At 42.5% G+C, this 1,153,433-nt stretch overlaps 2 protein-coding genes and 1 non-coding gene across 3 annotated transcripts; all 3 read left to right on the forward strand.

Moving 5' to 3' along the window:
• The first annotated feature begins 72,315 nt into the window (after positions 1–72,315).
• On the forward strand, positions 72,316–954,164 carry LOC126101299 (cyclic nucleotide-gated cation channel alpha-3-like). The gene is made up of 17 exons (XM_049911978.1): positions 72,316–72,341; positions 94,831–94,980; positions 117,104–117,271; positions 220,671–220,818; positions 437,839–437,878; positions 437,921–438,145; positions 468,595–468,758; positions 541,517–541,669; positions 567,332–567,462; positions 673,880–673,960; positions 693,311–693,369; positions 772,583–772,733; positions 833,680–833,785; positions 853,638–853,792; positions 935,051–935,134; positions 947,300–947,425; positions 953,972–954,164. The coding sequence occupies exons 1-17, from the start codon at positions 72,316–72,318 to the stop codon at positions 954,162–954,164; spliced, it is 2,160 nt and encodes a 719-aa protein (XP_049767935.1).
• Positions 954,165–987,078: 32,914 nt separating this feature from the next.
• Positions 987,079–1,118,089, forward strand: LOC126101300 (nascent polypeptide-associated complex subunit alpha, muscle-specific form-like). Its single transcript, XM_049911979.1, has 8 exons — positions 987,079–987,164; positions 995,117–995,279; positions 1,016,431–1,016,660; positions 1,033,423–1,033,570; positions 1,041,552–1,041,828; positions 1,057,124–1,057,359; positions 1,095,767–1,095,975; positions 1,117,846–1,118,089. Exons 1-8 carry the CDS (start codon positions 987,079–987,081, stop codon positions 1,118,087–1,118,089), a joined length of 1,593 nt encoding a protein of 530 aa, XP_049767936.1.
• On the forward strand, positions 1,009,287–1,009,361 carry Trnat-ugu (transfer RNA threonine (anticodon UGU)). Its single transcript has one exon. It is a non-coding gene; the product is annotated as a tRNA-Thr (tRNA).
• Positions 1,118,090–1,153,433: the final 35,344 nt, after the last annotated feature.

A 1,153,433-nucleotide genomic window follows, 5' to 3' on the forward strand; every position in this document is an offset into this window, starting at 1 on the left:
GATTGAAGCAAATCCAAGCAACATCGTCTATAGGAGGCTTTTAACATAAGTTTCCTTTAGGCCGTTTGCGGTACCCTGTATGTTCTAGGCAATTTTCAGTGATGTTCCCACGAACTTCACTCCTAATACTTGGTTTTTTGCCTAAAGCTCACTTTGTTCATAAGCATGTTAGCATGTTAGGCTGTCTGCCCACGGATACGTGTTTGGACGTAAGCTTAAGGCCACGTAAAATAACTACTACTGGACATCTTGTGTTCTGAACCAAATTTCGCGCGAATCCTATAGCATCCTCGACCAGTATAAAACTGTTTGGGATGGCCAACGGCCGTGGAGGGGTAGGGGTGGGGGTTGTTTCAGGGAGAAGACCAGACAGCGAAGTCATCGATCTTATCGGACTAGGGAAGGACAGGGAAGGATGTCGGCCGTGCCCTTTCAAAGGAGCCATCCCGACATTTGCCTAGAGCGATTTAGGGAAATCACGGAAAACCTAAATGAGGATGGCCGGACGCGGGATTCAACCGTCGTCCTCCCGACCACCGGCCGTTGATTCTGTTATCCTATATATATGTTCAATACAAGTGAAGTTTTTTGAGCAGTGAAACTTTTTTCACTGAAGACTGGTCACTGTTACCGTAAGCTGTTCTTTCAATGGACGCATCTTTTTCTGTAACGAAGTTAGCGTTTATCATTGGGCCTGAAACCTGCAGGTGCTAAGTGTAGTTATGGTTGAATTTCTTGACCTATGATTGTCTGTTAACGAGGAACGTGGCATGCTGATTCATTCTCGCTGCAGTTGCTTACTACTTTAATTTAATTTGATAGGAAAATGGAGGAAATTATATTTTGGGTCCGCCGAAGTGCGACGATCTTTTTTTAAAAATTATCACTTTGCACCATTGCATTTTAACGATTGTCTTTAGTACCAGTTACGACTCACGGACCTATGGGTTATGTAAGGGCACAACACGCTTTCACTGCTCCGTACATGCGTAACAGGTTCTCAGATATTTGCGTGACTCGAATGCTTTTTAACTGACGTAACCCAACACGTTTTTCTGGACGGCGAATGTTAAAAGACGACGTTGCCGTCATTAGAGCCCCAGGGAAAGGTGATAAGAACGCTCTTGTCCTACAAATACATAACCTGTATGTGTGCAGCGATCTGAAACTGTTAATCATTTACGCTGAAGCGTACGGGAAAGGAGCTCCGTTGACTGTAGGAAGATACACGTAACGGAGTTTCTATTTTGCAACTTGCTCCAAATGTGGAAAAAATGTCAGTTAATGCAAAAGAGTAGGAAAAACAATCCGCTCATATTAGATACAGGATTAGTAGTGTTAGATACAGGATCAGTAGTGTGCTGATTGCTACAGCCACGAAGAATAAATATGTAGTAGTAGTAGAGTTGGAAAGTTGCAGAGCGCGTTAAGGACACTTGTATGACCCGTCCTTGTACTGCTGTAGTGTTTGGGAAGCTTACGAGGTCGAATTAAAGTAAGATATCAAAGCAATTCAGAGGTGTACTGTTAGATCTGTTACCGGGAGTTCAGATCAGTATGATAGTATTACGGAAATGCTTCGTAAACTCAACTGCGAATCCCACGACATACTTTTCGCGACCTGCTATTCAGAAAGTGTCCGACCCGATAGCTGAGTGGTCAGCGTGACGAAAATGGCTCTGAGCACTATGGGACTTAACTTCTGAGGTCATCAGTCCCTTAGAACTTAGAACTACTTAAACCTAACTACACTAAGGACGTCACACACATCCATGCCCGAGGCAGGATTCGAACCTGCGACCGTAGGGGTCGCGCGGTTCCAGACTGTAGCCCCTAGAACCGCTCGGCCACCCTGGCCGGCTCAGCGTGACGGATTGACGTCCTACGGGCCCGGGTTCGATTCCCGGCTGGGTCGGGGATTTTCCCCTCTCAGATACTAGATGTTGTGCTGTCTGCACCATTATTTCATCCCCATCCGGAGGGCAGGTCGCCCAATGTGGCGTCGAATGTAATAAGACCTGCAACCCAGGCGGCCAGACTTGCTCCGCGAGGGGCCTCCCCGCCAATGACGCCAAACGCTCATTTCCATTGAGGAAGTGTAGAGAATCGACCTTCCGACAGACTACAGAACGATTCTGTTGTGTCACAAAGATACGGCAAATTGATGGTCATACGTAAGAATATTGACAGTAGTGTTTCCTTCGTCGCCGGCTGGTGTGGCCGAGCGGTTCTAGGCGCTTCAGTCCAGAACCGCGCGACCGCTACGGTCGCCGGTTCTAATCCTGTCTCGGGCGTGCATGTGTGTGACGTCCTTAGGTTAGTTAGGTTTAAGTAGTTCTAAGTTCTAGGGGACTGATGATCTCAGATATTCAGATATTGAGTCCCATAGTGCTCAGAGCCATTTGAACCTGTTTTTCCTTCGTCACATTTGGGAATGGAACAGGCGAGGGGATGACCAGCACTAGCACAAGTTTTATTTTCGACAAAAATGATCCTTATCACTTGTAAGTTTGGTCGCACCCCTTTTTGTGCAGTATATATGCCCCCCTCAGACGCCTGACCATCAGTTGGCAAGATTCAGCTGAGAAGAAACGTTTCTGAAGGTGTCTAGCGGAGTTTGGACGAAACGAAGGCGGGAGGAAATGAAGGAACAGAAGAGTTTCGTGAATCGCGACCTTTTATCCGGCTATCCGGTCAGGAAAGTCTTCGTTCCATCAAGTGAACGTTTCAGTAGGTCTTGTCGTATGGGATGAACCTATGGGAAATGACATGTGCCCGAGAAGTAAGACAGAAGGTGAGAGTAATTGTATTTGACTACGTCACTCAAGTGACGGTGAAATGTATCTGCTGCTGTATTTCGTGGATCATGAAGCATGATTCCATCTGACAGGACATGTAAACTCCCAGAACCTGAGATACTGCTCAACAAGTACTCCCTATATGATTAATGGGGAACCTCTTTTCCCTAAAAAAACTGAGTTTGTTGTGCTGTGTCGGCAAGTGGATTGTAGATACCATATTTTTTTGAGACAACAGTAAACATCGTGGTGTACATGCAAATCTTTGAGGAATTTCAACAGGATTGGGCGACTTGTCTCTTTACGCTAGTCAATTTCACAATTTCCTGAAACATTCACAAGAAAGGAATGTCAGAAAAGGATTGTGGACGCAGCGTTCACTGGACATACCCACTTGTGACTTTTATCTGTGGGCCAGCCCAACGAGAAACGTGCACGCAAATAAACCAGTAACGTTGGAAGACCTGAAAGGGGATATTCGTAATGAAATTTTGAGAACTGAAACGACACAGCTGTGCAAAGTGTATAATTAAATATACTGACATGTTACAGCCCGCGCGAAAGCGCATTAAAGCACGATGAGTCATTTTCAGCACCTGATGTGATGTGCTGTAAAAGACAGGATCAATTCAGTAAATATAGATCTTTGCATTAGCTTATTTATTATTTCTTTATTATCTAATTATTACATGTTTACCTATTTTTTGTATTTGCTCTAGCAGTCTGTACTCGGTGTCGATTTTTCGTGCGTCAACCTGTGTTGTCAACAGAAACGGTTAATATTATTTCTGTTGGGTTTGCAACAAAGCTACAGCGTTTTCTCTGCTACTGTTTCAACGGTGGTGGACAAATAGTACCGTGTACGAAGTGTCAAAATGGTGTCTGCTGTCGTGCAAGGTGATAACTGTGGAAACGCCGCCGCACATTTCAGCAGCGACGCGCCACCCGTATTGTGTCGCCCACAGGCGCCGCCACCGCCTGTCATGGGACAATAGCCGGCTGGCTTTGACCGCTCCACTCATATTTAGCAAGATTAATCGCCATCCTGCTGCACCACGGCCCGTGTATTCGAGAGCATGTTGTTACCTGATATGCTGCGAGAGCACCGATTAAATTCGCCCGTCGACCATGATGACACCTAGTGACGGCAGGGGGCGAAATACCCCTCACCGCGATAAATCTGACTCTATATCAGCATTCTCTGAGGTCCTACACTAGCTGCTGCAGCCATCATTTAGTCTCCACAAATAATGTCGAGAATTCTCTTGTCTACTAATAGTAATTTTAATACAATTCTTGGCATGATGAAGCCACTCGATTTCTCCCACGCATAATGACAGCAGCAGTGCCAAGAGAACATACTTTGAAATTTGTCTCTATTATTTTCATTATTCGAATATGGCCAACACAGTACCGCATAGAACAGGCTATTTCTGACATTGCATTATTTTTCCTTTTATTTAGCTTCTCGCTACCTCTACAGAATTCCTCTTTGTTCGTCCCTTCTTTCTTCCGTCTGTGTCCCTACACTCCTCTCTCGTGTTTTCTTCTGAAGATCCTTGGCTTTTTGTTCCTTTTCCGTGAATTCATTTCTGTTTTATAAGTCTTAGTTATGTCCAACTATTGCTGACCAGGAATCTAGGATTTTTGACAAAGACGGTTTTTGTCAGTATTCCGTTATCCATTCGTCTTAAATGATCTTAAAATGTAATCTTTCGTTTTCTCATTCTATTTGTTATATTATGCGTTTTTATTTTATTTTTTTTTTTTCATCCGCGTCCTTGTTGCCTCTCAGCCTCCAAGTCGCATGTACATGCTTTGGTGTCAAGATTTTTGGAATTGTTTTCTTTCTTTCCGCTGCAAATTATTTAACTGTTTTGCTGTATATGCCACGAGGCACTCTCGGGCATAAAACATCTGATTTCGATCACAGCATTGTAAGGCCTCCATTTAGTATTAAAAGATGAGGATTTTTTATTGCACGTGTTCTTTGTTATGTGGACTGCCATTTACATTTCTGTGGCTCTAAGTATGTTAGCTGCTGTGTCCAAAGCATTTGGCTAGATTGCATTCCAAATGGTTAAACTTTGAAAGTTATTTTTTCCATATTTTGCTTCCATATGTTTTGCACGCCTTTAACGTTGATCATGTCTACCGTTTTTGAAATGAAATTTGTACTCAAATTTTTCTCCTACGTTTTGGAGAATGTTAATCTGTCTCGTTACATCTTTTAGTTTTTCTGCTAAGACGACTAAACCATTACCAAAAGGTAAACAGCCAGTTACACGGTTGTCTCTCTTATTTCAAACTTTTACTTTATTTACTTTGTCTGCTTCTGCTTGTTTTCTCCATTGTCGTGCTACTTTCCCCAAAACGTAGTTATATTGTAATGAAGGTATTACACCCACCTAGGTCACATTTCGAAGGATTTTGATGTTTCAATTAAAAATTATACTTTTTAAATGGTAACAGTACATTTGTGTATATGAACGGAAATATTTTTTAAATATTGTAAGAGTGAGATCATATGGTAGGTAAGCTCTCTTAACTTTTACGTTGTTGTTGTGGTCTTCCGTCCTGAGACTGGTTTGATGCAGCTCTCCTTGCTACTCTATCCTGTGCAAGCTTCTTCATCTCCCAGTACCTACTGCAACCTACATCCTTCTGAATTTGCTTAGTGTATTCATCTCTTGGTCTCCCTCTAGGATTTTTACTCTCCACGCTGCCCTCCAATGCTAAATTTGTGATCCCTTGATGCCTCAGAACATGTCCTACCAACTGGTCCCTTCTTTTTCTCAAGTTGTGCCACAAACTTCTCTTCTCCCCGATTCTATTCATACCTCCTCATTAGTTATGTGAACTACCCATCTAATCTTCAGTATTCTCCTGTAGCACCGCATTTCGGAAGCTTCTATTCTCTTCTTGTCCAGACTATTTATCGTCCATGTTTCACTTCCATACATGACTACAATCCATACAAATACTTTCAGAAACGACTTCCTGACACTTAAATCTATATTCGATGTTAACAAATTTCTCTTATTCAGAAACGCTTTCCTTGCCATTGCCAGTCTACATTTTATATTCTCTCTAATTCGACCATCATCAGTTATTTTGGTCCCCAAATAGCAAAACTCCTTTACTACTTTAAGTGTCTCATTTCCTAATCTAAATCCCTCAGCATCACCCGACTTAATGCGACTACATTCCATTATCCTCGTTTTGCTTTTGTTGATGTTCATCATATATTCTCCTTTCAAGACACTGTCCATTCCGTTCAACTGCTCTTCCAAGTCCTTTGCTGTCTCTGACAGAATTACAATGTCATCGGCGAACCTCAACGGTTTTATTTCTTTTCCATAGATTTTAATCCCTACTCCGAATTTTTCTTTTGTTTCCTTTACTGCTTGCTCAATATACAAATTGAATAACATCGGGGAGAGGCTACACCCCTGTCTTACTCCCTTCCCAACCACTGCTTCCCTTTCATGCCCCTCGACTCTTATAACTGCCATCTGGTTTCTGTACAAATTGAAAATAGCCTTTCGCTCCCTGTATTTTACCCCTGCCACCTTTAGAATTTGGAAAAGAGAATTCCAGTCAACATTGTCAAAAGCTTTCTCTAGGTCTACAAATGCTAGAAACGTAGGTTTGCCTTTCCTTAACCTTTGTTCTAAGATAAGTCGTAAGGTCAGTATTGCCTCACGTGTTCCTACATTTCTACGGAATCCAAACTGATCTTCCCCGAGGTCGGCTTCTACCAGTTTTTCCATTCGTCTGTAAAGAATTCGCGTTAGTATTTTGCAGCTGTGACCTGTTAAACTGATAGTTCGGTAGTTTTAACATATGTGAACACCTGCTTTCTTTGTGATTGGAATTATTATATTCTTCTTGAAGTCTGAGGGTATTTCGCCTGTCTCATACATCTTGCTCACCGGGTAGTAGAGTTTTGTCAGGACTGGCTCGCCCAAGGCCGTCAGTAGTTCTAATGGAATGTTGACTACTCCCGGGGCTGTGTTTCGACTCAGGTCTTTCAGTGCCCTGTCAAACTCTTCACGCAGTATCGCATCTGCCATTTCATCTTCATCTACATGCTCTTCCATTTACAGAATATTGTCCTCAAGTACACCGCCCTTGTGTAGACCCTCCATATACTGCTTCCACCTGTCTCCTTTCCCTTCTTTGCTTAGAACTCGGTTTCCATCTGTATATTTTGATAATATTTTGCATCTACAGCCGAATAATGTAAATGTTAAAAAAAAGCAAGTCACAGCTGTATTTCACGTGCGTTTATCATGAAACAACGTGTTTGGTTGTACATAAATATCTTCAGGCGTTCTGCAGAAATTAAGTTAAGTACTACTAAAACGCTCACTCGATTTCCGATGTGTAATTCACATCGAAAATTCTCACAAAGTGGAAGGAATATGCCGGTGTCATGGCACTATATTCCCTGCACGCTCTGCTGGCTCTTCCTGCGTCGCATCCCTGTTCGCCTACTTCCAGAAAGTGCGATAGCCATTATGCATAGCTTAGCCATTATTGAGTCACGAAGCCGGAAGGTATCTACCACTTTGTGAGAATTAGTTACGACGACTGTTGGTGAAGATTTGATATGGGCTACAAATAGTTAATTCTGCCTGACAAAGTTAACCTCCCAAAATGAAAGGTCTGATGTCAACGTAATGTAGTCCACGTACAGAGCATCGGCGAATATGTAAAAGATTGGAAGTACAAGCAGAACGGCCACAAAAGCGCACTGGGGTCGTTGATGTTGTTACTAGACATGGTAGAGGACATAAGGGACGTAAACAGCGTCAGACGTTGAGAGATGACTTTGAAGCACAAGTAGAAGCACGTGCTTGCGCGAGACAGCGATTTCAGCACCTGACAGCGTTTGAAACGGTTCTCATTGTTGGTCTCTATTTGCTCAGTTCGTCGTACGCTGCACTACGCTTGTTTGTGCAGCATTAGGATGTGACAATGGCCCGATGTTGCTCTACATGGGAAAGTAAGGATTGCCATACTCGCCGTCAGCGTTCCAGTCGACCACAGGGAAGATCTCTGTACCCTGAAAAACGTACATCATAATTCATATATATATGCTCCTGCCATCCCAGAACAAGTAACGGACTCCCTGAAGCTTTCTGTGCCATGGTTGCGTTCGTAGTGATACCGGGACCGGAAAATATCGACTGCTGATCAGTGCAAACGTATTGTCTTCAGTGAGGAATCAAGGTTTTCCTCTAACCCGGATGGCCATCGACGGTGCCCCATCTGGTCATGACGAAGTGATTGAGGTAACTCCGACAGCACAATGGTATGTCAAGGTCATCCTTTGTCCTCATGTGTCGCTTGCCTGGCGACGGTATCGTTGTGCCATTTTTTTAGTACGTCAGTGCTCGTTCACACAGGGCATTTGCCTCTATAAACCACCTGCGTAATTCTGAGCTACTACTGTGACCAAAAATATTCCCGCATCTGATTTCAATTGAACATGTAATGCATGCCCTTGCCAGTATCCTGCAGCTATATCAAGGCCAGTTACTATAGTTGAGGGGCATATGGCACCAGAAAATATATTGGCCTTATGACACTCTTCACAACCGAACCAGTGCTTGCATCCAGTCCAGAAGGGGTGTAACGCCATACTGATATGTGGTCTCATAGCGCCAAGCTCTTTGTAAAGCTGATACGACTTCGTAATCTCTGAAATATCGTCACACACCAATCCAATCCGTGATATTTCATTTCGATTCCTATTCTCCTTGGGTGTACTTCACTTCTTACATCAGGCTCTTATTTTTTTTTTATTTCTTAATTTAGCTAACTATGGATCGCCAAGAACTCCTCCTCGGAAATTATTTCTTTGGGCCTCCTGCTCGGTGATTTCTCTTAAAATTGTTTTGTACCGTTAACTCTGCTTCTGAACTCTCTTCCACTGTGGACCATCTATGGCGTAATTCCAACTTCCTCTGGGTCCCTCTTCACCTCATATACACATTTCGATGTGGCCTGAAACCCAACTATGTAGATGAAGGCTAGGTGTCCGCAGAACTTTAGCCTCCGCATCCTCATTGTATCTATGATCTTTTCAGCGAACTCATTGATTTCGTGGTGTTTCCTCATCTTCCAAACCCCATCAGTAGTCATCTGTGATCCAAGTATTTACCTCAGAACCTACCTTTCTTCGCTGTGCTACCTATGAGTGGAGGGAGTCTTTTGCGCTCATAGGTAGCACACCTCGCCTAATACACGTCCACCGCTGCGCACGTGGGCACAGCACCAAGTTACGACACCAGAAAATTGGCTTATAAGATCGCGAATCTGGTCGTGTGATAAAAGAACTTTACAACTGAAACGGCATTTTCAACTTCTGGTATTGTACAATAGGATGCACATGACCAGCCAAAACGGTCACGCTATCTCTGAAAGTAATACGGCCTTGCAGTGTATCAATGGAGCCCATGAAATACCACGATATGACTGCTCAGATCAACACCGAACTCCTGCCATCTTTCTCTCTTGGCAGCAAGAAATCTGCCTCGTAAGTCTGGGGCGGCCCGTGCCCGACCTAAAATCAGCCAGGAGTTTGAAACACGATTTATCCGATCAAATGAGTTTCTTCCATTGCTCCATGACACAAGTTCTATGGCTTCGTCACCACGTTTTTCTGTCACAGGCATTTCGATCCCTGACTTTAGAGTTCCAGCTGATCCTAAAATTCCTAGATTACGGAGCTCCCTTCGTGTTATTTAGGTTGTGACAGGTTTCCGGACTGTAACATTTAGGTCTCCAGTGACATTTGCAGATGCCGTCTCCTCATTTTTCGTCACAATACTCTTAAATGACCGTCTGATACGGTACCTCAATGCACACTTTTGTTATTGTTGTGACATAACGGACGATGTTTTCCCCTGTAAGACGTATATCGGATGACCGGATGGCTTTGTTACAGAGGCCCCCGCCACACAATATTTCGCCTTTTTTTTTTTTTTTTTGTCAGTCTTCTGACTGGTTTGATGCGGCCCGCCACGAATTCCTCTCCTGTGCTAACCTCTTCTTCTCAGAGTAGCACTTGCAACCTACGTCCCGTCCTCAACCATTTACTGATTTAATTGATGTATTTCGATCTCTGTCTCCCTCTACAGTTTTTGCTCTCTACAGCTCCGTCTAGTACCGTGGAAGTCATTCCCTGATGACTTGACAAATGTCCTATCATCCTATCACTTCTTCTTGTCAGTGTTTTCCACAGATTCCTTTCCAGTTCTGGAAAGAACCTCCTCATTCCTTACCTTAACAGTCCTCCTAATTTTTACCATTCGCCTGTTGCGCCACATCTCATATGCTTCAATTATCTTCTATTCCGGTCTTCCAACAGTCCATGTTCACTGTTGTGCTCCAAACGTACATTATCAGAAATTTCTATCTTAACTTAAGACTTATTTTTGATACTAGCAGACTTCTCTTAGCGAGGAAGGCCCTTTCCGCTAGTGCTAGTCTGCTTCCGTTGGCCTATTTCCTCCGTCCGAACTGGGTCATTTTTCTGCCTCCGTAGCAGAATTCCTTAACTTCATCACCACCAACCGTCATGTTAAGTTTCTCGCTGTTTCATTACTGCTACATTCCATTGCATTATATTGAATGGATCTGTGGTCCTAGAAACGACTGAGAGGCTTCGTCCCACCGTAGCCCTCACTGGTTCACAACCCCACAAAGAGCTACCAGCAGTCCACTTAACCCACCACCGCCCCACTCTAAACCCAGGGTTGTTGTGTGGTTCTGCCCCCAGTGGGCCCCTCCCCCCTCCGGGGACGTCTCACACTAATGTCTTTGTGGTAATTATGGTGTACGCGTACGTGGAGAAAGTGTCTGCGCAGCAATCGCCGACATAGTGTAACTGAGGCGGAATCTGGGGAACCAGCCCGCTTTCACCGAGGCAGATGGAAAACTGCCTTGGAAACCATCCACAGACTGGCCGGCACACCGGACCTCGACACTAATCTCCGGAGCGGATTCGTGCAGGGGACCGGCACGCCTTCTCGCCCTGAAGGCAGTGCGTTAGACCGCACGGCTAACTGGGTGGGATGCTACTTTCAATTGGTTTCATATATCTTCGATTTACTCTCTGTCCATATTCTGTACTCAGTAGACCATTTTCATTCAGCAGATCCTGTAATTCTTCTTCAGTTTCACTCAGCAAAGCAATATCATCGGCGAATCTTAAAACTGATATTCTTTTACCTTGAATTTTAATTCCATTCTTGAAGATTTATTTTATTGCTGTCATTGTTTCTTCAACGTATAGATTGAACACTAGGGGCGGAGGACGATATTCCTTTCATTCACCCTTTCCTTGGTCTTCCACTCTATTATTCTCTATTGGGCCTTGTACATCTTGTAGATTACCCGTCTCTCCATGTGGCTAGCACCTATTTTTCTCACCATTTCGAACATCTTGCACCATTTGACATTGTCGAATGCTTCTTCCAGGTCGACAATTCCTAGGAACATATATTTAGTCTAGCTTCCATTATCAATCGGAGCATCAGAAGTCCCTCTCAGGTGCCTTCACCTTTCTGAAACCAAGCTAATTGTCATCCAACACATCTGTATATTATTCTCATCAGCAACTCTGATGCTTAAGTTGTTGAGATGATTGTGCGGTAATTCTCAAACTCGTCAGCTCTTGGAGCCTTGGGGCTCATGTGGATGATGTTTCTGCGAAAGTCAGATGGTATATCGCCAGACGCATACGTTCTACTCTCGGACGTGTATAGTTGTTCAGTTGGCATTTACCCCCACAATTTTAGAAATTCTGGTGGAATGTTATCCATCCATTGTGCCTTATTCCGTCTTAAGTCTTTCAAAGCTCTTTTAAATTCTGGTTGTAATACTGGAACCTCTATCTCTTCCCTCTCGACTCCTGTTTCTACTTCTATCACATGAGACAAATCTTCCCCCTCATAGAAGCTTTTAGTGTAGTCTTTCCACCTATCTTCTCTCTCCACTGTCAAATTCCAATTCTACCCTTAACGCTACCCTGCTTTTAATTTCACCAAACGTCGTTTTGACATTCTGGTATGCTGAGTCAATCCTTCCGACAATTATGTCTTTTTCGGTATCTTCATATTTTTCATATAGCCATTTCGCTTCATCTACCCTGCATGTCCTATTTATTTCATTCGTAAGTGACTTGTTTTTCCGTATTTCTCAATTTCCCTGGATATTCTTGTATTTCATTTTTTCATTGTTACTCTTGGTTTCTTAGCAGTCCCCTTCGTTGTACCTGTGTTTCTCTTCCAACTTCCGTGGTTGCCCTTTTTAGAGATGTCCAATATTGGAAAATCTGGGACTATTCTGTACATGCTTACTACAAAATATTTTTGTTTATACAGAGAAGGGCTATGGGAATAGGATGACTTTTATAATATTTATTCCATGTGTATGCAGGAAATATTACAATAAATGTGACTCTAGTCTAATTAAGAATTTTAAGATATAGGTCAGAACTGAGTAAAACGCTTAATAATACAGTTTATTAAGAAAACGATCGATTTTTAGTCGCCTAACAGCTTATCCAATTATTGCAAATAAAAGAAGCAGCTTATGTACTTTATTTTAATTGTTTGAGAAGATGTAACTTTTTTTGTTTCTTTATTTTTTTCTGTCTCCCAGAAAGTATTATAACAGTTGGCTGTAACGTTGCGTATATAATTAGATGATTGGGTGTGCAACATTTAAAATGGGGTGTATTAAACGTGGCGGAAACTGTACGGATCTATCTTTGGCATCAAAATGATGCAAAAAATTCGTGTGAACGTGGTATCAAAAGTGACCAGGATGAAACCACACCCCTCCATAAAACGCTTGTTATCTCCCATGTTGCGTCCTTTTCAAAGTTTCCAAAGAAAGGCCATAAACTCACTAAAAGCCCCATGCTTTCACAAATATGTTTTGTAACAGAGTCTGGACGTCTGGGCGCCTGTGTCCTGTCCAACGGAAAATTGCAGAACGCTCACAGTTGTTTTTTCAGCTTCCTGCCTAACAAGGGCGCATCTTCTGCTTTATTGCCAGTCTACAATGCACTGGCCATTGCAGCGACGATTTCTCGGCACTAGTCAGTCTACTTGGATGCAGCTGCCTCCCAACTGTCGCCAAGCAGCGTGCCTGCACTATGAGACTACAGAACTCGGCCATGCCGGCCAGAGTGGCCGAGCGGTTCTAGGTGCTACGGTCTTGAACCTCGCGACCGCCTCGGTCGCAGGTTCGAATCCTGCCTCGGGCATGAATGTGTCTGATGTCCTTAAGTTAGTCATGTTTAAGTAGTTCTAAGTTCTAGGGGACTGATGACCTCAGAAGTTAAGTAAGTCCCATAGTGCTCAGAGCCATTTGAACCATTTTTTGAACTCGGCCGTCCGGAAATGCTTCCACCCAGGTTTGGCAGAAAAAATGCGCTTCCCTCGGCCCACCATCGCTGTGCTCTTTCACTGCAGTTGTTTAAATCGGCGCCCTATTCCTTTGAACGCAGCTAAAGCTTACTGTTATTCCTTCTTTAGAGCATGCAAGCAAGAGCATTAACTACTGCCTACCATTTCATCAAGATGTGTGAAATCAAATCGCAATAAATATCATATTCCTTAAGAACATGAAGCTGCATAACACTGAATCAGAAGTGAGAGTGCCCAGCAATCTCTGACTGTAATTCGCTAGGCTGGCTGCTGTTGGTCTCCAGTCAGTGGTTCAGGATGACACAGAACGTTGCAGGAAATCCATTACTAGTTTCACATGGGAGAAGCACATGTGAAGGAATTACCAGGTGCTTACGGCGATCCTCCCTAGTGGTGGTCAGATGGGTGGTCGACGAACATTGGCAACGTGAAGATATGCCCACTCCAGAATTCTGATGCAGTTTATCGTTGGGCTGCTGTCACAGCCAAATACCCAGTAAATCTGGATACTGCACCTTCAAACATCTGGCCAAATGGAGACACGCAATCGGGCCCTTTTAAAACCTCCCACGTTCTGATAACGCTGTCTCACACGATACGTGGAATCTATGTGTATTCCCAAGTGATCTAAAGGTGTTGACGCCCCTTACGTACCCTACCTGCCCTCGTAACAACACTAAACAGAACAACGTTAAAGCACTCCTTTCTACATTTCACAAAAACTGCAAATAATCACTTATAACTTCGAAGTTACATTGACATTGGACCATGTCTTGTGGGTGCTTCACTTTCTTCCTCAGGCAAAGGATTCAAGAATTTTTGTCTTTGTTTTTCATAGCCTATGACTCGCCGCCACACAGCACTATACGCCACACAAAACAGTTGACTAATCTCAATCTTGATTCTGTTGGACTCTTTTTACGTCATCAGTCTTCTGACTGGTTTAATGTGGCCCGCCACGAATTCCTCTCCTGTGCCAGGCTTTCCACCTCAGAGTAGCACTTGCAACCTACGTCATCATTTACTTTCTGAACTAATCTCTGTCTTGCTTTATAATTTTTACTCTCTATAGCTCCCTCTTGTACAATGAAAGTTAGTCCCCGGCGTCTTAACAGGTGTCCTGTCATCCTATCCCTTATTATTATCAGTGTTTTCAATACATGCCTCTCCTCGCCGATACAGCAAAAAACCTATTCTTTCGTTACCGTTATCAGTCCCCTTATTTTCAATATCCGTCTGTAGCACCACGTCTCAAATGCTCCGATTCTCTTGTGTTCTGGTTTTCCCACAGTCCATATTTCACTACCACAAAGTGCTGTGCTCGAGACTTACATTCTCAGAAACTTGTTCCTCAAATTAAGCGTTATGTTTGATACTAGTAGACTTCCCTTCGTCAGCACTACCGTTTTTGATTCCTAGGGTCCCTTTCACGTCCTTGCTCCGTCCGTCATAAGCAATTTTGCTGCCTAAGTAGTGGAATTCTTTCACTTCATTTACTTCCTGATAACCAGTTCTGATGTTAACTTTCTCGGACTTCTTATTTCTACTACTTCTCATTACTTTCGTGTTCCTTCTATGTACTCTTCACCCATATTGTTTATTCCATTCAACTGATCCTGAAATTCTTTCTCACTTTCGCATGACATTAGCGAAACCTATAATTTAATTCCTGTCACTCTGAATTTGACTCCCACTCTTCAACCTTTCTTTTATTTCCCTCATCACTCCTCGATGCATAGACTGAACAGTAGGGGTGAAAGACAATATCCCTGACTTACACCTTTTTAAACCGAGTAATTCGTTGCTGGTCTTCCACACCTATTGTTCCTTGTGGCTCTTGCACATGTTCTGTGTCACCTATCTTTTCCTACAGTTTAGCCCTATTTCCCAGAATTTCGAACCACTTGCCCCATTTTACGTTGTGGATTGTTTTTTTCCAGGTCAACAAATCCTATGTACGTGTCTTGAAATTTCTTCACTTTTGTTTCCATTATCAGTTGCAATGTGAGAATTGTCTGTATGGAGCCTTAAGACTTTCCTGAAGCCAAAGTGATTGTCAATAATGATCCTCAATGTCCTTTTCGAATCTTCTTGATATTATTCTTAATTTTTACAAGCATCTTCCTTTCACCCTGAAATTTACTCTCACTCTTCAATCTTTCATTTCCCTCATTACTTCTCGATGCATAGATTGAATAGTAGGGACGAAAGACTACTTACCTGCGTTACGCGTTTTCAAACGGAGTACTTCGTTGTTGATCTGATTGTGCAATAATTCTTGCGCTTGTAGGTTCACGCAACCTTCGGAATTATGTGAATGATGTTTTTCCGAGAGTCAGACAGTATATCGCTAGTCATATATCCTAGTTACCAACTTGAATAATTATTTTGTTACCAGTTCCCCCAACGATATTAGAAATTCCGATGGAATGTTATGTACCTGTTCTATTTGATTTAATATTATATCTCACAAAGCTATTTTAAATTCTGATTCTAATACTCGATTCTCTTCCTCTGCCTCATTTACCATTGTTTCTTCTTCCAAAACGTCGTCAGACAAGTTCTGTCCTTCACAGAATCCTTCAGTGGACTGTGTTGCTGTTAACAAACATTTCATCTAATAGAAAGCAATGTTGTAAGGAACCTGAAAACCACAAATTTCCTTTGAGGTTGCAGACATATTTCCTGGAATGGATCTGGTGATGAAGCAGAACTGCTTTCATATCCTCACACTTCCGTCATAATTCCTGCCGACGTCACACTCATGTGGCCCGAGGCCCACGAGAAAGACAGGCCGCGGCGCGTACATCACGAAGGTAGTCCTGAACTCGCGCGATCGCTCAGCTCAGCAGACAAATTGCGTTTCTAAACCTGTTAACTCGCAGCTGGGCATGTAACTACTAACGATAATTATATAATCCACTGGAATCTGCTATTATGAAGCTTTGCTGATTAACAGTACAACAGCAAAATTTAATTTAAGATCAACACTCGATATAAATGGTATAACGGCTTGTTTATAGCAATTAGTCTCTTCTGCTTAACATTTCTCATTACATGCTGGAAGTGGTGCCTTATGCAACTGATAATCATTTTAGCATGATTTTATTTTATTGTACACCAGTACAATCGTAACAAATTATAAGTAGGCCCATGGACTTCCTATCATTATAGGACTAATAACAGTAAGGTTCCATAATAGCGGATTCCAGTAGAACATTCAGTTTTCGTTTGTACGGACACGCCTAGTTACCAGTTAACAGGTGTAGAAACGTAGTTTGTCTGCTGATTTGAGCGAGCGAGCGAGCGCGGGACTACCTTCGTGACGTACGCGCCGCGGCCTGTCTTTCTCGTAGGCCTCGCATGTGGCCTTGTCTGATCGATAGCTGAGCAGTCGCCACGTCGGCGGACCATCACGCCCACTGATTCCCCAGGAGCCTCTTCTGTCAGCGGGTGCCAGACGGTCGGGGTAGCCAGGTCCCAGGCTGTGGTAAGGTGCAAATCGCAGTCCTTGTTCATTATGTTTTCAGGTATTTTTACCTCTACACTTTCTTTTATAACGCTACCGCAAAATCCCTCCGTCCTCATACACATTTCGTCGAGCAGAACCCGATTTACATTTTTCTAAAGCGCGTTCCGACAAAACTGATTTTTTCAGGATAGCGTATGCGTGAGCACCATTCATGTTCCATTCGACGATGCTGCACTTGATGGCTGTCTTAATAGCAGTCACACTGACATGCCATCTGGTACACTCCAGGCGTTGTAAGCCCTACATCGTCCTGCACAGGCTTCAGGAGTTGTCGTATTATTGCTAAGCCCCATGAACACCGATGAAATGGTGTGTCTCTCTTCAGGAACCGTCTAGTCTTTCCCGACACTAAGCCACAGAAAGGCAAAAACCCAAGATTCGTGCTCTATTCCACGTTGGTATATTCACTGTGCAACACACCAGAAATAGCGTATGATACCTGACCATGATTGCATCTATTTTCCCGGAAGACTTTTCGTAGGTTGCTTAGTTCTAGTGGCTTTTTTTAGCGTCTGAGATGACCGAGGATGTTGAGCAGCCACGTTTTGTTGCTGATGATAGTGTCTAAGAGCTTATGAGGCCTGTTGAGGACGCTCTAGAACTCAGATCGCTTGGAGTGTACATAATACCGCATCACGGTGTCTGCTAACACTACATCCTGAAACATCTTTATTTACATGTATGTGCGTGTCTGTACTCAAATTGCAGAATGACTGAGAATATTAAACTTCTACGTTATTTTATTCTGAAACAGTTGAGTAAATCTGAACGTTCTGAGCCTACTTTCTCTTTACTTTTTCTTATTGTGTCAACACTGACCCACAATATTCTAGAGCAACGCAATCTGACAGCTCAAAAAAATTACAACCTGACTTCAAATAATGAATTCAAAAGAATGACCCAGACTAAAAAGAAATCCTAACAATAACATATACATTTTATTAACCGCTTACTTCACAAAAATCTTCATTACGCGAACTCTGAAATACAGCGAGCGTCAATACTGCCAGCTAAATAAAAGGTACTAACTACTAAGGCCACTAACTCCTAATAGGCATGTGGTTAGGAAAGGAAAGATTTTATTGCAAATCAAATAATGTATTTTTTACCTTAATAATGTGACATTCAGTTCAAATACGAATATAAATCGTCATTGACATTCAGTGCAAAAATATATAATCATGAATATTATTCAGTCTTCAAGTCGAACATGTACAGATCGTTAGCCTACGCTAACACTTCATGCCTCTACCCCCCATCAATTCTAACTTCTATCATCGACCATCCATTACTGCTAGCTGTTCACCTCCAACTGGCCAACAGTACTTCCATCACTGCTGGCGACTAACTTCCAAATGCCCAACACTACTGGCGATTAACTTCCAACAACGAGTCCAACCAGCCACACAGTCTCTTACAAAGGAAGCGCAGTCAGAGATCCAATGCAAAGCGCTACACAGTGCTGCCAACACAGAAGCAGCCCACTTACAATCTGCCAGATAGAACGCACTATGAGGCAATGCTGACGGAACATTAGAGGTGCTTACGCCTACGCTATTCTGAAAAATCAGCCGTGACAGAACGTGCTTCAGAAAATCGACACCGGGTCCTGTTCGACGAAACAACTGTCATTATCACGAAGGGAACCGTTACAAAATACTACAAAACTCCGCCGGAACAGGTCATGAAGGCCTAACGGTACTGACCGGCCGTCATGTTATCCTCGGCCCACAGGAGTCACTGGATGCGTGTATGGGTGGGCATGTGGTTACCACACCGCTCTCCCGGTCGTATGGCTGCTGACAAGAACGGAGCTGCTACTTCTCAATCAAGTAGCTCCTCGGTTTTCCTCACAAGGTTTGAGTGCACCCCTCTTGCCAACAGCGCTCGGCAGACGGGATGGTCACCCATCCAAGTGCTAGCCCAGACCGACAGCGACTAACTTCGGTGATCTAACGGGAACCGATGTTACCACGGCGGCAAGGTGGTTGGCCGTTATAAAATAAGCTATATAAATAAAAATATCTGAAAACACCGTCATTAAGTTTGGTGGTTTACTACGCGGCCTGGACATCCCAAAACAAGCGGACGCGACGGCGGACGTTACCGTATTTGGCGAGCAAGAGAGCACCAGTGACGTCGCAGCCAGCAGCGCGGACGTACACCACTTGCCAAGGAGTATAGTTCGGTTCAGTGGCGTAGCGTGAGGGGGGACATAGAAACTTAGTCTCCCCTGTAATTGATGCAATAGTAATTCATAACAAAAATATAAACAACTTTCTACTAAGAGCTCTAAATGTGCGAAGACATCAGTTTTGTAGCCCGCGCCGCACGCTGAGTATTAGTGTATTTGCCTGCTTGAAACTCAACTGTTCTACAGTGGCTGCCTCCGTTCCGTTACCTGGCTGTGTGCGCTTGCACTTTAGTGGCTCTGAGCACTATGGGACTTAACTTCTGAGGTCATCAGTCCCCTAGAACTTAGAACTACTTAAACCTAACTAACCTAAGGACATCACACACATCCATGCCCGAGGCAGGATTCGAACCTGCGACCGTAGCGGTCGCACGGTTCCAGACTGTAGCGCCTAGAACCGCTCGACCACTGTGGCCGGCGCCTTAGTGGCATTCTAGGCTCAGCTCCACTTCCGCTCTTCCACGAAGGCCGGAGCGCTGCACTTGCTAGCAGGTATCGAAAAAAAAATGGCTCTGAGCACTATGGGACTTAACATCTTAGGTCATCAGTCCCCTAGAACTTAGAACTACTTAAGCCTAACTAACCTAAGGACATCACACACATCCATGCCCGAGGCAGGATTCGAACCTGCGACCGTAGCGGTCGCGCGGTTCCAGACTGTAGCACGTAGAACCGCACGGCCACCGCGGCCGGCTAGCAGGTATCGAGACTAGTCTCTGCCGCTTCTATGCTGGCTTTTAACAAGAAAGTGAACATTCACGCGGTATGTGTTCATAGTCATTCTTGTGTGATTTTATTGCATATTTTCGCTGTGTCACCAACATGAGAGAGGCAGCAAACTGAGCACCTTACAGAATTTTTATTAAAGACGCCTTTTTCTACATTAACGTACCAGAAAAAAGTGCGAATTGAATGACAAACGACCTACTCCTACACTCAGTGCAGTTTTAAGTGAAGCCAAACAAAAACTCACCTTTCAGACAGCCTGGTACGAAAAGTATACTTGGCTGACTGCGAATGCAGTTAATAACAGATTATATTGTTATATATGTCTTCTGTTTGGTGGTGAAAAGGAATGGTGCAATGAGGGCATTTGTACAATAAAGAACTTTGACAGGAAAGCACAAAAGCATCAGATATCAAAACGTCACCTGTAGAACAAAGAATAATTTCAGTTATTGGACAAAAGTAGAATTAAGCACGCCTCTTCTGAAGCCGCTCGGCTGACAGCAATAAAATACAACGAACAAGTTGCATCCAGTAGGAGAGTATTGGCTTGTCTTATTTTGGCAATTGTATTTCTTTGTAAACGAGAACCAGTCTTTCGCGGCCATCGATAAGACGAATCCTCCAGCAACAAAGGTAACCATCTGGAATTGTTGCATTTACTAGCTCAAGGAGAACAGTTAATCCGAGACCATCTATCATCATCTTCAACCTTTAAAGGAACTTCTCCAGATATAATGTAACAGAAATGATAACTCTGGCAGTTAATGAGATAATAAAATCTGAAATTCAGAACTGCAATTTCATTTCGATTCAGGCTGTTGGAACATTAGACGTGTTATGCAAGAGTCAAATGAGTATAATAATCAGGTACTGTATTGGAGGCCAAATTGAGTAAAATTCGTTGGTTTTTACGATCTTTCTGGAGATAAGACTGCTGAAGGTTTGTCAAACATTATTCATGCAGTATTCAAAGAATAGAATGTGGAAGGAAAAGTGATTGGTCAAATATATGATGGCGCTTCAGTAATGGCAGGCAGAGAAAGAGGACTACAACAATTGGTGAAGCAGTTCTGTCCCTATGCGCTGTTTATTCATTGTTACGCACACTAGCTGAATTTGGTACTGTTACATGCCTCCAAAATCATACAAGTACGCATGTTTGTAAGTGATCTTACTGCATTCCATTAGTTTTTCAGCAAATCATCAAAATGAACTATATTGCTAACTGAGAACGGATTTAAACTGCCACATGCTTCGTTCCAGGGCAGTATCAACAATATATAGTCATTTCTCAGAGCTATTTAGTGCTTTAATTATATAACTAATGACAAAGACTGTCAGTGGGACCCAGAATCTTTGAGCTGTGCTGAGAAAATGAAACTACGGATGGATGATCCTACGTTTGTCTACTTGCTTTGCTTCTACCGAGGGTGCTTTGTTTATGTTGATCATCTCTGTTCTTCAGTCAAAATCTGTCAGTATGACTGCTTGCCACGACGAAATAAGGTTTTGAGAAACTTACGACAGTTAAGAACGGAAACATTCATTAATGAATGCATTAAATGCAGCTTGCGTTTGAATGGCAACTTATCATTCTGTGATAGTCAAAAGACATCTCTCAGGGCACTAACTTACGAGATACTGGATTTGCAAATTGTTCAGATGGAAAGAAGGTTTCAAGACTTTCCCCAAATTCAGTTTGTTGAACTTTTTAACGAAAAGTGTTTTCCGAACTATCAAAAAGAATTCCCAAAATTGAAACTGCTTCAGTTATTAGAACAGTACTCTTTCTTGAAAATGAACTGTGTAACATATACGCTGATGAGGAAAAACCCTTACCTCCAAGAATTCTCTCAAAGTACATTGTCAACAATGATTTGGATTCTGTTTATGAAGAAACAACGAAGTTCCATCGTTTGGTTTTGACCCTACCCGTAACTACAGCCATCAGTGAACGAAGCAAGAGTACCCGTAAACGAGTGAAGATCTATTTAAGGAATTCAATGTCCAACACCCAGCTGTCTTGTTTGAGCACGTCAGCAATAGAAAAGACACTTGGCGAGCTATCCAGTGATCAGATCTTTATAGACCGAGTTATATACTTATTCGTGGAAAGAAAAGATAGGCGCATTGCACTTGTGTACAAGAAAATATAAGTGCTTCTTCTCTTGTTGCTGGAGTTGTACAAATTCGTCATCGTTTCTTGAACAAGTTAGTTACTGATGAGAAAAAACCCTTATCTCGAAGAATCCTCTTAAAGTACATTGTCAACAATGATTTAGACTCTGTGTATGAAGAAACAATGAAGTTCCATCGTTTGGTTTTGACTCTACCCGCAATTACAGCAAGCAGAGAACGAAGCATGAGTACCCTTAAACGAGTGAAGAATTATTTAAGGAATTCAATGTCTAACAGCCAACTGTCTTTTTTGAGCACGTTGGCAATAGAAAAGACACTACTTGGAGAGTTATCCAGTAATCAGATCTTTATAGACCTAGTTATATACTTATTCGTGGAAAGAAAAAGACAGGCGCATTGCGCTTGTGTACAAGAAAATAATTCGTCATCGTTTCTTGAACAAGTTAGTTATTATCATTATTATTATTATTATTATTACTATTATTATTATTATTAGTGGCGGTGGTAGTGGTAGTGGTTGTAGTAGTAGTAATAGTAGTAGTAGTAGTAGTTGTTGTTGTTGTTTTATTTGATGCATTTTGTTTCGTTTGTTTAAGATATTGTTTATTGTACTATTTTGTCTCCCTATAACTGTAGAGTCTCTACAACCTTTACAACCGCGCTACACCACTGGTTCGCTCGAAAGCTCAAGGGATTCTAACTACGTAACGCGGCTAGAACGTGGAAGCTCGAAGAAGGTTTTATTAAAATATAAACATTGTGTAAGCAATTGTGGCTGGGTTCGGTCTCTCTCAGTATTTAACAGAATAACGACAACGGACCTCAGCGCGATTCAATTGTCACAAAACATCGTTATGAACATCGTTCGCACACAGCACCTGTAAAAGAAGGCCAGCCACTGTCTCACGAATTGCGACTGGTGGTATGGTATAATACGCAAAATTTCAAAGCACATCTGTCGTTGGTCTTCGTTCTTCCTATCCGCTGGAAACAGCAGACACAGTAGCTTGCGAAAGGTCTCGGCCAGAGGCGGCGGCTACAAAATTCAAAAGTAGGACGCTCTGCTGAATAATTCGATGAATCCGGGGCAAAGAAAGGGAAATACGGCGGCCGGGACGTTACGGCTGCGGCCTGCCGTTTGAGCCTCTCGGCCCGTAATGACGTCGTCGTCGGCGGCGCGGCGGCAGTGGTGGGATCTGCTGAGCCCGGAACCCGCGGGCTTTGTGCTCGGCTTGATGCGTGTCCGGACAAAGGCCGCCGCTGTGCGTCCCACGGCACGCTGCCTTCCCGGAGCCTACTGGTGCAAATCTGTAGAAATGGCGTCACGTAGCACCTTGGCGCACCCGCAACAAAAGACGAGCTGTAGTCGCATGGTCACAATTGCATTTAAATCGTAGGACAGAGTCGTGCAGTACTGGGCGGCTTACAGTATCAACGACCTCTGTGATTTGCCTTTCTGCCCGAAAATGGAAGGGTGTGTATCCATGTAGGTCGGGTATTTTCTTCCCTCGTCAGCGCTTTACTGCTCTGAGTGCTTGATGAGGTTGCTATATCTCTTAGCGTAAGGAAGACAAACTATAAGAAAAAAACAACACACAACGAAGGAATTATCCGAATGAGACCGAAATCGGTAGATGTGATGTACCTGTACAGAAAAATAAATGTTTATAATTTCAGAATAATTGGATGATTTATTCGGAAGAAAGAGCTTCCCAAACTGAGGAAGTCAGTAACACGATGGTCCACCTCTGGCCCATATGCAAGGAGTTATTCCGCTTGGCATTGACTGATAGCGTTTTTCAATGTCCTCCTGTGGGACATCATGACAAATTGTGTCCAATTGGTGCATTAGATCGTGAAAACACAGAAATGGTTGGTGGCGGGGGGGGGGGGGGGGGGGTTGTCCATAATCCTCCAACAATGAATTGGGAAAAGATCCAGCGATCTTACTAGCGGAGGTAGGGTTTGGCAATCACGAAACTTAAACTGCATAACTGCGGTTTGCAATTCACTAACCTTCCACTTAGATTATAAGGGAGACTTTACCAACTATAGATCCTTGATTGTCCGCAGCTCGTGGTCGTGCGGTAGCGTTCTCGCTTCCCGCGCCCGGGTTCCCGGGTTCGATTCCCGGCGGGGTCAGGGATTTTCTCTGCCTCGTGATGACTGGGTATTGTGTGATGTCCTTAGGTTAGTTATGTTTAAGTAGTTCTATGTTCTAGGGGACTGATGACCATAGATGTTAAGTCCCATAGTGCTCAGAGCCATTTGAACCAATTTGATCCTTGATTCCGTCAAACCAGTGCGTGATCTGCAGCTGGATTCCATACACGTGGGCTTGGAATCATTGACTGTACTCTAGGAACGCGAGATTATTGTCAAGATAAGAAGAAAAAAGAAATATGACCAGATGCTACCGAGTGTTTTTCGTGCAGTATCAAAATGGTTCAAATGGCTCTGAGCACTATGCGACTTAACTTCTGAGGTCATCAGTCGCCTAGAACTTAGAACTAATTAAACCTAGCTAACCTAAGGACATCACACACATCCATGCCCGAGGCAGGATTCGAAGCTGCGACCGTAGCAGTCGCTCGGCCCCAGATTGTAGCGCCCAGAGCTGCACGGCCACTCCGTCCGGAGTGCAGTACCAGCCATGCTGTTATCCTTGGGTACTGGCCAGAAGTAATTTCAATTTTTAAATTATATTATTACTTCTTCCCAAATTGCTTCGGCGGGAAATGTGGAAAACGTAAGAGGAAATCGGAATGTAGACTGCTAGAAACTGACTGTGAGCAGGGTTACGTCTAACAACATGACCGCGAGGGAGGCAGCTGAAGTGTTTACAGTATGTTACAAAAGAAATGACCTTCATCGAAGGCAAGAGATTAAAGTTAGAAAAAGTAAAGGCTGAAAGAGAGTTGAAGAAAGCTGAACATGCAATGGGAGGCCGTAGAATCAAATTATAAAGCCGCGAAGAAAATTCGAATTTACTGTAAGTAATGCGTCATTGCGAAAGACTGAAAACTGCATTATGAGCTTGGAGTCATTTGAAGAACGGTGGGTGCAGTGTACCTAATGTAGACGGCCACTGGGGCCGAGCGGTTCTAGACGCTTCAGTCCGGAACCGCGCTGCTGTTACGGTCGCAGGTTCGAATCCTGCCTCGGGCATGGATTTGTGTACTGTCCTTAGGTTAGTTAGGTTTAAGTAGTTTTACGTCCAGGGGACTCATGACCTCAGGTATTAAGACCCATAGTGCTTAGAACCATTTGAGCCATTTTTGTACCAAATGTTGAGGATGTGCACATGTTGGTTGTGTGGATCAAGAGTGTAGTTTGTGTTTCATTTGCGATTTCTGTCAAGCAGTGAGCTGGGCATTGATCGACTGAGCTGAAACAGTAATAGTAGGTTCCCATGTTTATATGTTCTATTATTTTTAAATAAGTGTCAACGCAATGTGTAATTAACAACCGATATTATACCAGAAAATAGAATGGGCTATACTACAACATCGTTTCTACAAGCCTTGTAAATCTATCTCCTTTACTTTTGATATAATTAATTAGCACAAATAAAAAATAAATATCATTACTCTGTGATATTCATAGAACTTGCCTTGAAGTCAGAGAACGGTATGTTGATATTCCGATCAATCACCAAAGAAATCGGAGAATAGTATATTAATACTCCAATTAACCACCACAGTTACACAATGAAGACAGAAAACTTTCCGCGTACGCGCTGAGGAAATCCTGGACAGATGCACCCAGAAAAGACGTATATGGGATGGAGTACAGTACCACAATAACGGAGACCGCGTTAAAAGAACTGGCGGTCAGGAAATCCATGCAACATTATACCTCCTAACACCATAACAGCGGGAGCACCAAAAAGATGACGCACGACAATGCTGGACTTACCCCAGTATTGAGCGAGGAGAGACCCCGTAGTGTACGCAGGATCATTGCAAACTCGACCTTTTTGGTGGTCCGAGTGTTGTGATGTGGGGAAACATGATGTTTCATGTCCGTACTGACCTCGAAATCTTTCAAGACGACAGAGGCCTGCAGAGTATCGACGACTGATCCACTGATTGGCATGCGTCAGTTATTCCCGAAAATAAGCCTCCACTTTCATGATTTACTCTCAAGTGAGCAACGATTTCTTTATAGGTGAAAAGATCTTCTCGTAAAATGCTGTCAGTTCCCATTAACTGTGCCCTTGGTTCATGAACTGCCTCCAGCACAGGGACATGCCTATTGAGCAATGGCAAAGTGCTGTGACTGCCTGCTCTTCCATTTATGCAGCAAATATTCAGTTACATGGTGTTGTTTCTTCAACACGGATATACAAAAAAGAGACTTAGTTGAATATTTGAGCGGTTCATTCCATCGGCAAACAACAGATTTCTGAAGCAAGTAGTAATCCACCTACCACCTTCAGAAGGTTAAAAGAAGCCAGCCATTTTGAGCTGGTATCTGTAAGGCCACTATTAGCCAAGGGAGTGGCACCACTCGTGACGAATTGCGGCACTAGTGTCCCTCGGCTAATAAGGGCCTACGAGCATACTCTCTTTGTACTCTCTGACTCAGCATGCGCTTGTCAGTGAGCCTTAATTTGCAGTATACTTTGTTATTAGGCGACTTTTCTGGTGGCTGCAGTATTGACGTTCTGCGGCCACAATGCGTATTAGTGCTGAGCATGCGGAATCTATAATGGATAGAGGCTGAGTTCAGTTGAGTAAACGTCGGCAAAGAGACGGGGGAAAGAGACACATGAAAGTTGAGGTGAGAAGTATTTAAACTTTTATAGTGAATATGTTGCTGGATATAAAAGGTGCGCGAAATAAATGTGGTCCGGATAATATTTCCAATAAGACTGACACAGGCTTTACACTTGTTAATGAACATTACAGATGCTAGATATGTTCGAATTATTTATTCGTAGCAGCTCTGCCTGAGAGATAGCAGCAATAGCGTTTCCAATGTTCTGCCTTAGCTCTTCAAGTGTGTGTGGGTTATTTCAGTACATGTGTCCCAGTTTGCTCCACACGAAAAAATCATAGGGAGAGAGAGCAGCCTGTCGTGGTGGCTAGGAGATTGCACTGCCTCTGATGACGGTGCTCTCCACACAATCCTGCTCTTGCGCGCATGACAGTGTTGTGACGGCGGAGTGTGATGTTTCTCCAACTTGCTAAAAATATCCACACAGCCTTTTATCAAATGTCAGTTTATCCACTTAGGACCTAAGCAGTTTCTGGTTACATCGGTTAGCATTAACAGTTTGGAGAAAGAATAGTGTTACATGCGGCCACCAAATATCATACTTCAAAAATGAGTCTGGACATTATGCAACGGCTCTGCAAAGTACTGATTTGGATTTCCTGGCGCAAAAATGCCCAAGTTTGTTGATTCACATACGCTGACGTTGTGAACCAGGCCTCCTTTGAAGAAGTCAAAGACTGAAGACCCAAGAATTTTAATATCACATCGCTCAGAAACCACCGACAGAACTTAGCACGCGAAAGATAGTGTGGACGCTTTAACTTACGCACAACAGTATATTTGTGAGGATACAGACGCAGGTCATTTCTAATAAGGTTTCGATGCGACGATCGATAAATTTCTTGGCATCTCTTTAAAAGGCCAGGAATTCTTACAACAGCCCCATTTACTCAGTAATGAAATTTGTTCTCAACAACATGGACAGTTTAAAAATAACAGTGACGTTCATGATTATAATACCAGAAGAAAGAAAGACTTACACTCTCCTCTACTAGTCTATCTTTGGCCAAGAAAGAGGCAAAATATACTTCTGTAAAAAATTTGGATCAATTCACAGGCCGCGCGGGATTAGCTGAGCAGTCTCAGGCGCTGCAGTCATGGACTGTGCGGCTGGTTCCGGCGGAGGTTTGAGTCCTCCCTCGGGCATGGGTGTGTGTGTTTGTCCTTAGGATAATTTACGTTAAGTGGTATGTAAGCTTAGGGACTGATGACCTTAGCAGTTAAGTCCCATAAGATTTCACACACATTTGATTTTTTTTTTTTTTTGATGAAATAACAGATGAAATACAATGTCTGACAGATATCAGTAACAGTTATGAAAATAAATTGAAATCATATCTCCTTGAAAACTTCTTTTATACCATAGATGAATTTTTAATAGGAATAAATAAATCAATAGGTATAATACATGTATTTTGCGCCGTTGAAGGGCATGGGATTGGAAACAAAAATTTTATACTTTTTTTTAAAAAAAACCTTCATTCATGTGTGCATTGATTATGCACTTGACACCTTCCATATCATAAAGGTTAACGTGAGATTGATCAATGGAAGGCGTAACTAACTAACTAACTTTCCACTTGCACAGATAAGGTGCTTCGAGATTTCGATGGACTTTGTTTCAGGCTTTCCTTCAAAAGAGCACTGTTTTCTGGTGTTCCAATTATTTTCTGATAGTTACCGTTGTTACCACATACAGAGCCATTTTCGCGCCACATGCTTACGCAGTCAGTTCCTCACAGTTCTCGCGACTGGCGCTTGGCACAGCAGTCTGCAACAACATCTACAAACAAACTTCACAATGCGTAGAGTACCTTGTGCTACTTCTAGTCGTTCTCTTTCCTGTTCCACTCGTAAATGGATGGCGGGAAAAGTGACTGTCTGTAAACCTCTGTACAAGCCCTACCTGCCCTTGTGTTTGCAGTCGCCACGCGAAATGAACGTGGGGGACGGCAGAATCGTTCTGCAGTCATCGCAGTCTCTGGTTCTCTAAATTTTTTCAATAGTGTTTCGCAAAAAGAACGCAGTCTTCAGACCAGGGATTCCCATTTGATGTCAAGATGGATCTCCGAAACCACTCAACAATGGACACGCGGTACTTTATCGTGAGAGCACTGTTTTACCTTGTATTCAACTGCTCACTAAATACTTCTGCTCCTCTCACGCACTCAAACGTAATGACACAGCAGACTGCTCGGAACAAAATATGCGGGATATGTGCATGTACAGACAGGTGACAGAAACCTATTGTGACTCGAATTCTTCTGTGATGGGCATTTCACACATTCATTAACAAGTGTCTCTTCCGCGTCAGTCTTATAAAAATTTTCGTGCGAGTGTCATTTGGCTTACTCCTTATAAGGTGTAAATAGGAGAAGTGAATTTCAGGAGCTCACAGTTTGCGCGGAAGTAAATCTATGGGCCAGGATGTCAAATTATTCGATTCGTGTGAATACCTTGTGTTCGCGCGGACGGTGGCACGCAGAAAATTTATGGGCGACCGTAATTTATAATTAGATTTGTACTCAACCGACAGGAACAAACTGTAGCTTCTATGCAGAGAAATGATTTTGATTGCGAATTATGTGGATAGGCGTGCACCATAATAACGTCTAATTTGAAGTAACACTTAAGTTTAACTCTTAAGTCTAATAATGGACAAACGTGAAATTACGTGATTACTGAAAATCCTATATTTGGCGGTAATGTAATAAAAAGTGCTGGGGCCAAATAATTGATCTATCGTAACTAACTTGCGTCACAGACTAGAGTAATTACCACTATTATCACCTTCTTGGCTAGATTTCTGAAATTAGCTACCGTTAACAATTTGCTAGGAGAATGATTCGTTTGGCACTTTTTTAGTTATTTGACCACGAACACAGATAATGTTTTCCCCTTGGAAAACATTATCCATTAAGATTGTCGTACTTCAAAAAATAAATAAGACAGCAGGTTCGAACGAGTGTAACGTTTAAATGGTAATCATGCACAAAATGCCGCATAAAACATCACGAACCAAACGAAAAGTCTCCGTATTTAAATATCTCACTTTATTTCAATAGTATCATTTGCTATATTTCTCACGGAAAGAATTATTAAACAACGTAGTCTGTACGCAGAAAATATCTTTTAGATTTTATAAAGTAAAGCAGCTCTCATGAGACTTACATGAATACTTCACAGGGCCAATCGGTAACGATGACAGAGACGGTAGTGTGATTACTATAACAAGACCGAGTAAAGTAGGAGAAGTGTAATAGATACCAGCACCAAAGAAAACTTTTCACACTGGTACACGCCTTTATATGGTACTCTGAGATCATTATCCTTGTGATTTATTTTAGCTCTGTAATAGTTGCAAGGTTCATGCATCGCTGCATTACATACATGCTTGTCAGAATGAAATTACATGTTATTTCATTTAGGCGTACTAGACGTTGTCATTTAATTAATATTTCTCTTAGTACGTGCAAAATTTTTAAGGCTGGCTGTAAAGCTAAATCATTTTTCAAAGGTTAATAAACTAAGTCTTTGATCGTGAGATGATATATAGATTCATTGAAATGTTAAATGACTTTATGATCTTCAAAGTACTTAGTTATATTTGTTTGTCTGTTTACGAAGCTTTCTGTGGATTTAGCACATCTGAAGACGGCAATGTTTCACCAGAACCGGTAATTTGAATATTTTTTATACATCTGAGGGCTCGTTGGCGTAATAAATTATCATACAAGTAAGAGGAGATTGCACTTTAACCAGAGGTCCTGTCATCACTGGCAGTTAATTACGTGCACGCCACGCTCAGTAGGCACACGGTTTCATCCTTTGCCGGGCGTGATATGTTTGCGAATATTTTCTCTTCGAAATATCCGATTACCAACATATGGAATGAACTGTAGTATTTGCAGAACAGGAAGAGGATTTTACGGTTCTCTGCGCCAGGTCCTATCCTACGTCAGTGGTGACGAATGACGTCAACAGTGTGATGTTCTAAGCTATTTATTTTGAGTAGTTTAATAGCAAAATACACAGTGTTTGTTAAATTTGCTAGTTTTCCATACGCAGTATGAAAATAAAGTAAGCGTAAATTTATTGTTAATCTTTATAATGAATGTCTATTATTCAGACGTTGGATAGCATGAGGTTGACGGTCGTGTGAATAGATAGTGGTGCTGAATGCTACATATGGTACTGGGTAGAACGAGAATGCAAGGAAAAGTCTTGGAATAGCGCCTAGAGTTCAGGTTGAGTCATAGTGTGCGCCATGGAATGAAGCGTAATGCCCAAACATTCCAGAATGCAATTCAAAAAAATGGCTCTGAGCACTATGGTAATCAACTTTTGAGGTCATCAGTCCCCTAGAACTTAGAACTACTCAAACCTAACTAACCTAAGGACATCACACAAATCCATGCCCGAGGCAGGATTCGAACCTGCGACCGTAGCGTTCGCGCGGTTCCAGACGGCAGCGCCTAGAACCGCTCGGCCACTCTGGCCGGCGCAATTCAAATGGCGGCCTTCACACAGGCCGTAAACGGAAGACGACGTTGGAAGACGTCAACGTCAGGGATTCCCGGGAAGTTTTCGCATAGACTTCGATGGGGAGTTTCCTCTGGCATCGTAAGTTAAGCCGTTCTCGCCTATTCAAGATATAGCAGTGAATTTCGTGCTTTTGTGTCTTCTTGTTTGGTTGGTTTTCATGACACTCTGCGAATGTTCCACGAAGACTTCTGTATTTTTCCTATTGATATTTATTTAGAAAAAGAAGCCGAATATCTGAAAACGAAAACTTATTTAGGTTTGAAAATACCTTGGCAAATAAAAAATACAAAATGCAAGTACAATATAAATTAAAAAAACGTCTTTATGCAGTGTAAAATTCAGCCCTGTTGAGGGGAAAATTACCGATATTTTTGACGTTGCTTGGTACTTAAATAGGAAAACAAAACACAATAAATAAGGGAAAACTTCCGTGAAATACCTTTTAAAAATTATTTACTATTTTCCTATGCAAACATTTTCTTCACAAAATAAATGTACATGTGTTGAAACATTTCCAACACTCTTTCCCTATTCTGTCATTATCCTCAGTTTTTAAAATTTACTTTGTGAAGAACATAGGTTCTGAATTTTGTTGTATCCACTGACAACTTTTGTAAATCGTAGTTTCATAGTTGTGGCACTATGTGCCTACGTTTTGTGTCTCAGTTGGCACCTCATGGCCTCATTTTCACCTTTAGATACTGGGCTAAACAAAGGGCCGTTGTTATGTAAATTGAAGGTGGAGTGGAGGAAAAAGGAAAGAAATGAAAAGGAACTAATGATATCAACTGAATCCTAATCAGCAACGGCGGGTAAGAAAATATGTGGCGAACCGGGACTCGAACTCGCGATCTCCTGCTTATTAGGTAGTTGTATTGACTAGACTTACAATACCGGAAAAAAATTAGTACATCAGGAAAGACGACGTTAGTTTTGATCCAATGACGGTATATGGTACTTTGTGGTAGTAGATGTCCCTATAATGGTTTGAGCGTCGTCCAGCCACAGATAACATAGTGGCACAACTATCAGAGCATCATCTGTGTCCGCCCATTGATAGGGAACTCTCACAGCCAGAAGGCTCGGCGCAGTGCATACCTGAAATCAAGAAGGCAACCATTCCACGAAAATGCAATCGTACTTCCTACAGCTAACTGAGCGACATTGAAAAGGGTCAAATTGTGGTTTTCCGAGTGGCGGGATGATCCTTTCGGAAAAATTCCATACGAGTTGGACGTGGTGCGTTGATTGCACAACGATGCTGATGTCAGTGGCCACATGAACTTTTTCACGCAGGCATACGATGTTCCAGTCGCCCTCGTAACACAGATTTCCGCCAGAATCGTTGTGCAGCTACCACACCATAGAGAAGGGGGCTTATGAGCCCAGGCGTGTCAACACAAATTGGTTCGAACTGGTTATTAGCAGTGCGACTATGGCCACGCACATCTCTGCAACATTCACGCCACAGAATCAAGGTGCACGGCTCGACTAGTGCCATCAGAGGATCACTTGCAAGATGGGATGGTGCGCTTTGGTGTTCAGAGATGAAAGCAGATTCTGTCTACATGCAAGTGATGATCGTTTGCGCGTACGAAATAGACCTGTTATTAAGTTCTTCGAAGACACAATGCCACTCTTCCTCGCCACCACCAGCCATAATGGCCTGGTGTGCGATAAACTACAGGATTATAACCAGCGCTCAATACTTGTAGAATATTGTTAGACATGTTCTTTTGGCATTCTTGCCACAAGAAGGTGATGTGTTGTTCCAGCAGGATAATTTTCGTCCACACAATTCCCATGAAACTCAAGGTGCTTGTAACGGAACTGAAATGATGGTGGGCTGACAGTAATTTGGAGCCCGCGCGTCTGAAACGGGCGCGCTTGTGTGAGACTGCCAGGGAGTGCACCCTGATTCCATCTATTGGCGAAACTGGGAATTAGCGCTGCCTGTCAGACAATGCACTAAGCTCTCGGAGTCAAATGTATTCTTTTTCTTGGTAATTATAAGTTATTACTGTATAATTTAATATTGTAAAGCGCTAGTAGTAAATTATTATGACTGGTATGAACTCCAGGGTAGTAAATATAAATATTCTTAAATACTAAATGATTTCGGTAAAAAGGTGGTAGGGGAACGCCCCCACTCTTGGTGATATGAGCGTAGCTAGGGGTAGCTGGAGACACAGGGACTGAACAATGGAATGGCCTGGGGAGTGTTGACGTGATCGGACGTGCGTAACTGTGCTCACACAAAAGTGATTGTGCAACAGCGAAGAGGCGAATATCGTCGCCGTTTTTGGAGTAAAACGCGACGAATGGTTGTTGAAGCCGCCTTTATGCCACTGGGGCTGATTGTAGGAGTTCCTGTGCCCAGATTTTATGGCGGACGTGCAGTAGCTTATACAAGTGCTACAGCTCATAGTTCCAGCCGCCATTAAGGGCATGAGGCGTGAAGAGCTGCGTTAGCCACATGCATCTCACCACCAGCACCGACACGTCTACCCAAGGCAAGACTGCTTGCAATTGTTAAGTCGAACTTTGTATATATGTAAAAGGAGAATACTAGTTTTCTTTTATGCAAGTGCAGAGGAGAGAATATAGTAATGAGTAAAATTACGACGCATGTTGTTCATTGTAAAGCGTAGTAACCTCAAACATAGTATAGTTAAATCAGACTGAGGCCACCATCGCCTCTTTCATTTACAATTCTTTTGGTTGTAGAATACTTTAGCGTATAAGAATGTTGAAAAGAGCAATGGTCACACCAGAATGAGTCGCCTATTTATAGTTACTTAAATTTTTCTGAGCAACCTTTCAAGTAAAGTCACTTAACTAATTCTGTATCAATGGTCCAAAGAGTAATATCCAAAATCATTAAATAAGTTGAAGGATAGAATTTTGTTAACCGAAGTTGCATAACCTGTCTTGGTAGTAATTACCAAGCCAACTCACAGAAATTGAGAGAGTATTTGCTTTGTAGAATCATCTAGAATGATCAGAAATAGTAATATTCAGAATTAAGTTTAAATTCAACTCAAGCCAATTCACTTTGAAACGAGCCCAAAAATTAATTTATTCTTTTGCTCCTTCAGAGCTGGCGACCGTAGTTATAAGTATTTTCAGGAGGATTCGACGGTGAGTCTGCTGCTCTCGTCATGCTGATACGATTATCCACTGCTGCTAGCAGTGGTGATTGGATACATAAGCTCACTACCAAGTTAAGTGGGTCAGGTAGGCAGTGTTACCGTGTGAACTGTAGGGCACTGTAGGCCGTGGATCGAACCCATTCAATCATCACACCTCTTAGGGAAATAGTCCGGTTAGGAGTGTACTAATCATTAGGTAAATACTGGCGAGTAACGGTCAAAAATGTATACGCAAGTGAATTTAGCAAGGTCCACGTAGCACCTAGTTAATGTGGTGCAATGGCGAGGGTAGGAGTGGAGTAAAAGTGAGCTGAGCTTGTGGCAGCTGTGCTGGATTCAAATATTAACTACGTGAATTCACTACTGCCTCTTACCATTGGGACTGAGCTATTTACAGTCAAAATACGTAGCAGTAAGCGCAAAGGCGTGACAGCTACAAGTCCGTATTGGTTTTATACATACGGAATTGGGAAGTGGGTCATTCCGTCAGTGGAGGGGGTTAAAACAACCGAGTCAGTGGAGAACATACCCCATTTACTGATGGAAAGATTCAGCGGTTCGGTCGCATGCTCTGCAAGAGATGCGCAGCAATCCCCCATCCCGTACGTCACGAGGATACGAACTCCGACATTGTCTCCAATCGAGTGTGTGTGGGATATGATGGGACAAGAAGTGACTCATGGGACTCGCCAGCAAATAACTTTCACAGAACTACGTGAACAAGTCGAGCACCCGTTGCACAATGTATCTCAGGATAGCATTCAGCATCTGTACGATAAATGCCAGAGTCAGCGCCTGCAGTGCCACCCATGGAGGCTACATCACGTACTAATATGAATGTTTCAGCATCGGCCGATACCAAGGAACAGCTTGTGCTATCGAACTGTAACGCTTGTTAACAGCGTAGACCCACACACAGAAAAAACTAATGTGAAATTACTCCATCTGACTATGTGGAAATTCATTACCGCCACTATTGCAGTACGATAGTTATTCAGCCGCAAATTCAGCTCTGTTTTCTGCGGTTCAAAAGAACTTGTTCTCTCATTTGAATGTACGGAAGTAAGTTCTTTGCGTGTGATTTGGAAGATCATCTCATAAAACACATCTCCTTCTCGTGAGATACCATAATGTATTCCATTATGACTGTTCTCAATATCATACACACAAACATACACATATACGCACACACACACACGTTCCATACACCAATACAGACAGCCGTACATCACCCTGTCGTTACATTTCAGTCATTCCACGGAATTAAAAAAAAAGAAATTATGAGCACAAAATGTAGACTGCCAACTATTCCTCGACAGATGGTTATAGTCACATTGATAGTGAAAAAATGAACGTAGGTTTAGCGACTGATTGGAGAATCAGGTGATAGAAAGAATTGTCTTATGGAGAAACTTTCGAGAATTAAATCTGTGCTACTTTCTGTTGATTGTAGAATTCTTGAGTGTTCGGTATTTAGTCTCACCACAAAGCCGATATCTTTCAATAAATAAATATGGCATATAGAAGAGACATTCAGATTTATACGCGCTTTGTGCGGAATTAATTTATAGATGCTGCAGCTTGTGGTATGCATATTATTGGTGGGTGCTTATGAAATCAAATTTCGAGATTGCTGTGCAGTCCGTGTTGTATGACGTATCACCGCGGTGCTGCGGATGCGTCGCAGTTCAACGTGCTGTCAATTTAAAGTAGCTATGATTCATAGCAGTAGTGTCCTTAGACAATCATAACTAAGGAACTCCTTGTTTTCGAGTTTGTTCTACATGAGAAGTGGCACCATGTCTTTCGATATAAATTCATTTTTTACCATAGCGTCTGTTAGGAGATTTGAGTTTACAAGAGCGGAGTTTTACAACACGCGTTGTTTCGTTTTCTTCGGAGCAGTTGTTGTCATCAATACCTCATAAAATCATCTGTTTTCATCAAAGTTCTAAATTAAATTCCGTTCCACGTGCAACTGATCTGCAAAATTAAGGGACCAGTTTCGTATTGCTACTTACAAAGTTTCCCCTGCCAAAAAACCCTTAGTAATACAGCAGCAACGTATGTTTGCTGTAACATCCAACCGATACCACCAGATGAAATGCCATTTGTGTTTTGCTCATCTACCGCCACGATGTAAACTTAAGCCTAAAGAAACCTTGTCATGTTCTCGTCCACCACCATGTAAGATTAGTATCATTTTACGTCCTGTGAAGGATGATCTTAGTTTGCATGAGACAGGTCTGTACAGTATCTGTCGCCTTTGTGTCTACAAAACTTTCAAGTCCTCCAACACTAGGTACTCCTGTACCTCCACGTACTATGGCGACAGTAAGCCAACCATTACCATGTGAAAAAGTATCATTCAAGTCTATACTAAAATTAAGTCTACATCCACAGAAAACAGATGGTCCGTCCAGTAGTGCAGTGGCAGCAGTATTCTTGACAGCGTTCTTCTTCTTGTCAGCAGCAGATGTGGAGAATTCAATGTTCTCAATGTTTTGCATGATCCCGGTTCTACAAATCCTGAAGGTAGACGTTGACTGTGGACATTGTATCACAGACATAGTCCCTTTGACTGTTCAGAGATGTCACTTAACCCGACCACATATGTAAACATCCATGCATGAGCAGCGGATATTTGACGGAGGGGTCCGACAGCTGACCAGTTCCAGTCCTTCCAGCAGGAAGGAGGTACACGGCCCGTGTTGTCTGTAATTCAAACATGCCCAGACGGTCAATACTGCGGTTCGATATTTACGGGACATAGTCGAGAGGTTAATTAGTGCACAAAATCCTTCACGGGCAACTCATTCGCAATTATGTGACACTATAGAGAAAGCGTGGCTCAATATTGCTGCAGGGGACTTCAAACGACTTGAGTCCACGCCACGTCGAGTCTCTGAACTACGCCGGGCACAAAAAAATTTCAGTAACGATGTTAAGAGCTATCCAATGACTTTTGTGACATCGGTGTGTATCATACAGTTAACGTTATTAGACTGTCAATCACGCGCTAGTAAGTGAAGATGTCAAGGAAACCACTCGATCTATGTCTGAACCCTGCTATAAATCTGCTCAGTTGGAATTTGCAACATCTTGTTGCTTCCCTTATTAAACTTGCAGTTTCTATTGGTTTCAGCTATAACGGCAGTAAACACGTTTTGTAGATAGAAATAAGTTGATAGCAGAACCTTGTCAAAAAAGAATATTAGAAATCAGGTAAGATAAACAAATTTTAAAGGTGTCAGAGTCCTCCATATTCATAATAACATCACTACATCATCTTTTTCTTACGCCTTTCTCCTGCATCGCAAAAGGGTTAGCATGATTAGTAGCGGATGTGGCGTGGTTAATTTAAGTGGTGGTCAGATGCCCTTCCTGCTGCCACCCCGTCATCTCCCGCAACGGAATATGCGTATCGCAACTGTCTGCGTGTATCGTTATTCAAGTGTAAGTGAGAGAAAGTTTTCTGAACGTTTGCGAGTTGTATCATTTACAGGGGAACCTCTCCATCGCACCCCCCTCAGATTTAGTTATAAATTGACACAGTGGATAGGCCTTGAAAAACTGAACACAGCTCAATCGAGAAAACAAGAAAGAAGTTGTGGGGAACTATGAAAAAATAAGCAAAATATACAAACTGAGTAGTCCATGCGCAAGATACGCTACATCATGGATAATATGAGCTGAGCAGCGCCGTGGTCCCGTGGTTAGAGTGAGCAGCTGCGGAACGAGGGGTCCTTGGTTCAAGTCTTCCGAGTGAAAATAAAATTTTATTTTCGCAAAGTTACGATCTGTCCGTTCATTCATTGACGTCTCTGTTCACTGTAATAAGTTTAGTGTCTGTGTTTTGCGACCGCACCGCAAAACCGTGCGATTAGTAGACGAAAGGACGTGCCTCTCCAATAGGACCCGAAAACACTTGATCACAAGATCATCGTTCAACCGATTCCTCCACAGGAAAACACGTCTGATATATTTTATACGACACTGGTGACGGCATGTGCGTCACATGACAGGAATATGTTGTCGACCCACCTAACTTGCACACTTGGCGAATGGACAAAAAGATTCTTCTACCTTGCCCGATTTAGGTTTTCTTGTGGATGTGATAATCACTCCCAAAAAAGTGATGAAAACATAAGAGTTTGTCACATAAAACTGCAACAAATGAATGCAACAGTTTCACAGTCGCACAGTTCTCCCTGTGCTCTGTCAAAACTTGTTTTTTACGTTTTCAAATGTTTCCGTGTGAGAACCGTCAAATCCTGAATATGTCCAAGCAAATCTGAACATGTCCTGGAATTTTGGAGAGCGAAGTTGATTATGTGTGAGTGCCTGAACTTTGATAATTGTCTGAAAATAAAAAATTAAACTTTTCACTCGAGAGAAGGCTTGAACCAAGGACCTCTCGTTCCGAAGTTGCTCACGCTAACCACGGGACCACGGCGCTCGTGAGCTCACACTCTCCTTGATGTTGCCTACCTTGCACATGGACTACCCAGTTTGTATATTTTGCTTATTTTTTTCATAGTTCCACACAACTTCTTTCTGTTTTCTCTATTGATCTGTGTTCAGTTTTTCAAGGCCTATCCCTGTGCCAACTTATAACTAAATCTGAGGGGAGTGCGATGGGGAGGTTCCGTTGTTACGTGACACTTGAGTACCAGCCCGGTATTCACCTAGTGGGATGTGGGAAACCTCCTAGAAATTGCATCTATGCTGGACGGCTCACCGATTCTCGTCGTTACTCCATCGGGCGGATTCGATAACGGGACAAGCACTTCCGCCCCCTTGAAGCCCCACTTTAGCACGCACAGCTAACCGTGTGGGTCTTCGTTGTCTTTATAGCAAATGTACGATTCTTAGTGGTAGTATTTAGATGCCAACTGACTGAGTATGAAGTTTTCATGCAATATGACTGGAAATGTTTTTCAAATTGCTCCCCTCATTGTTTGTTGAACAGTATATTTTTATGCAGGTCACTCGGAATTCCTCTTCTGTGTGTAATTCTTCGTGTCGCAATGCCACTTGCACCCTACATCCTCAGTTATTCATTGGATGTATTCCAATCTCTGTCTGCTCCCTCAGTTTCTGTCCTTCACAGGTCCTTGCAGACTCGTGCCATGGAGGTTTTTTCCTGATGTATTATTTTGTCCCTTCTTCTTGCAGTTTTTCCATGTGTTTCTGCGTAGAACCTCCTCTTTTCTCATCTTATCAGGCCATATAACTTTCAACATCCTTTGCAGTATATTTTTTCTAACTCCAATGTGGCAACTGATCATATCAACATTTAAATATCAAATAGATATTACAACATACGATAAAGTGAGACAGAAGCTCGTTTTATTTTCTACGCATTCTTTTGTCTCCGTTTTTCCGAATACAGGGAAGATGCTAAAGAAATTAGTTCCAACTCCTCACTGAAAGCAATAAGATGCTTTTTGTTAATGGGTTTGCGATGATCAGATATCCTCAGTTACAAGAATGGATGCAAAAGCGACAGCATACTTAACATTACTGCAGGAGAACAAAATTTATTTAAACGCAAGTGCATATTCGGGATTTTTTTTTTTTTTTTTGTAGCAAGGAAAATTAAAATAATAAGGTAATTTGAAGTTACCCTGTGTCTTACGTTTTACTAGAAAAGAGTTCTATATTTCCAGAATCATGTCCTAAGTGGACCAACGAAATATTTTATTGCTGTAGTACTCCTAGTCCCAAGCCGGAGACTACACTGCACAAAACAATATAATTTATGTGGGGCAAATGATGTAGAGAAAACATCAAAAGAATGCAAAATAATAAAAAGACAATAAATTGTACGAATACCCTACCACATAGCACCACATCTCAAACGCTCCGATTCTCTGCTTTACCGCTTTTTCTACTGTCCAAGATTTCCTACCATACAATACTGTACTCGAAACGTACATTCTCGGAACCATCTTCCTCAGATAACAGGGCTGTTATTTGACATTAGCTGACTTCTCTCGGCCAGTAATGTCCTCTTTGCCTGTGTTAATCTACCGTGTCTTCCTTGCTTCGTCATGTGTCGTTATGCCTCATTTCTGCTACTTCTCATTACTTTCGCCATCTTTTAATTTACTCTCAATTCGTGAAGTGTGTTTACCTGACTATATATTCCATTCAACAAGTTGGTTCAATGGTTCAAATGGCTCTGAGCACTATGGGACTCAACTGCTGAGGTCATTAGTCCCCTAGAACTTAGAACTAGTTAAACCTAACTAACCTAAGGACATCACACACATCCATGCCCGAGGCAGGATTCGAACCTGCGACCGTAGCAGCCTCGCGGTTCCGGACGGAGCGCCAGAACCGCTAGACCACCGCAGCCGGCTTCAACAAGTCTAACAATATTTCTTTACTTTCGTTGACGATAGCAATGTCATCAGTGAAGGTCACCATTGATACCCTGAACTTTAAGCCCACTCTAGAACCTTTCCTTTATTTCCGTCATTGCTTCTTAGATGTACACACTGAAAATTGAGGGTGGAAGTCGGCACCCCTGTCTTATACCCTTCCTCATTCGAATACATCGTTGTTGTTCTTCCAGTCTCTTTGTACTCTATTCGTTCATGTACATACGGTGTATTGCCGTTTTTCTTTAAAGCTTCTCCCTGTTTTTCTTACAATTTCGATCACCTTGCACCATTTTACATTGCCGCACGCTTTTTTCAAGGCGATAAATTCAATGAATTTAATGTTTCTGAAGTCTTGTTTATATTCATCTCTATCTATGTTCATACTGAGTAATACACTGTACGCTGCGTGGCTCTGGGTACCTTGTACCATTGCTGATCATATCCTTTCCTGTTACACTCGAAAAAATGGCGAGGGGAAACGACTGTCTGTATGGCTTCATACGAGCTCTAATCTCTGTGATTTTATCTTCGTAGTACTTATACGAAATATAAATGGGCAGCAGTCAACCTCAAATGCCGTTTCTCTAAATGTTCACTTTAGCGCTCCTCGCAAAGAACATCGCCTTCCATACCGCGATACCCATTTAATATCCGGAAGCATCTCCGTAACACTTGCCTATTGTTTGAACTTACCGGTAAAATATCTAGCAGCCCAATTCTGTATTGCTTCGACATCTTCCTTTAATTCCAAACACTCTAGCAATTCTCAAGAATAGATGGCGCTAGCGTCCTATGTGCGGTCTCGTTTACAAGTGAATCAAATATTTCCAACAAACTAAAGTCGACTATTCGCTTTTCCTACCACAATCCTCACAATCTCGTTCGAATTGATATCATTGTTCAACATTAAGCCAGGATATTTAAACAACTTGGCTGTGTCAAACAGCATACTACTGGTGCTGTATTCGAACATTGCGGGTTTATTTTTCTTACATTGGCTTACATTTTTCTGAATTTGGAGCTAGTTGCCATTAATCACAACAGCTAGAAGTTAAATCTAAGCCTTTTTGTATCCTCCTACAGTCACACAAAAACGACTGCTTCCCGCGCAGCAAAACTTCATTAGCAAAACAACTGTAGAATGCTGTCCATTCTGTCCGCCAGAACATTTATGCATACAGACAACACTTCCCAGCGGCACTCCTGACGATATCCTTGCCTCTGATGAGCACTCATCGTCGAGGACTACGTACTGTTCCACTTACCTTTCCTAAAAATTCAAATGGCTTTGAACACTATGGGACTTAACATCTGAGATCATCAGTCCCCTAGAATTAGAACTGCTTAAACCTAACTAACCTAAGAACATCACACACATCGATGCCCGAGGCAGGATTCCCCTAGAATTAGAACTGCTTAAACCTAACTAACCTAAGAACATCACACACATCGATGCCCGAGGCAGGATTCGAACATGCGACCATAGCAGGAGCGCGGTTCCGGACTGAAGCGGCTAGAACCGCTCGGCCACAACGGCCGGCTACCTTTCCTAAAACCAAACTCTTAGTCACCTAAGAATACCTTAATTGTCTTTTCCAATCTTCTGCACATCATTCTTGCCAGCAACTTTGATTCATGACATGTGGAGCTGACTGCGCTGTAGTAATCGCATTTACCTCCCCTTGCTGTATTTAGGATCGTAGGATCGTGAGGACCATGTTTTTTCCGAAAGTGTAACGGTATGTCTTCAGGCTCATATAGGTTGCAAAGCAGCTTGAATATTCTATCAATGATTTTTGAAGTTGCGAAAGAATGATATCTACCCCATAGCGCTTGCCATTTCTTCTATCACGTCACCAAACCAATCATCCCCGTTGTAGATGCATTGATAGTGTTCTTTCGATCTCTCCACACTCTACTCCGTAACAGATATGTTCGAACAACATCAATTCAATATTATCTACGGTACTGCATTGCCCTTCCTTTCCAAATCCATTTCTCCTATTGGCAAACCATAACTAATAGATTCATGTAGTCAAATAGTAATGCACTCATTCCTTAAGTAGCAGAACGCGATACTGTCAATGGAGGATACAGCTGACAGAAACTAGCGACGAATCACTAAGCTGCAATTCTTCTTTCTCCAAAAACATCAAGCAATACATCGGTTCATATAAATCTGTCATACCGAACACATCATTTCTAAACGCTCAGGTCAGGGGTGGATAGACCGTGCCCCATAGACCGCCTTCCTTATCTTGACTTAACTTTTTTTTCATATCCTCCCCGAAATGAGAACTTAGTTCTTTTGAGTCTGTACCACTGTAGTCATGCTGGTTTGGAGCAGGAAGATCCCAAGTCGGAATAATAACTTGTCTCACGTCGCTTGACGTTTGAACTTCCGCGCTTCGCAACACTGTAGTTGTGGCAATAAGAGCTGCTCGTGACTCTGCATTTTTTTAATTATATTTGTTAAATAAAATAAATGTTTATGAGAAACTAATGTGAACTAATTTTATTTTTTCCGTGAGGGGCTCAGGTCACAATACTGGTAAATTTGTACATCCCTACTTTATGTATATCGTAAATGTGGCGCCAATGACTCAGCTGGCCGGCCGGTGTGGCCGAGCGGTGAAAGGCGCTACAGTCTGGAACCGCACGACCGCTAAGGTCGCAGGTTCGAATCCTGCCTCGGGCATGGATGTGTGTGATGTCCTTAGGTTAGTTAGGTTTAAGTAGTTCTAAGTTCTAGGGGACTTATGACCACAGCAGTTGAGTCCCATAGTGCTCAGAGCCATTTTTTTGATTCAGCTGAACATTATCTCGAGATGAGAACAATTTCACCATTGTTATACCGAAACCCATATCACACAGCATCTGTTTTTGACTGCTGCCAACCAACTACAAGTGATTTAAATTTTATGCCAAGTGCACGTGCAACGCATCAACGAAAATGACTCATAATACATTGTCCGACGACAAAGATTATTTTCAATGTTGGTAACAGATGAACAGGCGATACCTAGTTCGCTGACAAATTAAATAATACCATTAAAAGCGCCAAAAAATAGGAAATAATATGACGACTGAGGTCATACGAATCTCACATCACGAGGAATATTTCGACTACGGTACTGCGTGCTTTCTCCATCACCGCCCGAGTGCAGGCAAGAATAGTATTACGGATTAAAATTTCTTTTGCACACGTGCATTTACGCTGGGAAGCACCTAAAAGGAAAGTGTATGCGGCATCTGCCCCAGGGTGTGTATAATCCCGTGGCCAACAAAGCGACACGTGGACGAAAGATCGCCGTTCTCTGAAAGTTATGCTTACGAGATGCGAGGTGCGACTCGGACAAAATAACGAGCAGCGTCGCTACCAAAGGGCGCGCCACACCTGCCGTGTGTCTCACGCCACACCTCTCTGGATCAGGCCACGAGAGTTCCAGACTGTGAGTCTCGCAAAGGTACGGCACACAGGTGCGGCACGGAATAAATTCAAATGTAGCATCTCGCACTGAGGCCCTTTGTAGCTGTCTCTCCAGAGCTCTGACACCTCCGTTGCTAATGTAAGTGAAAGGCGGGGAGCGGCAACCCGCAGTGCAGTAGCGCCACTCGGCGCAACGGGTTGAGTGATCCAGCACGACTCCACTGATTACAAGAATTGGTGATACCAGCAAGACCTGATACGATTCCGGGCCACCTTTCGTTACCCAAAAGAATCTTAAACCTTCAGAGAATCGATGCAAGTAAATTGCAAATGGTGGTCAATTGGAGCTTATGAGAGACGGTAATTAAATTTTCGTCATGAACTCGAAAAAAAAAGTAGGAGTTCAAGCTGCGCTCATGATACCTGCTAACGTTTTAGTCCTTCGCTACATGCTCACCCTTCTTTGTCGTTGGACAAAAAGTTCTCGATTTATTTACCACATCAAATTGGCATAAAATGCCGAGCTTTCACTGATTGCCTTCATCATCTTCCTCAGGGGCTGTGTAACCTCCCCCTCACTTATCGACCTTAATTACAGTGAAAAATTAAACCGCGTGTACCTAATGGAAATTTGGAAAAAGCAATCGTCACCGAGGTTAATTTGTCGGTAAAGAGGGAGGAAAGGGTTACATCTAAATGAAAGGAAAAATGCTAATGAAACTGGTGGAAATTAATTTTGAAATAGGGGTAAAGTTAATAAAGAAAGTAAATGTGCGGCCGTTACGTTAACAATCAACTAGCAGTAATTAGATATTTGAGATTTGGGGGAAATTACGGTCGCCAGTCCTAAGGACAATTACTATAGTAACTGAAAAAGAAAGATTATTACACATATAATTAGCACTAGAAGCGTGGCAACTGAAGGTTGACAAGTGTAGTGTGAAAACTGGAAGTTTATCAGAAGTAATAAATTTCGCTACACTCTGACTTAATTTAGCAAAAGAATTAATAAAACTGGAAAATCGAAAGTTCATTTAGTGACTGAAGTTAATAGTGAGCTTTCTTTCTGAAGCACATCGAAATTCAGTAAAATACGGTTAGTCTTGGACTACCTCAACAATCATTTCAAAAGCTACTTGAATCTACGCAATTTAGAAGTAAGAGATTTAACTTTGAACTTGAATTAAATGATTCTGAACAATTAACAATAGTAAAATTTAGTACGTACCAAGCTGAGCTGCAGTCACAGGTAAGCTAAAATACAGTAACAAAACTCGCACTCTTAATTTGTGCTTGTGTAATCAAAATATTGTAGCCAGCTATGAATACCTTAACTGAACTTTGAAATTAAAGCATTAAAATCGAATGATGCTGGCGTTTGAATTTCAACGACACTCGGGTTCATTCCGGGAAAGGAAGGGACCCTGCTTGGTAATGCAATTGGGACAATGAGCAACAAACGTTCATGCTAAGTTGCTGTAATTTTGTGATGCAACTTTTAAAAGTTTGAAAAGCTGAGGTCTGCCATACAGTTCTAAAACTTTACGTACTTCCAGTCTTCCTTGTTGGTTGATTGAAGGTTTGAAGCCGTCGATCGAGGATGTGGCGACAGTTACTCATTGTCGGCCGTCGCTGTTGCAAAAGCTGGATGTTGGCGCGCCTTCTTCTCGACACGGTCACCAGACGAAACGGGCTCTTGATGTGCGCCAGATAATGCTTCCCGTCCGCGACACCATGTCAGAAACTATCATCGCAAGTCGAGCGCAATTACATGCTGCCAAACCCCGAAAGCGCGGCAACTCGCGGGAGCGTCACACAACACACCTGCTCCACCGCACTACTCCAGCCAGACACTCTCTGCCCGCGTTCCACGCGGCCGAGTTAACACTACCAAAGATCCTACACACTTTTATTCTTCACACGACCTATCGATGTAATCGTTCGATAGCAGTTTTCCCTAGGCAAGACCCATTTAAAAATACAAATAATATTTACGAAACAAACCAATTATACATCGACATAAATGCATAAATATATATATACAAATAGTAAAACAATTACAATATACGAAGACACAGAAATGTTATATATTCAGGAAACAAAAATAAGGAAAACAAATTTATAGTACAATAGATGGAAATAGGAGGATATGCATTTCCGGCGTTACAGCTGACTGTCGTGAATCTAATTTTATTACCCAGAGGACGACATCTGATTGACTGAATTACGCCATGATGGCGTCACGATAACGACGCGTACCGTAGTACGCACCCTCTGTCTCCATAAATAACATTTTCACTCTCCATCCAGCGTCGCTTGCAGCGCAGTGTCTCGGACCGTTAAGTAATCCACAAGAAGTCTTCCTCTGTGCTCTTTATTTATCAAATGCACACGCCCATGCATTGTTGAGTGCATAGCGGGCATCACTATTAGGATGGTTTTCCCGTAGTCTTCTAAGACTAACCACTCGCAAAACCAATTGTTATGCTAAGTCCTTCCAGTCACAAGACTACTGAGGTCTATTAGTATGTTTTTGTTCTGTATACCTGTACCTAAGCGGTTAAATTTTGTTGCATCCGATAGTCTGATGTCTGATTTGATGCAGCTTTCCACACCGTAATACGTCATCTCTGCTAACTACTTCAACCTGCACTTGGGCTCTTTAATTAACAAGTCTTTGATATCCATCTGCATTTTTTACCTACTGCACTCAAAGAACTTTCATTTTTAGTATTCCTGTATCTCTCACCATGCGTCCTATCAACTTATTCCTTCGTGTTAGTTAGTTGTGGCATAGATTTCGTTACTCAATATTCTTCGTGATTAGTTATATGACCTAGATGATCATCAGCATTCATCTATAGAGCTGTATTTCAAAACCATGTTTTCTGCTTGTATGTAGCGTTTGAAGTAAATATTTAGCTCCAACCTAAGCTTACTTTCTCTCTTTCTCTTTTCTATTTATACATTTCATTGCTTTATAGGCACCTGCCTTGTCTGTCTCAACACTGATTATATGTCTGTAGACTGTTGTGATTCAGACCAAAATTTAATTACAAGTAGAAATGTATGATGGCAAGATTGTGGTGATTATATAGAAGCTTTAAAAACAATGAAAATCAGAAAGGCTGTTCGTAAATACGACATTAACAGCGAGTTATTAAATTACAAAGACTATTACATTTCCTGAATTTATGCTGGGAGAAAAAGAAACCGAAAATATGGTCAACAGCTGTTGTGTACTCCATTTTTCTGTAGTCAGTTTCTTAAAAAGGTCATCGAATTATAGGGTAATAAATGTTGTAACAGCTTGATATAAAGCATATGGAAAAATTTCCACTCCAAGGTTAAAATCGAAACAGTTTTAAACGAATACCAGACTGAACGAACAATGGATAATATATTTCCAGAATATGTATTTATTTTGAAGGCATCTCCACATATGCTAAAAGTGTATGTATGTATGTGTGTATGTCCCACATCTCCCCCACTGGACTCATTTCAACAATGCTTGGTATACATATTCCGTATTGTCAGGCAACTATAGCTGTAAGAGTAAGAACCGACGACCTATCATATTTCAAGAGATATGATGTCTTAAATAATGGAAAGCATGACAATCTGCCGCATCATGCATGTCGTTTAAATTTATTACTTCTGTTCTGTTAACACTATTCGCTATCAATTTCGCAAACAGTATCCACATTTTGTGCCAAATGCACCTAGAGACTATATCGTGGTACCATACATAAATCCGCAGATATGACGACATAATGAGATGCGAAAAACTATCGCATTATGAATCTCATTTAAATTTATTATTTCCTTCTACTAACTATATTCGCAACATAATTCGCATGCAGTATGGCGCTAAATGTATCTGCACAAGCATATTACGGTATTACACACAATTCAATAGATATGACACCATAGACATTGCGATACGTGAGCAAATGCCGCATATGCATGACGTTTTAATACATTTATTCTTTGCAATTAAAGTCTCGTACAGTCAAGTCAACTAAAGGAAGTCCGTGATTCCTGGCTACGCTTTTGACAACATTAACGTGCAAAGCGGAAGCTGCTGTAGGCGAAAATTTTAACTGTTTATAGAGCTATGAAAAGGCTTTGCCATGGAGATGTTAACAAAATCGCGAAGCATCTGCACCTAGCATACAGAAACTGTCTGGGATCATGTTTCTTTTACTTTTTTCTCAATTTAGATACTATACTTCAACATTTGTACATAATGCATATTTCCTTGCAAGATTGTTTAATAATTTCAAAGATGTTTCTACGAGTACACGGAAATGAAACGTTTTTGATACTTTGCTATACTACGGTTCGTTGTTTTGTTCTCGTTTCTAATAGAAAATTTACAAAATGAAGACCTTAGCAATGCCTATTTTGTCAGCTAGTTAATAAGTTAAAGGAGAAGATTTAATAATGAGACGCTCATAGGTTTTATTGACTATGTCAAGGCGTTTGACGGATTAACCGAGACATAACTCTGGTCAACAATACAAGAAAATGGAATCCCACGACTATAGATATGGACCATAAGAAGCCCATACAATGAAACTAAAGTTTGCAGTGAAGACAGAAAAAAGTATTAAGAATGACATCTAAGCAAACCAAGCACCAAAGATTCCAATCGTTCTCGAGTTATATTCAGTTTATATGTAAATGACACGATTGGAATAGAATGAGGAAACAAAAACAACAAAGGAATGAAAATAGACGAGGATCATTATAAAAAACGTTAATATTTGTTGATGACTAGATTTTAATAGCCACTTCAGAAGGAGGATTTCAGACAAATGTTTTAAAATTAAACCAAACTGGCTGAAATTTTAATTTCAAAATCAATATACAGGGTGAAAAGTATTTAAACCGACAAACTCTGGGAGGATGTAGGGGACATCAAACAAATATTTTTCCCTAATGTTATTTTTTCCTATGACAATTTTTTACCGGGGGAGGCCTTATTACGCTCTTCAGTTGTTAGAGGTCATATTACGATCTTTAGTTGTTAGATGGCGTATTACGCTCTTCACTTGTAGGTAACTGCCGTCCACCAGTGTAGTAGTGCATTGTCTCTGTTTACTAATGGAGCGATACACCTGGAGTGAGTACACTGATACGGTTGGTGCGTACTACGTAGCGCACCACAACGGACGAGCTGCACAGCGGGTTTATCAACAACAATAGCCTAATCCCGTAGCCCGCATCATACGACCTTTGCTGCTGTGTACCAACGACTGCGTGATACCGGGTCATTTTGCAGATTACCTGGACGGGGACGCCGTCATACGGTAAGAACCCTGAAATTTGAGGAAGCTGTCTTGCAGCATGTGGAGCGGGATCCTTCAGTCAGCACTCGTGAAATTACATGTAACATGGGGACGAATCAGACAAATGTAAGAACAGTCCTTCGAGAGCAATTGTTAGGTCCATTTCACTTAGAGAGTGTCCACAACCTGGAACCAGTTGCTTATCCACCCAGAGCACAGTTTTCGCAGTGTTACCTGGAACAGTGTGAAATGCATCCTACATTTCCATCCTCTGTGTTGTTTACCGATAAAGCAACGTTCGGGCCTGATGGAGTCTTCAACATGCACAATTCGCATGTTTGGAGTGAAGATAACCCACATGCCACAGTTACTAACGCTCATCAAGTGCGGTCCTTTTTTAATGTGTGGTCGGTGTTGGGAGCTGTTGAACTGGGCCGTATCTGCTACCTAGGCTATTAAATGGCAGGCACTATTACAGTTTTCTCATCAGAGCATTGCCACAATTGCTGGAAGATGTCCTGCTCCCTACAAGACAAAGCATTTGGTTCCAAGATGACGGGGCAGTGGCACATTTCAATCGTCGTGTGCGTCGATTCCTCGACCGACGGTTCCCAGAAACGTGGATTGACTGAGGTGGTCCTGTATCATGGCCTGCTCGATCCCCAGATTTGTGCCCTCTGGAAGTTTTTGTGTGGCGAGAGATGCGCAACCTTTCTTACGCAACTCCTGTTGCATCAGAAGAGGATCTGGTTGCCCGGATAGTAGCAGCAGCAGGAGCAATTCAGGTTACTCCTGGGGCTTTTGCCCGTGTCGGACAGAACATTACCCGACGGTGTAACCTTTGTTTACGTGTCAATGGAGGCATTTTTGAAAATCTACCGTAATTGAAATTTTCTTGTGTTAATGTATTGTCTCTTGGTCATAAAAAATTAGAAAAGTGTTTGTTGGTTTAATTAATTTGCCGCCAGAGAAATCTTCCTCTACCGGCTTAAATACTCCTCATAGGAAAAAATGGCATTAGGGAAAAATATTTTTTTGGCGTCCCTTACAACCTCCCAGAGTTTCTCAGTTTAAATACTTTTCACCCTGTAGAAAAGATAATTGAAATTGGGCTGTGTTAATGTATTGTCTCTGGGTCATAAAAAATTAGAAAAGTGTTTGTTGGTTTAATTCATTTGCCGCCAGAGAAATCTTCCTCTACCGGCTTAAATACTCCTCATAGGAAGAAATGGCATTAGGGAAAAATATTTGTTTTGGTGTCCCTTACAACCTCCCAGAGTTTGTTGGTATAAATATTTTTCACCTGTAGAAAAGACAAGAGTAATAACATTCCGAAGGGAACAACTGGAGTGTTCGAAATAGTGACAGGAAGCAAAATCATCGAGCAACTGGTCATTGTAACTAATTCGTGGTGATGATTAGGACAACTGAAAAACGCCACTTAATTTCTATAAAACACTAGCTACTGCAGTGCTGCTTTACGGCTCTGAAGCTAGTAGAGCAAACAAGGAAGACGTTAACCTAATAGTTGTTGTTGTTGTTGTGGTCTTCAGTCCTGATACTGGTTTGATGCAACTCTCCATGCTACCCTATCCTGTGCATCTCCCAGTACCTACTGCAACCTACATCCTTCTGAGTCTGCTTAGTGTATTCATCTCTTGGTCTCCCTCTACGATTTTTATCCTCCACGCTGCCCTCCAATGCTAAATTTGTGATCCCTTGATGCCTGAGAACATGTCCTACCAACCGGTCTCTTCTTCTCGTCAAGTTGTGCCACAGGCTCCTCTTCTCCTCTCCTCTTCTCCCCTAATTCTCCCTTAATAGTGACGTCAGAAATTAAATTCCTCAGATCAGTTAAACGATGAGGCCGGCCGGTGTGGCCGAGCGGTTCCAGGCGCTTCAGTCTGAGCCGCGCAACAACTACCGTCACAGGTTCGAATCCTGCCTCGGGCATGGATGTGTGTGATGTACTTATGTTAGTTAGGTTTCAGTAGTTCTAGGGGACTGGTGACCTCAGATGTTAAGTCCCATAGTGCTCGAAGCCATTTGAACCATTTTGAAAGTTAAGAGAAGAATATCGACACATATTGCAGACTGAAGGAAACGAGATAGATATCCTAAAAACTTTTGGATGTGTATACGAAACCCCTATCGGACGTAGTTCAGCACACGACACGTTGGAGCTACGATACTGAAGCCGCAACAGCTTCCTCGAACGTAATCTATGAATGCAGGTGATGAAAAGAGAAATATACATTTTTCGCCCACAATAATGTGATCACCTGTCAAATGCCTGAATAACCATCTTTTGTAGCGCGGACTGCTTCACGATGTGCACGAATATTCTGGAACCACTGACCGGGATGTGTAGCCGTGACAATTCCAGTGCCGTGCCCAGCTACACTAGATTTCTCGGTTTAGAAGCCACTGCGCAAATAACCCGAGCGAGGTGATCATTTAGATTCCCGAGTAAGTTTTGAACTGGAGAGTTTGATGATCAAGGGAGAACGGTGAACTTTTCCTGGTGCTCTACGAAGCTGGAACTTACACAAGTTTAATTTTCCTGCTGAGAGGTGCCATCGTGCTGAAGAAAGACAAACCACATTTACTGGTTAACATAATCCTCAAGGATGAACGCCTAGTGTCGAACCTTCACGCCACCCACAATGACGAAATCAACCAAGGAATGTCAAGAAAACATTCCCAAGACTGTAATGCTGCCTCCTCCGGCCTGGGCCCTACTAATGGCTGTTGCAGGGTCCTTGACTTGAGATGTTCCACGCTAATAGAGCATAAAATGTGATTCATCCGAAAAGGCCCTGTTACCACTCAGTGGACGTTCAGTGCAAATTCCAGCAATCGTTGCCGATGAACAGTGGTCAGCATGAGCGCATCAACCAGACGCCCGCTATGGAGGTCCAGACGCAGCAACGTTCTCTGAACGTTAAAATTCGAGGTGAAACCTTCAGCTGTCGTTTACTTTGCATAATTCGCTACTAATTTCGATCAATTGTAGCGAAATGTGCAAAGTAAAGGACAGCTGAAGGTTTCAACAAGAATTTCAACCGTTATTTGGCGGCTGAATATCCCCCTCGGCAAAATTCATAAAGTTCGGTGGACGATTGTTCAGGAAACGTTGTTGTTGCTCATCTGAGCCGTCAGTTGCTCAACAGTCGCATGTCTATTCGTCTGTATACATTTTCTCGTCCATCCCTGCTTCTACGCCTCGTGGTGCACCACACGTGCTTCGGCGCCGGTTCTGGATAGCGCTATGGTATATTTTAATCACGATTGCACGCGTGGCCAGTTATCCGCTTCGGAAATGGTTCCACCCTTGGCGCGAAAGCCAGTGATCATGCCCCTTTGGACGATGGATTAATCACTTCGTTTCCGCATTACAACTACTGCTCTGTCTACCTCGTCCCCCAGACACGCCTTATATACCCTCCACTGCTAGTGCTGCCCTCTTCATTCCGTGAGATGTTTTAGACGTTGCCATCGTACATAGATGGTGGTCACATTAATGTGGCCGTGCGGGATTGGCCGAGCGGTCTCAGGCGCTGCAGTCATGAACGGTGCGGCTGATCCCGGTGGAGGTTCGAGTCCTCCCTCGGGCATGAATGTGTGTGTTTGTCCTTAGGCTAATTTAGGTTAGGGACTGATGACCTTAGCAGTTCAGTCCCATAAGATTTCACCCGCATTTGAACATTAACGTGACTCGGCTGCATATAATACATAATTAATTTTTTCCTTTGCAGAAAAGTTTCTCATGCTGTTGTCTTTACTTCATATCCAGTTTATTTCTATTGCTGCCATTTAATGCCCGAAAGCGAAAACTCATCTACTACTTATGAAGTCTCGATTACTGATCTGATTCTCTTAGTACCAACTAATTCAATTCCGCTACATTCTTTATCCTTGCTTTTCTTTTATTTAGGTTATCTTATATCTGTTTTTCAACTGTGCATCAAGTTTGATTTTTCAACTGCTTTGTTGTTTCTGACAGAAATTCACTGTAATCGGCCGTTTTCGTGTCTCGCGTCTGAAATTTGACTCATATCCCAAATACCTAGGTTGGTGGTGGGGATGAGGATAGGTTTGGGATGACAGACTAGACCGCTGTCTCACTCTCTTGACAACTGTTGCCTCCCTGTGATGAGTATTGACTCTTGTATCTGCAATCTGTACAAGTTGCCAATAACTCCTAGCTCTCTTTCTTTTTTTATCGATGACTAGTTCAGAATTCCAAATCAAAAATATTCCTCTACGAATTGCTAAAAGCTATGCACAACAATTGTGGCGTTCATCTCTCCCGATAGAGTGAAACAAGTGCAACAAAGGCGCCAAGGAAAGGAAGGCAGCCGTCATGTCAGTATACTGCAGGGCGGTGGATGCCGCCCGTGTAAGCCGGCTGGCTGCTGCAATTAGCAGCGCCACTGGTGGCTACCTCCTCAGACACGTGCCACGACTTGCCCCGTGTCAACAATCTTCCTCCGTGGTCTAGTGGCCAGCGTTGCAAGGCACCGGTGTATAAGGTCAGGGTACAAGGTCCAGTCTGTAGGCAAAATCTCTAATTGTTTTGACGTAGAGACACACCTTGTCCAGTCAGACACACTCCTGTTTTGAATACACAATTTAATGAAAGGTATCCGGACATCTGTTAGTGGAGTAGCGTGAGACGTGTACACACTTCTCCTGTATGACAGCTTTAAGTCTGCTAGTACCACTTTCCGTGAGATGTCTAAATCCACACTCATGTTCAGAAAAAAACGAAACACTTTGAACAATTTGAGATAGGCCGTTCATATTTATGGGGCATGCAGATTAGTATGTTGTGCAGAAATGATTAGCATATCAGTCACCTCGGTTGAGCATGTGTCCTGTTCCCTTGTAGGCACAGGGTCCGCCGTGGGCCCTCATAACCTGTTCCATGTGTGATGCCGTCGACGCTTATGAGGCGTGAATGGCGTCCTGTGTTATAGCCACCCATGCTGCATTCACCTGGTTCGTAAGTTCATCTCTGCTGCTTACCTAGCATCGGGTCACAGCACTGCATCCCTCGTTTCCCCATATCCCACAATTTTTTTGACAAGTCTGGTGGTCTGGCGGGCCAGTGCAGAAGGCTGACAGCTCGTGACATCAAGAAAGCACGTTTTCGAGCAGCGACATGTGGTCTTGCACTATTTTGCTGAATAATAACGTCTAGGGTGTTTTGCGCTAAGGGTATGGCTACACGTCGCAGGATGTCGCTCACGTTGGCCACACTGGTCACAGTGTCTAGATACTAAGCAACTGTGATTTGCGGTTGTACGCAATAGCACCCCATGCCATAAGGCCTTGAGTTGACGCTGTATGTCTTCTGCGAATGCACTCACTGTAATGCCGCTCTCCCTGTCTGTAACGAACCAAAATGCAGCCATCATTTTCAAACAGTACATGAATTCGTCCAGAAACGCTGTCCGATGTCATTCGTGTCCCCAGTGATGTCGTTTCACACAGAATTGCCATCTACCATGTTTATGTACATTCGTGAAATATAGGCAGAGAAGTGGACGATGCGCACAAACCTATGCCGTAATAGTAATAAACGGCGACGGACTGTCACCCCTGATAGTGTACGATATTCCACTGTTGCCCCAGAGCCGAGAAAACGCAGATCTGTCCTGCAATTCCTTTTGGATGAGGTGTTGATCTTCTCGGAGGATGGTCTGGATGGTGCGAACTGATCCATCTCGTCGTGTTCTACGGCCTTTCGTGAACCATTGTGCAGATACCCGCAGCACTGCGGAAACACTTCGTCCCATACGAGCAGCAATTTCTCGGATGGATGTATCAGCCTCTTTCATGCCAAAAATACGACCTTACTCAGTAATTTTACAGTAATATTCGTGCATACGTCTGCTCAAGTTGCACTGATCCATTACCTTCGGTTTATAGCGAAAACGAGAGCCACAGACACATTTTACCAGTAGGTGGTGTTGCACAGCGATATCGATGTTGACCTTGAACCCGTGGAACGATATGTTTCAAATGTTCATCATTTCTGCAGAATATACTAATGTGCAGGTCCTGTCAATATGAACGTCCTATCTCTAGTCGCTGAAGGTGTTCTGTTATTTCTGATCATGAGTGTATGTTGAGTAACGGCCAGAGAAGGAACGATTTACGACGAAGTCGACGTCCGAATTGATCCCAAAGATGTTCCATTGGGTTCAAATCGGAACTCCAGGCTAGCTAGTCCATTTCAGGATTGTTAGTGTCCAAATTCGATTGCCCCACAGATACTGCTTTACGACAGGGTGCGATGTCATGCTGATAGAAGCGATAACCTTGTCCGAACAGTTCCTCCGAATTTAGCGTTTTCTTAAGAGCAAAAAGGACACCACACCCTAACCACGATAACACTCCCACACCGTAAACCCATTTCCTGCCACTTCTCTGTTGGCAATGCACGTAAAGGCAGGCAACGTTTCAACGTTTCCAGTTATTCGCCAAACCCAAACCCTTCCAGCGGATTGAGACATTTTTAGGACATCCTGCATATTTTAGCAGTATTTTCAGCCTACGTCGAGGAATATTTTCTAACTACATATTATTCAAAATAAATTCGTCACAATAGGACCTTCAGAAGTCTCACGATACAGCTTCTTTAGAAGACGTAGTATGGTTACAGTCTCCGCGTTGGAGTGTGCTTCTCCTGAAAAGAAGAGGTAGCATCGATTGAAACATCTTTTCCTGACAAGCCGATTAAAATCTGAATAAATATTTCTTATAATAAAGATTTTCTAATTCGTCATGGTCCACAGGATTTAATACCGGCGTTCTGGTACACATACTTCTTCGCCTCAGCCCTCAGCCTTTTATTTTTCTGTATTTTCTAACTCTGAAAAAGAGCAACCCGTTCGAATTTGGAAACCTTGTAGAGTCTGGAACTTTTCAGACAAGTACCAGGTCGACTGGCAGTGGGGAAGAGGGAGTCCTAGTTGATGATGGGATTTCCAGTTTTAACATTTGTCTTGCAGACCTCCTGAAAAATCTTTATCACAACCGGGGTATTAGCACTGTTAACTTACGGTTTATCATATAAGAAGAAAATTCCATCTTTAACAGAAGGTATTATTTGGGGCTAGCAAACATGTTTCACTTGTTCATGCTAGGCAAATTCAGTGATCTATAATATACTGTACCCGCTGCACATACAAAGAACATCTAATAGAAGTAAATCATTGCCATACTATCATAAAAAGCAGAGATGGAATTCCTGTGCCATATCAGGAGAAAGGCGATACTCACTGCACAAGAAGAATATTTCACACAGAAGGCCATAAATGAAAATGCACTCAATCACCAAGCGAACAAAACCAACGTTATAAACATTCTAAATCGTTTTCTTCATGTATACACATTAATTTCTCAATATAGTCCGCCTGGCGACGAACACGTTTGTCCCAGCGAGAAACCAGATTGTTAACACTGTCAGTGTAGAATGTTTGACGGAGCTGCAACATCGCCTCTGCTTGCACCTTCTCGTCACTATCATAGTGAAGTCCTCCTAGGTGTTCTCTAAGTTTTGAATACAGATGAAAATCCGATGGTACCAAGACGGGACTGTATCGAGGATGGCTGACGAAGGTGAACCGAAGGCATCTGATTGCTGCAGATGTCCCAGCGGTCGTGTGCTGTCTGATATTATCATGATGAAAGAGAGGGTACTCCATATGTGGACAAACTCGAAAGTCGATCACAGCACACCCTTTCTCCAGGTATGTATCCAGAGCCCTTCACAGGGTTGCAGCTTGAGACAGGGAAGCGAGAAAGTCGAGCGAGTAAAATGAATGACATTTAATACCTCAAACAAAACTGGAAAAGGAATAAATTCGTAGGCATTGCACTTCAGCAAGTTATCAAGTATTCATTACCACTTTACCTTAAAAAATTTAAAAAATATAATAAGAAATAATATTAAATATAAAATTTTACATGCACGCACGCACACACATACACACGAAACACAGTGTACCACCACCCAGCTTCCCTCCATTTCAACCCCAACATCGCGTCTGTTCTCAACGTCTCCATCTGCCATGCTTTCTTCGTCATCCCTAATGCAGTGAGCAGAACCATATCCGGTGTAGGTGTGTGTACTAAATGTTTAAGTGTGACCTACCAAGTGAAAATATCTATCTTAGTGAGTCCGGAAGAACACATGGGTCAAGAAAAGCACATAAAAATTAACTTAAGGTGCATTGTGCCTCACCTGTGATTGCTGGTCCTTGCTAGCGGCTATTCTACTCTCTTGGCATCTTGGTATAATTTTGGGTTAATGACGTTTGAAATGATGAACGTAACACTGAATTAGTATTATTGTGATGATTAGCTTCTCCAAGAAGATTATACAGTTTCTTCAGCACAGATTGGCACACAGACATTCATAAGAATTATTTGACATAATTTCGTACGCTTCCGCTGCCAGTATCAGTCGACATAAAAGTTTTCTGGGTATAGTACCGCGTCATAATGTAAAAACTACTGCTGCTGGAGAAAAACCAACGTTTCGGCCACGATTGCAGCGGCCTTCTTCTGGGTCTAATGGTGACCATTAGACACAGAAGAAAGCCGCTGCAATCGTGGCCGAAACCAACCAACGTTTCGGCCACGATTGCAGCGGCTTTCTTCTGTGTCTAATGGTCACCATTAGACCCAGAAGAAGGCCGCTGCAATCGTGGCCGAAACGTTGGTTTTTCTCCAGCAGCAGTAGTTTTTACATTATGACGCGGTACTATACCCAGAAGACTTTTATGTCGAATTACTTGACAGTTGGATAATATCTCCAGCACATTTTCTATATGCAGCCCTGATCAAAATACAACATAAAAAGCCATTTAAACTTTACACAGAGTGTAAAAATTGTTCAGTATTTTCATTATTGACAAAATGCATACGTTAACAGAACGACAGAAAAAGAATGAATGATTTCTAACGAGACACGTTTTCATCTGTGAGCAATGCGTAGCTTTAAGAAGTCCGCGAAGACATTAATACGTAAGTCAAGTGACTAAACGTTGTTACTGAATACCGACTGACTTTGAAACGGAAATGTTTGCATGTTGAAACCAAACGGTGGCCGCCTTGATCACTGTCCAGTACGTCTACTTCCAGAAGAACATAAGAAAATTTATTGAATTTGGCTATTAACTTCCACTGTATATCAAGGAATATATCAAAATAAGTAGACATGGAAGAGCCAAGATGTAACATGGTTTAACAATGGAATGGATAACAAGATAATTGACATAATTGTGCGTACCATACTGTGGACGCTGTGTATAATATCGCGAAGATTCTTAGTACCTATCAAAAGTGGTTAAAATAAGTAATTTTCGAGGAAGAAAAATTAGGAAACTGTAGGCAACAAATCTGTATACATGAATTTTGGATTCAAGCGCTATTTCAAAATGGAATGTTATAGAAAAAGAAATTTATGATTACGAATAACCTCCGAAATACGATGTTTTAGAAAACGTTTACAGAAAAAAAAGATAGGGCTTTTACATGGGGTATATTTCTATATCGAGAATTACTTACTAGCTTACTGATAATTCTATCTGCAAGTGTATATACTGATCCTTGAAATATGAATATTTACTCATAAAAAATATTTTGAGTTAGATCAACTAAGTTATCAACATCAGTAATCTGGAAATGTGTTATCAAAAATCAGACTTCGCAGATCAAGACATGAAATCGAAAGTAGGCAAATGTGGAATAGTTGTAAATGTGATACCATTGTACTACATCGAATAAAGAAACAATTGTTTAAATAAAAATGTTTTTAATATTACATATTTTTGAGACGGATTTAAAAGTATTAAAACTTCTGCCAGCCCCATAAAGTATTCTTAACCCCATAAAGTAAGTCCTGGAAATTTTCTCATTTACTACCTATGATAACACTTGCTAAATTTAAAAGGCAAACGTGGAATGCATGCAATAGATAATTAATTGATACATTAGTAGTTCATCCATCACTAGAAAATTAATTCTGTGTAAATTGTGTGAACTGTTGTGTCATTTTTCTCGGCAACAGTTACTGTCTATGCTCCTTACTATTATCTGTTGCACATGACTCACGCTTTTCTTTTTAAGTTTTACAACTATTGTCATAGCTATGAAAAATTCACAAACACAACATGGTTAGGAATGTGTGTGGGGTAAGGCGAAATAATTTTAATGCCTTTGGTCCATTTCAAAAACGTATAATGCTAGAGAGCCGTTTATTAAAATAATTCCTTTCTCATTTTTACTCTTGTGTGTTAAATTTTTCAGCCGATTTCAAATATTTTAATGATATTACAAAGTCATGTGCTAAATTTCAGGTTTATTGCAGTTTTTCTTCATTTTAATGAACTAATATGTTTCTTCCTCCAACGTATGTCACCCGAAATAGCCGTGAAGGTAAAAATAAGAGACCGTCCAGCTCACACGGAGGATTACCAGCAGTCATTCTTACAGAGAAATATTCACGATTGGAACAGGAAAGGGGAAATAGCTGTGGTATACACAGCACCCTCTAACACGCACCAGACGGCAAAGCCAGTTAACATTGCATTGTCATTCAGTTTTGAACTATGTTGAAAGTAACAAGTCTCTAGCTCGTCGGGAAGTTAGTTTAAAATTATTTTCAAAATTTGTACCGAACAAGCAAGCTGACAAGAAAGCGACCTAATAAAACATATTAAAAAGAAACTATAGGGGCATGGGTATTATGATCTAGGTCAGCACCTAGTCATCACAATTGCCATAATGCTGTGTTAGCTCCTGACGTGTCAAAAACAATAGCAGTTTCGTAGACAGGGCAGCCCGCAGAACACAGTGACATGCGAGCACAAATGGCTCTGTCATGAAAAAGATAAGTTTGGATGCACCATACAGACAGAATAGTTCCCGCGTAATTGCTTTGTCATCGTTGTCTATGACACATCCATTAACACCTGTCACGTCCTCTGTTTGTGTGTATCAGATTAACTGGTGTCATTCAGTCCCCTGTTAGCAACTGACGCCCTTCTCTAGTTCCACTGTCAGATACCTACGAACACGCAGTGTGCTCTCCAATATTGTCTATTGTCTCATAAGTATTCATTCGAGGTTGCCATATACTTAGGCTTATATTTGTGTGTTCATACTCATCTTCTGACGTCGCAGCAACGTCACTGAGAAGAGATGTTACACATAAATAATTGGCTGCTACAAGTGGCTACATGATAATTAGTTTACTTTTGTATTATATTTCACGCTTTTAGTCTTCTAGCAAAACACATCACTTGTAAACCATTGTAGTGACAAGATGTACTGAAATTTATTTCTAAAAGATAAGAAAATAATTAAAGCCAAATTTGTGAAAGTTAAATTGACCACAGCACGAATATGAAAAGAATAACATGAAACTGTAGACACTTTAGATTAATGTTGAAAATGAGCTTCCTGCAGTGACGAATAAAAACTATTACCTGAAATTTAACATTCTGTTAAAACTTCCTGGCAGATTAAAACTGTGTGCCCGACCGAGACTGGAACTCGGGACCTTTGCCTTTCGCGGGCAAGTGCTCTACCATCTGAGCTACCGAAGCACGACTCACGCCCGGTACTCACAGCTTTACTTCTGCCAGTATCTCGTCTCCTACCTTCCAAACTTTACAGAAGCTCTCTTGCGAACCTTGCAGAACTAGCACTCCTCAAAGAAAGGATATTGCGGAGACATGGCTTAGCCACAGTCTGGGGGAGGTTTCCAGAATGAGGTTTTCACTCCGCTGCAGAGTGAAAATCTCATTCTGGAATTCTGGTAAAAGTCAGGCGCGGAAGTCGTCTTTGGAGAGCGGAGAACCTTGATGATGCAGAAGTGTGAAAATATTATATTGCAAGGAAGAAATTATTTACATAGCAACAGCAACGAGAATTGGGCTTCATAAGAAGGAAATTAGACTGCAGTTTCGACTTATGAAAGACGTAGTACATTCTGAGGCGTGCTGACGGCACGCGGTTAAAACGTTACCACACCTTCCTTTTCTAACAGCTTAATAAGCTGAAACATATAAACAGAAACTTCAAATAACATTAGTAGAAGGCATCTACCAGTCTGTTAGTAAATGAGGCTTAACCCATTTAGTTGTCTCTACGAAACATAAGATGATCGAAAATCGGACATGATGTGTTTAGTTTGGTCCTATCACTGACATTATGAGCTCAGAGAAGCGTTATACTATCTTTCGTAATTCTGCTAAATTGTCGCACTTGGTGTGCAAGAAGCAATATGCAGACGTCGAACGTTATGTTGTTAATTCAGTGTTGTGAGATTCTTGGATGAGTTGCGTATAAGAATGATAATTGGTTTCTAGTTCACCACCTACTGATGCAATTTGGGGAGAAAGCCAAAAATAATCCACGATGCAAGATCCTTCATATTTTGAAACCGGTTTTAATTCTTTGGTGTCAGCCGGATGTATGTTGCATGTAACAATGAATAGTCGCTCAGTTAGTTGATTAACTTTAAACTTGCAAAGATGTTTTTTCTACTGACACGTGTAATTTTCACACTTTCGTAGCTCAAAAAGTAAAAAAATTAACCTTGTGACATGACTTTGCTGTCCGTCTACCCGTCTCCCCAATTCTTAAGACCCCTTTCTCTCAGGAGTGGATAGAGATATCATCTTGAATTTTGTGTTAAACACTAAGTCTACGGTGCTCTGTAGCAACAAATATTTTAGCTTCTAAATCAATGCAGCCAAAAGATATGGCCATCTTTTCAAACCCCTTTTTTCAGGAACGTGTAGAGGTATCAAACTGAAATTTGTCACGTGTAAGTTCTGCGGTCCCCTGGAGGTGTGATAAATTTTATATTGTGAGTTAATGCCATCAAAAGGTATGCCCATATATGTCACATATTTTGATACTAGCATATTCCCTTCCCGTCGACCTACAATCTTGAAACTGAACAAGTAGCAAAGTTACACAGGTAAAGTGAAGAAAAATCCCAAAATTAATTTGTAATTATATCACAGACAAATTTTTTTCATTGTTTTGTCCGTCTGTCTGTCTGTCTGTCCGGCTGTGAAGACCCGTTCTTCTCGCTACCTGTAGAGGCGTCATACTGAATTTTCTGTCAAGAACCAAGATCTACGGTCCCTTGGTGGCGTACTTAATTTAAACTTCTAAGTCAATGCAATCGAAAGATACAGCCATACGTGTCACATCTGTTATCCTCGCAAACTCACTCATAAAAACTGTAGACGAACTATTTATGTAGAGGTTGAGGCTGGTTGTATAGCGGTGAAGGGCGTGTCTGTGAAACGTGAGGTCGCAGGATCGAACCTCTGTCTGACCACAGATGTTGCGTTCTTCGTTTTAACCTAGCCCTCAACCCTCCACGATGTGGGGAGTCACTAGAAACAATACGTGGTTCGGATTCCATGTAAAATTGCAGGTCCCATTTCTCCGGCTGTATAACGGGGGGGGGGGGGGGGGGGTAGTATAGGAACATAATAAGCGACGAACTTGCATGCAGTAGAAAGACTTGCACGGAACCAATGCGCGACTTGAAATTTCTGTTATAACCTACACACAAATTCACTTTGTTCGAAACACTCAGAGCGCGAGTCGAATCCGTATTTTGTCTTTATCTATGTGTCTTGCAATTTTCTGATATTCAGGTTGTTCATAATGAATTCTGAACGTAATTTCCACGTTTCGTCCAAAGGGATGACCATTGGGTAACAACCGTCATTCACTGTCTGAAGAGAGTACATGTTCCAGGTTACCTACAAACACTTTTCTGCTGTAGCAAGGCTAACAGGTGCGTCGTAATTACGAACAGCTTAAACTGGAAAGAATACATAGAAAATGTTGCGGACAAGGCAGACAAAAGACTGTGTTTTATTGGCAGAACACTTATAAGATGCAACTGATATTGTAAAGAGACTGCCTACACTACGCTTGTCCATCTTGTGGAGTTCTGCTGTGAGGTCTGAGAACCTTACCAGACAGGATTAACGGAGTACATCGAGAAAGTTCAAAGAAGAGCAGCCCGTTTTGTATTATCAAGAAATATGGGAGAGAGTGTCAAGGACGTGATGCAGGGTTTGGGGTGGAAACCATTAAAACAAGGGCATTTTTCATTGCGACGGAATCTTCTCACGAAGTTTCAATCACCAACATTCTCCTCCGAGTGCGACCATGATTTGTTCACGACAACGTACACAGGGAGAAACTATCATCATAATAAAAGATGGGAAATTAGAGCTCTCACGGAACGATATAAGTGTTCGCTTTTTCTGTGGGCTGTTCGAGATTGGAATAACGACGAATTATTATGAAGTTGGTTCGGTGAACCGTCTGCCATTCACGCGTGAGTTTGTAGTGTGTCCGTGTAGACGTAGATGTAGATAAGCAATGACCATTTCGTAATAAAAATGATTCATTCTCAGAATAGAGTGGATGTTCCGAGTTTCCTGCAGACAACTTTCTGCTATGGTACGGATAACAGTTGCTCCATATGGTGTAAGTGAAATGGCGTGGCAAGTGGAAATTTACTCCAAAGTTCAAGTGTGTGGGACAGTTCGATTCTCGTGAGCCGAACGTCTAAATTTGTCACAGATTTACCGTGAAATACTAGTGGTGTATGGATCAAATGAAACGTGACGTCCAGCTGTAGTAAAATGGTACCAATAATTTGACCATGGCATACTTATCGAGAAGGATGACCATTGGCTTGAACACAGCGGGCAATGCTTAGGTAATCAAGGGCGAATTATGTTGCAAAGAGAATTTCCAACAATGTGGACGTAGAGTTTGTGGCTTTCGAATGGTTCCATGGCCGAGGAATGGATTAAAACGATTCACGAAATCAACAATTGGTGGAATGTTGCGGCCGCTGTTTAGAGAGACAAGCGCATGTTAAAAGTAGTGTCATGTATATGTGTCACTTAGATGTGTAGTGCAGTATTGAACAAAAGCTACTTGGTCTCTATTAATATTGTGTAATCTACTTTTTGAACTCCCTTACTGACCAGCTGTGTAGTTCTCAGTATTACATTATAGCTGCACAGATAAGTTATCAGTTTATTGAAACTTAAAAAAAAATAGTCAGCTGGCAGTATTAAAGTTTGTTAGACAACATAATATCTGTAAAGGCTTTTGTGTGTTATTCTCATTTCGGTGTATACGCATGCTGTTTCACCCAGAAACTGTGTAACAACAGAACATGTTGTTATGCAAGTATATCCTGTAGAATGTGTTATGTCTTAGGAATGGGGCTCCTACATAGGTAATTAGCCCACACAATGTGATCAAATGTATCCAGACAGCCCCAAAACATACGTTCTTCATATTAAGTGCATTGTGCTGACACCTACTGCTAGGTAATCCATATCGGCGACTTCAGTAGTCATTGGACATAGTGAGACAGCAGGATGGGGCACTCCGCGGAACTCACGGACTCCGAAAGTGGTCTGGTGATTGGGTGTCACTTGTGTCATACGTCTGTACGCGGGATTTCCACGCTCCTAAACATCCTCAGGTCCATTGTTTCCGATGTAATAGTGAAATGGAAACGTGAAGAGACACGTACATCACAAAAACGTAGAGGCCGACCTCGTGTGTTGACTAACAGAGAGTGCCAAAAGTTTAAGAGGTTCTTAATGTGTAATAGGCAGACATTTGACAATCACACAGGAATTCCTAACTGCGTCAGGATCCACTGCAATTACTATGATAGTTAGGCGGGAGGTGAGAAAACTTGGATCTCATGGTCGAGCGGCTACTCATAAGCCACACATTACGCCGGTAAATGGCAAACGACGCCTCGCTTGGTGTAAGAAGCGTATACATTGGACGACTAAACAGGGGAAAATTTTTATGTGTAGTGACGAATGTCGATACACAGTGTGGCGATCCGATGGCAGGGTGTGGGTATGGCGAATGTACTGTGAACATCATCTGCCAGAGCGTGTAGTTCCAAAAGTATTAGGGTGTGGTCGTGGAGAGGGCTTGCACCCCTTGCTGTTTTCGTGCCACTATCACAGCACAGTCCTACATTGATGTTTTAAGCAGGTTCGAATCTTGCCTCAGGCATGGATGTGTCTGATGACCTTAGGTTAGTTAGGTTTAAGTAGTTCTAAAGGACTGATGACCTCAGATGTCAAGTCCCACAGTTCTTAGAGCCATTTGGACTATGTTGCAAGCACCCTCTTGCTTACCACTGTTGAAGAGAAATTCGGGGATGGCGATTGCATCTTTCATCAAGCACTTGTTCATAATGCACGGCCTGTGGTGGAGTGGTTACACGACAATAACATCCCTGTAATGGACTGGCCACCACAGAGTCCTGACCTGAATCCTACAGAACAGCTTTGGGACGTTTTGAAACGCCGACTTCGTGCCAGGCCTCACCGACCGACATCGATACTTCTCCTCAGTGCAGAACTCTGTGAAGAATGGGCTGCCATTCCGCAAGAAACCATCCAGCACCTGTAGTAGGTATGCCTGCGAGAGTGGAAGCCGTCATGAAGGCTAAGGGCGGGCCAACACCATATTGAATTCCAACTTTACCAATGGAGGGTGCCACCAACTCGTACGTCATTTTCAGCCAGGTTTCGAGATATCTTTGATCACATAGTGTATTTGTTCGGCAACCTCAACAAGAGGTAGAGCTTTCTGTATAGATCAGTAGTCCGGTGATCTAAGAGGAGGATGGCGGCAGCGCGGTACTTTTACCAAGTTTTCTTGCCACTTTTATTTACGTTCTCCGTGTTGTCATTCTGACGCTTCACGAGGATACCTTAATGGTTTCTTTGGCAAGGCCAACTGAGCAACTACACGGTCTCTGTCTTCTGGGCTGGTGTTAATTCTTACCGAAAGAGAAACAAGAGGTAGCCACGTCAGCACGAGGATGTAACTGCAGTATTCTCATGTTGTAAATTACGTCTAGGTACCACAGCTCCTGAGGGATTTTAAGCCGTGACATTTCGCCATTAAAATCACATTATGTCCCAGTATTATTATCCCACGTTGCTTAACGAAGTATAAACTCGTTAAATTCTCGACTCGTTAATGAGGCAACTTCGCGGCGGGGCCGAGTTCAACCGCTGTCGTGCTGTTCTAGGGCGCTTAAGGCCAGGCGACCCGCCGCTATCTGAAATAATCAGCCGCGCGATCCGGCAACTCAACGGGAACAAAAAATTCCTCACATCCTTGTGGTATAGCATAACATTACTGCTGTCTGTTTTACTACGTAACTGCATGAGCGCTGGAGTCTGTAATATTTCACAGACCGTATTAACTTAACAATATGCTGGAATGGTGAAAATACATGTGCTTCTACAGACGGTGCCGCTCTGAAGAGGTCGCTGCAGACATGGTCGAAACGTCGGTCTTAATTCTTGTTTTTAGTTTCCACATAACACTGTCTAACGCCAAAACATATTATACAAATTCTTCTTTCTTTCTTTCGGTAGTGTTGCGCAGGGTCGGCATGGTTAGGACGGATTTGGCATGGTTAATGTTAAGGGGTGGTCGGATGCCTTTCCTGCCGCCACCCCATACCCCCTGGGACGGATTTAGTGGACCCCAGCTGTTTGCGTCTAGCGTAAACTATGAAAGAGCGTGATCTTTTTCAGATATCGGTGAATCGTGTAACTGAGGCGGGACGTGGAGACCAGCCCTGTATTCACCTAGTGGGATGTGGAAAACCGCCTAAAAACCACATACAGGCTGACCGGCACAACGGCCCTCATCGTTAATCCACCGAGCTTATTCGATCCAGGGTCAATGTGCCAACCCGAGTCCAGGAAGCAGCGCATTAGCGCTCTCGGCTAACCCGGCAGGTAAAAAACATATTATACAAATGTATGTAATCTAATCAAAAGTATAGGGTCACGTTATGGAATGCGGATCTAACCACTGGGTGTCTGAAGGCATGAACCCACCAATAGGGAAGGAAGCGGTGAGAATTGTGTCGTTAATAGAGAAGCAGCAACAGAAGAATGGGTTGGTGTTGTGACTGTAAAGTGAAAAGCAAAAGAATAAGCAAAGCTATCAAGACCAGGTATACCTCACGTACGGATGGACAGAGACCGTTGAGTTTGGTGAAGCATAATTGAAAGAAGTCACATGAATCCAGCGGAAGAAATGACCCTTGAGTTTTAAAGTGCTACCAGCAGCCCACTATACGCAATAACTTTGCGTATGGATTAGGTACAGCGACTGCTACGGTCGCAGTTTCGAATCCTGCCTCGGGCATGGATGTGTGTGATGTTTAAGTCCCATAGTGCTCAGAGCCATTTGAACCATTTTTTTAATTGGGTACAACGATCGAGCAGCTCCACTATAGATCACATATTTCTGTAAAAGCTAAGTGATACCTGAGTTGGTGTAAACAGCTATGGCACTGGACAGTGTCTGACTAGAAACGAGTATCAAATAACTTCCGGGAATTCAGCCAGGTAACACTTTCAGCGACCGCCGATATTTCGGCGGGAGAACACCCCGCCATTTTCAAGGCAAACTGCAATGGACAGGCGGCGTACATGCAAATTTAAGACCTCGGTTCTCGGACTGAAGCAGGAAAGATAACACACACTCTGAACACTAGTGCAACCAAGGTCAGAGCTACCGATAGTGAGACTTTGAATTCGCAGGTGAGGTAGCATTGCCTCTGTCCCTCTGTTTTTTGACAAGGGAGAAAGCCGGATTCCAAACAGAGTTTAAACAGAAACCTCCATCCCTGTTAACGAGGTTGTTTGCTAATTTAATCTCAACTGCCTCCCTAATAACACTGTCTCAATAGCTCGACATGCATGCCAATATCTCGGTGTTATTATATAACATGGGGTGACCAGTATCCAAGCAATGTTCGGCAATAGCAGATCTACTTGGCTGCTGTAATCGTCTGTGCCGTTTATGCTCAGTAAATCGGTCCTCCACGGTCCTGATAGTTTGACCAATATATGCCATGCCGCAGCTACAAGGAATACGATATACACCCGCCTTACGCAGCCTAAGATCATCCTTAACGGAACTCAAAAGTGCTCTAGTTTTAGATGAAGGTCGGAAAACACATTTCACATCGTATTTCCGTAAAATACGACCGATCTTGTTGGACGTGTTTCCTACGTAAGGCGAAAAGGCAGTAGAATTACGTGTTGACTCAGAATTATCATCAGTCACCCGATGTACAGTTGGTCGATAGCGCAACGCACGTTCAATATGTCTATCACTATAACCATTTTGACGAAATGTAACTTAAAGATGGGACAACTCAGCTAGCAAAGTCTCAGCGTCAGAAACGACATGTGCCCTGTGTACCAAGGTACGAAGTATCCCTTCACGGGCCGCGGTGGTCTAGCGGTTCTGGCGCTGCAGTCCGGAACCGCGGGACTGCTACGGTCTCAGGTTCGAATCCTGCTTCGGGCATGGATGTGTGTGATGTCCTTAGGTTAGTTAGGTTTAAGTAGTTCTAAGTTCTAGGGGACTTATGACCTAAGATGTTGAGTCCCATAGTGCTAAGAGCCATTTATCCCTTCACGCTGAGCCGGATGGTGACAGCTGGACCTCTTAGTGCGCTCAAGTAAACACTAAATACGAAAGGATATTTATACGTTTTACATCAAGTACTGCTTACACCAGAGAGGATTATTGTTTGTGTCAGTATGACAATGCATCCGTGCATTAAGTAGCATCTGTGAGGCAACGGTTCGTGGGCAGTAACAGTCCTGAAATGGACCGACGTGCCTTGATTTCCGAGCTTAGCCCAGCGGAACACTTTTAGGATGAGTTACAACGAGGTCTTAGTTCGAGAGCCCGTTGTCCAACATCACCTCTTCTCTGGCATCGATTGGTGAAGAAGAATGGGCTGTCGTTCTTCCACAGACAATCAGACATCTCATTCAGAGTGACCCCAGCAGTCTTCAAGCTACTATAAATGAGAAAGGCGGGCACACCCAATACTAATGTACACAAATAGGTACACGGTTACTTTTGATCACATTGTCTAGATAATAACCTATCTTGACAAAGACTTGCAAAGAAACACTGTGAATACATCATTACCGTGGGCTGTTTTAAGAGTAAGCAGTCCAGAGCCTCTGTGCGATACATACTTAGCACCCTTAAGCACAACGGATCCAGAAACGCCTTCACTCACGCGACGGTGCTGGCACTTACGCGTCCTTCGTGTGGACTGCTGGTCACGTCGGCAGAGTGACACCGCTGCTGTTGCTGCTGCCAAAGCTGCAGTTATCCTGCCCAGCCTGTTGAGCATCTTTGTTCGCTCAGACGATCCTATAGGCAGGATCATTCTATCGCTCTGTCACGAACAGTAGTTGTCTCTCCGCAGGAAAAAGCTCAGGGAGACTGAACCACTTCCTATAGCTTGGGGAGAATCCTTGTCGTCCATTGCTCTTACTATAACGAACCCCAGTCGGTGTGTCACTTTCTAATCCAGTGTCAGTTTTGTGACCGCTTACGGTTTAATGTCCGTTTGTTATCTGAACTATCTGAAATTTTAGCACATACAGCGCAGGCAGTAGAACTCGCCGGAGTAACATGGCCAAGGACATTTGACTTTCGACTGTGGACGTATGTTGACCTATAAACTCTTACCGAACGGTCTCTTAAAAATAGGTCGCTGTTATTGTTCATTTTACTTTTCTGTATGGACTTGCCTTTTAACGAATGTTCCAACATCACTGTCGTTAGTCGTCATAAATTTAGCTACGTCCAATGTTTTACGATCTCTTGTGTTGGATAACTTCATGAACCACGGAGTGCATTCCTCAGATAACAACTAGTTTTAAGTCATGATCTGGGCGGTTATGACCTCAGCCGTTTATCACCCTAAAGCTCTACTGGACGGTCTTATTCCATTCAGAACCAACTACAAGTTTCGGCCAAGGGTGTGGTTGGTGGCTGAGTGATATTTTCATGTCTGCACATATGGCTACAACATATATACGTTATTTCTGGTGAAAAATAAATACCATGACAAGATGGCGGACCACTTGTAGACAATAGGTCACATGAGTCAGATGACAAAGACATTGATATTGGTTTTGGTTATGGTTATGAATACGAGTTACCTCTTCGTCAGTAAATTCGTACGTTTTATATGTAAAACTATGCAATCACGGTAAAAAAAGGTACAAATTATTTCTAGTTGAGTACACTTACATGAAGGTAAGGTCATTCGCGAAAGGAAACTAACTTTATGAGAGTGTTCTGTTTTACCATGTAGAGAGTGAAGTGCAATTTTTGAAGTGGAATTCACATAAGTGTCCATGCCGATATATTCCTTTGTTATTATTACAGCAGATAAACATGCAGAACATCTTTAACGTTAGGAACATATGGTAACTACAGACTATTAATGTTTTGAGTGTAAAGCAGTTGTCAAGACACAAGCAAAAACGATGGCATATTTCAAACAAAAAACGTGTATAGGTGCACTTAAAAGACTGTTGAAGTTTTGAAGGCTTTTTTCCGGCGTAATCTAAGAAAAAGAACTGCATCGATAGGTTGACCTTTCAAGGCTAACGATGCCAAAAACAAAAAGAGAGCAACAAAAAATGAGTGCACTGTACTGACGATTGATCTGCAAAAGACAATTTCACTCTAAAAAGTTCTCACTGGTACTGCACTTGCTTCGATTTGGGGGATTCACAATTTGAATTAACCTAAAGGAGTTTGGCAAGAGGGAGTACCAGGTCAAGGAGCTGATGAAATAAGACTGTTTCTTTTGAAGTACTTAAAGGCTAATCCTCCGAAACAGACTTCAGTGCTTTATTCAGACTCCTGTGATATCCAAACTAGAAATATCAAACTTACAATCATTCTAACCACAACAGTTCAAGATACTCTCTAGCACATCAAAGAGATCACTTAAAGGTTTTTGAACCAAGACAACAGATATCTGCTCAGTTACACTGATTAACCAACCATGTAAAATTAAGAAAGATATTCAAAACATGCTGAGTTGGAAATCAGAAGTTTGATGCAATGGAAATGGAGAATGACGATTTCTTTAGATCTGACAGTTTAACATCTGTATAAAAAGAAAGACTGAAAGGAATTTAAGGGACAAACTGTAGCTTGGATGAGCACGAAATGGATCACTATCAGCGAAGATAAGTCTACTTCAGTCACGACCCTAAGCTGAGTGACAAGTAACTCTGAGAGGAACCACATACAGGTATAAATTTAAAGAATAAAGACTAAAGACCTAGAGTCATTGCTATGCCTTATTGCCCCTACTCATCAATATTTTTAAAAGAATTTTCTAATTTCTGCTCAGAGCACTGAAGAATTCAATGACGAAACAATGTGAGGAGATCTGTGAGAAACCTGCAAATTGTATTTAACATGTGGAAAACTTTGTCTCTTAATAGTTTACCGTTGAATGAAACATGACTCTTTTGCGGGTAACATCTGTGATGAGGCAATGGTTTTGTTCGATTATTATTGCCCTTATTATCAGCGGCCATAATTTATAAGGCCTATAATAGGAGTAATCTGTTCAAAAAGCAAAGAGATAACAGTAAATAAATTTTGAGATGCGGCTGTAGGTCGTTTACACTCTTCATTATCCAAATTTACTTATTTTTTCAGAAGCGGAATTTTTTGAGCTGAATATCTCTACACATGCAGTTCGTTGTTATATTACTATGGCATATAAAAGTTCGTATTATAGCCAGGACACAGACACCATATATGCAAAGTACATACGCATGATTATACTGACGTGTACTTCGAAAACTGCGAAAAATATGCCTGCCTTAAAGGATGTTAGCCCAGGACAGAGCCATCTGTTGTTGCCTTGGTTACAATCCCTTACCATGGGGGACATGAGACAGTCCATCAGGTGAGCCGATATTGGCTTCCCTCAAAAATCAAACCGCATTTCACAAGGATACCGAAGTTCCTCCTGTTAACTCCCCAAACTCATTCGTCAGCGCATTCGTATTACAATGTTTTCTCTTGATCATTTTGCTTAGTGCTTTAACTGTGGGACACAAACGATGTTTATCGTGATAGCCCAGCTTAATATGGGTAAGAAATGAACAGGTATAAATATTAGTATACACTGTGGCGATCTCAATATGGATAGGCCTTGCGAGCTAACATCCCACGGATATTCGGGCCCACGTGCGGTTCCTCTTCTTCGAAATGTCTTGGCTCAAACTCGTCTAGGGGTTAAACATCACGCGTGGCATTACACTCACAAAATTAGACGCTTATGGCCCTTTCGTTAAACTGTCTGGCTGATGGCAAGTTTTCGAAACTGTATGAAACATACAACGTTAATATAAAGTATAACAACAGTAGTAATAATATCGGAAGTTAAATTAATGACCCATAAATGATACAGCCTGCACAACTGCGATGTGTTTAGAATAATGTGTATTCAAAAAGCAACTAATAGCGAAAGTGGTCGTATGTGGAATTTCTATTACACTCGAGTGCATATCCACTTGACACAGTTCGATCATTCACAATCTCATCGCGAATTACAAGTCGAATATTCCACCTCGTCAACTAGGCGAAAAGTTAGAGTTCACACCAGGAGCGCGGCTGCTCACTGCTCAGAGACTGAGTCCCGCGATACCACACAACGCGAAATTTTCTAAATTGTTTCACTTCCTAGCTACCTACAGACCGACTGTACGCTTTCGCGTCTGAATCCTAACTGTCCCTCTGCCCGCCCCAGTCCGCGTTTCCCTCGCGACGAACATCCTCTCTCAACTGACTAGAGCAGTTCCCTTTCCTGAAGCCGTCCATCTGATTGGCTACAGCTTATTCTACATTATTTTACATTTTAACATATTTAAGTAATCAAAGCTTGACCACATTCACATTCTAAACAAAGTAACAAGAATACCCATTACATAATAAACGTTAAGTTCTTTTACATAAAACCAATACAATTTCCTTCTGGGCTTTGAATTCCATGACCAGTAGCCTTGCACCAATGTGACGTCTGATAAATAAATAAAGAACAAAATGACTGTTATGCACTAAACCTTACAACAAATATTATATTACCTAATGATTCAATAAGGTGTCATGCTGTCATCGTTCGATGTGTTTTGTGTGGGGGAAATGATGATCTGATGCTTAACTGAAAATACTGGTAATTTAAATTTACTATGTCTTTTATGCAAATAAAGTTACAGAGTTGACATTTAAACATTTGTCATTTTAATGATACGCTTCAATATGAAAGATCGGCCAAAGCGTTCAGATTTTAGCATTCAGGTTATTGTTACAAAACTTGTTCATTTCACTTTAACAATAAATCCTAAACTCTCATAGAGATGATCAATATCCAAGTTTTTTTGGGATCACCATGAAAATTTATGAAGGACGGCAGATGAAAATTACTGTGGCTTCATTCCCTGAATTACTACAGAATTATATAGTTTTCATAAATGTTTCCCTGTATGACCAATCTTAGGTCCACCATATTTAACACTGCTCCGTCTCCCTGGCCATAAACAGTTTCTAGGGGGTTTTCCTATGACGTAGGTTCTCGTTTGACTCACTCGCACCACCACAGCGCTTAGGCCTCATTCAGCACAATAGATTTCTGTGAATTTCCCCTTCTAGTGGGGAATCTGCGCTCTTTGTGGCACATAGTCCTGTACAACAGGAAGGCTGACTCTTTCGGCCATATACTTAAATGAGAGCGAAATGCTTGTTACCCCACAGCCTCTGCCCTCAGTATTAAATACAAGAATTATGCTAGTGCGCAACAGAAAGGAGAAGCCGACACAAACAATACAAACACAACACCTATTTGCAACTGCTATGACAATATCACAGTAGCAGAATTGGATCTGTCAAGATTTTTTCACTGTGTATTTTTAAGTTGTGTGAGTTAGAGATCTTGCTTTTCATAATTTGCTGTGCAAATTGTTTCATAAACGCCCAAACAGAATGTCGGAAAACTGAAAAAAATTTTAAAAATATCAAGTCTTTGGATATTTAATGTGCTACAACGTTTTTATTTTACTGAGGTTACTTTTTATACATTCTCACATCGTCCGTAGCACTGAACATCGCGCTATAGTGAGAGAGTGGTGCGAGAGGTATTCAAACTCTCGGGGCGATTTTAATTTCCAGTGGTTCCCTTCATAAATTCATAGAAATAGATTGACACTTCAACAGATACACGGCTAAGTACCTCCCTGAAACTTATCCAACAGACTTAGTGCTCAGACTCCATGAACTTCATGTAATGAAGATGTTAAACTGTAACTATTCCGCGCCCGGGTTCCCGGGTTCGATTCCCGGCGGGGTCAGGGATTTTCTCTGCCTCGTGATGACTGGGTGTTGTACGATGTCCATAGGTTAGTTAGGTTTAAGTAGTTCTAAGTTCTAGGGGACTGATGACCATAGATGTTAAGTCCCATAGCGCTCAGAGCCATTTGTAACTATTCCGCCGCCCTTTCTCTGTTAACCCCGTCATGTCTAGATATTCAAATCCGAAATATCTGACATATTCGAATTGTAGTCATACTTCACCACTTTTTAGTTAACTTTTCTCTAAATTGTTAAAATATCAACGCTCAATGTCTATCACACCGTTCTCCGTCATATATCTTTCGTAAAAAGCGTATTGTGGCAGCTGTGTTTCCTCAAATTCTATCTTGTGTAAGTATCTATTCAGTAATGTACAAGTTCACCTAATAACTGTCTTTGCGCAGTTATCTGATACCCCTTTAACACCTGTTCCTCTAGTACTGTGGACAATGAAATCGATATGGACTCGCTGGGGTGTTAGTAATATATTGTATCGTAATATTATCGACTTGTGTAGGTCGTACTCGAACCGCCCGTAGAGACTAAAACGGGGCAGAGCTTAAATCTCTGTACCTCCCCTCTGCTTGCGGCAACATGCATATCCCAATTCTCTGGTGTAGGGTTACGTGGCTTTTCCGGAAATTCTGGTTGCCCCTGTTAAGTGTGTAGCATAGGAATTCCTGTTGAAATAAGAGACGCATGAACAAAAAATTTTTATAGGTTACTGAAAATCTTCTTAAGATTTCAGATTTGCCGACGAGTGTGTCATGTAACGAACACCTGCAGTGTTTAACGTGAAAAATGTCGTTGTGAAAGTCCGTGATCAAATGTTAGGTTAAATTCTTAGCTGTCAATGGCAGTGATGTTGGCATAAAGCCGTGCCAACACAACTGATTGTACTTTCATTCCGTTTAGTAGTTTACATTAAAGTCTTGAAGAAGGCAACATGCTTGTCTTATTCGTTTACTTACGTTTAGAATACCGTTATAAGAAACAATTACCGTGGCTGACAAACAAAGCGAAAAGACTCAGGAGAGGATACAATGGCTTATTTTGACAAAATTCCAAACCGAATCAGTGTGTGTTCAAACCAGAGAAGGTGCAACCTCATATTGATAAGTGAGCTCAGGCTGGCTAGTACTTTGCACATATGTCTAGATTTGTAAACTCTAGAATAACATCTCATACCCTCTCATAGTTTCATTTCGTTTTCTCTTCGCCCTCTGGGTGTTTCTTATTCTTTCAGGCAGTGTAAATAAAAGAATATAGTACAATCACATAACTAATGAGGAGGTATTGAATAGAATTGGGGAGAAGAGGAGTTTGTGGCACAACTTGACTAGAAGAAGGGACCAGTTGGTAGGACATGATCTGAGGCATCAAGGGATCACATATTTAGCATTGGAGGGCTGCGTGGAGGGAGACCAAGAGATGAATACACTAAGCAGATTCAGAAGGACGTAGGTTGCAGTAAGTGCTGGGAGATGAAGAAGCTTGCACAGGATAGAGTAGCATGGAGAGCTGCATCAAACCAGTCTCAGGACTGAAGACCACAACAACAACAACAACAACAACAACAACAATACAATAACGCAAGGAAACACGTGCAATTGCATGAGTAAACTCCATTTTTACAGCTGTTTCTGTGATGGAATAAGCAATTTAAAGTGGAAGTACTGAATACTGAGTACAGTATGTCTGTGCAACAAAGTTTGTTATACGTTTTTACAGAAAGTTCAGTACCTAAATACCTAAATACAGTGATCAGTACTTGACCACTTACACTGTATGCCCGGTCATGCACGTGCCGGCTGACAGCTAGCAAACAAGGCAACGCTTCGTGCTTGGTTCATATGTCTGTACGGAGGACCCTGTTCATTCTACGCACATTAGTCCGACGACATTTATTTTTTGCCAAAAATTTTGCTCACGAAAATTCCTTATATCGTTACACACATAGTATACGGCATAACATACTGTGATTCAGTCTCAGTAGTGAATGAGACCTTACGACAGCATTTCAACAACAAACCTTGCAGGCGAAAAAATTTTGAATTGTTTGTTATCGTGTGACCACAATTATTGTACTGGGACATGGTTTGTTTTGACCAGTTTCTTTTAACATTGTGCGTATCGTGAAAGGTATCAGTTACTACAGCCAAATGTTGCATTCTGCAACGTGCGATCGTATATCTGCAGAGTGTTACTCACGTTAATACTTTTAAATAACAAGTGACTCGTAAAACAGAAATGAAAGAAACTGTTTCCAAACCACTTCATATAATTGACACCAGAAAAACAAATAAACTTAGTAATGTTTGCCCGTGAGTACATAAGCGACAAGCAGCAGATAAAGTTCAAATTTAAGCTTATTCTGTACCAGACCTTGTAACTGCTGCCCTCTGAAGGAAAGAGAAGTCGGTAATGACACGTGGAACCCAAGTCTATTCTACATCTACATCTACATACATACTCCGCAAGCCACCTGACGGTGTGTGGCGGAGGGTACCCTGAGTAACACTATCGGTTCTCCCTTCTATTCCAGTCTCGTATTGTTCGTGGAAAGAAGGATTGTCGGTATGCTTCTGTGTGAGCTCTAATCTCTTTGATTTTACACTCATGGTCTCTTCGCGAGGTATACGTAGGAGGGAGCAATATACTGCTTGACTCTTCGGTGAAGGTATGTTCTCGAAACTTCAACACTGGACTCGCATTCGGGAGGACGACGGTTCAATCCCGTCTCCGGTCATCCTGATTTAGGTTTTCCGTGATTTCCCTAAATCGCTTCGGGCAAATGCCGGGATGGTTCCTTTGAAAGGGCACGGCCGATTTCCTTCCCCATTCTTCCCTCACCCGAGCTTGCGCTCCGTCTCTAATGACCTCGTTGTCGACGGGACGTTAAACACTAATATCCTCCTCCTCGAAACTTCAACAAAAGCCCGTACCGAACTACTGAGCGTCTCTCCTGCAGAGTCTTCCACTGGGGTTTATCTATCATCTCCGTAACGCTTTCGCGATTACTAAATGATCCTGTAACGAAGCGCGCTGCTCTCCGTTGGATCATCTCTATCTCTTCTATCAACCCTACCTGGTACGGATCCCACACTGCTGAGCAGTATTCAAGCAGTGGGCGAACAAGCGTACTGTAACCTACTTCCTTTGTTTTCGGATTGCATTTCCTTAGGATTCTTCCAATGAATCTCAGTCTGGCATCTGCTTTACGAAGACCAAATTTATATGATCATTCCATTTTAAATCATACCTAATGCGTACTCCCAGATAATTTATGGAATTAACTGCTTCCAGTTGGTGACCTGCTATTTTGTAGCTAAATGATAAGGGATCTATCTTTCTATGTATTCGCAGCACATTACACTTGTCTACATTAAGATCAATTGCCATTCCCTGCACCATGCGTCAATTCGCTGCAGATTCTCCTGCATTTCAGTACAATTTTCCATTGTTACCACCTCTCGATACACCACAGCATCATCTGCAAAAAGCCTCAGTGAACTTCCGATGTCATCCGCAAGGTCATTTATGTATATTGTGAATAGCGACGGTCCTATGACACTCCCCCTGCGGCACACCTGAAATCACTCTTTCTTCGTAAGACTTCTCTCCATTGAGAATGACATGCTGTGTTCTGTTATCTAGGAACTCTTCAATCCAATCACACAATTGGTCTGATATGGACATATGCTCTTACTTTGTTCATTAAACGACTATTCGCGCTGTTCATAGTTAGTTCGCAATATGAATCAGCGAAAATTCAACAGTGAAATACGATTAAGTCATGAAGCGGTTCCGAAGTATAAATGCAGATTTTCACTCCTTACACACAACCCAATTACATACAACCATCTCACCAAACTGCAACTTAGTGGCAAGTCGCATTCAATACCAAATAACGTTTTGCCTTGGCCACAGAACAAACCAGAGTAAAGTATTCGAAAGCAACCCACAGCGCCCTCCTTGAACAGGTAAATCTCTCATCGGCTTGTGAATACGCAAGTGCAGAGCATGCTTCCGTTGAACCTCCCAGAGTAAACTTCCAAAGACACAAATTTTGTAGCCGATACTCGGTAAACTATCTCTCCGGTAATCCTGTGATAACCAGTTTGCGAAATAATTGAAATATAGAAATAGTAAAATCAAATATTGAAAGTCGAGTCATAATAGCATTTATTTCATCAACTTTGTAACTTCGTGATATGATGCATTTCACATTTGAGAATCAACCGTAATAATTTCCTGACAGTATATACCAGGCAGCACTCTAATCGTTGGTGCTGTTTGCTTGCTAATTCGAGCAATGGAATAAACCCGATATGATCCTTACCTCACTCTTCACACTCAATAAAAATAGGATAACGAGCACACTGTCACTCGGTCAGTTTCATTGTGTAGGCAGTGTAGGCATTGTTAACACGGAGGCACTCATATCCGTAAACAGTTGCCTTTTCTTTCTGTTCGAACGGAGGTAATAAAAGCGACAGGTTGCTGTAGTCTCTTGTCTAATGTTTGTTAAGTTGTTAAAAATGGTTCAAATCATCAAAGTGCGTTTAAATTAGTGAAATTATTTTTTGTTTGATGTTAGTGCCGCTATTAATGGAAGTAAGTTGGTACTCTAAAATAGAACGAGACCGTGTTGCTAAATAGGAACCCTGAAATTCAGATGTTTCAGAAGTCTATGTTTTTCTACTGCACACATAAAACATGCTTTCTCTTGAGCGAGCGTTAATGAGGGTAGTCATAGCGCGTGTGTAGCTACGTGCAGCACAACGTCCTCTTCTGCCATGTGCGAAGTGTGTGCTGTCGTTAGCTTTCTCCTGCGGAAGAGCTATGGGAGCGGAAATTTGCGCCTCGATGTTTCCCAACCGCATGAGTGACAATAAAGTGCGACAGCTGAAACGGACATGCCGCTAGGGCCGCTCCAGTGACCGTGAGGTAGCAGTTACGTCAGGAAGACAAGAACGACAGACAGTTCCACATCGAGATGACTGTATAGTCGAAGAAAACACCAATTCACGAACCAACGTCCTTCCGGTGCTTTCTGACTTTTCAATGTTGTACTTGCTACATAGCGAAAGATATATTTTGCAACATTGTGTGTACGGATTTCAAAGACCCCCATTTGCTAAACCTAAACAAACGTTGTAATTTCATTGTCTTTATGCCCTTAATAAATATAGTGTTTCATATATTACTGATTGCAAAATTTAATCTTTCTAAAGTATTATTATTAAAGAGAAACTAAATTATATGAGATATAAAAACACTGTACTATATTTATATAATATGACGTAATAAACAGTTAAATGTATAATATAACATTTTAATTAACATTTTCACATTTGATAAATATTTTAACACATAGTAATTTATTTTGTGTAAAATATGTTTCTGTAACTTTTGATAAATAGGTAACTTAAAATACAATAATTAGTATTTATTAAACTACTATATATAGATAGTAAAGTATTAAGGAAATTAGTGAAAAATTTCTTGAATTACATTCCTTTAAAAGAAACAATACATAGAATAAAATAAAAATTTATGAAAATATCTGTTTAATTGGGAGCAATAATGTAGACTGCTTGATGAAAGATCTGTATATTATTCAAGTAGAACATGCTATAGAAATACATTGGAGTTGTGTTTCCAAGGGAACAAATTTAAGAAGACAAAAAAAGGGGAAGCATGTAATGTGCTATTAAGACAGCAGTAGAATCGCAGGACGTAACAAGAGCAATATTATGTAGGATAATGCTAGTAGATGAACTCAGCCACAACTGGAAACACGGTATCAGTGTAGTAACTTGCAGTTTTTAACGCTAGAACGGCGGAAGGGGTCAAAAAGATCCCTCCTTTTATCATGGACATTATGCCAAGGGACAAATTTAAGGAGCTTCTCAGATTTCTCCGTTTTGGTAAAAATCGATCCGGGTTGAATACCTGGCAGCCAACAAATTCGCTCTGAAATTTGGGGAAGTTCATTGTCGTATCCAATACATTTACATCGTTAATGGCATTATATGACTTTTTCTACATTTTTCTCCTCTTTCTGAAGATGTTTTGATATTTACATAATATTTTAATTTGCTTCGCCATTTCTTTCAATATACTCTGAATGGCGGAAAGCGTCAATTTGACCCCACTGTAATTTCTCTTCTGAATATAGTTAAATTATCCTACTATATAGCGACAACAGTGAACAGTAACGCAGAGTAGTTGATCCTCTTTGTAGCAACTTGGCTCGTGTACATTCCAGTCCGTCACAGCTTAGGTTGTGTCACTCAAGGCAGTCTTTGTCCGTGAAACACGTTTCCGAACGTATATCGTCAGCGTAGACTTTCTGATTAAGAAATGTTACATCTCTCAAAGAATTCCGAAGTTGAACCGTCAATTGAGTTCACTGATGAAAATGATGATAGTGTACCTGACACACGTGAAGATGAAGACATTGCGAACGAGGGCGATTAGTGGAAGAGGATTCAGATGCTGATATACCTAAATCATCACCTCTTTCATCATAGCAGGTACAATTACAAGCGTCTACCAAGCTGATTGTAAGGGACGGAACCGTGTGGGAGATTGGAAACTATTCATTTTCTGGAAGGCGGTCAGCTGTGAATGTTCTGAAGAAGAGAGGAGGTCCCACTGCTTACGCTTGCCAACGAGAGCTCTGTCATCAGTGCTCCCATCTTATTTTTGATGAAGCGGGGCTATGTCTCATGAAGAAATACACAGAATGAAATGCTCGAAAAGTACCAAGAACCAATGACTGGACTGTGCCGCTTGAGAAACTGGAGAAATTGATAGGCATCATGTATGTTCAGGGTGTATTGTGCACAAAAGGTATGTCTGTGGATGATCTCTGGTCGGGCCCCTCCTTTTATCAAGGACACTATGCCAAGGCACAGGTTTCAGGAGCTTCTCAGATTTCTCCGTTTTGATAAAAATCAGCTCGGGCTGAACGCCTGGCTGCTAACAAATTCGCTCTTGCATCTGAAATTTGGGGACAGTTCATTTAAAACAGTATTAGCACTTGCCACGCTGGAGAAAATAAAACCATTGAAGAGCAGCTGTTATCAAGCAAAGCAAGATGCTGGTTTACTCAATTCATCTCCAATAAACCAGACAAATATGGTCTTAAATTCTGTATGTCTGTTGATGTAACGACAAAGTTATCCTTTCCTATACCTCGGCTAAGAGGACATGCATAAAGAGAAACAACCACTTTGAGAGCATGCCGTTCTGCTTCTCATGGAGCCATTTGTAATTCAAGGGAGAAATGTGACCACAACTTCTTTACATCTCTTCAACATGCTAAAAAACTAGAAGAAAAGAAAACTGCATTAGTTGGTCCAATGAACAGGATCCGCCGTGAAATCCCCAACAGAGTAAGGTAGCCGAATGCTGAAATACACTCCACAATAGTGTCAACACAGACCGCACCTTGACTGTACACCAAGGAAAGAAGAAGTACGCTGCATGCTGTAGTAGCAATAAGAGGGGATGGAATGAAAAACCCTGAAACCGTAATGTTCTTCAATGCAACAAAGTACGGGGTGGACTTGGTTGATCAAATGACCCATAAATATACTACGAATGTTTCATGTAGGAGAAGGCCAATGCATATCTTCTACAACATCTGAACATGGCGACAGTAAATGCATGGGTCATCTATAACACAGTAACGAACAAGAGAATGGAAAGGAAGTAGTTCATACTTCAACTGGCAAATGAACTAAAGGGAACGAAAGAGCGAGAACATCAGGCAAAGTAAGAGGATATGGGGCTGAATCATCTAGAAAGAGGAATAAGGACCAAATCAGCCTCTGCAAAGGCAACAGCACCAACAAAAACTGTGTTAAGTGCCATATAGCCGTGTGCGGAAAATGTGTGCGGAAATCAGGAATCACCTGTGCTGAGTGCGTCTAGCAGCTTCAAATGACGAGTGAAAAGTAATATCGAGCTGTTTGTAAAACACATGTGAGAGTAAAATGGGCCATGAGCCATACTCATTCCGAACTATGCGTTTCCTTGAACTTGGCTGTCTGTCAGTGTTTGGTTCCCGTCGTTGTTGCAGTTATGCCGTGGCTCTTCCTCCTTCTAAGTGTGGCAGCAACTATGTGTATCGATATTTGCACCGTGTTGGTCTTGTGCGTATAGTTTCCGGCTAGGGTATGTGCTGGAGTCTGTCGGTTGGTGCGGACCAGGGTGGATATCTTCGTGCTGCGCAGCCGCTGGGTCCGCTGGCGGTCCCTGCGCAGTGTCTGAGCATGTGTGAATCTGTCCAGTCGCTTCGATCTTCGTCGCGCACCGACCCAGGACGTCAAAGTTGAGGGGTGTCTTAAGTATCCAGGCCACGTCCGTTCATCTTGTGCGTTCGGTTCGATGGTTCTCTGTTGGGGAGCTTTTCCTGTGAGCAACACCGAGAGGCTGTAGTGGTGAAATCGAGCCGCCGTGCGGTGGAATTAAGTGCATTGGTTCCCTACAATTCAAGTGCACCTTCGGAATTTTCTGCCTTGTGGCCGTTAGTGTCCCGGTTACCTGTCCTGGCCGCAAACGTAATTTCAGGCAGTGTCCTTTCCTCACCTGTTGTCGCTGTTCAACAGGGTGTGTAGTTTTGACAGCTTGATACATATTTCATTGTTGATAGTTACGTCCGTAACAGTTTGGTCTTTGAGTTTTTATGTACCGATTGGTGGCTAGCTAGTCGTTTGGTCGGTCAGTCCGTGACTGTCTCTTGGTTGGGTTACCGACAGATCAAGTTTAGTTGGGCGCACCACCTGTCTCACCTAATTGAATGTTAATGTTTCAGGGGCAGGCGCCTCCCCCCCCCTTCCGAGGCGTCCGAGTGCTGTTGTCTATACTGTCCTTTTCATGGGTTTTAATGGTCGGTTAGTAATCTCTTATAGCCAATGCTTTAAAAGAAAAAATTGTGTCTGATGTAAATCAGGGGCCTTCAGACTGTATAAGTAAGTTAGAATTCTGGCAAGTGGATATTTTCCTGAAAGTTACTGTTGTTGTGCTATTTTTTCATTTAGTGCGCTGTCAGCCATTTAAAATTTAAAGGTTTAAGGTATTTTGAAATTTTGTAAAATCAATTGTGAGCCATCAGCCACTTAAAACCTTATTCTTAAATTTAGTTATTGTCGTTGCATTGCTTTTTCATTGAGTGTGCTTTCGGCCACTTAAGACTTAAGGTATTTTTTGAATTTTTGGAAAATCAAATGTGGGACTTCAGCTGCTTAAAAACTTATTCTCAAAATTTACCCTTAAGCGAGAACATTGCGGCCTTCTGCCTTAAAAGATTATGGTAATATATATTAAAATTTTGAAATTTAATTGTGGCCTTCAGCATTCATTTTGCCTTGAGGCTTTCTGCCAAACTGTGATAAATTATTTTATTTGCAATTTTAACTGCGTGTAATCAGTGACTTGAAATTTATCTTGTTGTTTTTTTAAGATTTCTTGTTTTGAGGCCTTCAACTGTAAAGGGATTGGATTCGAAACTCGTAAAGGTTCGGCTATGTGCCTTTTAGTTTAAATGTGTTATAAATTACAATAAATCACAATTTTGAAGTAAAACTGACCGCCTCCTTATTTTGCCCTTTCCACAATCCTAATCACCTGTTCTGCCCAGTGCGTTTTGTGGGTGTTTCAGACCAAATATACAAAATGTTTCTAGAAGGTTGTATGAATAGTTAATAAATTAAATTCTGTAGTTAAGAAACTTGTTCGCAGTAACAACAATAAATTTGTAAGACACAGTGCTGTTCAAATAATTAGTAATTATTATTTATAATTGTAATTAATTGTTGTGATTACTAGAAATAAAGTATGGATTAACATACACTAAATAAGTATTGCTTTAAGTCAAATATGAAAATATTTTATGTGGGGTCAAAATGACCCCTTTCCGCTGTTTTAGGAATGTCAGAAACTCCGCCGTTCTAGTGTTAAACAAGGAAACGAAAACAATCTGCTATAGTACACCAAAGAATTTAATGCATGGCTGGAATGGAAGAGTTTCTTAAGCTTGCATTTGATCTAGGTGGAAGATTTCATTTACTGCACTGGGGAAATAAGAGAGCTGGATAAGATTTTCACTCAGCATTTTTAGAATTACAACTAGAGGCAACCTACAGAACGATGCGATCTTTCATTCTGAGGCACTGTTTCGAGCTCAGTAGACTTCACAGTGGAATTTTTCGCCAGAAACTACAAATTCAAAGAGATCCTACTTCCGCTAGATAATAATTATCCCATTTTGCCAATATAGAGTGCATTGTACTTAGTAAGAGTTTTACAGAGAATTGGGTTCACTACATCGTACCTTATGGCAGAGCACATGAAATTCGTTTCGATGCGGACGATTTACTTTATTGTTACTGTCATCAACATTGTAAATTTAACGACTACGTTGTCGCGAATATTGAACAAGAATTTAATCATTATCTGTTGCAACTGCCTTGTATCAGTTTTTTATTGTAATCGTAATTTTTTTGGCCATATTATTGGGAAAATAAAGTACGAAATATACAAGAGGTAACGATTATGTGCTACAAGACGTTATTTTCGGAATTAATCCATTTCTACAAACGTCAGTATTGTCTCGCTGGGAAGGGCGATGATGATGTTTTCTCATTTTATGAAAAAAAGTCGAAATCACAATATTTTCAGTATCGTCATGCCTATCAGTTTCTGCCGAAGTAAGTCACCTTCAGATTCCATAATGTAGGGGAAAAATTGCCCTATAACCATCGACGAAGAAGTAAATAGAGACTAAATTGGATTCGAGGAAGGTAGCTGCATAAATTGGCCAAATTGTTTCTGAACTTTCAAATCTGTCTCTACAGCAACATTTTACAAAAAATCCTTCATCTTCTATTTCACCACATTAGGGATCTGTAAATGAGGTTGCAGGTTCCAGGAATAGTTCTACACAGTAACTGCAGAGATACAGTTGCACTGAACTGGAGGTCTTCCTAAGTTCTGGCAGTGGCTATAAATCTTAAAATAGCCTATAATCTCTTTTCACGGCCTGTAGCGTTTCTCACTGCGGTATTATTGTTTTCGTCAAATATGGTTTCAGTAGGTTCAGCAGCTCAAAAAGCATTTGACGTCGATTCTTAAATAATTGCGGATATCGTCGGCTCCCTGTTCCTTCAGTAGCAAATCTTCGAAGAACTTTTTCCATTAATGAAGCCATTTATCTTCTCACGGCTTTCTCTCACTCTTTTATCAGTTTGTAAATTTTAAAAAGCCAAGGAAAATCTTAGTTTCTTGCTTTTTTTATACGAGGGTCATTCATTAAATAATGTCTCGATTTTTCCAGTCGGTTATGCATATAGGAAAACATTTTTTTAGGTATTGGAAATTCTTTGTTCTGCACGTTTATGACTTGTTAAATTCCGATAAAAGCGCTATTGAACCATCAAAGCACCAACTATGCATGACACTCTTTACCAGTGACGGCTCGAGCAAAATTTTACCATTGTTCTCACGTGTGAGGATGAAGCCTTTTCACTTAAAAGAAGTAGTAATGGAAATTGAATTGAATATATTAATTACATAGTACATATATAAATTGAACTGTTGAAATATACTTGAATTTTATATTTAATTGGTTAACACTGGGAGGAATAAAATAAAATGAAACGAAAACAAATTAATAGCAGCAATAGAGTCCAAGTGCGGCGGTGTGGGCTGTGCACTCATTAGCCTTTAAACAATCTGTCCACGTACGTGGAGAGGCTTCAGTTTGTCTGCCTTTACACTCTGCGATGGTATATAGTGGATTAGCCAACAAAAGAAGTGTTGACGAAAATTGGGCTAAATAACTACCACGCAGAGGCCACATAACTTCAGTCGACGGGTAGTAGCTGAAACTTAATCAAACTATTGAACTTTCGGGATTCTTGCATGAGTCGTTTGAAAAAAATGTCAAAAATTTACTTTTACTTCTTTTATTGTCTTCAAGATTGGGAAAATGTCTATCAAGTCCATATTTAATACCCCTACATCGATTATGTGATGTTACTAACTGTCTCTGTAACACGTTCACACCCAAAAAGCAGCCAGAAAATGTTTAGTCCTATCCGATATTTTAAACGTCCTAAACACTTGTTGACCCACTACTTGCGAATTAAGACATTCAGACGTTCAGTTGGCTTCCTATAAATAAGTGCCGGTGATAATATCTCGTAATCTATACGAAGCACGCCACGCGGAGTTTACATACGACATGAAATGTTCTAATGTCTCATAAAATAAGCCACTAACAACGCTCAAACTTTCACAAAACACTCATAACTGGTGTCGCTTTTCGCCAACCACACGAGAATGGATCAAGCACGGAAATTTCTTAATTTTGGTAAGATTTGAACAGCACGATTTAACATAGGTGTTTACCAGAATACGGCTCCCGAGCGACTATATCGATTCATAGAGCTGAGGCATAAAGCAATACTGCGACGCGCGGGAATGCGGGATTCCTATTGGCTGGTACGTTAAACTGACAATCAGATCATCTCGAGAGATTCTATACTCGCAGAATTTCTAATGTCAGCCAGATTACCACATTTAGACTAGAAGTTTCTTAATTCCAGAACTAATTAAAATTTAATGAAAACAATATACCATTCCTTTCCCGAAAATAAATTATTAATAACTTTAATACTGAAAGTCCCTTCTAGCTGCCTTTTACGAAATCAAGCTCACTCAGACACACGTCACAAATTAACCTGTTGCACAACAAGTTTCTCACGCATAAATTAACATAATTTTAATACGATATCCCATTCTCATTTAACGTATGTCCTCGATTCACTCTTTAAATCTCCCCAAAACACCCAAAGAACCAAAACACGATAAAATAATAAATCTCCGAACTACTTTTAAGTCAGAAATCTGTGGTAATGAAACTAAAGACCATTCCAGAAAATACGAGTATCTGAACCTGTCCTCTTGACTCTAGTTTCAACTGATACTACAGTTGAATACGTTACAGTCCCTAACTCCGTTTCATAGTCACATCGCGATTGTTACGTTTTTAGGTAAAAATTTACATCTCCGAAAGTACTGAAGTAATTAGTTCGAAATTTTTACTGTACGGTTATTTTATCCATAGAATTTGGTACACAAAGCACGAAAAAGGTCGATTTCTATTTAATAGTACTGCTTTAGATTCATTGAGAGTGTGTCTAACGCATTGCACGCACCATTAGTTAATTAAACGGCTCGCTTGGCCCAGTAGCCAGCTTCAGCTGTGCCACCATGAGGTCCAACATCTGCACTCCTCCGGCCCCTTGGCAAGCAACACTTGCAAGCAAGATGACAACTCGAAATTATTTGCTACGTTACACGAGGTAACGAACTGAGAGTCCGCGAACTTCATAACTAGGCTACCTTGTCCTTAAATAAACAGTTGCTCAAAAATACTACGCACACAGTGCGTAAATCTTTAGACAACGTGTTACCTTTATCTACAACCGATTCAGACGAAATATTCTAGGAACTAGAAAGACCTACCTGCTTCTACTCACACAGTTTGAAACAAATCGGTGAGCCTTGTCTCACGTCCTCCTGTTATTAGATATACATTTGGAGTAGTTCTATCTAACGCCTTAAATCTCATACTCTCCTCCGAAGATCTATTGGAAAATGCACTCTTTAGCAGATCATCTACAGAAAACACTTCCATATCAAACACCCTCATACGACTGCTTTTTATACCATCATCTACAGATTTTTGACTTACAAACGTAGTAACCTTAACTAAATTGAGTATGGACAAGTGCACATCCTGGCTGTGTGTCAGCTTAAATTGTTCAATTCCCACCGCTATCAATAGTTTTTATTCCGTTTTTATTTCTCTTAATATTAAACTATCAGTTATAAAATTTAATTGTTTTTAACAGTCTGCACAAGTGTAAACTCAACGCGAGCTTACAAATAGCCAGGCTGTGCATTTATCCACTCGGCCGCAGTACCATTACAACTGCTCATGTAAAATCCCTCATACACTACGCTTGCACCAAGTTACAAGCAGATTTGAAAGAAGAGTTCTGACTTGGTGCTGTGAGCAACGTATCACTCACTCGTAGTATTGGAACGGATGATGTCACATCAGATCAGGTGTAGACAAAAACAGACAGCTAGGTCTTTTCTCTGAGCTGAACGTAGAATGGATGACATCATTTCAACACTCGACACTGGTTTCTAATTATCACAAAGAGAACTCTATAATACATGTTTTCATCCATTTTATCAGCGTACCAGCAAGCATTAGAAGAATTTTGGTCGAATTAGAGTGCAATTACCAGTTCGCATTCAACGAGAAATACCATTATACTGTTACCATGTTTACAGTGTGTTATAGCACATTACCACTTGTTACCCGCTGCCACTGCTCGTCGCAAGCAGCACTCTGTAATTGAATTCTTGGTTTGAAAATTCCTGGGGGATTAAAACTGTGTACCGAACCGAGACTCGAACTCGGGACCTTCGCCTTTCGCGGGAAAGTGGTAGAGCACTTGCAAAGGTCCCTAGATCGAGTCGAGGCCTGGCACACATTTTCAATCTGCCAGGAAGTTTCACATCAGCGCACACTCCACTGCAGAGTGAAAATCTCATTCTGAATTCTTTATTGTTGATAAAGAAACCCTGGTGATAACAATAAATATATGGGTGTAGCATATATTAATGATGCAGAGAAAGTACTGTTGAAAATGCATTAAGAGCGTCAAAGCACCAGGAAAAGCTGAGATGCCACGATTGGGGTGTCCAACACAGCCACTGCTCCCGACATTATGACGTGCACAGGAGCCATTATTCATACAAATCAGCGCATAACAACAGTTCCCTTTAAAACTATCGGTGAGCAAAAATGGTTCAAATGGCTCTGAGCACTATGGGACTCAACATCTTAGGTCATAAGTCCCCTAGAACTTAGAACTACTTAAACCTAACTAACCTAAGGACATCACACACACCCATGCCCGAGGCAGGATTCGAACCTGCGACCGTAGCAGTCCCGCGGTTCCGGACTGCAGCGCCAGAACCGCTAGACCACCGCGGCCGGCCTATCGGTGAGCATTGGAGGTGCATGTGCAGAGACTGAAACTCTTGGATATTCAATGGTGTGCCGAGGTTGGTTTCCACGAGTAGTCAGAAACGACCATAAGGTTCAAAGGAAAACCATTTCATATGAACTGCTGTAGAAGTCTTAGGCCAATGGAGAGGTCTTTTTGCCTCAGATTCAATGTAAACGAGGCTACGAATACAGCAGAAGACCTATAACCAACAGAGGATACATGCTCTTACAAAATGCTGGCGTCTGGCTATATAACATAAGGGAGGCTATGGAAAGAATTACTTGTAAAAAAGAGACTGACTAATTTTCTCACCAAATTCTAGCTCTTAACAACAAGTCTGTTCTGCTGCCATATTTTTTTTTTTTTTTAGTGATCCTTGCACTAAGCTGCACCTGGAGCAACACAGCCTCAACAGACGTAAAATAAACAACTAACATTAAGGTATAGGAACAGGGCGGCGCTGTGGTCTCTGCATACCGTTGGTCGGACAATGTGGAGGCTACTAAGCTGGTCGGTGTGTTGATAAATTGGTGAAGCGTGTGTAGGATCCTTAACCTGAATAATCGACGATTACCCCACCATGTTTAGGCATAATTGTCATTGATACTGACATTGAGTATCGATTAACTAGTTCTAAGTTTTGTCGTCATGTCGATAGTAGGCAAAACGAAGTTACAAATAAAAAATATACACTTATCAGCCAGAACATTGTGTCCACCAACCTACTATCGATATAAACCCACCCAGGTGATAGTAATGTCACATGGTGAGGAGTGACTGCTTATCCGACACACGCATGGTGCATGTAGTACCACTCACCTTTGCGTCAGCGTGTGCAATGGGAAAAGCACGCGATCTATATTATTTTGACCGAAGGCAGGTTGCAATGGCCCGGAGGCTCGAAACGAGCATTTCGGAGACTGCACAACATGTCGGGTGTTCCAGGAGTTCTGTGGTGAGTGTCTTCAAAAACCAAGTTGAAACGACGTCCATATGTCGTGGGGTTCGTCGGCCATCCGTCATTACAGATATCGGACGTCGTAGGCTGTCAGACTGGTAAAACAGGATAGGCGTCTAAATGTGGCGGAACCAACATCAGACTTTAATGCTAGGCAGAGTACAGGTGTGTCTGAACACACAGTGCACCGAACACTCCTAATAGACCTCCGCAGCCGACGACCTATGCAGGTGCCAATGTTAACATCACGACTTCGGCAACAGGGACAGAGCATTGCCTTGTCTGATGAATACCGATACCATCTTTATCATGCCGATAGGAGGGCGCGAATCTTCCGTCTTCCAGGGGGCAGCTCCTTGACACCTGTACTATGGGACGAAGACAAGCTGACGGTGGTTCCATTATGCTCTGATGAACATTCACATGTGCATCCATGGGTCCAGTGGACTCGTGAAAGGCACCACGACCGCCAAGGAGTACCGTACACTGGTTCCAGGCCACTTAAACCCCTTCATGACGATCATTTTCCCCTATTGCAGGACCATTTTTCAACAAGATAATGCGCCATGTCACAAGGTCAGAAGTGTGGTGGACTGGTTCGGAGACAACAGTGGCGAGTTCCAATTGATGTGCTGACCCTCCAGCTCGCCTAATCTGATCCTGACCGAACCCATCTGGGATGTGGTTGGACGTGGATTCAGAGCTCATCGCCGCCACCCCGGAATTTACGGGAATGAGGTGTCTTGTGTGTGCAGATGTGGTGACAGTTCCCTCCAGGCCACGTAGATTCCACGTCACGACGCGTCGCAGCTGTTATCCGTGCCAAAGGTGGTCATACCGTTTGTCACGTACGTGGTCGTAATGTTCCGACTTATCAGGTGTATTAAGCGATATAGACGTTCAAATGGCTCTGAGCACTATGGGACTTAACTACTGAGGTCATCAGTCCCCTAGAACTTAGAACTATTTAAACCTAACAAACCTACGGACATCATACACGTCCATGCCCGAGGCAAGATTCGAACCAGCGACCGTAGCGGTCGCGCGGCTCCAGACTGTAGCGCCTAGAAGCGCTCGGCCATCCCGGCCGGCGATATAGACGCATGTATTAACAAAATCTTTTTCTGCTTGCACTTTGACTTTATTTCTGAACACTGCCAGCTTTTTTTTTTTTTTTTTCGTCCGCCGCTCGCGGTCTCGCGGTAGCGGTCTCGCTTCCCGAGCACGGGGTCCCGGGTTCGATTCCCGGCGGGGTCAGGGATTTTCACCTGCCTCGAGATGACTGGGTGTTTGTGTTGTCCTCATCATTTCATCATCATCCAGGAAAGTGGCGAAATTGGACTGAGCAAAGATTGGGTAATTGTACGGGCGTTGATAACCACGCAGTTGAGCGCCCCACAAACCAAACATCATCATCATCACTGCCAGCTTTAGTAATTAGTAATAAAAGAAAGGTTAAAATGCCTAATTCCTCGAACTTGCATCTGCAGCATGAATACAGGAGAGCATATATATTACTCTAACTGGTCGCTTTAGTTCAATCAATTCTTCGGATCAAAGTCCGAGTTACCCATAAAATTATAAGACAGTAATAAATGGAAATATCGGAAATAAAGAAAGATGTTGCTTTGTTTGTTCCGAAAACTATCAGCTGTACGATTAGCAAATGTTGTTGAACTTACTTGTTTAGGAAGATCAGTAATACATTTCATATGGTTTTCATCAACACTTACAGCCAAGAATCTCGACACTGCCTGACACCTGCTGATGTGCTGTCGGTGTAATTCTGTTTGTTGGGCAGGACATGTCTTTTTTTGATAACTAAGATGAAGCGAATGAGATTCTCTCGAGCACGTAATAGCTACCAGTTGTAGGAACAAATTAACAATAGCATCCTGAACATCGACATGGGTTCTGAAGCGGCGACTGGTCAGTTGCTTCTTTGACAATCCGAAGAAATGAGTAACACTTGGTGCGATATACATGCTATAAGTGGGTTGTCTTAACACAGACCACCGAAAACGTCGCAGCGTATCAGGCGTGATCAAGGCCATATACATCGGGTCTTTACGAGAAACAGCACAACTTCTTTCAAAAACTATAGCACTAGTTTCCTCTGAATCAGGTTCCCCATTCGTTCCAGTATGGCGTAATAGCTCGCAGCACTCACGGTCGCGCCGTGGGTGAGAATATCTACCTGTAGCTTATCCTTTGAGTCTGAAAAGACGGTCACCATAACGTCCTTCGTGGATACCGTTGTTTCAAAACTTGCGATGTGTGGGAGCAGGGGGTGCGAGGGCTGCAGAGGGATGCACGCTGGAGCAAGTGGAAGACGTTGAAGCTCTCTTCGCCTCATGTGCCATGTGATGCACCCACGTTTCTTCGCCTCTGACGGTATTTTGCGTCCTTATCCTAGTAGCGCATTACTTGCTGGAGAGACAGTCTCAACCACTTGAATTGATTCACGTCTGAGAGTTGTCAAGCTGCATAGCGAGTAATTAATTGTACTGAGCACAATATCCACTTCAGTGGAGACGTTGATTTCGCGTGCAATTTTCTCGCATGGAAGATCTACCATCGACGACTGAAAGCGTTGATCGTCTCTTGTGGCTCGACGTGTAATTTAGCGTGCAAGAGACGTTTATACACTCGTGAGGGTTCTTTTTACCTTACTTACTGAAACACGGTCGTATAAACAAAAAGCTTCGTCATCTTTTGTAGTCCTGTCTTCCTCAGTTGCGTGTAATATTACGTTATATTGGTAATTTTTACATATCGACCGTCTGACAGCAACTGAATAAAACACGCGTTTCTCCTTTATTTTCTGCAAAGCTTCATCAGTGGCCTGGAATACGTACATATGTTTCCTATTTAATTTACATATTGGTCACACGAACAGATAACAGATACTTCAATAATTACACTCTAAACTTTGGCAATAACATTCGATCTTTGGCAAAAATATCTGACAGTCGGCAACAGAAACCAAAACATTGCATCGAAACAAGTGTTCAGTTCATGGTGCTGTGAAATTTGGAAAAAAAACCGCAAATTGTCATTTATGAAAAGAAGAACAACACCAGAAATGCCACAGGAGCGTAATATGTAGGAAATCGTCCGCACAACCTGTAACTGCAGTTCACAACATTACTACTTAATAGGAAATACCAACCACCAGAACTGTTTATAACCTATAGGTACAGTGACCAAAATGTAAATTAAATAGCAAACATACGCACGTATTCCAGGCCGTGCAGAAAATAAAGGAGAAACGCGTGTGGCACTAAAATTGTGTTTTATTCAGTTACTGTCAGACGGTCCATAAGAAAAAATTACCAATACTACTTAATAGGAAATACCAACCACCAGAACTGTTTATAACCTGTAGGTACAGTGACCAAAATGTAAATTAAATAGCAAACATACGCACGTATTCCAGGCCGTGCAGAAAATAAAGGAGAAACGCGTGTGGCACTAAAATGGTGTTTCATTCAGTTACTGTCAGACGGTCCATAAGAAAAAATTACCAATATACCGTAATAAAAAGCTTTGACTTCCATTATTGACTAGATTATCGGCCAGAAACAATGATAAAGTGCAAGACGAATTTTGTGCACTTTCTTTAACCGACATTCTGTGCACATCGAGAAGTCCCTCTTCTTATGCAATATGAGAGGGCCAAAAATTGAACCCTGTGGGACTCCTTTCAAGATTTCTTCTCACTGACTAAAGTTCGCCTTCTTTCGTACGTTGTTGGAGTACATGATATTAGCGTTGAAGGTATATTACGTACTGCAGTGATTAGGAAACTATACATTACAGGTGCGTTTCTCTCTCGGACAGGTGGAGGAGGTGGAGGGTGCCGCGTCGACGAGCCCGCAGCAGCAGCAGCAGCACCAGCCGGCGTCGCAGCACGAGGGGGCGGCCATGGTGGACAGCAGCGGCACGGGTGCGGGGGCGGCGGCGGCAGCTGCCGGCAGCGACGGCGGGGGCGGCGGCTCCTCCGCCTCCGGCAGCTCGCCCGCCACGGCGCCGTCGCTGGCCACGTCCCGCGAGGAGGACGGCGAGGCCGACGGCGACGACTCCAAGCGCGACAGCGCCGCCTCCTCGGACCGCAGCCCCGGACAGAGGTGAGGCGTCGCTCCGCACCAGGGCCCCACACTCCACTCCACACCCTTCTACCCTTCTACCCGAGCCCAGGGACTTAGCTTATGTGTCTCACACTCACACTACACCCAAAGCGAACAGACAGATAACCGTAGTGCTGCCCATACTCTATCTCATCACTGAATCACACAAGAACAGATCAGAGCCTTCGACTCATGCATTACAAAGAGCTTAACACACACATACACACACACGTGCATTGTCCCCGTAGGTATCACGAACTGAAACTAGTTATAGCCCTCATAAACGCGCTGAAACAATCATTCATAGTGCACTTCATAAGTGAATCTAAGGGCAGGAAGCCCAGGTAAGTCTTATGAGCGGCGTTCAACAAGTAATGCATCACATTTTTTTCTCAGCCGACTTCGGTTTAAAAAACACGGAATTTGTTGTGGAACAATGCGAATATTCCCACTACAGCCCCCATAGTTTCATGAAATTCCGATTGCTCACGACGCTATACTGTATGTAGCCTTCATAATGGCGTCAGTAATGGAGATGCGTTCCAAGCAGAGAGCTGTCATTGACTTCTTTTTGGCGGAAATTCAGAATGAATCGAAGAATGTCTACGGAGACACGGCTGTGAACGAGAGCAGGGTGAGTAGATGTGCTAGGCGTCTAACATCATCGCAACAATATCGCGCAGACCTGTCTGATCTCTTGAGTGCAGGCCAGCCGCACATATGATTACTGTAATGTTGGAACGTGCGGACACACTCACTGTCAGACACCTCGCTGTTGAACTGGACGTCTCTGTTGGTAATGGTGACACATTCGTCGACCAGTTGTGGTAGTCAGAGGTATGTACCAGCTGGGTTCCTCGCAACGAAGGATCATCTCTGCGGAATTGCTTGCACGTTACGAGGCTGGTAGTGACAATTTTTGTCGAACATCGTCACAGCCGATGAAACATGGGTTCGTCACTTCGAACCACAAACAAAATAACAACTCACGGAGTAGCTCCACATCACCTCTTATTTGAAGAAAATGTTTAAAGACGCACTCTAAGCCAGTAAAGATATAGCGATGGTTCTGCGGGAATCTCCAGGGGTTATTCTGTTTGTCGTTCTCCCTCGTAGTGCAACTATCGAGTTGGAAATATATCGCGTACCTTCAGAAAATTAAATAAATGACTTAAGCGTGTTCGTTATCACAAAAACACAAACAAACTTCTATTTCTCCACGACAACATGCAGCCTCACTTAAGTCTGCGCACCCGAGAAGAGCTCACAAAACTGCACAGGACTGTTCTTCCTTATCCACCCTACAGCCTGGATCTGGTATCCTCCGACTTCTTTATGTTTGGCCTAATGAAGGACACACTCTGCGGGAAGCAGGACGTAGATAATGGTAAGGTTATTGGTTTAGTAAGAGGTTGGCTCCACCGTCGATCAGTATAATGGTAGCATGCGGGCATACAGGCCTTCTCATTAAGGTGCTGGGTCGTCGATATTGTGTTGAAAATTTGGGTTTTGTAGCCAAAAGAGTGGGTAATATTATGGGGCATTGGAATCTTGAATAAGACAAACCTCCTTTCAGAAAAATATGTGTAGTATAACTTATTGAACGCCCCTTGTGCAATGAGAAGTGCTCTCTGCCATGGACTTCACAGTGGCTTGTAGAGTACAATTGTAGATGTAGGGGTTATATTGCGGGTTTTCCCATTAATCTTGACAATCGATAACGTTTAACCAGATGCAAAGTTAAAAAAAAAGGTGTCAAGAAAATGTTGTTTATCTACCAGGAGGGCATTAAACAGCATGGCGTCTTTTTTAAATAGCACACTATATTTTTTATTTGGTGCTCCACTTCCTCTCCTCAAGGCCGTTCAAAAGTGTGTCACAATGTGTAGCATTCAAGCAAACATTAATTTCTAAAAAACCAAACACAAAATTCGCTTTGAAGGTCTGTACTAGCAAACGTGCAGTACCCGTGGCAACTCGTCCACTTGCTCGAGTTGACAGTAATAAATACAAACACAACGAAAGTGCACATTCGTCATTCAGTTAACGATCTTCCCTTAAAGTTTTGTGTGAGTAGAGCGTACAGCAATGAAGATAAGGTAGGAATGGTGCTCCATATTGGATACGTAAGTCTACATTTTCCTCGTGTTTCCGTTTGTTTATGGTCAACCCTAACAAGTATATTTAGCGAGGTACAGAGTGACAACTACTGAACTGTAAATAAAATCGTCATACCTTCTGACCGGTTTGCGTTAGGACGTTCAAACTGCACAGTTGGTCACGAAAATAGTCTGCGCGTTATAGTTTGGTTTAGTGACGAAGTCCAATTTCATTTGGATGGGTTCGTCAATTGCCACGGTTGAGGCACTGAGAATCCGCATTTCACGATCGAGAAATCTCTTCACCGTCAACGGGTGACTGTGTGGTGTGCAATGTCCAGTCACGGATTAATCGGTGCGATCTTATTTGATGGCACGTGACTACCGAACGGCACAGGAAGGTTTTGGAAGATTATTTCATCCCCATTAGCCAAAGTGAACCTGATTTGGACAAGATGTGGTTCATGCAAGGCAGAGCTCGACCCCATAGAAGCATGAGAGTGTTTGATGTCCTGGAGGATCACTTTCGGGACCTCATTCTGGCTCTAGGGTACTCAAAGACCACTGGCATGGTCCTCGATTGGTCGCCATATCCTCCAGATGTGAACACAGGCGACCCCTTTTTGTGGGGCTATATTAAAGACAAGGTGTGCAGCAATAACCCCAAAACCTCTGATGAGCTGAAAACAGCCATTCAGGAGATCATCGACAGCATCGATATTCCGACACTTCAGCGGGCCACGCAGAATTTCCCTGTTTGTCTGCGCCACGTCATCGCCAATGATTGCAGATGTATCTAACATCGTAACCTAAATCCGAATTTCTGTAGTGAGGTTTATATGCTGAACTTTTTTATGTAGTTCAATAATTTTCATCTTGCATCTCCAGTGTGTGCTAGTAGAGGTGACCCTAAGTAAATTTTGAGTTAGGTTTTTAATAATGTCATGCTTACGTAAATGGTACAGTGTGATACGTTCATGAATAGGTTATGAGAAGAGGGTGTGGAATGTGAATAAAAAATATATTGTGTTGTTTAAAAAAGACTGACTTCTGTTCACATCTTCGTAAGGAATAATGTTAGAAGAAAGACAATCATGTTGGTTAATGACTCTCTGGTATCTAAATACATTATAATATTTTGTACTGCTTCTTAACAAAAAACTGTTGGGCGTGATCGAGATAAGGACACCCTACAGTACTCACTGTACATCTACATCTATACTCTGCATATTCGGACAAGCCAATAGTGTCACGCCATAGCGTGTGATTCAGGATGCGCGTGGAACATACAGCGTCGATTTTCGTGTTAGGATAGGTGTGGTAATCATACTTAGTCTCCCCGTTGTTTATTATAAGGACGGGGAGAGGGAATAAAGCGAATACGACAATTATTGCGTTTAAAAGGGACAACGATATATTTGTGAGCATACAAATTTTTACCGAGCGAGGTGGCGCAGTGGTTAGACACTGGACTCGCATTCGGGAGGACGACGAATCAATCCCGCGTCCGGCCATCCTGATTTAGGTTTTCCGTGATTTCCCTAAATCACTCCAGGCAAATGCCGGGATGGTTCCTCTGAAAGGGCACGGCCGTCTTCCTTCCCCATCCTTCCTTAATACGATGAGACCGATGACCTCGCTGTCTGGTCTCCTTCCCCAAAACAACCCAACCCCAACGCCATACAAATTTTTCTAGGGACTGGCGAAACGGAAACAGTGGCCATGGAAGGAAACAGCTCGAGTGTGTGACTTGAGACAGACAGAGCGCAATGGCCCCACCGCGAAGTACTCTCAGTCCTTCTCAAGGAAGAATAACATACTCACTTACTCACTTGTATACCACTCTAGTTGGGCCTCTGTAAAGTAAACCAAATGATAGAGTTTACGTCACGGTGTTTAAAAACAGAGGTCCTGATGGAGATTCCGTTTCGGGTTTCCAAATAAAGTTCTAACTATGCATATCTTACCGGCAGCTTTTCCAGAAATCTAAGAATTTATAATTTCGATTCTTTTGGATGTACAGGCTGAAGCAGCTAAGACAGGTCGCGCCAAAGATATCAAGATCGGTTAAATATAAAGATCAGTAGTTTTCTTTAAGTTATGACAGACCATGAGACAAATTCTTTGACATAATAGAGTAATTTTGACGTCTAAAGTTGCGTGTTTACCAAACAGGCTTTTTTATGATGTAACACCCCACCCGTCACTTATCTCGTTTTGGCGTGGGTTCACCCCAGCTAATTGAGTAACAGATCAACAGAGAGTGCAAAACTGCCGCAATAGAGGATAACGCAAAGAAAGAAATAAGGCCCTGTGACTCCTGATTGAACTGCGGTGGCAGTGTTGATATTAATTGATTCAGAATTGATCACTTTTAATTAAAAAGGGGTGCACATTGATGTTATATGCAGCTATTGAACACCAGATGCAAATGTTGAACATAAAATTAATTAAGAAAGTGACTTGGGATTTCAACTACTTGATTGAAAACAGATGCAGTCGATTATCACAAATTTATTTTAACTCACGACCTTCAATCATCACATTACATGACCCTCCTACCAGGCAGTGGTAATAAATTGCGTTTGCAAGGAGTAAAGCTCGATAACTCAAAAGTAATTCCTATCGACTGACACAGGCGTAATGCAAAGTGCGAGAAGAATTCTACAGTACACGGCCCATGAAAGCCTCGTGGAAACTTTACCGACGTGATCCAACAAATTAATCAGTGGCCAGAGCGGGCGCAATATCACCGAATACAGCGTGGCGGAGCAGCGTTGTTGTGTGGACGTCGGCCGACCTCGTGGTGCTGCAAGGGTGCGCTCGTCTATTCACTCCTATCTACCTTGCTCAGTATGTAGCTGAACTAAAACTTTCTATCTCCAAGCTCAATCGTTCCATTTGCTAAGTCCTAAACTGCAGAGACGCTCACTCTTTCTCAGGCAAGCTGAGTAAAGAACGGCACGTCCGCACTCTAGGCAAGCTAGGAACGGAAGACCTCTACTGAGACTTCTGCTCTTTGCCTCGGTTTCCCCTCCAGCAAAACACTTACGCCAATTGCAGCGCAAGTCGCGTTAATTATGCATTGCTTCCCAGCTCTGACCAATGCCTGTTCTGGGAAGTGAACAAATTCCCACAAAATTTCCCTTCCTCTCAACCCTTTAGCTCCCCCCAGGCCACCCATCAATGTAAGCGTCTGCACAAACACCAAGTTTTCCAGAATTCTGACTCCCAGGAAAGTACTTCAAATTCCTTGCTCCTACATTCCCATTGGAGGCCGGTGTATTTCATGCTGTCGCTCTTCACCTGATTTACTTCAGGCTCTGCTGTCCGTGAATTCAGCGTGAGGTTGCTATAGTCACGAACACGCATACTTTGACCTCTGTTGACCACTCCACCGTAGCTTGCGTGGCTTTGTTGCATGTTTCACAGAAAACGGGACGACGGACATTTATCAACAGGCGTACAAGTTCTCCGTCTGTTTCCTGGTATACCAGCATGGAATCGGCGTCAACAACCCACTCACTGTCACTCATCTTAAAGCGGCTGGAGGCAGCGCACCATTACCGCTTTCTCAGAGCTTGAGCCACCCTAAGCTGCCTATTGTTGCTTCCCTTAGCCGCTCCCCGGCCGGCCACAGTCAAATACTTCCCTGGGGTAAACTGGTGTTCAGTAAAGCGATTCGTTTCCACAAAGTTTTCATGTCGTGTGAATTACTTTAAAACCATCACCCAACATTAATTATTCCACTACGTCCATACTATACCCTTTACAAGATGCATTGTGCCTTGTCAGTCCTTTTGTTCAGCCCTACTGTTCGCTCAACGTGAGTTAGGTGATCTTTAATGACTTCATGTAAGGGGCATAGTTCTTGTCATCTTACAATGAAAATAAATAATATTTTCTTGGTCATTGAAATTTGCGTTCGAAGAGGAGTTCAGCGACGTAAGTAATGTGGAACATGTTCGAACGGTAAAAATATATCAAATGTTATGTGTGGAGAGTATGCAGGCCATTTTCTGCTTCTCAAAGGAATAATCCAACGGTTATCAAACGTTCTGTGAAGATGGGTGTAATTATCAGTGCAGAGTAAGTGGGATATACATGTGGTTGGTACCGTATGGAGGGTCTTATGTTTAGTGAGATGTCTAGATGTCTTCCATCAACTACAGCATCATATCGCTGTATGTACAAGGTTATTCGTAAGTGCCCCCGAACTTTCAGAAGAAGACTGTGCAAAAACTGCAAGACGTACAGAAAAGTGAGACGTATCTGTAGATGACGCACCTCTCCACCGAGCGTGCAGTAAGTGCGCTAGCTGAAATTGGTCTCAGAACATGTTGACAAATCATATACGAAGATTATGAGACCTCAGTTTCATCCGGCGTGTACAGTGTTCAAATAACTTATGGGAATGCAGCCAGGTGACATCGTCGACGACCACCTGTAATTCGAATAGAGTTTATCCTGTGAATTTCAAGACAAAATTGCAACAATGAAGAGGTGTGCAAGGGAATTCAAAACCTCTGTTTGCAGAGAAATTCCGGAAAGATAAAACACACACACACACACACACACACACACACACACAGTGAACACTAGCGCCATCAAAGGTGATCGTCGTCAGATGCTATCGCTTGTAAAAATCAACAGCCAGCGGGTGAAATAGCATTGACTCCGTCCCTCCGTTTTTTGACAAGGCAGAGAACAGGATTCCAAGCAGAATTTAAGAAGAAACTTCCATGTGTGTTTACGATGTTACTCACTTATTTAATCTCAACTTTTTCGTTAATAGCGCTACACAAATAGCTGAAAGTGTATAACAGAATATCCGTGTTGTTATGTTCCATAGAAAGACTGGTGATACGATAGCGTCCAGCCGATTGGCTCGACTGCTGTAAGCGTCTGTGATGCTTATGCTCAGTACTCCAGCCCTGCACGATCTTGACAGTCCGACCAACACATGATATGCCACAACTAACGTAACCTAGAAAGGAATCGAAATTTTCGTTGTCTGCCGTCATGGCAGTGAGAATTTTAACATTTTAGAACATCTGAATTCCAATCACCCAAATATTTGTTTCACGACAGAAGTGGCGAAGTATAGCTGCCATCCTTCCTTGATGTGTTGATCAAGAGGAAGGTTGTTGGTACGTTGGGATATGCTGTTTATAGGAAGCCTACTTATACTGATTTGTATGCACAGGATGATAGTTGTCAACATTAAGCTCCGCGTGAACGAGTGCTTCGTACCTTGGTCCACAGGTTCAGACCCTGAGCGTCTGACAGCTGACCTAACCTAGCCTGAGGTTGCACAGGATGCACAGAGTAAAAGACTGATCAGACTTGAGTTGCAATAAGAACCAACGACGCAGCGATTGAATGATCATAATACCTGCCTTACGCGGTTAGAATCTCCAGCAAGATTGTTCGTATTTAACCGAAATTTGATTTGTAATGTGTTCTCCAACCATCTAAGATCAGGGTCGTTTTAGATTCGATTAAAGATAATCTCGATTTGCATGAGGCGGGTGTCTATCGTATTCCTTGTAGTTCTGTCATCTTATGTGATGTTCAGACTACTAGGACCGTGGAAAACCGATGTACGGAGTATAAGGGCACACACACTTACGGCAGATCGGCTACTGCTTAGTACCGGTCATCGTACCGAGTATAACATGGAGATTGTGGCATGCACTTCAGTTATTTGGATAATGTTTTTAAGGAAGCTGTTGAGCATCAGACGAGTGATGGTCTGCGTTTCCGTTTTTTTCGTAGGCCGACACCTTTGGTTGTCATCTGCGGCTCAGCAGTATGTCCACTATACTCTACGCCAAGGTTTGCTCCCTTCATAGCAAGCCATTACGGGCTTACATTTCACCGAGATAATATCCGCCCGCAAGCGGGGAAAATTTCTACAACTTGTCTTCGTGCCTTCCAAATCCTACCTCGGCCAGAAAGATCACCGGATCTTTCCCAGATGGAGAAATCTTGAACCATTATAGGCAGAGCCCTCCAACCAACTAGGGGTTTTGACGATCTAATACTCCAATTACACAGAATTCATCACAATACTCCTCAACAATACATCAAACAACTATATCAGTCATTGCCAAGCCAAATGACTGCTAACATAAGGACCACAGGCGGACCAACGCATCATGGAATTGCTCAGTTCGTCAAGCTTTTTCTCTTGAATAAATCATCCAATTCTTCTGAATTTGTAATTATATGTTCGATTGTACACGTACATCAGAACTGTCGATATCCGACCTATTCGGATAATTCCTTCGTGGTACGTCTTGTGTGTGTGTGTGTGTGTGTGTGTGTGTGTGTGTGTGTGTGTTAGATTGTACTTCTTACCTTCTGGTATGAGTGCGCCAATTCCCTTTCCAAATAGTGGTTCAGGTTTCGTAAGGTGAACTGATGGCTTGGTTGTCTGCAGCGTGAGTCTCACGTGTACTTTTAAACATGCGAAGGTTGCTTAGAGATTTTACTGTTTTGCGGTAACGAAAGTGAGGTCTTCCAATGCTCCTAACAGACTACTGTGCTCGGTTTGTCCTTCAGACTACCTCTGTTTGTGCTGCAATGAGCTTAACTACATCCTAGTGCATACAACATTGATTGTGCGTCGTGTTTATAGAGATAACGTTTACATTACCTCATGATACTACACGGTTAAAGCTGTCATATCTCTTCACTCCAAGGCCTGAACAACAACAGTCGTAAACCACTGACACGTGTATTAAAAATAGATAAAACAGTTAAAACAAACTTGCTTCGGTGCAACACTGTGCTCCAGTATGTATAACTATTTGATTATTGGAGCTGTTACGTGTTTTGAAGGCGTAACTAAGATTCTAAGGCATCGCAACATGGATTGTTTCACTTGTTCTAGAACATCAGACTGACACATAGGTTCAACGGCTGAGGCACTCACAGCAAAGAAGTTTAGGCGCTTCATATACTCAACAACACTTGATACACAGAGTCCCAGATACTTTAAGAAGCATTTGTTACAATAGACACCAAATGGCTGCCGAAAAATAGGTGTAAATGTTCCGTTTTGAGGCAGAAAAGATTGTCACGGAAACCAGTATCTTCACAAAATCTCTTTTATGCTTGAATTATGCCCTCCCAACTTTCTTCAGGTTATTTAATTTCTAAATATGTACAAGGTCGCCCGGCAATATGTGATCATGTAAGTAAGAGTGGAATTATCGTATGTTCAACGTGTAGTAAAGAGTGAGGAATCAACATTCTGGGTCTGAATCTTTAAACAAGGGTGTAGATATTTAAGATAAGAAGGCAAGGGAGGAGAAAGTTGTGTGACTGTGTTTGTGCGTGTGTTTGATTTTTTTCCGGTGCCAAATAAACGCCATTAAAATAAGCCGTAACCCCAGAAGAAGTCTATTGGTATCCTCTAGGAATTACTCTATCCAAATGCGTCAGTGTTCACAGTATTTCAGAAAGAAAAGACAGTTTCGCTAACTCATAACAGTATGTCCGCCATGGTAACTGGGGTAACAAGTCGCTTGAATTATTCACTAGCTAGACACTAAAGACCAACTGTATATTCTGTATATTCCACCAGAACTGCAAACGGCTATGCTAACCTCCGAAAGTTTTCGGCTGACTTTGGATTCTCCGTGTGTACCATTGTCTTTGTCATTCAAGGAATAGATTCATATGTTCGTTTGATTCTGAGTCATTTGTGATATACCCTTGTTCTTTTTTTTCACTTCCTAAGAAATTTCGTTTCATTACTCGGCATTCTGTTTATCCCCGTCTTTTTACAAAAATTTCTCAGAGGTAAAAGTTTTTACAGTGGACTTCTATAAAATTCGTTAGTGATCTTTTTTCCTACCATGTCACTGCAGAGGTTTCTAATTCTTCACGTTCTTTTAAACTGAACTAGTTTCTCTACAACATCCTCCCCGCTGTTTTGCGTATGTCACATTAACTACTCCTTCATTGATATCTTCTGCCATTCTAAAAAAATGGGAAACGTTTGCTACCATCAATAACTGTTTTGTCAGTGGTGCTATAATGACGTTTAAAATCAATGACTCTAACAGAATGCATAAGAATATCAGAGGCAACTAATATCATTAAGTCTGATATTGTATTTTCGGTGAACTGTGTCATTTCGCAACTGTGTAGAAATACACAGTGTATTAGAATGGCAACAGCTACGACTCGTATTAGCTCCTATAACTTCATTTATTTAAACCATGCTTGCTCCTCCCCTGTGGATAGCTCCGCGCCACAGCGCACCGCTCCCGAGATTCGAGGAGTAGTGTGGCCTGTACACTGAATTCCCCCTGTAGATTAACGAAGAGGGTAGGTGCTCCAGCTAGCCTGGAAGTGGATTTGGATGGTTTCCCAAATCCATCAGTTAAACGAATCACACACATTTCGAAATCGTTTTTACACTTTTCATTGAGATAAGTCTAGATACATACACATGGGGTATACAGATAACATTCTGGTGGTGGTGATGGGGTTGGGGGATAAGGGTACGGGGAGGAGAGGATATCCGACCACCAACTACCACTAACGTTGTGTGGCTGGTGCTGTTGTGGTGTACCATCTGAAGCACTAAATTTTTTAATCATCTTTAAGCAATGGAACAATATGATCTGTTTCAGACTTAAAATTATCCTTTTAAGATAGCAGTTTCAGTCCTATTTGCTAAAATGTTGGCAGGCAATTTTCTACAACGAATTTCCAATCAGCGACGGGGCACTAGGCACTAAATGGGCCTCTTTCAAATCGTCGCAGAAATCTAAAATTAAATAAGTAAAACCTATCGGAAGAGCTGTCAAGGCTGCTAAAAATGTGAAACTTAAGAAAGTTCGTTAGGTAAATACCATTTCCCGAACCATTGTGTCCTACATAGTTGTAGTTTTTCAGCAGCGTTCAGCCAAAAATTAAAAATACGTACATCATAATGGCTGTGAGTTTAGGTGGGCTTAAATTTTTAAAAATGTCACGTGGCAGTATATATACTCTCTTTCTTCCCTCCCATCTTTTCTACTTTACTGATCTCAGTATTCGTCTAGGTAAGGTTCACATAGACACCTGTGCAGCACAAAAAAAATCATTTCATTTCGTCATGTGAATAGGACTTTGTTCCCTGGGCTTCCCTGCGTAATAAGCATTTTTTTCTTTTTATTTTGTTTTTTCCTGATAGTCCTTCCCATGTCCTACTTACAAAACTGAATAAATGTCATATTATTTAATCATCCAACACATGTGTGTAAGTAACATATCATTCTTACAAAGATAAGAAATATTTCATTCTTATAAGTATAATGTCTATTATACTGTAAACTAGCCTGTTCTTGCTGATTAAATTACTTTTTTCTTGTTATTACCTCTTGACGGAATAACGCAGAACATTGATTAATTTTTCTTTTATTGGCATGGCTTTGAATTACAATTAAATGTCATTTATTGATTTATTTTAAATTTTCTTGTATGCAAATATTTTTATTAGTATTCTGAATGGAATTTGTTAGACATTTTCACTTTAAACTTCTATGTGCTGTTTCTTTCACTCTTTTTCCTTCTTTCCTCTGTCTTTATTTACTTCTTTTAGATCAATTTCTGTTATATACTCATGCTTTCCAGCTTACTTCCAAATTTACACTTTTATTTGTTTCTGCAATACGTCTAGTAGCAAACAGCTTAAAAATTGTTTACGACAACGAAACATGATTGTTACCATAGAGAAGTTACTATGAGAGAAGGTATTTTCCATACATTGTTAACATTGCTGTGGCGAGTAAAGTGACATCCGTATGTATTTCATCATAATGGGAAGAAGGTCACAATGTGTCACGTCTCAAATATTTGAAATGTATTTTTGTATTAAGAGCCATACTTTCTATAGATGGCTGACAGGGGTACAACTATACATCTTCTGGCAGATACGTGACGTTGTACGACCATTTCCATGCTCAGCAAATACCTTAGAACGATGTAAGTCATGTGCAGCGATCTTCTGTTGCTGTTCTTCTTCTTTTCTGTCTCTGTTCGTTTCTTTATCTTCTTTCCCTGTCCTTAGCGTCAGACACGCAGTAATTAATTGTTTCCCGTAGATGTGATTCTGTAACTTAACACGAATTTTGCCTCCAGTACGGCTTGGAAGTGGCTTTATTGCACAGTATTACGTCAAAGTAGTCCCCTTAAATCGCTTTTTCCTTTGTTACGCAGCTTATTTATTAGTCTGTATTTAGGTACTGTATCCATGTTTTATCCTGACGTTATGAAGATATCAAAAGTGCAAAAAAATAATGAACACCGTATATCACATCTAAGACACCTTGTTACGCTGTCATGATCAGGTCAGTGGTAAGGACATGTACCTACAGCAGTAGCAAGTGAATTCATCACTAGTAAAATGTTTTTCTTAAACATGTTAAGTGTGTGAAGCAAAAGGTGGATAACTGATTTCATATTATATTTTGAGGAATATTTCTTTAGTCACGTCATTCGTTTTAGTAAAACTGAGAACTTGGAAATGTCCATGTCTGATCAGTAGTTGTATCCAGGAGTTATCATAAAATGTGCCCCATAAGTTTTTACACATTTACAGAGATTTCCAGATTTTACGATCCTACAAAGTACCTTAGCACCATTAGCTAACAAAACAAAATTTATAATATGAGCTAACTTTCATTCTGTAAAATTAACACCACTAACTGAATCATTTCTAACATCATACTGAATGCGAAAAAAATAAAACGAATTCATTCTAAATTTGACGACGTAAAGGCTTAAATTTCACGTCTTGTGAAAGATTTTTTTTTCTTTTATGTTCGATGAACGAAAGACTATTGTCAGTCACACATTAACCTTAATATTATTGTTTGCTGATATATCCTTTGCTCGTATTGTGTGGTGATGAGGGGGAGAGTTATAATGCACTAGCTTGTACGTGTCTGTGCCACGGCCACAGTAAAGAAGCGTCTCAAATGATTGTGGGCAACACATGAGAGTATCAAGTCCACAAGTTACTTAGCAGAAATCAATTATGGAAAGTTAGAGACAGTATACGCTTTGTACACTGATGTAAGCCTAGCGGACAGAGAAAAATATACATTGGAAGCATAGGACGTCTATCTCTGAGTCACTTCTTCCACGCTGAAATTCTTTGACGGACAATGGACAGCCAGATATTCTGTCCCTATAATTAAACCTCAAATTCAGTTTTATACTCGATGTTGTAACTATCTCTTACTGTGTTATTGTATCATTTGTTGCATTAGAGAGGTACATTTCGTCCTGCGGGCTCGCTTACCATTTTGCGTGAGATAATTAGGGTAGGTAGTAGTCCAATTTTGAGTATTTTGACGATGCAAATTGCTACTCAGCAGTATGGCAGACTGATGAGAGACTGAATTAACAATGGCTGTCACGATGGAAAAATACTGTTTCTATCTTCTCACAGCAGTCATATGCTGTCCTCGTATATGTCACTGATGTCGTCACGCCTTTCAGGGGCTATTTGACTCCATGTAGGGCATATAAAATGAGCAAAATGCGGAAGGCGTCACATTTGTTCACGTCTTCATCCCTCAAAATCGTTTACATTCTGGGTGTATCACGAAGTTTTGTGACAATGGCATACGATGATAACATTCATTCACTTGAAATTGATGCCGTCATGGCCGAACGTGGCGATCATTAATGTGTGGAGACTTGCAAAACTGCGTAGATGGTCCCCAGTGTATAATCAGTAGCTACCTCTCACTGCAAGCGTATCGCACAGTGTGCTATTGGCAGTCAATATGAAACTGTTCCCATGCACCACCTTACAAAGCATACGTCTGTTCAAAATGGTAATGCCTGGTCCCATTGAAATCAAATGGGCACTTCTGCAACCATCCTACCACCATTTGGGGAGGCTATTGAACCAATTTATTCAAATCCAGGGATGGCGACGAGTCATATTTTGGGCGGTTGCAGAATGGTTTCACAGAGCGAAGAAGAATGTATACGCTTTACAACCTACCTCAACCAAAGAGAGTCAGTTGTCGGCAATTAAGGACCCACGGATGGATATTAACACTTGTAGCGACGTTCGGCTCCAGTGTAACTGACTACATTTGAGACATTGTTCTTTCCACTGAGCGAAAGAGTTAAAAGGTTACTTTTTTGAAATCACTTACTTAACCCCCTTTGCGACGCAGAAGTTTGAAGTTTAGTTCAAAGGAGCCTACAGCCGTCCTCTGTAATGGTGCGAGAGCATGGGGGCCTGCGAAATCACTCTTCGGTTCGTCGACGCTTCGGACGCAAAGCGTCGACACATGGGAAAAGGAGGCCTGAGCTCAGAAGATCATGTGAGGTGTAAAGTGGGTTAATGACGTCACCACTCTTCACTTCTTACCAACGCCATCGTGGACATCTGACACGATGAGAAGGCCGTCTCACACTCCCTCATTCTTACCCACAGATTCTCCATTCTCTTGACAGTTCTGTGATGGACGTTAGAACCGCTACCGCCACCATTCACATGATTTTATTAAGGGTCGACGGGGAAACATGTCGGTCACGCCGTCTCTCAGAATCGACAGGAACATGCCTCAGGACGTGGCATGTAGGGCGTCAATCATTCTCACACATTTCGCGATCGAAAACGACAGTTTGAAGTGCGATGTGCAACAGAACGACATTCTTAACAGCTTCTGACACTGCTGGTAGCCCCCACCATCCTCGATCGCTGAACCCTTCTCTATAGACGTCGTGGGGTTGCCACCAAATTACACATTACGTGACCGATTTGAAGCATAATGAGACCGTAGTTTTTACTCTGGTACACTGGAACAAATATGAGCCCTGGTGTGTAAGATTCAGTATGGATCATTGGATACCATTCGTCGAAATCTTATCCTGGTCAGAAGTAGTATAATATGTTCATGCTTTTAAGGACTACTGTGCCGTGTTCACGCGTGTGGGGGCGACATTGAGACCCAAGACCTATAGTACCACCCAGTTCGTCAATGTCCTCATGGCCACCAGAGCATTTTTGTTGAGCACTTTAAAAATATATCTGTGCAGAGGCAACGCTTGACCGATTCTTAGTTTGCATTTTAGTTTCGCTATGTTGTAGCTCTAGCGCCTGCTTGTGGGCGTGCGGAATATGTAGGTTGTCGATGAGATTATCAGTCCCCAGGTGCCCAGGAATATGTGAAGTGTTGTTCCTGCTCATTAAAGGTTTGCAGTTGGTGCCGAAACATGGGGTACTTAGTATTCACGCACATGTCAGTGTCGGCCTCGGCTGTGGTCACATGAGGCCTGAAAAAGCACATAAACCGTTTTATGCTTAGTATGAGGTTCAAATTTCGTCGAACGGTTTTCAACGGACCTTACTGGTTCTCGTGTACCAAAGTAAAAATTCTGTTCACGCTATGCTCATGGGGGTCAGATCATGTTCGATAGGGTAGCAGCCAAATTATGTCCTCAGAGAAAGATTCAGTCGTTTTGGAGGGGGCTCTGGCAGCAGTGTCGGTTTTTCGTTGTGTTGCACATCGCACTGCGAACTGTCGTTTTCGTCCACGAAATGGGTGAGGACGACGAAAAGATTTGTGTGATTCACGCCCTTTATGCAGTCTCTGACAGCTTTCCGTGTCGATTCAGAGCTCCCACGGAACGTACAGTTATGGATAAAGGGACGTAAGGCGAAAGATTAGGGCCCTAGTACCATCATGTGTCAGTTCCTGTTACTACCTTATTGGCATAAATACCTCTGAAACAGTTAACACTTTAGCAATCACTATTTCAGTTAATTACAAAAAAGACTGGGTAAGATATCAGATCTCAATAATCGGGCAACAAAAACAGCTAGGCCATGAATAATAATTTCAGCTAACCAAAATTATAAAGTAGGTCTTAATTTAATTAAAAGGGAACAGGCAGGCCTTCAATAATAAAAGCTTCAGTTAAGTAAAACTGCTGAATAGAAAAAAAGGCAGGTCTTCTTTAATAACAGCTTCAGTTACGTAAAATTATTAAATAGAAAACAGGCAGGCCTTCAATGATAACAACTTCAGTTAAGTAAAATTAACAAATACAAGCAGGGCTCCTTTAATTACAGCTACAGTTAAGTAAGACTACCAAACAGAAAACAGGTAGGCCTTCATGAATAACTGCTTCAGTTAAATAACCAAGAGTTTGAATTGCCTCCTCACAAGGGGTCCACTAGAAGACTTATACGCAAGGAGCACAAGACTATACCAGACACGAAGGCCAAGAAACGGTGTAACAAGAGGAGCTACTTTCCAAGGCCCTTTTTGTCGCGAACCGACCGGCAAAAGAAATACTAACACAGCAAGGTTAATTACGTGAAAGCAACACCTGCGTCACTGCAAGATACCGCATCAACTACGGCGAAATTCCCGAAAGGAAATTAGGCTACCAAAACTAATTACATTGCCTTGCAAATTTTGAAACCCAGAGCGATGACGTCTGCAATGCCCAAAGGTAACTCAAAACCTGCACCCGCTCGTATTACAAGAGAAAGGTACTTATCTAGGTACTGCGTGATGACGGGGGACGGAGGGAGGGTGATGGTGGGGGGGGAGGGTTATATCTGGCCACAGCATAGAAGAAATATGCTATCACTCCGGCCCAGGAAACACGTCCGGTTCACACAGATTTAGATACCCTGTTAACAAACAACCAAGGCCAGTATCGACTCAGAGAAAACAAATAAAAACCACTGTTCAACGAACCAACTGGTGGTGAAGTAGATCATGTAAGAAATCGCAATGAGCGCAACAGATATATAGGTATCAATTAAAAAATTACAGGTAAGACCTTAAAATCCAAACTTTTACTAAAGTTCACGAATCAAAGTTGCAGCTTACCGGTTCCAAAGAGGGCCCAGAATTCAGGAAAGCGAAACTGCCTTCAACTCTGTCGCCGGTGTGCAACTTGCCAGAGCTGGCTGGACATGCTACGCACGAAGACGGCACTCGAAGTCAGCCACGGATTCAAATCGGCCCACAAATATGCCCAGCAGCCATTCGCTGGGCTTCGTGAGCAAGACGCTCGCCTTACTCGCCGGGCGGACCTCTCACACCGGCCTCTTCGCTCTGTTACCACTCCCCAGTTCTCCATGGCAACACATGCCCCATCCCTATCGACTACCTCGAGAAAAGATCTTTTTGGCCTTAACGCAGAGGGACATCACACGGCTGATCGAGCTAGTGGCACTAGGAATTCGAAACGCGCCGTCAGCAACCCCGCCATGGGTCAGACGGTGGATCTGGAACTTTCTCCTCATCCTCCGATAAGAAAACCAATTGACTTCAATGCTAGCGGTCGACGTTCCGACCCTCAACGCAGAGACATAAGTTGTGGTTCAGAATTGGTGTGCGTGTCACACCTTCCCCTGTAACACATCTGCGGTGGCGTCGGGCAGAATCCTGGTGAAATTTGGCGCAATGTGACATCAACCCATTTTACAGCTCGCACGTACTACTGAACTCTGGCGTTATTTCGCTTGTATCGACACTTTGCTGTTTAAGCGTTGCCGAGCCCGGGGCTGACATCACAGAGGAAGTTTGTAGGCACTTTGGACCAAAATATCCAACTGCTGCGTCACAACAGGATAAAGTCACATGGTTTTACAAAAGTACCTCTTTAGATATTTTGCGCAGTGTATAAGGAATCGGTGTATGGGGATCGAAAGGGAAGCGTTGCTGGAACAATTAAATTACAGTTTGTGAAATTCACACCACTCCATCTTTCGGATATTGCTACAGCAGCCTCTTGAGATATTCAGGAAATAATATGCAGTCTGGACTGCAAAACGGTTTTCTATTTATTTAGTTTGTGAAGAGCATCACTCTCACAGGAAGATCATCAGACATCTGCAGAAAAGACAGGTTTTCTCAGTACAAATTTATGAGCCAGGGCTCATACAAAGCTACATTGGCAGTTAAATAAAGCAACTGGGAAACCACGATCTGAGTTGTGAAAAGAGCGCAGCCAAAGACTCACCGGGTAAAAACACTCTAGGAACACTGGCAAGTGTACAAAAAGTTCTGCAAATCACCAAAAATGGAACGTCAGCAAATGTACAGGACACATCAACTGGGTGTCATAAGGACGCTTTGTACACTTGCTCTGTGCTGTAAACATGTCCTGCGTTGTGTTAAGAGCGAATACGTGCAAAACAGATAAGATTTGACTCTCGTACGATTTTATTCCTTACATTACTCACACAGAGCCTAGGTCTCTTAGCTCTCAATACTTGTTACTTTATATCCAAACTTACTTACCTGGTTTCTTATGTTTTCTCCGGCTACCGCCCTTCGCCTTGAAACATATTCTTATTTATATCCGTAGGTGGATGTGTCCTTTATGTTGTGTTGAACGACGTGCCATTTTTAGTGATTACTGAACATTCTGTACTTTTGCCAGTAGTCCTCTAGTGTTTTTACCCGGCGAGTTTGTCTTTGGTTACGTTATTTTCACAACCCAGGTCCTAGTTTCCCAGTTGCTTTATTTAACTGACAATGTATCTTTGAAGCTGAATCCTGACTCATAAATTTGTACTGAAGCGACTTGTTTTTCCTCCAGATGTCTGAGAGTTAAACAAGTCACAAATTAGATAAATAAAAATCATTTTAGAATCGAGAGTATCTATTCTTTCTCAATACAGTTTGTGATGGGATACGGTCTCGCTTGAACCTGTATGGGCTTTCGGCGCGTGGCGAATGATTACAAGATGTTACCAGTTCAACGCTTCCTTCTTTTTCTGCGAGTAAAACGGTTTAACACACTTATCCGTCAGCCAACGCTACTTGGTTGGCATTCCTCGCCTTTCAGGTGCCCGTGTTAGGCGTTCCGGGCGCTCAGGCAGTCATTGAATCCATAACCTGACATAAAAATGGAGCTTCAGACGAGAGACAGAATTGCATTTCTGAATCAGAAGCGGGACAAGAAGGAAACTGAAATAAGCATACGATGGAATGGAGTGAAATCATGCATGGAGTGGAATTGCAAATTTAAGCACCAAAAACATCAGCTTTGAAAAGAATGAGGTTGCCCACCAGAATGACTCACTGGCAGCGGAAGTAAGAACTGCAAAAGCAGCATCGTTACCACAGTCGGAAGACTTGTATCAGAAACGGAAACAGAGGAAACAACGTCCAGTAGTAATGTTTTTTTTCCATTAGTCTTCTGACTGGTTTCATGCGGCCAGCCCCAAATTCCTCTTCATCTCAGAGTACCACTTGCAACCTACTTCCTCAATTATTTGCTGGATGTAGTCGCATCTCTGTCTTCCTCTACAATTGTTGCCCTCTACAGCTCCTTCTGGTAGCATGGAAGTAATTCCCTGATGTCTTAACAGATGTCCTATCATTCTGCTCCTTCTCCTTATCAATGTTTTCCAGATATTCCTTTCCTCTCCAATTCTCTGCAGAACCTCCTGATTCCTTAACGTATCACTTCATCTAATTTTCAGCATTCGTATGTAGCACCACATCTCAAATGCTTCGCATCTCTTCTGTTCCAGTTTTCCTACAGTCCATATTTACATCCATACAATGCTATATTGCAGACGTACATTCTCAGAAATTTCTTCCTTTGTTTGATACTACCACCCCAGAATGCACATACCTTGTTTGGAGACATGAAGAGGAATATTTTAACCATGAACTACATTGCGATTCCAACTCGCTGATGAGCCACAACATTATGATCACTTCAAATCAAGAGAATGAATGACGCCTGACGTGGTAAGGAGAGTATGTAAGTGGAACAGAGGCGGATTTGGGGATCATTCTAACAGAAATACACGCCATAAATGAGGAAATAGTAGGGGCAGATTGTTATGACCTGGCGCTAGAGAAGGGGAATTTTGGAAACAGCGGACATGGTCGGTTGTGTGCATGCTGCTTCTGACGAAAGAGTACAATACTGTTACAGGCACAAGTGTTTGGGAGCACATTATTTACCTACATTGTTGAACTAGGGGCACTAAGGAAGACGTCACCTTCATCTACCTACACAGATTCAACGACTTTGTACAGTGCGATGCAGTAAGCACGCGGTCTTCGTGATTGGGCTACTGATTATCTTAAACGTGTCACTTGATCGGATGAAACACGTTCCTTGTTACGGCAGATTGATGGTCGTATCCATGCGACCCGCTGCTCGATATGTGCACCGCGCCACGGATACAGGTTGGTGGGTGCAATATTATGCTATTAGGAATATTCAAGTGGGTTACCTTTCGACCTGATGTGGTGGAAGACACCATGACAGCTGCAGATTACGTTTACTTAACTGTGGACCGCGTTTGAGGTATTCCATTACGGAACGGGCATCTTCCAGCACGGTAAGTGTCCTTGTCACAAGACCAGAATCGTGATACTGTAGTTTGAGGAGCAGTAGTGTGAACTCAGATTCATGTATAGACCACCAAATTTACCTGACTTAAACCGGGGGAATTCACAACGGGAACACTGTCGCGAGCCAGCTTCTCTCCCGCAAACCAACGGCCAATAATTTACGGGAATTACGTGACCTGTGAATAGACATCTCGTGGCACGCTCCCGTGGAATCCTAGGAACGACTTTTCGGATCCAAGCGATGTGGACTCACTGCTGTACTGCGTTTCATTGGTGGATAAATTCGCTGTTCAGCCGGTGTTCGTAATGTTTGGAGCCTCCAGTGTAATTACTTCCTGAAGTTTGGGTACTGGAGGTGGTAAATACACACAATGAGACATCTAAAAAAAGATGAAACCTATACTATGCAGTCTTAAATTTTAAATGGCTGAAGCAACAGTAAAGAGATTAGCGACCAATTTAACATCAAAATTGTTGATCACGAAGTAGACGAAGTAAATCTGTTGTCCTGGAAGCAAAGTAATCCATGACTTACGAACCAAGGAGGATATATAAAGCAGACTAGTAGAGGCGAAGGTGTCATTTCTGGGCAAGGGAATTCTACTGGTATGAAATATAGCCTTAATTGGAGGAAGAAATTTCTCGGAATGTGCATCTGGAGCACAGCATTGTATGGACAATGGGAAAGCTGTGAGAGAAGAGAATGAAAGTTTTTGAGATGTGATGCTACAGAGGAATGTTGAAAATTAGATGGTTTGTTATTGTAAGGAATTAAAAAGACCTTCGCAGAGTCGGCGAAGAAGTGAACATATTAAAAACAATGACTAGAAGGAACAACAAGATGATGGGATAAGTGTTAAACATTAGGGAGCCCCCTAATACTAGAGGGAGCTGTATAGGGCAAAAACTGTGTGGCAAGACAGAGACTGGAATACACCCAACAGATATTTCAGAATATTTGGTTCAGGGGAGGAATTCGTGGCGGACCACATCAATAGAGTTACAAGACTGATGACTCAAAGAAAAACTTCTGTGGTGTTCTTGACAGAAATGAATAGTTTTGAATGCTGATTCAGTGTGGTAGTCTCTTAATCTTACTAAGGTTTTAGCAGAATCATGCTACGTCAGTGTAATGGTCTCACTATGGTGTTCCGTACTAACGTTCATAAGTCTGTTCCTGTATTGAATGTGGGTGAATCTATAAACTGTGGCTACCTAAAAAGATGCGTCGGTCAGTGAGAGTCGCAAGCAGCGCGATTACGTCAGTTCCACGTCATCTGGTGCTGTGTGTGCGTGGCACCGTTATCCTGAGAGCCACGGAAGAGTGAGTTTGCCCAGCGTGCACGACGCACCGACTTTGGTTGAAGAGGATCACGTCGATACCACTGTACCACACTTTCTGTAAAGCGTTCGAGCCTTTTCTGGTCTCGACCATAATCCTTTTGCTGACACGTAGTTGGAGGTTTACCAGTTCAATTGCTTTGTCGACGACGAGACGTAGACAGTCGCTGGCGTAGAAGAGAGAGCTAACTGCAGCGCCTGTAGACCGCCCCCGCCCCCGCAGCAGCTGCAGCAGCGGCCCCGGTAGCGCTAGTGGCGAGCCAGAGCAGGGTGGAGAGCGGCGCGTGCAGAGCGGCCGGGATGTTGCAGCTTCCTAAGGTTCAATAGTCTGCAGCCGCTGCCGCTGGCGCGGCCCGACAGGCCGCACAGCCTGTCCACGAGCAGCCTGCCCGAGAAGAACGGCGCCGCCGTCACGCCCACCGCCTCCTCGGCGCCCACCCGCCAGACCACCGGCAGCTACGACGGCGAAGGCACTCCGTAAGTCCAGGCTGGCCAGCCCCGCCCCCCCCCCTCCCTGCCCCGCGGTAGTCGCCGAGCTGCCGTCGCGACTCGCTGGGACTGGCGACCAGGCCGGTGGTAGTGCTAGTGGTAGCTCTAGTCCTCTGATGGTCACGCGATAGGACGCTGTGACTGCCTCACTCACACAGCTGGGCACGTTTCTCCTGCTCGATCTTCACTGCGACGTTCTTGGCTTGACAGTGTTAGCATCAGACTGTATCCTATTCGTTACATATTTGACAACATTTTACGCAGAGTTATTCGTAAGCACCTCCAGCGTATCAGAAGACGACTACTTTAAAACTACTAGATATACAGAAAAAATGACACGTATCAGTGGACAGAACATCCTTCCTCAATCCCGCGTCCGGCCATCCGTGATTTCCCTAAATCGCTCCAGGCAAGTGCAGGGATGGTTTCTTTCAAAGGGCGCGGCCGACTTCCTTCCCCGTCCTTCCCTAATCCGATGAGACCGATGCCCTCACTGTCTGGTCTCCTTCCCCAAACAACCCAAGAACATCCTTCCAAGTTTCGATTCCTAATACATGTTGTCAAATAGTTGATTTAGGGGCATCCAATTATTTGCGCACAGCGAACAGATAGCCTAAAAGAGGTGCTGTACAGTCCGTGTAGGTAACTAGTTTAAGACCCGGAATGACCCGGTTACGGATTGATTCTAGTCTTAGTCCCTCTCCTCCTTGCTTCCCCATCTTTCCATCACCTCCTCCACCTTTCTCTTTATATCTCATCCTTTACACGCATCCTGCTCATCTCCTTCTCCTTCCTTTCTCCGTCCATATCCTTCTCTTCCCAATGGCTGTCCTTTCCCACCTTCCCCTCCGTCTGTTGATCTCTTTCTCACTGCATCCTCTCCATATCTCTTCTTCAATCTCTGTCAATCTCCTCCTCTTTCCTTTCTCGTCCATCTTCTCCTCTTTCCTTTCTCTGTCCACATCCTCCTCTGCCCACTCCATTTCTCCCACTGCCTGTCAATATCACCCCCCTCCCCCCTTAATGTGCCCATCTCTCCCTTCCTTCTTGCTGTCTCTCCGCCTCCCCCTTCCCACCCATGTTATCACTCTCACCCCAACCACCTCGATAGCTGAATGGTAAGGCGCCGGCACGGTAGCTCAGCGTGTTCGGTCAGAGGATTAGCTGCCCTCTGTAATAAAAGAAAAACTGAGTTAATGGATCAACGACGAACTGAAACGGGTGTCTTGTGACTTCCGCCCCGAGCAGATGCAACGAATGAAAACGAGCAAAATGAGATTACAAAAAAAAAAAAAAAAAAAAAAAAAAAATTGCGTGACGGACTGTCGTCCTAAGGGGCCCTGGTTAGATTCCCGGCTGGGTCGGGGATTTTTTTCCGTTTAGGGACTGGGTGTTGTGTTGTCTTTATCATCATTTCATCCCCATCCGGCGCGCAGGTCGCCCAATGTGGCGTCGAATATAATAAGAGCTGCAACAAGGCGGCCCGATCTGGCCAGTAAGGGACCTCCCGGTCGATGACGCCAAACGCTCATTTCCACTCTCACCCCAATAGGAGGCTGATGATTCTTATAACCACAGCATTTCTTTGCTGTTTGTAACTAGTATCTGTACCAAATTTTATTGTAACCGTTTCAGGTATTTAGGGTGAGCTTCTTACCTGTGGCTTTGCTCGTATACACAACTTTCAAATGTATTTCCCATACATGCAATATATCTTACATGTATTTACGCGCATACTTCATCCGTATTTCTAGGGAATTTATCACTGCATTTTCATTTTCACGCAACTTGTCGTTTATGGCACCGTATCTCCTGAACTACGTGCTGTATAGTAAGTCTGCAGGTACATCCAGTGGTATATATGGCTACTTCCTCCGAAATTTCTTGTGAATAGTTGGAAGTAAGGAAGTAATAAATTAAAACGTCATTCACAATGCGGCAATTTTCCACGCGTCTCGGTGTTTATGATTTTATGTCCCCTGAAACATGTGTCGTTCAAAAATATAATTTTTTTTTGTTACATTTAGCGGTATAGCTGAATACCGTCTGCTAAATGCATCGCTATTACAGTTGATAGTAAAGAAGTAATAAATTAAAACATTATGCTTCAATCTTCAGTTATGCTGTATGAATGGGGAAAATTTAGTAAGCAATAAACTTGTTTCCTTTCATTACTTTATTGAAGTCACCAACAGGAAAAAATTTTTAAAGGCTCAAATAATGTGTAACGTTTGGTGTAAGTCTGTAACTGCTCTCATTCACAAATACCCGATGACAGAGGTATGAGAATCCGCACATCGTCAGCTACTCTGCTTTTTCGCCTCCAACCCCTTTCATAGGTCACCCCCACACCGATGATTTCCAGACAGTAAGTGATATGTGGACGAAATTTGGTTGAAATCGGCTCATTGGTTTAGTAGGAGATGTGGAACATATTATTACATTCATACATTCACACCTGCTCTATATCTATTTTTGTAACACGTATGGATTCGGCAGTTCAGTGAACGGCAAGCATGAAATTGATGCTGTCCCTAATCTCTGTAGTCTTGAAGTTATTGCACGTTCGTCTTCTGAACCCTGAAGGCTCTTATGAATAACTCCCTGTGTACTTCGACATACAACGTGTTCGTAAATTACACTGAGCTGCAATTTGAATGACTTTTGTCAGGTTAAGTCTAAAAAATAGATATTCTACTATCGTACAGTCTTGAACATGGCTGACGTTCTAGAACCGTATTTAATTTTTAATGCAGGATGAAAATGCCAATAGTTTGCACAAAAGTTATTGCACTTACCTGGTTTCCATGTCACTTAAGCGTATATTCATCAGAATAACTTACAGTTACTTGCACAAATTTCTTAATTAACGTAGGAGAATCACACCCGCATCTAAAGCCTTAAATGGCAGTAAAAGTATAAATACAGAAAAGGTTTCGTAGATCCACATTGCGTGGAAAAGTAGTAAAAATATATGAGCTAAAATGCTAAAGTCAGATACGTAAAAGTTGTCTTATAAAGCCAACAGTAAAACCACGAGTATAGCAAACCACTAGGACTGGTGTCAGACTGAAAGGCTTGTCCACTGATTTCGCCGCAACGTGGAAACGTCGCACTGCGCACAACCTGTGTGTCACGAACAGCTTAGAGCGACACGAATTAAGAAAACTTACGTTATAAATGAAAAAAGTTACATAAAGAGATAAGCTTAGTAAGATTAGTATAAAGATAGGTAATGTATGAAAGATGAAACAACAGTTGTACGTGCCATCTGCCTATTGCAGATAGAATTAACACGCTTCAAATCAGTAGAATTAACGTAGTGGGAATGACAGCTATGGACTAAAATAAAAACATTTAAAAGAGGAGGAAAACGAAGTTTGAGAAGTGTGTGTAAAGACCTTCTGCTAAGGAAGGACAGTGTGCCAAATATTTGCGAACAGCATTCTAAAGGCATTAAGGAAATTTCCATTTCTTAATTGTAGTTGTTCGTAGAGAATGAGCTCATCATTGAGAGATATACGCTTAAAACTTCAGTTACTCAAGAATGTCAAGAGTATAATCATTCTTTTCTTTTTGGTAGACAGAAACTTGATCGATGCTCTGTGGTTTGTAGCCTGTAACAGGAAAATGACGCGTAAAGGGCGACTTATGCATATTAGCGCCCTTTATTCCTAATCAGTACTGATGGTTCTTCCGGTCTGTCTTATGTAACAATCTAGACAAGCGTTACAGGCCATTTTGTAAGCAGCTGAATTACACAAAGCACTAAAGAAAGATTTCGAATTTATTTCAACATTTCCATTCTACAATTAATTTATAAAACAGATTCTGAAATTTACTTTATTTTTGTTCTGTAACTTCAGGATGTTTCACAAAATAACACCTCATGTTTTAAGGCTTAAGTAACTAGAGCGCGAACGTTAAAATAAATATTAATCAAGATCTACATTTTCATACTCATGGATTTCCTCTTTAGGCATATACTAAAAATGCTACAAGCACTTGACTTTAAAACATTTATGTCTCAAACTTTCCCATTGTTTTCCTTTCTTCCTAGAAATTTCATATGTACTTTTAGTTTTCAGCATCGATCGATTGTCGGCTACCATGCTTTCATTCCATGTTTCCTGGTACCTTCTCTCCATCCTCTTAATGTTCAGGTGAAATCGTGTTCCTTGTTCTTCACCTTAATGCCCAGCTCTTCAGGGAAGTGGGAAATATGTGAGTGTATCTCACAACTGAACTTCTTGAATTTTTCCAAAATGATTTTGACAATGTTGTAATTTTTATTGTTTCATTTCCCATTTTAAGTAACACACCTGACAGGAAACCATGCGCCTTTTCCTCTAGTATTCAATGCATGCTCAAATTGATGGTCTTTCATTAATTGTGGAATCTGAGTACCAACAAAAATTCCAGCTTTCAAATTTTCTTGGCTGATAAAGTGATCTTTCATGGAAATATCCCTAGAGCAGCATCCAGTATGTGGGAAGCCTTTACAAAGAGCTTCATCGAGTACAATTAGACATGAGGTAGTGGAAGCAATATTTTCTGCTTGCGGTTCATGAGGAATATTTTTAATCCCATGTGATTTAACCAAAACCGTACATTGCAAAGCTATAGCTTTGCTCAGATTTGCCACTCACATGAAAAGCAGGGCATTTTCGTGTGACTAAATTGCTGTCCTAAGAAAATTAAAATATCAAAAAATTAATTAAGCTTTATTCTGTTAGGAGGAAACTGCTTATCACAGAATAAAACTAGGAAAAGTTTTAAAGTCACCAGGAAAAGTTAGTGATGAACGCGTAGTTATTTTGAATCATCTGATGTCATGAAGACATGTGTTATTTTTAAACTTTTCCCTTCAATAACTTTAAAACTGCACAACATAATAATAAATGGCTCAGCGTGGCCAAGGTGGCCAGGTGTAGACGCTCTACAAGAAATATGGTCTGGTACAAATTGTTTTGACACATCAGTAGTAGCAACACATATTAAAGACACAGACGACACGTTAAAAATCGAAGACAACCAGGATGTCTCACATAAAACTGATAAAGTGTAAAGATGGATATCATGGAAGAAATGGACATATTCATACATAATACAAAAATTTATATAAAATTCTAAATGAGAGAAGTAATTCTGAAAACTGTAAACCGTTTCTAGCGATAAGCCACCTCTAGTCCAATACATTTAAGATATACTGGTATAAAACAAGCGACTGTCCATCTGTTAACTTAGTGGATATCATTCTGATTCAATAGGTAGTTGATGCCCACGCACACGCTTCAGTACTACCATATTTTTCTCACATTTTTCTGTGTGTAAAGTTAACTTACCCAGAAAAGGTCTGGGGAAACACAGCCACGCCATTCTGAGACTGCTCAGTGATAAATGCAATGGTACACAACACGACCACCAAAGATTTGGACCGCCGACATCAAAACGCCGCAACAACGAACATGTATTTCTTTTCTTTTTCTTCTCTTAGTTATCAGCATTGTGGCTGGTATGATGCTACCCATCACAAATTCTTCTCTTGTAGCAATCTTTTCTTATCAGAGTAGCACTTGCAACCTATGTTCTTAATTATTCGATGGACATATTCCAACCCCTGTCTTCCTCTACATTTTTCACTCTCTACGGCTCCCTCTGGTAACATGGAAGATATTACTTGGTGACGTAGCAGCTGTCCTATAATCACATCCCTTCTTCTTATCAGTGTTTCTCATATATTCCTTTTCTCGCCAATTCTGGGGAAAAGCTCCTCATTCCTTCCCTTACTAGTCAACCTAATTTTCAACACTCTTCTGTATGGCCACAACTCAAATCCTTCTATTGTGTTTCGCTTTTCCGATAGTCCATGTTTCACTACCGTGCAATGCTGTGCTCTAAACGTACATTCTCAGAAATCTCCACCTCGAATTAAGATATTTTTTTTTATTCCAATAGACTTCTCTTGGACAGGAATGCTCTTTTTCCCAGTGCTAGTCTGGTTTTGATGTCCTACTTACCCCTTTAGTCATGTGTTATTTTGCTGTGTAGGTATCAGAATTCCTTAACTTCATGTACTTCACGACCATCAATCTTGATGTTAAGTCTCTCGCTGTTCTCTCTTCTGCCACTTCTCACTACTTTCGCCTTCTCGACTTACTCTCAAGGCTGATGAGACTATTCATTCCGTTCAACAGGTCCCGTAATTCTTCTGCAGTTTCGCTGAGCATAGCAATGTTATCAGCGAATCATATCGGCGATATAGTTTCACCTTGCGTTTTAATTTCACTCTTGAGACCTTCTTTTGTTTCCATCATAGCTGGTTCGATAACAGCAGGGGTAACAAACTAGATCTTCGCGTTACACACTTTTTAATCCGTGCACTCCGTTCTTGGGTCTTCCACTCTTATTGTTTTCTCTCGGCTCCTGTACATATTGTACATTATCCGTCGTTCCATAAATCTTACCCCTATGTTTCTCAGGATTTCGAACGTCTTACACTATTTTACATTGTCGAACGTTTTTTACACGTCGACAAATCCTATGATGAAACTTCCTGGCAGATTAAAACTGTGTGCCCGACCGAGACTCGAACTCGGGACCTTTGCCTTTCGCGGGCAAGTGCTCTACCATCTGAGCTACCGAAGTACGACTCACGCCCGGTACTCACAGCTTTACTTCTGCCAGTATCTCGTCTCCTACCTTCCAGACTTTACAGAAGCTCTCCTGGGAGCGATACTGGCAGAAGTAAAGCTGTGAGTACCGGGCGTGAGTCGTACTTCGGTAGCTCAGATGGTAGAGCACTTGCCCGCGAAAGGCAAAGGTCTCGAGTTCGAGTCTCTGTCGGGCACACAGTTTTAATCTGCCAGGAAGTTTCATATGAGCGCACACTCCGCTGCAGAGTGAAAATCTGATTCTGGGAACATCCCCCAGGCTGTGGCTAAGCCATGTCTCCGCAGTATCCTTTCTTTCAGGAGTGCTTGTTCTGCAAGTTTCGCAGGAGAGCTTCTGTAAAGATTGAAAGGTAGGAGACGAGATACTGGCAGAAGTAAAGCTGTGAGTAGCGGGCGTGAGTCGTGCTTCGGTAGCTCAGATGGTAGAGCACTTGCCCGCGAAAAGTAAGGGTCCCGAGTTCGAGTCTCGGTCGGGCACACAGTTTTAATCTGCCAGGAAGTTTCATATGAGCGCACACTCCGCTGCAGAGTGAAAATCTCATTCTGGAAATCCTATGATCTTGTCTTCTTTTTCTTTGGTCTTCGTTCCTTTATCAACAGCAGCTCATGAATCCAAGTTGCTGACAAGAATAATATACAGAAGAATGGAAAAGAATACTGAGGATGTGTTAGATGACGACCAGTTTAGGTTTAATTAAGGTAAGAGCACCAAGGAGGCAGTTCGGACTATGCGATGGATAATGGAAGCTAGAGTAAAGGAAAATCAAACAAGTCATAGGATTTTTCGATCTGTAAAAAGCGTTCGATAGTGGTGTAAGATGTCTGAAATCCTGAGAAAAATAGGAGTAAGACATATGGAAAGATAGATAATATGCAGCATGTACAAGAGCCAAGAGGGAATAATAAAAGTGGAAGACCAAGTGCTCAAATTAAAAAGTGTGCATGAAACGGGTATAGTCCTTCGACTCTACTGTTCAATCTATACATCGAAGAAACAATGATGGAAATAAAAGAGAGCTTGAAGATTGGAATCAAAATTCAAGGTGTAAGCATATCAGTGTTAAGATTCGCTGATGACACTGCTATCGTCAGTGGAAGTCAAGAAGAATTACAGTATCCGCTGAACTGGATGAACAGTGTAATGAGTAGAGCATATGGTTTGAGAGTAAATCGAAAAAAAGACGAAACTGACGAGAAGTAGCAGAAGTGAGAACAGCGAGAACGTTAACATCAGGATTGGTGATTACGAAGTACATGTTAAGGAATGCCGCCACCTATGCAACAAACAACACATGACGGATGGAGCAAGGAAAATAAAAGGCATACTATCACTGGCAACAGGACATTCCTGACCAAGAGAAGCCTACTAGAATCTAACGTAGTCCTTAATTTGAGAAGGAAATTTCTGAGAATGTACATTCGGATCTCAGCATTGTATGCCGGTGTGGAAAATCCGTGACACAAGAGAACAGATGCATCTTAGTTGTGGTGCTACAGAAGAATGTCGAAAATTAGGTGGACTTATAGGGTTAATAATGAGGATGTTCTCGGCAGAATCGACAACCAAAGGAATGTTTGGAAATCACTAACAAGAAAATGGGACAGGATGATAGTACATCCATGGAGACATAAGGGATTAACTTCTATTGTACTCAAAAGAGCTGCAGAGGGTAAAAACTGTAGACGATAGCAGCTATTCGGATACATCCAAGAATAAGGGATCCAAGAAATAATAGAGAACGTATAAGATGAAATGTTGGACCAGAGAGAAATTTGTGGCGGGCCGCATCAAGCCTTTCAGAAGACTGAGGTCGTGGCAATAAATGTGCAGTATTTAGGAAATAGTGGTGACCTATCATGCTGGAGTATGATATGAGATGACAGATGTTCCAGTTGTGACACAAAGAGCTCTTGCCACATGTCCAGGAAAACGTCCCAGTTCACAATAGTCTCACTGGAAAAATGTAATTGTGCATGTGTCCATACAACACACTGATATAGGAACTCGTCTTATTTCACAAATAACATCAGGACTTTTGCTCCACATTTGCGGACGTTGTGACGGTATCTTTTTTGTGTTAGATGAAAAGCCGAGTCATCGGAGAAACAAATATTTTCCGAAACGTCTTTGTTTGCGTCAATCTTTGCTAGCATACCGACTGAAAACCGTCGAGAATGAGGTTTGTCTGTCAGCTTTGTTAGCCGAAACCGCTGTACCTTGCAGGCATAAACCATAACCTCTGATGCAAGACTTTGTGCAATGCTGACCTCAGTATTTACAACTGTCTGGCCAATGTGCGCATTCAGCTTCTCAGAGTCCTTGCCAACACCTGCCGTACCTTATGCATCTTATCATCTGAAATACATGGAACACCTACCGTTTTTTTGTAGGAGAAAGGCCTTTAGAACGAGACAAGGGATGTACGAAACAGCCATAGACGTATTTCTGGAACTGGACGTTGCAACAGTGCTCGATCAGCATCCTGAGACGCGGCGTCCTACCATCGGCTACAAATAGATTGCTGTAGCAGAATCCAGCACTTCTTCAGCCAAATACGTGATGGGAGCCTATTGCCTGGCATGACACACCCAGCGAGTGTAAATGCTTCAAGAAAGCTGGTACAACCATTCACTCGGTGCCGTGCACTCGACCGGCAGAGTCTGCGCCAGTCATCGAGCAGCTCCGCCTGCTAGGGATAGCTGTTCCTGTACGAGCTAATCCTGATATATTCGGGCTTCGAATTTAATTCATCGAGGCGAGACCATGGCGTGCGCTCAGCTTGGAGCATCTACACGTTCTTGCCAGACGCGTAAGGTGGTAAACGATGCTCCCAGTTTGGACACAGCTGTGGACGTTCTGTATGCGTAGCGTCGAATAATTTGCTTTCTTTTTTTTTATTGAGTCATCAGAGTTCTGATTGGTTTGACGTGGTCCGCCACGAATTCCTCTCCTGTGCCAACCTCATCATCTCGGATTAGCACTTGCAAACCAACGTCCTCAATTATTTACTGGATGTATTGCAGTCTCTGTCTTCTTCTAAAGTTTTTGCCCTCTAAAGCTCCCTCTATTACCATGGGAGTCAATCCCTGGTACCCTAACAGATGTCCTATCATCCACCCCATTTTCCTTGTCAGTGTTCTACAGATTCTTTTCCTCTCCGATTCTGCGCAGAACCTCCTCGTTCCTTACAGTCCACCTCAGTTTCAACATTCGTCTGTAGCATTACATCTCAAATGCTTCGATTCTCTTGTGCTTTGGTTTTTCCACAGTAAATGTTTCACATCCAAAGAATTCTGTGCTCCAAAAGTATATTCTCAGAAATTTCTTTCTCAAATCAAGGCCTGTGTTTGATATTAGTAGTTTTCTCTTAGTTACGCTATTTGTTCCAGTGCTCGTCTGCTTTTGATGTCCACCTTGCTCCGTCTGTCATTAGGTATTCAGCTGCCTAGGTAGCAGAATTCCATAATTTCATTTGCTTCGTGTACATCGATCCTGATGTTAAGTCTGTCGCTATTCTCATTTCTGCTACTTCTCAATACTTTCATCATTCTTCGATTTACTCTCAGTCCTGATTCTGTTCTCATTAGGCTGGTCATTCCACTCAGTACATCCTATAAGCCTGCTTCACTTTCACTCAGGGTAGTAATGTCATCAGCGAGTCGTTCTTGGTCGTCCACTCTTATTACTTCCTCTTTAATCTTGTACATGTTGTATATTACCCTTCTCTCCGTATAACATCCCTCTACTTTCCATTTCACTTTGTCGAACGCTTTTTCCTGGTTGACAAATCTTATGGACTTGTCTTTATTTTTGTTTACTCCTGCTTTCATTATCATCCGCAACGTTAGAATTGCCTTACTGTCACCTTTACCTTTACAAAAGTCAATCTGATCGTCAACTAGCACGTCCTCTTTTTTTCCATTCTTCTGTATATTATTCTCGTCAGCAACTTGGATGCATCTGCTGTTAAGCTGATTGTACGATAATTCTCGCACTTGTCAGCTCTTGCAGTCTTTGATATTGTGTGGATGATACTTTTCCGATAGTCAGACTCGCATTCTACACACCAAAGTGAATAGTCGTTTTGTTGCCAATTCCCCAAATGTTTTTAGAAATTCTAATAGAATGTTATCCATCCCTTCTGCCTTATTTGGTCTTACGTCATCCAAAGCTCTCTTAAATAATTATAAAAGTGGATCTCCATCTCTTCTAAATCGACTCCCGTTTCTTCTGTCACATCAGACAAGTTCCCCCCCCCCCCCTCCCTCCCACCCTCATAGAGACTTTCAGTGTACTCTTTGCACGTATCCGCTCTCCCTTCCGCATTTAACAGTGGAATTTCCGTTGCACTCGTAATGTTATCATCCTTGCTTTTAATTTTACCGGAGATTGTTTTCTCTTTCCTATGTGCTGATTCAGTTCTTCCGACCTTCATTTCTTTTTCTATTTCTTCACATTTTTATGCAACATTTCGTTTTAGCTTCCCTGCACTTCCTATTCATTTCATTCCTCAGCGACGGTATTCCCGTGTTCTTGAATTTCCCTGAACATTTTTGTGCTTTCTTCTTTCCATCATCGACTGATTTATTTCCTCTGTTACCCGTGGTTTCTTCGTATTTACCTTCTTTGTACCCCTGTCTTTCTTTACAACTTCTGTGACTGCCCTTTCGGATTTTTGCATTCCTCTTCAACTATACTGCATACCAAGCTGTTCCTTATTGTTGTATCTACTGCTTCAGAGATATTCAAGCGTATCTCGTAATTTCTTAGTTTTTCCGTGTCCCACTTCTTTGTGTATTGATTCTTCCTGACAATCTCCTGAAGTTCAGCGTACTCTTCATCATTACTACAATGTGATCTGTGATCTGAATCTATATCTGCTACAGGGTACCGTCGCGTAATAAAAAATATTTTTGTTGAGCAAGCATTCTTGACTTCGTACTCGCCACGGTGCTGCTAAATCCATCTCATAGCTTCCCGTACGAACTACTGTGGAGTCCGAAAAAGCCCTCCTGCAACACAGGCGTCAGTTAGCCGTAGCAGATACTAAATTTTTCGACAAATTAATTATGTCAAACCAAAGTAGTTGGTCGGGACGATGGTTCCCTCCCATACTATGTCCGAAAATTTCGTTTTATTTGGGTAGGATGCACACTGAGCTTTCTGTCGTGGCGTCTAGAATATTTATCATACATTTTGCACATGTAAAACTAAAAGAAAAGTCCGTCAGGCACAGAAGACCAATTTTTTGCGGTTTAGTTTAAATTTATTAAAGTCTGAAACTGCAAAGATGAGTCATGGGTACCCACCACATAGAATTAGATTCAGGTCACGTAAACTGGATTTTCCTGCATTACCACTATTTTTATTAGTTGGAAGAAGAATCTTTAGTAAAGCACCCAAGAATCATGGTCTTCCAACAGCTTTTACTGTGCATCAGATGGCGTGAAAAGCTACCACAGGATACCTAGTTCTCTGGGAGACGATCAGTTCTTGGGCATTGTCCTGTTGATAATTTAGGCATTAGATCGAAGCGCTTGGCGTTTTCAGTAGTTAACACGAGCAGCTAGCTCCTTTGTTTTTTTTAAAAAAAAACTTTTAGTTAATTATTGGATTTCTAAACGTGCGCATAGAGTCATCTAAACATTGGAAATATTATATTACAGTTTTTTTTCCACACACAACTGAGGGCATACATTACTTTAAGCTGAACCCTGGTATGAAGTTATATATTCTTATCAAAGGACAGATTCCGTCATGAAACAAATTTTCACGTACACTGTAGACTATGTACAGTGCAGCGAGGAGCCGCGAGTTGATAGCGCCAGAGTGTCGACTATATAACCGTGTCATCGCTGGACGTAGAGAGAATTTTGAGTGAAACTAAGTTATATCGAATACTGAGATTTTTGAAGTGGGGTAAATGTGAAAGGGAGATAAGTAGTGAAAATTCGATGAAATAAGTATTTTCATTAGGGTAATGAATTCACGCGTAGCTAATGCAATAACAAGTTATGAGGAACTTTTCGTCGAGTTCAAGAGCCTCAGGTTTTTTATCAGTCGCGCTAGCGTGTCGAGAAATGTTAATTACCTGTCACTGTGTTTAGTTTTAAATTCATATATTTTCGGGAGAAATATTCCAGAATGACATTCAGCAAAGTAAAACTACTTTTGTTAAAATGACGAGAGTGGGATGGGATTGGAATTTTGTTAGGTTGAACGTGTTGCCTTTGAAACAGTGACTTTAATTACAAGAGCTTAGTGTCAGTTATTAAGTATAGCCAAGAACATCATTTAATCTATTAAGTTGAAATAAGTACTGATTTACACGGTTGTAGAAGGTTGAATCAGGGACATTGGATTTGTGATAGGCATACAACCTCAAATTTAACTCTTACATTTTGTGCCGACGTGGAACTTCAACACAAAATAAATCATTTCGGATGAACATTAACTAAACTTACTACTACTGAATAAAGATTCTAAAGAGAGCGAAAATGACTTTAGCCCCTCCAGTCCTTACCAACCAGTGATTGTCTGCTCCTTTCGTGACAAAAAACTGAAGGTTTTACTTTATGTGGTTATATATATCCTCTAAACATGGGGGGGATGGCTCACTGTTAAGTATTGGACGCCTGACGAAGACATTACAGGTAATTCTCTAAATGTTCAGTAATCTTTCACAATTCATTTGCCTAAACATGGGGAACATACTCCTACATGCTTCCTGTGGGCCTTTGACTCAAGGAGTGCACCACAATACCAAAAAAAAGGAATAAAGATATCTTACACTTCAACTTCGGTTATACTACGTTGATATTACGATGGCGGCATTTCCAGCTTTGACAAGTAACTATATGTCGCTACTTCCTTTTTTATTCTCTGTCCCAAGGGGGCTCCTTTTAGATTCGACCCATGACACAGATTCAGTTCTTTCGGGCAACAACCAGGCGAACTGGTAGTGGTGAGACAAAGACATACCTTTTTGGAAATAAATTAGAAGTGATTTCCCGTTACGGTATTTGCCTTACATCCAAGGGAAATCTCAATAAAACCTTGGTTAAAAGCGGGGCATTGGAACAGTTTTCAGTTTATTTCTGGGACAGTGTTGTACATTGTCCCAAAATAAACAAGTTTCTTGTGTTGACGTGTGTTAGTGTGTGTGTGTGTGTGTGTGTGTGTGTGTGTGTGTGTGTGCGTGTGTGTGTGTGTGTGTGAGAGAGAGAGAGAGAGAGAGAGAGAGAGAGAGAGAGAGAGACAGACAGAGTGACAGAGAGAGAAGAGAGAGTAGAAAATTATTTTACCTTCTTGAACTGTGTCTTACACAGCGACAACTTTTATCATGATTGATGAGTTCTGTTACAACGGACCAGTATTTTATAACAGACGATTTATTGTCATCAGGTAATACGTCCCATTAATGGTGGTCACCTTCATGGAAGATCCATTTACGTCCGCACACGTTTTTAACCTCGCCTTCCACTACTTGAAACGTTTCTACAGGATCTCGGAAAGATGTATCTTCCGGCGAAGCCGTAGAAGGTACCAGTAGTAAATAGGTACTCCATCGCTGTAAGTGCTGACGAAATTCGTCACAGAATAAAGCATTGTAAAATGTAGAAAATGGTTTTTCACAAATGTGTCACTACGATTAATTCCTTACCGTCGTGCTGTCAGTCGCGTAGTAGGGAAGAAATAACGCCCTACCCTGACAATGTCAAATTTAGTGACTTGGCTTCCCTGTATTTCAAGAACCACTCTAGCCATTGACATGAAACTTTTACAGGACATTAAACTGTATGTTCTGAGTCTGCTGAACTACAATAATTGCATATCAGCCACTGCTTTCGGAAATACAATTTTTTAATCACACGGTTAAAATTTTGTGTACGTTTCCTGTACATTATCCTAAATAATTTTAATTATACATAACTTTATGTTCGTCTTTTAGTTCAATAGACTCAGGATATGTTTGTTATTACCCCCTGAAAATTTGAATACTCTACCAGAAGTGGTGTCTGAGATTTAGGGAAAAATACAAGAGAAAATGTAAATTTTCATGAACGGCTACCAAAGTTTCAGAAGACTGTACCTCACTTAATATATGCTTAAGTTTTTATTTTTGTCACTCAGAAGCACCCTGCACCATACGGTATATCATCCATTTGATCTTCTTCCAAGTTTTTTCTTTTCTTCTTTCTGGACTCTTAGTGGCCAACTGTGCTGCATATTATGCTTTGCCAATGCGAAACTTGTCCATCCGTTCAAGTACTCTGATGCAGTTTGCTCCAGGGTTAATTCCCATATCATGTAGCACTTTGACCCTAACAAGGTTTCCATCATTAAAAGCAATAACAGCATCACTGATCCCCCACTTTAGTGCCTTCATTCCTAAAAAAACATTTTTTGGTAAGCGAGTCCATATAAGATTGTTGAACGACTCATTGGGATTTTGATTCTGACCATGCAGACACTTCTTCAGTAATTCAGGATTTTCCAGGTCTCTGTAAATTTGTTTTATGATATCCATGACTGCTGCTGGGTTGAAATGTTTATGGCTGTATGAACTGTTTGAGTACTGGGAGTTGTGGTAATTGCACCATGAATCAGGTCCAGGAGGGCAAAGGTTGTGTATTGGTTTTTCACCAGTTGACAGTGTGTGGAAGAAGGTGTCCCATACTGCCTGCTTCATTTTCAATAAATTCTCAGTATTATTTCTAATGCTTTACTTTTTTCCGAGAAAAAATGTTAGCACTTCGACATACAATGCGTGTTTATACTATGAAACGATAAGATACTGTTTTTGACAGTGCCACCAACACAAACACGTAATTTAACCTTTATAACACCGCACTCCACAGCCTTCTGTATAAAAAATTACCTATTTTATTAGACTTTGAAGTAATGCACGTAAAAATGTTAACAATTTCAACCTGTGTACATTATACTTAAAAAAACTTCTCATGTGAGTTTATGCGTGATTATATATATATATAAAAATAATCATTTTATTCGGAAAAATGCATATTTTTTAATGAGATAAAAATTTCAAAACGCGCAAAAAAAATTTATGTTGTAACTCCCTTTAAGTAGGCATTAGTTTCGCACATCGCGCGTCGAGTCGTAACATTGTGATGACAATTAGTTGAAACTCATGAAAATATGTACATTTTTGTCAAAAGACGAACATTAAGACAGACTCTTGTTATGAAAATTCCCCTCTGACAGTCATAATAATGATTTTCGTTTTAAACGCCTTAGGTTGCTGCACGAATGTGTGATCTACCAGTAGGGAACAAGAAGTACAGAAGCGACAGCTGTTCGAAGCACTAACTAAGCTGCCGGTTTCGCCTCGTCAGACTTGGTATACAAATGTTTTTCCTTCCAAATTCTTTCTGTGCCCTAACACAAGGAACAAAACGAAATTCATTCTTAGAAATGGATATTGTCGATTTATTTCTACATTCTGGCCGAACCTGTAATTTTCGTCAGTTGCCAACGACCATCTTGCTGAAGGAGCGTAAGAATGTTTCTTCTTTTTCTTTCGTTGAGGAAACACAGGTACCTAGTTCAAGATCAGGGACAGTCATCAAATTAGGGGACTGACATGGCTTTTGTTTGAAATATGCGAAATGGTTATTACCCGAGAATTTTTTAACTTAAAGCATGCAGGGTGGGGTATCATAAGGTATGTGGAAAAGTGCGGTGGTTGGGTACCATGCGAAAATATTTTGCTAATGAACGTATGTTCTAAAACGCTTATTTTCCATGCTAACGCCTCTGAAAAGTGGAAGAGAACGTCGGTAGTTTGAACCTCTCCAACAAATAAAGGAGATAACGTGCATGACCTCAGGAAAATCCAGCTTAATTGATTCACAGGAGGTGCTCAATGCGACCACCAGCGTCGGTACATCTTGTGTATCGCTTGATGATGTGTTGCCGAACCCATGGCCCCCTCGCTTACCGTAACTGGCGCCAACAGCTTTTTATTTCTGAGCTACATGAAAAACTTTGTGTATGAGACACTCGTGGAATCACGACAAGATCTTGTGGCGTGAATTCAAGTAGCAGTTGCAGTCATTTGTGAGATGTCGATAATCTTTCCAGAGTTCAGTAAGACATCAGGCGATAATAAAAATGTATAGATGTTGATGGCTGTCATATTGAGCACCTTCTGTAAGTAAATTAACCTGGTATTTACTGACAGTAATGTACATTGACTCCTTTGCTCCTTGCCTAGTTTGTGTGACACAAATTTCCTATTTCCTCCTCGTCATTTCACTTACACTAGCACGCAAAGGAAGCGTTCTCGAATATGAGTTTATGACCATAACGTGCTTTCGTGGCACCAATCTACCAACCACCACCACTTGTAACATTTCTTTAGATACTAGCTGTAGGTGTTCTTTCACTTCGTTTGCGAGAAGGATCTTTGTGCAATAAGTGAGGAAATCATAAAATGGCTCTAAGCACTATGGGATTTAACATCTGAGGTCATCAGTCCCCTACTCTTAGAACTACTTAAACCTAACTAACCTAAGCACATCACACACATTTGTGCCTGAGGCAGGATTCGAACCTGCGTCCGCAGCAGCCGCATGGTTCCGGACTGAAGCGCCTAGAACCGCTCGGCCACGATAGCCAGCGTGAGGAATTCGTTTTACAGACATTTTCGACATCTAATGTACAATTAGGGTATGAAGACAACTGCGGGATCTAGTCGTGCTGTGCTCTAGGTTGGAATACTGCATGTCGGGATAAAATTGTAACTAATACTTATGTGACAGGTCACACATGTAGCCTTCACACATTGAGGACACTCTATTACACACTTTGACATACACACACTAGGTCTTCATACTTTTATCTGAAGCAAACTATGCTTGAAACAATTATTTTAAATAGAACCAATGCCCGGTTACAACCAAGGTTTTCAGTAGATTCAGTGGGTTGTAAGGAAAGTTCCTGAACTGGAAATACCATCCCAAAATGTCCCTATTGCAGACTTCATTCCTTTCGTTTCAGTTCGCTGTGATTTGACTGAAGAACACAGTGTTCCATGACGGTCCGGAACTTAAACAGGCCACCCTGTCCTCTAAGAATATGCACCTAAGTTCTAATACGAGAGTATTACCTGTAGTGATGCATTTGTGTTCTGCTTGTTCTGTCTATCGCGCTCCATGAAGATGAACATCAGTGTTTCGTCCTTTGTGGATGTACCGGCATTTGCAGTTGAAATGTATAGCACGAATAAAAGTTTGCCATTAACTTATACATTCTTATGTAGCTCTTCTGAGGTTTCCGAGGCGTTGAACCAGCACCGGTGCCTGTCAGAAACTTACGAAGCTTAATCGTAATTCAGAGTGTCTATAAGGTCCCTTTATCTCTTCAACAAAATAACTAGGAAACTATGAAGGGTAGATCATCGTAGTATTTCCTTGATGTTACGGAATACTGAAGAGTGGAAGTGGGAATCGTTTTAAGTACTAATCTCCCATTTGACAGGAGAAGCATGAAACATGTATCTCTTTTGCATATAACTTACGTGTACCTGAAATATTGAGTAGGTATACGTTTATCAGGGCTCGAAGTTTGTTTCCCCTTTTTTTTATGCCAGAATTTCAATATGTGACCTATTCAGCGCTCTTTAAACATCAAAGTGATGTTCGAGTTCTTCCCACATAGGGTCAACATTGCAGCATCAACACTTCTGATTGCCTTTATTGACACATGTGCGAAGGTAACAATGTCATACACTGATGTTGTGTACATACAATCGTTGACGTAACCCCACAGGAAAAAGTCTAAGAGCGCATGACATCGGGAGAGCTGGGAAATGTGCGATGGGACCATCACGAACTATACGGCTCCCAGGAAATGTGTCACTCAGCACGTCTCTCTCGTCCAAAACACCATAAGGCGCCGTAATATCATTCTCGATGGTGATGGACTGCGGCAGCACTTCGATCTGTGGTAAAAGAAGCTGTCCGAGCGTGTCCCGTTAAATATTTCACTTTAAGATTTTCTCTGCGAAGAAAAATGGTCCAGTGATCCTATTATACATTAGGCCACACCAAACACTAAGTTTCGGATTAACACACTCGTTTTCAGTTGTGTGGGTTTTCGGAGCCCCAAATCACAATGAGGCTATTAACATGTCTAGAAACGTGGAATGTTGCTTTGTGTGAAAAAAGGCACTTCTAAAAATAGTCGTTATCAGCATCTATGGAGGGTAGCACAGAACACGAAAATGCCCAAGATCGTTTCGTAGCATTGCCTGGACCATTTGCATTTTGTACGCAAAATGGCCTAAACGCTTACCTAATACGTTACTGTTGATCTTCCTGACAAATGACTTCAAGCTGCTGCGTTGAACTGCAGTTTGCATACTATCAATGTCTGCTTGATATACAGAGGAACGTCCTCTTCGAGGAAATTCTTTGATACTACCAATTCCTTCAAAGTTTTTGAACCGCAACATTATGGTTGTTCTGCGGTGGAGGCTCTCTCACACAGCATCGACAATTCCGTAGTACAGTTGTCGTAAAATTGGTTTCTGCCTATCAGGCGACACATTGCTCCGTCTACTGGTCTGTCGGCATTTTGTTGCATTTAAAGTAACATTTGTAATAAAGAACAAAGGAAAGAGCTTCAAGGGCTGATAAACGTTTCACAACAAACCATAATTCTCTATCTATAACAGTTTCCCCCGTTAAGATCTTTAGAAATGATGTGGAACTTCATGGACACCCTATACTTTGACCGTTTAGCCAGTTTCTAATCAACTTCAGAGCATTGGACATGATGTGGAAATGATGTGACCCGAAACGGAATACTGAAGAGTGGAAGTGGGAATCGTTTTAAGTACCAATCCCCCATTTGACAGGAGAAACATGAAACATGTATCTCTTTTGCATATAACTTACGTGTACCTGAAATATTGAGTAGGTATACTGATACGACAGAATTGTGCTGTCCATCTCTTAACTGCAAAGGTAATAAGGCGCATTAAAAAATTAATAATCTATTAAGACGGTTATATTTACCGCATCATCAAGTTGGTGGTTTTAAATAGAAAAAAGACAATTTTCATTGAAAGAGACAATAACACGTTTCATTTAGCCAACAAAAAAGTAATTCTCATTTTTTTAATATTTTTAAAAAGAGAATAACAAAATTAAATTCATGACAAAAACACATCTGTTTCTTACACAACTCCTTTCTTCTCAAGAGGTATTACAAAGTTTATTGTAAAAGTCCCTGCGCTTTTGAGGAAAAAATGTATCATCATGAACAGCTATTTCTATTTTGCAACTGACAAACACAGCTGGTCTTTCAGATCTGTAATTGTCATACTTCTTTTGAGTACATCGACATTTTTCTTTTCTTCTGATTCAGAGTAACAACTGCTAATGGATATATGAAATAGATGAGTGTGAGACACTTTGATCACACTGAATTTCGAGATCTTACAAGCCTGTATTGATTACAATGTTCCAGGGGCAGACTTAGAATTAAAGCAGTCAGTAATACCCATTGGAACAATATAAGTTGGTTGACAGCATTAGCTGAGTCTACAATCGTTCCTAAATCAACAAAGTCTCCGGAATGTGACATTTGGAATTCCTGAATGAGGCATTGCTTGGCACGAAGATCTAGCACCTTCTAGTAACGAACGTTTGAATCACTTTCTCCATTATATGACTTGGAATAAGTCTAACGACATGTAACAGAGTACCCGCCGAGAACATAATAGCATTGAAAACTGATTTTAAAAAATGGCATTTAGAACGTTTCCAGTTCCCGCTCGTTGTGGTTCATGCCTTTGATTAGTAAACTCTCTCATCAATATGGGTATTAATCTGCCGTTGTTTTCTGTGTATTTAGTGCTTCGTGGTTAGTGGGTTCTGTGTCAAGGTATTCGAGAAGTTTCTTTTGGCAGTTTGGAAAATGCCGGAACTGAGAAACCCCACGAAAATATTCTCATTAGGAGGCACCTCTACCTCATTTCCTGTTCAGTAGTGTATCGCATGCAACCCACCTTACCCTCTGAGGCACACAATGAAAAATAAACAAATAGTGAAGTTTAGCGAATTTTATAACACCATGAAGTAAGTGTAGGTCGCTCATTACTACAAGAATATAACGCCACTGATGATAGAATTATTTCAGAGTCCTTTCACAAATACTTCTGCACAGGTAACATTTTAGAGTCTCTACTTTTGAAGGTCGAAATGGGTTGTTATCCCCAAAACTGCAGCTTCGCCTCATCCTCATTATTTGGTAACATAATCTCTCCTTATCTTTTTTATCGTTACGACTTTCGTCATATTACTTCGTCAGCTCCCTTATTATGAAACGAAACATGTACATATATACGTGACCATCAGTGTATCAGTGGGCACCTAAGGATTTTAAAACATCGTTTTGATGTTTCTGTGGGTTACTTATTCAGGAGTGTTATTGCCTTCTGCTACCGATTGTTTGAGGGTACAACAGTCTTGATATCAGATGTCAAACACAACAGCTGATTACCCAACGGCTTCCATTGATCGCTAATCGGGATGCCAGCGTATAGCAGTTGACGTTAGTAGGACGAACTTGAGAATTTATTACTACGTTTGTCTAGACAGTACAGTTAATAGTTGTTTTCGTATTTTGTTGTCCTTTGCACGTTTCATTCAAGCGCTCTGCCACTAGCGAGAAATTGCAGTGCGAAAAGTACACGACGCGGGGACGGTCAATTACTTCCAAATTACAATTTGGAATCAAGTACCGATTTACTAACTTCGATAGCATTGTAATTTGGGGAACTGGACGAAAGTGAAATAAGTGAAATTGAATAAGATTTTGTTCTTTACATTCCTCACTTGGAAATAGTAATTCGTGTCCATTGTGTATAGTGTGGATACCCTTTCACCAACAAAAGATAACGCTGTTGTTACAACCTTTTCAAATACGACTACATTGTTCGCTCCCACCGTGAATATATGAATGAAAGAACGCCATTTACTAATAAAAATCCACATTCCTTCTTCAGCTGTACAGAAGTAAAATAACCGTACTATATCAGCGACATATTTTTAATGCAGCTTAATCCAACAGACACACATTTGTGCGAAATTGAGAAAAACTGTTTAAACTGTATAATAACATTGCATGGGCATCATTATTGGTATTGCTATGTTATATGATGCAAAGTGATTGCCAGACAAGACACTTAACCTGTACTGTTATATTTTGCTATCGTAATTAATTATGAAATGGTGTAAACTGATGTCTTTTTAAAAAGTACATATAAAATACCTTTTTATTCACTTTAACATTATCTTGATTGCATACAATACAATACTTACAGTTCTACATTTCACAACGCTAATGCACCATTCTCTAACAATAATGAGTATCTGACAGACCTTCAATCGTTCTTTACAGGCACTTCAAAATTTCTTCATAGAAAAGTAGGGGTAGGTGTGGCAGATAACACTGGCGCTTTTCCAAGTCATTGGAACGATTTCTTGTGCAATCAGAAGCAAAAGGTGGAAAAATGCTGCTAAGAGAGCGTCACCATTCCTAATCTTCCAACACTTAGAGTTTCTTCAGAAATTCTTGTCTTCCTCTAGAACGCCTGCCACCATAACTTGAAGGATTGTATTCCAATAGCAGCTAGCCCCCTAATAAGAAATTTCTCTGGTTTCGAACTTGTAAGAGTTACCTCCGTGACGTCATGCATGTTAAACAATCTGTCCTTTTAACATAGTACCCTTTCTTACAATGCCAAAATACCTATCAGAGGATAAAAAAATAGTGTCCTCTCACAGGAAACTAACGTTGATTTTTTTTAATCTCCCATAATCAGTCAGTCTGCTGAGAACGTGAATTTTTTTCTGAACTGAGCAGTTGTCTGAGAATAGACGAAGTTCGGTACATTCTTATAGTACATCTTTCGTATACTCCTTTATAAATAAACACACTTCAGTTGAACTATTTTTGCTTTTACCCTTACGGCAGACATTTACCGTACTTGTATCAGGCTTTTACTATGTACGAAAAACACATTGACAGGTGGAGTGCCACTAGAAAGTATTAAATGATATGCAGCATCGTCAGTGCTATTATTTATGCTTTATTTTCAAATGGAGATTAGTCACCACAAATGCCTCTTTACTTTTAAAACGTCTGGTCAATGACTTATGTGTATACAAAAATAAAATTGTTTTTAGAATTCTATAAAATGCACACCAACTGACGGACTAATCCACTGTAATGTCAGTCTGTAAATTGCGCACTTTTCAATACATATTATTCAATTGCTTAATACCGAAGTTACACTCATTACAAATACTTCTGCGTTGTTCACTCATACGTAGCTGTCGAGACCTGAATGTTATTCACCTTCATAGGAAGTAGAGCATTTATACGTATAACTTCTGAATTCCTTCGTCAGCTGAATAGAAGTAAAGCAGTCGTGCCATTCAGTGCCACCAAAATACTGATATGTTGCCGTTACACTTGCGACACAAAGACTACAGTACGTAGAGCGAAATGATGTGCCTAAAATGGCATGAGGAATGAAACAAGAAGTTGCGGATTTTAAGCTAATTTCATGAAATAAGATCGCGAATTTCGGAAGATACAGTAAGCAATTAACTATCAGTTTCCTCTAACAGTAACACTAATTTTCTTCTAAAATAATTCTGAAAAGAGGATGAGACATAGTACAAGCTGAGATAGAAGTAAGGGAAACGTCCGTGTTTTTTTTTTTTTTCTGGGAAACTATCATGGCATCTGCCTTGATCGGTTTAGGTAAACTACCGAAATCGTAAATAAGGATGACCGAGCGGTGGTTTGAATCTTGGTTCTGCGAGAGAACTAATGCTCTGTCCTTTTTCGTGTGAAAGACATGAGACATTAAAATACATGAATTTGTAGATCGGTAAAATTTTGTGAGAGTAAGGTATAAAACTGCCTGCGAACCACACTCAGGCTATCCTTCTCGAGAGCGGAACCAGCAACTGTGGTACTCGTGGCATAAACATTTATTTGTATGATATCTAAATTTTAAAATTAATCCCTTGTGTACCTAACGGTGTCTTTTCTGTCCCATCTTTCACCAGTAATAGTTAAGCATTTCTGTGACAGTGTTAAGCTGATCAAACAAATCCATAATTACTCTAGCAGGTAATTAATAAACTGCTCCGGTCATCCAATTTTGTAAAAGCCAAGAGTGTTAAAGAGTAATGAAGAGCCGGTCGGTCGAAAATTGTGAAAATAACAGCTCTTCTGTAAGAATTAAACTTTCTCAGCATTCGCACAATAAAATTTTCTGTCCTCGTTTGAAAAAAAATATGTTGACATGGTCATTCTACTGCAAATCGCTCTAAATTTATTTAACGGTTACGATTACTTAGTAACGTTTTTGTCAATATCTATCTTGCTCCCTATTTAGGTGCGTTAAATTATATTCGTCTTTTGAGCGACAACAGTCATTCCCTGAAACATGTTGTGGACATTTTAAAGCCACAGCAGTAGGTTTCTAATGATGCAAAAACTCTGAACTCTCTCTACTGCTCCCTATTGCGTAGCATTTGTTCATTGACAGAAAGGATTCATGTTCTAGTGGTGTCGGAACGTAATTTTATGGAAAGTTTGTTATTGGTTCGTAAGGCTAGTTCAATAGTTATGGCTTTAAAAAGTGCGAAATTTTTTTGGAGATCCTACCAAGGTAGACTGCTGGTATGTGTCTTATTTTCTGTGTCGGTGATACATCTCGAGTTAGGCATATCTCGATATGTTTTGCGTACTGCTTTGGTGTTTTACATTTGTAGTATAATTTTGTGATTATGTTGGGGTCAAAAACATTTGTATAGGCTATATAACGAAGTATGCTAAGTTCATTTTGAATTGCTGGCTTTTCTAATGATAGGTTACTTAATCTATCAATCACTGAATGGAAAAAATGTTAGTTCAGTGCCATTAAATGACAGGAACTGGCATTTATAATATTGACAGCATTGGTATTTTTCTATAGTTATCAAATGTGTGGCCAATTCCGGTCATCCAGTGGCTCATAAACTAGCATTTTTTTCATTCAGTGACTAATAGAGTAAATAACCTACCATTATAAAAGCCAACAATTCAAAAAGAACTTAGTATACTTCGTTATAAAGCCTATAGCAGAACAGAATAGATATCGAGAGATGTCTGACTCGAGAAATATCGTCAGATAATAATATACCAGCACTCTACCTTCTACCCACATCTACATCTACATCCATACTCCGCAAGCCACCTGACGGTGTGTGTCGGAGGGTACCTTGAGTACCTCTATAGGTTCTCCCTTCTATTCCAGTCTCGTATTATTCGTGGAAAGAAGGATTGTGGGTATGCTTCTGTGTGGGCTCTAATCTCTGATTTTATCCTCATGGTCTCCTCGCGAGATATAGGAGGGAGCTATATACTGCTTGACTCTTCGGTTAAGGTATGTTGTCGAAACTTCAACAAAAGCCCGTACCGAGCTGCTGTGCGTCTCTCCTGCAGAGTCTTCCACTGGAGTTTATCTATCATCTCCGTAACGCTTTAGCGATTACTAAATGATCCTGTAAGGAAGCGCGCTGCTCTCCGTTGGATCTTCTCTATCAAGAGATAGATCCCGCACTGCTGAGCAGTAGTCAAGCAGTGGGCGAACGAGCATACTGTAACCTACTTCCTTTGTTTTCGGATTGCATTTCCTTAGGATTCTTCCAATGAATCTCAGTCTGGCATCTGCTTTACCAACGATCAACTTTATATGATCATTCCATTTTAAATCACTCCTAATGCGTACTCCCAGATAATTTATGGTATTAACTGCTTCCAGTTGGTGACCTGCTATTTTGTAGCTAAATGATAGGGATCTTTCTTTCTATGTATTCGCAGCACATTACACTTGTCTAAATTGAGATTCAATTGCCATTCTCGGCACCATGCGTCAATTCGCTGTAGATCCTCCTGCATTTCAGTACAATTTTCCATTGTTACAACCCCTCGATATACCACAGCATCTTCCGCAAAAAGCCTCAGTGAACTTCTGATGTCATCCACAAGGTCATTTATGTATATTGTGAATAGCAACGGTCCTATGACACTCCCCTGCGGCACACCTGAAATCACTCTTACTTCGGAAGACCTTGGTAGAATCTCATTTATGTATATTGTGAATAGCAACGGTCCTGCGACACTCCCCTGCGGCACACCTGAAATCACTCTTACTTCGGATGACCTTGGTAGAATCTCCAACAAAATCAAAGCACTTTTTAAAGCCACAAATAGCAACTAGCCTTTATTCCCGTTCAATGATCAATGCAACGGGCATATTCTTTGCATTTATTCCATATAGATCCATTCCAAATAATTGTCGCGCTAACACGATGACGTGTAAAGCACCCAGAGTGAATTATGTACTTACTCCCGATCCCGAAACTGCTGCGGTATTTATCACGCCCCGGTCGATGGTGCCTCTCTCGAAACGAACGGCTTTACTCTGTTATCAGTCATATTTATTGCATCCTTACTGTCCACCGTGCGAAGTATTTCAGGGTCGCTTTAAAGAAACTGAGGATGCCCACTTCGTGAAGCAATAGAAGTTAATTCATTCTCGTGATGAATGGATCCTCTATTCTATTGTAAGCATCTCGCCACTTCGTTCATTGGACTCATAAGTACTCCATCAGGAAAGTTGCTCAATGAGGTCGAAAATACTCAAAAAACTGGGAAAGCTATGTTGTGCGAGTTGCGAAGCCGACACGCAGTAGAAATAAAACTGTGTGCAGGACTGAACCCATCCTTTTGATCACCAAGGACTTGGTGAACAAAGGCAGATAAATATGATGCCATCCATTCTTTATCAGATGTGCTTTCAAGCACAATTGCTAATCGCGGGATGATAGGCCTGTAGTGACAGATGATTGTTAGTACACAGAATTAATTACAAATGGCTATGTCTATTTCATAACTTATATCTTGAGTCGTACCATATCACTCAAGTTTCTCCAACATAGTGGGACGTATAAAGCATGATGTATGAATGAATTAATTAATTATGTGTTACATCTTGTGCGATTTTTACCGCCAGAGTTCCATGATTTCAGAAGCGATAAGGATCTCCTTCTCTCGAAGACTTCCCTGTCTTGATTTGTGTGTTTGGCAAGGATGCGATTAGTGTTTTGCGTCTTTGATTTTACTCCATGACAACCGCTTTTAGTCCAGGTTATCAGATCATTGATTCCGTTAACGCCTTTTTCGTAGCTATTACCCTGACTGAAATAACTTACATTATTCCCGGAATTCTATATTTTGTTTCGTGATTTACTCCACGACAACCGCTTTCAATCCAGTTTATCAGATTAGTGATTCCGTTAACACCTTTTTTCGTAGCTATTATCCTCACTGGAATAACTTATATTATTCCCGGAATTCTATATTTTGTTTCATGATTACTCTCGTTGGTTTGAAATTGTTGTTGTTTATCACAAATATTTAGCGAATACCGATTGACGCTCTTTGCATTTCAGTTTTAAGTAAAGAAAGACAGACACCTACATGTGCACACCCGCGCTCGCACACACACACACACACACACACACACACACACACACACACATTTGCTAGCGCGCAGTATTATACAAGCATAGATAAAGACTGCCATGTAAACGACATCAAGGATGCCATGACTAATTTCCGAGGACGGCAGTCTGTTGCATACTGTGTTAGGTATGTGGTCTTCTTTCATTTAGCGGGATAGTAAACTTTTAAATAAATATCTTGGAAACAGTTTCGACGAATTTCGTTAATATCTGTTTATTCACGGGTCTTGCACTGATAACCAATTCAAGCCAAAGTAAGGTCTCGCAGTCGATAGTTTTATTATACTAATTGTACAAAAGGTCACGATGGGATTGTTTTGCTATTTTAGAAGTACAGTTGCTGAATAAACTCCTGAGAAAACCAGTTTGATACATATTGTGAGGAAAAAGACGGACAACAGTCTACATAATTTGTAGACTTGCACAATGGCAATGTAGTGTAACTCAATACTTTCTATAAACTACATGTATATTCATTACTATGTAATTTTGATTAACGTAAAACGCTTATTGAAATATAACATGAAATTTGCCTTGACATATTAAGTCCTTCCTTAATTCGTGCAGTGTTGTCTTGACACTAGTCAATACAAGTGATTTCCATACTGAGTAGGCATTTGTATGCAAATAGATGGCCATATTGTGTCGTACATGTACCCCTAGTCGTGATAAATGACACAGGATACATGCGATCATGTCAAACGTAAAGTGAGAGAAGTTTATAGAAATGAAAAACGCCTTTAGAATGCCAGTATTATATGGAATCGCCTGTAACAGCCACAAGCTGCTTCATAACCGAGAGTAGGGGTAGCTGATATAAAACACGCTTGCACGGGCGCCCATACCGGGGGCAAAGGGGCGTCATACCCTCGCTATACCGTCCCCCCCCCCCCCCCCCCCGCACTCTTAGCTGTAAGGGAAATGAAAAAGCCTGTGTAGTTAGGTGTTTCTCTTTCAAAAAGAAAAAAATGATTTAAATATCGGCATTTCACAGGTATCCCAGAGGGTCGGAAATGCAAATTGTTTTTATGGCTTCTTACAAGTCGCTATTCGTCCTCCACAATATTAAAAATACTCCACAACCCCAGAACTAGCCCATGAAGATGACTGAAAATTGGAACGGCTAGCAGATTACGTTACCCTTTCAACGATACCCCATGGTGACAGACAATGAGTACATGAATCCTCGAGCAACAGAAAATGTAACAGACTGAAAACCGCCACAGGAGGCAGCTGGAAGGATTGCCTGCGAGGAGTGGGGAAACATTAGCAAACTCCACTCTCTTAGCCCTCCCCCCCCCCCTTACCAGTAGAGGTCATTGTCGACCTTGCTGTGTTTTATTCTTCTCTGTTTCGGTGTCCCAGCTGATAATACTTTCTGTGTTCAGCATCAGTGACAAAGGAGCAAGTTCCAGCGGAGCTTGCATCAGCAAGAAACGAACAAGAGGAGACTTCCATTGGTGCTGATTTGACTGAATATAAGGAAGCTTTTAAGGTGGCGAAATACGGATCTGAGTTGTTCCATATAGAGTAGCAGTAAAAACACTGACACGACATTTACAGAAATATAGATAATTTAAACAATTTTTTGTAAATAATCAGTACACTGAAGAGGTGAGACGATTTAACCTTTTTAAGTCATTCATAATTACAATGATGACATGATTACAATACCGAAAATGCTTTTAGAATGGTGGATACTAGTCTATAGAACAACACACTGCACAACCGACTCAAAGACGCATAATTGCAACACCCGTTCTTCTTAGCTTTGGATAATACCTGTTACGATCATACACAAAATTATTAGAGTACACAATTCCTATAAGTTTTTTAAAAGAGTCATCCACCAAAGAAAGTTTGTAGATGAAATGCAGAAGAACAGTAGAGAGTCATAAGAGTATGCCGTAGGTACTTAAATTTTATTAATTAATAATCGCACACATAAATAACGAACTATATATCAACAAGTTTCGACTACGAAAACGTACATCTAAGAGTTCTTTGAAAACGCGGACCTAAGCCTGTAACGTTATCATTAGAACCACGCTGCTGGTTTAGAATTGTTTTGTATGTTCGCTTAAATAATTTTATTGCTTAGGTCGAAGTATGCAGTTTTTCTATTTTTTTTCCCTTCTTCAAGAGCATTTCGCTATACTTCGGTTAGAATAAGATATTTGGGACCAGAAGATATACGTTGGAAACGAAGCGTGAAACGTAACTGTAAGTCAAGACAATGTTATCCTCACATATGATGATGGCTGATGGCTGAAACATGGAACTGGAACACAGATGCGTGTGACCTACATGGAAATTGCGAGTAAATAATGAATCAGCGTCCTAGATTCAAATTGGTATTTGTTTGCCTTCGTTCACAAATCTAATGAACCAAGTTTTCATTGTTTTTGATACAGTATGTCCAAAAACGTTGGGGTCAACATTATACAGACAGTAGATGACCCTGATTAGACGTAAAGATGTAAATATGCGTATCTTATTTTGTTTCTGACTTTAAACTTCTTTCTTTTGAGAAACATCTATTTTTTATTTTCATTAACATTTATAACAAGCTAAATTATGACGGGAGGTGAAACTATAACTACTGTGAGTTATTTCTAACAGAAAATCAAGAGTCTGTAAAAGTTTGTAAAATAGCACTAAAAGTAGCCGTGCAAGTATGAGTCCCCCAAAATAGCTCACAAAAATATTTTCAAATTTTTTAATGAAACGAGATGAAATAATACAGAACAGTAGTTTAGTCTACAGAGAGCAGCTTTTGTACTTAAGCATTTCAAATGGACAATGAATCGAAATTTATTTACAGAAATCGCAAGCTCAAATTGGTGCTTAAGCCCCTGCTTAGACGTTTGGCAAAGGACACATTCAACCCACAATTCTCCGCATGGATCTTTTCAGAACTATCATTACAAAACACGCAGGTTACATCACTGAAGTCTGGTATATCCCTATCGCTGATATCCGAGCAGTTATCGGTGTTTCAAAGCATGAATTTTCTTTTTATGAAAGCGTTGGTCTTCTCACACCTGCTCACTAACAGTCCCTTCTCGACAGCACTTCCATGAAGCTGTTTGGTCAACTGCTCATTTTCGTATGGCGTTGCAGTAATGAGGCTGTGTAACATTTGCTGCTATGGGATTTCGAGTGATGGTTCCCTTTTAATGTTGGGGACAGAACGTACGTCGAACAGAGAAACTGCATTTTAAGCCCCCAAGAAACAATGCGGTATTTAAATGTGTGGCCTATTTACACCGACCTAATCTAAGGAAGATATACCCTGTTATCTAAAGACATGGGTGACTAAAGAAATGTTTCTAGAAGTAACGTAGGATCTGCTTTCCGGATAATAGTCTGAAAGTACTTTAAACTACTCATATGGACATGAAAAGAAAATTATTTCACATATTTGACAAAGGTTTACTGCCAAGAACAAAAGCCGGGTCTTACAGGAATCGACGCAGCATCCACGCTGTTTGAAAGAAAGGTTCAAACTGCTCTCTGCTATCTGCAACAAGCTACACTGTTTTCATTCCTGGCCAATCAGCAGCAGCGCCCGCCCCCTCCCCCCACAATACACGCTTGGTCTGAGAAGGCCATATTTACAATAGTACCCGTTCTTACACTTTCTCCTCTATTTTTTCTTTGCGAAATTGCGTGTGTGGGAAACTGTGGGACGGGCTTCCAGTACGGTGGCGAGTGTGCAGAGGAGAATGCTTACTTAGTAGGATCATTTTTTATTACTTGATGGCATTCATACAACACAGTGGCAGTAGCAGGGCGGGTACCAGTCGTGGGTAATAGGCATTGAGTGCCGTACCTCAGCTGTGTGCTGTGCTGAGACAGTAGTGACTGGCAGTGGGGATGTGGTCTTGCTGGTGCAAGTCACCGCGTCAGGCTGGTGTACCAAGGCCTAGCCAGGTGGCGGTCGAATATTGCGGTGGCCTGTAACGCTGTACCAGTACAGGCCTCGCATCGAAACCACAATCCTTGGAGACTCGATGAAGTGTCAGACGATGGCACCAATTGAGCAGATTCGCTGTGACGAAACCAGTTCAGATCCAAGAACAATCAGGGCTATCTGATGCCTCATAGATCAGTGGCTTCACCCAGTTAAAGAAACATAGCCGTACATTCTACCGATCTTTGGAGAGTGGACACACTGGAGGAATGCACGATGCTGAATGCATAACGCTGCCATCCGCGCTGGGAGGATTTGTATTGTACTCCCGACAGCACATTGTGTTATGATAGGCTACTATCACTCTACTGGCTGGGGAAATGCCAAAGGAACTTAGCATCGTAACTCAGATAACAAAGGCACTGCAATATCGTACGTGAAACAGGTGACCGAGGCTTTTTACTAAGTATTGTTCTAACAGCAGAATTTGAGGACAAGGCGTTCTATCATTTTGAAGAAGATTGTTCAAGGAACTCTCGGAAGTTTCGCTGTTACGTGCCTAATTAGCAGATTAAATAGTCGAGTAGTATATGTAACCATACCAAAAAGTCACGTGCAAGCGGTGGGGCCAAATGATATTGACTGCAGAGTTCAGATATTTCAATGTAATATACAGCACAGAGACCTGTTGAGAGCTTAGTGCAGTTTGTATTCGTAAAGCCTGTTTCAACTGTGGAGGTTTAATGTTATCCATTACGGTCCTGAGGTGATGGTTGTTATGCTTTACAGCAGGGCGGCCAAGGCCTTGTTGGACATTTCCCCCAACGCCACCTTTCGCTGTCTGGGAACGAGGAGAGGGAAGGAGGGAAAATTGTGAACGTGCAGTATTTATAAGACAAGGCAGTCGGACTACATACTACTTGGTAATGTATTTCACATTCCTCAACAACGTAGGTCACAAAGAAAAAAAGGTTCAGTATTATTTAATTAGTTTTGACGCGCTGAAGACATAATACAATTTTTAACTGGTACAAACTGTCGATATAAGGACAGATGCAGACAATTTCACAAAGTATCGCACTCAGGTTGTCACGTAATAGCGACTTATTTAGGTTTGTTATCGAAAAAAGTCTTTCAGAAAAATATGTCGGTAGAAATATTATTGCACTTTGGCATCTCATTATGGACAGTTTTGGACTCTGCCTGAGGAAAGCCATGTTGAAGTTCCGTACAGTTTCAACATAAATAGATTTGTCTTTAAAACAGGAATTCCCTTTCAGGTCAATCAGTTACATTTGCACGTGAGCAGGGGCGCTTGCACCTGAAAGGGCAAACGGTCTCGAAAACAACTCGGACACAAATGTAAGATTGACATTGTCCCCAAAATCTTTATAAAGCTCTCCTCGTAATTCGTTCAAGGCCACAATTAATTTTTCAAACCTCACGTTTTCTTTAACGCCAGTAATCTTATGGAAGTGGGCTGTCTTTGTTAGATGTGTCCCTTCCACAATGCGACTTCTTTTTTAAATGCATCCTCATTAAATCAGAAAGAAGTTACCTGCAATGCCCTACTGTGGGGCGGGTGCAGTGAAGTCCACTAAAAATGAGAAGTCTGCACTCCATTCTGGATGTTCTAATTTTCGTTTCTGCACTCCTTTTTCCTTTACAAATTCAATTCAACAATAGCAAGTCTTACATCACAAAATCTTTCCAGGCATACCTATACACTTAACCAACGTACTTAGGAGTAATATATGAAGTAATATATGAAGACAGGATGTAATGGCCCCAACCAGATCATTTTAAATAAACAACAAACTAAATAAATGAAATAAGTATATAGAGTAAGCGACCCACGTCTGTGACAAACTTAGACTGTCAAGCTAATACTGTCGAATCTCTCTCTCCTTCGAATCTTCCCTGTATCTTCAGTTCAGATAAGCTGATAAACGTCCCGTATCGGTTGACACAGGATTTAACGAGGATTCTGTAAACGATTTCATTCGACAGTCAAACACGTTTAACTACACATTTGTATAAGTGTCACACATCTATGTGGCTTCCCAGCAGGTACATTTACGTGTTAGTTCCACTATACATCACTTCCGGTGTTTTCTCCTACGGATGACACAGCTTTAACTGTTGCCAGTGAGTAATCAGTGAACGCGTACACAAACTTCATCGGTTCCTATGAGTGCTCAGAAAGTGTCGTACTAAAGAACAATGCAAGAGGGTCACGTATTCTCACACACTCACGTCAAGTCAAAAGACGCCACTAGGATATGCATAAATGCCTCATGTTGAACTACCACATTAAGTTTGCAGACAGTGAATGCACCTATAGTGATAGGTGATTGTGGAAACACTACAAGTCCTACCAGCTTGTAACTGAAATTTTCGAACAATCAGTACAAATACCGGCACCACTATACTGCAGCGGGCGGTTAGAGCAACGAAAGAGAAACGATGCAACCCACTGAACAGTGGAGTATGAGCTCTTGTAGCGGCGTGATACTGTGCTGTGGTGTTGGTATTTACATATGTGTGTACTGACGCTGCAGACACGTACCCTTAATCGAAAAATATATTATTTTTTATATTTACAAACAGTCTCCTTCAGTTGTTTCTTCAGTTAAGTTAAGTAAAGACAAATTCCGATTTTTTTTAAAGTAAGTATTTATTTTTTAATGAACCAGACTTATTTCACCCAACCATACTAACCATTACGAGTAGTTCATAATATAAAGGAAATTATCTAATTATGCATATTTTGTTAGAAGATCAGTGTTGGTGCCCACTGACAGCACATATAAATTATCAAACCATTTACAAATATGTGATTGTGATTGATCACGTTTTCATTTTGCTGTTCTTTTCAGGTACACATCGGTTTTTCTGTGGACACTATAAGCGTACATTACAGGTGTCTAATTGATAGTGTGTATTGTACTTCCTAGCAGCACATTTCAGTTTTCTAATTTCTTACAAATACACTCCTGGAAATGGAAAAAAAGAACACATTGACACCGGTGTGTCAGACCCACCATACTTGCTCCGGACACTGCGAGAGGGCTGTACAAGCAATGATCACACGCACGGCACAGAGGACACACCAGGAACCGCGGCGTTGGCCGTCGAATGGCGCTAGCTGCGCAGCATTTATGCACCGCCGCCGTCAGTGTCAGCCAGTTTGCCGTGGCATACGGAGCTCCATCGCAGTCTTTAACACTGGTAGCATGCCGCGACAGCGTGGACGTGAACCGTATGTGCAGTTGACGGACTTTGAGCGAGGGCGTACAGTGGGCATGCGGGAGGCCGGGTGGACGTACCGCCGAATTGCTCAACACGTGGGGCGTGAGGTCTCCACAGTACATCGATGTTGTCGCCAGTGGTCGGCGGAAGGTGCACGTGCCCGTCGACCTGGGATCGGACCGCAGCGACGCACGGATGCACGCCAAGACCGTAAGATCCTACGCAGTGCCGTAGGGGACCGCACCGCCACTTCCCAGCAAATTAGGGACACTGTTGCTCCTGGGGTATCGGCGAGGACCATTCGCAACCGTCTCCATGAAGCTGGGCTACGGTCCCGCACACCGTTAGGCCGTCTTCCGCTCACGCCCCAACATCGTGCAGCCCGCCTCCAGTGTTGTCGCGACAGGCGTGAATGGAGGGACGAATGGAGACGTGTCGTCTTCAGCGATGAGAGTCGCTTCTGCCTTGGTGCCAATGATGGTCGTATGCGTGTTTGGCGCCGTGCAGGTGAGCGCCACAATCAGGACTGCATACGACCGAGGCACACAGGGCCAACACCCGGCATCATGGTGTGGGGAGCGATCTCCTACACTGGCCGTACACCACTGGTGATCGTCGAGGGGACACTGAATAGTGCACGGTACATCCAAACCGTCATCGAACCCATCGTTCTACCATTCCTAGACCGGCAAGGGAACTTGCTGTTCCAACAGGACAATGCACGTCCGCATGTATCCCGTGCCACCCAACGTGCTCTAGAAGGTGTAAGTCAACTACCCTGGCCAGCAGGATCTCCGGGTCTGTCCCCCATTGAGCATGTTTGGGACTGGATGAAGCGTCGTCTCACGCGGTCTGCACGTCCAGCACGAACGCTGGTCCAACTGAGGCGCCAGGTGGAAATGGCATGGCAAGCCGTTCCACAGGACTACATCCAGCATCTCTACGATCGTCTCCATGGGAGAATAGCAGCCTGCATTGCTGCGAAAGGTGGATATACACTGTACTAGTGCCGACATTGTGCATGCTCTGTTGCCTGTGTCTATGTGCCTGTGGTTCTGTCAGTGTGATCATGTGATGTATCTGACCCCAGGAATGTGTCAATAAAGTTTCCCCTTCCTGGGACAATGAATTCACGGTGTTCTTATTTCAATTTCCAGGAGTGTACATTGTTGTGATTTATCGTTTACTTTCATTTTGTTGTTACTTTCATGTACTCATCAGTTCTTCTGTAGGCATAAGATGCAAAGAGTACATGTGCCCACTTGAAAGAGTCCACTGTAATTCCTGGCAGTACATTTGGATTTTGGAAATATTTAGAAACATATGGCTGTGATGTGTTACCTATTTTCAGTTTTTTGCTCTTTTCATGTAGTCTTTGGTTCTTCTATAGGTATTAGATGCACGCTGTAAAGGTCAGTAATGAATGTAGCCTAGTACTACTGGGAAATCTATATTGTGTGCGACTGTTGCCTACAAAAGAACAGATGGACGCATGGAAAGATATGTAAAATGTATATATGACGGTAGTATCTGTTCCCGAAAGAGCAGTTACCGTTGATGACCATGCAGCTTTGTTTCATTTCTAAGAAAGTTGCATGGTCATCAGCGGTAACTGTTCTTTCGGGAACAGATACTACCGTCATATGTTGTTGTTGTTGTTGTTGTGGTCTTCAGTCCTGAGACTGGTTTGATGCAGCTCTCCATGCTACTCTATCCTGTGCAAGCTTCTTCATCTCCCAGTACCTACTGCAACCTACATCCTTCTGAATCTGCTTAGTGTATTGATCTCTTGGTCTCCCTCTACGATTTTTACCCTCCACGCTGCCCTCCAATGCTAAATTTGTGATCCCTCGATGCCTCAGAACATGTCCTACCAACCGATCCCTTCTTCTAGTCAAGTTGTGCCACAAACTTCTCTTCTCCCCAATCCTATTCAATACCTCCTCATTAGTTACGTGATCTACCCACCTTATCTTCAGAATTCTTCTGTAGCACCACATTTCGAAAGCTTCTATTCTCTTCCTGTCCAAACTAGTTATCGTCCATGTCTCATTTCCATACATGGCTACACTCCATACAAATACTTTCAGAAACGACTTCCTGACACCTAAATCTATATTCGATGTTAACAAATTTCTCTTCTTGAGAAACGCTTTCCTTGCCATTGCCAGTCTACATTTTATATCCTCTCTACTTCGACCATCATCGGTTATTTTACTCCCTAAATAGCAAAACTCCTTTACTACTTTAAGTGTCTCATTTCCTAATCTAATTCCCTCAGCATCACCCGACTTAATTTGACTACATTCCATTATCCTCGTTTTGCTTTTGTTGATGTTCATCTTATATCCTCCTTTCAAGACACTGTCCATTCCGTTCAACTGCTCTTCCAAGTCCTTTGCTGTCTCTGACAGAATTACAATGTCATCGGCGAACCTCAAAGTTTTTACTTCTTCTCCATGAATTTTAATACCTACTCCGAATTTTTCTTTTGTTTCCTTTACTGCTTGCTCAATATACAGATTGAATAACATCGGGGAGAGGCTACAACCCTGTCTCACTCCTTTCCCAACCACTGCTTCCCTTTCATGCCCCTCAACTCTTATAACTGCCATCTGGTTTCTGTACAAATTGTAAATAGCCTTTCGCTCCCTGTATTTTACCCCTGCCACCTTCAGAATTTGAAAGAGAGTATTCCAGTCAACATTGTCAAAAGCTTTCTCTAAGTCTACAAATGCTAGAAATGTAGGTTTGCCTTTTCTTAATCTTTCTTCCAAGATAAGTCGTAAGGTCAGTATTGCCTCACGTGTTCCAACATTTCTACGGAATCCAAACTGATCTTCCCCGAGGTCGGCTTCTACCAGTTTTTCCATTCGTCTGTAAAGAATTCGCGTTAGTATTTTGCAGCTGTGACTTATTAAACTGATAGTTCGGTAACTTTCACATCTGTCAACACCTGCTTTCTTTGGGATTGGAATTATTATATTCTTCTTAAAGTCTGAGGGTATTTCGCCCGTCTCATACATCGTGCTCACCAGATGGTAGAGTTTTGTCATGACTGGCTCTCCCGAGGCCATCAGTAGTTCTAATGGAATGTTGTCTACTCCCGGGGCCTTGTTTTGACTCAGGTCTTTCAGTGCTCTGTCAAACTCTTCACGCAGTATCTTATCTCCCATTTCATCTTCATCTACATCCTCTTCCATTTCCATAATATTGTCATCAAGTACATCGCCCTTGTATAAACCCTCTATATACTCCTTCCACCTTTCTGCTTTCCCTTCTTTGCTTAAAACTGGGTTGCCATCTGAGCTCTTGATATTCATACAAGTGGTTCTCTTCTCTCCAAAGGTCTCTTTAATTTTCCTGTAGGCAGTATCTACCTTACCCCTAGTGAGACAAGCCTCTACATCCTTACATTTGTCCTCTAGCCATCCCTGCTTAGCCATTTTGCACTTCCTGTCGATTTCATTTTTGAGACGTTTGTATTCCTTTTTGCCTGCTTCATTTACTGCATTTTTATATTTTCTCCTTTCATCAATTAAATTCAATATTTCTTCTGTTACCCAAGGATTTCTATTAGCCCGCGTCTTTTTACCTACTTGATCCTCTGCTGCCTTCACCACTTCATCCCTCAGAGCTACCCATTCTTCTTCTACTGTATTTCTTTCCCCCATTCCAGTCAATTGTTCCCTAATACTCTCCCTGAAACTCTCTACAACCTCTGGTTCTTTCAGTTTATCCAGGTCCCATCTCCTTAAATTCCCACCTTTTTGCAGTTTCTTCAGTTTCAATCTGCAGTTCATAACCAATAGATTGTGGTCAGAATCTACATCTGCCCCAGGAAATGTCTTACAATTTAAAACCTGGTTCCTAAATCTCTGTCTTACCATTATATAATCTATCTGAAACCTGTCAGTATCTCCAGGCTTCTTCCATGTATACAGCCTCCTTTCATGATTCTTGAACCAAGTATTAGCTATGATTAAGTTATGCTCTGTGCAAAATTCTACAAGGCGGCTTCCTCTTTCATTCCTTCCCCCCAATCCATATTCACCTACTATGTTTCCTTCTCTCCCTTTTCCTACTGACGAATTCCAGTCACCCATGACTATTAAATTTTCGTCTCCCTTCACTACCTGAATAATTTCTTTTATCTCGTCATACATTTCATCTATTTCTTCATCATCTGCAGAGGTAGTTGGCATATAAACTTGTACTACTGTAGTAGGCATGGGCTTTGTGTCTAGCTTGGCCACAATAATGCGTTCACTATGCTGTTTGTAGTAGCTAACCCGCACTCCTATTTTTTTATTCATTATTAAACCTACTCCTGCATTACCCCTATTTGATTTTGTATTTATAACCCTGTAATCACCTGACCAAAAGTCTTGTTCCTCCTGCCACCGAACTTCACTAATTCCCACTATATCTAACTTTAATCTATCCATCTCCCTTTTTAAATTTTCTAACCTACCTGCCCGATTAAGCGATCTGGCATTCCACGCTCCGATCCGTAGAACGCCAGTTTTCTTTCTCCTGATAACGACGTCCTCTTGAGTAGTCCCCGCCCGGAGATCCGAATGGGGGACTATTTTACCTCCGGAATATTTTACCCAAGAGGACGCCATCATCATTTAATCATACAGTAGAGCTGCATGTCCTCGGGAAAAATTACGGCTGTAGTTTCCCCTTGCTTTCAGCCGTTCGCAGTACCAGCACAGCAAGGCCGTTTTGGTTAATGTTACAAGGCCAGATCAGTCAATCATCCAGACTGTTGCCCCTGCAACTACTGAAAAGGCTGCTGCCCCTCTTCAGGAACCACATGTTTGTCTGGCCTCTCAACAGATACCCCTCCGTTGTGGTTGCACCTACGGTACGGCCATCTGTATCGCTGAGGCACGCAAGCCTCCCCACCAACGGCAAGGTCCATGGTTCATGGGGGGGTATATATAGTTAAAATATGGCTTCCCGGCCATTGACCTTCTTGTGCGAACGCACGCGCTATGCCCGAACTCGTACGGGAACTGGCAGATTAATCTGCCACGAGTAATGAGTAAGATGGGCAAATATCTATTAGGCGCACTACGAATGTAGTAGTGTGGACATGTTGGGAATGTGGGTCTCACGGCGAGCGGGGAAGGCATAAGTCCCTGCAGGCGCACTATCCTCTGTGCCCTCGGTGGCTCAGATGGATAGAGCGTCTGCCATGTAAGCAGGAGATTCCGGCTTCGACTCCCGGTCGGGGGACACTTTTTCAACATGTCCGCAATGAAGTGTATCAACGCCTCTTTGCAGCTAGGGTATCCATTAATTATCATTTCAAATGTAAAATGAAAAGCAGTGATACATCACAAATGTATATTTGTTAATTGTTTGTTCATAAATGCTGCCAAGAAACACTTCGGGTCACCTAACAAAATATGAATAATAATTTTTTTCACAATACAGGGAAGTGATGCTGCCTAGTGTGAATAAGCGAATCATGTTTGGTTACATACAAAATAAACATGCAGTTACAACATACGGAATTTTTCCTATCCACGCGATAATCATAAGCTAAATATTACTTACAAAATTTTAATTTACCTGGATTAAAATTCTATGAATACAGCAATCCTTATTTATGTTGCATAAGGGGCGATCAAAAAATTTCAGTTCGAAGGCCTTAAAGTCCAGAATCTGTATGACAATGAAGCAAAATCGCCATAAGCATTGTGGCAGTCATCGCACCAACGCACATGGCTGAAGGTACCCTTTTGGTAGAACATCGTGTCCTGCTGCGTGATGAAGTCGGTAATGACCTAATGCACATCCTCGTCAGGCAGGAATCGTTGACCGTTTAAACCGTTTTTTAAGGGACCGAAGGAGGGGTTATTCCATGGCGGGAGATCAGAACTTACACAGAGTGAGTGCTCGACTGTCTCCCACTTGAGTTGGCGTACCTTCTGCGTCACGACATTAGAAATCTTGCGACATGCGTTACCAGGAAACAGCAGCACCATTTGGTGCACCATTCCACAACGGTGTTTTCGATAGACATGCTGCCACATGCACATTCTACATTCTCCAATAGATGTCTTCTGGAGTACATCCTTCGGCAGCCTAGAAAAGAGTAGCAGTACGTTGATCCTGTCTGGTCGCCTTACTTCACGTTTCGTCATGTGGGAACGACACGAATGCAATACTAATCTGTTGCCTACATGTCTGTGCCTATAAGGGTGGTCCATTGATAATGACCGGGCCAAATATCTCATGAAGTAAGCATCAAACGAAAAAACTAGAAAGAACGCATTTCGTCTAGCTTGAAGCGGGAAACCAGATGGCGCTATCGTTGGCCCGCTAGGTGGCGCTGCCATAGGTCAAACGGACATCAACTGCGTTTTTTAAAATTAGGAACACTAATTTTTATTACATATTCGTGTAGTACGTAAAGAAATATGATTGTTTTAGTTGGACCACTTTGGTCGCTCTGTGATAGATGACGCTGTAATGGTCACAAACATATAACTACGTGGTATCACGTAACATTTCGCCAGTGCGGACGGTATTTGCTTCGTGGTACATTACCCGTGTTAAAATGGACCGTTTACCAAATGCGGAAAAGTACGATATCGTGTTGATGTATGGCTGTTGTGATCAAAATGCCCAAAGGGCGTGTGCTATGTATGCTGCTCGGTATCCGGGACGACATCATCAAAGTGTTCGGACCGTTCGCCGGATAGTTACGTTATTTGAGGAAACAGGAAGTGTTCAGCCACCTGTGAAACGTCAACCGCGACCTGCAACAAATGATGATGCCCAAGTAGGTAGTTTAGCTTCTGTCGCGGCTGATCCGCACATCAGTAGCAGACAAATTGCGCGAGAATGGGGAATCTCAAAAACGTTGGTGTTGAGAATGCTACATCAACATCGACTCCACCCGTACCATATTTCTATGTACCAGGAATCGCATGGCGACGACTCTGAACGTCGTGTACAGTTCTGCCACTGGGCACAAGATAAATTACGGGACGATGACAGATTTTTTGCACGCGTTCTATTTAGCGACGAAGCGTCATGCACCAACACAGGTAAAGTAAACCGGCATAATAGGCCCTATTGGGCAACGGAAAATCCACGATGGCTGCGACAAGCGAAACATCAGCGACCTTGGCGGGTTAATGTATTGTGCGGCATTACGGGAGGAAGGATAATTGGCTCCCATTTAATCGATGGCAATCTAAATGGTGCAATGTATGCTGATTTCCTACGTAATGTTCTACCAACGTTATTACAAAATGTTTCACTACATGACAGAAAGGCGATGTACTTCCAACGTGATGGATGTCCGGCACATAGCTCGCGTGCGGTTGAAGCGGTATTGAATAGCATATTTCATGATAGGTGGATTGGTCGTCGAAGCACCTGCTGCACGTTCACCGGATCTGACGTCCCCGGATTTCCTTCTGTGGAGAAAGTTAAAGCTATTTGCTATCGTGATCCACCGACAACGCCTGACAACATGCGTCAGCGCACTGTCAATGCATGTGCGATCATTACGGAAGGCGATCTACTCGCTGTTGAGAGGAATATTGTTACACGTATTGCCAAAGGCATTGAAGTTGACGGACATCATTTTGAGCATTTATTGCATTAATGTGGTATTTACAGGTAATCACGCTGTAACAGCATGCGTTCTCAGAAATGATAAGTTCATAAAGGTATATGTATCACATGGAACAACCGAAATAAAATGTTCAAACGTACCTACGTTCTGTATTTTAATTTAAAAAGTCTACCTGTTACCGACTGTTCGTCTAAAATTGTGAGTCATATGTTTGTGACTATTACAGCGCCATCAGTCACAAAGCGAAAAAAGTGGTGCAACTAAAACATTCGTATTTCTTTACGTACTACACGTATACGTAATGAAAGTGGGGGTTATTATTTTAAAAAAAGCGTTTGATATCAGTTTGACCTATGGTAGCGCCATCTAGCGGGCCAACCATAGCACCATCTGGTTTCCCCCTTCAAACTGGACAAGTTTCGTTCTTCGTAGTTTTTTCGCTTGACGCTTATTTCGTGTGATATTTGGCCTGGTCACGATCAATGGACCACCCTGTATACACGCACCTGAGTCACACTAAGTCGCATTTTCATTTCCGTAACGTCTTCAAACGGAAATCTTTTGATCGCCATTATAATTAAAAGCTCCTTTTTCGGAAATTTCAACAGTTGCAACTTAACATTTAAAAACTCCTAGTGTCACTTCCAAATCCGAATCTGAAATGACAGTCTAACGATTCCATGCAAAAGTGCGACTCCCACGCGCTTTTCATACGAAGGTCTACGTTGCTCTCCAGGGTGCGAGAATCTGCGTTGAATATTGTTTGTCAAGCCGAAGGGCGTTCTCCGCTGCCAGTCGGGAGGAGCGCCCCTGCGGACGGTAGGTAGCTGGCCTTCGTCCCGAGCGGTTGCCATGGCGACGGAGGGGGCGCTGACGCGGCGCGCCGCCGCTGTTGTTGTTTTTGCAGCTTCGACGCGGACCGCGCCTCCGGCTCGGGCCACGGGCGGCCGCCGCCGCTCCCCAGCCGAGATAGGTCTAGGAGCGTCGGCGAGCAGAAGTGGCGGAACGTGCGCGCCGTCATGGCGCTCTACACGCGGCTGCGCAAGATCAAGAGGTACCCGGGTCTCGGCCTGCACTCTCTCTCTCCTCTCCTCTCTCTCTATCTCTCTCTGTTCTCTCCCTCTCTCTCTGCCTGGAGTGTGTTGTCTCCTGTCTCAGTTTGTTGCTCAACTGCCTGTCTCACACTGCCTGCCATTCGGTGTGTTCTCTCACCCCAGTATAGTCATTTCCACGAACAATCAAGTGGCGTTTCGCCGTTCCCGTGAAACAGCGAGTACAAGAACGTATCCCAAAAGCCAAAAAATTTGCAGTACTTATATTCTGTTTACATGAGTCCAACTCCACCCAATACTTTAGAATGGTCAACATTTACTGCCTGCATTGCTAATAAATTTATTTTTTCACCGTGATTGTGATTTCGGCATATGGTTTCATTTTCAAATGATAGCTAATTATGAAGCGTGTCCGAGAACTTAGAAGACATTGTTAGTACGCCACAATTGTCGAATTATTGCACCCGTATAACAAGACAGGAGTCCTCATTATTTAAGGTTTTTCCAATAAGAGCGGACAAAAATGTTACAGGACATAGATAAAGCGCCGCTAAACAACTTAGGCAGGGAACCTGGAGCAGAAGAGGATATGGAAGTAAATTTGTCTACCGCTTTGTCTAGCATCATTGTTTTCCACAATATGTAGAACTAATATGCGTACAAGTGTACTTTGTATTGTAAAGTTTTGAACATGGCTGCTTTGTTCAGTGACCGTTTATAAAATAAAATTGAAACAAATGGGCCCTCGGTCATAATTTTTTGGTTTTATTAACCAGGTTTCAACACTTCTAAGAGTGCCTACATCAGAATTTAGACATTTAAATTGATCTATAATAAAATCACAAATTTATGGGAAGAAAAACTTTTGTTACGTATAAAAGTGTAAGTACTGACTAACAATACAAGTCAGAGACAGTACCTATGTCACGTATAAAATAAATCACAAGCCAGCTAACACACTACGAAAAAATTCAGCCTCTCTTCATAGTGTTACGCATAACCATAGAAAATTGGTTACTTCCATTAATAATAAAGTTAAAGAAGCAGATGCTCTAATAACTAAGTCTGACAAAGGTTGCTCTTTAGTTATTGCTCACAATTCTGAATGTATTTCCTAAACCTTAGATTTTTAGTGACAATAATATTTCAGAACTTCATGAGGATCCGACTCCTGAATTACAAAAAGAAGTCAGGTCGGGTATCAATAAGGCAACATTTCTAATCAAACCTTTTCAGAAGAAAATGCTTATTAACATGAACCCTCAGCCCCCGAAACTTTGGTCTCAATTTAAAATTCATAAACCTAACCATCCGTTACGGGTAATATCTAATAGTATGAATAGCGCGTATTGTGATTTGGCCAAATTTCTCCATGAAACTCTGAAAAAATTATTCGTTTTCGAGAACAATTATTCCAGTCCCAGTCCCAGTAGTCACGCCATAGTCCATAAAATAAAAGATTTAGAATACAGTTCAGACACTAAGTTGTTTTCATTAGACATCAATAGTCTTTATAGTCACGTCCCTGTACAGGAAACGCTTACAATCGGACAAAAATATTTACGTCATTTCAAGAACGATTTGTCAGACGAGCAAATCATTGACTTCATGAATCTCATCACAGTCGTAGCCAGGTACAACTATTTTGAATTTAATGAACAATTGTACCAGCAATCCGACGGTCCTGCTGTGGGAAATCACTTAGCTGGTATTCTTGCCGATATTTTCATCAACTCTCTACAAGAAATTGTTTTAACTGTTTTTCAACTACATCACTAGGCATTCTCTCCTATCTCAGATACGTTGATGATATTTTAGCCATCTACAAAGGACCTGCTCATGGCACTGACCTTATTTATAATCTTTTCAAGAGGGAACATCATGAGAAAATATCTTTTACCATCGAACTTGAAAACGAGGCCCGCCAGTTAAACTTTCTTGACTAGAAGCTTACAACAGAAGAAAATAAAATCTCATTCAATACTTTTCGTAAAGAAACATATACTGATCAGATCATACCTCCGTCTTCCATGCATCCACAGTTTCATAAAAATTCCTTCCTTCACTCTGCTATTCACCGAGCTACTTCAATTCCGATTTCGAAAGAAAAGTTCAACGACGAAATGAGTTTACTCAAAACGATAGCAGTTCATAACGAGTATAAATCTGGCATAGTAGCCAGCATGCTCAGAAACAAAACTGTTAAAAGAATTACTACCCTCGGCACCTCTATCATTGAATCCAACCCAAATAAATATTTTTCTATTCCTTTTTTGGAGCAAATCTTCTATCAGATCCAACGTCGTCTGCGTAATAAGTACGACTGCAACATTGCCTTTTCTACCAATAACAACTTGAAAAAAAAACTTCATAATTTAAAATCGATTCGTTCCCCTTTAGAAAGTTCTGGCGTCTATAAGATTTTCTCCGATACCTGCTCTTCTTACTGCATAGGACAAACAGGACGTGCCTTTACAATCAGATATAAACAACACCTCTTGGGAAAAAATGGCACTAGTCTCCAAAATTCGTCTTTTTCCGACCATCTTCTGATTACAGGTCACGCACCTAAAGCTATTTCCGATATCAACATCTTGGACACCGAGACGAAAGGGCGGAGATTAGATATTCTTGAAGGATTTGATAGTTTTAAACATATTTCTTGAAATGATAGCCTCATTCTCAATGGGCAGCTGTAGTTAAGTAACAAAAATATCTTCAACGGTATAAAGGCGTTACTTGACATGTAATTTCGGGTCTCCTCATGGAGTTCACCAAAATGTTTTTTTTTTCCATCTAAGTCATCTCATGATTTTTCGTTTATTAAAAGGTATATTGGCTGTATTTCATGTTATATCGTTTCCTACAGCCCTTTCTATATTTTTTATAATGACTTTTTTATAATGATCTTAGAGATCTGATGTAGACAAAATGTTACTTTATCTGTCACCGTTAAACAAAATATTGCCTTTTACATTATGTACTGAATAATATTCATTATAAGTTTCGCCTGTATACATTTGAATGTTAAGTAGCCGAATTGTACCTGCGGCTACTAGATGACGTTCTCGCTGGAATGTCATGTTCATTGCCGCACTTGTTAATGCGGGCGCCTCAGTCTGTTGCAGCCTGTGGCTATACAGGTATGAGCAGCCCTTAGAGGCTCACCTTCACACATTCCTTTTAAATATTTTGTGACTAAAGCCCTTCCGGCCTGTTATGTATTTTATGCGTGACATGTAAGTACTGTCTCTATCTTGTATTGTCAGTCAGTACGTACACTTTCTTACATAAATAAATTTTTTCTTCCCATAAATTTGTAATTATGTTGTAGACCACTTTAAATGTATACATCCTGATGAAGGCATTCTTAGAAGTGTTGAAACCTGGTCAATAAGGCTAAAAAAATTGTGTTCGAGGGCTCATTTGTTTCAAAATATTGTATTGTTTATGTGCACACTCTTCATTTCCTCCAAGGAAACATGGAAAACGCGCCTGATTACAAATAAATCATGATGCAGGTTTTATTTACATTACATGTCCGTATAATAGCTCTGTTGTACCATATTTACATTTTCCCATGACAGAAAGTGCTATGAATCCATTCATTACTCAGATCCATTCATTACTCAGAGCTATTCAGAAACTTCTCCTATGAAAGAACGTGCTATGAATCAACGACACACCCTTTCATTACTCAATGCTATCCAGAGATGTACAGTACAATACAATGAAGCATTAACAGTACAGTTTCGGAGAACTAACTGACTTTCACCTTGTGTATGGGGCAATGCTCTCGCTGCTGAAAGGCTCTATAGGGAACAGTTCCCTAACAGGCATCATCCGTCACGAGGAGTATTTATTTCTCACGATCGACGAATACGGGAGACTTGTTCTTAGGAAAGAAGAAACGAGTAACATGAGGACCATTCTCACACCCGATTTTGAAGATGAGGTGCTGGAATATGTTACAGCGGACCCCACTACAAGTGCTCGTCTTATTGCACGTGAAATGAGCGCTGAACATAATAGCGAATGGCGACTACTCCACGAATAACAATTACAGTCATATCACCCACAACGAGTCCATGCAATGCTTGTAACTCATTTTGCATCAAGGGTCGCATTGTGTCTGTGGTTGCTCCTACAATGTATTGGCCAACCAGATTTCCTCCAAATCGTGGTGTTCACTAACGAGGCCTCGTTTGATCATGATGTCATCTCTATGGCAGGAACAGTCATGAAGGGATCAGGAAAACCTTATCGCTGTAATAGTGTCACACCACCATGTACGTTTTGCTGTGAATATCATGGCTGTGATTGTAGGCGACAATCTCATTGGCCCATATGTAATACCTGACCTACTGAATGGCCACCTGTACTTGAGGTTGGTTCAGAGAGTTCTACCTGAGTAACTAGAGAACGTATTCTTGGCTCTTCGTGATGGAATGGTGACACAGTATGACGGTACACCGCCTCACTTCAGTGTGGATCTCCGCACCTACCTCAATGCTGTATTTCCTGGTCGCTGGATTGGAAGGGGATGTCCTATTCCCTGGCCTGCGAAGTCAGCTGACGTGAATCCCCTTGGTTATCTCCTATGAGGATAGCTAAAGTCACTTGTATATGAGACCCCAGTGGATACGGAGATGGAGTTAGTTGTCAGAAATGTAGTTGCCTGCGATGTGATTCGAAACACACCAGGGACATTTGTCAGGGTGCGCCAGAATCTTGATCGCCGACGTCGTGGTTACATTGAGGTTAATGGCCGTCAATTTCAGCACGTTCTGTAAGATGCCGTACAAGTCGTACGTTTATTGTTTCAGAGATGGTATTTACAGGTAACTGTAACTGACGTAAGTAAAAAAGTACACAATAATGTGATTTTATTCCATTACCTTCTTCAGCTGGTTTCTCCGACCCCAGATTCCCTGTCTTAAATTATTCAGTGGAGCATCCTCTATGTCATGTTAAACTTTTGCACGCTCTTTCGGAAATACTGTATAAAACAACGTAGCATGTCAAGAAATATCGTCTTATTATGTACACCGATTGATAAAAAAGTGGAGCACTCAAAAGACGGGGAGCAAACAAAATGAAAGTTCTCGGGTTGAGAGGGCCTGTAATTCTAAAACTCCCTGCACCTTTAGCCCACATGTGCGGACTGATTCGGTTGGGAAGGGTGTCATAAAGCCGTCCCATACTACTCTAGCAGGGCGCACGGCAGAGCTGTTTCGCCTCTCCTATTTTGTTCAATGGATACATTCGGACGACAATAGATGAAGCTATTGAGAAACTAGGAGCTATAGCAAGAATGAAAATACACGGTAAGAAAACAGACATGCTGAGATTTACTGATGATATCGCCCAGCTAAGTCAAGATACAGAACGATTAGAAGCGATGCTGGATCAGCTGGAATCAATCCTCAGCTGTTCCTTTAATATGAAAATTAATAAAGGCAAAACAAAAACCTCAGCAGTGAATAGACAAAACACCAACGCGCAGTGGTCACTTAACAGTGGACGACTGGAAACTGTCGAATCCTTTGCCTACCTAGGGAGTAAAGTTACATCAGACGGAAGATCAAGGAAGGATATTGCAAGCGAATCCACCAAGAAAAAGTTGCTTTTAATGAGATAAGAAAATTTTTCACATCCAACAACATAGAGAAATACAGCTGTAAAATCCTGAGAGAGATGGTTGTTTGAAATGTGCTGCTGTACAGAAGTGAAACATGAACACTTGGAGAAGCAAGGTAATATAAAATAACAGCTTTCGAGATTTGGATCTACCGCAGAATGCTCAAGATTTTCTGAGTAGACAAGATGTCAAACGAAGAGGTGCTCCACAGAGTGGAGGAAGGGACGCCTTGTCCCCTGAAACTCATCAAACAGAGAAGGAGTCGTTCTTCTGCTGAGACATGATAGTGTCCCCAGAACTGTAGAGACGAAGAAGGTAACAGGCAGACTCAGATTAAAATACTTCATCTATATCATGGATAATACCAGATGCACCACCAAGACCTCTTTCGAAAGGAGGGCTGAACACAGAAATGGGTGGGAACAGCTGCTAACCAACCTGATGGAGAAGACCGAAGAAGAAGGTCCTCTCCTCAGGCTAGCCAGCCCATAGTATTTCTGTACCTTGGTATCCTGTCAATGGAACGGAGCTGACGTTTGATTTTGTCTCACACGTGTTTTGCAGGGACAGTCAAAGGATCTTGTTGGCCACAGAGTGCCTCAACATCACTCAGACAGTTCACAGACACGCCACAGCTGTCAATCACTGCCAGCCGTGAAGAGAAGTCATACCTGACGGCTTTCCACACAATGACGTTCTGCCTTCCCAAAGCCTTTGAAGAACGGGATCTTGTCCCAGGCCGACAGTATACTGGTCTGTAATAGTCGTCCACAATAATTCAGAACCGCAATACATCGCTGAACACAATGACGCTCCATTCATCAGAAGTCTTTTCTTCCCAGTCACTGCATCATTCCAGACACAGCCGTTTCTGTTGTGGTGTTAATGATATCCTACGCATGAGACGGCATTCCTTAGTTCGTCTGTTGCTAGTCTTTGAACAATGGTGAGGGTTGGAACAGAGTTTTATCGGGAGACCATTATCTGTTCTCGCAGATATGAAGGGGTTACGATGTGTTTCACGCTTAGTAAGGTGACCCTCTTTGGTCAGACGTGGTTCACCAGAACATTGACGGCACGAGTGCTTACCCTCACTTTCACATCCCTTCCAACATCGGGCCACTATCACACAAGAATGCGCCAAAAATCTGAATATTGCATGATACTACTATAAGGCCAAATGGAAACACACAATGAGGTACCTCTCAAACTCCGTTAGATGCTGATAACGTTGCCTCAAACAAGTACGGGGCATGTCCGTGTCCTTCATGGTGCTCACTCAATATCTGACGTTGTTCACGCCCCTTATATTCCCTAAAAGGTTTGGTAACCATGCTAAACACGAACAACTGTAATGCACTCTGATGACTGTTCTGCATCCCACAGCAAATTATAACTTTAATCTTTTACATACCCGCCACTAATATGTACGACTGCGATGTTAAATTGATGTCTGATATCTTGGTGCTTCACTTTTCTTTTATCAGACGAAGATTCTTGATCTTCACACACATGGACTACTTATAGACGGATGACACAAGTACATGTTTTCTTAAAAGGAACGATGTGCTAAACCATTTTATTTCGAGCTATCACTGGAAAATCGCATAATAAGCCGAAATAATGATAGTGGCGACTAAATGAAACTAGTAACAATTCACTCGCAGAATGCTGTCCTTTGTCATGTTACAGTTCGTAATTCCTTACTTCTGTTCCAGCACTCACAGCAGGGCTATCGTGTGATCTGCAAAACAATTGTGAGGTATTTGCTAACTTACTGTGGTCAGCTAGAGCATCATCACCATATCCGTACTGTATTGGTCCGCAGTAATGAGCTCACTATAAGGCAGCTAGGATAGGCCATCTCAAATACAGGATGGTACAGGAGGAATAAGTATTACTTTACGAGGTGGCAGTATAGATTAATTCGAATGAAACATTTCATGTAATGTGGCTCAGATTATTATTAGTTACAGAGGAATAGTTGGTTAAAAAAGTAAGTTTTTATTTCACATGGGGGTATTCCATATACTATGGGTTCATATATCAATTGTCATTTTTAAGGATACAGGGTACATTTCCGGCTCAATGTTACGTAAAAATCAACACCTATCTCTTTCACGAACTGTTTATAATGTATATATTTTACAGATTTTTTGTTGATAACAGATAATGCAGCACACTCTCTAAACAAGTAGAAGTATTTTGAATATTTCTGAACCTGTTTAGGATTATTAAAAAAATTTACAAATAAAATGATGTAATTTTTCTTTTTTTCTAAAATGCTTCCTCAAACTGAAGTTATACTTCCAAAGGACTTTTTACCAGATATGCATGACATGATGGCTAGGGTACTAGATCTATTTAATTCCACCTATTACGTTTATTACAAGGATACAAAAATATCTCATCTTACATTTTAATTTTTATAAATTTCTTCCTAATAAAAACGTTATTTTTTTCTATAATTTAGTTACATGCTTACATCTACTACATAAGTATTGACTATTGAAAGTTTCAGAAAAAATTAGAGCAATGCTTTATAAACTTTAGGAATTATTTGTACCCGAATTCTGATAAATACAGCTTGTGGGAAATTGCGAATGAAGATATGAGTCCAATTAATCTGTGCCTCAGGACATTCCTGAAGCTTAGTCTTCATCCTGCAGCATTTCTTCATCTTGACGCTTCCTCTTGGCATTCCTTTTAGTGCTTCCTGCTTCTTCGGTAACTTGAAGAGTGAATCTTTCAGCTTCATGCACCCGTTGTCTGTCACACACAAGCAATTGATCTTCCATATTAGAGACACATTTTATGCCTAAATTTCTCAGGACTTCCAACCTTCCTATCAATCCATCATTGAATCATATCACTGCGTCTAGTACACCAACTTTTAATGTATTTAGTCTTACAAAAACATTCTCGGGTAATCTTTCCCATATGCAATGGTTAAAACTTTCATTTGTATTCTGAGTGTCCCATGAAGACATTTACTAAGCAAAACAGGGTCACTCGCATATCTAAAAATTGATTTTATCTCATTCATAACAGCCTCAGGAAGAGAATGCTTATGGTGGTATAATTGACCACTTTCTTTTGCATTTTGGTAACCACACCAACAATCTGCTCGTTTAGGGCAAAGTCTGTGAACAGGGTGGTCATGTGTAGAAAACTTACGAAAGCAGGTGGCTCATGCAGCTTTTCTCATTGCTATAACATCATTCAGAGGTGCAGTTTGTCTAATGGACAGTCCATAATAACTCTGAAGAAGGTCTATTTCAGTTTCTGTCAATCTGCCTCGGCCAGACAGAGATTTTCCATCTGTTAGTAAGTTTCCTTTCATTTCTATTCTTAGCTTCCTCAATCTAGCACCCATCCTCTTTTGCACATGTCCAAAACGCTCCAGTTTTATTACCAAGGTGTCATCATAAACATTGAACTCATTAATTTTGTTGAAAGCCTAGTTATTTCGTGTATCTAACGTTATAAATGGACACTGACCTCTGAAATATTTTTAGAGCTCCATAACAGTTCATATCTCCACTGTAGCCATCATAATTCTTAGAACACTGATGTTCAATATGTCCTTCAGTGTTACCATGGCTGGTGTGGTAGTACTTAGATAAGCACTCAACATCAACAACTTTTCCATTCTCCAGAGAAACAGCATTTACTACACAATTCAATGAACGATGTCCTCGACGTTGCCATGTCCCAACAAGTGCAACAGCAATGTCCATGGTTCCACCAATATTTACAGTTCCTTCTACTACACGTTTCATAGATGCTTCAGACACAACTGTCTAGGTACCTAAAAGTATTTTTATGTACTTTCTGAACCTACTGGGAGGAGGAGGAAGGTCCCCCAAACCAAAAAACGTTTAAGCAGCCTTGTTTCCTTTTCGTACTGCGCGCATTGCATACACTAACTTCAAAATCACATCATATGAATTATGCACAAAGTTCGAAGTCATTTTCGATGTAGATTTATTTCAGGATCTACACAGAACAACTAATTTTGACGCTAAACCCTTCCTGCTACTTTGCTGTTCAGTTATTTCCAGACAGCCTACACCATCACATTGTTTACATTTCGCCACTTCCCTTATCAAAGAAGATAAGATGCCCACATCAACAACAACCAATCCACTACAAACAGCGTCATTGTTAACACAAAAATTTGAATCAGCAGGAAGCGCGCCATGTAGGAGTTTCTTCCCTGAAGAACTGATACATACGTTACTTTCAATAGTGTGGCTTGCTTTGTTTGTGAACTGGTTACCACGGAATTTACTTTTATGGAATTTCTTGATGTGTGGCATAGTTATTATTTATTGCACACTAAAGGATATGTACTTCCACAAATATATCTATCACTTGCGCAACAAACATTCAGTAACACGTGAACAAACTGCTTCAGCGAAACAAAAGTAAATACTAGCAAAGATAATCATTTACAGACACTAGAAACCTGCATTGTTACCGGCACATACAATGTATCATACGTATAATCGCTGGAAACAGAAGGTTCACAGTTCTTTCCGAAATATTACTTGCTTCTGTAACAGAAATTAAGGGGGCGTGGCAGAATACATCAATGTAACTTTAAAATTTGTTATACATAGGTCATTTTTCATTTTAAGCCCTCTAATGCTTCAGACACAACTGTCTAGGTACCTAAAAGTATTTTTATGTACTTTCTGAACCTACTGGGATATATATATATATATATATATATATATATGTATATATATATATATATATATATATATATATATATATATATATATATATATATATGTGTGTGTGTGTGTGTGTGTGTGTGTGTGTGTAATCAGAAAAGACTATAGAATTTAATAAAGACATAAAAAATTGTATTTTTCACCATTTATAAGTACCCTGTAGCCTTAAGTTCATGTTTTGAAGTTGTGCTTACTTAATAGAAATTTTCAACTGCGCTTGGGTCTTACGCTCTACCACACCGTTTTTCAGGGCCAGTTTACTAGACGGTCCTTAAAACGAGCCTCCAGCATAATAAAAGAGGTTTCTTCCACTACCTGCAAGGGTATCTTCTTCCATCACGATGTGGTCGGTGTAGATTCTAGTCATCAGGTGACTTACTGTTCCCGAAAAAATGAATGGGCATAAATGGCCCCATTTATTGGGTTCATGAACCTCACCGCTTTAGATTACTGCCTGAGAGGAGGCCTGAAAGGAGAAGTTTGTAAATAAAATGCAAACAGAAGAGACGGACTGATAGATCGTATGATGGATGCTGCTGCTCTCATAGAATAACTCTACAATGACCCCTAACGAGCGCAACGTGGTGTTGTGAAGAGAATTCGAAAGTGCATTCAACAATTTGCCTTTGTTTAACACATTCTGTGTGTACTTATTTGGGTGACATACAGCTATTAGCTGTATCTTCGCAACCAGTAAAAATGGCCACATGTTATTTGGAATGTTTTATTAATGTTAGTCCAAACTACCACCACCTAAAATATTTACTACCTCTTGTGAATATTTACGACCTTTCGTGTCTGTCCAAGGCGAATAATTACTTCGAATAGTGATCTTCGATAAGTCATAGCTGACAACGTTTAAAATATTCTGGAATACGCCAATATTTTATGAGGCCTGCAGGTTGTTTTCGTAAGAACGTGCAAAAATGAAACAAGGCATAGAAAATGCTCCACTGAACAACTTGTGGTAGGGAATCCTGGGTCGAAGAAACCAGCTTAAAGAGGTATGGAAGTAAACTTGTCTATCATTTTGTCTAGCATTACTGTTTTCCACATTATTTACAACTAGCATCCGTACAAGCTTACACGTAGTGTGCTGTTTATTTACGTATACATCCTTTATTTCCTGCAAGGAAGCAAGGAGGACGAGCCTGAGTACTGGGAAGTCATGATGCAGGTTTTGTTTACTTTACTTGTTCATAAATTTGCTGTGTTTCATCGTATTTACATTATCCCATTGCAGAAGGTGCTATAAAGCAACGACATACTCATTCGTTACTCAGTGCCATTGAAAGATGTGCTATACAAAACGATGGAGCAGTACCAGTACACCTTGTGTATGGGGAAGTGCTTTGCAATGTTCTCTCTATGGAAAGGCTGTAGAGGGAACGATTCCGTAACAGGCATCATCCGCCACGACGATTATTTATTTCTCTCGATCGACGAATGCATGAGACTGGTTCACTGGAAACAAGAAACGAGAGACCTGGCAACCTGAGGACCACTCGCACACCCGATTTTAAAAACAAGGTGCTGGAACACGTTGCAAAGGACCCCACTACAAGTACTCGTCGTATTGGACGTGGAATTGGCGCTGCTCATACAAATGCGTGGCGAGTACTCCACGAACAACAATTACACCCTTATCACCCATGATGAGTCCATGCACTGTTTGTGACCGGCTTTGCACTAAGGGTTTCATTGTGTCAGTGGTTGCTCCAACGGTGGATTTATCGGCCAGATTTCCTCCAAATCACGCTGCTTACTCACGAGGCCTCATTTAGTGTAATGGTTTATCGAACAGCGGGAAGATCCATGTATGGGATGAGGAAAACTTTCACGCTGTAGTAGAGTCACAAAATCAAGTACGTTTTGCTGTGAATATCTGGGCCGACATTGTAGGTGACAACCTCATTGGGCAGTATCTACTACCTGGTCGTCTCAATTTCCACCTGTGCTTGAGGTTCGTGAAAAGAGTTCTACCTGAGCTGTTGGAGAACGCGCCCTTGGGTGTCCGCGAGAGGATGTGGATACACAACAAGACGGTGCACAGGCTCACTTCAGTGTGGGTGTCCGCAACCATCTCAACACTGTATTTCCTCGTCCCTGGAGTGGAAGGGGAGGTCCTATTCTATGGCCTGCGAGGTCACCTGGCCTGAATCCTATTGATTGTTTCCTAAGGGGATACCTAAAATAAATTGTGTATGAGATGCCTTATACACAGAGATGGCATTAGTTGCCAGAAATGTAGCTGTCTGTGATGTTATTGTAAATACACCAGGGATATTTGTCAGGTTGCGTCAGAATCTTGTTCGCCGATGTCATGCTTGTTTTGAGGTCGATGGCCGTCAGTTTCAGCGCATTTTGTAAGGAAAAGTGCAAATGGTACGTTCATTGTGTCAGTTTTGGTATTTGCAGTTCAGTGTACCTAATGTAAATAAAAAGTACATAGTAATGTGATTTTATTCCTATTAACTCCTTAAGCTGGTTTCTCCGATCCCAGCTTCCATAGCTCAAATAGTTCAATGAAGCATCCCCTATGCCCTGTAAAATTTTTGCATGCTCTTATGGAACATTCTGCACAGCTACCGAATTATTATGCTACTACTACTGTATCTTTGGTGGAACTATAATCCTTAACCTGTGGTACTGGAAAGGGCCTTCGAAGAGGACTTCAGTGACACTATTAGTTGACCAAAATATTATTGCAGCTGGAATTTACAGCGCTTCGGTCGCGTTATGGCGAGTCAACGCTTAATGGGAATTCTGAAGGAAAGGAAGTTTAGTACAGATACAGTTACGCAAAGGATACTTCGCTCAGAGTTATGAAGTGAACAGTCCACCACACAATGGATAGGCGCCAAGTTTCTCGTGTGCTTATTTTTATTTATTTATCGTATGGAAATACGCATGCAATTTACAGCGATATTTACACTATATAAAAGAAATATTTATACATAACAAAAGGAATGTACTAGAGCTATGGCCAATAAGTACATCAGAAACTGATGTGCTCTACCCGTTTCACTGGAATCCGTCCTATTCGTTTCCATGTCACTGTCGTCGTCTTGTGCTGCAGATTCATTTTCACTCCCTAACCAAACATTGATTATTATATTCTCTACTGGTTCTTCCACTAACCTATCTCTGCGCCAGTTTTCATTTTCAGTTCCTTTTACAAATTCACAAGCATTCAACCATCATCTTGGACAATCTTAGTCAAAGACTCATTTGTTATTTCTTTTAGAGTAGTCAAATTAACGGAAGACATGTTTTTGCCTTAATTCTGTCTTTCGTTATATGTCGGATTAGCTCTATGGGTTTCAAATTATAGTGAAAATATAGGAATCTCAGAGTAATATATTTCTTAGGCTTTAAAACGGCATCTGCTTTAGTAACAGGCCTTAGCTTATTATAACGCGCAAGTTGTAAAAGCTCATTTCTTGTTGAACTCGGTTCAAAACCTATTTTGTTCTGAATGAGCCACTCAGTTGTGTCTTTTTTGCGAGCTGCAGTAGTGGGGGCTTTATTTGTCTGAATAGTGCAATACGGTGCGTTATCAAGGACAGCATATTACCAGATGGGATGTTAGGAATCAGTTTTTCTTCTAACCAGCTGAGATAATTCTACCCATTCGTATCACCGTGATAATCTAGCGATTTTTATTTCGTATCGAAAAAATTAGGCTACCTCTATGAAACCCATTGCTCCTGCAACGTAGACAACAATACTTCTATCGCCTGTACTCCCATTAGTCATCACACGCGGAACTTCTTCACACTGACAGCACTTTTTCATTGTAGCTGTAATTGGTATGCACCCACTTTTCGTCTTTGGATACCACTGTTTTATTTAGCCTCTTTTGATTATTTCTGATTGCTGTGAAGTATTGTGCATGCTTTGCAACGATATCGGATCGTTCTGTTAGGACGGTTCTCTTATTTTTACATTCCTGAAACAAAATCGCATCTCTTTCAAGGTTTTCAGAAATTTTTCCCTTCCGTCTGAGAATTTATCTTTGTTTTTAGAATAAAAGTAGCTTCTCAACCTTGTATCTCCTTATTGTGCCCATTAAAACCAAATATTTTCTTCGGGTAAGTGATTTATGAAAGTCATCTACAGAAAGTACTTTTCTGGAACCTTTTTTTTTTTTTTGAGAGTATTGTCTTTTCCGCCGGTTGTTTGCAGTTTCTTAAAGTCTTTCAGAATTTTTTTTACTGTTCTTTCTGACATCCCTATTATTTTGCCGCCCTCGACATTGCTTTCTGTAGACATACTTGTTTGTGGTTTTCTTCCTTCCTGGAAAAATTGTACAGCTTTGAATACAAGCTCGTTTTCACCTGAATGTGTCCGCTTCCACAATATTCTCCTCCGTTTTCCACTTACAGGGGTATTCTTGATTATGGATAATACCGCACCGCAGTGCTGTTGTCGAGGGCGGGTTGGATCCCTTTAAAATACAAACACAACTGATCCGAAAGTATTGACCGTGCTATGCGTTGTCACCGGTCATCTCTGTACTTGTTTACAGTAACGTCAGCAAGTGTTTCGGATAACAGTCATGGGAGGCACAGGCCATTTATATAGTGGTTGGGTAAAACATGGCTGGCACGTAATCAAATAATAACAACACAACAGTGTCGCAAACCGCTATATGGCTGACATCCCGCAAATGTCCACCACTCTGTGTAAACAAACACGTAACTGAAGCAAGGTTCGAGAGTTTGCCTGTGCACTTGAAGTCCATCGGTGTGTGCTCTTATGCTGTACCGAACAAGCACCATGCTTGTGAAGCTATTCAGTCTCTCAGGACATATACGACGTTTGAAAAAAATTCTTATCGTATTTATTTAAGGCGAACATTGCCAAACTGTTATAAAGCGGTGCGATTTTAGGCTGAAATCTGTTCTAATCATGCAAAGCCCTCTCCTTCCACCTATACTATTAAAAGTTAAGTGTCCGTCGCAGACAGTTCAAAATGTAGAGGCCCAGGTATACAATGAACAAAGCGTTTCTTTTAATCGAGGGAACGCAGCTTTCTTCTTGGAAACTAGTCTTGAAACACTCATGAACCAAATAAACTCTTATGGTCTGAACACTGCAGTATTTCAGGCAGAAGGCCTAGTAATGGAGTACATAAATTTCTGAATTAAAAGTTCTTGTTGCACTTAATGCAGTAACAAGGTCTGGAAAGGACCAGTTAGCGTCAGAGTTCACAATGAGAAAAAGTCCATCACCACCAAATTAATGACAAACATAGAAATATGACAAGTCCGTGAGGCAGGTGACGGGACAGAGCTACCATAAATATAATCCAGAAGATCTCTAGAACTGAAAGAAACGCTGTTGAAAAATGTTACTTACTCGTAATTACTCAGAGCGCTAGACCAAAAAGTGCTCTAGTCTTGACAGGACAGTCCCATGTTTGAAGTCTCAGTACAACAAAAACACAGTCAAGTCCGGTGTATCGCAATTGGTGGAATGCATTAGCATTAGGCACCTGGTCCAGGAAGCTCACTCACGACCCACCCTAAGTCCAGCCCTTGGCTCCAGGACACAGTCTTGCTTCCTCTCACGTATCCGTAGGAAAGAAGTCCGTTGGACCAACGATCTCAGCTGACGCTTCATTCGCTATCTGGGGCTACGTGTAGCGTGTCAGACCTCAAACCTCATCTATAAGGAAGCAGACTGCCCGAATAACTTGAGTATAATGTGAGTTGCCGGCAGAGTAGACATATGCCCACGATGCAGTAATAAGAGATCAGGATGCCGAAAGTCAGAAAAACAAAAGAAGCCAACGGAAGAGAACAGTAACAACTGAGAAAGGGCAAGCTCAAATGTGTCGGCTGAATCAGCCAAAGAAGAGTTTCTCGATTACAACGTTCCAATATACAGGGTGTTACAAAAAGGTACAGCCAAACTTTCAGGAAACATTCCTCACACACAAAGAAAGAAAATATGTTATGTGGACATGTGTCCGGAAACGCTTACTTTCCATGTTAGAGCTCATTTTATTACTTCTCTTCAAATCACATTAATCATGGAATGGAAACACACAGCAACAGAACGTACCAGCGTGACATCAAACACTTTGTTACAGGAAATGTTCAAAATGTCGTCCGTCAGCGAGGATACATGCATCCACCATCCGTCGCATGGAATCCCTGATGCGCTGATGCAGCCCTGGAGAATGGCGTACTGTATCACAGCCGTCCACAATACGAGCACAAAGAGTCTCTACATTTGATACCGGGGTTGCGTAGACAAGAGCTTTTAAATACCCCCATAAATGAAAGTCAAGAGGGTTGAGGTCAGGAGAGCGTGGAGGCCATGGAATTGGTCCGCCTCTACCAATCCATCGGTCACCGAATCTGTTGTTGAGAAGCGTACGAACACTTCGACTGAAATGTGCAGGAGCTCCATCGTGCATGAACCACATGTTGTGTCGTACTTGTAAAGGCACATGTTCTAGCAGCACAGGTAGAGTATCCCGTATGAAATCATGGTAACGTGATTCATTGAGCGTAGGTGGAAGAACATGTGGCCCAATCAAGACATCACCAACATTGCCTGCCCAAACGTTCACAGAAAATCTGTGTTGACGACGTGATTGTACAATCGCGTGCGGAGTCTCGTTAGCCCACACATGTTGATTGTGAAAATTTACAATTTGATCACGTTGGAATGAAGACTCATCCGTAAAGAGAACATTTGCACTGAAATGAGGATTGACACATTGTTGGATGAACCATTCGCAGAAGTGTACCCGTGGAGGCCAAACAGCTGCTGATAGCGCCTGCACACGCTGTACATGGTACGGAAACAACTGGGTCTCCCGTAGCACTCTCCATACAGTGACGTGGTCAACGTTACCTTGTACAGCAGCAACTTCTCTGACGCTGACATTAGGATTATCGTCAACTGCACGAAGAATTGCCGCGTCCATTGCAGGTGTCCTCGTCGTTCTAGGTCTTCCCCAGTCGCGAGTCATAGGCTGTAAGGTTCCGTGCTCCCTAAGACGCCGATCAATTGATTCGAACGTCTTCCTGTCGGGACACATTCGTTCTGGAAATCTGTCTCGACACGAACGTACCGCGCCACGGCTATTGCCGCGTGCTAATCCATACATCAAATGGGCATCTGCCAACTCCGCATTTGTAAACATTGCACTGACTGTAAAACCACGTTCGTGACGAACACTAACCTGTTGATGCTACGTACTGATGTGCTTGATGCTAGTACTGTAGAGCAATGAGTCGCATGTCAACACAAGCACCGAAGTCAACATTACCTTCCTTCAATTGGGCCAACTGGAGGTGAATCGAAGAAGTACATTACATACTGACGAAACTAAAATGAGCTCTAAGATGGAAATTAAGCGTTTCCGGACACATGTCCACATAATATCTTTTCTTTATTTGTGTGTGAGGAATGTTTCCTGAAAGTTCGGTCGTACCTTTTTGTAACACCCTGTATTTCATCCTTTCCAAATTTCGTTGTGCCAACAGTTTTATGACTATGACTTCAAAAATCAGTTACAGTTTCCTGAATGGCGTCTACAAAACCGCAAAGTGATCCTCGGTATGACAACAACTATTGGATATTTTCAGGAGTTGTTGCAGTTGGTCACAGTTTTGTAGATAGAACTCTAAATAGCCACTGATACCCATGGTTTCTAACAGATAGGCTGCCGCAGTTACTGAAAGAGATTTCACTGTAAATAAGGGAATCCACGTAGTATCAGCATGATAGGTATCATTTCCATTTCACATAGACCACTATAGGCTTTGTGGACAGAAAATTTTGAGATTGTTAGATACACTCCTGGAAATGGAAAAAAGAACACATTGACACCGGCGTGTCAGACCCACCATACTTGCTCCGGACACTGCGAGAGGGCTGTACAAGCAATGATCACACGCACGGCACAGCGGACACACCAGGAACCGCGGTGTTGGCCGTCGAATGGCGCTAGCTGCGCAGCATTTGTGCACCGCCGCCGTCAGTGTCAGCCAGTTTGCCGTGGCATACGGAGCTCCATCGCAGTCTTTAACACTGATAGCATGCCGCGACAGCGTGGACGTGAACCGTATGTGCAGTTGACGGACTTTGAGCGAGGGCGTATAGTGGGCATGCGGGAGGCCGGGTGGACGTACCGCCGAATTGCTCAACACGTGGGGCGTGAGGTCTCCACAGTACATCGATGTTGTCGCCAGTGGTCGGCGGAAGGTGCACGTGCCCGTCGACCTGGGACCGGACCGCAGCGACGCACGGATGCACGCCAAGACCGTAGGATCCTACGCAGCGCCGTAGGGGACCGCACCGTCACTTCCCAGCAAATTAGGGACACTGTTGCTCCTGGGGTATCGGCGAGGACCATTCGCAATCGTCTCCATGAAGCTGGGCTACGGTCCCGCACACCGTTAGGCCGTCTTCCGCTCACGCCCCAACATCGTGCAGCCCGCCTCCAGTGGTGTCGCGACAGGCGTGAATGGAGGGACGAATGGAGACGTGTCGTCTTCAGCGATGAGAGTCGCTTCTGCCTTGGTGCCAATGATGGTCGTATGCGTGTTTGGCGCCGTGCAGGTGAGCGCCACGATCAGGACTGCATACGACCGAGGCACACAGGGCCAACACCCGGCATCATGGTGTGGGGAGCGATCTCCTACACTGGCCGTACACCACTGGTGATCGTCGAGGGGACACTGAATAGTGCACGGTACATCCAAACCGTCATCGAACCCATCGTTCTACCATTCCTAGACTGGCAAGGGAACTTGCTGTTCCAACAGGACAATGCACGTCCGCATGTATCCCGTGCCACCCAACGTGCTCTATAAGGTGTAAGTCAACTACGCTGGTCAGCAAGATCTCCGGATCTGTCCCCCATTGAGCATGTTTGGGACTGGATGAAGCGTCGTCTCACGCGGTCTGCACGTCCAGCACGAACGCTGGTCCAACTGAGGCGCCAGGTGGAAATGGCATGGCAAGCCGTTCCACAGGACTACATCCAGCATCTCTACGATCATCTCCATGGGAGAATAGCAGCCTGCATTGCTGCGAAAGGTGGATATACACTGTACTAGTGCCGACATTGTGCATGCTCTGTTGCCTGTGTCTATGTGCCTGTGGTTCTGTCAGTGTGTTCATGTGATGTATCTGACCCCAGGAATGTGTCAATAAAGTTTCCCCTTCCTGGGACAATGAATTCACGGTGTTCTTATTTCAATTTCCAGGAGTGTAGATCGTTTTGAAATCATGAACTGGACTTTTATCTGTGTGGATAGTTAATACAAGAGTTCTACAAGGAGACACCAACGACCTGCGCAAATATAAAATGACGAATAAGACGGGCCTTTACTGCTATAAGTCCAATTTCAGTCTGCAGAACTGTCTGTCCTGAATCGTTTACTAGTATGTCATTATCTTGAGGACTTGATTTGACTGTCATAACAATAAACGAACGACTCATATCGTTTTCGCGTGCAAATCATGGTGTTAATTCAACAATAATGTCTGTAGACGCTTATAAAATGACAAAACGTCATCAACAGAAACTATTCCTACTACCTCTAGTAGTAAATAGGTTACTTAGACTAAGAGTACTACTAGTTGGCGGACCACTACTTCTACTGCTACAACTACTATTGCTACTATGCTGTGTCTATTTAACTATCTACTACGTCAATTTTGACTATCAATTTTATACTACTTCTACTGCTACTTTTCTACTTAGATATGGAAAATGGAAATGAAGTCACATGCTTCTTGACAGAGCATAGTGGAATTTTGTGGGAGACCGGCACCGCCGTACTAGCGGAGGTCCTACTGGAGGTGGTTTACCATTGCCTGCCTCCGACCGCAGTGGGGATGAGTGATGATAATGAAGACAACACAACACTCAGTCATCTCCGGACATGTGAAAATCCCTGACCCCACCGGGAATCGAACCCGAGACCCCCTGCTCGGGAATCGAGAATGCTGCCCCGAGAACGCGAGCTGCGAACACTACTCAGACACACAGAGTGACAATTATTGAACTACAGTATATGAAATTAAAAGTAAATTAGTTCCAAACTTCGGCATGCATATACTTTATTCAACATGTAAACGTTACTACAGATATTGAGATTTAGGTTATGAGACGTTTGATATGCCTGCGAACATTGTCGATGATATGACGCAAATGTATAGCGAAATTCTGTATGACCCGCTGAACCGTCGGAACGTCGATGTTGTCGATGACCTCCTGAATGGCTGTTCCATACTGAGTAGTGGTTTTGGGGCTATTGCTGTGCACCTTGTCTTTAATATAGCTCCACATAAAGGAGTCTCATTCTTTCAGATCCGGAGAATACGGCGGCCAATCGAGGCCCATGTCAGGGGCCTCTGGGTACCCCAGAGACAGAATGCGGTCCCCAAAGTGCTTCTCCATGACATTAAACACTCTTCTGCTTCGATCGGGTCGAGCTCCGCCTTGCCTGAACCACATCCTGTCGAAATCAGGGTCACTTTGAATAATGGGCAAGAAATCAGCTTTCAAAACCTTGATGTAATCACCGTTCCATCAAGGAATATCGCACCGATTATACCGTGACGGACACTGCACACCACTCAGTCACTCGTTGAGTGTTAAGAGACTTCTCGATCACGAAATGAGGAATCTCAGTCCCCCAAATGTGCCAGTTTTCCTTATTGACAAACCCATCCAAATGAAAATGTGCTTCGTCCCTAAACCGAACCATACAGCACATACTAATTCCCATCATGCTCCTCGGCGAACTGTGCAGTTTGAAGGTCATAACGCAAATCATTCAGAAGTTATGACAATTGTATTTCGTATAGTTCAATAACTGTACCTTGTACTAGGTAGGTCACTATTATACTATTTCTGTGTAAACATAAAAAAACAACAACTACTACTACTACTACTAGAACAATTACTACAGCTAACACCATCACTGCTACCATTACTGCTGTTAGCGACTGTTGTTTATTATACGACCACTTACTTGGTTCCAATGTTACTACCGCTACATTTCATCTATTACTGTTTTTTTCTTCTGGTATTGGTTTGGTTAGGACCCTGGCACCAGAGTTGAGAGTAGCAGTGGCTGGATTTATTACTGTTTTCTTCACAATGTTCTGTAAAAGGCAATAACCACTTCTATATTATAGACCTTTGAGATTGAGAGCATCAGAATGCATCTTTTCTCAGTTTCTGCATCAAGTAATTTTGTCTGCCAAATCTTGTTTCATTGTCGTTGCTGTGTCTTCCCATAGGGTTTCATTCCAGCAGTATACGATACGGTGTGCCAATTTGTGGAATTACACTTCTGGAAGTCTGCAATTACTCAACTGTATTTGTGTTTGATTTGTGCATGTTTCATCAAGAGTTTCTTATAAATTTCCGTAACTTAATAGAGTACAACCTGTTATCTAATGTAAGTCCACGACACACTAGCCGTTTATCGTTTGTTAGAGAACTCCTGTAGATTGGATGCTTAAAGTTTCACAGTAGTCTAGCGGCCTAATCTCGCTTTATCATGGTTACTATAGCATCAAGTTTGGGCTGCCGTTACCATGGTCTGCTATAACGAATACACGAACTGTAGCTGTCCTGCATCTCAACAGCAGACAAGTCCGATGATCACAAGTTTCCAGCTGGCCATTCCATGATCCCTGGAAGCTGTATATACGTATATCAGGATTGTAATATGTTTGTGAAATTCGAGGGGACTAATCTTATCAGTTCACTTGTTAATGTTTTCTTTCAAGGCATGCGTAATTCATTAATACGGCTGAGATGTTTTTACAAAGGAAAGAACAAAAACAATCACTGACAATAAAATTAACAATTATGTTATTCAAGTGGTTTATTTTCGGTACACTGCTCGTGTATAACGTACTTACACCTTACATTGTTATTTAGATGAGCTACTGCAGGCTGTTTTACGAAGCAGTTATGTAAGAATAAAATAGCAGCTCTGAAATTGAAAATATGAACATGCTTAAGGCACAGGAAGGTCCATAAACAAATAATTGACTTCAAACTATGAGAAATATTTGTATGCTGTCTCCATTTATATCTCAGACACAATTGGAAGAAATTCAAGACTAACACGAGCCGGAAGTTACTATTTAGCATTGTGTTCTTTCCTGTTGCAGAATGTCTCACTAAGTACGCAAAGAAACACTGTCTTTAATCCATTTTGGTAGTGCAGCTTATTTGACTCTCTGTATAGCTGCATCACCGTCCTGCAGAAGTACTGTAGCGCCTATTAGAGTCAATATTGTCTTGTTGAGCTTATGCGCCCTGCTCATTGGTTACAAGCACCACGGTGATAGGGGAAGCGGAATTCTTACGTACGTGGTTGTGATGCAGTACAGATCCACAATACGTCAGGTTCGTTTCATGAACTTTCCGCAGTGTTCGCCCCACACTTATAGACTCACAGTGCAATCATTTTCTTGCAAGTTATTCATTAATATAATATGAAAGAATTTCTTATATTTTTAGATGAACTAACATGTCTACTTAGTGAAAAAGGTACTTTACTAATGCGACTGCTTATATGATACAAGCGAAACGCCACTTAATTGTCGTTGAAATCTGAATGATTTCTGAGGCATGTTTGAATGAAGAAAGCCCTTTTAACTGTACAGATTCGTGAGTACCACTTCCGCCTGTCTAGCATATGTGTATATACACGTAAACACTCTATTCAATCTCATTTCGTATATATCTACCTTCCTTTCTCTCGTGTTATGTGTTTGTTTCTCTCCATCAGGACTGTTATGGACTGTTTGATGTTACGGGTATATAGCTGCTTTGGTCGTCCTTCGTTGAATTGGTCCCTGTTAGATACTGTTTTCTCGCTGTCTGTTTTTCATCTCTTTTTGGAACGTTTTATTCCTCTTGTGGTGTCTTATAATCTTTCTGGTTTATTCTAGGTACATATATGGGTGTTCTTAATTGTGTTTCTGGTGATTATGTGTTTGATAATTGCTTGTTCAGAACTCATGCCTGTTTTATTTTATTAAGTGTTATTTGTGTTACAGCCTGTTATTCTTGTAGTATAAAAGAAGTATAGCTAATCTATTTGTAATATAGCTATGATAAACTTTATCATACTTGTCATATAATTTTGCTACTTTTAAGAACCCTGGCTTTTTAAAAGGATCAATTGGAGTTTGTGATTTACGATGTTGGTTCAGTGTCACTATTTACGAACAAAATATATTGAGGTGCTAAATGATACATCAAAAGAAGGTCATGTGTATTTACGTAATAATTATATTTCCATAAGGAGGAATTTTTCTAATAACTGTATCTTACTTACCACTTCTCTAATTTATATTTCAAAATATTTATAATTGAGAGAACAATTGTTGTATTGCTACACCATTATTATATATGGGATATATTTTCAGTTTTAAAACTCATGTGTTGTCTTATCTCAGTGTAAGTATTTCTGATTATGCCTACTTGGTGCAGTGACTCAGTCAACATAATTAATAAAACTTAATCACTATAGTAATTTCAACGCAACGCGACTGATATGAAAGGCTGTTGCAAAAAAAATCTTAATTATCAATAAAAATACAGAAAAGTTAAGAGGATGGTTTTAAATCTTCAGGTACAGTCTCCCTCCACTTCAGTACAACGCATAGAACGTTCACACAACAACGCGAAACTACCAAAATGTCCTGCTTTGGGGTATTGATCAACTCTCGCGTCACGTAGACTTGAATATCGGTTCTGTCGTAAGAACATTAACCCTTCACGTGAATTTTTGCGCTTTGTCTCTTCGTGGTAGGTTTGTATTGATAACATCAAGTCTTTTGACCCTTTTTTGTTTTTATAGAAATGAGTTGTCCGTGTTTTGCCTTTCATACAAGTCTGTGGCGTGCACTGTACGTCGTTATTTGTGTTCGGAAGTTAAAGTATGGGGGGACAAACTTCACACACACTTTTCTCTCCCACAAAACATTCTTGAGAATGTCTCCCCACCTGTAGTGACTATGGATGCACCAGAGTTAAAAATCTGTCTCAGTTCGTATTGGGGGAACAGTGTAGACTATCACCTTTTACGCCCACAAGCCATCTTTTATAATGTATGGTCTTGGTAGTGGCCATTGAAACCATCCATGTCAGATAATTATTAATGAGATACAACTCACCAGAAGTACCGATAACTATGAAGAATCTACCAGTACTCCTGCTGTAATATAGCTGATCTTTGCTGGAGATATGTACTGTTACCGGTTGTTCTCTGGAAAAATCGATAATCATCCCAAGGAATTTTACCAACAATGTAACACACTGCACTAAATCCATCAGTTGACGTCGAGGTCCACAGTAACTCGTTTATGTGAACACTAAGAAAGGGAAGAAGCATTTCGTCTACTGGAAGATCAAATGAAATAAACGCCTCCTTGGTCCTCCTCCCCCTCCTCCCCCTCCCCCAACGAAAAGAAAAAAACCCGGAATTTGAAAAAAATTAAATGTCATGTGCCTAGGGCCTCCCGTCGGGTAGACGGGTCCCCTGGTGCTATTCTTTCTAGTTGACGCCACTTCGGCGACTTGCATGTCGATGGGGATGAGATGATGATCAAGACAGCACTACACCCAGTCCATGGAAAGAGAAAAATCTCCGGCCCAGCCGGGAATCAAATCTGGCACCCTTAGCATGGCATTAAATCGGTCTGACCATTTTTTTTTGTCAAGTTGGTTTATTTTGTCACCACAGATTACAAAATAATATCACGTATTAGGAAACTTTCAGTAGTACAAAACGTACATATAAATTGTGTCGTGGCCAAAATATAACTAATTACAGTATTAATATCAATCGCTCATATATTACTCAGTTTCTCCTTATGAATAATCACAATCTTCTCATGGCATGTAAAGGCTTCGGGCTTCCCCTTGCGATGATCGTCGCCAAGGTGAAGATTCAATGCGGTGAAGGAGAGTTTCGATCGAAGAACAGTCGTTATCTTGTGTATCAGTTGTTCTTCCGAGCCACTCAGCTATCGAGACAGACATTCGGAAACAGATTCTTCTACTGTATGACTGGACGTGCTTCGTGTAGTCTAAAAGATTTATTATTGTATACCTACAAACGTAATGGAGAATCATGTCAGTCTCTTCTACTACTCTGAAGTACTTAAACAGCAGTTATGCTTTAACCATTGAAGATGGCAACATTATTATCCAAACTATGTGTATGAAATAAATCCTACCGAGTAAATCTAAAAAGTTGTATGGAAATGAATCCAAACCACTCTCCCAACTTTTGTGGCCTCAATGTTTGCCTTATTGCTCCTCTTCTTTTACCTACAACCTTCCCTTCCATTATCAGTCTTAAAATATTATATGTTCCTCCTCTCACGGTATCATCTAAATATGCTAGTTGTATGGTTTTGATTGTATCCCCAAATCACTATCGTTGAAAGCCTCCATTTTTTGTTGCTTGTTAATTGTCCATTTTTCCGTTACACACAAGCGTACTGGGATTACGTAATATTTAACCATTCGGAGTCTTAGTTTCAAGTATAATCTACAGTTTGTAAAAGACGATCCTATGTTAAAATTGGCAGCCGTGCATTCTTCAGTTCTGCTATTGATTTCCTGCATTTGACCGAGTTCGCCGTTGATCCAGGTGCAGAGATATTTACATTTTGCTAACATTTCAGTGGCTAAGGATAATCATGTATCTTGATTTGCTAAAATTCATTTTGAGGTGAAAATCATTACTGACTCGATTAATTTCTTCAAAATGTTTTCTGGCAATACTAGTGTGTCGTGAACATACCGTCTCTTATTAATCAATTCTCTATTAACTTTCATATCTATTTCTGGTATAGCTTGTCTGAAGATTGCCTCCATGTAACAGTTAACTTGGCGTGGTGACAGAAAACTACATTTTCTTGTTCTTCGCATTATCTTAGTATCTTCTGATGTTTATCTGTCGCAGCTGATAATTGTGTTCTGTTGGCACTATAAGTTCTTAATTATTCTAATATCCTCCAGGTCGATTTCAGTTTCTTCCAATACGCTCACCAATTTATCATGTCTCATTTTGTCAAAAGCGTTTTCGTAATTAGTGAACTCCGGCGATAGGATGTAAAGCAACTAGTATCTGCAACTGACCATTTTCTATGAGCCTTAGGAGTTCCGCTGCTACGACGTCCAGACCAGGGGATATCCTAGTTTTTGCAAATTTCAGTGCGTATTTCATATCACCTATTGTAATTTGTGGACTGTACTGCTACTTCCTCTTTCAGCACGTCTCTATGGTCTTCAAAACCTCCCTTTGCGTATTCTTTTCATCTTCTAAGTTTCTTGGAGGTATCCAGAATTAGGTTTCGTTTCATATCTTTGTTTAAATGGTGGTATTTCAACTTGCCATTCCTGTAACTTCTTTAATCTTTTTGTGGACGGCAAAAGTATATTCTTTATCCAGCCCTTCTACTCCCTCAGATTTATTTTTCATATAGTTTTCCTTGGCTGGAATTACCTTAAATCTGATCAGTAGATCTACTTCTTTTATTGTCGTTCGGTAGCTATCTTATACCTCCTTCTTTCGTTCGCCATAAAGAGGATCTCATGTTCCAGCCATTTCTGCAGTCGAGTTCGTTTCGGATTATTGATGTTTCTTTGCAAGTTTGTAGTATAGCCATTTACCTCATAAAGCAATAATCAGTTCGTGTACTTAAGATGTGTGGTTGGTTAAGTTGTGTTGAGGTCGTGGTTAAGGTATCACATAGTTTGCATATGGCATTTCATGCACTTGTCTGTACGCATTCTGGTGTTATAGCTACACAGGTTTTTCTCCAGTTCTTGCCCAAATGCACTAGCGCCTTGCCAGTGATTATCATGCAGTCGGTAGAGCGTAAATCGTATGTAACAGAGATTTGTATGCATGTAATATATACTTCTTTCCAATCTCAGTCCAAATGCAACAAATTCAGTCATAAATGGAAGAATAGCTGTTTGGTCGTTACAGTCGATTAACTCTTTCGCTTTGTAGCCATTTTAAAATAAATGTATATAATGACCAGTCAAATGGGTATACTTGTATCACAATCAACCATTCAAGTCAGTACCAAAAGATCTACGCGGGGGATGGGGAAGGGATGACACAGATATTAGTGTCATGAAAGGGGAGATAGATTTGCGGAATACTAGTTACAACTACCACAAATTTTACTGCTGTCAGTCTTGTAGCGTTTACGTATTTGAAAACAGTTTTCATATTAACATTCTTGGTAGTTTTTTTCATTGGCTGATAACACCACAGAAAAACAGAGAAAATCGACACTTCTGAAAACTTTGAGAACATAAAGCCATCTGTCATATTCTGTTGTAAGGGAAATAACGACAGAATAGCACTGGATACATTTTCTACTAGAATATTCAATATTAGTTATGGGTATCCTCTGATACTGAATTCTTACGTCTGTGTCGTGGTTCATGATGTGAATGCTGTTGTTGAAGGTCATAATTTGTTATTAAATGGCTTGGGGGGTCTCCCATCCCCTACTCAGTTACTCCCTTCTTCATCATGTCACATAACGGTGAAAAAAACGTAATGTGTTGCTCAAACATTACAAAATAAATACTCGACGCGATGTAGTGTTGTGTTGGAGTTGTAAGGCACAAGTATGGAATGACTAAAAGGAGAGCCTAAAAATTGATACTGGCACGCATCTGGAATCCTGAGAGAAGGGTTAGCGGAGGAAAGAGGAGGGGGTGAGTAGGAGAAGTAATCTTAGAAATTTTCGTCAGACGAACAAATATACAGGACGTTGGTCTTAAAGTATTTGCGTCAAATATCTGATAGTGATAGGTCCGTCATGGGAAATAAATTTAGATAGAGACAAAACGTTCATTGATATTACTAGGAAACTCTAGGAGTCTTTTAATGTTATTTGGTAAGAAACACATAGGTAAAAGGTGCGTAACAGCAAAGGAACCATGGGTAACAGGAGAAATACTTCAGTTGATCGTACAAAAGACGCTGAGGCAAATTCGGAAAAATTTAAATACAAGCCGCTTAGGAGTCAAATAAATAGGAAGTACTAAGGCGAAATAGCTACATGAAAAATGAGAAGAAATGGAAAAAGAAATGATCATAAGAAGGACTGACTCAGCATACAGGAAAGTTATAACATCCTTTGTTGAAATTAAGAGGGAAGGTGGTTACACTAAGAGTGCAATGGGAATTCCACTGCTAAACGCAGAGGAGAGAGCGGAAAGGTGTACAGAGTATTTTGAAGCTCTCTATTAGAGGATGATGACGTGACAGAAGGGGAAGAAGAAGCGGGAGCTGACAGGGATGAGATAGGGGATCCAGTATGACACGTAGAATTTAAAAGGTCTTTGGATGTTTTACGACAAGTGGCAACAAACTATTAACGTTGGTGTGTACATTGTATGAGACTGTCGTAATACTATCAGACTTTCGGAACAAAACCACACACACACTTCTAAAGACCTCAAGAGTCGACAAGTGCGAGAATTACCGGACAATCAGCTTAACAGCTCAAACATCTAAGTTGCTGACAAAAATAATATACAGGATAATGGAAAAGAAAATTGAGGATGTGCTAGATTACGATCAGTTTGGCTTTAGGAAAGATAAAGTCACCACGGGGGCGTTTGTGATGATGCGGTTGATGAAGGAAGCAAGATTGAACAAAAACGCTAACACATTCATAGGATTTGTTGACTTGAAAAAAGCGTTCGACAATGTAAAATGATGCAAGGTGTTTGAAGTTCAGAGAAAATAGGGGTAAGCTATAGAAAATACCGGTAACATACAGTATATACAAGAACCAACAGGGAACTATAAGACTAGAAAACCAAGAACGAAGTGCTCGGATGAAAAAGAGTGTAAGACAGGAATGTAGTCTTACGCCTCTACTGTTCAATCTATACATCGAAGAAGCAATGTCGGAAATAAAAGGAAGAATAAAGAGTGGAATTAAAATTTAAGGAGAAAGGAGATCAATGGTAAAGATTCGATGCCGACATTGCTACACTCAGTGAAAGTGAAGTAAGTTATAGGATGTTTTAAATGGGGTGAACAGTGTAATGAGTGCAGAATATGGATTGAGAGAAAATCGAAGAAAGACGAAAGTAATGGGAATTAGCAGAAATGAGAACAGCGAAGAACTTAACATCAGAATTAGAGATTAGAAGTAGACGAAGTTAAGGAATTCTGCTACATAGACAAGCAAAATAACCCGTAATGAAAGGAGCAATAACGACATAAAAAGCAGACTAAGTCTCGTAAAAGTGCATTCCTCTTCAAGAGAAGTATACAAGTATCAAACATAGGTCTTCATTTGAGGGAGAAATTTCTGAGAATGTACGTTTGGAACACAACAGTATATGGTAGTGAAGCATTTGAAATATGGTGCTACAGACGAATGATGAAAATTATGCGGACTGACAAGGTAATAAATGACGAGGTTCTCCTCTGAATCGGGAGGCAATGAATATATGGAAAACAGAGACCAGAAGAAGGGACAGAACGGTAAGACATTCGTGAACACATAAGGGATTAACATGCTTAGTACTAGAGGGAGCTGTAAAGGGCAGAAACTGTAAAGGAAGAAAGAGATTGGAATACATCCAGGAAATAAATGAGAACGTAGGTTGCTAATTCTTATCTGGGATGAAAAGGTAGGCAGATCAGAGGAATTCGTGACTGGCCGCATAAAACCTGGCAACAAAATAAGTGCCTGAAAAGGAAAAAAAATGTGTAGCAGTATCCCTGTGGATTGTGTGTTGTCTATGAATTTAGTCATATCCCCTGCATGAAAGTGGGTAGAACGAATACATGATTCGATTCTAAAATACCTTTTTCTAATATTAATTTCTATGAATTTGTACATGTACTGGGGTAGATAGCATGCAGATGCAGCAAGCCTGTTTAGTAGACCCTGCTAGTTGAGTGAAATCCTGTCATCTTAGGACCGATAAATTGAATAAAAAGACACTAACAGTTACTGTGAAGCGTAATAGAACATTTTGTCTGCAAAAAAAGTTATTCCTCTCTTGTGATTCGTCACCGTTAGACGTTTGATTCAAAGACTATGAAACACCCTGAATATCTGCCAATTAATTTTCTCTTACTTCGCACACCACTATGGAAGAATTTGTAATTTAACAAAAAACGATAGAGCACCGTCTGATGATCACCAGCTATGTGTTGTTATCCCTCCTCCGGTCATTGGTCAATGGTGACGACATCTGACAGTAGGAATCGAAATGGCTACTTTTGCGTCGCTTCAACCGTTTACATATCTCTTACAGACAGTGGCCACTGAGGGTGGACAGAAATATGTAGTACTCTAAATGTCATTATTTTGCCTTTAAAAGTAACTGAAAAAATACAGCAGATTAAGAAACTAAATGATATCAAGGAAGAGGCTATTCCAGCTTATCGGATTTTTCATGAGCCTGCTGGAGTTTAATCAGCTCTCTTCTCAGCCGTCTCAACTCCCCACGTTGTCCTCCCGACGGCTACATTACTTTTCAGCTTAATTAGTGAAGATCTGGCCGCGACTGAGTATGATGCGATTTTAAGTGGCGTTTCGTTCAGGTCACCGGCATCAGTTGATTTCTCAACAGAATGTAAGTTTTTTTTCACACTTATTGTTACGGAATGACAGTAATGAATAGATTTGCACAGAAATCGGAATTTTAGAACCGACAATTGCATGTGGGTTTTCCTCAGAAAACGGGTATTAACCAAGCATTATAAATCTTAGTTACATCCAGCAATAAATGATTAACATAACGCGTGGAATGATTTCCGCCATTCTCAATACCAGCCAAGTCTCTTGATTAATTCATTACTAAATATTAGTATTAAACAGAAGTGCGCAGAAACTTTCAATATTTGACTATTAATCCACTAGTACTTACTTACATCCCTCCCGTTCCTCAGAGTGTCCCACAATTAATAAGTTACACTAACTGGGAACTGTTGCACAACATGTCATACGCTCATGAAAAGAATGAATGGAAACCTCGTACCCTTCACATAATTATTTGCCTGTGAATGGCGTAGGATCAGTTGCGATGATCTCGGAGTCTTGGAGACAACGGAAATGTGTCCTTAACGATAGAAAAATGTGTCCCCAGAAAAAAATTTCCTCTTGAACACTTTCTTTTACAGCAGTTTCTATCACTAATTCACCTATATCCCTGAATGGAATGATGTTGAAAACGCTGGATTAATTTCTGGAGTTTCGATGCCTGCCTTTCAGTTACCATTCAGATTTTCCTTGGTTTCGCTAAATAATTTTAGACTAATATGACAGTATTACATTTAAAAAGTCTTGGGTGACAAAATTTCCCACCATTTTTCACTTGAACATTTCTAATTATCTGGATGTTGATTAGGGATTATCGAAGTGAAATAGAATCAAGGCTCGTGAACTACTAATGGAGAATAAGAGATGTTCCCTGTAAGAGGAATACGGAAATATATGGTATACTGAATTACATGTGAGCAACGCTTTTGCAGTTTGATAGTTACTACATTTAAATTGAAGGTAGTACCTCGTTTTATGTAATGAAATAATATAATAATGATTTGTATAGGATGCAGTGGAGTGAGAGCACGAGACTGTTTTGCAGGTAGTAACGTGAGCTGAAGAAGTACTTTTTGGTACGAATGTTACAATGTAAGTTTTCATCTGACTACTAAAGTTGTTTCAGTTAAATCCAAAGGATCGTAGAAAAAGAAAAAAAAGTTACAAGAAAAATGTATGAAGTGTCAGTAGCGTCAGTAGTCTATATTTTCAGCCGTGGTAGTATGGACCAAAAGAAGACAAAGATGTCCAGTAAATATGGGCTCAAAAATGTATATTTTAAGAGATAAAACACTTGTTCATCTTCATTACTCTGAAACACAACTTTTCTACTGCAAGCTCTTTGCTGTTACGAAAGACCTACCGAATGATGTACACAAATGAGAACATAGTGTTCTGTTACTGTGAAATGGCAGAGCTTCTAATGTCATCTGCTTGCTGTCTCATATGACCTGCATTTGTGAGCCGTCCCTGAAGATGGTATCGGATGTTCACCGTATGGAATAATTGGTTTCTATTATGCCGATTATTGCGAAGAAAATACTAAAATGTAAAAGCATTACACAGACTTATTAAAACACAAAGTGTTTCCATTATAACTAATGTACAGTACATGCTGCACTTACCAAGAAATGTGAATACGGTTTGCAGTAACGATACTAACAGATGCTGTAGCCACGAACAAAAGAGACGACTGTGTCCTCTTTTGTTTACTGCGTTCTGTTGTTCGTAATAGCAAAGGTATTGTGTTTCACAGTAGCGAAGAGGATAAAGTATACGGTACGTTTTAGATTCCACGTTTACTCTACGCTTTTGTCTTATTGTGGCCTGTACTACCACTTCTCAAAACGTGCAATACTCTTTTCAGCACCCTGCATGTTGTTTTGGTACACTTCTGTGCTACTTGCTGTAAACTTCAAAATTCGTAGGTGCCCATATAGATAAGAATTTAAATTGTAAAAAGCACATTTGGGAACTCCTAAACCAAGTTAGTTTAGTCACATTTGCACTTCGAATCACTGCAAGTCTTGGGAAGAGACAAATCCGTAATATGGCGTATATTTATTGCCTCATGAAGTTTGTTATAAATAATCTACTACAGTTCATAAGGAACAATGACGTATATAATTACAACACCAGAAGGAAAAATAACCTTCAATGTCCGATGTTAAGGCTGCTTTTGGCACAAAAAGGTTTGCTACTTATCCAGTGATACAAAATGTTTGACAGGCAGCAAATTAAAATTTGAAAAACAGATTGAGAAAGTTTCTCCTTGACAAGCCCTTCTGTTCTGTAGAAGAATTTCTATTACCTTAATGAGTAAAACAAATGTAACCAAACGTACAGATTAATTTGTAATGTGAATGTAAAATGACTCATGCCACATTATTACGACCTATTGTGCAAAATGACCCATGGAATTTGTAGGTAACTAACTAACCACGCCCAGTAAGATCTTCGGAATTTGATGAAGATCGTTTAAACGCGTTAATCCACGATTATCTACGTCAGTGTACTCGAGAACTACCAAATGTGATGGACTGTGACCATTCCGCGATTGTGTGCTATTTTCATGCAATGAGGACGCTTCAAAAATCGTGTGTATGGAGTAGCCATATGCGCTACTCTTCTTGCTCATAATCAGTTGGCCTGTGAACAGCACCTACCATTCCTATCGTGTAACATTATTTGTAAAGAGAAATGATATATTTATGCTAACATAAGAAAAAGAAAGGTACGGTTGAGCCTACACAAAGCAGCAACTCCCCGTATACAGACCTGCGCCCATCCACACAAGATAATGTTATGCAACTGGTGGAACGACGATGGTGTGTTGTATTACCTATTGGTTTCCCAAGGTGTAACCGTCACTGCTGACATTTATTGTCAACAACTGAGACGTCTTGCAACCGCAGTTCAAGGGAAACTGCCAGGAAGACAGCGTGAAGTGTTGCTGCTCCATAATAACGCCCACCCATGTACGCTAGACAGACAAAAGACGCTACACGAGAGTTTGTTTGGGACATCATTCCGCACCCATTTTATTCAGCTGATCGCGTGCCCTCAAATTTTCACTTCTTGCCTGTCGAATAACCTTCAAGGAACTATTGTTGTGACAGCAACCAGCAACAAATTCATTTTAAGTTTCTTTATTCAAAAGATACCGTTACCATTACGATTCATCATCATACGGCTTTCACGCTTAGTGAATCGTAATGAATAGAAACCAGAACGGTACCTTTTGAAAAAAAGGAACTTACAATGAATTTGTGGCTGGTTGCTGTCTCAAAAACATCAACATTTGTCTTCAAATAACAGCCATGGTCTCGAACCATGCCATCATATGACAAAACCCCTTCAAGGACCTTCTTTTCCGGATGCAAAGGCGCTCTGAACATGGCTCGACGAATTCTTAGGCTTAGAACAATGTAATTTCTGCAGTCGAGGACTCAAAAAGTTACTCTGTTGTTGGCAGACTATTTCAAATAGTGAATGATAATATATTATTGGTAACTGAAGTCTCTGTTATATGTATCTGCTGCGTTTATTAAACTTACTGAAAAACGCTACGAACAGCTGCACCATCCGGAGAGAGGGATTAAAAATAGAATTGAATTCTTTTTTAAATAACCTTAGCTTGTAAATGCATTGCAGTGGTCCCACGTCCATAAGACGACATAAAATTAACGACAAGCGCTCGGGAGCATGTGCCGCTAAGAAAATTTGTCCCAGCTATTAGCTGTTATAACAAAGAGCGTATTTAGTAATTAAATCAGCTCAAGATAACCGTCTCAGCTGAACTGTCTGAGCTGGAGAAACTTTAAATTCCTGTCTGTTGCTGGTATTCCGCTTCCGTAGCTAAGTGATCAGCTAGACTGGTTGCTATGGAGGACACAGGTTCTGTTCTCTGTACTTCCAGGAATTTTTCCTTGTTTGGAGGACTGGAATGGTGTGCACACAGCCTCTTGGTGCCAAATGAGGAGCTACTTGAGTGAGAAGTAACGGCTCCATACTCAAGAAAGCCGACAACCGCCGGCAGAGCGGTGGGTAACCCCTTGTCCCTTCACACCGCATCTAGCGACACCACATGCAGAGGATGACACGGCGGACTGGTAGTCCAGGAGGGTCCAGACCACAGAGATTTGCTTTTTTGGCATGACAGGTCAGTGATTATTTCTCTGTACCGTTAGAGCACCCATGTCCAAGAAAGCCGGCACAGTAGCTCAGCATGTTCGGTCAGAGGACTGGGGGTCTCTATAATAAAAAAATAATAAAAAAACTCAGTGAAGGGATCAACAAAGAACTTGGACGGATGTCATGTGACTGATTAATAAACAGTACTTGCGACCAATGACTTCCCGCAGAAGAAGTCACCCTCATTCTGCCAATGGCCTTGTCATGAGGACGGAACAATGAGCAGAGGTTCAGAACACTCTCTTGTTCTAGGGGTGTAGAACTGTCCATAGAGGCTAAGGAAACAGCAGTGATCAACGCCATGAGGATGCAGAAGGCAATGGAAACCACTGCATTGAAGACACGTAACGTGTATCCACAGACATGTTGCCTGTAATTGCCGCGCGGAGTGGCCGCTCCGTTTGAGGCGCCATGTCACGGACTGCGCTGTCAATCCCGCCGGAGGTTCGATTCCTCCTTCGGGCATGGGTGTGTGTGTGTTGCTCTTATAAAAAAAAATGGCTCTGGGCACTATGGGACTTAACATCTGAGGTCATCAGTCCCCTAGAACTTTACTTAAACCTAACTAACATTAGGACATCACACACATCCATGGCCGAGGCAGGATTCGAACCTGCGACCGTAGCGGTCGCGCGGCTCCAGACTGTAGCGCCTAGAATCGCTCGGCCACTGCGGCCGACTGCTCTTATCCTTAGTTAGTTTAAGTTAGTTTAAGTAGTGTGTAAGAACAGGGACCGATGGCGTCAGCAGTTTGATCCCCTAGGAATTCACACACACATTTGGCCTGTAATTGAAAACGTGTCATAACGACCTCTCCATTGGCAAAAGATTCCAGAATAATCATCCATCCGGATCTCCGTGAGGGGGCTGCCAATGGGGTTGTTACAATGAGAAAAAGACTGAATAATCAACGGAAGGATAACGTTGCACGAATCGGGACGTGGAATGTCATAAGTTTGAACGTTGTAGAAAAACTAGAAAATCTGAAAAGGAACTGCAAAGGCTCAGTCTAGATATAGTAGGAGTCAGTGAAGTAAAAGGGAAAGAAGACAAGGATTTCTAGTCAGATGAGTATAGGGTAATATCAACAGCAGCAAGAAATGGTATAACGGGAGTAGGATTCGTTACGAACATGAAGGTGGGGTAGAGAGCGTGTTACTGTGGACAGTTCAGTGATATGGTTGTTCTTATCAGAATCGATAGCAAACCAACAACGACAACAGTAGTTAAGATACAAATGCCGACGTCTCAAGCTCAAGATTAAGAGAGAGAGGAAGTATATGAGGATACGGAGAGGGAAAGAGTATGTTAAGGGAGATTAGAATATAATGGTAGTGGTGGACTGGAAGTAGTTGAAGATAAGGTTACAGGAGAAAATGGGATTGGAACAATGAATGTGAGAGGAGAAAGACTAATTGAGTTCTATAATAAATTTCTGCTAGTAATAAAGAGTAATCTCTTCAAGAATCACAAGCCGAGGAGGTGTACTTAGAAAAGGCTGAGTGATACGGAAATTTTTCAGTTAAATTACATTATGATCAGACATAGGTTCCGAAATAAGATACCGAATTGTAAGGCTCACCCAGGATCAGATATAGTCTCACATCACAATGTAGTAGTAATGAAGAGTAGGCTGAAGTTGAAGACATTAATCCGGAAGAATCAATACGCAAAGAAGTGGGATACGGAAGTACTAAGGAATGTCGAGATACGCTTCAAGTTCCCTAAGGGCGTAGATACAGCAATAATAAATTGCTCAGTAGGCAGTACAGTTGAAGAGGAATGGACATATCTAAAAGGGGCCATCACAGAATTTGGAAAAAAAACGTAGGTACAAAGAAGGTAACTGCGAGGAAAACCGTGCGTAACAGAAGAAATACTTCAGTTGGTCGATGAAAGCAGGAAGTAAAAAAATGTTGCGGGAAACTCAGGACTACAGAAATACGAGTTGCTGAGAAATGAAGCAAATAGGAAGTGTAGGGACGCTAAGACGAAATGGCTCCATGAATATTGAGAAGAAATCGAAAAAGAAATGATTGTCGGAAGGACAGCCTCAGCATACGGTAACATTAAAAGCAACGGTGGTAGCATTAAGAGTGCAACGGGAATTCAACTGCTAAATGAGGTAGAGAGAGCGGATATGTGGAAAGAACACATTCAAAGCCTCTATGAGGGAGTAGATTTGACTGATGTGGCAGACGAAGGAATAGGAGGCAGTTTAAAAGAGATAGGGGATTCAGTCATAGATTCAGAATTTAAAACGTGAAACATAAATCTCTCTCCCTCTCCGTATGGTCTAACCCTACTCAAGTGTCCATTTTCACCAAGTGGTAATCCCCTAACGGCCTGTCTCCAGGAAGCTCTGTTCCAGGGATGATTGCTTCCTGCAAACCCATTACGGTCATGATCTCAGTCTGGTCTATCGTCCGCAATGTTGCTCGTGCTCTATGTCTTCGACCGCCAGTTTTTCCCTCTACGATTTATCTTCCCATTGGCACTTGCCTTCTGCCAACGTGACCAAAATATTTCAACTGATCTTGTTTGAAAAAAGTCAACGGTCTCGTTCTGATGCGGAGCTGCCTCAGGACCTGTTCTTTAATTCTAGTTGCTTTCCATCGTAATCGAAGTAATCCTCTACAGCATCCATTTCCAGGACATCAATTATGTGACGATCCGCCCGCGTTACCGTCCAAGATTCTGCCGCATAGATCACGGTAGCCATGATTAGAGTTCGGACGATGGTGAAATTTGTCTTGACAGTTACGGAGGTATCCTTCCAGACCCGAGCAAGTTTTGCTGCAGAATTTTTCGCAATCGGAATGCGCCTAAGGATCTTAGGTCCGAATATCTATTCCCTGCCTCCTTCGGCCGATTTTATCATGAAGGTTTCCCGTTGATGTTCGTCTGTTGCAATCACTGCTAGAAAGTCATATGTGTTCATGAGGTTATTAGTTATTCTTCGCCTACAACTGTTCTGCCTTACGAATCATCAAGAAACTTCCTCGTAATATCCTCATTGTATGCACTGAATAATAGCAGAGAGAAAATTCAATCTCCTCTCAAGCCGTAGTAAAGATGTATGAAAAGGTGTTACTGATTAATACTGTGTTCGAAAAGTCAAGAAGTGAAAAATATAAATCTATGAAATCATTTTTCAGAGGCACTACTGATCTCAAAAGGTTTTGACTATTTAAATTATTTAACGAAGCAACATGATTTGAGGTCATGTCTAATAATTAGTTCAGACCAGACCTTGAACATCAATCCACACGAAAACCATCAAATACAGACCTTAAACAGAGCTCAGAAATTCCCACTTAGGGTTGCCGTCTATGAGACAAAAATGAACACAGTGAGCTACACTGCACATAACATTGCCTATCACTAACATGATATAGATGTACTTTCAAAAAACAAACAGAAAAGCAAACAAAATGATGCGGCCACCACCCACAACATAGAAAACCTTACGTACCGTATTTAACTGAACTAAATTTTGGAATTATTTTGGACAAAATAGACAAGCTATTTAAAACACATATATCAGTTAAGTTTTGCCACCACCAACAACTTAAGGAAGAAACCGTTGCATGACATCTGACAACAAGATGAGGAACAGAGCAAATCGGGACTATATAAGGTAACTAGTAGTCATTACAACAAATGCTACATTGGTCGAACGGGAAGAACTTTTAGATCCCGTTTTAAACAGTATATTGAGTATTTCAGAACTGATGGAAGTAACAAATAAGCTACATCGAAACATACAGAAGAAACAAAACACAGTGCTGCAATAGACAATGATCTTAAAGTGCTGTGCACTTTAGAAGAGAGCTGGAAAATGAACATCTTGGAGGAAATGGAAACATATCCATGAGCAAAATTGGAAAAACGGAATCCTAAATGAGATTCCAGACTTCGTGAACTCCAATCCCTTCGCCATCTTCAATTCATTACTATTACAATAGTAAATAGGTAAAAATTAAAACATTTGGTTCTGTGTTGCAGCAGTTCTTAGCCGTAGCAGTTTCTCTTATTGTCACGTATTTCATCGATCAGCGTAAGAGATTTGACAGCAAGATGTGCGGAAGAGATTACAAGAGCTGACAACAACAGTATCGACATATCAATAGTCAAATCTGCATAAGCTTTGTACGTTATGATTTGTTTCAAGTTTATGAACAGTGATTAACAACTTCCAAGTGGCCATATCAGTGGAGGTACCTGAACACACCACAAGAAGAACGCCATTTCATATGAACGAAGTGAATAATTACTTCTTACAACAAAATAAAAAAGTAACCTTGTGAGAACGGCAAACCAACAAACGAGGTAATATTCCCTCACAGTAGGTTATCATTCTCTTTCTACACACTATCACCACAGCACATGTCAGGACTGTACAAAACAACTTTAACATCTGTATGTACTTTTGTTATATGTTTTACTATTGCCTTTATAGCTTGAAGATGAGGTTTATTCCTCTAAACACGTTGCTTCATTAAATAATTGAATTATTCAACTGGTTCTGGGACTTTTAGCGATCTCTGGGAACCTTTCCACATGTGATTTTCCCGACACAGTAACAGATCAAATTCTTGTCGGGTCCTCAGCCGAATCAAAACTGTCATCTGCACACAATATTTCCGCAGTCCACCTCGCCGCCACCATCAGATGAGAAAAGCAAAGCTGCTCTCGCCGATAACTAATTCAAACCGTGAACAATGGAATCGTTATATGTAGCGCGAATACAAAAGAGCATGCGCTAAGGTAATGCGCAAGCAACGTTTAAGCGCTTGCGGATTACCTTAGCGCATACCCTTTTGTATTTCCGCTGCATATAAAGGTTCCGTCGTTCCCGGTTTGAATCAGTTATAGGCGACAGCAGCTTAGCTTTTGTCATCGGATGATAGCGGCCAGGTGGACCGCGGAAACATTGTGTGCAGATGACAGTTTTATCCGGCTGAAGACTTGAAGATCCGACAAGAATTTGAAACTTTTCATATTTTTGAAACGGCCATGGTCGAGTGTTCGATTATCATTCAGTACGACTTTAAATTGTAAGATACAGCTCCATCTTTCCCAACTAAATTTATTTTACACTGCGGGGAGCAGCGGGATATTAAAATAAAAGGGGACAATTAACGTAGAATACAAGGAGAAGACACAATCTTAGGCCATTATTACTGTCTACTCGTGATATATTTTACTAGCTAAACTAGTCTCAAAACTGAATGCTGCTTACTCATACGTGATCAAGACTAAGTGTGTACAATATCCCTATAAATACTGACGAACGTTTCCAATAGTAAGTTTCATCCCGCAGTGATATGTGCAGCGTTTTGAAACTTCCTGGTACGTTAAAACTGTCTTCCACAACAGAACACGAACCCAGAAACTTGATTTTAATGTGAAACCGACTGAGCTATCTAGGCTCAGATTGTGACGCACCCCCACAGCCTGATATTTGCCAGTACCTCTCTCCTTCCTTCTAAACTTCTAGGAAAATCTCCTGCACACCAAGCAAAATTATTAACACTTGAAGAAAGTATACTGCGGGGGAACGACTTGGTCAAAGGTTAGTCGTTATCCAAAATGTTTGCCTCACTCAACAGTGGAGTATTTGCTGTTTTGAAACAAGGTGGGAGATTAAAACGGTATATTAGATCGAAACTAGATCTCTGGACCTTTTCTTGTCACGATCAATCGTCTTACCGAATTAGCCGTCCAGGGACCACTATGACCCCCTAACGCTCTCAATGTCTTCATTTCAGCAGTACCTGACTGATCTGTCGTGAGGCACACCACAAAATGAGCACACTATTCACAACTAAAAATACTTTGCCAAATAGGAGCCTTGTGTGCTCCTGTATGCAAGGCAAAGCACCACCTGCAGACCGTTTGTTAGACCGCGTGCAGAGTTCTCTGTTTAACTAGCAGCAGTGTCTAGCAGGCTGCTTTGACACTGCGTCCGCATCGGCGCCCATGGCGCAACTACGTTGTTTGTTCGTGAAACAGGGCGTGTTATTCATTCGAGTCTACCGAGCGTGGCTTTAGAGGCGCGCGCGGATTTCGCCTCAGGCGTTAATTGCAACCATGCAGCAATTTGTAACCAGCGGTGCGTCTGCGCGGCATGTAGTGCGACACGTCTGCAACGAGGTCAGAGACAGCGGTCTACTTCGCTGCTGGTCACACCGGGTTTGACATACAACTTACAAGGGTACCCAAGCCTATGTGCAGACCGGAAACGTGTGCAACCGGATGTGCAAGATATCCAAATAAGGAAAGAATACGTACAAAATGTCTTTAGCAAGGTGACACAGTGGAAAGCAAGAAGACTCTTAAATTATGGCGTACTAGCCGTTTGTAGTTGGTAGCACTGGACAGAGAAAGCCATGAACTACAGAGTTTAGTATCCGTGAATCTCCGGGCACATCATATTTGTTACTCAGAAATTTTTACGAGATCAAATATATTTTGGAAGCTGTCACACCGTGGAAGCACACAATACGATTTTCGGTGAGGCTGGTCTCCTCGGAGAAGGAAGCTGACTGTACTATCGAGATGGCAGTATGTTCCGGTGTTCATTTCGTTTCAGTAGCTGCTGTCTAGCCTTCCCACAAGTTATTGCCGACCACTCCAAATTAACTTATGATTTATTCGTAGCAACCTACAGGGACGAAAACTGCAGCGACGCATGCAAGTACGCGTCGTATACATATACAAAATTTGTATTAATATCTACACATAATTCCCATATTCCAAGCTAACACGCAGTCCAATGGCTGATGATGTCTACATCTACATCTACATATATATACTCCGCTAGCCACAAAGCGGTGTGTGGCGGAGGGCACAATTCGCGCCAAAGTCCTATTTCTCCCATCCCTCTGTTCCACTCGCGGATCGCGCAAGGGAAAAACGACTGAACGCCTCAGTACGCGTTCTAATATCCCTTATCTTTGAATGGTGATCACTGCGCGACTTGAAAGTTGGTGGTAATAATATATGCTCTACAACCTCGGCGAAGATCGGATTTCGGAATTTAGTGGGCAGCCCCTTCCCTTTAGCGCATCGTCTATCTGGAAGTGTGTCCCACTTCAAATTTTAATGAGATTTGTAACGCTCTCGCGATGGCTAAATGTACCAGTCACGAACCTTGACGCTCTTTTTTTAATATTCTCAATCTCTTGAATCAGACCCAACTCCAACTGGTAAGGGTCCCATACAGACGAACAATAAGACTGGACAAACTAACGTATTGTAAGCAACTTCTTTTGTTGAAGGACTGCATCGCTTCAGGATTCTACCAATAAACCGCAATCAGGAGTTCCCCTTGTCCGTTACTTGTGTAATCTGATCATTTCATTTGAGATCATTTCGAATACTCACACCCAGATACTTGACGGATGTTACCGATTCCAATGACTTGGCATTTATTTTGTACTCGTACATTAATGTGGAATTTTTGGCCTTGTTATACGCAGTAGGTTACACTTACTAATATTGAGAGATAACTGCCAGTCATTACACCAAGAATTTATGCTAATGTAAACGACAAATGCTTTTTAGCAACCCCTTGACACCCCTCCGATTTCCTCATGCTTGCCTGCTGAATGCGCTTAGGATTACTTCGCAAGTCGTCTATGCAAAGGTACATTTTTAAAATTCTCAATAAAGATTGGTGCCATCGAATTCGTCACTTTACTCACGTATATGTTAATGTAGCTAGCGTTCCCCTCCCACCCCCCCCCCCCCAAGACCCCCGGATATTACACCACAAAAGGGCGCGACACTGGAGGGCTTAAGACGTATAGATATCCTTTGCTGCTTCGAATTACTTTCAAATTTCGTCGAGTTTATTTTGATTGCTTCCTAATCGTTCCACCTGAATACGAGAGCAAAAACTGCGACCACGTTGAATGGGGATGCAACTCCATATTATCCTTAGAGAAGGGTTGGAACGTCGGGAGGTGACAGCAGCGTAAAAGGTTGTGCAGAAGCCATACTGTTGCTCAACACACTGCGAACTATCGTTTTCGGGCGAGAAATACCTGGTAATCAACGTCCCAAGGGCAGGAGTGGTTTCATTGACACCTTTTATATCCCCCTCTAAGGCCTTCCAGTTTCCATACTGTATGGCACTGTGCCTGAAATGTTTCCCTCGCCACCAGTAAGAAAACTGTGTGATTTCAACTCTGGGAGTCGCGGTTCTGACCTCCATGTGGGTGACAGTGGTTGTCACGATCTTCCAATCGTGTGACACTTCCACCGCTGTGGCGGGAGAATTTTGGTGAGACTTGGTGCCAGTGTGACGTCGTTAACCATTTCACACCTCACATGAACTTCTGATCTCTAGCGTTATTTTCGCATGTATCGATATCTTGCTGCTTGCAGCGTCACCGTGTCCGGGAGTGACGTCGCAAGGCGCCACGCTTTTGCACCATTAGAGACGAATGTTGTTAACACCTTTGAGCCAAATTTCAGACTTCTGCGTCGCAGTGGTATACAATTACTGAGATTCAATAAAGTAACAGTATTGCACAGTTTATAATGTTTGTCATTATAACTGCGACAACATGAAGAATAGCATACGAAGTGTATGAGAAGAGTAATGACACAGATTTTTTATCTACCTGAGTTTTTACTTTTTTTTTAAGAATATTATCGTCCCCATCAAGGAAGTTCCGAAGTTCCCTTCGGCAGCTATACACAAGCGGAGTCATTGTCCCCTTTTTTGGCAGCAGCGCTGACAGACTTCAACGGTCACATTCTTTCCCATGTTCTCAGCAGTCTTAGGATGACTGTCCTTCTAAGACATTTTTCAATATGAGCAAAACAAAAACGTCGCAAGGACGCAGACCAGGTGAACAGAGGCGCTGTGAAACAAAAATAATGTCCTCGAGTCACAAATTCCGTAACGGAAATAACCTTGTGACTCGGGGCGTTCTCATACTGTAGCATCCACTTGTCTGTAATGCCCGGTCTTACTCAATTCACCCTTTCTTCTTTGCCTTTCAAGGACATATTTTTATAAAACATTTGGTAGAGAGTTTGGTCTGGAGGAAACTCCCTACCGTTAAATAAGCAAATCAACATTGTTTTGATCTCTCCTAGAGCGAGATTCATCTTGGAGGCGTTCTGGGCCTTCCAAAAATGATTTGAGCCAGCGCAAAACTGGTGCTCTGAATCAGGAATGTTCCCCAAACGTCTGTTGCAACTTTTCAGAGATCACACTCACAGATCCCTCAAGTTTAGCACAAAACGTGATAGCATAACGTTGCTTAAAATTCTGCTGGTCCAGTTTCGTAACACACGTCAAAAACACGACTTCACTGATGGCGGTTTCAAAAATCACGAGATGGCTGTACGGAGCTAAAACTCGAACTGAGAACCTGGAAGGGATGAGCATATCAGTGTAGATGAGTAGAGCAACACAGCATTGCCAGATCACTCACAATGTTGTCAGCCTCATTACTTTCCAGGAGAGCAATTGCCCCGAGTTAAGAGTCTCGGTCCGCCACACAGTTTTAATCTGCCAGGAAGTTTCTCATTACTTTCATCACACTTCATGCACAACAAATGTTACATATAAGTATAGCAGGGGAAATACGTTTATGACTAAATGTGTAAGTGATTTGGATGTACACAAACTGCAAGATTAAGAACACAGAACTTCCACCTCAGGTAGCAACAATGGCTCTAGTGAGAGTGGGTATCAACTGGACTTGGGTGACAATACGGCATGTCTTTCCATGCCTCTGCAATTCTATGCCAGTGTGAAGCAATCGTCTTGGGTGGTTGGTAGTGGCATGCCAATCTCTTGGAAACTCTCCGCCAAATGTTTTCAATCCAAGGAAGATCTGTAGGACGTGCTGGCCAAGGTAACAGTTGAAGACCCATCGTAATCAGGCAACTTAGGACAGCACTGTCAACATGCGGTCTTGACTTACCTTCTTTAAAGGTGATATCACAGATACCTGCGAGATAGAGCCCCATAGCATCCCTAACCGTTCAGGCTAGGAACTAGCCTTGTGAGGCGATGACGAATACTTCCTGGTCACGATTGTTCTCTGCAGAACGTCCACGCCTACCTACTTCCACAGGGATGCTGTACACGGAGAGGACTTGGTGCCACACCCATGTCAAGTGTTCTTGGGTCTACATCACTATTGTCGCAAATCTCTGCTGCTGCGTTACGGGCAACTCCAGAAATGGTCGCTGTGCCGATGGTTTGTGGTGCCCCAGACGTCTTCGTACTGACTGTGTGGATGCTCTTCTTGCTGCCCCTTTCCAGACTCAAGGTTCGTGACGTAGTGGACGGAGGAAGCAGTATGTATCGGGCGCTATTTACGTATAGCTTTTGATATCGTATATGACATTGAACACGGCCGTACGAAACCCATTGATCTCATATTCTTATGAAATTCATAGGATCGCAACCAAAGTGACGTGTAAAATAGAGAAACAATAAGCCGCAGTCTCAATAGAGCACGGTCCTGCTGCAGTCGAATTCAGATACGTACTAGTCTATTTTCTATTTCTTCCACAATGTAGGTGACAGTCAGGTTGCTATTCCACTGCTGCCCAGGGTGTCTCCAGATACGTCTTTCTGGCTATCGGGGCTAAATTGGAAGCGGGACTCCTCTGAAGACAACTCTACTCCATTCAATGAGATTCCAGGCCTGGAAACGCGGCCTGGAAACGCCGCAGCGGTTCATCGACGATATTCTCCCGTTTTCTTGCCCTTCGTGGCAAACTACCCTGGGCCTACAGTTCAGTAAGATAATGCCCACTCGTACATGACGAGATTTTCTCATGCTTGTCTTCATGCTTAACAAAGTCAAAGTCTATTTTGGCCAGTGAGGTCGTCTGACCTCTGCCCAGATGACAACGTTTGCAGCAACATGGACAGTGCCCCCAACCAGCTCGAGATTTTGATGATCTGCCATAAAAATTGGATAGAATTTGATACAATATCTCTCAGGAGGAGCCAACAATACTGTCAATCAAAGCGAAACCGAATAACTGCTTGCATAAGAGCCAGAGGTAATCCAATGCGTTACTGATTTGCTCAGCTCTTTCTCCAGAACTAATCATAAAGTTTTTCTGAAATTGTAATCATTTGTTTGACTTTATATGTACTTCATATCTATCGATTTCTGTCTCAATCGGATAATTCCTTCGTGGTGCGTCGCTTTATTATTTTCAACTTAGAGTGTATATGTATACAGAATGCACATACAGCTACTCCTAACGGGTTGGTGAAACTGCGCTGAAATGTTAATAATTTACATCTCCAAGCACATAGTGATGAAGTGCGTATCCTGCGATTTTGGCGTTTGTTGCAATTTAATGGCCAGTTATTACTATAATCAAATTAACTTATGAGATAGGGGTATGAGAATGCTCATATCTTAACAACCACGTGGCATACGGCTTTCCGACTTAAATCCAAATAAAAGTCTAATAACGCACTTGGTGCACTTTCTGCATCTAACATCGTGACAATCTCCATTAATCATATCATTCCTAGGTAAAAATTGCTCCACACAACTGTTCTTAGAGGCGGATATGCGTAATTTAATTGGGAGAGGAGGGCGTAAAATCCGTTCATATCATCCGGATCCAGAAGAATGCAGAGATGGTTCCGTAAACTAGACGATATCCTTATCCTATCCGAGTCAGAGGTTTTCGATGTACACGGCACTTGAATCTATCAATTCTTCAGTCTATACTACTTCTACTATGATTTTAACTTTCCCTGTTCGGGAGGTAATTCCACTTATCTGCTATTGCTAAAGATGTTCCATATAATTCTTCGATAACTTTCTGTTTCTAGTACCTTATTTTATGGCCATAAATAAAACATTAAAGGAGCATATGTGTGTTACTTTGTAGTTATTATTGAATGTTATCTATCCCTTCTGCCCTATTTAATCTTGACTCTTTCAAAGCACTTATAAATTTTGATTCTAATACCGGATACCTTATCTCTTCTATATCAACTCCTGCATATCATCAAGCTAACCACGTACATCACAGCTATACGTGTATAATGTACCAGCAGGATAATAAAAGCTTGTTCCCAAGAAATAAGTCGGATTCTTAGCCACTTATGTAATAACTCTCTGAAGCAGGGTATTTTCCCAGATAGACTGAAGTATGCCATTGTTATACCACTGCATAAAAAAGGGGATACGTCTGATGTCAACAACTACCGCCCAATCTCTCTTCTGACTGCCTTATCCAAAATTCTTGAAAAAATATTATATTGTACAGTAGCGTCACACCATTATAAAAATAAAGATTTAACAAAATGTCAGTTTGGTATCCAGAAGGGTTTTTCAACGGAAAATGCTATATACACTTTCACTAATGAAGTATTAAATGCTCTGAGTAACCGGAAATCACCCGTTGGGATTTTTGCTGATCTATCAAAGGCTTTTGACTGTGTAAATCATGGATTACTTCTAGATAAGCTCAAGTACTGTGGAATGAAAGGAACAGTACTCAAATGGTTTAAGTCGTACCTAACTAGAAGAGTGCAGAAAGTTGAAATAAACCGTTCACATAATATGCAAAGAACCGGTGATTTCTCAAACTGGGGAACAATCAAGAATAGGGTGCCGCAAGGTTCGATCTTGGGTCCTCTGCTGTTCTTAATTTATATTAATGACTTTCCATTCTATATTCACGAAGATGCAAAGCTGTTACTTTTTGCCGATGATACAAGTATAGCTATCACACCCGACAGACAAGAATTAACTGGTGAAATTGTAAACGATGTTTTTCAGAAAATCATTAAGTGGTTCTCTGCAAATGGGCTCTCATTAAACTTTGACAAAACACAGTATATACAGTTCCACACAGTAAATGAAATTACCCTATTAGTAAACATAGACTTAGATCAGAAATCGGTAGCTAAGGTAGAAAATTCAAAATTTCTAGGTGTATGCATTGATAAGGGGTTGAACTGGAAAAAACACACTGAGGATCTGTTGAAACGTTTGAGTTCAGCTACTTATGCTATTGGGGTTATAGCAAATTTAGGCGATATACATCTGAGTAAATTAGCTTACCACTCCTATTTTCATTCTCTGCTTCCGTACGGCATCATACTCTGGGGTAACTCATCATTAGTAAAAGAGTGTTCATTGCACAAAAGCGCGTAATCAGAATAATTGCTGGAGCTCATCCAAGATCATCCTGCAGACAATTATTTAAAGAGCTAGAAATCTCCACTGTAGCCTCACAATATATATATTCACTTATGAAATTTGTTATTAACAATCCGAACGAATCCAAAAGTAATAGCAGTGTACATGGCTACAACACTAGGAGAAAGGATGATCTTCACTACTCAAGGTTAAATCTAACATTGGCTCAGAAGGGGGTTACTTATGCTGCCTCAAAATTCTTTGGTCACTTACCTAATAGCATCAAAAGTCTGACAGATAGCCATATAGCATTTAAAAGAAAATTAAAAGAATTTCTTAATAGCAACTCCTTCTACACATTAGATGAATTTTTTGGATGTAGTAAGTGGGTAATTTCCCAATCTCCACAAAAAATTTAGTTTCATGTAATATTTTGTCTAATTTAATATCTTGTATAGACACCTTTTATTAATTATCAACCTGACACGTTCCACATCATTACGAAGTGTCGTATTCATGATCTATGGAACAAGTACTGATCTAATCTAATCTAACCACGTATAAGATACAGAAAAGTTGTGGAGAACGATTTACAACGATAGGGTTTACGGGATTCAAAGAACAAAGAGGGTATTACTGTTAATATATTCTTCTGTTACCTCTGCCTCGACTATAATGATCCGTTTCCTTTACTGCAACTAACCCTTGTTTGGCGATGAGAAGTTCTGAAAATGACAAGTCGTTCATTGAACCCAAGGCCTTGTAGCTATTGTTTCAGTGATACGAAACTGCATCGATAGCAAGTAATGTGATTACTATTCTCCACATCACACTGCAGTCAGTTATCCGGATACAAACTGGGAATCGGTTATGAAAAGTGTCCCAGAGATAAATCATATTTCGTAAATAAACAGGTAGAATAACAGAAGGATGTACTCCTGATGGTCTTGTTACGGTTTAGGTTTCGACAGCAGGTGAGTACACTGAGCGATTTCAGATTTAAAAAGTACCTTACGAAAACTCAACTATGACCTGTCATAAAGCAACAACACACTACACGACAGAATGACTTACTTCTTTAAGTGGATCCGATATGAAGAGAAAACATAATCCAACAATTCCGGATGTGGTAATTTTAATTGGCGTAAATGATTAGTTGTACGGGCAGAAGCCATAAATCATTTAATCTCTTGAAAGAAACAAGGACAGTAAAATACTGTAATAATAATGGAGATTATTCGATACACTCTCTACCTGCTGTAACAAGATACAGTGGTTTTAATTTCCGGCTTTCTCGTTCAGATCCGGCAGCCGAAAACATGGAACACACAACGTGGAATGTGAGACTGAAAATTTCTGTTATTTTTAGGCGTAGCTGCTCTGTCGGGTACTCGCTGACACCCCTGGTCTAGGGGTAGCGTCTTTATTTTAGTAATCAAAACGTTCTTCGAACCAGGTCACGAATTAAAGTTTGAATAAAAATCATCACCACTGGTGGCCGAAGTCTTTCGGCACAAGAAGTAGCCCTCATTCTGTCAGCAGCCTTCTCAAAGAGGGCAGAGGAGTAGACAGAAGTTCAGGGCATTCACTTGCCCTTGGGGTGGGAATAAGCGCCTAAAGGTGAAGGAATCAGCAATGAATAATTGATGAGGATGCAGAAAGCAATGAAAATCACTGCATTAAAGACACATAACGTGTATCAGCAGGACATGTAGCATGCCACGGGAAAAGTATCATGATGATCTCTCCATTGGCAAAAATTCTGGAATAGCTTCCATTCGAATCTCTGCGGGGGGGGGGGGGCGGCGTGGGGGGGGGGGGCGGCGTGGGGGGGGGGGGGCTGACTGCCAGGGATGAGGTGACGAGGTAACCAGGATGAAAGTCTGAATAACTAACGAAACGACTGCGGTCCGCGAGTCGGGGCGTGGACTATCGGAAGTTTGAACGTGTTAGGGAAGGTAAAGAGTCTGAAAATGGAAATGCAAAGACTCAGTCTATATGTAGTACGGGTCATCAAAATGAAATGTAAAGAAAACAAGAGTTTCTTGTCACATGAGTATAGGCTAATATCAACGGGAGGAGAAAGTGCCATAATGGGAGTACGATTCGTTATGAATAGGAAGGTAGGGCAGGGAGTGTGTTACTGTGAACAGTTAAGTGATAGGTTTGTTCTCATCTGAACTGACAGCGAACCAATACCAACAACGGCAGTTCAGCTGTACGTGTGGAACTAGTTAACATCGCAGCCCCGGGAAATTTATGAGACTGACATTCACCGCCTTGTGTCACAGTGGGACAAGTGTCTCAACAGCCAGGATCAATACTTCTAACATACAGGTAACAGTTTCTGAAATTATGCCTCCGGCTGGTTTCTTTTTGAACGCCCCTTATACGAGTCGATGAGGAATGAAGTAAGTAGAAATTGCGAGGAAGCTAAGACGAAATGGCAGCGATGTGAAGAAATTGCAAAAGAAATGATTCTCGGAAAGAATGATTCAGCAGATAGAAAAATCAAAGCATCATTCAATGTAATCAAAACCAAGGGCGGTAACAGTAGGAGTGCAATGGGAAATCCACTTTCAATTTCTGAGGAGGTAGCGGACAGGTAGAAATATTACATTGAAGGCCTTTATAAGGGGAAAGATTTTTCTTTTGTGAAAGAAGAAGAAACAGGAGTCGATATAGGAGACTTAAGAGATCCGGTATCAGAATCAAAATTTAAAAGACTCAAAATCAAATAAAACAGATGGGTTGATAACATCCCATCAGAGTTTCCAAAATCATTGAGAGAAGTGGTTACTTACCGACTATTCACGTTGTAGATTCTATTAGTGTCTCGATAACCGGGTGGCGGAGCTGGCAAGGGTGAGTATCATCTTAACAGCTAATGCAGCCAAGGTCCTGACAAGAATGACATACAGACGAATGGAGAGAATATCGAAGATGTGTTAGATGACGATCAGTTTGGCTTTAGAAAAGATAATGGCACGGGAGAGGCGATTCTGACGTTTCGGGTGATAACACAAGTAAGACTAAAGAAAAATTAAGACACGTTCATAGGATTTGTGGCTCTGGGAAAAGCGTAATTGGTGCAAGATCTTCGAAATTCTGGGAAAAAAGGGGTAAGCTATAGGTGGAGACGGGTAATATACAATACGCACAAGAACCGCGAGGAAATAGTAAGAATGCAGGACCAAGAACGAAGTTCTCGTATTAAAAAAGGGTGTAACACAGAGATGTAGCCCTTCACCCCTAATGTTCAGTCTGTATATCGAAGAAGTAATGATAGAAATAAAAGAAAGGTTGAAGAGAAGAGTGATATTAAAAACCAAAGTGAAATGATATCAATGATAAGATTCGCTGATACTATCCCCAGTGAAAGTGATGAAGAATTACAGGATTTGCGAATGGAATGAACAGTGTAATGGGTACAAAATATGGATTGAGAGTTAATCGAAGAAAAGGCGAAAGTAATGAAAAGTAGCAGAAATGAGAACAGCGAGAAACTTAACTTCGGGATTGATGGTCACGAAGTAGTCGCCATTAAGGAATTATACTACCTAGGCAGCAAAATAATCTAGATGGACGGAGCCAGGAGGAGCTCAAAAGCATACTAGCACTAGCGGAAAGGGCATTCCTGGCCAAGAGAAGTGTACTAGTGTCAAACATCAGGCTTAATTTGAGGAATAAATTTCTGAGAAAGTGCGTTTGGTGATCAGCATTGTTTGGTTCTGAAACATGAAGTGTGAGAAAATCAGAACAGAACAGAATCGAAGCATCTCAGATGTGGTGTTGCGGATGAATATTGAAAATTAGGTGGACTGTTAAGATAAGGAATGAGGAAGTTTCGAGCAGAATCGGAGAGGAAAAACGTATGTGGTAAACACTGATAAGGAGAAGGGACAGGATGATAAGACATCTGTTAAGACATGAGGGAATGACTTCCATGGTACTAGAGGGAGCTGTAGAGGGCAAAAACTGTAGAGGAAGGCAGAGACTGGAATACGTCAAGCAAATAATTGAAGACGTAGTTTGCAAGTGCTCCGCTGAGATGAAGAGGTTGGCACAGGAGACGAAATCATGGCGGGCAGCATCAAACCAGTCAGAAGACTCATGACTCGAGGAAAAAAAAATCGCTCTTCGGTTTACTGTCTTCAATCATGTGTCATGTGTCGTGCGTGTGTGTGTGTGTGTGTGTGTGTGTGTGTGTGTGTGTGTGTATTTGAAAACTTGCGCAACCACCATCGAACAATGAAGTACTTCTTAGTCTTTCAAACACGTCAGTCGTACAAACTCTTTTTCTGACCCTGCTCTTTTATACCACTCATATGGTTTGATTCAACACTATGGAGGTGAGAATTCATCAATCAAAGCATGGTTAGGAGACACGGGCTCTATACAGAAAATCGTTTGATTTTATCTCCCAGTATTCTCCGAGATAAAAAGGACTTCGCAAAGTATTACTGGTACACAATAAACAGTTATGTTACGTTTACCAAAGATTCCATTTTCACGCCCTCGTGCCCGCGCATGAGGAATAACAGCCCTGTCAAACATCTGGGTTTGCTATAAAACGTATGGCAGCGAAGCGCAGAGCCTGTCAGTTGATTTGTTCTACATTAGAAAAACGCCGTAAGAAGTTGCAGTTCGGAGCTGTAGGAATAATTTATGAGGAATCTTCCACAATGTCACCTGCCATGCTGTACTACTTTTTGCTCCTTCTGCTTGACTCTTGGAAGCAGTACCCTTATAACAGGCCCCTGAACTCGTTGATACCGTGATCCAGATACACCTCCTGTCGAGACATTGTTCCTACCAATTCCAGGTAGAAATGGCATAACAACGTGGTACCCAAGCAACCGTGAATCATTGCGCGGCTTCAGTCACAAGCCACTACCAACAGCTGATAACGCTTAAATGTCTCAAAAACACCTTACACCATTTTCACAAAATCCTATATCCAATTAATTTCTAACACCATGGCGTTTTAAAAAGAGTGATAAAATCAAATATTTATTTCCAATTTCGTCTATCTTGTCGATTAGAGAAGTTACGTCTTTTGCCGCTCATTGTTTATGCTATTCTAACAAAACCTGTTTCGCCCTTTCATACGAGTTTTATCAGTGGTTTGCAATTGTATATACTTTCCAGGTATTCATTTACTTATCTGCTGACTCTATCTACATACAGCATAGTTTTCTAATTGACGACACGCTACATTTAACATTTCACATTGCCCACTGGTTATATGCACAGAAATGTGCAGATGTAACCCACCATCAGTTGGAAACCTGTGAGTATCTAGTGCTTTCAAAAGAACCAATGTGTATAAGAAAATAATACAAAATTGAAAAGCACCGATGATTTCTAGTGCGAATAGATGAAGCATGTTTCATTAGGAAGAAGGAAAAAAGAAAAAAAACGTTTGTTACATAAGATTACCTACGTGGAATACATAAGTGAAGTTGCAACTATATTGTCACCGTGTAAAGTCTCTCATAAACATAAAATCGTATCTCCCTTCCCATAAAGTCCTACAGGAATACACCAGAAACATATGTACAGCGCCTCAGGTGCAAATCTTTTGACTGGACGATTACCAGTTGGTGATTTGAGGTGGTTCGATGTTTTGTGAAAGAATCTAGTATCATATCACATCTCCTACTGTCGTAAGCTCTAGCCCTATTAACATGACTGACGTATTTCTAGAACGGGCCTACGAAATCTGCAAAATATGCTAAGTTGATGTTTAGTCATCGACCAGAAGCTTTGGTCAATTGACCATCTTCAGTCGACGGATACCATATCAGGTTAAAAGAAGATTCCTTGGCGCTAAGTGCATAATTATTGTCAGATGCAACATGTTATATAAGTTACGTATTTCTTGCCATGGGGCCATCCTTTTATCTGATGTAATGGTATCCGTTGCTTGACCGAAACTCGTTGTCAGTAACCCAAAATTATAACAGATTTTGACGGTTTCGTGAAACAGTTCCTTAAGTACAGGATTTGTCATATATTTCTGCAGGAGGTAGTATTGGTCGAAACTATAAGAATAACTCCTGTAATGATATGTCCGGAAACCAATGACTGTTGACATATGGGTCAGTTTCTGTATGTCCATCTTTTCAGAGATGATTGCGGGACTCGGCTGTTCGATACAGGATGTCAAATCACACACCTTTCAGCCGTCTAGGCTGTTTGCAAACTAGACGGCTGAAAGATGTTTGATTTGACATTCATGGGTCAATTTGTCATCTCCTCTTCACGTATGTTACGCATAAGTAGACACTACAGGCAGTGGTTACCAAATATATTAATACGTCCTTCAGCCGTTCTTCGCAGTAATTTCAAATACGCCGGGCTCTATTCGGTTGCGTCAGGTACACTGTTCCCTGTCAAGTCTGCACATTGTCGACGGGTTGGGCATACACCAATGCCTTTGAATGTCTCTATAGCCAGCAGTCCAACGGCTTCAGGGAGAGTGTACAGGGAGCCAATGCTACCGAACCTCTTCGACCAAACCATTTCCCATGAAGCGGTGCGGTGAGGTAGTGTGCACTATACACAGAAAATGGCTGGTATCCCATAGCGCATAAACTGCAGTCACTGTCTTTCTGCAGGAGTAACTTCTTCCAGTAGCCGAAGGATGATCCTGAAAATACGGTCTACTTCTACGTAACAGACAGAGAGGAATAAGAAGACAGATTGATCCAAATTTCAACTTGTTCCGGTTTCCCCACACATAAATACTTAAACCAGTACCACCCGCTGTAGGTATACGTCTCTGAGCACTGACGTTGTGTGGCACTGTAGCAGCAAATATGATGTGACGTAATGAGAAGAGTTGACTACTAGTGTAGTTGCAGTGGACGGGCATCTCAGTATGTTGCCTTCCCCGTCAAAAAATATTTACTTTACACATTTTAGTCCTTTCACTCGCATTTCCACATCAGAGTAGTTTGTTGAGCGATTCTCGGAACTACTGCACGAAACAATACTTTAATGTAGCCTCATCGAATGATTTATTGCCTACAATTCATACAACATCAATATTTCATGCCTCGCGACAGCAGAAAATTTGTTAAGATAAAACTTTACTGAAAATGTGAGCAAAGAATAAAGGTGCCTGTGGAACATTTCATTAATCTACTGTTACATTTCTGTTGTTTACTATAAACTTGTCCTTTATTTCAGATTCTCAGTCGCTGTCGTCTGGGTACAGTAAATGAATTTCCCATTAGTGACAAATAATTCGAATGTACACTCACGGGAGGATGTGACTTTCACAGAAATGTATAAGGCCTATTCGGCTGCCCTGTAATAAGACTTGGTTCAGCCTTAGCCGCTGATGACACTCTTATGTCTTAAATCTCTTTACAGATTATCTCCTGGGATCCCCACAGGAGATCCATTATAGTGGTTCTGATATCGTTAGAATTTTCCGTCGGGAAAAGAGTTTTTTACCTGACTTACTAAGTTAGATGCATTCTCGTTGCGTTAGTGTTATCTCAGATAGAATAGTTTGATGCCTGCATGACTTTTTTATGGCGATAAGCCAGTTAGAGGTAAGTCTGTATATATTTTGCTCAGTTTGTCTATATTACTTTTGTAATTGGATAAATAAATGGTTTTGGAGAGAGTTATGTGCATAATGTGGGATAAAATTTACTAGATGCTTGTATTAACACTTATTTCCAAACTAGATATAAAAGACAATAGTTTACACTTAGTGAAGCGGGTTTTACAACACTAGGCCGTTTCACTATAGAACTAGTATCTGAAGTGATCGTTGGTGTGGTAAATAATAGTTTATGAACACACACAACACTATTGTACAGAGTTCGCCACAGTGTCTTAGACACCAGGACCAAGATTTAGATATTGCATGTTATTACATTTAGTATGAGGTAGAAGAACAATATCTGTTACACGATGGAGTGTTGCAGACTGCACGCTGAGTGGATAAAAAGGTTGTAGATATTATTCTCCTGTGACATCCACATACCACAATAACAATTGTGTTCCTTTGTAAAGGTTCACTACGGAAAGTGGCTTATTTAAGGTAACGAAGTGAAAGACACCCGTCTACTGGTAGTTCCATGTGGAATGTGTAATAATTTCTGGGAATATTCGTAAAGGCCACCACACATTCAGTAAGAAGAGAAGCATATACCCAACGTGTTACCTGTTTTGCACGATTATGGCACATGTTTATAAGTCACAAATGCTGCTATAGTACGACGTGATAGTCAAAAGATTTTGAGAACTCGCGTAACAAACTTTACGATCCTACTGAATATGATAGCGTCAGCCATTAAAGAGTAGCTTTAGCGAAACCGGCTGCGGTGCCACATTAAAAGTTTTCCCGTACTTCGAGTCTTGTCGCATTCTATTCCGATCTTCCTCGAAAGACTTGTAACGCTAGAAGCACTAAAGTTTCTTCGAAAAAGAACACTAATAGTTGTGGTAATTGTGGTATTACAATCATAGTCTAATAGAGATGTGATAAGAAAAGATGATGAAATGATAAATGCGTACCGGTACTGAAAATTTATCACAGTAAAATCGTAACACTTACACTTCTTCATTGGTAGCCTGATCACATTTCGGGTGGTATATACAACATAAAAATATAGAACACACAATACAGACTTGGACCAGGCATGTTTTCTGAATGCCAATTAGAGAAAAGCTGATTTTATTTTTATTAGTAATACCAGAAAACACACCTCATTATCATCTTAAAAGAATGATCGTTCAGAAATAGGTACTGACGCCAACCATACACGTTTAAACATACATACGATTACGGGAGGTGTCAAATGGTTACAGCACCAGAAAGTGAAGCGTAATGTAATCTCATGAAATTATCTTTGTCCCTGTAACAACGTAGACGCATTCTGCACAGGCTTTAAAAACTTTTCATGTGACGATAAATGTTTACAGCAGAAGGCAGATATAGCCTAAAGTGACTCAATTACGATACATGGATGTATCGATACATAAATGTCTGCTTTATCACGATTCCTTATAAAACCTCTCCATAAATCAAACACTGCAATTTATATTGTTATTATTATTGACAAAATTTTCTCGATGTTCTAGCTGCGTCCAATGAATTCTCGTCCTATTGCTCCTCGGTCATTGTCACGTGGTGCCTGCCGTGTGGTTGCTACTGCCGTCATTATATAGGCATGCTGCAGACTTTGACGTCACTGGTGCTCAATCGGTCGCGCTTACTTCAGCCTTCCGATGGGCAAGTCCCAAGCTGTGCTTAGGTAGTATATTATTTTTACAGTGAACATGTAGTGTTTTATTTAAACTATATAAATGTTAGAAATGTTAACGGAACGTAACTGCGTCTTTACCGAGTGTCGTAAGAAGTTTTTATAAAAGAACCAATTGAGATAAAGATTTTTGACAACATCCATATAAAGTCTGCGGTACAGTGTTAAGAACAGCTTGGAATCCAGCTACCGAAAGAATGAAGCGGACATGGCAATGGACTGGTTGCTAGTAAGGTCACAGGAGCTAACGTGACTACACAGGGTGTTTCAATGTCTTTGCATAAAACCTGTAGGGGTGATAGGTCACGTCAAGGGGAACAACTTTTTTTCAACACAAAATGTTCGCTAACGTCTCCCGATAACGCTAGACGTCTTTTTAATATTAGTTGTACCCCTGAGAGACTGGAGAGGGTAGGCAATCTGCAGGAAACATTTGGAATGTATGTTGCGTATAATCCAGGCATCTGCTTTCCGAGAAGGGCGGTAGCCCCAGTGTGGCGGCGCGGTTCCTTCCGTCCCTTTACGACGAACCTGTACCTACCTGTAACATTGTCTCAGCAGACCATCAGTAGGGAAGCCGAGCGAAGCCTACTGTACTTCGACGTGAACCAGGACACAATTAAAGTCACTAATCTACGTTTCGGGAGAAAGTTTTCACACGAAATGGAAGGTTGGAAATTTTGTCCCCAATTAACTTAGATGATCAAGTATCACTGCCAAGCCCGTGCTAGTCTTAACACAGTCACTCGCAATCCCTTTCACTCACATTAGCAAGTTTATGGTGCTGCATTTCCCGAAAACGTAATAGCTACAAAAATACGGATTGTTTTTGACTGAGAATGCTCGATAAATATTAGGTCTGTCGGTAGCTAATGCAGTCACAGTTTTTACCCACCGACTTGCTCAATACGCCACGCGGAATTTATGTCTTTTCTCGTCACAAAATTCACCTAAAAATTCTAAAATTTCTACACAACCATCGGAATAATTATGCCGTCACTTTACAACACTTTTGATGTATGAAACACCGCTAGATCCAGCAACTTATCATCTCCATTGGAAGTACTACTACACACGTCCGAACTGTTAATGGATAGGCTCCAACTCCTCTCTAGAATACTCTCAGTCTTCTCTACCAGCAGAAAAAGGCTCGCGAAGAATATTGCTTTACCATTGGTCAGTTTACTCAACATCCAACGGCAAAACAACATTCTCCCGCGTCAGTCCGCGCTTTTCATCAATAACCAATCGCAAAATACTAAACCTAACGACTGCACTTTTTACCGACGTAATTATCTGATATGCTGAAGTTTTGTTTATGCATAAAGTTATTTACTATTGTTATTTGTACGTGAATTAACTTTCCCTTTACCATAAACTTACTTTACAAATACATTCTACAAAAATTCCCTTTGTCCACATACATACTTCTTCGAAATGTTCCCGCACTAAATCCCACTACATAACTCGTTAAACAATTATCTTCATATTAACCGTAAACTACACTCACGCATCATTCATACTGCTAAAACACATTTATAATATTTTACATATACAACAAGACATAATAACACATTATGAAAACAGTAGAACAGTTTATGAAAAACATACTATCACTTTAGTGCACTCTAGTGGGCACAATCAAAACAAAACCACAGTTCCCTATCCAATACTGTCCTCTATCGGCTGATACATAAACTACGTGCGCGTCCAGTCTCGCGTTACCATCTGTCACTATCCAGCTCTGAGACACATCTCCCACTTAACCGCCTCCAAGGCAGGATCGGTATACGGCGCTACGCCTCACCAGGAAACTTAAGTTTGTGATTCCATTTCTCAAATATCTTTCTCAGTTTAGAGGCACTCATTCTTTAAGTGTTCTTATTGAAAATCAGTCTGCCAATATTCTGTGATAGTCAGTTTGCAGATGCAACACCTGGTTAGTGGACTCTAACAGTTCGGTGTCTCGCAAGATTACATCGCAGGGAAGCATCAGCTAACATTTGGTCTCTAACAAAAATTGTTTCCCATGACGTGATCGAGCACCACTGGAACCTTGACGCAAAGAGACTGAGACGCCCCTGCATGAGAATGGCAACATTAACCACATAACAGTCGCCTCATGATTCTGGCTAATGAGCGTTCAGTCGAAATTTCGAGGGTTTTTAACGACTTGACGCAAGTGGAGGCTGAAGAAGACTTTATCTGTTTCTATCGCTGTAAAACCATGCATTCGTTTTTATTATTAGTAGCTGAACAAGTACTGTTTTGTGAAAGATTATAAAAAAAGACAAGACTCGAACGCATCATGTGCAAACTTGTGATATGGCACATCAGCCGACTGCGCTAACGCTTTTCTCGATGGCTGGTGCTCTTTGAGCATTGTTCAGTATGCTCGTAAGTCTCTGAACCTTCTCTAAAGGCTAGAAAAGCTTATCATATTAGAATAGTAGAGGCTACATCTGATTAGGTACTACAACCGCGGTAAGGACGAGCAAAATCGGTGTATGCTTCCCTTGGGGATAAAAGTGGAGACGCTAATACGGCCGGCGGCGAGGAAGTTCCGGTGGATCTGAGCGCGTTGCGTGCAGAATGTGACGAGACTCGCTGTTGCAGGACCAAGAGCAACCAGCGCTGGCTCAAGCTGCGTACCACGGTGCAGTTGTCGAGCGCCATCTCCACCTCCGCGCAGAAGAAGCCGCCGCTCAAGCGCGAGGACTCCTTCCTGAAGCGTTTCTCCACCCGCCAGATCCCAGAGACGCAGGTGAGTACGCCTCGCCAGCTGCCAGCGCCGCACAAGCCTAGGCTCGCTAGCCCGACAACAGCTTTCGGTCTCTTGATGTAAAGGCTTTGTCCTGAGTGAGCTGTTCTTTTGTTCTCCAAACAAGACCTTAATTGATTACATTAATTATTGCTGGCTTTTCCGCCAGCTGCGAGTGGGACTCGCACTCTTAGCGTTGTGTACAAACATACACTACTGGCCATTAAAATTGCTACACCAAGAAGAAATGCAGATGATAAACGGGTATTCATTGGACAAATATATTATACTAGACCTGACACGTGATTACATTTTCACCCACTTTGGGTGCATAGATCCTGAGAAATCAGTACCCAGAACAACCACCTCTGGCCGTAATAACGGCCTTGATACGCCTGGGCATTGAGTCAAACAGAGCTTGGATGGCGTGTACAGGTACAGCTGCCGATGCAGCTTCAACACCATACCACAATTCATCAAGAGAAGTGACTGGCGTATTGTGACGAGCCTGTTGCTCGGCCACCATTGATGAGACGTTTTCAATAGGTGAGACATCTGGAGAATGTGCTTGGCCAGGGCAGCAGTCGAACATTTTCTGTATCCATAAAGGCCCGTACAGGACCTGCAACATGCGGTCGTGCATTATCCTGCTGAAATGTAGGGTTTCGCAGGGATCGAATGAAGGGTAGAGCCAAGGGTCGTAACACATCTGAAATGTAACGTCCAATGTTCAAAGTGCGTCAATGCCAACAAGAGGTGACCGAGACGTGTAACCAGTGGCACCCCTTACCATGACGCCAAGTGATACGCCAGTATGACGATGACGAATACGCGCGTCCAATGTGCGTTCACCACGATGTCGCCAACCACGGATGCGATCATCATGATGCTGTAAACAGAACCTGAATTCATCCGAAAAAATGACATTTTGCCATTCGTGCTCCCACGTTCGTCGTTGAGTACACCATCGCAGGCGCTCCTGTCTGTGATGCAGCGTCAAGGGTAACCGCAGCCATGGTCTCAGAGCTGATCGTCCATGCTGCTGCAAACGTTGACGAACTGTTTGTGCAGATGGTTGTTGTCTTGCAAACATCCCCATCTGTTGACTCAGGGATCGAGACGTGGCTGCACGATCCGTTACAGCCATGCGGATAAGATGCTTGTCATCTCGACTGCTAGTGATACGAGACCGTTGGGATCCAGCACGGCGTTCTGTATTACCCTCCTGAACCAACCGATTCCATATCCTGCTAACAGTCATTGGATCACGACCAACACGAGAAGCAATGTCGCGATACGATAAACCGCAATCGGGATAGGCTACAATCCGACCTTTATCAAAGTCGGAAACGTGATGGTACGTATTTGTCTCCTTACACGAGGCATCACAACAACTTTTCACCAGCAACGCCGGTCAACTGCTGTTTGTGTATGAGAAATCGGTTGGAAACTTTCCTCATGTCAGCACGTTGTAGGTGTCGCCACCGGCGCCAACCTTGTGTGAATGCTCTGAAAAGCTAATCATTTGCATATCACAGCCTCTTCTTCCTGTCGGTAAAATTTCACGTCTGTAGCACGCCATCTTCGTGGTTTTAATGGCCAGTAGTGTAATTGTGTATACTGCCGGTTCATCCCTTCTGGGAATCGAGAAGGTTATAATCTACCCCGCCTCCTTCCTACTTGCAATTATTGTCCACAATAAGCAAGTTCTTTTGTGAAAAACTTGAGAGGAGCGAAGATTACAATAATCTTTCTGGTTTGCTCAGCTTGTCATGTTGAGTTGACCCAATTCTTCTTGTTTAGGGGCCTCGTCTTTGAAGTTGGAAATGTCATATTTTAGGTCTTCACGGCTGGACTGATCTCATTAAGTTTGAAGATCGTTGTTGCAAAATTTTTATTTTTACGTAAATCTGTTCTCTCACATTTTAAGATGTTATACAGTCTTGTGATTTTTCAGACTAACAAAGCCGAAATCACATTGTTCGCACAAAATACACAATTACGTCCGATCATGTCAGAGGGTTTCTTAACATATGAATTTCTAGTACTTTCTGTTACATTATTACTTTCGATTATTATTTCATAAATGAATACAGAAATAAACGTAGTAACCTGCACAGTATTGCGTAATTAATAATAGAAATTTTAAGTGTGCCAATAGTTCGTAAGTTCAAATATTTCTAAAGAAATAATTTCAACTGTACATTGAGAACTAGCACTTATCAGTTGAAACATTAACAGGTACAAAGAACGGTTGAAATTAGACAGATTGTGGCCCTACTGCTAAGTATAGGAAACGGCGTCAATATTTTCCCACTAAAAGGTTCGGAACCTGTCGACGCGACTCCGTATTGCTATACAGCGGTTTTACAGTTTAACGAACTAATCGTTGCGTGGTTACGTATAGACAATTCGATTTGACGAGCCCCTCAGCCTCGGATGATGTCTGCAGTAGTAGGAGCAATACGTTGCTCACAGAAGTATGCCCATAAAACTAAAAGCACCAAGAACGTTATTTAGTTATCTTGCACATAGCTAGTTTTACCTCCTTCGTCGTTATCAAGCCACATTACAATATAAATTGTGGTGGGTGGTGGTTAGTGTTTAACGTCCCGTCGACAACGAGGTCATTAGAGACGGAGCGCAAGCTCGGGTTAGGGAAGGATGGGGAAGGAAATCGGCCGTGCCCTTTCAATGGAACCATCCCAGCATTTGCCTGAAACGATTTAGGGAAATCACGGAAAACCTAAATCAGGATGGCTGGAGACGGGATTGAATCGTCGTCCTCCCGAATGCGAGTCCAGTGTGCTAACCACTGCACCACCTCGCTCGGTATAAATTGTAATGCTTACAGCATACTGTAATCGACACAGCTTTTTGGAGCAAAACGTTACTCACAGAGATATGCCCATAAAACTAAAAGCACCAAGAACCTTATTTCATCATTTGGCTCATAGCTAGGTTTACCTACTTCGGCGTTATCAAGCCACATTAAAATTGAAATTGTAATGCATAGAGCATACTGTAATCGACATACCTTTGTGAAGGAAAATCAATATGTAGTTACGTACTGCTCACAGGAACTCTTGGGTGTTGTTTTGAAGACCTACATGAATTATAGTGTATTTCACATCTGTGATTCTGATTTTTGAAACAAATAATTTCTCTTCAGTCCCTTTATTGTTCTTGGATACTAGCACAAATGCTTGAAATACCCAAGATCAAACAAACGGTCCTCCATTTCGTAAAGTTATGGTGATTATTATACTTTAAATGTGAACATTTAACTGCTTGCTTCGGGTCTGGGTGGTGGTGCTAAGAGGCATCTAAATACCGGTTTCGTTAGTCGGCTTTCTATACGCTCTGTGACCTAGAGTGTTATCAGATCTTCTGTATACCAACACATCTAGAAAAGGGACACCGACCTCACTCTCAACCTACGACGATGGCCCACCAATGGTAGCCATAAGAATTTTAGCCAATACTACCGCTTCTCTTGCACTAACGCGGGGAAACTCCCCTTTATAAGAGAACGCGGCACTCGTCTCTGACAGTGTTCTAGCTGTAGTGGACACCGGAAGATACTGAGGAAGATCCCGGCAGAGGGATTGAAACGTCGATTATTTTTGAGGAAATACGACGCGGCCTAATAAGCCAGAAGATTTTAACTTCATTGACAACGTCATGCAGATTTACATGTGGGATAAATTAAGGAGAGGTATTGCAGGATGTCCACATGCACCAACCATCACCTAACACTTGTCATACGCGCTGGCGGAGGAATGAAACGTCCTTGCAGACCTTGTGGCCAGTGTGGAAGCACGTCGCACAACAGGAATTGCCACCTTTGCTGAGATCACACACCCTATTAAGAACAATGTCTCGGCTTTCTCCAGGGGACCAGTATGATTTGTGGTAACTTCAAAACAACTATTTTCATTTACTGAAAGTGACATTTATATTTGTCCCATGGCGTATTTATTTCAGTTACCTTCTTTACTATACTGTAGTAATTATGTCTACGCAAGGGCCCACTTTCATTGAGCTATGTTACTTGGAAGTTACACATCATGCGAAAGATACTTTCGTCCCTAAGTTTTGCACAGCAGTGAACATTTTACCTAAGCTAATTTGTTTTTAATTCACACGTTTAGGTCCTACAACAAACGTTGATGATTGGCTAATTTTGACAGGCACAGTTTGGAGCCACCTAGTTTCTGATCTTTGATCTAACAATGTTAAGAGCCACACATATTAATATGATGATGGAATGGTATCTGAAAACTAGATAGTTATATAATAACTAGTGTAGAATATTACACAATCGTCCTGAGTTTTTCATTCGTATTGTTGCATGTGCCGTAATGGCTGTGGTGACAGTGTGTGTTCGCACTGTTACTATCAGGAAGGGGCTACAATGGGTTAAGTTGCTTGATTGCGTGCCCCGGGAGAAGCCCTTCGTGACCGAGGCTAACCAGATGAAAGGATTCCGCAGGGCGCCAGCGCTGAGTAGTATCCCGTGTGGCGGAGCCGAGTGGTATTTTAGGGCGCGCAGTTCAACGAGTCTTGCTCCGATGGCTGGTTCTGCGTGTGGAGAAAATCTGAACTGCATCCCGGAAATATACTGGCCACTGTGTGACTCGATGGCGGAGGCGGCGACGTTTTACGGTTCCATGTCGGTAAGCAGCCTGGCGTACATAATATTTATTGACTGTACTTACAATGACATTTGCTCTTGCCAAGGATGAGTTCGAAACAGGGAGATGCCAGTCTTCTTCAGTTTACTTCAGGCGGACATTTATTAAGGACTTCCGATAGAACAAGTTATGTCGAAACTAAATGATTGTGAGGGCAAGCAGATTCAATACGATCTTCTGGCTTGCAAGGTTCAACCAGCAGGCAGCAACGCAAAAAGAAACGAGTACCTCCCGGCGTATAAAATATTCAGACAATTTACGGGAATGGAGTCAGGTGGCGTCTTCGACAACCGCCGATGTGTCATTTTGAAGGTCTTCAAAGACGTCACAGGGCTGCATTCTCATACATTATTTCAACATTGCAGAAGCTTGCCCGTGTCTTGCATCGCATCACTACCGATGACGAAGCTCAGTGTGTAGAGAGAAGATGTCATCTCTGCACATTGGTCCCGCAGTGCAGCCTCAGGCTTACCATCGGCAGTCAATGTTGGGTTCTCTAGTCTTCATTTTGATTGTTCTAAGCCATGTCATGGATATCCTGTATAAGCATGCTTTGCAGGAAGCTTCTACAAGAGAGCTGCACTCTGTACATTAGTTGTGGGATTGGGTTATCCACATCTGATGTAATAGCAACGCACATTCGAGAGGATAGAGTGTACTAACTTAGAGAATCTCCAGTCAGCAACGTTAGCTGGAGTCAGCAGCTGTTTGAGTAAACAGCCAACGAAATTCACAGAGAAGTCAACTGAAGCGCGTATTATAACCATCCGCCACCGTATCTGAGTGATCTGCGCCTCTGACTGGTATATGGAGAACCTGTATTCAGTTCTCGGTACTTCTGGGGATTTCTCCTCGGTCAGTGGATAGGAACGGATTGCGCTCAGCCTCGATAGGCTAGAAGGTCTGGAAAGCTGACAATGACCGGGAAGACTGTGTGATTGCCCCATAGCCCTTTATACCGAATCCAAATGATGCTATTTGGCCGACGATGCCATCAGCAACGCGTGGTACTTTGAGCCTGATCGTCGAAAATGCTTTTTCTTCTCAGTTCCAACGGGGAGTAACGAAACTTGCTACAGTGTCACTTGTAAAAAAATTTTACCCATGTATAACTTGTCTAAACTGATACAAAACAAAATCATTTCACTGCTTGGATAAAGCAGATATGTACACCTTCGTATGAGATGATGCCCAGCAGTGCTCTTTGTTGTTTAAATTGTATATTCAGATTACGAGTAATGTGACTATCCCCTATGTTGCCCGCCCGGTTGGCCGTGCGGTCTAACGCACGCCTTTCCGGGCGGGAAGGAGCGCCGGTCCCCGGCACGCATCCGCCCGGCGGATTTGTGTCGAGTTCCGGTGAGCCGGCCAGTCTGTGGATGGTTTTTAGGCGGTTTTCCATCTGCCTCGGCAAATGCGGGCTGGTTCCCCTTATTCCGCCTCAGCTACACTATGTCATCGATTGCTGCGCAAACAAGTTCTCCACGTACGCGTCCACCACCATTACTCTACCACGCAAACATAGGGGTTCCCCTCGTCTGGTGTGAGCCGTTCCCCGGGAGGGGGTCCATCGGGGGCCGAACCGCACAATAACCCTGGGTTCCGTGTGGGGCGGCGGAGGAGTGAAGTGGACTGCGGTAGTCGTCGTGGGGTTGCGGACCACTGCGGCTGCGGCGGGGACGGACCCTCTCCGTCGTTTCTAGGTCCCTGGTTAACATAACATAACATAACATCCCCTATGTTCGACGTCAACGTGCAAGAACCACTCACAGCCGATAAGTGGGAGCACTAGCCGTGGAGGAATAATGAAGTCTATCACGGCGGATATGGACCATAGTGCAGTCGTTGTCGTAATTTGGAACAGCGAGATATATCTGACGTTCAAAACGACATGATCGTAGTCTTTCGGACCAAAGGTGGAAGAATTTGGGAAGCGTTTCCGGTACGGCTAACTTTGTAAACCGCGTGCCGCAGTGTTTGAAATATACTATGCATGGCAAACCCGCTCTTTCACAAACCGGCCCTGGGGCAACTACTGTGCACCACAGGTCATAGATGACAGGGGTGAACAACGGCTGCGGAGATGTGTACGGGCGAACAGACGTGCAACTATTGAGCAGCTGACCGACCAGACGAACCAAGGGACTACCAACAGTGTATCCTCAACGACCATTCAGCTAACGCTGCTGTGTATGGGCATCAGCAGCAGGCGCTTTGTTCATGCACCCGTGCTTACTGCTGTGCATTGGCGACGAAGGCTAATACTTACACGTTGGCACCACAGCTGGAGATCCACTAAGTGGCGTCAGGTGGCCTTTTCAGATGAATCACGTTTTATGCTCTATCGGGCGGATGTGGCCGTTGGCAGTTTAATTTTCTTCAGCACGATTGTATCTACCACCAGAACAATGCAACAGCTCGAAGCGTACGTGTGTGGTTCCAAGAGTACCGGGCTAAGTATACTTCTCACCTCTGCCAATCAAACTGAGGGACCACCTAAATCGGCCATTTCGTGCAGTGCAGCTAGCCATGACAATGGAGTTGGGTAGGTGGCACTGCAGACGCAAGCGCTTCCAGTGTGGTCGAACGCGGTTGAAGGACGAAGAACGAAGCGGAAGGTTATGTCTCCGTGGAGGATAAGGAATCTCAAGAGAAGTGAGTGCTCTGGTGCTATCACGAAGTGGGCGATAGTGAAAAGAGTGGAAGTTAGTTTCGAACTACTTTTCAACGTTTTGCACGGCATTTTGAATATGACGCTGAGTCCCGCCTCAGCCAATTCCCATTCACAAATCCCAACCAACCGAGAAATTAGTGGAAATTTTGCAGCTTCTTTAGGCCAATCTTCATGGTCTAGCCATCTCATCACCATGGACGTCTGCAGGGTGTAACACTGTGGCCTTGAAACAAAGGAATGACGCAAGCCGTGGAAACATGTGGATTCACAACCATTCAAAAAGGTGACAACCCAAAATCATCAAGCAAGGTGACTGTCAATGTTTTCTGAGACTGCCATGATGAGGAAATATACAGCAAGGCCGAACTAACAGTAAACGCTTCTGAAACAAAACAAAAAATCTCTCCATAAGAAGTGAGCAACATGACATTAGCATATATGAAAATACTGTCGAGGACTGTCGAAAGGTTAAATATTTGTGAGGTATAAGGTTCAATCAAGATTCCAGTAAACAAGAAATAAGGCACAGAATACCACATGTAGACCTTTGGTGAGATAAAATTGAGAAAAAAACAAATAACGGCTATCTACATGAATAATAGAATGTATTTGTTTATAAGGAGCAAAATCCTAAGAAACGACAATATAAGATAAAAAGAAGGATAGGACCCGTGCAAATGGAGAGAAAATTCCAAACACAGGAAGCGACTGAAAGCATTCGCGTACATCACTGTAGACGTGGAAGAACGGCGTTCAAAATGGTATGGCGATGTGATGACATTATGGGATAAATATGAAGACCCTGTGCAGAATATAAAACTCAAGTGTATCTGATAGGTAATGAAGAAATTTGAAAGAAGATTCGTACAAGGATATGATGCGGCGAGGAACAGCCTCATTAACTGTAAACTACTCGCAAAAAAATTGTGAAGTGATAACAAATAGCCACCCGCTATGGCCGAGCGGTTCTAGGTGGTTCAGTCCGGAACCACGCGGCTGCTACGGTCGCAGGTTTGAATCCTGCCTCGGGCATGGATGTGTATGATGTCCTTAGGTTAGTTAGGTTTACGTAGTTCTTCGTCTAGGGGACTGATGACCTCAGATGTTAAATCCCAAAGTGCTTAGAGCCATATTTGATAAAAAATAACGCTTGTAACAGGCATAACCATTACAGGAGCATACTCCCAAAATCTTCTGACGAGGGTACAGGAGAGTATCGTGATGAATTGTTGCGTGAAGCTAAACGAGGGTACAGTAGGCTCAAAAGATGAAGTGTCTCAAGAAGCTATCAGATTATACACGAGGCTGTCAAGATAGTGTTGAGGGAAGGTATCCAGAGGTACAGGGGACTGTCAAGGTGGTCGTGAGAAGCTATCCGAGGGTGCGGCAAGCTGTGAAAATGAAATGTTATGGGAAGCTGTCAGAGGATATAGGAAGCTGTCAACATGAATAGTCACAGAAGGCTGTCAAGACGTGATGTCATGGCAAGGCGTCCGTGTGTACAAGGAGGTTCTCAAGACGGTGTTGGTGGGGAGGGCGGGGGGGGGGGGCTGCCTAAAGATACATAAGGCTAAGTTGTCTGAGGGACTACATTTGTTGCACAACACCGTAACCGAATCTACACAGGACACAGTGACATAGGCTGTTTCTTTCGCATAGCGAATTTTGCCTCACTCTGCGGTATTCTCTTGACATGGCTACAGTCATGACACCCAGCGACTTGTTTCACTTCACTTTGAAGAAGAAACCATTGTATGTCAGGAATTTTCAAATGACGACAAGGTTGTATTCCAGGTGGAATGTTTCCTTAACAGCCAAAATTAAAACTTCTACAACCATGGTTTTCGATGAGTCATCCATCACCGCGAAAATGTGTTATATGTAGAGGAGCACTAACACATAAAGTTTGATGGTTGAAGCTGGGTTGTTTGAAGGTAGTAATTTAAATTTTATGGCTACCCATCATGTGTGTCATGTATGGGAATAAAATTAGCTGTTGTAGACAGCACAAGTACGGAATAGTTCCCTCAGCTGCTGCATATGACTCGAGCCGTTGAAAAGCACGCATTAGGAACGTCGTGGACTGGCCGTGCAGCTCATCTGCCAGGGAAATTGCCTCGAATAGCAGAGGAGGGGTTAGCAGAGGCTGCGGGGCTGATGAGAGACGATTCGCAGATTCAATCAGGAGCGCCGGCAGCCGCGCCACTCGGCAGGTCGATACGGCGGAGTCGGTCGGCTGCTTGTTGACACAGCGGCGGCTGCAGCTGCCTCGAGCGCCCACAATAACACGTGCGCCCCACGTGACCGTCTGCCGAGCAGCCAGCCCGCGTTAATTTGTCGGTCACTCATTCGGGGATGATCGGCTCCCAGCGTCAAGCGTTGCGATTCCGGCTCTTAGTGGAATCACGTCCCTACTAACTTCGTCTTGCTGTTATCACGTCCTTAATGACCTATTCAGCAATTCTCGTGTTCACTGTTGATGAGGAGTGTTGCCGGTTATTATGTATAGCTCCTACTTCTACATATACAGGGTGGTCCATTGATCGTGACCAGGCCAAATATCTCACGAAATGAGCGTCAAACAGAAAAACTACAAAGAACGAAACTCGTCTAGCTTGAAGAGGAAAAACCAGATGGCGCTATGGTTGGTCCGCTAGATGGCGCTGCCATAGGTCAAAAGAATATCAACTGCGTTTTTTAAAATAGGAACTCCCATCTTTTATTACATATTCTTATAGTACGTAAAGAAATATGAATGTTTTAGTTGGACCACTTTTTTCACTTTGCGATGGATGGCGCTGTAATAGTCACAAACATATGGCTCACAATTTTAGTTGGTAACAGGTAGGTTTTTTAAATTAAAATACAGGACGTAGGTACGTTTGAACATTTTATTTCGGTTGTTCCAATGTGATACATGTACCTTTGTGAACTTATCATTTCTGAGAACGCATGCTCTTACAGCGTTATTACCTGTAAATATCACATTAATGCAATAAATGCTCAAAATGATGTCCGTCAACCTCAATGCATTTGGCAATACGCGTAACGGCATTCCTCTCAACAGCGAGTAGTTCGCCTTCCGTAATGTTCGCACATGCATTGACAATGCGCTGACGCATGTTGTCAGGAGTTGTCGGTGGATCACGATAGCAATTATCCTTCAACTTACCGCACAGAAAGAAATCCGGGGAATTCAGAACTGGATAACGTGCGGGCCATGGTACGGTGCTTCGACGACCAATCCACCTGTCATGAAATATGCTATTCAATATCGCTTCAACCGCACGCGAGCTATGTGCCGGACATCCATCATGTTGGAAGTACATCGCCATCCTGTCATGCAGTGAAACATTTTGTAATAACGTTGGTAGAATATTACGTAGGAAATCAGCATACATTGCACCATTTAGATTGCCATCCATAAAATGGGGGCCAATTATCATTCCTCCCGTAATGACACACCATACATTAACCCGCCAAGGTCGCTGATGTTTCGCTTGTCGCAGCCATCGTGAATTTTCGTGTTGGTGCATGACGCTTCGTCGCTAAATAGAACGCGTGCAAAAAATCTGTCATCGTCCCGTAATTTCTCTTGTGCCCAGTGGCAGAACTGTACACGACGTTCAGAGTCGTCGCCATGCAATTCCTGGTGCATAGAAATATGGTACGGGTGCAATCGATGTTGATGTAGCATTCTCAACACCAACGTTTTTGAGATTCCCCATTCTCGCGCAATTTGTCTGCTACTGATGTGCGGATCAGCCGCGACAGCAGCTAAACTACCTACTTGGGCATCATCATTTGTTGCAGGTCATGGTTGACGTTTCACATGTGGCAGAACACTTTCTGTTTCCTTAAATAACGTAACTATCCGGCGAACTGTCCGGACACTTGGATGATGTCGTCCAGGATACCGAGCAGCATACATAGCACACGCCCGTTGGGCATTTTGATCACAATTGCCATACATCAACACGATATCGACCTTTTCCGCAATTGGTAAACGGTCCATTTTAACACGGGTAATGTAACACGAAGCAAATACCATCCGCACTGGCGGAATGTTACGTGATACCACGTACTTATATGTTTGTGTCTGTTACAGCGCCCTCTTTCACTAAGCGAAAACAGTGGTCGAACTAAAACATTCAAATTTATTTACGTACTACACGAATATTTAATAAAATTGGGGGTCCCTATTTAAAAAAAAACGCAGTTGATATCCGATTGATCTATGGCAGCGCCATCTAGCAGGCCAACCATAGCGCCATTTTGTTTCCCCCTTCAAGCTAGACGAGTTTCGTTCTTTGTAGTTTCTTCGTTTCATTCTTATTTCGTGAGATATTTGGCCCCATCACTATCAATGGACCACCCTGTATATCTACATGACTATTCTGCACTTCACAATTAAGTCTTTGGAAAATAGTTCATAGAATCACATTCAGACTATGTCTCGACCGTTCCATCCTCGAATAGTACAAGGCAAAAATGAATGTCTAAATCTTTCGGTGCGAGCTCTGGTTTCCCAATTTTTACAACGGGAGTCATTATATAAGTGGTAGCAAAATATTTTCATGTTGAGGGGATAAAGCTGGTCAACGATATTTCATGAAAATATTTCGCCGCAACGGAACACGCGTTTGTTTTCATGAGTGCAACCACAACTCACTTATCATGTCAATCACTGTGTTCTTCATAATCGTAATCCCTAGGTATTTAGTTGAATCGACAACGTTTACGTTTGGTTTTTCACAGTGTAATAAAAATTTTACCAAATTATTCAGGCACTCACGTTCATAACTTCACACTTTACATTGTTTGAGGTCAGCTTCCACTTTTCACACCATGGACGTATCTTCTAAGCAGCTCATTTTGATATTCTCGAGGCTATGCTAGACTGTGAAAGACAGCGTAACCAGCAAACAACCGAACAGTCTAAGAGGGCTGCTCACATTGTCTCCTAAATAGTTTATATTAGTTGAAAACAGCTGAGGGCCTATAGCATTTCCTTGAGAAACCCCAAATAAATCTTACGTTTCATCACACACATCCCTTCAGATACTGAGATTGTGACATTTTTGAGAGAAAATCATGAATACAGTCGCACAACTAAAACGATACTCAACGATTACGTTGAGGACAAGGAAGCGGAATAGAAAATTTATGATATCCTCCATGAGATGAGTGAAGTTTTTCAGTTTTCACTCATGTTTGACGCGTAATTCATTCATCGATCTTTAGTGTAAAACTCTGTTGAATCATCTAGTTAGACAATTTCTATTGCGAAAGCATTTCCAGGTTTTTGTGTCTACTTGTATTCGATTAAATAAATAGTTTCATTTTAGCTTCTTCGATCCTTCAATTGCCACTTGTTACAATTTCCATCTTTAATACACTTTCACAAAATAACTTGCCACCAACGACTGAGACCAACCATGTGCATGTCGCTAAACATACTACTTATTAAAAAAAACTGTATATGGGGAGTTCTTAAAGACTACATTGATACATTACAAGTAATATGGGCTATATACGGTCTTTTCCCACTGTTATAAAAGTCTTATTTAGAGTATACGCATTTCGCTTTATTGGAAAGCGTATTGGTATAACAATCTGCTCTGTCTTTTGTTTCCTTGTTTTCACGAATCTATTATTCAAGTTCGTAAACAGGTCTCATGAGTTACATTACTATTACTAAGCAGTATTAAATTACAGCTCTCATTCACATCAATGATACATGTAATGTATTATAGCTTAATAGTACTAACATAAAATCTGAGAAATGTTTACTGTATTGAGAAACTGATTTGTAAGGAAATGGTATCGTTACAATGACCAGTGAAGATGTTTTGAAGTAAAGAAAAACGCGCATGTTCTAAATATGACTTTTATTACAGTCGCAAAAGGAAGTATATAACCTTTATTATTTGTACGTCAGCGACTGCCCATAAAAAGGAGGCCTATAAGCAAAAACGACGACGTGTGTACTTATGATTCGTTGAATGACTCATGTCAGAATTATTTTCTAGGAAGATTTTTACTAAACATCAACTAGGACGAAATGGTTCACGGCTACAAAATATGAAAGGCGTCGACGTTGCCATCATGAGGTACCTGATGGAGACGTTGTCTGTTCCTGAGGGTATTTTCGTTCCGTCGTCAACTACAAGAAAAGCCGTGTTTTTTCACCAGACGCGTTTCGTTTCGTTGTGGTAAAACACCATACGTGGACAATAATTAAAGATATTTACAGTTGCTGCTTTCCAAAATATTGTGCCCGTTCGGCACCGACAGCCTACTGTTCATATGTGAAATAGTTCTTCATGAATCACACCAAGAAACGCTGAATAATCACCAACATAAACTAGCTTATTAGTGTAACGTATTTCAGTTACGATTTGGACTTCTACATACTAGTAACAAGTGTGCTATCAGTTTAGAATATCGCTGACTTTAGTGGTACCAATACAAAGAATTTTATGAAAAGAAATGGAGTTTTAATTATATGAAATTATTTTTTCGGAAATCTGACTCCATGTGTAAACTGGTTAGTTGATGAAAGAAGGAACAGCAATCGGTCGCAACTTGTGTTCCCTTTAACAGATATAGATTTGGGTCACTGAGAGACCACCTTCAGTGCTAGATTTAATACAAGAACCTATCAGAATACAATCGCAAAAATGTCAACACCATATACATTAACACAAAAGTACAATCGTATTAATTTTACATATAAGTGGATAGTACATACCATAAGTTGTTATTTTATATAGTTCCTCTTGGACTATACACTTCTAGAGCTCAATCTGTATTGAGGACACTGTTTACAGTTATCTCGCAACTGGTTTCAGCGTAGACCTACATTATACATGACTACTGTATGACACCCTCTATACATACATCATGTTTAATTGCTTAACTACATCATTACAAACATACCGCTTTTAAGGAAATAAATCGTATAAGGTAACCTGTGGTCTAGGAGTGCCGACATGGTAGCTCATCGTGTTCGGTCAGAGGGTTATCTGCCCTCTGTAATAAAAAAAACTGAGTTAATGGATCAAAGATGAAGTTGGACGAGCGTCAAGGTATGTCCGCCCCGAACGAATACAACGAACAATAGTGAAGAAAATGCGATAAAAAATGAGTAGAGTCTTTGATTCATAATAAAAACGTCTTCGATCCCGGGTTCGAATCCCACGGCTACTTAAATTTTGATTAATAGTCAGCATGGACGGCAGTAGACTTCCTGCATAAGAAGTCACCGTCATTCTGCCAACGGAGTTGTCAAAGAAGGCGGAAGAGCGTACAGAGGTTCAGAGCACTCTCTTGTCCTAGGGATGGGAAACTGCCAATATAGGTTTAAGAATCACCAATGATCAACGGCATGAGGATGTAGAAGGCAATGGAAACCAGTGCATTAAAGACACGTAATGAGCAACCACAAGGTATGTGGCCTGTAATTGAAGAAGTGTCATAATGATCTCTCCATTGGCAAAAGATTTCGTAGCAGTCCCCCATTCGGATCTGAAGGAGGGACGATACCGTGAGAAAAAGACTGAATAATCAATGAATGGATAACGTTCTACGAAATGGAGCGTGGAATGTCAGAAGATTGAACGTGTTAGGAAACTAGAAAATCTGAAAAGGGAAATGCAAAGGCTCAATCTAGATATAGTAGGGGTCAATGAAGTGAAGTGCAAAGAAGACAAGGATTTCTGGTCAGATGAGTACAGGGTAATATCAACATCAGCAGACAATAGTAAAATGGGAGTCGGATTCGTTATGAATGGGAAGGTAGGGCAGGGAGTGTGTTACTGTGAACAATTCAGTGACAGTGTTGTTCTTATCAGAATCGTCAGCAAACCAATACCGACAACGATATTTCAGGTACACATGCAAACGTCGCAAGCTGAAGCTGAAGAGATAGAGAAAGTGTATGAGGGCATTGAAAGGGTAATACAGTACGTAAAGGAGGGTGAAAATCTAATATTCATGGAGTACTTGAATGCACCTGCAAGGGAAGTAATTGAAGAAAATGGTACAGGAGGGTATGGGATTGGGACAAGGAAATAGAGGAGAAAGACTAATCGAGTTCTGTAACAGGTTTCAGCTAGTAATAGAGAATACTCTGTTCAAGAATCACAAGAGGAGAAGGTATAGTTGGAAAAAGGCCGGGTGATATGGGAAGATTTCAGTTACACTACATCATGGGCAGACATAGATTCCGAAATCAGATACTGGATTGTAAGGCATACCCAGGAGCAGATATAGACTCAGATCACAGTATACTAGTGATGAAGAGTAGGCTGTAGGTTAAGACATTAGTCAGGATGCCTCAATACGCAAAGAAGTTGGATACAGTTACAATTCTCTTAGGCTATAGACACAGCAACAAGGAATAGCTCAGTATGCAGTACAGTTGAAGAGCAATTGACATCTCTAAAAAGGGCCATCACAGAAACTGCGAAGGAAAATATAGGTACAAAGAAAGTAACTACTTCAATTGATCGATGAAAAGAGGAAGTACCAAAATGTTCCAGGAAACTCTGGAATACAGAATTACAAGTCGCTGAGGAATGAAATAAATAGGAAGTGCAGGGAAGCTAAGCCGATGTGGCTGTAGGAAAAATGTGACGACAACGCAAAAGAAATGATTGTCAGAAGGACAGACTCAGCATATTGGAAAGTCAAAACCATCTTCGGTGACATTAAAAGCAAGGGTGGCAACATGAAGAGTGCAAAGGGAATTCCGCTGTTAAATGCAGTATAGAGAGTGGATAGGTGGAATGTATATATTGAAAGACTCTAAGAGGGGGAAGATTTCTCTGATGTCATAGAGAAGAAACATGACTAGATTCAGAAGCGATAGGGGATCCAGTATTACAATCAGAATTTAAAAGAGCTTTGGACGACTTAAGATTAAATAAGGCAGAAGGGATAGATAACATTCCATCAGAATTTCTAAAATCGTTGGAGCAAATGTCACAAAACGACTATTCACGTTGGTGTGTAGTTCGGAAAAACATCATCCACACAATTCCGAAGTCGGCAAGAGCTGGCAGGTACGAGAATTATCGCACAATCAGTTTAACGGCTTTTGCATCCAAGATCCTTACGAGAATAATATACAAAAGAATGGATATGAAAATTGAGGATGCGCTAAAAGACGACCTGTTTGGCCTTAAGAAAGGTAAAGGCACGAGACAGGCAATTCTGACTTTACGATTAATGATGGAAGCGACACTAAAGAAAATTCAAGACATGTTCATAGGATATATTGACCTGTAAAAAGCGCTCAACAATGTAAAATGGTGCAAGATGTTCGAAATTTTGAGAAAAATAGGGGTAAGACATAGGGAGAGATGGGTCATATACAATATGTACAGCATCCAAGAGGGAATAATAAGCGTTGACAACGAAGAACGAAGTGCTCGTATTATAAAGGGTGTAAGACAATGATGTACCCTTTCGTCCTTACTGTTCAATCTGTACATCGAGGAAGCAATGATGGAAATGAAGGAAAGGTTCAGGAGTGGAATTAAAATTCAAGGTGAAACAATATCAGAGATACGATTCACTGATGACATCGCTATTCTGAGTGAAAGTGAAGAAGAACTAAACGATCGGCTGAGAGGAATGAACAGTGTATCGAGTACAGAGTGTGAACTGTGAGTAAACTGAAGAAATAAGGAGGTAATGAGAGGTAATAGAAACGAGAACAGCGAGAAACCTAACATCGGGACTAATAGTCACGAAGTATATCGAGTTAAGGAATTCTGCTACCTAGGCAGTAAAATAACGGAGCAAGGAGGGCATCAAAAGCAGACTAGCAATGGCAAAGAGAGCATTCCTGGCCGAGAGAAGTCTGCTAGTATCAAATATCGGACATAATTTAAGGAAGAAATTTCTGAGAATATACGTCTGGAGTACAGCATTGTGTGGTAGTGAAACATGGACTGTGGGAAAACCGGAACGGAAGATAATCAAAGCATTTGAGATGTAGTGCTACAGAGGAGCGTTGAAAATTAGGTGGACAGATAAGGTAAGGAATGAGGAGGTTCTGCACAGAAAAGGAGAGGAAACGAACGTGTGAAGACAATGAAGAGGAGAAGGGACAGACGAAATGACACCTGTTAAGGCATGAGGGAATGACTTTCATGGTACTGTAGAGGGCAAAAAAAGTAGAGGAAGACTGAGATTGGAATACATCCAACAAATAACTGAGGACGTGGGTTGCAAGTGCTACTCTGAGATGAAGAGATCAGCACGGGAGAGGAATTCGTAAGGGGGCCGGATCAAACCAGTCAGAAGACTGATGTAGACTGAAGAGAAGAAAATACACTCCTGGAAATGGAAAAAAGAACACATTGACACCGGTGTGTCAGACCCACCATACTTGCTCCGGACACTGCGAGAGGACTGTACAAGCAATGATCACACGCACGGCACAGCGGACACACCAGGAACCGCGGTGTTGGCCGTCGAATGGCGCTAGCTGCGCAGCATTTGTGCACCGCCGCCGTCAGTGTCAGCCAGTTTGCCGTGGCATACGGAGCTCCATCGCAGTCTTTAACACTGGTAGCATGCCGCGACAGCGTGGACGTGAACCGTATGTGCAGTTGACGGACTTTGAGCGAGGGCGTATAGTGGGCATGTGGGAGGCCGGGTGGACGGACCGCCGAATTGCTCAACACGTGGGGCGTGAGGTCTCCACAGTACATCGATGTTTTCGCCAGTGGTCGGCGGAAGGTGCACGTGCCCGTCGACCTGGGACCGGACCGCAGCGACGCACGGATGCACGCCAAGACCGTAGGATCCTACGCAGTGCCGTAGGGGACCGCACCGCCACTTCCCAGTAAATTAGGGACACTGTTGCTCCTGGGGTATCGGCGAGGACCATTCGCAACAGTCTCCATGAAGCTGGGCTACGGTCCCGCACACCGTTAGGCCGTCTTCCGCTCACGCCCGCCTCCAGTGGTGTCGCGACAGGCGTGAATGGAGGGACGAATGGAGACGTGTCGTCTTCAGCGATGAGAGTCGCTTCTGCCTTGGTGCCAATGATGGTCGTATGCGTGTATGGCGCCGTGCAGGTGAGCGCCACAATCAGGACTGCATACGACCGAGGCACACAGGGCCAACATCCGGCATCATGGTGTGGGGAGCGATCTCCTACACTGGCCGTACACCACTGGTGATCGTCGAGGGGACACTGAATAGTGCACGGTACATCCAAACCGTCATCGAACCCATCGTTCTACCATTCCTAGACCGGCAAGGGAACTTGCTGTTCCAACAGGACAATGCACGTCCGCATGTATCCCGTGCCACCCAACGTGCTCTAGAAGGTGTAAGTCAACTACCCTGGCCAGCAAGATCTCCGGATCTGTCCCCCATTGAGCATGTTTGAGACTGGATGAAGCGTCGTCTCACGCGGTCTGCACGTCCAGCACGAACGCTGGTCCAACTGAGGCGCCAGGTGGAAATGGCATGGCAAGCCGTTCCACAGGACTACATCCAGCATCTCTACGATCGTCTCCATGGGAGAATAGCAGCCTGCATTGCTGCGAAAGGTGGATATACACTGTACTAGTGCCGACATTGTGCATGCTCTGTTGCCTGTGTCTATGTGCCTGTGGTTCTGTCAGTGTGATCATGTGATGTATCTGACCCCAGGAATGTGTCAATAAAGTTTCCCCTTCCTGGGACAATGAATTCACGGTGTCCTTATTTCAATTTCCAGGATTGTAAAAAAATAAATAAAGTAAATACATTTTTATCGATATACAATAGAAGGAAACACATCGGTGAGTGATGTAAAAGCAGAAAAAATTGTTTGCAATCAAAACGGTAGTAATCTGAACTACATCGTGTAGGTGGTTGTTAATATGTACGTAATGGCCATTCATATTATATCAAAGAAGCACATTGTGTATAAATGTATCTGCAAACGTTGAACTTCCATTAGTTTCTATAAATGTTAGCAACGACAGTAAAAAGAGAATTATTTTGTAACCTCAATTTTAATTGCACTATTATGCGTACATGCTTATCTGAACCAGTACTTAGGTTAAAAATGGTTCAAATGGCTCTGAACACTATGGGACTTAACATCTATGGTCATCAGTCCCCTAGAACTTAGAACCACTTAAACCTAACTAACCTAAGGACATCACACAACACCCAGTCATCACGAGGCAGAGAAAATCCCTGACCCCGCCGGGAATCGAACCCGGGAACCCGGGACCTACTTAGGTATTGTGATTTCCGTGATTATGCATCGCTAAGAGTACTAAAACAAAAATAAAACACAAACAGATCTTGATTTAAAGTACGTTATATACAGTTTAATAAACAATGGGACACAATTCGTCAGAAACCTACCAGGGAGTGCAGGAGTATTAGTTACAGCGCAATTAAGGAGCTTAATATGGGGCAAAGTGTCTTCACATCCGAATATATAGAAGGGTGCATTGACGTGAAAGTAAACTATCAGATAAAGCGCTTTAACGAGTTTAAATTCAATTATAGAAGCCCGCGAAGAATGCGTACTCGTGTTGGAGTACGCATGCTGTCCTTTGTTAAATTTTATTGAAACCAGTGGATGTGTAATATTTAATGATTCATTTACACACGATGTACGTCTTCCATAAACTGTTAATAGCAGTTATGTACATATCAATAGTGATTTACACGAAGTAGTTTGCTTGTAAAGGACCTTTATTGCTATTGCATCACTCACCGACGTAGTCGCTTCTATTGTATATCAATAAAAAATGTATTTTTTTAAAACGACCGTTCTTCTCATAATATAAACAACCAATTACTAGTACCATATACATTGGAAAAAGTGAACGGATGGTATTGTTTGCCGGGAGGCCGCCGTATTGCAGTTGCTTTTTAGTTGATGTCACTTCGGCGACTTGCGGGTCAATAATGATGAAAGACACACAACACCCAGTCCCCTGTCGGGGATCGAGCCCGCGTCCCCTGCGTGATAAGCGGAAACGCTACCGCTATGCTATTTTTATTATTTTTTTTTTTACAGGCGTTGGCCCATATCACCCATACTACCCCCAAAAACCTATCTAGCCTAAAAACAAAAACAAAGCCAGTGCCACCGCCACTTTCATCCTAAAGCTGACTAGGACGGAAGTTCGCCACCACTTCAGGTTCAGCCCACGAACAAAAATTAAATATGCCTCTGAACATTTTATTAAAAAATAAAAGGAGAAAGGCAAGGGTATAATACTTTATTATATTTTATTTGTTACTCATTTTGTTCTTAATTTGTTCTTGTGTCTTTATTCGGATTCGAACGCAGGTCTCCTGCTCACTTCTTTTATTTTTGTTTTTTTTATTTTTATTTTTTTTTTATTTATATAGATATCAATGTGCGAACAGTCATAGTTAATCAAGCCCGGGAAACTAAAACAGAATGAGGACACCATCGAAGATAGTAAACAAAATGTTCAAATGTGTGTGAAATCTTAAGGGACTTAACTGCTAAGGTCATCAGTCCCTAACTTACACACTACTTAACCTAAATTATCCTAAGGACAGACACTCACACCCATGCCCGCGGGAGGACTCGAACCTCCGCCGGGACCAGCCGCACAGTCCATGACTGCAGTGCTAGGCCGCTCGGCTAATCCCGCGCGTCAAATGTGTGACCCAAGCGGGATGCTACGGAGGCGAGCCGTATACAGTGCATTATTATAATATGACATTTGTATATATAACACCATATTCGTGAATGACGTACACTCAAGCCGACTATAAGATTACTGTGAACAGCGGCCTCAGTGAATATTGAACTTTTGACATATATATATAATCCAAGAGGAACTATACAAAATAACGGCTTAAAGGTGTTACCGTAGCTTTATCTGCTGGTTTGTACTGCCCACTTAAATGTGAAATTTAAGAAGATTGTATTATGTTGTTAACATATGTGGTATCCTAATTAGTTCCTAAATTACTTCTAGCACAGAATATGGTCACTCAGTGAGCGAAATGTAGATCTGATACAATAAAGCTGCGAGTTAATGCCGTACTATCTTTCACTAACTGACATTAAATTACTGAATGTAGCATTTTCTCTAAATGTTTCAATAACTAATATCTCTTGTTGCAATTGTAATACAATTAACAGTTTTAGCACAGGAAGTTCACATTACGTTAGTTTACCCGAAACATTATGACCCCGGCCCAAATCGAGATTCCCTGCCACCTGGTGGCACTGCGGGCAAGTGACGCAGTAAGAAAGTATGTAAGCAGAGCAGAGACGAATGGCAAATAATTCTAGCGACGATACGGGCTGCAAATGGGGAAAACGATCGACAGAAACGATTTCTGCAATGTGCTGACTACTATGGTCTGGCGTCTGGAAAGGGGCGTCCCGGAAAGCTGATCGGCTGTTCGTGCGGTACGGCCATCAGCAGCTGTGGAAAGAGCTTGAAGGACGGTGCAACCACTGGAGAGCCACTGGGTGTGGGACGCCCGCACCGGAACACAGAGCATAGAGGTCGGACGCTTGCCAGTTATGTAGTGCGGAATAGTGGGCAATCTGTGTCACAACTCACGATGGAGTACAGTGCTAGAGCAGACACAAGTGTTGAAAATGGGACTTCGCAGCGGACGACTCCCACGAGTTCCCATATTGAGCCATCATCGTCAATTACAACTTGAGAACGCACGGCTTTGTATACACGTCAAAACCTACAAAATATTTGTCACGAGTAAATAATATCCAAATTTGATCAGGTCTGGTCAAGAGTAGTTTGTATTTGAACACATGTGTATGCAATAGCAGTCACCTGCTAGTGACAGCCAACAAAGCTCTAGCCCTGTGCATCTTGTTCGTCACTACAGTAAGTGTGACTGGTGGGTCGTTTTCCATAATAAAATGGCTGATCTCGTTTGAAAGTGAAATGAGTGTGACAGTGGTGTTCTCTTTCTATAGTAATGTGGTAGACTGGGCTCTAAACTGAAATAAGTGTGATATAATATCCATTTCATTCTAGTCTCAATTCATTTGGTAGCCAGTCGCTAATTGCGACATCTGTGTGGGGGACTGGTCGGAGTTCGTTCATCCAAACAGCCCGCGCTATCGGAGTCCTGCAGCCACACATTTCAGAAAAGACGAATGAAGATCACAGGAAGCCTTAAATGTTAAATACGCCATACTGTGTATAAGTGGTTTATGTCTGTGCACAATATCAGCCGTATTATATATCCACCACATACACTGGTATTCTCCAGTGCGACAACTTGTCTATAAGACGAAAAATATGTTTTTTCAACAATGAATTGTCACTGACAGTTCAGACATGTTTTCACTTTCAATATGCACTTGACAGTGGTTATACGGCCGAAATCATGATTGTCTAAAATAAATGAACGGTTAACCGTCAAATGGTGGAAATTTCTTTGAAAAAGTTTCTCTGAGTGTTTCGCTTTCTTGTGAGAACCAAGCTGTCTTTCCATCTTGGATTTTCTCATGCACTGCGTCTCTCTGATGATGTTCGTGGGTGGAAAAATAATTTACAAGGTGTTGCATCTTCATAAAATGTGAAATGAATGAAGACGTGCTTATGATAGTTTTCCCATTGTTTTTAAAAAGAAAAAAAGGAGAAGAATTTATGTTAAAAATCATACCAGAAATAAAACCAAATCTGCTAATTATTAAATGGTATTTTAATAGCTCGAATGTTATTTACATGTCAGGTTGCAATGACTTGCGTATCTTTTGAAATATGCTGGAGCAACTGTATCGAACATCAGGGTCAAGCGTTAACAGTTAGACGACGTACATTGTATTCAGTTGGATAATGTTGTCCATATTTAAGGAAATTTAAACTGGTAAAATACAGGCTCATGTTTATATCTCGAAGTTAAGTTACATTTTTTTTTTTTTTCTAAATCATCTGCAGCCTTACTCCAATCGACAAGTCGCACATCGTCCAATTTCAATACTCGTATGTGTTACTGCGTATATCTGCTTTCTTCAAAATAAATTTAGTTCTGCATTAATAACTATGCATACCTCGCAAGACAACTTACTTTTCTTGTAGCACAGTAATTTCATCCTGTGCGAAACATTCAACGAAACATCAGCGATATGGGCTTTCGGAGCCGACGGCCCACTCGTGTACCCTTGATTACTGCACGACACAAAGCCGTACGCTTCGCCTGGACGCTTCAACACCGGCACTGGACTGTTGATGACTGGAAACATGTTGCCTGGTCGGACGAGACTCGTTTCAAATTGTATTGAGCGGATGGATGTGTACGGGTATGGAGACAACTTCATGAATCCATAGACCCTGCATGTCAGCAGGGGACAGTTCAAGCTGGTGGAGGCTCTGTAATTGTATGGGACGTGTGCAGCTGGAGTGATGTGGGACCTCTGATAGGTCTAGATACGACTCTGACAGATGACACTTTCGTAAGCATCCTGTCTGATCACCTGCATAAATTCATGTCCATTGTGCATTCCGACGGACTTACGTAATTCCAGCAGGACAATGCAACACCCCACTCTTCCGGAATTGCTACAGAGTGGCTCCAGGAACACTCTTCTGAATTTAAACACTTCCGCTACCCTCGAACTCTCCAGATATGAACATTGTTGAGCATATCTGGGATGCCCTGCAACGTGATGTTCAGAAGAGATCTCGAGCCCGACGCACTCTTACGGATTTATGGACAGCCCTGCTGGATTCATGGTGTCAGGTCCCTACTGCGTTACTTCAGACATTAGTCGAGTCCACGCCACATCGTGTTGCGACACTTCTGCGTGCTCTCGCGGGACCTACACGATATTAGGCAGGTGTACCAGTTTCTTTGGCGCTTCAGTGTAGACTGAACAGTAGCGGCGAAATACTGCATGCCTGTCTGACATCTTTTTTAACACGAGCACTTCTTTCTTGGTCTTCCACTCCTATTGTTCCCATTTGGTTATTGTTTATACTACGTATCACCCGTCTTTCACTACAGCTAAACAAAATTTTTCTGAGAAATCCGAAAATTTTACACCATTTTGCACTGTCAAATGCTTTCTTTCGGTCTAGAAATCCTATGAACGTGTCTCGATTTTTCTTCAGTTTTGCTTCCATTATCAACCGCCGAGTCAGAACGGCCTCTCTAGTGCCTTTACCTTCTTTATAACCAGACTCATAGTTCTCTAACCGATCCACAATTTTCTTTCCTAAACTTTCGTATATTACTTTTGTAAGAATCTCGGATACGTGAGTTGTTAAGATGATTACGTGGTAATTCTAAGAAATATCGTCTCTAGTAATCTTCGCAATTGCGTGGATGAAGCTTTTTTCCCCGAAAATCTAATGTTATATCGCCATTCTCATAGTTCCACTTATCAAAGTGAATATAGACGTTTTGTAGCTACTTCCCCCCCCCCCCCCTATGGCTTTAGAAATTTTTCTTCCTATTTCTTTCACCCCTGAGAGACTTTTGCCTTATATGATCTTAGGTCGTCCTAAGCACTTACATTCCGATTCTAGAACTAACTGTATCCCCTATCTCTGCCCTATCGACTCATGTTTCTTTTTCTGTCCCTGCTTCCTGGAGGCCTTCAATGTACTATTTCTATCTATCCGCTTTCTCCTCCACATTTAACAGTGGAATTCCCATTGCCCTTCCTTTTAATACCACCAAAGGTTGTTCTAACATTTCTATATGTTGTCCTTCCGATATTCACTTCTCTTTCGATTTCTTCACATTTTTCATGCATCCATTTCGCCTCTGCCTCACTGCACTTCCTATTTATTCACTCCTAAGTGAGTAGTTTTTTCTGAATTTCCCGTATAAGCTTTCTGCTCCCTGCTGTCCTCGACAACTGAAGCACTTCTTCTGTTACCCGTGTTTTCTTCGCAGTTATCTCCCTTGTAATTACGTTTTTCTTCTCTCTCTCAGTGACTACCATTTTTAGAGATGTCCATTCCTCTTCAGCTGAACTGCCTGCTGAGCTATTAATTATTGCAGTATCTATAATCTCAGACAGCACCAAGCCTATCTCTTCATTCTTTTTTTCCGTTTTCCACGTCTTTGCACCCTGATCATTCCTGACGAGTCTCTTAAACTTCAGCCTGCTGTTCTTCATTACTAAATAGTGATTTGTGTGTATATCTGCACCTGGGTATCCCTTACAATCCACTATTTGATTTTTGTATCTCTGCCTGACCATGATCTAATCTAACCAGCCTTCTCCAAGTACACCTCTTCCTCTTCGCTGTTACAAGCTGATATTTATTGCAGACCTCAAATAATGTTTTTGGTCTCTCATTACTGCTATGCCTTCCTCTGGAACCGCATTTCAGTCCTCTGTGACTATTAGATGCCGCGCGGGATTAGCCGAGCGGTCAAGGGCGCTACAGTCATGGACTGTGCGGCTGGTCCCGGCGGAGGTTCGAGTCCTCCCTCGGGCATGGATGTGTGTGTTTGTTCTTAGGACAATTTAGGGTAAGTAGTGTGTAAGCTTAGGGACTGATGACCTTAGCAGTTAAGTCCCATAATATTTCACATACATTTGAACATTTGACTATTAGATTTTCGTCTCCTTTTAGTTAATGAATTACTTTCAGCATCCTCATATAGTCTCTCTTTCTCTTCATCCTCGGATTACGGCGGTGGTATGTATCTCTGAATTATTATTGTCGGTGTTGGTTTGTTGACGATTCTGATGAGAACAGCGCTGTTACTGAACGGTTCACAGGAACTCATTTTTTCCCATACCTCCCTACCCATAAAGAATACTACTCTCGTTATAGCGTTTTCTGCTGCTGTTGATAATTTCTATACTCATCTGACCAGAAACCCTTGTCTTCTTTCCATTTAACTTCACTATACCTACACTGAGTTTTAATATTGTTCTTTTCAGATTTTCTAGCTTCCCTAACACGTTTCTTCTGAGACCCGACATTTTCTCATTCTCAATCTATCTCTTGGAAACCATTTCCGGAGGTCTGAGTGAAGGACTAGTCCGAAAACATTTTCTAATGCAGACATTTTCATGACACTTCTTTCAACTACATGCCACATGTCCTGTGGATACACATTATGCGTTTTAAATTCAGTGGTTTCCATTGCTGATTCTTCCGGCCTTTGGTGTCAGTTTCCCACCCCAAGGGCAAGGGTGTGTCCTGAAGTTATGCCTTCTCCTCCGCCTCTTTGACAAGGCCGTTAGCAGAACGTGAGTAACTCCTTATGCTGAAAGTCTTCGCCTGCTATTCCCGATGATTTTTATTCCGTAATAAAGCAGTGGCGGGGTTAGAACCCGAGAACTAGGACGTTTTCATTACTAATGAAAGCCGCTACCCGTAAATCACTGGTGCTTAAATTCGTTGAAATGGACATAATAGAGGGTGTTTCAAAAATGACCGGTATATTTGAAACGGCAATAAAAACTAAACGAGCAGCGATAGAAATACACCGTTTGTTGCAATATGCTTGGGACAACAGTACATTTTCAGGCGGACAAACTTTCGAAATTACAGTAGTTACAATTTTCAACAACAGATGGCGCTGCAAGTGATGTGAAAGATATAGAAGACAACGCAGTCTGTGGGTGCGCCATTCTGTACGTCGTCTTTCTGCTGTAAGCGTGTGCTGTTCACAACGTGCAAGTGTGCTGTAGACAACATGGTTTATTCCTTAGAACAGAGGATTTTTCTGGTGTTGGAATTCCACCGCCTAGAACACAGTGTTGTTGCAACAAGACGAAGTTTTCAACGGAGGTTTAATGTAACCAAAGGACCGAAAAGCGATACAATAAAGGATCTGTTTGAAAAATTTCAACGGACTGGGAAACGTGACGGATGAACGTGCTAGAAAGGTAGGGCGACCGCGTACGGCAACCACAGAGGGCAACGCGCAGCTAGTGCAGCAGGTGATCCAACAGCGGCCTCGGGTTTCCGTTCGCCGTGTTGCAGCTGCGGTCCAAATGACGCCAACGTCCACGTATCGTCTCATGCGCCAGAGTTTACACCTCTATCCATACAAAATTCAAACGCGGCAACCCCTCAGCGCCGCTACCATTGCTGCACGAGAGACATTCGCTAACGATATAGTGCACAGGATTGATGACGGCGATATGCATCTGGGCAGCATTTGGTTTACTGACGAAGCTTATTTTTACCTGGACGGCTTCGTCAATAAACAGAACTGGCGCATATGGGGAACCAAAAAGCCCCATGTTGCAGTCCCATCGTCCCTGCATCCTCAAAAAGTACTGGTCTGGGCCGCCATTTCTTCCAAAGGAATCATTGGCCCATTTTTCAGATCCGAAACGATTACTGCATCACGCTATCTGGACATTCTTCGTGAATTTGTGGCGGTACAAACTGCCTTAGACGACACTGCGAACCCCCCGTGGTTTATGCAAGATGGTGCCCGGCCACATCGCACGGCCGACGTCTTTAATTTCCTGAATGAATATTTCGATGATCGTGTGATTGCTTTGGGCTATCCGAAACATACAGGAGGCGGCGTGGATTGGCCTCCCTATTCGCCAGACATGAACCCCTGTGACTTCTTTCTGTGGGGACACTTGAAAGACCAGGTGTACCGCCAGAATCCAGAAACAATTGAACAGCTGAAGCAGTACATCTCATCTGCATGTGAAGCCATTCCGCCAGACACGTTGTCAAAGGTTTCGGGTAATTTCATTCAGAGACTACGCCATATTATTGCTACGCATGGTGGATATGTGGAAAATATCGTACTATAGAGTTTCCCAGACCGCAGCGCCATCTGTTGTTGAAAATTGTAACTACTGTAATTTCGAAAGTTTCAAAAATGGTTCAAATGGCTCTGAGCACTATAGGACTCAACATCTGAGGTCATAAGTCCCCTAGAACTTAGAACTACTTAAACCTAACCAACCTAAGGACATCACACACATCCATGCCCGAGGCAGGATTCGAACCTGTGACCGTAGCAGTCCCGCGGTTCCGGACTGTTCGAAAGTTTGTCTGCCTGAAAATGTACTGTTGTCCCAAGCATATTGCAACAAACGGTGTATTTCTATCGCTGCTCGTTTAGTTTTTATTGCCGTTTCAAATATACCGGTCATTTTTGAAACACCCTGTAAATGGCCAGTCTTTACGTACTAAAGGCAAACCTCAAAGGTCTAAGCAAAACAAAGCGGTCGGAATTTCACCCTGTTTAGTACAGTATGCTTTTTGGCAATGTGATTAGTTCTAACAGTTGACTGACTCGAAAGATGAACTCTATTAATCGTGAGAATGGAGTTTAAGTATTACTATAATATTTTATAGCTTACAACTAATGAAAGAAAACAGGTACTGAATACATGCTTATGATATAGTGTTCGTTTGGATTATTAGAATGACTTTGGAAGTATAGCGCTACACGTATAATACTAGGTTATGATACAGGGTGTAGAGTGGGGTGATGCAGTGGTAAGTCACAGGGCCAGCATTTCGGAAGATGGTAACTAAAAAGTCCTCATGGCCATCTAGATTAAGATTTTCATTGGTATTCCAAAACCGTTTAAGGCAAATGTCTGAATGGTTTTTTAAGTAGTACCCAGTCTACAATGATCTCCTGACGTCTGAACGTAGTAGGAAACCTAAATCACCTGGAAAGAGAAACGAAAAGAGTTAGTCTAATTGTGTGTGTGTGTGTGTGTGTGTGTGTGTGTGTGTGTTTGTGTGTTTGTGTGTGTAAGTGTGCTCTTTGGACATCGCTGCACTTCAGCAGTCGTCAGAGATTTGCAAATGAACCAAAGTAGTCAAGTAGCTGCAGCAAACGGTGATTACACTCAGCCTTTCACCATCGCTTCGACGGATGTAGACCAGTCTCCTTCAGAAGCACATATAATCTGAATACAAAGTAAACACAATAACTACAAACTCGTAAACATACACTCCTGGAAATGGAAAAAAGAACACATTGACACCGGTGTGTCAGACCGACCATACTTGCTCCGGACACTGCGAGAGGGCTGTACAAGCAATGATCACACGCACGGCACAGCGGACACACCAGGAACCGCGGAGTAGGCCGCCGAATGGCACTAGCTGCGCAGCATTTGTGCACCGCCGCCGTCAGTGTCAGCCAGTTTGCCGTGGCATACGGAGCTCCATCGCAGTCTTTAACACTGGTAGCATGCCGCGACAGCGTGGACGTGAACCGTATGTGCAGTTGACGGACTTTGAGCGAGGGCGTATAGTGGGCATGCGGGGGGCTGGGTGGACGTACCGCCGAATTGCTCAACACGTGGGGCGTGAGGTCTCCACAGTACATCGATGTTGTCGCCAGTGGTCGACGGAAGGTGCAAGTGCCCGTCGACCTGGGACCGGACCGCAGCGACGCACGGATGCACGCCAAGACCGTAGGATCCTACGCAGTGCCATAGGGGACCGCACCGCCACTTCCCAGCAAATTAGGGACACTGTTGCCCCTGGGGTATCGGCGAGGACCATTCGCAACCGTCTCCATGAAGCTGGGCTACGGTCCCGCACACCGTTAGGCCGTCTTCCGCTCACGCCCCAACATCGTGCAGCCCGCCTCCAGTGGTGTCGCGACAGGCGTGAATGGAGGGACGAATGGAGACGTGTCGTCTTCAGCGATGAGAGTCGCTTCTGCCTTGGTGCCAATGATGGTCGTATGCGTGTTTGGCACCGTGCAGGTGAGCGCCACAATCAGGACTGCATACGACCGAGGCACACAGGGCCAACACCCGGCATCATGGTGTGGGGAGCGATCTCCTACACTGGCCGTACACCACTGGTGATCGTCGAGGGGACACTGAATAGTGCACGGTACATCCAAACCGTCATCGAACCCATCGTTCTACCATTCCTAGACCGGCAAGGGAACTTGCTGTTCCAACAGGACAATGCACGTCCGCATGTATCCCGTGCCACCCAACGTGCTCTAGAAGGTGTAAGTCAACTACCCTGGCCAGCAAGATCTCCGGATCTGTCCCCCATTGAGCATGTTTGGGACTGGATGAAGCGTCGTCTCACGCGGTCTGCACGTCCAGCACGAACGCTGGTCCAACTGAGGCGCCACGTGGAAATGGCATGGCAAGCCGTTCCACAGGACTACATCCAGCATCTCTACGATCGTCTCCATGGGAGAATAGCAGCCTGCATTGCTGCGAAAGGCGGATATACACTGTACTAGTGCCGACATTGTGCATGCTCTGTTGCCTGTGTCTATGTGCCTGTGGTTCTGTCAGTGTGATCATGTGATGTATCTGACCCCAGGAATGTGTCAATAAAGTTTCCCCTTCCTGGGACAATGAATTCACGGTGTTCTTATTTCAATTTCCAGGAGTGTATATGTCAAAATTACGCGTCATACAGAGACTACATCCCCACAAAGCGTTTGGGATATCACTTGTATCGTAAAACGTAACCAAAAGAATGGAAACTAGTAGTTACAAAAATTTCACATTGAAAAAACACCAATTAATGAAGCTATCTGACATCTGTTGAATTAAAATTTGCTGTCAGCGCAAGTCGTAGTATGTATTACTAAATATATTGACCCCTATTATCAGAGGTTGTAAAGTAAGAATAATTAAATACCAGAAATGCAACCAATCAAGTAAAACGTCACATGATGTTATGAGCCTCACGCCGAATGATAGGAAAGGCACCTGCGCCAAGATCGAACGACGCTTGCGGCTTAAACAGCAAATGTGGAAATACATATGGGGGGAGGGGGGAGGAGGGGAACGCTGAGAAATAAAGAAAGTTAAGCGATGCTGTAGTAAAGTAAAGTGTACTAGCTTACGTTAAAAACCTTATAAAGTCACAAGTACATTATTGTACGAGAAGTAACAAAAGTTAATGCGTGAACACTCTGTGATGGTTATCGATGGGATATGTATTTCACTGGTCTGTTTTACCTTATATAGAGTTTTGATGGTCGTTGACTGAAACCGGTATATAGCTCAAATAAAATATGATAATTAAAATGCATTATCTAAAAATGATCTCGTAGCCGACGGGTTTTTAGGCCCTTGTCTTCCTTCCTTGAGATATAATGGGGAAAGACCGACGTAGATATAATTCACATGGCTAACATCGTTCCATTTGGTATACCAACGAACACTGGTCTAATTTTTGTCGGGTTTCTGATGCCAGTTTAGGTATTTTTCAAGTATTTCATCTTCGTTTTACAGTCTCAATAAACAAGCAGCTAAATCTTAAATACAAAATAAAGAGAATTTACCTGAATTACGTATAAGTGGCGTTAAATACCTGTCCCATTCATCATAGGCTGCGGTTTGGCATCAGAAAGGCGAAGCAGCCATAGAAACAAGTGTCAAGTGAACGGAAAGTAGAGATTCGGCAATGCAAGCGGGATAACGCTGGAACAAAAAGAAGAAAAGCAGCTTAGAGAGGATCGGGCATTGGAGATCTTATCGTTGGTTAGTACGATCCAACCGCGTTACCATTCCACCGATAGCAATCCGACTCACGACTAGCAGTTTGCTTTTACAGTGGAGATCACTCCTAACGTCTCGATTTGATGACCGTGCTATCGTGCCGTTGTTCAGTATGGCCGTGAAAGCGTTGGCGGCATCGGTAGCGAGAGGAACAGCTGAGAGAAACGGATTGGTAGTCTGTCTTTGGCTACCGAGAGTACTACGGCTAAACCTATCACAGATACACAAATAATTTCTGAACTACTTTACTAGAAATGCATACTATTCCTACAAATGTGTGTGGTGTTTGGCGTACAAGCGCAAATATTTTTATTGATGGTTGAGGTCAGTGTACTGAACAACTTTACATCAGCATTTACTTCTTTTGTAGGTAATTCACGCAGGGAGAAACGTAATGAAATGGAAATAAATAATTAAAAGCTTGAAAATAGAAATATGTCTAGTAGATACCGTAAGCGTCAGAATATGCATACCAACATTCGGGCGACATACGGCTGTTCCTCAGTTTGCGTCCAAGACGCCCAACATGACTGTCCCCGTGAGAGATCACGCGCACCTCCGATCGGCGACTGTGCACCAGTAGTCCTGCAGAAGCTGCGGATACTCAGGGATATAAAAAAGGCACTGTTCCGATGTCTTATTAGGATCTGTTGAAAATGATTACAGAATTCAAAAAGACTGATTCTTCTGAAATACAGTGTGGCAGAAGGAGCAAAGCTGTTGATGACCGACTGTTGCAGATGTGGCCACAGCATTGCAAGAGGGGTCGCTGTGAATTGCCCGAACGCTGGATATCCCTGCGAGCACGGTGCATGAAATGCGAAGACACAGTCTGTACAGACAAAGCTCATTTCCATCTCCAAGTAATACGCAGAATATGGGCAACGTCAATTCCGCACGCACATTAACATTATTCTGCAAAAGGGTCTGTGTAGTGCAGCTTGACGGAATCGTTTGTCATAGGGCCGTATCATTTCGAGAAAATTAATCCTTCGGGTCGTTACCTGTACCGTCACGGGTAAACGCTATGAGGGACTTTTGCGAACCAACTTGATTCCAGTCCTTCAACAGCGTGGGTGTGTGGGTAGAATAATTTTTATCAAAGATGGCACTCCTACGCACATTGCACAGCCTGTGAAGCGGCTGCTGCAGAGGCATTTCGGAAATGCTACAATTATCTCTACAGCCTGGCCGTCCTGACCACGTGTTCGTAATCCATGTGATTCCTGGCTGCGAGGTTGTGAAAAAGATAATGTGTTCAGTGGTGCAATTACGAACGTAGCTGAATTGAAGGCATGCATTGCGCAACGCATTCTGAGCGTTACCCCAGAGCCACTCCGCTCTGTTGTGGGACATGTTTCTCGATTTCAAATTGTGGCAGGAACAGCGTATTGAATATGGCTTGCACCAGTCTTACGACAATTATAAACCGATGTCTTTATGCTTTTTATGCCGTTTGTCGTCCCGGGACAATAAAAAATGATGGCATTTTCTTTTGATGATGATTTTGGCCTCAGGACAATTAAAAGCCGGGTTTTCCCATCCGATCTGGTGCGAAAAGTACCACGAATGTTTACTGTGACTTGTGAAGGCACGCAAAAAGAACAGAACTTACGGTGTAATGTGCAACTCAAGTCATAGTGATCGTATTGCGATTCATCTGTCATATATAGCCGGCCTCCTTTACATTAAGATTGCACCGTGTACTGGTAAAATTTTCGTAATATTGCTTTTCTTTCTATGATGTTTCCTCCTGTGTCAATAATGTACTGTTTAAATTTGACGTCACATCTGGGCGCTTCTTCTCTTTCTACAACGTCCTGAAACTGGAACTTTAATTGTGGACACTGTACGAAACACCCCGTAATTGATGGCAGAGCTGTGATATCAGTATTGTAGACCCCGCCCAAGCAATATGTCTCTGCTGATCCATTGCGCTCCCCGGACAGCGGCTGGTCAAATATTTATCAAAGAAGATCGGCAAACAGATGTATCTATTTGGAAAGTTATTTTATTTTGCTTTGACTACCAGTTTCTGCATTCGATTAAGTCATATTTAGGCCCCATTTGCACTTCGTGTATACACTCAGATGTATCTATATTGGCATACATGAGCCATCGGTGCCTGGATATCGTGAATCCAGCAACAAAATCACAGATGAGCCTAAAATTATCCCAAGACGTATGTGTTCTATTGGCGAATGTTGCGTTGAAAGAACATCTGGCTTCAAGCCACGATGACGGCCCTAATCTCTCTCTGCTTACCCTGCGGCCTCATCACAAGCAGTTTACAACAGCCTGTGCTCTCCCAATTTTCCCATTAAACTTCTCAGTGGGTTCCGTCTGCCATTGGCCTGTGGTAAGCATCTCCGTAACGAACCGATGTGTGCAGCTCTTCTTTGTACCTTCTAAATGTCCTCTATAAATCTCAGTAGGTAGGGATCCCATAGTTATCAGTGATACTGCTGAATTAGTCCAACGAAATTTTTTAAGCCACATCTTATATGATTGAATTGTAGTCCTACAGGACACATTTCTAAGTCTTTTCTTACATACTGTCTCCACTTTAAATCACTTCAACAGCGACTTCTACGATTTGTCAGCGCTTCCAGGTCAATCACTACGTAATAGTTCTCCCCGCCCTATTTATACCCATTATATTACACATAATTAGTAATTAAGTCTTTAGATAAAATAAAATTAATTTTCAAGCTTGCCTGCCGGCCGCGGTGGCCGTGCGGTTCTCGCGCTGCAGTCCGGAACCGCGGGACTGCTACGGTCGCAGGTTCGAATCCTGCCTCGGGCATGGGTGTGTGTGATGTCCTTAGGTTAGTTAGGTTTAAGTAGTTCTAAGTTCTAGGGGACTGATGACCTAAGATGTTGAGTCCCATAGTGCTCAGAGCCATTTGAACCATTTCAAGCTTGCCGCCTCTGATATCAGATGAAAATCAGCTCACTAGAAGAAATTTACCTTTAAAACAGCGTAAACGCAGCTTTAAAAAGGTATTCCCTGTGCTTGTTGGAACATCAAACCACACATATGTTCCTATTTATGGGTCACTTTTTACTGCTTGCTTTTCAGAGAACGTTTAATGTAGACTAAAAGTTATCAAACGTCTCGAGATACAAAAGTATCTCATCATTCTCTGGTAACAACATGCAATGTGGATTCAGGCATTTAACATTTTGCTGCAATGTGTTCAGTTCTAGGACACATTGTAGCAACGAATTTGATAGGCCTCAGAGTACTTAATACGCACTTATATCAACGTGGCAAAGACTACTAACGGACTAATCAGAATCCCCTCCCCCCTTCCCCCCCACGATTTATTTTTAAATCAGATATCTACACTGATTTTAAAAATCAAAGCAACCAACTGCTATTTCTCCGTCCTGTGTCTAATTCACGATATAATTATACAAACTGTCAGCAGATGTTGTTACGATCGTGGTCTGCACGGAAGATAGCATTCTAATCAACAGACAACCACGCCAGCAATGACGTCAGCGCGCTAATCAAGCGGGATGGTGTTTGCCGGGTGGTCAAACATCCACAGTCGCAGTGTACTCGGTCACAGACGGTGCAGTATGGCACGGAGAAGACGCCTGCTGAGTTTCTGCTGTGGAGGGCCATAGGAAGAACGGAAGCAGCAGAGTCGCAAATGAATGCGGCCCGTCGGCTTAATGTGAATCGTTCTGTTGTTTCTCGGCTCATCCGACTTTATAGAGACCGAAACTGTATCGCGCCAGATCAGGACAGGGTCGACCACGCGTGACATCAGAAAAATTGGACCGTTGTTTTGCTGTAAGGGCACGACGCTACCGCCTTAGTAATACACAGCAACTGGCATCTGACCTCGCAACATTCCATGGACGTGTTGCATCGAAGAAAACGGTGTACAGAAGGCTTCAGCAAAGTGGTCTTTCTTATTGGAGACCTGTTGTCTACCTCTGGCGTGCCTTCACTGAAGGGAATGTCTAGAGTGGAGCTCTCAACATGCCACTCGTATGGTCTAACGGTAGGCCCATTCCCTTTTGAGTCCCGATTTGGCCTGGAGAGTGATTCTCAACGGATTCGCATCTGGAGGGCACATGGTACACGATTTTGAATTTTGAAACCCAGACATTCTGGAAAGAGACCGATATCGAGGAGGATCCCTAATGGTGTTGGAGTGGATTATGTTGGCCACTTGAACACCCATTCATGAAATTGTACGGGTGAATCATCAACATTTAACTGCTGTCAGGTACCATGAGGAGATCTTGGAATCTCATGCGCGGTTATTGAGAGGTCTGTGGGCCCTCACTTTGTATTGCTGGACAATAATGTTCGATATTTTAGAGCACAGGTGGTCGATGTTTGTTTGGAAACGGAAGATATTGCACGCTTGACGTGGCCTGCTTGCTCTCCCCATTGGAATCCCATAGCGCATGTCTGGTAAGGACTAGGAATACGGGTTGCATCACGTCACCAGTCTTCAAGAATTGCGAGCAGCTCCTCAGAAAGAATGGGCGCGCCATACTGAGCACACTAACCAGTTGTCATAATGTGTGCAAATCCGTCAAGTTGGAAAAAAAAACTAAGAACATTTTTGTCTACCATTATATATGTTGTTGTTTCTACTTTACTATCACTTGCTTATTCTGTTTTGTAGCAAAGTAAGCGCAACTTTGCCAAATTTCCGTTTATTGCTTTAATTTTTGACAGCAGTGTACATACACTCAGTTCTCATTTCTAGAAGGTACGACGCCAGGTATAATATCTCACAAATATCCTGATATATCTGATCCCAGTCCATGTGGTAGACACATTCAGTTCTTCTAAGTCCAATCGCGGCGCGATGACCTAGTTGACTAGTAGCGGCAGCCGAAAATGAGTTGCGCATTGTTGCCAGCTGGCTTTTGTCGTTAACCAGAATTCTAGGCGAAGGTTCCGGTAGAAGACCCGCCGATTGACTCTCCTGTCGACTGTTATTGTCCGACCATTACAGTCCACATAAATATCCAGCTGGTAGAAAACGCCGAGCAACGTTATGTGTCCGCCTGCGTGATAGGCGATGCAAAGCAGGGCGCTAAGTTTTCTTTCTCTCTAGTCAACAACAAGAGCGTCATTCGCACATCGTCTCGACGCTTAACGCCTACGGCCAGGCAACCCAGCTCGCGCTGTTGTACCGCATGGAGCATGTGTGCCCCCTAGAATATAGCACTTTCCCATCTTAAATGCGCTGGTGTGCAAACCGTAAGGACGAAAGTAACTTTCACACGATGTGTCACTGCAAAGTATCATAGCTTCTTGAACCTTCGGCCACGCATAAATAGAACTGCTACAGAGTTTCACAGAAGGTAACCGAAAGAAATATGAAATAACACGAACAGAAATAACACCTTTATTCAGAGACGACAATTATACCAAAGTCCCCGCGATTTGTGATTGTCTCCTCGACATTACAAAATGCGAGGTATAGTTTTTATTAATGTGTGTGATCAACACGGCTGGCAATGCATGTTCTGCGAACTGCTCCCATGTTGGCCACAAGGTGAGTAAGTTCTTGATGCGGTTTTTACGTGCCCGCATATGGCGAGGGGTTGGAACACGTGATGCACCCAGGAGCCCTGGGGTACTGATTCGTTCTAATGGTCTAGATGTTGTGATGTGGGGAGACATAATGTTCAATGGACATACTGACCTATAAATCATTGAACACAGTTCACACACACTGGTCAGGATTACTGTACCACTAATACCTTTCCCACGTGTTTTTTTTTTTTTTTTTTTTCAGGGGCATATTCGGCCCTGACTTAATTTTTGTGGATGACAATGTGCAATCGCATCAGACGGCGTAGGTGAAAGGTCTCTTGGAGCAGCAGGATATGCGGCGAATTTACCGGTCTGCCCGTTAAATATCGTCGATCACGTGAGGGCTTAAGGGATGATTTTAGGCAGACGAATGGCAGTTAGTGACCATCCAGCAGTTGTCAGAGGAATGGAACATCATATCAAAGGACTCTTTGCCAACCTTGTGACCAGCATACGTGCACGCTGCAGAGCATGCTTTGCTGGCCGTGTTTTTTCATACATCATTTTAGAAACCTCTTTCTGCCTTATTTAATATTTAGGATTATCATGAATCGCGGTGGCTACATTAAAATAATTGTTTCTGAATAAAAATGTCATTTCTGTTCGACTCATTGTGTATTTACTCGTATTTAAATTACATTCATATACTGTAACAGACCTATCTGTGGTCCAAGTTTCATCGAGCTACAATATGTTACCAAAAGTATCCGGACAACCCCAAAAACATACGTTTTGCATATTAGGTGCATTGTGCTGACTCCTACTGCCAGGTACTCCATATTAGCGGCATAAATAGTAATTAGATATCGTGAGAGAGCAGAATGGGGCGTTCCGTGGAACTCACGGATTTCGAACGTGGTGGGCTGACTGGGTGTCACTTGTGCCATACGTCTGTACGCGAGATTTCCACACTCCTAAATGTACCTGTGTTCACTGTTTCCGATGTGATAATGAAGTGGAAACGTGAAGGGACACGTACAGCACAAAAGCGTACAGTGCGACCTCGTCTATTAACTGACAGATACCGCCGACAGTTGAAGAGGGTCGCAATGTGTAATGGGCAGAAATCGATCCAGATCATCACACATGAATTCCAAACTGCATCATGGTACACTGCAAGTACTATGACAGCTGGGCGGGAGGTGAGAAAACTTGGATTTCATGGTCGAGCGGCTGCTCATAAGCCACACATCACCCCGGTAAATGCTAAACGACGCCTTGCTTTGTGTAAGGCGCGTAAACATTGACCGATTGAACAGTGGAAAAACGTTGTGTGAAGTGACGAATCATGGTACACAATGTGGCGATCCGATGTCAGGGTATGGCGAATGCCAGGTGAATATCATCTGAGAGCGTGTGTAGTGCCAACAGTAAAACTCGGAGGCGGTGGTGTTATGGTATGGCCGTGTTTTTCGTGGAGGGGGCTTGCACCCCATGTTGTTTTGCGTGGCACTATCACAGCACATGCCTACATTGATGTTTTAAGCAGTTTCTTGCTTCCCACTGTTGAAAAGCAATTCGGGGATGGCGATTGCGTCTTTCAACACGATCGATCACCTATTCATAAATCACAGCCTGTGGCGGAGTGGTCACACGACAATAACATCCCTGTAATGGACTGGCCTGCACCGAGGGCTGACCTGAATCCCGTAGAAGACCTATGGGATGTTTTGGAACACCGACTTCGTGTCAGGCCTCACCGATCGACGTCGATAGTGGGCCAGCATCATATTGAACTCAAGCATTACCGTTGGAGGGCGCCACGAACTTGTAAGTTATTTTCAGCCAGGTGTCCGGATGCTTTTGATCACATAGCGTACGTTGTTTGGCAGTGACACATTATTACGTTTGGCATATCATTCTAATTTTTGACTCGTTAGGGCTATTTTTAATCCCTTTCAACCAAGACGGAGAAGAATCAAGGGCACTTGAGACAAAGGCCAACGAAACAAGCGTCTTTCGAGACAAGACATACTTCATAAATGGTTTTGACCGTTCCACGAGTTGACTTGCATTCAAAGGAATCACAATCTACGCAGCTCTGGCTTTTTAGGAGGAATTTTCCAATGTATATAAAATGTGTTTCTCCTTAAATACACTAATGGCCTAATCGTTAATAATACACGCGTGATTTTCAGGAGAAAAGGCCATTCATATTATTAATTTATCTATATTTTCTTAATATACGGAGAATACCGTCGAAACATTTCAAGAGCAGCACAGCTGTATGAACTTTCTCTTACCTCGGCGACGCCGGATTCCCAGGACAGAGCCGTAATCATGACGTGTCGCTTGCCTCGACAGCTAGTTTGCATAGAGAGTGGTGTTAGTTTCCATGGACAGAGGCGTAAAATGTCCAGGCAGCGCACCACTGAAATGCCCGCAAAAACTCCACACGAATCCCCGCCTTCAATGTCTTTTTATTCCGTAATTTCTCGTCAGAGCCAAAAATGTGATAACGCTCACAGCGTTCTACTATGATGACGCAAAAAATCCATAATTAAATTAAAAAATAAGAATGTAGACACCGGTAAATCAGTGATTAATGGGATTTCGAAAACACATTGGTTTTTGTTTCACGAGCCACTCGAAGCTATTCATCTAGGTTAAAAGAGGTTCGCAACATCATTAAAGAGCCAATAGTTATTAGAGATAACGTGGTCAGGCATCGCGTCCTTTATTCTTCAGTTTTCGGCGGGATACATGGAAATCCTTGTCAATAGAGCTGAACTAGGTATTGTTAGCAGCTTAGTGTGAAAATAAAAAATATACTGTAAATGAAGTTCTGGGTCTCCCATTGTTATTGCTCCCTGGCCTTTCATTTACTTTATTTTATTCTTCTTTCCCTACAACTTATCCTTATTTCAATGAAAATTTCGAATATCTTCCAGCTTACATTATCGAACAGTTCTTCTAGGGTGATAGGTTCTATGAAGGAATGTTGAGCTTTCTTAAATCTTCCTTCTTTTATGATGTAAAAAAAAGCACTTCGTCTTCAGGCCACAAGTGACCCATCGGGACCAACCGACTGCTGTGTCATCCTCAGCTATACCTGTGATTACCTGTAAATACCACATTAATGCAATAAATGATCAAAATGATATCCGTCAACCTCATGTTCGCACATGCATTGACAATGCGCTGACGCATGTTGTCAGGCGTTGTCGGTGGATCACGATAGCAAATATCCTTCAACAAATGGTTCAAATGGCTCTCAGCACTATGCGACTTACCTTCTGAGGTCATCAGTCGCATAGAACTTAGAACTAATTAAACCTAACTAACCTAAGGACACCACACACATCCATGCCCGAGGCAGGATTCGAACTTGCGACCGTATCGGTCGCTCGGTTCCAGACCGTAGTGCCCAGAACCGCACTATCCTTCAACATTCCCCACAGAAAGAAATCCGGGGACGTCAGATCCCGTGAACGTGAGGGCCATTTTATGGTGCTTCGACGACCAATCCATCTGTCACGAAATATGCTATTCAATATAGCTTCAACCGCACGCGAACTATGTGCCGGACATCCATCATGTTGGAAGTACATCGCTATTCTGTCATGCAGTGAAACATCTTGTAGTAACATCGGTAGACCGTTACGTAGGAAATCAGCACACATTGCACCATTTAGATTGCCATCGATAAAATTGGGGCCAATTATCCTTCCTCCCATAATGCCGCACCATACATTAACCCGCCAAGGTCGCTGATGTTCCACTTGTCGCAGCCATCGTGGATTTTCCGTTGCCCAATAGTGCATATTATGCCAGTTCACGTTACGGTTGTTGGTGAATGACGCTTCGTCGCTAAATACAACGCGTGCAAAAAATCTGCCATCGCCCCGTAACTTCTCTTGTGCGCAGTGGCAGAACTGTACACGACGTTCAAAGTCGTCGCCATGCAATTCCTGGTGCATAGAAATATGATACGGGTGCAATCGATGTTGATGTAGCATTCTCAACACCGACGTTTTTTCGATTCCAGATTCTTGCGCAATTTGTCTGCTACTGACGTGCGGATTAGCCGCGACAGCAGCTAAAACACCTACTTGGGCATCATCATTTTTTTTCAGTTCGTGGATGACGTTTTACATGTGGCTGAACACCTCCTGTTTCCTTAAATAACGTAACTATCCGGCGAATGGTCCGGACACTTGCATGATGTCGTCCAGGATACTGAGCAGCATATATAACACACGCCCGTTGGGCATTTTGATGACAATAGCCATACATCAACACGATATCGACCTTGTTCGCAATTGGTAAACGATCCATTTTAATACGGGTAATGTATCACGAAGCAAATACCGTCGGCAATGGCGGAATGTTACGTGATACCACGTACTTATACGTTTGTTACTATTACAGCGCCATCCTTCACAAAGCGAAAAAAGTGGTCCCACTAAAACGTACATATTTATTTACGTACTACACCAATATGTAATAAACAAATGGGGGTTCCTATTTTAAAAAACGCAGTTGACATCCGTTTGACCTATGGCAGCGCCATCTGGCGCGCCAACCATAGCGCCGTCTGGTTTTCTCCTTCAAGCTAGACGAGTTTCGTTCTTTGTAGTTTTTTCGTTTGGTGCTTATTTCGTGAAATATTTGGCCCGGTCACTATCAATGGACCACCCTGTATAGTGTCCGTCAGGGAAGTATAACGCGATCCACACGATGTAAGTGTCCCAATCACCGCAGGCGACGTTCCTTAAGAGTGGTGGTGATACCCGGTAGCTTCGCAGTATTCATGACCTTCTCATTTGTCACATTCTCCCACAACGTTATATCTAGAACATTTCGTAAACACCGCAGATGAAAGGTGTTAAGTTTATGTTCATGTTTGACGTGTGATGCTCAGGTCTCAGCACCATACAGAAGGTCATTGAATTACACATTTAATATACTAGTTTCCTTGCTCTATTTTTGCCTCTTTTGTTTGTGACGTCGGCACATATACCTGAACAATCTCTGCTGGCGTTGCTAGGCTGTCGATTCTGAGGAGAATAATCACGTCTCCGAACTGTTCACAGCCTCTCACCGTCTGTCCTACCTCACTATTCATGACGAATCCTACTCCCTATACATTTTTTGCTGCTGTTGATGTTAACATTCAGTCATCTGATCCGAAATCAATCTTCTATTCATATCACTTGACTGAACCGCACTGTATCAATATTAAGCCTCTGCAATTTCACTTTGCTGATTTTATACCTTCCCTATCACGTTCAAATTTCTGACACTCCATGCTCCGACTTGTGGTATGTTTCCCTTTCCTTCATTATTCTCCTCCCCGAGGCCTGATTGGGGGACTAGTCAGGATTATTTTAACCATAGAGAGACCGGCAAGACAGTTATTCATTTACAGGCCACAAATTGTGTGTCCCTAATGCAGTGGTTTTCACTGGCTTTTGAATTCCCACGTCTTAGATGATGGTTGGTACTTCATTCTTTTAGGGACTATTTTCCATCCCAGTGGCAAATGGGTGCCACGCACGTCTTCTATCCGCCCTCTTTGGCATGTCCACTGGTAGAACGAGGGCAACTCGTTATACCGTAAGTCTCTGGGCACCATTGCTGATGATTTAAGCAGTGTCTTTGCTAGAACCCAAATCCGAGAACGTTTTTGATTACTAGTTAAATACGCTACTTTTGGATCAAACTGCACGGTTATTCGAAAGAGTGGGTGAAAAATGAAGTATGGTTTTGTCTGAGGAGTCATCCCGGTACTCAACGCAATTATTTTTGGAAATATTAAATTTGCTTGTGCGGTGGTAATCTGAGCCGCTCCTATCTTGAAAATCTGTGACCAGCGTGGCATGTTGCTCATTACGTTCTCAATTAGGCCTACTAATCAACGTAGTATTCATCAAACACTCGCGCGAAGATATGAAATGAAAGAAATAAATCACATCTTTCCGAGAAGCCGCCATTGATGAGTGGTCATAGAAAATACCTTGTCATACTCTATCGAAATTTCCGAAATCGGCAAAATATAGGAGACGTGCTGTATGCTTGCACCACACAATGAGACACAGCAAGAACTAATTTCGGTACAACAAACACGGATTTTCCAAAATTTTCTCTAGCACCCTAAGTTTACCAATTCTCTTACATGTTCTTCATATGACTATAAGGTCTTTATTCCAGTGGGAAACAGATTAGATTTCACGTGACACCCTTAACTAGACGAAGCAAAATAACATCCTTTTAAGAGCTTTGAGAGTTCCTGAAGCAACTAGAAACAACTAATGACGGAAAAGGTGGCCGCCGGTGGGGTAACTGACGAGGAGGAGAGGCGAAGGAAGCTGAGAGATATCTGGCTGGATGTGAAGAGAAAGAGATGGTTTGTACCTGAATTTAGTTCTGCAGGAACTACGAGGAGGAGAGGCGAAGGAAGCTGAGAGATGGCTGGATGTGAAGAGAAAGAGATGGTTTGTACCAGAATTTAGTTCTGCAGGAACTAATTCCAAGTTGATATCACCTCGAGGATCAGTAGCGATCTACTCGCAACGTAGAGATTTGTGATAATTATCGGGTACCCGTACGGCTGAGGCTGCTTCGCAGAAACACTGAAAGAGGTGCTATACTGCCTCTTCTGGTGTCGACGCCGTTCTCAGCATACTCTTCTTGACTTTCCAGGAACCGGTAGTAAATCATCAGGATATAACCTAGAGGTTTATTGAAATATAATATCAGTCTCCTTATTTAGTCTTTTAAACGTGGTGCCCAGTCCGCTGTTGGCTGTCGTTTGTCTATACGAACGTACAAGACGGGCGTTCGGCATCACGGTGTGGTCTACTATTAAAATTCTGAGCGTGTGAGTTACTTGAAGAACATAACAATATATTGCTTCCTCCTAAGATTATGTCGTGAAAAGACCGTCGAGAGAAAGTGATTCGAGCTACCAACAACCGCGGACCATTCGGGCAAGCGACAGGGGTACTTTGTCACCTCTGTCGCTTGCCCGAATTGTCCGCGGTTGTTGGTAGCTCGAATCACTTTTCTCTCGACGGTCTTTTCACGACATAATCTTAGGAGGAAGCAATATATTGTTATGTTCTTCTAGTAACTCACACACTCAGACAAAGTACACACCTCCACACACCATAGTATGTGTTGCGGAGTTCATATATAGTTGTACAGCTCCCTGAAGTACCTTGAGAGATTTTCCTTGATGTCTTAAGATATGTCCTATCAAGCTGTCCCTTCATTCTAGTATTTACGATACTTCCTCACCTTGCCGAATCTGGAGAGACTTTATCTTTCCAGAATGAAATTTTCACTCTGCAGCGGAGTGTGCGCTTATATGAAATTTCCTGGCCGGACCAAGACTCGAGGGCAAGTGCTCTACCGACTTCTTTTGCGAGCAGTCGCATTACCATTCTTTCTCAATTTTTTTTTAAATTTTTAGTTTGTTTTTGAGGAAGGTAGGAGAAACTGAAACCTTTATTACTCACAAAACCATAGTACGTCGTTATATATTGTAACTGCCCTTGAAGGAACCTCCGTGCCGTCCTACCATGCAGCATGAAATAACAAAAACGTGGAGCCGCCTTCGGCACCATTAAAGTATTTATAGACATTAAAACAAAATGGAAAGAAATATTCCATTGCTAACTGTCCAAGTGGGTCGCATGCTCGCGTAGTATTCCTTAGCTAAGCACTTTACTTGGTCGGTTTGCACAACGGCAGCCCCGCCGCTCATCTTTGCGCACCCGGCACTCCCCAAGTATATGGTGGGTCCGTAAAAACCGTTCCTGGGAAATTTGCATACCAGTCCATGTACTTTCGTAGCCGTAACAGTTTTGTGTGGCCATCTTGCAACTATTGCCAGTAATCCAGTACGTTCAGACGTGGGTCTCTATACATGTAATGGACCGTCATACCTGTGATCCACGCCACTGCGTTCGTCTTATGACGCGGAAAATACGTTTCCACTGGAAAAAATATTGTGTCGGAAGATATTGCTGTATATATAGTGAGCCGCATGAGCGCCATTATCTTCCTTTCTACAGTCCAGACAGGCAACGCCCCGCCGCAGACCAGCCGGTGGTGGACCCTATCCAGCACGCCACATTACTGACACATGGCCGAACCCGTCAAATGTATTGCGTGCATTTTTTGTCATTCGTTGGGTATTCCCGGTTGACCTGACTGTTGTAGGTAGGTGGGGGTGGTGTACAGTGCGCCACACCACGTGCCAATTAACGGCTGGATGTTTCCGTTCCACCCAGTTCCGGGCGATCATTCGAGGAAGCAGAGGGTACGTATCCTCCGATGACGACTGTCGGTACATCGCTGAACGCTCTCGAACGTAACAGTGTTCAACGATGAACGTGCGCACATACGTTAACGGGAGTGATATATGGCCGACACTGACCGGAGGAAGATGCGATTTTGGTACTAGTTCTTCGATGATCGTCCCCGTAAGAGAGTGATTCGCATTGTGCCACCGTTTTAGCATAGTACTAATAAATATGGCACGCGCCTACTCGTGCACGTTCAATAAACCAACGCCCCCTTCTCGCGCTGGGAGGGTAAGCGTGTTGTGATGTACCATAAAGAGCTGTTGCAGGCTTATATAGTACCGGAAAGCCGCCTGAGTCCTCATAGCCATCGTGCGCCACAAGGGGAGACGGTGTGTCAGGTGGCACACTGTGGCAGCGGGATAAGGCTTGACGAGCGACACTCGCTACAGCATATCCATCGACCATAGGGAGTTTAGTCCCACTGACGTTCGGACTGACCAACAGCCGTCGGTAGTTGCCCGCAGCCGTTCCCGCCGTCCCCTTATGAAAGGTGATACCGAAACACCGGACAGTTTGCACCGCAAGTATGGGTCTTTCCGTTTCTGGTTCTAGTCCACGCCCCACACGCATTAATTGTTATTTTCGGAAGTTGACCCCTCTGCGAGCTGCCATCCCATATATCTGTAGCACATCCAGTGTTAATCGAGTCTCCCCCTCATTCTGGAGGAACACAATGTAATCCACGTATGCTCTACATTTGAGGTGCCGTAAGACGATGCGAAAGCCTGCGAGGCACGGTTCTAAGGGGCAACACTGTCTTAAAAATTGATCTCCCTCCGATGATCTGGCGTGCAGCAGCCGCATCACTGCAGTGGTCAAGAATGGCGAGACACTCATCCTATTCATCACCGCCGCGAGGTACACATGATCCTCTCGATCAAAAGCATGATCGAAATCTGCAGCAACCAGTGTCTCCCCGAAGGAGGCACGCAGCAGCGAGGGCGACGACTTCACGGTAGTCTCCCAAGGCTGTGTGGATATAATCACAAGGTCGTCTGCCGCCACGTGGCTTTGGTATCGGGATCATGAACCCTTCCGTGAATGTTATGGGAACCTGTACTTCTTGCTGCAGAAGCTCATTAAACATGCATGGCCATATCGGTGTCATGATGGTCACAAAGGTACGGTAAAAATCCAACGGTAATCCGTATGGACCTGGGGCATGTTGGAGGCACCTCGTGTAGTCGCTTCCTCCAGCTCCTCACACTTAATTTCAGGTAACACATCCGCTTACCCGTTCACACGCGTCGCGTCTGGGATCTATTCTAGGACGTTCCCCAGCTCTCTCTGGCCTTCCCCGTCGCTCGCATAGAATCTGCTGAAATGATCGGTTGCAACCTCCCCACAAAAAAAATGTTAATGAAAATGAGCCATGAAAATGAGCCAAGTTTAACCTCCCAATACAATTATTAAATTAAATGAATTTTTATATATATTGTAACCTCTGAACAAAACTGATCTTAATGTAACCTCTGAACAAAATTGGCTCCGATTTATAGTCTCTGTGCAAAGAATGCATTCACACTTAATATTCCCACACAATTCTTTTCTCATTTAATGTCAAGTTCGGAATAGAAAAATTTCTAAACACCAAAAATAATAAAAAAGTTTAGTAACCTGATAAATTTTATGAGGACAGCAGCGCTGACCTTCGGCCCTGTATTCTGAATAAAAAAGCAAAAAATTCTTGCCTCAATAAAACTGCAATTGTATCCGCTCTTAATTACTCATTTTTCGACACAGTTTCGTGCAATGCTGGCGTATATTTTTTTTTATTCTTGGATGCAATGATAATCCATTGGAAATTCTTTAAATTGAAATGAATGCTTTTCTTTAAAAGAGTTGCTTTATATTATAAAATTATTATTGGGGGATTTCTTTGAACAAATTAAATTACAATTAACATACATTATTAAATATGCGCAAGGCTGCTTCTTTACCTTCTACAACAATACTCATCCTCCAGAGTCCTGACCAGAGTCGCGATCAGAGCGCACAGCCGACGCATGCCGACTCCCGCCGACTAGCACGGACTAGCACGGACTGACGACTACTACTGGACTGACCACTACTACTGTCGACTCGCGCGGTCAAGCGCAGACTAGCAACAGCTAACGATAAACTACTCTCTGGTCAGAGATTCTGTCATGCCTCGCCCATCGCTGGCAATGTATACATCTTACACGGTGAACGCCTGTGCTATGCCCCTTTGTGTTAAAAAAAAAAACAACAGCCACCGCCGAGATCTATCTATGAATTAACATCCTTCGTCTTCTTCTTCTTTCCTTTATCACATAATGCATCGAGGGAAAACTTCGTTCGGCAGGCAATCCTCATCCACCCTTAGCGTCGAAAGTTGTACCAGCTTCGTCTTGACTCGATAGACGGCCGTCTGGCGTGCTGGTGTAGGTTGTTGAGCGAACAGATCCCGGAGAGCCGTAAAGTAAAAGTCAGTGGTCGTGCGCTGCCATCGAGAAACCTCCTTCCCATAACCTATCAACGTCCTTCGTAAAGTTAGCTTCGCGTACTCGATCCACCACTGTAGGACAGAACCGTAAGAATTTCGTCGACGATGGGAGCCATGCCACGCGTCCTGCACCATGCGTCGGCATTCTGCATCACGTAGGTGGGAGACGTTCATCTTCCAATTAACACTCCGTCTCCATACCTGCTGTCTAGCAAGTTTAACCGTACAAATATATGCCTCATGGTCCGTAAACGCGGTCGTCCAGATTTCCGCGTCCACCGTCGACGTCCTTGAAACGTAGATCCGATCCAAACGGCTCGCGGGGAGGCTTGTAAAAAATGTATATCCTTGTTAGTTGCGATACTTCACGTTCCATGTATCGACTAATTCCATGTCGTTGACTAGCTCCCACAGTTCTTGGCTAGGAATATACACTCCTGGAAATGGAAAAAAGAACACATTGACACCGGTGTGTCAGACCCACCATACTTGCTCCGGACACTGCGAGAGGGCTGTACAAGCAATGATCACACGCACGGCACAGCGGACACACCAGGAACCGCGGTGTTGGCCGTCGAATGGCGCTAGCTGTGCAGCATTTGTGCACCGCCGCCGTCAGTGTCAGCCAGTTTGCCGTGGCATACGGAGCTCCATCGCAGTCGTTAACACTGGTAGCATGCCGCGACAGCATGGACGTGAACCGTATGTGCAGTTGACGGACTTTGAGCGAGGGCGTATAGTGGGCATGCGGGAGGCCGGGTGGACGTACCGCCGAATTGCTCAACACGTGGGGCGTGAGGTCTCCACAGTACATCGATGTTGTCGCCAGTGGTCGGCGGAAGGTGCACGTGCCCGTCGACCTGGGACCGGACCGCAGCGACGCACGGATGCACGCCAAGACCGTAGGATTCTACGCAGTGCCGTAGGGGACCGCACCGCCACTTCCCAGCAAATTAGGGACACTGTTGCTCCTGGGGTATCGGCGAGGGCCATTCGCAACCGTCTCCATGAAGCTGGGCTTCGGTCCCGCACACCGTTTGGCCGTCTTCCGCTCACGCCCCAACATCGTGCAGCCCGCCTCCAGTGGTGTCGCGACAGGCGTGAACGGAGGGACGAATGGAGACGTGTCGTCTTCAGCGATGAGAGTCGCTTCTGCCTTGGTGCCAATGATGGTCGCATGCGTGTTTGGCGCCGTGCAGGTGAGCGCCACAATCAGGACTGCATACGACCGAGGCACACAGGGCCAACACCCGGCATCATGGTGTGGGGAGCGATCTCCTACACTGGCCGTACACCACTGGTGATCGTCGAGGGGACACTGAATAGTGCACGGTACATCCAAACCGTCATTGAACCCATCGTTCTACCATTCCTAGACAGGCAAGGGAACTTGCTGTTCCAACAGGACAATGCACGTCCGCATGTATCCCGTGCCACCCAATGTGCTCTAGAAGGTGTAAGTCAACTACCCTGGCCAGCAAGATCTCCGGATCTGTCCCCCATTGAGCATGTTTGGGACTGGATGAAGCGTCGTCTCATGCGGTCTGCACGTCCAGCACGAACGCTGGTCCAACTGAGGCGCCAGGTGGAAATGGCATGGCAAGCCGTGCCACAGGACTACATCCAGCATCTCTACGATCGTCTCCATGGGAGAATAGCAGCCTGCATTGCTGCGAAAGGTGGATATACACTGTACTAGTGCCGACATTGTGCATGCTCTGTTGCCTGTGTCTATGTGCCTGTGGTTCTGTCAGTGTGATCATGTGATGTATCTGACCCCAGGAATGTGTCAATAAAGTTTCCCCTTCCTGGGACAATGAATTCACGGTGTTCTTATTTCAATTTCCAGGAGTGTAGTTAGGATGTTGGTACTTTCTGTCGAGCACAATTAAAATCTCCAAATATTAAAGCATCGTATCGTTCCCGGAACAACGGCGTAACCTCATGAACGTAAAAATCTGGTCTGTCCCTTCTCTTATCCGAGCCTGACGGTGCATATATATTGATAAAATGTATTGCACCTATGGTCACGGCCGTATCACGGGAAGTAGGCAAATACTCGACTTCGTCTGCTAGCATCCCTTCCTTCAATAATATCGCAGTGCCAATGCCGCTCTCGTCACACGGGGAACAGCAAATACTATAACCGTAAAAGTCCGAGGGGGGAAGCACCCGAACTTCCCGTAACAGCGCTATTTCTAAATCTGCAGCCTTTATGAAGTCACTGAGCATCCTGATTTTTACCGGCTTCCCAATGCTACTTATATTAACAGACCCTATTCGATAAGCTTGTTGCACGGCTGTCAACGTGGATAGGACACCTTACGGTATCTAATTCTTCCGTACACAAGCTGCTTTCTTTCCAACGTCCCCCGTCGTTATTCCGTGCACTCATCCGGTCTTACACCGAGAGAGTGTGTGGGAAACGTTCTTCCAGCATCATCTGTTCCCCACGGGGGTGGGTCTTGCGATCAGTCCCCTAGCGCCCCATCGTTGTCGTGCGTTATAGGCCCCTAGACTCCTCAGTAGCCTGTCGCAGTCGGTCGAACTCCTCCGCTGTTTCTGGAACATCGTCATCGGAAGGTCGTGGCGTCGTACCGCTGGCCACCCTTGCATCCACGCTAGGCAGTCGTTCTGTATCCATGGTCGTCTGCTCTTACCCGATAAGGCCTCAGCATTGCCTGCTGGATCTGGTTGGTCGTTCCCCACCTCGAGGCGCCACTTCTTCCGGCGTTTTGGTGATAGCTGTTTTCGTTGCCGAGCCTCGGAATCAGAGGTCAGCATGGCCTCTGGATGCTCGTGGTGGACGTCGGAATCGTGCGCTGTCGAATTATAAACGTCTGCAAGTGCCTTATCTGAAGGAGTCTCAAGCGGCACCGAAGAGAGGGCGCCCTGTGACTGCTGCAGGCTGTGCAGCGCAACGTCGTCCTTCTTTGGCTCGCCACGAGCTGCCTCTCTGAACGTTCCAGTACCTTTCTGTCGCGCGACCTACATCATCGCGTAATGTGGCGACATAGGTCATGGGGAGCGTAGTTGGATGCGGTGTGAGTTGTGGATCATCCATGGCAGCTGTAACAACCTTCGTTGAGTACACTCAGAACGATCGTGTCCCTCTTTCCCACTTCCAGAACACGTCCTTGCTTGTCCGCCGTAGACAATCGCCACCGAGCGGGGTGGCGCAGTGGTTAGACACTGGACTCGCATTCGGGAGGACGACGGTTCAATCCCGCGTCTGGCCATCCTGATTTAGGTTTTCCGTGATTTCCCTAAATCGCTCCAGGCAAATGCCGGGATGGTTCCTTTCAAAGGGCACGGCCGACTTCCTTCCCCGTCCTTCCCTAATCCGATGAGACCGATAACCTCACTGTCTGGTCTCCTTCCCCGAAACAACCAACCAACCAACCAACAATCGCCCTACAACCAGCGATGTACAAGTTGACGCAACATGTTTTCGGAGTTAGATCCGTATTTGTCTGACGCCATTGAGGACAGGATAGGTTTCTAAATTAGCCCATTTTTCAGTCACATGGGATAGGACTGTTCTGTATGGACACAGGACGTCTGTCACCAATTCTTCTTCTGGCACTTCGAATGGAAGCTCAAACACGCGGACGTTCGTAGTCCCATGCTGGCGTGTTCAAATGTTACCGCTCCAACACTCCCGTCTGAATGACAGAAACGAAGTCCTTTCGGCGCCGGAGTAGTAGTTCGTCACATGCCGCTTCTTTGATGAACTTGACGTAGATCACGCTGCTGACTATTGATAAGTGTATTCCAACTAGAACGTCAGGTTAGATTTTTACCTCGTCCCGTAAATAACGTTCTATCTCGTAAGCCTTCCGTCGAGCATATTCGTTAACAAAACTAAATTTCAGTGTTGGTTTGTGGAGCGACAAAGCGATGATTCGTTCTATGTACAACCGCGACACGCCGCTACACACTTCACGTAAACACCTCTCGCGAACACGTGCGGTAGGGACGTAAACACCGTCCGAACCGCTGCGCCACTGAAGGCTGACTATTGACTGAGCTACCAAAACATGACTCACGACTCGTCCTCCCAGTTATAATACCGCCGTACCTCGCCTCCTAACTTCCTAACTTCACAGAAATCTTCTGCGAAACTTGCAGAGATAGTACTCCTAGATGAAAGGATATAGTGGGGCATGGCTTTGCCACAGCCTGGGGGATGTTTCCAATCTGTAAAGCACTTGACCGCTAAAGGCAAAGGTCCCAAGTTCGAGGCTCGGTCCGGCACACAGTTTTAATCTGCCAGGAAGCTTCATAACTTTATCTTTTATTGCAAGAACAGCTAATTTTCACCATCCTCTAGAAGTATCATATCTAAAGATCTTCGATTCCGTTCCTTTGTGGTTTTGCCACTTGCACGCCGTATAGACTCAGGAACCTTGTCGGAGCTGTTATTGCCAGTAAATGAGCGCCTTTTTCTTGATGAAATGTTTTCGGCATCCGGCCACGTCATAAGCGCATCCACGTGGACTGTATATCAGGGAAGCAAGCGGAAATATCCTCTGTTAGACATAGTTTGTTATTTTCTAGAATGCTAGCCACTTATGGGAATCTCGTTTGGATTCTACTTCCTTCTCGAGAAGAAGGTAATAAATTTGGAAATTGACATGTTTTGTTAAATGTTTTTGAGAGGGGTAAGGTAACTGCCATTATGAAAATTCCCCATATTGGACCCACGCCTGCCAAAGACCTAATTCACTCCTTGACGCTAGTTATTCTGTATGAAATAAAGTACCTCAACGAAGAAGTGAAATAGAATAAGACGTAGTCGGATATCAACGCAGCTTCGTACATTCTACACCGTCGGCGTTTACGAGAATTATTAGAGCTGCAATTCTCTGTGACAGGTAGAACGTTCGCCCAAGTTCATTACTATTGCTGGTGTTTAGTGTTATTTTCAGTATATATAAAGGGCTTCAACAGCGTTAAGTGATCACCGTAAAGGACATGGAAATTTCACGTTCTCATGTGATACAGCGTTATCAGGACGTGACAGAGACTGAAAGGCGTCTCATTGGGCCGGATGGTCGAATCGTATAATATCCAGGTTTTTAATATCCAGAGACATTCAGAAGTAAGAGAGGTCCGATGTTGGTCTGCATGTGAACACATGTGAACGTGTGCTAGGGAATTAGCGTTCCATGTGTAGGCTGCCGTTAATACCACAACACACAAGGCTGCGTTTAGAGCGGTGTCGTGACCGAAAAGCGTCGATTGTTGATGACTGGTGTCGCATTGTTTTCTGCGATGGAAAGCTGTTCTCGGTTCTGCTTTACCCTGCATGAGCGTCGTCGGCGAGCGCGGTTCCAAGCTGACGAGAGATGCCATTTTTCCAATGTTTTGGAGATATTACAGCGGTGCTGCTCCTGGCGTCGAGACGTGCGGAACCGTCGGGTATGACTTCAGGCCAAGTTTGGCTGTAACTGAGGGAATCCTAGTGTAGCAGCCGTAGTCACGGACATCCTGCGTCTTGACATCCCCTATGCAACACTACCGTAGTGACATTTTTCAACAAGATAATTCTGGTCCACGCATTGCACGTTAAGGTACTCCGGTGGCCAGCAGGATCCCCACACATGCCATCAATAGCAAATTTCTGGGACCATCTAGAACGTCATTTCCATCATAATGGCAATATCTACGGTATCGAGAGCAAAATACAACAGTAGTGGGCCAGTCTGCCTCATGGGAGAGTATAACTGTCACGTGACTTCCTTACCAATCGGATCAATACAAGCATACACGCCAGATGGGTTGCAACGTCATACTGATAAGTGGTTTCATATCGCCAAATTCTTTTTCGAAATTGCAATCACTGAAATATCATCACTTACCTTCTCGACCCACGAATTTTCATTTCGTTTGCCCCTTATCTTCTGGGTGCTTCTCATTACAAATCACGAATCTTGCCGCTCTTCTCTGGACCTTCTCAATCTCTTTAATCAGACCCAACTGGTTAGGGTCCCATACAGACAAACAATAAGACTGGACCAACTAAAGTATTGTAAGCAATTACCTTTGTTGAAGGACTGCATCGCTTCAGTATTCTACCAATAAACAGCAATATAGAGTTCGCCTTACCCGTTACTTGTGTATTCTGATCGTTCCATTTGAGATAATTTCGAATAGTCACACCCAGATACTTGACGGATGTTACCGCTTCCAAAGACTGGGCATTTATTTTATACTCGTACATCAATGGGGATTTTCGCTTTGTTATACGCAGTAGGTTACACTACCAGTTATTACACCGCATATTTATTTTATGCAAGTCCTTATCGATTTGTTCACAACTTCCGTGTGATACTACTTTCCTGTAGACTACAGCATCATCGGCAAAAAGTCTAATGCCGCTGACAATACCATCAACCAGATCGTTTACGTAAATCGTAAAAAGCAGCGGACCTATTACACTGCCCTGGGGCACACCTGATGTTACTCTCGTTTCTGTTGAAGTCTTCCCAGTCAGGACGACATACTGCTCTCTGTCTGTTGGAAAGCTTTCTAGCCAACAGCATATGTCATAGAATAGATCGTAAACACGCACTTTTTGGAGAAAGCGACAGTGCGGAACTGAGCCGAACTCCTTTCGAAAGTCGACGAATATGGCACCAACCTGGGAGCCGGTATCTAGAGCCTGTTGTATATCATGCACAAAGGGGGTCAGCTGTGTCTCGCATGACCACAGTTTCCTAAAACCGTGCTGGTTTCTGCAGATGAGCTTCTCAGAGTCTAGAAAGGTCATTATGAACACAAAATATGTCCCACGGTTCTACAAGAAATCGATGTCAGTGAAATTGGCCGGTAATTACGTGCACCCTTTTTATAGACCTGAAAACTATGCTACAAGATAGAAACTGTCTAGTAAATACGACTTATACCGACGAGCCTAGGCCGGATCGTAAAAAAGCAAAACCAAAAACTCGTGTGTAATTTTCGTCGCCATCGTCAGTATATCGCACGTGGTGGGTACCGAGGTGCCCCGCTGCAAGCAAGAGAAACACAGCGGAAAATCTCAGACAGACGGTGCTGGAGCGTTTCTCCTGAAGGCTAAATTCCGCTCTGTAGTTGGAGGTACCGCCTCGCGAGCGGTCGTCTTGGTGCGGGTGACGGGCGGCCGTTTGGCTGGGACGTGGTGGCGGGGTTGCGGAATAGCCTGGCAGCCGGACCTACATAAAAGATGATCGCGGAATTTCATCTCGGGCGACGGCCGGCCCAGATGCGCTAAACCGTGGCACACTCCGAGCCGGCCAAGGCGGTGACGCGGGAGGGTGGGTGGCGGTGTGGCCTCAGCGGGCTGCACGGTCCAGGCTGCGCCCAGCGCAAGACAGCGCTGCTCACCTTAGGGTCTTAGGAATCAACTCGTTCATTCATTCAGTGAGTCATTCAGTCAGTCATCGTGTTCTGTAGTTCTCTTCAAGAAAGAAAACTTTTAGGGCTGTGGAACGGTCATGGGACACATTAGCACTCGATTTGTATACAATATTAAGAATAAGCCATCACTTATCTTCCTACTGATATTCATGCTTGTGCCACATGAATCGAATGAATTAGTGAGGGACGTACTCCTTTGCGACAAGTTTTACTACACTGCTGAACAATCCTTGGAGACGAAAGTAAATTTCGCATGGTGTGTCACTCGATGTAACTTGTACCACACATATAAAGTACTGCTACAGTGTAGTACATACGCAATGTGATGAACGGAAATGACAGTTTTGTTAAAAGACAATAACATTGAACTCACGGCGCTTTGTGATGGCACCCTGGATATTAAAAAGGGCGGAACACGGTTCTGAACAGAGTAGCGGACTACTAAAGGCTACAACGCGAATTCCTGAACGTGCTCCCATGTTGGCCAGAGAAGTGGCAAAGTGTTCTTGTGGTCGTGGGTTCCATTCCTCCATCAGAGTGGTCGACAACTGCTGCACAGTCATTGGCGCATGTGGACGTGCTGCAGTTCCTCTCCACATCGCAAGCCATACGTGTTCGATGCGATCACAGTCGGGGGAATGCACAGGCCAGTCCATGTCCTCTCGATCCAATAGCTTTTCCACTAGCGCTGTTCGATGCACATTGTCATCCATGAAGAAGCCTGACGAGTACATAGAGGAGTCGCGCACCGGGCGTTCCGTACAAACTTAATTATGCAAAGAGTCCTCCATGTGGGGCAGCCACAACTGTAAAAAACAATTTTGTAAAATTGATTTATTTGATCGTATGGCTGCCCCCCCTCCCCCCCCCCCCCCCCCCATAGAGCAGGCCGTTCGCCGGGTGCCTGTCTTTCAATCTGACGCCACTTCGGCGACCTGCAGTCGATCAGGATGATAGGATGATGATGAGGACAGCACAACACCCAGTCGCTGGGAGGAGAAAATTCCCCGACCCACCGGGAATCTAACCCCGGCCCAGAGGATTGACAATCCGTCATGCTGATCATTCAGCTACCGGGGGCGGACAGTTTTGTAAAATGAAGAAACTTCACAACAGTTCCTGAATCAACAATCGTTGATTGTGTACACAACCGTTTTCGGAGCAGTTAAAGCTCTATCATCTAGTGTAAACTGCAATAATGAAAAATCTGTGTTACAAGATAGTGGAAGGGGATCCTGAAGTTTTTTTAAAAAAAAGAAAAGATGAGATAAGCAATTACTCAGAGAGAAGTTTCTAAAATGAAAAAGAGAAAATGTCGCTACTTAGAGGAAAAGACATGCCTTGTCAAAAGAGCAAAAGGGGGACCTAGAAGAATCTGAAAAAACAGACATTACAAACAAACACTGAAATTCACCTTAATCATGAAATATGTAATATGAAATAGACACGAATCACATATTGTATGGCATTACTTACATACATTCCGTAAAAAGGGCCCCTCATGCCGCTCGGCAGGGAACACAAACGGGAAAATTAAGCACTAAGAGACAGTTGCCAGCCGTGGGAAATGAGGTGGCACGCGATTCATGTGCAGGCGCAGTATGACACAGACATATGGTTGGTGGCTTGCTTAAAACAGAAAAGCAGGAAGTGACAGCAGTAAGAAGACAGAACAATCACAGGATTAGGAGGAAAAAGAACCTGTGCTTCTGAAAATGAATAATATTTCGTTAGGTACACAACTTACCTTGCTCAAGTAATGTCGTAATTAAATGTGTTGATGCAAGCCAGTGTGTTGATTAATCGTAACAAGAGAATGCCGCAGATTTATAATTTGAAAGTCAAATATTTTAGACTACGGCTACAAAAAATGAAATTGTATTGCGAAATACTGGGTAATTAGGACTAAAGTGCATCCTTTCACAGAGAACCAGTGTGGGCTGCAACTGTCGCATGGAAGTGAAACTTGGTAGATACGCTAACACGTTAAGGTGGAACCGATTTACGTTGCAAAAAAAGTTCCATATTTGGCCGCCAGGTGGAGATCTGGCGCTGTGTATACAAGAAAGACGTATAGAAATGTTTCCATATGTAATGGATTAGGAACGGGCCGTGGGGAGAAAAGTCAAACATGTGAGAAAAGTATAATGTTGACTTTATTACTAACTGCCGCTTATTCAGTTTGTTCAATACGAACACCGAAGACGTCCATGAGATGCTTCATCCATTAAAGTTGCTCGTAGCAGTTCCAATGGAATATGGGTGATGTATTCCTATGTACTTTCTTCAGATGAATTTAGAGAACGAACGTTTCCCTGGTAAACGCATTTTTGTAGATATACCCAGAGCAAAAAGTCAGATGCATTCAAATCACGACTCTGCAGTCCATGCACCTGGAAAACCTCTGGAAGTAACATGTTCATGGAAGGTTGCCAGAAGTAGATCTTTCACTGGGCGAGCGACATGAGGAGTCTCCTCTTCCTGTATGAAAACAGAGATTTCCATAGAGCTGTGCTCTTCCAAAGCAGCAATCACATGCTGTATAAGGGTGCCTCAAAAACATGCAGACAATATGGTACAGCTGGAAGGCCCTCTGGATGTATTCTTGTCAAAGAAGAGCGGACCGAAAATAAAGGTAGTTGTGAATCCACACCACACAACCGCATACGGCGAGTGCAATGGCTCTTCGAGCACAACACGCGGTTTAACAGTGCCTCGAGTTCGGCAGTTCAGTGTATTCACTGCAGCCTTTAGTGTAAAAAGTGCATCGTCACTCCATTGGCCGGCCACATGCACATGTCATCAACTTTGATCTGTGCCAGAAACCGAAGAACAAATTCAGATTGTTGCTGCATATCCTGAAGTGTCAGTTTCTGCACCGTCTTGACCTTGTACGGGTACCTGTGTAGCTCCGACCGTCAAACTTTCCGTACTGTTGACCATGGAAAGCACGATTTTCGTGAGCTGCACTAGCACTAGCACTACTCGGGACACGTGCTGCATAGTCAATACCTACAACCGCTATGGGACGTCTTTCCCATCCAGATGCCATATCGAGTTCACCTGTGTTTTATAATTTTGTTATCTTCTGCTTTAAGCCATTTAATAACATCGCGCCTCTCCTCAGACCTTTCACTATTTCAATGCAACACTGTAATTTCTGCCTTTCACGTAATACAGTTCGCTATCAGTGCACGATCTCTCTTCTCGATAGCCATACAGTTCACGCCCGTTATGTTTGGTCAAAAGACAGTTTGGATGTCATACCGTCATACAACCAGTGCACAGTGCCAGATTTGCACCTGGTGCCCATAATTGGAAATAATATTTTGTTTCAGTTTAAATCTGTTCAGCATTAACGTATTAGCATATCTACCAAGTTTCGCTGTCATATGATAATTAGGACACAGACCAGACCTCCGTAAGTAGGCGCATTACTTGAAGCTTCCTCATTGAGGCTAATACAATAAAATCATACTGTGGGGCATTGTAAATAATAAAAGCGTCTTAGACCAGGGTCTTAATAGTGTATACTGAGAGACAGACAGAACTGGCAGTTGGGTGGTGACGGTCTGGAATGCGAAGGGGGAGAACCGTGTACAAATGCTCCTCGTGCTCTAATTTTTTCTTTTCTTTTTTTTTTACAAAAGATACTTGAATGGCGCCAACATTAGAAATTGACACTAAATAATGAAAAGTGTGAGGTCATCCACATAAGTGCTAAAAGGAATCCGTTAAACTTCGGTTACACGATAAATCAGTCTAATTTACAGGCCGTAAATTCAGCTACATGCCAAGGAGCTACAGTTACGAACAATTTAAATTATAAAGAACACATAGAACATGTTGTGGGGAAGGCAAACCAAAGACTGCGTTTTATTGGCAGAAAACTCAGAAAATGTAACAGATCTATTAAAGAGACTGTCAACATTATGATTGTGCGTCAGCTTTTTGAGGACTCCTACGCGGTCTAGGATCCTTTCCAGATAAGATTAACGGAGTAAATCGAGAAAGTTAAACGAAGAGCATCACGTTTCGTTTTATCGCTAAATATGGGAGACAGTGTCACGAACATGATACAGGATTTGGGATGGACACAATTAAAATATAGCCGTTTTTGGTTGTGGAATGTTCATACGATATTTCAGTCGCCAACTTCCTCCTCCGAATGCGAAAATATTTTGTTGACGCCGACCTACATAGGCAGAAACGATCACCGTAATAAAATAAGAGAAATCAGAGCTCACATGGGAAGATATAGTTGTTCGTTTGTTCCTCGAGCTGTTAGAGACAGTAATAATATAGAATTATAGTGAAGGTGGTTCAATGAACCCCCTGCCAGTCACTTAAGTGTGATTTACTGAGTATCCATGTAAATGTAGATGTAGAGAACTGCGAAATCTCCGTCCGATCAATGACGTGTGCGTTCGCTGTATTCAAATTTGTATGTGTGTCGTGGTGTAAAGTCCGTTTGCAACAGTGACGTGTAGGGAAATAACTTCAAGATATACATACTTCCGATGTTTTCTATTCAAGTACCACATGTTATCGCGCTACCGTTTTGTTTTGGAAATTATGATTGCTGAATTCTTTGTTGTAACATAGTTCATATTTGTTTATTTGTTGTTTTCATTTCTGTGAGAAGTCTATGCGGCATATCAAATCAGGCCGAGCTCGGCCCCGTTGGGAGTCCACACGGGGACTACACGTAACAGCAAAAACTAGCAGTAGCTGAAGAAGACGGATGGGTCGTCCGTGGAAATATTATGCAGAAAATGGAAACAAAAATGGGTGAACAGCCGGAAGCACGCTATTAATCAATCGCGCCAAGAAAATCAGAGAGATCACACCACTTTCAATATCACTTTTTGCAGAGAAAATCATATCGTCACCAAGTCAAACATACAACACGTACATGATACTAGCGGCACAGGAAACATTACATCAAAGACAGTACTTCAATGTTATTCCAGTGGTTTCTAAGTTAACATTTAAATAGAAAGTAAGTTGTCTGACAACATAATTTTAATTTAGTTTTTCCAAGTGTTATAATATTCAGTATCGTTACTAATAACAATGGTAACAATAACTGCAATCAGATACAGGAAGAGACACAAAATGATGCACGGAAGTTTTCAAACATCACTTCAATGCAAACATATACATCTACATACATACTCCACAATCCACCATAAGTGCATGGCGGAGGGTACCTCGTACCACAACTAGCATCTTCTCTTTCTGTTCCACTCCCAAACAGAACGAGGGAAAAATGACTGCCTATATTCCTCTGTACGAGCCCTAATCTCTCTTATTTTATCTTTGTGGTCTTTCCGCGAAATATAAGTTGGCGGCAATAAAATTGTACTGCAGACAGCCTAAAATGCTGGTTCTCTAAATTTCCTCAGTAGCGATTCACGAAAAGAACGCCTCCTTTCCTCCAGAGACTCCCACCCGATTTCCTGAAGCATTTCCGTAACACTCGCGTGATGATCAAACCTACCAGTAACAAATATAGCAGCCCGCCTCTGAATTGCTTCTAAGTCCTCCCTCAATCCGACCTGATAGGGATCCCAAACGCTCGAGCAGTACTCAAGAATAGTTCGTATTAGTGTTTTATAAGCGGTCTCCTTTACAGATGGACCACATCTTCCCAAATTTCTACCAATGAATCAAAGACGACTATCCGCCTACCCCACAACTGCCATTACATGCTTGTCCCACTTCATATGGCTCTGCAATGTTACACCCAAATATTTAATCGACGTGACTGTGTCAAGCGCTACACTACTAATGGAGTATTCAAACATTACTATTCATCCGCATTAATTTACATTTATCTATATTTAGAGTTAGCTGCCATCCTTACACCAATCACAAATCGTGTCCAAGTTATCCTGTATCCTCCTACAGGCACCAACGACGACACCTTCCCGTACACCACAGCATCATCAGCAGACAGCCGCACATTGCTATCCACCCTATCTAAAAGATCATTTATGTAGATAGAAAACAACAGCGGACCTACCACACTTCCCTGGGGCACTCCAGATGATACCCTCACCTCCGATGAACACTCACCATCGACGACAAACAGCTTTTACGTGCGTTATTATATTAATATATATCTAACTGTCATGCAAATAATACGGTACTTGTAGAAAAATTTTTGCACAAGAAGTTATTGGATCGTGTTATTTATTAAATCAGCGTATCGTATTTTGTCAATGAGAGTGTATTATTGAGTTGTTTCATTACAACTTAAAACCCAGTCACATGTCTTAAAGTTGGAATTGATGTTTCAGTTAAGCCATACGAGCGCAAGAAGTTTTTGTCGACTCATTTCTCTTCTTCGGTTATTTCTGTGCAGTGAGATACAAGTTATCGTTTTTATACCTTAAACACGATTTTGTCGAAGGGTCTTGTACAGAAGCGTTGAGCGGCTGGGCTGCGGTCATCTGCACAGCGGTTGCGCCCGCCGCTTTGTGGCCTGCCGATGCTGGTCCGCTTCCGCCCCCGGCCCGGAAGCCCCCGGAGGCGGCCGGGAAATTGACACCGCGCGCCCCGCTCCGCACCCTTATTGGATTTCGCTTCCGCTGCCGGTCACTCCTACAGGTGATGCGGCCCCTTGACTCTTGCCTTCCGTTCCCTGACGGTGTTTGGGGAAATAGGCAGAAACTCTGTGTCACGTTTCTCCCGTACAACCTCCAATGCCAGGACGCAATGCGCTCTGGATACTGTGAAGTGCCAAATGCTTGATACGTACCATAAAATAAAGATGCGATTAGAAATTGCGGCCTGAGGTATCAGTTCAAACTTAATTATGTGTACAGATATTCATTATTTCCGGATATGTCCGCCCCCGGTAGCAGAGTGGTCAGTGCGACAGAATGTCAATCCTAAGTGCCCGGGTTCGATTCCCGGCTGGGTAGGAGATTTTTCTTCTCTGAGGGACTGGGTGTTGTGTTGTTCTCATCATAATCATTTAATCCCCATCGACGCGCAAGTCGTCGAAGTGGCGTCAAATCGAAAGACTTGCACCCGTCGAACGGCCTACGCGACAGGAGGCCCTACTCACACGACATTTCCGGAAATAAAGAAACTTGACAGTTTGTGCCTGTTATTGATATCGATGTTGGCAAGATATCAGTCCCGGGAATTCGAAGGGTCTCGAGAATTTTTATTTTTCAGTTCTAAGTCGGGTAACAAGTGTCCAAGACTACTACTTCGCGAGATACAATTTTAAATTAATAATTATCGGATATATCCCTTTACTTGCTTCTAGCCAAATTTCGTGATTGTAGGTTACCGGGAAGAATCCCATAGGTTTTGATGAGTAAGTTTTCGAGTTTCAAAATATGTGACATATGTGGCCGTATCTTTAGACTGCGTTGACTTAGGAACTTAGTTGTTTTACACCATTAAAGGACCATAAACTTTAGTGTATGACATAAATTTGAAAGTAATACGTTTGCCCGTTCCTGAAACAAAGGGGTCTTGAGGGGTGTAGGACGTCAAATGGGCCGACTTGGAGCAGGAGAGGCACCACAGGACATTTTCATTTCCACTGTCTATACTTTTACAAGTAAATTCATAAAACTTTGGCAGCATGACCAGGAAGGATTCAGGATTCACACTCGTAGCAGCGGAAGTTCAAAAACATAACAAAATTATTTTTTTACTTCTAAAATTTCATCATTTTTTCACCTACTGTTGGCAGCATTTGTTGCTATAAGTACACTTTTCTTCATAAGTAACAGAGACTGTTCGATGGATTTTGCACAGCATACAAACCATACTTACATATGTCTGATACTCTAGAATCTACTTAATTTATGAAAAAATGAATGAGCTGTTTCGTTTTAAACATTATGTTTAGAAAAAATGAAATTATCTCAATTTTTACCACAGTTTTTAATAGATTTGGAAAATTCTAGAGTTTCATACACCTGTAAGTATGGTTTGTATGCTGTGCGAAATTCATCACTCTTACTTGTGAAGAAAAATGTACCTATAGCAACAAATGCAGCCAACAGTAAGTGAAAAATGATGAAATTTAATATCTAAAAAAATTATTTTGTTATGTTTTTGCCCTTCCACTGCTATGAGTGTGAATCCTGAATCCTTTCTGTTCATGCTGACAAAGTCTTATGAATTTGTTTGTAAAAGTATAGACAATAGAAAATAAAATGTCCTGTGGTGCCTCTCCTGCTCCACGTCGGCCCGTTTGACGTCCTACCCTCCTTAAGACGGACAGACAGACAATCGGATATCAAATGATAAAATAATTCTCTCTTCCCATAATATAATTAGAAATAACAACTGTCCGACTTTTCCCACACTTTTACTACGAAACCTTGCTGCTTGCGCAATTTCATGATTGTATGTCAACGTGAAGTACCTAATAGGTTTCGAAGAGTAAGTCTGCGACATCTAATTACGTATTTGTGACATAAACAGCCGTGTCTTTCTTGCATTCACTTAGAGACAACGTCCATCAGTTCATGAGAAAAGGGGAACATAAGAGGAGAATAGAGAGACGGACAAACACATGGGTCTGTAAGGGTTCCATTTTTTACCGACTGAGATATGGAACCCTAAACAAATGATGAAATAAATCTCATTTGCAACACAGTTGAACAAAAACAGCGGATCCAAAAAAGAAAAGGAAGGACATTTTACTGTTGGTGGTTGCAATACGTTGCAGCATCGTTAGATCAGAAAAAGTCAACGTGGACGGTGATCCCCAACCAGTAGAATTCGAGACAGCGACTTACTTATCACCGACCACACAAGTCACATGACTGCCATACGCAACTTTTCCTTAATCGGCTACTCCGTAGAGAAACATGCCAGTAACTTGCACCAGAGATTCAGTACACCTCATTATAATCGAAGCCGTTTTACTTGTCTAGTGCCCTAGCTGTGACCATCCATAGAACAAAGCCATTCGCAAACGCCTTCTCTGCTGCTGCCGTTGCCCCTTGAGTAAAGTACACTCCATTATGCCCAGAATTAAATGACCTGTCGCTTTCAAAATGCTGAAATACTTCCTCATAAAGGTTCTGAAAAATGTAACTCATATGGCCAGATTTTCCCTTTGTCAAACAGTAATGTAAATGCTCCCACCTTTTTCCCATTTACGCTTCTTGCTCTTCTCATTTCCCAACGAGTCACGCCACTTTTTGTTCGTAATACTGCGTTTTATCACGTCCCTATTTCTCTTCCTCCTCCACCCATCCACTCTTCTCCATTACAGCTGGCCTCCATAGTGTAGAACTACTTACCCGTAACTTGTCTCTGTTCTCGTTCTCATGAACGAACTGTTTATTTTGTTTTCTGTGTCTGTTCTAGTTATTAAATATTCTGCCACAATGCATATTAGATGAACTTGTAACATGGATATAGAAATGGCTTTAATGCTAAACAAGTAGTAAAGGGTACAGCAATCAGTCGCAATGATGTTTATTGTATATCTAGATTTCAGTTCAGTGTGAACTCAACATCCTACATGAATAGTGCAATTGGGACTACATGCATTTAAAGTTTTTTTAATGTGTTAAATTACATTTAATGTCCTAAAGATGGCCACGCAGTGACCGAAATCTAGATATGCAATAAACATCACTGCGACTAATTGCTGTACCCCTGTACTACTTGAAATGAATTACGTCGCTGGCCACAACTGTTTCCCTATGGAATGAAACCTGGTAATGTTGAACATTTAGAATGATTAATTAGATCTAATGGAGGTTCTGATGGCACTATTCTTGCTTAATCCTGCCATTCTTCTTATCAGGGGCCCTCTTTCGATACTGCATCAGAGATTCAGTATCTGTCACCACTTCGTAATCGAAATACAAGGTCTCATTTATCTAGTACCTTGCTGTGTCCACCCATAAGACTCATTTACATGGCGTAAACCTGCCTACCTGTAATCTGTCTCTATGGCTCTTCTCATCTGTTAAGCCTCCCAGGAAAGTCACAACAATAAATATGCGATATCCAAGATTCCTCGAAATTTTGGCGCAGTTATTCATTAGTGTCGCACTGGTGTCGAAATTTAATCAGTACCTTGTCTGTGAGCTGAGACATGAATCAAACATAAATCAAATATACAGCATGTCCAAATGACAGTTTCCATTCACATAGTCTTACGCAAATGTGGTCCGAACAGGCATCATGATGACATACCCGTCCGTACCATAACATGAGGCGAGATACGTTCCAACTGTTGCATGAGGGTTTTCCTTACATCACGGAACCACATTCCTCTTGTCCGATATGTGACTTGTCGTACATTCATCAGCAAAAAACACACGTAAAAAACGGGATTGGAAAATAGTGCCCACACAGCACACAGGCTACAGCTAACTGCTCCATGTCATCGTGAGGTAACAGATTCGCAAACATTGGTCTCTATCTTCATATCTGTTTTAGAGTCTTCATACGTTTTTCTGTAACTCAATTGCACATTCATAAATGGATTTCATTGGAGACTGTTCAGCTGATTGAACGACGACACACGCGTTACCTTTCGAATTTCCTTATGTCCACTACACGATATGTTCCATCGAGTACAGATTAGGCGAAATTGATGGCCAAGACCACTGTAGCACGATTATGGCCTTATGATGCGGATTGACACATCGGACCTGCCACAAATCGCCGTCTATCCTGCTTTCAAGAACGAGCAAGCGTCCGAACTCAGCATTCTGTGATGAAGCGTGTACGTTCAACTCATTGTCGCCTACTTGTGGTTACTCAAACCTACAAGCATTTACCACAGATGCTCACAATAATTGTACACGAACAACCGCCGTTTCGCCTCTTCCGAGATGCTCGACCTGAAGCGCAGAGTAATAATAATGCGGCCCTTTGTCAAATTCGCTTATGTGAGCGGATTTCTCACTTTGATGTCATATACACGTGAGGCTAAGTATGCCGACGAGGCAATAAGAAATTACTCATTTGGTATGTTTCCGCAACAGTGTTCCATCGTTGTAATTCCAAAGCAAATAATAGTCGCAAATAACGAAATAGGAAGGAAACTTCAGTTTTATCATCCAGTCGACGTTGATGTCATCGAAACACCGAGGAAGAAATGGTAAAGGGAATGGGCTTTATCCCTTTCAAGGAAACCACCCTCGCGTTTTCTGTGAGTGTTTTAGGGAAACCAAATCCCTCGCGGCTGTTGGAAAGGTATTGCGCTATGACTACTACTTTTATTTATTTATTGACTTACTAATTTTACCTGCCATGATTATGGCCCCTCTTACACCTAACCAGGGAGTAAGCATTACATTTTGTATAGTAAATGTGCAATATACTATTGTATAGTAAATGAACAATATCTTATTGTAGATACAGTTATTATAATAATTCTATTATCTACAAAAATTATTACTTGGAATTTAAGAAATGTCGGTTTTATTAACATTAAGTAATTACGTTCTTCCTAAAAGTGAGTAGTATCATCTGACAGAATTGAATGAGAACAGAAGGGGAGATGAAGTTGACTGGTCAGTGGAAGACCAAGAAAAATTGAGTCACACTAGTAGATGAGGTGGGAAAAAGAAAACAGAAGCAGAAACTGATGCTAACAGCATAGCTAGTATACAGTGTGACGCAGATACTAGTTTCCTGTTGGACGATGAAATCAGCTGATATATGGTGAGAGGGAAGCTACTACGATGACAAAAGTTCAAACCTTTTTAGATATTAACACTCTAAGATGGGATGAAAGTTGTTAAAAATTAAAATTTATTTATCAGGTGACCGGTTTCGATCGTCGTACCATCATCTTCAGACCACTAACCGTTTCAGAGAACAAGACCTGGGTGTAAACTAATTTAAGTAATGTAAGTAATTTAGCCGCGCGGGATTAGCCGAGGGGTCTAGGGCGCTGCAGTCCTGGACTGTGCGGCTGGTCCCGGCGGAATTTCGAGTCCTCCCTCGGGCATAGGTTTGTGTGTTTGTCCTTACGATAATTTAGGTTAAGTAGTGTATAAGCTTAGGGACTCATGACCTTTGCAGTTAAGTCCCATAACATTTCACAAACATATTTTTTTGTAAGTAATTTAAAGTACGGTTCTATAACTAGCCATGATGACGGCTGGAGAGAGTGTGGAGAGGAACAGCCCGCTATGTAACGCCGGCGAACACTGCCGGCTAACGCGTGGCCTATTGCAATTAAGCAGCAAAGGCTCCCACCACCGTCTCCCGGATAACGCAATTTACAGTAAATAATTACAGAATTTGACATAATTTCGTCATTAGATTGCAATACATTGTAGTTGTTATAGGTATAACAGAAAAAAACACACATATGAGACGGTATATGAATTACGCAACGAAAAGAAATTTTAAACACGATATAGAATCAAAAGGAAGATACGTCCAGTCTTCTTCTTCATGTGCCGTCTCCTCTAAGAAGGTTGGCTGTCATCATGGCAATTTCTGATCTTGATTTGGCTGATCTAAGGAGTTCTGACGTTGAGCAGTTCTACCAATTTTTTAAATTGTCAATCCAGGATGTCCGTCTTCTACCCCTCGTTCTCTTCCCACAAATTTTCCCTTCTAGTATTATTTGCAATATTTTGTAATTTACTCCTCTAATAACATGGCCTAAATATTGTAGCTTCCTTACTTTAATAGTTTTAATTAATTCTTTTTCCTTTCCCATTCTTCTTAGGACATCTTGATTAGTAATCCTCGACACCCAACTAATTCTAAGTATTCTTCTATATGCCCACATTTCAAAAGCTTCTAAACTGTTCATGTCCTTCTTTTTCAATGTCCACGCTTCCATTCCGTATAGTAATTTTGAGAATACATAGCATCTTAGCAACCTCATTTTTGTGTTTAAACAAATGTCTCTCGAACAGAATGCATTTTTCATCTTATTAAAGATACTTATGGCCTGTCCTATTCTCGATTTAATTTCTTCTGAGCTTTCAATCTCCTCATTTACAATTGTTCCGAGATATTTAAATTTACGTACTTGATCGACTCTTTCCCTATTGATTGTAAGATTTTCTTGTTGGTGTGTTTTAGATATCACCATGAACTTAGTCTTGCTTACGTTAAGAGTCAAGCCAAATTCTTCACTTTTTTCTGCGACTTTGTCAAGAAGTAATTGTAGATCTTTGAGGTTTCCAGCTAGTAGTGCAGTGTCATCAGCAAACCTAACATTGTTAATGTTTAGCCCATTCACTTTAATGCCAGCTATTTCATCTGATAGAGCTGCCTGGAATATGTCTTCTGAATACATATTAAACAATAAGGGTGAGAGAACGCAACCTTGTCTCACACCCCTCTTTATTTCTATATCATTCGATAACTCATTTTCTACCTTCACGGTTGCGGTTTGATTGTAGTAGAGGTTATATATAATGCGGATGTCTTTCTTATCAAGTGTTTTCTTTTCTAACAATTCTATGAGATGATCATGACGAACTTTGTCAAATGCTTTATTATAATCCAGGAAGCACACATATAGTGGCTGATTAACCTCCATACATCGTTGCGCTAATATGTTAAAAGCAAACAATGCTTCTCTTGTACCGAGGGAACTTCTAAAACCGAATTGTGTTTCACTTATACCTTCTTCTACTTTTTTGTATATTCGTTGGTGTATAACTTTTAGAAATATCTTTAAGGTGTGACTCATTAAGCTTATTGTACGGTGATCATTACAAGTTTTGGCATTAGCCTTTTTGGGTAATGTAACAAAGGTAGATGTCAACCAATCCCTAGGAATAATTCCCGAATTATAAATATCATTAAACAATTGTACAAATATATCTATATGGTCTATTCCTATGAGTTTCAGGATGTCATTTGGTATTTTATCCGGTCCAGGGGCTTTTCCTGTCTTTGATTTGTTGATAACATGTAATATTTCTTCTTTCGATATGCTTGGTCCTCGTTCTCCGATCATGTTATCATAAAATTTTTGATCTTTTCTTGTATCTTCAAATAGTTCTTTGACATATTCTGTCCACCTGTCCAGTTTACCTTTAACATCAGGAATTATTTTGTCATTTTTATCTAACAATAAACTTGTACTTTTCTTTTTATTAAGTCCAGCTAAATCTTTAACTTTTTTGTGTAAGTTGAAACTATACGTCCAGTAGCATACCGTATTTCAACGTGGCCTGCCGTCTGTAGGAGGTTGCAATAGCTACACGTAGTCCAAAGACAGCTAACATGACGTCACGTGGTTATTTAAGAGACGAAACGTGAATCGGTGCGAACTGGTACCGATGAGTGATGGTATGGAATCAGGGATAGCCTGACGCAAGCTAAAATAGAGAGGAAATGCGTCGCCATGATATACGATCGTACTCCGTTACTAATAACAAAGTTAAGCTTACGATGTGCATTAAACTACGTGACACTTCCTAAAATGAGAGTGAACTTGCGTAAGCTAAAATATAATCATTAACATGATAAGCAGAAGTGCAGATTATATACTCCTCTGTCAATTTAATAAAATACATGTAATGAAGCATACATGAGTATTTGACATACTATAATTATAAGAAGTGGCCATAACAGCTAAAAATGTGCGTCAAAATTAATGATGTATCGTAAAATAAAAGTGTAATGACGTAAACTAAAATGAATATGTAACGTTATGAGCAGAGGTGCAAGCTACATGTTCCTCAGTCAGTTTAATAAAATATGTATAATAAAACATACATGAATATTTTGCATTTTGCAGTTATAAGAAGTGGCAATGATAGAAATCACGAAGAGGTCATCAGTTATTTAGAAAACAAGAACTAAATTGATGTATTGTTTCTCATAGACTGACAGAGCACGTACAATAAAATTTATGTAAGCATTTGTGGGAATGTGTCACGACGGATCAGTATACAAAGAAGTCGGGTACGGAAGTACTGAGGAATGACGAGATACGCTTGAAGTTCTTTGAGGCTGTAGATACAGCAATAAGTGTTTTTGCAATGGGTTGTGATTATCTGTGCTGTGCTATCCCTACAGGTTGCAGCTTTTCCGAATGCCTCCACCTCGGCACCACTTAGACACGTGCCGCATTTATTCCCTACACTCGCCCCCAGTAAAGATGTGCCAGACGGGCAACACACAAGTATTCGACACTGCAGTACTGTTAACGTGTCAGGAGCACCGTGTGCACATTACACTAACGTTCAGCGATAGGCACACAACAACTTCCCCCACTTGCCATTTGTGAAGCTGAACACGAAATCCTTTCGACTTCCGGCACCTTCTCCGCCAAGTCGTCTTCTCGGATATCCGCAGCGAAAGCTCTCTGTTTGTTTTCCGAAGCGAGGTTACTCTTGCGGAGGTGAAACTTGGGACAGTTCTCCTAAGCTGCAAGAACAACAGAGTCTCCGCCGCGCCGTGGAAATCGTCTGCCCTCTTAGCTCTCTTTACACAGCCATTTTTCGTTTTACTAGCTGCACAAATTCCAGTAAGAACCGCACAAAATTATGAGAAGTTTGTCGTATGGTGTGAATAGAATTTTGTCAATCATTATACTTTAGGCCGGCCGGAGTGGCCGAGCGGTTAAAGGCGCTACAGTCTGGAACCGCCCGACCGCTACGGTCGCAGGTTCGAATCCTGCCTCGGGCATGGATGTGTGTGATGTCCTTAGGTTAGTTAGGATTAAGTAGTTCTAAGTTCTAGGGGACTTATGACCACAGCAGTTGAGTTCCATAGTGCTCAGAGCCATTTTTTTTTATTCTTTAAAATTTGGCCATTTCGGACCATTTTCGAGTATTCATTTATTAGCGATGTAAGTTTCGGTGTCGTAATCGTCATCTCTTCTTCTTAGAGGCGCTTCAGTTCTGATTGGGTATCCAATTACTTGTAATTCTAAGTGCTACAAGTGCAGTCAGAACATTGGCTCATTAGCCAAAGATTTAGAAGCTTAGAGAGAAGTTGGAGGACGCACAAAATGTATGTTAGAATTATTAAACCCATCAAGTTTCAGGCTAGATCGGAGAAGTGCCCTCGTAGTGTCCGAAACGTAGTAAGAACGCTAGCTAGATGTGGTAGCGAAATTCAATCTACAGAAGTTTTCATGTAGGTTTTTCTGAGCTCACAAACTTCATTTTATATGAAAGTTGTTGAGTAGAGCCGAAATAAGTTAAGGTTCTTTTACTTTAAAAGTAACAAACTTTAACTGGCGTGTATCCAACTCATTTTGTTTCGATTCATTGAAAATTCAAACAGCTGGTCTGTTAAGAACGCTGGAAGTTCCCCTTAAAATTAAGTCAATTTATGATAAACAAATTTTGTGAAATATCTGTTTACATAGAAATATAGTCCTTTAAGGACCGTGAATCGTATCGTACGTCTCACGAGTTTTTGAACATTACTTGCCTCATTTTACATGAACAGTTCATTCGGATTTTAATCAAGTGTAATGAGAATGGTGTTTCTCAAGAAAAGTGGTTGCGGGTATATTTAGAACACATGCTCAACTTTTCGTTTGTGGGATTTCTTGAACCAATGGATCGAGATGGACACTTTGACTATGGTTTTGGAATCAATTTCGGGAAAACTGGCGATCTGGTCTCTGTCCACATCGTTAGGGTTTCCTTACATCGTCTAAATTCTTTCTAAATATTAGCTTCACAGGAAGCATATAAAATTTCTCTCGTCGATATGCTTTATCTGATCTACTGCTCTTGTGACTACACTGTCGACGAGTCGTTATACTATTATATTTTCCCCTCCACACACTTTGCTGTTTGCGTAATATTCAAGCACATCACAAATGTATTGAGGAATCATCATTTTAATAAAGGAAATTACGAATACGCTGTCTAGATTAGTCCCGTCACAAACAAATCATGCATATATGTAGACTGCAGCAGGAATTTTGCTTTCAGACAGGACGGAGTACTTTAACTTAGAAGACCGTTTATTGCAGTCAGTACTATACATAGCATGAAATAGAGGCTAGGAATAAACGAAGTACCAACTGAGGCAGTCAGTAGTTAAGAAGATAGATTCGTGTCGTGGAAGTACAGGTTTCAAATAAGTTTTCAGTCATGCTGATTAATTTTTCCGTGGATTCCATAAATCGCATAAGTCGCATGTCCAGAGGTTTCCTTTGAAAAGAGCAACGTTGAGTTCCTTAGTCCTACTTGAAACATTCGGGTTTCTTCTATGCCTGTAATAACGTAATGATTGGTCGATGTACCCAAATCTTCCGTCCTCCTTTCATTAAAAACTTCGAAGGTGATAGAGCTGAACAGTAAAAGAAGGCAAAATAGAGATTTTCTTGATGTAACAGTTGCAAAAGAACGATACATTGAGCAAGTTTGAACAAACGCAAATGGTGTGTCGGCATCTTTCCTGCCTTTCTCTCGACAGTTTTCTTCTGGATCTGCTTTTTCCGTCATTGACTTTTTGTTTTGTTTCATGAAATCAAAGTATACTTCTTCTTTAGTAAAATCCTTTTCTTCTGTAATAAAACGTCTTCGTTAAAATTTAAAATTTAGATCTTCCTTCGTAAAATGGAATGTCTAAATTTCATCTCTCATAAGTGTGACGATTCTTTCTTCATTAATTTAATTTTGAATCGCTCTTTTAAAGAAATATCAACAGTGAGTAAATAGAAAGTTTAGAGAGAAAGATTATGGATTTGCTAATTAAACTCTTTTTTTTTTAAAAAAGTGATCTACCGTCTTTCATTTTTTCACAATTACAATACCTTTTATGATTAGATTTTAAAGGTTTTACCTTTTCCAGAAAATAGAAAAAAAATTATTTCGTCTTATGTGTTCCTTGATTTACATTTCAAATTTTTGTTTATATTTGAAGAGAGGAAATGTTAAACTACACAAGTGTAATTTTTCTAGAAAACGCGTTTCCAGTGTTGCTGTGTTCTTTATATCCTGTTGCATGTTCTTGGACTTGTTCCATGTGCCAAACCACGTAGAAAATATTTCAGATATTCGTAACTATACGGTCCATTGTCTTTGTACCAAGCAGTGCTTTTCTTTAGAATTCCAAGTGGCATGGGTCATGCTTTCTTCCATTTGGTTGATGCCAAATTTCTGTGGTAAGGAGGCTGGATGTAAGCTTTTGTTTGTATCAATAAATAATCTTTCTAATGGAAAAAATTTGGTTTCAAAAGTAGTAAACTAGAACCGGAGAACTGTGTCTGGAAAACGTTGTGAACAGCCGCTCCTCCTTGAACAGCACAGTGAGTTCTACAGTAAACTCCGTACCATCTGGTCCCAGGAATGTGATGTACAATAAACAGAAGTCAGTAGTCAAAGAATTTTCCGTGAATTTTACTTTGGTTTTCCTCCTGCAAAAAATTTAAAATGTGGTTTTTGATGGTTACAGTTCTACCAGTCAAAACTTGCTGCTCTATTTGTGTTCTTGTATTATCACAAATAAAACGTATTTCCTCAGTATTTATGGCACTTGAAACAAAATCTTTCGTGTTGGTACTTGAAAGCAATCAGAGCTCTAGTACGTCACAGAGAAATTTCTTAGTAAATTTTTTATTTTCTAACTGTTCTCGCCTTTTTTGCAGTGCTGAAGCGAGATGCACATATTTGTGGTATCCGAATATCTCCTCAATTTTTGTAATACGAAAAAGTTACGTACAAACAGCGACACTTAGTTTTTTTATTGTACTGACAAATGTGAGATTTATCACACAGAGCGTCTGACATATACACTCCTTATCTTACGAATATCAATTCTCGACCATGATAAGATGATTATTAAGTAATATTTAAACATTATTTTGTATCTCTCACGCTTCTACAGAGTACGATTCTTTTCCACAGTGTTCTCAATGCTTAAAAGGCAATATCATGACTAACTCGTCATCGCGCAGCCCAAACCATTAAGGATACATACTTGTAGTTTGGAAAGGGTGTGAGCCTTATACTGTAGGCATCGTTTAAGAAGAGATTGTCTGAAATTCCACTCCTAAGAGGATGAAACACGGGATGAAAGACTTTTTGGAAGTATGTCGCTATTAAGGAAGTTTTGAAGCTAGAACTAAAAAAAATGGTAGTTGGTTTTTCAGTCAAAAAATAAAAGTTACGTGTTTCAGCATTTCTGAAAATTCAACTAATAATGGGGCAATATGAGGGGCATGATGGGAATTAATATGCACATGCAAGGTTTCGTTTAGCGACGAAGCCCACTTTCATTAGGATGGGTTCGTCAATAAGAAAAATTTGTGCATTTGGGGGACGGAGAATCCACATTTCGCGATAGAGAAGACTCTTCACCCTCAACTGGTGACTGTGTGGTATGCAATGTCCAGTCGCGGAATAATCGGTGCGGTATTCCTTGATGGCACGGTGACTGCGGAACGGTACGTGAGGGTTTTGGAAGATGATTTCATCCCCATTATACAAAGTGATCCTGAGTTCAACGGGATGTGGTTCATGCAAGACGGAGCTTGACACCATCGAAGCAGAATAGTGTTTGATGTCCTGAAGGAGCACTTTGGGGACCACACTCTAGCGCTGAGGTGCCCAGAGGCCACTGGCATCGGCATCGATTGGCCACCATTTCCTCCGGATTTGAACATAGTGTGACTCCTTTCTGTGGGGCTATATAAAAGACAAGGTGCACAGAAATAACCCCAAAACTATTGCTGAGATGAAAAAAAGCCATTCAGGAGGTCATCTACAGCATCGATGTTCCGACACTTTAGCGGGTCATGCAGAATTTCGCTACTTGTCTGCGCACACATCATCACCAATGATGGGAGGCATATCGAACATGTTATAACCTAAATCTGAATACATGGAGTGACGTTTATTGCTTGAATGAAGTAGTTTGTTACTAATTTACTTTTTTTCGTATAGTTCAATAATTGTTACCCTGTACATTTAGATCCCACTAATATCACCAACTTACATCTTAACACGTTGGTTCTATTGTTTCCTTTCGCTCCACAGACATGAAAGTCATTTTGTTATAAACACGTCGTTTGTTCATATTAATTCAGAAGCGTGATTTTGCAGTAAGGCCTTATATTGTGCCTGGACATCTGGATTCAAACTACTCTTCCTTTTTTCGAGTAGCTCTTCAGTCTGGAAGGTAACCTTAATATCCTTTCTTTTCAAACATAACAACAGACTGGAATTGTCGTTATTGCTCCAATGTACTATATTCAGATGAAGATATACATTTAAATAAATTCTGAGTTTGGAAGCCTGTTTAAGGATCTACATCTACATACATACTTCGCAAACCACCATAGGGTGAGTGGCGGAGGGTACGTTGTAACACTACATGTCCTTTCTGTTCCTGTTCCACTCGCTAACACGGAAAGGGAAAAGCGGCTATCTATTTGCCTTCGTGCCAGCCCTAATTTCTTTTCCCCCAAGTTCCTGGTCCTTTGGCGAAATTTTTATCGTAACAGTAGAATAGTTCTACAGTCAGCTGCACATGCCGGTTCTCTAAATTTTCTCAATAGCGTTCCTCGAAAAGAACGTTGCCTTCCCTCCAGGGATTCCCACTTGAGTTTCCGAAGCACCTAGCATGTTGATAGAACCTAACAGTATCAAATCTACAGCCCGCCTCAGAATTGCCTCGATATCTTCCTTCAATCCGACCTAATGAGAATCGCAAATACTCAAGTACAGAAGAAGTAATTAAGAATGGGACGCACCAGTGTTCTGCGTGCGCTCTCCTTTACAAATGAATCACGCTTTCCTAAAACTACCCCAATAAACTGAAGTCGAAATTCGCCTGCCCCCACTAAAATCTTCACATGCTCGTTCCTTTTCATATCGCTTTGCAAAGTTACGCCTAGAGATTTAATCGACGTGTCTGCGTCAAGTAGCACACTGTTGATGCTGTGTTCAAAATTATCGCATTAGTTTTCCTTCTCAGCTGCGTTAACTTAGGTTTTTCCGTAATTAGAGCTAACTAACTGCCATTCATCACACGAATTACAAATTTTATCTAATTCATCTTGTATCCTGGTACAGTTATCCTGTAGACCACAACATCATCAGCAAAGAGACGCAGATTGCTGCTCATCCTGTCCATCATATACAGGGTGTTACAAAAAGGTACGGCCAAACTTTCAGGAAACATTCCTCACACACAAATAAAGAAAAGATGTTATGTGCACATGTGTCCAGAAACGCTTAATTTCCATGTTAGAGCCCATTTTAGTTTCTTCCACCTACGCTCAATGGAGCACGTTATCATGATTTCATACGGGATACTCTACTTGTGCTGCTAGAACATGTGCCTTTACAAGTACGACACAACATGTGGTTCATGCACGATGGAGCTCCTGCACATTTCAGTCGATGTTTTCGTACGCTTCTCAACAACAGATTCGGTGACCGATGGATTGGTAGAGGCGGACCAATTCTATGGCCTCCATGCTCTCATGACCTCAACCCTCTTGACTTTCATTTATGGGGGCATTTGAAAGCTCATGTCTACGCAACGCCGGTACCAAATGTAGAGACTCTTCGTGCTCGTATTGTGGACGGCTGTGATACAGTACGCCATTCTCCAGGGCTGCATCAGCGCATCAGGGATTCCATGAGACGGAGGGTGGATGCATGTATCCTCGCTAACGGACGACATTTTGAACATTTCCTGTAACAAAGTGTTTGAAGTCACGCTGGTACGTTCTCTGGCTGTGTTTTTCCATTCCATGATTAATGTGATTTGAAGAGAAGTAATAATATGAGCTCTAACATGGAAAGTAAGCGTTTCTGGGCACATGTCCAGGTAACATATTTTCTTTCTTTGTGTGTGAGGAATGTTTCCTGAAAGTTTGGCCGTACGTTTTTGTAACACCATATATATATATATATATATATATATATATATATATATATATATATATACACTCCTGGAAATTGAAATAAGAACACCGTGAATTCATTGTCCCAGGAAGGGGAAACTTTATTGACACATTCCTGGGGTCAGATACATCACATGATCACACTGACAGAACCACAGGCACATAGACACAGGCAACAGAGCATGCACAATGTCGGAACTAGTACAGTGTATATCCACCTTTCGCAGCAATGCAGGCTGCTATTCTCCCATGGAGACGATCGTAGAGATGCTGGATGTAGTCCTGTGGAACGGCTTGCCATGCCATTTCCACTTGGCGCCTCAGTTGGACCACCGTTCGTGCTGGACGTGCAGACCGCGTGAGACGACGCTTCATCCAGTCCCAAACATGCTCAATGGGGGACAGATCCGGAGATCTTGCTGGCCAGGGTAGTTGACTTACACCTTCTAGAGCACGTTGGGTGGCACGGGATACATGCGGACATGCATTGTCCTGTTGGAACAGCAAGTTCCCTTGCCGGTCTAGGAATGGTAGAACGACGGGTTCGATGACGGTTTGGATGTACCGTGCACTATTCAGTGTCCCTTCAACGATCACCAGTGGTGTACGGCCAGTGTAGGAGATCGCTCCCCACACCATGATGCCGGGTGTTGGCCCTGTGTGCCTCGGTCGTATGCAGTCCTGATTGTGGCGCTCACCTGCACGGCGCCAAACACGCATACGACCATCATTGACACCAAGGCAGAAGCGACTCTCATCGCTGAAGACGACACGTCTCCATTCGTCCCTCCATTCACGCGTGTCGCGACACCACTGGAGGCGGGCTGCACGATGTTGGGGCGTGAGCGGAAGACGGCCTAACGGTGTGCGGGACCGTAGCCCAACTTCATGGAGACGGTTGCGAATGGTCCTCGCCGATACCCCAGGAGCAACAGTGTCCCTAATTTGCTGGGAAGTGGCGGTGCGGTCCCCTACGGCACTCCGTAGGATCCTACGGTCTTGGCGTGCATCCGTGCGTCGCTGCGGTCCGGTCCCAGGTCGACGGGCACGTGCACCTTCCGCCGACCACTGGCGGCAACATCGATGTACTGTGGAGACCTCACGCCCCACGTGTTGAGCAATTCGGCGGTACGTTCACCCGGCCTCCCGCATGCCCACTATACGCCCTCGCTCAAAGTCCGTCAACTGCACATACGCTTCACGTCCACGCTGTCGCGGCATGCTACCAGTGTTAAAGACTGCGATGGAGCTCCGTATGCCACGGCAAACTGGCTGACACTGACGGCGGCGGTGCACAAATGCTGCGCAGCTAGCGCCATTCGACGGCCAACACCGCGGTTCCTGGTGTGTCCGCTGTGCCGTGCGTGTGATCATTGCTTGTACAGCCCTCTCGCAGTGTCCGGAGCAAGTATGGTGGGTCTGACACACCGGTGTCAATGTGTTCTTTTTTCCATTTCCAGGAGTGTATATATACAGGGTGTCCCAGCTATCTTGTCCACCCAAAATATCTCTGGAACAATAACAGCTATTGGAAAACGACTTTCACCGGTATCAATGTAGGGTTGGGGCCCGTGAATGTATCTGAGGGCTGCAAATTCAACTAAATACTTAGGGATTACAATTACAAATAACCTAAATTGGAACTACCACATAGATAATATTGTGGGTAGAGCAAACCAAAGACTGCGATTCATTGGCAGAACACTTAGAAGGTGAAACAGGTCTACCAAAGAGACTGCTTACACTACGCTTGTCCGCCCTGTTCTGGAGTACTGCTGTGCGGTGTGGAATCCGCATCAGGTTCAACTGACGGATGACATCGAAAAAGTACAAAGAAAGGCAACTTGTCGTGTGTTATCGCGAAATAGGGGCGATAGTTTCACAGATATCATACATGAATTGGAGTGGCAATGATTAAAACAAAGGCGTTTTTCGTTGCGACGGGATCTTCTCATGAAATTTCAATCACCAGTTTTCTCCTCCGATTGCGAAAACATTCTGTTGGCACCCACCTACATAAGGAGAAAAGATCATCATGATAAAATAAGAGAAATCAGGGCTCGCATGGAAAAATGTAAGTGCTCGTTTTTCCCGAGTGCCATTCGAGAGTGGAACTTTAGAGAGACAGTGTGAAGGCGGTTCATTGAAGCCTCTGCCAGGCACTTTATTGTGAATAGCAGAGTAATCAGGTAGATGTAGATATAGATGTCTATGATGAACCCTCGTCTTCGAAGACAACGTACTGGGTCGTATCACTGAAGATGTCTTCATGTCATTTACATATCTAGGGACCTATTGCTTATACTCTTATCTTCGTTAACAGCCTGCAGTGGGGCATCTTGTGAAACGCTTCTCGGAGATCTAAGAATCTGGAATCTGCGTGTTACCCTTCGTTCATAATTCTCAGGATATGATGTTAGCAAAGAGTGATGCTGATTTGTGGACAGGAGCTTTTCCGTCTCAATGAACTTATTATATTCTAGCTGCGAATATGTTCAAGTATTCTGCAGCAAAACGATGTGAAGATTATTGGTCTGTAATTTTGCAGGTCAGTTTTTGTACCTTCCTTATACACGTAAGTCAAGTGCGCTTTTGGCAGTCGTCTGTGACTTTTGCCCTGGGCAAGAGAATTTCAGGCTAAATGACGGGGCAAATATCGTACTCTTTGTAAAATCGAATTAGTATTTCATCTAGGCCTGGTGACATATATTTTCAACTCCTTCATTTGCTGCCTACACTACGGATATCTATTACTATGTCCTCCATACACAAGTCTGTATGGCGGAGAAACGACGGTATGTCTGCACGATCTTCCGTCAACGATTTCTTAAAAGCGAAATTTAAAACTTCATCCGTCCTTTTGCTATCTTCCATTGCCACACCAAGCTGGTCAACAAGTTACTGAAAAGAAGCTTTCGACTCGCTTAGCGATTTAACGAAGGACCAGAATTTTCTCGGGTTCTCGGCTATATCCTTTGCTTACGTATAACGCTGGTAATTGTGTGCTTCGAGCATGGATCTTTTGACGGACGCACGAATCTGTACTAAATTTTACCTGTCGTCATTTGTACGTTCTCCTTTGAAACCAGAGTGCAACACTCTTTACTTCCTCAGCAGCTACCGAGTTTTGTTATTTAACCTCTGTGGGTCCTTATAGAACTTAATCCATTTACTCATCACATACTTCTCCAGAGCGCAATTTACAATCCTTTCAAACTTACCAGATAATTCCACTACTTGAATCATAGTGGAACTGAGTGATCGTCATTCATTGTCTAAGTGGGACCAACTGATTCTCTTCTCTTTCTACCAATACCTCTCGTAGGCTTCTTGACTGATTTGTTAATTCTAGCAAGCATCGTTGCTATGATGACTTCATGATCACTAATCCCTGTCGCTATACTGACACTCGATAAGGTCTCGCCCTTTCGCAGTTTCAAAAACTAAAATATTTCCATGCAGTATCGGCAGCCGTACTAGCTGCTCAAGCAGTTTCTAGAAAACGAATTACAAGTTAATTCGCAAGCTGCCTGTCCGTGCCCCTGCAATGGATCCATAGCCGTCCCTGGCTAAACTCCGGAGGGTAAAGTAACCTCCTCAAACAAACGTTGCTTGATTTGGGCACTTCCATGCTACTCATTATGGATTTTCTTTGAATGACTCTAAAATGGTCACGGTACAATCGGGTGGCCAGTAAGAAATCCAACAATTTACTTGATTTCACTTTGCTATACTCATCCAGATAACTTGACAGCAACACTCAATATCGATCTGATTAGAGATAATATTTTTGTCAACTACAATGAACATCCCCCTCTTACAGCGTATAATCTGTCTTACCGACATACTTTCTAAGACACGCTAAGCACTTTGTATCATACCTTTCTATGCCGTATTTCAGCCAAAAGTGTCGCGCTCCTTTAAAGATACGCGTGTAACCTGCAGTTTTCACTCTAATTCTGCATATATACCACTCAATCCTCCTTAGGATGCGGGGCTGGGGGTACTTTGTGAACCACTGTTCTTTCTCACCTTTCTTGATCCAGTTGCGAATTCTTCGCGGGAACGAGGATTGCTGGTAAACCACCGTGTTTGCTCGAATCTCTCTAACGTAACGTTCATGGCCTCTTCCCGAAGTACACGATTATTCTAGGAACATACGCTCTCGGCATTTTAGCGGCAAACCAGACCTTGATACGTAAAGCCTCTCTTGCAGCGTCTGATACTGCAATTGCTGAACCTCACCGTCACGTATCCGCTCTTGCAAAGTACACCTGTAAAGAAACGCGCTGCTATTCTTCGAATTTTCTTTATGTCCTCTTTGAGTCCTATCTGGTACCCAACCGAGAATGACGAACAACATTAAAATGTCGGTATAACGAGGGCTTTGCAAACCGCTTCCTCTTTGGATGGACTACACATCCCGAGGCGTCCTCGAATGAATGTCAGTCTAGCACCAGCATTACCTGCCATAAGTTTTATGTGATCGTTCCAATGTAGATATCCAATTGTATATTATATTGATATGATTCTACTAGTGATTGTTCTGCAATCGTCTAATCATTCAGTAATGAATAATGGGCATTTCTGACTATTTTTGCGCTAGTAGAGCCACTATGGGGATGACAATCAGTTTTACTTGACATACGCGCTGTAACGGTCGTCAGCGTCGTAACAACCTTCGAGAATGGACGTGGTAAGTTGATATGAGGCAACAAAGACGCCATTCTCAACACCTCATTGAGTATGAACGAGGTCTCGCAATATGGCTATGGAAAGTTGGATGTTCCTTCTGCGATATTGCAGAAAGAAGTGGCTGCAATGCAGCCGCTGTATATGATTGATGGAAGCGGTGGTAGCCTGAAGACGGGGCTCCGGACAGCCACGTGATCCTTTTTTTTTTATATCACTCTTCTGACTGGTTTGATGTGACCGGCCACGAATTCCTCTCTAGTGCCAAACTCTTCATCTCAGAGTAGCACTTGCGACCTACATCCTTAAATATTTGCTGGATGTATTCCAGTCTGAGTGTTTCTCTAGTTTTTGCAATCTATAACTCTCTCTAGTACCATGGAAATCCCTTCCTGATGTCTTAATAGCTGTCCCTATCATCCTGTCCCTTCTCCTCGTCAGTGTTTTCCACATATTCCTTTCCTCTCAGATTCTGCGCAGAATCTCCTCATTCCTGACCCTATCAGTCCACCTGTTTTTCAGCATTCGTCTGTAGCACCACATCTCCAATTCTTCGATTCTCTTCCGTTCCGGTTTTCCCACAGTCCATGTTTCAAGACCATACAAAGTTGTGCTCCAAACGTACATTCTCAGAATTTATTTTCGTTTGAAGTAAGGCCTATTTTTTAATAATAACAGACTTCCCTTCGCCATAAATGACCTTCTTTGCCAGTGCTAGTCTGACTTTAATTTCCTCCTTGCTGTGTCAGTCGGTGGTTATTTTGCTGTCTACGTAGTAGAATTCTTTAACATCATCAACTTCGTGACCATCAATCCTGATGTTAAGTTTCTCGCTTTTCTCATTTCTACTACTTCTCGTTACCTTCGTCTTTCTTCGATTTACTCTCAGTACATATTCCGTACTCATTAGACTGTTCATTCCATTCAACATATTATGTAATTCTTCTTCACTTTCACAAAGGATAGCAATGTCATCAGCAAATAGTATCACTGATATCCCTTCAGCTTCAATTTTAATACCATTTCTTAACCTTTCTTTTATTTCCATCGTTGCTTCTTCGATGTACACATTGAATAGTACGAGTGAAAGACTATACTCCTTTCTTATACCCTTTATAATCCGATCACTTAGTTCTTGGTCGTTAACTCTCATTATTCCCCCTTGCCTCTTATACAAATTTTACATTACGCGTCTCTCGCCATAGCTTACCTCTATTTTTCTCAAAATTTCGAACATCTTGCACCATTTTACATTGTCGAACGCTTTTTTCAGGTCGACATATCCTATGAAAATGTCTTGCTTTTCCTGTACTCTTCTTTCCACTATCAGCTACAACGTCAGAACTGCCTCTCTGGTGCTTTTATCTTTCCAAAGCCAAACTGATCGTAATCAACACGTCCTAAATTTTCTTTCCCATTCTTCTATACATTATTCCTGTAAGCAGCTTAGATGCATGAACTGTAATGCCGATTATGCAATAACTCTGGCTCTTGTCTGCTCTTGCAATCTTTGGAATTGTGTGGATAATATTCTTCCAAAAGTCGGATGATATGCCGCCAGGCTCATACATTCTGCACACCAACGTGAATAGTCATTTTGTTGCCATATCTCCCAACGATATTAGAAATTCTGATCTTATCCATCCCTTCTGCCTTATTCGATCTTAAGTCTTAGAAAGATCTCAAATGCTGGATCCCTCATCTCTTCTAAATCGACTCCTGTATATTCTTCTATCACATAAAGTTTCCCCCTCAAAGAGGATTTCTATTTATTCTATCCGCTCTCTCCTCTGCATTTAAAAATGGAATTCACGTTACACTCTCATTGTTACCACCCTTGCTTTCAATGTCACCAAAGGTTGTTTGACTTTCCTATATGCTTAGTCAGTCCTTCCGACAATCATTTCTTTTTCAATTTCTTCACATTTTCCACACAGTCATTTCGTCTCAGCTTCCGTGCACTTTCTGTTTATTTTATTCCTCAGCGAGGTGTACTTCTGTACTCCTGAAACTCACTGAATAATTTTGTACCTTCTCCTTTCGTCGATTAACTGAATGATATCTTCGGTTACTCATGGTTTCTTCGCAGTTACCTTCTGTGTACCCATGTTTTTGTGTCTAACTTCTGTGATTGACAGTTTTTAGAGATTTCCAGTCCTCTTCAAGTGTATTGGCTACTAATCTATTTCTTATTGCTGTATTTACAGCCTTAGAGAACATCAAATGTATCCCGTCATTACTTAATTCATTTGTGTCTCACTTCTCTACTGACTAATTTATTAAAATTCATCGTACTCCTCATCACAACTACATTGTGATCTGTGTCTATATCTGGTTCTGGATAAGCCTTAGAATCCAGTATGCGATTTCGCCATTTATGTTTGACGATGATGTAATGTAACTGAACTCTTCCCTTATCACCTGGTCTTTTGCAAGTATATCTCCTCCACCTGTGATTTTTGAACAGGTTATTCACTATTACTGAGATTTATTAGAGGACTAGCTTTTCTCCTCTCTAATTCCTTGTCCCAAGCCCATATTCTCCTCTAACTGTTTCTTCTAATCCCTCCGCTACAACTGCATTCCCCACGACGATTAGATTTTCTTCTATCTTTATGTACTGTTTTACCCTTTCAGTATCCTTACAGGCTTTCTCATCTCTCCATCTTCAGCTGGCGACGTTGGCACGTATACATGAAGTATCGTTGCCGGTGTTGGTTTGCTGTCGCTTCTGATAAGAGTAACCCTATCACTAAACCGTTCACAGTAGCACACCCTCGGCCCTACCTTCCTATTCATAACGAATCTTACTCCCGATATACCATTTTCAGCTGCTTTTGATATTACCCTACAGACCAGAAATCCTTGTCTTCTTTCCATTTCACTTCACAGCACCTACTATATCGAGACTGAGCCTCCTCATTTCCCTTTTCAGATTTTCTAGCTTCCCTACGTCGGTCAAGCTTCTGACATTCCACGCCCAGACTCATAGAACGTTATCCTTTCGTTGGTTATTCAATGTTTTTCTCATGTTCATCTTGCTCTTGCCAGTCCCCTCCCGGAGATCCGAATGTGGTACTATTCTGGAATCTTTTACAATGGAGAGATCATTATGACGCTTTTTCAGTTATAGGCCACAAGTCTTGTGGATGCTCGATATGTGTCTTCAATTCAGTGATTTCCATAGCCATCTGGATCTTCATGCCGTGATTATAGCTGATTGTTCCGCCTCTAGGAGGAGTTCCTCGCTGCAAGGACGAGAGAGAGCCCTAAACCTCTGTCCACTCGTCTGCCCTCTTTGACAAGGCCGTTGGCAGAATGGGGTGACTTCTTATGCCGGAAGTCTTCGACATGCATTTCAGAGCTCATATTTACTATAAATTTTTTGCTTATCTCTGTACAAGAACTCTGTCTCTAAAGTTTAAGAAACCGGCCCCTAACGTTTGGCGGTGTTTGTGATACCACTGTAAACGCTAATGATTCCTTCAGAGCATTCGCTTTTGGTACCCATTGCTATCGCACTTTCGTTAGATGTGAACCACTTGTAAAACGAAATTGTCTTTCTATCCCATATGCTGGTTTCCATGTAGTATTTAATTGAAGTAGACCAAAGCTTTTCTCCTCTGTATCCTACAGTACGCTTCGAATGCGTATAATACCAGAGGAAATGTGCGTGTAATCTCAAATGTTTCAGTTTGTCACTCTTTTCGTTCGAAGTTAGAATCAGACAGATACTGATTGGTAATGAACATATTATGATATTTTTAATATGTTTCATTTATTCTAATGCATTATCTGTACGAGGTACTAACTGCTTTTGATGCTAAAATGTTTCCACGATCTCACGTATTCTAGACGACATCACACTATGGATTAAACAGTGTGGGCTGGACCTGGCACAGACCGAAGATAGATACTTCTAATAGGACTTTTATCGGTTCATGCATGATCTATTCCATTAACAATTCCAAACAGAGTCGCGATATGTGAATAATGAGTTAGAGGGTAGTCTGTCGTCCAGTTTATTGGCTGTTTTTGTGTGGACAGCACGTGTTCTGTTAGCTGTCGCGTGCGCAAACAGATCGCTGCCAATAATGCAGATCTCACGGGCAACCCAGTTATTTACTTGGCTTTCAGCAGCACTAGGCGATTCCAGAAAATCACGCTGTAGCTAACTGGATCGATAAACAGAGCCTCAGTAATCACATTATTCCAGAAAGAGTGTGAAGCTGTTATTCACCCTATGCTAAGGTGGAGAGAGTTATACACATTATTTATGTTTATTTTTGTTTGGTGTAAACTGGCAAACTAAATAACAAATTATTATCTGTCTGCCACCTGTAGCACAAGACAACTTAAGCATTTTCATATGATACATTTCGATAATTTGATGTTATGAGGACGCTACTCTTTAACTGTTTTGTCGTCATCTGTCTGTCGATTGGTTTCACTTGGCTCCCATACTCCTCTGTCTCTCGCCACAGTTCTAATAGCAATGTTACTCTTCATTGCTTAGCACAGAAAATTTCTTAGACCCCATGAAACGTAGCCGGCCTGTGGTGGTTATCTGGGGAGGGGAGGACTGCACCAGGGAAACTGAACATCATTAACCATGAAAACACAATTTATTGTTCTCACGTGTGGCATTAACCAAAAAAAATGTTCTGTAGTACAGCAGCAGATACAAAATGATCGCGCTAGCATCGCTGCGCTGATGACCGATAGCGCCTCTGAGGAAAGTACTCAAACTGTGGGCGCGATACAGTACGTGATGATCACTTAACGCCAACACCAGATGATTCCGAAGTATATACGGAGGTGTCTTAAGGAACAGATCTCAAATTTTAAAAAGAAACTGACAGACAAAGGTCGTACCAGTCAATTAGTAATCACCTCAAGCACAAGCTAAATTCCTTTAGAAATGAAGAGACCCAAACAGGTTAAGCACAAGGAAAGTTTCATTACGAGTACACAGAGGACACCAGTCATGGGACAGCGATATCCACATAAACAGACGTCAGTAGTATCGCGTACACAATGTATAAAAGGGCAGAGCATCTGTACTCAGGTAATTAATGTCAAAATGTTTCTGACGTGGCTGCTCGACGGGAATTAATAAATTTTGAACGGATAATGGTAGTTGGAGCTACAAGCAAGTAACGTTAAATTTCGGAATTTCAGGCACTTCATCCCACCACGGATAATGTAGTGGTCGACGGCTTTCACAAGATGGCCGAGATTAACTGTGTTTGCATAGAGTTATCGGTGCTAACATACAAGCAACAATGCATGAAATAACCGCAGAATTAAGTGTAGAGTGTACGACGGACGTATCCATTAGGACAGTGTGGCGAAATTTGCCGCTTAGGGGCTATGGCAGGTGAACCTTAGGCGACTGGAAAGCCATGGCTTTGTCAGATGAGCCCCGATTTCCGTTGGTAGGAGGTGATGGTACGGTTCGAGCGTAGCGCAAATTCCGCGAAACCCTGAACCAAAGTATTTAACAAAAATATTCGCCAAATAGCCGTGTAATTCAGAAGTTATTTCATTTTATTTTCCCAACCAGTTTCGGCAATTCATTATGCCCTCTTCAGGCCCCAGAAGCACCTATCAGAAATAATCGCTACTGGCATGCTGGGGCCATATGTTTCTGGATGTCGTGAAATGTGAAGTGCTTCTTTCAAGGACTTGACTACAGTTGCAGTCTTGCCTTCGAAGGAGGCACTTTTTACGAAAATGGTAGCGAAAATAAAATAACTTCTCAATTGCACGGCTGTTTGGCGAATTCCTTCGTTAAAAGTCGGACCACCCGCTGTCCCATGTGCACAATAGATCAACAGAGAATGGACCTATGTTGCTAAGAAGGCACTGAGCAAGCTGGTGGTAGCTCCATAATTGAGTAGGCTGTGTTTACATCGAATGGACTGAGTCCTCTGGTCCAAGTGAACCACCTGAGACCATCTGTCGCCATTCATGATCTCCATGTTCCAAAACAACAATATGTGATGAGGTTCGAAACAGATCAGAGAAGCAGTTAGATGTCAAATGACATCAGCTGATAGGACGTAACCATTCCGGCAATGACTACTTAGTTGCATACCTACCTAGCAAACATATTTTCAAACAGGCAAGTTTACGCACATGGGTTCCTGTTCAAAATGTATGTACTCACTCCCCTACACAAGCCAAAGAAGTTTGTAAGGAGAATTTCCGAAGAACCTGTTGAGTGTGTGCCGGCCGGTGTGGCCGTGCGGTTCTAGGCGCTTCAGTCTGGAACCGCGTGACCGCTACGGTCGCAGGTTCGAATCCTGCCTCGGGCATGGATGTATGTGATGTCCTTAGGTTGGTTAGGTTCAAGTAGTTCTAAGTTCTAGGGGACTGATGACCACAGATGTTAAGTCCCATAGTGCTCAGAGCCATTTGAACCTTTTTTTTTTTTTTTTGTTGAGTGTGTCAGCTGACAAAATAACAACTTCGCGATCGGCTGCTCGGAAAGGCGGCTGAATCTGTTCCGTCGGCCCCTAGCTGCCCGACGCTGCCACGTCCTCTCGTCGTGCCTAACCAGCCTACTCGCTCCTGCTAACGGCGAACCCCGGGCCTCAGAGCAGCAGAACGACGGCGACTTTATGGATGCAAAGAACATACCGCAAGCTATCGATTCTCATGGAACGGCGCAAACTAATACTTTCTTCCCGTACTGGTTATCTGCTCCCGCTACTAGCTTTCACTTGGTACTTCATATATATACACAGGGTGGTCCATTGATAGTGACCGAGCCAAATATGTCACGAAATAAGCATCAAACGAAAAAACTGCAAAGAACGAAACTCGTCAAGCTTGAAGGGGGAAACCTGATTGCGCTATGGTTGGCTTGCTAGATGGCGCTGCCATAGGTCAAACGGATGTCAACTGCGTTTTTTTTTTAAATAGGAACCCCCATTTTATATTACATATTCGTGTAGTACGTTAAGAAATATGAATGTTTTAGTTCGACCACTTTTTTCGCTTTGTGATAGATGGCGTTGTAATAGTCATAAACGTATAAGTACATGGTATCACGTAACATTCCACCAGTGCGGACGGTATTTGCTTCGTGATACATTACCCGTGCTAAAATGGACCGTTTACCAATTGCGGTAATGGTCTATATCGTGTTGATGTATGGCTATTGTGATCGAAATGCCCAATGGGCGTGTGCTGTGTATGCTGCTCGGTATCCTGGACGACATCATCCAAGTGTCCGGGCCGTTCGCCGGATAGTTACGTTATTTAAGGAAACAGGAAGTGTTCAGCCACATGTGAAACGTCAACCACGATATGCAACAAATGATGATGCCCAAGTAGGTGTTTTAGCTGCTGTCGCGGCTAATCCGTTAGACCAATGGCAGCGCCATCTGATTTCCCCCTTCAAGCTATACAAGTTTCGTTCTTTGTCCTTTTTTTCGTTTAACGCTTATTTCGTGAGATATTTGGCCCGGTCACGATCAATGGACCACCTTATATAATTCCAACGCAGGACCGTAGTTGCAACTAGACGCAGGAAACATTTTATTTCGGATGTCGTTAGGTTCAAATGGTTCAAATGGCTCTGAGCACTATGGGACTCAACTGCTGAGGTCATTAGTCCCCTAGAACTTAGAACTAGTTAAACCTAACTAACCTAAGGACATCACAAACATCCATGCCCGAGGCAGGATTCGAACCTGCGACCGTAGCGGTCTTGCGGTTCCAGACTGCAGCGCCTTTAACCGCACGGCCACTTCGGCCGGCTGACGTCGTTAGGGAGTTCAATAAACTGCAAGCACAGTGTCAAGAGTGTGCCGAGAATATCAAATTTCAGTCATTGTCTCTCACCACGGACAACGCAATGGCCGACGGCCCTTACTTAAAAACCGAGAGCAGCGGCTTTTGAGTAGGTTTGTCGCGCTAACAGGCAAGCAACACTGAGATATAACCGCAGAAATTACTGTGAGACATACGACGAACGCATCCGTTAGTACAAAACAGCGAATTTTGGCGTTAAAGGGCTATGGCAGACGACAAACTCACGTACCTATGCTAGCAGCACTACGTCGCCTACAACACCTTTCCTGGGATCGTGACTATATCGGTTGGACCTTAGACGACTGAAAAACCATGGCCTGGTCAGACGAGTTCCGATTTCAATTGGTAAGAGCCAACGGTAGGGTTCGATTGTGGTGCAGACCAGACGAAGCAATAGACCCAGGTTGTCAACAAGGCACTGTGCAAGCTAGTGGTGGCTCCATAATTGTGCGGTCTGCGTTTCCTTGGAACGGGCTGCATCCCCGGTTACGTTCGGCTACTAGGAGACCATCTGCAGCTCTTCATGGACTCCATGTTCCCAAATAACGATGGAATTTTTATGAGTGACAATGAATGCCTCATGTTACCGGACCACAACTGTTCGCGATTAGTTTGAAAAACCTTCTGGACAACACAAGTGAGTGATTTGACCACAAAGATCGCCTGACATGAATCCCATCGAACAGTTATGGGACATAATCGAGTGGCCAGTTCTTGCACAAATACTGCTCCGGTAACAGTTTCGCATTTATGAAAGGTTACAGAGGCAGCTTGGCTCAATATTTCTTATTTCTGTATGGTAGTCCCAACGTCTTCATGAGTCCATGCCACATCGACGTAATGCACTACGCACGGCAAAAGGATGTCCGACACGATATTAGGAGGTAGCCTATGACTTTTGGCACCTGAGTGTACTTGCTTACTTACTACGATGGCCACTCGAATCGAAGGACTGAGCAAGTTTTGGCAGTGGCTGAGACATATGGCTGGTATTCACGAAGACCGCTGTTCAGTACCCGTCGAGTATTTCAGGTTTAAGCCAATAATGGAATGATTCCTTTTAAAGCGATTTACAGTACTTCCCCAATCCGAACTTTTGCTCAATAAGTGACGAACTCGTCATTTTCGGGAAATAAATCTTAATTTTCATTTTTTCTGCCGAATCGAAAGTAGTCCCTTTCTTTATCAACAAGCCTCCCACCATTTCTTCCTGTATATATGTTCCACTTCATCTATTTCCAGCTTTGCAATGTCTTTTCTAGTGTTCTCAAACCAGCATTGAGATGATCTCCATCTTACTTTTCCCAATCCATGTTTCTTTTCGATACGTCTCTACCAACCGTCTTTCTTACATAGAAAAATACTTTCATTTCCGCGGATGTATATTCCATAGTTCCGCTGTTCAGTACGTCACTAATATTTCTTTTACGCTTATAAATTAAATAATACTTTTGCATGAGTCTCAGCATTGCAATTCAACATTTTTACAGTGTTTAATAACAGTTATCTAGATTAAATGAAAATACTGCGTACGAAATGTACAATCAGGTAGCGTCGCAACGTGAAATACAATCACCTGTTAGGGTAACAAAACCTCGGTCTCTTAACTGACACGAAAGCAAACTTTTGTAGCTTGTTATGTGATATGTGAATGAAACGAATACCATTCCTAGAAGACTATACTTAATGTGGAACATTAGGCATAGTCTGCTGCGAAGCAGTCTGAATGTTGAACAACGCTAAGAATTTTGAAATATCAGAGATTTATTGCAATCTTTTTGAGGTTCTCGAAATACTGGGAATCCTCCATTCCATATGTTCTAAAGCCATTTCAGTTTTTCTTTCTGAGGTATTTTCGTTAGAGTTCGTAGCCTCTAAGTCTCAAATATCTTTCTTTCGTCCCAGTACACTACATTTCCAACTAGTTATTCTGGATCTCATAACTTTCTCTTATAGTGGGGAAATAAAGAAAACGTATTTCTACAGTGACCATAAAAGCTAAAACGTCTTAGCAGAATTTTAGAATCCATAACAGGTGACTAGCACTGATTCTTTAATGTCTCCCTCATAATTCATGACGGAATAGTTCAGGGGTGATCGATCGGATATCAGTGCCCAACGGTCAAAACATTTCGGCAAATAAACACGTTAGCTTCATCGGTTGCGTTGTTCTATTTTTTTCGTGCTAGCAACATACAGATTGTACACTGCAGCAATAGTCTTGAAACAATAATAAATACAATGAAATATTTCTGGTTAGATATTACTGTCTATTTAAATGCAAATATTTTAGGTAAGCTCTACAATGACTGTTATTAACAAATGAGACAACAAATTTACTGTTACCAATCACTGGCCGGCCGCTGTGGCCGAGCGGTTCTAGGCGCTTCAGCCCGGAATCACGCGGCTGCTACGGTCGCAGGTTCGAATCCTGCCTAGGGCATAGACGAGTTTGATGTCCTTAGGTTAGTTATGTTTAAGTAGTTCTAACTTTTAGGGGACTTATGACCTCAGGTGTTAAGTCCCTTAGTGCTCAGAGCCATTTGAACCAACCAATCAAAGCTTCTCCACGACGCCTTTCAAAGGTTCAAACGTTCATCAGGTGTGTGTGTGTGTGTTACAATTTTCGGAGGAATTTATGGCACTGTCTAGTGGAGAGACAAAACGCTATTTCAGAACATAATTTTAGGTCTTTTGACAAAAGAACTGAACGTATATTTGCCGATAAAAATAAATAAATAAAATAGAGTACCTCCAGTGGTCACACGTTCTATTCACTGTCGCAACATATCACATGCACAGTGTCATATTTTGTAAAAAAATATGGCATGTGGAAACTATTTGGTGCAAGCACTATATAGCAGACGAGAAACATTATCACAAAGTACAAAAAATATACACCTTAACAACATTCTTACAGAACACGTTTTAAGGGAATTTGGAGATCTTTATTTTGAGGTATTAAATACATGCGTTGGAATACATATTTCAGGTGGTATACAAATCCGAATCTCTCTAGTATATGTAGCGTAAACTTCATTGTCTTTTATATAATCAGTTAACATGTTGCAAACTTTAAGTACAATAATTACGTGGGCTACAATGGTAAAATTATGCATATATAACCATTTTGGTTGGGATTTACAGATAGGAATGAAAGACTGGTGGCCGAGAGAGAGAAAGAGAAAGGGAGAGAGAAGGTGATATGAGACTTTGGATGAGAGCAAACTTTCCAAACCATTGGGATCTTAAATTATATCTGTTGCATGTAATAACTGACAAACTGCTGGAGTAATACATTCGTTAATACTTTAATATGCACACAGATGTCCAATTTCTGACATTAGTTGCTGTACATATAGTTTCAAGCTGACAGGGGTACAAGCTGTTGGTGCAATGGTATATTTGTAAATGAGGTCAATCCCTTGCCCGTTTGGGAAAGTCATGGTAACATAACTAAATATTTATGGAAAATATTAGGGTGCATTCGTGTGTGTGTTTGTGTGTGTGTGTGTGTGTGTGTGTGTGTGTGTGTGTGTGTATGCATTGCAAATTTCATAACGTAAGCAGTTGCTGAGAACACAGATGATACTATTGTAAATATCGTCAGTTTTGTCATTTAGGTGGACTCAGGTTGTTTTGTTTGGTGTTTGTATATTTGGAGTGTTTCAAGGATGCCAACATTTTTGCCTTTAAGTTGGATGTGTGGGATTTCATTTGTTGACATTACATATTCCACCACGTTCTGCATACTGTATGTTACTCAGAAGAGAATAAGTTGTCGGTTTCTATAACCCGTATTTATGGTTCCCGTCTTTCAGCTTAAGTTTAGCTATCCACTGTTTTCGTCTTTCTTCATTTTTCGGAAATCGATTTTATAGTCAATATCGGAATAGCCTGTAAATGCTCCACAGTGTCCACAAAAACTACGTGATCCGTGACACAATTACGTAAGCTTCCGCGGCCGGTGTCATGATGATCAAAATTCTTCTGTGTGTTGTATTTCGCCGGCCGCGGTGGTCTAGCGGTTCTGGCGCTGCAGTCCGAAACTGCGGGACTGCTGCGGTCGCAGGTTCGAATCCTGCCTCGGGCATGGGTGTGTGTGATGTCCTTAGGTTAGTTAGGTTTAAGTAGTTCTAAGTTCTAGGGGACTTATGACCTAAGATGTTGAGTCCCATAGTGCTCAGAGCCATTTGAACCATTTTTGTTGTATTTCATCATTGTATGAAATACTTTCGTTATCACCTTAAAACCAACGTTTCGACTGTATTAGGAGGAAGAGATTAGTGTTTAACGTCCCGTCGACAACGAGGTCATTAGAGACGGAGCACAAGCTCAGATTAGGGAAGGATGGAGAAGGAAATCGGCTGTGCCCTTTCAAAGGAACCACCCCGGCCTTTGCCTGAAGTGATCTAGGGAAATCATGGAAAACATAAATCAGGATGGCCGGACGCGGGATTGAACCGTCGTCCTCCCGACTGTGTTACAATCGACTTTCTTATAACAAGATTGGTTTTGGTGGAGGTGAGGTGGCTCTATTAGAGATTATCAATGTCAATACGTCACATTTTTAAACTTTATCGGCCCTAGAATATAATAAGCTAGTTATCACTAGGAGGAGGGTGGAAAGGAATCTATTGGTGGACTAGCAGGCTTGTCTGTGATTGTCGACGACCGATCGCGGCCCGTTGAACAGGGACAGCCGGTAGCCTGGACACTGGGAGCTTGTAGGCGTTCCCTCTGTTAATGTTGTCAGGCTGCTTGATAACTTCAATCGCCTCTCGAAATTTACGTTGGCACGTCCAAACTCTTTCGCCAACACACGGACTTCTTACAACAAGATAGGATGTCCGCAGTTAGGCTGGTCTTCCGCTATCGCCGATTCTCATGGTGCGCTAATCGCACTTAGCGTTCATGTTTTGTTACTTGTGTGCTAACTGGTTCCCTGTCTTCCCTAAATAGGCAGCTACGTAGTCACAGCTAAGTTCATATACTCCTACAGTAGTTAGTTATTTACTCTGTCGACTGCATCCTTGGCAGAACCTATCATGTTGTGGATTCTATGGGTACTGCGAAAAGTCGGTTCGAAACGTCGGTGGCGGACATCGCCTAGCCGTTTACTGACGCCTTTCACGTATGACAAGTGCACTAGCAGAAACTTCTCGTCCTTGCTTTCTACTCTTGTTTTATTTAGTTTGACCTTGGTCGTCTTTCTTACAAAGTTGTTGTCACAGCCGTTGGCACGAAACGTGTGGTGTAGCTCTCTCAATTCTTGTTAGTTTTTGCTAGCATCACTCATCTGGTAGGCACGAGAAGCCAGTGTGTGCAAAAATGAATACTTCTGAGCCGGATAATGGTGGCTCTTCGTGGGTAGGTACCGATTTGCGTGGGTTGACTACGGGCACAGTTTGTGTCGCAGTGATCCATCAGCTAATATCGAAAGCGATCTACACTTCATTAAACAGAGCAACAGTTTACACACACACACACACACACACACACACACACACACACACACACACACACACACACACACACACAAACAAACTAACGAACATACGAACATACACGAAACCAGCCCCAGCCAGCAACAGAGTCATAAATAAGGAACAGAAGTCGTTGGAACTCCCGATACAATTTTTATAACCTTCACGCAATGTGAGATGTATTTCTCGCAACACACGCGAAGAACACAAGATGGCATAACGTTTTGGATTACGAACAGGGTGCGAAAGGTACAGTTGCAGACGACATGATGCAAGCAGAGAAAAACGGCAACGAAAGTCGCAGAAAATGTGCCGGAAACAGTGACAACAATCGCAAAACCATGCTGTGACGTATTGTAAATAAGATATTATGAAATTATTGACAGAAAACTATATGGAACCAAGCAACACAGAATTGTAACGACGTTTTACAATGTTTTACGACTATGCTATTTCTCCATGATTTGGAATAAAGAACCGACTGCTGATGGCGATATTTTTCGGTGAAACTAGTTTGGGAATAAATAAATAAATAAAAGAAGTGTTTTGCATCAAGACGGACGCACTGTCCCATGCTGTTGTTTAATATGGTAGCGGTTTAAAGCACCGCTCGCCGGATTCAACTCAGACCACTTCGTGCTCACGATGGTGTTTACGCTGCTTTAAACCTCTAGCGTGTGCCGCCAGGGCAATGAATATCTGAGCAGGCTCAAGTCTGGCGAGCGGAGCTAGTCAAATAAATGAAATGCAATGCTACCTCTGGCGGTTTTGTTTGTGCATTAATTACCATGGTAGCTGTGTCCCTTGCAGGCAATACCTGCGTTTGCTAACGTTTCTACGTTTTTCACACCACAAGAGCGAATTATCCGTTACTGTACGTTCGCTAACTTGATAATCAATGTTGTCATGTTGAATTATCGGGTTTATGACTGCTATTCGCATCTTTGCTGCACCATATATCAACTGCGTGACTCGCTGTCTTCTTCGTGTGCTCTCTGTCAGTACCCGACAGGACCTGAAGAGGACGGTGAGTCACGCAGATGAAATATTCTGCAAGAAAGAGGCAAATAACCCTATTGTTCAACATGACAATGCCTCGCCGGGAGAGCCTGAAGAATTACGTGATAAGCAGCGTTGAAACAGAATAAAAACCCCTTAGTTAACAAAACAGACAGAATCGATTCATTGACAGTATCAGCTATCGTCTGACGTAGAACATGCACTTCCTCCTCTTACTGAACGTTTACTCCTTAGGTGCTCACTAGTATGTGACTGTTTTTTGGCGTTACTGCGACTAAGTGACTAATTTTAGTGTCACATGAAGGAATGCGCACTAAAAACCACCATAGGCAGTTTGCGCCATTTTCAGCAGTTTTTGTTGTTGCTAGACACGAGGTTGTGTTGTGTGTAGCACTTGTAAAAAGTTTCTACGCGTTTAAGTGTTGCATAAAATATTAAAACTACTTGAAATATATTGTTAACTAGCGAACCCAGTAATGCTAGAAACTTGCTAAATATGTATGTGAATTGCATACACATCCTACATTCCTTGTCCCCTTTCTCTGCCCACCTTCTCATTCCCCCTCCCTCTCCGAACATCTTCTCCTTCCCCCTTCACCCTCCCCCGTCATAATATTCTGTGCATAACCTCCCGCCCACACTCTCTGTCCAACTGCTCCTCCAACCTCTCTCTGTCAATCTCTTCTCCCCCCCCCCCCTCCCCCACTGCCCCCTCTCTGTCCGTTTCCGTCTGATGTTGAGTAGGGTATCGTGTGAAAATTTGAAGTAAGTCTGCCAAGATCTTGTCGATATTTTCGGTATCAACGTTTCCCCTTTATATATTACACATGTATTTACCATTTATAATTACGAACATAACAAAAAAGTGAATCGAATCGATAGAGCCGCTCTCAACTGATTTCAATTTCCGACTTTTAAGGTGGATTTTCCAAAAAATTTCGTTCATACAAACCTTATCGTGACATTTATGAAAACGACGAAAACAAAAATCAAACATATCTGTAGAACCGTTCTTAATTATGATACCTAATTACATGTAACAACTGATATTAATTTCCGACAATTCTGGTGGATTTTCCAAAACAATTTCTTTCATACAAACCTTGTCATAACAGTAACGAATACGACAGAAAGAAAATCCATCAAATCGGTCACGCCGTTCTCAGGTGGTGGTCTTTCACACCTGCTGCACTTGGTTGTTATTTATACAGATTATTCAGGTTCAGAATTTTGAGGCAAGTAAGACCGATTAAGCTTTCGTGGCCACTTGTCGACAAATTGTCTGATGGCTTCTGCCTCGGGTTCTTCGGTCGACGTTTGTTTGATGATTTTCCTGTCGTTTCGCCAGGACAAATGGCTGGCATTGTCAAAGCTTCACACTCCATTGTTGGTGGTCCACTGGAGTTGACCTCGCGTCACCAGATTATATGTACCTGGCATTCCAACGTCCAAAGGTTTCTCCGTGATCATTTTCTGTGCGGTACCTCCCTTGCTTCTTACAATCGTTGTTCGCTGCAGCACGGGATTCCATGATCCGTACACCTTGAGGCTTTCTTCTTTCTTGTTGAAGCTATTGACATGTTTGTGTACCGGGCGGCAATAATTAAAGTTTCCTTATTTAACACCTTATAACATGGAAATCAACTGCTGTATGAGTTCAAAAATGTTACAATTAATGCCAAGGACACGGGGAAGAGAAATAGTGCAGAATCAAAACAACTGAAACACTTTTAATGTGCTGCTACAAAAGGGGCTCAATATGGCGACCATGAGTGTTGAGAAGAGTTGAAAGCGCAGTATCGCATTCTGAATAGCAGACTAGGCTAGCAAAGGAGTATATGTATAATTCTCGTGAGAAGAAGAACATTATTCGAATATGTGCTTCGACGATCTGGAAAAGTTAATTGAATTTGCCACAACAGGATGCAACAGGTGGAAAAATTATGAAAGTAGGTGAGAATTGTAGTATGTAAAGAAAACAATGGAGGGGTACTTACATAGACGTAAGGGTAAAAAAGCTATCATAGATGAAATTCTGGGAACTAAATATTATCTAAATCTTCTACAGATACCAGACTGCAGTTGTAAGACGAAGAACATGAAAGGTAAACTATAATTGAGAAGGACCGGCCGGTGTGACGGAGTGGTTCTACGCGCTTCAGTCTGGAACGGCGTGACCGCTATGGTCGCAGGTACGAATCCTGCCTTGGGCATGGATGTATGTGTTGTCCTTAGGTTAGTTAGGTTTATGTAGTTCTAAGTTCTAGAGGACTGATGACCTCAGATGTTAAGTCCCGTAGTGCTCAGAACCATTTGAACCATTTTTTATAATTGAGAAGGGAGGGAGACAAGGTTGCAGGCTATCCTACAAGTCATTCAGTTCGCACACTGAACAACAGGAAAGGAACAAATGATAAATTTTGGAATGAAATTACAGTGGAGGGTGAACATAAATGAAAAAATTGAGGTTTTCCAAGATCTTTGTAATTTGTAATTAAGTCAGAGATCGCAAGACTTCCGTAAGCAAGCTGGAAAGCTGCAGCAAACAAATCTCTGGATTGATGACTACGGTTACAATAAGCTTGTGATATGACGAATACGAAGGTAGCATCAATCTTGCTGATTATACTCATTATGTTTTCGAATGCTAGGTCCACATCTGTATAATACGAAGGAAATTTTGATAAATTTTTATTTTGTTCGTCTCAGTTGGATGAATATACAATTTACTGGTGCAGTGGTTACCTGGTTGGGGCTGAATCACCCATTTACAAAACAAGCACCTGCAGTTACAAAGTACATATGATAGAGGAGATATTTACAGATAATATGCAAAAGGATCGAGCTGATTCATACAGAAACGTCAAACTGTGAGCAACAAATACGCTCATTGATATGACAACCGACATTTAACTGTTTCATCTGAACGGCGCAATTAAACTGATAAATATAAAATTAATTGGTCAAGAAGACATGCCCTCAAACATATATGGGCTTAAGCATGTGGCTGCCCATTAGTTTGCTATGGTATGGCTGTGTGGTAACATTGTTATAATATAGAAAATGTCATGTCTAAATTAGAATAGATGTTAACAATTTTAACTGTAAAAAATAACCTGTCATCTAAATTAAATATAAGAAGCTCAGAGGCGACGTCTAGTGCTCTCTCCCGTGGAGAAGATTGATGTTTAACGTTCCACCGACAACGAAGCCATTAGAGACGGAGCACAAGCTCGGATTAGGGAAGAATGGGGAAGGAAATCGGTCGTGCCCTGTCAAAGGAACCATCTCGGCATTTGCCTGAGGCGATTTACGGAGCTCACATGATGGTCGGACGCAGGTTTGAACCGTCGTCCTCGCGAATGAAAGTCCAGTGTGCTAGCCACTGCGCCGCTTCGCTTGGTGCCTACCAATGTACAACCTTGTATTGTAATTGCAAGCTAAAATATCGTAGACCTATCTCTTGAAACAGTAATACATTACCAATGATTGTTACATCCCGCACAGAAATCAATGCTATTTGTGTAAATAATGTAAATAAAAAAGCTGCTACTTCTTACGTCTTTCACCTTATGTTATTTCATTGGACGGTACGTGAATAACATAGAATAGAAATGGAAATAGCATTGACTTCCTGTATGAAACGTAACTATCTTTGGTGTTGTATCATTATTTGAAGAGGCAGGTCGATAATATTGTACCTTGCAATTACGGCACAGAGTTGTATAACAGAGGGCGTGCTAATCGGTGCCTCCTGGCTCTGTATGTTTAATTTAGATGCTAGGCTATTTCTTATAAAATTATTGTAAGGTAGAACCGGTATTTCGTGTGTTATAAAACTGTTATCAATTAATGACAGTCGGTGCGACAGCATCATTGCAAACAAATAGGAACCGTATGCGCATGAGCATAAGTATGACGGCGGCCCCTCGGACCGATAAGTATTGTACACACCAAAAAAAGTTTTGCATCACCTCAGTTACGAGGGTTCAGGAGCCAGTACAGAAAATTGGAATAGAGATCAACATAAACATCATTTCCGCCCTTTTTATCGCTCATGAAAACCACACATTGCATGTTGTACCACCATACAGCGAGACCGTCAGAGGTGTTACTCCAGATTGCTGTACACACCGTTACCTCTAATACCCAGGCCGGTAGCTGTGGCCGAGCGGTTCTAGGCGCTTCAGTCCGGAACCGTGCTGCTGCTACGGTCGCAGGTTCGAATCCTGCCTCCGGCATGGATGTGTCTGATGTCCTTAGCTTAGTTAGGTTTAAGTAGTTCTAAGTCAAGGGGACTGATGACCTCAGATGTTAAGTCGCATAGTGCTTGCAATTTTGATAGACATCTCAGGTGCCTTCGACAACCTCTGGTGGCCGGCCTTGTTCAAGAGGCTCAGACACCTGCAGGTACCGGAGTCTCTGTACAATAGTTTCATGGACTATTGCAGAGACAGAACGGTCGTTTGGCAAATGGTCAACCAGAAAGTGATTAAACGAATTACAAAAGGCTGTCCACAAGGGTCGATCTGCGGCGCCATCTTCTGGGACATAGTTATAGAAACGCTCCTGCAGTTACTAGAGGAGCACATCTTGACAGATGGAGTTGTCGCTTATGCTGATGATCTACTCGTCGTAGTTTTAGCAAACAATCGTGCCCAGCTAGAAGAAAGAGCCAATGGAACACTTCGGACAATAACCCAGTGGTGCACCGATAATAAATTAAAGATAGCAGGAAACAAAACATTTTATACATTGCTAAAGAGTATCCTGCGCAGGAACCCAACAGTCAAAATCGGGGACACAAACATAAAAGACTAGCAGTCACACGCTATCTAGGAGTATACATTGATGAACGATTGACCTTCCACGAACACATGCGAATATGCACACACAAAACAGAAAAGATACTACACAAACTGGCTAGGCTAAATTCGGAACAATTCTAACTACCCCTGTCAATCACATGAACAGACCATTGCTCTCTCTTCGAGTCAGTACTATGCTTTGCAGCCAGTACGTGGGCCCACAGATTAAATCTCTCAACCAACAGAACCATTGTACGTCGAGGCCAAAGAAGTGTTCTACTTCGACTAATAGGGCCATTCAACACAACATCAAATGACGCACTATGTGTCGTCATGGGAATCTTCCCCATAGATATCACCATCAGGCACCGCGCAGCAATGTACTGGCTTAGGATGGGGAGAAAAGACCAGGTTCGGCAGATCACTGGTGTACCGACTGAGACAACACGCCAACTCAGAGCATGGCGAGTGGGCACCTGGCAGAACGAGTGGGCCAACAGCGATAGGGGCCGCTTTGTATACAACTGCTTCCCCGACATTCGGGAAAAACTAAAACTAAAACATATCGATCCCAGCCGCGGTATGGTACATTTCATCACAGGACATGGCCCTTATCCCACGCACCTGTACCGCGTGAGTCTGCAGCAGACTAATAGATGCACATGTGGGGAAGAAGGTTCCCCTGAACATACTGTCTTCTTCTGCAGACAACGCACGAACACAAGACACACAGTACACATAAATCGCCTGAACACACAGAACGAACTACATGCCATAATACGCGGCCCGGAAAGGTGGACTGAACTCAACAAACTAACTGACGAAATTTCGAAGATCCAACAAATATAATACTTGCGCAACAAACCCTACCGAAGGCAAGTCGGCCCAGGAGGACACAGATATGATTAGCACCACGAGTGCTGAAGAAGAAACACATACAGACCAGGGCACCAACACAGATATTGAAGCGTCCAGCGCGGATGTTCCATAGTGTCAACCAAGTAAACTTCAAAGAACAGTCTGGAACAACCGACAACAGGTGCACAAGTCACACACAATCCTAAAAACAGATTGCACCTTATATGTAAATAGTTAACTGCACATCCATGTCTACTAAGAGCTTAAAGCTAGGTACGTCTTCAAGGGACCTACGCCCTCGGTCAAGAGGCAGCGCACAGTCTGGATGGAAGGATGTTAATTGTGGTCCCTCTCTTTTGAGCCCCACGCGACGGATACCTATGGTAGATCATGGAAAACCACCGTTCAGGCTGTGTTGCTGGCGGGGCCGGAAGGTGCTAACTGCCACACCACATATCATTGTAAGTCTCCCTGGCTCAGCGTGAATTGTTTGTACAGCCAACCTACACAGCCTATACCTCAACCTCCACTACACTAATAACTTCTGATCTGAAGCTTAAAGTTAGGCACCTCTTCAAGGGACCTACGCCCCCTGGTAAGAGGCGGCCCACGGCCTGGATGGAAGGATCTTAATTGTGATTCCTCTCTTTTGAGTCCAACCCGACGGATACCTATGGTAGATCGGGGAAACCCACTGTTCAGGTCGTGTTATCGGCGGGGCCGGGAGGTGCTTGCGCCTGATGTACTCTACTAGGAGCCTTGTAGGCTCAGCACAATCCGTTAGTGTCATTACCTTTATTACTTTTACCACAAGTACCCTTTCTTTAGCAACTTTGAGCCAAGAACAAAATCAGTTACCTCTCTATTGTATATCGTAAATAGTTTAGCAGGCTGGACATGGAGGTCTTAGTTTCTAGCTTTAACGTACCCTAATCTTTTCTAGTTAAGTTAGTTTTGAGGATGGTAGATGTTAAAGGCATGGTGAGCGACGACCAGCGTCTTGAGGGTCATTCCAAGACCCGGTCCTCCGCCCACAACCAGGTGACGGGCAATATTATACCTACCTCTTCTCTATTCAATTCTCCTCCTTCTTTCTTTCTAAATATTTAATTCCGCTCTGTTTATTATATCTCGCTTGATTTTGTATTAGTTATAAGTTTTTCTAATGCTGCACAAAAAGATATCAAATGGATGTAAACAAATAGAGCCCGCCTCCACGTGGCGGGACACGGGCAACGGTGTGAGTGGGGACGGGAGCCGGGTTGGTGTTACTTTATGTCACACTGGACCCCGGACCCAGTCACAGTGGCTAAGCGGCAATATACGACCCACCATAAGAAATTAGACGGTGGGTCATAAAATATAAGCAGCTAGTGAAAGAAAAAAGTGCTTAGAGCCATTTTATCCATTAGATCTAATACCCAGTTTCACGTCCTCTTGCATTGATGCATACCTATATTCGTAGTGGCATAGTATCTAGAAGTTCATCGAGGCACTGTTGGTCCAGTTTTCGCACTCCTCAACAGCAATTAGGCGTAGATCCCTCAGAGTGGTTGGTGGGTCTCGTCGTCCATAATCCGCGCTTTTCCATCTATCCCAGGCATGTTCGATAAGGTTCATGTCTGGAGAACATGCTGGCAACTCTAGTCGAGCGATGTCGTTATCCTGAAGGAAGTCATTCACAAAAAGTGCAGAATGGGTGCGCGAATGAAGACGAATGCCTCGCCAGTATGCTGCCAATATGGTTGCACTATCGGTCGGAGTATGGCATTCACGTATCGTACAGTCGTTGCGGCACCTTCCATGACCGCCGGCAGCGTACGTTGGCCCCACATAATGCCACCCCAAAACAGCAGGGAACCTCCACCTTGCTGCACTCACTGGACAGTGTGTCTAAGGCGTTCAGCCTAACCGGGTTGCCTCCAAACACGTCTACGATGACTGTCTGGTCCGAGGCATAAGCGACACTCGTCGATAAAGACAACGTGATGTCGATCCTGAGCGGTCGATCGGCATGTTATTGGGCCCATTTGTACCGCGCTGCATGGTGTCGTGGTTGCAAAGATGGATCTCGCCATGGACGTCGGGAGTGAAGTTGCGCATTATGCAGCCTATTTCACACAGTTTGAGTCGGAACACGGCACCTGGGGTTGCACGAAAAGCATTATTCTACATGGTGACGTTGCTATCAGGGTTCATCCGAACCATAATCCGTAGATAGCGGTCCATTGCAGTAGTAGCTCTTGGGTGGCCTGAGCAAGGCACGTCATCAACAGTACTTCTCTCTCTGTATCTCCTACATGTCCGAATAACATCGCTTTGGTTCACTCCGAGACGCCTGGGCACTTCCTTTCTTGAGAGCCCTTCCTGGCACAAAGTAGCAATGCGGACGAGATCGAACAGCGGTACTGACCGTCGAGGCATGGTTGAACTGCACACAACACGACCGTGTACTTTCTTCCTGGTGGATTGACTGAAACTGTTCGGCTGTCGGAACCGCTCCATCTAATAGGTGCTGCTCATGCACGGTTGTTTACATCTTTGGACGTGTTTAGTGACATCTCTGCACAGCCAAAGGGAGTATGTGTGTGATACAATGTCCACGGTGGAACTGTAGACATATAGGCTGTGATATCGATGAGCGTATTAGTTGCTCACACTTTGTCTCGTATGAAGCACTTCGTGTTTTTTGTGACCATGTTCTGTAGCCTTTACGGTTAGTACGAAAGTATGTGTATAATCATACAAGTACTTGTAATATGGACATGCATACTGTAAGTAGATATCTTCTATATCAGGGGCGGGCAAACGTTGCACGCGGCTCATGTGCACACAGCGCTGCACGTGTGCTGCTCGCGTGCAATCGTCGAATGGGACTGTGGTGACAGCTGGCAGGGTGCGGCAGTGTAGTACCAGGCTAAGCTGTGGACTTTGAAGCGAAGCGACCACTACGTAGTGAACGTTGTATTTCAAGAACCGGAAAGTGCAGAGTGAATCAAGGAAACGAAGTGGAGATTTGCTATCTTTTAAAAAGGAATTGCTATCTTTTAAAAAGGAATGGGAGAATCATTTTTTCTTTGTCCAAAAACGTGAAAATTCGAAATGACAGTATTCTCGCTGATCAGCGGAAGTTTAATATTGAACGCCTATATAATAAATTTCAATATGTTCCCGTACTTAGTGCAATAAAAGAGGAAATTCTCAAGCGATTTGGGGATATATCATACTTATCCCAAGGTTTTGAATAGTTCTCGAGACAATTTGCTGTTTCTGTTGATGATATTCATCCCAGTTTGCAAATAGAATTAACAGATCTGCGCTGTAGATTCTACAGCGTAATTCTCGTATGAGAGACAAGTTCCTTTTGGCAAGACGTGTAATAGATTTTTATCACAACTTTCCACAGCAAGAGTTTCCTCGTCTCCATCGTGAAGCCGCGAAGATAATATGTTTGGCTCGACATACGTTTGCGAGAGATTTTTTTCTGTTATGAAAATTAATAAGTTTCGATTAAGAGTAAACATCAGTAATGAAAATGTCGGTAACTGTTTGCGTTTGTCTGTATGTAGAAATTTTGTTCCAGACATTAAACGTATTGTAAGCTCCATCTATGATAATTAAATACAACGTATCGTAGGTAATAGGTACTCTTTCAAACCATGATTTCTTTCAAGCACTCGTACTAACCTGATTCCTTCATTCAATAAAGCAGGCCAGGAAACAAAACGCATTACAGAGGAAGAAGCGGAGAGACGGTATGGTGAGGAGGGGAGAGAAGCGGGTGGCCAGCTTGCCCCTGTGTGCACGCGGAACACCTGTTAACTGCACGCGTGCAAGTGCACCGCACACGTGCAGGATTCCTGCCCGCCCCTGTTCTATACGTACTTTGCAACTTTAGGTGCTTGATTTGTGAACAGGTGAGTCAGATCGAAACAGATAACCACTGCATCAATAAACTGTATACTCATGCAGTTGAGACGGACAAAAGAAAATTTAATCAGATTTTTAAATGAAAACACCTCCACTTGTCTGTGTTGATGTTTATTTGATTACGACCAACGATTCGGCCTTTTATGCCATTTTCAAATGATGACATAGAAGGCCGAATCCTGGGTCTACTTAAAAAACAACAATACAGACAAATGGCGGTGTGTTAATTTAGAAATTATTGTATAAATTTTGCTCAGCAACATCTAAAACTGTTTAATCAGATTTTCCTCAAGATGGCAACAAATCAATGTTAAAACTGGTAACTCAAAAATCTTTTGTAACCTTCACGTAACCCATCTCAGCTTTTCGGTGTTCTTTACAGTGGCGTTTCTGGGAGCAGATGATTTAGTTTCTGTTCTTTGTAAATACTTCCATGAATCATTCATTTAGACGCAGAATGATAATTTTACATACGCGGATGATACTGTGTATTATGACACACTCTTATTTCGCATTTCACGGCAGCATTGCAGAGAGGTTGTACACTTACTGAGTGTGTTATACTTTCTTCAACCAAACATAAACCCTTAAGAGTGTCAAATGATCGTTCTATTGAATATATTAGTACTGTACAGCTACATCTACTCCGCAAGCCAACTGTTCCTGTCACGGCACTATCCGCTCCCAGCAGACAAAACTGCGTGCTGCGTGCTGCGTGCTGCCAGCTCCAAGCTGCACCCAAACGTGTAGTAAGCGTAATCATTTCCACGTTAAATCCATACAGAATTTCTTCTTTGCTGTAACAAGGTATATTAGAGAAATCAACTTAGCGTACTCTTAAAATCACGAAGGCACAGCGGTGGGCCACAAGGTTCGTAATCGGTTGCAGTTATTTCGGATCCAAGCCTTGTTCAAGTGATTTGCATTTTTTATAGTTTCCATGAGTTGCTCGATAGCGTAGGCTCCGCTCTTAGTGTCTGAATCACCACACTGCGTCTTTAGCCAAGAAAGTAAATCTCAGTTCCTGATATACTCTTCCCAAATCGAAATACACAGCTAGCATAAAAATTTAAATTCATATAACGTCGCATTATACAGTGCAAGAAAAAATGCACTTTTCACCTAGTCTGCGAGTCAAGGTAAAATTACCCTTAGACTTCAACAGATGGTATTTTCAAATTTTATGACAGCAGGACTGGAACACACACTACTGGTTGGTTAACTCATTCGAGTTGTAGTACAAATTTCAGTTACTCTGGAAGACTGTTCGTTTTCATTGACTTTTGTAAATGGACAATTCGGACTGTCTTAAAAGGAAAGAACCTGTTTTGGAGTGAATTAAAGTAACTGTAGAACAAAATATTATTAGGGATACGAATTTGGTGAGTTTCGCGCAATTGCCAGCAGATTGGTTCAAATGGTTCAAATGGCTCTGAGCACTATGGGACTTAACTTCTAAGGTCATCAGTCCCCTAGAACTTAGAACTACTTAAACCTAACTAACCTAAGGACATCACACACATCCATGCCCGAGGCAGGATTCGAACCTGCGACCGTAGTGGTCGTGCGGGTCCAGACTGTAGCGCCTTTAACCGCTCGGCCACTCCGGCCGGCTCTGCCAGCAGATTACGGCGGCTTGCTTTTACTACTCAAGCCTCCCTCTCCGTTTCCAGCCTTGCATCAGTTTCTCAAGAAAGCGACAGGAAATTCTTTTTTCTCTATTGCAGATTGAACTGTGTGAGCCTTGTACCACACAGTATTCAGTGATAGCAAACAGCTCAGTCGTAATGTCTGTGGAAAGGAAATTTGACAGGCTATTTTTGTTATTTCGATGATGTACAGTGCATTTTATAAAGTTCACTTCAAGTAAAGTACTGATGATCTCTCCTTCTGTTGATTATTGTCGTGATGTCTGGCGTCTACATATCAATTCTTATAGGACAACTACTGTAGGACCTCCACATAAATGATAAGGTTCGCTATGTAGAGTTTTCTAATTTTATCATCGGCAGGAGAGCAGAGGACAATTGTTTCCTGTCACAAATGGCGTTTGGTGATAGGTAACTTTCCATTTAACGCCTGTGGACCTAACGTGAGTAGAACTCGGGCAGCGATAGTCAGATGAATGGCAAATGAGTCGTGCTCATGTTGTGCGTAAAAACTCGTACCTACCATTGCGATTTCTGTCTTCTGTTGGCAAACATGTGGACTGGTATTGCCGCGCGGGTTTACCCGAGCAGTCTAGGGCGCTGCAAAATGGTTCAAATGGTTCTGAGCACTATGGGACTTAACATCTGTGGTCATCAGTCCCCTAGAACTTAGAACTACTTAAACCTAACTAACGTAAGGACATCACACACATCCATGCCCGAGGCAGGATTCGAACCTGCGACCGTAGCAGTCACACGGTTCCGGACTGAGCGCCTAGAACTGCGAGACCACCGCGGCCGGCAGGGCGCTGCAGCCATGGACTGTGCGGCTGGTCCCGGCGGAGGTTCGAGTCTTCCCTCGGGCATGGGTGTGTGTGTTTGTCCTTAGCATAATTTAGGGTAAGTAGTGTGTAGGCTTAGGGACTGATGACGTTAGCAGTTAAGTCACATATGATTTCACACACATTTGAACATTTTCAGTCCGCAGCTCGTGGTCGTGCGGTAGCGTTCTCGCTTCCCACGGCCGGGGTCCCGGGTTCCATTCCCGGCGGGGTCAGGGATTTTCTCTGCCTCGTGATGACTGGGTGTTGTGTGCTGTCCTTAGGTTAGTTAGGTTTAAGTAGTTCTAAGTTCTAGGGGACTGATGACCATAGCTGTTAAGTCCCATAGTGCTCAGAGCCATTTGAACCATTTTTTGAACATCTTGGACTGGCATTGTGCTGCCATATAGTTTCGAATTATGAACTCTCTGTACTTCGCCGCAGAGGTTTCCAAGCTGCCATTCTGTGGTGAGTTTCATACTGCTTTTGTCTGCTCCTGTATCTTCGTTGCTCACTGCTAGCATTCTACGCAGTTTTGACACAGCGAATTTCAATTATGGTGATTTTAATGGAATGGGAGAAGAAATCGATGTTTCTGTTTGAGATTTCTGTATGCCGGGAAGCTCAGGTAAGCAATAAACAAAAGAAAATAATGAAGTGAAATATCTGAAATATTGTATCACTTGAAGAAACATTCGTAAGACAAATGTGGTAATAAAACGTATCAGAATTTGTTTCTAAGCGAGGAAGAGTCTCGAACCGTCAGTTTCAAAACTGTTACTGTCAAAGTGACTCTAGACAACAGATGACAAAGTCTGATATGTCATACAGCAGACATTCCACCTCCTGTGCTCCTTTTCAGGAAATGGCTCATGTGAAGCCACTACTTAACAGCACTTCCTTGTTGATTGATTATTTTTCATTGTTTGTGCCAGACGAAATAATAAAAACAACAACACTCAATAAAAATGGCTCTAAGCACTATGGCACTTAACAGCTGAGGTCATCAGTCCCCTAAACTTAGAACTACTTAAACCTAACTAACCTAAGGACATGACACACATTCTTGCCCGAGGCAGGATTCGAACCTGCGACCGTAGCAGCCGCATGGTTCCGGACTGACGTGCCTAGAACTGCTCGGCTACCGCAGCCGGACAACACTCATTCATATGTAGTTTCGAAAATAGTAAAAAATTAGTGGCTATTGGTCAAAAGCATCAGTTAGTCATAATCCCTTTCCTGCAACAGGAACGATTTCAACCAAATCTGGTACACGGTTTAGATAAGATCTGAAGAGAATAAACACCAAACTCTGAATTTATCCATACTGGATGAGAGGTCGTGGTTGTGAATGTCAATGTTAAAAAATATATCGGCTCAACAACTTGTTTATAGTGTAAAACACTAAGATTGCCGCGTTTCGGAAATCAAGCTTCCATCATCAGAACAATAAAAAGTAAAAGAACCTGTTAAAACTCGCTAAAATGGAACATGCACCAGGCACAATAAAATTGATAATAAAACTAAAACATCGTGGCTACTTCCCTTGTTGCAGCCGTGTCTTCGAAGGCGCATCTCCACATAGTCTTCAAAATGTAAATAACTCTAAAATGGTGTCGCCTATGGTGTTCAACATGTAACCACATGGCTCTCTCCTCTATCGTCGTAAACCACCCGTGCGTCTTCGCTCATACCACACACCACGTAGCCAAACACGACACTGAAATGCGAGTGAGCTCAAGCGCAAGTAAATAAGGAAGTCACAGAGATGTCTATACAAACAGATAACGTATACATGTTCCAAGGACATCATGAAATGATGGTATCCTGCCAGTTGCTAAAAATATAGTTATTAAAATAAACCAGTGAAATGTTTGAAAAAGTTATTTGTATCACCAGTTAGCTGTTCATTCAGTGTGTTCTGATTATTCACGCTATGTATCGTAATTTCCAGCTGTTCTAGTAGATCCAGCTTTTTGCCTTTGTCTTGTCTATGTAAAATAACGAGATCCTGATCTATTCCCAACATGGGGTGTCCCGTTTCCCAAATATGCGTGGCTACAGCTGACTTTTCGAAATTATTAAGCCGGAAAGCATCGCTATATTCTTTGTAACGTACTTTAAAGGACCAACCAGTTTGGCCTACATCGTGAAACAACTAGCCAGCGCAAGCGGATGTCACCAAAACTTTGTCAATAAATTAATACGACAGAAACAGCGCGCGAATGCAAGGAAGAATACCGAAAATAATATTAGGAGAGTCACAATACCATACTTCGGTGATATTTCGCAAAAAGTGGCTAACATTTTCAAACCTTTTAAAGTTGATACCGCTTTTCAGACCAATAATACGCTGCGGTTTAAACTAAGAAATAATTTACAGCAGGAAAGTCATAAATGTGAGAGAGCTGGGGTCTATAAAATGCGATGCTTTCCGGCTTAATAATTTCGAAACATTAATACCAAACACCTATTGGGGTGGGGATGATAACTTGGAGAGAGAAACAGGATGGACGACATGGACACATATAGGGGGAAGGAGGAGACGGAAAGAGAGAGAAAAGGCGGGGGGGGGGGGGGGTTGAAATTCGAGATTGACAGAGAGAGGGGAATGCGTAGGGAGGGGGGGGGCGAAAGGGACAGAGATAGGGTGAGAAGGAAGCGCACAGAGAGAGGGAAGAGGAGGAGGTGGGCAGCGAGAGGGGGAAGGGGATATAGACAGAGGTGAAGGAGGAGATAGAGAGAAGGGAGGACGTGGAGATCTGCAGAGAAAGGGGGTGGGGAGGATATATACATCACGTCTGGGTTGGAGGAGGTGTACAGAGAGAGAGGATGGAGGAGATGGTCAGAGAGGGGGAAGAAGGAGATAAACTAATAGAAGACTGGAATAAATACATAACAGGCCACTTTTTTAAAAATAAATAACTGTTCACCACAGGTAAAACCACGGGGCGAAGCTAGTACAGTCATAATTACGTCATCCATTCCCTTCTGTCCACGATCCATTCGTTTAGTATTAAAGGTTTCCTCATGAAAAGTCTACATTTCACTGCAGCGTTAAAAAACTGGTAACACACACTGTCAGAAACTTCATGTTTGAGACGCACTAGAAGCCATGTTACGAAAAATTTATTTTGAGTACCACACCCAGTTCTGCTTGTTTACACTCTTCTCTAGATTTCCTTCGCTGCCCTTCCAGTTGTGGTAGGCTGCACATTCGTCACTAAACAGTTCTATCAGTAATAACTTTATCGACTTTGAAAACTGATATTGCATACTTCAATTCGAAGCCCAAGTAGAGTTTCTTATACTTTGTTAGGACAACTCAATGGGTGGTAACATTTTGTGCCAGATACTCAATTTTATGAGAAAATATCTAAAGAATGACTATTCTATTCGCTGTAGTTTGTTGGTGTGACAGTATAAATGTTGGACTTCCACTAGGTAGGAATGGAAGCAAAAGCGAATGAAGTTGGAGCATAATTTATCGTGTGCATTTTCTGATACCAAATTGAACGTTAACAAACAGGATGTAATAAATAACACTGTAAATATTCAGTAGGTGATCATTAAGTTCAGTTGGGCGAGCTGATGGCAAAAGCCATGTTCGAAACTAGTAGTGTCAACTAGTAAGGCGAGTCTCACTAGCAGTCTCGTTGTTCCAGATGTATGTCGCCGGCCATTTGCCCCATTGGACCTCGTGTCTGCGAACATGCGGCATGGAGTGATTCTGAAGGCTGAGATGACCGGCTCCAGACACCATTTCCGATGAACCATTGAACACGGTGAATAAGGAAAACACAACTCGCTGTAATTCACATCTATAGGGACGAGACCACATACTCACCATATGCCGGTTGGATCGCGCGCTAGCGGTGAAACACAGCTCCTGCGCCACCGCTGCCCTTAAGCCGCATTGTCCTAGATGCAGGAATTTTGCGTCACGCGGGTAGGACAGGGCGTTTTGCGTCTGTTGGGGCACGAAACTTAAACACTTTGCGCATTTGTGTTTTCTAAGAAAATGAAACCACAAGCGTACACTTCGCAGTCCACACGTGTCATCTGGGAAGAGCGTCCAACCTACCCATAGTTACTTATTTTTAACGATTTCTGAAGAAAGATACACTCGTGACGATCTTACAACTGTACTAAATTTATGAAAATTATTCGCAATTGCAGAACTTTTCTGCCATTAGTTGCATTAGATATTAGGAAATTACCTATTTGTGACACATGGAAGTCCCAGTCTGGCACAAATTTTCATGGCACACCAGCAGGTAATTTTTTCATACCTAATATAACTATTGTCGGAAAGATTCCACAATTGCGTACATATTTCACAAAAAGGATTATTACATTAACCAACGCGCTAATACAGGGTGCATCAGCCGCCCCTACCACTGCGTTTTATGTATCCTGCAACAAATTCCAATACCATATGCAAGATTCTCGTATTCTCTCACTCGCTATGTGCAAGCCATTAATCCTACAAGAAAAAATGCATGGGGCACGTTTGTAGGAGATTTAATGCAGTCAAATTTTTCACTGGGGTATGGTTTTAGAGTTAACTAAGGAAAACCCATTTGCTACGTTTTTCTTGATTATTTCGAAAGCTGTGGCCTTTAGCAAAAACGCATCGCAGTACAAAATTTAACTACAGTAAAATATGTACAAAAAGGTCTTGTTCATTTTTATCCGCAGGACCAGTAGTATACGTGTAGCGAGCGAGAGAACATGAAAATCTTGCACAAGGTATTTGAAGTAGTGACAGGCTACATAAAACCCAGTGGTAGGGGCAGCTGAATCAGCATGTGTACTGTACAGTACAGACGGCTTGCATGGGTGAAAATAAAAGTAAACCCCTGGGTTTGCCGATAACTAAACCTATGATGGACGGTGAGGAAGAGAGTTATTTGCTCCAGACTGTGGGCTCAGAAAAAGTGTTAGCAGTTTTTTTTGATACTGTGGTAATTAACAATAGATTATCCTCGGCACTAAGACACCTTTGTAACTTTTAGTGAAATTTGTATTCATTTTGCACACCAACTCTACCTGACATGCAACAACTGCTTCACTACAAATCAGCGTACAACACATTAGACTCGTCCAGAACCAGTTCGCCAGCAACATCTGGTGATAAAGCGCTGGCGTACTAAGCATTGTGCTCTTACGGTGTATACCTTCACTGTTTTGTCGCTCGAGAGCAAGACCGACTACGGCGGTTGCATCACGCATCACGAGTCGCGGAATTCGTGCTCCTAGGAAAACCAGGTTTTATTTAGCGAGTGTTCTGGGCAAAGTGCGCAGCCAACACAGCTCTCCGCGGTTCCGCTGACGTGGCGGCTGGCCCGTGGGGCGTCGTGACCGGCGCAGCGTCCGCTATCTGACGCTACATTCCTGCGCGGATAGCTGCCCGTTTCCGAGGACCATAGAGCTAGAGGGTTTGGCCTGGCTCACAGATGCTAAAACTTATCTCCTCCATACCAAGACGTGGTGGGAAAAAAGAAAAGAGAGGACCGCTTGACTCTCCCCGGTGACGCCATCCCCAAACACACGCACACAACAAACAGCACACACACACACACACACACACACAAGCGCGCGCACACACACAGAGAACGATTTTTTGTGGACGAAATTCTCAGCAGCGTGCTACAACTTTTCGTCATTAGTCTTCTGACTGGCTTAATGCAAGAAGCCTTGTCTTGCACCTACGAGTCAGTCTCAGATCTAGTATGCAAATTATACGCTGAAGTCTTAACTCATGTTCTGTACCCTCACCCTACTAATTTATAGTTTCTTTCCACGTGCTTCTGTCCTCGCCTTTACTTCGAAAAACCTCCTATTTTCTTATGTTATCAGTAACAACTACAGAGGTTAATCAGCGTTGTGGGTAAAATCTTCTCGGGTATTGTTGAAAGGAAAGTCCGAGTATTAGTTGAGGACAAATTGGATGAAAATCAGTGTGGGTTTAGGCCTCTAAGGGTTGTCAGGACCAGACCTTTCGCTTACGGCAAATAATGGAGAAGTGTTACGAGTGGAACAGGGAATTGTATCTATGCTTTATAGATCTAGAAAAGGCATATGACGGGGTTCCTGGGAGGAAGTTATTATCTGGTCTACGAGATTTTGGAATAGGATGCCAACTTTTGCAAGCAATTAAAGGTCTTTACGTAGGTAGTCAGGCAGCAGTTAGAGTTGACGGTAAACTGAGTTCATGATTCAGAGTAGTTTCAGGGGTAAGACGAGGCTACAACCTCTCTCCACTGTTGCTCATATTGTTTATGGGTCATATGTTGAAAACAATAGATTGGCTGGTTCAGATTAAGATATGTGAACAAAAAATAACCAGTCTCGCATAGGCGGATGACTTAGTTGTGATGGCAGATTCGATTGAAGGTTTGCAAAGTAATATTTCAGAGCTATATCAGAAATGTAAGGACTTTGGTATGAAGATTAACATCTCCAAAACGAAAGTAATGTCAGTGGGAAAGAGATATAAAAGGATTGATTGTCAAATAGGAGGAACAAAGTTAGAACAGGTGAACGGTTTGAAGTACTTAGGATGCATATTCTCACAGGATGGCAACATAGTGAAAGAACTGGAAGCAAGATGTAGCAAAGCTAATGCAGTGAGCGCTCAGCTACGATCTACTCTCTTCTGCAAGAAGGAAGTCAGTACCAAGACTAAGTTATCTGTGCACCGTTCAATCTTCCGACCAACTTTGTTGTATGGGAGGAAAAGCTGAACGAATTTCTGATTTTCCACATGATGGCAAGCTGTTTAATGTACTGAGTAAAACTATATTTGTTTAAACTATTGAGCTTAATAAACTTATTTAAGTCAGTGACGTATATTAACTACAAAATTGCACTTGGATAAAATCTTCTCGATATCCAAGCAGCATCAGTTCCAACATTGACACTGGCGCAGCTTGGATGCCGATAAGGTTTTATTCAGTCATGCCGCCGCGAAAGACTCCGAGGACACAAAATTGCGCTTCAGTGCAACATTTGTAGTGAGTATCAACTAAAAGAATAGCTATGGCAAATACTGGGCTGAAATTTAAGCATCATGAAGTTGATGTTATTTCTACAAATAGTTCTTATTTTGGTCACGCAAGACTGATTACAGTTACATGTGGCACAATATTTTCTGAAATAACATCTTTCCAATACAAGCTAAAAATTAAAAGGAAACGATGTCATTCCCATTGTAGTAATAATTATATCAGGGCCACTTTCGTGGGTAATATAAATCTGAGACAATCGAAAAAATACTAAGTCAACCATGATAAGAGTACGTTATTATCTGCCATTATCATCATAGTGAGTCGACATATTGCCGACAGTAAGCGGCTTCCTACAATTAACAACAAGCATCAGGTTTTGCATGCCTCGGGCTCTAGCCCTATAGGGAGTGGACCTCTAGTATTAGCATCAATGACTCTGACAGTCATAACTTGTGCCGACAGCCAAAGTCACGAGCAACTCCTCAGCAGATGTTGCAGCACCTTACATGGGGCCCCCCACACTAGGAGTACCTACCCCCATAGTGTTCTGCAAAATTCACTCTCGGCATGCACTTACATTTGAGTGACGAGCTAATATCAAGGATTATAGACCAGCGTCATTTTTGTGTAGAGTTAACGTGGGAAAAGGAGGAACTGCAACATATATAAAAGTTAACACAAAGTAAAAAAAATATTATAATAAACAGTTTTTGTGCAGATAAGAACCTAGAAGCATGTGCTTGTGCGTTCTTACTGCAGCATAATTATCTAGTAATTTTTAGAGTCTACAGATCTCCTCTAGGAAACTTACAGCTAGTTATGAGAAACGTACATCGAGCTACATGTCAGCAAGAAGAAACAATTAATAGTTTGAGGAGATTTGAAAGAAGTTTTATTAAAACATATGAACAGGGAAAATGAAGTAGAATCATTATTTGGGTGTTTCAATCTATAATAATTTCAACGGTCAGTTTTCAAACCCCTATACAATAAAGCAGTATGTCCCTGACTGAAAGCATTTTATTGGAAGTGCTCCAGCTGAAATTATTAATGTGTACCCATCTGTTAATGGACTATCTGATCGTGATGAACAATTAAAGGAAACAAACAATATAGCACATTGAAGCCCTGAGGCAAACTCACACAAAGTAGAGCGGCGAACAGAATACAATACTTCAAGAGTTAGTTAAAAGAGGTGGTATGAGATGAGATATACATTAAAAGACATGCTGATTTCATGTTCATTATTCCAGTGTAGATTTGTGTCTATAACTGAAAGCTGCTGTCCTACAAAGTTATCCAGAGAATCTGTTAAAAAAATAAAATGCCATGGACAACTAACGGAATTAAAATTTCATATAAATTGAAGAGGGAAATTTATATAAATATATATATAAATATATAAATATATATATAAATATATATAAATATATATATAAATATATAAAATATATATAAATATATATAAATTTATATAAATATATATATAAAAAAAATAAATATATATAAGTCAAAATTCGACATAACTTGCAAACTACAAAATAATCTGTAATATCTAAGAAAAACTGTACAATATCAAAAAGTAAGTATGTCTCTTCAGTCGTTAGTAACGTAAACAATAAGGTAAAACGATATGGGATAATATTCAATGGCAGACATGTCAGCCATTCAGTGTACATCATACCATAACAATTATATTAACTGAGTGATGTGACTGATAATTCACAAGTTGAGACTACTCTTGACAATCGCTTTGCAAATATAGCAGCAAAACTAAAATGGTTTAGTTGTAAACAAGAGAGTATATTAAAGAAGTCATTCCACAAAAGTTTAAGCAAGTCGAAGTAGCACCAACATCCTTCACTGAAATCAAAAGAATTCTAAACATTCTAAGAAACAAAAGCTGACTTGGTACTGATGGAATTTCAAACAGAATTCGGAAAAGCTTTTCTAACTTAATAAATAATTTCCTTAGTGATATATGTGATGCATCACTGGCTCAGCGAATTTTTACATACAGATTAAAATATGCAATTGTTAAACGTAGCTATATATGAAACATGACAAGAAAGACTTAAATCATTATCGTTCAGTTCCTTACTGGCAGTTTATTCCAAAATACTGGCAAAAGTAATGCACTCAACAGTAGCCTCACACTGAAGTAGATACAATTTACTTAGTATTTCATAGTTTTGATTTCAAAAGGGTTTCTCGACTGAGAATGCTAGTTATACGAGTACGTTCACCCACTAAATACACGCCTCTTAAGTAGTAAAATACATCGATCGCCAAATGGTATTTTTTGTGATCTTTCCAAGAAGTTTGATACTACACGTAGATCATGTGTACTCTTAGAAAAACTCAAGTTTTTGGCTTTACACACAACTGGGGTGAATCATCATTAACAAACAGAATGAAAAAAGTTGTGCTGAATAATTCAAAGATGTTGAAAGGGAAGGGAGAAACCGCGAAGGGAGTCTCACAGGGTTCAATTATGGTTTCACTCCTCCTCCTCATAAAGGTTAGGTACAAGCAGAATTTTTACTTTTTGCAGACAGTGCTGGTGTTATAATAAATACAACAGATGAAGGGAGAACGCAACAGAAGGGATCGTTAATGACATTTTTCGAAAATTATTATGTCATTCTCTGGAAATGGACTCAACTTCATTTTAATGAAACATATTATATTTAGTTTTATACATCAAACAGCATCATACCAACACCTCATGTAGCACATGAAAGAGTCAGTAAATGAGGTAGAATCGACCAAATTGTAGGATGCACATGTTGATGAAAACTTGGACTGAAAGAAAACCTTACTGTTACTAGTATTGAAAGCAGATGAATATATCTCCTGATATACTGTATTTTGCTTATTTTCAGTAAATGAGTCAGTAAATGAGGTAGAAGGATCCAAATTGTCGGATGCACATGTTGATGAAAACTTGGACTGAAAGAAAACCTTACTGTTACTAGTATTGAAAGCAGATGAATATATCTCCTGATATACTGTATTTTGCTTATTTTCACTCAATTTCTGGCGTTACTCATCACTTAGAACAGAAGCACTGATTACACAAAAGCAAGCAGTAAGAAAACATGTCATGTTCGCCAGTGTTCGTCATGTAGGTACCTCATCGAGGAAACCGGAATTTTAACTGTACAGTAAAATTCGCCATAGATTATCCATCAGAATTTAAGGAGGGGATTGAAGTCCGTAACTGCAATACAAGAGGAGAAAATAACATTTATTACTCATTGTTTAGTCTTTTCTGTGGCCCAGAAAGGTGTTCAGTGATCATAAATAAAAACTCTTATCATTTACCAAATAACTTGAGATTTCTAACAGGTAGAAAAGCCAATTTTAAATCTAATCGAAAATCTTTAGTTCTGTCAACGTGTACTATTCCATCTACGAATTTCTGTTCAAAACTGGCAGGTTGTACAAAAAGTAAAAAACTAGTTTTTAAGCGTTGTTGCATGACTGCATGAGTACGTGATTAGGACTAAAAACAATGTGTTCATTAATGTAAACACTGATCATGTATACATATCCTGTAAACTGAGTCGTTTCATGTTATTTCGATAATGGAATCGTTCAAACAAGTTAGTTCCTTGAAACAAGTAACTAACTACTCTTTTTCTTTGCTTCCACAAAGGAATTGGTAGCAACTATTGGAGGTTTTTTATAACGCCCTCTGTTCCCGCACAAAATGAAAAACAGAGTCATCTAAGATGTTCCTCTGTAAAACCATTGCATCCTTGAATAATTTCGCGAATCGAGCCGTAAATCTTGTCAGATCCCCTGGCCATGTATGTCCATGGAACTGTTATTTTTATTGACTTTCACCCTGCGCACTTGGTCCTGTACTGCCAACACATGGTCTACAACAGCGCTGCAGGTCCGCAGTAGTATTTTTTCCCGGAGGAACACCTTTTCCTTTATTAAGGCAACATTTCGCAGAGACACGATACACTCGGGTCAGTGAACAGTTAGGAGTGAATCAGTTCCTTTTCTTGCATTCTCAGCTGACTTAAATCCATCCGATAAATTTATTATTGCATACATTGTTGTAACTGAAACATCCCTTCTGCAGGTTTGCAAGAATATGAAACTATATGCGTAAGTCATCTGTATTCAAGAAAGATAGAATTTCCCTAGTGGTGCCAGTGTAGAACTTGTTACATCAGTTGAAAACCCATTGGATTTCAAGTTGACGCGATGTTCGATCACCCAGTGAGCAATATTCGGAATTCCATTTCCTTGCTGGCAGCCAAATTGTTTCTGCCAGCTCCATCTCAGAAGTGGAGATGTGGCATTGAGTCAGCAGTTAAGACACTGAAATCGCATCGTATATGATGCACCACTGGCTCAGGGAATTTTTACATACAGATTAAAATATGCAAATATTAAATGGCCGTACATATTTTAGTTTTCCAAACTAAATTTAGGTGTCGGCAGGGATTGTCTCTTCCGATCTAGAGAAATTCAGCAAGCGATAATAGTATACAACATTATTCTCACTATCAGGTACAGAAATATCTCGGCTTACTGGCGGACGTCACTGCACAATTAAGGCTAATCATTCAGTTTGAGACAGGTGGTGGAGATACGCGAAGTACACAATGAAATGAAATGTGGACCATGTGTATTCTGGCAGTCTCTCCTCATCCCCCGCGTCACCCCTCCCTGGACTGTATAGAAGCCATCTGCTCAATCACACGCATGCGTCTGAGCACTTACAACACCCTGCCAACGAACTGTTCGTTAAGCAAGGCAACGCACCACTTGATTGTTCCCAAATAATGTCAGAACCTCGAAATTCATGTAGCAAAAATCTTCAGTGCATGCGCTGACTGTAAGGTCTCAAAAATTGTATACTCTATGAATTGTGAAAGAACCTAAGGATTGCCACAGGAATGACGGATGGACTTTTGTTTGCTCTAGATCCCCATTTTCCGCCCTAACAGTTACAAGCGACTAACTTCGGATGCTTAGTCCAATTATTTTCAAAGACCTGGTAGGACCAGAGAGTGCGAATCTCAAAATATCAGTTGTTAATAGCCGAAATATTCGCATTAATAGCATCAGAGCTCACGTCCCTCTTAGGAGGTAGTAGCCCCATCACACTATGAACTGAGAGATTGTTGAAACCCGAAGGGGGGACATGGAAATTTTGGGCAATACATGGAACCTATACCGGAAAGACACTTTAGAGTCCCCATGATGAAGAGTGTTTATAGCGACAAGCAGAAGCATTAGATTTAGTGACGTCCAAACGAGAGTAAATTGCGTAAGTTATCGGTTGTAAGGGTAAATAGTCTTGTGAAGTACTGCCAAAGACTGTCTAACAGCTGCTTAAAATACTTACTCCGACAGCATACACAAGAGAGTAATATTCTATGTATCTGCTTAGCTACAGAGGGTCCCAATCTTTTCGAGAGTGTCACAATTTAGAATGGGATTAGCGACCATGATGCTATTAGAGAACTGATGGTTACCAAAGGCAAAAAGATCATGTAAAGAAAGCTAGGAGAGTATTTGTGCTTCGCTGAACTGATAGATAGTCACTATTTAAAGGAAAAACTGAGGATGTTTATTTAACGTCCGGGAAACATACAGCAATTACCGTACATGCAGAAAGATACATGTACAGTAGATAAAACGTACCCAGAAAAGTAATAAACGACTGCAAATACCCAGCCTGGTTTACAAGATCTTCCGAATAACATTGCGAAAACAAAGACCACTACATTTTCTCTACAAGAGTCACTGCAGGGGAACAAAGAAAAGTTGATGACAACTTGTTCATCGTGAGAAGTGCCTTGTGCTGTCATACACAAAGTCAGTAAACGGATACAGTTTCTCGTAGACCTATCTGATGCTCATGCTGAATACAGCAGATAGAAAACAGAAACATTAATTTTTGCATTTAAATTGTATTCAGGCATGAATACACTATCATACAAATGATTGAACTCAGCTGGAAGAAGGAAGGAAGATTAGGGTTTAACGTCCCGTCGACAACGAGGTCACTAGAAACGGAGCCCAAGGTCGAATGTTTCAGGGATGGGGAAGAAAATCGGCCCCGCCCATTGAAAAGAGCCATCTCCATATGTCCTTGAAGGGTTTTAGAGAAAAAACGGAAAACGTAGATTAGGAGGGTTGAACCGTTGTCCTCCCGAAAGAAAGTACGCTGTGCTTACTACTGCGCCATCTCGCTTAGTTTTTAAGCTCCACACAAACTCGCAGATGATAGCTGTCGTCATTAACGTCCCCAATAATGCAAAACAAGCTCACTTAAAGCAAACAAGGCACCAGACCCTCAGGGAAGGCCAGTTAGACTTTACACTGAATGCAATACACAATTATAATCTTTCGTTAGTCACATTTACCGAGAATATCTTCCGCAGCGAATAGCTCCCTGTCACTGCAAAAGAGCGCATTTCCCTTACGTTTCCATAAAGAGTAAAACATAGGATGAGCAGAATCACAGACCTGTATCACTGACTTTCGTCTCTTGCAGCACCCTAGATCTACAGCATATCCTAAGCTCAAATATTATGACGTTGCTGGAGGGAAACAAGCAACCACGTGTTCTTTAAAAACACTCATATGAAATACTGCTCGCTTTGTTCACAAACGACAAGTTGCAAAGAACAGATGTAACAGGTAGCTTCTGTCTTCCTAGATATCCGGAAGGTGTTCGACATTGTACTGCGTCATCGAGTACTAACGAAGGCATGAGTCACTCAAGAACATTTGATTAATATAAATGAATACGTTACGCTGAACAGTAAATATTCCACAGAAGTTAAAGCAACATTCCACGGCCCTGAGGAAACACAGTAGAACCTTAAATGTCGTCAATATTCTTAATGAATTATTACATTAGATCAACAGCACTACAAGATTCTTCGCTGGAGATACTCTTATCTATAGGGAACTATTGTCGTAGGCCGATAGTAGGAATATGTGAAAAAGACTTGGACAAAACTTCTACTTGGTGTCATAAAAGGAAGCTTTCTTGAAATGTGGGTATACGTTACGTAATGCCTACAACAAAAAGGAAATAACCGTTTACAGGATAAGTGAGCAAGATCTTAAGCAAGTCACATCGTACAAATATTTCGGAATATTACTAAAAGCAGTATGTAATAGGTCGATCACGCAAAATCAGTATTACGGAAGGGGAATGCAAGATTCTGATTTTGTGTAATTGTTGTGGGAAAGTACAGTACAACGCATCTGTAAAGATGGTAGTGCTACCAAATCTAGATCATTCTTCAATTCGCATCTGTAAAGAAAATCTAATACAAGATGGTAGTGCTACCAAATCTAGAGCATTCTTCAATTGTTTTGAGCTCTCGAACAGGCATACCAACAGATTTCAAACGAATAGGGATAACCGCTGCTAGGATTGTAATAGATCGGTATAGCTATTATAGAGATACTCAGGGCACTTAATTGGAAAGCCTTGAAAGAAAGGCAAGCTATTTGTTCGAAAGTCCTTTTAGGTAAACATATAGAATCTATATTTGAGGAAAAGTGAGGTCATTATGCTGTCAAGAATCATTTACCTTGAGTATGGATCATGACGATAAAATAAGAGACATTTGGACCGTTTCCAGATAGATAGTGGTATATCCGTCGCTGTATGCGTGAATGGTACAGGACAGAAAATCGATATAATTGGTGCTGTGTATCCTCCGCCATGCGTGTGTCTTATGGAGTGCGTATATATAGGTGCATATGTAGACGTTGCCGCAGGCATATTTCTTCTCTATCATTCCATTGGCTCCACCTCCAGAGCTGAGGGATTGACGCTGTGTTATCTCAACGCGTTTGGACAGGCGACTTCCTGATCTCAGTAACAAAAAGCTGACCAAGGTTTTCATTGAGATCAACGTGAAAGACAGGCTGCAGCGGCTACGTTACAGCACGTGACATTACAGGTCTTACGAGCTGCAGCCACCGTCCCCATCACTTAAGAAATGCTCCGCGTTAAAAATGGACGCTCACTCTCGATAGCATATGACAGAGACGAGGAACTTAATGGGTGCCATTGTGTTGGCATACTGATTTTACGCCTGGGCCCTGACGTAGGCGATCGTTCGCGATGTGTATCGAGGAAGCCGACTTGTGCGACGTCAGAAGTTCGTTACGGGCAATTATTTCCCAAGGTCCCAGGTTTTCCTCTATAGTCTTTGAGAAGGCGTCATGTGAGTTCTACACAGAACCGATCTCACAGAAGATGAAAGACGACGAAGAGAGAGAGAGAGAGAGAGAGAGAGAGAGAGAGAGAGAGAGAGAGAGAGCAAAGAAAAGGGAAAGGAAAGAGGACTTAGGTTCAATTCCTGGTGCTGAGAAAAAGTGGGTGCACTCAACCTCGTGGTGTCAATTGAAAAGGTACTTCAGCAAGCAGTAGCGGCTGCAGGTCACAGGAACTGACAACGGACGTGAGAGCGGCTTGCTGACAGTCCCCCACTCCTCCGCCAAATCCATTCCATCGACGGGGAATAACACGGCCGTCGATCCATACCGATAGGTCCACCAGAGCCTATGATGAAATCTACTACGGTTTTAGTACTCCATTGCCCATTACAGTTTGAAAATTGGTTGGTGCTGAATTTCCTACCTCCACTCTTCCACTTCGCTGGCAAAGGTTTTTCGCAGACCCCTTTGTTGTATATTATCCGAAATAACTTTTCCTTCTTTGTTTAATTTTTACTATTCTCCTCATAGATTACAATCGAGATTTCTTTTCTTTTTTTATTTCAACTTTTCCTAGTGTGAATATTTTACTTCTGTGCGTGGTTCGCACAGATTTAATTTCGAAAACATGGTTTCCGACAAATGTATTTCTTGGTGCGAATTTTGTTATTTGTTCAAAACCCAGTTTCTATTCCACTTCATGATTCTTTCGAATTTAAGCTATTTGTTACAATTTCTCTACCCCTTAAAAAATTCAAACTATAATTTTATTTGTAACAAATTCAAGCCGTGAAAGTTCCCCAACACACTAAAGACAGTGACAGGTAAAAGTTAATATAATGTCGGAAGGGCTGCAGTTTTGTTCTCCATGTCCGGAAACAACATCTCAAAGCGTCTCCATTTGACGAGCGCCGCTGATGAACTTATGATTCGAAAATGCTCCCATTACGTGCACAACAGGAACAACCATGAGAAATTGCGAAACATCGTCTCGAACAGAGATTATTTTCGTTGCTGCACACAGTTTACCCAGAAGTGTCTGAGTGCTATCGATCGTTTAGGGCTCGACAGGCAGCCACGCGAAAGAATAAACTAAAGTACCAGAAACAGAAAATAATATGAATTACAACTAGTAATATTTTATCAATTACACCAGAATACTTACAAATATGTAACTATGAGAATTCTTTTAGAGTCAGAATCTCTCATTCGAATTACAGTGCAGAATATTCATCAGCTACTGGAGTGTGTGGTAGAAATTTTGAACTACATATTAGGATTACCACATTGGACGCCAGCCTGCGGAGCTTCATCTCACATACTTGTCCGAGGTGTATTACAGGCCACGGCCGTAACACAGTTTGGCTGATAACCTGTTCACCTGATGGGGATATTATAGCCGGTTACACCTTGTTATCACGCTGTATAGTAACGCATGACCATCCCATGATTTCGGTGTTTCTGTCCCTCCTTCGCTTCCTTTGTCAATCCTAGTGACGAACAAACCCGTAGCATTTCTTTACATAAATAATCATTCCTGATATGAATTCAGAGATATAAGATGTTAGTGAGATCACTGACCGTAATATTATCAAATTGCACTTTATTGGAAGTAATTGTGATTCATTATGTATTCTGCAGATACATTGATCCATGTGTGGTAGCTGTTCAGTTTGACATAGCCTGAATTAACAATACTCTCCTGATTTAACAATTTCATATCTATAAATTCTTAAGATATTCTGGTGTTAAGACCATCCTTGTACTTCAGAACATGACTGGCAAAGATTATTTTCTGTCAGAAATTATCTTATACCAAGGCGATACTGGTGTCCAGGTTGGGATCTTAGACTGTCACAAAAACAGGAATACAGGACTCTTCCAAAAACTTCGTGACAAATTATTACTCTTGAGCAGGAACATACATTATTGACAGACCTATGTATTCGTCCTGCTGGCTCACTAGGCCCACAAAGCGACACACTGATGAAAATCTCTGTTTTACATGATACCGATCTGGGACTCGCTCCAGTTCGCTGACGATGCTCCTCCCCCTCCATCCGAAGAATGTAAATAGCTGAGCAAATTTTTCACACTAGTGTGCTTTTTTCAGTATTATTAATTACTATTATTATTATTTTTAATTTTTAAAAGCGTCTGTACTCCCGAGGCATCGCAATTCTGGATTTTTTCCCCATCTTACTCCACTCAGGTCTTTATAAAGGGATTTTATTTTGCCACAAATGTTGTGTTTCACGTAGAAAATAAAATCGAACATTTGGACAATTACTACTGCGTCATGACTTCCGTGCCTCCACCCGATGTTTCAAACAGTCCGCTATCCACTGGGGTTAAGCTGAAATTCAGCCGGACAGTCGAGAAGCGATATAATGCCTGCATATATGTCAAATCAGCCACACGGCTGGAAGGCGTTTTCCTGGGTAACACTTGGTCACGTAGAATTTAGAAATAAGTTCTGTCGTCGATTGCGAATAATACACCGATTCTTGTAGATCCGTTGGAGGTTTGGTCATGGGCACGACAACTTCTTTCTGCCATGCGGTCGTCTCTCCAAGTCGTCCCATGTTACTTATAAGCCCTCCATTGGTAATGCTGGAATAATTCAATGTGGTGTCGGCCCACCCATAGCCTTATTGACAGCTTCCGCACTCGTAGGCATACGTTCCATCAGGTGCTGGAAGATTTCTTGGGGAATGGCAGCACATTCTTCACGGAGTGCTGTACCCAGGAGAGGTATCGATGTCGGTCGGTGAAGCCTGACTCAAAGCCGCATTCCAAAACATCCCAAAGATGTTCTACAGGATTCAGGTCAGGGACTGTGCAGGCCAATCCATTAAAGGGATGTTATTGTCATGTAACCAATCCGCCACTGGCCGTGCACTATGAACAAGTGCACGAACGTGTTGACAGATGCAATCGCCATCCCCGAATTGCTCTTCAACAGTGGGAAGCAAGAAGGTGCTTAAAACATCAATGTATTCCTGTGCTGTGATAGTGCCACGCAAAACAACAAGGGGTGCAAGCCCCCCTCCTTGAAAAACACGACCACACCATAACACCACTGCCTCCGAATTTTACTGTTGGCACTACACACGATGACAGATGACGTTCAACGTCATTCGCCATGGCCGTACCCTGCCAACGGATCGTTACATTGCGTACCGTGGTTCGTCACTCCACAAAACTTCTTTCCACCGTTCAGTCGTCCAATGTTTACGCTCCTTACACCAAGCGAGGCATCTTTTGGCATTTACTGGCGTGATGTGTGGTTTATGAGCAGCCATGAAATCCAAGTTTTCATACCTCCTGCGTAACTGTCACAGTACTTGCAGTGGATCCTGATGCAGTTTGGAATTCCTATGTGTTGGTCTGGATAGATGTCTGCCTATTACACATTATGACCCTCTTCAACTGTCGACAGTCTCTGTCAGTCAACAGACGAGATCAGCCTGTACGATTCTGTGCTGCACGTGTCCCTTCACGTTTCCACTTCACTATCGCATCGGAAACAGTGGATCCAGACATGTTTAGGGGTGTGGAAATCTCGCGAACAGACGTATGTCACAAGTGACACCTAGTCGCCTGATCACGTTCGAAGTCCGTGTGTTCAGCGGAGCGCCCCATTCGGTTCTCTCACGATGTCTAATGATTGCTGAGGTCACTGATCTACATCTACATCTACATCTATATTTAAAATGGGGAACCAAGAAGGAAGTTCTTGGATTAGAATGGGTGTAGGAAACAGATATTTTGCTAATTCTCTACTGTTTACTCTGTATATCGAAGAAGAAATCACTAAAATGAAGGTACAGGAGTTGGGTTAAAGTTCAGCGTGACAGGATATCAATGGTAGGAATCGGCAAATGCAGTACAATTCTCAGTGGAAGTCAAGAAGAATTCCAGGATCCGATGAGCAGAGAGAAGTCCAACGAGCACGTAGTGAACTGAAAAGTGACTTACTACTGAGTATCAGCAAAAATGAGATTGACGTATTTTTCTTGTGTCTTCGTCTCTCGTAAACGTAGGGTTGGCACGCCCATTAAGAGATTTGGCATTTTTGATTTAAGGAATGGTCGGATACCCTTCCTGTCGCTAACCAGTTACCCTTCATTACGAAATATGTGTACCCTAACTGACTGCGGGTAGCGTTATTAACGTATAAATGAGCGAATTTTTTCTAAATCTCTGCGAATCGTGTAATTGAGGTAGAGCTTGGCTATCAGCGTAGCTGAACGTGGAAACCATCTAAAAACACACCCATGCCGGCCGTCACACTGCTTCCAAACGTTAATCATCCGAGTGTATTCGATATAAGGTCGGCGCACATCCCCGTCCAGGAAGCGGCGCTTCAACGCTTACGGCTATCCGTGCGAGTAGAAATGAGATCAACAGTAAGCTTACTAAAACTAGAGGCCAGAAAGTAGATTAATTGGAGGAATTCAGGAGCTGTGGAAGCAAAATAACACATGACGGATGAAGCGAGGAGAATGTAAGAAGCAGACTAGCACATGTAAAGAGGACACCACTGGGTGAAAGAAGTCTGTTAGTATCAAACATCGGCCTTAGTCCGATGAAGAAATTTGAGAAAACGTACATCAGGAGTGCAGCATTGCAGTCATGTGAATCATGGACTAAAGGAAAACAGGAAAAGATGTGGTAATGCAGAAGAATGCTGAAAAGTGGGTGGACGGATAAAAAAAGAAATGAGGCTGTTCCGAAGAATCGACGAGGAGAGGAACATCTGAACATCACAAACAAGGAGAAAGAACCAGGTGATAGGGGAGCTTCTACGACATCTAATAATCATTAATCATTCCCATAATATTTTAGGTAGCTGTAGGTGGTAAAATGTGCAAGGGAATGCAGAGGTAGGAACATATCTAAGAAAAAATTCAGGACGTCTGACGCAAGTACTGCTTTGCGATAAAGAGGTTGGCACAGGAGAGGATTTCATGGCGGATCACATCAGACCAGAGGTGTGAAGACAATTCTATCTCCTCCCCTCCCCCCCCCCTTCCTAAGATAAGAAAACGAGATTCACGCCAGGAGTCACCGTGTCAGAGTTTCCACGGTGGACGCTTCCGGCATGTCAGTGGCTGGTCCTCAGCTAGAGGCGTCGCATCTTTCTTGCAGGCCAGTGGGGCAGCGTGGCGGGTGCAGCGGAGCATAACTAAAGGGGCGACGCGGGCAGCGGCGCCATCGACCTCCGACCGGTCCCGCGCATCACCCTGATTGCGGGGCATACGTCTTCTCTCGCGCCCTCACAGGCGTTTTCTCTTCGTTCGAGTCAGGCCGGGAAACTGAGCAACGGCGGGAAAGTGGAGCGTTACAAGCTAACGGCCCGTCGTTGTCGAGGCCATTACACGCAGCGTCTGCTGGACGAGGGTGGGGGAAGATAGGGGCAAGGGGCAGTTGACCCACACAGCTCACGTAGTACGTGCTACGAGACCCTAACTGCCTGTAGTCCGCTATTTCTGAACACACGTGACTAGAACGGTATTGGGGACTGCTAAATTCTTGGCATACACAGCAGCTCTACGAACTGTCTGTATACGTCGTCAAAGAGCCATTGATCTGAAGATGGTCGCTTACACGAGACGCTTACCAGGATTAATAAATCGGTTCGCAAGCGACAGTATGCGCTACCTAATATGTTCCAAAACGCCGCGAACGATAATGGGATAGTTCTGGGGTTCATACTTCGCGTCCGATTGGTGATAGAGATGTAGGCTTCAGTGTTTCGGATACACCTAGGGCTGGGGACCATTTTCTCACCCAACTATAAGTAACATATAGTACTGGGTCCCCCTCTGAATATTACGCACTTCCTATAGCCTTTGTAAATGGAGCAAAAGTTCTTCTTCGTTATACACTGAAGAGCCAAGCAAACTGATACACCTGCCTAATATCGTGTGGGGCTCCCGCGAGCACGCAGAAATGCCGCAACAAGACGTAGCATGGACTCGACTAATGTCTGAAGTAGTGCTGGAGGGATCTGACACCATGAATGCGGCAGGGCTGTCCATAAATTCGTAACAGCACGAGAGGTGGAGATCTCTTCTGAACAGCACGTTGCGAGGCATCCCAGATATGCTCAATAATGTTCAAGTCTCGGGAATTTGGTGACCAGCGGAAGTGTTCTTGGAGCCACTCCGTAAAAATTCTGAACGTTTGGGTTCAAACGGCTCTAAGCACTATGGGACTTAACATCTGAAGTCATCAGTCCCCTAGACGTAGAACTACTTAACCGTAACTAACCTAAGGACATCACACACATCCATGCCCAAGGCAGGATTCGAACTTGCAACCGTAGCAGCAGAACGTGTGGGTTCCTGCTGGAATTGCTCAAGTCCGTCGGAACGCACAATGCACATGAATGTATGCAGGTGACCAGACGTATGTGTCACCTGTCAGAGTCATATTTACACGTACCAGAGATCCCATATCTCTCCAACTGCACAAGTCCCATGCACTACCACTTTCAGCAGTCCCTTGCTGACATGCAAGGCACAAGGATTCATGAGGTTGTCTCCATACCCATACACGTCCATCCGCTAGATCCAATTTGAAACGAGACTTCTCCGACCAGGCAATATGTATCCAGTGATTAACATTCCAATGTCAGAGTTGACGCGCCCAGGCAAGACGTGTCGTGCAGCCATCGAGGGTACGCGAGTGGGCCTTCGGCTCCGAAAGCCAATATCGATGATGTTTCGTTAAATGGTTCGCGCGCTAACGCTTGTTGATGGCCCAGCATTGAAATCTGCAGCATATTGTTGTCACGATGAACGATTATCTTCAGACGTCGTTGGTCCCGTTCTTGCCGGATATATTTCTGGCCGCAAAGATGTCGGAGATTTGATGTTTTACCGGATTCCTGATATGCACGATACACTCGTGAAATGATCGTGCGGGAAAATCGCTAATTCATTGCTAGCTCGGAGATCCTTGCCCAATCGCTCGGGTGCCGACTATAACACCACGTTCAAACACATTATATCAATATCCTGCCATTGTCTCAGCATTAAATGATCTAACAACTACACGAGACTCTTGTTGTCTTATATAGGCTGCAGCACCGTATTCTACCTGTTTATATATCTCTGTACTTGAATATGCACGCCTATACCAGTTTCTTCGGCGCTTCAGTGTATGTGGTCTCAGATGTGCCTCAACTAACTTATAGAGGAAACATTTAGTTCACATGCGGTCCTTGAGAAAACCCGAAAAACATGAGTTTTTCATACCAAGGTAGCTATGCCCAGAAAATGGTTGAAAGTTTTACAATAGATTCCTAAGATCCCGATCCCTAACAATCTTGAAAAACTTATTGATATCTTTACCCGTTTCCGAGATTTAGAGTTCCAAAATCACCGAATTTTTAGGCAAAAATACTCACGTGATATCCAATATGAGACGTGAACGTAATTTATAAGGTAACGTACCAGGGATAAATATGCTGTGAAGTGTCTGCATTATCATCAGAAGGACTCTGGGAATACTATGTTGTAGCACTGAAGCACAAGAAAACCTGTTGAGTACGGTAAAATCCGGTCTCAGGTGTTAACATGTATTGCGTTATTCCATTTTCACGTAAGTGAACTACTAAAATTTTACTGTCTCACAAAGTTCTTCTCATAGAGTTGCATGCCCTGTTGTACGGGGGAAAAGAAGGAACCAGCGGAAAAATGCTCCCATCGGAGCAGAAAAACCGCTAATATGCTCATGTTCTAAAATACTCTGACCGAAAACTGGGGAACCAGGTGCCTCATTCCACCTTTCTCAGCATCTTTAAAAATGTTCCAAGAAATTTTTCATCAGAGCGACAAACTGCTGTTTATCCGTCCTGCGTGTAATTCGCAATATTATTATACATACTCATGTCCGTACGGCAGTGTTCTGCAATGAAGGTGGCACTTCGGTCAACGGGAAACCACACCAATGATGAGGCCGGCCGCGGTGGTCTAGCGGTTCTGGCGCTGCAGTCCGGAACCACGGGACTGCTACGGTCGCAGGTTCGAATCCTGCCTCGGGCATGGGTGTGTGTGACGTCCTTAGGTTAGTTAGGTTTAAGTAGTTCTAAGTTCTAGGGGACTTATGACCTAAGATGTTGAGTCCCATAGTGCTCAGAGCCATTTGAACCATTTGAACCACACCAATGATGACGTCAGGGCACCTATCAAACGGAGTAGTGTTTTTCGGTTAGTCCCACATCCACAATCGCTGTTTACACAGTTACAGACGATGCAGTACACCACAGAGAAAACGCCTGGCTAACTCACTGCGGTGGAGGGCCATACGAAGAACAGAAGTAGGTCCGTCGGAAACTCTTGTGACCCGATGGCTTAACGTAGGTCGTTCTGCTGTTTCTCGGATGAGACGACAGTTTATAGAAACCGAAACTGTCTCCTGCAGACCAGGGCAGGGCCGACCACCTGTGACATCAGAAAGAGATGGCCGTAATTTGTCTGTAAGGACATGACGGTATCTCCTAAATACTGAGCAGGAAACTGACATTGGACTTCGCAGCATCCACTGGACGTGTTGTTTCAAGGCAAACGGGGTGTAGAGAACGTTTATTGTCAGAGACCTCCTGCATGGGTGGCTCTGACACGCTTTCACAGAAGGGAACTTCTAAAGTAGAATAGTCAACATAACACCTAGGCGGTAGTACTTTGTGGAAACAGACCGATATCGAGGAGGAACACTAATGTAGTGGCCAAGGATAATGTTGACCACCCTAACACCTGTTCATGTAATTGTACAGGTGAACCTGAAAGCCTGAACTGCTGTCAGGTATCGTGACGAGGTCTTTGGAAATCATGTAAGGTTGTTGCGCCGGGCTTTGCGTCCAGACATCGTACTGAAAGACGACAGTGTTCGACCTCATACAGAACGAGTGGCTGATGTTTCCTTGGAAACGAAAGTTTTTTGGAAACGGAAGATATTGCAAGCGTGGCGTGGCGTGGCCTCCTCGTTCTCCCGATTTGAATCACATAGAGCATGTCTGGGATGTACTATGGAGACGGGCTGCATCACGGCAACTTCCACCAATCACTCTCGAAGATTTGCGAGCAGCTCAGCGGCAATAACGGGCGTTATCGCCCCAACATGACGTGAACACATTAACCAGTTAAGCTGTTTAAAGAAGGCTTATTGCTGTTCGTATCTTCCTAACGAACAGAGATACGAGACAGGCAAAAACGATGATTAATATCCACCTGATAGCTAAACAACATTTGCTTGTTACACTTCTTTTACTTTGCTTCCGGACGAGGGTTCAGAATAAATGGGGACACCCTTTATATGAGCTAGTGGATAACTTCGGTGGTTTCATATAGGTCTTTGCGGCTGGTACTGTTGTGTATACAGAAGTCGCAACGATAGAATTATGTAGAAAAATGGAGGAATACTGTAATGTATCGGTAATTTGTACAGGACCTGGCAGGTGTTTCTCAATATAGACGAAGGTTACACTTCGCACATAAATAGAGAGAAAGTGTTAGTGTATGATTACAAGATTACAAAGCGATCACTGGTAGAATCACATCCATGTAATACGGGAGAAATTTTTTGCATCGCTCCCTTATTTTAAATACGTGGAACAGAAAACATGGGACATGACTATAGATTCATTTGCAATGTGTCCATGCAAGTACCACAGAAAACAAAATTTGGTACTCAGACATGCGTATAGATTCATTTTCAATGTTTCCACATCACCAAATCAAAAAACAAGCATTTTTGAAACGACAAAACAGTCTGTTTCCCATGGAGGGTTTTTCACAGCATAGCCACCTGCAGTACTTGGTGGAACGTCCTCTTGCTCGGATGCGGCCTTGCATCCGTCGTAGCACACCATCGATGAGATCATCAAGCCATTCCTCGTCCAAATTTTCCCACATTTCATTGGTGATTATACGCAAGTGTCTCAGAGTAAACGGTCGTCGTCGACGTCCAAAAATGGCTTTTTCCAATAGATCGCACACATATTTGATTACATTCTTATGCTGTTAATAGGCAAACCATGCTGATGAAACGCGTTTTCAATATCAGCACGGTGAGCGCGCGACTTATCTTCGATCAAGATGAAATTGTCAGCAAAAGTGAGCAGAGAGATTGCCCTCGACAACCACGATACATGCATGGAGGCCCCGTGTAATGCCAGCCCAGGATATCTCTCCCACATCACCTTGTGGCACAGGTGGGACAGAGCGTAGGAGGAGTTCCGTATTACCGGATCATACTGTCTGCGACTATTAGGGAACTAAAAGATCGGAGTTTCGTCCCTAAACAACACCGGATGCGAAACTTACGGCGTGTGTAATGGAGTCCGTGGTATCGCAGTGTATGACATGGGGCTCAACATGGTCGTCGAGACTAGAGATTTGAATCGTGAAATCGTCCCATAAAAACCGGAAGCGATATATGACATTCTGCAACCTCTTCGAACGCCGAATTTGGTTCTGGAACGCTGACATCATGGTTCCTGCCGTGCGGAGTAGCCGCACCGTCTGAGGCATCATGCTGCGGTTCGCGCGGCTCCCCCAGTCGGAGGTTCGAGTCCTCTCCTTCTGGTGCTGTCTCCTTCACTCTCTTCCTAGCACTGTTCTACCACTGCCAACTACCTTCTACTCCCTTTCTTTCACACCGCCATTGTCTCCTTTACTTTTTCTATGCCACAGCCACTGTCTACCGTCTTCGAGTGAGTATATTTCACTTTACCATCTCTTTCCCACTGCCACAGTCTCGCTCTCTCACTCAGCATAAAGAAGCGCGAATATGTTCTCATGCAGAAATTTTTTGGAGAATTTTTAAAGGTGCTGACGAAGGTAGTATGAGGCAACTGGTATTCCATTTTTCGGTCAGACTGTACTACACAGCCGGCTGCGGTGGCCGAGCGGTGCTAGGCGCTTCAGTCCGGAACCGCGTGACTGCTACGGTCGCAGGTTCGAATCCTGCCTCGGGCATGGATGTGTGTGATGTCCTTTGGTTAGTTAGGTTTAAGTAGTTCTAAGTTCTAGGGGACAGATGACCTCAGAAGTTAAGTCCCATAGCGCTCAGAGACATTTTTTTTCTACTAAACAGGAGCATATCTGCCTCTTTTTTATTCCGAAAAGAGCATGTTTCTGCTGGTTCCCTCCTTTTCCGTGGTACGTCACTCATATGAAAATAGTTTTATGGTTCAAATGGCTCTGAGCACTATGAGACTTAACTGCTGAGGTCATCAATCCCCTAGAACTTAGAACTACTTAAACCTAACAAACCTAAGGACATCACACACAACCATGTCCGTGGCAGGATTCGAACCTGCGACCATTGCGGTCGCGCGGTTCCAGACTGTAGCGCCTAAACCGCTCGGCCGGCTGTTACGCTTTACACCAGATATTACGTATATATTCTACTTGTACAAGTAAGTTAATTTTCAACATCTTGAAAACAGATTAAAAAATTAAGAAAATTTTAATGTTTGTTGGAGATCGGCATCGTAGTCATATATCGTTAAAATTCCAGCGATTTGCTGTGTACAGCTGTCTTGGAATCCGTGGCTCGGTTCTGGATCCAAAAACGCAAGTTTTGCGGTGTTTATATATAAAAGATAAATATTTTTTAAAAGGTAAGATGGCCCTTGGAGATAGGTGCCTCAACAGAAGAATATACAATTCGAGGAACTTGCTGCAGTTATTTGTTAATTATTTATATTTCGCCTCACAGTGGATATTACGTGCTATTGTACTTGTACGTGTAGGGTAACTTCGAAACTCTGTACAGATATGAAGAAAATTAAGTTTATTCGAGATCGGCATCTTACGGATATATCGTAGGATTTTCAGTCATTTGCTTTTGATAGCCGCCTCGAAACCCGCAGCTCGATTTCGGTACCCAAAATCCAATTTTTTCGTGTTTGCTCAGGAACTGCCCATGGCCTAAATGGTGCCTCCATAAGTGCCTTAAGGCGCACCATGACCAAAAATATTCAACGGATTTGGTCTGTTTGCCTAAGATGTAGGAAGCGTATAATATTCAAACTTTGAACTGTAGTACAGCTACAGTAAGATGATCCTTTTGTTTGGTATACAAATAGTCCAAGAGCTATCCAAAACCCTTGCCTCTAATTTTCTTTCACCAATAGAACCCGGGATAGGAGCCCCCCGAAAAAAAATCCCGCTTTTTTTTCTTTTCGTGCAGCGTTTTGAGACACATTAGGTAGCGCATGCTATCGCAGCTGTTTCGACGGAAAGACAACTGCACTACGTATCTGGGAGATGCAAAACTTTTGTTGATACGTGTATCGAGGAGGATGCGTACGGAGCGATAAAAGAGAAAAGTTGTTTGACGGGGTGCAGATAAACGTGCACCCTGTACGTGAGGTGAGATGCCAAATTTCAGGGGAAATCCTCGCATCGTTCCGCCATTCCTCGACCTACTCCGTTGCTAGGCACGTGGGTTTTGCAGCTCGGGGCACACGGGCGGTGCGCCGGCGCCGGCTCGGCAGCAGACGCGCTGCCTCGCGTCGGCCCGCCTGCCGGTGTCGCGCGGCGCTGATGGACGAGTGGGGAGCGCCCGGCATCCATCAGGCGCGCCTTTTTACGGCCTCCATCCTCCGGCTGCCGCCCGCACCTCGTGCCGAACGGCCGCCGCGCGTAATTGATTACCCCTCTTCCTCGGCACTGCAGGCACGCCCTGCCGTAATACACGCACTATAGCTGCATATGCTCTGCACGAGCTACTTCCACATACGCGCCCCACCTCACGGTGTCGCCTTCAACCCACTGGGAAACGTCGAAGTCTTTCACGTTACAACATTTCGAGGTTCGCACTCTCCACCGTAAATCATTGAGAGTTTAGTTTACGTACGTTGGCGTCACCTTGGTGGGCATAACAGCCTCGATAAATTCAAAGAGTGAAATCATTCGCACAAACCCTTTGTACAAGTCCGTGGCTGGGACGTCGGCTGATCACTTTGAAGTAAACACCACTATAAATTCAGCCATAAATTTTAAACTCTTTATCACGCTATCGGTTTAGATGGCACACTACACCGTCATCAGGGCTCTCCACAAAATTAGGCTGGATACAATCTGCTCATTCTTCTCTTTCTTCTTCAAAGCATAAATTTTGATGGCAATGGTTGAACTCATAGAGAAAGTAGGAATTATAGGAGGAAAAGAAGTACGTGGTAAAGATATATTTCTAATGGTTCACTGTACACGCGACAGCAAAGAAAGTGGGTCACGCGAGAATTCTAAAGTGTAGGCTGCACCTGAATGTATGCAACCAACATAGCATATCTGTGTTGCACATCGTCGCAACCCTCCACAGTAGAGTCATTGAAAGATACACAATGGGTACCACTAGAGACTACTAGAGAACACCAGTCTTAATGAGAGTCCGTCCAGATGTAAAGTAACACCACGATAGTACAGAAGAGATCAGACAGTCCTTAACGTTTGTAAACTAAACTTAATTACAATAAGTGACATTTCAAACGTTATGGGGCAACTAGTTTTGTCACATAAAAGGTTCAGTAATCCTTAGGCACAATTAAATATTTGAGACAGTATATGGATTTATAAAGTTGTATGGCAACTGGAAAAAAGTTCTTTGCTATCTAAAGGTTTACCCAACACATGCTGAACGTCGTTCAACGTTCAACGGGGAGTGGTTCCGCATCAACTTTATGTAATACTAAGCAGTTAAAAGAAAACGTGATTAACGGCGGCAAGCACTCTACGGAAATCCCAACATTAACAGCGAATCACAAGTAATATCATTGTTCACATTACTCGACAACAGTTACTTGCACACAAAGTTGTACTTTAAATGACATGACCAACGTGTTCTTTCTGGATCCGTTTGCAAACCCAGAACGTAAAGCAAAGCTTTGTGCCTTATCGAGACTCCATCACTAGGCAGAAAGAGACGTCAAATATTGACGTTTGCACCAGTGTCAGTTATCAATTCTCAACTTGAACGTAAATGACGAATATGTTTGTACGAAACCAGGAACCCTAACATGACAATTACTTTCTTGGTAATTAACCTCGAAAGACGTTTTACAGTATATTGTTACATTGTCAAGGAACAAAGGATGCATATATTCAAAATTGAAATGCCATAATGTAATGCCGGTGACAAGGATGCGAACCCAGCACCTAATCGGATTGTTGAATAATTACGTAAAATCAGAATATAGCTATCACAGTTTGTCACCAGTAGTGAGGTTGGAACCTTAAATGACGACTGAAGTTGTATTGCCTGACCGGGATTCGAACCCGGCGCCTACCGTCGTCGTTGTCTATTAGGAACAGTGTTGGTCCACATTAGCGAGATGTGCGTACGTTTAACTAGAAATAAGACGACGAAAACGTCTATGCCGACTGAGAGTCGAACGCCGCACACATTGTTATGAAGACACGTTAATAATCAAATTCTTATTCAGTAGTAGCTAGGAGTAGCATGTTTAGTTGCAAACCTTAAGGCCTTTCTCGTCCCTAGTAACGTGGGTTAATTTACAATTGGATTGACTGCCGTAAAGAGCAATGTTATCTAGTAGTCGTGTATCATTGAGATGTAAATGAAGTGCCTCAGCAGAAAGCAATTGCCATCGTGCAGCACGTATTGTTTCAGAGAGACTGAGTGCATGTTATAAGTGCACAAAACGTGTATTATATACTACGTATATTGTATTATTTGGAGAAGCTGCCGCCAAACCTGTTTACTTTTACATTCCGCTTAGTTGCTGTGGTTGATACACGATTTCATAAGGCTACATCTAATGCAGAGCGCTTACAAGAAACAATACTTTCCTGCGTCATGCTAGCTAGGTGAAATATTTTGTGGTAACCATGTTTAAAATGAATGTATTTTTGAACGTATTGTTCGTCAAATATTTGAATGAATCGTCAACTGTAGGTGTGCCTGCATATGTTACAGCATAATAGCTGTACTGCGTTAGTTTATACTACAGACTTGAATAGGTTAGGTGTAACTTTTCATCCTTCAAGGGGTGATCGTGGCCTTGCGGCCCGGATCTGTACTAGCCGCAGCTCGCGAGTTACGGGCCAGCCAGGCTGGCCGACGGGAGACCGAAGTGAGCAAGCTGGCTGCGGCGTTGGTGGTCCAACAGCCCGGAATGAGCCAGCTCGGCTACGCCGCATGCCTCTGCGTATGCCGCTCCGTTTGACGTAAATATGTTTACCTCCTCTCCTGGCATCAGTGTAAAAGCGGCAAGCAGAAATACACATCAGGCTGTCTGCCGTAATGGCTCACTGGGAGAGGTCTATTCGAGATAGAGTCGTCGCTCTCACTGAAGAAGGAGGATGTTCCATCAGAGAAGCTGGCAGACGGTATGGCGTACCACATACCACTGCAACGAGATGGTTGAGGACCTGCCTTGAAAGAGGCACCACAACAGGGCTCCTGGCTCAGGCAGGAAGAGAGTGAGCTCACAGCAGGAAGGCAGGGACCTAGAGTCTAGGAGCAGAGAAAATCCCTTTCTGAACGCGAAGCAGTTGCGGCGGGAGACCAACTTCCCCGGCTCCAGTGACACGATTCGCCGAAGGCTGAGGGACGCTGAACTGCATGCACGACGATCCGCCGTGAAGCAAGAGCTCAGTGAAGGCAACATTTTATACTGGCTAGCATTTGGGGAGCTGGCCGAGCGGTTCTAGGCGCTACAGTCTGGAACCGCGCGGCCGCGGAACCGAATCCTGCCTCGGGCATGGATGTGTGTGATGTCCTTAGGTTAGTTAGGTTAAGTAGTTCTGAGTTATAGGGGACTGATGACCTTAGATGTTAAGTCCCATAGTGCTCAGAGCCATTTTGAACCATTTGGGGAGCTCCATCTGAGGGCGTCGTGGGACAACGTCATTTTTACTGATGAGAAGGTGTTTTCCGCCAGTAACGACGGTCCACAAATCATTTACAGGCCGCAAGGGACTCGCCATCGACGCGAATATATAACCACGACGAGAAAAAGTGGCCGGCTATCTGTTACCTGCTGCGGCTGGATTTCTGCGAGAGCGGAGGGAATTTTTCACAGGATAGAAGGAACTCTGGATAGAATGCAGTATGCCCACATATTGGTAAATGTGATGCTTCCGTCAGTGCGAATGCTGTACGCAGAAGGGGATGTCACACTGAATGAGGACCGTTGTCCCATACACAAGTTTACATTTGTTCGGCAGCGGCTCTCCACGATTGGCGTCAACGTCATGGACTGGCCGCCACGGGAGGCTGATATGAACCCCATGGAAAACATGTGGGCTGAGGTCGCCAGAACATTAGCAGAGAACTGGCCACGAAACCAACCTACTACTGCGGACGCTCTTTGGGACTGAGTCCTGGAAGCCTGGGAGGAAGTTGATTCTTCAGGCTGTTACGTCCGACGGCTTATACATTCTATGCCAAGTCGCACGATAGAAGTACAAAATAATGAAGTCTTCTGGATAAATATTAGAGTCCTTAAAATGTTTTGTTATGTCTTCTTTTTCGTCATTTTTCCTCATTGGGAGCGAGTGGAACATCACGTGGCAACAGAAAAGTTACAATATGGGTTAGTTTTCCTTTGAGTTCCCTTTTCAATTCAAGAGGGTTTCTTTTGAATATACAGTTTGTTAAATATATTTTGATTTTATTTATACCCCGTGTAGATACTTACAAACTAATCAGCTTAGATGGACTCTGTCACAGTAGTTTTTGTTATTTCAAATACATCTCTCTCTTCCCCTCCATCCATGAATACACACTCCGTCCTCCACAATATACGCAAACGATTTCATATTATGTTTACTCGTTGTTAATATCTCCTCTATTCTCTCTCGCACTCTCTCTCTCTGACACTATCGCCGCAAGTGTCCTTCTATTCCATTCCCCCAAAACTTTATAAACTAATCTAGCGGTTTCCATTTACGCTACATTTTCTCTTTTAATTGCTGCTGTCTTTACTCTCTATCATTCCTCTCATCACCTATGAAACCGTATTCTTTGATCTCCCCTTCCCTATAACCCATTATTCGTTATGAAAACAGTCCTTCCTTATCTCTCGGTCCTAAGGTAAAACGAACTGTGGCACACATCTAAGAAAGCAATACTTTACAAGCATTTCACTCTTATATTTTGCACTTCTGCACATCTATCCATTCCCAGATGCCACCCTCCTTCCTGTTACCCGTCCCTTGACATCTGCATCTACATCTAAATGAATACTCTGCAATTCACAATTATGTGCTTTGCAGGGGGTTCTGTGGTTTGGTGGATTAATCTTGTGTAGGTTCACATCTCACGTCAGGCGTAGATTTTTAACACATACAAGTAGGTCTCCTTCACCCCTAGTAACGCCAAGTGCAGAACGCCAGTAAGCTACGTAGTTCAATATCTGCAGTAAAGATAACATCCCTTCGCTGCCGACTGGGGCAGAGTGGCAATCGCTTGAGCCCGTAAGGCAGAGACTCTGTCACCAGCAAGCCGTCGTAAACCAGAAAACGTATTTCATTTAATGAACCAATGGCCATGTAAGTTCACAAGGCTCTTACTTTATTTGAAACTGAGACGTTGAAAACTGTGGTGCTGGACTGGGATTCTAATTCGATTTCACTATGTTCACCAATATTGCAAACTCTTCTAGGCCTCCTCCAAAGGCACCTATATGGTTTCGAATCCTGATCAGCACAAAATATTCATTATTTCGAAACTTCCTGGCAGATTAAAACTGTGTGCCCGACCGAGACTCGAACTCGGGACCTTTGCCTTTCGCAGGCAAGTGCTCTACCATCTGAGTTTGGTAGGTAGGAGACGAGATACTGGCAGAAGTAAAGCTGTGGGGACCGGCCGTGAGTCGTGCTTCGGTAGCTCAGATGGTAGAGCACTTGCCCGCGAAAGGCAAAGGTCCCGAGTTCGAGTCTCGGTCGGGCACACAGTTTTAATCTCTCAGGAAGTTTCATATCAGCGCACACTCCCCTGCAGAGTGAAAATCTCATTCTGGATTCATTATTTCATTTCAATCCCCAGCATGTGTGCTCTGAACTACTAGTGAAAAATAGTTGCATTTTCAACGTTTCTTTGTGCGTTGTCAGCTGTAACGTGTTCGTTTCAACTCACAGCCACATTATGTGTTTTTTATTCTAACATTACAAGATCAAACGTTTCCTTACATCTTTTCAAGTGCAACTATTCCTCTCCATCCTACTGGCGAAAACGTATTTGGGTTTGACGTTGTGATCACCAACGACGATATGTTGTGGATTCAACGATAGCCAGCAGAGTATTTTCCATCACATCATTGAAAGTACAAACATGTCACTCCTAGCTATTATTGGAAAAGAATTTGATAGTTAAAGTGTCTTCACGACCACGTGTGCGGGGTTTGAATTCCATTCAGCACAGAACTTATTGTCGCCTGATGTCTACCTAAACATGCGCACAAATCGCTACTGGTGAACCATAAATAGCTATTTGTCGCCTGTTCCTGGCTAGAAAACGACGGCTATGGATGCTGGGTTCGAATCTCAGTCAGGCAAAAATAATTCTATCGTCATTTAAGGTTCCAACATCTCGTTTATTGGTGAAAACATTTGATATTTAACTTCTGATTTTAGGTACTTCGTCAACAATCCGATTAGGTGCTGGGTTCGCATCCTTGTCACAAGCTTTACATGATGGAATTTCAATTTTAAACATGAGCATACCTTGTTCCTTGAGAATGACGCCATATTAAACATCGTTGGGGGGTAGTTCCCAGGATGGTAACTGTTATGACAGGATTCCCTATTCAGTACAAATATTTTCGTTATTTATTTTCAGGATCTGAATTGATAACTGTTACTGGTGCAAACGTCTATACTTCACGTCTCTTTATGCCTAATGATCGGGTCTCAATAAGGTACAAACAAAGCTTAGCTTAGTTAGCAATGACTATAGGTGCTGGGTTTGAATCCAGGTCCAGAACGACAACGTTGGTTATGTCATTTGAAATTCAAATTTGTGTACACGTAGCTGTTGATGTGCTATGAGAACAGTGATATTACTGGTGATTTGCTGTTAATGTTGAGATTTCTGTAGAGCGCTTGTTCCCGTTAATCGCGTTTTTTACTGGTTTGTCCAATATGCAGTTTCCAGAGCCACTCGCCCTTGAGCAACGTTCAGCACGGGGATGGAAAACCTTTTCGAGAGCGAAAAACTTTTTTCCAATTGCCGTACACCTTCGTAACTCCATATATTGTCTCAAGTATTTAATTTTGACTAAGGATTACTGTACGATATATGTAAAATAATCCGTTTTCTCAGAACTCTTGGAGTGGCACTTGTTGTAATTAAGGTTTGTTTATGAGTGTTATGGGGTTTCTCATCCCTAAGAACGTGTTTTCTAATATTTTTTGTATGACGATATTGTATGACTGACTGCCATGAAGACCTTTGGTCTCTAGTAGTCTCTTGCAGTTCCCATTGTGTGTAGTCAAACGACTCTACCCCATGGGGTTTTGGTGTTTAGAGGACCTGCAACACAGCTACGTTAAGTTGGTTCTATTCGGCGGTGACCCACTTTTTCTGCTGTCAAGTGTACATGATACTTCAGGTTTTTCAACAGATCAGTATAAGAAATGTTATTCGACTGTATTATAATTGTATTGATACACTCAAAATTGGATAGACATCTTTTGTTGTTTATACAAAAAATAAGAGCAGCCCTCAGTTGTTTGTGATGTGTTCACATACTCTCTGTCTGTGAGAGTCATAATGTTACCACTAAATACATAGATGAGATACTGATAAAGATCTCAGACATCTTCGCACTTTCTTATAAATTACTCATATGCTTTACTGGATAATTGATCATTTTCAAAGAGCCAAAAATTATTGTATTTAAATTCCGACTGTTTTTTCATCAATATCTCCGGTCCTTTATCTGCCGTTTATATACTTCCCATTCTTCAAGTATATATAATTTCCTACCCTAAGGTGCCACGTGTAGTGCTCTCATCACCACCCCCTTTATGTTTTGTGCTTCGAAAATCATCGCCAAAACCAGTCTTTTGTTTACGCTGCTATGTTTCTTGCTTCACTTCCAAAATTTCGACCTGTTTGGCCTACATAATAATGATCAAATGTTCCACATTATAATGTGTGCATAAGAGATACAGAAAATGTTTTTCACTTTTTAGAATTATATCTCTTAGTTTAAAATTTAATCGGCATAGGGAAATTGCCTCTCTGGGTTGTTAGAGACATATTTATCAATAACACAGAGACGACCGTGTTTCTGACAAACCCACCGTTGACATAGAAGATAGTTATTTACAAAACGCTACGTAGACTCTACATTTATTTTAATAAAGAAAAGGAAAGAATAACTGCATGCAATGCACATTAGTGCTACGCATCATTGTCACAGTATTGAATATAATTCAGAGAAAGAGTCCGAAAGCAAAACTAAATTCTTAGACTTAACAGTAACAATGCGGAAAATAAGTCGAAATTTTCTATTTATCGTAAGCGAACACAATCATACGCAACAATAAAGGATGTCTCCAACCAACAACCACAACATAAAAAGACGTATTTCTTTGCTAAGGTAGCTCGCCTATACAAGTTTCCATTAGATGAAACAGAAGTAGAAAGGGCGTTATGCAGTAGCCAATGGTTTTAAGAGTAATTTACTTATACATATTCTCAAACAAATACAAAAGCGGTAGAAACACGCGTAATGAAGCGAAAAAGGTTGTTTCATTGAAATATTCTGGCCATGTTACGGGAAAAATTGTGCACGCTTTGTTTAACGCTACAAAATAGTGTTTGGAACAGAAGGGCAAATAAGGCTCGAACTAAGATATAAAATTTTAAAAAATGAAAAAAAACGTATTATGCGTCTAATGCGTATAGTTTACAGTGTGGAACATGTGATCGGTGATCGTTTTTACATAGGACATTCTTGTCGGCATTTTATAACTGGGAACAAGGAGCATCACAGCGTAAGCAACAAAACTGCCTTCGACCATCATTTGTGAAACACAAAAGATACAGCGGGTGTGGCTAAAAGTACTACGAAAATCTAATGCAGGGAACTTAAAGAAACGACGTCGTATAAACTTGAAGAATGGCAAACATATAAACGAATGATAAAGGGGCCGGACGATCTGATAAATGAACAGTCCAGATTTAAATACCATAATTTTTTTGCTCTTTTTAAAAATGGTTCAAGACTCTGCATTTAAATTCAATAAATATCTTGATCTTTAAAAGTAATTCAAGATTCAGTATTCAGTAAAGCAGTTTTCTATGAAATATCAGCTGTTTATAAAATAGTATGATATTATTTGAGACCTTTATCAATACACCACCTCTGTATTTAGTTGTAACATTATGATCTCTGAGAGACAGAGGATATGGACACGTACCAAACAACTGAAGACGACTGTCAAATTCTTATACAGGGTGTTACAAAAAGGTACGGCCAAACTTTCAGGAAACATTCCTCACACACAAAGAAAGAAAATATGTTATGTGGACTTGTGTCCAGAAACGCTTACTTTCCATGTTAGAGCTCATTTTATTACTTCTCTTCAAATCACATTAATCATGGAATGGAAACACACAGCAACAGAACGTACCAGCGTGACTTCAAACACTTTGTTACAGGAAATGTTCAAAATGCGAGGATACATGCATCCACCCTCCGTCGCATGGAATCCCTGATGCGCTGATGCAGCCCTGGAGAAGGGCGTATTGTATCACAGCCGTCCACAATACGCGCACGAAGAGTCTCTACATTTGGTACCGGGGTTGTGTAGACAAGAGCTTTCAAATGCCCCCATAAATGAAAGTCAAGAGGGTTGAGGTCAGGAGAGCGTGGAGGCCATACCAATCCATCGGTCACCGAATCTGTTGTTGAGAAGCGTACGAATACTTCGTCTGAAATGTGCAGGAGCTCCATCGTGCATGAACCACATGTTGTGTCGTACTTCTAAAGGCGCATGTTCTAGCAGCACAGGTAGAGTATCCCGTATGAAATCATGATAACGTGCTCCATGAGCGTAGGTGGAAGAAACTAAAATGAGCTCTAACATGGAAATTAAACGTTTCCGGACACATGTCCACATAACATCTTTTCTTTATTTGTGTGTGAGGAATGTTTCCTTAAAGTTTGGCCGTACCCTTTTGTAACACCCTGTATACAAACAACTGAAAACGCCTATCGAATTTTGAATGTATCAAGATAAACATAATACCATGAAGCAACTGAAATAAATGGCTGTAGCTCTGTCATAAGTTGCATTGAGTAATATCTATTTCTTTATTTCTTGGTGGTGACTAGTTTCGGATACCTGCAAGCGATTTCTCTACTTGGGCTATCGCTTTTATTTGTCGTACAGCATGGATTGTTTGAAAACGGCCACAGGTGTCCGAAACTAGTAACCATCAACAAATAAAAAATAGATATTTCTCAATCCAACTTATGAGAGATCTATAACCATTTATTGCAATTATAAGGCGAGTTGCGGACCTATTTTTCACCTGCAGTCTGTAAACAGTGAAATGCCATTTGTTATATTGCTCTCACGCAAAACAAATTTATTATGAGCAGTGAAACATTAAGAATGACGGTATGTCATAACAAATTTGTCGCGCTGCTGTAATATGTGCACATAGAATGTTTTAAAAACGTTGTATTTCATGTTTGATTACGAAAATTGTACCTCCTAATAACGGTAATGGTTTAATAAAGAACGAAAATGTTCGAAAGTAGTCACTATTAAAAACAGTACTTCCAATTCTGGCTGAAACCTTAGCTAATGAATTTCAAAAACCTCACAGAAGAGCAGACAAAACTATGTTGCCCCACTTACTGGAGACTGTCGAATACTTTGACTACCTCGGAAGTAAAATTACATTGGACGGAAAAACAAAGAAGGATATAGTAAGCCGAGTACAGCAGGCAAAGGCCGTTTTTAAACTACGAGAAATACCTTTGCACATCCAATTGCATACACAAATATCTCAGGAATGACACTAGAAAGACATTTATGAAACATGGAGAACACTTGGAGAAGCAGAAAATTACAGAATATTAATCTTATAGATATGGCGCTACCACAGACTGATAAATACTCGTATTGTTTCGGTAGACAAGGTATCAAATAAAAAGCTGCTCCATAGAGTGGAGAAAGAAAACAATTGTCTTAGGAATCTTATCCAAGACAGAAGGGCCCATGTGTCATCCAGCTTATAAGACATTATGTTGCCATTAAAAATGTCATTAAGAGACGGTAGAAAGGTAGAGAGGAGGAATACGAGAGGCAGACAGACACTGGAGTACAAATACCACACCATGGATGAAAGCAGGTGCACCACCTACACAGCTCTAAAGAGGAAGACCGAATGCAGAAGAGCACTACGAGTCGCTGCTAACCTAGCCAACATGATGGTAGAAGATCTTAGTCGGAAAGTTATATTTCAAAACATATTTTGGTATCGCAGCTATTTTTCTATGTACGAGGGCGTGCCGAGAAGTAATGCATCAGAATTTTTATACTCTTAAATTGGTTTAAATAAAACCAACCTTATTAACATTCTACATCTTTATTACTTATATCTACACATTTAAAGACCTCTGCTGCTAGAGGACTCTGAATTGTAGCGTGTAATATGGCGGTGTGAATTGTAACTATGTCGCTGCGAGAGAAATAGCGTGCTGTAATACTGTTTCGAACGACTGTCCGCACATGGGGCACCCTCTCCTTCAGTATTACATTGCGAGACCACAGACAAGCGCTACGCCTCAAGTTTACTGACATCGATCTTCCTCGATACAGCCCCAACACAGTGTCATATGTTTCCGACACTTAAAGAACACCTTCGGGGACTTCACTTTGAAGGTGATGAGCGGTGCAAGCCGAGGTGATGTTGCGGCACGATCAACAAAACCAAACATTCTATAGTGACGGTATCAATAGACTGGTCTCCCGTTGGGTGAATTGTGTTCGTCGCCAGGATGACTGTTGAAAAATAAATACTTAAACATGCAGAAGAAAGACTTAGAAAGTTAGTAACGTTCGACTTGCTTAGAAAAGCTTTAAGAGTTTTCGCATACAAAACTCTGAGGTATTTCTCTTCAGCACGTCCTCTCAATTGCCGTTCAAATTAGCCCGTTTATCGCAGCACTGCGCACGCTACCCTGTGTCATCAGCACAGGCACTTTTCGCCAAGTTGTTGAACCAAAAACTAACGTCCCCTTTCAGTTCGTAGTCATTTTACTACTACTTTCCGCCCGAAAAAAAGCTTCAATGTCATATAAAAATGATAATCACTCTTTGCCAAGCTATTATGCGGAAGTTCAGAAACTTCCCACGTAATCTGCCGAGGTAATTCCTTCGTCGCTACGGCAGAATGCGAGCGAGGTTTATCGTGAAGAAGCGCCGTGCAGCTGGGAAACAATCCGCCCTACTTGTTTTGAAGGGCGTGGCATAGTCTATGCAGATCCGACCGTAGACTGCTGCGTTTATGGTCACCCCTTTATGCATAAATAAGATGAGCAGGACGCCCATTCCATCCCAAAACAGTACATCTTTTCGGCGCTCATAATTTGTCTGCCTTTCTTTACTTTAAATGCTAACATTCTAGGTTAGGCTTCACAATGACTGTTATTGACATTACATGGAACGACTACTTTACTGTTATCAGTCAATGTCATTTTTTTATTTTGTTGGTATCGTGAAACCCATGTCTCATCTTCAGTAACAGTTCAATAACTCTTCGCCATCCTTATCACGCAGAGCGAGAAAAGTATGTGCAGGTCCCACTTTTTTTTTTGTGTGTGTTCATCTAGTCAAAAGTAAAGAAACCCAGTTGGCATACACTTTTCTGTAGTTCAAATCACCACTAACAATTTGATAAAGTTTATAAAACAAAACATGGCCGAGGGCTGTAACGAAACGTTTTTCATTTAGGTTGTGCGATAAAGTAATTTCGACCATGAGTCATTTTAGGGTACCTGAGAAACAAACATGGAAGAGCATCACAATGTCTGCATACATCTCCACGCATCGTCATGTTTGAAAATCACATTCAACAACTCACAATAACATAATACACTACTGGCCATTAAAATTGCTACACCACGAAGATGACGTGCTACAGACGCGAAATTTAACCGACAGGAAGAAGATGCTGTGATATACAAATGATTAGCTTTTCAGAGCATTCACACAAGGTTGGCTCCGGTGACGGCAGCTACTACGTGCTGACATGAGGAAAGTTTCCAACCGATTTCTCATACACAAACAGCAGTTGACAGGCGTTGCCTGGTGAAACGTTGTTATGATGCCTCGTGTAAGGAGGAGAAATGCGTACCATCACGTTTTCGACTTTGATAAAGGTTGGATTGTAGCCTATCGCGATTGTGTTTTATCGTATCTCGACATTGCTGCTCGCACTGGTCGAGATCCAATGACTATTAGCAGATTATGGAATCGGTGGGTTCAGAAGGGTAATACGGAACGCCGTGCTGGATCCCAACGGCCTAGTATCACTAGCAGTCGAGATGACAGGCATGGCTGTAACGGATCGTGCAGCCACGTCTCGATCCCTGAGTCAACAGATTTGCAAGACAACAACCATCTACACGAACAGTTCGACGACATTTGCAGCAGCATGGACTATCTGCTCGGAGACCATGGCTGCGGTTACCCTTGACGCTGCATCACAGACAGGAGCACCTGCGATGGTGTACTCAACGACGAACCTGGGTACAAGAATGGCAAAACGTCATTTTTTCGGATGAATCCAGGTTCTGTTTACAGCATCATGATGGTCGCATCCGTGTTTGGCGACATCGCGGTGAACGCACATTGGAAGCGTGTATTCGTCATCACCATACTGGCGTATTACCCGCCGTGATGGTATGGGGTGCATTGGTTACACGTCTCGGTCACCTCTTGTTCGAATTGACGGCACTTTGAACAATCGACGTTACATTTCAGATGTGTTACGGCCCGTGGCTCTACCCTTCATTCGGTCCCTGCGAAACCTACATTTCAGCAGGATAATGCACGACCACATGTTGCAGGTGCTGTACGGGCCTTTCTGGATACAGAAAATGTTCGTTTGCTGCCCTGGCGAGCACATTCTCCAGATCTCTCACCAACTGAAAACGTCTGGTCAATGGTGGCCGAGCAACCTGCTCTTCACAATAAGCCAGTTACTACTCTTGATGAAGTGTGGTATCCTGTGGAAGCTGCATGGGCAGCTGTACCTGTACACGTCATCCAAGCTCTGTTTGACTCAGTTCCCAGGGTATCAAGGCCATTATTACGGCCAGAGATGGTTGTTCTGTTTGCTGATTTCTCAGGATCTATGCACCCAAATTGCGTGAAAATGTAATCACATGTCAGTTCTAGTATAATATATTTGTCCAATGAATACCCGTTTATCATCTGCATTTCTTCTTGGTGTAGCAATTTTAATGGCCAGTAGTGAATATTACCGTGCTTGATGTTACATATCATACATTGCAGTTACGAGATTCTTTTACTTTACACATATAAAACCTGACATAATATTCCGTAGTTACTCTGGGAATAAACTGACATAAAAAACGTAACAGTCTCAAGTCACATATTAGTAATTTTATTGTTAGTACTGATCTTGACAAGTAACAGCAGCTGTTGAGATATCAGAATACACATACATCCAAACATTGCACAACTATCGATATCAAATGTAAAAGGCAACCTTACATATTTTTGGCGTGCCAGACAGAGATGGTGTATTGTATATCAGGCAATCAGCGACTGAAGCCCTTTTAAGAGCGTACAAACGGATGTAATAAAACATTTTATGCAGTAAGTTAAAAGTAGTATAAGAAGTAAGATCAAATATCACAAAATATTTAAAACTGACCAACTGATTAATTATTTACATGCGAAATTTAACGAATACATTATATCGGAGGTCATCAATGTCCGAAAGCTGCAGATATACACCCAGAAAGCAATCTACTGACATTTTATATGGAGAAGTAATCCCTAAAAGTACAAATTTCATAATATGTTACAATTATGTTATCAATTACGAACTAGCAGAATCCTCTGAAATAGAATAATTGATGGACAGAAACATATGTCTGCATGTCCGCATTTATTTCTCCAAAATGGGTAAGTAGTGACAGTAGGCACCAAAAGTGGAAGACTGCTAATGTAATCAACACTCATTTCCTGCTATACCTCACCAGGCTCATGAGAATTTCGCCAAGATTCTCTCAAAAACATATGTACACATCTTACATTAAGCGAATACAAAGTAGCACGTCACACCATATTAAAGAATGTATAGAACCAATTAGTGAAGTTAAGAAGCTTCATGTAGATATTATTGCATAACGTAAATCGAGTAACAATATGCCCTAATGTATACTATTGAAGAAAAAAAAAGTAGATGTGAATGAAGCATTCGATATCATTTCTAAAAAGTACGAACCAAAGGATTAAAAAAGCTTTTTAAAATCTATCAACCGTTAGAAAATGCAGGGCAGAATAGCAAAGAAATTTAGGAATCAATACTGTGTACAAATGTAAGTCATGACTTATATTGAATTATCATAATATACAAAAAAATATAATATCTTAGCATCACTTCAATGTAAATTTATAGTTCGAAGAAGGATGACGTTGTAAAAAAAAAATTGATAAAGGACATTGCATTACCGGTTACCTTCGTAAAAGCGATCGACCGCCCTTCGGGCACCTCCCGCGCGCGTGCAGCCTAACTGGCCCGTATTCTCTTTAGCGTCAAAACTCGACCTGTCGCATAACGGACGGACACCACGTGTCTAGACTTTGTTGTAAAGAATAAATGTACTAAAACCTCATGCAAGATGCGGCATTTTTCCCACGCATCTCAGCATTTATGCCATCTTATATCTTGAACTAAGTGTAGTATTATATATTTGGTAGATACATTCAGCAGTGTGTCTGGATAATGTCTTCAAAATGTGTAGCGAAAAGAGTTAGTAACAAAGAAGTAATATATTTCAACTTCATGCACAGTGTGGCAGTTTTTCACTCATATCAAACAAATGCATCGGTTTTTCACGCATCTCATTGTTTATGACGTCATATCTTCTTAACTATGGTAGCCACGTGGTTCTTACCCCGAGAGGTATTCTTGCCAGACAGTAAGAGACATGTGTATCATGTAACACCAGTACGCGTTTCCGGTTGACACTCATATTCAGCTGAAATTCATATATTCGTCAGTATAACGTATCTTCATTACTTTGTGGCTCTATCTTCTGCCTTGTTTATGTATAGTACAGACACACTTATGTTCACAGAAGCGCTGGTGCAGCACAATATTCCCTGTGTGGGTGGTTAATGCATTTGTGCGTTTGTTTATGTCGAAATATGGACTCAGAATTTAGCGATGTATATAAAAAAAACTTGTATTACGGGATACATAACATTTCTTCATCTCTACAGCAGTGTGCATACGTCATCAGCGCTCCTCCTTGTATGAGGGAAAGGGGCCGCTTTCTGTACATTCATGCGGAATTTCTGGACTTGACGAAGAATGGTCCCAAATGCATTATTCATATGTTACGTCTCCAATAGGTAAGTGTTGCACTGAGTGCCACACGAACGGGTAGCCTGCGGACACGGCACTGAGTGAGTGAGTGTGTCGGCCCGACATGCTACACAGTGAGCGGGACACATTGTGCTTCACATCATTTGTTAGTACAAATATCTTGTTTTCTGTTCTATTATTGGAGTAGGTATAAGAGGAAGGCAGTTAGACCTATACTGTTGTACACTCGTCGGTCAAGTGCAAGAATGCGGGAACTAGAGGCCGCCAAGTCAACAGTTGCATACGTACAACGAGGGACAACACCCGAATAGCTACGGGTTTCTTGAATGTAAGAGCAGTCTTGAAGAAGTTTAATTATCAGACATTCAAAGAAGCCCTCCTTCTTGTTAGACTAACCCCCCTCCTCCCCCCCCCCCCTCCTCGAATACATAATCCACTCACATTAATGTGACCACCGCCTATGTTCGACGTCAACGAGCAATAACACTCACAGACTGCAGATGGAAACACTACCAGTGGAGGGAATATAAAGCGGGATGTAACGCGGAAATAGTGTAGTAGTTGTCCAAACTTGGAAGTCGAGTGAGGTCCAAATGGGCATGATCGCTGAATTTGGAGCCAACGGTGGGGAAGCATTTCCGAAATGGTAAGCTTCGTAAATCGTTCGGGTGCCGCCATGGTTAACGTAAGTAGAGCATGGTAAAACGGCGCTGTTCTAAACCGGTGCCGAGGCAAGTGTCGTTCAGCGAGCGGTATAGATGACGACGGCTGCAGATATATGTACGCGCGAATAAACGTGCAGCTGTTCAGCAACTGACTGCCTAGATGAACAAAGGGCTACCAACAGTGTCTCTCCAGTGAATGACGCTGCGTATGGGCCTCTGCAGCAGGTGCCTGGTTCATGCACCCATGCTGACAGCTGCTCGTAGGCGACGAAGGCTGGAAATTTCACGCCAGTACCGAAACTGGACGTTCACTTAGTGGCAATAAGTGTTCTTTTCAGATGAACCGCGTTTTCTGTTCCATCGGGCAGATGGCCATTGGCATGTACGGTGTGAAATGTCCGAAAGAAAACAACCGTCATCCGTTACGAGGTAAGGAATGTTTTCGTGTCATTCCCTGGATGATATGATCATTGTTGAGGACAGGATGTATCAACACAATGCATCTATCCTTGAGGAGGAAATCCACTCCTTCATGCAGTTTGGTTTTCCTCAGCACTATGGCATCTACCACCAGGATAACGCAACATGTGACACAGCTCGCAGTGTGCGTGTGTAGTTCGAAGAGCACGAGGATGAGTTTACCGTAGTCCACCGACCATCAACCTCCCAGGATTTAAACCCAATCAAGAATCTGTGGGAACATCTTAAAAGGGCTGTTTGCATCACGGATCCTCAACCGGCAAAGCTATCGCAGCTGGGCACAGCGCTAGAGCCAGCCTGGCCCCACATCTCTGTCGGTAGCTTTCAGAACACCACTGATTCTCCTTCTGCACGTCACACGGCGGTCTGCGTTGCAAAAGGTGGTTATTCAGGTTTTTGACAAGTGGTTAAATTAATTTGACTGGACAGTGTACACTTCAAGGGTTGTCTTTCAGGGCAGGTATTCTTTTTCTTCAGACTCTTACTCATCTATTTTGTAGAGATCGCGTAGATAAAATTATGCAAGTAACTGCTGGCACAGAAGTGAACAATTTGTAGAGACCTCGCGAATCGTTGTCGCTACGCGTGCAGCATGAGAAGCTCAGAGTGCGGAAGTGTGGTCCAGCGACACCACTCGAGAACGTCATTAAGACAGTGCAGGCTGCGAAAACATAAATTTTCTGGATTTACAATGCAGAATAGCTTCTCCGTGGCGTTGATTGGCAGCGGGTGGAGCGGCGCCCTTGTCTGGGAGTTGCTGGCTCGTCCGACTCACGTTGCTTGGCGTGAGCAGTGACTGTGCACTCGGTGGAGGTGTCGTCATACGGGATGGCAGCCCGGAGATCCATCCAGACGGGACGCTAACACCTTGGTGAACTATTCCACCAACGCAGTCTCGTGGTCATCATAGTTTGCACCCTGATCCGCACCAATCTGCCCCGCAAGGAATGACGGTAGTCATGTACAAGTATTTCATTGGTCAAGACAGCCGTAGCTGCTAACAGGTACATCCAGGAGGTAGCATGAATGCACTTCTCTCAGAAGGTGTGAGGTCAACAACTTGCGTGTCGATTCATCCTCAGTGCATCGTTCGTCGAAAGCGCTCAAGTCCTCAGATGAGTGGCGGCAAGGATTGCAGAAACGGCTATCCGTGGCGGTGGATTGCATCAGGCTGGCTGATTAATGTCTTGAAGTCATCAGATGAATGATTAGCGGTACGTCACGGAACAGCTTCCATGTGGATCCACGGTAACGAATAAGACTGTCATACCAACTGATCGTTGGCTTCAGAATAATTCCGAGTATTTATACTGGATAACTCGTGCCTATGACGTTACCGCGCTCTGCAAATGAGCAAATTTAGCCCATGCTTCAAGGCTTATCAGTTCTCTATACTGCACTACAGTGTTCCAGCTGTTGCTTTCAGGCCTTCCATGTGGCACTTTCTGAGACCTATTTATTGTGGTGGCACTCATGTGAGTGTGTTACGCTGTCCTACTTCGCCTTGCAGTGCTGTCAAAAGGTCGTTATTGTGTGGTTCTGCTGCTGAAGCATTGTGTATTCTCTGCTCAACGATAGTGTAGTCTTCCCCAGTGGTGTACCTCACTACTTTCAGCATTTTCTTCCCTTCCTGGGTTATAGTCCATTTCAGGCACTGCGTTTGGGCGTGCCTTAGTTCGGTTTCGTGCTTGCCGAGGAAAAGCTTTCAAAAATTTTACTTTCATCCGAAATTTCAATCTGAGGTGTAACAAAGCTATATCATTCTTCACGTTCTTCATTCACGGACGAAAGGAGCACTGACAAAATATTAGGAGTTGGTCGGGGAGATTTGTTTGACATTTTTGATATAAGGGACCTGTGGTCCCCTGTGGCTCGGTACAGGCTAATTGCGTTCTGATTGCTTTCTTCCCCTGTTTGCCTTTGTACCTGTGCTGCACTAAAGACATTTGTACAGAAAATGTCGACAGTATGCGCTGTGTATCATGTTTGGAAACAGCGTTGTTCATTCAGTCACGGTTCCTGTCGTTAACAACAGTAATTCCCAGTTTTACTCTTATACTTCAATCTAGCATTAAGTAATGCAAGGTTTGTGCTGGGTTTGTATTACTGATATTCTTAGTTGTGCGTTAACAGTGCTATACAGCTTTATGGACAGGTTTAATGTCGAAGAGTGGGTCGATATGCCCTCGATGTCTGGGTTTGCTGAATGCAATGGCAGGGCGGTAGGATGACGCTAAACTGAACTATTCTTGCAGCGACGGCAAGCACGACCCGGTACTTCAGCATTTGAAGGCTGATGCATTACTGCGTACTTTGTATTGTACGTTTTGGTGAATGTATACTGCATGTATTTTCATAGAAACAAGGGTAATTGAGGTAACAAACTAAATTAGCCTCAATTATATTGCTTATCATTCTTTAACAAGCCACCTGACCCTACAGGTACTTTAAATATCCCTCAGCAACCTCAGAGATTATGTGGGTGAAGTACTTGTATTTAAGCAGTGAATGGTACTTTAAAAGGTGCCTTTGCAAAGAGTATCGATTTGAATGCAGAGCTTGTTTTTAATACTAGACAAACGAAAATCTTCTACGTCCGTCAGAATAGCTCCTGTTCCCGTAAATGTTATCTCTCTATGCTGTGTAAGAGAAGACAGTCCACTATCCTCTTCTGCCATGTTTTCACTTAATGTAAAGTTCACCGTTTGATGATTTAGAATAGTAAATTGAAAGACATCTTTAAAAGAAAAAATAAATTACATCTATCAGTATCTATTTATTCTACGCATTTATTTTTCATAATCTAGCTCATTATCTGAGAAGGTAACGAGGCCATACAATTTATATCTCCAGCGACAGTAATATATGTATTTATTAATTATTTATTCCTGATACTTAATCTAAAAAAAGTGCTAATACTACAAAAAAATGCTGATAATACAGCTTTTTTTCTATTCAAAAGCTACAATTTAAACACCTATCAATTACCTAACTACGAATACTGCTGTTAACGTACATACACTGAGGTGACAAAAGCCATGGGACAGCGATAAGGACATATAATATGGCAGTTGTCTCACGTAGACAAGGTATAAAATGACAGTGCACTGGCGGAGCTATCTTTGCACATAGCTGAAAGGTTGTCTACGTGATTATGGTCCCACGACAGGAATAACAGATTTTGAACGCAGATAACGCAGATTGGTAGTCGGAGCTAAACGCATGGGACATTCTGTCTCGTAAATCGTTTGTGGCAAGAATGTGGCGAGAATACCAAACCAGAAAATACCTCTCACCACGGACAACCCAATGTTCGACAGCCTTCGCTTAACGACCGAGAGAAGCGGCGTTTGCGTAGTGTTGCCAGTGCTGACAGACAATCAACAATTCGTGAAATAACTGCAGAAATCAATGTGGGACTTAAGACGAATGTATCCATATAAACAGTGTGGTGAAATTTGGTGTCAATGGGACATGACAGCAGCAGATCACCGCGAGTGCCTTTACTAACATCCCGAGATCGCCTGCAGTACCTCTTCTTGGACCGTGACCTCATCAGCTGGATCCTAGACGCCTGTAGAACTGTGACATGGTGAGAGGAGTGCCGATTTCAGTTGGTAAGAGCTGATTGATGTAGGGTTCGAGTATGGAGCAGCCCCACGAAGTCACAGACCCAAGTAGACCGTGCAAGTTGTTGACGGCTCCGTTATAGTGTGAGCCTTGTTTACAAGAGATGTAGTGCATCCTCTAGTACACCTGAATCGATCATTGACTGGAAATGGTTATGTTCGGCTAATTAGAGACCATTTGCTGCCATTCATGGGCGTCATGTTCCCAAACAACAATGAAATTATTTACAGATTACAATGTGCCACGTCATCGGACCACAGTTGTTCAAAACTGGTTCAAAGAATACTTTGGACAAATCGAGCGAATGATTTGGTCACACAGATCGTCCTACATGAATCCCACCGAACATTTATGGGACATAATGGAGAGGTCAGTTCGTCCGCAAAAGCCTGCACCGGCAATGCTTTCCTAATTATGTACGACAATAGGGACAATATTTCTGCAGGACACTTTCAGCGACTAGTTGAGCTGATGCCACGTCGAGTTGCTGGGCTACGCATAGGGCACCACGCAAGCAGCGTTCCCACTGTAAAAAGCGAATCAAACAATCATTGCTACATCTTAAAAGCCACACTTATTTGATCACTTGCACCGACGAAATGTAAATCGTTGAGGAACTACTCAATTCAGTGGTTGCCGACCTCAGTTGTCTTCTCTTCACGTTGTCTAGCAAGGACGGCAGCATGCTTACGCGTGGTTAATTGTCCCGTGAAGTCTTCTTTGGCCTTCCTTGATACTGAGACTGCAGTATCGTCGAAGATGCAGCAATATATGAATATTAACACCTCAGATGACAAGCCTTTCCTAAAGCGAAGGAGCGAACGCTGAAGGTGGGAGGAACGTACAGACGAGATGGCTAAATGAGTGTTAGCTGCCGAAGACCAAATAAATAAATAAGTATAGATGAGCTGTGTAAGGGAAACGAGTTTGAAGATAGTCATGTACAAAGGGAAGGGACAATGGATGGAGATGATATGGGATATATGATACGGAGAGAAGGATTTGAGAGAGCTCTGAAAGGCTTGGGTCAAACAAGTCCTCTGAAGTAGAAAACATTCCCTCAGGAAAAATAGAGAGCGAGCCTTGGCAAAACTATTTCATCTTACGAACAAAATATATGAAACAGGCTAAATGTCGTCTAATTTCAAGAAGAATGTAACAATTCTTACTGCAAAAGAGCAGAGACTGGTATATGTGAATATTACCGAAATACCAGTTTGATAAGCGATGTCTATAAATGAATGGCACAAATTAATTACAGAAGAGAGGAAAGCAGGTAGAAGGCAACCTCGGGAACGTGCAGTTTGATTTCCGGAGAAATGCTGAAACATATAAGACCACTTTGATCCTAGAGCTATCTTGGTAGACAGACTGAAAGAAGGCAAACCTACGTTTAGCCCATTTGTAATTTTTGAGGAAGCTTTTCACAAACATATTTGTAATAGTCTTTATGACTCTAAACAACGCACAGGTAAAACACAGGGAGCAAAAATTTGTGTACACGCTGTTCAGAGTCCTCCCCATGAACAATGGACCTTGCCGTTGGTGGGGAGGCTTGCGTGACTCAGCGATACAGATAGCCGTACCGTAGGTGCAACCACAATGGAGTGGTGTCTGTTGAGAGGCCAGACAAACGTGTGGTTCCTGAAGAGGGGCAGCAGCCTTTTCAGTAGTTTCAGGAGCACAGTCTGGATGATGAAATGATCTGTCCTAGCAACAATAACCAAAACGGCCTTGGTGTGCGGGTACTGCGAACGGCTGAAAGCAAGGGGAAACTACAGCCGTACATTTTCCCGAGGACATGTAGCTTTACTGTATGGTTAAATGATGATGGCGTTCTCTTGGGTAAAATATTCCGGAGGTAAAATAGTCCCTCATTCGGATCTCCGGGCGGGGACTACTCAAGAGGACGTTGTTATCAGGAGAAAGAAAACTGGCATTCTACGGATCGGAGCGTGGAATGTCAGATCCCTTAATCGAGCAAGTAGGTTAGAAAATTTAAAAATGGAAATGGATAGGTTAAAGTTAGATATAGTGGGGATTAGTGAAGTTCGGTGGCAGGAGGAACAAGACTTTTGGTCAGGTGAATACATGGTTATAAATACAAAATCAAATAGAGGTAATGCAGGAGTAGGTGTAATAATGAATAAAAAAATAGGCGTGCGGGTAAGCTACTACAAACAGCATAGTGAACGCATTATTGTGGCCTAGATAGACACGAAGCCCACGCCTACTACAGTAGTACAACTTTATATGCCAACTATCTCTGCAGATGATGAAGAAATTGATGAAATGTATGATGAGATAAAAGAACTTATTCAGATAGTGAATGGAGACGAAAATTTAATAGTCATGGGTGACTGGAATTCGAGTGTAGGAAAAGGGAGAGAAGGAAACATAGTAGGTGAATATGGATTGGGGCTAAGAAATGAAAGAGGAAACCGTTTGGTAGAATTTTGCACAGAGCATAACTTAATCATAGCTAACACTTGGTTCAAGAATCATAAAAGAAGGTTGTATACATGGAAGAATCCCGGAGATACTAAAAATTATCAGATAGATTATATAATGGTAAGACAGAGATTTAGGAACCAGGTTTTAAATTGTAAAACATTTCCAGGTGCAGATGTGGACTCTGACCACAATCCATTGGTTATGAACTGCAGATTAAAATTGAAGAAACTGCAAAAAGGTGGGAATTTAAGTAGATGGGACCTGGATAAACTGAAAGAACCAGAGGTTGTACAGAGTTTCAGAGAGAGCATAAGGGAACAATTGATAATGATGGACCTATTAAATGCACTCAGGTGAAGGAAGTCATGGGATACGTCCTAATGTCATTCGGACCTTCTCCTGCCAAGCGTACTGCGGCAACTCGACGTGGCTTCGGCTCAAGCCGTTGGAAGTCCCCTGAGAAACACTGATACGCGATGCCTCTATAGCCGTCCGTAATTGTGAAGGTGCTGCCGGTAGAAGATTTTGTTCACGAACTAAACTAGCGATTGTGTCCCATAATTTTTTTTTATGGAATTCATGTCGGACCACCTGAGACGTCAAATCTGTCGCTCGAATTTTCCAGAATGTTCTTAAACTAGTCGTGAACAGCTGTGGCCGAGTGACGGCACATTGTCATCCATAAAAATTCCATCGTTGTTTGGAAACGTGACGTCCATGAATGGCCGCAAATGGTCTCCAGGTAGTCGAACATAGCCACTTCCAGACAATGATCCGTTCGGTTGGATCAGAAGACTCAATGCACTCAATGTAAACACAGCTGATAATATAATGGAAACACCACCAGCTTGTACAGTGCCTTGTTGTAAACATGGTTACATGCCTTCGTGGGCTCTCCGTCGCACTCAAACCATACCATCAGCTCTTACCAACTGAATTCGGTACTCTTCTGACCGGGCCGTGGTTTCCCAATCGTCTAGGGTCCAACTGACATGGTCGGGAGCCCCGCAGGGTCTCTCGCGCTGTTAACAAAAGCACTCGTATCGGTCTTCTGCTGTCGTAGCCCATTAGCTCCAGATATCACCACACTACCCTAACGGATACGTTCTTCTTACGTCCCACATTGATTTCTGCAGTTATTTCACGTAATGTTAGCACTAACCACTATATGCATACGCCGCTGAGCTCGGTCGTTGAGTGAAGGCCGTCGGCTACTGCGTTGTCGTAGGTGAGAGGTAATGCCCGAAATTTGATATTCTCGACACACTCTTGACACTTAACAACAACAAGGGAACAATTGGCAGGAATGGGGGAAAGAAATACAGTGGAAGAACAATGGGTAGCTTTGAGGAATGAAATAGTGAAGGCAGCAGTGGATCAAGTAGTTAAAAAGACGAGGGCTAGTAGAAATCCTTGGGTAACAGAAGAAGCATTGGATTTAATTGATGAAAGGAGAAAATATAAAAATGCAGTAAAAGAAGCTGGCAAAAAGGAATACAAACGTCTCAAAAATGAGATCGACAGGAAGTGCAAAATGGCTAAGCAGGGATGGCTAGAGGACAAATGTAAGGATGTAGAGGCTTATCTCATTAGGGGCAAGATAGATACTGGCTACAGGAAAATTAAAGAGACCTTTGGAGAAAAGAAAACCACTTGTATGAATATCAAGAGCTCAGATGGAAACCCAGTTCTAACCAAAGAAGGGAAAGCAGAAAGATGGAAGGAGTATATAGAGGGTCTATACAAGGGCGATGTACTTGACGACAATATTATAGAAATGGAAGAGAATGTAGATGAAGATGAAATGGGAGATACGATACTGCGTGAAGAGTTTGACAGAGCACTGAAAGACCTGAGCCGAAACAAGGCCCCGGGAGTAGACAACATTCCATTAGAACTACTGACGGCTTTGGGAGAGCCAGTCCTGACAAAACTCTACCATCTGGTGAGGACGATGTATGAGACAGGTGAAGTACCCTCAGACTTCAAGAAGAATATAATAATTCCAATCACAAAGAAAGCAGGTGTTGACAGATGTGAAAATTACCGAACTATCAGTTTAATAAGTCACATATGCAAAATACTAACGCGAATTCTTTACAGACGAATGGAAAAACTGGTAGAAGCCGACCTCGGGGAAGATCAGTTTGGATTCCATAGAAATATTGGAACACGTGAGGCAATACTGACCTTACGACTTATCTTAGAAGAAAGGTTAAGGAAAGGCAAACCTACGTTTCTAGCATATGTAGACCTAGAGAAAGCTTTTGACAATGTTGACTGGAATACTCTCTTCCAAATTCTAAAGGTGGCAGGGGTAAAATACAGGGAGCGAAAGGCTATTTACAATTTGTACAGAGACCAGATGGCAGTTATAAGAGTCGAGGGGCATGAAAGGGAAGCAGTGGTTGGGATGGGAGTGCGACAGGGGTGTAGCCTCTCCCCGATGTTATTCAATTTGTATATTGAGCAAGCAATAAAGGAAACAAAAGGAAAATTCGGAGTAGGTATTAAAATCCATGGAGAAGAAATAAAAACGTTGAGGTTCGCCGATGACATTGTAATTCTCTCAGAGACAGCAAAGGACTTGGAAGAGCAGTTGAACGGAATGGACAGTGTCTTGAAAGGAGAATATATGATGAACATCAACAAAAGCAAAACGAGGATAATGGAATGCAGTCGCATTAAGTCGGGTGATGTTGAGGGATTTAGATTAGGAAATGAGACACTTAAAGTAGTAAAGGATTTTTGCTATTTGGGGAGCAAAATAACTGATGATGGTCGAAGTAGAGAGGATATAAAATGTAGACTGGCAATGGCAAGGAAAGCGTTTCTGAAGAAGAGAAATTTGTTAACATCGAGTATAGATTTAAGTGTCAGGAAGTCGTTTCTGAAAGTATTTGTAAGGAGTGTAGCCATGTATGGAAGTGAAACATGGACGATAAATAGTTCGGACAGGAGGAGAATAGAAGCTTTCGAAATGTGGTGCTACAGAAGAATGCTGAAGATTAGATGGGTAGATCACATAACTAATGAGGAGGTATTGAATAGAATTGTGGCGAAGAGGAGTTTGTGGCACAACTTGACGAGAAGAAGGGACCGGTTGGTAGGAGATGTTCTAAGGCATCAAGGGATCACAAATTTAGCATTCGAGGGCAGCGTGGAGGGTGAAAATCGTAGAGGGAGACCAAGAGATGAATACACTAAGCAGATTCAGAAGGATATAGGTTGCAGTAGGAACTGGGAGATGAAGAAACTTGCACAGGATAGGGTAGCATGGAGAGCTGTATCAAACCAGTCTCAGGACTGAAGACAACAACAACAACAACAACAACGCTATTCCGACGGCAGGCTGCAATTAGAGGAGTGGAAGTGTTTTAGAAGCGTAGAGATAGTGATGTGAGCTCTGTTCACTGAGCAAGGAGTGAAAGAAACCAAGGAGATATCTAGAATGAAAAGAAATTAAAATTCTAGCTTTCTCTTATGACACTGTAATCCGTCACAAACGGCTAAGAACTTCCATCAGCAGTTGAACGGAGCAGATACTATTCTGAAAACAGATTATGAGATGAATATCAACAAAATTAGAGTGAAGGGAAAGGAATGCAGTCGATTAAATCAGATGATGATGTTAGATCAGAAAACGAGAGAGTAAAAGTATTCGATGAGTTTCGCTACTTGGGTAACAAAATAACTGACTTTGACTTAAGTAGAGATGGTATAAAATGCAGACTAGCAAGAATAGGAAAATCCTTGACAAGGAAGAGATTTTTGATAACATCGAATAAAAGTTTAACTGTTATGGTGACTTTTTTGAAGATATCGAGTGTGGCATCATATGGATGTAAAACGTGGACTATCAATAGCTCAAACAACAAGGTAACAGAAACGTGTTAAATTTTGGTTTACAAAAGGATGTTGATAATTATACGGATAATGATGGACCTATTAAATACATTCAGGTGATGGAAGTCATGGGATACGTCCTAATGTCATTCGGACCTTCTCCTGCCAAGCGTACTGCAGCTACTCGACGTGGCTTCGGCTCAAGCCGTTGGAAGTCCCCTGAGAAATACTGATACGCGATGCCTCTATAGCCGTCCGTAATTGTGAAGGTGCTGCCGGTAGAAGATTTTGTTCACGAACTAAACTAGCGATTGTGTCCCATAATTTTTTTATGGAATTCATGTCGGACCACCTGAGACGTCAAATCTGTCGCTCGAATTTTCCAGAATGTTCTTAAACTAGTCGTGAACAGCTGTGGCCGAGTGACGGCACATTGTCATCCATAAAAATTCCATCGTTGTTTGGAAACGTGACGTCCATGAATGGCCGCAAATGGTCTCCAGGTAGTCGAACATAGCCACTTCCAGACAATGATCCGTTCGGTTGGATCAGAAGACGCAATGCACTCAATGTAAACACAGCTGATAATATAATGGAAACACCACCAGCTTGTACAGTGCCTTGTTGTAAACATGCATACATGCCTTCGTGGGCTCTCCGTCGCACTCAAACCATACCATCAGCTCTTACCAACTGAATTCGGTACTCTTCTGACCGGGCCGTGGTTTCCCAATCGTCTAGGGTCCAACCGATATGGTCGGGAGCCCCGTAGGGTCTCTCGCGCTGTTAGCAACGGTACTCGTATCGGTCTTCTGCTGTCGTAGCCCATTAACTCCAGATATCACCACACTACCCTAACGGATACGTTCTTCTTACGTCCCACATTGATTTCTGCAGTTATTTCACGTAATGTTAGCACTAACCAATATATGCATACGCCGCTGAGCTCAGTCATTGAGTGAAGGCCGTCGGCTACTGCGTTGTCGTAGGTGAGAGGTAATGCCCGAAATTTGATATTCTCGACACACTCTTGACACCGTTGATTCCGGAATACTGAATTCCCGCCGGCACGGTAGCTCAAAGTGTTCGGTCAGAGGGTTATATGTCCTCTGCAGTAACAAAAAGGAAACTGAGTAAATGGATCAATGATGAACAAGCTTCATGGGACGTCTGCCGCGAACAAACAGAACGAACAATGACGAACAAAACGAGATAAAAACAATCCCTAGCTATTTCCGAAATGTAATGTCCCAAGCCTCTAGCTCCATCTTCCGTTCCGCGTTAATTCTCATCATTTCGCTGTATTCCTTTTCACACGAATCATTTGAGTACAAATAACTGTTTCACCAATACAGTGTCCTTTTATATCTTTTGTACGCGTCACTGAAGCCGTCTGCATTTGTGCATATCGCTATCCCATTAATTTCGTACTGTGTAATGAGTAGGTACTGAATCATACTGGGGGGGGAAAGAAATTTATTGCACAGCTTGCCTCAAATAACACACAGGTTGAGAGAAGACACCCTCAGGCATCAAGGAATTGTCAGTTTGGTAATGAAGGGAAGTGTGGGGAGTATAAATCACAAAAGAAGACCTAAGTAGAATACAATACACAGGTTTAAATTGACGTGAGTTGCAGCTGCTATGCAAAGGTGAAGTAATTTGCACAGAATTGACTAATATGGATAGCTTCAAAAGTCTTCACATTGAACGTCACACAAACAGCTGAGAACTTCAGAGATCTCTATCGCAGAAGTTCATTGCAGTTCCATTGCATTGCGCAGTCATCATAAATGATTATTTCTTTGAAATGTGAAGAGATTTCTACATTTCTACTCTCTGACTGGTTACTAATTATTGGCTCTGTTCTGTAATGTGGCCATATTCTCTAACATGAGGCTAGGTGGTTTACTATCCTCCTGCATGTTCCCTCGATACGCAATTGGCAATTTTTGATACTCTTACTCCGTTTCTACCGTTAAATTTGGGATCTGATTCGGAAAGAACAATTTTTGTGTGTTTTATGTACTGTGCGTGCTGCCAAGCAGAAACGCAAGGAAGGTAGGGAAGCTGTTCAGCGGCCATTTTCGTTGCTCGCTCGCTTTGAACGTCGTCTCTCGTTCCCCCGTCCTCAGCGCCCCTTTGTCAGCTCGGCCGTGTTTTCTTACGACGCTCTTTGGCGTAAGTTACTCCATTACGGAAGGGCAAACACGAAGTAATGAGGCCACAGCCGCGTAGCGCATACTTTTTTGTCATCATGGAGTATCATAACGTAAAAATTCACAGACGAGACTATCCTCGAAAACGACCGTCCGCTTCAAATTAAGAAGAAAAAAATTCTGGAACAACACGCTGTAGCCTCTCTGTAAAACTATTTAACCTTAATAACGGTATCAAGTGATGATACACTGGTGTAAGCTTTGTAAAAATGAGGTATAGCCTTATTGCAAATAGATGAACTTATTACGTCTTAATGTAGGGTACACCTGGTGGTAACATCGCGAAACTACTTCAGAGTGGAAGGTTTGGTGATAATTTAAAGTTTTTTCCCTGTCGGAGCGCTGCGCTGAATAGTGTAGTGCTGTAGAGATGTTTTGTTATTGTTATTATTTGAAAATGTTGTCTCCTGGATCTTACTGTGATCCCATAAAGTGATGCCACGCAATTATATCGCTATTAAATGAGCGAATTCTGCATTCCTTAGACATACGAAGTACTCTCTAAGATAAAAAAGAACGACGCACCAAGAGGGAATTAAAAAAAAAAATTCTTTATTTCAACATCCATAATATTTATACAGAAGGAACCCACAACCTTAATGATTAGTGGGTCATAACAATACTACAATATTATATATTCAGCAGCTATTTTCATTATTATTATTATAATGGTACTATGTTTATTATTGTGAGCTACAGGCAGGATACAATACAGGGTAATAGGCAGACTACAGCTATTAATCTATACTACTTGCTAATTGTTAGTTTTCTTACCTACTTGTTAATTCCTAACTGCCTGCAGCGTTACAGGAGTGTCAGCGTAGATATGAACCTACTACTTTAGGCCCTGCTCATCGAGCTAATCCCGATGAGCGTGCCCCTGACACTGGGCAGGCCAAGATTGTTTGTCGCTGCAGGTTCCTAACTTAATATCTATATCTAAAGCTACAACTACTCTACTATCCTACGTCAATTCCGGTGATTTGGTCTAGATTAGTGTACCCCGGTCCCCCTAGTCCTGCACGTGGCGGATTGCAACTGAAAAGTCGACCTGTCCACGCACAGGCGGTATAGGATCAGGGTAATTGGACACGTTCGATATTTGTCGTTAGTCGTGAAAGTCCCTCAAGTATGCTGTCAGTACTTTCCGTGATACCTCGTTTGCCAGTCTGTTTAGAGTTTCAAAAGTTCCTTCATGTCTTAATAGGTCATATGTATTGTTATGTGGAAGCTGTTGTCTTAGTGTCACTGCTACATCGAAAAGGGGGCACTCGTAAACCACATGGTCGGGAGTGCCCTACGAAGCGCCACTGTCACACTCGGGTGTAACCTTTTTCCCAAACCAACACAAGTATGTCGGGTAGGGCCCATGACCAGTGAGAAAGTGTATTAGACCCCGCGTTGGCTCGAAGTACTTCATCCCTAGCATTTCTTTTACATTTGGTAGGAACCCAAAGGTTCTTCTGCCAGTTTCTTCCGTTTCCCAAGCTGCCATAAGTCCTCGCCCCTTCTGCGTATTTCTCCCTTGTCCCTCACCAGTGCTCCCAGGATATTCTCTATTTTCGTGTTGATCCCCTTCTTAAGCCAATACCATGCTGCTTGCTCTCGTATTTTTATATCTAAAGGACAGAGCCCCATTATTATTAATAGTGCACTTCCTGGGGATGTTCTGTACGCCCCTATAGATCTTAATAGCATGTTTCTTTGTACTCTTCTCACTGCCATGGCAGGCACCACCCTCGTGAGCCTATGTGCCCAGACTCCCGATCCGTAACCCACTATTGACGTTAATATACTATTATGATACAGCTTGATTAGGTGTGGTGGAAGGTGAAATCGTTTGTGGCCTATGGAAGTAAGGTTGTTTAGTAATTGTAGTGCTTTTTGGGTTACGGACTCAATGTGCCTTCCAAAGTTCCACCTTTCATCGATGATGACGCCCAAGTAGCGAGTCTCTTGTCGTCTTGTAACTGGTGAGCCTCCGATTCTGACTGTAGGGTTCCTTACCAGCTGTCCCTTCAGTAATAAGTACATCGATTTTGTTGGTGAGATCGTCATCTTAGTATTTGTACACCACAGTTGTAATTTGGTCATTGCTCTGTCTATTTTTGGCTCAATGTCCTCACGGTTCCGGCCGCCGACCAGCAGAAGGAGGTCATTTGCGTAGGCTATCACCTCTAGCACTTCTTCACTCTGCTGTAAACTATCTAAAAGCGGTTCCATATGGATGTCCCAGAACAGGGGACCTAAGACGGAACCCTGGGGACATCCCTTAGTTATGGTTTTTCCTACTCTACCGCTAGGGGATGATAGCCAGACCTCCCGCCCTTCACAATAGCTCCTCAGGCAACCATATAGCGACCCTGGACACTCCTCCCGCAAGCAGGAGAAGAGCGAAGGCCACCACAGGTTGTCAAAGGCGCCACTGATGTCAACCATGATGTCAACAACGTACTTGTATGGGGTACAGCCGCAGACCTCAGCCGCCAGAGCGATCGTATCAGTTGCCGATCGCCCCGGCCTGAAGCCGAACTGCCTGCCACTCATCCCGCACAGCACTCGGTGTGCAGTCAGTCTGTCAGCTAGCAGTTTCTCAAGTAATCTCCCAAAGATGTCCAGTAGGCAGATCGGTCTATAGGACTTGACATCTGCTGGGTCCGTGTCGGGTCCCTTTTTGATGATCACAACGTTTGCCTCTTTCCATATTTTCGGGAATTTTCCCTGTCTTAGGCACTCATTGTATAGCTGGGTTAGTGGCGCCACCAGTTGAGGTGCCAGGAACTGCACCACCTCCGCCACAATGCCGTCTGGGCCGGGGGCTTTCCCTGTTTTTAGTGCTTTGATGTGGCCAGCCACCTCCTCTTCAGAGAAGGGGTAGACTGTCCTGTTGTTAGCTATTCTGTCCAGATCTTGATTTCGTAGCTGGGACTGGCCTTCCGTGTCGCTGGCCTCATCGTCATCAGGCAGCAGGGATCGGAGTAGGACCTCGGCAGTCTCCTGCCAGGACTCCGTCATCCCATCCCCGTGCCTGACCGTTGATAGCATCATTGGGGATCGGATCTTTTCCCTTACTAATTTGTAGGGTACTCCCCATGGATCCAAGGCCAACTGGTCCAGCACAAATCTTTCCCAACTGCGTATTCTGACTTCTTTCAGTTCTCTTTGAAATTTCTCTTTTGCCTCCCGGTATTGCAGTAATCATCTTTGCTTTTCCCACCAGACGACACTGCGCTGGTAGTGCCTCCTCAGCCTTCTGACAGACTGACGCATTTCCTCAAGTTCACCTGACCATGGTGACGGGGAGGCCGCCGTGGCCCTCCTCCTGGCTGGAACAGCTGCCTTTACCGCTCTGGTAACTGCGCCCACCAGTTCTTCGGCCCGCTTGTCTATGTCCAGGTCCTGTTGTGCGTCACCTTCTGGCAATGGAGGAATGTCGCACTCTCTCGCTAGTCTCTCCCAGTCAGCTCTCTTGAGGTTCAGTTGCAACTCCCACCCCGTCGCCCAGTGACACCCTCTATTTCCTAGGCTAAACATAATAAGATTATGGTCACTTGTTGTAGCGTTCTCTTTAACTTCCCAGTTCTGGATGATGTTGGCAATATTTGGTGTAACTAGCGTTACATCTATATTGGTGCCGAGGCCCCCTCCCGCCGCATAGGTTGCGAGGTCTATTTGCAACCACAGTTGTAAAGCCATAATCATATCCTCCACTTTTTCGCCATTTTCATCTCTTGTGCCACTGTACCATAGGGGGGATTTTGCATTTATGTCGGCTGTTATAACCAGTTTGCGTCTTCGCAACACCGTGGCTACTCTTGTTAGGTGATCCAGATGTTGTTCAATATTGTCTCCATATTGAAAATACATATTTATAAAGGTTATAATTCCCATGGGAGCCTTTACCTCCACGACGTTGCAGTGACTGGTGGAATATTGTGCGAGTGTTGTTACACGTAGAGACTGGTTTGTAATGACAATTGCCGCTTTGAGGGCCACTACTAGCTATTTGCAATGTAGCGGCTGCAAATGAAAGTTTCCCAGCTTCGCAACACCGTGGCTACTCTTGTTAGGTGATCCAGATGTTGTTCAATATTGTCTCCATACTGAAAATACATATTTATAAAGGTTATAATTCCCATGGGAGCCTTTACCTCCACGACGTTGCAGTGACTGGTGGAATATTGTGCGAGTGTTGTTACACGTAGAGACTGGTTTGTAATGACAATTGCCGCTTTGAGGGCCACTACTAGCTATTTGCAATGTAGCGGCTGCAAATGAAAGTTTCCCAGCTCGAGAGTACGGCTCCTGTAAGCAGAGTACGTCAAGCCTCTTCTCCTCCACCTCCCTTCGGAGCTCCTGCATCACAAATCTGCTGTTATGCGTGTTTAGTTGTCCAACAGTTAATTTAGTCATTATGGGAAGTAAGTATGCATTCTATCGTCAGGCCAAGTCTTGCTACAATCAAAGGCGATTCGACCGTGAGCTAGGACTGATTGAATGTAGATGTCCTCTAGGTCAAATTTTTCCCCACGTCTCTCAAACACTTTCTTGAGTAAGTCTCGCAGGGCTCCGAAGTCGGTGGGAAGGTTCACTGGCTTTAAGTGTATTCTATCTACAGCCTCCATTACCGAGAAGGTGACCTTTCTTCCATTCTCATGTCCTACCCGGACCAAGACGGAATTACCTGAATGAAATGGAAATCAGTATATAAGCCACTAAAGACGGAATTACCTGAATGAAATGGAAATCAGTATATAACCCACTAAAGAGACAGCCTACATTACACTGGTCCGTCCTCTGCTGTAATATTGCTGCGCGGTATGGGATCCTTACCAGGCGGCATTGACGGAGGACGTCGAGAAAGTGCAAATAAGGGCAGCTCGTTTCGTGTTATCGCGCAATAGGGGTGAAAGTGTCACTGATATTATACGCGATTTGGGGTGGCAGTCACTGAAACAAAGGTGGTTTTCTTTGCAGTGAGGTCTATTTCCGAAATTTCAATCACCCTCTCCCGAATGGGAAAATATTTTTTTGATACCAACCTACGCAGGGAGAAATGATCATCATAATAAAATAAGAGAAATAAGAGCTCGAACGGACAGATTTAGGTGTTCCTTTCCCCCACGGGCCAGAAGTAGTATGAAAATGGTTCGGTGAACCCTCTGCCAGGCACTTAGGTGTGAATTGCAGAGTAACCATGCAGATGTAGATGTAGATATATGACGTACATGTGCAAACAAACAAATGGGTACTTTCTCAGAAAACGTGCATGATTTATTCACCAGAAAGACATCCACAAACTGAGAAAGTCAATAGCATAATGGTACATCTCTAGCCCTTAAGCAAGCAGCTATTCGTCTTGGTATTGATCGATAGAGTTGTTGAATGACCACGTGAAGGATATCGTGCCAGATTCTGTCAAGTTGCTGGGTTGGATCGTCAAGTGCTCGACATGGTAGGAGGGCCCTTCCCATAATGCTCAAAACATTGTCGATTGGGACGAGATGTGGTGAGCTCGCCGGCAAATTTGGGGTTTGGCAAACACGAAGCCTAGCAGTAGAAACTCGCCGTGTGAGGGGAAAATGGGATTCCCTGCAGGGAAGGTGACTTCTTTTCTAGAAACGCTACTGAGAAATTTTAGAGAACCGGCATTTGAAGCCGTCTGCCAAACGACTCTAGCGCTGCAGACAGGCATTTCGCGTAAGGACCACGAAGATAAGATACGAGAAATCAGGGCTCATGCGGCGGCATATAGACAGTCATTTCCCCTCTCTCCATTTTCGAGTGGAACAGGAAAGGAAATGACGAGAAGTGGTACAGGGTCCCATCAGCCACGCACCGTGACCTGCTGAGTACCTGTGTAAATGTAGGTGTAGATGTAGATCCACTACACCTATACAACATAGTCATAGTCACACGTTCTTCTGCATCATCGCGGGAATATTCGCCTATGGCGATGACCTACCAGTGGTAGCCACAAGAATTTTAACCAATACTACCACCCGTCCAGCACAAAACGCGGGTATAAGGCAAAGCGACATTGGTCTCTGACAGTGTTCTGGCAGTAGTGGACACCAGTTTTTACGACGAATACAGAAATATGCAATGGCCACACAGTCCAGGTTTAAAATACTGGAGACTTGACAGCTTCAGAGCCACTTAAGTAGCCTATATGTCCAGGCTGTCCTATGTCTGTGCGTTATGCCAATGTGGATGATATCAATCTGTTAAAAAAATCTGAATTTGGAGTGCACTCCACATATGAACAAGGAATTTTATTAATGAACTATACCAGTGTGTATACTACTGATTATTTGATATATTTTACTATTGACAGCAGTGGTGCAGGATGATTTTTATTTTCATTGATTCCACAGTAAGAATGAGGCCACACAAGCTGTTATAAATAATTTTGTATTACATGAAGATGATCAAATGATTGAAACCGATATCTATTAAAGATTTATTTCAGTAGTTTCTCTCGACAGTTCAAAACAACTTTTAAATAAGCACATGCTGTTGGGCACCAAGTCGACAAAATAAATCTGTTATACTTGCATGTATAAAGCACACTATGAGTCCATGAACAAGATCTTCTCCCAAACATCTTCATTAAGTTCAACCACATTTGGCACAGAAACAGCAATCCTCATGAGTGCCAGTGGTGCGAGCTTTGTAACCTCCTAGTTCAAATAGGAGCGGAGATATGGGCAAAAAACTTGTTTTTTCCAGCCCCTGATGTATAGGCTGCCCTTCATGACAGATGTATTAATGGAAAAGTATTGGCCTGCTTTATTGAACTTTATTTCACAGGCTTCGCACGCCAATGAGCACGACTGGGGAGAGTTTGAGATTGATAAAAGAGCCAAATGGACAGAGCAAGGCGGAAGGAGGAAATGGACACAAAGACGGAAAGACAGGGAAATGCATGAGACAGTGGAAGGTGTAGAAGGGGGATGGAATGAGGGGGAAGTGAAGATGGAATGGAGTGACAGAGGGGGAGGAAAAAAATGACCTGATAGTGGTGATAAGTAAATATGGTCTAAGAGAGGTGGTGGAGAAAATGGACAAAGGCAGGGAAAGGAGGAGATAAAGAAGCATAAAGAGTGAGGTGGAGGAAACAAAGAAATAGACTGATAAGCCAAAACATGAAGACCATTGTTCGCTGCGTCGTTGGATTCCACCTGATGGCGTAGCAGGCACGTGACACGGTAACAGAAGTTTGTAAAGGAGGTGGATCACTCTAACGAAAATATTGGATGCTAATGGGGAACCTACTGAGATAAGCGACTCTGACAAAAAAAAAGAAAAAAAACAGGCCGAGAAGGTCCAGTGGTACTGACCGGCCGCCGAGTCATCCTCAGCGCTCAGATGTCACCGGATGCGAATACAGAGGTCTGCATGTGGTCAGGGCATAGTTCATTTTGACCAAGGGCAGATTACTATTACACAGAGCTTGTGAAAGAGTATTTGGAAAACGGCGAAACTGGTCGAATGTTCATGTGCTACTCTAGAGAGCATCTATGGAAGGAGGTAGAAAGACAGTGAATCTACCACTAGGCGCTAAATGGCTGGGCATTCACGACTCTTCACAGAACATAGGGTTCCGAGGCTTGTCTGCCCTGTAAAGTGGGACAGATGGTGATCTGTGGCATCCCTGCCGAAAGAGCACAGTGTTGGTGCACGCACTTGCGGCACACCCTTCATCGTACAGTGTTGAACATGGAGCTCAGCAGCAGGCCACTCCTACGTGTTCACATGTTGACCCAACGACATCGTCAGTTATGATTGCAGTGGACACAGGACAATCGGGATTTGACCGTCGATCAATGGAAATGTGTCGGCTCTTTGGGTGAATCACGTTTTTGCTACTGTAGGTCGATGGTCGTCTCCAAAAACGCCGTCATAGAGGTGAACGGCGGCTCGAAACGTAGCGCGCACGCGCCACGGATACTGACTAGTGGAAGCAGTATTATGTTATGGGAGAAATTCTCCTGCACTTCCGTGGGACATGTGGTAGTAGTGGAAGCCACGCTGACAGCTGGAACGACCTGCATCACTTCAAGCTTAATGTCTTCCCCTGCGGCGATGTCGTCTTTCAGCTGTATAATTGTCCGTGTCTCGAAGCAGAAGCGTGCTACAGTGGTCTGAGGAGCATTAGAGTTAACTTACGGTGATGTTTAGGCTACCAGATTCGGCTAATGTAAATGCTATTGAACCCATGGTTCGATGTCAGGCGTCATCGCCGCATTAACACATCAGCGGCCTGTTGTTTACTCGAATCAGATGACCTGTACGTAGACATCTAAAGCGGCATACCTCCACAAACCTACCAACAGTCTGTCGGCCCCCATTACGCAGAATCAGTCATGTATTTCGTTGCAAAGGCGGACGAACAAGCTATTAGGCAGGTGGCCGTAATATTTTGGGTCATCAGTGTAGAGGTGGGAAGATAAGGGCGACAAACAGAAAGGAGAAGAGGTGGTCATAGAGAGGGCGGACGAGGAGCTGTGATCAATATATGTGTCTAATAAAGAAAATGCTAGTTAAAAAATAAAACTTGAGGTGACTACTATCTATAAACAAGAAATCTGATTTCGACTTTCGATCAGACACAAAATTTTCAGATTTCAATGGATATTTATTATTTCACAAGTTCAGCATCCATCTACAACTTGCACTGATGTCATTTCGTGCCATTTCCTTTTCATTGTTTTATGACTATCAATCCGCGCAAGTAATTTCAGTGAATTTAATACGTTTCATACAGTGTGTTTTAGAATTTCCGCTGTACTCCTACATCGCTTCAGGAGGCTACAGGGTTTGTTTTCTTCGAAAAGTCTAAAGTCGATTTCCAGTCCCTCTCCTTTTCATTCGTAAGTTCTATAGCGTCTCTAATAATCTCGACATTGACGTCAGACGAGATGTTAAACCCCAGTATTTCTTGATTGTTTCGATTCTCAGATTCGACGGTCTTTTCTGTTATTACTATAATTATATGTACTTGTCACCAGAAGGACAACGCCCAGTGAAAATAGAATATACCCTTAACCAGCATAGCCTTTTTTCATTGTGACATTTGTGGTTGACAAGCTGAAACAGAAATTTAAATTGGCGGTTTACTTTTGGTATGATATGTAACCAATTGCTTTTAAAATTTGGCACAATTTATAATACTATTAACTAATTTTCGAGCCATTGCAGTAATACTATTTTCTAGACCATGTCCATGCTCGCAGTAATGGCGAGAATAACAGAAACTAAGGCACAGTTCAAAGAACAGTGTACGAAACGAATATATAGTTATACAGCATTTCATCTAGGTATCAATGTTAATTTGATTCCATAATGTGTTGGTGCACTTAGTTTTGCAGTAAACAAAACACGGAACATAAGTACACAGAGTATGGGGATTGTCGACGTTACTCTCTGCCATCTTCGACAAACGACATGTTAAATTATAGAATAAAATATTTACAAGCATAGATGATGGACATTGCAAGCTGCTGGTGTGTCCAAACATTAGCAAAATACATATACTGTCGATTTGGTGAAAAGCCTGCAGTGGTTCAAAAAGTAACACATGATGCAACAAATCTTCTCAAATTCGAAAAACGACTGGTTAGCGTAACATACCTTCACGAGCCACGAATGACCTGTTTTACTTGAATCATGCCGGAGATAGAGACTGCGTTCCACTTTTGTTACAAGTTCGGAATCATGGCAGAATATCACTTGATAGTAACGCCAGTGCAAATATGTGTAAAACAAGGATACTCCGAGCTGATATGCTGTAGGTGATGAGAAAAATTAGGATATCTTTATGTACTCGTAGAATAACATGATTATTGATAGAAACGTGTCATTTTTACCTGTATGCCAGTATTAGGACAATACATGACAAAACAGTATTGCAACATGTTAAGGTGTATGCCGACAGTTGCACCCGACCTGTAATAACCAAGCGCTCGACCACAGATTATTCATGGTGTGCGCATTGTAGGCCTATAACTGAAACTCCCAAGACAGAACAGCGCGGCGAGTGGCTGCAGTGCGGAATGTAGTCTCTACTAATTAGTTTTCGGAAGTTGTCTCAAGTATTCCACAAATCCCCTCTTTAATTATGTATAGCTTGTTGCCTGTTAATAAGCTAAGCCTCTTCCATCGTGCTTACATGACACTTCGCAGTTTGTGGCAGGTCATTTTACACCTTTTACACTGAAGCGCCGAAGAAACTGGTATGGGCATGCGTATTCAAATACAGAGATATTTAAACAGGCAGTATACGGCACTGCAGTCGGCTACGAATATATAAGACAAGTGTCTGGCGTAGTTGTTAGATCGGTTACTCTTGCTACATCGGCAGGCTGTCAAGATTTAAGTGAGTTTGAAAGTGGTGCTATAGTCGGCGCACGAGCGATGGGACACAGCATCTCCGCCGTAGCCATGAAGTGGGGATATCCCCGTGCGACCGTTTCATGAGTGTACTGTGAATATCAGGAATCCGGTAAAAGATCGAATCTCCGACATCGATGAGGCTGGAAAAAGATCCTGCAAGAACGGGACCAACGACGACTGAAGACAATCGTTCAATATGACAGAAGCGTAACCCTACCGCAAATTGCGGCAGATGTCAATGCTGATCCATCAACAAGTCACAGTGTGTGAACCATTTAACGAGACGTCATCGATATGAGCTTTCGGGCCAGAAATCCCACTCGTTACTATTGATGACTGCACGACACAAAGATTTACGCCTCGCTTGGGCCCGTCAACACCATCACTGGACTGTTGATGACTCGAAACATGTTTCTTGACCGGACGAGTCTCGTTTCAAAATGGACCCTGCATGCCAGTCGGGGACTGTTCAAGTTGGTGGATCTCTGTTATAGTGTGGGACGTGTGCAACTGGAGTGATATGGGACCTCTGATATGTCTAAGACGAGTCTGACAGGTGACACGTACGTAAACATTCTATCCGATCATCTGCATCCATTCATGTCCATTGGGCATTCTGACGAACTTGGGGAATTTCAGCAGGACAATGCGACAACCCACAAATCCATAATTGCTACAGAGTGACTCCGGGTGCACTCTTCTGAATTTATAATCTTCCGCCGATCACCAAATTCCCCGGATATGAACATTATTGAGCATATCTGTGATGCCTTGCAAAGTGCTGTTCAGGAGGGATCTCCACCCCCTCTTACTCTTACGGATTTATGGATAGCCCTGCAGGAGTCATGGTGTCAGTTCCCTGTGTGTGTGTGTGTGTGTGTGTGTGTGTGTGTGTGTGTGTGTGTGTTCTGTCGTTTATGTCCAACAGAACAGAACACATATGTCAGTCTTGGTTGATACAGCGGCCGTAAATATCAAATTTCGAACGAAAGCCGGGCATCGAAAAATATTTCGATGGTGAACCTCGTACATAATGCGAGCGACCGCCTTAACTGTCTCGGCCATCCGGACACGCTCCCCGTCCGACCCAAATTTTCAACTTGTCATACGCTAGTAACGTCCACTGTCCATTCACCCACCTGCTCGCAGCTAGTCCTGTATTCCCACGAAAAACTCGGATTCAGTTGTGCATTGGCACTGACGTTATCGAGACAGTAACGCCTGTAGATGTACTACGTATATATGTGTGGTGTCTGTTCTGTCGGACAGACACCAAACACTCGCTGGAAGGATACTTAGTAACTGGAAAAGTTACAGGTCATTCCCGTTTTCAAGAAGGACGGTAGGATAGATACACATAACTACATTCCTGGAAATGGAGAAAAGAACACATTGACACCGGTGTGTCAGACCCAACATACTTGCTCCAGACACTGCGAGAGGGCTGTACAAGCAATGATCACACGCACGGCACAGCGGACACACCAGGAACCGCGGTGTTGGCTGTCGAATGGCGCTAGCTGCGCAGCATTTGTGCACCGCCGCCGTCAGTGTCAGCCAGTTTGCCGTGGCATACGGAGCTCCATCGCAGTCTTTAACACTGGTAGCATGCCGCGACAGCGTGGACGTGAGCCGTATGTGCAGTTGACGGACTTTGAGCGAGGGCGTATAGTGGGCATGCGGGAGGCCGGGTGGACGTACTGCCGAATTGCTCAACACGTGGGGCGTGAGGTCTCCACAGTACATCGATGTTGTCGCCAGTGGTCGGCGGAAGGTGCACGTGCCCGTCGACCTGGGACCGGACCGCAGCGACGCACGGATGCACGCCAAGACCGTAGGATCCTACGCAGTGCCGTAGGGGACCGCACCGCCACTTCCCAGCAAATTAGGGACACTGTTGCTCCTGGGGTATCGGCGAGGACCATTCGCAACCGTCTCCATGAGGCTGTGCTACGGTCCCGCACACCGTTAGGCCGTCTTCCGCTCACGCCCCAACATCGTGCAGCCCGCCTCCAGTGGTGTCGCGACAGGCGTGAATGGTGGGACGGATGGAGACATGTCGTCTTCAGCGATGAGAGTCGCTTCTGCCTTGGTGCCAATGATGGTCGTATGCGTGTTTGGCGCCGTGCAGGTGAGCGCCACAATCAGGACTGCATACGACCGAGGCACACAGGGCCAACACCCAGCATCATGGTGTGGGGAGCGATCTCCTACACTGGCCGTACACCGCTGGTGATCGTCGAGGGGACACTGAATAGTGCACGGTACATCCAAACCGTCATCGAACCCATCGTTCTACCATTCCTAGACCGGCAAGGGAACTTGCTGTTCCAACAGGACAATGCACGTCCGCATGTATTCCGTGCCACCCAACGTGCTCTAGAAGGTGTAAGTCAACTACCCTGGCCAGCAAGATCTCCTGATCTGTCCCCCATTGAGCATGTTTGGGACTGGATGAAGCGTCGTCTCACGCGGTCTGCACGTCCAGCACGAACGCTGGTCCAACTGAGGCACCAGGTGGAAATGGCATGGCAAGCCGTTCCACAGGACTACATCCAGCATCTCTACGATCGTCTCCATGGGAGAATATCAGCCTGCATTGCTGCGAAAGGTGGATATACACTGTACTAGTGCCGACATTGTGCATGCTCTGTTGCCTGTGTCTATGTGCCTGTGGTTCTGTCAGTGTGATCATGTGATGTATCTGACCCCAGGAATGTGTCAATAAAGTTTCCCCTTCCTGGGACAATGAATTCACGGTGTTCTTATTTCAATTTCCAGGAGTGTATAGTTCAATATCGTAGTATTATGAAATATGTTTTCCGCTCAAGAATTATGACAATTTCGGAGAACTAAAATCTCCTCTAAAAAAAAATCAACGTGGGTTGCGAAACTTAGCTCGCCCTTTTCCTCCACGAGGTCCATAGGACTGTAGACAAAGGCGCTCGCGCTGATCCCATGTTGCTTGGTTTTAGGAAGGGATTTGACACCGCCCCACCTTGCCGGTTAGTGAAACAAATACGAGCTTATGAGGCAACGGACCAGATTTTAGACTGGATTCAAGACTTTTTTGTCGACAGAGATCAACACGTTGCCGTTACGGAACAAAATCAATAGATATAACGATAATTTCCGAAGTACACTGAGGAAGTGTGATACCACCGTTACTATTTACAATGTATATAACTGACCTAGTAGAAAGCGTCAGGAGCTCATTTAGATTGTTGGTAGAAGAATGACCACATGAAACACGTAGCAGGGAAAGCAGAGGCGAGAATGAGTTTCGTAGGAACAACCTTAAGGAAATGTATCTCATCCGCGAAGGAACTGGCTTCCAAGGCGCTTGTTTAACCGATTCTTGAATATTGTTCGTCAACTGCGATCCTTATTGGGTAGGAGTCATGGAAGAGATTGATAAGATCCAAAGAAGAGCAGTGCGTTTCGTCACTGGATCGTTTAGTCGGCGCGAGAGTATTAGGGAAATGCTCTACAAGGTCTAGTGGCAGACGTTGCAAGAGAGGCGTTGTGTATCACGGAGTGGTTTACTACTCAGATTTCGAGATAGCACTTACCGTGAAGAGTCAGACAAGATGTTATTTCCTGCCACATACATCTCATGAAATGACCACTAAGAGAACATTCGAGAAATTACAGCTAATATGGAGGCTTACTGATAATATATTAAAAAACTAGTTTTTTAATATATTAACTAACGATTGCTAACGCGCTGCGATGTTGAAGGTTCTTACTGATAATAACTTTTTTCTCATGGCATTTGCGAGTGAAACAGGGAAGGAGAGACCATTTAAAACAGAGGCACCAGAGGCACCCTTCGCCACAAAGCGTCATGTTTCTTGCAGAGTGTGATGTAGCCGTAGATGCGAGTGGAGATCCACAAAATACGCTCGGTGTTTTTGTGTGCTTTCAGCAACAGATGAGAAAGAATATTTCGAAACTAACTGTTAACTAATAGCTAACACTAAATACTGTCGATAAATATTTTAGAACGACAAAATCGCATTTACAGATACATAAATTTGTTAACTCCCTAACAAAAGGCACAGTAATATTATTTCATTGCAGATGGCAACCTACCAATACATAAATAATGTACAGACAGTCCTACATAATCCAATAATGTAGAAAAATTAAGGTAAAAATAACAACAAACAAATTCCTTTTTTACTGATTCCATTAGAATAATGATACTTAAAGGTGTTCACATCTTACTGAATTGAATAAGGGACGACCACTGAAGATTGCCTTAAGGTGGTGAAACATGTTTGCTACTATATAAATGGTTTTTTGCTTAACAGGCGGACCTGACATCCTGTAATTTTGTCTGCAATGACGGCTACCACAAGAACTGAAAAATATGCATGTTTTAAATGGGGGCTTAACGACAGTTAGAGCTTAAGAACTATCTGTCAGTTTCTCATTAGGAAGAGAAGTGCTGTTAAACACAGAATTTCAGTGAGAAAGGAAGAACGTTGCGTTCCGACCGTCATAGGTTGAACACCTTCTGAGCTGGAAGAAGGCTGTGTCGGCGCAGGCTCATACTCAGCGTTGAAGACTTAACCGCCAGGCGCTGCATACGAATAAGTTTCACAAGCAGGCCGCGCAAGTCTGTTGACAACTCGAAAACAATGCGGTCTGCTTGCAGTCAAATAGTAAGTAAGTCGTAAGCGATAAGTCAAATGGTTCAAATGGCTCTGAGCACTATGGGACTTAACGTCTGTAGTCATCAGTCCCCTAGAACTTAGAACTACTTAAACCTAACTAACCTAAGGACATCACACACAACCACGCCCAGGGCAGGAGTCGAACCTGTGACCCTAACGGTCACGCGGTTCTAGACTGAAGCGCCTAGAAACGCACGACGACACTGGCCGGCCACTAGTTATGTTTCTTAAACAGGATGTCCTCGGTAGTCCAGTGGTTTTAAGTATCCTCAAGCACTTTACCTTTCAAAATGTTTCATACAAAAGTCCAATTACGGGTCCAGTGAGTTTTGCTTTGCGTTGTCATATAGCTTTCAATAGTTCTTCCTTCTCTTTCTTGCAGAACGATCTGTACAGCTACATCCATACTGCGCAAGCCACATTTTCGTGTGCAGTGGAAGGTATGTATGATGTATGTATTGAACTGGGGACCTAGAAACGATGGAGAGGCTTCGTCCTGCCGTAGCCCTCAGTGGTTGACAACCCCCCAACAGGCCACAGCAGTCCACCCACTCCACCGTCGCCCCACACTGAACCCAGGGTTATAGAGCGGATCGGCCCCCAGTGGGGACCGGCACATCTTCCCGTTCGGGAAGCAGCGCGTTACACTGCGCGGCTAGCCAGGGGTGAAGCGGGGGGTGCTAGAGGGTACTTTGTGCACCACTATCTCTTCCCTTCTTTCGTGTTCGAGTTGCGAATAGTTCGCAGGATGAACGATTTCCGGCAAACCTTCGGTGGACTCTAACTCCCTGATTGTATGTGTTGGTTGGCTCTTCTATGAACGTACGCTCTCAGAACTTTTAAAAGTAGACCGTTGTATTGTGTTATATGGGACTGGGGACCTATAAACGACGGAGAGGCTTCGTCCCCGCCGTAGGCCTCAGTGGTACACAACCCCACAACAGGCTACAGCAGTCCACTCACCCCACCGCCGCCACACGACGAACCCAGGCGTGATTCGACGCACAGTGTACCCCCCCCCCTTCCCCGCGGAATAAGGGAAACCAGCCCACATTCGCCGAGGCAGATGGTAAACCGCCTTAAAAAGCATCCACAGACTGCCCGGCCCAAAGGGCCTCCACACTAATCCACCGGGTGGATTGGTGCCTGGGACCGGCAGTCCTTCCCGCTCGGAAAGCAGTGCGTTAGAGAGCACGGCTAACCGGGCGGGCTAAGACAAGACCATACCGTGATGTAGGATTTCTCTCTATCAGCGCCGGTCACTGGAGTTGGAGGAGAATCTCCATCACACTAAGTTCGCGCGTAACGAAACGTGTTGTTTCACTTTGTATCTGCTGTTATTCCTCTATCAGTCCTACCCGGTACGGATCTAATACTGACGAATAATATTCAAGTAATTTTAACCAGCGTTTTGTAAGTCACTTCCTTTCTTGACTGACCACATTTACTGAACATTTTTCCAACAAATCCCAGTTCGGCAACTGTCTTACCCATGATCATTTTATGAGTTCGTTCCACTTAAAGTTCCTCCGTATGCATACTCATATAAACGAGGGGCGTTCAATAACTAATGCAAAACATTTTTTCTTCTCCGCCAGTATCGGTTGAAAAAATTTGAAATTTGTCGTGGGACATCATGGAATATTCTCGCTTCAGTCCTAATAGTTTCATGAAGTTCCGTTAGGTGATGACGCTATACGTAGCCTTCAAAATGGAATCTGTAGCCGACCGGTGTGTCCGAGCGGTTCTAGGCGCTTCAGTCTGAAACCGCGCGGCCGCTACGGTCGCAGGTTCGAACCCTGCTTCGGGAGTGGATGTGTGTGATGTACATAGGTTAGTTAGGTTTAAGTAGTTCTACGTTCTAGGGGACTGATGACCTCAGATGTTAAGTCCCATAGTGCTCCGAGCCATTTGAACCAATTTTTTGGAATCTGTAACGAAGGTATGCTCCAAGCAGAGAACTCTCATTACGTTTCTTTAAGCGGAAAAGCAGAGCATTGCAGATATTCATAAGCGCTTGTAGAACTTCTACGAAGACATGGCAGTGAACAATGGGTCGTGGGCGAGGCAACGTTCTTCTTCGCTATCAGGTTGCGCAAACTTGTCTGATCTCTCGTTTGGCGGCAGGCCACAAACAGCTGCGACCCCTGCATTGTTGGCACCTGTGGACACTCATAATCGACGCGATCGACGGATCACCCTCAGACATCCCGCTGCACAACTGGTCGTTTCCCTTGGTAGTGCCAACATGCTTTTCCTCCAGTTGGGGTACTCAATGGTGTGTGTTCGCAACGAAGGATCGATGCGGAACTACCTGCATCTTATGAATCTGATGGTGACAATTTTTTGTCGAACATCGTCACAGGCTAAGAAACATGGGTTCATCACTTCGAACCGGAAACAAAAGGCAATATATTTCTCCGAAGAAATTCAAAGCCGCACCCTCAGTCGGCAACGTCATGGCGACGTTCTTCTTCTGAAGCGGTAGCCCTGTTTCATGTCCTCCTTCATGATGCAACGATCAACTCTGAATTGTACTGTGCTATCCTCAGGAAATTGGAGAAAGTATTTCAGCGTGTTCTTTGTCCACGATAACCCAAGAAATCTCACAAGTCTGCGAACCCGAGGTGAGTTTACGAAACATCAGTTGGACTGATCTTTCTCTCAGTCCTACAGAGCGGATCTCATATCTTACGACTTTCATCTGCTTAGCCCAATGAAGGAAACAATCTTCGGGAAGCAGTGCGTGGATGGCGTGGAGATTGCTAATACACCAAGACGTTGGCCCCAACGTCGACGAGTAGAGTGGTACCATGCAAGCTTACACGCCCTCTGAGTAAGGTAGCGGAAGTCCATCACATTGAACGGAGATTGTCATCGAAAAATATAGTTTAGCAGACAGAAGAGTGGGATATAATACGGTGTATTGGAACCCTGAACTAAACCAACCTGCATTCAGAAGAAAAGAAATGTGTAGCATTACATACTGAACACCCCTCGTATTTTTGGAAGTAACAGCTCCCAGTGATTATTCTGAAACGGTGAAGTCATACAATAAATGTCATTTCTGCCTATTGCCGGCCGGTGTGGCCGTGCGGTTCTAAGCGCTTCAGTTTGAAACCGCGTGACCGCTACGGTCGCAGGTTCGAATCCTGTCTCGGGCATGGATGTGTGTGATGTCCTTAGGTTAGTTAGGTTTAAGTAATTCTAAGTTCTAGGGGACTGATGAACACAGATGTTAAGTCCCATAGCGCTCAGAGCCATTTGAACCATTTTGAACCATTTCTGTCTATGTGTTTGCAATGTTTATGTTGAGGATTAATTGCCACTCCCTCAAACAAACGACCACCTTCTGCATGTCTGGCATTTCTCTACAATTGTCCAGCTTTGTATTTTCTCTGTATACAACAGCATCATCCGCAAAAGCCTCATGAAACTTCCAACATGAGCTACTAAATTATTTATATTTACTGTGGAAAGTAATCATCCTATAACATTGTTCTTCGGGCACATCCGATGTTAGTTCTATGTCTTAAGACTTTTCTCTGTTCAGAATGACTGTTTGCTAGGAACTCTTCATTCTAGTAGCACGGTTGATCTGATAGCCGGTGCGCTCGTATTTTGTGCATGAGGTGCCAATGCGGAACTTTATTGAACGCCTTCCGAATGTCAAGCAACACAGCACCCATCTACCCACTTGCATCTACTGCGCTTTGGAACTCGTGGACGATCGGAACTAGCTGGATTTCCCACTATCGCTATTTTCGGACCCATGTTGGTTAAAATAGAGGAGATTTTCAGTCTCCAGAAATTTATTATTACACGATCATAAAATATATTCCAAAATTTTACAAAAGACTGTCAGAGATATAGACCTATACTTTCGTGCGTCTCTTCTTCGAGCCTTCTTCAAAACGGGAATTAAGAGTTCTGTTTTCCCGTTATTAGGAACGCTTCGCTCCTCAAGAGACGTATGGTACACTATTGTAAGAAGAGGAGAAAGGTCGTTTGCACATTCTGTGTAGACACGGCTTGTTATCTTGTTAGGTCCTGTGGTCTTTCCTCAGTTGAGCAATCTCATTTGTTTATCCATCCCTTGGTCACTTATTTCGATATCTGTCATTTTGTCGTTTGTGCGACGGTTTAAAACAGGAACTGTTATGCAGTCTTCTCTGTGAAGCAGTTTTGAAAAAAAAATTTGGTATTTGTCCCTATTCTGTGTTCTCTTCCCATTTAGTACCAGTGTGATTACAGTGGATCTAGACAGATGGGTTCGATACATTTAGTGATTTAATATCAGGTCAAAACTCCTCATGATTTTCCGATAAGTCGATAGATAGAATTTTACTTTCGAATTCGTTGGAGGATTTACGCATAGCCTTTCCCTCTCTAATTTCGGCTTCATTTAGTTTTTGTTTGTCTGTGGCACTTTGGCTACGTTTGAATCTGCAGTGAAGCTCTCCTTGCTCTCACAGTAGATTTCTTACACGGTTGTCGAACCATGGTGGGTTTTTCCATTCCTGATACATTTGCTAGGCGCATACCTGTCTAAAGTGGATCGTAGAATCAACATTGTCAGTGCTGGAGGTGAAATCTTCGTAGTGACCTGTCAAGTAATCCGAAATCTGCCACTTGTCGCTCTTGCTAAACGGAAGGCTCTTCCTATCCCTCTTTTTATTCGTTCTTACAGCCGTAAGACAATGATGCTGCAACGGCCGTATGATCACTCTTCCCCTGCTTTACGCTGAGCCGGAAAGTTGGGGTCTGTTCGTCATCAGCAGGTCTAAAATCCGATCTTCTGGAGTCGGACCACTGATTAACTGCTCAAGTTAATTTTCGGATAAGGCACTTAAAACAGTTTAACGCGATTCTGTGTCTCTGCTACCCGTCACATGAGTCTCCCGGTGGACAACTGGTAAGTTGAAATCGCTACCTGAAACTACAATATAACGAGAAGACTAACGCGAAATATTCTCCCTCAGACGTTCCATCATTACTTCTGTTGATACAGAAGGCCTATGAAAGCATCCGATGACCACGTCTGATCCACCTTTAACATTCTCATTCGTTTTTTTTCTGGCAGTCCAGCTATGTCTTGTAATTCTCCCCCAGAACAGCGTTCCCATAACTTCGAGACGAGCTTCCTCCTGCTTTGATAATATCCAGATTCAATTCCGTATATCAGAACACTCCATACAAAGGTCTTTTGAACTCTTTTCTTATTGTGGAATAACATTTGCCATTTGCTTGTTCAATACATATTCTTCATATTGTGGAAGGCAATGTTGGCCAGTACTATTCTTCTCGTGATTTTTATGAGACATCCATTGTTTTCCTCCAGTGCTATCGAGATAGTGAAATTCAGTTTCTCACTACCTGTTTTTTTTTATTTATTCCTCTCACTTCTTTTCTTGACTATGATCATTTATCTTCCTAATATTTATTTTTAGTTTTCCTTTCTCTTAAGAACTCAAGCTTTTTATATGGTTCCTCTTCTGAGTCTGCCGCTATAGCAAAATCATCGGCAAATATGATGTAGTGAATACGAATACTATTCATTTTTATTTCAGTCATCATTCCTTTCACTCTTGTTTTTGCCTCGTCTACGAACATATTAAATAAGCAAACTGTTAAAGGACACCCCCGTCTTACTGCCCTTCTGATTTTTGATTCTTTCTTGCTACCTTTAATAAGCAGTTCAGTACTCTGGCTTTTATATATACTCAAAATTAATCGGTTGTCCTTCCAGTCAAGAGAGTACTAATTCTAAGACTGAGAAATGTAGGGAAAAGAAGCAAAGCACATACAATACTTGCATTGTACAATAATTTTGTAGTACGTGGAGATCAATATGATCACTGGAGTTCTGACCATAGTGTGTGGGATTGTTTGGTTTAAAACAATGCCAGCTGATACTTAATAATAATTATTAGTCTATCAAAACGCAGTTAATTTGCTTTTAAACCTTAAAAAATATCTTTGAATAAGTTGGAATGTTGCCTACACACCGACCTAAAAAAAAGAACTGTTGCAGAAGGAAAAAAGTAGTAACGGCGTGGACTAAATTCTCCAGTACCTTCCTATCGATCTGACTACTCCATATCTCGTACATTAACTCAAACAGAAGCTGCCTCTGACTTTTTGTTGGGATGAACAGTCAGTATATGGAGCTCCCACGTCGTGACTATATGGTAGGTCGTAATGGAGGCAACAGCACTTCCATGCATTTATTAGGTGCTCATTCTGCACTGAATTGCCTACCTTTATCGTATAAGCGATTTACGACGGTCGCAAGAAAAAATTTGTGAGACATTACGTGAAAAACTATTTCCTTTAGAATGGATGATCCAGTCTGAGCTGTGAGCCAAGCTCCGGGTTCGAGTCCCAGATACGCACGGAATGGCTTCAACATCTGGTTCATAAAATTAAACACTGTTCTTATTTAAAGTTAAATGAAAGACTCTCGTGAGTGCTTCAATCAAATCATTTCGGAGATCCAGATCGTTTTTAGTCTGTATCTGGAAAACATACTTTAATTTGAACTTTTCCGTGTCCTCCACGTCCCTGTGAGTTTCTGCCGCTTGAGGACGTCACGGAAATAAGAAGCAAAGTTTGCCAGAAAAAGAGAGATAGAGATGGCGGTTTTCCAGATCTCATTTCACTCCGGAATTATCTGGAACGGTTGGGGAAAGAGTGGACAGGGAGGGGCGGGAAGGGAGGACATGTAACACGGACTTCTGAGGAAAGGCTCGGAGGCAATTCATCAAAAACTCATTACGACAAGACATCGTAAGGCGCCTGATTGGTCCTGGTGACGGGCTGCGAATATCAACCTGAGCAGCGACAGCTCTGCATTACTATTCATCGACTGGCATCGTTTCCGTCAACAGGAAATCCAGCCACAACGCGAGGGGCTCTGAAAACGCACTCTACATCATTTACCCTATCAATGCACGACGAACTCGGTCTGGCGAAGTTCTATCAGACTGTTTAGTATCTCATCTGGGCTGATGGAACAATAAATTCTGTAGCTACATGCTCACACGAGATCCATTGCCTATCAGAATACACTTTCAAGAGCCGTATTTAGCATCTGTAAATTTCTGAGCCGAACCTGCGGTGAAAGATACTGCCAGTTGAGGTCTTGTGGTAACTGATATCGAAAAATGCATTTTCACAATTAAATTCGTATGTGACAACAGACATACTATTTACTTCAATAACATTTTGCCATACACATTTTCATTTAAAGAATAATGATACTAGCAAAACCAAAAACAATTAAAATCAGTAAGGAACAGTGTTAGGAGCATCTATAGAAAAAATGAACGTACAATTATGCTAATTTTGAAGCAAATATCTATATTTAAATTCTGGAACAACATATTGTAATTGTGAGGGCTATTCGGAAAGAAACTTTGATTAATATATTATAAAAGCGTCAATACAAAAAGAGATTTTTTATTGTCTGCAACTCATAGTTGCAGCTTTCAGCTATTTTTCTATTTATCTACCACCTACTATAGGGCATATGTGTTACACAGAAAAGATTTCTTCACTGCCTTCTTTGTAGAATTGTGCTGCCTGACAGCTAACCCGTACTATCACACTTTCTTCCCACTCGTTGCCATTTCAAGTGTGATAATGCCGGATCGTTCATCTCTCCTTTCTTGACGGCAAATGAGACGATGAGTCGCGTAAGACGTAACACCCATTTATTCCGGGGGCTATTGCACCTATCGGCATGCGCTTTTCGGCTAATCAGAGCGGGCTATGGGGCACATACGTTGGTACATGCACAATAATCACAACGTTTATATTGACCGAGATAATGAGGCAAGTACATGTTTTTTAAATGGGACGCTGTACTTTTTTTACCATAATTCGAACGCTCTGGAAAAGACGCGTATAGTGATGTAACGCATGTTACTATTGTGATTCAAACTTTGCTTAAAAGAGGGCGGATGAGGATTTACCTACGCAGCGTAGGCCGTGCATGCTGCATAGAGCACGGTAACTCGGCCTGCGGGTCGCGCGAGACGTGTTTACGGTCTGAAGCCGCTTCCGACCGCCTCTACCTTCAATCGTACAATACTTCCCAGCGTCTTTTAAGCGAAGTTTGAATCACAATAGCAACATGCGTTTCATCTCTATACGCGTCTGTTTTAGAGCGTTCGGTTGATGGTACAAAAAGTATAGCGTCCCATTTAAAAAACATGTACGTGGCTCATTATCTCGGTCAATATAAACGTTGTGATTATTGTTCTTGTACCAAAGTATGTGCCTCCTGAACGGTTTTCGATCAGATTTGGAATAGAGGTAGCTTATATCCCGATGTAACACAGAAGCTATATGTACATCAAAGGGTTGAGGGTGGGAGCGAAACAGTGTATCCCATGATGTGCAAGCCATACTTTATTCGTCTGGTATTTGAGAATGAGAGCACTTCCTGACTTGCAACACATTTTAAATATAGTATTAAACTTTTACGATACTTTTTCACTCTGAAAACTTCCATAAAATAATAAACGAAAAATAATTAACGCTGACAACGTTTTCTCTGTTCATGCAGTACAACTGCTGCATCGGGTATGTAGTTTCAATTTATTACTTCTTTCTCACTAATATTGTTCACAACTCATTTCATAGACAGCACCAACATATGCTAGTGGATCTACACTATGTGATCAAAAGTATCCGGACACCCGGTATAACATACGTATTTCATATTAGGTGCATTGTGCTGCCACCCACTGCCAGGTACTCCATATCAGCGACCTGAGTAGTCATTAGACATCGTGAGAGAGCCGAATAGGACGGTCCGCGGAACTCACGGACTTCTAACGTGGTCAGGTTATTGGGTGTCACATGTGACATACATCTGTACCCGAGATTTCCACACTCCTAAACATCCCTAGGTCCACTGTTTCCGATGTGATAGTGAAGTGGAAACGTGAAGGGACACGTACAGCACCAACGCGTACAGCCCTACCTCGTCTGTTGACTGACAGAGACCGCCGACATTTGAAGAGGGTGGTAATGTGTAATAGGCAGACATCTATCCAGACCATGACATAGGAATTCCAAACTGCATCACTGTAAGTACCATGAAAGTAAGGCGGGAGGTGAGAAAACTTGGATTTCATGGTTGAGCGGCTGCTCTTAAGCCACGCATCACTCCTCGCTTGGTGTAAGGAGCGTAAACATTGGACGATTCAAGAGCGTAAAAACGTTGTGTGGAGTGACGAATCACGGTACATAATGTGGCGACCCGATGGCACGGTGTGGGTATGGCGAATACGCGGTGGACGTCATCTGCCATCGTGTGTAGTGCCAGCAGCAAAATTCGAAGTCAGTGGTGTTACGGTATGGTCGCGTTTTCCATGGAGAGGGCTTAAACCCCTTGTTGTTTTGCGTGGCACTATCACAGCAAAGGCTTACATTGATGTTTTAAGAACATTCTTGTTCCCTACTGTTGAAGAGAAATTTTCGGGGATAGCGATTGCATCTTTCAACACGATCGAGCACCTGTTCACAATGCACGACCTGTGGCGGAGGGGTTACACGACACTAACATCCCTGTAATGGACTGGCCTGCACAGAGTCCTGACCTGAATCCTGTAGAACACCTTTGGGATGTTTCAGATAGCGCATACGCGTGGTTAGCGAGTTTCGGGAATCAACATTTTTTGCATTACTGTTCAACCATGGGTAAAACTGCGGGATGCAGCTAGTAGGCCATGGAAACGTGGTGATTCATTCACAGGGAGCTGATTTCCTGTTGGGGCACTTGATCAGGAACCAGAGAGCACTGTAGGAGATAACATTGGGCAAAGAAACTTTGAAAGTAACCATTCTAAGCCACTGCTAGTCTCTGTAGCATCGACAAAAAGCTGCTTGGGTTTTTGTTACAGAGCATGATAGTGGTCACCTGAAGTTAACACTGACTTTGAAAGTAGCTCTTTAAAAAGTCAATGAACATGTACAAATTACTTAATTAACTTGCAGATCTTTCTTATTAGTATATGTAACATCAATGATATTCGGAAATGGAAACCCGAATATATGATATACATTGACATAATCGGTGTGCTAAGTCGTCCTTTATGTTACCAATGCCCACACAAGGTAATGACACTCTAGGAAATAATACTTACAACTTTTCAACCAAATTATCAAGCAACGTAACTCAAAATTATGCCAGAAAAAAATTTGTGTTCAACTGTAAAGACCCGAAATTAAAAAATAGTTGCTGTTGATAAATGTATTAACTATTCTCTGAATTACGTATAGTACTAGCACTCAAATGGGGTTGATGATATATTCATAACTTAAAAGATAACTTGAAGAACAATTAACAGGTATTTAATAACCGAAACACAAATCGGGATGACAATCACAAGCCTGGTGGTCCGGCAGCAGTATAGTCAGAAACTGTCTTAGATACCTTAAGTTACGGAAAATATGAATACATATTCAAAACACAAGAAAAAGTTTCAATGGCGGCAGTAGGTGAATGAACAACTCTGAATATTAAAACTATCAACGAAAAGTGTATTGACGCCTGGGCACAACAAGGAACCAATTATCCACATGGCAGTCTTACGCCGATAATCTGAGCTGAAGATAAAGGTGAGTTTGAACTGAAGATGGTGCATTACATATTTATTTGATCTGCATTTGCTAGTTACTGTCGATGTTTGTATTTTTGTCAAAAAAAGATACCGTTTCATACAATTAAATGTAATCTGTAGAATCTGTCGACTAACAGTCTGTCCTAAATGCCGAAATGCAGATTACATTACTCAGTCGGTGCTGCTTTTGCAAACAACATAAATGTCTGCACTTCTGTACCTCGGTAAGGTACCATTTCACAGGAAAACACACCATTTCCCCGAACCATTCTCACTACTTTGAAGACTCGTCGCAATTTCCTCTGTGACCCACGTTTTATTCTTCTATTACTCACCCGATGATGCTAGAGTAATAAATAACTAAATTCGAAAATAGAAGAAGAAAGTGGTTAAGTCTTTGTAGCAGAAATTCACTGAAAGATATTTGAGGCGACGGTGCTAAAATGTTGCTCTTGCGTTTTAGAAGACTAGCGATCGATTTTCTCTTTGGGCTTTTAATCTGAATCTTTCAGAGGCCCTCTTAATCATTTCATCCGAAGGCGGACACCGCTCCTAACACACCTGGAGCTTACTTCATTCCCAGACCTTCTAAAACCGTCTAAAAGCGAGCACTTTTTAATGAACTCTATATTTATGTCTCTTAAATACAACACGCCACTGAACACATTATAGCTACCATCGACCAAACCGTTATTATTTTCTACATTTACATACACATGGATACTCAGCAAATTATACTGAAGTGCCTCACAGAGGGTTCATCGAACCACCTTCACAATAATTCTCTGTTACTCCTCTCTCGAACAGCTCACGGAAAAAAACAACAACTATATCTTTCCGTGCGAGCTACGATTTCCCTTATTTTATTATGATGATCATTTCTATGTACGTCGGCGTTAATAAAATATTTTCACATTGCGAGGAGGAAGTTCAATGACGCCCACCCCAAACCCTGTTTCATCTCACTAACACTCTCTCCCCTATTTCGTGATAATACGAAATGTGCTGCATTTCTTTTAACTTTCTCGGTGTACTCCGTTAATCCTATCTGGTAAGGCTCCCATAACGCGCTGCAGTACTCTAAAAGAGGACGGACAAGCGTAGTGTAGGCAGTCTCTTTAGTAGATCTCTTACATTTTCTAAGGGTTCTGCCAATGAAACACAGTCTTTCGTTTGCGTTTCCCACAACATTTTCTCTGTGTTCTTTCCAGTTTCAGTTGTTCGTATTTGTAATTCCTAGGTATTTAGTTGAATTTACAGCCCTTAGATTTGACTGATTTATCGTGTAACTGAAGTGAAACGGATTCATTTTAGCACCCGTATGGATGACCCAACACTTTTCGTTACTTAGGGTCAATTGCCAATTTTTTCACATGCGGATATCTTTTCTAAATCGTTTTTCTATTTGTTTTGATCTTCTATGGATTTACTAGACGATAAATGACAGCATCATCTGCTAACAACCTAAGACGGCTGCTCAGATTGTCTCCTAAGTTGTTTACATGGATCAGGAACAGAAGAGGGCCTACAACACTGCTTTTGGGAACGCCAGATATCTCATCTTTTTTATTCGATGACTTTCCGTCAGTTACTACAACTGTAACCTCTCTGACAGGAAATCACGAATCCAGTCACGTAACTGACACGATATTCATAAGCACTCAATTTCACTACAAGCCGCTTGTGTGGTACAATGTGAAAAGCCTTCTCGAAATCTAGAAATGCGGAATCAATTTCAAATCGCTTCTCAATTGCACTCAACACTTCCTGTGAATAAAGAGCTAGTTGTGTTTCACAAGAACGATGGTTTCTAAATCCGTGTTGACTGGGTCAATAGTCTCTCTTTTCGAAGTACCGTAATTCATAATGTTCGTGCACAATTTATGTTCCAGAAACCTGCTGCTAATCGTTGTTAATGATATGGACCTAGAATTTAGTCGATTACTTCTACTGCCTTTCGTGAATATTGGTGTGACCTCCTCAACTTTCCAGTCTTTGGGTACGAATCTTTAGCCGAGCAAACGGTTGTTCATGATTATATGGAGCTATTATGTCAGCATTCTCCGAAAGGAACCTAATTGGTGCTTGCTTTTATTAAGAGAGTTGTTTCACTACTCCGGCGATATCTACTTCTAAGTTACTCATGTTGGCAGGTATTCATGATTCGAATTCTGGAATATTTACTTCGTCTTCTTTGGTGAAGGAATTTAGGAATGCTCTGTTTAGTAATTCTGCTTTGGCAGCACTATTTGATATCTCTTCTTGTACACCGCGAATAATCACATACTGTCAAAAATAGGGTAAAGGAGAAAAAACAAGTTAAATTACTCTCTAAAAATATGCGTTATTTTTACAAATGAAACTCTTGGGAGGCAGGAGCGTATTTACTAGTGATATACGAGGTAGGTTTGACGATACAATGGGTCTGAACGCTGTTAGTCCATATATTGCGATCATACTATAGTCCCGAAGGCACTCGGGACCTACACGGTAGGCATCAGATTAGATCTCCTAGAAGGATGTCTGCTGAAATCCGCCATTCACTGACTGTGCAACATCTCTTCTGCTACAGAGACGGAGTACAGAGCCATTTGAATAAGAAGGCAAAGAGAGCGTTCATGAGCATTTAAACGTAATTAAAATCAACAGACAAGCAAAAAATGAACAAAGCGAAACTATTAGCGTAAGCAAAGTCGCGTGTGAAGGGTTCAACGAATTCGAAAATAAAATTATATCTGTCTGTCTCACATGAAAACTTACAAAATTTAGCCTTACGTTAAACTGGTAAACGGATAAACGTCAAATGTCCGCAAAGTCAGTGACCATAATGACAGAGAGTACCCCGAAATACGTAATTGGCCTTTCCAAAATACTATTACTGAGGCAGATCGTACTGCGGTTCCTCTTTTCAATAGTCCCACGAATGTCTAAATGACTCCCGATTTTAAGAAGATTCGTCGAACTGATTCCATTTCGATACCGTTCCGCACTGTCGTCTAATAAACGAAATACCAGCGTAACGAATATTACTTCAGCTTTCTGACTGAAGAGCTCCTAGCATATAGAACACAAAATTACATTCGTAACAGAGAAAAATCTTTAAACGGGGAAGTAACCGCGGCACACCGCAATGGAACGTTGCAGGACCATACCGTTGACATTATATACAAAATGACCCACTGGATAACGACGTACGTTTCATGAAGCTTTCCGCTTTTGATTCTGTTGCTCACGGAGGTCTCAACGCTAGAAAATTGTAAAAAAATGCTATTATAAATGTTGAGGATCGGAGCTAGGTACAGGGATTGACAATTGACCCTCACCACAAACAAATGCAACGTACTGCGCATAGACCGGCGGAAAGGCCCGTACTGTATGACCATAGGATTGCGGAACAATCCCTGGAAGCAGTAACATCAATTAAATGTCTAGGAGTATGAGCACGGAGAGTAGACAGATCTTTGGAAGAATCCTCAGGAAGTACTCGTGTAGTCAGTCCAAGCAAAATGTAAGTCGCAAAACACTCGTTCATGCGGTATTTGTTTATTTGTTGGCACCCTGGGACCCGAACACGACGGGATTTATGGAGGAAACAAAAAGTACCGGATATAAGGTTACCAGGAGTCTGCCTTTAGTCGGACGTGTCCGACATTTTACGGTCGTCTCTGGCCAAATTTAGACAAGTACCGTCTTTGTTATGCTTTTTAGCGATGAAGTAGACAGCACACATCTAAGGCCCATTCCAAACTAATGACATAAGCATGAGGTATAATGTCATATATTGACGACGAGTTGGCGTTTACATCGTTAAGCTTAAGGGGGGTAGGACATCAAACGGGCTGACTTGAAGCAGGAGAGGCACCACAGGACATTTTAATTTCCACTGTCTATACTTTTACAAGTAAATTCATAAAACTTTGTCAGCATGGCCAGGAAGGATTCAGAATTCACATTCGTAGCAGCGTAAGTTCGAAAACATAACAAAATAATTTTTTTTACATGTGAAATTTCATCATTTTTTCACTTACTATTGACTGCATTTGTTGCTATAGGTACACTTTTCTTCATAAGTAAGAGAGACTGTTCGATGAATTTTGCACAGCATACAAACCATACCTACAGGTGTCTGAAACCCTAGAATCTATTTAATTTATGAAAAAATGAATGAGCTGTTACGTTTTAAACTTTATGTTTAGAAAAAAATCAAATTTGGTAGTTAATTATCTCAATTTTTACGACAGTTTTTAATAGATTTGGAAAATTCTAGAGTTTCATACAGCTGTAAGTATGGTTTGTACGCTGTGCAAAATTCGTCAAAGAATCTGTTACTTGTGAAGAAAAATGTACCTATAGCAACAAATGCAGTCAATAGTAAGCGAAAAAATGATGAAATTTCACATGTAAAAAATTTATTTTTTTTATTTTTTTGAACTTCCACTGCTATGAGTGTGAATCCTGAATTCTTCCTGGTCATGCTGACAAAGTCTTATGAATTTATTTGTAAAAGTATAGACAGTAGAAAATAAAATGTCCTGTGGTGCCTCTCCTGCTCCAAGCCGACCCGTTTGATGTCCTACCCCCTTAAAGCTGTTGGAAGCCTGCCAACGCACTCCAAGATAGGAAATCAGTGACGCGGTGCAGAGAGCAGGCAAATGTGTTAGGGTTTAGGTTATCGGAGGTGAAAAGCAATGATTGAGGTCTGCGAATTACAGATGCTCTGAGCAGCTGTTCCACAGGAAAAGTTTCACTTCAGAGAATTTACAAGAACGCTGTTTTAAGGCGTCACAGACCAGCCGGAGTGTCCGTGCTGTTCTAGGTGCTACAGTCTGGAACCGAGCGACCGCTACGGTCGCAGGTTCGAATCCTGCCTCGGGCATGGATGTGTGTGATGTCCTTAGGTTAGTTAGGTTTAATTAGTTCTAAGTTCTAGGGGACTGATGACTTCAGAAGTTAAGTCCCATAGTGCTCAGAGCCATTTGAACCATTTTTTGAAGGCGTCACAGTAGAGGATGGTAACGACAAGGCATCTCTTAGCAGAGGCAGCAAGCTTGATGATTGCCCTTGAGAACCGCAACATCAGTCTGTTTACACAAATTGGAGTGCTGCAACAGCAGTCCACACCCTCAAGAGGCCTCAGTATGGGACCAAGTGACGTTAAACAACGTCGTTTCTTGCTGTAAAAGGAAGATCAGTGACATTTAACTTTCAGCTGAACGCTGTTGCTATCAATGTTTTTTGCAAATGTAAAGGCTAGAAACACCCCTATCTACCGAGTAGGAGAAGGGGATGAATATGAATGTGGTTGGCCAGAGGCGAGCTGGTCGTGCAGAGCCCCTCGTTTGATTGGCCGAAGCTTGTAAAGTGCCAGTGGATTGGTGAGCCGACAGTAGAAAGGCAGCAATAGTGCGTCGCCCCAGTTCTTTAAAAATCCAAACAGCGAGGTCATCAGTCCCATCGGGTTAGGGAGGGAAGTCAGCCGTGCCCTTTCAAAGAAACCATCCCGGCATTTGCCTGAAGCGATTTATGGAAATCACAGAAAACCTAAATCAGGATAGCCGGAGGCGGGTTTGAACCGTCGTCCTTCCAGAATACGAGTGCAGTGTGATAACGACTGCGCCACCTCTTTCGGTCGCGCCACCTCTCTGTCGCTAGTTATCAGCCTCGGATAAGCTCTGACAAGTCTGTTCTTCTCAATTGGAGTGCTGCTCTCAAAGTTCGTGCTTTACTGGCTAGTGATATCTGGCTATTTCTGTTAGCTCACACCCAACGGACTCAGGCACTGACTTCTGTTGTGCCGGCGGAGGTTCGAGTCCTCCCTCGGGCATGGGTGTAAGTGTTTGTCCTTAGGATAATTTAGGTTAAGTAGTGTGTAAGCTGAGGGACTGATGACCTTAGCAGTTAAGTCCCTTAAAATTTCACACACATTTGAACTTTTTTTTCTGTTGTGCAACCAATTTGCTTTACCTAATGTTTGGAATCAGCGTTCAGTGTAGTAGCTACTCTGATCGCAATAAATACTGTTAATCAGACCTCTAAATATCCTTTAGTATTCTGCTGCAATCATTCTGTCGAGTACCAAAATATGCATCTCATGTAGGTGCCATATAACAGTGTTTGGCACCGGCCCGTGCAATGAATCTGCCTTCACGGGAAGTTCGTCTTCCTGCCTTTTCTCATAACCGCTCGTAAGTCGTAGACTGGCTGTAACCCTCTCTCTTCCCTCTATACTTGTTTCGTACACAACAATACGTGAAAAAACAGTTCAGTAGATATACCATAAAGGCGTATACAAACAACAGTGGAAATCAGTGTTTTAGGAAAATTAGACTTACCAGTGGAAAGAGTTGCGCACAGTGCATATCCAGTAGTATGAGATCCAGTATACCGACGAGTACTGTCAAATGGCGTCGCATTTGATGTCGGTAGTACATTACACAACAAGGTATCAAGAATTCAGTTGGAACTCGGTATGAAGGCAGTCGGCTCTGTGACTTGCCAGTGTGTTCGTAATGTGACTTTGCTGTAGGAACAGACACCATTAGAGCCAGTGCGTGTTGTGTACATGAACGACAATTGTGAAAATGCCACGCGGAAAACAGTTCTCATATGACGAAAAAGCAGATATCGGTGCGTACAAGGAAATGATACTGTCTAATCGTGAAAACGTCAAGATGTTGAACTGCTCAGGTACAGCGATTGATAATTTTGTTAGGTTGAGCACATGATATGGACAGAACGGAATACATCGGCAAATTAGAAAATTATCTGAGGCACTGAAACGGTTGCTTCTGCGCAATGCACGGGCCACAAACCGTTTTCTTCTCAAGTTGTAGCTGATTTGCAGTTGCGAGTAACTGCCAGACGTGTACGACAAACACTTTGTAAACAGAAAACCTGCTCTAACACCCAAACATAGATTGGAGTTTGCTGAAGAATGTATGTCATGGACATAAGAATGGCATAAATTGATTTTTAGTGGTGAAAAGAAGTTAAATTTGGTGACTTGGAAGGATTTCAATATTATTGACCTGATCTGACAACAGTGCAGCAGGTAAAAATGAGTAGAAAAAAAGGGTTCAAATGGCTCTGAGTACTATGGGACTTAACATCTAAGGTCATAGGTCGCCTGGAACTTAAAACTACTTAAACCGAGGCAGGATTCGACCCTGCGACCCTAGCGGTCTCGCGGTTCCAGACTGAAGCGCCTAGAACCACTCGGCCAATCCGGCCGGCAATGAGCAGAAATTTCGGTGGTGGAAGCGCTATGATTTGGGCAGCCTTCTGTGATTAAGGTAAATCGCGCTTTACATAGCTGTTTCAACAAGATAAAGCATCTTTGCAGGTTTCTGCGGCACTCAAAAACTAGTTTGAAGATAAAGATATCAATGCCTTGCCCTGGCTTGTACTTACCCTAAATTTGATCCCCACGGAATACCTTTGGCGAATACTTTGAAGGCGTGTTTAGCGCAATGTTAGGCAATTTCAGGCTGTATGTGAGCTGAAAAGGGCGATACGAGGAGCTTGGGTTACAATTTCATTGACAAAACAATAAACCGTAACACAGTCGATACCGATGAAGATTTTAAAGGTAATTAGAAATAACGGAGTTGCAGAAAGCAATAACACAACAGAACAGTGAGCGTCTTTATACCAATTTCCATCCAGGAAAAGGCAAACGCCTTATTTTGATATCCCTCTCATGAAGGAAACTATGTAATTCGGTCGTGATTGTAAATGTCTTATATGTATCTAATATTTTCGTGATAAATTCAACACAAGTAGGCTGCACATACCGTAGTATTACTTTCGTAGAAACCGTGCCTTTATACTCATTTCCACTACTGTAAACCGACCAGTGCTACTCTAGAAAACACGTGAAGTTGGCTGACAGTAAATTCCTTGATCAGTGATAAAATTTCACGATATTCAGGAATAAAAGACGACATTGGCTTTTTTGGTTAGTGAAAGGTGGCCAGTTCGTTTCAAATCCCATCATAATGAAGAATTTTATTCAGAATTATTAAAATTAGCAGCTATTCCAGGCCATAATGCGAACGTCGAAAGCGTTTTCTTTTTCATAGACGCCCAGTAGACAAAGAAACACAATAAATTCCAAATGGATACAGTTACAAAGATGATGTGGTTATTGTTTAGTAATTTAAAATTATCCTCTCAAGGGTTCCAGAAAATGATTTCCAAGAAAGACAACATCCTTAATAAGGTGTTTACAAATGAGAAATTATTATTACTTAACTAGAGATTATTGTTGTTTATTTATAAATCTTTTTAAATGTCAAGAGTTGTTGAATTTTTTTTTATTTTGCGTTAGAGAATTCTCTCGAAGTCGACTGGAAGTTAAAATTTGAGTTTCGTTACTTTCTTGCTGCCTCAAATTCGTACTTCGATGTCCGGCTTAACTAGTAACACGAACACTCCACTCCCACCAGACACATCTGTCAACCTTGTTCCCTGCTTTTTTCCGTTTCTCTTTGGTGTCGGATTGCTTTATGGTTTGTCGCATTGTTAGAGATACTGGGTTGTCGGAAGCCTTTTCTGATGCCACCACTCCGCCTAGGACAGAATCTTGTGTATCACATCTGTATGCTTCTAGAGTAAATCTCACGTTGAAATTTGAGAACATTTTTCTAAATGTCTGCGTAGCGTGTAACTGAAGCAGCACATAGGGACGAGCTCAGCATTCTCCTAGTTGGATGTGGGAAACCACCGAAAATTCGCAGCCGCGGATCACGAAAGTGGTGCATTAGCGCGCACTCCTATCCGGCTGGATCCACAGACATCCGCAAATCACAAAGTTCTTTTAACCGAAGGGCAATTTAATTTGGTTGAGTAATTAAATATAAAGTAACTGGAGAGTACTTAATAACGTCTCTACGGACTAAACAGTAACTATCATGCTACATCTCTAGCCGTACTCCGGAAATTATCTTTACGTCTGCCGATTTCGTTCCGTTAGCGGCGACGTGTTGAGTACTATCTGCAAGGAAGTCTTGAATAATTCGCAAATCTGTTCCTATTCTCGATAAGTTTTTTTCAGTAAATGACAGTGCGGGACGGTGTGGTAAGCATTCCTGAAGTCAAGAAACACGGCATCAGACTGAGCGCCATTGTATGCAGCGTTATGGATCTCATGAAGGAACACAGCGAGCTGAGTTTCGCAAGATCTCTGTTTGGCGAATCCATGTACATTATTATAAATGACATTTTCGTTCTCCAAACCCGTCATAATGCTTAAGCACGAAACACGTTCTATAACTCTACAACAAAAATGGTTCAAATGACTCTGAGCACTATGAGACTTAACATCTGAAGTCATCAGTCCCCTATAACTTAGAATTACTTAAACCTAACCAACCTAAGGACATCACACACATCCATGCTCGAGGCAGGATTCGAACCTGCGACCGTAGCAGTCCCGCGGTTCCGGACTGCAGCGCTTAGGCCACGGGGGTCGGCAACTCTACAACAGATTGACGTCAAAAACACAGGCCTATAGTTACATGCATCTGTCCTACGACCCTCATCTTATCAACTCAAACGCTGGTTGGATGCGGGTCATTAAGATATTAGATACTGACATCTGTGGACACAGTTACTAGCAGAACATAAATGTGCGGAGACTGATATGCTTATGTGCAAGTAAGACGAAATCATATAACGAAGTATGCTTCTTATGGTATCGTACTTCAGTCGGAATTGTTTAGGGATACATATTGTTTTTTACGAACTCAGCAGGGTGGCGCATTGTAAGGCACAGACTTCGTACCCAGGATGCTGGCAGTTCAGTTCCCACGCCCGGCCACGCAAATTTAATCTTTCCTTGTTCCCCTATATAATGTAAGGCAAATATTGGAAAATAGAATACCTATAGCCGTATTACGATGTCGTTTATTATATGGTGCTTCAGTAATCCATCTTCAGGCCCACATTCAGACCTTAACAGACGCTGAGGAGGTTAACTGCAATCGTATATACATTCGATCCATCTGTGACCAACATCTATGAACTGGTTCCAAAATGCAATTTTCGCTCCTCTGCAGAGTGAAAATTTCATTCAAAAAAACATCGCCCAGTCTGTGACTAAGCCATATCTCGGCAATATCCTCTCGTGTTTCAAATGGCTCTAAGCACCATGGGACTTAACATCTGAGGTCATCAGTTCACTAGACTTAGAACTACTTTAACCTAACCAACCTAAGGGCATCACACACATCCATGCCCGAGGCAGGATTCGAACCTGCGAACGTAGCGGTCGCGCTGTTCCACATTGAAGCGCCTAGAACCGCTCGGACACAGCAACCGGCTATATCCTTTCTTCTAGGAATGTTAGCTCTGCAAGGTCGGCAGGAGAGCTTTTGTGAAGTTAGGAAGGTAGGAGGCAAGGTACTGGTGGAATTAAAGTTGTGAGGAAAGATCATGAGCCGTGGTTGGACAACTCAGATGGCGGTAGTCGACCTTTCACTGTGATGATGCGCACATGCCTCGTTTCTGGTTTGCATCCTTTCTGTTGTGCTGCTTGCGAGCGAGCGCGCGTTTGTTTACTTCCGCGTAGCGTCTTGTCTCAGAGTCCGACTACATCGAACATCATGGCGTTTCCTTACTTCAAGCCACAGTTAAATTAAGTTTTTCAATGGATCACAAACGAACCAAGGCGTCTGAAGCAGAACGCTTTATAGGGATGGAATGCGTCTCCCACCACAAGATGTTCTCGGATATCCGTTTTCGAACACTCGATTTTCTGCAACGGACATAATATATAACTGTATATTTGGCGTCACGTATCCCCCACGTATCACAAACAATTCCTTTTCCGCCATCCCTGCCCCACCGTATGCTAGCAGCATTGGGTTCATTTGTTTGCCACAGGTTGCTGCTCAAAATAAGGTACAGACCCTCACCCTTCCGCGGTGCACGGAGGTTTAGGTCTGGCTCATGTGCCTGCAGAACGGTAGCCCTTTTCATTGCCTCTCACAAGACGCTCACAATCATAGGTGCCTTACCAGTCTATTGCTGAAGGCCCTTGCACCACACTCTCTCTCAGCACGTATCCAGCATTCGGAAGTCCTGCCGCCCGTCTTTTACTTCCGCCACACCTTCCTTGAACTGAGCTACGTCCATACTGTGACATTGCCAGCGCACTTAACAAAAATGGTTCAAATGGCTCTGAGCACTATGGAACTTAACATCTGAGGTGATCAGTCCCCTAGAACTTAGAACTACTTAGACCTAACTAACCTAAGGACATCACACACATGTAAGCCCGAGGCAGGATTCGAACCTGCGACCGTAGCGGTCACGCGGTTGCAGACTGAAGCGCCTAGAACCACACCGGCTGTCCGCACTTATCCACGTAGGCTGTTTCCTTAAGCAGCACAGGTCAACGAATGCGGTTGAGGGGAAGCATCCCTACGTCGACTGGCGTGCCTTTTGGCGATCGGTGTGCGCTCCTTATCTTGACACTTACTTCCAATCTGCATACTACCTTACTGTCAATGGGAAGCAAGTATGCCGGTCACTCCTTCACAGGATTCACCCCGTAGACACCACGTTATGTATCACCTGTGACGTTTTGAACACAGATCAGCACCGCCTGGTATGTGGATCGGTAAGTGGTGTCTGGTTCTTGGTGCGACAGATGTTGTCCCCAACCATCTGCACGTCTCCTCATCAGATACCTGCTCAACTGCTCCCCTTTCCGGACGCGGGATACTTGCCGCAACTGATGACGAACTCTGTCGATTTGTGGATACGTAGCTCACTACTTGTTTGGTGATGGCGAGAAAAGTATCCCTGATTTTTGGCGGTTTCTTAATGAGCGCCATTGTGTACTTGACCGCAATCCAAAATACAAACAATTTTTCTCCAGTTTTCTTTACAGTGTCTTCCTGAACCCAACACAGATTGGGCAGTTACTGTCATGAACGATTTGATCCCCGTCTCTTCCACTCTTAAAACCAATATATTCTCTGGTCATTGGAATGTTCTTCTCGGAGAAAGTATAAGTTGATAGCCTCCATGAGTCTGACGTTTTGCTGCGCCCTCCTCCTCATGACGCCGCTTTCCTGCTAAACAAACTAAATGCAAACAAAAAATAGAAATAAATGGTAAATAAATAAATAAACAATGTTAATTGCACATTTACTCCACGTTCCCTAGGCTTTCTTTGGTTCCTGGACGGTCGGAACGGGACATGATGTCCTGGTCTCGGATTGCGACTCCTGACCGCTTTGCCCCATCCTTCCCATTGGGCACCTGGAACGTTCCTTAAAAAAAAAAAAAAAAAAAAAAAAAAAAAGATGGTAGAGTATTTTCCCGCGAATGTCAAAGGTCCTGTGTTCGAGTCTTGGTCCGGACACAGTTTTAATCTGCTAGGATGTTTCATCTATGAACTAGGTTTCGCTGACTGTCTGTAACAACGATGTTGTGTCTCCAACCATCAAGTTCTTGCAAGTCATCTGCGAAAACCAGTTCATAGATTTATGGATATCCATCTTAGTGCAGGGATAAGGGCTTCAGCTGATGATATATACGAGAAAAACTACCAACACAGCTGTATCTTGAGAATGCCTTTATTCCATCACACGACTAGTTTCGGCGGCACATTACCGCCATCCTTAGGCCTCACCATTGCCAGAAGAGAATTTGATTTCCTTCGCCCGTTTATTGTGGTATCCTTGTTACTAGGACACGTAGGCTAGATTCATCAGCAGTATACACTCGATATCGTGTTGTCTTCAATGCACTGGAGGTTAGCTAGTAACGAGGATCCCACAGTAAATGCGCCAAGGAAATCAAATACTCTTTTGGTAGTCGTGGCGCCCGAGGATGGCACTAATTTGCCGCCGAAATAGTCGTGTTACAAAGACATTCTCAAGATACAGCTGTGGTGGTACTTTTTCTCATGTAGTTCATAGATGTTGGCCACTGATGAATTATGTTTACGGTTGGAGTTAACTCCTTCAGCTTCAGTTAAGACCTGAAGATGGAGCACTGAAGCACCGAAACTGGTAGTTTCATAACAAATAACATCATAATGACGGCTGTAGGTGTTCAATTTTATTAGGTAAGTAAATGGCCGAAATCCCTCAAACCTCCTTTCAGAAGGATGTGCATACAAAAAAACAAAAAAAAATAGTCGGCGTGATTCCTTAGGAAAGGACAAGGTCAATTACCTTTCCCACCCTTTCCCTTTCTAGATCTTAAACAAAACAAAATCCAGCACAGAATTCGGTGAACTTCATATGTCACAAGTACAGCCTTGGAGGCGCGTTGGAATCATATCTACCCCTGCAAAGCTGTGTTAAATTTTCGAGCTCAGAGCAGAAATACATCAAAGTATGAGGAGAAGTGCAATTAAATAGCATCACAAAAAATCTACTGTTTTTGTTCCATCCAGCAGCGATAACGTTCGTCTTTGTTGCTTTTTGTATGTAGTTATTCTCCGAACTTGTTTTCATTGTCACGTTTTAATTACTGCTATCCCGCGCAATACTGTTACACTAGCTGCTATCGCGTGCTAAAGCGTTCAGTCGCCGACTGAAACATAATTGTCCTCATGTTTCCCCGTACGCAATGCGAGGGAATAAACAGAGCCGCCTAGGGAACACACAGCTTATCCTACCTGCGTGGGAGGGAGCTTGTGCGTGCTCGTGCTTAGTTTTAGTTGCCCCTACCCCGAGAACACGCATCGCGACGCAGCAACGTGCGCTTAATTAGCGAAGTTCCGGACTGAAGTGCCTAGAACCGCTCGGCCACAGCGGCTGGCCTCTGCCCTCAGTTGCAGCGTATTCGACATCCAAAAGGGATTACTACGCCGCCCCAATATGGCTGTTGGATGCGCCGTCGTTTTGGCTTTTCGTATCCCGTCTTTAGTGATGAAGCACCATGCTAAATGAGACTTAACTGTGACGCAAAAATTAATTACAGCAACAGAAATGAGAAGTGCTACACCATGAACCAACAGTCCAATATTTATAAAACTTCTTGGAGACGTTAATCACGTCACGGGTCTTAATATATTATCCACTCCATTCGGGAAAAAAAACGTAAATCAAATGGCTCAAATGGCTCTAAGCACTATGGGATTTAACATCTGAGGTCATCAGTCCCCTATACCTAGAACTACTTAAACCTAATTAACCTAAGGATATCACACACATCCATGCCCGAGGTAGGATTCGGACCTGCGACCGTAGCAGCAGCGCGGTTCCGGACTGAAGTGCCTAGAACCGCTCGGTCACAGCGGCCGGCTTCCAACGTAAATCGTCAACACCATTATGGTGTTCAGTGTCACAGGTCCGTGCAGCTATCTTGTATTCAGAGTGGAATGAAAGCAAATGGGTTCCTCACATCAGCTTCAGGAATTTTTGGCCTTGACTGAAACACATGTTGTTTCGTATCATACATACTATTGGCTATCGACTGTTACGAAAATACAGGGCTTTACTGGCCACCTCCTACCTACTCTTCCTCCGCGGTCGGGGTCAGCATGTATTTTCAAATGGTAAGCCCCATTTCATTGCACGTTCGTATTCTACGCCAAAAAGTATGTACGGCTTAATCCAACCGTTGTTTACGGGCCGTTGTAGATGGCGTTGTAATCGCCATATATCAGTTCGACATTTCGTTTACGATGTAACTGTAAACCTTTCTGTTCTAACGGTTGATACTGATATTCAAACGTTACCTGTGACTGTGCAGTGCCAGTAATACGGCTGACATTTACATTTCTCGCAAATAAGCTACTTGCATGGTAACGTAGTTTTCTGTTCCCTACAGACTTCACTGTGGTGGGTCGCAAACCGTCAGAACGCTTAATGCCGGTAACTGTCCTCGAACCCCGCCATCATGCTGAAGTCCCATACTCCTCGACAGAGCGTAGGGGACGATGCGGGAGTCCGGCACCGCTGTGCTAGGCAAGGTCCTAGTGGAGGTGGTTTGCCATTGCCTTCGTCCAACCGTAATGGGGATGAATGATGATGATGATGATGAAGACGACCAAACAACACCCAGTCATCTCGAAGCAGGTGAAAATCCCTGACACCGCCAAGAATCGAATCTGGGACACTGTACTTGGGAAACGAGAACGCTACTGCGAGACCAGATTGACTGATGTCAGTGCGTGTTTCCATCCAACCGCGATAACTTTTACGCAGGCCGCTGCACAGCTGCCGTTTGAAAGTAAACCTCAGCCATTGTAATAAAGTAAATTGTCCATGACTTGATAGTGACAGGCATACCCGCATGGATACTCAGGGAAAGCAACAATGGTGAGAGGCAAGGGGACGCATCGATATCATGCATCCTGACTGTAGAAGGAAACTGTTATACCCAAGTCGTTGGTAAGGATCACGCTAAACATAGTTTTTAACCAGACATTGAAACAGGTAACCGTATTGTACTGCACAATGAAATTAGCAAGATTTAAATTAAAACATTTACATCCTAAATGAAATGTAAAGTCAGACGTGTTGGGTCTTAATTACAAAAACAGGCACACTTGATATTTGTCGATTACAGCACCATCTACCACAACTGGGAAAAATTGTTTGAATAAACCATAATTTTTTGGCGTAGAATACGGATATGCAATAAAAATGGAGGGTTCCCATTTGAAAATTCAAAGTTCACCCCGCCCACGCAGGAGGTGGTGTAGGAGGTGGCAAGTTATAGCGCAGACAGATGCCCCTTTCAGTAATACTAAATCTCCATCTAGAATTTTTTTTCGTGCGATGCGTCAGTTCCCAGACGTTTAACTGTCTCAAGTTAAGACAAGTACCCTCTATGTGTCTTCGCATCGAATCCGAGACATGCTACACGCGTGAAAAGAAAAGGAGACCGGGCAGGTCAGTCAAAGACCCATACGTTTCTCTAGGTGTCTGTGGTGTGAGACGCACTGTGTCACCTGGCATCATCCTACTGGAATGTGTCATTTGCTGCACTTTTCATGAAGTGTGCGACATCCATGATTACCATTTCTTCCACATATTGACGAGCGCACACTCTTCTTTCATCAATCACAAAATCAGTTCTGTTGTCACGTCCGATAGCTACCCTCACCAGGTTCAAGAGATGTAAAGGTACGGGCTTGAAACTTGATGTTTACTGTGCCGTTTCACCAGATCGTCGATGGGCACATTGACGACGATGTCACTGCCACAAATAGCAGGGTGTTTCATTGCTGAAAAGAACACTGTGTCTTTCAATATCCAAGTTAATCATTGCTCTATATCGCGTTAGTCTTTTTGTGGTGTGGTGTGGTGTGGTGTCGGTAGTATCTGATGCATGGCAACTCGAGATTTCAACTGCGCCTCCAGTAGTTTCTTCCCAATGCTAGATAGTGAAACTCTTTATCGTCCGAATGTGTAAATATTTTGTTGACACCGACATACATAGGAAGAAACGATCACCACGATAAAATAAGGGAAATCAGAGCTAGTACAGAAAGATATAGGTGGTCATTCTTTCCGCGCGCTATACGAGATTAGAATAATAGAGACTTGTGAAGGTGGTTCGATGAACCCACTCCCAGGTACGATTTGCAGAGTATCCATGTAGACGTAGATGTAGATTCAGCTGCCCTGTCTAGAAAGTGCAAGTGAGATTTTCATTAAAAATTACATTGCTACAAGGTTAGTTGAATTGGGCAAACTGAATTTTTTTTACGTATCCTTTGGTTGTACCCATCTCCTCCAAACTGAAGATGCACTGTGCGTTTCCCAGGTTATATAATGTGACGTGTAGCTTTTTTTTTTAATATCCTCCGTCGCCTCTCAAAAAAAACGCAAGCAGTAAACATACAATGTAAAAATAGAAATGCAGTTTTGGTGTTAACGATCATTGTCCAATGACAGACTAGTTCGCGCAGCCTTCAGAAGCGTTGCACAGTAGTTAAGGATACAGGGCACTGTACAAATACATCACTTCATCAAGATGTCTACATTACTAGTAACTGTTGCCTCAGAAATGCCCCAGGTAACGACACTATTCCCGATATCATTATGTCTACTGCAATGTGATCTTCTTACAAGATGTTGATCACAAAACAGTATTAGCGATAAAATGGATTAGGTGTTCATGATTCTTTTGAATAAACTATGTCTTTTTACAGTGCTATTAATGATGGAAATATTTCTGTAGATTAGTACAGGTAATATGACTAGAAAGTGCTTTTGACACTTTCTGAGCAAAAGTGTATTTCAAAGTTAGTTTTCTTATAGATGTGACTCAATTAATTTAACAGTACAAAAATAGAAATGTAGTTTTGGTGTTAATGATCGCATAAATCAGTTACGTTTTGGAGTCTTAATTTACCAATTGTGTTCAATAGGTAATGAAACACACTCTTTTTTCCAGAAATCAGTTTGTTTTTATTCATGATTTGAATACGACATATCATTATCCACCCTTTTGGCTACAAAATCCTATTTATCAACATAATTTCCGTTCTTTGCGGCGGCCTTCACTCAGCTCCCTGAGAGGGCGTGTATGCCCGCATGTCACAACTCCACTGGTCGATATGGGAGCCAATGACTTGCTGCATCATAAAAACTCCCCATTATCGAAGCACTGCTTCCCGAAGAGTGCATCCTTCATAGGGTCAAGCAGATGGAAATCGGTTGGAGCGATATCAGGGCTGTAGGTTGGATGACAGAGGTCTAATGAAGTTTTGTGAGCTCCTCTTAGGTGAGAAGTCTTGGGCAATGCCTTACGTTATTATGGAGAAGAATCCTCGTAACGCGCAGGCGCACTGCCAACCCGTGGTTTAATGTTTGACAATTACCACAGTGCATTATTTAAACAAATACAGTCCTACTACGTAGCTACATAATCTTAGCATAACACACTCCAAAGCACTTGGCTAATATGTACCCTTTAACGCATAGATATGTAAAGCAGATGTCATCCATTTCAGTTTCTTAATAGTATGAAACATCCTGGCAGATTAAAACTGTGTGCCGGGCCGAGACTCGAACTCGGGACCCTTGCTTTTCGAGAGCAAGTTCTCTACCGACGAGCTACCCAAGCACGACTCAGGTCCTGTCCTCACAGCCTTACTTCTGCCAGTACCTCGTCTCCTACCTTCCAAACTTACAGAAGCTCTCCTGCGAACCTTGCAGAACTAGCACTCCTGAAAGAAAGGATATTGCGGAGACATGGCTTAGCCACAGCCTAGGGGATGTTTCCAGAACAGTATATTTGCAAAATTCACGCCCTGTTACGATTTGGCAGTTTCAGTATTTTTTCACATTCTGGCAGAACGATAATAGGTACTAAAGGATTTTTCGTAATTGTTAGTAACCAATTCTTGCTAGTTTCTCACTGTTTTTTGTGTAGAGCGGAACACTATAGTTAGAAATCGTTCTGTAGTCGATAACCTGAATTTGTGTATGGGTGACAGCAGTTAGCTGTTTCCTGTTTTCCAAACTTACTCCATGCACTATGTTCATGATGTTATGTTTCATTATTTTTAACTTCACATCTGATGCCAGTTCGACTTTGTTGATGACGGGAGTCTTCTCCGTTTCACTTTCACAATACTCACATCATCTTCGTAGGCCTTAAAAATTATGTTATGTCTGTGTATGAACAACCCTCACAGCTGATTCTCAAAGTGGCTATCGGCCGTTCAATGGCAGTGTTAAACAAAGCAGTCAACACTGGATAACCTGACTCACTAAAAAATTCAAATGGCTCTGAGCACTGTGGGACTTAACATCTATGGTCATCAGTCCCCTAGAACTCAGAACCACTTAAACCTAACTAACCTAAGCACATCACACAACACCCAGTCATCACGAGGCAGAGAAAATCCCTGACCCCGCCGGGAATCGAACCCGGGAACCCGGGCGCGGGAAGCGAGAACGCTACCGCACGACCACGAGCTGTGGACCTGACTCACTAAACTCGTGAATACAAATTGCCTAGTTAGTTACGATTTTCAATGCACAGTTTTATTTGATTTTTTTAAAATTATATCAATGACGTTGACAAATTGTTGAGGAAAACCTACTGTAAACATTGTGTTGAGAAGGTACTGGTGGCTCACATTATCGAAAACCTTCTCCAAATTAGACGTCATAACACCCCACAGAAGTACTAAAACGTATTCTGTCGCTATGATACGCCTACATTCACAGTTTCAATAATAGATCTTTCACTACCCACACTAGTTTGATATGGATCAGTTACCTCTTGCGTCATCATTTTTGTCTTCAAGCAAGTATGCTCATTATAGTTTTGTGAACAATGTTCAGTACAGCAATTGGTCTTTGGTTTTCTAATTGACAAACTGTGTCGGTGTTTAGAAATTAAAAATGAAATTCCTTCTAGAATGTGCGATATTATAGTTCACTACCGAAAGCCCATCAGGCCCCGGAGATTTAGTTTTAGGACTCTGAACGATTTCAGTTATAAGATCATCGACGTCAGTCTCCAATATAGGACTCCGAGATGTCACAGTTCTAAGTCTGCCTTCACGATATTGTAACAAATTTTCTTGAACTTCGTAATTAACGGCACTGCCGCACTTAAGGTCAGCAAAATGGAAAACATTTCCACTTTAATGTCATTATATGTTGTGAGAACAGTACTGTCACTTCTTTTAGTTTTGTGAATATTTCTCTGTGTCCTCTCTTCCAGTCGCGTATAATATGAAATATCGAAGTTCCTTTACGGAAAACGATATTCTGCTTTCTTGCACAGAGTTGAAAAGGTTCGGTTTCGCTTCAGAGCTACGAAACTTTCACTACCAGATGCATAAATTTGTAGAGGTCCCAGAGACACTGGAAGTAAAATTCGGCTGTTTGCCTGTACCAATAATTCTTGCTGCTTATACTCACTTAATTTTTTCCTTGATTTCGGTTTCACACATTTAAGCCAACAGGTCAAAGCGGAATTATAGAACGGGAACTTACTGTCACACTCCTGGCACATTTAGTTGAAACGTTCGCAGCATTCGACACCTTGCAAGTGTGAGACGTTTAGCATCCATTAACTTCCAGCTCCGTAGGTTCCCTGTTTCTCCATTTTAATTGTGTGGTGTCACCGCCAGACACCACGCTTGCTAGGTGGTAGCCTTTAAATCGGCAGCGGTTCGTTAGTATACGTCGGACCTGCGTGTCGCCACTATCAGTGATTGTAGACAAAGCGCCGCCACACGGCAGGTCTAGTCCAGATAGACTCCCTAGCACTCGCCCAGTTGTACAGCCGACTTTGCTAGCGATGGTTCACTGTCTACATACGCTCTCATTTGCCGAGACGACAGTCTAGCATAGCCTTCAGCTACGTCATTTGCTACGACCTAGCAAGGCGCCATATTCAGTTACTAACAGATAATATTGTGAATCATGTACCGTCAAGAGCGACGTTCATCATTAATGGATTAAAGTTAAGTATCAAACTAATTACGTCCGCTTACTGAATTCTCATTCCTTGTCTTGTTCCAGACCTCACGTCAGTATAGCTGTTCCCTTTTCACGCCAGCCTGCGTGAGCTAAAACGCGTGCATTTCGGCCTCCACTAGTAACACGGTGTTGGCTCTTCTGCCAACACAACATATTGTGCATATAAATGTAGCATGGTTAGTAAATCTGATGGACCAAACTTCCGTTTGCAAGATTTTGGTGTTAGAATTATTAGAAACAAGGCAGTTGCCGATTTTGTACTCCCAAGCGTCAATTAAAATGACGTCATTAACTAAGTATTCTCATTAAGAAGGTGGGTTAAATTAAGGACCTGGCCTCTGGGAATGAAGAAACAGTTAAAAATCACGCATTAAAGTAATATTAGCATGGTAGACTTCAAAGAGGTGGACAAACTCATATTTAAAAGAACTCTGCTCTGTTGTTACGTTTGCTACTATCAGATGGGGCACATGCATTGACGATCTGGGTGTTGCGTGCGGTTCAGGCGATCCCTCTATTATTTATGAGCTTTTATACGTGCTTCACTATTGTACCCTCCTTTAACATAATTGCTGTCTTCAGTTTTCTTCTGGTTCCCGCATTAATTACAGCATTGTACTCACTTATTTCGTAAAGTGCAATCTCTGCTTCTTCTTGAAGTAAATATCAATACCTGCCCCATAGCATGAGTATTGCAAGATGCCTAATTTCAGTAAACTGCAGACGCTGTTTATGTTCGTATATGCAGTTCTGTAAGCTTGAGATGGGTCCTCAATGTTCTGCGTTTAATGTGTTCAACTTCTGCATCACAGGCAGTCAGTATGAAGGCTGCCAATAAGTGTCAGATGTTTACCCGCTCATACCTACTTTTGGAGGAGACAGGTAACGCCTCCGCGAAAATTTAAAGGCTTTTATCTCATTTTCTTGTCCTACGTCGTCTCATTCGTCCATTTCTTTTGAAACTTAGATGTGAACATGCCATTGCTGGTTGTTTGGAGTTCTGCGACACCTTTGTGGGGAGTTACACTTGTGTCATATTATCTTGCGTAGGGGTGAGTACACTATCGTCGACTCAGCTTTGAGCGAGTGCAAGCTCCATGAGGCCCTGAAATTCCTCTGGACATACATTTAAATTATTGTCTATTTGCTCGAGCTCTTCTTGTATTAGTGGAACAATTCCGATCGGTCGTGAAATGGAAACCACTGGGAAAATCCGGTAAATCTTTGCACAGATGGGCTGGGCTGTGTCTCTAGTATGCCCGTCGACCGTGTCGCGTCGCACTTTTCAGTTCTGAGTGAACACTGTGCACGTAAAGATACGTAAGTAATAGCGTCTCCCGCCAAGTATTAGGGCCTGGTTAGAGATTTAGTCTGTGTCATGCAGCCCTCATAACACAACTGTCTAGCAGTTCCTTCTTCATGCCAATTCTCGGCCGCAAACTGCAGGGGCAATGGAGACGCTCCTGCAGCGTTTCCGATGAGAAGTATTTGATCACCCACAATACAGTCCGTAACTGACTCCCCCTGAGTCTCATCTCTGCTCCCAAGAACCGCTGGCTATGAAGACAATTTTTTTTTTTCATAGACAACGTGCTTCAGACCAGTGCAGAGAACAGGCGAAAAGCACAGGTGGCTGCTTTCTACGACGAGGATATTGGAAAGTTAATACAACACTACAACAAAACTCGAAGTTGGAGCGGCGACTATGTAGAGAAGTAGGTGGAAGGTGTACCTAACTGTTGCAAATAATACATTTCTGGTTTTCGCTGTGGTTTCCATTCCGCCACCGATCGGAACTTACTTTCTGGACAACCCTCGTAACTTCACCAGCCGGCAGATGGACCACCACGAAGTGCAATCACGTGATACGCTGAGGCACACCCTGCACTTAATGCAGGGCTGCCCTCCTTACATGACAACAGCTCGGTAGCCACAGATGTCCATACACGACGGAATATGTTAATATCATTTGACTTAAATTTGTTTGCTACCATTCAGTGTAGCAAACGTACATGGTTTCGCTCACTATTGTGGAATATTACCGATCACTATCGTGTAACAAGATACTAAGGCACTTATTTGTTCTTCTGCAATGTCAAATAGTAGTAGAAGGAGCATTTCTATTTGATACCAAATCCGGTATGGGTAACACTAACTTCACCAGTGTTTCCTTCAGAATATTTAAATTTACTTGTTCCTCCACTAAATTAGACAGTTCAATCACATAGGTCGGCACTTAACAGTCTGATATACCAACGCTGCTCACGATCGTCATTCGGTACCAACTATATCATCACAACGTATGTTCACAACTTTTTCAACAAAAGATTTGATTTAATAGCAGTTCGACTGAACAAAGCTACAATCGACGTAAACATCAAGTTGCCTGTATTATTAGGTAGACTTACATTTGTAACTTCTAAGATTCACACAAACATACTGCATAACGTTGCAGTCATCGCTCAGACTTACCATGAGCGAGCGCGACGACCGCGGTGCACAGATGATGTCCACAGACGACCGCCGCCAAAGGCATAGGGTAGGGCGGGGGTAGTTGAGCATAAGGTTAATTTTGCCAATCGAAAAATCTCTGAAAGTATTCCCCGAAAGCTAATGCATCAAACTGCGGAAAGAAGCGGTCATGGGATGGGAACCTATCTCACGACCGCCAGAAGCAACTTGTCGATCTAGTGAAGTACACGCGTGCATTCTTCATTTTGTGATTGAAAAGTAAAATAATCGTAAACCGGAATATTTCTTCTGTACTAGTCAAATTTTATCAGTTATCAAGTGTCAAATTTACATAAATGTAGTACATTTTTGATATGTACAAAAGTTCTGATTATAATTCTAACTGTTGCTTCATAACCACGCTTTTGTTTCAAATTTTTGTGTTGGGGTTATACAGTCTGGAACCGCGCGACCGCTGCGGTCGCAGGTTCGAATCCTGCCTCTGGCATGGATGTGTGTGATGTCATTAGGTTAGTTAGGTATAAGTAGTTCTAAGTTCTAGGGGACTGATGACCTCAGAATTTAAGTCCCATAGGGCGCGGAGCCTCAGCACGCTCTTCAGTCGTGCCTTGACTGCGCTTTCGTGGACTTTTGTAGCTTATGTTTATTTTGTTTGAGGGAAAAAGTGTGAATTCCACCGCCAGAGAATTCGGTGTCAAACGAATGCTTTGACAATAAATTTGAAGAAATTAATTGAAGGTGCTAATTCAAAAATAGTGCAAATGGTTCTAAGCACTATGGGACTTCACATCTGAGGTCATTAGTCCCCTAGACTTAGAAGCAGTTAAACCTAACTATCCAAAGGGCATCACACACATCCACGTCCGAGGCAAGATTCGAACCTGCGACCGTAGAAGAATCGCGGCTCTGGACTGAAGCGCCTAGAACCGCTCGACCACAGCGGCCGGCGGTAGTAATTAATCCTTGGGTTATACAACGCCGAGGCAGGTATTTTCTCCAACGCAAGAGGGCTCTTTAAGATAATACTTGTTACAAATGGCATCAGACTTCCATGGATATTCCCCAAATGACGTTCGTCGCCCTACCTAGGAGTGCCACCGACCGGCCGCTGTGGCCGAGCAGTTCTAGGTTCCGCAATCCAAAAGCGGTGCGATAACGCTGAATGCAGTTACAGTCACACAGTGTCCTTAGAGAAGAGCTGGAACGTCTCGGGTGTGAGCAGCGTCAAAGATTCTCAACAACATCGACCTGTCGCTTATCGCGCTACGAGACGTCATTTGCGACCCTGAAATGTTTGGGAATCAACTCCATAAGGAACGTGATGGTTTCATTGACGCCCTTTATGCCACAGCCTGATGCACTTTCGTGTAGGGTCGCGTGTCAGAAATGTTTTCCTCGGCCACCCACAAGAGGTCGCCGTGATTTTAACGCTGGGAGCCACGGTTCTGGGTTTCATCCGACATGCGTCACGAGAAGGGCTGAAATAAGGCTATGAGGGGCTGCGATAATCCTCCTACCGTGTGGCATGCTAACGTTGCCGCTGAGCCCACGGTGGCACGTGGCAGAATCGTGTTGAAATTGGCGACCAACGTGTCATCTTTAACGCAGCTTGGACGTCAACTGTGAACTCGTGAGCTCAATCCTTCTTTTCACATGCTTCTACACAATACTATTTGAACTGTCGTCGAGCGCTAGGTTTGACGTCGCAGTGCGCTCCGCTTTTGAATTTTTACAGGGAAGATTGTATTCACGTTTGAGCCAAATTTGCAACTTCTGCGTCGCACTCGGAGATAATTACGGGGGTTCGAAAAAGTGATCCTTTAATTCTGCTGACAGAATTTACTGCCTCACGTCTCACGACACGAAAAACTGTAGAAGATGACAGAAACTACTTACGGCACTCTCTTGCGTGTAAAAAGGGTCACAAGATCACAACACCGAACAGGAAGTATTATCTGTTCCTAGTTTCACTATCCTCAGGGTACAACACTCTCCCCTACAGTCGATGGTGAATATTATGTCTTTTAACGATGTGAAATTGCGTATGCTTGTAGGGTCCTTTTCCTAGATTTGACCAGTGCCACCTCCTGTAAGAATATGGACCACCCCATATAGTAGGTATGTTCAAAAGAACAGGTACGAAACAACACTGTAGGGTATAATTGAAATCTTTATTCAGAAGTAATCTTCAGAAGCCTAACCGCCACTAGCCCACTTTTTCACAAACCGAAAATCCCTTTTCCCATGTTTCCTCTGGTTGAGAGGTTTCTTTTATCAGACCAAAAACTTAGAAGTCGCGGGGCGACATGTCTTGGCTGTATGGCAGATGCTCAAGCTGCTCCCAATTGAAGGTGGTCATTATACTTCATGTGACCTTGGAGGCGTATTCACGCGTGTTATTGTGGAGCAGAATCATTTCCTTCATGAGAAGCCCAGGACGTTTGCTCTTCATGGAGTTATGTAGCCTATAGATTGTCTCACAGTACACTTCAGTTCTAATTGTTTTTCCGTAAGCGACGAATTCGATGAGACTCGAATCTCTGACGTTGAAAAAGAATTAGCGTCACCTCTTCTGCTGAGGGCACAGCTTCACATATTTAAGTGGGAGACGGTAACACTACTTTCGCGTTCCTGGATGTCTCACTACTTTATCCCAAAGCGGCACATGCAAATTCCGACCCGTTTGCTTATTACGACGCTTCGTACCTTTTCATTTGAACGCCCGCTGTAGTGCATTGCGTAGCGCAGTCGGCGCCGCCGGCTGGCCGGTGGTTCGCGCGCCTCCCCCGCTCCTCTGCCGCAGGAGACGGTGGACACGGGCGACGACGGCGACGGCGGCTCCAGCCCGACGGGCAACGCGACGCCGACGCGGCGGCGGCGGCGGCGGCGCGGCCAGCAGCGCCTGCCGCGCACCGTCGTCAACCCGGACGAGAACTTCTACTTCTACTGGCTGATGCTGCTCACCGTCTGCGTGCTCTACAACCTGTGGACGCTCATCGTGCGGCAGAGCTTCCCCGAGCTGCAGCAGCGCGCGCCCGCCTTCTGGCTCTCCTGCGACTCCATTAGCGACGCCGTCTTCCTGCTCGACGTCGCCGTCCAGTTCCGCACAGGTCAGACACGTCGCTTAAACCACCTTTGTTTTACACTGAAGTGACAAAAGCCTTCTAATATCGTGTCGAACTTGTCTTTTGTCCGGCGTAGTGCAGCAAATCGACTTGACGTAGACTCAGCATGACGCTGGAAGTCCCCTGCAGAATATTGAGCCTGCTGCCTCCGTAGCCTACAATCGACTGCAAAATTAATGAACTTGGTGATAAACTCACTGCCCTCTATGACAAACGTGCACCTGTGCGCACAATCCGTGTAAGAAAATCTCCTGCTCCATGGCTGACAGCTGAATTACGTCAAATGATGACTAATAGGGATGCTGCCCACAGGCGTTTCAAGGCAGATCCGAAACCCAAGCGTTTCGAAGAATATAGAAAGCTACGGAACAGAGTGAAACAATGCATTCGCAGTGCTAAAATCAGGCACGCTCGCACCCTTGTATGCAGCGATCTGACGCCCACGACTCTATGGAAGAATCTCCGTAGCTTGGGGGTCGGAAAGGCAAAATTGGAAACTACTTTTCATGTGTCAGCTAACGAATTAAATGAATTCTTCTCTGCACCTCTGGATACCAGCACGGCTGATAATTACCGTCCACAAGAATCCCCAAGCAGGATAACTAACAACGATACCTTCCATCTAAAACATGTAACAACAAATACGGCAAGAAAAGCAATAGGCAACGACAGTATCGGTATAACCATGATTAAGAATGTTGCCGATATCTTAGTACATGTCTTAACTGACATATTTAATTTTTCCCTCGTGAACGGAATATATCCCACTGCATGGAAAAGAAGCATACTTCGACCCATCCCTAAGATCGAAAACCCGCAACTGCCTAGTGATTACCGACCAATTAGCATACTGCCTGCTCTTTCCAAAGCACTTGAATATATTGTTCATGACCAAATCACTGAACACTTGCATGAATTCAGCCTATATGACAAATTTCAATCCGGTTTCCGTAAACATCACAGCACAAACACTGCTCTAATTAAAGTAACTGATGACGTGAATATGCCATCGACAATCGAAAGGCAACAATATTGACGCTACTGGACTTCAGCAAAGCTTTTGACACTGTTAACTTTGACATATTGCTCAGAAAAATGCAACAGCTTAATTTCTCTGATAGTGCAATGAGATGGTTTGAAAGCTACTTAAAAGACAGACAGCAATGTGTTGTCTGCGTAAATGAAAAATCTTCCTGGAAACATGTTTCCTCGGGAGTGCCACAAGGATCAGTCTTAGGACCACTTTTATTTTCTTTATATGTCAACGATATTTCGTCGGTTCTGTCCTCCTGTAAATATCATTTCTATGCCGACGACCTCCAGCTCTACCTAAGCGTCAGACCTGAAGATGTAAACACTGCAATCGCTCAGATGAATGATGATCTGTCTTCAGTAGTGACATGGGTGAAAAACCTGGGGCTTAAACTAAATGCAAAAAAGACGCAAGTAATCTTAATTGCCCATCAGAAATTAATAAGTTCAGATTTCCGCGAACGGCTACCTCCTATTCTGCTCGACGGTACTCCAATACCATATCAGAAAACAATGAAGAACTTGGGTGCAACTTTGGATGAGCATCTCAACTGGGCGGAGAATACAGTCGCAGTGTGCCGAAAGACGTCTGCTTGACTCTATGCTCTCAAAAAGTTTCGGAACATATTTCCACAGGACTTGAAACCCCAGCTCGTGCAAGCACTCGTTCTACCGAACCTTCACTATTGTGATGTGATTCAACAAGGCATGAGTAGTGAAAACAAAAGACGGTTAGAACTAACCATGAATGCCTGTGTGCGTTACACCTGCAACATTCGCCGATATGATCATGTTAGTGCTTCATACTCCGAGCTAGGGTGGCTGCGGCCGGACAAATTGCGTGACTACCACACTCTATGTCTACTTCACCGACTCCTCGTCGCGCAAGCACCCCAGTACCTTGCTTCAGAGATTAAAAACCTGTCATGCCATCATAATCGAAACACGAGGTCACTCTTATTTGGTATCCTAACTATGCCCACTCACAAAACAAAAACTTGTGCAAACTCCTTCTCAGTTGCCGCTGTCCGCCTCTGGAACAAACTGCCCCTTACCTTGCGCAAAATTCAATCTCCTGCTGCATTTAAGAAGAAGTTGAAGCAATTCCTATTATCATCCTCATAAAGTTCTCCACAAATTTAATGTACAAGGCCAATCCTCTCATCTGTCAAATAGCAAAGCTAGCGTCTCCTATCTTGCTCCTGAGATGCCTTCCTCTTCATCTATCTCTATTAGCTACGCAATCTTCTTTTCCTTTATATTTCCTTAATTATGTTTCATCATGTCTCTCTATTCTTCTCCTCCTTCACCATGAGTCTCCCTCATACTCCCTGCCGCCAGCACTCCTATCTAAAATCTCGTCTCTTCATTAATGTCTAATTATAACAGTTCTTATGATCTACGAATATAAACTCTATATGTATGTATTTTTCCAGGTGTACCTTTCTAATTGTTTATTGCACTTTTTGTACTAGATGTAGTTTAACATGCCTACTAAAACATATGAATGTAAAATTAGTAGAATGCCTGGTTAGATGTAAGAGAGGGCCTGATGGCCTTAATCTTGCCAGGTTAAATAAATAAATAAATTCGCAAGCGTAGCCAGTGCAGGATTTTTTGCGCGAATGATCTCTAGATTATGTCCCACGGCCGGCTCTGTCCGTATATTTCGCAAACATGGTGTAAAGACGATTTTCAAACCGACAAGGAAGATCAAAGAGTGTCTTAGATCGGCGACGGAGAAAAGGGACCCACTTACAATGTCGGAAATACACTCCTGGAAATTGAAATAAGAACACCGTGAATTCATTGTCCCAGGAAGGGGAAACTTTATTGACACATTCCTGGGGTCAGATACATCACATGATCACACTGACAGAACCACAGGCACATAGACACAGGCAACAGAGCATGCACAATGTCGGCACTAGTACAGTGTATATCCACCTTTCGCAGCAATGCAGGCTGCTATTCTCCCATGGAGACGATCGTAGAGATGCTGGATGTAGTCCTGTGGAACGGCTTGCCATGCCATTTCCACCTGGCGCCTCAGTTGGACCAGCGTTCGTGCTGGACGTGCAGACCGCGTGAGACGACGCTTCATCCAGTCCCAAACATGCTCAATGGGGGACAGATCCGGAGATCTTGCTGGCCAGGGTAGTTGACTTACACCTTCTAGAGCACGTTGGGTGGCACGGGATACATGCGGACGTGCATTGTCCTGTTGGAACAGCAAGTTCCCTTGCCGGTCTAGGAATGGTAGAACGATGGGTTCGATGACGGTTTGGATGTACCGTGCACTATTCAGTGTCCCCTCGACGATCACCAGTGGTGTACGGCCAGTGTAGGAGATCGCTCCCCACACCATGATGCCGGGTGTTGGCCCTGTGTGCCTCGGTCATATGCAGTCCTGATTGTGGCGCTCACCTGCACGGCGCCAAACACGCATACGACCATCATTGGCACCAAGGCAGAAGCGACTCTCATCGCTGAAGACGACACGTCTCCATTCGTCCCTCAATTCACGCCTGTCGCGACACCACTGGAGGCGGGCTGCACGATGTTGGGGCGTGAGCGGAAGACGGCCTAACGGTGTGCGGGACCGTAGCCTAGCTTCATGGAGACGGTTGCGAATGGTCCTCGCCGATACCCCAGGAGCAACAGTGTCCCTAATTTGCTGGGAAGTGGTGGTGCGGTCCCCTACGGCACTGCGTAGGATCCTACGGTCTTGGCGTGCATCCGTGCGTCGCTGCGGTGCGGTCCCAGGTCGACGGGCACGTGCACCTTCCGCCGACCACTGGCGACAACATCGATGTACTGTGGAGACCTCACGCCCCACGTGTTGAGCAATTCGGCGGTACGTCCACCCGGCCTCCCGCATGCCCACTATACGCCCTCGCTCAAAGTCCGTCAACTGCACATACGGTTCACGTCCACGCTGTCGCGGCATGCTACCAGTGTTAAAGACTGCGATGGAGCTCCGTATGCCACGGCAAACTGGCTGACACTGACGGCGGCGGTGTACAAATGCTGCGCAGCTAGCGCCATTCGACGGCCAACACCGTGGTTCCTGGTGTGTCCGCTGTGCCGTGCGTGTGATCATTGCTTGTACAGCCCTCTCGCAGTGTCCGGAGCAAGTATGGTGGATCTGACACACCGGTATCAATGTGTTCTTTTTTCCATTTCCAGGAGTGTATAACGTATACCATGCACATGCGGAAACGTTTATGTCGGAATGACTGGACTATCCATTAACACCAGGATCAAAGAGCATAAGTGACATTGCAGGTTGGGGCAGGTGGAGAAATCGGCCGTGGCAGAGCACGCACTGAGTGAGACCGACCACCTAATAAAATTCGCCGACGCGGAAGTTCTGGCTGTAGAGAAGCACTATCACACGCACTTGTTCAGAGAAGCTGTAGAAATACAAAAAGACGCGAACAGTTTCAATAAGAAAGAGGAAAGCCTTAAGGTAAACGGATCCTAGCTTCCCGTACTGCAGCGAACGACCGTCGCAGGAAGCAAGAGGAGAACCGCACCGGAAATGACCGCGGTGAAGCCCTCGGACGTTGGCGCGCCAGGTACACAGAGTCTGCGGCCGCGAGCTCGGCTCCAGTTCACCACCGGCAATGGAGGGTGAAGCTTTGACAATGCGAGCCACTCGTGCCGGCGAAACGTCAGTAAAATCATTAGATGAACGTCGGCCGAAGAACCCGAGACAGAAGCCAATGGGCAGTTTGTCCAGTCACTTTGTTCATTTCCCTTTTTTGTATGCAGCGGAATGTGAAAATCACGTGTAAGTTGGTACAACTACTTTCAGCTCAGCTTTTTGAGTCTCATGGAAGCCCATAAACAGCTGCACTCCGTTGAGGCCACGCTCCTTCACCTCAGCCATATGAGTCTAATGGGCGTCTCAAGATACACTCCTAACATATATTACTACCTGTTTCAAAACTTCGCTCTCTATTAAGTATCGTGAAAACCGTTGACTGTCATTATTGAATTCCGTGTGCAAGGTATTCTAAATGTATTCTAATAAGTTAGCTCCTGTAGCAAATGCTTGAACATTTTCAGTTGGTAGCTTCGTTTTCTTCATCATCTGCTTGCGGATTTCCAATTTTCATCATCCTGTCCTTGATATTTTCCGTAAAGGCATACGATATGTAGATTGCTTAGGTATCCTGACCTTCGATATAGGCATAACGTATTTCTTCCATTCTTTTATGTTTTGTGCAGTTTTCCCTGTTATACACTCCTGGAAATGGAAAAAAGAACACATTACACCGGTGTGTCAGGCCCACCATACTTGCTCCGGACACTGCGAGAGGGCTGTACAAGCAATGATCACACGCACGGCACAGCGGACACACCAGGAACCGCGGTGTTGGCCGTCGAATGGCGCTAGCTGCGCAGCATTTGTGCACCGCCGCCGTCAGTGTCAGCCAGTTTGCCGTGGCATACGGAGCTCCATCGCAGTCTTTAACACTGGTAGCATGCCGCGACAGCGTGGACGTGAACCGTACGTGCAGTTGACGGACTTTGAGCGAGGGCGTATAGTGGGCATGCGGGAGGCCGGGTGGACGTACCGCCGAATTGCTCAACACGTGGGGCGTGAGGTCTCCACAGTACATCGATGTTGTCGCCAGTGGTCGGCGGAAGGTGCACGTGCCCGTCGACCTGGGACCGGACCGCAGCGACGCACGGATGCACGCCAAGACCGTAGGATCCTACGCAGTGCCGTAGGGGACCGCACCGCCACTTCCCAGCAAATTAGGGACATTGTTGCTCCTGGGGTATCGGCGAGGACCATTCGCAACCGTCTCCATGAAGCTGGGCTACGGTCCCGCACACCGTTAGGCCGTCTTCCGCTCACGCCCCAACATCGTGCAGCCCGCCTCCAGTGGTGCGCGACAGGCGTGAATGGAGGGACGAATGGAGACGTGTCGTCTTCAGCGATGTGAGTCGCTTCTGCCTTGGTGCCAATGATGGTCGTATGCGTGTTTGGCGCCGTGCAGGTGAGCGCCACAATCAGGACTGCATACGACCGAGGCACACAGGGCCAACACCCGGCATCAAGGTGTGGGGAGCGATCTCCTACACTGGCCGTACACCACTGGTGATCGTCGAGGGGACACTGAATAGTGCACGGTACATCCAAACCGTCATCGAACCCATCGTTCTACCATTCCTAGACCGGCAAGGGAACTTGCTGTTCCAACAGGACAATGCACGTCCGCACGTATCCCGTGCCACCCAACGTGCTCTAGAAGGTGTAAGTCAACTATCCTGGCCAGCAAGATCTCCGGATCTGTCCCCCATTGAGCATGTTTGGGACCGGATGAAGCGTCGTCTCACGCGGTCTGCACGTCCAGCACGAACGCTGGTCCAACTGAGGCGCCAGGTGGAAATGGCATGGCAAGCCGTTCCACAGGACTACATCCAGCATCTCTACGATCGTCTCCATGGGAGAATAGCAGCCTGCATTGCTGCGAAAGGTGGATATACACTGTACTAGTGCCGACATTGTGCATGCTCTGTTGCCTGTGTCTATGTGCCTGTGGTTCTGTCAGTGTGATCATGTGATGTATCTGACCCCAGGAATGTGTCAATAAAGTTTCCCCTTTCTGGGACAATGAATTCACGGTGTTCTTATTTCAATTTCCAGGAGTGTAGATTTCACACCTAATTGTGCTCTCACTTAGATATTCCTAATTTTTATCTTTCATGATTAAACCTTTTGACAGGTCTAAACCGTTATCTATGTGATGTTTCCAGATCCGTATCTTTTTTCTAGAGACAAAAATTAAGCTTATTTTATAATAGAGGGAACTGCCCTTAATTCCTAAAATTTCTTCTCTCTTACTTTCCATTTAATGGTTCAAATAGTTTTCCCACACTTTTTTCATAGGTGCTCATTCAGGTGGATTATTATCTTACCCTCCACATACGTTACGTGGCACCCAAAGTACTCATAATCTGAAATTAGATGCAATGCTTTACCACCGATATCATCGTTGTGGTATACAGTACAAAGATTGGTTCGCTTCACCTCCCGTCTATCCTGTGCTAGTATCTTCATCTCTGCATAACTACTCCAACCTACTAACATTTTAACCTGATTACTTTAGTCAAGACGTGGTCTGCCTCTAAACTTTTGACCACTTCGCACTTTCCCCATTTACCAAAATGACTGTTCCTTGATGCCTCAACTTGTGCCATAAATGTTTTTCTTCCCATTTCGAATCAGAACCTTCTCACTAGTTATCCTATCTGCCTATCTAATGTTCAGCGTTCTCCTATAGCACCACATTTCAAAAGATATTATCTTTTTGTGTGAACTGTTGATCTTCCATCTTTCATTTCGCTATAGCACTGCATTCCAGGCAAATACTTTCTAGCACTTACTTTCGTATTTAAAGTTAACAAATGTCTCTTCATCAAATATTCTTACCTTGCTATGTCACCCAATTACTTTACTGTCCAAATAATGGAACGCGTCCACTGCCTTCTCGTTTCCTAATGATTGACTCAGTATCGCCTGACGTAATACAACTGTGTTGCATTACCCTTGTTAAAAAAAAATGGCTCTGAGCACTATGGGACTTAACTTCTGAGGTAATCAGTCCCCTAGAACTTAAACTACTTAAATCTAACATAAGGACATCACACACATCCATGCCCGAGGCAGGATTCGAACCTGCGACTGTAGCGGTCGCGCGGATCCAGACTGTAGCGCCTAGAACCGCTCGGCCACTCTGACCGGCTTACCCTTGTTCATTTCATCGATTTTATTCTATACTCTTTTCAAGACACCATCAATCCGTTTAACACATCTTCCATGTTCTTTGACGCCTGTGACTAAAGTACAGTGTCATCGGCGAATCTAAAGGTTTTAATTAATTCTCCGTCAACTTTAGTTTCTTTTCGAAAGTAATTTTTGGTTTCTTCGCAGTTTGTACGATGTACAGACTGAATAACGTCAGGGATAAGCTACATTCCAGTCTCTCTCTCTCTCTCTCTCTCTCTCTCTCTTCCCAACTACTTCGACTCTTATGAGTACAGTCTGATTCCTGTACAAATTGTAGATAACTTTTCAGTCCCTCAGTTTAATCCATCCCACATTTAAAATTTCAAAGAGTGTATTCCAATCACCACTTCAAAAAGTTTTCTCTATAGCTACGAAAGGTACAAATGTTACTTTTCTTCAGTTTATGTTCGAAAACATTACGTAAGGACAGCATTGCCTCACGAGTTCCTTCTTCTCTCAGGGACCCAAACTGATCTTCCGCGAGATCGGGTTCAGTCAGTCCTTCCACTTTTCTATAATTCCTGACAATGTCTTACAACAACGGCTTGTTAATATCTATCAACGACTACCGTCTTAGGAACTGGGATTATTACGCGATTAATGATGTCTGAGGGTGTTTCTATTGTGTCATAGATCTGGAATACCAGGTGGAATGACAAGAATAAAAATTCTGAGGGAATATCATTTACCCCAGGAGAATTGTTTCGACTTAGTCTGTCCTGCTCTTTCAAATTCTTCTCGCAATGTCAGATCACCCATCCCATCATAGTAAGTTTTCCTTCTACAATATTGCCTTTAGACCTTTTCTCTTACACAGACGAATTATATATTCCTTCCCTCATCCAACCGAGGTCATTTAAGAAATATCACGAACACATTACCCAGACCATAACGCTCCCTCCTCGGGCCTGGACCTGCCTACTTTCTGCCGTTTCAAGCTTTACACGAAAACGACCATTCTGTCCGACGGAGCATCAAGTGTGAGTCATGTAACAAGGCCACATGTCGCTATTCAGTGGACATCTGTGGTACTGGCGTGCAAATGCCAGACTTCGTCGTCGATGAACGGCAGTCAGCGTGGTTGCATGAATCAGGCTCCTGCCGCAAAAGCCTATTTGTTGGACGGTCATAGAGGTGATACTGTTGGTAGACCCTTGGCTCATCTGGGCGGTCAGTTAGTCAACAGTTCGCCTGTACACATCTCTGCAGCCGTCGTTCACCTCTGTCATATCAGGCCCGTTATGCAGCCCGTTATGCCTCGGCTCCGACTTTGGTAGCGTCAATTTGCCATCCACGGTACACTTTTCCCTCGGCGGCACCCGAACTCTTTAAGATCTTAACTCTGTGTGAAATGCTTCCACCCACTGCCCGAAGGACAATGATAACGTTGTTTCTGATGTCAGATAAATCGCTCCACTTCCGCATTACTAGATCAACGACACTGTTGTAGGCGTCCCCTAGACACGCTACGTTTACCTTCCACGGTTAGTGCTACCACGTGCTGTCTGTGGGAGGTTATTGCACGTAGACGTGGAACATAGGTCATGGTTACATCAATGTGACTGGACTGTGTATCAATATATATTTTCTCCAAATTTGAGTAAATGTGACTTTATCTTTCTTATAGTCATGCATGCTTTAAGCCTTGCTTTGTGTTTTAACTATTTTTGCCTTATCTTTTTGTACACTATGTCGATCACATTTTTAGACGGTGTATCGCTTATTTCCTGCTTTTCTACGAGTGCTGTATTATTCCTCGGCCGCGAATTTGAAACCACGGTGAAGACTAAAATTTTTTTCTTTGCAACATTTAGTTATACTTGCAGTTACTTCCAAACATAGTCCCCCCTCCTACTTAAACATTTGTCCTAGCGTGATACACCTTTCCAATACCCTCGTTATACAAGGAAGGGGCATGTGTGTCTAGTGAGTTCTCTACGCCAGTCTGCAACTCCTTATCTGTGCCAAAATGATATCGTCCTACACAGTGTGTCATTTGAGTAAATAGACGAAAATCAGACGGAGCCAAATCCGGGCTGTGTGCTGGGTAATCAGGCGCTTCTCATCCAAAACGCTGCGGGAGCGTCTTTCTTTGCAGCTGCAGTCTACGGTCGAGCATTGTCATGGACAAGGACAATTCCTGATGACAACATTCCTCTTCCCTTGTTCAGAATTGCCCTCCGCTGACACTGGAGAATTACGCTGCATGAGGCTTCAGTGACGGTCGTTTCACGTTCCATGAATTCCACGAACTTAACTCCTTTTCGGTCCAGCACGGTAGCTATACGTTTTTTGCTGTAGTGGTTTCGCTTGCAGTTGTTTAGTGTACTCGAGAATAAGAACACGTCCACTGTTTTGACTGCATAGAGTTTGCGATAATGTCTCTCACTCACGATGGTATGGAGAAGGAAATTAAATTTGCTAAGACCAACACAGAAACACTGATCTACTGGTGGAACAATATCATTGGTTGACACCTTCCCTGACCGCTTGTATCATGAACATCTGTACATCCTGCTTCCAAGTTCCTGCACCAATGCCGTACTTCTTTGTCATTCATAAAAGTTTCACTACATACATTACTCATTCGTCTATAAATATGCGCTGCATTAAACGTCTCAGAATGAAGAAATCGAATGGCAGCACGCACTTCATACTTGGCGCGAGACATCATTCTCCCTGCGCTTTCGGAACTGATTAGTACAGCGTGACGCCATAGATTGGTATACTAGAGACACTGCTCAATACATCTGCGCTGAGCTTAATCGGAGTTTAACTGTGGTTTTAATATCGCGACGCAACGGCCTTGCTGCAGTGGATGCGCCGGTTCCCGTCAGATCACTGAAGTGTTGTTGGACGTGACCGGCAGTTGGATGGGTGACCACCCAGGCCGCTATGCGCTGTTGCCATTCTGCGGGGTGCACTCAGTCTCGTGATGCCAACTGAGGAGCTAGTCGAGCGAATAGTAGCGGCTCTGGGCAAAGAAAACCATCATAACGACCAGGAGAGCGGTGTGCCGACCACACGCCCCTCCTACCCGAATCCTCAACTGAGGATGACACGGCTGTCGGATGGTTCCGATGGGCCACTTGTGGCCGGAAGACGGTGTGCATACATTTAATGTCGCGACCTACTGGACCTTCGAATAAAAACATTGTTGCCCTCGTTCGTTTTGACAGTTAAAATCAGCACCTCCTGTCTTTTTCAGGGGCTTCAACTCCGCTTTATGTTTATGCCCATTTGATTCTCTTTTACCTTCATTATTACATTTTTGAAAGGTAATCATTTGTCTTGTATTATATGCCTCTGTTTCAGTCAATTATTGTCCAAAGCTCCCTCTGATACTCTTAACAATCTCTGTTTCTCTTACCTTATCCACGTTTCATCTTCTTAGCTTTGTATCCTTTTCTGTTTCGTAAGATTTAACCAGCAGTTCTTAACCAATACCTTATCATCAGAAACCTAATCTGCATAATGTTTTGCACTCTAAAATTTGGTTCTGATATCTCTGTTTTATCAATCTATCAATCCGCCCCAATAGCTGAGTGGTCAGCGTGACGGATTGCCGTCCTACGGGTCCGGATTCGATTCCCGGATGGGTCGGGGATTTTCTCCGCTCATTTACTGGGTGTTGTGTTGTCTTCATCACCATTTCATCCCCATCCGGCGCGCAGGTCACCCAATGTGGCGCTGAATGTAATAAGACCGGCACCAAGGCGGCCACACCTGCCCCGTAAGAGGCCTCCCGGCCAATGACGCCAAACGCTCATTTCCATTTCCATCTATCTATCTTATCCATCTGAAACTTTCCCACATCTGCATAAATACAACCTTCTTCCAAATTTCTTAAATTACCTGTTAGCAATTACTATATTCTGCTCTGTGTAAAATTCTAGCAGACAACTTCCCTCTTAGCCCTCCTTATCGTTTCCCTACTTCAACTCCAGTCACCCATTACTATCAACTTTTCGTCTGCCATAATTAGCTCATTTTATCTCATCATACATTCTCTGAATCTCATTATCATCATCATCAGAGATAACAATGAGATAAGCTTGTGCTTCCCATCTAGCTTCGCTACTGAACGGATTTACTTCGCTGGTCCAAGTAGCTTATCTGCATTCTTATATTCTTGTTTATTTCTAGGACTAATAGTGTAGAAACCGTATATGATTTCGTATTGGTAATGCCGTAACCACCTGGTCAGAACTGCTCTTTCTCCAGGCACTCTGTTCAATAATATGCATTATATTCAACTATCCCTTCCTCTTTTCAGATTCTTTAACTTAATAAGGGCTCTAATATTCCACGCTCTGCCCCCTAGTATTCCTGTTTTGTTTTATCTGATAACAACGGCCTCCTGGTTAGTTCCAACCCGGAGGTTCGAATGGGAGACGATTTTACATCCGTAATCTTTTACTCAATAGGATTCGGTCATTATTAAGCCTGGCAGTAGACCTAAAAGTCCGAGAGAAATATGAAGCATTTAGCTTCCCCTTGGTTTCAATCTTCCGTAGAATCGGTATCGTAAAATCATGTTGACTAATGCTACGAGAAGATATCAGTCAGCGATCCAGACTCTTGTCTCTGCAATTACTTAAAAGGCTGCTCCCCTCTTCAGTAATCATGTGTTTGTCCGTCCTCTCAACGCACAACCCTCCGATATAGTTCCACTACAGTGCGGCTATCTGTATCGTCAGAGAATACAAGCCACCACACAACAACATCTATGGTTCATGGAATATGTGATAGATAATCAAGTCCATTTTCCGGGTCATGTGATGTAGATTCGGGGATATGTAAGGTCCATAGCGATCACGTTTCTGGAGTGATCTCGGCAACTGAATATTGTTCTTACGAATGTAGGAAAAGGGCGGTTCAAGTTCGACGATAATGGGGGTAACTTTTTAAGATAACATGTTATCATCAAGACTTGTTAATGTAAAATATGGTGTTATTAGGCACTGATGAGACGTAATAACTCGTGGCTCTGCTATCAGATTCTTTTTGTCAGCTGCATCACAATATTCCGACAACGTAGCACGTTGTCACCAACAGGTGTTCGGTGACGCACTGAAAAATGAGGTGGTTTCTCTCCCATTTATACATGCCGATTATCGTCCCTTCCGCCTATCTGCAATCCTGGGTTTGGTGTTCCGTATTTCGTCAGCTCTCGAGCGCTTCTCCCCCTGTCTGACGGTCGGTAGCACTGGAGGTGATTGGCGTCCAAGTGCTGTGCCAGTGGCTGATATCCCCATCTGTACGTTGAGCTTTCTGACTACCTAAAGATGTCTTCGGCGTCCGAAAGTGAGGAGTTTCGATCATTCTTCATCAGTGTGGTATTTCGTAAACCAGCAAACATCTGGAACAGTGGAGGTAAGAGTACGGACTCCACACTTACATCTGGTACAACCAAGCAAGCCATCCGTAGCAGAAAACTATGTATAACTTAATCACCTCATGGATTTGGTTCTACAAAAGCCCTGGCTCAGATGCCAAGGTTCTGGCACAGGGTTATTAATGAGGTAATGCAGATCAATTTGGATGAAGATCCTATAGAGACGGTCGCTAGCTGCAATCTGAGCAGGGCATGGGATCCCGCGTTAAAATCGATAAAAGAGCGCCAGAAAGCTTAGTCCAAGCCATAAATGGAGAAATTACCTACTTATCTGCCACCTCGACGCCAGTTATTGCCGGTGGGACCAATTGCGGAACGCTTCGAACAAGTTACGAGCGCTCGGGTGCGGGCGAGATACGGAAGACCGGAACGATAATGATACAAAGGTGAAGAGAGGGGGTATTCGGCAGGAATAAGAGAAGAGTATTTTCTCGGCCAGTTCAGTACGCCATGGGGCACCTGGTGCTGACAATTATCTATATTATCGACATATTGTATCAAGAAGACAACAATCCGAATGCATGCCTAACCAGAACATTACAAAAGACCTATTAATGGTAGACGATACGTAGTTGATACTGATAATGGTGTCTTGCTTCACCTCTCTCAAGGATAAAGACTCTAAGCTCTCAAAGCTTAGACTCCACAAGTCACTGGAACTGGACCTGTATAGTACACCAGATGTCGACCAAACAGATTACGTAATTACTGTCAGTCTCAGATGTAGGTTCACGAGATCTCTATTTTCCTTCCGTAGTAATATGGCAACACGGAAGAATTCCTCGCAGAGGTTTCCTACAGTCATATTCTCTACAACAGATCAAAAAATGTACATTTCAATCACAGAGGCGTACATAATGATTTTTCCCGTGTATGTCCAGAAGAAATTTTCCTGTCTTTAATTCTCTCTATACGAAGTTAGCGCCGAATTTGTTTATTTCAGCTCGGATTATCACTTAATTAGGTATATGACAGGGTAATGCTTTATCGAGTCATCAATCATTGCTATATTAATTACGTGTTATCATTCCTGTGAAATGTGACAGATTCATATTGCCCTGTAGCTAGGTCGTCGTCGTTGCATTTGTGGCGCATTGAGTCGAATAGTGAAACACTCATCAAAAATGGTTGGTATAATGGCCTAAACGCAGGTCAGACGGATGGGGGTTTGGTTTCTCTCATCAAAATTATTAAGCTTTTATGTGCTATTCTACCATAAAATCTGATCACCGAAAGAATGACATATTTCTAAGGCTGGTAACATTAATCTAACAATCTGTGCAGGTAGCGCCGAACAGCTCGTAAGTGCTGTTAAGAATGCGTGTTTTAAAGAATTTTTACCCTGGCGTCAAATTTATATATTTTGTTTGACACCAAAGTAAGAACTTTGCCACTTGGGATATTTTAAATTAGTTTATGTAATTTTTCACTAGATTAAAAATCAGTCGTCCGCTGCACAAATTTTTATTAGATCCATTTTGCCAGTTTCAAAGGCCTGAACTGTCATCTTCAAAAGCTTGACCCGGCGTGGACGGAAAACTACTTACCAACTTTGCAGGAATGATGTTCAAACTGTGCGCTGTGGAGCTAAAGCGTCAGTGTCATGATTTGCCGTTAGGCAACGGTACCGATACGGTGACGGTATCCGTACGGCAACGTAGGAGGAATTCGGACCCCCAAAGATATGTAGAGTGAATAGCACACGTTATTGTTATCTGCTTCGCCAATATGTAGACTCAAACAGCAAATAGTTAACTACAAATAAAAAATGACAATAGAGAGACAAATCCCTAACAACCGGAATACTAACAAGCAAAACAGAAACGTAATGAACTTAGGGACCAACGCAATACTAGCTCTGTGGCAGTAGCACAGTCCCGCCAAGCAGCCGCTACAGCATGTAGCAATCTAGTCCTCTGCTCCAGCAGAACGCTGCGTTCCTAGACCAGCAGTATTGCAGCACTAGGAAGCTAAATTATACAAGTGGCACGCCCTCACACACCTGGACCGGCGGCTGTGGCATCCCTGAGACCGAGGCCGCAACACAGAGTACTGCTCCAGTGTTTGTTTCCTTTATCACGCGGGCTTGATAACGGACATCGATCAGTTCACAGATACGCTACCAGGATCTTAACATATTATTCTGGGCTATAAGTGTAAAAGAGACAATGATGAATCTCAAATGGGCCTCTTTAGAAGAAACACGACAGTTTTCTTACAAAACAGTGTTGAGTAAATTTCTGACACTCCACTCCTTTTCATGTTTGTCAGACATCAGCTAAAACACCCTGTGAGTGTGCTAGCGTGGCTAAAATGTGTGACTGGGGTTAGGAGTGGACCCTTATTCTACGACAGAGTACATTGGTGTTTAGCTGTAAAATTGGTTTATTCCTATTTTGTTGTTAAAGAAGCACACGAGTTTACATAGATTGTGACATGCCAATTTCAGGACAGATGCCAATATAACGTATTAGATCCTGTTTAGCAGAAACAACACTGAACAAAACAACATTAAATTTAAATAGAAGGTTCTCTGCAAGTTTTTTCTTAGTTATACACATCGAAGTTGGCCAACATTACGACAAATCATCCGATTCCGGTTGTAAATTCGGTACCATTGAGGATGACAATCAAGTCTACAGAGGATGGTTAGTTTTTGTGACAAGATGAACAAAAGATTACTTAACGTTGCTCGAGTGGATGCAAGCCGGTTAGATTAGATTAGATTAATACTAGTTCCATGGATCATGAATACGATATTTCGTAATGATGTGGAACGAGTCAAATTTTCCAATACATGATATAATTAAGTTAATTTAACAACATAATTAAGTTAATATAACTACTTTTTTATTTTTTTTTTGTTTGTTTTTTCTTTTTTTCTTAATTTATATCTAAAAATTCCTCTATGGAATAGAATGAGTTGACATTCAGAAATTCTTTTAATTTCTTCATAAATACTTTTTGGTTATTTGTCACACTTTTGATACTATTTTGTAAGTGACCAAAGACTTTAGTGGCATTATAATTCACCCCTTTCTGTGCCAAAGTTAGATTTAATCTTGAATAGTGAAGTACTGTAGTTAAGCACACTGCTATTACTTTTGAATTGGGTTTGCTTATTAATAAAAAATTTCACAAGATTATATATACTGAGAAGCTACTGTGAATATCCATAGATCCTTAAATAAATGTCTGTAGGATGATCTTGGGTGGACTGCAGCTATTATTCTGATTACACGCTTTTGTGCAATAAATACTTTATTCCTCAGTGATGAATTACCCAAAAATATGCAAGCAATGAGTGAAAATAGGCGCAGTAAGCTAATTTACTAAGATGTTTATCACCAAATTTTGCAATGACCCTTATTGCATAAGTAGCTGAACTCAAACGTTTCAGCTTATCATCAATGTGTTTCTTCCAATTTAATCTCTCATCAATGAACACACCTAAAAGTTTTGAATATTCTACCTTCGCTATATGCTTCTGATTAAGGTCTATATTTATTAATGCCATCATACCATTTACTATACGGAACTGTATGTACTGTGTCTTATCGAGATTCAGTGAGAGTCCATTTACAAGGAACCACTTAGTAATTTTCTAAAAGACATTATTGACAATTTCATCAGTTAATTCTTGTTTGTCAGGTGTGATTACTATACTTGTATCATCAGCAAAGAGAACTAACTTTCCCTCTTCATGAATAAAGAATAGCAAGTCATTAGGATATATTTAAAATAACAAAGGACCCAAGACCAACCCTTGTGGAACCCCATTCTTGATAGTTCCCCAGTTTGAGGAATGTGCTGATCTTTGCATATTATGAGAACTGCTTATTTCAACTTTCTACACTCTTCCAGTTAAGTACGAATTAAACCTTTTGTGCACTGCCCCACTCATGCCACAATACTTGAGCTTGTCTAGCAGAATTTCATGATTTACACAATCAAAAGCCTTTGAGAGATCACAAAAAATCACAATGGGTGGTGTTCGGTTATTCAGATCATTCAAAATTTTATTGGCATTTTCTGTTGAAAAACCTTTCTGGAAACCAAACTGACATTTTGTTAGTACTTCATTTTTTCAGATATGTGAAGCTACTCTCGAATACATTACTTTGTAAAAAATTATGGCTAAAGCTGTTACAAGGGAGATTGGCATCAGATCTATCCCCTTTTTTATGCAAAGGTATAACAATAGCATATTTCAGTCTATCAGGGAAAATGTCCTGTTCCAGAGAGCTATTACACAGGTGGCTGAGAATCTTACTTATCTGTTGAGAACAAGCTTTTAGTATTTTGCTGGAAATGCCATCAATTCCACGTGAGTTTTTGCTTTTAAGCAAGTTTATTATTTTCCTAATTTCAGAAGGGGGAGTGGGTGAGATTTCAATTGTATCAAATTGCATAGCTATGGCCTCTTCCATTAGCAGCCTAGCATCTTCTAATGAACACCTTGATCCAACTATATCCACAACATTTAGAAAATGATTATTAAAAATATTTTCAACTTCTGACTTATTGTTCATAAAGTTTTCATTCAATTTGATGGTAATACTGTCTTCCTGTGCTCTTGGTTGACCTGTTTCTCTTTTAATAATATTCTAAATTGTTTTAATTTTATTATCAGAGTTCCTGATTTCAGACATGATACACATACTTCTGGATTTTTTAATAACTTTTCTTAATATAGCACAGTAGCTTTTATAATGTTTGATAGTTTCTGGGTCACCACTATTTCTTGCTGTCAGATACATTTCCCTTTTCCAGTTACAAGATATTTTTATACCCTTAGTAAGCCATGGTTTGGTACATGGTTTCTAACGAGTATATTTAACTGTTTTCTTGGGGAAGCAGTTTTCAAATGCATTTACAAACGTGTCATGAAATAAATTATATTTTAAATTGGCATCAGGTTCACGGTACACAGCTGCACAGCTGCTCTCACCCTCTGAAAATCCTATAAAAAGCTAATCAAAATCTTTTCTGATTTTAGCACTGTCCTGTGTTTCTCGTTAGGTGACAAAGCATGCACTCATCCATAATCGGGAAAGTATGACGACATACACGTGCATAGGTGGAGCAGCGTGTATGCTTAAACTCGCTCACAGTTCTCGCATGAACAATTAACTATGTGGCTGTTCCGTTTCTCCGCTATTGGGGCTCAAAGACTCTTCAGCTAATTTCTAGCTGAATGTCAGCCAAACTGAAAGCAGTGTTCAAACCAAATTCCTCTTTTGCCGTCATACAGAGCGTGATGCGCCCTGTTCTACACTTGACGCTGGTTCAGAGGAAAGTCTCTGAAGTTTTCAGTCTTGCGTCTTTCGTAGCCAACTGTCCCCAACCTGGGTCCCTCCTTGCTTCCCGTCATGGCTTTTTCAGACCAATGGGGGCGTTCTGTTCATCTTGTGGAACTACCTCTGCCTATCGCAAAGGGACTATCTTTAAACTGTGTCGCAATATCGGCCCTTTTTACTCCTTCCAAGTTTATTTCAGCCAGTCGGACATTTTTTGCCATCTCCTGATGCGTAAAAATTATTCACGTACATCATGAGCGCACCTTGGGTACTTCACGTGATCCATAGTTAGCAGCGCTGCGCCGCTAACTGCTCCCCTCGATGTATCGCCGGCGCGTTGTTTATCCCTCTTGCTGCAGGTCACCACCCCTGCTAGAAGCCTTCCGCTGTATGTGTGCCGTGTCAGCACAACACACGTCTTTAACAGAACAATAAACCTACAACATTTCATTTCGTAAATTAAAGAATAAAGTGTTATTGTCAGAAGTCACATTACATATGTAACATATGTTTTCTGTGATAAACTAGTACTCGTACCTATGTACTGAATCATTTGTTAGATTTCTTCCAGTCGCTATCGTCCCCTACAGTTTAACGCTTTCAGCTTCCTCTAATACCGTGGAAGTTATTCCCTGATGTCTTAACATATATCCTACTATCCTGACCCTTATGGTTACCAGAGTTTTCCATACATTCCTTCCTTCACCGATTCTGCTGAGAATCGTGCCATCATCCTTGTATAGCAACACATCTCAGACGCTTCGATAATCGTCTTTTCTCACATCCATGATTCACTTACATACAATGCTGTACTCAAAACGTACCTTCTCACTAGTTTGCCACTGTAAGGCTTCTCTTGGCCAATAACGTCCTTTTGCATGTACTAACCTGCTTGTTATGTTATCCTTGATTCGACCGTCACGTGTTATTTTGCTTCCAAGGTAGTAAATGTTCTTAACTTCGTCTAATTTGTAGTTCCCAGTTTTGATAATTTCATCACTAACTTCGTTTCTACTATTCTTCCTTAATTTCCTCTTTCTTTGGTTTTCTCAACCCACATTCTGTATCATTCGACTGTTCATTACATCACTAAACAAGTCCTGTGCTTCTTCTTCGATTCCACTGAGGATAGCTGTGTCATCAGCGTATCACTGACATCCTTCTACTATGAATTTTAATCCCTCTCTTGAACCTTTCCATCATATCTTCTTCAATTTATAGATTGCACAATAGAGTCGAAAGCCAACATCCCTTTGGTACACAATTGTTATCCTGAGTACATCCTCTTGGTTTTTTCCTTAGAGTTTGTTCCTATGTCTCTCAGAATTTCGAACATCTCGCACCATTTTACAGAGTAGAATACTTATTCCAGGTCGATAAACCGTGTCTTCATTCTTCTTATGTTCTGCTTTCATTATCAGTCACAACGTCAGCTTTGTCTCTCTGGTGCCCTTATGCTTCCATTTTTCTGTATGTTATTGTCAGCAACTTGAGCGCATGACCCGTTAAGCTGATTGTACGATAGTTTTTGTATTTATTTTCGATGTTATTTTCGAAATGTGTGGATGATATTTTGTCGCCAAAATCTAAACAGCAACTAGAAGAATCACTTGGTTACTACTTCCCCAGATGATTTCAGAAATTCCGAAGCTACTTTGTCTATCCCTTTCGGCTTATTTGACTGAAAGTCTTCCAAAGTTCTGTCAAACTCTGACCGTAATGCTGAAATCCCTATGATTTCCACATCGACTCGAACGTGTTTCTCCGTCACGTCATCTTGAAAGTCCTCAGCCACGTAAATGCCTTCAGTGCAGGCTTTTCACTCACCCCTTTCTCCAATGAGCTTAACTGCGGACTTATTATTCCATCATAATGTTACAGCCCTTGTTTCCAATTTCTCCGAGGACTGTTTTGAGTCGGTCCTTTCGACGACCATTTCATTTTCAATTTCTTCACGTCTTACAGCAGTTTCGCTTTGAGTTCCCTGCAGTTCCTGTTTAATCCATTATGATATACTTCTGTAATCAGGGATTATTCTGAACATTTTTAAGGCAAAAACTGCGGTCACATCGAAGGCCGCCGCTCAAAATGTTTGCAACACACCTGCTTCGAAATTTTTGTATCCCTGTTCATGCGCACTGTTCTTCGTGTGGCAGCTACGTTATGAACGGCATACGCACTTTTCAGTAACCACCACCAGCCGTTATCACAGCTTCTTTAAATATGTCTGTGGATTTACCTAAAGTTTCAATCATTTTTAGGAAGACGGAAGATTAGAATTATGCGTTCCAGTGTCGGTTAACTCATAACAGCTGGAGACCAAGTACGGATTACACTGGGATACAATGGGAATCAGTTTTTTCTTTTCTCCATGGAACCATCCGAGCGTTTACCTTACACTAGTTGGAGAAGAACCATTTCAGACAAAAATAAGTGAAGTGTCATGGAGAAGTGGAAATGAAATGAAACTTCTCGGGCTGCGAGGGTATGTGATGTTTTACCACTGATGATGAAATCTTGCCAAATTTACAAAGAAATTGTCAGTACGAGCCCACTTACCAGTATGACTTTGTACACACTATGACTTGAATGCATGCACTCGTTCTTCTGGGAAGTGCATCATAAACCTTTTTTGTTCTCTTCTGAGGCAAGGTGACCCACAACAGTAGTAGAAAGTCCTTAATATCCTGTATATCGTCGCTGAAATGAAGTTGACGTGCGAAATGGTCACACAAACATGTTGCATTTGGGACCTTGCTGGTCACGGTAGTATCTCAACATCAGTTCATAAAGACATGTACAGTGTAAGGAGTGCATTGTCCTGTAGAGAAATCACAACTGTCTCATGATAATTAGATCATGAAGACGTAGTACCTTCAGGGTTCTCCCAATCAATACCATCCGTGACCCTAAGTCATACCATTTGACTCCCTACATCACGACCCCAGGAGTAGCAACGCTGTGTCTCTCCAAAACGTTGGAACAATGGGATCTCTTCCCTGGTCGCCGCCATATTCGCCGACTACGGCCATCCTGGGTAGTCCAGAAATGCCTTTCATTACTGAACACAGTGCGTCGCTGTTCATCAACAGTAACAGTCCCCGTTTGCCAGTCGTGACATCACTCCAAACGCGACAGTTGGTGTTGTGGTGTTAACGACAGCCTAAGCATGCGACGGTAAATCCCTCGTCTGGTAGCTGCTAGTCTCTGACCAATCATGTGCGATGACACAGAATGTTTCAGGGAATCGATCACTTACCCTCATATCGCAGACTAAGCTGTGTAGAAAATATGGTAGGACTGGCGCAGAACACGGCGATTCCCCCTTTTTGTGGTAGGACACGAAGTGTATTTCTGCCCTTACGTTCCCATTCCGTTCAAAATCGGGTCACTGTCACATCCTCATGCTCCTCAAACCATGATCCTGGACATTTCGACCAGCCGTCTAATGGAGATGCACCGTGAGGACACTTTCGAACTCAGTTAGGTGCTGCCAACGCTGTCTCACACGAAAATGCAGCGAGTCAGTGTCCTTCACAGTGATCTCTCAACTGACTCTGCTCATGCCCTTTAGACACCCTACCATGGCTGATAGCAGCACTAAACACTAACAACACTAATACATTGGGATAGCAATACCAGTCAGAGAAAGTTGCAACATATACCCGCCGACTATGTGTACATGTATAAAGTGACATTGACATCCGATCAAATATTCTGCCTTCTTCACATTTTTTGTCAGGAAGTGTTTAAATTCGGACAGTGGACGGGGATTTCAATCCCTTCCGTCCGAATAGGAGTCTCAATGTTTTGTCCTCAATGGAACTTTGTTCGATGTTACGGCTGGAGTCAGTTCAGCAACGTCTTATCGATATGTTTCATTAGTTGAATCCAGGTGAATGTCCCAAGGATCACCATAACTACCACATTCTGTCGTGCAAACACATCCCAGACGAAGCACCATTCAAGACTGTGAAAACATAGCGTCTCTCAGACATTGGTACTTATGTCAAAGCTCTTCATTGCATACCCTGACGATTCTTTTAAATCAAGTAAGCGTTACTTTTCATATGTAATCCTTCCCAGCCTGACATCACGCTGTTATTTCTTTAGATTCCTTTGATAAACGGTTCCCAGCCAGCGGAGTCGTCCATATTTCGTAATCGGTGATGTTACTGCACTGGGTCTTGGAAAGAATTATTCGGTTAATAATTCTGCTGTGTACATTCTATTTTGGAAACGTGCAGGTTATTAGCCTCTGCAACGAGAGGGTATACTCCACTACTACCCACCAACAAAGAAATTGGTTCGAAGACTTATGATTCGCTCGAATATTATTGGATAACAGAACAAAATTCGTTTTCCTGCAATGCTTCTCTTTGTCAGACCCCAAAGTAATATGAGGAGTGCGTCAGGGAAGTGTGAAGGGAACTTTCCTGTTATTCATTTGCATCAGCGATATCTCGGCTAGCTCATGACACTGTCATGCACGGAAGCCCCTTCGTCGTTAGCTGAATGTGTGGGAATTTAGGAGGACTTGCAGAATTTCTGTTTGGTGCGATGCTTCATGCTTTCGTTACAATTTTTGTATCAGCATTTGTGACAGAGTGCAAAATAAGGAACACAGAAGAGAGAGATTAGGGCTCAGGCCGGGCGTTTAGGCCCCATTTGCAAGTGGAAAAAAAATGGAATGCCTAACAGTGGTACAACGGACCTACTGCTACGGACTGTAGCTTGACTTGTAGTGTAAAAACGATGATAATTCAAAACTATATGAGCGCTGCCATCCGTATAGCTAGTTAGCTGTACGCCTGCCCTTCTCGCGAGCATCAATGGATGATACGGGCAGCAAGTGAGAAAATCGTCTAAAAAAGGAGGATTATTATGGCCGTATGCCTTGAAACGAGCTTATCTGAAGCAACGGAGATGTTCGTCTGCTACTGTCGTGACAGACTGTGGAAAATGGTTGAAGGAATTTGATACCATAAGTAGGAGACAGTGTGGACAGTGTATTGGAGGTACACGCTGCATCATAGAACCTGGTACTCAGAGGATTTCTGTGTATGTAAAGTAGGATCCCCAACTGTCAAAAGCATCAACTGGAATAACACTCATGTGAGATTTTGCTGGTGTCTGGAGCATTCTTTTCAGCTCAGTTTAATATTCCTTACAGCAGTGTTTACCCAGGGCCGATCATCGCACTAAAATACCTCCACAAACCCCACATTCTGTTCCTAGTTTCTGCTCCTATTTTGTCTGGGTCACTCCTAATACTATATCTTAAATTCACAGCCAGGCTTTTTGCTGCTTCCCGAACTATAATTACCTGATCTTTCTTCTCAAAGTCCCTACATAGCCGACCTAAGTTTTCTGTCACCTGGCTAAGGCTAGGACTTAGTTTCACAAAACTTGTGACCTGGTACCACTCACCCAATTTCTCCTGAAGCTGCTGGCCTACACCCCTTCCATGACTGCTGCCTAGGAGCAGAATCCATCTTTTCCTATTCTGATTTGATCCCAACCTGGCTTTTTATCTTCAAGCTAATATTCTGCTTCAACCTACATTCAGCTACGTCTGGATGAAGCCCTTCCTCCACTACTTCAGATAGCAAGCCAAACTGATTTGCTAACGGAATTTCTAAAGTTTTTTTCTACAGTTTGCCTTTTTTGCCCTTTGCTTGCTACTTTTTCCCAGCACCCCATGTCTTTTTCCTCCCTTAGCCTACGTAATTCCAAATTCTCGTTTTTTAATTCAGCCATAAGGGCAAAAATGTTAGCCTCCTGTTCAGCAATTTTTCTGTCCTCTCTTCATAACTTACACTGCCGTGGAAGGGCCTCATTATCTAACCCCATTTCCTCGCTGCTACATTCGCCCCAATAAAACCATAACCTTCAGTCTTCATAGAACACTCCCTCTTTCAGATTTCTACGGCAACTATCAGGTTTGTCACACACGGTTTAATAGCAAAATTTAAACAAAATTTATACAAAAGCAAATGAATAATTTGGCATAAGGTCACTGAAATTTCTTAGCATGTACTAATACGTAATCGTTAATGTAAACAAACTTTTGAACTTACTTTCGAAAGTTCTAATTAACTACCTAAACTCTGTATGACAGACACGAATTAATTTAACTTTGGATAGCTAAGTCTAGTCAAAAAATAAATAAATTAATATCTACACGAGCCCGAAATTTACGCTTAAAATGTAAATAAAACTAATTGGGCTTTTCGAAATACTTTCTTTTCGATCTAAATTCGCTCAGAAAAGCGAACCCTTCAATTTATATCCTATCGAAGAAGTAAATGCACTACTCTAGAATGTAATATTAACTAAATTAGCTCTTATTTCAATATTAATCACTTACCTTAGCGAGAGCTTCGTGGACGTGCGTCTGCCAGAGATATTAGACTCTTGACTTTTTCCTGAGATACGTACAAGATTTCTAAGAGATGCATTAGTCCACTAACTTACTTCCAGGCTGTAAATTAGATATTCTTACGCAGCACCCATAAGGCAACTTACGCTAAGTGTACACTTTTCTTGTTAAATGTTCGCTTGTAGTCACTCTTGTTTGATTTCGTCACTCTCTCAGTGGAAGGAATTGTTTTCGGAGGCCCTAGTTCTTTTGCGGCTAACTTTTCCTGATTATTTACTTTTCTGTGCCCAGAATGAAATTTTCACTCTGCAGCGGAGACTGCGCTGATATGAAACTTCTTGGCATATTAAAACTGTGTGCGGGACCGAGAATCGAACTCGGGATCTCTACATTTCGTGGGAAAGTTCTCTACCGACTGAGCTACCCAAGCACGACTCGCGGCTTTTCCTCATACCTATACTTTTCTATTAGCATTTAAAATAGATTCAACGTATTTTATGTTTACACCGCATACCAAAGCCGATTCTCTCACAGTAAACAACCAACTCCAAACAAAAAGTGTGGTTTGTGGAAGTTATTAAATTCAAGGAGTAATGTCTACCAACATGGTCACTTGACTAGAACACAGATGAGGCGCTGAGATCCATAAGGACCTAAGGCACACATCTGTCGATCCCACATTTAAGTGAATATCAGAGAAACCAATGATACAGCTTTTCGTGAATTTTCATTTATCCAATGTGACCTACAGCACATGCAAACCTGACTCTCCACAAGACCAAGAGATTTCCGAAGCATCAATGAATGCTAAAATCTCACAATCGTCTGTGATGTGCTTTAGGCCCTCATGATTCTCACAAGGGAAACTCCCCATCGCACTCCCCCCCCCCCTCTCTCCCTCAGATTTAGTCGTAAGATTGCCCAGTGGATAGCCCATCAAGCATGAAAACAGGAAGAAATTGTACTGAACTGTGAAAGATAAAGCAAATTAGGAACCGTAAGAAATCTAAGATTAAGAAATGCAATATAGCGGGGAAATGAGCAGCCGTGGCGTCATGGGTAATTACGTAATTGGCCACGGTGATAGACTGTTATGAAGGCAAGCCGTGTTCAAAACTTCCTCATTTTCCTTTTTTTTTTTTTTTTTTTTTTTTGACAACATTGTGAACTGTGCGTCCGTGTTTGTTTTCTTTCTGCAATCTTGGCACCTGTCATAGTATGCATTAGTTATAGAATACGAGTCACGTGGTAAGAATACGTTACCGTCGCAAGTAAGCGTTATGAATTGTGCGAGCAGGCGAGATACAACATTGATGTTTCATAGAAATGAAAACAACAAACAAACGGGTGTGAACTATGTTACAACAAAGGAATTTGAAAGTCAAAACTCCAACATGTTTCGTCAGAGCACAGAGAAACTGTGTGATTGTGAAACTATTGTGTTCATTTGTTGCGGCTTATGTGACAAACTATAATGCTTCCTTCATTTCCTTGGTAATGACCACGTTCACCTTCATATGAACATCTAAATCGGGCAAGGAGGCATATCCCACTCACTTACCAGGCTGCAAATTAGGTGTGTCTGTAAAAGATTCCTATCACATGACAAACTTACTGTCACTAATGCCGTGTATGAAACGCCAAACGGGTTTTCCAGGAGGATTCGATTGACTTGTCCCTTGACATCAAACGTTTGCGGTTCCCATTTGAAAGCCTCGTAATTTCGGTTGCTAAGAGAGTAGCTTGCTGTTGCAAACGGACGTCACAGCACGACACAGACACAAATTAGAACACCATGGAAGAGAAAGAAAAAAATTGCCTAACGTAGTCTCGAGCACTGCTTGCCCAACATCGTAACCACTTAACCCTGAAACCACTGGTTGGCTAAGTTCCTCTACACTGCACGTTTTCGACCGTTCACTGTTTCTATTTTGATTTTTTTCACAGTCCAGTACACCTTCTTCCTGTTTTCATGCTTGATCTGTGTTCAGTTTTTGACGGGCTGTTCACTGTACCCTATTACCGCTAAATCTGAGGGGGATGCGGGTTCCATGTGAGTTTCCCACGTCAGCGCCTCAAGTGAATTACTGTGTGATAAAATATACACTTAATATACTGTAACTCATTCAGAAACCCGCAAAATAGGGTTACTGCCAGTACGACTTTAACGTATACTATTGTCCCACCTAATTTTACTACAGTATATAGTGAATTAGCATACCGGAGGAATGTGCTATCATCTAGCAGGATTTACGCCTAGCGAACGGGGATAAAAATCTGTGGCAGTGTGCTACCATCTGGTGGCACTGACGCAAATTTCTAGTTGAGTGGCAAGGGCTACCTGTGCATATCGTGAACCGTGCACGTTGTTGATCAAATCCGAATGCATTTGACACGTAAGGCGATTACGCCGTGCATGCGCCAAAGCTTCTTAAACGTGCACAATTGAAGGTGTGCTCACAACCCTCTTGCCAAATTTCACGGAGTCTAGCAGAGCAGTAGCGTGGTAGATTTTTAAGTGCTGTGTCTTTCAGATTGCGGTATCTATCTCACGTTTAACAGCATTCAAAGGAAAATAACCCATAAATCTGCAATGTGTAGAGAGTTAGGGTGTTCACGTACCCTTGCGCTTTTACACAGCAGCTGCCACTGGACACCAGTTCAAATATGGTGATCTAGGTGACCACACAGTTGAGGACTATTGAGCAACGATTCGGTTTTCTCCAGACGTGTTACGCAGTAACTGAGTGATTTCACGAGCAGTGCGAGTTGGAGCTTCATCGTATATCAAAAAAGTTGAGTGAAAAGCACCTCTTTTCTCTATAACAGGAAGCAGTATATGTGACAGCGTCCTTTGGAAAATCACCCGGGGCGTTGCTGTGGAACAATATTCCCTCTTAAACCGCTCCTGTGTCGCTTCGTCACTATAGAAACGTATAAACTCGTCAGGAAATTTCTGTAGTAGGCATCTGTGAAGTTTACCCTTACGAGCATAATCTGTTAGAACCACACCATAACAGTCCGACAAAACAGTCACCACCTTTCCGGTGATAACTGGATCGTTACCATTTTCGTCAGTGATGAATCAGTAAGTTTCCTCTACTTGCTTTTGTTGATGTCGCTTGTGATGCACAGGGACAAACTCTAGTGACCAACAGAGCAATAAACCACCACAAATGATCATGCGAATTAATCTAAAAACCGAATACTGCCACGCAACAGAAACGTCTTATTTGAAGAAATATTAATAAGGATGGTCCAATCAACCATGGAACAAATGGCTACCACAATACTCACAAGATGTACTAATGGGAGTAGGGATCTTCTAGCTAAGAACGGAAACAAATAGTGACTATTACTGGTTTACTGTCTTTAAACATCAAAACTACTCACTGTCATATTAAAGGGAACCACTGAAAAATGGTCATGGGATTACAACTCTAAAGTTTAACATTAGCACAGCTGGATGCAGAGGACGAACGAAGTTACCTTAGTAATTCACTAACACATCCAGTGTTTGCGTAAGGTGTGAATTGACTATAAAAAGTACACAGAAATATAGGAGCGAACACAATAAGATTGTTGCCAAAATGTGGGTTGAGAGCAACAAGATGTAAACGAGACCTAAAACTGCGTATTTGTGTCCTGAACGAAATGAGTTAACTTTCTGTCTAAACGGCGACAGTGCGTGCAGCGGACGCTGATGTTACCACGGGCGCAGAACGAGAAAAAATTGGACGGCTGCAGAAGCGACTAAAATTTCAGATTCAGCCGTCTCTTTGTACATGATACTTACGTGCAGACATCGTTCTAGTGATAGCAAAGGCTCGTCTCTTCATTCATCTTTCCTGTCGTAAACTGAAGTGTTCACTCTGCAAAAGCCTAGATGGACGTATTTTCCTTCTGGATGGTCTGAAACTCTACTTTCTCCTGAGAGCAGGAACACGCTGACCAATGGTGACAAAGCTTGTGAGCGCCGACGAGTGAAATTCAAGTGAATCTGTGTCAAATCAATGTGCTCTTCGATGTGGAGGAAAGCCAAATATCTCCCTCCCCGCATGGCACAGTTCTCGAAAGGACATGTTCGATGCATGTATACGTAGTAAAACACCGTGGTCTCTGTAGAAAATAACGGTATGACCCGATGAGAAGGCTATATTCAGGAAGTTTCAACCGGACGTTATTCCAAGGCATGTAAACGAAAATTCACATTGCCTCTGGTAAGCCACATCTGTCTAGAGATATCTTATCTTGATAAAAGCCTTCTGCGAAGAATTCCATGTTCCCATCAACAGAAAAAGATGTGTTCCATGTCCTGTATGGAGAGTGAGCTGGGCGAGGAGAATTTACGCAAATGATAGGCTACCTGAAGCAACAACTCTAAACGTGTGTGTGTGTGTGTGTGTGTGTGTGTGTGTGTGTGTGTGTGTGTAAATTCCTAAGGGACCAAACTGCTGAGGTCATCGGTCCCTACAGTTACACAATACTTAAACTATCTAAAACCAACTTATGCTAAGAACAACACACACACACACACGCATGTTCGAGGGAGGACTCGAACCTTCGGCAGAAGAGGCCGCGCATCCGTGACATGGCGCCTCTAACCACGCGGCCATTCGACGCGGCGCAGCAACTCTAGTTAAGGCTCAATATTTTAATACTGGCTAACACCTCTTGAATTCGTACGTGATGCAGCCAGTATACTAGAGAGGAAACACTGAAATGAAAATAGCCACTGGGTATGCTAAACAAAAATCGGCAGTCACAGCACGACTACTTGGTCCAGGGAATTTGCATATCATCCTCTGAAATATATTAGCGGCAGTTTCAGAAAAATTACCACGTTACGTTTATTTCCTTTGTGTCGTGGTCCTAGTAATACTCCCGCCACTCGAGCATGGTGAAGTTATCTGAAATACCCTTGCTTAGCTTCAAAATATCCACTGCTGTCTCAGTTAGGCAGACCTTTTGAAATAGGTATGAACAGTCACGTAACTAGCGGATGGCGATTTCTGTAATGTTCAAAATCCCGTGCAAGATGTCGAAACCTAATCTATGACCGATTTTCATGCTGTCCAATATCACCTCCATTGCGATACTCACGTCTTCGAGTACTAGAGTGTCAACTACTCGCTCATCGTCATTCTGACTAGTTGACCACACTGGAGGGTCACCAAACTACATATGATGGTGTATTTGTAAATTGACTTTTCACCAACTCAGCAGAGACAGTTGCAAAGTTGTCCTCCTTCAAATGCGCAAAACTAATCACAATCCGATTCTCTACTTTATCAACAGGCAGCACCAATTTATCGGTGGTTGTTGTAATGGCATGCTAGGGAACTACAAGGCAGGTATTTCAAAGTATACGAGGACTATAACAACGTCTCTGCAAATAAATAACAATTAACTGACGTAACGTTTTTGAGTTGATAATAGAAACTTTATGATTAGCCGCCGTGGTTTTGGGGGAATGCGGCTACCTGACAGTGTGTGTGTTCTTTGCTTGTGCAGGTTACCTGGAGCAGGGCCTGATGGTATACGACTCCAAGAAGCTGGCGGGCCACTACCTGCGTTCGAGGGCCTTCCTGCTCGACCTGAGCGCGCTGCTCCCGTTAGACCTGCTCCAGATCAACCTGGGCACCAACCCCATCCTCAGGTTCCCAAGGTTTCTCAAGGTAAGACGCCAAGGTAGCTATGACTTTACTAAGTGTCATATAATACTACAGGGGCTTTTGAGCACCTGCTAGGATGGCCCAATTAGAAGTCTCTATCTAACTGGTCAGCGTACTTAGTCTTCGTCTCCAGGTTATGGCTTCAACTATTAGAGGAACAATTTAGAATGGCCCAACTTTTGTTTTACGAATAACGGCATACGAAGGGGTTACCTGGAAAAGGGATGTAACAGCTGAAGTATCAAAGCAACCTACTTGTGTATCACCATGTTAACAACAAGGTATTTAGTTCAGAGGGAGCAGAATACTTTATCTAACAGTGTGTCGCTGCCTACATTCGGGAAACCTTCAGCATTGTTTGCCTCTCAATGTTATCACAGTGTCGAATAGTAGTCGTAGTGCCTTTCTGTAAATATGAACATTAAGAAAGAATATTTCTTATGTAAACTGAGGGTGGACAGGGGAGAAAGGAAAGGGAATATTGATTCAGCTTCATCGAGACTTTATGAGGAATCAACGGGGACGAGTCAAAATTCTCTCCTGACCGGGACTCAAACCTGAGATCTCTTGCTTACGATGCAGTTGCGTTAACTACAACGCCACTTGGATACAGTTTATTGCAAATAAGCGGACTACTTCGATACGCCCCTCGGCCGACCCACATTCCCACATAGTAACACTTGTCCACCGACCTCGTCCATGTCCTCTATACTAGCCACAAAATCAGCATCCGCACGCGATTTAACTAGTCGCCGCTGATTTCGCATAAAGTCCCGATGCAGCTGATATCAATAGCTTCTTCCCTTTCCTTTCCTTTCTCCCCAGTCCACCCTCAATTTACATAACATTTATCACACCTGCGGATTTCGCATGGCGTCATTCATATAATAGATAACGTTTCACCTTATTACAAGAATACAACTGCAAAGTTGCAGCAGAATATGCTAAGAGTTGTCTCGCAATTATTTTATGTCTGTTAAAATTTACATTCACGTGATATGCAGAAAATCACTGTACACTCAGTGGGCGAGGTGCTTCCTACTTACATTAGCGATTTTCTATCTTATTGCAGTCGCATATAGAGAGAGGAAAAAATTACTGCCTGTGTGCCTCTGTCGGTGATCCGATGTCTCCTATCTCATTCTTTTGAGCCCGACATCAGATGTACGATGGTGACAGGGTAACCGTCGAACAGCCTTCCCAAATGCTGATCTTCCAATTACTCAACAGGGTTATGTACAAAAAACGTCATTTTTTTCCAGAGATGCCCATTCAAATTCCATCTTTGTCTCTTTTACACTTTCTTATGGTCCAGATCAACATGTTAAGATCCTGGTCGCTTATCTCTGAATAAGTTCGACGTCCATTGTCATGCCTACGTGACAAGGGAACCAAACACTGGAGCAGCACTTTGTTTTCGGCCTCGGTCGCTGGCATGCCACAACAGCAGTCAGTCAAGGTGTATGCGGGCCAACCACCTGTGTGATTTAGCTTCTTGATGCTTTCATAATGCTGGTATAGCACCGCACCGTTCCGCTGGAGCAGTGGACCAGATTCCTACGTGCTGTAGCATAAAGTACTGTTTCACAGCCTGCCACAGAGCATGTATTAAGATGGTCCCTTAAGTTCGTAGCAGTTTTGTTTTGCATTTTAGTATTCCGGTTGCTATGAATTTATTTACCGATTGCCATTTTTTTATTTGTAGTTAACTGTTGCTGTTTGACTCTACATATGGGGTGTGGACGCTAGAAAGTGGAGTGCCAAGTGGAGCACTCGGAACATTTGCGACATGTTCTTGTGTTTGAGTTCAGTAGAGGGACGGCTGGAGCGGAGGCAACCAGAAACATTTGTGCCATGTATGGGGATGATGCAATTGCACAGGAAACGGTAAAAATGGTTTTCTCGTTTTAAAGAGAATCGTTTTGACGTTAGTCAGTCTCCACTTTGAGGAAGGCCTTCAGGTTTGGATGAGGATCGTTCAAACGTACTAATGCACAATGGTCCACGTCAGTGTACTGCAGAACAGCCAGATGTGATTAACTGTGATCAGTACATCATCGTGCGTCATTTGCATGCAATAAGGAAGTTTCAAAAATTATGTGTACCGCATGCTCTAAGCCAAAATCACAAAAATCAGCGGCTGGCTCTAAGTGCATCTCTGCGTGCTCATCATAAATTTTCTCGTGGACAACATCGACCATCCATCCATTCCTATGCTGTATCGTTATTGGTGATAAGATATGGTGTGTTTAAGCTAAAATGAGGAAATGAAAGGAATGTTTGAGCCCAAGCAAAGCAGCAACTCCCAATACAAAGAGTTGCGCACTTTCTCCAAAGGTAGTGTCACGCATCTGGTGGAACAACAACGGTGTGGTGTGTTACAAATTGTTTCCCCGAGGTCTAACGGCTACTGACGTTTATTGTCAACAACTGAGACGCCTTGCAGAGGCAGTCTAAGAGCAACGATCAGGAAGACAGCTTGAAGTCATACTACTCCACGATAACGCCCCCCCTCGTTCTACTATACTGACAAAAAGCGCTATTCAGGAGAGGGGTTGGGGAATCATTCCGCACTCATATTACTCATAGCTTCTTGCGATCCCAATACTTCACCTTTCCTGCTCTCTTTTCGAGTAGTTTTCAGGTTATTTTCTTTCCGGATGAAAATGCACTCCGAACATGGCTGGACGAGTACTTCACCTCAAAACCACATGATTTCTACAGTGGCGGAATCGAAAACTTACCCCAGTGTTGGCAGACTGTTGTAAACCGTAAAGTAGAATACATTATTGATGACATAAGTCTCTGTTACGTGTATATTGTGGTTTATTAAACTTGAGGAAAAACGCTACAAACTTATGCAACAGCCCAGCATGTAAGCCTCCACTTCAGCTGGTCGGTTTATTCCACCTTCCTCGTGCATTCATGAGGAAAAGTCTGTGCACCTATTACAAGTTAGACGTACACCCGAGTCTCTTCAGCTTCATTCGCAACCAAAAACATGTAGGTGAAAGCCATCAGCTGGCCATGGTGGTTCCAGGCTTCTAACTGGTACCACCGAGACAGATCTCTCAATAGATGCCATCGCCTGAACTCCAGCCAATCTTCGAGAGTCCTGGGCTCCGGTCGCAGTGTATACCAACCACCTTGGGCCACGAGAGGAGTACGCCTGACTAGCCGAAAACGTAGCGTGCGATGGAGAACACGACCCTCTCGTGTTAGCGATGCTGTCGGCACCCCAGTCGCTGGTATGCTTTTCAGCACCCCACTGCGTCAGCAGACTCACTGACTGCCGGTAGCCACCGTCAGCACGTGGGTCGAAGCCGTCGACCTACTGTATGAGAAATATCGTTTAATAAAAAAAAAAAAAACATTTTAATGAGCCAACATTCGTGCCCCCCCCTACCCACGCACACACACACACACACACACACACACACACACACACACACACACACACACAGGCCATCCTGTAGCAATGGTGTGTGCGTAGCAGACAACACGAACACTCTACCATCACCTCTACACTTATTGACAGCAACGTTTCTTGTATGACGTCTTTCACATGACGTCTTTTATACAACAAAAGATGCACTGCACTTTCACAGAAGCCTTCCAGCAAGGCCGAGTGGTTCTAGGTGCTTCAGTCTGGAACCGCGCGACCGCTACGGTCGCAGGTTCGAATCTTGCCTCGGGCATGGATGTGTGTGATGTCCTTAGGTTAGTTAGGTTTACGTAGTTCTAAGTTCTAGGGGACTGATGACCTCAGATGTTAAGTCCCATAGTGCTCAGAGCCATTTGAACCTTCCAGCAAATCTAAGTTTTCAATTTGCTGTACCTTCTATTGTTTTAACGTATTCTCCTCATTTCATATCGCTTCTTAGTGTCACCCCAAAATAATACAGGATGTGACATTTCCCAGATGTTAGCCACTAACCTTCTCGACAGATACTATCTATATCATTTCCTGCACTAATCCAAATTTAAAGAGATTTCCACTCATTAGACCGAATAGATATCTTATCGACATTTCAGACAGCAATGGAGCAACTTCTGTAGAGAACAGCATCATCAGCAAACAATGTAGTAGTCCTGGTTACTGCCAACAACTGATGTCCTATTAAGCTTCCTTGGGAACATTCACAGTCTAACATAACGAACTAGTTTCTATTATTCAAAACTTCATCGTTGAATCGTTTATCTGTGAAGATACTTTCTGTGAATTCATTTTGGTTGTTAGTCGGCGATACAGCACAGATCCGTCATACTTTCGGAATGACTGCCACAATATTTTGGTGAGTAACCGTGGCGCCACGCTCAAGCATAAACTCTGAAATGAAGAATACACTATTCGACAGAATCCTTCCAATCATACAGAGGGAGACGGGGCCGTACCAATGCTAATTTCTCCCCGGAAAGTCAACTATAGAACAAATATTCACCTTAAGAATAATCCCGGAAATAAGAAAAGAATTTCGCACGCATAATCTCTTTATAGCTTTCAAAGCAGCGTATGATAGCATAAATAGAGAGCAGCTACATCAAGCTCTAGATGAACTGGGAAACTCGAGAAAGTTGGTAAAGCTGGTGAGAATGACTGTGAGTGAAACACAAGGAGTGTAAGAAAAGGAGCAGTGATGTCCAACACATTGAGTATTAAAAACGGAGTGCGACAAGGGGATACACTGGTATGTCTTCTTTTTAATGCCGACCGGGAGAGGGTGATGAGAAATGCAACGATGTAGGGGGAACGATCTTCCGTGAAACAGTGCAGATGCTAGCCTAAGCGGATGACATAGTAGCAAAAACCCAAAAAGCAATGGAAGAGACATTTACGACTCGCGAACAGGCTAGTAGGAACATGGGGTTAATTACTAAACAACAAAAAACAAAATATGTGGCAGCTGGAAAAGCACATAGAGGAAATATGCTAAATGCAATAACAATGGGCAATTAGACGTTTGAGAGGGTTCAACATTTCAAGTACCTGGGCTCAACAGCTACTCATCTAAATGATACCTCCTATGAAACTGGGAAATTGATACTAGCCAATAGAGCCTATTTTGCCCTAACAAGACTTCTATCCTCAAGGCTCCTGACTCGTACCACTAAATTATCTATCTATAAATCACTTATACGACCAGTGCTTACATATTCCTCTGAAACCTGGACATTAACAACTAAAGAAATTCAAATACTGGATGAATTTTAAAGAAAGGTACTAAGGCGAATTATCGGCCCAATCTGTGAAAGATGGAAGAGGAGATACAACCATGAGTTGTATATCATATACAAAGCCCGACACATCAGAAGGACAGTGCAATCATCCAGAATGAGGTGGGCGGGACATGTGGCTCGCATGAATGATACAAAAGTACCAAAAAGAATATTGCAAGGAAAGCAAGGAGGGCAGAGAGGACGTGGTCGACCCAGAGCCAGATGGGAAGATGGAGTAATCGATAACTTAGGAAGATGGGCTATAGAAACTGGAGAGTATTGGCAATGGACCGAAAGAAATGGAAGGAAATTGTAGAAGAGGCCAAGGTTCACCATGAGCTGTAGAGCCAAGAAAGAAAAAGACTGAGAGCAATGTTTGATTCGATGCTTTGTATGAGCTAGAATTGCTGTGGCACAGAACGTATCTCGACCTTAGTTGTGTTTTAGTAGACACGTGTTGATATGGAAACAGTCCATTCCACAAATGTCTCCTGGCTAATCTATACGGGAGATTATAGCCGAACTGACCTAAATTATAAAAAGTGTGTTGGTTACGGAGTTCAGTGACAGTGTGTGCAGTGCTTTGCTATTTCGTAATAATTTATCACATATGACTGCTTTGCTTAAATCACTGCCGATTCTTTACGACTACAAATAAAAAACTTGAAGAGCTAGTTCAGCATCGTGGTGTCTTACGTCCAGTGCAATAGCTGTTGTGGGGCTGAAACGTTGTAATTGATAAACACACCATTCAGTTTTTAACTAATCATTGTTTTGACAAATGAATAATGTGTTTATTTTGGGTGGACCACAATAATACATTGCGGAAACAGTGTTTAACTTATCCAGTTAGAACCAAGTTTTATTGGAGCATACATCGATTTAATTATAAAATCTTGTATTAAAACAATATGCTTTTTATTAGTGGCCCGTTTCGTCTCAAGCGCCCTTCAGACGCTATTCGGTGCTCTATTGAGAAACGCTAAGGACATCTGAGGCAGGCATGACTAGGTCGAAAATAGTAATAAATAATGAAGAGTCGTGATTTCGATGTGTGAGTAGACTCTCTTACCTCCGTCTTTGTTTCAGTTGAACATCACCTGAGAGTTTTGCGGGTAAAGTCTCCGTTTAATGCTCCGAAAAATACTTCATACAGTTTATATACTTTATGTGTGTAATGATTTCCGTAAATAAGAACGGCGCGTTTTTACTCTTAGCTTATGTAATGAACAGTTAGGCCACTGACCATATCAACTAGTAAACACACGGGCGTTACGAGTTCTGAAGCACCACTGCTGTTTCGATATTCTCCCTTTAGTGAAAGTTGATCTTCAGAAAAGAAAAGAAAAACCAAAGGGAATGGTGTAAAGTTAGGTCGTTAGTACGATAATCAAATAAAAGAGAATTCTACGGTTATTATTAGTTAACAGTTTTACTCTGAAAAGAACTGCCAATACGTATTGGAAAATTAAGCGCAGTTTTAAGGCGTGATAAAGTTGTAACATAACAAGCGCTTGTGGGAAACGAGATGATAGGAAGACAAGTAAGCACATGCAAATGATACATCTGACTAATCAGTGATAAGTGGTCGTTCACTAATATGGCAAATGACAACGGAGCTTGGTGCAATAGGTGCGTGATCGACTGTATCAATATATATTCAACAAAAAATTGAGAGTTTATATTTTATTATGGTGTGAAATGTCGATTAGCACTTTCACAACCACGTTGAGAGCAGAGGAATCGAGAATAATAGGCTGCCAATAAACTTGAAGAAGACGATGACGCAACAATCCAACAGTTAAATGAATCGAGGAACACACAAAAATAATGGTCCAGGAGGATAAAACATTTTTTAAGAATAGAGTTCTGCTCGTACCAAATATTTATTTGGAATTCAGAGAAGAGTTTCTGACTTCATATATTTCGGACTTATGTGCAGAATAGAGATATGTGAAAAATAAAACTGGACAGTTGAAGACGAGAAAATAAAGAGATGTTAGAAAGAACCGAAAATTTGGAAAGTTGGGGTTAAGTCTTATGGGACCAAACTGTTGAGGTCATCGCTCCCTAAGCTTACACAGTTATTTTGCTGGATTTACTTCGTACCATCAATAATATAATTGCACATTACGATTTCAATCAGCCTCAGATCATTAATGTACTCATTCTCTTGGACATGACATGTCCACAAGATACTAATACATCCAAAAATAGGTTAATTCAGGGACGTTGGTTTGCTTGACAATGACAGCTTTTGATATTTTTTTAATGTGCCGCCGATGCAGGTCTATCAACGAAACACGATATGCTGGTCGTCGAAAAACAGACCATCCCCATGCAATCGCCGTGACACTGTGGAGTATGAGATTATGTGGGCCCCCTCTTGCCTGCTGCGCAATGTGGCGGTCACTTACTACTGTAGTTGACCGTGGCCGATCACCTCTTCTCCTACGGGCAACTTTGCCTCTGTTTCGGAACGCTCCCCAGGCACGTGAAACAATGCTGTGAGCGATACAACACTCCTGGCATACAGTCCTAACACTTCGCCCTTCTTCCAGTTTCTCGAAGATTTTTCTTCGTGTGAAGTCATCCAAAAGTTGTCTCCGGACCATGTTGTAATATCACCGCCACTGGACCATAACTGCTCCCTGATCGAGACACACTGTCTTTTCTCGTTTCTTCAATACCTCGTGTAGGGGGGCCAGCCCCATTTGGACTTACAGTCAAGCTGATCTCACGCCATGTGACGCAGAGCTTTCTGTGAACGACTCTGACACATCTGGGACGACGCTCTCGCACTTTCATTCATTTCCATCCAGTTGTCATCATGTTGCCTTATGTTATCTGTCTCATTTTTACGTTTATCAGAGCAGTGTGTGTTTACTTTACCACGTCACATTCCGGAACTTCATCAGGCAGCATTCAGTCTAGCGGTGGGTAGAGGTCAAAATGTTTAATGCCTTCTAAAACCAGCCTGTAACATCCACAGTGTTGGGAACAGGTTTGGTAGCCGCAATTTCCTTTCTCTTATTACAGACTGTGGTATGGAGAGCCTTACACAAGTATGTGACTTCCAGGAATTAGTGACTCTTCCAGTGTGGTGCTTTGCCTGCGCATCGCACACACGTGGCTCCACAGAAGGGGCCGCCCGCGCCGTAACAGTGGAAGTTTGCCAAGCAGCCGGTGCTAATCCCCTGAGAGAAAGACGAAGGTCTGTAGCCGCGTCTCTGGTGTGTGTGTATGTGAGCGAGTCGCCCACTTTACGTAATGGCTGCCCTCTCTCTGGACAATGACAGCGATCACAAGAAGTCCTGTCCCTCGGTGCCCGCACTGCTGGCAGGATGGCCAGTTCCCGTGATACTTTGGCGACGTTACTGCAAGCACCTTTTACGAAGTTTCCTTTCCGTCGGAACAGCTCGTGGCGAAATTCCGCTGCCAAGTAACGTCCGTCCTTTCGATTTCCTCGTGTTCTCTGTAATAAATGGGAAACTACTGTAGTAAAAACAGAGGCTTGGCACCTATGCTGTTACCGCGAAGAATTTAGAAGAATGTGAGACTCTTATTTACAGTCTATCCCAAAACTTTAGATTTACACTGAGGTAACGAAAGTCACAAGATAGTGACATGCACATATACAGACGATGGTAGTACTGTGTATGATGAATGATGAGGTCCCATACTCCGAGGAGCATAGGGGACGATGCGGGAGACCCGCACCGCTGTCCTAGGCAAGGTCCTAGAGGAGGTGGTTTGCCATTGCATTCCTCCGACCGTAATGGGGATGAAGGATGATGATGAAGACGACACAACAACACCCAGTCATCTCAAAGCAGGAAAAATCCCTGACCCCGCCGGGAATCGAACCCGGGACCCCGTGCGTCGGAAGCGAGAACACTACCGCAAGACCACAAGCTGCGGGCATTAATGAGTACAAAAGGTATAAAAGGACAGTGAATTGGTAGAGCCATCATTTGTATTCAAATTTACGACGTGATTATGGGAACATGACGGAATTAACGGACTCTGAACACGTAATGGTAGCTGGAGCTAGACGCAGAGGACATTCCATCTTCTAAACCGTTAGGGAATACAGTATTCTGAGATCCACAGTGCCAACAGTGTGTCGAGAATACAAAATTTCAGGCATTACCTTCCACCACGGAGAACGCAGTGGTCGACAGCCTTCACTTAACGACCGAGAGCCGCGGCGTTTGCGTAGATTTGTCAGTGCTAACAGACAAGCAACACTGCTGAAACTAACCGCAGAAATCAATGTGGAACGTACGACGAACTTATTCGTTGGAATAGTGAGCCGAGATTTGGCGTTAATGGACTATGGCAGTAGACGACGCGAGTACCTCTACAGCGTCGGCTGCAACACCTCTCCTATGCTCGTCACCATATAGTTTGGACCTTAGACGACTGGAAAACCGTGGCCTGGTTTGATGGGTTTCAATTTCAGTTTATAAGAGTTAATGATAGGGTTCGACTGTGGCACAGACCCCACGAAGCCATAGATCCAAGTAGTCAACAATGTATTGTGGAAGCTGGTGGTGGCTCCTAATCCTGGTGCTATTCACATTGTTTGCCACGTCTGTCGCTGTAAGTGTCCAACTGATCCAACAATGTATTCAGTACTCATTGTTAACAACTGTCTTTCCGGATTCGTGTATTATTCCAGATGAGCTTCTACCTTGTCTGGGATCTGAGGTCAGGTTTCTTTTTATCATAATTTGCATGCACTAAGTTCAATTGTTGTTCAATGAATAGAGCGCAATGTAACGAGACACTGAACGTGAAACACGGAACGTGTGTACATCAATATTGACCGGGAGAAATCTCCTGGCGAGTTTGGCCTCCTGATGCAAATCCTTTATTTGACGCCACTTCGGCGAGATCTCTTAGTAATTTCAAAAAGAAAAAACAGATCTCCGTTGCAGAAGGCTTCTTTACTAATGAAACATTGCCAGTTGTTGACGCAGCTTCAGATAACATTACCCAACAAAATTTTATTCTGTAGCTGGCAAGAAAACAGTTAATATCCACGTTTTCGGGTGTGCTGATAACGAAAGTCTTAATGAAAATGCGAGAGTGTCTCCATTTTTTCTAAAGTGCGATTACGTTATTGCCTACATAAGCTTATGCATGTATTTATCTTGGTGTTATCCCTCGGAGGAAGGTCAGTGAAGGCGCAGCTGCTTTGCCTGGCATTTGTAGATTTCCGCTGGTAATTCTCTGATTAGTGTACACCAACAATCGGCTAACGTTGATGCACTCCACTGTCCCTGGTATTTCATTTCCATGCCAGAAATTTGCTGGTGGAAGCATTCTCTGTGTTCGTCGGTTATAGCACCACAGTTGTTGGGAAAGAAATGCAGGTGGGAATCTAGGAAATGTAAATTCAAGGATGTGTTTCACCCCAGTCTATTGTAACACTGAAGAAGATTTTCCACAATATTCTTGTGGGTTTCTTCCCTCTTCTTTCCTGGAAAGTTTGTTGGCACGTGAGCCGACCACTGTGGCCGAGCGCTTCAGTCCGCAGCCACGCTGCTGCTACGGTCGCAGGTTCGAATCCTGCCTCGGGCATGGATCTGTGTGGTGTCCTTAGGTTATTTAGGTTTAAGTAGTTCTAAGTCTACTGGACTGATGGCGTCAGATGTTAAGTCCCATAGTGCTTAGAGCCATTTGAACCATTTGTTGGCACGTGAACAATGACATCCCAAGCTAACTTTTCATAATCTGTCAGGTTGGCGGTGAAATGCTCATGCCTGTACAGTCTGCGTATCTGGGGATCCACCTTTTACATTTGGTGCAGGTGACTGAAGCTTTTTATAACGAAGTGTTTTTTTACGCGTCATTCCCAAAGGCACTGCAAGCAACACAGTTAGGTGCAGTCCAAGTGATATCCCTATGACTTTCAAATCCCCGGAAATCTGCCATTCAAACTTTCATCGTTCATTCGCAATAAAAACTGTTTCATTTTACCACTTATTTCTTTCATAAAAGGTTCATACCCGATTTGAATCGATAGTAACACGTTGTCATTATGCAGTAGCACACATTTTAGACTTATCTTTGGAGGAGTCGATGAACAACCACCACTGATCGTTTTAACAGTCAATGCCCATAGCTGCCATTAATCCCTGCACATCGCTACAAAATACCAAGTTCTTTTCTCTTTCCAAAGATTGAAGTAATGGAATACGGCGATTACGGAACGCAGTCACATTCACCATCTCATCAAGACTTTGTGGTAATTCCAGTTAATTAAGTTCACACTGTGTTACTTTGTGAATCTCTGTACAATCATCGTAACACACAAAATCAGGATCTTTCGAAGAACTAGATGTTTAAGGTGATGTTGCAGCGATAGTTTCACTACCACGATCAGGCGGGACAGGAACAGGCAGTCCGCCTCCGTTAGGCACTGGTCGCATGGGGGACGGTATGTTAGGGTATGTTAAGGAAGAGTTTTTCGTCTTGGAAGTACTATGTGTTAATGGAATTATCATACAAACGCAATATTCTACATGATTTGATGTTTCTACCCATACCATGGGCTTAGCAAAGCCCATGGAAGGTCTTTTAAGATTTATCTGCGAATGAAGACTCGAGTCCCAACATGCCCAGCACACATGAGGAGCCCAGAGCTCTTCCTGATCTCCGATTCGAAGTTGAAGTACAATCGGTACGCCTTACGAATATGGGGCGTTACTAGCCTCCCTTGCGATTACAATTTAGCCTGTCCGCAAATGTAGCAAAAATTGTAAGCACTGTTGAAGCATTTAGTAGCCATATTAAATCGCAGGAATTACACTAACCACACACACTAACTACACTTCAGTAACACGTTCTTCCAGTACATGAACAGAACACAGCTTGAAGTCTGAAATTACGCTTAAATGAAACACAGGCCGTTCTCCCTCTCTCTTCCCCTTCCTCTTGTTGCTACGAGACCGGGAAATAAATAGCGACAAAACACACACATATATTGTTGCCTAAAACTTCATCACTCTATCTACCACCAGCGGGATTTCGAAGCTTATTGTAAGGATTCTATAAAAAATTGTTTGTATGTGAGGTAACTGAATGTATTGCTTTAAAAACTTTCTTTTCATGTAACGTGTACTCTAAACATCGTGTTTAACTACATAGCAAAACCAACTATTTTTGGCCCTATGTTGCGGATGTGGACAGTCTTGTGAAATAAAACTTTAAACTTCGTGAAATTCTAAGTCTGAAATGTAGAAAATCTGTCCAGTTAATTGCCAAAACAAAATAATCAAACTAATTTGTGTTAAATGTAAACTACATAACGAAAACTCAGTATCGGAGAACATTATGAAGGCTGCGTAACATGAAGTAAGGATGTCTGACTTTGAACATCCACAAAAATAGATTACTACTCTACTAGTAAAAAAAAAGTTGTTTGAAATCACGAATACTGTTCACTGAAAACGAATCTGCTCGCCAGCAAGACACCTGACAATCCCGGCTACAGATCGTTTGCTCAAGAATGCAAGGCGATATCCGTCCAGAAATAAGAGTGACACCTCTTGCTCAGCATGCCATTTTGTATCTGATGTACTGACGTTCCCGAAAGCGAATACAGGGCAGCAGATGCAGCTAAGGAGAAATTCACTACTCCCAACTAATTTCTTTCTTTTTGCCTGTCAGGAACAATCTGCGACTTCGTATGGTTTAAGGTGCTATGAGCACTCCACAAAATCTTCACAACTTTACTATGAATCATGGAGGTGGGTTTTACTCTACACAAATGAGAAATCAAACTCTGATTATTAACAAAGGGACTGCACAACATAAGAAGACTCTAACAGTTACAAAATTCTCTCATTACAAAAAAAACTACAAGCAATTCAACAAACTGAGTTGTTAGTGACGTAATGAAAAAGAAGATCAAATTAACACTAATCGTGAATGTTCTTAGTTATCCGAGGAACAAAGATTTCCTACAATTAATTGTTCTGACAACATTTCATTTTTACGCATGATTCCGTTGCTTTAAAATTCCTCCAAAATCTTCCCCATCAATATAAAGAACGATAATGCAGACTATTATAAAAGGGTTTTTATCTCCACAATAAAGTAATCCAGATAGCTTCTCCCAGATTCACAAGAAACAGTTCTCATTCTCTGAAAAACTCAACTGCTCGCTACTCTGCCTCAAGTAGGAATGCCGCAGATCGACAACTGAATGACTAGCAAGACAGCCACAGATAATACTAAACAGAGAGTCAAGGATCTTATTCACTACTCGTGCAGGACGCTCATTCATTTTTGTCCCAGCTCAATAAAGGTCAATGACTTGCGACAGCCGGAAACATGAAAATCTTGTATGGGAGGGGATTAACAATGAATGCTAATAAAATGTAATTACAATGAAATGCACCCCCCCTCCCCCGCTCCTTTAACTTGGAAACTAGAGCTAACTTGAGTTTTTCATTGGCGTTTTCGTTACCAATTAACAAACATTTATTTCATCTCCGTTAAATTTTCACTGTTGGTTAGTGTGACCTGCAAACAACAAAAAAAGTTTTTGTTCCATGAGCAAACGGCCTCAACAAAATTTTTACCTTTTCAAGCATAATTTTACTCACTTCGTCATTCTACGTTCCGCCGACTGCGTTTTTCGCTTTAACCTTATGTTACTGAGGCTTCCCATTATCTGAATAATGCGGCTTTCGCTGTTTTAAGATGAGTACAATAATTTCTATGCATCATCATTAGCTTAATCACGGTGACTGACGTTACCAGAGAGGTTCACATATTTTCGTGTAACGAAAACTTGTTTTTTTTTTTTTTTGTTATTACGTGCAGATAATCTGAAGATGAGCGAACCAGACAAAACGCGTCATTAGCAATAAATTATTTTGCAGCACAGCCTCTTTCTTTTTTCTTTTTGCAATAATCAGTTACTGTTGCTGAACCAGTCTTGTACTCGAGTGATGTCTTTGACTAAGGTATGGCGGTGAATGCTTCAAGCATCTTCCTCTTTATATATGCAGGAATTTCTACTAACTTTGGACTGTCGTCATTTGGGCGTTCCTTTTTGAACCGTGAGTGCAACAGCTACAGCTTCAAATGGCTCTGAGAACTATGGGACTTAACTTCTGAGGTAATCAGTCCCATAGAACTTAGAACTACTTAAAACTAACTAACCGAAGGACATCACACACGGCGTTCCTTTTTGAACCGTGAGTGCAACAGCTACAGCTTCAAATGGCTCTGAGAACTATGGGACTTAACTTCTGAGGTAATCAGTCCCATAGAACTTAGAACTACTTAAAACTAACTAACCGAAGGACATCACACACATCCATACCCGAGGCAGGATTCGAACCTGCGACCGTAGCGCCTAGAACCGCTCGGCAACCCCGGCCGGCAGCTACAACTTCTACAGCAGCTTCAGAATTATGTTACTAAACCACAGCGGTCTTTTGTATATAGATGTTTTGTTGCTATTCTAGCGCTTATGAAACACACACATGCTAGAGCAACGATACTCTTCAATTTATTTGGTCCCTTCTGTAAAAGATCTCGTTGACATGCCACTTTTACTGTGCTCCATTTTTATTAACACCAGTTAATTATGAAATTTTCTGAATCTGCGTAGAAAAGAAACGAATTGTAAAAAAGTAGTTTTACAAGGGTCAGGGGGATTAAGGGCAGGGGTAGGGTGGGCGGGACGAAGAAGCTTACACAGCTCCGTTGGAGTTGGAGAGTCACCATGGTACGGCTCAGCCAAGAGCTGCTTTTGGAGCTTCATCAGAAACCATTGAAAGCTTAAATACCCACACACCACACATAAATTCACAATTAGTGTAACTTCTGTAGTAGCGTTCGGTGAGCTGGCTGTATCTCCTAAACGTTTGCTGGACAAGTCGAAATTGTGAAGAATTTGCGACAGTGGGTCTAGGACTATACTTTTCACATCATGCGGGAGCATGAAATATATATATATATATATATATATATATATATATATATATATATATATATATATATATATATTGTTTCTCAGAAACCGCCTACATGCCCATATGAAACGTTTTATTCAGAATCATCAATATTATCACTCTTCAAAGCATGTACCTTTACGCCTGATTCACCTTTATATAAATATATTCATTCTAGAGCACAGAAATTTCAAGAATTCATTTGTCGGTGTAACATATTTTGGTCATTAACAGTGTAAGATCACACGTTATTGTAAGCGCGACATAAGCCATCGCAAGCGTGAACTGTTGGTACATTACTAACCGATGAAACCAACAGAATGTTGAATGCAAACAGGCAAACATACGTGCATTGTTTTGTACAGCTGCCGGATGTTAGTTTGCGGGATTGAATTCCATGTTTGTTGTATTTGGTCGGTCAGTACAGGGATGATGCTGTTTGTGAATGGCGCAGGAGTTGTCGTCCGATCATCTCCTATATGAGATCGATTGGAGACGGGTTTGATGATCTAGCAGGCAAACACACATGTCGACACTGTGTAGAGAATGATGGATAGCACGAGCGGTATCTGGGTGGGCGTTATCCGTTGGAAAACACCTCCTGCAATGCTATCATGAATGGGAACGTAACAGCTACGTTCACGAGACTGACGTACAGATTTGCGGTCTGGGTGCGCGGGAAAACCGTGAGAGTGCTCCCTTGTCGTACGAAATCGCACCTTCTACCGTAAGTCCAACTGCAAGTCCAGCGTGTCTACCACGCAGACAGGTTGGTTGCAGGCCCTCAACTGGCCTCCTTGAAACGGCCACCACTGAAGTCGCAGACCGCGATGGTTCGGGGTCAGTAGAATGTACGCTACTGGCTCGGAGCTGTCCTTGAAGTAATCGATTTTTAATAATTATTTGTGTCACTGTGGTGCCAACTGCATCAGATGCAGTAGGAAGTATCACAGCCATACGTTGAATACGATGGTCTTTCCTCTCGGTAGCACCATGTGGAAGTCCGGAGCCCGGTCTTCTTGCGAGAGTACATTCTCGTGACCACCGATGCTAGCATTCACGTACAGTGGCTACATTCTTGCAAAACCTTTTTTTCAATATCGCAGAAGAAAAATCCAGCACCTCGGAACCCAGTTACACGACCTCGTTCATACTCAGTGAGGTGCTGAAAATAGCGTCTTTTTCGGGCGAAGGGCATTCGTAACTTATATCAACTCACCACGTCCCATTTCAGAGGTAACTGACGCTCCTGATCGTTACAGCCTGATCTGCATTCTCACAGTGGCGCTATTAGCACCACTCTTACGCGACTGGCGTGAAACTTTAATAGACATCATCTTTCAAATGTAGAAACACACCTACGAACATTGGTTCATTTCACTCAGCTCCTTCCCCTTACTGTGATTTTCTTGCTGTCGGTGTTTATTGGCCATTTATAGGTTTTTTCTGTAAAAAATTTGATTCTGGCCATCCGGATTATTTCCCTAAATCGCTCGAGGCAAACGCCTGGACGGGTCCATTGGCAGAGCATGTCAGACGTCCGTCCCATCATTCAAACAATCCGAGCTAGTGCTCCGTTTCCAATGACATCGAAGTCTTTTTTTTAAAAAAAAATTGGTTATTTATGTTCAATAATTATTTTATGGTAAGAATGATTTGTCAAGGAGAAACATTTGTAATGTGTCTCCGTTAATCTTAAACTAAGAAAGATGGTTGCTAATACATTTTATGAGTCAATAATATATTGTGAGACTGTGCTTAATATTAGTCACTGACGACTGCAAGGTGTAACTATATGAATCCCTCAAATAATTCTAATTTCTTTCTTTTGTGCAATGAATTCTTCTGCTATTTGCCGCTGGTTATTATCCCATGTCCGCCCCGACAGCTGAGTCGTCAGCGTGATGGATTGCCGTCCTACGGGCCCGGGTTCGATTCGGGTACGGGATTTTCTCCGCTCAGGGACTGGGTGTTGTGCTGTCTTCATCATCACTTCATCCACATCCGGCGAGCAGATCGCCCAATGTGGCGTCGAATGTAATACGTCCTGCACCAAGGCGGCCGGACCTGCAACACATGGGGCCTCCCGACCAATGAAGCCAAACGCTCATTTCATTTCATTGTCCTATAAGACATCAGAATATTAGTATGCAACAGACTGCATTAAGGTCTATATCAATAAAGTTGCCAGTTACTGTTAGCGCAAAAGTGCGCGAATAATAAAGTTTAAGTAGGTCTGCTATAGAGTTTCTGCACTTTAACTTTTCAGTATGCGCTCCTATTAATAATTTATCAACCTGTTTATATTTCTTGTTCGTATACTCGGTTAACAGGAATTCAGATATTTTTGTAAATAAAAAATTGAATAATCTTTATTTTTTCAAACAAGATTTGTGTAAAGCTCATTAGTAACTGCCACAAAAATCGAGTCCACAATTTTCTCTGATGACGCTCCTTCGCTCAGCTTCACAAAAATGCTTATAGGACGGTTGGAACTTCAATAGTGGCAACTATTTACTTACAGCTCGTACAAAATAGATACATGTTTCAAAGTTTTACTGACTTCACAGTCGTCACCAGCATTGTGTATAACCCGCTGCCAGCGATGTAGAAGTCCTAGGATACTCTTTGTAGTGCCAGTTGTGTTGACAGTTCGAGCGGCGCGGTCTGTTGTCTGACGAATTTGTAGCAGTTCTGAAGCAAATGTTGTGAAGTGTTTCCTTCAGTTTAGAAATCGAGCTGAACCTACGAGGACTTAAGTCAAGGGAGTGCAATAGGTGGTATAGTACATAGCAGACCGATCAGTCATACAAATCAGTAACGGCTTGCACTGTATGTGTTTGAGAATTGTCCTGCAAAATGATGGTCAGGTCCTGCAGAAAGTGTCATCACTTTTGTCTCTAAGCTGGTCGTAGGATGTGTTCCAAAAGTCAACAGCATAGAGACAGAAGTGATGACACTTTCTGCAAGACCTGGCCATCATTTTCCAGGACAATGCTCAAGCACATGCAGTACAAGCTGTTAGTGATTTCTTTGACTGATGAGTCCGCTAAATGCTATACCACCTACTGCACTACCTGACTTAAGCCCTCATAAGTTCAACTCGATTTCTAAACTGAAGGAAACACTTCAGGGCATTCGCTTCAGAATTGCTACAAGTTAGTCAGACAATAGACTGGGCCACTCGAACTGTCAACACAACAGGCACTGCTAAGAGTATCCTAGGACTTCCACATCGCTGGCAACGTGTTATACACAATGCTGGTGACTTCTTTGAAGGTCAGTAAAACTTTTAAACTTGTAACTATTTTGTACGAGCTGTAAATAAATAGTTGCCACTATTAAAGTTCCAACCCTCGTATCATCTGTATACAGGAATAAACTTTTCTCCTGATTCAAATAAAATGGCAGATGTTAAAGTAAGAGCAGCAGTGGGGCAATGATGCATCGTTGTTGGATTCTTATTGTAATTTCGGCCCATGCAAGTGAAGTGGCATCTCTCTTTGTAATACTGGATATAAAACGATATTCTATCGTTTAAAGGTTTTAGTGTGTACTCAGTAAATGTATAAGAAGTGATCAAAATATTTCCGTTCGAATACGTGTAGTACAGAATCGGTATACCAATCAAGCTAAACAACCGTGAGCACTGAGGCAATCATCCCATCGACTCACCAATTTGAACATATCCGTCTGGTATAACACTGTGTCCTGCGCCGTGAAGAAGTCTGTAACAGTCTGTTGCACATCCTCACCAGACAGGAATCTTCGTTCGTTCAAGGTCTTTATAAGTGACCGGAGGCGTGTTTTCTGCATGGGACAGATCGGGTCTATAGGGCGGCTGTTCGGGCGACTGCCACTTGTCCGTACAATGGCTGAGGCTGGCTTCAAATATCGACCGGTTCCTTGTTTCCAACCGCGATCAGCAATGAAGTGGGCGCACCATTCCACAACGATGATTTTTGACGGACATAATGCCCAATATACATTCGTAATCCACCGATGGATGTCTGCCGGCCGCTGGTGGCCGAGCGGTTCTAGGCGCTTCAGTCTGGAACCGCGTGACAGCTACGGTCGCAGGTTCGAATCCTGCCTCGGGCATGTATGTGAGTGATGTCCTTAGGTTAGTTAGGTTTAAGTAGTTCTAAGTTCTAGGGGATGACCTGAGATGTTAAGTCCCATAGCGCTCAGAGTCATTTGAACCATTTGATGGATGCCTGCCGGTGTTTGTTCGTTAGCAGCCAAGAAAAGAATAACTCACCTTAGTCTTGTTTGGACGAATTTGGTATTAACGTCGCTATAGTCACGTTTCCGCATGTATCGCACGGACGTTCCAAAGACAAGAATGGCACACTAATTCCTTGCATACGTGTCGGTGCTTATATACTAGCATCAGATAGCGCAACTTTGCATGTCCACCCTCAAACGGACAATTTTTGATCGCTTCTTATATAAAGAACTGATTCAGTAGAATGCTCCCTTTGGAACCCAAACAGTTATTGGATATGTAACCCATCACTTAAAGCAGAATATACTGCAATACAAGATGGATAAATAAAATGACTTGGTCACAGCTACGCTTCATTACAGAGCAGATAAACTTCCGTGAATGCTGCTGGAGAGGGGGGACACTAGGGGACTGATGCCTTTCGCAATGTCGGCGTGGATGACTCCTAGCTGTAACAGAAATCAGGGTCGTTCTCAGAAAAGGCAAACAGTTTTGGCCAAGTTTCATGCCACGCTGCAGAACGGCAGACTTCTCTCGCAAAAAGCCGCATTCGCCCCGCTTTCACGGAATTCAGTCTCTCTTCCAGAAGTGATTTATCGGAAGCCGTGCAAGACGATAGCATAGGAACTAAGAACAAGAAAATATCAGTCTCGCTATAAATCAATCTCATCGGTCTCCTGTTGCACAGTCAGACGTGAGACCAATAAACAACAAGCAAAGAACTCACGCCACTTGTCACGCCATCTTCGTGTTCTCGTTATGTTCATAGTTCCAGTTATGCACTTTAAACATCGTAGAGTCGTCTAAAGTATATCAGTGAATTATAACATCATGTCACCACTTTAAGAGAGACTGACTTTTCTTTTACTATGTGACCCTTTCTTCTCCTTCCTGGCATTTATCCCGTACCTTCACGGAATCAGTATGTTAACTACTGCATTTTGCTATGTTTCTTTTATAGGGTGGCCTGTTTCCAAACCCGCTCCTCCCCTCCCAGGGACTAACTGAATCAGTGTACAACCACTGCCCATTGTTAAAGTCCGCGAATCTTTTGTAAATGTTGGCGAAACTTGTAAATGAGTGTCTACGTATGTATCAGCCCAGTACTCACCTGGCTGGAACTGAGAAACGGCGTAAAATCCACATCCAGGCTGGCAGGCGACCCGGCCCTTGTCGTTAATCCGCCGGGAGGATTCGATACGGCACATGTTGACTGATCCGACCAGTCTCGTTTCAAATTGTGTCGAGCGAATATATGTGTACGGGTATGGAGAAAATCACATGAATCCAAGGACCCTGCCTGTCAGCGGGGAAGCGTTCAAGCTGGAGGAGACTCTGTAATGGTGTTGGGCGTGTGCAGTTGGAGTGATATGGGATCCCTGATACGTCTAGATACGACTCTGGCAGGTGACACGTACGTAATCATACTGTTTGATCACCTGAATCTATTCATGTCCATTGTACATTCCGACGGACTTCGGCAATTCCAGCAGGACAATGAGACACCCCACACGCAGAGAATGTCCTTCAGAGTAGCTTCAGGAACAAAGTTTAAACACTTCCGCTGGCCTCCAAACTCCCCAGACATGAACTTTATTGAGCATATCTGGGATGCCTTGCAACGTTCTGTGCAGAAGCGATCTCCACCTCCTTGTACTCGTACGGATTTATGGAGCCCTGCAGGATTAATCGTGTCAGTTCCCTCCAGTACTACTTCAGACATTAGTCGAGTCCATGCCATGTCGTGTTGCGGCACTTCTGTGTTCTCGTGGGGCCCCTACGCGATATTAAGCAGGTGTACCAGTTTCGACAGCTCCTCAGTGCATTTCTCCGTTATATTCTGCTGTCGACTTTTTAACTTTTGTTTGCTAGTGTACTGTGTCTTGATGTTTTCGAAAATGTGTCCACTTATTGCTGTAAGGAAATGTTAGTAATGATGGACCTTGTCAATTAAAGAATGTTTGAGGACCTATAAAACTTGTTTTTACTTTTTTTGTGGTTCCCATGTTGTCATGATTATGTTGAAATTTCGCTCCTAAACACGCAGTATATCACTGTTTACAAAATGTTCAAAGGCTCCACCACCTTGCTTTATGTATTCTGGGCTGGAATTTCGAACTTTTTTTTTACAGCAAGGTTGCCTGTGTGTGTGTGTGTGTGTGTGTGTGTGTGTGTTTATGTGGAAGAGAGAGAGAGAAAAATAGTTACATATTCCTCATGTACTGTGATTAAATGTTTTTACTCAGAATCTCAGTTTCGGCATGTTACCCCATTCTCAGGTAACAGCTCCTTATGAAGAGTAGCACTGCATAATAGTTCCATTCAAGACGACACTCTCCTCTTGTCAACCATGTTGACATATTTCACACGCAAAATAAAATAGAGCTCTTCGTCCTACATATAAAATGCTAATTCCTGTTGAATTAGTGCCACGTTGCACTCTTATTTTCCATTGTGGTTTCGCCAGGGGTGAGATTTTTCAGATGTTACGATTTCAGAAAGTAATTATTTCCTTTCCTTCTGCAATGGCTTTTGTGTATGGTTCTTGTACTCCGTTACTCAGTTCTTAGTCCTGTGTAGGGTTACTGAGTGCAACCAAGGTGCTGTTGCTCTCTAGAAGTACTACCACCCTTCACCATTTAGTGTCACATACACACACACACACACACACTCACACACACTCACGCTCACACACACACACACACACACACACACACACACACACACACAGCTACCGCCGGAGGTTCGAGTCCTCCCTCAGGCATGGGTGTGTGTGCTGTTCTTAGCATCAGTAGTTTAAGTTAGTTTAAGTAGTATGTAAGTCTAGGGACCGGTGACCTCAGCAGTTTTGTCCCTTAGGAATTCACACACACACACAAACACACACACACACACACACAGAGAGAGAGAGAGAGAGAGAGAGAGAGAGAGAATCAAGGGAACGTGTGGTACTGAGGAAGACAGGAACTGAGAATGGACGGCGGTGGAAGGAGGCATAAGAAAGAGAGAGGGTATGGGGTGGGTAGAGCAGGACGTCGAAAGGGAGAGCGGGCGACTGCGTCTCATCTCGTGAAAAGAAGAAAAGAATCCTTTGTGCTGAAACCACGTGAAAGTTCTCTCTAGCTTGTGTGAGACTCTGTACTCCAGTTATGTCCGTATACTTGCATCTTCTCCCATAGACAACAAAGTTCCGCGACCTTCTCATCTTTTACGTTCTATTTCACACACAGAGTTACGTAGAAACGTGTCCTTTTATAAATCTTTGACTCCGATAGCATGTTCGACTTCTTTGAAACTTTTCCGTCTGTATTCATAAGCATCAACTTCAACCGCCTGCAATAAATCTAACGACTTCTAAAGTATCCTGTATGTCAAACAGGCAGCAAAACTTATTGGGTGAAAAACAAATTGAAATACTGAATATGAGATACTATACAGGGTGTCCCATTTATCTTGACCACTCTAAATAACTATTTGTCCAATTTCAAATTACAACATGTTTCAAGCAAAAGTTTTTAGCCGTCAAGGGGACATCAATCAGCATTATTTCCTTCGTTGTAACTTTGTATTTTACTGTGATATGAACAGCGGTATGATTTTTTTAAATGGCACCCTGTATTTTTTATTCAGTAATTCATTTCCTCTCCTAAAGACCTATTCAAAAATTTATCACAGTGTACCATTCACTGAAACACGACGTTATTAATTACATAACACTACATTGACTTTGAGCCCAGGATCACAAACTCGTCCACTTGCTGGAGTTGTCAGAAAACAAATGAAAACTAAGTAAAATCATAATACAAAATTGACTTTGACTCACCTGTACCATTGTCCACGAGTAGAACATTCAAAGGTGCTCAAAGTGGTGACCCTGGACACCGATACACTGGTGCTCTCATTTAATGAACAATTATGTACAGCTTCCAGTGTTGCCTGCTGAAGACAATTACAAGCAATCACGATAAGTTCCTGCATGTCCTCTGGAGTTGTGGAATATCGCTATAGACAATGTCTTTAATGCATCTCCAAAGAAAAAAGTCGAGAGGATTTAAATCAGGAGACCTAGCAGGCCAAGTAACAGTTCCTCCTGGCAGGATACCTTCCGATCAGAACACGACGTGCACGCAAGGCATTATGTGCTGGACATCCGTCGTGTTGATACCACATAAGCATTCCGGTTCTTAGCCGCACTTCATCCAGAAGAGGAGGAAGAATTCGTCTTGATGAAACAAGGGCCAATAATTGTAGTTCCAAGCATCCCACACCAGACGTTAACTCTCCATTGACGGTGATGTTACACCTGTCTAAGCCATCGCGGGTTGTTGCTGGACCAATAATGCATGTTCCTTGTTTGAGAAGGGACATTCATCGGTAAACAGAACATTGGAGAAGAAGTTCGGGTTGGCGAGGATTTTCTGCTGTGCCCACTGACAGAACTGTGCACGATTCTGGGAATCATTCCCATGCAATTCTTGATGTAGTTGTACATAATAAAGATGGACCTTCGTTGGTGTACATTCTACTCACGCAACTCTTCAACTGACGATTGTTGACGGAATGACGGGTGTGCATTTTACCTATGTTTACATTTGTCCTCTGTCAACGTCAACACGTGTTCCATTACCCCGAGTACCTGCACTAAGCGCTGGGAGCGTCAACGTCAATGTTGTGTTATATAATTAATAACGTCGTGTTTCAGTAAAAGGTACACTGTGATACATTTTGCAATAGGTCTTTAGGAAAGGAAATGAATTACCGAATGAAAAATATAGGGTGTCATTTTAAAATGTCATACCGCTGTTCATATCTTTGTAAAAAAACAAAGGTACAACGAAGGTAGTCATGCTGATTGATGTCCCCCTGACAGCTAAAGAACATTTGCTTGAAACATTTTGTAATTTGCATCTGGACAAACAGTTATTTAGGGTGGTCAAGATAAATGGGACACCCTGTATATCACAAATCTGCTGTACTGCTTGTTGTAGGAACGTTAATGTCATTCCGTGCTCGCTTACTGACCGGTTGTTTTCGTAATTCCAAAGCTGCATAATCTATGACATCTTAGCACGAATTTAGCTTTGTATAAAAAAATCTATAAAATAATGAAAGACACTGCCCAACCACCATTCCTCTAAGTTCTTTGCTGTTTTTTATATTTCCATTATTACTTATAGAACCCGTATTGCCACTTCCTGCACATTTATCGGTGCTGCTCCATAATTTTGGTTTTTTTGTCTATTTTTCCGTACGTACTGCATTCTTCTTGGGAAAGTTACTTTTTCGTACTTTCCAGTTTGAAACAGTGTTTGCTTCCCGGCCTCTGATCAAAGCTACCGCTGATAACTTATTCTAAAAAAGTAGCAATATTTATTTTGGTAATGTGTGATAATTCTTTAAGGATATACTAAAGACACCAATATTTGCTCTGACATTCCAAAATATATGTTTCACTCTACCGCAGAGTGTGCACTGTTTTCAAAATTCTTGGCAGACTAAAACTGCGAGTCATATCCAGAGACTTGCCGTTCATCCGCAACAGAATCACCTACGCTATAACTAAGGCATCTTTTTCAAAATATTCTTTCTTGTATGTGTGTAGTACAGCGAGATATGGAGGAGAGCTCTGTGACTTTTGGTAAGTATTGTAGTAGCTGTGAATGCGGGTTGTTAGTCGTGTCTGATTAGGTCGCTATGGAATATCGCAGAAAGACAGAGGAAAAGCGAATCATTCCATTATGCATGGTCCAGTCACATTAATGTCACCACATGTCGAAAGTCTGAATAACCACATTTTGCAGCACGGAGGTACAGGAAGAGAATTAATGAGGTAGTAAATGGTATCGACAGGGTTGAAGAGCCATGCCGGCCTCTGTGTCGCGGCCAGCTGCACTAGCTTTCACGGTTGTGGATCCATGATGGAAACAGCCCGCTCGAGGTGGTCTCACGGATTCTCAACTGGCTTTTAAATCCTCAAGGTGGGGGAACAGCTGGTGGCCAGGGGCGTAAGGTACACTCAGTATGGTGCTCTCGAACCATACACGTATACTGAGAGCTGTGTGACATGTTGCATTCTCCTGCAGGTAGATGCCATCATGCAGAGGAAAAACAAGCTGCAAGTTGGGATCGACATGGTCTCCAAAGACAATAGCTAATTTTGTTGATTCAAGACGAGACCACCCAGAGAATGCCACATAAACATTTTACAGTTCATAACTCTCCCTCCTCCGGTCTGTACCCTTCCGACTATTGTCACAAGGCCGTACACGCCAAGGCCATACGTCCGATGGAGCATGAAACGTGATTCATACGAAAAGGCCACCATATCGCTACTCACTAAATGTCCTGTGCAGGTATTCACGTGTAAATTCCGGCCTTCACGGCCGATGAACTGTAGTCATCATGGGTGCGTTATCCAGCCGCCTGCTGCGGAGACCTATGGGGAAACATGCGCTGAATGGTTGTTGAGGAGACACTGTTGTTTGCCCCTTGGTTCATATGGACTAATCAGTTGCTCAACAGCTACACATCTATTTGCCTGTTCACACCTCCGAAGCCATCGTTCACCCCTGTGATCTGTGGCCGTAGTGCACCACAGCTCCTTCCTCTCCAGTTTTGCCATTTTGCCATGCATGGTATACTTCAACCACGGCAGAATGCGAACAATTTACAAGCTTAGCTGTTTCGCAAGTGCTTCTACCCTTGGTCCTTGGTCCTAAAGTCAGTGATCATATCCTTTTGAACGTTAGATAATCTGCTTCGTTTCTGCCCTACTGACTAGTTTGATGCGGGCCGCCACGAATTGCTCACCTGGGCAAAGCTCTTCATCTGGGAGTACCGCTTGCAACCTATGTTCTCAATTAATTACTAGTTGTAGTCCATTCTCCATCTTGCTCTACAACTTTTACTCTCTACAGCTCTATGTAGTACCATGGAAATTATTCCCAGAAGTCTTAACTGTTGCCAAACCATCCTGTCCCTTCTTCTTGTCACTGTTTTCCATATGTTCATTTCCTCGCAGATTCCGCGTATAGCTACTCATTCCTTACCTTATCGGTTCACCTAATTTTTAGCATTCTTTTGCAGCAAAAAATCTCAAATGATTCGCGTCTCTTCTTTCCAGTTTTTCCACAGTCCCTGTTACACTACCATATAATGCTGTACTCCAAAAATGCATTCTCAGACATTTCGTCCTCAAATATAGGTCTATTTTTGATACTATCAGGCTTCTCTTGGTCTGGAATGCCCATTCTGCCAGTGTTAGTCTGCTTTTAATGTCCTTCTTGCCTGATTAGCTGAATTCCTTAACGTCATCTACTTCGTGATCACCAATCCTGAAGTTTAGGTTCTCACTCTTCTCATTTCTGCTACTCGTCATTACTTTAGTCTATCTTATCAAGTCACATTTTGTACTAATTGTAGTGTACATTCTATTCAGCATATCCTGTACAAAGTAATTCTTCTTCTATTTCACTAAAATAAAATGTAAATGTCGTGTGACTAGGGCTTCCCGTCGGGTAGACCGTTCGCCGAGTGCAAGTCTCTCGATATGACGCCACTTCGGCGACTTGCGCGTCGATAAGGATGAAATGATGATGATTAGGACATCACAACACCCAATCCCTGACCGGAGAAAATCTCCGATCCAGCGGGGAATCGAATACGGGCCCTTAGGATTGACATTCTGTAGCACTGACCACATTTTTTTTTTTTTTGCAAGATCTCTACTCCTTTTTGTGGGGTACCTAAGAAAAAGCAATAAAACAAAATCTTAGTCGTCCCTACGGGGCACCGCCATCTGTGTCCCTGCCAAACAAAAATGAACGCTTACCTCTTCAGGCATTGCCTACCTTACTACAAAGAACCACCCTCATCTAAAATTTGAAGAAATTATACTATACAGGACTAACGTGTGTGCGGCAACCCACAAAAATACAATGAAAGGAAGGGGGAAGGGTATTTCTTGTAGGGTGCGGAAGGTTTTTTTTTTGTATAAATATCAATGTGCGAACAGTCATAGATAGTCAAGCCTGGAAAACTAAAACAGAATGAAGACACCATCGAAGATAGTAAACACAAATAACATGAAAATAAATCCACCACTTCGTAGTCAGGCTTCCCAGCGACTGCGCCACATTGATAAAGATAGTTCAATGTATGATCCTTTGCCTTTCGTTCTGAGTTCATCTACCATTGCTTGGAACATTCCAACTACACGACGGGCTGTGAAAGGCACTCCATAGGTAGTTTGCAAAGCATGGTCGATATCTGGTATGCCCGGCAATAGCATGATGTCTTTCTTGCAAATAGAGCCAGAAGTCAAGTAAATTGTTATGTCCGTCATGACAGAGCTAATGGACCGCACGACCACTTATCCAGGTTACGGAGTTGGTCCGATTCTTGGGGTAAAATGCCTCAACCGGAAACAATAACGTGCGTGCAGATATATGCTCCGGCGTAATTCGCAAGAGATAAGCCAGCATCTGCCGCACTAGGTGCCAAACCGGCTCCGCCTCTCCACATCTGAGGCGGTGCTCGTCAGAATCTACTGTATTAAAACCCACACAATTGGGAGATTCTGCCATGGGGATATTGTAGAGACGTTCTTGCGTCACCAGCTTCCCAATAACGACTACGTACCATTGGGAACCAACATCGGAATAAAGCATGGTATCGTGTACAGCCTTCCACACCACGCGCCACCGTACATCAGGATATTTTAGTTCGACCGCATCTATGGGTCGGCATTGCAGCATGTCGTGATATAGGCATCGAGTTGTGGCATTCGTAGTGTCGAAAGCGCTACACAGGAATAACTTTGTGCTAAATAGAAACTTCCTATATAAAAGAGGGGCGCTGGGATGTCCTGTAGCGGCACCAGCGCTCTTAGTGAAGCAGGTCGCAGCGCCATTAGAGGCAGACTCGTGAGGCTTGTAGGACAACGCTGCAGCAGGTATAAATCGGAGCTAACATAGAGGGCAATGGCCCTGTCATGTACGTTAACTAGGCCGAGACTACCTTTTTCCTTGGGGAGGGTAAGAGACACGTATCTGATCTTCAGTAACATACCAGCGCTGACGAAGTATCCCAGTGCTTCCATAATGCTACACGCCAAGGGTAGTGTTTGGGCGATGCTGTAGGAGGGAGGCAAGGTATAGATCGCCATAATGCGCCCGCTGAACGATGTTGATGGACCACAAGCGCTGATGTTGAATTCCGGCCCGAATTACGTTTCGAAGGCGTCGATAATTGAGCGCCGTCGCGCGTCGCATGCCGTTCATGAAATCTAAGCCCAAGCACCGGACAGTATCACTGAAGCGTAAGGGGGCAATGTATTCCTGCGGTAGCCCAATCCCGATGCTCAAAGTGACGGACTTGTCAACACTGATTTGGCTACCAGAAGCTGTACTGTAGGTTGCAATCCAGTCCAAAGCCGCCGCCATATCGGCAGCTCCACGTATGACGATCATCAAATCATCCGCATATTTGGTACAGCGATATAGATGGAGCCACCAAACTGTATCCCACTGAGCCTGTCTCGGAGACCATACAACAAAGGTTCTGTCTTTTCCTAAGAAACCCCCAATTTTTTGAACTTCTTTCTTCCTCACTAGCACTTTCGTTTTCCGCAAATGAGGAGTCCACTAACGTAAATCTGCATTAAAAATAGGAGAGCATGTTATGGACCGGTGAAATGTTGCCGAACATATCGGAAAAGCCGAGAATGGTGGGTTCCTGACGAGATATCTACAGGGTGGGGCAAATAAAAGTGGCCCGGACGAGTGGATACAGTTGGACGTGAATATATGGCAGCGTTAACGGACGGGTAAAAGAGCTGCAGATACTTCCAAGAGGATGGAGCAACAGCCCATATAGCCAGCCGAACCGTGGAGCACATTTATATAGCCCTCACGCCAGACAGAGTTGTTAGCAGAGGTCAGTTTGGTCGCTGTCTAGCTGTCCAGTCAAGTCAGCTGATCGGTCAATGAGCGATTACTTTGTGTGGGGAACAGTCAGGTCTAAGTTGTATCCTAACAGCCCTCATAGTTTTCAAGAATTTCGGCAGAACATTTGGGATGAGATTCTAGCAGCCCAGCTTAATCTGCTATAGTCAGATTAGTACTGTATTTCGTTTCCTGTCGTGTCTTTGTACTCTGTAACTTTCTTCTATGGACCACTTTTATTTGCCTTAAAGGGGTTGAAAGATGGTGAAACCAAGACTAGGCGACAAGAACGCCCAAGCATCGTCAAAGAATGTGACGATCGGATGGTTGCCTGCTCTGTAAAACTGTTGCTTATCATAGGGTACAACACTGATTCAGATACAAGTAGTTTGGAGCACACCGTTAAGGGAACGACATGGTCAGTTTTGATTTTAATGCGGCGGTATCGCCGAGTTTGAGCCCTGAATCAATGGAAACGTATAGACTGGCATCTTGTTACAACAGATCAAAGGTTGTGTCACAGAGGAGAATGGCTGTTCGGAACATGCACCACAGAAGGTCCGTAGGCCAGTGGGGGCTTTCTTATGGTATAAACAAGATTCACCTGAGTCTCCTGCTGTTCTAATCTACTGCACCATGACAGCTGTAAGCCACATGAACTTTACTGCGGATCAACAGCATCTCTTTAAGCTTGATGTTTTCCCGATGGTGGTGTCATCTTCCAGCATGATAACTGTACGTATCACAAGACCAGAACAGTGTTACTGTGGTTTCAGGATAATGATAATGGACTCATATTAATGTCTTGGTTGCTATATTTGCCTGATCACAACCCGACTAAACACATCAGGGATGCTATCGGGCATCAGCTCCACTCCCTCAACTTACCAGCCCGTAAGATATGGGCATTGCTTTACCTGTGCGCTTACATCTTACTACCGATTTTCTGACTCCATTGCTACGCAAAATCGTTGCTGTATTGCATACCAAAGGTTGCCCAAAAAGCTATAAAGCAGGTGGACATAATGTTTGGGCCATCATTATATATGTTATTGCAATAATATTACAATAACGAATTCAGTAAAAGTGAGAATATATGATCCCTTTGATGGTGACCCTTCCATATGATAAGGCAGTAAGTTAGGTAGACCCTTTGCTGCTGTTCAAGAGGTGCATTGTACCTTACATGGTGGTACTGGGCTACATTCCTCACCCTCATCAATACCACACGCTCTTTACGCACTGATTGTGGACACCTACACGTATCATTTACACTTGACTGGTGACATGCACGCCGCCAAAGTAATGGAAAGTCGGAAGATGTTCACAGAACCATGGACTACCATTAATCAATAATCTCAAAGCAGAGGTATGCACAAGTTGAAATCGTGCTCTCTTTGTTGACGGTGTAGTGACACACTCCTGTTTAGGGTGTCGATCGTTATGTACGCAGTATATTCATCATGAAAGGATACAAACAAGAGTGTGCAATTAAAACATAACTGGCATCAACATTAACAATTCTTCCAATGCGTTCCCCCATTACCCACCTCAAACTGACACTCACTTAATACGTGTTTAAACATTAAGAATCAAACACCAAGACCGTAAGCCCATTCAAACAGTTTGGAAACATTATTAATGGACCCAACAACAAACAAACAAACACACACACATACACGCCCCCGCTTGCGGGTCAGCAATTTCAACTGTACAGTACTTTGTGTCTGCATTATTTTGCTATTAGTTTCAGTCACATGACTTACAATAACTTTCAGGACATTCCAAGGGTAGACAAAATATAAAAAATATGGGAAGAACAAAAACACAACACATCACAGTGCTTCACATGACGTAGGAAAATCGTTCGCGTACAGAACAGCTTCCAATCATCTCGGAATGAATAAATATAGGTCGTCTATGGTTGGTTTAAAGATCTTATACCATTCATTCCGTGGAATAGTGGCACGTAGAGGTAACGAAGAAGGAGGTGAGTAGCGATCAAGCGCACTTCTCTCCAAAGTAGGTCACAAAGGCTGAATAATATTGAGACCTTCTGACAGAGATGATCAGAGGAGGATCGACATTTAATACTCGAGCACCAAAAACCAGTCCTGGATGATGCAATCTGTGTAAACAGGGGTTTTATCTTCGTGGAATACAGCATTACTATTAGCTAACAAAACTGTACCATGGAATGGACCTGATGAGGCAAAACGGTCACATTCTCCTTCGCAGTAACGCGACTTTGCAAAGTGACAGCAAACCATGACCGAACCCCCGCCATGCTTCGCTCTTGGGACGTAAACTGGGCCAGAAGTTGGAAACAGTGTGAATCAAGGCCCACCCGAGCAAACGCTCTCTTCCAGAATTCCACAGTCAATGTTTAATGGCTTAAGCACCACGTTTTCATATTGCGGGCATTTTCATCACTGAACAGTATTGTTGATTTTCCAACTCGCCGTGCTATTCCCAGCTGATGAAGCTCCTTTGGTGTTGTTTCGGCGGTATTCACGTCTGCAATGACTTGTGCAGCTATCGTTCCCTTATTTTTCGTCACAATGAGGCTCTATGACAACCGTCACAGCCACTCGCATCAAACTGCCGTTCGTGTTGTGATTCAGCGGATAGTGGTCTTTCGCTTTCCCCTTTTGTCTGTCATTGCGAAGGATAAGGTTGAAATTTCGCTCAGAGGCGCCTACAACATTCGTCTGTAATGGTGAAAAAGCTTGCGGCTCTGCTACGATGCCCTCTCCCCTCGGTCCCTCGGCGACGCTACAAACAGCTAGGTGTCGACACATGCAAAAAAAAAAAAAAAAAAACAAAAAAAAAATTCATGTGAGCTATAAGGTGGGTTAATGACGTCACATTGCCACCAATTGCCACCAAATTTCACCACGAATCCGCCCAACGCCAGCGTTGGAATCAGGTTATCTTTTTACGTGTGGCCGAGGAAAACATTTCAGACATATCGCCACTCAGAATCGAAACCAAAATCTTTCAGGACGTGGCAAAGAGGACGCCAGTGGAGCCACCCCTTCCCTTGCGGCGTTGAAACCCACACCTTTCGCGGTCGATCGGTCGATAACGACAGTTCGCGATGCGGTGAGCAACAGTACCATGTTCTTCACAACGTTCGACACTGCTGACCCCCCCCCCATCTCCCCCCCCTCCCCCCGGACGATCACTGACGCGGACCTAATCCATTTGGAGCGAAGGGCGACATCAGTTTTTTCTCTGCTATTCATGGAGGAAGCTCTAGAGATCGTACAAAAGCATTCGACGACATTTGACTTTATCCGATTGTTTATTCTTTTCCATCCTTCCTGTGGTGCGATCCTGGAAATGTTCGTGAAAAAAATGGCGAAAGGTCACGCTACGACCACCGAACAGATGCGCCCTCGATACCAGATTAAAAACGTACTTGTCAGAGACTCCGACATCCATTAAGCTGAGTAGTACCTTGCGCGCTGCTATACCGCCTAAAGGCAGGCAACTCCTTCGACATCACTTAGGTGATGCCTGCTGTCACGCACCACTCAGCTGAATGGATGTCCAAGTCTCTGATCAATACAATTGTAACATGCTCAACTATCGCGTGTGTGTGGTTGCTATGGTGTTGTCAAACTGAGGTTTCTTAGATGGACCCACTGCCGTTTTGTTCATGCACATGTCAATATTGCACCCCTCCGTGATAAACCTACAGGAAGGCACGAAAAAGAATGGATAAAAGGCATTAATACCGCTTTGCCTTTTTTTTTTTTTTTGGCTCCTATGGGACCAAACTGCTGAGGTCATCGGTCACTGGGCTTACACACTATTTAATCTAGCTTAAAATAACTTACGCAAAGGACACACACACTTCAGTGCCTGGGGGAGGACTCGAACCGCCGACGGGGGGAGCCACGCTAACCATGCCAAAGCGCCCTAGACCGCGCGGCTCTTTGTAAACTTGAGATCTTTTCTGTTGTGTATATTTGTCAATGTTAGATGTCAGTCAGCTCTGACATAAAGCACTCACGACACAAAACACTTTTGACCACGACTGACACTTGCAACTTATCGAGGACATTGCACAGAGCCTTTCGTGGTCTAATACAACAGCGCAACTTGCTGACTTTGCTAGCATTTCCATTATTGTTTAAGCATATAACTCTCGCGGAGTTTTCAGAACAATGGTTCAAATGGCTCTGAGCACTATGGGACTTAAATTCTAAGGTCATCAGTCCCCTAGAACGTAGAACTACTTAAACCTAACTAATCTAAGGACATCACACACAGCCATGCCCGAGGCAGGATTCGAACCTACGAAGGTAGCGGTCGCGCAGTTCCAGACTGTAGCGCCTGGAACCGCTCGGCCACCCTGGCCGGCCGCGGAGTTTTCATATAATCCCAAATATTATACTTCAACTACAATGTCAGTTACATGCTCTCTAACTAATGGCGTCCTTGAAAACTAACAACGTCTCCAAAGAAGTTAATAGTTTACAATAAAGCTCAATAACTTTTTTATGAGTTTACTGGTTTCCGTTAGCAGTTCTTTCGCATTCAAACATCATTTATATATTGCTCTCCAGCGTTGGAGCAATTTGATGTACGTAGGGATTTCAGAATGGAGCTATACATGGCCTCTCACTTTAATATCATTACTCAACAACAATGCCACATCTTCTCAGCAGAGAGTAGACGTGCCTGGTTTCAGGCAAATACAGTCCTGCTACGGTATGGATAACACCTCCGTTGTAGTATGCGAGGAAAGTCGCGAGGCAGCTGGAGTCTTAGGCCTACCCCAAAATTGAAGTGCGCGAGACAGTCCCTGTGAACAAAATGTCTAACTTGCACACAGATTCATTGAGAAATTCTGGCGGTATGTGGATCAAATGAAAGTCGCGTCCAACCGTAACGAAATGGGGCCAACAATATGATCAAGGCCGCAATGGTGTTGTTCTTGATGATGATGATGATACTCCGCCATGCAGTCCAGATCTTCCATCATGCGACTTCCACCTTTCCACCAAGCTGAAAGGACGTCTGTGAGGAAACGATTTTCCAACGATAAGGGCGTTTACGTAGCGGTTCTGGAATGGGTTCGTGACTAAGGAGCGGATTTCTATCAGCGAAGAACTGAGAGATTTGTACAATGTTCCGACCGTTGTTTACGGAGATTTGCTGAAAAAGATTCTGACGTATCTTGACACTTTTAATGTAGTGCAGTATTCAGTAAAAGTTACCTGGTCTGTTATAACAGTGTGTAACTTGTTGTTCGAAGTTACCTCGTACGACGATAGTCACAAAGTTTCGATTATCACCTCGAAAAAATCACGCTGTGATTATTAAACTTGGTGAAGGTGTTTTTTATTGCTTTTCTAGCCGTAGAATATTAGGGCCTCAAAACCGTCTCTTACATCTGACCAGGAGCAACACATACCGAAGGTATTACAAAAACCTCCAAATAATAACAACAATAATGATGAAGATGATGATAATAATAATAACGTTATAGAGCATTTAGACTGATCAAAATTAGCTCAGCACATTTGTAGCCATGTTTAATATTATCCGAAGCGGAATTAATAACGGAAGAGGAGACGATTGAATTTACAGTGACTACTAGAAAAGAACAGAATATGAATAAAGGACTCTGCCGGCAAGGGGCAGGAAACGTTGTGGGGAAGGGGGACTGATGAGAATGAGCTGTACAGATTCTGGGAGAAATGGTTACTGTGATAGAAGATGAACCATTAGCTGTCGTTCGAAATTCGGAATGAATTTAATTTCTCCGATATTTTGAGGGAGATTGTTCTAAATTCGTGTTCCTGATTCAGAAAATGATTTAGAAAGCATATGAATGCTACTCCGTGGCAGTGAGAAAATTTTATTATGTTGAGAACTATTATTTCTGCTGTGCTGTTCAGATAGCATAGTAACAATTGAAGACAAATCAGAGTTAGTGTAATGATTCAGAAGATGATAGAGCAGACATTAAGTATAATAGTCTCTAGTAGTAATGGGGTCTGTTCAGGACAAAATAGGACAGCTAAAAATTTAAGCAGAATTAAGTGAGCAAAGCCAAATTGTCGAGCGTCGCGCCCCTCAAAGCACATAGTAAAAAAGTATAAGCACATAACAAAACTAAATCGAAATAAAGCAATCAAATCATAAGTAAATACAACACATCGATGAATATCAAAGAACATATACACAACTAAAGAGTCTATATTGTAGACTCTCTTCTAATATTCAACCTCACGTTATCTTTATCAATGAGTCTGGCTTATATCCTCTAATTTTAAACCAATGAATGAATTAAACTCCACCTACATACACACACGATTAAGGCCGACTGATTTGGTCGGTCTGACATACAACGAAAACAGAACCGTATTTATATTCTATAATTTTAAACCAATGAATGAATTAAAACGTTAGCTTTATTACTGTTGTTGAGAATGATGATGTTAAGATATAGGGGGCTCTGAAACAGGCCCCCCTTCTTCAAACCAACATCCAAATACTCTATTAATCAATGAATCTGATGAAATGAAGCTGAGTAAATATAACTACCACGAACAAGCAATAATATTACATGATGACAAAGAACAATTCAGACCAATCAAAACGATGGGGTTAAAATTTAAGACCTCGTAAAACGACAGTTCTAACATATAATGAAAAATTATTTATCAATATCGCTAATGAAATCTGAATATAAAAATAAAAAATCATTATCAAATAGCGCAAAACCTTCGACGCCATCTGAAGGAAACCCCGGAGGGAATTATTCCAACTTCTCTTTATCTCATCTTTACCCTCCGGGATTTTTTCGAAGTCTTCTCATAGTCCAAGTTCCATTGCCAGGTCGTCTTCCAGCGACTTGATGGTAGCTGCCCTTCCACGTTTGTCACCCGTCGTCTTTAATTGAGGGGGCAGAGCTTCTTCAGCAGCAGCGTTTTGATGAACGATGATCCCCATTACTTGGGCTGACCAGACCAAACTCCCAGCCTGGGGCAAGCGGAAGCACAAGCAGTCCTTTGCAGTTTGTATATATAGTTGGTATTCTAGTGATAAAGTACATTCTACAAGTGCTACTTTCATTAACAGATTATGGACATATATATGTGATATTCTTTGCATTATTGTATATCATTTGAAGAGACGAAATGCAAATTGTGTGCAAATGTTAGTATGAATACTGAAAACAGGTTTAAAAATAATTAATTATAGTTTAAAGTGAAAAAATGTTTTCCTATTACCTCAAACGGAACGTAGATCAGAGACATCTGTTAACAGAAGCTCAAAGCTGGTACATGTCTCAGAGTATGAATCAGCGCCCCGCAGCTGTGAGAGATAGCAAGGCTAACAAGGTCACTAGTTGGTTGCATCATACATAGCGGCAGAAACACGCCAAGGCCTACAGCTATCGCTTCTTCCTACCGATTACGCAGTAAAACACTGTAGCGCCTCTAATTAAAACCAGCTTTTATGGATTCACCCATAAAAACATCGTAAACTAAACTTAACAAACATTTATTTACAAACCCCAACCCATTTTCCTTTTCGTGTACATAATACCAGCGATACCAGCCGATGCTAACTTTTCATCCCAATCAGACTCTTTACTAAAAATATTAGCAAATGGTTTATCTTGTAGCCTCATGTCTCTTACTTAAATCTTTATTCTCGTGATTAGCTACATCGTGTTCTTTACAAGATTCATCTAACCTATTAATTCCTTCATCTCCTCTGTTTAATTATTCTTCCAGCTTTGTAAACGGACCACAGTAGCTATAACCAGGAATGTGAAGCTCAGATATTTTAAGATTATTCAAAGCCCAATTAACTATTCCTTTGCCATATTTCTTATTTTCCCAGAATGATGGTGGTAACATGTTTAAGAATTTTATTACGTATGAAGTACCTTTAGGGCTATTAATCACAAAATCGTTTAACTTCGACATTAACATTTTCATTATTGCAACTTTCTCATTTCGAAAATTGTTTCCTGCTTTCTCTTCGCCATCAATAACAGCCAGACGATCAATTAAGACTCTAACTTCGTTCATCCAAACGTATTCAGTTGGTAGGTCATTATATTCTTTTACAAAACCTTCACCTCTTTTTGATCATGGTGTACTAGCTTCAAAACTTGATTCTGAGCTGCTATCGTTTCTACAGTTTTTTCCTAGAATGTGTTTAATTATTGATTTGTATTTTGCTCCTGTACTCGATCTAGGCTCCCCATTACAAAAAATTGCGTTTGATTCAAGTAAGATTTCTGCATAACTTTGTAAATCATTGCCGGCCGCGGTGGTGGTTCTAGGCGCTCAGTCCGGAACCAGAGGACTGCTACAGTCGCAGGTTCGAATCCTGCCTCGGGCATGGATGTGTGTGATGTCCTTAGTTTAGTTAGGTTTAAGTAGTTCTAAGTTCTAGGGGACTGATGACCACAGATGTTAAGTCCCATAGTGCTCAGAGCCAATTTTTTTTGTAAATCATCTTCATCATCATAGAAAACAAAAGTTGTTCCTGTGTTCGTATTTATAATCCCATTTCATTTTGTATTCGTGTGATTTCCTATATCAGGCAAGGTTTTTGGATAACCACTAACAAGACGTAAGTCTGGAAACGTTATCATGTACACCATGTTGTTTATAAGAAGAACAACTTCGCCAGATGGACGTTGATAAATAGCGGTAATCTTTTCAAAGTTACCAGGTAAAAATGTTAACCATTTGCAAATATTTTGAGGATTATTGAAGTTTGATTCGCTAATTTGTTTTATCCAAACCCACTCTTTATGAAATACATACAACATCTCTTTAACAATTAAAAAAGCGTTAACATTCTTTAAATCACATAAGTTTGGTTGTTGGACAGGTGGTTTAAGTAGGTGTGGATGTTCAGGTGGTGGGCTTGGTACTGGGTTTGGTTGAGGTAATTTATTTTTATTTCGATATAGATTCTGAATTGCTAATATATCATCAAGATCCAACCCACTACTTCTATCATTATAAAAGGCATACATAGCAGCTTGAGGGTTATTTGAATGTTGAATTCCAAGTGCATGACCAATTTCGTGAACTAATACCTTAAATAAGCTAATTTGATCATTTGAACTGTTACCATCATTTTTCAAGTCCCATAATTCATCAGCATCCATATGAATTTCAATCTGTTTTGAGAATTAGGAAATTCAGCGTGTGCGAGTGAGCCACCTCTTCCATTAAATATGGTGTTGCAGTATTCTCTCTTCTTCCGAAACATATGTTGACCTTGCTTGTTAGATATTAGAATGTCTGGATTGTTTTTATCATGGTAGAAGACAAGATTCGTATATTGCGCCCACAAATAAAATGCTTCCTGAGTCAATTTTAATACTTCTCCACTTGCTAAATAATAATGCCATTTCAGCGGGTTCTTTATCGATTTTTCGTGATGTACATAAAATTCAAGCTGATCTTCAACACCACATCTTGGCAAATGAAGTAGTTTTAGTGTGTCAGAATCCATTTGTCCATTTTATTTAAATTATAGAATTCTTGACAAATCGATAAAGAGTGGCATAATGTAGCTGCATCAACCTCATTTAAGTTTGTGGAATTATCTTTTAGATAACCATAGATGTAGAGTTTAATGATAACACATAAGGTATGGTTTGGATCACAGACTGTAACAAAGGAAATCATGAACAAAAATCGTAACATATTTATTATATAACATATGAACAACAATTTGTCCCTCTCTTCTAATATACAATCAAAAAGGAGGAATAATTCACCCCTCCCTTCTTAAGATATGGTTTAAAGGTAAGGATGTTGCAATGATACTTGGATATGAGAACTCGAATCATCCAATCGAGGACATGTAAACGATGAAGATAAAATTATATATGAAGATCTTATAAGAGAAAACAGGGTGCATCTTCTAAATATGACAAACAAGGGGCTCTGAAACAGGGCGCCTCTTCTAAATATGACAAACAAGTGGCCCTGAAATGGGGCACCTCTTCTAAATATGACAAACAAGGGGCCCTGAAGCAGGGCTCTCTTTCAAACATGTAACGACATACTATATTTATAAATGAATCAGGTCTATATTTGCTTGCTTTCAAATCTAAACTACCATCAGCTAAACAGTTTAAACGATGGGTAATGAGTGAGGTTTTACCTTCAATAATCGAAAAATGTATACTACATTACTGTTGTTGAGAGTAACGATGTTAAGATATAGTTTAAAGGTAAAGGCATAGCGAAAATACTCGATTATAAAAACACAGATGAAGCAATAAGATTACATATTGATGAAGAAGATAAATAAACACAAGCACGATTGAGACCAAGAGAAATGCGGGGTCTAACCTATAACGAAAAACGAATGATATTTATTAATGATTCAGGCTTATATTCTTTAATCTTTTCATCAAAACAACAAAAAGCTAAAGAGTTTAAAAGATGGGTGACAAGCGAAGTATTACCATCAGTCAGGAGAACAGGACAATACCAACTAACAAGCAGAATGAAACAACTAGAAGAAGAAAACAAAACGTTAAACAACCAACAAGCAGAATGAAACAACTAGAAGAAGAAAACAAAACATTAAACAACTAACTAAGATCAAAAGAAGCAATACCTAATGTTGTTACAACAGTTTTAAAAGCTTCATCTCTTTCTGTATAACGTATTTATTTGTTTTCATTGGGTACTGCAGAAGAACATAGAGAACAACTAAACATAAAAGAAGACATAGGAGATAGTTGTGGTGTTTACAAGTATGGTAAGACAAAAACTCTGGAAGAAAGAACAAAAGATCACACAAAAACATTTTCCAATATAAAAAGTTTCAACTTAACTCTTAGATGCTTTTCTTATATCGACCCACGATACATATTCAATGGTGAAAGCTCAACCTCTAAATACTTTGAATCACTTATGCAAAGATCAAATATAATGACTTTAAAGAGATAGAAGTACTTAATAAAAACCAATACAAAAAAAACAGTGTACTATGAAGAATTAAACAAGATGTACAACTCAGACATACAAGAACTATTAAATGAACAAGAAAGATTCAAAACAAAACTAAAACTGCAAACTTTAAGAGCAGCTAAGCACAAAGCAAAGATGGAAAAGAAAATAATGAAACTTAAAAAAGATCTCGAGATTGAAAAACTGAAACATAAGACAAAAAAAGAAACATTAGAGCTTAAACACAAGATCGATCTACTACAACTTATAAAATAACTACTTAGCTTTTATGGTTAAAAATACCATAAAAGAACAAACTTAAAACTAAAAGTATTTAATCATCTTCACTGCTGCTCATTTCTGGTTCTGATTGTTTTTCGTTTGATTTTCCTGTAAATTCAATCTTGTGAAAACTTCTACTGTCACTCAAATTGATTTTACCTCCATAGACAAGATATAATTGTTCTTTACCATCGTTAATTACTGTTCTGGTTTTTTTATCAAATGCTTCAATGTAATGTTCAGGTGAAATTACCTTATAGTCATCTATATAAACAAGAACCTTAGTACCAACTTCAGTTTTGAGTAGTTCAGTCTTTTTGATTAATAGTACTTTGTTTAGTGAAAGTTCATTTAGGTTCTTGAATGGAATATTTGGTTTACCTGTTTCATTGATTTATTAATAATGGATTCCATGATCCTATTTATTATGTAATTAAAAATATTTTTTAGAATCATTTTACCTCCATAGACAAGATATAATAGTTCTTTACCATCGTTAATTACTTTTCTGCTTTTTTTAATCAAATGCTTCAATGTAATCATCAGGTGAAATTACCTTACAGTCATCTATATAAACATGAACTTAGTACCAACTTTAGTTTTGAGTATTTCAGTATTTTTGATTAATAGTACTTTGTTTAGTGAAAGTTCATTTAGGTTCTTGAATGGAATATTTGGTTTACCTATTTCATTAAGTTTATTGATAATGGATTTCATGATCCTATTTATTATGTAATTTAAAATATTTTTTAGAATCATTTTCGTTCATGTGGTAATCTAGTGAGAATCAGATTCATATCGTGTTCTAACACGTATGTCACCTTCTTCATCAGTGTCCCATTCACTTTCAGAAATAAGTGGATTATTAAAATCATTCTCATCATTGTTATTCATTTCTAATTGTGCACATCTTAAAAAAACGTCTACATATTGGACAGGTGTTGTTATTTTGTAACCAGGTTTCTAAATATGATTCACAGAATAAATGATTACAAACTGTTACTACTTTGAAACTTCCTGGCAGATTAAAACTGTGTGCCGGACTGGGACTCGAACTCGGGACCTTGCTGCTTGGGTAGCTCAGTTGGTAGAGCACTTGCCCGTGAAAGGCAAAGATACCGAGTTCGAGTCTCATTCCAGCACACAGTTTTAATCAGCCAGGAAGTTTCATGTCAGTGCACACTCCACTGCAGAGTGAAAATCTCTACTTTATTAGAACGACGATTTTCGAACAAACATATGCTACAAGGTTTTCTATTTTTCCCAACACTTTTATACATACTACGATTGATTCTTTCAATTAAAGCATTAGACACCTTGTTCTTAGTTATTAAAGTGCACCAATAAGTTTATTTGCAAACTCTATAATGAATTGATCTGAAAGTTCTTGGTTAGAGCAAATTACATTCCAGTCAACTTGATCTTTAAAGTCTCGAATTAATTGTTCACTTAACTTTTGATATCGACAAACTGTATACCACATATTGTTGTCATAGTTGTTACTGAAATCTCTTAAAAACTGTTCTGGAAAGTCTTTTCTGTGCATTAGAATCATTGACCAACTGCTTGGAGATTTATATATATATATTTCAACAAACACTCTAATGAAATCTTCTGACACTTTTTGATATACAATTAAATGTAACCAATTGAATTCTTTATCTTGAAACTCTCTGATGAAATCTTCGTTTAGTTTTCGTGAACATCCAATACCATGCCAATCGACTTTGTGACTGAACTCTCTTATAAAGGCTTCTTTAAACTTTTGACTATTTGACATCTTGGACCAGTCTAATTCATTTTCAAATTCTCTTATAAAGTCTTCTGAAAGATTAGGATATTCTGATACTTTCCTCCATTTAATGTTTTTAGTTCTAAGTGTTTTCAGTGCATCTTGTCTTAATTCTTCATTATCACAGAACTTCACTAGTTTGTCATTCAGTAGAGTCATTAGAAGCTTATTAATAATGCTTTGTTGATTATTTACTAAAGCGGTTAGGTTGTCTATTTTACATTGATCTTGTGGTTGTTGTTGTTAGTTTGTTTCATTGTGTCTTTTGATTAAGGCAATTAAATTTGTTTATCTAAGGTTTGCATAACCACGAATTCCATTTTCTCTGCAGTATTATTTACGCTCAGTTATAGTTTTATTTTCCGTCATATATCGTTTATTATATAAGAAAACTTATTTATAGTGTTTCGATTTTTATCTTCACACAAAATAAATTAATCATTTTCGATCATTTTTGAGGGTCTAAGGGAGAACCCTATGACATTTTCAATTATTTCAATTTGATGGTACATACATACACACATGTTCTTTTATAAGCACCACCTATAAAAGTACTAATACTAAAACACACACATACACACTTAAAAACTAGCTTGTGATTTGAATTCATTTAATTTTGTTAACAATATGCTACTTTCAATTACTAGTTTTATTTCTTTATAAAGGATTTCGTTGATGATATGAAATATAATTATAATGAATACTAGTGATAACATACACATCAACAATACAAAAATTTTATCAGTACATGAATCGATCGTACATGACCAACCCATTTAGTATAGAGAAACACTAGATCCTTGTAAAAGCAATGGCGATTTTCAATTTCATTTTAGTTACGTGGTTTGATTTCTTTGAGTTGATTAATATCCATATGGTTTTGTGTCAATTATGTTATTCATTACTGGTAATATGACTCGTTTGCTGTAATCCATTTTGAGTTTTCTGTTGGTTCATTAACTAGTTCCTTTGTTTTTTTGTTTCTGTTTATTTGGTTGTAGTGAAGTGTTACTTTCTCTTGTTCTTTGTTGACTATATTTTTCATACATTCTTCATTGAGGACTGTAGAGTTTTTGTAGTTTAGCGTGAAGCCTTTGATTTTCATAACTGTTTTTTTGTTGTTGTTTTTGTAGTAATAACAATTAGGACCTATTGAGTACAATTCAGTGATGTAGTTTCCTTTACCTAATTCATACGTCCATTCTCCACTTTTACAACGTTTACAACCAGTTTTGACTTCGTTGTTGTTGACTGTATAAACAATTCAGTCAGTGTCATAGTAAACCACGTTTTTACCTAATTTATTCAACATGGCGTAAAGTCTTAATCGTGCATGTGCTGTGGTAAAAGTTGCTATGTGGATGTTTGTAGAGTTAAAATTCTCAATGTAGTGGTCTTTGTACTTGTAGTTCACTTGAACCATATCATCTGTTATAAACAAACATTCTGATATTTCAATTTTATCATCCAAGAGCAGTTCATACCAGCGTTTTACATCTGTAATGTATTCAATTTGAGCAAGGTTTTGTCTTTGTCCGAACTTACCCCAAATTGAGTTTAAGCACAACTTGGTTACAGCTCTCTTACCAGGGTTAGGTTCAATTTTATGTGGTTCTAAATCGATTTTAAGTGTTTGCTTAATGTCATTAATGTAATCCTCTTTTATTTTGTAATCGTTTTGCCATGGTGATGTTTCAAGTTTTATTTTTATGAAGTCTCTTATGTAATCTGTAAAGTGGTGGTTGGTTGTTTGGTGGAAATGTTGTGCCTCATAAGCTTCAATTAATTTGTAACCTTTCTCAAGTGCTTTGTCTAGTTCAGTTGTTGTCCAAGTACCAGTTATCATTCTTTCTTCATAGAGTGTGTACAGCTTTCTGTTTGGTTAATCATGCATTGGTTACAGAGAGAAAACATTGCTTTGTTTATGTTGTTATCTTTAACAGGTAAAACGGGGTGATAAAGTTTTCTTGGTGGTAGGACTTTACATTTCACATAACCAAAGAAGTCTTTCAAAGGATAGGTTTTAGGGCTTAAGTTTGTTATTGTTTTTGAGTGACGAATCGGAAATTGATCATAGTAGCAAACCGTTGGATACAAACTATAAACATCGATGTATTTCATTTTCTTGTCGACAAATTTTCATTTGGAAGCGTTTGTTCTACCACCAAAGAATGCGTCTCTAAACTTAAGGTTTTCTATAACATTAGTTTTGTTCATCATTGTTTTGTATTGTTTATCATTAGTCCATTTACATTTCCAGGTCTCAATAACTTTGTAACCAGCGTTTTCGAGTTGTTGTGTTCTTAATGTTGTTTTATAACGTAAATCTTCCACGGTTTCAAGGCTAACGTTGTTGATTCTATCTTCTTCGTAACATTCTTTACATCCGTGCCAGAAACATCCAAGATATTGATAAACAGTTTTGGTTGTAGAATCTTAACCATCGACTTTTGAACCACAAATTGTTACTTCACTGTTGTTTAATGCATGTTGAATTTTGGGAGTTTTCAAAAGAGTTAAACCAAGCGATCGATTGTTTGCAAAATGTTTCTTTTATCACACCTATGGTTTTCTCTTGAATGTATTTTGATCGGTAAATACCCATGCAGACACTAGCTATTGTTAGATATTGGAAAGGATCAATGTTAGCAATTTCAAGGAACTGGTTTCTTAGTTCAATACAACCTCTACCTAAGATATCTACATCTGAATCACAGTATTCTTTAAGTTCTTTCTTAAAATCAAATATGTATTTTCCTTGTTTCTTTTCTTTGTACCACTGGAGGAATTTGTTCTTGGTCCATAGTATTTAGCAGCGGGTATTGGTCTGACATAATCCTGATTTTCAGGTGTGTTAAACAGGCGTGGAAAGTAACCTTTCTTTAGTTCTTCAAAACCAAATGTTTTAGGAAATGAAGCAAGTGGTTGTGGAACGAAATTAATGCTGTCGATAACTTTTAAGTTTATTTTCTCTATTTGTAGCAACATGAGTTTTGATCCTTGGTAAATCGTGTAAGGTTTCAAACCATTTTTTATGCAGTACTGAAGGACAAAATGTGAATCATAAGCTTTGGAGTTATGTGCTATACATGTGTAATTCTTGCATTCTTTGGAAATTCACCTTTTGCTAAAATCATTGTTCTCGAAGTAGTATTTGTTACCTTCAAAGTCATGTGCAACTACATAATTAGCTTTATGTATTCCTGTTTGTTGTTGTGCTTCATAGTCAAAGAAAATGTACTTTTCAGTGTGTTTACACCAGTTTATTAATTTTATTCGATCAATAAGAACCTCTTTAACTCGTCGTTCAAATTCGTCTTGTGTTATGTTACCTGATTTCTTTTTTGTAGAGAAAGATTTGAGCTCTTTCCAGTTCGACATGCGTTTGTACATCTTACCGCTTTCAACAATTTGTTTACCGAGTCTTGATTTGGTACAACATTAAAACAACAATAGAAACAGGTTGGTAGTCAATGGTTCTTCAGTCATATTACATACACATGCAATTTCGTCATCACATCTGGAACCTTTTTGTTGTCGTTTTTGCATAAAACATTGGAGAGATCCTTCTTAAGCCGTTTCGTTACAATTATGACAGTAGTAATAACTATACATGAGTTTCTTTGATCGATCGAGAATTTTATTACAACCTTTACACATATAAATTTTCTTGCATACTTCTTTATGATTATTTTTACAGGTTTCCTTGTAGCAGTAGCGATGCAGTCATTGCAGTAAATCTTATTTATTTCTTGTTCTTCATGTTTTGGTTTCTTGCACATGTAACAAGCTAATATTGTTGGTTTACATTCCATGTGTCTCTCTTTGGTGTTATAAGCCTTGCCACACTTGTAGCAATAATAATTAGAACCAATAAAGGCATGCATACTATTGATTACATCAAAGTGGTTCCCATTCTTGTACAGATATATTTGTGTTTCACGATTTTTTCCGGTGTAAATGATAGAATTAAAGTTTTCTGCACACACGATTTTTACTTCTACGTTCAATAGTTCTTCACATCGTTTAATGTCTTCAAGTGTAAATCCTTCTTCATTATATTCACTTAAAAGATTACAAATTTCCTTGGTTATGTTGTTTGTATCTTTCGACCTTTTCTTATGTCTTTAATGTTTTGTTTTGTTAGCTGTTTGTCAAAAATGGTGTTCGTTATGTAGGTTAAAGCTGTAATTATTGCACGTGGACAACAGAGGTTATCTTTATTGTTAATAAATGTTATACACTTCTTCATTCTTCTGTCTTCAGTGATATTAAGTAGTTTTTTGTTAGTTTTACTTCCTCTTGGTATTTTGATCACTTGTATGTTGAAAGTAGTTTCTTCTATGTCGACTGATTCATCTGAAGTTAAAATTCTTTGTATATGATCCAACATGTTTCGTGCATTAAGTTCAGTTGTTATTGGTGTGGATATTGCTTTTGTCCAGAATCCATTGTTAAGTGCCATTACTCTAAGTTTATCAACTTTTTGAAACTTGGAGGTGTGTTTAGCTTGATCAATCATGTCGTCTAAAGCACTATGTAAATGGTTCTTAGATTAGATTAGATTAATACTAGTTCCATGGATCATGAATACGATATTTCGTAATGATGTGGAACGAGTCAAATTTTCCAATACATGACGTAATTAAGTTAATTTAACAACATATTTAAGTTAATATAACAAAACTTTCATTTTTTGTGTTTTTTTAATTTTTTTACTTTTTAATTTATATCTAAAAATTCCTCTATGGAGTAGAAGGAGTTGTCATTCAGAAATTCTTTTAATTTCTTCTTAAATACTTGTTGGTTATCTGTCAGACTTTTGATACTATTTGGTAAGTGACCAAAGACTTTAGTGCCAGTATAATTCACCCCTTTCTGTGCCAAAGTTAGATTTAATCTTGAATAGTGAAGATCACCCTTTCTCCTAGTATTGTAGTTATGCACACTGCTATTACTTTTGAATTGGGTTTGGTTGTTAATAACAAATTTCATAAGAGAGTATATATACTGAGAAGCTACTGTGAATATCCCTAGATCCTTAAATAAATGTCTGCAGGATGATCTTGGGTGGACTCCAGCTATTATTCTGATTACACGCTTTTGTGCAATAAATACTTTACTCCTCAGTGATGAATTACCCCAAAATATGATGCCATATGAAAGCAACGAGTGAAAATAGGTGTAGTAAGCTAATTTACTAAGATGTTTATCACCAAAATTTGCAATGACCCTTGTTGCATAAGTAGCTGAACTCAAACGTTTCAGCAGATCATCAATGTGTTTCTTCCAATTTAATCACTCATCAATGGATACACCTAAAAATTTGGAATATTCTACCTTAGCTATATGCTTCTGATTAAGGTCTATATTTATTAATGGCGTCATACCATTCACTGTACGGAACTGTATGTACTGTGTCTTATCAAAATTCAGTGAGAGTCCGTTTACAAGGAACCACTTAGTAATTTTCTGAAAGACAGTTTTGACAATTTCATCAGTTAAGTCTTGTTTGCCAGGTGTGATTACTATACTTGTATCATCAGCAAAGAGAACTAACTTTGCCTCTTCATGAATACAGAATGGCAAGTCATTAATATATATTAAGAACAACAAAGGACCCAAGACCAACCCTTGTGGAACCCCATTCTTGATAGTTCCCCAGTTTGAGGAATGTGCTGCTCTTTGCATATCTTTGCATTTTATGAGAACAATGGTTTATGTTATTGTTTCTCCTTTTATGTTTGTTAATTTTATTTGATACTCTGTTGTATAAGTCTTAAATTTGTGACTGAATAGTGGTTCACTTACTTCAACTACTTTAAAGTTCTTCTTCTTGGTTTCAAATAACGAACTGTCAAAGGGAAAGTTGTTATATAACTGATTATTACGTTCTTGTCTTCCAATATGTCGAAAAAACTTTGATGCTGGTCCTCCTAGTAGTTTGGTTCTGTAATCATCTGCTATTGTTTGTATTAATTTGGGTTTGTTGAACTTAGAAATACCATTTACGTTTTATTCCTTTGCCATTTTTCTTAGCTCATCAATTGTTCGATCTTTTATGTCTTCCTCATAACGACTTCCATTCATTAGAAATTCTGCAGTGTGATAAATTGGTTCAGATAGTTCTTGTTTGTTGAGTTTGTAGTAATACTTAATTCTGTATATCTTTGAGTTTATATTGGGAGGCAAACTTTTTAATCACATGCTCATTCTCACACACACTCTCATTAATTTGTTGATTATTATTCGATGTAATATTTATTATATAAAAAACTTATTTTTGCTCTTTCAGTTTTTATCTTTACCAAAAATAAATTAATCATTTTCGGCAATTTTAAGGGTCTAAGTGGTACCCTATGGATTATTGAAATTTTATCAAAATTTTCATATTTTTGATTTATTTCCTGGTTTCCTCCTTTAATTAGATATGTACTGCGATTGCTCATAAGTAATCCAGCGGTTTTTTTATTATAATTTTCTATGTCATCGTGTAATATTATTGCTTGATCATTTACTCTGCTTCATTTCATTATCGTGCACTTTTGTAACTGCTAATGTACATTTGTTATTTGGTCGTGGTTCGTTGGGCAATTTGGTCTAAACATATCTCTGGGAAAAAGTGGTCCGTACAGACCCCATTACTACTGTCTCTATGTTTATCGACAGGTAGCCACGATAATTGCTCGTACACTGGTGTTATGTGATCGAGAAAGTGTACGTCACAAATGTATCGTACAAAAGCATTCATTATCAGTGACAGCCTGCATGAGCTTTCATACGAAATTCCTTGGTGATTAGCTTCACCATAGTTGATTATGGGGAGTATTAATGTCTTTATGAACTTCTTTTTAAGCTTGAAAGGACGTTATTTTTATATTACTGTTGTGAGTACACCTTCTTACAGACTGAAGTTGTGCGTTCAGTTTAATGACGGTCAACAGTTATTCCGAATTTCTCTGCAGAAGAAGAACAGGCTATATCTATGCCACTTACGATTATTTGTGGGGGAGAGCCTCTGAACTGAAGGGTAATATGTCTTTTGTGAGCGTCTAAAGTTATTGATGGGTTAAATTTCAAGCCTATGCTCGGCATCCACACTGATACGGCAATTAAATCGGTATTTACATGCTTATAATAGACTGTCGTCACTGTGTAAGTGATATTTGTAATGTGAGAGAATATTTGACATATCACTAGCATTTAATGAGAAGAGTGATGGGCATAATACTGTACCCTCTAGGACCCCTGATGCCACATGTCTCGTTTATGACCTTTTTGTTCCAATCATAACACATGGTGTGAGTGGAACCACTGTACAGCACCTGAATACGGCACCCGAGGAAGAAATCTGACTTTCGTCCTTCCTTACACTTTCTGTCTCCAACGCGACACAGTTTCACAACTACATACAACTTGGCGGAGGCCAAGAGCCCTTATGGCTGTTAAGGAAACGTTCCATCTTGAAAATCACCTCTTCGTCTTTCTGAAAATGACTTTCATGAAATTCTTCCTTCTTCTGACGAAACTGGTGGTAGTCACTGTGTGCAATGTTAGGAGATAGAGAGGAGAAGAGGTGCGTCGAAACAAAACCCAAGTGCCAAAAGGGTAGCACTGGTGAGTGTCCTGTGCGAAATGAATTGGGGTGTCATCGTGGTGCAGAAACACCCCCTTGGGCAGCTTTCTGTGATGCTTCGCCTTCACAGACCCATAACCCCATCAGGAGGTTTCTATTCTACACTCTCTGACGATTTGCCTCTTACGAAAGTAATCGTGTAGCACCACTCGGTAACAGCTCCTGGCGTACTCAGCACAACTACGCCAGATGATGACTGTGTCTTCGCCTTTTTCTGCGCTAGTGGATCCACGCATTCCCTTTATTGCCCTTTGACTCAGGGTCGTACTAACACACGCAGCACTCGTCCATGGTAATTAGGCAGCTCAAGACGCCATCTGGATTTTCTTGACCCAGCTTCAACATTTTCATTGGACCCCCGTTTGGGCAGGCCTTCTGAGTAGGTGTGATCCGTCACGGTGCCCAGCTGCAGGAAACATTTGTCATCACAATTTACAGATCTACAGCATACCGGAGGTGAAGTAAGCCTGCAACTTTATCTTTGATGAAAGAAATCGTTAGGATACCGTTGTAAGTTACATAAGTAAGTCTCCCAATTGCATAATTTCTTCATTCATATAATCAGTGACAGTAGCTAGACCCGTATTCCAAGCAGCATGGTCTCATTGCTGTCAAAAAGGCAGGCAGTGGAAATATACACCATGTGCGAACTCTCTCATCGTGGAAATTATGACAAAGGAAAGAATTATCATCAAACTACTTTAAAGATAAATCAACAGGAAAGGGCACACAAGTGAAACACACTTGTATATATCTGTATCAGTGCAGACACTGCTGGTTAAATGCTAAACTCGATATCGAAGTTTTCATAGGTGATTTTTTTAAAGAAAATAATAGAGTTTCTCATAGAAAACTATATCCACTTCTTTTGTGAATTATTTGCAGACGACACTGCAAAATACAAGTCACTTCGTGGTTTTTCAGACTACAGATTTCAGTAATGTGAAACTAAAACAACCACAAGGCACCTGTAACGGCTTAATCACAGCGAAGGCTTGTGAATGAAACGTGCAGTTTACGAGTTCATAATTGATTTTCATCGCTAAATTAAGGTAATGAAATCCCACGTGTAATAGAAACCACATGGTCGGCCTACCAAATAATACACTGCTAATTTATCTGTTGTCAGTGGGTTAATTGAAAGGTTTATTTTTTTATTTTCAGTCGTATTTTAATTAGTTTCATTTACAGGAGGACCGCGAAAATTGTTTATATCGTAATACTGGGCACACAAAATTCGTCTACCTGAAAAACGCCGTCAGTTTGCGTTCAACTTATTACATTTTGCAAACTTAGAAAATTGATTTACGTTACTTTTACAACTTTCTATGAGAAGAAGAGCAACATTAACGCCCAATCTGCATATTTCTGATAATGACACGGACAAGATAACTACAGAAAACGAGAGATAGATAGAGAGAGAGAGAGAGAGAGAGAGAGAGAGAGAGAGGGGGAGGGAGAGAGAGAGACAGATGCAGGGAGGGAGAGAATGACACATAGCACGCTATATATAACTTGCAACCTGTCAGAGTCCTTTCTCTGGTTTCGCTGTAGCACGTTGGACCCCTACGGCTTACTATATATTCTATATTATATATGCTATATTTTAAAAAGAATGTGGTGATGAGAACTGTAACATATTGACTCTCACAAGAACAAATACAAAGTACAGTGTATTGTGCTTGCATCAGAAACGTGTAATGATAACGTGAGAAAGATAAAAACATTCGTTCCACATTTCTATCTTCTCTTTCTTGGCCAGATAAAACACAAACAGATACAACCTAAATATGGTTAAATTATTATGTCCGAACTTCTATACACGTACCCCATCATAGAATGTCGAAAAGTAAAACTGGCCCAGAAAATATTTTATGCACCTTAAGATAGGCAACCCAACTCTCATCGTCCAGTCCTGATGCAGGTGATATAAATTTGCATAAAATATTTTCTGGGTCAGTTTTATTTTGCTCACATTTCATGTTGGCCTATGATGGGGTACCTTCATTTAGAAACCAATCATGCGAAAATTAACTGACAGCTATAACATTCACCCAGAGTCTTCTATTTCTTTGTTCCATAACTTTTACTCTCTTCTTGTCACTGCTGTTCCTCATCCCAGTTCTACATTCGTAGAAGGGCACCGTCTACTCTAGCCAAATATTGTATTAAAACAGTTCTTAACTCTTCCATTTATATTAGACACTACATACCTTTCTTTTAGAAAATACTTCCTTCGTATTGCAAGGCCGTATTTAATAACTTTCTTGCTTTTGCCAACGTCAGTTATTTTTCTCTCCAACTAGCAAAACGTTCCTTATTAAATTTCCTGTACATAATCTGATTTAATTTTACTACACCCCATCATTCTTGTTTTACTTTTGTTGATGTTCCCCTTATAACTTTTTTTCCAAGACACTACCTGTATGAATTAATTAATCTTAGAAGATTTTTCCATCTCTAACAGAATTACAGTGTCATCAGTAAACCCTAAAAATTTTTTTCTTCTCACTCAGCTATAAGTCCTTTTCCAAATTTCTCCTCGGTTTACTTCATTCCTTGTTCAGTGTACAGATCTAATAACATCGATGATAGATTAAAGCCATATATTATTCCCATCTCAACTACTGCTTCCCTTTAAAGCCCTTGGGCTATAGTCATTCTTATAATTGCCTTCCTATTTCTTTAGAAGCTTTATACAATCTTCCGCTCACTGTATTGTGTTCGTACTATCTTGAAAATTTCAGAGACTGTATATCAGTTTTACCATTCTTCTGTAAATAATTCTTGTCAGTAATTTGTAACCATGAATTATTAAACTGATAGCTCAGTAATGTTCAGATATTTCACCTTTCTCACCTTTTTGTAACTCTAATTATTACATTCTTTGTAAGTTCTGGGGATATTTTTGGCTGCTTTACATATCAACCATACCAGCTAGAATAGCTTTGCCGTGGCTGCTTCTCCCAATCATCTCAACAATGTTAAGGGAATTTTGTCTACACACAAGATACTTGTTTAGGCTTAGATGTTAGTGCCTTGTTAAATTCTTTTCCAAGGAGCACATCCAGTACCTCATCTCCTTCTGCTTATTGTTCCCTTTCCATAATATTGTTTCATACTTCTTTGCTTTGTAAAGCCCTTCTGTATTTCCTTACATCTTTAAGCTTCCACCACCTTGCTTAATACTGGCTTGCCATCTGAGCGCTTAATATTCAATCAGGTGTTTCTCTTTTCTGTAACGTCTCTTCTATAATGTCTTTATAGCATACGATAAGGAATGTCAATGTTCTCTAAAGATTGCATGAAGAAATGATCATACAGAAAATCCTGACAAGAAGAAGGGAGAGTATGATAGACCATGTGTTAAGATATCAGGGAATAACTTCCATGGTATTAGAGGAAGCTGTAGTGATCAAAAACTGCAGGTGAGACAGAGATTGGATCACATTCAACAGATAATTGAGAACGAAGGTTGCAAGGGCTATTCTGAGATGAAGAGGTTGGCATAAGAAAACAAATCGCGGCGGACCTCATCAAAACAGTCGTGAGATGGATGTCTATAAGTAGGTAGCACCTTTCCAACAGTCCTCGTTTTTCTTCTAGCTGTACTCGCTTTACCATTTTGCAGTTTCTGTAAATTTCTGTTTTTGAAGTCTGCATTCCCGTTTGGTCCCTTCATCTGCTATATTCCACTTTTAGTTATTTCAACTCACTACCTGATGTGTTATTCAAAACTTCAATTCGGTCTTCAATTTTCCCAATTTCATCCTCTATAGCTTTTACTTTTTTGCCTCTCATCTTCATCTTTTATCATAGTCCTTTCCCCATTCCAATCACCAGTTTCCTATTGCTCCCTTTGAAAATGTCAACAACCTTGAGTTTTTTCAACTTATAAATGCCTCATATACTTAATTACCTAACTTTCTGTAATTTGATTGAGCTACATTTCAGCAGACATGTGAATCTCAACTTTATCTTCGATAGCAGTAGACGCGTAAGTAATGATTAAAATTTGTGCAATGGCCACGACTTCAACGCAAGTCTCCTGTTTAGGAGGCAGATGTGCTAACCACTACGCCACCCTGGCATTGTGACACACACACCTACACAGACTACCCTATCCCAATGCCCTTCATAAGACAAACTTCAGTTCACACCTTTAGCCCATTTTTCCCCTTCTTAATTCATCAGTATTGCCAAGGTTCTCCAATATTGCAACAGAAACCCAAGCTTCTGTCCTTAACTAAAATAAATTTCAGACTCATATGTCTACAGGAAAGTGTAATTTCACTACATCAATAGATCACCTAGGTTCAGACAGAAGCTTCCGAAAACGTAAAAGGCTTGGTGTGCTATTCCAGTATCAGACATCCTGGGAAATATTGACGATTTAAGAAGGGGAAAAATGGGCTGAAGGCGTCAACTGAGGTTTGTATTAGGGAGGGCACTGGACAAGAACAGTCCATTCACTTGTGTGAGCCACAATACCACGGTGATATAGTGCTTAACAAACCTGCATCTACATCTAGATCTACATCTACGTGACTACTCTGTTATTCACAATAAAATGCCTGGCAGAGGGTTCAATGAACCACCTTCAAGCTTCTCTCCACTCTCTGATATCTCTTATTTTATCGTGATGATGATTTCTTCCTATGTAGGTGGGTGGCAACAGAATGTTTTCACACTTGGAGGAGAAAACTGGTGTTTTAAATTTCATGAGAAGATCCTGTAGCAACGAAAAACGCCTTTGTTTTAATGATTGCCATTCCAATTCACGTATCATGTCTGTGGCACTGTTTCCCTGTTTACGGATAATACAAAACAAGCTGCCCTTCTTTTTACTTTTTCAATGTATCTGTCAGTCTCACCTGATGCGGATCCCACACCACACAGCAATACTCCAGAACAGGTCGGAAAAGCGTAGTGTAAGCAGCCTCTGTAGTAGACCTATTGCACCATCTAAGAGTTCTGTCAATGAATCGCAGTCTTTAGTTTGCTCTACCCGCAACATTATCTATGTGATCGTTCCAGTTTATGTTATTTGTAATTGTAATCCCTAAGTATTTATTTGAATTTACAGTTTTCAGATTTCTGTGACTTATCGCGTAATCGAAAATTAGTGGATTTATTTTAGTACTCATGTGAATAACTTTACACTTTTCTTTATTCAACGTCATTTGCCACTTTTCGCACCATACAGACAGCTTGTCTAAATGATTTTGCGACTCGTTTTGGTCATCTGATAACTTTACAAGACGGTAAATGACAGCATCATCTGCAAACAATTTAAGACACTAATGAGATTGTCTCCTATGTCGTTAATGTAGAGGCTATGTGTCAACAAAGCGTTTCCTTCGAAGTAGTTCATAATGTTCCAATACAGTATATGTTCCAAAACCCTATTAGAAATCGACATTAGTGATATGAGCCTGTAATTCAGTGGATTACTCGTACTTCCCTTTTTGGGTCTTGGTGTGACTTGAGCAATTTTCCAGTCTTTAGGTACGGATCTTTCTGTGAGCGAGCGGTTGTATACAATTGCTAAATATAGAGCTATTGTATCAGCATACTCTGAGAGGAACCTGACTGGTATACAATCTGGACCGGAAGCCTTGCCTTCATTGAGATATTTAAGCTGCTTTGCGACACCGAAGATATCAACTTCTATGTTTCTCATTTTCGCAGTTGTTCTTGATTGGAATTCAGGAATATTTACTTCGTCTTCTTTGGTGAAAGAGTTTCGGAAAACCGTGTTTAATAACTCTGCTTTTGTGGCATTGTCACAGGGACTTCACCGTTGATATCGCGCAGTGAAGATACTGATTGCGTCTTGCCACTGGTGTGCTTTATCGCCATCTGCAGCATCATCGATAGAACCGACTGTGGTCCAGAGCCGAGTGGAGGGTCTGAATCAAAGGCTCAGCCGGTTCTGTGACCGTGTAGGCTGCAGATTCCTTGATATGGGCCATCGGGTGGTGGGTTTCCGGGTTCCACTTAATAGGTTAGGAGTCCGCTACACGCAGGAAGCGGCTACACAGGTAACGGGGGCTGTGTGGAAGGGACTGAGCGTCTTTTTAGTATAGAGTGTCCCAGGGAACCACAGAAAGGGTGTCCGTCTAAAAGGGGGCTCAGTTCTGCCGAAAGTTTTTTAGACGATCTAACAGGGTTCAGAAAAAATAGATTAAGTACAGCTGGTGGTGGAGTATTTATTGCTGTCAGAAGTAGTTTGCCTTATAGTGAAATTGAAGTAGATAGTTCCTGCGAAATAGTATGGGTAGAGATTATACTTGACAATCGGACTAAAGTATTAAGTGGATCGTTTTACCAACTCCCCGTCTCAGACGATATCGTTTCTGAACAGTTCCAAGAAAACTTGAGTCTCATTTCCAATGGGTACCCAACTCATACAATTATAGCCCATGGTGACTTCAATGTGCCCTCGATGTGCTGGAAAAACTATACCTTTCACGCCGGCAGCAGGCATAAAACGTCATCCAAAATTGTACTGAATGATTTCTCAGATAATTATTTTGAACAATTAGTTCATGAGCCCATTCGAAGCGTAAACGATTGCGAAATCATACTTGACCTCTTAGCAACAAATAATCCTGGACAAATAGTGAGTATCGTGACGCATATGCATGATTTAGCGACAAGGCAGTTGCTGCTAGGCTGAATACCGTAACACCTACAACTATCAAAAAGAAATGCAAAGTATATATTTTTAAAAAGTTGATCAAAATGTTCTTAACGCCATTTTAAGAGACAGTCTTCACTTCTTCCGATATCATCATGTAAGTGTGGAAAAGTTGAGAAATGATTTCAAAGAGATAGTATCGACAGAAATTGAGAGATACGTAACAAATAAATTACTAAGTGATGGTACTGATCCCCCATGGTACACAAAACGTGTCAGATCGCTGTTGCAGAATCAGCAAAAAACATGCCAAACTTAAAAGAACGCAATATCCCCAACACTGTCAAAGTTTGGCAGAAGTTCTTATTATAGTGCGGACTTCAATGCGAGATGCTTTCAATAATTTCCACAACGAAACTCTGTCTCAAAATCTGGCAGAGTTCTAATAAATAGGAGACCTTGGCTGAAGTCCCAGCCTTGGCGCCAGTTTTAATTCATTACTTCAGCTTCTATATTTTTTGTAACTTTTTTACTTTTAATCTGCAATTCACAACCAATGAAAGGAGGCCAGAGTCCGTATCCGAATCTTTCGAAGTTTAAAATATGTATCCCGAATTATCATTATCATTACATAATCTGTATGAAATCTCGCTTATTCTCTAGAACTATTATACGTATACAACCTCCTACATGATACTTCGTGTAAGTGTTAGTAATGATTGAATTGTGTTCAGGTGGGTTCTCCTTTCATTCCCTTCCACAGTTACATGTTCTCCAACGATTTCTGCTTCTCTTCTTTTTTTAATCATCTTCTTCTACTTCATCACAACTGAACGATAATCTCCTATAACAATATTTTTATCTCTTACGCAATAGTTTTTCAGTTTCTTCTTATGCAAAGCTTGCGGGCAACTATTGTAGTGGGCCTTGGCTTTGCATCTATTTTGGGTACGATAACGCATTCACTATTACGTTGGTATACATCAAGTTACTTCTGTGTTGTTACACTAATCTCACCATGCCATGCATCCTGAACTTCCTGCCACAGCACTAGACTATTTCCCACTACGTCAAACATCAACCTATAAATTACTCTTTCCACACGTTTTGTGACGACTTTCTTATTAACTGATCTAAGATTACAAGTCCTGACTCGTATAAAACTAAATTTATTTTTTCTTGTGACAGTATATTCCAGAGCAGTAATCACGCAGAAACCTCCGCAATCATTTTTAACACAGAGAATGCTATTGTAATGTAACAGTACAGTAGAGCTGCATGTCCTAGGATTATTTAACAGTTGTAGTTCCCCTAGCTTTCAATCTTTCACTGAACCAACATAGCAAGTCGATGTAGGCTAAGGTTGCAAGCCGAGATCAGTCAGTCATCCCGAGTATAGCTCCTGCAGCTATCGAAAAGGCAACGGTACTTAGCAGTAGACATATGTTTGTCTAGCCTATTACAGAGACCTCCTCCGGTGTTTTCGAATTTCCAGTATGGCCACCAGTATCGTTGAGGCGAGCAGAGCATCCCACTGCTACAAGGTACATGAGCACTATTGTGGTTGAAGGTGTATACGATTTTATTTCAGTGATCACAAAATCCTTCTAACAGAACAATGAAACTGGCAGCACAAGCCATCGCTGGGCCCTTGCCAGTATGCTGTTGCACCTGGTCGTATTGACAGGTTTGGTTGAGAAGGGTGACGTACTACCACTGCATCATCTCTTCTACAGCTACATACACTCCTGGAAATGGAAAAAAGAACACATTGACACCGGTGTGTCAGACCCACCATACTTGCTCCGGACACTGCGAGAGGGCTGTACAAGCAATGATCACACGCACGGCACAGCGGACACACCAGGAACCGCGGTGTTGGCCGTCGAATGGCGCTAGCTGCGCAGCATTTGTGCACCGCCGCCGTCAGTGTCAGCCAGTTTGCCGTGGCATACGGAGCTCCATCGCAGTCTTTAACACTGGTAGCATGCCGCGACAGCGTGGGCGTGAACCGTATGTGCAGTTGACGGACTTTGAGCGAGGGCGTATAGTGGGCATGCGGGAGGCCGGGTGGACGTACCGCCGAATTGCTCAACACGTGGGGCGTGAGGTCTCCACAGTACATCGATGTTGTCGCCAGTGGTCGGCGGAAGGTGCACGTCCCGTCGACCTGGGACCGGACCGCAGCGACGCACGGATGCACGCCAAGACCGTAGGATCCTACGCAGTGCCGTAGGGGACCGCACCGCCACTTCCCAGCAAATTAGGGACACTGTTGCTCCTGGGGTATCGGCGAGGACCATTCGCAACCGTCTCCATGAAGCTGGGCTACGGTCCCGCACACCGTTAGGCCGTCTTCCGCTCACGCCCCAACATCGTGTAGCCCGCCTCCAGTGGTGTCGCGACAGGCGTGAATGGAGGGACGAATGGAGACGTGTCGTCTTCAGCGATGAGAGTCGCTTCTGCCTTGGTGCCAATGATGGTCGTATGCGTGTTTGGCGCCGTGCAGATGAGCGCCACAATCAGGACTGCATACGACCGAGGCACACAGGGCCAACACCCGGCATCATGGTGTGGGGAGCGATCTCCTACCCTGGCCGTACACCACTGGTGATCGTCGAGGGGACACTGAATAGTGCACGGTACATCCAAACCGTCATCGAACCCATCGTTCTACCATTCCTAGACCGGCAAGGGAACTTGCTGTTCCAACAGGACAATGCACGTCCGCATGTATCCCGTGCCACCCAACGTGCTCTAGAAGGTGTAAGTCAACTACCCTGGCCAGCAAGATCTCCGGATCTGTCCCCCATTGAGCATGTTTGGGACTGGATGAAGCGTCGTCTCACGCGGTCTGCACGTCCAGCACGAACGCTGGTCCAACTGAGGCGCCAGGTGGAAATGGCATGGCAAGCCGTTCCACAGGACTACATCCAGCATCTCTACGATCGTCTCCATGGGAGAATAGCAGCCTGCATTGCTGCGAAAGGTGTATATACACTGTACTAGTGCCGACATTGTGCATGCTCTGTTGCCTGTGTCTATGTGCCTGTGGTTCTGTTAGTGTGATCATGTGATGTATCTGACCCCAGGAATGTGTCAATAAAGTTTCCCCTTCCTGGGACAATGAATTCTCGGTGTTCTTATTTCAATTTCCAAGAGTGTATATACCACGAAGCGGAGTGTGGCGGAGGGCAATATTCGCGCCAAAGTCATATTCCCTCCCCCCCCCCCCTTGACCGTACCACTCTCGTATCGCACGAGGGAAAAATTACTGTCTGAACGCTTCACTATGAGCTCTAATTTCCCTTATCTTTGAATGGTGATCGTTGCGAGATTTGAAAGAAGGTGGTAATAATTTATGCTCTACAACCTCGGCGAAGGTCGGATTTTGGAATTTAGTGAGCCGCCCCTTCCATTTAACGCGTCGTCTATCATCAAGTGTGTCCCACTTCAAACTTACTATGAGGTAAATTGTGACTGACCCTCTATACCCTGAACACTGCCAATGGGTAAAGGTCCAATCCGGTCCCACAAAAATTGTGTGGTGACAGATCAAGGGATCTAGATAACCGACATAGTACAGTACCACAATATCACGCAGGTACCACTCCAAAGGCAGCCAGCCTTCTCTCTCGTAGTGTTCACAACAGTCTACTCACTGCATGGCAACTAAGTGGCCTTGTTTCTATTAGTCTTCTACCCATGCCGGAGGATGAAACGAGGTGATGGAGTGAATCCAAACTTGTGACCATAAGGAAGGTCCAAATGTGAAGGGGCTATGACGTGCTTGGAGCGCAATAAGCCAGTTTTGTCCTGGCATTGTGAGACTCCGTCAAGCGCTAGAGCGTCTCACGCTAACATGTAGTCATTACTGCAGCCCTTCGAATAGCTTACTAACCATCTAACACAATACACGGCCATTATACAGCCTATCACAGCTGATAGCAGGGTCACGAAATGACGTGATGACGACACTAAAGCACCTTGGTAGCCGTTCTAACCGTCACAAAATGGTTCAAATGGCTCTAAGCACTATGGGACTTAACATCTGAGGTCATCAGTCCCCTATACTTAGAACAACTTAAACCTAACTAACCTAAGGACATCACATCCATCCATGCCTGTGCCAGGATTCGAACCTGCGACCGTAGCAGCCGCGTGGTTCCGGAGTTAAGCACCTAGAACCGCTCGGCCACAGCGGCCGGCTAGCCGTTACATATCATTGCAATTTGACGTAGTACCTTCTAACGATATGTGTGTATAAGGAACTGCACCTTTCAGCATTCATTCTTCAGACTCGAAAAATTAAAGGACAAAACTGAAGAGTACAAAAATTTAACTAATACAGAAAGATTAATAACGTACACAACAAACAGTACTGTATGGTGCAAGTGATCTGAACTAATTCGTGGTTTCCAGTAAAGGAATCTGTGGTTGATCCCTCAAAAGCTTTAGTTCAACTGGAACACAACTGAAATGTAAATGTTTAGAAAAGTGCACTTCAGTCTACGTAGTGTTTACCAAAGTGTTTTTCAAGCGCAAATGTTGCTCTTTTCTAAACTTTACTGTTTGAATCCAGCATTTAGACACGACTAGTAGTCTGAGAATCTTTGAGAACAGCTTTGATACATCCTCACTACACTGTTCTGAACTAAGAATATTATTTGCGAATCCACAGAGGCGCCTTAATATCTAATTCCATATTATGCAAAAAAATGTTCAAAGTAAACTATAGGACGTGGAGGCAGTGATGATTGTTCTTATAGATAACAGCAGTTGATTCCCAAAACACCCTGAATTTAGCGCTTCCAAAAATCTTTTCACGTATCTTCAGTCTTGACAGTCCAAAATTTTCTATTCTGCTAATTATTTGATCACCTTGACACAGTATAATCTCTGTTCTACAAGTGTTCCACTTCTGAAATTTTAAGCACTGAAATTTTGTTTTTAGGCAACAATCTACATTTTAATTTGATCGAAACCTGATTTGCTGAAGGGGAGACTTCACCCTGACATTTAAAAAAAATACGCTCCTGGAAATTGAAATAAGAACACCGTGAATTCATTGTCCCAGGAAGGGGAAACTTTATTGACACATTCCTGGGGTCAGATACATCACATGATCACACTGACAGAACCACAGGCACATAGACACAGGCAACAGTGCATGCACAATGTCGGCACTAGTACAGTGTATATCCACCTTTCGCAGCAATGCAGGCTGCTATTCTCCCATGGAGACGATCGTAGAGATGCTGGATGTAGTCCTGTGGAACGGCTTGCCATGCCATTTCCGCCTGGCGCCTCAGCTGGACCAGCGTTCGTGCTGGACGTGCAGACCGCGTGAGACGACGCTTCATCCAGTCCCAAACATGCTCAATGGGGGACAGATCCTGAGATCTTGCTGGCCAGGGTAGTTGACTTACACCTTCTAGAGCACGTTGGGTGGCACGGGATACATGCGGACGGGCATTGTCCTGTTGGAACAGCAAGTTCGCTTGCCGGTCTAGGAATGGTAGAACGATGGGTTCGATGACGGTTTGGATGTACCGTGCACTATTCAGTGTCCCCTCGACGATCACCAGTGGTGTACGGCCAGTGTAGGAGATCGCTCCCCACACCATGATGCCGGGTGTTGGCCCTGTGTGCCTCGGTCGTATGCAGTCCTGATTGTGGTGCTCACCTGCACGGCGCCAAACACGCATACGACCATCATTGGCACCAAGGCAGAAGCGACTCTCATCGCTGAAGACGACACGTCTCCATTCGTCCCTCCATTCACGCCTGTCGCGACACCACTGCAGGCGGGCTGCACGATGTTGGGGCGTGAGCGGAAGGCGGCCTAACGGTGTGCGGGACCGTAGCCCAGCTTCATGGAGACGGTTGCGAATGGTCCTCGCCGATACCCCCGGAGCAACAGTGTCCCTAATTTGCTGGGAAATGGCGGTGCGGTCCCCTACGGCACTGCGTAGGATCCTACGGTCTTGGCGTGCATCCGTGCGTCGCTGCGGTCCGGTCCCAGGTCGACGGGCACGTGCACCTTCCGCCGACCACTGGCGACAACATCGATGTACTGTGGAGACCTCACGCCCCACGTGTTGAGCAATTCGGCGGTACGTCCACCCGGCCTCCCGCATGCCCACTATACGCCCTCGCTCAAAGTCCGTCAACTGCACATACGGTTCACGTCCACGCTGTCGCGGCATGCTACCAGAGTTAAAGACTGCGATGGAGCTCCGTATGCCACGGCAAACTGGCTGACACTGACGGCGGCGGTGCACAAATGCTGCGCAGCTAGCGCCATTCGACGGCCAACACCGCGGTTCCTGGTGTGTCCGCTGTGCCGTGCGTGTGATCATTGCTTGTACAGCCCTCTCGCAGTGTCCGGAGCAAGTATGGTGGGTCTGACACACCGGTGTCAATGTGTTCTTTTTTCCATTTCCAGGAGTGTATATTTAGATGGCTACTTTACATCTCTGGAATACTTACATGTCGACAGAAAAACTATTTGGCTGTTTTTGTATTACAAGTAAGTCGAAGAAACACTTACAAGTATGAACTGTGCAAAGGGACGTGGCACACTGACACCTGACAAGTGGTCAGGATAGTACCTGTCTATTGTCAACATGCATCTCATGCACTAGTGGCAAAATGCGCTGATGGCGAGACTGAAGATGCATAGTGTCATTTGGTTCAAGTGTCACAAAGAAAAAAAGAAAAAAAATATATTTTTTGGGTCTCGAAGGACCTTTTCCTCAGTTCCGTGTGAGAAGTTTGCAGGCTGAAGGAAGCGAAAGGCCCAGCACTCCTTTGTCACCCGCACAGAGGAATATTGCTTATCTAGAGGGGGTCAAGCAGTCCGTAAGATGCTGCCATGAAAAGGAAAAATCCAAGATAAGGCTACCCTGTCTTAAAATTACAAATAGAAGAAGGCTTACAGGAGCAGGGAGTGGAAATGTATGGTGCTAGTGAATTTTAGTGGATATGCCTAGCACAAGCATTCATTTTTTAACGAAATTTTAAAATCCATTTTTCCGTAAGTTTGTTTTTCTAAGTTATGCTATATTTTTTAATCTTGAACATTAACCAATGTTAATTAAATTTTTTAGTGAGTAATCTTGAGGTATTTGAATACTTTAACACATAAATATTTATAGGAAACGTCATTAACCTATTTTATTACCATATTTATGTACCGGTAATGAAGAAAATTTTAGTTTGGAACATGAAAAAGTGAAAAAAATTAGTAGTATTTCTCATAAAATGATTGCGTGGAACTGTTGAAAAATTTCTTGGAAATGTACCTAAATACCTGGAACGTGAGAATTCAGATCTGAGTACCAAAAATTGCTTTCAAAAATACCATTGATATCATATTAAAAATTCAGAACACTAAAACCAGTGGATCTCTGACTTCATAGATTGGATATTGCTACATCTTTACTTGATAGATATCTTTTTAAAATTCAGTTGAAATTAGCAAAGTATAATAAAACTTAAATGTTAGGGAGGTGCCCTCCTTAATCATTTACATTTCATATCTTTTAGAACTTCTTGTGTCTTAACTGCAGACAAAGAAGAAGTGGGTGAATTGGTTTGTCTGATAGCAGATCAACTAAGTAAAGGACCCAGAACAGAAACACATGGCAATCACGTCTTTGTTGAAGTTGAAATACATTCTTATAATGCTTGTTTCTTAGGTTTCCAATGAACCACATGCAACCTTACCTCCCTACTGCTGTCCCAGTACGAAACAGCTATATAAACCTGCATTCAGCTTTTATAATACCACAGCATCTAGCTGGCAGACTTTCCACTGCGTGTCGTGTATGGGTGATACATCTGTGAGAGCTGGTGCTGGACATGTCATGTTCAGCTCCATACTTACCTCCTTTTCCCTTTGTCCCTGCAAATGGAAGTATATATTTTAGATCAGCGATGTTCAAGAATTCGGATCAAGAGCTATCACCTACCATGAGTAGCGCTCACCGTAGCTGCACGCTTCCCCCACAACCACGACATGCTATCTGAGCGTGAGGTGGGGGGAAACTGTGAACGTGCCACATTTGAATGACAATGTAGTGGACTATATACGACTTGATTTTATATTTCACATTTCTCAACAGCTCAGACCTCAAATAAAATATTTTTTTATTATTATAGTATAATTTGCATGTGGCGCAACCTGTCTGCATACGGAGAGGCAGTTTCACAGATTTTCGCACTCAGGTTGTCTTGTAATCGTGACTTATTTTGTTTGATACACGAAACACACACGAATGTTGAGCGGAATATTTTTAGCACTTTTGCAGCCTCATCAAGGAGACAAGGAATTTTATCTGAGGAAAGCAATGTAGACATTCTGGACAATTTTAACGTAAAATTTTCTTGGCAGGACTAGGTGATTTGTTATCGTGGTTCAAAAAAATGTTCAAATGTGTGTGAAATCTTATGGGACTTAACTGCTAAGGTCATCAGTCCCTAAGCTTACACACTACTTAACCTAAATTATCCTAAGGACAAACACATACACCCATGCCCGAGGGAGGACTCGAACCTCCGCCGGGACCAGCTGCACAGTCCAAGACTGCAGAGCCTTAGACCGCTCGGCTAATACCGCGCGGCTATCGTGGGCCAAGTCTCACTGACACATGAAATAAGAAATTCATTTGAAAAGCATAAGTGGCACAGCGATCTTGATAAACTCAATTACTTACAACACTTTCAAGTTACTAGAAAAGAATACTGTCCATTTCCGGGTTGTCACCAAGCCAGCTTAAACAAAATCTTCAGAAAGGGCATCATGCAGATATGATCCGAATCCAATGTGAATCCTGACTCGATTGCAGCTCATTCAATCACCGGCTCAGCTGAAATTCTTCTCTGTCGATTGGGAGAAAGATAACTGTTTCCCCAAGACATTTTTCAATTCTGATTCTAAACAACATCCAAACTTTTTGAACGAAATCGTTGCCGTAGTTTATTAGTTTTTATAATTCATTTGTTTCAGTTACTCGATTTCCACATGTACACCTGTTTTCAAAGGCAATGCTGAAAAAAACTCAGTAAATATCCAATATGTCTTAATGAGATGTCGTCGTCGAAAAATTATGAAACAGTCGTCGCATCATAAGAACTGAGCACGGATTAAAATCAGGGATTACAGCTAACGTTACACGGTTCAAACGATTTAATATACTAAGGGTTGCTGACATACTGCTCTGGTAGGCGCAAACTACGTCCATTCATGAAAGTTTTATTTTAAAGGCTTATTGTGACTGTAATGTGGAACCAAAGGAGAACTAAACAAAACGTCAGTGTTTTCATAAAATAGCATGTTTACTATTTATTTCACCTATACTACTGTACAATGACCAAATGTTGTTTAAAGATGTTACAAAAAATCTCGACAAGTTTTTGAGTGATATACTTCCAATAGTACAATAAAAGACGAGACTAAAAATTTTATACTCGATACTCTAATAACGATTCAGACGGACATTGCTACGTATTTTTAAACAACGCTGTACAAATCTTCTGTTAAAACCGACTCTGAAAATGGAAATTCTTTGCTTTTCTGGATGGTGACAATGCGTGGTTAAGTTTTATTTCCGGCAGTCAGTTTTAACAAGGACAGCAGAGAATTTAAACTGTTACATAAACTATTCCTCCCTTACGTATCATTTGTCCTCATACGCAATACTAAACGATCATTGTACAAACCAGTACGTGCGGTTTTTTTTTATTCCTCTGTAGTCAGTTTTGACACAGAACAGGAAATTAGTATTTACGACTTATCTTCTTCTGATTAGAATACTACTACAGAATCTGAATTGTCCAAAACTTTGTAATCCTTCCACTTTCTCAGATTAAAACCGTGCGAAATAGAGTCGTTGAAACTACTATCCCAACAGGTCCAGCTGGTAGATGTCTTTCATATCCCGTATACCAATGGTCCCAACGGATTTATCCGCTCATTTTATGCGACTGCAGTTCCAAATCAAGGTTTTGTTGCAGTAAAAATAAACAAGGCTCAAGATTAGAGAGGGGGGGGGGTTAGAGGAGATGGACAAAGAGTGACGGGAGAAGAGCAGATAGAGAGTAGGAGATGGATAGAGATGATGTTAACACATGCTGAGAGATTTAAACTGATAAAATATTAAGACGGTAGATATTTGAAACAATTAATATCAGTAAAATGTTAGAAACTGTGCTCATTGAGTAACCGAGAGATAATCCGCAGATGCTAAGCTGCAGCTCACATAACAGAAGAAAGAAGGAAGCAAGATTGGCTTTAAAGTTCCTTCCACATCGCGAGTCATAGAGACGGTGCATACGCTCATTTTGTGTCAAGGATGGGAAAGGAAATCGGCCGCGCCCTTTCAAAGGAATCGTGCCGGCATTAGCTTGGGGTTGCTTAGGAGAATTCATGGAAAACCTGAATCTATATGGCCCGACGCGGGTATGAACCATCGTACTCCCGAATTCGAGTCCAGTGTGCTAAACACTGTGCCACCTCGCTTGGTCACATAATAAAATAATGTGTGTTATTAAATGTAGTGCATAAACGGGATGAATGTAAGGCCATATAAAATACCTACTGCTACGAACTTCGCTTCACAGAGTGAACATGTAGAAACAGAAAGGTAAGCACATACTCCCAGCAAAGTGGTTTCGTAGCGAAGTTCTGCAAAAAAACTCTATCCCTTTGTGCTGCCTACAGCTATTCGTGTTGCGATTTTGTAAGTGCAATATGCACAGTGTTGACAAAAGTCAAAAAAGAATAAGCAGTTCTTAAAATTTATGTTTTATTTTACGGATATGTTTTACCATGTGACAGATACTTGCCACTTTCGGCAACGAAAATGAATCTAAGGAGCAGTATTTCCCTAATTTTAATTCTAAAAGGATTGACTTTCCAGTGCATCGTCTTTTAACTAGTGAACTGGTAACTCAGATTTACTGAATGGCGATCTAATTCGTTCGGTAATCAAACATTCTTGTAACTGCCAAACTTACTACTCGTTCAAATTGTTGACATAGATTTTCTGAGTTAACCATCTAACACACTTAAAATTTGTGATTCTTCAACATATTCTCTTCAATGGAGAATATTTCGAACAGACGAAGGGAGCTGCATTAGGTAGCCCTCTCTCACCTGTGACTGCCAATCTCTACATCGAACACTCCATGGAAGACAAAAATTATGAAGACAGAGAAAAGACTGCCAATCCTGGACGTCACGGTCAAGAAACGAGCGGATGGCCCCCTGTATGACAGTGTATACCAGACGGAAACGCTAACTGCACCCAGCTAACTGCCACCACATTGCTCAGAGCAGAGAGGTGCTCCGAGTGCTATTACACAGGTCTCTCACCAAATAGGATGCAGTTTCTCCCTGTAACTGTAACAGATCAGAACTACATGCACCTACAAAAATATATCATTGTACGACGCATAGTTCAGCAGATATGTTGTTATAAATACTGAGTTGCATGACAAACTTACGCATCATACGATAAACTTTAATTTAGTACTTCTTTGTTACTTACTCTATTCACAGCAAATTTCGGAGACAGCGTACACGTATACGACTGCACATACCAGCAGAATTATATTGTACGACACACAGTTCAGGCGATATGACGTCATAAGCATTTGGCTGCGTGAAAACGAAACTGCAGGAATAATTCGCTAGAGATACAGATGTAATATCTGCACAAATAAGTGCGAAATATGTTAAATATATATGTGAAACATAAGTAACATTTACCTATGCTGCCAAAGCTGTGGGCTGAAATTTCCTCCTAAACGCCACGATATGTTCCCAAATAGGTACAATTATTACTTGCTATGTAGAAAGAAATACTCTACCTGTCGTCTAGGGGTAGCGTCTTTGATTCATAATCAAAACGTCTTCGGTCCCGGGTTCGATCCCCGCCACTGCCTAAATTTTGATAAATAATCAGCATTGGCGGCCGAAGACTTCCGGCATAAGAAGTCAGCCTCATTCTGCCAACGGCCTTGTCAAAGAGGGCGGAGGAGCGGATAGACGTTCAGGGCACTCTCTTGTCCTAGGGGTGGGCAATTGTCCCTAAAGGCGGAAGAATCAGCAATGATCAACGACATGAGGATGCAGAAAGCAATTGAAACCACTGCATTAAAGACACGTAACGTGTATCCACAGGACATGTGGCCTGTAATTGAAGAAGTGTCATGCTGATCTCTCCATTGGCAAAAGATTCCGGAATAGTCCCCCATTCGGATCTCCGGGAGGGGACTGCCAAGGGGGAGGTTACCATGAGAAAAAGATTGAATAATCAACGAAAGGATAACGTTCTACGAGGCGTGGCGTGGAATGTCAGAAGCTTGAAAAGGGAAATGCAAAGGCTCAATCTAGATATAGTAGGGATCAGTGAAGTGAAGTGGAAGGAAGTCAAAGAATTCTGGTCAGATGAGTATCGGGTAATATCAACAGCAGCAGAAAATGGTATAACAGCTGTAGGATTCGTTATGAATAGGAAGGTAGGGCAGAGGGTGTGTTACTGTGAACAGTTCAGTGACCGGGTTGTTCTAATCAGAATCGACAGCAGACCAACACCGATAACGATAGTTCAGGTATACATGCCGACGTCGCAAGCTGAAGATGAACACATAGAGAAAGTGTATGAGGATATTGAAAGGGTAATGCAGTTTGTAAAGGGGGACGAAAATCTAATAGTCATGGGCGACTGGAATGCAGTTGTACGGGAAGGAGTAACAGAAAAGGTAACAGGAGAATGTAAGCTTGGGACAAGGAATGAAAGAGGAGAAAGACTAATTGAGTTCTGTAACAAGTTTCAGCTAGTAATAGCGAATACCCTGTTCAAGAATCACAAGAGGAGGAGGTATACTTGGAAAAGACCGGGAGATACGGGAAGATTTCAATTAGATTACATCATGGTCAGACAGAGATTCCGAAATCAGATACTGGATTGTAAGGCGTACCCAGGAGCAGATATAAACTCAGATCACAATATAGTATTGATGAAGAGTAGGCTGAAGTTCAAGACATTAGTCAGGAAGAATCAATACGCAAAGAAGTGGGATGCGGAAGTACTAAGGATTGACGAGATACGTTTGAAGTTCTCTAACGCTATAGATACAGCAATAAGGAATAGCGCAGTAGGCAGTACAGTTGAAGAGGAATAGACATCTCTAAAAAGGGCCATCACAGAAGTTGGGAAGGAAAACATAGGTACAAAGAAGGTAGCTGCGAAGAAACCATGGGTAACAGAAGAAATACTTCAGTTGATTGACGAAAGGAGGAAATACAAACATGTTCCGGGAAAATCAGGAATACAGAAATACAAGTCGCTGAGGAATGAAATAAATAGGAAGTGCAGGGAAGCTAAGACGAAATGGCTGCAGGAAAAATGTGAAGACATCGAAAAAGATATGATTGTCGGAAGGACAGACTCAGCATACAGGAAAGTCAAAACAACCTTTGGTGACATTAAAAGCAACGGTGGTAACATTAAGAGTGCAACGGGAATTCCACTGTTAAATGCAGAGGAGAGAGCAGATAGGTGGAAAGAATACATTGAAAGTCTCTATGAGGGTGAAGATCTGTCTGATGTGATAGACGAAGAAACAGGAGTCGATTTAGAAGAGATAGGGGATCCAGTATTAGAATCGGAATTTAAAAGAGCTTTGGAGGACTTACGGTAAAATAAGGCAGAAGGGATAGATAACATTCCATCAGAATTTCTAAAATCATTGGGGGAAGTGGCAACAAATCGACTATTCACGTTGTGTGTAGAATATATGAGTCTGGCGATATACCATCTGACTTTCGGAAAAGCATCATCCACACAATTCCGAAGACGGGAAGAGCTGACAAGTGCGAGAATTATCGCACAATCAGCTTAACAGCTCATGCATCGAAGCTGCTTACGAGAATAATACACAGAAGAATGGAAAAGAAAATTGTGAATGCGCTAGGTGACGATCAGTTTGGCTTTAGGAAAAGTAAAGGGACGAGAGAGGCAATTCTGACGTTACGGCTAATAACGGAAACAAGGCTATAGAAAAATCAAGACACTTTCATAGGATTTGTCGACCTGGAAAAAGCGTTCGACTATATAAAATGGTGCAAGCTGTTCGAGATTCTGAAAAAAGTAGGGGTAAGTTATAGGGAGAGACGGCTCATATACAATATGTACAACAACCAAGAGGGAATAATAAGAGTGGACGATCAAGAACGGAGTGCTCGTATTGAGAAGGGTGTAAGACAAGGCTGTAGCCTTTCGCCCCTACTCTTCAATCTGTACATCGAGGAAGCAATTATGGAAATAAAAGAAAGGTTCAGGAGTGGAATTAAAATACAAGGTGAAAAGATATCAATGATACGATTCGCTGATGACATTGCTATCCTGAGTGAAAGTGAAGAAGAATTAAATGATCTGCTGAACGGAATGAACAGTCTAATGAGTACACAGTATGGTTTGAGAGTAAGTCGGAGAAAGACGAAGGTAATGAGAAGTAGTAGAAATGAGAACAGCGAGAAACTTAACATCGGGATTGATGGTCACGAAGTCAATGAAGTTATGGAATTCTGCTACCTAGGCAGTAAAATAACCAATGACGTACGGAGCAAGGAGGACATCAAAAGCAGACTCGCTATGGCAAAAAAGGCATTTCTGGCCAAGAGAAGTCTCCCAATACCAAATACCGGCTTTAATTTGAGGAAGAAATTTCTGAGGATGTACGTCTGGAGTACAGCATTGTATGGTAGTGAAACATGGGCTGTGGGAAAACCGGAACAGAAGAGAATCGAAGCATTTGAGATGTGGTGCTATAGACGAATGTTGAAAATTAGGTGGACTGATAAGGTAAGGAATGAGGAGGTTCTACGCAGAATCGGAGAGGAAAGGAATATGTGGAAAACACTGATAAGGAGAAGGGACAGGATGATAGGACATCTGCTAAGACATGAGGGCATGACTTCCATGGTACTAGAGGGAGCTGTAGAGGGCAAAAACTGTAGAGGAAGACAGAGATTGGAATACGTCAAGCAAATAATTGAGGACGTAGGTTGCAAGTGCTACTCTGAGATGAAGAGGTTAGCACAGGAAAGGAATTCGTGGCGGGCCGCATCAAACCAGTCAGTAGACTGATGACCAAAAAAAAATAGAAAGCAATGAAGTGTGGGTAAGAAGCAACGACTGCCTATGGGAGGGGAGAGATAAAGTGGAGAGAAAAGGGGGAGGAAGAGGTTGATAGAGTGGCGGATGGAGAGGATGAAAACAGATGTGTCTCAAAAGAAAGGAGGAGAAGGGAAGGGGTGTAGGAAATAGACACAGAAAGGAAAGAGGAGGAGATGGATAGAAAGAGGGGGGAGAAGGAGATGGACGAAGAAACCAAAGATGAAAAGATCATAAGAGAGAGCGGGAGCAGAAGATGGACTGAGAGAAGGGGGAGGAGAAGATTAGAGAGGGGAGGAGGAGATAGGCAGGAAGAGGGGGGAGGACAGAGAGAGGGGGGAAGAGATGGGCAGAGGAAAGTGGAAGAAGGAGACGAGCAAGTAGAATTGGAAAAAATATGTACCCGGGCAATACCCGGGCAGGCCACAATGGACCACTGAGAATCGCTGCACTTTAATTATAAAGTGCTATGTGATGAGGCTAGTGCTTCGTTCCTCCCTCCCTCCCTCTTTCTTACGCAAACAGGAACACACACGCACACACAAACACACACACACACATACACACACGCACACACGCACACACACACACACACACACACACACACACACACACGCGCACAAACAAGCGAAAAAGAAAGAGGGGTAAGAGAAGGAGGGAGGCAAAGCGGCAGAAAGGAAGACACATAGACTGGAGCAAAAATACAGAAAGAGAGAGAGACAGGAGTGAGATCGTTGAATGAAAAGAAGTTATGATGTTGTATATAATACGTGTGCTTTGGCACATCTTTCGTGTCTCTTTCTTTACCAGTGATGGTGACTCATTTCGTATGAAAGCATGCAGCCTGTACCTATGATGTCAGCTAGGAGAGTCGTTGTGTGTTACAGGTGTATCGCGTCTACGACTACTACTACATGGTGGAGTCGCGCACCGTCTACCCCAACCTGTGGCGCGTCGTCAACCTCATCCACATCCTCATGATCCTGGCGCACTGGTTCGGCTGCTTCTACTACTTGCTGAGCGAGGCCGAGGAGTTCCAGGTACGCAACAGGTTTTGTTTCAGTAGTTTCCAGCACTAAAGTATCATTTACCAATGCGAGAATACTACACAAATGCGAGACGTGTTAAAAATTAGTGCCTCCGAATTTAACTGTCGAAGATTTTCAGATAAAACAAACGTTATTAGCATTCTACAACCTTATTCGCAATAGTTACATATTTACAGATTTCTGCTGCTAGAGGGTTTCGAATTATAACGTGTATGATGGTGGTGTATTTGAGAGAACCAGAAGAGATCGAAATCAAACTGAGCACCATAACCTTCAGCATGGTACTGCCGGGCCACACAAGAGCGCTTGAGTTCACTGTCATCGCCCACTCCCCATACATTCCCGACTTGACCCCATCCGATTTTCATCTGTTTGCAGAACTTAAGGAACACCTTCGAGGATTTCAGTTTGATAGTGCTGAAGCGTTGCAAGCGGGTGGGAGGTTGTGGCTCCCCAGTGACGGCATCAACAAACTAGTCTCTCGTTGGGAGAAATTTGTTCGTCACTAGGCTGATGACGTTGAGAAATAAATATTTAGACATGAAGAATAAAGATGAAGAATATTAATAACATTTGCTTTAATTAAAAAGTTCAACATAAAAATTTCGGAGGCATTACTTCTTAGCACACCCTCTGTTTGTGTAAAACAGATAACAAGTCAAACACAGAAGGAGAAATGCTTTGCTATAAATTTTGTGGCAGGAAACTACGGAAAGTTTTGCAGATATGGACTTAACCATGTTCTCATTATTGCGAATTTGTAACCGTAGTTTTCCATTTATTTCATTCTGTTCTGCTGACGCTTCTTTTTAGCCTACCTTTGGATTGTAAAAAATCCCGTAGTCGTAGTCCAAACGAAGCACATGCACTGAAGTCTCACAATTATTTCTGAACGGTCTAAACGTCCAAAATCAAGACAGGAAGATTAGTGTGTAACGCCCAGTCGACGGCTATGTCATTAGCGACAGATTACCGTCTCGGAATGTGTGTGTGTGTGTGGGGGGGGGGGGGAGATTGTAAAGGAATTCAGTCATCTCCCGTTGAATGCAGCCATCCAGCTATTTGCATTAATCGATCTGGAGGAACCACGGTAAACTTATGGCCGGATGGCCGGACGAAGATTTAAAACATGACCCTCAAGAATGCTGTCTTAAGCAGTGGGCCATATCGCTCGGTGTGTATTGTCACTTATTAATGACCAATCTAAAGATATTGGTACTGCACGCTGTTGCTGTAACCGCCTGTGGCGAGAATCGAAACACGCGATGTCGCAGTTTAATCTACAGTTTCAGTTTCCTGTACGCCATGGTGGTCATAATTTTGAGCAGAGGGACGAAAACGTACTTAATTAGCTCATGGATGTGAGTCGTAACGCCGGTTTACGTCTGCAATGTATACGAGGGACGTCTGTTCGTGTCACATATGAAGACAGGTGTATGAAGACAGAGAGATGATCCAAATAGTTCGTGGAATTAACGACCGCCGGTACAACGGTCAGTCAGGATGTGAGTTCTAGGCGATTTTTCGCATCCATCCTGGAATATGCTGATCAACCACCTCATTTCAATCACGTCACACTGATGTTAAAAGGCCAATGCACAATAAACAAACCTCACACAAATTGCAATTTAATGGACTATGCAAGGTGTTTTAAAAACACGTATCACTTACTTCTACAGGAAGTAGTATTGAGTCACTCAGTAAACATCTTGGCGCCGGAAAGGAAGATAACAAAGAGAAGGCCGAAATACTGAATTTCGTCTTCCGAAATTACTTCCCCTTGGGGTCCTTCCTTTCAGTCATCGCACGATTGCCGGACTGGCAGAAATTGAGATAATCGATCGTGGAACATAAAAGCCACTTCAAAAAGGTTCAAATAGCTCTGAGCACTATGGCACTTAACATCTGAGGTCATCAGTCCCCTAGAACTTAAAACTACTTAAACCTAACTAAGGACATCACACACATCCATGAGAGAGGCAGGATTCGAAACTGCGACTGTAGCGGTCGCGCGGTTCCAGACTGAAGCGCCTAGAACCTCTCGGCCACAACGACCGAAGAAAGCAACTACAGACGCTTAGTAGTGGAAAGCCATCAGGACTTGATAAGATACCTTTATGCTAGTGAACTTGCTCCTCTACTAACGGCAGTTTACCACAGATCGCTGCAGCAACGAAGAACACCTACTGACTGGAAAAAAGCGTAGGTTATTCCAGTCTTCAAGAAGGGTCGTAGGATAGATGAACATACATTGAGGATCCGAAGAAACTGGTACACCGGCCTAATATCGTGTAGGACCCCGCGAGCAGGAGTGCTGCAACACGACGTGGCATCGATTCGACTAATGTCTGAAGTAGTGCTGCAGGGAATGGACACCATGAATCTTGCAGGGCTGTCCTAAATCCGTAAGAATACTAGAGGGTGGAAATCATTTAAATTTTGAACTGTAGCAGCTGCCATTGTAGCAGCAGTAACCGATCTAAGAACTGCGCCCGACAGTTGACTTATGTAGGCGCTGCCGAACGCAGCGATGTGTTCTTCCTGTTTACATATTTCCGTATTTGAATACGCACGCCTATACCGGTTTATTTGGCGCTTCATAGTAATTATAGACCGATATGGTTAACCTCAATCTGTTTTAGAATTATGGAACATGTTTTATTCTCAAGAACTGTGACGTTTTTGGAACGGAAACTCCATAAAAATCAACACGTATACTGTAAAAAGATTGTAGAATGAAGGCTTTCACGACCGGTTGACATGGCTGTTGATATACTTTCCGGGATGTGAGGTCGTGGTCCAAGAACTTTTCTGCTCCTTACGTTTCGTCCAGTACTGCGCTGGACTTCCTCAGAGGTGCTGCTCCGCTGAGTCTTGCCTCTGAGGAAGTCCAGCGCAGTACTGGACGAAACGTAAGGAGCAGAAAAGTTCTTGGACCACGGCCTCACATCCCGGAAAGTATATCAACAGCCACTGTAAAAAGAGATCCTACGAAACGCAGTTCGCGCTGTTATTCCTTGAGATCCATGGCGCTCAGATGACAACGCTCAGGATGATTCCTTATTCCCTAGCTTCAGCAAGACATCTGACACTAGCCAGCATTGCCGTTTATTGACAAACTTCGAGTTTACAGAGACAGAATTCAGTGTATCGATCTGAACTGAACAAAATCGATAGATTTACGGAAAGGTACTTTCGGGAGTACCTCAAGGTAATAGGATAGATTCTTTACTGTTCGCATTGTATATCAATGATCTAGTAGAAAGCGTAGGAAGCTCATTAGGACTGTTTGCACCAGTATTTATTTGCAGAATGGTCTACAGTGGTTTATGAGTGGTGGAGGCTCTAGCACTTGACACTGAACGTAAATAACTGTAACATGAAGCGTGGACATATGAAAAGATACTAACCACCGAACAACTACACTAATGACGACAAATTGTTGCAAACAGTATCTACGTATGATATCTACGAGTAACTGTCCAGAGCGATCTTAAGTGGAAGGACTACGTAAGACAAACAGCAGGAATGGTTCAAATGGCTCTGAGCACTATGGGACTTAACATCTGTGGTCATCAGTCCCCTAGAACTTAGAACTACTTAAACCTAACTAACCTAGGGACATCACACACGTCCATGCCCGAGGCAGGGTTCGAACATGCGACCGTAGCAGTCGCGCGGTTCCGGGCTGAGCGCCTAGAACCGCGAGACCACCGCGGCCGGCACTAATACAAGAGATAGAGAAGATCCAACAAAGAGCGGCGCGTTTCAACATAGGATCGTTTAGTCAGCTCGAGGGCGTTACAGAGATGTTCAACGAAATCCAGCGGCAGAAGTCATATGAAAGGCATTGTGCATTGTGCAAAAGTTTACTACTGAAATTTCGAGAGAGTACTTTCCAGGAACAGAAGGACGACTTCTTCGTCCTCCTACATACTCTTCGCGAAATGACTATGACGAGAAAATTTGAGAAAATGAAACTATTGAGGCTTAGCGATAATCATTTTTCCTACACGCCATTCGTGATTGTAACAGGGAAGGGGGATCAGTTAGTGGTACCAAAAGTACCCTCCAACATAGACCGTTAGACGGCTTGCGAAATATGATGTCGACATAGATTGGTCAAAACTAAAAGAAAAATTACTATACTGATGTGTCCAGAAACCAATAAGTATTGAGATATGGGCCAATCTGTTTTCTCATTTCCATCTGTCCGTCACGCAAAAGCAGACACTATAACAGGAGCTGCATGTGATTACCACGCATCCTGACAAATCGTTCAGTCCTTCTTCGCAGTGAATCATGCGCGCTTTCAAATGCAAATGGCTGTCCACGGACTGCATCACACGCATTGATGAGACTCTCCTGTAACGTCTCCACGTTGTCAATGGGTTGGACATTCCCATTTAAATGTCCCCATAGCCTGAAATCAAACGGATTCTGGCCCAGTTAATGAGAAGGCCAATCCATCAACCGTGAAACGTTGCGGTGAGCTAATGTCGCACTTCCTGTACAAAATGGAGATGTGCCCCGTCGTGCATAAGATATAGCGGTCCTGTCTTTGCAAGGATAAGTTTCTCTTATAGCGCTGGTAATTTAGTGCGCAGAAATCGATGATATACAGACCTGTTAACCTGATGATAAAGCGCATATCCGTAAGAGTCTGGCACCGACGTTTTCTACCCGTACACTTACACGAAGCGGTCCTGATGCCTCACCACCACGACTGATCGATGATCTACATCTGTCCACACGTGCGTATTGTGGTAATTTGATGTCTCTCGCGAAACCTGCCCTATCTCACATTACTCTCCACAAGTAAACCGACCCTTACCTCAACAGGTATTGCCTTCTGGATATTCAAATGTAGATTTTTGTTTCGACTCTCGAGGAATAATCCCTTGCAGGAATATCTGACATTTTTAAGCTGCCAGTACATTTTTTATCTCCTTAGTTTAAGAGAGACTAATTGTGTATCCTGTGATTCTAGCTTATTATGTAGGTTGGAACTTAAATAGTGGAAACACTGCTGTGGAGACACTATACAATGGAATCTACTATTGTCGCTGATAGCACACGTTTTTACCACCGAGAAAATGGACTCGCCCGTCGCAAATCACCGGCGTGTGCACAATCGAGTGAAACACAGTCACTTGCGAGCGATCGGTCTAACGTTACGGTGTCACTATGTTTTCGAAAGAGGAACAACGAAGTTGGATCAAGATTGAATGTTCCAGAGGTCGTACAGCACGACAGTGTCACAAAGGTCCTCAAGAGGCGTGCGGGCAATCGGCATTGCCGTACAGAACAGTGGCACGCTAGGTAAAAGCCTTCAACGAAGGTCGGCAAACTGTGGAAGACATGCATCGGGCAGGTCGTCCTAGCGTCTCTGATGAAGAAGTACAAGCTTCTGCCCCATTAGTGGGCAGTGATCGACGCCATACGATTCGTGAGCTCGCCCACGAAACCAGATTAGCGCATACGACATTGCTTCGCATCCTGGGCATGCTAAAAATTGCATCACGATGGGTCCCGCATGAATTGACGGAAATGCATAAATGGATGCGTTACGACACTGCTCAGACCCACTTGGAGCGAAGGAGAGGCTTTCTTACGCCGTATCGGAACACTGGATGAGACATGGGCCACATTGTATGAGACAAAACTGAAACGCCAATCCAACGAATGGCGTCATTATGGGTCGCCGCGAAAGTCGAAAGTATGTCAGAGCCACCGTACGGTGAAAGTTGTGATTCTCGTGTACGACTTTGATGTTGTTATCCTAATGCATTACGTTCCTCCACGGCAGACCGTCAATACACAGTATTACAGTTCGTTTTTGGAGTATCACCTGCTTCCAGCTTTGCGAAAGAAAAGGCGATTCTTTCTGCGCAACCAACCACCATTTAGCACTACAACGCGAGGGTGCATATAGTGCAAGCTGTGGCTGCTCTGTCCGGTCGATGGGCCTGGGATGTACTGTACTAACAAACATACTCCCCGGACTTAAGTCCTTGTGACTTTGATTTGATTCCGAAGATGAAGGAACCACTTCGTGGCGTTCGCTCCAGAACTGTTAGAGAGGTTCGACAGGCAGTAGACAGCTCCATTCGCCAACAGAACAGGCTCTGCTAACGGTATACTAAGCCTTCCATATCGCTGGCAACGGGTTCTACACAACGCTGGTGACTATTTGAAGGACAGCAACAGATGCAAACATGTAACTCTTTTGTATCGGTTGTGAATAAATAGTTGCCACTATTTAAGTCCCAACCCTTGCAATTTTCTCTATCTCTAATAGTAAAAGAGACGAAATCTGTCTCTCGTGGAGAAAAAACTTATTTACAAATATTTTAAAGTATTTGTAAAGTATACACGTTGTGAAGTAATTTCTTTTGCAGCTTCATTGTAATATTAATGTAAACCAAAGACTGAATACACAACATTTGTACTTCTCCTTCAGATGAAACAATAAATAAGTTATTGGATGAATTCAATCTAGTTCCACAAATCCTGATTTATGCTTCGCATGCCACGCCACTTCTGCCTTCCAGACCTACAATACTCCTTTGGGTCCGTCGACTCATTTAGCCTTTGAACCACCAATACTTTGGATTCTACACCATCATTCATGGTTCTCATATTATTACGCCCCTAAGCGTTCCTCACCATCCACTTCAGTTCCTAGGAACTGTGATGATATTCTAACCCCACAAGAAGTTGTAGGCGATAGTAAGTGATATGTGTGTCAAAATTGGTTGAAATTGCTCTAGGCAGTACAGACCTATACTACAACACTCACACACAAACACAGATACACACACACACATATCATAAGAGATGCCTATGACGTTACGTCGGACATTTGCTGCTTTGTTTTTGCAGTATGTAGACCCAGTCCACCGCAACAAAATGTTGCTCATCACATGTTGCATAGTACTCCTGGATCAAGTGGAAAATTCGGTTCCTTTTTCGTTACAAACAATTTTTTTGTTTGTAAAGTACAGTTTTGTGTCCATTCTGTAAGGCGGTCTCGAAATGGTCAAGTGTGATATCGGTTTAGTTATATATTCTCAAGAACATATTCCATTGGCAAACATTGTCTCTGGTCATGAATTCCTTGTCTAACATACAGCCTCTCAAACACAGTTCTGTGTGATCTCGCCTCATATCTGTTAACAGATATCGTAAAAGAGAATACCGGACTGTACTAAATTTGGTGATTGTCAGAAATGCACACATAAAATTTCGCCACATATCTGTTAACAGATATCGTAAAAGAGAATACCGGACTGTACTAAGTTTTGGTGATTGTCAGAAATGTACACATAAAATTACGCTTTAAATAACTTTCAAAAAAGGAAAAAAAAACCGGTGTTTTCTGTACATACAGGAGTCATTACTTAGCGTGTAGTATGTCTTTGGACTGACCCCATCTAAACATTGCGTAAGCGCTGTGTGTTTCTGTGTAGTGTGTGTGTGTGTGTGTGTGTGTGTGTGTGTGTGTGGAACCGCGCGACCACTACGCTCGCAGGTTCGAATCCTGCCTCGGGCATGGATGTGTGTTCTGTCCTTAGGTTAGTTAAGTGGTTCTAAGCTCTAGGGGACTGATGACCTCAGATGTTAAGTCCCATAGTGCTCAGAGTCATTTGAACCATTTGTGTGTGTATGTGTGTGTGTGTGTCTGTGTGTGTGTGTGTCTGTGTGTGTGTGTGTGTGTGTGTGTGTGTGTGTGTGTGTGTGAGTGTGAGTGTGAGTTGTTGACCTCCTTGCACCTCGGGTACACTGTCTTGGCAAGATTACCCCATACTCCAATTTTCAGTCATCCGTCTTCTGACTGGCTTAATCTGGCCTACCACCTCTTCATCTCAGAGTAGCACTTGCAGCCTACGTCCTCAATTATTTGCTGGTTGTATTCCAATCTCTGTTTTACTCTACAGTTTTTACCCTCTATAGCTCCATCTAGTACCATGGAAGTTATTCCCTGATGTCTCAACAGATGGCCTATCATGCTGTCCCTTCTTCTTGTCAGTGTTTTCCACTTATTCCTTTCCTCTCCGATCCTGTGCAGAACCTCCTCATTCCTTAGCTTATCAGCCCAACTCATTTTCAACATTCGTCTATAGCATCACATCTCAAATGCTTCGATTATCTTGTGCTCTGGTTTTTCCACAGTCGATGTTTCACATACATACAATACTGTGCCCGCATCTCGTGGTCGTGCGGTAGCGTTCTCGCTTCCCACGCCCGGGTTCCCGGGTTCGATTCCCGGCGGGGTCAGGGATTTTCTCTGCCTCGTGATGGCTGGGTGTTGTGTGCTGTCCTTAGGTTAGTTGGGTTTAAGTAGTTCTAAGTTCTAGGGGACTGATGACCATAGATGTTAAGTCCCATAGTGCTCAGAGCCCCTACAATACTGTGCTGCAAAAGTACATTGTCAGGGATTTCTTGCTCAAATCAAGGCCGATGTTTGATACTAGTAGACTTCTCTCGGTCAGGAACGCCCTTTTTGCCAGTGGTAGTATACGTTTGATGTCCACCTTACTCCATCCGACATTGGTCATTTTGCTGCTTAGGTAGTAGAATTATTTAACTTCATCTACTTCGTCACCATCAGTCCTGGTGTTAAGCTTCTCGCTGTTCTCATTTTTGCTACTTCTTATTACTATCGTCTTTGTTCGAGTTACTCGCAATCCATATTATGTACTCATTAGACCGTTCGCTCCATTCTGCAGATCATGTAATTCCTTTCTCGTTTCATTGAGGATATCAGTGTCATTAGTGAGTCATATCGTCGATATCCTTTAGCCTTGAATTTTAATTCCACTCCTAAACCTATCTTTTATTTTCGTCATTGATTCTTCGATGTATAGACTGACCACTAGGAGGGAAAGATTAGATCTCTGTGATACACCTTTTTTAATCCGAGCGCTTCGTTCTTGGTCTTCCATTCTTATTACTCCCTCTTGGCTCTTGTACATGTTGTGTGTTACCCGTCTTTCTCTACCGTTTACCCCTATTTTCCCCAGAATTTCGAAAATCACGCACCATTTGACATTGTAAAACTTTTTTTTCTGGTCGACAAATCCTACGAAAGTTCCCTGAATTTCTGTAGTCTTGCTTCCTTTATGAACCGTAACGTCAGAACTGCTTCTCTAGTGCCTTTACATCCTCCAAGGCCAAACTGATCGTCACATAACACTTCCTCAATTTTCTTTTCCATCCTCCTGTATATTATTCTTATCAGCAACTTAGATGCGTGCGCTGTTAAGCTGATTATGCGGCAATTCTCGCACTAGTCAGCCCTTACGACAAGCTACTCGACCGTTGTCCAAAATCTGTTTAGCTCCACAATCACCGTCAAAATTCTAGCTTTACTGATGACAGCACTGTGGAACTCACGAATGACTCTCTCCGCTAGTTTTGTGAGATGAAATATATCCACCCTCCACTTTTTACGACGGCTTAAACTCAGTGAGGTGTCTGAACGATTGTCCAGGAATGGCAGCCTGTTCTTCCGCAAGAGCCGAGACGAGAGTTGGTAGTGATGCTGGACAACGGGATCTGGAGCGAAGTCGTTGTTCTAACTCATCCCACAGGTATTCCATTGGGTTAAGGTCGTAGCTCTGAGCAGGCCAGTCCGTTTCAGGAATATTATTGTCCACTAAACATTGCCTTACGGGTGCCGCTTTGCATGAGGGTGCATTTTCACGCTGATGCATATGAGACATTGTCTCCAAAGTGTTCTATAACACGTACTGAAACGTGTTCACATACCTCCGCATTTATCCTTTTCGTAAGCGCAGTAAAGCGACCAATTCCTAACCACGAAAAACATACCGATACTGTATCACATTTCCTCCGTATTTCACTGTTGGTGCTACACTTGATGGAACATAACATACTACAAGTATTGGCAAACCCAAATCATCCTATCGGATTACCGCAGGGCATAACGTGATTGATCAATCAAAATCACTCGTTTCCAGTCAAGCGGTGTTGAGCCGGCCGCTGTGGCCCAGCGGTTCTAGGCGCTTCAGTCCGGAACCACTTGGCTTCTGCGTCCGCAGGTTCGAATCCTGCCTCGGGCATGGTTGTGTGTGATGTCCTTAGGTTAGTTATGTTTAAGTAGTTCTAAGTCTACGGGACTGATGACCTCAGATATTAATATCATAGTGCTCCGAGCCATTTGAATTTGAATCAAACGGTGTTGCTCTCCACACCACACTGACTGCAGAAAGGTATGGCTTATGACCAACGGCTCGACCGTTGCACCAAATGTTTTTTTACCTCCATAAGCACAGTCATTGTTCTAGCTTGTCTGTTCACAGTACTGTGGGACTCACTAGTGATTTATTTCGTTGATTTCATGTGATTTTTACAGCCACTCTCGACAATACTTTACGGTCCTTGTCCGTCAGTATATGACGTCCAACAGATCCCGTTCCAAATGTGGTTCTCCCTTAGCATTTCCACTTCACAGTGACATCACCACCAATCGATTTGGGCCGCTTCAGATAGATTTTACTTATCGTTAATATTTTTATGATTTTTGTTACTTTACTTATCTATTTGTCTATACTGGTATCACATCAGTGACTAATCCAGAACAAAATCAGAGCGCTCTTCTGACCAACGGTATTCTTCTGTTACCCCTTCTCTACTGAGAACACAATCCTTCCCGCCTCATTTTACTATATACCAGCGCATCCGCCTCTGGTGATAGCTAGTGATCAGTTCCGCATTACGTAGGGGTGCGCGGCATACTTTTGAACAGGTAGCGACTGAGTTCGCTGAATGCGATACAACAGCGGCACAATGACTGCAGCGACGGCAGCCTCATCAACATACTTCTACATCTGTACATCGGCACCTGCGAGAAATTCTGTTTTGTGTTACACATATAGGCTTTCAGTTTTTTAAGATGTTTTCACCGAAACAAAGGTAAGAGAGATAACTAGGTGAATATATTAATAAATGAAAAGCACTAGTTTGCTTTTCTTCTACAGTATTACTTTTATTGTGTTATCCGGTTTTCGGCTTACAAGGCTGTCTTCAACAAAGAAGTTACAACGTTTGTAAACAACATTGGAAGAGAAATTACACGTCTACATTGAAGCAAAAACATACAGTGAGCAACATATTTGAAGTGTGGTGGTAATGCAATTTAAAAAGTAAAAATTTTTAACAGTAAATAATTGAAAATACAAACCGAGTAGACAGGAAAAACATTAACACAAAGTAGGAACAGGAAGTCTACATAATAGTTTCTATTAATAAACAAAACTAATAAAATAAAACAAAATTACTAGTTGAGACGGCTACTTCACGTATAAAACATGGAGAGTGATACAAACGCCAAGTAAAAGAAGAAAGAATGATCAATGTAACTACAAAATATATAAGGAACTTAAGCAATATCAATAAGATAAACAGAAATTAATAAATGCAGGAAAATGAAGGAGTGTGAGGGAACATATTGTAAATGTAATCTCTGACAGTGTGGTGGTACTGCATTTTAAAAGGTAAAAAAAAGCTGAACAATACACAAATACAAAAGTAGCAAACAGGAAAAACATTAACATTATACCCAAAACTGTGACTATATAACAGTTTGCATTAAATAAATCAACCAATATATGGTGAGACAACTAAGAGGTATTAAACGTGGGAAGTAATACAAGTACCAGTTAGAAGAAATTCTTAACAAATGAAACTACAGTTTATATGGGTGACACAGACCATTTCAGTAAAATAAAAGAACTTAATGAATACAGGAAAATGAGAATATGTAGGAACAGACAGTGTGGGAAGTAATGAAAAACAGAGATGACTCTGAAGTTTAGAAGAGAGGAAGTGTTGAGCTGTGTCTGTTCATTTAGGGTTCAATCAGGACTGTGAGCTAGATGTCTGTTAATTTTCAGGGCTTCCAGCAGGTTGAGTTTATGGCCTTTGTTTGCTAAGTGAAGGAGATGGGACTCTCGTTGGTAGTTGTGAACCTCACTCATTACACGCTCAGCAAATGCGGAGTCAGAATTCTGAAACCTCCAGCTGTGTTTGAGTTCAACGAGCCTAGTTGATATGTCTCTACCTGACTGATCAATGTTAATTCCTGTTGTGCTGCCATAATCACGCGGGTAACCTTTTCATATGAATCACCTGAGTACGAATGACAGCTCCTACAACGCACTGCCCTCTTGTGCCTTACGTACGCGATACCACCGCCATCTTTATACAGCTTGTTTCAGAAGTGATGGTGAATATTCAGGGATAGGACAGAATGATCATTCGAAACAAAGATCTCAGGTAAACCTGGGCTGCAAGTCGCATGCCTTAAGAACTATGAGCAATTCTTGATCGTCCGTGCTGCGAAACAAATCTCTTCTACTGCAAGCTCTTTGCTATACATATTTTGGGAAGTGCTAGTATGGACCAAAACAAGAAAAAATGTCCAGTAAACATGTGCTCTAAAATGTGTTCCTTAAAAGCTATGAGCAATTGTTCACTAGTAGAGTTGTGTTTCAAAGTAGCGAAGATGCAAAAGTGCTCATAGCTCTTAAGGTATGCATTTTAGAGCACATGTTTACTGGATATTTATCTTGTTTTTGTCTATACTACCACTTCCCGAACTATGGAAATCAAAGAGCTTACAGTAAAAGAGATTTGTTTCACAGTATCTTAGCTCTTCAAGTATGCGTTTCAGAGCAAATTTTTACTTGACTTTTGGTTCCGAATGATCACTCCTGTCGTATCTCTGAATATTGAGAGGACACAGAGAGAATTAATAGTATGTGTCTCTCTCTTCTACACTGTTCCCACTTTTCTTCCCGAGATCTTCACATCATGGTCAGCAGCTCAACCAGGAGTAACCATTATTAAACCTCATTTATAAAGAGATGGGAGCTAGAAAAGCGGTGCACAGCCTACCAATAATGCTTGTAAATTCTGTCCTGAGTATTTTCACGTGTGTGATAGTGTGGGAACTAGATTTTGATGAGCTCAGTTCGACAACCAGCCTGACATTTATCCAGATGGGTGTGGAAACCCGTCTAAAATCCACTTTCAAAATGACCAGTGTTTCACACCATCAGTCGTTGACAAAGCTCTTGGCTTCGCTGCAAAGCCCACTGTTCCACGTAATGCATTGTATGAGAGGGAAAATTAATTTGTGCGAGTTCTGCAAAGTAATTACACGCCCATAAATAGAAATAACACGTGCATGTCATTGTAACAAATAACATCACAAAAGGAATGAAATAACGAAATAATCCGACGACAATTCCGCGTTGCTGGCAGCCATATATAAACCCACATTCTCTAACCTTGTACTAGTATGTCCCCACGTATGATGACTAAATACATTTACAATATTTTCCATTTAAAGCATAAATTTTATAATCAGTCACAGAATGAACACTCGAAATATTGGAAGATAAATGTTTAAATATTATCACTCCTCTGTGGCTGTTTTGGCAGGTTTACGTCCACCACAACATTACTGAAGCAGGGACTGAAGGTGCTTTGGTCGGCTTACCGTGACCTTTCATCGTGATATTACACGAGGACACACTGAACTATATGCACAATTGTCCTGAAAGCATTCACAGTGCGGTGCGGTTTCCTTTGTCACACTGTATTTGTTTAGTGTAACGTCACTCCTTGTTTCCGATAACAGCCATAGAAGGTCAAGTGCAATAATATCGCGGTAGGGTAGTACATAATATCATATTATACCAACGCTAATATCCTTTAGGTGAAATGAGACAGTTCCAGTAACCAGTGAAATCATAACGCAGTGTGTGCCGATTTCAAACTTCATATCGGATTAAAACATTGTGCGCGACTATAGGAAACTAAAGTTATAGAACTAATAACAATTCTTTATTGTCGTCAGCATTTTAACGCCCTTAGAGGGAGGTTTGAATTTGTTCCCGTAGTTGTAATAGCCTTATACCTTGTGTTTAAGGTAGACTGGGCTGAAAAGAACCTATACAGTAGAAAAGAGAATTATCAGTTTACAGTACTCGGTGAGACAGACTCCGCAAGGCATTTATGGTCTCTCTTATTCACTATTCTTTGTAAAAATTGTATGCTAAACGCTTTACGTATTACACAGCTTTTTAACAATTGTTTAATAGCTTTTGTAATTCGTCCATATAGCCAACTTACAACATTTTAACATTTCAAAATCATGGAATATTAAAATAGACGTTCAGTAAGGAAGTTACTTAAATTTATCGAAAGGCAGTCTCGATAAATTCAAGTAACTTGGTTCCTGAACGTTCATTTTAATGTTGCATTATTTCGAAATGTTAAAAAAGGAATAAGGAAGTCAGTTCTACGAAGGTCTTGTGAACAAATTCTGAAAGCTGTGGAAAGATTTTAAAAATTCAAGTAACGGTAATGCAACAGATACGTACCTCTTAGTACTGAGCAACAGAAAGCACGCCTTATCTAGTCGCCATCACAATCCATGATTTTATCAATGTTCAGCGATTACATCGACCTGTCTATTGTTTCTGTTTCACCATCTAGAATTCGCGTTGTGTCATACTGCAGCCTTTGAACTGAGGAGAATTTAACTTACTTGGCCGGATACAATGAAGGCGAAAGACAGGAACTACCCATTTGTCACTGTAAAAGTTAACTTTATCACTTTCAACTTTTGGCTTAGATCAGGAAAATAATTTCGAATAATATTTCAAACTATCATAGAGCATCAAGCGTGATAGTGTAATTATTTAATTTTAAATTTTTGGTATTGTATTTCTCGGGAGTAACAAAAGAAATACTTATGTACGTCGACGTAAGAAGAAAGTACAAAGGGAATATAGAAAAACAAGTCGCTCAAGAACGAAATAAATACGAATTGCAGGGACATTAACGTGAAATGGCTCCATGAAAAATGTGAAGAAATCGAAAAAGGAATGATAGTCGGAAAGACTGACTCAGCATACAGATCAGTCAAGCAAGGGCGATAACATTAACATTACAATGCGAATTCCACTGTTAAATGCAAAGGAGAGAGTGAAAAACAGGACATTGGAGATCTCTGTTAGAAGGAGGACTTTTCTGATGACGTGATAAAAGAAAAATCAGTAGTCGCCAGGGAAGAGGTAGAGCAGCCAGTACTATAGTCAGAATTTAGAAGGGCTTTGGACAACTTGTGGTCAAATAAGACAGATACCAGAAGCGACAGATAACATTCCAGCTGAATTTCTAAAATCATTTAAGGAGTAACAAAAAAACGACAGTTCACGTTGGTGTGTAGAATGTATAAGACTGGCGGTATACCATCAGACTTCAGGCAAAACATCATACACACAATCCTGAAGGTAACAAGAGCCGACAAGAGCGAGAACTATTGCACAATCGTGTTAGCAGCTCATGCATTTAAGATGCTGACAACAATACAAAGAAGAATTCAAAAGAAAAATATGTTCAACTGTGTGAGAATTCCCAAGTGATCAAACTACTGACGTCATTGGTCCCTAGACTTACACACAACTTAAACTAACTTATGCTAAGAACACACACACACACACACACACACACACGTCCGAGGGAGGACTCCAACCTCCGGTGGGACGGGCCACGCATTCAGTGACATGGCGCCTCTAACCGCGCAGCCACTCCGCGCGGCAATTCAAAAGAAAATTGAGGACCTGTTAGATGACGATTTGTTTGGTTTTAGGAAAGGTAAAGGCACCAGAGAGGCAATTTCTGACGTTGCGGTTCATAAGGAAGCAAGACTCAAGAAAAATCAAGACACGTTCATAAGATTAGTCGACCTGAAAGATCCTTCGACAGCGTAAAATAGTGTAATATGTTCGCAAATCTGAGAAAAATAGGAGTAAGCTATGGGGAAATACAGGTAATATACAATATTTACAAGGACCAAGAGGGAATAATAAGAATGAAAGACCAAGAACGAAGCTGTAGAATTAAAAAGGATATAAGAAAGGACTGTAGTGTTTCGTCCCTACAGTTCAATCTATACTCGAACAAGTAGTCGCGGAAATAAAAGAAAGTTACAAGAGTGGGATTAAAATTCAAGGTGAAAGAATATCAATGACAAAATTCGCTGATGACAGTGCTATCCTCTGTGAAAGTGAAGAAGAACTATAGGGTCTGTTGAATGGAATGAATGGTCTAATAATTATGTAACATGGATTCAGAGGAAATCGAAGGAAGATGAAAATAATGAGAAATAGCAAAAACCAGAAATGGGTATCACAAAGTAGACGAAGATATGGAATTCTATTACCTAAGAGTAAAATAACCCATGATGGAAGGAACAAGGACTTAAAAAGCGGGCTAACACTACAGAAAGGGCATTCTGGGGCAAGAGAAATCTATCAGTATCAAAAATAGGAATTAATTTGAGGAAGAAGTTCCTGAGAACGGACATATGGAGCACAGCGTCGTATAGTAGTGAAACATGGACCGTGGGAAAACCGCAACTGAAGAGAATCGAAGAATCTGAGATGTGATGCTACAGAAAAAAGTTGAAAATTATAGTGCATTTGAAATTAGTTGCGACTTTTGACGTTTACCTTACCGGAGGTGACGTGACGCCGTTTCGCAGGTAACACCAATGGCGAGCCGGCTTTCCCTATCACTCCGCCAGCAGTTCGGTTCGTAAAGCGTCCCTGTTGCCAAGCCGTGAATAGACGGTACCACGTGGTGTCGCTCATCAGAGGCATCTACGCTCATTAGCTCACGTTGCGAAGTGATATTTTATGGCGTTGAAGTGTTCTACAGTCGTCAGGTATTCGTTTTGGCGCTGCGTTAAAAATGACATTGCAGCATGTCTGAACACGAGATAATGTTCTGTTGCAAAACATTCCTCCGAATTCGACAATAGTAATGAACAATGCGCTATACCACTCGGCTGTGATAGATGAAGCTCCAGCAACGCAGCGGAGGAAAGCGGTTATTTTTCTCTGCGTAGAAAGAAATGTTCGGTTGGACAAAGTTAAACCTAGCTTGTGTAAGGCGAAGGTAACGGAACTTGTAGTACTGTACAAGCAGAAAACTCCACGCTATCATGTCGTCGAAATGGCTAACGCTAAAGAGCATAGTTTAAACAGGCTCCCTCCGCAACATGCTCATTTAAATCCAACTGAGAATATATGGCGTAGGTGAAAAGTAATTTGGTAGAAAACAACAATAAATTTACGCTCAGCGAGGTTGAAATACTAACAACAGAAACCATTGCAAATGTTAAATCACAGGACTGGTCTGAAGTTGTCGACCATACCAAGAATGCAGTTGAGGAGACATGGATTTGTGAGAGAATGTGTCGACTTTTGAGTAACACAGTACTTTTCTTGCTGCTGTATTAACATCTGCTTCTTTTGCCTAAACACACCAGAGTTTACAGGTATACATCTCAGTAACGTTCTAATGCAGTTGAAATTCTTGCATAATCCTAAAACAGCGTATTATTAAACTAGTAACGGAAGGCGAGACTTGCCAATAGTTATGAGAAAGCCCATTCTCAGTATAAAAATAAATTTGCAAAAAAATGGTTCAAATGGCTCTGAGCACTATGGGACTTAACAGCTGAGGTCATCAGTTCCCTAGAATTTAGAACTACTTAAACCTAACTAAACTAAAGACATCACACACATCCATGCCCGAGGCAGGATTCGAACCTGCGACCGTCGCGGTCGCGTGGTTCCAGACTGAAGCGCCTAGAACCGCTCGTCCACTCCAGCCGGCAATAAATGTGCAGCTTCTTCACTTATATTGTTGCAAAACCCACAGCAATTCTCGTTTCACAGTCTATTAATGGTCCTTAAAAATTACATTATTTCATTTTAAAAATATGCAGTTCCTTGAATATTGAGGTAGATATGGAAGTTTCGCATATTAATCATATGGCAAAGTACTCTTTTCTTTGCGTGCTATCATTTGCCTAAATCTTGTATCGAGATCTCAGACCGTTTATGAGATACGAGGGGTTTATGAATATATCATTCTGGCTTTTTCACTGGCGAGTGCGTTCGTTACGGAGCCCTTTACATACAATCCATTTTCTCTCCATTGGTGACAGATAGCGACATCCTTCTAGGTTTAAAGAACAATTTAACATGTTATCTAAATTTCATACGCAGCAACGTATGACCTAACATACACCAAACACAAGCCCATAGTGACCCATATTTTTCACTGCATACTTTAAGAATTTCTCGCAGTAGTTTAGCTAATACCGAAATATCATAATAACTATGACCATTAACCGTTCCGCTCACCCTGGAGTACTCGGATTCGGGCTATGACTGACGATAGGCCCAATACGATCACATTTTTCAGTCCGGTTCGTACAGTCACTAGCAGTGGCCTGTTCTCGTCCAGCCACTTCTTTCCTTGGTGATAGAGTTGGCGCATTACTGCATCCCTCGTCTGTACTTCCACCGTCGGAGGGTGGCACGGAACTTAGAAGTTTCACCACCACACTTTCAAAGGGCTGTGCTTGGCTGTTCTTCATCCGTGGCTTTGAGTCTTCTCTCACTTGCCCACCAAGACAGTTGGACCGGATCTGAACCGGTGACGCTGTATAATAGTACACTGCCACAAAAAAAGGAAATGGTAGGTAATTCATTATGAAGCTATAAGACATGCGAGACTCACAGTTTATTACGGTATAGTTCCTTTAAAATCGCTTGAGAAAAACGGCAGATTGGCCAGCTTGCGCGGACGTGCCGAGCAGACCTGGCGTTATCGGGCGACTGCTGATGTGTTCAGAACACGCTGACAACTATACTGCCCTCCACTCGCTCCGTACTGAACTGTCAAAAGTCACAACTAATCTTAAAAGTACTGTAGGTGGACTGATAAGAAAATGTAATCCTCAGTAGATCTCAGTAGAATCAGCGACGAAAGGAATAAGTGGGAAACACTGACAAGAAGAAGAGACAGGATGGTAGACATCTCATAAGCCCTCAGGGAATAAGTTCCGTAGAACTAGAGAGAACTGTAGAGAGTAAAAACTGTAGAGAGAGACAGAGATTGGAGACATGTAGCCAACTATTGAGGACTTAGATTCCAAGTATTACTCTGAATGAAAATGTTGGCATAGGATAGGAATTCGTGGTGGTCATCATCATGCTAGTCAGAAGACTGATCTGATAACTCAAAAAAATGATCTTTCTGAAAATACCACCGACTCAATTATCTCTTCCCCTCAGGAAATAGGAAGAATTCACTGGGTCTAATGTCAGGAGAATACAAGGAGAGAAGAAATGAAGTAATATTTGGAAGTCCAAATAAGCTGAATGTGTGAATCTGTCCTCTGCTTAGACAGATGGGGGCACTGTCGAGGAGCATCAAGCAACCCTTAGGCGGAGTTCATCGCGTTGCTTCGCCTTCACAGCCTCACGATATTTCGGTAATATGTTCCGGGGATAGTTTGCCCCTTACGAGCGTAATCTATTAAAACTTTACCATTTTCGTCGGTGAAAAATGCACGTCCTTCTTTATCACGAGGTCTTATAGATACACCAAGCACTCGTCCATGCTGATCAGGCGGCTAACGAAGTGATCAGTGCTGTCTTGACACTCCTGCAAAATTTACGCTCTTAACTCGTTTAGGCGGTCTACTGGAATGGGTGTGAGCAGTCGAGGGACCCAGCGGGCAGCGACCTTTGGCTCTCCGAGGTTGTCGTGCGAGGAGTCCAAAACTGATCCTCGACTGATTTTCACTTCTTCCACTATAGTCTCGTCTGGGATATGATGGCCTTTGGGAAACTTGATCAACACTGCTCTTGCCGAATCTTCTCACAGGTGTGGTCTGCGACTTCATTCATCGCCACTCAGGCCTGTTTGAGCACAACATTAGCGTCACCGCCATGGCTGATTGTTGCCGTGAACTTTCACCAACTCCACATGGACTGCTGCAGCATTGTTCCCCTCCTCTCCTTTAGTGCTGACATCGGTGCCTACCAAGTCTGCAGACTTTTACCTTGCAAGAAAGAAAGAAATACGTTTTCGAGGTGACGATTGAAACTTGGTGATTAAAGAGGTATGGTAACAGCAAAATCCCAAAACATTACCATGCTAAGAAGGTGTAAGAAAAAACGGAAGCAATCGAAGCTACTTCCAGTCGTCTCCGAATAGATAAATGCAGATCATGCACTGTTTTCAATAGAATCTTAAAACATTCCTCATCAGGTAACTATTACGGCGACGGATGGCGGCAACGCACGTATCTCTCCAAAATAGACCTCAAATGATCTGGCGACTGTGACGGCCAGGGGAGATGCCACAATTTATCCTCGTGCTCGCAAAACCAGTCCTTCAGGCTGCGTGAAGAGAGGATCTGTCGTCTTCGAACACATCACTGTTTGGGAACAAACGTTGTATCACTGATTGGACCTGATCAGCCAAAATGATGAGGTCTTTCTTGTCAGTAACGCGACCTTGCAAAATAACCACGTGGTCCATGGAATTACAGCAATATATCTGCCCAAATCATCATCGAACACCCACCATGTCTCGCCCCTTCCACGTAAACTCGGTCAGAAGTTGAAAATACTGTGCAGAAAGGCACATCCGACAAGATGTATTTCTTCCTTTTCCCCATATTACAGGCTTTATGGCCTCGAACCACGTTTTCCTCATAAACACTTCGAGTAGTTTCGCTGCCGACAGGTTTTGTGAGTGCGACATTCACTTCTGCAGTGAGATTTAAAACTATCGTCCTCTTATTCTTCGTCACAGTCCTCTTCAATGACAGTCTATCACTATCAGTCAACACACACTTCCATGCACGTTGTGACTTAGCCGATGATGTTTTCCCGTTTTCCGTGTAAGCGGAATAAAACTTCGGCATGGTGCCTCTTCAGTAATGAAACACGTTGCCTACCCTGGTTCCAGTAGCACCCATCACACGAGAACGAACAGTCTGCCCACGTTCGAATTCACGAAACGCTGAAATAATGAACTAACTCCATAGATCACTGTTCAAACCACGAGTGACAGTTGCAACGGACTGCGGACGTTGTACAGTTTCCGTTCGTGTTCTAATACAGCAGTGGAATCTGCAGGCTTCGCTAGCATCAGCATTTATGTAGCTTGCATTTCTCGCGGCTCTATTCATGACTGATTCTCGGTCCGTGAGTTGTGTTCTTGTATACCTGGAACATGCATATGAGTCCAATAACACGACAGGAAGCAGCAGGGCCATTATTATCAAACACACATTGCTTGTGTTAAACAGTGTTTATTAGCTTGCACAATTTAAATACAGTAAAATCGATCAATTTAACAAGCACAATAAAATTTTTTCTTAAATCCCTGTTGAAATCCGCATAAAAATGCATAAAACATTAAGAAAAGCCGTCCGGAATGGCCGAGCGGTTCTAGGCGCTACAGTCTGGAACCGCGTGACCGCTACGGTCACAGGTTCGAATCCTGCCTTGGGCATGGATGTGTGTGATGTCCTTAGGTTAGTTAGGTTTAAGTAGTTCTAAGTTCTAGGGGACTGATGACCACAGCAGTTTAGTCCCATAGTGCTCAGAACCATTTTGAACCATTAATTTCTTAATATAATCAAATCTTGCCAAACTCTGAAACCGCAAAGCTATCCTGCACCACGACTTCTCTTTTGCAATATTAATTCATAGGAAAGTATAACATTAAGTCATAACATAATGAACACAAGTAACAATAAGGCAGAGGACTGATAATCTCAGATGTTAAGTCCCATAGCGCTTAGAGCCATTTGAACCATTTGAACAATAAGGCAACTTCTAAAACTTGAACGCTCAGCAATGAAGACACCGGGCACACGAACTTCTAAGGAATAATCCAGTTCATACCAGTACAGGTAGGCATTAATTAAATAACAAACAATTAATAAAAAACAGAACCTGGGCATCTAATTATTCCCTGAGAACATACGCATATGAAATCCTCCTTTACAAGAATGTAACTTCATAATCAGCACACAAAGTACAAATACGATAAAATAGCTGATAAGAGAATACAGAATTAATAAGGCGGAGCCTCCAGCAATCTGATCGGGCACTGATTACAGAGTGACCCAGTTTTGAAAGTTTAAATTCATACTTCGAGCGAAAGGTGTATCCGCCGAGGTGGCGGAGGAACGAGCTACGGGGCTTAACGACCCGACAGAGCCAGGAACAAAGAGAACAGCAATACGCAACTTAACAACGACATCGAGCCAGAAGGACAAGAACATGGAGCCCAGTCTAACGAAGCACATTTCCACTGGCAACGGCCAAGCCGTCAAGCCTCGGTGCTACGCGCCACGGTACCGGAGGAAATACACTGCGCTCCGTCCAGCTCAAACATAAATCAACTACAACAGAACATTTGCAATTGCACATTCATATTACATAAAAGAATAAAACATAACATAAACACAGAAAGGCTCGTCAAATTATTTTTTCTTTTAATCTGAATCATTAAAAATTGATTCAGACATTGCAATTCACTCGTAAATAAGATTGTTCCTTGAAACGTAACAGCAACAGTTGAGCATTACCTTAAGCCGGAAAGAGCCCACCAGAACTACACCTTGATGGAATCTGATGTAGTTTCACAGACAGTATTTCGTTATTCGTTAATTACGATGCAAATTTTGGTACTTAATCACCAAGGTTACAACAATTTTAGATATACCATCACTCAGTAATGAGGAGCTCAACCGGTTTCCTTGCGTATAGCTGCAGATCCGTCTTATAGTGGTAGGAAACCAAGATGGAAAGCCCAACCCCGTTGTCATGTCACGTGCGAAACACGTTTGACGTGTTAAACTCGTCACTGAACACAACAGTAATTAACCATTAACAAATATACATAAGCACACAATTGTGGAACGCACACCATATGCGCAGGCGAACGGCTAATGCTAGGTGACGCTCCGGCAAGCTCTTCTTTTCAACGTGCAGTGCATGGCGAGAAAAGCCAAACACTACGCCTCGTGCCGTAACCCAAAACCTTTTCGCCGTCTCCGGCCGTAGCACTCCAGTAATACCACACGCTATGAGCATCCGCACGAAGTAAGGGCCAGTCTCCCCACCGTGTTGTAACCGCCGCAACGGACAGACACCACATTGAGCGCTGCTGTTTTTTGTTTTTTTTTATACGGTACACCACAGCATCACCAGCCTTCCGCGGTCTAACTGTGTTGGTGAGCCAGTAAATATAAACCATAGGGCAGTGACACTCCGTCGCTGCAATATACTTTGGAGGTGAGGCGGTGGGACTTGGAGTCCCAAACCACCCTGCAACGGTGACAGTACTCTTCTGACTGGCATAAAAACTTAGTCCGACGTGGGCAGGTAGGATTGGAAAGTAGTGGACGTGGAATGGAGGGCTAGTCCTGGCAAAGGAGGCAGCCGTGGTGGGCGTGCCAGGCCCAGCGCTAGTTCTGTACGGAAGCCGATTGCTATAGGATGGTCAGCGGAACCTGATGGCGATGCCAGCGGCGTGGGTGTGTAGTCCCAACGTGTCGTAGCCCATGGACAGTGTCCCGTAGGGCAGCAAATTTCTCATAGAGCCACCGCGCGTTTTTGCTATGGTCTCCTTGAGGGGGACGATATATGCTTCCTCATGGAGAGTCACAATCGTCGTGCCAGGGCGTGCGGGCTCCACCTGAAAACCTTGTTCCGCAGGCGCTGCAACGACCGCATCCTGGTGACTCTAGTCGTGGCCCTTGCAGTGAAACCATACTAGAAGGCAGGCAGGATAACTGCCCAGTAGATACGAAGCTTGGTAGGCATGTTAAGTTTCTTACTGCGGAATAGGGGCCACAGGGCCCTGGTCAGCTTTTGCCCCTTGTTGGCGACATACTCTGCATGACAGTGGAACAGCAGCTTGTGGTCCATCCGGACTCCGAGATAGGTGGTCGTCGGGGACCAGGGCACCTGCACGCCTGCAATCGAAATATTGCGCCGGAGGACTGGGCGCCGTTTCGTGAAATAGACAGCCGTAGTTTTGGCGGCACTAATAGCGATTTTGTTTGTCCGGCACCAGGTGATGGTGACGACCACTTGCCGTTGGAGGCGGGCGATGACGGCGTCAGTGATAAGTCCAGTGGTATAGAGTGCTGTGTCATCAGCATATTGTGTCAGATGGCACTCGGGGATTACCGGCATATCATTCACGTAGATGTTAAAAAGAATGGGAGACAGCCCGGATTCCTGTGGAGCGCCTGCTGTCAATGGGCTAATGCCAAAACGCATTCCCCGGTGAGCCAAGAGGAAAGTCTACCAAGGAGGAAGTCATCCACAATCTTCACGTGGATATCCGGTATAGGGCTCTGTGTCAGCATCTTGCGCACGAAGTTGTCGGTCCAAGACTTATCGTAGGCGTTTTGCAAGTCCAGAGAAACGGCAGCTGTCGATCTGGCGGCGTTGAATCCTTTGCTGACGTGTTCAGTGATTCGGAGGACCTGAAGTTCGGCAGAGAGGTGCGAAGTACAGCCGAACTGTTGAGGTCGGATCGTCCCAGCCGCCGCCATAGGTTGGGAAAGTCGGTGGAGGAGCACCCATTGAAGGACCGTCGGCATTGTGTTTAAGAGGCTGATGGGCCTGTTGTTGGTCTTTGAACCGCTTGGGGATCGTAATGAGCTTGCTCCCACTTAGAGGGGAAAAGGCCAGACGTGAGACAACCATTTAAGATCTTAGTGAACAAGAGTAGAGGTGGCAAAGATGTTCATTTAAAATTTCGTCCAATCCAGGGGCTGAGCGGCCACGTTTCCGTCGTAGGATCCGCTGGACTTGTGCCATGGACGTCAAGTGGGGGGCAGACTGAGGTGGACGGGTGCGAAAAGCGCTGCTGCCTCGACGCTACAGACTTAAATAGCCGAGCTCGCTGTGAACAACCGACTCGCGGCCGGCCAAAGATGACACTACAAGAAAAGAGTACTGTTGTGGGTTGGCAGGAGATCCAACACCGTGATATTAGAGGAAGCCGAAAGGTACGCGTTTTAGCTCACGCAGGCTGGCGTGAGGTCTGGAACAGGTCAAGGAAATTAGACTTTAGCAAAAAACGGACGTAGCTGGTGGAATACTTAACTTTAATCCATAAATGGTGAACGTCGCTCTTGACGGTACATGTTTTGACAGTATCGATAGTAGCTGGTATGGCGCCTTGCTAGGTCGTAGCAAATGACGTAGCTGAAGGCTATGCTAACTATCGTCTCGGCAAAGGAGAGCGTATTTTGTCAGTGAACCATCGCTAGCAAAGTCGGTTGTACAACTGGGGCGAGTGCTAGGAAGTGTCTCTAGACCTGCCGTGTGGCGGCGCTCGGTCTGCAATCACTGATAATGGCGACACGCGAGCCCGACGTATACTAACGGACCGCGGCCGATTTAAAGGCTACCACCTAGCAAGTGTGGTGTCTGGCGGTGACACCACAGGTACTGGCGCCAGCCGCGCGCCGTATCAGTACCCTCGTTGTGAACTGTTGAAACTGTGGTATCCCTGATCTAGTTCCCATCCAGCATCAAATATTAGCATGTGAGTCATACTACACTATCACGTTATTGAGTGATTGACAGCTTTATGGCATTATTTTTATTGTACAAGCGAGTTACGAAGTTGCACCCTTGACAGTCTCGCACAGTGGAGGAAGCAGTTGCTATCTAACGTAAGGCGCGGTCCTTTTGAACTGCGCAGGGCGACTGGGTGTACCCGTACCGGCCGGGGGAGTATGCGACGCTGACGCGCAAGTACCTGGGCTCGCTGTACTGGTCGACGCTGACCCTCACCACCATCGGCGACCTGCCCACGCCGGAGAGCAACCTGGAGTGAGTAACCGCCGCGCGCCACCTGCACCACGCTTGCCTCGCAACCCGCTCGTAGCTGACACCCAGCTCTCTCTTTGCATGCCTAGACTTCGCTCAGCGCATCCATTTGTAGCTACAGTCTTTTGTAGTATATTGCATGCTCAGCCACTTACCGATTTCTGTGGTGTGAATACCGCAACGTAAGATGTGAGGAAGTAGCGAGTTTCCCTCGAGAAGGGGTGAGGAACGGATGGGCTACAGTAATCAGTACCGTATTTAGAGCCTGGCGTTAAAGTATATGAATAACAATATTTTTAAAAATTCCGGATAAATGCGAGAAGGACTTAACCACCGAGTGTTCCGTACAAACTGAATTACCTACATAGATGGCTCATCCACCCCGGAAATCAAGGATTTAGATGATTCTTATGTGTTACCAACATTTATTCTGGCAAGATATCGGTCCCGAGAATTTCATGACTTCCAAGAATAATTTAATTTTGTGGTTTAACTGGAGAATTTAGAAGATTCTTATGTGTTACCGACATTTATTCTGGCCAGATATCGGTCCTGGGAATTTCAAGGCTTCCAAGAATAATTTAATTTTGTGCTTTAACTGGAATTTATTCCTTTAAGTATATTGTGAAACCTTCCCTCTTCCCCAATATCATGGTTCTACGTTAGCGGGAATTTCCCTATAGGTATTGATGAGAGAGTTTTCGAGTGTCAAAATATGTGATAAATAACCTGCAAAAACAGTATTTTAGAGAGATTTGCGAATTAACGCATCACTTTGATTATGTTATTTCTTTGCATAAATTTTATTTTTTTATACATCTTGACGTTCAGTGAGTTGATGAGGTTTAAAAATGACAAGGCTTGAGTTCATTCCGGCTTCAACACTATGTCTTGACATCGCTATGAACAAATAAAATTTAAAAAAAAGAGAGAGAAAGAACAAAAAGTTGATTCATGTTCATGCTAAATTCAGAATTCCATTAATCATCATTTGGTTTTGGATGAAATTACCCCCAGCTCACTGCACAAAGGCGCCGAAACATATTTGGACATTAAAAAGATCACATATTTGTTCCAAAAGTGTTAACCATCAAGTTATGTGTAAGAGACTCTGTGTCGTTTGTAACGCAGATGAGAGCTACTGCCAAAAGTGAAAGCGTGAGCCGGCCGGAGTGGCCGTACGGTTCTAGGTGCTACAATCTGGAGCCGAGCGACCGCTACAGTCGCAGGTTCGAATCCTGCCTTGGGCATAGAATGTGTGATATCCTTAGGTTAGTTAGGTTTAATTAGTTCTAAGTTCTAGGCGACTGATGACCTCAGAAGTTAAGTCGCATAGAGCTCAGAGCCATTTGAACCATTTTTTGAAAGCTTGAGAGCGGGTCGTGAACAACGTACCTATGTAGCGCAATCGGCAAAATAATTTCTGTGAAAGGCAAAGTTCCATGTTGGGATCCCGGTTCAGCACACAGTCGTAATGAGTCAGAAAGCGCTCAGTCCTTTGTAGGACAAACATTCATTCCAGCTCCTCTGATTGTCTGCTGGCCGCAAGAATTTGTCTTAAGTACTGGCCGTTACCCGTCGCTATATTCACATAACAGTAGCTTTGTTATGTTGAGCGATGGTGTGTATGCAAGTGCAATATTACGAGTATGAGCTCCCTTACTTGTCTGTCTGTTGCGGCGCGAACAGGTCGTGATGTGCACGCGCCGAATGGTGCGTGCAGGCGGGTGCAGGCAGCACCATGTGTCTACGCACCGCGCTGTTCAAGTACCAGTACATTATACGACATGTGCATTAAGCATCAAAACTAAGTAGTTTTTTAACGTGAGATATGTTCATTGATGTAAATAAACATGTGCCATTCCCTACTTCACCAAATTGGGGATAGAACTTTTATTTTTACTTTCTTAAGTAACCTACATTTTCCTCAGGGTTAAAGGTATCTCCATTCCACACATATTTGTAGTCATTATATTGCACGACTACTTCCCTTCCTTTCCGGGGTTTCCACCTGGCTGATCTGACCGGTGTAATTAGGCAACTTATCACTCCTCGGGACCCAGTGTTGGTTAGTAAAGTTGCTCAGTGCAGTTTAATAAAAACGCGATCTGTTTATGAGATCCTAAGCACTGTATCCTGGATGCATCTCAGTGAATTTTCTATTACTCCTGTCGGTGGACATGTGATTCACTGTCTAAGAAAGTAAAATCATAGCGGAAAACAGCTTCAGAATTTCACGAACAACTCATTAAACCTTACAAGGATTGAATAATTATTACTAAAAATTTAATTTCAATACTGCATAGATAGTTACATTACTTAACTGTAACTAGTTTTCAACAAGGTTCAGAGATGGACGGGGATGGCGATTTGGTTATGACGATTCACTATCATTGTTATTAAGTCATGGAATAGTATGGTAGGTATGCAGTGACTGCAAGGCATGGGGTTGACAGAGAATGAAGACAATTATCTCACTGGGTCAGAGCGACCATTGGAGAGGTAAGCGCTTCCATGCAAATTAGAATGTTATTGTGCCTATCCATCCCTATCATGGTATTACTGCAATGTAATCTTACCATAAACTGCAGTTGTCGGCGTTAAAGCACAGTGGTGTAACGTGAGGGGGGCCTCTATGTATGACAGTTGGGAGTATGCCCCTCTTAATCCAAGTGTCTCCTCATATCCATGTCCAAACTCTGATCCGACATTCTCTTCGACTGTTCTGTCTGACTGTCCTACTCAAAAAGAAGATCTGAATTTCTATAGGGAGCACTCCTCCGCGCTCAGGAGCAACTTTGCTTGTACTTAAAAAATTCCCTAGCCAAGCACTCATTTTCTGTCATTTTGGGCTGGTAGCATAATTTTATAAAGTCTTTCATCCTTTCTTCATCAGATCTATAAAAAGTACTCTCACAATCAATTCTTTACTGCCCTTCTCTATCCTTTAAGAGCAACTGATGACTAACGTCACAGTCCGCCTACCAACGACAGGCGTGCTGTTCGCGCCAGCGCCATTTCGCCACTGTGGGAAAACAAAAAGGAGAAAGAAACGTTCTACTCTCTCGACTTGAAGGGCCAGCCACCACGTAACAAAGACCCAGTCGGTGGAATTTTCTGAGTATTTTCTAAAAACGTTATTTGCGGCTGGAGGCTACGCTTTTGCGCACCCCAGATAGTGTTGCTCTGAAATCCCTCACACCACTGGCAAGTATTTCTCGTCCTCCCGAGGGCGTGCTATCTGGTACACAGATTGCACTAGGGAAAACAGTGAGGACTGTGTATTTAATACCGCAACTCCATCCTGTCATTGTTCTAGAGGTCGGGGATCTGTGGTACCGGTGCTGGCCTAATAGCTGTCCGTCCACCCGCACAGAGCCCGTACTCCTGTTATCTCTCTATTGTGCTTACGCCACCCAGCTTATGAAAGGACATCACTGCCTGTGTCCCAAGGGAAGGACACCGGTGGCGGTCCCTCGCTCCCTAGCGGTCATCTGCCTCTGGTGGCACAGCCTCCACCTCTGCACGTCATGGTATGGCATGCATGAAACCCAACAGTCCTATCTGAACTTAAGACTCTAAGTGTTTTTTCTCGTCATATGTGTCATTAACATACTATTCTGTTCCATCACTACTTACTCGGATGAGATGTGGCAGGCTGGAGAGGTTAGCCATCTCCCGCTATTACTATGACTTACCCATAATTCCAGCGTTACGAAAATAATTTGGATATAAATACTTGAAAAAAATTACAGAACTTTATTATATTGTAATATCTTCATATTAGTTGCACTAGCTCTTTTCCGAAAGTTCATTAGCAGTCACATGGTTTCAAATGTCCGTTCCATATCCAGACAATGAGAGCTATTGACATTTCAGGAAACACAGATTGCAAAACCTGGGAAATTTCCGAATGCAAATGTCTTTCACATTGGTACTCAGTGTGAGCTCGGTCACTCTGACGTGCGTAGTTGCAGTGTAATGTAGTGTTTGTTTTGTTATAGACAAGTACAGTATCTGATTAAAAGAATCCGGACACCCCCACAAAAATACGTTTTTCATATTAGGTGCATTGTGCTGCCCCTACTGCCAGGTACTCGATATCAGCAACCTCAGTAGTCATTAGACATCGTGAGAGAGCAGAATGGGGTGCTCCGCGGAACTCACGGACTTCCAACGTGATCAGGTGATTGGTTGTCGTTTGCGTCATACGTCTGTAAGCGTGATTTTGCATACTTCTAAACATCCCTAGGTCCACTGTTTCCGATTCGATAGTGAAGTGGAAACGTCAAGGGACACGTACAGCACAAAAGCGTAGAGGCCGACCTCGTCTGCTGACTGACAGATGCCGCCGACAGTTGAGGAGGATCGTAATGTGTAATAGGCAGACATCTATCCAGACCATCACACAGGAATTCCAAGCTGCACCAGGAACCACTGCAAGTACTCTGACAGTTAGGCTGGAAGTGAGAAAACTTGGATTTCTTGGTCAAGCAGCTGCTCATAAGCCACAAAGCACCCAGGTAACTGCCAAACGAAGCCTCGCTTGGTGTAAGAATCGTAAACATTCGCCGACTGAACAGTGGAAAAACGCTGTGTGGTGTGACGAATCACGGTACACAATACGGCAATCCGCTGACTGGGTGTGAGTATGGTGAATGCTCGGTGAACATCATCTGCTAGCGTGTGTAGTGCCAACACTAAAATTCGGAGGCGGTGATGTTATGTTGTTCTCGTGTTTTTCATGGAGGTGGCTTGCACCTATTGTTGTTTTGCGTGGTACTACCACAGCACAGGACAACACTGATGTTCTAAGCACCTTCTTGCTTCCTACTGTTGAAGAGCATTTCGGGGATGGCGATTGTATCTTTCAACACGATCGAGCACCTGTTCATAATTCACGGCATGCAGCAGAATGGTTACACGACAGTTAACATCCCTGTAGTGGACTGGCCTGCACAGAGTCCTGACCTGAATCCTACAGAACACAACTGGGATGTTTAGGAAGGCCGACTTCGCGCCAGGCCTCACCGATCGACATCGATACCTCGCTTCAGTGCACAGTCTGTGAATTCCCCAACAAACCGTCCAGTACATGATCGAACGTATGCCTGCGAGAGTGGAAGTTGTCATGAAGGCGAAGGGTGGGCCAACACCATATTGAATTCCAGCACTACCGATTGAGGGCGCCACGCACTTGTAAGTAATTTTCAGGCACGTATCCGGATACTTTTGATCACATAGCCTATGAAACGATATTCTAGAGAGTTTTGAGATTAAACCAGGTACATTGAGGCAGAGTCTCGTGAACAACATCTTAAGATTAGGAACTCTCCTCTTGTTACCAGCCAAATGTACACCAAATACCGATGCAACCACCATGATTCTAATGAGTTATTTTTCGATTAAGCAACACCGCAAGAGCATACATTAGCTTTTGTTTCCAGTTACAAACTTTTTCTAATACCCTGCAATAGATTTGTTCTTTGTCATTTATTTTTCTTACCTGCGTGATGCTTTTGATATATTTTCTTAAAAACGTTCTTCATATGTGGAGATAAGTCGTAAGTTTCTTTTATTTATCTTAAGAGCACATGAATCTCACAATAATTTGTGTATAATATTCTTCTCCGGGCACAGGGGTGTAGGACGGTGCACAAAGAATGTATGTAAGTTTTCTAATATAAACCATGAACATTTTGTGCAATATGTCTACTTTCTTCACAGCTCATGCGTTGTAAGCAAAGAGTTTCCTGTCCATTAGGTATTATCTGATACCTTCAATACCATCAGAGATACAAAAACCCTTATCTCTTCATTATGTCAGTCGTAGGGTTTCTGAGATAAGGGTAGTAAAAGCAATTGCATGCGGCCCGTAACACGTCTCGGTGACATTAAGTAAATGAATTATTCAATATCTTGTCTCAAACAATTTGTAAGTGATTGATTTCCTCAGTTTGCCCAAACTGAAAAATGCACTTACTAAAAACCCATATTATTTTCGGAAAAATTACCTTTTATCAGCTAGATCACTTCTCTTGGGTGTCTTCGAATCATGCGTTGAGACATTCTCTGTAGACTATTCCTCTTTTGCTGTATTCAGTTTTATCCCTTAAATTTTATAAGGGACAGTCGCTAAAGAACGAATATTTCTCGTGTTATCTGACAACGTGACAGCAGTTTTCAAAGGATGGAGGTGAGTTTGGGGTTTAGTGTGACGTCACTGCCAACGTCCTTAGAAGCAGTGTATAATCGTGGGGTTGCACAAGGATGCGGCAGGAAATTAGCCATAGCCAAGTTTTATTAACTTTTGTTGATGTGTCCCGGCAGCTATCTAAAGTCACTTTCAGAAATCTCAGAATACCTAAATCCATTGTATAGTCAGGCGTTTATTGAAGTCCCGCCTCCTCCAGGCGACTGTATACGTCAAGAGCTGAAAGACTATATCACAGTAACTACCCCAACTCTCCCTTCTTCCCGCCGACCGCTGAGCCTTACCCCGCTAGTCGCAGACTGAGACCAACTAGTTCATGGGTAATTGGTTGTTTCGACCAAATCTGTCTGAATGGTTCGTTGAAACAGGCGAAGAAAAAGCAGTCATCAGATTACTGTTACTCGATGATTCCTCAGTTTAATCGAAATAATGTTCACAGATATGCTCTGTAACAAATGTCGGTTCGATCCCACTTGCAAGGCTAAACAACAATATTATGGCTGTAGATTCTAGGACTGGAGGTAGGGGCTAAAGTTCCCACAACGTGAACGTGTTTTAACAACCGTGTGGTGCAGGTTCCTTAATGCAATGGACGTTAGGAAAGCGACAATGTGGCACATCACGCAGCTTGCGGTACCTGAAATTGGATCGAAAAAGGAACTCTCCTATGTTCAACAGCGGTACATCAAATATTGTGTACAAAATACAGTGGGTCAAGATTGAAATTTATTTCCCTCGGAAAGATAGAAAAGCTGCACGTGAATTTTATCTCACCTTGTAGATAATGTCATCACGACTTCGAATTCCGGAATTTCAAGAGTTATGACAAAGAATCCACATAACGTTTCAATACGATACAGAGATCTTAACGCAGTGTCCATTTGCATCTGTAACTTAGATCAGCACCCTACACACAGAAATAAGACGGAAGATGTTAACAATATAGGGCGATGAGCAGAGGGAATCGCAATGCAACCGACATTTGACCTAATTTTCTGTTATTTATTTGTGGCTTTTGGACTTGATACAATCAGTCAGCTTCCGATGCATGATATGTTACAAATTATAGTGAGTTACACTATTTACTTTTATTGAAGTTCAACAGTACCTCATGGTGTCGAGAGGGTTAAATAATGTCTGATTTCGTCTTAAATTACGGAGCATTAGAAAATGCAAGGAATTTTCATTTCTTAATTTCATTACGTTGTTTCCGTTAGGTAATCTTTTTAGTCACTTGAGCGATTGGTGTTCCATTTAGAGAGAACAATTTTAATGTTTTGTTGCAAGAGAAATTGTTAATTTTGCTGCAAACCGATTCTTGTCGTAGGAAGAACGACTATTAGCAGTTCACCCTTTCTCACTCCTTCAGAGGAAAAGTGTTTAGACTTAGAAAGAAGAGCGAATAAATAGACGAGGACACATATCTTTCATTTTCAAGTTTCATATCAGATTCTTTTATTAAAACAACTTTTGATGCCTCCCGAATGACATCCTTTCCAACAACGCCGAGTAAGCTGAGAATGAGTTAATGCCCTGAGTCTAAGAGTGCGATATAAAGACGAGCATGTACTGGGGCTGAAGAGGTTCAAGGTGACCGCATTGTAAAAAAAATTAAAAGGAAGTAAATAGAAAAAATGTTGTAAATGACTAAGGTGACTGCTTGCCAAAAACAGCATATCTGGGATCGAGACTTGGTTTCGTTAGTCACTTTATGTTCTTACACTGCATGTTCAGAATTTGTGATAAGTTTTCAGTGACGTCATTTCATGTATTTACATACCCAACGATTTCATCCTGTCACCTGCTGATTTCATTTTAGAGACACTTATTCAGTCAATTAAATGGTAAGGCGCTGTTGACAACACACTTTGCCACGGATTGCCTTCTGCAATGCGCTACGTCTGGTGTTGTAGATAGCCATCATCATATTGTGGTCTGTATCAGCATCAAAGTTATGAGGGCGTGCAGAAAAATAATGACTCCAAATTTTTTTATGTAAAAACTCTGAAAGTTTTTCAAATAGAACAAAATTTATTAACATTCTAAATCTTTATTTTTCATGCCTGCTTATTTATTTCTCAACGTAGTCACTTTTAACCCAAGAAGAGACCAGTATGCTGATACCGTCACCGTAGAATGTCTTACGATGTTAATGGTTTCACCGAATCATCGCTATCGAAGTGAAGTCCTCGAAAGTGTTCCTTACGTTTTGGGAACAGATGAAAATCGGAGGGGCCAAGTCGGGACTGTATGGAGGATGATCGCTGATAGTGAACCCAAGGCGCTGGATTGTTCCAAATGTCGCAGTGCTCGTGTGTGTTCTGGTATTGTCATTATGAAGGAGAGAGTGTTCCATGTGTGGACGTACCTTTCGATTTCGAATCTCGATTATTGTTTCTAAAAAGGAGGATTAGGCTTTAACGCAGCACGTTGTTTCTCACGCACCGTCCTACTTACGTCACACACAGAAATGTTACCCTCTAGCAGTAGAGGGCTGAGACGACATGAAGGATAACGATGCAGACGCTTAGTAACTTTTTTTTTATTTAAAAAGCTTAAAGAATTTTTACGCAAATATTAGGTGCCATAAGGTTTCATCATGCTCTCGTAATACCGAAATAAAATATTTACTTCCTCGCTTGAACCACGAGTAGGTAATTGGGCGGACTGAATCACTGAGACATTCTGCCGATCATATGTGGGTAAAAAATTTGTTAAGGACACTGTCATACAGGGCGGAGTACTGGGTGCAAGTATTGTCACTAACAAACCGGTTTATTCGGAATTTGTTTCTCTTACCTGTCTAATTACAAAAGATTGTTCCACAACTACTTCCAAAACTTTTATCTGTTTGTTTTAGAAATGGTGTCACTCGGCATTACTTTTTTCGATAACTTTTGACCGATGTTGCTGTATGTATTTTTTCTAAATAGTAGTAGTAGCTCTCAATTAATTGCAGATATACTAGGAATACCTAATGGAGCGAAGCCATCCGCTTGTTTACCCAACTCTCTCTCCTCACCTCTGAGACATCTTGACCCACAAAATCGAGTTTAGTTACTTCTGGTTCCAGTTCGGCAAATCGGTTTTTCTCCTTGTCGTGACCCTCTGGCTTTTTGTCTTCCTCCCGCCTGACTTTACGCTGCCTCTCAGCGGAGATGGCCGCTGCGCTCCTATCTTTCCTTTTCGGAGACGCATTTGTCCAGCCCGGTGGAAGTTCACGCTCGCCTCGGCAACATTTCCCCAACTACCGCGCTATCTTCACCCCCTCCCTTCTCTCCATCCCTCCCTCCCTTCGTCCTTCCCCCACGCACCCAGCAGGCAACACTGACCGCGGGAACCGGACAAACTTCCAATTGAGGCAGTAAATCGCACTGATTGTCAAGTGTCTGCGTCGCAGAGCGGACAATTGACGGTCGTGTCCCGCAGTGCGCTTTCCTTTTATTGCAAACATACACACCAAACATTTCTGTCCTTGATTTTATCTCGGAGTCCCTTATCTTTTAGTGAGATTGCTTCTTCTTGTCAGTGACCACCTTACATTATTCCTTCAAGCAAGTTTACTCGGTGCATTTCACACATGCCTCAATCATACCGTTTGACTATCAGTTTTTCCTATTTGTCTTGTATCGTACGAAATTTGAAAAGAGCCTTACAAGTAAAGATTTTGGCTGATGTTAAAACACGAAGAAATTCCAGTGTACCACAAAATCAACTCTATTGTTTCTAAAAATTTTCTCCTTTCTTTACCTTTGAAGTCCACGTATGCATCTTCCTCTGTTTTCTTTTGTCTTTCTTTGAAGGTCATATTTTTCCTCTTGTCGCTCTAAATAAGAAATCTTTGGAATGCTTCACCTTCGTGTATCTCATTCGCAAATTCTCCCAGGATCTCTTTCTTACTGGTGTCACAGAATCAAAGAATGATTTCTTCCACTCTCGTCTTCGTGCTCACATCCTTTCTCCCTAACAACTGTTATTATTCCTCTTAAATATGCAGTAAACGTAACTAATTTTTACCTGTTTCCACCCGTTGCCAGAAGCAAGATACTAAGCCTTTTTCGGCCCATATACTTCAATTACAGAATTCAACGATATAAATTTTTCTTCATTTCCAACAACAACACTTTCAGTGTGTGGCAGCTCTCATCTTCAGGTTTTGTACAAGAAACTATATAATTAAATACCTCCTCCTATGTCACTCCATAAAATCTAAAACATAGCCAATTAACTACCATTGTCTCAGTCTGAAATTTCTGTCGTTGCAAACGGTATTGTGCCTCAGCGTCCGGATATTCTCCGCGGCGTAGCACAAGTGGACGATTCTGTACATATTTATGCACTACTCTCAACAATACAAAACTTCGTGTCTGTCCGAATATGTCACTCATCGCTAATCAAGTAGCTCCATACCCTCGCAGTATACCCGTAAATCCGTCCAGGAATCTTCTTTACCATTATCGTTTGTACTCAAGCAGTGTCGTCAATTTCCTGTTATTCCTCATAATCTCTAATTACTCTAAATAAGATAATGACAACTGCTCTGCCATATATTAGCTCTTCTGACGTAACAAAGAGAGAAGAATTTTGCTGGAGTAATTCCTTGGACAGAACACGTTGTTACTGGAACAGTAAAACAATTTATGTACTTTACGTTTAGATGCGAACAAATTACATTAGTTTGTAGACTTCGACAGCCAGTATCATCTTACCTGAAATAATTTTGATTATTAGGCCACGTCGTTGTTAAACACTAAAACAACTAAACTGCTCACGTTTGTATCGAGTCGCTTTAGTGTTTTACAATGACACTTCCCAACCCCAAATTATTTAATGAAAAATTTAGATTGGTTTTTGCCCTGTCTGTTATGAACCAATGACTGGAACACAAATTAAATGCAGCCACTCATAGTTTTCCTTTTCAGGTCTCAAGCATCTATGATGTCTATATGCAGGCTGAAGTGACGAATGAAAATTTGTTCTAAGGCCAGGATTCGAACCCAGGTCTCTAACCACTACGCCTCTCTGTCATAGTGGCTTCGCACACCTGCAGGGGCTACCATAGCACGACTCCTTCATCAGTCAAAACACACAGTCACATCTCAGCCCACTCAGTATTCTCCCTAAACGCAAACAGCATTGCAGAAGCTCTCCAAATATGTTGGAATATCATCTCAGCATCGAATGAAAGAGGAGATCCTGCTTGAAACCCAGGTTCAGATGGTTTATTCAAATGAAACTGTACTGTTGCAGAGACCTTACAAGTCTCAAACATCATTGAAGTATATATGGAGTCTGAAGGGACGAATGAAAATTTGTATCATGGCTGGGAATCGAACTTCAGTCTCCTGGGAGGCCTTTAACCTACAGTGTATGGAGAGTGTTATTCAGACTAGGGGTGGTTCTGTGCTATTTTTGGGGTATTTGTAGTACCATAAGTTGAGTCCAGACATTCAGGTTGCCATGAACATAAAATAGGGTGCCTCTTTCTACGTTTTCAGAGAGAAAGTCTTATCCTTGTGAGGTTCTTCCTGATTTTTAATGTACTTTATTTTCTAAATTTTACATTTACTAGAACTTTTCAGATAGCAGAAGTAAGTTGCCACCTTAAGCAGCACTGAAAAGTACGATGGCTGTGAGTGACTATGTGGTATGCTAATGAAACATCGAAACTGGGAGAAGTACGCCAGCTTTAAGAGCGAATCTTGCTTGGCAGTCAATTGGTAGGGGATTCATCAGCCTTCTGGTGCAAAATTCAGACCTTTCTTCATTATGTTTTAGTAATTAAAGATTACTTTTAACATGGCGTCAACTAGCATGAGCCTACGGGTCATCAGAGCTTTAATAGCACATATCGATATGCAGTAAACTAGTTAATTAAATAGAGAAATACTCGTTGTTAAATTATCGAAGATGTTATAAGAGCTACGAAGTTCTACGATATAAGCAAGAAATTTAGGCCGTGCATTAATATAGCCAGTAATTCATAGAATGTAGTTATTCGGTGCCTGTTCTTATGTGATAGTAGGTATTACCAAGCCCTCGAATTTTATTAACTTTCTGAGACAAATCGTTTCACAATATTAAACCGTTACTGTTTTAAGCTATTTGTTAATAAAACCATCGTAATGGTATCCCGGGATTTATTTCAAGTAAATTAACTACCGGCACGTTCATTTATAATCACAGACACACTGTCTACGTCTTATGAAGAATCAAGTGAGCCATAAGAACCGTTTCATCGGACAACTTCTACGAGAGATTCACAGAAAACAGGTGCGTAGGTGTCATTAAGGTAATCGATGACAAACTTAGCTTAACTAGCGAAACCTCGGCTGAAAAGACCTGACCATTAATACCGTACATCACCTATACCACCTTTTACGGAATTTCGGCTAAATTGAGAAACTTGCGTAGTGGTTTAATAGAAAGAGGTTATTTTGCATCCTGTCTTCTACATTTTCATGACGAGTATGATTGAGCAATACGGTATTTCAGCATGGCAATAGCTGACCTCAAAGGTTTGCATGGATGTGTTCTTGGTTCGCCGCACATTAGAACCTCGACTAACCTGTCATAATACTATAGAAAATGAAAATGTGTCACCGTGGTCGTAACGGCAGGTGAAACTGTGCCGTCGGCATCCCCGCAATTTCGTAGCTCTAGGAAGAGAAATGCAGCATTGTGCTTATAATAGCAGTTAAAAACGTACTACTTTTCGTCTTATTAGCAAAAGGCATTATTTTTGTTTTATTTTTGTTACGGCACAGTGATTACTGCAGCATAACAGCCGTTCAGCCTGCGACAACCTCACGGTTCGCAGAAAAGCTTCTGTGAAGTTTGGAAGGTAGGAGACGGGATACTACCGGAATTAAAAGCTCTGAGGACGGGTCCTGAGTCGTCCTTCGTTAGCTTCGTTGTTAGAGCACTTACCCGCGAAAGTCAAAGGTACCGAGTTCGAGTCTCGGTCCGGCACCCAGTTTTAATCTGCCAGGAAGTTTCATATCAGCGCGCACTCCGCTGCAGAGTGAAAATCTCATTCTGGAAACCTCACGGTTGCTGGGAATCTTCGGGAGTGTTACCATGTTCAAATGACGGTGATCTTGACTCGTAAGAGATAAGACTGCGATAGAAGGAATAGTAAAGTGCTATTTGAAGACCTAAGTGAAAAAGAGGATGGCCTCAAAAGATGCTAATAGATTGTATGTAGATAACAGCTAGAATGGTGGTATGTGACGGCACAGAAACAAGTAAAATAAATAGAATATAGAAGATGCCATTCAGCACTGGCTCAAGCAGAAGAGGAAGGAGTATAATTTTCGCTCTAGCTGATTTACGGCCAGTTAGATGAGACACATACATATTAAATAAGGTCACACATCTCATTTATAGGGAGTTGCTGTAATTGGCATGTGCCCAGTCTTTTATTACATACTTAATATATCTGATGATTGAAAAACAATATTGGCATATGAAAAGCACGTAATAACTGTTAAATATTACAAAACATCTTCGTAGTCGCCACCACAGACCTTTTATTAAATAAAGGTGCCACTTTTATACTTAGGCTTTATTTATTACGATCTCTTTGCTCCATAGCTAGTTGCAGATTTCTAAACTGATTTTATACCATTTTACATACACAAATAAAAACAGATAACCCGAATGAGAGAAGTTTTCACTCCTTCCTCTCCAAGACGATGTTTTTTCCTCAGTTATTGTATTTCAGGTGACGAGGCGCTTATGTACCACCCACTGTTCTTCACGGGAGTGAGTTTTCAGCAGATACGCCTACCATTACGAGTGACTGCTTGTCATTCGTGCATCACTGACTTCACAGCAGAAGTCTCCTCGCATTCGAGACAGTGCTTTGCTACTTGCCATTATTCTTGAGATTTTTATTTGATTTGAGTAAATCAGTTTTTCACTCACATGTATGATCCCTAGCAATGAAAATATTCACAGACGAAGAGTGTAATATCTTCATCTGGGAGAGGAATGTTCGGCAAAATTGCATTACAACTTCCTCGTCCTCCATATTTTCAGAAGTGAAACTGGAGAAGTCTTTTAACGAAAGCCTTTTAGCGAGCTTGAATACGCGAGTGCTTTTCAGCGGAGGAGCTGTGTTTAACAGTTAATTATACCTTGAAAATAAACTTTTAATGGTGCGAACATTGTAATATGAACGCACAAAATAATTTCGGATATTTTAATGTGGCTATAACTTATCACTTGTGGTGTAAAGTAATTATTCATGTGAAACATATAAGAGTATGTCTGTATAATATAACCCGTAACACTGAATGATTTTGCGGACACTACTAGTTCACTCCATTCAGAAAACTGCAAGAGCCGACAAGTGCAGGATTATTGCGCAATCAGCTTAAGGGGACGCTACCTTGAACGTGCTGTATTTTTAGTATTATCTTCACCCTCATAGTGCAACTGATCTATAAATGAAAGATAGCTCAAAATTCTTACACACAATTAGGGTCATTAGTCAAAGCATTTCCCAAAAAATCATTGAGGTATTTATTATATTTTGGTACTGACAACAACATTTATAGTAGTATAAGAAACGGAAATCATTTCACTGCGGTACCATTTTCTTAGGAACCACTGACTGCACAACTAGGAAAAAGAGTCAGAGAACAGACAACATTCGCGTAAGTGTTTTATGCCTTCAGTTTCCTTCCCTGATGCTGATCTGTGAAAAAGACAAGTAATTTATTTTAATACAACAATGACATTGAAATATGTAGCTCAAATATCACCGACTTCATCATCATGTTATAAATTTTTCAGGAAATAATAGGCAAGGGAAATAGAGGAGGTCATTCTAAATATCTGTAGCAATGTTTGTGAGTTTAACTTCAGTCACTGAGGAGAAAAGTATACCTGAAAGATGAAAATTCAAGTTTTCGGTAAATCGCAAAAGAAGATTTACAGATTTATTAACTTAGCACTATGCTCGTTTAGAACATTCCAGCTGCATACTCAAGTTGTCCTCCTGTTTCCTTGCCCTCCATACTCTTTCTCTTCATTCTTTTCTTCATCTTTGACTCCTTGGTAGCAGCTTCTGCAGCTGTCTCCCCTTCGGTTACCCGCCACTTATCAATAGCAGTTAGAGCTGATGCCATATTCCTTTCTGTCTGGACGTTCAATTTCTTCATAACATTGATCCTTGAAATAGCACAATCATTGAATGTTATTATTGCATGCATTACACCAATCTTCATCACTGTCAGCCCAACAAATACAGTTTTGGGTATTCTCTCCCATTTACTGCTGTTGAAGTTTTGATTTGCATTCAAAGAGAGACCATGCATACATTTCCTAAGTAGATTTTCATTTGCCAGATCCCGATATATAGGCCTAATTGCCTACATTACAGCAAGTGGGAAGAAATGCTAGTGTGTATATTGTATGCCTATAGCATTGTTCAACCAGTACTTGCACCACGAATCTTCCCCTTTTGGACACAAACCAAGTTGTGCGGTTTAGTCTGTTCACTGTGAAACTATGTTGCCCAAACAGCTCGTCTAATGTTCTCCAAATCTCCTACATTTCTCCTTATTGCTAATCCATTGCATTGAGTCAGAGATAATTTTCTCAGCCGAGCTCCCATTCTTTCTTGTTCGTGCCAAAACAGTCAAGCTTTTCTATCAGTGTGTCCCCATATGATTTGTCATTAACAGCAGTAGTGTGTTCTTTACCGTCTCCATCCCCAAGGTAGCTTACTTGCATAACTCACACCACGACTGACCTCTGATCTTCTAAAAAGTTTAGAACTCCTTTCGTTTCCAAGTTCCCGCTTGGGCCATCAGAGTTCTTTACACAAACATGGGTGCCAATAAATTAACTTGAACAATTCTGGCAGTGCTTATTTGGACATTAATAATTTAGTATCTTATCAGTTTCAATAAATGTGGCAGTTACAACCCTATTCATGGAAGTATGACCTCTCTTCTGCCAAGATCCATCAAATGCTGCTACAATGTCTATATTCTCAGACAAGGCTACTGCTTCTTCTGCTGCTCCTTTCATTGAATGTTCACCACAAAGCATTATGTATTCATTTATTTTATCTGTCAAACCTCAGTGGAGGTGAAGGAAAATCCATCACTGCACAAAATGTCTTGGTAGCTCTCCTTCCCCTTCCAAACCATCGCATTGCATAAGCAAGCTGAACATTTACAATGTAATGTCGACTATCAGTTATTTGTCTTTTCATAGTATCACTATGCGTCTTACACGAGTTACAGGCAATTACTAAGCAACTTGAAAGACCCTTCCTTGCTGAAATGTCCTCTGAAACGTCAATACCATCTTCACTATTGCGGTACATACATTTCACAGCACTCCTCAAGTCTTGACAGCATATCTAGTTTCACAGTAACATTTCCGTCGTTATTGCTGCTCACAATACTACTAGGCCTGTTCTTATTACATTCAGAAAGCGAAAGTTTATGTCTAGAAGCACAGCCTGTAGTCATAGTATCCACGAGCGACTTTTGAAGCAACTGATGTGTATTATTCGGTTGCATTCGGAACTGGTTGCCTGGAAACTTTCGTTTGGGGCTACATTTGTTTACTCTCGGCATTTGTAGAACAGGAAACACACACATATAAAAAACAACACACAATAACTACAAAACCACAAGCGTATGTAATTAGGAAATCAAATATTCTCAGATCTTTGTTTAAATTCGAACCATATAGACTTCTACACATACCTGTACTTTGGTTCCTTCTAGAATACACCTGTGTTAACGATCCGTAACTAACGACGGAAATAACGGGAGAAGAAAATAATGTATCACGTATTCTGGCGTACTTCAAACTGACAGATGGGTATGGCCCTTGTGCAACATTATGTTCAACTTCAATTTAGAATGAACGGAAAACGATAATACCCGTAAACTATACATTTTTGAAATCAGCTTAAAATGCTCTTTTCTATGGCCCGAAATTGTTTTTTTTTTTTTCAAATTTTTGTTCGTTTTCACGAGCACGTCCCCTTAATAGTTCATGCATTCAGCTTGCGTACAAGAATAATATACACAATAATGGGAAATAAAATTGAGGATATGTTAGAGGGTGATCAGTTTGGCTTTATGAAAGGTAAAGCCACCAAAGAGGCAGATCTGACGTTGCGGTTCGGAATGGAAGCAAGACTAAACAAAAATCGAGACATATTCACAGAATTTGTTGACATGTAGAAAGCATTCAACAATGTATAATGGTGCAAGGTGCTCGAAATTCTGAAAAAAACGAGGTTCAAAAATGGCTCTGAGCACTATGGGACTTAACATCTGAGGTCATCAGTCCCCTAGAACTTAGAACTACTTAAACCTAACTAACCTAAGGACATCACACACATCCATGCCCGAGGCAGGATTCGAACCTGCGACCGTAGTAGTCCCGCGGTTCCGGACTGAGCGCCTAGAACCGCTAGACCACCGCGGCCGGCAAAAAAAAAAAAAAAAAAAAAAAAAAAAAATCGAGGGGTAAGGTATAGGTAAAAATGGATAACATACAACCTGTACTAGAGCCATAAAGGAACAATACATGTGGAAAACCAATAACGAAGTGATCGGCTTAAGAAGAATGTAGGACAGGTATGTAGCCTTTCGCCCCTACTATTCAATCTACACATCGAAGAAGCAATGAGGAAATAAAAGAAAGATTCTAGAGTGAGAATACAATTCAAGGTGAAAGGATATCAATGAAAAGATTCGACGACATTGCTATCCACAGTGAAAGTGAAGAAGAATTACAGAAACTACTGAATAGAATGAAGAGTGGAATGAGTACAGAATATGGACTGGCAGTAAATCGAAGACAGTCGAAAGTAATGAGAAGTATCAGAAATGAGGACAGCAAGAAACTTAGCATCAGCATTGGTGATCGAAAGTTAGGTCAAATAGGGAATTCTGCTCCCTAGGCAGCAAAACAACCCCTGACGGACGGAGCAGGTAGGACATAAAAGCAGACTAGCACATGCGAAAGGAGCATTCCTGGCCAAGAGAAGTCAGCTAGCATCGAAACAAACGTGTACAGGAGATGTCATTAATAAGTATTACTATAGAGGAATCCACAGCTAACGGGTACATGACGATTCTTGTTATTCACCAAACTGCCAGTCAATCAGATCTCATGCAAGAACTACGAAAAAAAGATCGAGTCGCTTGTACAGACAATGAATGCTATGACACACTTATATACAATAATGCCGGTAATAAAGATCAGCGGATTACTATTTCCGTAGCTGTATATCTGTTTTGGGGAGCCTCAAGGGAAATTGGGGCCAAAAATAAAGGAAAAGGACAGTTTACTATTCAAAATCTTGTAACCGACGTAGAAAAATCTGCAAAAATTGTGGAGGATAATATTCAGCATTACATCCGAAGTGTCTTCTTACCAACTGCAGAAAATAATTCATTGGTTTTGTTGGACTCTTTCCCTGTGCGTAACAACACTTCTGTTTGTAGGAAGACAATAATACTGTTAATATAGTTCGGGTTCCACCCAAAACTAATAAAGTTATTCGGCCTCTCGATAAAATAATTTTTTTTACAATGAAAGCATTTTCCTGGAAATTTTCAGCAAATATAATTTCCGACAGCTCTTTCTCATCATCGGAACAGTACTGCTAAAATTCAGTGATTGGTGCATTGTCAGTTTGCATCACCATGTTGTACGAATTCGACTAAGTATGCGTGGTACTCAGCAAAATACGCACAGAACGCACACTAATATTTATTACATCGTCCTAATTATGTCTAAAGAAAACTAGTAATTACTGTGAACTGCCTGAATGCATTAACTTTGCTTCTGACGGGCATGCCTGGTGTGAGATAAATGTTCGTTTTCCACATACAATAGGCACTTCCCATTTTTTTGTTTGTTTTTGGCATCTACAGGGAATAAGCAGGGAATTCTCTTCGCAGGAGAGCTTCTGTGAAGTCTGGAAAGTAGGAGACGAGGTACTGGCGGAATTAAAGCTGTGAGGACGGGCCGTGAGTCGTGCTTGGGTAGCTCAGTCGGTAGAGCACTTGCCCGCGAAAGGCAAAGTTCCAGAGTTCGAGTCTCGGCCCGGCACATAGTTTTAATCTGCCAGGAAGTTTAAAAAAAAATTGTTTCATACATTATTCAAAAATTATCGTGAGAATTCTGCTACAGGAATTGTTGTAAACATATTTTTTGTCAACAAATTAAAGTCCCGAATGATGGAAGTCGTCCTTAATGAAACATCGTACACTGCCTTGATTATCTTTCCTCTGGTAGTCGTGTAAAACTTACATCTGCAGCAGCTCGCCTGTCGACTTGTACTGCCAGTTATCCACGGCTTAATTATTTGAGACAATTTTGGTGTGGTTTAAGTGCTTAAAATTCGCGTGTGTGCATTTTGGATTTCGGGCTAAGATCTCTCGTCACTACTGCGAACGCGTATTCGCCGATTCACGCGCTACGCAGGAAGGGCTGTATAAACCACTGTTATAAATAGTTCTTCGTGAGACATAAATGACTAACTAAAATTTAATTTTTTAAAAATACTTCCAGTGGACCCTATCTGAGAAAATTTCTACAGTGAATTTCTTTCAGTGTATTCTTTCTGTGTCAAATATTTAAAGGTAGCTTTCATCGTGTCCTATTGGACCATTCCCTTGTACGTGGGCCAGCACAGCAATTCCTGTTTGAAAAACAAAGTGTGAAACATAGACTGCACTGATTGTTTCTACTGTAGGATCCTACAGTATATCCTAAGCTGAGACATTATGAAGTTTCCGAAGGAAAAGGAACTACTCTGAAAGACTCAGCGTGAGCTCAGGAAAAATCAAATGGTTCAAATGGCTCTGAGCACTATGGGACTTAACATCTATGGTCATCATTCCCCTAGAACTTAAAGAACTACTTAAACCTAACTAACCTAAGGACATCACACAGCACCCAGTCATCACGAGGCAGAGAAAATCCCTGACCCCGCTGGGAATCGAACCCGGGAACCCTCAGGAAAAATCACTCGTGCTTAACATAGCATGGTTTATTCATACATTATATGTTATTAAAAGTAGATCAAGTGAACAGTTCCTCTCCGTGTTCCTAGATTTGAGACAGGTGTTCGGCAATCACATCTTCCACTTCAAATCAAAATATGGTTATACTATTTTGGAAATAAGTGACCGGTTGCGTTAATATTTGTCTAAAAGAACGCAGCACGTTTTACCTGACAGCAGATTAATTAGCAGTTGGTGTAATGAACAGCAGTTCTGTTTAAATGTAGACAAACTGCCATTGATGACTGTACCAAAAAGAAACCTATAGTAGATACTAAACATTAGAGGGGAACATGTTGAGCAATACTAAGATTCGATTTGACATGAGAAGAAACAAAGTTCGTATTAGGTAAAGCGAGTGGAAGAGTTAGATTTGTTGGAAGGATTCTGGGAAAATGCAGTGCAGTTGTGAAGCAGATTGCATAGAGGACAACTATATCTGCTGTCCTTATCAAGTGGGTATAATAACAGACATCGAACTATTTCAGAGATACGCTGGTAGATTCGTAACAGGTCGATATAGTCCGCATGACAGTGTAACAGAAATGGGAAAAATGGGAAACATTGCAAAAAAGGCAACGTAGTCCTCAAGAAACTATGATGGGAATATTTAGAGGACCTGTATATCAAGTGGGTATAATAACAGACATCGAACTATTTCAGAGATACGCTGGTAGATTCGTAACAGGTCGATATAGTCCGCATGACAGTGTAACAGAAATGGGAAAAATGGGAAACATTGCAAAAAAGGCAACGTAGTCCTCAAGAAACTATGATGGGAATATTTAGAGGACCTGTATTTGAGGAAGACTGTGACTATTCTGTTGCCGTTGTCGTTCAAGAGGCGTTTAATAAGTAATACAACACTTTTTCCCTGTGTCAGTTCCGGTTTAAAAAATGTGGACTTTGTTGTGAGTCATAATGGAATATCCCGGCTCCAGGCCCTGTAATTTAATGAAGTTTCGATAGGTGGCGGTGTTATACGTAGCTTTCAAAATGTCTGTAATGGAGGCGCGTTCCAAGCAGAAAGCTGTCATTGAGTTTCGTTTGGCGGAAAACAAGAGAATCGCAGATATTCGTAGGCGCTTCCAGAATATTTTCAGAGACTGGCAATAAACAAAAGCACGTTCAGTCGGATCGACTGATCACAATCAAACATCTCGCTATACAACTAGACGAGTTTGTTGGTAGAGCTGACACACTCTTCCACCATTTGGGTTAGTGAAAGGCGTCAGCCTACGGGGTTCCTCGCCGCCCAACAGAAGACAAGACAGAGAAACGAAAGATCATCCGAGAGGAATGTCGTGCGCTTTACGAAAATGGAAATGAAGACCTATGCTGCTTAACGGAACGCAGGGTAACGATACCGGAGACCCGCACCGCCATAGCAGGCAAGGTCCTAGTGGAGGTGGTTTGCCGTTGCCTTCCTCCGACCGTAATGGGGATGTATGATGATGATGATGATGAAGACGACTCAACAACAACCAGTCATCTCGCGGCAGGTGAAAATCCCCGGGACTCCGTGCTCGGGAAGCGAGAACACTACCGCGAGACCACGAGCGGCGGACAGCGTTACGAAGCTGGCCGTAACAATTTTTTGTCAAACATCTTGATAGGCGATGAAACAAGGGTTCAGCACTTCGAATCAGAAGCAAAATGGCAATCCATGGAATGGCGCCACATCATCTCTCCTTTTAAAAAAAATTAAATAATTAAAAAAACTTCTCCGGTAAGTGTCACGACGGTTTCCGAATGGGTTAGTCTGTTTTATGTCCTCCACCACTGTGCAATGATGTGTTTTGTGCTAACCTCAGGAGATTGAAGAAACGACTTCATCATGTTAGTCACCTCAAAAATGGAAACGAACTTCTTCTCCATGACAACGCAGGGCCTCAAATCTGAGCATCCGAGAAGAGCTCACAAACCTTCACTGGACTGTTCTTCTCCACCCACCGTGTATCCCGGATCTAACGCAATCTGAATTCCATCTATTTGGCCGAATGAAGGGTGCAGTACGTGAATGAAAGGGAGGTCACTGACGCAGAAAGACGTTGGCTCCGACGTTGACCAGCGGGTGGTGCCATATGGGCTTAAAGGCCTTCCAGTAAGGTGGCGTAGGGCCGTTGCATTGAAAAATACGTTTATTTAGCCAAAGGAGTGGGGAATATAATGGTATATTGGCATCCTAACTATAACCAGCTGTTTTAAAAATAGAAAACACTGTCTTGAAATACTTGTTTAACTCCCCTCGTACGTCTCGCGTAGGGATATTAAGTATAAGATGAGAGAGTTAATGGTGCCTCGGAGACATATAGTCATTCTTCCCTTACCAGTTATGCAGTCGGATAGTCCAGCAAAACTCTGATAATGGTATCTATTATCAGTGTTTGCGGAGTGGATGCCAAAGTGGTGCAATGAAGTAACACGTTTTCCATTCGCAACCCTGTTATTTTGTATATGTGCTCGCGCCATCCAGTGCATCTAATGTGATACACATAGTATGCCATTCAGTTCAGCAGGAAACGTTAGCCAACACAGGTGTGCATTGAGGCAGTGAAAATAGACCTGTCGTGTGCAGAGCGTTCCGGCCGACCAGTCCGAAATGCGCTGTAGAAGAGAGAGCCATTCGCCTTTCAGGAGGAGGGACAAACTGTAGGTGGAGAAAACAGTGTCATGAAACTGGTTATACAGCCTATGTGAAGCATAAAGGACCTGAAATGGCAGTTCGAGCTCAGGAAAATATCCGACGAGTTTGCGCAACTATTCAACGAAGCCGACAGCATTTCCAGAATGTTACAAATCCCTTACACGTCTTTGCAGAGGATTGAGAAACGGGATTTAACGTTTCGTCCTTATAAGTTGCAAGTGGCTCAACAGTTACGGCTGGAAGATAAGGTGAACAGGATCAATTTCGGCACAACCTTACTGCAAATACTTGACTGGGGTAACGCATTTTTAACAAATCTTGTGATGTCTAGTAAGGAAAACTTCCATCTGAATGGGTTTGTTAAAGCAAAGTATTTCCTATATTAATCTGAAGAAAACGCGGAGTTGTTTCATGAAAATATCGGGGGCAGCCCAAAGGTCGTTGTCTGATGTGTTACTGGATAGCCTATTGGAATCTTTGAGCCTTTTCTTTTAAGACAACAATACTCAGGCAGTGACTGCAGTTCCCAACGGTATGCAGCCATAATTAACAATTTCCTTATTCCATAGCTGCAGGTACATTAGTGTGTAAATGCGAAATGATTTCAAGACGGCTGGACTACACCCCATACGGCTCGTAATTCAATGACTACACTGAAGTGCGCCACTTGCCACATCGATTGCTCTCACGATTCAGTGACATCCCATGGCTAGTGACGTCACCTCATCTTCCAGACTCTGATCACTTTTTCCCCACGATGTCTCCACAATACCGATGAATGCTGCAATCTCGAATAGATAGTCATTCCTCAATAATTTAGAACATAATGAAAAGCTTCCGTGGACGTCTTCACCAATGTATAGCCAATGAAGGAAGTCATTTTGTCAAATATTTTTTAAGAAATGGCCTTGTGCTTGGGTTTTCAGTAGTAGCAATGTGTATAGAACAGTTACCTATACCTTATATTAGTGAAAGTATGCGTGAAATCGCATAATAAGCTAAACTGAGATGTACCGAATCCCGTGAGCCAGCCTGTATGTAGATGCATAAACAATGGCCTGTCTGTATCCGTTTAGAAGCACTACAGACAATTGACGGTTGACTCAAAGATACAGGAGTTTTCAGTGGTTTTTCGCCTTAAAGCTTAGAAAGCGCTGCTGCCGCACTTGCGGTATCTGACAAACCTGACCCTTTGTTGTGTGTCGGTTGTTGTCCGTGTACTGACTGTGCCCAAGGACAGACGGAAGCGGCGGCTGCTCCGCGCCTGCAAGGCGGCAACCAGGCAAGCACATCAGCCAGCCGGGAAGCTGACAACTCAGGCAAGGCCGGGGCACAGTCTAACGGCGACCCTCTCCTACCCCCGCTCAGCTATCCTGTTGCTGTGTTGACAGACCACTCGAGCAGATCACTCGCTTCTCCGCCGCCTCAGAGAAGAACAAACACAACGGCAAGTGTCTCTGCTGCAGTCCTACTCAGCGTCGCATTATAATTTCCATTTCCTTCTCCCCCAGTACACACAGAAACAGAACACTGCAAAATAAGTTTTGAAAACATCCGAAGCATCTGAAACATCTGTTTCCTTTTTGGACATCTGATTATTTGCAATTAAACGCCAATCAAAAATATTTTACGATATTTTTTACAATTCGTTTTTGCAATTTACTTCGTTAGTGCATATAATGGCAACGTGGTCGCTTACCGAAATACTGTGTCCGTTGGACACTGATATCCGAACGATCACCCATGATCTACTTCGTCATGAGTTAGAATATGAAAAACCACTGTCTTAACCTTGTCACAGGGGTACCTACGACAGCGATATGCGGGCAGTTATTGTACTTTCTTCCCTTCCTTACTTAATATTGGTCTGCCTGTTGAGGCTTTCCATTATTTCTGTGCGGTCCTCCTCCGTTTACGTTCAGTATCCACAGACATTTGTTTTTGGAAGTAGAATTCTAACATGTAGGCTTTGTTTTTATTGGAGTAGTTTTTTTTTGTCACAGTCCCATTCTCAAACATTCATTTACGTCCAGAACCAATCTTACGAACTGAAATCTGGCTTTCTAGTAGAATTTGCTATGCCTTCCAAACACTTCGTCAATTTTCTATGACTGATCGTACAAGAGTTTTATAAGCAACCTCCTTTGCCGACAGACTACATTTTTCAGTATCCAGTGAACCTTAGCCTGCCACTTGTTTCACCTAAACTTATACGTCATTTACTAGTGGAACGCCATAGTGCAGCTCAGGCTTCCTTCAGTAAGTGATCTCGTATGCTAAACGTGATAGTTCCCGTCAGAAGTATACAATAATCTGTGTCATTCTGCAACAGCTGTGCAGCACACCGCGTGCTTTTACTTCAGATTCACAGACAAAGGCAGGACACGGAAAATTTACAACACTGCTGACCTGCATTAGAAATGTTTATCAGAAAGTAAATGGCTTATCGAGCCATTTTACTATTTATCACTCAAGAACTATGTGTTATCTGCTGTTTCCAAAATGCTCTCAGGTTTTCAGATCACAGGTGATATTGATAGACCTGATAATGGATACAGCACATATATTTCACGTTATCGAGGTAGGTTCATTGTTTCGTTTCCAAAGTAGACGCTATAATTTCGAACTGAAATGTCTTTGCACAAGAGCCTGTATAATCGGATAATTAAACTCTTATTCACAATAAGACACATAACACAAGGTGCAAACAACTGTAGATGATAATCACATGATGCACAATCACAGCCACAAGTAGACATCTTCGTTCCTTTTTAGTCCTCTGGAAACTAAACTGGAGAGAACCTAAGACCAGCTTAATTTCTGCAAACTGCAGTTGTGAGGCCCGTCCATGTAGCAAGTTAAATGTAATGATTTAACACATCGAACATGATGATGTGGCTTCTGAGCTACGAAACTGGTCGATTACAACAACAGCCAGTTGGTTGTTATTCAAGATAATACTGAATTATACGAGAACTAGCGAACCTGGAAATAGTCCGCAGTTGGTAAATATGTGTGGGAATCGAATATACGTACTAATGTACTTCCTCTATCTGTTCATCTTCTCCTGCCCCTCCTTGCTGTCCATCTCCTCCTCCCCTCTCTGTTCACCACCTCCTTTTCCTCCTCTGCCGATGTATATTACTCGTCCGCAGCTCGTGGTCTCGCGGTCGCGTTCTCGCTTCTCAAGCGCGGGGTCGCGGGTTCAATTCCTGGAGGAGTCAGGGAATTTCATCTGCCTCGAAATAAGTGGGTGTTGGTGTTGTCCTCATCATTTCATCATCATTCATGAAAGTGGCGAGATTGGAGTGAGCAAAGATTGGGAATTTGTACGGGCGCTGATAACCACGCGGTTGAGCGTCCCACAAACCAAACATCATCATTATGAACTGTTATTAGAATTACGTGTAAAAATTTGAGGTTTATCAGTCTAGAGCTTTTCCAGGTATTTGTAAACGACGTTAAACAATGTCTTGTTTTTACGTTCACCAGCCAAAAGATTATGACCACTGCCCACTGCGAGGCTGAATGCCTCTTGATGGTGTTGCGGGCACGTGACGCAGTAAGGGAAGACTGTAAGTTGAAGAGAGAAGAATGGGAAATCATTGTGGAAAAGATACGGGCCGGAAATGCAGAAATCCATTGGTATATACGGTTTTGTTAAAGGGCATGTCGTTGTGTCGCTGCAGCTGGAAACAAGGATCTCTGAAACGGAGAAGCTGGTCGGCTGTTTGCGTACTACAGTCGTGAGCACCTATGGAAAGTGTTTGAAGGATGGTATAATAACGAGTAGGCCCTATGATATTGGACGACCACGTCTCATCACAGAACGTAGAGGTTGCAGGTCCCCCCGCTGTGTAATCCAGGACAGGCAGCCATCTGCGGCAGATTTGACGACAGAGTACAATTCTGCTGCAGGCACAGGTATTTCTGAGTACACCGTTCAAAGGCCGTTGTTGAACGTGGAGCTGCACATCACACCCCTCTGTGTTCATGTGCTGATCCAACGACATCGTCAGTTACAATTGCAGTGGGCGGAGTATCACTGAGTTTTCACCGTGGATCAATAGCAACGTGTCGCTCGACGAATGAATCGCACTTCTTGTTACACAAGGTCGATGTTTTGGTCCTTACTCGCCGTCATCCAGGCTAATGGTTGCTTGAAACGTGCAGCGCCCCACAGATGCAGAATGGCGAGAACAAAATTACGCTATGGGTTACATCGAATTGGGCTTCTATGGGATCTATGTTGTGCTCGAAGACACCACGACAGCTGTGAACTATGTGAACTATAAATTTTAAACTTTTTTATTGGTTGAGGGCAAGTTACCGTGCGTTAATTTACATTCAGAATGTATGTATACCCAGCTCGGTTGCATAACATTGTTGTCAAATTGACCATGGTTTCGACAGCACTAGGGTGGTCTTAATCAGAACAAAAATTACATACGATTGCCCAAAAAATATAATGACATCGCTCAAAAATACAATATACTAAATAGGATTACTTCCATACAACGTACAAACAGTATACTTACATGTAATCACACCATAAGTGAAAAACATCTGAGCAAAAATGCTATAGTCAAATAGAAATTGTCACAAGAACATAAATTAAACTGTAAAAATGTTACATGTTTGTCAACTGGAATAATACGTTCCATCAAAATACAGTGGTAGTCACGAGGCCGCTTATGGCTAAGAACTGCGTCAAATAGCCGTTACCGTCCGACTAAGCGGCTAATAGGCCTAAGCAGCCACGAGTTGGACACGAAAACAGGTTCGCGCCACCTAGCAAGAAGTGATTGAATTACAGACAACAGCAAATGAGGCACTGCATAGGCAATTTTAAATATTACAGGCAACACCAAGAACCAGTGCATGAAAGTTGCAACATACCTTAACGGTCCTATTTTACAAAAGAAATACAGTTCAAATAATGTACATAGAATATATGAAAATTGAAAGGAAAACGATGTTTAAGAGTCTACATTGAGGAGAGTATCGCCATTCAGGCCATTTTTATTAGCGTCTCTATACCTTGAAAAACGTTTTTCTTGCGTAATGACAACAGACCGTTAAGAATGAGACCATCCTTCGAAGATAGGTGTTTAAAAATGTCTAGCTCTTCTAAGATGTTAAGATTAAAGCCTTTTTTCTCAGAGTGCAAGATCTGGACGTCTTTTACATCTTTCGGATTATGTCCTGTGATTAACAAATGGTCAGCGAAAATTGAATTGTTAACATTGCAAGATATATTGAAAAAATTGTTAGCTTTCCATAGCAATTATTCTGTTTCCAATAGTCAATATTTAGTATATAAAGTCAAAGACTTTCACTGTGGTAGAGTACGGAATTAATTTCCTTTGACATAAACAATCTTTACACAAATGTGCCGGTACTTGAAGCCTTAGACATAGTAGAAAATAATTTACGTTCTTTCAAAAAAGATTCATCTGATGAGCAAATCTCCGACTTTATGACTTCGTATTGTAGTACAACACAATTATTCTGAATTTAATGGGATATTATATCCACAACTAGATGGCCTTCAATGGGGAACACCATAGTAGGAATCCTTGCAGATGTGTTCATTAATTCCTTAAAAGTAAAATTTTTCAGTAATTTTGCAGCGTCTGCTGTATGCATCTTTCATACGCTAGATACGTCGACGACATTTTAATCATTCACAAAGGGCTTAATGACGGTATCGACAGACATTTTAATATGTTCAACGAGTTTCATGAAAATATTTATTTCACCTGTGAACCCGAAAATGAGTTCCGGCAATTAAACTTTCCGGATTTCACTCTTACGATAGTAGACGACACTATTTGCTTCAATATCTTCCGTAAAGAAACAATTTCTGATCAAATTATACCATTTACTTCAGTACGCCCGCATTCTCATAATATGGCCTGTTTTCATTCATCTGTTCATAGAGACGCTTCAACCCCCCCCCCCCCTTTCTTCTGAAAATCTCAATTTTGAAATAAATCTGATTAAAACTGTTGCTGTCAATGATGGCTAAGATCCTTCTATAGTAGCCAGTATTTTTAGTAGGAAAACCAACGAGAGTCATCACCATCGGCCTTGCTAATAATGAACCTAATGAAAAGAAAAAAAATTCCTCTATACCATTTCTGGGTCCAATTTCTTACAGGATACAGCGTTTACTTCATAATCATAGAAATGTCCAGATCTTGCACTCGAACAAAACGGGCCTTAGGATTAACATCTTAGAAGAACTAGAGATTTTTAAACACCTATCATGGAAGGACGGTCTAATTCTAAACAAACAGTTGCAATTACGCAACTAAAACTTTTTTCACGCTATAGAGCCGCTAATTAAGAATGGTCTGAATGGCGATACTCTCCTCAATGTAGACTCTTAAACATCGTTTTCCTTTCCATTTTCATATATTCTATGTACATTATTTGAACTGTATTTCTTTTGTAAAATAAGATCGTTATGATATGTTGCAACTTTCATGCACTGGTTCTTGGTGTTGCCTGCAATGTTGAAAATTGTCTATGCAGTGCCTCATTTGCTTTTGTCTGTAGTACAATCACTTCTTGCTAGATGGCGCGAACCTGTTTTCGTGTCCAACTCGTGGTTGCATTGGCCTGTTAGCCGTCTAGTACGACGATACCTGCTATTTGATGCAGTTTTTAGCCCTAAGCGGCCTCCCGACTGCCATTGTATTTCGATGGACTGACTTAGTGCTGTCTAATCCATGGTCAATTTGACAACAATTTTACGCAACCGAGGTGCCTATACATAAATTCTGTAATTATATGAACATTACTGCGGACCAACTGCATCCCTTCGTGGTTCATGTCTTTTCTGATGGCGATGACGTCTTCCAGGACACGATACAAGCCCACAACCGTGTTGCAGTGCTCTGAGGAGCATCTTAGTGAACTCACATTGATGTCTCAGTCAGCAAATGCCCGTGATCTGTATCTAGCTGTGTGCCCAGGAAACACCGTCCCGTAATCTGCGAGAATTTTGTAACCTGGTGCCACATGCTTCTGAAAAGCTATCCATGGCTTTCGGGGTCCATTCCAAGCAGAATCACTGCTGTACGTTCGAAAAGCCGACAAATACCCTATTAAGCAAGCCGTCATAATGTTTTGCCTCGTCGGTGTACATAATAGTACAGATAACTCCATTCAACGGAGAGAAAGTCGTTTAACGAACTTCTTCATCCGAACAAGACGATTCAGTTCCCGTTCTAGTGAAAATTAAATGAAACAATTGCAAACAAATGAAACTTGAGCGTGATCTGGTTTTATTTATTTCGTTTCGATTATTATCTTTGGCTTATTGCTAGCTTCATATTAACGCATTAAATTGTACTTTAAGATAAAATTTGGCTTCGGCTTAGAGCTACACGTTGTATGTGCTATAAGAATTTGAGAATGTAGCTCGCTCAGTAGATTGAATTCCACTCTAGACTATGGTCTGTCGCCAAACGAATAACCTACAAAGGCCACAGAAACAACAACTGCATCAGCATTAACGTCTTCGTCAACAGATGAACATACTACTTTACATACGAAAGACGTACTGAGTTAAATGCTCCTTCAGCAGCTCTGCACCGTTCACAACCTACGAGAGATACGTTGGCACACTGTACACGAAGGGACACCCAGTATCCCCGTGGAAGACTTGACGAGCAGCGGCTAGGCCACGAGACGTTTTATGTGCTGCAGAGCTGTCTCCCAGCGCCCCGTTTCTGGCTGGAATTCTCCAGGAAATCGCGGCCGCTGCCGATATTGCGTGCTCCTCACGGGTCTCCTGGCTTCCGTCCAGGCGCGTTAAAGCCGTCCAGCACAGCACACTGGGCAGCGCAGGCAGCAAAACAGTCGCTCCGAGGTGCTGTAACTCACGCCGGCAACTGCAGTTCGCAGAAATTAAGCTGGGCGTAGGTTCTCACCAGTTTAGTTTCCAGAGGACTAAAAAGCAACGAAACAAGTTCTTTTTTGGCCAAGTTTATGCAGACTCTGAAAGAACTTCGCACCGTATAATCTGAAAACTGTTGAAGTACCACTATGCACGCAGTACATTTAATAGCTCATTCTGAAGACGTTCCGAGTGGTTATAATTAAAATGCAACTACCCATTGTGGTCTGACATGGACTGTAACTATGGTATGGCACCGAAACTTGGTATACATGTTAATGCGTTAATGCGGAACCGATTTACGCTGGAAATAAATTAGTTCCAGTTTTGGCCACTATGTGCAACTCTGGCGCTGTACAGCATCTCGACGATGTCTCCAAGGATCATATTGTGCAAGCGCTGATTAATAATAAAATCAGCTTGTTATTTGACCGTTTCTGCCCACATCCCATTCCTAATCATACGGAAATACTTCCATACGTCTTTCTTGCATTGTGCCAGATTTGCTCCTGGTGGGCAAAATTGGAACTAATTTTCTTTTCCTGCGTAAATCGCTTTTACATTAACGGTTTAGAACATCTACCACGCTTCATTGCCATACGATAGTTGCAACCCACACAGGATCTCTGTGCACTTTAATTATATCCATATGGTACATATGTGATGAGGGATGACCGTCACTATGTAGGTGACAGCCATTCAGTGTTAGTAAACTCTGTAAATAACGCAACAGTCTCTGATCTCAAATATCTGTCTTATCTGTCTTTTCAGTTATCGGTTTCAATCATTATGATCATCTTCATATTGATGTAAAAAGAGAAAGTATACATATATCTGAAAAACCTTTGCATTAGTAGGCTGTCAACTACTACAAGCAGTATCATAACATACATAGTCTATAAGGTTAGAAAACATACCTGTCTCATGAAGTTAATAGAGTACGCAAATAAAATATATAGTCAGACAGTAAAATCATGATAAAGTGGTAAACATTCCTGACCCACAATGTCGGGTTGTCGCTAGAGTGTTGTGCTCACAACTACCGTTCAAACAGCTGAGGTGGTGTGGTCGCTAGATGTGACTGGCCGAAGACAGTTTGCAAAGGCGTGGTACAGTTTGAGAAAGCGTGGTACAGTCTGCATAAAAGTTGATTGGATGTGTCAAAATGAAATTCGAGAGAGTGAGCGAGAGTTTTAATATGGGTGCAGAGAGAATTATTAGTTGGCTGCAAATCTGTGAAAGAGGCAGCACAATAAAATTAATTGACAGTAGCATCTCAAAGGATTAAAAAGTCACGGGCACAGGGGCAAAGCAGATAGTATAATTGTGGCTATATAATTTATTTGCATAGTCTGTTAACTTCATGAAGATAGATATGTTTGCTATTATTGCATATGTATATTACGATACTGCCTGTAATACCTGAAAGTCTACTATTACGCCCATTCTAAGTAACATGCACACTTTCCTTTTCTAGATCAGTCTCAAGATGATCGTAATGATTGAAATCAGTAACTGAATAATAAAAATATTAGTAATCAGAGACTGTTGTCGTATTTACAAAATAACAAACTTATTTGTTTCCATTCTCACTGCAGGTTTCTTTTCCCTGTAGAAGATCTTCTGATATGACTCTTTGTTAGGTGGTGAACTAAGGAATCAGAAAGAAAGCTTTCGAGCAAGCACTTCGACAGCATACGAATTATTCTCGCTTCCATCATTTTGGGAATACAACTAAGCAACGGTAATTCAAGATATTGACAGTCAACTTATTTATCTTATTACCTTAACAGTTCCACACAGACCAACTACATTATAATCTCCAGTGTTACTATTTATTTCTATATTCTATTTCAGTCATAGAATTGTATGTAAGCATTGGTTATAATTAAAGTCCTGCTACCCATGAAAGTCCAGTGTGGTCTATATTTATCTTATGGCAGCGAAATTTGGCAGACACTCTAATTCGTTATTGCGGAGTCGATTTACGTTAGAAAAAAATTAGTTCGAGTCTTGGCCACAACATGCAAGTCTGGTGGTGTGATTACAAGAAAAATGTATAAAAATGTTTCCATGTGTAATGGGTTAGGTACCGCAAATGGTCAGAAAACGTCAAGTAAGTGAGAAACATTGATTTTGTTATTAATCGCTGCTTTCACATTTTGTTCAGTATGAGCACTGGGGTCGTTTATGAGAAGCTGTACAGCACCAGATTTGCACCTGCCGGCCAAAATTGGGACAAATTTTTTGCAGCGTAAATCTGTTCTGGATTAATGCGTTAGCGCATCTACTAAGTTTCGCTGTCATGTGTTAATTACAACCAATACTTTGCCACCGTGAGTAGCGGCACTTTAATTATAACCACCCGTTATTTGGATAAGGCGGCTACGTATATTATGAGACTGGATCTACATCTACACTTGTACTTGGCTTTAGAGACACGGGAACATTATACCGAGAGATCGCACGGATGGTTGGCTGCAGCGTAGTTACTGCAGAAAGTGTCGTGACGCTGTGGCGAACAGTGGGACAGGAATAAGAGGCACGCGTCTCTCCAGACGATTGTAGGATTGTCCGGCTGGCTCTAACGAGTAAGGAGGATAACAGTAGCTGAAATCCCGGCAGAGGTTATAGGCAGAATGTCACCACTAACCGCCGGGAATGGATGACTGGATGTTGGATTGAGACGCCGATTTTCCATGCGTAGTTTACCGCTGACACCTTAGTATACACACATGCATGGCGTAAAGTCAAGGAAAATTACGAAAATCAGTAAAATTCTGTGACGTTCTATGAGTTGCTTTCAGATCGACTAGACGAGCTGGGGATGGGTCACAGATTAATTCGTGAGATCCATACCTCTTCAGCTTAGACTTCAATGCAGGGCGAATAATTGACAGTATGTGGAAGAAGACAAAAATGCCACCTTCCTCACAGTCTTAAAGATGCCAGTAAGATGCAGCTGCCGTCCGTTGGGATTACTCTGTTGTGATCGCCACCTTTAATGTTCCACAAACGTTAGAGAACCCAGTACTATTTGTATACTCACACCAGTATTCTTTCTTTCTTAGGAATGGCTGTTCTGTATACTGAAACTAGTGGCAGTAAGCTCTCGTAATGATAGAATTTTAAACAAAGTATCGGAAAGGCACGGAAATACTGAATTACCTGGTTAATAACTTTCGGTCGAAGTGTTCATGATGTAACGCTTTCAGATTGCGTCTTTGTACAGTACGAGCAAAGACGGAACAGATATCTGTAGATGTGATGTCAGATGTAGATGTGGCAATTTCAGAAAAACTGGATGATTTATTCAAGATGAAGAGTTTCACAAATTTGGCAAGGCAGTAACGTGTTGGTCCACCTCTGGTCCTCATGCAGACAGTTATTTGGCTTGGCATTGATTGATAGAGTTGTTGGATCACCTTCCGAGGGATTTCGTGCCAGTTTTCTTCTTACTGGCTCGTTAGATCGTCAAAACGCCGAGCTGTATAGGAGAGCCCTGCCTATAATGCTCCAAACGTATTCAGTTCGGGATAGATCCATTCTCTGGCCAAGGAAGAATTTGGCAAGCACGTAGGCAAGCTGTAGAAACCCTCACCGTGCGTGAGCGGGCATTATCTAGCTGAAATGTAAGCCCAGGGTGGTTTGTCATAAGGGGCAACAAAACTGGGCCTATAATATCGTAAGCGTACCGCGGATGACAACCAAAGGGATACTGCGATGAAAAGAAATGGCACCGTAGACCATCACTCTCGGTTTTCGACACGTATGGTGGTCGATAGTCTGGTTGTTACCCCATCACTGTCTTAAGCGTCTACAGGCACGTGGTCACTGGACGTTGTAGCTCAGTTAGAAGCGGGACTCATCCTTGAAGACAATTCTGTTCCAATCAATGAGATTCCAGGTCGAAGCCGTTTTTGTTGTTGTTGTTGTCGTCGTTGTTGCTGTTGTCTTGGTGTGGTGCTAGTGGTGGTGGTGGTGGTGGAGGAGGAGGAGGAGGTGGAGATAGTGGTAGTGATGGTTGTGGCGGTGGTAGTCATCAGTGCGAAGACTGATTTGATGCCATTCTCCTTGTTAATCTATCGTGTGAAAGCCCTCTACATCCTTTAGTACCCACTTAGTGTACTGATGCCTTGGTCTCCCTCTACAATTAATACTCTCGACATCACCGTCCATTATCAAACTAACGATTTCTTTATACCTCACGATATGTCCCCTCAATCAACCACTTCTTTTAATCACGTTGTGTCATAAATCTCTTCTTTCCTCAGTTTCGTTCAATACGTCCTCATTAGTTATTCCCTCTACCCATCGAACCTTCAATATTTTTTCACTGCGCCAAATTTCGGAAGCTTCTATTCTCTCCTTGTCTCAGCCCTTCATCATCCACGTTTCACTTCTGTACAAGGATGTATTCTTATCAGTAATACAGTCTGCCTTTAACCAGTGATCACCGGCGTCATAGAAATGGTAAAAAGAAGGTGATCAGCGATCAGCGGAAGAGAAACAACAATCATGACCGCGCTGCGATGCCAACATGTCTGGTTACAAATATTTCACACAATCTGGACGACGCCACGGAATTGAAAACCTGAGAAAACAAACGAAATTGTCCTCCGTCTGTGACATACTAGTTTTTCTGATACTGCCTTGCGGGTGATGTGCGGAATAAATGTTTATAGGAAAGAAAATGGCAAATGTTCGTATTCGGACTGAGTTCAAATTTTCAAATGTGCGTGAATTCCTAAGGGACGAAACTGCTGAGATCATCAGTCCATAGACTTACACACTACTTAAACTAACTTATGCTAAGAGCAACACACACACCCAAGTCCGAGGGAGGACTCGAACCTCCGGCGGGAAGGGTCGGACTGTGTGTTCGGGCTTATAGGCAGATACTTTTCTAGCTTCTACGTACGTAATCTACTACCTACTATGACTGCATGGTACGATGTATGCATATGAAGTACGGGGAGAATGAGTACTTTGATATCTTCGTGCGTACTGTATTAAGATTAATCGTCTCTTCACAATCCTCATGGGAGTGAGAATTAGGAGGCTAAATAATATCACTCGATTCTACGCGTTAATGGTTCTCGAAATTTTGTAAGTAGGCTTTCGATGGAGAATTTGCGTCTAACCTCAAGAACCTAACAATAGATATTTTTATCATTTTAGTGGCGCTCTCTTGTGATTCAAACAAATCTGTGACCATTTGTGCTACACATCTGTACACGTCTTCAGTATCCCAAGTCCTACTCGATATAGGTCCCACTCATCTGCGATGGTATGGACAAACGATTCGTAATGTCTTCTTTATACACCGATTGCGTCTTCGTGTTATCCTGCGAATGGACCGAAGTATCCAACTGCCTTACCTACGACTGATTCTCCATGATTCGTTCACTTCACATCCCTACAAACTTTGAAATCGGGTTGGCTGTTTGATGCGAGGGGAGTGAACGAAACAGCGACGCCATCGGTCCCGTCGGATTTGGGAAGAACGGGGAAGGAAGCCGATCGTGCCCTTTCAAAGCAACCATCCCGGAATTTGCCTGAAGAAATTTAGGGAAAACACAGAAAAAGTGTAGCCGGCCGGAGTAGCCGAGCGGTTCTAGGCGCTACAGTCTGGAACCGCGCGACCGCTACGGTCGCAGGTTCGAATCCTGCCTCGGGCATGGATGTGTGTGATGTCCTTAGGTTAGTTAGGTTTAAGTAGTTCTAAGTTCTAGGGGACTGATGACCTCAGAAGTTAAGTCCCATAGAGCTCAGAGCCATTTGAACCATTTTTGAACAGAAAAAGTAAATCAGCATGGGCAGACGCGGTTTTGAACTGTTGTCCTCCCGAATGCGAGTCTTACCTATGAGGCCCAGACTAGTTACCATCACATAAGCTCCTGTGTTCATTAACACTTACAGGATGTTTCAAAAATGACCGGTATATTTGAAACGGCAATAAAAACTAAACGAGCAGCGATAGAAATACACCGTTTGTTGCAATATGCTTGGGACAACAGTACATTTTCAGGTGGACAAACTTTCGAAATTACAGTAGTTACAATTTTCAACAACAGATGGCGCTGCGGTCTGGGAAACTCTATAGTACGATATTTTTCACATATCCACCATGCGTAGCAATAATATGGCGTAGTCTCTGAATGAAATTACCCGAAACCTTTGACAACGTGTCTGGCGGAATGGCTTCACATGCAGATGACATGTACTGCTTCAGCTGTTCAATGGTTTCTGGATTCTGGCGGTACACCTGGTCTTTCAAGTGTCCCCACAGAAAGAAGTCACAGGGGTTCATGTCTGGCGAATAGGGAGGCCAATCCACACCATTCGGATAGCCCAAAGCAATCACACGATCATCGAAATATTCATTCAGGAAATTAAAGACTTCGGCCGTGCGATGTGGCCGGGCACCATCTTGCATAAACCACGAGGGGTTCGCAGTGTCGTCTAAGGCAGTTTGTACCGCCACAAATTCACGAAGAATGTCCAGATAGCGTGATGCAGTAATCGTTTCGGATCTGAAAAATGGGCCAATGATTCCTTTGGAAGAAATGGCGGCCCAGACCAGTACTTTTTGAGGATGCAGGGACGATGGGACTGCAACATGGGGCTTTTCGGTTCCCCATATGCGCCAGTTCTGTTTATTGACGATGCCGTCCAGGTAAAAATAAGCTTCGTCAGTAAACCAAATGCTGCCCACATGCATATCGCCGTCATCAATCCTGTGCACTATATCGTTAGCGAATGTCTCTCGTGCAGCAATGGTAGCGGCGCTGAGGGGTTGCCGCGTTTGAATTTTGTATGGATAGAGGTGTAAACTCTGGCGCATGAGACGATACGTGGACGTTGGCGTCAATTGCACCGCAGCTGCAACATGGCGAACGGAAACCCGAGGCCGCTGTTGGATCACCTGCTGCACTAGCTGCGCGTTGCCCTCTGTGGTTGCCGTACGCGGTCGCCCTACCTTTCCAGCACGTTCATCCGTCACGTTCCCAGTCCGTTGAAATTTTTAAACAGATCCTTTATTGTATTGCTTTTCGGTCCTTTGGTTACATTAAACCTCCGTTGAAAACTTCGTCTTGTTGCAACAACACTGTGTTCTAGGCGGTGGAATTCCAACACCAGAAAAATCCTCTGTTCTAAGGAATAAACCATGTTGTCTACAGCACACTTGCAGGTTGTGAACAGCACACGCTTACAGCAGAAAGACGACGTACAGAATGGCGCACCCACAGACTGCGTTGTCTTCTATATCTTTCACATCACTTGCAGCGCCATCTGTTGTTGAACATTGTAACTACTGTAATTTCGAAAGTTTGTCCGCCTGAAAATGCACTGTTGTCCCAAGCATATTGCAACAAACGGTGTATTTCTATCGCTGCTCGTTTAGTTTTTATTGCCGTTTCAAATATACCGGTCATTTTTGAAACACTATATATATATATATATATATATATATATATATATATATATATATATATATATATATAGGGCCTTGCAAAAAGCTACGGCCAAACTTTCAGGAAACATTCCTCACACACAAATAAAGAAAAGATGTTATGTGGACGTATGTCCGGAAACGCTTAATTTCCATGTTAGAACTCATTTTAGTTTCGTCAGTATCTACTGTACTTCCTCGATTCACCACCAGTTGACCCAATTGAAGGAAGGTAATGTTGACTTCGGTGCTTGTGTTGACATGCGACTCATTGCTCTACAGTACTAGCATCAAGCACATCAGTACGTAGAATCAACAGGTTAGTGTTCCGCACGAACGTGGTTTTGCAGTCAGTGCAATGTGAGTTGGCAGATGCCCATTTGATGTATGGGTTAGCCGTGGCGCGGTACATTTGTATCGAGACGTATTTCCGGAACGAAGGTGTCCCGACAGGAAGACGTACGAAGCAATTGATCGGCGTCTTAGGGAGCACGGAACATTCCAGCCTATGACTCGCGACTGGGGAAGACCTAGAACGACGAGGACACCTGCAATGGACGAGGCAGTTGACGATAACTCTAACGTCAGCTCAGAGAAGTTGCTGCTGTACAAGGTAACGTTGACCACGTCACTGTATGGAGAGTGCTACGGGAGAACCAGTTGTTTCCGTACCATGTACAGCGTGTGCAGGCACTATCAGCAGCTGATTGGCCTCCACGGGTACACTTCTGCGAATGGTTCATCCAACAGTGTGTCAATCCTCATTTCAGTGCAAATGTTCTCTTTACGGATGAGGCTTCATTCCAACGTGATCAAATTGTAAGTTTTCACAATGAACATGTGTGGGCTGACGAGAATCCGCACGCAATTGTGCAATCACGTCATCAACACAGATTTTCTGTGAACGTTTGGGCAAGCATTGTTGGTGATGTCTTGATTGGGCCCCATGTTCTTCCACCTACGCTCAATGGAGCACGTTATCATGATTTCATACGGGTTACTCTACCTGTGCTGCTAGAACATGTGCCCTTACAAGTACGACACAACATGTGGTTCATGCACGATGGAGCTCCTGCACATTTCTGTCGAAGTGTTCGTACGCTTGTCAACAACAGATTCGGTGACCGATGGATTGGTAGAGGCGGACCAATTCCGTGCCCTCCGCGCTCTCCTGACCTCAACCCTCTTGACTTTCATTTATGGGGGCATTTGAAAGCTCTTGTCTACGCATCCCCGGTACCAAATGTAGAGACTATTCGTGCTCGTATTGTGGACGGCTGTGATACAATACGCCATTCTCCAGGGCTGCATCAGCGCATCAGGGATTCCATGCGACGGAGGGTGGATGCATGTATCCTCGCTAACGGAGGACATTTTGAACATTTCCTGCAACAAAGTGTTTGAAGTCACGCTGGTACGTTCCGTTGCTGTGTGTTTCCATTCCATGATTAATGTGATTTGAAGAGAGGTAATAAAATGAGCTCTAACATGGAAAGTAAGCGTTTCTGGACACATGTCCACATAACATATTTTCTTTCTTGGTGTGTGAGGAATGTTTCCTGAAAGTTTGGCCGTAACTTTTTGTAACACCCTGTATATATATATATATATATATATATATATATATATATATATATATATATATATGTGTGTGTGTGTGTGGTATCACGTGCGATTTTATTTACAATGACTCTTCGTAAATTGGCTAGAATTCATGTAGCTGCACTGAAGATGCTGTCCTTCCTCCCACCTTGAATTGTATTAGGTGTTTCCAGAGAGTTATGCTGAAAATTTGAATGAGACGAAAGGAGGTAACATTTATTCTGGAGCACTTCATAAACCGTTAATTACATAGATTAATCAGAATTCCCAGTGCTCTCAGGTTTTCTTGAACTTGGTAGACTGTAGGTGAGTGCGTTACGTATCTTGGTATGCGTGAGAAATGCTGCTGTGTCGGCACCTATCGAGCTTGTGATCCGTCTGGTTCATTGTGGTAATTTGTGGTAAGTTCCAATGGGATCAAAATGCTGAGGTCATCGGTCCCTAAGTTTCCACACACTACGTAATGTAACTTTAACTTACGCTAAGGACAACACAGACACGCCCATGCCCGAAGGAGGACTAGAACGACTGAAGGGGGCAGCTGCGCGGACCGTGACAAGGAGCCTGGGACAGCGCGGGTACCCCGCGAAGCTCTGTTTCATTGTGTCAGTCGAAAGTCAGTAGTCCAACTTTATGCCTTAACTCGCCCGAGCTAGGTCGCTGGTCTTTGGCCTGTGCGCAGGGACAGCGTGTGCTGCATCTGTGTCAGGTTACCCAAAAACTCATCGCAGCAGCTGTTGCGCGTTGTCAACTGCACTATTTGCGGTACCTGAATTTATATAAGCGTGCTGCTCCAAGGTGAGGCTGCCGGCACAACTTTGTCAATCCCTGCTAGAGTCCGCCTAAATAAACAACAGTAGCACTGCGAGAAGCATTGCTTTCTATGAAGTCATCAAACTTACAATGACGCAGCTGTTACTGTAACAGTTATGTCATTTTCTGACGCAGTATGCCTACGGGTAACACAACACCACCAATTATTTAAAGAATCAAAATTCCACACACAAAAAAGCTACAAACGTTTGATTCCTTTATAAATGAGACAATGCATTAAATTTTTGACCTGAAAAATAGAAATGCTTTATGGCAGAGCATGAACACCCCAATTATATTGATTTTATTAGTTTCTGGTTATTCAGCCGCAGACTACTGAAAAAGCCGAAAGCAAAACCGCTAAATTAAAAAAATGACAATTCTTTTTAGCAAATATTGCATAGTCGAGGCTGTGTTATGACAAAAATAAGTTTTACATTATGCCCGATGCTTAGGTTTACGTCATGAACAGCGAGAATTTTGTAACGGACAATTTCTTTTTCCTTTCATTATTCTGTGAGAGGTGTCAGCAAGAGATCGTTTGATTTTATTTATCAAGTTTTATGGCAGTCGGTAAATTCTCAAATACTAGATGAAAACGTCTTGGTAATTAGCGCGCTTTTAATTACGCTAGCTCAAGACATGTGTGCAGATTCTAAATTTAATACTTGATTTGTTGTGTTAAATCTTTCATGTAAGATTACGTCCCTTAATGTATAGGTTAAAACAGCATTTTAAAGTTTTAAATTCGGGCAATAAATGTATGAAATACTCAAAATCAGACTTTTGTTGCCTGGGTCATGTTAGATAGGCAACCTGTAACTGGATATGTATTACAGAGGGACCGTTAACTGTTTTAGCTATTGACTGAGATAGATATTATCTTTTTACAGTTTCTTCTTTTTTCTTTATTTTAATATATGTCTTTGCATTCTTTCATAAAATTAAGCTTTTAATAATTTTTAGATCGTAGTCGATATAACATAGCATCCCAAATGTAAGAACTGTAACAGATATGCCTGTATACAAACTTTTAACATATTTAATTGCACTTGTCTTATTTTCCATTTTCTCAGGAGTGTACTTGTATCAAAAAGTACATTTAAATATCCACATATCTTCGCCACGATACGGAATCATCACAATTATGGAATCAGTCAGATACCGCTAAAGTTCAATTGACAACAGGCACAGTTGTTGCGACTAGTTTATCGGTAACCATATACACGTTTATAGTCTATTCTATTTTCTTTGTTGCCCGCCATATTCATTGTTTGTATCATGCAGCAAATTTAGATTTTTGATTCGTATATCTGAAGATGACCTTTACACTGCCATCGAAAACAGAAAACGTTAAACAAAATATGATCTAGACAGCGTTATTCATAAGATTTCAGCGTACGCGTCCACCACGAAATATCTATATTCTATGCTTGTGTGACACCAGCGTAAGGCCGTGGTTTTCTACATGCAAGAAGCTTACGCCGCGCGAACAAGACAGGGCGTTTTGCGTTGGCCTGTACACAAAACTGCAGCACGTAGCACATGTTTTCCTACAAAATGAAACCGCAAGCGCGCTAACTGTTCAGTCCACACATGTAGTCTGTGAAGTACATTATGTGAAAGCAGTTTTCTTAAACTATTACGAATAATTTTTTATTACTTGCAAGAAATTTAGAGACAAATAATCGTTTTATAAGTCAGTAATACACAATAATAGCCTCAGCTAAACACAAGCAAAAAACTACTTTCAGAGATTCTAGTGAGTCTCATATAGCAAATAAGGTATGGAACCTTATACCAAACATTATCTTGTTCTGTATTATTTGCTGCACTATTACTGCTCATCAGTAAAGTCATTTAGTGTAGTGAGATACCGAGGGCTTGAGTGGCAGTCAGTTGTTTTGAGTACCTTCATTATGAGGTGTTTTAAGAGTGTCAGTGGCGGAGCTGCGGGATGTTGCTGACGAATGCTGCGGGGACGAATGACTCTCATTACAATTCGAAGTTGGTGAACTAGAGTCGGACTGACGCTGTCGATATAACACTCCCAGTTCTGTGACAATACGGAAACTCCGATCTTGGTCTGCGTAATGGTGTCTGGCAGAAGTTTTATTATGGTCATAGCCATGGTCTTTAACGACATTCGTATTCCATTACTTTGTGGTGGTGGTTTCGACACGACTTCCAGACAGTTTCTAAGATGGAGTTCTCGTTTAAATATTTGAGAAGGGCAGACTTTCCTATCTCATTTTGGTCGGAGGTTGTTGGCATTCGACTAAAAGAGTTGGACTTAATATTTTTTTATGTCCGGGGCAATGTGGTTCGCAACCAATAGTTTCTCGAGAGCTGTCGTCGCCATTGCTGCAGAGGTCGCTGTTGGGCTCCGCCAAGTTAGAGAAATTTTCCTTGTTCTAAGTGTGTGGCGCAACATTTGGAAAAGTGTTCTTTCATCTTGCACACATTATAGAAGTCTCAGCATGTGCCAGCAGCTGACTCTCTTCTTTTCTGCAGCAGGCCTCGGGTTCTATTTATCTCTGGGTTCTGTAGTGATCGTCTTTGGCACTCGTTCAGTAAAACACAGCGTGCAAAGCATTAAACTTGTCTAGAAACATCTGGCCTGTCACCCCTGACGTAAAGCATGGCCGCGCTAAGCCCTCCACATCTACATGCTCATACATAGTCCGCAAGCCACCGTACTGCGCGTGGTGGAAGGTGCCCTAAACCACTGCAAGTCATTTCCTTTTCTGTTCCACTAGCAGATCGAGAGAGGGAAAGACGACTATCTATATGCCTCAGTGCGAGTACCAATCTCTATATAGCCGGCCGTGGTGGCCGTGCGATTCTAGGCGCTGCAGTCAGGAACCGCGGGACTGCTACGGTCGCAGATTCGAATCCTGCCTCGGGCATGGATGTGTGTGATGTCCTTAGGTTAGTTAGGTTTAAGTAGTTCTAAGTTCCAAGGGACTGATGACCTAAGATGTTAAGTCCTATAGTGCTCAGAGCCATTTGAACCATTTGAACCAATCTCTATAATCTTATTTTCATGGTCCCTATGCGAAATGTACGTTCGCGACTCTAGAATCGTTCTGCAGTCAGCCTCAAATGTCGGTTGACTTAATTTTCTCAGTAGGATTCTTCGAAAAGCAGGTCACCTTGCCTCCAATGATTTCCATTCGAGTTTACGAAACACTCCATAATATTTGAGCGTTGTCCGAATCTACGGGTAACAGATCTAGCAGCCTGCCTCTGACTTGCTTAGATGTTTCCTCTTAATCCGACCTGGTATAGATCCAAAACACTCTAACAGTACTCACCAATGGCCCTATATGCGGCCTCCTTTACAGATGAAACACACTTTCCTAAAATTCGCCTTCTCTACAACAGTCCTTTCATACTCATTCCAAATGGTTCAAATGGCTCTAAGCACTATGGGACTTAACACCTGAGGTCATCAGTCCCCTAGACTTAGAACTACTTAAACCTATCTAACCTAAGGACATCACACACATCCATGCCCGAGGCTTTCTAAAATCCTGCTGATTTGTGGACAGAAGTTTTTCCTCTAAAGGAAATTTATTACGAGGGCTATCCAGAAAGTCCGGAAGAGCGGTGTACTGACCACATGCCCCTCCACATCCGCATCCAGTGACACCTGTAGGCTGAGGATGACACGGCGGCCGGTCGGTACCGTTGGGACTTCATGGCCTGTTCGGGAGGAGTATATATCTTAGTTTTATCCAGAAAGTAAGTTCCCATTGTCCGCAAAATGGGAGCTACTGTAAAAATCAAAAATGTTTTATTTGCAACAGCTAGCCACAAATCCCAGTTAATTATCTAAATAATATCCGCTCTGACGTAGACATTTATCGTGGCGTTATACCAATTTTCAGTACCCTTGTCATAGAAGGCAGCCCCCAGTGTTTTTCGCTAATTCTCTACGCAGGTCTACAGCTCGTTGTCTGTGCCAAAATGTTGTCTTCGTTTTCAGCGATTCGTGCTATCAGAGATAAAACTCAGGGGGTCAATTGCGGCCTGTATTGTGGGTGATGAAACACTTCCCACTGAAAACGCTGCAGGATGATCTTCATTAACCCCTGCAGAGTGCAGCTGTGAATTGTCATGAAGAAGGAACGGCGTGACAGTTGTGTTACGTGGGCTGCATAGCTTCAGGCGAAATTTGTCACCAGGTCCTCGTACTAGGCGGTAGACACTACATTTACGTGCTCACTGTGCGCTCAGAATTGAAAAGGGCGATGTGCGCGATCGAAGGGCGTTCTACAGACACTGCCCAACACACCTGTGCAAAGCTTCATCGGATTTTTCCAGTGGTTTCCATTTCGCGACAGATCGGGACTTACTTTCTGTATAGCCCCGTATATTCGAACTGATATGTGTTGGATCAGGCCCACTTGTCGCTTATGGGATGCCTAAAGGATGCTGTGTTCTCGGAATGCTATACAATATTTCCAGCAAATAACATTAGCAGTCTTATTTCTATAACACAGATTTGTCAATACGTAACTTTGGAGTTACGTCGGTGTCGTCGGCCGGGGTAGCCGAGCGGTTCTAGGCGCTACAGTCTGGAACCGCGCGACCGCTACGGTTGCGGGTTCGAATCCTGCCTCGGGCATGGATGTGCGTGATATCCTTAGGTTAGTTAGGTTTAAGTAGTTCTCAGTTCTAGGGGACTGATGACCTCAGAAGTTAAGTCCCGTAGTGCTCAGAGCCATTTGAACCATTTTGAACATCGGTGTCTCAAGTAACATGCAAACAGTAACGTTCGTCGCTATAGATGAAATTCCTCCAAGCTGACACACATAACTGATAACTGAATCTGCGATACTGCCCGGTCTACCACTGTTCCTGTGCTGTCCGGAAACGGAGGCGATCTGAGCGGTCGAGGCCGGCAGGAGCGGCACTTATATTCACTTCTTGCAGATGTCGATCCTGGCGCGGCGCGGTCCTTGTCAGAAGGCTATGGGCTGAGGTTTCCTCACCCCTTCTCTGGTCTTGCGTTCGTCCTCCCCGTTCGGGCGCTTGTGGCTACGCCAGAACAATATTTTCAAGAATTCTGCAGCAAACCTATCTTCAAAATACTGGTCTGTAACTTTGCGGTCTGTTCTTCTAGCCTTCTTATACAAAGAAGTCATCAATGCTTTTTCCAGTGATGATGTCCTCCATATGGGAGTCTGTGCGATGGGCAGACGACTATATGTTTGGTCGATTCTCCTGCGTGAAAGATTTCTTAAATGTAAAATTTGAAACTTCAGCTTTACATTTGCTGTCTTCTGCTGCCACACTAGATTGGTCAAACAGTGACTGGATAGAAGCCTTAGACCCACTTAGCGATTTTACGTTGGCCCAGAACTGTAGTGAAGATCTATTCCAAAGATATGAGGGTGATAGTTATTGTAAGCTTCACGCATCGATCTTGATATTGACTAACGGTTAACTATTGCGGGTTCTGTTTTGAATAGAGAGTGCAATAGCCTTTGCTTCCTCAGCATTTTTAGAATTTCACTGTTAAACCACGGTGGCCCTTTAACTTCAGTAACAAAAGTCACTATGATAGCATTACGGCCACTAATGCCCGTCTCTGCACTGACGGCGTCGATTACATCATCCTGGTATTTCTACTGCGTGTGGGCTGCTGAAATAGCTGTTGAAAACAATTTACGGAGAATGTGTGCAAGAGAAATTCGCAAGACTGTCTGTACCCCTACCACGAATTCACAGACGTACCAGTCTCTACTCGGTAGGCACGCCTGCACCTAATGTTGCATAATCTGTGTAGTTTAGCAATACTGACCGTCGACTTCCTATCAAAGAGTCTAAAACCGTCACAGAGTATTCGATTGGCTGGTAAAAAAATCCACCAGTTAATTTGTTTTGACATAGCCCTTTCATACGCGACCAGAGCACTTAACTGTCACATTCGGATTCGACCTCAGTAGAGACGCTATTTTTGCTAGCTACAATAAACATACTCCTTCCTATGGCGTCTAACCTGTCTTTTTCGATAACCGTTCAATGAATCGCTAAATGTCTCAGAGCTTTCTACTTCGAGTTTCAACCAGCTCTCGGTCCCAAGAATAATATGAGCACAAGAAATTTCCTGGAGGGTAGTAAATTCGGGAACTCTGTTAAGAATACTTCGACAATTCACTGACAAAATTTTGACAATCGAAGTGTCTTTACTCTGAACGCGGTCCGACTTCGCTATCTGCGAGTGATTTGGCAAGTATTCATCAGAGGACCTCAGATCCCCGACTACCCTAAAAAAAAAACCACGTGCACTCCATTAGTACTCTGCTACCTATGTAGCTCCTTGCTTTGGGTAGTGCACCCGTGATCTGTCGAGGGGAGTCCCACAATTCTCCACACGATTCCAGAAATCTGCAGCCAAGACGGTCACAGAGTCTCCAAAGACTTCGGCAGAGACCTTTCACGTGACTCCAAACCAGAGGAGACCGAACAACTCTCAGACCAATGCTCCTAATTCCGAGATCCGCATGCACCCTGTGTGCGAGGCCAAAGGCCCTTACCACCTCCGTCAGCCGCCTGTATGAACTGACGATGGCCTCAAAACCTGGGTGGCAGACGCTGTAGGCGCCGACTCGCACTGATACTATTCCTCAGCGGAAAGCCATTTCCTTGCTTACTCACACTTCAGTATGGAGGCGAGTGTCAACTGTATGTGTAACAACTGTGTGTGTTTGGGCTTCAAGAGACGTGTTCTGACTTTGTACTTCAGCAAGACACGGTACGGAGGCTGAGCACCGCTACACGTTTCGGGCGCGGTATCTTGTTATTAGAGAGATGCAACTAGCCTCCGTGAGAGACGGTGCCTCGATCCGATTACGGAACGGGAGGAAGTGCGTGGTGGGGATATAGTCAGCGGAGCGCGAGTGATTCCTCTGCGACCAGCCACTGGCGCGTGGAGGACCCGCCACGCGTGCGGGATGTTGCCCCGGGGCGCCCGGCCCGCCGCCGTTGTGCGCAAGTAATGGTGCGTGAGCGCCTTCCGCCCCCAAAGGCGAAGCGAGCATGCGGCGCCGGCGCCGAAGTCGCAGCGCGCTTCCCTCTTTTATGCAGCCGCTGTCCTTGGCAGAGCACAGCCCTGCGGCTAACCTTTCCCGGCGGGGTCAGGGATTTTCTCTGCCTCGTGATGGCTGGGTGTTGTGTGCTGTCCTTAGGTTAGTTAGGTTTAAGTAGTTCTAAGTTCTAGGGGCTGATGACCGTAGATGTTAAGTCCCATAGTGCTCAGAGCCATTTTTGCGGCTAACCACCCGTTAACTTCATCCGCTTCTGCAAACTAACCTACCGCGCGCACACACACACACACACACACACACACACACACACATACACAAATCTGCATCTACATGCTTGCGAAAAAAGCCATCCTATAGTGTGTGGAGGCGAGTCCTTATTTTTTGTACCACTGTCACATCCCATCTTTCCTTTTCCGGCCGTGGATATTGCACAGGAAGAAAGACTGTCGGTAACCACCCGTGTGAGCTCGATTCGCTCTAATCTTACCTTTCTGGCCTTTTCGCGACATATATGCTCGTGGAATCCATATACCGTACCTGATAAAAAGTATCCGAACAGCCCGCTGTAGTGCGGAGTTCTCACAGAAGAAGGTAATCCGAAAGTAAAAAAGTACATCGCTTATTACATTTTCGCTGCTCATGCATGAAGCATGATACTTTATTAATCCGTTGCTACTATCTGCATTCGTGACATATTTTTCATAGGGTATTCACAAATACCACCAACTGTACCGACAAAATTAAATCAGTGTTCGATACACATACACATCACCTCGGTTCCAAGAGCTCCGGAACCTGCACAGAAAATTGGAATAGGGATCAATATAAACATAATTTTCGCCCTTTTTATTGCTCATGAAAAGCACATATTGCTTGTTGTACCATCATACAGCGAGACCTTCAGAGGTGGAGGTCCACATTGCTGTACATACCAGTACCTCTAATACCCGGTAGCACGTCATCTTGCGTTGATGCATGCCTGTAGTCGTCGTGGCATATTGTCCACAAGTTCTTCACGGCACTATTGGTCCACATTGACCCACTCCTCAACGACGATTACGCGTAGATTCTTCAGAGTGATGGTGGGTCATGTCTTCCATAAACAGCCCTTTTCAATCTATCCCAGGCATGTTCGACAGGGTTCATTTCTGGATAACATGCTGACCACTCTAGTCGAGCGATGTCGTTATCATGAAGGAAGCCGTTCACAGGATGCGCACGATGGGGGCTCGAATTGTCATCCATGAACACGAATGCCTCGCCAATATGCTGCTGATATGGTTGCACTATCGGTCATAGGATGGCACTAAAGTATCGTACAGCCGTTAAGACGCCTTCCATGACCACCAGCAGCGTGCGTCGGCCCCAAGTAATGCCACCTAAAAACAGTTGGGGGAGCCTCAACCTTGCTGCACTCGCTGGACAGTGTGTCTAAGGCGTTAAACCTGACAGGGTTGCCTCCAAACACGTCTCCGACGATTGTCTGGTTGAGGGCATATGCGACACTCATCGGTGAAGAGAACGTGATGCCAATCCTGAGCGGTCCATTCCGCATGTCGCTCGGCCCATCTGTACTGTGCGGCATGGTGTCGTTGTTCTAATGATGGACCTCGCCATGGACGTCGGGAGTGAAGCAGCGCAACGTGCTGCCTATTGCGCACAGTTTGAATCGTAACACGACGTCCTGTGGCTGCACGAAAAGCAGTATTCAACATAGTGGCGTTGCTGTCAGGATTCCTCCGAGCCATAATCCGTAGGTAGTGGTCATCCACTGCAGTAGTAACCGTTGGGCGGCCTGAGCGAGGCATGTCATCAATAGTTCCTGTCTCTCTGTATCTCCTCCATGTCCGAACAACATCGCTTTGGTTCACTCCGAGACGTCTGGACACATCGCTTGTTGAGAGCCCTTCCTGGCACAAAGTAACAATGCGGGTGCGATCTAACTGCGGTATTGACCGTCTAGGCATGGGTGAATTACAGACAACACAAGCCGTATACCTCCATCCTGGTGGAACGACTGGAAGTGATCGGCTGTCGGACCCCCTCCGTCTAATAGGCGTTGATCATGCGTGGTTGTTTACACCTTCGGGTGGGTTTAGTGACATCTCTAAACAGTCAAAGCGACTTTGTCTGTGATACAATACCCGCAGTCAACGTCATTCTCCAGGAGTTCTGGGAATCGGGGTGATGCAAAACTTTTTTTAATGTGTGTATTTCAGGAGTGATAGCGTGATAATCATTGACATGCGGGAAAAACTGCAGCATCTAGCAAGACGTCTACATTTATTACTTTGTTACTACTTACTCTATTCGCAATACTTTCGCAGATAGTATCCACATAAACCGCTAAATGTATCTACAAAAATATATCATCGTACGACACACAGTTCAGGAGATACCACTTCCAATACTGAGATGCGTGAAAAACTCTTTCTTTATATTTGACGTTTTAATTATTTATTTTTTGCTACTAACTTTATTCACAACGCATTTTGCAGACAGTAGGCACATATACCAGCAAATTTACCTGCAATATTATATCATTGTACAGCACATAGTTCAGGACATACGTCATAAATATTGAGTTGCATGAAAGAAAACCTGCAGAGCGAAATTCGCTTGAGATACACGTGAAATATGGCTACAAGCAAATATGATATAAAACTTTCCGGCAGTTTATTATGTACGACATATCTTAATTATATTTCGAATATACTTGGCATGCGCGTACACGGCCTAGTCACGGGTAAAAAGCTCACCCTAACCATCTAGAACGATTCCAAGTAAATTTAGTACACATTTATTTACGACCTATAAAGATCTGTGGAGGAGAAAACCACAGTCTCCTACTGAAGTGAGCATGGTAACATGGAGAGTGAACGGGTAAAGTAGAAGATGGACTGAGAGCGGGAGTAGGACGAGAGGGACAAAGAGAGGAGAGGATGGGATCAGAGATGGGGGGGGGGGGTGGAGGAGACCAGGAGACGGAAAGAAGGTGATGGAGCAGATGGACAGAGGACATGGGAGTAGATGAACACAGACGTCCAGGAAGCGACAGACGGAAGGGCGGTGGAGGAAGTGAGCAGAAAGGTGTGCAGGAGACGGAAGGATATGTAGTGAGGGATCTAATAGATTAATAAACGACTGGAATAAATACATACACAAGTAACGCCGGATACTCAGTTAGTTACAAATACTAATACTGTACATCCGTCGAATGACTCGGTACAACCATATGGTAACAACCTGGTACACAGCCTAGGTCTTCGTCTTTCTCGTTTGGCACGTTGTGTAGATACAGCCACTGGACTACAGACTGAGTTCCTCATTACTACAATTATTCTACTGTGCCAGACTGAATGAAGTCACCTTGACGGAAGAAATGGAAACCTGCTGATAAGATAAAGATGTCCGCAATCGAAGGGCCTGTTCTCGTGAGATATGCATGAAGAAAAGTTATAATGCAGCCATACAGTGCTGGGCTTTGTCACTGTCCCTTTCTGTTCATTATAGGCTGTAGAATGAAGAGAGAAAAACAAAGTAGAGATAATCTACGAATGGTGGACAAAAATGTATAAATACCCAAAAATACAAATATTGTCATACCTATTACGGTGTAGGAAAAGAGATTCCGCTCAAAACAGCTTCCATTTATCTCGGAATGGATGCATAAAGTTAGAAGTGATGGGAAACAAGACTCCCCAGCCAAACGACTTTCTTCCACTGTACTAGAGTCCAGTTTGTGGCTTCGGCTCCACATCTTCGTCTTAAGTGCACTTGCACCACTGATGAGTGGTTTTGAAATTCCAGCTCTCCATGAAATTCTCTGGTTCTGGAGCTCCCTTCATTTTGTTTTAATGCTAAAGGGCTCACGAGTGCGACATTCTGTTCAGCAGGGACATTTGTATCTGTCGTCTTAGTTTTCGTCACTATCATCTTTAATAACCGTCTGTCAACACACATTTTCGCCTGCGCTGTAATTTAGAGGATGATATTTTTCTTACTTTCCTGTATGCGATATGGATCGTCAATGCAGTATCTCTTGAAAATCCAAACACACACAAAAAGAAAATCACTGACACATCTGAAAAATTCAGAACAACCGCCAGGAACACATTCAACTGTTCCACTGTCAGCCATCTTGTTTTTACACCTTCATCTGTTCCACTGCCCGCCATGTTTGTTTTTACAGCTGGTAAACAGTGGTAGTGGGAGTGGCAACTCAGTATATAATGTTTGACAGTGATGAAGATGAGGAAATAAAAATGAATGTGAAATATTATGTAAATACACACACACACACACACACACACACACACACACACACACACACATGCACACACAAAAAAATTAATAATTTCAGGTATAGAAATAACTTTCAAATCGTAATTTTGGCTCAAACAATTTATCTACTTTAAGGTGTATGTGGTTGCAGATGACAAACAGTGGAACAAAACAGTCACTGTAGAAACACAACACATCAGAAAAACCACACCATGTGGTAAACAGATATGAACTCACAATTTTTTTCAAATATCTATAATTACGATTTTAAAAACTAATAGTTACATGTATACAAACAGTAAATAACATTCTTTATCTTTAACAGAAGAAAAATAAAAGGCCACTGAAGATGCTGCAACTGCAGTGAAACATGTTTGGATTAAAAAACAAATTTGTGTTGTAAGGTGCCTCTTACGTGAGGAAGACATTTTTACCAGTTTTAATAAATTATTGCCTCTTATTGATGTAGTCACGATAGTTAGGAAGTGCTGTAGTCCGTAGCAGGCCGTGAGTCGGAGAGCATTTCCCACGCTGGCTGGCTAGGTGACGAAGGGACCATACGAGGTGCATTCAAGTTCTAAGGCCTCCGATTTTTTTTCTCCAGACTGGAAAGAGATAGAAACATGCGCATTGTTTTAAAATGAGGCCGCGTTCATTGACAATACGTCCCAGAGATGGCAGCACCGTACGGCAGATGGAATTTTACCGCCAGCGGCGAGAATGAGAACTGTTTTTAATTACTTAAAATGGCGACGTTTTCCTTACTTGAACAGTGTGCAATCATTCGTTTTCTGAATTTGCGTGGTGTGAAACCAATTGAAATTCATCGACAGCTGAAGGAGACATGTGGTGATGTAGTTATGGATGTGTCGAAAGTGCGTTCGTGGGTGCGACAGTTTAATGAAGGCAGAACATCGTGTGACAACAAACCGAAACAACCTCAGGCTCGTACAAGCCGGTCTGACGACATGATCGAGAAAGTGGAGAGAATTGTTTTGGGGGATCGCCGAATGACTGTTGAACAGATCGCCTCCAGAGTTGGCATTTCTGTTGGTTCTGTGCACACAATCCTGCATGACGACCTGAAAATGCGAAAAGTGTCATCCAGGTGGGTGACACAAATGCTGACGGACGACCACACGGCTGCCCGTGTGGCATGTTGCCAAGCAATGTTGACGTGCAACGACATCATGAATGGGACTTTCTTTTCGTCGGTTGTGACAATGGATGAGACGTGGATGCCATTTCTCAATCCAGAAACAAAGCTCCAATCAGCTCAATAGAAGCACTCAGATTCACCGCCACCAAAAAAATTTCGGGTAACCGCCAGTGCTGAAAAAATGATGGTGTCCATGTTCTGGGACAGCGAGGGCGTAATCCTTACCCATTGCGTTCCAAAGGGCACTACGGTAACAGGTGCATCCTACGAAAATGTTTTGAAAAACAATTCCTTCCTGCACTGCAACAAAAACGTCCGGGAAGGGCTGTGCGTGTGCTGTTTCACCAAGACAACGCACCCGCACATCGAGCTAACGTTACGCAACAGTTTCTTCGTGATAACAACTTTCAAGTGATTCCTCATGCTCCCTACTCACCTGACCTGGCTCCTAGTGACTTTTGGCTTTTTCCAACAATGAAAGACACTCTCCGTGGCCGCACATTCACCAGCCGTGCTGCTATTGCCTCAGTGATTTTCCAGTGGTCAAAACAGACTCCTAAAAAAACCTTCGCCGCTGCCATGGAATCATGGCGTCAGCGTTGTGAAAAATGTGCACGTCTGCAGGGTGATTACGTCGAGATGTAACGCCAGTTTCATCGATTTCGGGTGAATAGTTAATTAGAAAAAAAATCGGAGGCCTTAGAACTTGAATGCACCTCGTATGTCGCGCGTAGTGGGGTGGGGCTCGGCGCTGGACCGTAGCAAGAAGCGTCAGCCTAGGAAGTATACATGACGGGTAGTACCACCATCTTGGGGCCAAAGTCACCGAATTTGTTTATTTATATTTAATAATTAAAGTCCTTGTGACAACATGAATACTAGGAGGGGCCTCTGGAAGTTTAAAACTATTTATCATAATTTTGCCTCGTTAAAATTCACACATGTTCATTAACAAATGCATATCTAAGTACAAACTTGATCGGAAATCCACGAACTGTGAGGAAACTAGTAAGAGATGCGGACTGCGCTCCAAAGTCGGCAGTCGGCGTCAAGAGCTCTTCCTGTCTTGTTCGATGGTAGCCATGCTCTCGGTTACGAGTAGTTTGTGACATGAGTATTTCTTTATTGATCTAATAGGAATAAAAGTGATATTACGGCATTCTGAATGTTAATTTCGAGTAAATAGATACCCCAAAGTTAATCGACTGCAATTTCAGATAATTAACTTCCACCGACAGAGACATCCAATGCGCCAATGAAGATCTGCACGGGACGACATTTACGAGAGCTGCACTGCGCACAGGTAGGAGGATATCCGACGACACGACCCACCAAGGCGGATCAAGGAAGGTCCGACTTACACTCGCAAATTCCGGGTGGAAATGCTGACCAGTTATACTGTACGTCACATACACCACCCTCTACGGACTCGCGGCTAAGCTGAGTGATAACAGTATCAGTTTAGAAGCGAGGGGATCTTGCAGTGTTTTGCTAAAGGTGGACCCTGTCCAAAAACACACTTATTGTTAAAGTAAACACGGAGGAAAAAAGAGCTTCAACCCCAAGATCATAATTTCGGCTATCTTGGTTAAGAAAGCATCTCACCATATTTACAGCAACAATTTGCCCATGTTAGAGCATATTAAGCTCCGATGTAGTATAATCATGGCTATACAGAACACTGTTCTGCCAATGACTGACACTCGCAAACTATTGAGGGCATTCTGCAAGTGCTGTTCGTGGTCAAATATAACAGCGCAATCATCACGCTTATTTAGCATCTACATTTATGTTCAAGCACGAATTTGTCGCGGTGTTAAAATATATTTGTCCAATTCCTGTGTCTTGGCTAAGGTCTGAAAAGCCCCCTTCCCCCCCTCCTCCCCGTTCCAGTATTGAAAAGCAACGCCGAAATCCGCGCCTCAGTAAGAGAACAGTGCAATTTCCTGTGGGAAACCTGTCACCCAACCAAACCTTGTAGTATTTCCTAGTCTCCGTCTCAACCCTCGCATTCGGTTCAGTTGAATCAGAGGAAATCATTTCCACAAATGAGTGAGAATTTTAAAATTAATGAAAAGTCTACCACAGACTGAGGTGCCGGGCTGGCTCCCACCACTTCCCCACCTCCACCTCTCTCACTTACGGTCCCCTATAGCTAACAGCAGAATTGGTCGGCAAGGAGAACTCAGTGGTCTAGAAGGAACTAGTCATTTGACATCAATAACTCATCCATGATAGACGTTTAAGCATTTCTGAAGTTGCCGTAGTCGATTGTCGATTGGTGGTGTGACTGTAAAGTTGAAATGGAAAGGAACAACCATAGTTAAACTGAGACCAGACCACTTCACGTACTTGTGGGCAGGACCATCAGCAATGCGGAGGCTGGCTGCAAAACATCACATGAAATCAGCGGAAGGAATCAGCCGTGAGTTTCAAAGCGCTGCAGCTGTCCAGCGAGCACAATGACTGTGGCCAGCATACCGGTCGGCAAAGATGTTGAACGAATATCGATAAAAGGCGCTGGATCAAACACCGCTATCACGAGAGAGGACAGAGGCACACCGACAAGCAACAGGCCGCCAGCGTCCTCTCAACAGCAAGTATTTACGCCGCCGCCGCTGACCAGAGGGTCTCAAAAAATGGTTCAAATGGCTCTGGGCACTATGGGACTTAACTGCTGAGGTCATCAGTCCCCTAGAACTTAGAACTACTTAAATCTAACTAACCTAAGGACATCACACACATCCATGCCCAAGGCAGGATTCGAACCTGCGACCGTAGCGGTCGCTCGGTTCCAGACTGTAGCGCCTAGAACCGATCGGTCACTCCGGCCGGCAAATGGTCTAACTGGCACACTCTTCCAGTTGGCGTCTGTCATGCATCATAGGCTACGACAGTACATAGCGTCCGAGTATAGAAACGCTAAAGTTTGTAAAACCAAGATTTCTGATACTGTCTGCAAGAGAACTATTACTGATGAGCTTGTACCACAACGCATGGAATCTGTTCATGTTGATAAAGAACCGTGTTAATTCATGTGTTCATTTGTGTTGTAGAAAGTGGATGCTAGCCCCCATAACAATATCCTCTCCCTTACTTCCTTGTGCTACAAGGCATTACTGTCGTGACGATACTACAATGATCATATCTAAGGTGTTAAGAAGAATTGGGTACAATGCTGGAGTAGCTCCTCATAAGCCACAAATGTCTGTAGCCAGTGCTAAGCGACGCATCTGGTAGTGTAGAGGGCGACGTCACTGGAAAGCTAATGACAGGAAACAAATGATTTGGAGTGAATCGCACCGTACCCTGTGGCAATACTATGGATAGGTTTGGCATTGGCAAATGCCGGACAACGTTACCTGCCGTCATACGTAATGCGAACAGTGAATTATGAAGGAAGTGGTGTTATCTTATAAGAGTATGTTTTGTTTTCAGAATATTGTCCTTTTACTGCATTTAAGAAAACAATAAATGGGGGAGAATATGAACTCATGTTAGGGCATTGTGTACTGTGCACAGTAGAGGAATATTTCAGTGACGATGATTGTATCAGCAGGACAATCCACCCTGCCATAAAGGATTATCTGTAAGGCTACGATTTGTAGACAGTAAGATTCCCAAAATGGACTGGCCTCCCAAGGGTCACGATCTCAACCTAGTGGAACAACTTCGGAAAGAGAACGTCCAATCAATATCCCGGTGTCTAACGTCAGCACCTTCTCTGGTTTCGACTATTGGAGAAAACCTGGCTGCCGTTCCTCCACAGACGTTCACACAAATCACTGAAAAGGTCTCTAGCAGTGTCGAGGCCCTCATATAGCGAAGGGTGGGCACGTCGCACATTAATGAGCACTAATAATAGACACAAAGCCCATGCCTACTACAGTAGTACAAGTTTATATGCCAACTACCTCTGCAGATGATGAAGAAATAGATGAAATGTATGACGAGATAAAAGAAATTATTCAGGTAGTGAAAGGAGACGAAAATTTAATAGTCATGGGTGACTGGAATTCGTCAGTAGGAAAAGGGAGAGAAGGAAACATAGTAGGTGAATATGGATTGGGGGGAAGGAATGAAAGAGGAAGCCGCCTTGTAGAATTTTGCACAGAGCATAACTTAATCATAGCCAACACTTGGTTCAAGAATCATAAAAGAAGGTTGTATACCTGGAAGAATCCTGGAGATACTAGTAGGTATCAGATAGATTATATAATGGTAAGACAGAGATTTAGGAACCAGGTTTTAAATTGTAAGACATTTCCTGGGGCAGATGTGGATTCTGACCACAATCTATTGGTTATGAACTGCAGATTGAAACTGAAGAAACTGCAAAAAGGTGGGAATTTAAGGAGATGGGACCTGGATAAACTGACTAAACCAGAGGTTGTACAGAGTTTCAGAGACAGCATAAGGGAACAATTGACAGGAATGGGGGAAAGAAATACAGTAGAAGAAGAATGGGTAGCTCTGAGGGATGAAGTAGTGAAGGCAGCAGAGGATCAAGTAGGTAAAAAAACGAGGGCTAATAGAAATCCTTGGGTAACAGAAGAAATATTGAATTTAATTGATGAAAGGAGAAAATACAAAAATGCAGTAAATGAAGCAGGCAAAAAGGAATACAGACGTCTCAAAAATGATATCGACAGGAAGTGCAAAATGGCTAAGCAGGGATGGCTAGAGGACAAATGTAAGGATGTAGAGGCTTGTCTCACTAGGGGTAAGATAGATACTGCCTACAGGAAAATTAAAGAGACCTTTGGAGAGAAGAGAACCACTTGTATGAATATCAAGAGCTCAGATGGCAACCCAGTTCTAAGCAAAGAAGGGAAGGCAGAAAGGTGGAAGGAGTATATAGAGGGTTTATACAAGGGCGATGTACTTGAGAACAATATTATGGAAATGGAAGAGGATGTAGATGAAGACGAAATGGGAGATAAGATACTGCGTGAAGAGTTTGACAGAGCACTGAAAGACCTGAGTCGAAACAAGGCCCCGGGAGTAGACAACATTCCATTTGAACTACTGATGGCCTCGGGAGAGCCAGTCATGACAAAACTCTACCATCTGGTGAGCACGATGTATGAGACAGGCGAAATACCCTCAGACTTCAAGAAGAATATAATAATTCCAATCCCAAAGAAAGCAGGTGTTGACAGATGTGAAAATTACCGAACTATCAGTTTAATAAGTCACAGCTGCAAAATACTAACGCGAATTCTTTACAGACGAATGGAAAAACTGGTAGAAGCCGACCTCGGGGAAGATCAGTTTGGATTCCGTAGAAATGTTGGAACACGTGAGGCAATACTGACCTTACGACTTATCTTAGAATAAAGATTAAGAAAAGGCAAACGTACGTTTCTAGCATTTGTAGACTTAGAGAAAGCTTTTGACAATGTTAACTGGAATACTCTCTTTCAAATTCTGAAGGTGGCAGGGGTAAAATACAGGGAACGAAAGGCTATTTACAGTTTGTACAGAAACCAGATGGCAGTTATAAGAGTCGAGGGGCATGAAAGGGAAGCAGTGGTTGGGAAAGGAGTAAGACAGGGTTGTAGTCTCTCCCCGATGTTATTCAATCTGTATATTGAGCAAGCAGTAAAGGAAACAAAAGAAAAATTCGGAGTAGGTATTAAAATTCATGGAGAAGAAGTAAAAACTTTGAGGTTCGTTGATGACATTGTAATTCTGTCAGAGACAGCAAAGGACTTGGAAGAGCAGTTGAACGGAATGGACAGTGTCTTGAAAGGAGGATATAAGATGAACATCAACAAAAGCAAAACGAGTATAATGGAATGTAGTCAAATTAAGTCGGGTGATGCTGAGGGAATTAGATTTGGAAATGAGACACTTAAAGTAGTAAAGGAGTTTTGCTATTTAGGGAGTAAAATAACCGATGATGGTCGAAGTAGAGAGGATATAAAATGTAGACTGGCAATGGCAAGGAAAGCGTTTCTCAAGAAGAGGAATTTGTTAACATCGAGTATAGATTTAAGTGTCAGGAAGTCGTTTCTGAAAGTATTTGTATGGAGTGTAGCCATGTATGGAAGTGAAACATGGACGATAACTAGTTTGGACAAGAAGAGAATAGAAGCTTTCGAAATGTGGTGCTACAGAAGAATGCTGAGGATAAAGTGGGTAGATCACGTAACTAATGAGGAGGTATTGAATAGGATTGGGGAGAAGAGAAGTTTGTGGCACAACTTGACTAGAAGAAGGGATCGGTTGGTAGGACATGTTTTGAGGCATCAAGGGATCACAAATTTAGCATTGGAGGGCAGTGTGGAGGGTAAAAATCGTAGAGGGAGACCAAGAGATGAATACACTAAGCAGATTAGAAGGATGTAGGTTGCAGTAGATACTGGGAGATGAAGAAGCTTGCACAGGATAGAGTAGCGTGGAGAGCTGCATCAAACCAGTCTCAGGACTGAAGACCACAACAACAACAACAATAAGTGTCGGGATACTTTTGATCAGATAGTTATTGCTAAACTCTTACAGGCACGTACGCTGACCGAATGTTAGCAGTAGACTGCACTGAGATGCACAACACCTCTCTTTTTGCTTTTGCCACTGGAGTTAGGAGGATATCTCCGTAACGTTTCCGCAGGCACTAAACGAACCTGTGACGAAACGCACAGCTCTTCTGTCAGTCCTATCTGGTGCGGACCTAAGACAGACGAGCAATATTTAAAGTATTTCCTCCACAGGTGGACAACACTTCCCGAGGATTCTTCCAATGAATCTTGGTCTGGCAAACTGCTTACCACAGATTAATTTTATGTAATCTTCCCACGCTAAACCACTCCCTACACATACTGCCACAGACTTAATATATGTTGTACAATCCTTTAGTCATTCAGGGATGAGTATTTCCGGTTGTTTATGCCCAGTGTGCTACAATTGTTTATGCTGAGTGTCAACTGCCAGTCGCTACACCACATGTCGATTCTCCGTAAGTTTTCCGGAATATCGCCACAATTTTCTGGCGTTGCGATAAGCTTACTTAAGTGAAGAATTCCTTTTTTACTCCTGATTGTCTGCTTCTTAATATCCTCTTTGCTTTGCTTTTCATGTGCTGTTTCGCCTCGATTCGTCTACTAAGTGTTTTACAATTTCCTGTTAAGTTTATCTCTTATCTCATTTCTGCTTTCCCCTCGTTATTTTCGGTTTTCTTTATTTATTCTCAGTCATATTTAGTCCTAATTAGACTGTTGCCTGCATTCTACAGATCACGAATTCTCCGTCGCTTCCACTGAGGACAGCAATACCATTACCTTAACTTATTACGGACATTATTTCACTCTGAATATTAACCCCACCCTGAAACTTTATTTTATTTCCTCCGTTGATTCTCCTATGTATATAGAGTGAATGACTATATCCCTCCAGAGTCAGGTTTGGGTGGTACGAGATGAGGTACTGACGGAAGTTGTGAGCGTGGATCGTGAGTCGTGCTTAGATAACTTAGTCGGTGGTAAATTTGTCTGCTAAAGGTGAAAGCCGCCGGTTCGAGTCTCGGTCCGGTACACAAATTTGCCAGGAAGTTACGACTACATCCCTGACATACTCACTTTCCAATCTGAGCATTTCTCTCCTGGTCTTCAACATACTCTTCCCTCCTGGTTTTTGTACGTATTGTATATCACACGTCTTTCCTTACAGCTTTTACCAAGTTCTCCAAGAATTTCAAGTTGGTGAATGCTATTTGTAGGTCGACAAATCCTATGAAGGTGTCTTGGTTTCCTGAAGTCTTCTCTGGAGATAACCAGTTATTAATTCGACATAAGGGACGATATCGAGCAGATATTATCATATCGGACTCACTCGTAACCGACGATCGGCGTTCAGTTCTTCATAAGATTATCTTGATATTTTTTTCTTTGACTCCAGGATGGTTCCATAGGCAAAACGCGGCTGCTTAATAGCGAACTACTTTTCAGGCTCATCTGTGGCTTCGCCCCGTCTCTATTGACATCGACATCGACTTTACGTTGAACTCTAACCTTCATTCCTGTTCTTCCCTCACAACCACGCACAAATAAGAAGAGCACACACGAGCGACGATTATTTCATAAAGAACAAATGTTAACACAGAACACCTCTATAACGGATTCAGAAGACTTATAAAATCCAGTCTGAAGATGTAGCACTCTGACTGTACAAGCGGAAGAAAGAGATCTGTAGGAGATAACACCGGACGTGACCTACAATAACATCTAGCTGGTGTGTTCAACGCTGCTAAATTAATCTCCAAAAACAGGAAATATGCGGCTGTTTGCAGGCACAGACCGAAACTGAATTAATCATTGTTAATTAACGCTGTTATTAGAAACTTTGATTGCCACCTGCATGAACCGCTGGAAACGTGGATTCGTGTTTGCATACAAAATACCTCAACTGCATTCATGATATACTCCATGCAATTAGAAAGTGGGCACTGCTCACATCTTATGCGGTTGAGCTAATTTATCTGCTGCGTCATGTCGGCAATAAATGAATTAGTTTTTCACTTATTTTTAGTTATCTATGCATTACTTGGAATGGCTGCATCTAACCAGGCAATCTTAAATAATCTGTTTACAGTTAACACTGGTTGTTCATAGAAAATAAGTTACAAAAAATTGTAATAATAATAATAATAATAATAATAATAATAATAATGAAACCAGTTATGTCTGTTGTGAAATAAGAAAATGATGATGGAGGACTTGGAAAGCACTGACAGATAGATGTTACAAATAATATTTGTCTAAATAAAATTTGAAGAAATACAGAGAAGACGTCATGAGACTGAACTTCACGCACATATTGTAGAATTACAGATATTATCAAGATGAGGATATTTGCTTGTTATGGTCATTTTTAAAAAGAATGGACCCTAACAGACTCACAAGGTAATTATGTAATTATATTGGAAAATTGTAAACGACTTACTCGTGGATCAAAGGCACCAGAAAGAAAATGAGAGAGCACAAAAGTACTCGAAATGTAATCGAATTACTAGCATCATTTAAGAGATGCAAAATTCTGTAGATCTGAAGGGTAAACATTAAAAGGACGTGTAAGGAAGAAAACAACAACGTGAAAGACCTAATTAAGTGTGGAGGAGAGGAAAAGAAAGAAAGAGATGTTGCATCGGTAAATGTAATTACTACAGCTTCTAACAATGTAACAAGTATATTTGTCCTAACACAGCGCTTCTGTTCAATATACGTAATGCTGTATTTACAGAACGGTGTGGCAGCAGTGCTGGAAGAATCAGGTCAGGAACGCAGGGTAGCTCATCTGAGGAAGAGATGTACTGCTGTGCAAAACTTAACGATGAATCAATTTTCGCATTATGAGTCACAGCCAAGTAAATTACCGCGATTAAAGGGGGGCGCACATAGAAGCAACTGAAACAGTGTAGTACATGAGCTTAGTGAACGACATACGCAATGAGACGAACAGAACTGACACTTTTTTTCATACACAGTAATAATGCTCAAGGCACCGAGATTTATGAAGGTGCCCGCTACATTACAAAAGGTGCGGCATGGTTATTCATAGGACATGTGATCGCCACTGGCGATAAGGAATACTCTGCAGTGTGCTCCCCTGAAGACCACATTGTTGGTAAAGAATTATGGTGGTAGGGCATTCCGTTCCCCACTCCCACATCCCCTCCCCCAGGGCAGTTGACAGTTCCAGGATGGTCGATGGTGCATGTGAATGGGCAGCAGTACATCTCCCAAACGCATACTAAATACGCTCGGTGGGATCTGAGGAACGGGCAGGCCAGTACATTCGTGCAGAGCTCTTCCACCTGAACTGTCTCTGCTGTCGTGAATTGTCATTCATTAAACTGAAGCCATGGCCGAATGCTTCCCTGAGAATACACTGTGTCATCAAAAGTATCCGTACAGCTGGCTAAAAATGGCGCCCTCCATCGGTAATGCTGGAATTCAGTATGATGTTGGCCCAACATTAGATCACAGCTTCCTCTCTCGCATGCATACGTTCAATCCGGTGCTGAAGGTTTCTTGGGGAATGACGGCACATTCTTCACGGAGTGCTGAACTGAGGAGAGGTATCGATGTTGGTCGGTGAGGCCTGGCACGAAGTCGGCGTTCCAAAATATTGTAAAGGTGTTCTATAGGATTCAGGTCAGGACTCTGTACAGGCCGGTTCATTACAGGAATGTTATTGTCGTGTAACCACTCCACCACAGGCAGTGCAATATGAACAGAAGCTCTATCGTGTTGAAAGATGCAATCGCCATCCCCGAATTGCTCTTCAACATTGGGAAGCACATAGGTGCTTAAAACATCAACGTGCTGTGTCAGTGCCATACAAAACAACATAGGGTGCAAGCCCCCTATACTAAAAACACGACTACACCATAACACCACCGCCTCCGAATTTTAGTGTTGACACTACACACGCTGGCAGATGACGTTCACCGAGCATTTGTCATACCCACACCCTGCAATCTGATCGACACAATGTAAACCGTGATTCGTCACTCCATACAATGTTTTATCACTGTTCAGTAGTTCAATGTTTATGGTCCTTATACAAGGCGTCGTTTGACATTTACCGGCTTATGAGCAGCCGCTCGACCATGAAATCATAGTTTCCTCACCTCCCGCCTAACTATCATAGCACTTGCAGTGGATTCTGATGCTGTTCGGAATTCCTGTGTGATGGTCTGGATAGATGTCTGCCTGTTACAAAAATGGTTCAAATGGCTCTGAGCACTATGGGACTTAACTTCTGAGGTCATCAGACCCCTAGAACTTAGAACTACTTAAACCTAACTAACCTAAGGACATCACACACATCCATACCCGAGGCAGGATTCGAACCTGCGACCGTAGCGGTCGCGCGGTTCCAGACTGTAGCGCCTAGAACCGCTCGGCCACTCCGGCCGGCTCTGCCTGTTACACATTAGAATCCTCTTCAAATGTCGGCGGACTCCGTCAGTCAACAGACGAGGTCGGCCTGTATGCTTTTTTGCTGTACGTGTTCCTTCACGTTTCCGCTTCACTATCAAATCAGAAACAGTGGACCACGGGATGTTTAGGAGTGTGGAAATCTCGCTTATAGATGTATGACACAATTGACACCCAATCACCCGAACACGTTCCAAGTGCCTGAGTTAGCGGAGCGCCCCATTCTGCTCTCTCTCTCTCTCTCTCTCGAGGTCGCTGATATGGAGCACCTGGCAGTAGGTGGCAGCACAGTGCACCTAATATGGAAAACGTATGTTTTTGGGGGTGTCCGAATACTTTTGATCGGATAGTGTACGTACCAAGCGAAGGAGTACAGCGACACAATAACGTTGCCTGATGAGTCTACCGTGTTCAAATATTAGGAGGTCATAATGCCAATGTTACCCTAAACGTTCCCACACAACAACACATGGTCCACCAAAACGATCATGTTCGACAATGTTGCGGGTGCATCACGCGTTCCCACATGTCACCACAACTAACCAGTCAACGTTACTGTAACACGCTACTCTTCCTCGTGTTCGTCTTTTCAGCGTTACATTCGGCTCTGACTTCATTTTTGTCGAAGAAGAGGAGCGGCCGCATCGTACACCGCAGACGGAGAAGCTCTTGGAACAAACCGATATTCGCGGGATTAGGCTAGCCTGCCCGTTCCACGGCTTGAATGCAATCGAATAGTGTGAAATCGGATAGAGAGACGTACTGTGGAATTTCCACAGGCACCAGTCACCATCCGGCAGTTGTAAAACGCGTAACTTGAGGAATGGGATGCCCAACTTCAAGAACTCGTCTTGCGGCCAGCATGGGAACATCTTGCGGAGCACTCATTGTCATATGTGGTGATCACAAGACTACAGACAACCATCAGACTGCAGCAATGTCAGATCTCAGGAAAATGCGCGCTCACCAGGACAACGCTACAGAAGAGCAACATTTCAAAGTCGAAAAGAGCTGCCATCCTACGACGCCCCATGAACATCAATCTACACTCATGCTCATAAATTAAAGATAATTGCAGACTGTCGTGCCACACAACGTGGAACTGTACAAAATTGGCGCTAAAAGCATAGGCGCGTAGGGAACACACACGACACAGATTTGTAAGTCCACGGTATTGGTGATAAGTTGAGAAAACCGTTCCGAAACACATGTGCTACAAAATGCCACTGTTTCTTGCGCATGTACCCCGACATCAATATGGGATATGATCACCATGCACACGTACGCAGGCCGCACAGCGGGTTGGCATACACTGAATCAGGTGATCGGGCAGCTGCAGGGGTATAGCCTCCCATTCTTGCACCAGTGCCTGTCGGAGCTCTTGAAGTGTCGTAGGGGTTTGAAGACGTGCAGCGATACGTCGGCCGAGAGCATCCAAGACGTTCTAGATGGGGTTTAGGTCTGGAGAACAGGCAGGCTACTCCTTTCGCCTGATATCTTCTGTTTCAAGGTACTCCTCCACGACGGCAGCTCGGTGGAGCCGTGCGTTATCATCCATCAGGAGGAAGGTGAGACACACTGCACCCCTGGTGCAAAATGACGTCCCGATACACCTGACCTGATACAATTCCTCTGTCAAAGACATGCAGCGGTCTACGTGCACCAATCGTAGTCCCACTCCACACCATCAAACCACGACCTCCATAAAGGTCCCTTTCAAGGACATTAAGGGGTTGGTATCTGGTTCCTGGTCCACGCCAGATGAAACCCCGGCGAGAATCACTGTTCAGACTATACCTGGACTCGTCCGTGAACATAACCTGGGACCACTATTGAAATGACCATGTACTGTGTTCTTGACACCAGGCGTACGGGCTCTCCTGTGATCAGGGGCCATTAAATTCACCTTGCACGTCACCAGGCTAATAAACCACGTCTGTTCAGTCGTCTGTAGACTGTGTGGAGACAACTGTTCCAGTGCCTGCGGTAAGGTCCCGAGCAAGGCTACCTGCAGTACTCCGTGGCCGTCTGGAGGCACTGATGGTGAGATATCGGTCTTCTTGTGGTGTTGTACACTGTGGACGTCCCTACTGTAGCGCCTGGACACGTTTCCTGTCTGCTGGAATCGTTGCCATAATACTGAGATCACATTTTGTGGCACACGGAGGGCCCGTGCTACGACCTGCTGTGTTTGACCAGCCTCAAATCGCCCTAGTATTCTACCCCTCATAACGTCATCAATATGTGTTCTTTGAGCCATTTTCAACACACAGTCACCATTAGCACTTCTGAAAACGTCTGCACACTTACTCGCTGCACGGTACTCTGACTTGCACCAACACACCTCTGCGTATGTGGCCTGCTGCCAGCGCCACCGCGTGACGACTGCAGGTCAAATGCACCGCATGATCATACCAGAGATGATTTAAACCCGAAAACCGTTGTTTCACAATGTATCAGCATTATCTTTAATTTATGAGCATGAGTGTAGCAGCAGCAATGAACTGATTGGCCAAACGTCTGATTGCTCTCCTGAGTCCATCTGTGGAGAAACACCAGCATCACATCAGTAATTCCATCCATTTTGTGCATCTACAGGAATTTCGAATTATAGTACCCGTTGGAAAATTTCGACATAGTGTTCCTCTTCAGCCAGGATACCACTAAAGGACTCCATGGAACTGATAATAAATGAAAGACACCAGGAGGAGATTATTCGTGTTTGACCTCACTTCACCTTACTTCCTGTTCGACGGAAATTACTTGTATTATGAATAGACGTACGAGGTTGCCTTGAGTGTTTTCTGTCGCCGGTTTTCGTGAATTTGTTCATAGAATATTTCTAGGAGAAGGCTCTACAGCAAGTCCAACTAAAACCAAACTGTTTATGACTTTATGTGAATGACACGTTAGTGGTCTGGCCATATTCGTCGCACATGTTAGTTGAATTTCTCCATCACATCAACTCGATTCATCCAAACATACCGTTTACAATGGAGGTGGAACCTCATGGCTTCCTCCCGTTTCTTGAGATGCTGATGAAACGGGAACCAGGTGACCAGCGGGGGCACAGTGTGCATAGAAAGCCTAGACACGCTTATCTCCTTCTACACACCATCAACTGTCACCACGACTTCCAGCGCGAAGGCATTTTGTGCACAATTGCTCGCAGGGCGCGATCCATCTGCGGCTAAAGCAGCCGTCCAACTGAGCTGAAACACATGAAGACGACATTTCGAAGAAATGGGTGCTGCAACAAGCAGATAACGTGTGCGTCATCGCATGTTGTATCGAGACGACAGCAAGAAAAGAAAAGTGCAGCACAAACCACTAATGCGTATCGCAATAATTCCAGAAAAGTCAACAGAATCTTGGAGCGACAAAATGTCAGATGTGTATTTCGTTCACCCTCTAAGATCTCCACTGTTAGGTTCAGTAAAGGATGTTACGGCAGTGCCAAGATACTCAGAGAGTCCTCCTCTTCCTGAGATTGCGTGACGAAACAGGCCTTTAGTATTAGGACTCAAGACTGTCCAACAGAGGTAGCAGCCTACAGCTGATGCAGACGTGAAACCCTGCACTTATCCGAGAAAATGCAAACCGTTCCCGGAGCATCGTGTTGTTGTGTAGTGAAAAGACATTTGCTTCATCTTGTGTACTGGATCACGTCCTTTCATAGGCCTTTGAAGATATTTTCCAGATATTTTTCCACCATTAAGAAAACAGTTTGCGTAAACAGAAATGTTAACTTCCTTAGGATAACCTAATGCTGATTACGTTTCTGCGGAACTACTTGTGATAGCCAAATATTCATCGGTACAACAACGTATTTGCGAAGATACTCCATACAGTCTTATCATCATTCGTAGTCGACAGTGTAGTATTGTGTCCAGCACCTTACTGAACCTAGGAAGATGAAATCCACCTGTTCGGCTCCATCTGTTGTTTAAGTGATATCGTGTACGAGTAGTTTTTTCTCCGAATTTGTGCTGACGCTTTGAAATAATCTTGTTTCCCTCTGCCAGCGTCGTAATATCAGCACAGAACGTGCTGTAGGATCCTGCAACAGCAGGAGGTCAATGATGTTGATCTATACAACCTTTTGCATCTACGTCTACATACACTACACGCATACTCCGCAAGCCACGAAATGGTGCATGATGATGGGTCCAAAATTCCAACAATTTTTGTTTCCCTTCCTGCTGCACTCGCAGCTGGAGTGAGGGTTAAACGACTATCTGTAATCCTCTGTACGAGCCCTAATCGCTATCATCATATCTTCGTGGCTCTTACGCCAAATGTATGTTGGCGGAAGTAGAATCGTTCTACAGTCGACTTCAAACGTCGGATCTCTAAATTTTCTTAACGGTACCTTGCGAAAAAATGTCGTCTTCTCTCCAGGTATACCCATTTGAGTTCATGAATCGTCCCCACAATAGTTACATTTTCACCGAACCTGTTGGTAACAAATCTAGAGGTACGTCTCTGAATTACTTCGAAGTCTTCTGTTAAGACGGCCCGGTGGGGATCCCAAACACTCGAGCAGAACTCAAGCATGGGTTCCACTAGTGTTCTATACTCCGTCTGCTTTATAGACGAACTACTCTTCCCAAATTCTTGCAGTAAAACGAAGTCAACCATCCGTCTTCCCCATTTCCAACCTGATGTGTTCATTTCGTTGTATACCGCTTTGCAATGTTACGCCTAAATATTTAATCGATTTAATTGTGCCAAGTGACACACTAGTGATGTTACATTCGAATGTTACGGGATTGTTCTTCCTACATATCCGCTTTAACTTACATTTTTTTTTTACACTTTTAGAGCAAGCTGCCACTCACGACACCTACCAAAAGTTCTGTTTTAAAGTCACCTTATGTGCTCCTAGTCATCTGGGTCCACCTAGTCATCCTGTATGCATCCATGCTATTCATTACCCCACCCCTTGTTTGGTTGTAAACAGTTGTGATACTGCTCTTTTCCAGTCACCCTGAACTATTCGCTATGCAAACGACTCACCATGAATGTGAAGTAGAAGTGCAGCTAATTACGAATATTATTCAGTATACAATATAACTGACATCCTGTCACGGCCCAGTGCCCCTTTTCATTTAAGCAGTCTTAAATATTTTCTTTAATTCTGAGGATGTTAACATCGATATCGCTTATTTCTGAATCTATGCGGCGGTCGAATATTGTTACGATAGTATTTTCTTGCGTGAACACATTTTCAGATACCGGATTTAAAATACCTGTTATATGCCTGTCGACTTCGAGTTTCGACATCGGACGGATCGAAGATAGATTGAAAGAAAAGTTTGCATCATTTGATTGATTTTAATTATGACCAGAACTTTTTCTTATAAATCTTTCTCCTGTATCTGACTGCGTATTTACCTTCGTGGCTAGAAATCAGAGTTGCAGCAGAGCAGCTATGCTCGTGACTCGGCCTGCAGCTGCAGATACAGCAGCGGGAGGGAGGTATATTGCGTTATACAGCGGCGGCGGCTGTGGCTGCGGAGTCTCCTGGAGGCGGGACCACGGCGCGGCAAGATGCCTCGTGCAGCCAGCCGACAGGCAGGCCGACCCAGTTCCCGCGGCCGTCGCCATGACAACGGCGCGACGCCAGATCCATATCGCCTCCCACTGCGACGCGGCGCGGCTGGCCGGCTGCGACTGCACCGCTGACAACTGTGAAACCCCGCCACTCCTTTCGAAACGCAGCCAGTGTAGTTGCACATGATTATGAACGCGATTTCTGCCATGAAATATACCCTTAGGAAGCTGAACACGCCCCAATAACAACCTGTCTGACTACTATAAGGGGCAGTCAAATGAAAACGAGAGAGATGGTTCAAAATGGTTCAAATGGCTCTGAGCACTATGGGACTTAACACCTGAGGGCATCAGTCCCCTAGAACTTAGAACTACTTAAACCTAAGTAACCTAAGGACATCACACACATCCATGCCCGAGGCAGGATTCGAACCTGCGACCGTAGCGAGAGAGATGGAAACATAGTAAGTGTTTAATGCACTGTTCAAAAGAATCAACTTTCGAAAATTTAAAACTATTTTTATACATTCTATACCTGTCGTCTAATTGCATGGCTTCAGATCTTCCATTTCAGTGTAGGCGTCAATGAAAACCTGTTGGCTCTGTTAAGCTTTAGAATGTCAGGTAAATCCTCAGAAGGAAGTGAGTATCGGTGTCTCAGTGTTTTCCAGTCTGGTACACGGAAGCCAGGTGTCATTTGTGGGTTTTGTATTCAACCAAGCACATGCAAAGCGACCTTAATGCAGGGCCAGTTATAATGGCAGACTGTTTGATCCATACAGGATTGACTTTTGTGTCATGTTGCCACAGATACCAATGCCTCTCCACGTATCTTCCATAGGCCATAGACACGCTACAGGGAGACAGGTCAACACCCAAGACGCGTTGTACAAACATGCCGACGTACTACAATCTAATGTAAAGACCGTTATATGGCCATCTCTGTATTACGGCGTCGTACGGATACCACCAGAGCATTGCAAGACGATCTCAGAACGGCCACAGGAGCCGCTATATTGAACAGGGTATGAGAAAAGACCGTACGACCCAGATGTCTTACTCGAGAATCCCGCCTCACACGACATCATCTCACAGTTCGCCTTCAGTACTGCCGTTCCCATGTCAAATAGCGGCTTCGTCACTGGCGAAACGTCTTATTTATACACAAGTCTAGATAGCCTCTGACGCAGTATAGTGGCTGTGTTCGTGTGAAAAGACCCGTGGTGAGCGGTACCTGCTAAATGCTACCGAGGAAATCGACAGATATACAAGCTTCTATGATGCTGCGCGGAGGCATCAATTCTGTCAGCCATAAAGAACTTGTCACTGTCGATGGTCGCCATGCCGCCAGGCAGTATGTCGAACAGATGCTGTTGGATGTTGCGACAGCTGTTGCATAAGGTGGTGGCCCTCAATTCCTTCCAACGCCAGGAATCGTGTGGCGGTCGCCAGCAGGGATGCCTTGCGAAGCCTGGACATTAAAGTAATGGAATGACCAGCGGTGAGTTCCTAACTAAAACCCATCTTTCATATATGATACGTGTTTGACAGGCGCGTTCATGGTCGTCCTGTTCCACCAGTCTCTCCAAGAACTAGGCTCTCACTGAAGAATGGGAATGGATATTACAGGGAGACCTCCATAGTCTTATATGGAGCGTACCACATGCCAGGCAATGAGAAACGCTCACGGATGACATACATGCTATTGAAGCTCACAAAGTCCAATTAAAAGAACCTAGAGCGATGGGATGAATGATTGTTTCCAATTTGTTTCGATAACCGTGGGACATTTCAGACAGAGTTTGGTAACATACACACATAGTGCATCATGGAGGAACACAGCGATCTGAGTTTCTGAAGACGTTACAGAATCTATGTTGATATTTATAGAGGATATTTTAATTCTTCAAAAATATCATAATTATTGAGCACAAAATGTGTTCCACAATTCCATAACAGATTTACGTCAAAGATATAGGCCTATCATTATGTCTGCTCCTAGTACCAGGTGTTTAAATTGTCTGCATCGCCGCCTCCCAATACCTGAAGGAAGTATAACGGTGCGTGAATTGACGTAGCAAATTTATATAGCTTAGACATGCAATCACATTTCTGAATAGCGTTGACACGGTTCCGGAATGGGAAACAATGTCTTACTGAACTGTCAAAACGGAGGGTACGCGTGAAGTAGAAATATGTACTCTGAAAAGGTGAAACCACGTTCGTCATCTACATCAACACTTCACAAGCCAGCTTATGGGGTGTGGTGGAGGGCACTTTGTGTGCCAGTCTCACTTTCCCCTTTTCGTGCTCCTGTCAGTATGGTTCGTGTGAAGAACGCTTGTATGTGAGCTTCCGTGTGGGGACGGATGTCTAATTTTATCTTCATGCGATTTTCGCAAGATATATATAGTACGAATGAATTTAGTAGTTCACTCTTCTAGGAACGTAAGCTTTTTGGTCTTTCAGAGTAGAACGCCTCTCTTGCAGCGTCTGGCACTGTGGTTTCAGAGCATCTCCGTGACGCTCTCATGCATCCTAAATGAAGGAAACGTGCTGCTTGTCTTTGGATCTTCTGAATTTTGCCTATCAGTTCTATACTGACAAGCAGTTTCAAGTATCTGTCGAACGAGAGATTTTTAAGCGATGTCCTTTGTTGATGAACTACATTTGTTGATGATTGTTCCAATGAATTTCAATGTGTCTAATACCGTAGTCGCGATTAATTTAATGTGGTGGTTCCACTTCAGATCGCACTGCACGCATAGTCCCAGATCTTTTACGCTAGTAACTACTTCCAGTGATTGTTATCACACAATAAAGGAGCTCTGTATATTTGCAAAAGGTTACATTTGTTTATGTTGAGGGTGAGTTGCCACTCCCTGCAGCAAGCGTCAATCCTATTCCTGCATTCCGCTGCAATTTTCTAGCGCCGCGACTTCACTGTACAGAACAGCATCATCAGCGAAAAGCTTCGTCGAATTATCGACATCGTTTACGAGATGTTTTATTTGCATACTGAAAAGTAATGGCCCTATAACACTGCGTCTGGGGCGACCCCAAGTTACTTTCACGAATGAATACTTCTCTCAGTTCAGAATGACATGATGTGTTGTGTTTGCTAGGAACTCTTCGATCCAATCACACATTTGGTCTGATATTCCATGAACTCGTGTTGTGTTCGTTAGGTGGCAGTGCAGAACTGTATGGAATACCTTGAGGAAGTCAAGGAACATGCCATCTACACTGCCTGGGAGCCTGTATCTGCTGCTTTCTGGGTCTCGCGGACGAACAGCCATGTGGCTTCTAACCGAGCACCGATTTCCCTACTCCCTGCCTTGATGGTGCCCAGATAATCCACCTCATCTCCTCCTACTGACGTGATTGACCTTTCATTCACGCAGTCGACTACACACTGAATGAAACTATAGTATTTTAATACACGACCTACTGATGCATTAATGATGAACCTCTCGCAAATGAAAAGACATTGAAATCGGTGGCAAAGATGGCTGGATACGAAACAGTTATCACCGTACAGGAATATAACGGTCGATCAACCAAAGAAGAAAATTATTCCATCATGGTTCTTCACTAGTGGGACGAAGTGGACTTCAGGCTAACTGTATTGATAGCACAAGAATTCTGGGCCTGGTGAGCTCTTGCTGCGGGAGTAATTTGAAGTCTCGGCTTTAGCACAGCCCACTGTGCAGGGGCTCTGCTTTTCATACCCAATATGCGCTCATTTGCGTAGTTTTGGATAGACCAGACACCAGCTTCTTCGAAATGCCAGAACGAGTTCTCTGGTGCTTCTCCGGTGCATTCAAGAGCGAAGGGCCGTTCAGCGGGCTCTTTTACAACCGAAAGTGCTATTTTGGGGACAACTACTATTGCCTGAATCAATAACAATTGCGACTAGCAAAAATTACCGACAATACCTTTATAGAGGGGCACTACTAATAGCTGTTTGGTATCTCGCGTCCCCTGACGCAGCGCACATTATACCACGAATCACATTAAAATTAAGGTTAATTATTTCATATAGTTACATCATTACTGGCCTCAACGGAGTTGCTAATGTTCAATTAATCTAATTTTGGCGTGACAACAGTAATTTTCCGCCCACGCATGACACTGTCTAGTGAGCATAGTGTCAACACCATATTGAAAAAACCATGTGACGCTGGTATGACTGTTGTTCACATGTTACACGATGACCGAAAATTTAATTTTGCTCGTATCTGCAATGTTTACGCATATTTATTTCTTAGTAACAGCAGTGGTGCTGAATTATTGCCGCTGTGGATACAAATCGAAATACGTCAAAGGAGGGTGAGTTATTTTTCACAACTAATCAGAACAAAGCAGTAATTACAGCTATCACCGTAATAAGAGCGCTTTATGAGTTGATTAATATTTGGACACAGTGTACTATTTAGTTTACTTTCATGCGGTCTGGCCCAACGGACACAGCGCTGCCACAAATTTCATTCTCCATTGTTTTCTGTCTAGGACTGTTGATATTTTTAAGAATATCGGGTATCCGATCCATCGATATTTAGAAAAATATCGCTATCGGCCCTCGGTATATCTAAAAAATGTATCGCTTCATCGACGGAAAAAATATCAACATACTGGCCTATAACAATATCGGTTGCAAATTGTAAATATACTGTCGGTTTTAGAGCTGTATATTTAAGTACTGATTTATTATTAGATATTCTGTGTATCAACAGGTTAGCAGCATGCTTATCACCCTTAGAACAAGAATTGAAATGTAAACGATGCACGTTCACGCTTGGCGAAATCACTTTGCTAACAATGGTTACTGCATGTAAGTGGCACAATAAAAGGTTCCTAATGGGTCCATCGTACGGTCTCGACACATATCGGCGTGGTTCGGTTTAGTCACATATCGGATTTGTCCAGAACACTTCATGTTAACCAGCCCTTTTTTTTCTGCAAACGCCAACGAACTAGCACTTATAGTGTCAAAATCGCTTGGTGAGGTTAAAAGTTGCATTTTGATAGCGGCTAGCGCCGATTACGTCGGCATTTCCCCTCACACGTTCCCCCCATACCTCACTCCCTAAACACCAGTCTTGTCATTGAGACTATTGTTCATCATTTTCAACAACTGTTTTTTATGTGTTAAAAAAATTTCTAATGCATCTAGTGTGCTATTTCTTCACATCGGAATTCTTATTATTCCATTAAGGCCGCCACAGTCCTCTCCCCCCCCCCCGCCTCACCCCCACACCATTGTGAAAAAGATATTATATAGAATAAAAGTATCGGCACTCCATATTGCCATTTCGATATCGACATATTGATGGGAAATGTATCACCGATATATCGATTTTTTTTTAAATATGAAGTTATTATGGCCAAAATTGAACAGAGTAGGAGATAAACCATCCCCTTGCCTGAGTTCCGTCACAACTTCAAAGTCGCTTTTTACTCTGTTACCTAATGTTTCACTCAGGCACATCTTTAACATCGTGATGAGCTTCTGTGGCATCCCGAACTCTCTTAGACAAGTGAAATAGTTCTTGCTGCGTATGCACTCACAGTTCTTTACAGAATTCTCTCGGTGAAATGGAGGCTCAAAACCTAAGGGCTAATTTATGTCACTGCAAGGTCAAATAATTACGTAACAAATGCTATATAATTTCTGTAGTGGAGGAAGATGCTGTTTGTCAGTCCGTTGAATGCACACACACTTCGAGATAGCTTCACCAACAGATAATATTTATGTACGTCAGTGAGCAGTTACCTCCGCATTATACAGACCTCCAAACCATTGTGCTTATTTTGATGTACTCACGAAAGGAAACTGTAGAATAAATACTTATGAAATGGAGAAGGAGCGTGTGATTGTCAGATTCGTTTTCTTAGGGATAGATTAAATAAATAGCACCAAAAACAAAGGAGGGATGAATTCCGTCAGTTAATTTTTTTTAAATGTGTGGTAAAAGGCTAACTTTGGGCTTGTCGTAGCTCCAACTACTATGTTTTTCTATGGAAACATTTCGGAGTGTCCCCATACAGGATTCACTAAATCACGACTCGATAATCTGATCCATGCAGCATAAAAATCACTCTAATGGCACCTAATCCTTTTATTCCTGCAACAAAAAAGTTTGCGGCATCTCAGCTGTGACAATTGCCGCAAACAAGCGAAACACTCTTGCATTTATCTCATTAAAACCTAAAGTGATGTTCATTCCAAATATTGGATACAAATTACTAAGATGCATACGCCGTGCAGAACAGAGCTTGGACTTTACTCGTACGATACCCTCTAACAATATATGAAGGGCAATAGGCATATTTCCACGATTTCGAGAAAACATGTAACACAGTGCTACAGTACAGTAACTAAGGTCTAAGAATACGGAATACGTACTGTTATGTGACTGAATTTTTAAGTAACAGAGCCAGAATGTTGTCTTGTCCAGCGACTGTTCGTCAGAAACAAAGGTGTCGCCGGTTGTGCACCAGGGAAGTATGATAGGACCGATCTTCTTCAATATAAGCAACAACCTGCAACTGCTTATTGGAGGCACTGTAGTGTAGAGCTAAGTGTCTTCGTTTAGTGGTTGTAGGACGATTCAGGATGACGTGCGACATATGGCAGCTTGCTCTAAATGTGGAAAATAGTAATATGACATAGACGAGTAGGACGAAGAATTCTCATTGTTCGAATGCAGTACTACTGCTGCGCTGCGTGACACAGTTAACGTTGAAAATGTTCTCTGTAGAGAAGGTGAAAGGTCGTATTTATTTATTTGGGAGAATTCTGGGAAGGCGTAGCTGATTTACTTTTTGTGATCAAAAGTATCCGGACACCTGGCTGAAAATGACAAGTTCGTGGCACCCCCCATCGTTAATGCTGGAATTCAGTATGGTGTTGGCTGACCATTAACCTTGATGACAGCTTCCACTCTCGCAGGCATACGTTCAATCAGGTGCTGGAAGTTTTCTTGGGGAATGGCAACCCATTCTTCACGGAGTGCTGCACTGAGGAGAGTTACTGATGTCGGTCGGTGAGGCCTGGCACGAAGTCGGCGTTTCAAAACGTCCCGAAGGTGTTCTGTAGGATACAGGTCAGGACTCAGGGACTCGGTGCATGCCAGTCCATTACAGGAATGTTATTGTCGTGTTACCACTCCGCCACAGGTCGTGCATTATGAATAGGTGCTCGATCGTGATGAAACATGCATTCGCCATCTCCGAATTGCTCTTCAACATTGGGAAGCACGAAGGTACTTAAAACATCAATGTATGATAGTGCCACGCGAAACAACAAGTGGTGCAAGCCCCCTCCATGAAAAACACAACCACACCATAACACCACCGCCTCCGAATTTTACTGTTGGCACTACAGAGGCTGGCAGATGACGTTCTCCGGGTATTCGCCATACCCACACCCTACCATCGGATGGATACATTGTGTACCCTGATTCGTCACTCCACACAACATTTTCCACTGGTCAGTTGTCCAATGTTTACGCTCCTTACACCAACCGAGGAGTCGTTTGGCATTTACCGACGTGATGTGTGGCGTACGAGCAGCCGCTTGACCATGAAATCCAATTTTTCGTACCTACCTCCTAACTGTCATGGTACTTGCAGTGGATCCTGATGCAGTTTGGAATTCCTGTGTGATGTTTTGGATAGATGCCTGCCTATTGCACGTTATGACCCTCTTCAACTGTCGGCGGTCTCCGTCAGTCAACAGACGAGGTCGACCTGTACACTTTTGTGCTGTACGTGTTCCTTCACATTTCCACTTCACTATCACATCGGAAACAGTGGACCTAGGGATGTTTAGGGTATGGAAACATCGTGTAAAAACGTATGACACATGTGATACCCAATCAACTGACCACGTTCGAAGTCCGTAAGTACCGCGGAGCGCCCCATTCTGCTCTCTCACGATGTCTTATGACGACTGAGGTCGCTGATATGGAGTACCTGGCAGTAGGTGGCAACCCAATTCACCTAGTACGAAAAACGTATGGTTTTGGGTGTGTCCAGATGCTTTCGATCACATAGTGTATAAAGGATACCGTGTACAGGGGTCTTGTACGAAAATTTATTGAGTACTGCCCGAGTTTTGGATCCCCACGAGGCTGAGTTAAGGGAATACGTGTAAGCAGTTCACAGGCGTCGAGCTAGATTTATCACCGGTTGGTTGGATCAACAAGCAGGTGTTTTACAGAAATGCTCCTCAAACTCAAATGGGAATCCCCAGGATGGAAAGAAGCGTTCTTTTCACGAAATATAATTTGAACCATACAATGAAGGCTATCACGACCGGATGTTTCAGCTGTCGTGAACTCTTCCGGGTTGTATGGCCGTCCATGGAACTTTTCTATCCCTGACGTTTCGTCCAAGTAAGAAAATAGGCCAAGCATTTCGTTGCGTTAAGGGTGAACGTTCCCCTCTGTCTGCAAGTAGTGTATACAAGATTCCGTGTACATGTGGTAGGGTCTACATTGGAACTACAAGGAGAAGAGTGAATACACGGTTGAAGGAACATAAAATTCTTTGCCTACTAGGGAAAACAGACAAGTCAGCCGTGGCAAATTCCGTTCTTCAGTCGGGTGATCAGGTAGTGAAATTTTCGGAAACTGACGTTTTATGTACTATGACGAAATATTATCCACGATTATATAGAGATGCCATCGAAATATATATACATGGGGATAATTTCAACAGAAAAGAAGAAGCTATGGAACTCTGCGATATATGGACAGTAGCGCTACAGAATCTATTAGAAGTTTTTATCTTTGACGTACTATGATCGATAGTTATATATTATCCTTGACAAGGTTTATCTCTCCTATGACTTGAAATCCAGACCACTCCCAGTTTCCACGGTATTTAGGCCGTTGTTCGACATCCGACTCGTCAGTCAGCAAGACTCAGCACAACCAGGAAAACCTCGGAAGATGTCTAACGTAGTTTTGTACGAAACGTCAGCGATAGAAGAGTTCCATGGACCACGACCATACAACCCGGAAGGATTCTCGGCACAATTATGAACGTTTAGAGAACCGGCATCTGTGGCAGACAGCAGACTGATCATACAGCCACCAATAGACATCATGTCTAGGGATCGCGACGAAGAGAAACCAAGGATCGTGCAGAAGAATATAGTTATTCGGTTTTCTCTCGCTTCATTTGCGTGTGTTACAGAAAACAGAGTACTAGAAAAGGCAAAAGATACGGTTCACAATCGACCGTGAGGTGAGCAGTGGAGTATGGATGAAGATGCAGGTATCCGTCTACAAAATTCACGCCAGTTTTGAATTCAGTCAGCCTGTACTAGCGACGTGATGACACTTAATATCCACAGACGCCGTAACATACTCAAGTCAGTTTTTTAGTCAATGCACTCTGCAGGAATAAAATGCAACAGCCTCAAGGACAAGTCCATTTCATTGACAAGTGGTGTGACGGATAGTTCCTCACTGTAGGAGTGCTCAGGAACGAATTCAGACCAAAGAAAATACACGTCACAGTAAAGGACATCTTACCAGTCGCATCAATACACACTGTACTAACTTTGGCGGAAACGCAGGCATGTATTTCCACAGGCAAATAATCACAAAGCTACCGAAAGGCATCCTGCGATAGGTGGTGCCCGGTATCTTGCACCTTCTGTTACAATTCGGCAATGATTCTTGATGGCTCTCGAGAACGGGTAGGTTCCAGCTTCATCATGTCCCATACGTATTAAATTACTGAGAGATCTGGTGATATTTCTGGCCAGGGTAGTTGTCTTACATCAAGGAGAGAACACTGAGTCGTAGCAGTCATCTGCGTTCGCGAAGTTTGCTGCTATAAAAGCACATCACCTTCCTGTAGAAGAAATGGGAGCAGCACGGAGTAACAGTCTGTGCAATGTGGCGGGCACTGGTTGCATTACTCCGCTGAAACACTAAACATTACCGTGACCTATAATTCATACCCCCCCCTTCCCCCCCCCACACACACGCACACGCACGCACACACACACACACACACACACACACACACACACACAATGAAGCCACCGATGGGAGCTATGTTTCATGGGCGAATGCGATCCGGGCTAGGCAGCTCACCAATTCCGTGCCTTAAACAACGCATAACCATCACTCACAAGTCGATAGAACCTACTGTTATCACTGACGACAACAGTGAGCCATTTCACTCTTCGGTCGTCTCTTTCAAGACATAAGAGCAGTCGTACTTGGCGGTGACGTGATGTCATTGGTAGCCTGGATAGAAGCACACTTGACCTGCTGCAAGCAGACGGCGTCCAATGGTCCCTGGTGACACAGTTGGTGCGACATGTCGATAGTCCAAAAAATGGCTCTAAGCACTATGGGACTTAACATCTGAGGTCATCAGTCCCCTTGACTTAGAACTAATTAAACCTAACTAACCTAAGGGCATCACACACATCCATGCCCGAGGCAGGATTCGAACCTGCGACCGCAGCAGCAGCGCGGTTCCGGACTGAAGCCCCTAGAACCGCTCAGCCACAGCGGCCGGCGTCGACAGTCCATCCAGCTTGCTGCAACCTACAATGTGATCCCGTTCAGATGGCTAAAGCTGTTCAACAGCAGCACGTACTCGTCGTTGAGAAATCGTTGTATCCGAGAACGAATTTTGCAAACACTGCTCACCTCTGAATTCAGAACAGCTACTGCCTGCAGAGTTAAAACAGAGAACTGACGGAGACAGGCCTCCTGAGCACCATCTTGTCGTCGATGACCATGACAAACGAATCATTAATACTACAGCCCCTCCGTAAGCACATAGACGGTGACAGTTATTGAACTATATGGAATAAAATCGTCATAACTTCTAAACTGTTTGATGTAGATCGTCCGAACTCCACGATTGGCCGTGGAACATGATGGAGATTGGTATTCACATGTATGGTTTGGTTTAGCGATGCCCACTTTTATTTGAATGGGTCGTCAATAAGCAAAATTAGCACATCTGGGAAACTGAGAATCCACATTTCGCGATCAAGAATTCTCTTCACCCTCAACGGGTGACTGTATGAGTGCAGTGTCCAGTCACGGAATAATCGGTGCGATATTCCTTGATGGCACGGTGACTACCGAGCGGTACGTGAAGGTTTTGGAAGATGATTTCATCCACATTACCCAAAGGGACCTTTATTTCGACAATATCTGGTCCATGCAAGACGGACCTCGACCCCAAAGAAACAGGAGAGGGTTTGATGCCCTGGAGGACACTTTGGGGACCACATTCTGACTCTGTGGTACCCAGAGGCCACTGACATGGTCCTTGATTGGCCGGCGTATTCTCCGGATCTGAACACTTGCGACTCCTTTCCGTGAGGCTATATTAAGGACAATAACTACACCAGTAACCCCAAAACCATTGCTGAGCTGAAAACAGCCATTCAGGAGACCATCGACAGCATCGAAGTTCCGACAATTCAGCGGGTCACGCAGAATTTCGCTGTTCGTCTGCGCGACATCGTCGCCAATAGTGGCAGGCATAACGTTGAAGTCATAACCTATTCGGAAAAACTGCAATGATGTTTACATGTTGAATAACATGTGTGCTCGCCGTAGTTTGTAACTAATTTACGTTTTCTTCACATAGTACAAGAATTGTCACCCTGTATTGTAACCAAGTGCCATTGAACACAGTCCTTGAGGGTGTTGCATATTTTTCCGCCAGTTTGTGGTGGCAACAAAAATTCCGTTTTCTGGATCTGATCCGATGCAGTGACAGTCAGACAAGCAGTATCTAAATGAGAGGAAGACGGACTTACAGTGGCAGTGAACCATTGGCGAGCGCGCGGAAGTTTATACGGTAATCCCATGCAGCATTATGACCACCAACAACATAACACCTGGACCACTAAAACGATCATGTTGGACAATGTTCCTGAGTCAATTAAGTGTACTCACCTATCGCCACCTGAGGGTACGCCCAGCGTTGTCGAACATGACGCCCTGCAGGACGCACACATGCACCAACGACCATCCAACGGTTGTCAACGGCTGTGGTGAAGGAGTGAGACACCCTAGCACGAGAACTCCTCACCATCTCCGTGGGCAGCACGAGAGCACGCTGCATAGTGTGCATTTCCATCCGTAATGATCACACACCCTATTAAGAACCATGTCCTGCCTTTCGTAACATCCAGTAACCACCATAAGTCACGGTGATGTCAGTCTAATTACTATCTTTGAACAAAAGTGCCATTTCTGGTCGTCCCATTGCATATTTCTTTCTGTTATCTTCTGTACTATATTGTAGCAATTCTTTCTATGTAAGGCTCAACTTTTATCGAGCTGTGTTGCTTGACACATAATGCGAAAGTTACTTCGTCTTTAAGTTTTGTATAGTAATGTACGATCATGAACATCACGAAATTTTCGTATGTTCGAACGGCAATAAGGATCGCTGAGGCTTATAATGTACTATGTAGTCACCTCGCCTTGAACATTCGGATATGGGACACCGGTTTTTGTTGCCAGTCAGATTTTCAGCGATAACAAAGCCACTGTTGCCGCATAGATCATTTTCCATCGACGGTCCAAAGTTGCGTATACCGGGGCAGTTCATATCATAAAATAACAACCCCCTCCCCAGCGGGTGCAACCATTTGACATAAAGAAATTACTGATGAAGAAAAAGTCAACTACACGGTCAGAGCTCTGTAACGTGTTGACAGGGTGCGAATGACGTATCGTCTGAGTCCTCGGCAACCACGCAGCACCATGGACGTACTCCTCGCACGCTGCAGCTCTGTCTAGACGTCTATGCCCATGTACAAATTCATCATTGTCCGAAAGCTACTCGAAAGTGATATTCTGGATCATGAACTCTTTCCTGAGCGGCTGCTTTTAACGGCTCTGTGTTGTTGATGAGTGGTGAAGCATACTTCCATTACCATGGCACTTTGGTATCGTTATTAAGCAACTCTGACGATTTTCCTCATCAGAAAGCTAACAATAGTTACATCCCAGGCCCTTCTATAGCCTTGAAGTTTGACTCGGTATTTGTCATGTGGGGATCACACGATCTTGGTCACATGTGGAAGAGATATTTGCAAAAGTTGCACAAAACCCAACCTCACCTCAAACACCAATAAAAACTGTAGAAAATGATAGAAACTGCTGATGGCGGTCTCTAGTGCAAGAGGAAAAGCATCCTGTGTTCCTAAGTTAACTGTTCTCTACATACAGCTCTCTCCCCGACCTGTTAGCTGTATTGTGGAACACTTATCAATCAACAATCGCGCCAAACAATCACTTTAATTTGAAACTAATGTCTAACCTCTCTTGCACCGGGTGATCTGCCTGAGTCTGTTGCTACGGGTAGTGAAAATATGCGACAACTTCTCTTACAAATATTGCATTTGAGAATTTAATCAACGACACGATAGTCTGAGCAATATACGGCTGGAGCAATTCTCCAGTGATGGACTGTGACCAGATGAAGGTTCCTAAACGTCTTGAAAATTATACAGACATCGTATGTACAGGTTAACCTCTCTCCATGTGGTACTAAAACCTGTTATTCTGCTCTGCAGTCCGAAGACTGGTTTCATATAGCTCTCAATACGAATTCTGTCTTTCGCGTGCCTCTTCATCTCTGCATACATAAAGCTATCTGCCTCGATTTGAATCTCCTAACCGTAGCCAAGCCGTGATATCGTTCTACCGCCTTAACACCCCTCGCCTCCCTTCCACAATTGCATCCCTCTCCTGTTATCAATCTGCGGATACCTTGATTCCTCAGAATGTATTCTGGCAACTAATCCTTCTTATAACAAAAGATTCTTCTCTCGACAGTTCGATTTACTGTCTCTACACCGACATCTACGTTATTACTATGCTATTCACAATAAAGTCCCTGGCAGAGGATTCAATGAACCACCTTCAAGCTACCTCTCTACCGTTCAATTCTCGAACGGCGCGCGGGAAAAACGAGCAATTAAATTTTTCTGAGCGAGCCCTGATTTCTCTTATTTTACCGTGATGCTCATTTTTCCCCATGTAGGTGACTGCCAACAGAATGCTTTCGCAATCGGAGATTGAAATTTCAGGAGAAGATCGCCGCAACGAAAACCGGCTTTGTTTTAGTGATTGCCACTCCAATTCACGTACCATGTCTGTGGCACTATCTCCCCTATTTCGCGATAATACAAAACGAGCTGCACTGCTTTGAACTTTTTCGATGTCATTAATAATCAGATCCACCAACCTAATCTTCCCCGTTTCACTTCTTTATAGTACCGCAACACAGACATCAGGAAATACTTCCTGACACTTAAATGAATATTTCATGTTTACATTTGTCTACTACTCGGAGCGCTTTCCTTGATGGTGCTACTTTAAATTTTAAATTTTCTCTACTAATGCCATGGTCTATTAGTTCAATTGGTTCAAATGGCTCTGAGCACTATGGGACTTAACTTCTGAGGTCATCAGTCCCCTAGAACTTAGTACTACTTAAACCTGACTAACCTAAGGACATCAGACACATCCATGACCGAGACAGGATTCGAACCTGCGACCGTAGCGGTCTTGCGGTTCCAGACTATAGCGCCTAGAACCGCTCGACCACTCCGGCCGGCGGTCTATTAGTTTGCTGCCCAAATAGCGCAGTTATAAAAGTACGTCAACAAGACACAAATATTCATAAACAGCAGAAGTAGACCTATTCCAACGGAGTCACAAAAAGTCACAACGTATCGTTTTGTATTACGAGACAAGCCTTTTCTGTTCACCAGAACTCTAATTGTCTGTGTAGTAGTGATCTTTTGCGCCCAGTGTGAGTCGTGTTCGCTGCTGTCATTCTTTTGTTCGATTCTCTTACAAGAAAAGTAAATACTGAGACTCTGTATTGGCCATGATAAAAATTATATGAGTGTAAAATTGAACAAACAAGTTGTCATAATTATTATTCAAGACACATATCGTGGTTTCTTGGTTATAATCGAAGACACAAATAAATGTCTACACTGGCTTATTGTGCAACTTTACTCTTTTTTACAGCGTTCGTGTCATTATTTCAGATTGGAAGATTAACTATTTTTCATTTCAGGACAAAAGCTTTGTGGCATGTTTCGTACGGATAGCTAATGGTGCAGCGATATTGAGAGTTTGCCATTGAGTGTGACTTTAAATTCATTTTTTCCTACCAACTAATTTTTCATCCACGCTAACCTTTACCTGCACAATCGAGCGAGCATTGCGCAACGCTCCATTATTTTCTAGCCACTTGATGCAAGATCATTTAACTTAAAGAATAGGGAGGTATTCTTTAGCGTTCGTCACTTATTTGGCTAGCGTCAATAGAATCACAGGAAATGCAAGAGTGTGGGGTACTCGAGGACATATGATTAACGGACATTCTTTCGTTGTGCCGGTTTGACGACATCACTTACAACGTTCTCAGATAGACGGATGGGTTGAGGACTTTTTAAGTACAAGCGTAATCCCAAAATTAAGGTCTCCTATTTTTTTATAAGTACGTAGACCTGTTTATTTCTATAATGGTTTACGTAAGTTTAGAGCTTGAACATTTAGCTATTTTTCGACATAATCACCATTTTTGTCGATGCATTTTTGAAGATGCTGTGGCATTTTTTGTATGCCCATGTCATACCAGCTAGCCGCCATGCTGTTCAGAAAGTTATGAACCTCTCCTTTCACCTCGTCGTCGGAGCTGAATCTCAGGTTTCGTCACCCGTGACAACTGTGTCCAGAAAGTTGTCCTGTTCGGCTGCAAGGCAGTGGCGAAATGTGCCGGAAGCATCAAATCGTAGCCCCATGTGGTCCTCAGTCAGCATGCGTGGCACCCATATTGCGCACACCTTCCGGTAGTTCAATATTTCCGTTAAAATTCTGTGAGTGGTGCTTCGGGAAACCTCAGGAACAAACGTGCAACGATCATCCAGGGTGATCCGCCAATCTTCACGCATTCTTTGCTCAACCTTCAACACTGTCTCCTCAGAAATTGACGGTCTCCCGCTCCTTTGTTCGTGGTGAATTTCGGTCCGACCAGCTGCAAACTCTCTACACCACTTACGAAATTTTTGACATCCATGCACGACTCACCATACACTTCCGTCAATTGGCGATGGATTTCAATCGGCGCAGTGCCCGTTGCGGTCAAAAACCGAATAACTGCGTGCAATTCGCACTTGGCGGTAACCTCCAGTGGGAGCTCCATTCTCAACGGCTGCCTCAGCGCGGCGTGCGGATGTTTACACACAGCGCGTGAAGCACTCTTCATAACAGTGTGACCAACTGCCACGCAGAGTTCTGTACTTATAAAAAAATAAGAGACCTTACTTTTGGGATTACCCTCGTATTAGGCTCCAGTACGTTGCCCTGTCCGCAGCTTGCCAACCGCACATAGAAGTATAGTCAGCAGTGCTCCAGAGAAATGTGGCAGAACCGCCTTTGTCCACGGCATACATGAAGGATGTCACGTATAGAGGGTGCATCAATCTGCAACTTCTGATGGTGACTCTTTAGTATACGAAAATGTATCGTCTTTGGGTGGCTGCAGCAAGATATGGGATAACTTGTATAAAATTTCTGCGTGATGTGATGAATGGTAGCATGCTATAAAAGTGGAAAAATGTAAGTTAATGCAGGTGAATCGGGAAAACAATCCTATAACGATGAATTACAGTATTAGTGGTCTGCTGCTTCACACAGTTACGTCGATTAATAATCTAGAAGTAACGATGCAAACAGGTAAGAAATGGAACGGACACGAAATGTCAACAGCGGTGAAGATGAATAGTCAGTTTCGGTTTACTGGGAGATTGCTACGGAAGTGTAGCTCGTGTAAGAAGCAGAACGCGTGCAAAATCCTTGTGCAACAAACTCTTGACTAACGCTGGAGTTTTTGGGATACCAGTCGGGTCGGATTAAAGGAAGATGTCGAAGCAACTGGGAGGCGTACTGCTGGATTCGTTACCAGTAGCTCCGAACAACACGCGAGTTTCACGGAAGTGCTTTGTGAACTCAAATGGGAATGCTTGGAGAGCAGATGTTCATTTCACAGAAAATTTGTTGGTTGGTTGGTTGATTTGGGGAGAGGGGACTAAGCACAGTTGTCATCGGTCCCATCGAATTAGGGAAGGCTGGAAAGGAAATTGGTAGTGCCCTTTCAAAGGAACCATCCCAGCATTTGCTTGGAGTGGACATCACAGAAAATGTAAATCAGGAGGCCGGACGTGACTTTCAACGTCATCCTCCCTAATGCGACTCCAGTCTGCTAACGACTGGGCTACCTCGCTCCGTGCAGAAACTGTAGAAATAGTTTAGAGAAGCAGCATTTGCGTCAGACTGCAGATCGATCTTACTTCTATGAACATTCATCTCGCGTTAGCACAACAAAGACAAGATAAGAGAAACCGAAGTTCATACGGTAATATATAGATCAGAGGTCGTTGAAGTGCGGCCGGAATCAAATATGCACGGGGTCCGTGGTTCTCAGACGTATTTCATAGTAATATGCAACTAGCAACCGTCAATTAACGCCGAGAGCTTCTTTGAAGCCTAGTTTTCCTTCTCTCTAACAAACAGAAATATTTGTGGAGTCAGTAATATTTTAAGATGCGCTTAATTTTAATTACGTTGGTGTATTCGGCCGTAAGCTCAGTGAAGTTTGCCGCCTATCTCAGAAGCAGAGGCAAAAGGACTGCGGTTTTGTAGGCTGGCAGAGGGGGAGTGTTTTATTGTTTGTCTCTCAGCCTCCCAGCACTGTTTACTCATCTCGCGCGTGGCTGACTCGTGCCATCAGCTGCCACGGCATAAATTTTTACACCGAAATAGCTTGGATCCATGAATGCAGATTACAGAGACAATCACTTATTTGTGACACGGCGCATCGTATTAATTAAGACTGCCGTAACACAACACAATGAGTAGAAGCAAACAGATGTTAATATCATTTATCAAACTTACGTGATGGTCTTACCTCAGTAATGCATTAAAATATAAATACAAACACATTAGCATACGTTGTGTGATTTCTATCCCGTAAATCATTTCAAAATAGAGATGGAATGCTAGATTGTATTGTGCCTCAGAATACACATTGTTCTGAGTTGGAATAAATCACAAAGGTGTAAGTACTAGTGAAAAATGGTCATGTTTAGTTTGCAATTAAGCTAAAATTTAAACAAAACTTGCCCTGAACCTGATTCTTCTCATTGCTATCCTTATTTTTCCCGTTACAGTTAAATCAGGTGCTGAGATCGCTGCAGGAGAGTGATAAGTTGCGTGATGGTTCACCATGTTAAAATGCAACAAATGCGATGTCGCAGTGCACAGCAAGAGCAATCAAACCTAGTATAACAAACAATGCAGACTGCAGATTCTAAAAGAAAGAATGCAAATATGCATACCATAGCATAGCGCGTAATCTTTACAACACCTAACTTTCACTTCCCAGCGGAACTGATCTACTGAAACATGTAATAAAGTTGTACAGACAATTGGTGACATTTACGCTATGTAATCAATAAATAGTAAGCCATTTTAAATAGATGGCAAGGTCATTATTTATAATGAAAGCTACAAGCATGGCGATCTTACGTGCATCTAGACCCCGGGCAGCTCTGATCTCTTTCTCGCTACCAGGACCGAAGACTCCCGATAATATACAATTTACAGCCAACGCTCGAGTATGCAGTCACGTTGCTATTCTTTGCGTGGTAATATGTATCACTGTACCACAATGCAATGAATATTACGACACGATATAAGATGTGCACAGCATTTTCTGAAGTGTTACCTTAACGACCATTCTTCTGTTACACAAAGGTGCCATAAAATGAAAAAGTAATCATAGTTACCTTATAACAATTCTGACGTTAAGAAAAGCCAATGAATTTACGCAAGGGCGCACTATTTTATGTGCCTCCTCGTCCCATAAGACTTTGCATGTATTTACGCAAGAGGAAAAAACATTCTAAAACAACACCTCGACACGAACAGCGTGCTCACAAAAATATGGCACATCGACATAACCACACTCCTGCGGTACCAGGAAGGATTGAAGCCGGCCGTGGTGGCCGAGTGGTTCTAGGCGCTTCAGTCTGGAAACGCGCGACCGCTACGGTTGCAGGTCCGAATCCTGCCTCGGGCATGGATGTGTGTGATGTCCTTAGGTTAGTTAGGTTTAAGTAGTTCTAGGTTCTAGTGGACTGATGACCTCAGATGTTAAGTCCCATAGTGCTCAGAGCCATTTGAACCATATTTGAAGGATTGAAACACACCGATGTACCAATCCGTGCTATCTCGGTTTATTAACTGTTTTTATAATGCCCATGGCACCGCTGGCCGTTGTGGCCGAGCGGTTCTAGGCGCTTCAGTCTGGAACCGCGCGACCGCTACGGTCGCAGGTTCGAATCCTGCCTCAGGCATGGGTGTGTGTGATGTCCTTAGGTTAGTTAGGTTTAAGTAGTTCTAGGTTCTAGGGGACTGATGACCTCTGATATTAAGTCCCATAGTGCTCAGAGCTATTATGTATTAGCCCTTGGCGCCACTTATTTTCGTTAATTTTGCTCGCAGGTTAGCGCGATGTAGGATACAGTGTGTTGCTGGTTTATCCTGCTGGATGCTTACTTCTTTCATTTGCTCCTTATCAGAGCAACCGCACCATACTTTTGACCAGTCATTGGAGGAGCTCCACCAGCCGCAATCAACGTACGGTTTCCCAAAAAGGGTCAATAATATGTTCTAAGCAAGAAAATATGTCGTCGTCTGCAGTTGCATTGTGCATTGGCACTAAATCAAGGGGTTCATTCATGAAGTCGAACTCAGCGTCTGGGAAAGGTCGCTGCACAGTAGATAGTTGGGGCAACAACAAAACTCTCTTTAACAAATTCTCCATCGCTGAAGGGGGTCCGCTGTTTTTGTTATTCTAACAGACATGTGACAGCTCTCATCAAATGCACCGCCATTGTGGATGACGTGTTTCTCTTTCTGCAAATAAATTAAAAGGGACAGGGAGAATAGAGAGGGAAATACTACTTCAAGCTCAATAAATAACTAGCTTAGCGCCCACTGCTTCACTCGCGTAGACTATATGGCCTGCACAAAAATTTAATTTTCTTTTTTCCTTAATTGAATTTTTGTGTTGTTCACAAATTGCGACACCATTTAAATTTTCACTATAATTATGGCCGTAAAAGTACGGCCTCTTCCGAACCTACTACTGACCAAAAAGCGCTTCTAATAGCTGGAGTCCAAATTTTTGTTAATCATGCCTTTTGCGTTCTTATGGTGATATTTACATACAAACTTTCATCCCGTAAAATATATTTCTTTTTATTTAACGAAGAAGGGAAATACCAGTTTCCATAGATTCAATGTTAATTTTTTTTGTATGACGAAATATTTTATAATAATTTTTCATAACCTGCTTCACCCCCTTTGGAGCTGAATTTCCAAAGACAGTGAAACACGTATAATAAATATTTTTGTTTCTGGCAGAGAAGCCAAATATAAATTTTCATAGATCAAGTTGTGACATTGCTTTCATAACGAAATAATTTCATAAAGCTTTTCATCCCATACTTCACTGTCTTATGGGGACGAAATTTTCAAAAACACTGAACCTCATATTTTATTATTTATAACTGAGGCATCAAATATCAGTTTTCATAGACGTAGCTTTAAAAATTCTGTAATAGTCTTTTAATAATGATTTATCTTCAAAATCACTTTCACCAGCTATTTTACCCCTTAGTGATTGAATTTCCAAAAATTCTGAAACACGTAATTTTTTATTTCTGACTGAGAAATGAAATGCCAATTTCCGTAATTCTAGCTTCAAAATTGCCTTAATAGCGACATTTTTCCAAAAGTCTTTCATCCACTGTTGGAGCCCCTTAGAAGTGGGATTTCGAACAGTCCCTTCTTAAACAATGCCTACAGTATAAGATCAACACCTTCTCCATCTTCTCCTTAACTGTTTGGGCTGGGCGATGATGAGTTGGTGTATCACTATAGCTCTATTTCACCCACTTAGGGGTCGAATTTCCAAAGAGAGTGGAACACGTATTATTTTATTTCCAATCGAGGAGCCAAACACCAATTTTCAGAGATTTAACCTTAAAAATGTTTTCACAAAGAATGATTTGTATTGAACATTCCCCCCCCCCCCTTTAAGGGTTGAAGTTTCCTAAAACCGTAAAATGGGTGTTTTTTTTTATTTCTAGCAGAGAAGCCGAGTACAAATTTTCACAGATTCAGCTTGAAAAATGATTCGATAGCAAAATATTTTCAAAAAACCTTCCTCCTAAGGGGGTTGAATATATAAAACAGTGAAAAACTTTTTTTTTGTTTCTAACCGAATAGCCATCTAGCTTTAAAAATTCTTTCAGGAAGATATATTTCATTCAACCCCTATTTCGCGCGAGCAAGGTGGCGCAGTGGTTAGCACACTTGACTCGCATTCTGGCGGACGACGGTTCAAACCCGCGTCTGGTCATCGTGATTTAGGTCTTCCGTGATTTCCCTAAATAGGTTCAGGAAAATGCCGAGGTGAGTCCTTGAAAAGAGCACGTCCGATTTCCTTCCCCAAGAGCTCGTATTGTTAGCCAATAAACGGATTGTAATAATACTTAGAAAGTGTATTTTTTGTGCAGACATACACTGTTTTAAATAGAAGATGGCTATTCACATTAAAAAACTAAAAGTAATGTAGATTAGAGTGTCAGTAGCGTTTGTTCAAGGTTTCTAGTGCGGGCCGGTTACGAGATTTAGTATTAGAAAAGTTTCCGCACCAACACTTAGTTCATGGCATTCAATCTGCGTAATTGCTAGGTATGATGTTGTTACGTGTGATTACAGTGTGCTTGTTTGTTTCTTGAGGGAACAGGGACTTGCTAGTCAGTTAGTGTGTGACAGTCCAAGCAGTAGGTCGTCAGTCAACAATGGTATTTACCAATCCAGAAGCAACCGACATGCTCATAGTCTATGGGGAAAACAGGAAAGATGCAGTTCGTTCTCCCGCGAGGTACATTGCAGGATATCCGAATAGAAGTCAACCACTTCGGCAATTATTTGTCAACCTCTTCAACCAATTATTGAAAGCGATGGTATAACACCTAGACAACGTAACAGAAGCAAACAAATGACGAAAGGAAAGGGGAAAATTAATGTTCACCTTGCTGTTGCAGTTGATCCGCACGTTCGCTCCCATGGAATAGCATCAGGAAATGGCATTAGTCAGGCAAGTGTCCTACACATTCTCCATCAACACAGGTTCGATTCCTACCACATCTTTTTCCACCAAGAGCTGCACACAAAATATTACGAGAATCGTGTCAATTTCTTCATATGGTCATTACGACATAATACTCCAGATGTATCATATTGCTTGTTTATTATAAAGCCACATGTACCAATCGTAGCCAGGTATACTGTTAAAACATGCTCCACTGTCTGCTGACAATCCCTGTTGGCTTCGCCAGGTGGAACGTCAGCGTCCGTGGCGTGTAAACGTGTGGTGTGGGATAGTGAACCATCAGCTCATTGGCACATTTTTCATAGACGGAAAGCTGAACGCGCACACGTATCGCAGCCCCTAACAGATTACCTTCCACGGAGGCTGCAAGACATTCCTCTATAGACTAGGAGGAACCTGCAGTACCAACACGATGGCTGTCCAGCCCACAGTGCACGAAGTACTACAGCATGTCTTCACGAATTGTTTCCAAATCGTAGGGCTGGACGCAGAGGATCTGCACCTTGGGTGGCCCGTTCCCCGCGTGTGACACTTGTAGACTTTTTCCTGTAAGGATAGGTACCCACACCGGATGACTTGGAACGACGTGTTACTGAAACCTTACTCGGACATCTCCGCAAAAATGCTGACATTTGTGCATTAGTTGTTCCGTACCAGACTGAAGTGTGTGTTTTCGCTGCCGATGGTCATTTTGAACACAACCTGTGGTACTCAGCTGTGTCGTTACTGGTCAGAATCCACATAACTGGTGTATTCACTTGCATTATTCTTTAGCGAGTGCTACGACAGGTATTTTCAAAATACTCTGCTTTAGTTTGTCAATGTCAACAGGCATTGTTCCATATAAATATAGTATGTTTGTCCAAAAATGCCCTTTCCAAGTATTATTACAATCTGTTGATTGGCTAAAAATAAGAGCCGCTACCTACCAATCCATTGCCGGCCGCTGTGGCCGAGCGGTTCTAGGAGCTTCAATGCGGAGCCACGCTGCTGCTACGGTCGCAGGTTCGAATCCTACCTCGGGCATGGATGTGTGTGACGTCCTTAGGTTGGTTAGGTTTCAGTAGTTCTAAGTTTATGGGACTGATGACCTCAAATGTTAAGTCCCATAGTGCTTAGAGCTATTTGAACCAATCCATTCTGTGAAAATCGCATATAAATAGTAGTTTCCATTTCCGGAATATTTTCGGTGTAGGTTTTATATGATTCTCGCTCTAAACAAATAGTAACATTTTCAAGCAACGACGTGTATGTAGATGAACATTCTTCTTTTTCTGTTTACTGTTTTATCTCTAGAAATTTGGCCTTCCTTTCCTCAGTATCCAAAGTGATCACGAGCTTCTCACGAAGGAGATGAAGATGCCGCTTTCACATGATACTTCTTCCACGTCTGTAAAATGTCATTGCAAAACAGATCTGAGGGCCACTTTGTGGTTCAGTAAAAAGTACTCTTCTTCCCGGGTCAAGTTTTGTTTTGAGGGTCTTAACTCCCAGTCAGTCATTTTCCTCTCTCGTATTTTGTTCTACCACGAATGCCAAAGAGACTTCGACACCGACAAAAAAAGCAACACGGATCAAAGAGGCCATTCTCGGCGCGCTAGCATCGGTAACAAATTAGCGATCTCAGCAGACAGGTGGTCGGAGTCGACAGCGGCCGCAGACAAGCACTGTGGGCACTACGGGCGATCGCGTCCGCAGTAACGCATTTACCCACCCTTCACCTAGACAGAAGAAAGACTGTGAAGTAAGCACGACTCTAATGAACTTCCTTTGTTTCATATAAAAGACTAACGAAATTAATCCATCGACTCTTGCACATCCGCTTCCCGCGCCCGAGTTCCCGGGTTCGATTCCCGGCGGGGTCAGGGATTTTCTCTGCCTCGTGATGACTGGGTGTTGTGTGATGTCCTTAGGTTAGTTAGGTTTAAGTAGTTCTAAGTTCTAAGGGACTGATGACCATAGATGTTAAGTCCCATAGTGCTCAGAGCCATTTTTTTCTAGCACATCGAGCTCAAGCTTATACGTTTCTCCCTGCATATTCATTAAAGGATAAAAGGCAATTCGTTATAATAGTAAAACCAACAGGATTTTACCACGCAACTACAGTGTCACAGCTGTTAGATCGATGAGGTTGGCAGCAATCAAAAAAAGAAGAGTCGACGCGCAATGTTCTGAACGGGACAGACTTTTAACGGTCATTGATTGGGGGCTGGCGGTCAACTTATCGCGCACTTGAGGTTCATAACTCATTAATCTGTTAAGCTTACCAGTTAACAGTAAGAAGGGAAAACTTGCGGCCCAAGGGGCCGCCTCACATTGTCAGTATTGGCTCTTAAGTAAAAACTTTTGAGGACCACTTATATAGATAACAGTTTCTTCATCGCTCCACCCGCGAGTGGGACAGCAAAGGGACCGACTAGGAAATGTACAAGGTACCCTCCGATATGCGCCATATGGTGACTGGCCTGCACATGTGGATGTAAACGTAAAAACTAGGACAGAGATGAACCATTTAAGCGCAAGGCAATGGAGCGTGGCAGACGAATCTCACTTCCGTCTTGGCAATCGGGGACTTTGGAGGCCGAAGCAGTCCGTGCAAGCGCTCGATCCTCTCAGAACCTCACACAAACTCTACGTTGCTGTGACAACAGTGCCGGTAGTTAATTAAACTCTGGAAACCACGTTGCTGCTACTAATCCGGATGTATACTCTCCGTCAGGGAAGTGGCCGTTGTTCCTCCCGCTGAACGCTAAGCTCTTTTTCAGAAATTTAATTAACGCCGCCCACAGAGAAGTACTGTGGAGGCGAAGGCAGCCGCTACTTGCTCCTTCTGTGTCGCACAAACCACACACGACATGAGGTCGCGCGTATCACTGCCACCAATAACAGTTCACTCTAATAGGAGCTCCTCTTCAAAGTGGTGTTGAAACCTTAAACGTGACGCTGTAGATTACTGTCACACGACGCTTCTAATTCGCGATACGTATACATCTACTCACATATTCTCTAATCCACCATACGGTGCGCGAAGGAGAGTAGTCAATTTCTTTTAGGAATTTTTTACAATTCTTTGATTAGGTTCACCGCGTTTAAAACAATTTAGTCTTGTAAAATTGTTATTAAAATACAACTCGGTACATACACCTCTAACGTAACACAATATTTAAGGACGTAAAAGAGTTTTACATTGGCTCATCCTGGATCAAGTCGAGAGTGTAAATGTGTCTCAGGTAGGGGTCAGGTTTACTCTGTTATGGGGGCATCTTTCTGCATGGAACACAATAATGACTAAACAAAACCGCCTACAATTTTTTTAAATATATATATTATTTCCAGTAAACAACATTACAGGCTTATTTCACTAATTGACATAATGATATACAACAGTGACCAAACATTTTGGCGAACTTTCACCTGTAAGCATAATAAGGCCTACATAGACCTTTGAATGTTAATTAAAGGGCTGTTCATCATCATTGGCTGAGTTGCAATTTATGCAGACAAAGCGTAATGTGTTTCCTCTGGCACAATCGTCGCGAGCCCACTTTTTAAATCTACGGCACTGGAACCATTCTCGGTTTCTTTGTCGTTGACTGTATCGTTTCAAGCAGTAAAACACAGGCATTTTCATCTTCTTCATCAGGCTGCTGCAGGTTATACGAGAAAGGATGAACACGATGCGAGATTCGTTGAGACGGCAGACGCTTTGTTCGGACTATTCTGTGATAGCAGATTGAGCCGAAGGAGAAGATACAAGATGGTAGACGTCATAAAAGCGAAATTACGCCGATCTGAAGAGCGTGGCAGAAGACATGAGAGCATGGAGAGTTAGCATGCGAAAAATCTGTGTTTCAGCAGAACTCTAAGGCTATCAGAAGTAGGCTTATCCACATTTCACCTTGTTCTTGCTGTTATCAATTTCTTGTCCTTAACAGTCCTTGTTTTCATAGAATTAACTTTTTGTGTTAGAGCGTCAAATATTTGTTAGCAATTTCTACCTTTTATTTTCCTGTTGCTTTTTAAACGGCTTTTCCAACTGCTTTTATCCTACACTTTCCTTGATCTAGGTATCAGTTAGGATGGCAATGCAAAATAGTGGGTAAACATTCCCCAACAGAACTGCACAAACGCGCCCCATCGCCAGGTTTCAGTTAGTTTTGAAACAACAGTTGTAGTTTTCAGGCTTTCAAATTATACAAATGCATTTTTTAAAGTAGAACAATCTTTTGTAAACGAACATACATTGATCCTCCCTAGGAGCTTCGATATTTGAGTATCAAAATTTACTCAGCTCACACAAAAACATAAATACGTATCCAAAATAAAAAATAGCAGACTGTCTTAAAGATTTCCAATTTACTTAGCATTTATTGCTGCAAAGGTTCACAACGAGTACATCTACATCTACATCTACATCCATACTCCACAAGCCACCTGACGGTGTGTCGCGGAGGGTACCTTGAGTACCTCTATAGGTTCTCCCTTCTATTCCATCTCGTATTGTCCGTGGAAAGAAGGATTGTCGGTAAGCTTCTGTGTGCGCTCTAATCTCTCTGATTTTATCCTCATAGTCTCTTCGCAAGATATACTTAGGAGGGAGCAATATACTGCTTGACTCCTCGGTGAAGGTATGTTCTCAAAACTTCAACAAAAGGCCGTACCGAGCTACTGAGCGTCTCTCCTGCAGAGTCTTCCACTGCAGTTTATCTATCATCTCCGTAACGCTTTCGCGATTACTAAATGATCCTGTAACGGAGCGCGCTGCTCTTCGTTGGATCATCTCTATCTCTTCTATCAACCCTATCTGGTACGGATCCCACACCGCTGAGCAGTATTCAAGCAGTGGGCGAACAAGTGTACTGTAACCTACTTCCTTTGTTTTCGGATTGTATTTCCTTAGGATTCTTCCAATGAATCTCAGTCTGGCATCTGCTTTACCAACGATCAACTTTATATGATCATTCCATTTTAAATCACTCCTAATGCGTACTCCCAGATAATTTATGGAATTAACTGCTTCCAGTTGCTGACCTGCTATATTGTAGCTAAATGATAAGGGATCTATATTTCTATGTATTCGCAGCACATTAAACTTGTTTACATTAAGATTCAACTGCCATTCCCTGCACCATGCGTCAATTCGCTGCAGATCCTCCTGCATTTCAGTACAATTTTCCAATGTTACAACCTCTCGATATACTACAGCATCATCCGCAAAAAGCCTCAGTGAACTTCCGATGTCATCCACAAGGTCATTTATGTATATTGTAAACAGCAACGGTCCTACGACACTCCCCTGCGGCACACCTGAAATCACCCTTACTTCGGAAGACTTCTCTCCATTGAGAATGACATGCTGCGTTCTGTTATCTAGGAACTCTTCAATCCAATCACACAATTGGTCTGATAGCCCATATGCTCTTACTTTGTTCATTAAACGACTATGGGGAACTGTATCGAACGCCTTGCGGAAGTCAAGAAACACGGCATCTACCTGTGAACCCGCGTCTATGGCCCTCTGAGTCTCGTGGACGAATAGTGCGAGCTGGGTTTCAAACGACCGTCTTTTTCGAAACCCATGCTGATTCCTACAGAGTAGATTTCTAGTCTCCAGAAAAGTCATTATACTCGAACATAATACGTGTTCCAAAATTCTACAACTGATCGACGTTAGAGATATAGGTCTATAGTTCTGCACATCTGTTCGACGTCCCTTCTTGAAAACAGGGACGACCTGTGCCCTTTTCCAATCCTTTGGAACGCTTCGCTCTTCTAGAGACCTACGGTACACCGCTGCAAGAAGGGGGGCAAGTTCCTTCGCGTACTCTGTGTAAAATCGGACTGGTATCCCATCAGGTCCAGCGGCCTTTCCTCTTTTGAGCGATTTTAATTGTTTCTCTATCCCTCTGTCGTCTATTTCGATATCTACCATTTTGTCATCTGTGCGACAATCTATAGAAGGAACTACAGTGCAGTCTTCCTCTGTGAAACAGCTTTGGAAAAAGACATTTAGTATTTCCGCCTTTAGTCTGTCATCCTCTTTTTCAGTACCATTTTGGTCACAGGGTGTCTGGACATTTTGTACATGAAATGATGACATTTACAGATTAACAGCACAAGCGGTTCTTGGGTACCATGTATCGACCGATGCTGTAACACCCAAACTGCATAGTAAGTGGTGTAGCCTCCACGGGAGGCAATGCGGGCGCTGAATCTGGCATCCAATTGATCGTACAGATGGCGAATACTGTCCTGGGACACATTATGCCACGCCTGTTAGACCTGTTCACGTAGTTCTGTAAGAGACATTGACTGACATGTTGAACGAGTCACTTCTCGTCTCTTCGTATCCGCACATGCTCGACTGGAAACAAATCCGAAGAATGTCCGAAAGGACAGATACCATCGGTGACCGTGCAACTCCCTAGAATGAAATGATAATTAAATCAAGACCCTAAGCTGCCGACAGGAGTTGATATACATCGACGGGGACAGTTGAAAATATGTGCCCCGACTGAGACTCGAAACCGGCATCTCCTGCGTACATGGCAGACGCTCTATCCATCTGAGCCATCTAGGGCACAGAGGATAGTGCGACTGCAGGGATGTATCCCTTGCACGCACCCCGTGAGACCCAAATACCCATCTTAATGTCCACACACTACATTCCTTGTGCCCCTGCCCATTATACTCATTACTCGCGGCAGATAATCTTACCGAGTGTGTGGCCATTAAGTAGGGAATGTGGGTCTCACGGGGAGCGTGCAAGGGATAAATCCCTGCAGTCGCACTATGTTCTGTGCCCTCGGTGGCTCAGATGGATAGAGCACCTGCCATGTACGCAGGAGATGCCAGGTTCGAGTCCCGCCCGGGGCACGCATTTTCAACTCTCCCTGTTGATGTACATCAACGCCTGTCGGCAGCGTAGGGTCTTGAGATAATTATCATTTTTAATTCGAGGAACGGGCTGGCCTGGGAAATTGCTGCACGTCTCGCAGAGCTCGTTGACTTTCACGGGCAGAACGAGTGTGAGCATTATCCTGTTGGAACAATACATCACCTTCGTGTTGCAACCACCGCCAAAGAACACATCTAACAACATGCTGCACGTACTGAGCGCTGATTAGCGTCCCCTCCAGAAACAATAAAGGTGAAGAAGTGTCGTAGCTTACTGTACCAAAGACCGTAAGGCCTGCGCTGGAGCCAGTGTGTCTTTGACAAGTGCACTCTACGAGACAGCAGTCACCAGGTCTACGACAATAACTTGCGTGCAGGCAGGATTTGATTTCATTGCTGAAGATCACGTCGTGCCATTCCATTTTCCAAGGGATCCTGTGACATCATTAGTCGAGTTGTGCTCATCGATGCTGTGGCGTGAGTGAAAGACAGGCTAGAGATGTGCGTGTCCGTAGTTCCACAGTAAATAATAACTCCCAACAGTGAGTGTTGACACATATGGGCTTACATGCCCTCTTATCTGTGCTGTGGCAGCTGTACGATCTACAGTTGCTGCCCTTACAGCACGACTTTCATGGAGGGCGTCTGTGCTGTATAGACATCCAGAATCTCTTCTATGGGTGTGAAAATGTTCACGTGACCACTGACACAAACATCATTGCACAAGTGACTGACGCAGAATGTCCAACTTGTGTGGCAATTCTCCGAAAGCACCAGCCCGCCACTCGGAAGGCTACAGGGTGACCCCTTTCAAACTCGCTCAGTTGGCTATACGAACCGATTGCATCTCCGTGCTATGACTGCATCCTTGAAGCACACATTTTTACCACACTGTTAGCACTCCCTGTTAAAGGGTATACACAGATGGCCGTCTGGTAGCTATGACACTACGCTATCTGCTGGCGGAAGACGAAGAAACTATTATCATTACATCTACTATCCCACAGGTGGCACATGCCGTCACCGGATCCAAATCGACGGCTTCGTAAATGCAGGTTCTCTAAACTTCCTCTATAGTGTGATTCTTCAACTTCCCCCAGGGTAATTCATTACGAAATAGTTCATGTGTGAATGTATGGGTGCCAGTGTCCTAAGGGCGAAATGTTTCGGGAAGCTATCACGATGTCATCAAATGCGCTCCTTTCCTTCCATGATTCGTGCCCATGGGTATCTCTTCCCTCCCCCTCCCCCCAACTCCCCGCACCCAATACTACCTACTTCGCTCCCAGAATTTCTCTTACTCTGATCTAGCAACATTAAAGGCCCCCTTTAATGTATATTAAATATAAAATGCTACAACCTAGCTTCACAAACAACCTAACTTTTAAAACAACTTATTTATCTGCATTTCACTGTAAAGTAGCTTCTAATATTGTGAGTAGTAGCCCAGACATCCCCAAAAATTATAGCTCATGTGTAATGTATTGCAACAACTTCCTGAAATATGGGGAAATGGTGTGTTTTAACTTAATTTAGTTGAGAATCATACAACAAAACAAAAGCAAAACGTAGCAATGAAAATGTTATTAACATTAAGTTTAGTGACTGAGGTCATAGATAATCTAGAAGATAAGAAACAGTGTAAGAAGAAAAAGTGGAAATTAAAATAAAAATGTACATCAAATGCCAAATAGAGAAGATCTCTCAGTAGTTCGCCCACCTCTCTGACAAGAGAATGAAACTTAACAACAAATAAATAAAAAGAGAAAACCAGGGAAATACAAAGACAGACAGTTCATCAGTGCACCTGATGATGACAAAGGGTATGACTGCCGAAATTTTGTGTCCAGCGACGCCGACATTCAGTCATTCACCACTGAACTGTTTCGGCGTTTCTCAACAGCGTTTCGAGAAGATAACGTCTTCATTTCTCAAGATCGCACAAATCATTTCTGTCGTACTGGTGTTTTGATCGGAACTGTCGGTAATAAATCTCGCAGCACGCCTCTGTATTGTTTTACTGTCTTCGTTTTCTCTGACCCGTCTGGGCGCCACAACACCCTTACAGAATACAATAATGCTACTTAGATGAACCACACTTACCTAGAATTCTCCCAATAAACCAAACTCGATCATTCTCATTTCCTACAACCAACTTAACAAGCTCGTCCTGTTTCAGGCAACACTGTGCCTACATAATCAAATGACGTGACTGTGTCAAACAGTACACCATCAATACTACATTTCCGGATGATTGTAATTTGCTACCTGTAATTTGCTGTAATTGTAATTTGCTACAGTGTTAGCGTAAGGTGTTGTTTAAATTGTTGCACTGGTACTTCAGCGTTCTTATTGCACAATGGCTGGCCGAAGCTTTATCACAGATCCGATCGCTAATAGTGTAGATCAATTATTGTTTTAACTGAGAAACATGGCATCGTATATACCATTTGGCAGTTGCGCGCGCCTGTGCCTGTTTCACGTGTATCGTATTACAAACAGTGGAAGCTACAGTACCAGATAAAAATATGTAATGCCGAATTGACCGCTAGATGTCACGAGAGGGGGATCCGCCGGTATAAAATAAGACGGAGAGTCTTGTTTTGTAGCTCGAGTAGTGTAAACAGCAGAAAGGGTCGGACAAGTAAACTCAGTGACTTCGGAAAAATCCATCACATTGTATTCCTTCTCAAGTGACCCATTTCGTTTGCTTGTTATATGCCTGTGGCGTGGAAAGGTGGGGGAGCAATCACGACTGTACCAAGATCAGACAGACCTCATGTTCTGTCGGACAACGACCATCGAGTATCGCGGAAGGTAATTGTTAGGATTCGTATGAGGTCGGACGAAGGGGTCGCTTCTAAGTGCCGACATGCTGCCAGTATCCAGCCACCACTACGGCTCTGCATAAGGATGTTAAAAATAATGTGGGTTAGTCGTCGAGCGGCTCCTGATAAGACGCACATTCCTGCAGTCAGCACTAAGCAACGATTGAAATGGCGTAAAGAGCGACGGCTTTGCATTGAAACAAGTGATGTGGGGTGATGAATTACGCTGTGACACTCCGATGATAGCGTTTGGGTTTGCCGAATGCCTCGATAACGTTACCTGCCATCAAGTGTAGTGCCAATAGTGAAGAACGGAGGAGATGGTGTTAAGAAGTGGGTTATTTTTCGTGGTGTGGTCCCATTATTGCGCTTAAAAAAACACAAAATCCGAAGAATATGTACACATTCCACAGCTTTGCGAACTGCTTGCAGTAGAAGAACAGTTAGGAGACAATGGTTATTTGTATGATCACGACAATGTACTCGGCCATAAAGCAGTGTCTGTGAGGCAATGGTCTGTGGACAAATCATTCGTGAAATGACTGGCCTATCCGGAGTTCCAACCTGAACCCAATGGAACCCCTTCCTTTGGTACGAGTTACGTCGACTTCGCTCCTGACCCCCCCCCCTCCTCCCCCCCCCCTCCACAGGTCGAATACGACTACCTTCACTGATTTCGTTTTGACGAAGAAGGTGTTGCCATTCCTCCACAGATATTACGACACCTCACTGAAAGCGTGCCCAGCAGAGTTCAAGCTTTCACAACTGTGACGGCTGGACACACCCCATATTACGAGTAATAGCCATTAATACTTCTTATCAGACTGCAGGACTCGTGCTAACCTGTAGACGACAGTGTTCACGGAACTTCAACGTCTGTGAGATGTGACGCTCACCTATCAGAATATCCTGTATCCCAGGCGACCCGAACGTTTCTTCCTTCTCTTTTATTTACAGTTGTTTGAGGCAGCCGCTTCTACTAACTGCCCTTCTGGAGATCTTTAACTTTTTCATGAAAACTTTACCAAGAAAACTTTACCAAGAAAATATGAAAACTTGCCTTAGCTGACTGATCTGATTCGCTTTGCTGTGAATTCTCTCCTGCTCTAACTTCTTCACCCTAAAATTGCAGACTGTTTTAGTGTACAGCTTCTACCGTCTACGAATATCTCGAGTATCATCTGACATCTCTAATTTCCTGTTCCATTCTTCTGTATATTATTCTTGCCAGAAACATGGATGTATCAGCTGTTAAGTGTTCTAGCATTTATCTGATGTCTTTGTTAATCTTTGGCAGATATTTATACGAAAACCTGTTATATATCTGACCATTCCGATTTACGCTTATTTCCCTTATACACTTTGGACGGCATGCTTTGGTGATTCCTTCAAAGCGGCCACAAGCGTCTTGCTGCCCCAGACCCGTCCAATCCCAGGTCATGGTAGATCTCTATCGAAGATGCAAGGAACAGAATATACCCTAGACTATGGGGTTATTAGGGACAACTTGTCCGCCTCCGGTAGCTGAGTGGTCAGCGTGACAGAATGTCAATCCTAAGGGCCCAGGTTCGATTCCCGGCTGGGTCAGAGATTTTCTCCGCTCTGGTACTGGATGTTGTGTTGTCCTAATCATCACCATCATTTCATCCGCACCGACGGGCAAGTCGCCGAAGCGGCGTCAAATAGAAAGATTTGCATCCGGCGAACGGTCTATTCGACGGGAGGTCCTAGTCACACTAAGGGACAACCTACCAGCTCAAACTGGACAATGATAGTCAAAAAATAGTTTTCAAAGGATCCAACGCCTGAAGCGATTTAGGGCAATCATAGAAGAATTGAATCTGGGTAATCAACTGGCTATTCAAAATCAGTATGTTACCTCTAATGACACCAGTGTTCGCGAAGACGGCGGTTTAAATCTTCCTCACACTTTTTGCTCGATTTTCCTAAATCACTTCCACATCATCTGCATTTACACAAATACGCCGCAAGCCGCCGTATGGTGCGTGGTGAAGGGTACCTTGAACAACTACTAGTCATTTCCTGCCCTGTTCCTCTCCCAAATAGAGCGAGGGGAAAATGAATGTCTATATGCCTCCGAACGAGTCTGACTTACCTTACGTTCCTAGTCCTTACGCTAAATGTAGGTAGCAGAATCCTTCTGCAGTCAGCTTCGTATGCCGGTTCACCGAATTCTCTCCAGGGATTCCCATTTGAGTTCACGAACCATCTCCGCAGTGCTTGCATGTTGATTGAGCCTACGATTAACTGATCTGGCAGCGCGTCTCTGAAATACTTCGATGTCTTCTACGAATCTGAAATGGTGGCGATCCCAAGCACTCGAGCAGTACTCAAGAATGTGTCGCGGTCTTCTTTACAGATGAACCACACTTTCCTAAGATTCTTTCAATAAAACGAAGTCGCATTTTCTACTACAATCCTTACAAGCGCGTTCCATTTCATATCGCTATACAATGTTACACCTAGATATTTGACTGACGCAGGATAGCACTACTGATGCTGTGTTGGAACATTCATCATGATGAGTTTTCTGCCATTTGCTGTATGTGATGCCGTCAATCACATCACTCAGGATCTAAAAACTCTTTCTCCTTCACCTCCTCTTTCCTTCCACGTAACCTTGTAAGACAGTTTTTGTGAGCCCCTCATTGTTTCTTGACATATTTCCAATGCAGTTTCAATATGTTCTTCTAGTAACTGACCTTGCCTTCCCACTATTCTCAGTATCTCTTCATTTTACACTCTCTCCATCCAGCTTATTCTTTCCATCCTCCAACACGTCCACATTACAAAAACCGCCAGCCTTGCTCTATCTTTTTTCCTTAGTCTGCACGTTTTATCACCATATATAAGGACACAGTATACAAAATATTTCATTAGCCTTTTGCTCACTTCTTTGCGGCAGAGAATTCTCCTTTTCTTATAAAATGCATCTTTCGTCACTGATATTCTGGTTTTAACATCTGTGATGCTCTTTTAATCCGTTTCTATTATGCTTCCTAGATATTTAAAGCTTTACTCATGTTCCATTACTTCTCTACTCAGCATTAACTTTACCTCTTTTATTTCCTTCTCGTGTCATTACTTTTGTTTTCTTTCCATTGATTTTCATTCCATGAATCTTTCCTTTAGCTTCAGTAATATCCACTATATCCTGTAATTGCAACATTACATCACATTCCTCTTCATTTAGAGATGTATGTTATTCGCCACATCAACTAGAAATTTGGTCGAAGGCTTTTTGTGTCATCCTAGTTACTCAACAACACCACTTTCGGATACATCCCAGTACCATCAGCAAACAGCCGCACATTCATGCTCACCCTCTCCGTCATATCGTTTATGTATAATTATAGAGAATAATTGAAGTTTTATCACACTTCCCCTTGGCATTCCTGACGATACGCTTGTCCCTGCTGAACGCTCACTATCGTGGACAACGTACTGGATTGTTCTGCTTAGGAAGTCTTCGAGCCACTCACATATCTGGGAACCTATTTCGCATGCCCCTACCTTCGGTAACAGGCTGCAGTGGGGCACGGTGTCAAACGCTTTTCGGAAATTACGAATATTGAACCTGCCTGTTGCCCGTCATCCATGGTTCACTGGACATCATGTGAAAGAAGGGCATCACGGATGCTTTCTAAAACAGTGCTGATCTGGGACAGAAGCTAAGGATATGCATGAGTGGTTCCTCTCAAACGGCATGGCAGGTTCTCTACTCAGTCAGAATTTGTGCTCCATCTCTAATGCCTTCATCGTCTACTCTTCGTCCCTTTGCACGTCGTTAAATCCAATGGCAATCACGCAACGAAGTAAGAACTCATGCAGATAATGACGTAAGAAGGAAGTATGTATAACGTAAATTATTTCATCGGATCAAAATAAAATTTCATCGTTATATGAAAAATTTTACTACATTACGTACTGTACGTAGCACTAGACTGTCTGCAATTGGAAACGTTCTCTCTTTATCTGCTTTCGTAAGAATTACTCATATTTACATGATGTTTCGTAAGTGTGTCAAAAACTTCGCTTATGTTCAAACCTACACATATGTAGCCATCATATGTCTCCCATCTCTGAATCATGTACATATTATTTTATAAACTAACTTAAAGAATTTTTTACTGAGATCCTTTATTTTCTGCGAATTTGTACCAAATGTCCTAGCGGTAAGAACATCATAATTAATAACTTTCTTGAGAAATAGAGTGTCGGTGTAACTTAGATGGTTGCTAATCTTATGAGACCTCACGGGGAAGAACCATTTCTTTTCTGCTTTATTCTAATGGGGATCTTTACCTCCGTGAACCGTGCAGTTGGTCGGAAAAAATATACTAAGCAGATTTTGCCCAGTAAGTTACACCAGCAATGGAACATTTATATAAAGTAGCAGACTGAATTTCAAATCCATAATTACTATCTTGCTAACTTTACGTGAAAGCATGCTTAGTATTGTTAAGGCACGTAGTATTGCATGTTAACCACTTTGACTGTTGTTATCTCTGAACTTGTTAAGTAGTGTTGCACCACCGAGAAGCTAAATACTGGAAATGTTATGCAGCCCAGCACGGCTTATGCTGTAGTTTGCGTACTCACTGTAGTTTCCAGTAAGCACAATAGCCTTAGCGGTCCTTCGACAAATGGTTCATTCTGTGGCGCTTCACTGAATTGTGTTGTGTGCTCCTGTTGCAGCGATGGATCGCCGAACGGCCCCAAACACCTGCCCAGGCGCGGTCTCAAATCCCGAATACTCCAGTTCAAATCCAACCGCGGGTCAGTATACTCAACAGAGTACTGTGTCCGGAGGCAGTGGCAGCTCAAGCGATGAGGGTCGATGAGGCGAAGCTAGGATACTCTCCGATCTAGGACGAAGGATAAGCTGCTCTGGAAGCCACGCGAGTTTGTGGGAATCTCGAGGGAAAGCGTTTTCGTGGATAATATTAATACAGTAACATTAGAACGCGTGCACTTGACACGCGAACAGCGACACAGCGTTGACACCAGTAAATCTTATCCGGCTAACCGAGTTCATCTTTGAGTGGAACCCTAACAGAAATATTGTGGTTGTATCGATATTAGTAATTCTGTTTCAGAAAATGTTTGCTATTAATTTATGGGGACAACTGCTATACAGTTTTCAAAAAATAATTCACTTACGGACGTAAACTATTTTAAAATATCACTGATGAAATATGTAGGGAAATGACGTTGTCATGACATACTTTTTAAACAATGAGTTTGCGATATATATGAGTAGTGATGCCAGACTTCAATCGACCATACTGAAATACTGCTGCAACTGATACTATATACTAAGGCGAAAAATTCACCCTGAGAAGAGTCATAGTCCTTGCCAACAATAACTTTTTACATAATGACCGGAAAACATAATGCTTCGAAGCAATATAAAATTATTTATTGCTCCATGATGTTTACACAGGAGCCTCTGTATTTTCAGTAACATTACAGTTCCTCCTTGTTTTAACAAGCTTGAAAACCAAGGCAAAGCGAAAGCGTAACATCATTAAAAGCGGAAGGGAGCGATACAAGAGGAATAGTGACACAGTACTCACATTTGGAATGGTTACAGTATGGGTACTGGTCGATTTTGTGGAAAGAACACGCACCTCCATCAGTCTTTTAATAAGATCCATAAACCTCCATGACGTGTGATGTGGGGAAGACCTAAAATCCGTTGCCAGATTTCACACATATTACGTTCATCGAGAAAAACATTTTCCTCCGATTTGAGGTTGACTTAGAAAATTCACCAGAATTTACTATGGAACGATTTGGACGTTTTTTCAGTTTATAACAGATTCCTTTTTCAGAAAAATAGTTTTATGATTAAGGAAAACATTTTGGAGCAAAAATTGTTCGCAGTTGACGAAGTGTTGTCGACATTGTAGACATCTAAAAGGAGATGCCAAATAGCACTGAGCAGTTACTACAAGGCCAACGAAAGGTTTGAGTAACAAAAAAGATCTTGTGTCATAAAGTGAACTTTGTTCCACAAAGGTAGTCTTATAAACAATGCATTTATTCGAGCTATTAGTTTCATTTGTCCACTCCACTGCAACTGGAAAAAAATAATTATTTTATTTTGCGCAAATTAGAGCACAATGTGGCGCATTCCTCAGATATTGTAGAACATGATCTAGGAATCACAACTTCATTATGTACAACCGCTTAACACTAACTTAGAAAGCTTAAATATATAAAAGCGTGAGCTAACTAGAGAGTTGTACAAATATCTTACCACAGAGATTCAAGATCAAGCCATCGGAGACGAAACAATAGTCTGTCAGGATATGATGGGAGAGCGAAATGACTTCAGTTTCGTAAAAGAAACATCCAGCATTCATCTAACGTGATTTAGAGACATGGAAAAAAACTTCAAACGTTATGATTGGAGATGGATTGAACTTGAGCTTCTCAAGTGGGCGTTCAGTGTCCTAACAGCAGCACATCAACACTCAGTAGTGATTCGAGGGAGCGAATGTTCCAAAATACTTTGATAAAAGGCCTACACCAGTGGTTCCACAACAGGAATATTACTCCTGAGAATTAAATTTTTCTGCGGGATTAACAAAAATCTCGAATTGTGCTTTAATCAGAGCATTAAATTGTCCTTAAAATCTCTATGTCAGCATTTTACTAGTTTTATGGCCCTCAGTAGACTGTCACACAAATTCAGGTTCTTAGTTAAGAGCATTACGAATGGTTTGTAATATCATGTTTGCATCTTCCGTTAAGTTTTCTTCTCTGCCTTCTCATAGAATATAAAAAGGCTTCCCTGGCGAAACTACTATCCCTTTCCCCGACTACAAGAGCTTTCCAGTTTAATTTCACTGTCACTGCTGTCATAACTACGTCTACAGTCCGATTCCGGGTTCATTTGTTTGTCTTCTGCCTCTCCTACTAAATCCCCCACGTTGCTCGCCGAGAAAGCATGATTTTGAATCTTATAGGTAGGTCATCTGGCTTTCTCTGTTTATTTAAGTTGTTTTCATCCAGTTGTAGTAGTAAGCACTTGTCTTTAGTCATAAATTCTACTAGCAATTATTTTTCCGATTTGGAAAATGCCTGGCCTGTAAGACCATTTTCCGTTAATGAAGAAATATTTTCAAATAGAGAAAGTGGAGCCACTGTATGATGTCTAGGATTCCGTGGAGAATACGCTCTGAAAACAATTACGATAAATCATAACTTGTAACAAAATTTGATGGCAGGTATGTTATTATTACCGATATCGGAAAAGCTCTGAGGGTACCAGTTCTAATCGCCATAACTTGCTAGTGTTAAAAGGAAATATCGACTGTGCTAGCACTGAAAATACAAGCTAAGGAAGGAATAAAAATATGCCATTTTTTACGACACGCGTCGATATATACCAAGCGGAATAGAAATAATATTGCTAGAAATTATGAGTAAAATGACAGCAATAAGATTCATTAGTGATGTTGACTTCCTCATTGTGAGAAAGAATTTCAGAACTTTTAGAATAAAATTAACAGTCCAATGAGTGCCAAATATGAATGAGAGTGAACCGAAGAAAAACGAAAGTGATGAGCAGTAGCGCAATTGAGATTATCTACAAACTTAACATTAAAACAAGTGATCAAGAAGTAGACGAAGTAAAGGAATTCTGCTACCTTGGGGGCAAAATAGCACATGATGGATGAAGGAAAGAGGACTTAATAAGCAGACTGGCATGAAAAAAATGGATATTCCTGGCCAAGGGAATTCTGCTGCTATCAACCATGAGCCTTAATTTGGTAATTAAATTTCTGAGAATGCACTTTTGGATCGCATCGTAGTATGGTAGTCAGTCGTGGACAGTGGTAAAATCGAAACAGAAGACAGTCGATGAATTTGAGATGTGCCACTCTCAAGAATGTTGAAAATTGAGTGGACTGATAAGACAAAGCATGAGGAGGTTCTCCGCAGCATCAGTGAAGACAGGAACATATGGTAAAAACTGATAAGAGGAGGGGAGAGGATGATAATACATGTGTTACAGCATCGGAGAATAATCTCCTTCCAGCTCGAGGAAACTGGAGGGTAAAACCTGTAGAGGGAGACAGAGACTGGAATACATCCAGAGAATAACCGGCGTAGAGTGCTACAAGTGCTACCCTGAAATGAAGAGGTTGGAGAAGGAAATGAATTCGTGGCGGACTGGCAAAAAAAATAAAACAAAATAGAACAAAACAAAACAAAATATATAAAAATCATAAAAATAAAATAAAATAAAAAACCTCAGTTTTTCCTTCTCTCATATGACTCTGTGCTTAGTTAGGTGCCAAAGTGTATTGGTTGGTATTTCATCTCTTTATTCTTGACATACAAAGCATAAGTCGTCAATGTCGTTTACCAAGCTGGGATCTTTTGGGGACCCATGTTTTATTTTTAGTTTTTCAGCACAGTAGTGTAGAAGGCTACTCAGATTAGGTTCAATAGACGTGTAAAAGAGTATTTAAATTAAATAAGCGTTGTTGATGTGTTGCTTTATCGTCAAACCTGAGAAACTGAAAACTAAGCGCATATCGATTCCGTGCCATGGCAAAAGTAAAAACTGCTCGACGAATGTTTTTGTGTGTTGTCCTCGTTCCAGAAACTGATTTCTTTCGGCACGAAGAGCCCTGGCAGTCACAAGCGCTCCACAAAACACTGTCAGTTTGCCAAAATCTACGTTCGTCCTAATTCTCATTCTACTCAGAGTACCATTTGCATTGTAATACTAGGCAATACTCGACTCTTCATCATTAGTGAAGTTGCATTCAGTATCTGCAATTAAGTCATCAGAACACATGTTGAAAACTTCAGACACTTTTGGTGCAAGATCACTTCCATTGTCACTTGCATTCGTCAGCTTGAGAGATCCTTTGTCAGTGTTATACTCACGACAGCCAGTCACGAGGACACTGAAATTGTCCGTTTTCGCCCTGCCTTTGCAATAATCTCTTATCCTTCATCGGAATCCCCATAAGAATGCTCACTGACGATACCACTTTCTTCTGAATTAATGGTTATCTTCTGATTCTGAAGCATCTTGTTCTGGAGTAAAGTCTGTGTCAGGTTTGCTCAAGCCATCTTCTGGGTCACTGAGATCAAATTCATCCAGCACCCGAAGCATTGTACTAAATTCAGCACTACCGTCAACTGTAATCTGAATATCAATTTATTACGAACCGGTCTAGACGGTACACTTCGTCATGATCAATGCTCTAAAAGCAGTTACATTAGCAACGGAATGACCTCAAAAACAAAATTGTACCTAGAATTAAAGAACGTAATACATAGCTATTCTATAGTTTCAAAACGAGCGATCTATATACAACCTGATAAGCTTACTGCATGTTTATGGGGATCAAATTGTTGTACTTTGTGTCAGTACTGCTACGTACACTGTCTCGCCTATAGTAAAACTCAGTCACACCAATGTAACGTGAAAATAGAAATGAGTACCTATTTACAATTAAGACCCATTACAGAACCGATCATCTATGTGCTTGCAACGTTAAAATAATGGAAACAAGTATGTATCACAATGAAAGACTTAATTAAAAATGTGAGGTTACTGACATCACGTAAATAAATATCCACTAATCTTGGGCAGGATCATGCATACATCATAGTTACAGACATTATCTTGTGGTTTGAGATACATACACCTGTAAAAATAGTTTATGTTCAACCAGCAATAAAGACGGAAATGTATGTCCGTATACAGTACAAAAGTTAAAATAAAAAACGTAAAAATCTAAGCAAATATATAGGACAAAACTAATCTTAAGACTATATCGAGAAGAAGACCAAATAATGCTGTGTTGGCTAATGAGCTATAAGTGGCTCATGGGGGCATGACCCCATAACTATAGTATCAACACTATTGGAACACAGTAACGTATGAACTCTACAATGTGAAAGTCCCCATTAATATGCATTAATGAGAACACATACGAATATACGAAATGTGCAAGTCATAAAATTGGAAGGGGTTTGATCAGGTGAAAGAATAAAAAATACGAATGAGTGTTGGAAATGTACAAGTCACGAAATGGAATGGGACCTGATCATGTAAAACAAAAAAAGCAGGATGGCTGTGTATTATGTGACACAAAGTATTACCAAGGGAACCAGCGTCGTAAGACTCATCACAAATATACCAAGGAAGAAGGACATATCAATACTGGTTTGACGTGTTAAGCATTTAAAACATTTATCGTACAAAATGGACATGTAGTGGCAGACTTATTATGAAAACAGTGGACAAACGGATCCAAGGCTTACCCAAGAAGTGACTGAGTTTTACTATAGGTGAACATATACACAGCAGTGCTGAAACAGAGGTACTACGTGATGATTACACTGTGAAGAAGAAGTCGCTCACTCGAACTTTGCAGCGCGATTCCTCACATACTAACAAATCAAAAATGTCGCTCACAAAATTTCGTCCAGCACATATTTCCACCAGTAAATGGACGTTAAACATTGGGAATCTGGCAACGCTGTAATGACTTGCACGGTAACTACCTCTCTCACCTCATCTGTATAGTGCTGTGCAGTTGGTGCAGTGGACAGTGTTTTGGATTAACACGCAGAAGGTCGAGGGTTTGATTCTGGGTAGAGGCATATTTGTTTTTATTTGCCAATTTCATTCAACCATATAATACTGTAGTATACACAGTTTTTTAAGCCACATGTTTCTCACATTTACGTAGTACGATTTTTTGCAACGGTGGACAAAAGTAACAAAATCGTGGTCAGACAAGTCATTTCCCTGCACGTCCACACACTGCGCGACCCGCTGAATCGTGCAGCTCTGAACTCTTCGCAACATGGCTGCATACACACATACAAGAGCAGTATAAACACTCGCTATCAGTTCTTCCACAACGTCGGCGGAGTAGAGTATACATGCTGCTTCAAGTGTCCACACAGGAAGAAATCCAGGGGATTTAGATCAGGTGAACGCGGAAGCCTTACAATTGGCCCTCTCCGCCCGAGCCATTTCCCTGGAAATGCTACTTGTGACATGTTCGCCTTCAAATTACAGTGTTAACCTATTTTTTTATTGAAGATCAACTGCAGTCGCTGCATGACGACTAAGACGCCAGATATCGTACCACGCAGACTACATTTAGCAAATAAAAACAAATACGCCTCGAACCAGAATCGAACCTTCGACCTTTTGCATGCTAACCCATAACGCTATCCATTGTATCAACAGCACAGCGAAACTGCCAGCTGCTGAGGGAGACCTTTCTGTACATGCGATTATAGTGTTGCAGATTCCCAATCTTTAACATCCATTTACCGCCGGAAATAAGAGCAAGATGAAATTATGTGAGACACATTATTGTATGCTTGAATCAGCGTAGTCGCGCTGCGAAGTCTTAGCACGCGAATTTGTCTTCGCCCTATATATGGCGAAGAAATATATATATGACGAAGAAATATATATATATATATATATATATATATATATATATATATATGATTCTACTGCGGGACTACGCAGATTCAAGCAAAAGTACGCTTGGCGTCTCGGCAGGACACTGCTTGTTTATTTTTTTAACAAACGCAGTATAAAAGATGCAGGAGAGGCATAAAAATTAAGAATAAATTAGTTCGCACAGTTGCAGCAGTATCACCAAAAGCCGTTCCTCGGGTTCCCAGGAAACCTCACTTGATATATCAAAGGTTAACCAGGTAAACGTGTCACGGGGGTTCTGAACCACGTGCCTAGGCTGTGTCGTTGACGGAATGTTATTCTATAAATGTCATGGATAGCGTACGACGGGACGTCTAGTGTAATGCGGGCATGAGCCAGCGGCCACGGTAATGCCAGTTACACGGCAGCAGCTTTGCGTGCGCCGCGCACCGGCCACACACACACACACACACACAGGCAGACAGACAGACACGCAGCCACGGACACAGGGAGGTGCCGGGCACGTTAGCGTGCCGCCCTGCGACGCGTCCCTTCCGCGCGAGCGAGCGCCCGCCGTGACAGGCGCACCGCGGCCTGTACTGCCCTGCAAAGCTGCCGGCTGCCTCCCACTGCCTCCGGACCAGCGCCGTCTCGGACACTGCCGCGAGTTTTCGAACAGTAAGCCGTCAAGCAGCCGCTCCCTCATTCCCATTCTCGCTCCCGACTCCCCGTCTGCATCCCCTCTCGAAGCCACTCTCTGTCTGAGAAACTCCTCTGAACCTCAAAGTTTTCTCATAATTTCTGTACCACTTTGTTACATCCTCAGGTAACAGGTCGACACGGATTGACCCAGATGTATGAAAGGTATCAAGTTACTATATGGAAATATAGCTATAACCTCCGTGTGATCATGCTGACAATCGATATGAAATGGGACGAACATGTAATATCAGTGTTAGGGAAGACGAATAGAATACTTGTTGGAAGAGTTGCTCAATGTAGGTGAAAATACGATCAGTAATGTTTCAGATTTCGATGTACAGTGGGATAGGAATGATGATGGAAATAGGATCACATTTGAGGAAGTAGAGAAAATGGTCAATAGATTGCAGTGCAATAAAGCGGCTGGGGTGGATGAAATTAAGTCGGAACTCATCAAATACAGTGGAATGTCAGGTCTTAAGTGGCTACAAAGGATAATTGAAACGGCGTGGGAGTCGGGGCAGGTTCCATCAGACTGGACGAAAGCAGTAATCACACCAGTCTTTAAACATGGAAACAGAAAAGATTGTAACAATTACAAAGGTATCTCTTTAATCAGCGTTGTGGGTAAAATCGTCTCAGGCGTTGTTGAAAAGAAAGTGCGAGTATTAGTTAAGGACAAACTGGATGAAAATCAGTGCGGGTTTAGGCCTCTTAGAGGTTGTCAGGACCAGATCTTTAGCTTACAGCAAATAATGGAGAAGTGTTACGAGTGGAACAGGGAATTGTATCTACGCTTTATAGATCTAGAAAAGGCATATGACCGGGTTCCTAGGAGGAAGTTATTGTCTGTTCTACGATATTATGGAATAGGAAGCAAACTTTTGCAAGCAATTAAAGGTCTTTACATAGATAGTCAGGCAGCTGTTAGAGTTGACGGTAAATTGAGTTCATGGTTCAGAGTAGTTTCAGGGGTAAGACAAGGCTGCAACCTGTCTCCACTGTTGTTCATATTATTTATGCATCATATGTTGAAAACAACAGACTGGCTGGGTGAGATGAAGATATGTGAACACGAAATAAGCAGTCTCGGATATGCGGATGACTTAGTTGTGATGGCAGATTCGATTGAAAGTTTGCAAAAATAATATTTCAGAGCGAGATCAGAAATGCAAGGACTATGGTATGAAGATTAGCATCTCCAAAACGAAAGTAATATCAATGGGAAAGAGATATAAACGGATTGAGTGCCAAATAGGAGGAACAAAGAACAGGTGGACGGTTTCAAGTACTTAGGATACATATTCTCACAGGATGGCAACATAGTGAAAGAACTGGAAGCGAGGTGTAGCAGAGATAATACAGTGGGCGCCCACTTCTGCAAGAAGGAAGTCAGTACCAAGACTAAGTTATCTGTGCACCGTTCAATCTTTCGACCAATTTTGTTGTATGGGAGCGAAATCTGAGTGGATTCAGGTTATCTTATCAATAAGGTTGAGGTTACGGATATGAAAGTAGCTAGGATGATTGCAGGTACTAGTAGATGGTAACAATGGCAGGAGGGTCTCCACAATGAGGAAATCAAAGAAAAACTGGGAATGAACTCTATAGAAGTAGCACTCAGGGCGAACAGGCTTAGATGGTGGGGTCATGTAACACGCATGGGAGAAGCAAGGTTACCCAAGAGACTCATGGGTTCAGCAGTAGACGGTAGGAGGAGTAGCAGTAGACCAAGGAGAAGGTACCTGGATTCGGTTAAGAATGATTTTGAAGTAATAGGCTTCACATCAGAAGAGGCACCAATGTTAGCACTGAATAGGGGATCATGGAGGAATTTTATAAGGAGGACTATGCTCCAGACTGAACGCTGAAAGGCATAATCAGTCTTAAATGATGATGATGATGATGATGATGAGGGTTTTTGGAGAGCGCAGAGCGTCCGTAAAGACAATTCCATACACGATTCTTCTGCGACTAGTTATAACTGTTCCATCATTTCGGGTCGTTACCAAGAAGACAAGGCAGCTGAACTGTTAATACTTTGATAAATAATACTCCGTCTTCAGGCCACGAGTAGCCTACCGGGACCATCCGACCGCCGTGTCATCCTCGGTGGAGGATGCGGATGGGAGGGGCGTGGGGGCAGCACACCGCTCTCCCGGTGACAAACTTTACAAGAATAATAATTTATACAACACACAATCAAAATAAGCGGTCGCCATATCCATCAACACATCAGAAAGCACACCAAAACTGTAAACAGAGATGCTCAGGAAATTTAAAAGGTAATCCTTGGAAGAGAAACGAATTAGTTCTCGTGAAGCCCTGCTGGATAAATGTAGTCACCTCTTACTCGAGGCTACCGTATTCTCCGGATCTGGACACTTGCGACTCTTTTTCGTGGAGCTGTATTAATGATAAGGTGTACAGCATCAACACCAAAACCATTTCTGAGCTAAAAACAGCCATTCAGGAGCTCAACGACACCACCGATTTTACGACACTTCAGCAGTCAAGCGGAATTTCGCTATTCGTCTGCGCCACATTACCCCAATGATGGCAGAAATATCGAAAACGTCATAACCTAAATCTGAAAATCTGTAGTAACGTTTACATGTTGAATACAGTGTGTCCACGCAGTAGTTTGTAACGAATACACTTTCATATATTTCAATATTTGTCATCCCCTTCTGAACCCGAAAAATTATCACTGAATAGGACGTCCTTTATCTTAACGGACAAACGCTCCCTCATAAACTGTGCACGTAATTCTTTTAAGGATCACATTCCATCTATAACCGTGCCAAACATTTCGGCCAAGGACCCCTGACATAAAGGATAGGTCAGCTGAATAACAGTTTCCCACGACATCTTGAAAAACTTAACAGGCTACTCTAGTTTTTTGTGCAGCCACAGGACGTCGTGTTACGTTTCAAACTGTGCGCAATAGGCAACATGATGCGCAACGTCACTCCCTACGTCCATGACGAGGTCCATCTTTGCAACCACGACAGCATGCAGCGAGGTACAGATGGGCCCAAAAACATGCCGAATGGAACGCTGAAGACTGGAATCACGTTCTCTGCACTGATAAATGTCGTATATGCCTTCAACCAGACATTCGTCGGAGCCATGTTTGGAGGAAACCCGGTAAGGCTGAACGCCTTAGACACACTGTCCAGCGAATGCATCAAGGTGAATTTTCCCTGCTGTTTTGGGTGGCATTATGTGGGGCCGACGTACGCCGCTGGTGGTCATGGAAGCCGCCGCAACGGCTGTAGGACACGTGAATGCCATCTTATCGGCAGGATAATGCCGAGGCATTCTTCTTCATGGACAGCAATTCACGCTCTCATCGTCCACATCTAGTGAAGGACTTCCTTCGCGATAACGACATCGCTCGACTAGAGTGGCCAACACGTTCTCCAGACATGAACCCTATCGAACATGCCTGGAATAGATTGACATCTGTTTATGGACGAGGTGACCCACCAACCACTCTGAGGGATCTACGCTGAATCGCCGTTGAGGAGTGGGACAATCTGGACCAACAGGGCATTGATCAACTTTTGGATAGTATGGCAAAACGAATACAGGCATGCATCAATGCAAGAGGACGTGCAGCTGGGTATTAGAGGTACCGGTGTGTTCAGCAATGTGGACCACCACCTCTGAAGGTCTCGCTGTATGGTGGTACTACATGCCAAGTGTGATTTTCATGAGCAATAAAAAGGGCGGAAATGATGTTTATGTTGATCTCTATTACAATTTTCTGTACAGTTTCCGGAACTCTCTGAACCGAGATGATTCAAAACCTTTTTTTATGTGTTTATTTACATATCTAGAAATTAAAAAAAATTAAAAGGTGAGCTGCAATACGCAGTGGGATTCAGACACCAATAAATACATAGACGTTCTATACAACCCTTTCCCGGCAAGGAGTAGTGAACTCGGAAAGACTAACTGGTGCAGGACAACATGCACTCAGCTGCCCGTTCGGTCTAACACCAACTTAGCTCCACTTTAGGACGCTGCGCCTTCTCTGTCAGTCAGATTTTTCCCACGTCACGCTTGAAAAAACATATATGGTAGCCTAATTAACATAGGAATACAGAATTTAATACAGGTATTGGCCCAGGCGTCTACTATAGACCGAGCGCCACCTGACAGCAGTCAAAATTACAGCAACAATCAAAGCAAGTTAATAATTTTTTATGAGTTAACGGAGTTCACTCAGTGAAACTTGTAAGGTGGCGCCCCACACGTCCAAAGGTTTGCAGTCGACCGCAGTCTTGGTGCTAATAGTTCGCTATCCAGGAACCCACTTGAATGTCTCTTCGCAGTATCGCGGCTGCGCTGATACCCCGTGTCAGTTAACTGCCGATCCCGATCTTTTACTAGCCATCATCTGTCATCACAGTACTCGCCCAGCTGCCGGGTTTCAACGCCACCGCCCCAACCCAGCGAAATGTTCCACCTTCACACTCTCACTGACACTGGCCTCTCGTCTCCAATCTGTGCAAACCACGCCATCGTAAGGCAAAGATGTTCTACTAGAGACCGTGACGCAATCTATCGATCGCGCAACGTTTCAAGATTTGTGTTATGTCTCTAGCACTGTACTGTAGTTTCGAAGACGGTATCTATAAAATTGTTCCTTTCTTATAAGAAGTAATCATCTCGTGATAGTTTCTGTGTTTTTCAGTAGTTAGACTTTTCTTTTAAAAGAAAATTGGGGTCAACATTGTTCATCAAAATTCTTACTTTACTCTAGAAGTCACATCGCCAAGAATATGATATTCTCTCATTTGACCCGCCGTCGCTTCAGAAATACTTCGGTGTACTACTTCTTCACCCATCCCTTATTCATACCCCATGCATCAAAAGTTTTCGCCATACTCTTTGTTTTCATGGCTTAACGTATCAGCTCTGTACTGCACGCAGACTCTTGACGCGACCAGAAGTCGTTCTCGATGGATTCGGAAGTTACCTGCACAGAAGTTCTTCGTTTCGATGATTGGCGTTCTGTGTTGCCGCTAATTGACAGCTTATTATGATGTTTGTTGTTCTTACACGATGCCATCATTTGTGTGGGTATCCAGAACATTCCCTGGAGCAAGATGCGGTTAGAGTAAGACTCAGACTTCGCATCAATCACACACTGCAAACCAGTAACATACAAGGTGTTCAACGAAGGATTCCTTGATTTCAAAGTTAAATATCTCGGAAAATAAGATCGATAGACGAGTGCAACAAAATGTTTGTTTCTTACGAAAGCTGTAAGAATTTTGTACAAAAGTTCTACAGAAATTTTGAAAGAGTTCCAAAACCAGCTAACAGGTGGCTCTGTCCCGCTAGTACGGTACCAACGTATTCAGTTAAATTTGTCCGCTGCAAGCAGTCTCTGCAATCACATCACAATTCTTTGTAAATGTCCACCACCGCATTACGGAGGTGGGGCAAACGAACAGAGAAGTGTGCCATCACATCCTGCAGTGTCTCAAAGGAAATGGATTCAGATGCCACACAGATCGCCAATTCGAGCTCATCCAGCAAGGTGGGATGTTTCCAGTAGATAGTATCTTTTAACGTGCCTCACAAATTGAAGTGCTCTTCTGGCTGTGAAGGAATTATCACGATGGCATGAAAGTGGTACTTTTACTGGTTAACGGCACATAAATTTATTAATAAAGATTAAAGCTTCGTTAAGACAAAACTGTTCTCAAAGACAACATAATGGACAGTAGGACTTACTGCACACGATGAGGCCGTGTGAACGAGACTCTGCATGTACACTTGCAGAGATCAGAAGAGTTATGTCATCAGCACACTGACCGAACTCTGTCAAACTGATACTCCAGTATTCTTTGCTGTGGGGACACGTTGTTTAAAATTTTATCTTTATGCCAGTTATTTTTATTATTTTCTGTACAGCAAAGGCTATTCCCATACATGAATATTGATGTGAGTGTGTGGTTGATATTGGCTGTTTAGAATGTTATTGACACTTTTACACGGTCCATTCACGTTAATGTGACCACCACCTATGTTCGTTGTAACGTGAAATAGCCACTCACAAGCGGCAGGTGGCAACACTAGCGGTGGAGGGTAAATAAAACTTGTCGGGAAGAGAGAGGGGGGGGGGGACGGTACGTGAAAATTAATGCAGTTGTGGTAATGTGGAAATTGAGTTGTTTACCTGATGTCAAAAAGGGCGTGACCATTGGCTTTGAGGCCAAGAGTGGAAGCATTTCCAAAACGGCTGAGTCTTTAAAGTATTTTCGTGTCACCGCGGTTAAATGACAAAATGCCGATATCCAATACAAACACCGAGACAATATTGTGAGTACACCATGACTCAGGGCGATGAACGACAGCTGCGGATATGTATACGGGCGAATAGACAAGTGTTGAGCAGCTGACCGCCGAGATGAATCAAGGGGCTACCAGCAGCGTCTCCTCAACGACCAGTCAGCTAACAGTGCTGTGTGCTGTGTATGGACCTCCGCAGCAAGCGCCTGGTTCATTCATCCAAGCTGACTGCTGTTCATCGGCGACGAAAGCTGGAATATGAACGCCAGCACCTCGACCTAATGTCCACTGATTGCCGACAGGTGGCCTTTTCAGATGAGTCACTTCTTATGCCCCCTCGGACAGATGGCGGTGTATCGCTCTGCAACAATCTTCGTAAGGGTTCAGGCCGGCCGATGGAGCGTTATGGTTTGGGGAATGTTTCTGTGGCATTCACTGGGTGGTCTCGTCAGTCTGGCAGCCACAACGGATCAACACAAGTACGCATCTATCCTTGAGAAGCATGAATACCTCTACATGCAGTTTGTTTTTCCTCAGAAAGATGGCATCTACCAGTAGGAGAATGCACTTGTCACACAGCTCATGGTGTAAGTGCCTAGTTCGAAAAGGTCTAGGATGAGTTTACCGTATCAACCTGGCCACCAGCCTCCTGGATGTAAATTAATTCTAAACCGTGAAACACAGCACAGCTGGTCACGGCGCTGAAGGCAGCATGGGTCCACACCCATGTCGGCACTTTCGAGAATCTTCCTGTAAGTCCGCGCTGCGAAAGCTGGTTATACATGCTTTTGACAGGTCGTTACTTTAATGTGAATGGAACGTACAGTAGGATATCCTTCCATGAGTACCGAACGAGTGGTATCTCAGGACAAGTGCTTGGCAATTACAGAGGCACCATGTCTGAAATGATTGCATCACACTAGATCGTGGGATTCTTCGATTCACTCTCGAATGGACGGATGACGAGAACTGAGATCTGGGCAGAGTTTACAGGCTGAGTGACACCATAAACCGTGTGGAACAGGTTACCAAGAGCTCAGTTCAGACCCGACTTGCCATGTGTTGTTTAACGCTCACACCATACCACAGACAACAGAGCTGTATATTGTTAGGCCAATCAAATGATACACTGAAAGGCATTTTGTATTCAGCGTTGCGTTTCGCTTCCGTTTATAGCGGCCAATCTGACGCTAACTCGTTTACAAACGACCTGGTTAGAGGCCACGGAGAGCAGTGACTCTCGAAACCCAAATCTTGCAGCTGCTGAAACTATCATTTTTTAGCTGATAAACAGGTCAACAGCTTCGATTCGGTGACTGGTGAACGAAGGTTGAGTGCTCACCAGTATATTGCGTTGTACCGGGTGACTATAATTGAACATTCCGTTTTTAACAAGTTATGACACGGAAATAACTACCATACGAGTACCAAACTTGGTAGCATTAATGTCAAGGACATGGGGTAGAGTAATAATGAACAGTCAATTCAACAACAACATTTCTAATGTGTTGCTTCGATACATCATACCATTACGTAACGGTACCATTTCTGCTCAAAAGGGGCTCAATATGGTGCCCATCAGAGTCCAGAAAAGTCTGAAAGCGCAGTTTCCTTCTGCAGAGCATAACGAAGCATGTCTGTAGGTGTGCTGGTTTCTCTCTTAATATGCTGCGCTTCAAATCAGCACACGTGTGAGTGTTCCACTGGTAAGCCCTGTCCTTCGGGTAGCCCCACAACCAGAAATCACAGAGAGTGGGATCTTGTGCGGATACCATTTGAGAATGGTTCGAAGCACCTTCCGTAAAGTGGACCATGGGATGTTCAACTGCGTTGACACAGCACGTGCACTGCCTGACGTACGGGAATTGCATGCAGCGTTGTCTGCCATAGCTACAGCGATTTCGTGAACCACCTGTGGTGCAACCGGTCGTGGGCCTCTTCCCGGAGCGATACCGAATTCTCCAGTTGATTCGAACTTCTATATTATGCTCCGCTCAGCCGGTAGAGAAAGAGGACACCTCCGTAGTCCTTTCGGGCGGTGATATCCTCGAAGTGCAACTGCAAAACCCCTGTCTTTTTTATAATAGAGCTTCACCAGTAATGCCCCCCTCCTCTTGTGCAAGCTCATGTGACATGTCAACAAGTGCACAGCGACTGAATCACGATGACTGGTCATGGCACCTGGTGGCCGTAGTTGGAAATGGACGATGGCGCTGTGACGCATCGAAATCATGCACCCCATACTCTGGATGGTAATTAGTTTCCGTGTTATAACGTGTTAAATAGGGTAAGTTTAATTATAACCACCCAGAACATCCTGTCGTTGAACTTTTCAACATGGTATCAACTGTGTGCTCCAGCAGGATGTTTCAAGTCATCACACTACAAATTCCTTGTGGAACTTACAGATCCCTTCGTGGACTGCCCGATCGCTTAATTTTCCACTTCCATAGCACGTCTGGGATGTGATGGTGAGACGTGCTTTTACAGTAGTCTCCAGGCAGTAATCTTCAGGGCCACAGCATGTGTTTTGGGCGTGGCAGTAAATTGCTCGAGATGATATTCAGACGGTTTGCTACCATGTGACGACCAATATAAGAATGTATTTGTGCCCCTGTGATCACACCCCATATAAAAGTTGATTATGGACGTCACTTTTAAACGAATAGTCGTTTTTTTTTTCATCCAGAAGACCATGTGTTGGTGGTTGCACTTGAGGAATAATAAGAGGTGTTCTGTGAAACCTTCAGCTTGACCGTGATGAGTTGAAGAAGCAGGCCATACAAGGCACAGAACATTGTCCGTTGCCACTCAAGGATTTCCCTTACGTTGCGATGAGCACCCAGTGCGTCAGAGGCGTGAAACACAGCTGTCAATACAACCTATTTTAACTGAATATATTTCGTGTGACTACCTATGAACAGATCTGGGTTCCGCACAGGACTTGCCGTCAGTTTTAAATGATAATGAGGCGAGTGTGATTCGTGATCTAAGATTTTGTGTGATGTCATGACTTCTTCCCAAAACACGGGGTGCACGATTTTAACAGAGTGTCTGGGTCATCTATTACATCTAATTTGTCATCCAGCCACAGTCATGTGTGCATTTTTAACGGTGTCTATACTGGTATTTTATCCTTGATTTTACATAGTAATTCTCCTGTGTTTTGTCTGATTTCTATTGTTGGATTTCTATAAACTTCACAATGTCAGGGTTTCTTTCAATAGATGTGTGCGGATACAACTTGGTTTTAAGCCTGACTGTCCATCGTCGATCGTTTTTGTTTCAATCAAGGACGCTGATGACCTCGCCGCTTAGCGCCCTTATTTCATAATAACCTGTGTTGCGATGGAAGTCTTCGCAAAACTTGATAAATACCGAACTTTTCCTTCATGGGTTAGCACTTGCTATTTCCATCAGTGAGCTTCTGAGGTACTGTCTGTGAGAGGGTTTTGGACCAAGTCCCATATCAATCTTCCATACTCTTAAAGGAACTCATATCTCACATCCAGTCAGCATAAAGAGCAGACCGGTCAGTTGTTGGTCGGCCACAATAATCCTTCATCTGGGAGGGAGGGCGTTTCAGTCGGCTTATCGTGAGTCTTGGCGTAATTGGGATTGATGGTACATACATTGACAATGCGATGCATGCTACTTAGTCAACATTGTAATTGTTTGCTATAACGTTACCACCTGTTTCCGATAACTGGCAATGCAAGAACATCGTGGTTGAGTAGTGCAATGTTTTCCTGCAGCTTTGTGTTCGACACTTGGACGTTCTGACCCTAACGCATTTTTTTTCTTGTTTTGATGCAATTTAATAAAAATATATAGCTGCAGAAAGGATATGTAATTGATCTCCTGGTGCTGGCAATAAAAAAACTGCATCAAATAGCGGAACACGTGACTTTTTCCCCGTACACCCTTACCTGGAAATTGTTCTGAGCCTTCATCACCTTGGGCTCCAATCATCGTATAACTACTAATAGTTTGGAGGCGTTGGTGGTAATTCGCCTAATTTTGAAAAGTCATGCTTAACTTGGATTCGAGTGATGACGGTTGTAGCAATATGAGGCCACGATGACCCTATATACATTTTCGATAATTGTTCTGGATCTTTGGCAGCACTGTATCACAGTAATTCGAAGAGATACCTCCAGAAAAATCAGAGAAGAAAATCGTACACTTAGTACAGCGCTCTCATGGGGCTCGCTTAACAGCAAGATAATGATGAGCAACACAGTGCCTGAAATGTGGGCTCCTCATTCAAAGAACTGCAGCTTAGGTCTGGCTACTCCCATAAATTTACTGATAGGTCCATCGCTGTACTCCAGAACCCAATACCTGTGATTTGTTGATTAGAAGAAAGGATGGTAGCTATTAACACAAAGCCGTTAACCACCACTGTGTCTTGATGCCTTGACGTAAAGCAATTAATCATTGCGCGAATCGACGTTACAAAAAGCCAATACCACAGCCTAATCGCTCATCTTCTGCTGCCCTGACTCCCTCCATGGTGTTCAAACTTTTTGACAGGCAGCGTATATTTCACGCAAAGGAGAAGTGTTACGAAACACATTGTATCTTAACGCTATTCCTCGTTAAACTGCACTTCGACAGAAAGTTTCCGTAGTAATTAACATAACAGCTAACATGAATAAAGCATTACAGCAATAACGCAGTAACAGGCAGAAATATGTGGTTATCTGTCAATATAACGGAAACACGTAACAGACATTGTGTGCGGAGGAAACCTTGACCTTTGCAGACAAATACTGAGTTCAGAAAAACATCTTTTGCCATTATCTGCTGCGTACATATTGCGCTGTTATTAAAAGAAACACCTACCCGTGGAGTTTTATTTACTTCGCCGACTCCTGCAGTGATTCCACATCTATGAGAGTGTCGATTTCCTTAGTGTTTTCATTGAAACTGTTTGCAGGTACCTTTTTCATAAAACATCCTCTACCACGTACGGAGGAACGTGAAAGATTTCTCCGTCGCTGTGAATTCATAATTATGAGACAAACTTTGTATCCTATTCACCACTTTTCCATTTTGAGATACAACCTAAACTATTCATTATTTTTTCAAAAAAATTAAAAAAAATGGAGCAGGATTTTGGAGGCTGTTCGTCGGTTATTCAGGATTCGATACAAATCATTTGGTCAAACGTTTATTACAAAATTTCATTCGGGAAAATACTGGCTTACAATTTGAAGCCATTTAATAAAATCCAAAGTTTTCGAACAGCCTCTTATCCTGAACTAATTTACTGTTCGAAAACTTTGTGTTTAGCCTTAAATTATGTATACTACTTCAGTTTTGCGACAGTTAAGTAGCAGTAAATTTTTTTAAAATTTTGTAGTGGTTAATCATAGTTTATAGTTTATGACTGTAATTTATGAGACTATTTGATGATAACTATAGCAGGAACTGATAAGTGTTCAGCTAATTATGTTGCTTTTTCTTTAGTTTTTATACTTTCTCTAGCGAATTATGCATTTTTGTAAGTATGCAATATTCAGGCAGCAAATGCAAATGCAAGGTATGTCTACAAAGCAAAAACCAATTAAGTACAGTTCTGGCATATGATTATATGAAGCTCTTGTTCCTAGGCGAGACTCTGCCATAAGCGTGCTCTAGACACTGTCTGCTTATCATTCCAGGTACATCTTCACCATCGTCAGCTATCTCATCGGCGTCTTCATATTTGCCACCATAGTGGGTAAGTCCAGCAGCACACGTCACGTTTAGCGTAGTTTCCTCATTGCTGCTGCCTCTATTACACAGACACCATTACCTCTCCGAAAATCCGTTCCTCGGTTTCGCGCTAGCATATCGGTAGTTGAATTAACTTTCTTTTGTAGATGTCTTAACTATTTATTTGATAACATTTTTACTCCTCTTAACTCTAGAAATTTGTTTAAAGTATTCATTTTGAATACACACAAATTAATAAATCTTATTACACTTTATTCTTAAAAATACCCCAAGCTACAACAATATGGGAATATGGATCCGCCTTGATATAAAACACTTCTGTTTTTATTTATTTTATTTCTAAACGTAGTTAGAGCGACAATATCGCCATCACCACTGGGTTTTTCTTTACTCTAAAACATGAAAAAATAGCATCGTTATAAACATTTAAAAACGTTATTACATGTGTACTGACGGCCGTTATGACCGAGCGGTTCTAGGCGCTTCAGTCCGGAACCGCGCTGCTGCCACAGTCTCAGGTTCGAATCCTGCCTCGGGCATGGATGTGTGTGATGTCCTTAGGTTAGTTAGGCTTAAGTAGTTCTAAGTCTAGGGGACTGATGACCTCAGATGTTTAAGTCCCATAGTGCTTAGAGCCATTTGAACTACTTGTGTACTTGGTTGGTTGTTTCGGGGAAGGAGACCAGACAGTGAGGTCATCGGTCTCATCGGATTAGGGAAGGACGGGGAAGGAAGTCGGCCGTGCCCTTTGAAAGGAACCATCCCGGCATTTGCCTGGAGCGATTTTGGGGATATCACGGAAAACCTAAATCAAGATGGCCGGACGCGGGATTGAACCGTCGTCCTCCCGAATGCAAGTCCAGTGTCTAACCACTGCGCCACCTCGCTCGGTCCATTTGTGTACTGTTTGGTTCCAATTATTTATTCTACGAATAGTTTCATAATACTAGGGTGGTTTGAAAAGTTCTCGCAACGGGATAGACAAAGAGTACTTACATCACTGAAACTTTATTTTTCAATGTAGTCTCCTTTTAGATTTATGCACTTGGTTCAACGGTGTTCCAGTGCCTTGATCCCATCGCGAAAAAGAGTTTCCTCCAGGCCTGCAAAATAGTTGCAAACTCCGGCTAGCGATTCATCGTTTGAAGTGAATTTTCCTCCACCAAGAAAAATTTTACGTTTTGGGAAGAGATGGAAGTCTGACGGAGCCATCATATCAGGTGGATAAGGTGGTTGTGGCAACAATTCATACCTTAGTTCGTGTAATTTCGCCATGGCGACGGAACATGTTTTTGATCCAGCGTCAAGAGCCGTGGCACCCATTTGGCAGATAAAATTTTCATTTCTAATTTTTGAGTTAAAATGTGATATACCCTTTCAGATGACATCTGCAAGGAGAGCAATTTCACGCAGTTTCAATCGGCGATCCTTCGTGACCATTTTGTGCACTGTAGCAATGATTTTCGGAGTAATGACACATCTCGGTCGACCACTGCGCGGATCATCTTCTAAGCTCTTCCGAACAAAGTTAAATTCATTTGTCCACTTGGCAACTGTTGAATATGAAGGAGCAGAGTCCCCCAGTGTATTCTGGAAATCGGCATGAATGTCCTTTGGTTTTATGCCTTTCTTTACGAAGTATTTAATCACTACTCGAATCTCGTTTTTCTCCATCTTCGTAACCACTACACGGGAACAAAAACTGAGCCACGTCATCGCCACAGCTCTCTTCCAAGAGCACTGACGAGGCACGTGTTTACAGGCAGTGAATAACATGTGGACAACCCGTTGCGCTGGCGCTGACCTCTCGTGGTGATTCCGAGAACTTTTCAAACCACCCTCGTACCTTATTTACTTTAAGTCACAGGATGGTGTTTGCTTTTGTTGCAATATGCGATATATTTTCGTGACACAAGCGCACAATAAGATGGTGTAATGTTTTGAATTACGACCAAGGTGCAAAAGTTATGTTTTTTTCCTGTGTTCAAAAGCAGCGAACGTGAGTACATGACCAATTACGTAACACCCTATTGCACACCAAGACTGTATTCAGCACACTACCGCAGTTCCCAACAGCCTAACGTTGACTTATATGTGCTGACTTTCTCATATTTGTTAATAACAGGTACTCACACAGTTACAGATGACATGCTGTATTCCGAAGAAAAGGCAACAAAACACAGAAGATATGCCGGGAAATAACGGCAAAAAAAGGAAAAGTCATCATCTGACTTGAAGTAAATAAGATATTATGAAACTATTCATAGAATACAACATTAGGAATCAAGCAGCACACATGTGATAATGTTTTGTAATGCTTATAGCGGTGCTATTTTTGGATGTTTTAGAATAAAGAAAAAAATCCACTGATGATGGCGATATTTTCGCTGAAACCAGGTTCCGAAAAAAAATCAAAATAAAAACAAAAGTGCTTTGCATCGAGGCAGACCGCACAATCCTATGTTGTTGTTTTCATGCAAACAAGGGCCTGTGAAAGAGTTTCAGGATACAACGATTGTAGGCACAAGATGTAAAGCGTGGCGTACACCTAAAAACATGAATCCTGTTTCAGGAACGACGGTATAAATCAGTACCCTAAGAAAGCAGTGTCACCGTATTGTCTGAAAAAGTGCACCTTTTTATATTCATTACCACTTCTCTTTTCCTACACTCATGTAAAAATTTTTTATTAATTTGCATAAAATAAAAACTTATTTTCCTCAAGCTCTAACACATTTAAATGACTCCCTTATTGGGCACGCTTGATAAGCAACAGCACCACGACAAAGCGTACTGGGAAATGCAGACGGAAAATTCTATAGACGATATTACCTCTCGTAGCGCATAACAGACACGGCATTTGCGCAGTTTCTGCGTGTCAGTATTTTGCATCTGTAACATCGGGTTCTTGATACTGTAGGTCAGTAGACAGCTAACAGCTGATGTATTTACAGCACTGTTCTTTAAAAAAAAAAAAGATAACAAATATTTTGTGAATGTGAAATGACTGGCCTAAAAGTAAGAAATAAAATACATTAGTGCAACATTTGACGCACCTTTGAAAGACGCTCGAAATTGTTTAGAGCAAAAGAGATGCAGATTGAGAATTTGATGTTCAGTGTTTAAGTTAGAATATTGAATTTTAAAGAGTGCTAGAAGACATCTGTTAGATGTATTACGTAGATTGTGCAGTCTCCAGATCTTGTATGGCCTGAAGATCATTCAAATGCCTTAAAATCTTTCTCTAATCTGTTTTACTTCCTACTTTTAGATGAATCACTCAAAGAAATACTTTTTGTTTAATATGTAGACGACGCCACACTGTTGCTGGATAATGAAGATGACCTACAAAGAGAAAAAAGAGTTATTTGGTAAGGTTAATGAAGAATGCCGTTTGACTACTTCAGAAAAGAAGATCAAATCAATGGCTTTCGAAGGGAAATATCATGTACGGACAATAATTGTGATAGAGAATAGAACAGATTCGATCTGTATTTAGATTGTGACGCTACATATGAATATGACGAAAACGTAGAGCAGAATTAGCGAAGTCTGGGTATATATGAAGAAGAATAAGCGAGATTTTATAAGACAATGGCAGCTCTAGTGTTCTTGTCTACGGAACTGATTTGTGGGGTACAAGTAAACTTCAAGGAAGTCGCATACAAAGGTTTCTAAGAGCAGCAAAGGCGTGCACAAGAGGCGACAGATTTCGAAGTTCGGAGACTGGAGAAGAACTGAATATATTTAACACCATCAATAAAATACAAGAAAATAAGATAAACTTGAGTGAACATTACAAATGAATGAGTGAAGAGTAGAAGATTTAAGCCAGAGAAGAAGACAAGTAAGACGGAGAGAGGGATGGGTACCTTAACAGGCAAAACAAAATAAGGCCTAATGTTTTTTTTTTTTTTTTTTTTTTTTGTGGAAAGTATGATTTGTTCATTTCCGACTCTTCGTTTGGCTGTGAAAATTGGCACCAAAAACTACTGTGTAATTTTTAAGGGGTCTTGTTTTCGCTCCAGTCAAATATTAGCGAAGAAGGTGCAGCTCCATTCAGGTGTAAAGTATGCACATCTGAAGCGTGTCTCTGTCTACTTATGTGTGGAATGTGCTGTGTCTTTTAGCTGAACTGAAATTTGAAACTCATAGTTGACTGTTACCATATACGGAGTCCTCCACTGCGTGGTAATGAAATGTGTACGATAAGAGAGTGGCAACAACTATGCGACACAATGGAAACACTTATGCGGATTGAAGAAGAAATGATGTGACAACATAGAGAAGAAGATTCTGGAAGTTCAAGTGCGCATGTTATGGTTGGTTGGAAGGTTCGTTGGTGTTGGTAAAGGGGACCAAACAGCGAGGTCATCGGTCCCATCGGGTTAGGGAAGGATAGAGAAGAAAGTCTACAGTGCCCTTTCAAAGGAACCATCCCAGCATTTGCCTGAAGCGATGTAGGGAATTCACGGAAAACCTAATTCAGGATGGCCGGACCCCGGATTGAACCGTAGTCCTCCCGAATGCGAGTCCAGTGTACCAGCCGCTGTGCCAGCTCGCTCGGTCCGCGCATGTTATCCAAACAACTGTTGTTTATAAGTGAGCATGCATATTTTAGCACATTTCTACCATCTTCAATGAATACATTTACTCAGTTGTGTAAAATGTGAATACGTTTTAAGTAGTAATAATTATAATGAGATTAGGCCTAAAACAATTCATATGTGTTGTTGTTATTACCTAAGTTTTCTACATTGTTAAGTTTTGTAGGAACTTCTTTACATCCTTGTATATTGGTAGTTTATCATCAGCAAACTAAATAATGTCATTGTGGCTCTGGTTGGCGAGTAAATAGGTCACTTAACGTATAAACCTAATTACGTTGTGCGAAAAGTTAGCAACTTTATTTTGCGATTACTTACAGTTAGTTTCGAAATATCTGTTGTGATCTGCATGCTCATCTTTCATGAAAAATCACACACAAATAACTACAACAGACAAACTGTTTTAGGCCTAAGTTCCTTAGGGTAATTACACTACTGGCCATTAAAATTGCTACACCACGAAGACGACGTGCTACAGATGCGAAATTTTACCGACAGGAAGAAGATGCTGTGATATGCAAATGATTAGCTTTTCAGAGCATTCACACAAGGCTGGCTCCGGTGCCGACACCAACAACGTGCTGACATCAGGAAAGTTTCCAACCGATTTCTCATACACAAACAGCAGTTGACCGGCGTTGCCTGGTGAAACGTTGTTGTGATGCCTCGTGTAAGGAGGGGAAATGCGTACCATCACGTTTCCGACTTTGATAAAGGTCGGATTGTAGCCTATATTGCGGATTATCGTATCGCGACATTGCTGCTCGCGTTGGTCGAGATCCAATGCCTGTTAGCAGAATATGGAGTCGGTGGGTTCAGGAGGGTAATACGGAACGCCGTGCTGTATCCCAACGGCCTCGTATCACTAGCAGTCGAGATGACAGGCATCTTATCCGCATGGCTGTAACGGATCGTGCAGCCACGTCTCGATCCCTGAGTCAACAAATGGGGACGTTTGCAAGACATCAACCATCTGCACGAACTGTTCGACGACGTTAGCAGCAGCATGGACTATCAGCTCGGAGACCATGGCTACGGTTACCCTTGACGCTGCATACAGACAGGAGCGCCTGCGATGGTGTACTCAACGATGAACCTGGGTGCACGAATAGTAAAACTTCATTTTTTCGGATGAATCCAGGTTCTGCTTACAGCATCATGATGGTCGCATCCGTGTTTGGCGACATCGCGGTGAACGCACATTGGAAGCGTGTATTCGTATTCGCCATACTGGCGTATCACCCGGCGTGATGGTATGGGGTACCATTGCTTACACGTCTCGGTCACCTCTTGTTCGCATTGACGGCACTTTGAACAGTGGACGTTACATTTCAGATGTGTTACGACCCGTGCCTCTACCCTTCATTCGATCCCTTCGAAACCCTACATTTTAGCAGGATAATGCACGACCGCATGATGCAGGTCCTATACGGGCCTTTCTGGATACAGATAATGTTCGACTGCTACCCTGGCCAGCACATTCTCCACATCTCTCACCAATTGAAAACATATGGTCAGTGGTGGCCGAGCAACTGGCTCGTCACAATACGCCAGTCACTACTCTTGACGAACTGTGGTATCGTGTTGAAGCTGCATGGGCAGCTGTACCTGTACACACCATCCGAGCTCTGTTTGCCTCAATGCCCAGGCGTATCAAGGCCGTTATTATGGCCAGAGGCGGTTGTTCTGGGTACTGATTTTTCAGGATCTATGCACCCAAATTGCGTGAAAATGTAATCTCATGTCAGGTCTAGTATAATATATTTGTCCAATGAATACCCGCTTATCATCTGCATTTCTTCTTGGTGTATTAATGTCAATGGCCACTTGTGTATTATTTGCAACATATTTACATTTGGCAGAAGTGAATGAAAGTATTCACTCATGATGGGACAAAGGTGCAAAAACAAATGGGGTCACTTATAAACGATAGTCGTTTGCATAATAGACCTATCTGCATCCCCGTAATTTTGTCTCCAAACGCGTCTACTTCTAAAGCTTCAAAAACCAGTTACGAATAAGGAAGATGAAGATTTGCTGTGTAATAATTGAGGTCTTTGATGGAATACTGAACAAAGAACGTAGTGGCTCAGGGTGAAGCATAGACGAACCGTTATTTTTCGTCGGAGAATGCAGGACAAAGTTTAGAGAAAGGCAACGGTTACAAAGTAATCGCCGCTTTGCTTAGTGGTTGGGACACTGGTTACATAGAGTACAAAATCACACCGAAGATAATAACGACGCAGACCAATAATAAACATGATATTCGAGGGTTGACTGAAAAGTAACGCGTCCACCTTCGTAACTCTTCAACAGTTGGCAGCATTGGTATTCGGCAGGTATAGGCATGTTCCGTAGCCTCTTCTCTACAGCTTCAATTGGCGGGAAGCCTTAGCATTGAACGGTTGTGCTGTTACAGTGTAAAGTATGGAACTCTGCAATGACGGTCGGTCAATGCGATTTAATGAAGTTGCAGTCAGTGAATTCTTGACAGCAAAAAGTGTCATCCCAAAGGAGATTCATCAGAGAATGAAAGCATTTTACGGTGATTGTGTTGATGTGAGTACTGTGCGTCATTGGGAGAGTGAGTTTAAAGATGTTGAGGCGGGAACGTCTCACCCGCGTGGCAAACAAAGAGTCCGACGTCCTGTGACAGCAACCACCGAGTTTCACAAGCAAAATGTTGACAGATAGATTCAGGACGATCGTCGTATCACTCAGAGAGAAACTGCAAGCACAATCGGCATTTCACAAGAACGTGTGGGTCACATTATTGCTTTGCTTGGCTATCGGAAGATGTGTGCACGATGGGTACTCCGCATGCTGACTCCTGAAACGAAAGCGCACAGACTTGAAATTTGCCCGGAACTTTTCTCGCGTTACGAGAATGACGACGCACAGTGCTGACATCAACACAATCGCCATAAACTGCTTTCATTCTCTGATGAATCTCCTTTGGGGTGACACCTTCTGCTGTCAAGAATTCAATGACTGCAAGTTGCTTAAATCGCATTGACTCACCGTCTGCACAGGTTTCCATACTTTACACTGTAGCAACACTACCGTTCGATGCTAAGCTTCCCGCCAACTGGAGCTGTCGAGAAGAAGGTATAGAACAAGCCAGTACTCGCCACATTTAATGCTGTCAACTGTTGGAGGATTACCAAAGTTTTCCGCCGGTATGGTTCCTTGGAAAGGACGTGACCGATTTCCTTCCTTATCCTCGACTCAATACGAGTCTGTGTTCCGTCTCTAACGACGTAGATGTCGTTGGGACGTTAAACCCAATCCTCCTCCTGTCCTGAACTACTGTAGGTAGGTGGTTCTTAACCCCACAGTGACTGCTGCCCGAAGTAACGATTTGTATATTATGTTTGGTTAAAATTGGCCCCCTGGTTTAGGAAGACTTGTGGAACATACACACATATAAGGATACGTTTTTATAGTATGTATGGATTATGACCTTTTCCACCACTCTTATCATGACTAAATATTTGTGCAGCTTTTATCATGAAATACGTCATTACAGATCATCTTTTAAAAGGCACGAGATTACTGCTGTCTGTCAGGTCATTGATACATAACATGATTAGCAAGGGTCCATAGAAACTTTCTTAGGGCATACATTAAGATACTTCACGTAGGTGTTGTGGAGCAGCAACGGAGGACAAGGTCCGTGGTGTCTAGAAAATAGGAGGGTAAAGATAGTAAGAAACTCTGAGTGTAGCTGAGATACGTTGGCAGAAAGCTTTGTTGGTAAGAACATCGTCCGTGCAAGACAATGGTCCGGGTTCAAATCCCAGCACGTCACAAGAATTTTAATCCGCCAGAAAGTCTGGTTGCAGCTTACACGCCGCTGCAAGAACCATTCTGAAGGCACAAAGAATGCTCCGGCTGCAGTATCATACGCGTGCGCCAAGTTCCTCTGCGAGCAGGTCGCGCGTTGCACCCATCTCGTCTGTGGCAGGCGGCGAGACGTTAACTGCGAGGTGCGGGGGCGCCTACGTACACACAGCTCGAGCCGGCGAGGTCCGTATTTCAAAGCGGGCCGGCGCGTCTGCCGGTGCCTTAGCCTGAACGCCGGCAGGCGAGCCGCGAAACGAGGCAGCAAACAGCGGGCCTTCGTGCTCTTGCCACTCCGACAGCTGCTGCACGTCAGCGCCAGGAGTCTGCCGTCGCTCGTGAGACGCCACGGAAAACCCTTAGCGCTGCTAGCGAGCTTCCTACTGCCCCGCCGCGCCGGTGTATGGGAATACAAGGAAGAAACACGCACTCAAGGAAACCTGCAAATCTGCCACTCCCTTTTGTTGACTCTATTCCACAGTCTACGACAAACAATCGCGGAACTCTTTAGGGCAATAAAGCAAGTCAAGCTTATGACAGCTGAAGCGATGCTCGCGCTCCAAGCGGCCAGGATGTAGTAACAGCAGAGTGTCAACAGATAACACAATCTCAGTGTAATCTACGGTAATATATACGGCTCACAGTAGCAGTGCTGTAATTTTGTCATCGAAAATCCTTTAAGACCAGAACTCAGTTGCAACGTGTTCTAAAATCACTGATTACGCGTATATCGTTGGGCTTGACTCATACTTTCTTATGAGTTGTGCCAATTGTGGTTCATTCACGAGTTTCTTTGCGGAATTGAGAACCACTGAAAACAATGCACGGTTTTTACGTTCTTGCGGGATTAGCTGCAACTTCTTATTATAAACAAGCTTTGACCCTTGTCCTCATTTGTACCCAGGGCCGGTTGGAAGATATACTTACAAGCAAGGGACTTGCTGAAATGATAATTAAATCGACACCCTAGCTGCAAACAGGAGTTCATATACATCATTGGGGAAATGTTGAAAGTGTGTGCTCCAACCGGGACTCGAACCCGAGACATTCTCCTTACATGGCAGGGCAAACATCTGCAAGACGTTCTACGAATGTAGTGGTGTGGACATATAGGGAATATGGGTCTCACGGGGAGCGTGCAAGGGATAAGTGCCTTTAGGTGCACTATCCTCTGTGCCCTCGGCGGCTCAGATGGATGCCGGCACGGTAGCGTGTTCAGTCAGAGAGCTGCTCGCACTTATAAATAAGAAAAAAACGAGTAAAGGAATTAACGATCAACTTCAACGGATGTCTTGTACCTCCCCCTACACCAAACGCAACGAACAATACCGAACAAAAGAAAAAAAAAAAAGAAAGACGGTGTGGCCGTGCGGTTTTAGGCGCTTCAGTCTGGATCCGCATGACCACTACGGTCGCAGGTTCGAAACCTGCCTCGGGCATGGATGTGTGTGATGTCCTTAGGTTAGTTACGTTTAAGTAGTTCTATGTTCTAGGGGACTGATGACCACAAATGTTTAGTCCCATAGTGCTCAGAGCCACTTAAAAAAAAATGATGGATAGAGTGTCTGCCATGTAAGCAGATCTCGGGTTCGAGTCCCGGCCGGGCCACACATTTTCAACATGTTCCCAATGATGTTTATCAACGCCTGTTTGTAACTAGGGTGTCGATTTTATTACCATTTCATTCTAGAGCAATTGAACGGTCATCAATGGTATCTGTTCTTTCGGGAACACATACTACTTTCATACAACGGACTTGCTATTTGATGCCGTCACCTCAGCCCCTTTTCAAAAAAAATGGTTCAAATGGCTCTGAGCACTATGGGACTTAACATCGGAGGTCATCAGTCCCCTACAACTTTGAACTACTTAAACCTAACTAACGTAAGGACATCACACACATCCATGCCCGAGGCAGGATTCGAACCTGCGACCTTAGTGGTCGCGCGGTTCCAGATTGAAGCGCCTCGAACCGCTCGGCCACACCGGCCGGCTCAGCCCATTTTCCCTTACACACTGTCACCCGTGTTAGTTGTCCATACAATTAATCAAGGTAACTTCTGTCTCAAATGCATGCTGCTCCGCCTACTTGCATTAGTTTTTTTTATAAAATTAACTGTTTTACTACCTTAGTCATTTCTGATTAGTACTTTAGTTGTCTTTCAACCTTCCTACAAGCTCTTTGGCCTCTGATCATAATTTAATTGCATTGGCTGTGAAGAGAGGGAATGGGGACAGTGATTTAAGTTGAACACTGTCGGGTCTGTACGAACAACTTGATACTTCAGTGTAAGCTGGGACCACGGAAAATGCGTGGATTTCTTCTGGCATGACATAAATTTACCCACAGTATTAGATATAAAAATAATACTATGTTTTTTAAGACTGATCTAAAGTAACCGTAAATGACCGTGTAACTTAGTACCCGGGTTAAAATAAAAATTTTACTCTAATAGGGCATAGCTAGTGTAAATTTTCACTTTCTCAAGCACTCAGTAATTACAGATGTAAATGCTACAATACATGTTTTAAGTTGGTGAACTGTTCCCGCGTAGCCGTGGTTAAGTATACTGTGCATAGGAAAGTGGCGCTACGCAAAACTAGCAACAAAGGCAGCTGTGGTACACAAAGGCCAACAGATGACAGGGGTAAATGACGGCTTCTGAGAAGTGTATGGGCGAACAGACGTGGAGCTGTAGAACAACTGACGGCCCAGACGGATCAGAAATCTACCAACAATGTCTTCTCAATGGCCATTCAGCAAACATTGCTGCGTATGGGCCGCCGCAGCGGGCGACCGGTTCATGCTCCCAGGCCAGCTGCTGTTTATCGAAAACGGAGGCTGGTATTTGCACTCCAATACCTCAACTGGACGTCCACTGAGAGACGACAGGTCGCCTCTTCACATGAATGACGTTTTATGCTCCATCATACGGAGGGCCATTGGAGTGTACGATCCTGCAACAGTCGCTGGAAGGGTCCAGATGGGAGGAGAAGGCATTACGATCAGGAGAATGTTTTCGTGCCATTCATTTGGTGATCTCGTCATTCTGGAAGCCGTAGTGGGTTGGTACACTTATGCATCTGTCCCTGGGGCTATTTTCACCTCTACACGCAGCCTGTTTTTCCTCACCAAAATGGCATCTATCAGCAGAATACTGCAACGTGCTACACAGCTCTCAGTGTACCTTAGTTGTTCGAAGAGATTACCGTACTCCTCTGGCTAACAAATTCCCTGTATTTAAACCCAATCGAGAATCTGTAATTTTTTTTTGCATTTTATGTGGTCTTTGTGAGTCTTACTGAGGCACCATCAGTTCATTGACAGTGCCTGGGAAAACCCGAAGAAGAGGGTTCTTTACTGTATTTTCGCCGTCAGCAGCTGATCAAACAGCAGCAGAAGATTCCAATATCGCTACGCACAGCGATTGTCTGAAATTTTTGACATATTTCTAAGATGTCGATATCGAACGATTTCCTGGATATCTTGAATCGTTTCCAAGATACATAGGTTCAAAGTTACCCTACTTCTACACGTAAAATTCTATATGAAGCGAAATCTAAATAATAAACAACCGCATCAAATTGTTCTAGGTATTTATCAAGAAGATCCATCACTCCGTTTTCAAATATCTTTATTCCTTATCGAAAAATACTCCAAAAACCTGATGTTTGGGTACAAAAGCTAGCTGTGGATTTCGAGGCGGCTATGCACGTTAAATAGCTGTAATTTTTGCGATGTACTCCCAAGATCATTACTTCGAAAAAATTTTCAAAAATTTTCTGCATATCTTTATCCGTGTCCGAGATACATCGGTTATCCTACCTGTGAACGTAAAATACGCACGTAAAATCCAGTGTGAGATGAAAACGTAGTTTGTAAAGTGATGTACAAACGGTTCAGGGAAAGTTTTGCTATATTTATTTATTTAATTGTTTCGAAGTAATTTCCGCAACACTGAATAAACCTCTCCATCCTCCGAAGCCAATCCCTAAACCAGTTCTCCCAAGTTTCTGTAGGGAGTAAGACACACTTGTTGTCCCGAGCCCTGAGGAGGTCCTCACCACTTGAAAACTGCTCTCGTTTCAGCTTCACTTTCACTCGCAGGAACTGCGCAAAGTCACAAGCAGTAAGGTCTAGACTGTAAGATTGCGTCACGCAGTATGTGAAGGTTACTGTGTGTGGACGGGTTACTCCTGTAACCGAAATTGCAGATCTGAAGACGGTCATGTGAACAAACAATTTTGCAATAAAGGCGAATTACACTCCTGGAAATGGAAAAAAGAACACATTGACACCGGTGTGTCAGACCCACCATACTTGCTCCGGACACTGCGAGAGGGCTGTACAAGCAATGATCACACGCACGGCACAGCGGAGACACCAGGAACCGCGGTGTTGGCCGTCGAATGGCGCTAGCTGCGCATCATTTGTGCACCGCCGCCGTCAATGTCAGCCAGTTTGCCGTGGCATACGGAGCTCCATCGCAGTCTTTAACACTGGTAGCATGCCGCGACAGCGTGGACGTGAACCGTATGTGCAGTTGACGGACTTTTGAGCGAGGGCGTATAGTGGGCATGCGGGACGCCGGGTGGACGTACCGCCGAATTGCTCAACACGTGGGGCGTGAGGTCTCCACAGTACATCGATGTTGTCGCCAGTGGTCGGCGGAAGGTGCACGTGCCCGTCGACCTGGGACCGGACCGCAGCGACGCACGGATGCACGCCAAGACCGTAGGATCCTACGCAGTGCCGTAGGGGACCGCACCGCCACTTCCCAGCAAATTAGGGACACTGTTGCTCCTGGGGTATCGGCGAGGACCATTCGCAACCGTCTCCATGAAGCTGGGCTACGGTCCCGCACACCGTTAGGCCGTCTTCCGCTCACGCTCCAACATCGTGCAGCCCGCCTCCAGTGGTGTCGCGACACGCGTGAATGGAGGGACGAATGGAGACGTGTCGTCTTCAGCGATGAGAGTCGTTTCTGCCTTGGTGCCAATGATGGTCGTATGCGTGTTTGGCGCCGTGCAGGTGAGCGCCACAATCAGGACTGCATACGACCGAGGCACACAGGGCCAACACCCGGCATCATGGTGTGGGGAGCGATCTCCTACACTGGCCGTACACCACTGGTGATCGTCGAGGGGACACTGAATAGTGCACGGTACATCCAAACCGTCATCGAATCCATCGTTCTACCATTCCGAGACCGGCAAGGGAACTTGCTGTTCCAACAGGACAATGCACGTCCGCACGTATCCCGTGCCACCCAACGTGCTCTAGAAGGTGTAAGTCAACTACCCTGGCCAGCAAGATCTCCGGATCTGTCCCCCATTGAGCATGTTTGGGACTGGATGAAGCGTCGTCTCACGCGGTCTGCACGTCCAGCACGAACGCTGGTCCAACTGAGGCGCCAGGTGGAAATGGCATGGCAAGCCGTTCCACAGGACTACATCCAGCATCTCTACGATCGTCTCCATGGGAGAATAACAGCCTGCATTGCTGCGAAAGGTGGATATACACTGTACTAGTGCCGACATTGTGCATGCTCTGTTGCCTGTGTCTATGTGCCTGTGGTTCTGTCAGTGTGATCATGTGATGTATCTGACCCCAGGAATGTGTCAATAAAGTTTCCCCTTCCTGGGACAATGAATTCACGGTGTTCTTATTTCAATTTCCAGGAGTGTATAAGTAACGTTCTATAACCAGTGATTGCGGTTTCCCATCACATATTATGTCTGTTTTTGAAAACATTTCCGAAACATCTCCGTTTGTAAGTTGTTCCGATGCCGCCGTGCTTAAAGTTCACCGTGCGTGGCGAAACAATGCTACCCAAAACCGGCACAGAGTCAGGTATGGTTCACGTTGGGCCATAGATGACGGGGCAGAATGACGGATGCAGACTGTGTACTGGCGAATAAGCGACAACTTTTGAGCAACCGAGCACCAAGAAGAATCTAGGGCCTACCGACAGCGTATCCCCAACGACCGTTAAGCGAACGTTGCGGCATCGGGCCTCTTCAACAGGAGCCAGGTTCATTCACCTACGTTGACTGCTGTTAATCGACGACGTGGGCTGTAATATGCATGCCAATACAGCAACTGGACGTCTACCGACTGGCTACGTATAGTGCTCTATCGGACAGATGGTCTTTGTCGTGTATGGTCCTACAACAAACGTCAGAAAGTGCCAGACTGGAAGAGAGAGCGTTATGGTCTGTGAAATGTTTTCGTGGCACTCTCTGGGTTATCTCATCATTCTGGAAGCCACAGCGGATCAACACAAGTACGCTTCTATCCTTGGGGGCCATGTCCACCGCCAAATGCAGTTTGTTTGCCTCGGTATGATGGCATCTACGAGCAGGACAACGCAAGTTGTCATACAGCTCGCTGTGTACCAGCATTGTTCGAATAGCAGCGGGATAAGTTTAGCGTACTGCCATGACCGCCACACTACCATATTTCATTCCAATCGACAATCTGTCAAAGAATGACAATCCTAGTCAAAGAATGTAGTTCTTTAATGTAAGCTAAAAAAGGAATCCACGTTTGACCCAAAGACTAGACCTTACTCTTTTTCTTCCTGTGTCAAGTCCTTCTATGAGTAACATTGTTGTTTCCAAATCTTTTCTTGTTCTTTTCTTTTCTTCCAGTGTTCATGTTTCGTATCACTAATTTTCTGTCTTCAGACGACTTTGTTCCTGTTTCCTTTTCCCTCCTGCCTTAGCTATAAAACTTTGTCTCTAAAATTCCCTCTTTCTAATACTACATCTTCTCTTACGTTAGTCCTTTCCAGACTTTCGTAATCCATTAAATGAATTCGCAATTGCGAATAAGGACAACCATCATTCTACAGCTGATGGTTCTCCTCACCAACTGGATTTTATTTAATGTATTTCATAACGGCTGTAGTCCCCGCAGTGCCTGTTACTTTGCATGCATGTCCAAAGGAACTTTGCATCGTAATCAGAATAGCAGAGAAACTGCAATATCGGACTTTCTTAATCGCTTCAATCCAAGTGGTTGTTGATCTCTACTCCGTAAGATATTGTTGAAGATCTGATTGTGAATCTATTGTACAAAATGTAGTAATCGCCACTGCTTTATGCCTCCGATACGTCTTCTTAAATTCCGAAATTCTACATTCTCCTAGGGACCTAATATTTCCCGTATAATTTTCCTTCCCAGTATTTCTAATTTATCAGCCTTATAATATAATATTAGACATTCGCTAACATACAGGCGCTCTGGTTTTCAGTTCTTGTTTTAGTGCTTTATTTTGTGTGTTTTTGATAAACACCTACATCTACATTTACATGGATGCTCTGCAAATCACATTTAAGTGCCTGGCAGAGGGTTCATCGTGCCACCTTCACAATTCTCCATTATTCCAATCTCGTATAGCGCGCGGAAAGATTGAACACCTATATAGTTCCGTACGAGCTCTGATTTCCCTTATTTTATCGTGGTGATCGTTCAACCCTATGTAGGTCGGTGTCAACAAAATATTTTAGCATTCGGAGGAGAAAGTTGGTGATTGAAATTTCGTGAGAAGATTCCGTCGCAACGAAAAACGCCTGTGTTTTAATGATGTCCATCCCAAATCCTGTATCATTTCTGTGACACTTTCTCCCATATTTCGCGTAATACAAAACGTGCTGCCTTTCTTTGAACTTTTTTGATGTACTCAGTCAGTCCTATCTAGTAAGGATCCCACACCGCATAGCAGTATTCTAAAAGAGGACGAACAAGCGTAGTGTAAGCAGTCTCCTTAGTAGGTCTGTTACATTTTCTAAGTGTCCTGCCAATAAAACGCAATCTTTGGTTAGCCTTCCCCACAATATTTTCTATGTGTTTCTTCCAATTTAAGTTGTTCGTGATTGTAATACCTAGCTATTTAGTTGAATTTACAGCTTTTAGATTTGACTGATTAATCGAGTATCTAAAGTTTACGAGTTCCTTTTAGCTCTCATGTGGATGACCTCAAACTTTTCGTTATTTAGGGTCAACTGCCGCTTTTCGAACCATTCAGATATCTTTTCTAAATCATTTTGCTGTTTGTTTTTGATCTTCTGATGACTTTATTAGTCGATAAACGACAGCGTCATCTGCAAACAATCGAAGACGGCTGTTCAGACTGTCTCCCAAATCGTTTATATACATAACGAACAGCAAATGCCCTATAACACTACCTTGGGAAACGCCAGATATCACTTTTGTTTTACTCAATGACTTCCCGTCATTTACTACGAACTGTGACCTCTTTGAGAGGAAATCACAAATCCAGTCACATAACTGAGACGATATTCCATAAGGACGCAATTTCACTACGAGCCACTTGTGTGGTATTGTGTCAAAAGCTTCCGGAAATCCAGAAATACGGAATCGATCTGAAATCTCTTGTCAATAGCACTCAACATTTTATGTGAATAAATATTTTCCACAACGAATTTCTGTCTCGAAATCTGGCAGTAAACCCAAAGAGATTCTGGTCATACATAGAGCACACCAGTGGCAAGACGCAATCAATACCTTCACTGCGCGATAACAACGGTGAAGTCACTAATGACAGTGCCACTAAAGCAGGGCGGTTTTCCGAAACTCCTTCACCAAAGAAGACGAAGCAAATATTCCTGAATTCCAATCAAGAACAACTGGCAAGATGAGAAACGTAGAAGTAGATATCCTCAAAGTAACGAAGCAGCTTAAATCACTTCATAAAGGCAAGGCCTCCGGTCCAGATTGTGTACCAGTCAGGTTCCTCTCGGAGTATTCTGATAAAATAGCTCCATATTTAGCATTTATATACAAACTCTCGCTCATAGAAAGATCCGTACTCAAAGACTGGAAAACTGCTCAAGTCACACCAATACCCAAAAACGGATATAGGCGTAATCAGCTGAATTACAGGCCTATATCACTAACGTCGATTTGCAGTGGAGTTTTGGAACATATACTGTATTCGAACATCATGAAGTACCTCGAAGAAAACGATTTATTGACACATAGCCAGCACGGTTTCAGAAACTATCGTTCTTGTGAAACGTAACTAGCTCTTTATATTCATGAAGTAATAAGTTTTATCGACAGGGGATGTCAAATTGATTCAACATTTTTAGATTTGCAGAAGGCTTTCGACATCGTTCCTCACAAACGTCTTCTAACCAAACTGCGTGCCTACGGAGTATCGCCTCAGCTGTGCGACTGGATTCGTGATTTCCTGTCAGAAAGGTCACAGTCCGTAGTAATAGACGGAAAGTCATCGAGTAAAACAGAAGTAATATCCGGCGTTCCTCAAGGAAGTGTTATAGGCCCTCTATTGTTCCTGATCTATAATAACGACATAGGAGAAAATCTGAGTAGCCGTCTTAGATTGTTTGCAGATGATGCTGCCATTTACCGTCTTGTAAAGTCATCAGATGATCGAAACGAGTTGCATAATGATTTAGATATCTGTATGGTGCGAAAAGTGGCAATTGACCATGAATAAAGAAAAGTGCGAAGTTATTCACATAAGTACTAAAAGAAATCAGCTAAATTTCGATTACGCGATAAGTCACACAGATCTGAAGGCTGTAAATTCAACTAAATACTTAGGGATTACAATTACAAATAACCTAAATTGGAACGATCACATAGATAATATTGTGGGTAGAGCAAACCAAAGACGGCGATTCATTGGCAGAACACTTAGAAGGTGCAACGGGTCTACCAAAGAGACTGCTTACACCACGCTAGTCCGCCCTATTCTGGAGTACTGCTGTGCGGTGTGCGATCCGCATCAGGTGGGGCTGACGAATGACATCGAAAAAGTACAAAGAAGGGCAGTTCGTTTTGTATTATCGCGAAATAGGGGAGATAGTGTCACAGACATGATACGTGAATTGGAGTGGCAATCATTAAAACAAAGGCGTTTTTCGTTGCGACGGGATCTTCTCATGAAATTTCAATCCCCAGTTTTCTCCTCAGATTCCGAAAACGTTCTGTTGGCACCCACCTACATAGGGGGAAATGATCATCACGATAAAATAAGAGAAATCAGGGATCGCACAGAAAAATTTAAGTGCCCGTTTTTCCGGCGTGCCTTTCGAGAGTGGAACGATAGAGAGACAGCTTGAAGGCGGTTCATTGAACCCTCTGCTAGGCACTTTATTGTGAATAGCAGAGTAATCAAATAGATGTAGATGTAGATGTAGAGCTAGTTGTGTTACACAGGAACGATGTTTTCTAAACCCATGTTGACTGTGTGTCAATAGACCGTTTTCTTCGAGGTAATTCATAATGTTCGAACACAATATAGGTTCCAAAATCGTGCTGCATATCGACGTTAACGATATGGGCCTGCAATTTGGTGGATTACTCCTACTGCCTTTCTTAAATATTGGTGTGACCTGTGCAACGTTTCAGTCTTTGGTTACCGATCTTTCATCGAGCGAACTGTTGTATATGATTGTTAAGTATGGAGCTAATGCATCAGCATACTCTGAAAGGAACCTAATTGGTACACAAGACTTGCTTTTATTAAGTGGTTTAAGTTGCTTCACTACTCCGAGGATATTTACTTCTACGACACTCATGTTGGCAGCTGTTATCAAAAACGGTTCAAATGGCTCTGAGCACTATGGGACTTAACTTCTAAGGTCATCAGTCCCCTAGAACTTAGAACTACTTAAACCTAACCAACCTAAGGACATCACACACATCCATGCCCGAGGCAGGATTCGAACCTGCGACCGTAGTGGTCGCGCGGTTCCAGACTGTAGCGCCTTTAACCGCTTGTCCACTACGGCCGACCAGCTGTTATCGATTCGAATTCTGGAACAATTACTTCGTCTTCTTTTGTGAAGGCATTTCGGAAGGCTGTGTTTCGTAACTCTGCTTTGGGAGTACTGTCTTCGATAGTATCTCCATTGGTATCGCGCCGAGAAGTCATTGATTGTTTCTTGCCGCTAACATACTTCACATACGACCAGAATCTCTTTGGATTTTCTGCGAAGTTTCGACACGAAGTTTCGTTGTGGAAACTACGAGGGCTATCCACAAAGTACATTACGTTTTGGAATTAAAAATAAATAAAGTATTGGAAATTTTTTTATTATATACAGATGAAAGCCACACTTAAATACTACTTTTCTACATAGTTGCCATTTAAATTAAGGCACTTGTCGTAGCGATGGACGAGCTTGGAAATTCCTTCGTCGTAAAATTCGGCCGCCTGCGCCTTCAACCACGTAATGACTGTCTTTTGGGACAGAAAAAGTGTGATTTTTGTGGATTTCCCGGAAAGAGGCACTACAATAAACTCTCAAACTCTGCACAACCTCAGAAGAGCAATACAAAACAAGCGCAGGCGAAAGTTGGGCTCAAAGATCTTGCTGATTCACGACAACGTCCGGGCCCACACGACAAATGCCACTCGTGAAGTTCTCGAATCTTTTAAGTGGGAGTTGTTTCCTCATCCGCCGTACAGTCCCGACCTGGCACCGAGCGGCTTCCACTTATTCCCAGCAATGAAGAAGTGGTTGGCTATGCAGCGTTTTGATGACGACGTACAGCTTCAAGAAGAGGTAACCACGTGGTTGAAGGCGCAGGCGGCCGAATTTTACGACGAAGGAATTTCCAAGCTCGTCCATCGCTACGATAAGTGCCTTAATTTAAATGGCAACTATGTAGAAAAGTAGCATTTAAGTGTGGCTTTCATCTGTATATAATAAAAAAATTTCCAATTCTTTATTTATTTTTAATTCCAAAACGTAATGTACTTTGTGGATAGCCCTCGTATTATAAGCATCAGGCATTGAAGTCCGCGCTAAATTTCGAGCTGCTGCAAAAGATCGCCAATCTTGGAGATGTTGCGTCTGTTTAAATTTCGCATGTTTTTTCGTTGTTTCTGCAACAGTGTTTTGACCCGTTTTGTTTACCAGTGTGGATCAGCTCCGTCATTTGTTAATTTATTTGGTATAAATCTCTCAATTGCTGCCGATACTATTTCTTTGAATTCAAGCCACATCTGGTCTGCATTTATATTATTAATTTGGAATGAGTGGAGATTGTCGCTCAGGAATGCGTCACGTGAATTTTTATCTGCTTTTGTGAGTAAGTATACTTTTCGCTTGTTTTTCGAGGATTTGGGGATTACAATATTCAATCTCGCTACGAAAAACCTGTGATCACTAAACCCTGAATCGGTTTTGATGCTCGTTATTAACTCAGGACTGTTTGTTGCTAAGAGGTCAAGTGTGTTTTCACAACGGTTTACTATTCGCGTGGACTCATGAACTAACTGCTCGAAATATTCTATTGTAGTTATTCTTAATTATGTCACACGCTTTATCTGTCTTACATATCCTTCCCTCTAGCAAGTTTTCTAAATGGTTTCTCTAAATTGACTCTTTCCAATATTTAATTTTTATCTTTTTGATTTGCTCAATATGTCTCATTAAATATTTTGGAGTACTTTTTTATATTTCTCATTAACTTTGTTTTCTCACTGGCGATCCTGCATTCTGTCATGTCGGCCATCTCTTCCAGAAGCTTCACTTGCACTGTTACATCTGTCAGGCTTTCAGGAAGTATGGGAAAGCCATCCTCAAATGCTACGCTATTTATTGCAACAACTTTGTTCTTTCCCTCTAGCACGTTTGGTGATATTTTGTATTATTTCATGTATCCATTCCTAATACGTAAAATTTCGTTTCTGTTGCTTGAAAAGAAGCAGAGATAAAGCAACGCCTTGCCTAAAACTGTAATTTACTTCAGAAGGTCGAGATACCTCATGATAAATTTTACTTTAGAGATTGAAGTGTTCGTTTTCCCGCGGGCTGCTCGAGAGTGGAACTTTAGAAAAGTGAGAAGTAGTTTAAAGGTGGTTCGATGAACCCTCTTCCAGGCACTTGATTGCGAATTGTGGAGTAATCACGTAGATGTAGGTGAAGAAGATTATTTCGCGAGGTGTATATGGGCAGAAGTAATGTGTCGTCGGACGCTGCCCAAAAAATGCTCTCTCGAAATTTCGGTAGTAAACTTTTCCGTGATACACAACGCCTGCCTTTTGGCGTCAGACACTGGAGTTTGTTGAGCATCCACGTAGCGCTCTCCCACCAACTAAACGATTCCGAGATGAAAAGAACCGCAACTCGTTGTATCTTCTTTATCTCTTCTGCCAGCCATGACTGGTAAAAATTGATGGAACAAGCGTCTTGTATGCCACTTACTTCGTGTACGACTTGTGCTACCTAAGATTTTTCCTATGAATCTGTCACCCACCAGCGTTTTTTCCTGTTTGCTTCGTGTGGTCATTCAACTTAAGGTCACTCTGGCTAGATACTCCTATATGTTGCACGGTAGGTATTGTTTCCAGCAGTTTTTGTGTGTGTGTGTGTGTGTGTGTGTGTGTGTGTGTGTGTGTGTTGGGGCTTATGGGCGCTCAACATCGAGGTCATCAGCGCCCTGACACACATTAAAAGGAACGAATGTGGACAGACCTAATAAAACAGAAGCACACACACAAAGAAAGCAAGAAAAGAAGGAAAATGCTACATAAGAAATTAAAACCTAAGGAAAGGGAAAACATAGCAACAAGAATGCCACAGGAAATTGTCATTGGCTGGCCACTTACATAAAATATGGGCGAGCTTGTCACACAGTGAGCAAAGTAAAATCCTCTCCCTAAAATCTTTGTAAAAACATTTGACATGGCACAGAACTTTAAAACTTTAACCACATTCGTCCGAGTGTTGTCTAAAAGAGATGGCAGGTCCTCTGGCAAGTCAGCCGCGGCCCGCTGGTCAGAAAGTAAAACGCAATCCAATAAAACGTGGCGCACAGTGACCTGGACGCTGCAAGCACCACACATTGGAGGGTCCTCTCGCCGGAGCAGGAAGCCATGCGTCATAGGGCTGTGGCCTATTCGAAGCCGAGTGAGGAGAACCTCGTCCCGTCGATGGGGCTGAAAGGAAGTACACCACACACGCGTTGTGGGCTTGACTTAACGGAGCTTATTGTCAGTAACTTCCAGCCACTCATCCTCCCACCGACGCATGACTCGTGAGCTCAACAGCGAGGTGAGTGCGTTCAGGGGGATAGCACACTGAGATACTTGTGGATCGAGACACGCCTCCTTGGCTGCGAGATCTGCCCTGTCATTCCCCGGAACCCAGCAGAAAGCTACAACCTTCCCCAGTCGCTGTAGTCGGAGGTGGGCATCCTGGATGATCTGGACTATTTTGTCTGCCGGATACAAACGTTGCAATGAGTGAAGGGCACTGAGTGAATCGGAACAGACAAGAAATTTAGGAGAGGAAGAATGTCTCATCTGCTCCAGTGCCCGCAAGATCGCAGACAATTCTGCATCAAAGACAGTAAAAGTCTGAGGCAGCCGGACCTTGAGGACACGATCCGGAAAAACAACAGAGCAATCAACGGAATCCCCTTGTTTCGACCCATCCGTAAAAACGACTACATAGTCGTGGTGCTCAGATAAAATGGCAGAAGATGCTGCATTAAAAACGGTGGCAGGAGTGCAATCTCTCTTGTACTGCAATAAATCTAAAATCAATCCGGGCCTCTTCAGTAACCATGGTGGGAGGCGGTTAAAACCCTGGATTCGGGGTTGTACAGACTCCATACCGAGCGACTCTAGCACACGTTGCACACGGATCCCAAACGGCAACGTAGCCCGGGGACGGTGGGAAAAAAGGCGGTCCAGAGGTGGATGGGCAACACGATGGTGAGCAGGCGAGCTGGGAGCTGCAAGAAACTTACAAGCCTGGTGCACCAGCGGGAGCTGCCGCCGGATGGTAAGTGGCGGTTCGCCAGCCTCAGCACAGAGGCTGGGTACGGGACTGGTCCGATAAGCACCCGTGGCCAGTCGAATCCCAGCATGGTGAACAGCGTCAAGGATCTGAAAATAAGACGGCCAGCAGTTTCTCATCAACGGTTGATTTGTAGTGGATTTCTTTTCCTGTGTACGAGCAATATGTTACTTTAATTTACGTTCAGAGTCAACTTCTAGAGCCTGCACCATTCATCGGTCCTATGCAGCATATTCTGAAAATCGAGACTGTCTTCTGGCGTTGTTGCTTTCTCATAGACAACCACTTCATCAGCGAACAGTCTTAAAGAGCTTCTGAAGCTCTCTACTAGATCATTTACGAGTACATTGTATAGACTAACTATCATATCACACTTCCTTACAGTACTGCGTAAATTACCTTTACTTCTGTCGATTTTGCTCCTTCAAGAGTGAAGTGTTGACTTCTGTCTGTAAAGTGGTCATGAATCCAGTCGCAAATCTGATTCGATACTCGGTAAGCTCGTATTTTTTTTTCACGAAACGGCAGTGCAGGAAGACGTCAAATGTCTTCCTGAAGTCAGGGGAGTCGGCTTCAACCTGAGCTACTTTATCTGCAGCGCCAAATATATCATGGAGGAAGAGAGCGAACAGAGTTTCTCGAGACCTCTGTTTGCGAAATCCATGTTGATTTTTATACAGCAAATTTTCGTTCTCCCAAAAGTCACAATTCTTGAACATAAAACATGCGCCATTCTACAGTAGATTGACGTCAACGGTATAGGCTTACCATTACGTTCATCTGTCCTACGGCCCATCTTGAAAAAGAAAGCAAATGACTTGCCTTTTTTTCCAACCACTACGTATATTTCGTTGCTCCACCCGTCTACGATAAACAGCAGCTAGAAGGTGAGCAATTTCTTTCGCTTATCTGTCCGAGTTTTCCGAATTAGTTTTGCTAGTTTAGTTTTCACTTCTGATTCACGGTTACTTTATCTAGTCTTTCCCGACCAAGGGAGTGAAAACCTTTTTTTAAAATCAATAAATGTTGCAACAATGTCCTTGTAGTTTATTAATCTTTGACGAATTACGGATTTCAGGGTTGAAAAACCTGTTCTGGCAGTATCTTCCCTTTCTAAACCCACATTGATATTTACACAATTGACTGTCAACAGTGAAGTGCTGTAGCAACTATGTATGCATCATTGTGTGTACCTCAGACAGAGCTTTACCGTGTGTATTTCAGGTTGCAGTAACTGTGTGTGTGACGATAGCGGTCAACACATCTATCGTGAACGGAGCGAAGCGTTTTGCCAATATACGTTTTCCCTTAATAGCAAGGGATTGTGAAACGTCAGACTTTCTCACTCTTATCATGTTTAACCAAGCTCTAATCTTGGCCGGCGGGCGAAACACACTTCTAATATTATATCTTTTAAAAATCCTTCCTATCTTTGCAGATGCGTTATCCGGCGAGACAAGAATATAATCAGCTGATATGCCGGGAAATTTTACGTCTTCAAAGCCTTGAGTAATAACTGCGTCCTATTTTATTTGTTAGTTACTTTTCTTTCTACGTTTACATCTCCATCTATTATCTTTACCGCGCGGTATGAGGAGTCTTCTCACGGTCTGCGTGGCTACGCCCGTCGGAGGTTCGAGTCCTCCCTCGGGCATGGGTGTCTGTGTTGTTGTTAGCGTACATTAGTTTAAGTTAGATTAAGTTGTGTGTAAGCTTAGGTACTGATGACCTCAGTACTTTGGTCCCAAAAGACCTTACCACAAATTTCCATTTTATTATCTTCAGACCACTGTACAGCGTTCTTAAAGCCTCCCGATTTTATCTCTCGCATGATATGTACACGACGTATAAACTGGGGCCAGCAAAATAGCTGCATCGACTTATTCGAATGCTGATTTCTTTAACTTAATCAACTGGGATCGGCGAGAACTAGCTCATCTTCCTTTTAAGAATGTCCATTTGAATTCACCCCTTATTTCTGTTACACATTTGTATGAGCTAGACACACTTGTTACGAAGATTAAAAGTTTCGCTGAACCCTTCCAGTCACTGAATATCGTCCATTCGTCTTCCGTAATATTAATTTTACGTGATCGTCACATTTCACCCTTCTTCTTAGTAACACAGAAGACGCGTCTATGCGTGTGTACAGCACTTTGTCAGGTGCCTAGCATGTGTAATCTGTCCGTGAAGTGAACGGTTTCCCCTCGCCGCTTACGCCTGTTGCGCTAACAACCCAACAGGCTCTGCTGTACCGCGTACATACTCTGTGTTTCTAGGATACTGCAGGGACTCGTCCGCTCCCTCTTGGTTCACAAACGGGCCGTACGGCGCGGGTTAACACGTCTATAGCAGACGGATACCCGTTTGGACATTCAGTTCACGTGGGGAAAGGTACGGTGCTTCGTCTCGAAAGTAGCCAAACGGTTAATTTATTTTCGGACTTTTAAGTTTAAACATGATCGCAGAAGCGAATAAATTTGAAGCATACTCCAGGAATACTACTGTAGTAAACACGCACGACAACGTTCGCAATGTTCAGTCTAAATGAAGTGGAAGATCATAAAATTAATATACATAATGATTATATTGCGGGCACCAAAACTGGACGAGTACACAACGATCTCCAACAAAAGTGAAAATGAATGTGCTCTATATGGGCTAAATATCGCAGTCGATGATGTTTTTTTACCACAAAAGGATGTTCGGTAATGTTCCAACAAAGAATCTGGTAATTTCATTGCTATCGGCGGACTGTATCACTCATACCCTTGGCTATGGATGAAAGTTTCGTTATTCACTACACTGCTACGACCAAGTGATGATATTATCATAAGTTGTAAAAATTCACCACATTGCCAGGAAAGGCAGAAGCTACTGCGTTTTGAAATTTTACGGGATATCATATTATTAAGTTATTCGAGCAGAGATAAAAATAATAGTATTCACCACTGCGCTTCGTTGCTGCATAGTTTGAGGATTCGATTGAAAAACTTAAATCAGTGGAGCAAAAGAAAGTTTCCTCAGAATAGCAGAAACTCACAAAAAAAAAAATCAGCCCACTACCAATGTTGCTAACCGGCCACGATCTTATAGCAATCAATATTTCAAGTAACTATATTGAATTTAAAAACTAAAAATAGTGCAACAGTCTGCTGATTGAGATACGTTAAAAGTTTGACATAGTCAGTCAAGAATTAAAGTTATTAAAATAAATGTCATGAGGTAGCGTAACTCGCGGTTTCCAAATTACCCATACTATGGTCATCCAGTATTTTACAATGAAAGCACATGGCAACCTCCAACAACTTTACATTTAATATCAAACCATTTGGGAACCATGTTCTAGTTTCCATCCCCCACAAAACAGCGGAAGAAACAGTTTCGTTGCTTACTATATTTCCGCTGTTCGTGCTTTGAAACTTCAGCACCAGGCATGTCGTTTTATTTTATTACTTTTTTAGTAATAAATTTACTGCTAACATATTTTGCAGACAGTATTTAGATATACCACTGGATGTACCTGCAAAACTGTATCATTCTATGACACATTGTTGAGGAGATGTCATGTCATAAACATTGGCATAATCTAAGATACACCAGTTTTGGTTTTGCCTATTTCATTGGTCTGCGGGTAAATGACCTAAACCTAATTAAACCAACATAATTAGGGTTTGGCGTCTTCAGTCATAAAAGTTTTATACACATAACGTCAAATATTTAACACGTTAACTCAGTAGAGAAGTAATCATGTGTCTGATGCTCTTTTACGCGCGTGAATTCGACTCTTCAAAGAACCATTGGTAGGGGATTATCGATATTCTAGTCATATTCACAGAGAGTGATTTATCCTTCTCTATGCTCAAAACTTTGCCTCGTTATGAAAAGTGAGGTGACGCAATGGTTAAAGCACTGGACTCGCATTCAGGAGCTACGGGGTTTGAATCCCTATCCAGATATCCAGGCTGAGGTTTCTGCTAGTTTACTTAAAACACCTAAGACAAATGGTGCAATGGTTCTTTTGGAAAGGTATTGCCAGTTTCCTTCCCTATGCTTGTCCTAAGAGAACTTCTATTTCGTACCAGACGATCGTGTCGACGACAGAAGATTAAATCATAATCCCTCTTCCTTCCTTGGTTTTAAGAGCTGAAATTTTCATTAAACGAGGAAGCGATTGCCTCCTAATTGGAATATTTTGGAAAGTATTACAATCATACGTCTCCGAATGATGAAAGTAATATATTCGACTGAAGTTGTTTCCTGACGTTGGATTCAGCGCTGGAAAGTAGAGTCTCGTCTAAAAGAGAAACTTTTCTTCACTGTTTCATTACCAGGCTTTACATGCCGCTCTTGCTATACTTGTTACGACTACTGTCCGACCAAAAACGGCATTCAAATCAGCCATTAGGCACAACGTACAAAGTATCAACAACGCGATTGTTTACTTCCATGCATTGGCAGTTCTCATGGTCACACTAATAGCATCGTCCTTTGTCGCTGTCAGACAACAGTACGTAGCATTACATGGACGACGAATAATCAGCCTTGACTTTTTTCGGGGCCGTTTTCTGACGTTCTGCTACGTCAGTCTACACACTGCCCCTAGCTATATACACCACTGCTAGCGGATTTTCTGCTATTTGCAGATTAAAACTGACCATACCAAAATTACCTATGCAGAAGCCAAACGGTTGAAATAACAGTAACTTTGCAAATACACGACGTCTCAGGAGGAACAGTAAATATTTTGGTAGGTAGTGGTATAAACATTCCATGTAAAATGTGTCCAGTTTTTATTGGATAGAGAGACACAGCTGTTAGAATGTAATCCAAAAACTCAAGTAAGATTGATGAATAACATAACCAGCCGGCAACGATTTTAAAGTGCTTTTACTTTAGAGGCATAATCATTTTGGGTATTCTTGCTAATCTTCACGAGGACAAGAACATTTTAACCCTTTCAGACCTGGTGGTCACTATAGTGTACATAAAGTTTGTTCACTAATATTTAGCTGACAAGAAATTTCAGGTGCATCCAAACCCTCTATGCACATTTGTGTATGTTTCTTTTAGCCATGTTCCAGCAGCTGCTGCTCTCTTGTGAGCATTCTGTGAACCACATAGTAAAATATAGTATCTGGTGTTGTCTCTCTGTGGGAAGCCATTACTCGTTGACTTTATTGCTATAATAGTCAGGTTTTGAGTTTTGTTTATGAATGTTTTGTGTGGTTTCCTTCTTTTGGAAACATTAGACATTCTTTCAGTGGAATTTTCAGCAGTTTCATTCAGTACATATTTGTGTTAGTTATCAGGTAAGTTTGATGTACACATTTGTGTACAACAGGTGTAAAATAGGAAACATAACCTAAAATCTGTCTCAGCTGCATTTGAATGGCAATGGTAGTTATGTGTGGAATTTTTTTCATTAATTTCATTACCAGCAGCAAGGAGGGGGATAGTTGACTTGTACATATCATTTTATTTTATATTGCTGGCTTTTGACTTAGAAATATGGATAAGGAATATCTTTCTGTGGAGAAAGATTGGGACATGATTATGGGCATAATTGAAAATCGTGACGTTTCTGACATTAGTTTTGAGTGTAGATGAGGATGACAGTGTACCACTTATTGAAAGGCAAGCTCCACAAATAGTGAAACGTGTTGGAGCAGATAAAGTGGGCGTGAATGATGTGTGTAGCGACACCATATCTGAAGATGAAGATGATGGAGAGGTGGTGGATGCTGAAATGAACTTTTTATGCAAGGAAAACATCCCAGAATTGAATAACCTGTGTGACAACATAATGGTGACACCTAAAGAATCCATAAAATGGGAACGCAAGCCTCTAAGTACCATTGCTGAAACATACAAAGCTCCAAATTTTGAAGAATCTGTCTTGTGTTGTCCAATACAGTACTTCAAAATATATGTACCAGATGATTTGTTCACTAGCATGGCAGCACATACTAATATTTATGCATTACATCAAGACAATGGTCATTCAAGCAGACAACTCCTGAAGAACTAGAGGTGCTTTGCATATATTGACTGGCGCTTTGAAATTTCCCAGATTACTGTTGTATTGGGATACAAGCCTGAAGGTAAATGTCTTTTGGGAAAACATATCACGAGACAGATTTTTAGAATGACGAACAAATTTACACTTGACGAACAATCTGGAGAAGGCACCTGAAAATAAAGATATAGTCAGGCCAATTTATACAGCCATTCGAAAATGCTGCAGTGAACTTCCTATAGATGAGAATGTTTGTGTCGATGAAAGAAATAGTCCTATCACTGGGAAGTTTTCTGCAAAGTAGTATGTCAAGGGGAAACCAAGTCCATGGGGAATCAAAGTCTTCATGTTGTGTGGAAAGAGTGGAATAGTGCATGATTTCCTTTTGTATCAAGGTGCTACAACTGAACTAAATACCGCGGGCTGTAACAAATATTAATTAGGTCCTGCTGTTGTTTTAGAATTTTCTGTTCCACTCTCAAAAGGTAAATGTCATAAATTATACTCTGACAATTTCTTTTCATCTTATCATCTGTTTCAAGTTCTGAAATCTTAAGGCATCAATGCAGCAGGTACTGTCCATCGAAATATATTTGGAAACAACTTGTCTTTCTCAGGTGACAAAACAATAATGAAACAAATCACAGATGCTGTGAAGAAACCACTAGTGCTGATGACTTTAACATGTGTAAGTGGTTAGACAATAGGCCAGTTGTATTGTGTTCAAATTTTGTTAGTAAAGGCTCAGTGGATGAAGTTGAGCGTTGGGTCAAAAAACACCATAAATATGTGAAAGTAGAAAGACCTGAAATAGTGAGAATATATAATCATGCAATGGGTGGTGTGGATCTATTTGATCAATCAACCTACTACAGAGTTTTCATCAGATCCCGAAAATGCCCTTTCCGTATCATGTAAAGTTGGTTGGAATACAGAAGAGATGCAGACAACTTGTCTATCACAAAGGAGAAGCAAATTGACCTTCGTTCCTTTCGTATCAGGGTTGTAGATGGATTGATACTGTGCCAGAAGAAAGCGACTAAAAAGAAGAGGGGGCATCTGTCTGATGAAGGACTGGCTTCAGACATGAGAGTCATACCAAGAAAAAGAGGAGAATTACGACCAGCTACAGAGATACATTTTGATTCCATTGACCATTTGCCTTTTTCATGATGTAGGAGCTCCAAGTCGCTGCAAATTTCCAAAATGCACAGGGCGTTCTAGAATTCAGTGCAGAAAATGTAAAGTGCATTTGTGTCTCCAAAAGAACAGGAATTGTGTTATTGCAGTTTCATACTAGAACTTAAAATCAGTCTGTTGACCATTGTTGTTTAAATTAGAACTGTAATTTGGTATTATTTCTATTGTTTCTTTTGTTTTAAAGTGAAATAAAGAGTGGCATACTTGATCCATAGCGTTAAGCTCCTTAATGTATGACATGAAGCTCGAAACCTGATGAACACAACTGTGTACATTTAATATCTAGAAAACTAGAGAGAATATGAAATTTTTTCTTAGAAAAAATGTTGTCAGGAGACTCATCTGAATGTAAAAATTAGGTCAGATATTTTTTATAAGTAAATAAAAAAATCAGGTCTGAAACGGTTAATACGCAGAGCCACTTTGATGATGTTTCTATCGATGCTTACATGTAACTGGAAATATTAGACATGTGAGGAAGGGCAAGACTGCTCGAAAATGATTAAGGCTCTTATATAAAAGCATTGTAAAAGCTTTCGTGGCTGGTTGTGATATTCACAAATATTCATTAAGGACCGCAGTGTTCACAAGACCCAACAAGGATAAAGTTACTCATAGAAGGGATGTTGTTGTTATTCTTGTTGTGGTCTTCAGTCCGCTGACTGGTTTGATGCAGCTCTCCATGCTACTCTGTCCTGTCCATGTTTCTTCACCTCCGAGTAACTACTGCAAACTACATCCTTCTGAATCTGTTTATTGTATTCATGCCTTGATCTCCCTCTATGGTTTGTAACCCCCCCCCCCCCCCCGTGCGCTTCCCTCCAATGCTAAATTGATGATCTTGATCCCTCAGAATGTGTCCTACCAAACTATCCCTTCTTCTAGTCAAGTTGTGCCACAGATTCCTCTCCTCCTCAATTTCAATCAGTACCTCCTCATTAGTCATGTGATCTACCCACCAAATCGTCAGCTTTCTTCTGTAGCACCACATTGCGAAAGCTTCTATTCTCTTCTTATCTAAACTATTTATTGTCCATGTTTCACTTCCATACATGCTTACACTCTATACAAATACTCTGAGAAAAGATTTCCTGACACCTAAATCTGTACTAGATGTTAACAAATTTCTCTTCTTCAGAAACGCTTTTCTTGCCATTACCAGTCTACGTTTTAGACCCTCCCTACTTCGACCATCATCTGTTATTTTGCTCTCCAAATAACAAAACTCACCTACTACTTTAAGTTTCTCATTTCCTAATCTAATTCGCTCAGCATCACCTGATTTAATTCGACTACATTCCATTATCCTCGTTTTACTCTTGTTGATGTTCATCTTATATCATCCTTTCAAGACACTGTCCATTCCGTTCAACTGCTCTTTCAGGTTCTTTGCTGTCTCTGACTGAATTAGAATGTCATCGACAAGCCACAAAGTTTTTATTTCTTTTCCATGGATTTTAATTCCTACTCTAATTTTTTCTTTTGTTTCCTTTACTGCTTGCTCAATATGCAGATTGAATACCAGCCTGCAGACCACATGCTACAACCCTGTCTCACTCCTTTCTCAACCACTGCTTCCCTTTCATGACCTCTACTCTTATAACTGCCATCTGGGTTCTATACAAACTTTAAATAGCCCGTCACTCCCTTTATTTTACCCCTGCCACCTTCAGAATTTGAAACAGAGTATTTCAGTCAACATTGTCAAAAGCTTTCTCTAACTCTACACATGCTATAAACGTAGGCTTGCCTTTCCTTAATCTATTTTCTAAGGTAAGTCGTAGGGTCAGTACTGCCTCATGTGTTCCAACATTTCTACGGAATCCAAACTGGTGTTCCCCAAGGTCGGCTTGTACCAGTTTTTCCATTCGTCTGCAATGAATTCGTATAAGTATTTTGCAACCGTGACCTATTAAACTGATAGTTCGCTTATTTTCGCACTTCACGCAGTATCGCATCTCACATCTCATCTTCATCTACGTCCCCTTCCATTTCCATAATATTGCCCCCAAGTACATTGCCCTTGAGTAGACCCTCTATATTCTCCTTTCACCTTTCTGCTTTCCTTTCTTTGTTTAGAACTGGTTTTCCATCTGAGCTCTTGATATTCATACAAGCGGTTCTTTTTTCTCCAAAGGTCTCTCTAAGTTTCCTGTAGGTAGTAGCAATCTTACCCCAAGTGATATATGCCTCTACATCCTTACATTTGGCCTCTCGCCATCCCTGATTAGCCGTTTTGTACTTCCTGCCGATCCCATTTTTCACATGTTTGTATTCCTTTTTGTCTGCTTTATTTACTGCATTTTTATATTTTCTTCTATCATCTATTAAGTTCAATATCTCCTCTGTTAACCAAGAATTTCTACTAGACCTAATCTTTTTATGTACTTGATCCTTTGCTGCCTTCGCTATTTCATCTCTCAAAGCCACCTATTCTTCTTTTACTGCATTTCTTTCCTCCGTCCTTGTCAATCGTTCCCTAATATTCTCTCTGAAATTCTTACAACCTCTGGTTCTTTCAGATTATCCAGGTCAGATCTCTTTAAATTCCCACCTTTCCACAGTATCTTCAGTTCTAATTTACAGTTCATAAACAATAGATTGTGGTCCGAGTCCACATTTGCCCCTGAAAATGTCTTACAATTTAAAACCGGGTTCCTAAATTTCGGTCTTACCATTATATAATCTTTCTGAAACCTTCTAGTATCTCCAGGCCTCTTCCACGTATACAGCCATCTTTCATTATTCTTAAACCAAGTGTTAGCTATAATTAAGTTATGCTCTATGCAAAATTCTACCAATCGGCTTCCACTTTCATTCTTTACCCTCATTCCATATTCAACTATTTTTCCTTCTCTTCCTTTTCCTACTATCGAATTCCAGCCCCCATGATTACTAAATTTTCATCTCTCTTCGGTATCTGAATAATTTCTTTTATCTAATCACACATTTCTTCAGGCTCTTCGTCATCTGCGGAGCTAGTTAGCATATAAACTTGTACAACTGTGGTAGGCGTGGGCTTCGTGTCTATCTTGACTACAGTAACGCGTTCACTATGCTGTTCGTAGATAGCTTACCTGCGCTCCTATTTTTTATTCATTATTAAACGTACTTCCGCATTACCACTATTTGATTTTGTATTTATAAACCTGTATTCACATGACCAGAAGTCTCGTTCCTCCTGCCACTGAACTTCACTAATTACCACTATATCTATCTTTAACCTTTCCATTTCTCTTTTTAAATTTCCTAACCTACCTGCCCGATTAAGGGATCCGGAATTCCACGGTCCGATCCGTAGAACGCCAGTTTTCTTTCTCCTGATAAAGACATCCTCCTGAGTAGTCTCCTCCCGGAGATCCGAATGGGGGAATATTTTACCCGAGAGGAAGCGATCATCATTTAACCATACAGTAAACGTGCATACCCTCGTGAAAAATTGCGACTGAAGCTCCCCTTGCTTTCAGCCGTACGCAGTACCATGACAGCAACGCCGTTCTTGTTAATTTTAGAAGGCCAGATCAGTCAGTCATCCAGACCGATGTCCCTGCAACTACTCAAAAGGCTGCTGCCCCTCTTCAGGAACCACGCGTTTGTCTGGCCTCTCAACAGATACTCCTCCGTTGTGATTGCACCTAAGCTACGGGAATCGGTATCGTTGAGCCGGCCCGTGTGGCCGTGCGGTTCTAGGCGCTTCAGCCTGGAACCGCGTGACCGCCACGGTCGCAGGTTCGAATCCTGCCTCGGGCATGGGTGTGTGTGATGTCCTTAGGTTAGTTAGGTTTAAGTAGCTCTAAGTTCTAGGGGACTGATGACCACAGATGTTAAGTCCCATAGTGCTCAGAGCCATAGCCGGTATCGCTGAGGCACACAAGCCTCCCCACTAACGGCAAGGTCTATGGTTCGTGAGAGGAAGATACAAGGTGTTAAACATAGAAAAATGATTAAGTTCAAAGATCATTTTCACATCGTCCACCTCCGAGCTTTCAACACGTAAAGATCTTGTGACGTCGTCTTGGCCTTCCTCTATGTGGGCAGCACTGTTTATAATCCGATCGCTTCGTCTGTTATGTTGATAAGCATTTAAACTGAGAATCGAACAGTGAAGTGTGATTGGTGTCGGCAAAGATAGGTCTTCCTCTTCCTTCCTTTTTTTCCAACAGAAGTGTATATTGACTGTGAAGTACTGATTCGAAACTGAGAATGATTTTTCTAGAGTTCTTCGTACACCGCCGCAGTATTGTGTGAAAATGAATGAAGCGAATGTTAATAAACGCAAGGAACAATCTTCGAAAATGTGAAACGTGATTCTTCAAAAATATAATAAATTAAGAAGTATCAGGTACTATAAAGCTGGTTGCAGGCATGAGGAATATAAAGCAGGATTGTTTATAACAAAAATATTTATGATAACACCTTAAAACAAACCATTAAAATATATACCATGTAAATCTTTAGTGCTGAATTTTAAGTTAGAAAAATTAGAAATATCGAAAAAGACATTTATAAAGAAACTATCGTTGACGTACATCATCTTGTATAAAATTTAAAATGAACGGAAAGAATGTAGCGCCAAATATTCCTTGATTGTACCTACATGACTGGTGATACCAGACTGAAATGCTCTAGGAAGCGGGAGCTGGCAGTGATAAAGTGGCGTGTCCCAAAAACACAACATTTGAACCAGAACAGAAAATTTTAATTTTCAAAAGGGTACTCCAAATATGTGTTACGCATTTCTTTAACCCGTAAAGTCGGAGATACTCTAATAAATTCATGGAAGTGACCAATATAATTTTAGAATCCTAAACTGATCAATTTAACTTTAGATATCAAACAATTTAGTTTCACCCCACTCCTGTGGTTCTGTTTGAATCGAGATCAAATAAAGCACAGCTTGAATTAAAATAGAGAAAAAAATTAACAGCTGTTCCACAATAATAAATCCAACAGGAATAAACGATTAGTTATCAGATCAGAACAGGCAATGACCCACTATAAAGAAAAAGTCGCTGTGAAATGAATGAACAACGATAAAATATGTATAAATAAAATTTGAAGAACAGCGCCCAGTTGTCTTCATCAAAAAGTTTTAAAATTAACCTTGAGTGCCAAAGGCAGGACAAATAATACTGATAAATTACAAACCTGGTTCAAGCCTGATACAAAGGAATGCCTGTAACGTGAACAGACAAATATTTATCAATTTATATAGCCCGATTTTAAATTGATATTACTGAGAAAAGTTTCGTTAAAAAGGGGATAAATAACATTTGAACGAGAACGCCCAAATGGCGTCAACTAAGACAGGAAAACTGAACTTTTGTTTGTGTTCAGCACACAATAGATTACCGAAGCAACTAATACAAAGATCGTAACCCATCAACAGGGCTCAAACCCAATAGACACAAATAACAGTGACATGTAACAACTTTAGAAGTGTAAGTTAGTGCGATCGGCTACTTCTTTTAAATAAAACCGGAGTTAAGCTCATCCTCAGACACACAATATAAATAACCCTGTAGCACTACGACTAGCTCCAAATAGCAGTTTGTACAATTTATACATTAAGGTGCTCAGCAAACAAGCCAAAACGACTGTCAGATTCCAAACAGCAGACACAATACCAAGGCAGTCTTCCATCAAATCCCATTGAGATGCTTCTCAAGCACGTTAACTGACAGATTAACAACACTTTCTCGCTCAAACTAATATTCAGTTCCGGAAATTGCTTATAGTCTCCTCGTCCCACGTAACTGCCAGCACTTGTCGTTGGATGGCCATCCTCCAGCTCTCGCTGGTCAACGACTAAGAGAGAAATCATCGGAGATGCCGTTAAATCGGCCCGGCCGAGAGCTTGTCTGCCCCGTAGCGGGACGCGAAAGAGGCGGTTGCTTAGCTACGGACAAAGGTGATATATCGCTCCTTCGATCTGGTGCTAAAACAGGGAACGGGTCACATATTAACTTAACATGTCATGAGGCACCTTTGATGAAACAAGTGAACAACAAGCTGACTTCAAGAGGGTTAAGAAAATTTTAAAGAGAGTGTAAATACGAGAAGAAGAACAACAGAGACAATTTTAAATTAACATTATCACATCTGGAAAGATTCCACAGACATGGGGAAACAACAAGAACATTGGAAGTAAATCTGGGAGAGGAAGAAGCAATACAGTGAGAGAGTGAAGGTATACTTGAAGAAAAAGGAGAAATAACGATTGAGCACAGAACAAATGTAATTGGATCGCAGTCGTCAGAAGCTATCGACGAGAAATAATGAAGAAACGAGGAAAGAAATGCAAGGAGAAATCACACCTGCAGAAAGTGGCAGAATAATCTGTGATGAGAATGATGTAGGTGGCGATGACGGTGATGATGATGGTGACATACTGTTCGTTTGGGCGCACAATAGCAGGGTTCTTATCGTCTATACTAAATGCTTCAAATGGCTCTAAGCACTATGGGACTTAACATCTGAGGTCATCAGTTCCCTAAACTTAGAACTACTTAAACCTAACTAACCTAAGGACCTCACACACATCCATGCCCGAGGCAGGATTCGAACCTGCGACCGTAGCAGCCGCGTGGTTCCGGACTGAAGCGCCTAGAACCACTCAACCACAGCGGCCGGCCACGTGTGTACTGAAAAGAGAAGTACACAGAAACCAAATAAAATAGTATTGCATGGCTGTTCGGTGTAATAAAAAGGATGAGCATGCCACTGTGTAACAAAATGTCGAAGCTAAAAGCTTACTATGGAGTCCAAGTACTTAACAAATTTGGAAGTCTTACCACAATCGTCTCGTCGTTAGCTAAGGGACAGATCATCGCTTCACTTTGCTTCTGCCCTCTCATCGAGCTATGAAGTGCACTCGGCTAAAATTTGGCGTACAGTGGGTGGGGGGTGGGGGCCTTGAGTCCTCTCATTGCAGGTATGAAAACACGAGTTTGAGGCCAGTTCCCTACCACGACGCGGGTCAGCATTACTTCATCTCGCTGAGATGACCAGTATGTGTTACGCCACGGACAGAGGGTTGGCTTCACCGTCCACAGTTGATTGTCTCCCACGGCCAGACACTCCTCGTACCACAACTGACTCTCTGACTCAACAGCGCAACGACTGCCTGCAGCGGAATCGCAAACAGTATTATGGAATGTTCCTTCACTGCATGGTCTGCTTGTTCTTTTCGAGAGATCTGCTACAGATTACATTCAAATAACTTATTAGTCGACCATATGTCGAACGATGCGCTGCATCAGTGCACTAGTTAGCCTAAAAGAATTTGTTATATGCGTATAAAAGATGAAAAAAGGAGTCACAAATTATCGAACAAAAGGCTATGTATGGTTGAAAATGCAGCACATTTTACTGACGAGATATGTATTTGCAAATTGAAGATGGGTTAAAACCCGAAACGAGTCCTTAAATTAAAATAGGGTTATACTGAAAGATAGCAGGTTGCTGTATTACTTCAAGTAACTGAATCCCTCATTGAGCTCAAGTGCTATTGGCATAGGTAAATTACGATAGTTAACTTAGCAGAAGGAAAGGAATGTAGGCGCATACAAAGTTTAGAATATACATCACAGCCAAGGTTATCTGCAGCTGATAGTGATATAATTGCAAGAACGTCAAAATGAATAAAACAAGCCATTCCAAATCATCAAAGATCTGCCAGAAAGGCGAACTTACATACATGGTGTTCAAAAAAAAAGTGTCACAATATGCTACAGGACATAGTAATGTTCATAGCTACAAGAGAAGCTCCTACAATAATATTCCGGGAATCAATACCTGTTGAGATAAGGGCCGTTTTACTTGTGATAAATGATATTTCAAAGACAAATCTTGTATAGTCTTCTTGGACAGGAGAAGGAAAACGGTGTCTAAAGGAGCAGGTTCTCTTATGAATCATATAATGTATACAGGGTGGTTTTGCTCAATGAAGGGCGGTGAGAGGAAAAGGAGATATGGCCGGAAATGCGTTCAAAATGAGCTACACCCACTGGAGGTTGGAGATGAAAGCTGTTGAACAATGGAGGAAACGACACTGGTACCAGCATCACAAAGGTGGCTCGCCAGCCTGGGGTAAGCCAGACGATCGTATGGGGCGGTCACCATGGCATCTGTCGCTATTTGTATCTTATTGCGTACAGACCTTATTATCTAGGACCTGACTCCGTGGCGATGGCGTTGTCTCTGGTTCGTTTCACAGACCGTCACATAGTTGGAATTTCTGTCAACCACGCTGTTCACCGATGAACCTTATTCATATGGCGTGGTTTCGTCAACCTATGGAACATCCATCTGCGGGCTACGGAGAATGCCCGTTACATGGTGGTAGCGAACTATCAGCGCATTTCAGCCTAAATATGTGGGCGCGCGGAGCGAGTTGGTGCAGTGGTTAGCACAATGGATTCGTATTCGGGAGGCTGACGGTTCAGACCCGCTCCTGGACATTATGATTTGTGTTTTCTGTGACTTCCTTAAATCGCTCCACGGAAATCCCGGGATGGTGCCTTTAAAAGTGTTCGGTCGAATTCCTTCTCCATTCTTCTAACAATCCGAGCCTGTACTCTGATGACCTCGATGTCGACGGGACGTTGAACTCTAACCTTCCTTTTTTTTTTATTGTATGGGCAGGAAATATTGCTGGCCGCCTCTTGAGTATCGAGCTAAAACAGACGGAAGATTTTCATTTATCTGTGGTGTTCTTGCGTGTGATTTCACTCAATGAAAGCTACGCTGCCAAAGATCTTTTATCTCCACCTTCAAGTGGATGTACCTCACTTGGAGTCTTGGAACGCATTTCCTCTGTGATCGGTTCCCACGGTTTGTCCCCTTTTAGCAAACACCCCACAAAGAATGATCAGTATTCAAAGATAAGACATCAACGGTCATTCGAAGCAAAGAAGACTAGTACACTGGGCTGTAATCTGTACGTCTTAGGACATATGAGCAATTCTTCATTTTCCATTCTGTGAAACAAATCTCTTCCACTAGAAGCTTTTTGTTTTCCATATTTTTCGGGGTGGTGGTACGGATCAAACCAAAGAAAAATGACAATAAACTGGGCTGTAATGAGCCTGGCGTAACAGCTATGAGCACATATTCATCTTCGCTACTGTAAGGTGGGCCTTTTAGAGCCATTGTTTACTGAACTTTTTGTTTCGAATTATCGTTCCTGTCATATCCCAGAATACTGACTGCACCTTCTAGGACATAGTATGAGAAGGAACATATAGTCAGGTTCTTTAAAAGTAAAAGGCCAGAATGGACACCATATATATATATATATATATATATATATATATATATATATATATATTTTTTTTTTTTTTTTTTTTTTTTTTGTCAGTCTACTGACTGGTTTGATGCGGCCCGCCACGAATTCCTTTCCTGTGCTAACCTCTTCATCTCAGAGTAGCATTTGCAACCTACGTCCTCAATTATTTGCTTGACATATTCCAATCTCTGTCTTCCTCTACAGTTTTTGCCCTCTACAGTTCCCTCTAGTACCATGGAAGTCATTCCCTCATGTCTTAGCAGATGTCCTATCATTCTGTCCCTTCTCCTTATCAGAGTTTCCCACATATTCCTTTCCTCTCCGATTCTGCGTAGAACCTCCTCATTCCTTACCTTATCAGTCCACCTAATTTTCAACATTCGTCTATAGCACCACATCTCAAATGCTTCGATTCTCTTCTGTTCCGGTTTTACCACAGTCCATGTTTCACTACCATACAATGCTGTACTCCAGACGTACATCCTCAGAAATTTCTTCCTCAGATTAAGGCCAGTATTTGATATTAGTAGACTTCTCTTGGCCAGAAATGCCTTTTTTGCCATAGCGAGGCTGCTTTTGATGTCCTCTTTGCTCCGTCCGTCATTGGTTATTTTACTGCCTAGGTAGCAGAATTCCTTAACTTCATTGACTTCGTGACCAACAACCCTGATGTTAAGTTGCTCGCAGTTCTCATTTCTACTACATCTCATTACCTTCGTCTTTCTCCGATTTACTCTCAAACCATATTGTGTACTCATTAGACTGTTCATTCCGTTCAGCAGATCACTTAATTCTTCTTCACTTTCACTCAGGATAGCAATGTCATCGGCGAATCGTATCATTGATATACTTTCACCTTGTATTTTAATTCCACTCCTGAACCTTTCTTTTATTTCCATCATTGCTTCCTCGATGTACAGATTGAAGAGTAGGGGCGAAAGGCTACAGCCTTGTCTTACACCCTTCTTAGTACGAGCACTTCGTTCTTGATCGTCCACTCTTATTATTCCCTCTTGGTTGTTGTACATATTGTATATGACCCGTCTCTCCCTATAGCTTACCCCTACTTTTTTCAGAATCTCGAACAGCTTGCACCATTTTATATTGTCGAACGCTTATACCAGGTCGACAAATCCTATGAAAGTGTCTTGATTATTCTTTAGCCTTGCTTCCATTATTAGCCGTAACGTCAGAATTGCCTCTCTCGTCCCTTTACTTTTCCTAAAGCCAAACTGATCGTCACCTAGCGCATTCTCAATTGTCTTTTCCATTCTTTTGTATATTATTCTTGTAAGCAGCTTCGATGCATGAGCTGTTAAGCTGATTGTGCGATAATTCTCGCACTTGTCAGCTCTTGCCGTCTTCGGAATTGTGTGGATAATGCTTTTCCGAAAGTTAGATGGTGTATCGCCAGACTCATATATTCTACACACCAACGTGAATAGTCGTTTTGTTGCCACTTTCCCGAATGATTTTGAAATTCTGATGGAATGTTAACTATCCCTTCTGCCTTATTTGACCGTAAGTCCTCCAAAGCTCTTTTAAATTCCGATTCTAATACTGGATCCCCTATCTCTTCTAAGTCGACTCCTGTTTCTTCTTCCATCACATCAGACCAATCTTCACCCTTATAGAGGCTTTCAATGTATTCTTTCCACCCATCTGCTCTCTCCTCTGCATCTAACAGTGGAATTGCCGTTGCACTCTTAGTGTTACCACCGTTGCTTTTAATGTCACCAAAGGTTGTTTTGCCTTACCTGTAGGCTGAGTCTGTCCTTCCGACAATCATATCTTTTTCGATGTCTTCACATTTTTCCTGCAGCCATTTCGTCTTAGCTTCCCTGCACTTCCTTTTTATTTCATTCCTCAGCGACTTGTATTTCTGTATTCCTGATTTTCCCGGAACATGTTTGTACTTCCTCCTTTCATCAATCAACTGAAGTATTTCTTCTGGTACCCATGGTTTCTTCGCAGCTACCTTCTTTGTACCTATGTTTTCCTTCCCAACTTCTGTGATGGCCCTTTTTAGAGATGTCCATTCCTCTTCAACTGTACTGCCTACTGCGCTATTCCTTATTGCTGTATCTATAGTGTTAGAGAATTTCAAACGTATCTCGTCATTCCTTAGTACTTCCGTATCCCACTTCTTTGCGTATTGATTCTTCCTGACTAATGTCTTGAACTTTAGCCTACTCTTCATCACTACTATATTGTGATCTGAGTCTACACTCCTGGAAATTGAAATAAGAACACCGTGAATTCATTGTCCCAGGAAGGGGAAACCTTATTGACACATTCCTGGGGTCAGATACATCACATGATCACATTAACAGAACCACAGGCACATAGACACAGGCAACAGAGCATGCACAATGTCGGCACTAATACAGTGTATATCCACCTTTCGCAGCAATGCAGGCTGCTATTCTCCCATGGAGACGATCGTAGAGATGCTGGATGTAGTCCTGTGGAACGGCTTGCCATGCCATTTCCACCTGGCGGCTCAGTTGGACCAGCGTTCGTGCTGGACGTGCAGAGCGCGTGAGACGACGCTTCATCCAGTCCCAAACATGCTCAATGGGGGACAGATCCGGAGATCTTGCTGGCCAGGGTAGTTGACTTACACCTTCTAGAGCACGTTGGGTGGCACGGGATACATGCGGACGTGCATTGTCCTGTTGGAACAGCAAGTTCCCTTGCCGGTCTAGGAATGGTAGAACGATGGGTTCGATGACGGTTTGGATGTACCGTGCACTATTCAGTGTCCCCTCGACGATCACCAGTGGTGTACGGTCAGTGTAGGAGATCGCTCTCCACACCATGATGCCGGGTGTTGGCCCTGTGTGCCTCGGTCGTATGCAGTCCTGATTGTGGCGCTCACCTGCACGGCGCCAAACACGCATACGACCATCATTGGCACCAAGGCAGAAGCGACTCTCATCGCTGAAGACGACACGTCTCCATTCGTCCCTCCATTCACGCCTGTCGCGATACCACTGGAGGCGGGCTGCACGATGTTGGGGCGTGAGCGGAAGACGGCCTAACGGTGTGCGGGACCGTAGCCCAGCTTCATGGAGACGGTTGCGAATGGTCCTCGCCGATACCCCAGGAGCAACAGTGTCCCTAATTTGCTGGGAAGTGGCGGTGCGGTCCCCTACGGCACTGCGTAGAATCCTACGGTCTTGGCGTGCATCCGTGCGTCGCTGCGGTGCGGTCCCAGGTCGACGGGCACGTGCACCTTCCGCCGACCACTGGCGACAACATCGATGTACTGTGGAGACCTCACGGCCCACGTGTTGAGCAATTCGGCGGTACGTCCACCCGGCCTCCCGCATGCCCACTATACGCCCTCGCTCATAGTCCGTCAACTGCACATACGGTTCACGTCCACGCTGTCGCGGCATGCTACCAGTGTTAAAGACTGCGATGGAGCTCCGTATGCCACGGCAAACTGGCTGACACTGACGGCGGCAGTGCACAAATGCTGCGCAGCTAGCGCCATTCGACGGCCAACACCGCGGTTCCTGGTGTGTCCGCTGTGCCGTGCGTGTGATCATTGCTTGTACAGCCCTCTCGCAGTGTCCGTAGCAAATATGGTGGGTCTGACACACCGGTGTCAATGTGTTCTTTTTTCCATTTCCAGGAGTGTATATCTGCTCCTGGGTACGCCTTACAATCCAGAGATTTTGGAATCTCTGTCTGACCATGATGTAATCTAATTGAAATCTTCCCGTATCTCCCGGCCTTTTCCAAGTATACCTCCTTCTCTTGTGATTCTTGAACAGGGTATTCGCTATTACTAGCTGAAACTTGTTACAGAACTCAATTAGTCTTTCTCCTCTTTCATTCCTTGTCCCAAGCCCATATTCTCCTGTAACCTTTTCTTCTACTCCTTCCCCTACAACTGCATTCCAGTCGCCCATGACTATTAGATTTTCGTCCCCCTTTACATATTGCATTATCCTTTCAATATCCTCATACAGTTTCTCTATCTCTTCATCTTGAGCTTGCGACGTCGGCATGTATACCTGAACTTTCTGATTAGAACCACCCGGTCACTGAACTGTTCTTAGTAACACACCCTCTGCCCTACCTTCCTATTCATAACGAATCCTACACCTGTTATACCATTTTCTGCTGCTGTTGATATTACCCGATACTCATCTGACCAGAAATCCTTGTCTTCCTTCCACTTCACTTCACTGACCCCTACTATATCTAGACCGAGCCTTTGCATTTCCCTTTTCAGATTTTCTAGTTTCCCTACCACGTTCAAGCTTCTGACATTCCACGCCCCGACTCGTAGAACGTTATCCTTTCGTTGATTATTCAATCTTTCTCTCATGGTAACCTCCCCCTTGGTAGTCCCCTCCCGGAGATCCGAATGGGGGACTATTCCGGAATCTTTTGCCAATGGAGAGGTCATCATGACACTTCTTCAGTTACAGGATAAATACTGACAATGATAGAATGTTTAAGAAAACAGTCATCACAATGACTGAAGCAACTAGGAGGACTGGAAAACCACAGGTAACGAAGGACGATGGTGCCAAAGAGTTCAGGTGTTCGGCACTACACTGCGAAGATCAGAGTAATTTTCTGCGGAAGGCTAACGCTCACAAAGGACTGTCGTGCCACTATATTTACACCTACGTCTCGATACATACTCTGCCACTCTGCAAGCCACTGTATGATGCGTGGCGGAGTGTACCCAGCACTGCTGCTAGTCGTTTCTTTTCCTGTTCCACTGGCTTATTGAGCGAGATAAAGACGATTGTCTATATGCCTCCGTATGAGCCCTAATTTCTCGTATCTTATCTTCGTGGTCCTCACGTGGAATGTATGTTGACGGCAATAGAATCGAAACTTCCTGGCAGATTAAAACTGTGTGCTGGACCGAAACTTGAACTCGGGAACTTTGCCTTTCGCAGGCAAGTGCTCTACCAACTGAGCTACCCAAGCACGACTCACGACTCGTCCTCATAGCTTTAATTCCGCTAGTACCTCGTCTCCTACCTTCCAAACTTCACAGAAGCTCTCCTGCATGGCTTGCAGAACTAGCACTCCTAGAAGAGAGGATACTGGCGGAATTATAGCTGTGAGGACGGGTCGTGAGTCGTGCTTGGATAGCTCAGTTGGTAGAGCACTTGCCCACGAATGGCAAAGGTTCCGAGTTCGAGTCTCGATCCGGCACACAGTTTTAATCCGCCAGGAAGTTTCATATCAGCGCACACTCCGCTGCAGAGTGAAAATCTCATTCTGGCTATAGAATCGTTCTGCAGTCAGCTTCAAATGCTGGTTCTCTAAATTTTCTCAACTGTGTGTCTCGAAAAGAAAGTCGCCTTCTCTTCACGATTTCCAATTTGAGTTTACAAAGCATCTCCGTAACACTTGCGTGTTGTTAGAGTCTACTGGTAACAAATCTAGCAGCATGCGTCTGAATTTCTCAGATGTCTACTTTAATCCAGCCTTTTCCGGATTCCAAACACTCGTGTGGTTTACAAAGTCCCCCTTATAGATGAACCACATTTTTCTAAAATTCTCCCAATAAACCGTAGCCGACCATTCGCCTTCTCTGCCGCAATACTCACATGATCGTTCCATTTCATTTCGCATCGCAACGTTACGTCCAGATATTTAAACAACGTAAGTGTGTTAACCAGGACCCTAGTTATGCTGTATCCGAACATTACTGATTGGTTTCTCCAACTCTCCAGGTTCGCAGAAGAGCTTCTGTGACGTTTGGAAGATAGGAGACGAGGTACTGGCAGTATTGAAGCTGTGAGGACGGGTCGTGAGTCGTGCTTGGGTAGCTCAGTTGGTATTGATTTTTGGCATTTTCTCTTGGATGGGCACACGAAGCTGCAACAGCATAAGAAATATAGGCAAGACTTCGCTAATTACTTGCGACTTACATTTACCGACCCGCCGGCCAGATGGGGTGTGACGGGTGAGAGATGAGATAGACGAAGAAGCCGAGATTGACATCGATCACACTTACGGACCCTTAGTTAATTTCGAGAAGACGACCCAGTCTTACACCAACGTCTGGAGAACGAGTCGATAGATGGCTCTCTTGCTCTATCGAACGTCGGGTCGTGAGCAGGTGTCGCCCCCGACACGAATTTCATTTCATTGCTACAGGAGCATTTTTCTTTTGTATTTGTACTATCCGCAATGTCTTCATGTCTTTCATTTGAGCATTTTCAGTTTTTTTTATTTCCTTAATTAATTAATTTTCTAATTAGCCACTTTTGTCAACATATGGAATTTGTAGACACTATTTATGCGATAGTACAACAACATGTATGTCAGCAAAGGTGGTAAGCCTGACATAAAAAAAAAAAAAAAAAAAAGTTGGTAGAGCACTTGCCCGCGATAGGCAAAAAAAAAAAAAAAAAAAAAAAAAAAAAAAAAAAAAAAAGTTGGTAGAGCACTTGCCCAGGAAAGGCAAAGGTTCCGAGTTCGAGTCTCGGTCCAGCAAATAGTTTTAATCTGTCAGGAAGTTTCATCTATATTAACTTATATTTTTTCCGTTTGGAGCCAGCTGCCTTTCATCACACCAACTATAAATTTTGCATTTTATATTCTCCTACAGTCACACATTTTAGACACCTTCACGTACGTCACAGCATCATTAGCAAACAACGGCAGATTGCGTCCTGCCCCGTCCCCTGACTATTTTTGCATACAGAAAATAACATCGGTCCTATCACACTTCTTGGGGCATTCCAGATGATACCCTTGTCTCTGACGAACACTCTTCGTCAAGGACAACATACTTGGTTCTATTATTTAAGAAGGCTTCGAGCCACTCACATTTCTGGGAATCTGTTCCAGATGCACGGGCCTTCGTTAACACTCTGCACTGGGGTACATGTCTAACGCTGTCGTCACTGGTGATAACAATAACGATAATGATGATGATCATGATCATGATACCGAAAATACAGATTATCGTAGATATGGGGCGCAAACAAGTAGAGATAAGAAGATTAGCACAAGGTGCGAACGTTGGAGGACGGCCTGAAACCTGTCAAAGATCGATTTTCTCTGACTAGTGGGACTGCAGCGCGGTGTAGACTGGGGATGCGCCATTTACCGTCGTGGCGCGCACTGGTGAGCGGGGATCTTGCGAGAGCGGTCCCGCAGGGGCTATAACTCAATAACAAGCCGGACGCCGCCCGCCGCCCGCCGCCCGTCGCCCACGCGCCGCCCACCAATCTCGGCCGTGGCCCTTCCCGCCTTCCGTTTCGCCCGCGGCCGTCGGTTTGCCCGGTGCCACCTGCCGCAGAGCTCGCCTCCCAGAAGTGAGGCTGCAGCTGCCCCGCGCTGCCCTGAGGGCTCACCGAAGCGAGGCAACGCCAGCTGACAAGCAGAGGTCAGATGGGAGCCGACATCTGATTGCGTGCCGGCTGCCCCGACTTTGCGACGCAGCTCGGTGACCACCGAAATAGTCCTCGTGCATCAGGTTTCAGTGCGACGACAGTCAGAGGCATTTTATTCTACTTGGAAAGTAGAAGGTTTGGTGATATGGTGAGACACCGTCTTATTATCGCTGTAATAGCAAGAACTATTCTTTAATTAAAATCTAAATCTGAGTGGACTATAACTTCTCCATGTAAAACTTCCGGGCTGAGAGGCCGTGGTTGACGTATAAAACTGCTTCCTGAGGGAGACATCTTCCGAAGTAAAAAGGCTACTGCCACTACGACTTGAAGGGCTCTCGCAGTTATAGAGCGGACAGAGTCCACCATGATACGTCACATGATGCCGATTGTGAGATTATCTCTGGATGGTGTCATCATTCTCGATTTAAAATGATCGATTGTCATTCTGTTGGAGCAAAGTCGACATCGCTATTTTATCTAACTTCAAACCTTTTCCTTTTCTATTAAAATTATTATGGTGTTTCTCAGTCTTTGTTGCTTTTCTGTACATGTGTATATGATTATGCGATGTTACTGCTAAGACGCTCTTCTCACTGAATTTTATTTCATGGTTCACATCTCGAAAAACGTGTTCTACTATGGCCGATTTTCCAGTATTGTTCCAGACGTCGGTTCTGCTAAGCGGGCTTTGACGCTTCTTTTCGTCTTTCCAATACACACTTGTCCGAAACTGCACGGAATTTTATATAGCCCAGGTGTTCCTAGGGGGTGCCTTGCATCTTTTTCCTTCTTATATTTTCATAAATCTTCTTGATGGGACTAAAGATCGTTTGCACCCCACACTTGGCCAAAACTTTCCCGATGGCTTCCGTAATTTTATTAACGAAAGGTAGAAAAACTTTACCAAATGGTGGCCGTTGTTGCTCAGTATTTCTGGCTTCTTCTCTTTTCTGATGTAGTGCTCGATCAATCTCCTTAGCTAGTATACCAATTTTTCTTGAAGGTCAACTTAAGTGATTCAATTAACCCTGAACGTAAATCGGCTCTAAGGTTCGTTGTCTCTGTGTATCAAGATTTCAATGACTCCACCTTCTTGTCTAGGATGACGATTTGATTCCTTGTGGAGGTATCAGTCAGTGTGTGTGTTCTTACTGAATACCTTGTGGCCGAAAGTCCCGTCTACCCGTATAATTTCAGATACAGCCAGAAAATTAAGCTGATCATTGCTCTCTCTCTCTCTCTCTCTCTCTCTCTCTCTCTCTCTCTCTCTCTCTCTCTCTCTGTCGTAAACTGTATCTTTGGATTAATATCAATGAGATGCACCAAAAAAACATCCAGCTCCTCTTCACCGTGAGTCCATACTACAAATGTATCAATCACATTGCGGAACCACTTAACTGGTCTTTTCCTGCCCGTCTGCAGCGAAGAACTCCATATATAAGTTGGGGAACAAATGGAATAAGAAGGCTGCCCAAAGCCACCCAGTTGACCTGTTCTTAAAAGTCATTACTTTACTGGAAATAAGTTGTGGTAAAGCCACAATGTCAGCTGGAAAAATATCCGGTTAAGTATGAAACAGATTTGCTTACAGGAACCATAATAAACATTGACACTAAATCAAAGCTGAACAACAATATGGCTTGGTCTGACGTTAATCTCCTGAGTCTTTCAATAACATGCTCAGAGTTTTTAATGTAACAGTCAGTTCTGCCAATATAAGGCTGCAGAATGGAGGCGAGATATCGGTCCACCTCACGGGCCCATAAAGGTACAGATTTGTACAGTATTTGCCCTTTCTCTTTAAAGAAATGTGTCGTCCGATACCTTAACGCTTTTAGTCGACATAGAAGTTTTCTGAGTTTGATAACGCGTCATAATGTAAAAACTACTGCTGCTATAGAAAAGCCAACGTTTCGGCCACTATTGCAACGTCCTTCTGGGTCTAATGGTGCTTTGTAGCTATGCAGTGTCCTTTATATTTTGTTGTTAGTGTTCACTGCGCATGCCATTACGTCATAATTTTAAAAAGGTAGTTAATTTATTGGCCACTCAAGGAAGAAGGAGAGGGAACTTTATTTTAATAGGTTATTGCGGTGGAGGGAGAACGTGACCTCTGTTGTCCATTGGCTCTTGTGTTATGTGCCATGATTGGTGGCCACCGTCGAATGAGAAGTTTGCTGCTGTTTACCAACTGCTGGGCGTCGGCAGCGCGGCGGCAGTTACTCGTCGGTAGTGCTCGTGCCTCGTGTTGACAGTGCGGTCTGTTGGGCTCTGATTGCATTCGGCAGCACGAGCGTTACATTCGTCTAGGGCAACAGAACAAATCCGCAGTGGCAGGACATCACCATGACTGCGAAAAAGAAATAAAATTCAGCGAAGCCTGTGCGTTGGTCAAGCAGCCAATTATGACGAAACGCAAAATCAGAGAGGCCATCTAAATACTTAAACACCCTAACAACATGAACAGGGAGGATGGACTCAGGCTTGCCCCATCTTGGCTGCCAGCAATCAGAGCCCAACAGACCGCACTGTCAACACGAGGCACGAGCACTACCGGCGAGTAACTGCCGTCGCGCGGCCGACGTCCAGCAGTTGGAAAACAGCAGCAAACTTCTCATTCGACGGTGGCCACCAATCATGGCACATAACACAAGAGCCAATGGACAACACAGGTCACGTTCTCCCTTCACCGCAATAACCTCTCCTTCTTTCTTAAGTGACAAATAAACCAACTACCTTTTTAAAAATTATGACGTAATGGCATGCGCAGTGAACACTAACAACAAAATATAAAGGACACTGCATAGCTAGAACGCACCATTAGACCCAGAAGAAGTCCGCTGCAATCGTGGCCGAAACGTTGGCTTTTCTATAGCAGCAGTAGTTTTTACATTATGACGCGGTACCAAACCCAGAAAACTTTTATGTCGACTGACTCTGGCCGCGGAAGCCTACGCAATTATACTTAACGCTTTTAATTTGTCATTGCACACGTGCTGTGACTACTAGCTTAAAACATCAAATACCTAAAGGCGTTTTTTGGCCTATGTATACTTTCTGTCAGATAAAACGAATTCTGTTTGCCCAAATTATTTTACTGGAGTTGTATATCGATTCTCTCATTTGGAAATCCATATCAGTGCATATGTTACTGCAAGATTTAGGGTTGCGTTATTACATGACTCCTATGACTCCTACACCTACTTACAGGGAGGTGAATGGATGTCTTTCGAAATATGGTACCTGTTCCGCACACTGCACTCCTCAGATCTGGCAGCCTGCTAGTATTAGTAGCATTAGTAGTATTATGACGGTGAGAGAGAGCATCATGGCGCATCGAAATTTTGGGCATTTCGCCGTGAGCTCTGTGCAGCACAGCCGCCTCTACTAAACGAATGACGCGCGTAATGGACTTTACATGGAAATTGTTTTACGCTGGCGTCACCTTGTATTGGACGACTGCGACACTTTTATTTCGCATATATATCAGGTTATCCATTTTGCATCATGTCACTAAGGGACCTAAACATATGACATCTCTGTTTAATAGATCTGCTTGCAGTCCATGAAAGAATAACAAATTCTATGTGTGTCTGTGTCCCTCCAGTCAACACTGCAAACTGACCTTTTCTGGCAGTGCAGACGGACTGCAACAACGAATGGAACAACTTAATAGACCATCATCAACGTCATATTCACGTCCAGGGGTAAAGCTAACTGTCTGTTTTGACTTCAAGGGCTGTAGCCGAGTCTATCTCGTTTTGGAAATCCTCTCAGACTGTATCTCAACAGTTGCTTCGTCAGTCTTTCTTCTGGGATTCTGCTCACGTGAACGTCTCACAGAGCGCCGCGTTGTGGGCATGCTAACTTGAGTACATGAATGGAGCATAGACTAATGGGTCTTCATTCTAGCAAAAATATATGCCGTAAATCGGGAAATCCATTGATATAATTATTCCGAAAAAGAGCTGATTTTTGTAACCCTTGATATATGAAAAAGGATCTCGGAACTGGCGAACCCGATCTTCTGCTCGCGTTCTACCACTCTAAGAACCTATGGTATGTTGATTAATGATGGTGAAAACACGAGTATCCGACTAGCTTTAGACATCCATGCCTTATCACCGATCGTGGAGGTCTGAAGTTTGTCCGATCTATGAAAGAGAATAGGCACCAAACTGTGGCAGATCTGACGACAGACTACAGTGCTGGGGCAAGCACAAGTGTTTCGGAGGATACCGTTCTGCGTACATCGTTGACCATGAGACTCTGCAGAAGCTGACCTTACATGTTCCCATGTTGACTAAACGACATCGGCAATTACGACTGCAGAAGACACAGCATCATTGAGACTGGATCGTGGAGCAATGGAAACGTGTTACCAGGCAACATGAATCACGTTTCTTTTACAGCAGACGGATGGCTGTGACTGGATATGCAATCATCCAGGAAAACGGCTATTCGAAACATGTATTGTTCCACAATGGACGTTCATGGCAGTACTATGTTATGTAGGATATTCACCTGGGCTTCCATGGGACCGGTCCTATCACGAAGGCACCATGACACTTCAGAACATTAATGCAGGTCAAATGAATTCCATCATGCTTGATGCCTTTCCTGTCAGCGATGGCATCTTCCAGCAGCTGGAATCCTCCTGTAGGATGGTTTGAGGAACATGACAGTAAACGTACGTTGATGCCTTAGCCACCAGGTACACTTGACCTAAACCCAACAGAACACATCTTGGACGCTACCAAGCACCAGATCTGAACTCACATGCCACTGGCGAGTACTTTACGGGAATTGTGTGACCTGTATATCTGGAAAAATACCAAGGACCTGTCAAATCCATGCCACGCAGAATGATTGCTGCGTTGCGTTAAAAAGATGGACCAAAACGCTACTATGCATGTGGTCATAGCCTTTTTGGTCATCAGAGTAAATTACACTGAGGAGAAAATAAGTCATGGGATAGCCGTATACACATATACAGATGGCGATAGTATCACGTACACAAGGTATTTCATGGCGGTGCGTTGTTGGAGCTGTCATTTGTACTCAGGTAAAAAAATGTCGTGTGACTAGGGCCTCCCGTCGGGTAGACCGTTCGCCGGGTGCAAGTCTTTTGATTGGACGCCACTTCGGCGACTTGCGCGTCGATGGGGATGAAATGATGATTATTAGGACTCTCTGAGCGGAAAAAATCTCCGACCCAGCTGGGAATTGAACGTAGGCCCTTAGGATTGACATTCTATCGCGTTGACAACTTTTTTTAATCTCATTTTGTTCGTTTTCGTTCGTTCCTCTTCTCGAGGCGGACGTCGTAAGACATCCGTTTTTTATTACAGAGGGCAGCTAACTCTCTGATCGAACACGCTGAGCTACCGTGCCGGCTACCGGGAGCGGACTGCACTCAGGTGATTCGTGTGAAAAGGTTTCCGATGTCAGTATGGGCGTACGATGGGAATTAACAGAGTTTGGATGCAGAATAGTAGTTGGAGCTGTCGGAAATGTTTAGAAAGTTCATTATTCCAAGATTCACAGAGTCAAGGGCGTGGCGTGAATACCACATTTCGGGCATTACCTCTTCCCACGGACGGCCTTCAATTAACGACCGAGAGCAGTGGTGTTTGCATAGAGTAGTCAGTGCTAACAGACAAGCAACATTGCTTAAAGTAAACGCAAAAATCAATGTAGGTCGTACGATGAACTTATCCGTTAGGACAGTGCGGCGAGATCTGGCGTAAATGGGCCATGACAGCACGAGATCGCCTGCATCGTCTCTCCTGGGCTTGCGACCATAGCGATTGGACCATAAACGACTGTAAAACCGTGTCATGTATAAATTATATGTTGTCGTATTGGAAGTCAGATCTGGAAGCTGGAGAGATCGGTAGAGATTGAATAAGAGTTCCTAAACGTTCTTTCCACAAACCTGTCATCTTCAAAAGTTGTGTCCCCAGCGCAGAAGACAGCTCGTCGGTCTTGGGATCTTCTTCAGCGGAAGCTGCTATGCTGTCATATCGAACTTCAACCTGTGTTTGTGCTTTTTTGTGGGATGTCACTTGCCCAGGTTAGTCTCTCTATCTACATAGGGCACTGGATTACTGACAATGATGGCAGGCGACACCTCTCATTAATGTATCCTGTTTGTTTACATTTTAAAGTATCACTTTTTATACAGTCTTCTGCAACACTCGACATAGCTCTCTTAATAGTACGGTAACTTTTCTGGCAACTTCTGGTATAGAGTACGACATGTCCGTCCGAAACAGAGATACACGTCCGGCTCTGAAGAACACCCGAAACAGAGGACTAGATCAGCCGAAGTACTTCGTCTCCCACTTAGGTTCTAGTATCATTACTCTTATGTTTCTCAAAACTAGTGAAATTTATTAAACAAAAACGGTAGACTAGTAGGGTAACCATGAGAGATTGTCATACTGAAAACTGGTTTAAGTACAATGAGAAGTAGATATATAGTTGATGAAAGAAGTTAGGCGTTTTGGCGCCTAACACCCGAATGTGCCGACCAATCAGAAGCAAGTTGAGTACAATTGGCGCTCTCTCCCACCGGAATAGTACGTACTCTACCATCTGCTGCTTGTACCTCACTCCACTTTTGTACAATTTGCTACTTCAAGTGTATCAAGCTGCATCAAGGCGAGCTTCTAGCAAGATAAAATACTGTTGGCCACAGCCAGGAATATCACTCCTGGTCAAATGAGTCCCGATTTCAGTTGGCAAGAGCTGATGATAGGGTTTGAGTGTGGTGCAGACCTCACGAAGCCATGGACCCAAGTTGTCAATAAGGCACCCTGCAAGCTGGTGGTGGCTCCATAATGGTGTGGGCTGTGTATACGTGGAATGGGCTGGATGCTCTGGAATTTTGGCTACCTGAAGACAATTTACAGCCATTCATAGACATCATATTCCCGAACGACGATTGAATTTTTGTGGATAACAATGCCGCCATGTCACAGGGCGGAAATAGTTCGTGACGGGTTTGATAAACATTCTGGACAATTCGATCGAATATTTTGACTAACCCAACCGCCTGACATGAATGCCATCAAACATTTATCGGACGTTATCTGGAGGTCAGTTCGAGGGGAGAGTCCTGCATCGACAATACTATTTAAAATTATTTACGGCTATAGGGCCGGCATGCCTCAGTATTTCTGCAGGGTACTACCACCGACTTGTTGAGTCCATGTCACGTCGAGTTCCTGCTCTACGGAGGGAAAAAGAAGGTCCGACATGATACTAGGACGTATCCCATGATTATCACCTCTGTGTGGCGCTTGCGGCGGAAGATGCGGTGATGTGCTGCATACAAGGTATTTCCTGTATTCTGAAGAAGGACTTACAGCCTAATGACAGGTGGGAAGAATACAGTAGAAAAGCTTCTGAAGCATCCGAAAGGTAGGCCAAAACAGCTATATTACCTACCCTACCTGCAAATGAAAAAGAAATTACTCTGATCTTGGTAAAAACGAACTCACATCTTGCCACAAGGCAAGACAGACGTTTCAATCCATTATCAGTTTGAAGAAATCCAGAATGTGTAATGAAAATTGACTCCTAGGAAATATACTCACAACCACATATCGTAAAATCTAATACTCGTTTCGCCCTTAGCAGTTATTCTCTTTGCAGCGGAGACTGGTAAATCATTGGATTCTAAAAGATTCCAGAAATGCTATTCCTTTAATCCATGATGTTTTATCTCATCATCTAAAATTGACACCTATTACAAAGTGGTAGCGTTACTACGCAAAGTGATTAATGAATACAGCTTCTTGCTTTGAGTCTTATCTATATCACTGATGGGCTCACTCGGGCCTATTTGCAGGCTGCCTGACTAGTGACTTCTAGCCTCATCTGTAAACCAAGTTATAGAGAGAATGTCTGGACGCTGAATAAGAAATCCCTGAGACCATCGACAGTAACACATTCCTTTCTCATGGTATCTTTCTTACAATGCCTGCATCATGTGCGCTCTGTATAGTCGCAATATCGATATCTTTGCAGCTCACTGACTTGTAGAATGTGAGATGCCTATCTCCTGGCTCAACCGACACAGCGATTTCCTTGGAGAATTCTCCTAGCCTCTTCGAACATTATCAGTAACCTCTGCTGACAGTAATGGTCTACGTTCTCCACTGTCACTGTTTAGTGCACCAGTTGTCACCAGCTTTCCTCCAATCGATAAAATGGTTACTTTGGTTGGAACATCGCGCACATTGCATTCTCCCCGTAATGTCCGTCGTGTTGTAATCAATTAGTCTGTCATACAATGTGCTTTCACAATAAAAACCCACTTTCGAGATGTGTAATGCATGTCTCTGTCAGCTAAAGACTGCGAACGAATCATTAATTTACTCGTTATTGTCACGCGGCTCGAGCTACACACTCAAAAACTTCAATAACCGCGGCCGACGAGGCTACTAACAAACTAACATGAGCCGAGCAAGTGGGTCATTATACCCAACTATGGACCTCATGGTCATAGACAACAATCAACATGGCAACAACTGGTGGTACTTCTGACTCTCCCAGAGCTACTGAGGTCGTTAAAACAACTTTACTGATTCTACAAACTTTCGAAGGGCAATAGAGATCCATTTAAGCAGTTCATTTTTATATGAACCGCTCCGTATAGTCGTTGACAGAATAAAAAATTTTAAATTCCGTCAGAATCTACTCATTAACAAGTGTAATCTTACATTAAAGGATTAACACAATAAGTCAAGTATTAAAGTTACGTACTGACTACATTTCGCTAGCCAGCGTAACTGACGGCTCACAGGTTACTGAGACTAAATTTACCCAGTATTTCGGAATGAGAGCAATTTGTAACTTCCAACGAACTTCATTTATAATTTCAAATTTATTGAAAACAGTTTGTCGCTGATACTTCACATAGCGTAATGACAGAAAAAAAAAGATTATCACATTTTCGCTGTTAAATGCAGTGAAGCTTAATCATCAAGCACGACGTTTTAATTTACTGCTTCTTTACTGTTAACTTTCTTCGCAACACATTTCAAAGATACTACCCAGATATACCACTCGAAGTACCTGCAAAATTATATCATTGTACGACCCATAGTTCAGGATATAAGACGTAGTAAACGTTAATGTCCGTGGAAAAGCAACATCTCTTAAGACGAATCGCAAATTACGCAGATTACACTCATCCAATGTTTGAAAGCACTTGGGCGGGGCAGGGTGTTACTGGTATGTAAATAGAAAATTTTTGCATCTGTTAACATAATATACGTCTAAGAGCCCCTACGTGGTTCCTTTTGAATGATGACGATACACTGAGGAAGTGATCCACCTAAGGTACTAGTCGAGATCTCATTTCGGGTGAAATAAAGCGAATAATGCTCAGAAGAATGGAAAATAAATTCGAGTATCTGCTAGATGATGATCACTTTGACTTTGGTAAAGGTAAAGGCACCAGAGAGGCAGTTCTCAAGCGCTTGATAGTGAAAAATCAAGAGACCTTCATTTAATGTGGTTATGCAAGAAACTGTGCTTCGTTTCCTGAACCCGTTGCTCACTACCCCTCTTCCTACCCCTGATCCCGGGTATGTTCTTGTGCTAGGGCTACAAGACTGCGCGTAGCTGAAGAATGTGATATATGGAGCTGCCTGGAGGATGCCATTGTACAGAAATGAATACCAAATGGCTGAGATATTACAGAATTCTTTACAACATTATGATGATTTGTACATGAAAGGCTATACCTGCTGGGAACAGTGAGGGGGATTAAAAACTTCTGTCGTTGCAACCAGACTGTTTCCCTTCCCACTGCCTCCGTCATAGTTGCGGTAGAAAGCTGTAACCAAGACGCTCACATAAATACGTCCCGTAACACGCACTTATAGTAACGATGTACGTTTTTGACTCTATGCATGAAATCATTCAGCAGATCTAGTACAATAAAAAAATTTTCTTCGTTCAGAAATAGCTACAAATTCAGCCAAACCAAAAATTATGGGGATCAACCTTTACTGAATGGCCAAACTGATGAATGTGTTTATTCGCCGGCAACCGCTGCGACTGCAGTACGCCGCATACGGCCTGTTTTAACGAGCAAACAGCGGCCACGTCGGCAGCTTTCCGCTTGGTGTATTGCATTTAGTTCTCCAATAGATCCGCGGCGTACAGCAAGCTTGGAGGCTCTGTTTAAAAACGGCAGAGTCGTGTCGCCGGTTAACTGCTGTTGTTAAATGGTCTTCCGGTTGTAATCTGCAGCGGCACCTTTAAGATCAATGAACCGCCTTCAAGCTGTTCCTCTACCGCTCCAATCTCGAACGGCGTGCAGGAAAACGAGCACTTAAATCTTTCTGTGTGAGCCCTGATTTCTCTTATTTTATCACGATGATCATTTCTCCCTATGTAGGTTGGTGCCAACAGAATGTTTTCGCAATCGGAGGAGAAAACTGGTGATTGAAATTTCATGAGAATATCCCGTCGCAAAGAAACACGCCTTTGTTTTAATGATTGCCACTCCAATTCAAGTGTCATGTCTGTGGAACTATCTCCCCTATTTCGCGATAATATAAAACGAGCTGCCCTTCTTTGAACTTTCTCGATTTCATCCGTCAGTCCCACCTGATGCGGATCCCACACCGCACAGCAATACTCCAGGATAGAGAGGACAGTAGTGGTGTAAGCAGTCTCTTTAGTAGACCAGTTGCACCTTCTTAGTGTTCTGCCAATGAATCGCGGTCTTTCTTTCGCGCTACCCACAACATTATCTACGTGATCATTCTAATTTAGGTTATTTGTAATTGTAATCCCTAAGTATTTAGTTTATTTTTTAGTCTTCAGATTTGCGTGACATACCGTGTAATCGAAATTTGGCGGATTTCTTTTAGTATTCGTGTGAATAACTTCACACTTTCCTTTATTCAGGGTCAATTGCCACTTCTCTCACGATACAATTATCTTATTTAAATTATTTTGCAATTTTTTTTGGTCGTCTGATGACTTAACAAGACGGTAAATGACAGCATCATCTGCAAACAATCTAAGAGGGCCACACAGATGGTCTTCTATGACGTTAATATAGATCAGGAATAACAGAGAGCCTATGACACTTCCTTGGGGAAAGCCGGATATTACTTCTATTTTACTCGATGACTTTTCGTTTGTTACTACGAACTGTGACCTTTCAGACAGGAAATCACGAATCCAGTCGCAAAGCTGAAGCGATATTCCAGAGGCACGCAGTCTGGTTAGAAGACGCTTGTGAGGGAACGGTGTCGAAAGTCTTCTGGAAATCTAAAAATATTTAATCAATTTGACATCCACTGTCGATAGCACTCATTACTTCATCAATGTAAAGATCTAGTTCTGTTCCACAAGAACGATATTTTCTGAATCCGTTCCGACTATATGTAAACATATCGTATTCTTCCACGTATTTCATAATGTTCGACCACAGTATATGTTCCAAAACCCTACTGCAAATCGACGTTAGTGATATGGGCCTGTAAATTAACAGATTACTCCTAATTCCTTTGCTGGTTATTAGTGTGACTTCAACAATTTTCCAGTCTTTAGGTACATATCATTGTATGAGCGAGAGATTGTATATAATTGCTAAATATGGAGCTATTGTATCAGCATACTCTGAAAGGTACCTGACTGGTATACAATCTGGATCGGAGGCCTTGCCTTCCTTAAGTGTTTTAAACTGCGTTGATACACCGAGGATATCAATTTCTATGTTTCTCATTTAGGAAGCTGTTCTTGATTGGAATTCAGGAATATTTACTTCGTCTTCTTTGGTGAAGGAGTTTTGGAAAACAGTGTTTAATAACTCTGCTTTAGTGGCACTGTCGTCAGTGACTTAAACGTTGTTATCGCGCTGTGAAGGTATTGATTGCGTTCTGCCTCTGGTGTGCTTTATGTATGACCAGAATCTCTTTGGGATTTCTGCAGATTCCGAGACACAGCTTCGTTGTGGAAATTATTAAAAAAAAAACTCGCATTGAAGCATGCGCCACATTTCGAACTTCTGCAAAACTTGGCAAATCTTGGGGATTTTGCGTTCTTTTAAATTTGGCGAGCTATTTTCGTTGCTTCTGCAACAGCGATCTGACCCGTTTCGTGTGCTATGGCGGATCAGTACCATCACTTATTAATTTATCTTGTATGTATATCTCAGTTGCCGTCGATATTATCTCTTTGAAATCATTCCACATCTCTTCTACATTTACACTATCAGATCGGAAGGAATGGGGACTATCTCTTAAAAAGGCTTTAAGAGCATTTTTATCACCTCTTTTAAATAGATGTACTTCGCGTTCGTAACCATTACGCTTCGATGAACTAACTGTTGAAAACAATTTTCTGAGAAAGTATTCAGTACAGTTCCGGATGACGTTTTACATCTGCCGTCGGCTTTAAACATATAATTTTTCCAGCATATTGAGGGTATATTGAAGTCACTACCGGCTCTAACTGTATGAGTGGGGTACCTATTTGAAATGAGACCCAAGTTTTCTTTGATACAGCCGTCACAAACTCATGTCCTGTGGCCACCACTCCTCAGTAATATAAATATTTTAGTTTCTGTCTTTCCCTATAATTTTTATTCTCTGAAGTTCCCTCAAGTATCAGGAAACTTATTACTTCATACCTTAACACACGTTCGCTCATCCTTTCCCCCATTCCTGTCATTGGTTTCTGAGTCTTCTTCTCCTCGCTGATTCTGCGGAAAACTCTTTATTTTCCATCAGTCAACGTAATTTTCAATGTCCTTCTGTAACGTCACATCTCAAACGCTTCGATTCTCTTCTTTTCTGGCCTTCCCATCATCGATGGTTCACTTCCATACAAAGTTGCTCTCAAAACGTACACTCTCAAAAATTTCTTCCTTAAATTAAGGCTTCTTTGCCTGTGCTAGTGTGCTCTTTACGTTCGTAATACGACATTTTCCTTCCAAAGTAAAAGAATTTTTTCATTTCATCTACTCCCTCGTCACCTAACTTCTGCGTCTCATTACTTTCGTCATCCTGAAGTCTACTATCAATCCATAGAGTGTAGGTGAAAGTGTCCTGTCGCTTAATGTACTTAGAAACACATGATATTCCTGGCCGCTGTTTCAATCTAACGACTGGTTTTCGAGTCACGTGAAGTAGATGGTCTGGAGATCCGGTAACAACTGATGTGTTGCAGTCTACAGCATATCATGGCACTCGTTGCTCTCCGCCAACTCAGTGCTGAATATGGTGAGAAACCGCAACTTGGGCGAGCAGGGTATGAGAAGCACCGTGCGTTTTTAGACGCCTTCTGAAGGCTAGGCTCATTTCGCGAATCGAATGCATTTTCTAGTGACTAAACGCTCATTCATGACACGATGACTGATGTTATTTGCGTGCGTGGTTTCTTTTACTCTTCTGGCAGATTCAGACTGTGTGTCCACCGCGCTTTTATCTTCTCATAATTCATGCATGGCTTAGGGTTTTATCCCAGTGACCAAGCTATCCGGTATTTACGAAGGTAAGTGATAGATTAGCACTGTACCGCGCCAAAAATTGTTAATTGTCTTATTCTCTGCATTTCTTGTGATCGAACATATCCGATAATAATTTGTTATTTAATCATATTACCCAGGAACTTGATAATCAACAGGGATTAATGTAGACCGCTTTTTCATTTCACCATTATTTGATAACCCCGTTTGTTGCCTTTTGTGAAGAGCAAACCCTACCTCTCATGTTTCTTAGGTCCATCCCTACCCTGTTAGTTATCCGTTTCATTAAGCCTTTTATTAAATGGCTATGAGCCCTTGGAGAGATATCTGTCGGCTAATCCGACCGATGAGGATCGTTCTGTCATCCACAGGAGTACAGCTCAGCTGTACCGTCACAACAGTAGCACACCAAACGCAGCCGTTTGTATTGTCGTGTCAACATCACAGTACGTAAGAAGGGTAATTCCCTAGTCCGACTGCTGAAGGTATCCGAACAATGTTACGGGAAGACACAAAATATGTAGTACAGACGTAAAGGGATTTCGATGTGTTTGGTGTACGACATGGCGATCGTCCCTCAAGGCTGCCTGAGATGATCGACGAAAAACGTCTTTGTCTTAGTGATTGTAGTGATTGCCAACTCAACTCGAATGCACATTGGTGATACTCTCTCCCCTGTTTCGCGATCATAAAAAGTGTGCTTTCAACTTTTTCGATGTCCTCTGTGACTCAATGATCAACGGCATGAGGGTGCAGAAAGCAATGGAAACCACTGCATTAAAGACACATAACGTGTATCCACAGGACATGTCGGATATAATTGAAAAAGTCTCATGATTACCTCCCAGTTGGCAAAAGAATCCGTACTATTCCCCCACCTGAATCTCTGGGAGGGGATTTCCAAGGTAGAGGTGACCACGAGAAAAAGAGTGAATAATCAACGAAAAGGTAACTTTCTACGAATCGGGCCGTGCAATGTCAGAAGCTAGAGCGTGAAAGGGAAGATAGAAAATCTGGTAAATGGGAACTCGTGAAGAGAAATGGAAAGAAGACAAGGATTTCTCGCCAGACGAGTATAGCGTAATATCAGCAGCAGCAGAAAATGATATAGCGGGAATAGAATTCGTTATGAATAAGAAGATAGAGGAGGGAGTGATTTACTGAGAAGAGTTCAGTGATAACACCAACAATATAGTTCAGGTATACACGCAGAAATTGCAAGGAGAAAACTAAGAGAGGAAATATAAGAGGATACTGATCGTCGTTGATAGCCCTCTCACCGATGGCGTTATTCGGTGTTGCTGCAGTATGTTATATGCAGCAGCGCTATTGCGCAAATTGCGACGTATCGTCTCTTGAGAGAGAGTACGTTGTTAGTTATCTTGCAAGACAGCTTTGCGAATTTTCTCCGGCTACTTGTAAACTGAATTTTCATAATGAGAGGCTAACATGTCATGAGATGGGACCGAACGAAGTATCGCAATGGTTAAGACACTAGGGTTTGCATTCAGGAGGACTAGAATTCCATTCCATGCCCGGCAGTGCTGATTTTCTTTTTCTGTGGTTTCCATAAACCTGAGAGAGGGAGGGCAAATCCGATTTCATTCTCTATCATTCTCCAGGTCGAGCCCATGTTCTGTCTGTAAAGACCTCTTTGTCGACGGAGATTTAAACCTCTGTCATCCTTCCTTTGTCGACTAGTTCCCGCAACTCATGCGACAAAAGTTACTTTTGGTCCTGCTGATGATCATACCGGTCACTTTTCAACAATTTTCACGGTAGTACGGCGTGGATTCATTCAAGATCTGGAAGCCGTTTACCTCTATTGTAATACTCTTCCTTGCGTTACAGAAATAACGCCGATACTAATTTGAAGGAGAGTAAACCTACAGTCTTCACGTTACCTGCGGTTCTATACAAACATCTACGAACTATAGCACGACTGATTCAAATATGGTTTCATAAAAAAATCTGCAACGAAGATGTGGCGTTTGCTATTCTGTGTCACTGTATTATGACAGCGTGCTCCACCTTACCATCCATCCATAGCGTATCCTCGGCAGGATCTGATATTTTCGTACACGACTAATTTATTGACTTCTACACTCCTGGAAATTGAAATAAGAACACCGTGAATTCATTGTCCCAGGAAGGGGAAACTTTATTGACACATTCCTGGGGTCAGATACATTACATGATCACACTGACAGAACCACAGGCACATAGACACAGGCAACAGAGCATGCACAATGTCGGCACTAGTACAGTGTATATCCACCTTTCGCAGCAATGCAGGCTGCTATTCTCCCATGGAGACGATCGTAGAGATGCTGGATGTAGTCCTGTGGAACGGCTTGCCATGCTATTTCCACCTGGCGCCTCAGTTGGACCAGCGTTCGTGCTGGACGTGCAGACCGCGTGAGACGACGCTTCATCCAGTCCCAAACATGCTCAATGGGGGACAGATCCGGAGATCTTGCTGGCCAGGGTAGTTGACTTACACCTTCTAGAGCACGTTGGGTGGCACGGGATACATGCAGACGTGCATTGTCCTGTTGGAACAGCAAGTTCCCTTGCTGGTCTAGGAATGGTAGAACGATGGGTTCGATGACGGTTTGGATGTACCGTGCACTATTCAGTGTCCCTTCGACGATCACCAGTGGTGTACGGCCAGTGTAGGAGATCGCTCCCCACACCATGATGCCGGGTGTTGGCCCTGTGTACCTTAGTCGTATGCAGTCCTGATTGTGGCGCTCACCTGCACGGCGCCAAACACGCATACGACCATCATTGGCACCAAGGCAGAAGCGACTCTCATCGCTGAAGACGACACGTCTCCATTCGTCCCTCCATTCACGCCTGTCGCGACACCACTGGAGGCGGGCTGCACGATGTTGGGGCGTGAGCGGAAGACGGCCTAACGGTGTGCGGGACCGTAGCCCAGCTTCATGGAGACGGTTGCGAATGGTCCTCGCCGATACCCCAGGAGCAACAGTGTCCCTAATTTGCTGGGAAGTGGCGGTGCGGTCCCCTACGGCACTGCCTAGAATCCTACGGTCTTGGCGTGCATCCGTGCGTCGCTGCGGTCCGGTCCCAGGTCGACGGGCACGTGCACCTTCCGCCGACCACTGGCGACAACATCGATGTACTGTGGAGACCTCATGCCCCACGTGTTGAGCAATTCGGCGGTACGTCCACCCGGCCTCCCGCATGCCCACTATACGCCCTCGCTCAAAGTCCGTCAACTGCACATACGGTTCACGTCCACGCTGTCGCGGCACGCTACCAGTGTTAAAGACTGCGATGGAGCTCCGTATGCCACGGCAAACTGGCTGAAACTGACGGCGGCGGTGCACAAATGCTGCGCAGCTAGCGCCATTCGACGGCCAACACCGCGGTTCCTGGTGTGTCCGCTGTGCCGTGCGTGTGATCATTGCTTGTACAGCCCTCTCGCAGTGTCCGGAGCAAGTATGGTGGGTCTGACACACCGGTGTCAATGTGTTCTTTTTTCCATTTCCAGGAGTGTATTATCACTGAACGTTGAATAAAATAATTTAACTTTTCAAAATTACCGATTCTGCCTCACGTAGTCAGAAACCTTAGCCACGCTAGAGGCCTTTTCCATTTTTGCTAATATTCTCTTATATGCCCTTCACGTCTAATGTCTTCACACGTTATTTGTTGTCTTACGAACCCCTACTCATACTGGACCTTCCTCCCTGCTCCTCTGAGTAGAAGCTTCGATACCGTGAGCCTGATCTTCGTTCGAGCAATACTTTACGCTACCCACTTTCGCCTACCCCCTACGAGATTTACTCAATCTTCCTCCCTCTAAAATAAAATAAGCGAAGGCTCTAGAAACTTCATATATTTTCTAGGGAGCGAAAAAGTGGAAATAACGATTTTTTTTTAATTATTAGACGTCAATCCTAAAACCGTGGCCCACACAGTAGGCCACTGGCACTTTTCAAAAACTGAATGCGTAATATTTCAATAATTACTTTCAGTCTATGTATTCACTACAACAATAATAAAACACTTCATATGTAATCATTAAAATTAGAATACCTTTCATACACAACACACAAAACCGTCAACATTTTTCACTTATAAGGGAACAGTGCCCGATACATTTTAAAAAAGTCTCCTTGCTGATTGTAAACCCTCCATCGTTTGAAAAAGAAGGTTTAGGTGCAATTTCCACTCAAAGAGAAACTCGTAGAATTTAAGCACCCACAAACAAGGATCTCTGTTTACAACTCCATTATCTTAGCTACCTGATCGTACTGTAACTAGTGCTGACTTCGTTAAACTATAAGATAAACAAAAACAGAAATAATAACAAAACTACGGTATAAGAATTTGCTTCGATTAACAATTCTGTGCAATCAGAGTGGAAAGGCACGTTCTCTGATTCGAACCGTTAATAGTAATTATCCCGACATTCCCCATTACTGAGAAAACTTAGATAACCTGAATCAGTATGGCTGACTGAGGTAAGCATACCTGAATCCTCAGTACATAAACAGCTATCGTACTTTCTGATACTTTTCAGTGACTGATAGTCTCAATTATACACACATCAAGAAACGTTTTGCATCACCTGAGTTCCGAGAGCTCAGGCACCTGTACAGAAAATTGGAACAGAGATCAACATAAACATCATTTCCGCCCTTTTTATTGCTCATGAAAACCAAACATTGCATGTTGCACCACCATGCAGCCTGATATTCAGAGGTGTTGATCCAGATTGCTGTACACACCGGTGCCTCTAATACCCAGTAGCCCGTCTTCTTGCATTGATGCATGCCTGTATTCGTCGTGCCATACTATCCACTAGTTCATCAAGGAGCTGTTGGTCTAGATAGTCCCACTCCTCAACGGCGATTCGGAGTATATCCTACAGAGTGGTTGGTGATTCACGTCTTCCATAAACAGCCCTTTTCAATATATCCCAAGCATGTTCGACACGGTTCACGTCTGAAGAACGTGCTGGCTTCTCTAGTCGAGCGATGTCATTGTCAAGAAGGAGTTCATTCACAAGATTTGCACGATGGGGGCGCGAATTGTCGATGAAGACGAATGCCTCGCCAATATGCTGCCGATATGGTTGCCTTATCGGTCGGAGGAGGGCATTCACGTATAATACAGCCGCCTTCCATGACCACCAGCGGTGAACTTCAGCCTCACATAATGCCACTCAAAACAGCAGAGAACCTCCACCTTGTTTCACTCGCTGGACAGTGTGTCTAAGGCGTTCAGCCTGACCGGGTTGCCTCCAAACACGTCTCCGACGATTGTCTGGTTGAAGACATATGCGACACTCATTGGTGAAGAGAACGTGATGCCAATCCTGAGCAGTCCATTCGGCACGTTGTTGGGCCCATCTGTACCGCGCTGCATGGTGTCGTGGTTGCAAAGATTGACCTCGCCATGCACATAGAGAGTAAAGGTGCGCATCATGCTGCCTATTACGCACAGTTTCAAACGTAACACGAAGTCCTGTGGCTGCACGAAAAGCATTATTCAACGTGGTGGCGTTTCTGTCGGGGTTCCTCCGAGCCACAATCCGTAGTAGTAGCCTTTGCTGTAGTAGACCTTGGGCGGCCTGAGCGAGGCACGTCAGCGACAGTTCCTGTCTCTCTGTATCTCCTCCATGTGCGGACAACATCGCTTTTGTTCGCTCTGACCCTCCCGTCGTAGCTTCGAGTCCTCCCTCGGACATGGGTATGTGTGTTGTTCCTAGCGTAGGTTAGTTTAAGTAGTGTGTAAGTCTAGGGACCGATGACCTCAGCAGTTTGGTCCCTTAGAATTTCAAACACATTTGAACATTTGGTTCACTCCGTGACCCCTGGACAATTTCCTTGCTGAGAGCCCTTCCTGGCACAAAGTAACAATGCGGACGTGACAGAAGTGCGTTATTGACCGTCTAGGCATGGTTAAACAACAGACGTCTTTCTGATGGAATGGCTAGAACTGATCGGCTGTCGGACTCCCTCTGTCTAATAGGCGCTGCTCATGCGTGATAGTTTACATCTTTGGCCGGGTTTAGTGACATCTCTGAACAGTCAAAGGGACTGTGTCTGTGATACACAGTCAACGTCTATCTTCAGGAGTTCTCGGAGTCGGGGTGATATAAAACTTTTTTGATGTGTGTACAATAATTATAAACTACTCACATGTTAACAGTAATTCATTACAGTGCATTAGATTCCTGTAACGCCCTTAAATGGAACTAAGCATTTCTACAAGGAACAGAAGGACTTCGTCGGAAGGAAAACTTTCAACTCTTGTATTTGAAAATGTGCATTCTGTCAGAGACAACTCTAAACTCTCGTGCAAATCTATCGATGATACATGTTCCATAGTGTTGCACGCAAGTTTGAATACCAGTCATCGCTGACCTCACAATGTCTTGTAGCTACTGAATGTGTGTCGGTGGCCATTTTAAACAAGTTAATATTGTCAACCATATATCTCACTGGAGAGTAGGTAGGCTACGCAGTGACATCAGTATCTTGAATACCCAGCTAATAAATGCTGGCGTACATGAGTTTAGCGAACTTCCAGCACGTATCGCCCGAATGACTCTTTCTGACACTTGTCGTAGGATATGTAAAAATATGACGAAACTGCATATGGAAACAGAAGATAAATAACTGCAAAATCCATATCATGCCAACAATGAACGCACCCCAAAAACGAGAAAGTTTCCAGAAAATGAAGAGACTATAATTATGAATGTCGCATTTTTCTGAATTTTCCTATATGAACTTGCCTTGTTTTCATATACGACAAGTACACAACTATGCTGAAGGTAAAGAGATTTTATCATGAGCGTAAATATCCAACAAAATAAAAAGTCTGACGACTCATTTCGAGCATCTAACTGGTAACGTGAGTGTAATGTTATATCAGGAATTCAGCCACCTACAGGCATAAAAATAAATCAGTGGTGACTGTTTAACGTTTGTGCTGGACTAGACCTGCAATCCCGATGATCTGCTTATCTAGAATTGTAGCCTTAACTGCCTTTTTTTCTTTTTTTATATAAAAAATTCCTGGAAAAGTAAATAAGTGGACTTCCTTTTTTTTTACATAAATGGTGTAATAATAACAAACATGAACCGCTTCTTTCAGTGCAAAACAATAATGGACCGATCCCTCTTCTTGGGTGCGTTCCTCGGTAATCCCGTTGTACCTCGCTTTGGTGCCGGGTACGTCTTCTCGTATGGTGGTGGATCCTCTCCACTGTCCTGGTCCTTTCTTGTTCTGTATACTTATATGCAAGAATTACATTCTCCTACCCGGTACACCCCAACTGGCTGGGCGATCCCCAAAAACATTAGCGTAATATATTCGATATCGCCGACTCCTCATAATCAGTGAATGATGTTCTTGCAGTAAAGCCCAAAAGTCTAGTACATTCTTACTTCCCTCTCGGAAAAGGTAAAGTACAGTAAAACCCCTAATCCAAGTCACTGCGTTTGTCTTCGTTCAGGGACAATTGATATCTGAGAGAAGTAGTATCCTTGGTTCTATTGCTTGCGACACCACCCGAAGGAGGAAAGCGATCATTTTATGAACCAAACATCACACTTCCGCCGAAGGGCCGGATATCAGGCGATGTTCCTCTGTGTCTATAACATTGCACTGTGGACACAGTGGCGTATCCGCCATACGAATTGTATATAGCGTGGACCAAGTCACGTATTTCCCATTTACTACCTGATACTACAGTGAGCGCTTCCCCGTATCAACATGTACGTGGTGCACTGTATGCCATCCCGCTGACGATGCCACTAATGGTTGTCGCCTCTCTACAGCATTATTTGGCCATCGTCGAGTCAAGATGCGATTAATATCACGTGCCGTTGCCGTCCTGGTAGTCGGTAGTTCCATATGTACGTAACTGTAGTCCACAAGAAAGATTCTTATGTGGGCAAGCGATGGTGAGATGTGGGCTACCGCTACTGGTGCCAGACGGGAAGGTGGAGCCGCTCGTCTATGAAGGTGCCTGTCAGACTTGTCTAGTGTCGTGTCCACGTCTTTATCATCGTGCTTACTTTAATAGCCACTGCTCGGTCGTGGACGTGGACTAGTCCAAGACCTCCACGACTACTTGGAAGCCGGCCGGTGTGGCCGAGCGGTTCTAGGCACTACAGTCTGGAACCGCGCGACCGCTACGGTCGTAGGTTCGAATCCTCCCTCGGGCATGGATGTGTGTGGTGACCTTAGGTTAGTTAGGTTTAAATAGTTCTAAGTTCTAGGGGACTGATGACCTCAGATGTTAAGTCCCATAGTGCTCAGAGCCATTTGAACTACTTAGAAGAGTTAGGGTTTCTTATCCGACCTTAAATAGCAACCCTGTGCTCACAAAATATCCTAATGCTGCCAGGATTCTGCGAACCAACACTACCGGCATAGGAAGAACTTGGGCCACGTGGGCGATTCGAGAAGCTAGATAAGTGTTGGAAAAGGTGACCCGTTGTAGCATGACCAGAGCCCTTACGCTGTGACTTCCAACACTAGCACGAACTGTTGGCAGAATATGTCTTTAACTAAGTGTCGACGTGCGTCGAACGTCTGTAGTGAAGATAATACCAAGCATTTGGTCTTGTTTATTGGCTGTAATGGTGCGAGACTCTCCCGATGTTCATCGCTCCCGACTTTGCCATGTTCATACGACTTCCCGTAGCCATACCATACAAACTGATTCAATACAAAGCCGCTGTTGCCTCGTCGCCCGACCGTGCTAAAAACACTAGCCATGCTCTGCATATAAACTTGCTGTGCCTTATCTTCATTCCTTGGAGTCGTTTCTGGAGTCCACAGAGCAGCGGTGCGACAGCGAAGGCATACAGTATCGTCGACAGCGGGCACCCTTTTCTGAAAGATCGTAAGATGGTGATGGGCCCCACCGTGCGTCCATTGATGAGCACTCTGGATGAGGCGCCGTGGAGTAGTCGCATAATGACGGTGACAAAGCTCTCTGGAAACTTCATTTGCGTCATCACTTCCACGAGATAGGCGTGCCACACCTTGTCAAAGGAGCGATCGAAATCTATCGAGACCCGTGCACCCCGGAGACGACATGTCGTTGCTAGTGCGATAGTCAGTGAGTGCCGTTTGTATAATGCTACCCCCTCTTAATTGCTTGTGGTCGAGTGATATCACTTGGCGTACGCGTTTAAAGCGTGCTGCAAGTATCCTGGTGTAGATCTTGTAGTCGCAATTAAGAAGGGTCAGTGGCCGGTAGGCCGTAATCTGCGCCGTCGGATGGGTTGTGGATAGGGATCAACATTCCTTCCACGAAGGCGGGTGGAAGAGGCACGCTGGCAGACATCAATTCGCAGTACATAGCAATCCATCGCAGAGTCATGAGATATTTAAATGTTCTATAAAACTCTAAGGGAATCTCGAGAATGGCACATTGTTTGCTGTTACAGAAAAAAAAATTGTAAATATTCCGTAATGGTTTATGCCCCGATCATGGCGCCTGATACCGTAACTTGTAACAAATAGGCAAAATAAAAATTGGACTATAGACTAAGGCAAATACATTTTTCATTACGCACTTATACACATTTTTTACGATCTCGGTCACACATCACCTTTTAAAAAATAAAGCGCGACCTAGGCAGAAAATTTTTTTCATAAAAACTTCTTGTTTTCCATTATCAAGCTTGTGCCTAGTCATGTTTTAAAGGAGGTAATGTCCTTTTGCTAGGCAAAAATGAAAATTATGAGGAGCTTCAAGAAGGTCAAGATTAATGAACTATATGTTACGCACGCAATGAACATAAGTTACGCAAGATTAAAATCATATTCCACCACTGCTATTGCACTGATGTTAGCAAATGAAGTGCGACCCAGACAAAAAATATTTGTCTATAGCTCTATGATTCAACTTGACAAAACGAGCTCATCATTGTTTACTTTTTAATCTCTGCTTCTGAAGGAAAGATGATTGTTTCACAATACGTCTTTAAGTAACTTTATACACCTACCTTTAAATCAACTATAAAACAGTTTTGTGCAAGTGAAAACAATTTTAGTAACATTCCTGCTGGTGACACATCTAATTATTTTATTTGCTACTGCTGATTGAAAATGCCACACTCTAGTGCTCTGTTAAGAATATTATAAATATAATTAACATAACTTACTTGCTAAGTGAGAAAGCATTCTAAATATATCATCACATTGATAGTCTCGGTACACATAACGAAGTATACTAGATAAATTTAACTTCCCAACCTGAACATAACGCAATGTGTTTTAAAAGTTCTTGAAGTCTATCATTTCGTAATGATTGAAAAATCAATAACCACACTTGAGCAATCCGACCGGTATTATTACACTAAATTTATCCTCAAGAATATTTTATGAACGAAACAGTCTAGATCGATAAATACAATTTTTTATTCCGTTTCGGCATCTTCCATCATCAGGTATTTGCAGTTAAGATGAAAGGAACGTAAAGAATGACTAGCGTTGTCTCCAACAATTTAAAAAGTCAAACGAAAATATTTCAAAGCCTTCACTCACAAAAGAACTTTGTACTTTCGAAATAAGGTTTACTGTCAATATAAAAATCGAATCTTAATCGGGGTGTCAGCTAAAAACTGGCATAAAAATTACACGCAGATGTAAATTCTAGCCAACAGCTGGCGCTAGTTTGGAGGAAGTGGCCTTAAAATTTTCGTTATATTATATTATTATTCTATTTTTCCCTTCCACCTATAAAAAGACATACATTAAATTACAAATGTACACTGCTGCATATCTTGTAATAAAATGAGTATAATTGCATACTAATTATATTAACCTTTCATACTGAACCATGTAGTCCATGTGGAGTACACCTAAACTTGACTAAAATATGAATACGACCTATACAATACCCGTAAGAGACTTTAATGTTAAATGCATTTCACATGAACAGGAAGTTTCTATAATGAAAGAAGTATTTATGTATTTGTGTATAATATGTGAAAGAACTGTTTGTTATGAATTAAAACTCTAAAGTACAATACTTTTAAATATAAATACTTTTACAGGTTGGTCCATTGATAGTGACGAGGCCAAATATCTCACGAAACAATCATCAAACGAAAGAACTACAAAGAACGAAACTCAGCCAACTTGAAGGGGGAAACCAGATGGCGCTATGGTTGGCACGCTAGATGGCGCTGCCATAGGTCAAACGGATATCAACAACGTTTTTTTTAAATGGGAACCCTCATTTTTTATTACATATTCGTGTAGTACGTAAAGAAATATGAATGTTTTAGTTGGGCCACTTTTTCCGCTTTGTGATAGATGGCGCTGTAATAGTCACAAACGTATAAGTACGTGGTATCACGTAACATTCCGCCAGGGCGGACGCTATTTGCTTCGTGATACATTACCAGTGTTAAAATGGATCGTTTACCAATTGCGGAAAAGGTCGATATCATGTTGATGTACATCTACATCTACATCTACATCCATACTCCGCAAAGTTCTTGAAACTTTGACAAAAGCCCGTACCGAGCTACTGAGCGTCGCTCCTGCAGAGTCTTCCACTGGCGTTTATCTATCATCTCCGTAACGCTTTCGCGATTACTAAATGATACTGTAACGAAGCGCGCTGCTCTCCGTTGGATCTTCTCTATGTCTTGTATCAACCCTATCTGGTACGGATCCCACACTGCTGAGCAGTATTCAAGCAGTGGGCGAACAAGCGTACTGTAACCTACTTTCTTTGTTTTCGGATTGCATTTCCTTAGTATTCTTCCAATGAATCTCAGTCTGGCATCTGCTTTACCGACGATCAACATTATATGATCATTCCATTTTAAATCACTCCTAATGCGTACTCCCAGATAATTTATGGTATTAACTGCTTCCAGTTGCTGACCTGCTATTTTGTAGCTAAATGATAAAGGATCTATCTTTCTGTGTATTCGCAGCACATTACACTTGTCTACATTGAGATTCAATTGCCATTCCCTGCACCATGCGTCAATTCGCTGCAGATCCTCCTGCATTTCAGTACAATTTTCCATTGTTACAACCTCTCGATACACCACAGCATCATCTGCAAAAAGCCTCAGTGAACTTCCGATGTCATCCACCAGGTCATTTATGTATATTGTGAATAGCAACGGTCCTATGACACCCCCCTGCGGCACACCTGAAATCACTCTTACTTCGGAAGACTTCTCTCCATTGAGAATAACATGCTGCGTCCTGTTATCTAGGAACTCCTCAATCCAATCACACAATTGGTCTGATAGTCCATACGCTATTACTTTGTTCATTAAACGACTGTGGGGAACTGTATCGAACGCCTTGCGGAAGTCAAGAAACACGGCATCTACCTGTGAACCCGTGTCTATGGCCCTCTGAGTCTCGTGGACGAATAGCTTGAGCTGGGTTTCACATGACCGTCTTTTTCGAAACCCATGCTGATTCCTACAGAGTAGATTTCTAGTCTCCAGAAAAGTCATTATACTCGAGCACAATACGTGTTCCTAAATTCTACAACTGATCGACGTTAGAGATATAGGTCTATAGTTCTGCATATCTGTTCGACGTCCCTTCTTGAAAACGGTGAGGACCTGTGCCCTTTTCCGATCCTTTGGAACGCTACGCTCTTCTAGAGACCTACGGTACACCGCTGCAAGAAGGGGGGCAAGTTCCTTCTCGTACTCTGTGTAAAATTGAACTGGTATCCCATCAGGTCCAGAGGCCTTTCCTCTTTTAAGCGATTTTAATTGTTTCTCTATCCCTCTGTCGTCTATTTCGATATCTACCATTTTGTCATCTGTGCAACAATCTAGAGAAGGAACTACAGTGCAATATTCCTTTGTGAAACAACTTTGGAAAAAGGCATTTAGTATTTCGGCCTTTAGTCTGTCATCCTCTGTTTCAGTACCATTTTGGTCACAGAGTGTCTGGACATTTTGTTTTGATCCACCTACCGCTTTGACATAAGACCAGAATTTCTTAGGATTCTCTGCCAAGTCAGTACATAGAACTTTACTTTCGAATTGATTGAACGCCTCTCGCATAGCCCTCCTCACACTACATTTCGCTTCGCGTAATTTTTGTTTGTCTGCAAGGCTTTGGCTATGTTTATGTTTGCTGTGAAGTTCCCTTTGCTTCCGCAGCAGTTTTCTAACTCGGTTGTTGTACCACGGTGGCTCTTTTCCATCTCTTACGATCTTGCTTGGCACATACTCATCTAACGCATAATGTACGACGGTTCTGAACTTCGTCCACTAATCCTATCTGTACTTGAGACAAAACTTTTGTGTTGAGCCAACAGGTACTCTGAAATCTGCTTTTTGTCACTTTTTCTAAACAGAAAAATCTTCCTAACCTTTTTAATATTCCTATTTACGGCTGAAATCATCGATGCCGTAACCGCTTTATGGTCGCTGATTCCCTGTTCTGCGTTAATTGTTTCAAATAGTTCGGGTCTGTTTGTCACCAGAAGGTCTAATATGTTATCGCCACGAGTCGGTTCTCTGTTTAACTGCTCAAGGTAGTTTTCAGATAAAGCACTTAAAAAAATTTCACTGGATTCTTTGTCCCTGCCACCCGTTATGAACGTTTGAGTCTCCCAGTCTATATCCGGCAAATTAAAATCTCCACCCAGAACTATAACATGGTGGGGAAATCTACTCGAAATATTTTCCAAATTATCCTTCAGGTGCTCAGCCACAACAGCTGCTGAGCCAGGGGGCCTATAGAGACATCCAATTACCATGTCTGAGCCCGCTTTAACCGTGACCTTCACCCAAATCATTTCACATTTCGGATCTCCGTCAATTTCCTTCGATACTATTGCACTTCTTATCGCTATAAACACGCCTCCCCCTTCACTGTTCAGCCTGTCTCTGCGGTATACATTCCAATCTGAGTTTAGGATTTCATTAATGTTTACGTCTGGTTTCAGCCAACTTTCTGTCCCTAGTACTATATGGGCGTTGTGACCGTTTATTAATGAGAGCAGTTCTGGGACCTTTCTATAGACGCTCCTGCAGTTTACTATTAACACATTAATATTGTTATTCCCTGTTGCATTTTGCCTACTCCTACCTTGCCGCGTCTCAGGAGGCGTCTTGTCGGGCCTAGGGAGGGGATTCTCTAACCTAAAAAACCCCCATGTGCACTCCACACGTACTCCGCTACCATTGTAGCCGCTTCCGGCGTGTAGTGCACGCCTGACCTATTCAGGGGGACCCTACATTTCTCAACCCGATAGCGGAGGTCGAGAAATTTGCACCCTAGATCTCCGCAGAATCGTCTGAGCCTCTGGTTTAAGCCTTCCACTCGGCTCCAAACCAGAGGACCGCGATCGGTTCTGGGAACGATACTACAAATAGTTAGCTCTGATTCCACCCCGCGAGCGAGGCTTTCCGCCTTCACCAATTCCGCCAACCGCCTGTACGAACTGAGGATGACCTCTGAACTCAGACGGCAGGAGTCATTGGTGCCGACATGAGCAACAATTTGCAGTCGGGTGCTCCCAGTGCTCTCTATCGCCGCCGGCAGGGCATCCTCCACATCTCGGATGAGACCCCCCGGCAAGCAGACAGAGTGAACACTGGCTATTGTGATCAAAATGCCCAACGGGCGTGCGCTATGTATGCTGCTCGGTATCCTGGACGACATCATCCAAGTGTCTGGACCGTTCGCCGGATAGTTACGTTATTTAATGAAACAGGAAGAGTTCAGCCGCATGTGAAACGTCAACCACGACCTGCAACAAATGATGATGATGATGAAACTCCGCTACCACCTCTTACTACGGCAACGGTGAACCACCCATTTCCATGTGAGAAAGTCTCGTTTATAACCAGGCTGAAATTAAGAGAACATCCAAGAGATACACAGGGCCATCGACGAGGGCGTGGGCTGCAACACTCTTCACTGGAATGCGATTCTTCTTGTCTCCAGATGTCGTTGTAAGTTCGATATTTTCTATCGTTTTGTAGACTGTTGTGCGGGTACGACGATACCTCCTGTAGCGCATGTAGGCTGACGCTACTGTGTATTTCTTGGATGTTCTCTTAATTTCAGCCTGGATATAAACGACACTTTCTCAGATGGAAATGGATGGTTCACCGTTGCCATAGTAAGAGGTGGTAGCGGAATTTCAAGTGTACCTGGACTTGAAAGTTTTAATGATGTAATCGCCTATCGTATCTATCATATGTTTGAAATTGGTAGTAAAGATTTTGGTAAATCAGCTTATGACTCAACCTTTCCTCTTGTCTTGTATACTCGTAGTAAAAGAAAAATTAATCAAAATGAGTCTGTATTTATATGGGTTAAAGGTAAAGGTGTAAGTGAATATCTAAAATTTGTAGCGCCAACACCAAGCGGTAAGAGTGTTTACATAAGAACACTGTTGCATCCTTAAGCCTCCGGTTGTAGATGTACCCTTGACCGGTTAGTGGCTGACGCTACAAATATTTATTTATGGAAATATACAGTACAATCACCAACAAATCTTACATATTCACATACACCTTTACCCTTTATCCAAATAAATACAGATTCATTAGGATTGAGTTTTCTTTTACTACGTGTATATAATACAAGTGGAGACGTAGAGTCATAAGCACATTTACCAAAATCTTTATTAGCAATTTCAAACATATGATAAGTGCGAAACGAAATTACATCTCTATCATCAAAACTTTCTAGTCCAGGTACACTTGGAACTCCGCCAGCACCTCTTACTATGGCAACTGTCAACCATCCATTCCCATAGAAAAGCAACTGGAATCACTCAACAGAGGAAAGTCCACTGGACCTGACGGGACACCAATTCGATTCTACACAGAGTACGCGAAAGAACTTGCCCCCCTTCTAACAGCCGTGCACCGCAAGTCTCTAGAGGAACGGAAGGTTCCAAATGATTGGAAAAGAGCACAGGTAGTCCCAGTCATCAAGAAGGATCGTCGATCTGTTGTATAATTTTAGAACATGTTTTTTGCTCGCGTATCATGTCGTTTTTGGAAACCCAGAATCTACTCTGTAGGAGTCAACATGGATTCCGGAAACAGCGATCGTGTGAGACCCAACTCGCTTTATTTTTTCATGAGACCCAGAAAAAAATAGGTACAGGCTCCCAGGTAGATGCTATTTTCCTTGACTTTCGGAAGGCGTTCGATACAGTTCCGCACTGTCGCCTGATAAACGAAGTAAGAGCCTACGGAATATCAGACCAGCTGTGTGGCTGTATTGAAGAGATTTTAGCAAACAGAACACAGCATGTTGTTATCAGTGGAGAGACGTCTACAGACGTTAAAGTAACCTCTGGCGTGCCACAGGGGAGTGTTATGGGACCATTGCTTTTCACAATATATATAATGACCTAGTAGATAGTGTCGGAAGTTCCATGCGGCTTTTCGCGGATGATGCTGTAGTATACAGAGAAGTTGCAGCATTAGAAAATTGTAGCGAAGTGCAGGAAGATCTGCAGCAGATAGGCACTTGGTGTAGGGAGTGGCAACTGACCCTTAACATAGACAAATGTAATGTATTGCGAATACATAGAAAGAAGGATCCTTTATTGTATGATTATATGATAGCGGAACAAACAATGGTAGCAGTTACTTCTGTAAAATATCTGGGAGTATGCGTACGGAACGATTTGAAGTGGAATGATCATATAAAATTAATTGTTGGTAAGGCGGGTACCAGGTTGAGATTCATTGAAAGAGTCCTTAGAAAATTTAGTCCATCAACAAAAGAGGTGGCTTACAAAACACTCGCTCGACCTATAATTAAGTAATGCTCATAGATGTTTAGTAAACTCAAGTGGCAGACTCCGCAAGAGAGGCGCTCTGCATCTCGGTGTAGCTTGCTCGCCAGGTTTCGAGAGGGTGCGTTTCTGGATGAGGTATCGAATTAATTGCGTCCCTGTACTTATACGTCCCGAGGAGATCACGAATGTAAAATTAGAGAGATTCGAGCGCGCACGGAGGCTTTCCGACAGTCGTTCTTCCCGCGAAGCATACGCGACTGGAACAGAAAAGGGAGGTAATGACAGTGGCACGTAAAGTGCCCTCCGCCACACACCGTTGGGTGGCTTGCGGAGTATAAATGTAGATGTAGATGTAGATGTAGGTGTCTTAGCTGCTGTCACGGCTAATCCGCACATCAGTAGCAGACAAATTGCGCGAGAATCGAAAATCTCAAAAACGTCCGTGTAGAGAATGCTACATCAACATCGATTGCACCCGTACCATAATTTCTATGCACAAGGAATTGCATGGCGAAGAATTTGAACGTCGTGTACAGTTCTGCCACTGGGCACAAGAGAAATAATGGGACGATGACAGATTTTTTGCACGCGTTTTATTTAGCGACGAAGCGTCATTCACCAACAGCGGTAACGTAAACCGGCATAATATGCACTATTGGGCAGTGGAAATCCACGATGGCTGCGACAAGTGGAACATCAGCGACCTTGGCGGGTTAATCTATGGTGAGTCATTATAGGAGGAAGTATAATTGGCCGCCATTTTATCGATGACAATCTAAATGGTACAATGTATGCTGATTTCCTACGTAATGTTCTACCGATGTTACTACAAGATGTTTCACTGCATGACAGAATGGCGATGTACTTCCAACATGATGGATGTCCGGCACATAGTCCGCGTTTGGTTGAAGCGGTATTGAATAGCATATTTCATACCAGGCGGATTGGTCGTCGAAGCACCATACTATGGCCCGCACGTTCACCGGATCTGACGTCCCCGAATTTCTTTCGGTGGGGTAGTTGAAGGATATTTGCTATCGTGATCCACCGACAATGCCTGACAACATGCGTCAGCGCATTGTCACTACTCGCTGTTGAGAGGAATGCCGTTACACGTATTGCCAAATGCATTGAGATTTACCGGCATCATTTTGAGCATTTATTACATTAATGTGGTATTTACAGGTAATCACGCGGTAACAGCATGCATTCTCAGAAATGATAAGTTCACAAAGGTACATGTATCACACTGGAACAACCGAAATAAAATGTTCAAACGTACCTAAGTTCTTGTTTTTAATTTAAAAAACCTAACTGTTACCAACTGTTCGACTAAAATTGTGAGCCATATGTTTGTGACTATTACAGCGCCATCTATCAGAAAGCTTAGAAAAGTGGTCCAATTAAAACTTTCATATTTCTTTACGTACTACACGAATATGTAATAAAAATGGGGGTTCCTATTTAAAAAAAACGCAGTTGCTTCCGTTTGAATAGCATATTTCATACCAGGCGGATTGGTCGTCGAAGCACCATAATATGGCCATCCTGCTGGCCAACCATAGCGCCATCTGGTTTCCCGCTTCATGCTAGGCAAGTTTAGTTCTTTGTAGTTTTTTCGTTTGACGCGTATTTAGTGAGATATTTGGCCCGGTCACGATCAATGGACCACCCTGTATATAAGACAGTTATTTCGCCTATGAGATGCAGAGCCCACAAGGTGAGTATTAAAGTGAACTTTCACAATGCTGCCAGTGACGAGTGTGGTGTTTGCAGGCCAGGTGGGCAACGTGATAACCAACCGGAACGCTAACCGGTTGGAGTTCGAGCGGCTTCTGGACGGCGCCAAGACGTACATGCGCCACCACAAGGTGCCGGGCGGCATGAAGCGGCGGGTGCTGCGCTGGTACGACTACAGCTGGTCCAGGTAACTACGGCGGCTCGCGGCTGGCAGTCGGCGCCTACATGTAGACTATCCTGCAAGCCCTCTATGCGTTCTGCGAGTTGCATTCGTATAGTGAAAACTGCATCTGTTAGAAGGAGTAGACTATTCTCATCACAGGTTGACAGGGTACATGATACTTCCTGGCAAATGAAAACTGTGTGCCGGACCAAGACTCGGACTCGGGACCTTTGCCTTTCGCGGACAAGTGCTCTACCAACCGAGCTACCCAAGCACGACTCACGCCCCGTCCTCACAGCTTTACTTCTGCCAGTACCTCGTCTCCTACCTTCCAAACTTAACAGAAGCTCTCCTGCAGACCTTTCAGAACTAGCACTCCTGAAAGAAAGGTAATTGCGGAGAGAAGTTTCATATCAGCGCACTCTCCGCTGCGGAGTGAAAATATCATTGTGGAAACATCCCCCAGGCTGTCACTAAGTCATGTCTCCGCAATATCCTTTCTTTCAGGAGTGCTAGTTCTGCAAGGTCTGCAGGAAAGCTTCTGTTAAGTTTGGAAGGTAGGAGACGAGGTATAGGCAGAAGTAAAGCTGTGAGGACGGGGCGTGCGTCGTGCTTGGGTAGCTCTGTTGGTAGAGAACTTGCCCGCGAAAGGCAAAGGTCCCGAGTTCGAGTCTCGATCCGGCACACAGTTTTAACTTGCCAGGCAGTATCATATCTGCGCACACTCCGCTGCAGAGTGAAAATCTCATTCTAGGGTACATGATATTATTTCAGTGATTCCTAAATCAAGACAAATTTAGAAATAATTTGACCATATGAGCCCACTTATCGGTATGATGTTGAATCCCCTCTGGCCTGGAGGCATGCACTGATTCGGCTGCAATGGTTGTCATAAAGGGATTGTAGCCTCTGGCGAGGCAAGCTGGCGCTCAGCTATTGTAACTGGTCCTGCACAACATGGATGCTAGCATTAGGGTGGTGTCCCAGGCATGGTACTGCCACAGGAGAGGTAGGTAGGTGTGGTTGGTTGGTCGGTTGGTTCATTTTGGGGAGAGGACCAAACAGTGAGGTCTTCGGTCCCGGTCCCATTGGAGCAGGGAAGGATGGGGATGAAGTCGGCCGTGCCCTTTCAAAGAAACCACCCTGGCATTTGCCTTAAGCTCTTTAGGATAATCACGGAATACTTAAATCCGGATTGCCCGACGCAGGTTTGAACCATCGTTCTCCCGAGTCCATAATCATAGCTCCACCTCGCTTGGTACATGAGAAGTGACAAGTGAGGACGCAAGATGTCTATGTCACACCTTTGTGTTGTCAGAGTTGCCCCATTCCCTACCAGCCGTGACCTCAAGTCATACTCATTGGTTTTTCACACCAAGACGCCAGGAGTAGCACCGCATTACCTCTCCATCAGATTCGAAGAATGGGACCTCTACAAAGGTCACCACTATATTCGCCGACTGTTGTCATTCAGAGCAGGGCAGAACCGTGATCCACAACTGAAGACAATGCAACACCTTCAATCAGGGGTCAATGCTTACCACTCACTGTCCAAACTCAGCCGTTTATGCTGTGGAGTTGATGGTTGCTGTTATATCCACAGATTAACACACATTTTCGAACAAAAAAATTTTATTAGGTGGAGCAAGGCCACCGCTTAATTTTACAAAAAGATAAACCTCCTTCGAAAACAAAAAGCTTCTACTCCTGCCAACAAGCCAAAGAATTATGCCATCTTATTGAATTGTAATACTAGCAACTGAACTGAATTTACGTTCCTTTGCCGGATTTTCTCTCGACGCTTTCCGGTGAATGCCGAGGAAGTAGACGGGGAGTCCAGGGTCGTTTGCTGGCGTAGCGAAGACGTGGCGGTACCTGGACGTTCCGGCTGCGTCGAAGTCTCTTGCGCCACCTTCGTTTCCTTCGCAATGATCGCCCAGCATCTGACGCATTTCGCACTCTTTATATCCTTCCTGTTCTGGCAAGATCACTAAAAACGAATTACGCTAATGCACTCTGGTGAGAGGTCAGTCTGTCACAAATGCTAGTTGAAACGCCCTGCTTATGTCCGCAGGACAGAACAGGTAGTTGGAATTGTGGAAAGGGGCCAAAAGAGGGCAGTCAGTTACACTCAAACACATATAACTGTATTTAGTTGTCCAAACAATACAGCAAAAATTTTGGAACTTAGTTATCGGCTGAATAGGCCACACTATCCTATGTCTTATGGGCACAACCACTTAAATTTAAAAACGGCTGAAAGCCATTAACTTAAAATTCAGACTCAAAACAGAATATCGAAGGCACAAGGCCTCACGTAAGTAAGTTCTATAACTTGTCTGAAGGCCCAACAAATCTAACACTTGAAAAACAAACAAGTTTAATTTAAAGACGGCTGAAGGCCCACGATTTAAGACTGCAGGTACAATTAGTTTAGAAAGAAACACACAAGGAAGAAGGCCTTATCTTCAATTAGGCTGAAGGCCCCACACAGTCTGATACTTGAAAGACAAGAACTTTAATTTACAAACGGCTGAAGGCCGATTACTTAAAACAACTAAAATAATTTTTAGTGGGCAAAATGCCCAAAGCTTTACCTTTAAACAGTATTTTACACAGGCTGAAGAGCCAAACAGTCTAAGATTTAACAAGTAAGGAATAAAATTTTAAGGTGGCTGAAGGTCCATTATTTAAAAACATAACTACAACAAACTTTCAAAAGGCAGAAGGCCCAAAACATTATCTTTAAACAATATGTTACACAGGCTGAAGGTCCAAACAATGCAAGACTTGACAAGTAAGGAACTTTCAATGTTAAAGCGGCTGAAGGCCTATTATTTAAAACCCAACTAATAGCATACAAATTCAAACCATCGGCTACAAGCCATTAAAATACAAAATCAAACACCAATAAGAAAAGGCATTACAGCCAGCGGCGCTCAGAAGTTTCCGGGAGTCGGTCTGCACTTGAAATATTAAAGATCGCTAGGGGAGACAGGTAGTCGGCCCAACTACATCCGATCCGCCGGCAATCCATCCAAGAGGCAGTCAACGGACCCACCGACAAGATAACATGTCCTAACAGCCGACAACGAAATCCAAACGACACATTGCGAACAGTCGTGACTTGCTGGTAGATTAAGTAGAACTTAACTTTAGAGTTCATGATCGGTGAGCCACGGACCTCGTAGCAATGGGAACAGCAGCACTCACTCCGACCGCGCGTGGACACGGCCAGCGGGCTCGGCAAAAACACGCGCCGAGGTTTCCTCGCTGCTCCACGCCAACCGACCAATTGCCTGGTGGTCCGTCTCCCACTCAGTTCCAGACACACGACGGCGGACATGCTGGCTCGGACCAAACCGTGCGGAGGAAACACGTCCACTGACTAAGCGACATGCCTGCACCAGGAAAGGACTGACCCAAGTTTCACAAGACGGTAATTGAAGGGGCCCAGAAGCGCTGAGAGAACCAGTTACACGCCGCCCGATGAGACGACCGACCTCTCAGAGCCAGTACGCCGACAACATTTAAACTAACTTGTCAATCAAAGTCACACGAACTACACTCAGTTTCACGAACACTTGCACGAAGAACTAAACAATGCTAACGGCAGTGACTGTACAATAACAGGGACGAATGACGAGTCGGCACACGCAGGGAACCCATAAGCGATCGCCGGCCAACATAGAAGTCGTCCGACAAGACGACCGACCGACGACCAACCAAGGTGGTCGGCACTCAAGTCATATGTATCGGCAACTGTCGGGCGAGTCATGGCTGTCCGGACCTCACTGCAGCCGCGCCCCGACTGAACTTCAGCCGCGTCCTAAGTCAAACACTGACAGGTCCGAACTCCACTGCTAGCGCCTCCCAACTCACTGGTACATCTAAACTAACTTGCTGGAGCGTTCTAACTCACTGCCAGATACAAACTCCCCGAACACACGACATCCGGGAAGTAACAGCAGTCAGCAAAGACAACAGGCCAGGGCTTATATCGATAAGGACCGCTCCTGCCGCTCACGGGCAGGCAAGGTGACAACTCAGTGACACCAGTAATTGAAATTAACATAACGAGGTGGTCGTGCAATGAAAACAGGATGTCAGACGAGATATGGCACGAACACGAGCCACGCACGCCTCACTAGTCATTAAATGCTGTCCCGTAACGAACACTGTATCTTTCCCCTGCTGCTAGTTATGCAGATTTGAAATTCGCGGCGGTAACGCCTATTGTGGACTCGACGTGAGAGGGCGCGCGATCTGCGGTCTGTGAAGCAGTGAGGCAGTCGCGGATAGAATGACTTCTGGCGCCGAGCTCATGTGGAGAACACTGAATAGGCGGCCGACCGTGATCGCTGCTGGCACTTGGAAGTCCTGGAAATGTTGGAAGTCTTACCGAGTGTGCCAGGGTCTTTCCATGCAGCACTCAATAGGGCTGCTGAGGCAACTGTCATTAACCCAAGAACAACTTGACGAAGGCTACATTTCCATTTTGTAACACGTACTGAATAAAACACTTTTCAATTTCATGATGGGCGTTCAATAAGTGACGCAACACATTTTTATTACTCACCACTCTTTTGGCTACAAAACCCTATTTTTTCAACACAATCTCCGTTCAGTGCGACGGCCTTACGCCACCTTACCGTCAGGGCTTTTATGCCTGCAAGGTAACACTCTACTGGTCGACGTTGGAGTCAAGATCTTGCTGCATCAATAACCTCCTCATCAACCTAATACTGCATCCTTTGAAGTCCGTCCTTCATCTACCGAAACAGATGTAAGTAGGAAAGTGAGAAATACAGACCGTAGGGTGGATGAAGAAAAACAGTACAATGAATTTCTGTAGGCTCCTCTCGAGTGCACAGATTTGCGTGAGGCCTTGCTTCGTCATGAAGAAGGAGAAATTCGCTTACATTTTTGAGGCAACGAACTCGCTGAAGTCGTTTTCCAAATTTCTTAAGGGTATCACAATAAACTTCAGAGTTAGTCGTTGCGCAAAACAACCCCTTCAGAATTTTTACTTTGCAGGAGAGATGGTATGGAGTCACTCCATTGATTGACGTTTTGTTTCCGGTTAGAAGTGATGAACCCATGTTTTATCACCTGTGACGTAGTTCGACAAAAATGTCAAGATCAGCCTCGTAACAAATAAGCAATTCCGCACAGATCGTCCTTCGTTGTTCTTTATGGCCTTCTGTTAGGTGGCGAGGAACCTAGCAGGCATACATCTTTCATTTCCCCAATTGGTGCACGAGGGTGCCACATCTACTAACGCAGACGTCCAGTCGAACTGCGGGGTCGTTGATTCTGATCCATCGATCACCTCGAGGGAGAGTGTCCACACGTTCCAACTGTGCAGCACTCACAGCTGTGTGCGGCCGGCTGGCACACGGGAGATCGAAAAGGTTTGTGCGACTTTGTTGCGATGATGACAGACGCATCTCCCAAGGGACTCACCGTGCTTCTGTTCGTTGCCAAGTATCTGTAGACATTCAGCGATGAATATCTCTGATGCTCTGGTTTTCCGTCAAAGAAAACTCAGTGACAGCTTGCAAGATCCCCTCGCTTCTAAACTGATACTGTTATTACTCAGCTTAGCTGCGAGTCCGTAGAGGGTGGTATATGTGACGTACAGTATGACTGGTCAGCATTTCCACCCGGAATTTGTGAGTGTAAGTCGGACCTTCTTTGATCCGCCTTGGTGGGTCGTGTCGTCGGATTTCCTCCTACCTGCGCGCGGTGCAGCTCTCGTAAATGTCGTCCCATGCATATTCTTCATTGGCGCATTTGATGTCTCTTTCGGTGGAAGCTAATTATCTGAAATTGCTGTCGATCAACTTAGGGCTATCTATTTACTCGAAATTAACATTCAGAATGCCGTAATATCACTTTTATTCCTATTAGATCAGTAATGAAACACTCATGTCACAAACTACTTGTAACCGAGAGCATGGCTACCATCGAACAAGACAGGAAGAGCTCTTAACGCCGACTGCCGACTTTGGCGCGCAGTCCATATCTCTTACTAGTTTCGTCATAGTTCGTAGATTTCCGATCAAGTTCGTACTTATTAAGATATGAATTTGTTAATGAACGGGTGTGAATTTTAACGAGGCAAAATTATGATAAATAGTTTTAAACATCCAGAGACTCCTTCTAGTATTCATGTTGTCATAAACGACTTTAATTATTAAATATAAATAAATGAAATCAGTGACTTTGGCGCCAAGATGGCGGTACTTCCCGTCATGTATATTTCACAGACTAACGCTTGTTACTACAGTCCAGAGCCGAGCCCACCCCACTACGCGCGACATATGGTCGCTTCGTCACCTAGCCAGCCAGCGTGGGAAATGCTCTACGACTCATGGCCGGCTACGGACTACAGCACTTCCTAACTATAGTGAATACATCAATAAGAGACATTAATTTATTAAAACTGGTAAAAATGTCTTCCTCACGTAAGAGGCACCTTAGATATCAGCGATGAATACCTGTGATGCTCTGGTTTCGCGTCAAGGAAAACTCAGTGACAGCTCTCTGCTTGGAACGCACCTCCGTTAGAGCCTATTAGAATTCATGGAACTATAGGGGCTGAAGCTGGAATATTTCACGACGTTTCACAACATTTTTTTTTTTTTTTTACAAGGTAGACGTCGAGCCTAACGTTGAATTCGAATTGCTTCCTGTTTTAGCGTCCCTTGTTTTCTTAGTAAATTCAATATGTAATTTTTTTCTGGTAAGTATCAATTGTAAGGCACTGCGTCTCAGAATGACTCTTCGTTTTATAATTTCAAATAAGACATGATAAGAATAACCCACGTAATCTACCGGCCGTCCACTCTCTCTATGCTTTGGTTTACAGTGTTAGCTGAGAGCTAATTAGGAAAGCTATAGAGTATAGAGCATGTGGAGGATTTTGTATTCTGCTATTTTTTAAAACCATTGTTTTATTCACTCCAAAGTTGAACAAAAAGGTTATTCGCTTTTAACAGAAGTTAATTTTTCTTAAATGAAGGAAAGTTTGATCAAACATAATCTGGCCTAACATAACTTCAGTTTAAGTTTTAAATCAAACAGTAATAACTACAAGTTATCTTCCTTGAAGAATATCTTTTAGTCTTACATCAAGTTAGGAGTGAAGAAAAATCAATTGAACCTCGAATTAGATTAACAAAACATATGTGACTAACAGCAAGGAAGAATGATTGCATGGTGGGTATAGCACTAAAATATCCTTGTTTGTGCAGCTCGCTGATGCAAGATTAAAGAATAAAAATTTAAACTGGAGCTATGGCTGCAGTTTAGGTTGCACATCCAAAACATATAAGAAGTGATACAAAAAGAGACAGCCAGAGTTGCAACTAAAATGGATGTTTATGTAGTCAGTGACCGGTTTTGTGTTATGACCATTCTCAAATCAACCAATGTTTGATAAGTAAAATGTCCGTCCAAAATAGCAGCAAATAAAGTGATTACATATGATTACATATGATGGTCCTAACTATTGTTTGTTAACGAATAGGACACTCCCGCAGTTCTAAGTCAGCGTCAAAGAGCTGCTTTGCGAGCCAGGTTTTCATCGCTGGAAACAAACGATAGGCACTGGGTGCAAAATCTGGACTATAGGGCGGATGAGAAAACGCCTCCCAATTGAAAGCATCGAGTACTACTCAAGTGCGATTTCCCATGTGTGGTCGAGTGTTGATGTGCATGAACAAAACTTTTGGGCTCAACCGACCTCTACGCTTCTCTGAATTATTATTCTTAAGTTTTCCAAAGTTTAACAATAGCTTACACAGTTTATTGTAGTGCCACATTTAAGCAAATCGACGAGAAGCACGCACTTTCTTGTATCAAATAATAGTCGCTATAATCTCTCTTGCAGACAACGGTTACAAGCATTTCCTTTTGTATTTTGGCCGAATTCGTGCGTCCCCACTCCATAGATCGAAACTTCGTCTCTCAGTTTACATGTTTGAGCCAACAAAGTGTCCAGTTACGATTCGATCAAGTAATGAGTCACCATCTTTTTCGCAAGAAGCATAAGCTGGCTTTTGTGGTCTTCTGATAAGATTTTTGGTGGGCATCTTGCACAATTTTTGGTAGCCTGATTCTGTGCAACGATTTGATGCAAAAAATGTTATGAAATTATTGGAAAAGTAAACGAAAGCTCCATCATTGTGAATCGGTGGTTTTCTTGGATCTTCACGTAGTCTTTTGTGACGAGTTCATCAATGACAATGTTCGATAGTCCATTTCGCTCTTCGTCGTAAACGTTACTTCGACCACTTTTAAACTTAATACACCACTGGCGCTCGCCACGCTAACTTGTTGCCATACATTTACCACATCTGGGGATAAATTAAATCGGTTTATGACTTTTATCAACAAAAGCTAATCACTGACCGCACTTCAGAATTCGCGGAACTTTCATTGTGAATTAACGGGGAAACGACACGTACCTCATGAAGGCGCGGCTGCACGATGAATGAAAGAACAAAAGCTCAGACAACGACATGACCACACTGGCGCCACCCATTGCTGCTGCAGGTGGAAACTTTATCTACTTTCTGCATAGCGCTTCTACATTTTCTTTCAATAAAAGGAGAAAAACCTGAAGAAATTGCAACCTGTGCGTCATTATGAACAACCGTCTCATTGCCAGATTCGACTTCCATTAATTAAACCGCGTTATAACTGTTGCAGTTTTTTTATACCTTTGTACTACATATTACAATGACGGATATTCTACTTGCAAAAATAAATCATATTCAGTGAGAAGTTTTTCTGTATTAATGAACACAGCATACCAAACATCAAGATTCTATCACGTAGTATTTACCTCTTCAGCATCGATGTCGCCAATGAAGCTGTTTTTCGACGTGCGTTTTTAGAACTGTAATGTAAGGAGAGCCATAAAAGCCTGAAAAACTGTGAAATTTTCCAACCAAAACAGTTAACAGCTGGAATTCATTATTTTATGGAATGATAGACATTTACGAAACACATTCATTCTCCTGCACGGCCCACGTAGCAATTGAAAAAAAAAAGGTAATAAAGTGGCGAGCATGGAACTGCGAAGTTATCTCTGCATAAATATTGCTGGTAATTGGTTCGCTTCGCATTCGTCGAGACCTCCAAGCGAATACGTAATTAATATTTGGCAGTATTGCTTTATATTCATATTAGTGTCCCTTTGAGCAATCTGATCGATATTTAAAATTTGCTTAAACGAAATGAGTGTCCATACCGAATAGTAATCTCGCCTCATTATCTGTGATCATTCTCTCTATAATTCTTCCATCATATTCACTTTTTCAGTTTGTGGTGGTATTATGGGTAAAATACAACTTGTACTAATCCAGACTGCAGTTACAAGGATCGTAGGACGTGGGAGGGAAGCACTGCTTGAGAACAGAATGAGACAGAATTGTATCCTGTCCTTGTTGATATTTATTCTATATAATGAACAAGATATAAAGATAATCAGCAGTATATTTTAAATGAAAATTACAGTTCTACGAGAATAAAGAAATAATTTCAGGCTGGCAATCACTTTGTAACTTTTAGAGACGACAAAAGGCGTGGAATGTCAGTTGAATGGTATGGTTAGTGTCTTGAAAAGAGTATAAGATGAATATCAACGAAAGTAAAACAACAATAACCAAATTAAATCAGGCGATGCTTCAGGAAGTTGATTAGAATATGAGGTACTAAAAGTAGCAGATGAGATTTGTAGTTTGTGCAGGAAAATAAGGTAGAATGGCCAAAGAACAGCAAAAGCAAGAGAAATGATCCTTAAAGAGACAACCTTTTTAACATATATAAATTTGTTGTGAGTTAGTAGCCCATGGAAAAACAGCAATACAGAAACTAAACCTTCTGTTGTTGCCTCTAAGATAAGTTAGAAAGTAGAGAACACCATTTGCAGAGGTATTTTAGAGTCAATAACAACTTACATATGCGAGTTCTGGGAGCTAATGGGAAAAAATAAACACAAATTGAGAGCTGTAAAAATGGTCTGTCTCAGTTGTAGAATATCTCGACAACACCGCGTAAGATATACCTCGAGTAAAGAAGTGATCCACACTCAAGAAAACATCGCATATAGTATACAAGAATGGCAGCTGGCCTGGTGCGGATAGTTAATGCGAATGACAGATGACAGATGGTCAAAGTAGGTCTTGATTTGCAATCCTCAGGGAGAAAAAGCGAAAACCGAAGGTTGTCTGTTTGGATGGCGTGAAGAAGGCCAGGGAAGAAAGAGAAATAAAAGAAGACTAAGATGCACGGCACGAAAATATGCGAGATGCGGAGACAGTTGTAGGGGTACCATATGTAGAAGGACCCGGAAGTCATAGGAAGGGTTGTCCCAGTTGGAGATGTGCCGTGTATGTCGCCTGAATACTGGGGCTAGATGCAGCCTGTGCTGCGAATGACGGTTTCATGTTTCATTAGTGTCGTGATTTGTTTTCTAGATTCTGAATAACTTTGAACCCATTCAATATAATTTATAGCTGTGCTCCTCATTCCAAAGACCGGTTTTATAACTACTGCAAGCTACATCCACTTCAACCAGCTTACTGAATTCAAGGTTTTCTCCCTCTACAACTAACCCCCTGCCCCCGTCACACACATTTACCTCCATTTCCAAACTGATGAATTCTCGACGTCACAAAATGGGTGTTATCAACTGATAACTGATCCATACTTCTAAGAAAATGGTGCCATAAATTTATTTTCTCCCAAATTCGGTTCAGAACCCACAATTACGTATTCGACGTACCCGACCAATTTTCAGCATGCTTTTGTAGCACGATATTCAAAAAGTTTCTATTCCTCTCTGATGTGTTTATTAACTGCGCATCACCTTCAAGGCTACCTTCAAGACAAATGCAGTCAGAAAAAGCTTCCTAGCACGTAAATATCCTTTTATGATAAGAAATTCAGAAATGCGTTTCTTGATATTGCCCGCCTTCATTTCGCATCCTGACTACTTCGACCGTCGTATGTTATTTTACTGCCCTGTAAGCGAACTACATGAACTAGTTGTAGCCTATCACTTCCCAATCTAATTCCCAGAGTATCGTCTGGATATAGTTATTAATGTGTTTCTTCATTAGTTCGTGAAACACAAGCTGAATGGAATTTTCAGAGAATCCATTAGTTCAAGTGGGAAAGATATCACAGAACGGCAGGGAAAGATATCGCAGGACGGCAGATGCTCCCAATCAGAGCATGTTTTATTCTCCACTATAAACGGATTCTCTAAAGCAGTGTTTACCCTATCTCAGGGTCTTAATTCAGTATCTAAGTGCGCTATCTTCTCGGAGTGTTACGACGCAATAAATTGTTTTACAGCCTTTTCTGGCCGACAGCTACAACAGGTAGTTCAATTTCCACTAAAAATCTTTCATCCTAGTACCCATCAGCCATTGCCAAGTGGTACCTCATTACTATCTTGTTGTGAAAGGAGTTAGTCTTTGAGGCATGGAATACATTTCAGGTTTATCGATGAGAGTTGATACTGTGATTAAAGCACTGGACTCACATTTCGAAGGAAGAGAGTGCTAAATCTCACCGAGTCATCTGGATATTTGCTTTTTCTCCTCCGTCTCCTCAAGCACGGAAGGTAAATAAGAAGACGGTGGCCTGCTTGGACAGTCACCTGCGGTAAGCGGATCGGTCGCTCATGGTGCGCGCCGCAACCGTGGATGTTGACGCGTTGTGGTATGTCTGTACCCTTCTGTAGCGTTGAGCTGGACTTCAAATTTCGTTTCGAGTCAATTATATGAAATGTAGTGAAGATATAACTTAATGGTAAAGATACTCTGATGTTTATCTTCGATCAAAAGCTCGCGAAGCCGAATTCGTTCGGAGTTCAATCACCGATAGATGAAGTCGTGAAAACTGAACCTCGTGACATCACAGGCATCCATTTCTCTGTGGTGACTCCACTTTGTTTACCTGAAATTGAAAAATGTAGAATCATGTGTCAAAATTATAAAATGTTTTGGTGGTATCATAAAGATGAAATATTTAAGATTATTTATTATTATTTATTTATCTTGTGGATATACATATGCAGTTTACAGCGATATTTACACAACACAAAAGAAATATTTATACATAACAAAAGGAATGTACAGGAGTTACGGTCACTAATTATATCACAAACTGATTTCCAGAGAGTATACCCAATCCAGTGCTGTTGGCGAGGCGTTGATTATGTCGTTCCATCTATTGGAACATTCCTCTACAATGTGTTCAACAGACTGTTCTGCTGCTCCACAGTCGCACATCGGGGAGTCTGAGAGTCCCAATTTGTACGTGAAGGACTTAGTTCTTCCATGTCCACATCGGATTCTGTTGAGCACCCACCAGGTTCTTCTAGGTAGTTGGAAGCCTGGTATGCATGCAGGGTCTTCGAGGCCACGGCGAAGTATGCTGGCGTCGTTTTTCCATTTCTCCTTCGACACATCTTCAATCTTGAATGGTTCGGCTTCTCCAGCTATTCAGAATGGTTTTCTTGATTTGACACGCGTGCAGGGTGGACTGAACAGTATTTCCTGGGCGGGTAACCTTTGGAAAAGTTTTACGTTATTAATCTTTTCCCATCCGCGGGCCGCTGCTTCTTGTCGTCTAAAATGTGGTGGAGCGGTGCTATATTTAAGGTTGAATAGCAAGTATCCTGGTTTTGTTCTAAGTATTTCTGTTTATTTCTAACTAGTTTTCGGGTTATTGGGCCATCTTCAGGAAACAACTCCCCGCCGTTTGTTAGGGACACCAGCTCTTAGGTAACCAAACGTTATAAGCAAATATACAAATAACTTGTACAGAATGCTGTGCAACAAACTTGTTTTCTTAGCGCTGCAGTTGCACTTTCGGCAATGGGAAGTATGGTTGTAACGCTAAACTTCAGCATTATAACCACATAATACTGTAATAATGTGTAGTTTAATTTTTTATTACGCTTAGTATAAGCCGTTGCGTAAAGGGGAATGTCAACAGAAAACAAGTTTGGTGCACATTATTCCGTGCAAGTGGACTGTATCTTTGCCTATAATGTTTGGTTGCATAAGAACTAGTCCCTTTCAGACACTAGTCATCTTTTTCCTGAATATGGCTCAATAAACCGAAAACTAGTTAGAAACAAAAGAAAATCATCAGAACAAAATCAGTGAACTTGTTATTCAACCTTAAATACCATATTGATCTTCCAAGAAGTAACGGAAGAATGCATAAATAAAATTTTATATATTATGTTGGTAATGTTTGTGATGAGGGGGTTGCTCGCGCTTGACTTTGCACAAGAACCATTTGAGTTTTTGAGCTTTCTGAGAACCAGCAGACCCAATTAATTGAATGGTATTTCCAAATGGAGAAGTTATCGGTAATTTTGTTGAGAAGTGCTCTCGCATCCATAAATATCCGGTATTACATGGAGGTAGATATCTGGAAGCACATATGCTCCCTGCTATGGAAAGAAACGCGACTGCCGCGGGTGTGTCATTTGCGAAGGGTACCCACGAACGTGCGCCGCATGTAACTCTCCCGGCCATGTCCGTGTTCACTGCATGCAGCGTTATGTGACACAAATACCACCCGGCCTTTGTCGTACGTAGCTGTTGCAGCCGGGCACAAGCAATGAACTTGGAACCAGGAGACCACACTAACTGAAGCTGCCATCCATAAGACAGGTGCAAGGGAAACGAACGTCAGTACGCCGGCCGCTGTGACCGAGCGGTCCTAGGCGCTTCAGTCCAGAACCGCGCTGCTGCCACGGTCGTAGGTTCAAATCGTGCTTCGGGCATGGATGTGTGTGATGTCTTTGGGTTAGTTAGGCTTGAGTAGTTCTAAGTCTAGGGACTGATGATCTCAGATGTTAAGTCCCACAGTGTTTCGAGCCCTTTGAGCCTTTTAACGTCACTGCAAATGTGATCAGTTCATATCCTCATGAAACTGAGGTGATCTCCACACCCGGAACAGAGGGGGTACTGACAAGTGGTGCAAAACCTGAAACACTATCTACAAGTGAAGGAGATCCTGCACAAATTTCAAACCTGATCCTGCACACTATCGAAAACAGTGCAGGGCGCACTTTACCAAGCAACAAGAAGAAGAAAAGGAGGCTAGAACATATCGGTGCTGCAAATCCAGGACCCATAATGCGAGGTAAATTAGTAGTAAGCTAAGTGCAAAGTCTCTCGAAAATCGCGACTTGAGCACAGCACATGCAAACAGAAATGAACCTGAACATCAAAGCTACCTCAAACTAGGAGTCTCGTCTGAAGGTTTTCAAAAGGAAGAGTGAATAACTGGATAAAAACCCTTCCGATGAAACTCTGAACGTCACAATAGTCTCTATGCAACCGAAAGACTGGATAAATGAGTGGACGGTATTATGGCAAACACAGATATGGTGGAGACTTCAGACTGCATAACAGAGACAAGACCACAAAGAAAACGACTGTAGCGGACAGGGTCACATTCCGCTAGGTTTGGTAATGGATAGAGGAGACATACCAGGTTATTTTTCAAATGATGAATATTATTAGAAAAAACAAGAAAACCGCACTAATGAGGCATCTCAAGAACCATCTAAACATCAACAACACCCAGAACCTACTAAAGCTAAACATTCTTCAAGAGTTTTTTGATATCATATTGTTGCAAAGGGTTGCTGACCGAACCGAACCGAATAGTCAGATATAATACTGTAAAAGACGCGGATATTGAAACTGAATTGAGATGTGGAACACTCAAAAAAGAAGGCAACCTCGTCCAGCACGTTGAAAAGTTAACAAATAGCAGAGGGATATCCAGTTCAATTAATAAAAACAGAATTATTAACGTTTATGCAGGAATTAGTAACAGGCAAAGAATACATAAGTTTATGAAGTACCATATTGTGCCTCTGCTTGGAGCACAGTGTGCAATCCAAATTTGCAGCTGATTTTAACTACTTAATCAACCCTGCAGACCAAAATTCGCATTTTAAAATATCATTGGAACTGGAAGATCATTAAGAGACTCCACCAAAGCAATACAAAGTAGCATATACACAACGCTGTACCTAACTACTCTCATACAACAAAACCACTCAGCAATGTCTTAGGACAGGATTTACATTTCACCTCATTTCTCAAGAGCCACGTTATCCAAGCAGAAGAGGAGAAGATGTAGCTGACATTGAAGATAGCAAGAACATTTGCCTCAGCTGATACTGGAATCGTAACCTGATACTCAAAGTGAAGGTCATCTAGAACTGCTGGTGTTACATTTCTTACGGGGAGTACCTTACAATGCAATACCATAATCTTCTATAGATCAAAAACTACATATTATGCTAATTTTTTCAATACAATCATTAGGAAAAACTACTGAGGACAACTGGAAAGAAAGATACTTAAGATTTCACCCATTATAATTATTAATCCATCGCTTAAAGGAAATTTTTAATGTATTCTTAGGTATGTTTCTAAGGAAGAAACGTTGACTTGTACTTCTGTGTTGTACCGAAGAGATAAAAGAATTCAGGTCCTTTTTCTTCAATTTTTTGTTGATAGAAGACAGCAACTTCAACATTCAGAAGAGAGTAGTTTTATACAAAAGGTTTCAATGTTATACGAAGCAGAAATATTAAAGCCCCCTAGCAGAGGAAGACACCTTACAAGAATACTAAATTCACCAGCCAATAAGCTTCGTTGTGGGAAAAAATAACCTTCTTTTAAAAGGACCAATTTTAAAATATAAATCGCAATAAAATTGTTATATTCTTTAAAGGATGAAAGATGTTCAGTTTTTTTTTCTCAATCTATCACTTCTTAATACCTTAATCGAAACAGTTTGATGATTCGTTACAGAATCATTTAGTAATCGCGAAAGCGTTACGGAGATGATAGATAAACTCCAGTGGAAGACTCTGCAGGAGAGACGCTCAGTAGCTCGGTATGGGCTTTTGTTGAAGTTTCGAGAACGTACCTTCACCGACGAGTCAGGCAGTATATTGCTCCCTCCTACGTATACCTCGCGAAGAGACCATGAGGATAAAATCAGAGAGATTAGAGCCCACACAGAGGCATACCGACAATCCTTCTTTCCACGGACAATACGAGACTGGAATAGAAGGGAGAGCCAATAGAGGTACTCAAGGTAACCTCCGCCACACACCGTCAGGTGGCTTGCGGAGCATGGATGTAGATGTAGATGTCGATTGGTGTTTCCTATGGCAGAAGGAGCTCCCATTTCCTTATTAGTAAAACAAAAATAAACCACACACGTAAACAATTTTTGGTAGCAAAGGTTAAACACCAGTAAGATTAGCAACACCAGTAAACTAAAAATGGAAAAAAGCGGTAAACCACGTGCTTGAAAACCGAGGTCGAGAGATCAAATTCCTGTCGGACCACTGATTCTTCATCCTATGTTTTAACCTAGTGTCTAAAAAGGACAAAGAGGTCTAGTGGTAAAGCGCATATCTTGGTTTTGAGAGGTGGCGGGAAAGAAACCTCATCGGACCACATAACATTTCAGGCTGCTTTTAACTCAGCCTTCATATCTCAGAACGACAGGTTGTTCCGACGTCTCTTTAAACGGCAGAGGCCCTTTCCTCAGTAAGATTATTCGGGCAGATTAGAGAAACGCAAGTCAGCGAAGTGGTGTCCACTAGAAACACCTTTCACCAAGTAATGAGACAGCAAAGCAACGCTAACATACAGCAAGCGATATCAGTTTCGTTTAGCGACAAGTAAGTTAAGCTGTTTCTATCTTTACGACAGCAAACATTAACAAAATTAATTAAATGGTAAACCTAAATACTTGTTGCACGACAATATGCGATACAAAAGATCGCACAGTATGATTTACATCTGAGGACGTTACTGAAGGTGGATGAGATAATCAGTATGCATGTGACAGCACGCGATACCAATACGTTCCAAAAAAATTGCCATAGAAACGGAATTTTTTCCGGGCCGACACCTCGAGTTCCATTGGTTGTAGAAAGATAGAGTCAGCTGTTCTGGATAGTCCTTGAACTAGGAATCATTTTTAAAAACAATAGAGGAAACATCTTACTGTAACCATCCTACAGTATTGGGTCAAAGTTGGAACATTACACACTTCCTCGAGCTTAGCCAAATGGAGCAAATCGGCATAGGTTGTGGTCATCGATGCGCCTTAAGCGGATTGTGAACCACCATTTAATTCATGGGCGGTTCCTGAGAAAACACTAAAAGAGCATTTTTCACCATTTTTTCGCAGGCAGCGGCAGATATCTTAGTAACAAACCTCAACAGATTGCTCAAATTTTAACGCTATATTCTCTAGGCATTCATCTTCAAGGGAAATCTTTTAGTTTTAAAAAAATCTTTATTAGTTATTGCGAAACGCCCCAAAAACGCTGTTTTTGGGTATCAAATCCGGGCCCAGGATTACAGGACAGCTATCCGCAGGAAATGGCCGTAATGTACGATATTATTTGTACGATACCGGTCTGGAAGATCGTTAAAAATTTTCTTGATATCTTTATCCGATTCCTAAATACAGATTTTCAGAGTTACCCTACTTGTACACTTAAAATCAGCACGTAAAACCCGCTGTGAGGCGAAAATGTAGTTTATAAAGTGATGTAGCGTGGAGAAATATGCTGTACAGTGTCTCGGTTATCATAGAATGGTTCTGCGAACCCCATGTTGTAGTACTGGAGTCACGTGCGAAATTTTTTTGTACTAAAATCCGATCTGAGGTGTAAAATTGGTTTTACGATATTTCAATTTCACCTACATCTTTGCTAACTGAGAAATTTCTTTTCACACGGGTCACGTGCCTTGCTGCAGCAGGGAAAACAAGGGAACCAGCGAAAAATTTCTCCTATCGGAACACAAAAGAAGGCGAATATGCTCCTGTTTGAAAGATTCTCCTCAGAACATTTAAAAATTTTCCGAAAACTTTTGGCATGCGCACATACGCCGTTTTATGCTGAGAGAGGAGGAGGCAGCGGCAGCGGTAAAGAGAAGGAAAAGTAATAAATACTGCAAGATACAAGATTGTGATTGTGGTATAGAAAGAGCGAAGGAGACTATGGCAGTACGAGATGAAGAGAGGGACAGAGTGACAGTGGAACATAGTTGACTGTGACAGAACAGTGCTAAGAAAAGAGTGAAGGAGGCAGTGCCAGCGGCAGAGGAATAAGAGGAAGGAGAAAGAGGAAGTGGGTGACAGCTTGTGATAATGAGAGACAGGCTCTATGACAGTGACAACGAGGAAGAGAGATTTAGTGGCAAGAGACTGCTGCGGTTGGAAGGAAAGAATGGGATAGTAGCAGTAAAAGAGAGCAGGAGGGAGACAGTTGTTACGTTTATGTCTATTTCGGGTGACACTTCAGTAGTCTTTATCACTTCTTCTTTAAATGAATTGAATTAAGGTAATGTTATTGCAATCAGAAGATCGATGAAATGGAAACAGTCTGTACTGGTGGCGTAGCTCAGAATACTTATCGTGAGATGTACTAGCTGTCCTGGAGTTCTTATCGCAAACTAAAGTCACATTTTAGTTAAAATGTGTGTGATGTGAAATAAGAAACAGGTGCCCCTTAATACTTCTTACTGTAGATTTATTGCACACAGTGACATTGATGTTGTGTCACAAAACCAACAATGATCGCCACCGAGCTGGTTTTCTCGCTTACAGTCTATGATTTCACACAATGTTTACACTATTGCTATTAAGGAGTTTCGGTATTTGAATTAAAAATAATTACATCAAGTTTAACAGACTGGCGTAAGTTATACTTCCAAATGCACTGATCAGATTTTAGCCATAAAATTCAGCCAAATTATTAGGTTATTACTGTAATTTTCACAACATATTTAAAAGTTTTCTTAATTACATGAAGACGAAAGTAGATTCAAATTTTCTAGTATACTTTTGACTTCATGCGACTAGATTATTTTATTATTATGTACGGTAGTTCTATTCTTTTACATAGAAGTTACTTTCGGTAATTTTTATATATTTCAGGCCGTATTATTTCGTAAATTATTATAGTTACTTTGAGAATTAAAAATTTGCGTTACGTATATTTGCTTTACAGATTGACATTAACAGTTCAGGTGTTATATCAAGTATTTTGAAAAAACAGATAACAATTAAATAGCACTAAATTATACAATTTCATTTTTCAATAATTAAGATGGAATACGATAATTTCAGATGTTCCTACCAATTAACCGAGTTCTATACGTTTGGTGCACTGCTGATTCAAGATCATTAATATTTGATATTATTGACAAGGTAGGGATTACAGTGTATTTACATTATAATTGTACTGTTAATTGGAATCTGGGTTATCACATGTGATATTGACTGGTGCAGTAAACCTGGAGTGTTAGCATCACAATGACAATGAATAGAGACAGTAGTAGTAGGACAGAACGCAAGGGGACTATGGCTGTGAGACAACAGACAGTACCAATCTTCTACTTGGATGCGGCACCAATTCCTATTCCCCTCCTCTGCAAAACCTCTTCATCTCAGAGTAGCACTTTCAACCTGAATCCTCAATTATTTCCTGGATGAATTCCAATGTCAGTCTTCCTTTACAGTTTTTACCCTCTACAGTTCCTTCTAGTACCATGAAAGTTATTCCCTGATGCCTTAACAGATTTCCTGTCATCATGTCCTTTATGTCAGTGTTTTCCATATATTCCTTTCCTCTCTGATTCTGCGCAGAACCTCCTCATTCCTTACCTTGTCAGTTCTACTGATTTACAACATCCATCTGTAGCACCATATCTCAGATGCTTCGGTTCTCTTCTATTCCGGTTTTACCACAGTCCATGTCTCACTACCACGCAATGCTGTGTTGCAAACGGACATTCTCAGAATGACCGAACGGTTCCAGGCGCTTCAATCTGGAACCGCGTGACCGCTACGGTCCCAGATTCGAATCCTGCCTCGGGCGTGGATATGTGTGATGTCCTTAGATTAGTTAGGTTTAAATAGTTCTACGTTCTAGGGGTTTGATGACCTCAGTTGTTCAGTCCCGTAGTGCTCAGAGCCATTTGAACCTTCTTCGATGTATGGTTTGAACAGTAGGGGCGAAAGGCTGCATGGCTGTCTTACACTCTTTTTAATCCGAGAACTTCGTTCTTGAGCTTCCACTCTTACGATTCCTTCTTGGTTCTTGTATAAGTTTATATCACCCGTCTATCTCCATAGCGTACCGTATATATTCCTTACAATTTCCAACATCTTGTTCCATTGGACATTGTCGAACGTTTTTTCTAGGTCGACAGATCGTATGAACGTCTTTTAATATTTTCTGTAGTCTTGCTCCAGTTATGTGTCAAAGTCAGACGTCTTCTCTGGTGTCTTTACCTTTCCGAAACCAAAACTGATCGTCATCTAACACATTCTCAGTTTCCTCATCCATTCTTCTGTGAGTTGTTCTTGTCAGCAACATGGACAATTACAGAAAAAAAGAGATAATGGCAGTGGAGTGGACCTAATGAGTGAGGAAGGGCAAGTGGGAGTGACGGGTATGAGCGGCTTACAGCAACGGACTAAAGAGTGTGGGCGAGTCACGGTTGGGAGAGCTTGTGGAAGAGAGAGGTGGGTCGCATGTTAAAAAGATCACGAGTATGTTCGCTTGCCAAAATTTTTTGGAAGATTTATAATAGTGCTGAGTAATGTAGAATGAGGCAGGTGGTACCTCATTTTCCAGCAAGGGTCTTTTAAACGGGAGCATATCCGCCTTTTTTGTGCTCCCATAGGATTATTTTTCCGTTGATATCTAGGACTCGGAAAAAAAGACACCAAAAATTGTTAAAATATAGTTGACCAGAAACGTAGATCTGTGTATCTGCGTCACAACTACAGAAAATTTGTGGAACTATTTGGGGAAGAACGAGTGAAGTGTAGCAATAAAATATCAGAAATTAGGTAACTGTATGGGACCTAATCGTTACTGAGTGCTTTCAGACGCATGCTACATACCAGAGGAAACTTGTAGACTCTCCACCTCGTCAAATTGAGACGACTGTCAAAACGATGTGTGGTGTTATACGATATTAGCGTGATGCCTCCACAGAGTAACTAATGTTTTGTGTGGTGGGCGTTGCAGGCGTTTAACTTGGTAAAAGTTTGATGTGGTACATAATTTGCTGAGTATTTAGTTGCATTTTCATGAAGCCAACCCTCGGATGGTTCTGCCGCAAAGAAAAAAGCTGGTTCCCGTTCCTATTGCGGCAGTATCGATACTATGTCTCTGTCGCACAGTATACGATGGGCGTTCGTTTTAGGTTTGGTCGCATTAGTGATGTACATAAGATAACTCGTTCGTAAGCAGATGCAGTTATGATGATCGTATCAATCCAGAATATTTGTATCCAGTCAGTGGCATCTTCCATTTATCATGGTAAGACTGTAACTCTTGGTTTTATTTATTTTCTTTTATTTACACGTCAAGTTCCGTAGGACCAAATTGACGAGCAAATCTCCAAGGTCATGGAACGTGTCAGTACATGAAATTACAACATAAAAGTAATATCAGATAAAAATAAAATCTTTATGAACCCGAAAAAATTCAACCCATAACTTTAAGTAAACGCAATCAACAATATAACAAGAATAAGCCAAATGTTTCAAGGAACGCCTCGACAGAATAGGAGTGACGCATGAGGAAACTCTTCAGTTTCGATTTGAAAGCGCATGAATTACTGCTAAGATTTTTGAATTCGAGTGGTAGCTTATTGAAAATGGATGCAGCAGTAGTCGACAAGATATTCGTGAAATTACCCAACTTATTGTCCGAACCGCTCGTTTCTGAACCAAAAATATCATTTTAGAATGGGAAAATCTACCCCAAAATATAATAGCACACGACATAAGCGAATAAAAAAAGAAAAGTGGACTAATTTTCGTGTCGAACAATCACTCACTTCGGATACCGTTCGAATTGTAAAAGTGGCAGCATTAAGTCTTTGAAAAGGGTACTGAACGTAGGCTTTCCACGACAGTTTACTATCTATCTGAACAGCTAGAATTTTCAACTGTTAAGTTTCACTAATCACATACCCATTCTGTGAAATTAAAATGTCAGGTTTTGTTGAATTGTGTGTTAGAAACCGTAAAAACTGAGTCTTACTGTGATTTAGCGTTAGTTTATTTTCTACAATCCATGAACTCAGGCCGTGAACAACACTTATTTGAAATCGAGTCAATGTTGCACGCAACATCCTTTACTACGAAGCTAGTGTCATCAGCAAACAGAAACATTTTAGAATTACCCGTAAAACTAGAGGCATATCATTCATAAAAATAAGGAACAGGAGTGACCCCAACACTAATCCCCGGGGGCACCCCCCACTTGACTGTACCCCTCTCAGACGCCACATCACACCCATTCTCAACATTGTGAGTAATGACCTTTTGCTCTCTGTTGCTAATGTAATAGGTGAACCAGCTGTGAGCTACTCCCCATATTTTATATTGAACCTACTTCTGGAGCAATATTTTGTGATCAACGAAGTAAAACGCCTAAGTTACTTAGTTAAATCAAAAAATATGCCTAGCGCTCGAAACATTTTGTTTCACCCATGCAGTACCTCACAAATAAAAGAGAATATAGGATTTTCAGTTGAAAATGGCTTCTAAAGCCGAACTGTACATTTGACAGCAAATCGTGTGTTATAAAATGATCAGTTACGCTTACATCCACAGCCTTTTCAATAACTTTAGCAAACATTTATGGCATAGAAATAGGTCTGAAATTGTATATTTTATTCCTTTACTGCTGATTACTTTAATTGTTCAGGAAACTGACCATTATGAAAAGAAAAATTACAAATATCGTTAAATACAGGGCTAACATGTGCAGCATAGTGCTTTAATATTCTGCTAGGCACTCCATCATAACCATGAGGGTCCTTAGTCTTCAGTGATTTAATTATTGACTCAATATCCCCCTTCTCTGTATCACAGAGGAGTATTTCAGACATCAATTTCGCAAAGGCATTTGCCAAGAAAGTTATATGATTCCCTGTAGAAACTAAATTTTTATGTAATTCACCATCAATGCTCAGAAAATTATTGTTAAATACTGTACATACACCTGATTTATCAGTAAGAGAAATATTTTTACTACGCACTGACTTTATATATAAAATATTGTCTAATGCTGTGCTACAGTTCCCCTGTACCCTAGTTGGAAAAAACACAGTCTGCATCAGATCATATGAATTTAGAAGATCTACCAGCATCCTTTTTCTTGCACCATCATACACAAAATTTATATTGAAGTCACCACATATAATTAATTTCTGGTACTTCCTATACAGTGAATCAAGAACCCTCTCTAGATTCAGCAGAAATGCTCTGAAGTCAGAGTTAGGGGACTTATAAACAACAGCAATAAGAACTTTAGTTTCACTAAATTCAACTGCCCCTGCACAACATTCAAGTATCTGTTCAGTGCAGTGCCGAGATACGCCTATGGACTCAAATGGAATACTGTTTTTTATGTACATAACCTCTGAATTGTCAAATCATTTAAGTGGTGCTCTGACACTCCAATGATTTCAGAGTCAACATCTATAAGCTGTTCACTAACTTTTATTTTTAATACGTCTTACATTTTGATGAAATATGATAATTCCTTCTCTACTTGGAAACATGACGTCCTCTGAAGGCGAGCCCTTAGAGGGACTTCCTTTAAGCAGATATACCTATCAGTTGACTTCAATCTGAAAAACGTGCAGCTCCAACACCAACTACTACAGGAATTTTTTCATGAGTGATCCCACCCCACCACCCTCTACACCGTCACCTATAAGCTTTGCCCGTCTCCCCTTCCATACCAATTGAGGTGCAGGCCATGTCTAGTGGAACCCGGTCTACTGATAGACCCAACTGGCACCACTGAAATGTAACCCATGCCCTCTGCCTTCAGCACCCTCCCCAGCCCCAGGTAACGCACCTAACAGCTTCATTAACATGAGGCCGATCATGACGCTGAAACAATTGCACGAAATGCACGTTAGTACCACAAGATTGAGAAGCTATCTTTACCAGGTCACCACAAACATCATATTCCCCGTCCCTATCAAGACTGTTCCCTGCTACACCACTATCACTACCTGATCCTCCTTTGTAAAATTCCTACATAAGTCATCTGTGCTGTCAGTCACCTGAGCCAATCCAGCACTAGGCTTAACAATGATGGTGACCTGGTTCTCACTCCCCAATACTTCCTGCAACTGCTGGCCCAAACCTATACCGTGCAAACTACCTAGCAGCTGAACCTTCTTTCTGTTAGACTTTGCAACTGACCTAGGCTTCCTAACTGCTGAGGACTGCTGCATGTTCCCTACATCTACAGCTACAAGAGGCTCCTCTCCACTCAACTCTGACAGTTGGACAAATCTATTGCATATGCGCAAGGTATAACTGTCTGAATACCTCCTCCTCTTAGTTGCCTTCTTGCCAACTGCCAGTTCCCAATCCCCATCGTCCTTCACCCTTCTCAACCTATCTAGTTCCTCCTTTTGCGCGTTGTAACTGCACCTGAAGGGCACAGATCTTACGCTCCTGCTCCTCTATCTACTTATTTCTACTACAGATTCTGCATTCCCAGGAGAGGACCACACTAGAATGCCCACTGGCTTCACCACTGCATTCCCCCTTACCCCCCCCCCCCCAATGAAAATACTTTGAACAAATCCCACACCGTCATCCACTACTCACAAATCTACGACAGAGCCCACACTTCTCACCCATGGTAAAATTTTACAGTTACTGGAAAAAACTATACGTCTACGTTACCTAAGTTCAGTTACACCAGTATAGTAACAAAAGCGGTCTCGAAGTTCTCTGTCTGCTAAGAAAGCAAAGACTTGTATTAATACTACACCACAGATAATACTAACAAAACTTGGCTAAATTTTTAGCTAAAACCAAAAATTCAAGCGTCCACAGGAACGCTCAACGAAGTTAAAGCACTGAATGAAAATTTTACTGAAATATTTCACTAGAAACAATATGAAACGTCAGCTGAAACCTAAAAGCACGAAATTTACTGAACGACTTTAACCCATAGAAAACTCTAAAAAACACAGCGAGCAAACGTATGTCTATTAAATCGTTATTTCGCCACAAACAGCACGAAACACCGCTGAAAACTATTACATTTAATAACTGTACAACAATACACAAATAACTTTGTCAGTACTTCGCTTTGTACCCTCTGTAGCTGCAACTGTACGCCGCAAAATGTATACTGACTACTCAAACACTTCGATTCCTACGCGTAATGTCTATCGTCTCTCCGCAGAAATTTCTAATATTTTACATCCTACCTTCTACGGATCAGGAGCACAAAGTTTTCTATTATTGTTAATGAACAATATTTAAACAGAAGTGTGGCGTTATCTCCTGTCTCTCAATGTGAAACACATTGGGTGGCTTTCTCAGAGGGGTGCATTAATTAGAAGCTAAAAAGACACCTGATTTTTCATAAGAGTCGCTACATGAAGGCAACCCGCATTGATGGTGGAAAATCACTTTAGATAACAGCGTGCAGAGCAGCTCATTAACATTTGTCTTGCTTGAACTCAAACATTACGTTATTATGGTCCATCGTATAACTCCTTTTTATTGGTATATCATTGGACCAGTAAGCAGGTTGGCCGCCGTCATTGTTAGAAGGCGGTAGCTCATCAGAACCACGTAATCTTAAAAGTAAAATGTTACATACACCTAGGGAATGACTGGATAAAATACCATTGACGGGTTTTCACCTTCTGTTGTAAAGCACTTAACGAGAGAACCCCGATAGTTTTCGGGCGTCCGCCTCCAAAAAATCCGCCCCTAGCCTCTTCTACTTTTTTTACTGAAATTCGTTTAAAAGATACAGTAAAAACGATTAAAAGAAATGGAGACAGGGTTGTTGTCCTTGTGAAATAATGAACTCGACTAATAATGGTGAAATAGATAATTATTAAATCAGAAAAATTACAGTGAACCAAATTTACATTTGTTCCGCACAAGCTACCATCAAGGAAAAACAAAATGAAAGGGCGAAGGCAAGTCAAATCATCTCTTTTTCCAGTGACATTGCTCTTATTTATGTTACCGTTCTGGAAGATTCTCACGGTGCAAATGTTCACTGCGATTACAGAAGTGTTCACGGAGTTCTAGATAATGACACATTTGATCAGGTATATTAAGAGGCACTTAGCCCATATTTTATAATAGAGTACAACGGACTTAGATAAGAAGAAAACAATAGCAATAAAAGGAAAGACTTCAGAATCTCGTAAAGTTAGCGTAATGCAGACTCGGTGCCTCTTTCGTTGCTTTGGTTCCCAGAGATCATCCACTCTTTACCAAGAGCGCAACTCTCAAATCAATGTCTCTGATTGTGAGATTATTGAGAGAACTTTCTCTTATCCGAACTGGGATCGCACCCTTCGTATGTCGCCACGAAGGAAGATTTGTTTCCATTTTTTGGAATAAATAACCTTAACATCTGTCATGTACGGCGTTTAGACTGGGCAATACTATTGTGTTGCTTCCCTTTTCCGCAATGGCGGCCCGCCAATTCAATGCCTTCGCTCAGCGTACCCTACCCTAAATAGTTGCTGGATAACGCGTTTGCACGAGTGGAAGCTAACACCCACGTGTTTACTGCAGGCGTAATGTAACTGTGTCACTGGAAATCACTAAGCGGTCAACAGACGTTCATCGTTTAAAGGCGCGCTAGTCGGGCAGTTCCTGGGATGGAATTGTAATCAGTGGGACCCACAACAAGAGCGTTCGCGTTTCTACTTTTTCTTCATCCGCATCAGTTCGCCCTTGCGATTACGCCTCTCGCTCTCCCCCACTGACGACTGAAGTAGCAGCTCACAACACGTTACAGTAATAGAAAGCTGTAGCATGATTAATGCTATTTCTGATAATTAGGAAAATATTAGAGATTGAAAGCTTGTGCCATAAAAGGATCATAGTACCATCTCCGAACTGAAGTCATGAGTTCATCCACGCTTCGGCCGGTGTGCCGACATCTGTCTGTGGCATATTGCAGTGTCACTCATCCCAGTCACTGTATTGTCTATAGTGTAGCTTGTCGGTGGCAGATGTGGTGGAGTGGATGTTTCGCCGCAGAGCCGACCTCTTCGCTCAGACACTGCGGCCATTAGCACCAAGTAACGAGCAGTGCATTAGTGAGTCGCGCCCAGCCTTAGTTACGGCTGCGATAGACCTCCTCCCACTCACACACTCATACATACACACACACACACGCGCGCGCACGCACGCACACGCACACGCCACACACACAGATCACGGTGTCACAGCCTCCTGCAGGCATCGTTCCTCGACTTTTTTCAGAGTCAGGTCGCGGCGCGTTTGCCACATTAATATTCATTCGCGCCACTGGTTCAGACTCTTTTTTTTTTTTTTTTTTTCATCTGCGAGCTCCTCGGTCCGTTTCTCGCACAATCTCCTCTCTCGACCTCTCGTCGCCTTCCGCTCGCGCATTCCCGTTGCATAAATTACTGAATACTGATGTGACCTGAAACTCCTACGCCATTACATTGAGCGATGACCTGGTACCTATCTCTCAGCGACTGGAAATCGTGTCACACGGCATTTGTGTCAAATTTTCCTCTTTAAATCGGTTCCTACAAAGAGATCTACATATTCTGAACTTATCTTCACCGCGTATCACAGAATGCTCAAGATCTTCTCCATTACTTTTTACATTGAACTGAATGAAACAATTTTGGGAATTAAGTCTTCTAGGTCGCTATATACAGGGCGAATCACCAAAAACTTGCGCCGCAAACACTTCGGAAATGGGAAGTGATATTGATGTGCGGTTTTCACAGAATGGGTTGGTAGCCAGGGGCTCGTATTGTTAGCCAGTAAACAGAGTGTAATAGTAGAAACTGTATTTTTTGTGCAAACGTACTCTCTTTTAAATGAAATAGTGCCTGTTGACATTAACAAACTAAGACCAGGATAAATTAGAACATCAGTGGTGATGGTTGCAATATACTAGTGCGAGTCGTTTATGAGATTTATTATTTTGAAATGTTTCCACATCGAAACTTGTTTGTGCCATTCAGCCTACGTAGTTGCTGAGTAAGATGTTACGTTTGCTTACAGTGCTGTGTACCTTGAGTGCATTGCGACTTGCTAGCCAGTTAGTTTGTGACAGTCCAAGAAGTTAGTCGTCAGTGGACAATGGGATTTACCAACCCAGACACAAGCGACACGCTCATGGTCTATGGGGAGTACAAGAAGAATGCAGTTCTTCCTTCAGCGAGGTATGCCGGTAGATATCTCAATAGACGTCTACCATTTCGGCAAATATTTAGTAACCTCTTCAAACAAATACGTGAAAGTGGTGGTGAAACACCTTCAAAACGTACCAGAAGGAAACAAATGAGGACAGAAGACGGGAAAACTAATGTTCTTGCTGCTGTCACAGATGATCCGTACATTAGCTTCCCCACAATAGCACAAGGAAGTGGCATGAGTCAGCAAGTGTCCTAAGTGTTCTCCGTCCAGATAGGTTCCATGCCTATCACAACTTCATGGGAAAGATTATGAGAATCGTGTTAACTTCTGTACATGGCCATTAAGAGAGGGTATTCCAGACGTATCATGTGTCTTGTTTGGTGATGAAGCCACATATACCACTCTTGGGCAGGTAAACCGCCGGAACATGCGCTAATGGTCTGTTGACAATACTCGTTGGCTTCATCAGATGGAACATCGGCTTCCGTGGAGTGTGAACGTGTGGTGTGAGACAGTGAACCGTCAGCTCATAGAACCGGTTCTCATAGGCCGAACACTAAACGCTCACGAGAAACGCAGCCTCCTAACAGACCATCTTCCGTGGATGCTAGAAGACGATCCTCTGCATACCTGGAGGAAACTGTGATACTAACATGATGGCTGTCCAGTCCACAGCGCACGAAGTAGTACAGCGTGTCTTCAACAATTGTTTCCAAATGTGGCCAGTCATTTCCACGGATTTGACTCCTGCATTTTTTTTTTTTTTTTTTTTTTTTGTGGGGAAAGCTGAAAGACGCTGTCTACACGGAAATATCAACTACACCCGAAGATATGCAATGGTGTATTACTGCAGCCTTCTTGCACGTCTCCGCTCAAACGCTAACACATGTGCAGCAGTCGTTCCGTACCAGACTGGAGGCATGTACTGCAGCTGCCAGTGGTCATTTTGAACACAGCCTGTGATGAGCAGTTCTCTCGCTGCTGATCAGAATCCATTTCTTCTTCGTGTTACCACAGGTACTGTACAAGTGTCAGTGTAGGCACTTTGCAAAATATGATACTTCGTAAACGACTAGCTCTAGATTCCTGTAGGAACCAACGTAATGAGGATGCAGAAGGCTATGGAAACCATTGCATTAAAGACACATAATGGCTATCCACAGGACATGTGGCCCGGATTCGCAGAAGTGTCACAATTATCTCTCCATTGGCAAAAGATTCTAGACTAGTCCCCCATTCGAATCTCTCGGAGTGGGCTGCCAAGGGCAAGATGACCATGAGAAAAAGAAAGAATAACTGATGAAAAGCTAACGTTCTCCAGGTTGGGGCTTGGAATATCAGAAGCTTTTCAAAGCTGTAGGGAACCTAGAAAATCTGAAAACAGAAATGTCAAGACTCAACATAGATATAGTGGGGGTCAGTGAATTGTAATGAAAAGAAGGCAAGGATTTCTGGTCAGATGAGTTTACTATAATATAGACAGCACCAGAAAATGGTATAAAAGGAGTAGGATCCGTTTCGAATAGGAAGGTGTGGCAGGGAGTGAGTTACTGTAAACACTTCAGTGATACGTTTGTTCCCATAAGAATCAACAGCAAACCAACACAGACAACGATAGTTCAGATAAATATGCCGACGTCACAAGCAGAAGATGAAGATATAGAAATAGTGTAGGAACATCTTGAACGAGTAATATAAAAGTAAAGGGAGATGAAAATCTAACAGTTATGGGACTTCATAATACTGTTGTAGGCGAAGGAGAAGAAAGTGTTGCGGAGAATATGGCCTTGGCAGTAGGAATAAGATAGGAAAAAGACTAATTCAGTTCTGCAATACATTCCAGCCAGCAATAGTGAATATCACGTTCAAGAATCACAAGAGGAGGAAGTATACTTGGAAAAGGCCGGAAGAGAGGGGGAGGTATCAACTAGATTACATCACGGTCAAACAGAGATTTTAAAATCAGATATTGGATTGTAATGCGTACTGAGGAGCAGATATAGATTCAGACTACAATTTTGTAATTATGAAAAGCAGTCTGAAGTTTAAATCAAGAAGAGTCAAAGCACGAAGAAGTGGGATACGGAAATGCTAAGGAATAAAGAGATACGATTGAAGTGTCTGAGACTAAGGATACTGCGACAATGAATAGCTCTGCAGGCAGTTCATTGAATATGAATGGACATCTCTAAAACGAGCAATCGTAGCAGTAGGAAAGACAACCATAGGTGTAAGGAAGGTAGCTGCGAAGAAATCGCAGGTTGATCGACGAAAGAAAGAACTACAAAAATGTGCAGGGAAATTCGGAAACACAGAAACGAAATCACTTATGAATGAAATAAACGGTAAGTGCAGAGAATCAAAGGCGAAATGGCTACATGAAAGATGTGAAGAATTCAAAATTCAAGTGATTATCGAAAGGAATTATTCAGCATACTGAAAAGTCGAAACAGCCTACCGTGAAATTAAAAGCAATGGTGGTCACATTAGGAGTTCAATGGAAATTCCACTGTTAAAAGCAGAGGAGAGAGCGGATAGATGGAAATGCACTGAAGGCCTCTATGAGGCCTAGATAGAAAAAAGTCTAAGGGTGTCAAGTCAGGAGAGCGGGGTGCCCACATCCGTGGAGAGGCACGACCAATCCATCTGCCGGGAAATGCTTGATTCAGATAATCCCGAACAACGAGGGTAAAATGGGGTGGTGCACCATCGTGCTGAAAAACAACAGTATCCATAATCCCATCAGATATCAACTGGGGCTCCAGAAACTGTTCAAACATACGTGGTTCGAGTAATGGTTTGTTCTGCGAAGAAGGGTCCGTACACTGTTGACCTCGTCGTCCCTAACCACACGTTCGCTTTTGCTGTGTCCCGTTGCCACTCCTGCAGCACACTTGGTTGTTCGTCTGCCCAGATCCTGTAGTTGTGTCTGTTCACGTGTCCACAGGTATTAAATGTAGCTTCATCACTGAACAAGACATCTTGCATCAAATTATCATTTTCCACAGCTTGTAGCAGGTCATGACACATAGCTTGTCTGGTTGCGTGGTCCTCCGCTTCAGGCTTATGTACGATCTGTATATGGTACGCACGTTTGAGTGCTTGTAACGAAGAACTCTCCAGACAGTGATTTGAAGAATACCAAGCTCCCTACTAAGTCCCCTGATAGATGCGGAAGGGCTACATGTGATCGCATCCTGCACACCTCGCACGGTGTCTGGCGTTATGGCCGGCCTCCCTGGTCGTTCTTCATCTGCAACACTACCATTACGCTGGAATTTATTGACGAGGGTCTTGATAGCAAGCCTGGTGGGGCCTGTTTTCCGGAATCGACGGGCAATGTTTGTCCGCACCTGTTCATACGTCATTCCACGAAGACGAGCAAAAACAACAGCGATTCGTTCTTCTTTGGTTAGCATTCTGTCATAGTACCTGCAAGAAACAAATATTCCGTTACTATATCACTGAAATGTATAGTGACTTACTATATCACTGAAGTGTATAGTGACTTTAGAATCACCCTGTATATTATCCGTGCGAAGTCAGCAGTTCCGTCGTCTTGCGGCCGTCGTTGAGTCCTGGAGCGATGATGATCTTAGACTATCGATCTCCCTATCTGAAGACAGAGGAACAGCATTTTCGTGGTCAGAAGCTTCTGAGTATCAAACTGAATAAGCTCTTCATGGTTTCATACTTCTTTTTGATCAACACTCCTCAGACAGGTTTGACGCGATCCGCCGTGACTTTCTCTCCTAAGCCAATCTCTTCATCTCAGACAAGCAATTACACGCAGTGTTGTCAAGTATTTATTGGTTATATTCCGATATCTGTTTTACCCCGCAATATTTATCCTCTACAGCTCCCTCTAGTTCCGTAGTAGTTACTCCTTGAGGTCTAAACACGTGATCTATCTTCATATCTCTTCTACCTGACAGTCTATTAAACACTTTCTTTTCCTCTCTAACTCATGTCATTCTATATTTCATCATCCTTCTATAGATATACGTTTCAAATACTTCGATTGTAATCTAGTTTTCGCACAATGAGTGATTCACTGACATACAACGTTTTGCTTCAAATTTTTATTCTCATAAGGTTTTTCGTCAGGTTAACGCATATGTTTGATACTAGTAGATTTCTGCTGGCCAAAAATATCCTCATTCCTGTGCCATCCTGTTATTTTTGTCCTCTCTGCTTCGTCGATCATGTTTTATTTTTCTTCCAGGGTAGCAGAATTCCTTAATCTAGTTCATGGTCTCAGATTCCGATTTTAAGTTTATCGATAATGTCAGTTCTGTCACATCTCATTACTTTCGTTTTTCTTCAGTTTACTCTCATTCATATTCCGTACTCATTTCACTGTTTGTTCAAGTCGACGCTTCCAGTAATTCTTCCTTACTTGCACTTAATAGAAGTGTCATCAGTGAATCTTATTATTGATATCCTTCGACCCTAAAATTTAATCTCACTCTTGAACCTCACTAAGCTCCCGAAGTTATGCAAGGTCTTGCGGAAGAAAAGCAGCACTCTCTATTAGTAGCAATCTTTACTTTTTGATGTACAACTGTTATCAGTCATAAACTGTGCCCTCACGCTCTGACAAGTTCCATTAGGATTGGTCAACTCAGTGGGAGTGGACGAGGAGTTTATCACAGCCGTGTTATTCTGCTAGAAAATGCGCAGTAGGCGGTCTGACAGAAACAAACTTTACTTTTTGATGTACAACTGTTATCAGTCATAAACTGTGCCCTCACGCTCTGACAAGTTCCATTAGGATTGGTCAACTCAGTGGGAGTGGACGAGGAGTTTATCACAGCCGTGTTATTCTGCTAGAAAATGCGCAGTAGGCGGTCTGACAGAAACATACTAGACTTACGCTACTAATTTACTTCTTATCTGTGTTCAACTAGTGGTTCCCCTTTTTAACGTATAGCCCGTTTCTGTGGCTATTCGTGTGTATTGCTTTCTTCCACTACTCATGTTTCCGTACGTCGTTTTCCGCGAAACTGCGATGGATCTATGCCGTTTTTACCCTCCGGTACAATACACGCAAATGTGTAGCAAACTGCATGTCCATCGCAACTTAGTTGATACATATTAATTAAACATGTCACAGGCCAAGGACAGCGGTTTAGTTCAAAATTCAGTCTTGTACTAATACACCACGACACAAATGTCTTAAATTACGAGAGCAGTTTTTTTTTAGTTTTTTTTTTCTCCTTTCGTGCAATACGTAATAAACAGAATGATTTAGGGGCGAGCAATGATTGTCTCCGTACATCCGATTTCCCATATATCACGTGATGGAGGCCGTTACTGTATATTTACAAACTAGGTACAACACCTTCGGCTTTATTTATAGGTCTTATTTTAACACCAATCGATTTCATTGTTTCATTACACCATCTTGATGCCTCTCTACAGTACCAGATGATAATGCGATACTGAATAATTATCGTTGTACGCTTTACGAGATGTATGATTATGACTACCCGCTGTCCTCATGATATCTCTGTGAAATGTTTAATTAGGATTACCCGGAATTCACATGCTCACCCGGTATCACAGAGGGGGCCGTGAATATCGTGCAGTGTAACATCAAAATCGATTGCAAACAAAATAAGACGGGCTGTATTTGTAGGTGGTCCGCAGCTCGTGGTCTCGCGGTAGCGTTCTCGCTTCCCGAGCACGGGGGCCCGGGTTAGATTCCCGGCGGGGTCAAGGATTTTTCCTGCCTCGAGATGACTGGGTGTTGTTGTGTCGTCCTCATCATCATCATTCATTCCCATTACGGTCGGAGGAAGGCAATGGCAAACCACCTCCACTAGGACCTTCCCTAGTAAGGCGGCACGGGTCTCCCGTGTCGCTCCCCTACGCTCTGTAAAGAAGTATGGGACATCATCATCATCATCATTTGTAGGTGCTGGGGAAGTTCGGAGCACTTGCAACGTCCACTTTTGAGGCAATCAGTGCTAGAGTGGAGGGTAAAGAAAACTGCTAAACAAGATCATCTAGCCGATAGGCCTAAAGAATTATCTCAGAGGGACCATGGAATACGAAAACGTTTTTAAACAACTATTTCAGGCATTGCTCTGAGAAGATGGAACGAGCAAACGTTGTGTGTAAGATACAGAGAAAGTTGCTATATCTAGCCTGCCCTACATTTCCTATAGCACGTTAAGCCCATTACGTCTAGCCGCAAAAGTATCTTAAACGATCCTACTTACATGCATGAATCAAGCAGTCAGCTGTTCCACATATCAATCTTGGGGCGAAAAGCAATTGAGTGATCACCTTGGCTTCGTCGTAGATAAAGCAAATAGTACACCTCAGGTTATTGGTAGGATATTGGGAGAATGCGATTAGTCTGCAAAGGAGACTTCACAAATCATTCGTGCGACATTTCATAAATATTGGTGAAGAGTGTGGAATCCATACCACGTATGTGGAACACGGAGTGGCTTTTTAACGAGAACATTGTCTTTCAATACATTGAAAAATCACACAAACTGAGGCTCGGTAATCTTGGAGGCAAATCGATTTTACCGCACCCTCCTATCCATTCTGGACATCTATCACCTAAAAATTCAAGAACGTATAATCTGATGAGCGGTGAAACACCGTCTTGCTGCCAAATGAGGTTTTTTCGTAGAGCCCTTAATACAGAGATATCGTCCAATTCAGTAACAACATCTCGTAACATTTCAAGGTCCCTTCCGCATTCACCGTCCCATCGAAAAACTATAGGCCAATTACTCCTTTGCTGCATGTACCAGGTCAAACAGTAACTCCAGAAACATTTAATTTCTTGTCAATAAAATATCGCGAATTTTCAGAAGACCAATGCACTAAGTACTAAAGGAAATCCGCTAAATTTCGGTTACATGATAAATCACACAAATCTAAAGACTGACGTTCAGCTAAACGCTTAAGGATTACAGTTGAGAATAATATTGGAATAGTCACACAGATAATGTTGTGGGTAATGTGAACCAGAGTCTGTGATTTACTGGCAGAACACTTTCGAAGTGCAACTGGATTACTAAAGAGACTGCTTACATCACGTCTGTGCGCCCTATCCTGGAGTATTGCTGTGCGATGTGGGATCCTCATCAGATGTAACTGACGGAACTCAAGGAAGGGCAGCTCGTTTTGTATTATCGCAAAATAGGGGAGAGAATGCCAAGGACATGATACCTGAATTGGAGTGGCAACCATTAGAACAAAGGCATATTTTGTTGCGGTAAGATCGTCTCTTGAAATTTCAGTCACCAGCTTTCTCCTCCGATCACGAAAATATTTTTTTGGTGCCAACCTGCACAGGGAGAAATGATCATCATTATAAAATAAGAGAAAGAGTGGAACGGTAGAGAAATATCTTGAAGGTTGTTTGATGAACCACCTGCCAGGCACTTAATTGTGAATTGCAGGGTAATCATATATACGTGAACTGTGTTTTTTAACTCTTCCGTTTAACTTAAATCTTGTTTCATTAGACCACAGGATAGTTTGATATAAGTTAGAGTCGTTTTCACTGTGGACTGCATACCACTCACAGAATTCACGTCTGTAGCCAGATCATCCTCACTTAGGGCACATAGTAGTGTAGGCATACAATACTTCAGATGGAAGTTTTTTAACATTCTCTTTAAAATGTCTGAAAACTGTAGTCCCTTAAAAGATCATCTTGCAGATTTCTCGAGTGTTTGAACGAATACTCGTGCAAAGAGCTGCATATTTTTTGTTTTTAGTAGTTACTAATTTTCGGTGGCCACTGCGTTGTAGGTCAGCTGCAAAACCTGTTACCTCGAATCTTCGATTTGGTTCGTAGACCGACTACCTGCATGGAGACTGCGCAAAGCGGAAGTTTTTCAAAGACAGATCATCTTACTTCATAAATTTCCTAATATCTGTGAAGCAACTCACGCTGTTCTATAGACAATTTTCTGTTCATAATTTACGCTTATAGCAATTAAAACGAAAAGACAAATGACACCCAGGTTCAGATCGTCACTTGTTAATAACAAACCAGTTCTGTCATCACTCTAAACATGTCACTCCGCTTAATAATTTAGCTAAAATTTGACCGTGAGATAAATGCGCGGTGGGCAAATAAGTTATGCCGCATCCGGTATTACTTCAAAAATGAGAGGCATCTGGTCTGCAAATAGAATATGATGGTGTTATCTCTAGAGATACAGAATATTAACTGAATAGATGCGAGTCGTAAATGATCATTGTAACTGAACAATCAAGGTGCAGGCTTTATAGGTAAAGTGTCTCATGTTCGATTTCATGGGAAATTCTGTTTTTTTTTTCGCCCTTCGCTGTATGAAAGACGTTTCAGTTATGTACAGCTACTTTCGCACTGAAGATGCGACAGAATTTTGACTATAAATCAACGAGAGTCACTGAAGAATGAGCTTCATGGAATCGAAAACTGGTTTCACCTCTATTTGACGTCATACATAAGAATTACACGGTTTCGTTCATATTGCACGGTAACAGAACGACATTCCGTGGCAGAAAGTCTGGTTAGCAATCGTATCATTCGTTCTGCAATAGGCTAGCCAATGTCAATGTAACACATCGTTTCCAGTCGAATCAACATTATTCATGCGCCAAGCGTTATCGTCAGCAGGGCATTCTTGGGCTCGTTATTGGCCTTGGTGCAGCAAGGGAATTTGAGAGAGTCGGAGGAAGGGGTCCGGTATGCCGTTCCTGAGCGCATTGCACCACGGCGGATAAAACGTTATCGAGATACTGCAGAACCCATTAAGTGTGTGGTAACTGCACTTTGGCGTGTAGCACTGCTTGTCCAGGATAATGAACTTGTCAACACTTCACGACAAAACAATGTTTTAAACAAGGTGCTGTTGAAACGATCAGGGTCGGTTGCTGTGGCTCGGCGGCGGGTTCCGAAGTCCGGACTACTTTTGAAAGGCGCGACCATTAAGGAAAAGTTCCATGATGATCAGCGACTCTACCGACTAGCGTTTGCCGAGGACAGTGTCAGTCGTGACAGGTGGAACGGAATATTTTTCAACGAATTGTTATCGTCCTCAGCGAGTGCTAGTCCAGTACGAGTACACAAATCGCAAGGCGACCATTTAAATCCCAAATACACCCATAAGTTATCTCTCACTGGGCATGTGATGTGGCAGTATGGAAGTATATATGTTCCTGTGGACAGATAGTTGACTTGATGCTGCCCAATGTAACGACGTTATAAAGTTATAAATTTCGTTACGTAATATAATATTATGATCTTCCCAGTGCGAAAAATATATTTCACGTAGTAATCTGTTTCCACGAGGACCATTCTCCTAAGCGATGGTACTGAAGTGATCTGCAAAGTAGAATGAGATTTCTCTTCTCGATTGGCCTCCTTCTGCACCAGAAATAAACACTATCGAAAAAGTATGTGCCTGGATGAAACGATAGTGCTATACAACTGGCCCGACCCTGCGATAAGAACACTTGACGACCCTTGGAATGATAGCCTAGCTGCGTGAGAGGAGGTAGCATCAAATAAGGTGCTTATTACTCACCCGACGGACTCTTTTTCCTCGCAGACTGCAGACAGTCATTGAAGCTGAAGGCCTCCGGATACGTTATTAAGTTGTGAGCAGGCCACACAGTGTGCTCCTTTAAGGGCCGTAAATAGCTGAAGAAGAACCGTGAACTGTTCTTACAGTTCATTTCTACAGATTAAATAAATTAACGGAATTATGCAAAAATTTGCACTAAACCACGTATGAAGCAAATCGTATCTCCAGGCACTTGTCTATTAGAACGTCGTCCACTCACTGAGACAAGAATGCTTTATGCAGCAGCTGCCGACGTTTAGATTCTTCTTACCGGTGTTGACATCAAGAAATGTAGTGCCTTTACTAGGTCTGCAGTACTACGAACGATGCGCCACCGTTTTCTTACGTGTTTTTAGTGGGTGCGTCCTGATGGTAAGTGTCGGAAACGAGGTAATCCTTCTACTTTACTCACAATTAAAAGTTTTATTAATATTTGAGAGCAACGCTCTACATCCTGTGACGTGAGTGGCGCCTACGTAACAAGGTGGGTAAATCAAATTCCAGCCACGGCAAATTTTCGCGCTGTCTGGTGTATTAATGCAAAGAAGAGCAGAGGTTTGTTTGACTCATTCCAGAAAGCCTGAGTTGGCAGACGACTGAAGATAGACGCCAAGCTTTGCGGAATAGCCTGTACTATATCTTCATCGCTACAGAAACAATGCCATTCCGTTCGTTGACAATAGCCTACCGAACGACGTGCCGCTGATATGTCTTTGTAGACAGTGACGCTACTTTCAACGAACAGTATCAGGTACGCATACATTCACATATTACAACTTCTGAAGTAACTAGAAATGAATATGTCCGAAATACTACACTCAACTCTCGCGTGAGTGTAATGCCAGCGTCCCGTTCAGATACTAAAACCATATCACTGAATATGACTGTTTTCTTCTCGGCCTAGACATTGCTCCATGGCAAAGTCTTGCGAAGTTTTTCGGCTGCTGATTTCCCGTCGGACTCAACTTAGGCGTGTTTGGCGATTCCTTCAGCGAACTACTTGAAGGTTCTTAGAGCTGCAACAGAAATTATAAGCTCCATGGAAGTGGATCCATCCATTATACTGTGGAACATGGCTTATGTCCTAGTTTGCGCTCTGATATGAAACCGTGCACCATTTGTTCCACGTGATTACTGACGTGCAAATTATTTCTACTTAGGGTGGTGACTTGTAGGACACTCGAATTGTTAGCTGTCTCACTCCACCTGGCGAGTAGACTGACCCGCGCAATCAGCGTAGCTAGAGGAGATGTTAGCTTGCAGTGGAGTTGCGACTATGCGACTCGCGGCCACAAAAATGACCAAGGCGTGAATACAACAAGCGGGGTCAGTTGGACGTAGGTTGCGGCCGTTATGCAGAGATGAAGAGGCTTGCACAGAATATACCACGTGGACTACTGCAACAAACCAGTCATCGAAATGAAACGACCTAATAACTACCATCTATACCACACAGAGGGCGTTATGTGCTTTCGCAGCTATTCGTTAAAGTTTGTGTTTTAGGACAAGGATAATTTTCACCTAATTTCAGCAGCGAATAAAGTAGACAATCGGATTCCAGTAGCTTGTAAGAAATTTTATGTGGGCTATTCCGAAATTTCACCACCCTAACACGTAGAACGTTCATTTAATCTCGTTGTGTTTTATGAAGGGTATTATGACATTATAACATCATTCAGTCAAGCATAGATATTTACTCGTGCTGAATATTCCCATTTGGTTTCTTAGGCACGCATGCCAATGAGAAATCTATGTTACTGTTTCTCCTGCTCTCTTAGATGTGTTTCACGTTCCATGAATCCATGAATCACTAAAGACGTTCAATATTTTACTTAAACTAGTGCGTGCTTCAGTGGTGGCATCCCAGGAAGCTTAATTTCTTTCCTTTTTGGAGCAGAATTTAAGTAATAATTACGTTAGAAATATGTCATTTAATTTCCTCCTAACAGATCTCACAGCCAAGTCTTAAGAGGCGCGGCTTAGCATACAGACCATCACTCCAGCCCATCACATAGATTAAGTGAACAACCAGTTTAGAGAAATGTAGATTTCTAAAACCCCATCCTGCCGACCAGTGTACAGTGTCCGTTCAAAAAGTTGCGTCACTGATTCCAGGGGCGTAAAGGACGTCAGTGCAGTACTACGTTGGCAGGCTGAACTAAACGTAAAGAACAAATATGCTTTCGACCAGTCAGTTGTGAGCAGGGTGGTTTAACTAATGAGTGTGCGACTATAGTGTGTTAACGTTACATGTAAGAGTATGCTTCGGCGGCCGTTGTCACTGTCAATAAAATTTTTCGGGGTGTCTGACCGCATTGCCAACGCATAAAAATACTATTTTCAACAGTGGTTGAAACGTTGGAGAATTTTATATATTATCAATGTGGTCACGTACACTGAAAAATTTATTGTGTCACCGTCGTTATGTCACAAATCAGAATCGAGAAACATCTGTAAACAAACCGCTCAGGATAGTAGATAGTATATTTGATGAAGAGAAAAGTGTGTTCAAAGTGTGTCCCTCACAACTTTACCCTCGAAAGAAAACAACGACGCGTGGACGCCTCTCACAAGTTGAGTGAATGCAAAAGCCGGACAGTTCTTCCTGGAAATAATCGTTACGAATGACGATACTTGGGTTATCAATGCGAACCTACTACAAAACGATAAAGAGCAGTAATTCACATGAAGGGTAAACGCTTTGATGACTTAACGGATATTCCAGCCAATGTGATGCGAGAGTTGAACGATATCCCAAAACAAGGACTTGTTTGACAGTTGAGGCATTAAGACCACCATCTCAAGTGTTCTCTATTTTTTATTAATCCACTCTTGAAACTGCTTTGTACTGGTGGGATATGCTCCGAAACTCACAGAATAGGTAATGAACTCAAATACTGATTTTCTTTAAGGTTGAGTCCACTAGAAACCATAAACTGTATCATCAGTTTTATTTGAATTGTGAGAAGCATAGGTTTTATATGATCTTATGCATATTAAAAGGAATTTCAGTACGAAAGTATTTCCCGGCGAGGCTCACAGTTTTAATCCGTCAGACAGTTTTATTCGGGATATTATAGTGCTACTGTTTTTATTAGCTAGTTGATTTCTTTCTGGTGCCAAACTATAACTGCAATACTGTTCAAGATTTAGTCTGTAATGTAAAACTGTGGTATATTATTCTTTTTATAGCCATGTAATTGTCATTTAATCCTGTATCGCACGACAACATTATTTTGTAGTAGTCTGACGGTGTAACTTTCATAAAACATACTGTACAATTCAGGGTCCACTTACGAACTTTTAATCTCGTTGTATTGATGTTAAGTGTGTGTCTTGTTTTGCTTTTTTTTCCTTATATATTTACACGTCTAGTTCCGTAGGACCAAGTTTAGGGGCAAATTTCCAAAGTCGTGGAACGTGTCAGTACATGAAATTACAACATAAAAGTAATAACAGATAAAATAAAATGTTTATGAACCCATTAAAAGTTAAGCCTTAAGTTTAAGTAAACGCAATCAACAATATAACATAAGAATCAGCTTAATTTTTCAAGGAACTCCTCAAAAGATTAGAAGGAGTCACCCACAAGGAAACTCTTCAGTTTCGTTTTGAAAGCCCGTGGATTATTGCTAAGAGTTTTGAGCTATTGTGATAGCTTATTGAAAATGGATGCAGCAGTATACTGCACACCTTTCTGCACAATGGTTGAGGAAGTGCGCTCCAAATGAGGATTGGATTTGTGCCGAGTATTAACTGAGTGAAAGCTGCGAATTCTTTGGAATCAGCTGATATTGTTAACAAGAAACGACATAAAGAATATATATATTGAGAGGGCAATGTCAAAATATCCACACTAGTGAACAGGGATCGACAAGAGGTTTGCAAACCTTATACCACTTATTGCCCGAACTGCCCGTTTCTGCGACAAAAATAATCTTTTGGAATGGGAAGAGTTACCCCAAAATTCAATGCCATACGACATAAGCGAATGAAAGTAAGCAAAGTAGACTAATTTTCATTCGAACGATCAGTTATTTCAGATACCGTTCGAATAGTAAAAATAGCATCATAAAGTCTTTGAACAAGATCCTGAACGTGGGCTTTCCATGACAGTTTTCTATGTACCTGAACACCTAGAAATTTGAACTTTTCAGTTTCACCTATCATATGCCGATTCTGCGAAATTAAAACGTCTGGTTTTGTTGAAGCGTGTGTCAGAAACTGTAAAAACTGAGTCTTACTGTGATTTAGCGTTACTTTATTTTCTGCAAGCCATGAACTTATGTCACGAACTGCACTATTTGAAACAGAGCCAGTGTTGCACGCAACATCGCTTATTACCAAGTTACTGTCATCAGCAAACAGAAATACGTTACAATTATCCGTAATACTAGAGGCCATATCATTTATACATAAATAAAGAACAGGAGTGGCTCCAACACTGATCCCTTGGGAACGCCCCATGTGACCGTACCCCACTCACACCCCAAATCACAGCCGTTCTGAACACTGTGAATAATGACCTGTTGCTGTCTGTTGTTAAGGTAAGAGGTGAATCAAATATGATCTACTCCCCGTATTCCGTAGTAGTCTAACTTCTGGAGCAATATTTTGTGATCAACACAATCAAACGCCTTAGTTAGGTCAAAACATGTGGCTAGTGTTCGAAGCCTTTTGTTTAATCCATGCAGTACCTCACATAGAAAAGACAGTATAGTATTTTCAGTTGTTAAACTACTTCTAAGGCCGAACTGTACACCTGACAGCAAATTATTTGACGTAAAATGATCAATTATTCTTACATATACAGCCTTTCCAATAACTTTAGCAAATACTGATGCACCCGAAACGATGTATTCTGCAGCTTGCCAATAATGGGCTCTGTTTGCCTGTATTATGGTAACGAATCCTGGTAGAGTATGTTTTCTCGAATGATGATGACACCACTGTGAAACTTTTACACCATATTCGTGAAAAGGTACTCATGTTAAATAGGGGAAACACCATTCTATTCGTTTTTTGAGTTACTACTTATTTTTAATGACTTAAATTTTTTTAATGCTCAGAACTAGTATGGACTATATAGTCTCTAGCAGTCACCTTGGCCTCTCCAGCGATCACCGAAATAGACAAAATACTCTGTCTGTTAGTCACTCGTGGTACTTGTGTTTTTCTTACATCTTCGACAAGATTTTCACAATTGTTAAATTTTGTCAATTCTGAGCACGTACTTCCGACTGTGACCACACGTCATTTATTATGCTTCTCGGTCGCTCTGTGCCCGCCGCTAGCTTCCGACTGCTTGTGATCGCGACCCTCGGACTACCATGGGCCTCTGTGGGATTTGGCCAGCTGCATATCGCTTCCCTTTCCCGTGAACATCTGAGAGATCAGGATATGACCTCCTTATATCATGTGTACGTTCACTCCCCTTTGCGATAGCGCGCTCAATGGACACTGTATGTCATGTCAAGAAATGTAGCTCGAATAAGAAATTGGAGTATAAAATAAGATTTTAAATGATAAATCGCTGCACAAAACAGTAATGTATATTTTGTTATGAATATCATTCCTATGTTAAGAAATGAATCTTAAATGTTAATGTATTGTCCAGAATAAGACACTAGATTGAGACCTAGCGAAATTATACAAGTGTGAGAAAAACCAATTGACCATTTTGTAGAAACCTTATTCGTATTTCTACTTCGCCTGAATCTTCCTGGAAATATTAAACTTACGTCTCTTTTCATCTCTTAAGAACTCAGCGACCAAGGGAGGTGTCGCAACGCTCAGACACTGGACTCCCACTGTGCGGGACTGCGGTTCAAATCCCGGTACACCCATCCAACTGAGGTTTCCTGTAGTTCACCTAGATAGCTTAAAGCGAATCTCCGGACGATTCCTTTGACATGGCGCTGCCGACTTCCAACATCCTCTCGTTCTAGTCACTGCTCTGTCTGTAATGACTCTATTGTGGACGGGACGTTCAATTTCGGATCTTCCTTGTTTCCCATTTATTAGAGTTTTACGACTGCGCCCACAACTGATGGCGCAAATCGCACGGAATGCAAGAATACAATTTCCTGCAGTATACCTCAATCGGTTTGTTTCGCACAGGTGTCTTCCAGTTTTTTGCTAATGATGAACACTATTTTGCACCACTACCAAAATGCTTCATCCTTAAACTCTACTGCAGGACTGAAACACATATTCTTCCATTGTGGGAGTGAGCGGTGGGTGGTACCGATGTGAACTTTCTTCAGTGTTCAACCAGACCTCAACACGCAACATGAATTCACTGAGAAACTCAACAGCACAAGATTTATACTCGAGATAAGCTAATCAGGAAAATTAGCCGAACAATCTACGATCGCCCTGCCGCAAATGAAAAGAACTGTTCCAAAGTCTGCTCTGCTGTCATTGGCAGGAATCCTTATTTTTCCTACCAAAGATGAGCTTTATTAAGTAAACTTTGATGTCTCTTCTCGCCGAATCCCCTAAGATTTATGCCGTCAGTTTACCCAGACTTGTTTTTAAATTCCCCAATAATATGCACACTCGAGGGATCGGTTCTAAAATAATTTTCCCCTGGGGAACTATCGTTTTAGCAACAGTTACTTGCTACGGTCACCCGCTGTCAAGAAAGGCAAAAGACAAGATCTTTTTCCATGACGGAAAATGTGTGACCCCCCACTGCCGATTATCTTCAATACAAATAACCGACACTGTTCTTATTGCAGTCTCCAGTACGAAGACTAGTTTCATGCGGCTCTTCACGCTTGTCCCCTTTTCTGTACAAGCTGTACAAGTATCCCAGTTAACGTAGGAGTACCTTTCCTTAACCTACACTGGTGTCCAAAATTAAAGCAACAAACCACTATCTCCTCGTCCTGTGACTAATTCACGATATAATCATACAAACTGTCAACAGATGTCCTTACGATCGTGTTCTGCACGGAAGATGGCATTCTGGTCAACGAACAACCATCCCGACGAAGACGTCAGGGCACCTATCAAACGGGATAATGTTTTCCGGGTAGCCCACACCTGCAGTCGCAGCGTACACAGTCACAGACGGTGCATTGTGATACACTGAAGACGCCTGCCGGGCTTGGAGGGCCATGGGAAGAATGGAAGCAGGACAGCCGTAATCTGATGTGGCCCGATGGCTTAATGTGAATCGTTCTGTTGTTTTCCGGATGTGGCGACAGTTTATAGAGATCGAAACTGTATCCCGAAGACCAGGGCGGAGCTGACCACGTGTAACATCAAAAAGAGAGAACCGTTATTTAGCTGCAAGGGGACGACGGTACCGCCTTAGTACTGCACGGTAACTTTGCAGCATCCACACATGTTGTATCGAGGCAAGCGGTGTACAGAAGGCTTAGGATAGTGGCCTTCACTGTTGCAGACCTGTTGTGTGTGTACCTCTGACGCTCCTTCAAATAAGGGAACGTCTAGAGTGGAACCATTAGGACGGTCGAATAGTGGGCCAATGTTCTTTTCACAGATGAGTCCCGATTTGCTTTTGAAAGTGATTCTCGACGGATTCGTATCTGGAGAGAACGTGGAATACGATTTCGGGACCCAAACATTATGATATGAGACCTATATTGAGGGTGTCCCTATTGATGTGAGCAGGAACTATGATGACCACTCGAACACCTCTTCATGAACTTGTACGGTTTAATCGGCAAAGAATTGCTGTCAGGTAGCGTGACGAGACTTTGGAATCCCATGTGCAGCTGCTGCAAGGTGCTGTGGCCCAGGTTACGTATTGCTGGAAGGTAGTGTTCGATCTCATAGAGTACGGGTGATTGATATTTTCTTGGAAACGGAAGAATTTGCACGCATGGCGTGGCCTGCTCGCACCCCCTGATCTGAATCCCATAGAGCAAATTTACGATGCGCTAGGGACACGGGTTGCATCACGTTCTCGTCCACCAACCACTCTCCAAGGCTTTCGAGCAGCTCTGTAAGAAGATCGGGCGTTACTGCCTCAACATGACATTGATGACATCATTTACAGCATGCCCCATCGTTGTTAGGCCTGTACTGAGGCCAGAAAGTAGCCACACACCATACTGAGCGCATTATTCAGTTCTCGAAATGCGCGTCTAAATCTTTTAATTTGGGAGAACTGGAAATTTGTGGTAAGTTCATATGGGACCAAACTGCTGATGTCATCGGTCCCTAGGCTTACACACTACTTAATCTAACTTTAACTACCTTACGCTAAGGACAACACACACACACCCATGCCCAAGGGAGGATTCAAACCTCCGACGGGAGGGAGCCGCGCGAACCGTGGCAAAGCGCCAAACACTGCACGGCTACCCCGCACGGCTAATACGGGAAAAACGAGGAACGTCTACCGCTATATACAGGGTTATTACAAATGATTGAAGCGATTTCACAGCTCTACAATAACTTTATTATTTGAGATATTTTCACATTGCTTTGCACACACATACAAAAACTCAAAAAGTTTTTTTAGGCATTCACCAATGTCCGATATGTGCCCCTTTAGTGATTCGGCAGACATCAGACCTATAATCACGTTCCTCCCACACTCGGCGCAGCATGTCCCCATCAATGAGTTCGAAAGCATCATTGATGCGAGCTCGCAGTTCTGGCACATTTCTTGGTAGAGGAGGTTTAAACACCGAATCTTTCACATAACCCCACAGAAAGAAATCGCATGGGTTTAAGTCGGGAGAGTGTGGAGGCCATGACATGAATTGCTGATCATGATCTCCACCACGACCGATCCATCGGTTTTCCGATCTCCTGTTTAAGAAATGCCGAACATCATGATGGAAGTGCGGTCGAGCACCATCCTGTTGAAAGATGAAGTTGGCGCTGTCGGTCTCCAGTTGTGGCATGAGCCAATTTTCCAGCATGTCCAGATACACGTGTTCGCAGAAGAAAAAGGGGCCGTAAACTTTAAAACGTGAGATTGCACAAAACACGTTAACTTTTGGTGAATTGCGAATTTGCTGCTCGAATGCGTGAGGATTCTCTACCACCCAGATTCGCACATTGTGTCTGTTGCACTGTTATGACTGACTGATGTGAGTGCATTTCAAGCGCGACATACGCTTTCTCGGCTCCTGTCGCCATTTTGTCTCACTGCGCTCTCGAGCGCTCTGGCGGCAGAAACCTCAAGTGCGGCTTCAGCCGAACAAAACTTTATGAATTTTTCTACGTATCTGTAGTGTGTCGTGACCATATGTCAATGAATGGAGCTACAGTGAATTTTTGAAATCGCTTCAATCATTTGTAATCGCCCTGTACGCTGGATTTGTTTGCGTTCTGTATCCTTTTTCATTGTTTCTACTTCACTACCGCCTGATAATACTGTTTTGTGGCAAAATAAGCACGACGATGCTACGTTACCGTTTGTCCTTCAGTTCAGGATTTTGGGCACCAGTATATGTTCTGAGAAAGCAGTAAGGGTAGTACGACCTAGCGTATTGCCACACTTCCTCTGAATCCAAACTGATCGTCCGAGAGGTCGGCTATTATTAGTTTCCACATTCTGCTGTAAGTAATCCGTGACCTATTAACCTGAGTGATCAGTAATACAAGTGACATCACTCACCTTCTTTGGAATTGGAATAACTGTATTCTTGTAGGCTTAGGGTATCCGCCTCTCTTACGTATCTTGAATATGAGGTGGGGCAGTTTTAGCATAGCTGTCTTAACAATCACAACAATTCTGTGTCCTTTTGCCTCTACTGGACGACCTTAATGGTGTGGTTTGATTGGAGGAACACAAAAGGTATAACTAAAGCCTGAATAATTTATTTTTACAATTAAATTTAATTTCTCAAACAAAATCTCAACCGATAAAACCTTATACGCCTTTATAATTAAAAACAATTCCTCTCCTATAAAAATAAGAACACTTAGGATTAGGAAGATATTTACGTATTTTAAAACTTAAATGTTTCAATATGAAATTTTGTCACTTGTGTTAAGATAAAACCGTAAAGAATTTGACAATTACTCTTTATCCAGGATCCACCTGTAGCTGGATCAGAAAAACCGACAGTCAAAGCCTTTTCTAATTCGAGCAATATCTCGGTATATAGTTTATCCTGGTATTGCTTTGTCAGCACACAGCAAACTTCTATTTCAAAACTCAGCATTTCATTAACACATTGACGACAATTATTTAAAAAAAACTAGGCATTTTAACCGGCCCACTGCAGCTTCCCTCTCCTGTTGCCAAGTTTGTTAGACGTGCAGCCTTACCACAATATCTGCGCGTGTGTGAATACACTTAAACAGTGCTGTAGACTGTTACGAGGATTCTCGGAAGGCAATTAGCGCCCTGGATTCCCCACAGAGCTGAGCGGATGTTGGTGTGGCCGGCAGTAGCTTTCACAGGCCGCAAACAGACACTGCACTGGACGAGCGCCAAAATTTTCACTCTACTGGTCATGGTACGGGTACAACGTCCCACTTCACAACCATCGCCAGCCAGCACTTGGCCCGACTGACCGTCCAGAAGCCACTGCCTTTCCCACTGGCCATACAACCTCTGTCCGACAGAGACAACACTTCGCCCACACTCCGGCTAAGCAAAGAGCTTTTGCCTACATCGTAGTGCCAATCTTCAATCATATAGTGCCACCATTAGTGCATCCCTTGTAGAACGGTCTTTGACACTGTAAGTTGTAAGTAGGCTGTTTATGTTTTCTTACTGGCAACGTTACGTAGCGCTCTGTATGAAAATCACTGGCTGTGCTGTGTGCCGCCAGCAGTGGTGAATATGGGGAGAGAGATGGCGGAGTTTTGAAATTTGTAAGACTGGATGTCATGAACTGCTATATATATTATGACTTTTGAACACTAGTGAGGTAAATACATTGTTTGTTCTCTATCAAAATCTTCCATTTGCTAACTATGCCAATTAGTAGTTAGTGCCTTCAGTAGTTTGAATATTTTATTTAGCTGGCAGTAGTGGCGCTCGCTGTATTGCAGAAGTTTGAGTAACGAAGATTTATGGTGAGGTAAGTGATTTGTGAAAGGTATAGGTTAATGTTAGTCAGGGCCATTCTTTTGTAGGCATTTTTGAAAGTCAGATTGCGTTGCGCTAAAAAAATATTGTGTGTCAGTTTTTTTTCAAAGTCTGAGCAGTAAAAGAAAATGCACACAGAAGTAGTGGATTTCCACGCAGTCTTGAACAAGTAGTGTTGTCCTTCCAATGGAAAGACAGTGCTGACTCTTGACATGCAGACAGGTAATGGGCCACAACAGAGCAAACCCACAGCAGAGTCATTCGACGTTTTGAAGAATATTAGTAGGTAGGTCATCACAGAGTAGACCCACTATAGTCCTGGTAGAGATTACGATATTGGTGGGCCATCAGAGGTGCAGACCCACTGCAGTCCTTGTAGAAATAATGGTATTGGTGGGCCATCAAAGATGCAGACCCACTGTAGTCCATGTAGAAATAATGGTATTGGTGGGTCATCAAAGGTGTAGACCCACTGTAGTCCTTGTAGAGATGGCCAGCAGCCATCTGCTGCGACTGTGCAGGTGCACAATCACCATCGTAGAGTCTTGCAGAGAAGATAGCAAGTCCATAAACCACCACTTGTGCTCGCACAAAGTTTTTGGAATTGTCCTTAGAACCAGCAATGCTGTTATCCAGTCCCTTGCTGAATTAGTAACACACGTGCAAACACTAACAGTCCCAACTTCTCACATATTGTGCATTACTATGACCAACAGAAATATGTGCAGTGAAATGAATGCTTACAAGTTACTTAATTTGATGAACGGGTGTCAATTACAATATTATAACATGAGAATACAATTACAAAGGTACAAAATACATCATTAAAAACATAACAATACAGATAACATTTGTAGTAATACAGGCTTTACAAAAGAATAGAAATAACATATACATCAGTGTTACAGGAATTATGACATAAGTAAATACATGAAAGATCAGAATAATTATTGAAACATCAACTTCACACATGAGCGTTAAAACAAAACAGAATAAATAATGTCTAAGCATATTTACAAGGTAAATAACATATTATTAATGCCAATTATATTTGAGGATAACAGTATTCCTCAAATGGCTCTGAGCACTATGGGACTCAACATCTTAGGTCATAAGTCCCCTAGAACTTAGAACTACTTAAACCTAACTAACATAAGGACATCACACACACCCATGCCCGAGGCAGGATTCGAACCTGCGACCGTAGCAGTCCCGCGGTTCCGGACTGCAGCGCCAGAACCGCTAGACCACCGCGGCCGGCAACAGTATTCCTCATCATAGTGAATGTAGCTTAGTATTAGAAGAAGAAAAAAATCTATGAAACTACGCAGAGACAGGAAGAAAACAAATACACAAGGGTACACAAACACATAGTGGGATAACACAAAAGGAAAGGACAGAGTTCGTTTTCAGTGTAACATTTGGTACTGCAGTCCAACCCAAAACTTCATTCCATAGATCTTTCGTCTTATTTCGTTATTTGCTCCAGCCAAAAAAATCCTACCCAAGCATGCTTGCTGTATTTTTCTCGTATAACCTCTCAGTGCATTTCTTCAAATTCATCGCAACTCATTCTCTTATAGGCTACCCCCTCTTAAGCTAACTTAAATCTACTGAGCTCAGATGCTAAACTAAGGGACGAGGCAATGCAGCAGCACAAAACAATTAACACAAACAGCAATGACAAAAAAATTCAAATTGGCAAAGTAAGCAACAATATTACAACTAATATAAGGCAATGAGCAGCAAACAAGAAAAATAAATCAGTAGTAAACTGGCTTAGAAGAGTAACACAAAGTCAAATTCAGTAACACTATGCCTGGCAAACAGCAGCAGCAAATGCAATAACTTATATCTAAACATGACATAGCTCAAGCAGAAAAAAACATTATACTAAAGACAATAATGCAGACAAGGGAAATGTACATTCACATCTTAATGTCTATGTAATTAAAGTGGTGCACCACAAGAAGTAATTCTACAAAAAAAAATTACCAAGTAGTTGAAAAGAAAATTCCATATGCAATCCCTGTGAAGGGAAATGTCTTTGTGCTCCCCCATTTTTGGGAAATGTATTACAAAATTAGTATTTACTGGATCTGTAGACAGAAAATATTTATATTAGTACATCTATAAAATTCTATTTTAACCAATGCTGCAGTGCAGCTAGAAACTAGATATTAAAGAAAATGAAAATATGTACAAAGGAAGGCATGAAACATCATTCATTAGCCATATGGCATTTCATAAGGTAGTAAGAAATCTCTCAACTATAAAGACAGTAGTCATAATCAGGTGTATAGACATAAGAGATTTCTCGTCATTTCCTTAGGCATTTCAGTAAATCATAAATTAAGAGCTCCACAGTGCAATCATATGTTTTCAAGTTTGAGCGTGTCGTATTTGGGATGCTTTCTACAAAGGAATGTCAATAGCGAGGATAAGGGCCTCCCTTTTTTTTTACCAGTGCCTCTGAAAACGCACACACTAATGGCTTTTTCTCCAGGCGTCTGACGCAGCTGGGTGCCCATGACGCATTACATGCAGGTGGTCACTTCACTTTCTTATGGAAATATTTACGACAGCAGTTTCCGCTACAGTGACAGTATCATATACAAAATTTCACGGGTTGAGAATATGCGTTGCAAATGTGTAGAAACAAAATCTTATGAATATAACAGTGTCCAAAAAATTTTCGCCGGCATTGTGATACATTCACGCATTTACACACATTTCATAACTATTAAAGTACGATTCTTGGTTTCCAACATCCTTTTTCACAAGTCAGAGTCCCTAACCACTACTCACTATTCCTTACCTTATTCGTCGACACTTCTTCAATATTTCATCATAACAGATACGTAGATAATCAAATAACTCATATAGCATCAGCTTATTAATCATAAACATTCCTCAGCAGTATAATACACATCGTCGTCGTAATAATAACACCATAACACCTCAGTCAAATCTCAAAAACGTCGTAGCTTTCTGCAATAATGTCAAAATCTAAAAACAATTCTCTGCTCATTTCAATAGTGTCATCTACCTCAAACGTACTTTAAAATCATTCTCCCTTACCAAATACGTCATTCAAAGCTCTCATAGTATCACAATGGTTCTGAAAAATGTGAAGGGTTCACACAGTACAGACAAAATACAATTTCATAAGTGTGAAGTTATCCAGCTGTGTAATTGCGTATACATCTGTCACTGACGTAGTAAAAAAATTTGTCTCTCTCAGTTAAATGATCAGATAGCTGTGTAATTAGTGTTAGAGAAATATGGTACCGATGTGTAAAGTTGTATAAGCAAATACCATATTAGCTAGGGCTCCTTGTGCTTGCCAAACACATGGTACGCAAAGTAGGCATGTACCCCCCTGAGGATTATTGTAATTATACCCTCAGGTGTTACAGATTACAGCAATGGAATGAAATGGATCATGGAAAACTTTCTTTGTAATTCAAAAATCTTTAAAAATAAATCTTTTAAGTACAAAATTAATCACTCAAATACGTGTCCTGTAGCGCTAAATGTGCGTCTTGCTGTAAGATAATCTCTGTGGAAGTGTCGTAGTTATTGTCCTCCGAAAGCTAAATTCTGCAGAAGTCAATGTACTTACCTCATGATAAACAAAAGTGAAATGCTTTGTGTATAGATATCTCAGTTATTACACTTATTGTTGTGATGAAGAAAGTACTGTGCTGTAATGTATTGTTGTGCTACGGAAAAGGCTGTCTCCTTGTAGCTATACCACAGAAGTTACTACTAAAACATGTCTCACTTTACAGAAGAATTCAGAAAAAACTGTGCAGATATAAAACAGATACACCGCAAAAGCAACATTGTAAATTGTCACTCATTAGCAGCGTCGTGACAAAATCGTGTAGCTGTCACACAAACCAACCACTGTGTCATCTGGCATTTCACAGAAAGTACTTTAAATCCAGAATGTATTATCAAATAAACCAAAATGTTGCATTAAAATCTCATTAACAGTATATGTCCTAAGTATGTAAGCTGTATATTCGTTACATAATCGTGCAACTAACAAGGAAGAATGTATAAATAACAACACTGTGTCGTCTGTTCGCAATAACAATGCATTCGCAATTACTTGTCTAAGTTACCTATGTTGTTGACTGGATAGTTAGTTAGCTTTAAAACATAGTTGCATGTTAACAGTTTGTAAGTGTGACAAAGAGTACTAGTAATGTGAAGTGAAAAATTTTATAGCAAAGACTAAATTAAAAAACAATTTATCTCTGAATAAACGGTTTTACATGTGAGAGGTGGTGTAACCCTTTGCTCTTCTCAGTACACAGAGTTTCAACTTGAATGCAATTATCATGCGGTATTCGTCCATAAAGAATACTGGAATTTTGCTCAAGGTTAGCGTCAATGCTATTTTTCCCTGAGCCAGCAGGCGCAAGTGGCTGCCTGCTGTGCGAGTCATTGTCTGTTTCTTTGTTGGCGCATGTCGTTATTGGGATTAGGAGACCTAACTTCTACAAATTCGCCTTGCCGAGAGGGCCCAGCCCTGTTTAAATCCCGCCAGTTCTGTCGTTACGATCACATCGTCTGTTGTCATGTCGGTAGTTCCTACAGTATCTTTCTTGTCGGTTAAGTGGTGGAGAATTTCTCCCTGAATTATCACTGCACGGTGGACCATTGCGTCTGAAGTTATTCTGTCTCCCGTGATAATAATTGTTCTGGTTGCCAAATTGTCTGTTTCTATGAGTGTCTCTGTCATATTCATTACTACGGAAATGCGATCTCTCTCTGTAATTATTACTCTGCCAGTGGTTGTCATACGGGTGGTGTCTCTTTTGGTCACGATTTACATTGTAAGAATAGAATTGTCGTGTCCAGTTATTGTTTCTGCCGTCACGGAATTGTGACGGATGTGACCTGTAGTGATTGTTTTCCTGTTCTCGCATCCCGCGACTGTCTGTGTCAATTTCTAATTCTTGTAAGAGTCCCTGAAAAGCTTCAATGTCGTCTTTGCAACGTCCTGCCAAAATAATATTTCTTAAATGTTCAGGCAATATATTAAGGAAATGCGGATGAGTTCTGAAGGGCTGTATGGGTTTGACAGGTACTGATTCTTGTGCAACATGTCTTCGAAATATTTCACAAGACTGGAAAATTCAGATTGTTCGAAATGTTTCATCAGTATGATGCTATGTTTTACTCGGTCTTGTGTAGCTTGAGACCAATATGCTGAGAGGAACGCATGGTAAAATTCTCCTTCACTGTGACAATCGTGAATGACCGATCACATTCTTACAGCTGGTTCATTCTCCAAGTAGCCAAACATAAATTCTAACCTGTGCTCCAGTGACCAGATGGGAGGAAAACAATGAGAGAATTGATGGAGCCACGCTTGTGGATGAATGTCGTTGGCAGAATTCTTAAACGTTTTGAATTTACGTGTAGTAATGAACAGCTTATAGTCAAAATCATTGTGGCGGCGAGTAGCATATCGGTCATTGTTACGTCGTGTCGGCGGTTCCATCTCAAAATTCGGTGTACCTTGCCAATTTCTTTCATAATTTCCGAAGTGCCCTGAGTTATTATTTTGTAGCTGTTCCGTATTTCTATGTCCCTCTTCCCATATTGGAGCGCGAGTGGCCTCTGAAATACGTAATTCTTGTATTACCTGTGTCAGCTGATCTTGTACTTCCCGGATTTCTCTTTGGTGTTGCGTATTAATTTGATTCCGATTTTGTTAGAATTTCCTAATTTGTTCGCACTCTTCTGTGTCAGTGATGGCTACAGGTCTTGTGTCATTCAGATCATCATCTACCTTTGCAGATAAGTTAGTGAACTAATCCGAAAGTTCGGCTACTTTCTCCGACAGTGTACTTATTTCCTCAGTGTGTTTTTCTGAACCAAGTTTCAGAGTGTCCATTTGTGTTGAAATCGTATCTACTGTGTCCTTTAAGTTTTCTTGAGTTTTTGCAAGTTGCGTAACTGAATCGGCAGATGCAACTGAGTCAATTTTAGCTTGCAAGGTGTCGTGATTTTCATGAACAATAGTTTGGAGTTCTTTTATGGCTGCTTCGTGATTCTGTAATGCATTTTCATGCCGCGAAAAAATAGGTTGAAAATACTCACAAATTTGTGTTTTTACATCATTACAGACTTTTTGACATTTGGAGTCAATGTTATATAACTCAGTAGTTAAATCTTCACGTGTTTGTTCCAGCTTATGTTCCACTGAGTCTAACTTTTGAAGCTTTTGTTCCATTGTGTCTAACTTTTGAAGATTTTGTTCCATTGTGTCTAACTTTTGAAGATTTTGTTCCATTGTGTCTAACTGTTGCTGTGTTGGTCTCTGATTTTGTTCCATTTGTTGCATTAGCTGTAATAACAATGCATTAGTGTCTGGAATCTGTTCCTCTACGCTTTTCGGCAGTGCATTTGCACCGGCAACATTCACATTTTGACAAGCAGAAAATGTGTCTTGACTTATTTGAGAAAACGGTGAGGACGCAAAACCTGAATCTACAGTATTTGCAAAATTGTGTCCTGTCATTTCGGATTCCTGAGGCGAGCTGTTGCCAAGCGATCGATCGATAATGCTTCCCTGTTCACTAATTGTTTCACTGCCTACGCCATTGTTTGCCGCCCGCTCCATTTCCCTATGCACAATCCCCAAATTACTACTTCGAATGTCTGTTAATTCACTACACAGTGGTGTTGATAAGCTACGCTCGTTGTCACTATTATTTCTCAGTTTACTTTGGAGCCTAGTGTTACGTTTTTCACACGCCATTATTGTCACAATATTTCACACGACAACACAGAAAAACACAATTTGAAGAGCAAAAATAGGGGAACACATTAACATAGCACTGAAAATAATATCTAGTTAATTGCAAGCGCAGCTGCGAAATACTTGGTGCAAATCTACATGCATGCCACAACTGTTTTACTATACAACAATGAAAGACTGCAACTACAAAGGAGATTCTCTCTACAATTACGCACTAGCAATAAACAAAATCTACACTAATTACACAAACTACAAGAAAAAATCAGAAGATTCCAGTGAGGTATCCTCGGCTAAGGGTCGACATATTCTGCAGACTGTCGTAAATGCCTTATTATGTTATCTTATTCTCATTCACACTGACATCGTGTTTTGTACTTTACGTTTCTGAAAATGAGTTAGGAATAGTGTGTAGTACCACATTGTACTAATACAACTATAAAAACACCCGAAAAATTGATTCTGAGAGTTTCAAAGAATAAGAAGATAAACAGAATGTGGTTATAACTCGCCCCCAAAAGATCCAAATAATTAAGTAGCCCACTTCCCTGTATGATACGTCAGCGATTTGGGTCTTAAAAACAAAATTGAAAAAAGTCACTTTCGAGAGCTGCTGCAGTTCGTCGAAGTTTATAACATGCATCTCATGAGTGAAAATATTTCGTATATGGTGCTACAGTCTAAAAATATTATGGCGGAGATCTTTCATCTCTGTCTACTGTTGTTGAGGATTCTATCGCAGATAAATACTTGTGACAAGCAAGATAATGAAGATGACTGCTGCTGGTTACATTCCCAGTAATTTATGTTGTGCTCTTAAATTCGTGTCTAACCGCATACTCGGTAATCGCTACATATTCGGAAAAAATTGTGAATTATTCCTGACAAGAAAAAATATAAAGGTCTGTTGTTTCACTCACAGCAGTTTCATATTTCGTGTTTCAAACACACAGAAATCACGAAATTATTACTGAGGAATTGTGCTCTTACATGTAATAACAAGTATTGCAGAAAAATCTTAACTTACACGAATAACAATGTGTCAGAACGTGTTGCATATATGAAGAGGAAAAACAGTTTGTTATCCACTTATGCGCGAACCCGCGTCCTTACATTTCGCATTCCCGCGCGCTAACCACTTTTTTTTCTTTTTTATTGGCCACGCCAAACAACAGAAACATATATCGCTCAATTCTTGTACTATGGCGTAGAGGGAACGTAAGCTGGCTTCGTTGCCAAACGGTGCTGCATAAGTCATAAATGCGTGATAGTTTAGAAGGTTTCCACTATCAGGCTTCACATGATTGCTTTACTTTTTTTACTTGAAAGTTATAAACACGTTTCGATCATTACTAAGCAAACCATTTGTTGTAAAAAGTACACAAAGTCACTAGTAACGTCAGTTCACACTCAAATAATATACGTAAGCACAGCCGATGTCTTGATATTTAATGATCTTTAAACTCTTATTTGCATAAAAATAACGCATATTTTGAGAGAATATTGACCGAAAACGGTTTTTTTAGGTGTAATCATTCGCATTAGTAACCCAACCTAACCAAATTTCTAACAAAGGAAAACAGTCTATTATGAACTCAGTTTCCAACTGTATGCATCCTCTGGTGATTCTTTAGTTACACAATCACTACATCCAAAGATAAAACCGCTAAATATGTTTCAAATAACAAATTATAGGTGTACATAAACCACAGCTCACCGATCGACAGGGCCACACCGAAATCCAAAAGCTCTCGGTCCAATTGTCGTAAAATCGGTGGGTGGACCGTTCGGTAACAGGTCTCAGAAGCTTACTGAATAGGATATTTCGGTAAGGAACCGAAAATGACGTAACTACCGCGACAAACCTACTACGCCGATCGGTATGAACGATACAGAATAGGGCCCCTGGTCAGATACCAGAAACCGCAAACATATGCACCTAAGCAGCTGTCGAGATTTTGCAAGGAGAGAAAGAAATGCCGCTTGCCGCACTCCGTCCACGTGTTGCAGGGGCTGTAATTACTGGCTGTGACTACCTAGTCACCGGTTCGATTCTTAAAATGTAGCTGATGTAGCGTTTGATATTCATGATTTCCAGAAGAAAAAATGGGATATGGTAATTTATTGTAACATTCTTCTGGGTCAGACCATTTAGCTCTGTATGTGTTTTCATGTACGATCAGTAAATACGTTTGCATCCATATCTACAGGACGGTCAGAAACAATCTGGAGAACTTTTAAGAGTGTTGCAGGTTACGTTGCGCTGATAAATAATTGTAAAGAAATAAATTCGATAAGTTGCGCAGTTTGCGAGCTAATTAGCAGTGAAGGTAGCCAATCAGGCCATTGAGCTTCCAAATTCAAGCAGCCTGCCAACACTACCGTCGCATGTCCCAATTTTGTATAGCTCTCTTGTTCGGGTTTAGGAAACCAAACGAAGTATATTTTTTGAGAAACCATCTCTGGCGGACCTCTCGAATTTGCTCGAGCAACGGCCTGACTGGCTATCATCACTGCTAATTAACTCAGAAGAGGTGTAACGTATCGAATTTTTTTTCTTAACATTTATTTCTCAACGCAACCAACGCAACCAACGCCTCAGCACTCAAGCTTTCCAGAGTTTCTGATCACTCCGCATACTCCGTAAGCTATCACACGGTGGAAAGCGGAGGGTTTCTTGTTCAATTGCAAGAGATTTCCTTCCTTGCTCCACACGGAAACGTGGCGATGAAGAAAATGGCTGTACATATGCCTCCGTAAGAGCTGTGACTTCTCTCGTCTCGCAGTCATTACGCGAGATGTATGTTCCTCGCAGTAAGAGCTTTATGCGGTCTGTCGCAAACAACGGTTCTTTAAACTTCCTGAATTTTATTTCTCGAAAAAAAGTCTTCTTCCCCATCGGAGAATTCCGTTTGAAGTCACGGAGCATTTCCGTATCGCTCGCGTATTGATCAAACCTCCTGGCAAGATATCCAGTAGCACGCCTCTGAATTACTTCAGTACCTCTCTCTAATCCGACTTCGTGAGGGTCTCAAATGCGAGAACAGTTCTCAAGAACGGATAGCGCAAGTCCTCGCTGTGTGGTCTCCTTCTTAAGTGAGCTACACTTGACTAGAATTCTCTGATTAATCCGAAATCGAACATTCGCCTTCCTTATAAATGACCCTACGTCCACATTCCATTTTCATTCTCTTTGCAGCTTAACGCACAGATATGTAACCGACCTCACAGTGTCAAGCAGCAAACCATTAATACGGCTACCATGCTTGAACGTTAAAGGATTGTTTTTCCCACTCAACTGCATTATCTTACTTTTTTTTCCAAATCTACAGCAAGATATCATTCACCACACCAAATACAAATCCTATCCACTCAAAGACGACATTTTTTCACACCGTGCAGCATCCTCAGAAAACAGTCTCAGATTGCTGCTCAGCATGTCCTCCAGAACGTTGATGTGTACACAGAAAAAGAGCCGTCCTACCACACTTCTTGGAGCGCTCCTAAATATGCCTTTGTTTCTGACGAACACTCGTCATCTGGGAAAACATTTTGGGTTCTTGCTTAAAAAATCTTCAAGATACTCACAGATCTGAGAACTTCCTCCTCGTGTTTGAAAATCCGTTAAAAGTTTGCAGTGGACATTCTGTGTTGCTGAAGGCCCTACTCTTGCAACTGCATCTACTATGGACTCTACGTGGTACGGTTTTCTTACATTGTTGTAAAAGTTATAAATCTCTTTGTTGTGAATGTTAACAACCAGTTAGTTCGTCTCAGACGTCAACATGGAAATTGTGGCTTTTAGGATATACATTCCAAGACAAAAAAAAAAGACGCACCAAGAACGAATTATCCGAACGGAACGGAAATCGGTAGATGTGAGTTACATGTACAGGCAAACAAATTATTATAATTTCATAAAAATTAGATGATTTATAAAAGAGGAAAACACAAAGTGGTTGGTCCACTTCTGGTCCTTGTTGGTTGTCCTCTAAAAAGTATCGTGTCAAACGCTGTCTAACTGCCGCGTTACAGCGTCAAAACCCGGAGCTGGCAAGTCCCTAAAACCAGCTCCGGATTTTGATGATAAAACGCTTCAATTGGACAGCATTTGGCGCTATACGTCCAGCAACTCTGTCAATCATTGCCAAGCCGAACAATTGCTTGCATAAGACACAGCGATGCACCAACGCGTTATTGACTTCCGCCGTTTGTGAAGCTCTTTATCTCGACTAAATCATCAATTTTTTCTGTAATTGCAATAATTTGTTTGTCTATACGTGTGCGTCATATCTACTGATTTCCGTCGAATTCGAATAGTTCATCTGGGAAAACATTTTGGGTTCTTGCTTAAAAAATCTTCAAGATACTCACAGATCTGAGAACTTCCTCCTCGTGTTTGAAAATCCGTTAAAAGTTTGCAGTGGACATTCTGTGTTGCTGAAGGCCCTACTCTTGCAACTGCATCTACTATGGACTCTACGTGGTACGGTTTTCTTACATTGTTGTAAAAGTTATAAATCTCTTTGTTGTGAATGTTAACAACCAGTTAGTTCGTCTCAGACGTCAACATGGAAATTGTGGCTTTTAGGATATACATTCCAAGACAAAAAAAAAAGACGCACCAAGAACGAATTATCCGAACGGAACGGAAATCGGTAGATGTGAGTTACATGTACAGGCAAACAAATTATTATAATTTCATAAAAATTAGATGATTTATAAAAGAGGAAAACACAAAGTGGTTGGTCCACTTCTGGTCCTTGTTGGTTGTCCTCTAAAAAGTATCGTGTCAAACGCTGTCTAACTGCCGCGTTACAGCGTCAAAACCCGGAGCTGGCAAGTCCCTAAAACCAGCTCCGGATTTTGATGATAAAACGCTTCAATTGGACAGCATTTGGCGCTATACGTCCAGCAACTCTGTCAATCATTGCCAAGCCGAACAATTGCTTGCATAAGACACAGCGATGCACCAACGCGTTATTGACTTCCGCCGTTTGTGAAGCTCTTTATCTCGACTAAATCATCAATTTTTTCTGTAATTGCAATAATTTGTTTGTCTATACGTGTGCGTCATATCTACTGATTTCCGTCGAATTCGAATAGTTCCATCGTGATGCCTCACAATTTTGTTATTTTTTTCCTTAGAGCGTATTTTCTGCCTTTCTCTTCTGCCCTTCTGCGACACAGGACCATCTCTTACAAAAGGAAAACGCGTATCTGACAGAGATGTTTGTTGTGTGGTTGCAGGGGGCGAATTCAGGGCGGCGGCGACATCAACACGGCCCTGGGTCTGCTGCCGGACAAGCTGAAGACCGAGCTGGCGCTGCACGTCAACCTCAGCGTCCTCAAGAAGGTTCGTACCTGTCCACCAACCCCAACTCCACAGGCAAGCACCCACTAACATACAGTTATTACTCGGCGTTGCCTGACGACCGTCACGTTATGTGATGATTACCTTCAGCTTCAACATCATATCGTAATATGATACTGAGTCGCCAGAAGATATGGGAATGTGCTGGGACACGATTTGGGCTATGGCCACAGCGGTGCCGGCAGTAGGGTGTTCCGCCGACGATCGACATCCGCCGAAGACAGCCAAACTTTTGAAGTTAGTACTCCAGTATGTGCGCAGTCTCGCTGAAACTGATCCCAACGCCCGATCGTTCACAATACGACCGACAGTCGGCTTAATTCAAATGAGTTCGTTTTCTTCAATTGAATCGACCGACGTTCATATATGCAAATATTGGACTGTTTAAAATTTTTTAAGTCTAGTATAAGATAGAAGGCGATTGCTTTATCCTCAAGACGAGCGGTATTATAACAGGGATATGTCTCTGAATCTATGGTCTCAAATCTCTGCTTCATTGTAATCCAAAAGTTCCCAACAACTTAAAAATTTAATAGTAATCAATCAGACGTTACCTAATATTATACATGTTCTGTGGCTGTCGCGCCATTTTTGCAGCATGTCTATATTTACTGCTGGCAACGGCCTTGCTGCAGTGGATAGACCGGTTTCCGTCAGATCACCGAAGTTAAGTGCTTTTGAGCGTGGCCGTCACTTGTATGGGTGACCATCACGGCCGCCATGCGCTGTTGACATTTTTTGGGATGTGCTCAGCCTGGTGATGCCAATTGACGCGCTACTCGATCGACTAGTAGCGGCTCCGGTCAAAGAAAACCACCATAACGAGAATGAGATTTTCACTCTGCAGCAGAGTGTGCACTGATATGAAACTCCCTGGCAGATTAAAACTGTGTGCCGCACCGAGACTCGGGTTCGAGTCTCGGTCCGGCACACAGTTTTAATCTGCCAGGAAGTTTAACCATCCTAACGACCGGGAGAGCGGTATGGTGGCCACACGTCCTGCTATCCGCATCCTCAGCTGAGGATAACACGGTGGTCGGATGGTCGATGGGCCACATGTGGCCTGAAGGCGGAGTGTCCTATATTTATTGCAGTATGTAATCTACAACGTAAGTAAAATGGGAAATTTTAGACCCACATAATGAAATCGAAAATCCTGTGTTCCAGTGAGAAAGGTGGCATATGTTAATTGTTAATGCTAAATGCTACTGTAGTAGTAGTGGGTTAAAGTAATTACTCATTAGCTGTGTACGAATTATTATTACTGCTCACTAATGTTCTATGCAAGTACGGTGGTGACTGTGTTGGTCGCGGTTTGCAAATGTGATGTACGTTTTTTCACTTTTCAGTATTTTTGGTGTTCACACACATGCTGAATGACAGTCATTGAAATTAACTGGGGTCTGTTTGTTTTTCTGAATTTATTTGAAGGTGTGCATAGTGTTCGCCATCTTGCTTTCATACTTCACTAAGGATCACGTTTCTCTCTTCATCTCAAATAGTCGTAAAACTTGTCTGGTTATTTAAAACTTGTCTGGTTATTACAGTAACCGGGGTAAGAGTATACAGAACTCGCCACGTACATTTCGAACAGATATAGGATAGAATAGATTCTAACGTTATTGGCTCTGCCATAAACTGACGTAGCTCATCGGACACACCGCTACCATACTGACGGCCGATGTTATTGGTGCCAGTCTGAATGCAGCCGTGTGATGTCTTTTGACTCCCCAAAGCCCTGATAGAAATGGGTTTCGACATTCAAATCGATTAGCATCTGACTCACAGTACACCTTACACTGCCTTTTTTGTTCCGGGACGGTGACAAGACTACATTCGTCACGTACATGTGGTAATCCTGGGCAGCGGTTGACGCATGTGGAAATAGTGTCTCTAAGTATTGAACATCCATCCCAGACGCTGAGTACGTCAAATACTCAAAGTTTGGTTTTATCTTTGACAGACACTGATAAGTTAAAGCATCTACATCTACATGGATACTCTGCAAATCATATTTAAGTGCCTGGCAGAGGGTTCATCGAACCATCTTCAGAATTCACTATTATTTAAATCTCGTACAGCGCGCGGAAAGAACAAACACCTATACCTTTCCGTAAGAGCTCTGATTTCCCTTATTTAATCATGGTGATCGTTTCTTCCTATGTAGTTCAACGTCAAAAAAGTATTTTCGCATTCGGAGACGAAAGTTGGTGAGTGGAATTTGACACATTGCATTATCCTGTTGGCAAATGCGATCATGCTGAGGAAAACAAACAGTTGAATGTAGGAATTGGTTTGGCTGCGAAGGATAGAGGGACATTTGTGCTGATCCGCTATGCCTTCCAGAATGGCGAGAACATCCAGGAAATGGCACGATAACGTTCCCCAAGTAATAAAGCTCTCCTCTGGTCTGGACCCTTCCAGCAAATGTTTCAGAGGTTTCTCGTTGTACCCTCCAGCGGCCGGTAGAGTATAAAACGCGATTCACGTCATTAAAACACATGTCGTCACTCAGTCGACGTCCAGTTGCGGTATTGACATGCAAATTCCAGCCTTTGTCGCCGTTGAAGAGCAGTCAGCATGGGTGCATGAACCAGGCGTCTGCTACAGAGACCCACAGGTTCCTTGGTTCACACTAGCGGTCAGTTGCTCAACTGTTACAAGTCTCTTCGCCAGAACACATCTCCGCAGAAGTCATTATGGCCCGTGGTTCACCACAGTTGCCTCGGCGCCTGTTTTGGAAAGCGCCATTTTGCTTTAACCGTGATGGCACGGGAAAAGTTTACAAACTTAGCCGTTTCAGAAATACTTTCACCCTTGGCCCCAAAGCCAATGAGCCAATGATCACACTTCTTTGGACGTCAGATAAATCGTTCCGTTTCCGCATTACGACAAAGACTGCGCTGTTACAGGTATTTGCATCACTGACTGGTTTTGGAATTTCAGCTCAGCCTGCAATTCTATACTTACGGGGCTTCCTTGCTGTTGCTTTTGCGCTGACAGTGTTCGTGAGTGCATCATTCTGTTCTATAGTGACTTTTGCAGCTGTTGTCCTCTTACTTTTCGCCACAGCGCTCGTCAGTGACCGCTTCTCATTCAGTTTTTCCGCGTTGTGACTTAGCAAGTGATGCTTTTCCGATTTCCCTGTGTGCTGTATTAATCGTCGATTCGGTGCCAACATTTCGGCTACCTCGGTTACGGCAGTACCGTAAATTGTTGGAGCTCGAGTGGTGACAGAAGCCCCAACAATTTACCCATACGAATTCAGTTAGCTCCCACAAAACACGCTCACGACTATACAGAACACCGTTCCGATCATGACTACTACTTGCAAAGTGTTGGACACATTTCACACTCTCATTCGTGGTTCAAATACAATAGCGCTACCTGCAGGCATGGTTAGCATCTGGATTTGTGTTCAAGCATGCATTTCTCGTGTTGCCTTATTTTTATCCAACCACTGTAAGTAAGTTACAATACTTATTAGTTATGAAGAGACCTGCACAGAATAGACTTCCACAGAGAGCTGCACCAAACTAGTTTCCGAATTGAAGACCACAACAACGGCACAGTATTGACTTCCGCTTAAGTGTAACTTTCATTAACACGATTTATGAAATTTATTATCATTTCGCATTGACACCTATTACGAGGAATAGATTTTGAGTTACATGTGAGGAGTACGCACTGACTGAATTTAGACACAAGAATCACTACTGGTAAACGCGTGTTTTGATACTATCTGCCACGAAGGAAAGTACCACGTTACAATCTATAAAATGGCTAAGAAAACGTAACATCCTTGTTTTTATGAGGGACAGTCAAATTAAAACTAAACACTCACCACAACAGGACCATAGAATGGTTCAAAAGTAATCACCATGAGCGTTAAGACATTTATCTCACTAACAGACGAGACGATCAACTACTGTTCCGTAGAATGCTGTCGGCCGCTGCACTTCCTCGTCCGACCGAAACCGGTGTCCATGCCAAGGATGTGAAAATCACATGGTGAAAAATCCAGGCCGTATGGAGGATGTTGCAGTGTTTCGCAACCACATAGCTGAAGCTTCCGCGTGATACTGTGCTGGCGGGCGTTACCGTGCAAGTGGACAGCATTCCTGGGCGTTTTGACTTAATCGTGTGTCGCAGTTTGTGCAAAGTGTCTTCACAGTGGTGGCCATACCGAGCGAGGTGACGCAGTGCTTAGCACACTGGACTCGCATTCGAGAGGACGACGGTTCAAACCCGCGTCCGGCCTTCCTGGTTTAGGTTTTCCGTGATTTCCCTAAATCGCTTCAGGCAAATGCCGGAATGGTTCCTTTAAAAGGACGCGGCCGACTGCCTTCCCCAACTTCCCCTGAACCGATGGGGTCATTGACCTCGCTCTTTGGTCTCCTCCCCCGAATCAACCAACCAACCAATCGTAATGCTGCGCAGTGATTTGGTTCCACGCTCGAGGATCTCTACGAGCATAGGGCCCCTGCAGTCGGAGAAGAATCACATCATGGCCTTACTGGAAGTTGCGTGAACAGCTTCGGATTTCTTTGGCAGGGGATATGTGGGCTGTTTCCACGTCTTTGCCGTTTCTCCTCGGACCGTGACAGAATCATCCGTTGCACGATAACGCCCGCAACCATACTGATAATCAGGCGGTAGCCCCGCTTCAGTGATTTGATTCGGAAACCCCGTACAACTTAGATCTTTCAATATGTGATTTTCACGTCTTTGGCGACGTAAAGAAATAAATACGTAGACGTCGGTTTCAACTGAAACGAGGAAGTGCAAGAATCGGTACGGTTGAGGAGCCGTCAGCAACCGACTGCATTCTACGAAGCAGGGGTTGAGTATCCCATCTCTCAGCGCGATAAATGTTTTAACACGTATGGTGATTACTCTTGAATGGAACAATTCCAATTTCCCGTTATGGCAGGTCTTCGGTTTTCATTTGACAGGTTCTCACATTAGATAAAAATTCCTGATAATGCATTGTGCGAGGATTCCCAGTATACTAAAATAATTGCATGTCTTTAAATGGGATCTTGTCTTACGATGATCACAAACTGCTTTGCAGCAGACATTCTAAAAAAGGATTTACTCTCTCCTTTGTAAAGTATGAGTACTGTGTCTTTAGCGTGACTTATTAGACTAGGTACCGAGTGAAGTGACGAATCTAAGTTAACGCTGTTGCTCAATAAGAAGGGAGAGATTGAAGCCCTATGCTGCTATACAGCTAAATCATATAGAATAGCACACATCGAGCCACGAACCTTAAATCCGTATCCAGTGAATGAATTAGCGTCAACAGTGACACGTTTCTTCGTTTCATAATAAACTGCGTGAAGGTTTTGAAATTAACCTAGGACGTTGGTTATGATGATCAGAAACTTTATTCCCCTATTTCTCCTATTCTTGCTGTCAAAAATCTGGAAGTGAAAATTTTTTCCACTAGCTCGTTTTGAACTGGCCTCCATGGAGTATATCATCGTTGTACATGCGAGCATTATCAGCGCCTACAACAGTATCGGGGCCCAACTCAGAAACAGTACTCGACAGCAAATAACTTTTAAAATAACAAATAAGTACATTACATGCCATAGCAGATAGAATTGTGCTCTGGTAAAGTTGGTCAATTCCAGCCTCTTTCTGTGAAACGTTTGATCGAGAACATACGCAACTTCTCTCTTGTGATCAATAAGTCTGAAACTTTCAGAAAGGCGTGAGGTGTATTAGCTTATCAAACACGATAAATATAAATTGTGGAAATATTCTCGTAGTACTTTTATTGATACGTGGAACACTTTTACAAGGATACTGGACACTTTATTGCATTAAATTTTAAGAACAAGAAAAAACATAATTCATATATAAATGTATTTACAGACTTTTAGGTCTAGTTTGACGAAGATGCGACACATGGACGGTGGTCTTATAATAATAACCATTCCGGCATCTGCCTGAAGTAATTTAGGGAAGGCACGGAAAACCGAAATCAGAGCGTATAGACGGAGAGGCACCATTCTCCCGAATACGATGTCAGCCTGTTTAAGACAATATAACCTCACTCCATTTCCCCCTGATGTAAAGTAGTATTCAACAACAAAATTATTTGATAACGTAAATAGCTGATGTTACTCTGCTAATATATTTCTCATTTCAGTCACCATTAACACGTACATACATTTCACAAACTATGCATGAAGTAATTAGTAATGTAACACTACACACGCTATCAGCTGACATTTGGACCATGGCGGCTACGTTTGGTTTCCATGTTATCTAGAGAGCTTCCCATTTGTTTGTCTAAAAATGGACTCAACATCCCTCCATAATGAGCCAGATGTTGTGCTCAGACGAGTGAGTGTTATACATTGCGCAGCTCCTGGAATAACGTTTTCCGGAAAAGGAACAGAAAGAAACTGTAGTGCGGAAGTGTTGCCTGAAGTGATAGTTACGTTATACTATTATAACTTACTCGCGTTATATTTTTACCGTCGAACCTGCTGGTGGCATCAGTCTGCTTTGGTCCGTGACTTCATCAAGATGGTGGTCGCAAATTACACATTTAGGAATCGAATGTGCCTACTCTGCCTTCACTCTTCTTTGGTACCACCCATGTCTGGATACCATGGTAAACTCGTTGTTCTCGACAAGTGACCCGTGTCGACGCAAAAAAAGACAAGAACCAAAAGAAAGGATAAACGAGAAAACATCTGTTTGGCAGTAATCTTGGCGCAGCTGACAGAGAGCGGGTCGCTGGGAAAGCGCCAAGGGATTTGGTCCGGCGGTCGCCGCCGCCCGCCCCCGCAGTAGTGACTCGCTGTTGCCCTAATAGGCGGTCAAACAAAGATCAATGTGCCGCCATATATTGCGGTGTACGGCCTGTGTATGCGGGCTCAAATGCTGCATGAAGTCAGATCCGCTTCTGGCCGAAAGCCAATGCGATCGCGGGTACGGCACCATTTTGTTCCTCTCACAATCGTGCTCACGGTTTATCCGCTGTGGCCGTCTAACAAACCGGTGGCAGTTCACAGATGCTCTCAGGAAGCAAAAAGTGTCACGCACGGATCGCTCAAATCCCGTGATATATCATAGCGCAAATTACAAAGGATACGTCTTTATGTCCTGTTTATACACGTACGACACGTATCGTATTAGTATACGCAGTTGCGCAGAATCGCTTTCGCGTAGCATCACTGAACTTGCGGGAAAAGTGTGCCTTTCGTTCACGGATTTACAGCAGAACGAAAGAAATCATATGGGTAGATGATGCACGAAACGGGTAACGGTTTCAAACAAAATGCCTATTAAGACTTATACGGGAAATCCTAACCCAAAAATCAGTCAGGCTCGAGGGAAACGTATGAGGCATGTCGTAGCAAAGAAAGAAAGAAAGTCGTATGACATGTTCAACAGCCTCCTCGGAAAGAATAGTCTTCTTCCAGGCACAATGTCTTCCTTTCAGGTGGTGGGCGTGAGCTGTATCTTAAGTGTACCACAGGCAAGGAGGTGGTTGAAAATGTCACGTTTCCCTTCCAGAAACTCAGCGACCGTGTCCTGAATTTTTTTGTTATACACACGGCCGGAAAAATGCAAAACCCTCAGAGACAAGGTCATTTTATTGACAAGTGAGGTGACAAATGCTTCACATGGCTCTGAGCACTATGGGACTCAACTGCTGTGGTCATAAGTCCCCTAGAACTTAGAACTACTTAAACCTAACTAACCTAAGGACATCACACACATCCATGCCCGAGGCAGGATTCGAACCTGCGACCGTAGCGGTCATGCGGTTCCAGACTGTAGCGCCTTTAACCGCTCGGCCACTCCGGCCGGCTGTGAGGTGACAGATAGTTCATCATCGTAGCAGTGTATGATAACAAAATTCTGACCAAATGAATCACACATGTAAGAGTAAAGGCTGCCGAAATAGTCGCATCAATACACAATGGCCCGCATCTCGTGGTCGTGCGGTAGCGTTCTCGCTTCCCACGCCCGGTTTCCGGGGTTCGATTCCCGGCGGGTCAGGGATTTTCTCTGCCTCGTGATGGCTGGGTGTTGTGTGATGTCCTTAGGTTAGTTAGGTTTAAGTAGTTCTAAGTTCAAGGGGACTGTGACCATAGATGTTAAGTCCCATAGTGCTCAGAGCCATTTGAACCAAGAGCTGCCGGCCGCGGTGGTCTAGCGGCTCTGGCGCTGCAGTCCGGAACCGCGGGACTGCTACGGTCGCAAGTTCGAATCCTGCCTCGGGCATGGGTGTGTATGATGTCCTTAGGTTAGTTAGGTTCAAGTAGTTCTAAGTTCTAGGGGACTTATGACCTAAGATGTTGAGTCCCATAGTGCTCAGAACCATTTGAACCAAGAGCGATTTCTGCATCGGCAGCTCATCCCAATGGCTCTGAAAGCGCCAGATGGCTCTGCTAGCCAGTGTGGGAACCTACCATTCGCTCCTTACTCTGTGCTTATTGTAACGCTGATACATTCACTTCACGTATGCGAAAGAGCAAAACTGGAAATAAAGTTAAATGCCCTCATATCTGCAAATAAATGGTGCCTTATAATTTCACGTCGTTCATCAGTGTAACAAGGCTACCCCACTTTTAATCTCTTCTTGATAATCAATAAAATTTGATTCCTATACCTGTTTGTCTGTTTTGTAGCTTTCGCCCTGTCCCTTTTTAATATCATTTATTATTGCCTGTAGTAGAAAAAGAGGTTCAGTGTCTCTCCGGTCAGTGGACAGAGACGAATTCTTGTACTTGTTAACGGAGAAAGTGCAACAGTCAGAGCAGCTCATCATTTACGTAAACTGCATCTCTTCAAAATACAAGCGCTATAAGCTTCAGGATCTTTTGAACGGTGACCTGACTAGGAGCAGATTCAGACAGGTAAGTCGTTGTGCCTTAGGACAACAAAATTTCCTGAAGCAAAACTCAGACGAACATAACCCGATGAGGGATCGAAGCAGGTAATGATACCATTTACATGACCTGAGGCTGAAGCGTAAGAAGTTTTTACAAGTAAAGGGGTGCCAGAACTCCACCGATAAAGTATCAGAGGTTGTTCAGGGGCATTTTCTGAGCATTTTGATTTCAGAGACCCTCGATGTCCGGTGTCTCGTTACATGATTTATTCAGTTTGTCACCACCATAGTTACCTTTAATTACAGGCAAATACCTTCACAACAATTAAAAACTCTGTAATACAACACAAAATACAGAACAATGCAACAGCCCTCGAACAGAAGCTAAAGCAGCGTTGCCGTCGATGGGAAACCAACATAACGTCGTTGTACTACTCTTCCATTGCTTTCACAGATCGCATACACGAGATGCATTTCGGCAAACTCTCCATCAGCAAACTTATCCTTACTTCTGTGTGTCACGGTTAACGAAAACTAAGCCAGCAAAAAAAGCACCCCTGAATGCAGTCTTGCAATTAATGAGAAAAGTGTGGTTCACCAGTGTTATGCAGATATATTCACTGAAATATAGATACAAAGACAGATGAAGGCAACACATCACACGAAATGCGATCGGTCTGTAACGGGTCACCGAAGACCACGGGACGCCCAACATAATTGTGCCAGGAAGAGAGACCTGTACCATCGACAATAACTGGTGTCACTCAAGTGGCGTGCTTGCACGCAGAAACTGTAGAGATTTGGTCAAGGTCCCAAATAGGGTTATGCAACCTACGGCAAGAATAATGACAACACAGATTAACAACCGTTCATAGCAGTTTAATAAGAGTAATTATACATTACATAACTTGAGAAGGAAAGTTACACGTAGCAAGGTAGTGCAATGACCACTTACACTGATCAGTCTTTGAACACGTAGCGTCCTGAATCGAATCCAGGGGACGGTGAGTTGCGTAACTAGAAGGATGTCCAGTTGGAAACTTCTGGGCACCAAATGTAAACAATCCTTATGCTGCCTTGAGGCCCATAGTTGATACTGTCGCATTAACTTTGGATACACTCTCAATGGAGCTGTGAGTCCACGATGGGAACTATTTGACTGACGTGAGTTGGAAGCATAGCATGCTCCGTGTTGTGTGCGCCCTCTATGGCGTTGACCGTAACTATGTTGCGCCATTCTGGAGGCTGGCATTGTTGTATGGTGCCCCCTCTATGCGTGGCTGACTCTCGTAACTTACGTCGGACACAGTAAGGAGAAAAACTAGTATCGAACGAAGCACCCTCTACAGTCTACTAAACGGCGTCTTGAAGAGTGTACGAGTACATACAGAAATTACAACACAGTTACCCAAAATAAAAGAACGGCTAACTATAGTCACTACTGCAATAGCACGCAGAGCATGTACTCAAAAATGTGAATCGCGAAAGCAACTGAGCAGTCATAAAACCATGCAGCTATACTCGAATGGACCAAAATTCACATCCTGACCAAACCACCCTGCTTTTGATCTTTTGTGTATTCTCTGAAAGTGTCCATCTGTATGTCCATATGGTTCTGTCTAAGAAATTAGGAGCAATTCCAACTCTGGTCCCTTTAAACAGGTAGGTACAGGAGGCACTTTTTCAATGACGTCACTGCCTCCGGAAAATCAAACGCTACCGAAACAGGATAAAAAAGTACTTTTAATAAAGCATAACTACTTGTAACTAGCGAGCTTAGATCGCTATCTTGTATCTGACATCCCAAAACTAACACTGTAAAACTTTAAGGTGAAGGGATGACATTTACAGTGGGGATTCCTTAGTAAGAATAGTGGAAACAGAAAACAATTAAAAATCAACATCTGATTCAAAAACTACACAGGTATGTCTGCGAAAGATGATAATTTTTTGTGGGAGGAAAAAATATACCATTAGAAGAACCGAAAGAAAAGATTTGGATGACGGATAGTTCACCGAAGTATATTCTCCAAAACACAAACTAAAAGAAACAGTACGAGAGGTGACTTGTTGACATACACAAACTACTGCACAATAACCAATGCTGTATGAGCTATTCATTGTAGAAAATAGCAGACGTTTGCTGTGTATTGCATTCTTCTCCAAAGGCGTATTGTAGAATGTTTTCATTCTTTTCAGATCTTTAAATTCAATGCAGATTCGAGGAGTGCTATGTTTTCTTTCTTCATGATACGTGGAACTGTTGCTCTTGCAACCGTCCATGATTCCTCTGCCTGTCTTGTTTTCCATTAAGGAGAAATTACGCTGGCGATTCTTTAGGTAAAATGAACGGTATAAAGTGACGGTATATGACCGACTTTTTCGTCACTCTTCGTGTAACTTCCAGTACAGAAAACTAGCAGCACGGAGCTAGCTATCCTCAATGACAGCCAACAGCCGGTTGTCGCTTGGCTGGTTTTCCCATACCGCCAGATATTATGGGTGCATGATCGAAACTGCTTATAAAGGAACACATCATGTACAAAGCTTAACACGCTTAGGTGGTCGTCAGTTCACTGGTTTCACGGTGTCCACTACTATTTCTTTTCCTGTACTAATTTCCTCATTTCAGTCAGGGTCCATAGTAATTTGTTGCGCCGACTGCTCATTAAAACTGCAACACCAGAAAGGATAGTAAATAACAAAATCTCCTTATGAAGCGATTACACTAGACTAGGAAGAATACATAACTTCCTCATTTCAGTTGGAAGTCTGTGTGTCCTGTGAACCAACGCATATGTATCTTGTACTCATGGTCTCAAGTCTTTTCGTTTCATTGCTTCCATTGCATCTTCGATAAATAAGTTAAACAGCACTCGCCAACTAGCTTCATCGCGTCACAGCTTTTATTTCTTTTTATTTTCCTCATTACACTCATTTTTTTGTAAACACTGTAAATCGTCGCCTGTCTCTTTACTGTATCTCAATTCCTTAAAGTATTATATGTTGTGCTCATAGGCGAACGAGGTTACAATGACACCTCAACATCTATTAAGTGATTAACATGTTAGCATATTTATTTACACTAGCTTCAATGTGTACAGATGTATAAAATAAATACGTAACTTCGTTATCCGTAGGTGTAACAGTTCCATATTGACAGTTCGATAGTACTGTGGACCACTGGCTATCAGTACGATGTTCAATCACTTGCTGATTACTAACAGAACAGTCATTTCACTGCTGCTTCGTCCATGTACGCAATGGACATACATATGTTGAGCACACCTCCTCCTCCTCTTCTATCTCTTCCACCCTCTGTCTGTCCACTTCATCCTCCCTCCGCTATCAATCTGTCTCCTCCTTCCAACTCTTTATGTTGCCTCATCTACTTCACCTCCCTTTATCCATTTCCTCCATCCTCTATTCTCTCTGACCTATCTTTCTGCTCTCCTCTCATTGACCATATCTTCCTTCTACCTTCTCTGTTTCCAACTCCACCACCCCCTCTTCCTTTTCCAACTGCCCACTACAATTCTACAACTTCCACCTGTCTTATCCATTTCCCCCTCCATCTCTCTCTCTGTCCATTTCCTCCCTCCAACTCGCTCTGTCCATCCTCTCCTCTATCCATTTCAACCTGACTCAAGCCATGCTCATTGACTCATGTAGCCCCTGCAGCACAGGTCAATAAAGCGGGCTGAAGTTACTCCCACAACATGCCTGCCATGCACGCCAGGGTGCGAAACAGGGGCACACGAACTATTGGGACTGATCTTCTCTAAGTTATTTAAATCCATCAGTGCTTTCTTCCCAGCAGTTCGGAGTAATCTGATGACAAAACTGTGTCTTTATCCCCTTTGTCATGTAAACGCTCCACCAGTAGAAACTAATAATATATCTCCTTTTTCACACTGATGTCCTACTTCTTCATTCTCCAAATGTTACGCATTTGACTCTTACACCCTCATGTTAAGTGTCTCTATTGTCTGTGATTAGTTACTAATTGATCACTCCAACTCCTTGCTGGGCTACCCATTATCTTCTCCCTATTTGTCAAAAATTCATTACTATTTTAGCCAATCTATTTTCGTTCCTTCTTGTGAAATCATTTCTACCTTTATTTCTATTCTCCTTGATATATTCATTTATACTTTTCAATCTATTTCTCGTCTGACTTTTACACTCCATAACATATTACATATTCTGTAGCCAGCTGCTCTTCTTAAAAATATTCCGCAACTTGTATTCTTCTTTCATTTCCGGATGTTATTGTTCAAGTCTGACGACCTGTATGTGTTTCTTGTCCGTGAAGAATATGGTGTTTCCCAAGAAGTTCAATCCATTTACTCTCTCTGCTTTCTGGCCTTCTACACAATTTTGCTTGTGACGGGCTGCTGACCATTAAAAGCCATGACATTTGTTTTTTGGTCGAGATTGTTATTTCTTTCTGGCAGTGCCATTTAATTTATAAGTGGCTTTTTAAAAGTTTTCCTCGCTGTCAATTATGAAAATTTTATCATCAGCAAAAAGTGTTATCGCTGGATAATTTGGTTGTTTAAGGTTATGGGTTTTAGACTCTATTTCTTTTAGCCATTGTCTCAACGTATCATCAACACAGATATCAAAAAGTAACAGAGACTTTCTAGCTGATAAATCTCCAATGATTTTCTACAGTTTCCGAAGTATTGTAACAGCTGCTGTATATTTGTGTCAGCTTTTTGCATTAACGAACTTTTCCCACAGTTCTGAATGCCTGATTTTTCGTCGTCTTGGCCTACCTTAGAAATATGAGTTAGTGATCGAAGGTAGCAAAGCTAAATGGTTTGCACTAGAACGGAAAAGAGAAAACATCCTTGATAATGATAGTTTCTGAGATTTTACAGAAAAAAATTATGTCGATACTTCTAGGGGTACTGGCTTGGCATTGCCAGTACGGTCTTTGTTATAATTTGGCTATTACACATGGTATACTCACCTTCTATGTCTTCCCTGGCTTGTTTTCTTTCCACAGATCAAGTAATATTTGTAACTTTTTTTCCGAAGGACGGTGTACACAGTTATCTATGAAATAAAGTCAAAGCATTATTAAATAATTCGCATCTTCGGAAATGTCATATACTTATTATAACTCGGTTTAAAAATATTGGTATTTTGGATCACGTTCGTAAAAGTTATGTGGTTTTCTTGTAGCAATTTCAACCAACTGTGCACTATAACCTTTTGATCTAGACACGAAAATATTTCTGGCGCAACATTTACAAAACTTAAGCTGCTGTATTGAGAGTGTATTTTTTGCAAGATGAAAGGTTTTTTTTTAAAAAAAAGAAGTAATGTTCGTAATTGTACATGGTGTTCGGAAACTTCCGTTACAAACGCCTAGGATTTGTAGAGGGGAGCGAGTACATAATATTTTGAATAGGAATCTTTGTCGAGAAAAGTCATCCAAGGAGGCTTCAGAGCGTCAAAGTTATAGACGCAGGTGTCTGTAAACGTATGTAGATGAAGGATGATACTGTGATGATGTTACAAACTTTCAAGCATGATGGAAACGGTAAACGTATCAATTTGAAGTTGGGATACCTCTACCGGAAACGAAAGAGTCGACAGCTGTAAGCGAAAAACGTTGTGTTACCTCTGACAGTGGAATACATGTGCCATTACCGTTGTTGCTAAGAATGTGGGGTACGCAACTTTCATAGGTGGTACTATGGATCAAAACAAGACAACACGTCTAGTAAGCAAGGGCTCTAAAACAGATACCAGAGAGGCTATGAGCACTTATTCATCTTCGCTAGTGTGGAACACTACTGTGTTCAACAAGTGCTTAAAGCTCTTAATATATCATGGAATTACACGTTATATACAACCATTTACAAGCGCCTCTGTAGCATCGTTGGAAGACGTTTCTGGACATGAGTTCCTATTCAAGATATTATGTATTCACCTCCTCCTAAAAGTCCCAGAAGTTTATAACGGTAATTTCCGAACTCCGTATGTAAGGATGCCTAGTTCGAGATGACGGATAACAGAAAGGTATTTTGAAGAAAATTATATTCGTATCACGTGATCCATGTGTGTCTAAGTGCTACTGGAGTTGCGTGGGATCTCTGAATCTACAAAATGTGAGAGTTTATTCAATTAAATCTCCTCAATAATGTCTTTACTACACTACTGGCCACTAAAATGGCTACACCGCGAAGATGACGAGCTACAGACGTGAAATTTAACAGACAGGAAGAAGATGCTGTGATATGCAAAATGATAAGTTTTTCAGAGCATTCACACATGGTTGGCGCCGGCGACACCTACAACGTGCTGACATTGTGAAAGTTTCCAACCGATTTCTCATACACAAACAGAAGTTGACCGGCAATGCCTGGTGAAATGTTGTTGTGATGCCTCGTGTAAGGAGGAGAAATGCGCACCATCACGTTTCCGACTTCGATAAAGGTCGGATTGTAGCCTATCGCGATTTCGGTTTATCGTATCGCGACATTGCTGCTCGCGTTGGTTGACATCCAATGACTGTTAGCAGAATATGGAATCGGTGGGTTCAGGAGGGTAACACAGAACGCCGTGTTGGATCCTAACGGCCTCGTATCACTAGCAGTCGAGATGACAGACATCTTATCCGCGTGGCTGTAATGGATCGTACAGCCACGTCTCGATCCCTGAGTCAACAGATGGGGACGTTTGCAAGACAACAACAATCTGCACGAACAGTTCGACGACGTTTACAGCAGCATGGACTATCATCTCAGAGACCATGACTGCGGCTACCCTTGACGCTGCATCACAGACAGGAGCGCCTGCGATGGTGTACTCAACGACGAACCTGGATGCACGAATGGCGAAACGTCATTTTTTTTGGATGCAGCCAGGTTCTGTTTACAGCATCATGATGGTCGCATCCATGTTTGACGACATCGCGGTGATCGCACATTAGAAGCGTGTATTCGTCATCGCCATACTGGTGATACACACATCCATGCCCGAGGCAGGATTAGAACCTGCGGCCGTAGCAGTCGTGCGGTTCCAGACTGTAGCGACTAGAACCACTCGGCCACCACGGCCGGCGGCGTGATGGTATGGGGTGCCATTGCTCACACGTCACGGTTACCTCTTGTTTGGATTGACGGCGCTTTGAACAGTGGACGTTACATCCCATATGTGTTACGACCCGTGGCTCTACCATGCATTCGATCCCTGCGAAACCCTACATTTCAGCAGGATAATGCACGACCGCATGCTGCAGGTCCTGTACGGGCCTTCTGGATACAGAAAATGTTCGACTGCTGCCATGGCCAGCACATTCTCCAAATCTCTCAACAGTTGAAAACGTATGGTCAATGGTGACCGATCAACTGGCTCGTCACAATACGCCAGTCACTACTCTTGATGAACTGTGGTATCGTGTTGAAGCTGCATGGGCAGCTGTACCTGTACACGCCATCCAAGCTCTGTTTGACTCAATACCCAGAGGTGGTTGTTCTGGGTACTGATTTCTCAGGATCTATGCACCCAAATTGCGTGAAAATGTAATCACATGTCAGTTCTAGTATAATATATTTTTCCAATGAATACCCCTTTATCATCTGCATTTCTTCTTGGAGTAGCAATATTAATGGCCGTTAGTGTATTACGTCTTCACGCAGCGGGTACCTACAATATCAGTACAGATGATCAGTGGTACGTGGGGATGCAAGGAGCAGTCCATCATTTCCTTTCTAAAACAGGGATTAACGTTTGGGAAGGGATGAAGGTTGGAATTATACGCGGTATTAATCAAAGATGGGGTATCAGTAATTAGAGAGAACGGCAATTATTTTGTTCTTAAGACAAGGCGTTGCTATGAATATTTACAAAGGGTAACGGGAACATCTTCTACATAGGATAAACCGTTAACAACGATAATTATACAATCTCAATCAATTAATAAAACAAGATCATGGACTTGGGAGTGCCCTAGCAGACATTGTTTGCCTCATGTACACGGCAGAAATGGAGGATGATATGGAACAAGGATAAATAGTGAAATCCATACAATATGTCAGAACTACAAAGAAATAATAAGCAACCAGTTTCATAAATGAAATTTAATTTCATTATCGATTTCGGGTACTTGGCGTCCTTCTTCAGAAAGTTACACCATCGCATTATTCACTAGGGGCAACAATAAGATGCATACAGCAAAATGCCGTAGTCATATGGTACATAATGTCTGCACTTTTTCTTCTTCACAGTCACCACGGAATTTTGCTGTAGGCATCTTATTGTTGACACTCACAAATAATGCAATAGACATAACCTTCTGAAAAAGGGCACTAAGTGCCCGAAGGTGGCAAAGAAAATAAATTTCTTTCATGAAACTGGTTGCTTATTATTTCGTTGTATACAACTACACTTGCTGAGGATGGATAAAATACTAAACTGACAGAATTATGCATGCTAGTATTTTATCGTTACTGAAGTATTGTAAAAAAACACTGGAGAAGGCAGACGGCGAACAATCACATGTAACTGATGTATGAAAAATGAGAAGGAATTCTTCATTCATCGTGCAATCGTTAAGCATGTAATTTCACATACTAGAATAATAGACACAACGTGACTTGCTAGATACAAGGAAACGTGGCATGGCTCGGTCTTTACGACTACGTTTAACATTGGAAAGGAACATATTAACCCGCACAAAATATTCAGAAGAAGAGGCGCGCGAAATAAGTAAATTCCTATGCTGCAGGCGATAGTCTTTTCATTTAATCAGCTGCAAGTCAATTTAGACTAACTTTATTGTTACGTGGCACGACCACGGACAAAATATCAAGGTCAAAGCTACTGTTTAAGGTGTTAAACTTACTCGAACATCACAAGAAATCTTCGGAAAATATACACGTTTGATTTAGTAATGAACCAACTCATGAGAGGCTAAATTCGTGGATCTGTAGACACACGTGGTTATATCTGACCACGGACAAATGCTTTAACTCCAAACCGCGCGTTAAATGCAGAATCCGAATAAATACAACCAATAAATATAACTGAAAATGAATCTACTGAATCACGATTCGAAACTCACTGAAGCTCGCTACATGTAGAAAGGAATCCAACTGTTATCTAATTCCAAGTTATACTAGTAATCTCAGAAGATTTACTGTCATATAATCACATGTTTCCGAAGCAAAGTTAAAAGACTCACACTGTTTACTGCCGATATAAAAAGTTTCTCTATATAACATGGACTCTTCAGAGTCATGGGTTACCTGTTGGAAAAAGCAGTGCTTGACATCATCATCTTCCCCTGAGTGCCAAGACGTTTGAAGTTCCAGAATTATTAGTTAAATTTAGCCCTATTGTCTATCCCAAGGAAATCATTCATCAGACATCTAACTATCAGACTACAGAGGGATCGATCAGGGATTGAACTTTACTAAATAATTCCTAGTACCTTTCTCTCACAGGGCACATGAAGTTAGTAATCATGTCAGGAGGGATTGCGTGCTGGTATGACTATCGGAGCGAAGTTCGACCAACTAAATTGGAGCTTAAAGGACAGTTATTGACAATGTGAAGAGTATACCTGAACTTCATTAAACATAGAAGATGTATAAAATTCAAACACTATGGTTCCGTTAAGGTAAACTGTATTAATCATCGTTGTTCATCGAGGAATAGGTTGGTTGAGGGACACAACATGGATGCTCATATGCTCACGTACAAGATGATATTCACAATTTCCTAGCAAAAGTGGAGGTGTCACATACGGCTTGAGATCGGCAGCGGAAAGAAAAACGAAACACAGTCGGGATCATGATGCGTGGAGTGAATCATCACAGGACGAGGAGCAAGTTAGGTTCCATCCGAATCTAGTTAAATGCTAGCTAAATTATCACTCAAGAGGGCGCCATAATGCTTCGAACATATGAGTTTAGAATTATAGAAAGTTCCTAAACCAAGTTGTCTGAACTACTCTCATCCCAAATCACCGTCTATGTCAGCACGGAAACCCCACATCACACTCGCCACACACCAGCTCAGCGACTCGTCTGCGACTGACTGACACTGTACAAAATCCAACTTCCCTCACCTCTGTGCCTAGAGACAGAAAAACTCCCGGTAGGTCGCCTTTCCAGTACAGTGGTGGGAAACACTGAACCATTAGTCACTCACTACAACTGTTCATCGGTTTTTAAGGAAAACGCTACATCCTAGATTCTCCCTGATTTTTACTTCTAATCCCTAATTACTAGAATACATCTACGTTGGTACAGCCCAAACATACAGGCGATATCTCCCTGGTCCCTAGTGGAACTTGCAAAACAGACTGACTCATTCATACAATCAGGCAGAAAAGATATATAAGAAGGAGTTCCAATAAAGAAGGTACCATTACATAACAGATGAACACATTTCCCTGCTCATTCCTTCTCCAGACGCTCGTCACATCAGTAAAAGAATGAGATTCAGAGTGACTCGCCTGCTAATAACACGCTCGGGAATTCCAAGTGGCGAACCTTATGAAACAAAACTGACAGTACTTCTTCAAATGCACTAGATTTTCATAATGTTAAACACGTTTAAGAAGGTAGAACGTTGTAACGTAATCCCACAAAAAATAAAAACCGATTGGAATGGTGGTAAAATCAGAGATCTCGGGCTGTCCGACCGTTACTCAATATGACGAATAATTGAAGAATCACTAAATTTTCTCACAGTACCATTTATTTTGGTAATTGAAATGTGAATGACGATCGTCATTATATAAAAAGAATGGCTGACAAAAGTAGATCGGTCTATTAAGATGGACTCAAAACAACCTTAAGGTTATTATTGCTGTCCAGACATAGATTTTGTGATTCACTTCGGCGAGCACGTAGCTGTTGCGTCAGTACAATGTCCCTTTTGTAACAAAACATCGCGTTAATGATTTCGCTTAGTCACCATACGTTCCCACCTTTCCTGTTGCAGGTGACCATCTTCCAAGAGTGCCAACCTGAGTTCCTGCATGACCTGGTGCTGAAGATGAAGGCGTACATCTTCACACCGGGTGACATCATCTGCCGCAAAGGCGAGGTCGCCAGGGAGATGTTTATTATTGCGGACGGCATCCTCGAGGTCATCAGGTGGGTGGAGAGCTTTTGGCAATATTCTAGTGCTGAAAGGAATATTCAAACTTGACGTAGCAGCGCGGATCTGTAAACTCTGTACTATTAAACTGTTATTACTATTTAAGCAGTTGAACTGTTTAATTAGTGGTAGAGCTTACATCCATTGGTTGTGTTAACAACGGTTACAGTCATTATTACGAGTACGTACTATTACTGATTCAAAAACTACTGGATCGTAAAAGTTCAAGTGAAGTTTATTGACTCGGAAACTATTGAATGGTAACAGTTCAAGTCAAGTTTATTTTCATTTATTAATGATGTTTGGAAATCACCCGCAGAGCCAGCCTCAGAAAGTTTCTTAACATTTATATCAGTAGCACCCAGATACAGTTAAAAGGAATCATGCGAAACAGGTACCATTATACCAACTGTCATTTACCTTGATATACCATATTATAATGCAAACAAAAAAATTACTTGCCCGTATGCTGATATGTCATTCTCCTATAAAATTGTATAGTAGTTTATCACACTTTGGTCTTCTGTTGCTGTAAGAGTTTGAGTGTTTGTCGGTAAAAAAATATTGTCACAGGACATGAGACGCAGCATTAGTTTTGTAGTGTATTGATATCTTCTGTCGTAGCGGAAGAAACTGTGGTAAAACAACTCCCTCACTGCTGCATTTACATTTAGAAGATGGGATCATGTTGAGACGATAGAGATGTTCCCGGAAAAAATTACGATTAAACCGAAGGCATGCCTTTGTCACTATAAAGTTGCTGCTGAATTTGCAATTTTGGTGCCAGGGACATGATAGTAGATTAGACGTAACTGGGACATCATGTCTCCCTTTAATTTCCTAAGAGTAATGCAGGTTTTCGTTCCATTGTGTCCCGATTCTAGCTTTTATGGCATGTAAGTGGAACCCTAATCGTATTTCACTAGAGCAGTTTATACATCGCACCCCGACAAGAACAGTAACACAGCTCAGAAATGCAATAAGTGAGAAAAATCGACTGAGGGAATTCTACATAACTTACATTAAAACAAACAATCCTGTTGGCAGAACATTCGCAAATGAGAATTATAGCAGAGATTGCAAATACCGCTTCAGTAATTTACAACTGAAGCGATATTTTCTACCTCTGCTGTTACACTGAAACAGTATAAGGTTCCTTGTAATTTCAGGTAAGCATTTCTTGCAGTTAACGCCATTACTCTCTAGACAACAGTACACTAAGGTGAGAAAAGTCACGGAATACCTCATAATGCTGTGTCGGACCTCCTTTTTCACTGCGTAGTACAGCAGTTTATCGTGGCATGCACTTGATAAGTCTTTGGAAGTTCTCTGTAGAAATAATATTGAGCCTAGCTGTCTCTGTAGCCGCCATAGTTACGATTTTTTTTTTTTTTTTTGTGCGCGAACGTACCTCTCGATTATGTCCCATAAATGTTCGATGGGATTCATGTCGAGCGACACAGGTAGCCAAATAATTTGCTCCAATTATCCAGAAAGCCCGTTAAACGAATCGCGAACAATTGTGGCTTATGACATAGCACATTTTCATTCACAAAAAATTCCGTTGTGTTTTGTGAACATGAAGCCGAACATAACCGCTTCCAACCAGTGATCGGTTCAGTTGGACCAGGGGACCCAGTCCACCAGCTTGCACAGTGCCTTGTTGACGCCTTGGGTCCAGTGACTTCGTGGGGTCTGCGCTTCACTCGAACTCTACCAAAATCTCTTACCACCTGAAGTCGGGACTCATCTGACCAAACCACGGTTCTCCAGCCGTCTAGGGTCCAACTGATATGGGCATGATCCCAGGAGAGGTGTTGCAAGAGAATTTGCGCTGTTAGCAAAGCTCTGTCACAGACCAGATTCCGTCACACTCCCCTAATGGATACGTTCCTCTTACTTCCAAGATTGATTTCTGTGCTTATTTAACGCAGTGTCGCTTGTCTGTTAGCACTGACTACTCTACGCAAACGCCTCTGCTCTCTGACGTTAAGGCCGTCGGCCATTGCATTGCACGTAGTGAGAGGTAATCCCTGAAATTTGGTATCCTCGTCACACTCTTGAGACTATCGATCTCGGAATACTGAATTCCCTAACGATTTCCGAAATGGAAGTCTACCTCCAACTACCACTCCTCGTTCAAAGTCTAAATTCCCGTCGTTCGGCCATAATCATGTCGGAAAACGTTTCACGTGAATCACTTGAATATAAATGACACCCCAGCCAATGCACAGCCCATTCACAACCGGTGTAAGCTATACTACCGCCTTCTGTATATGAGCATATCGCTATCCCATGACGTTCGTCACCACAGTGTAATATGGACGTGTAACTTAATTGGAGATAGTGTCTACTTCTTAGTTTCCCTTTATACTGTTGTGCACTTTCTGTTAAAACATAAAGCTAGTCTTATTGAGGCAGCAACGCTCCTGAACTCATTCTATAATGCAGTATACGAGTTGTTTGGTGTTTCTGACAGCGTAGTATTTTAACAGAATCAACGCCGAGTGTGAATGATGAAATAAATATTGCATCCACTTTAACTTCTAAAAAAACTATACGTTCGTTAGTGAGTATGGGCACTGCTTGCGCGAGTTCGAATTTGTCCCCTCGATTAGTCTTGTCAACGACAAATGCCTTTCCTGATCAGAATTTTTGTTAGTCCCATCGTCGTAAATCTGTGTTGAAGATGTCCATGCTGCTAAATTCTCAGCTGAAATTTCCTTATAAACGGTATCTTATATGTATGGAAGGTGCGTCTTAATGTTCAGCGTCACTAAAGTGTAAGAGTAGAGCGTACAGAAGCATTTCAAATTTCTATATGTGTCGTATTCACAGAAAGGTAAATTATCGAAGTAGAAATCTACTAAGTGTGGTGGTTCCTTGTTGAACCAACACCTGTCTACGCGGCACTTCATAGTGAGTTCCCTAATTTTCATTCATCAAGTATCTTGCAAGAAGTGGCGGTTATGTATTTCCTGCGTAGTTATAAAGGAATGAGCAAAGTGTAAGTTGGAGTGCTTTAATCACACTTCTGACTATAATCAAATATTCTCACTACGATTTCTAGTTCTTACACGCACACACGCACACACACACACACTGTTGGAATCACGGTTCTACCTTTCATAACATAAGAGAGTTGCCAGTAACGACCCTTCCACTTGCATTAAATAATAAATAATCCATTTGTATTAAATAAACTTCGTCTCTCCCTAATTAACTAACTGTGTTACACACACACTCGCCCTTTTAACACGAGCACGTGCCTCAAGTCGTTACTTCAACACCTGACTCCACAAACTCCCTCCTTTTGACTCAAACTATATCTGTCGGCCGAACTAGTCCAGTTGCAGTTGATAGTGGGCCGGCCGCGGTGATCTAGCGGTTCTGGCGCTGCAGTCCGGAACCGCGGGACTGCTACGGTCGCAGGTTCGAATCCTGCCTCGGGCATGGGTGTGTGTGATGTCCTTAGGTTAGTTAGGTTTAAGTAGTTCTAAGTTCTAGGGGACTTATGACCTAAGATGTTGAGTCCCATAGTGCTCAGAGCCATTTGAACCATTTGAGTTGATAGTGAACCAACGGCGGAAGTAGGGCACAATAGTGGTCACCGTGAAGGTAGTTCGCGGTGCTCTGGATGTCATCGCATTGTCCATGTGGATTCTTGTCTTGCAAACAGGTCATTTTCTCACTCTATTTACGCCAAGTGACTCTATTTTCCTGTAAGATCGATTGAACAATATGTCTCGGGTGCTAGTCGTACAGAGCTGATGAGTTGAGTACGACCCAACGATTTCACTTTCGCTAGTCACGGGATCCAGACCAAAGTGAGCTGGAATATCGCGGATTTGCAGTCTCGCTACTCGAGGATGCTGCCACCATCGAATTCCTACACGTTCTGGTAGACACAGCTTTCCTCATCCGAGGCATAACACTATCGTCTCAGACCAAACATCCTTTAAATGCGATTTGTGAACGAAAAATGCCCTCCGTAATCTTTCCTTATACGGGATGAGGTAGCTGAGACTCAAATATGCCCAGCATGATTAAATATATCGCGGGGTGTTTTCGTTAAGTTACAACGGAGAATACGGCGAATTTCATGATTTCATGACATTTACAAGTAATTTTTATCGTTTGTCGTCACCGAATTACGACACGGATCTTTTTTTTTTTTTTTTTTAATCGAGCTATTTACTTTTTCTGTGCCATTTGAAGAAACTTCTAAGAGGACTTCATCAAATAGCATGTATGGGCTTGATCAAATTATATCAAGCTAACGGTGCCGCAAATCATTGTCCCACTTTCAGAAGAACAGGTCCTAGAAACGTCTGCTCTGTTATACCAAATGCGAGCAAGTGCGTAACTCAGTACGGTTTGTGCGTTTATCAGGGCTGTTACACCAATTGCTCAAAATTGTGGCCTTGGTACACGCTACAGAGTGATTATGGAGAAACAATGTAGCATGTTGAAAACATGCACCAAACGTTGATTGCCCAAGACCTTTCTGTTTACCTCTTCTTTGAGTAAGCGTGGATTTTCAGCTGAAAAAGACTGCATGTTTTAAAGAGTGATTTGCACGTGATTTTAAAACGATGCCTTTTCCTTAAAAAATTTTTGCAGAGGTATGCCACACCATTTCGCTCTTTTCGTAGGTAATATTCAGAGAACTGTAACCAATTTTGGAAGTCATTGCCAAGAATCTGTAGATGCTGCGCAATGTGAAGAACATGAAATGCGAAGGAATGCAGTGTTCACAGAACACACTTTTCGTTGACCCCTCTCGTACTTCCGGGATATCTCTTAGTGGCATTACCACTGTGTCTCACTGCTGCCAAAATGTAATTTTCATTTCTTTCATCAGTTGCCCTTCTTTTTCCTTCGCGTATTTCAGTCTCCACACTTCAAGTTTCTAGAACTTTTTTATAAAGTTTGCAGATACAGATCGCGAGTGCTGGCCGATTTGGATACTGTTCAGCATATAACAACACTGTGGCTCTAACAGTTCGTCGTCAGACGCCATGAGCGATATTCGCTTTATCGACTATCATATACATTGTGAATGTCTCAACAACTTTTCGAGCAAGTTATCTGATTGCTACAACTGCATAACACAGATTGATGGGCTCTAACTTGCAGGAAAACGCAGTAACGATATCTAAGTTATTTGTTTGCTTACATTTGGTATAATAGGGTAGAGGTTTGTGGGACGTCTTCTCCTGCAGCGGATCAGTGGTTTTCAGCGCTATGATCTTGATACTAGTTGATCAAGCCCCGTACATACAAAGTCGTTGAAGTGCTCTTAGAAGCATTTTTGAAATGTCATAGAAAAAAACTGTATAGTTCCATTAGAAAAAAACTCGCTGTCGTAATTCGGCAACTATAAACGATAAAAATTACTTGCGAACGTCATTAAATTCGCGATATTGTCCGCTATAACGTGGCGCAAATCGCACATCGATATATTTATTCATTCTGGATATGTTTGGGGTGGCCTGTAGTAGCTGCCTCGTCCTGTACACAGGGCGTAGGCAGCGTTATGCCGAACTAATCACTGCGGTTGCGCTCAAACGCTAATTATTTGCATATACAGGGTGTTTCAAAAATGACCGGTATATTTGAAACGGCAATAAAAACTAAACGAGCAGCGATAGAAATACACCGTTTGTTGCAATATGCTTGGGACAACAGTACATTTTCAGGCAGACAAACTTTCGAAATTACAGTAGTTACAATTTTCAACAACAGATGGCGCTGCGGTCTGGGAAACTCTATAGTACGATATTTTCCACATATCCACCATGCGTAGCAATAATATGGCGTAGTCTCTGAATGAAATTACCCGAAACCTTTGACAACGTGTCTGGCGGAATGGCTTCGTATGCAGATGAAATGTACTGCTTCAGCTGTTCAATAGTTTCTGGATTCTGGCGGTACACCTGGTCTTTCAAGTGTCCCCACAGAAAGAAGTCACAGGGGTTCATGTCTCGCGAATAGGGAGGCCAATCCACGCCGCCTCCTGTATGTTTCGGATAGCCCAAAGCAATCACACGGTCATCGAAATATTCATTCAGGAAATTAAAGACGTCGGCCGTGCGATGTGGCCGGACACCATCTTGCATAAACCACGAGGTTTTCGCAGTGTCGTCTAAGACAGTTTGTACCGCCACAAATTCACGAAGAATGTCCAGATAGCGTGATGCAGTAATCGTTTCGGATCTGAAAAATGGGCCAATGATTCCTTTGGAAAAAATGGCGGCCCAGACAATACTTTTTGAGGATGCAGGGACGATGGGACTGCAACATGGGGCTTTTCGGTTCCCCATATGCGCCAGTTCTGTTTATTGACGAAGCCGTCCAGGTAAAAATAAGCTTCGTCAGTAAACCAAATGCTGCCCACATGCATATCGCCGTCATCAATCCTGTGCACTATATCGTTAGCAAATGTCTCTCGTGCTGCAATGGTAGCGGCGCTGAGGGGTTGCCGCGTTTGAATTTTGTATGGATAGAGGTGTAAACTCTGGCGCATGAGACGATACGTGGACGTTGGCGTCATTTGGACCGCAGCTGCAACACGGCGAACGGAAACCCGAGGCCGCTGTCGGATCACCTGCTGCACTAGCTGCGCGTTGCCTTCTGTGGTTGCCGTACGCGGTCGCCCTACCTTTCCAGCACGTTCATCCGTCACGTTCCCAGTCCGTTGAAATTTTTCAAACAGATCCTTTATTGTATCGCTTTTCGGTCCTTTGGTTACATTAAACCTCCGTTGAAAACTTCGTCTTGTTGCAACAACACTGTGTTCTAGGCGGTGGAATTCCAACACCAGAAAAATCCTCTGTTCTAAGGAATAAAAAAACATGTTGTCTACAGCACACTTGCACGTTGTGAACAGCACACGCTTACAGCGGAAAGACGACGTACAGGATGGCGCACCCACAGACTGCGTTGTCTTCTATATCTTTCACATCACTTGCAGCGCCATCTGTTGTTGAAAATTGTAACTACTGTAATTTCGAAAGTTTGTCCGCCTGAAAATGTACTGTTGTCCCAAGCATATTGCAACAAACGGTGTATTTCTATCGCTGCTCGTTTAGTTTTTATTGCCGTTTCAAATATACCGGTCATTTTTGAAACACCCTGTACAAGCTAGTAGTACTCGCCGGCCGCGGTGGTCTAGCGGTTCTAGGCGCTCAGTCGGGAACCGCGCGACTGCTGCGGTCGCAGGTTCGAATCCTGCCTCGGGCATGGATGTGTTTGATGTCCTTAGGTTAGTTAGGTTTAAGTAGTTCTAAGTTCTAGGGGACTTATGACCACAGATGTTAAGTCCCATAGTGCTCAGAGCCAACCTAGTAGTACTCTACGCGCCCATTTGACTTCTGTTGCGTGTCACCCTCATAGTGCTACTACAATGTTAATGAACAGTAATGTACACATCAGTTGAAAAAGTTTCGAGACTGGATTAATGAAAGTAAAGAACAGTTAATATGGTGGTTCTAACGCTTCTGGTGTTCTGCGTAGTATCTACCCACTTGTGTACAACACACAGAACGTTCACACAGCCATGCGAAACTGTCCGAAAAGCTGTTCTTTGGGATGCTGTTCAACTAGCACCTTACATTAGCCTGAATGTCAGTTACGTCATCAAAGTTGACCCTTCGTATGAATTTTTGTATTTTGTCGTTTTATGGTATGTTCTTACTGATAACACCAAGTCTCGTCACCCGTGATGGTTTTTTCCAGGAAATAACTGTCTGCATTTTAGTCAAGTCGCTGCAGTCGACCACGCGTCGTTATTTTATTCGAGGGTCAAAATGGGCGGGATAAACTTTGCACGCACTTTTCTCTTCTTCAAAACGTTCTGGAGAACGTCTTTAACACTAGACTTAGAAATGTTATTGCATTGCAATTTATGAGACAACTACGCTGACACTCTACAGTCGCACGACGACCACTTAACACTGTCTGCTCCCAACTGACCGTTTGAACCAAAATTTTCTAGATACAGTTGTTAGTTAAGCTGCCGCCGCACTTAAGCTCTACGTCTCGGAACTCTTTGAGCCTGATTTAGGAGGCTAACCACATCGCTATGACGCACACTAAAACGCCAAACAGTTCTGCTTGTTGTTCATTGTTGCAATGACTCCAGTCATGTAACTAACGTCTTTGAAAACTTTGTTAGTATTGCAGCATTTCAGCATTTCACCTGTAGGCAACCCTTTCCAGTGAACTATTATACAAGGTAATCGAAGTGGGCCAGTCTGTAAGGTCCTGTTCTAAGTTGAGCGTGCTGAAAAGTCGTTGCATTGTTTCTTTAGAAAACGTGACTCACAACTGCATACCTAAGATGTCTGGTCCGGCGTAACAACTGAACCGTCGAACAGCGATCTTTGCTTTACGTACAGAATTATTACCATCCTGAAACAGAGATAGGTTCCAAACAGGGTCCAAGCCACGGGAAATACATTGTTACGAAAAAGTTTTCATAGAGATGCGCGCGCTTTGGTAACGTCCAAAGTTAATGGAAATGCGAGCATCTTTCATTCACCGATCTTAATTATTAACGGCACGAGAAGCAAAACAGCGCTTCAGCCCATGAAGAATAGTTCTGTCTCCGATCTTTGTATGTGGTACAACATCAGTTCTCTGAAATAGCTAACGGTAACGTTCGAACATAACATTCTTATACAAGGTTTTAGACGTGACTAACCAAAATGTTAATTTCGTTCAGTAATTCCTTGACCACTCCACCCTCCTTTAACGTCTTACATCATATACTTTAGAACTCCCTCTGTTGACGTGTACTAACACAGAACGTCACAGGGCTATTATTTGTAAGACTGTGGACAGTTACTTATTGTTTCAGTATTGAAATACAACATTGGCTCAAATGGCTCTGAGCACTATGGGACTGAACTTCTAAGGTCATCAGTCCCGTAGAACTTAGAACTACTTAAACCTAACTAACCTAAGGACATCGCACACATCCATGCCCGTCGCAGGATTCGAACCTGCGACCGTAGCAGTCGCGCGGTGCCAGACTGTAGCGCCTTTAACCGTTTGGCCACTCCGGCCGGCGAAATACAACATTAACTATGAAAATATCATCGTCATCATTTGTCATTTACAACTACACTAAAGCTTTATATATATTCCTCAGTGCAGCCAAGAGCCTATAGAAAGCGGTATGTGAAACGTACATTACAACTTGTCGTTCATTCCCACTAAGAGAGCAAAAGTTACCTTTACCCTTTCCCTGATCAACTTAGTGAATAGATAATACTCCGAATTCTACAGTAAATAAGTACATTGGTTGCCAATATGGTGCATTTATTAACAAACACCGTAAAATAATTCACAACAACAAAGTTTCCTACAAATAACTTCAAAAAGGCGGAAAATCGAGAGCATTTGCGACAAGATATCGGATCCGGATTGCATCCTTACGCCGGCTGAGGAGAATGGCGCACAACAGAAATCGTTAGTAGGCTTCGTATAGCTTCGGAACTATCCTTACATTATCAGTATAATAACAGTTGTAATTTTTTGCGATACAAATAGTTAACTGCGAATTAGCATCGTTGTAGCAAAGCTTTAATGACACCTAGGCTCCACCTAACAATGAGTATTCTCAAGGTGGGTTTTAATAATTAATAGTCGGTAAATAAAATTCTTAGATTTTGGCCTAAATGATGGCAGGTCACTGTCCTTCAGAACCACTATCATGGCTTACTCATAGTTCGTCACACCACTAACTTGCTACAGTAAAACACGCGCAGCCAGTCTCGCTGTCAGTGCTCCGAACAAACGCTAGATATTTCCTTGCACAACGGCCTTCAGCTGCTGTATACGCATGATGCGTACATATGTCATCTATTACCTCGTCGACAGGTCTGCTAGTATCAAACATATGCCTTACATTGTGGAATAAATTTCTAAAGATGTACGTTTGGAGCACAGAATTGTATGGTGGTGAAACATGGACTGTGGGAAAACCGGAACAGAAGAGAATCGGAGATGTAATGCTGCAGAATAATTTTGAAAACTGGGTGGACACGTAAATGCACCTCTGTTAAGACATCTGGGAAAAACTGGCATGGTACTGGAGGGAGCTGTAGAGGGTAAAAACTGTGGAGGAATACCTTACATATATGAACCTAGCAGAGAATTAGATTGGTCTATCTACCATCCATTCGTGTCTAAAACCATTTGATTGTTACGCCTTCCACAAGTCTGTTTGTTTTCCTAGTGCCGGCCGGTGTGGCCGAGCGGTTCTAGGCGCTTCAGTCTGGAACCGCGCGACCGCTACGGTCGCAGGTTCGAATCCTGCCTTGGGTATGGATGTGTGTGGTGTCCTTAGGTTAGTTAGGTTTAAGTAGTTCTAAGTTCTAGGGGACTAATAACCTCAGATGTTAAGTCCCATAGTGCTCAGAGCCATTTGAACCATTTGTTTTCCTAGTCCCCTGGTTATTTCCCGACATGCATTTGTCAACTACTCGCTGGGACACCGTAAGTTTCTCGGTGGTTTTCGCATTAAAAGTCTGTTTCTTATTGCCATAAGTCGAAATTGATGACACACAAAATCCTGTTTAAGCTACCGTACGTTTTCCAGAGGTTTTCACATTAAAACTGTGTGTCTTACTCTCAGAAGTCAAAACTGGTAACACACAAAATCCTATTTAATTTACCAAAGCCTCTCCAAGATGAAATTTATTTTTATTTTTATTTCTTTTGTCCTTCAACCTGCCCTTGTTGTTAACTGTCCTACATATGAAAACTCATCAACCACTTCTAAGAATTAGTTGTTAATTTATACTATTTTCTTTTCTGTTAGCTGGTTTTACATTAATTTCTTCATGTTGACTTTCAGGCCCCCTACCTCTTCATTACGTTCTCCTTCACAAGAAACAAAAATTATAATGCCATGAGCAGAGAAATAGGTCGTTTAGATACATTCCATTAATACGCATCCCTTCTTCGTTTTACCAGTTTGAAGATCTGGAAACTACTTCTATGGTGGTTGAGCACTGTTCCTGACTCGCCCCATCATTCAGTTTTGATTCCTCACTATCACAATGAACTCTCGTGGAAGCTGTATCACTGTATACATTCCTCACAGAAATGCCTTGTTCTCAACGGCTTTCAGAACAAATTTGGTTGAAATTTGGTCAAAAGCTTTCTTGAAATCTTTGAATCACAGATGAAGTGGTAATTCATATCCATTGCTCCGATTTATTTGTTCGTACACGATTATAGGCTGGTGCATTGTGGCATATTAGCTTCTAACGCCTCTTCATCCTTTGCCTGATCGAAACTAACTCTTTTTCTAAACAGTGCAGGATAATTTTAATCAATACTTTGTGCATTAGGGATAGGAAGCTCACTTTCTTCTTCGGTATGCAATTCATATTGACCTCCCGCTTAATAGAATGTTGGTCCACTTTGAAACGCAGTATGGCATCAAATTCTCCTTGCGTCGATTCGTAAGTCCTCAGTAGGATTCGGAAGTATGTGGCTGAAGATGTATACACAGAGCTCACACACTTCACATTAATTACAGGCCAGTGGTCTCTGGGCGCGAAGCTGGAATCCGACAATTTCCCACAAGTGATCCATCGGGTACAGATCCGGCTTAATTTCTCTATAATGATCCTCATACCGCACGACAGTTATCGTGCTGGAAGATGCCATCGCCTATGGGGAACACATCGAGATCTAAGGGACGAAGATGGTCCGCAATAATTCACAAGTAATGCTCAACTATCATGGTCTTTTCGATAATCATCATACGCTCCTTAGAAGCTCACGCGAAATTCTTTGTAGTACAATAGCGTCCCACCGGCCTCCTTCCGGCGCCGAAGTGCATGTTTCGAGCAATGGTTCGCTTGGATACCGGCGTACCCGCAAACGACCACCTACCTGGCGTAGCAAAAAAAGTCCTTCATCCATACAGGTGGCACGTTTCCATTCCTCAATGGTGCAGTCTCAGTGATCCTGCTATGGAGGTTCAAAAATGGTTCAAATGGCTCTGAGCACTATGGGACTTCTGAGGTCATCAGTCCCCTAGAACTTAGAAATTGTTAAACCTAACTAACCTAAGGATATCACACACACCCATGCCCGAGGCAGGATTCGAACCTGCGACCGTAGCGGTCGCGCGGTTCCAGACTGCAGCGCGTAGAACCGCTCGGCCACTCCGGCCGGCTGTAATGGATGGGCGAGTATAATTTACAGTCGTTTGTTCTTTAAGCTATAACTTGAAATGTTTGGTAGTCTTGGGCGATTTTCGGACGCCTCGGCGTCTTATAAGGGCCTGAAAATTATTAGTGCGAAGAGCCAGAAAGTGATAGAGAATAGGCTGCTGAGTAATCTTCAGTCCACAGGCCCACAATTTAGCTCACCGAGACGAAATACAATGCAGAGGAGTCATGAACCACGACGGTAAATAAAAGTCTATTGTCATTTAACTGATCAGTATATTGTGTCTAAATTTCTCGCTCACAGATATCAGTTTTGAACATCATTAAAAGCTTATCTTCACATACTCAGCGCTCGACACAGTTCAGAGAAGATTTCTAGTCTTTTTACCGATTACGAAATGTTCTTGAAAATTGGGAATAAACTCGGGCGCTTGCCACGTTGTTTTCTATGATGTAGCGGGTTGCACACAAAATAGAACATTCAGGCGAAACACGGGTCTTCCATGCAAATCATTCGTCAATGCAAGTTCACCTTTACACAGTTTCACAAGAAATACGCGATATATCATTTGTCTGAAACACAGTAATGCCAGTCATCCGAGGCTTATGCGGCCGCTGTAGCGGGTAAAAACACTGCACATTCTGTAGCGGAGCATAGCACATTCCATATGAGTGAGAACGATCCATTAACCTTCTTTACTACAAACACAACAATCTTTATATATGCTCTATGCTGACCGCGAAACAGAACGCCTGCTGTAAAACGCTTCCAGTGTCGGCAACAGAGCGTAGTTATTATTTATATTATTGTTGGTTGAAGGCTGATAACGATCTCAATTTTCCCCATAGTAAATCTGTACTTTATTTATGTTCTATAAAAAGCATAGTCGAGTAACTCCTATAATTTTGAACTCCAGAATTTCTCCAGGGTAGATCGTGACCTCTGAGCTGTCCGTTTTCATTTCCGTACCTTTGTAAAATAGCAATATTGTCTCGAAATTTAGTACAGTTTCATTATTACATGTGTAGAAAACATAGTGCTGTCATTTTGGGGTTTGTATCTTAATAAAAAAATATTAGTTAATCTAAACCGATTTACAAAATTTAGGTATGAAAATAGATTTATTTCGTAATAATCCAAAAAGAGGTTGCTCCTTGAAATTTCTACCATATAGACATCCAAACAAGTTATGCATCACCCCGGTCCCCAGAACTCCTGAAGATAGACGTTGATGTGGATATTGTATCACAGAGACAGCCCCTTTGACTTTTCAGAGATGTCACTAAACTCACCCATAGATCAACCATGCATGAGCAGCGCCTATTAGACGGAGGGGGTCCAACAGCGGATCACTTCCAGTCATTCCACCAGGTAGGAGGTACACGGCTCGTGTTGTTTGTAGTTCAACCGTGTCTAGACGGTCAATACCGCAGTTCAATCGCGTCCGCATTGTTACTTTGTGCCAGGAAGGGCTCCCAACAAGGGAAGCGTCCAGGCGTCTAGGAGTGAACCAAAGCGATGTTGTTCGGATAAGGAGGAGATACAGAGAGACAGGACCTGTCGATGACATGCCTCGCTCACGCCGCCCAAAAGCCACTACTGCAGTGGATGACCGCTACCTACGGATTATGGCACGGAGGAACCCCGACAGCAACGCCACCGTGTTGAATAATACTTTTCGTGCAGCCACAGAACGTCGAGTTAGGACACAAACTGTGCGCAGTACGAAGCATGATGCGCAACTTCACTCCCGACGTCCATGGTGAGGTCCTCCTTTGCAACCACAACACCGTACAGAGAAGCTCAGATGGGCCCAACAACATGCCGAATGCATCGCTATGGATTGGCATCACGCTCTCTTCACCGATGAGTCTCGCATATGCCTTCAACCAGACAATCGTCAGAGACGTGTTTGGAGGCAACCTGGTTAGACACACTGTCCAGCGAGTGCAACAAGATGAAGGTTCCCTGCTGTTTTGGGGTGGCATTATGTGGAGCCGATGTACGCCGCTGGTGGTCACGGAAGGCGCCGTAACGGCTGTACGATACGTGAATGCTGTCCTCTGACCGATAGTGCAAACATATTGGCAGCATATTGGCGAGGTATTCGTCTTTATGGACGACAATTCACGCCCCCACCGCGCACATCTTGTGAATGACTTTCTTCAGGATAATGATATCGCTCGACTAGAGAGGGCAGCTTGTTCTCCAGACATGAATCCTATCGAACATGCCTGGGATCGATTGAAAAGGGCTGTTTATGGACAACGTGACCCACCAACCACTCTGAGGGATCTACGCCGAATCGCCGTTGAGGAGTGGGACAATCTGGACCAACAGTGCCTTGATGAACTTGTGGATAGTATGCCACGACGAATACAGGCATGCATCAACAGAAGTGGACGTGCTACTGGGTATTAGAGGTCTCGCTGTATGGTGTTACAACATGCTAGGTGTGGTTTCCATGAGCAATAAAAAGGACAGAAATGATTTTTATGTTCATTTCTATTCCAATTTTCTGTACAGGTTTCGGAACTCGCGGAAACAAGGCGATGCAAAACTTTTTTTGATGTCTGTATATTTTTGTGATAAACTGATAAAACGTACCTAATTTCTGAAGTAGAGCTCTCCAGCTTTAATATTATGCGCTTCAAACATTTTGACAAAGGTGAATAATTCAAAAAGTAAAAGACGTAGTTTCTCGGAAACTTCTACCATTTGTTCTTACGATAAACTGCTTCCAATTACAAAAGTAGAACTTTCTAACTTTAGTATTACGCACCATTAAAATTTTACAAAACTCTGCTTTTTAAAGTAACTAATAGGCAAAAGATGTTGAGACTCACAATATTTAACCTTTTCATACTCTTACATAATTGGAGTAAGTTTTAAAATAATATGCAAACATTTATTTTTAAATAATTAAATTGTGCAGCTCTTTGTTAGCAGCTTACGACATTCTAATCTCTGTTCGATCTTGTCCGCGGGTCTGGGAAAATCAGTACTTTGCTCTACACACCAGTCCCTGCTTGCTTAACCGAGCGAGGTGGCGCGGTGGTTAGCACAGTCGACTCGCATTCGGGAGGACGACGGTTCAATCCCGTGTCCGGCCATCCTGATTTAGGTTTTCCGTGATTTCCCTAAATCGCTTCAGGCAAATGCCGGGATGGTTCCTTAGAAAGGGCACGGCCGATTTCCTTCCCTAATCCGAGCTTGTGCTCCGTCTCTAATGACCTCGTTGCCTTCTCCTCCTCCTGCTTGCTTCTCCATACTACGCCAACTGCAGTCGTAACTGACGATGTCATTTGGTCAACATGGAAGCACGTAGGGTTAGTGCTGCCAGTCACCAAGTTCAACAGTGTACGCTGAACGGTGTGTTTTGAAACACTTGTGCCTACTTCAACACTGTACTCTGTTGTCAGATCTGCCACAGACCGCCAGCTATCTGGTTTAGAAAGCGCGCAAGCGTCCGTCCTTCAAGTTCAGTGGCGAGGCATGGATAACAGTTTGTTGTCTACTCGTGGTCGTACCTTCTTTCAGTCACTCTCCAAAGAACGTGTGTATACCTATCTTCTATTTAAGATGGAGAGTAAGACAACTGTTGGTCAGTATATGTGTGATTAAATCTCTTTATTGAAGTGCGACAGGCTTCGGTGACAACGAAATCAGGCCCGCCATCAGGCCCATCTAGTAGCAAAAATGGGACCTGTAACTCACTTTCCATGTGGCCATAAAAGGGGATTGAAATCAAACTCGGCGTTCACAGACCAGCGCGTGCACGAAATGCCTGCGACCCACATCAAACAACTACTTGACAGGCTGAAGCTTTATAGGGGAAACTGGAACGCGAACACTATTTCTACAAAAGAAAGCCGGACGGATCTCAAAGAGAACAATCAAAGCAATACAAGGGCATAAGATATGCAAGTTTGGACAGGATAAAAACAGGAGCTTAAAATGTCCTAGGACTGGCATAAAAAGAGCAACAACAAAACAAAGAGTTAACGACCCGAAATCTCGGTACGGCTGTACTAACCGAAACGAGAAAGAAACCAAAAGGGACAAAGGATTTTGATGATTACGTAATGGTCTACTGTGGAGTGAGTCAAACAACTAGAGCGAAGCAATAATAATTAACAACAAACTGCTATACCTCCAGAAACGAAAGAATAGTGTCAGTAAGGATAAAAATAGAAAGAGGCTAACTCATAATAAAACAGGTATGTCCCCTTGAATAGAGTAGGGAAGCAGAAACTTAAGTATTCTATGAAGAACTTCATAAGAAACTAGACCGAAACAAGAAAGGTTATCTCATTATTGATGGAGACCTTGAAGCACTTGTTTGCCAGTACCTGGAACAATAGAAATCTTTGGAGATCAGGTAATAAATACCAGTCGGCATTTAAAAAGTCAGTCCGTAGCATATACGAAATGAAAACTACTAATGGTTTCTTTAGATCGAACTATACTCATAAACTTATAAGTGCATGGAACGCAAGGGGGCTTTATAGCGATTATTGACTATGTCGTAGTGCGCAGAAAGCTCGGATAACTAGAACGAGATGTAAGAGTAAGTGGATGTAGCGACATAGTCAGCTCAACTTCCGGCTATTTCCTAAGTACACCTGATTTCTAGATGGAAGAAACAAACTGTTAGGAGTAGTAAACCAGAAGACGATGTTTTAAAAGTCTACCTTCTGTTAATATATTAATAATCTTCAGTGGGTACAAAAATGTCAGATATGATAAACAGTCTCGTCTTCGACGAGGTAATACTTCACTCATTTACAAATTTAACGGCATGGGAGTGGCGCAGGCTTGGGAGAGGTGTATTTGTATTTTGTCAGTAGCGTACGGAATCCGGTTTTCGCTTACAGTGCCTGACAATTGTATTCATTGGAGAAGGCTTCATTCAGCGGCATACAATTTTCATAAGAGGAGCCTGAGCAAGAACACAATGCCGTCGCCATCAGCAGTTCATTGTGCCTCGCAGACAGTGCAGCTGTGTCCTGTAATCAACCGCAATTCATCATTTTCGCAACAGCTAGTTAATTAAACTCGGACCGTCGCTACAGGTTTGTCGGAAGCAGTGTTTGGGGAGCACTAAACACTGCAGAGAGAGCTCCGTAAATTCGGAGCTGTTACCTTGCCTCGGTGCCGACGCCGAATGCGTTCGTTGACCGAACTTTTATTGGTTTTACGGAACGTCATAAATTGCAAACAAGCCGCCATCGACAGCCACTAAAAGCACCATTCATAAAAAGTTAAATTCTGCCTGACCGCCGAGCTTTCAGCCATTTCACTATCTCTCCACGGACTTCCCACCCTTTTCTGTAATGTTTATCTTTCTCCTCTTATACTAAACCATAGCGACGTTTTCTATTTTTCCCACTACAGATCTTGAGACAACTCATGATATTTTTCGTAAAAAAGTAAACTCTTTTCCTTGATGGTCCTTGTTTGTGCACATCATACTGAATGTGCATTGACATCATGAAATGGCTTAAACATATTGTTCTAAGTAAATGCCTTAGAGTAGTTAGCTAAGGAAAAGTATAACACTTGATTAAAGCGACACAATCTAAATTACGCCACACACATCCACGACAAATGAGAAGACAATAAAATGTAAAAAGTAATTTTACAACACGTGTTTCCTTCATCATATAGTTCCTTGATTCAAGGTGAATAATTACAATTTTTTATTTTTTAATAACGGTTATATTAGATTACTGATCAAAGTGATGAAGTAAATTTATGTATAAGTAATTAAAAAATACATTTCATATTTCGCGAGGAGTACTAGTAAGCCTTTTGGTAGACCATAAATTGTTGAAACTCGTATTTCATTGAAAACACAGATAGTAAACTGCTGTAACAAAGAATTGTTCACATAGTCTCTGATTAAAATTGCAGTTGGAGGACGTTGTGAAACTATGAGAGGCAGCTTAAATTAAAATTTTTACTGTTGCATTATAAAGTTATTCTGAAATTTGAGTTGCAAGGTAAGGTTGCCGCATTCATACTAGCTGTTTCCTGGACTGCTGAATCTGTAGGAAAAGAAGGTTCGCAGTTCAGAATCATCGTCTCTGAAGCGAGCGTTGATCAAAAATTAGTCTATTCGTCTTTTAATATCGACCAGTTGTATGTAACTATACGAAATACAAAGACATCATTATTATTATTTTAATAAAATCACGAGTTGAGTAATAAATTAGTTTCTTATACAATATTTACTTTTTATTTTATTTTATGTATTTACTGTTGATTTGTTTGTTGTACATAATAAGATATTTATCTTTAGATCCTCGCTTCCATCGGACCAGAGTTTTACAGAAACAAAACTCTTGTAGTACAGTTAAATTAAATAATATTGATCACTTTAATATCGTGAACAGTAGTGTTACTAGCAATAATGATGGTAACAGTAACGTTGCACGCTGATGGGGCTGCAGGTACCTGGAGTTTCAGTGGTGGAAGCAGGTGTGACTGGAGGCGTTCTCCTGGTATTGTGAAACATGCGTCGTCATAAACAGCTGATGTATTTCGAGAATTAGCACAAGTTCTGGAATTAAGTACATTATAATCTAAGAACTCAGCACTACATAGGCTCTATTGGTCATACAGTGGAGGGTTTGGTAATCTTCTACAATAAGAAGCCGCATGTGGACAGAATTCTTGTGCAATCTTCTGACCGTTTTGAGTACATTCCACTTGTACTAACTATACCTCTCAACAATGTACTGCTAAATTCGTCCTATTACCCTCCGGAATAGCTAGTCAATGAATTACTATTAGACGCACTTTCGTTTACCTTTATAGATATATTTCATTCTTTACCCACGGGGAACACCGTAACTTGTCACCCACGTGAGTTTGTTTATCCGTTTACCAGCGGGAAACGGCCTATTTCTGAAGACAGATAGCGTCAGGATGAAGCCAAGTTGACCCACTCTGCACCCCATAAATAGTACAGCAGAGCCAACGAAGCAACAGATGCCTGAATTCAACACAAAACTTCGTGCATGTCGCTTCAAAATTTCACTTAATATCTCACTGTGTTTTAACGTTTATGTTCAAAAGTATTTCGAAAACAAGTTTCTCAAAGTAATTTAACAGTCGTTATTAACACGTTCGACGACATTTTGTTAAGTTTCCTTCGTTTACCGCGAGTTGATCCACATGTATGTGTTATCGTCCATCATACTAACTGAATTCTGATTTATATTGTATTTCATCAGATGTTTTGATGTGCTGTGTGCATACTTTTTATGTTTGATACTACATAATCCTTGTAGTCAAGATATATAGCATCAGGTGCCTAATTGTATCACTCCAAAAAATTACATCAACATGTACATCTGTATCTGTACTGGTGCCCAAAATTAAATTTAACGAACACTATTTCCCCGTCCTGTGTCTAATTCACGGTATAATCACAAAAACTGTCAACAGATGTGCGTACGATCGTCTCCTGCACCGAAGGTGGCATTCTGGTCAACAGACTACCACACCAACGGTAACGTCAGGGAACTTCTCAAACGGGATAGTGTTTGCCGGTGCAGTATGGCACAGAGAAGACGCCTACCACGCTCTCTGCTGTGGAGGGCACGGGAATAATGGACGCGGGACAGTCGCAAACTGATGTGGCCCGATGGCTTTATGTGAATCGTTCTGTTGTTTATCGGATGTGGCGAGAGTTTATAGAGGTCGAAACGGTATGCCGAAGATCATGGCGGGGCCGCCCACTTGTAACGTCAGAAAGAGAGAACCGTTATTTGGCTGTAAGTGCAAGACGGTACCGCCCCTGTACTGCACGGCTACTGGCATCTGACCTCACAGCATCGAGTAGACTTGTTGTTGCGAGGCAAACTGTGTACATATGGCTTTGGCAGAATGGACATTATTGTCAGACACCTGCTGTACCTGTACCTCTGACACGTCTTCACAGAAGGGAACGTCTACAATGGCCGTCAACATATCACCTGGACGGTCAAACAGTGAACCAATGTCCTTTCCACAGATGAGTGCCGATTTGGTCTGGAGAATGATTCTCGACGGATTCGCATCTGTAGGGAACGTGGAACACTATTTCGGGACCCAACCACTATGGAAAGAGACTGATATCGAGGATGAACCCTAATGGTGTGTGGGCAGCGATCCTGTTGACCACTCGGACCCCACTTCATGAAATTGTACGGTTAAATAGGCAAGGTTTAACTGCTGTCATGATGACTGGGTGCTGTGTGATGTCCTTAGGTTAGTTAGGTTTAAATAGTTCTACGTTCTAGGGGACTGATGACCATAGCTGTTAAGTCCCATAGTGCTCAGAGCCATTTGAACCATTTTTTAACTGCTGTCGGGTACCGTGACGAGATCTTGGGACCTCAAGCGCGGTTGCTGCGGGATGCTGTGGGCCCAGACTTCGTACTGATGGACAATGGTGCTTGAACTCATAGTACACGCGTGGTTGATGTTTCCTTCGAAACAGAAGATATTGCACCCATGACGTGGCCTGCTGGCTCCCCCGATTTGAATCCCATACGCCAAGTCTGGGACGCACTAGGGACACGTGTTGCACCACGTCAGCATCCATCAACCACTCTAGCGAGCAGTGCTGCAGGAAGAGTGGGCATTATTGGCTCATCATGAGACTGATAACATCATTGACAGCATGTCCCGCCTTTTGTCAGGCTTCTATTGTTGCCAGAGGTGCCCAGTTGTCGCAATGTGCGTGTAAATTTGTTAAATTGCAAAAAAAGAAGAACGTTTTTTTCTATCGCTATGCATGTTGCCTTTGTTTACGTTCTGTATGTTTTATATTATTCTACATTATTATCACTTGATTACACTGTTTCGTGACAAAATAAACGTTACCTTGCAAAATTTCGGTTTGTTGCTTTAATTTTGGACACCGGTGCACATGACTACTTCGTAATTCACTCTGAAGTAATTGGCAGAGGATTCATAGAATCTCTTTCAGACTATTTCTAGGCCGTTCCGATATGAAACAGCATATGAGATGAATGAAGACCTAAATCTTCCAATTTAAGCTCTGATTTCTATTTTATTACATCGGTCATTCCTCCTCATGTTCCTGGAAGTATTTTCGTATTCGAAAGAGAATGTTGCTGATTAACGTTTCATGGAAAGATTTCGCTGCAAAGAAAAACTCTTTGTTTTCATCATTGGCAAAAATGGCTCTGAGCACTATGAGACTTAACATCTGAGGTCATCAGTCCCCTAGAACTGAGAGCTACTTAAACCTAACTAATCTAAGGACATCACACACATCCATGCCCGAGGCAGGATTTGAACCTGTGACCGTAGCGGTCTCGCGGTTCCGGACTGAAGCGCCTAGAACCGCTCGGCCACCACATCATTGGCACCCTATCTCGTGTATCTTACCCGTGACACTATCTCCCCTGTCACACGATAACACATGACTGGCGTTCTTTGAGATTTTTCAGTGTCCTCGCTCAATCACTCGGAGTATTGAAGCAACTTAAATCAATAAAAGCAAGTCTTCTGATCCACACTGTATACCATTTAGGTTCCTTTCATAGTATACTGACGAAATAGCTGCATACTTAACAATCATATACAACCGCTCGCTCGACGGAAGATCCGCACCGAAAGACTAGAAAGTTGTACAGGTCACACCAAGAAAGGCAATAGGAGTAATCCACTAAATCACAGGCCCATATCATTAACATCGACATGCAGCAAAATTTTGGAACATATTTTGAGCTCGAAAATTATGAATTTCCTCGAAAAGAACAGTGTATTGATACATAGTCAACACGAATTTAGAAAACGTCTCTCTTGTGTTCCCCAACGTAGTGTTGTAGGCCCTCTGCTGCTTCTTATCCATATAAACGATGTAGGAGACAATTTGAGTAGCCGTTTTAGGTTGTTTGCAAATGATGCTATTTTTCTGGTAATGTCAAAATGGTTAAAATGGCTCTGAGCACTATGAGACTTAACATCTTTGGTCATCAGTCACCTAGAACTTAAAACTACTTAAATCTAACTAACCTAAGGACATCAAACGCATCCATGCCAGAGGCAGGATTCGAACCTGCGACCGCAGCAGTCCCGCGGTTCCGGACTGCAGCGCCTAGAACCGCACGGCCACCGGGTAATGTCAACATAAGATCAAAACCAATTGCAAAACGATTTAGATAAGACATCTCTTTGGTGAGAAAATTGACAGTTGACCCTAAATGATTAAAAGTGCGAGGCGATCCACTTGACTGGTAAAGGGAACGAGTTAAATTTTAGTTACTCGATAAACCAATAAAATCTAAAGGGCGCAACTAAATACCTAGAAACTGCAATCACGAAAAACTTATATTGGGAAAAAACACATAGAACATATTGTGGGGAAGGCGAACCAAAGAGTGCGTCTTACTGACAGAACACTCAGAAGGTGCAACAGATCTAGTAATGAGACTGCCTACAACGCATCTCTCGGTATCCTTTTGGAGTACTGCTGCGCGGTGTGGGATCCTTGTCAGACAGGTTTCACGGAGAACGTCGAGAAAGTTCAAAGCTGGAGAAATAGGGGAGAGAGTGTCATTGACATGATACAGGACTTGGGGTGGACATTATTAACACAAAGGCGTTCCTCCTTGTGGTGTTATCTTCTTTCTAAATTTCAGTCGCCAAGTTTTTCTTCAGAATGCGACTGTATTGCTGCCCTACAAAGGGAGAAATAATCGTCGTAATAAAATAACGTAAATCTTAGTTCGCACGGTGTTCGTTTTTCCCGCGCCCTAATCGAGAGTGGAATAACACAGAATTAGTGTGGAGGTGGCTCGATGGAACCGCTGCCAGGCACTTACATGTAATTTGCAGAGTACCCATGTAGATGCAGATGTAGTTGGTAATGATCCCATACTACTCAACAATACTCCAGAAGAGTGTAGATAAACATAGTGCAGGCAGTCTCTTTAATAGATTTGTTGCGTTTCTAAGCGTTCCGCCAATAAAACACAGTGTTTGGTTCATCTTCTTCACAACATTTTCTGTAAAATGGTTTCACTTTAAAGTACTCATATTCGTAATCCCTATGTATTCTGTTAAATCGTAAACTTTTAATTTAGTGCAGTTTATCGTGTAAACATAATATAACGGATTTCCTTTAGTACTCCTGTGGAAAAAAATCAGACTTTGTGTAGGGGCAGTTGGCAATTTTCGAAATATGAAGATATCTTGTCTAAATCATTATGCAGTTCGCTTTTATTTCTGATGATTTACTAGATGATAAACGACAGCATCTTCTGTAAACACTCTGTGAGGGCGGCACAGACTAACATCTACATTGGATTGTCACCTAAATTAAGAAGAACAGAGGCCATATAAGACTTATTTGGGGAATTCTAGAATCAGTTTTGACTCACCCTATGACTTCCTGCCAACTACTAAGAACTGTGACTTTCCTGATTGCGAATACAATGGCGTAACTGATACAATACTCCATAGGCAAGTGATTTTATTGGAAGCCGCTTTCTAAGGAATGGTGTCAAAAGAATTCTGAAATTTTCCAGACAATGAATCAACTTGAGATCGACACTCGATGGCACTAATTACTTCGTGTGAAGAAAGAACCAGTCGGCAGATCATGGTTGAAAGTATCGCGGTAGCAAGCAGAAATCTACTAATGCCTGTATTCCTGGCCCCTGTTTTGATCGGAACCGAGGTGGAACATTCATACACGTCGGTCAGGGGCCTGAAGATGGCGTAGTAAATCGCCGAAACTGGTAGCCAAATAAAATAGGTTTGCAAACTAGACGGCTGAAAGGTGTTTAATTTGCCATCCTGTATCGAACAGCCGAGTCCCACAACTGTCTCTAAAAAGATGGACATGCAAAGAGAGAACCAATTGTTTATCACAAGAACTATATTTTCTGAATTCACGCTGTTGATTAGAGATATCTCCTAATTTTCGTATGCAGTATATATTACAAATACATATGTCAATAATATGTGCTCATAATTCAGTGAACTACTTCTATTTCCGCTCTCGTGCGTTGGTATGGTTCAAAATGGCTCTGAGCACTATGGGACTTGCCATCTGAGGTCATCAGTCCCCTAGAACTTACAACTACTTAAACCTAACTAACCTAAGGACATCATACACATCCATGCCCGAGGCAGGATTCGAACCTGCGACCATAGGTGCCGCGCGGTTCCAGACTGAAGCGCCTAGAACCGCTCGGCCACAACAACCGACGCGTTGGTATGGCCTGTGCAACTTTCTAGTCTTTAGGTACAGATCTTTCGTTGAGGGAGCGGTTGTACGAGTATGTGATCACTGAAAACGGAACTATTTCATCAACATACTCCGAAAGGAACCTAAATGGCATTCAGTCTGGACCGGGGAACTCACCTTTATTAAGTGACTAGATATGCGCACGTGTTTCGCAACGGAATTTTAAGAAGGGTCCTCGCATATCATCGTTTTCTACGATTCCGTGCCTCAGTCGGTAGAAATGATGCCCTTACGGCGAGTAGACAGTAGGTCCAGGAACAGTGACTAGATTCAGCGGAACGTTTGTCGCCAATGCATTGGCTCTTCATCCTCACCAAGCGAAGGGCGGGTGGTTCAAGGGATTCGCCAAGGGGGGGGGGGGAGGGGGGGCGGGTGTGTCGCAATTGATTCCGATAACTTGCAGACGCTGCTCCACTTTTTTATTGTTGTAAAGTAGCGCCTACTTAATGTTTCACCGGTCGATACTATAAGCTAAGAAGAGGTATTAGCAGTCGCTGCATGTGCACCATTTATTTTGCTGCAAAAAGCTGAGCATTAGAAGAAGAAGAAAAAGAAGAAGAAACGACATTGGTGTACGATCTCTCTTTTAAAAAGTAGGGAGCAGTGCGGTGGGACGAAATTAATGTCTGACCTTGAAACTGGAAAACGAACTATTTTATATTTCTTTTCCGAATGAAAGCTACAGATTTAGAATTGTTATTGAAATGTATATGCCCTAAAATTTCCGAAGATAACACCTCTCTTAGGAGAGCTGTACCTGCCAGTTTTGTTTGTTTCTCTTTGTCGTTCGCGACGAAAGGTGTCAGTAAAGACTCCATTTCCTTTTCCACATTTCCTTCTGACTGATTACTTATTTACTTCCAAGCATATAATCTTTTCAATTTCGTTTCATAATCGCAATTCGTACGTGCCCATATATATTCCCATCACGATAAAGGTCTAGCAGCTTTAATGCTCTCTCCATATTCCACTCCATACTCTAGTATATGTAAACACAATAAATACACACCCTTATCGAAAGCAGGCATTGCTTGCAGGGGAAACATCACCCTTGAAATTAAGTTTTTCAGGACAGCCACAAGTTGCACTCAGTATATTTTATTGAGCGCTTTCGCTCTTTAATAGCCAGCTACTGTACTTTAAATTGTATACCCCAGACTTTCTGATATCGTCTTTTAGTAAATTAAGTGTGACTTGTAACTGTTGTGAAAAGAGACACAGCAAATCGCTACTGAACCAACGAACATTGGAACCGGTGTCCACAATAGCAGAAGGGTTCCAACACCAACCAACCGCTAACGCTTTGATGTTACCGCCAGCTAATCGAACTTCAATGGACTCCGATTTTCCGCCCGTGCACACTGAGAAAATATCTACCAACGAAGCGGTTGATTGTCGTTCCTTGGCTTTTTTATTGGCTTGGTATGAATCAGCCTTTATAGGATTGCTTCGTCAGTAAATTCGCTTTCTCTTGCCAAGAAGTCAAATACGAAACCTATCTGAAGCAGAAAAGTAATTTCATTAGTTTTTTAACACACAAAGAGAAATCTGTATATCTATATATCCTAGCCAAATAAATTCGATGCTAGTTTGTAAATAAGAATGCGGCGCTTAATTCTGTCCGAAAATACTTCTGTCCTTGAGGTAAAACAAAAAAAGAGGAAAAAAAAACGGTGGCAACGACATCTGTTGGTACTTTGGTGTACTACGAAACTAACAGCGCTACCTATTGGTTCTTAGGTGTACTACGCTGTCATTGGTGAACATCCGAATTACTAAGCTTAGCAGACTCGTAATAATTTATGTTACGATATTTTCTTTCCCGTGATCCGATTTTGATGATACAGAGCCCAGACGTATGTAGCTCCAAGCTATACTCAATTTACTCGTGGAAAAGTCACGAAAAATTGTCTAGTAGTTTTAGAAATTAGTTTGTTCGAACACACAGACGCGACAGTTTTGTAGTTTTAGTAAGGGGGGTACCGAGCTTCGCTCGGGGAGTTGATATGACTTTGTGCTGTAGTTGGAGTGAAAGGATAAACTCTAAAGTACAATAGACAAAAAAATTTATTTAAAACATATTCTAATTATTTGCAATACGTGTTAAAATATAAGAGGTAAAAATTTTTCACTGCAAACATAACTATTTACAATACCTGTTTTTAAACAACATTTTTCATTTTGTTATCCTGGGGATATATATATATATATATATATATATACAGTCAACAGAGATCATTTGGTCTAATGCTATTTTGGGTATGTGAATCAGTTGATTGTATTCGTATACGATCGTTTGTAAATCTCGGCCTACTTCTCGTCTAAATCCAGTGACGCATCGTCAATCAATTTGTGCTTCTACACTTCCAATGAAATATACTTGCAGAAATTTATCGTATTCGTTGGGTAGTGGTGGTAATGAGCCCAAGTTAAGATAGATTTGTCCTCAGATGTAGAAAAACATAATCGATTTCTTCTCAGTGTTGAACGAAGCGACACCAAAAGAAGCGATTTGGAAGCAGGCGTTGTGCGCTTTCATATTCTGAAGAAAGTGTTTTGATTCTGGAGTTTCCCTTGTCATGTAATGCAAAAATTAATGCGGAGATGCTGTCAGTAATGGCAGTCGAATTTTTACATTCATGCAACAAAATAGTGGTGATTCTCTACTGAACTTTTTGCGTTGCAAAATTGGCAGATTTATCTTTTTTCCGAGTACGGCTGTTTGTTATATTCTTTCGTCGAGTCGTAGTGGCATGCTTCATATGTTAGGTTGTACTGTTTACTTATCCTCGCCCGTGATGTTTTCATCGCTAGCTTGAGTTTGCAGTCTTTTGTTGTAAGATTGTGTCGCCAGTGTTGATTCTTCAACCCGTTCACTTCGTTCGGTTTCTCTGCTTTTCGCCGTTCTGCTTCATAACTGCCAAAATCTCCTCTTTTACGTTTGGGCATTGCCTAAAAATATATCACACCAACTTTTATTTAAAAAATGCACTAAGTACACTTTACACACTTTATTTTCGATATTCAGTCATTATATCACTTTGACTACTCAGACTTCGCAGTTTGTTTTTATTCACTCACTGCACTACTTTTTAGATTCTTCCCTTTGTAACTGATAAGAAACTGACCCTCGACAGGTCTTGCTCCATATACCCCAACCAATTGGTAGCCCCACTAGTGGCGAAATCCAGAACATACCAAGAAGGCTTCGAATGATCCATAATGTTCCAAAATATTCCACGACATTCGAGTGAGTTCTAGAATGTTCCCGAATGTTCCAGACTCTTTCAGAAGATTCTGAAACGTCCTGGATCATTGTGGAACATTTCAGAACAGTCTGGAATTTTCTCGAATACTCTCGAAAGTTCTGCAATTTTCTCGAATTTTCTTGAATGAATACTCTCGAATTTTCTGAAATTATCTAGACATTTCTAGAGGGCGAAACTTTCCAGCCCCTATATCTTCAAAAGCACGTCCTTCAGGTAAAAACCGCAACCTTCTTCATTAGTGGGGCATAGAGGACTACCATATCACATAACTACTTGATCGTACCGGGACTCATTTATCAGTATTAGCGGCACGCAAATTGTAAAAATGGTTCAAATGGCTCTGAGCACTATGGGACTTGACTTGTGAGGTCATCAGTCCCCTAGAACTGAGAAATAGTTAAACCTAAGGACAGCATACACATCCATGCCCAAAGCAGGATTCGAACCTGCAACGTAGCGGTCGCGCGGTTCCAGATTGTAGCGCCTAGAACCGCTCGACCACCCCGGCCGGCCACGCAAATTGTACTCTTACCCTATTAGTTTAAGCTTCTTCACTACAGCGAAGGTACCTACTTCTAAATTAATTATGTTGGCACCTGTTCTTTAATCCAGTTCTAGAATACTCACTGTCTTCTATGGTGACAGACGTTCGGAAAACCGTGTTCACTAACTCCGCTTTCGTGGCGCTGTCATTAAACATTGCTGTTAGACAGTAAGGTATTGTTTGACTCGTTGAAGACATTTGTGATAACGTTTCACGTAGACGAATAGTGGACAGTGACTCGTAAACAAGCACGAACATGATCTCGCAGTTTCGTTAATCACTTAGATCCAAGCAATAATTGGTTTATTTTTTCTAATTTAGTAATGTATTGTGATTTGGACATTTATTCCATTTTGCATTGCGAGTGACAGAGATATCACGTATCGCTTGTCTCGGCAGTGCTAGTTTCCGTGAAAACTGGCACAACCGCAACAAAAATCTCCATATTCAGTCTATTTTTACTCGGTACTTTCTTGTAAGAGTTACAGAAGAGGTATCATTGAACTGTTTCATAGAGATCTATTCTGGTGCGAGGCAAGCATAAATCCAAGTAAAACACAAAGTCAGTGATTTTATTTAAGTGAGCAATGAAAATGCGGGGTATGTGGTTTTTTGTTTCATGTGTACTGGCCCAATATTCGTCTAGGTGAAAAGAGATTACAGATACCTGTCGCGAGTCAATAATTATTGCAGGCAAAAAAGTTGGACATTTAACCCTGTGTAACCAATTGGTAACTATTAACGTGACATGTCAGCCCTGGTGTAGCAAAAGTGCAATTACGGTGTTCACAATTTTTCCGTTTCATGCTGCTCTTACCAAATCGTTATCGTTGGTCTTAACCATTCGGGTGATAGTGTATGGTAGCCAATGGGAATCACTCAACCTTATGATATTGCTCATCATAACTATTCGGCTGCTTTCTCTGAATATGTCACGAATTCCGTGGCTGTGGTTGGGTTGGGATCCTATAGCACTGATTAAATTGCAACGACTGAAACGGGCATCAGCGAAATTTATAAATTTGGTTGTCGCCGACAGTTGGGTGTTATTTCAAGATTTACGAGGTTGTGATTAAGTAGGACCTGATATCTAAGCATACATACTAGTGAATTAAATAAAAATACTGCGACTGAGACTAGCACCATAGAAGTTTACAATCACTTTTAGATCGTACACGTTTCGCTATTTATTATTTATAGGGGGGCGCTCTTTCGACGTGATGGTTAGGGTGGTATCTAATAACTGAGCAGAAATTGCTCGAGTGGAACAAAATACAAGCTATCTCTTTTTAAAACGGATTATATGAAACTACGAACGAGCAATGTTACTGGCTACCCGCATCCGACTCTTGATTCGTCGCGTTCACTTCCCATCATTAATCATGCAAACCTTTACTAACCCAGCGGCACGCAGTGGCAATGCCGCGGATACGGTAAGTGCAGTCTTATCCCGGTGGTAAAGCGCCTGCCTATGTAGGAGGGCGCCAAAAGCATATACATGTACGTATACATGTACATTATTACTTTGCAGTTCACAATGAATTACCTGGTACAGGCTTAATCGAAACGCCTTAAAGCTATTTTTTACCTTTCCACTCTCAGAAAGTGAGTGGATAAAATAAGTACTTAAATTTTCCCTGTGTCATTTCTTGTTTCTATTATTTTAGCATCATGATCATTTCTCCCTATGTAGGTGGGTGCCAACAGCGTATTTTCGGAATCCGAGGAGATATTTGCTGCTTTAAATTTCATGAGAAGATCCGGCCGCATTTAGAAGTGCCTTTCTTTTAATAATTATCATCCCAACTGACATACCATGTCCGTGTCACTATCCCCCCATTACGGGATAATACAAAACGAGCTGCCCTTCTCTGAAGTTTTCCGATGTCCTCCGTCAATCCCATCTGATTCGGATCCCACACTGCACAGCAGTACTTCAGAAAAGGATGGACGGGCGTGGAAAAAACAGTCTCTTTACTGGACCTGTAGCACTCTTTTAAGTGTTCTGCCAATAGAACACACTCTTTAGTTTGCTTTCCTCAAAACATCATCTATGTGGTCGTTCCAATTTCACTTATTCGTAATTATGATCCCTGTCTATTTAGTTGAATTTTGCAGCCTTTAGACTCGTGTGATTTACCGTGTAACCCAAAATTTAGTTGATTTTTTTTTTTGTGCTCACATGGATGACTTATTTAGAGTCAATGGCTACTTTTTGCACGATACAGGTATCGTGTCTGAATTACTGTGTAATTAGTTATTAGTTTTGATCATCTGATGACTTACAAGACTGTAAATTACAGCATTGCCTGCAAACAGTCTAACACCCAAACCTCCAGATGCCACTCAGATAATCAACCAAACGACCGATTTAGTTCGTGCTATGTGCTGTCAACCAGTAGAACATGCGTAAACCGTAATTAAAAGTAACATCAGAACTGCGGGTCACAGGAATGGCGCATCAGTGAGCGATAATTTTTGTAGATCTCGCGTGGTTGCGTTAGCCAGTTTGGTGGCATAGTGGTAAGCGTCGCGACCTCTCCCTTTCGTAACCCCCCCCCCCCCCCCCCCCGCTAGCTACATGGTGCCAGACTAATGACCAGAATTGCAAGCAGTGACAGAGGAAAGCGTTTAGCTGGTTCGAGAAAAGCTGCACTCATTGAGGCATTAGCAATGCAGCATGAGTTTGTTGTAGATATTGGTTGTAGATATTGTACACGGTATTGATGGAAACAGAAAATGCTAGTGGCAGTGGACAATAAAACTTCAGTTCCAACATTTCTTGAAGAAATATTCTTTTCGCTGAAGTAGAGTACCTGTTTTTATTAAATATAATCGTGTAATTACATAAAAATAAAAAAACAAAAAACAACAACAAATTGTAGACACGTGGAACCCATCCCCTTAGAGAATTTTTGACAATAGTTAGGGGCAACGCCTGAAGAGGGATAGTTCATTTCTTTTTTTTATGGTAGATCTAAAACGGCGGTGCCAAGCAGGGGTAGATTCGATTTTTGTTTCTTTTATTTTTAGGAATTAGACTTACGTAGATGAGGAGATAGGCCCAAGACAGGAGAAAGCTGGTTGAGGATGAGGTCGTCGCACCAAAAGTCCCGCGTTCGAACCTCTCTGGTGACAATTTGTTTTAACTGTTATATGGGAGACATTTTCCTGACATGTAAAAGAAGTTTGGGAGTTTATAGCATTGTTCTTCTGGCAGTCTGCTTTCGCTTCGTTAGTTGAAAATAGCCAACCTAAGGAGTATGAATAAAGAAAAAATTGCATCATACTTGCGGAAGTATTAATAGTGCCATATAACACTTTCGCGTATAATATAGTAAAAAAAAATTGTCTTCATTCGGTTACGAACCCAGAACCCTTAGAACGACGATCTGACGTTCTAACAACTTCGCCACGGAAGCTCTACGTGTGAGTTACTCACAGTTATGCTTTTCCTGTGTTCAGTAGTTCTGGTGTTACTTGTAATTAACGTTTACGCCCGTTATGCTGGACTACAGGACATAGTACGAACGAAAACGGAGTTGTGGTTGACACTCAATAGATATACACCGTTTGGTGCTGATCTGAGTGTCTGACATCTGGAGGTTTGGGTGTAAGAGGGCTAGTCAGATTGTCTCCTACGTCATTAATGCTGATTAGGAACAGCGGAGGACCTGTAACACTTCCTTGGGGAATGCCATGTATTACTTCTGTTCTACTCAATGACTCCGTCAACTACTACGATCTGTGACCTTTCTGGTAGAAACTTACAAATTCAGCCGCGCAGCTGAGGCAACAATCCATAGCTATGCAAGAACGATGTTTTCGGGATCCGTGCTGCCTTTATCCAAGCCTTGACTCCTCTATGGTGTGATGAGTCGACAGGTCGATATGTAGTTCCAACTCCACGTTACACTGTACGTCCCTTTTCCCAGATGGATAACTAGGGTAGACTAGTGAGGCGCAAGTCGCCGAAGAGGCGTTCATTTGAAAGATTTGCAGTCTGCCAATGAAGAACACGTGATTACTAAGTTTAGATGTTATTACTAAGCATTATATACCTTATTATTTTCAGTATTGTGCAAGCTCACTATGACACAAAATAATTTCATAGTGGCTAGAGTGCACATAAATCCAATTACATTTAGTAGTGAGTACCATCCCTTTCCGTACTCAGCACTCGTAAGTTTACAGAAAATGCTGTCTTATTATTTGGTCACCGATTTTCTTCGTACTCGCAAACTCAGAGTAAAAGTTACAGGGATCTTTTAAATTCCCTTCTCTAAACTTCAGGATTTTCAGTAGGGACACAGAACATATCTGTGTGAAGTGGAATTAACGTCCAAAAAGGTGTCACTTTCCTTCTTGAGAAACAACGTGCAGTCTCACAAGCCCGGTTGGTGTAAAAAAGACATTAACTCAGTGTTTCAGGTCAATGTCATTTTTCGTCAACCTATCAAATGTCGTAACTGTGTCCTTTGCTAATCTCCGTTGTAGCTGCAGAACTGCCAGCGAACCTTCACTATTAGAAAATGTAGTGAATAAACGATACTGCACGTGAAAACCTACGCTTCATTTGGCCCTTGATATTGATGATTATTGCCACACTAGTTCTTTGATTACGAACAAAATGGCTTGCCAAGATACGGAAGGTAGGCGCTGTTGCGCCTAGTAGACAAGGGTCGTTATATGTTTCTTTTCGTAGCACGAAATGGTAGTTTCGCGGTATGATTCTCTCATCACCGTTAATCTCTCATGAGTTTATCTGCTGAGAAACCTTCGAACTATAGTCTCATTGATCAGTACTAAGGATATTACGCACCAGTTGTCAAAAATAGGCGACCTGTTTACCACAAAACGAGCCGCAATTTAGAGAACCAGGCTTCAATGCGTCAACGTATTAAACGAAAAGACACAAGGGTCCAAGGAGCATTTCTGCTCCCACTTCAGCGACATCCTCGTGAGAAGCAGTTACCAACTTAGTCTTCTTAGTGGTTGTTAAGTTTTAATATTTCTTGTTGGTTACTGTGAGTGGATGCTAACACTGCAGAGCAGTTTTTTGCTGCAGACAGCAGCTGCAATGGGAGAGGGGCTGGTGGACAAGGGGAGATGGGGTTAAGATACATTCCTTTTTATATGAGAGCAGTTGACTTTACCTAGTATTTGTAACTGAGCGGGGCAGCAGAAGTCTACTGGTATCAAACATAGGAGTAGTATATGTGTAGGTATGGGACAGACAATAATTATGGTCCTCATCAACCATAAAAAATATACTCTAAAATAGTGGTTCAAGTAACCATAAACATCCAAACAGCCAACAAGGAGTTATATAATGGCCACACCAACCATTAAAAATATTCCATAAAAAACAATGCTTAAATAATGGTCTCCAGTGACCTTTAACCACCCTCATACAACCATTAAGGTACCAATCAGCCATAAATGGCATTAAAAAGTACAGGTCCAAACTTAAGGTACTAAGGAACCATTATTTTCAAAAGAAATACAACTGAGAAATGGTAGTAGAGAACCGTAACTTGACCAGCAATTTAAAGGTTCTAAACAACCACTAATTTTTTCAAAAAAATATTTCAATGTATGAGAAATTCCTTTTTTAAGGTAATAAAGAACCATTAATTATACTACCCCTTAAAAAGGTAACAGAGAACCATTAATTTTTCCCGAAAATAAAAATAAAATTTCAAAAAATTTTATTTAATGGGTCAAAAGACCATTAAATTTCAAAATACTTTTGAAGTCACGTATAAAGGTACTAAAGAACCACAACTTTTCATCCAACGCCTTTTTCGTTTAAAGGTACTTAAGTACCACAACTTCTTATCCAAAGTCTTTAATATTTAATGCTCGCACCTACCATAACTATACACTAGAGGGTAGGTTTATAAAAATGAAAAATATAAATAAAATATAAGACAGTTAATAAATGGAATACAACAAACAAAATGGTATGCGCCGCAACGACGCAACTGTTAAAGAATTAAGGGCTCTGGCTAAGGAGCTCAAAATTACAGGTTTCTACAAGATGAAGAAGGTGGATCTTGCTGAAGCTGTGACCAATGCTACTTCCAAGGCTATGAATAATGATTTATTTAATTATACAAATGAAGAACTGTCGGCAATGACTGTTCACCAACTGAAACGATTTGCAAGGGAGAACGGAATTAAGGGCTACTCAATGGTTCATTCAAAGAACGGACTGACGGCTTTGATACGAAGTGAGAAGGAACGGTTGGATAAAATCAGGCACTTCAACTTTGCTGAAGACTTGTTTGAAACTAAAGTACCCCCTCAACCACAGGCGAACCAACCATGCAAAGAAATAGTAATTAATGAGAAGTTAGGTCAAATTTTCCCATTCAAACAAAAATTGTTCGATCGAAGTGTGGAGAAAAAATCTCCATTTAAGATTCATGAAGGAGACCGTACCTTTCTTAAGACGTTCAACGTTTGGCAAACTAACTACACCGTACAGGTAAAAGATTTGAAAGGAACACCCCTTGAACAAATGAAAGCTGTTAGGGCAGCCATCCATGCAACTATAAAAGCTGTGAAGAAAATGAGTAATTACAGTCCAGGAGATCAGATGAAAATAGTCGCAGATAATGAAAATTTTCACCATACAATTCCGGCCAAAAGAAATCAGAAAATCAACGCCTCCCTTTTACTCAATCAAATTGAAAGAATTGTTACATCTAATGAAAATGTAGATATAAATGCAACCAGATTTGACTTTCAAGTTTATAAAATCCCCAGAGGCGGTGATAATAAAGGCAAAAAAGTAGTCAACCTTCAGAAAGACGTTAAGGCTAAAAGATGTATTAACAAAATAGATAGTAAGGACAATATGTGTGGTCCAAGAGCTATAGTTACGGCATTGACATACGAAACAAACATCATTCTTGATAGGGAACTCACCAGTAATGACTTAATCTATATAAGGAAAGGTAGGAAATTGCAAGAAGAGTTGGCTAAGGAACTATGTATAAGGATGGGGAAGAATTGCGAAGATATGTTCACCTTAGAAGATATCCAGGATGCTGATGAGTTTTTGGATGTTCAGATAAAGGTGGTTTCGGCTGCACATTTCAACGCGGTCATACATTCTGGAAAAGAAAGAGACACTACGATCTACCTATACCTTCACAACAATCACTATGACGCAATCAATAACATGAAAGCGTTCTTTGGAAGCGTATACTACTGTCAAAAGTGCGACAAACCCTACAATAACAAGGACCAACACACCTGCAAAAGTAGATCTAAAAAACCTGTGTGTAACTTGTGTAAAGGACCACAACATCAAGATGGTAAAGATCGTGTTAGGATATATTGTAATAAGTGTAATAGATATTGTTTTGGTAAAGATTGTTTCAAAAACCATGAAGAAGTGTGCAAGGAAGTCTACAAATGCAGAGGATGTAATTTAATACTTTTAAGGTCTAAAGAGCACAAGTGTGGATATTCCTTTTGTTATAACTGCATGGAACCGTTTAAGGTTGGTGAACACCAATGCTACATCCAATCCAAGGGTCAAAAAGGTGGTAGATGTGAAGGCGAATGTATTTGTAATGCTAAAGATAAAAGTAAGTTTCTAAAATGTTATATGGTTGCAAATATGTTAGAATTGTTCAAAATACCAAAGATTAAAGACCTCCAAAAACAATTTTTAGCTGGAAAAATTTCTGAAGAAAGATATAATTTATTATTAAACAATATTTTGATCGACATTATCACATACGAAAACGGTTGTAGTTACACTGAGAAGTACTACTTCTTCGATTATGAAGCCGAGCAAGATACTGGTGTACACAACCCTAATTATGTAGCCGTTCATGATTTCAGTGGTAATATACGAGATTTTCTAACTAATGATGAGTTTTGCCAATGGCTTATTAGCGAAGCCCACAAAGGATACACATGTATTGCTCATAATTCTAAAGGTTACGACTCATACTTTATTCTTCAATATTGTGTCAAAAATGGAATGAAACCCAAGACTATTTACTCAGGGTCAAAAATAATGCAGCTTGAAATACCTTGTTTAAGAATAAAAATAATTGACAGCATGAACTTCATCCAAGGAGCTTTAGCATCATTCCCGAAAACGTTTGGTATAAAAGAAATTAAAAAAGGATACTTTCCCCACTTTTTCAATACAAAAGAAAATCAAAATTACGTTGGACCTATTCCACCCACCAAATTCTATGGTGTCAACACTATGAAAAATGGTCAACGTGACGACTTTTTAAAATGGCATGGTGATAAGGTAAAAGAAAACTATGTATTTGACTTTAAGAAGGAACTAGCAGAGCACTGTCATTCGGACGTTGATATATTGCGTAGGGGGTGTCTTGAATTCAGGAAATCATTTTTAGAGATTGCCAATATAGATCCTTTCCAATACATAACCATCGCTAGTGTATGTATGGCTATTTATAGATCAAAGTATCTCCAAGAAAATACTATTGCAGTAGTGAAAGACGATAAGAAGGAAATGTTTAGTAAAGAATCCATAGCCTGGTTGAATATGTACCCTAATGTACATCACGCACTAAATGGTGGTGAAGTAAACATATGTGGTGCTAAAGTTGATGGTTATGATACAACCAGTAAAACAGTTTATCAATATCACGATTGTTTCTGGCACGGATGCCCCGACTGTTATAGCTGCGACACCATCAATAATGTAAACAATGAAACTATTGATGATTTGTTTACTAAAACTATGGACCGAACTAACACACTGAGAAATGCGGGTTACAATGTAGTTGAGGTGTGGTCTTGTGAGTGGAAGAAATCCAAAGCTTACAAACAAGCCCTAAATAAAACGATCAACGTTGTGGAACCTTTAAAGCCTAGAGACGCCTTTTTCGGTGGGCGTACAAATGCCGCAAAACTGAAAGTGACTGCAAAGAAAATGCGGTATATAGACATATGCTCTTTGTATCCAACTGTAATGTTCTAAGATTGGTATCCTGTTGGCCATCCTACTAAAATATTGAAACCAGAAGAATACAACAAGGAATGGTTTGGTTTGGTCAAATGCAAGGTACTAGCTCCTAAAGGTCTTTATCACCCCGTACTTCCCATTAAGCAAGAAAAATTGTTGTTTGCTCTCTGCGCCAAGTGTGCTGATAAGACGACAGAGCGTTGCAACCACAACAACGAAGAGAGAGCTTTCACAGGCACATGGACTACTGTAGAAATAAATAAAGCAATCGAAAAAGGTTACAAAATACTTGAAACTTACGATGTGTGGAATTTTAAAAATAAAAGTAATGCCCTGTTCAGAGATTACATTAAAACTTTCATGAAAATAAAGCTAGAAACTAGCCCTTGGGAAGACGATTACAAATCAAAAGAGGAATATGTCCAAGCCATTAAAGAAAAACAAGGTATAGAGCTTGACATTGACAGAATCGAACCCAATCCCGGAAAATGTGCTGTCACCAAGATTTGTTTAAATTCTCTATGGGAAAAATTTGGCCAAAGACAAAATATGACTCAAAGCGAGTTCATCACTGATCCGCAACGCTGGTGTGAATTACTTCTAGATGATAAGATAGAGATATCTAATGTGATCTTCATCAATGAAGATATGATTGAGGTTACCTACAACTACACTGACGAATATGTAGAGGATAGTAATGCCACCAATATATTTATAGCAGCCTTCACCACCTCCAATGCTAGGATACGATTGTATGAGATGCTAGACAGATTAGGAGATAAGGTTGTATACTATGATACTGATAGTGTTGTATACATTGATGATGGTACGAATACTGTAGAAACAGGGTGTATGTTAGGAGAATGGACAGATGAGTTGGGAAAGGATGATTATATCACAGACTGGATAAGCACTGGTCCAAAAAGTTATGCTTATGAAACCCTAAAAGGCAAACGTGCGACGAAAGTAAAAGGTTTTACCCTCAACTACGAAAAGAGTTTGAAAATTAACATGAAGACAATGGGTGAACTGATATATGGCACCAGTGATAAAATAACGACAAATAACAATATGATAACTAGAGATAAGAAATATAAAAGATTGGTAAATAAGCTTATGGTTAAAGAGTTCAAAGTAACCTACGACAAACGAATGGTCTTGTAGGAGACAGATGGAATAATTGACACACTACTTTGGGGATACTGAAAAGTAATTACACACAGTTAATAAATGAAAACAATCATCCTAACATTAATATTTAGTGGATTTGTCGCTGCTGATGAAGGAGAAGAAGATTCAAATTCTCCAGAACTATGTAAACTGAATAAGAAAATAAAGAACTTTTTAATCGTTGATCAGGTTCTGTATATTTACTATGAGAAATGGGTTTGGGTAATGGATTTGGATAACTTAAATATACACACAACACCACAACTCATAAATGATTGGTTAACATTTCTTCCAAAAGGCTTTAAAAATATTACTGCAGCGTACCAAAGACCATCTGGAGATGTTTTATTCATTGATAACAAGATATATGTAATGGAAATACCATCCTTTAAGTTAAAATATGGTTATCCACAATCATTAACAAACCTTTCATTAAGGAAAAATGTAGTGTTACATTCAGCAATAAATTCATATTCTGGCAAAAGTTTCATATTTTTCGATGATGTTTACTATATAGAAGTTGACGAATGTAAGGGAATAAGCAAAAGGTATGGAAGAATTACAAGAGAATTTCCGGGATTACCTCCAAGTATCGATTCATCTTTTAGATATGCAAATGGTTTATTATATTTCTTCAAAGGGGAAACGTTCTATGAGTACAATGAATTTACTAATTCTGTAGTTAGAGCTGGGAAAATGGATCTTTCTTTGTTTGAAATAAATTGCCCTAAACAGTCATCTTCTATTGTAGAAATAATAAGTACTCTAAAAAATACAGTTACCCTGTTAGAACAAATAAATTTTTAGTTAAAAAAACATATTTAATAAATGAATAGTCAACAACATCAACTTCTACTAAAACTCAATAGTTTTAACACACAAACATCGTTTACTCATTTGCGAGATCTCGAAATAGATTATGAGTATCTTATTACAGACATAGAGTTCAAGACAATGAAATTCGGTAGTGGATACATTTTAGAACTCGAGAATGAACTTAAAGTTAGTTTGCCTGAAAGATACAACAAAATCCTAAGTTGGGAAGACTCTAGGTCTATTATAGGATTAAAAATGGTTTACAAAGGTATGACACACGGAGACATTAACATAAAACCCAGACACATCATAGAATTTTTATAAAATACATTTTTAATTTTTAATGCCTGAGAGGCATTAAAAATAGGCATTAAAAGCTTTCATTTACTATACCATGCTTTGCATCATAGATCAAATTCTTTTTGGTGTACATCACAATATAAGCTGTAGTGTTTTCAGGTATGTTAGCATTAAAAGTTGCGCACAACTTCATACTTGTTTTGTTTGCCGCTACAACATTTCGCCTCTTGGTCATATTAATAACATAAATGGGATACGAATTAATGAAGCTGTGAGGACTAATTTTCGAATCACCTCTTAATTCGGTTATCCGCTTAAAGTCTAAGAATGCATTGTAGTAAATTGAAGGAGGAGCAATGTTCCATGCTTCCTCAGGAAATATTTCGTTTCTACCATTCTTTAGATAAATATTTTGAAGGTTGACATGATCGTACCGCGACGAATCTCTTTCTTGGTTACCTTTTCGGTTAGTGTGGAACACAACAAAAATAAAGTAAGGCATATCAAACTCTAAGGATGTGTAGTAATTGGTAATGTCAATTTCAAAGTTCCTCCTACCACTGAGTCCCGCTATCTCTTGAGTCTGTAGTTCAAAGAATGAAATGGGCATTTTAGGTTCTTTAAATATTTTGTCTCTTAGTTCAAGCTCATACGTTGGCTCGTATTTAACTACAGGCATTCTTATTTCCATACTTGTGATGGTTACTTTCCCTTCTTCTGGGCAACTCCCCGCAATGTCAGTGCCATCATTATTCTTTGAAAACCATCTCTCCAAAGCATCTCCACCACTCGCACTCCAAGTGAAACAAATCGTTATATCTCCTTCCCACATAATCTCTTTGTAGTCTTTAAAGTACCCACCCAACATTTTCAGTGGGTACAATACTTCATTTGATTTTGACTTTAGCTTACCATTGTTTACAAAGTTCCCTTCATACATTACATCCTCAGCAATTGAAGAGGTGAGGTGATACAACACCGTTGAAGAAATACTGGGATGTTCAATTCTGGAGATGATAACTCCTTTCTTTTTAATGGTAATTGCGGAAAACAACTGCGATACAAAATTGTCGATCAGTTTTACATTAGATTTTCCATCATAGCTAGTGTAATCAGAACCATTAACGTGAGTTACATTAAAATTCATATACAGAAAAGCATTCTTACTGTCAATCCAACCATCACCAACTTTGATGTCTATTTCAACATCTTTGTTTGGTATGTTTACATTAAATTTCGTCTTCTCATTTATGGGAAAAGACTGGTACTGGTGACTTTCTATCTTGTTCATTTATTAACTGAGTTTTTCAGTTTAAATTTTTACTGCATTTCTAAAATTACCGTGACATCGGCTCCACCAAAATCAATCAAATTATCGTCTTCATCACTTACAGTTACTACCAAGTCCTGAAGTTTATCGTGAAGGGGAACAAATGAGTGGTTCTGTGGTTCATAAATAATAGGACCACCAAACTCGACACCGATTTTAAAAGAAGCTATAATATTAGTTTCTCTGTGGTAGTGTTCACCACCCTTAACTAACATACCATCTGCCAAGTTGAAATGAACATTAATCGTTTCGAAAGGTATAATTTTAGGAACACCAGTACCAATAGTCTTTGTGTTAGGTTCAACGATTTGATTATCAAACCCCAACACACTTCCTATGCTATCCTTTCTGTCCATAAATAGCTTCACTTCACTTTCTATAACAACTCTGTTTGAAACCTTGTCTGCCTTAATACTTATTTCAGGGTTTTTGGTACGAATGTATTTTTCTAAATTTTGTATACTGTACTGCCCAGGTGGAATATTTAACATGTTAACCACACCATCTTTCTCATAGTACAACTTATTATTCTTTGTGGTTACATTTGGAGTCAAGAACGTCGTGTAAAATCCTTTTAAGGCCACACCTTTAAAGTGGTCTCTAATCGGAACTGTCAACCTCTTTTCTAGTACAGAGGACCTACCACTCAACTTAAGTAATCTGGTCATTTATTAAATAGAGAATAAAGAAAGGAGAAATGAAGACAGACTGGGAACCTAAAGTTAGAATACCAGAAAGGAAAAGAAAATTGAAGCATGGTAAGCTTTTACCTAATTCGATACGTTGTGGAGTTATCGGTCCAAGCGGATGTGGTAAAACAACACTGATGATCGACAATTACCTTCTAGGACCAGGGTGGTTGAACTGGGACAAAGTAAATCATGTATACATATATTCAAAAAGTCTAGATCAATCAAAGTATCAAGAACTAATGAAAATGTGTGACAAGCTAGAAGAAAAAACAGATTTAAAAATAGCATCATTCATTGAAGCTGCGCAAGATATAATACCTTTAGATGAATGTACAGAAAATTCGGTTGTGATATTTGATGACTTTATTTTGGAGAAAAAGATATAGTTAGGGAATATTTCACCAGAGGTAGACACAAAGGAGTAGACTGTTTTTACTTAGCACAAACATACACCAAGATACCGAAACAACTGGTTCGCGATAACCTGAACTTCCTGAATGTTTTTAGACAAGACAATAGGAATCTAAATCATATTTATAACGAATTTGTTGGCGGTGATATGAGATACGATGATTTCAAAGCCATGTGTAGTAATTGCTGGAATGAAGATGATTTTGGTTTTATAACGCTAGACTTAACGCGTAAATCTAATGATGGCAAGAACAGAAGTAAGATCAAACAATTCTTAAACTGCGTAACACCCAACGATTAACGCCCAACGCTTAACGTCTAACGCTTAACGCTCAACGCTTAACGCTCAACGCTTAACGCCCAACGATTAACGCCCAACGCTTAACGTCTAACGCTTAACGCTCAACGCTTAACGCTCAACGCTTAACGCCCAACGATTAACGCCCAACGCTTAACGCTTAACGCTCAACGCTTAACGCTCAACGCTTAACGCCCAACGCTTAACGCTCAACGCCCAACGTCCAACGCCCAACGCACAACGTCCAACGCTTAATGTCCAACGCCTACCGTCTAACGCTTAACGCCCAACACTCAACGTCTAATGCTTAACGCTTACGTTTACTATAAAAAATCACATATAATAAAGATGTTTGCAAAATATAATCCTGATGCTATTAAGAGTGCACGGAAGAACAGAAGAAAGTTTGAAGAACTCAGGGAAGGTTTTAAATCATGGAAAAAGCAACCAATAACAGAGTATGAAAAGCGTAAAAAAGAAGACCAGCCTGTTATCGATGCAATTAAAGAAGTTAAGGGAGAATTGGAGGGTTTGGGTGATAATGTAATAAAAGCAATAGAACTAAACAGAGAAGTAGAAAAGCAGCTGGTTCCATATAAAAAAACAGATTTCGAAGACATGTTTCCTATTCCCTCAACACCTGATGAAACATCATTTGAAAAGAGTATATTTAAAGACAGGCATTATGATACTGACAGTGATGTTTCACCAAATACAAAACAAAGATTAGAATCAACCTTAGCAGAAATTGAAGAGAAGGAAAGGGAAAAGATGATTAGGAAGGGTGAATTAACTAGTACACCAAAGGCTGCTATAACCAATTATGCAACAACATATTTAGGCCCTGTAGTATCCAAGTACTTAGGAGGCCTACATGATAAGGTATTTGGTTTAAGATTCGATAATGGTAAGCATTTTATTGGTGATTCGGAAGTTAATTTTCAGAATGACGACATTATCATTAAAGATAAACGAATTAAAGCTACTAAAGGGTTAATGAATCTTCTAACACAGAAAGATGTAGATGAGAGTGTACCACTTGATGACCATGATAATTATGTGGATATATTAAAATTAACAAATGCTATATATCAGAACAACGACCCCACAAAAGGACCTAAATCAAGTGCAAGCGAAAAATATAACAGGTTAATCAAGCCCATATACAAAGCAATAAAGAGGTCTAAGGTAAGTCCCACAAAGACTGGAAATGGTTTCGTGAAGAAATATAGTGACAGGCCGATTGAATACATCTGGATGGACGATGTCCGGGACTTAATTGATAGACTTATGGTTATTCATGGGGAAGAAAATGCTGGAAACACCAACTACCACAATGAAAAAGTTGCAATTACTAAAATGCTCAGTAATAAGTTTAATGACTTTATTATCGATAATCCAAAGGGGATCCCTTACCTAATTAGATTTCTAAACCACCTCCCTCACACCTTCTGGAAGTCAGAAAAACATGGGAAAGGTTTAGTGAACACGCTAATTAATAATCTCCCGGTTGAATTGCACCTTCCTGGATACAACTACTGCGGTCCTGGCACCAAATTAGAAGAAAGATTAGCTAGAGGAGATGTAGGAATCAATCCTTTAGACGAAGCATGTAAACAACATGACATTGCTTATCGAGATCATAAGGATTTGGAGAATAGACACGTAGCTGACAAAGAACTACAAAAAGCTGCAAAGGAAAAAATGTTCAGTAAAGATGCTTCATTTGGAGAGAGATTAGCTTCCACAGCTGTTGCTGGAATAATGTTCGGGAAACGGAAGCTGGGAATGGGGTTGGAAGTCGATGAAAACGGTTTTGGTTTGTGAAAAGGTGTAATTTTAATGCAGATTTTATGCTTTTAAAGCATAAAATTAAAATTGAAATAAATTAATAAATAAATGAGAGGATTTAGTATTGATTACAATGTTTCCCCCAGAGGGAGTCCAAAAGCAAAGTCTATTAAAATAAAATTGTCCAATGATGATTTGAAAAGTCTTGGGTTTATTGATGGTTTCCTCACAGAGGCTCAAATGAAACAGAAAGCAAATAAACTTAAGAAAGGTGGTAGTTTACTTATAACACTATCTATACCTGTCGTGAAAAAGATTCTTGATTACCTTAACATAAAAAAGGGTTCTGGTATGAGTATGCACGAAGGAGGATTCCTACCACTGATACTGGCTGCCTTAGGCGCAATTGGTTCATTGGCTGGTGGAGCTGCTGCAATCACAAGCGCCGTTCATAAAAAACAGAAAGAAGATGCAGAACTGGCTGAACAGAAGAGACACAATCTAGCAATGGAAAAGAAGGGATCTGGAATGAAAAAAAAAAGTTCAAAAAAATAATCGCAGCCTACCCTCATGCTTTAAGCAACTTTGACATAGAAAAACTAGCAAAAGAATTGAAAATTGAATCTTTCAGAGGTGTTTACATGATTGATGAGTTACCTAATAAACCATTAAAGTACGAATCAGGAATTGTTAATTTAGATTCGTCTAAACATACCGGTTCACACTGGATCTGTTACTTCAAAAACAACACCATAAAATTTGTTTTTGACTCATTTGGAGGAATTGTACCTGATGAATTGGTCCATTACCTAGGTTCAAAGAATTTGTTTTCCAATACAGAAAGAATACAGTATTATGACGAGTATATTTGTGGTCACCTGTGTATGCTCGTACTTAAGCTCTTTCCAGATGGGTGGAATATTTACGAAATTTTGAATGTAATAAATGGACGTTTTTGGGAATAAACTATCTGTAGCTACTGATATAGCGTTTCGAATGACAGAAGTAGAGTTAGATAAGATAAAAAATGTCGAAAAGAGTTTTACCAAGTTTCAGAAATATTTCACAGATGTGATGAAGAAATCAAAGCGTTATATAAATTTTCTAGGTAGAAGATTAGTCAATGTCGATGATCCTGTTGATGATATGGATGTAGTTACCAAGAGGTTTCTGCAAACAAAATTTGTAGAGAGTAGTGCACAATACACCAGTCTCTTAACACAATTCAGTAATTATTACAGCAAGAAGGAGATTGAGAAAGTTCTTTCAGATTATTTTACTAAATCAGATTTGAAGCCGTATATTGAGAGTTCAACAAACAGTTGAATTCACATTTGTGACAGGTGATGAACAAAAAATACACAACTTTGAATACACCTTTCAGTTAAGAAGAGTTGTTGCAATTGGTGAAAACGTTAATGGACGTCTGTCAACTAAGGACTTTGATATGGCAGTAAGTGTATATGACAAAATACATCTAATTAACGGTGGAAACCATTCAATAACAATAAATGAAGGAAATTTTCTCTCTGTAAGACTAAAAGATAGTGTTAAAACCGTACCTGTTAATGTGAAATTTCTAATTTATGGTGAACTGATACCAGTTGTCGAGGATATTGAGAAATAAGAATGACTTTTTAAAGGTCTTTAGGATCTTTAAAAAGTGTCTACTGATAAGTACCCAAAAAATTCATTTTTGATTATTTAAAATATGATTTTTAAATAATAAATGAACGACTATCATATTTGGTGTTTAAAGTGTAAAAGGTTTACTAATACAATTCATCCTCACACTGTTTTGACGAAAAACGGACTAACAAGAATGGAAGGTATCTGTTCGGAATGCCAAAGCAGGAAAAGTAAATTTGTAAAAAAAAAGACGTAGAAAATGTAGGTTGTGGTGTCTACCGACCATCTGTTCGTGAAGGTATTGTAAACGAACTTCACAAACCACTGAGAAAGAACTTCCCAAGGAGAACTGTCATAGCTTATGGTATAGATGATTTATGGCAAGCTGACTTAGTTGAGATGGATTCTGATCACCTGAAAGGCATATCTAAACTCAGTAAGGGTATGAAGTACTTACTGACTGTAATAGACGTCTTTTCGAAGTATGCTTGGGCTATTCCTGTTAAAGACAAATCAGGTGTGCATGTAGACAGTGCTTTTAAAAGTATTCTACAAGAAAGGAAGCCGAAGAATGTACAAACGGATAATGGTAAAGAGTTCTACAATAAACACTTTAAGGAACTGATGAAGCTTGAAGGCATAAACCACTATTCCACATTTACAGAACTTAAAGCATCAGTAGTTGAAAGGTTCAATAGAACGCTAAAAGAAAAAATGTGGAAACAATTCTCGATTCAAGGTAATCAAAAGTGGATTGAGTTACTTCCAAAGCTCATATATGACTACAACAACAGAAAACATAGAACAATAGGGATGAAACCAATAGAAGTGACTAAAAAGAATGCAAAGATATTGCTACCAACACTTGAACTCAAAGCAGGCCCACCCAAGTTCAAGACAGGTGATAAAGTGAGGATCAGTAAATTGAAAGGTTTGTTTGAGAAAGGCTATACTGCTAACTGGTCGACAGAAATATTTGAAGTGAGTCAGATCAGTAACACAATTCCAACCACGTACAAGCTGGAAGACACAAATAAAGAAGAAATTGAAGGTAACTTCTACGAACAAGAATTACAAAAAACTAAGTATCCAGATGTCTATCTTGTAGAAAAAGTAATAAGGAAAAAGGGTGACAAAGTCTATGTGAAGTGGCTAGGGTTTGATAACTCACATAATAGTTGGGTGAATAAAAGTAATGTAATATTTTAATGGTTTCTAACCATTAAAATCTGATAAATGTTTTGATTTTGTTACGTAAGGTTAACCATCAACGTTTCAAATTCTTTTTCTAGTTGTGATATACTTTCACCTATTTTGCAGAGGTCAGTCTGGTATTCTACTAATTCCATAACAGTTAGTTGCAAATACTGCATTTTCTTTAGATAATTAAAAACGATCTGTTTTAGGTGTGGTGGCACCCTGCTTATATCAAAAGGAAGTACTGCTTGTTTGTCAGCACCTTTCATTACCCACGTCATGCTACAAGGAGGTATTAGTTGATTGTTCATAACTTTTTATTTACTTTATTATTTAAATAGAAAAAAATGTCGAAAACAGCAAAACCTTGGCGCCAAGGAACCCTGTGGGGACTTCTCTTTCTGTCTCTTCTTCGTCGTTGCTATTGTTTTCTTCACCCCACAGGGTTTTTCCTCTTTGTTACCACGTCTTGTCCCATGCATCTTGGTTTATGAGGGAGAGCGGTTCTTTGCGGACGTCTCATGACGTCACTCAAAATTCCACGACGAAAACTTTACTCAGTTTCTTTATTACAGAAGCTGTGAGCAACCACGCCGGCGAGAGAAAACTAGCCGTGTTCGGGTTATAAGTCATGCTGAAGCTGTTAAGAGTGCCATCTACTAGCGATTCAACGAGTTAATATTACGTATCAGCAAGTTGCGGTGATACATGTCACACTGGCCTTCACCTCGCGGCTTGGATGGGTCGCCAGATGTGGGTCGGTTGTTCCGCGGTGCTCCTCTGGTTATCTGCTGCGGATTGCGTAACGACTTCACGGCCGAGGTCACCGTATTTCTAATTTGCGCCAGCGACAGACTCAAAGAATTCAAACTTAATATATTCATTGTCAGTATTAAAATATAAATCAACTATGTGTTCTCTGACACCACAAGTTAATTCCCATCCATCATAATCATCACGACGAGTAACTACATTCTTAAAATGTGAGAATTTATTTATATCAAGACTTTCAATATAAAATGTATACGTCAAGAATATGGTTTCATCATATTTACCGTATAGCACTTTTCCTTGTTCATTTAATTTATAGTTTATATCGAAATTATCTAGTTCTCTCAAGATAGCATACAGAGCCATTTTCTTTATTTATTTATTACATTCTTATAAACTTACCCTATAGTTTATAGTTATGGTTGGGGGTAACCTTTAAATGAATAAGGTGTTGGATAAAAATTTATGGTTGGTGGTATTATAGAAACGTTTCCTTGGGGGTATTAATCAGATAAGTTAAGGTAGACTAGGAGCACAGAGAAAATAATTGTTTAAGGTTACAATTAATGATAAAATGAAGGTATACTTTGTGATAGATGTCAAGCATGAAATGGAGTAGAAGATGAGAGTGGAGGAAAAATCGGCAAATGACTAATAAAATAATGGTCAAAAGTACCAGACAAAAAAGGTAAAAAAGAAATAGCAGGTAAGGTTAAATCGATCCATTAATAATAATTAATAATTAATAGTTCTGGAAAATATTTATGGTGGAGAGGGAGTTTAAAATAAATTAATTTATTTTAGAAAATATTTATGGTGTGGTGGGAGCTTAACGTAAGTAATAAAATAATGGATAACAGGAAGCACACAGGGTAGGGTGTAATTTAGTAAAAGGTTTATGGTGAGGTCAGAGCTTAAAGTAACTAATAAAATAATGGATAAAAGAGACCATAGATAGAGGTCTATTTAATGGTGGAGTGGAACCTTAAAATATAAATAAAATAATGGATAAATTAGGGTTGAATTCAACCCTAGAAGAGGAGTAGATAGGTGTTTAATTTATGGATAATTGGAACCATAAATTAAAAAATAATAATTAAGATTGGTTAAGGTGTCATCCGCCATAAATGAGGCAGTAAAAGAAAATAGTGGAATTATTGCTTAGGGTTGGATTTGGCCATAATTTTTAATTTATGTTACGGTTGATTTAACCTTAAGAAGGACAAGTGGTCCGAAGTGGGCCGGGTATTTTATGGTTAGATTGGTCCATAATTTTGTAATTATTTTATGGTTGATTTTAACCTTAAGAAGGACAAGTGGTCCGAAGTGACCCACATAGAGTTTAAGCAAATCTTAGAAACAGCGCGCTTACCAGGGTTTGGAGATACTTCATCAGGTTTTATGTCAATATCTAGACAGTTCTTCATTTGTATAATTAAATAAATCATTATTCATAGCCTTGGACGTTGCATTGGTCACAGCTTCAGCAAGATCCACCTTCTTCATCTTGTAGAAACCTGTAATTTTGAGCTCCTTAGCCAGAGCCCTTAATTCTTTAACAGTTTAACCATTTTGTTTGTTGTATTCCATTTATTAACTGTCTTATATTTTATTTATATTTTTCATTTTTATAAACCTACCCTCTAGTGTATAGTTATGGTAGGTGCGAGCATTAAATATTAAAGACTTTGGATAAGAAGTTGTGGTACTTAAGTACCTTTAAACGAAAAATGCATTGGATGAAAAGTTGTGGTTCTTTAGTACCTTTATACGTGACTTCAAAAGTATTTTGAAATTTAATGGTCTTTTGACCCATTAAATAAAATTTTTTGAAATTTTATTTTTATTTTCGGGAAAAATTAATGGTTCTCTGTTACCTTTTTAAGGGGTAGTATAATTAATGGTTCTTTATTACCTTAAAAAAGGAATTTCTCATACATTGAAATATTTTTTTGAAAAAATTAGTGGTTGTTTAGAACCTCTAAATTGCTGGTCAAGTTATGGTTCTCTAGTACCATTTATCAGTTGTATTTCTTTTGAAAATAATGGTTCCTTAGTACCTTAAGTTTGGACCTGTACTTTTTGATGCCATTTATGGCTGATTGGTACCTTAATGGTTGTATGAGGGTGGTTAAAGGTCACTGGAGACCATTATTTAAGCATTGTTTTTTATGGAATATTTTTAATGGTTGGTGTGGCCATTATATAACTCCTTGTTGGCTGTTTGGATGTTTATGGTTACTTGAACCACTATTTTAGAGTATATTTTTTATGGTTGATGAGGACCATAATTATTGTCTGTCCCATACCTACCCATATACTACTCATAGGCCATAATTTGAGGAAGAAATTTCTCAGAATGCACGGTTGGAGCATACCACAATACGGTAGTGAAACATGGACTGAGGGAAAACCCGAGCATCGAAGCATTTGACTCGTGGTGCTACAAAAGAATATTGAAAATTAGATGGACGGATAAGGTAGGAAAAGAGGAGACTCTCCGTAGAATCGAGAAGGAAAGGAATTTACGGAAAACCCTGAGTAAAGGGACAGAATGGTAGGACATTTGTTAAGACATCACGGAATAACGTCCATGATTAAAACTGTAGAGGATAACAGAGACTGGAATACACAGAGAAAATACACTGAAGCGCCAAAGAAACTGGTATAGGCACACGTATTCAAATACAGAGATATGTAAACAGCCGGAATACAAAGCTGCGGCAACGCCTATTTAAGACTATAAGGTTGTTAGTTCGGTTACTGCTGCTACAATGGCAGGTTATCAAGATTTAAGTGAGTTTGAACGTTGTGTTATAGTCAACGCTCGGACGATGGTACACAGCATCTCCGAGATGGCAATGAAGTGGGGATTTTCACGTAAGACCATTTCACGAGTGTACCGTGAATATCAGGAATCCGGTAAAACATCCAATCTCCGACATCGCTGCGGCCGGTAAAAGATACTGCAAGAACGGGACCAACGACGATTGAGGAGAAACGTTCAACGTGACAGAGGAGCAACCCTTCTGCAAATTGCTGCAGATTTCAATACTGGGCCATCAATAAGTGTCAGAGTGCGAACCATTCAACGAAACATCATCGATATGGGCTTTCAGAGCCAAAGGCCAACTCGTGTACTCTTGATGGCTGCACGACACAAAGCTTTACGCCTCGCTTCTGCCCGTTCACACTAACATTGGACTGTTGACGACTGGAAACATGTTGCCTGATCGGACGAGCCTCGTTTCAAATTGTATCGAGCAGAAGGACCTCATGAATCTATGGACCCGGCATGTCAGCAGTGGACTGTTCAAGCGGGTGGAGGCTCCATAGTGGTGTGAGGCGTGTGAAGTTAGAGTGTTATGGAATCCCTGATATGTCTAGATACAACGTACATTAGTATCCTGTCTAATCAGCTGCATCCATTCATGTCCTTTGTGCATTTCAATGAACTTCGGCAATTCCAACAGGACAATGCGCCACCCCACGCGTCCAGAGTTGCTACAGAGTGGCTCCAGAAACACCTTTCTGAGTTTAAACACTTCCGCTGGGCACCAAACGCCATAGACATGAATATTATTGAGCATATCTGGGACGGCTTGCAGCCTGCTGTTCAGAAGAGATGTGCACCTGTGGGGCGGCGGGTGGAATTATTTTTGCTATAAAATGATCCTACTATTTATTTATTTAACGCTGTTGTTTGCCGTTCTCAACACTGGCTCTCTAACTTCAATATTGGCAACCAGAAAGTGATTAGCAAAACGTGAAGCCTGTAATTAGAATTCCTAGTGCCCACTTCATCTGAGAAATACATTTATAGCTACAGCTTATAGCTCTGAGAAATTAGGAGATTGTCTGGGATTCATAATCAAAAACGATTCTCTCTAAAATGTTCACTATATTCTGAAAGTCACAGACCAAAAAAGAATCCACACAATTCAACTACCAGAACAGTTCAGAGTCTAATGAGCTGATACAACTATAACTGTTCAAATTAAATGTTTAAGTGAATGCTCAACATAATTTGATGATAATGTTCAGCAAACGCCACGCTAAATAATGGTAGAATGTCTGTCCCGTGGCGGCACGTGAAAATACGACATACGCAAACTGAAGATCGTTAAAGTCATCCCAGAATAGACACTTCACTCGAAAACGATTTCATGGTTACGCGTATCCCGAGTAACTTATTACGGCATCCGAGGCTGTTTATAGCAATGATACCGACGCGACGCGACTCCCGGCACAGGTGGTGCACTAATCAGCGTCTGGAGAGAACTCGGGCCTTTTTCTCTCGCGCAGCATTCTTATATATAAAGCCGCGGTGCGGACAGCTAAAGGAACGCCTGCTCAAATCCGCTCTCCCGACTAGCCGCAGGGCTAGTAATGCACCACTTTAAGTTATTGAATACATCATTGCTTCCTTTGCTGATGGCCGATGAAGCTCTCAATTTAAATGTGCAATCAGCACACAGTTAAGTAATCATAATAAAAGTCTGACGTGGCTAAGTTAAATATTCTGGGCGAGAGAATTAATTTAATTACACTACACACAGTAGACGAGCTCTGAACTTGCCCTTTGGAGATACGCTATCGTTATAGTTTTATAGTTATTCAGTTGAAATTTCTCACATCTTTATGATTATAGCGGATCTCCCTTCTACTTAAATTTAAACATCCTAGCTTTATTTATTCGCCTACTTAATCAGTCTTGCTTCATTAATTTCTAAGACAAAAACCAGAAAATCATGAATTTCAACTAAAATTTTAATTTGTGAGATCCAGAATACTGTTTCTACTAAATTATTATGAAAAAGGAATCTAAATTTAATTTTTTAAGTTCCTAGCTCTTTTCTGTTGCGCCAATGATTTTTACAGAAAAACGTACAAATTTCGAAAATGGTTAAAGTTATTGAACTGATATTCAACACATATTGATTTAGTACTACTCCTGACATACCAGAAACGTTTCAGGTTATTTACTTGATTTTTAAAGTATTGCGCGACATTTATGACGTCAGAGCTAGTTACAGTGGACTAGGCTGGCACACAGTGGAAAGACTGATGTGAATTTTATAAGGCGTGAGTATGCTGCTTCCCTACACACCCCATCGTACTCTTATGGCCGTATGGACAGCTCTGCAGGATTCATGATGTTAGTTCCCTCCAGCACTACTTCAGACGTTAGTCGAGTCCATGCCACGTCGTGTTGTGGCACTTCTGCGTACTATTTTAACGACTTTAAATTATGAGTACGACAGCAGAAATACCTTTAAGAATGCCATTTATTACTGTAAAACACTTATGGGTGTCTATGGTCCAGAAATTAAATAAAATATGAGTTGAGTAACAGGGAAACAACTTCACGTAATTAGATATCAACATCATCATAGCTCGTGAGATATTCACTTCTAAATGCATACTACGTCTTCACTGCAGAAGCCACGGAAATCTCACAAGTGCACCAGTTGGCATTACGAACTATTTCTATCTCCTGCTATCACACGCAAACTACTCAACGCTCTCCAGGTACACTACTGGTCATTTAAATTGCTACACCACGAAGATGACGTGCTACAGACGCGAAATTTAACCGAGAGGAAGAAGATGCTATGATATGCAAATGATTAGCTTTTCAGAGCATTAACACAAGGTTGGCGCCGGTGGCGACACCTACAACTTGCTGACATAACGAAAGTTTCCAACCGATTTCTCATACACAAAACAGCAGTTGACCGGCGTTGCCTAGCGAAACGTTGTTGTGATGCCTCGTGTAAGGAGGAGAAATGCGTATCATCACGTTTCCGACTTTGGTAAAGGTCGGATAGTAGCCTATCGCGATTGCGGTTTATCGTATCGCGAAATTGCTGCTCACGTTGGTCGAGATCCAATGACTGTTAGCAGAATATGGAATCGGTGGGTTGAGGGGGGTAATACGGAACGCCTTGCTTGATCCCAACGGCCTCGTATTACTGGCAGTCGAGATGACAGGCATCTTATCCGCATGGCTGTAACGGACATTGGAAGCGCGTATTCGTCATTGCAATACTGGCGTATCACCCGGCGTGATGGTATGGGGTGCCATTGGTTACACGTCTCGGTCACCTCTTGTTCGCATTGACAGCACTTTGAACAGTGGACGTACACGCCAGCCAAGCTCTGTTTGACTCAATGCCCAGGCGTATCAAGGCCGTTATTACTGCCAGAGGTGGTTGTTCTGGGTACTGATTTCTCAGGCTCTATGCACCCAAATTGCGTGAAAATGTAATCACATGTCAGTTCTAGTATAATATAGTTGTCCAATGAATACCCGTATATCATCTGCATATCTTCTTGGTGTAGTAATTTTAATGGCCAGTAGTGTATTTCCTGCGATCGTCCGTCGCGCCTTCCCATCCAGCACTCCCCCACGTGCTGTGCGACCAGATGCTCCTGCCCCCACTTCCATTAAGTCTCTCCATCGACTTCGGTAGTCGTCTACCGTAGTAACGAGCGCTGTGACTGGCTAGAACGCTCCCGCCATGTCTCCAAGCCAACACACACTTAGAAACATATTGAAACACATACGAAATCCTAAATTTACATTTACATGAAATTAAATAAATATTCCTACGGCTGGATCATAAATACGCTCTAACACACATTATTTAATACATAAACGTATTAAATAAACATATATCAAAGGAATAGAAACAGAAGTAGGCCAGTAGCGTAATGTCTCTGTGCTTTCTAAAACACAGTAAATATTTGACCAATTTCTTCTTGAATAGTATATATCGGATATAAACAAAGATATAAATGAATAAATATATTTATAATCATGCTGCTACCGTTTTTTCGTGTAACTGTGGAGTACTTATGGCCTGACGCTATCAATAGTAATCGGCCACTTTGACCTCCAATAACTCATGTACTATGCCTGTAATTCATACCAATTTAGGTTTACGCTAATGGCTTTCTAAAGACACGTCGATCGACAAAATCGGATGAACCGTTTAGATTTTGGAAACTCATTGCTGGGTGTTACTTCTACAGTTTACAGTTAGACACTAAACTTTAAACTAATAAAGATATTGAAAATCTGATTACAGCATCAGAATCGTCGTCCAGATAATGGTAATGTACATGTTTCTTTTTAAGTTATCATGATTCCTCTGGCTATTATTAATTTCTACATGAATTGTGAAATGTCTGCCATTATGGTTCCACAAAGTCCGCCATCTTTGGCACTCCCAGCAAACAAATATCATTCATCAACACAAAGCCCATTCCTCGACGTAGCGTCAACATGGAATTCCCAGCCACGCGGTCACCCTGGACCACGCGCTGGGGTTACTCCTCTTGCTCCAGCTAATGTTCGGCATCATGCGGTTGCTGATGAGCCCCGGCTTGCCGAATGACCCGTGAGGCCATGCGCACTCCGAACTTAACAATATTTTCAGGGCGCCAGAAACTGAACAGACGTGCAGGATGGCTTTCAGACGTATGCGCAAACCGTACCGTCAAATCGGTGAGCTTGAAAGAGGGTCATTATTGGCATGAGAGAACGTAATGCATCCATGTGGGAAGTTGCTGCTCGTGTGGGATGAAGTGTTTCGCCAGTGCAACGGATGTGTGCAGAAAGGTTCACGGAAGGCCGTAGAAGGGTGAGATGAGTCAGGTCGCACCACCCACACCACCCCCTGAGAAGGTCGACACTTCATGCGAATGGCATTATAAGATATATTAGCGTCCTTCTCGCCTGTGACCCAACAGTGGAACAGTGTAACACATCATACACTATCAGGGGTGACAATCCGTCACTATTTGTTATGGCGTCATCCACTTCTGCGCCTACTTTTGACGACTGTTTAGAAACTTGCAGGACGGCAGTGTTGTATGGAATGACGTCACTGGGAACAGAAATAGCAGCAGATAGTGTTTTCGGACGAATGCTGGTTCTCTTTGCTTGAAAATGATGGCCGCATTTTGGTTCGTCACAGACAGCGGCAGCAACTTCACAGACGTTGCATTCGCACAAGACATACAGCGCCATCTCAAGGCCTTACAGTGTGAGTGCTATTGGGTACAAGCACAAATCACAGCTGGTGCGTGACCTCCGTGAATGACATTCTACGACCCGTAGCCATATCCTTTCTGCACGACACCTCAGACACCATTTTATCAGCGAGACAAGGCACGAGCAAGTGTTGCTGCATGAGCGCGTGCCTTCTTGATGTCACAGGATGTCAGCCTTTTTTTCCTGGCGTCTAATCACCAGACCTGCCACCAATCGAAAATGGGTGAGGTAAGGTGGGACGACGGGTGGAGTGCTGTGACCCAATGCCAACCACCACAGACGTACTTTGCAACCAGGTGAATGCAGCATTGCATGGTTTTACCTCAGGACGCCATTCGCTCCTTGCTTGTATCGATGCCATCACGCAAGCAGCAAGTTATCAGGGCTCATGACAGACCCTGTGCCTACTAGGCAACAGGACACATGCTGAACTGAGGTGCCTGAAATGCTAATCGTTACTGCAGAACATACTAATGTACATGACCTGTGAATGTGGAAGTCTTATCTCTAGTCGTTCAAGGTGTTCTGTTATTTTCTGAACATGAGTGTAATTAGACGGGAATTAACGTCGTCTCCGTTCATTACCCATAGCCTGTAGATTCCACATATTTGCTCACTAGAGTCCACATCCGGTTTTCTCCGAGAACTGGCTGTCGTGGGAAGTCCCAGCAAGCTGTTATATCCACTACTCGAACGCGGCCGGAATTTCTTCCAATAACAGTCCTCTATATTGGCCCTGGCACGCCGGCAATGTCGATTCATATCCAAGGCACGACTCATATGTATATCTCACATTCGTCGCTAACTCAACCGTGTCCAGACTCTCGTGTATAATACAGGAACCGAAATGGAAGGTAGCAAAGCAGTACCAGAAATGCTGAACTCGTTTCCAAATGTTTCTTTGTAATGAATAACCCCTAAGTGCTGCAACAGTTTAATTCTCGTACCAGCGTAGATGATATAGACAGTAATGTAAGTAGCGCTGAGAAACAGCTGAAATCCATGACATTCAAAATGTCCGCTGTATCCATTCGAATTCATAATCTCTTTGTACGAAAGTACGAGTAAACATGCTGACTTTGTAGCTGACTCATCGTCACCCAGCCGAAACTGCTAAGGACAGAAACTTCAAATTTCTACTGTCCTAAGGGGTGCTATGGCGGATGAAAGCCTTTATGGAAATGTTTCATCATGAAAGCGTTTTTAAGGTAAACCTATGAACATTCGTTTACGGCTTCTCGTTAGAAATAAGAAAACACGTGGTTTAGTGTTTTTGGAAATTCAGCACCTAAGGATGAAAATTGTTATGAAAGGATTTCGTTGTATTAAAACATTTTAATGCTAAATCTATGACAGCTGGGATCTGACTTATCTGTTAGAAATGTAGAAACGTGTTAAGGGAATTATCACCACAAGAACTCGAAAGACAGGATTAACAAAAACCTCCGACTCCAGCTGCCATAATCGCGTTTTCTTCAGAAGTACATCGGAAAAGTTCATACTTCTATGGCCTTAATTAGCGTGACAAATTTAGGTCAACTAAATCAAAGTAAGCTACTTAACAGTCGCCACAACAAATCAGTTTTGTCAGAATGGCATAGAAAAAGAAAAGTGAGTGAAACAGCGAGCGCCAAGCTAGTTCCATATAGAATTCACAGCTGAATTAAGTTTCTTTTTCAACTGTAACAGACTGCAGATCCCTCGAATAAATAACTGGGCCCATTGACTGGTAGAAAGCCCAGGTTATCCTCTTCTATCAGAAGGATAGCAGATGTGATACACAAAACAGTTCACTGACATCCATCTCTTGTAGAACATCTTGGAATATATTCTTAGCCTAAGGGTAATGATTTGTCTGGAACAGAAATTCCGACAAATTCAATTGTTGTTGTTGTTGTTGAGGTCTTCAGTCCTGAGACTGGTTTGATGCAGCTCTCCATGCTACTCTATCCTGTGCAAGCTTCTTCATCTCCCAGTACCTACGGCAACCTACATCCTTCTGAATCTGCTTAGTGTATTCATCTCTTGGTCTCCCTCAACGATTTTTACCCTCCACACTGCCCTCCAATACTAAATTGGTGATCCCTTGATGCCTCAGAAGATGTCCTACCAACCGATCCCTTCTCCTGGTCAAGTTGCGCCACAAACTTCTCTTCTCCCCAATCCTATTCAATACTTCCTCATTAGTTATGTGATCTACCCCCGATCTGTGCTTTGTTTCCAGAGACGCCAAAAAGCTACCATTACGCTGCAATAAACAGATCTTGCCTGATTTTCCTCGTAGCCAGCACAGGCCCGTCCTGCTACATGTCGGTATACAGATTCCAATAGTGAGATCTACACCTAAACCTCGATGGAATTTTGGCAAAGCCAACTGGAAGCCTTTACCGCCGAAATGGACCACAACATCCAATGGATCCCACCCGCATCGAAGAACTACAACCGCTTTGTGGGATTACTCCTAGCCATTGCCAAAAAACACATTCCCAGAGGCTACAGTAAAACCTATATTCCCGGCTGGAGCCAAGAATGCATAGACCTATATAATGCATATTCGCAAAAAAACGATCCTGAAATTGCGGACGAGCTTCTCCAATGCCTGGACTCAGCAAGGCCAGAAAAGTGGCACACTGTCATGAAAAATATGGACTTCAAGCACTCCAGCAAGAAAGCCTGGTGCCTTCTTAAAAACCTAGGTGAAAGCGCCATTAATACCTGTATGGGTGGCAACATACTCCCCAAAGAGGTAGCAAACAGAATAGTTAACCTTACGAGAAAAACACCACGCAGCAACAAGGATAAGACTATGAAAGTAAAGAAAGAACTGAGTACCAAGCTCCGACAATCCACACCCGACAACAATTTCTCAAAAACCTTTACCATCCTAGAGATCACAGAAGCACTGAAAGAAATGAAAATGGGTAAAGCGGCTGGTTTAGATGAGGTCTACCCCGAGTTCTTACGGCACCTAGGACCTCGAGCTCTACTTGTGGCTAACTCAGTTTTACAATGACATCCAACGATCGGAAACACTACCACCACTATTTAAACAAACCAAGATCGTCGCCATTTTTAAGCCTGGCAAAGATGGAAAGCTCCAAGAGGACTATAGACCTATAGCTCTTCTAAGTGTATGCTACAAACTATTGGAGAGACTTATTCTCAACAGAATAAAACCCATTGCTGAGAATTTCATTCCTATTGAACAAGCATATTGAGAGTGGATTTCAAAGGAAGAAAAAGACAGTCGCCGTGTTCATAGATCTATCGTCAGCATATGACACAGTGTGGAGGGAGGCAATGATTCTTAAACTCCATCGCATTATTCCTTGCAAGAAAACGGCTACCCTAATTAACAATATGCTTTCAAATAGATTTTTTGAAGTACATCTAGATGGAGAGATAAGCAAGAAATATAGGTTAAATGATGGCCTGCCCCAAGGATCCGTGCTAGCTCCATTACTTTTTAATATATATACATCAGACCTACCAGAGACATCTTCTAAGAAGTTTATCTATGCAGACGATATTGCTCTCACATATCAACATCAAGACTTCCACAATTCCGAAAGAATCATTGAGGAAGACCTTATCAAAATGGATGAATATTTCGAAACATGGAGGCTCAGACCTAATACTTCTAAAACCCAAGTCTCCTGTTTCCACCTCAACAACAGACAGGCAAACTATGCACCCCACGTAGAGTTCCGAGGCCAGCTGCTTAACTACAATCCCCTCCCTAAGTATCTGGGAATTACATTGGACCGATCTCTGACGTACAAGGAGCACTTATACAAATGCGCAGCAAAAATCAAAACCAGAAATAATGTCCTACACAAACTTACTGGAAGTAGCTGGGGAGCAGGCGCCACAGTTCTCAGAACATCTGCTCTTGCACTAGTATATTCTGTGGCTGAATACTGCGCTCCGGTCTGGCTAAACTGCACTCATACAGCAACGGTGGACACCCAGCTAAACGACACCATGAGGCTCATCTCAGGCACTATTAAACCGACGCCCCACCAATGGCTCCCGGTACTGGCTAACATAGCCCCACCTCATCTAAGGCGAAGATCTGCACTGAAAAGGGAATGGCAAAAGTGCGCTAACAACCGTGACCTACCCTTACACGATGACTGCAAGAATCCCAGCCACAGGCTCAAGTCCCGTAAGCCATCATGGAGATTAGGGCAACAGCTGATCGAGGACAATTATGATATCGACGAAGCCTGGCGTCGAGAATGGGATATGTCTAACCCTGATCACCTTAACTTAGTCTCGGACCCAACCGTACGGCCCGAGGGCTTCGGTCTTCCCAGAAAATCTTGGACAACTTTAAATCGTATCCGAACAGGCTATGGTAGATGTAATTACTGGAAGCACAAATGGGGACAGACTGACTCACCCAACTGCGCCTGAGGGAATCCACAAACTCTACATCATATCGCAATGCACTGCCCTACGAGGAGATTCCCTGGCACAATGCAGGAGCTGCACCTCCTGGAGGGAGATGCTTCTGGCTGGCTGAGGGACTTGGACATACAACCATGAGTCTGGTCTACTCTTTTCCTTCTGAAAAACCTATTACTAGATACTATTACTATAATTTCTATGTATTTTTGTGTATTTTGTGTTTTACTTCCTTTTTAGGTCTAATAATTGTTTGTGGCCTGTAACATATTAACCATTCATTGTTTTTATACGTTGTTTGTGTTATTACTTACTTACTGCTGTATTCTATTAGCCATACGAAATATATATATATATATATATATATATATATATATATATATATATATATATATATATATATATATATATGTAATCTTCAGCATTCTTCTGTAGCACCACATTTCGAAAGCTTCTATTCTCTTCTTCTCCAAACTATTTATCGTCCATGTTTCACTTCCATACATGGCTACACTCCATACAAACACTTTCAGAAATGCCTTCCTGACACTTAAATCTATACTCGATGTTAACAAATTTCTCTTCTTCAGAAACGCTTTCCTTGCCATTGCCAGTCTACATTTTACATCCTCTCTACTTCGACCATCATCAGTTATTTTGCTCCCCAAATAGCAAAACTCCTTTACTACTTTAAGTGTCTCATTTCCTAATCTAATACCCTCAACATCACCCGACTTAATTCGACTACATTCCATTATCCTCGTTTTGCTTTTGTTGATGTTCATCTTATATGCTCCTATCAAGACACTGTCCATTCCGTTCAACTGCTCTTCCAAGTCCTTTGCTGTCTCTGACAGAATTACAGTGTCATCGGCGAACCTCAAAGTTTTTATTTCTTCTCCATGGATTTTAATACCTACTCCGAATTTTTCTTTTGTTTCCTTTACTGCTTGCTCAATATACAGATTGAATAACATCGGGGAGAGGCTACAACCCTGTCTCACTCCCTTCCCAACCACTGATTCTCTTTCATGTCCCTCGACTCTTATAACTGCCATCTGCATTCTGTACAAATTGTAAATAGCCTTTCGCTCTCTGTATTTTACCCCTGCCACCTTTAGAATTTGAAAGAGAGTATTCCAGTCAACATTGTCAAAAGCTTTCTCTAAGTCTGCAATTGCTAGAAACGTAGGTTTGCCTTTCCTTAATCTTTCTTCTAAGATAAGTCGTAAGGTCAGTATTGCCTCACGTGTTCCAGTGTTTCTACGGAATCCAAACTCATCTTCCCCGAGGTCGGCTTCTACTAGTTTTTCCATTCGTCTGTAAAGAATTCGTGTTAGTATTTTGCAGCTGTGGCTTATGAAACTGATTGTTCGGTAATTTTCACAACTGTCAACACCTGCTTTCTTTGGGATTGGAATTATTATATTCTTCTCGAACCTAAATCGCAACTTTGTCACCAAAAATCCTGAAAGCCGCGGACGGAGCCGGTCAGAGGGATGCAGTATTTCGTGACTTACGAAAAATTTTCGACTTGGTAGCACACGAACACTTTTTATCAAAAATACGATCAAATGGGTTATCAAACGAAATTTGTGGCTCTACTTGGGATTCATCGGTAGGGAGCGCTATGTACCTTACCCTTACGATTATGATTTAATTACCTCACGCTTACGGTTATGGTTTAAGGGGCTCCGGAACGCCCTATACTTGCAATGTTAAAATAACGCTTATAAATTACATCTTTCCTCACAAAGTATTTGAGGTAGGAAGTTGAACTTTTTACAGATTATTTATTGGAATATGGGCTACAACTTAACACAGTGATTTTACAAAATTTTAGTTCAGTTATTAAAGATGATTTTTTTTCAATTGTAATGAAAATTCACAACATTTTTTTGCAATTTTTTATTTATATATTCAAAAATATACAGTTTTTTGGAAAAAGGCTGTGTTAAATTATGCAGAAGGTAATGTGTAACATTTACTGAAAGATTGAAACAAATATGTTTGGAAGATCCTTAGAAAACATGCAATTAGTATGAGAAAATAAAAGTTTTGGGAATCGAGCGACAAAGATTGGATTAACTTTTTAGTGCATTCCAGGTCCATAGGATGGATTATCTTCATCCTCTGCAAACTCCTCCTCCAGCTTCCTCTTGTTCCTCCTCCTGTTTACTCTTGCTTGTATTTCTAGACTCTTTACAGCCCTGTCTGCAGCCCGAAGGCGTTCCTTGTCTAAAGCAAGCATCGCTCGTACCATGTTAGAACCTATCTTCATTCCCATATTTCTAAATACCTTGCACCTTACAATGTTGCCATCATTGAAAGTCGCAACAGCATCATACACACCAAAGTGAAGTGTTTCTATTCCAACAAATACAGTCTTGGGGATTCTCGACCATATAACACTATTTACACTTTCATTGGGGTTTTGAGTTTTTCCGTGAATACACTTTTTCAACAGTTCAGGTGCTGCTAAGTCTCTGACAATAGGTTTTATCACCTCCATTATTGCATGAGGCAGACTATGCTTATGAGTGTACACTTCACCAGTTAGCAATCCTTTGTTATATTCACACCAACTGTCTTCTTCTTTGGGACACAAGCTATGTTGGGGATTTTCATCGGTTGAAGAAGTATGAAAAAAAAGAGCCCAAACAGCCTTCTTCATTTCGTCGACACTTTGTGTATTTTGCCTAATAGCCATTCCATAATAGTTCTCTATTTTGTCAATTACACTGTCAGTTAACCTTCCCTTCCCATCCAACCCTTTACCATCACTGAGTTATTGTTTTTTGTACGAAGCTTTCAGTCGCCGAAGTCTTGTTCCCATTCGCTTCTGTACGTGTCCAATACACTCAAATATCTGCACTACAACATCATCACCATAGGGCATCAGTCCTTGAACATGTTTGAAACTTTTAGAATCACCGTCACCAAGGTAATTAACATATCGCACAGCGCCACAGTGGGTCACGCCCATGTAGAACACATTCCAAATAAAAATTAAAAATAGTTGTAGTCTTCGGAATTGAATAAATTCTATATTATTCTGCAGATTCAGAAAACGCAAAAATGTAAAAATTGAACTTTTCATGATTTTGAGCCTTTCCGGAGCCCCTTAATAGTTTCACACGATGGAAAATTTCGACTTACTTTTAAACTCTTTTAGTACTGCCTTTTACACAATTGTGTACCCTACTTTTCCAGGTTCAAAATGGTTCAAATGGCTCTGACCACTCTGGGACTTAACAAAAATCAAATGGCTCTGAGCACTATGGGACTCAACTGCTGTGGTCATAAGTCCCCTAGAACTTAGAACTACTTAAACCTAACTAACCTAAGGACATCACACACATCCATGCCCGAGGTAGGATTCGAACCTGCGACCGTAGCGGTCACGCGGTTCCAGACTGAAACGCCTAGAACCGCACGGCCACACCGGCCGGCTTCCTTTTCCAGGCTACGAGCTTCCCATTATTACTATTTGCGCTTTTTATATGGATTTTAAGTCTGGATCTAATTTCACGTATTATATGTCAGTACATATTTTATTGTCTGACGCTTATATTACTACGTGAAGTCCTTTAAACTAATGACTATGCATACTGCATTTTAAGCATTAAATTCACTTTACTGAGTACACATGTGTAATAGCTATAGTAAACACTTCTGGCCTGAGTCATTTATATAAATATCACACGCATCCAGATCATCACCAGCACTTACCACTTACCTGCATGTACATTACAGGCCACTAAAATTGCTACACCATGAAGATGTGCTACAGACGTGAATTTTTAACCGTCAGGAAGAAGATGCTGTGATATGCAAATGATAAGCTTTTCAAAGCATTCGCACAAGGTTGGCGCCGGTGGCGACACCTACAACTTGCTGACATGAGGAACGTTTCCTACCAATTTCTCATACACAAAACAGCAGTTGACCGGCGTTTCCTGGTGAAACGTTGTTGTGATGCCTCGTGTAAAGAGGAGAAATGCGTACCATCACGTTTCCGACTTTGATAAAGGTCGGATTGTAGCCTATCGCGATTGCAGTTTATCTTATCACGACATTGCTGCTCACGTTGGTCGAGATCCAATGACTCTTAGAAGAATATGGAATCGGTGGGTTCAGGAGGGTAATACAGAACTCCGTGCTGGATCCCAACGGCCTCGTATCACTAGCAGTCGAGATGGCAGGCCTCTAATCCGCATGGCTGTAAGAGATCGTGCAGCCACGTCTCGATCCCTGAGTCAACAGATGGGGACGTTTGCAAGACAACAACCATCTGCACGAACAGTTCGACGACGTTTGCAGCAGCATGGACTATCAGCTCGGAGACCATGGCTGCGGTTACCATTGACGCTGCATCACAGACAGGAGCGCCTGCGATGGTGTACTCAACAACGAACCTGGCTGCACGAATGGCAAAACGTCATTTTTTCGGACGAATCTAGGTTCTGTTTACAGCATCATGATGGTCGCATCCGTGTTTGGCGACATCGCGGTGAACGCTCATTGGAAACGTGTGTTCGTCATCGTCATACTGGCGTATCACTCGGCGTGATGGTATGGGGTGACAGTGGTTACACATCTCGGTCACCTCTTGTTCGCATTGACGGCACTTTGACCAGCGGACGTTACATTTCAGATTTGTTACGACCCGTGACTTTACCCTTCATTCGATCCCTGCCAAACCCTACATTTCAGGAGGATAATGCGCGACCGCTTGTTGCAGGTCCTGTACGGGCCTTTAGGAGACAGAAAATGTTCGACTGCTGCCCTGGCCAGCACATTCTCCAGATCTCTCACCACTTGAAAACGTCTGGTCAATGGCGGCCGAGCAACTAGTTCGTCACAATATGCCACTCAGTACTCTTGATGAACTGTGGTGTCGTGTTGAAGCTGCATGGGCAGCTGTACCTCAACACGCCATCTCAGTTCTGTTTGACTCAATGCCCAGGCGTATCAAGGCCGTTATTAAGGCCAGAGGTGGTTGTTCTGGGTACTGATTTCTCAGGATCTATGCACCCACACTGCGTGAAAATGTAATCACATGTCAGTTCTAGTATAATCTATTTCTCCAATGAATACCAGTTTATCATCTGCATTTCTTCTTGGTATAGCAATTTTAATGGCCAGTAGTGTATAATGTGACGTTGATACCTACATCAGAATATTTCATCGTAGGCATGGCTGGTATGAATGGCTGTTACTCATCGAAATACCGTTTATTTTTGTTACGTAGCACCAGGCCTTCTATAGATTTATCTTCAGCAAATTGAACTTAGTTGGTTATACCCTGTTTTTGTTTGTAACACATCTGAAGATGGCAGTAGCAGAAACTGGTAATAGAGAATTCTAAAAGTTCTTGTAATCAGGACGGACCTATGAAATAAAAACTTGTATATAAAAATCTTTTATTGGTTGATATGTTCTACGTAAAACGATTCAAAGTGGTGAACACACTGCTTATATATTCCTATACTTGTTTGTCCTTACGTCCAAGTCAATATTTTAAAACTCAGGAGTAATTCTGTCTGGGAGACTCACCTATAAATATCTTGGACCTTAATATAGATATCAGTTGAAGAAGATACGTATATTATGATTTGCAGAAAAAAAACACAGCTACTGATACCGTAATCATGCAAGCTCCCAGCGTCCATACAGCCACGGACTTGCAGCTTTCCATTCAATGGTACATCGCCTCTTATTTATTCCATTATCCGAATCAGCTTTCCTCACAGAACTACAAGCTATCAAACAAATCGCTTACAGCGGTGGCTATAGCTCTGTCCTGACTGATAATATTCTACGAAAAAGGAAACCGGAGAAAATTACTTCACTTTTGTACGATCGTCAACAATAGTCGCTCAGTAATTACAAAGCCTGGTGCAAAATTCCACATATTGACAAAATTTCAGTCAATTTTGAAAAAACGTTTAAGTCCCACAACTGCAGGTGTGGATTTTATAATACCAGTAACATACCAAGATTTTTATTCAATAGTTAAGGCAAACTGCAACCACAGAGACAGAGTGGTGTACATAAAATCGCGTGCAACCTGTATGAGAAAGAGTATGTTGCTCAACTAGGCACAGCTGTGACAGTTAGGCTACGAGAACATGGGAGAAGGATTCGACATTTGCTGCCATCTCTTAGCAGAAAACCATCCATATGATGTAGAATGTGAATACTACAATCTGTCAAGAAAAGCAAAAAGGTGATCCTTCTGGAAATACTAAAATTTAACAAATACATGGCTCAGAATGCCAGTCTAGTATTAAATGGACTCAGTTTCCATTTCTCCTTTGTTAATTTATGTTACGTTAGAAATACCAGAATCAAAATCTAAATTCGTCATTTTTCTCATTATTTGTCAAATGTATCTCCACATAAAACTTGGTTTACACAACCCGTTTTCGTTAATGTAGTTATTGTAGTGTTTTCCTGTGTAGAAACTTAGTCATTCTTGTTTCTCATGTACAAATAATATTCTATGTAAGTCGCATATCATGTATTTCTGCGTTTGCGACATTCAGTTGTCACCCGAAGACGGCCTGAGAAGCCGGAAAGCTGGTTCGTGAACAAATAAATATAATTTTGCAGAACATTACGGTCTGTTTCCCGCATTAATATTATTATCACGTTCTGCAGAGCGCCGTCGGGAAATTCAGTTAATGTACCTCTGTCTGTTACGTTTTCACGACCAAATCGCTAAACCCATAACCATCAGATTTGTGATTTGTATGGAGATAAATTAAACCCTGAGGACGATCATAGGCTATTTAGAAAGAAAAAATATAAAATTAAATAAAATCATTCCCTAAGACATCTTTTTTTACGCCGATCATGACAAACAATTATTAATTTTTCGTTTCATAATGTACAAGCAAAGGTCTGCGAGGGCGCACAGAGAAGTCATGTCTCCGAATTTTTATATGAAAACTCTTAAATAATTCTAAATTAAAGAAGTTATTAACATTCTACATCTTCATTCTTCATCTTTACATGACTAGGGGGCTCCGAATTGTAGCGTGTAGGATGGTGGTGCGTAACGTAATTATGTCGGTGTGTGAGAAACAGCGTGGTGCAATTGATTTCCGAATTAGAAGAATTCGTCCACGCATGGAGTACCCTCTCCTCCAGCATGACAACGTCAGACGACACGTGAGCGCTGCGACTTCTGCAGCAATCCGACGCCTTGGGTTCACTGTCGTCGATCATACTCCATACAGCCCCGATTTGGCCCCATCAAACTTTGATATAACTTAAAACTCTGATATAACTTAAAGTAGACCTTCGAAGACTTCACTCTGAGAGTGATGAAGCGGTGCAAGCAGAGGTAGGTTGTGGCTCCGTCAACAAATTCAGACATCCTAAAGTAACGGTTCAACAAACTGGTCTCTTGATGGAAGACATGTGTTAGTTTCCAGAGTGACAATGTTCAGAAATAAATATGTAGACATGTAGAATAATACTGTAGAATGTTAATAACGTTTGCTTTATTTCGAAAGATGTAGGAGTTTTCAGATGAAAAATTTGGAGACATCTTTTTCCAGCACTTGCTCGTAGAATCAAATGAAGAGGCAAAACTGCGACAAAAGTGACGCAAATAGAACAACTCTCCGCCGTGTTTTCGAAAACCAAACCATAGGGACATGGGACATGATAGTCCGTAAGGAAATTACGAAACCTACAGTAAAATAATAAATTCACATATTCACGTCAAGTTCTTTACATGGAAGTTCTTTTTGCGCTGGTGAATAAGACAACTGTAGAGAACCACTTACAGAAAATATTTTTAAACGGCACCCGCTTGAAACAACATAGAATCTATTTTTAGTTTCATTATCTTTGTGTGGGCAGCTATACCGAAACGTTAGGCAAGCCTTCGAAAAGAAATTCGGCGATTGCTTATCTTACAAGTTCGCCCGTGTACTATCACACTTTCAACAAATCGCATATTGCTGAGTAGCTAAATTAAGGAAACCACAATCACTTATCGTTGACGTTAGGCTGAAATCGGGAATCTGTCATGTGACACCCCTCGCTATTAAGAGGATTCGTCGTATTTTGTTGTTTCCCTATGGATATAAATTGAACCCTGAGAAGGAATATACACTGCTTTGAAAAGTGTGTAGTACAGTACACTTTTTTACACACATAAAAAAACTTTACATCACCCCTATTCCCAGAGCTCCCGAAGATAGACATTCACTGTAGATATTGTATCACAGACACAGGCCATTTGACTGTACAGAGATGTCACTAAACCGGCCCAAAGATGCAAACAACCTTGCATGAGCAGCGCCTATTTGACGGAGGGGATCCGACAGCCGACCAGTTCCAGTCTACATCCGGCCTGAGTGGCCGAGCGGTTCTAGGCGCTACAGTCTAGAACCACGCGACCGCTACGGTCGCAGGTTCGAATCCTGCCTCGGGCATGGATGTGTAGTATGTCCTTAGGTTAGTTAGGTTTAAGTACTTCTAAGTTCTAGCGGACTGATGACCACAGCAGTTAAGTCCAATAGTGCTCAGAGCCATTTGAACCATTATTTGAGTTCCAGTCATTCTACCAGGAAGGAGGTACACGGCTCGTGTTGCCTGTAGTTCAGCCATGTCTAGACGGTCAATACCGCAGTTCGATCGCGTCCGCATTGCAACTTTGTGCCATAATGGGCTCTCAACAAGGGAAGTGTCTAGGCGTCTCGGAGTGAAGCAAAGCGATTTTGTTCGGACGTGGAGGAGATACAGAGAGACAGGAACTGTCGATGACATGCCTCGCTCAGGCCGCCAAAGGGCTACTACTGCAATGGATGATGGCTACCTACGGAATATGGCTGGGAGGAACCCTGGCAGCAACGCCACCATGTTGAATAATACTTTTCGTGCAGCCACAGGACGTCGAGTTACGACACAAATTGTGCGCAATAGGCTGCATGATGCGCAACTTCACTACCGACGTCGACACCGTGCAGCGAAGCACAGATGGGCCCAACGACATGCCGAATGGACCGCTCCCCGCACAGGATTGGTTTTACGTTCTCTTCACCAATGAGTGTCGCATATGCCTTCAACCAGACAATCCTCGGAGACGTGTTTGTAGGCAACCTGGTTAGGCTGAACGCTTTACACAGACTGTTCAGCGAGTGCAGCAAGGTGGAGGTTCCCTGCTGTTTTGGTGTGGCATTATGTGGGGTCGACGTACGCCGCTGGTGGTCATGGAAGGCGCCATAACGGCTGTACGATAAGAGAATGCAATCCTCTGACTGATAGTGCAACCATCTCGGCAGCATATTGGCTAGACGTTCGTCTTCATTGATGACAATTCGCGTCCTCATCGTGCCCATCTTGTGAATGACTTCCTGCGGGATAACATCGCTCGACTAGTGGTCAGCATGTTCTCCGACCCTATCGAACATGCCTAGGACAGATTGAAAAGGTCTGTTCATGGACGAAGTGACGTACCAACCACTCTGAGGGATCTACGCTAAATAGCCGTTGGGGAGTGGGACAGTCTGGACCAACAGTGCCATAATGAACTTATAGATAGTATGCCACGACGAATATAAGCATGCATCAATGCAAGAGGACATGCTAGTGGGTATTAGAGGTACCGGAGTGTACAACAATTTGGACCACCATCTCTGAGGGTCTCGCTGTATGCTGGTACAACATGAAATGTGTGGTTTTCATGAGAAATAAAGAAGGCGGAAATGATGTCTATGTTGATCAGTTTTCTGTAGAGTTTCCGGAACTCTCGGTACTGAGGTGATGCAAAACTTTTATTGATGTGTGTTTTTGAAGAATATTACGCGAATCAGAGACAAAAATTTGCTCATTGAGTTTTAAAATTTATACTTATGAATTTTCTACGCAATACGATTCAACATGATGAACACAGTGCTTATACACTACCCTACGTGTTTTAACCACACTCTCATACCTATACCATTAAATGGAAAAGTATGTCTGTTACGTTTTCACGACGAAACCGCTAAACCGATTTCGGAGGAATTTGGTATGGAATAAGATTCTACCCTGAGAAAGAACATAGTCTACTTTAGAAAGGGAAAAAAATGAAATCATTCTAACACTTTCTTTTTGTACCAGTATGCCGTTTCAAGGCAAAAGCCCATTGAAGACTTGTCACATACACGTGAGCCTATGTACGATCTGTCGTAATGAAACGACAGTTACAAACACAGCAGGTGTCAAAATCTGTAGAGGATTCTTAAATGAACGGTAGTAATGTTCGAAATTTTATGCGATCGCTTTGGTTATGCGTCTAGACACGTGGAGGTATGAGGTCGAAGAAAGTACGTTCGCGTCCTGGTACGTTGATTTTCTTTTTTCTTTTTTTTTTTCATCTTCACGCAACACGTTCTGAGACTTTCTATTTCGTGTAACAGAAGTATGTTCTGCATTATTCGATGCTATTTACGTGTTCCAGCATGCTATATTAGGAATGAGTTTCTTCAGTTTCGTGACATCAGTCCGATGAAGAAACGAAAGATGAAATTGCAGCAAGTGAAACAACCAACAGTGACATTTCTATTCTTTCTAGTCACAAATCATCGACGATTTTCTTTCGAATATGTCGCGATTCCCGTGGGTGTGGTTAGGTAGGAACATAAAAGCACAGGTTAAACTGCTGCAAATGAAGCGGCAGCAGTCTTGCTTGTCACATGTATTTAGCTGCGATCGAATCAGTAACAATGTTTTCGTAAATGTGGCGGTCAAAACAAAGATCGAAACACACGGCGAGCGATGGACGTAACGTGATCGAATTCCACTTTCACGCAAACATTAGTTGCTTGCCGTGGTACTTCCTCACTTTAGTCACTGGTAAACAATGGCTTCGAAAATACGGCGCATAATAGTACAGCGTGGCACCGCAGGGAGTGCTAAATAACGTGCAACAACCGCCTCTATGTCTAAACTGCCTCTTTGTGTACACGTCATATAATGTATAGCAACCTCAATAGAACGGCACATGGACGCGCACGCGCGCTCCTACTCGCGCCCCATCGCACGCACGGAAGCACGGCTCGTCGTGTGTTGAGGGCGGGCGGGGGGGGGGGGGGGGGGGAATTGAGGGCTGGGGAGAGAGGGGACCACATCAAAAGCTAAGCTTACCTCAAACATGTAGATACGCGAGATCAGCTGACATTAGTGCACCTTCAATAGCTTAACTACCCATCTTCACCTAAATAAGAAAGCTACTTATAGGTGGGTGCATCTGCGGGTAACATCTGGTAATCTACATTACTATAACGCCTATAACGCGGAGCAGGCGAAAGATCCCAGTGACCAGTTGTCTGCCTAACAGCTTCCAGGGGCAACAAAACTGTGATTCAGTATTTCATACAATTTTCGACCAAATTTAAAATTTCAAATTTCTCTCCTAATCTACTCATTAAGTGGTACCTACATACCTTACATTAAAGGTTTTACATAATAAGTATTAAAGTTAGCAATTATTATGTATATTTCTTGAGGCATCAGAACTAATAGCACACATATTACCCAGAGTATATTCAATCATTATTTCAGAATGGAGTACTAAGAGAGTTTGCGGTGGAGCGGTGTTAAAAAATTCGCTAGCACTCAGTTAAGCAAGCTGCTAACTAATGATACCTACCTCAGCACAGCATTCGCCCACCATTCGTTGCTCTGCATCCGTAGGTACTATGTAGACGATGTTAAAAGCAGCGTTGAAGAAAACCATCGTCCATACTTACGATTGCACAGTCCGAGTAACTCAGGTAACAAAATAAACCTGTAAATCTCTGGTAACAACGGGCAAAAGTGGATGCTTCCTTCCTTCATTGAAAATGTCCGCTTCCCGATACTAATGTTTTTTTTATTGTCTTTTAGTTATGGTGTCAACAAGCCCACATTTACGTCGATAGCACATCTACTACTATTTCATGCAGTTTATATCACATGCAAGGCAGCGAGAAATGTATAAACCCAAACCGAAATATTACGAGATTAATACAGTCAATACTCTGCTACGAAATGAGTTTCACACTCGGTCCTTTTCAGTGGATTCTTCAAAGGAAGATTCTCGCCAAAAAATGTTCTTTACATGCATACTGAACACGCCACGCAGAATTCTTCACAAAGCCCGATAGTTCCAGACGCGGTTTTCTCTACAACAAACACTCCAAAATCTCCCAGACTGTTTGCAAATCCATCTACTTGCACGGTGATATAAACCGAAAGAGAAATAAGTCAGTTCTTCATTTTACAAATAACTGTTTCAGACACGTCTAACATTACCTTCTCGTCCGGCAGCTGGTCCACGACTCTCCGAATGCCGTTGCTTTCAGGGCATATAACTCATTCCAGTGCGTGGGAAAGACTTTACTCTGATTGGTTGATCAAAACGAACAGCCAATCAGATCAATATTTCAAGATCATATTCACGCTTAAACTGTTTTACTCCAATCAACATTCGCAGATGCATTTACGTCATTTCATGCTGCAAATATTAACAAAATGTTCCACCAAGCCAAACCAGACGAAAACTAAGAGAAAACTATACTTGAAATATACTTTAGAACTGATTATCCTCTTATTACCTTTCTGGCTGCCTTATTACAAAAGCAGACAACCAGTTAGGGGGATTTACAGTTTTCATGACACCCTGGTGGCGTGACATTTGCTAGTTATGTGAGGTGTAATACAATATAGAAATGAAATTTGACGTATGTCCCACATACACTCTCACATTCATTTCTTTTTTAATCTCACCCCAACACAAAATATAAATATTAACTTTTAAACTGTTATTTTCATTACGAAAGAAAAATTATTGTAAGTTTAGAATTGAAAATCTTTACAAATAAAATCAGCACAATGAGAGTGCTATTACTGTCTTCAAATAACAAAAGAAATATAACCTGTTTTTGTTCCTATCTGGATTTACCTTCTTAAGTGTCGGTTAAGTACTTTTTAATTGGTTTTTGTATCTCCGAAACTATTATAGGTTGCGGTATCAAATTTTAACACAAATTTCTTCTGAATAACAGAAGGTCATGCACCAAATTTGGAATAACACAGATGATATTTAACATAGTTATTTAGTTTCTTAGGTGAATAAGTGATTTTAGTACGCGCCACAGTGAGCATTCTCACAGTCCACTTTAGCGACAGGTGTGGCTGTGACGCATACGGCAGGCCCCAAGTCGGGCGCCGCCGAATGCTACTATACTGCTGGCTTCCAAAACAGCTTGCCATTACGTAACAAAACTTACTGCAAAACTCTGCAGTTGCGTAATAGCTGCGTCGCTACAACTTCCAAAAAAAAAATATACTTAATTTCAATCATATCTAAAGCTTTTTCACGCTGACGCCTGCCACAAAATAATGAAAAGGAAAAAAAATTATCACCTACTACGTTTACGATATTCATGTAGTAAAACTTCAGCATCAGGGGTGACCCTTTAATGTATTATTTCTTTAGTACTAATTCTATTCATAATACATTTATCAGGTGGTATGCACATGTGCCACTGAATTTACATGCAAAATTGTATCACTGCGTGAAAAATTGTTCAGGAAATAGGATATGATAAGCATTAAAGTGCTTTCTATACTGCGTACTAGAAGAGAAGTCTGATGCGATTTGTGTTATACACACATCAAAAGAAAGTTTTGCATCACCTCAGTTCCAAAGGTTCCGGAAACTCTACAGAAAATTGGAATAGAGATCAACGTAGATATCATTTTCGCCCTTTTTATTGCTCATGAAAATCACACATTGCATGTTGTACCACCATACAGCGAGACCCTCAGAGATGGTGGGCCAAATTGTTGTACACGCCAGTACCTCTAATAACCAGTAGACACGTCCTCTAGCATTGATGCATGCCTGTATTCATCGTAGCATACTGTCCAAAAAGTTCATCACGACACTGTTGGTCCTGATTGTCCCACCCCTAAACGGCGATTCACCGTAGATCCCTCAGAGTGGTTGGTACGTCACGCCGTTCATGAATAGCCCTTTTCAATCTGTCCTAGGCATGTTCGATAGGACTGGAGAACATGCTGGCCACTAGTCGAGCCATGTTATCCTGAAGGAAGTCATTCACAAGATGTGCACGATGGGGACGTGAATTGTCGTCAATGAAGACGAACGTCTAGCCAATATGCTGCCGAGATGATTGCACTATCGGTCAGAGGATTGCATTCACGTATCGTACAGCCATTACGGCGCCTTCCATGACCACCAGCGGCGTACGTCGACCCCACATAATGCCACACCAAAACATCAGGGAACCTCCACCTTGCTGCACTCGCTGAACAGTCTGTCTAAAACGTTCAGCCGGACCAGGTTGCCTACAAACACGTCTCCGAGAATTGTGTGGTTGAAGGCATATGCGACACTCATCGGTGAAGAGAACGTAAAACCAATCCTGTGCGGGGAGCGGTCCATTCGGCATGTTGTTGGGCCCATCTGTGCTTCGCTGTACGGTGTCGTGGTTGCAAAGGTGGACCTCACCATGGACGTCGGGAGTGAAGCCTATTGCTCACAGTTTGTGTCCTAACTCGACGTCCTGTGGCTGCACGAAAAGTATAATTCGATATGGTGGCGTTGCTGTCAGGTTTCCTCCCAGCCATAATCCGTAGGTAGCCATCATCCACTGCAGTAGTAGCCTTTTGGCGGCCTGAGCGAGGCTTGTCATCGACAGTTCCTGTCTCTCTGTATCTCCTCCACGTCCGAACAACATCGCTTTGGTTCACTCCGAGACGCTTGGACACTTCCTTTGTTGAGACCCTTCCTGGCACAAAGTAACAATGCGGACGCGATCGAACTGCGGTATTGACCGTCTAGACATGGCTGAACTACAGGCAACACGAGCCGTGTACCTCCTTGCTGCTGGAATTACTGAAACTGATCGGTTGTTGGACCCCCTCCGTCTAATAGGCGCTGCTCATGCATGGTTGTTTACATCTTTGGGCGTGTTTAGTGACATCTTTGAACAGTCAAAGGGACTGTGTCTGTGATACAATATCCACAGTCAACGTCTATCTTCAGGAGTTCTGGGAACCGGGGTGATGCAAAACTTTATTTTGAATATGTGTATTTTTTTTAAAAGTTTGATATGCGCTGAAGTGTAGTCTTCTGCAGTATACCACTTTATAATGACTTAATGCCGAAATTGCTATAGTAAAAATCAGTTATTTACAAATTCAGTATTTATAATGTTTTAAATGACTGTGATCCATAAGGGATGAGAAGTTCGATTCTTTGAAGAATTCAGGTGTGGAAGGGTTAGTGGTGAACTGTTATCTTGAGAAAGCTCGACAGATATCGAGTTAGATCTTGGTTAGATTTCAAATTAATGCAAAGATTGACACCTTGCTGTAAGTGTTCAGATCGTTGCAAAGATTGACTACTTACTTTAAGTGTACACAAATTTAAAATTGTGCGCGTTGTCTCCTTTGCCTTATAGCCTTTTTCTTCCGCAGTCCTAGTATTACAAGTTATACAGGCTAATGCCGTCTTTCGCGACTGCAATAGGACTTTTATTAAAATCAAACCACTTTCGCTTCATTTTATAGCGTCTTCAGTTGTCACTGTACTGTGGTATCCTAGCCAAGAGACGTAACCGTGGCTGATACGCTGAAACAGTTTCCAACTGGCGCCATAGACGGCGCTTTGCAGTTTGCTGCCAATCACAAGCCCCCCCCCCCCCCCCCTAGAGACGGACTTAGGCGTTGTGATAAGCTGCGGCCCCAGGCAGCAACAGTTCATTTTCGGCGCTAGTGTTCGACAGTTCTAGTACGGAGTTCCAGGGTTGCTACTCGTAGCTGTTCTTAGTGGAGATCGACCCGCGAGACGTAGTCTGCATGTTGAGTCGCTTATGGCTTTCGCATACGAACAAATGTTTACTATAGTGATTGACAGATTGGCACCCAGGACGGATAGTCATGTAGACATTTTATATTCAATAATGCTAGCTTGACAGGCAACTGCTCAGTCGTATCTGTCCGTGAGCACATCCAACAAGTGTCTGTGCAACTTAAGTATCGCAGCATAATAAAATGTATATTTGTGCGTCACTAACTCTGTTGTACTGTCACATTCGCCCCGTCCACCTCGGAGCACCTGAACCTAATACAACATGTGCGAGCCATTCGTACCCAGACAACCCATACACATCAGTAACAGTATGGTTTTTCTTACAATTCTGTTTCCTAGAATAATGAACAGTTGTCTTGCTTTAACATATTACCACAAACAGTATAAAATTGCTATCTTTACACATGTGTGCAACTGTCTTCTACATATGTTGATAACAATGTTAAGAACGGCGTAAGAAACATAAAAAAAACGTGAGTAAAGATAATAATTCTATATTATTTGTAGAAGTAAGTTGAGGCACGATCACTGTTCATGACCCACGCAAACAAAATTGTAACAAAAACTATATTGTTACAGTGATGATCGAAGCTGCTTTAATACAAAGCGAAATGCATTTAGTCATAATAAGACCTTTATTACAGTCGCAAAAGACGGTATTGAACTATGTAACATATTACACACTTCACGAAACGCAGAACTGTATCATCCTACGATTACGATTGCAGTTAGTCATAATCTGTCCCAGTCAGCTTATAAATTTGTGAGAATGTGAAATAGAATTATCATTTAGGCTCAGTCGTACGTGAAGCATGTGAAAGGCCTCGCCCGTCTGGTAGACTACAGGGAAATATAATGCAACTAGAAGGAACTGAACTGGCAGGTGCTAGAAGAGAGTTGTCAACTCTATGAAAAAAGTAAATTCCCTTACCTATATTTCCTGTTTGGACTGGAAGTGAAAATTACACTAGCTTCATGGCGTGTGGGTCATGTTTTCCGCGCTCCACACACTTACACAACGGGAAGAAATGCTAATATTGAATATGGTGCATGGAGTATGGATGTAGGTCTTTTTTTTATCTTTTTCTGAAGTCAACAGTTTCCTGCCTGGTTTGATGCGGCCCGCAACGAATTCCTCTCCTGTGCTAACCTCATCATCTCAGAGTAATATTGATAACCACGTACTCATTTATTTGCTGGATATATTCCACACCCTGTCTTTCTCTACAGCTTTGCCTCCTAGAGCTCCCTCTAGTACCATGGTAGTCATTCCCTCATATCTTAACAGATGTCCAATTATCTCTTTTTCCTTGTTATTATTTTCCACATATTACTTTCCTCTCCGATACTGCACAGAACTGCCTCATTCCTTACCTTACCAGTCCACCTAGTTTTCAACATTCGTCTGCAGCACCACATCTCAAATGATTCGATTCTCTTCCGTTTTGGTTTTCCCACAGTCCATGTTTCACTACGATACAATACTGCGCTCTAAACGTACATTCTCAGCAATTTGCCCTCAAATTAAAGCCTTTGTTTGATACTAGTAGACATCTCTCGGCCAGGAATGCCCTTATTCCCAGTGCTAGTCTGTTTCTGATGTCCTCCTTGCTTCTTCAAATGGTTCAAATGGCTCTGAGCACTATGGGACTTAACATCTATGGTCATCAGTCCCCTTGAACTTAGAACTACTTAAACCTAACTAACCTAAGGACATCACACAACACCCAGCCATCACGAGGCAGAGAAAATCCCTGACCCCGCCGGGAATCGAACCCGGGAACCCGGGCGTGGGAAGCGTGAACGCTACCGCACGACCACGAGATGCGGGCTCCTTGCTTCTTCCGTCAGTGATTATTTTGCTGCCTAGGTGGTAGAATTCCTTAACTTCATCTACTTCGAGACCATCAATCCTCATGTTAAGTTTGTCAATTTTCTCATTTCTGCTACTTTTCATTACTTTCGCCTTTTTTCGATTTACTCTCAATCCATATTCTGTATTCATTCGACTGTTCACTCCTTTCAGCTTGTCATGTAATTCTTCTTCACTTTCACTCAGGACAGCAATGTCATTAGCGAATGGTATCTGATATCCTTTCACCTTGAATTTTAATTCCACTCCTGAATCGTTCTTTTATTTCCATCACTCCTTCTTCGATGTTCAGATAGAACAGTAGTGGCGATAGTCTACATACCTGTGTTACACCCTTTTAAATCTGAGCACTTCATTCTTGGTCTCCACTCCTATTATTCCCTCTTGGCTCTATTGTAAATTACTCGACTCTCCCTACAGCTTACCCCTATTTTTCTCAGAATTTCGAAAATCGTGCACCATTTTACATTGTCGAACGCTTTTTCCAGGTCGACGAATCCTATGAACTCGTCTTGATTTTTCTTTAGTCTTGCTTCCATTATCAACCTCAACGTCAGAACTGCCTCTCTGGTGCCTTTACCTCTCCTAAAGCCAGTCTGATCTTCACCTGATACGTCCTCAATTTTCTTTTCCATTCTCCTGTATATTATTCTTGTCAGTAACTTGGAACATTAGTCTTCGGAATTGTGTGGTTGATATTTCTCTGAAAGTCAGATTCATACATTGTACACACCAACGGGAATAATCGTTTTGTTGCCACTTCCCCCTATCATTTTAGAAATTCTGATGGAATTTTATCTATCCCTTCTTCCTAATTTGATCTTAAGTCCTCCAAAGCTCTCTTAAATTCTGATTCTAATACTAGATCCCCTATCTCTTCTAAATCGTCTCTTGTTTCTTTTTCTATCACATCAGACAAATCTTCCCCCTCACCGGCTTTCGTTGTATTAATTCCACCTATCCGCTTTCTCCTCTGCATTTAACAGTGGAATTCCCGGGACGCTCTTAAAGTTACAACCCTTGCTTTTAATTCCACCGAAGGTTTTTTTGGCTTTCCTCTATGCTGAATTAGTCCTTCCGACAATCTTTTCTCTTTCAATTCCTTCACATTTTTCCTGCAGCCATTTCGTCTTAGCTTCCCTGCCCTTCCTATTTATTTCATTCCTCAGCGACTTTGTTTTCTGTTTTCCTGAATTTCCCTGAACATTTTTGGTACTGCCTTCTTTCCTCGATCAACTGAACCATTTCTTCTGTTACCCATGGTCTCTTCGCAGTTACCTTCCTTGTACATATTTTTTTCCTTTCCTATTTCTGTGATGGCCCTTTTTAAAGATGTCGATTCCTTTTTAATTGTACTGCCTGCTGAGCTATTCGTTATTGCTGTATCTGTTGCCTTAGAGAACTTCAACGTATCTCGTCTTTCCTTAGTATTTCCGTATCCCACTTATTTGCGTATTGATTCTTCCTAACTAACCTCTTAAACTTCAGAATACTCTTCATCACTAGTACATTGTTATCTGAGTCTATATCTGCTCCTGGGTACACCTTACAATCCGGTAGCTGATTTCGGAACCTCTGTCTGACCATGATGTAACCTAACTGAAATCTCCCCGTATCACCAGGCCTGTTCCAAGTATACCTCCTCCTCTTGTGAATCTTGAACAGAATATTCACTATTACTAGCTGAAGTTGTTTACAGAATAGGTTGGATTACTTTTTCTCCTCTCTCATTCCTTGACCCAAGCCCATACTCTCCTGTAGCCTCTTATTCTACACCTTCCCCTACAACTGAATTCCAGTCACCCATGACCATTAGATTTTCGTCTCCCTTTACGTATTGTGTTACACTTTCAGTAACCACATATAGTTTCTCGATCTCTTCGTATTCAGCTTTCGAAGTCAGCAGGTATACCTGAATTATCGTTGTCGGTATTGGTTTGCTGTTGTTGCTTATAAGAACAACCGTATCTTTGAACTGTTCACAGTAATACACTCTCTGTCCTACCTTCCAGTTAATAACGAATCCTACACTCGTTCCATTTTCTGATACTATTACGTTATACTGATCTGACCAGAAATCTTTGTCTACTTTCTATTTCATTTCACTGAGCGCTACTGTATCTAGACAGAGCCTTTGCATTTCCATTTTCAGATTTTTCTTCTTCCCTACCACGTACAAGCTTCTGACATTCCACGTTTATGACGTTATATGCCTGATTCCTAGGACGTTATGCTTTCGTTGGTTGTTCAATCTTTTTCTCGTCGTCACCTCGCACTTGGCAGTCCCCTCCTGGTGGACCGAATGGGGAACTATTCCGAAAAATTTTCCACTGGAGAAATCAACATGAACCTTTTTCAATTTCAGGCCACATGTCCTCTGGATACGCATTATTTGTCTTTAATGGCGTGGTTTACATTGCCTTCTGTATCCTCGTGCCGTTGATTATTGCTGATTCTTCTGCTTTTAGGGACAGTTTCCTACCCAAGTGACTGCCCCGGTGGCCGTGCCGTTCTAGGCGCTTCAGTACGGAACCGCGGGACTGCTACGGTCGCAGGTTCGAATCCTGCCTCAGGCATAGATATGTGTGACGTCCTTAGGTTAGTTAGGTTTAAGTAGTTCTAAGTTCTAGGGGACTGATGACCTCAGATGTTAAGTCCCATAGTGCTCAGAGCCATTTGAACCCACCCAAGGAAAAGAGAGTGCCCTGAACCTCCATCCGCTCCTCTGCCCTCTGACTATAGCCGTTGGCAGAATGAGGGTGACTTTTTATGCCAGAAGTCTTCGTCTGCCAGTGCTGATTATTAATCATGGATATGGATACAAATATAAATATAAGGACTGACAATAAATATAAGTATAGGAACACTACAATCCTGGAGGTTTGCAACACAACACACTATCCGTACTGGTTCCCCCACTTCACTTCCGGCGAATACCATTCTTCAGCAAGGTCATGTCAGTTTATTTATGCCTCTTCGTCCAATACGCGTTTGTTCTTCATCATCTCAACGTCGGCGGGACGTTAAACAGTTTCCTTCCTTGCTAGATTTGCCCACTGCCTGTTCCTGATGCTACAACATACACGTCTGGTAAACATTCCTCCAACCGCTTTGTTCGTGCACCAAGACACAGAGGACAACACTTGTCTCTGTTTAAAGGAGTGATCAGTGGCTTCTTAGCTTCTCGCCTTAGTTGTTACGCTGTGAAATCGTATTCTGCTTCTTTGTATTAGCATAGGACTGATTACGAAGCGGAAAGTTGTCTTAAAAAATAATAATATTTGCAAGAAAGAAATATGTCATTCTGGAAACAGAATTGATATTATATTTCATGCAATCATTTTTTGTCCTTACAGCGAGACCGGGAGGGTGCTAACCACGATGAAAGCGGGGGACTTCTTCGGTGAGATTGGGATCCTGAACCTCGACGGTCTCAACAAGTAAGTACCTTTTCTTCAAACAATATTACAGGTGACGACGTCATTAAGGGCTGTGGATGAAGTACTACTTTGCTTTAACTGAGCGCTCATTATACTATTTGCAGCTGCTGACTACAGGCATCATCAGTTTGTCCGAAACATCCACATCGAAAGTATTTAATGTTTGTTGTAGAGGGTTACATCTTAGTGCCAAATTAATTCTGGATGTAGCATTTCTGTGTTGCCTTCTCTGATTCATTTGTAATTCTAATCATTTATTCCATGTTAGTTTTCCCTCAGATATTCGTCACACGCAAGCAGGTAAACTAATCACTTATATTTATGACTTGTATCCCGCGTCACTACTTGGTAAGGTGTCACGCCGTTCAACATGCTCTAAGTCTGAGATTTTTTTAATGTTTTCCACAGCACATTTACTCCATGTTCTCATGACCATTTACTAAATGCGAACCTGCACTTGGACTTGGAAAATTTAATGAAGTTTTCTAAAACAAAACGGAAAATCAGTATCTCACTTAAATGCACAAAAATTGGAATATTTACCCATTTTTATAATTGATTTCATTACTTTTCGTGTAGAGAGTATTTTATTTCTGAGTGTCTTAAAAGATTGATTATTCTTGTGTAGTGGAGTCATCTACAGTCTTTATGAATCTGATTGCCAGATAGCAAATACATAAATAAATAATAGACGTAATATTATTTAAATTTTAAGGAGTCTTTCCCTGGTCCAATTGCACTTATCACAAACCTCATGATAGCCTCTTCTCCTGGTTCAAGTATAACAACAAATTGATGGACTGTATAGAAAATCTACTTAGTTTTGTCCACACTTTATTTTTCAACCTTTTCTCATTAAAAAAATGACTGGTTGCTATTCTACAGTTGAATACAGTTATTTAATGAAATTCTTCGTAATATAACCGCTGAGAAAAAACTTTTGCTAAAAACCCCATCCTCGGCGCTTTCTGTTTTATCGTACTTCTGATACAATCACAGGAGATTTTACTAGTCGCCACCCTCAAATGTTCATAGTGCACTGACGGAAACACTACGAGAGTAGAACGAGGTGAACGCTGAAAACACTGATAACGGTAATTGGCAAGAACACACACCTTTATTGACGAATACTCAACTTTGTACAAATCAGCTCAGGCAGCAGATCCGGATGTTCAACTACTATTCCAGAAGCTAAGACTGCATAGTGAACAGCCGGCCGGATTGGCCGTGCGGTTCTAGGCGCTACAGTCTGGAGCCAAGCGACCGCTCCGGTCGCAGGTTCGAATCCTGCCTCGGGCATGGATGTGTGTGATGTCCTTAGGTTAGTTAGGTTTAATTAGTTCTAAGTTCTAGGCGACTGATGACCTCAGAAGTTAAGTCGCATAGTGCTCAGAGCCATTTGGATAGTGAACAGTTCCTGACCCACTTGAATGTTCACTGAAATCGGGTTGGTATGGACTCGCTAGAAGCAGACGATGAGGCGCGAAGTACACGAGTAGAAGGCGGTCTTCTCGGTAGTCGAGCTAACTTGGAACGCCCCCTCCGCTGTGGCGCCGGCGCGTATCACTTCTTTGACGGCGCCACTGTTGCAGCTCCTTGGAGCGGCAATCTCTGGGCTATACGCCGTCTCTGGACTGGGTTGTCGAACAGTCGACGTCCAATGTGCCGCCTGATAGTGCGTGCTGTGCTTCTTCCTACACCACAGTTTTTAATGATACCAAACAGCTCATTACAGATTATATGCTTTACTTAGGAACATTTTATGTAAGCATTTTTTCGGTCTACTTGGGGCACATTTGAGAGCTACTGCCTCTGTCGTTAATATGTGTCACAGATGACCACCTTCCCTGCTTTACATTGCTTGCTGGCTTCCACCTTCTGTAATGAGATGCAGACTTCAACAGCTTGTGACTTACTTGTGGTTTCACTGGCTTTCAACCACGTTCCATAGCAGGACAGCAGCACGGTAACAATCGAACAGCTTTGCCGTTCCAAGAAGCTCGTTCCCAGGATTTGGGGCGTAAGAGTATGCCCTTTTTCAAAGTTGCTTAGGCCAGTGGATTTCCCTGTACCGTAGAATAATTCCCTATTCATCTCGTCTTTGCTTCACTTACGTAATTTCTCAACAACGTCACGAGTCGGCAACCAGGACCCACAGGAAGCACAGGCCCCGCATCGAACTTGTGACGTCATACTAGTAGCTTTGCTCGCGTCTCCAGGCCCAGTAAAAAGGTACCTAATGAAGTCCTTAATTGTTTCATATGTTATATGAGCGTGAATATATTTAAATGGTCAGCTACAAAGGATTAAACTGGTGTGAAATAGTAAACCTCGCTCCCGGTGGAGACATCGCAACAACTCAGAAACCTGTAGTGTCAGGTGCTGTGACGTACGATACAGGACCCGATTATCTCGTCGGCTCCACCCGCAACGCAACCACACGCCATTCACTTCTGCGCTTGACGGTGATCGTAATGTTTCAGCTCATTAGCGTATGTTTTACAAGTAGGTGCTGCGCAATACTAACCCCACGTTCTTCTGGCAAATTTCATGTGTAGCTTATGCTTTCATGTTTCTAATTTAACTCTGGACAGGCCGACCGGAGTGACCGAGCAGTCCTAGGCGCTTCAGTCTGGAACCGCGCGACCGCTACTGTCGCAGTTTCGAATCCTGCCTCGGGCATGGATGTGTGTGATGTCCTTAGGTTAGTTACGTTATAAGTAGTTCTACGTTCTAGGGGACTGATGAACTCAGATGTTAAGTCCCATAGTGCTCAGAGCCATTTGAACCATTTTAACTCTGGACTATGGGAAGTAACATCGGGTTTTGGTGGATAAACTTACCCGACAACTGTAACAATACTGTATGCTTGGTTGATTGATCTGTTGAGTCTGGGGAGAGGACCAAACAGCGAGGTCATCTGTCCCATCGGATTAGAGAAGGAAATCGGCCGTGCCCGTTCAAAGGAACCATCCCGGCGTTTGCCTGAAGTGAATTAGGGAAATCAAGGGAAACCTATATCTGGATGGTCAAGAGCGGGCTTGAACCGTCGTCCTCCCAAATGCAAGTCCAGTGTGCTAACCACTGCACCACTTCACTCGGTGCACACAGTAAGCACAGTGAAAGCTTTCATTAATTTACAACTTGGAGCAGCAGCAAGTACAAAGAAGAAGTAAACAAACTGTCTCCAGCCGCATTAGTTCAAAATTTTCAAATGTGTGTGAAATCTTATGGGACTTAACTGCTAACGTCATCAGTCCCTAAAAGCTTACGCACTACTTAACCTAAATTATACTAAGGACAAACACAGACACACCCATGCCCGATGGAGGACTCGAACCTCCACCGTGATCAGCCGCAAAGTCCCTGACTGCAGCGCCCTAGACCGCTCGGCTAACCCCGCGCGGCCGCCGCGTTAGTTCCCACCCCTTTACAACTGCTACGTGTTCCAATATTGAATGTTGGAGGAAACGGTGTGTGGTGGGTGAAGTGTGGTTACACTGGTAGCACAGTGCTACTGCGAATTTATTAGTGTAGCGCAGTTCTGGGGTTGAATCTTGAATGTCGTCGCGAAGCAACTTGCCTGCAGTAAAAGCTGGCAACGGTCTCCGCGGAGCCATCCCGTGGCCGTCCCATTACGCTAACGGCGTCGTAGGGCGAAGGCCGTGTTTATAGACGGCGAGGCAAGAAGCCATAATCACACAGAAAGCACCGCCTGCGCTGCTGCTGCGGCTGTCAGACCAATCTGCATTTAGAGGTTCTATTTCCCAACAAAAGAGAACTGAATCTTCTAGAACATTTTAACGTTACTTGCTAACCAGTGCTGGATATGACGTACACAGTGCATTCTAAAACACGACAGAAGAAAGTGTGGAAGAGGTCCTGCGCATGATATTTTTACGCAATGCATCTTTCCGAAAGGTGCTAGTAAGGCGGCGCAGGAGTGAAGTTATGAATGTCTTGGAGTAAAACTTCTCGTTCGTGTCCTTTCACTTACTTTTTCAGTCCGCTGCAAGGGAAAAGCGTTACTTCAACAAAATTGTATCACATTCATTCCTATTCAGTCTGGACACTGAGCAAGCAGCAAAGGAAATCAAAGAAAAATTTGGAGACGGCATTAACGTTCAAAGAGAATAAATAAAAAACTTTGAAGTTTGCGACGACGTCACAATTCCGTCAGAGACAGCAAAGGACGTGAAAGAGTAGTTGAAAGCAATGGACAGGGCCTTGAAAGGAATATATAAGACGAATATATACGATGCAGAAATTGTAACTGCCGGCCGCTGTGTCCGAGCGGTTCTAGGCGCTTCAGTCCGAAACCGAACTGCTGCTACGGTCGTAGGTTCGAATCCTGCCTCGGGCATAGATGTGTGTGATGTCCTTAGGTTATTTAGGTTTAAGTAGTTCTAATTCCAGGGGACTGATGACATCAGATGTTAAGTCCCATAGTGGTTAGAGCTATTTCAACCATTTTTTCGAAATGACAACTAGATTTCACATGAGATGGACTCGCCGGTAGAAAAGGGGGAGGGGAGTATTTTGTTGTCAGTACAGAAGCAGTAACAGCAAAATGGGACTGTCAGGAGAATTCTCTGGCTTGGAACGTGAACTGTCACCGAATGTCACCTGAGTAACAAATCCGTCAGGGACGTTTCAACGCTTCAGAAGCCAAGTCGATTGTTGGTGATGTGAAACGCGAAGGAACAACTACAGCTAAAACAAGGTGTAGTATAATTATATTTTACTTCTATTTTTACCTTGATTTTGGTTTCACTGCAAATATATGCCAAGGCACGGATCGTTCTTAGATTTTACTGTAGCGTCGGATCCTGCATAATTACTGAAGTTACTTAAACGAATCCTTGCTCAAAACAGTTAATCATTATAGGCTATATGCACACATAAAAAAGTATTTCGCCATTTTCAGTACGCAAGGACCTACGTGTGATTTAATTACGTCTTAGTTCAGGCCAAGTCTGTGTCCTACTGCACGTAACATAAATCGTCTGAATAAATCTTGAAGTACTTTGAAAATGTCAGTTTCCTATATATCATGAATGAAAAAAAAATAATATTGGCGATCTCCAGCGTCGCTTGTGGAAAGAACTGGACAATAATTACGATACTCTGAAGTTACCGCTTACTAGTGGCCAATTGCCGCTGTCCAGCGATGATCAACTTGTTTCCGGCGCGGAGTCTGAAATTCTTTTAAAAATGATGGGACAAGCAAACGGAATATGTGGTGCAGGCTACAGTCAAATTAACAACAACAATACTTAAGACATATATTGGAGCTCACTGCTAAAATAATAAAACATGTACACACCTTATTTTGTAGATTGTGCACAGTGGCGTCCTATCCGAACAAGACAAAGAAAGGGAGAATCTGGCGCTCTTTGTTTCACGCCTATACCAATAAGAACAAAGATAATAATAATACTTACGTTACAACTAATAGCTTATCTTTATAATCGCATTATTCCTTGACTTTCAGTAGAGTTTCTTTTACATATGACAAATATAATTGCTTAATATCTTGGAAAAATATTTAAGAATTTACAGTTCTTCTAATCCAGTCTACGACACGTCATAAAGGCCAGACAGACTTTATGTACTGATAGACGCGGACCATAGAGCATTGTGGAGGTGGTTGTAAAATATCGAGTGAAATTAATAGCCCAGATGCAAAAGCCACTAAATGCATTTTTTTTTTTTTTGTCGATTCTATGAGGAGCACACTACCGTATAGATTTCTTCAGTGCCTACACGATGAAATAGGTTTCAGGGTGCAAAACCCGTAATAAATCGTTGAAAATTTTGTTCAGTTGCAAAAGCCGGTAACTGCACGGGTGCAAAGCCTGCTAAATATCCAACGTTTGCAAAACCCACCAAGTTCAACAGGCATGGCGGTCGCCATTCTATGTCCGGATGCATATCACGCCAACTGACATCAGACTTACCAGTCTAGACATTCAAAGCCGTATTTCAGTTTGTTGGAATTGGAAGCGATGTCTTTCTTATTCAGAGTTAGGTTGGCGTACGCAACACTGATGCTCTCGCTACCCATGAATAGTCGAAACATACGCCGGGAAGCACAGTTCACCTGATCAGCAGGGTGTATGTTAACATATTTGCGTGGGTGTTTTGAAGAAACTGATCGATTTTGTGGACAGTTTAAATGTAGAATATGGTAAAAACGAAATGGGAGTAACTGAAATAATAGGAATTCTGTCAGAGATCTAACCCGTAGTAATAGTTGAAAATGATCAGAACGAGAACGAGCGCGTCGGTCCCTCCCGGAAAAGGTAGCGGCGTCCTGCTCACCGCAAAAGAAATGTTACCAAAATAGAAAGATAATAACATGAAAAGTATTATTAAAGCAATGTTATGCAATGAAAACTGTGTTGAGGCTAATTATTATGACATACGCGGAAGGTATAGTGAAAGTGGCATTTCCAGAAAGTAAAAAAAAAAAATCATTTTCACGAAAAGCAAAAACAAAGAGATTTGTCTAGTTCGTAGAGAGCCCTTCTACACTCATGGTCATAAATTAAGGATAATGCTGATACATGGTGAAACAACGCTGTGGTGGGCGGTTTGAGGGTTTAAATCACCTCGGGGTATGACCATGCGGTGCTTTTGACCTGCGGTCGTCGCACGGTGGCGCTGGTAGCAGTCCACATACTCAAGAGGTGCGTTGGCGCATGTCACAGTACGGTGCAGCGAGTAAGTGTGCAGACGTTTTCAGACGTGATAATGGTGGCTGTGTGTTGAAAATGGCTCAAAGTACACATACTGATGTTATGAGGGGTAGAATACTAGGGCGACTGGAGGCTGGTCAGACACAGCAGGTCGTAGCACGGGCTCTCCATGTGCCACAAAGTGTGGTCTCAAGATTATAGCAACGATTTCAGCAGACAGGAAACGTGTCCAGGCGCTACAGTACGCGACGTGCACAGTGTACAAAACCACAAGAAGACCGATAGCTCACCGTCAGTGCCCGCAGACGGCCACGGAGTACTGCAGATAGCCTCGCTCGGGACCTTACCGCAGCCACTGGAACAGTTGTCTCCAGACACACAGTCTATAGACGACTGAATAGACACGGTTTATTCGCCCGGAGACCTGCAAGGTGCATTCCACTGACCCCTGGTCGCAGGAGAGCCCGTAAAGCCTGGTGTCAAGAACACAGTACATGGTCATTGAAACACTGGTCCCAAGTTATGTTCATGGACGAGTCCCGGTATAGTCTGAAAAGTGATTCTCAACGGGTTTTCATCTGGCGTGAACCGGGAACCAGATACCAGCCCCTTAATGTCCTTGAAAGGGGTAGAGCTCGTGGTTTGATGGTGTAGGGTGGGATTATGATTGGAGCACGTACACCCCTGCATGTCTTTGACAGAGGAACTGTAACACGTCAGGTGTACCGGGACGTCATTTTTTACCAGTATGTCCACCTTTTCGGGTGTGCAGTGTGTCCCACCTTCCTCCTGATGGATGATAACGCACGACCCCACCGAGCTGCCATCGCAAAGGAATACCTTTAAACAGAAGATATCAGGCGAACAGAGTGGCCTGTCTGTTCTCCAGACCTAAACCCCATCGAGCACGACTGGGATGCTCTCGGTCGACGTATCGCTGCAGGTCTTCAAACCCCTACGACGCTTCAGGAGTTCCGACAGGCACTGGTGCAAGAATGGGAGCCTATACCCCAGCAGCTGCTCGACCACCTGATCCAGAGTATGTCAACCAGTTGTGAGGCCTGTGTACGTGTGCATGGTGATCATATCCCATATTGATGTCGGGGTACATGCGCAGGAAACAGTGGCGTTTTGTAGCACAGGTGCTTCTGGACGGTTTTCTCGACTTATCACCAATATCGTGGACTGACAGATCTGTGTCGTGTATGTTCCCTACGTGCCTATGCTATTAGCGCCAGTTTTGTGTAGTGCCACGTTGTGTGGCACCACATTCTCCAATTATCCTTAATTTATGAACATGAGTGTACAGTACTTAAGCTGGAGAGGGGAAGAGCATCCTAAATAGAGAAAAAAATTTCACCAAAGGAAACGGCCCAACACTAATCATAATAGGTGTTGAACTTTCAAAAGCCAAACCCAGGGACGTCAAAAACCTTTTGGAACTCCACTTTGGTGAAAACTCAGCGACCAACGACAAACTCAAATTCCACACCGAGGTGTTAGACATGCAGGAAGGCACTCCTAGAGTAGCTCCTGCTGCTGTCAATCCTCAGGACGAGGAAGAAGCCGGAAGCGATATTGAGCCGATGGACAGTGTGCTATCAGTGTCATTTAAAAGCAATTGTCAGTCAATTTCATTTTTTAGATTTCTTGTCGCTGTTGTAACTAAGAAGCAAAATCTAAAACTTTGTCGGTGTTTTGGTGAGATGCAATTTGGAGCTTATTTTATTTTCTACAATATATTTGATGTCGGAAGCACGATGGATTATTTAAAGAAAAAAAAAGTGTGCTAATGATGAACATTCATTTCCTTTCTCTTTTTGATGTCAAATGAGTCAGTTTTTTCCTGGTAAAATAATGTCATCTATCTTTTGCATGCCAATTTTGTAGGATTTTCAGACTTCAGACCGAGTGAGGTGGCACAGTGGTTGGACATTGGACTCGCATTCAGAAGTACGACGGTTCAACCCCGTTTCCGGTCGTCATGATATAGGTTTCCCGTGATTGCCCTAATCTTTGAAAGGGCACGGCCGACTTTCTTCCCCATCCTTCCATTATCTCCTCCCCCAAATCAACCATCCGGAACCACAATGTCAGACTTCTCCTTGAAATAAAACATAATTTCGTTTACATTCGCAAAGGCTACATTCCATCCTCCTGTTATTCCTATCATCACCGAATATCGGATTTTGCAACCGAATGTTAGTTTCGTAATTGGTTCGATGCTTTTTTAAAACCTGCTAACTGCATAAATCGGGTGAAAAAACCGCTAAGTCAATATTTAACTTAAGATTTTAGCGCATAAAACATAATCGTAGATTTCAGCCATTAATACCCAGTAATTAATTATTTTTTACTTGTTCTTAAAAAAGAAATGAACTCTTTGACTTTAATAGCTTGGCTGAGACGAGTTTTTCGCAATCATCTCAGATTCGCTTATTATGCAGTTAGCTGCTTCTGCATCTGGACTATCCATTAGGGTGACGAATAACTCCTGAATTCCTAAGTGCTGCCAACTGTCCATTTAACGCAATGATTACGCGTAGGGAGTTGAAAAGAATGTGGCACAACGGTCAATTAGCTTCTAACAAGCCACTCACCCATTTCTGTAATCAGAGCTAAGCGTAGCTTGAGATGGTGTGACGAGCAACGTCACGAGACAGAGGATCACTGGAAACAACCGATTTTGGATAGTAAACATTGTCTGCGTCAATGAAATGTCGAGATGATAGTGATAAGTGTGTGTATTTGGTCAGAGTATGGCGCCCTTATTGAGCTCAAGAAGCGGAAGGATATGAACACACTTTTCAGCATTGTTTGCCGCAAACAGTAGGAGAACAGTTCGGAGATAATAATTTTATCAGCATGACAATGTTTCCTGTCGTAAAGCAGCATCTGTGAGCAAATGGTTTCTGGTCAGTAACATTTCTGAAACGAACTGGACTGTTCAGAGTGCTGACCTGAACCCGATGGAAATCTCTAGCATCCGACTGTAGTGACAAGAGCGTGACTTTATTTCTAACAACGAAAACGAAAGTAACATTAAATCGATGGGAGACCCTATTTGAAGCCGACACCTTACAAATAATACCAATAACATACTTTTGTTCTGATTGAAACCAAGTACATTCCACAGCAGGCAGTAAACAATAATTGGTTGACCCCGACGCAGTCTCTCACAAACCTAAATAAACAAGTTGCTCTACTGAAATCAGTTATTTGTTTCCATTCTTCAATTTTGGCTGTATGGGGCTTCCAAGTCCTTCAATACACCCTTCATCATAAGATTTTGCAACATGTACGACATTAAATTCTATAATAACGGTCTCAACTTTTATTCTTCAGTCTGACGACACATGACGCCGACAGCCTGAACGTGTGCTGTACCATGTCCCTCCATCTCTTATTTGTTGTTTCAACCGGTGACCATCGTGTTTCTGTCGGTGGCGTACATTACTGGACGCCAGCAGACGCTGTATGTTTCTGCTGCACAGATATCTGAGAACAGGGATTACGTAGGCAGCTGCAGGGACAACGTAATCTCCTGAATGTGCGAGGAGGTGGAAACGGACAGAAACATCACAGAGTTCTCTTAAATAGTTCGCTGGCAATCGTATGGTACATAATTAGAGAATTGGGTGGAATATAATTATAGAGATTACACAGTTCGTCGACGTAGTACCAACGCTAGAACATTTATACTCATTAATTCTAGTATTTCTTCGGAATCAGTTGTGTCAGGGAGTTAATGTGTACGGATATTTAAGAAAGTTTTCTTACATTTGCTGATGCGAGGAGATAGCGAAAGGCACCCTAGCTCGCCAGCAGTGACTTATTTACGAAGTAGGTCAGCCAGTGAGAGGGGCGAGGTCACAGCGGCAGGGACACTAACAACTCGGGGCGCACTTCTTCGGTGGAAGTCTGTCCTAGCGATGTTAATGTGAGCCGCCTTTATGCGCTCGGCATCGGAAACTTTACGACCATCAAAAGATACTGCCTGGCATTACGACGTAGCGGCCGTATTACGCCAACTAAATCCATCGATTGCAAGTCTGTTTTACGATAGCACTTTTCTCACATTCATTTCATGAGCCTGCCAGCTACGTATATAACAGCTAAAAAAAGAAAACGATCACTGATGCGAACCATGGTGGTTCAAGTGAAAGTACAGTTGTCACTTATATCTCTGCATAGCACTCTTCGCCTTTCATTGTTCCGAACTTACGAAATACAAATGTTTTTACTACGCAGAAATTAATCCTTCACTTGAAGTAACACGTACTTTAAATCATAAGAACTTCATCGTGCACCTAGATAGTATTAATCTTACGTTTCACCATCACCCTAGTGAACTTCGCGGTATTATCAACTGAGTCTTCCATACAGACTACTGCAGAGACACTGAATGAATATCACAACACCTCGGGATGAAGGGTGTGAAATAGGGGCTTAACTTTCTGCCGGTGACGACGTCATTAGGGACAGCGCACAAACTCGGATAAGGGAAGGGTAGAAAAGGAAATCTAGCCTACGTCTTTTCAAAGTGACAAGATTTATAATCGGTTTGAGCGATTTCTGTGCTTAGCGACAAACTTAAACGTAGATGCTAAAATGGGAAATTTGAGCCATGTCCTCCAGTTTGAGAGCCCAGAATTTTAACCACTGCGCAGTCTGTCTCTGGAGTAATGGGTATTCGTAAGTGATGTCGAACATGTGCTACCTCAAATTTCAGCAACAATCAGAATCCCCAGGACCATTTGGAGTGGCTATACAAGAAATGTTCTAGTCATTATGTGTCTGACGGAATTAGCTGCGTAGCGATGCTACTTTGAAGATAGCCGGCCGCGGTGGTCGTGCGGTTCTAGGCGCTCCAGTCCGGAGCCGCGCTGCTGCTACGGTCGCAGGTTCGAATCCTGCCTCGGGCATGGATGTGTGTGATGTCCTTAGGTTAGTTAGGTTTAATTAGTTCTAAGTTCTAGGGGACTGATGACCACAGCAGTTGAGTCCCATAGTGCTCAGAGCCATTTGAACCATTTGAAGCCTACTTTGAAGATAAGTAAAACTTTGAAACACGTATCTATTTTGTACGGGCTGTAAATAAACAGTTGCCACTATTAAAGTTCCAACTCTCGTAACTGGTTAAGCATTGAAGAGAATTGCGCGCTAGACAACCGGCAGTTTTGTCCGTATTTCTTAACGATAGGTTTACAGCGTCGACGCTCCTGTGCCGGTCGGAGTGCACGAGCGGTTCTAGGCGCTACAGTCTGGAACCGCGCGACCGTTACGGTCACAGGTTCGAATCCTGCCTCGAGCACGGATGTGTGTGATGTCCTTAGGTTGATTAGGTTTAAGTAGTTCTAAGTTCTAGGGGACTGATGACCTCAGATGTTAAGTCCCATAGTGCTCAGAGCCATTTGAACCATTTGACGCGCCTGTAGTCACGGAGCTGGTCCTTCTGTCGCAGGCGGACGGCGGACGTGCGCTCGGTGGGCTACTCGGAGCTGTTCAGCCTCTCGCGGGAGGACGTGCTGGCCGCCATGAAGGACTACCCGGAGGCGCAGGAGATCCTGCAGAACCTCGGCAGGAAGAGGTACGCCTTAACGCAGTACTCTTAACAGCTCATTAGCCTGTCTCCCTCCTTTTCTTTGCTCCGTCACTGGATGACGCTTTATTCCATTTTCATTATGTATCAATTTTCACACTTTCTTTGTTTTAGGTCCGCTAGAGATTCTTATCCTCAGCAACAACGATAAAATCAAAAAAATATATAGCTGAAATTCTTAATATTACTGTTTAGTGGTTCAAGTCTAGTGTTTCCAACTATACTGGCGTCATATGGGTGGGTGTCTCACACAAGCTATCGAAAACTTTACTTTTTTTTGTAGTAGGGTCCACGAATGCCTAGAAGACATAAATAAATATTCAGGTTTGACTAATTCAGCAGGAATTAATCAGATACCAAGGAAAAGTGAGAATAAAACTGTGCAAGTCCAGTTGCACAAAAAACGCCACTTGCTTTGGTGAAAAGTACCGTAGTGGAATCTCCTTTGCCGTCATTACCATTGCAACAAGTTTTTTGTGCTTATCATCTCTTCTGTCAGTGGCCTGAGGATAGGTGTAATTTCGTACCACCTTCGGATGCCCTAAGGACTACCCCTGTCATTCCGCTACTTGTATTCCTTTCTAATGATTGAGCAACAAGATAAACAGAGGATTCTTACTGGCTTCTTAGAGAAGATCTAGATATGATCCACAGTGCTGCTGACGATGACATGATCAATAAATACCAGCTAAAGCATTGGAAGACGGATGCCTGGTGACTGGATCGAAACAGTTATGATAAAGACCATCATGCGTACATTTCTGGCTAAATCTTCTTAATTGGTTCGCCGTCTGATATTCCTCTTCAAATTTGTAGAACGCTCGACATTTCGACTCCTCTGCAGCAGTGTTCCTTAGAATACTTCTGGTACCCTTGGGTGACCGATCGCTGAACACTATACGTGAAGGTAGTACAAGTAGAGAGAGCAAAACTTCGAGTATTCTAGAAGTTTGCTGTGGGATATGATGTGGCGCAAGAACACACATTTTTCCATGAACGACAAAGGATGTTAATGCCTGATGCCTTATATTGTGTGTACAGTTTCTTGTTACACATCTGGAGAGCGGTTAAAAATGAACCATGCGAACCTTACTCGGGGCATACTCTTTGTAGTGCTTGTCGCACATACAGAAAAATCAGTCGCTACAGCGAGGCACATGTGACTGTGAAGTTCGTGGAGGGGAACCATATAGGCCCTATTGTGTTGTCATTCTCCATCTTCCCACGGCCTAATTGGTGACGAAATAGTTCACACGCAGCAGCCGGAGTCATTGTCCATTGGGCACAATATTTAGACAAGCTACCACGTTACCATCATCACGTGTGCTGGCGAACTGATGGCCTGCAAGCTGTTGCAGGAATTATGTATCCCCCCGCCCCCCGCTCTCCCCATCATGTCCAACCTGGCGTTCTTTGCGGTATCTGAGCCCAGGGGACACAAAGGTGTGCCTCGACGTGAACCGCGTACAGAATGCCAGGCTGGAGGGGCGGGGATGAGAGAAGAGATATAAGCCCTCCATCAGCTTCTAGGCAATCAATTCCTCAGCGCACCTGATTATAGCAACGTGCTCACTTGTCGAAATATTGTGCCCCCTGGGCACTGACATCCAGTCGTTCACCCGTGAACTATTTCGTCACACATCTTTTTCCTCTCAACTGCTCAACCTACCTGTACCTAAGCTGTTTTCATCTACCAGACTTACCAGTCCAGACATGACATAATGGTCCTACATTAACGCAATAAAAATAAAATATCAAACATAAAACGCAAATTAATGTTTACGCATAGGGCGTAGATAGGTGGTTCAAGGGGTGGGGGGGAGGCGCGGGGGGGGGGGGAGATATCGGGATTCTAATCGTCAGTCGGTCCTAGGATATTTACAATCACTTTTAACTCTTTAAACCTATGACAATGGTACACGAAAAACCTCAAGTCACACCATGATTCGGAGTCGATGTTAACTTTAAATGCCCAGATTACTCAGTTCAGAGGCGAAAATCAATGGCATCCCAACACCAACAACTCCATAGATAGTAAAGCGCAGTGGTGTGCGAAACAGCCTTCAGTTGTTGACAGCTTTACTATGTAAATAGGATTGTGGCGGATAAGAAAGTGTGTTCAGTTGTTTCGCTGTTCTATGTGTTAGTGCTAACTATGTTCGAGTGACTTTCAGCGCTTCAGCCGGAGGCAACGGCCACATCCGCGGCCGTGGGTCAACTGTCACGGGGCACTTCGGACGCATCAACCCGGATCATGCGTAATGCCACACATACAGTGTTTCCAAATACCACGTATTCCTTGAAAACCGGTGGCCGTATGCAGTTGCAATCAAACTAGAGTAGCAGCAGTAGAAGTACATACAGGAATAGTAGCATGATGCGAGCACCAGCCACCAGAATCAGTTTAGAGCCGAGACTTCCTGGGGTTGAAACCAAACCAGAGGGAATCATGTAGGTTTGACACGTAGATTGCTTAGTAAGTGTAGCATTCGATGTTTATTCCCAAGCTGAAACCCAACCGATGTATGGTAATATGGAGTAGAAGCAGACACTTTTGTAACCTGTTTTAAAAAATTATTTAGGTGTAGGCTAGCTATGTAGGTGTATCTCACTTCATGCATCACAGCAAGGTGCATTGCATAGTAATTTATCCTGATGGTAACACATTTAGAGCTTTGCATAAAATTTGAATAATTATTCGGTGAGCCCTCTATTGAATGTTGTGCCAGTAAATAACTTCTACGGCGATTAAAAGACATCATAATTGTCATTGATTGCATAAACTATTTATTTTCACCATTGCAGTTTCAGGTTTAAAGTCATTACTTAGAGGTACGCCGCAACACAGTGTGCTTTAGCACATGTCAAACTTAAAAGGGTCGGACACTGTACTTTAAATTAACATAGTTCTGGACAAGCAGACATACTAGCATTCCGCCATTGTCAGACTTAAGGCCCGGAGATAGATTTAAAAGAGGTTTACGTGTGTGGTGTGGGTGAATGAAGACGTTTCCTTTCCAAATGCGACATGCGTTCTGTAAGACATTAGTTTCAGCTAAACATTAGGTTCCGTGTATACTTTACATTTATACTTGTATTTTCGGACCAAAATACTGGGGAACAGTACAAAGCTGATGGCAGATCGTTTTCAACACTTCGTCTTCGGCTAAAAGCGACCAAATAGGAGTAGTGACGCTGGACTCACTCTCCAGAGAATAACGGTAATAACCCCGTTTAATTCTTCCATAGATTCCCTAAGTCGCTTAGAGTAAATATTAAGATGGCAAAATTGAAAAGAACAAGGCCAATTTCCTCCCCCAGCCAGTCACCATCCAAGCTTGTTCTTCATCTCGCCTTGAAAGCAATATTCAACCATAATATTCCTTCTTTCCTCCTGTTCCTTCAACTAGAAAATGCGGATGTACATGCAACCAGACAATGCTCAACCTTACAAATCCTGGGACTTTATGAAATCAACAGAGCTGCGTGCTTTTGACCGACCACGAGTTTACCTGTCCCTACTCTATTCAATGCACCTGGGAATATGTCGAACAGACAATGCGAACCTAAAACCCTCTCTCAGCCCACTTCGATGGGTTGTAGTTGAATCTCGACCGAACATCGATAAGAAGTGACCCTCATAGTTTCAATTCTTTCGTATGCCCCATGCCATCGGTTGCTGTCATCATCAGAGCGAAAACAGTTGCTCCATTCCACTAGTGACATGCCGACGTGACAGAATTTGTGACAGTGATTGTCAGGGAGTAGAGGAGGTCAAATTACCATCCAATTAATAATGATTTAGCCATTCTCTCAATTTTAATGACGTGTGGCATTGTTGGCTTGTAGACCCAACGAACTAATCGTGATTTAGGTGTTTCTTCAAAGTTAACCTCATATGGCACTGCTGGTTTTGAGATCCATTAACTAATCGTGATTTTGATATCCCGTCAAACTTAACGTCATGTGGCACTGTTGTCTGGGCTAATCGTCCAACAACTTGCCGGTCAGGAATTTCCTCGAAGTTAACGTCATGTGGCATTGTTGGCTGGGAGACTCATGCAGCTAATCATGATGCTGGTGTCCCTTTAAAGTTAACGTCAAATGGCACTGGTTTGGAGATCCAGCCAACTAATCGTGATACAAGCATCTTCTCAAAGTTAACGGTGTATGGCATTGTTGGCTGGGAGACCCGTGCAGCTAATCGTGATTTAGGTATACCCTCAAAGGCATTGTCTATGGCATTGTTGTCTGGGAGCTTCCTCAGAATAACTTCAGTGCTCCACGTTCAGTGGCGCCTTTCATTTGCAAAGTATGATACTTGTGTCTTCAGTGTATGTCTGTGTGACGAGAGACTGCGAAGTTCAAGTGCCGCTTTGTGTTGTTCTGGATAATGACAGAGGCAAAGCAGAGGATGAAACCCGCTGTCAACGTATGACTGCGTCCCTCGAATAATAACACCCAATGGATACCAATTCTGAAGTTCCCGTCACAAGGAGCGCTAATTAGCAACGGTGTCACAAGACGCCATCTTATAAGATAACGCAAAAGGTTCTGAATTTTAATATGGGTCAATATCATAAGTTCTGATGATCGTAAATACTGAGACCATCTTCATCACCTCTTTTTAGGCATCAGTATCAACAGTTGTTATTAAAAATTTTATTTACGCGTTTCGGGCATAGCCCACCTTCAGAATACGACATAAAAGAAAATACAGAATACCCACTGATGTTTGTCATAACTCTATACTCTCTGTTAAGTTCTTTCATTTGATATTCTGCAGATGGGCTATCCCCAAAATGCGTAAATAAAAAAGTTTAACAAGAAGAGGACTATTGTTATTAGTGACCAAAAAGAGGGAACAACAATCCACTCTCCTCCTGCAAGTTAAACTGGTGGTCAAAAAGTTGCCTCTCTTCTCTGTCCACGACTAACGCTGGCGGTGAAAAGTAGGATGTTTCATATACGACACAAGTGCTGTCCTCCTCCTCGTCGCATGGGGACCGATATCCCTTAAGACAGGCCACGATGCTACAGTAGACTGTGCGGTCAGTGTAGGAGGTGGCGTATCGGTTTTAGCCGAGTAAATCTACACAAGTTTGAGCGGTAGCTATAGTACAAAGCGACAATCCTGGAACCTTTAACCCACTTCCAGTTTTAAGTTGTCTATCTAGCGTCTTCCTGATGCAACAAAAATTTTGTTTTCAGTATTTCGCGTACGTACTGGCCAAATTGAAAAATTTAAAATGTTAACATGCTGCCATAATAGCGACAGGCATATCTTTATGTTAAAAGTTTAGCACAATAAGACAAGTATTACAGTTAGAAACTGTGTCTTGAGTTAGCGTAAGTGACGATGAGTAGATATCCGCAATTTATTCATCCAATATTTGTTTCTGAATGCGGGCACTAATCGACTTCCAAGAAACGTGACACATAACTTCTAGCCTTTTTCTAAACTTTTCATCGTTTATATGCTTAACGTCAATTATTTAACACATTCATTCATCCGTATAGTAATCAGAAGCCTGAAGTTGTTTTATACACGGGAGTTCGATTTTTTAAAGAATCGGGTGGTTCCAGAATGAGATTTTCACCCTGCAGCGGAGTGTGCGCTGATATGAAACTTCCTGGCAGATTAAAACTGTGTGCCGGACCGAGACTCGAACTCGGGACCTTTACCTTTCGCGGGCAAGTGCTCCACCAACTGAGCTACACAAGCACAACTCACGCCCCGTCCTCACAGCTTTACTTCTGCCAGTACCTCGTCTCCTACCTTCCAAACTTTCTGCAAGGTTCGCAGGAGAGCTTCTGTAAAGTTTGGAAGGTAGGAGATAAGGTACTGGCAGAAGTAAAGCTGTGAGGACGGGGCGTGAGTCGTGCTTGGGTAACTCAGTTGGTGAAGCACTTGCACGCGAAAGGCAAAGGCCCCGAGTTCGAGTCTCGGTCCGGCACACAGTTTTAATATGCCAGGAAGTTTCAATCGGGTGGTTGCTGGTAGGACTGAAATCAGTGGAAATTGTTAAGTCATTTAGGCGTTGTGACTCGTGTGTTGGTGGATTAATCTCGCAGAAATGTGCACAGACTCGTACAACAGAAAATGAAGTAGCAGCAGAGATTCGACAGACTACTCAGCTAGTGTGGTCCGAGAGACGGGCGTGCGATCGGGGCCTGCTTCTGGAGTTCTGATTACCGGACAACGCCGCAGATAACACTTGTACCGCACTTGAAACACCCTGTGTTTCCCGCTTCCGAGCTAATAGCGTTTTCCTGTTGGGAGGTTCCACTAAACAGCTTTAGATGGGCGAGGCGAAGTTTTCTTCAGTGAGACCGTATCAGATTCTTTCCCACAGCCTCGCCGAGCACTGACTTTTGCTCCAGTTGCAATGACCTCAGTACCAGCGGGACACTAACTTCCGCCCTTCTTCGTTTAGTGGAAACTGCTCCTGTGTAAGACTGCTGCGCGGTGATAAGGAGATGTGACGCGCCGCCTGTGGCTGCGCTTTACGGGTGTGTGACGGATGTCGGCAGGTTGATGGAGGCGCGCAACATGAACAAGCCCAAGGCTGCGGCCGGCCACGGCAGCGGCCACGGCCGGCACGGCGAGCACGGCGGCGGCGAGGCGGGCGACGACAGCGCCGGCAAGCGCATCGTGGACCGCCTGCGCTCCGACGTCAAGGGGCTCAAGAACGCGCTGCGCAAGAGCCGCAGGGGCCACAGGTGAGTCAGTAGCCGCGTGTCCCGCGCCGCACCCTGCCTGCACTGCACGCTCCAGTAGACGGCGCAGCAAACAGAATGTTGTCGGTATGCTATGACCCTTCAGTCCAGCCACCAATGTACAGTCGTGTATAAAACGAGCGAGAACCCTCGCCTTTTCGTTATGCTGATCCGCACAGCTTTCAAGTCAGCTACACATCATGACAGGCAAGGCGACGAAGTGCTACCAGCATACTGTGCAAAGGCGTGAAATTGACAAACTATCAGAACTTCGTCAGACTCTTTTCAATCACGTGTAAGACTATGTAAATGGTGATTAGTGTGTTAAACACAACACGTAAATATAAGATATAAATGAAAGAAGAAACGCTAATTAGTATGAACTGTACTAATAAAAATGAATTTCAGCTTATCGAGATAACACAACTGTTCTAGTAAGACAAAGTACCCCAGATCGTTACGAATTAGCAATATATTACGCGCACTTGGCCGCGAAACGCTTTGTGTCAACTTTCAGGCCAGTCATAGTGGATTACCGTTGCTGACCTACCATGAAAGTGTGCAAATTTAGCAATGCCTGAAGATTCGTAACGAAATTCAGTTAAAAATCATTCAGTGCCACACGTAAGTCAATTCAATTATTGAGAGAAGCGGAAAAAGGAAGGCAGTAACAAGTAAGAAATTCTACAAGAGTTTCATATGGACAACCACAGAGCACCAGTACAGAATAAATTTAGCAATAAAACGTATTGGGGGCGCGAGAATTTTTTAAAATTGCTTTACTGATAGTCTGTCTGTCTCCATCGAGATTAAGACCGAAAACAAACCAGACCTCCCTTGCAGTAGCAAACACCTTTCACTACACTAGCAGACAATCCAGGCAAATAGCCCCTATTATTACCCCAGACATGAATAAGCCGGTGATTTCGCAAAGAAAATGACAAAATGATCTGCAGTTTCTGTTGCATAGTGCTTTCTGGACTCTAAAATATGAATTTTCTACCTTTATGTCACCGCTTACGTGAAAATCATTCGGGATGTTTATCGAAATAACAAAATACTGTTATTAGCGAGTAACGGCAACGGGTTCTACACAACGCTGGTAACTACTTTGAAGAACAGTAACAGGTGCAAACATGTAACTCTTTTGTATCGGTTGTGAATAAATAGTTGCCACTATTTAAGTTCCAACCCTCGTATAAAGTCTTACATATGATTGAAAACAGTCTGACAAAGTTTGGATAGTTCGTCAATTTCACGCCTGTGTATAGTATGTTGGTAGCACTTCGTCGCCTTGCCTGTTATGCTGTGTAGCAGACTTTAAAGCTGTGCGGTTCAGCATAACGAAAAAGCGAGGGGTCTCGCTCGTTTTGTCCGCGACTGTACAGCCTGAGCATTTAGTTCTCCCTGGGCACAAAAAATTGTTTCTAAGGAACCACTCTAGCTACAGCTGTGCCTTTGTTGCAAATGCTTGCTTTTTTTTAACGTTCGCTCAGTTATTGCCCGTGGAACGTCCAGGCGAGACTCAATTTCTCCCCATGTCTTTGCCAAACTTTCCTCTATTCCGTCGCGTCAGCATCTCGTATTCGTGACGTAAGAGCCTACAGGCCAGAACCCGATCAACTGAACACTCTAACGTGACACCACAAAAAGGTCGAGAGAAGTTATGTCAGGTAAACATGGTAGCCACGATGTTGGACCGTCTCTACTAGGCCACCTACCTGGAAAGGTTTCATCCAATAACTGGCGAACACGTAACCCCATTGCGGCGGTGAACCATCTTCCTGAAACGCTTCCCATCGCTGAAATTTCTACAACTGTGATGCATGAAGCCACAGCACACATTCATTTTCTGGTTGCTTCTTACCTTCTGTACCATGATACGTGCATTTTCTGACCCCCAGTCACCCCCCTCCCCCCCCCCCCCCCGCAGCCCCGAATCCTCCTGCTTTCAGAAAAATGGTACCGAATCCTCCCAAACCCGCAAGAGTCTGAAAAACTATGGGACCGAATCCCCCCACTTGAAGCAGATAGCAGTTCTAAACGATATGAATACTCCAAGCAGGCAAAGCAAAGCATATGAAGTTACAATAGAAGATGTAAAATTTTTTTGCTTGTATTGTATGTTTAAAAGTTTTGTCTTTTATGTTACTGAGATAAAGTCCAGCCGGCACAGCGCCAGCTACTAAGTCCCGTCCAAGGTCACGTGCAAAGCGTGCAGAAGTGAATCAATATTTTTTTTAAAAAAAACATGGGAGGGGTAGGGGAAGGAGATAAGGAACATGGCAGAGATAATTATATTATTGTCTATAATACAACATACAGTGTGTTAGTTTGGGAGGATTCGGTCCTGTTACCTGCTTACATACCTGGTTTCGGGAGGATTCGGGACTGCCGCCCCCCCAACCCCCCTCACCCCCCACCACCGCAATTATATATTGCTTGTTTAGTTTCCGAGAGATGTGAAACGTCACTTTATTGGAGAAAAGAAGAAAAAGAACCTGACAAGTGCGAGTAGGAATTGCAATCTGGGTGTTCCGTACATGCTTAATTATGCACATATAAAATTTTCGTGTGGCTCAGTGGCCAGGTCCAAGTCTTTCTTCTGAACGCTACTTCAGCTACATGCGTGTCCCTAACCTGGTGAAAGGGAACCTACTGCTTAACGTGGAATCCGAAGCACTGGTTGTTTCTGTCAATCCCTCACATCGTTGAGAGAAGAAGCCTTGGTTAAAACGAAGGCTGAAAAATCCATGATCCAATCGAGATTCCATCCCGCGATCTCTCTGTTTCTAGACACGCTCCTTACTGCGATACCACCCTGCCTGAACTGTTTATAGATAGCTGATCTTCAGTTTTTGGTGAGTGAGTTTGCGAGTATCAAAATTTCTCACACATACGACCATTCAGTTAGCAGCTTCAGTTAGTTAGTATACCAAGGACGATACATATTAGTATTGGACCCAAATTTAATTTTGATACCCCTCTCCGTGCGTTAGAAAAAGGGGTCTTATCAGATGGACAGACAACAAAGTGATTCTATGAAGATTCCGTTTTTACCGTTTGAGGTACAATACCCTAACAGACTTCATGACTGTAATCCTGGACTGCGACGTTTTCAGGATGTTCCTAACAAACTCTGCACCTCTGAGCACACCATCTACCTACAAAACTTGCAGATATTGCACTTTGTATGCATGGAAATGTAGCCATTTGTCTGAAATCTTCATCGCGGTACTCTGAGATATGCCTGTTCCCCTAAAAACATGACCCATCGATTTCCTCGGATTGTGCTGAAATGCTGCACGCACGGAATCAGTGATGTCGTCATTCACTCCAGGTGTGCTGCTTCTTCCCTTGTCGCCAGGACTTTTAAATTTTTCACGCCACGCTTTGATGCTCTTCACATCTTACGGATGTAGACAACAGGCAATAAAGAACTGTTACTGAACTCGAATAGGCGATCGTGTTTCCTGAAACCACACGACACATAGCGCTTTCTCCTGCATAGACGTCATTGTGACAGCGACAGTCCTAAATTACGCTACCTGTAAAGAGAGAAAGAGAGAGAACTCAGATACTTCCAGAGCACATTTAGAAGTGTATCCTTAAAAAGCTTTACGAGTTAAACTACCATTTGTATTTAGTACAGATCCTTAGAAACTACTTTTTGTAATCAAGCAAAACCCTCATGCTCTCCCTGCAGTAGTTGTAGTGCTCACACCTTACCGTGGCATTCGCTCGCGGGAGTAAACTAACTATAACTTAATCCACCAGCGTGTTGCCAGCCTACACCCGTGTTCCGTGATTTTACAAAAGCAGTGGCATATAGTCATTGGGATCGCCTCATACTCTAACTACGTGATGGAGCAGGATTAGTTCCTTCACTCATTTGAAAAAAGATTTGTCAACACACAACTAAAACAAAAGCGGTGCACTCAACGCTTATGGTAACGGTTACCGCTCAATGGACTGCTAAGATTGATTGACAGTTTCTTAAACAAAACATACCCCCCCCCCTTCCCAACTACACTACTGGCCATTAAAATTGCTACACCAAGAAGAAATGCATATGATAAACGGTTATTCATTGGACAAATATATTATACTAGAACAGACATGTGATTACATTTTCACGTAATTTGGGTTGCACAGATCCTGAGAAATCAGTACCCAGAACAACCACCTCTGGCCGTAATAACGGCTTTCATACGCCTGGGCATTAGTCAAACAGAGCTTGGATGGCTTTTATAGGCACAGCTGCCCACGCAGGTTCAACACGATACCACAGTTCATCAAGGGTAGTGACTGGCGTATTGTGACGAGCCAGTTGCTCGGCCACCATTGACCAGACATTTTCAGTTGGTGAGATATCTGGAGAATGTGCTGGCCAGGGCAGCAGGCGAACATTTTCTGTATCCAGAAAGGCCCGTACAGGACCTACATTATACCGCTGAAACGTAGGATTTCGCAGGGACCGAATGAAGGGTAGAGCCACGGGTCGTAACACATCTGAAACGTAACGTCCACTGTTCAGAGTGCCATCAGTGCGAACAAGAGGTGACCGAGACGTGTAACCAATGGCACCCCATACCATCATGCCGGATGATATGCCAGCATGGCGATGACGAATACACGCTTCCAATGTCCATTCACCGCGATGTCGCCAAACACGGATGCGACCATCATGATGCTGTAAACAAAACCTAGATTCACCCGAAAAAATGGCGTTTTGCCATTCGTGCACCCAGGTTCGTCGTTGAGTACACCATCGCAGGCGCTCCTGTCTGTGATGCAGCGTCAAGGGTATCCGCAGCCATTGTCTCCGAGCTGATAGTCCATGCCGCTGCAAACGTCGTCGAATTGTTGGTCCCCATCTGTTGACTCAGGGATCAAGACGTGGCTGCACGATCCGTTACAGCCATGCGGATAAAATGCCTGTCATATCGACTGCTAGTGATACGAGGCCGTTGGGATCCAGTACGGCGTTCCGTATTACCCTCCTGAACCCACCGATTCCATATGCTGCTAACAGTCATTGGATCTCGACCAACGCGAGCAGCAATTTAGCGATACGATATGCCGTAATCGCGACAGGCTACAATCCGACCTTTATCAAGGTCGCAAACGTGATGTTATTCATTTATCCTCCTTACACGAGGCATCACAACAACGTTTCACCAGGCAACGCCGGTCAACTGCTGTTTGTGTATGAGAAATCGGTTGGAAACTTTCCTCATGTCAGCACGTTGTAGGTGTCACCAACGGCACCAACCTTGTGTGAATGCTATGAAAAGCTAATCATTTGCATATCACAGAATCTTCTTCTTGTCTGTTAAATTTCGCGTCTGTAGCACGTCATCTTCGTGGTGTGGCAATTTTAATGGCCAGTAGTGTACCATCACAAACTCTTAAAACTGTCATGTAAAAGGGTACGCATAGTACACTGGAGCACGAAACTTAAGGCCGTAACTAACTTTCGCACGTTGTGTCACTAGCAAGTAACATTGTTCGATGAAACTTGCACTATACATAGAAAGAACTGCTACAGTGTAGTACGGAAGTTAACTGAAATAAATACGCAACGAGACGAACAGAAAATGGGAGGACCCACCAATATATCTTCCTTTTCACACAACGTGTATAATCGAAGCATTAAACCTTAAAAATTTTCTTTAACAAAATGAACAATTTTGCAAAAATCTTTTGACGTTAATCTTCGCAAAAGTATTCTGAAATGCTGTATTTCAAAACAGCAAACAACATGACAGTGATTACAAGACGGCCGGACCTGCAGCCCGCTCGATATCAGGTGAAACAGCGGTGTTACTACCGCGCTGGACATAATCTATCTTATTAAAAGCCCTTCTGAAACACATGAAAACTATATAAGCACCATTGATGACAAGATTGATTCAATTACTCAGAACAGATGAGTTAACTTTTAATTTGAAAGCTGTATGTGGAAAGGTTTGGGGTTAAGATGCGCACCTGTGTTTAAAGGTGAAACAGAGTAGCAAACAATATGACAATGATAATGCTTACTTCAAAGCAACCAACCTCTTAATTTCAATCGGCAACCAATGTGCGACTGGATCCCAAACAGTCCCTTCTGACAATTTTGTTTTGACTAAGGCCCTGGTGACAGTTGGCTGTTAATATTTTCAGAGTTAAACTGATTGTCAGTTATTAAAACCGCTCTGAAGGAACGTCTTAAAACATTAATTGTGAACACTTATCGCAAGAGAAATCATTCGGCGGAACCACAAGATCCAGTTAAAGTACAACAATAATGAACCGTTCTTTCAAACACAGAAACGAACAGCTTAGTACAACAGGTTGTTCAGATTATAACTAATGACTGAGAAATGCAATTACAATCAAAGAATTGAAGTGGTTAACAGCTAAATCTAACCACAAGGTCCCTCTTTGATTAACGGCAACCTTTGCCTTAGTACAGTTGTTCCGGCTGTATTTACGACCAAGAGCTGATTAATTAGAACAATAACGATCGGATAAAAACCAGAAAGGAAAGGTCATATAATAGAGGGACAAATTTTCAAATGACAACTAGTATCTTAGTACAATACTACTGCCTATATTTACGGCCAAAGAGCCGACTGAGTAAAACTGAGGGCCGGGTACAAACCAGAAAATAATGAGGAGGCAGGTAGGCAATGACACAAATCACCATTAGGATTACAGAATGTTACTCCCCTTTATCAGCAAGCAGTTCCATTGATCCACGGTGCTTCGCAGCGGTTACCGAGTGGTGCCGATGAAAGCCAGGTGGAAGAGGGCCGCCAGACCACCAGCGGTCTTCCGACACGAATGTTGCCAACCAACCGACGGGATGTCGGCCTGCTGCTTGTAGTCGACGCTGACGCCGGTGAAGCACTCCTGTATCCTCGCTCTACGCAGGCCCTCCTTGGGCAGCTCTTGGCTTCGGCCGCTCGGATCTCATGACCACCTCTTGTCGCGACGCTAGCGCCAACCCCCAATCCTCCCTCTCTCGGTCCAGAAAACCCCGTATATATATATATATATATATATATATATATATATATATATATATATCGGCAAGCAAACACCTTCTAAGGACACAACCCACAAATACCAACTCTTCCTCGTAGATATTGGCAATGGGGCCGCAAGAGGGTGAGTCGATACTGCACCTGAGCCAGTGGCGCCAGACAGAACAGTCTACTAACTCAAAGGCGCCGTAGCTCAGGTTGTGTCATCAATACAGATGGCAATGTATGCTCTCCAACGTGCCCCCATGCTGGATACAAGGCTGGTAACGATTTCCATTCCTCCACCAGTGCTGTTGGCATCTGCCGAATGGTGGGCCTGCTTCGAAACGTCTCCCCAAGGCATTCCGCAAGTGCCCGGTGGGATTTAAGTCAGGGGAACGAACATTCGTCGAATAACCTCTCGTTCTAAGAGCTCCTCCGCGTGTTCAATGCTGAAGTACATTATCGCCCATAAAAATGAAGTCCGTAGCTCAGAACAACCAAGCAGATGCAGTCTACTAGAACTTTCAAAATCATTTTATTGAATATTACACCACGCTTACAGCACAGTAGAAATCTAGAAATACAAAAATATAAAGTTACTATAAAATATAAAGAGTTATAAAAATAAAAATAAAATTTAGCGTAAAATCTTTGAACGTCTGGATCACAATTTTCGTATTACAATTAAAGTATGATAACTAGTTTCGGTTGCTTTCTACAACCATATTCAGATCTTTAAACAAATAGAGCAAAGTGGCCTAAGAAAATTTTGTGCAATCATGCAGAATATAAAAGCATTGTATAAAATGTAATGGAGAGCCACTTGCAATAGGAAAAGCGAAAACTTGGCAGGTCCAAAATATGTTAATGCTAACGATATGACATATAGTTAAATATATAAAAAGGCAGTGAATATGCATTGGAAAGCATCATTAGCTGTAGTTATGCAATGATATGCATTCGCAAAATACCTCGATCATGACAGTACATAGTTTAAAAACATCACCGTGAGCAAGCTGGGCAGCAGACTTGACGAAATAATTTTAGATCAGAAATTTTAAATGGCTTTTATCTACAAGAAAGCAAATTTCAAAATTATAAAGGTAACAATGGAATGAAGATCAAATTACAAGGCAGGGATGCTGTATTACATCGTCAACTGGCAACATATAGGTAAATCCTACGTAACTGGAAATAATCGAAGAATAAAATCCTAGAAGACTATATCTAAATCCAAACAATTTTAAAACTTCAAAAACAATAGGCAAACGAAGTTAAAAATTATAAGACAGGGAAGCTGCCTTATATAGCTAACTGGCAACGTACCCTGTGTAAAATTCATACGTGAGAGTCAAATGATAAAAAAACAAAACATCAAAGTACAGCGTAGTGCCAAAAATACGAATAATATACCGTAATCTCGCAAAATATCGGTAATAATGAAGGGAAATGCCCAGTTGCATGAATGAAAAATACATCAAAAGCTCATTGTATCCAATTGTATAGCTGGTATTATAGTGAGAACAGCAAATACAACCGTACCAAAAATTGTCAGCTTTTCCGTAGCTGTAAACATGCAAATCAAGTCCGTAGGAATTTTATAAATAAAGCTAAATGTTCAATAGTCACGAAACGAGAGAAAAATACCGTATTCTGGCTTACAGATAAATGATCCTGCGTGGCGTATGAAATATTCTTCCTCATAAAATATGCACAGGTTGTAAAATAACAGGAAAATCCTGCTAGTCCAACAGCCTGACGGCTGGAGCGGGAGCGCTTGCATTTACAAAGACTGAGACAGTAAATAATAAATTTTATCTTACGTGTAATGACGACTACACGTGCAGGTAATGTTTAACTTATACCTAATGTAATAACACAAGGAATTGATTACTATAAACGACTAGAGACCAAATCGTCATTAATAAAATGTAGATACAAATAAAAATAGAACACTCAGATAGTCATGAGGCTACAAACAGCAGAGACTACAGTGTTACTCTTAACGTGAGTTTACAACGAAAGGTGACAATGTTCGTAGCGATGAAGCGACAGCTGATGGTGATGGAGCGCCACCTCGTCTGGTGCAGGAGGAATTTCGATAGGGCAACAAAATGTGCGAATGGCGGCGGTGTTTTCACAGCCCAGGCCGGAAGATGTGCGGTCGCAAGATTAGCAGCTACTAAATTCTCTGTGACATTTTGTTGTGTACATAGTTCCACGTAGTCAGCGCGTAGACAACTTTCACACTAGAGCGCGCCCCGCTAAGCCCAACAGCGCAGGCGCAGCGCTCGTCCGTCTCCGCACTACGAGATGGCGCTGTCATGAAGACGGACCAAATTCTGCTTCCGCCGATCCGCGTATTAATATGTAACGCAGCCAATGAGATTGCTGCTAACGTAGAACCTTTTCTCCTCGCGGATCACACTCGCGCAGTGATACCTGAACGCGCGAGGTATTATAACGAGTGTACAGACCTCCAATTAGTCAGTCTGCATTAGTCTGCATTTATCTGCACCTGTCTGCATTAGTCTGCATTCATCTGTAGTCAAGTTTCAGTCTGCGACTAATAAGTTATCATATTCCTGTACATAGCCATGAAGATAAATGAATAGACACTTTGTCAAGTATCAGAGGTATGTGAGAATAAGATTAACGTACCAAGACCAAAGGAACTTCAGATTGTCAATTATAAATAGTATCCAGAACCAAGTTAAGTTATTTTTATGCTTGTTATTATTTTAATAAATGTGCGTGAAAATTGATCAAGTTCTGTTTAAAGTTTGTCACCGTCAATCTGCTACTCTAAGCGTGCAAGTGGCATTTCTATCGTCTGACCTAACGGCAGAAGATAAACACGCCACGATAAGACCACGAGACATATTGCTGAAACTCGCCTACTTCGCTAGAGCTACAAGTCAAATAATCTGATGGTGTGTGCACCGAAGGTCTTACAGTACGCACACCACACATTTCATCTTACAAGGGAACCTCCCCATCGCACCCCCCTCCGATTTAGTTATAAGTTGGCACAGTGGATAGGCCTTGAAAAACTGAACGCAGATCAATCGATAAAACAGGAAGAAGTTGTGTGGAACTATGAAAAAATAAGCAAAATATACAAACTGAGTAGTCCATGTGGTAGATAGGCAACACCAAGGCTAATGTTAGCTCAGGAGCGCCGTGGTCCCGTGGTTAGCGTGAGCAGCTGCGGAACGAGAGGTCCTTGGTTCAAGTCCCCCTTGGAGCGAAAAGTTTACTTTCTTTATTTTCGCAAAGTTATGATCTGTCCGTTCGTGCATTGACGTCTCTGTTCACTGTAATAAGTTTAGTGTCTGTGTTTTGCGACCGCACCGCAAAACCGTGCCATTAGTAGACGAAAGGACGTGCCTCTCCAATAGGAACCGAAAACATTTGAGCCCAAGGTCATAGGTCAACCGTTTCCTCCACAGGAAAACACGTCTGATATATTCTATACGACACTGGTGACGGCATGTGCGTCACATGACAGGAATAAGTTGTCGACCCACCTATCTTGTACACTTGGCGAATGGGTAAAAAGATACTTCTACTCTGCCTGATTTAAGTTTTCTTGTGGATGTGACAAACACTCCCAAAAAAGTGATGAAAACATAAGAGTTTGTCACATAAACTGAAAATAAAAAATTAAAATTTTCACACGAGGGAGGATTTGAACCAAGGACCTTCCGTGCCGCAGCTGCTCACGCTAACCACGGGACCAGAGCTCTCTGGAGTTTATCTTATCCTTGTGTTGCCTATGATGCGCATGGACTACTCAGTTTGTATATTTTGCTTATTTTTTCATAGTTCCACACAACTTCTTCCTATTTTCTCGATTGATATGTGTTCAGTTTTTCAAGGTCTAGCCACTGTGCCAACTTACAACTAAATCTAAGGGGGGTGCGATGGGTAGGTTCCCTTGTTAGATACTGAAAAAATAATTCTGCATGAACTCTTCTGTTCGTTACAAACCCTATCAGGGGCCTTCTTCATACTGCAATAAATCTCTAATTCTTCGAGCAAATCAAGTTGTCTTCCCTTTGGAGCATAATGCAATATTTCTATCCTTTGAACAATGTCCTGAACCGTATGTCTTTCAGTAATATGAGAACCAAAAGCTGTTTTATTTTGAGAATTATAGTAAATGTCGCAGCAATTGCAGTTAATTCTGTGAACGCCAGATTTATGGAACTTACTAGGCTTTGGCCCTATCCGACGTCAACGTAAAACAGTTTTTGACTCCCAAGAGAAAAATAAAAATATACCCATTATCTTCCTACCAAAGTAACACATTAAGTCATCGTTAAATATTCATTGGGGCCATTTAAAATCAACTTCCGTGTATGCTCATGGTTCGTACTTTAAAACTGGAGCTATTATGTTCGTAGAGGGCACACGAGAATGCGTTTCTGTCATCTGTAAACCGTTCCTGTTTATTGTGTTGCACGTGCCGTTGCAAATCGATGCACGTGAATGCCGGTCGCGCGACAGAAAGAGGATTCTCCTGTCCAACCATGAACCGGACACTTGTAACACAGCCAGGCACCAGGTGTCGAACTACACAGTCAGACCGCACGTTCCTCGGCTGCTCCGCCGTACTCCACTGCCAGAACATCCGATCATTCGATACGCATTTCACACGACAGGCTCTCTGGTCCATTCTCCTCTGACAGTTCTCTTCAACCAGCACTTCGATTCACAAAAAATGCAAATCTCTGCTCGACGCACACACTTGGCAAGGAATGATCATAATTGCTCGCAACTACATTAACATAACACCGAATCTTTACAATTAAAAACGTTACTCAACAACACTTATGTTACGAAGGATTTGAATGGAGTCTTTGAGAAGTCGTATGTGCTGAATTCGCAAATGGAATCTGTTTTTGGCTGTCTGTCGCGCGACTGGCATTCATGTGCCTCGATTTGCAACGGCACGTGCAACACAATAAACTGGAACGGTTTATAGATGACAGAAACGCATTCTCGTGTGCCCCCTACGTTGTCCCCTACATATGGAAACTCTTGTAAATGATGCTTCTCAGTTCTTCTGTGGCTTAGCTGAAAAGTTTAACTGTTGAAAAATAATTGAAACGATGCTTACCAGTTTTTCCAGTTTTTCTGTGGCTTAGGTGTCATGTTTAATTGCTAAAAAGTATTGAAACGGTGCTTATCAGTTATTCTGTGGCTTAGCTGAAATGTTTTATTGTAGAAAAATAATTGAAATACGTCCAGTGAATTAGCACACATGACCCTAGGTTCATAACTCTGCGCAGAATGAAACTATGTTTCTTGCCATTTGAATTTCAGCGGTGACAGTTTTTCTTCCCATCACGAAAGTGACTGTTTATAGTCGTAGAACTGCTGTTTTTTCTGAATATTTATCCATGTAAGATGACGTAGTGTTTTGTTGTGATGACGAGACCGTTATGGAGTCTCTTGGCCATAATATCAGTGTGAAGATTGCGCTGGTTCATAGAGTCCAACGACGTTAATATGAAAGCAGTAATTCTCCACAGTGGGACAAATTTCCTTTGTTCCTGATTGATGGGTTGATGTACACTCCTGGAAATTGAAATAAGAACACCGTGAATTCATTGTCCCAGGAAGGGGAAACTTTATTGACACATTCCTGGGGTCAGATACATCACATGATCACACTGACAGAACCACAGGCACATAGACACAGGCAACAGAGCATGCACAATGTCGGCACTAGTACAGTGTATATCCACCTTTCGCAGCAATGCAGGCTGCTATTCTCCCATGGAGACGATCGTAGAGACGCTGGATGTAGTCCTGTGGAACGGCTTGCCATGCCATTTCCACCTGGCGCCTCAGTTGGACCAGCGTTCGTGCTGGACGTGCAGACCGCGTGAGACGACGCTTCATCCAGTCCCAAACATGCTCAATGGGGGACAGATCCGGAGATCTTGCTGGCCAGGGTAGTTGACTTACACCTTCTAGAGCACGTTGGGTGGCACGGGATACATGCGGACGTGCATTGTCCTGTTGGAACAGCAAGTTCCCTTGCCGGTCTAGGAATGGTAGAACGATGGGTTCGATGACGGTTTGGATGTACCGTGCACTATTCAGTGTCCCCTCGACGATCAGCAGTGGTGTACGGCCAGTGTAGGAGATCGCTCCCCACACCATGATGCCGGGTGTTGGCCCCGTGTGCCTCGGTCGTATGCAGTCCTGATTGTGGCGCTCACCTGCACGGCGCCAAACACGCATACGACCATCATTGGCACCAAGGCAGAAGCGACTCTCATCGCTGAAGACGACACGTCTCCATTCGTCCCTCCATTCACGCCTGTCGCGACACCACTGGAGGCGGGCTGCACGATGTTGGGGCGTGAGCGGAAGACGGCCTAACGGTGTGCGGGACCGTAGCCCAGCTTCATGGAGACGGTTGCGAATGGTCCTCGCCGATACCCCAGGAGCAACAGTGTCCCTAATTTGCTGGGAAGTGGCGGTGCGGTCCCCTACGGCACTGCGTAGGATCCTACGGTCTTGGCGTGCATCCGTGCGTCGCTGCGGTCCGGTCCCACGTCGACGGGCACGTGCACCTTCCGCCGACCACTGGCGACAACATCGATGTACTGTGGAGACCTCACGCCCCACGTGTTGAGCAATTCGGCGGTACGTCCACCCGGCCTCCCGCATGCCCACTATACGCCCTCGCTCAAAGTCCGTCAACTGCACATACGGTTCACGTCCACGCTGTCGCGGCATGCTACCAGTGTTAAAGACTGCGATGGAGCTCCGTATGCCACGGCAAACTGGCTGACACTGACGGCGGCGGTGCACAAATGCTGCGCAGCTAGCGCCATTCGACGGCCAACACCGCGGTTCCTGGTGTGTCCGCTGTGCCGTGCGTGTGATCATTGCTTGTACAGCCCTCTCGCAGTGTCCGGAGCAAGTATGGTGGGTCTGACACACCGGTGTCAATGTGTTCTTTTTTCCATTTCCAGGAGTGTACTTGCGAAAAAGGTTTCTAAGGAGCAGTGAAGCCAAAATAAAGAAAATAATATTTATAGCATCGTAAACTAGGGAATTAGTGACCGGTTAACATTTCCTTGGTTAAAAATGGAAACACACAGCATAGACGTTCCACAGTAAACTGGTTTTTAATATATCTGTATACTTCGAAGTACCGACGGAATATTCCATAAATTTCCTTGATGTATTGAATGATGTCGAAAAAACGGCATTGCTGTCTTTCACAGATGTCAGCACAAACTTTTTACGTAACTATGGTGCAGAGAACTCTCCCTATCCAACCGATACTGAGACCATACCACAGTATGTGATGTAAAATGTAACTTAAAGCACATTTAAGAATGACCATTGAGATTTCTCCGCAAATAAACTTGGCGCCGTTAACAACAGACATGGAGAACGGTTCCAACACGACATGTCGCAAACTGAAGAAGCATTTTCAAGACAAATGGGTTACCACAATGTTGTCCGGCTACTGCTGATTCCTACGAACGAAGATTCTCGAGGCAAAGTACAGCAGGAAATTGGAAAGGAAATGTTTTCTTAGGTATAATTCTTTACGTTTCGTTACTCCCATGTTATTCATTTTCTATGATTCCTTTCTGAACAGAAGATTTCTTTCCACGTTGCCTTTGGAAGTCTTATTGTAGATCAGCGTTGTACATAGGCTGCCACAAGCATTAACAAAAACCATTTCTACATGAAAACAGAGGCCAGTACAAAAACTCTTAAATTAGATCTTGTTACAGGGCTGAATTATCTCCCCAAAACAGTGTATATGGTTCTTGTAAGTAAAAAATATTTGTTCAGTTGGCTAGAGCAGCCGTAGGAACAAAACGTCTAAGCCAAAAGGTTATGCTAACAATTTAGTTAACGGATGGAATATTCTTAAGAGCAGATTTTCACACGCATTCCGCAATTCGGAATGCAGATTATGCATGCGAAAGTACTTGTCCGTTTACTGGTAGCAGTTTCTCGTAGGTGGCTGATACTATGAAGTATTCCCAAAGAATAGATAAAGTCGCAGGTCATTCTCGTTTTTAAGGAGAGTGTTCAGACAGATGTAATGGATGATATTCGCCGTAACTTCTTTGGAGAGGGAAAGCCTTACCTGTAGGAATCAATACGGTTACAGCAAACAACGATCTTGTGGAACGCAGCCTGTTGTTTTCGTTCATGAGATCCTGAAAGAAACGGATAGCAGCGCCCAGGTTATTGCACCGCTCCTTAACTTGGCATTCCCTGTTAGTCTGCACCACCCCCAAACAAAGAGACTACGAGATGATATCGGTTCAGCTTTCTGACAGGATTTTGGACTTCCTAGTCGATATACCTCAATACTTCGTCCATTTAACATACAGGATAGAGAAGAACAGTACGGTTCGTCATGAGTTCGTTCAACAAAACTTCAGAGCATCTCAGAGTTCCTCATAAATTCTTCTGAAAGACGCTACAAAGTCGGAAATGTGCATCGTCCATAACTCTACCGTTATAACTACGAGAACGCATATTCAAAGGAGATAGCATATTTTTTCCCGTTTGGAAATGGCCACGACTGTAAATCAGAGAGAAATCAGTGAAAAATTTCCGAAAGGAGGAGGTAAAAAAAGGCATGAGAGGTGTTGACGCAATACCCACAGTCACACACTTACGGAGTCTTGAAATAATGCATTGTGAACCACCAGCTGTACCAACACAACTTTATTCCTCTACTGGTTTTGATTCACAAAACCATCGTCACTAGCGGGTGGAGGGGGGGAGAGGGGAGGGGTTCTGTATTTGTCTGTATCCTACATTGTGTTTAATGTGTAGTTACAGCCCTCCAATGACAATGGTTTTGTGAACCGAAAACGGTAGAGGAATAAAGCTTTGTTGGTACCGCTAGTGGTTTACAATGCTTTATTTCAAATATTTGACAGCTGTAGACTGTTAATTCTAGAAAACTGCTGAATATAGATATAGATGTGGACAGAAACGAGTGGTATGTTCTTCGAAACGAAGTTTCAGCGGATAAAACATTAGGCACCAAGAAGGACACTGTTTGCCGTGGAGAGCTGTACCAAACGGACGAGCGGTTCTAGGGGCATGGATGTGTATGATGTCCTTAGGTTAGTTAGGTTTAAGTAGTTCTAAGTGTAGGCTCTGAGCACTATGGGACTCAACTGCTGTGGTCATAAGTCCCCTAGAACTTAGAACTACTTAAACCTAACTAACCTAAGGACAGCACACAACACCCAGCCATCACGAGGCAGAGAAAATCCCTGACCCCGCCGGGAATCGAACCCGGGAACCCGGGCGTGGGAAGCGAGAACGCTACCGCACGACCACGAGATGCGGGCTCTAAGTGTAGGGGACTGATGACCTCAGTTGTTAAGTCCCATAGTGCTCAGAGCCATTTGAAACATTTGAACCAAACGGACAATAAACTAAGCATGTACCTCGTTGTAATGACGTTGTGTGTGTGTGTGTGTGTGTGTGTGTGTGTGTGTGTGTGTGTGTTGGCCGAGCGGTTCTAGGCGCTTCAGTCTGGAACCGGGCGACTGCTACGGTCGCAGGTTCAAATCCTGCCTCGGGCATGGATGTGTGTGATGTCCTTAGGTTAGTTGCATTTAAGTAGTTCTAAGTTATAGGGGACTACTGACCTCAGATGTTAAGTCCCATAGTGCTCAGAGCCATTTGAAACATTTTGTGTGTGTGTGTGTGTGTGTGGGTGTGTGCGTGTGGGTGTGTGTATGTGTGTGCGCGCGCGTACTAGTCGACGTCGAGATGTGACAGTAAGGCAGAAGGGAATTACCGTGTTAGAGGCTGGCCTGTGAAAGAAGTCTCCGATTTGTTGATGTACCAATGCGAACTGTTGAGCGTGTCTACAAGGGATGGTGTACCACTGTCAACAAAGTAACAAGGCATGAGAATAGTGTTTTTAAAAAATTTCTCGATCATAGGGATCGGAGATGAGTATCGATTTCAAGCCCGACAGCAACTGCTGCGCCATTGCATGCAAGTCTATCTCCACCAGTTCCCGAGCCACCGTTGCGAGCAGAACTGGTTGTAATAGCCGTTTGGAATCGGGTACCTCGCAAAAGGCCATTGTTACCAGGGCAAATAAGGTTGTATGTTTTCAGTGGGACAAACCACACAGATGCTGGACTGTAGCTACCGGGTTACGTGTTTTGTGCTCCTACGTGTTCCGTAGGCTGACTTACACCTGCCCGTTCAGAGTAATATACCATTAACTAGGACTTTTAGTCCGGCATTCTCGGCAGACAACGTGTTACCCTTTCTTTTACAGCTCCGTGACGAGTGTGCTGCGGACATTACAGTTTACCACAATGGTAACAGTACTTTTCATACGGCTGCACGCATACCATTGCTGCCTGACGAACAATCACGACCACTAAATCACCAGATCTTAATCTCATCGAAAGTGTCTGAGACTATTTGGAATCAACTTTCTCGAAGACTGGTAGATGTTCGGGATCCGGTGTTTTTTTCTGGAAAAAAATGGTGCCGGTACTAACAAAGAAGAAGTTATTCCAGCGACTTCCACAATTTTAACATATCTTTCGATGTACACTCATCGTTTGAAGACCGCTTCTTGCTTTTGCTATCAACTGCAGAATGATGACCTCGGAGGAGCCATGAATCTACGTATGTTTTAGGTTTGAACTTAGTGAGACTATCCTACCATCCTGACAAACAGCGATGCAAAAATTGTCCGTCCAAGCATATGTGACCTAGATGTAGCTATAGAATTAATTTGAGAGCAACCCCCTTCACATTCGCTGGACGATGTTGCAATTATGCGCAATGCGCGCGTCAGAGGAAATTGTATCTCTGGAAACTTATTTTCCCGAAGATATTCACGCGCACAACAAACTGTTTCTCTTTCATTTAAGCAAAATTTTTGTACTAAACTTCCCAAATTCGATTTCAACATATGTCAGGTGCTTCCCAGTATTTTCTGATCAATATTTGGAACCTAAAATCCGCGCGATTTAGACAAGTCAACGTCATCTCCTTGAAGCAGACGCTTTCCAGCAGCTTCTTTAAGACGTTTGTAAAAATCAGGTGAACCGTGTGTTCAGTCTTTTTGTACTTCATAATCTCCATGCTTTGAAGCAATATACAGTAATATGGTCCGGGATGTTAAATTTTTCCTTCAGAAATTTGAACTGCGTTCATTATCCTCCTGTGCGCATTGTACAAGTCAATGTTTCTCTGTTGTAGATCTAAGTTATTGCAGAGCATCACACATAAGACCCAAATCATGAACAAACTCACATGACATTATTTGGCTCAGAAGACTCCCACAGAGACAGTGATCTGTTTCACTTATTCTACTGTCTTCGTTTGCCTCTTGAAAGTGATGGATGAGTGTTGTCTTGCTACACTGCTGAAACGGTGCGAAAGCTAGATTCAGTCTAGTGATTACTTAAAATTCTAACAATTTTAAGAATCTGAAGCTCTAGAGTCACTGGTTAAGTTTGTGGTTCCCTAGAACTTTTACGTGAAGCATGATAAGTTATGTAAAATTTGTCCATAAAACTCTTGAGTCGGTTCGCTCCTGCCATTGCCTGAAAACTGATGTGAACAGCTCCCAGACACCTTTTTCTGACAGTGAAAACACCGCAGAACAAGAATCACTGAAATTGCATCCGAACAGGGTGCAACGTTCTGTTCCCGACACCTGAATGTGAACCACGGAAAGTGTGATGCCAACTTATAAGGAATAAAAATGAAAATTTCATTCCGAAGACAGTGCCATCTACCGGGATGTTTATGCTGCATTGTGTTCTAAAGAAAAAAAGATGCACCTACTGCTTACCGTTGCGTACCACCAGGAGAAATGCGCTGATTGAAACTGCACACCAATGAGTGGCTTAAGCTGGGTACAGCATACGATAAGAAACTGGTGAAGTCTGTTCATCGCCGAATTCGGGCCATTATAAATGCCTAGAGGCCGTTTAACCGGTATTAACAAGATGTCTCCTGGATGTTTATATTATTTTTTTCCGTTAAGATTCCTTTAGTCCGTTTATTACGTCAGAATACGTGTGTGTGTAAGTCAAACAACTGCTTACATTAGGCAAATAGCTTTGAAACAGCCTAAACAGGGGTAAGTACTGCTTCCATGTACGTCTTTGGGGTGCAGTCCTCTGACGACACTGACGACACTGCTTTGCAACTGTCTGGCACAAACATTATAAGTTCGTAGAAAAATCTCAGAGGCCTTCGTTCTTGTTCAACGAGACACAAACCCAAAGAGCACGACCGAGCTAGCTGGTGCGGTGATTAGCACACTAGACTCGCATTCGGGAGGACGATGGTTGCGGCCATCTAGATGTAGGCTTTCCGTGCTTTAACTAAATCGTTCCGGGAAAATCCCAGGATGGTTCCTTTGAAAGAGTGACAGCTGGTTTCTTTCATCTTCTTTCTTAATCCGAGCTTATGCTCCGACAGTAATGATCATGCTGTCGACGGGACGTTAAATTCTAATCTTCTTTCATTCTTTTCCTCCCTGGGAGAGCACTGCTAACTTGACAGTCACCATGCGCACATTATCCAGGAAGTGAGCTCTATTGATCCTTGCAGTGTAGGCAATTTAAGAGAAGGATTTGCTTGTGACACCAGTACACGTAGAAAAAAAAATCCAGTTAACGTAGGTCCTTAGTCGAGCGATATAGTGCTGCGGTTAAAGGCACTGCAATCTCATTAAGTAGGATAAAGGACAAATCCCCGTCCAGACGTCACGATTTACGTTTGCCGTGGTTTCCCTGAAGTATCCCAGAGGAATACCGGCGTGGTTACTTTGAAACAGCCAGATTTAAAGTCCCACGTGGTCCTAGCTGATGTTGTTTGTCATCTCTAAATGTTTTCGTGATCTACTGGATGTTATATTTGACCGCATCTTATTCCTTTTTAGTTAATGTGGAGAAGGGATAGTGCTAAGTTGAAGTTATAAGTTGGTCATGGAGGTGACTGAGTGCGGCACACTTATCAATATATTGTCAACGGAAGGTAGGCACTTGAACCCAAAGTCCAGTCAAAATATACTTTTAAAATCTTACCTTCCATTAGCATAGAGTATACAGGTTGAGTCAAGTGCCTCTACTGATATCGTTTTATGCAACACGCAGTGTTATATCTGGTCTTCAAAATTACGCCCGCGACTTTCATGTTCTCTCATTCGCTACGCGCATACTATTAACCGTGTAGAAAAAAACGAACAGCGCCCTTTTGTAGGAAATTTAATGTAGCTACATTTTATATCGGGATATATTTTCGCTGGAGGCCATGGTTTCCCATTTATTCAATGAAAACGTACAAAATTGACCTTCATACGCACCTTCACCCCTCACATACATCCCTCACCACTCAGGACTTCTACTATGTTGTTTGTTGCACTTCCTCCTACCACTGTACAAAAATTTGCGACTACACGACCTATCCCCAATATTCGATCTTTTTTGGCCTCTATTGATTGGGCTGTTACGCCACCAGCATTGTCGGCTATTTCGCTTATGTTATTCATTTAAACGTGCTCATAAAGGTAATGAAACAAAAACGACTTTGTAAATGTTACGCTAAAACTAATTACGTTGACAATTCGATCCAGACTTAATCCTTACAAGCACTGTAGTTTCATAGTTAGAAGACCTGACGAATACAAAAATGCTGTTAAAATTCACAATATTGTTAGATAAAATTTACACAAACGTCAGCGTCACAGTTTATAAGTGCTCGACTAATCCCTTGGCGTAATAAGGACAGTCTGTGAAGACAAAAAAAGGTCTAATGTGGGAAATAATTCATGCAGTCCCAAATTTTTTGTACAGTGGCAGGAAGAAGTCCCGAGAACTACATACTACAAATCTTGACCAGTGGGGGCTGAATGTGAGAGTGGGGGTGCGTTTTAAGGTCACTCTTCTACGTTTATCTTGAATAAATAAAAAAGGTATCCCTGTATAAAATTTAACTATATTAAATTTCCTGCAGGAAGGTTCTGTTAATTTTTTCTGTAGCACTAGTAACCTGTAATGAATATCTCCATAATGGTTTTTGAAAGGCAGATATAATATTGCGGGTTGCATAAAATGACATCGGTAGTGGCAGCAGAATCAACGTGTATTGTACAAAATTAATAAAATTCCAGATGCAGGTATTTCGTTATTTTTTGTAGTAGCTTCAGGTTGTATCCGGGCCATCCTTGCGACCCCCTTTTATGGTATTGGCATCAGGAAAAAGTTCTTCGTTAGTTCTGAAACTATTATCCACGGTTCGTTCTGTCGATATAACAAAGGAATTTACTCCTTTTTCCATAAGTCTTCAGACTGGTAAAACGCGACACGCTACGACTTCCTTTCCTGCGCCCACCTCTTCACCTCAGACTAGCACCGACAGCCAACATCCTCAGTTATTTGTTGGATGTTTTGCAATCTTTGTCTTGTCCTACAGTTGTTACCATCTGCAGCTGTCTCTAGTACCATGAAAGTTATTGCCTGGTGTCTTAACACGTGGCGTACCACCCTGTCTCTCTCTTCCTTGTCAGTGTTTTCGTATACTTCTTTCCTCGCCGATTCTGCGGAGAACCTCCTCATTTCTTATCCTATCAGTCCTCTGAATTTTCAACATGCCTCTACAGCACCACATCTCAAACCCTTCGCCAACGTCCTTTCCACGTTGAATACATTGGTTCCCTTCAGATCACCGAAGTTAAGAAACGTCACGTGTGACCGGTCCTTGGATGGCTTAAGGGTTGCTGACACCGCGTGCTGTTGCCTGCATTCCCTTCACCTTTCCGGCAAGGGGAAGGAAGGGTCGTGGCATTAAGTTCCCTGCCACCAGGCTTTCCGCCACACTGTTGATGGTGATTCCGCCGTCGGGTGGGAAGTTAAGCTCGGGGGTGGTCATCGTGCCTTTTGAGAGGGCTCGGCTGTGTTCCGACACCATCTCGTCTCATCATCCTACAACGCGAACATGACACCACACTACACACAAATCTCACACTCTGCGAAGGAAATGTGGCAGTGTCCGCGAATGATAAGAAAAACCTTTTCAAGTATACGGTTGGATCAGCCCCTCTGTGTGTCCCAGTCAACTGTGATACTGAAAATTACTTTTTTCAAACTATTCGTTTTCGGTTTCCCCAAGTCCATTCAATGCTGTGTTCCAAACATACATTCTTAAAAATGTCTTCTTCAAATTAAATTAAATAAAAAATGTCGTGTGACTAGGGCCTCCAGTCGGGTAGACCGTTCGCCTGGTGCAAGTTTTTCGATTTTACGCCACTTCGGTGACATGCGCGTCGATGAGGATGAAATGATGATATCAGGAAAACACAACACCCAGTCCCTGAGTGGAGAAAATCTCCGTCCCAGCCAGGAATCGAACCGGGCCCTTAGGATTGACATTCTGTCGCGCTGAAGACTCAGCTACCGGGGGCGGACATTAAATAAAATGTTTGTGGAAGATTTCTTTTCCCCAATAACTCTCCCTTTTTCCTTCTCTGGGCTGCTTTATATGTCCTCCTTGCTACGTCCGTCGTACGTTGTTTTCCTTCTAAGGCAGCAGGATTCCTTCATTCAACGACTTCTTTGTCCTCAGTTTTGATGTTAAGTTCCTTACTGATCTCACTTCTGCTACTCCTCATTACTTTCATCTTCCTTATTTTAATGTTAATACATATTCTGTGTTCACTAACATGTTTATTACATTCATTATGCACTGTTATTCTTTCCGCCTTTCACTGAGGACAGCAAGGTCATTAGCGAATCTTATCTTTGATACTCTTTCACTCTTAATGTTAATCCCACTCCTGAACCTATCTTTTATTTTCGTGATTGCTTCTTCGATGTACAGACCTTATAGTGGGGGAGAAAGTCTGAATAGCTGCCGCATACATTTCGTTCTTGGTCTTAAATTCTTATTGTTTCCTTAATTGGTTCTCATACATTTTTGTGTATTACCGGCCTTCCCTAGAGCTTACAACTACTGTCTTTAGAATTTGGAACAGCTTCCAGTATGTTATATAATCGAACTCTTTATCTAGATTGACAATTGCTATGAAGGTTTTTCGATTTTTCCTAAGTCTCGCTTCCGTTATCAAGTGCAATGTCAGGAACTGTCAGGTGCCTTTTACTTTCCTAAACACTAATTGGCATCTAAGAGATCCTAAGTTTCTTTCACATATATTACTGAAAAGTGATTGTCAGAACGACAAGACCGAGAGAAAGCGGACGGAACTTTGCCAGAGGAGAGTTACCTGGATACAGCTACAACTGAATAAGTATTTATGCCCCCCGTCCCCCGAACTGGTGGAGGCCTGCCCTTGGCATTACGCATTAAGTAGGCGGTGCTGCCCCGGTTTACCACGTAATGCCGGTTATCCGCTGCGCGTCCATTACCTTAATTAACACCAGCGTGGGGAGGCTAAGCTCTGAGCTGCTCTTACCCAGACGCTGCCCCCAACTTCGTCCTACCTAACTATACCTCGCAAAACGCGGGGGTGACGCCCACATCGTTTAGCTACAGATGGCATTTCCTAGGGGTGCAGGCTGCCCCCCCATGTACAATGAGCAAACTGTGAAGGAAACCAAAGAAAAATTAGCAAATGAAATTAACGTCCACGGAGAAGAAATTGAAACTTTTAATTTTATCGATGACATTGTAATTCTATCGGAGACGGCAAAGCACCTAAAAGAGACTGGGTAGTGTCTTGAAAAGAGGTTATAACATGATCATGAAGAAAAGTAAAACAAGGGTCATGAAATGAAAGTGAATTAAGATAGTTACGAGGGTGAGTCAAATGTAAACCTTAAATTTGTAATAACAAATTGAAATTTTGCGCCGTTATCCTAGAAGTTGGTAAGCGTGCAACAAACAGCGTACAGAATGACCTGTAGGTGGCAGCATAGTGCAGATGCACACATACTGTCGCAGTATCAGTATAAAGAAAGATGGCCGTCCCACTTGCGACTTGCACCAGGGAAGAATAGCGTTCTGTTATTCGGTTTTTGCGTAGGGAAGGTGTGAAGCCTATTGAAATTCATCAACGAATGAAGGTTCAGTACGGTGATGCATGTTTGTCACAGCAGTAAGTCTACGATTGGATTAGGAAGTTCGCAAATGGTGTGACTTCAGTGAAAGATGTTCCTCGTCCAGGTCAGGCACAACGGGTTGTGACTCCACAGAACATTGCAGCAGTTGAAGCCATAGTGAAGGAAAACCGCCGAGCGACACTAAACGAGACTGCACCATGTTTACAGATTAGACATGGGTCAGCACACCACATTGTGCATGATGTGCTCCAGTTTCACAATGTGTCTGCAAGATGGGTGCCACGGCAGCTGACTCCTGAAATGAGACAACGACGTGTTGATGCTTGTAAAGAAGTTCTTCGCAGCTTTGAACGAGAAGGTGACGGGTTCCTTGCAAGAATCGTTACTGGGGACGAAACCTGGGTTCACTTTCACCAACCGGAAGCGAAGAGAGCGAGCAAGGAATGGCGCCATTCCTCATCACCAAAACCAAAGAAATTTCGAACAGAACCATCAGCAGGGAAGGTTATGCTGGGACAAAAAAGGCGTCATTTTGGAGCATTACATGCCTAGAGGGATCACTGTCACCAGTGCATCATACACAGATCTCCCAAAAAATCGTCTGCGGCCTGCAATCAAATCAAAGCGGCGTAGGTTGCTGTCAGCAGGTGTCCTTTTGCAACATGACAATGCAAGGCCCCACATTACCCGTATAACAGTTGCAACAATCACAGACCTGCATTGTGATTGTCTTCCTCATCCACCATACTCACCAGACCTTGTCCCCAGTAATTTCCATGTGTTTGGACCACCCAAAGACGTGATGGGAGGAAAGAAGTTCCGTTCTGATGAAGGGGCACGCCACGCGGTGCATGAGTGGTTGCGCGGACTACCAAAAGAATTTTTTTCTAAAGGTGTTTATGCACTTTGTAAGCGCTGGAGGATTTGCATTGAGCGTGGCAGAGATTATGTTGAAAAGTGATACAGCTTTGTACCACTTCTGCGCAATAAATAATATTTAGAAAAATATTTAAGGTTTTCATTTGACTCACCCTCACCGGCAGGAAGGGCCGAGCGGTTCTAGGCGGTCTGGAGCAGTGCGACCGCTACGGTCGCAGGTTCGAATCCTGCCTCGGGCATGGATTGTGTGATGTCCTTAGGTTAGTTAGGTTTAAGTAGTTCTAAGTTCTAGGGGACAGTTGACCACAGCAGTTAAGTCCCATAGTGCTCTGAGACATTTGACTCACCCTCGTATAATCATACTCCCCGTTTCAAAACACTGTAAAAAAAGGAACCGGTGCTCAGAATGACGTCAATACAGGTCTTATGTGGTTTTTATGGGAATGTTATACATTCTTCCTGCAAAATAATGTCAAGTACAGGTAACAACGATAGAGGTGGATAGCGATTACTCACCCTTCTCTCCAAAGTGGACCATAAAGGCTAAACGATATTGAGAACTGGTGACTGCGGTCGCAGGAGAGATGCGACAGTTCATCCTCGTGCTCACGAAACCTATCGTCCATGATGCGTGCACTGAAGAAAATCTCTGTCATCTTCGAACACATCATTACCATTGAGGAGCAAACACTAAACCATGTGAAGGATCCGATGCGCCAAATAATCACACTATACTTGGCAGTAATACAAAATTCGATCTTGCAGAGTACCCATAGGGCACATGGAATGCCACGATATGGCAGTTCAAATCATCACCGAATGCTCGCCATGTTTCACTTTTGGGACGTAAACTAGGCCAGAAGTAGGAAACAGTGTGAAGCAAGACTCTTGAGACCAAACGACATTCTTCCATTGCTCTACAGGTTTTATGGCTTCGCCACCACGTTTGCCGCTAGTGGCATTTGCATCACTGATGGAGCTCCAGCACGCTCTGAAATTTCCTTCTTAGGGGATTCTCTCTCCGTTGTTTTGGTGCTAACAGGCTTCGCGAGTGCGACATTCAGATCTGTAATGAGTTTTCCAGTTCTTGTTCTCTTGTTTTCCGTGACAGACCTCTTCAGTCACCTGTCACGATCATTCAAAACACTTTTGTCCGCGATGTGTCTTAACGGATGATATTTTTCCGCTTTACCTGAATGTGGTATCAATCTTCGATACAGTACATCTTGAAATAGCAAACACTTCGACTAACTCGGTCACGGAAGCACCGACCATACGAGCACCAACAATATGCCCACATTCCAGTTGACGAAGCTGCGACACAGCGCATTCACAACTACATAGAACTCTGTTCTGAACACGATTTTCAGTTGCAACATATTGAGGACATTGCACAGGTGCCATTCACGATCAAACTGCGGGCTTGGTTAGCATCTGCATTTATGTTCATGCGTGTATTTCCGTGCAACCCCTGTGTAATTGTTAGGAAGTCTTTCTGAAAGTATTTGTCTGTAGTATAGCCTTGTATGAAAGCGAAATGTGAACTATAAGCGGTAAGGAGACGAGGAGAACAGAAGCTTTTGAAATGCAGTGATATAGAACGATTCTTTAAATTAGAAGGGTAGATCGAATAACTATTCAGGAAATACTGAATCCAGTTTCAAAAAAGGAAGTTTACGGCACGGCTTGAGTAAAGGAAGGTATTGGTTGATAGGACCCATAATGAGGCATCAAGGAATTGTAAATTTGATAACTGAAGGAAGTTTTGAGGGTAAAAACTTTAGAGAGAGATTGTTGTAACTTTTTCGCAAATCAACGTGACTAATGTCGATGCTGTAGACAGACAATTACCTACGAGGTGATGCTGATATATCTATACCTATAGGTGCGCAACCACCAACAAACTGTAGCAGGCACTCAGGCACATAAATATTACAATTACTGAAATAAGATGTTACTTATAATCAGCCTTGATTGCAAAAATGTTTATTCACATGACTGGTTTCGGTTCCTCTAGAACCATCTTCAGATCTGAAACGATAATAATACTAATTTACTATTTCACTAATGCAAACCTCTTTCATCCTATCTGATCAACGTCAAATGTACCAGAACGTACCTGCAATTTCGGTTACAAGAGTAACCCGTCCACACACAGCAACCGTCACATGCTGCGTCACATAAAATTAGTGGGAGAATGCACGTCATTTTTATTAATTATAAAACTATTACCGACAGGTGGCTTCTGATACATTTGTTACATTAGATATGCACATACTGTATTAAGTAGATTTCTATAATTTACTTTTATCTCTAAAAATACTTAATTAAAATCTATAGACGTCAAGTTAAAAACCGGACTTGTCATTGTGTATTTTAATTTTGACAAGTACAGATTGTAACCTTGACGTCTGTAGATTTTAATTAAGTATTTTTTGAGATAAAAGTAAATTACAAAAATCTACTTAATACAGTATGTGCATGTGTAATGTAACAAATGTATCAGACGCCACCTTTTGGTAATAGGTTTATAATTAATATAAATGACGTGCATTCTGCCAACCAATTTTATGTGACGCAGCATGTGAAGGTTGCTGTGTGTAGAAGGGTCATTCTTGTAACCGAAATTGTAGGTACGTTCTAGTACAGTTGATGTTAATCAAATAGGATGAAAGAGGTTTGCATTTGTGAAATAGTAAATTAGTATCATTATCGTTTCAGATCTGAAGGTGGTTCTAGAGGAACCGAAACCGGTCATGCGAATAAACATTTTTGCAATCAAGACGGATTATAAGCAACATTGTATAACCAATGATTGCGGCATCCCATCAGAGATTATGTTTGTTTTTGCAAAATACTAAAATAAGTACGATTGTCTATATCCAAAACACAGATTTATTCAGTAACACAAATACTCAACTCTCATGTGGTCGTTGTACGACGTAGCTTGCGCCATTGCTTTATTCAGACACAAAGTGTGAATTGTTCACTACAACTGTGTTCTTCTCGGTGTAGACGGCGATTCGTAGCGATTTCTTGCCATGTCGTTGGGCAGCTTATTTTCCGTCAGATTCGTAATAGGTGTGCATAATGATTTCTGCTGCGAAGTGGTCGATGCTAGTTGACATTAGAGTTGCTATAAAAATGCTCAGCTGGATGCAGCTGGAACTCCAGGTTAAGACGCGGAACGCGGTTTGTATCCTAAACTGTGCGCTATTTGCTCCAGGTTATAGCCAACCGGAACATAGTTCCTGTTATCGTGGCGACCATTGTTGTAGGCCGCTCGAATTGGTAGTGGTCTCGCTCCAGCTGGCGACTAGCCTAATCGGTGCAGTGTGCGTTGCTAGAGGGAACGCTAGCTTGCAGTGAAGTCGACCACGTACCTTGCGGTCGCAATGAAAAGCACGGCCTGATTACAGTAAGCAGCTCGTATGGACGTAGGTTGTGGCAGTTATGCAGAGATGATGAGACTGGCACAGGATAGACTAGGGTGGAGAGCTGTGTCGAACCCGTGAAGACAACAACAACAATCACACTCCACACCCACCAGTTTATAAAAGTCCATCACAAATTACATGGTGACACAACCAATAAGCTGAAGCATATTCGAAAACAATTATTTTACAGTAACTTAGCGGACAAACGTTAAAAGGTATTTATCACAGCAGTGTTAACAGAAGAAGTTAACGTATAATTACAATAAAAGAATACATCGTTTACAAACATCGGCACACCCATTTAAATATAATGTTAAGGTTCAGTGTAAGTAACATACTAAGGAGAAATCACCATTAGTTACAGCGACAAGAAGAACCACAATATGATGAACGTACTGCACACGACGAACAGCTACCTGAACGTGAACGTGTACTGTTAAGGTATATACTCTTCCACGAGTGTAATGATCAAATCCCGAACTGTATACATGAGGGTAATTTTTTGCAACATCCGATCGGTCGAGAAATTAAAACCAAAGTGAAAATCCGGTGAAGACTTGCGCAGATGTGTTGCGCAGTGTCTCTACTATGGCTATCTAACGCGCCACGTCGCACTTTTCAGCTCTGAGTACACAGTGCGCTAGTAAATATGTCTAGAAAATTGTGTCTCCTTCCAAGTGTGAAGTACCTGCTGTGAAGGATCGCGTGATTTCATCCAGCTCACGTAACGTAACTGTCTTAAGTTTCATTCTTCATGATAATTCTCCACCACACATTGCAGCAACAACGAAGATGAATCTGCTACGTTTTCTATGGGAAGTATTTAATCACCGACCATACAGTCCGGACTTTGCTCCCTCTGATTTTCATCTCTTCGCTCACATGGACCGCTGCCCATTAGTACACTATTTTCGCAGTGCAGCATAGGGACATTGCGAAAATCACCGGCGGCTGTCTTCTGCGGCGAGAATCTGGGAAGTTTGTAGCCTATCATGATACAACAAATGTCTAAATCGGGGCGGCGACTACATAGAGAAGTAGTTGGAAGGCGTAGTTAAATGTTGCAAATAAAACATTATTGATTATAACTGCGAATTTCCATTGAGAGACCGATCGGCGGTTGAATAAAAAGTAGCCGGCGTATTGTCATTCAATTCTTACCTATTGTTCGACAGAAAAAATGAACTCACTGAAACTAAAAGCTGTATTTGCTCAATGCTGAAATACACTTCTGGAAATGGAAAAAAGAACACATTGACACCGGTGTGTCAGACCCACCATACTTGCTCCGGACACTGCGAGAGGGCTGTACAAGCAATGATCACACGCACGGCACAGCGGACACACCAGGAACCGCGGTGTTGGCCGTCGAATGGCGCTAGCTGCGCAGCATTTGTGCACCGCCGCCGTCAGTGTCAGCCAGTTTGCCGTGGCATACGGAGCTCCATCGCAGTCTTTAACACTGGTAGCATGCCGCGACAGCGTGGACGTGAACCGTATGTGCAGTTGACGGACTTTGAGCGAGGGCGTATAGTGGGCATGCGGGAGGCCGGGTGGACGTACCGCCGAATTGCTCAACACGTGGGGCGTGAGGTCTCCACAGTACATCGATGTTGTCGCCAGTGGTCGGCGGAAGGTGCACGTGCCCGTCGACCTGGGACCGGACCGCAGCGACGCACGGATGCACGCCAAGACCGTAGGATCCTACGCAGTGCCGTAGGGGACCGCACCGCCACTTCCCAGCAAATTAGGGACACTGTTGCTCCTGGGGTATCGGCGAGGACCATTCGCAACCGTCTCCATGAAGCTGGGCTACGGTCCCGCACACCGTTAGGCCGTCTTCCGCTCATGCCCCAACATCGTGCAGCCCGCCTCCAGTGGTGTCGCGACAGGCGTGAATGGAGGGATGAATGGAGACGTGTCGTCTTCAGCGATGAGAGTCGCTTCTGCCTTGGTGCCAATGATGGTCGTATGCGTGTTTGGCGCCGTGCAGGTGAGCGCCACAATCAGGACTGCATACGACCGAGACACACAGGGCCAACACCCGGCATCATGGTGTGGGGAGCGATCTCCTACACTGGCCGTACACCACTGGTGATCGTCGAGGGGACACTGAATAGTGCACGGTACATCCAAACCGTCATCGAACCCATCGTTCTACCATTCCTAGACCGGCAAGGGAACTTGCTGTTCCAACAGGACAATGCACGTCCGCATGTATCCCGTGCCACCCAACGTGCTCTAGAAGGTGTAAGTCAACTACCCTGGCCAGCAAGATCTCCGGATCTGTCCCCCATTGAGCATGTTTGGGACTGGATGAAGCGTCGTCTCACGCGGTCTGCACGTCCAGCACGAACGCTGGTCCAACTGAGGCGCCAGGTGGAAATGGCATGGCAAGCCGTTCCACAGGACTACATCCAGCGTCTCTACGATCGTCTCCATGGGAGAATAGCAGCCTGCATTGCTGCGAAAGGTGGATATACACTGTACTAGTGCCGACATTGTGCATGCTCTGTTGCCTGTGTCTATGTGCCTGTGGTTCTGTCAGTGTGATCATGTGATGTATCTGACCCCAGGAATGTGTCAATAAAGTTTCCCCTTCCTGGGACAATGAATTCACGGTGTTCTTATTTCAATTTCCAGGAGTGTAGTTTCACACGATAATTTTTTGAAAGGGAAGAGCGACAAAAAGTCAACTTAAATCTGGTGCTATTTAACCTGCACACAACTTATCAGTATAGAAGCTTCGCACCAGTCACCGGATCTCATATCTCCCCTCAGACCATGTTAGCTTTTATGAATGCCGCCAGGTGCCTCGATTAACGCGAGGTGCTCCCGTTCATAGGGGCGTCATAAGATGTTCCGAGAACCCTTTCGCGAACCTTTCGCTGTGGGGCTTCGTAGACCAAAAGACACAGAATATTGGCGTCATTAATTGGAGTCTAATAAAGAACTAGTAAGGCTTTTCCTACTAATCACTAAGGGTATTGGCTGGTTTTACTAGAATGATAGCGAGAGAAACAGTACAATAAACTCAATTTCGATGTGGCAACAGCAAGCTAAGATCGTTATTGTTCTGTCTCCTTGCTTAAATCAAATGAAATCAAGCCTAACGTGATATGTCAAATGTTCCAACTTCTGTTGACTGCTAACAATGGGAAAAACAGGATGATGGTTCAAATGGCTCTGAGCACTATGGGACTCAACATCTGTGGTCATAAGTCCCCTAGAAGTTAGAACGACTTAAACCTAACTAACCTAAGGACATCACACACATCCATGCCCAAGGCAGGATTCGAATCTGCGACCGTAGCGGTCACGCGGTTCCAGACTGAAGCGCCTTTAACCGCACGGCCACAAAAAACAGGATGACTACATGGTAACGTTACTTACATTCAGGGACAAAGGAGAAGGGTAAGTGATCAGTTTAGGTAAGGGACCATAATTCGGAAACGACCGAGGCAAAAGTTACAAGCGAAAATCGTTTTGACGTCTCTGACGGCGGACTCCTGCTAATGAAAACTCTTTGCCTTCAATATTTTGGAAGGAGGTAGTATGGCGCGAAACAAAAAAAAATCTCTACTAAACATTTTTCTTGTTTTGCCTCATACTGCCTCCTCTCAAAATGTGGAAAGCAAACAGCTTTCAATGGAAGAGCTCCACTTCAGAGACGAATTTCGCTTATAACTTCCGTCTCGGTCGTTTTCTGACCAGGATCCCTTACCACAAATGTGTACATTTACCCTTAATCATCCCTGAAACTTTGAAACATCATCACGGGATCATCCTGTACAATGTGTATATTCTTAAAACACGTTCGAGTACTTGAAAGTTCCGACATGAGTTTCTACACGCGTTGATGAAGTTAATCAAGGAAGAGGGAATACTATGAGCCAGGTGGTCGTGATCAACCGATTAACGAAAGACACGCATTAGCTGATTCCTTAGCTGCACGTTTCGAATGCACTCTGCCACATGGCTTACAGTGATGTACACTATCACCACTCCGCTGTTTCTTTCTTCCCCTTTCTCATCCATTGACTGACGGCGATTTCTCTTTTCGCGCCAGTTGATGCCTTGTTAACGTTTCAGAAACCGTTCATTACTGTCCAGAAATTGTTGCTTTTGATAACCAGAACACCACTTTCGACTACAGTTGTACAAGTGTACCAACTTTATTTATTTTTGTCTTTTGCGTACATGCTTTAGATCCTTATCCTGTCAACTTTTGAACCACCTATTCCTAAGCTCCGATCGTCTGCGTGTTGGATCTGTCAATACTATTCAGTAAGCTCTGTGACTGCTGGACAAATTCCTCTTGCACAAAAGATTCGCTGAATGAGATCTCGTACCCACTGCGAATGGACCCAAAAGTAATGAGGTCATTGTTTTGCCTGGAGAGTAATCGCCGATATCTGTTCATTAAGCGCGTTCCTGGGACAAGTCAGAGTATTGTGCTAAAGGGAACGACACAGCAATGTCAGTGTTCGCGTTTTGGTTGCGTCATGTCAGGACCACCAGTGCCACTGCACGTATTTCCTAGGAGTACTGTGCCAGCTGCCGTTTATCCTGCATTTCCGCTGGTGGATACGTATGTGGTTCCATGTGATGAGTGATATGTCCACCCCCCCACCCCCCACCCCCCACCCCCACAGGGATGGCCTGGCGGACAGTCATATCCAAGAAACGGTTCAAATGGCTCCGAGTAGTATGGACCTTACCATCTGAGGTCATCAGTCACTTGCCTTGGAACTACTTAAACCTAACTAACCTAAGCACATCACACATATCCAAGCCCGAGGCAGGATTCGGACCTGCGACCGTAGCAGCAGCGCGGTTTCGGGCTGAAGCGTCTGGAACGGCTCGGACACAGCGGCCGGCATATGCAGTACAGAGTATTTATCGATCGCGGTGGTGCAGTAGTTAGTACACTGGACTCGCATTCCGGAAAGCGGCGTTTCAAATCTGCTTGCGACAATCGAGATTTAGGTTTTCAGTGATTCCCCCAAATCGCTAGAGCAAACGCCGCGAAGGTTCCTTTCAAAGGTAACAGACTATTTCCATCCCCATCCTTGACACAATCTGAGCATGCCCTCGTTGTCGACGAAACATTAAACATTAATCTTCCCTTTTCCTCATAGTGAACGTAGATCCGATTGCAGACAAATGGATCCACTGGTTTGAATAATTACAGCGTTATCACCACCATCACGGACCTCTTCTCTCTACCAGAGAGCGCTTATCAACCACTAGAAGGGGTTAATTTATATCTGTTATACCAATATACCATGTTGACTACCCTTAAACATTTTCTTCGACATATTAGCAACAAAACTCAAATTCTTCGGAAATCTAAATGAAATCTTGCAGTGGGGTGGTTGAGAACACGATAATACTCTCCTTTGAGAAATTATATCCCTCGAGCCAATTAGAATTTGCGATATTTATTAAGCTCATTTGTAGCACTGTCGAAAACTGCATCTTTCACAAATATCGTGACATTCTTCTAACCTACGTCATGTATCATCATCTTACAGGGCACTCCAGAAATGAAGAGAGGTTCAGAAGTGGAATTAAAATACAGGGTGAAAGGCGTCAGTCATAAGATTCCCCGATAGTACTGCTATCCGTAGTGAATGTGATGAATAACTGAATAAAACCTCTAATGAGCAAACACTATGGATTAATATAATTAAATTTTCCTCGATAAATTTGAGTCTGATAATGATGGAAACCGAAGATATGAATTAAAATTTGTGCCATGGCCGGGACTTCACCCTGATCTTCTTCTTATTAGGCAGGTATGCTTGGTATTACTATGGAGTGAGAGTAAGCCAAAGACAAGTAATGACAAAAGTAATGAGGAGTATTAGAGGTGAGTTTACCGATGCGCTGAGGCCCTAACTTCCAAAATGGGGACCACAAAGTAGATGAAGTGAAGAGATTCTACTTGTTATGGTTCTCGTCGTCAGTTGTTATGATGACAGGTGGACAATGCTAAATAGAAACATATATTGCAGATTTGGCAGTGAAGTCGGTAAGGAGCTGGCTGCATAGTCTGTATCTGCAACGACTGAAATAATTAGTAGTCGTTGGTAAAAAATAATATATTGTACTTAACTTATGTTACAGGCTGCATACATATGCTGCATACATATAATTACAAACATATCTAGAGAGGCATTACTTATGCCATACTTGACTAAGCGCCTTGTTAGAGGTTGTTTCCTATCAGCTGAAGGCTATGCTACAATCCTAGTAGACGTCCCGAGCAAGACTGGACGAGAGCTCGCTAGATACTTGTCACAAGCCGCGGAAGGGCGCTAGCGGCGGTAGTCGCGATTCGCAGGTCCAGCGATATCTATTACGGACCGCGGTCGATATCTGCAACCCCCAACAAGGGTGGTATCGAACGTTGATACCACACTTCTACCTTGGAAACAATATGACGTTTGGCGGCCCTCCGAAGAGGATATAATAAGCAGGACTGCAACCGCTATTGCTTTCGGTTCCTACGGGTCGGCCCTCTTGCCCGCAGATTCGGCTGTAACGTGACACTGTAAGAGTTCACTGTCGAAGTTTTAAACTCACTATTTGAAGTCTTTGTGATACCGATTTCGGTAAGCCGGTTCCAACAGGCTCCATACTTGTGCTATAATTGTTCCTCACTAAGTCAGTGGTGAGTAGGTTCGTAAATGAGTCGAATTTGTGAAGATAGCAATGGCAATGGAGAACATGTCAGCAAATAAATATTCCCATAAATTTTAAGCAAACATAGCAATATAATACACACCGCATAGTGTTGAAATTGAACTCTCAACCATCTCTAGATTTCGCTGAGCAGTTACTGACGCGCTCCAGATATTCTTTGAATCTACATGTGTATCGTATGTTAACCGGGGACCTAGAAACGACGGAGAGTCTCTGTCCCCGCCGAAGCCGCAGTGGTCCACAACCCCACGACGACTACCGCAGTCCGCTTCACCTCTCCGCCGCCCCACACCGAACCCAGGGTTATTGTGCAGTTCGGCCTCCGGTGGACCCCCCCAGGGAACGTCTCACACCAGATGAGTGTAACCCCTATGTTTGCGTGGTAGAGTAATGTTGGTGTACGCGTACGTGGAGAACTTGTATCCGCAGCAATCGCCGACATAGTGTAACTGAGGCGGAATAAGGGGAACCAGCCCGCATGCGCCGAGGCAGATGGAAAACCGCCTAAAAACCATCCACAGACTGGCCGGTACACCGGACCTCGCCACAAATCCGTCGGGTGGATTCGTGCCGGGGACCAGGCGCTCCTTCCCGCCAGGAAAGCCGTGCGCTAGACAGCACGGCCAACCGGGCGGGCATCTACATGTGTAGTTTTCCGGAATTGACCAGTTTCTTTACGCAACACAGGTAATGACAGATAGCTTTATCTCAGACTCCAACACCAGTCTATTGTGGCTCTAGATGTTGCGAGCTGGACTAACTCATATCGGATGGTTCAACAATGCATGACGATTTTAAGATCTTTAAAAATAAGTCTAGTGAACGCAGCAATGGACTATTTTTGTTACTGATTATCATACACCCTGTGTACATATTTTGCACTAGGGACGCCTCTCCCAGCTCGGCGCCCACAGCGGCTGCTTGTGTTGCTTGGGCCTCAAGCCGATGATGCCCGCATCTCGTGGTCGTGCGGTAGCGTTCTCGCTTCCCACGACCGGGTTCCCGGGTTCGATTCCCGGCGGGGTCAGGGATTTTCTCTGCCTCGTGATGGCTGGGTGTTGTGTGCTGTCCTTAGGTTAGTTAGGTTTAAGTAGTTCTAAGTTCTAGGGGACTTATGACCACAGCAGTTGAGTCCCATAGTGCTCAGAGCCAAGCCTCAAGCCGATGCTGCGTGTGTGACAGTCTTCAGGTGCACCGGCGGCGTCGTATCCCTGCTGTTGCCTCAGTAGCCTCGTGTCGTAACCACTAACACTGGTTACCTTCAGCTTTCGTCTTGCTAGGATGCATACTCTCGTGTCTCCTCCGCCACTTTGCACCCACGTAGAAACATTCTGATTAGAGGTCCGGCCCGTTGTTCTTTCACTTGGAGACATTAGCTCGTTTGTGGTTCAGAGTATTGCAAAAAACAAAGTTATTTAATCAGCTGAATAAATCTTGACACCGTAGCTATTAATAATTACTAATACGAGGACTTTTCATAAACTGCATTCCGTTAACGTATAAAAACAGCACATTTATTAAATACAACTTAATGCTAGAATTGTGATATATTTTTCTACATAACTGCATCTCATCTGCTTACCCCCATACCACCCCCCCCCAACCCCCACCCCGACCGTTGTCCTCAGCTTGCATTTAGTTTTTAGTTTTATTCTACTTTTTTTCCACTGTAAATGATAACAGCCAAACAGTTGCAGGATAAAGATTTATTGAAATCCTTGATCACGGTTTCGGTATATTTAAATATACCTTCATCAGAAGCAAAAATACACTAAAATCACATCCTGCAGTGGATATGCATAAAACAACCGTGCTAAAGCGCGTCGTCTGTGTCTAGCCTAAGTACTGATAATATTCCGTGTTCGCATCGGCCAGCTCTTCATAATTATGCTGTACAGATAGAGGTGATATTTTAATTTTAACTACTGATGACGCGCTTTGGCACGGTTGTTTTATGCATCTCCACTGCCGGATGTGATTTTAGTGTATTTTCGCTTCTGATCAAGGTATATTTAGATATACCGAAACCGTGGTCAAGGATTTCAATAAATCTTTATCCTGCAACTGTTTAGATGTTATCATTTACCGTAAAGATTTTCAACAGTTACTGCTTCAGCCATGTTTAAATTTTGTTTATTGTATTACTCTTGTCTTTGATATGTAGTAACGATGTATTTTAGGGCCCTATTTAATATTCTTTGTTTTTAAGTATTCTTTCCTCTGTATTTGGCGTGTCGAACACTTTCAGCGCTACCTTGTGCTACTATTTACGCTACATGATTGCCATGTTTCTTACTTCATACATAACGTCATATTTTGTTACTCAGTTGTATTCGGAAGTTTGTTATTTGTACATGACGCCATACTGTGGTGTTTATGAAACCACCCCCCCCCCCCCCAACGTCCCTTGGTTTGTTGATTTATATTATGTTTTTCCACACTTTTGTCAGTTTTATTATTTGGTAGTTACTTCAAGAAAAGCTGCATTCTTCATAACTTTTGTAACCTTTCAGCAGGTAGCCTTGACGATGAGTTTACTCGAAACACGTTAATGAAGTAGACCATCAGAAAATCGAGTGACTACAGTTTTTGTCCCATCATCGCTGACTCAAATTCGTTCCAGGTTTCCTGTTGGTTTTGATTGAAGCTATTATTCCCGCATGAGCTGCGCTAAAAACGTGAACACTCCACCATTGTATCGTTTAAGCGTGTTGCGTTGCATAAAGGGAACTTCTCAAAGATACGAGGTACGTCCACAAAATAAGTTCCGTTTGGTTACGGTATATAAAACAAACATGTACAGACACAGGAAAAATATTCATTGCACAAAAATCTAAAACTGTTAAACTACTTTTCTACATAGCTTCCGAAATTTTGTAGACACTTGTCATAGCGTGGCACAAGTTTTTGTATGCCTTCTTCATAGAATGTTACCGCCTGTGTATTCAACCATGTGGTAACATGTTCTTTCAGCTCGTCATCATCGTTGAAGTGTTGACCACCAAGGACAGATTTTAGGTGTAAGAAGAAATGAAAGTAGCAAGGAGCGAGGTCCGGGCTGTACGGAGGATGATCAAACGTGTCCCAGTGAAATTACCGTATGAGTTGTTTGGTCACATTCGCCGTGTGAGGTCGGGCATTATCGTGGAAAAAAGCAACACCTTTTGACAGTAATCCTCGGCGCTTGTTCTGTATTGCGCGGCGCAATTTCTTAATGGTCGCAGTAACCGTGTGCATTGATTGTTTGGCCTAGTGGTAAGAAATCAATCAGCAAAATGCCTTTTCTGTCCCAAAAAACGGTGCATATGACTTTTCAAGGCGTCAAGATTTGCTTAGGCTTCGTTAGGGATGAAGTGTGCCTCCATTCCATTGACTGCCGTTTTGTTTCGGGGCTGCCATATGATACCCAAGTTTCATCCCCCGTGACTACTCGAGAAAGAAAACAATCGTCTTCTTCATTGTAGTGTGTCAAAAACTGAAGTGTACTGCCCATCCGTTGTTTTTTGTGTTGTTCAGTAAGAAATTTTGGTACCCAACTTGAGCAAAGCTTTCGAAATTTCAGTTTCTCAGTAACAATTTCATGAATTAGTGATCGTGAGATTTGCGGAATTTCCATAGCAAGGGCACTAAGTGTGAAGTTACGGTTGTGCGTAATCTTGTCTTCATTGTGTGAACCAGTTCATCAGTAACCACAGACGAGGGTCCACTTCGTTCTTCATCGTGCACTTGATCATGTTCATTGAACAGTCTGACCCATCTTCTAACCATTGAATCACTCATAGCATTTTGTCAATAAACCTCGAAGATTTGCCGATGAATTTCCTTTAGTTTAAGTTTCTTTGCGTTTAGAAAACGAATCACAGATCTGATTTCACACGCGGCAGCATTTTCAATTACGGCCAACATTATGAAGAAGCACTACAAAGCACAATTCGGCAACAGCTATCTGAAAATGGCGTACATGTCTTCTCCTTGAGGCCTACCGCGGTACCTGAGCGGTTCTAGGCGCCTCAGTCCGGAACCGCGCGACCGCTACGGTCGCAGGTTCGAATCCTGCCTCGGGCATGGATGTGTGTGATTTCCTTAAGTTAGTTAGGTTTAAGTAGTTCTAAGTTCTAGGAGACTGATGACCTCAGATGTTGAACACCATAGTGCTCAGAGCCATTCTTCTCCTTGAGTCAGAATAACTTTCGCGAATTCTCGAAACTGCCATCGTAGCACTGCCGCGGATAGAAATAGAAATGAAACATACTTTGTGGACGACCCTCGTATTTAGATGTCATTACGGCACAGGCATTGCAACTAGATAACAGTAACTGCATGTGGACGAAAGACAGAAAAATCTCTTAGACAGCTTAGGTTGTACTACACTACTGGCCATTAAAATTGCTACACCACGAAGGTGACGTGTTACAGAAATTTAACCGACAGGAAGAAGATGCTGTGATATGCAAATGATTATCTTTTCAGAGCATTCACAGAAGGTTGGCGCCAGTGGTGACACCTACAACATGCTGACATGAGGAAAGTTTCCAACCGATTTCTCATACACAAACAGCAGTTGACCGACGTTTCCTGGTGCAACGTTGTTGTGATCCCTCGTGTAAGGAGGGGAAATGCGTACCATCACGTTTCCGACTTTGATAAGGTCGGATTGTAGCCTACCGCGATTGCGGTTTATCATATCGCGACATTGCTGCTCGCGTTGGTCGAGATCCAATGACGGTTAGCAGAATATGGAATCTGTGGGTTCAGGATAATAATACGGAACGCAGTGCTGGATCCCAACGGCCGAGTATCACTAGCAGTTGAGGTGACAGGCATCTTATCCGCACGGCTGTAACGGATCGTGCAGCCACGTCTCAATCCCTGAGTCAACAGATGGGAACGTTTGCAAGACAACCATCTGCACGAACAGTTCGTCGACGTTTGTAGCAGCATGGACTATCAGCTCGGAGACCATGGCTGTGGCTACCCTTGACGCTGCACGGATAGGAGCGTCTGCGATGGTGTACTCAACGACGAATCTGGGTGCACGAATGGCAAAACGTCATTTTTTCGTATGAATCCAGGTTTTGTTTACAGCATCATGATGGTCGCATCCGTGTTTGGCGACATCGCGGTGAACGCTCATTGGAAGCGTGTATTCGTCTTCGCCATGCTGGCGTATCAGCCGGCGTGATGGTATGGGGTGCCATTGGTTACACGTCTCGCTCACCTCTTGTTCGCATTGACGGTACTTTGAAGAGTGGACGTTACATTTCAGATGTGTTACGACCCGCGGCTCTACCCGTCGTTCGATGACTGCGAAACCCTACATTTCAGCAGGATAATTCCCGACCGCATGTTGCAGGTCATGTACGGGCCTTTCTGGATACAGAAAATGTTCGACTGTTGCCCTGGCCAGCACATACTCCAGATCTCTCACCAATTGAGAACGTCTGGTCAATGGTGGCTGAGCAACTGGCTCGTCGCAATACGCCAGTCACTACTCTTGATGAACTGTGGTGTCGTGTTGAAGCTGCATGGTCAGCTGTACCTGAACACGCCATCTAAGCTCCGACTCAATGCCCAGGCGTATGAAAGCCGTTATTACGGCCAGAGATGGTTGTTCTGGGTACTGATTTCTCAGGATATATGCACCCAAATTGCGTGAAAATGTAATCACATGTCACTTCTAGTATGATATATTTGCCCATTGAATACCCGTTTAATATCTGCATTTCTTCTTGGTGTAGCAGTTTTAATGGCCAGTAGTGTACAAGTGCTAGCGGACTAAAGTGTGCTCCCTCTGGCGCTGTGTGGTGGTGACGTGTTCGTTGTGCGCTGCAGGACGAACGACGAGTCGCTGGAGCTGCAGCCGCTGAACCCGGACGGGGGGCCGGCGCCCGGCGAGCGCCACGGCTCCGGCAAGGGAGTGCTGCGCCGCATGTCGCGCGTCCGCAGCGACGAGGCCGACGACATCGGCCGGCCGGCCGCCGACCACCACCCGCAGGCAAGTGCGTCGCGCCGCGGCAGCCGGGGGGGGGGGGGGGGGGAGTTGGGCGGCTGGGCAGCAGGCCCTCTCCCCCACTCACACCTGCCTCGCGTTCTTGCATGTTCTGTACTACTGGCTCTCCGAAATACGAGGACGTGCCGAAAATTAACACTACTAAATTGTTAAGATGAGTTGTAAGTAGGCTGTTTAGGTTTTTATGTTGGTAACACCACGTAGCGCTCTGTATGAAAATGACTGGCTGTGCCGTGTGCAGTCTGTGGCTGGTTGGCATTGTTGAAATATTCTCTATTGTAGTGTTGGGCAGTTGGATGTGAACAGCACGTAGCGTTGCGCAGTTGGGAGGTGAGCCGCTAGCAGTGGTGGATGTGGAAGAGAGATGGCAGAATTTTGAGAGTGGTCAATCTGGACGTGTGTCCGTCAGGAAAACGAAATTTGTAAGACCGGATGTCATTTTTGAACACTATTAAGGTAAACTATTAAGGGAAATACATTGTTTGTTCTCTATTAATATCTTTCATTTGCTAACTATGTCTATCAGTAGTTAGTGGCTTCAGTAGTTATAATCTTTTATTTAGCTGGCAGTATAGGTGCTCGCTGTATTTCAGTAGTTCGAGTACCGAAGATTTTTGTGAGTTAAGTGATTCAGGAAAGGTATAGGTTATTGTCAGTCAGGGCCATTCTTCTGTAGGGATTTTTGAAGGTCAGGTTGCGTTGCGCTAAAAATATTGTGTGTCATTTTATTGATGATCAGAATAAGTAAAGTGAGAAATGTCTGAGTACGTTCAGTTTTGCTCAGCTGTTTGAAAATCAAATAACGTAAGGGGTTTACCAGCACAGTAATTCATTAATGTTTCTAAGGTGACGTTTCAGAGTACGTACGTCCTACACACACAGTGTTAAATTTGCAGTATTGATGACCCATTATCTCAGTACCTGTCACAGATAGAGATCTGAATTTTTTGAGATGTATAGTATCACTTTTTTTCTGATTGCTGAACCAGAAGCAAAATGTACAGAGAAATAATTAGCTAGTTATGATATTTTTAAAATGTTGTTCAATACTTTCATTTAAAAGTCCACTTTTTCTTCCGTAAGTTAAAAACCGTTAGAGGTGTTTTGGGAGGTTCAGTAGCTGCAGTATACTAAGTGGTAACGTAGTGTAAAATTAGAGATATGTATCTGTAATAGTTCCTGATATAATTGGTCAATTAATTTTAAAAATGTCATTTCCGGCAAATAAAAAAAAGGTTCAAATGGCTCTGAGCACTATGGGACTTAACTGCCGAGGTCATCAGTCCCCTAGAACTTAGAACTACTTAAACCTAACTAACCTAAGTACATCACACACATCCATGCCCGAGGCAGGATTCGAACCTGCGACCGTAGCGGTCGCGCGGCCCCAGACTGTAGCGCCTAGAACCGCTAGGCCACTCCGGCCGGCCGTCAAATCAAGTTCAAACATTTTATTTGACATTAACTTGCACATGGAGGCATGCCAGCTTCTAGAAACAGCCAGGCCCATAATCAGCATTATCTGGATCCTGTTCTTTACTATCCTGCAAAGCTAGAAGCTTCCTTCTTTTCCTGCCTCTTGCTTCTTTACTCATTTCCTCTGCTGGACGCTGGGCTTTCATGGTCCTAAGTTGATCCATTCGCTGAAAGGCTTGCAGTGTGTTGACACCTGGAGTGATACCGAGTTCCTCTAGTACCCAAATTCTTAGCTTTATACCACCACTAAACGTTATCACAGCATCACAAACACCCAAGCATATGGTTTTCCTTCCTACAAAGACATTTTTTGGTATGCGGGTCCAAATTACATTATTGAAAGACTCATTCAGGTTTTGTGTTCGACCATGGAGACATTTGGAAAGAAGGTCAGGATGCGCTAATTCTCTATATATTGGTTTAATAGCTTCCATCACTGCAGATGGTATGCTATTTTTGTGCCTAAATTGTTCCTCGCTACCCGCTGCCTGAGCTTTGCGGTACTTGCACCATGAATCAGCACCAGGTGAACAAAGACCATGTATAGCTACGTGTATCATCAGTGGAAGATTTGTGGAAGAATGTAGCCCACACTGCTCGTTGCATCCCTTGTAGGTCTTATGTATTATTTCTTATTGCCATTCCATAATAATGCTGGAGATCATCAATGTTTTTGTCTGTAAGGCTTCCTTTACCATTTGGAGTCTTTCCATCTGATAAATGCATGTGCTATACCGCCATTTCTGTTTACACAGTGCATCCAACCCCTTAACACGAACATTAATATTATTTCAAGGAATAAATAGCTCAAAACCACAGCCTTCTAGATTGAATAGTTCAAGAGATATACTTAGTCAAGTCAGTGCAGAACGACCGGATTATTTTACACAAGCACTATTAACTTTGAAATGATAAAAACTACACTTTGAATTGGAATTTTTCGACAAATAATGCATCAAATTATTCAGGAGAGATCAAATGTTAATAACAGATAATAATCCGAAAATGTCGCTTTTTGACCAATTCCGCCATGCGTACACCCCTTAAGTGAAAACTTTACAAATAAAACAAACTTTATTAACATTCTACAACTTTACCCCTCGTGTCTATACAGGGTGGTCCATTGATCGTGACCGGGCCAAATATCTCACGAAATAAGCGTCAAACGAAAAAACTACAAAGAACGAAACATGTCTAGCTTGAAGGGGGAAACCAGATGGCGCTATGGTTGGCCCTTTAGATGGCGCTGCCAGAGGTGAAACGGATATCAACTGCGTTTTTTAAAAATAGGAACCCCATTTTTATTACATACTCGTGTAGTACGTAAAGAAATTTGAATGTTTTAGTTGGACTACTTTTTTCGCTTTGTCATAGATGGCGCTGTAATAGTCACAAACATATGGCTCACACTTGTAGACGAACAGTTGGTAACAGGTAGGTTTTTTTTTAAATTAAAATACAGAACGTAGGTACGTTTGAACATTTTATTTCGGTTGTTCCAATTTTATACATGTACCTTCGTTGAACTCATCATTTCTGAGAACGCATGCTCTTACAGCGTGATTACCTGTAAATACCACATTAATGCAATAAATGTTCAAATTGATGTCCGTCAACCTCAATGCATTTGGCGACATTCCTCTCAACAGCGAATAGTTCGCCTTCCGTACTGTTCGCACATTCATTGACAATTCGCCGGCACATGTTGTCAGGCGTTGTCGGTGGGTCACGATAGCAAATATCCTTCACCTTTCCCCACAGAAATAAACCCGGGGACCTCAGATCCGGTGAACGAGCGGGCCATGGTATGGTGCTTCGACGACCAATCCACCTGTCATGAAATATGCTATACAATACCGCTTCAACCGCACGCGACCTATGTGCCGGACATCCATCATGTTGGAAGTACATCGCCATTCTGTCATGCAGTGAAACATCTTGTAGTAACATCGGTAGAACATTACGTAGGAAATCAGCATACATTGCACCATTTAGACTGCCATCGATAAAATGAGGGCCAATTATCCTTCCTCCCACAATGCCGCACCATACATTAACCCGCCAAGGTCGCTGATGTTCCACTTATAACAGCCATCGTGGATTTCCCGTTGCCTAATACTGCATATTATGCCGGTTTACGTTACCGCTGTCGGTGAATGACGCTTCGTCGCTAAATAGAACGCGTGCAAAAAATCTGTCATCGTCTCGTAATTTCTCTTGTGCCCAGTGGCAGAACTGTACACGACGTTCAAAGTCGTCGCTATGCAATTCCTGGTGCATACAAATATGGTACGGGTGCAATCGATAGTGATGTAGCATTCTCAACACCGACTTTTTTGAGATTCCCGATTCTCGTGCAGATTGTCTGCTATTGATGTGCGGATTAGCCGCGACAGCAGCTAAAACATCTAATTGGGCATCATTTGTTGCAAGTCGTGGTTGACGTTTCACATGTGGCTGAACACTTCCTGTTTCCTTCTATAAGGTTCGGAGACTTGGATGATGTCGTCCAGGATACCGAGTTGCATGCATACCACACGCCAGTTGGGCATTTTGATCACAATAGCCATACATCAACACGATATCGACCTTTTCCGCAGTTGGTAAACGGTCCATTTTAACACGAGTAATGTATCACGAAGCAAATACCGTCCGCACTGGCGGAAAGTTACGTGATATCACGTAATTATACGATTGTGACTATTACAGCGCCATCTATCACAAAGGGAAAAAAGTCATCCAACTAAAACATTCATATTTCTTTATGTACTACACGAATATGTAATAAAGATGGAGGTTCCTATTTTGAAAAACGCAGTTAATATCCGTTTGACCTATGGCAGCGCCATCTAGCGGGCCAAACCATACCGCCATCTGGTTTCCCCCTTCAAGCTAGACAAGTTTCGTTCTATGTAGTTTTTTCGTTTGACGCTTATTTTGTGAGATATTTGGCCCGGTCACAATCAATTGACCAGCCTGTATACACTCAAGGCAAAAAAAATCACAACACCAAAAAAATAATTACTTTAGAGCAGTGAAATTTCGGGACTACATTTGTTTAAATAACATGTTTAAGTGATTAACATTGCAGAAGCAAATATTAATGTAAGTACTAGATAAGCCATTGCAAATGTGAAATGATGCTACACTAATAACTGGTAGAACCTCCAGAATGTTGAATGTAAGCATTTAGACTTGCGTGCATTGTGTCGTACACGTGCCGGATGTCAGTTTGTACGACACAGTTCAATACCTGTTCCACTTGGTCGGTCACTATCGGGGGCGGTTAATACTGTTTGTGGATGATGTTGGAGTTGTCGTCCGATGATGTCTCAGATGTGCTCCACTTGAGACAGATCTCGTGACTGAGGAGGGCAACGCAACATGTCGACATTCTGTAAAGCACGTTGTGTTACAACAACGGTGTGTGGGCGAGGGTTATCCTGTTGGAAAACACTCCTTGGAAAGCTGTTCGCGAATGGCAGCACAACAGGACGAATCACCAGAATGACGTATAGATTTGCAGTCAAGGTGTGTGGGATAACCACGATAGTGCGCCTACTGTCATACGAAGTCGCACCCCAGATGATAACTTCAACTGTTGGTTCAGTATGTCTAGCACACGACAGATTGGTTGCAGGCCCTCAACTGGCCTCCTTTTATTCAACATGTGGCCATTACTGGTACCGACCCTGCCTTCCAATGAGTTCTCGTGTGATACCACCTTAGTCGCAAATGGCGGTGGTTTGGAATTAGTGGAATTGACGCTACGGAGCGTCTGGTTCGGAGCTGTCCTTGAAGTAACCTATTTGTAACAATTCGTTGTGTCATTGTTGTGCCAGCTGCTGCTCAAATTTCTGCTTCAGATGCAGTACAATGGACCAGATCCATACGCCGAACACAATTATCTTCCGTCTCGGTAGTGCTACATGGTTGTCCGGTGCCCGGTCTCCTTTTGACCGAACATTCTCGTGACCAGCGCTGCCAGGAATCCTGTACAGTGGCTAGATTTCTGCCAAGTCTTCCCGATATCACCGATGCGGATTGTCGTAGCCCAGTTGCACTACCTCGTTCAAACTCAGTGAGGTGTTGCTACTGGCGTCTTTGTCGCCTTAAACGCAATCGTGACTAACATAAACACACCACGTCTAATCTCAAAGATAGGAAACGCCCACAACCGTTACAGCGTGAAATCAAACCTGATTTCCATCCCCTCACTGGAACTACTAACGCCACTCTTATTCTACTGGCGAGAAATTTGATTGGACGTCATCTTTCAGATGTACACCACGCCTACCAACTTTCGTTTATGTCGCACATCTCTTTCCTGGTGTACCGACTTTTTCCGCCAGTGTATTTATTTCTCAACATAGTCATCCTGGCGACGAACACATGTCTCCCAAGTAGATACCAGTCTGTTGATACCGTCGCTTTAGAATGTTTGACTTCCTTGACGGAGCCACAACTCCCTCTGTAAAATTTGTAAATTTTTGGTGAAATCTTATGGGACCAAACTGCTTAGATCACCGGTCCCTAACCTTACACATTACTTAATCTGACTTAAATTAACTTACGCTTCGGACAACACATACACCCATGCCTGAGGGAGGACTCGAATCTCCGATGGAGGGAGCCGCAAGGACCGTGACAAGGCGCCTGACACAGCGCGGCGAATTCGCGCGGCTACTCCATCTGCTTGCACCGTTTAATGGCTATCAAAGTGAAGTCCTCGAAGGGACTGAATGGAGGGTGATCGATACCAGTGAGCCCTAGGCTGGGATTGTTGGAGATGTTTCAGTGCTCTCGTATGATCTGACATTGTTATGCTGAAGAGGAGGGTGCTTCACGCGTGCATTGACTCTTCGAAGCTGGGTTACAGCACGCTAATTCTCACACATCGGCATACTTAAGTTACACACTGACATATTCCACGTTACATTCTGAGCCGTTGCATCAAAGAAGTGGGGAATTCGACTCACTAATATTCATGACATGTGACACCAAACGCTATTGAGAACAAAATCAAAAACTCTGAAGCATTACTTTTCAACACTTCCTAATGTATTGCCATATCAGTGCATTTCATTGCCGGCCTCCTTGGGATTCATTGTTCACCGTTTATGGTCTCCCATATTAGTTTCAGCAAGTAAATAGAAGGCCCAAACTTCTTAGTTAAAACCATGATGCCCAAAGGCTGGATAATCAATAAATAAAAAGTTGAACAAGAAAAAACATCTGCATGTAAACATTTTCCCTTGTACAAACACAGAGTCATTTGCCTTATAGTAGCACTTACCTGTCTGTCTGTCCCAGGAACGGGTAGAGGTACCACGCTGATATTTATGTTAGGAACTAATGTCTACGGCCCCTTGCGTTGTAAAAACTATAAACTTGTAAGTCAGTGCAATCAAAAGATACGGATACTTGCATATTCCGATTCTCACAAACTTATTCATATGAAGCCGTATGGAACTCCCCGCTGACCTAGAATCATAAAATTGGACAAGACGAAAGATTTCACAGTACATATAAGAGACAAAATCCGAAAATTGTTACTTTGTAATTATATCACATAAAAATGGTTTTTTGACATTTGTCGTCAGCTTGTCCGTTTATCTGTCTGTCCATCTGTTAACATCCCTTTTTCTCAGGAACGGGTAAAGGTATCAAGTTGAAATTCATGTCAAATACCAAGCTACACGATGCGTTTGCACTTTAAGTTTCTAAGTCAATGCAATCAAATGATATAGCCATATATTGCCACATATTTTGACATTCGCAAACTATCTCATCGATATATATAGATGAACTATCATTACACAGATGATTCTGTTGGTCTAGAGGTAAAGCGCGTTATTGGACACTGACAGGTAGCGGAATTGAACGTCGGTCGGACCACTGATTTTTCAGTCTTCGTATTAATCCAGCTTTCACCTGTCAGCGGTATCAGGTGTCGTCGGAAACAAAACGTGGTTCGAATTCCACTTGACACTGTAGGCCCCCTTCCCCCATTTGGATAAAGGATACACGGAAGTCGCCGAAGTCGTTCCCAATAGAAAGACTTCGACCAGGCCGCTGAGTCACACGAAAATAAATATATAAAGGTTTTACGGAACATTCAGAGCGCGACCCCTACTCGCACTCGTCCAGTTTAATAGTAATTTGCTAGATTTCGTTCAGATGATGACTCATTGAGTCTAAAAATATTACCTTAAATATACCCACCATCTCCGATCGGTGCATTTGTCAATGTAATGAAATGATAGTGTGGCGTTATTTATGTATAGCAGGAACGCGAAAGAACAAATTTCTACTGATACGTGCTTCACATTCACATTGCAGATAATGAACAGACGAGAAACACCCTCCTTCCTGATGTTATAACTGAACGAGGTGAAACGTTTATCGTGACAAAAACGTATTTCAGTAGTTTCATACACAATACCGTTATTATTAAACGACTGATACAGCACTTACCGTTCAGGAAAATGTTGAAGTTGACTGATATTACTCTAGAAGAATCAGTGCAGTGAAATATAAGACTGTATATTTTATTTATATTGCCCGATCCTCATAAAGTGAGTCACAGTTATTACATTCAAGAAAATGTTGTGCGTCTCTCCCCTGCTGCACAGCAAGTCACAACGCACGCCACACTCGCTGCCGCATTCCTGTCACGGATATTCTTCTAAGCAGCGGTAGTACTCTTTCCGCCGTAGCCACCAGCGTGTTCCCGCTACAACGCAGCAGCAACGCGTTGGGCGGCCAATAGCGTGGTCACACACTACAGATTTCCTTGAAACTCCGGTCACAGGATTAAATATCCAAACGTACTTAAAGAATCTACAACCACCATCACAGAAACTCTATGACGGCCGTGACAGAAGGTTCCTTTTGTTGTGACGTATACTGGCCCTTGTCCGTATTTGCTTCTGGGCACAAAAATGGTGTTCATATCAAGAAATTCTTACGTTATCAATTGTTATTGTTTTTCCTCTCGTAGGCGCATTCCAGTTCAAAATATTATCACAGCACACACGTTTCCCCTTTATTTATAAACCGTCATTAGAGGTAAAATAAGAGCTTAGGGTTTCGCGGCCGGAGCCCATTTCAAAAAATTCCTCTTCGGTGCGGGACCACATCATACGTGATTCATACATTAACAAGGAAAGCACGCTGAACCACTGACAGAGACAGCCACTATGATGAAGCACAACATTGACCACTTTTAACAGAAAGGTCTATAGCCAGGATACCGTAAAGAAAACTATGGCAACTAGTAACAAGGTCAAGATCACCCAGAAAGAAACGCAATGGTAAATAGCTTGACTACCATACTACCAAGGATCAGTATCAGATTGGGCAAAATTTTATCCTGAAGGATACTCAGTCCTATCTTTTATGCAATAAGAAAATAAGAAACATCCACGGTTCCTCTAGAGACTTCGTGAATGAACTTCATATACCAAGAGCACACGAGCCTAGCTTCGATTGTGGACTGGTTTGTCATCCTCGGAAGGTACGCTCCATTAGCACCTGTATTTCGGAGCCTGAGTGATACACATGATTCGGTCAGCATCCTGAATCGTCGATGGTGGAACATGCAGGTAAGTGCGCTGCTTCCATAAAATTTAAATCAGTCCGTTTTATCCCTGCAACTACTCACTCATTCGCATAAAATTAGGAACGATGTCGAGACAGCAAAACAGTCGTGATTCTTCTGTTTGTCCCGAACAGGCCACGGGTATACTGCCGGTTCATAGTGTCCAACAGGCACAATATTTCGGCGATCAGACATGTCGCCATCGTCAGGTGCGCTGACGAACTGAGCTCCTGACCTCCTCTCTCTCTCATCTTTTGCTTTCCCCTCTTTGGGGAAGTGTGAGTGGGAGTCTGTAGCCTTTAGGCTTTTACTCCCCTGTGAAAGTGTGTGTGTGATTTTTCTGTAGTTTTTGGTGTCTGTGATTTGTGATGATTGTTGTGAGTGTGTCTGGTACTTGCCTGAGGTGGGCGAGAAGTTTGTTGTTATATGGGGAGGAACAGGATGATGGATTTGGTGTAGGGATTTTCTCTTCGACTTAGTCGTCGAAGATCGTCATAGGGCGCTTGTGCTTATCGCGGGACATGTCATACCGACCTAGGGAGTGGATGAGTGCGTTTCTGGATCTGGAAGAACCCTCATAGAAGGCCCTTGCCAGATCCTGGAAACGCTCTCTCAGGAGCGGGATTTCGGCTGCGGCGTGCAAGTCGTCTGTAGGGAATCCAAGAGGTAAGCGCAGTGCCCTTCTGAGGGCGCGGTTCTGCAGCCTCTGGAGTTTGTCCAGGTGCTGCTTCGCCGCGTATCCCCAGACAGGGCACGCATACTCCATTACTGGCCGGATCAGGGCCTGATACACGTTTAATGCTAGTGGGCAGGGAAGGGAGCTTGTTGAGTTCAGGATAGGATATAGGATGGACATTCTGGCGCAGACCTTCCTATGGACTTCGTCTATATGGGGTTTCCACGTAAGACGAGAGTCCAAGGTTACGCCAAGGTACTTGGCGGTTCTGCGCCAGGGGAGTTGGGTTCCATTTAGGTGAAGGTGTAGGGGGGGACGTTGAGGAGGATCGCGCCTTCCGAGCCTGCGGGTAATCAGCATTGCCTGCGTCTTCTCAGAGTTAATGGTGATGCGCCAGCGACGGGCCCAAGTTTCTGTGTTATCTAAAACCCTTTGTAACCTACGGATGACCAGGTCCTTGTTCGCGTTTCTCGTGTAGAAGGCTGTATCGTCAGCGTACTGTGCGGTGTGCACCAGGGGGGCCGTTGGTGTGTCCGCAGTGTACAAACTGTACAATACGGGCCCCAGGACCGATCCCTGTGGCACCCCAGCACGAATACGCCTTCTGGTGGAGGTGGCAGTTTCCACCTTGACGGAGAAAGTCCTATTCGTGAGGTAGCTCTTGATCAGCTGAACTATGCTCCCGGGAAACCCTTGTGTGTACAACTTGTAGAGTAGCCCTCTATGCCATACTGAATCAAAGGCTTTGGCTACGTCCAGTAGCACTATCCCGCAGTAGCCTCTGTGGTTGAAGCCCTCTGTTGCTGCTTCAACCATTCTCATGACCTGTTGTGGGGCAGAGTGGTTCTGTCGGAAGCCAAATTGGAAATCCGGCAGAATTTGCTCTCTGGTAATATGTTCTTGTATGGGTCTTAGCAGGAGGCGCTCATAGATCTTGCTGAGAGTTGGCAAGAGGCTAATCGGCCTGTAGTGCTGCGGGAATAGAGGGTCTTTCCCTGGTTTGTGTATCGCGACCACCTCCGCATGTTTCCAGCAAGCTGGGAAAACACGGGATCGAGTAATCTCGTTGAGGACGTTCGCGAGGTGTGTGATCGCTGTGGGTGGGAGTTTTTTTGACTAACTGATTTGTGACACTGTCGTGCCCTGGCGCCTTTTTTGTAGGGAGAGACCTGATTACTCTTGCCACGTCCTCGGGGGCAAAAAGTATGGGTTCGTCCTCTGGGTCCTCCTCGGCATTGAGGAAGACAGCCAGTTGACGACGGACCACATCATACGTGATTCATACATTAACAAGGAAAGCACGCTGAACCACTGACAGAGACAGCCACTATGATGAAGCACAACATTGACCACTTTTAACAGAAAGGTCTATAGCCAGGATACCGTAAAGAAAACTATGGCAACTAGTAACAAGGTCAAGATCACCCAGAAAGAAACGCAATGGTAAATAGCTTGACTACCATACTACCAAGGATCAGTATCAGATTGGGCAAAATTTTATCCTGAAGGATACTCAGTCCTATCTTTTATGCAATAAGAAAATAAGAAACATCCACGGTTCCTCTAGAGACTTCGTGAATGAACTTCATATACCAAGAGCACACGAGCCTAGCTTCGATTGTGGACTGGTTTGTCATCCTCGGAAGGTACGCTCCATTAGCACCTGTATTTCGGAGCCTGAGTGATACACATGATTCGGTCAGCATCCTGAATCGTCGATGGTGGAACATGCAGGTAAGTGCGCTGCTTCCATAAAATTTAAATCAGTCCGTTTTATCCCTGCAACTACTCACTCATTCGCATAAAATTAGGAACGATGTCGAGACAGCAAAACAGTCGTGATTCTTCTGTTTGTCCCGAACAGGCCACGGGTATACTGCCGGTTCATAGTGTCCAACAGGCACAATATTTCGGCGATCAGACATGTCGCCATCGTCAGGTGCGCTGACGAACTGAGCTCCTGAGGGCGGGCGGCCGATTTAAAACCCCTCCCCCCGCGGGCCACTCTCTCCGCCGTCCGCGCCCGCGTGCCGGCGGTCGCGAAGACGTGGGCGTCGGAATCTGTCGTAGCGTCGATGCGCTTGCTACGTCCGACCTGGTCGCCAGTTCGTACTTCTTTGCTGGGAGTCTTCTTAATTACATTCAGTGCCGGGTCCCAAGCCTTGCTGAGATTGTAGCCGCAATCTCGTTTGATAAGATCTTCCCTGATGCGAATTTCGATAGCCTCTCTTCTAACGCTGTCCCAATATTTAGACCTCTGAGCCAGGGCTTGGTACGCTCATAATCCATCTCGTGTTTCTCGGACAAACAGTGCTCTGCTACCGCCGACTTATTTGGATATTTAAGTCGAGTGTGCCTTTGATGTTCTCGGTAACGATCTTCGATGGTACGTACTGTCTGTCCGATATAAGTCTTCCCACACTCACAGGGAATTTGGTATATGCCGGACTTTCTCAAACCGAGGTCATCTTTCACTTCCCATTAATGCCCGTGTTTTATTGGGCGGGCAAAAGACGGTTTTAACTCGGTGTTTCTTTAATATACGGCCAATTTTCCCCGATAGTGCGTCATTGTACGGAATAAAGGCAGTGGCTACCTCTTCTTCCGTGACTTCATCCGTCTCCACAGGTTGTGCTGTGGTGGTGGGACGGAGAGCGTGTATAATCTGCCACTCCGAGTACCCGTTTTTTTCGGAACACGGTTTTGAGGTGTTCCAATTCCTGGGGCAGATTCTCTGCGTCTGCCCTGTGTACTAGTGTTTTTAGTACTCCATTTCTCTGAGAAGGGTGGTGGCAGCTGCCTGCATGCAGGTACAGGTCAGTGTGCGTTTTCTCCAAAAATGGCTCTGAGCACTATGCGACTTAACTTCTGAGGTCATCAGTCGCCTAGAACTTAGAACTAATTAAACCTAACTAACCTAAGGACATCACACACATCCATGCCCGAGGCAGGATTCGAACCTGCGACCGTAGCGGTCACGCGGTTCCAGACTGAAGCGCCTTTAACCTCACGGCCACACCGGCCGGCCCTGCGTCTTCTTCCTGTACACACCATGGCTCAGGGTACCATCATCTCTTCTCTTGACCATGAAGTCCATGAATGGTAATCTTCTTTCTGCTTCGGTCTCCATATTGAATTTGATGTTTGGATGTATGGAGTTTAGGTGTTTAAGGAAATCCAGGAGCTTGTCCCTACTATGGGGCCAGATGACGAAACGTGTCATCGACATAACGGAAGAAATAAGTAGGTTTCCAATTGGATGACGCCAAGGCTTCCTCCTCGAAGTGCTCCATGTACAAATTCACGACCACCGGCGAGAGTGGGCTGCCCATTGCGACTCCCTCCGTTTGCTCTTAGTATTCCCCAAACAGAAAATACGTTGAGGTTAAGACATGCCTAAAGAGTTCGGTGGTATTCTCGTGTTTTGATCGCCGAAATATTGTGCCCGTTGGACACTATGAACCGGCAGTATACCCGTGGACAGTTCGAGCAGCAAAACAGTCGTTCAATATGAACGGCGAGAAGGGCCGCAGGCTCACGCCGTCATGGTTGCCAGTAACCGCAAACCGACAGGCCGAACGTGCTAGAGTAGCTGCCCCACCGCGCGATGTAAACACCGCTCTAGAGGCAACAGGCGACATTAGAGCCATGCAGGTTCGTGATCTATGAGAGTGGCTGCGATGTGCCAGAGAGCGAGCGTGAATGAATTTCTCAAAGCTTTGTGGACGTCGCCTAAAATGGCCGATGCTGCCTCGCCTAATGACACGTATGAGTGAGTGCTGTCCTAGGCCACGCAGGTACCATGCGCTCGCACTTACTTGTACACAGGCTGCGAATTAGTGCACGTATGTGCACTGCGCTTCACTTACCACTACGCGTCGCGAGTCCTTCCTCCATCGGTCAGCTCAGTTAACATTAGCAACTATGAAATGATAATTAAATGGACACCCTAGCTGCAAACAGGCGTTGATGTACTTCATTGGGGACATGTTGAAAATGTGTGCCCCGACCGGAACTCGAACCATATGGTTTCCCGGCCATTGACCTTCTTGTGCGAACGCACACGCTATGCCCGCACTCGTACGGGACTTGGTAGATTAATCTGCCACGAGTAATGAGTATGATGGGCAAACATCTATTAGGCGCACTACGAATGTAGTGGTGTGGACGTGTTGGGAATGTGGATCTCACGGGGAGCGTGCAAGGGATAAGTCCCTGCAGACGCACTATCCTCTGTGCCCGCGGTGGCTCAGATGGATAGAGCGTCTGCCATGTAAGCAGGAGATTCCGGGTTCGAGTCCCGGTCGGGGCACACATTTTCAACATGTTCAGCGGTTCTAGGCGCTACAGTCTGGAACCGCGCGACCGCGACGGTCGCAGGTTCGAATCCTGCCTCGGGCATGGATGTGTGTGATGTCCTTAGGTTAGTTAGGTTTCTAAGTTCTAGGGGACATTAGACGTAGTTCTAAGTTCTAGGGGACTGATGACCTCAGAAGTTAAGTCCCATAGTGCTCAGAGCCATTTGAACCATTTTTTGTACATAAACACTGCATTTGCCTAGCAATTAAAAGAATTCGGAGCGTCGGTCACAACAACGTAACGAGATTTCTCACAGATATTTATTACTCGAAAAAAATCTATAGGACCTCCGCTATACAAATAACATTTACATATCATTATTAATAGGAAAAATAATAATTTGTCCATAATCAGTTAGTAGATTCACAGGATCATTATCAAGGTTTTGATAATGTTTGCTAAGTGACAAACGGAACTGCCAGGCAGAGTTCGATCTGAGTGCTGTATTGCAAATCATTTACCAGACGACGGCCAGGCGAAATTGATGGTTCTCCAGGATCTGTTAACTGTATCCCCGGGGGGCAGTGTGGTGTCGGCGTTGCAAAATGAGTGTCTTTCTGCAGCGGCCAAAGTTGGGTATGCGGCACTAACAGCAGTGATGACCAAGAGCCATCACAAATGTTCCTGTAGTGGCACCTCCAAGTGACGGGTGCTCTCTAGAGTTTCATCAGGAATTGTCTCCTTTCCCATCTCGATAACAAATGTCCCTCTAGGGCAGTTCTCACGGTAGGAAGACAACAGATGAGTGTGAACTTTTCTTTTCCCGGCAAACTACACGTCGTCAGTTAAAAATTGGCGTGCCGTGCCCTCTGGATTCGTGTATTTCTCTACAGCGCCCTTGCATCTGCCAACGTCTTCTCATTTCCGGTCCGACAACGTGTGTTTTGAGTCCGCGACCGCTTCCATACATATCAGAGCAAGAACACCGCACGCTTTGCGTCAAGAAAATACACCCCTTTGACATACAATACCAGCTGCGTGGATGCCATGGCGGTCCTAAGCCTTTGGTCGTCTGTCTCCGACGGATGCGATGTGGCCAGTCCATTTTCTCATGTGGCTGTGGCATGTGAGCGACATGCTATCTGGCAATGATCACTGCATTACAGGTTGTAGTCGAAAAGACTCAGCTACACTCTCACTTTTTGGCTTTTAGAAACACGTTATTTTTCTCTTTTTCTGGTCTCATGTGTTTGGCATTGTGGTGTATCTAAAACGCGTGAATCGACGATAACATTTATATGAAGTCAACTTAAACTATTGATGTAATAGCACTTATAAGAGTGACATAATATAGTTAAAATTGGAGAGGTTATTCTAGTAATCAATGCTGTTCGGTCAACAGAGGAAAATGTTTGACATTAAGTGCTGAAATACACGAGAAAACGAAGACAAGTGAGAGAGGTCCCCTGTGAAATGATTCTACAGCCGTTGTTGAGCTTACCTGAGCAGCAGCATGGATGACTCCTATGTTTGACTACGGTTATACTTTCAAACCATCAATATAATATTTATTAATGAAGTTGTCGCAAGGAGGGAGCAATAAGGTGCTTAAACAGCTTGCTTGTTCAGACTCGGCAATAACACCTAAATTTTCGAGGTTTCAATACTCGGGAACACTGTTCTGACGTGGCACATAAACTGTTGGGCCATGTGGGGCTGAGCCTGTCTATGCCTATCGCACGTCTAAATCTACATCTACATTTATACTCCGCAAGCCACCCAACGGTGTGTGGCGGAGGGCACTTTACGTGCCACTGTCATTACTTCCATTTCCTGTTCCAGTCGCGTATGGTTCACTGGAACAACGACTGCCGGGAAGCCTCCGTGGGCGCTCGAATCTCTCTAATTTTACGTTCGTGATCTCCTCGGGAGGTATAAGTAGGGAGAAGCAATATATTCGATACCTCATCCAGAAACGCACCCTCTCGAAACCTGGACAGCAGACTACACAACGATGCAAAGCGCCTCTCTTACAGAGTCTGCCACTTGAGTTTGCTAAACATCTCCGTAATGCTATCACGCTTAGCAAATAACCCTGTGACGAACTCACCGCTCCTCTGTCAACCCGACCTGGTACGGTTCCCACACTGATGAGCAATACTCAAGTATAGGTCGAACGGGTGTTTTGTAAGCCACCTCCTTTGTTGATGGACTACTTGTTCTAAGGACTCTCCCAGTGAATCTCAGCCTGGCACCCGCCTTACCAACAATTAATTTTATATGATCATTCCACTTCAAATCGTTCCCTATGCATACTCCCAGATATTTTACAGATGTAACTGCTACCAGTGTTTGTTCTGCTATCATATAAGCATACAATAAAGGATCCTTCTTTCTATGTGTTCGCAATACATTACTTTTGTCTATGTTAAGGGTCAGTTGCCACTCCCTGCACCAAGTGCCTATCCACTGCAGATCTTCCTGCATTTCGCTTAAATTTTATAATGCTGCAACTTCTCTGTATACTACAGCATCATCCGCGAAAAGACGCTTGGAAATTCCGACACTATCTACGACTGTGACACAAAGGTGCGTTGTAAAACTTACTGGGCAATGTAAATAAGATGTGTAAGGAACTATATGCTCTAAGCAGATACGTAGTAGTACTGTGGTATGACGACAGCGCACATATAACAAACAACTGAAGGCGCCCATAAAGTTTTAATCACATTTGTTGCGTTGAAATCATGTATGAACCAATCTTTCGAATGTTCAGTTGTAATTATGTTACAGTCAAATATCAGACATGCAGGTATGTCACAACCAATATGTTGCACCACAGTGATCATAGGAAGTGCCTGAAAAAAAATTATGTATTTTGAACCTTATGATATATCGAGTGCTTTGAGAATGAGCGCAAGCGTTCGTAACTAGTCACCATCAAAGATTATATAGAACTGTGACACAAAACTAAACCTATACCAATAATAAATCTGTTTGCTTATGTGTGTTTGATCACACTATCTCCAAAATTACTGAACGAATTCTCATGCGGTTTTCGCTAGTAACTTGAGCATAGTTTGGCGTGCCGTGTAGGCTATATTTCATCAAAATCGGATCATGAAAAATAAAAAAATACTCATATATCTGATACAAATTTGTATATGTATGTTCCACATCTCCTCCGAAACCACTGAACAGATTTCAACCAAACATGGTAGACATATCATTTACTGTCTGGAAAGAATTTCTGTGGGTGTAAGAACGACCTACCTATCCCAGAGATAGCAGTGGGATTGAAAAAGAAGTGTCGGCCACGAGGCGTGAATATCCAGACTTTATCCTCTAGTAAATGGGAACGAGAGCACTTAGTGACCAGCAGTAAACTTTACACATAATTCTAAACCTTTACGAAATTAGTTCTCGCTACATCCCCACATAATGATTAAAGGAAAAAAGTTTATTGCTTACTGCATTTGCGCTGTTCACTTAGTAAAACTGTCGAATCAGGCATTATATCATTACGTTTATTGTTTCTTTGCTACTAAGTCTATTCGCGACACATTTAGCAGACAGTATTCTCACATGCTTCTAAATGCACGATCGTCGCCTAGAAATTAATGCATTACATTTTTTTCTCAGCCGAAAACAATGCTACGAATGCGAACCGTTACGTATGTAATATTTGAAGTAACATGAGAGAGCGCACCAAGTTTCTGTCATTTCCGACATATAGTGCAGCTGCAGAACAGTTTCAAGATTGCGTCTGAAGGTGATGTACTTTACAAGCAACGTGCCGTCATTGAATTTCTCACTGCAGAGTAAGAAACTGTAGTGAATATTGACGAACGCTTTTGCAAAGTCTATGGAGCGTCTGCTGTCGACAGAAGTAGTCGCTGGACGAGGTGTGTCAGGTCGTCAGAAGGTGGTTCGGCGGGGCTCCACGATTTCTATCGGTCGGAGCAACTGTCATACCTGATATACCCGACGTAGCTCTCTCGGACTTACACTTCTTTGAGCCATTACAAAATGCCATTCGTATAAGACATTTTGAGGACGATGAGGAGATGAGTCACGCAGTGAAGCACTGGCTTCGCCACCAGGTCAAGGACTGGTACCGATAGGACGTACACATCATTATTTTTCGCAGGAGGAAGGCCTTAGAAAGGGATGTATATCACGTAAACAAATAGGGTGTGTAGATAGAGCAAGATCCTTTCGTGTGTGCAATCGTCATTACGTTTAATAAAGAATTGTTGAAGAAAAAAGCTGTGGATTGCTTTCTGGGCAACCCCCGTTCCTATAAAATTATATCGCTGTACGTCATGCAGCTCAGAAAACATGAGGGGAAGAAAGAGACAGTGAGATTGTTGTTGGATTGTTTGGAGGGAGGAGACCAGACAGCGAGGTCATCGGTCTCATCGGATTAGGGAACGACGGGAAAGGAAGCCGGCCGTGCCCTTTCAAAGGAACCATCCCGGCATTTGCCTGGAGCGATTTTGGGAAATCACGGAAAACCTAAATCAGGATGGCCGGACGCGGGATTGAACCGTCGTCCTCCCGAATGCGAGTCCAGTGTGCTAGCCACTGCGCCACCTCGCTCGGTAGACAGTGAGAGGGAGAGGGGTTGGATAGAGAATGGGAAGAAGAGCAGAGGGGCAGAGAAAGAGGGACAAGAAGATAGGAAGGGTTAGGGGGAGTAGCAGGTGGGCCGGCCGGGTGGCCGAGCGGTTCTAGGAGCTTCAGTTTGAAACAGCGTGACGGCTATGGTCGCAGGTTTGAATCCTGCCTCGGGCATGGATGTGTGTGATGTCTTTAGGTTAGTTAGGTTTAAGTAGTTCTAGGGGACTGATGACCACAGATGTTAAGTCCCATAGTGCTCAGAGCCATGTGAACCGTTTGAGTAACAGGTGGACAGAGAGCGTGGCAGGAGGAGATGGACAGAGAGAGTGGGTATTGGAGGACGTGGACAAAGAGAAGGACGAGGAAGAGATGGACAGAGAGGGGCTGAGGAGAAGAATAGAGAGAAGGGGAAGAAGGGGATGGACTAAGAGAATGGAAATAATTACATATCAGGGCAACGCCGGATACTCAGTTAGTTAATGAAAAAATAAAGTGATTTACTGGCCCCTTATGCGAATAAATACTTGTCAGTTATCCAAGTCATGCTGAGGATATTAGATTAGGGAAGGAGTTTTGCTATTTGGGGAGCAAAATAACTGATGATGGTCGAACTAGAGAGGATATAAAATGTAGACTGTCAATGGCAAAGAAAGCGTTTCTGAAGAATTTGTTAACATCGAGTATAGATTTAAGTATGAGGAAGTCGCTTCTGAAAATATTTCTGTGGAGTGTAGCCATGTATGGAAGTGAAACATGGACGATAAATAGTTTAGACAAGAAGAGAATAGAAGCTTTCGAAATGTGGTGCTATAGAAGAATGCTGAAGATTAGATGGGTAGATCACATGACTAATGAGGAGGTATTGAGCAGAATTGGGGAGGAGTTTGTGGCACAACTTGACTAGAAGAAGGGATCGGTTGGTAGGACATGTTCTGAGGCAGCAAGGGATCACCAATTTAGTATTGGAGGGCGGCGTGGAGGGTAAAATTCGTAAAGGGAGGCCAAGACATGAATACACTAAGCATATTCAGAAGGATGTAGGTTGCAGTAGGTTCTGGGAGATGAAGCTGCTTGCATAGGATAGAGTAGCATCAAGAGCTGCATCAAACCAGTCTCGGGACCGAGTATAATGACTTTTCTGGAGACTAGAAATCTACTCTGTAGGAATCAGCATGGGTTTCGAAAAAGACGGTCATGTGAAACCCAGCTCGCGCTATTCGTCCATGAGACTCAGAGGGCCATAGACACGGGTTCCCAGGTAGATGCCGTGTTTCTTGACTTCCGCAAGGCGTTCGATACAGTTCCCCACAGTCGTTTAATGAACAAAGTAAGAGCATATGGACCATCAGACCAATTGTGTGATTGGATTGAAGAGTTCCTAGATAACAGGACGCAGCATGTCATTCTCAATGGAGAGAAGTCTTCCGAAGTAAGAGTGATTTCAGGTGTGCCGCAGGGGAGTGTCATAGGACCGTTACTATTCACAATATACATAAATGATCTGGTGGATGACATCGGAAGTTCACTGAGGCTTTTTGCAGATGATGCTGTGGTGTATCGAGAGGTTGTAACAATGGAAAATTGTACTGAAGTGCAGGAGGATCTGCTGCGAATTGACGCATGGTGCAGGGAATGGCAATTGAATCTCAATGTAGACAAGTGTAATGTGTTGCGAATATACAGAAAGATAGATCCTTTATCATTTAGCTACAAAATAGCAGGTCAGCAACTGGAAGCAGTTAATACCATAAATTATCTGGGAGTACGCATTAGGAGTGATTTAAAATGGAATGATCATATAATGTTGATCGTCGGTAAATCACATGCCAGACTGAGATTCATTGGAAGAATCCTAAGGAAATGCAATCCGAAAACAAAGGAAGTAGGTTACAGTACGCTTGTTCGCGCATTGCTTGAATACTGCTCAGCAGTGTGGGATCCGTACCAGATAGGGTTGATAGAAGATATAGAGAAGATCCAACGGAGAGCAGCGCGCTTCGTTACAGGATCATTTAGTAATCGCGAAAGCGTTACGGAGATGATAGATAAACTCCAGTGGAAGACTCTGCAGGAGAGACGCTCAGTAGCTCGGTACGGGCTTTTGTCAAAGTTTCGAGAACATACCTTCACCGAAGAGTCAAGCAGTATATTGCTCCCTCCTACGTATATCTCGCGAAGAGGCCATGAGGCTAAAATCAGAGAGATTAGAGCCCACACAGAGGCATACCGACAATCCTTCTTTTCACGAACAATACGAGACTGGAATAGAAGGGAGAACCGATAGAGGTACTCAAGGTACCCTCCGCTACACACTGTCAGGTGGCTTGCGGAGTATGGATGTAGATGTAGATGTAGACCACAACAACAACAACATCCCAGTGATTAATTATTAAAGTTCCTGAATTAATTTGTCGCCTCGAGTGTGTTATGTTCTTTAGTCTAATTAATTGTTTTGTTAGTATTCCCCGACGGTGGGGCAGCACACACGGAGAGGGGAGGAGAGGGGACTCAGACCTCCAGCAGGCGCCCTGAGTGAAGCGTGCTCGCAGGGCGCCAGCCTGCTGCCTGGCGCGCAGCCCATGTCGCCGTCGGAGAAGCTGGGCGCGGGCCTGCCGCTGCTGCAGCGGCTGCGCATGCTCAAGGAGAAGCAGGAGCGCGAGGAGCGCAAGCTGCTGCCCGCGTCGCCGCCGTCGCCGCCGCCGGCGCCCGCCCCCGCCCCCGGCGAGCGGGACCGGCCGGCCACCCCCGAGCGCGAGCACGAGGTGCTCGGCGCCGGCCTACCGCTGCTGCAGCGCCTCAAGCTGCTCAAGCAGAAGGAGGAGCGCGCCGCCACCGCCGCCCCCGCCGCCGCCTCCGCCGCCGCCGCCGCCGCCGCCGCTGCCACCGCCACGGCCGGCGCTGCCGCCGCCGCCGCCGCTGCAGCCGCGGTCGCCGCGCCGGCATCGGCGCCCTCCGCCTGCAGCCGCGGGTGCGTAGTCGCTTCCTTTGCTCACTGCTCCGCTGAAGGCATGTTACTCTCGCAAGGATACGTCACCAACGTGGCCTCATATTTTAAACAGAAAGAAGCACAAATGCAAGTTATCAGTCCCATAAATCGATCCCGCTCGAAAATTTTACCCATAATTCTGATAGTACGCAGTTATGTGCTTTTGAATGTATCACTTTTAAACTACGCACCTGTCGTTTGTCACTCGCTCCGATCCACTGAAACCGCTTGACCCTTTCGCTGCTGTCGGCCTGTGAATACATCCCACTAGGCCACTCCCCAGGTGGACTTGTATACAGACGCTGCTTGGATTTTCCTAGAGTAGCATGGACCTCTGAATGCGTCCTAATTCATCTATTTCTCACAGCTCACAACGAGTTACTTCCATATCTCTGCAAAGAAAAAAAACCTTTCGCCTATTTATCATTCAACGTATTTTAATATATTTTGTATAGGATCTAAAATTTAAAAACCTCTCTCACACCGGCCTGATTTAGCTTCACTGATCAGGATAGTAAAAACATGCGTATATTAAGGGAATTTTCATTGGCAAAGCAGGCTTACCACATTCACACAGTTCAATACTGTTCTATCCTGATTAAATTAAGCTTAACTTAAATTCCATAAGGCAGTGAAGCAATTTCGAAGTCTCGGTGCAACGAAAATTGTCAGTCGATCTCCTGGAAACATTTGTAATAATTATTAACTTTCGGTGATCACATGGGGAAGACCGGAGATCTGCTGGTAAGACCGTGTTAGCCTATTTATTTGAAGTAACTGGATATATTGAGCATACAAAACGGCAGGTTCGTCCAGTGTAAATCAGACGTTCCCCACTGATCCCGTGCAACACAGCGTAGTAAGCAGACACTGTCAATAATAATAATCCGTTAAATAATACGCGAACACGCTTACTTTAGTTTAGTTCATGTATTAAATTCCTTCTCATACAGAATCTCATCAAGATGGCGACTAGCTCAACAATACATACATATACATCCTTCTTTCACGACTCATCGGCAAGAAGCCTCCTATCCTAAGAGAAAACCTAGATAGCAGAGAAGCTATTCCATGGAGTAAATGGACGCTCCAAGGAATAATTCGGCTTGAAACTACTTTGCATTGATAATCGGTAAGATAAGAAGAGATATTTCGAGATATATACTGAATATATAATTTATAAAATTTCTGAAAATATCACGGAGAGACCGCTGCAAGAGACATTACATCGCCCCTCGCAGCGAGCAAAGTTGATATGTATCCACTTTGCGAGCTAACTACTGGCTTAGCTAACTCGTTAGAATTTGTGGAACATACGTTCCTATAAATTTTAAGAAGTTAGTAAGATTTTTTTTTTACAAGAATTGAAAGAGATTTTATATCTTCGTTACTAGATACCTAGTTGTTGCTTTCACGTGTACTGGGGCATACCCGCATCCCACGTACACAACCAGGGAAGATGGACTTACATAGTTGTTAATCAGGTCTACCTATTCAGGAACTGGCCTTCACAGGGAAACCCCGGAAAACCTGGAGGCTTAGACCCCATCTAGGTATCACAGATGATAGGAAAGACAGAATAATTTAGAAATTTGAGAGTTATCTAGAATTCATAGGAAAGATAAAATCTGCCTCATAGCCAAAAAAACTCTTTACACATGCAAATATTTTTACAATCTTCTGAAAAATTTTATTCATCGATGTCTTGCTGAACTGCGGTGAAAGTGATCGAACAGGAACATGGGACACGGCACGGAGGACAGGCGTCGCTTTGGCTTACCGCACAGGAGACGTAACGGATTTGAGAGACCAGAAGGAACCCCAGGAACAGGTACTCAGGATTGTGGCATGAAACAATCAAAATTCGTCTGAGGAATGGTCAACTATTAAAGATTCCTGGAAGAGAATGGTTAGTTGAATTTCTCCAGATTCATTTTGAACTCAAATATGGACCTGATCCATCCAGTCTTCCATCTGAGGAATGGGAAAATCCATTCGTCTTATACTTTCCACACCTAGGTGTCTTAATCGATACTGTAGTTGCACAATATCACAACTCCAGATCGGAAAACAATTTTGAAAACATGGATAATTTCATCCATCTTCTTGAGTAAGCTGAAAGGTTCTAATCCTGGTTTTAATTATTTATTTATTTATTTTTCGTTGGCTTTTCCAGGTGGAAGTAGATCTGAATCTTTCCTAATTTGGTTTCAAGTACGAATGTGGATAGCATGTCAGAATGTTAAAAACTTTATTATTGGAGACAATTTCCAAAAAAAAATTATATCTTACTCATACATGATTAAAATCAAATTTTGCTGAAAGAGAACGTTTGATTAAGTCTTGCTGCATGACCTCTCCAGCTGAAATTAATTTTTCTCTTTTATACACCAAATGCCGCATTTTCTCATGAACATATATGAATGCAATATAATTCAGCTCGCGCCAAAAAAAAAAAAAAAAAAAAAAAAAAAAAAAAAAAAAAAAAAAAAAAAAAAAAAAAACAGCGAGTCTTTATATCTGTGAACAGATAAACCGTAAGTCTTCACAGCAGCAATAGCTACAGTTCCACTTACTTTTCTAAATATTCCTATACTATCACAGAAGCAATCGCTTACTGTTCATTGAACTATCACAGATGCTTGGCATGCTGTCATTTAACCTATCACAGTAGCTGAGGCATACTGTCCTTCGCACTTCATTTTTAACACCCAAATACTTCATACAGACTTTTCATTTAATTTGAAACACTTTTTTTAAAAAGTACCTCTTTAGGTCTACATGGGGAAATAATCCTTTTATTCTTGCAGAATCCGGATATGCTAATAAATACGCACCAGGATTCGGTATATCAACTATTATATATGGACCTGTATAAATTAGATTCCATTTTCTGATGGCCTTCTTCAACCTTGATGACTTGATGTGTCTTCTTAAAAGTATTTCTTTAAAGACCCACGTGAAAAAGAAAAAAAGTTCCGGCTATAATACCTCCTGCCTTAAACGTTCTTGTACTCCTTCGGACCAGTATTTGGATAAAAATGCTCGTTCAAAATCTTCATATGTGTCCCAAGTTGATATATCAGATGCCCATATAGCTCCTGACCCCTGAATATAACCGGTCACGAAACTAACCTTTTGCCACTCACTCCAAATTTTTGGCAATACTCCCCTAAAACTTCTTATAAACACTACGGGATGAACATTTTACTTGTCTGGGTTGTAGATCTGGAATTGACGTTGTTTCAGCATTTTCTCCTCAGTATTGCTTTTACAATTACAGGCATTATGACTGCCCTCATAGTGTTGTGATTGATGTTGATTGCAAAAACGAACGTATGCATTAATGTCCCTGTCTGTACTTGATCGGGTAAATAATGTAGCTTCATTGATAGATCTTGTCATGGGTTCATTTCCTTGCGTGGAACACAAATCTTCTCGAGATAGATTTAAAGATCTCCCAATGTTTTCTTTCCATTGTTTGAGTTCTTCGCCTAGTTGTTCTTTGGCTTCTCGAAAACTTTTATGAAATAAATTTTCTTCAGAACTCTAGGTCATAAATTGTACAGCTGCTCTGACCGTAAGTTTAATATTGTCTGAAGAAAGAAAGGTTCATTTCCTTGCGTGGAACACAAATCTTCTCGAGATAGATTTAAGGATCTCCAAATGTTTTCTTTCCATAGGTTCATTTCCTTGCGTGGAACACAAATCTTCTCGAGATAGATTTAAGGATCTCCAAATGTTTTCTTTCCATTGTATAAGTTCTTCGCCTAGTTGTTCTTTTGCTTCTCGAAAACTTTTACTAAATAAATTTTTATCAGAACTCTAGGTCATAAATTGTATAGCTGCACTGACCGAAAGTTCAATATTGTCTGAAGAAATGCTTTTCCTTTCTAAACTTAACTGCGAGAATTTTCCCGCGAGAATGTTTACCTTATGATCAACCTCGTGTTGTCTCTCCTTTATGTTATTTATGGATTTATCCAAATTTTGGATGTCCTTCGGGATCTTGTCTTGTGATTGTCTCAAATCCTGCATATCTGCTGACATCTCGTTTACTTGTTGCTTTAACTCATCTTGAACTTCAACTAATACTGGAATTACCGCGATAGAACATTGCATCTGTTCTTGTGCTTGAACTATCTGTGGGATTGACTCGACCTGCTCTTTAATAGTATCAAGCTTAGGAGCAACATACTCAGTTAGCTCTAGGCGTAACTTCTTCGCATTTTCATTACACTGCTGAGTGACTTGCTCAATTTGAGCAGCTAATTTTAATTCTGTCTTTTCATTCTGAATTTTCAATTCTTCCGAAGTTTTATTTAATTTATCATCAAGTTTCTGGAAACTCTCTACTAATTTATTATTTAATTCCACTTTATTGGCTGCTAATTGTTCATTTATTTCCCTATTAGTCTCTATTTGCGCTTTAGTTAATTCCCTTTCAGTCTCTATTTGCGCTTTAGTTAAGTCTGTTACATTTTTGGCTAACAGTGTTAACTGTTGCATGATTACAGTCAATGGGTTTATTTCGTCCTGCTCAGATGACATCGAAACACTTAAGCATTGTTGTGGGGCCTGACTAAAACTGCCGCGAGGCACTACTTCAGTTAAGCTAGCGTCTAATGTTTCACTAACCTCAGAAACAGCTGAGGGCTGTTGTGATTCGCTCTGCTGTTGCATTGCCATTTTATAAGCCGCCCTAGTAAGAACCATTAATACACAGAACAACAAACATATAAAGTCACTCGCATCCGAGTTAATAATGTCACTGACCTAAACTTTGCATAATACTCACTTCTAATAAACACTTCGTATCTAAAGCTCAACCCAATCAATCTGATTCAAACCGATAGACAATTAAATAGTTATTATAAATTTCTATCTACAAAAATTTAATTGTATATTGTCTGGCCTGAACGACGTTCTCGTAGGTTGTGGCGAAATTGTGACTTCTGGAACAGGCCTCGTCTTCTTTTGTCTCGTGCACATGCAACATAAAATTCACACAATATTTAAGTAATACTCAAAAATGAGTCCTGTCATGGTCGCCAAATTTAATATATTTTGTATAGGATCTAAAATTTAAAAACCTCTCTCACACCGGCCTGATTTAGCTTCACTGATCAGGATAGTAAAAACATGCGTATATTAAGGGAATTTTCATTGGCAAAGCAGGCTTACCACATTCACACAGTTCAATACTGTTCTATCCTGATTAAATTAAGCTTAACTTAAATTCCATAAGGCAGTGAAGCAATTTCGAAGTCTCGGTGCGACGAAAATTGTCAGTCGATCTCCTGGAAACATTTGTAATAATTATTAACTTTCGGTGATCACATGGGGAAGACCGGAGATCTGCTGGTAAGACCGTGTTAGCCTATTTATTTGAAGTAACTGGATATATTGAGCATACAAAACGGCAGGTTCGTCCAGTGTAAATCAGACGTTCCCCACTGATCCCGTGCAACACAGCGTAGTAAGCAGACACTGTCAATAATAATAATCCGTTAAATAATACGCGAACACGCTTACTTTAGTTTAGTTCATGTATTAAATTCCTTCTCATACAGAATCTCATCAAGATGGCGACTAGCTCAACAATACATACATATACATCCTTCTTTCACGACTCATCGGCAAGAAGCCTCCTATCCTAAGAGAAAACCTAGATAGCAGAGAAGCTATTCCATGGAGTAAATGAACGCTCCAAGGAATAATTGGACTTGAAACTACTTTGCATTGATAATCGGTAAGATAAGAAGGGATATTTCGAGATATGACTGAGCTATATAATTTATAAAATTTCTGAAAATATCACGGAGAGACCGCTGCAAGAGACATTACAGTATGTGCTTCATAACGTGCTATCAGTTGCAGAAAACCTCTTTTCCATATCTTGAATCGCTTATGAGATATCATTGTTATGACCACATGATTGTGATGCTCAAGAACATGAATGGCCGCGTCTTGGGCCACCGTCCTTCGGATATAAAACCGGATAATTCAAGAACTAAATGATATATTTAATTTAAAATGAACAGTCGAGACTGTTTATTGGCCGGTTTCGGATTATGTAGAAGCCATGTTCAGAATTTTTGGCCCCATGTGGCTGGTGCTGGCAGCTCCTCGGCTTTCTCGTGATATAACGATCCTAAACAGTGTACGATCGTGGTATCAGGAGAAAACCGAGGAGCCGCCAGCCCCTGTCGTAGGGGGCCACTGCGATGTATCAGCTAAAATTAACTGCACGCAAAATTTACGCAATGCGTTTTTACCTCTGGAAAATCTTTGAAATTTCACGCAATGTTTTAGTTAATTTTACGCAGCACAGTAAGTATGCCGTATGAAGAAAAGAAAATCAGTCCTCTATGAAGCGAAAGTATCACACTGAACGACGAGGAAAAAATCAGTTATTTTACTGCAATAGTTTTCTTGAAAACGAATGATTAATATTTCATACGGGCTGGAACGCCGACTCTCAGCACAGGTAGCAGCATCTGGCGAGCAGTACAGCCATAACGTAAGCCACTTAATCACATAACGCAAAGAGCTCATATGTAGCAACGAGATTGTTGCTTCCTGACCACGAAGTACTGTTCAGTGGACTGACAACCAGAGCGCTCCTATTCGTGGTTTATGAATACGAGGAAAGAGGAGATGGACATATCTGTCAAACAAATTTTGAAATCTGGCTATAAAACACATGGTAATTTACGTGAAAGATAGGTCAATAATATGAGTACATAATATTTCAGGGTGTCCCTGAAGTGTTGCGACGAACTTCGAGGGAATATAGAGATGGACGCAGAATAGGAATCCGTCTCCGGATACGTCATCCAACGACGCCACACAGCGTCGAATTTAGAGCTGCCGGCGCCTGCCAATAGACCACCCTTTCTGCAGCAAACGTGATTCTGCACGCTGACAGATTGTCGGCGGAGCGTCTTGCAGTGTGGTTTGCTTTTTCGTGATAGTGACTGATTGTCAAGATTACCAGTGTAAAAGACGAAGGTAGCTGCCGCTTAGAAAAGCGTTGTCTCCTATGAACGTGGTGCTCTGCTGCCTCAGTGGATGAAGGCTTCAAACAGGGATTCCATCCACAGTTTACTTTTCTCTTGGAACCCTCTAAAATCTCCAATGCTTTCTACGCAGCAGATAGCTCTATCTTCTCCAACGGCGATCTTGGCACTCAGTCACGATCACTCAATAACAAACATTATTGCGACATGCTCCGACTACGATCCGTCAGCGTTCAAAGTCATGTTTGCTGCTGAAGGTGTGGTCTAGTGGCAGGCGCTCACGTCTATAACTTCGACGCTCTGTAGCGTCATTGGATGACTTTCTGGACATGGGTTCCTACCATCGATTTGTTCCTTAGAACATCCTCTACAACCCCCCCCCCCTTCCCCCCAATGTTTGCCGCAACATTTCTGGGACACATTGCTTGGTTCAATATTATTTTACCAATATTCTCGTTAATATTATGCTGCCTTAATGTATAAACCTTAGCAAATTAAGAATTATGATGAAATCTAGTTAATGATTTTAGATATACAAATTAATCAATCATTTACGCTGAGGAATACCGCATCTCCTGCAAATGCACGTCACTTCAAAAGAGTCAGCTTCAAAATGGAAAGCAGACAACGCACGGTAGCGAAGTTGCTAATTAAACAGCACCACACAACTTCTTTAATAAAATACTCATAAGTTTCACTCATTTACACTCCTTTTCTAAATTTCAACACAAAATTGTTCAAAGAAAGATCTCTGGCACCACCTACAAGTTATAAACCGCGCACTTTGACACGACAAGCGAAGTATGTTACCAATGCTACAACACCATTTTTCAAACGTCTTATGCACTCCACTGTGCACTACGTCACAGTCACTCGTTAATCAGTTGCAGTGGGGCAGAGCAAGTCACAACTGGTGTTTACACATGTTTTAATGTATGTCCAGAAGGTCATAATTGTATGCTATCAGAATAACGGTCCAGATTTGCGAGTGGGATCGATTGCTGAGGCTGATGTCTTGCAAGCATGCTTTTCTTTTCCCTTAAAATACGTGGTCAGGTTGATGATGTTTCCTTGTCAAACTCAGTCACCATCTTGTTATTTCATAATTTCGTTAAAAACCAAAGTTATTCCTTTTGATCCTGTCATAACGATTTGTAGCATGGGTGGAGTAGTTGTCAGTTTCCCAGCACGGTAAGCCTAAACTGTAATCTTGCTGGTGCGGATGACCTACGGTTTAAGAGAAGAAAGAGGAGAGGCTCCGCCTTGTGCTGTATCAGGTATGCTTCTCAGTCACGCGATATGATCTGCGATACGATACATTAAATAAATGTAATGCAGTGCGAGAGCTATCTATCTTCTCTCAGGAGTGATATGACAAGTAACAAGACACAGCAGGTGGCAACCTCCACTAAGCCAGCCTTTGATTCGAGACATGCTACGAATTAAGACATATCCAATAACACACAAAAACGTACACGCGCGCACATACACACACACACACACACACACACACACACACACACACACACACACATACATACATACACGCACTCACACACACAAACCCAAGACTCAAACACAATATTTACACTGGTTGTATACATATTAATTAAGTCTTGATATGTTCAGCTGCTCAAAGTTATATATATATATATATATATATATGATTGTTCCTTCTGACATCTCCGAAAGAACAGACACCACATATATATATATATATATATATATATATATATATATATATATATATATATAATTAAGGCGATGGCTGCCAATTATCTGCTCTTTTTGCATGTGAAACAAGCTCGATCTCTTACAGAAATTGGCGAAACACCTGCGAGTAATGAGGTTAATGGGCTAGGGTCACTACGTTAGCAGGGTATGGATAAGTTGAAACTTCGGGTCCGACTGAAGGCGTGCTAGAGTAGTTCGTGTAAGTGTGATGACCATTGTGTCCACACGGCGCAGAGAACAGCGTATCTACCTAGTAAGCAAGAGACTCCCGGTCCGGCACAAGTTTTCACTTCCCCTTTGATTTAAATCAAAGCCCTCTCGCAGCCAGTGTCTGTAATACGTCTATGTTTTAATTATATATACGTTTATACAGTGACACGTCCTGTGTTGTGCGTAGTGTCTCCATTCTAGTGGAAATTGTTGTCCACGAATCACTAAGCGTCACAGTTGTCGCGTGGTATCGCAATGGGCGGCCGAAAATTAAGTGTTCGATGTTCTCCTCCTTTTCAAGTTGTTGTGGGGGTTAGAGATCAGCTGTAATCGGTGGAAGTTCACTCGGAAACACCGGTGGTGCAAGCGGAGGCACAAATTGGTGACCAGGGATTTTCTGTGGTACATACCAAGTTAGTGCCACGGTCGTGCAGGGATGCTTGATATCATATCGGCATAATGTCTTCCTCCACACTTCAGGATAGACACCACTTACTCTTCAACGAGGCTCTCACCTGCTGCCACACGTCTTGCACAAGGTCTGTGTAAGGAGTTTGCCGGTACCTCTTTGCCTCATGGTGGATGACAGTTTTACAAAAAGGGTCGGCAATTTCATTGATATTGGTAACATGATGCCCCTTTACCTACACTGTGACGATTTTCTTGTTACGGTGGTATAGTTCTGCAATACAGTTTATCATCTGGTACTTCAAGTAAGTGTTGATACTGTTGATCACATGATTCTCTAAAAGCAGCAATGCTGATAGCAAATTTGTCGGTGTAACGACTTTATCTGTATGTAAGACGCTACCGTATTTAAGTCCCTGTTGTATTAAAGTGAGTCCCACTGTAAGTACTGATACTTACGGAGGGAAACGGAATTGGCCACTATGGCATGTCTGTTCGTCATAATATGCGTTTCAAAGGCCATCTGAAGTACATGATAGATCCGCATAGAGACCGTGAGCATGTTCTCTTCCACTTAAAGCCCTTTAACAATTGCGGGCTCTTATTAGGCTCCATGTATGGTATATCCATGTGAAGGTCTAAATATGTTGTCGTATTCTCATAATATATCACGAAACGTTCATATATTTAAAATAAGGAATTCACACTTTGGCAAGAACAGTGAGTGCTTACAAAGTACAAATACAATAAAGAAACCACTTCAGAAAATGACACGAAAAATATTGACAGGTACTTAAAGAAAGATAAATATTACTTGTAAACTACTAAACAGGAGATAGTAGCAAAGTGGTTGACAACGATCCGTTATACTAGAGGCTAAATTCTATCTGCGGGGTAATGATTTGAAATTAAACACAGCACTGAACCCATGAGAGCGCGGTCGAGGTGACAAAGCAAAAGTGGTTGCAATGTCTTCTTACCTCAAGGTGATTCAGATGGTTGCTTTCAGCATCCAGCAAGCTGAAAAAATGCACAGAGCAGTTGTTTTCTCACATTAATCTGAACGCAATCCACCGCCGGTGCCATTGCGCGTCTCTGGCCAAGATAATAAACAGCAAAACTGTAACTAGACTCTATGCGGTAGATGCTTAGTAGCCGAATATGATATTTGCTGGGGTCTTTCGAACGCATCACTAACTACGACCGCTGATTGTCGAAGCGTAAGTGTCGTTGACATGGCCTAGGAAATCGGAATGAGTGCACCTCGCTGAAGCCAATATTACACGACACACCTATCGTATACAAGTCTGCACCAGCGCCACAAGCGCACAAGTCTGGAACTACAAACTTTTTCGTTAGCTATGTTACGCGATACACCTAACATCCAAGCACATCAAGGGTACATATTTGGAAGGACAGGTTTTTTTTACGTCGGTTAACTCGCTGAGTGTGAAAGTTGCCACTTTTATGTAGCTGGTATCCACTCGAATCGACACTTCTGACGGACATAGTTTCGTATTTTTAAGCAGCTATTGTTTACATTCTGCACCTATAATGAAGTTACGTTATTATTATACAGAATTATCGACAAAAGTTTTCGTTTTACGTCATGTTGGTGCAAGAAAATTATTATCTATGTTTATGTTTTTCACAGCATTTTAGATACTGAGGATGCAATTATCTACGCAACATTTGCCGTGACAGTGTCCGCCTTAGTCTTTAGGAGAAGGGCAGGAAAACGAAGTAACGATAGCACTAGCAAGTCGGTTCGACCCTGGCTGGGCAGAAGGGCCGAAGGCAGGGACATATACTCCCTGTTAATCAAGGGGCTGAGGCCCGAAGATGTATAGGAATATAGGAAGTTCGTCAGAATGGACGTTAATTTGGGTTGTGGGGCGCTCAACTGCTTGGTTATCAGCGCAAAATGGGTGTGCCTTGTCGGCCGTAGCTAACGGGATCTGCACTGATGACACAGTAATGAGAGAAGCTATATGACAATAGTGCAACAGCAAAGATACAGACTGGCTTTTACAGTCATGACTGGTCGCGTCTGGCACAACTGATCTAAGTTTTGTTGCTATCCTCTCAACTTTATTCTTCCTAGCATACTGAAATAACACAAATGATGCAGTCAAATAAATCACACGCGTTACTTTTCCCAGTTAAAGTGATATGAACACATATAGAAGCTAAAACTATATGTACATTAAATTAAAAAATAGTTTCAGAATTAAACATTTGTAGACGTACCTTATTACGGTACAGCGTATCTATAGCACCGTACAGATGTTTTTCCTTGCTGTATGCCTCAATAAGCACGCATATACTTTCTTTGTTTCACATCATTTCTACACAAAGAAGCTATGGTTAGATATACTTTTCTCAACAGTAATACAAAAAAAGAATTTTCATTTGTTTTATTACCATATTTACAAAAAATTACTCATTGAAATTTTTTTAATATCACTCGCAATAGCCAAAAGAGTCCTTAAGAGCTCACTTATTTCCCGTCTACTGACCACGCATGAAAACAATAACAAGCAGAACGCCCGCTCGAAATGCTGCGCTCTGCACATACTGACGTACAGTTCTACTGTGCACGAGCGGATCCTCGGCAAAATAGAACGGTTCCTACTTCTCCACGATGTATAAACAGTCTGCTGAAATCGCAGCTTCACCGTTTCTGCCGCTAGTTGGCAGGCCGTGTACATCTGACTTGTGTGTCGTGGAATACCGGCTTAAGCTTCCGACGTCAAAAGATGTGTTTCCTACCAACTGCTGAGATGGACAGTGATCAAGTTCCGTCTGCTCCGATATAGAAAGCGGATAAAACCTGATTTGATGCCTACAGGAATCAGGGCGGATGTCTTCCGTACCAAGGCGCCTCTTTGAAGAAGAAGGAGCCGTTCAAATTTTTAGTGGACTCTAACGGTCGTCGCCATTTTCATGAAAACAGTACCTCCTTTCCTGTAGATCATAACACCGATCAGATTCTTGTATCCCGCTCTCCAGTACTCAAAACATTTGACTATCGTTGTCTCCTTTCCCTTCAATTCTTCTTAAAAGGGTTAATTTGCATATTAAGCATTGCTAAAACCGAAATAAAGTTTTTATCATAATCTGAAGTGCACCGGCATGTTAGTTGCAAAGAATGGATCCATATTCCGTTGAAATAATGTGTCTTTGAATAAAACTGGGTTCTCTGGCTTTCTTAATTGGTCTTAGTAACGTCACCGTTGTGCCCATTGTTTGTTTTGTAGTTTGATTGACATTAGAGGTAAAGGGAACCTCACAGAGGTGAATTAAGCGTCACCGTCAGATGGTGATTTGTTCACTCTAGACGGAATATCGGCATAACGTTTAGTCAGTGCACACAGTCCTCAACACACAGTATGAAGTTATGACTGACCATAGGGAAGATAAATATACTGAACGTCTCCCAGTAATTACTAAAAAAACGCATTCAGAATGTTATTAAAATTAAACTAAAAGAAAAATTATCGACAGCAGAATAATATCTAATTATACTGAAATCAATGTAAGAATAAACACTAATCATAAAAATAAAACTAGACAGAAACACTAAAGAACGAACCACTCGTCAAGAATTATTTGATAAACAAAGAAGGAACCTAGAAAATCATTATAAATAAGTATTTTAACATTAAGAAAAACCAAATGAACTAAAAAATCATTAACATGAGGCTCAATTACAGGCAGTAAACTAAGAAAGTCTAAGGCTATGCCACCAAGAGAAAAAACTGATATCAATTAACGAGGATAATAATCATAATCAGATTCAATAACTGGTATAACAGTTATTACAAATAAAGAAAAGACTTCATCGTTACCAGCTTAGTCTGTCTTAAAAATATGAAACATAATAAGGGAATTAACGAATTATCAGTGATAATGGGTTTACAAGTTTCTGGGATTTACATTCGAGTTGTGATTTTCCGTTTACGCATAATATCGATAACTTCGCTACTTATTTTTAACAGGTGACAATCGCAGATTTCGTTGTTCTCTATATGGAGTCCAACCACCCTTTGAACGTTACAACCTGCGCTTCACCATAATAGTTATTTCCCGGCGCTACCAAATGATAAAGTCGACAACAGAAATGCGTACCGAACACAAACTTTCTGCCAAAAGGTAAAAACCTGTAAGTAGGGGAAATGACGTAAGATAAAACTCTTCACTCTAAAGCTTCGTATTGAGCATGGATCCATGGGACAAGCGTGATTGAAGGAAAATGAGGTTGGGATTGAATGCTGAAGCTAAAACCTCTATCCCTACTGAGCCGGCTGCTGTGGCCGAGAGGTTAAGGGCGGTTCAATCCTGCCTCGGGCATGGATGTGTGTGATGTGCTTAGGTTAGTTAGGTTTAAGTAGTTCTAAGTCTAGGAGACAGATGACCCCAGATGTTAAGTCCCATAGTGCTTAGAGCCATTTGAACTATTTTCTATCCCTACTGATAAAATTATCAGCCTCTGTTACCCGTCTGCCTTCTCTATTACACTGTCCCATAAGTTCGTTCCTGCCCCACCATGCTGGTATCATGTATATCGTTTTATGCTCACAGGTGAGGTAATGTCCGGTGGCAGCTGATTAGTTGCCTATCTGTAATACGTGTAAGATTTCCGTTTCTTGCGTCTTCGTTCCATAGTTCTTCTAGTCTCGCCAACAGACATTCTGTTCTCAGAGCAGTACATGGACACAACATAGTAGACATCGCACGACTGAACTCAACACCATTTTCCGGAAGTCTGGCATGAGACTGCGTTGAAAACCATACGGGACCTGTATTCATCCATTCTGTGAAGACTGGAAACAGTTTTAAATGTCAACGGTTTTCCTACACCGTATTTGGTCTGCTAATGTGTTGTGTTTTTGTACACAACGTAATAATCAGTGTTACTACATATGTCACCATTTGCTAATGTAGCCGGTCGATACTGAGCGTCAGTGAGAGACGGAAGCAAAGGTCATTATTTTGTCAGGTAGGGCGGGAGGAAATGCAACACATTGTTGGCGGTGGATTGGGTTCCTTCCTTATGTGAGGCGTGAGTGAAACATTGGTGGTTCCACTATCAGTCATTTATTGACACCTAAGACCCTTTAAACAAACAGATTAATACAGTGTGTCTTAACTCGATCAATTCCTCGCGGGAGCGGTGCGGCGCGAGATTGTGCGTGACTGCTGACAACGGCGACGCTCGTGTTGCAACGGAGCGCCAGGCGACGTATTCTGCCATACAAAACCGTGCCCGTGAACCACTGCGGCGGCGGCGCGGTCTTCTCCTTGTGAATTCGCTCGTTGCTTTATTGACAAGTGGCTATGGCGTGGTGCGGAGTGCTTCGTCCAGGAATCGAATCAGCGACCCTCAGGTTCGGCGTCTTCTGGAGGTGTTCATCAACCTCTAGGTTCACAGATGACCCATTTGGTGAGGCCGCACTCCCTTCGTCCTCACCAGTCACATGGTTAAGTACCACACGAATTTCTTTCTGGTAACATCAGCGATGGCATCTTCTGCGTTGAGCTTTGGTGCGGTCCGAGAGCTACCATAGCGGGCGAACTTGTAGGAGAAAACTCAATTTGGAATATATCCGAGAAATGACTAATGACGTCGGATAAAAGTAGCTTCTGAAATGAGAAAGGCGGCAGTGGAGAGACATTTGTCACTGGCCACGTCAGACTATCAGAAGACTGAAGATCCAAAAGAATCATTCATCAGCCACCTAGCAATTAATGGAATGCAATATTACTTTTTTTATTTAAGGGGCTCCGGAAAGGCTCAAAATCATGAAAAGTTCAATTTTTACTTTTTTGCGTTTTCTGAATCTGCAGACTATTACCTTTTAATAGATATATAATTTATTCAATTCCGAAGACTACAACTATTTTTAAATTTTTTTGAAATGTGTTCTACATGGGCGTGATCCACTGTGGCGCTGTTAAACTGCTGTCAAATGGTGTTACTATTAACGTCCGTGTTCATCAGGTACATTTTAGTGATGTGAGATAAAGTATGCGTTGTGGCTAACCTGTGATGGTTCAATATATATCGCTGGTGTGATTGTCGATTGTTTCATGTTTATTTACTCTGTCGTTATCTCGAAAATATTCGTAATTAATTCGGTTTCTTGAGTCTCTGTTTTGTTGAAGTATAATAATGAGTAAAAGTAAAGTTATTAGAAAACCTCTGAAGGCTTTTAAGAAAAGGAGAAATGTTGGAAAGCCAAAGGTATGTGTTATTACTGTAAATAATAACATTCTGACATGGTACGAGCGATGCTTGCTTTAGACAAGGAACGCCTTCGGGCTGCAGACAGGGCTGTAAAGAGTCTAGAAATACAAGCAAGAGTAAACAGGAGGAGGAACGAGAGGAAGCTGGAGGAGGAGTTTGCAGAGGATGAAGATAATCCATCCTATGGACCTGGAATGCACTAAAAAGTTAATCCAATCTTTGTCGCTCGATTCCCAAAACTTTTATTTTCTCATACTAATTACATGTTTTCTAAGGATCTTCCAAACATATTTGTTTCAAACTTTCAGTAAATGTTACACAGTACCTTCTGCATAATTTAACACAGCATTTTTCCAAAAAACTGTATAGTTTTGAATATATACATAAAAAATTGCAAAAAAATGTTGTGAATTTTCATTACAATTGAAAAAAAAATCATCTTTAATAACTGAACTAAAATTTTGTAAAATCCCTGTGTTAAGTTGTAGCCCATATTCCAATAAATAATCTGTAAAAAGTTCAACTTCCTACCTCAAATACTTTGTGAGGAAAGATGTAATTTATAAGCGTTATCTTAACATTGAAAGTATAGGGCGTTCCGGAGCCTCTTAAGAAAAAAGCATTGTTAAAGACCACAGGAAAACGTGTATCGAACAGTTCTTAAAATTTGGTATGGGACAATTCAGTAACTTCGAGTGGTGTCAGTTATACATCAGACTACGGCATGAATCCGTAATGCCTGTTACGGTAGTTAAGTACGTGTGAGCTTGGCCGATACCTCCAGGGGTCAGTACTCGTGATGTGTGCTGGCCCGCGTGAGCAGCTGCTCGGCTTTCCGCAGGTCCAGCCTGTCGCCCCCGACGACGGCGGACGACTCGCGGCTGCACTCGGGTCCCTCCTCTGAGGAGGACTCAGCGGCTCCTCGCCGAGTCGCCGCCGGCAGCTCCATCCTCACACGGCTCGCCTCGCTCAAGCACGCTGGTCGGCAGGTAAGCCGCGCAACCGCCATCTGCCTCGTGGTCTGCCCAAGTCACCTGTATGCTACACCAATAACCAATTCCACTCTGATACAATAAAGTACATAGGCTATTTTCGTATTAGTTTTCTCCTCAGCTACCTTTATTGTTTACGTTATCTGCAATGGATTTCGAAGCCTTTCATTACTTTCTCTTGACGTGCTTCGGTATCTTCTAATGTGGGAGATGTCTCATTCGTCGATGAGCCCAAACATTATGATCTGTTCAATAGTGGGCTGGTCGATCTTTGGACTGTAATACAGCAGCGATTCAAAGTGACGTGGATGTGACAAGTTCTTGGTAGGTCCCTACAGCTATGTGGCACAAGATGTTAACGCACAGGTGACGCATTTACCGTAAATGTAAAAAATGATCGTATGGCATTGTTGGCCGGGAGCCCCCATTTTGGGAAGTTCGGCCGCCGTATTGAAAGTCCTTCTTAGGTGACGCCACGTCGGCGGCTTGCGAGTCAATGATGAAAATGATGATGTGAGCTGAAATGGCGCCCGATAGTCTCCCAGAGGTTTTCCAAATCTGACTAATTTGTTGGCCGAAACAACAACGTCAGAGCACTATCATGCTCGTGAAATCACTCTCACATGATTCTAGCCTTATGGTAGGGACGTTTATTCTCCAGGAAAATGCCATTGTGGTCGGTGAAGATGAAAGGAAGAAGCGGTTCCACAATAATACTGGCGTAACAGCAAACTTGAAACGTCTCTTTGAAAAATCGAGAGTGACAATGCTGGTAAACCTCTTACGTTATTTGATTTTCAAACAGCTGAGCAAAACTGAACCTACTCAGACGTTTCTCTCTTTACTTATTCTGATCAACAGTAAACTGACACACAACATTTTTAGCTCAACGCAATCTGACTTTCAATAATCCCAACAAAAGAATGGTCCTGACTAACAATAACCTATACCTTTCATGAATCACTTACCTCACAAAAAACTTCGTTACTCGAACTACTGCAATACAGCGTGCGCCAATACTGCCAGCTAAATAAGAGATTCTAACTACTGAAGCCACTAACTACTGATAGGCATAGTTAGCAAATGAAAGATTTTGAGGGAGAACAAACAATGTATTTACCTTATAGTTTACCTTAATAATGCCCAAAATTCATTATATATATATATATATATATATATATATATATATATATATATATCATGACATCCGGTCTTACAAATTTCCGTGTGTCCGTCAGAAAAAAGAAATTTGTAAGACCGGATGTCATGAAATATATATATATATATATATATATATATATATATATATATCTTACAAATTTCGTTTTTCTGACGGACACACGTTCAGATCGTCCACTCTCAAAATTCTGCCATCTCTCTCCCCACATCCACCACTGCTGGCGGTTCAGCTCCAACTGCCCAACGCTACAATAGAGATAATTCCAACAATGCAAACCAGCCACAGAATGCATACAGCCCAGTCAGTTATTTTCATGCAGAGCGCTACGTGGCGTTACCAACATAAAAACCTAAACAGCCTACTTACAAACTTTGCAAATAAGGCATCCCCAGCTGAAGGCACGCATTCATGAAAAATAAACCACATACAGTTCTTGTATGATCCTGTAATAGTACTGTAGGTCATCCAACGCTAGAGTTGCATCTTCAGGCACATCTAAATAAAGAAGAATAGCACTTTGGGAATTAAAAAGTTTAAAAGAATTTTTAGAAATGTCACTAATCTAGGGAGAAGATATTATAACATGAATGTACGTTTGTCCGAAGGAACTTGCATTGTAATTCGGAATAGCACAGGCACTGCAATATCATACTGATCTGGCGACATCAGGCAATCCACTTTCAAGTAAAATATCTCCCCTGTACGGAATATACATAATGGATGTACAGGCTGTAGAAGGCACATGCTTGACGACGTATGGAAGTTTGGGTCGGGTTGCGAGACGTGCACGGATAACCAAATGGTACACATTCGGCCTTCAGCTGTGGAACGGTTCCGTACGTACCAGCAGCTCCGAGTCGCGTTTCCAGGTCTATTCTTGTTACCGCTACGCCACGTTAGTGTTGTGTATCTTGCTTATGTTCTTGACAATCGATGGCTCTTTCTTATAGGAAAGCCAGGAACAATCTGCAGTTTGACGCAACGTACTCTAGATCCAAGGCCCATGAAGTACATAGATTTTTATGAGACGTGATACGTGTTGGTCCGGAAGAGCTGCTGGGTATCCACTTGTCTATCTTCTCCAGCGTTATGTATCTTAAGTCAACTGTCGATAAGGCCTGAGACAAACTTCTCAGACGCTCGGCTGGAGGTTACAGATTCTGCCACTCTGACGGAAATGTGGATGTGGTAACGCTTGAACGCACTAAACTGGGAATGCAAAATGTGCGCGCGTTGGAGATAGCATTTTCATTTCCAGCAGATTTCGTCTCCCTTACTCTCCGACCTTACGGCACAGTCCTCGGTCATACGGCCAAAAAATGGAAGACATTCGAAACTTACCCTGTTCTTAACGTGTGCGACAAGTCCGTACTGAAGAGCACCGCCATATACCTTCGTATCCGGAACCGACAAAAGGAGAGAACGCCGCACCTTTTATGCCGAAGAAATAGCACTGCTCTTCCAGCGAAAGGTAAAGGTCCCGAGTTCGAGTCTCGGTCTGGCACACAGTTTTAATCTGGCAGGAAGTTTCATGGATTTCTCTTGTTTGTCAATAACTATATTTACACTACATAGTTACATTTGTAGCAACTGTCTGTATCGCTTTGTATTATATTTTAAGAACCGTTTTTGCTTCACTGCAAAATTTATAAAGAAATGGAGTTACGAAGTTTTCATTGCATACTGTCGATACGTAATACATGCCCATGTTCTTTAATCAGATCCGCACAAGTCTTACGACTGCCGATAAAAGCCGAACTGATTCCAATATTCGACGGTGCACCCGTGTATGCCAGCAATAACAATAATTGTGTGCTTAAAAGTCAAGGGAAAGCGTTAATATTATGATTATCGTCTACTTTGGCATTACATTCAGTCGATAATCTTCTTCTTTTGCTACTGCCTTTATCCAGCATTGGGCGCAGGGTCGACAGGGTTAAGTACGGATTTGGCATAGTTAAGTTAAGGGGTGGCCGGATGCCCTTCCTGCCGCCACCCCGTATCCCCCGGGACGGAATTAGTGGACCCCCGCTGTCTGCGTCTAGTGTGAATCGTGAAATAGTGCGAATGTGTTTCAAATGTCGGCAACTCGTGTAACTCAGGCAGGACCAGCCAGGTATTCATCTAGTAGGATGTGGGAAACCGCCTAAAAACCACATCTAGGCTGGCCGGTACACCGGCCGCCATCGTTAATCCGCCGGGCGGATTCGATCCGGGGCCGGTGCACTTACCCGAGTCCAGGAAGCAGCGCGTTAGCACTCTGGGCTATCCTTGCGAGTACATGCAATCGATAATATTATTATTTAAATTATTATTACTGCCTATTCGAGACACAGTGACGCTATCAATATTGGCTGGAATGCACCATGGAGACGGGAGATGTATGATATCTACAAGAGCTACAGATCGTGACATGGTGATCTTCCTGGTTTGTCACAGAATTACATTTGCATTTTATTTCCCCTGCACCAGCAACATCGCTTTTGTAGAGCAACGGTTCTGAAAGCGTCCATTGAGTCCTGTGGCTCCACAAGAAGGGCTCCGTGAAAATAATGTCAACCTAAAGAACAAAGCACATAAAGTTTTGCAACACGCCGAGAAAAACAAGTCTTATAACTATCACATCAGCGTTGGTTTTATATCAAACAGAAGAATTTAGCTTGTACGAGTAGGTATGTGGCGTCTCATATTCGTCCCTACACACGCTCGCAGCGGCTGTGCTGATGCTTCCTCTCTCTCTCTCTCTCTCTCTCTGTGTGTGTCTGTCTGTCTCATCTACAAGCACAGTGAACATGCCACTACGCTCTGTCCATCCCTTTCTCATCCACAAACACTTCTAACTGCCTCGAAGGACTTCGTCGCTTTGCTATCTGCGCTTCACTGCCTGAGGTTATATAAACCCGCACAGCGCAGCACAGAGTATGCGGGTTTCCGATTGCATCGTGCAGTCCATTTCGGTACGGCGAATGCGCGCACCATTCTCCGAGCACAGTATATTCGATTCGTGTTTGTTATTGACTAGCATTATAAAACTTTCTATCTTATTCTATTCTTGCCGTATCTTTAAATTAAACTGTTCATTCTAAGAGATGGTACTAAGTGGTGCCTTAAAGATGCTGCAACAAAATCTTTTGTCGAAAGTTCAAAGGTGGTTCCCCTGGAAGAGGCATCAGATGGTTCAAATGGCTCTGAGCACTATGGGACTTAACATCTGAGGTCATGTGTAGCACTAAAAGTGAAATGCGGAAAATTTTGTGTTACGGTATGGGATTGGTTTTCGTGTTTTGGGTGTTGTTGCCTTATTCCGCTTAACAAAACGCTTAATGCGGAAGGATATCAACACATTTGATAGCATTGTATACTGTATAGAATGAAGGAACAGTTCGAAGACGATGGTTAATTGCATCTGCATGACAGGGCACCCTGCCATAAAGCAGAACCTCTGAGGACAATAGTATTTCGGAAATCGACTGACTTGTCCAGAGTCCCGACCAGAACACAATAGATTACTTTCCGGAAGAGTCAGAACGTCTGTTTCACTCCAGATTCCAGCGTTCAACAACACTACCTTCTCTGGTTTCGGCTCTTCAGGGAGAATAGGTTGTCAGTCCCCACAAACATTCCGATACCTTTATATGAATGAGTGCGTGGTCTCTGTTCTTTCGCACGTATCAGAAAAAAAAACATTACACATTCTTTTAATTGCATCGCCTCGATGGGCAATGAATAAACCACCTTCAGTGGGAAAGCACTGTTACATCCGACCTCCTGCGGGAATGAGTGCGTGGTCTCTGTTCTTTCGCACATATCAGAAAAAAAAAACATTACACATTCTTTTAATTGCATCGCCTCGATGGGCAATGAATAAACCACCTTCAGTGAGAAAGCACTGTCACATCCGACCTCCTGCGGGAATCTCAAAGTAGTTAGCACGGAGTACATGAATAGCGACAGCAGATAGCTCGCTCTTGGTGGGAATGTGGGTCGGCCGACAGGCGTGCAGAGATAGTACGAGCAGTTGCGATAAAATTGTGTCCAGGCGGCGCAATGGTTAAAGCAAATGCCTAGTAAGTTTCATTCAGTAAGTCTCTTGAGACCCCTAAAGACAACAAAACCAGTATCTTATTAAACTGATGGAGCCTAAATCGGCTTGCGCTTCCCATTGTAATTCCTCGAATGTTTCCATACGTGGAGAGTATTGTTTAGAGTTCAGTTACACATATAAAGACCGTTCTTCCCTTTCAAGTTCCACCGGTCTGGCGAACAAGGTAGTTTGCGACTTCTGACAAAAATTTCTTGAAAGCAACAGGTGGAACGTAACTAGCAGGCCGGCTGGTGTGGCCGAGCGGTTCTAGGCGCTTCAGTCTGTAACCGCGAGACCGCTTCGGTCCCAGGTTCGAATCCTGCCTCGGGCATGGGTGTGTGTGATGTCTTTAGGTTAGTTAGGTTTAAGTAGTTCTAAGTTCTAGGGGACTGATGACCTCAGATGTTAAGTCCCACAGTGCTCAGAGCCATTTGAACCTTTTGAACCATAAATGGCAACATTACAAGTGGAACATTATCTGGAGGAATATCTTCACTGACATCCCGCCTAGTGCTGTCAGATGCACCTGGTACGTGGAAGCCAATGATAGAATACCTACTAATAACAATCTCCACATCTCCTACCTGTACTACCTGTGGATTTGTGGACACTTTAATTCGCCGACTCACCTGTGGGACTGCTAAACAAATTACTGATCCTTTATCCAGGAGACTGGCAATCATCGATCGCTCCATCGAAAGACACATTGGAAGGACAGAACTTCTGTGGCCACAGAGGTTGCGCTACTCCCGAACAAAATACAACGCTGCGATCTGGATGCTAAGCCACACCATTGGTTACATCATTCAAAATCGGACATCGAGTTTCGTGGACTACTGCTATTGTATTGAATATGAACATTTTAAAATCAAATACATAAGAAACCATCAGCTTCGATTGCAGTAATGAAACCAACCTTTACCTAGGTTTCAGCCCAAATAATTGAGCCTTCTTCAGAAGATATAACTGAATCTCTAATTTGTCTAAGAGGGTATGGTCTAGAAATAAAACTAAAACAGCCTAATTTCTAGACCATGTCCTCTTAGACAAGTTATAGATTCAGGTACATCTTCTGAAAAAGGCTCAATTATTTGGGTTGTAACCTACGTAAAGGTTGGTTTCATTACCGCACTCGAGGCTGATAGTTTCTTATATATTTGATTATCACGATTGCTGACTTTGCTGCAATGTTGAAAGTACAAAAATCAAGTCCGCAGCTCGTGGTCGTGCGCTAGCGTTTTCGCTTCCCACGCCCGGGTTCCCGGGTTCGATTCCCGGCGGGGTCAGGGATTTTCTCTGCCTCGTGATGACTGGGTGTTGTGTGATGTCCTTAGGTTAGTTAGGTTTAAGTAGTTCTAAGTTCTAGGGGACTGATGACCATAGATGTTAAGTCCCATAGCGCTCAGAGCCATTTGAACCATTTTTTTGAACAAAAATCAAACCTGACGTGTACTACCCTTCGAAGTACGGGAATATTTGAGACAACATGACAGTAAAATCTTGAACTAAATACTGAGAATAAAAGAATTTCAAGTAAGCTCCGAGCGAACAGACATCGAGAAGAAGTTCCTTCAATTCATAGAATAGTCTTTGGTTTTAGCTATTTCATATATTCATTGAGAATATTTGCTTTATCATTATAGCTGCAACTTTTTACAGCAGAAGAAGGCGTTTAAGTTTATCACTGAAGGAAGACATTTTTCTTTATTTCATGAAGTGATCTTTTATTACTTATTTCAAGTATTCTGTTGCAGAAAAAACTAAAAAAACTAAAAATTAAAAGAATAATAAGAAGAAGGCGTTTAAGTTTATCACTAAAGGAAGACATTATTCTTTATTTCAAGAAGGGATCATTTATTACTTATTTCAAGTCTTCTGTTGCAGAAAAAACTAAAAAAAACGAAAAATTAAAAGAATAAAAAAGAAAAAGAGAAAAGGAAGTAAACTGCCTAAGGCGCCACGTCTAAGCTCTGATTTTCGAAAGGAACTGTAAGTTCGAACCCCACATTTAAAAAAAGTGGTAGAACACTGTAAAAAAGAAAAATAAAAGAAAAAAACTAAGAAAACAGAAAAAGGAAGCAGGAGATCCTGGGTTCGAATCCCGGTAACGTCCCGATGCAATTGACATAAAGCTTTCCTTTTTCCACTCTCCGCTTTCAATTTACGTAACTCAGATGTCTCCCCAGCAGAGCTCAAGCCGTCATAAAGGCGAAAGGTGGAGACAGATCATGCTGATGTGCAGTAATAAGCGTCAAGGTACTTTTGATCAATAGAGTATGTGCGACACGATACGGAGGAGCACGTGCATAGAGATTTAGGCCGTGCTAATAATAATGTTTTCTATGTTGTAGCTCATGTTACTTTCGGTGCTTGCCAAGAAAAAATCTTTCCATATAAGACATGCTGTTACGTCCCAACCAGCTTGGAAAATCGCTACAGGCTCGGAAATGAATCGCGATACACCACGTAAAATCGATGGTACTACCTTTCTTTTATTCATTTCAGTTTCTATTATCTTCCGCTAGAGGCGCTACATCTACAACTATTCGAAATTAATTCGTATATTGTCCGACAGAAGCGTTACCACAGACCTTGTTTATCATTTTCCTTCCATCCGGACCGGTACTGAAATTTAGCGCACAAAGCGTATCCGCACAAGCGCACACCCCTGCAGACGCCTACGCACGAGTACACCGTTGCTACCGGATGCGCAGCCCAGCGCGGCGTCGTCGACGGCGTCGAGCGACCGGCACAGCGACGCGGAGGCGGTCCCGTGCGGGCCGTGCTCGCCCACGGAGGCGCTGTCGCCGCCCCCCTCCGCCACCAGCTCGGCGCCGTCGCGCGGCGGCTCGCTGCTGCTGCGCGACAAGCTCAAGACGCTGGTGCACGCGCCCGCGCACACGCCGCCGCACACGCCCCCACCGCCCCCGCAGGCGCAGCCGCCGCCCCCGACTGTGGTTCACGCTGCCACCGTTGCGGCCGCACCGCCCGGTGAGTCTCTGCTGAACCAGCGCTACAGCTCCCGTAAGGGGAGTGTGTAAATGGTTAATTTGTAATTCTCTGTAACAGGTAGAACAGTGAAATTTATCTATTAAAATTTTAGTTAAAGTGGATCAGCAATGTTGATTGCGTTTTTAATGTTAAATTGTCTGTTAGATGCTAAAGATTAGGCTTCTTGGTCTGGATTGTGCAATACCAGACCTGCAAGCTGACGGGGTGCTTAACCGTAACTGTCGGTGACAAAATTCACCTGCGAGAATGGATAGAGGAATCTAAATGCGAGAAATGGAACAAAATCGTAAACTATCTGAAACTTATTGTTGTCACAAAATCGGACAATGATCTTCGATGAAAAACTGATTGCTTTGAAACTAAAGTTGGTCCCTGTGAAATTTAGTTAAAGAAAGAATCTGTTTTCCACACTATTTCGCTTATGTGGGTCGGCCTGATTAACGCCGTGCAAATTGCTCTTGTAGCTACAGCCCGTCTCAGTAACAGAACTGTAAAATCAAACTACTGACGTAGGCAAAGGTGCAGTGCGGTCTCTAGAAACATTGCAGTCATTCTTGGTTCATAATTTTTGAAAATGTTTTAAACTAAACCGAAAATTAAATGACTTGTGTTGTGGACATTGACTTTGGAATAAATGAACACAATAGCAGTTTCATATCATTTTACTTAAGAACATTCAGATAACGAAACTTCAGTAACAGTTCAGGTTTCTCTGAAGTCACGTAACTATAATCCAAGAATTACAAAAATTAAACTTCCCTTGAACAAAATTCCAAAATCTAATCTTAAATCCATTACTCTCACAATGATCGATAAATCCTAACAAAAAATGAAAACCAAAAATATTCTTCATCTGGATGTCTGACGAACCCAGAATGCTGTATTATCAAACCGCTATCGCAAATAAAATAAATTTAATTATTACCTCTAATCCATTCTTCACATAGAGTATAATTTTACCAATGTAAAAATCAGTTATTTTTCTCTCCACTTTAAATCTCCCATTAATCCGTAATTTTTTTTGTCATCTGTCTTCTGTCTGGTTTGATGCGGCCCGCCACGAATTCCTCTACTGTGCCAACCTCTTCATCTCAGCACTTACAACCTACGTCCTCAATTATCTGCTGCCCTACAAACTGGCCTCTTTTTCCGGGACCCTGGATTAGAAACAGGTCTTCCTCTCCTCTGTATTTTCCCAGGTTTATTCGGATCGTGGCACCGACGCTTTGAAATCAAGGGGGCAGATGTCAGTTCTTGCCTGTCTATACAGCAACCAAGAGTTCACAATAGCCACATCAGTGAAATGAAAAAAGACATGCAGGTATCACCGCCTGTTTCGTCGATGATTTGGATATAATCCTAGACACTCGTCCATGATATATACAACTCCCTAAATGGTTGAGGTACTCTGATGATCTTGTTCTCCTTCTTGCTCCAGAGCTGAAATTATGATTTGGGCTGTGCAAAAGCACAGGTAGAAGCAATATGCACACATTTATTGTAAAACCATTTCATTATGGTTATGCCCTCTTTACACACGACAAATACATAGCCCCTCGTGCGCCCTTTCTCATGTCTTTCTCTGAAGAAAGTACTCACGGAGAACGTCGAAGCCGGTTTACTTGGCGTGTCCCAGTGCCCCAAATGACACTTTTTTTAGCTCCTGGAGTAGTGCGAGACTTGCAAATAAGTTGTCGAAAAATCCTTTGTGGTTCTTGTACTTCATATCATCACAAAGTCGTAGAACCACATCAGCACAAACTTCAAACTAACTAACTGGCTCCCTCCCACCAGATCCACGTTGGTATACTTCAAAACGGTAGTCATAACTAGAAGAACCAGTTCTCACCAAGACTTTCAGTCCCCATTTCTTCGTTTTGTTAGCAACATACTGTTTCATATTGCTATGACCCTTGAAAAGTGTGATCTGCTCATCAATACACTTATGCTATTCAGCTTCTGCAGCATGGAGAAAGTTCTTTTGGCAGACACTCCAGAAATGGACGGATTTTGTACAGACGATCTGTGTTGGTTTGATCCACTGCTATATTATCCACAAAACGAAGAAAACGCAGTATGTTATCACATCAATTGACAGTTAAAGAGTTGGCTTACATTCATCCGTAGTCCTTCATCTGATGACCAGTATGATCGGGTTTGAGGGTATTTGATATATGTCATCACTATGTTCACACCTAGAAATGTTTTCACTTCAGCAACTGTCAGTCCAAGATTCAATTTGCCATACTGAAGAGCATACAGATTAGTTTGAAACACAGTGTGTTCCAAAATTTCGTCACAAATTATTTCTGTGAACAAATCAATAGGACTCTCTCCAATTATATTTATTTTTTCCACACCTATAAATTTTGGTAGTGGAACAGAATTACTGTCGATCTGCTGCCATTTGTAGTTTGAGAGCCATGTTCTTTTCACTGATTAGGAACTTGCAGCATCACACGGAATTTCATTCTCACTGTCTGCAGAATCAAAACCATTGTCGTCAGAACTTGAACTTGTTTCCGTAATTACGTTTCTCGATGACTTCATCGTCAGTTTCGTCTGCTAGTGTGCACTCTGAATGACGTGGCAACTCTTCGATTACTTCCTGTAATTCGAAATTTCGGGACTAATTTTAGCACTTTGTGTGCCATAAATTATAAGATCTATGCTGAACTAAGAAACTATACTAAAAACTGTAAAATAAGAAACCAAATAAATGTTCCACTGTGATGAATTACTACGTCACGTAGTAAGATAGCTCACGACCAATGCCATTATTGCATGATGTACAGTGCAGTGGATAGATACCTCTTCCTTCATAGTGATCGTAAAAATATGTTTTGTCGATCTTTCATTATTTAGAAATGGAGCAATATCAGTCTAGATTCATTAAAAAAATTTTTACCCTGCATCTTGAATGCCCATAGAAGTCTTTCGCTGAAATACTACACGCTGGTACACGGACACACTTCGAAGACGCCATCTTGTCACTTGTGTTGTATTTACGTAAACAAACGCTCTAATAGTTCCGCTACCGCCCTAAAGCAAGCGGCTGAAAGCAAGGGGAAACTACGGCCGTAATTTTTCCCGAGGGCATGCAGCTTTACTGTATGATTAAATGATGATGGCGTCCTCTTGGGTAAAATATTCCGGAGGTAAAATAGTCCCCCATTCGGATCTCCGGGCGGAGACTACTCAAGAGGATGTCGTTATCAGGAGAAAGAAAACTGGCGTTCTACGGATCAGAGCGTGGAATGTAAGATCCCTTAATCGGGCAGGTAGGTTAGAAAATTTAAAAAGGGAAATGGATAGGTTAAGGTTAGATATAGTGGGAATTAGTGAATTTCGGTGGCAGGAGGAACAAGACTTCTGGTCAGGTGACTACAGGGTTATAAACACAAAGTCAAATAGGGGTAATGCAGGAGTAGGTTTAATAATGAATAGGAAAATAGGAATGCGGGTAAGCTACTACAAACAGTATAGTGAACGCATTATTGTGGCCAAGACAGACAAGACGCCCACGCCTACTACAGTAGTACAAGTTTATATGCCAACTAGCTCTGCAGTGTAGGAAAAGGGAGAGAAGAAAACGTAGTAGGTGAATATGGATTGGGGCTAAGAAATGAAAGAGGAAGCCACCTGTTACAATTTTGCACGGAACATAACTTAATCATAGCTAACACTTGGTTTAAGAATCATGATAGAAGGTTGTATACATGGAAGAACCCTGGAGATACTAAAAGGTATCAGATAGATTATATAATGGTAAGACAGAGATTTAGGAACCAGGTTTTACATTGTAAGACATTTCCAGGGGCAGATGTGGACTCTGACCACAATCTATTGGTTATGACCTGTAGATTAAAACTGAAGAAACTGCAAAAAGTTGGGAATTTAAGGAGATGGGACCTAGATAAACTGACTAAACCAGAGGTTGTACAGAGTTTCAGGGAGAGCATAAGGGAACAATTGACAGGAATGGCGGAAAGAAATACAGTAGAAGAAGAATGGGTAGCTTTGAGGGATGAAGTAGTGAAGGCAGCAGAAGATCAAGTAGGTAAAAAGAGGACGGCTAGTAGAAATCCTTGGGTAACAGAAGAAATATTGAATTTAATTGATGAAAGGAGAAAATATAAAAATGCAGTAAATGAAGCAGGCAAAAAGGAATACAAACGTCTCAAAAATGAGATCGACAGGAAGTGCAAAATGGCTAAGCAGGGATGGCTAGAGGACAAATGTAAGGATCTAGAGGCTTATCTCACTAGGGGTAAAATAGATACTGCCTACAGGAAAATTAAAGAGACCTTTGGAGATAAGAGAACCACTTGTATGAACATCAAGAGCTCAAATGGAAACCCAGTTCTAAGCAAAGAAGGGAAAGCAGAAAGGTGGAAGGAGTATATAGAGGGTCTATACAAGGGTGATGTACGTGAGGACAATATTATGGAAATGGAAGAGGATGTAGATGAAGATGAAATGGGAGATACGATACTGCGTGAAGAGTTTGACAGAGCACTGAAAGACCTGAGTCGAAACAAGGCCCCCGGAGTAGACAACATTCCATTGGAACTACTGACGGCCTTGGGAGAGCCAGTCCTGACAAAACTCTACCATCTGGTGAGCAAGATGTATGAAACAGGCGAAATACCCTCAGACTTTAAGAAGAATATCATAATTCCAATCCCAAAGAAAGCAGATGTTGACAGATGTGAAAATTACCGAACAATCAGTTTAATAAGCCACAGCTGCAAAATACTAACACGAATTCTTTACAGACGAATGGAAAAACTAGTAGAAGCTGACATCGGTGAAGATCAGTTTGGATTCCGTAGAAATACTGGAACACGTGAGGCAATACTGACCTTACGATTTATCTTAGAAGAAAGATTAAGGAAAGGCAAACCTACCTTTCTAGCATTTGTAGACTTGGAGAAAGCTTTTGACAATGTTGACTGGAATACTCTTGTTCAAATTCTAAAGGTGGCGGGGGTACAATAGAGGGAGCGAAAGGCTATTTACAATTTGTACAGAAACCAGATGGCAGTTATAAGAGTCGAGGGACATGAAAGGGAAGCAGTGGTTGGTAAGGGAGTGAGACAGGGTTGTAGCCTCTCCCCGATGTTATTCAATCTGTATATTGAGCAAGAAGTAAAGGAAACAAAAGAAAAATTCGGAGTAGGTATTAAAATCCATGGAGAAGAAATAAAAACTTTGAGGTTCGCCGATGACATTGTAATTCTGTCAGAGACAGCAAAGGACTTGGAAGAGCAGTTGAACGGAATGGATGGTGTCTTGAAGGGAGGATATAAGATGAACATCAACAAAATTAAAACGAGGATAATGGAATGTATTCGAATTATGTCGGGTGATGTTGAGGGTATTAGATTAGGAAATGAGACACTGAAAGTAGTAAAGGAGTTTTGCTATTTGGGGAGCAAAATAACTGATGATGAAGTAGAGAGGATATAAAATGTAGACTGGCAATGGCAAGGAAAGCGTTTCTGAAGAAGAGAAATTTGTTAACATCGAGTATAGATTTAAGTGTCAGGAAGTCATTTCTGATAGTATTTGTATGGAGTGTAGCCATGTATGGAAGTGAAACATGGACGGTAAATAGTTTGGACAAGAAGAGAATAGAAGCTTTCGAAATGTGGTGCTACAGAAGAATGCTGAAGATTAGATGGGTAGATCACATAACTAATGAGGAAGTATTGAATAGGATTGGGGAGAAGAGAAGTTTCTGGCACAACTTGACCAGAAGAAGGGATCGGTTGGTAGGACATGTTCTGAGGCATCAAGGGATCACCAATTTAGTATTGGAGGGCAGCGTAGAGGGTAAAAATCGTAGGGGGAGACCAAGAGATGAATATACTAAGCTGATTCAGAAGGATGTAGGTTGCAGTAGGTACTGGGAGACGAAGAAGCTTGCACAGGATAGAGTAGCATGGAGAGCTGCATCAAACCAGTCTCAGGACTGAAGACCACAACAACAACAACACCGCCCTAAAGATGGTAGCACCAGGTGGACAGCGTCCACTGGAGTGGAGTGCACGCATTGGAGACTTAAAAATATAGTCACAGTGAAGGTAAAAGTTACCAATAACAGCCGTCCACTGCAGTGGATACAATGCACCACAGGGGACAACTTCAACTACTTTGTGACAATCAAACCTGATGCTAAGTTTCGCGCCGTTCTCATTTCTGCTATTTCCTTTTGCTTTCCGGCAGGGTCAGGGATTTTCACCTGCCTCGAGATGACTGGGTGTTTGTGTTGTCCTCATCATTTCATCATCATTCACAAGAGTGTCGAGATTAGACTGAGCAAAGATTCGAAATTTGAACAGGCGCTGATAATTGCGCAGTTTGGCGCCCCACAAACCAAACATCACCATCCTCATCATTCTCTTTATCTTTTTCTTCGATATACTCTCAGTCCATATTCTATACTCATTAGATTGGTCATCCCATTCAGCAGATCATGTAATTCTTCTTCCCTTTCACTCAGGAATCTTATCACTGATATCCTTTCGCCTTGAATTTTATTCCACTCCTGGACCTTTCTTTTATTTCCATCATTCCTTCTTCGATGTACAGATTGAAGAGTAGGGGCGAAAGACTACATCCTTTTCCTCGTCCAGCCGGCCGCTGTGTCCGAGCGGTTCTGGGCGCTCCAGTCCGGAACCGAGCGACTGCTATGGTTGCAAGTTCGAATTCTGCCTCGGGCATAGATGTGTGTGATGTCCTTAGGTTAGTTAGGTTTAGGTAGTTCTAAGTTCTAGGGGACTGATGACATCAGATGTTAAGTCCCAAAGTGCTCAGAGCCATTTGAGTTTTTTGTCCTACACCCTTTTTAATCAGAGCTCTTCATTCTTCGTCGTCCACCCTTATTATTCCCTCTGGGCTCTTGTACATATTGTATGAGGGTTGACCAGAAAGTAATGCACCACAATTTTTTTCTTCAACAGTTCTGTATTGAACGGAATGACAATTACGCACACGAAAATATCGTGTTTTATCTACCACACCCTATTTTTTCAGGTACTCTCTATCCCATTCTATGATCCGCAGCTCGTGATCTAGTGGCTAGCGTTGCTGTCTCTGGACCACAGGATCCTGGTTTCGAGTCCCGGCAGGATTGAGGATTTTCCCTGCCCAGGGACTGGGTGTTTGTGTTGTCCTCATCATTTCATCATCATTCGTGGATTGTGTAAAGACTGGAACTTTGTACGAGTGCTGATAATCTTAGAGTTGAGTGCCCCACAAACCAAACATCATCATCATCATCCCATTCTATGGCCCTCCTCCAGCCCGAAACAAGGAAGTGTATGCCCTGTCAGCACCAATCCTTGTGCTGGTGGCGGAGCTAGTGCTTCACTGTGTGAATCACCTCCTCATTGTCCTCAAAATTTCTTTCACGAATAGCATCCTTTAATGGCCCAAACAGGTGGAAGTCCAAGGGGGGCTAGGTCAGGGGTGTAGGGTGGATGGGGTAACACTGTCCAGTCCTGTTACTTTCGATGTGTTCAGCAGTCCTCAGATTTGTGTGGGGCCGAGCATTATCGAGTTGCAGCAAAACATCTCCTCGGCTACTGTGGCGCCAAAGTCGCCAGAAGCGCATCTTGTGTTTTGCTAATGTGTTGGCATATGGTTCTGTATTAATGGTACCGTCTCTTGGCATCACATAAATGAGAGTCACACCCTCACCGTCTCAGGACACAGTGATTATGACCTCACTGCCGGAAGCACTTGCTTTGAATTTTTTCTTCTGTGGGGAGTGGGAATGGCGCCATTCGATTGACTGTCGTTTTGTTTCAGACTCAAAACGGTGAACCAAGGTTTCATCACCTGTAACAATCAGGGACAAGAAATCCACCCACTCAGCTTCAAAACGTTGCAACAAATGAAGACAAATGTTCTTTCTGCGCTATTTGTGATCCACCTTTAGACACTGTTTTGAATATTCAAGAGTGCGGATAATTGCATCCACACTTCCTTTGCTGATTGACAGATGTAGCGCCAACTGCGCGTCGTAATGCGTCTATCCTTGCGAATAACATCAGCTCGATGCAACATGTCTGGTATGACAGCCGTGAATGGTCTCACCGACCGCTGCAAATACTGGAGCTACACCGAACCGCCTTCTCATGACCTCACCTCCCGTGCCCAGCAACTAACTGCACTTCTGTCGACAGCAGATGCTCCGTAGACTTTGCATAAGCGTTTGTAAATATTCCCAACAGTTTCTTTCTCTGCAGTGAGAAATTCGATGACGGTACATTGCTTGAAACGTACAGCACCGACAGAGGCCATTTTAAAACTGTTCTACTGCTGCGGTATCTGTCGGAAGTGACGGAAACTTGGCGCGCTCACTCAGGAGACTTCAGATAATACATACGTAACATTTCATACTCGTAGCATTGTTTTGGCTGAGAAAGAAGATGCACTGCATTACTTTCTGGGCAACCTTCGTATACTACCCGTCTGTCCCTACAGCTTACCCCTATTCTACTCAGAATTTTGAACACCCTGCACCGTTTTACACCGTTGAACGCCTTTTCCAGATCGACAAATCCTATGAACGCGTCTTGATTTTTCTTTACTCTTGCCTCCATTACCAACGGCATCGTCACAATTGCCTCTCTGGTGCCTTTACCTTTCCTAAGGCCAAACTGATCGTCATCTAACACATTTTCATTTTTCTTTTCCATTCTTCTTTATGTTATTCTTCTCAGAAACTTAGATGCCTGAGCTGTTAAACTGAATGTGCGATGATTCTCGCAGTTGTCAGCTCCTGCAGTCTTCCGAATTGTGTGGATGATATTTTTCCAAAAGTCAGATGGTATGTCGCCTGACTCATACATCCTCTAAACCAACGTGTAGTCGTGTTGTTGTCACTTCTCCCAATTATTTTAGAAATCCTGATGGAATGTTAGTCTTATTTGATCTTAAGTCCTCCAAAGCTCTCTTAAATTCTGATTCAACACTGGATCCCATATTCTTGTAAATCCACTCCTGTTTCTTCTTCTATCACATGATCTTTCCACCTATCCAGTCTCTCCTCTGAATTTAACAGTGGAATACATGATATACCTTTAATGTTACCACCCTTGCTTTTAATTTCATCGAAGATCCTTTTGACTTCCCTACATGCTGAGTCAGTCCTTCCGAGAAGCATTTCTTTTTCGATTTCTTTATATTTTTCATGCAACCATTTCGTCTTAGCTTCCCTGCACTTCCTGTTTATTGCATTTCTCAGCAACTTGTATTTCTGTATTCTTGAATTTCCGTGAACGTTTTGGTACTGCCTTCTTTCATCGATCAGCTGAAATATTTCTTCTGTTACCCATGGTTTCTTCGCAAATACCTTCTTTGCATATATTTTTTCCTTTCATACTTCTGTGATTGTCTTCAACTCTACTATCTACTGGACTATTCTTTATTGCTGTATCTACAGCCTTAGAGAACTTCCAACATATCTCGCCATGCCTTAGTAATTCTGTATCACACTTCTTTGCGTATTGATTCTTCCTGGCCAATCTCTTAAACTTCAGCCTACTCTTCGCACTACTACGTTGTGATTTGAGTCTATATCTACTCCTGGGTAAGCCTTACAATCCAGTAACTGATTTCGGACTATCTGCTTGACCACGATTCGTAATATAATTGTCAAAAACCTCCATTGTTTGCTGCTTGCTGCTACGAAACCAAAACTTGACTGTTCAGATCTAACACCGAAGCTCAACTGTCTGTCTCTCCTCCTTTATTCATGATCAACAGATGAATTTCGTGCACATCTTCCCAAAGCAAGGATCATCTGTAACTCATCTCTGTGCAGCGCTGCTTCTCTTCCGAGGCTGCGTCCGCTTGTCTAAAATGTGTAAGCAATGAAAACCTTACGAATACCATCCCAGACATCCAAAAAAAGAAAAATTCGTATGATAATTTAGATTCCCACTTTTCAATGACTCCACAGTGCCTTAGTGTTTCTTTTACCAGGAGAGTATGGTCGACAACGTGTGACCACCACAAGACAGACTCACCGTATTGTGGAGAAAGCGCATAGTAGCCCCTAAATATCTGCGCCTGTCATCCTAGAACATGTAATAGATTTCCTGCAACGTTCTATGTGATTCCACACCATTACTCGGAGAATTACTGTTCCATGCGAAGGCTCAACACAAAATGCTGCGTTTAGAGTGAAGCCGTGAACAGAAATAATGGAGTGTTGATGAATTGTGCCGCATTGTGTTCAGCGAAGAATCGCTGTGCTACACTACCCCAGATGACCGTCATCGACGTGTGTGGTGGCGACCCTGTAGCACATTCCATTTTGGAGGGGCATAACGGTGACGTGGTGTTGGTATCATCGTATATGACTTCGGGTCAAGGCTCGTACTGATTGATGGAACACTGACGGCACAGCAGTATATCACGGACGTCTCGTGTCCTCGTGTGTCATCTCTCATACAGTAGTGTCGTGCTCGTCCACATATGGTACGTTTCTCTGTGGTCTGCATATTGTTAATGTGCTCCCTTGTCCGACTAGATTCCCAGATGTGTTTCCAATATGGGACTAGATCGGATATCAACTCCATCCCAGTGCCGTTAACCAGGATATCACGGACAGTTGTGGACCGGCTTGTCTCAGGAGAGAGGATACAGCGACTTTATGATATCGTTCTCAACTGAATGAGCGCATCCATCCAAGACAGAGGGGGCTGCAACGTTTTGCTGGTAATTGGGTTCATACTGCCCACTTCTTTGTAAATTTGACTCGATTTTCGTCAGTGTGATAACATCACATGCTCTCTCAATCTGTGTGCTTTCATTTCGTCTGTCCCTCCCCTTCAGGATGCTTTAATTATTTATTTATTTATTTATTTTTGTTAGGCAGTGTGTATAGTCCAGCCAGGTAGATTGTTCCATCTACAGTGTATCGAGCATTGCTATCCAATTTCTAACCGTATAACATTATGTGAACATTTAAAGGAGACCAACCAATCCGTAAAAGAGATTAGCGACAGCATAAAAGTAAGTCACACTGCAGTTAAATATTTGCAGAAAAGAAAAAATCTTCAACATTTATTAAATGAGCAGAATGAGTTCAATCCGAACCGGTTGTGCCGCTTGTTTGCTGAGGTTTTATAGCAAATTATCTCAGTTGCTAGTGAATCCTTCGGGTTGAACGGTCTTGGTCAAAGAAATGTTTTCGTTCCCGAAGCTGCGTTGAACATCTTCAAACATGCTTCTGGTTCCCTGGAGGCTTGTCGGCTGACGAGAGAGACGTAGGAGAGAGGCAGCAAAACTACGAAAGGGGCGTGGTAGAAGTCTGCGCGTCATCGGCAAAGATAATCGTTGTCATAAGTCGCCTTAACGATCGAACTTTCATGTGTCAAAGATGCAACTTACCTAACGATTCAGTACAGCTGCTGTCCAGACGTTTCTAAGTTTTATATCTTCTTTTTTTCTGTAAATACTGTTCCCACGTTTATGTTTTTCAATCACTTCTCTATAATTCCGGGGATAACACGTTGTCTTTGTAGATGAAATTTTGGTGTCGAGAAACTTCGTGATTTCCCGACTGGACTAAATACGGTGCTACATCTGACCTTTTTACTTTTTATTAGGTAAAGACTTTCATATTTCTTCGGATATATTTTCACGCTTCTCTTTAGAGTTCCAACATAGACGTTACCATGCGTACTTGTACACTGCTTGCCGACAGAGGAGGTCATTTATCCTTTACAAGTATGGTGGTCTGACATATAAGTTTTATTAGTTTAAAAACCAGTCTGAAGTCACGTTTCTACAGTAAATTCTTACCGATCTGATAAATTACTTGTTTAAATAAGGGGGAGATAAACTGTGTTCTTGCGTTGTTTCTTATCCTTGTCCCTTGGTGTACTGTTATTTTAGCGCAGAACTCTACTTCCTTTTCTGTATAGCAATTCTTCTTGAAAAACTGCTTCAGATGTTTTGGTTCGTCTTGTGTATGTTCCGGTGTTAATATTCTTCAGTCTGTATCAGCTAGAATTTTAATGACATCCTGCTTTTGCCGTAAATGACAGATGGTCATTAAGTTAGGATTATCTATGCCGATCACATATAAACTTCTACCACGAGCTTAGTCAGCAATCGACGGTCACGTGACAGTCTGGCACCAGTTAAGGCCCCTACACAGGCACAAAGTTATCTTGCTAACGTCCCGACCGACTGCACTCAGCGATTACGGCGCCACCCTTTTCTTGTTATTTGTTTGAAGTTCATTGAGTTTGTGTTCTAAAGACCCTGCCTGGTTTTACACAGAAACAAAACCGGGACTTTTCTTTGGCTGCTTTAGAGGTAACAGGGCGAAACAAAAATAGCTGTGGGCAAAGAAGTGGCTTCTGTAAGGAAAGAAATTCACCACCTTCTGTTACTGGGATCCGATGATTTCCGTAATTATCCAAGAATGGATGAATCATGTCTTAAGGAGCTGCCAAATATCACCAAAGCATTCTTAACCCAGATAGTCCTGAATTATTTGTTTTTCAAAAATTGATATATATCTTATCTACATTTATTCACAAGGTTGTAAGGAAGAAAGTAAAAACATTTTTGAGTATTTATTTTTATTTAGTATTTCCAAAAATGGGCGTCCTTCCAGAAGGACGTCAGGACAAAAAGGGAACATGTTTTTAAAGTATATGACATTGCACAATTAACTTGTTTTGGTTTTTATACTTTCAAATAAACATAAATAAATTTCAATTATGGGCTAAAACAGCTAATAAATACAAAAAAACAAAGAAAATAACCTATACACATATTTTATGCAATAGTAGGATAAGACAAAAAGCAACAAACATGAAGTGGTTCGTCACATTTTACGCACATAGTAGTAGTTTTTTGTGGCAACTTCGACATTTCAGCTGCTTCTTCTTTTTTGTTACCTCGTCCGTTGGTAATTCAGCAACATAACGTTCTCTTCCATCAAATCTAGAATCTAGTTTTGCCATATTACTAGGACATCCTCTGCTGGTAGTGACTCTTTTGATACTTTCAAGAATTGCAGTGGCAATTCGACGACGAAATGTCAGATGATCTATGGGTTATTCGTTGTGCTTGTAAAGACCACAGGAATTTTGCTCTGCAATATATATAAAATGTGCAATGATCGGGAAATACTACTTTTCCCTCTTATAGAGCATCTATATTGGGATTCATTTTGGTCAGTTCGATCTATGTCTCCCATATGAGTATTGTAGGAGTGTAGTAAGTTAGGTTGAAGTACGCTAATCCTTTTCTTTTGTTCCCTGGAAAATATTGCTACAGAGCATAGTGGTTGCACTCTGTCAAAGTTGGTGGCTACAGTAACAACATTGTTGTTATTCCAGCGTACAATGGAAATCCCGGATGCAGAGTCAGATCAAATTTAATATGATCCTCTATTTTCTTTTATCATTTTATCTACGAATGATAGAGTACAATTCTTAACTCTGTTTCCTCTTATTGTTCCTGTTGCTTCCACGCCCCTGTCTTTTAGGTCATGTAGCACAGTAGCATTGAGCTGACTTGCTGGTAATTTATCTACACTTGAATTTTCTTCAGCACCCTAATCTTCATCTGTTAAGTCATCGGTTGTATTTATAGGAGGGTGTAATGTTACATTCACACCAGTATTAGGTATTTCCTCATCTTTTGATTCTAACATGTCCAAAAGTTCCATAAGTGTACATCGTTTTCTGTGAATACAAAATGACAACATATTATCCTGACGTCCTTCTGGAATGACGGTTGAAAACATTATTGAATTACAACTGACGAAAACTTTCAATCGTAATATGAGCCCATAAATAATATAGGTTAATTCTTTAAGATATTATATGACAAGTTCCAGAATTATTGACGCAATATGAAAGAAAATATACATACCCATCGATAACAAGGCCAGTCAGTTCGTCCATGGTAAAATCGGCCCTATTTTCAAGACACAGTTCCTCACTCACTATGAACGACAGCGTCAAACTGACTGTCGCAGCGCGCAACTGACTCTGCCTACTTCATATAACAATGCGTCACAGTCCGTTGCAACAATGCGTTATTCGCAAAAATAAATAATTTCAAAAGTGAGTTATGTCGTCCTTCCAGAAGGACGTCAGGGTTATCTGGGTTAACGAAAAAGAATACGCTCATGAGAGAGGCTGTAAGCTGTGAGGGAAGGTTGCTAGCTACACTGTGATTTCTATCCAGTGGCAGAAGTCAAGAGAACCTCAAATTCAGTGCTGCTGTATCCCCACAAATATTAACAATAATCATTCCTGAAACCTGCAGTGTGATTTATAGTTGACTGAGATAATACATAATGGTAAAGTGAAATAAATAAAACAAAAGACGTCTGTATAGACGTTATTAATTTATTTCTGTATATAGCATTAAGGTGGAGCTATAAGTTTAAGAAACTCACTTCAACTACACATGGTGGGGGCACACATGATCTAATAAATAGTACAACACATACAGAGGAAAAGAAGCATTTAGCAACTGTTACACATGTGAAAAAAAAAATATCCCCACACTTTGCTCTTCATAGCAGACGCCCTGGATATTTGCTAGAATTTTTTAACACTTATAACGATGAAGTAAGTATGTTTTATGCATTAACGTACATTTACTGTCGATAAGTCGGTTTTTGGATTTCATTTCCAATAAGTATCGGAAATAAAACCTAAAAAGAGAAACTTCTCTGTATTGGCCTGACGAAAAATTATGGATTTGTTAAAAAATAAGAAAAAGTGCTTCATTCCTTGCATCTGTATTGCTAAGCTACTCGCATGGAGTGTCCAACAAACATCTGCAATTCTGCATTTCTCCAGAAACTCTGTCAAAGTTTCGTCCGCTTCGCACCTTGTCATGTATATTAGAACTGTGTATGATCCCTCGCATAGTGACAAACGCCGAACTTTTATCGGGCGGTTGTCCTGACAGCGCTACAGTTGGCAGAGTGGAGTGTGTGTGCAGTTGGTGAGGGGGTGGGGGGGGGGGGGTCGGTAGAAGATGGTCCTGCCCGCCCGACCACCGTCCGACAAGCTTATCGGTCTGCCAAACCGCGTACACAAGTCCAATTTGTCGGTCGGTTGGTCGGTCGGTCGGTTGCTCGGTGTTTGTGTAGGGCAATTTCATACATTATCTACAGCGCTCCATAGCGAACAGTGTGTTTCTTTAAGGGGGTGACACGCTTAGTCCGGTAAGCGTACACTGTCCGGCCATAACGCAGTGGCCCTTGCAGCAGGTGAACTCCCGCGGCCTGGGCTGGTGAAGAAGCAGCCGTCGTGGACGATCCTGAAGCGAGCGGCCATCGTCTCGTCCTCGGGGTCCCGCGAGGACGAGAGCAGCGACGCGAGCGCCGTGTCCGCTCCCGCGGCGCTCGACCGCACCGCCGCCGAGGGTGGAGACGCCGCCGCCGAATCCGACCTGGTGCCGGGGGCCACGCCTACCGACACGCCCTCCTCGCCTGCGCGCCACAAGGTAGGTAGCCGCCTGCCCTCGCTATACTGGCCACTAACTCTCATCCAGTGACACAAGGCAGGAAGGGAGTTGTGACGGCTCATTTAGTGAGGCTTTAAACTCCATACCGGTCATTCTTACGTTGAAGGGGGAATGTGGGAAACCTGGTACCTTGGTTGCTAGGAAAATATACCTCTAGATAATGGTCCCCAGAGAAAGATAAGAGGCAGTGAATATTGCGCCGCATCCCTGGGAAGCCGGAATGCCGATTTACCTAAATGGGCAACCTACAGTTCACAAGACTTGGTGCCAACGTGACGTTTTCAGCGGCACATGCAGCTATCGAAGACAGCAGGAACTGCACTTTAGTTAGCGTTCGATGCAGTGCTCTCGGGAGACTATCAGACCAATTGTGTGATTGGATTGAAGAGTTCCTAGATTTAAGAACTCAGCATGTCATTCTCAATGGGGAGAAGTCTTCCGAAGTAAGGGTGATTTCAGGTGTGCCGCAGGGGAGTGTCGTAGGACCGTTGCTGTTCACAATATACATAAATGACCTTTTGGATAACATCGGAAGTTCACTGAGGCTTTTTGCGGATGATGCTGTAGTATATCGAGAGGTTGTAACAATGGAAAATTGTACTGAACTGCTGGAGGATCTGCAACGAATTGACGCATGGTGCAGGGAATGGCAATTGAATCTCAATGTAGACAAGTGTAATGTGCTGCGAATACATAGAAAGAAAGATCCTTTATCATTTAGCTACACTATAGCAGGTCAGCAACTGGAAGCAGTTAATTCCATAAATTTTCTGGGAATATGCATTAGGAGTGATTTAAAATGGAATGACCATATAAAATTAATCGTCAGTAAATCAGATGCCAGACTGAGATTCATTGGAAGAACCCTAAGGAAATGCAATCCGAAAACAAAGGAAGTAGGTTACAGTACACTTGTTCGCCCACTGCTTGAATACTGCTCACCGATGTGGGATCCGTACCAGATAGGGTTGATAGGAGAGATAGAGAAGATCAAACGGAGAGCAGCGCGATTCGTTACAGGATCATTTAGTAATCGCGAAAGCGTTACGGAGATTATAGATAAACTCCAGTGGAAGACTATGCAAGAGAGATGCTCAGTAGCTCGGTACGGGCGTTTGTTGAAGTTTCGAGAACATATCTTCACCGAGGAGTCAAGCAGTATATTGCTTCCTCCTACGTATATCTCGCGAAAAGACCGTGAGAATAAAATCAGGGAGATTAGAGCCCACACAGAGGCATACCGACAATCTTTCTTTCCACGAACAATATGATACTGCAATAGAAGGGAGGACCGATAGAGGTACTCAAAGTACCCTCCGCCACGCACCGTCAGGTGGCTTGCGGAGTATGGATGTAGATGTGGAGACACTATATTCGATTAATAAAAACAAATCGCTCTTGGTACGGTTTATTATAATTAAACGTCACGAAATGATGTAGAGACGGTTAAGGACTTCAATGAGGTCTAAGTTACCGTATACAGGGCGAGCAACCGCTGCTTCATTGTGGTAAAATGTAAATGTCTTGTGACTGGGGCCTCCCGTCCGGTAGACCGCTCGCCTGGTGAAAGTCTTTCGATTTGACGCCACTTCAGCGACTTGAGCGTCGATGGGGATGAAATGAGGATGATTAGGACAACACAACACCCAGTCCCTGAGCGGAGAAAATCTCCGACCCAACCGGGAATCGAACCCGGGCCCTTAGGATTGACATTCTGTCGCGCTGACCGGTTAGCTACCGGGGGCGGACTTCATTGTGGTGTAATGGTTACAAAGCATGGAGCTAAGATTTGCAAAAGTAGCTAAGGAGCTGGTTCGCATCCTGCTGGATCTAACTTTTTTTTCACCTTCGTGTTCCTATAAAGTTCTAAGACTTCCTTATTAATTGAATAGAGGTATGTTCTGTGATATTTGATGTTAGGTACATATAAGATGTCTCTCTCTCTCTCTCTCTCTCTCTTTCTCTCTCTCAGCAGTTACCTGTCATTGTCGTTAATTTACAAATTAAGCATGAAACAGTCAAATGCGAATAAACATGCGAAACTCATTGATCATCTGGTAAAACAGACTACCAATCGCAAGACTTGGTGCAAACGTAGAGAAAAGACTGACACATTTGCAAAAGAACTGAAAGGCAACTTAGTCTCAACTGACTACAAGGTATACAAGACAGTTTACGAACTACTACTTCTAGAACACTCCTTTTGCAAACTGAAGCCCATTTTCAACCACCAGTACTACATTTTTCGTCATTTTATTGCTTTTTACCAACACTGAACACTTTTCAAAGGATCCTCAACATGTTGTTGTTGGTTCAAATGGCTCTGAGCACTATGCGACTTAACTTCTGAGGTCATCAGTCGCCTAGAACTTAGAACTAATTAAACCTAACTAACCTAAGGACATCACACACATCCATGCCCGAGGCAGGATTCGAACCTGCGACCTAGCGGTCGTGCGGTTCCAGACTGAAGCGCCTAGAACCGCTCAGCCACAGCGGCCGGCTGTTGTTGGTAAGGTGTAGGACTGGTAAGCAGGACATATGGGCTGCTGGAGTGGAATGCTGACCCCATTTGAGGATACAAAAATTTATTTTCATCACTTTAATTAAAAGAGAGCACTGGTAACAATACAATGATTAATTAGTATTTGCAAATTGCGGTGACCTACACCGATTATTTATTTGTATAAAAGCAATGAGAATAATTCAAAAAAATTTTAAAGAAAAAATAGCCTTACGGCCCCAACTTTAAATTAATAAAAAATTACTTTACACAAATATAACCTTAAATTAATTCAATTATCAGGCCTTGTGATTATGAAAAATAACAATTTGTAAAAGCTATGAGGTTTCAGAAATACTCAAATAGCATGATCTCATAAATACGTGAATTAACTATTATAGGAAACATTCGGAAATGTAATGTTAGCCTGAAAGTTCTACACAGCAGTCAAACATTCTCAACGTTTGGCGTTCACATCGGCCGCGCGTCTGAATTCCGTGCTTGTAAGCTCAAGTGACAACAACAGGCAGGAGGACCTGCGCACACCAATAACGGCTTTTAGAACACACAAAACCAGTATTAATACACAGTTCACAAAAACCAACAGCCAAGCACTGGGTAGCGCCAAATTCAGGAAGAGATGTTAAACATTATAGTGTGACAGTCGCAGTTACTATTAAAGCAATAGTTCAGTAACAATCGCCAATGATATGAAATTTCCACTTTGCAAATTTATAAAGCGCTACTAGCTCATGCTGATAATGACCAGACAATCCGCACACAATCTTAAATACCAAAGCACCGTTTGACGGCGCAAAATTTTTACTATTATAGTTGCCAAGTGGATCAAATGGCTCTAAGCATTATGGGACTTAACATCTGAGGTCATCTGTTCCCTAGACTTAGAACTACTTAAACCTAACTAACCTAAGGACATCACACACGTCCATGCCCGAAGCAGGACTCGAACCTGAGACCGTAGCAGCAGCGCGGTTCCGGACTGAAGCGCCTAAAACCGCTCGGCCACATAGACCGGCTATATTTGCCAACAAGGAAGAAGTTTGCAATTACAGTTTAAATTAGCGGCAGTAGTTTTATACAGAGAATAAACTTTGATTCATAAAATTGACCACTTAACACAATAATAATAAAAAAAGGAATACCCGAATACCGGCCGCACTTGTAATTCAAGGTAAATGCTACGGAACCAGGACACAGCGCGGTTACATGGACTTGAAATACCAAGTATTTCAGACCCACGTTCAAGTGGTTTAAGGAATGACTAGCGAAAATCAAAGTGGCTACACGGATCAATCACATCCAAAAGTTCCACCACAAAATGGCTCATCATTTAAAGTTAGCCGGCCGGGGTGGCCAGTCGGTTCTAGGCGCTACAGTCTGGAACCGCGCGACCGCTACGGTCGCAGGTTCGAATCCTGCCTCGGGCATGGATGTGTGTGATGTCCTTAGGTTAGTTAGGTTTAAGTAGCTCTAAGTTGTAGAGGACTGATGACCTAAGAAGTTAAGTCCCATAGTGCTCAGAGCCATTTGAACCATTTTTTTTAAGTTAGTCCAGGAGCTCGCTGTTAACATGGGGGCCAGGGTAAACTCCCGCGGTCTCCTCAGGATTCGAGATAGACACGACTCTTAAACAGGGCCTAAGTTGATCAGTGACTGCTTCCGCACTCCACTTCCGCTCGCCGCCAGACCCAGGTTCCGGAATGTCAACATGTGCGTCTCCGCAGTACACCAAGCGCCGACTGACTACTCGCGATGCTCCGTGCGCTGTCTTCACTCTGACACTGCCGCCGATCGAGTCTCCGTCATTGCCCCGACCGCATGTCCGTCACTGCATCCGGCCGAGTCTCGCTTCGCGAACCGCGGCCGTCCTAAATAGCGGGCGCTAGCCAACCAGGACGCCTCGAAGCGCGTAACTTCGACAGAGAAACTATCCTGCCAAGAGCATCGCAGGAAGTCACGGCTCGGTTGTTTTGAAGCGGCATGTGTACCTGCAGACGCCGAGCAGAGCAGACGCTCCAGCAGCTGTAGCAAAGCAGCAATTGTCTGATATACAGTAATTGATAATGGTTTCTGTTCTTTTGTCATGTGCATCTGCAAAGAAGTGAACTATACCTGTGTATTTTTCTATGTAGACTAGTGGTTAGCAAATTACTGTAAGTTTTTGTGTTTGCGTGTATCTTGGGGCACATCCGTGTGTAAAGTGGCTTCCTAATGTCACGCCACTAAGTTTATATCTCGTGCTGGTACACACCATTTAGTTTGGATAAGTGCATTCTAGTTTGCACTTTTATCTCGTGCAGTAGATTTCGGGTAAGCAGAGTTTCTAGAAACAGGTAACTATTGATACATCCACTTCAACAGAGAAAATTATTTCTACTTAAGAGCTTGTCGTCTCAAGGCATAGTGAGAAATCTGCAGAGTAGTTTTCAGCGTTTCTGTTTGTTATATTTTGCGCACATTCCAAACTCAGTAGCGCCATTTGAGATCTTGCATCTATTTTCACTCACTGCGATATGGCTAGGGACTGTTCTTTTTGTGAGCTGACATAAGGAGAACTGTTTGCTGTCCGTAAACAGGTGGTATCAGCGTTGGCTATAGACGACATTCTTCTGGCTAATGGACTAATGCTCAAAGCTGCGGTGACATCGGGACGCTGGGAACGAGACCTGCGACATCTCTGGACCCACTGGAATTCCCTGGTGATCAAGGTGTCGCTGCATCTTCTGATACGCAACGTGTGCCCTCACTCGTGGTGGGTTCACCTATCACTGGACGGCAGGCGAAAGAGCGAGCAGGTCGCGCGGCTGGCTCCCTATGCCTTAATAACAGGTACGAGGTGCTACCCAGCGTTGATGACAATACTCTGAGCCAGCACGGGATGCCACTCCTGTTGGGCCAGCGGCCGACTTTCCTGCCCAAGCCGGAGAATTGTGGAGGGTGGGTACGCTTATCGTTGGGAACTCCAATAGTAGGCGGGAGATGGAACGCCTCAGGGAGGTAGCAGGCAAGGCGGGGAAGAACGCCAGTGTGCACCTGGTATGTTTGCCGGGGTTTCATCCGTGATGTGGAAGCGGCGCTGCCGGCGCCTATAGAGCGCACTGGGTGCAACTGGATGCATGCAGTGGCACATGTCGGCGTGAATGACGTCTGCTACTGGGGTTCTGAGGGCATCCTAGCCTCCTTTGGGCGGATGGCCGATTTGGCGAAGGCAACTAACATCGCGCGCGAGGTACAGGCTAAGCTGTCTGTTGTAGCATCGTACCGAGGGTTGGTCGTGGTACTCTGGTTTGGAGCAGAGTGGAAAGTCGAAACTAGAGGCTCGGACGACTCTGCGACGGTATCGGGTGCGGATTTCTCGACGTCCGCTATCGGATATAGAATTTTAGGGTTCCCTTTAATAGGTCGGGGGTGCACTACATGCAGGAAGCGGCTACTAGGGTAGTGGAGTACGTGTGACGTGTACACGGGGCTTTTTAAAGTTAGAGACGCCCCTCTCAGGATCAAAGGCGATTTGCCTAACTAATTAGCCACAATGTCCTCAGAAAACTTTCGTCGTCACTGATCAGAGATGGAGATAGAAAAGTTAATACGATTATAGTAAACTGCAGGGGTATCTAAGGAAAGGTCGCGCAATTAGTATTCCTTACTGAAGGTTATAATCCACAGGTACTATTAGGAACTTAAAGGTTCTTGAAACCAGACGCTAATGTCAACGAAATACTAAGTTCAGGTTGGAATATGTATCGTAAGGAAAGGTTAGTCGCCAATGATGGAGGCGTCTTTATTGCAGCAAAGAATTCAATAAAATCTAGCGAGGTTAACACGGATTCCGATTGTGAATAATTCTGGGTGGATTTAAATATCAAAGATCGGTCAAAAATGATAATCGAATGCTTCCATAGAACGCCTGGGTCAGAACTTCTAGTAGTAGGGCGCTTTAGACAGAACTTTCAGAACATCGTTAATAATTTTCCTGATCATGCCGTTGTAACAGGCGGGCGTCATCTATCACAACTGGTGTCAGAGACAGAGATTCGTGTGACATTGTTCTGGACGTCTCGTCCCAAAATTACTTTAAGCGGATAGTTAGAGAACCAACTCGTCAGGGTAACTTCTTAGACCTGACAGAAAACGGACCTAAATTTATCGAAGCAGTTAAGTGGAGGAAGGTGTTAGTGATCATAAGGCTGTGATAGCATCTATGACAACGGGTCTTACAAAGAATCTTAAGAAAGATAATAAGATATTTTTGCTTAGCAAGAGTGACAGTATACAAATTTCAGAGTATCTGAGAAGTCAGCATCAAATATTTGGTGTTGAGAAAGAAAATGTAGAACACAAATGGAATAAATTCAAAGGAATCGAGCAATATGCCCTAGAAAAATATGTTGCGAGTAAGGTCGCAAGGGATGCGAAGGACCCACCATGGTTTAATAGCCGTGTTATAAAACTGCTATGTAAACAAAAAGAACTTCATCTCAGATTCAAGAAAAATAAAAACCTAGCTAACAAAAACTGAACGAAGCGAAAATGAGAGTAAGAAGAGCAATGAGAGAAGCGTTCAATGACTTTGAAAGTAAAACTTTGGCAACCGATCTGAGAAAGACCCTAAGAGGTTTTGGTCGTACGTGAAATCAGTAAGTGGGTCAAAATCATCTATTCACTCGCTCACTGACTATACTGACACCGAAGCGGAAGCTAACAGAAAGAAGGCCAAAATACTGAATTCGGTATTCCGAAATTGTTTCACCGCGGAAGATCGTAACACAGTCCATCGTTTTAATCGTCATGAGAAAGTCGGAATGGCAGATATTGAGATGGCCGATCGCTGAATAGAAAAACAACTACAATCGCTTAATAGTAGAATTTTTTTAAAAATCAATACTTCCTAATCTCTTCCTTATCTATAGCACAGTCTACATGAGTATTCAACTTACCATATTTGTAAATAATGTAACTTTGAGGTTAACGTACCCTAAAGTAAAGAAAAAGTGTAATATCCTGTTCTTTCTACTTGAGGTGTGTGCTATTGTTCTGACCGTCCTGTTCGTCTCAAGTATTGTGAACTGGACGATCATAAAAGTCGATGGTCAGCTCCTTTCGTTTTCGATATAGCGTCTGAGGTCCAAATGGCGTCATTTAATGCACCAAGTCTTTTGAACTGTAGGCTACCCTACTTAAAGCCGTCGTTACACGACCACTCATTCGAACGTCAACGTTGGGCGTACTGAGATTCTGACGTCACAGCATGGAAAACGCACATTGGGGAGTCTTTCTGAACGTGTAGAGCAATATCAAACATCACAGACACTGAGAACGTTGTTTGAACATAGGCTATTCAGGTGGATGAACGCCAACTACGTCACATGAACGCCGTATAGAGTCGGGAAACCCATACTGGCTTTCAGTCAAGGCCCGTACTTGGCGGATTTTAAGTTATAAACTACGTCGTATGAATACATATCATTTCAAGAAAATTGATCTCTCGAAAAATCGTCGTTTATTGGAACTATTTGTTGTAGCAAATTAACGGGAAACGTTGTACTAAAGAATTTTAGAATTTTGAATTGCCTGTTATAAAAGTACGCCGTTTCAAAACAAAGGCAAATGGAAGATCCTACAAAAACACGTTGTTCTAGGTACGATTTGTTATAAATAACGATTAATACGTTCAGAAGGTAGTAATAAACAAGGCAACTTCAACGTAGCGTAACGAATATCCGATGCACAGCTGCTCAATGAAGGTTGATGTGTATTTGGTTCACGTCTCACTGAATCCAAGTTTTCTTTTTTTACCCACCTTCGCATTTTCTTTCAGGTTCTGAGATTTTATTTTTAATTTAATAGAAGTATATTTTATTATATTCGATGTTATGTAAATATAAGTGCACTCAATCCCACTAGTGTGTTTGTTCGACTGGCTTTCTCTCTAAGAGAGTTCGCATTACTTGTAGTAAGATATTTTGCATTTTCTTGTTTTTTGTTGTAGTGGTCTTCAGTCAGAAGACTGGTTTGCTGCAGCTCTCCATGCTACTCTATGCCTTGCAAATTTCTTCATCTCCGAATCACTACTGCCACTTACATGCTTCTGAATCTGCTCACTGCATTCATATCTTGGACTCCCTCTACGATTTTTACCCCCCACACTTCCCTTCAGTGCTAAATTGGAGATCCCTTGATGTCTAAGAACGTGTCCTATCAACTGATCCCTTCTTCCAGTGAGTTGTGCCACAAATTTCTCTTCTTGTCTAAACTGCTTATCGTCGATGTTTCACTTCCATACATGGCTACACTCCATACAAGTACTTTCAGAAATGACTTCATAACATTTAAATCTATATTAGATATTATCAAATTTCTCTTATTCAGAACCACTTTTTTTGTCATTGCTAGTCTGCATTTTACATCCCCTTTACTTCGGCCGTCATCAGCTATTTTGCTGCCCAAATATCCGAACTCATCTACTACTTGAAATGTCTAGATTCTTCATCCAATTCCTTTAGCATCACGTGATTTAATTCGACTATATTCCATTATCCTTGTTTTGCTTTTGTTGGTGACCAACTTATATACACCCTTCAAGACATTCCCCATTCCGTCCAGCAGCTCTTCCCAGTCCTTTGTTGCCTCTGACAGAATTACAATGTCATCGGAAAATCTTAAAAGTATTTATTTCTTCTTCTTGAACTCTAATTCCTACTCCAATATTTTCTTTGATTTCCTTTACTGCTTGCTCAATGTACAGATTGAATGACATCGGGGATAGGTACAACCCTGTCTCACTCTCTTCTCAATCACTGCTTTCCTTTCGTGCCCCTCGACTCTTATAACTGGCATGTGGTTTCTATACAAGTTGTAAGTAGCCTTTCGCTCCCTGTATTTTACCCCTATACCATGATTACATCATGGTCAGACAGAGATTCCGAAATCAGATACTTGATTGTAAGGCGTACCCAGAAGCAGATATAGACTCAGATCACAATATAGTCGTGATGAAGAGTAGGCTGAAGTTCAAGACATTAGTCAGGAAGAACCAATACGCAAAGAAGTGGGATACGGAAGTACTAAGGAATGACGAGATACGTTTGAAGTTCTCTAACGCTATAGATACAGCAATAAGGAATAGCCCAGTAGGCAGTACAGTTGAAGAGGAATGGACATCTCTAAAAAGGGCCATCACAGAAGTTGGGAAGGAAAACATAGGTACATAGAAGGTAGCTGCGAAGAAACCATGGGTAACAGAAAAAATACTTCAGTTGATTGATGAAAGGAGGAAGTACAAACATGTTCCGGGAAAAACAGGAATACAGAAATACAAGTCGCTGAGGAATGAAATAAACAGGAAGTGCAGGGAAGCTAAGACGAAATGGCTGCAGGAAAAATGTGAAGACATCGAAAAAGATATGGTTGTCGGAAGGACAGACTCAGCATAGAGGAAAGTCAAAACAACCTTTGGTCACATTAAAAGCAACGGTGGTAACATTAAGAGTGCAACGGGAATTCCACTGTTAAATGCAGAGGAGAGGGCAGATAGGTGGAAAGAATATATTGAAAGCCTCTACGAGGGTGAAGATTTGACTGATGCGATAGAAGAAGAAACAGGAGTCGATTTAGAAGAGATAGGGGATCCAGTATTAGAATCGGAATTTAAAAGAGCTTTGGAGGACTTACGGTCAAATAAGGCAGAAGGGATAGATAACATTCCATCAGAATTTCTAATATCATTGGGGGAAGTGGCAACAAAACGACTATTCACGTTGGTGTGTAGAATATATGAGTCTGGCGATATACCATCTGACTTTCGGAAAAGCATCATCCACACAATTCCGAAGACGGCAAGAGCTGACAAGTACGAGAATTATCGCACAATCAGCTTAACAGCTCACGCATCGAAGCTGCTTGCAAGAATAATATGCAGAAGAATGGAAAAGAAAATTGAGAATGCGCTAGGTGACGATCAGTTTGGCTTTCGGAAAAGTTAAGGGACGAGAGAGGCAATTCTGACGTTACGGCTAATAATGGAAGCAAGGCTAAAGAAAAATCAAGATACTTTCATAGGATTTGTCGACCAGAAAAAAGCGTTCGACAATATAAAATGGTGCAAGCTGTTCGAGATTCTGAAAAACGTAGGGGTAAGCTATAGGGAGCGTTCGACAATATAAAATGGTGCAAGCTGTTCGAGATTCTGAAAAACGTAGGGGTAAGCTATAGGGAGAGACGGGTCATATACAATATGTACAACAACCAAGAGGGAATAATAAGAGTGGACGATCAAGAACGAAGTGCTCGTATTAAGAAGGGTGTAAGACAAGGCTGTAGCCTTTCGCCCCGACTCTTCAATCTGTACATCGAGGAAGCAATGATGGAAATAAAAGAAAGGTTCAGGAGTGGAATTAAAATACAAGGTGAAAGGATATCAATGATACGATTCGCTGATGACATTGCTATCCTGAGTGAAAGTAAAGAAGAATTAAATGATCTGCTGAACGGAATGAACAGTCTAATGAGTACACAGTATGGTTTGAGAGTAAGTCGGAGAAAGACGAAGGTAATGAGAAGTAGTAGAAATGAGAACAGCGAGAAACTTAACGTCAGGATTGATGGTCACGAAGTCAATGAAGTTAAGGAATTCTGCTACCTAGGCAGTAAAATAATCAATGACGGACGGAGCAAGGAGGACATCAAAAGCAGACTCGCTATGGCAAAAAAGGCATTTCTGGCCAAGAGAAGTCTACTAATATCAAATACCGGCCTTAATTTGAGGAAGAAATTTCTGAGGATGTACGTCTGGAGTACAGCATTGTAAGGTAGTGAAACATGGACTGTGGGAAAACCGGAACAGAAGAGAATCGAAGCATTTGAGATGTGGTGCTATGGGATAAGGTAAGGAATGAGGAGGTTCTACGCAGAATCGGAGAGGAAAGGAATATGTGGAAAACACTGATAAGGAGAAGGGACAGGATGATAGGACATCTACTAAGACATGAGGGAATGACTTCCATGGTACTAGAGGGAGCTGTAGAGGGCAAAAGCTGTAGAGGAAGACAGAGATTGGAATAAGTCAAGCCAATAATTGAGGACGTAGGTTGCAATTGCTACTCTGAGATGAAGAATTTAGCACAGGAAAGGAATTCGTGGCGGGCCGCATCAAACCAGTCAGTAGACTAATGACCAAAAAATATAAAAAAAAAAACTAACTTCAGAATTCCAAAGAGAGTACTCCAGGCAACTTTGTCAAAAGCTTTCTCTAAGTCTACAAAAGCTATAAACATAGGTTTGCCTTTCCTTAACCTATCTTCTAAGATAAGTCTAGGGTGAGTATTCTCTATTGTGTTCCTAGACTTCCGCGAAATCCAGACCGATCTTACCCGAGGTCAGTTGCACCAAGTCTTTCCATTCTTATGTAAAGTAATCGTGCTAGTGTTTTGCAACCATGGCTTATCAAACTGATAGTTCGGTAATATTCACAATTGTCAGCACCTGCTTTCTTTGGTTTTGGAATTACGTCATTATTCTTGAAGTCTGTGGGTATCTCGCCTGTCTCACATATCTTACACAGCAGATGGAAGAGTTTTGTCACTTCTGGCTCTCCCAAGGCTATCAGTATGTCGGACGGAATGTCGTATACTCCCGGGGCCTTTCACTGCTCTGTTAAATTTTCCTCTCGGTATTACGTATCCAATCTCTTGTATTTCACATGTCCTAAAGGCTCTCGTACTGGATAGAACCAGTGTCAAAAGCCTTAGTCTTTAATTGCAAAATGAGAATTATAATATAATTTTTATCTTATATAGAAGACTGTTGAAAATTTGGATCGCACTATATGTACAGGGACTTTTATATGCTTATGTCCGTACACAAAACTTTGCTTTTTGCCTTATAACATGTTCAGGAATATTGAGGATTTTATTTATGCATACCACAAATGCAACAACACGCCTAGCATATGCGTTTTAAAGAGCATATGTGCGTCTTCAGAGATCTAACATAAGAATTTTATGCCCATCCTTTTCGTAAAGATACTAAGAAACAGATGACAACTGCCGCTGGAGCGCGCTCCGATCGAGTACACGGCGTTGAGGTATAGGCCTACGTATCATATGCGCAAGCAGGGTCGCTTCTTGGCGTTCACCAGGACGTTAGAGATGAGTCAGTTCGTTGCATATTGAATACCGAGGCGGGTACTCTAAGGCTATTTCGAAACTCCAAACGCATATAGGTCGGCAGCTGCAAAGTGTTACTGTCTTGTTAAAGACAACAGTTGTGTTTTGTGGATGAGAGCTACAGCAGAAAATTCACAAGGGAGAAGCAAGCAAGGCAGCAGCACAGTGGGAAGCCGATTATCCAGTGTGAGCAATCTTCTGTGAATGCTTAAGAGACGCCTAATGAAAAAAAGGTACAAAGAAGACAGCTGTGAAGAAACCGTGGGTAACTGATGAAATACTTCAGCTGACCGACGAAAAAAGTCAGTATAAAAATGTTCAGGAAAATGCAGGAATACAAAAATGCAAGTCACTTACGAATAAAATAAACAGGAAGTGCAGTGAAGATAAGGAGAAATGCCTGTGTGAAAAATGTGAAGAAATGCAAAAGGAAATGATTGTCGGAAGGACTACCTCAGAGTATAGAAAGGTCAAATAGGCCCTCAGTGAAATTAAAATCAAGGGTAGAAACATTAACAGTGCATTGAGAATTCCACTGTTAAATGCAGAGGAGAGAGCGGATAGGTGGAAAGAATATGTTGGTGGCCACCATGATAGAGAATACTTGTCTGACGACTTGATAGAAACAGCAGTCGTTATAGGAGAGAGAGGGGATCCTGTATTAATCTCAGAATTTAAAAGAGATTTCGAAGACTTAAGATGAAATAAGGCGGAAGGGATAGATAACATTCCATGAGAATTCCTAAAATCACTGGGTGAAGTGGCAGCAGAACGACTTCAGTACACCTTGGTGTGTGGAATGCTTGAGTATGGCGATATACCATCAGACATCCGCCTCATCTACACAATTCCAAATTTCAGGAGTCGACAAGTGGGACAATTATTGCACAATCAACATAGCAGCTCATGCATCCGAGCTGCTGACAAGAGTAATATATAGAAGAATGGAAAGGAAAGTGAGGATTTGTTGCATGAAGATCAGTTAGGCTTTAGGAAAGATAAAGGCTCCGTAGAAGCAATTCTGACATTGCGGTTGACAACGGAACCAAGACTAAAGAAAAATCGAGAAACATTGGTAAGATTTTTTGACCTGGGTAAAGCGTTTGGTAATGTCAAGTGGAGCAAGATGTTCTAAATTCTGAGAAAAATAGGGATAAACTATAGGGAAAGGTGAATAATATACAATATGTAGAAGAGCCAAGGGAGAACGATGAGAGTGCAAGACCAAGAACGAAGCGATCGGATTAAAAAGTGCGTAACACAGTAATGCAGCCTTTCACGACAAGCGCTCAGTCTATACATCGAACAAGCAATGATGGGAAAAAAAGAAAGATTCAAGAGTGGAAATAAAGTTTAGGGTGAAGATTCGCTGCTGAATTGGCCATCCTCAGTGAAAATGAAGCAGAATGACAGAATCTGCCGAACAGAATGTACTCTCTAACGAGTACAGGATATGGATTGAGAGTACATCGAAGAAAGACGGAAGTAATTAGAAGTGACAGAAATGATAACATCAATAAACGTAACATTAGGTTTGGTGATCACGAAGTAGATGAAGTTAACGAATTCTGCTGCATAGGCAGCAAAGTATAATCCATAGCTGACGGAGCAAGAGGGACATCAAAAGCATGCTGTCACTGGAAAAAGGGCATTCCTGGCCAAGACAAGTCTACCGATATCAAACCTATGCCCTAATTTGAAGAAGAAATTTCCGAGAATGTATATTTGGAGCACAGCGTTGTATGGTAGTGAAATGAAAAAAATGAAATGTTCGTATGGCATTGTTGGCCGGGAGGCCCCATGGGGGGAAGTTCGGCCGCCGTGTTACAAGTCCTTTTTAGTTCACGCCACTTCAGTGACTTGCTAGTCAACGATGATGAAATGATGATGAAGAACACACAACACCCAGTCATCACGAGACAGAGAAAATCCCTGACCCCGCCGGGAATCGACCCCGGGACCCTGAGCTCGGGAAGCGAGAACGCTACCGCAAGACCACAAGCTGCGGACGGTAGTGAAATATGGACTGCGGAAAAATCGGAAAAGAAGAGAGTCGTAGGATCTGAGATCTGGTGCTACAGAAGACTTGCTAGTCAACGATGATGAAATGATGATGAAGAACACACAACACCCAGTCATCACGAGACAGAGAAAATCCCTGACCCCGCCGGGAATCGACCCCGGGACCCTGAGCTCGGGAAGCGAGAACGCTACCGCAAGACCACAAGCTGCGGACGGTAGTGAAATATGGACTGCGGAAAAATCGGAAAAGAAGAGAGTCGTAGGATCTGAGATCTGGTGCTACAGAAGACTTGAAATTCAGGTGGAGTCGTAAGGTAAGGAATGAAGAGATTCTCCGGAGAATCTGCGAGAAAAAGAACATACGGAAAGCATTGACAAGGACAGAAGATAGAATGGTACAACAGCTGTTAAGACAGAACAGAAAAAGTTCCATCGTACTAGAGGGAGCTACAGTAGGTAAAAAGTGTAGAGGAAAACAGACATTAGAATACATCCAACAAATAATTGAAGGCATAGGTTGTAAGTGCTATTCTGAGGTGAAAAGGATGCCACAGGAGAGGTATTATTGGCGGATAGCATCAAACCCGTCGGAAGACTAATGACTAAAGATGAAATAGAAAAGAGATCAAAAATGAATATCGGAGAACTGGAAGGGTGAGGCGTCAGTGGGTGTAACGCTGATGTTGGCCACCCAGGGGTGGACTGGTGAGCGCCAAGTCCGCCGACAGATATGAAAGAAGCTGTGGGGACACTGCAGGATGGAAGAGCGTGAAGGATCTATGTGGAATGGAGGAAAGCGTAGAGACACGGTATGCGTAATTCAAGGTAGTAGCGAAAGGGAACTCGTAGTTGGTTTACGAGTTGGAGGTAACAGAGTTGGACCTGTAGTTTTCTCTTTCTGTGGCTGGCATCAAGGAGAGCTGCGAGTTATTAAGAGTGTTACTGAGACTTATCAACGTCTTTGCAACTACTTGGAGCCAGGAATTGCTAATAGTCTAATTTTCCCCCCATGAACCATGGACCTTGCCGTTGGTGGGGAGGCTTTCGTGCCTCAGCGATACAGATAACCGTACCGTAGTTGCAACCTCAACGGAGAGGTATCTGTTGAGACGCCAGACAAACGCGTGGTTCCTGAAGAGCGGCAGCAGCCTTTTCAGTAGTTTCAGGGGCAACAGTCTGGATGATTGACTGATCTGGCCTTGTAACACTAACCAAAACGGCCTTGCTGTGCTGGTACTGCGAACGGTTGAAAGCAACGGGAAACTACAGCCGTAATTTTTCCCGAGGCCATGCAGCTCTACTGTATGGTTAAATGATGAAGACGTCCTCTTGGGTAAATTATTCCGGAGGTAAAATAGTCCCCCATTCGGATCTCCGGGCGGGGACTACTCAAGAGGACGTCGTCATCACGACAAAGAAAACTGGCGTTCTACGGATCGGAGCGTGGAATGTCAGATCCCTTAATCGGGTAGGTAGGTTAGAAAATTTAAAAAAGGAAATGGATAGGTTAAAGTTAGATATAGTGGGAATTAGTGAAGTTTGGTGGCAGGAGGAACAAGACATTTGGTCAGGCGAATACAGGGTTATAAATACAAAGTCAAATAGGGGTAATGCAGGAGTAGGTTTAATAATGAATAAAAAAATAGGAATGCGGGTAAGCTAGTACAAACAGCATAGTGAACGCATTATTGTGGCCAAGACAGACAAGAAGCCCACGCCTACTATAGTAGTACAAGTTTATGTGCCAACTAGCTCTGCAGATGACGAAGAAATTGAAGAAATGTATAATGAAATAAAAGAAATTATTCAGATAGTGAAGGGAGACGAAAATTTAGTAGTTATGGGTGACTGGAATTCGGTAGTAGGAAAAGGGAGAGAAGGAAACTTAGTAGGTGAATATGGATTGGGGGTAAGAAATGAAAGAGGAAGACGCCTGGTAGAATTTTGCACAGAGCACAACTTAATCATAGCTAACACTTGGTTCAAGAATCATAAAAGAAGGTTGTATACATGGAAGAATCCTGGAGGTTCTAGAAGGTATCAGATAGATTATAAAATGGTAAGACAGTGATTTAGGAACCAGGTATTAAACTGTAAGGCATTTCCAGGGGTAGATGTGGTCTCTGACCACAATCTATTGGTTATGAACAGTAGATTAAAACTGAAGAAACTGCAAAAAGGTGGGAATTTAAGGAGATGGGACCTGGATAAACTGAAAGAACCAGAGGTTGTACAGAGTTTCAGGGTGAGCATAAGGGAATGATTGACAGGAATGGGGGAAAAAATACAGTAGAAGAAGAATGGTTAGCTCTGAGGGATGAAGTAGTGAAGGCAGCAGAAGATCAAGTAGGTAAAAAGACAAGGGCTAGTAGAAGTCCTTGGGTAACAGAAGAAATATTGAATTTAATTGATGAAAGGAAAAAATATAAAAATGCAGTAAATGAAGCAGGCAAAAAGGAATGCAAACTTCTCAAAAATGAGATCGACAGGAAGTGCAAAATGGCTAAGCAGGGATGGCTAGAGGACAAATGTAAGGATCTAGAGGCTTATCTCACTAGGGGTAAGACAGTTACTGCCTACAGGAAAATTAGAGAGACCTTTGGAGAATTGAGAACCACTTGTATGAATATCAAAAGCTCAGATGGAAACCCAGTTCAAAGCAAAGAAGGGAAAGCAGAAAGGTGGAAGGAGTATATATAAGGTCTATACAAGGGCGATGTACTTGAGGACAATATTATGGACATGGACGAGGATGTAGATGAAGATGAAAGGGGAGATATAATACTGCGTGAAGAGTTTGACAGAGCAGTGAAAGACCTGAGTCGAAACAAGGCCCCAGGAGTAGATAACATTCCATTAGAACTACTGACGGCCTTGGGAGAGCCAGTCCTGACAAAACTCTTCCATCTGGTGAGCAAGATGTATGAGACAGGCGAAATACCCTCAGACTTCAAGAAGAATACAATAATTCAAATCCCAAAGAAAGCAGGTGTTGACAGATGTGAAAATTATCGAACTATCAGTTTAATAAGCCACAGCTGCAAAATACTAACGCGAATTCTCTACAGACGAATGGAAAAACTAGTAGAAGCCGACCTTGAGGAAAATCAGTTTGGATTCCGTAGAAATACTGGAACACGTGAGGCAATACTGACCCTACGGCTTATCTTAGAAGCTAGATTAAGGAAAGGCAAACCTAAGATTCTAGCATTTGTAGACTTAGAGAAAGCTTTTGATAATGTTGACTGGAATACTCTCTTTCAAATTCTGAAGGTGGCAGGGGTAAAATATAGGGAGCGAAAGGCTATTTATAATTTGTATAGAAACCAAATGGCAGTTATAAAAATCGAGGGGCGTGAAAGGGAAACAGTGGTTTGGAAGGGAGTGAGACAGGGTTGTAGTCTCTCCCCGATGTTATTCAATCTGTATATTGAGCAAGCAGTGAAGGAAACAAAAGAAAAATTCGCAGTAGGTATTAAAATCCATGGAGAAGAAATAAAAACTTTGAGGTTCGCCGATGACGTTGTAATTCTGTCAGAGACAGCAAAGGACTTGCAAGAGCAGTTGAACGCAATGGATAGTGTCTTGAAGGGAGGATATACGATGAACATCAACAAAAGCAAAACGAGGATAATGGAATGTAGTCGAATCAAGTCGGGTGATGTTGAGGGAATTAGATTAGGAAATGAGACACTTAAAGTAGTAAAGGAGTTTTTCTATTTGTGGAGCAAAATAACTGATGATGGTCGAAGTAGAGAGGATATAAAATGTAGACTGGCAATAGGAAGGAAAGCGTTTCTGAAGAAGAGAAATTTGTTAACATCGAGTATAGATGTAAGTGTTAGGAAGTCGTTTCTGAAAGTATTTGTATGGAGTGTAGCCATGTATGGAAGTGAAACATGGACAATAAATAGTTTAGACAAGAAGAGAATAGAAGCTTTCGAAATGTGGTGCTACAGAAGAATGCTGAAGATTAGATGGGTAGATGACATAACTAATGAGGAGGTGTTGAATAGGATTAGGGAGAAGAGAAGTTTGTGGCACAGCTTGTCTAGAAGAAGGGATCGGTTGGTAGGACATGTTCTGAGGCATCAAGGGGTCACCAATTTAGTATTGGAGGGCAGCGTGGAGGGTAAAAATCGTAGAGGCAGACTAAGAGATGAATACACCAAGCAGATTCAGAAGGATGTAGGTTGCAGTAGGTACTGGGAGTTGAAGCAGCTTGCACAGGATAGAGTAGCATGGAGAGCTGCATCAAACCAGTCTCAGGACTGAAGACCACAACAACAGTCTAATTTGAAATTGAAATCTTATAAAAGAGCTTAACTTTCAACTTATATTGACGTGTCCTTATTAGCAGTTAGTCTTTTATTTCTTCAAAGATTTTTCAGGAATTTTTTGTTGTCACTGCATTCCACCGTGTTCAGTTACATTTGTGTGTGCCAAATGTCGGTGTACGAAGAGATGTTCTTTAATTACCTTTGTTGTTGTGTTTTTTGCGGTATTAACATCTCTATAGTTCGCCGAACTTTCGAACGGATCCTGCTTCTTCAGGGAATAAGCAGTGAGCAGGACCGTATGTGTCAGAATTAGTGAATTATCCTCGGCCCGCAACGTGAGGCTGGCGACCTAATTTTATACAGTTATCAGCCGAAATAATATATCATTATTTAGGTAGCTAAGTAAAGCGATGGCACGACACGGAAGGGAGGGTGCTTTGGTAAGTACAAAGTCTGAATCTGCTCGCATGGCCCTAGAGCAAACTAGGAACACGGGGATTTAGTCTCAGTTCCTGGTACGGAATACAACCTTAACAAAGCGTTAATTATCAGCCTCTACGTAGAACATAGGCACACTGCGAGTCTTACTAATTCTGGGAGAGAGGTTTATTGAGAAGGAAAGAGATTCAAGCATGTATAGATACCGTAAAGGCAATAGACAGTACGGGTTGAAACACGCTTACAACTATAATGAGGGAAATACGAACGACTTATGTGCGTATTATATTTAAATCAGAAACAGGCACTGAGGGTAAAAGGAGTAAGTACCACCGGGACTCGTTTAGGAACAGAAGGCTGTTGTCTATGTCTTACTCTTTTCAATTTGTAGTCAGAAAATATGACTAAGCACTGACCACTAGACAGCAAGGAGGTAGAAACTGGAAGACTCGCAGAAGAGCACATCCAGTTGGCACTCAGTTAAAGGCTGTTTCATATAATGTTTTTCATGGTAACTCACAAAATAATAAGTGAAAGGAATATTTATTTATATAGGTAAACGCAAGGAATGTTATGCTTTCCGCAGACTTATGAACGTAATTCATTTAGTTTTTTTTTTCAAAGAATTACTACAACAAGTTATAATTTTTTTAAAGTAGAACATTGTTTTATTTTGTCATGTAGTATGAAACATAATTATACTTCTATTACGGGATCAGTTAGTATGAATCTCTCAACTATATGAGTGATTAGTGCAGAAACAACAGGGATAAACATTCAGGAATGAGAGGGTACACTTCAAATTCGTTGGTAGAGACATTCTCAATCTGTACATCGTACTGTTCATTAACCTCATCTCTGGCTCTGAGCACTATGCGACTTAACTTCTGAGGTCATTAGTCGCCTAGAACTTAGAACTAATTAAACCTAACTAACCTAAGGACATCACACAGATCCATGCCCGACGCAGGATTCGAACCTGCGACCGTAGCGGTCGCTCGGTTCCAGACTGTAGCGCCTAGAACCGCACGGCCACTCCGGCCGGCTAACCTCATCTCTCCTAATGCATCTATGCACATAGTGGCTCTAATTAATGAAACGAGCCTATGCTCTTTTTATCGTTATTTTATTTGTATTTTTGATTTTTCCTATCTATGGTAGATTTCAGTGTGGCACGTAGCTGATTGTATTGTTTCTGCATAGATATTGACGTATTTTCATATAGTATGACTTGACATATTTTTACTGAGTCTGCTGGTATTATGCTATGCACATAACATAAATTTTCACAATTCTACATTCCATTTCTTAATAATTGTACAAATCTTGAGTTGAGTGTCACTAGACACCTTGGGTCCAGGTAATGTGGGATACGTGTCCTGTATTCAACCTTGTCTTAGATTATATTTCATGTTTTCTCGAATGATGTATCTTAATGGATCACCTAATGGGCTATATTGTTCCATGATTGTAAAAAAAATGTTTATCATACAATAGACACGATGAACTTTATACCCGCCAGGTTAGCCGAGCGCGCTAACGTGCTGCTTCGTGGACTCGGGTAGGGGCAACGGCCCCCGATCGAATCCGTCTGGCGGATTAACGACGAGGGCCCGTGTGTTGGCCAGCCTGGATGTGGTTTTCAGGCGGTTTTCCAAATTCCCCTAGGTGAATACCGGGCTGGTCCCCACGTCCCGCCTCAGTTACACGGCTCGCACACATCTGAACACTTTCGCACTATACCATGGATTACATTAGTCGCAGACAGTAGGGGTACACTAATTCCTTCCCGGGGAGGGTACGGGGTGGCGGCAGGAAGGGGATCCGGCCACCCCTTCAACTAACATTGCCACATCCGATTAACCATGCCGACCCTGCGTATCCGCGGCAAAAACGGCGCAAGCAAAGGAAAAGAAAGAAAAAGAAAGACATGATGAACTTTATGGTTTCCAAGGACATTATGTTGTACATATAAGGCGTCTTATATCTATTTATAACTACTTAACTACATCACACAAAAGATATATACCTACGTATGTATACTTAAATATCTCCATGTTGGCCAGTGTTTTTATGTAAATTTTATTGTGATTTTAATTCGATAGATTACTGCCATGGGTATATATTTGCCATATAGTTTCTTTGGTCTGGTACAGTAAATATTTGCTGTAGTTGCACTCAAAATCATAACCGCCAGTTTGTTTTTTGCTACTGAAAGTAGAACGGCCCTCTCTGTCTCTCTTCTCAAGTTGCTTAGTGATTAACTACTACGAGTCGGATTAAGACCATTTTATAAAATTTCCTGGAGCTTGTAAATGGTTGATGCGCTTTACAATATGCTCCCACTGTAATCAACGACATATACATCTCACAAACATGTAATAACTCAGCACAGGATACATGTTCCACAGCAACTGGCTGACTAAATATTACTTGAGGTGAAGCTCTGATTCTGTCAAAATCAGTCATGTGCAGAAAGCTTCCAAACCTGAGCAAATGTACATCTGCAAGTATTTGGCAACTTGCTTTTCTCCTTACACTTGACTGAAGTGATACATGCGACACACTCGCCCTGCCTCAGTCACACTTATAACTAGTACATACAACGAATTATGTAAATAGATATAAATTTACAACTTTCATAAGTGCTCCTGTAGTGCTGGTTATTGATATGTAATGTTAGCAACCAAAAGTGGGGACAAAGTAATGTCAGTATGCTTTATCGAGATGTTATCCCCAGAGTAAACGAACAAAGTATATAACTGTTGAAGTGCATTAACAGATTTCTGTCGTAAGAATTGAGATCGGTCGTAATAATAAATGCTAACTACTGTTTGGGATGGAAGTATGTAGCAATATAAACTGCAACAGGAATTAAACGATTTGTAAAACTGACCAGTACTTTTATAAAAGAAAAAATAAACCACCTCAGGAGGTTATTTTAATCTGATGTAGCTGAAGATTGAGCGCAAAGGTATGTTACGTTCCACAACTACTGTGTTTTAAACCCTGGAATTTTTCTAATTATCTTAGGGAATACGAACACTGTTTTACTGTATAGTACTCTTTAGTCGAATATTAGGTAAATAGATTTGCTTTTGTGTGACCCACCAACACAAATAGCGGTGGATGTTGATATCTGAATTCAGAGACGTGACCTCAGATACTGTCTACCTGATGATGACAGCAGCTTACTGTCTGGGGTCGATGCTCTGCTCCGGGATAAACGTAGAGCAGCTGCTAAAATGGCAAAGACCGTTTCGTCGATTTCCAAAATATTCCCCAAAACTGAAAATAAAACATTACGCCGTGCTGTTGCACAGCAAAAAACACTGTAAATTGAAACTGACTGTTTCGAAACCTACGGGACGGGTTGTATTAGATTACTATTACCAACACGGAATTTTCACATTTAACAATGAAGGAATGCTTGACTATTTAACTAGCAAGCAGTCCGCTTATTACTGTTCTCAGTATTAATGAGTGGAAAATTGGCTCTTACACTAATTAAAATACAGTTTGAAGTAAAATATTTCACAGTTTGGTGGGCAGAACGTAGTCAGTCCACGTCCACTCGAAATGCCTTAGTACTATAAAATTCAATCTCTCTCTCTTAGCAGCCCACAATGGTCACATGAATTGTTCGTTTTGATGCATGAATCAGCTATGATGTGATAGTGCTGTTGTGACCTAGCTGGTGCCGGTTCTAAAACTTTATACTTGTCTTCGGTACCTTCTTCTTTTCGTCGTTTTATGCCATGAATCTTCTAAAGTCTCCCCCCCCCCCCTTGACTCTCTTCTTTCTTCTCCGGTTGTGTTCAACTCTTGCGCTTCTTCTTCTGCGTCTATTTACAGACCAGTTTCTCCAGTTTCTCCTCTTACAGTGTAACGAATAGTAGTAATAGTAATGCAGCAATCAGCTTGTAGAGCTTTGCACGTTCGATTTGCGTTTACGCGTAAATAATGGCGTTCTCTGTCTAGAAAATACTGCTTTTGTCTCCTTCCGACACTGACAAAATTGTTTTTTAATTAACTTGGTCCGATTTTTATCGCACCCTCGATCGAGAGTCTCCAGTCCTCTGAAAAACCTCCTCCAACCTTGAATAAGAAGGTATCTGTTCCCGAAAGAACACATACCATTGATGAGCGTGCAGCTTCTCTAGAATGAAATGATAATTAAATCGAAACCCTTAGCTGCAGACTAGTGTTGTTCATATACATCAATGGGGACAGCTGGAAATGTGTGCCCCGACCGGGATTTGAACCCTTGATCTCCTGCTTACATGGCAGACGTTCTATCCATCTATGCCACCGAGGACACAGACTGCAGGGACTTATCCCTTGCACACTTCCCGTGAGACCCACATTCCCAACTGTCCACAACCTACATTCGTCGTGTTCCTAATAGATATTTGCCCATTCACTCATTACTCGAGCCAGACTAAGCTGACGAGTCCCGTAAGAGTTCGGGCAAAGCGTGCGCATTCGCACAGAAGGAGGTCAATGGCCGGGTAGCCTTTAACTATATAGTTCCCCTTATTCTGACTCAGCTACACTAAGTCGGCCATTGCTGCGCAAACAAGTTCTCCACGTAAGCATATACCATCATAACTCAAAAATGGTTCAAATGGCTCTGAGCGCTATGGGACTTAACATCTGAGGTCATCCGTCCCCTAGAACTTAGAACTACTTGAACCTAACTAACCTTAGGACATCACACACATCCATGCCCGAGGCAGGATTCGAGCCTGCAACCGTAGCGGTCGCGTGGTTCCAGACTGAAGCGCCTAGAACCGCTCGGCCACATCGGCCGGCCATCATCATTCTACACGCAAACATAGGGATCACACTCGTCTGGTGTGAGACGTTCCCTGGGGGTTCCACCGGGGACCGAACCGCACAATAACCCTGGGTTCGGTGTGGGGCGGCGGAGGAGTGAAGAGGACTGCGGTAGTCGTCGTGGGGTTGGGGACCACTGAAGCTGCGGCAGGGACGCAGCCTTTCCCTCGTTTCTAGGCCCCCGGTTAACATACAATACAATACAATACAATAAAACCTCATGTTGCATGATATATGACAGGTGAAATCTTTATGGTTTTTTTCGTAAGTACCAAATTACGAATGGTTTATTACACGTGCTTTAGACTATGTAAGTTTTTAAGTTTTGTTCTCTTTATTTGACGGTGGTGTAGTTGCTGGATGACGATCAAAGGCCGAAATCGTCGGAATAATTACGAATTTACAATACAGCAGTGTGTCATGCATTTCCTACGATATTCAAAACAGTGATATCAGCCATCTTAAGTAAAGGAACACATTGAAATAAGAAATTAGCAGTAATTTTAATTTACTTGGCGACGCTGGGATCTTATGAGAGAGCAACCAAACGATGATCAAAAAAGTATAAATGCATGGCGTTGTGTGAGTACCTAGTTTTTCTTTTTACGACGTGATGGGTTTCAATATGTCTCGCACCATTCAGACAGTGTCTCGGGTCGCTCAAATGTCTTACTGTGAAACACGATCGTCTAATAAAACTGTGTATTGTCTGTGCTAAACGCATAGTTTGCGATAGAAACGAAGAAAACTTCACTGGTCATAGCACAACTTTAAACGAACATTCAAATTGATTCAAATGGCTCTGAGCACTATGGGACTAAACATCTGTGGTCATCAGTCCCCTAGAACTTAGAACTAATTAAACCTAACTAACCTAAAGACATCACACAACAGCCAGTCATCACGAGGCAGAGAAAATCCTTGACCCCGCCGGGAATCGAACCCGGGAACCCGGGCGTGAGAAGCGAGAACGCTACCGCACGACCACGAGCTGCGGACTAAACGAACATTAGCACAAAAATACGTACTGACCCTTCTTAGTCCATTTTGACGTTATATGAATGTATAAATAACCTACAGACGCATAAATTCCCGATGACTTTGCGGATCCTGTGACACGTTCAGCACCACCAAAAGTACTTTATATCTGTGCTTTTGCAAGTACTAAATATCGAGCTTTAATCAATAAAGCACTGCGTCAGTTATGTTTTTTCACCCATACCACGATGCGTTCCAAAAATTTACTCGTATTCTCACTATCAAATGCAAATATTTACGTCGGTATTTTGTGTGTTATAACTTTGCCTGTACTCCGCTTCGATTTCTTATAAACAGACAATGTGAATGATGGTTCGCATTGTGTGGATTTCTGCATAAGGACGTGGACAATGTACCTGTAAGCAAACAGGCAAAAAACATTATTTCCTATTTTTAGAAGTAAATAAATTAAAGATATATTTTTTACAAATTTCCGATTGCAGTAAACCCATAAAAATGTGACTGCAAGGCAAGATAGACAAAGCAACACACACACGCACACACAAATATTACATAAACACCAATGTAAATATTTTTACTTCATAATGAGAAAGGAGTCGTTCTATGCATGTAGAAACGGAGCTTGTGCAGCGTCTTATTATTTAAATCATAAACTATAGTTGCAAGCTGATGGAAATTAGAATGCTAACTAATACAAACGTAATTTGTTCTATAACGTGCAAACAAATTTTTTGTGCGATAAACGCTCACTTGCGCTTCATTTTCAGAACATTTTTGCTCGTCACGCTCTAGAACACCGAAGGCGAAAAAAAAGAAAAAGAGGTACAGTGTAGAGCACCAGACTCAGCGTTCCAAATACAAGTTTCTTTCTTCATGTAATTGCATGTTAGGCATAACGGAATCTAGATCAGTTACATTTCCTGACAGAGACGACAAATTTGGCAACAGATTTGGAACTCAGAATTTGTCGTTCTCAGTTGTGTCTCTTCGACTTTTATTTTTCGTATTTGTGTGCGGAGCACTCCATGATAGAGGTGGATGTTGTCCATTAATTACTTCAGTCATTTGTGGAAGACATGCAGTACTGAATATAATGTACTGCACTGTAATTTTTTTTTCTCGTTTATTCTTTGTAGTAACTGAAGTGTCTCATTTCGTTTATCATGTGCGACTAAGCAGTACCGTGCGTCTGACTGTTACGCCTCGCCGTAACGGACATTAATTAACTTGTACAGTAACATCAAGGAGAAAGAGACAGCCGTAATAGTTAGAATGACGTATGTGTCTTCTCGTTTAGTAATTACTCATTTTTCGGACGTAGTGTAGCGTTTATTCCATTTTGTCAGTAATATTTTGTAGCAAACGGCCACTTTAAACTAACTTAATCCAACTACGCGTTCAGAGAGACAATCCTCTCGTCAGCAGGTTGTCAATACTCCGTGATTTCAACACTATATGAATGACGTTATTTATTTGTATAACAATGTAACGCGAAGCACAGCTTTATGTAGTCCACTAAATCTCTTAAACAAGTTCGACGTCTTTTCTTCCGCATGGGTAGTAAAGAGCATTTTCTTTTGCCATTTGCCTTATATCCAGCTGGACGTATCTAATCACTTCAGTGTTTACTGACCATCAACATATACACACTAATAAAGAACGGAAAAATGGGGTAATTATCTACAGACGTAGGAGTAACTTCAGGCCTGCCCCAAGAAACTGTACTGGGCCGTAGTTCATCATGTTGTATATTAATGACATCACAAACAACATTAGCTTTGAAACTTCCTCGCAGATTAAAACTGTGTGCCGTAACGAGACTCGAATTCGGAACTTTTGGCATTCGCTGGCAAATGCTCTACCAACTCAGCTAACCAAGCACGGCTCACGATCTGTCCTCACAGCTTTAGATCTGCCAATACCTCGTCTCTTACCTTCCAAACTTCTGTGAAGTTTGAAGAAGGTAGGAGACGAGGTACTGGGGGAATAAAGCTGTGATTATGGATGCTGCGTAGTGCTTGGGTAGCTCAGTCATTAAAGCACTTTCCCGCGAAAGGCAAAGCTCTCTACTTCGAGTCTCGGTACGGAAGGTACCAGAAAGTTTCATATCAGCAAGTATACCCCGGCAGAGTGAAAATTTCATTCTGGAAAGATTAACTTTTTGCATAAGGTACAGTTGTCTGTAATAAAGTACTTCCTGAAAAAGGTGAACACATCTTCATAATAATTCAAACTGGTGCAAAGATTTGCGACTTGCTTTAACTGTTCGGGAATGTCGAATTCTGCACTTCACAAAACGACAAAAATATGTGTCCTGTGACTACAATACCAACGAGTCACAACTATAGTCAGGCAACTCGTACAAATACACTGGTATACAATTTGTAGGAATATGAAATGGGACGTGTTGTATACGGCTTCATACACAATGCTAAGGAGAGGTGGGCTACAGAGTGGTGCGATAACTGACGTCATAAGAAAACTGGACATGAGAAGAAATAATTTGCGAACAAGTTAGCACAACAAATATAAGATTTACTTAACTTGTTTTTCTCCAAGCAAACGAAGAGTCATTACAAATAATGCAGCGAGAGTTAGAGTCCAGCTCTTACAATAGCTACTGGGATGGGCCTCGCTGTACTAATCATGAACGATGGTGTCATTATGATGAGGCTCCAAGTGCAGGTGGGATGTGGCTGCCGCCGGCCGTCATACGTCTTGGCACTTGTAGTTCAGAGCGCTGGAGGCATGGCTCAGCAGGCGCGCACCATTGGGTCCACCAGATCGCGTGCTACCACTAATGGTATCGCATGGAAACTTGCTATTCCATTGCCAACTTCGCAATGCTCGTGAGGTGGTACCGATACGCTATACTACAGAACTATCGCAGGGCAAGGAGACTTTAGTTCATTGGTAAGTTACTGGGAAAATGATATCAATTTACAAAGAAGATTGAAACTTCCTGGCATATTAAAACTGTGTGCCGGACCGAGACTCGAACTCGGGAACTTTGCGTTTCGCGGGCAAGTGCTCTACCAACTGAGCTACCCGAGCACGACTCACGCCCCATCCTCACAGCTTGGGTAGCTCAGTTGGTAGAGCACTTGCCCGCGAAAGGCAAAGGTCCCGAGTTCGAGTCTCGGTCTGGCACACAGTTTTAATCTGCCAGGAAGTTTCATATCAGCGCACACTCCGCTGCAGAGTGAAAATCTCATTCTGGCTTTCTACAAAGAAGATTGTTTACAAAACACACGTGCGACCCATCCCAGAATACTGTTTAAGTTTGTTGGATCTACACCAAAACATGATAACTGGGTGTAATGGACATATAAAATGGATGAACATAGGTTTGTGTGGAAGAACTTCACGGAGATGCTGAATAACTTGAACTGGCAGACGCTAGAAGATAAATACGGACTAGCCCGTGAAAGTTCAAAGAACCAGCATTAACTGAGGAATCTAGGAATGTTCTACAAAAATGGTTCAAATGGCTCTGAGCACTATGGGACCCAACATCTGAGGTCATTAGTCCCCTAGAACTTAGAACTACTTAAACCTAACTAACCTAAGGACATCATACACATCCATGCCCGAGGCAGGATTCGAACCTGCGACCGTAGCGGTCGCGCGGTTCCAGACTGAAGCGCCTATAACCGCTCGGCCACACCGGCCGGCAATGTTCTACAATATCCTACCTGTCGCAACCACAGAGACCGTGAAGACAAGATCTGACTAATTATAGCGCACCCAGAGACTTTTAAGCAGTCATTCTTCCCGTACTCCATACACAGATGGAACGGAAAGAATCCCTAATAGCTTGCACTATGGCAAGTACCTTCTGCCGTGCACTTCACAGTATAGTCACAGAAATGGGGAGTCCCATTAAATTAATGATTTGATCTTCTAAACGATTGAAGCTGACTTTCTTTATACAGGACTGCAACAAATGTTGGCATGGCTTTGTTTACAACTGTCTACGTATCTCCGTGCTGGCTGTTCGCGTTTCTATTCATTCAGATTATCGCGAATGCTACGGTAATGCAGTAATTTTTGGAGGTGTTTTTCTCCCTTATTTAGATTTCGTTCTCTTGATTAATAAACGTGTTCAAGGAAAACAGTCGTGCTACGAGATAGCCAAAGAAAGATATTTATACTGAACTACGACCTACGATTCCACGGGAGTCGAATCGCTACAAGCACCATACTGCGTCCATTGTAAGAATAGTTAGCCTATTATCAGACCTAATTCCGTTGACTAAAGGTTAAAAACATTCTTAATTTCCTTGTATAGGCTTCTTAAATAACCGATCCAAGCCAAATTCTTCCGATATGCAAAAAGTTAAGAAATCAGGGAGAGGAATTATACAATGATTTTAAGAAACAAGGAATCACATTTCCCATCTTAGTAAGTTTTCTCACGTGGCAGCTTGAATACTATTTACAATATTTTTACATTCTTATTTATCGAAGGCACGCTTTATTTGCTAAATGAAATGATTTCCGACATTAGTAAGTTAAGTCAAATCTTTCAAAATTATTATCAGACAATTAGCAAGGGTAGTTTCACGGTCTAGTAATAACCACTACTTATAGAGTGATTTCCGTTTCATTCTATGATTCCTATATGTTTGTGCAATGGCTCCAAAAGTTCAACATATAATTTTCCACCGATTGTCTTCCTGGTTGTATTTAATATTTTTCTCCATGGCTCTGCGCATACAACTGGCGTCTTTACCATCAAAGATGTTAAGTGGCTACGATTTCAGGTAAAGTCTGTTTTTTTTAATGTAATACAATTATAAATGAAACTGGGTAAGATCTTAAGATGAAACATCTGTACAAAATCTATAATACCAAATTATAACACATATTTCTTACTGCCTGGTGTCGCTCAGTGGAACCTGACAGTGTTTGCCACGATTCATCGTAAACACTACAAATCGTATGGTTTTTTTTTTTTTGGAATGTATATAACTGACTTCGCGGTACTAGAAGTTGCTTGCCGACTATGAAATACGCATTGTGCACGTGACAGAAAATATAAACTGTCAGAGTCATAACGCGAAATGGTACTAGAACAGGCCTACCAGCAGGCGCCTTTGCAACTTGTGTTTTAAGATAATTTATTTCTGCAGAGCCGTGATTCACTTCAACGCAACCCTACCACTCAAAAAACCTACCTTTTTTAATAATTGAGCTACCGGAATTTCCACTCTTAGTTACATTCAATGTTCCGTAACGAAATCAACAGACATCTAAGTTTAGCGTCGCCACAAAAATAATACCAGAACATAGGGGATAGCACAATTAAAGGATGTACATATGTAAATGTTAACGCTGGTAACAGCGCCTTTTATCCGACTGACGTTATCGAAATCACTTCCATTTGAACACCTGTTTTAAGAAATATAATTTATAACGATGATAAAATAAGACTCAACCACTCACTCACTCGCGTCAGCGTCGTAACTCGTCATCCGTAATCATGCACATCTGGCAACCAGAAACTGTAGCAGTTTTAATACAGCCACTTCAATAATAATGGTTAGTAGTGACTGTGTAATATTGTACCTGACACCATACATATTATTTGGCCAAGTTTACAGTCAAAACCTAATGACTTTCCTAGAGAGCACACTTAGGATCTGAGGTACATGAGCAGAGGTAGCACATACTAGTTGCGCGGTGAAATGCGAAATGTTCTGAGATTCGACGACAAACTGTTGTGGGTACACGGACTAGTGGTCAGTAGCCATGATATGTTCCCCCTTTCTGCAAAGTGATTCTGAAATGATACGTCGTTCTCGTCGTGTGTGGGAAAACGATTGGAGCTTTCCTTTTCCCTTCTTGTGGTGGTGGCGGCAGTGGCATCCCCCCGTCTCCCCACATCTCGTCAACTTCCCCCTCCCTTTGCCTCGCTGTGTACGATCAGGACTGTCGAGAACGACGAAACACTACGAATATAGTGCATTACCGGTAACGTTGTAGTGATGAAGTTTCAGTATGCGCACAACTGTGACCGCCCACTCGTGTCACCATCTGCATATGGGTGGACCCCGTCCTCTGGTCAACGAGCCGTTTAATGCATTCATCGTAGCTTCTGTGCACCCCAAGTTACTGGACGGCTAATGGCGAGAGCAACCGCAACTCCTCTTTCATGATGTACATAATAGCAGAGTTCAATGTCTCACGTCAGACTCTTCGTCTTGCGCACAGTACTTGACCAATATTACAGATATTAAACGTAGCAGTTCGTAACGAATAAAGTGATTACAAAAGACTATGACTAATCAATTCACAGCGAAGGGAATGTAAAAGAAAGTTCTTCAAAAATGGTTCAAATGGCTCTGAGCACTATGGGACTCAACTGCTGTGGTCGTAAGTCCCCTAGAACTTAGAACGACTTAAACCTAACTAACCTAAGGACATCACACATATCCATGCCCGAGGCAGGATTCGAACCTGCGACCGTAGCGGTCGTGCGGTTCCAGACTGTAGCGCCTTTAACCGCTCGGCCACTCCGGCCGGCAAGAAAGTTCTTCATTCCGATTGTTGCACAGGCACAGTAAATCAGAAGCCGACACGTTTGCGGTGATACATAAGTTAAAAGTTTCTTGTCAAATGTGAACATGGAAGGTGCCGTAACGAAGCACTCTGCCATGCGAGAATTTAAAAAGTGTCACCACAATGCAGCGAAGAGGCCCTCAGCTACGCAGTAACCCATTTCTTATTACCAACAACACTCGCATGTGGCATCGGCAGTTTAAGAAAACGACATGCTGGAGTAAAGGAAAAAGTACTGTCCGATCACGAGTAACCACATAACGTTGAAAGAATTCTCCTTTCGTCTGAACACAGCCCACGACAATCGACGTACGAAGGCAGTAGCGCAGCCACAAATGTCATAACGACGGTTTGACGTGGTATCAAAACTAAATTGAAGATGAAACGGCACGTAATTCCAGTTTTACAGCAATTGAAAGATGAGGACTATGTCAGATATAAGAAACATGCTACGCAAGTGCTGAAAGCCATGGAGGAAGATTCATTTGTTGCACGTCTCATTGTTAGAAATGAGGCAACCTTCCACATAAGTGGCAAGGTTAAGCTGCATAACAATCGAATATGCAGATATGGGGTACAGAAAAGCCTTCGTGTGTGGCTAACTGAACATAGGCGCGACTTACCGAAGGTTAATGTATTCTGTACTATATCACAGCAAAAATTACACCGCCTAGTTTCTTTCGTTAAGCTGCCGGCATCAACAGACATTCACATGGACATGTTTGGACAGTGGCTGATGCAACACCTTGATGCAGACTCCACAGATATGATGCACCACTTACGCGGGGATGTGTGGTATGTTCGCATGTTCTAAACCACCATCTTACAAACCGTTGCATCGCACGCATTGAACATGACGACGCTGGGTACTCTTGTTCTACTATATCTCCGGGCCTAAAACTGGTGGCTTACTTCATATGGCTGGCCGGAGTGGCCGGGCGGTTCTAGGCACTACAGTCTGGAACCGCGCGACCGCTGCGGTCGCAGGTTCGAATCCTGCCTCGGGCATGGATGTGTGTGATGTCCTTAGGTTAGTTAGGTTTAAGTAGCTCTAAATTCTAGGGGACTGATGACCTCAGATGTTAAGTCCCATAGTGCTCAGAGCCATTTGAACCACTTTTTTTTTACTTCATATGCCATTACACGAGCCTTCTTTGCTGAAAACAATTCCAGGACTTAAAATGTGCATTTCTAATGTCCTCGCTCCACCCAAGTATCATTTCTGAAACTGGTTATCACTTAAATACTGTCCGCGTGCCCAAAGGGAGTCACGGAGAACACTTAAGTACAAATTGACCTTGAATAAGTAATGTGAACTTTCTTTTAAATTCATTGTAATTCTTATCGATGTAGCACCGTACGTGATACAGTTACAGCCGTTTGTAATCGTGATATCCGTTTTGAATTGCCTTGTACAGAGTCAGTAAAAAAGTTATCTATTCTATATTTTTTTAACATAAATAAAGTTTGTTAGTGAAAAATTAGGATTTGGCGCTATCCGCAAAGCTTCTTCTACAATCCATCGCAGTAGTAAGTTTCTGTGTCAATAAATTCCAGTGCTGCAGTCAACTGCAAAATGCACGGCATCTATATTCGTATTAGGCAGCGTTCCGTGATAGAATTCTTGAATACAGAAGGTGAAACGCCCATCTGCATTCAGGAGAGAGTGAAGAACATCTACGTCGATGCAAAAGTGGATATCAGCACTGTTAGACGGTAGATTCGTCGCTGTAATCAAGCTGAATGATAAACACATTTGGCTGACGAAAAGGGGTGACCGCAGAGCCTTAAAAATGTTTAAATGTGTGTGAATTGCTAAGGGGCCAAACTGCTTAAGTCATCGGTCCCTAGACTGACACACTACTTAAACTAACTTATGCCAAGAACAACACACACACCTGTGCCCGAGGGAGGACTCGAACCTCCGGCGGGAGGGGCCGCGCAGTCCGTGACGTGACACCTCAAACCGCGTGGCCACTCCGCGCGGCAGTGCAGTGTCTCCACACAACATTCAGAGAGTGGACGACATCGTTCTTGGTGACAGCCGAGCGACTGCAAATTATATGTGTCACAGTACCGCCATCGGAAAAGGTGATGTGATGACGATCATTCAGCTGGGATACTCAAAAGCTTGTGTAACTTAGTTATACCACGCTGGATTACATGTCCTTGTTAAAAGATGGACCAAACTTGTGGAAATGGGTAGAGATTATACTGAAAAGTCACAAATTAATCGTCAATCTCGTGTTTTTCGACCAATATACTTGTACTTCAACTTATTGACAAAAATTAAAAAAAAATTAGGAGGCATTACTTTTTGACTGAAGTGTGTATAATGTTCTCTTTATCCTATTAAAGTTCGGGTTAAATCAGGAGGAATTATTTTATGACTGACCTGTGTATACTGTTCTCTCATTAAAAATCAGATTATTAACATTTACACTAATGAACCAAAACATTATGAGCATCTTCTTAATAGCTTGTTTGTCCGTCTTTGGAACGAAATACATCACTAATTCTGCGTGCATGGATGGCTCTGTCTCCGAGTCACGAACAGTTACACGGCTGAAAGATGACATCAAGCATGAAGGGATGTAGATGGTTCGCAGCTGTCACCGTGTGCTCAATTACTACCACAGGTCCCACGTAAGCGCAGAAGAATGTCTCCCGTAGCATAATACTGCTTCCACCAGCGTGAGTTCGTGCCGCGCTCCACGTTTCCTGCCGCCGATCACCTCGATGACGGCGTTTGTGGGGGCGACAATCGCCCTAGTGTAGCAAAAATGTGATTTACGCGAAGAGCCGACACGTGTCCATTCATCGATGGTTGAATTCCGATGGTCACGTGTCCACTGCAATCATAATTGACGATGTCGTTTAGTCAACATGTTGGGTGGCTTGTTGCGGAGCTCCATGTTCAACAATGTACGATGAATTCAACAATGTACAGTGAAGGGCGTGCTACGAAACATTTGTTCGTCCACCAGCTTTGTGCTCTTTCGGCAGAGATGGCAAAAATCACCACGTATTCTACTTTACCGAGTAGGGAAGCCTCCGTACCCCACGTTCTGTCAAGAGTTGTGGATGTCCTACCATTTAGCGCGTAGTGGTAGGTTCACAGTCCTGCTATCTCTTTCCGTAGATTCTCACGACACTACCACATTAACATTCGACCAGCTTAGTCGTTTTCGAGATAGTCGTTCACAAGCTCTGGGTAATAATAATCTGCCCATTTCAAAGTCGCTTATCCCAATGTATTTCGCCTTCTACATCCCATATCTTCACTAGGGTGATCCCCTGTACATGTCTGCTCCGCTTACAAACTTTTGTTACCGCGTCACGTGCCCGCAATGCCGTCAGGCGTCACCCAACGTCGCGGTGAGCAGTGGTCTTAATGTTTTGGCTTATCATGTGTATTCCGCAGTTAATTAATATTTAATCAAAGACTTGTCCCTGAAGGAAAACAGGAAATTACGAGAACTATTATATGAAGTCAAGATGAGAAACTTTGAACACTGACGACTGACAAGAAAAAGGTTTTAGTTTGTGTGTTTAATTGTTGTGTTACACTTGCATTTTTTTTCCATTTCGTCAGTCTTCTGACTAGCTTCATGTGGCCCACAGCGCAATCCTCTCCTATACCAACCTCTTCATCTCAAATAGCACCAACAACGAACGTCCTCGTTTATCGTTGGAAGTTATTCTCTCATTTCTTAACACGTGTGCTATCATCCTGTGCCTTTTTGTAGCCAATGTTTCACACATGTTCCTCTCCTCGACAGTTCTGAGGAGAACCCCTTATTTCTTATCAGGCCACCTAATTTTAAAAATCCTTCCAAAGCATAACATCTCAAATGCTTCGACTCCTTTTTCCAGTTTTCACACAGTCCATGAATCAGTTCCATACAATGCTGTATCTCATACATACAATCCCATAAATTTCTTACTCAAATTAAGGTCGTTTATTGACAACAGCAGACTTTTTGGGCCAGAAATATCCTTTTTCCCTGTTCTAGTTTATTTGCTATGTCCTCCTTGTTTCATCCTTCACGCGTAATTGTGCTTCCGAGGTAGCAGAATTCCTTTACTTCGTCCACTTCTTGGTCCACAGTTCTGACGTTATATTTATCACGAACCTCGTTTCTGCTATTTCTCCTTACCTTCGTCGTCTTATGGTTTGCTCTTAGTCAAAAGTGTGTCCTCAAGGGACCGTTCATCCCATTCAAAAGCTCACTTATACTGAGTATACCGATGTTATCAATTAATCTTATTATTGATAATTTTTTGCCATGAATTCTACTACTAAACCTGTCTTTTATTTCAGTATTCTTCGATGTACAGATTGAAGAAAAGGGGCGAAAGGCTGCTCCCTTGTCTTATTCCCCCTTACTTGCTCTTTGGTCTTCTATTCTTACGCCGCGTGGTTTAGGGCGTCTTGTCACGGTCCGTGCGGCTCCCCCCGTCGAAGGTTCGAGTCCTCACTCGGGCATGGGTGTGTGTGTGTTGTCCTTAGCATAAGTTAGTGTAAGTTAGATTAAGTAGTGAGTACGCTTAGGGACTGATGACCTCAGCAGTTTGGTCCCTTAAGACCTCACCACAAATTTCCAAAATTCTATTCTTACGAGGTGTGATAAAAAACGGCGAATAGTTTTATTAGAAACAAAGTTATAAGCTTACATGGAATTAGATTTAATCTTTTTCGAACTACTGTCCTTGGCTACCAGTGCCCCTACCCCAACGTTGAATATATGACTGCAACCATTTCTGGAAAGCTTGTTTTGGAAGGGTTGTAAGTAGGCTGTTTAGGTTTTCTTATTGGTAACGCCACGTAGCGCTCTGTATGAAAATCACTGGCTGTGCTGTGTGCAGTCTGTGGCTAGTTTGCATTGTTGTCTGCCATTGTAGTGTTGGGCAGCTGGATGTTAACAGCGCGTAGCGTTGCGCAGTTGGAGGTGAGCCGCCAGCAGTGGTGGATGTGGGGAAGTGAGATGGTGGATTTTTGAGAGCGGATGATATGGACGTGTGTCCATCTGAAACAGTACATTCGTAAGAATGGATGTCATGAACTGCTATATATATTATGACTTTTGAACACTAGTAAGGTAAATACATTGTTTGTTCTCTATCAAAATCTTTCATTTGCCAACTATCCCTATCAGTAGTTAGTGCCTTCAGTAGTTTGAATCTTTTATTTAGCTGGCAGTAGGGGTGCTCGCTGTATTGCAGTAGTTCGAGTAACGAAGATTTTTGCGAGGTAAGTGATTTGTGAAAGGTATAGGTTAATGTTAGTCAGGGCCATTCTTTTGTAGGGATTATTGAAAGTCAGATTCCGTTGCGCTAAAAATATTGTGTGTCAGTTTAAACACAGTCATGTATAATTTTTCTAAGGGGACGTTTCAGGGTGTTCAGCTGTTCTGTGGTGAGCCTCTCAATATCAGGAATATTATCAAAACGTTTTCCTTTAAGCACGGTTTTAAATGTTGGGAAGAGCCACAAGTCGCATGGTGCTAAATCTGGTAAGGAGGATGTTGACAGGAACACTTTTTCCAGGCAAAAAATCACGAATCAAAAGAGATGTGGATGGGTGCATTGCCTTGATGAAGAAGGAAGCCATTGGACCATTTTTCTGTTCGCTTTCTTCTTAATCTTTTCGCAAATATTGCAGTACAACCGCGTAAGATTAGGCGATTTCAGTTGTTCCCCTTGGAACTAACTCTGATGGCACTACGCACTCAACATTGTAAAAAACCAATGAGCGTGACTGTGATATTCGAGTTTAAATAACGTGCCATTTTAGGGTGAAGAGATTCAGTGATTTTCCAATGAGAACTCTGAATTTTCGTCTCAGAGTCATACCCGCTGACCCAAGTTTCACCGCAGTTACAATTTTAGATACGAACGAAGACGATCCTTCAACTCCGTGCAAACTAACAGACGATTTTCCTTCTGCTCATGGGAACAATTTTCGTACACTCTTGTCTCATTTGCAAATTATCGGTCAAAGTGCTTTGCACAGACCCGTAGGAGATGCTAAGTTCTTCGGTAAGCTGTCGAGTAGTTATTTGTGTCTTTGATCGAACAATTTTTGTCACTTTTGCACATTTTTCAAGTTAATGTACGTCCCGATTCATTTCCGCTATTAAATCGCTCATGTCACTTTTAAAAAGCTTTCTGAGTTACAGCCTTATCTCCATACACCAATCTCAACATTTCGTGAGATTTTTTAAACACTTTTCCCAACTTGAAGAGGAATTTTCACGTGTTGTTCGAAACCCATGATGTGCGATAGACACGGTCTTACTATAGCATTCCTGGAAGCTGACTTAACGCTGCATGTCTCAACGGATCGAGCTATCGGACAGATTACTTCAAATGACTGTACCTTCTGTAGTTGCAGCTAAAAAAATTCATTCACCGTATATTTTGAGCCCACCCTGTATTTTCCCTCTTGTAGTCTTTTTCCTATAGCTTGCACCTATTTTCCGGAGAACTGCGAACACCTTGTACTATTTTACTTGTTTGTACTGAAACGTAGTGTGGCCGCGCTGTTCCCGCAGGACGTAGACGACGACCAGCTGCCCGTCCCAGCAGTGCCAGGAATCGCCAAAGAAAACGACGCGTGGAGGCCGTCGGTGGAGATGGCGTCGCCCCCGCCAGCGTCCGTGGGGCGGCCGCCGCCCCCAGGGGCGGAAGCAGACCCGCAACCGCCGCTCACGTGCGTCGCAGCCGCTGCCGCCTCCAACACTACACCAGCCGTGCCTCTCAAGTAAGACCGACCCCACCTCTGCCGTAGCCAGTGCTCGCTGCCGCTTATCTGAAGGCGTCTGCTGTCAGTGCCCTATCACGTTCACACTAGCGTGTTCCCTCGTGTTCGGTTTATAATTTCTCATTTATCTGAATTTTCGTTTGCTGGTATCCGAAGGTTTGATTATCGTGACAACATCGGACTTCGTAGGTATGGAGCAAACGAAACACTGAAACGTAGAAACTGCACACTAGCAACCGCACCAGTCGGGCTTCGAAAGTGAACAGCGATAAACTGTTTTAAATTAACTACATTGAAACTCGGTCGCCGGGATATCAATGGACAATAATCCTCTATCGTAAACATAGCGAGTTTTATAGTACCTAGTGTTTCATCTTGAAATGATTACTGACCATGAAACCTTGTCAGGAGACATTTTTCTCTCTCTCTCTCTCTTGTTGTATCTATGGGACCACTGAAAAGAAAAATTATGTGTTCTCTAGAAGTAGTAAACAAAAACAACGTTAATTCAAGTCTGAAACTGATTGCTCCCCCATCGTCACACACAGACCGGCAACCACTTCTGCAAAAAAGCCGAAAAGCTTTCGGATGTCTGTTTTAACAGAAAGCACCAAACTAGTACTCTCTTTACTATAACTGCATACGTACATTGTACCACCATCGCCAAAAAAATTGGCTAGATATCCAGTCAAATCTGAAATCTTATTAAGGTGGCTTTTTCATTACTTAAAAAAGCAGTCGCTACGCTCCTATCTGAAAAGGAGTATATGATAGTCTCTCACAAAATAACAGCTTCTCTCTCTCTCTCTCTCTCTCTCTCTCTCTGTCTCTGTCTCTCTCTCTCTCTCGTCTCGAACAATTTTTAATGTACCTCTCTCTTTTTTGCAATCACAGAAGTCCTATTCGTTGTTATACCTCTAAATCAAAGACCGTTATACATTTTTATAATATCACGGATGCCGTTTAATTAAACTGTCACCAATTCTCTTCTCTCTCTTTCAAGTTTTCATCGGTGACGGCGAGTTGGCATTCCCGTCCTTTTGTCAGATAATTTTCTCAATAGCAAACATCAGGAATTATTTAGCGTCGTTGAAAACAAAAATTAACTTCCACGGCCTTAATTCATATTTTAATTGCTTATAAAATAAAACATAAACTGATATTTCAAAATCTTCTCTGTGCTGAGAAGATATGTCTATGTTACGGAAACATACACGCAGATAACAACAGAAACTCGCTAATCCTCACCACAACAAAGCCTACGCGAAAAAGTGTTACCTTACAACACAATATTTCTTTTGTAGTAAATTCTTTAAAAACGTTTCCTAAAAATAAAATTCTTTCAAAGCTTTTTGACGGAGAACTCAGCTTTGTTTAAAAAAGTAGCTACGTACTATTTCGGTCCACTATGTGCATATTCAGATGGCAACCCTTGCTTTATTACATTATAATAATTGTCAAAAGCATGTCGTCTGCTCTGATACTTCCCAAGAATGATTGAGTAGTTAACTCCTCTTTATACGCTGTGTGGCTGATTGTATAATACAGAAAAATAAGATAATGTGTAAAAGTTGAAAACATATTTCTCTATATTATACAAGTCATGCACACAGCAAATAAAGCGACGGTAACTGCTAAATTATTCATCTGCAGTTCCAGAACAGACGATACACAGTAGTCGATTTCGATACGCTACTAGTGCAGCCATATAAAGATGGGTATCATGTCCCGAAATCGGTTGTTGCAGTAAGGCTTCTTAAAAGTATTTGTGATTGACTGTCCTCTTCATGAATAAATTCTTGATTGAATAACACCCACGGAGAGCACCAAGACAGAGCATAAATAAAATAAGATTAAAATCTTTTTTCTTACAAAGCAATACAGAAAGTAGGACACTTTACAGAGAGACTAATATTTTTATTGGACTCTTCTGCAATTCAGCAGGCAAAGAATAGCTGCTCACACCAACAACAACTCAAATGGTACTCTCTGGTTGCTGAGGTTTACGTTTGCTTCCCCTACACTCTTAAGTAGTTACAACTGTGGGTAGGTTCACGTTAAATAAGACAGTTAATTTCATAATATTTCTTTTCAATGACTTTTAATAGTATAATAGTATACGAACTTGCAGCATGCTACAGGTGAAGAATAGGTTCTCAACTTGTTTCATAATTCAAAGAAATGGTCGTAGCTCCGTCATAAGTAACATCTGATGACGGAGCTACAACCATTTACTTCAAGAATGATAGTCTATTGAAGTCTGATTACAGATAATGACTATTCTTCATTTGTTAGCATTTGCGGAATAGTAACATGATCTATAAGCTATGGCATTATACAAACAGTCCCTTCGACAATCAGTCAGTAATCAATATTTTCTTTCGATGGATTGCGTAAATTTATTACATAGATTAACATTAAAAATTTGTCTTTATTATTGACCAAAAAGAGCAACGTGCCCACACCATCTTCTCAGGGTCGCTGGCCATCTTACAATACACTGTTGCTCATTAAAATAGCAATACGATGACGGCGGCATGCAGAAAACTTCAAAATGGCATAATGTGTACTACTCGCTTGGATACGCAAATGATCAGAGTTCCTGAGCAGTCTTACCAAGTTAATGTGAGTAACACCGTTTACAATCTATATACGAGGAAACATTCATCAGCTTATTTCTCATCCATAAATCGCATTTAACGTTGCTTGTTTGTAAGAACATCATGTTAGGCCTCGCCTGAGAAGTGGGAAAGTCTATCAGCGCGTTTCGAAATTTGATAGCGGCAAGATCGTGGTCTATTTAGACAGCAGCGATATCGTTGCTCACGTTGGATGTGATCCCACGACTGTTATGCGAATAAGGAATCGATGGCTTCAGGAGAGCCACACTCAGCGTATAGCAGACAACCATCGGTCCCACGCGGCTGACACCTGCGAGGTCCGACATGTCCGCTTTTCTGTGGGGGATCCTACAGCCATGTGACACATGTGAGGCGTTTTGAGCTAGTAAATGAGCTAGTTTGCAGCAAAACAAGAATCAACTCTGGAAAAACATGGACATCCACCATGGCAACCATAGCAGCGTGGCAGCATGGGGGAGCACCGAATGCGTGTGTGTGCATGTATGTATATTTGTATGTTTGTTTCACATCTCCTCCTAAACCACTGAACCGATTTCAACCAAACTTAGTACTCATATCAGTTATTGTCCGCAAAAAATGGCTATGGGAGTAATAACCATCAACATTTCAAAGGAATGGATTGGGGGTGAAAAAGAAGTGTAGCCCATAACGCTCGAATACCATGACTATATTCATCCATTCTCTGTGACTGAGAGCAGGTAGTGACTTGCAACAACCTTTACACGTAATTTCTAACCTGTACTAAAGCTTTTCTCGGTGACAACTCCCACACAAGTATGAAAGAAAAGAAACTTCCCGGCAGATAAAACTGTGTGCCGGACCGACTTCGAGTCTCGGTCCGGCACACAGTTTTAATCGTCCAGGAAGTTTCGTATCCGCACACACTCCACTGCAGAGTGAAAATTTCATTCTGACAGAAAAAGGTTTACCGCTTATTATATTTTCGCTGTTCATGCAGAAAAACTGCCGCATCAGTCATGACGCTTTAATTTATTACTTCTTTATTTCTAACTGCATTCGCGATACACTTTCCAGTAAGTATTCACACATAGCTCTGAATTTATCTGCAAAATTATGTCAATGTATTACACACAGTATAGGAGATCCGTCGTCATAAACAACGAGATGTGAGAAAAACTGTCGCATCTCGAATGACATTTAAATTTAGCACTTCTTCGCTACTATAATCGCAAAACGTTTAACAGACAGTGACCACATGTGTCGCTGTATGTATCTAAAAATGATAGCACTGTACGAAACATAATTCAGGAGATATTACTTCATAAATTTTGTGCCGCATGAAAAAGAAACCACAAGCGGTAATTCGTTAGATACACAGGTGGAATTTGTGTTAAGTACATGCAAAAAGTATGTGTCATGTGCATATGATGGCAAAGCCACAGATAATAGCTCCTCGTAAGGCGCTGGGTCGACTGCTGTCGAACTTGGTACACATACTACACACATCAAAAAACATTTTGCATCACCCCGATTTCCAGAACTCCTGAACATAGACGTTAACTGTGGATATTGTATCACAGAAACAGTCCCTTTGACCGTTCAGAGAAGTCACTAAACCCGCCCGAAGATGTAAACAACTATGCATGAGCAGGGCCTATTAGACGGAGGGGGTTCGACAGCAGATCAGTTCCAGTCATTCCACCAGGAAGGAGGTACACGGTTCGTGTTGTCTGTAGTTCAACCATGCCTAGACGGTCAATATCGCGTTTCGATAGAGTACACATTGTTACTTTGTGCCAGGAAGGGCTCTCAACTACGGAAGTGTCCAGGCGTCTCGGAGTGAACCAAAGCGATGTTGTTCGGACATGGAGGAGATACAGCGAGACAGGAAATGTCGATGACATGCCTCGCTCAGGCCGCGCCCAAGGGCTACTACTGCAGTGGATGACCGCTATTTACGGATTATGGCTCGGAGGAACCCTGAAAGCAACGCCACCATGTTGAATAATGTTTTTCGTTCAGCCATAGGACGTCGTGTTACGACTCAAACTGTGCGCAGTAGGCTGCATGATGCGCAACTTCACTCCTGACGTCCTAGGCGAGGTCCATCTTTGCAACCACACCATGCAGCGCGGTACAGATAGGCCCAACAACACGTCGAATGTGCCGCTCAGGATTGGCATTACGTTCTCTTCACCGATGAAGTGTCGCATATGCCTTCAACCAGACAATCGCCAGAGGCGTGTTTGGAGGCAACCCGGTCAGACCGAACGCCTTAGACACACTGTCTAGCGAATGCACCAAGGTGGAGGTTCCCTGCTGTTTTGGTGTGGCATTATGTGGGACCGATGTACGCCGCTGGCGGTCATAGAATGCACCGTAACGGCTGTACGAAACGTAAATGCCATCCTCCGACCGATAGTGCAACCATATCGGCAGGATATTGGCGAGGCATTCGTCTTCATGGACGACAATTCGCGACTCCATCGTGCACATCTTGTGAATGACTTCCTTCAGTACAACGACATCGATCGACTAGAGTGGCCACCATGTTCTCCAGACATGAACCCTATCGAACAAGCCTGGGATAGATTGAAAAGGGATGTTTATGAACGGCCACTCGAAAGACCGAATCACCGTTGAGGAGTGGGACAGTCTGGACCAACAGTGCCTTGATGAACTAGTGGATAGTATCCACAAAGAATACATTCATGTATCAGTGCAAGAGGACGTGCTATTGAGTATTAGAGGTACTGGTGTGTACAGCAACCTGGACCACCACCTCTGGAGGTCTCGCTTTATTGTAGTACAAGATGCAATGTGTAGTTTTCATGAGCAATAAAAAGGGCAGAAATGATGTTTATGTTGACCTCTGTTCCATTTTTCTGTACAAGTTCCGGAACTCTCGAAGGAGGAGATACATATGGAGGAAGAGGAGATGGACAGAAAAGAGGGAAGAGGAGACGGACAGAGATAGGGTGATGAAAAGATAGAGGAGATGATGAGGAGGTAAAGGGAGTGAGAGGAGACGGACAGAGGGGGCAGGAGCAAATGGACAGAGAGAGTGGGGAGGAGCAGATTGACAGAGAAAGAAGGGTGGAGTAAAATATGGGCAGAGAAAGAGGCAGGAGGAGATGGACAGAGAGTGGGGTGGGATGGGGTCGAGGTGGACAATGAGAGACGGGGGGGAGGGGAAGGTGGTGGACAGAGAGGGGACCGAAGGAGACGGACAGGGAGAGGAGGAATGAGGAAATGGACTAAGATAATTGGAATAAATACATACCTGGGGTAACGCCAGGTGCTCAGTTAGATGAAATATGAATGTTACATGGAAACATTAAACTACGATTGCTTGCCTGTCGTCCCTCAGGCGGAATATACAGAAGTGTTACCCCTGCGCGGAGTGGCCGCGCGGTTTGAGGCGCCATGTATTGGTTTGAGCGACACCTCCCGCCGGAGATTCGTGTTTTCCCTAGGGCATGGGTGTATGTGATGTTCTTAGCATAAGTTAGTTTAAGTAGCGTGTAAGACCAGGGACCGATAACCTCAGCAGTTTGGTCCCTTAGGAATTCACACACATCTGAATATTTTAAGTGTTACCGGCGCTATATTTAACACTGCAACTTGAAGACAGATTGCGGAAGAACATTATTACACATACGTCTTGACTTCGTCTCTAAAGTACTTTAAGTTGGTTACGAAAAATTTTCGACTCGTTACCACGGAAAAATTTTCCTTTTGAGTTTTCATTCCAGTCTCCTTATTTCACTATTTCACAGATTTACTTCTCGCATTCAAAAGGCCTCATTCATTGTTGTCCGCTGTTTGGAACGAAACGCCAGGAGACAAAGCGTTTCTTAACCATACTCTTGACCATGCCTACTAACAACCACCTTACTAGAGTAACACAGAACTAGGAAATGATCTTCAGTGGTGGCATTTCGTTCCATTCTACACCGCTTTAGAAGGTGCCTAAAACGCCATTACGTTAAGTTGGTTACAAGCCGATTCACCTTCTCGCGTACAGTTTCATTACAAATGAAGCACCGTTAGCGTTTCCTAACTAAACTGCCGGGTATCAAAATTAGTGTTGCATAAGGGATGGCAAGCAACGAAATGGTACTTACTGTATGTGTAAAATAGGCGTTGACTAATGCAGGGTGTCAATAAGCGAATTTCCAGTTTCATAAGGCTGTAGAAAGAGAACCACTGCTCAAAATGACGTCAAATTTGAACAACATATTATTGATGCAGCGAGGAAACGTCCTGGAGCATAGGAATTAAAATTTAAAGAAAATTGCCGGTAGTTGGCGCTGTTGGAGTTTTAACGTAAATGGTGCCGGATACAAATGACAGATGAATCGTAATATGATGGCTATGGTTTTTAGTTGCACATTACTTCATCCGCGCTGTTCAATGTGCATGACTGCACAAGCTCGGCAGTCAACAGATGTGACCCTGTTAAGTAAGCCCATCCATCATAGCTCGATAGTACCACATTGGATGGAAAATAATGGTTTTTGATATATCATAAAAAGCAAAATGACATCGGTTTCTAACTATCGTGAGACTGGCGTAAAACATGTTCAATAAGCTGTCAAGCGTTTTCTGCCATAAGTCGGAATCAAGAAACGGCATGTTCCGTAGTAGATCGGAGTGTCTGACGGGATCACGTTCAGAATGGGTCTCGCAATGTTTGCTTTCAGTTCAGCTAATTGGAGCACCTAACACAAAATCTTTCAGATAACCCGACAGCCAGAAGTCACGTGGATCAAGATCAAATGATCTGGACGGCCAGGGTGTAGGGAGATGACGGCTGATAATTCCAGCATTTCCGACATGCCTCTGCAGCAGCCGCTTCACTGGCTGTGCAATGTGCGAAGGAGCGCCATCTTATTCGAAAAACATTATGCCCACACGTCCACGCTTTTGACGGCCTGGAATGACGCTGGTGCGCAAAAATCTCTCACAGCGTTTACCTGTGACCGACAGGACTCATTTCCTCGAAAAATACGTCCCTACGATATACTGCCCATATTCTGCAATTCCACATATTGGCATGTGTCTTGAGATGAAAATGGGCTTCGTCTGTCCACAGAATATTTCGTGGTCATTCATTGTCCACTTTCTTGCGAGCAAGAAATTACAGAGCGAGCGTTTGTCTTACTGGCAGGTCAGCAGGAAGCTACTCTGAACATGGGTGTGGATAGTAATACAGGATGTTTCATAAGATTTGACGCACCGTCCTCACAAGCATTTGAAACGTTCGGGTAGTGCCTCGTGCACTGCATGTTTGCGCACCACCGCTCGACTCCTTCTGCAGTGCTGTGGCCACATGTTCGACAGACGTCGCGCTACTTTCCTCCCTCTGACACACTGCAATTCAGAAGACGCTGTCTTTTCGAATTTCGTAATCATATTCTCCATACACTTAGCAGACATCAGACGAACGTCTTTTTTCATACCATAGGCTACTGGCGCAGAGTCACCGTTCTTGTAAAAGAGTTTTATTAGTAAAACGCTATCTTTCATTAAGACAGTCATGTTCGGCGTCTCGGACGTAAACTGATGAACAGTCGGTGCCGCAAGTCTGCTGGCGTACATATTCCGACGCTTACAGCGCCATCTATTGGCCAGATTTTCGATTTTTTTGGTTACATGATGTTTCCCTTGCGTCACTAATATGCTGTTCAAGTCTGCCGTAATCCTGAGCAGCGGCCTCCTTTTACAGCGTTTTGAAACTGGAATATTTATTTTGGATATACTGTACGGTAAAGGGTGCAAAATTTAGCATACATCGCTGTCACTTACGGCAATCACAGTGGCTGTAACACGGATTAGCATCCCTTCAAATTGGCCTTGGTGACAGTTACGGCTCCGTCATTTCATGCTGCTTCATCAAAACCCCAGAGTTCAATAATCGTCGTTGCTCACGAATGTCGGTGTGTCAGTTCATCCTCAACTCATGACCTGATGTTGTCAGTGGGTGAGATTTCAGAGAACATCGTGGTCAGGACTCCGTATAGGAATAGTTCAGGACAACACGGGACACTTGCGGTCTTGCGTTTTCTTGCTGAAAAACAACGCCACGCAGACATCAAAGGGGCACAGTCACCGGCCTAAGTATGTCCAAACAACCGGCTAAGAGAAGAAGTGATGTTTTGAGTATCGAGTGGCAGCAAGTACCATCACCACGGGTGCTGCGCTAGTGTAACGATGACGAATGAAAGCTGATAATGCTAGTTCTCCTCGGAGCCTCCACAAACGGATACATTCATTGAAACACTTTACACTGAATTGACAAATATCAGATACCTCAAAATATCGTATCGTACCTTCTTTTTCCCGGTGTAGTGCAGCAACTCTGTGTGGCATGACTCAGTAAGTCGTTGGAAGTCTCCTGCCGAAATACTCAGCCATGCTGCCTCTATAGCCGTCTACAAAGGGCTGCCGGTGCAGGATTTTGTGCACGAATCGACCTCTCGATTACGTCCCATAAATTTTCGATGGTACTCATGTCAATCGGTCTGGGTGGCCAAGTAATTCTCTCAAACTGTCCAGAATGTTCTTCGAACCAATCGCGAACAGCTGTGGTCCGGTGACATGATGCATTGTCATCCATAAAATTCCATCGCTGTTTGGGAATATGAAGACCATGAATGGCTCAAAATGGTCCCCAAAATGGTTGCCATGTCCAGGCTAGTACCAGAAGACCCAGTTCCTTCAATGTAAACACAGTCCACACCATCCGCGCCATTATGGAGCCACCACCAGCCAGCTCGGCGTCTTGTCGACAAATTGGATGTATGGCTTCGTGGGTTTTGCACCACACTCAAACACTACCATTAGTTCTTACAACTGAAATCGGAACTCATATGATCAGGCCACAGTTTTCCAGTCGTCTAGGAAAATATATAGTCACGCGCACAGAAGAGGCGCTGCAGGCGATATACTGTTAGGAAAGGCACTTGCGTCGGCCGTCTGTTGCCATAGCCCATTAACGCCAAAATTCGACACATTATCCTAACAGATACGTTCGCCGCACGTCCCACAATGATGTCTGCGATTATTTACGCAGAGTTGCTTGTCTGTTAGCATTGACACCGCTACGCAAACGCCGTTTCTATTGGTGGTTAAGTGAAGGCCGTAGGCCACTGCCTTGTCCGTGGTGAGAGAGGTAGTGCCTGGAATTGGGTATTCGTGACACACAGTTGACACTGTGGATCTTGGAACATTGAATTCCATAACGATTTCCGAAATGGAATGATCTATGCGTCTAGCTCCAACTACATTCCGCGTTAAAAATCTGTTAATTTCTGTCGTGAGGTCGTAATGACTTCGGAAACCTTTTCACATGAATCACCTCACTACAAATGAAAGTTTCGTCAATGCACTGCTCTTTTAATCCTGATACGCGATACTACCGTCATCTGTATATATGCACATCGCAATCCGATGTCTTGTATCACCTCCCTGTATACATAACCGAGACTCATCTGAAGAGACGGCTTGGCCTGATACCTGTGCCTCAGTGTCTCCTCCGCTGGACACTCTTTATTTAGGCGATATTAGTATCATCTAATGCTGGCTCTCTGAGTAGTCGAATCTGGCTATGACACCATTGTGCGAACAGAGGCTGAAAAATACAATAAAATAATTTTGACTCTAATAAAGTTTCCATGACAGAAGCCGAATTCATCACGTGCTGCATAGCATTTTCTCCGCAAGTCCCACAAGACAGAACATTCTTTTATAGACACAGCAACAGCGCTAACTGGCTGGTAGATACATAGTATTTTCTAAACAGTTATGCCAACGCGTCTTTCCATAACTGTCACACTACCATTTTCCTACTCTTTCTGTGACAATTTAGACAGCTCTACAGAGATTCATCATTTTAAATTCTGTGGTAGTTCATATACGTAATTCGCTCTCTTCATAACCCATGACTATATCTTGTAACAGACTTTCCTTATTTCTCCCGCACCAAGAACGTCAATCTATTCTTGTGCATTTCTTCTTACGACACACTGTGGGTAGTAACGATAATCGTGGCTGTGATGTCCTCAAAACATGGTGGCATCGCATCGGCTACAAAGAGAATTTAAAATTCGAACTTCCATTATACTAGGGCGTGCTGAAAAGTAATGCCTCCGATTTTTTTATGTGAAAACTATTAAAACTTTTTTTAAATAAACAATCGTTATTAACGTTCTACACTTTTATTCTTCGTGTCTATTTCTCAACATAGTCACCGTGGTGACGAACAGATTTCTCCCAGCGAGAGACCAGTTTGCTGATACCGTTATTGTAGAATGTTTGTCTTTGTTGACGGAGCTACAACCTCACCTCTGCTTGCACAGCCTCATCACTATCAAAATGAAGCCGTCCAAGATGTTCTTTGACTTTTGGAAACAGATGAAAATCGGATGGGGCCAAGTCGATACTGTATGAAGAATGGTCGATGAGAATCGATCTCGAATTAGAAACTCAATGACAGCACATTGTTTCTCACGTACCGACATAGTGACGTTACACACCGCCATGATACACACTATAAATCGGAGCCGTCTAGTGGCAGAGGGCTGCAAATATGTAGACATGAAGATTAAAGACGAAGAATGTGAAGAACATTTATTTTATTTAAATAGCTGTAAGAATGTTCTCATAAAAATGCGGAGGCTTTACTGAAGACTCTATCGCAATACACATAATTATCTGCTCTTTTCCCTGCTGTTCCGAATACGGAAACTGTAGTGAGCACCTGCTGGATTCTCTTCAGCTACTAAATGCATTGCTATATAAATAAGAAATCAGTGTACCACACGCTGACATTCTACAGTGTTACGTGCACCGCTAATCCTTCCTAAGTGGCTTTCAGTGAGCATTCTGTCCCTACAATTACTCAAGCTGTAACGCTCTTCGAACGAAAAAAAGGAATGTGCATTTCAGTATTACCCTTCTTTCCTTCAGTACAGTACTGTGTCATACCTTAAAGGTGCTCATTGATTAAGAAATGAACGCGCCTTGTCGTCAACTGAATTCGTTTTCATTTTTATTTTTTGAAGAAGTTGCAAAACGGAGACGCTTGTAATCTAATAATACTACACTATTGGCCATTAAAATTGCTACACCACGAAGATGACGTGCTACAGACGCGAAATTTAGCCGACACGAAGAAGATGCTGTGATAGGCAAATGATTAACTGTTCAGAGCATTCACACAAGGTTGGCGCCGGTGGCTACACCTACAACGTGCTGACGGGGCAAAAGTTTCCAACCGATTTCTCATACACAAATAGCAGTTGACCGGCGTTGCCTGGTGAAACGTTGTTGCGGTTCCTCATGTAAGGAGGAGCAATGCGTACCATCACGTTTCCGACTTTGATAAACGTCGGATTGTAGCCTATCGCGATTGCGGTTTATCGTATCGCGACATTTCTGTTCGCGTTGGTCGAGATCCAATTACTGTTAGCAGAATATGGAATCGGTGGGTTCAGGAGGGTAATACGGAACGCCGTGCTGGATCCCAACGGCCTCGTATGACTAGCAGTCGAGATGACAGTCATCTTACCCGCATGGCTGTAACGGATCCTGCAGCCACGTCTCGATCCCTGAGTCAACAGATGGGGACGTTTGCAAGACAACAACCATTTGCACGAACAGTTCGACGACGTTTGCAGCAGCAATGGACTATCAGACCATGGCTGCGGCTACACTTGACGCTGGATCACAGACAGGAGCGCCTGCGATGGTGTACTCAACGACGAACCTGGGTGCACGAATGGCAATACGTCATTGCTTCGGATGAATCCAGGTTCTGTTTACAGCATCATGATGGTCCCATCCGTGTTTGGCGGCATCGCGATGAACGCACATTGGAAGCGTGTATTCGTCATCGCCATACTGGCGTATCACCCGGCGTGATAGTATGGGGTGCCATTGGTTACATGTCTTGGGCACCTCACATTGACGGCACTTTGAACAGTGGACGTTACATTTCAGATGTGTTACGACCCGTGGCTCTACCCTTCATTCGATCCCTGCGAAACCCTACATTTCAACAGGATAATGCACGACCGCATGTTGCAGGTCCTGTACGGGCCTTTCTGGATACAGAAAATGTTCGACTGTTGCCCTGGCCAGCACATTCTCCAGATCTCTCACCAACTGGAAACGTCTGGTCAATGGTGGCCGAGCAACTGGCTCGTTACAATACGCCAGTCACTACTCTTGATGAACTGTGGTATCGTGTTGAGGCTGCATGGGCAGCTGTAACTGTACACGCCATCCAAGCTCTGTTTCACTCAATGCCCAGGCGTATCAAGGCCGTTATTACGGCCAGAGGTGGTTGTTCTGGGTACTGATTTCTCAGGATCTTTGCACCCAAATTGCGTGAAAATGTAATCACATGTCAGTTCTAATATAATATATTTGTCCAGTGAATACCCGTTTATCATCTGCATTTATTCTTGGTGTAGCAATTTTAATGGCCATTAGTGTAGAAGAAAATAACGGTCATTAGTGAAAGTTGTATTTTTTCCTTTCTGAACCATGCATACGCATATGATAACTTTGCTCTTCTGAAAACTACACAAAACGTTGCATAGAAGTTTACTCTGAAGAATAAGAAAAATGTTTTTTCTTAAAAGATAGAAGACTGAAAATCTTTCGATTACTTTTCTGATATACATCTCATATTTCGCAGATAGTAGTAAGTCATTATTACGCAGTATAACCGTCTATCGCACCATCCCGCTGGTATTTACTGTTGCATTTCGAATTGTTGTGATTGTTTACCTATAAGTAAAGCAAAGATTGACATTTTTATAAGTGTTTTTCGCGTTTCTCTATGAGAAAACACTGTTCTGGTTGCAGCCGGTGTTTCCTACTCTGTATATCATTCGCTTCATCTTTTTGATCAAGACAGCTGCAAATGCCTCAACATGCAGTTATTTGCACTTGAACTTAATCATCACTCTCACTGTAAACATTCTCTGAATGCCAGATGGGTGTTATGTTATTAATCAATTTAGGGGCACTTATGAACAGTCTAAAACAGACGCCCTCAGATAACATGTAAATGATGTCAATGCTGAAATCTGAATGGTGTGAATTCTGAAATGCTTTCTAAAATAGTTGCATCCAGCTTTCTAGCATATCGAGCAATTAGATTTGGCACCAGCTCCATTACGCAGCGTGCTTGCAAAGCTACATACATATTCATTGCACTTCCTGTATGTAACACGACTTTAGCGACAATAGATTAAGCTATCTGTTTCTGGCCTCTTGTGTACGTGCTCTGCGCTTAGCGAACTATAAAGTTTTAATCCGCAATAAATCGCCACATTACAAAGGTCCGTCCGCTGTGAAAAGCGTAGAGCGTGCTTTCTGTGAATTCGAGCTGAAAGCGCTTCTAATACAGCCAGCGGCACGTTTGCCAGACCTCGGGTCTGTGATTGGGATTAGCAGCGAAGTCCTTCGTAATGAGATTTTGTTTGTCCACTGTGATGTCCACTCGACTTCCAATCACGAGTTCTGTTGTATACACGGTGCAAAATGTTGCAAATAGAGACGCGATAGAGGACACGCACTGCGCGTAAAATAAAGTATGTTTCGCAGATATCTCGTATGCCAACAATAACTTGTTTTGCGCAGTTCCGTATTAAACGTTTCGACGCATTCCTTTTATTTATTTTCCAACTTTCATATCTCCAAAAACATGTCATGTTAGCATACATCTAAAATAAAGTAACTTCATTTCTGTAATAATTTGTTTCATGGCTCTACAGCTACAGAAGAGACAGCTATCGACATGAAAACATACCGCCACAAGGAGGGTTGCAGCTTGAAACAATAACAGTTTTCATATTGAGAGTTTATGGAATTCCATACATCTCATTGGTAATTTTTTCGGGAGAAACATCCCCATATAATCTGCAGGAAAGATCAATAGCTCCGATATCGCAACAAGTTATGACTATCGCCTTTTGCTTTTAAATCCGTTGTTCAAATACGAATTTTTATACAATTTAGACAACTTTTTAAACTGTGTTAAACTACTCTGACTCCTCATCAGAAAACGTATTAAAATTTTAACGTGACAACTGACAAGTCGTCGTTTCGAAGCAGGTTCTCCTCAGAAGCAAAGACTAATAATTAGAGAACCACGAAAAGTGAGAACTAATGAATCGGAAGATATGTACCCCAGCATTTCAGCAAAAGGTGGTTAATCTTCCCCAGAGATGGTGTATGTGTAGGCCCATTAGCGTCCTCAAGTGTACTACGGGAAAGATTAGCGTTACATCAATGTCATACACTGATGAACGGTCAGCTATACTGTACACCTGAAGACGTGGATCAAAGTTTTGTCCATCATAATGAAGCTTTTGAGAGTCCATAGACGAAACGTTTCAGGATGACAGTGATTGAGCTTTCCACAGATGCTACTACGATACTTCTTCGACTACGCAGCCAGACCGAAGATTTCAAATCTCATTCTCAAATGTTTTTTGAATTATTTCGTGATGCAGTCAAAATGTTTTCATCAAAGTGTTAAAAACGTCAGTATAACGCTTATCCGGTTTGTTGTTGTTGTGGCCTCTGGTTCGTAAATTGTTGTTGTGGTCTCCGCTCCGAAAACTGACTTAATACAGTTTCCCAATCTAGTCTACTCTCTACAAGTCTCTTCGTATGTGCACAATTATTCCATCCCTAATCCTTTTGATGCTGTTTGCTGTAGTCGACTGCTGTTCGGTCTCTACAGTTTTAACCCTCTAGACATCCTTCCATCACAAAAGTAACAATTCCTTGATGCCTCAGGATATAGCCTACCAAATCTACCTCGTCTTTAAGTCAACTTCTGTCACGAAGCTCTTTTCTTCCCGAGTCGATTCAAAACTTCGTCAATGCCTATCCGATCTACTCATCTAATACTCAGCATTCTCGACATCAGTTAATTTGCTACCTAATAGCAGAACGTCGACCATTTTTAGCGTATGGTACAATTGCCTAAATGTCTTGTGAAGTAAAACATTAAATGCAAATTTCCAATGAAAATCAGGTCATTGATTGATATTCAGAAATGAGTAGAATTTCTTCCTCATTGTGAGAGTAAGAATAAACGTTATGAAACGATTTACAAATATGCTCAAGTTCTTATAGTCCAGAAAATTACATTCCTTAAAATAGGTAATTAGTCACTTTTTGCTTGAAATTACTGACTTCCAGCTGTGTAAGAGATAATAATTTTCTGGTCACCTCGTGCAATTACTATGGCTTCACTAAAATTTTCTTTTCACCTTAAAAACGGTATTCTTAAGCATTAATCCTTCCAGTAGTTCCCTATTTATGTAATAGATGGTAGGAACATGACGATGTTAAACATGGACACAGACGAATTTTTCAGACATTTGAATGGAATAGTGCACTTGCCAGTTATGAGACTGATTCGAAAGTAAGGCAACAAGAGCTGTTGTCACAAATTTTAATCCACATGCTGTTGTACTGACACCCTATGGAATGCCAATGAAATTTCTTTAGTTTTAAAAGCTGCTCACTCTACATGTCCAAGTGTTTTTTTGATGTGTAGACGAAATCCAGGATACACTATACTACCAATGACCCATTGTAGCAACCTCGTATCTTCCCACTGTACGTCCAGACTGGTTGAGTGTCACCTATCATTTAAAAGCTTCTTTAATGAACAAGCGATGTGGATCAGTGGTTAAGGTGCTAGATACTAGCCACTGATACCCGGATTTAGTGTTGAGCTGACCTCCGTATAGCAGTTGAGGAGAATGGAATGGTTACTTTTAAAAGTCCGCAGATGGATTCCTTCGCCAGAGTTGTCGAATTCAGGCTTGAGGTCTGCCCCTAATCACCTCGACGTCAACAGCGCTTTAAATTTTAATTTCCTTTCTGTCTTTCTTCAATGGTATATGGAGATGGAAATCGCTGGGAGACTCACGTGGGCTGTAGTGAGAACGGTCTCACGAGAATTGTTGCGATGCTACGGCTTAGAAATACAATATGCTGTCCTGCCTACAGCGATAGATGGCTCTAACCGATACTAAAGTCCAGCATTCGGTCGTGACACGATTTCAGTCATCGTTGGTGATGCTGACATGTCATCAGAAATATTCACTGTGCCAACTTTTGGGCTTCTTCGTGAGGCATCAGTGCCTCATAACTCGGAGCCATGCCTTTTAATATTGCCTCTGATAAACAAAGAATATATTGATAAAAATACAAATATACTTATTATGCATTCTTTGCAGAGAGTTCTGGGGCATCTCATCAGTCTTGTCACTTGTTCGATGTTGTATACTTTCCTATCATTGTCTTTCCCTTCATTTTCTGTTCTCTATATCTTCCTCTAGTAGCATACAAGTTTTTCCCCGATACTCTAATACACGCACTATCATCCAGTCCCTTTTTTTCTAATTAATGTTTTCCATACATTCCTTTCCTTGCCGATTCCACAACGAACCACCTCATTCCTTTCCATAACACTTAACTCTCTTCATACTTCCGCAACATCATACCCCAAATGTTTCCTTTGTCATCTTTCCATTTTTCACACAGTCATGTTAATGGTTCACTTGTAAACAGCCATGTGCTCCAGACATACATTCTTAAAAATTTCTACCTCAAGGCCTATGTTTCACATTACTGTGTTTGATTTTAGAAGATTTTTTATGATAGGGTTCCCTCTCTTTTCCTGTGTTAGTCTTCTTCTTACATCCATCTTCCTTACCCCGTTGTGTATCATTTTATTCCAAGGGAGGTGCATTCCTGTACTTCATCTGTTATGTGTCACTCAATTTTAGTACCTTTTTAACTAGTATCATTTCTGCTACTTCTGAATACATTCGTCCTTCTTCAGTTTACTCTCAGTTCATTTTCTGTGCTCACTTTATTCAACAGGTCCTATAATTCTTTTTCTCTTTCACAGAGGATAGCAATGTCATTTGTGAAATTATTGATATCCATTCACCATGAATTTTAACCCTACTTATGCAGCTCTTTTATTTACCTTCACTGTTTACTTAATATGTAGTTTGAAAGCTTTTCATAATTGGAGCTCCTTTCTCCTCATTTTCCTTTTGTGTTTTTCACTCTTGGTTCTGCGACATATTGCATGTCATTCGTCTTTCGTTCTAGCATATACCTGTTTTTCTGAGGATTTCGAAATTCTTGCATCACTTTAGATTGTCGAACACTTTTTCTTAACCGGCAGAGCGAATGAAGGTGCCTTCATTTTCGTTTAGTCTAATTTCCATTATTAAGTGCAACAGCATTATTGCATCTCTGGTGCCTTCACCTTTCTGAAAACCACACTGACCATCATCTAACAAATCCTTAATTTTCTTTTCTTTTCTTCTGTATACTGTTCTAGTCAGTAATTTCTGTTCATGAGCTGTCACACCGATTGTACGATAGTTTTAGCGGTTTTAACATCCTTGCTATTTCTGGTTTGTTTGGATAATACTTTTCCAAAAGTCACATGGTATATCTCCATTCTAATAGATTCAACATATTAACTAGAAAAATAATTAAATTGCATTTTCCCTAATGACTTGAAAAATTCTGAAGGAATGTTATGTATCCCTATTCTTTTATTCATCACATGTCTTCAGTCGCATATCTTACTCCAGTACTGGATCCATTATATGTTTAAAATCGACACCCACTTCTTTTTTTAATCATGTCAGCAGGCAGTTCCTTCCACTCGTAAGAGAGCTCCAGTGTGCTCTTTTGAACTTGGAACACCAGTGCACAAACGCTGAAAAGGTCACTTAATAGAACATCATCTACTGGTGAATGAATGACTTTAATATTATTTGTTTCGGGATAACCCGTCATCATATAGCAGATATATAGAATGGGCATACATAACTTCCAGAGACAGTTTTGACCTAATTGCTTTCTCTTCCGATTTTAACACAGGAATTCTTTCCACATGGATAATGTTACCGACTTTCCTTTCAAATCCTCCACAAGTTTTGAGATTTCAGTATAGTAAACTGTCCTTCCGACGGCCATTTCCTTTTCGATTTCTTCACTTTTTCCTTGCAGCCATTTCACTTGAGCGTTCTTTCACTTCCTAATGATTTCGTTCGTCAGTTATCTATGCTGCAACATTCCTCTCTGTTATGTAATTGTTGTCCGCATTTCATTCTTTCATCCTTGAAGTACTTGTTCTTTTAAGCACGTTTCTTCAACTGTCAGTCTTCTTTGAACACCGTTTTTAGCAATGTCGATTCTTTCTCAATCGAAATACGTGTTGTGGTATTTACTAACGCAGGATGTTCAGATTTAGAGATCTCAGAACTCACTTTACGAACCCCCAATACTTCAGTGACTTCACTGTACCTAATTCTTCCTGAGAAGTCTCTTAAACTTCAGGACAGACGTTACCATTGTTAATTTACTATCTGAATCTGTACCTGCTCCCTGGTACGCCTTGGAATCAAACACGTCTAAAGACAAAGTAGTCTCGCACTCTGGGAATGAGAAGAATCCTGCATCGTCATTATACGCAAGTACCTAGTAGATGTAATTCACCATTGCCTTTTTCTGACCTATTATGAACGGTCATGCGACGTGTTTGGATCGTATGGATGACTGTCGTGAGTATAGAATGTGTTGAACGGTTTCTGTTGTTATGTTTGAAGGGAAGGGAAGGGAAGCGGCCAAACCGGGTGCCGACACCTAACCTACTCATCTCGAATAGCGCCATGGTTGCCGCTGATCTTAACGTCTCCATCCGACGAACGGATCACAGTCAATAGTGTCACATGCACTCACATCATGAGACACTGTGGAGAGGTCTAGAATATTATCCAGGACATTGACGCAAAGACTGTTGATCAGGAACTTTACGTCACCACCTCTCCTCCCACCGCCGACAAAATATTGCCAGTGAAAATTTTCCAACACTACGATTCGAGCCAGCATACTTCCGAGTCGAGCGCCATCTCACAGGCGTGCGTTAGTGAGCTCAGCTACGGAGGAGGGTAGTTTACATAACTTATTACGTTTAAAGCTCAGTGTCAATGTTAACTGAATAAATGGTGGCGGAAGTCCAAAAAAGAAAATCCACAGTTAAGTCTGCTACCCTGAAAGACTTTGTCAAGAAGCCGAGAAGTAGTGAGTTCACTTCCATTTCGTCTGTGAAGTTAATTAATTGCACGTCCGCTCTTGTTACCTTACTTATTGACGAGAAGAACGCGGCAAGTCCCGTAAGCCGATTTCCCACAAACTTTGGCTTATCCGTAGTTACCCGATCGTCTTTGAAAAAAGGGTGGTCAAAATTTTCGAGGTACTTTATGTGCATTTTAGCAGTTAGTGTGTTCACCTGAACCGCTCTCACAGTATCTAGCGATCTTGCTTCACGTTTTTTGCGGCCCGTATCCGAAACCCGATTATTATTTTAATTTTTTTTTACTTTTTTTTGTTTTTCAGTTATCTACCCGTGTGCGTAGAAGATTACTACACGAATGTTTTGCAGTGTATGTTGAAATAATATTGTCTACTAATTGTATGTCTGGTGACTGAACTAAACCAAAAACGTAAATGAAAAGGAAAATTATTTTAAATTCTTTACATTGAAACTCCTTTAGTGTTTCTTACTACACAATCAATCAGAAAAATTATCTGTTACGCATGGCTTGCCACGAAATTATCGAAAACGGGCGAAATCTTCAATAATATTAACGACTTTTTTTCCCGAGTGAGATTCGTACGAAGAAACGTCACTGTGGCAAACCTGCCTTGACGTAATACTCGTAGTGTTCGATATATCTATGTTACGAATGTTTCAGCGGTTGGTATCGTGCAAGGAAACACACCAAATCTTCCTGAAGAATAAAATATAAGATATTAATACAAGAAATAATACAAGAATGAAATATAAGACTATGAGAGTTTAAAGAGATTGTAACCCTTGAAAATCCCGCATCCGCATATATTATAAAGGGTGTAAATTTTAAATTTACAAACCAGAATAACTCGAAAAATAAGCTTCACACGAAAAAATGTGTAGAATCCAAAGTTGATTATTTTCGAGGGAGACATCTGCTGATGCTGAAATTAGTCCACCACCCCAGCCCCCTGGGGGTGGGGCGGGAGGCAACTTTAAAATTTCATATGGCAACCCCCATTTTTAATTGCATAATCAGTTTCTACATAAAAACTACGTACATTTTGTCTTAAACATTTGTTTTTATTCTTGTTAGCTGGCGCTGTAATTCAAGAATATCCATGTTCTCATTTTTGGGTGGAAAATGGTTACGGATAAATAAAAAAATACTTATTTACTTCGTAAATTTTGATTCGCTGAAACTAAAACTCTCCCTCTCTCCCCATAGGGTGGGGTCAACATTTGTAAAACTCTATCCTCTGTCGAATTTATATATAAACATTTTCCACGCAAAAATGAGAACATGGACTTTCTTGAATTACAGTGCCAAGTACCAAGAATCAAAATAAATGTTTAAGACAACATGTACGTAATTTCTTATGTAGAATCTGATTCTGAAATAAAAAATTGAGGTTTCCATTTGAAATTTTAAAGTTGCCTCCCGCCCCACCCCCAGGGGGCGGGAGTGGCGGGCTAATTTTAGCACCAGCAGATGTCCCCCTCGAAAATAATCGACTTTGGATTCTAATCATTTTTTCGTATGAAGCTTACTTTTCGAGTTATTCTCGTTTGTCAGCTTAAAATTTATACCCTGTATAATAAATGTATGCCAGTTGTTGTGAAATACAGTTGCAGTTTTATAATTACTATAAAGCCCTGTAAATTGACAAGAAGTATTCGCCCAGCTACCCTTCACGGACATGAGTATATAAGTGAATGAAATAAAATAAAATTAAATAAAACAGTAAGTAGATTTCGAACAAAAGTGTAATGACGCAACACTAACCACTGTAGCAGCACTTTCGATGAACTTGTTGCACGCTAAAAGACGTTTAACCTACGTCGAAAACATCGAACGTCATTTCCTCAGAAACAGTTGATATGGCCGATACAGAGTTCGATTATTAGCACCCTTCTTCCATAGAGCCAAGTTTCTGGGAAATGTGCATATGGCACTTGCAGCGTTCCCCTCGTGAGTTACCGCCCTATTGCGCCGTTCCATAAGGGATACATTCGGGAGAGGTGGTATCTGTAGTAGACGGCAGTGCTCCCCGTAGTTAAAAGAGCGCGTGATGAGTCTTGAGGTGGCTGGGCCTACAGCAGTGCGCCCTGTCCCAGCAGACGACCCGCGAAGCCGACCCTGCTGCAAATCCAACAGCGAGAGACAAAGTTCTACACGTCGATAGACGACCTGTCGCCCGAGTACTCGGGCCTGCCCTTCGTCAAGAAGCTCAAGATCCTGAACGAGCGCCAGAAGCTGGCCGAGCTGGAGCGCACCGTGGCCGCCGCCGGCTTCCTGCGCAGCTCCAGCCTCGACTCGGGCGGCGCGCCCCCCGGCTGCCTCGACGGCGGCCTCACCAGGTGAGTGCCAGGGTCCTAGCTGCGCTACTGTCCACCACTTGAGCGTCGCCAACAAAAAGAGAGCATAAACAAACCGGCCAAAACATTAGTCACCCCTAAGAAACATCTACATTTACAGTGCACCTAAATATAGGCAACCCATAAAATAAATTGTGTTGCCTATCCTAAGGTGGACGAACTATTTCATGCACTATAAGACAGGCAACCCAACGTATATACTTGCACCCAGGATGGAGCACGTCAGTTGGTTACCTCTCTTAAAATGCACTACTGGCCATTAAAATTGCTACACCAAGAAGAAATGCAGATGATAAACGGTTATTCTTTGGACAAGTATATTATACTAGAACTGACACGTGATTACATTTTCATACAATTTGAGTGCATACATCCTGATAAATCAGTACCAGACAACCACCTCTGCCCGTAATAACGGCAATGACACGCCTGGGCATTGAGTCAAACAGAGCTTGGATGGTGTGAACAGGTACAGCTGCCCATGCTGCGTCAACACGATGCCACAGTTCATCAAGAGTAGTGACTGGTGTATTGTGACGAGCCAATTGCTCGGCCACCATTGACCAGACGCTTTCATTTGGTGAGAGATCTGGAGAATGCGCTGGCCAGGGCAGCAGTCGAACATTTTCTGTATCCAGAAAGGCCCGTTCAGGACCTGCAACATGCGGTCGTGCATTATCCTGCTGAAATGTAGGGTTTCGCAGGGATCGAATGAAGGGTAGAGCCACGGGTCGTAACACATCTGAAATGTATCGTCCACTGCTCAAAGTGGCGTCAATACGAACGAGAAGTGACCTGACGTGTGACCAGTGGCACCCATACCATCATGCCGGGTGACACGGCAGTGTGGCGATGACGAATACACGCTTCCAATGCGCGTTCACCGCGATGTCGCCAAACACGGATGCGACCATTATGATGCTGTAAACAGAACCTGGATTCATCCGAAAAAATGACGTTTTGCCATTCGTACACCCAGGTTCGTCGTTGAGAACACCATCCTATCTCCGATGCAGCATCAAAGGTAACCGCAGCCATGATCTCCATAGTCCATGCTGCTGAAAACGTCGTCGAACTGTTCGTGCAGATGGTTGTTGTCTTGCAAACGTCCCCATCTGTTGACTCAGGGATCGAGACGAGGCTGCACGATCCGTTACAGCCATGCGGATAAGATGCCAGTCATCTTGACTGCTAGTGATACGAGGCCGTTGGCATCAAGCACGGCGTTCCGTATTCCCCTCCTGAACCCACCGATTCCATATTCTGCTAACAGTAATTGGATCTCGACCAACGCGAGCAGCAATGTCGCGATACGATAAACCGCAATCGCGATAGGCTACAATCCGACATTGATCAAAGTCGGAAACGTGATAGTACGCATTTCTCCTCCTTACACGACTCGTCACAACAACGTTTCACCAGGCAAAGCCGGTCAACTCCTGTTTGTGTATGAAAAATCGGTTGGAAACTTTCCTCATGTCAGCACGTTGTAGGTGTCGCCACCGGCGCCAACCTTGTGTGAATGCTCTGAAAAGCTAATCATTTGCATATCACAGCATCTTCTTCCTGTCGGTTAAATTTCGCGACTGTAGCACGTCATCTTCGTGGTGTAGCAATTTTAATGGCCAGTAGTGTACATTTACAGCGCACCTAAATATAGGCAACCCAGCTTTCATCCTACCCTTGGTTCAAGTAAATAAGTTGTGTTGATTATCCTAAGGTGGACGAACTATTTCATGCACCGTAAGACGGACAACCCAACGTATTTACTTGCATCTCGGGTGGAGGATGTCAGTTGGGTTGCCTCTCTTAAAATAGGCGAAATATTTCATGCTCCTTAATATAGGCAGCTTAACTTACATAGTGCACCGAAGGTGGTGGATGTTAGTTGGGTTGCCTATCATACGGTGCAAGAATTATTTTCTACCCTGTATAATCTGCAAACGACTGTCAAGAGCAGTACCAGTTATTACTGCTTTTTCTCGTTACATTCAAATACAGAGTGTCGGAAGTATTATTGATTAATTGTCTATATGCAGCCTGTAATTAGTCTAATCTCATAATCGTGATTTCTATGGGACTGATCAGTAGAGGATCTTAGTATACGAGAGGGGATCCAAAAGTAACCGGAATCGTAATGCTGCACATCGTATACTTGTGGTAGCAGGTTGCGCCGCCAGAGGGTTGTAGTAGGAGCTCTGCTGAGTCATTCTGCCACGCGGCGTCACCCAATAGTGAGAAGTGTGGTTTCTTTGGCAATTCTTTGAGTGTGCGTACAGTGCAGACGTGACACGAGGAAATGGCTAGTTCTTACGAACAACGTGTGGCAGTGAAGTTTTGTTTCTTACTCGGCAAGAATGCAGCAGAAACTGTTACGATAATTCAGACAGACTACAAAGACCATGCTCTTAGTAAAACGCAAGTGTACGAATGGTTTTCTCGATTTATAAAGGGAGAAATGGTGGTTCAAGATCAGCCTCGTTCCGGTCGACCTTTAACTACTCGAAGCGAAGACATCAACAAAAGACGTGATCTCATCAGTGAAGATCGACGCAGGACAATCGACCAACTCGAGAACTTGTCTGGGTTGTCGTGGAGCTCAATTCAGCGCATCTTGACCATCGATTTGGGGATGAAAAGAGTGGCAGCAAAATTCGTGCCGAAGCTTCTTACAGGAGATCAAAGGGATCGTCGCATTCAAGCCTGTCTCGAAATGAAGGACGCGTTCAAATATGATCCACATTTTTTCAACAAAACCATTACAGGTGATGAGTCATGGTGCTATGGGTACGATCCAGAAAGTAAACAACAGTCATCACAATGTAGGTCACCTGGCTCACCTCGACCAAAAAAAGGTCGACAAGTGAAATCGAATGTGAAAACGATGTTGATCTGTTTTTTCTGTATTTTTTTTTTAATCAATGGGATCGTACACTCTGAATTTGTCCCTGAAAACCAGACAGTAAACCAACAATTCTATTTGGAGGTTATGAAACGGCTTCGCAGAAGTTTGTCACGAAAACGTACGGTTTGGTGGGATTTTGGCGTGTGGCTCCTGTATCGCGACAACGCTCCCGCGCACACAGCTCTCATCGTTCGCCAATTTTTGGCCTCAACGAAGACGACTACCTTGACCCACGCGCCCTATTCGCCGGATTTAGCACCCTCTGACTTCTTCTTATTCCCGAGGATGAAAAGAGACTTGAGAGGGAAGCGTTTTGCGGATGTGGAAGACGTAAAACGCAATGTCATGAAAGTGCTAGCAGGTATCAAAGAGGACGAATTTAAAAGGTGCTTCGAACACTGGAATGAACGTTTGGGCAAGTGTATTAATGCTAATGGAGAGTACTTCGAAGGAGATTAAGGTTGTATTTTAAAACAATAATTTATATGCTTTCTAGAAAGAAATTCCGGTTATTTTTGGGTCCCCTCTCGTATTCCAAGATTCTCGTAAAATGGTTCTAGGAACTTCCTAAATACATTTTCACACGACAGTTTTCGTCTATCTGCAAGAGTGCAAGTTTTTTCATCATTTCCGTGACGCTCCCCCGTGGGTCAAATAAACCTGTGACATTTTATCCTGCCCTTCTTTGTATACTTCCATTACCCCTGTTAGTCCTATTCAGTACAGACCTCACTCACTTGAGCAATATTGTCAGACTGGTCACAAGAGTGTTTTGTATGCAGTCTCCTTGTTGACAACATTTCCGTAATATTCTAACAGTGAACCATCTCCTGCCACTTGCTTTACATTCGAGTGGGCCTATATGGCCGTTCCAGTTCCTATCCCTACAATTTGTTATTCCCAGATATATGAGCTGACCTATTTCAGTTGTGACTCATTTATATTGTAGATATGGGATACTACGTTTTTTTCGTTTTTTGAAGGATATAATTTTAAATTTCGCAACACTCAAAGAAAGTTCAAAATCTTATCAATCTCTGGCTGAATATTTGTGCAGATTTCTAGCAGTCAGTATTTCATTATACATTGAAGCGCCGAAGACACCGATATATGCATGCGTATTCAAATACAGAGATATGTAAACAGGCAGAAGACGGCACTGCTGTCGGCAACGCCTATATAAGACAAGTGTATGGCAAAGTTGTTAGACCGGTTACTGCTGCTAAAATGGCAGGTTACCAAGATTTAAGTGAGTTTGAACGTGGTGTTATAGCCGGCGCCCGGCAATGGGACACAGCATCTCCGAGGTAGTGATGAAGTGCGGACTTTCCCGTACGACTATTTCACGAGTGTACCGTGAAAATCCGAAATCCAGTAAAACATCAGACCTCCGACATTTGCTGCGGCCGAAAGAAGATCCTGCAAGAACGGGACTAACGACGAATGAAAAGAATCGCTCAACATCACAGAAGTGCACCCTTCCGCAAACTGCTGCAAATTTCAATGCTGTGCCATCAACAAGTGTCAGCTTACGAACCATTCAATGAAATATCATCGATATGGGCTTTCGGAGCCGAAGGCCCACTCGTGAACCCTTGATGACTGCATGACACAAAGCTTTACTCCTCGTCTGGGCCCGTCATTACCGACAATCGATAGTTGATGATTAGAAACATGTTGCCTGGTCGGACGAGTCTCGTTGCAAATTGTATCGAGCGAATGAACGTGTACCATTATCGAGACTGCCTCATGAATCCATGGACGATGTATGTCAGCAGGTGGTGGGAACTCTGTAATGGGGTGGGGCGTGCGCGGTTGGAGTCATTTGGGATCCCTGATACGTCTAGATACGACTTTGATACGTAACACGTACGAAACATCCTGTCTGATCACCTGCATCCATTGATGTCCATTGTGCATTCCGAAAAACTTGGACAATTCCAGCAGGACAATGCGACACCCCACACGTCCAGAATTGCTGCAAAGTGGCTCTAGAAACACTCATCTGCGTTTAAACACTTTCGCTGGCCACCAAGCTCCCCAGACATGAACATTATTGAGCATATCTGGGATGCCTTGCAACGTGCTGTTCAGAAGAGATCTCCACCCCCTCGTACTCTTTCGGATTTCTGGACAGCTCTGCAGGATTCATGGTGTCAGTTCCCTCCAGCACTACTTTAGACATTAGTCGAGTCTATACCACGTCGAGCCGCGGCACTTCTGGGCCGTCGCGGTGGTCCTACACAACTTTAGGCAGGTGTACCAGTTTCTTTGCTCTTCGGTGTGTATAACTGCATCACCTCCGAAATGTCTGGTGTTGTCTGAAACGTGATTATTACACAGCATGAACAACCATTGTCCCAACACAGTTCCCCGAACACATGTGAAATTACTTCTACATCTATTGCTGCCACTCCATTGAAGATAAAATTCTGTGTCCACCCCTCCAACAAATCTTCAATCTAGTGAAAAATTTCGCTTGATATCCCATATGATAGTACTTTCGGTAATGAGCGTACGTGTGCTACTGAGTCAAGAGACTTTCGGAAGTCAGGAAGCACTTCATACACATCACTGCCTTCATCCATGGCTTTTGCGATGTCTTCCGAAAAAGTGCGAGTTGGTTTCCATGTGATCGATGTTTTCCGAATCCACGCTGGTTGGCATGGAGAAGATCCTTCTGATCGAGGTAGCTCTTTTCGTTTGTGCTCAGACTAAGTTCTAAGATTCTACCACAAACGGATGTCAAGGATATTGAACGATTGTTTTGTGGACCGCGTCGGCTGCCTTCCTTGTAAACGGGTGTGACCTGGTCTTTCTTGCCACCACTGGGCACAGTTGTAATTAAATGAGGGGCTAACTCAGCCGAAAAACAGCATCTGATAGGGATTGCCTCAGGTCCTGGAGCTTTGTTCAGTTCAACTATTTCTCATTGTCACTGACACTAATATCCATTACGCACATCTTTTGAGTGGAGCGGGAATTAAACTGGGGCAATGCTGCTGGGTCTTTCTTTATAAAGCAACATTTTAAAAAGAGTTAAGCATTTCTGATTTTACTTTGCTGCCCTCAACTTCATCTCCAGTCTCGTCCATGAATGACTGGACGCTATCTTTGATGCCTCTGTGGCTGGTGCAATATTTTACAGACCAGTAAATATTTAATTTATTTATCTGTTATATTACAAGTGTCATCATGGTTCCTTTAAGAATTAAATCGATAAAGAGCCGGTGTGACTTATTTTTTATGACAGAGAAACTTCGTATAAAATTTTTGAGGTTATGGTCACTAACAAATTCGACAATAGCTTTTACTTAGCATAAAAGCAGATAATGTACACTCTTGTTAAAAGAGAAAACTAATGTCCAAGCTGTGTCAATTATTTACAGCAACCGTAAATCAAAAACGCTGCTTTACTACGAAATAACACTAGTGTGTAAAACGAAGGTAACCTTCACATTATTTGTCACTGTCAAGTAACGTAGTTCGGTGAAACATGGACCATACATAGAAAGAACTACTATGGTGTAGCGCAGTGCAGTGCAGTCCAGTGCACATGGCAACTGAAAGAAATACGCAATAAGACGAACATAAATCACACTTTTATTTAGAGACAATAATTACAGTTAAGCCGTCGCTATTTATGATGGTCCCCTGGACACTACAAAATGTGAGACATCGTTCGTAATAGGGTGTGTCATCCCCATGGACGACAATCAGTGCCCTGGAACGTACACCTATGCTGGACGCAAGGTATGTAAGGAGTGCTTGTGGTAGGAAGTTTCTATCCTCCACCAGCGAGGTTTACAACTGATGGATGATCGTTGCTGCAAGTGGACGTGCTTCCCAATGCATCCCGCTAGTGCTTGAAAGGATTTCAGTGGGAATACGGGCAAGCATGTCTATCTGCCGAATATACTCTCGTTCCAAGAGCCCCTCCACCAGTGGATCTTAAGTTCCTTTCCATTTTCCACAGACAACAATTCAGACATTTTATGCATCGCCTAAAAATAGACTCGCTGGGGTACTATTTGAGACTCTACGCAAGAATCTCCAACTCCGCCCTCTAGTTGGTCTAGGCACGCAGGTCTAGTTTGATGCAGTGGCGCATTGTGATCCATAATAACTAAGTCAGGGCCGAATGATCCGTTGAATAAACGCTCATGGGGACGAGTACAGTGTTACAATAACATAGGCCGATGAGAGTCCCGTGATGAAGGATTTGGAGGTCATTACACCCAAGCAACATTATGCCTCTCCACACTACGTGGACAACGAAATTGACCGTTTTGAGCAACGCAGGACGTACCCTCGTATGGTGAGAGGTGGGAACACGTAATGCACCCAGGGACACCAACAATGAAACTTCCTGGCAGATTAAAACTGTGTGCTCGACCAAGACTCGAACTCGGAGCCTCTGCCTTTCGCGGGCAAGTGCTCTACCAACTGAACTACCCAAGCATGACTCACGCCCCACCCTCACAGCTTTACTTCCGCCAGTACCTCGTCTCCTACGTTCCAAACTTAACAGAAGCTCTCCTACGACCCTAGCAGAACTAGCACTCCTGGAAGAAAGGATATTTGCGGAGAACATGGTTTAGCCACAGCCTGGGGGATGTTTCAAGAATTAGGAACGTAGGAGACGAGGTACTGGCGGAAGTAATGCTGTGAGGACGGGGCGTGAGTCCTGCTTGGGTAGCTCAGTTGGTAGAGCACTTGCCCGCGAAAGGCAAAGTTCCCGAGTTCGAGTTTCGGTCCGGCACACAGTTTTAATCTGCCAGGAAGTTTCATATCAGCGCACACTCCGCTTCAGAGTGAAAATCTCATTCTGGAAACATCCCCCAGGCTGTGGCTAAGCCATGTCTCCGAAATATCCTTTCTTCCAGGAGTGCTAGTTCTGCTAGGTTCGTAGGAGAGCTTCTGTGAAGTTTGGAACGTAGGAGACGAGTTACTGGCGGAAGTAAAGCTGTGAGGACGGGGCGTGAGTCGTGCTTGGATAGCTGAGTTGGTAGAGCACTTGCCCGCGAAAGGCAAAGGTCCCGAGTTCGAGTCTCAACCGGCACACAGTTTTAATCTGCCAGGAAGTTTCATATCAGCCCACACTCCGCTGCGGAGTGAAAATTTCATTCTGGAAACCAACAATGAACTTCAGTCTGGCCTTAGCTGCCATTGGTTTTACTTGGTTGTTTCGCTTTAAATCGCTTCGTACACATACACTGATGAGCCAAAACATTATGACCATCAGCATAATAGATTGTTTGTCAGCCTTTGAAACAAAATACATCACCGATTCTGCATATCAGGAAACCGACATGTCGTTGGTAGGTTTTTGGAGGTATGTGGCATTAGACGTCTACAAACCGGTTTGTAATTCGCGTAAATAACGGGCCGCTGATTGCGTGCGCTGTGATGGCGACCGATACCGACCCAGATTGGTTCCATAGGATTTAAATCGGAAGAATTTTGCCGCCGAGACATCAACGTGAGTTCTCTATAATGCTCCTCTCCGAGATGTGGACAATTACACTGCTGAAAGATGACATTGCCGTCGGGGGAAACATTACGCATGAAGGAATGCAGATGGTTCGCAGCTGTCAGCGAGTCTTCGAATATTGCCACAGTTCCCATACTAACGCAGGAGAATATCCCCCATAGCATAATACTGCTCCCACTAGCCTGCATCCGTGGGGCGCGGCACGTTTCGAGCCGCCGTTCACCTCGATGACGGCGTTTATGAAGACGGCCATCGACCTATTATAGGAAACATACGGTTTACCAGAAGAGCTGACAAGTTTCATCGACGGTCGATTCCGATTGTCCCATGCCCACTGAAATCGTAACTGACAATGTCGTTCGGCCAACATATGAACAACTATAGGTTGTCTGATGCGGAAGTCCATGTTCGACAATGTACGATGGATGGTGTGCTCCGAAACACTTGTGCATGCACCAGCCAATTGTGGTCTTTCCGCAAAGATGCCACAGATCACCATCTATCCTACTTTACCGAGAAAACAAGCCTCCGAACCCCATATTCTGCGAAGAGTCCAACTATTTAGCGCATAGTTATAGTTTCACTGTCTTTTTACCTCTTCCCATAGATGTTCACGACACTAGCACGTGAACATTCGACCGGCTTCGGCATTTTCGAGATACTCGCTCACAGGCTCTGCTTAATAATAATCTTCCCTTTGTGAAAGTCGCTTATCCCAGTGGACTTCCCCATTTTCAGGCCATATTTATCCTAGTGTGATCCCCCGTCCGTGCCTGCTCCGCTTACATTCTTTTGTAACCGCGTCACGTGCCCGCAACGCCACTAGGCGCCATCCAACGTCGCGATGGGAAGTGGTCATAATGTTTTGGCTTATTAGTGTACACCTAGGTATTGCACGGACGTAACTACTTCCAGTTACTGATCTGAAACCAAGTAATCATACAATATAGGATTTTTATACCTTTGTTCGCGCAATATGTTACATTTGTTTATGCTGAGGGTCAATTACCATTCAGTGCACCAAACGTCGAACCTCTGCAGATCTTCCTGGGTGTCGCAACAATTTTCTAGCGTTGCGACTGCTGCTTATAGACCAGCATCATCCGCGAAAATCCCCTTGTCAAAAAAATGGCTCTGATCACTATGGGACTTAACTGCTGAGGTCATCAGCCCCCAGAACTTAGAACTACTTAAACCTAACTAACCTAAGGACATCACACACATCCATGCCCGAGGCAGGATTCGAACCTGCGACCGTAGCGGTCGCGCGGTTCCAGACTGTATCGCCTAGAACCACTCGGCCACCCCGGCCGGCGCCCCACGTCAGCCTACATCGTTATCCATTTGGTGATTTACATTTACTGTAAACAGTAAAACTCGATAACACTGCCTTGGTGCAGACCCGAAGATAGTTTAACTTCTGAAGATTTCTTTCCGTTATGAATGACGTGCTGCATTTCATTTCCCAGAAGCTCTTCAATACAGTCACAAAACTGGTGAGATATTCTATACACTCGAATTTAGTTCATTAGACGACAGTATGAAAAATACCTACAAAGGACACATAAATAGTGTGGGTGCCAGTTTCTTCTGCCTTCTTCATTTCGTGGACGCATTGTTTGCGGAATCAATATTTCGTCTTACGAGGAATGTTTATACGGCTATCGAAATATGGTAACTCTGTATGGAAATGCATTTACATTAATTTTCAGTAAAAATACGGCCTAATGAAATTGTACAGTAATTTATAAATACTCTGTGCAATGACCAGTAAAATGAAGTGCGAGAGCTTTGCTTACGGCATTCTCCGTGTGAAGGTCTGCTGGGCGTTAGCAGGTAGCAGCAGAGAGCGCTCCTGATTCTTGGCCGAGGTTTCGTTCCATGCTGCCATAAACTTCTTCCGGCGTCCACCTTAACTTACAGCCCATGTGTATTTTTTTTATTTTGTTTCTTCGTATTTATCAGATAGGATCACTTAACAACTCCAATTCCTATTCTTCCTTTGCTTTCCCTGTTTTTGCATCATTCTTTCATCTTCTCCTCATGCTGTCTTTCCGTTCTTCTGTTAATGATGTTTTTTAGATAGGATCACTTAACAACTCCAATTCCTATTCTTCCTTTGCTTTCCCTGTTTTTGCATTATTCTTTCATCTTCTCCTCATGCTGTCTTTCCGTTCTTCTGTTAATGATGTTTTTTTATTATTTCTTCTGCCTTAAAGGATTTCTAAATTTAGTATTTTATAAAAGCCTTCTTTCTCTTTGATGTCGTTTCTTTCCATATCTTTTCAGATTGTAATCCTTGCTATTTTCGATACCGTTACCCAGAAATACAGGAAGATTTGTTTTGTCAGCCTGTTCTCATTAATTCAGTCGAGATGTCCAAGAATATTAATCTTCACCTTGCGCTTACTTACGCCTTTCTGTTTTCATTTTCAATGACCTCCGCAAAAACTAAGTGTTTTGTTTTCCCACTAGACACTGTCACAGACTATCCAGAAATCGTATCACAATACACACTTAATCATCACATATAAATATCCCGTAATGATGGAGATATAAACCTTTTGAGCTCATTGTGGACATAAATAAACGGTGACTGGTAACCGTAAACTTGTTGTTTCATTAGGTTTCAATCAAGTCTTTAAAATACGCAAGCTGTATAATTGGATAGTATCTTGATACATTAAGTATCGGGCCGCGTGCATATGAGCTCATTCTTTCGCAACCTCGTGGTGAGCTGAATTAGCGCCTCTGTTAGAAAGGCGGCTTCTATCACACAACGGCGAGTGGAATAGTTAGGTGTGTTGTCAAACTGACAACGTGACTCCAGGCCCTGAGCACACCAACTTCGACAACGTACCGTATACCAGTCGGAAGACTGTTACTGTTTGAGTCACTGCACTTCCGTCCCCCAAATAATCAATTTCAAAGGCCATGGCTTACGTTCTGTTTCGGACCGGGTGCGGCCGTTAGAATACTCTAAAGTAAAGAAGTTTGACATATGTAATCAAGCTCGCAACCTCATAGTTTCAGAGAAATCGAATAATTAGGGACTTCGAATCGTTGCAGATATATTGGAGGAGGATAATCATAGCTAGCTCAGGCGGCGGCTAATTGCTGTAACGTCTGAAAGCAGATAACAGTCTGTTAACTTACGAGTGACTTCGAATTGCTTTCATTTCAATACATTTTTCCGCTTTTAAAAGGAAATTAAAGCTGTCGCGATATTTACGTATTATATTTTCTAAACACACTGACGGAAGAAAAATCGCTACATCTAGATGTCGTAAGGCATAAACTGAGGTTAGTAGCCGTGTTCCTACATTTGGAACATGATGTATATTCAAATTTCGCGCCAGTTGCAAAGAGTGGCCCTAGTAGCGTCATTATGAGGATGCAAATCAGGTTTGCTTTAAACACACGCTGTAACGGTCATGAGCGTATACTTCGCCAACCTGCGGACAGGATCTCCCTCGTAGACACGACGACACGATTAGACATTACAGAGGCACAGTGATACCAAAGGGAGAGAAACATCGCACAGCAGAAATCAAGACCTTACTTTCGCTCAGTTGTACTCAACAAGCATGACACATGAATCTGCTATGATAGTTCTATTGTGGAAGTTCTGCACTCGACCTCACGGGTAGGAAGATGCCTGAGATAACCAGAGGGCGTAAACTTCTATATCGAGAATATCGATTCCAGATCTCAACGTAGACAGTTTTACGTGGAGGCTGAAATTCTCTCGATATTGCCCACACTACGTACCACTACGATAATGTTGTGCACTACAGAAATGCCACATATACTCTTTGTGGTTTGACGGGCTAGTGGAAGCTTCTGTAATATGATGATAATGATATTAATATCGCATCTATGAAAAGATTTACAATGTTCGTACGAATAACAACCACCAAAGACGATCTCAGCTTCAATGGAAAATGCTATGCACAATATTATACGTAGATAGAAAATCAGATACTCAACCTCACCGATCACAGCCACAAATTAAATCTTCCAGCGTGTAACTCTATTACGTAACAACACACTTCGCTAAGCAATGGCTTAACAGAAATGTTCAACTCGTTTTTAAAAATATTTACTAACCGACGAATAAATATCTTTCAATTTCAAAGCCATAATCAAATTCGTAGAACCAGCTAATTGCAGAGTGGTTGTCTGCACTTTTAAATAATATTTATTTTACGTCGCTCTTTCAGACGTGTAATTTACTGTCTTGTTTACTTGACGATATTAATCAGAGATAACTTCTATACGTATTAGGCATGCCACTACAATATCTTTGTATAAGTTTAATACCAACATATTAATTTGTTTTAAAATTCTCCCCCTCTGAGGAGTCATTAAATTGCCTTTTTTTTCAAAACTTAATCATCTTTTCCTTTAAATAAAATCGTAGAGGTAATCTCTCTTCTTTTTAACTTAAGAAATGTGAAATAATTCCTCTATTTGCAACTTAACAAATCTGAACTAACATTCCTTTTTCTTTGGGAATTAATATCTTTGTTTACTGTAACGTTGTCCACTTTTCTCAGTTAAATCTTTTACTTTCTGTTGTGTTGGCAGAAGAGCCAACATCGTGTTACTAGAGGAGGCCGAAATGCACGCGTTTTAGCTCACGCAGCCTGGCGTGAGGAAGGAAGAACTATACTGACGTGAGGTCTGGAACTTGACAAGGAATTAGAATTCAGAAAGCGGACGTAGTTAGTTTGATACATAACTTTAATCCATTAATGATGAACGTCGCTCTTGACTGTACATGATTCACAATATTATCTGTTCAGATTATAGTAACTGAATATAGCGTCTTGCTAGGTCGTAGCAAATGACGTAGCTGAAGGCTAAGCTAAACTGTCGTCTCGGCTAATGAAAACGGATGAAGACAGTGAACCATCGCTAGCAAAGTCAGCTGTACAACTGGGGCGAGTGCTAGGGAGTCTCTCTAGACTAGACCTGCCGAGTAACGGCGCTCGGTCTGCAATCACTGACAGTGGCGACACGCGGGTCCGACGTATACTAACGGGCCGCAGCCGATTTAAGTGCTACCACCTAGCAAGTGTGGTATCTGGCGGTGACACCACACTTTCTTTTACCATTGTACTTTACGATATTTACAAATTATTCGTTTGCTATTAAACTGGACTTGTCTTTTAAAATATCCTTGAATATTTCATACGGGGCAAATGACACTCAGGACACTATTTTTATTTTCACAACAGAGACTTGTGTCTTTATTGACTGTTTTCTTTCATGTGCACGTACAAGTATGCTTTGATTCAGTGGAAAAGTAATAGAAAGAAAACTGCTTGAACTTCAAAATAAACACAAAACTAATCCCGCCTTTAGCGTTAACTTTCCGCGAACTCAGTGCTATTGAAATTATTGAAAACTCAGGACTCGTTCTATAGGAGAGAATTAACGTGCCCTCAATAACAATAGTTCGTGCTTTGTCGTTTACAGTTTTATTGCAAAAGCTACTGAATTTGAGACAGAGCGTTCAAATCCCCTGCTAACTTAGGTTGGTTCTCGTAATATCACACAGAACAGTAGGACACCCGTTCTCCTCATTACAAAGGTAATACAGCTCATGTATCTACATAGAGATTTCCAAACAGTAACTAAAATACATCGAGGTCCACACTGAAGTCGCAAAATAAGCCCTTATACAGTATCGCAAAGTCACTATTTCCTAAGTACTTGCTTTCCTCCAAATCCCCTAATATAACAACGGAGAGGTACTATTTCCTTAGTGCGTGCTTTCTCCACCTACAAATTCAAATAAAGACGCCACGTGATAACGTCACTTACCCCCCACAACAAAATGGAAAATGTCCAGTCCAACCGAGATACGGATCGCCTACAAACAAGTGGCTTTCGAGATACGCTTCGTACAGTAACTGTTTTGGCTTAAAATCACCAAACACGAGAAACTAACCCTAATCTACAATATATCGTAGCCACTACTGCTTCCTCAGACAAAATATTAAGTTTCCACAGAAATCTATCACTTGACGCTTTTCGACCCACTAGATGGAATCAAATTTATCAGAGATCAGCATGAATATATTTCAAATTAGCCGATGACAATCTCACGGAATTCTCCTAAAACGACTGTAGCAGTTGACTCACACTCCCGAGTGTCAACCCGATTCGAACTGATCTTAGTCCGATTTCCAACCAACAACGACTAACTGAATTTCTCATGGGACAAACCAAGAGCGATTTACGGAAAGCAGACATAGCACGCTAATTCTCCCTTTTAACAGTAGCTGGTTTGTCTTTGCGGCTGTCGTTGGCCTCTTGCGGTGGCCGGCTGCGCCGTAGATGTTATCTTTGCCGCAAGCCGCAACTCTGCAGTCGTCTGTTCGTAGTAAAGTCTCTGGCTTTTACCGGATCCTGCTGCTCAGATATTTTCGGACAACAGTCTCTACAACATTTTACAAAAATACACATAAGAACACGTTTCGAGCCGGCCGCGGTGGTCGTGCGGTTCTAGGCGCTCCAGTCCGGAGCCGCGCTGCTGCTACGGTCGCAGGTTCGAATCCTGCCTCGGGCATGGATGTGTGTGATGTCCTTAGGTTAGTTAGGTTTAATTAGTTCTACGTTCTAGGGGACTGATGACCACAGCAGTTGAGTCCCATAGTGCTCAGAGCCATTTCATTTCAACACGTTTCGGACAACTCATTACACCCCCGTTTATTTTCATAACAGCAAATTTTGATAATAAGATGAGGCGACACCTATAAGATTGCTGGCAGCGGTGGTCACGAGAATATACGGCCATAAAAGGACCGGTCTCCGACCAGCCGCGTCACACTGCCGATAGGAAAGTCCGTCGTGTTCGGCGTATAGCTGTGACACCTCGTACTGCATCTGCAGCAGGAATCTGAATAGCAGTTAGCACCACAGTGACACAACGAACTATTACATATCAGTGACTTCAAAAACAGCTCCGAGCCAGACGACCTGCAGCGTGCATTCCACTGACCCCAAACCACTGCCATTTGCGACTTCTGTGATATCCAGCGAGAGCTCATTGGAGGGCAGGGTGGAGGTCTGTTGTGTTTTGTGTTGAAAATTGTTTTTACCTCGGTGTCAACGATGGCTGTTTGTTAGGAGGAGGCCAGTTGATGGCCTGCAACCCGTTCTAGACAAACTTGACATATACACAGAGGTGTGGTATGGGGTATTTCGTATGAAAGCGGGACCACTCTCGTGGTTATCACAAGCACCCGGACAGCAAATTTTCACGTCAGTGTGGTACTGTGACCTATGGTGCTGCCATTCATGAACAACATTCGAGGAGCTGCTTTCCAACAGAACAGCGCTCGCCCACACACTACTGTTGCAACCCAACATGCCCTACAGAGTGCAGACATGTTGCCTTGGCCTGCTCGATCCCAGATCTGCCCCCAATCGAGCACATATGGGACACTGTCAGACGACAATTCCAGCGTCATCCACCTCCAGCACTAACAGTTCCTCTATTGACCGACAAAGTGCGACTGGCATGGAACTCCATCCTGCAGACTGTGAAACGTCCCCGTAGAAAAATTAATGAATTTATATGCTGATAAACCTCTTACATTATTTGATTTTCAAACAGCTGAGCAGAACTGAACGTACGCAGACATTTCCCTCTTTACCTATTCTGATCAACACTAAACTGACACACAATATTTTTAGCGCAACGCAATCTGACTTTCAATAATCCCTACAAAAGAATGGCCCTGACTAACATTAAACTATACCTTTCACAAATCACTTACCTCACAAAAATCTTCGTTACTCGAACTACTGCAATACAGCGAGCGCCACTACTGCCAGCTAAATAAAAGATTGAAACTACTGAAGGCACTAACTACTGATAGGCATAGTTAGAAAATGAAAGATTTTGATAGAGAACAAACAATGTATTTACCTTAATAGTGTCATAATATATATAGCAGCTCATGACATCCAGTCTTACAAATTTACTGTCTCTGATGGACACACGTCCAGATCATCCGCTCTCAAAACTCCGCCATCTCTCTCCCCACATCCACCACTGCTGGTGGCTCACCTCCAACTGCGCAACGCTACGCGCTGTTAACAGCCAACTGCCCAACACTACAATAGCGAATATCACAACAATTCCAACCAACCACAGACTGCACATAGCACGTCCAGTGATTTCCATTCAGAGCGCTACGAGGCGTTACCAATATAAAAACATAAACATCCTACTTACAACTGACATCCGTATCAGTACTACACATATCAGCCGCGTTTGGATGCTTGCATTCTGGAAGCTATACCAGTTATTATTTTACCAGTATTTCATATTTGAAATGACGTATTTTACGCTTACATTAACCAATGATCTTACAATGTTAATCACTTAAATTTGTTACCTACACAAATGTATTTCCGAAATTTCATTACTCTGCATAAGTTATTTTTTGGTGTTGCGATTCTTTTCCGGCAATTTAATATGAATGTTAGTGTAGACAAGGTGATCAACGTAAGTGCTTCCCATCTTTGATGAGAATTGTTTGATCCTCGGTGCAAACTGTACATTTTATCCATATAGTTGCTCTCATAAATTATATTACCACTCCTTAGGAAATGTCACGATTAATAATCTATCAAAAGCGCTACGCAATCACTGCTGGTATCTGCCTCTCTGTTTCCCGCTCTACATATTTACAATAAAATTAATTTTATTCAAAATAGTGGTATGTAAATTTGCGACAGCTTTCATTCCCTTGTCAAACGGCAAAAAAAGATGTACTTCTACCCAATCTATATAATTAATTGATTGAATTTTCTTGTATGGGGACGACAGCTTTGCTAAATTCAAAGAAATACACCATTTGTTTGGCTAAAACACGTAATTTATTTAGCACTACTGGCCAGATTCGAGCTCTAGGTATGTACCTGTTTAGTTACCAGTTCGCCTGCATTTTATATTTTTTAAATCCGTTTTATTTTGATGCGTTGCTAGTTGCATGTTGAGCTGAAAATGAGCTAAACCTCACGAATGGGTATTGATACGAATAAAGTGCTTTCTTTAACCGAACTGCATGGTGGAAATTTATTTCTTATAACATTCACATTAGGTGACCATGTCAGCTGTCGAACCAGCGAAAAGGAGATAAATGCTAGGAAATACCCATAATGGACCAATAAAAAATTAGAACACGCCTTCGAATGTCAGACGCAAAAAATTAATGCAGAGTCGTACAGCCGCTATTGACGTGTTAAAGAAGCTCCAAAATTTGGAAAATCCTAAAAACAAAGCAAAATTCTCTTAGTGAAAGGAATCCGTCTGTTTATTTGCACCTCACCGTCACTAGCATCGTAAAATGATAAGCCTCCTTCAGTTTGCGTTTATTTTTTTTGTCAAACGACATAATACTAAAACAAAAGACCTAGTTATAAATGCAGAAATTTTGATTTTCAGTTTCAAGGATATTTTACGCATCGGTTAACCACCGCGCCGTACGAATTTTAAAAGAACCATACAGAAAGCAGTAATAAGTTTTGAAAAACATTTTTCCTTCGGTCTGATAGCTGTTTCACGCTGGTTTCATCGTGTAATTAACCCTACCCTTGTGCTATTTGTCACCTATCTGTCTTGAATAGCGCAACGGCAAGCGTTACAGTACAGTCTGAATTACTTCACAAACAAAAGAAACAAAACGTCGAGTCGTATCAACAAAATCTGGTTTCAGTTCCTCATCAGGCCTTTCTCATTTCCGTTTTCCACAGTCTGAGGAAATAACTTGAGGAGAATTCCACTATGACTGCTAAAACTAGGCAAAGATCGATTCCCATCATTTTACTAACACATTTCACTTAACGATACCATTAGCACATTGGTACACTATATAGCACGATAACTAGCTTATTGATCGTAGCTTGATTCTCTGAACGTCGCCTTACAACAGCGCAATTAATTAAGTGCGTCTAAATCGGCCTGGGGCGTCGCTACTCATCCCTGTTGTCTGCATCATCCACCACGTTGCAGTTAAGTAAAAAGTTTCGATAGGTCCGTCCGTTATTACGGATTATTTGCTTATTTCGGTATACAGACTTTATTTCACTGACTGTAACAGTGTCTAAACAAGGAAACTACCAGATCGTCATAGAATTTTTATTAGAAGACGCTTTTTAAGAGTCGATGGACATGAAATGGGAACAATGGTTGAGAATGGAACGACACGGGGTTGTGAGCTATCCTCAATTTTATTCATTGTATATGTTGAGCAAGCAATAAAAGACACCAACGACAAATCTGAAGAAGGCACTAATGTTCAGGGACAAGAAATAAACATTTTGGGATTTGCCTATGACATTGAAATTCTGTCAGAGACAGCAAAAATGACTTGGAAGAGCAGATGAATTCATTGGATCATGCCTTGAGAAGAAGTTACAATACGAGCATCAACGAAAGTAAAACAAGGCTATTGGAACATGCGATGCTGAAGGAAGAAGCCTAAGATATGAGACATTAAAAGTAGTCAGTGAGCTTTGCTATTCGGGCAGTAAATGATGGCCATAGTAAGGAGATTATAGAACGTAGACTGTCTGTATCACGAAAAGCGTTTCTAAGTGTTATGAAATATTGCATGGACGCTGATTTGTTCAACGAAGAAGAGAATGAAGATGCTGTAATCTCTCAGATTTTCTCGACACAATTGACTAATGGTGTTTCTTTCAGCTACACGGTATAGCTGTTTCCATTTTTTGCACAATACTTCGACGACCGAGTCAATCGTATTCTTCAGGAGCTGTGAGATTTCCTGTTATATGTACACGCTGCCTGGACCCCAACTAGGCTGTGAACTACTATTGTCTCCGAGCTGCTCTTTATACCTGAGTTCGAATGCCATCACCCTCTACCTTCTTCGACTCTCTTGGTTTTCAGAGCCCATACTGATATTGATAAGTTTATGTAAGACTCCAGCGACATAAAAAAAAAAAAAAAAAAAAAAAAAAAAAAAAAAAAAAAGACTGCATTATGAAGCATTCAGAAACAAAATAAAATTATAATAAAGAAAGGCCACAGTCCGGTATGCCTAATACCAACTGTTAACTCTTATTGGGATAAATATGTGGAATATTACCAAGTGAGTGAAAGTGAAATAAGCATGAGTGACGTAGAAGGAGCGAAATGTAATAACGAAGATGCTTAAAACAGTTTAGGGTTGGCCATCCACTCGTATTAAAATGTTTACAAATAGTTCACATTTATGATAATCCACTTATTCAAGCGGTTTAGTGATTGTGGGCCCAATGAATACTGAAAGACGGTTAATGAGCTAGACTTGGCATTTCATTCCCACTTCCTACACTTACTTAGCGTAACAAGTACATGAAATCGAAGCACACATCATCAAGTTGTCGACGATAACTATGCATCCATAAAATGTGTATATAAAATATGAGAAACCCATCTATTTTCCACCCTTTAGCTTCTCCTTGAAGTTAGACTTTATCATTAAAAAATTAGAAAAGTTATGTGGAAGCTTTATGCATAGGAGATTTGAAATGAAGTATTTTTGAAACCTTCTAAGTGAAACACGCCACAATAGAATTACTGTTTACTGGTAAGATGGTTTCTAAGTTTTACGTTTAGCAGTGTACATGTTAGATGAAAACTGTGGTAAAAGTTACATGAAAAGCTGTTTTCCCATTAGAATACAAAACATTAAAAACAGTGTCTTAATTGCTTCCATTAATTTAAATCTCTCTTAATCCACTCGTTATTTCAGCAGTTTTCCTCACAATCTTTAATAAAACGCTATCTGCTGTGTCATACTATATTGTTGAACACTGGTATCATAGTTAGTTTGGAACAGCTCACAATTAAACTTTTCTCATTTTTAGGCTATTGCGCTTCTAAGTGTATTTGTGTTGAGGAGAAATATTTATGTTTCGTAGTACTAAAGCTGTAACTTGAATGAGTTGGTGAAGTATAAACGATGAGTGTGGGAACAGGTGAGGGAAAGTGTCAGGTTTGTGCAGTCCATCCTGCAGCTACATAAATTTATCTGATTTTTTCATAGCTAATGCTAGTTGGACTCCTTTCGTATCTATTACTCAGAGGTATCACAATAGTAGTTGTACAAGTATTGGAACAACATCCTAACAACTTCAATATCTTACTTGTATGTAGTTTAGGAATTTCCAAGAATAATCATTTATCTCTAATTCTTTGTTTCAGTGTCAACGCTGACCGACATAACTGTTACCTTTCGATAACAGAAAGATCTTGCGATGTCTGCCGACATGACAGAGAATCCCAAAGAACTAACGCTTGGTACGCCACTTCGAAATTACCCCTTAAGGCCCATTTTCGTTATGGCGTATCTGATCAGCGCTTCAGAGTTTTTACTGGTGTTCATTAAAGTAAATAACGTTTTTCTGCGATACGGCGAAGTATAACATGAAAGGCGCCCATAATCGCACATAGAAAGTGCATATTGATCCAGCACACCTACAGCATCCTGATAGACAGTGTCTCTTGGGATCTGTTTAAAGTATTACAACAATCTTTAGCAACGTCGGGAAAGCAGAATTCAGTGTGGTTTTACGATAATATACGGAACCTTTATTTCTAAATCATTAAACTGCTTCATTTAAATGCAGCTTCTCTGCAGTTTTGTAGCTTCCAGCTGCTAAGATTATAAACGTTTTTACAGCTGCGCAAACGCTTTTGGGATACTGATTTCTGATGCGCTGAAATAGAATTTGTTCCTAATCAAGCATTAAATAATCTGTTCAGCTAATAGTACATGCTTGGCGTAGACACACAATTTGCTGGTGCCTAATTAAATCAGATGCTTAGATCACACCATAGCTAGAATAGTATTTTCCCTCACAGCAATTAATGTAGTCGCAAATGGTAGCGAGTAATTGTAACTTTGCCAGCTTTGTAACTTTTGTATATACATTGTCAGTCATTTGCACACAGTGTGTTTCTCTGTTTGCATAACTATATAAATGTCGTTGACTACTGAATGAAATTCTAAGTTAACACACTAATTTTTAAGGTTTCTTTTTTAGAACCTAACAAAACAGGACAAAAAACTAAAGAAAAAGAACATTATTATATCATTAATCATGCCACACATTTCTATGGCATGCCAGTTTGCTAGAAACCCTTGATAAATATCTTAGGAAGTTTAACAATGCTAAGGCTAGTAGTAGTAAATTTTCTTGGAAATCTAGAATCTTATCCAATTCAATCTTATCCAAGTCACCAAGTCCCTCTACGTGGGACGAAAAATAAACTTCAGATCGAGCTGCCTTGCTCAAAATTAATTTGTGAGTATGCAGCCCAGCTGTCACTGCTCAACACGATCCTTTGTAGGACAGTAACACATAGGCTCGAGCTGCCGTCCATGAATTTTACTTACATCAGCCACCTTTAAGTGCTAAGGCCTGCTGAACCTTTACTTTGAGATACGTTAAATAAGGTAATCATGCCAATTCATCGTCGAAAGTTGAAAATCTACTCTCCTTTATTTAATTAGAATCTGGAGTTCATATGAGATTATGACCCCGGTTTTATTCCCTGAAATGTAACCCCTTTATTTTAAATCTGGTCCACGTGTAAGTGAACGCAATCTGACTGTGATGACGGAAATTTCGGAGAAGGAAGCGCTTCCTCAAAATGCAACGGAAGAAAGCGGGGTTCACCATAGTTAACCAAGATAAAACTGAAATTAGGAGCTTCAGTGCAGACTTCGTAAGTCTGCCAAATGTGTATGTAAATAAACTGTGTACCATAAATATAACTTGGACATTACAAGTGAATGACTCCATCTCCACTTGCACTTGTCTCAAAGTTCCCCAGCGACGTAGACTTACCTGTATAGCTAAACATTCTTACATAATATGTGGGCATTACTTAATTCAGGGTGCTTCTGCCAGTTTCATTTACAATTAAAAAGTGTGGGGTACATTTCGAGAGCGTCATTCTTGAGTGAAGATGTGTGGAAGTATGGAACACATGGAAAGCTTCATTCTACGAAGACCACGAAGGAGGATAATAAGTTCGTAAAATCTCAACTGTACTCGTATGCAGTATAATGACCAAATTTCATCTGCAGAATATCATTCTTCACGGATAAACCCAGCAGATCGTATGCTTTACATTCTCACCGGCTATGACAGACAAAAAAAATTACCAAATCTCAATATCAATTTCTGAAGCATTGTCTTACGAGTGGAAGAATATTGAGATAAGCTACTTGAAACCTTGGATGATTAAATTGTAAATGGATACGTGTTCTAATGAAGTCGAAAAATTGAATAAAGACCTAGTGTTCCCATTCCAAATATGACTGTGAAATATATCGCGTAAAGTAATCTAATTCTTCATTATCTGAGACGCTACGTAAACGCAGCGCAAATGTGCGAAGCCAGCAACAAACTCACGGTTATTGAGAACACTGAATGCGCCCTTCTTTGTAACATAATACAAAGCATCTATACTACGAGAAACAGTGGCCAGGCAGCGGGATCAAAAGAAGTGTGGCTTTGCGCTATCGCTGCTCCATACAACTGAAGATTAAGAGTTTCACCAAGGCGGCTGAGCCACATCACATAAAAGAAGAACTGACGCAACTGGACGTCAGTGTGCGCAACGTGACGAGAGTAAAGTCTGACGTCACACACAAGAAGTCGCCTTCTCTGCTGGTGATCGCCACCGACAGGCGGCTCTGCCAGCTGCAGCGAGTGGCCAACACCAAGGTCACAGTTGAGAAGCTAAAACAGAAGAGGGGCCTGGTGCAGTGCTTCCACTGCAGGGGATGGGACACATGACTCGCCACTGCTCCTTCCCCGAGAGGTGCGTGAAGTGCTCCAAATGGTTCAAATGGCTCTGAGCACTATGGGACTTAACATCTTAGGTCATCAGTCCCCTAGAACTTAGAACTACTTAAACCTAACTAACGTAAGGACATCACACACATCCACGCCCGAGGCAGGATTCGAACCTGCGACCGTAGCAGTCCCGCGGTTCCGGACTGAAGCGCCTAGAACCGCACGGCCACCACGGCCGGCTGCGTGAAGAGCGCTGGCGCCAATGCGAGCAGACTTTGCACGCTTCCGAGGTCGCACACTCCCTAGTGTGCTAACTGGCAGCCCACACGTGGCGAGTTACCGCGGCTGCAGTTGCTCGCCAACGTGAGCGAACAACAAGGAAGACTGCCGACCGCTCCCACGACTGTCCGCGCCCAGGCGGTCAGGAGGCCAGCAACCACGAGGTCTTGCCAGCAGACGTGTCCGAGATGGCACCCCTGACGACGCACGCGCCGACACTCCCCCCCCCCCCCTCCCAGGAGGTAGGCGCGTAAAGAAGACGCCACTTTGTTAGGAAATAGGAAATGGCAGGAGTGGAAACACCCCAGCCGCTGCCCGCAACACAGCTGCATCCGGCCGAAACACAGCAACCGCTGTGCAAGAAGATCGGTTATCTGCAGCCGTCTCCACACTCTCTGCAGCAATCGAAAAGGTCTCGCACCTTGCCGAAACGCTGCAGAGAGTTGCTGAGGCAGTACTGACCATCACGCCAGCGGCCGCCCAGCAGCCGCCGCAGCAGTGCGCTCCCTAAGCCGTCCGCGCCGGGAGCAGTGAGGTCAGCCTGTCATGGGCCTCCACAGCAGCTCGCCTACGACGAGCTCGGAGCAAGGGCCACCAAATGGCGGCTCAAATTCAACGCAGGCAAAAGCCAGGCGGTGATTTTCACGCGGAAGAAGATGCCAGCGGACGTCAGGCTGGTGCAGATCATGGGTTGCCCCATGTCATGGTCACGTACTGGTCGATACCTCGGCGTTACCCTTGACAGGCGCCTGACATGGAAGACGCTTATTCGGGAGGTGCGGGCAAAGGCGCTGTCCAGGACGCGCCTGCTGTACCCGCTGCTGAACCCAGAGTCGACATTACCTCCAGACTGCGGCAGAACACTCTATGTAACACTAATCAGGCCAGTGTTGGAGTACGCTGCCGTTGTCTGGGGAAACGCAGCCGACACATCAGTGGAGATGCTCCAGACCGTGCAGAACAAAGCCCTCAGGCTCGCACTGCACCTGCCACGCGATTTCCCAACTAGGCAATTGCACGAACTTGCCGGAATACCGCCGCTTAAACAGCGCTTCCGGCAAGCAGCAGCAAGTTTTTACGCAGCAACGAGTGGAGCCGACAACCAACTCGTCAGGGGACTTGGAAATCAAGTCCACTGGCGACCGACCACACGCTGGCCGGACCTGCTGCGCGAGGCAGCAAAGAAGAAAACAAAGAAGTGAGAAGGGAATCCAGAGGACAAGAAGAAAAAGAGAAGAAACCAACCTCACACCATTCCAAAGAAGACACGGAGGCAAAGTAGGGGGCTCTTACTAGTACTCCGCCTATCCAGGGGAAGGGGGTACCCCTGATGAAGCTCGGCGCGTGCTGCTCCATATTGTCAGTCTGCAATCTGGAATGGGTTCAAATGCAGACCTTCTGCAGAGGGCATTGCGAAGTTTCAGACCCTAAAGGTGAAAGCAAGCTGCAACTTAAAAGCAAGCCAAGATGGTGCGAGCTGGTAGACCCAGGCACACCACTAGTTTTACCGAAGGATGAGAAAGCATCCGCAGAATTTTCCTACAACGAAGGCAGTCTCCAGTTGCTTCTAGAATATACAGCCACTGCAGGGGCTGTGTGAGGTGCTTCACTGTTCTGCAGTCTTCAGTGGACCACAAGGAAACCTGAAGACGACAGGACATTATAGCACCTTACACATCGGAAGCATCACAAATAAGTGGCGCATCACACGAAAAACGCACTTATCAATGGAATTACTTACCCAAACGTGTCGTACAAATTATACTGGTGTCCAAAATTATGCAATAAATGTAAATTCTGCACGATTGCTTCTATTTTGCCACAAAACGGTACCCACAGGTGACAGTAAAGCAGAAAAAATGTAAAGAACACGGAACGTAAACAACTGCAATATTCATAAGGATAGGCAAAAACGTTCTTCGTTTTATCCGATTTATCGAATTTGCACACACATCACGACAACTGGTTAATGTGTGTGACACCCTCTGGCACCAATAAAGACCTGACAACGGCGGGGCGTGCAGTGCACGATTTCATCAATCTCATTTTCAGGCAATAACACCCATTCTTCCTGCAGAGCTGCTCTCAAGTCTTGCAGAATGGTTTGTGGATGCTTATTTCATGCAACCCGTCTCCTCAGGTCATCCTCGATATGTTCTAGGAGATTCAAATCAGGAGAGCGAGCAGACCACCCCATACGAGCAATATCTTCCTTTGATGAATTCTTCTCGGGTTATCAGCCGAGTGGTGGCGTCGTCTTTTTCGCAACGTTTCAATGAGTTACGTACCCATCATCTACTGCCCAAGTGTCGGGATGCTCCTCGCTCGCTCTCATCCAATACCTTCCCCTCTTTGGGGCAGCGTGTGGGGGAGTTTATAGCCTTTCGGCTTTTACTCCTCTGTGTACTTGTGTGTGTGAATTTATCTGTGATTTTTTTTATGTCTGTGAAACGTGATGAATGTTCTGTATGTGTCTGGTACTTGCCTGAGGTTGGCGACATGATTGTTATTTTGGAGGCGGGAAGATGATTAGGATTTGGATGTAAGGATGTTCTATTCGACTTAGTCGTCAAAGATCGTCATAAGGCGTTTGTGCTTGTCGCGGAACATGTCATACCGACCTAAGGAGTGAATGAGGTTATTTCCAGATCTGGAAGAGCTAGAAAGCCCTTGTCAGATCTTGGAATCTTTCTTTGAGGAGTGGGATTTCGGCAGCGGCGTGTAAATCATCAGTGGGGAACCCAAGCGGCAGGTGCAGTGCCCTCCTGAGGGCGCGGTTTTGCAGCCTCTGGAGTTTGTCCAGATGCTGCTTTGCTGCGTATCCCCAGACAGCGCACGCATACTCCATTACTGGCCGTATGAGGGCCTGATAGACGTTTAGTCCTATAGAGCAGGGGAGGGAGCTGGTTGTGTTGAGGATTGGGTATAGGATGGACATTCTGGCGCCGACCTACCTGTGGATCTCGTCCATATGGGGTTTCTACGTTAGTCTCGAGTCCAAGGTTACGCCGAGATACTTGACGGATCTGCACCAGGGTAGTTGGGATCCATATAGGTGCAGGTGACGGGAGGGAGGGGAGAGGGGCGGGGGGAGCGTTGAGAGGGTCTGCGTCTCCCGAGTGTGGATGATCAACGTACCCTGTGTCTTTTCAGGATTGATGGTGATGCGCCAGCGACGGGCCCAGGTTTCTGTGTTATCTGAAAACCTTTGTAGCCTACGAATGACCAGGTCCTTATTCGCATTACGAGTGTAAAAGGCGGTGTCGTCAGCGTACTGCGCCGTGTGAACCAGGGGGGAGGGGGGGGGGGGGGGCGGGCTGTTGGAGTGTCCGCAGTGTACAGACTGTACTGTGTACTGTGGCACACCAGCACGAATACACCTTTAGATGGAGGTGGCTGTTTATATCTTGACAGAGAAGGTTCTATTCGTGAGATAGCTTCGGATTAACGTGACTATGCTCCCGGAGAACCCTTGTGTGTATAACTTGTATAGTAGCCCTTTGTGCCATACTGAGTCGAAGGCTTTGGCTACATCAAATAGCACTATCGCGCAGTAGCCTCTGTGGTTGAAGCCTTCTGTGGCTGCTTCCACTAGTCTCATGATCTATTCCAATCTGGGTGCTTGGCATTGAAGTCGCCCCCTATTATGAGTTTGCCTTCAATTTGCCCTAAAGCAGCTATGTCTCCCTCGTCTATCTCGTCTTGTGGGGGTCGGTAGATTGCAACGATTGTTAGGGGTCCGGTGGCAGTGGTTACTTCCACGGCCACTGCTTCGATTTTATTGGTAGCTGGTATGAATACCTGGTGGTGGGGGATCCCTCTTTTTATGTACATGGCCACTCCTCCCCCTTGGGTTGGCCTGTCTTTACTGTAGCTAACATAGTTGGGAACTGTCGCTTTTATTCCCGGTTTTAGGTGGATATCCCCCATCATACGTATGTCGATGGAGAACTCAAAAAAAAAAAAAATGGTTCAAATGGCTCTGAGCACTATAGGACTTAACTTCTCAGGTCATAAGTCCCCTAGAACTTAGAACTACTTAAACCTAACTAACCTAAGGACATCACACACATCCATGCCCGAGGCAGGATTCGAACCTGCGACCGTAGCGGTCGCGCGGTTGCAGACTGTAGCGCCTAGAACCGATGGAGAACTCCTTCATGAGTTCTCTGAACTTGACCTCTTGATTAACAATACCGTCTACATTAAAGACGCACATTGCCAGGCCTTGGATATTTGGTCGTCTATGCATGACGGGGTTTTGTGACTACTGAGGAAGTCGCAGAGAAGAGCGACTGCTGGACTGTTTGCTGAAGGGCAACGAGGATCTGATTGTTCTGCTTTGGGCCTCCCTGAATTCCTTCATCATTTCCATGACGAGGTTCATGGTCTGGACCATAACGCCTAACAATTGATCCGAGGGGGTGGAGTGTGTATGAGGTACCCTAGAACTTCGTCTGTTTTGGTGGACCTGGTCGTTGTTGTGTTTTTCCCGGTCTTCTTCTTGAGTGTGTGTCTGGTGTTGTGGTAACAGGGCTTGCGCCGATTTCTCGACGTTTTCGTGGCTCTTTCGTGGAGAGACCACTTCTGCATATGTTGCCCTTGGAGTGTCAGACCTTGGTTTTATCCAAGTTTTGTCTGTGTGTGTTGCCCTGTTTTGTCTCTCTGTGTGGTTTGTGGGGCGGCTGTGTCTTGTTTTCGTGTGTGTGTGGGGGGAGGGGGGCGGCCTTCGCACCCTTTGCCTTCTGTGTGTGTCGGGATGCTGCTGCTCTCATCTTTTACTTTCCCATCTTTGGGGAAGTGTGAGGGGGAGTTTGTAGCCTTTCGGCTTTTACTCCCCTGTGTACGTGTGTGTATGATTTTTCCTGTACTTTTTTGGTGTCTGTGATTTGTGATGACTGTTCTGTGTGTGTCTGGTATTTACCTGGGGTTGGCGAGATGTTTGGTGTTATATGGGCAAGGAGCTGGATTTGAGATTTGGTATTGGGACTTAATCGTCGAAGATCGTCATAGGGCGCTTGTGCTTGTCGCGGGACATATCATACCGACCTAGGGAGTGGATGAGGGCGTTTCCCGATCTGGAAGAACCCTCATAGAAGGCCCTTGCCAGATCTTGGAAACGCTCTCTCAGGAGTGGGATTTCGACTGCGGCGTGCAGATCGTCTGTGGGGAATCCAAGGAGTAAATGCAGTGCCCTCCTGAGGGCGCGGTTCTGCAGCCTCTGGAGTTTGTCCAGGTGCTGCTTTGCCGCGTATCCCCAGACAGGGCACGCATACTCCATTACTGGACGGATCAGGGCCTGGTATACATTTACTGATACTGGGCAGGGAAGGGAGCTGGTTGAGTTCAGGATAGGGTATAGGATGGACATTCTGGCGCAGACCTTCCTGTGGACCTCGTCTATGTGGGGTTTCCACGTAAGACGAGAGTCCAAGGTTACGCCAAGGTACTTGGCGGTTCTACGCCAGGGGAGTTGGGTTCCATTTAAGTGAAGGTGAAAGGGGGGGGGGACGTTGAGGAGGTTCGCGCCTTCCGAGCCTGCGGGTAATCGGCATTGCCTGCGTCTTTGTCGGGATGCTGCTTGCAGCTCTCTGGTATGGACAACCTCCCCTGAGGTGGTCTACAATATCGGAGTCTGTTGTCAATTGACATTCACTCCAGAAGTATAAAGGTAAAATTGGCTGGGATTAAAAAGGGTTTGCTAAAACCTGTTTGAGCTCGACAGGATAAAATACAATGGGTGCTAGGAAACTAGCGGCGAGAGGAAGAGGAATGTTTGTTCTTCTTCTGCTTAACTCTCGGAATAGCAGCGATTATATGCTGCCAGTCATAATCGGTAAAAATAGGGAAGCGGTTTATAAGGTCCAAGTCCCTCTTAGGAATGACGGCGGTCAGATTTGCAATTGCCCAGCCGAAATCATAAGGCTTATGGGGTAGAGGTGGTTTAGGAACATTGGAGGCGGTAAAAGGGTACGGGGTATTGAGATGCGCGAACGTCTTGTTACGCAATGATTTTGCGACCATCTTCAGCAGTTCTGGCGCAGTGGTCTCTGTCTCTGCTGGCGGCGTGTGGACCACCTCTTCTGTGTCCTGTTCTTGGATGGGCGCGGCAGTTGTGACTTCATCTCTCAGCAACGGCAGTCCCGCCTTGTCCTCGGAAGGGCGGGCGGGCGTTTCGATGCCTTTGGTCACGTCATCTCGTATTGCTGGTGGAGCTGGTTCGGAATCTTGTTTCCGCTGGCCCTCCTCCTTCGAGGAGGGGGCAGACATCTCGTTTGCCACCTCCATGGGCACCCCCACAGCGCCCTGCGTTACCGCAGTAGCCGGGAGAGCGTCCGTCTGCGTGGCGATGGTGGCAGTCGTAACTTCTCGCCCCTTGCGAGACTTGCAGGCCAGCAACTCGCGGAGCTGCGCGAGCTGGAGGCGTACCTCGTCCACCTCGGCCCGAAGTGCAGCCCTCTCCCCTGCCATGGCAGATTTGAGAACAGCAACTGCGTTGGCGACAGCATCGTCGATCTTGTGAATGCTGTTGGGATTGCAGCAGCACAGCCCTCCACTCGCGCAAGCACCGGCAGAAGTGCCAGTGGCGTGATGCGCGGCAGAGCATTTACCGCTTCTTGATTCCTTGTCACCTCTTCTTGCGCAGTGATTCGCCGTCGGTGTGTGTTCCGCTCCTTCCCGCGGCCACAGCTCTTGAGATAACTGCAGCCACGGTGGTTAACGGCGTGGGAAGCGCCGCAATTACAACATGTAGCAGCGGCTTCCCTGGGCTTCGTACAGTTGCGTGTGAGGTGCGGCTTTGCACACTTCAAACACGCGAGAACTCCTGTGCAATCCGCGGCGAAGTGCCCCAGCTTATGACAGCGAAAGCACTGTACAGGTTTCTTCCTCTTCTGCTTGCTGTCCGCTTGGCCCAGGAGGCTAACGATTGCGGCAACTTGTTCTCCTTGTCTTCCCTTCTGGCGTCCAGACATGTTGGCGCGACGAGCGAGAATGCTGTGTTCTGCATATCTATGTAGCTGCTTGGCCGTCGTCCGCTACTGTAGGCCGGCCAATCACGTTCCTCCGGAAGGGGGTACCGCGTCGGGCGTCGGTTGTGATGGCTGTGGGGGGGAGGGGGAGGGGGGGGAGGTGGCAGCGGCGCGGATCGGCGTCGAGACCCGGTGGCTATCCAATCTGTCTGCGGACGCCGCTGCCTTCAAATCAAAGCGTTCCTGACGTATTTTGTCAATTGTGGGATTTCACGCTGTACTGAGCTGAAAACCGCTATCCCTGTTTACTAAATTGTTGTGCAGACGTATCTCCACTGCCTCTTTGAAGATCGAGTCCCAGAAACCGTTGGCGCTGTACAGATTCTTCTTTTTGCGAATTTGAAAGTGCTATGTTCTGCTTCCACAGACTTATTTGTCTGTCCTAGTCGTACGTTCCTGGCGTGTTCAGTACAGCGCTGGGAGATACATTGTTGTGTCTACCCGATATATTCCATCCCACATTCGCACTCAATACTGTAAATTCCCGGCGTCTGCAACCCCAGCTGGCCTTTGGTTGAGCCAAGTATATCTTTCACTTTTTTCGGTGCACGAAAGATGGTCGTTATTTCGTGCTTCTTTAATATTTTTGCGATCTTGGCTGTTGGCGGTCCAGCAAAAGGCAGAAACGCCACACGTTTTGCTTCGTCTTCTTCTGGTTTCTCCTCCCGCCTCTTGTCTGCACGCAAGGCGTGTCTTATTTGTGTCTCTGTGTAGCCATTCTTTCGGAAGGTTTCCCGCAGATGTGCTAGCTCACGCGGCAAGCTCTCGCTGTCACAGATCGACCTGGCTCTTTGTACTGAGGTGTACAATACTGAGTTACGTAACTCAGCTACTGGCTGATCATTTTTGTTATCTGGATGATCTTTAAAATGGGCCCTGACCTGAAACTAGTCATCAAGAAAAGAAAAACTAAATTTGCAACTTTGATCGTTTCTCAAATGTATAGAAAAAAATATTTTATAAATTATTCGTATGAAAAATAGAAAAGCCCACACATCAGACGGAATTAACACAGACTTGCTCAAATCTACAAGACTAGTGCCGGTATTGGACTTACTGAATGTAGTGAATATTCGTTTGAATGTGAAAGTAGTACTTAAGTCCTGGACAAAAGCTTTAGTCAGGGGAGGACAAGGATTCGACTTGTCAGCTGTGCTCCGTTGACACGCCATAGCGCTCTGCCTCGCTGCAAATTTCCCCGCCACTATGCCATGCCATCTGACTCTGAGATGAGGGATAAAAAGAACGGAACAAAAACGCGCTGAACTTAAATGACAATGCAGTCGCATCGCATGCGACTAGGTTTCATATTTCTCAACAACACAGATCACAAACGAAACAAATTTAATTGTATTTGGCATGCTGAAGACATAGTTTTGATCTGATACAGACTGTCGGCATATGTACAGACGCAGACAATTCCACAGATTTTTGCATTCAGGTTGCCACGTAATAGTGACTTACTTAATTTCATAATCGAAAGAAGGTGTTTCACAAACACATTTTGATCTATATATTGTAGCACTTTGCAACAGTATTATAGAGACGTGGAAACTCTACCTGAGGAGAACAATTTAGATATCCTGGACAGTCTGAACACAAAAGAACGTTTCTTTAAAATGGGAATTCGACTGCACATTAATCAATTAGATCTGCACATGCACAGGAGCACTTTCAACTGAAATTGCAAATGGTCCCGAAATCAGTTCGAAAACAGGTAGTCTATAGGACTGGGAGTGTACTCGAAACGTTTAGAAAACTGTTCTTGAGATTGGTAGATTGTTTCAAGGCCACAATTAATTCGTAAAACCACGCGTTTTCTTTAACACCAGTCAGTTTACGTAAATGGACACTGTTTGTCAGAATTTGTTGTTTTTACAATACGATTTTCTTTTGAAATGCATCCGCATCAAACCAGGAGTCTTACTGTGGGCAATGTGGAATCAGGTCCACTTAAAATGAGAGATGGGCCGTATACTCTGAATGTTCTAATTTCATTCCTGCACGCCTTTCTCCTTCATAAATTCAACAATATCGAGTTAAGTCGAAAAATCGTTTCTTGCATGCCCCTTACCTTCACCAACGTACTTTGCAGTAATATATATAGACTCCACACTTTTCGTTCAGTCCCATCAGGAACTGTTTCAATTGACAGTGAAATAATGTGAGCGACTTCAGAAATTTTATGATTGTTACCAGCAAGTTCTCCACGTGTTACATGCCTACAAATTTAGCACAAAGTATTTCTTGATGTGCAGAACAATGAATCTCGTCTGTCGATCGTTGTAATTTTTTACTCTTTCATTCATTCATCATTTAAGTAACCAAGTAAATCTTTAAATTCTTTCTGCATGGCATTGTAATGTTATTTCACAGAAAATTTGCAGTACCTGTTGATTATGCAATGTGTAATACAAATTGAGAATTCTCATCCGTCTCTTCAATAATTCCCATCCATTTTTAAAGACTTCTGGCGATAGATCGCTAGACTGTCTCTTTCTATGCAAAGAGCCACTGTATCTGTGAACGTCTTGGTACAACAAACAAATAGCGAAGACTAAACAACGCAGCCGCCACGATTCTTCCGAAGTGAAGAGAGACGTGCCGATCGAAAAATGCGTCCCCCCCCGCACCCCCCCCCCCCGCCCCCCACCCCCACAGCAGTAGGTGAAATGTCGCGCTATAGCGATCACTTCTCACTTCTGAGAAGGCCCGAGCAAAGTCGAGTTACCCGCACATCTGGCTCGCCTGCGGTTTGGCGTGCCGTGGCCGGCCCTGACGTAAGCAGAAGAGCCTTAAAACAAAGCAGACCGTAATACTTGCCAAACTTACTGTGAAATAAGTCCTCTTAAGAACTAATGCAAACTATACGCGTGAACTATCGACAGTCAATTTAAAAACACGTTATTTTTCTATTAGATGGACAGAATGAGTTTATGAACGGAAGGTTCTATAACGATAACATTCGCGTAACAAGAACAAAAATGGAAGGATGTTAACATGGAAACATATATTGGTTCTGTAGCGTATAAGAGAGATTTCCATCTGGCAAGTTAGTATATTTTGTGAAGTATTTTAGAATGATGATTTTACCCAGTACACTTAATACATGTCCAGCACACTTGAACACGATCGTTCAAATGGTCCGAGTGTTGTGGTGTGGAGAGGCATAGTGCTGCGTGGGTGTACTGATCTCCAAATCATTGAATGCGGTACACTCACCGGTCAGCGTTGCTATGACAATCACTCGTTTCGCATCTGCGTCTTGACAGGTTGCATTCGGCCCTGACTTCACGTTTACGGATGACAATTATGTGATTACATGAAACAGCACAGGTGCAGGGGTTGCATAGTGCTGCGTCCACAACCATCCAGAGGTCGTCAACCGCCGGCCGCTGTGGCCGAGCGGTTCTAGGCGCTTCAGTCTGGAACCGCGCTGCTGCTACGGTCGCAGGTTCTAATCCTGCCTCGGGCATGGATGTGTGTGATGTCCTTAGGTTAGTTAGATTCAAGTAGTTCTAAGTTCTAGAGGACTGATGACGTCAGATGTTAAGTCCCACAGTGCTAACAGCCTTTGAACCAAGTCATCAACCGCGGCGGTGGGAGAACGGTGCGCCCTAACACGAAAGCTCCTTACCAACGTTGCGACCAGCATGGAAGCACGTTGCAGAGACTTCATGCCACCCGTGGTGACCGCATACCCCATTAAGAAACATGACTCGCCGTTTGTAATGTCCGGGGTACCATCACGAATTGCTGTGACTTCAGTGTGACCGTTGTTTTCGAGTGAGAGTGTCATTTCTGTTCGTCTTATTGCGTATTTCTTTCAGTTACCTTCTGAATCACAACGTAGCAGGTCTTCCTATATATGGTACAAGTTTCATAGAGGCATGGCATTGGTAGTGATATGTCATGCTAAAGGTACATTCGTTCTTGTATTTTGCAATGTACCTGACGGAAAAGTACAGTTCCAAGAACACACTATATTTTTGAATCGGTTTTTGAAGTAGAAAACATTGTTCTTTTCTTCAGAAGGAATATGGCCATACACACTCAGTTTCCTTTAACAGTTTTAGATAAATATCAAAAGGAGACAAGAGAACAGACCACGTCCGATTTTCTTCCAAATCTTGATCAGCTGAGTTCGCACTCTCTAACGACCACTAGGTCGACGAAATTTTTAACCTTACTCTATTCTTTTCTTTGGCCGAAGGAATGTCTTACAAGGGGACCATAAGAATAGGCTATCTTCTGTTCTATTGATCCTTACCCCCGAAGATCAATTTTCTTTAGCACTACGACCCAATTCTAAAAAAAAATCGTCTTTGACAATTAGAAGATATCCGACCGCTGTTAACTACAAAACATTTCAAGCTTATTAACACAGCCGCAGCAGCTGAGAGTCTCATAATAGAAAACTCGATGGTTCAAATCTCACTGGTAGGAATTTTTTATTACTTTTATTTAATTCAATATTTACTAACAAATGGCAGATTTCGTTAATAATTATTATATGATATTTTAGTAGTATAACATCTTCCTATTTTTAACTAGCGATGCCCTATATGTGTTACAATGCCTCTTTTTCTTTCAAAGTAAACACGTATCATGTACAAAATAAATGAAAAACAGACATTTTTGGGAACTAAATTAAATTTGAAAAAGTTTATTCAATTGCTTTGGGTTGTACAAAATTCCCGTCTCCTGCAAAAAGAAACAAACTCTTTACCATAAAACATATAACTCTAGATCTACTTCTGTGTACATACTCCATTATCCA

This window comes from Schistocerca cancellata, chromosome 9, assembly GCF_023864275.1.
Source record: "Schistocerca cancellata isolate TAMUIC-IGC-003103 chromosome 9, iqSchCanc2.1, whole genome shotgun sequence".
Taxonomy (NCBI): Eukaryota; Metazoa; Arthropoda; class Insecta; order Orthoptera; family Acrididae; genus Schistocerca; species Schistocerca cancellata.

What these genes read in the sequence shown, in the direction of transcription:
- LOC126101299 (XM_049911978.1), top strand. Translation starts at nt 72,316, where the DNA reads ATGGGGGACATGAGACAGTCCATCAG. An exon ending in GACCGCAGCCCCGGACAGAG is followed by an intron (nt 94,981 to 117,103) that starts GTGAGGCGTCGC and finishes GGGATGTTGCAG; the next exon opens with CTTCCTAAGGTTCAATAGTC. An exon ending in GGTTCCCAAGGTTTCTCAAG is followed by an intron (nt 468,759 to 541,516) that starts GTAAGACGCCAA and finishes TGTGTGTTACAG; the next exon opens with GTGTATCGCGTCTACGACTA.
- LOC126101300 (XM_049911979.1), top strand. Translation starts at nt 987,079, where the DNA reads ATGTCAGGACCACCAGTGCCACTGCACGTATTTCCTAGGAGTACTGTG. An exon ending in CCGCCGACCACCACCCGCAG is followed by an intron (nt 995,280 to 1,016,430) that starts GCAAGTGCGTCG and finishes TTGTTTTGTTAG; the next exon opens with TATTCCCCGACGGTGGGGCA. An exon ending in CGTTGCGGCCGCACCGCCCG is followed by an intron (nt 1,041,829 to 1,057,123) that starts GTGAGTCTCTGC and finishes CCCTTGCAGCAG; the next exon opens with GTGAACTCCCGCGGCCTGGG.